General features: G+C 38.5%; 44 protein-coding genes and 1 long non-coding RNA gene across 101 annotated transcripts in view; 31 read left to right on the top strand and 14 right to left on the bottom strand.

The window, feature by feature from the left end:
- The first annotated feature begins 38,350 nt into the window (after positions 1 to 38,350).
- Positions 38,351 to 44,416, top strand: pcdh8.1 (protocadherin 8, tandem duplication 1). Its single transcript, XM_008400231.3, has 4 exons — positions 38,351 to 41,368; positions 41,499 to 41,569; positions 41,807 to 41,940; positions 43,482 to 44,416. Exons 1-4 carry the CDS (start codon positions 38,999 to 39,001, stop codon positions 43,811 to 43,813), a joined length of 2,907 nt encoding a protein of 968 aa, XP_008398453.1. The 5' UTR covers positions 38,351 to 38,998; the 3' UTR covers positions 43,814 to 44,416.
- Positions 44,417 to 81,182: 36,766 nt separating this feature from the next.
- LOC103459959 (protocadherin-17-like) lies at positions 81,183 to 101,124 on the top strand. Its single transcript, XM_081602925.1, has 4 exons — positions 81,183 to 84,998; positions 86,569 to 86,627; positions 87,187 to 87,356; positions 99,721 to 101,124. The coding sequence occupies exons 1-4, from the start codon at positions 82,530 to 82,532 to the stop codon at positions 100,296 to 100,298; spliced, it is 3,276 nt and encodes a 1,091-aa protein (XP_081459051.1). The 5' UTR covers positions 81,183 to 82,529; the 3' UTR covers positions 100,299 to 101,124.
- Positions 101,125 to 142,180: 41,056 nt separating this feature from the next.
- slitrk5b (SLIT and NTRK-like family, member 5b) lies at positions 142,181 to 151,172 on the top strand. 3 transcript variants are annotated; one of them, XM_017303030.2, is made up of 3 exons: positions 142,181 to 142,523; positions 142,919 to 143,031; positions 143,424 to 151,172. In XM_017303030.2, the coding sequence occupies exon 3, from the start codon at positions 143,479 to 143,481 to the stop codon at positions 146,077 to 146,079; it is 2,601 nt and encodes an 866-aa protein (XP_017158519.1). In that variant the 5' UTR covers positions 142,181 to 142,523; positions 142,919 to 143,031; positions 143,424 to 143,478; the 3' UTR covers positions 146,080 to 151,172. The 3 variants fall into 3 exon arrangements, with proteins under 3 accessions (XP_017158519.1, XP_017158515.1, XP_008398436.1); XM_017303026.2 differs by having other exon boundaries at positions 142,181 to 142,519; XM_008400214.3 differs by lacking the exon at positions 142,181 to 142,523 and having other exon boundaries at positions 142,556 to 143,022.
- A 23,838-nt stretch (positions 151,173 to 175,010) lies between these two features.
- On the bottom strand, positions 175,011 to 180,679 carry fastkd5 (FAST kinase domains 5). The gene is made up of 2 exons (XM_008400192.3): positions 180,552 to 180,679; positions 175,011 to 178,889 (listed from the first exon to the last, which is right to left on the bottom strand). The coding sequence occupies exon 2, from the start codon at positions 178,875 to 178,877 to the stop codon at positions 176,472 to 176,474; it is 2,406 nt and encodes an 801-aa protein (XP_008398414.1). The 5' UTR covers positions 178,878 to 178,889; positions 180,552 to 180,679; the 3' UTR covers positions 175,011 to 176,471.
- A 38,830-nt stretch (positions 180,680 to 219,509) lies between these two features.
- Positions 219,510 to 329,960, top strand: LOC103458997 (glypican-6-like). Of its 3 annotated transcripts, none has more exons than XM_008400172.3 (10): positions 219,510 to 220,301; positions 248,190 to 248,348; positions 269,978 to 270,369; positions 275,783 to 275,948; positions 295,898 to 296,028; positions 296,679 to 296,822; positions 298,412 to 298,441; positions 322,650 to 322,786; positions 324,606 to 324,781; positions 325,902 to 329,960. In XM_008400172.3, the coding sequence occupies exons 1-10, from the start codon at positions 220,151 to 220,153 to the stop codon at positions 326,105 to 326,107; spliced, it is 1,692 nt and encodes a 563-aa protein (XP_008398394.2). In that variant the 5' UTR covers positions 219,510 to 220,150; the 3' UTR covers positions 326,108 to 329,960. The 3 variants fall into 3 exon arrangements, with proteins under 3 accessions (XP_008398394.2, XP_008398401.2, XP_081459069.1); XM_081602943.1 differs by lacking the exon at positions 219,510 to 220,301 and adding an exon at positions 227,615 to 228,109; XM_008400179.3 differs by lacking the exon at positions 298,412 to 298,441 and having other exon boundaries at positions 219,511 to 220,301.
- A 787-nt stretch (positions 329,961 to 330,747) lies between these two features.
- On the bottom strand, positions 330,748 to 335,684 carry dct (dopachrome tautomerase). 2 transcript variants are annotated; one of them, XM_081602954.1, is made up of 8 exons: positions 335,141 to 335,679; positions 334,758 to 335,057; positions 333,540 to 333,640; positions 333,266 to 333,432; positions 332,181 to 332,360; positions 331,936 to 332,071; positions 331,644 to 331,845; positions 330,748 to 331,180 (listed from the first exon to the last, which is right to left on the bottom strand). In XM_081602954.1, the coding sequence occupies exons 1-8, from the start codon at positions 335,427 to 335,429 to the stop codon at positions 331,008 to 331,010; spliced, it is 1,548 nt and encodes a 515-aa protein (XP_081459080.1). In that variant the 5' UTR covers positions 335,430 to 335,679; the 3' UTR covers positions 330,748 to 331,007. The 2 variants fall into 2 exon arrangements, with proteins under 2 accessions (XP_081459080.1, XP_081459073.1); XM_081602947.1 differs by having other exon boundaries at positions 331,644 to 332,071; positions 335,141 to 335,684.
- A 21,424-nt stretch (positions 335,685 to 357,108) lies between these two features.
- sox21b (SRY-box transcription factor 21b) lies at positions 357,109 to 362,318 on the bottom strand. 3 transcript variants are annotated; one of them, XM_081602974.1, is made up of 4 exons: positions 361,920 to 362,318; positions 361,523 to 361,597; positions 358,888 to 359,004; positions 357,109 to 358,743 (listed from the first exon to the last, which is right to left on the bottom strand). In XM_081602974.1, exon 4 carries the CDS (start codon positions 358,724 to 358,726, stop codon positions 357,989 to 357,991), a length of 738 nt encoding a protein of 245 aa, XP_081459100.1. In that variant the 5' UTR covers positions 358,727 to 358,743; positions 358,888 to 359,004; positions 361,523 to 361,597; positions 361,920 to 362,318; the 3' UTR covers positions 357,109 to 357,988. The 3 variants fall into 3 exon arrangements, with proteins under 3 accessions (XP_081459100.1, XP_081459094.1, XP_008398374.1); XM_081602968.1 differs by lacking the exon at positions 361,920 to 362,318 and having other exon boundaries at positions 361,523 to 361,667; XM_008400152.2 differs by lacking the exons at positions 361,523 to 361,597; positions 361,920 to 362,318 and having other exon boundaries at positions 358,888 to 359,191.
- A 28,467-nt stretch (positions 362,319 to 390,785) lies between these two features.
- LOC103458943 (ATP-binding cassette sub-family C member 4) lies at positions 390,786 to 440,658 on the bottom strand. Of its 6 annotated transcripts, none has more exons than XM_081602981.1 (31): positions 440,334 to 440,638; positions 438,781 to 438,891; positions 436,114 to 436,234; positions 434,410 to 434,634; positions 434,230 to 434,319; positions 433,190 to 433,353; positions 432,963 to 433,088; positions 432,548 to 432,797; positions 432,236 to 432,343; positions 431,982 to 432,071; positions 431,569 to 431,760; positions 431,300 to 431,394; positions 431,131 to 431,217; positions 430,646 to 430,742; positions 429,302 to 429,523; positions 429,023 to 429,154; positions 428,847 to 428,884; positions 428,429 to 428,523; positions 426,555 to 426,701; positions 417,829 to 417,908; positions 406,961 to 407,111; positions 406,224 to 406,301; positions 405,047 to 405,157; positions 404,824 to 404,924; positions 404,176 to 404,367; positions 401,879 to 402,034; positions 397,228 to 397,317; positions 396,597 to 396,769; positions 395,603 to 395,708; positions 393,998 to 394,132; positions 390,786 to 391,913 (listed from the first exon to the last, which is right to left on the bottom strand). In XM_081602981.1, the coding sequence occupies exons 1-31, from the start codon at positions 440,492 to 440,494 to the stop codon at positions 391,836 to 391,838; spliced, it is 4,002 nt and encodes a 1,333-aa protein (XP_081459107.1). In that variant the 5' UTR covers positions 440,495 to 440,638; the 3' UTR covers positions 390,786 to 391,835. The 6 variants fall into 6 exon arrangements, with proteins under 6 accessions (XP_081459107.1, XP_008398322.2, XP_081459119.1 ...); XM_008400100.3 differs by having other exon boundaries at positions 406,224 to 406,343; positions 440,334 to 440,637; XM_081602986.1 differs by lacking the exons at positions 390,786 to 391,913; positions 393,998 to 394,132 and adding an exon at positions 394,164 to 394,356 and having other exon boundaries at positions 406,224 to 406,343; positions 440,334 to 440,642.
- A 2,062-nt stretch (positions 440,659 to 442,720) lies between these two features.
- Positions 442,721 to 448,335, top strand: LOC103458931 (claudin-10). 2 transcript variants are annotated; one of them, XM_008400082.3, is made up of 5 exons: positions 442,721 to 443,328; positions 446,480 to 446,641; positions 446,721 to 446,802; positions 446,890 to 446,994; positions 447,130 to 448,335. In XM_008400082.3, the coding sequence occupies exons 1-5, from the start codon at positions 443,115 to 443,117 to the stop codon at positions 447,284 to 447,286; spliced, it is 720 nt and encodes a 239-aa protein (XP_008398304.1). In that variant the 5' UTR covers positions 442,721 to 443,114; the 3' UTR covers positions 447,287 to 448,335. The 2 variants fall into 2 exon arrangements, with proteins under 2 accessions (XP_008398304.1, XP_008398295.1); XM_008400073.3 differs by lacking the exon at positions 442,721 to 443,328 and adding an exon at positions 443,930 to 445,878 and having other exon boundaries at positions 447,130 to 448,330.
- A 597-nt stretch (positions 448,336 to 448,932) lies between these two features.
- On the top strand, positions 448,933 to 452,377 carry LOC103458916 (claudin-7-like). The gene is made up of 5 exons (XM_008400061.2): positions 448,933 to 449,751; positions 450,684 to 450,845; positions 450,952 to 451,039; positions 451,142 to 451,249; positions 451,321 to 452,377. The coding sequence occupies exons 1-5, from the start codon at positions 449,520 to 449,522 to the stop codon at positions 451,505 to 451,507; spliced, it is 777 nt and encodes a 258-aa protein (XP_008398283.1). The 5' UTR covers positions 448,933 to 449,519; the 3' UTR covers positions 451,508 to 452,377.
- Positions 452,378 to 453,090: 713 nt separating this feature from the next.
- LOC103458908 (claudin-10-like) lies at positions 453,091 to 457,333 on the top strand. Its single transcript, XM_008400041.3, has 5 exons — positions 453,091 to 453,405; positions 454,829 to 454,990; positions 455,066 to 455,147; positions 455,237 to 455,344; positions 455,446 to 457,333. Exons 1-5 carry the CDS (start codon positions 453,174 to 453,176, stop codon positions 455,633 to 455,635), a joined length of 774 nt encoding a protein of 257 aa, XP_008398263.1. The 5' UTR covers positions 453,091 to 453,173; the 3' UTR covers positions 455,636 to 457,333.
- Positions 457,334 to 457,529: 196 nt separating this feature from the next.
- Positions 457,530 to 469,685, top strand: dnajc3a (DnaJ (Hsp40) homolog, subfamily C, member 3a). Its single transcript, XM_008400030.3, has 12 exons — positions 457,530 to 457,765; positions 458,817 to 458,927; positions 459,020 to 459,144; positions 459,277 to 459,351; positions 460,576 to 460,728; positions 460,826 to 461,007; positions 461,527 to 461,646; positions 461,993 to 462,098; positions 462,212 to 462,332; positions 468,454 to 468,586; positions 468,918 to 469,066; positions 469,379 to 469,685. Exons 1-12 carry the CDS (start codon positions 457,684 to 457,686, stop codon positions 469,528 to 469,530), a joined length of 1,509 nt encoding a protein of 502 aa, XP_008398252.1. The 5' UTR covers positions 457,530 to 457,683; the 3' UTR covers positions 469,531 to 469,685.
- Positions 469,686 to 470,042: 357 nt separating this feature from the next.
- uggt2 (UDP-glucose glycoprotein glucosyltransferase 2) lies at positions 470,043 to 512,306 on the bottom strand. Of its 7 annotated transcripts, none has more exons than XM_081603012.1 (42): positions 512,083 to 512,290; positions 511,920 to 511,991; positions 511,539 to 511,683; positions 510,494 to 510,576; positions 510,261 to 510,391; positions 507,941 to 508,053; positions 507,626 to 507,803; positions 505,596 to 505,692; positions 505,444 to 505,516; positions 504,515 to 504,615; positions 504,195 to 504,294; positions 503,680 to 503,740; positions 502,029 to 502,120; positions 501,772 to 501,922; positions 500,358 to 500,477; positions 500,096 to 500,181; positions 499,828 to 499,963; positions 499,441 to 499,572; positions 499,175 to 499,339; positions 497,729 to 497,852; positions 497,542 to 497,640; positions 496,226 to 496,320; positions 495,639 to 495,845; positions 491,929 to 492,060; positions 490,685 to 490,815; positions 490,382 to 490,474; positions 490,190 to 490,292; positions 489,405 to 489,484; positions 487,484 to 487,673; positions 487,210 to 487,368; positions 487,017 to 487,102; positions 484,262 to 484,346; positions 484,034 to 484,116; positions 483,699 to 483,722; positions 478,871 to 478,975; positions 478,696 to 478,780; positions 477,328 to 477,510; positions 476,932 to 477,092; positions 473,464 to 473,578; positions 473,243 to 473,359; positions 471,982 to 472,123; positions 470,043 to 471,809 (listed from the first exon to the last, which is right to left on the bottom strand). In XM_081603012.1, exons 3-42 carry the CDS (start codon positions 511,661 to 511,663, stop codon positions 471,784 to 471,786), a joined length of 4,569 nt encoding a protein of 1,522 aa, XP_081459138.1. In that variant the 5' UTR covers positions 511,664 to 511,683; positions 511,920 to 511,991; positions 512,083 to 512,290; the 3' UTR covers positions 470,043 to 471,783. The 7 variants fall into 7 exon arrangements, 6 of the variants coding, with proteins under 6 accessions (XP_081459138.1, XP_081459137.1, XP_081459135.1 ...); XM_081603011.1 differs by having other exon boundaries at positions 511,539 to 511,687; XM_081603009.1 differs by lacking the exon at positions 511,920 to 511,991.
- Positions 512,307 to 516,503: 4,197 nt separating this feature from the next.
- On the top strand, positions 516,504 to 597,045 carry hs6st3b (heparan sulfate 6-O-sulfotransferase 3b). 2 transcript variants are annotated; one of them, XM_008399997.3, is made up of 3 exons: positions 516,504 to 517,524; positions 589,705 to 590,460; positions 593,671 to 597,045. In XM_008399997.3, coding segments are annotated over exons 1-3 (1,302 nt in total). In that variant the 5' UTR covers positions 516,504 to 516,979; the 3' UTR covers positions 593,672 to 597,045. The 2 variants fall into 2 exon arrangements, with proteins under 2 accessions (XP_008398219.1, XP_008398211.1); XM_008399989.3 differs by having other exon boundaries at positions 589,705 to 597,045.
- On the top strand, positions 524,403 to 524,886 carry LOC145549975 (uncharacterized). The gene is made up of 2 exons (XR_014085771.1): positions 524,403 to 524,609; positions 524,693 to 524,886. It is a non-coding gene; the product is annotated as an uncharacterized LOC145549975 (long non-coding RNA).
- Positions 597,046 to 602,679: 5,634 nt separating the features above from the next.
- Positions 602,680 to 626,899, top strand: LOC103458831 (muscleblind-like protein 2a). 7 transcript variants are annotated; one of them, XM_081603046.1, is made up of 10 exons: positions 602,681 to 602,954; positions 607,719 to 608,272; positions 611,487 to 611,651; positions 611,753 to 611,959; positions 612,070 to 612,324; positions 614,913 to 614,966; positions 615,305 to 615,461; positions 620,305 to 620,340; positions 620,910 to 621,004; positions 622,104 to 626,899. In XM_081603046.1, exons 2-10 carry the CDS (start codon positions 608,099 to 608,101, stop codon positions 622,116 to 622,118), a joined length of 1,158 nt encoding a protein of 385 aa, XP_081459172.1. In that variant the 5' UTR covers positions 602,681 to 602,954; positions 607,719 to 608,098; the 3' UTR covers positions 622,119 to 626,899. The 7 variants fall into 7 exon arrangements, with proteins under 7 accessions (XP_081459174.1, XP_081459172.1, XP_081459168.1 ...); XM_081603048.1 differs by lacking the exon at positions 620,305 to 620,340 and having other exon boundaries at positions 602,680 to 602,954; XM_081603042.1 differs by lacking the exon at positions 620,910 to 621,004.
- Positions 626,900 to 628,683: 1,784 nt separating this feature from the next.
- On the top strand, positions 628,684 to 648,997 carry LOC103458821 (ras-related protein Rap-2a). The gene is made up of 2 exons (XM_008399902.3): positions 628,684 to 629,838; positions 647,439 to 648,997. The coding sequence occupies exons 1-2, from the start codon at positions 629,525 to 629,527 to the stop codon at positions 647,674 to 647,676; spliced, it is 552 nt and encodes a 183-aa protein (XP_008398124.1). The 5' UTR covers positions 628,684 to 629,524; the 3' UTR covers positions 647,677 to 648,997.
- A 13,770-nt stretch (positions 648,998 to 662,767) lies between these two features.
- Positions 662,768 to 719,260, bottom strand: lrp2a (low density lipoprotein receptor-related protein 2a). Of its 5 annotated transcripts, XM_008399864.3 has the most exons (81): positions 718,608 to 719,250; positions 711,739 to 711,846; positions 711,495 to 711,614; positions 711,076 to 711,192; positions 710,550 to 710,660; positions 710,336 to 710,449; positions 710,139 to 710,255; positions 708,812 to 708,955; positions 708,591 to 708,710; positions 708,107 to 708,235; positions 707,438 to 707,607; positions 705,638 to 705,861; positions 705,015 to 705,221; positions 704,673 to 704,875; positions 703,034 to 703,174; positions 702,704 to 702,907; positions 702,126 to 702,318; positions 701,395 to 701,520; positions 700,370 to 700,500; positions 700,094 to 700,231; positions 699,705 to 699,986; positions 699,373 to 699,612; positions 698,528 to 698,647; positions 698,103 to 698,219; positions 696,742 to 697,122; positions 695,717 to 695,731; positions 695,200 to 695,448; positions 694,361 to 694,572; positions 693,624 to 693,808; positions 691,403 to 691,631; positions 691,104 to 691,281; positions 689,783 to 689,911; positions 688,359 to 688,525; positions 688,059 to 688,202; positions 687,876 to 687,985; positions 685,817 to 685,994; positions 685,484 to 685,697; positions 685,135 to 685,374; positions 684,833 to 685,021; positions 683,670 to 684,602; positions 683,426 to 683,591; positions 683,197 to 683,355; positions 682,810 to 683,099; positions 682,520 to 682,720; positions 682,339 to 682,365; positions 682,205 to 682,240; positions 681,872 to 682,114; positions 681,279 to 681,404; positions 680,657 to 680,776; positions 679,927 to 680,058; positions 678,450 to 678,651; positions 678,069 to 678,364; positions 676,947 to 677,613; positions 676,443 to 676,613; positions 676,135 to 676,358; positions 675,860 to 676,037; positions 674,923 to 675,119; positions 674,599 to 674,844; positions 674,134 to 674,262; positions 671,915 to 672,034; positions 670,666 to 670,782; positions 670,200 to 670,316; positions 669,666 to 669,803; positions 669,409 to 669,531; positions 669,153 to 669,281; positions 668,665 to 668,796; positions 668,440 to 668,571; positions 668,213 to 668,356; positions 667,931 to 668,096; positions 667,710 to 667,838; positions 667,400 to 667,623; positions 667,135 to 667,314; positions 666,839 to 666,958; positions 666,555 to 666,645; positions 666,319 to 666,386; positions 665,725 to 665,842; positions 665,489 to 665,609; positions 665,163 to 665,270; positions 664,005 to 664,118; positions 663,843 to 663,914; positions 662,768 to 663,762 (listed from the first exon to the last, which is right to left on the bottom strand). In XM_008399864.3, the coding sequence occupies exons 1-81, from the start codon at positions 718,675 to 718,677 to the stop codon at positions 663,592 to 663,594; spliced, it is 14,043 nt and encodes a 4,680-aa protein (XP_008398086.2). In that variant the 5' UTR covers positions 718,678 to 719,250; the 3' UTR covers positions 662,768 to 663,591. The 5 variants fall into 5 exon arrangements, 4 of the variants coding, with proteins under 4 accessions (XP_008398086.2, XP_081459197.1, XP_008398093.2 ...); XM_081603071.1 differs by lacking the exon at positions 695,717 to 695,731; XM_008399871.3 differs by lacking the exons at positions 682,205 to 682,240; positions 682,339 to 682,365 and having other exon boundaries at positions 718,608 to 719,249.
- Positions 719,261 to 720,242: 982 nt separating this feature from the next.
- zgc:172182 (coiled-coil domain-containing protein 89) lies at positions 720,243 to 723,200 on the top strand. The gene is made up of 7 exons (XM_008399852.2): positions 720,243 to 720,421; positions 721,150 to 721,616; positions 721,852 to 721,982; positions 722,060 to 722,196; positions 722,303 to 722,379; positions 722,873 to 722,972; positions 723,038 to 723,200. The coding sequence occupies exons 1-7, from the start codon at positions 720,362 to 720,364 to the stop codon at positions 723,122 to 723,124; spliced, it is 1,059 nt and encodes a 352-aa protein (XP_008398074.1). The 5' UTR covers positions 720,243 to 720,361; the 3' UTR covers positions 723,125 to 723,200.
- Positions 723,201 to 724,128: 928 nt separating this feature from the next.
- On the top strand, positions 724,129 to 741,425 carry col28a2a (collagen, type XXVIII, alpha 2a). Its single transcript, XM_008399845.3, has 36 exons — positions 724,129 to 724,904; positions 725,034 to 725,177; positions 726,389 to 726,963; positions 727,412 to 727,432; positions 727,527 to 727,586; positions 728,659 to 728,712; positions 729,388 to 729,432; positions 729,520 to 729,546; positions 729,628 to 729,672; positions 729,786 to 729,830; positions 730,068 to 730,121; positions 731,218 to 731,286; positions 731,381 to 731,449; positions 731,549 to 731,617; positions 733,045 to 733,113; positions 734,394 to 734,462; positions 734,578 to 734,646; positions 735,013 to 735,081; positions 735,193 to 735,264; positions 735,342 to 735,410; positions 735,487 to 735,558; positions 735,814 to 735,882; positions 736,013 to 736,081; positions 736,180 to 736,248; positions 736,329 to 736,397; positions 736,488 to 736,556; positions 737,151 to 737,219; positions 737,349 to 737,417; positions 737,503 to 737,583; positions 737,735 to 737,770; positions 737,851 to 737,887; positions 738,436 to 738,993; positions 739,071 to 739,354; positions 739,430 to 739,682; positions 740,473 to 740,664; positions 740,753 to 741,425. The coding sequence occupies exons 2-36, from the start codon at positions 725,039 to 725,041 to the stop codon at positions 740,758 to 740,760; spliced, it is 3,693 nt and encodes a 1,230-aa protein (XP_008398067.1). The 5' UTR covers positions 724,129 to 724,904; positions 725,034 to 725,038; the 3' UTR covers positions 740,761 to 741,425.
- Positions 741,426 to 742,760: 1,335 nt separating this feature from the next.
- On the top strand, positions 742,761 to 746,387 carry bbs5 (Bardet-Biedl syndrome 5). The gene is made up of 12 exons (XM_008399833.3): positions 742,761 to 742,948; positions 743,189 to 743,271; positions 743,354 to 743,419; positions 743,555 to 743,604; positions 743,697 to 743,824; positions 743,906 to 744,041; positions 744,168 to 744,263; positions 744,911 to 744,973; positions 745,049 to 745,183; positions 745,616 to 745,699; positions 745,934 to 745,957; positions 746,042 to 746,387. Exons 1-12 carry the CDS (start codon positions 742,887 to 742,889, stop codon positions 746,141 to 746,143), a joined length of 1,029 nt encoding a protein of 342 aa, XP_008398055.1. The 5' UTR covers positions 742,761 to 742,886; the 3' UTR covers positions 746,144 to 746,387.
- A 661-nt stretch (positions 746,388 to 747,048) lies between these two features.
- Positions 747,049 to 750,752, top strand: klhl41a (kelch-like family member 41a). Its single transcript, XM_008399819.3, has 6 exons — positions 747,049 to 748,314; positions 748,388 to 748,545; positions 748,622 to 748,729; positions 748,828 to 749,013; positions 750,118 to 750,264; positions 750,347 to 750,752. The coding sequence occupies exons 1-6, from the start codon at positions 747,229 to 747,231 to the stop codon at positions 750,456 to 750,458; spliced, it is 1,797 nt and encodes a 598-aa protein (XP_008398041.1). The 5' UTR covers positions 747,049 to 747,228; the 3' UTR covers positions 750,459 to 750,752.
- Positions 750,753 to 751,341: 589 nt separating this feature from the next.
- fastkd1 (FAST kinase domains 1) lies at positions 751,342 to 757,905 on the bottom strand. 3 transcript variants are annotated; one of them, XM_008399724.3, is made up of 15 exons: positions 757,646 to 757,905; positions 756,740 to 757,198; positions 756,593 to 756,661; positions 756,216 to 756,341; positions 755,489 to 755,887; positions 755,300 to 755,410; positions 754,623 to 754,754; positions 754,064 to 754,550; positions 753,436 to 753,550; positions 753,223 to 753,351; positions 752,998 to 753,129; positions 752,811 to 752,924; positions 752,404 to 752,548; positions 751,692 to 751,806; positions 751,342 to 751,609 (listed from the first exon to the last, which is right to left on the bottom strand). In XM_008399724.3, the coding sequence occupies exons 2-15, from the start codon at positions 757,072 to 757,074 to the stop codon at positions 751,526 to 751,528; spliced, it is 2,493 nt and encodes an 830-aa protein (XP_008397946.1). In that variant the 5' UTR covers positions 757,075 to 757,198; positions 757,646 to 757,905; the 3' UTR covers positions 751,342 to 751,525. The 3 variants fall into 3 exon arrangements, with proteins under 3 accessions (XP_008397946.1, XP_008397941.1, XP_008397989.1); XM_008399719.3 differs by having other exon boundaries at positions 756,740 to 757,202; XM_008399767.3 differs by lacking the exon at positions 755,489 to 755,887 and having other exon boundaries at positions 756,740 to 757,202.
- A 70-nt stretch (positions 757,906 to 757,975) lies between these two features.
- Positions 757,976 to 765,630, top strand: ppig (peptidylprolyl isomerase G (cyclophilin G)). 2 transcript variants are annotated; one of them, XM_081603142.1, is made up of 13 exons: positions 757,976 to 758,096; positions 758,891 to 758,964; positions 759,800 to 759,874; positions 759,977 to 760,084; positions 761,946 to 761,990; positions 762,080 to 762,167; positions 762,291 to 762,320; positions 762,403 to 762,542; positions 762,650 to 762,821; positions 762,905 to 763,090; positions 763,179 to 763,269; positions 763,468 to 763,607; positions 764,001 to 765,630. In XM_081603142.1, the coding sequence occupies exons 2-13, from the start codon at positions 758,907 to 758,909 to the stop codon at positions 764,905 to 764,907; spliced, it is 2,040 nt and encodes a 679-aa protein (XP_081459268.1). In that variant the 5' UTR covers positions 757,976 to 758,096; positions 758,891 to 758,906; the 3' UTR covers positions 764,908 to 765,630. The 2 variants fall into 2 exon arrangements, with proteins under 2 accessions (XP_081459268.1, XP_081459260.1); XM_081603134.1 differs by lacking the exon at positions 757,976 to 758,096 and adding an exon at positions 758,152 to 758,337.
- On the bottom strand, positions 765,188 to 770,505 carry cfap210 (cilia and flagella associated protein 210). 2 transcript variants are annotated; one of them, XM_008399798.3, is made up of 9 exons: positions 770,185 to 770,463; positions 768,422 to 768,618; positions 768,151 to 768,324; positions 767,862 to 768,067; positions 767,597 to 767,753; positions 767,376 to 767,515; positions 766,813 to 767,005; positions 766,576 to 766,740; positions 765,188 to 766,485 (listed from the first exon to the last, which is right to left on the bottom strand). In XM_008399798.3, the coding sequence occupies exons 1-9, from the start codon at positions 770,234 to 770,236 to the stop codon at positions 766,132 to 766,134; spliced, it is 1,638 nt and encodes a 545-aa protein (XP_008398020.2). In that variant the 5' UTR covers positions 770,237 to 770,463; the 3' UTR covers positions 765,188 to 766,131. The 2 variants fall into 2 exon arrangements, with proteins under 2 accessions (XP_008398020.2, XP_017166204.2); XM_017310715.2 differs by having other exon boundaries at positions 767,376 to 767,753; positions 770,185 to 770,505.
- A 1,783-nt stretch (positions 770,506 to 772,288) lies between these two features.
- Positions 772,289 to 778,794, top strand: phgdh (phosphoglycerate dehydrogenase). Its single transcript, XM_008399707.3, has 12 exons — positions 772,289 to 772,577; positions 773,712 to 773,863; positions 773,944 to 774,009; positions 774,093 to 774,147; positions 774,921 to 775,019; positions 775,113 to 775,245; positions 775,327 to 775,475; positions 775,941 to 776,093; positions 776,557 to 776,695; positions 776,942 to 777,075; positions 777,156 to 777,372; positions 778,427 to 778,794. The coding sequence occupies exons 1-12, from the start codon at positions 772,440 to 772,442 to the stop codon at positions 778,579 to 778,581; spliced, it is 1,590 nt and encodes a 529-aa protein (XP_008397929.1). The 5' UTR covers positions 772,289 to 772,439; the 3' UTR covers positions 778,582 to 778,794.
- Positions 778,795 to 779,191: 397 nt separating this feature from the next.
- klhl23 (kelch-like family member 23) lies at positions 779,192 to 783,332 on the top strand. The gene is made up of 4 exons (XM_008399696.3): positions 779,192 to 779,726; positions 779,832 to 781,058; positions 782,227 to 782,379; positions 782,465 to 783,332. Exons 2-4 carry the CDS (start codon positions 779,837 to 779,839, stop codon positions 782,776 to 782,778), a joined length of 1,689 nt encoding a protein of 562 aa, XP_008397918.2. The 5' UTR covers positions 779,192 to 779,726; positions 779,832 to 779,836; the 3' UTR covers positions 782,779 to 783,332.
- Positions 783,333 to 784,381: 1,049 nt separating this feature from the next.
- ssb (small RNA binding exonuclease protection factor La) lies at positions 784,382 to 792,802 on the top strand. Its single transcript, XM_008399648.3, has 12 exons — positions 784,382 to 784,538; positions 786,385 to 786,450; positions 788,197 to 788,300; positions 789,071 to 789,245; positions 789,729 to 789,836; positions 789,921 to 790,024; positions 790,364 to 790,435; positions 790,518 to 790,560; positions 790,645 to 790,785; positions 791,248 to 791,434; positions 791,523 to 791,660; positions 792,276 to 792,802. The coding sequence occupies exons 2-12, from the start codon at positions 786,391 to 786,393 to the stop codon at positions 792,344 to 792,346; spliced, it is 1,203 nt and encodes a 400-aa protein (XP_008397870.1). The 5' UTR covers positions 784,382 to 784,538; positions 786,385 to 786,390; the 3' UTR covers positions 792,347 to 792,802.
- Positions 792,027 to 795,260, bottom strand: mettl5 (methyltransferase 5, N6-adenosine). Its single transcript, XM_008399660.3, has 7 exons — positions 794,955 to 795,260; positions 794,730 to 794,844; positions 794,475 to 794,659; positions 793,546 to 793,628; positions 792,955 to 793,006; positions 792,836 to 792,885; positions 792,027 to 792,488 (listed from the first exon to the last, which is right to left on the bottom strand). The coding sequence occupies exons 1-7, from the start codon at positions 795,052 to 795,054 to the stop codon at positions 792,447 to 792,449; spliced, it is 627 nt and encodes a 208-aa protein (XP_008397882.2). The 5' UTR covers positions 795,055 to 795,260; the 3' UTR covers positions 792,027 to 792,446.
- Positions 795,261 to 796,328: 1,068 nt separating this feature from the next.
- On the top strand, positions 796,329 to 836,605 carry ubr3 (ubiquitin protein ligase E3 component n-recognin 3). 2 transcript variants are annotated; one of them, XM_008399679.3, is made up of 40 exons: positions 796,329 to 796,777; positions 800,535 to 800,674; positions 801,096 to 801,248; positions 801,518 to 801,673; positions 802,340 to 802,380; positions 802,616 to 802,682; positions 802,759 to 802,889; positions 803,084 to 803,312; positions 804,871 to 805,050; positions 805,646 to 805,779; positions 807,299 to 807,385; positions 807,501 to 807,566; positions 807,653 to 807,742; positions 807,846 to 807,974; positions 808,062 to 808,114; positions 808,216 to 808,349; positions 808,665 to 808,750; positions 808,837 to 808,978; positions 809,792 to 809,888; positions 811,048 to 811,189; positions 811,407 to 811,511; positions 811,639 to 811,809; positions 812,326 to 812,358; positions 813,215 to 813,660; positions 815,690 to 815,778; positions 818,730 to 818,879; positions 819,034 to 819,167; positions 819,596 to 819,706; positions 820,026 to 820,226; positions 820,882 to 821,018; positions 823,999 to 824,084; positions 826,918 to 827,023; positions 829,332 to 829,432; positions 829,969 to 830,093; positions 832,263 to 832,370; positions 832,585 to 832,710; positions 832,813 to 832,992; positions 833,280 to 833,489; positions 833,629 to 833,768; positions 834,640 to 836,605. In XM_008399679.3, the coding sequence occupies exons 1-40, from the start codon at positions 796,344 to 796,346 to the stop codon at positions 834,755 to 834,757; spliced, it is 5,568 nt and encodes a 1,855-aa protein (XP_008397901.2). In that variant the 5' UTR covers positions 796,329 to 796,343; the 3' UTR covers positions 834,758 to 836,605. The 2 variants fall into 2 exon arrangements, with proteins under 2 accessions (XP_008397901.2, XP_008397909.2); XM_008399687.3 differs by lacking the exon at positions 812,326 to 812,358.
- A 533-nt stretch (positions 836,606 to 837,138) lies between these two features.
- myo3b (myosin IIIB) lies at positions 837,139 to 916,833 on the top strand. Of its 12 annotated transcripts, XM_081603081.1 has the most exons (38): positions 837,581 to 837,974; positions 838,149 to 838,316; positions 843,198 to 843,381; positions 844,346 to 844,366; positions 844,896 to 845,030; positions 846,211 to 846,315; positions 847,347 to 847,446; positions 847,996 to 848,072; positions 848,677 to 848,822; positions 855,646 to 855,711; positions 858,872 to 859,027; positions 862,302 to 862,386; positions 862,472 to 862,588; positions 863,518 to 863,622; positions 864,196 to 864,279; positions 864,381 to 864,583; positions 864,658 to 864,756; positions 865,586 to 865,700; positions 865,789 to 865,915; positions 867,390 to 867,600; positions 868,381 to 868,528; positions 870,915 to 871,068; positions 871,370 to 871,458; positions 872,754 to 872,883; positions 880,527 to 880,606; positions 881,808 to 881,828; positions 882,998 to 883,075; positions 885,111 to 885,316; positions 887,687 to 887,798; positions 887,902 to 888,064; positions 888,449 to 888,529; positions 890,551 to 890,647; positions 893,901 to 893,952; positions 894,866 to 894,989; positions 905,585 to 905,685; positions 906,065 to 906,111; positions 906,505 to 906,659; positions 916,705 to 916,833. In XM_081603081.1, the coding sequence occupies exons 1-37, from the start codon at positions 837,721 to 837,723 to the stop codon at positions 906,635 to 906,637; spliced, it is 4,374 nt and encodes a 1,457-aa protein (XP_081459207.1). In that variant the 5' UTR covers positions 837,581 to 837,720; the 3' UTR covers positions 906,638 to 906,659; positions 916,705 to 916,833. The 12 variants fall into 12 exon arrangements, 11 of the variants coding, with proteins under 11 accessions (XP_081459242.1, XP_081459207.1, XP_081459220.1 ...); XM_081603094.1 differs by lacking the exon at positions 881,808 to 881,828; XM_081603087.1 differs by lacking the exon at positions 844,346 to 844,366 and having other exon boundaries at positions 837,583 to 837,974.
- Positions 916,834 to 921,736: 4,903 nt separating this feature from the next.
- Positions 921,737 to 924,993, top strand: sp5a (Sp5 transcription factor a). Its single transcript, XM_017307869.2, has 2 exons — positions 921,737 to 922,551; positions 923,003 to 924,993. Exons 1-2 carry the CDS (start codon positions 922,501 to 922,503, stop codon positions 924,077 to 924,079), a joined length of 1,128 nt encoding a protein of 375 aa, XP_017163358.1. The 5' UTR covers positions 921,737 to 922,500; the 3' UTR covers positions 924,080 to 924,993.
- Positions 924,994 to 935,437: 10,444 nt separating this feature from the next.
- gad1a (glutamate decarboxylase 1a) lies at positions 935,438 to 951,330 on the top strand. Its single transcript, XM_008399564.3, has 17 exons — positions 935,438 to 935,986; positions 936,737 to 936,838; positions 938,484 to 938,546; positions 940,491 to 940,646; positions 941,730 to 941,972; positions 942,045 to 942,135; positions 945,608 to 945,720; positions 945,895 to 946,010; positions 946,115 to 946,194; positions 946,268 to 946,322; positions 946,664 to 946,780; positions 946,901 to 946,965; positions 947,414 to 947,492; positions 947,594 to 947,743; positions 947,833 to 947,940; positions 948,111 to 948,200; positions 948,648 to 951,330. The coding sequence occupies exons 2-17, from the start codon at positions 936,751 to 936,753 to the stop codon at positions 948,819 to 948,821; spliced, it is 1,788 nt and encodes a 595-aa protein (XP_008397786.2). The 5' UTR covers positions 935,438 to 935,986; positions 936,737 to 936,750; the 3' UTR covers positions 948,822 to 951,330.
- A 5,759-nt stretch (positions 951,331 to 957,089) lies between these two features.
- On the top strand, positions 957,090 to 967,961 carry LOC103458600 (Golgi reassembly-stacking protein 2). Of its 3 annotated transcripts, XM_008399534.3 has the most exons (10): positions 957,090 to 957,539; positions 963,020 to 963,100; positions 963,197 to 963,400; positions 963,481 to 963,567; positions 964,237 to 964,367; positions 965,364 to 965,487; positions 965,593 to 965,725; positions 965,858 to 965,941; positions 966,216 to 966,329; positions 967,356 to 967,961. In XM_008399534.3, the coding sequence occupies exons 1-10, from the start codon at positions 957,477 to 957,479 to the stop codon at positions 967,559 to 967,561; spliced, it is 1,227 nt and encodes a 408-aa protein (XP_008397756.1). In that variant the 5' UTR covers positions 957,090 to 957,476; the 3' UTR covers positions 967,562 to 967,961. The 3 variants fall into 3 exon arrangements, with proteins under 3 accessions (XP_008397756.1, XP_008397764.1, XP_008397773.1); XM_008399542.3 differs by lacking the exon at positions 966,216 to 966,329 and having other exon boundaries at positions 957,092 to 957,539; XM_008399551.3 differs by lacking the exon at positions 957,090 to 957,539 and having other exon boundaries at positions 959,136 to 963,100; positions 963,183 to 963,400.
- A 642-nt stretch (positions 967,962 to 968,603) lies between these two features.
- tlk1a (tousled-like kinase 1a) lies at positions 968,604 to 982,469 on the bottom strand. Its single transcript, XM_008399522.3, is given in 23 exon segments — positions 968,604 to 969,656; positions 970,635 to 970,742; positions 970,815 to 970,926; positions 971,083 to 971,218; positions 971,302 to 971,471; positions 971,550 to 971,639; positions 971,742 to 971,833; positions 971,922 to 972,003; positions 972,182 to 972,279; positions 972,599 to 972,665; positions 973,493 to 973,681; positions 973,798 to 973,934; positions 974,015 to 974,125; positions 974,245 to 974,337; positions 974,442 to 974,528; positions 974,621 to 974,716; positions 974,849 to 974,892; positions 974,993 to 975,068; positions 976,493 to 976,564; positions 976,672 to 976,793; positions 982,114 to 982,150; positions 982,152 to 982,190; positions 982,192 to 982,469. Coding segments are annotated over 23 exon segments (2,271 nt in total). The 5' UTR covers positions 982,234 to 982,469; the 3' UTR covers positions 968,604 to 969,485.
- A 1,614-nt stretch (positions 982,470 to 984,083) lies between these two features.
- Positions 984,084 to 990,107, bottom strand: mettl8 (methyltransferase 8, methylcytidine). 3 transcript variants are annotated; one of them, XM_008399495.3, is made up of 11 exons: positions 990,008 to 990,106; positions 988,618 to 988,774; positions 988,386 to 988,477; positions 988,128 to 988,285; positions 987,936 to 988,016; positions 987,773 to 987,822; positions 987,079 to 987,139; positions 986,301 to 986,440; positions 985,433 to 985,539; positions 984,790 to 984,855; positions 984,084 to 984,384 (listed from the first exon to the last, which is right to left on the bottom strand). In XM_008399495.3, the coding sequence occupies exons 2-11, from the start codon at positions 988,767 to 988,769 to the stop codon at positions 984,230 to 984,232; spliced, it is 1,062 nt and encodes a 353-aa protein (XP_008397717.1). In that variant the 5' UTR covers positions 988,770 to 988,774; positions 990,008 to 990,106; the 3' UTR covers positions 984,084 to 984,229. The 3 variants fall into 3 exon arrangements, with proteins under 3 accessions (XP_008397717.1, XP_008397703.1, XP_008397710.1); XM_008399481.3 differs by having other exon boundaries at positions 987,936 to 988,285; positions 990,008 to 990,107; XM_008399488.3 differs by having other exon boundaries at positions 987,936 to 988,285; positions 989,931 to 990,051.
- On the top strand, positions 990,067 to 995,365 carry dcaf17 (ddb1 and cul4 associated factor 17). The gene is made up of 14 exons (XM_008399507.3): positions 990,067 to 990,212; positions 990,297 to 990,400; positions 990,896 to 990,986; positions 991,150 to 991,286; positions 991,381 to 991,459; positions 991,712 to 991,804; positions 991,880 to 991,987; positions 992,095 to 992,197; positions 992,334 to 992,473; positions 993,370 to 993,479; positions 993,593 to 993,677; positions 993,767 to 993,850; positions 994,597 to 994,752; positions 995,063 to 995,365. Exons 1-14 carry the CDS (start codon positions 990,084 to 990,086, stop codon positions 995,177 to 995,179), a joined length of 1,536 nt encoding a protein of 511 aa, XP_008397729.1. The 5' UTR covers positions 990,067 to 990,083; the 3' UTR covers positions 995,180 to 995,365.
- A 506-nt stretch (positions 995,366 to 995,871) lies between these two features.
- Positions 995,872 to 1,000,038, top strand: cybrd1 (cytochrome b reductase 1). The gene is made up of 4 exons (XM_008399468.2): positions 995,872 to 996,482; positions 997,617 to 997,825; positions 998,025 to 998,179; positions 998,263 to 1,000,038. The coding sequence occupies exons 1-4, from the start codon at positions 996,290 to 996,292 to the stop codon at positions 998,522 to 998,524; spliced, it is 819 nt and encodes a 272-aa protein (XP_008397690.1). The 5' UTR covers positions 995,872 to 996,289; the 3' UTR covers positions 998,525 to 1,000,038.
- Positions 1,000,039 to 1,001,374: 1,336 nt separating this feature from the next.
- Positions 1,001,375 to 1,026,191, top strand: dync1i2a (dynein, cytoplasmic 1, intermediate chain 2a). 3 transcript variants are annotated; one of them, XM_008399426.3, is made up of 17 exons: positions 1,001,375 to 1,001,506; positions 1,003,301 to 1,003,412; positions 1,003,796 to 1,003,913; positions 1,005,598 to 1,005,685; positions 1,006,616 to 1,006,705; positions 1,006,992 to 1,007,107; positions 1,015,200 to 1,015,289; positions 1,016,212 to 1,016,374; positions 1,016,458 to 1,016,557; positions 1,018,114 to 1,018,239; positions 1,021,517 to 1,021,663; positions 1,021,753 to 1,021,866; positions 1,022,245 to 1,022,378; positions 1,023,332 to 1,023,476; positions 1,024,771 to 1,024,911; positions 1,025,037 to 1,025,162; positions 1,025,697 to 1,026,191. In XM_008399426.3, exons 2-17 carry the CDS (start codon positions 1,003,311 to 1,003,313, stop codon positions 1,025,808 to 1,025,810), a joined length of 1,914 nt encoding a protein of 637 aa, XP_008397648.1. In that variant the 5' UTR covers positions 1,001,375 to 1,001,506; positions 1,003,301 to 1,003,310; the 3' UTR covers positions 1,025,811 to 1,026,191. The 3 variants fall into 3 exon arrangements, with proteins under 3 accessions (XP_008397648.1, XP_008397663.1, XP_008397679.1); XM_008399441.3 differs by having other exon boundaries at positions 1,006,616 to 1,006,675; XM_008399457.3 differs by lacking the exon at positions 1,006,616 to 1,006,705 and having other exon boundaries at positions 1,001,376 to 1,001,506.
- A 1,155-nt stretch (positions 1,026,192 to 1,027,346) lies between these two features.
- On the bottom strand, positions 1,027,347 to 1,051,719 carry LOC103458520 (electrogenic aspartate/glutamate antiporter SLC25A12, mitochondrial). 2 transcript variants are annotated; one of them, XM_008399392.3, is made up of 18 exons: positions 1,051,575 to 1,051,719; positions 1,051,016 to 1,051,069; positions 1,048,354 to 1,048,496; positions 1,046,907 to 1,047,022; positions 1,045,934 to 1,046,073; positions 1,044,159 to 1,044,305; positions 1,043,942 to 1,044,080; positions 1,042,941 to 1,043,034; positions 1,041,123 to 1,041,207; positions 1,037,699 to 1,037,780; positions 1,035,643 to 1,035,801; positions 1,034,700 to 1,034,752; positions 1,034,422 to 1,034,502; positions 1,031,956 to 1,032,096; positions 1,029,973 to 1,030,111; positions 1,029,566 to 1,029,724; positions 1,029,393 to 1,029,483; positions 1,027,347 to 1,027,876 (listed from the first exon to the last, which is right to left on the bottom strand). In XM_008399392.3, exons 1-18 carry the CDS (start codon positions 1,051,584 to 1,051,586, stop codon positions 1,027,690 to 1,027,692), a joined length of 2,022 nt encoding a protein of 673 aa, XP_008397614.1. In that variant the 5' UTR covers positions 1,051,587 to 1,051,719; the 3' UTR covers positions 1,027,347 to 1,027,689. The 2 variants fall into 2 exon arrangements, with proteins under 2 accessions (XP_008397614.1, XP_008397623.1); XM_008399401.3 differs by lacking the exon at positions 1,051,575 to 1,051,719 and adding an exon at positions 1,051,362 to 1,051,510.
- Positions 1,051,720 to 1,055,136: 3,417 nt separating this feature from the next.
- Positions 1,055,137 to 1,071,666, top strand: hat1 (histone acetyltransferase 1). Its single transcript, XM_008399370.2, has 11 exons — positions 1,055,137 to 1,055,263; positions 1,057,167 to 1,057,238; positions 1,057,341 to 1,057,416; positions 1,059,609 to 1,059,729; positions 1,065,330 to 1,065,506; positions 1,065,591 to 1,065,712; positions 1,066,307 to 1,066,411; positions 1,066,768 to 1,066,874; positions 1,068,485 to 1,068,636; positions 1,068,866 to 1,068,982; positions 1,071,095 to 1,071,666. Exons 1-11 carry the CDS (start codon positions 1,055,194 to 1,055,196, stop codon positions 1,071,263 to 1,071,265), a joined length of 1,290 nt encoding a protein of 429 aa, XP_008397592.1. The 5' UTR covers positions 1,055,137 to 1,055,193; the 3' UTR covers positions 1,071,266 to 1,071,666.
- A 28,995-nt stretch (positions 1,071,667 to 1,100,661) lies between these two features.
- On the top strand, positions 1,100,662 to 1,106,529 carry dlx1a (distal-less homeobox 1a). 2 transcript variants are annotated; one of them, XM_008399358.3, is made up of 4 exons: positions 1,100,662 to 1,102,303; positions 1,103,775 to 1,104,381; positions 1,104,689 to 1,104,891; positions 1,105,109 to 1,106,529. In XM_008399358.3, exons 2-4 carry the CDS (start codon positions 1,104,072 to 1,104,074, stop codon positions 1,105,358 to 1,105,360), a joined length of 765 nt encoding a protein of 254 aa, XP_008397580.1. In that variant the 5' UTR covers positions 1,100,662 to 1,102,303; positions 1,103,775 to 1,104,071; the 3' UTR covers positions 1,105,361 to 1,106,529. The 2 variants fall into 2 exon arrangements, with proteins under 2 accessions (XP_008397580.1, XP_081459363.1); XM_081603237.1 differs by having other exon boundaries at positions 1,100,662 to 1,104,381.
- A 6,378-nt stretch (positions 1,106,530 to 1,112,907) lies between these two features.
- Positions 1,112,908 to 1,115,424, bottom strand: dlx2a (distal-less homeobox 2a). Its single transcript, XM_008399335.3, has 3 exons — positions 1,114,625 to 1,115,424; positions 1,114,110 to 1,114,294; positions 1,112,908 to 1,113,994 (listed from the first exon to the last, which is right to left on the bottom strand). The coding sequence occupies exons 1-3, from the start codon at positions 1,114,944 to 1,114,946 to the stop codon at positions 1,113,665 to 1,113,667; spliced, it is 837 nt and encodes a 278-aa protein (XP_008397557.1). The 5' UTR covers positions 1,114,947 to 1,115,424; the 3' UTR covers positions 1,112,908 to 1,113,664.
- Positions 1,115,425 to 1,126,685: 11,261 nt separating this feature from the next.
- On the top strand, positions 1,126,686 to 1,149,401 carry itga6a (integrin, alpha 6a). 3 transcript variants are annotated; one of them, XM_008399319.3, is made up of 26 exons: positions 1,126,704 to 1,127,078; positions 1,137,327 to 1,137,451; positions 1,137,551 to 1,137,630; positions 1,137,716 to 1,137,968; positions 1,138,070 to 1,138,192; positions 1,139,460 to 1,139,667; positions 1,140,303 to 1,140,496; positions 1,141,380 to 1,141,474; positions 1,142,158 to 1,142,285; positions 1,142,364 to 1,142,450; positions 1,142,533 to 1,142,588; positions 1,142,673 to 1,142,842; positions 1,143,021 to 1,143,164; positions 1,143,618 to 1,143,736; positions 1,143,997 to 1,144,147; positions 1,145,112 to 1,145,198; positions 1,145,289 to 1,145,374; positions 1,145,790 to 1,145,864; positions 1,145,982 to 1,146,084; positions 1,146,168 to 1,146,344; positions 1,146,446 to 1,146,541; positions 1,146,617 to 1,146,724; positions 1,146,833 to 1,146,931; positions 1,147,033 to 1,147,155; positions 1,148,028 to 1,148,164; positions 1,148,611 to 1,148,747. In XM_008399319.3, exons 1-25 carry the CDS (start codon positions 1,126,885 to 1,126,887, stop codon positions 1,148,133 to 1,148,135), a joined length of 3,189 nt encoding a protein of 1,062 aa, XP_008397541.2. In that variant the 5' UTR covers positions 1,126,704 to 1,126,884; the 3' UTR covers positions 1,148,136 to 1,148,164; positions 1,148,611 to 1,148,747. The 3 variants fall into 3 exon arrangements, with proteins under 3 accessions (XP_008397522.2, XP_008397532.2, XP_008397541.2); XM_008399300.3 differs by lacking the exon at positions 1,148,028 to 1,148,164 and having other exon boundaries at positions 1,126,686 to 1,127,078; positions 1,148,611 to 1,149,401; XM_008399310.3 differs by having other exon boundaries at positions 1,126,703 to 1,127,078; positions 1,148,028 to 1,148,733.
- Positions 1,149,402 to 1,150,758: 1,357 nt separating this feature from the next.
- Positions 1,150,759 to 1,153,433, bottom strand: part of nup62l (nucleoporin 62 like) — a 2,705-nt gene continuing 30 nt past the window's right edge. The window contains exons 1-2 of the mRNA XM_008399287.3: positions 1,151,547 to 1,153,433; positions 1,150,759 to 1,151,155 (exon numbers count right to left, since the gene is read on the bottom strand). The exon at positions 1,151,547 to 1,153,433 is cut by the window's right edge and continues 30 nt beyond it. Coding sequence (XP_008397509.1) covers positions 1,150,997 to 1,151,155; positions 1,151,547 to 1,153,049 — 1,662 coding nt within the window. The 5' untranslated portion in view covers positions 1,153,050 to 1,153,433 and the 3' untranslated portion in view covers positions 1,150,759 to 1,150,996. The remainder of the gene's footprint in view (positions 1,151,156 to 1,151,546) is intronic.

Raw genomic sequence — 1,153,433 nt, forward strand, 5'->3', positions numbered from 1 at the left:
GTTATCTCAGCATTGTTCCACTGAAGAAGGTCATCATAATAAAAGCTAATTCCCAAGCAGAGTTGAGCAGAAGCTCACTAATCTTTGATCCCGAGCGGTTAGAGGTTGTGGATCTCTCCCTTTGCAAAGGGAGGCATACAAACCTCATTGGTCTTGTGTCTGGTACTTTACAGGTCTTGAGCTAATTTTAAAAACCCCAACAACTATCTCTTGACATGGCACATCACTCTGGACACACCATAGCAACTGTGAAACACAGTGATGGCAGACTCATCCTGTGGGAATGCTTTTCTTTTGCAGAGACATAGATGATGGTCAGAGTTTATTGGAGGCTAAATACAAGGGCCAATTCTTGGGGGTGGGGTGGAAAAGACCCTAAACAGCCAGAGCTATTCTGAAATAGTTTAGGTCAAAGCATATTATTGTATTAGAATGACCCAGTCAAAAGTCCAGACTTAAATCACACTAGGAATCTGTGACAAGATGCAAAAATTGGTTTGCAAAGACGCTTCCCAACCCGATTTGACAACAGTAAATGCGCAAAACCGCTAGAGATACCTGGGGAAAAAACATGATGCTGTAATTGGTGCAAAATGTGATTTTGCAGTGTGAAAGAAACTGAATACAAGTGGACTTCACACAGTTGGATTTTAATTTGTAAATTATTTTTGAAAACCTTCTGTTATTTCCATTTTTCACAATAATGCACCTCTTTGTGTTGCTCCATCACATAAAATATATGAATGTTTGTGACAAAATGTGTGGAGAACCACACAAATAGGTTTTTATGTATTTTTTCCCCCGGATTGTCTCAGCGTTTTAGTTTCAGAAGCAGTATCTTTGTGTCCCTGATAGAGTGAGCCGTTTGCATCCTGTTTGAACAACAAAGTGCTTAAAAACCCATTAATATATTTAAGGGAGATTTTCCATTTTCAGGATGGCAAACTGCAATGCATTAAAAAGTTTTTTTTTTTTTTCATTTTTTTTTTCATTTTTCACATTAAGAAACTCTAACCTGCCGAAATCTCTCACACCATCCCTTCCATCAGCTTTGGGATGAATATGGAGTGTCAGATGAGTGACAGACCTTATCACTCAACTTCAGTTTCCGACATCACCGATAATTGTGCAGCTGAAAAGGATCAAATCTCCCCCCCCCTCTCACTCTCTCTCTCTCTCTCTCTCTCTCTCTCTCTCTCTCCTTCCACAGTCTTGTGCCTACCAGGAAGGACACAGGGAGATAAAAGTGGTGAATTAATGCACACGGTCTTCAGTCAAGAACCCGTTATTTCAACAGTGTTCATATCCAGCAGTTGGATTGACATTTCACTGTACTCTGCTCACATTTTAACCGCTCAGGTTGAACACTACAGCACTCCACCCGCAATCTGCAGCCTCAGACGTCCTCCAAAGACTCCGGCCTTCAGTCAAAGCCTTTTCCAGCAGAGTATCATGAGGTTCACCAGTGTTGAATTTGTGGAAGGATAACCCTGTGCTATTGACTCAGTAAAGTGTTGGCAAACACGCCTGTCAACGCTCGTTCAAAATGTGGTATCAGGAACTGGCTGTGCAAACTGAATTTTGGCAGTAATCAAGAGAACAAATCTTTCGATTTTCTCCCGGGATCTGATTTAGTTTCCATCGAGTATGTGTGCATGGAAGTTTGTTCTTTTAAGATGTTCTGTCAGGTCCCCTGTGCACCTTATTGGATTAGGTTTTTGCAGAATAATTATGTTTTTACACCTCTTTGTTCTGCTCCCGCAGCAAGAAGAGGATCTCTGAGAAGCATGGGGAGAAACTCCTCTTTCACTCGGCATCTGGAAGAAGACTGAGAGCAATTCATCTCTTGACTATTTACAGCTAACTATATGTTCCTTCTTTCTCATTCTGATTCATTAGGTGGTTACACAGACCACAGCTTGTTGAGACTGAAGCACTGCATGGAAACTCTTGTCTGTTAAAGGTTATGGCAATAATGATGAGCCTGGATGTTGGGATAATTGCATAAAAATGTGAATAAACAATGGGGGCTGTGGTAAGCAATAAATATGGGTTTAGATATTCTTTGAAAGACGTAAGAGGCAATGTATATCTTGAAAATTGCTTCATAGCAGTTTCCAGTTTTGGAATTCCCTCTTTCAGCAATGAAAGAGATCTGCAATAAATTCTTGCCACTGATAACCTCTTTAAAAATGACTAAATAGAATGATGAGAACCATGAGAAGCATATTTTTTAAGATAAAAACTTTACTAAAATTGGTCCTTCATAACTGCTTAAATGGTATTTAAACTTTATCACTTATCAAATATTTTGTGTAACTGTTTCTGAGGTTTGGCCAATTTCTCTAGACTAGAGTGGCATAACTCTATCAGATTTGTAGGCCAGTTTTGGCCACACCTTCTCAAATCTGCCAACAAATTATCTATAGGACTGAGATCAGGAATTTGTCATAAACAATCCAAAATGACTTTGTCATCCTTAAGCCTGCCTTCTTGTACTTATTATGTGGTGTTGATTATATCATCTATTTTAAGAAGCACACTGGGCATTTCTGCAGAAAAACACCCAAACAACAACATACCACCCTTTCACATTACAGTCCTAAGACTGTTTTCAGCTTTGCAAGCTTCTCGTTTTCCCCTCCAGATAAAGCAATGGCCATTATATTTAATTTCAGTTTGATCAGATCACAAGACATGTTTACACAAATTAAAGTCTCTATTCTTTGCACATTTTAAGCTCTATTCTGACATTTGGTGTTTCTTTTATATGGATTTTTGCCCACTGAGTGAAATTTTAGCCCATCTTGGTGTGGATTTATGTCATTGTGTATAAAAAAAAAATTATCTTCCAAACTTTACAAGGTATTTTACTTTTGTTCTGGGTTTGTTATGCACTCACCAAAACGTGTCTCTTTTTCCACCGTCCAAAGGTGGGACTTGCTACTACTGAGCACAAGCCTGTTTTGAACCATCCATTCTGAGCTGTTTCAATAAGTATGCTCAAATACATCCTAAGTTCCAACATCATTTTCAAATTACACTTACCTTTATTCCTAAAGCATGCCTGCAGCTCTTTGATGTATGTAAGATTAAGCCATTTCATGGAGCAACGAAAGCAGCCGAAAATTATGAAGAATTGTTTATTGAAATTGCTGCTGCACAGTTATTGCCTCTTTTAACATGGCGTAGAGTTGCATGCTCTGCAGGCTGAAGTTCTCTTTAATGAGTACGAAGGTGATTGTAGATTCAGTGTGGGCGGGTTATCTTTGGATCGCATTAAAGCAGGTCAAATGGCTGTTGTGGAAGATGGATTATGATACTACAATGCAGCATTTGTTTCAACTGGGACACGGAGGAGTTAATGTGAATTTATGATAAGTAAATGTTTATGGTCGAAAGGGGTTATTTAGCAGATGGTTGCTTTCACTGTGGTGTGCAGAATTCCTAATTTGCCATGGCTTCATTTACATATAGTGCATAATTACTTTGCTCAGAGAAAACATAATATATATATATATATTTTTTTTTTTTTTGTGTGTATGAAATGATAAATTTCCAGCTCATTATAACACATTTCAGCTAGATATCTCAGATTTTTACCCATCCAGCAGAATGTAATTTTATTCCAATATCCGAACTCAAGGTCACCTCCTCTAGAGGAAGAAGACAGCAGTGAAAGGCTATGAAGTCAGGCTACGTTTTACATTAATGGCTCCGCATTTACATCTTTTTGCAGGTAGCAATTTATAACTGTATTTATTCAGAGTAAAAGCAATCAACTGTCGGAATCATGAGTCACAACAAATGTCCACATTTTGTGATTAATGTTGTATAATTACGCCGGGCAGAGCTACTTCCATTAAAGTTACTGGCAAATTATTCACAGCCTCAAACACATTCGCAGAGAGAGTGAAGGATGCGAGCTGCAAACAAGAAACATAAGAAGGGGGGGAAAAATGTGGCAGGGAAAGATATTTCAAATTTAGTGTTGGCCCACAGACACAATTCCATATTTAATGGGATTCTAAATGCATTTAGTTTCAAGGGATGCCTTTGCATTTTAAGTTCTCTAATCACTCTGGTCTATAATGTGCCTGAAGAAATGCCACAATTGGGTGAATTTGTGCAAGGCATTTAGCTTTGCATTCTTTTTTACAAAGATTAGGAATCAGAGGCAAATTACTGTGTGGTGGGGCTCAGTTCAGCTGAATGTTGCCCTGGTGGGAGATCTTTTGCTTTAAAGAACTCTGTGTCTTTGAGAAGCCTTGCTTTTCTCTTCTTCTATAAGAGAAAAGCATTTTAGGAAGAGTTGCTCCCGTCGACTCCTATAAGATTCTCATTACCCTCCGGGAAGTTAGGCAAGTTAAATCTGCAGGTAAACATAGCAAAAACCTGTCCAAAATAAATCCATCCGTAGCCTAATTAATAACACCCGTTGTGCCGCTTGCTTATTCCACGCAAGTGTAAAAATTGCACATTGTTTGAAAATAGTTTGCCACATGACCCTCTGTGAAATTTTAATTAGTTGTTGTGGTGCTTTAAAAAAAATGAGAAGAAATGTGTTAATTGGTGAACTTTGCTGACACAATTTTTGTATTTGAACAGAGCTAATTCCTGCAAATTCATTTCCTGAAAGTAACTTCACATGCAGAGTTTGGATGTTTTTTTTTGTTTTTTTTTCCCTTAATAAACGAAACCAGTTAAATTCTGTGTTTTGCATTTATTCTGGCTACAGTTTTCTGAAAATAAAATGGTTTGAAACATTTAAGAGAGAACAGAGGCATCCATCCATTCATCCATTTTCTCCCGCTTATCTAAGGTCGGGTCGCTTGGTCACTTGGGGAAGTGTGACATTTTAGCATACAGAAGATCTGTTTTAAAAGAGGTCACTTTTCTCTTAAAAGTCTCTTAGTCAAATAGACAATGAGCCTTTCCTGCTCTTACACTCCGATGTGCAGTGCTCCGATGTCCAAAAATGTCACACAGAAAGTGCACGTTTGCCCAAAACTGGCAACATTTTTGCTTCTTTCTTGTTCTTTGCATTTATAGGGAAATGGGATGATCTCCCAATGGTGTTTGTAGGAATGGCTGAGAACCCTCCCTTTGCTGAGCCATTATGAACAAGCAGAGCAGCAAATAAAATTAACAATTCTCATGGCTTTCTCCATTGTGTATATAAGGTCATCTCTGGGCTTTCCACACGTAGCCGCCTAATGGACGTAAAGCAAAAACTGCAGATGTGGAGCCATAATTTAAAAGTTCAGGAACCAGTGTATGCACTCATAGCTGGAGCCCCATCAGTAACCAGACGACCAAGTCGATTTAATGTTCATTAAAAATTTATTATGTATTTTTAAAATCCCTTCACTGCCATGTGTACTTTAAGCTGAGTCCAAGAAGTTTCTCCTCAATACTAACAGCGTCAGAAAACCTCACATGGACGCAAAGCTGGGCTGTGTCGGTGCATTCAAATTGTTCTCTGTCTTCACAGTGACACTTTTGTTTCAAAGTAAACACTCTGGGTTACAATTTGTTGCTGTTGGCCAAATAATCACATACGTTTCTGTACATTAGCTCTGTAATTCTTGATTCTCTCAATCGTTTTCATTTTCTTACTCTGGAAAAGACAATTTGAATGTAGTTTATCTGGCTAATAGTAACTTTCCTCTTTTTTTTTTTTTACTGTCATTGCTCAGGTCAAGCAGGTAATGTTTGTTATTGATACAACCCCAACAGCGATCGTCTATTGGCCAAATGCACACTCCTCTGAAAAAGTGTATCAATTAGGAGTGTACCAAATGTACATACTTTGACAAACTACTTCCAGGACAAAGTAAACTTATTTGTGTCTTTTCTGAGCATGTTGTGGAAGCTTGTTTTAGTTGATTACAACATAACAAATGGATGAACAGAACATGAAATGATGTATGAGTGACAATAAGTAAAGTGAGTTTGACTGGTTTAAGGGAAATATTTAGGTGGCAGAATAAAAATTTGACGTGTGGTTAGAAGAATTTTATAATCATTTACTTGTCTGCAGCCCCTTGTTTTTACGCTGTATGGAAAAGTTAGCAAAATTTGTTGTTGGGTGACAAATGTTTGCTGGCACCAACAATTTTGCTAAAAACATTTACACATTTACATGTGTTTGTTCTATGCTCCCACAGAATCAGTTTGCCAAACATAAAAAAAAATTATATTTTACATAAAGAAAATATACAGTGAGATTTTGTTTCTGAAACAAAAGATTATTTTATTTCTAGACATAATGCACATTTTCTACAGGAGAGTCAGTAAGTGTGGAAAGCGCTATGCTGTATCTGTGAGAAGAAAAACAGACTCTCTTGAGATAACATACTAATAAGGTTGCAGCCCCTTTCTATTTATCTGCATCCTTTGTCTTCTAATGGTGCCATCAAATGTTGACCTTGTTCGCTATAACTTCCTTGTTCTAAGTACTGAAGGGAGACGCTTCACAATGCATTAACCTCAGTGGGAAAGTTGCGTAAAAACACGTTTTACTGCGACTTTATTTGAGTCAAATTTATTTTTAACAACTCTTTGAAGTTCTTCGGTTTTACTCACTCAGAAAATAGAGAATATTTGTATTATGTTGCCGGGGGTTGAGGGGGATCCATGTTTTGCAAACCACAAACGGGAGGCACTCCAGCTTGTCGTAGCCTATTACGAGCTGTTGAGACGCATTCTTCAAAACGCGCCTTTAAATACAGGCTGTGAAATCTCAGATGGCCTTGGATCCCAAAGGCAACATCATGTCTTTTTGTTCTGAAGATGGTCTCTGCTGATTAATTCAACCATCAAACTAAAGCTCTGGTGTGATTTTTTTTTTTTCTTTTTTGCACAAGAAGAAAGGCTCCGTAACGTCACGAGGGGCTTTCAAAGCCCACTGGAAGTCTTAAACTCGGAGAGAGAAGCTTATGTTATGTTTTATTGATTCTTCTCGAGGAGTTTGGAAACAATAAGGCGGGTGGATATTTCATTACTCTCTTTATGTTTGGACTGAGAGCTGCATCCCACTGTTCAAGGTGTCTCTCCAGACGTGTCACACGGCAGACATAAACAAAGTTATTAGATGAGCAGGACGTGGTTCGGGAGGAAATTTGGTTCCTGGCTTTGGGGGAGCGTCAAGTTTTATTGTTCTGTGGGGGAAGCGTTGACATTGCTCACTTGGTGTTGTGTCTCATTTGCAAACATTGTACATGTAAATGAGGATTTATGTTTTGGAATGAGGTTTTGCATCTTTTGAAAAATAGATCAACATAAATATGTACAGAAAGTGCAAAGCATCGACAAAATGTAGGTCATCTTTCCCAGGCAGTGAGATTTTCTGTCTTTGTGTGTGTCTTTAACGGTAAAGAGTGAGCTTATAGCCATGTGTGCGTGCGTGCACGCGCGCGCGGGCGCGCGCGTGTGTGTGGTCCCGTCTGTGAAGCAACGAGGCCATCACATCTCATACAATGCAGATGGAGAAACGGAGCTGCAGCGTTTAGTGTTTTCTTGCCACAAGCATTAATATGGCTGTATTTTCCCCCCTCGTGCGGTTTTCCCGGGAGCAACATGGTGTTTGAGGCACGCGCTTCAGAGGGTTGGATGAGGTATAATTATGTAAATTGCATTCAAAGGAATCAGCAATAGCTCATGTGGAATGGATGTGTCAACAAGGTGTCCACATTCACTGTAAGAATTTGCTAATTAAACCCGACACCCATTCTCCCTCAACACATGGGCACAGCGAGACGCTGCAAGATTAAAAACGCACTGCAATGTACGTTGCATCGCTGGCTGACAAATAATCTTCTTGGAAGAAGGAAAAAAAATGCTTTTAGTTTGCTACGTGAAGTGTAACAAAATGTGCCCCCAAGTTTACTGCGTGACCATTAAACTTTACGCATGTTGTTGACGTGTGTAATGAAAGTGCCTAAACTTCAAACAACCTGTCCGTGCTGCAGCTTCTCTGATGCTCCACCAGAGAAAAATGGATGATTTATTACACTGGTTATTTGTCTGCCCCCACTAACTGCTTGAACTCGGTTTGACAGCAAGCATAGCATAGTGCACTACTTGAATGTCTATAAAGCACTGTACCTGTAAGGGAAAGATTAATTCAGTCCATCACAAGCCCAGCAAAGTTTTTTGTGTGTGTGTGCTTGTGTGCTTGTGTGTGTGCCATTAATCCCAGGTTTTGCTTGTATACTGTGAAGTTTTAAGGGTATTTTTTTTTTTGTGTGTAAGATTTTTTTTTCTCCGATTGAAAAAAAAGAAAAGAAAAAAAAAGGTGTCTCTACACAGGCTCTGGTGGACAAATAAAAAAAAACCCTCTGATACTAATATACCACTGGTAATAATGCATTTTGAGGATTGGTAAAGCACTGAACAGATTTTTAAAAGCCTGACTGAACTATTCTGTGGTTTCAAGCTCAGAAAGCGATAGAGGGAATGGATGAAGGAGGTCGACAGATAAAGTGTCGGTTCTTGCATGAATATTGCTGTTGGAGCCATTTTCTTGATCTAAAGGATGATGACCCACTTGCCACAAGACACTTTTTTATTTTTCATTTAAAACTTTTAACATTTCTGTGATGTTTTATGTTTGACATGTCTTAATGCAGGGGTGTCAAACTCCAGTCCTCAAGGGCCGCTGTCCTGCAACTTTTAGAAGTGCCTCTGCTGCACCACACCTGAATAGAATAATTAGGTCATTAGCAAGGCTCTGGAGAACTGAGGAGATAATTAAGCCATTTGATTCAGGTGTTTTGTACCTGTGGCACATCTAAAAACTGCAGGACAGCGGCCCTTCAGGACTGGAGTTTGACACCCCTGTCTTAATGTGATGCTGCTCTGGGTGATAAGCTGCGTGTCAAAACTACTGTTGGTTTTGTCATTGTTTCTAATTGAAAAAATATCTAGATTTTTTTAAAATAGACATTCATTTCAGAAAGTTGTTTTGTTTGCATGTGGACAAGAGGAATAGATGCAGCATACTAATTTGTTTTCTGTTTATTGAAACTGGCACTCATTTACTAAGCATCATATTTGCCATAAGTAAGTCACTTTATATTTTTAGTGCATCTATGAGATGGTTTAGAAATAGTTACACATTGACTCACTCCACAAGAATGTCTTAAGCATTCTACTTGGTACATGAGTGTCACTGTATTTCATAATTAGCACTGTGCATTCATCTCAAATAAAAACCAGCAGGATACGGCAGATTGCACAGCAAAGACTGAGGTGATGGACAGCATTACTATGCATATTATAGAGAAAAAATACTTTTTATTTACCTTTGTCTCTTTTATTAAATTAACACCCAATTTCATGAGGTACGTAAATCTGTTACCAGTAATGCTTTTATTCACTCACATAACCACCGACTACAGCTGTACCATTTGCTGCATGAATTCTATTTGAAAGTCTGAATTTCTGAGTTATTTAGTCAGCATGTTCAATCAGTTCTGTTAACAGACAGAAATCATCTGTTAATTAAGTCCAGATACTTTGTGATTTGCACTGTTGCACTACAGTAAGAAGTTCTTGGGAATGTATTACTTTTTCCTTCGTCAGTCAAAGAAACATGTGTTTTAGGTTGATTTCTGCTTTAAATTGTGTTTAAGGGGGATAATAGTGTGTCTTTGTGCTGGTACTGTAATGGAAAAGAGGCCTGAGCTCACAGTTTACTGAGCTTCTCGCCCAATGACCACTCAGAATAAGCAGCTATAGAGAACATTTTGTACCTGCTCTGACAACCATTGTCTCAAGCTGAGTCAGTCTTTCAGTCACTGACTGAAAAGAAACATGGTTATATGACTTCAGTAAATAAAACTATGCCACAGTTATTTTGGTTTGATCGAGGTTCATAACCTGTCATATTTTGAAAGAGCCTGTTGGTTCAAACAGGGATCCAGGCTAAACTAAATACAAAAAATTGGGTAAAATACTAAACTTTCAGTTAATGTACAGCGATTAACTGCTGTTTTAGATGAGATTGTAATGTCTTCATAACTTATCTCAATAATGAAAATATTGAACTATGAAGAATAACAAACTGATACTTAATGGTTTAGCAGTAAAAATAGTTTGTTGATGGTTAGAAAATATAAGTAGGGAGTGATGAAATAGCAATGTGGATTTGCAAAATGGATGTTTCGCATAATCTTGTTAAGATGGCAATATGTCTGCCCTGCTTCTTTTAATGAGTTTCCTGACAGTTTGCTGCTCTATTGTTTTTGCTGCTAAATTCAGTAAGAATTTTGCAAATTCTGTGTGTCTTTATCACATTTTTAATTTATCTTGGAGGGACGGGCCAAGGCGAGATCTCTCTTCCTTCTGCACTTGTAGTCAAGGCACGTGACTTGTGTGAGGCACTGAGACAATTAATGAAGGGGAGACAAAGTGTTTAGGGAGGCTGTGAATGACATTTGAGTGCTGGGAAGGAGCGAAAAAAATGAGTTTTGAAGTCCCCCCCCCCTCTACCCTAACTCCCTCCTCCTTATGCTTTTGCCCAAGATGAATTGGCTTTTCAGATTTAAGAAAGTGCATGGCTGAAATACAAAGAGAGGCTCATCTATCAGCCTCTGAATAGTGAGAGAAAATCCTGTGGCTGTGGGGAAGGAGTGGGGGTGCTGAGTGGGGGTGCGTTGTTGCTCTCTGATTAGACCCTGGGCCAGTTCTACTCAGGGGCTTGCAGCAAAAACATCAATCCTCTCTTCTTCCACTTCAAATCCTTTGAACCATTTGAGACAATTTCTCCACTGTAAGCCCAATTTTAAAGATTTTCTTTATCAAACGTGCCAGAATATGTGTCAGCGAACACTTATTGCTGCCTGGTTGTTTATCATGAAAACTCCAACTTGACAGAGGCAAACTCTGGGGGATCAGTAATGGAGTAAAAAAAAAAAAGAAAAAGAAAAAAAGATAGAAAATGTTGCACTTTCATCATTCAGATGCAAACTGTCCAGGGTCCACTGAGTGAGTAGATGAGGCTGTAGCAAGAAAAAAAAAAGTGTCAGTCTGTCATTCTAAACTGAGAATGCAGAAAAAAAAAATACTGATAAATTTTAACAAGCCCGCTATCGTCCTCGCGCACACACTTGGAGAAAGAGCATCACCAATTACACACAGAGTGGCATTACAGAAAGCTTTTATAATGTTTCCAGGGCGTCAAGATCTTAATTTTTGATGCTGCTTCATGTGCATCCAGAGTATAAATTGGTCTCCCCAGTTTGCTGAAGTGATAAGAGGTAAACACCAAAAACCAATAACTGTCAGCTGAACGTTAAATCAAACTGACGTGTCTCTTAAAAGGTACGGCCATAAAAAATTAACCGGGGAAGTTTTCAAAGGCCTTAAAAACGCAAGATTTTATTTTATTTTTTCATCCGTCTCTCCTAGTGTGATCCACTTTTTTTTTCACACTGCAACTGGCTTTTCTCTGAGTCTGGATTACAACCATTTTGCATTGCAAATGCTTTATTCAGTGTATCAGCAGCAATAAAGCAGCATCGCAAAAAGAAAGAAAAAAAACTTAATTCCACTCTAGAATATTAAGGTTGCATTTTTAACAGTGTTTCAAAAGAGTATTTGTGCCCCTTAAAGCTTTTGTCATGTTTTCTCACCATTAAAACTACATATTTCCATTTATTTCAATTAGGTTTTGTGTGTCAGGCTAAGAGAAAGTAGTACCTAATTGTTGAGAGAAAATTGATGCATTTAACATTTAGTTCCTTCCATCTTGCAATAAACTTTGAGCAGTTTCCCTGTTCCTGCAGAAGAGAAGGATCGTCACAGCAAGATACCGGGACAGTCCTGTGTCATTGTGAGGCAGGTAGGTGTGTTCAGGGCGATAGGGTTCTGTCAGTGTTACGCTGGTATTTTAAAATAAAACTGCTCTCACAAGCTGGTCAGCAACATCAGTGGAAATAAAAATATGTTTATTTTTTTAGCCAGTAGTCCAGTGCTAAACCACCAGCAGATCAATATTGTGTTGGATGGAGATCTCTGCCCTACATGGCTTGTAGTAAACTGCAATTGAAGCTTCTTGTGGCTTTCTTTCGACAGTGACTTTGTTCTTGCAACTGCACGACTAATTGTCTTCTCGACAGATTGTCCTACCTGAGGTTTTGGCTCTGGACTGCATTTTAGATTAAGTTTGAATTGTGCCACAATCCTTCCTGTGTGTGTTTTTTAAAATTATTTTTACAAAGTTTACAAAACACCTGAGTTCTGTAAAGGCGTCAGATTAAGTTATACAGAACTTACTCATTCAGTGACACCTGAAAGGAGTCATTGAATTATACTTTTTTCAAGGCTATCAGAAGAGTTTAAATATATGCACATCACACTCTTCAATGTTCATCTCACGAAAAAATTTGAATTGTGATTTTATGGGGACAACAAATTTTAAAAACATCAAAGAAGTATTAATACTTTCTCAGGGCATTTTGTAAATACAAGGTTTTTCCTCACATGTTTTTGTTATATATCACCCAAGCAAGTGAGAGGAGGTTGGTTCGCCACGGATTTTCCAACTTAGGTGGAAATGGTCACCCTGACTTTCTGTTATACAAGATCTGAACATCCTGCCTCTGCTGATTCTGTGAACCGTGAGAAAAGACTTTTGAGATTTTATAGGCTCAGTCAATCTCAGCCGTGTCCTGAGCTGAGAAAAAAAACTGGAGTGAATCAAGTAAACCCCCTCCCAGAAGAGCAGGAGTGACATTAAATCCTTAATAGTTATTGGTGAGATATTAAGGGATTACCACACCATCGGATCCGGTGGCTGAATGCGGTGAAGCTCTCCGTCAAACATCCCTTCTTGAGATTACCATGTTACAAGCCGATGTGTCCAACAGCATTTATGTGTGTACACTATAAATCTCATTAAAATGTGCATGTAAGGCAGTTCAGAAAATGTGGACTAAAACAAGGAGGTGGGGAGCACTTTATTGCCCTGACACATGTAGGTCTTCAGTCGCTCAGCTTTGCGTGGTTTCCACAGCAGAAATCGCACAAGGACTGAGCAAAGGTATGGCAAATTTAAACATGTCAGCCAATTTCAAATGTGTGAAGCAACAGAGTACTTCAGCAGTGCTGGCGGCTCATGGCCCTGGGCCCTGGGCTGTCTAAATCTGAAATTCACAGTTCACAGCACACCCGGAGATGGAGCCGTAGAATCCTTGATGCCCCGCACAATGAGGCCATTGCATAGAAGATCACGATAGACTCTTGCTGGTGTTGATGGGAGAGGAAAAGCATTTTGACAGGCCAATGAAGAATTCATTTGAAGTGTCTGGTGGTGTTGGGAAGATTTGCATGCACTTCGAAAGCTACAAGCGAACACTTCAGAGAGCGCGCAGATACGAGTTCATACAAACTTTTCGTCCAATCCCATTTGAGTATTTTCTAGATATTTTAAACCAGCGAAACCTGAGGATGATCGGCCCCTTTATCCACATGATCTTTAACGTCGTTTTTTTTTTTTTTTTTCCAAGCCCACATCTGAGCTGTCAGTTTGATTCGGCACATCACTACTGACAGCATGTCCACACAGCCGAAGCAAACTACAGAGATTTCATGGCATCTAGCTGCGCGCAGCAGTTTGTGTGGAAACAAGCTTCCAAGAGAGAAAGACAGTGAACATGAGGAAGAATCAGAGAAAAAGATTAGGCCTGACAAGAGACTTCTCTGGTTGATTTTGAGGTAACAGGCTGTGACAGTGCTCAGAAAATACAGGTAGGAGGACACAATAGTGGAGACACTTGCTTAGAGAACATGTGCTTTTTGCTAAATCTAAAATGCAGGAACAGTTCAAGAAGGTTGCTTTTTCCCCCCTCTGTTCCTTTAAAACTGATAACCTCTTTGTGCTTTTGTTATCAGTCTGTATAAAGAAAAATCAACAGCTGCATTGATCGAGAGGCCGTCCCTACAATCAGTTTAATAACAGAGAAATGTGAAATTGTGACATGTTATGGTTTATTTCTTTTCTCCTTGTTGCTTTTGACTGTCATGTCTTCTGACTATCAAATCTCTTCATGCAGAAGGAAAGCCCCTCAAATCCAGCATCAACATTTAGCGTAGCGGTTGTTTTTCTCAAAGAGGAATTTTGTTTTGTTCCATTAATTTAATCTGAATTTACTGTTTTCAGTCACAGCTTAGTGTCCTATTCTAAAACTGTGTGATTTTATACACCAAATGATTTGTCACACACGACTGTCTTTCCCATAACATCATTACCAAGTAAAAAGATGAAGGAGTAGCTATGTTAGCAATGTTTTTTTGACAGATTTCCCAGTGTTTTCCAGGAATGCACATTACACGAGTCACATTTTAGCTATGACTCAGAACAAAAGAATAATGATGAATTTATGAAACATCCATTCATTGTCCATGCCAACTTATCCTCACTGAGCTTTGGGGCCTGGTGCCTATCAGGTCACCATTACATTACAGAGCAACACACAGACAAAGAGAATAGAAAACCTAGCACAGAGAAACTCTTGCTTGAGGGCTATTTAGAGGAACTAGCAGTCATATTATTGGATTGTGGGGGTTGGATTCTGTGCATAGATGGGATCACCAGGCAGAAAAACGCCAGAACGGTATCTGAAACCAGGACCAGTTTGCTGCAAGGCAACTGTGGTACCAAGCATGAAAACCACATGTGGCCAGTCTCTTTCCATCTCTGACTGTGTCCAAAATTACAATTTGTGAATGGACTTAAATGTCCTTCAAATGAGGCGGAAAAGACAGAGTACAGCCTGATCAGGTCACCATTCAATCACAATTTGTGAAATGTGTATCCATGTTTATGCATGCGCAACTGGTGACAGATGGTCCATGCTAGAAGGTGACTCCATAACTGAGCATCAAATTATGGTCAGGATTGTTTTTTTTTGTTTGTTTGTTTTTCAAAGCAGGCCTGCTAGTGAAGAAAAATGTAGCCTTAGTGTTAATTTCACATATATATTTTTTTGTTTTTTATAAAATAGCAGTGGTCAGGACCCTGGATTTCACTGAATATCAATAATACCAAGGTTTGACTTTGACATTGAACTAGAGTTTGTCTCTCACAACGTTGCAGTTCACATTCATATCACTCATGGTGCTTCCAGCGTGTCTCTGGGTAATCGACAAGCCTCTTCAAAGACCAGCCTACTCGATCTCTAAGGTCAAGTGGATCAGTTGTACAACATGTAAAAGCTGAGGTGAAGAGGAACTTGTTTCTGAGATACAACCAGTTAGTGTAGAACAATTAACGCATGAAGAGAAAAAATAATCTTTGCATCAGTTTATGGAGTTATAAAAAGCAGCGACTGAATATTGAATTTAAATTTTTGTTCCTAGTAGAAGGCTTTTATTTGACACAGTGCTCCATGCTGAGAGTAAGGCAAAAAAAAAAAAAAAAAAAGAATCTGGGGTAGCTTGTTATAGTCTTCTCAGTGCTTGTTGTAACAATTAGTTTTAAAGGCTGTGAGGGTTTAAAGCAATAAAATAGATTCAGTAACAAAAAGCTGAGCAGGTCAGGAGCTAATGCATAGAAGCACGAGGCCGACATCAAGCACTGGCTACTTTATTGTTTTGTTTTCTTGTGTAGTGATTTGTGCAGAGCAGAGCTGTGTCTTGGGGACACGGAGACCAGCGACTGCCTGGACCAAGTGAAAATCTGCGAAACAGACAGTATGTACATGCCTGAGGGCATGTGAAATAATTTACTTTTGTGCTGTACTCCTGTCTAACTGTCAGTGTCTTTTTTCCAGTCAAGTGCAGATCATTATCGGATAGTTTTTTTTTTTTTTTTTCAGCACTGCTGTATTTTAATATTTTAAAAGTGGTTCTTCTTTTGCGTTTCCTGTTAGCAGACAGCGTGTGCACCAGAGACAGTTTATATGTTTGCAGTCGCACAGTGCCTTGCAAAGACTAGTTAGAGCTCGACTCAAGAACGTTGTTCAAGTGTTGTAGCGCTACAACTGCAAATATTAAAGAATGTTGTTGGGATTTTATTTGAATGGTCAAAATTTGTAGGATGTGGAATGAAACTATGGTTGTAAACATTTTCTTGGAATTAAAATCTGTGTGTCAGTACTTTACAGAACTAACTTTCATCCCAATTACAGCTGCAAGCTCCCTGCCATCTTTGCACAACTATAGATTGAAATGGCTGCCAATTTATCTGGCTATATAGCTCAACCACTGTCAGATTATGCAGAGAGTGAGTCGAAATATCAATTTCCAGCTTTTTTTTTTTTTCTAAATTCTTAATTGATTTTAAGTCTGGACTTTGAAGGCGCAATTTGAAAGAATGCATATGTTTTAATCTCTGAATGGATTAGCATTTTGATTAGCATTCAAAATACATTAATTATCTTTTCTTGTTGTATTGTTTCTTCAGACCACTCAGGTCTTCTGGTTCAAGTCTACTTTGCAAACAAAGAAACCAAAGTCCAACATGCAGTAGCAGCATTCGGTTTTCATGATTCTCTAATTTGGAGGATGATGGTGCAACATGTCTTTTTTTTTATGATGTATTGTATGAACAAACTTATTCAGCTGTGATTTTGATTACATTAATTTTACTTAATGGAAACAATGCAATTGCAAAATTGTGTATTTTCAACATTAGCAGAAGAATGACAGTTTTGCACACATTTGTAATGGAAATGCATCTACTGTCAGGATGTGATCACAGTGTAGCATTCTAGCCTGCAGTCACTTCGTCTTGGAAATCAGATTTTTTCCCCCCCATAGGTACCAGTGACATGTGGTGAGGTTCATGACTGGTGAGGCACTGACTCCTCTGGAGTCACACATACAAATTCAAACTGTAAAACAGAGGCTTATTTTTCAATTTTGTACAGATTTGAAACATTAGTAGTTTAAAAGGTTTTAATTATACTTTTATTAATGCTATATTGTTCAACATTGGGATATCAAATACAATAAAGTATTAAACATATAGCCATGTTTGATTTTTAAAATTTACATTTTCTTTGGCTTATCTCTCTTTTTTTTATTCAAATTAAATATCATGTATTGTCTCACCAATATTTGCATATGATGTCAGGGTACAGCTTGTCAACAACCTTCGCAGAAGAACTTGAAGATTTCAATTTTCATCGAATCAATTTAAGTATTGGTGCTTGCATTCTCTGATCAAGGGCAATATTATATTACAAAATTATAAGCTTTAAGCTATCCTCTGCTTGAGAAAAATACTCACCTTCAAACCATTACAGTCCCATTTCAGGAGTGTAATGGGTTTTTTTTTCTGGTGTTTTCTTTTTTAACAGCAGAACTGGATGATAGTAGATTTCCCTGCTTTACCATCTCACACATACACTTACACCGATGCAGACCTGCTCACTCAGAGGTTAATTAGGCTCGGGTTTTCTTCACCGACCTGCCAGATTACTGGTGGCTCTTTCTGCAGCTCTGTCGGTGCCCTGCTAGCCATGAAACTTTAACCCCGAGACACCAACTCACAGCAAAGACTGAGGTGGCAGCTGAAATTACTCTCTGCAAACATCAGATTTTCCCAAGAAATATAGCTGTGCAGCACCAGAAACTTTAATAGAGCTCCAAAAATGTAACTCGTGCTTTTTACTCTTTCATGCATGTTGCAGTTAACCCATCCCTCAGTCAAATTTACACAGTAACTGCAGGGAAGTCAGAATAAATGAATATTGTAGACTCCACCATTTGTGCATTCCATTTCATGTGCACAGGGATGATAATTGAAAGAGAGTTTGGATGGATCTGAAGCCGGTGTAGCTTCTCTGTCAAGCTGATTGTCATGTCATGCCACCATTGTGTTGTTAACATAAAGAAAACAATGAGAATTTGAGCAATATACTGAAATCTCCAGCGTAAAAAAAGGCAGTTTAAATATTAAAGTATAATTCTTCCTCCTCTCAGAACATTAAACAGATCCCCCTCTGTTCACTGTCTCTGTGTGATGTTGAATATATTCATGCGGGTTGGCTGGCTGCTCTGATGGCAGGTGCATGAAAATTGAAAGTTTCTGAATGACAGATTTGAAAGAAAGGGAGCAGTTCAGATTTCTATTTAATAAGGCGAACACAAACGATCACAATACTCTTGCTTGGGCTAACATCTTGGGGGCTCGGCACGCGGTGCAAAACATTCAACTGCGACCGATTCTTTGGCTTGAATTAAATATTTAGGATGTTTTGTGAGGAGGGTCATTTCAATTTTTGCCCCTGTGGTCTTCTCTCATGTCGCCCCACTGCAGATCTCACCGTAGAGGAGCTAACAATGGTTCATTTCCTACTACTGAAGTGCCAGAAATGTACTCCGCTGTTACCTGGTTTCCCCCGTGAAAGTGGTACGCTGACTGACCCCTGCTTTTTGTCAACAGCCTCCATTTCACTCCACAGCACAGAAGTGCTAAAAGTGCTAAAAAACCCTTTGAAAAAAAGCAGAGATATCGCAGTGCTTATTATTTGGGGGAAAGCAACTTGACGTTTGCATCTAAAAACTATGAACATGTTAAAATCTTTAAGTCTTGCTAGAGATAAAGGTCTGGGCTTCGTCTGGGTCATTTCAATACCAGAATACGCCTTATTCTTGACCGGAGTTTCTTGACCTGGTCTTCTGGGCCCTCTGTCCTGAATGCTTTATGTGTGTCACTTTTGCTGCACACCTGACTTAAATGAATGTGCCATTAAAGGGATTCTGCAGCACTTGATGGCATGAAAAGGAGCTAATGTAATTATCTGAATTAGGTGTGCTGGAGCAGAGACACTTCTAAAACATTAAGGACAGCGGACCCTAAGGATCAGGATGAGAAACCCTTGTTTAGATCAAAGCACATTTGAATGTTGGAATGGCCCAGTAAAGGTCCAGACCTTATTCAATTCAATTCAATTCAATTCAATTCAATTCAATTCAATTCAATTCAATTCAATTCAATTCAATTCAATTCAATTCAATTCAATTCAATTCAATTCAATTCAATTCAATTCAATTCAATTCAATTCAATTCAATTCAATTCAATTCAATTTCATGTCATCTCAAATGATTGACTGACAGCAGTCCCACATGGAGCATGCGTGTTGCAACAGTGGAGAGGAAAATCTCCAGCAGAACCTGGCTCAGTACAAACAGGAATCTGCCATGACCAACTGGGGTTTTGAAAAGAGAGCATACATGAAGGAAACTATGCCCATAACAAAACGTAAAAAAAAAAAAAAATAAATAAATATATATATAATGCAGGAAAAGAAGTGTGCAATTAAGAATCAGTGATCAGACTTAAAAAAATGCTGCTCATAGATGGTGAACATGAAACCCTTTGATTGCAGCTCTGGGTGTAAGTAAGTTGTTGCACTGCTTGGTTATCGAAACTTCGCCTAAGTCTTTTGCAACCTCCGACAGGTTTTCTTTCAGGAAGCTCTTTGTACTTAGCTCCATCTATGTTAGCATTAACTCTGAACAGCTGATGTGACCACCGCCACGTGCCACTGGGTATTCACATTGATTTGCAGTGTTAGTTTTTCACTGGACAAAGGCCAAGAAAATCATCTTTTGATCTGATCGGCGCACTTTGCCTCCATGTTTGCTTTGTTTCCCACTGAACTTGAGGTAAACAGCAAAACTTGACTAATGAGCCAAGCATAAACAATATTGATTCCCTTACTTGAATATTGTAAAAATTATTCAATGAGCACCAATTCTTTGGCTTGAAAAAGGATCTAAACTGCGTTCTAAAGGGGGCATTTTCAATTTTGTCCCTGCATTCTCCTTTTTATGTCTCCTCACTGTGGAGCTCATATTTGAGGAACTAGCAATGGTTCGTTTCTGCTCCTAAAGGACCAGAAATATACTCTGCTAGCACCTGGTTTTCCCTCATGAAACCAGGATTGACCCCCTGCTCTTCAGCAACACCCTTCACTTCACTCCACTGCTTGCTGCAAGTCCTATAACCTGAGAAAAAAAATTACAGGAACCAATTATTGCCTGTTTCGTGGAAGAAAAGGACATGAGGCAGGTACGGTTTGCATTCCTAAGATGTAAACAAACTCAATGTTTAAATCAGATTTCAGAAAACAAATCATGAGTACACCTACATTTCCTGATTTGTTCAACAGTTTTTTTGTTGTTGTTGTTTTTAGCTCAGGATTCAGCATCCTAATTAGCCCCTAGGAGATTCATCCAACAGTTTGTGATTTTTCCTGATTTTTAATCAGTCTAATTTTTCTCTCCAACACACAGGCACGTTCAGCAGCATACACACAAAGTCTCTGTTTGCATAATGTGTTCACTGTCTGATCCTCTGAGACTGAGCAATGTTTGTGCATGCCTGCTTCGAAGTGTCTCCTCTTCTGTTATGTGTGTGTGTGTGTTTGCGCACGCACGGGCGCAAGATTGGTCAAGTTCATTTGTATGTGTTTTGGAAGGGAGAGGGCTCACATCCCTACACCGCCCCTGCCCCAGCCACCCTACCACCCCCACTCCTTTTAGTCTGATGCCCTGGCTGTGGCTTGGCCATGATTGCTCTGACAATTCAAAGGAACGAGCAGGAGAAAAGAAAAAAAACGTCTGCCAGACTGTTTTTCTTGTTCTGTTATGGAAATTAGATTTTCTATCTCACTTCATCTTCTATGCTTTACTATCTCTTTGCCGAGAATAGGTCTGTCTCGGCTGTTAACACATTTCCTCGCTTATAAGTGCTCTGTTGTTCTCCAAAGCTTAGTTGAATTTCAGCTCCTTAACTTCACAAAGAAATTACATTTTTTTTTCTCATGAAATATGAGCTGCCCTATAGTGTCAGTTCTCTCAATCACTCTTGATGTATATTGTCTAGATGGTAGACTATTAAATATCATCTTTAAAGCTATTTTTTTCTCAGAATTACCTCCTTCTTTGTTCATTGTCCTAACAAGTTACATCACGAGGTGCTCATGGTGTAGATATAAAGTCTTAAAAGAAATTCATCTTTTATTGCTGTACCAAAATCTCACTCAGTCCAGGAAAATGTATTTTTGTACATGTGCTGAATTCATGTCAGTAAATTGTACAGGTTGATAACATTACTGATGCCTCGATCACTGGCACCACAGCTGTTAAAAGTTTCTGCAGCCCCTTTCTCAACAGCATGGTACTTAGTCTTCTTCTGTAACATTTCACAAGTTGATGTACGCAGAGCAAAAGATCTCTTATGCTTTCTTCTCATCAGCTCTCTACAAAGAATAGGGTTTAGGCATGTGACATGTGATGGCCATGGAAGAAGGTTGATTGCATGTCCAAAGAACCATTTCACTGTTGGAACACATATTTTATTGTCAAACGTATTGAATTCATATGTATAACATCCACCAGTAACTTTGCATTTGCTTCTACAAATATTTGCGAAAGAATAGGTCACTCACAAGAGCTCAGCATGGTATCGTGATAAGATGCCACTTGTGAAAGCTCTTTGCTTCGTCAGCTCTTTGCGCTAAGTTGATGCTACGAGCACAGACTTAGCCAACACTGTACAAAGCTAATAGATTCAGATGTAGAACGTTCATGTGGCCTTCAGATCAGTTCAATATCAAAAACTTCATAGGATGGGTTTCCATGATTAACACTGTTGCATCCAACATGCAACAGTACAAACTATGTTGCCACTGGACCCTGTAGAGCGATGGAGTTGTGTTCTCTTGAGTGATGAATCATCCGAATTCATCTGGCAATCCAATGGATGAGTTTGACTTTGACAGCAGGCAGGAGAACAGCACTCATATTAGTTCACTTTGCCAAGCATAATGCTTGATGAAGGAGACATTTTAATGTCAGTGTTTTTAAGAAATTGAGTTTGGCCTCTTAGTCCACTGACTAAGAGGCCAACCCTCAGCATCCCACCAGACATTTTGATTGGTGAGTGAGATTTAAGATTAAATTAGCATCTTATCAATTGTTTCTTTTTATCCAATGCTTTCAGTGGTTTTCATCATTTCAGTCTATTTTGATTGTATTGCAATTGCATTGGATTGTCTTGTGTACAAATCGTGCTATATAAATAAACTTGTCTTGCCAATTTGATGCCCCTAACTCTGTGGGAACAGCTTGGGGACGGCCTCTTGCTGTTCCAACATGACTGCTCACCAGTGCACAGAGCAAGGTCCATAAATACATGGATGAGTGGGTTCAGTGTGGAAGAGCTTGACTGATCTGCACAGAGTCCTGACTTTGGCTTAACAGAACTCATTTGGACTGAATTAGAGCAGCAACTATCAGCCAGGTGACAAGGATACATTACATTTCAAAAGAAAAAATGAAAAGAGACAGTGGTGTCACTCAATAGGCATGTGTCTTATTATAAGCTAATAGCATTGTATTACTTGCCATTTTGTGCATTCAAACACTAAAGGCGCATTATCAAAAATGCAACTTTTGTCCCATTTTTACTTCCACTGTATATGTGTGTTATGGGGTGTTCTTTAATGTTATTTTTGCTGGATTGTGTAGGCCATAACCACGCACCTGTCCGTCCGTCTGTTCATTACCTTCCATGGGTGGCGGAGGCAGCAACCCAAGCAAAGAGGCTTTCCTCTCCACAACCACTTGGGTCAGCCACAAGTGGCCAGCTCCTCCAGGGAATCCCAAGCCGTTCACAGGCCAGCCGAGATGAGATGCCGGATGGTGGAGGTTCTCTTTGAATTCCTCCCACCACTGAGATTTTGCCTCACAGACCACCCGGCATTTCCCTGGATCTTCCAGTGTCCATCAGACCAAAAAGACCCAATGAGAAACTTGGGTCTTTTTCAACCCGACAACATCCCTCACCACCGGTGTCCACCATCACATTTGATGGTTTCCACTGCAACAGGGACCAACAGCCAGCGGCTCCAGTCTGCCGACCTGTCAATGGAAGCACGGAACGTGGCCCACTCGGACTCAGTGGCCCCCCATCTTCCCTGGAACTTGTTCAAAGCTCTTCCAGAGGTGGGAGTTAAAGCTCAGTCTGATGAGAGACATTCCCAGCAGACCCTTACAATACGGTTGGAGCTGCCAAGTCTGACTGGCATCTTCCCATGACGACCACAGAAGTCCAATAACAGCAGATTTGCTGTTATTAGTCGCAAAAGCACCAACAACAATCATAATTTGCCACTCCACATGTAGGTGGAGGGAGGATATCCTCTCTTTCTCAAGGGTGAAACCCAACAAACAAATGGAGGGAAACAAGTATCCTTAAATTCCTTCATGTATTAAAACCTTTTATTATCTTAGGTCAAATTCTAAATTTCAGGAACAAAAATAGGGAATTTCATTACCTGTGAGACACTATTATAAAAATTTACAGAAAAAAAACACTATATGATATATCACTCTGTGTAATAAATCTAAATAAGTTTCACTTTTTTAATGGAATTACTGAAACAAATGAACTTTTCAAAGACATTTAATATATTGAAACGCATCTAGGCATTTTAAGGTCATTTTTAAGGCGAAAAGAAAGTCTGGTGTAGCATTTCTGCATCTTCATCCCGATAGTCATCAGCAGTTTATATTCTGAAATGTTTAGCATATAGGACAGCAGCCATGTTATAACCAATCTGCAAGCATCACTCTCCAGCTGCCTCCTAATCAGGGAGATTTTCAGCTGAGTGTGTAAGTGGAGGTAGATGTTGCTGGTGTTATCAAGTCAGTGCCTAGCTTATCTGATACTTTCTCGAGTTCAGCACACAACAAGCCGAGGAAGGAAGCAAAATTGTGCCTTTCAGCAAGCTGGAACTTGCTGTGTGTGCTTATTGTGGAGAAATAAAAGGGTTAAATGTAGAGATAATGAAGCCTGTCAGTTTTCTTGAGAACAGCTTCGCACATAAAATTAATAGAATAACTTAATAAAATAGATGTATTCATCAACAATGAGGCAAATAAAATTAGAATAATACCCTTATTAGTGGAAACAAAAAAGCCCTAAAAGAGTATGTTTTGAAACGTGTCCTCTTTTTATAATGAGGAGAGGCTGATAAGATACAAGCAGAATTTGTGCAAGCAGACGTCATTGACTCACAATGTGAAATTAATTTAATACTTGAAAAATCAATTAAGTTAATCTGCCCTTAACAGCAAACAAAGACACAGCTGCAGAGCTGCAAGAGAATTTCTTAATCTCAGATAATTAATAAGCAGGCCTCCATAAAATGCTCATTTGATTTTGCTCCAGAGGATGCAAAATCACTTCAAATGTACACCAACACTATTCTTTATCAGGCCCAAAAAAAACCCCCCCAAAAAAAACAACAAAAACAAACATAAAATACAAAAAAAAAGCTTCCAGCCCAGATTCCTTTCTACAAGAGCTTACAGTTTTTTCTATTCATGGAACTCCTTTTGGAAATACCAAGCAGTCATAATGGAGCCAGGATCTGATTAACCTTCTCGCTTCCCTGCACAATGGCATCCTACCCTGAGACTCAGCCCTGTAATGGAGTCCACTATCGCCGAGCCTACTCCAAACATTCTTCGCACCGCAGGACTCGACGACCAGATTGGAATCCCTTAACTCCTCTCTGCATTCGGCACACAGTGGGGGAAACAAAGCACCCTCTAAGCCGATGCCCCTCAACATTAATCTATCTCTCTGCTCCACTTGCACACATCCACACACCACAGGCATCCTATTTAGCGCCTTTGTTACCGTTTTGCATTCATAATCGCAAACTCTCATGAGTAAAGACGGTAAAATAAGACGGTATCGTCTGCTTGCGGAATCTTTAAGCCCTGCTTCTTTAAGGTATAGCCCTGCATTAATGATAATTACTCTTGTTTTAGCCACTTGGTAAACTAACTAAACTTAATTGGACCATTAAATAGGACAAAATTACCTCAATACAGCATGATAAGGATCACTAAGATAAAAGCTTTTCTTAGTCTCCACACATAAGGGTCACATAAGCGTTATAAGAGCAGAGACGCTGTAAATCAGCATGCTGCCTCAATATTGCCATCTTCTGGCCTAACAGCAATATGCACTTCTTTCACTCAGGGTTTTCTGCTGTGGAGCAAATGGATTGCTTGTGCCAAAACTGTCAGAGGGAGTGATTACACTCCTCAGTGGCCAGTTGGCCCAACAGTCCGCCCCCGGTGGCCAGGCCCGTGGGTGCTGCTGGGACCAGGAGGACCGGAGCTTTGGTCACGAGCCAGTCCCACGTTTAACAGCCAGCTCCAGCTCAGCCCAAATATCATCTTCAACTGCCAATGGGAAACGGTTCTCACTCATCAGATAATGTCTGAGAGGGAAATTGCTTCGAGGAGCTGACATTCTGTGATGACAGCGCGGAGATGTGATGCATTCGAGGAGCAGGAGAGGGACCCCGGTCCTTGAAAAAGCGTCAAATTAGCATCAAGGCTACATGCACATGGAGGCATATATAAATGCAATCATAGGAAAACTCACATGAAAGGAAGATACACTTTATCTTCCCTGCGTTGGATAATATTACTTTCTCACTGACTATCTGGTTTATTCACAGTGTGCCTGAGCAAGAAAACTCTTTTTACCTCAGCAGCCATAGTGGTTTGTCAAAGTATTTAGACCTCTTAGACCTTTTACATCAAATTTCAGTGCATTTCATTAGGATTTTATGTGATCCTAATGAATCCTCAGACCAATGCAAAGTAAATATTAAGTAGAAGTAAAAGAACGGATGGTTTACATTTTTTTAAGTAGTGGCATGTATTTGTTTTCAGGTCTGTTGAGAACTTTGGATTCTATTGAAGAGGTTGTATTTTATTAAGTCTTTACCAACTTTGACTCAGATTTTTGCCCATTCTTTTAAATTTTTCCAAGGATTTTCAAATAAATATTAGATCTGCACTTTCTCTGGGCATTTCAAATGCAGAAACATGCTCTGAACAGTTTTGCATTCCGTTTGTTTTTCACTTTATTTGGGGGTATCAAACAAAGTCAATGCCTGCCACACTTTTCAGATACATGTTTCTCAACAAAAAGTAAACCATGTATAATTTTCCTTCTAATTCAGAATTCTGTACAACTCTGCAATTTGAAATATAATATATAATTTTTCAAATAATATGAAAATATACAAATAATATGAAGGCCCAACAATTTTATATTTATGGTTATAATGCTACAAAATGACATACAGCAAATTGGGGTGAATACTTTTGGAACTAAATTTAGTTATACATTTTAAACACGTTCAAATATTTTTGCACATAAAGACACACCGAGCAAGTAACATTTAGAGTCTTGTTCTAGCTACAGCAACCACTAAAAATGTTTGAAAAGGATGTGCATCACACTCAAATAATGTCTGGAAGCAACCATTGGGTCTTCAGTCATATGGCTGGAAAAAAAGCATAAAATGTAATGCAGTCACCATAATTGCAATACGTTTTATAAGACACGTCTTCGCTTCAGATGTAATAGAAGTAGAAGCAAGTTGTAAATTTCCAATTTTTTTATGTTGCCGTCTTTACTCAATGTTAGGAAAGCTGTCTCTTTCATGAGGTAGGTAGAACTTTTTGTGTGTATATGTCCCTTATTTGTCTGAAACGTCATGAAAAATAGTGCTGAAAGCTCTTAAAATGTTGCAAGTCATTTGTAAGAACACGTCACCTGTAGATGGCACTCTCATCCCTAGTTTTAATCCGACCCTGCAGGGTGACTCCCCATTTTGAGATGACTGGCCTCAATTTCAGATACCTCTTTTTGCTTTGTTTGTCATTATGCTCCTTTGCCAGGTTTTTTTTTTTTTTGGTTTTTTACAGTGATGAGATAGAAAATTGTCTTTTTCCTCTCTGTGCCTAAATTCTAATGATGGACATCATTCTGCAGCCGTGCAGTTGTACTCCGCTTGTTTTTTTTTCCCCTTTATTTTAGATCTTTTTTTATTTTATTTTTTACATAAGGTCAGTGCTTTTTCAGGAATGCTCATGCATAACAAAATGCAGCTAGCAACTGTTGTTCCAATCGTTGTGAGGCAACAACCATTAGTTACTACACAGGAGGGAATGGCTGGAGTTGAGAGGGGATAGAGGAACCTCAGCCAAACATGATTTGTCTCTGCATACTAATGCCTCTTTTGATCTGCCTTGGCTTTTAGGAGATTTAAACAACAAAATCTGTCTTTCAAAAAATGTCTTAATAGTCGCAGCCTTTTGTGGCCAGCATGAGGAAATCTTGGAAGGATTTTTTATTTTTATTTTTTTTTTTTGGCTCTGCATCCATATTAATGTTCTGCATTTGTTTAAAACATGTAGAGTCCGTTGAGATCTAATTACAAGAAAAGTCTTTATTATTCATGCTTTGCCCTAATAGACTAATTAATTTATCGTGAAACAGAGAGAATTTTCTTTCAGATTTTCTCATGTTGTGCATTTATTTCCATAAGCGTTCTTTGTTTTACAAATATGTCTTTTTAAGTTGGCCCTCACTTGTCCTAAATTCAGTGTCAGTCTGTGAAGGGATTTTCAAGCCCTGCTGAAAAAGAAAAAAACAAACAAAAAAAGAAAGATCACAGTTTAGAAGTTTTGACGCAAATAAAAGTATGAAAGCAGGAAGGAAGGACAATTACCTAAGACCTAACAACATCTAGCCTATACACAAATGGGATTTATATGACCCTGAGAGCTATTTAGTGGCATGTTGCGGCAGCACATTAGGTGTGATTGGGGACAGTGTGCTAAACATTTGGCCAGTTGTAATCAGTTGGAGAGATGTGAGGATAAGGGCGGTGGGGGTTATCTGTGTCTGTGATGCTGCAGGAGGTGCCAAAAGCAGCAGAGACCAAGAACCAGTCTGAGTGTTTGGCACCTTCGCAGCTGCTGCTCACATGCTTCCATCCTCTTGTCTCACCAAGGGCCAGCACCAAGCACGAGATAATCTTGTTTTATCTGCCTCTCAGACAGCCCAAATGGCTGAGATTAAACGTTCCACATGACCCTCTTGGCCAGGCCACTGACATGTATACCACCAGTTTATTAGAGCGCCTGAGGTTAAAGTGAGATGAAGAAACTGATAAGGAGGTTGGTTCTGAAATGGCTGGATAAGTCTCCAGCCAGAGCAAAATGTCTCTGCCTATCTAAATTTAAGCATGCTGTGCCATGAATATAAATCAGAGAAGAGCTCAGTGAGGTATTTAGCAGAAGAGGGGGAAAAAAAAAGTTGCAGCAACCAGTTAGACTGTTTAATCATGGCTAAAAATACCAATCAACAGTCTGGAATTGTGATTAAATTTCTGACAGCATTCCACAAAGCCTGGTTTTAAATTATGAGCACTACGTCATTTTTCCTATAGTCATTTCATGATTCGATCTCGGTGCTTAAGAGCTTGCAAACCTTTTATGTATTTCAGCAAAAAAAGAGACATACATAATCATCTTCAATGTCTTGCATAAATGCACTTAACCTTTCTTTTCTACAACCACAAATGAGCTATTTTACTAGGATTGTGTACGACAGATTATCACAGTTGTGATGTTGGGATAAAATAATATCTGCATGCATAAAAGTGTGCATTTGTTTCCAATCCTTCAAAATGTAGCACAACATTTAATGTCTCAACAAGTTTTGCTAACATAGAGTGAAATCTAAACCTGTTCCTATTTGAAAGTTGGCTCCAGTTCAGATGAGATGGTGAGGATTACCAGGTTTCAATTGGCTTTAGATGTGGACTCTCCTGCTCCTGCTGAAGTAAAGCATCTACATGACGATGAAGTCATGTGGTGCTACTCTTGTGGTTTTGAGACCTTCTCCATGTGTTTATGTGTTCTTTGAAGTTAATTGGTTTCTCCAAATCTTCTAATCTCTCACTGTGGCTAGCTAGAATCCCAAAGCATTAGAAAAAAAAGTCTGTAGACCTTTTTACGTTCCTAGATGCATGTTGAGATCTCTGAATGTGCTTCTTGTCTTCAACCATGTTCTACATCCATTAAATCTCCATTCTACAGGTCAGGCATTAATTAAAATAATGAGTGAGTAGTAAAATCCATCAGTTAAAATATTTTGTTTTATCACAATGATTTTTTTTTTTTTTTGATTTGGTAAAAGTGAATTTAATATAGTGAATACTTTTGCAACCCACGCTATTTCAATTATTTGGAAAAAAAAAGTTTGCAGTATCTGCCTTCTCACCTGGATAATGTGCCTCTCTGTGCTGATCTTTCACACAAGAACATGATAAAAACATTCAAGTTACAATTCCTAACAAAAAAATATTGAATGCTTTTTCAGTGTGAACCTGTATTTGACAAACACTTCAATTCTGTACTATCCAGTTGCTGCCTGTTGCTGCAACAAATGAAGGTAAACAAGTCTAGTAACTGTTGATCTGTGCTGAACATCAGCTCAGGGCATTGTCTCCATGTATGACCCACTTTCTTTTCTCAGATTCGCTTTACAGACAGCTGCAAGGATATTATTCGGAGTTCTCTGTTTCATCAATAATAGTAAGGCATTCTGGCCCAGAAAAAATAGCCACAGGCCGTGATGTCACATCCAGAATGCTCCACTTACAAGGTACGTTTTTGAAATGGAAATATTGTTTGTGACAAAGAGGCTTACTCTTCAAAACATCTGAAATGATATTAGTAATTTGAGAAATTTCAGGATCTGAAATTTGACAACCGCTTTTATAAGGTTTCTGAAAGAACAACCTATTATCTAAAGTGGTTCTGTAATTATTTGCTGAATTAATAAGATAGCAGATCATGTTGTTAGTTTCACTTTCACTTCAAGATCATGTCATTCCAGCATGACTGAATCCTAATCAGCACACACACAGACTTTGCTTAGTATTGTGAGTTCAGCTGAGTTAAGGTTTGAGTCAGTTCATTTTTTATGGTGTGCCGTCACAGCAAATGTAATCGTAACGGGACTTTACAAGACAAACAGACTCAGTCTACCTGCACCGACCCATAGCGAATTCAATCTGATCATAAATACAGACCAAAGTAAATTATATACGTACATTCCAATCCAATGCTTGTAACAAACAATGAGGTTGAGTTTATTTCAGGATGCCAATTGGTAAAAGGTTTTCTATATAAGTAAACGCAGCTGTGTACAGAGAGTGACTTTGCCGTAATTCCTCCTTTCTGAACAAACATGTGCGACCGAGTGGGGCGTTTGAGAAGATAGAGCACATGCGAAAACCATAGAAGCGATGGTCCAGGACTATTTTCTACGTTAAAGAAAAAGATTACGGCAGCAGAAGGTCGTTTAGTGGCTTCATCTAGCAGAGAAAAAGTTGTATAAGATCTTAGCCAGGAGTAAAATCTAAGGCATGAAAAACTGAGTGCAAATTGTTAGTCACAGCAATAGCTCCTTCAATTGCTCTGTCTGGGAAAGAGAGAAAGTTAAAGACAGAAAGAGAGTGCTAAGTCTATCATCTACAGAAAGAGAACTAGAAGTTATTGCCAGCAATAGCTCAGCCAATTGCGTGCTTCAGGAAAGTGTCACAGCCAGCAGGAATGCCTGACCAAATGTAACTTCTATACAGAGAAATAAAGAAATTGAGCTCATAAAGTAAATGCAGCAATAGTTGCAGATAAATGCATAATAGGCTATGTAAAAAGAAGGGCAAGTTTAAACCTCCTCTTTAAGGAATTACTTTACACGTTTTTATTTGTAAAGCAAGTTGAAAACCGTGTGTAATTTTCTATTCATTTTGGGAATGAGCAATAACACAATAGTGTAACACAGGGAATCTAAATGAATACATGGATGTTTGTGGCTGTAACACCAAAAAACATGAAAGTGCTGTACTGCATATGCAATGTCTGTGTCAATAAGCGAAACCCTATAGCTGCTTGGCACTTTCAGCTAATTAAGGAATGTCAAAAAAGTTCACAATTTCATTTGGCGTCATGAATGTCAAATGAAATAGGCTGATTTGTGTTTTCCTGTTGTGTGGTCACATTTTATTTTCTGCACTGCTTGTACTTTCACAATTGCGTTAACTCTTTTTGTTTAGTTAGTTTCATTATGTTCCTACAAGTTTATAGTATTGATGACTTTCATTGAAGAACAAACCCAGTGCAAATGAACGTTACATTGAATTATTAATGTTCATGGCTCAGTGCTGATGACTATTAATGCGTACTGGAAAAAAATAAACACAATACAGGCTACCTTAAAATGGGAAAGCCACACTGAAAAATAGACACTTTCTGCAGTTTATTTTGCTTGAAAACGTATTCCCGTGACAGAAAACCCAACATATTATTCTGTGAGTGAACAACCTGGTGGCCCTCATCCAAAAGTTGGGCTTTTGAGACATTTGTTCCTGGTGACAAATGGCGGGATTACTTCACAAAGTGTTAGCAAATGCCATTGTTGTCTGCCTACCTGTTAGGAGAGGAGACACGGTTTCCAAATGGCTTTGGAGGCTGACGTTAAAGGCCTGGGCAAAACCTGGCTGATTTCTGAGCACCGTATTGATTACTGTGATGCTGACGGCTGAGGCAAGATTAACAATATTCTTAACATTAATTAAAATCCCCACTGTGAGAGAACAGATGGCCAAGCCCATTAATCTGCTGTAAGGCTCTTACTGCCACCACACACGTCTTAATCAGGCCGTGATCTGCATTAATCACCTGACTTAAGTGGCAAACAAGTATCACTCGTGTGTTAGCCTTGCTTTTGTTTGTGGCTCGGCCTCTGCTGACCTTGTAGTGATGTATTGATTGGGAAAACATTTTAGACAAGACTGGATGCAGTTTATTATTAAAGCATATGACTCAGTTGCACATGCAAGCCATTAATGAACACATTCACCTGGAGCCCTGCTCCTTTAACTGACTACGTCTGCTGCAGACAAACGTGTTTTACCACCAGCTGTTGCGTTAAAACCTTTTTGCAACTCAAAGTGGGAAGTGTGAGACAGTTGATAAGATTTGAGCATAATCCTCTTACTGGCAAACAACTAATTTGGCTGATAATTCTGCATCACCTTCTGACTCCACATTGCAATACAATCTTGGATTTCAACTCACAGCCAGCATGGGACTATTGAGGGAAGGCTTTGTGTGTCTGCGGATAGTAAAAATGTGTCTGATGTTTGGTCCCCCGCTGGTCCCTGTTCAGCATGAGCCTGATTATAAATAAAAAACGCATGAAAAATGGAACAGAGGACAAATAAACATTTCCAAGAAAAACAGCAAAGTTGAGTTTCACCATTATTTTTAACCCCAAAAGATACAGACACAGTGTTAAGTGGCACAAGAGGACGTCATCCAACTGAGATTAAGGACTTAGCTTGGCTTTTGCTCCATATGCTGTTTGATGTGATATTTTTTGATGTACAGAATCTTAAAAAGTTATTTATTCCTAAAAAAAACAATGTCACATTTTGTCACATTACATTACCATTAGGTGTAATAGTAATTATTATGATTTTATATGCTAGGCTAACACATGTATAATTGTGAAGTGGAAGGGAAATAATACATGTTTTCTTATTTATTTTCCAGTTTTTTTATTCTGATATCTCTGAAAAAGGCCCATCACAACCAGATGGCTTCAGAAGTTTGTAATATTATAAAATAGAGTCCGCCGGAGTGTAACATAATCTAATAGTAAACAAAGCTGCTCTGTTAAGTCTTTTCTACGCTGCAAATCACCTTGAACACATCATACTCTTTGTGAAACACAGCGATGGCGGCATCAATCTCTGGTGCTCTACTTCTTCAGCAGGAACAAGTTCAGAATTGATTAGAAGATGGATGAGCTAAATGCAGGGGAATGGTGGAAGAAAACCTGTTAGAGGCTGCAAAAGACTTGAGACTGGGCCAGAAGTTCACTTTCCAGCAGGACAACAAGCCTGAAGGTACAGCCAGAATGCAGATTGATGTGTTAGATTGGCCCAGTCAAAGTCCAGATATAAATCTTATTGAGAATCAATGAAAAGACAGTTGGGAAGGAATACTGGGAAAAATGTCAGTCTCTTTGTGTAAATTATGAAAGTCATAAACGTAAACAATTCCAGCAGAATTTGCAAGAAATGATGGTTCTACAAATTATTTTATTAAGGGGCTGGATACAAATGCACTTTTTGTTGTTTATTGTATGCACCAGAATTTTTAAAATCTATGCTTCATCTCCTTTTCATTTCACAACTATGCACTTTGTTTTGATATGTCGTAAAGCAAATCCCAGTACAATATATTGATGTTTGACAATATATGAAAAAGCTCAAGGGTGTTGCAAGGCACTGTAATATGAGAAAATCACTTTTTTTTAATTGGTGCTCATAGACTTGAGAGCAAACTAAGTATCCACTTCTGCTGTTATGCCATCCCACTGAAGCTTGTTCCAAATTCAATATGGAAATGCCTTAGCTTAAGCTCTAAATTGGCTTGCTCTGCTACATTGTTTGAGCATTTTGTTATTGTTTTTTTTTCTGTAATTCTGCCTCGTAGTCCTGCCAGTAACAACAGATGCTGGTATTTGAAATAGAAAATCAATTTTTTTGCATTTAGCTAGCACACAAGAAAATTGAGCTTCTCTAACATTTAAACATGGCAGTGCAGAGCTGCTTACAACCCCCAACGCTTAGGGGTGACTTTGGCCACTTGGGGGTCTTCACTGTGTGCATTTTTACACCTTTCTGTATGCGCCCACATGGGGGATCAGACAGACTTATCCTAAACTTTTGTGAGGTGTCAAGAGCTTCTTTGAAGAGCCATAAAGGGCTTTTAATCAGCACAAGCTAATCAGCCATATGGTTGACAAAGGTCTAGTTGACTCGTGCTCTTTTGTTATCTCCAGGAAAGCTCTTGTATGTGTTGTGTGTGTTTGTGAGAATGCAATCTAAGTGGGAATCATTTCGTTCTTTTAACTTCCAAGGCCGCTGTTACAAAACTATGCAGAAAGGAGCAAATTAAGTGCAACTGGGTTTTTATTACAACACAGATAATCTTGATTAGGCTGGCAGGTTTTCCAGCTAACTAAGAGCTACAATCATATCTTGTGTGCAATTAACATTGTGGGTGTCCGAAACACATCACTAATCAAATCACTTTTGTCTGCCTTCGTGAATTTTTCTCAGCTACGCGGCACGGAAAATTCCTCCTCCACTATTTGCTGAGATGAGACAGTGTCTGCAGCTGCTCATTAGGAAAAGAGACTGATGCTTATAATTTATGCATAATATAATTCATCCTTATGCATGGAATTTACAGGAGATGCTTAGACGAAATGAACATGATGTTGAGGAAAAAAAAATATTGATTGAAAATAAATATTTATGTTGTTTATGGTAAATTTGTAATCCTCAAAACGAAAAATAGAAGGAGCTGGGATGATGTGCAAATGAACAACTTGTTTATATGGAAATATGTACAGAAACAGTTATGATAATATTTAGCTTTGTTAAAATACAGTCTTAAAAAAAAGCCTTAAAATAAATGCAAGTTTATTGCAGCAGTAAAATAGTAATGCAGGATTTTCTGTCTTCTGGACTATGAATGACATGACATAATGACCCATTTCTTTCATGGCTTTATACTGGACAAAGATCTCTTCACAACTAATTGGAAGTTAAGGAGGGTACAAAAAAAAATCTCCAAAGCTCAATTTAAGAAAACTGTAGCAATGTGGCTTGTTGTGGTCACTATGTCTCAATGACAACCAATATATGCTGTTTGAATATGACATGGTTTTTTGGGAGCCATGTAAGATTTTTGCTGTCCAACCATCAAAAACATGAACTTTTACAGTTTAATAGACTCTACTGAGATTTTAACTGGAACTGTGTGCTTTGGCCAGTTGAGCGTTTGGTAAAAATCTCACTTGTGTCTGGCATGAAGACAAGGATGAATATGTGGAAAAGAACCTCATGTCCACTCAGCAAAAAAAAAAAAAAAAAAGTATAAATAATGGAATGAAAATATATAAAAACATGTATTTTTTGGTGCTTACAGTCTAGTTATTAGAAGTCAAAACATAGATCTCCTATAGATCTATGTTTATGAAAAGAGAGTTTATGAAAACAGAGCGTCTTGAACTCTAGACATCTCTTGTTACCGTGACACTGCATCTGTTATTTAAATATTTACAAACAATTAAATTGTGTCTTTTCATTCCACAATTATTGCAAATATGTAAATATCTAGTCTTTCTAACTATTTTCAACTGAATTTCTATCTCTAAAATAAAGAACAATACTGTCTTTTTTTTCCACGCAGAGAAATATAAAAACTGAAAAAAAAAAAAAAAAGAAGATGTAGAATTCATTCATATTGAATCAAATAAAACTGTCTTGGAGTTTGAGTTTATCCTTCTGGGCATTTGTGCATGATTCACAACTTTTTTGTGGTCCTTCTGAATTTTTGATTCCACATCTAACATAATCCAAGTTTAGATAAAGCAATATAGCTGTCTCTAAACTTAAAATAAATATATTATGTCCAAATCAGGGCTATCTATAGACCTAACATTGCCACACTTGTGAATGAGATGTGCAACCTCGATGTTGGACTCTGGTACATTGCTCTTTAGGCAACGTAAACATGATGCTTCTGGGTCTGTTTCTCTTACAAATTCCTCAGGAACCTTGAAAGTCATTGAAAAACATTTTTACATAAATATATGGTGGAGCAGAAAATCCAAAGTTAGTCATCACTGAGTCTTTCAACAGGATATAGCGTACAAAACCCATCGCTATAGAAATATAGAAAAAGTTAACCAACCACATTTTTTTCCCCATGGCCATCTTAGTCCCCAGATCAAAGTCTCATTGAAAACCTAGGGAAAATCTCTCTCTCTCTCTCTCTCTCTCTCTCTCTCTCTCTCTCTCTCTCTCTCTCTCTCTCTCTCTCTCTATCTGTCTCTATGTCTCTCCCTCTCTGTTTGCCCCAACCTCATGAGAGGCTATAGAAAAAGTATTGTTGTCTTGGCACATTGACCTGTACAGTTTATTGACAGAAAGGGTAATAACATATTTTAGGGTGAGTTTATGCTACTGCAATTACAGATTAATTTACTTAAAAGCTTTTCACACATCTTCCCCATGGGTGCCATCAAATTTGTTGCCTCCTCTGTACATAAAATATATCTACTTCTAGCAACAGGATTTGGTAAAGAGGCAGACTCACAACTGAGCTCTGTCACAGCACCTTCTGTAGTTGTATGTGGGTGCTCTTTTGTAGCATATCTAAATTTCATAACATTGTGTGCATACTACTTTACCACACATCTCCGCTCCTTTATACTGAATATGTTCTTCAAGGATCTTTCTGAAATACGTAGACCATCCATTCAAGTCAAAAACTTTGAACATTGGGAATTACTGACACATTTTGGATGAAATGGTTAACTTTTCAAGGAACATTAATTGGTGAAACTGCTCTTTTTTTTCATTTTCAGCACCACATTATAGAAATAGGTTTCGAAATACCATCAGCCTTCAGACTCTTAACTCACTTCACTCTATTCATACTTTTTAAGGGTCTTGTAAGAACTGCTCTTATGGAAACTTTCACTGCTTTTTACAGTCAGTGGAATGTCTTTGCTTTAGATGGTGTGACTGTAAGTCATTTTCTCCTATTCTAACATCTGTTTCATTCCATATTGTAATTTTACTCAAAATGTGCTCTTTCTTAATGCCTTTGAATTGAAGCTTTTTATATACAGTAAGCCTGCTTTCTGTCTCTCGAGCATGATTCTCTGAAATAATGTTTATACGCTAGTTTGTCAAACTTCACTCACTGAAAGAAGAATAAGACAGTAAAGATAATGTAGCCTAATATTAGTATTTCATGTGTTGGTTTTTGTGCTTCATGTCGATAACAAACCAGCCATTCCCTGTTCGATTTAGGGCTCAAGAGATTATTTCCACTACTGTCAAAAACATTTATTTCTCCAGCATCTACATTTTTTACCCACTTCACCTTGGAACATTTTTTTAAATGATTCAGTTCTAAAAAAAAAAAAAAAAAAAAAAAAAGGAGATGTATTTTAGGATATTATACATGATATTTTTTTGACAACCAGAAGTGTTTCTGTGCAGAAATGTGCCTGTTTTTGATGTTGTTCAGCCCGAGGGCCTGAGGATCTCTTCCGTTCTGTATTGGTTTTCAGCCTTGTTTGCTCTGTGGAGAGGATTCTCTAAATCTCTTAACAATATTATGTGCCACAGATCATAAAATCCCCTGATACTCTTGTGTTAGCTTTTTTTTCTAAGCCTGTTGTTGGTGTATAATAAAAACAAGTCTTAAGGTAAATACCTAGTGTCAAATAAAGAGGGCCAATTAAATTCAAATACAATTCCTGTCTGTATTAACTTACAATTTCTATAGCATATCTTTTTGTTAGTGAACCTCTAACAAAGGAATATTGTCATATCTATATCTACCGCTATAACAATATTCTGTGCCATATTACAAAACGTAGGTTACTAACGGAGATTACTTAGAATTTACAACATTTCAGTTTATATCTATCATTTTCTTGATTACTATTTTTAAGATTCTTTTTAAGTTTACTCATTTTGAAGTTTCAAACTTCAAAACAGTGACAACAGGATTCTCCTTCATTTTTGAGGCACTGGTATTTAACAACATTTTACTCGGGGAAACAAAAACATTTTTGTAGATGATCCAGTAACATTAGACTGTTTTTCTTTTTCTTTTTTAAAAATAATTTTCCTTCATCACTTTGAGTGTAGAATTTTGCTTCTGCAACAAACATTTTGTAGTGAATGCCACTGAAACACTACTGTACACTAACAGCTTTCTAATGACGCTGAAGCTGGTGTCTAATTTGGATCTCATGGCTTTTTGTCCAATCAAAGATTTATTTTGGTATCTGCAAAGGAGTCTGGACTGCATTTAAATAGTCCGAAATCTATCTATCTTTCTGACATTATTTTTGCTGTTGGAGTTGCTATTACTTTGCTTGTGCAAGGAGAGGCAGTAGAAACAACCTGCCTGGGGTATGATATATGTTTGAATTGCCACTGATGACATATTTAAATTTTATGTCGCATTACACTTAGATTTCATATAATTGTCTGTTTTATATTTATTGTCCCTTTCTCACTGCTGTTGTCTGACAGTTTTGCACTTAACATTAATATTTTACAAGCCAAAACATAAGTTGGCATTTTTTTCACCCACTCAAGAGCCATAAAAGTGATGAAAAATTACCCAACAGTGCTGCTTATGAATACAAACTAAAAAAAAAAAGAAAGAAAAAAAATCTCTCTCTCTCTCTCTCTCTCTCTCTCTCTCTCTCTCTATATATATATATATATATATATATATATATATATATATATATATATATATATATATATATATATGAAATGCAGTACTCAAAGAGAAAATGGTTCAGATGTATTCTTCCCAACCATAACCTTTCCTTTAGTTTAATTTTAACATTCTATCTGCATGGTGATACTTCTACATGCATAGCATGACTTTCTTTGAATATCTCTTTTTTTTCTTCTTTATTTTTTTGCCTTCAGGACTTTTAAACTTCTGCGCATGGCACCAATCATTCTCCTGATGCTTTCCACAGCCGTGTGCCCTTCTTAACTTTTGGAGCACTTCTAATAACGCTGCCATGTGTCTGCTTCCTTCTCTCGCTGGGTGAAACTCACCCAGTAAATCCTTTCAAAGCTTTTAACAGGTGGACCTGTACCCTCCTCAGGAGGAGTTTGTTCTTATTATCCTGTCCCTTCCAAGTAATTTAGTTAGTTAATTAATTGCCACGTGCAGATTAATTTAAGGAAGCTGGTGTTTGCCCGATTAAAAGCTCCACAATCAGTTTATCTAATGAGCCATTTGCACCCAAAACAATAAGCTACAAATTGGTGCAGGGCCAAACCTTTCCTTTTGGTGCCCCACTGGAAGGCCATTGGTCGACTGGGCGGGCAATTTGCATACAGTGGGGCTTAAAGTCGGTCTGCTAACTCGGAGTTGGACTCAGACAGGAGAAGTAGTTCCCGACGTGCATCATCTGAATACTTTTTTTTTGTGGGGGGGACACTCAGCATGACGTTTTGCAAAGCTGCATCTGTGGCGCTTGTCTTGACGCTTTTTTATGTGTTTCTGCGCACTGTGCACTGCACAACTACAAGGTACTTTACTTATGAAGAAGACGCACCCGGGACGGAAATAGGGAATTTATCCCAAGATTTAAAGATTGATCCGTCTGATGACCCGGACACATCTTTCCGCTTCATGCAGGAGAGCAACACCTCAGTCATTCACATGCGGGAAAGTGACGGACTCCTGACCGTCGCGGATGTGATCGATCGGGAGCAGCTCTGCCCCAGGTCCCCTCGCTGCTTCATCGCCTTCAACATCGTGGCCCACTCCAGGGAGAAGTTTCAGCTCATCCACGTGGAGATCGAGGTGAAGGACATCAACGACCACTCTCCGTTCTTCCCACTCAACGAAACGAAACTGGAGATAGTTGAAAACGTCCCCCTGAACTCCAGGTTCCCGCTCCAGATCGCTCTCGACGAGGATGTGGGTGATAACTACATCCAGAGCTACATCATCTCCTCCTGCAGCCACTTTGCCGTGGAAGTGCGCGAATTGGAGGACGGAGTGAAGTTTGCCGAGCTGGTTCTGGTGAGTGAGCTGGACAGGGAGGTGGAGGACTCTTACACTATACAGGTGACTGCGTCTGACGGAGGAGCACCTCCAAAGTCGGGATCTATGACTGTGAACATCAAAGTGTTGGACTTTAATGACAACAGCCCGGCTTTTGCGCACAGCTCCCTGAAAGTTGAGTTGGAGGAAGACTCCCCGGTAGGTCACCGAGTACTGAAAGTGCACGCCTTCGATCCGGACCAGGGCATCAACGGGGAAGTAGTGTATGCGTTCCCGGATGAGCTGTCATCCGAAGCGGCCCAAACTTTCCACATCGACCCTTACTCCGGGGATGTGACCCTGAAGTCTCTGGTTGATTTCGAGAAAAGGAAGTCATACGAGCTGAGCATCAGAGCCTCGGATCAGGGCGAGAACTCCGTCCCCTCCACCTGCACGGTCGTGATCGAGGTAGTGGACGTGAACGACAACGCTCCGGAGATCGTCATCAAGCCGATGACCTCCAGCAGCGACTCGGTGGCCTACATCACCGAGGCTGCGGCAGCGGAGAGCTTCGTGGCGCTGATCAGCACCTCGGACAGAGACTCGGGCTCCAACGGGTACGTGCGCGTCAGCCTGCTCGGGCACGAGCATTTCGCCCTGCAGCAGGCTTACGGGGAGACGTTCATGATCGTTACCACCGCTACTCTGGACAGAGAGAAGATCCAAGAATACAACTTGACTGTAGTGGCAGAGGACCTGGGGAGTCCCCCGTTTAAGACGGCCAAGCAGTACACAATCAGTGTAACAGATGAGAATGACAACCCCCCTCTTTTCAGTAAGTCTGTGTATGAAGTTTCAGTTCTGGAGAACAACATTCCTGGCTCATACATTACCACCGTTGTTGCTCGAGATCCTGACATGGGAAAGAATGCAAAAGTTTCCTACAAGATCCTAGATTCAGAAATACCTGGGGGATCTCCAGTGTCCACCTATGTTTCTGTAGACTCAATCTCTGGGTCCTTATACACTTTGAGGTCTTTTGATTATGAAACGCTCCAACAGATTGAGGTGGTCATCCAAGCTGAGGACAGAGGCTCCCCTTCTCTGTCCAGCACCTCTATGATCCGGGTCAGAGTCGTGGATCAGAATGACAACTATCCATATTTCACCTTCCCTGTCCTGCTGAATAACTCTGCTGATATCCCTCTTCCCTACACTGCCCCTGCAGGCTACCTTGCCCTCCAGGTAGTAGCAGAAGATGTGGATGAGGGGGTGAATGGCGAGCTGTCCCACCAAATTCTGGAAGGTGACCAAAAGCTGTTTACCATGAACAAACACACCGGAGAGATCGCTTTGAAGCAGTGGCTCACAGCCGAAATAGGGGACGTGTTGGAAATTAAAATCACAGTCAGTGACAACGGAAGGACCCCTCTGTCTAGCAGTGCCACTATTAGGTTTGTGGTTTCAGATACAGAACCCCCTGAAGACCAGGTTGTCATTGTCCTACAGTCAAGTGAGGAAGAAGGCTCCTCGTTCGATGGCTCACTAATCATCATCATCGTGCTCAGTGGGGGTTGTGCCTTCCTGCTAATTGCAATTGTGGCCGTCGCCCTCACGTGCAAACTGAGCCGTGGGGGAAGAAGAAGTCGTGGCAGAAAGAGAGAGGTGTGCCAGGGCCTGTTTGACGGCAGGGCCCATTCCATGCTCACCTCTGCAGAACCAAACATTTACACGGGCCAGCAGGGGTTCTTCCACGAGAGGACGTCTTTGTCTCTGGATGATTCCTGCCTCTATGAGGAGAGGAGCAGAGACTCAGAATCGAAGGTGAGTCATCCAGTGTTTTTTTTTTTTTTTCAGCATTTTTCATCTTTTTAGCTTCGTGATGTTGCTGCCTTGATCTATGTGCCAGAAATGGAAACTAAGCGCTCTACTGTCACTCTGTTTGCTCTCTTAGATCTTCCTGCCCTCCAAGCATTTTCAGCCAACGTCTGTGTGGCAAGGTGACAGATACTGCTTGCAAGTGAGGTAAGTTAACTGAAAAAATGAGAAATTTCCTTTTGCGTGTATTGCATAGCAGTGAAACTTGAATGAAAAGAAAGCATGCTTTACTTTTCCCCCATGCGTGCAGTTTATTGATTGTGGCAATGTGTGCAGATTGAGGTTAGATGGGCAGCAAAGATCTAGTTTTTGCATATGAAAACACATCAATAATCAAGCTAATGTGGTGTGGTTGTGGCTCATACTGTATTTTGTTGACTGCAGCGGCCTCAGCAACAACGACCAGCTGAGCGTGAAGGACAGCGGTAAAGGGGACAGTGACTTCAATGACAGCGACTCAGATGTCAGTGGAGATGGCGGCAAGAAGAACTTCAGCACCTTCCAACCCAGGCTGAAAAGTAAGTTTTAAATATTCCAGGGTGCCTAGTTATTCATTGTCATTTCACATTCCAAAATTTTTATACATCTAATTTAAAAATGTTTCAAAAGTTTCTTTGAAGTGTAAATTTTTAGTTCATGTAATAACAACTAAAATGATGATACATAATAATTACTTTCTGTATTACATGCATGGCTTACATAATGGCATCACATATCAGACTTCTCTACTGTTATTCTGTCTTTTGCATGTTAAGTTTAAGAACCAAAGGTTCTGCTTATTGCCTTGATTTCAAATGGCTTTAACAGCCAATTGCAGGCTTTGGGAAAATGTTCATACCCGTCGCATTTCTATTAGAATTTGCAACAATATTCAAGATTTTTATTGGGATTTTGTGTGAAACCAAGTCAGAGTTGTGTGTATTAGTGCGAGACAAATGACACATACTAAGATTTTGATTTGCAAATCTTCAAAGAATAGTGTGAATATTTGTTTAGTCTTTAATCTAATATCATCCATCCATCTAATGGCAATATTCTTGCAGTGGGTGGCCGGTGCCTCACTCTAGCGATGGGAGAAAGGCAGGGTACGCTTAGTACAGGTTACCTGTCCATCGCAGGGCAACATAGAGAAATGCAAGACAATCAACCATGTACATATTTACAACGAAGGAACATTTTGTGAGGCCATTTAACCTGATAGTCATGTTTTTTCACTGTGAGAGGAAACAATAGTACCCAGCAAAAACCCACTTATGCACAGGGAGAACATGCAAACTCCATGCAGAAAGAACCCAGGACCTTCTTGCTGCAAGGCAACAGTACTAACAACTGTGCCCCCATGCAGCAACTACATGAAGTACAGCTTTTTTTTTTTTTTTTAGCTGATATGCAAAATAAGGTATATGGAGGAAAACTACCACTGCACTCCAACCTGAACCTATGACCGCACCATGAAGTTATTTGCTCCGGGGTACTGAATTCCTAAGCTTACTCTTCAGATATTTATTTGCTAATCTTTTTTACAAACTTGAAAAATGAAGACAGTGTATCATTATCTTCCACTTCCCAGTTACACAATAGATTGGATTAATTTATCACATAAAACCACAGTAAGATACATTAAGGTTTGTGATCGTAACCTTGATGTGTTTGAGGTTTCAAGCAAAAACTCTGAGGTGTTTGAACCTGCATAATTGAAGCGCCTTATACTTAAAAGCAAAATATTGAAGTCTACATTTTTGATGTGGAAAAATCAGGGTAAGGCGTATCATTTAAATATAAATCAATGAAATAACCTTATTTTTTGAACCAAAGGTTTATAACTTTTTGAAAATATAAATAATTAATATTGGCAATAATTGTTAACATTCTGGCCACACTCAGTTTTCCTTGTACTTATTCAGACCTGGATAGTAACAAAAGTAGCTTTAAATATTTCCCAGACTTTGCAAGACTGCATTTAAATAAAACCTTTGACAGGTCAACATTAAAGGTGGTTACATAACATTTACACTTACTGTATCTAATCTGCAGTTTTGTTTGTCTTACTTTGTTTCAGGTACTAGTAGCAGCTTATCTAGAGATTGCCAAAGTGCCTACTGTGTGATACCACAGAGGAGCTACAGGAACTCCAGAGAAAATGCCTACACAATAGGCTTCTCCCCCATGCCTGTTTTCAACAATCCTCACAGCATTAGGAAGGACTGTGGATACAACACAAACCAGCCAAAGCCAAGAAGCAACATGCAGACTTTTTCCAGATCCGGTACTCTTCCTTCCTACTTCCCCCAGCAGCCGCATGAAACTGATGCAGGACAGGCCGCGGTCCACCAGGAGACTCCCAACATTGTAACGGTGGCTACAGAATCTGAAGTTGCAACTATCTTTTAATAAAATGTGCAGGTAATCTTATTTAGCTGTACTTTGTGGATGTACATGTGTAGAAGTTTGTATCATATTCTTAATTAACAAGTGTACATATTTGTTTATGAGGAAAAAGTGGGAGAATGTTTATTGGATATGGACTAATCGAGCTTTTCCTGGCTGGTACTTATTACTGTGTGTTCTGTGAATAGCCCATTTTTGATGTGCTGAACGTTTTTTGATAGAGGTAGTAATTATAAATCAAACAGGAAATTAAAGCTTTACCAGCTTACCACAATTTATGTATCAATGCATAAACTTTGTCTAATTTCTCCAAGCAAATGCTGATTTGAGGGTCATCGACCACAAATGGTCAGACCTCATTGTATTTATTTATTTAATGAAGAGAGGAAAAGCAAATATTTTTTCAGCATTTAACTTGCTAATCAGTGGTCATAACCAATCAACGGAAAATTGTCCAATTCCACTCTCTGGAAGACTGGTTGGTGCACCTCTTTTGTGGATTTGTCTTTCATTATTTGAGTTTCAGTATATTGTTTCCTGTGGTGTCTACTGCTGTGTTTCTGTTCTTTTTTTTCTCAAATAAAATTTCTGAATTAATACAAAATGGCAGTTTTTTTGTGTTCTTTTTTTTTATACAACGCTGTGATTAAAATTAATGAAGTGTGACAAAGAATCATTTTAATTAAGGAACATTAAAACAAAAGATGAGAATCCCTCCCCTGCTTTAATTTTCTGTAAACATGCAAAACTCCTCCTCCAGTTTTAGATCTACATGATGAAAACTCCAGTCAGAGCTGATCAGATGTGCAATCCTACGCTCCCCTCCATTACCTGGGAGACCTGCTTTGAAGACTCCAAGGTTGCTCCGTTTGGTTTCTGGCATGTAAATGAGCAAAAAAAAAAAAAAAAAAAAAAAAAGGATCTGGTGCTCCTGAAGAAAAATAAGGCATAAAGCATTATACCGACAAAAAAATAAAAAAAATCTTACTGGGGTGCTGTCAAATCAACGCCTGTTCTTTAAAATAATTTCCATCACTATACACAACACAGCACCATGTATTAGGCTGTCTGACAAATTCCTGGCTGTCAGTTGTTGCTATGAGGCGTGAGCCTTTTAATGAATTCCTCTGCCTTTGCTGTGAAAATGAAAAAAAAAAAAAAACTACCCATGTACAAAGTGAAATGTAATTTTTTATGCAACTCTTTGAATCCTCTGACACTTACAAGACACCTGCTTGCTGTGCTTTTACTATACGCTTTCCCAGAGCTGGTTACTGTTTGCTGGTTTAATTCAAACTGCGAACATGCAGGGCAAGTGAAAACTGTTCCTGGTCCTAAATTATTTATCGACGAGACGCAGATGAGTTTGAAAATCTATATCCAACCCTGCCGGCAAGCAACACCCTGGATTCTGGACACTGGTTGTTTGTAGAGGTACAGATTTAAAGAACAATGCTGTTATTTTTTTGTTGTTGTTGAAAAGCTGGTGTTGTTTTTGTTTTCCCTTTCAAACACAGAATAAAGGGTTCTGGGACATTTCTCATGTCAAAACACTATACTTAGTCATATACAAATGTCCAGAGTTTCAAATACTTTTAAAATACATATATGAGTATAAATACAGAACCTGCAAAAAAAACCCCAGAGGCTGGCTGGCTAGAAGGGTGGATATAACCAGATCAGAGAAACACCTAAATCTAATATACTATATAGCATATGAACAGTGCCAGTATAGGTGCAAATTTAGGACACTCAGTCTGAAAAAAAACTGAAGGTTTGCAAATAAATTAAGCAAGAAAAAGATCAATTAAACATATCTCTCAATCAAAGGACCATGCCCATGGGGAAGCTTGTGTTTCTTCACCAACAGCTTCAAACAGACAAGCTCGCTTTAATATTGCTTTTTATCAACATTTCCAAAACTTGCGATATGCATTTCAAACACTATCAAATACCTGAAGACAATCATCTGTTCGCAAACAACCTTGTCATTGCATTGTTCCGTCCTCATTATTTTCAAAGTCAGTTTAAAAGAGTGCTTGATTCATGAGAACACAAAGGACAAGAGAAGAAAGCTGTTACAAATGACTAAACAGTCAGGTAAAGAAGAGTCTTCATGGGGAAATTAATAGATTCTAAATCTTTGGGAAAAGAAAGGGGGGATATTAGTGGATTCAGATAGAAAGCAGAACCGTTTTTTATTTTTTTCAAGGTTTTTTTGTTCCCCTGAACAAAACGTGGGCTGAGAGCTGCCCTCATTTGCATGATCATAAATACTTGCTTTTTTTTAAGCTTTTTGATAGCTGTGATAAAAGCTGGAATGGAGTGGATTAGACACCTTTTACATAACCGTGCAGCACCAAACAGAGTTCTCACATATTACAATGTTCCTCATGAATAAAACTAATTCCATATCTAAGCTGTCCTGACCACTCTTTCAGTATTCAGAGCTTCCATTCGTCAGAGTCGCCACAGTTTTGAAAATTGCTAAGATATTAACTTGAGGATTCAAGGCCACGAAGTACAAAAAGGCAAGCAATAAGGAAGAAGGTCATATTTGTGCTCCTGGTGATGTTCACGGCCCTGACAGATAGCCAATTGTACACAGAGGGAAAATGCATTTATCAATCAATACAATATGGCTCCCTCTGTCATTGCTTTATATTCATCTTGTAGGTCAAACAAGTTGTGCACTGACCTGACAATTTATGCCACGAGGTATATTCATTTGCACAGTTTGGGGTGAAATGTGTGTCTGCTTTATTTTGAAATTGACTTTCTATCCGTGTCCAGAAGCAGATATCACGAAACATTTCGAACCTCCACAGCTTACAGTGCATAGTAAAAGTATTAAAGCCCTATGAACTTTTTCAGAGTTTATCATGTTACAACCACAAACTTCAATGCATTTTAACAGGCAGTATTAAGCGAAGTTGACTTTTTCTTTTTAGCTTTATGTCATGTTACAGTGTTATTGCCTCATGAAAAACATACGTGGAGAGTTGCTCTGATCTTTTCATGCATTTTATGAGGAATCCCTGAATCTCCCCTGGCAGCTATTTAGGGATGCCTAAACACTTGCTCTCACAAAGTGCCTCATTTTTCCCCAAAGATCCTCCTTAGAGTTACAGTCTCCTCCTCACAGAGCAGCCCTCCCCGACGCCTTCTGCACTCAGCTCCACCAGACTAGCGGAAGCAGCATTTAATAAATACCTGAGCATCTGCTGAGCTTATAATACAAACCATTTCTCAGTCCAACTCTTCTACGGGTTGCAAATGACATAATGGAGGAACATTGTTGTGGTGACATGCTAAATGAAAAAAATAGGAGCTTCTTACAGAGACTGAGGCACATTCCAAGGCATCAAATCATAAAATCAAGTGTGATGTTTCATGCATATAAAATCTTTATGACAACTGAAAGTAACATAGATGCTGAGTGTGCTATAAAACGACACTATGTGCCTGGAAAGTATAAGGATTTTAAAATTGTGAGCTGAAAAGAAATGGGTGCATGAATTCTTGATACAAATTTTAAAAAGTGAAGCATTTTGTGGGTATTTGTCTCCTTCACTCTGATACCTGTAGGTATGCAAAGCTGGTAGCATCATGGTTAGGGGATGTTTTTCTTCGGAAGAGACTGGAAGCTGGTTAGAGTGAAAGGGAACGTGGTTCGAGCCACAAACAGGACGTCTAGACTTGATTAAAACAATCTCCACGTGTGGATTTTCCAGAGTTACACTGATTTAGATCAAAGCATATTTAGATGTTTCAATGGCTCAGTCAAGTGTAGACATAAACAAACTGAGAAGCTGTGATAAAACTTACAAACTGATGTCAGTGGAAGCGCTCCATACAGTTTGAATGATCTATTCTATTTTGAAAAGAAGACTAGTCAAAACATTAAGTCTCTATGTTATGTTCACTGTTTTGTTATCTAATTTGTGCTAAACAATGCCATCTAGTGGTCATTCTTAGTAGTGGTCAAAAGCAGTAGAGAAAATAGAAAAGGGAAGTACAGCATAGTTTCAGCCGCATGGCAGTTCCTCAGTCCTACTTACGTTGTTTTCTTGCTCGCTAAAGCATCATCTGTAAGTATTATAAGTTGAATTAATTACATATGAGAATAGTTGTCGGAGACATCTTCATTTGTAAGGAATTTATGTATTTTTCTGTTAGAAGTAAATTCGACCTGATGCTAAGCTAACTCGGACCACTAATCTATGTATAGAAATGGTGTATGTAGTGATTTTGACGTTGTTACTACAGCAACAATACTTATATGTATTGCTTTGTTATCTTGTTACAGTTTCACAGAAAATTGATGTCAGTAAATACTTCAAGACGTCATTCCTGAGTCTGTGGAGTTTCTGCATTCGTTCTGTTTAGCTGTTTGGATAGCTAGTGTCGTTCGGCTGGCGAGACCTTTACAGTGAAAAGATGGCATCACAGTTGAGGAAGAAATAACTGAGGCCTTCGCACGGAGCGTCGCCATTGCAACACCTAAGTTAAAGTGCTACAGGCACCTCAACAAGATCGACCTTCCATCATAAGGAACCGCATCTCTTCAAATGGCTGAAAGCAAATCTCAAATGACTGAGACTCGATCAGCTATTTCAAGGAAGTCACAGTCCACAGTCAGCTCCAGAGCTAGTATGGAACTGTTAAGAGCTAAAGCAAAAGCTGAAGGAGCTCAAGCCAGAGCCACATACGCTCTCAAAGAAATAAAAATTAAAGTGGAGCAGGCCCGCCTTCAAGCCACTCTTGATGCACTTCAAGCTGAGAAAGAAAAGGAAGCTGCGATTGCAGAGGCTAATTCACTAGAAGCTGGACTGATTCAACTGGGTTTAGAGACACGCAGCGAAGCCAGCGTCTCATTAAGAGAAAGCCAAGAACAACGCACTGCTCAATACGTCCTAGAACAAACACCCATCACCACAATGGAGATGCCTACACAGCCAAAGGTTGAAGATATCACCCCAACACACCCTCATGAATGTGTCATCAGACAGCAAGATAACATAATAAAAGACACCTCCTCGGATGACACAGAAAACTTTCTTCAACCTCCTAGGAACATGACGGCACCCCAATTTGCTCCCTTGATTCCAACACATTACACCGCCACTCCGGTAGGTGGCAACTGTGTGCCAACTCAACCTACTTATGACCTTGCCAAATACCTAGCTCGCAGTCAACTAATAACTTCTGGCCTTACAAATTTTGATGACCAACCTATGAACTACTGGGCATGGAAATCATCATTCAAAGGTGCCATTGTGGGTCTCGAGCTGTCTGCGGGAGAAGAGCTTGATTTACTCATACGCTACCTGGGTAAGAACTCCAGCAAACAAACCAAACAGATAAAGGCCGCTAATATCAGGAGCCCTGTAGCGGGTTTGATGATGGCTTGGGAAAGGCTTGAGGAAATCTATGGCTCTCCAGAAGCCATATAGCAGGCACTTTTTGATAAGGTGGAAAGTTTTCCCAAAATCACAGCCAGAGAAACCCTCAAACTGCGTGACCTAGCTGATCTGTTGTTGGAGCTAGAAGCTGCCAAGACGGATGGCTTTTTACCTGGCCTGTCCTATTTGGACACATCAAGAGGAATTCAACCAATAGTTGAAAAACTACCTCACAACATTCAAGAGAAGTGGATGTCTTATGGTTCAAAGTACAAACGTGAGTACAATGTGTGTTTCCCCCCTTTCAAAGTTTTCACAGACTTTATACGCACCGAAGCTAAAACCCGTACAGACCCAAGCTTTAACCTGTACAGTTCTAATCATTCAAGCATAACGGATAGAAAACAAGGACAAGAAAGGTTTTCTAAAGTGCCTATATCTGTCCACAAAACACAGATATCAACTGTTAACAAGGTGAATGCAGAGGAGAGAAAAGTCTCAAGTCCAAATAAACTGTGCCCAATTCATACTAAACCCATCCTCTACAAAGGTGCAGAGGATTCAGGGAGAAACCCTTAGAGGATCGCAAACAGTTTCTCAAGAAATTCAACATCTGCTTTCGATGTTGTGCCTCTACTAATCATCTTGCAAAAAATTGCACTGTTGAAACCATCTGTACTGAGTGCGATAGCTTTTGTCACATTTCCGCCCTTCACCCAGGTCCAGCACCATGGGAGTCTAAGTCGTTGTCTCCCCCGTCACAGCAGGGCGGGGAGAATGACAAAACAGACACCCAAGAAGTCACCTCCAGGTGTACAGAGGTGTGTGGAGGAGTGAGTGCCAGAGAATGTTCAAAAATAATACTTGTGAATGTTCATCCAGCTGGACAAAGAGGTCAGTCTAAAAAATTTACGCAATTTTAGACGAACAGAGCAATCGCTCACTCGCACGTTCCCAGTTCTTTGACCTTTTCCAGATTAAAGGGCCAAATCATCCCTACACATTAAAAACATGTGCTGGGCTCGCAGACGTGACCGGTAGAAGAGCTTCAGGTTTCATTGTGGAGTCAGTAGATGAGAAGATAAGTCTTCCCTTACCTACACTCCTTGAATGCAATGAAATTCCTAATAACCGCTCTGAGATACCTACTCCAGAAGCAGCTCGTCACCACACTCATTTGGAACGTATTGCCAGTATGATTCCACCTCTTGATCCAAACGCTGACATAACACTTCTGTTAGGCAGAGATGTGCTGAGAGTACATAAAGTCAGAGAACAAATAAATGGCCCAAACGACTCCCCATTCGCACAAAGATTAGATCTAGGTTGGGTGATCGTTGGCGACGTCTGTCTTGGAGGAGCACATAAACCTGAAGGTGTGAACAACTACAAAACATACATCTTGGATAACCATCGCTCAAGTTATCTCCAGCCTTGTGATAGCCAAATCAAAATCAAAGAGACATTTACATACAGGTCTGAACCCTGCAACAAACTGGACAGTTTAGGACAACAGGTCTTCACACGCACTGCAGATGATCACAAACTGGCGCCGTCAGTTGAGGATCAGCAGTTCATGCACATCATGGACTCGCAATTCTACCAAGACAGAGACAATAGCTGGGTAGGGCCTCTGCCGTTTAGATCGCCACGCCGCCGCTTACCGAACAACAAGCAGCTAGCTCATGATCGCCTCATGTCCCTTAGACGCACGCTGGACAAACGCCCTCAGATGAAAGCCCATTTCCTTGAGTTCATGGAGAACATGCTGAGTAGAGGCCATGCAGAAGTTGCTCCACCCCTTAGTAAGGACCAAGAATGTTGGTACTAACCCTTGTTTGGGGTTTATCACCCTAAGAAACCCAACAAAATCCGAGTCGTTTTTGACTCGAGTGCACCATATGAGGGTGTCTCACTCAATGACATATTACTCACTGGTCCTGACCTCAACAATAGTCTGGTAGGAACATTGATGAGGTTTAGGAAGGAACAAGTGGCTGTGACTGCAGACATTGAGCATATGTTTCATTGCTTTGTCGTCACAGAAAACCACCGAGACTTTTTACGCTTTCTGTGGTACAAAGACAACAGTCTCTCCTGTGAAGTTATTGAGTACCGTATGCGAGTGCATATCTTTGGGAACAGTCCCTCTCCCTCCGTCGCTATATACGGTCTGCGGAGAGCTGCCGCTGGCGAAGAAACGCACTTGGGAGAAGACGTGCGTAAATTCATTGAGCGGAATTTCTACGTTGATGACGCGCTGAAGTCATTTGCCACTGAAGAAGAAGCAGTTCATATTCTAAAACAAGTGCAGTACACTCTTGCATCCTCTAACCTCCGGTTACACAAAGTGACCTCTAATAGGCCAGCTGTTCTAGAAGCTTTCCCACCTGAGGATCGAGCTAAAGACATTGAGAACTTGGATATTTTTGCTGAGAACTTGCCTGTACAGCGCAGCCTGGGATTGTTTTGGAACATAAATACGGACAATTTCACGTTCCAGTTTACAGACGATCAAAAGCCCTTTACAAGAAGAGGTGTCCTCTCTACAGTGAATAGTCTCTATGATCCGCTCGGATTTCTCGCTCCCATTACAATTCAAGGCAGGTTGTTACTGCGGGAGCTTAACAGTCTAACTGAGGACTGGGATGCACCCTTTCCAGAGAACATGAAGGCTGAGTGGACTAAATGGAGAGACTCACTTCAACACTTGCAACATCTCCAAATTCCACGGCCTTACACTTCCCTCTCAACAGCAAATGCCCAAAGAAGAGAACTTTGTGTTTTCGCTGATGCATCAGTGAAAGCCATTGCTGCTGTTGCCTACATAAAGGTCTCAACAACAGACAACACAGAAGTTGGTTTTGTGTTCGCAAAGACAAAGTTGGCTCCTCAAGCAGGTCTGACAGTTCCGAGATTGGAGCTATGTGCTGCAGTCCTCGCAGTTGAAGTCGCAGAGCTGATCTTAGCAGAAATGGACTGTGTATTTGATGACGTTGTGTACTACACCGACAGCAAAGTCGTATTGGGGTACATATACAACCAGACACGCAGATTTTATGTCTACGTACACAACAGAGTTCAGCGCATCCTCCAGTCTACTCACCCAACTCAGTGGAAACACACAGTATCCGAACTCAATCCCGCTGACCACGGGTCCCGATCTGTACCAGCAGGACTGCTGAGTGGTACCACATGGTTTGAAGGACCACCCTTTCTCATGAACTCTCCTGTGCAGCTTTCATCTCAAGAAACATACGACCTTGTGGACCCTGCTCAAGACATAGAGGTACGTCCCGAGGTGGTTACGAACTTGACACAAGTTGAAAGAAGCACTTTAAGTCCTGAACGTTTTGAAAGATTTTCCAAATACAGTACTCTCAAGAGGACAATAGCGCATTTGAGCCATATTGCCTATTCCTTTACCCACTCTGGCCAGGCTACTGGCTGCTATGGCTGGCATATGTGTCGACCGACAGAAGAAGAGATGGAAAAGGCACAGGCCTGCATCATAAAAAGTGTTCAGAGAGAGCTTTACAAGGAAGAAATCAAATGTCTCCTTGAAGGATGCAGGATCCCTTCCTCAAGCAGTCTTTGGAAATTACACCCAATTCTTGACAGTCACGGTCTTTTAAGAATTGGGGGTCGAATAGCACAGTCAGAACTGGGCATTGCCACTACTAATCCCCTCATCATTCCTGGTCGACATCACCTAGCGATTCTGCTTATACGCCACTTCCATGAAGCCGTCAGACACCAAGGGAGACATTTCACAGAAGGAGCTATTAGAGCGGCAGGATTTTGGCTTGTCGGAGCTAAGCGATCTATCAGCACAGTCATTTTCAGATGTGTCACCTGCAGGAAGTTAAGGGGGAAGACAGAATGTCAGCAAATGGGAAGTTTGCCTTCTGAAAGATTGCAAGTTGCACCACCGTTCACGTACGTTGGTGTCGATGTGTTCGGCCCTTGGGACGTAGTTTTGCGACGCACAAGAGGTGGACAAGCCAACTCAAAACGGTGGGCCGTTATGTTCTCATGTATGTCTACGAGAGCAGTTCACATCGAGTTAATTGAGTCAATGAGCACTGACAGTTTCATTAATGCCCTGAGACGTCTTTTCGCCATCAGAGGTCCGGCAAAGCAGATCAGATCCGACTGTGGTACAAATTTTGTTGGTGCTGCCCGAGCACTGAAAATGAATAAAACTGACCCTGGCTTCCAGAACATCGAAAACTACTTGAGCCAGCAAAACTGCTCTTGGATTTTCAATCTACCCCACGCATCGCACATGGGAGGTGCTTGGGAACGGATGATCGGGATCGCTAGGCGCATCCTCGACTCCATGTTTCAGGTCTGCAAAAAAGCGCAGTTAACCCATGAACTTCTGTCAACCTTTATGGCCGAAGTATCTGCCATTATGAACGCGCGTCCTCTTGTTCCAGTATCATCTGACCCTGAGTCACCCTTTATTCTCACACCAGCATTGTTGCTCACTCTAAAACCTGGATCTTCACCCCCTCCACCAGGAGACTTTAAGAACGGCATAATGCTAAAAGAACAGTGGAAAAGAGTACAGAGTCTTGCAGACACATTCTGGGCTAAATGGAAGTGCGAATACCTCCATACTCTGCAGTTTCGCCATAAGTGGCAGAACAAGAGACCAAGCCTTAAGGATGGAGACATAGTGCTGCTCAAAAATACTCAAGTGAAGAGGAACGAGTGGCCTATGGGAGTTGTCTCAAAGATCTTTCCAGGCCAAGACGGATTAGTCAGAAAGGTTGCGGTAACGACCTCAAATGGGGACTGTAAAAAGACATTTTGCCGCCCAGTCACTGAGGTGGTTTTGCTTATGTCTTCAAATGACCTTAGTGTTTGAATGTTTATGTGGGACTCTAATGATCTCAGGCGGGGAGTGTTATGTTCACTGTTTTGTTATCTAATTTGTGCTAAACAATGCCATCTAGTGGTCATTCTTAGTAGTGGTCAAAAGCAGTAGAGAAAATAGAAAAGGGAAGTACAGCATAGTTTCAGCCGCATGGCAGTTCCTCAGTCCTACTTACGTTGTTTTCTTGCTCGCTAAAGCATCATCTGTAAGTATTATAAGTTGAATTAATTACATATGAGAATAGTTGTCGGAGACATCTTCATTTGTAAGGAATTTATGTATTTTTCTGTTAGAAGTAAATTCGACCTGATGCTAAGCTAACTCGGACCACTAATCTATGTATAGAAATGGTGTATGTAGTGATTTTGACGTTGTTACTACAGCAACAATACTTATATGTATTGCTTTGTTATCTTGTTACAGTTTCACAGAAAATTGATGTCAGTAAATACTTCAAGACGTCATTCCTGAGTCTGTGGAGTTTCTGCATTCGTTCTGTTTAGCTGTTTGGATAGCTAGTGTCGTTCGGCTGGCGAGACCTTTACACTCTAGATGTGAAGTGCTGGCGAGGACATGCCACAAAAATCGTCTCGTTGTAATTGGATCTAAGGGTTACATTACAAATATGACTCATAATTTTATTTTGAAAGAAAAAAGTTTTTAAAAAGTTATTGTTCCTTAAAATAAATGCTAACAAATAACTGTGTCAATCTATCACAAAACATTTCCACAAAATATGTATCTAAATATACACATATTAACATTTGTGGAAGTGCAGGCAGAACATATGAAAACATTCAAGGCGTATAATTACTTTTGCAAGTCTCCGCAGAACTGCTTCTCATCTCCACAGCTACTCCATTAACGAATGAGTCAGATCTGCCTGCTGCGTCTCTTCTGCACCTGTGGTGTTAAGTTGATTTTTGAAAAATAGCAAAATATACGACCGCGATTACGTTGTTGTGGCCTTTTAGCATATCAGCTTTGGAACAAACTCTCCCGCACGTAAAAGACGGGGCCTCTCTGAATCGATGGCATGTGGCGCTTCAGGCCCGCTCCAGACTGCACCGTGTTTTGTACTTCTCGCACCTCGTCTTCATCTTTGTCTGAGCTGCCAAGTGTGAATATTGACTTTTGGATGCGTTGGATTGTGGGGCTTACGCTGAAGAATAGCAGCATTTGTTTTTTACTTGACAGTTTGTCTTGAAGCCGAGGCTTTGTTTATGCTCATTTACCATTAAGATGTCAGCTGTGTCATTATTCCTAGGTTTGAAGAGAACGAGTTTGCCCGTGCCGGTGGTGTCTGCTGGTTTAAACTTGAGAGACACAGTGTGGGTTTGGACACAGGCAAAAGCAACAATTTTCACTTAATCATAGGATGTTATCAGAAGGTTTCTGTCATCCCACTGTAATTTTCTTCTGTGAATACAGTATGCCACGGAGGGAACGTGTCCCACATCTGGTGTTTTATTTCAGTCTGCTGTTGTTTTATCATAATCTTAAGGATGTGGGAATTCAAAGGAGTTTATAGACATCACTTTGGATTTGAAGCCTAATCCTTTACAAGCACCAACCTAAAGGAAGTCCACCACAGACATTAAAGAGTAAAAAGAGTAAAAAGAGTGTGTCATCTTTAGAAACATGCGTGTTTGTTATTTTGCAGAAAGTTGTCAGAAGTGAATTATTCTGTCTGTATTTGCGTAGTCTGAACATGGACCAAGCCAATCTTTAGAGTTTTTTTTCTGAGGCTGTTCCTCACTTTCAAGCAAATTTACTTTATCTAAGAAAACTGCCTGCTGGCTAGAGCGCCACATTAAACGGACAAACACGAGAGTGGTATCAACCACTCCTCATCTGCCTTTCAACAGCAGAGCAAAGGCAAGCATATTTCCTCAACCTTGGATGATGTGCAGTTTTCAAAACGTCACAAATCAACAGAACGCGCCATCGTTTCGAGATCTCTTGAATCATTCAAGAAAAAATAATTCAATGTTTATATTCTAATCTGAGAATCTGATTTTCACTCTATGCATCGAACCTGTTTTAAAAGAGCATTGTTTTTGAGTGGTGAATCAGAACCACAGTCCAAATGGGACATGATGAGAGAGATAACCCTCTCCTTTAACTGAAGGCCTCACTTCTTTAAAAAAAAACATTTTTTGCTCTAAAAGTGTAAAAAACTATAGAAAAAAATTCAACTTAAGATGGTTGCAAAGATAAAGAAAGTTTTGATGGCCAGCAAATGCTGGCTGTTCCTATTCCAAATGTAAAACAGTGTAAGGAGACACTTTATTCCAGTCTTAATTGTCGACATACTCACGTTTTTGCAAAACCTCCATAATCTCAACACAAAACACTGTGCACAATACCAATACATATGTGCCACATTGCTATGACAAAAGGCAGTTTGATTGCAATATATGACAGACTAATCTATGTTAAAGATTACTGATCCATGTTTTACACCATCAAATATGTTCAGTTGGATAGACCTTCACTGCCCTTGATCCATCCACCTGAAGGAGATGCTTCACTGATGCTAAGGCTGGTGAAGAGGGATGCAATGCCACCTTGATGAGGACAAAAGAGAAAAGTGCAGAAAAACAGTCCTGAAACAGGACTTCGATGCAATTGAACATTTTCTTAATTTAGGATCCATTCAGTGTAGCAGAAATATTGCCTGGGCATTTATTGATATTCCGAATAGTAAGCATGACTTTAGGTCTTTTAGGGCTGTAACAATTCAATTAATGATTTGAGTACCTCAATTATTCAAATTTCTTGTGGCAATTTATCTGCCTTGAAGCTTCGTTAAATGATGTTTTACTGCTTAGCACCTTGTGTGTGTAATTATTTGTGTTGTTCAACACTTTCCATTCCGCCAGTGAGTCGGTGACTACCGCTATATATTACTGGCATAACGTCCTGCATAAGGCCAGAGCCCTCTTCCTGGAAAAGTACAATTCCAACACGCCTGGCTGATCTTGTCTCCTGTGTTTTGACTTGATGTCCCCTATCACTGGCTGCATATCCCAAGCAATGAGATTTTCTGAAGCAACTATATGCTCCCTGTCCTCTGGATTAGACATGACAGGTACTCAGATTGTGATCGCAAGAGGCTGCTTTTATTTTACTGCAGCCTCCGTAGGTTTTGGGCAAGCTGTTGTACAGTTAAAATATGGAACAGAGACTTAAAGAATAGATCAAAATATTATTTTTCATCTGTTTGCTTGTAAACGTAAGCTTGAAATTAACCTCTTTGGCTAAATCCTCTTGTAGTTGTGGCTCAGCAGTTGAAGAATACATCACACCGCATTTTTGGATGCTTATGATCAAGTCGATCTACGACTGAAGCTCCATAATTTTTGCAGGAATCGTGATGCAGTTCAGCTTCAATTCCCCAACCCACCGTTTTTGTCACCATTTCCCTCTGTCTAAAAAACAAGCGCATGGGCCAGAGTTGGTGTGAGGGATCAAGCTTGTTTATTATAGATCACAACCTTTGTGTGGGAAGGGAAGTATGCCAGTTTCAGAACTTGTTTTGTACCAGCTTCATAAATAAGAACCCTGGGCTTTGTGACCAGTGCACATGTTGCACTTCATTGTTTTTTTAAGGAATCTGCACAGCATTTTGCTATCTATCTATCTATCTATCTATCTATCTATCTATCTGTCTGTCTGTCTGTCTGTCTGTCTGTCTGTCTGTCTGTCTGTCTGTCTGTCTGTCTGTCTGTCTGTCTGTCTGTCTGTCTGTCTATCTATCTATCTATCTATCTATCTATCTATCTATCTATCTATCTATCTATCTATCTATCATCTATCTTGTAGTTCTTATGGTTTCTGATGATATACCAAGTAAGTTTTGGGTTTGTTTGCTGTTGCTGCTGTTTTCTTGTCAAATATGGTTTGTCATGGGAGTAGGTCTGTGTTTGGTTGTGTGTGGGGTAATAGAAGGAAGCTAGGACTTGCCTATAGGGCTGTTTGTGCAAGAACTGGTGCTAAAACATCTGTAACATTTGAAGAGCTGCATTTGGCCTCTCGGCTTGTGGGGAAGCCCACGTGTTTGTCAAAACTAAAAAAAATGGAAGAAAGTGATTTCATTTAGACCTGATGTCGTTTAAACTGATTGATTTTATTTAGTTTTCGTTTTGCTTTGACTCTCGTTGTCATGGGCTAGAAATAAAATAAATAATAGCTATTGTCAGATATTATGGAAGGATTTTTTTTAAATGTTCATACTTTTATATCACTACTTTATTTTTGTGACTTTTTCAGAATTTATACATATTTGAAACAAGGAGCATACAAATCTCTTCTAGAATCAATTCTTTAATGATTATTTATAGTTTTCAAAATGTTCTAATTTGCATTGTGAAAAAGCAAAGTACAGGCATATTTATAACAAACAAGAGATATCATGTGAGTAAAGCTGTAAAAAACTGTCCAGTTTTCACTAAGAGTGGAGGTTCAAATGAAAGATAATTGTTCAATTTGAGCAACATTTTCAGGAACTTTTCATAAAATTTGATGGGCAGATTTTCACAACTATTTCAGCATTTTTGTTTGCAACGCTTCAAGTAATTACTAAAGATTTTAATTTTACATAAAGCTGTGTTCTGCTCTGTCTAAAAACACTTTATACTTGCCAAATGATATTACGTAAGATGTGTCTTTGAGCTATTTCAGAAAACTGGTTGATCACTTGTTCAATGCTTCACATTCCCCTTTGCTGGAGAAACTCAGGATTCACTTGGGAGCAACATAACAATTTATAACAGATTTAGAAAAAAAAGTGGAAATGTAATGAAAGGGTAAATAAATATGTTTGACATGTGACAACTTGTTCCAGCATCTTGCATGTTAAGACTTATACGGCATGAGGTCGAGATTATTCAACAGAGACCCATGTAGCATGCTCTGATAAACACGACGTAAGCAATTGAAAATGTAGGAATAATCAGAGTATTGTACATAGTCACTTGCATGGATGTACAAAAGCATTAGGAATGTGTTAACAGAAATGGGAAACTGCTTTTTTGATGTGCACAATTGACACAGGGATCTGAAGACTGAACAAGTAATTTTCAGAATTTCAGTTCTGATCTGAGAAATGCACCAAAGTGACAGAAAAAAAACCCTAATCTGCAGTCACTGCAGTATTCTCAGCCTGTAATGTTCATGTTGTAGGTTTTGCACCACTAGGGGGAAACAACAAGCTGTGGAATTATTAAATATTACAGACCAGTTCAAACATCATTTGCACTTGTACGCCATCGTTTTTAAATACAGCAATCTGACTGAGATGAAAGCTATCATATAATAAATAAATAGATTTTTTTTATTTACTGCGTGCTGTTGTGACTGATTCACAAGAACCCAGAGATCTTTCTCTGCAAAAATAGGAGGGAAGCTTTATTCATGAGCTCTTGCTGTGCTTTTACAAAACCTCAGTTTTTAATGGACTTTCAGTGAAGTCTCACAGGAAGCTCGTGTTCAACAGTAACATCACGCAGAGTGGAAATAATATGTCAGTAGTCTCAATTTTTTGCTGCCATTTGAGATGTGGGCTGCCTTTGTTCGGCTCAGGCTTTTAGTGACAAGTTCGCCCAAAACCACTGATGTCCTCCTGGTTATGTGACTTTTTTTTTTTTTTGTAATTTTATCGTTGTTTTTTAGGGGATTTTCAAATGTCTTAAATCGCTCCGATGTGGCATCATCTGCAGAGCAAAGGATGTGCGACATTCAAGGCTGATGAACAAACAAAAGACGAGTATGTGCTGAAGAGGTTTCAGCAATCAGATCGTTCGAGTGTTCATTTTCAGCTGAAGCACATCTGCGAGTAATCCACAACGTCATGAACTCCACATACAGCTGTTTCATCTTTACCTCAAACAGACCCAAGAATAAGACCCACACACACACACACACACACACACACACGCACACGTTGCATGGAAATAAGCTGAGATTCTCGCCTTAACTTCAATGGAAATGAAGGGGGACCTAATTAGCACTCCTAGAAGAGTATTTTCATGATAAAATAGAACATGAGCTCAAATCTCCACTGGGCTTGTTTTCAAAATGAGCTATTATTATTCAACTTTTAACAAGCAAATATCATGGCATGACCACGTAGGAAACACACCATGTTACTTCTGTGATAAAAGCCATAACAATAAATAAATAAAGCTCTTAGGGGTTCGACACACACAATAGAATATTTAATCTGTTGCAGGCTTCGAGACTTTGTAAATTAGTTTATGGCAATGTACCAATGTAATTACTGTTATGTAACCATACAAGAGTTTCTATGCAGTCTGAAAAATTACAGAATTTGATTTCACTATTTACCAGGTCTTGATAAGTATGGAGAGAAAAAATATTGTGGGAAATATTTTTATTTCCATACTTCATTCTATGTCTCTGTCTTGCCTTCCTATGTCCTTCAATCTATTCTTCATTTCTTTCTTACTTGATTCTTGCCTTTTTTTTCCTTCTCAGTGCTGTCCACACTCTCATGTCTTTCCTTTCTTCTATTCCTCATTTCCAGAGTCCTACCTCTCTTTCTTGTGTCATTTCTGCTTTCTCTTCTTCTGTTGTACATTTTCTTGTCTCCTTCATTGTTTCTTTTTTTGCTTCCTGCCTCTTCTGAATCCACCGTCTTTGCGTTCTTCACTCCTTTCCTTCTGTCTCATGTCCTTTCAGACGTCTCTTCTCCATCTTTCTCACATTTCCTTCTTTCCCTCTTTTCTTCCTTGTCTACTTCCTTCTCCGCTGTTCTTTTGTCCTTGGGTTTGTCCTTGTGCCCTACCTCCATTGCTTTATTTCTTGATTACATTCTTTGCTGCCTGCCCTTTTAGTCTCGGGTTTTTAAAGAAGCCCACATATAAAGCCAAGCTTAACTTGAACACTTTATATCTTGGAGAAACACGAACCGGCTAGTTGAGTCAGGAAAAGTATTTCCTTCAAAATCTACTTACTGCTGATATTCAACAAATAATGTACACTGGAATTGAAGTCCCGTATCAAAGTCTGTTTAGGATCTAATACAAACTTGGCGCGGCTCTGCTGACGGCTGCTACTCCACGTCAGCGCCAGAGAGGTTGACCTCTGTCTCGCGCAGTAATGGCACTCGGTGCCTGCAGTTCTGTCTCTATCTGCAGAGTGTGCCAGCTCACACGTTAGGAGAGCTGGAGTTCTGCAGCTGATGATGATAAATCTTTGCCAGTCGCTCACCAGTTGATTGTGGTTTACAGCTGAGCGAGGGGAGCGTCTTATTGTGTCGGCGCAGGGCCGCCATGGAGACGGGGCTGCCAAAAGGAGGCACAGCTCTGGTATATGAAAGAGCAAATTAGGAGGAGAGAGATATAGAAAGAGAATGAGGGGAAAGGGAGGGCAGGCTAATATGTTGCATCAATCAGTCTAAATGACTTGCTTATGTTATTAGCTAACAGTGTTTTGTTTCTTCAGCTCCCTGAAGTTATTAGTGTTTCATAGTTAACCTTGAAGTAATTGGAATGGCTGCGTTGATGTTCTCCTATCTCTGCAAGACTGACAGTTTATTTTTCTTCCGCGGAAGGCTTCCCTCCTCTTTCATGTCGCTACAGTATTTATGAATTAGTTTCCTGTCACTTTACAGTACAGCCTAATACTAATTGGTGGCGAGATATATGGGTTATTCACATCCCGCTAGGTGGCATACAGTCTTCCTTCCTGCCTTCCTTCCTTCCTTTATGGCATTAACACGACTGAAAATTGTTGAAACTAATAACATGGTGTTGCTCCGGTAATGCCGCTGCACAAATTGCACCTTCCTTGAAAATGGTATAATCTCAGACATAAATTTAAACACTAAGACTCCACTGCTACGGCTCCTCCAACCAGCCTCCTGACATTTTAATTTGATGCTTCATCTGCAAATTAGGCATGCACTGCACAGATATTAGCTTATTTTTTTTGTTTTGTGACGACCCAACATTGGCATGGGACTCCTACGGATTAAAATAAATAAATTAGAAAAAAAAAAAAAAACATAACCCCTGGTAATTTCTGCACTGGTCCTCTACATGGTTTCAGTAGATTTTTCACGCAAAAAGACCAAGGCATTTCCAAATTAGACTGTTTACAAGCACAATAGGAAAGTATGAAGGAAGAAAAGGATATGTAAGATGGTGAGGAAAGAGGGACATACAGGAAGACAGAAAGCATCAAGGGCATGAAAAAAACAGTAGAAAGGACAGACAGGAAATAAAATTAGGAAACAGGCCAAAGGAGTGATTCAAAAAGAAAGGACACAGAAGGGCAAACATGAAGAAGACGGAATGGAAGGCAGAAAGGAAGAAGGCAAGGAATGGATGAGGGCAGACACAAAAACAAATATTTGAATATTTGAAAGCAAAGATACACAGAAGACACATGGAAGGAAAGACAATTAAGAAACAGAAAGGTTAAGGACCTAAAGTCAGACACAAGCAATAACTCAAGGAAAATTGAAGAAGAAAAATGTTAAAGAAGAGCAGAAGGAAGGACTTAAAGAGTCAGTGTCATGTAAAATCCAACTTTTTGAGCTTCATATCATGTTGTGATGTTATTCCCATGTCAAAAAACGTACCTGCAGTTTTGTCTTGATTCTTTCATACAGGTTTGAGAAATCCTTTCATCTCCCTCGGCAATTAGTGAGCTGTTCAAAACGCCTGGTTGGACCCAGCTCCGCCTTCGAGGCACAGCTCCTCCTCAGAGCTGCAGTTTCCAAGCTTCCGACTCACAGAGCAGCTTTCCCCCCGCAGCTTCAGAAGCTGTTAAAAAGTTAATAGAGGAGCAATGTTGTGATGATTTCCTGAAGGCAGACATTGACAAAGAACAGGAGTTTTTAAAGAGACAGAGGCCCAATTTCAAGGTGTTAAATCAGGAAGTAAACTTTCATATTTGATCTATGGAGCATTTTTACAACACTGAATGTAACATAGTTACTTGATAATGCTATAAAATTGCATAATGTGCCTGGAAAAGAACATACTACTGCCCCTTTAAAGGAGGAAGGTAAAGATTTAAGTCGGAAAGTGGATGAAAAGAAAGACAGAAAAGGAAGGAAGGAAAGAAAGGAAAGAAGCATGAAAGGAAAGAAGCATGAAAGGAATGACGTAAAGAAGGAAGAATGGAAGGAAACAAAAAAGTAGGAGAGAAAGAAATAAAAATGGTAGGAGAGAAGGCAACAGGAAATAAGGAAAGTTAATTTAAAGAAGGGGAGGAAAAACAAAAAACAAAGAGAGGACAGAGAGGAGAAAAGAAAGAAAGTGACAGAAGGGAAAATAAGCAAAGTGGAGAAATGTAGAAAGAGATGTTTACACAGAAAGAAGGGCACAAAACAAAGAATAGAAAAATCTTTAAAATTTCTCTTTTCCTTAATCTTAAATCTAATTCTGTGCTTTTCAAGTTTATTGTATGCTGCATATGAACCCTGCTTTTGACCTGGTTCTTATTAAGTAGTGATAATTCAGACAGTGCTTCACTAAAAAATGAATTCATCTGTCATGTTTTTGATGACTGCCATATGAGTGGCATGCTATGCTGCATAAAAAAAAACTGTGACTTGTGCTGTGTTGTCAGAGACAGAGGATGCAAAGAGGGTGGGCACACCATATTGTTTGAATTTATTAAAAGAAAAAAAAAATCTAAGTTAAAAAAAAGACAGTCTGTCAGAAGCATCTTTGCATGTTCATGAGGCTTCGCTTTGCTCAATTTTGTTTCATTTTAGTTTCATAGAAAAAATTGTCCTTTTTAATTTTCTGATAGTGTCTTGCCTCTGTGGAGTACTTTGCTGGATAGATATCTGTCCAAGAAGTTAATTTAAATGACTTTTTGAGGAAGATGATTGATCCACTGCATACTAAACAACTCGGCCGTGACATCAAATGCTACCCCAGAAATAATCTGGAAATATTTTTGGGATTACGCTGAACTGCATTTTTACAGGAATGCTATTCTTTAAATTGCCTTCCCCTTCTCATTAAACCAGCAGGATCATAGTTACTTTCAACATCATAAATCTGGAAATAAGTCTATTATTGGTTTGGGAGCTCAAGGGATTTTAAGGGCTTCTGGCTCACATTGCAAGTATACCCCTTGAGCTTTACTACAGAACAACCATTGTGTACTTTTTTAAAATTTTGAAAAACTTTTATATATAAATTGTTTTATTATACAAATTAAAATCTGAACAGTGCACCATCCATTTCCCCCCATTTTCTCTGACACTGAACTGAATACTAAACACAATCCAACTGTGTGTAATTTGATCTCACTATTAAAACATGCGGTTCGAGAAGGCCTTGGAGGTTTGGGGGAAAACATTAGTGAACAAACTTTGCATTGTCAAGTCCAAGGAGCACAACAAAGTGGTCTGATTAAGGTGAAGAGAAGCTAAAAGCAGGGTTATGTTGTAAAACAATTTCCCAAGCGTCGGGCTTCTTGTGAAGCACTGTTCGATTTCATTTGACACATAAACTGGTCAATTTATGTCAAAAATTGTAAAACTAGCACAGCTGCAAATGTACCAAGACTCTGCAATCCACCCACAGCTCTGGAAAAAATTAAGAGACCACGACACTGAATCCCATTGAAATCCTCCTCGTTATTCCAAAAAGTATTGATTCCTGAACTCTTCATGAGTTGAAACATTTACATTGTTGTTTCTAAATGAATATGAACTTGTTTTGTTGCCTTATTTGAGGTCTGACATCACTGCATTTTTTTTCGTTATATTAACCGTTTCGCTTTTTCTTCTAGGATTTCGGAGACATGTTGTCAGAAGTTTATAGAACAATGTTCATTTTCCTCAAATATACATCTATAAAAAGTAAAATCAGAGAAACTGATCATTTTAAGAGATCTTTTAATTTTTTTGAGAGTTGTACACTAACAGTCCCGGCAAATGAAGGAAGCCAAGAGGCTCATGATAGCACTACAGGAGCTGAGGAAAGCCACAGCTCAGATGGGCAAAGTTAGCATCAGGCTAAGGGGATGTGATTCTGTAGCAGGGACAGAGGTGTTAGGTGGCAACTAGGAATAAAAGTCTGAAAAATAATGGGGCAGAGAGTCCCTTTCTTTCGGGAAGTCAACTATAAAGAGCCATGTATGCTCAATTCACACACACACATCAACAGGCATGTTCACCTTAATTATTGTCAAGCATCACTGCTTTTAACATGTTTATTAAGTTGGCATGGCTATTAGGCAATATATTCACCAGAGCGCAGTTCTGAGTAAACCTCTGAATTCAATCGTTTCTGAACACACCAAACATGGCAACAGTAGAGAAAATCCTGATGCTTTACATTCTCAGAAATAGATAAAAAAAAAATACACCACGATAGATTGACGTGGTCTGTGGTGCCATTCAATATATCACAACATTTAGTTTGGAAAGTTTTCTCCCTGATCACACCGATGCACAAAACCAATGATGAATGACACTTTCAATATTTCTGAGTGCCTGCTAGAGCAAATTTGATCAGATTTTTCCTCTTTGTTCCTTTTGTTGAGTGTATGTGAGGCACACTGCCCCCACAATTACCAGTGATATTGCTTCGTTTGTCCATTTTGATGTACACTACAAGCTCCATGATGACAAACTAAAATATATGAAAGACATACAGAAGGCTTTGTCTGCATCTGCATAAGCAGACATAAATTGCTACTAAATACAAACAGCCATAGATAGAATGGAATAGAATAGAATGCATTTTATTATCATTATACAAGTGTACAACGAAATTAAAAGTCCTTTTTCCAGTGCAGACATGTACATTAAAAAGAAGAAGTGCACATAAAATGTATATATACAAAAATTTACCTAATTTAAAAATACAGAATATGAATAAATATAAAATATATGTAAATAGATTAAATGAAAACCAAATGGAGATTTGTGGCAAGACTTGATAACAGATGTTCACGTAATTCTCCGTCCAATGTGAATTGAGATACAGCTATTTGTCAAAGAAGTATGGGCAAACATTTTGGTCTAAAGATGTGTAAACTTGGTTCCTAGACAAAATCTGAAATCTGGCTTTTTTTTTTGTTTGTTTTTGTTTTCATTGGATTTCTGAAAGATCATGCAGGTTGGAGCAGGTTTACTTTAGAGTACAGGAGCACCACCGTCTGGGTCATATTAGAGATGTTTACTCCTCCTGTCAAAGCATGAGTTGTAAATTTCTGGCGTGCAGGAAATGAAAGATGCTGTGGCATGTTGAGTGCAGACACCAAAGCAGTGTCACCTTCAGTGAGCGTTTCTCTTGTCTGGACTGGCAGGTGATATCAGAGGATAAACTCCGTTTTGACCTTGCACTCACTTGTCACAACAAAAACACAAGAAAAAGAACAGCAGAAGGAGTAGAAGAAAAAAAACAACCACCACCCATCACATTTCAAATAATATTCCTCGATTCAGCCGGTATCACACTGTGCTGCTGCTGCTGAAAACTCTCACTTGAGCCTGCGAGGAGCTGGGGATGGCAAAGCTCCATGATAACACTGTTTACTAAAAATGCTAAGAAGGAAAAAAAGAAAAAAGAAAAAGAACAACAGCTAACGCGTCTTCATTAATATTCACCGCCACAAAGGTGTGATTGATTCCATCATCAGCCGAGTTATTTTTGTGACCAGTACAGGAACATCAAAACACCATGACCTCCATTTATTTCCCCTTTGAAATTGCGTTCACTTTATTCGCCTCTCTGGCTCTCCAATAGCTTGAATCATTTCTCCCGGGAGGTGTTTTTTTCTAACCTGCTGCTTCTCTGCCGGTCCTAAGAGCACTGTAACCAGCAATTCTCTTACACCGTATGTGGGACACTTGAGCAAAGAGGAAGACGAGGCAGCTGGCACGGCCTTGGTGAGACTGTGGGCTATATTCAACTCGATGATAATTTAGCCGGGAGAGCTAAAAAACAAAGTGGCACACGTGGTCTGTCTTAATAATGAGTGGATCCTTTGAAAAGGGAATCAAAGTGACTTATTTGCTGAGCTCAGAGTTCAAGAAGGGAGTAATAAATTAGCATTTGTGTCACTTAAGTGTTATTGAGAGTATCACTCACCTCAAAGTAGAGCTAGCCATCAATTAAAATGTTTGCTACAAAGTGGACTTATTGGTTGTTTTTTTTCCAAGAATTAAGTGAAAAGACCAACCGGACTCAGGAAATTCATGAACTTTGGATTTTTAAAGGGAACGTTTAAGGTTTTTATTATTATATTATTGCAAGCTCAATAACACACATACTGTGGATGTTCTGAAATAATTCACAATACCTTGTCTGTCCTTTTAGCCCTACTAACATTTTTTCTCTTTTTTTTTTTTTTTTATTCTTTTTTTCTCCACAAAGGTTATTAAATTTATTCCCATTAGTTTTCGCAAGACATTTTATGTTGGGAAAATAAAGAGACATTCATCTTCAGTTATTTATTACGACATTTTCACATTGTACTGTCTAATTCTGATCCTTTATATGCTGAAAAATAAATTGTGCTTACAGAGCAGATATCAACGTAATTTTTCTCAAAAACAAAACAAAACGAAAAAGTCTTCAACAGAAAGGACACTGTACTGTCTGGTCCTCCAACTTCTGTTTGAAATAAGTTCTGCGTCTACTAATCTCTGACAATGTTCTGAGGAAAGTTTGTCTCTAGCACAAAGCAATAACAGTCATGTGTATTGTAATGTTTCTATGATGGAGGCGGTCCTGCTGCAGTAAAGCATCCAAAACTTTCAGACATCGTCTTTTACAATCAGCATGACAGTTTATATTTCTACATTTAGTTAATGTGAGATATTTCATTTCTGTATGTTGTGTCTGAATTACTTCCTTGTTAGAAAAATGTGTAAAAAGAACCTTTTCATAACATCAGCTTTGAATGTGGTACGCAGCAGACTTTTCACTGAGCTAACATTTTGTTATTGGCGTTTTGTAATGGTCTGCTGTGATATTCTGATTCTAAATGTTGTGTTTTTGTTACCTGTCAGCAGAAAAGCATTGCAATTAACAGAAATAAAGGCATGAAAACATCAGACTCTGAGTAATACGTAAACTATTACTTATTTTTATTTGAACTCAATTTAGATCTGTCCTAAAACAATTGTTACATTCAAATCTGTTTTTTTGTGTAATGAGCTGAAAATCTGCACATTAGGCATCTGAAGGCTACAACTAAATGTATTATTTTTTTTTATAACTGCTTGTATAAGTCAAAGCTAAAATAAATAAACAAATATTATTTATATGAATATGTTAGAATATTGTATCAGCAGCAGGAAAAAAAATGCTGCTTCTATGTTTTCACTGAAAAAAATCTGTTGTGTATTTTTGTTTTAAGACTATTTTTATTATATTCATTATATTTTAAGAATCTCGTATTGACATCTTCCTAAAAGAGATTAAAGCTTCCAGCAAGTCACTGGTGAGTAAGTGAAATGGGACACAATCAAAACAGTAATATAGAACATGTAATATTAATGATGCAGAGTCCTATTTTACTGCAATTTAAAGAAATCTATAACCACATTGCACTGATTTTAATTCGTTTGGGAATTGATATTGGCCTTTTATATTTTAAATTTTCATAACATGTCCCAAAAATACTCAATGGAGCATCCTTTATCTTTTCAATTTAAAGATTTGAATGATTGAAATGTCTAATATGTTTTTTTCTCTGGACACGAAAAACATCTCTGTCTTTTAGTTATGGAGCCGCATAAGCTCTCCATAATCGTCTCCAGCAACGCTTAGAAACCTCTCCTTTCAAATGGGGTAAAAAAAAAAAAAAGATAAAAATAGGCAGAAAATAAATTCCTTGGGGATATACGTACATTTGGTAGTTCAGCTGAGCATCAAACAAAAATATACAATTCAAGATAATCTTCAAAAAATTATAATGTTTGTTCTGTGTCTCTTTTATGTTTTGGACTAGGCTGTGAATTTGAAACAGAAAGTTATTTTCTGCTGAATAAAGCCTACTTATATATATAACTACTCCACATGTTTTACATGAACATTTCTTGTCTCTCTATGACACTGTTCTAGATTACCATTTCAAGAAGCTTTTGAATTTGTAAAATTTCAACTGCATTCAAATCTCTTTTTATGTTCAGAGCCATTTATAAATAGAAATGACAGGAGTTTGTCTATTCATGGTGTTAAACTCATCGTTGGCGCACCACATAAAGATTAAAATTTTTTTGCTTCAAGGTTGTTGCTTTTTTCTCCAACAAGAATGTAATGTGCCTTCTGCAGATTATGGCTAATTGCGAGTTTAAATCTAAATTACCTTCAGGTGAGTGACCCTGAAGTAAACAAAGTCAAAACACTCAACTGGACCATTTGGCTTAATGCTTAAACAAATACTAAGGGATAATTTATTTCTAAAGTTGATTTCATTCTGTGTAGTAATAAAAGGTAATTTAGAGTCACGGTGTTTAATAACGGCAGATAAAATCGTCTCTGTGGTGGATAACTCTCACGATCCTCATTTAGTGCAACTTCAGAGTAAGTTTCCAGAACCTGGAAACTAAACTTAATTAGTCAGCCCGATATCGAGGGTCCAACCAAAGTGGACTTTGTCGTTTTAAAACAACTCCAATTCCAAAATCCTGAAATATCCCTTTAAGACACCTGCTTACAGAAAGATCCTTGCACACTCAGACCATCCGGGCCAAATTACAGACTAATGTGTGTAAATTAGAATGCACAGAGGCTGCTGTGACTGGCTCTCTGCTTGGGCCTTTGATCAGTCGAATGCATATGAACAAAAAGTAAGGAAATTTTTAATTGGCCATTTCAAGGCCTATCTATCTCCCCATCAATGGTATATAGATACAACATACATTATAGTTTCTAGCCATGAAATAAATACTCGTGAGCTCTGGAAGGCAAGTATACTGTTGGAGGACTTTGGCTCAAGCTAGAGAAACTTTACAATGCTGAAAATGCTGAAAGAGACTATCACTGCAGGTAGTAACAGTGATGTCAGCCATGATGTTTTTGATTTGTCTTTAGTGAAATAATAATTGTCTCATATATTTACGTTTTAAGATGCTTGTAATAAAGTTTTACACCCAGGAAATTCCAACGCAAAGAACAATAAACTACTTTTAAACTATCATTGAAACCAAATAATGTCCATTGTGCCCATCCTCCACAGGCCATTTCTGCTTTGCTATCTTTTCAGATTTTTCTCAGTCGTGTTGTTATTGATAAGACTGAAAATATGCACACAATATGCAGCTGTACAGCTGACAGTGCCTGCATTACTTAATCATTTTTGCTTTATGCAACTCTGTCATCAAAAACAACACTAAATGTTTAGCAAAAGTATTCTGGTTCAAATCATTTTTTGGAATCAGCAGATATTTCAGGGACTAGGATCGGATCAGAACTCAAAACAACTGCACTAGACCATCTCTACTAACCATTCTGACACTGTAAAGCCCAGATTGGATTGTGTTGTTCCACATGCAGTAAAAACGACATAATGGGTGATTTTTAAATACCGTTCTTTATTCTGAAGTGTTTCCCTTTAAAGTAAGTAAACTTTTGAAGTTGTGTAAAGAAGTCAACAAGCAGTGTTGTTAAAGTGGTTATTTTTTTAAAGAAAGAGAATGCATGTACTTACAATAAATGATCATATAAACAAATGAGAAAAAAATAAAATATTTCCATGAAGTAGGTAAAATATGTTTATGCAAGGCGCCGGAGCCAATAAACACTGGAAATTGCTAGTGCCTTTAAAAATAATCTGGTACTATAAATAGTGGTTCAGATTCTATGATGTGATTAAATCATGTCAGACAAGGCATCACATGCAGATGTGCTCATTTATCTTTTTCTAGCTACCCATTGGCTCCTTGGTGATGACCTTTATCTCAGTTAGATTTTATGTAGTGCTGGCAGAGTGTGTTGTTCAGTCAGTGTTTTGATCAAAGTCTTTAATTTCACCAATGTTCCCCAGAGCTGCAATGTATGTTAGAGCCCATTTTAAAATATACTGTGTGAAAAATAAGCAGTGAGCGCATCCGTGTTTTTCTATAAAAACACGTTTCTCATAATACCTTGTACCTGCACTTGGCTGGTTTATTGAAATGTTCTGCAGAAAACTGAAGGAGCTAATACACGCTTTTTCAATTCGGTTTGATTTATTTTGGTCGCAAGATTAAAATGCACATTCAGTATCATACTGCCGGTGTTTACTTAAACTGTAAATGTGTAGTTTGAGGTTTTGACTCATTCTACCCATATTTCATTCAGGTCTAAAACAAGTGAAAATTCGTAAAATTAAAACATAAGTATATAAAGTGATGAACAAATATCAACTATTTGTTAATTAAAGTGTTTCTGGCACTATTTAATCAATAGAATATTTATTTATTTATTTTTTTAAATACACAGTAGACAACATTTGCTCACAGCGCTACCACAAATTCTCTTCCTTGACAGATTTACGTCTCTGCTTGTGCTTTTTTTTTTTCAGCATGAGCAGAAAAAAACATTTCTTTCTAATTTCAGGTCTTTCTTGGCTCTTGGACAACTCTCCTGTTGATTTTCAGGACTCCTCCGTCAGAAATCCTGCAAGCAGCAGTTGTTGGTGGCTGGTTAATGGTAAATTATGTTCTTTGCCCTTCTGATTTATGGCCTCAACCGCGCTCTGTTCAACATTGATAAGCTTAAAATTGTGTCTGTAACCAGTGCCATCAATGTGTTTTGAAAAAATAAATAAATAAAAATGATTGTGCAGCTCCTGGGAGAGCACTTCATGAAACCTGCATCTTGTGTAATAACTTGGTTATTAGAAATCTATTTTTGGCCATTAATTAGAAAATAAATTTGCACAAACAGAGGGGAGGGCTCCTTTCTAAATACAGTCAGATTTCAGTTCTTTCATTTTTGCTTTCTATGCCATTTTTGCACCTCTTTGTCATAGTCTCTGTACCAACACAGAGCATTATTTATGGGCAATGTTTAGAGTTTTTGGACTATGTTTTGATTTTATTTCTATATTGCTCCATTTGAATTCAATGCCAAGAGCTCTATTAGAAATATAGGTACAGAGAAAAAAAAAAAAACATTGATCTGTTCACTCCTAGGTTATCCCCTTTTTTCAATTTTGCACACAGCAGTCTTAAATGTAGACCTTGTATTTAGCCCAAAACGTTGAGCATGTTTTGGCATTACAACAACTTGTCAGTAAGAAACCAGCCTCTCAGCGGAGCTGCCAAGTTTCGCTGGAAGCCTGACTCAAAACTCCACATACACAATAAAACGGAAAAAATCAATAATTTTCCGTTTGATCATCTAAGACTACAAGCATGTGTTGTGAGCTTGTTCTGAGAATTTAAGCAGTGAATTGTTCCTGGAGTCTCTTAAGTTACATGGTAGACGTTAGAATGCTGAGTTCTAACAACTTAAGACGTGAGGTCGTTACTGGGATGAATAATCAATGCATCTTTAGTAGTGGAGTAATTCTTCCTTATGCCTGCAATACTGTAGACTTTGTAGCTTGGGCTTTTTACAATTAAGGGTCTAATTTGTTATACAGTACCAGATTCCTTAACAAAATGTTTTTGATTAAATGGTAAACAGTATAGATTTGCGGATAATGTATGAGTGTTTAGTTAGTCCTAAAGTATACGCTCTATTACTGTCTGGGCTTTAATTTTTTTATTATTTTTTATTTTTCTTTAGAAATTGAAGGAAATGATTGAGTTTATTATAATAGACTGTTAAAGTAATGTGCAGCTTGATAAGATCTAAGCAGCATGAAGGAAAAAAAAATAAAAAAGCCTACCCAGGTTCAGACTAATAATACCCATTCAATATGTCTGACGGACTGACATTTTGGCTCTTTCTGCAGTCGGCAGGAACGTTTCTGAAATGTCTATAAGACACAGACCTGTTAACAAAATTAAATGTTCAGACTTCAGCTTAGTTATTGCAGCTGCAGAAACTCGTGAGCTGTCAGTCAACCCACTTAAGGTCATGTAGTTGTTTTCTTCGTTCTCATAATGATATTCATGACTCAGCCTTAAATGTTTGATGTGAACTGTTCAGAAATGTTCATTAGTTTCACATTGCTTCTGTGCTGAAATCCATGCACCGCTTGTTTTCCAGACTGATTGATGAGCAGGTAATTCGTGAGGTGCACATTTGCATAAATCCTTTAGAAAGGACCTTTCTGCACACACAAACACTTTTTTAACTCCTTACTCCCATCATGTAGATTAGTCTGTGATTTTTTTAAACACACATAACCGACCACCAAGTAAACCTGAGCTGACTTCAATGAGAAATCAAATAAACTTCCAAACAAAAGTGCAAATTTTGATAATTTTGCAGAGGTTTGTCTGAACTTTTAAACCTCCTAAGCATTTACTAAAAAAAAATGCGATGCAAAAACATCTGCCCTTTAACCCCTACTCTCTGGAGAGTGATGCTCGAATCCGGAGTTCTGACTCAGAACTGAAATATTGGAGAGCTGGAACATTGACCCTTGAGGATTTGCATTTATATGCAAATCCACATCTGGTCTGTAACAAAAACAATTTATTCGACATGTATCATGATAACAAGGTTTGTGAGCTGTGTTAGGCTGCTTTTGTTGCACACACAGGCAGCGAAGCAGCTCTTCTATTTAGGTTCATTTGACAGAGCGACATAGCAATTGTCAGCCCACAGAAATGGACGGCTAATGGACAGTAGTGTGAAAGGTTAAGATCTGCCTGTTTCAGTCTAATTTGGATTATTTACGTAATTTTAGAAATGATCAAAAATATAAATATTTATGTTGATTTTGCAAGTGACAGACTCCGTAACATTCAAACAGGACAACAGTACTCAGGAAGTGTTTGGGTTTTAAAATGAATTAAAAACATATTTTTAAAATTAGTTTTCATGTTCTGCATTTAGACAAACTGTGCATTTAGTTATAGGTGATGAAATGCAGATTATTCACTTTAGCTTATTTTTTTGTTTTTACCAGTTGTTTACATCAGGTCATGCTAATTCAAGCAAAAAAATGACGTTAAATGTTGGGACCATATTATAATATTCTCTCATGTAAAATACATTGTAATGCAAATAAAATAGTCATTTAAGAACTTTCCCATAAACCTGTGTAACATTTTTGAGACAGGAGTTGTTTACCGTTGCAGATGTCTACTATGCTCTTCGTCATGCGCTAATTGTTGTTTAAAAACCAAAACAAAGTTTCGATTAAGATATTTATTGCTCATAAACTCCTAACACAACCACAACAAATAAATAATAAGTTATTCCTTTAACCTTGTGAAGTCAAACATATGCAGTTTGAAGCAAGCATTTCTGAGACCTCTACTTCCCTCAACAATGTTTATACTTTGCACAGAAGCCTTCTGTGTCAAGTAAATGTATCATATGTGTAACAAAAGATAAACTGCATTTGAAAACTAGTTGATGTTAACTACTTTTAAATGTTTTGTTAAATGTATAGAAAACACAGTAACTCCTAAAAAAAAACCCTGCAACCATTGCACAGTTCTTAAATAACCAAATGCCACCATGTTTATTAGCTTCATGTGTTAAACAGCTGCTATTCTTTCATTAGTGTGATCAGCAAGCCGTTACAAACGACCTATTTGATGCCTAGGTTGGAGGACTTGTTGGTAAATAGGGCATTTCTTGGGCTCTATTTTCAGCTACAGATTAATGCACATTTGGTATGCTCGCGAATTATAACAGCAGGGTGTTGTGTGTGGGATCGACTAAAAATAAACAACAGCTCCCATGTTCATCTTAATGAAGCAACATGCCACCCAGCACAACAGTGTCAGAACCCTGTCTCCTTTGAAACTGCATTATAGAAGATTAATATGGAAGAGCATAGATAGTCTGACAGAAATCTGGAGCTTCCTGAATTACATGTTCTGTTACAATAAGAGGAAAATCCATTAAGAGGGTATTGGTACATAAATGTTAAACATGAGCGTATATATAAATATTTGCTGAGTTTGACTAAACTCCTTCACATTTTCATGTAAAGTTTCATTCTTTTAAATAGTGCCAATAATAGAGTTACCAGTCTTTTTTGCCAAGTAAAAAACAAAACAATCAAAATTTTAATTGTAATATATGGCACATGTTGTGCCCAGAGTTTACATAAAGAACCTGCAAAAACAACAGATTGACATGTGGTGATGTTTATATTCTATAAAGATATAAAATAAGAACAAAAGACATGAGAAGGACACAAAGAGAAAAAGTTAGATCACATGAAGGAAAGAATGCATGAAAGATAGTGAGGAAGGAAAGAAGGACGTGTGATAGGAAGGGTGGCGACTGGGAAGGATGGATTGGAGAAAGGAAACGCTAAAAACTTTTTCCAAACCAGTTGCATTCATTTGGCATAAACAAATGCCAGAACTACACTAAACGAGACCAACAAAGTCTCTGAACTTTTAAGAAAGAGTGTTTTTCTGCTTCACTCCTACCACAGATTGGACTCAGGATTCAAACCTCACTGGAGTCAGCCATTTGAATTAAATGACCGCCATCCACCACAGCAATATGTGCTGCTCCGAGGTGGTGAACAAATGAAACAATTCACTTACTGAGATAAACAATAGGCTGCTACATTTCAGGCAAAGGCACTTGTTAGTAGGATCTGTACATTCTTCATTTTGTCCTTTTCTGTGGATTTGTTGCCAGGGAAGAGAACAAAGTGTTCACCACAAACATCAAACAGAAATATGATCTTTTCAACAGCCTCTTTCAAATATTTCCTAGCCTCAACCTGGGGTAGTTCAGATCACAGTGGCCACTCTGACACAAAGGAAGCATTGAAAGCATTATGTTACAAACCATAACAAACTATATTCTAAGTCACTTTGAAAGTATTCCTAAATTCATGTTTCTGTAACCGTGTTGCATTGTCACAGCTGATGAGGGGCAGACATTTCACAGGTTCACTTCTCCAAAACCTTGACACATTAAATTAAAATTTTCTGCATGGCTTCTTGCAAGTATAGAAAAAATGGGTTTTGGGGGGATGAATTAAATCAGCTGTCCCTTTAAGACTCATACCTTTCTGAGGAGTCATGACAGAGGGATTATAGAGAAATACGGATTACTATTGCATCACGAAAATCTTCATTATCAATATAGAACTTACATTTTAGTGATTTAGACAGAATGTAACATTAAGGTGTTGCAGTGCTTTGCAATAATATACAGCAATTTTATTTGCTGCAGCATTACAATCACAAACCTCTCTGTGTTTTATGGGAATCTTGCAAGAGAAATCATTAAACTATCACCGCTATGCAAGATAAAATAAGTGGAGAACGCAATAAGTGTGAGAAATATGGCAAATGGTTTTTGCAAAGAAAAAAAAAATCATAATCTGAAAAAATACATATTCATTTCTGTTAACTTTAACACTATGCAATAAAATCCAGTGAACCTAAATAGCATTTAAATTTACATTTAGTCAATAAATAGTCTGCAATAAGTGTTGGATGTATTTTTATCCACTCCATTCTCCCTCTCCACTCTCACCCGCACCCATATTGCAGTTGATGCCACCGATTCAAGTCTGGGGTCTGTTTCTAATAGTTATCACATCCAGAGACTGAAGCTTCTGACCGTTTTTCTTTGAAAACTAGTTAACTTCAGAGTTCAGACAATCCTCTGCTCACTCTGTTGGAAGGTAAACCTCTGCCCACTGCAGTGTCACGTTTTGTGAAGCCTTTCACACGTCTTTTCCCAGAGTTTCTCTGCAGTTAGCTCAATCCATTTTCTCATCAACTCTGACCAATTCTGTGTCTTTGCTGAATGTAGCAAGATACCCATAGTATAATGCTGCCACCACCATGTTTTGCAATGTGAATGGTGCGTTGTGTTAATTTTCTGAAATGCAAAGTATTTCTCACATAGACCAAAAAACTAATTTTGGTCTCATCTGACCAGATCACCTTATTTTACATATTCCAGCATTGCATATTACACTAAATGGCTTGTGACAAACAGAACTTTTTTGGCTTTCTTTCAACAATTGCCTTCTTCTTCCCATTTTTTCATAGATCATATTTCAGAGATGAATAAATAACAACGGTCCTGTCAACAAGAAAAACAAGGTTGATTTATGTGTTGAAGTATAAGTTAGATCAATTAATCATTTGCTTACCCTTACTCCTTTCTAAACTGGAAATGGACCACTTCTAATTCTACTTTGCTTTTTTACATTGTGTTATCTCAGTTCTGGAACGTAACAGATGGTTGTTTTTCAATAATTTAACAACAGCATGATGCTTGTTTCTTCTGGTTGTACAAATTTGTTGTCTATAAATTCAAAATAAATATTTAATTCATGTGTTTAGATTGTCACACCTCAGCTCTTTGTAGCTCCTCCAGAGTTACAAACCATCTACAAATTCACAAAACAGTTGCATTTATATAACACAGGTGCACTCTATGACTCCTAAAGGTAATTGGTTGCACTGACTTTCTTAAGGGATGTCTAAATAAGATTACTCAATGAAAACGTGCTTCTCGATTTATATGTTTTGAAAAATAATTTGGAAACCCTCATTTTAAGAAAATGTTACTAATTATGATGGCTCTAGTATTTAAAATGTTATAAAATAAATAAATGACAGTTTGTTTGTTGTCTTAAATGAACAAAATGCGTACACACAAACAGCTTTAAATGTTTTTGTAAGACACTCTGCATATGCAACTTTAATATTTTCCACATAAATAATAAAGTTGCTTTTTCCTCCATAATCACTCCTTTATTTTAGGGAGTAACTGATTGTTTTGCCAAATGCTCCATTAAAACTTGTTTCTCATGCTCATTTACTCTGCAGCAAGATTCAGTGGCTTGTCCTAATCATTATTCCTGCTCCCCCACCATCAGTATTCCTGTGTGCTGCTCAAAGTGTGGCGCAACTAGAGACGGGAGCAGAAAAAAAAAAAAAGGTAATGATAAACAATTTAATCTCACCTTTAATCATGCTTGCGCCAAGTGGTAAGTGAATCACATGAGAGAGATGGCAAAATATTACAAGTGTGCTTAAACAGAGCATGGCCACTGTTTGTTATTTCCACCCGGAATTACAACAGGTATGGTTTTTTTTATGCCTTTGGAATAATGTGCTTTCACGTAAAAATCAATTTGCCACAGAACACCTGATGCACACTGTTGTTCTTGCAGTTAAAACAGGAGGAGGAAAAAGCAACATAAATTGCATTTCATACCAGGTCGAGTACTGTGGTCTCATTAGAGAAAGTTACTCAAGACAAAGTCAGCGGGATTTTAGATGAACAAGGCATCCAAAGCCTCACATCAGGATGTGGCCTATTTATTATGGATATAAACCACCCTCTCATTTAGAGTTCAGATCATATTAAATAGTATGACTGTGACAATGCAGACACAATTGTCAATAGCGGCTCTTTCCTGAGGTTTTAACATAGACTGAATGATAATTAGTTTCCCTTTGTTGTCCTTATCTCATACCTGCAGAAACGGCCAATTTATGCAAGCTGCACCGGGGCCAGCCAAAGTTGATGCTCCCCACAGGAGGAAAGCAGCCATATTTCCTACATCGAAAATGAACTGAGGAGCAACTCAAGGTTGATTTAGATCCCAAGCAACATGAAATTAAATGAGGAAGCGGGCTACGGTAATCTTGCCCCTATGTTGACACAGCGTCCTCCCAGAATTGCTCTCATATGGTACCTGAATGCGACACCATGGAGCCCCCGCCCGCCCCCACGCACACGTCGGCATCACCCAGATTTGGTCAAGTGAGAATAAAAATGCAAATGTCATATTGTTGAAATGCTGAGTGAACTAAATGTCAGTCCATCTTTTTTTTTTTTGTCGGTGTGAGATATGAGATTGATGTGGATAAGCAATGTGATAGCCGCATAAGGCAGGTTATACCAACAGCTGTGATATTTGAGCTGTGAAATAAGCCTTGTTTCTTTCAGAGGAATACGCAGTTGTCTTATGTCCTTTACAGAGATTATCCTGAAAACATCCACAGTCTGTCTCCTTCTCTTTCTCTTTTTATCTTCTGATTAAATTTTCTCAAAAGCAATGATGAAAATGAGGAACAAACAGAAGAGACAGGTGTAAGCCTGTTGTTTTTAATAATTAATAAGGATCTTAAGTTATGAATACCTGAGGAGCTTCAATGACACTGAGAAAACAGCACTCTCTGTTACTCTCCAAACATTTTGAAAGCTTTAATTTTACATTTCTAACACCATGTTGGCCATATGTCACTCCCCAAACCCCCCAAAAAAGATAAATAAATAAATAAATTACACCCAGAGTCAACCCAAAGTATGAATAAATTAAGCTGTAGCATTGTTTCACAAGCTCTGGATTTGAGTGCATTTGAAGCCATGTTTACCATAGTGTGATCCAAATATGAAATTTATCCTTTTACATATTGGACATTTTAAAGAAAAGACAAATAAGATAGAGATACAGTGTGAAATCCTAACAGTTTCATATCAATGTCAACAGTCATGATTTAAGGCTCTTAATTTAATAAACTCATATTGTTCCTTTGATATAATTAGTGCATATTGCATCTATTTGCAAATTCCTCTAGGCACATATATTGTACTTTACTGCTATTTATTGTGAGCCCAACAAAATATACTTGGGTTCTGCTTCTCAATTCAACAGTTTGTATTGAAGTACTGTATGGTAAATACACAACAAAGTCAGAGAAGTCAGAGAAAGAAATGATTTAACCATTTTTTTTTTTTTTTTGCTGTCAACTCCTAACACTCTTTATTGCAAGTGCTGTGGAAATGAGAAAGGTATGGAAAACCTGCAAACCTAACAAGAACCAGTTGTTTTCCTAAATTGACAGGAAAGCATTGATCAGGAGAGCACTCAAAAGGCCAACGGTAACTCAGAAACCTGCTGTTAAGGTGAGGCAATCTGCTGACAGTATAAGTATTAGTTGTGTGCTGCACAAATGGCGTTTATGCTAAAATAGCAAAAATACATCCATGAAAAAAACTATTTGTGAGGGACTAACTATCAGTGCACATCAGTCTGAACAAAACCATCATCATCCTGTGGGGAGCAGGGATAGGAAAGCTGCTCAGAGATAATAGGCAGATGAATTGTGCTAAAAGCAGGACGGTACAGAGAAAAAAAAAACTGTTAGAAGCACCAAAATACTTGAGACTGGAACAGAGCTTCATATTCTCTCAGGAAAAAACTCTAAGCTTACACCGAGAACTACAGTGGAATAATGTGGCTAAAAGCATATTCATGAGTCAAACGAATAAAGTCAAACTAACAATCTTAAAACCTGATGTCATGCTCTTTATCCAGTTTGACTAAGTCTAAGTTATATTGCCAAGCTTCGTCAAAGTGCTTCTTCTAGATGTGACTAAAATAATAATAATAATAATAATAATAATAATAATAATAATAATAATAATAATAATAATAATAATAATAATAATAATAATGGAGGAAGTCGGGTTGTGGTCTGAGAGAAAAATTCAAATGATTGATTGATTTTTTGGGGGGCATGTAAACACATGCCCCAGTGTATCAGCTTGTAAATGTAATTGTTTCCACAAAGTACTGACTTGGGGTTCTGAATACGTGCACACCACACTTTTCAGAGATTCAGTTGTAAAAAAAAAAATTGAAAGCCATGTATCATTTTCATTCCATTTATGTACTACTTTATTTTTGCTTATGAAACGTATATTTTAGTTTATGGTTCTTAATGTGACAAAGAACCATGTTTTCTGTAAACATCTTTGTTTACAGAAAAGTTTAAAAGTATATACTGTGGGGTATGCTGCTGTATATATTCAATAAATAATGTGAATTGACTTCTGCATACTTTGGAAAGAAGGGACCACATAAAAGAAGATGATAGTGACGCTGTGGTGACCTGTGACAACAAGTGACTCCCCCACTCCCCCCCCCTCACCGAACAAAATTTCTGCCCTGGGGCCACATATACCAACGGACCGTCTCTGTCCCCACTTGTCAAGTTCTTTCTGCTCCTGCTACGGCACATTTCAAGAAACCTATCTCCAATCCCCTCTGGTTCACATCGACACGTATTAGGAGCAACATCCTCCAGCACGTTTCCTCCCTGTGATGCTGCTGTTCGCTGCGCGCACATCAGTAAATGAATCACGTAGCACTAGAACAGCCCTTCTTCATGCGATCTTGCCAGACCCTATCGGAGAAACCCCCCTCAAGGCAAAGATCTGTCACTGCTCACTCATTCGCTGGAAGACGATCAGAAAGTATGTTAAATGCGCCCAGAAACACACGGGAGTGCGTTGCGAGGGCTTCGAGTGGCTTCCGGTCAGATCGGCTCAACACAGTGAGGGGAGCGGGTTTCAACAGTTGACGCGGAGAGGAGAGAAACCTGTGAGCGCAGGAGAAGCGATTAATTTTGATTATCTGAAATCTTCCAGCACCTCTGTGTGGCTCATTTTTTCCTCCCGCTCGTTTTACGGGTCAGTGCTGAAGGGAATTGTCTGGAATGAAGGATGGAAGAGCACCGGGTCCAATTGGACTGGATTATGGGATTACTGGACTGATTATAGGACAATCATCGGGCAAAAGTCGCAGGCGCTCTTGAGCACAAAAGGTTGGAACTGGAGTATTTCTCAGCTCTGCATCCTGCTTGTTTTATTTTTTATTCCACTTTGTGAGCAGACTGTGTATGGGCGACGCGGAGCGAACGCGTATGTGCAACAGTGTGCCGCACAGGAGAAAGGGGGAAAGTAACATGCGACGTGAATGGCAAATGCTGCATTTTGAATGGCCATGTCAGTGTTTCGCAGTAGCCTAGGTGTAGATGTCGCATGAGGGCAATGCGCTTTTGCGAGCCGCGCTCTAACCTTCAACCACGAGATTTAAACGCTTTAACCTTGGATGCGGTTGGGAATATGAATACTTTATAGTCATCGATTATTCATCAAGTCCCCCTACACACACATACACACACACACGCACGCACGCACGCACGCACACACACATTACGTTTGGGGGAGAAAAAAAAAAACAAAGAGAAACAAAGCATCTCTCTTGTAGTGGTGCCGAATTTGATATTTAATTCATACATCAGGTGTCGTCGAGCGGTCATCTTTGTTTACAGAAAGAGTTCGTCCCAGCTACACCGCATCCAAAAAAAAGGTCAAGATCCAAATTAAAAAGGGAGAGCACGGTTCAGGGATCGGTTTAATACCTAATTAGTGTGAGATCAGCGTGAAAGCCGTGCCCGGTGCGGGTTAGAGCACTAGGTTTTTTCTGTCTTTCTTTTTTTTCTCCTAATCAACAGGTTGAAAGTCAACCAGTTTTTTTTTTCAGTCTACCACTGCTGCATATCCACTTAGAAGGGATGCGTCTCTCTGCACCCGTTTTCCTTTTGCTGTGGGTGAAAGCCCTCACGTTAAAAAACCTCAATTATTCCGTCCCGGAGGAGCAGGGACCTGGAACTGTTATAGGCAACATAGCAAAAGACGGCGGATATGGGACTGTAGAGAGAGGGAAGAAATCCAACTTCAGGGTTCTGGAGAATTCAGCCCCGCATCTGGTGGATGTTGACCCCGAGAGTGGACTAATCTTCACCAAACAAAGGATTGACAGAGAGACGCTATGTAGGCGCAACCCCAAGTGCCAGCTCTCTATGGAGGTGTTCGCCAATGACAAGGAAATTTGCATGATCAAGATTGATATACAGGACATCAATGACAACTCCCCCAGTTTCCCCTCAGATCATGTGAATATTGATATTTCTGAGAATGCAGCTGCTGGGACACGCTTCCCCCTCACTATTGCACATGACTCAGATTCTGGGGAAAATGGGATAAAGACCTATCAGGTTACAAGAGATGACTACAATACCTTTTCTTTGGATTTAAAAGTGAGGGGTGATGGGACTATATACCCAGAACTGGTGGTTCAGAGACCCCTCGATAGGGAGGATCAGAGTCATCACACTCTTCTTCTTACTGCAATCGATGGTGGGGAGTATCCGAGATCGGGCTCCATGCAAATCAATGTCAGAGTGACTGATTCAAATGACAATAGCCCTGTTTTTGAAAAATCTTCCTATGTGCTAGAGATTCCTGAGAATTCTCCCCCTGGAAAAATACTTATAGATCTGAACGCCACTGACCAGGATGAGGGAAGCAACGGGCAGGTGGTCTATTCCTTCACTGGATATGCATCTGAGCGAATACAAGATTTGTTCTCAATAGACCCAAACACTGGCGTCATTAAGGTCCAGGGAGAGATTGACTTTGAGGAGAATCCAATCATAGAGTTTGATGTGCAGGCAAAGGATCTGGGGCCCAATCCGATACCAGGACATTGTAAAATTACTGTGAAAGTGCTTGACAAAAATGATAACCTGCCAATAATAAGTTTTGTCTCTGTTCGGCAGGGAGCAATCAGTGAAGCAGCTCCTCCAGAGTCTGTAATAGCACTGGTCAGAGTGACTGATAAAGACTCAGGGCGTAATGGCCAACTCCAGTGCCGGGTTCTTGGAAATGTCCCCTTCAGACTTCAGGAAAACAACGATAATTTCTACACTCTGCTTACAGACAGACCTCTGGACAGAGAAACGAAAGATGAATATAATGTCACAATTGTTGCAAGAGACAACGGGAACCCATCTTTGAACAACACCAGGTCATTCACTGTGAAAATCTTAGATGAGAACGACAATGCACCGCGCTTCACAAAGACACTCTACGTGCTGCAGGTGCCTGAGAACAACATCCCGGGAGAGTACTTGGGCTCCGTCGTGGCACATGATCCAGATGTAGGTCGTAATGGAACTGTTTCATACTCCATACTGCCATCCCACATTGGAGATGTATCGGTCTACACATACGTGTCTGTTAATCCCACAAACGGAGCAATCTACGCCTCTCGCTCCTTCAACTACGAGCAGACAAAATCCTTTGAGTTCAAGGTTCAAGCAAAAGACAGCGGCTCTCCTCACATGGAGAGCACTTCTACAGTCAGGGTCAATGTCCTTGATGTGAATGACAATCTTCCAGTTATTATTTTACCGCTGCTGCAGAATGATACGGCTGAGATCCCAGTACCTAGAAACGTGGGAATTGGGTACATTATTGCTACAGTAAAAGCAGTGGACCATGACCATGGAGAAAGTGGGCACTTAACCTATGAGATCACAGAGGGAAACGACGACCACCTGTTTGAGATAGACCCAGTGGGAGGAGAGGTCAGAACTGCCCATGCTCTCTGGGAGGAGATTGCCCCTGTGGTTGAGCTGGTGGTGAGAGTAACTGACCATGGCAAACCCCCCTTATCTGCTGTGGCTAAGCTGATCATTAAGGCGAATACGGAAACGACGACAGGAGGGGGTTCCAGCGCGAGTGGGGAACAGCAGCACTGGGACGTGTCCCTGCCCCTCATAGTTACCCTCTGCATTATCTCTGTCATGCTCCTGGCCGTCATGACTGCCATCGCTGTCAAGTCCAAGCATCAAGATAAGGATGCTGGGAATTATAACTGCCGCATGGCTGAGTACTCCAATCCTCCGGTGGGGAAGGGAAAAAAGAAACGGATCAACAAGAGTGACATCATGTTGGTGCAGAGTGAGATGGAGGAGAGGGATTCTGCGAGCCGGATGAACGTTGTCAGTAGCCCATCTCTGATCACCTCACCCATATGCTTCGACTACCAGAGCCCGCTGCCGCTCACACTGCCCAGGTCAGAGGTCATGTACCTGAAAACCACCCCAAACAGCCTCACTGTGCCCAGGTCGGGGTGCCACTCCAGTTTTGCTGGGCTGAACACAGACACTCAAGCGAATAGGATGTCAGTGATACAGGTAAGCAGGATTCTTCATTTTATTCATTTACTATTATTCTCTTATCTGCACCTACTGCTTTGCCTTACAAACTGGACAAAAGTGTATGAAAAGGAGGAAACTGGCACACAGAGCAGACATCATTACATGGATTTTCCTTCTTTTCCCTGTTTTGAGACTTAACTTATACTCTCCGCATGCAAAGCATGATATGGCAACCTCCTGTCGAACCGTATTCATGCATTTTAAAAGGCTTTGTACAAAAGAGAGTTTTTTTTCATTTTCCCTTTCTCTCTCTGTATTTGAGAATCATTTTCAAATTGCTCCATTTTAAGTCTTTTCCTGCAGAATGGCACAGTTGGTCTCCGTAATTTGAGAGTCCTCGCGGTTAGACATGCAAACAGTGTGAGTCTTGAGCAAGGCCGCTGCAACCCTGCCAGAATCGCTGCTATAGAGAGCGAAAACAAAAACCCGCCTGAAATGTGGGATTGGACAGGTGTTTGAGCAGCTTGTCCGATCACATTACCAAACCGATGTGCAGCAGACACAGAGAGATGCACACAGCATAACCTTACAATCACATTTTTTGCCCCCCCTTGGAAATGTGGGCCAGATCCACCCATCCACATCCAGGATTGGCACAGTGGTGCCATTAATAAGTTCCAGCCTTGCCTTGTAGAGATGGCAGGGTTTGAACACCCGAGCCAGCTAACATGCTAATTTGACAGCATGGGCTTGTAGGGCTTTTTAGCACTGCAGAATTATCTGATGTAAACGATGTAAATATTCAGGACAGTCTCATTCGGAGATTATAACACAGATGACAAGGCTTGGCACTGTCACCAGTCACTAGGGTATGTGGGTGTGATCAACACAAACACACTACTTTGAGAAGAGAGGGGGAAGGCTCCTGATGACAGTGGCAAATGCTGAACTCTTTGCCTTGCCAAGGAAAATATATATCTTCACAATGGAAATTTGCTGTTCCTCAGCAACTCTCCCCGGCTTGTTTCTGAGTTTGTTTAGTGATATCATAAATGGATTTCTTGAAAAATTCTTGAACAATGTTAAATTGTATTTTTAGTGACAGCAAAAAGGGGGACCTAGAGGACAAACTTGTAAATATGCTGCCACCCCCAGTGAAGTAATCTTATTTTCCATGAATGTTTTGGAGTATTTCAACAGAGCATACATCTTGCAGTTCACTGACAAAATTCAGTAATTTGGAGTATTTATTTAATTTACTAAACTTTGTCACATGTTTTTTGTGTCTGTTATATCATTCCTGTCATCCTTTCCCTCCATGGCATGTATAGCAAAATTATTGTAAAACCCTTGATTTTTTTGTGCTCCAGCCAAGGATTGTCAAAAAATGAATAGGCAAATAAGTACAAAGAAATAATAAAAATAATATATTTTTTCAATTGCCACCACATGGACACTCTTTTCAAAGTTATGGATGTGCCCCTGCTTGATTTATGCCATGGTATTGTATGTGTGTGTGTGTGTGTGTGAGAGAGAGAGCTTATTGTTAAAAAAAAAAATCTTAAATGTTGAATGCACATTAACATTTTGCCTTTTCACCTTCCAGACTGAAAATTTCTCATCAGAGCCCAATTATTCTGGCAGCAGGCAGCCATTTGTTCAAAGGTAAGAGCAATATTCACAGGGGTTCCACAAGTGTGGAATTTCAGTATGTTTCAGATCTGGCTAAGTTCAGAAAATGTTTGAAAAAAATATTGGTGTTTCCGTATGTACCGCATTTCCAACTTTATGCTCTTTCATGTTTTCTAAACGTTGTGTCCATCCATCCATCCATCCATCCATCCATCCATCCATCCATCCATCCATCCATCCATCCATCCATCCATCCATCCATCCATCCATCCATCCATCCATCCATCCATCCATCCATCCATCCATCCATCCATCCATCCATCCATCCATCCATATTCCTTACAGGTTTCATATATAAAGCCAGAAATGTTGACTCTGAATTTTACATTTATGCTTTAAAAATAGGTGAGTGAAATAACATAGAACTCTGTCAATTTTAGTCGAGAAAAGCATGAAATTTCCACATAAAATATGTGAAAACCGTGTACAGCTATGCTCCCAGACTCTACCTATCAGAGTGTGTTGATACTCACTTACAAGTTATGACAACTTATGCTTAATTTTGCTCCTCTCTGTCTGTTCCATTCTGCAGCTCAACATTTAAGGATGCAGAACGAGCAAGTCTCAGAGACAGTGGCCATGGTGATAGTGACCAGGCTGATAGTGACCAGGATACTAATAAAGGCTCACACTGCGACACATCTGCCAGGGAGGCCCTCAAGATGAAAGCGGCAGCAGTTAATGGCCAGCCTTTTGAGAAGGGTGAGTGGACATCTTCAAGATGCCTAACTGACTCTTGTAGCAGACATTGTTTGTGCTTAATGCAGCAAGAACCTTCAGTTTTGCTGGTGTTTAACTAGAGCTCTACAACTTCTTCTGGGTGTAGAAGCCAGTGCAAAAAGACGTCCTCCCTCAACATTATTGGAAGCTGTAGGTGCAGCAGGATATTTTGTTCCACTTTACATTGCAGACAGCCTGAGATATGTCTCAAAAATGACACGAAGGCACTGGAGTGAAAGGTAGATAGAGAGTTTAAAAGGATGAAAGAGTCTTGAACGTAGAATTTTTCATACGTCTTCAGTCTGATTTAACCATCAAACGGACTCGTGCACGGAAAACTGTACCTCTGTCTGTGTCTCTTTTCTTTTATATCATGTCATTTTTGTGAAGGTAGATTTGTTGCATGCATGTCTCAGAAAGCATGACAGACACTTGCAAAGCAAAATGACAGATACATTGAGTGCAACTTGACAGATTGTTTCCACCTTTTGCTTGGATAGATTTCCTCAGTTATTAGTTTTGCTGTGGTTTTGAGAGAGGGCGCTCACTTTATGACTGAAAATAGAATTGTTAAATTTTATTTTGCAAATCCAAAGCGATCCAGACTGCCAGGAGGATAATCTCAGATGACTGTCAGGCTCATGGCAACCTGGCTGACCTGGAAGAGACTGATATATTTAGCTTTTGCGGATATAAACTCGAAAACATGAAAGCAAACGCTCGCTGGTGAGATAAAAGATAATGGGTGGGGGACTTGAAGTGAAGTGGCGATGTTTTTCATTTCCTCGTCCGCGCCTCGGAGGAGGAACGGCTGTGGTCATCATGTCCCTATGCAGCACTTTCCACACCATTTACATTGCTATGAACTGTTTGTTTGCAGTATGCTCAGGAGGGCAGAGATGGAGGCGCTCTAGTGGCTGGCAGAGGAGATGTGTGAATCTCTCCCTGTCTGTCTCACTTTTATGTATGTGTGATCTGGTGGTTGCGTGTGTTCTGAGAGGAATTATGGCAGACCAAACTTAACTCTGTGGGAGGTGTAAATTCAATCACTTCACTTTTTTTTTCCCCTCCCCCCACAATTTGATTCAGCCGAAGTTCTGATGCCAGTCATATGGAGATATATCAAAAAAGACGTTCTGTACATGTGAAACTAGTGCAGTGCTGATGCCGCTTGACTGCAGTGGCAGTTCATTTATAGACCTGGGTTTGTAAGATAAGAGAAATCCAATCAAGTAGGGAAATGCTTTTAATATCAGTATGTTTGCTAATGTCTTTCCCGTTCCTAAGTGAGAGATGTAGTTAGAAAGAAAAACCAATGATTAGATTAAATTAGGTTTTTCTTTGATAGGGCTGGTCAGCTGAGCTTTAAAGAGATAGTTGGACATTTTTGAAGTGAAGCATTATGCAGTTGAAATACACCGAAAAAAGGGACTGATGACCAGAATTGGCTGATTTTCTTCTTATGAGGAGATCATTGCCTCATTCCTTCAACTTTCCAACCCATCAGTTTTGAGATAGAAATATTGCTGCAGCAATTATTATCGTTACTGTGATTATTATTGTGATAACATTACTTATAATATCATAATTACAAATTATTTGGCAGTATATGCAATCTCAGATGTCATGGACTGCACTGTATTTTGGTAATGTATTTGATCAGCTGTATGGAATTTGACTGATCCCAATTCAAACAACCGATATATAATTTTAGCAGCTGTTATGCTAACGGTCGCTGAGGTGATGCAAACATGTAATAGAAAAGTCATATAAATGTTGGTTAATTGTCCTGAAAATACCATCATTACAGTTTTCAGCTATAGCATATTGTTAAATTTTAGAATGCACCATAAATGCTACCCAGTTATATTGATTACACCCTTCAGTGTAGAAGTTGTAACTGTGGAAAGATAAAAATATATATATATATATATATATATATATATATATATATATATATATATATATATATATATATATATATCGAGGCATGTTGGTGGCTCAATCTGCCACAACAGAGAGATGGACTTCCTGCATTGCTCTGTTTTATCCTTTCTTTCTCAAAAATGGATTGGAAAATGCTGTCAGCCCTTTTGAAATCTTAGTTGCAGCACAGGTCTACTAGCGTTGCAGGGGATACACATGAGAACTGCTCTGAGCAAGGTCAAATGCTGAAAACAGCTTAAAATGATCACCAGTCAGAGATGTTCCAATCAAGGATATATTTGAGTTCCGATCCGATCCCCACGTTGTAATATTGTCTACACCAATATAGAGAGAAACTTTATTTCAGACTCAAAGTCCAACCAAAGACAAAAAGAACAAAATGAGAAACAGACAGACATATGCACGACTATCCAAAAACAAGATTACATAAAATGCATCATAAAGTCACCAAAAATGTAATAACAAAAAACTGTTCCATTGTCTCCACAGCTGTGAATGGCATTGTGTAGAACTCAACCGTGGGTTTTCTGAAGCTAATGTTTTTGAGTCCAGTGCATTTTAGTCAAAGCCTTTATTTTTTTCTTCAAGGGTTGTAAAAAAACACAAGCAAAAAAAAAACAACTAAACAAAACAAAGAAAAAAACATAAGTACTGCACTACTACAGTTTTTGGCCATACATTCAACTGTATTAATTTACAAGATGAATTACTAGATAAATAAATAGAGAAGTGAATATTTGTATTGGTCTTGATGTTTTAAAAAAGTTCTAGATCAGGTATCGGTGACTATGTGTACGGTACATATTGTAAATTATGGTTGCCAGGAATGACTCTCTTCCGCTGGCGAAGTGAACGACGCGGCAGAGCAGAGACACATATAGGGTAAATCTGGAGTAAGATGCTCAATCTGCAGAAACATCTCTGTTCACTAACAGTTGTCTTCTGTACGACACATGTATCAATATTTATATATTTGAAACATTTGTTTATGTATTATTTAAAACAGGAGAATTTATACAGTGTTTTATTTAAATGTGCTACCATTTTTTAGCAGACAGTGTTCCTTTTCAGTGTAAAATCAATCAGAAAGCTTCAGCCCGATAAGCCAATAATGACATCAGCATCAACTCCAATAATGATACTAAACTGGATCACTGCTACCCGTAACTTTAATCATGTTGTCTTTGTTGTAAAATAGGGTTAAATCAGGTCTAACTTTAGTTGCTTTAGTTGTGTAACAGCAATACCTTTCTCTCTCAGTCAAACCTATTGTAATGTATTTTCTCTTTCTAGTGTGAAAAGTTAATGATTAATCACCATAGAAATGTTACATAAGACTTATGCATATGTGAACTTCATAAATGAGTTATTGAACAATCTAACACGTCAGAGTGAATTACAGATCACAGAATAAAAAGAGGCTTTAGTGTAATCTGTCTTTCAAAGGAGCCAAGTAGATGTGGCACATCTTTTTATTTGTCTTTTATTTTATTTGTAGAAATACTTCTTTCTTATAACTTTACCTTCCCATAATCTTGTTATGTTTTTCAGCGATTTAGAGAGAAAGAAACCGCTCAGTAACATGTTTTCCTTTATATTAATTTTTTTTTAAGTATTTAGTTTATCTGGAAAGTTTTTGTTTATGATGGGGAAATTAGTATTGGCTAAATTCATTATCAGCAAGTCAGAAAGAAAATTGAGTGATGGAAATTGGCCTCACAATCTCTGATCGGTGCATCTCTAGAAGTAGTTTCCTTACTTGTTGTCAAGCCATGTGATATCACACACATCTCAGAAAAGTAAATAAATATTCAAAATCAGTGGACGGCTAATATGTTAGTATAACTGATAACAACCTCATAAAACGTCACTTTGAAATTTCAAACTATCCCTTTAAATGGTGTCAGTGTCTGCAAGACAGCAAGATGGAAGATTCACATTATGCATTTTTCCCGCAGAATTGATCATACAAAACACCACCCGCCTACCTACACACTGCCTCACTATCTTACCAACAAACACAGGCACATTTACTGAACAACAAAGCTACTATTTTTGCAGATTTAGACAAGATAACGCTATTATCCAAAATGGAGATTTTTTATTTTTTTTTGTTCCAAATGCACCAACACAAAAGCTGGTAGGTTAAGTAGCGTTGCTTTTATGTCTTTACCTTTTACCATCCCTCTAGTCTCCTGGCTGCTTTGATACAGGTAATATATGCACCTGTGCAGCTTCCACTATCATGCACTCTGAATATTTATTCACTCTCACAGACACCAGATGCACAGTGGGTATGTTGCTAGGCTTTCTCTGATTCTATTTATAATAGGCAAGCAGTTTCTTTTGTTTTTGTGAACCTGTTTTTTGTTTTGTTTTACAGTTATGTGTAATATCACAGCTATTTGTCATTTATTTTTGCAGTGATTTGGCTAGATGCGATCACAGGCCCATTGTAATGCTATGGCTTTCTTAGAGCCATTGTGACATAACATCAAAGAGAAATGTGAAGCTAAGGACCGGCCAAACAAATTAAAGTGTTCCATTTTAACTTTTGAATAATTCGGCATCGTTATCATAGCTTACTTTTGACGGTGCTTTACAAAGTGCAAGAATGTTATCTGTTTTAAATAATAGTCCTAAATAAAGAATGTTATGTGAACTACTACTAATATTGAGTACCTTTTAGGTAAAAATGCCGCCCTGTGAATACTTGTGCTTACGCAGTGAGGTATATGACTGCAAAAATTGAATGCTTTTCACTCTGTTGTTGCTTTACCTTCAGAGCTTATGCATCCCTTTGCATCAGCATCATCTGCAGGCTCCTCTGCAGATAGGTGGCATAGAAATTAATTCAGCATCTGCCTACTTCTCTCTGCTCCTTTCTTATTAGGTTTGCTTCTTATAGCAGTGCTTAAGGAATAGCAGTATTCACTTTGCAAATAAGAAAAGGATTGAAAACACAAATGAACACAGAGTAATGCATTGGATCTGTTCTGTGTTTCTTGTCAAATAGTTTCAGTTAGCTGTCCTAGTAAAAGTAAATGTATAATGGAATTAAGGTTTTAATTAATAGCATTATTGTCGGCATAGCTTATTTTAAATCAGAATAAAATATGAGCTACAAATAATTTGCAGCATCAAAGAAAAAGTTTTGTTTACACAGAGAAAAATTAGATTTGTCTAACAGATCTAAGAGTAAAGATGACTTGAAAGATTTACGTTTAGCTTAATTACAGATAATTCCCCTCGGTAAACAGCTAACAGTGCTAATAGGAGAGTACAAGCTTTGTGGTTTTGGGGTTTATCTCTTATGAAAGACAGCATCAATTTTTTTAGCATTTGATCTATGGTTCTTAAGCCTCAAGATTTAAATGTTGACTTTACTTTTTTAGATTTAACTGCTAACTGGCTGCAACTTTCCAATTACTAAGTTTTCCCATCTGTTATACATACTCCAACTAAATATCTGTTTCCTTTAACTGAAAAGATTCTTATCAAAAGTAAATCATTAAAAATGACATTAAAAATTACTTGAAATTAGCATCGGAAACCTCAAGAAAATGTTTGTCGGGTTTATATATCTTGTTGATCAATGGATGTAATTTTATAGTATTTTAAAAATGATATCCCTGCATTTAGAACCAGTGAAGCAGTTTTTCTAATCATGTTTCGTTTTTATGTATCTATGTTTAGTTTTAAATTATTTTTTCACCCTGGTTTTGATCCAAGTCTTTTAAAATTAGGGCGTTTTAGAAATCAATAAAGTTACTACATTAATGAAGTCAGTGCATAAATTGAAGTACGAATTTAAATTTTGTTCCAACTAAAAGAAACTGCTGGTCAGCAAACATAAAACTTCTGGCTTTGAAAAAGTCGTGTCTTCTTCCTGTTGGCAATAATTTTATGAGGAGCACTTTGCTGACATCCAAACTTAAGATAAAATGTTTTGCTCTATTTTGATGCAGATCTTTGGCAGTTTGTCTCATTATCTTTTTTTTTTTTAAAGAGCTTTTAGTGTATAATGTGAAGGCTAAACTTACTTAAAAAGTTGGTCCCCTGCTCTATAAGTTAGTGAATATTGTTTATCCGCTATTCATACAGCTACACTCTATACAAACAACTTTTGACCACAACATGCAGAACACATTACATGACACAGACAAGCAGGTTGCTGCAGAACCCAGTGCTGTGCACCATTGTAAATGGTAAAAAGAAACTTCCATTTTTTGGAATGAAAAACAAATTAAAGATTTTTTTTAGCAACAAAAAGACATGCCAGAATATAGGCAGAGGACTTTAAAAAATGAAAACACGGCTACATCCCTTTTTAACAGTATGGCCCTGGCTTACATAACATCACAGACAATGCACTAATAACAGAGATCAGGAGTGCAGTTTAGAAAAGAACCATTTAAAAATGCCCATATTAGTACCCTGATCTGATCCCGACATCTCTAATGTGAAAACTTTCACTATCAGTCACATGATGTAGGCTTATGTATACCATAAGGGTGCTGTCCTGTTACACAGCATTTTTTTTAAGTATTTTGTTAACTAGCCGACTGGTGACATAGGACTTGTTTTATGTCCCAAGTTCTAGTTAGGAATGAATGAAGAAAAAAAAAATGGGACAAACATTTAAGCAAAAAGAAGAAAATAAGTGTTATACTCTAAGATTTAGTGTAAGAATTTTTTTTATCTTTTCTTGGAAAATAAATTGTATATCTCAAGGGATTCAACCAAGATGAAGAAAATAAGGATTTGAGATTTGTAACAACCAAATATTTTACCTAAAACGTTTAAAAACATAATTTTGGTTAAAAAAAAGAAAAAAAATCAACAGTTAGAGGTAATTATGGCCACTGTTAAAATGACACAGCTCTTTTTGTATACTTTTGTATACTTACTTTTGATAAGTAACGTTCATAATGACTTTCAGCTTTTCAAAACCACACATTTATCAGAAAATATTTAGGACTGAAATAGAAACACCAAATGTATTTAGGTCAGAAACACAGAGGTTGTACATATTACAAACATTTGCAGTTGATAGTTCATAGGTACAGTTGAAGGGCAAGAATAGCTCTTCAACTGGACTACTTAGAAAACTTATTTCTAAGCATTCAGAACTATGTTTTTTTTGTTTGTTTTTTTGGGGGGAGGTTGGAGGGGGGGTTAGGAAAAGGACAGTCTGAGGAAAAGTTGTCTAAATTTTTTCCAAACAAAAAACCTTGATATAGTTGTCTGTAACTCAAAGTCTATTACTGTGGCCAAACCATCCAAACAAAAACATGTAAAATTTAATTAACTTTTCCACCAACATTTAAAATCATTAAGAGCTCAGATGCTAAATTAACAACACAATTTAGCTTTGTCCGGTGTAGCATAATTAACAGTTTCATCGTACCCTGTGGCTATGTGTGGGTGTGCTTGTGTAGGTGTTAATACACTTGAGAAGCAGAATGTGATAGTTGTGGCATGTACTTTTCAAAAGAGCTTGTTTGATACAATGGTGCTCATTTCCACAACTCTCAGGAGTTCTGGCATCCATGTTCTCTTGGTTTTGTGTGTCCTTCAGCAAAACTTGTGGAGGGTGTTGTATGATAAATGGTATACTATCTCCTTCAAAAGGAGGATCATCCCACCCCCCAAGCCCCCCATCATGTGAAGCTTTCTCTTGTTCAAGGCTCATCCTCATCAGAGCCAGGTTTCAAAATGAAATCAAGTGCCTCATTTAGGCAGCCACTTGCTTGAGGGACTTTGATAATACAAAATGGCATGTGAGCAAGACAAAAAAAGGAGCTGATCAAAGTGGCATTAAACCATGAATGAAATATTGTAGGTATTTATATTAAATGTATTTGAAGGAAGGAGATTAATGGATGGCAAAGTGTAACAAATGTTACAATTTATTCCACAGTTTGTCAATAATTGATGCTTGTATGGCGATATATCTGCATTAAAAGGAAGCTAAGCGGTCCTTTTGTGTTTTCTTTCATTCGGGAAATATAACTGGCAAAATCCCATGCTTGACCAAATTCTAACAAATTTGTTGATCTCTGCTTAGAATTATATGTTTGTGGTGAAAAAAAAGTTCCTGCAGTGTTGTAGTAGAAACCACAGCCAAGAAAACACATGTATTAGATTAAACTTAGACCAGTCGACAGAAGAAGAGGAGGATGAAATTGCTGTTTCATTTTCATGTGTAACAAATGAAGGAAAACTATTATTTTCCACCGACTTACAAGACATTTTTGACATTTTGCTTTATGCCCTTACATGCAAAACACCTCAGTGCATTATTGTCAAATTAATTTTGATAGCTGAACAAAATGGTCACAGAAAAGGGGAAAAAATGACAACACCCTCTACACCATAACACCATGGAAATTGGCTTTTTGTATGCGTTGCTCTCTGTCTGCTTATTTAATGCCTCTAGGATTAGGTGTGGTGTGAAATGTACAAAAGGCTGTCATGGCACAATATAATCTCAACATTTTCTCTATTTTTTTTACGGTGAATAATACAGTAAATCTATAAGTGTTTGGGGTTGGCAGCATTTGGTAATCAAGTAAGCACTTCTACGGTCATAGGTTAACTATGCATCATTGGAATCACAAATATGTTGAGGCTGTAAAAAGTGTATTTATTTATTGGTTTATCTGAATAAATAAAATCCTGTTTTTAATAATGCTTTTGCATATAGCACCTTTCTACATTTATTGACGCAGATAGCAATGATCTGTAAATTAAAATAAATTCATCTTTTATACTAGCTGTGTAATTTCACAATTAAAAAAATCAGACCTTGGTGAGTTTATTAAATGAAAGAGACAAAAAACACATTAGTAAAAAAACAATATCAAAATTAGCAGCACCACAATTACTGCTTCCCTTTTGACTGTTGTAACAAAATGTAACTTTAACATTTTTAAATTGTACGTTATTATTTTAAGTGGGGTAAAAAGCAGTCAATAATGTTTTGGGTTATGTATACGGAAACCTATAAGTGTTAGTTACTTTTCAAAATGGAAAAGACAACAGAAATGGTCTGAATCTTTCACATCTGATCTTATAATCAAGGTTATAATTCACTTTGATTGTAATTGGCAAATGACAGAAAGTAGTGACCATCTGTCAGGTACAGTCAGAACCAATGGAGAACAGTACAAAACATCTCAAACACTTTTCCAGTGTATCAGTCATTATGATCCGTTGCGTCTAATGCAGCAGGGAAATCCTCTAACACTAACAGGTGGTTGAGCATTTTGCATTTTTAAAAACTCTTTTTTACAAAAAAGTATATGTGATATGTATATTACATATACATATAAAACAGTTTAGTTTTTAAACTTATTTCAAGTTTAGCAATTATTTTCAGAAACTGAAGTCAACAGAAATTCATTAATTAAACTTCATAAAACCCTACTGTAAAAGGTAAAATACAAGAATTCTGCACAATTCTTTCATTTCAAAACAATTTGGAAATGGCGAAGGCACAAACTAATGACTGTGTGTGGCATAAAATTATTTTCAAAATCATATTTTGATGCAATACCTTTTCAAAGTGGCAACGTGCCCAGGGCGTGGGCTACTCTTTCTCTTGCCAAATGTCAGCTGGGATTGGTTCCAATGCCACCCCACAGCCACCGCAACCCCAGAAAGAGGGTACAACAGATGCATGGAAAAAATTATTTTCCTTCCTCTAAATTTAATGTTTTATTTTACTTAAGATAGCTCTCAAAGTACTTGACAGCAGGATGTACAAAACATAACCAGCATTTAGAAAAATAAAAGCTGCTGGACAAAAGAATAATCTGACTGGTAAACAAAAGACGAGGAATTAAGTTCCTACAAATATTCTGGATCTACCAAAGCTGCAAACAGAGAAGGCTGATATTTAAAGACCATAAAAATACAATTGAGACCATCTGGTGTATAAGAGAACGAGTGACAGGATTGATTCTGTGTGCCTGATTGGGTTTTCTCTGCCTTTGTACTGACATGCATGTACTGACCTGTGAGTGTCTGTGTGGTCATTCATAACCGCTCATAGTTGAGTGGAAAAAGCTGTTCACTCTTCATCCTCAATGAACATCCTCTTGACTGCACAACAGAAGACTCATGAGCAACCCTCTTCTTTCCAGTCAATAGGACATGATGCTGCTGGATAACAGATCTTTATATAAAATTTCTGTTTCATGTTTGGTTTTTTTTCTGTGTGTTTTAGTTGAAATGACAAAAAAAAGAAAAGGATCACTTTTGAATGTGTTCCAGAAATCATTTTGCTAGTAGTAGTAGTACAGTATGCACATAATCTAAATGTTGCAATCTGTTTTTTTTTTTTGTCCCTGATGTGATCAAAGTTAGTTAAGAACAGGCATTTGCCGAGTCCCAGTTCAAAACTTCATTAAACACTCTTAAAACTCAGCAGCTCTAGTGAGCAGTAGTGTATTTCATCGTTATCACGTTCGTATTGTGATTCCATTTAACTTAATCCACTCACTGCAGTCTCTTTTATTCGTTTTCCTGAACAGTGACAAGTATTTTGTCTCAACTGTGTTTCTAAATTTGTATTGTACTTCACACATGCAACACCGATTCTAAATTTACTCCCATCTTACTCATGCCAATGAGGTTTTCATGCAGCGTAGATTAGCGGCATCATGCTTATTCTGTTTTGATATGACTCATTGATATTTCAGTTTGCCACAGATTTCACGGTAGCTACAAATAATCTAGTGCACACAAAAATGGCGAAGAAGTTGTTCTTCCGCTATGCTAGTCCAGAACTGAAGAAGTAAACAGACATTTATGTAAAATTAATCCATCACGTCGGCCTTCGTTATTTTGGCTCTGAATCCTGTCATCTGGTCTGTTGGTGTCAGTGCTCATAAGCAGCATGTTCTGCATTGATGTGAAATTGTTCAAAGTGCTGCAGTGCACGCAACCGAGCTCTCATTCAAGCTGCTTTTTGGAAGATTTACAAAATAAGCTAGGAATGTGGTCTCTTCCATTATTGTTCAAAAATGTTACTTTTACTCATCATATACATTTTAGTATATGATGACTTGCAAATTAACTTTGGGTGCATTGCTGGGTTCTACTAGGCTGGAGTGTGTGCATTAATTTCACCAGTCAAAATGGTAAATTGATTCATATAGCAATTATTTATATTGATTAAACACCAAAAGAAAATAATCTTCAAAAGCAACATAAGTAGTTCTAATGGAGTTTGCAAATGCACACAAAATGAAGTACCTTCATTTTTGGAGACAAATCCTTTGGTCTGATGAAACTGAAACAGAGATATTTGGTCATAATGACCAGTAATACACTCAAAGGAAAAAGGGGGCAAAGCCTGATCATATGAAGGAGCTGAATTAGTTTTAAAATGGCTTAAGGACAACAAAGTCAGTGATTTTGTTGTCACAAAATTCTGACAAAGTTGTGAAGAAAGTGCCAAGGGTTGCAGCCTACAAACCTCTGTTTTACCAGTTCTGTCAGTAATGAGTCAAACCTTCAGCAAATGATTGTGAGAAACTTGTGGAAGATTTTTGTCAAGCAGTGAAGAAATGTATGAAAACTTCTGATTAAAAAAAAAAATGTGTGAAATAGAACGTCATATATAAACAAGCAAGTTACTGCTTTATGCTGCAAGTGATGAAAAACTCAAAAACTGTTCAAAAAAAATTACCACGAGAGACTGGTGGGTGAAACTTGGACGACTGTATGAACATCATGACAAACATTTAGCATCCTAACTACTGAGACTGCCACTTACTTCCAGTCAGGACCTGCATGTTAAATTCAAATTACTCTTTCTTTTTAAATCAGTTCTGATGAAAATGTAAATTAAAAACATCTTCTGCACCAGATGATATTTTCCAGGAAAACACCTACACAGATTGTTGATAATACCAGGGGGGGAAATGTGTCGTAAGTCGTACAAATCAGTGTTTTCTCAAATTTATCAAAAGACAAAAACATAAAAATGGATAGTTAACCTGGAAATATATATATATATATATATATATATATATATATATATATATATATATATATATATATATATATATATATATATGCTTGTATTATCTAATTTGCTTGTATTATCAAATTAGGGTGATTTAATTAAACACATATCTTAGAACAGTCTAACTATTGCTTTAGACTGCATAATGGGATTTTATTCTGGAAATCACTGTGACATATGCAATATTACATGTCGGCAGTGATGCTGTTAGTTGGAGTTAAGAATAATGCTAGAAATTGTGTTTGTTTGCTGTGTTTGAGTATTGCTGCTCATCCTTCAAAATGTCATCTACATTTTCCTGTGGGTTGTTTATTCCTACCACAGCAGGCTCCAATAACAAATGTTTAACTGTTTTTGCAGAGCAAGACAAATCAGTCCACTGCACCGATGAATGTCGTGCACTGGGACACTCTGACAGATGCTGGATGCCAAAGTTACGGGTAGGAAGCCAAGCAGACAGCGCAGATAATCGCACCAACCTTTTCATCCCTGTGGGAATGGATGCCATGGTAGAGACAGAGATTTATGGCACCATCAGCTGCAGCAGCAGAAAAACCCTCACCACGTTTGGAAAAGAACAGCGGGACAGTACAATCCTCGTGGCCAATGTTAAACCTTACTTAAAATCGCAGCGTGCGCTAAGCCCACCGCTCCAAGAGAGTCCATCTGCGTCCAGCAGCCCCACCAAGAGCGGCGCGCCCCCGGACTTGGCCAGCCGAGAGCCCAAAGAAGAGAGGGACGGGGGATCAGACAGCAGTGCCTATGGCCCTCCAGATGGCCAATGCTCCCCACTGCACACCGAGTTGGAGGAGCCCTCCTACCTGACCTGTGAGCTCAGGCCTAAGTCCCTGTCAAGCTGTCTCATTCACAGCTCTGTCATCAGTCAAGAGTGTGGGGGGTCGGATTGTGCTCCCGACCAGAGGGACTCCGGCAACTGACAGGTGTGGTGACGGCACTCTCCAGCTCCCTCTCACCTGCCATGGATGTGATGATGATGATGATGATGATAATAATGATGATGATGATGATGATGATGATGATGATGATGATGATGATGATGATGATGATGATGATGACAATGATACCCCGAATCGATGACAAGGAGTTGATTTATTTTGACCCACAGAGATGTTCAAACGCATTGTATAACCAAAAACCATCTGCTTTCTATGTTTTATGTTCTGTTTGTTTATTTCTTCTTTTTTTTTTTTTTTTTACTTTTTTAGTTTGTGACTTGTTGTGTTTAGGTGAAATATGTGTCCTTGACTGGTGTGAAAGTTTTGGGTGGGATATCGGGGTGGTGGGGATCAGTGCTTACCTAACTTCAAACGTTTTCATGGTGTACTGTACATGTCGATTTAGATGTCTGTAATTTACACATTTCCAGCTCCGATTTTGTGAGGCTATTGAACAAACTGCTACTGTTACGCTACGAGTCCTGTCTGCTTTTGTACAGTGAAGCTTTCTGTCTCCATTTAGTGTATAAGGACCATTACTTTGAATATCACAAAGGAGCCAAAATACATATCAAGTGACGTTACATTCAAAAAAAGTGAAGTGTCTTATGAACTGTTAATGGTGGTGCAACAGGGAATGTCCCTTTTCATAAAAACCATTTAAAGTTCCTATAAAAAAACAAACATTTTTTTAAGAATGTATTTGTAATTTTATTGTCGTCCTCTCTGCAGTTTATGTGGAAATAAGCTGTGCTTAATGTGGGCTACTGTACTCGTTGTGTACTTTATTAAATTTGTATACACTGTGCGAATGAGGGGCAGTTTTTTTTTTTGTTTGACTGGCACAACTTCTGAAGCTGTTGTGGTTTATGTGAAAGAACTGGATTTTTGTCTTTTAAATGTTCTTTTGTGTGTTCAAGACACATAGCACTAGTGACTCTGCAATAGGCATGGGCCAGTTACCCAGAAAAATAATAAAAACGCCACCTACCATTCTTACGGTGTAAAAGTCCCTTAACTAAGAGACCATGAAAAGAAAGTGCAAAGAAAGAGCGAAATGACAACTTTGTGTTCCTCCACTACCTGCTGTTGCACTGACGGTCAGCTGGCTAAGTGAGGATTGCTGTGCTGTTTGTTCCCCTTCAAACAACATAAAAGAATTTGTATGTTTAGAACAATTAGTTTTTACTTTTTAGCCCTACTGCTACATTTAGCAGGTGTTTCTTCCATAGTTTTGCTATCACTTTGCTGAAGCCTATGTATCAAAGTAGAAAAAAAAGCTAATAAATGGACTTGATATCATTATTATATCTGTAAAAATCAATCTTCAACCTTACCGATATGGTGTGTACTTGTGTAATTCAGAGCTACTTCTGGAGAAAACAACATCATTTTACACGGCTATTTATATATTTAAGAACGTTGAATAAAACCAGGCACTGTGGGTTAGTGCACCCCCACAGAAGATTAGTTGACATCCTCTGCTAAGAGCTTTTCCTTAAAAGTATGCATCACATCAATGGACGTGTTTGTTCTATTTTCAAAATCACTGTCGTCACGGCTACAGTCAGTAAATGTCCACGAAGTTTGCTGAAATATAAATGTTATCTGACAAACGGTGACACGCGGCTCCGGCTTCAGCTCCGACGACAAGTTACAAGCACGGACCGTTTCAGTGAATTCTTTGATTAAAGCAAATTAAACTTTAATGATTCCCATGGGGGAAAGTAGGTCATCTTGGCAGCAAAAGGGACTGTACAAACAGCGGATTAAAGGTTATGACAAGCATGTGCAAAGAAAAAGAAAGAAAAAGAATCATACAGTAAATAAAAAGGAAGCTTCCTCAGAAGGCTTTGAAATGCTGCATCTTTACTGAGTTGATGAAATGTCTATCATTTGCCGTCTACCTCATTAGATTTGCGAGAGTGCAAATTTGCTGTTTGTATGCATTGTGCACTATTTACCATTCAATCAAATGCAGATAAGGCTAGGTCTGACAGACAGGCTAGGAAGGCAGGCATATTAGAGCAGCCCAAACTGCTCATTTTTATCCAAACACAACCTGCTTTTCAAACATGGCTTCCCACTTATTCATGCAGGGACATAAACACGGCTGCGGCCATGGTAATATTATTTACAAAAAACCCAAGAAGATATGCGCCGCATCTGCTTGTATTTGTGCCGTGTTTAAGGATACACATGGATGTCTGTTTGGACAGCTGGATCACTAAACTAAATAATCCCGGGAATGTTGGAATGTTTTCCCATTTTGCATCTGTAAAACAATCTCACAGAAGCCTCCTGCTTCTCCTCACTTAGTTTAGTTTAGTTCCTCCATCTGGAGACACCGACTTTTGTCACCCTGGCAGAGCGAGAACTGTTGGGGATTTTTTTTTTTTTGGGATAACAGAATCCTGTCATCTACTGAGAGTTGACTATAAGTACGACTCCGTTTCTCCTCGGGGAAAACACATTAATTTGGATTTTGATTTGCATTTGTTTTGGTGCTAGTATTGACACAATTCCAGACCTAGATGTCTCATCTCAGCAGGCAGCTCTGATGAGCTCATCTGCATAAGTTGAAATACTCTTTGAGAGGGAGATTGCGTGGGTCACAGCATCTCATCCCATTGAAATACAGACAGAAACATCACATCATTTTATCTGTATCAGTCCCAGGGTTTCAGAACATGGGGGAAGGAGACAGGTGAGCAGAATGTCAAGTAGAAAGGAGGCTGAACCATTTGCTGCAACACTTACTCCTCCAAGTACATGTTTACCGGTGGATCACTTAGGGATGTAAAACAGGTTAAACTTCTTCCCTAATTATGCATAATGTTCTTTGAAGCGAACCCTTCTTTTTTTTTTTTTTTTTCAAATTAATGCAGCTCTGTACACCACAGCTGCTTGACAAAAAAGTGCAATGTTGTTGAGGGAATGTGAATGCAGATTAAGGACTAGCATGAGCTGCAGGATGAATATGACTTGTCTCACAGAATGATTACAGTCACAGTAAAAGGGAATTACAGACAATGAAACTGATCTGTGTAATACCTCCATTCTTCTACATTTTACATACACAAATGATCTATTCAGATGAAAATGGAATGAGCACTGTACCATTCAGTTGTGAAAAATTGACATGCTCACCCGGAGTACTTAAGCTTTTAATTCAATAATTCAATAACACAGGCGATTAAGAGCTTGTCTTCCACCTTCGCTAAATTCTAAGGGAGATGGTTCCACTTGGTTGGAAACTGTTGGTGGGGAAACAGCGAGCGAGCAAGAAACATAAACAATATTGAGAGTGTAGTTTTCATTTTAACTGGGAGATGTCATTGAACACAGCGTGCATTCCCCTTAGGGCGACTTCTAAAAAGCTGATTTTAGCTCTATTAGCACAGGGAGAACGTAATTGAAATAGCAAAACCTGGAGGCCATTAGGCGACGTAAACTTAATTCTTCTGTAGTTGTTACTGGAGCATGAATTTCACAACTACTTTATATAAGACACACAGTACCTCGCTGGAGTATTTTCAGGTGCTTTTATGTTATAGCCATAAACTGCAGTGTATCACGTTGGGATTTTAAATGATGCATCAGGCGTCTGCAACCTGCATGTGGTGTGTTAACCTGCAGAGAGCAGTTCTGAAGAAATTTAACAAATAAAGAAATGAGTAATGGCTTCATGCATAAAAATAAAGGAAACCTAGATTTGAGTGTTTTTCAGTTCTTAAATATCATAAGCCTGAAAATTATGTATTTTTAAGTGAACGAGTACAGAAAGGGCTCAACAACTGCAGAGTCATTTTATTCAGAATTAAATGAGTAAGTAAATTATGTTGCTAATAAATAATGAATAAATACTTTATAAAAAAATAGATGTCTCCATATTAAAAAGAATATATAGATACAAAATTGGGAAGGGCTAAGTTTGTCAATCACAGTTTTACTTATACATGTCAAGATTTATTTATTTCAGGATTCATTTATTTTATTATTTAACTTCACAATGGTGTTTTATTTTGTAAAGCTACTTTTCATATTTTAGCCACTATTATTATTTAACTCACTTTTTATTTCAGGGTCTTTTTTAGTTAAGGTTTTCATATTCAAATGAGGGTCCGGGGTTTCCTCTGGGCCTGGTCTAGTGATGGGACTTGTGTCCTTTTGAAAAGAACTGAATCCTCCGTATTTGTTCACTTTAAAGATCCATTCAAATCTATTTTTGAAAATATACATTTTTCTAAGAACAAGCCATTTTATCCTATAATTTTGTATTAATTGTTTTTGTGGTTGATGTTCACAAAAAACGTTGAATCTTTAAGTAAAAAAACAACCCAGTATGTTGTTGCAAAAAATAAATAAAAAACGGATGTATAACCCTATAAAATATAAAATTTCAAAATATGTAAAATACCCATGTGGCGTTTTTACAAGTGTTGTGTGTATTGATGCATTTTGTGCTATTTGTAATATGAAACAAAATAAAAAGAAAAATGTAATGAATAGTTGAAGAAAAAAAGTGAACTTGATTTGCTTTGACAGAAACAAAATTCCTCTTCTCCACAATTAAATGTAACAATTAAGGCAACACATTACTGAGCATTAATCAGGGAGCAACAAGTACGAAGAAATCAAGAACTGAAATGCACCGTGGCTGTTCTCTCCTCCTCTCCCGCTGCATGAAGCCTGCAACATTATAGCAACAAGGTAGCGCAGAGCTACATACATCTGACACCATGACAGGTGACGAAAACAGAGATCAATGAACATGCGCTTTGTGTGCTATTACGTTCTTGCAAAGTTTTTAAAATAAACTATATGTATATATAATATATATTGAAATATTTATTGATGACAGTATTTTTATTTATTCATAAACCAGACACAATTATGTATACTGTAATTGCAGTTCTGCTTCTCCAGTAATTTTTCCCCCATTCTGAAACCTGAAATCGAAATAAAATGCATTTATTCATTAATTTTGCAAAAGGAACACGTCTCGTGGCAAGAAGTGCTATTAGTTTGAATGCTCCAGTTAAGGTCCAGAATTAAATCTGATTGGCAAAATGTGGTAAGATTTTACCACATATCTTACCACATAAGATATTTCTTATTGCTCTACATCCAAGTGCTTGAATTATTAGCAAAGAAAAATAATTCCTTTGCAAATAATAGAAGTTACAGAGAAAATTTCTTTTCATTTCTCGCTGTGCAAAACAGGTAGGGAGGTTCCTCATACGACTGCAACTATTATGACAGCAAAAGATAGCTGTACAAATAATTGACTCAATGAATCTCAAACTGACACACTCTTCAATTTGTTGTAAAACATCCTGAAAACCATCATGTTCTTTCTTATTCACAGCTTATTTTTATCTACATCAAACTCCAAACTAAATACATTAAAGTCGGTGGTTGTAACATAATTGAATAATTTATGGATACAGTTATTCTTGCAAGGCAGTGTAGTGACTTCAACTTTGATTTTACTTATGTAAATATGTATTTCAAAAGTGATATTTTTGAACTAGATAAACTTGATGGTATAAACCTTTTCCCTTTTTTGCTCGCAAAAAAGAAACCAATTTTATGATTTGATCCAAAGACGACATCAAAACAACTTCTGAAAGCAATCTGCGGTTGTTTTTAGTGTAAACATGTATCTGGAGCATAGCTTTAGGAAATGATTTTCCTATCAGAAGTACCTTGTGTTGATAAATATAACACTGCTATAACACTGCTTATATATAAATATATCTAAATATATATATATATATATATATATATATATATATATATATATTGAGATAAGGGATATATATATTGTTCATGTTTAAAAAAATCATTGTTTTTTTTTCTTTTTTTGTTTGTTTTTACAAGGTAACCTTTGGCAAAATAAATAAAACCTCTCATAAGTTTTTAACATAGAGTGAAAACCTAATAAATGTCACAGTATTCATTCATATAAAGGCCTATGTTACTTTGCTTTTCTTAAAAATGGCAAAAGACTTGAGAAAATGCTTTTCAATTTTCTGAAGATGTCTTTATCTTCATAAAATCATGAAATGGCCAGGAGTGAAAAAATATATATATTTATGTCAGGGATTTGTACTCATCTTTGACAAGAGTGCCAGCATTTGTGAAGTACTCTGTGTTAAAATATAATTTTGCCATCTAATAAAAGAAAACATTTGAGAAAAAAACATTTTCTTTAATACTGGTGAAAGTGAACCATCCTTGCTATGAGAAAAACACATAATTTAAACATTAGAGTCCTCCAGCCATGCGAATTTTTGTTCATCTCTGTGCACCTTGAAAATGAGTGAAGTTATTCCGGAAACTCAGATGGTATGTCAAGATGCTTTTGGGATTGAATTCTGAACTGAATCCCTCTTCACTGATTGAGATAAGGGATTTTTTAAGGAATGCTGTAAGCCAGGAGTGGGCCAGTTTGAGTTCCCATAGCATGATAACCTTGAGTATAAAACGCTCAGTACTTACACAGAAACCTGAAGAAAAATGATCCGATTTCCTACATTGAGAACATAAGAACAGTAGTCATCCCTACTGCCCTCAAAAATAAGAAAAGATGGTGAATATTAATATAATATAAATTTTCTGAAACACATAAAGTAAACAGTCCCTAAATTAAGTGGTAGTCCTAATAAAAAATCTTATCATTATAAATGTTTTCTGTCCCAGCCTTTAGAAAGTCATACCGTTTAACAAGACAGCAAATTACTTGGTTTTAGGCAGAGTTTGCTGTCGGTTGCCTGAGAGACGCACTTGTAGTTTGCCCATTGTATAAAACCAGCCTTTTCTTAAAGTAAATGGCCAAAGTTTTAATTCCCTTTTCATGCACTTATATTTTTTCAATAAAGTCAGTCAAAGTAATACTCATTTCAAATGCAGGATTTTAAAAACGAAAGAGTAAAAAAGAAAGAAAAAACAAAAGAATGACAAAAATGTGAATTGGTCCTTCAGCCAGGTAGCCTGCAGTGCAGAACAACAGGTTTAGAAGTTGCAGCATTGCACTGCTGTGTCCACTTAAATAGCCAGAGGAAACCAGTCACTCTGGCACTTTCTGTGGCCCCCCATTTGAAGGACTTAAAAGCACAGAAACTGTGTGACAGAAACTGGCCAAAGATTCAAGGTTCAAATGAAATACAAAGAGCACCAAAATAGTCTTGAAATTTTGTTTTGTAAAATTAAAAATAATAACCTTTTTTGTCTTAGCAAAATTTTCAGTTTTGTCATAACCTTAATCCCGTTGACAGTCCACTGCCCCAAATTGGGATTTCAAGTACTAAGACATTAGTCTAAAAAACACTGGGAAACGCTGAACATCTTGTCTATAAGCTACATTAAAACATAACTGAGCAGCATCTCCTTGTTAATGCCTCATATCCTTGGCATTTACAGACTTTAAAAGGGATTGTGTATTTTTTTTGTTAGTTTTTTTTTCTAAAAGAAATCAAATACAGCTATTTTTTTTACTGGCTGAACTAAGACTGGGCAAAGAAGATGATTATTCCAGCCCAATGAAAACAGACTTTGAAAAAAAGCCAAACAGTGAGCCAAATTGATTAATGTGTTGTTAGATTTCTACCAAGCAAATTGACATGGAAATAAATGTGCACGCCAAATTTCACCACTGAGTAATGCTTTCCCTAATTCGGAGTCGAAGTACGGCTGGGGTGATACGCGTGTGTTCGCGGAAGTGTACTTCCACAATCTGTTTTTTTCTTGTAAACAGGCGGCAGAATTGACAGGAAAGTCAGAGACTTTACAAAAAAAAAAAAAGCCATATGCCTCCCCACATCCGTTCTCGTTCCCAACCCTTTCCTAAAAGGTGTCTAATGTTATTTACTGCGTTTAGTTTTCATAGAGGCCGTCAGTAATAAACAAGCCTCTCCCTGACCCCCTTTTGGCTGAAAATTCCAGACTCCACACACACACACCTCATTTTAAGTGCTTGTTAAAAAGGCGTTAGCGACAGCAGTCTCCTCTGGGAGGGGTTCAAAAACACACCGATCTGTCAATCGTGATTAATGTTTAACACAAAAAAATGCATATAGACTGAGGAAGTCATCTGGCAGGACTTCACACAGGATTCACTACATGTTACTGGGTCACGACACACTTTCCTCACTTTGAATTGGGCAAAAATAGTCCTCTGCGAGCCTTTTTAGTGACAAAGTGGGCCAATATCTGCATAAAGTGGGGAAGCTAATGTGCTCTGTCATACGCTCAAGAGTCCTGAGTCTAAAAAGCTTCACCCTTTAAGTGCTTTGTCTGCCGTCATAAATAGGATAAAAAAGGGAGAAAATAGGTACTAGACAGAGCGAGACAGAGTATAGAAACAAGCCGAGCCTTTTAGAATCGATAGACAGTTTATTGAATCAATACGCAGTTTAGTGCGGCGCAAAACCCTCCTTTCTGACCAAAGAGGTACATGTTGAATAAGATGGCTGATTAGGAGTCGTGGAGGCATAAGTGCAGCATATTTCGGATCATCTCAGACACGGGCGTCCCTCTCTGCCACTCTTTAGGTCTTTGACATTGTTGGAGAAACTGCAAAGGTGGGGATGTCACAAAGCTTTGATGGAGCACATCAAATGTTAAGCTTCACGGTTTTGCTTTTATAGCTGTTAAAGAGCAGAGCTCTCATTAGCATTCTGTGCAAGTTAGCTCTGCAGTTAATGATGCAGCCACCTTGGCTGGAGGTGGTTTCAGTTTGAGTTAGTTGGGTTTTTCAAGGTTTGCATGAGTTTGCATTCCATTAGCACATATGTTCACTCTTACTTCCCACAGAACAAAAAATAAAATTAAATAAAATATCTTCTATGACAATATTACTTTCATATGGTTTATGAGAACGAAGGCACAATGAAACACTTGCCTATTGCATTAATCATAAAGCACATATTTTAGATTAAAAGCAAATTGCATCACATGTGCAGACTCAAAAGGAGACAATTACTTTACATAACAACCAGTACATGAAAATGTTGCTTTTAAAATTCACCTGCTGATTAAATGGTATCCACTTCTGGTTTTATGTTTAGTGTCTCCTTGCACATTTGAGTGCGCATTCATTCTTTCTATAGAGACATTTTCACTAAGTAAATGACAGATCTCTCTCTTTCTTTTTCTCTTTCTCTTTCTCTCCCTCTCTCTTTCTCTTATTATCTTTCTCTCTCTCTTTCTATTTCTATCTGTCTCTCGCCACAAAAGGCAAAAATTGCATGTGCCAAAAAATATCCAGATTTGTAAAATTGTGCCCCTGAACACCGGCAAGAAAGTTTCCTTTATAGATCACAGCTGCAGACCAAAGTGTCTGCACAAGGTGCAGCGGATCTGCCCTCTGCACACCCACATTCACCCATAAATGGTCAATGCAAAGCACCTCATGAATATATACGTGTTTATTTAAATGAGCCAGCTGATCATGTTACTTACCGATTAACAATGGCAGACAATGGTAAATTTCAAGGAGGCAGGTACGTTCCTGGAGGTATCAGCTGAGATAATACTGCCAGCAACTTACTTACACGCTACATCACCCACCCCCCGTTAACATTTGACCTTCCTTTAGCTTAGAAAGTATTCCCACATCAGATTTTTTGTTTTGCGTATCTGCTCTGTCTTCTCAAACCCCCAGTCGGCTACGACAGATGGACGCTCGCACTGAGCCCAGTTTAGCTGGAGGTTTCTTCCTGTTAAAGTGGAGTTTATCCTCCCCACTGTCGGTAAATGCAAGCTCAGCATGAAGGATTGTCGTACAGTAAACGACACAATACAAGCGGTTGTTCACTGTCGCTATCCAGAAGGAGTGAATAATACAAGTCAGTGACTCTTTGCAATCTGCTGCATTTCCTTAGACAGTTAAAATTCTTAAACTAATTTGAATAATAAACTGAACTTAATACACAACTTAAAAACTGTTAAATAGTTGTACGTATGAATGATCTGAAATTACTTTTTTTGAGCTTTTGCCTCGAGATGACAAGTTCTGAATTCCCGCTATTTAAAGAAACTGAATTGAATAGTCAGTGTAGACACAGTTTTATGTGTGTGGGATGCTGTAATAGGCCACAAAGTCCTCAAGCCCTCCCAATCATAACCGTCGTTAATTTGCTTCACGCTTCTATTAAAACGAAACATTTTAGAAAAAAAGGTCGTATCGTGTTCGCCGCCTCCTTTTGGAGTCGCTTCCTTTCTGTGTTCAGCCTACACACATGTGGAAAACATGAGGCTTATGAGGAGAATAGTGCAAAGCTCCAATGAAAAGTTCTCTGTTTTCCATCAGCTGTATTAGTATGAAGCCCCTAAATGCCCATGTTAAACCCACACAGGTGTTTTCACTTGTTGTAGCTGATTAAACCTCGCCTGAGCACTGTGTGGGTGAAAATAATGTTGACGAGTGCTCAGCTGACTTCTCTCTCGCTCTCCGGTTAGGTTTATTGTATCTGTAGAGTCAGTCAATTTACACCTCTATAATTATTAGTACACAGAGTTTGGGGACCTTGTGTAATTACAGACAAAGCTCTGCCCATTAGAGCTCTGATACAGCATAATAACTAAAAAACGTCTGTTAGACGACTTCAACAAGCCTCGTTTGCGGAAACGGGCTTCACAGAAATTAATTACTTGCAATGAGAAATACTTTTAAAAGAACATTTACTAATCAATCATTACTTTTTCTTTACATAAGAAGGGGTAAAAAAGGATTAATAGTTTATAAACAGATTGAAAATTGTTTGCAGAGAACTAAACATAAATTATTCCTGAGTCATCTGTTTAACATTCTGCTTTTAGGCTGCGATGCAGGTTTAACATTAATTTGCTAATTTTGTTTATTTTAAGCCTGCTTAAATATGCAGAATGCATTTCTCTCTTTTCTAATTAATGTGATCCAGACTAAGAAGCTCACTGTTTCCCAAAGAGGACTGTTTATTACTGAAAGCAACAGTTCATGGCTAAATATCTGTTTATTATATATTGCAACAATATCACTGATAAATATTGAAAGTATGATAAATAAATACCTTTTTCTATTGTTTTTCTAATCAAATCAGTAATTAGAAAAAAGGCCCTGCAGTCACGTCTTCTAAAAAATGCAAATGAGTGTCATTTACGGGTAATGATTCAGCTAGATAGGAAACAGACTGTTTCAGGGACATGAAAAAAATAAAAATAATAGAAAGTACAAGTTGTAACACAACAAAGGTTGTAGCAAGTTCTTTGCTACAAAGATTGTCTATGTAGGATGATAGGTTGAACTTTGTGTAACCAATGAGGTGAAGAGGAAAGATTTCTCCCAACAACCAAACAGTTTAGCTGCATTATTTCAACTAAACTCCTCCATTGGTAAAAACAAGGATTGATTATGTGGAAAAAAGTGAGACTTACACAACCAATGGCCGGCATGTCAATACACAGTTGGTTAATCTACTTTGTATTAAGATGCCAGATGTTGAAGGAACTTGCTGTTGCGAGCCAGAACAAATCAAAGATGCTGTTTAGAACGAGACCAGAAATTCCAGTGTATATCTGAAATCAATCAAAAATGACAACAGGAAATAAAATGTCACTACAGACAAAAGTAAAACTTAAAAATGTGTGTCAGTTTGCTCTGGCACACCTAAAATGTCCCCACTGGAGGGAGGACCATATAGTTAATTCTATTCTATTCTATTCTATTCTATTCTATTCTATTCTATTCTATTCTATTCTATTTCAGGATTTTTGACTCATGGATCACAAGTTAATACAAGTTAAAGGAAAACGTGTAAACATACTGTGTATTATTTTTGAAAACCTTGCATTTTAAAACATGAAACATATCTCAATATGACAAAAAGGGATTTTAGTTTTCTTTTTCTTTTTTCTTTTTTTCCTGGAGCTACTTGTCAACATAGATAGTAGGTAAGTACCAAATCAGGTTGTTGGTGGATTTTTATTTATTTTTTCTAACCAGGGGCATTGATACACATCAAGAGCACTCAAATAACAGACTACCCACATTCCTTACTGTGATGTTTAACCAAGCGATCAGTCTTTTGGCACAAAACTGTATAAACTGCAGTTGCCAGTAAGACCGCTTCCCCTCTGAATGAGCTAAAATAGGTTACCCATAAGACTCCTCAAGTTGAGTAAACATCACAGCAAGCCAAAGCTTTTAACATCTTAATGAGAGCATTTGTCTGTGTGAACTTCTTTAGCCCACTGATTTTGGGTCTATACTTTGAGTGAAAATGTGTAAAAGCACGATATCTCCGTGGAAATACATGGAGCCCCGGACACAGCCTCGCATGGCACTTTGTCATCAGGGATAAACATACAGTAAGACTCAGGATTATTGCAGAGGCACAAATCACTGTGTAGTCCATGATTATGTTAACACACTAGACTCTTGAATTTACCTACTAGTATTGATGAATAATTTTTCAACATTCTCTTCATTTTCACAGCCAGCTGTTTCATGGTAGAGTTTCACAAAAATCTTTCAGCAAGTACAACAGGAAAACTGTGAGACCCACAGACGAGTGTCCAACCGAGCGATTGTTCTACATGCCCAATGTATTTATTGCTGTGTAGCGACTTCATCAACATCTAAGGGAAATTGTGGTCCTAATATGATCTTATACCAGGATAAAAACATGATTTGTTTAAAGAGGTATTTGTATATATTAAAAGGGTCACTTTGTCTTGCCAATATGAAACTCCCCTCTCTTCTGCAGAAATACACTGCTCAGTCAGAAACAACCAATAAGAGCCAGGGGGAGGGTCTAAGAGCTGTCAGTCATGCTTGTGCTCACACCTTCCCCCTTGTTGTCTGCTATGAGAAAGCAAGTTTACGACAACAGAGCCTGTCATGAATGTTCAGGAGAGTTAGCATAGCGATCAGTGACAGTGGATAAACTGTTTCCCTGTAACAGTAAGTTGTTTTTCTGCTATAGTCACATTGATCAACACGTACACTAGCTTGATTTATGGTGCCAAGACCTTCCTCTTGGCTCTGATTGGTTGATTCTGCAAAGGAGCCAGAGTAAAGAGTTTTCTCTAACTAAATCAAGCAAAGACTCCCTCCTCCCTGTCAGCTCCTGTTAATGTTCCTTGCTTACAGTTGCCCAGGTTGGTCAAACTGGTTGTGTGAAAAAAAAATCCAGATTGTAAAAAACACATCACAAAACACAGTTACTATCTAGAACTAAAGACAGCCACTCACTTTTATTAATTTGATGTTTAAAAACTGCAAGTAGAAATCTATGGCTGGGATGTTTATTAAGCAACTAATTGCAGGCCTTTCTTAAAGCCCAGCTAAGTAAGTGGTGAATATCAGCTTGTTATCTTTGTGTTTTTCTGAGTAAACAACAAAATTCAGCAAGTATTTATTACATATTGTTATAACAAATCTATGCATCACAGCCTTAAATGATAAATAAAATGTAAAATATGTAATTTAGGAAAGTTTATCTAAAAAAAGAGATCAGTACATCTGATGAATCGTTGAATCTACAGCTGAATTATTTGTAGACCAGAACTGGGAACATATTTTAAAAACACCAAAGACAGAAATCCAGATAAAGAACTTCAGGTAACACTTTATTTGAAGGGGGGGGGGTGAATAAGACTTACATGACACTGTCATAAACATGACATAACACCTGTCATGACCATAAAGAAGCCTTCATGAATATTTATGACTGTTGTCATAAAGCGTCATTCGGTAAATTATGACACTTTTAATACAAAGTTGACATTTTTCAAAATGTTTTTGTTATGACAACTTGACATTAACCAAGAAATCATCACTGATATAAATTTGTTATTAAAGTATTACTGATTGCACTTTAAAAATTAGGTAACTTTATGTTATTAAAGGTAAAGTTTAAACAGTAATGATTTCTTGGTTAATGTCAAGTTGTCATAACAAAGACATTTTGAATAATGTCAACTTGGTATCAAAAGTGTCATAATTGACCGAATGACGCTTTAAGACAACAGTCATAAATTTTCATGAAGGCTTATTCATGTTCATGACATGTGTTATGTCACGTTTATGAAAGTGTCATGTCAGTCTTATTCACCCACCTTCAAATAAAGTGTTACCAAACTTCACAGAGTGAAGCATAGAGCTGGAAGTATCATGGTGCGGGGATGCTTTGCAGGAGCAGAATCTTTCCAGTTCACATCATTGAATTCAATCCATTAGAGTTTTAGAGGGTGATTGAAAATGTAAGACAATCTTTAAAAAGAATATAAAGCTGTGCGTAATAAAAATGTCCCAAAACATTGGACAAATATTTTATTTAAAAACCAAAACATAGTTAATTTCGGTTGCGTAAGTGGCATAATTATATATCAATGTTTTTTTTCCAGAGAAGATAAAAAAGACACTGATAGATGAAGTACACTTGCTAATAAAGAACTAAATATTTAATGAGGTGCCCTATATTTTTCAGACCTCCTTTTTCTCTAATACATAATTTGACCTATTTTGAATTTATTTTTTTATTTTTTTACCAGTTTTAGAACAGGAACTACTAATGACAATTATACTAACATTTGAATACTACACATTTTTTACATGGAAAATATACCAATACATTTGATCAAATCAACTCTAAATATAACATTAAGAATATTGTGACACAATGTGTTTAGCGTCTTACAACCCCAAATGTGTGACACTGAACACCTTGTTCAAATACTGCACTTGCCAGTGTGGAGAAATGTAAAGAAACAACAAAATTGTACAGATATTTTATTTTTGAATGAGAAATTGAAATGACCAAAGTTTGCAGAGAAAGTATACTATAACAATATACCGAGTTTTGGCTGTGCTGATGCCAAAGCTGACTTCTGTCTTCTACAGAAATACTCAGATGATTCTGCAGTTGTTGGGTGTATCAGAGATGGACAACAGTCTGAGTACAGAGAGCTTGTGGACCGCTTTGCAGGGGTTGATTGTAGATTTCAGGAGAAACAGGGTTAGACCAAACCATACTTCCATAGTGGGAGAAGAAGTGGAGATGGTGAAGGGATGTAAATACCTCAGAGTTCACCTGGTCAGCAGACTGGAATTGATACCCAACAGTGAAGCCATCTAGAAGAAGGGACAGATCAGACTGTACTTCTTGAGGAAGCTAGGATCCTTCAAGGTTTGGTGCAAGATGCTGCAGATCTTCTATAAGTCTGTTGTTGAGAGCGTGATCTCTTCTGCTGTCAATCAGAGACAGAGACCTAAAAAAAGCTCAGCAACCTGACAAAGAAGGCTGGTTCTGTTCTGGGGACGACTGTGGAGATGCAGGGACGGATTATTCATAAAATCAAGAAACTAGTGGACAACCCTGATCGTCCTCTTCATGAACGGTCAGGATATTTATAATGAAACTGTTTTAGAAAGCAGAATGTCTTCAAAGGAATCTTTAAATTCACTGTAACACAAACCGTTGCAAAAGATCTTTCCTGCAAACAGCCATCACTATCTAAAGAACTATTTGAATAATTTTAATTAATATGAGTTACAACAACATTTAAGTTTCCTTTGGGCTCAGTAAAGCATTTTTGAATTTGACTCTTCCAGCTGTACAGATTACTACTTACTGAAATACTAGCAAATTCAAGACAAAACTATAACCCCTCTATATGGAACACAAACAATTTAAATAGTAATTCATAATTAAGACAGTAATATATGAATATAGATTTGAACCACATATTTTCTTAATTATCCATACAAAGTGATGGTGTCTAACGTCTCTAAATACTAAACTAAATCCTATACACTAACAACAACAAATTTATTCCAAACCTGTGTGAGCATCATATATATTCTCCACTGGTTAACAACTAGAACATAACACCGTCTGCAATCGCAAAAAATGCTGGTATTTATTTTTAGCATGTGCAACGTTAAGATGTTAATAATATATTTAAATGTGCTTCATAAAACTTGGCAAGGCCAGACCTCATCATTAGGTAGCATATAAGAATGGGTATGAGAGTACTACAACTCTATTTCTGAAGCTCCTCTCTTGTCAAATATTATCTGTTTTTTGGGGGGTTTTTTTATTTTCTTGTTTGGATTTTATTTCATTTCATTGGCAGTGACTGACTCCCCCACCAGCAATTATACCAGGATATTTATAATAAAATGTAGGTCCAGGTTTGCCAAACCACTTTGCACTGACTGACTAATGATTCAAACATAAAATGGCACCTAACTGAAAAGAAACAAATAAATGTTGATCTGCATAAAGATCTACACTTATAAAGGTGATAACTTCCCATGAAGCAAATTATACATTTTATTTGACCAAAAAATCTCTGCAATTCCCAAGGTAACACTGTTTGGCATTTACAAAACACTCTTTTTCACTACCAACGTGAATTCAAAAGTGTATTTAGCTTGAAACAAATAGCCATTTTGGGATTCACCTTCGTGTTTTTTCTTTTTTTTTTATGAAAAAACTAGAGTGCAGGAACAAAACACAAATACCTCAAGAATGAGTTTTAATAAAGTTGATAGAATGTTATGTTTTCAGCTAATAACAATTTTTAAATACATATTTATAATTACAATCAACCTTTGAAGAACCTGAGAGCTTGCATGGTATAGTGTCAAACCTCATTAAGGTTAAGGTCAGTCAAAATATTGATCTGAATGCTAAATATGTGTCAGTACCACATAATGAAAGCAATAAAACACAATCAAAGAACTGGCTGACAGACAGGCATGGCATGCCAAAATGCCTGAGTATAAATCATTCAGAACATCTATTAACAGCAGGGGAAAGGCCCACTTTGTCATTTCAGGCAATAACTGGAAGTAAATTTGAATAAGTAAATGTTTTGCTCTGTGGGAGCACTAGGATCAGAAGTGTTTGTATTTGAATCAAAACACTGTTTGCAATATTGACCCCAGAGCCACGACTGCAGTGAGATCCTCTCCCAACAGTTCGGCTTCTTCTCCTCCATCTGCTCCATCTTCTTCTAGAGTCAGTAAATAAGTCATTTCTCAATTAAGTTGTGCAGTTCTTTGCAAAAATAATGACACTTTCAAACATCCTGAGAGAAATCACGGGAGTGCTGTTTATTGCTCGCTTCAAGTCCTTAACAAAGCCGCAAAAAAAAAAACCAGTGAGTTGGATCCACGTTTTGAACCAGTATGCTTTGACTGGCACAGACTCCAGAGCAGACTATGATGCAATTCCTTCTATCCAATCCACTCTCATTTTAATTCTCATTGTGATCCGTCTGCAACAAGGACACTGCATCTAACCCAGAAAAAAAAGAAAAAAAACGGGAGAGGAGGAAAAAAAATGAATGATAACACTAATCGCTCCAGATATTTTAACCTTCGTAATTAAACCACCGTCTCTTCAAGGTCACTTATCCTGCTGACAAGAAAATGCTTTAATGAAAAGCGTTTATGAAGGCCCCAGTGAGATATGTTTGTGGCTTCTCAAACTCCCAAGTCCTTATCGCCAAATCCTGGGCAGGATTTCATGCAATTCGTGAAGGCAAATGTGTTCTTTTCACTGCTCCCTTTCCTGAAAACTCTACATGTATGGCTGCTAAAATGGAGTTTCATCCTGGCTTAGATGAGGTGAGGGAGCATTTACATTTCCTCAGTTCCTCCATCCCTCCCCCCACCTTCCCTTTAGTGAGGGATATGCAACACAACCACTTGGCATGACTTTTAAAATCCCACAATCCAGCAGTTCTGCGAACCCACCTGCTGTTCTAAACAAACAAATCATGTTACTGATTACAACCAGATCAAATGAAATTAATACACAATTTATTTAATGCGAAATTTATCTAAATTAGATGAAACTGGGAGGCCTATCAGAGGAATGGAAATTACAACTTTGGCAGAGGCAGCAGACCTGTCTCCAGGTTACATGATTGGTCGACATGCTGCCAGGCTGCTTCGGTGGCTACGCACCAAAGGTACAATAAACGGGAATCTGAGCACAGTTAGAGGTGCTGTGGAAAAAAAAAATGAATGTTTATATGAGGAGTTTCCTTTTGGGGATTTAGCTCTTGCACCAGAGGGAGGAGTGATTGCGTGGGCTCTCGTCATATTTTTTTTTTTCCAATCCATTTTAAAGACTCTTCTGTCATATATGATCCTTTCCTTCCATCATCTTGAGAAAGGAGATTAGAGCAGGATCTGAATACTATAAAGCACAGTGGTTCTTTTCTTCTTTTCCTTTTCTTTTCATAACCACTTCTCTTTGACCTTGACAGAGAACATCAGGAGGTCAAGAAAATGCGAGGCAGAGAAAACAGTGAGTTGGTTGCAGATAACTTGCGTTGTAATGATTCAGGAAGTTAATATTAACATAATAAATCAGTCACAGTCACATTTTGGGAAAGAAAGAAGAGGAAAATGCATTTCCTTCTTAGTTATAATTTGTTGGAAGTTTGCAGTACACTACAAAAATATTCATAGCTCTTAAACATTTTCAAGATACAATCCAAAACTTGAAGTTTTATTGTGATTTCATGAGATCAATAGAACCTATGAATAAATTGGAATGTGGGTGGAAAATTATTACTTTCACATATTTATTTTTTTTACAAATACAAATGTGAAGGTTTGACATGAATGTTGATTTACTCTCCTTCGTTCATACTTTTTAAAACCACATTTTACTGTTTTGGAAATGTTTGCCTGCTTTAGAAGCCGTGAAAACATTGAAAGTTTTTTTTTGTCTTAACAGAATTGCTAAGGCTCAGATTGAAATAAAAACATCTGTTTCAAGTCTTCCTACAGTTTCTCAAAAGGATTTGATCTTCCCATCAATTGTGACCAGCCTCTCTGTCCCTACTAAGGAAAAGTATCCACACGGCAGGATGCTGAGACTACTATGTTTGGGGAAGACGTCTCAAATCCTTATCGCAAGCTGCTCATCCAAGTTTGTTGCAATTCACAGCGCCCACGTCTTCTGCTGGGGTCCGAGCGCCAAAACCTTAATTCCTTCACGTCAATTAAACATTACAATCGCAGTTTTTCTCCGTGTGAGTCTCTCCGGGTTGAACAGGTTACACTTGAGTTTATTTGGCTGTATTAGAATAAAGAGGCCTGAATAACAGCACTTCTGATTTTCACTCTCCAAAGTATTTTTGAATCAAAGTCTGCAATGTGACAAAACCTAAAAATGTTTGAGAGGTTTATATAACTTTGCAAGGCTACATAAGTAATCTTATTCATTTCATCATTGGTCATTATTGTTAAAATTATTGTTAAAAAAGCACCTCCTGTATGTAAATTAACAGCTTATGTTGATTAACAATTTAACTGCAATTCATCAGCATTAAACAGTATTGCATACCCCTGCCCACTCGATTTGTGAAGCACAGCGTGGGTGTGTGGCCGCTGTCTGTAGATATTTGCCCTGTGTGAGCGTCTTCAGCATTTCAGTAAGAAAAATGTATGCTAGACTGAAATGTAACTTCTGCCTACGGTGGTCAGTGTTTATTCCATTTAGTCACTTTTTCACACTGTCATTTTACCTGCATGTTAAATTAATAAGAAACTCTGTGCTGCTGCTGAATTGATTGAATCTCTGTGTTTACAAATGGACAATTCCAGGGAGGCCTCGCCGGTTTGAGAGGAGGAAATGAACCTGTTTCAGAGAAGAATTCCTTCTATTTCTTTGTTCTTTTGCAATGATGAAAATAAATAATATTTGCTACCTCCAAGGCTCTTTGAAAATTTGAAATGGTAATCTGTTAGGTGAACCACTGCTGCAAACAGCTTAAGCTCGCTCAGCCACTCTGGTCCACAGCAAAGAAAAAAAGAACAGTAAAAGGTCCATGTCAAATAAAAACATTTACTCTCCAAGATTAAGACATAAGAGTGCACGATGCTAAACAGAAGGAAAGTTCAAAGGATAGTACAGGATTGTTGAGCTCAGGTTCAGCTGTAGATTATAACATTTATCATACCTACAGAAGATATTTCTAATACTTTCCAAAGCATAAATCCAAATTAGCTGTTACTACACGTAGTCTGAGAGGGGTCTATATCAAATGACCTCAGAAGTCTCCTGGCTGCTTGTGATAAAACAGTTTTATGAACCTTTAAACTGCCGTCAAGGGGAAAGACAGACAGTGAAGGTGTGAATGTTGGGAAGTGAAGACTCAGACAAGCATATTGTCTATATTGAGGTACCTGCTCCCCCATGCTTGCTCTTTTTTACTGTGAATTCAGTTTAGAATGTACTATATTACTGAATAATGAGGAGCCAATACAAGTGCAAGATTTTTCACATTGATATTAATAATGGACTGAGCCGATAGGCTCTAATGTGGCGCTGAATCTAACCCCAAAACAGCTTAAATTTGCTACCAAACTAATTATAAAGCCTAGTGCTCTTCCAAAAATGTATCTGGTAGACAGAATGAATACATGAGGAGAATACATTCGCCCCCATTCCCTTCCTTGAGCACATCACTTGCACTGAAGACACCAGAGTATGATAATGCCAGCAAGCCCAGTGGGCTAGAAGCAGCCATGTCCATCAAACAGTGCTTTTTTTTCTTTATTAATGTGTTTGTTTTTCTCTCAGGCCCACTCTCTGTTGCATTTCCTCGATTCAAGCTGTGAATCTCCTAAAACCAGTCTGTTGCTATGCATCGCTAAGTCAGCAGAGTACATCTTATTTCATTTTTTTAAATAATGTAATCATCCAAATAGTTGCAAGTAAAGAAAATATACATTGTATAATCTGTTATAATTTATATGAACACATATCTATTGTGTGCACACTCTTTTTGCTTTTCTGTTTTCTGTATTTATCGTCACTCTTCAAGTTAAAGTCGTTCCACTGACTTGATTGCAATGTGTGATGCAAATAAATCTTCCTCTTTAAAAAAACACAAAATTGTCTATTTTCCACATGATTTGTTACAAAGTTTCTTTAAAATATTTTCTTGAATGTAGTTATTTATACTTTTGTTTACATTCCAATCGCTGAGTTAACTTTAACATTGATTCTGCCATTAAAATTGTATGATGTTTAGGCCTATCTAACAAATTATGCTTGATGATAAATTTCTCCAGTAATTATTGCCATATTGTTGTTTTGGGAGCATTTTGAAGTTATATATTGATAATGGTGGAATAAGTTTTTGTCAAGGATCAAAATGCTTTCATTTTGTAAAGAACATTTACCACTGGAACTAAAAGACATTTTAAATGTCCAAGATAAAACACAAATACCAAAAACAATGAATAAAATGGAAATAAAAACCACACAAAACTGAAATCATAAATAAAATGGATTATGATGTTTCTGTAAACAAAGGTAACCTTCAAAAAATAACAATCATTAGAATGGAAATTATTAAGCATATATTTTAATTAATCATGCAATTAATTTTGTTTTACTGTGTTGTATTTTTTCTGCCTCTTGGCCATAATTCCCTTGACAATAAGTTTTTTTTTTCTCAATGGGATTTTTTTTTATCATCGTAAAATAAAAGGTTAAATAAAGCTAAATAAAATTGCATATTGTGACAGGCTTAATCATTAAAACAAATAAATTACTAAAATCAGCATATTACCACTTATTCTATTTTTCAACAGCTCATTAATTGATTTACACATCCATTTATTTTCTGCCACTTATCTGGGGCCAGATTGTGGTGGCTGTGGTCTTGACAAAGATCACCAGACGTCTCTCATCAATTTCCTATTTGAAATAGTTTCTCTTTTCAAATAGGAACAGATTAGAGTTTTTCTTTTGAGAGAGACAGGCAAACCCAAGTCAGTGTCTGTCCTGAAATTCCCTGTCTTAACACCTTCTTGCACAAAACACTGGAAGACAAGTATAAATCCTTACCAAATGGCCATTCTAACTCAAGTTGCTCTTCTTTTATTCCTAGGAAGAACAACATCACTGTGAGCTTCTCCAAGAAAGCTAAGCTCCTCTACCTATGAACACTTGTCCATAAAGCCTTTTACTGTCACTGTCCTGAGGCAAAAACTTAAAGGCAATTGGTTTCTCCCACCAATGGCTGATTTTGATGGGTTGAAACCTGATATAGCAGTATTGTATCTTTTGATAAACTATGTAGTCCTGAATTTTAGATCATTTAACACTAAAACTAATACATAATATGGCTTAAAGCTACCATTAAAACTGTAAGCCTTGTGACCGTGTATTCATTTGTTTTTTTATTGCTGCAATAGAAAATGTTGGCACCACTGAAAGCTGTAACATACAAAATTGCTTATAAAAAAATTTGTTCTCCACTCAATCTGCCCACTCATCCATCCATACCATTGAGCATACAGTGCTTTGCAAAAGCAGTCATACCTCTTGAACTTTTTCATATTCTGTGATAATATAATCAAAATAGTGCATATTTGTGAAGGGGAAAATAAAACTCAATTAAGTTAACGAGAAATGGTTTTAAAAAGTGTGCCTTACATTTATGTTTAGTATCCCTTACTCTGACTACCATAAATAAATTTCTACCGTTGGGAAAAAGGAAGCTGGTCAGCGTTGTTAGGAGGATAGAGATACTTACATGGGAATCCTGGAACAAAACTTGCAAGACTTGAATGTTGGTTCAGGGTTTATCTTCCAGCAAGACAATAATGCCCCAAAATACACCCAGATCTAAGAAATGCAACATTTCTAGATTTCCTCTTCCTCATTGACTGCTCAAGATTACCATTGGCTTTGAACTTTCACAACATGTAACAGCACCAACCCATAACAAGAAACATGCAATGGACTTTGCTTCATACAGAATGTCTGGAATCTCAGCTACTAAGAAAAGAAAAATGTTTGCTGGAGGGGTGAACTCTGATGAAACGTTTATCACTAACAGTTGGCTGTGATGCAATGCACCAAATCGACGCTATGAAGCTTACCGGAAATCGCCTGCACTGTAAACAACCTCCACAGGAGATGTGCTGACCCAAACAAGTAGGCTGTTAATTCAGTATTTGGAAACGTGGTCAACACTGACTGAATAGCTTTGTTAAAGCAAACTACAATTTTAAAACAGTGCAGAAAACTGACGTTATCGCTCACAACTTTCCCTTCTGTTAGCTGATTGGCCAGGTTGAAATTCAACCTGACAAACCGAGCTCAATGGGAGAATTCCCAGAGGGAGCATCAAAGAGCAACAAGAATCGAGTGGAATTGCATAGAAATGCTGTATCCAGGCTAAATTCTGAATAACAAATCAAATTATGTATCTTTGACAGAAACAGTTCAAAATCTAAAACCACAATTGCCGCCTTGCTATAGTGCCCACAAGGTTTTTTGGAAAACATTTTTTTTATTTTGCTGTTTAACTTCCAAAATATTGCATATTATGAATACTACTTTCTCTTTATCAGATCAGTTTCCAGAGACCCTGTAAAGCCCTTAACTCGACTCAATAGGGCTAAATACCGCTGTGCATTCAAGAAACATTGGTGTTGTTGTGAAACTAAATTTTTAATAACCTATAACCATAAGGTCTGTAACTAAATGAGCTTACTATATCAGTTTTCTATCACTTTAAAAACATTGCCAAATGTTTCCTGTCAAAACAGGGCACAGAAAAGTGTGTGCATGCTTTTGTTTTCAGGAGGTTATTGTAATCGTGTCTTTACTGGGCTCTGTAAAAGTCATTCAGGCAGCTGCAGCTCATCCTAAATGTTTCTGCCAGAGTCGTTATCAACACCAGAAAAATAGATCATATTAAAACAGTTCTTAAATCCCTCTGTTGCTTTCTTGTTTGTAAAAAGATATACTTTAAAGTTCTGCTGCTGGTCCATAAATTGTGAAATGGACTTCTGCCCAAATACATTTCTGAGTAGCTTGTCAAGTGCAAACTATATAGACCCCTCTGGTCATCAGATACCTGCTTCCTCTGTGTTCCTACAACCAGAGATAAACAAGGTGAGGCAGCATTTAATGTCTATGATATAAAGCTCAGAAACAATAAAAGCCTGAAACTTGCAAATGTTCAAGGTTCCTATAAATTTGGAGTGAAGGTATTTGTTTACAGTATCTTTCTATCAAAAAAGTTGACTAAAACATAATATGCAAAGTCAAATTTCCTTGAAGTTGAGTTTGATATAATCAACACTTTTATACCAACTGAATTGTTACTGAGTTGTGCTATAAAATGGCACTGTGTGCCTGGAGAATGCATAATATATCTCCTTTAAAGATGGATGTGAACTTGCATTTTAAATTTGTATATATATTTTTATCTTTAATTAAATGCTCATAGTATTTGGCACATTAATGTTTCTTTTTAAACAAAAACGTCAGTGTTTTTTTTTTGTTAGTCTTTCCTTTGATATCCAATTGGGCACTTTAGATCACCTTGTGTATAAATAATAAAGTATGAAAAAACTTGCTTTCAGTCCGTCGTGCTTCATATTGTTATTCCTCTAATAATTCAAAGGACATCACCTAAACATACTGGTTTTACATGTATGACACACAGTTTCACACAGTAATTTATGCATTGGACTGAGAAAATCATAAATCATGAAAAAGGTCTGATCTGCACGGGAGATGCTCCATATTGTATTTTAATTCAAGTCTTTCTGTTACGCCAATAATGTTATTCTGTTTGAGACAGTATCATTCAGGTGTTATTTCTTTGCAACTTTTTTTTGCTTTCTGAAGACTTATATCTTCAGAAAGCTAAAAAAAATATGTGTTTATATGTGCAACTGCTGCGAGCCAGACGCCAGAAAAAGGCCTCAGCTCATACAGCTCTTTCACTGGAAAAGTCAAAATGTTAACAAGCGACATCGTAAATGTTTCCATCAAGTGACCTTGGTCTGTCCCGACAACCTTTGTTGACAAACTCGATCTGACATTTTGAGTGTCTTAGGTTATTCTGTGAATGGGAGTTCAATCATCACATCATTAATGGGTTTGGAGTGGGGCCAGTCATTCATGACACTGTGCTTTATAGCTTCGCCAGGAATCTCTGTGCTGAAATGAGAACGTTGGAGATATTTTCTATGGAGCTATTTTCTGACCAGAGGGTACCTTTGATTAATGGCTTTTTCCCGGCAAAGCCATTTAGGTAATCCAAAAGAATAATCTCCTCTGTCTTTGAAACCTTAAACCGAGCACACCGACCAGGGCTGGATGTCTCCTCCCCGTCAATTACAGACCTAATTAGTATTTATGGTTTTTGTCATCCAAGATGTTTTAAGTCAATTGTTTTGTCTTTTTGCTCTTGCTTTGCATTAGCATTTGTTGTTGTTTTCAATGTAAATCAAGAGCCTTTTTGTGCCCTTGTAAAACAATAGATGCATGTATGAATAGGTACTAGGTATCCAATAGCCTCTGGAGAGGCTATTTTGCATGATTATATTTATTCAGCTCTGCTGAAGTCTTATCCAACAAAAGCAATTTACATCTTTATTGATCATGGACTCTGTTTTATTAGTCAACAGAATCAAATTTGATCAACTCGTACTTTTATTTTGCTTCAGAAAAGCTCCGGTGTTGCCCAATTTGAATTTGTGTGGGGAAAGTTAATGTTTTCAAAATTTTATTTCATCTTAGCTTCATACCTCTTATCTCTCTCCACATGGTTGTAAAGCTCGGTAGTGGAAAAAAAAAAAAGACAAACCCCCAGTAAGTAAATATAACTGCTTCCCTTCAAAGCTTGTTGACTGCTTCTCTTGACTCACATCTTCTGGGCATTGCCTTGGAGACCCAGCCCATGCTCAACAACACAAGTGTTAACGCCAATTAAACCCCCGGCACAGCCCTGTCATTCTCCTCATCGTGTGACATATGAGTGATAACACTAACTCTTACCTACAGCTCTCATCTGACACGCATTAAATGGCACTAGACCCTTGCGTTTCCTGACATTTTGCAGGAATCGATTGCAATTTAATCAGCACAAGCATGCTGCTATCAGCCACATTTGGACCTGCTGTTTTTCTGTTACCTGGACTATGAGCTCTCAGTACAGAGGAAAAAATAAATAAAAAAAGATTTATGGCAATTTAAAATTCTAACTACATTAAATTCTCATTAAATCAATCATAAATGAGCTCAAGAAGAGATCACAGCATTAAAGTTGATAATAAAACTCACAAATGTGATGTTCCTGTGAGAGCATATTTCCATTCAATTTGCACGCTATTAGATTTATTGTCTATTTTGAACACTCATTATTTCCTTTCGCCCTCTCCTTTCCCCTTCTCTTTCTGTTTCTCTGTCTCTCCACTTTTCTTCCCCCTGGTGGTAAGTGCAATAATTATGCCATTATCCTTTGAAGTCTTTGTAAAATCCTAGGCCCCTAAACTATCCAGCAACATGTGCATACATAGTCTTTTTAAGTATTTAGGGTCCTACAAGGTAGCTTAGGGCTGGAATACTTTCTATTTCAAAATATCCCCTCCCAAACACACACACAAGCACGCACACACACGCACACATGCACACACACAGCATTGTTTTACAGAAGGAAAAGAGTAGGGGCATGTAATTTCAAGGAGCTCAACAGACACAAAGGCACTCCTACGCCAAGTGAATGAGCACATTGCAAAGTATACCAATTCAGCCCTCATAAAACTGTTTCCCACTGAAGAGCATAGGTGTTCCTAGAACCATTTTACATATTCTGGGAAGGCATCCAGAGTATGTCCTTTGTTTACCAATAAAGTTCTAGATTAATTATAAACGAGCATTAAAAACAATTAAATGGTCCAACGTCTTGGGGAAAGAAAATATAAGAATTACATAGGAATTACGCAAACTAAACTACTGCTATTCTAAACGATATGACATTGTAAAGCCAGGTTTGTTTTAAAATGCACTTTAGCTATGAACATTTAGGAAATGCTATGTTATTGAAACTCATTCATAAGGTTGAGAATGTCTGTGTCAATTCTGAAGAAAATTAGCCATATGGGAGTAAAGTGTGTGCTTGTTTATTTCACCCCAAACACACTATACTCATAGTGAAACATATTGGCAGTAGCATGCTCTGGGAAGCCTTTTTTTTTTACTTATCAAGGACATAAATGTTGTTCAAAGTTGATGATGGGGATGTATACACAGCAATGCAAAACTGTTAAAGAATGCAGCTTCTTTCAACTCTCAACAAATCGTGCCAATCGGGTTTTCCCATGCCAGTCACAACAGCTGCAGTAAAGCCATTAAAAAAAAAGTGTGCAACGTGGGAAAAGCGCAAAGCCTCTATGAGCAGCATCTCCCAACAAAGCTGTTGTCTCAGACAGCATAACAATGTCATGCCACTTCTCCTAAATTTGAAGTGCAGGCAGAGATGATCAATTTCTTTTAATTGCAAGCCTAGAGACAGTGATGCGAGTGTTGCCAACACTTTTAGACAATGAGTATTGGATGCCAGTGCTGTTGAAATTTGTGGCCATTGTGCTGGCATATGGGGCCAGTGCAAAATGTGTTAGGATGGAGAGCACCACATGATGTCGTGTCACAATGGAAGTGATAAAATGAAAAGAGCAGAAGAAAAGCCATTGCAATGCCCCCCACGTTTTATTGCCTCCCTCATACTAAGTATGTGGGTATTTCACAGAAATTGCTCTTTATTATTTACTGTTTCATGAATATTCCACCGTATAAATGGTCATAGTTGGCAAAGTTGGAGATGCTTTTATGTAGAACAACGTTGATATATTCAGTTTTCGCCTCTCTGTTGCACCTAAATGTTTCAAATTTTTTAACAACATTAAAAGATATCCCATGTAAATACAAATGAATAAAAGGAAAAGGTTGGCCTGCGTGAAAACATAAAAACTTAAAAACATAAAAACATAAAAACATAAAAACTTCCCTCTTTGCTAAGTCAGGAAGTTTCTGTGATTTTTCATATTGTTTAGTTAATATTCACAAGTCACACTCAGGCCTGATTACGTCCATATTCATATGATCAAGAAAAAGAAAACCACCTTTCTGACACCATAGAATGATCTAAAAGATCATTGTAATGCTAAACATTACGCTCCAGTCAAAAAAAATTCAAAACAGAAGACAAACAAGGTTGCTGACATCTGTCAGTCTGAAAAGAGATAGAAAAACATTCCTAAGACTCTAGTGAAACTCAATGACATCCATTATCCAGTAGCAGAGAAAACATGGAGCAATAGAAGCTTACCAACATTATTTCAAGAGCATATCAATGAGTCATCCAGGAGATTGCAAAAAAATTTAAAAAAATAGACATCGACTAAACTGCTGAAGGCATTGAGGTATCTGTTCTGGATTGAATAATAACAGAGATTGGACAAAAATGTAATCCGTAAAAGAACCACTGCCGATCAGACAGAAAACAAAGGCAAAAACAATTGATCCCCAAGACTTTTTGATAACTATAATGCTAGAACTTCTTGGAAAGTATGTGTCTTGCTTTTTCTAAAGTAAAGCTAACATTGACTAAAATTAGAAGACTATCATATCTGTATGATGGCTTCCTGGTTTGCTGTGATTGAGGTAGGCATGAACTCGGCCCTGTATTGGACAATCTTGATGCAGAGTGTCCAAGTTGGGTTATGCACCAGGACAAAGCTCCAAAGCACACCAGCCAGTCCAAATCTTATTGGCTCAAAAAATGATGATTTTGGAGGGGCCTAGTTATAAGTTCAGACTTAAATCCAATTAGAATGATAGAAGTCAGACCATTCACCTCTTTAAATCTCCAAATGTGAATGTATAAAAATGTGTTTAAAGGATATTTTTTAAAAAACTCATTCGCAGTTATCACTAACGCTTGATTGCAGGACAACCAGGTTTAAAGTCAGATTGTGAGAACTATCTCACGTAGGGTTGAGTTTTCACCATTAATAAATAAAATCCTCAAATAATAATGGCTTTTGAATTCCCTAAAATTATCCTTTGGTACTTACCTTTTGACAGCTGTATGTTATGCTTAAATTAATTGACTGTCAGAGGAAGTCTGTGGGCGAGGTGTCAAATCATTTTCATTTCTTTAATTTTTAGTGGAGAAATCTTTTTCCAAATACATATTTTTAAGGTAAGTTACAAGGTTGCCTAAATATGTTTTATTCAAAGGTTCAATTGGCTTTTATTTATATTTTGATCTTTTGCCCTGGTATGACTTTTCATCTAGCAAACAGCGCTGCTAACGGGACCTCACAAACGTACAGGGATGCCTCAAGGTAACAACGAATAAAGTCTATGGGAGCCCAGCTCAAAGACTAACAGAATGAGCTTTTTAAAACATTCTTCGCGGCAGCCTCTAAATGGCTTAATAGGGTGATAATGAGTTGAAAATGAAAATTTGCCTCTATTTTCAGAAAACCTAAGAGTTGCCGGCTGCACATCCTCGCACACATGTGAAGGTGCGAGTGCACGCAGACGCAGAAGTTATTATCCCCTCGTCCTTTTGAATTTGCAATTAGGCATGCGCGGGCCGTCATCTTATAGAGATAATTCAGGGGAGATGAATGCGCTGGCACATGTTCCTGTTTCTATTCATGTTAGATGAAATATTGATTATAAATGGCAGCAAGAAATCCGCGCCTATTAATTGGAATAACATATCGCAAGCATCGCACTCTCACCTTAATTGAGTAAAGACATTAATACATTGGTGATGTACATTCGCCCGGGCCCTGCCTGCCACAAGGTATTACTCTGGGTTGTTGCCTGGGGCTATACAAATATGAGCTGAAAATGAAAGCAACTCCATAACCATTTGGATGGTGGATGGTCTGATAAACGTGATGGAAATACTCATGCTGTTTATGTCGTCTCAGCCAGTGCTCTTCCCGGCTTTATAGCTAAATCCACACGGGAGCACGAGAGGTGATGGTCAGCTGAATTATCCTCACTGGTGCGGAACATGGGCGTAATACTAAGCAACAGCAACACATGTTGACACACGCAAGGCACTCGGGCTTGCACATACAACCGCGCTCTTACACGACATGCAATTCGAGCACACACAGTGAGGTAATTATTTTGTGTAAATAAATGAGAGGCGCACACAATGGTTTTGGATTACTCAAATGCACAGAAAATGAGCGAGAGGCGCACACGCAGCACCGGAACTTATTAGCACGCAGTGTCGGCACAGTGGAAGTTGGGTTGCCATCAGGGCAGCAAATGATCACGCAAAAGATGCGCGGGCAGAGGCTGTCATTAAAGGCACAATGTGCGTTACCGTGGCAACATCATAGAGGGGCCTCCGTCTTTTTAATGTTGTGGTTAGGAGCAAACGACATTGCATCCAATCCCCGCGTGAATTAAAGGCACATAGCTAAATAAAGCTCAAGTACCCCCGCTGCCACACTTTTACAATCCGCCGTTTGTCTCTTCTCCGTGGGGAATTCTCCAGCAACCTGTTTCTGAGGGGTAGGGGGGTAGAAAGGTGGAGTACGGGTTGGGGAGGGGTGAGGGTAAAGCCACCAAAGTGTCTCTACAATCAGAGTAGCTCTTTGATAGAATTTAATTTTGGAACAATTATTCACCCTCATCCCTCTCCAACCCCCATCTTTAAAAAAAACAACAACAAAAAACAGTCAAATGTTGATTGTCACACTTCGAGGTGGCCGTAATTGCACAATGGAAATGCTTCTGTGTATTGGCTCGGTTCTTTTCCTGACAGATTTAACACAATCCCATCATCCAGTGTCTTTAGCCCCAGCTCGGTTAAATGTGAGTTCAAATCCCCAGACTATTCCATTTTGTAGCAAAATGACCTCAATGACAAAGGTAATTACCTTCGACTCTGAGTCATCCCAGCCAAAGATAAAACCCTCTGAGATTTCTGACTGAGATTGCAAGTGTGGGTCTTGCTGTCCTTCTGTGAGGGCTGTTTATTCCAGATATTCAAGTCGATCTGTTTGTTTATTTGTTTAATCATCAGCATTTGATCTGTCATCTGAGGATAAGTTGGCTTTGGTTTACACATCGAGTCGTGTCAGCATGAGGAGCCAAGATAAGGTGGATTGCTGTATTTAATTAAGAAGGAAGGAAGCCCTTCTTGTATCCGGGTACATACAGGCACCACACAGCAATTGACCTTTGTGAGCATGTCAAGACTTTATCTTGCTCCCATCAGCCCCAAGCAGGAGTTGTCAAGACAGTAACTAGGAGTGTTCTCACGCGGCCCTTTTGATCTGCACAAACCCAGCATCTTCAAGTTGTTGCCTTCATGTTATTTATCGACCAAGTGAGACAATGTGATTTTATGCTTTTTGTTGTCTCATTCCTAAAATATCTAAATGCTAATTAAGGAGAGGAATTCTCCCTCGTGAACAACCAAATTAATTTCTCGCTGAGGTGTAAAATGAAAGACAAACCCCCCCCCCAAAAAAACAATGTTTGAGTTAAATCAAATTAGAAGAAGCGTTTTCCTGAGCTGCTGCGCTAAAATGTGACAGACATGAAAAGGAAAATCTATATGCACAGTCTGCATTGTTGCCTTTTAAAAAAGACATTTACCGGAAATCTGGACATCAATATTTTCAGTGAGCATTTAATCACATAACAGCTTCTGGACTTTGTCCATGACTCAGTTATAATTCTGTTATTGTTCTCATTATTCAGTCATAATTGGGTTTACCATTTAATGTTTCCATATCTAATGTCTGTGACAGTGATACACAAAGCAATGCAATAGTGAGGGACAGTTAACTACATTCTTTCCTTAGCCAAGAGTGACCCCTAGAGGTATAAGGCAAAGTTGCGTGTTGTTTTTTCTGGAGGGGGTTAACATTGGCAGCCAAATGATCTCCTCTAGTAGTATAGTATCAGCAATTAATATTGTGGTAATTTTAGATTATATTGATAACTATCATGTTCAATAAGCAAAAAAAAAAAAAGACTTTAAAAGATTATGTCTTTAAGACCTCATTACATAAAAGAAATGTACTATTTCCCTATTGCCCTCATGATAAAAGATGTGTAGTCAGACATTAGATTTGAGTAGCTACAGTTGTGTTGGTTTTTCATGCCATTATGTCAGCCATCTTTTCACAGCACCTAATGAGTTTTTTTTTCTACTACTCAATTCAACTCAGTTTATTAATCTAGCATCAATTCACAATGAAGATCTCCTTCTTTAAGGTACTATATTATCTTTTTTTATATATAAAGTCAAATTTAAATCGAGTCAAATTCATTCCTTGTTAAAACAAATTATTATTTGTTAAGCTAACTACAAAAAGTAATCAATTTAAGGAAACATGGCCAACTACATTGAGTGACATTGCAGCAGTACATCCTGAGCAAGCATGTGAACTCTGCTCAGTATGAAAAGCCTTCTTCCATGACCACCAAGGGGGTCAAGAGGACTGAACAGAAAGACAAAAATCTCAGAAACACTGTTCTTTTTCAGTCAGAGTATTATTTGAGATTCTGATGGTCTGTTTATTCCCATAAGTCAGATTTACCAAGTTTTCAATTGGAAATACAACAATTTCCCAACTTGTGCCTCTTTTGAGTCGCTTCAAATGATGATGCTGACAAATATTGGAAGGGTCAGAACAGATGTGAGTATTTCTCCATGTGCAGTTATTCATTTATCAAAGTAGCCTACAACAAAAACTCTATTAATATATATATATTTTTTTGCATGACGCTACAACTGTTGACGACGACCCACCAAAGCAGCGCAGCAGAGGAGCTGGAAAGTAGTGATATTTCGTGTTAATGTTTTATTCAGTAGCTTTAGCTCTCCTTAATAGTACATGTTTGAAAAGGATAGCTGCCTCGGAGCGCTGGACATCGATCAGATACCGTTGGTGTGCATTGTTTCATGGTAGATAAATAATAGGGTTTATTTTTTTAATGTGCATCTAATACTGCCGATATGCGTTTACCTGTAGAGATCTCCAAGCTGGTTTCCAATCATGTATACGGTAGTCAAAGCGTTATTTATTTATTATCACCTTGATAAGTTTGCATCTCATTACATCAGTAGAACACAATAGTGCCGAACAACATCCATCTATTTGCACACATGTTCTCTTAGTGTCTGGGCACCTAAAATGAGGAGAAATACTTTATCCACTTGTATTGCTACTACTGCAGTAAACACCTCAATTTCCACTTGTATCAAACTAAAACCAGTGATACTCATAGGGATGTACAACCTCTTATCTGTCTGAATGCTCATGGAGAAAATATTCCTTATGGATTTAGCTGTATTGTTAGTAGTATGTTGCTCAGTGAGAACAACAAGTACCAAATCTTGCAGCTAACATGTCACATCTTCTCTGCCAATATCAAACAGCTTTTGGAGGAGCAGTGTGATGATGTGGGGAAACATCTCCCTCGCTGGAAAAGTAAAATCTGTCATCACTTCAAGTAATCTGAATGCTGAGAGATATCAAGATGAGATTCTGCAATCAGTTTAAATCATTTTTAAACTTTTGTAGGATCAGCGTTTATGCACGGTTCGCTCCAAAGTGTCCAACACGACCACATTTGTTTACTTACGACAGATGTTAGTTAAAGAATAAGAAGCTGTCCAACGGCAGCGTGTGACCAGGGGAGCTGCCAGCCTGTTATGATTGTGTTTGATTCTCCCAACACCACAGAGGACCCTGTTTGTTAAATGAATTGTTAAGTTGGTATGTCTTGCTTCTTCAAGTGTCAATTATTAAATTTAGTAAAGTAAACAAGAATCAGTAGTGGTGTAAAGAGTTTGGCAGAGAGGTTTTGGCAACTTTTGAAAGGCTTCATGTCATGTAATCAACTTTAATGATATTATTATTATTATTATTATTATTATTATTATTATTATTATTATTATTATTATTATTATTTGTATTAATGGACTTATTACCAAGAGACATATGACAACTGTTTTTGTTGTTTATTTATAGGTGGAATGTCATTTAGACATCAAACATATTTTTATAAAATAAGTTATCATAGAGAAATAATTTTAATAAATGTGTTACCACATACAGATTCTAAAGTTCAAGCAGATATTTTCTTTTTGTCTATGAACTTTTCTCTTGCTCTGTTCCGCTCGTCGCAGATTCTGCACATGGACCACCAGGTGTCATCAGAGTATCTTCATTTCTTCCCAAGCAGCGACCAGGGAAGTTGCAGCTTCTTGCATTCTTCTTAAATGAGATTATGAATCTTCAACAAAATATCAAATCATGCAATCAATATTGCGTACGTAGGAGTCTATAACATTACTGTGTAACAAACATTACTCCCAACAAGCCAAATAAATATTCACATCTATGTCGCTCCTTACATGGGCTTTCATATTCTTGTACAGTTGCCTGTTCATGCACAAGCAACTGTACAACTGCGCATTTTAGGATGTATGTCTTCTATTTTTTCAAAACTGTATAATTTTTAATTTTAGGTTTTGGATTAATTTGCATGTTGCACAACTGTTTTTTTTTAACTCTATTTCTATTGCTGTTTTATAATGTATGTATGTGTGTGCTTTCTTTAGCCTACCTATTTGCTGCAGCGCGAAGGAAGAATTGAAGGTCTGTTCTATTGCGTTCTATTCTACTCCATAAGAGTAACTGCACTGAAGTATTATGACAGCTGCCAGAAAAAATACATGAAGAGTTAAACAAATAAGGATATGTACAACATGTTGTTGTACATGCTGAAGCAACAAAGCAGCGCTGACACATGAAAGAAGTCAACTGGAATTTTTGAAGCTCTGCTTTTGGTCAGATAGAGTAAGCCTACATGCTTGGGATGATAACAGCTTTCCACTGTAGCTCAGGGTGCTGCAGGGGCTTCAGAGGAGTTCCCAGAGGCCAATCCCAGATAAGATGAAAAGTTGAGGTGGAATTACGACCTGTCAACCTGAAAAGGTGATAAAGTTTTATGTAGTTGAAAAAAATAGGAAGAAAGAGAGCTTGCTTGACTTTACAGAAATTAAAAAATTTAACTAAATAAACCTGAATACTTTTTTTTTCTTTTTTTTTTCTTTACAAAAGTTTAAGGGGTAGAAATTGAGTGTAATATATATCCTAAATCTGTACAGACGTAGGCAGCGCTGCCGTTACTGTGTTCAAGTGGGAAACAACATGCTGTGTGTGGCTTTTATAATAGCTTATAAACGCTGACTGCCAAACCAAGATCTGCCTTCAGGACCGAGGGGTCTATATGGAGGTTATGAGATGTCATTCATGATAGCTGACAACATTGCCAACATATTTTCTCCCTTGCCTCCCCGAGGGAGGCCTGAGCTTTCCTCAGAAGCTTCAGTTCAGACCGCTTGCTGCTAGTCCTTGCATCCACAAAATAATTTCCATGCCCTGTCTGTTATTGGCCCTGTCACTTAGTCTGGCCTCGGTTTATTATCTAATGATCATGCAGAGTGTCAGTCCGTCCGCAGCACTCTTCCTTTGAGCCCCGCAGTTTCTTGTCACTAGTTTCGTGGTGGCCTTTTCAAGTCTCATGTGAGAAGCTTCTTGCCAAAAAATAAAAAAACGTCCTCCAGTGAGCTCAACAAGGAGCTAATTTGTCCCTGCAATGACAGACTAAATTGTCTCCGAGGTGGGCTGGTGTTTAATCTGTCAAGTCTCCTTTAAGTGCATAGATCTCAGTGGAGCGTTGACATGTCCCTCACTATTCAAAAGAAAAACATTGTTGAAAAGTTTTATTAATAATAGACGAGGTTTGATAGATTTTCTAAAAACCTTTTATGGGCTTTTTTCTGCACTCTTGGATTGTTGCTGTGTGTTAAACACTTTTAACAGCCTCTACAGAGCATTGTTAGGATGGTGTGCAGGTTCCTAGTAAAGCACTGAATAATGTGGATTAATTATTCGCCACTGAATATTCCAGTCAAATTATGTAGGGAAAAGAGGCATTGTTATAATACATGTTCATCTCATTAGATTAGAATCTCTTCAACATGTCCATATATCTTATTAATTCAGCTCAACAGGCAATTCTAACTGCATTCATGCACTAAATGAATGACCACATAGTTTGTTGTGCTTAGGTTGCTTATTCCTTTCTTCTAATCTTCCCTCTGTGCATTTGGTTTGTTTGATATATTTCAATTACTTATTGATGAGGAAATTTAAAAATCAATTCCTCATAAATTGTGTGATTTGTAAAGGAAGAGGGCTGCTTTGTGAGGCAGAAGCCTGGAAACTGCAGCTCCGAGGAGGAGCTGGGTCTCGAAGGAGGCGCGAGGTCCACAGGCATTTTGCACAGCTGAATGGTTGCCTTGGGAGATTAAAGGCTTTATCAAACATGCATGACAGAATCAAGGCAACACTCCAGGTATATTTTTTTATGAGGTTATACCATTATAACATGATGTAAAGCTCAAAAAAACGTTGATTTTACGCGATACTGCCCCGTTAATACCTTACCTGTAATTATATATTTTATTTAATTATTTAAAGCCTTCAAATCACCATGCAACCCTCAAGCTTTTTTCTGCATTTTAGCAGTCGCAATATTAAGTGGAAGAAAAAAGCATCTACAACGCGAAGGATGGTGTGCTCTGAAATTTATTGATGTTAACCATTTGTTTTAGTTAATTTTCATGGTTAAGACTCAAAGAAAATGGAACCCGAAGACAGGAAAATGTTGTTTCCCTGAAAATCTGAATATTAAACTACACGAATTCAAAATCTTTCAGTGGAAAAATGCTATTATGTGTTCTGTACAATCATGGAGAAAACTGCTGACTTTATACTTGTCCAGCATACAACCATCGACACCCTACAAAAGGTTGAAAAATAAATTGCCTTTTCACAAAGTGTTGAGTCCAAGCATAGTAATGGAAAGACTAGAGGAAGGAAAGAGTGTGGTAGAAAGTGGTGCAAAAACAGCAGGGATAACTGCACACTTGTGAGGATTGTAAGGCAAAGCCAAATCAACAGTTTGTGAAGGTTTCACAAGGTTTCAGTCGTCAATGGAGTCAAAGAGTAACTACACAGAGACTTATCCAGGAGGGAGGGTTAAACTGTCACATTCCTTGTGTTAACAATACTGAACCAGAGAAAATATCAAACGCCTCTAACCAAGGCTGAGCAGAGAAGACTGGACTGTTGCTGAGTGGCCCAAACACTTTTCAGATGAAAACAATGTATAAATTTTGTTAAAAAAACAAACAAAAAAAAACAAGGGCCAAATGTCTGGAGGAAGAAGTACATGATAATCCAAGATGCTTGGAATCCAATGTGAAATAAAATCACAAGAACATTTTGGCTCACTTTATGATTCCCTCCAATGACAAGCTTTATATTAACAGATACTGAAGAAATTTGTATATTATGGAAAAGTTAATTCAGTTTATAAAATAAAACACATTTTATGGATTCATTACACACAGACAGATGTTTTTTCAAACATTTATTTTTGTTCGTTATGAAGATTTCTACCTACAACTAATGAAAAGATGACACTTAGAATTAGAAAGTTACATCAGACTGGCGATCTGTTCAAGGTGCACCCCATTTTACCCCCAATGACCGCTGGAATAAGGCTGCAGCCCCCCAGACACCTTACAGCTGGTAGAGACAATGGATGGATGGATATTACATCAGACCAAAGATAAAATATATTACAGAAATGTATGTATTTAACGGAAAGTATGTTTAATACCTGCTTATTTTTAAAGATACCTTTTATGAGAAATGTTCCTCTTTGAAATCCATGCTCTAAGTTAATGAATATTTTCCAACTGGACTTGGTTTCTGCCAGTACTGCTGAAAGAAACATCACCTGGTTCAATGACGACCACATCACTGTTCAAACTCAGCAGGCCTTATCCAATTAGAGATTTTATTTTTCATTTTTAAGAAGAAGGCTGGAGGCAGTGGGTCCAATAACAATGACAAGATAAAACCTGCTATCAAAGCAGCGCCACAGGCTGATCCTATGCATGCCATGCAGCAAATACACACTAATTCATCAAAAACAGCCCCAACCAAAATTTACTGCATGGGCATGCTTTTCACTGGAATCATATTTCTATAATTGCAATCCCTTTTTGTTTTCTCTTTATTTTAATATCCCACGATTCTGAGAAACAACGTTTTGGAATTCCCACTAACTGTCAACCATAATCAGCAAGGTTTTCAGATTGAAAAATATCACTGTGCTGAGAGAATTAATAAAGGCTTCCATTTTTCAGCTAATTTACTAAAATGAGTTAACTTATCGATTTCTATTCTAATTTATACAGATGTCCTTGTATCCAAATTTCCCATGTTGCATAAGAACTAATGCAACAAAGGCCAGTCAGAGCCCTCCTGGTAGACGGTGGCAGAGCGTTTTATTGGGATGCTGCAGCTGGACGCACATGACAAACTGCAATGTGCCATCTACATAGAGAATAAATCAGAAGAGCTACCCATCATCCACTGTGGCATGGCTCCAACTCCATTTGTGTATGTCTGACCTTGGAACACATAATTGTTAGTCATCATCATTTTCCCTCATTCACTTGCTACATGTGTGCATTAGTGCATGTGTGCATGCTGCCTGTGTGTTTGTGCAGCACACTACTTTCTGCTCCCAGTTGGTGAAAGATTATGTTCAGTGTCATGGAAGACTTAGAGAGATACTAAATGAAGCTCGTATCATGCATCGCCTCATATTCCTGCTGCACGTTTTGACCAGGGATGAAGATTTATTGTAATACTGCAAGAGAAGCAAACATAAGCGGGATCAAAAATGGAATGAAAATAAGCAAATTAAAATTGGGCAATAAAAAAAACTAAGCAGAGTGGCTGATATTTGACTGCAATGAGATAAAATCATATCTTATCATACTTATACTTTTCTAAAACATAAATGCTAATTTATGCAGAAATAGAGTTATAGGGATAGGCTTAGTGAGCGATAAAGGCCCACACTGAGGAAGAAAACCTCTGAAGGCAGTGGAAACAGAAGCAAAAATGAATTGCATGCACACTGAATGCCGCCGTCATACTCTTTAGCATGAGCCACAGGCAGTGTCCCTGATGCGCCTGCTCTCATCCCATGTGAGCAAGAGCCAAGTGGAGAGTATGATGGATACAGCTCCATGAGGACACAGCAGTATGCAATGATACTTGACATGTTTCTGCCTCAGTGCTAACCCATCCAGATAAAAAGTGCCAGACAGGTAGTGCTTTTTTGTTAGTTTTTTTTTGTATGTGTGTGTGCGTGTGTGTGTATTTCTTTATCATTTGCTGTATTACTGAACTAACAAAATATTTAGTATGCATCATGTGTCTACAGTTCAGATCAGAAGCATTTAAATAATTAACACTGATTATGCCTGAAAGCCTATTCCATAACTGTTTGGTTTTCATTAGGGCTGACTGAAAAACAAGCTCACAGGGTGGACAATGACTCACACACTATGACTCAGTTTACCTTTTAGAGTAAACACACACACTGTTAAGATTTTTTTATTTTTTTTTTTAAGCAAAGCTTTTAATTATTGTAATCTCCCATTTAGCACATTCGGATTAATCCAAATAGCTAATTATCACATTGGTTATGCATTTGTTGAACTTTATAGCTGCAGTCTACTCCATATACATAAGCCCTTCTTGAAAGTAATCAGTGATGATAATAATAATAACATAGGGATTTGATGCTGCTGAATTCTACTTATGTCACAGGAAGCACCAAAGGGCTATCTTTTGTTCTTCTGACTCAATGCATTTCAATTCGGTTTATTTACAAAGTGCCAATTCACAACACATGTCGTCTCAAGGCAATTTACAAAAAGAGTCACGTCAGTCACACATTAAATCACACATACATTCCAAATAAACTTAGCTATAATCATATCCAATTGCATCATCCAAAGTACTGGATTGAGCATCAGACTGCAGTATGTTTGTATGGTATATACATTTTTGGAGAACACTATTTTACTGTATAAAAATTTACATTTTATTGCAGTCTTACTTATGTTGTCTCTTTTCTGTATGTCATGTTGCTGTTGCAACAGCTTAAAATAAAATAAAATACGTTTTATCTAATTATTTTAGCAGATAATAAGTCTTTAGCCGCTCACATAAAGATTGCTGGAGACAGGCTTCAGTGCTCCGGCAACCTTGGAGAGATCAGTGGGTGGATGAATCGACAGTTTTAATCTACATGCTAGATTATTTAAACACTTGAAATGACCCTCAGGTGAGAGTGCTTGCATGCGTGATTGTCTGACCTATAGGTTGCCGAGTGAACTGACTCTTTGTAGAAAGCAAAGAGTGCTGAATCTTCTGCTGACTTCTTTTTTTTATTTTTTTTTAAAGACAACTAAGTGTAGTCCCTTTCTTTTAGCTATTTCCATATTTCAAGTAAGTTTCCCTTTAATAAAATCAACATTTGTAATGCATTATGACTACATTTTACATTGTATCATAAATAATGTTATATTGTTTTATTTCTATTTGTTTGACTTACAACCAAAGTGCATTTCAGTTTGGACTGTCACTGTGTTGCAAATTTAATGTATTATTTTTACCCTAGGAGGTAAGTAAGTAATGTTTATTTATAAACCGCCTTTCAAGCGCAACATTAATCCTAGTGAAGTTCAAATGTGGCTCCAGAGGAATTTAGCTTGAAGGGCAATGCTTTCTTTTGGGGAGGTTCAGTATACAAAGATTTACGTCACCTTTCTAATAAAACACCCTTGTTGTCTATTAATGCAAAATAAACAATAGTGATGAAAACAGTGACACATAGAAAATACTGAGTCGTTACCCTTCAAATTAGATCATATGTTGCAGAAATCTAAGAAACTAATGTTTCCAATTTTTGAAGTCTAATTGTTTAAATACAAAATCAAGTAATGGTGTCTGAGAAATAATTAAATAATAATTAAATTTATTAATTAATTAAATTAAATAATAATAAATAATAATAGATTATCCTCGTGTGATGCGAACAAAGTATTTCCATTGCAGTTTTGCAGACTACACCTACTTTGATACGGCTGACAAACCACCTCATCCCAGCGAAGGAACTTATTATCAAAAAAGTAGGGGGGGAGGGGTTTTTTGTTGTTTCCATTAGACAAACTTCTTTTCATACTTTTAATTTGCACAATTTTATGGTTAATGGAAACGCAACTAGTCACTGGTCTCATATAAACACTGGATACGTTTACTCTAGCAGTAAATTAATATTGTGCAATTAATTATCCATTCGGTGCTGCACAGTGGCGCAGTTGGTAGAGCTGTTGCCTTGCAGCAAGAAGGTTCTGGGTTCGATTCCCAGCCCAGTGTATTTCTGCATGGAGTTTGCATGTTCTCCCTGTGCATGCGTGGGTTTTCTCCGGGTACTCCGGTTTCCTCCCACAGTCCAAAAACATGACTGTGAGGTTAATTGGTCTGTCTAAATTGCCCCTAGGTGTGAGTGTGTGTGTGCATGGTTGTGTGTCCTGTGTGTCTCTGCGACAGACTGGCAACCTGTCCAGGGTGAACCCTGCCTCTCACCCGGAACATTAGCTGGAGATGGGCACCAGCAACCCTCCCGTCCTGACAAGGGTGCAAGAAAATGAATGGATGGATAGTTCTCCATTCTTTGGTGTGATTATTTGTTGTTTGCACACTTTTTCCTTGGTTTTCAATTAAATAACAATTTCACTTAAAGATTTAAAATATATACTACGGTCAATGGAGCTGTTAAGTTAGGTGCCTACAGGCAACAACGTTGCAATGTATTAAAAGCAGAATCTAATTAATTGATCTAGTCGATTCAGACTAGCTATTGTTATTGTGATTAAACGTAATGATAATAGTAATAATAACTATTGTTTTTATTATTATTCCTATTATATGAATATTAAAAACAGAATATATAATATTCATAATATTCTTTCTACGTGTAAAGTAGAAAGAAAGAAGTTACAACAGCACCTTATATCAGTTTACTTTGGATTAGTCCAGATCCACAAGCTATGGGAAGGAAGAACCAGAGTGATGGTGGAAAAGATGTAATCGATTCATGTCTCCAAAGAGACAGACAGTGACACTGTTATCCTTTTTTTTTCTTTCAGGCTGCATCGCTATCTCCCCCCTGCAGGCATTTCTTATTCCAGGTCTGGCAGATTATATGAAGAGCTGATGCAACTTGGCGTTGGCAGGGCGTTTTTTTTCTTCTTCTTCTTTTGTTTTGGGTTTGGTTTCTGCATGAATAACCAAGATGCGTTGTTTCCGACGCAGGAAGCACGCCTCAGACTTTAAATCATTGATATATTTGGCAGACTTCTTGCTGGTAGGTAGGTCAACATCTTTTGGGGGGTGGTTGAGGAATGGGTGACGGTGGAGGGTGAATTTAGATGGGGGTGCATCTCTGCATGATGCTCCACTGAGCTGATTTTTTTGTGCATGAAATGACTTGACATCCTCTCGACCACCGAGTGAGAGGCAGCGTGTTTGTGCGCGTCCAGAGAGAGGAAGAGAGAAAAAGAGAGACAGGGAAAGAGAGAGAGAGAGAGAAAGAGAGAGAGAGAGAGAGAGAGAGAGAGAGAGAGAGAGAGAGAGAGAGAGAGAGAGAGCAGCAACTTAGTTACCGAGCATCGCTGCCGTGTCTCCTCCGGCACAGCGAGCTGAAAGAGAAGCATTTGGCAGTTATGGTTGATCAGCGTTTCTTTCATCCTCTCCTGTGCATTAGTGACGACGGCTGCGTCTACATCCCTATTTCTGTTTCGCTTCGAAGGATTAAAAATAAAAAAGATGCGCTGAAGCACCCAGGAAAGACCCTACATCTTCTTCAATGTGCGTGAGGTATGTATTTCCAGCTGGAGTTGGAGGGAAAATGATGCTGGGTGTCTGTATTGGATGTAAGACGCTAAATTTCTGTTAATCTGCCGTAATTGAGGTATATGGTTCAATTGAAAGCTTGTGTTTTGTGTTTTAATTGCTTTTTCACATTTCAGCAAGCAAATGCAATATGGCTTCTCTACACAGACATTTGTTTTGTTCTTAGTAGTTGCTCTGACCTCGCTTTGCTTTTTTTTTTTTCTTTCCTTTGCACTGCTTGAAGAAGTTCCTTTCAATTCAGAGTAAAGTTTCTTGATTGTAGGAGAAAATCTTGACTCGTGAGCTTTCTGATGTGAGAGTTGCTGTGAGATTCGCATTACGATGTGTTTTTGTTTTGTTTTGTTTTTTTATTCTAGATGACACTGAGGATACCTTAGCAGGACTGCAAGTTTGGCCATTATTTGCAGGAAAATGCAGCTTTGGATTCCATATGTTTTGCTCGGTGCAACGTCAGTGTGCACCGTTGAAATGTCTGGCCATTATGGGGAAATCTGTCAAGAGCTGTGCGCCTGTGAGGAAAGAGAAGGGATGCTTACTGTGAGCTGTGAAAGCCGAGGAATTGCAAGACTCTCTGACATAAGCCCAGTGCTCTTCTCCCAGTATCAACTACTCCTTACTGGGAATCTTTTGACAAAGCTTTCTACCAATGATTTTGCTGAGTACAAAGGACTTACAATATTAAATCTTGGAAATAATGAAATATCAGAAGTTAAAGCTGGAGCTTTTAATGGACTGCAGGGATTAAAACGATTACATCTCAATAATAACAAAATCGATGCCTTGAAGGAAGAGTTTTTCCATGGCCTTGAAAGTCTGAAGTATTTACAGATTGATTATAATTACATCAGTCATGTGGAGCAAAATGCCTTCAGCAGACTTCGACATCTGGAGGTCTTGATTCTGAATGACAATTTAATATCTAGCCTGCCTGTAAACCTTTTTCAGTTTGTACCATTGACTCATTTAGACCTACGAGGGAATCAGCTCAAAGTGCTTCCCTACGTTGGTCTGCTGGAGCACATGAACAGTGTCGTGGAGTTACAGCTGGAGGAGAATCCGTGGAACTGCTCCTGTGAGTTGATTGCTCTGAAGACCTGGCTGGAAAGCATTTCGTACACAGCCTTGGTTGGGGACGTGGTTTGTGAGTTCCCATTTCGGCTTCATGGAAGAGACCTTGACGAAGTTTCGAAGCAAGAGCTGTGCCCAAGGAGAGCCATTGCTGAGTATGAGATGCCACCTCCCCCTCATTTGGGCATTGACGCATACTACAGGACCACTCCAGCTGTTGGCGCCTCCTTCACCGCATCTGGCATCGCGAGATCTTCATCGAGACCGACCAAGGGACCTCGTCAGTTAGCCAAATTGAAATCAAAACCCACCGCCCGTGTCCCGTCCAACAAGCCACAGAATTATGGTCAAATTGTGTCATATCAGACCAAATCTCCAGTGCCTTTAGATTGCCCAGCTGCCTGCACCTGCAATCTCCAGATTTCAGACCTTGGGTTGAATGTGAACTGCCAGGAGAGAAAGATTGAACAGATCTCTGATCTGAACCCTAAACCATATAACCCCAAAAAGATGTATCTGACAGGGAACTACATCCCTGTGGTGCATCGCTCAGACTTTATTGAGGCAACTGGATTAGATTTGCTTCATCTTGGTAACAATAGGATAGCTCGGGTAAATGATAGAGCTTTTGGCGATTTGACAAATCTGCGAAGACTGTACCTTAATGGGAATTTGATTGACCATCTTAGATCCAATATGTTTTATGGACTAGAGAGCCTGCAGTTCTTATATTTAGAGTACAACGTCATTAAAGAAGTAACTGCGGACACTTTTCAACATGTCCCAAAACTTCAGCTTCTTTTTTTAAACAATAATCTCTTGAAAACTTTGCCCGAAGGCACTTTTAATGGCTTGACATTAGCTAGACTAAATCTTCGTAACAACCACTTGCGGTATCTTCCTGTCAGGGGTGTACTTGATCAATTAACAGCCCTTGTTCAAGTCGATTTATACGAGAATCCCTGGGATTGCTCGTGCAATATACTAGACCTGAAGATGTGGCTGGAGCTGCTCAGCATGGGCACAGTTGTAAACAACGTCATCTGTGGCTCCCCCAAGAAGCTGGCTGGGGAAGATATGAGATACATTAAGACGACTAATTTCTGCCCTAATAACTCTGATATACTTGCTTCTATGATTCCGCCCTCCGAGGAATCCTTTCCGGGGAGCACTATCACTATAGAAACATCTTTAGATTCCGACACTCAGCTCAACACTATTCCTTTATCTGTAATGATTCTTGCCCTTCTCCTCTTATTTATTGTGTCTGTGTTTGTGGCTGCGGGACTGTTTGTGGCTACAAAAAAGAGACGCCAGAAGAGTCAAAGTGAGCAGAATGAATCGATGAATGCTTGCATTAGCTCTCTCAACATGGAGTATGGCCTTTACAAAAAGGCATCCATTCCCAAAGTAAGAACATCAGCTGGGCATGTATATGAGTATATCCCACCTCCTACTGAAGCCACATGCAGAACTGCTGCACAAACCCCCATGGACAGCAAATCAGTGGATGGATTTAGAGACTTTGACGAGTTAAGCAGCGCCTTTCTGGGTAACCTCGATGAAGAGGCAGCCAATAATGTGATAAGCTCGGAGTACAGCGCCACCACTCCAGAGCCTCTTAACAAGCCATCCACCCCTTACCGAGACAATCCGTGCTACTATAGAGACGTACTCGAACCCGACAAGAACAGACGCCACAGCAACACGTTACCTTGCAGACATGGTGCGCACTCATCAAATCAGTATACCTCAGACTTTGATGCAAGGCATCAATATGTGCAACCAGACAGAATACAACAGACAATACTGTATTGTACAACGCCGAGTTCTGTTTATGTGGAACCCAACAGGAGCGAGTACTGGGAACTGAAAGCAAAGCTTCACCTTGATCCAGATTACCTCGAGGTTCTGGAAAAACGAACTACATTCACACAGTTTTAAAACACCTGTCCTCGCAATGATCAGTGCGGACGCACATGTGTGGTATCCTACTTGAAATTTTAAAAAAGGGACAATTTTCTCAACTCCGCAAACTTCAGTGCAAGATATTAAATGCTTTTTTCTGGGAATTATGCTTTACAGAGCGAGTGATTCAAGAGGCCAATTATTCATTTTGAAGCGCCACTTAACACTTCAGTCCAGTGTGGTTTGCAGTTGAGTTTGAGTGTGCAAATATGAACATAAAACTCAGATTCAGGGCTCTTATGACTCACCCGTTCACTGAATTCACCCTGAAGAGAATCACTGACAATAATTTGAGCCTGAGCTTTAACTCTGAAATTGGCTGCATTTTATGAGTATTAATGAGCCATGAAGACGATACGTTCTTCACCTCTAAATAAGCTTATGCTATTTGACAGCGATACACATAAGGCAGCTTGTTCTGCCAATTTTCTTACTTTTTTGTATGAAAATCAAGCATTGAAGTTCACGTTAAATTTTGATTTATACACAAGTCTTCATCAAAATGTATCATTCAAGATTAACTGTAGAACGATTATATGAAATACATTAATATTCTTCATTTTTACCACAAACATAAATTATGGATGCAGTGAATGTCTCCACTCCAGCAGATAGGTGGGAGAAATGTAATGATTATCTGTACCATGACAGTATTACACTAGCCTCGTTTGTATACTTAGACCCTCCTGGTGATAACATTTTATTTCCCAACCAGCAGATGTTTTAGATTAAGTCAATACTTGTTGCACTTGTGATTAGTAACCAAAAATTTGTATCAGTTCGGATGTCTTTATTTCTGTTCTGCAAATGTGTACAAATGCAGTTTCTGCAACTTTATTACACATAAATGTACATCCATTTTAAAATGTCCTTAAATCAACACCAAAGCAATCTAAAAACAAAAAAGCATAAAAAGATAAATATGCAACGAAAACCCTGTTTAAATGTTTGATTTATACTACCTGTAGTTCTTGTGCAGCTGTGCAGCTGTAATTCCATAACACCACATTTAATGCTTAGTACAAAATAAAAGTCTGCTCAGTGTGACTAAGCATGAACTATAGCTGCTGACCCACAACAAGACCCCTTGTCAGTGTCAGGTTTGGCATAATTTAGATGATGAAATTATATATGTTAGCTCAACCTCATCAAAGAAAGGACACCAGTGTTTACTGTAATTACTGTTATAGAAAGTAAATGAATTTGAGTAAATTATCTGGACCAACAGTTGAGTCTTGTTTCAGGCTTAGAAAGGGCTGCAAAGAGATTTATTTACACACCAGGTTGTAATGTGTATAGGAAAAATAAAACGAGAATCTTAAAATAATAATTCTGCAAGAGACTGAAATAGAAATATTCACCTGAGCCTGACTCCCCATCAAACTAGAACTCAAGCATAGTATTTTCTTTGTTTGCTTTAGTTGGTAGCATTTAACCGCCAAAGCTGGGAAATAAATTCAGCAGTAGGTCATTGTGACGTGAGACTTTCACGTCATAGCGAGATGGAAAACTTGTTAAAATGCAAAAATGTTCTCATTTTAACGATACACTGCTTCTGAATTTATTTCCAAGTTCAGGCAGTTAAAGGCTTCTGTACGTTTGTCCTCAGTGTTTATTGTTCAGGACCTGCACTGTACATGCAAGCAGAGGGACATCTTTTAATAAAGACTTCACTTGTTAACTTACAAAAAGATGAAGCAAAACTCGAAAAAATTCAAAGAGGTTGTCTAATGTACTGAAATGAAGTTACAAATCGATGTATTTCAAATCAAAGTCATTAATTTTTCATGTTAATGCTGAGAATTATGAAATTTCACCTGCTTCTGAGGCATGAAAAAAAAAGATCAAGTAAGTAATCAAGTCGGTATTTTTCATTTCTATAAAAGTCATCTCAATTGTTGATTTTACTGTTGCTCGCAAATACGTTCGAGTTTGAAATGTCAGGGAACAGCAGAAAGACACGTTGTGTGCATAATGCCAGTTTTCAACCCATGGCACTGGGTTGAAAACTGGTTGAAACAAATTTGCATTTGCACGTTCATGTATAGAGCTGCACAGTGACCCAGTTGTCCACAGTGTTGCCTTGCAGCAAGAAATTCCTGGGTTCAAATCTCGGTCGGGACCTTACTGTGTGCTGTTTGCATCTTCTCCCTGTGCAGGTGAAGATATTCTCTTCCAAACACCAAAAGTATTTGAATGGAATAAATCGGACAGTTTAAATTGCCCATCAACGTGCGCGTATGTTCATGGTTGTTTGGCCTGGTTGCACCCTGCCTCCTGAAAACCTGTCACTGGTTTAACTGGTATGCTGTTCGGAGTTGGGTCTATTTCATTCTCTGTCTCAATATTCCTCTTATGTAGAGAAATTTTATTGGCCTCAGGCATATGTGAGCATCTGCTAAACAACTATTTTTATATTAGAAAAAAAAACTAACTCCTTTTTATATATATTTTATTTCCTTTTCTTTATTAATAGAAGATGAGAAAATGCACTATTGACTCTACTGATCAATGATGATGTCACTTTTGTAAATTCACAACACAGAAACATGCATATAGCCACTGATTTGGTCTGGTAAATGCAGATAGAAGGGTTACTTTACATTACAAATTATTTACTATGCATAGATATAGATGACACTCAGACAATCTGTTCATTTCTCAGTTGCCACCGAACCTTTATGACGACGATGCCATCTCTTCAAATGTGGCACCTTTACTTCAATCATTTGCGTCTTTATAGTGAGGGACGTTATAGCCCACGTAACAACTAAGCTGTTTGATAGAAAATCTGAATAAATGACTGGTTAATCGGATAAAGTTATTTCTATGCATAAGACTTGCTTCAAAGGAAACTAAGCACATCATCCAGTCTTAATGTAGTCTAATCAGGTCCTGGGGTAATAGAGTAAGCCAAGAAATATGACTTTCCCTGAGAGTTAAATACGTAGTTATTTCTCAAATGCACTGAACTTGTCACCAGGGCTCAGCCAACCAGAAGACATGCTGTTTCTACACTGTGTCTGCATGACAGCGAGTTTTATATTGCAGCATGATGCTAAGCAAGGAGGATGTCTTGATTTGTTGCCTTTCTTGTATCAACTTTGTCATGGATTTACTTGTTTTCTGATTAGAGCAAGTGTGCTCAAATATTCACAGCTGATGCATGATATGTACCTGCACAGCTATATTTTTATGTTTTTCTTTTTTTGTCAGTATTCTGCTATAAAATGAAAGTGGTGAAAACAGTACAAAATGCAATGTTTATTTGTATCAGGTCAGAAGTTTGTTCAATTTGTGGTGTGCTATAACTTTTTTAGTTCAAAGCAGCAAAAAAAGAAAAGAAAAAAAAATTGGGGTTCAGGTAGTGTTGAGGGAAAGTATATTAGGGATGTCCTGAGCTGATCCCAGGTCTACTTGTTGCAAATGCGGTTTGGAGGTTTATATCTTGAAAAATAGCACAGCACTTTATTGACCTGAAAAATCTTGGTTTTCGAGTAGCCATCTAAAGCAGTCATCATATTCTTTCCTTGCCAGGTATTGGGGTGTATTGCAAAACCTGTGTAATTCAGGCAAAAATATGACAAAATTAAGCTGATTTTTTTTAACATCCAATCCTTACACAACCTGAAAACGTGTGTGTTGCTTTTGATCCAGTCTAATGTGCGTATTAGGATTAAAGCTGATGTTATTCACAATGTCCAGCTTTATCAGGACAAGGTACATTAGATTTAATTCGATATATGTTGTGTATAGATGGCATGTGAGAGGCATTTTTGTCCCCACTGTTTTTATTATTAAAATTACATTTATTTCTCTATCTCTCTGTACAGCATGTAACGTCACCAATACAAGATGACATGAGAGAAAAATGTTAACTTGCCGATAGCATAAAATTCCTGAAAATCTTAATTTTTCTGAGATATGTGGCGAATGCTAGTTTGCAACTTAATGTTGCATAATGTCAACATTTGACAATTTAAACTTTGCATAGCCTGGTTGATTTTCTCCAAAAGTGCAGATGGAAACATGCCTATTTCGCATTCTATTTCTTTCATTCATTCTTTTTTTTTTTTACTTTTTGTGTCATCTCAAAGGTTTGCTCAAAATTCGCATGACAGTTTGTTGTAAACATGGCTTGTGTCATGTGACCTAGTCTTTGCAGTACTCAAATGTAATTGTCTGACTAGTGAACATCAGCTGAAACAGTTGTCATTAAATTTGAGACATTCAAAGCAAAGTTATTAGTTTATAAAGCAGGATAATTACTGCTTCATATCCCAACAGTGGAATTCCACCCAACAGTAATTCTACTGTTGGGTGGAATTACTATGAAACATATATTTTTAGCCAAATCACATATTAAGGCAGAGTACACATGTTAATATTAGCCTGGCACTTTTGTAAACTTCTCTGCATTAAAGTTTATTTAGCAAGTACAATATATGATTTTTTTAAGACTATGGTTGAATGTGGAGAGCCAAATATATCATTAGAAGCAAAAAATTTAAATCAAATGATGCTTTATAAATGACAGAAAGTTCGGACATCCCTAATTTGGGTTAATGTTATTTTTTACAATGCAACAGTGTAATAAAATGTGTTTACTGTACATACCAGAAATTTGTAAAGATTTTTTTATTCACTATGTGGTTATTACTGACAATATGCAATTGTTTTTTGGTCCCTATTAAGACTATACATACTACTAATCTAAACATGCTAGAATTAAATGTGACTGTTGTGTGAATATTTGCAAATGTTTAAATTACGAAGAGGAAACTGGGTCAGTCTCTGGTTCTTATTCCAACTTCTCTTGTTTGCCTGTTTGCTTTGTTTGATTTTCATACAAAACAGTGATTTTTCTGTGTCAGCCTCTGTAAATAGAACACATCATCAGCATTTTCATTGCAAACTTGCTTTGTCTTTGAAGGCAAAAAAAAAAAAAAAACCTCATGTCTCTATCTGGAAAAACAAAGTGCAACTAGGAATTTGTGGGATTAAAATATCTACAGTGTGCCATTTTATTTAGTAGTTAGCTAATGAATAAAAGATATGCATTCATTTGAGTTGCTGTTGTCTTCCTTAGCTCTGCAAACCACGTTGTGTGTCACACTGCATGGGAAGGACAGAATTTAATCGTTCAACAAGCCCTCCGGCGATTTTGTGAACATTTCAGAGCTGAAATCCTATTAAAATATTCAAGACATTCTGTTTTCCATAGTTAAACAAAAAAGAAATAATGAAACACGCTATGATGCATATTATTACTGAGATTGACTGAGAGCTTGAATAATCAATGAAGCTGTTTCACAAAGTTCAGAAACTCATTTTAGGAAAGGCTATTTTCAAAACTGGGTTTTATTTAATAAAGCCTCTGTGGGAAAACAAGACAGAACATTCTTACTGTAATGTACTCTGTGCTGTAATATTAAAACAGTTGACCTCGTTGTAGTTGTGCAGTACGAAGACATTTGTGTGCTTACAGACACTTAAGGAAAACAACATTTGTTTTGGGATGTTTTTTTGTTTGTTTTTTTCTGCAGAAAAAGCTTTCTGGAAGCTGAGTATCCATGGTAACATCCAATTACCTGACACATAAACAGAAAACATTGTGTGCATGAGGTACAATTGCCACACAGAGTTTGTAAATATCTGATGCACAGATTTCTATGTGTATATTTTTACTGTATTTCAGCATCTACTGTGTGTGGTTTATTTCTCCTCATCTTCCCTTCAATTCTGACTAACACTGCTGAAGAACAGCATGAAAACAGTATGATGCTGCCACCAATATGTTTTTAATGTGGCAGGGTGCAGTGCAGTGTTAGTTCTTCATCAGATGTAATCTTCTGCAGCTTTGCTCTCATCTGACAAGAGCAACCGTCATGCAGCTCTCGTAGAGATCCACTTGGTCTACTGGATGCTTCTCTGTTTAACGCTCTTCGTGGTAGAGTCGGATCGCTGTTGTGCCACATGATAGGTTGGACAGCACCGTGTGAGACGTTCAAAGATTAGCATATTGTTTTCTTACCTAACCCTGGTTCAAATTTCTCGGCTTTATCATGGACTTGTTAGGCAATTGATTCCACCGCATTTTATTTTAGTGCATCAGAAGGTAGGCAGTGAAGACAAACTCAAACCACATTCTCAGACTTTTATTTTGAAAAGTATCTAGAATTTTACCCTTCTCAATCTAGTCCTACTTTGTGATTGGAGTGAGTATTAGTGCAAGGCCCCCGTATACTCATTCAGGTTTTTTTTTTTTTTCTCCCAGGTTGATAGTGTAATATCGCTTTGATGCTTGAAGACCCCAGCTTTGCCAGGGAGAGGGAAAATTAGGGCAGATCAACATTATGTAAGCTTGAAGAGATGTGTCAGGCAGTGTGAAGACGGCATATGACTGCAAGCGCTAACCAAAGGACAAACACTAGCTTCTATTGGTCGGGCAACACGTTAGAAGCACAGATGATTCAAGCCTCCTTGACATTTCTGTCGTTGCGAAGAGTAGAGAAAAATCTTATCTGTAACAATCGGCGTGTGGTTTGCAGTTGTTAGTCTCAGACTCCGTGTCTGTCCCTGAAGATTTCTGAGTCTTCTGTTTCCCTGAGCTCTGTGCGCTGTGTTTCTCTCCCTCTCACTTTTATCTGTGTGTGTTTAAAAGTGTGTCTGAGTGCATAAATTATTGACTCAGTGTGTATTCATGCTTGCCTCAAGGACTTTGCCGAACAACATGGCAATACCTTTATCCTATCTATTCGTCTTTCAACATTTTCTGATTTGAAAGCCCTCCCCAAACTTGAATGCCTTCAGTAATAATTGATGCGTTGCATTTCAGACATAAACTACCATTTATCTATGTCCAGTTTTCTTGTTGAATCATGTATGATGCTGTGACGTCCACTGGATTAGGATGATTCTGGTAACAAATCACATGTTTCTGGGCTGAGTGTTCAGGGATTCAGATTTGCAAAATTTTGTCAAGAGCATTGGCAACCACTGAAAACAGTATGTTCGAGGCACACTAATATTTATGAAGGCTGATCCAAGCTTATGTCTGCCAACCTGAGAAAAGTGACAAAATCCCCCCATCGTCCTCCCATTTATAGTACTCGCTGAGTGATATTTCACATCAAGAAGAAAGGAGAAAAGCTTAAGCAACAGGCACACTAAGATGCCATATTGTGAAGACAGTGAATTGACGTTTATAAGAAGCTTTCCTAGCTCTAAGTAAGAATATCTGCTGGCTGTGAGCATAATAACGTCTGAGACTTGTTGCTGTTACCAGGATAAATGAATCCCTATTATCCCAAACATTTGCCAGACATGAAAACATCCAAATCATGAGTTATGATTTGGAATAATCAGGAATATATATGTTTATGCATTTGTCAATCCAGAGAAGTACAGAGGAAAAATGTGTTTCTACCAGTTGTATAATAGGATTTTGGTTCTTAAATGAAGACGCTGAAAGTTGCTTCTGTAGCAGAGGCAAACGTGTGGTATATAATGTATATGAGGACTGTACATTTTTTAACATGTTCTCATGGAAGCTTGATTAAATTGTATATGCTAACGTTTCAAATGCATAGTGAAGCAATGCACTTGATGTAATTCTTCTTGCTGTAAGGCACTGATGCCTTCCAGCAAGAAGGTCCCGGCCCAGGGAATCGAACCCTGGGCCGGGTTCGATTCCCGGCCCAGGGTCTTTCTGCATGGAGTTGGTATGCAGACTTGGTGTGTATTCATGCTTCACTCAAAGACTTTGTCAAACAAAGCCTCAAGGACTTTGTACCTGGAGAGAAGCCGGGTACTCCGGCTTCCTCCCACAGTAAAAAACATGACTGTCAGGTTAATTGGTTTATCTAAATTCTCCTTAGGTGTGCGTGTGTGTGTGTGTGTGTGTGTGTGCATGATTGTTTGTCTGTCTCTGTGTTGTCCTACGATGGACTTCCGACCTGTCCAGGGCGTACCACGCTTCTCGCCCAAAATGTCTCTCTGCAGATAGGCACCAGCACCCCTCCCGACTCCCACCAGGGACAAGGGTGTAAGACGATGGAGGTTAGTCAATATATTTTGTAATCTTTTTGACTATAAGCATTGTAAAGCACAGGGATAATCAAAATGAGTGGTTGTTTTTAAATGTGGTGGAAAACACAACAACAAATTAATCCTATTCTGTCAATCCAGAAAATATAATGTAATGTAAACTGGGAGTCAGTTTTTGTGTGTGTTAAATTTATAAGTTGCCATATTTTTTGTTCTTTACGATAGTTTACTAGGATTCTCATCCATTCCTCAGGATCTGAATTCAGATCCTGCTTGCTCATAATAAACTTTGTAAAGTTTATTTTATGCTGCAGTGAACTTTGAAGTACATCCACAGGCTCGATCTTAATTGGAATTTTACAAAACCATTGTGTTATTATTATTATTATTATTATTATTATTATTATTATTATTATTATTATTATTATTATTATTATTATTATTATTATTATTAATCTAGCATGTAGCAATTAAAATTATTTTGCTTATTCAAACTGACCTAAAACAAAAAAAAGGTTTGGTCTGATTAGATGTCAGAACAAAAGGTTATGTATTTTTTTTCCAAACAGTGTGAATATGTGATTTCAGCTGTAAATAAAACAGTGTTTACAGGCACTATTGTGAAAGGGTTAACAGCGCTTCCCTGGTTCAGAGTAATCCGCTGTGTTTTCCTCTCCTCAATCGTTAGCATACTGGGCCATTCTTATGCTGCCCTGCAGAGTTGCTTATCTCATCTTAACCTCAGCCTTTCTTTCTTTTTTTATCAGCTCCTTCTTGTAGCTCTTCATCACATCAAGGGCACTGATGTGTCTTGGCCTGAAGTGTCGCAAGAGCGGCTACCACTAAAAGCCAGGCTTATCGGGTATGAATTTGTTATAAAAAAAAAGAAAAAGAAAAGAAGACTAGGATAGGCTGGATGGTGTGTTGCATTTGTTTAATAAAACTATTCTGGTTGTTTATGTTGTTTGCCTAGAGGTAGGTTTATTTAGAAATGCAGCACACCAGCATGAACAGTGTCTCCTGCTGATTTGAAAAAGATGTGACCTGAAAGGGCTCTGTGTTTGTTTCCTCATTCAGTTAAGAGAGAGAAGAGAGAGACAGAGGAGAAAGACACAAAACCCAGAATGAAAAAGCAGCTGAGCCTGAACAGTAATGCCAGACTAAAGATTTAAACTTTTAACTAAACAAATGTTATCACACAGTTTAAATAGAACTGTGTGGGTTAGTTTGGGAATTTAAGCCTGAGAATACATATTATTTATAGCTAAAACAAAACAGCGCGGCTTACTTTAAAATTTCATAATGTAAGGCCCCTCGATAAATCTGACTTGGCTGTGAATGAAGTGCTCTGATGTGTGAGTGGACTGCTGCAGATTGCCCATGTGCCGTGGCAGTCTGAATTTAAATGCAGCAACTGCTCGACTGTTTCCTTCTTCTCCTTCCAGACCGTCTTACAAACTCAAACCGACACCTGGAACGAAGGTAGCTAATCGCTGGAGTATAAATATTCAAATGCATGCTTTGTTCTCGCGCATGTTAGTAAATCAGATTTGATGCTTGTAATAATTATTCTCCTCAAATGTTTCCTTTTTTTCTGGCACGAACAGATAGAACTTTTTTGCAAAGCAAATAGGTTTAATTACTTGAAGCTTATGTACTTCAGGCCTGCATTTTATGCAACGGGCGAGTGTTGAATCCGTAATGAGACACTTAATGTGCACCACACAGTGGAATGTTTCACATCAGATTAATGGTCCGTGGAAATAAAAAGTACTACATATACATAATTGCTGAAGTAATCATAAAGGTAGGGGACTGAAACATTTTAAGAAAATGTCATTAATAATTAATTTGCTTAGTAGGTTGTATACAGAAACATAAACGGTGGATTATAGTGTAATGAAGGGCTGGGAGTTAATAAATGTATTCTTCTTGCCGCTCCTTTTTAAAGTGAACATCTTGTTTTATTGATTTTCTCTTTTGTTTGTTTTCTTTTTTTTTATTTTGGTTTTACAAATCATTTCTATATTAAATGTAATATGTGATTGAATTTTAATGAAGACAAGACTTTTGTCTGGTATTATTCTCTGAAACAATAAAACTAAATATTGGTAACACCAAAACTTTGTTTGATGATTTAAAAAAGTCTTTGTACAAAAAAAACAGAACCTTTTATTTGCTAAAATGCAGTTGAAAGCCCTGTTACTCTTTGTTTCATTGTAAATATTCAGGGTAAAACTGCCACTTTCTCTACCTATTTTGTATATGTTATTGACATTTATTTGCTAAAACTGTTGACTACTCGTGTTTCGTGTTTTGTTGTCGCACGCTGTCTTATTTTCATTCAACAGCAGTGGTAGATTAATCTTAAACCCTCAAAAATATAAAATCAGTGGACACAAAACCAAGTCGAAGGCTTGGTTTTGTATCCACAAAACCAGTTGATTTTAAGTTCAACTTAAAAATGATTAAGTTGAACTTGAAGAAAGTTTTCAAACAGATTTTAGTTCGAGGCATCGAAAGATCCCGAAGTTATCCTCAGCACTCGTGACAGGCGAAGGGTGTGCTGTGGTTCCTAAAAGCACTTTTCTGTGTTTCTGTCTTTCTTCCCCCTAAGTATCCTTGTGGGATTTCCAACAAGCTACAATGGATTCAGACAGATGGTAAGGTGGGGGTGTTGGGTAACGTCTTCCGGACCCGAGGGAGTCCTGCCATATTCAAGCTGTCAAACAAATGTCTTCACCCAGATTTTTATGTGTTTTAACATAATGAGATCCTGACTTTGATGGTAATGTTCCACAACTGGTCGAACATCCAAAATAGACTTCAGATGCAGTTTTGCTCTCAATTTATTGGTTCTTGTTTGGAAGTTTATGAATATATTCCTGTATTAATTACATTGTTGTTCTGCTGTAGCAGCATCTCCACAGTCTCCATGGGCACCAAGGCCATTAGTAATTTCCATAATGTAAAGCAGCAAATAGGTCAGGGAAAACATTAGCATTCAAAAAGCACCACTTCAAAGAATGCTTATCCAATGCCTCAGCATTAAATGCATTTGACCATACATATCTTTCTTCATTGACCACTGAGAAGCATTATTGACTGAGGGCTGTGTACTGTGGGCCAGTGGCAAGCGCATCAAAAAGCTCCTTTTAAGTTTCTCCTTGTGCTCTGGCTCGTTCTGCCATGACTCCTAACAAGCTAATGCCAGACAGCCTTCCACCAGAATGTGTCAGCTCCGGCATCATTAATGAAGCTCTTATTAATTTATGTAAAACAGCACTTCAGTTGTTCACTGCTGACTGGATAATTGACAAGCTATTATTGGCTGGCTGCCAAGATCTCTCCGATTTCCCATGACATGTGTCAAACTTGTCCTGCAAGTCGCTGAAAAACTTCAGCAATCTTGACAAGGATTGTTTGGTATTATGAAAACATAAAGCACGTCTTTGGAAAAGCTTGAGAGGTGTCATAATATAAACAACTTAACAAATAACATCTTTTAAATGTGCCCGATTCTGTCATAAATTTTAACCTTTCCATGTTCTGACATGAGCTATGTTTGGATTATTGTTACATATGAACATTCCTTATTTATAAAGACAAGCCTGTCAGTTAGCATAACACTCCTGATGAATGTCCCTTTTGTGTCCTTAATGAGTATATTATGGATTAATTACTTATTCCTGCATAATTAATATTGTGTCAGTTATGAAATACATTAAAGTCAACAAAACATTTTGCAGAGACTGCAAATCTATTTGCTCCAACCATGAACGGTTTACAAAGATAGCTTTAGCTTAAAAATGTGGCAAAGTAAAAAAAGTCAACAGACCGGTGTTTGCCAAATGTTGCAGTGAAAAAGTACTTGTCTCTTTGCAAAGTTCTCGTTGCACTTAAACACTAGAATGTTGTAAAGAAAAAAATTACTATCAGACAACGATTATGTGGATTAATTCACATCAGCAGTTTTTAATGAGCTTTTAATATTCATTTATTAATAAGACACATGAGGAGATTCATGAGCCACAAAACTGGAAAGCTTGAGCTGCCTGAGCAGCCAAATAAACAGCCGACGTCTGGCAAGCTAGACTGGTATGTAATTTTGGTTCTTGTGTGAAATTAGATGAGACTTTATTATTATTATAATTGATCAGTTTTCCCTAAGTATGTTAATAAGAACAAGCATTATATAATTGTGTCACACAGATAAGCAATGGCATTTAAAACGTGTTTTTAAACTCTCTCCTTTAATAACTTTATGACCTTAAAATCTAAATATAAAAATATGGGGTGAGAATGTTTACTGTCCTTTGTCATTTCTTAAATATGACTTATTAAAGCATTGGTGAACAGATCTACTCAATAAGAAACCCATTAGCTGGCCAGTTTAAAGCACAGTATCATTTTCTTATCCTGGTAATGTGGCTCTGTGTCATTCGCCCTGTTGTCCCTTCCCACTTAATGTTTGTTTGGAGGGTACAATGACAAATTATTTTCCCCTGCAAGTATGTTTGAGGCATTTTTCATTTGCTTCATGTGGATTTGTGGTGCGTCTCTGAGCTAAAACCAGGCTCTTTTTATGAAGCGGAAGGAAGCTGCTTCAGGAGATATAAGGATGGAGGTCACCAAAGATTTCTATTTGAAACACTTTCTGGAAATTGTACATATAAAATGTTTCCAGGCAAGATAACTGTCTAATGTAAAAGAACAGAGGAGCAAAGATATCATTTCAAATTAAGCAAGTGCTGTTTTATTGATTTCCAACATATGTGATCAATGAACCTGTTTTAATGTCACAGAGTAAAGAAGGCTCAAACTACATCTCACAAGCTGAAGAATAAAATATGTGGGATCTGAAAGATGTGAAAAAAATTTAGAGTGACGCAGATGTGTGGGATTAATAATGAACACAGGGCACCACTTCAAGTGATTCATGGAAGTGTGCAAGTTTCTGTTTGCTTCACACTCTCACCCCACAGTGAGGATGAAGGATTTCGTGCATTTAACCAATGCCTTGACGCGGTCCTTTAAGTGAACGGGTCATTATAAGACGTCTGTAGGAGTTGATGAGAAGCCGTGGAGGTATTTCAGTCATTTATATCAAGTGTGTTGGTGTAGCATAACTTCTTAAACATGCAGAAAATGGGGCATAAGGGGACCACTTTACTGTTTTCAACATTTTTTAATTGTGTGACTCAAAGTCGTTAAGTGGAAGTGTCTTTTAGACAATGACTCAGTAGCTGTCTGTTGGAAATTGATGTAATTGTGAGGATGATTGCAGGGAAAGGTTCAGGGTTAAGTCATAGCTTTTCTCTAGCAGTCCAAGCTGTCCTTAATGAGAGCTTGTGAACCTGCCTGGTGAAAAATGACCATTGCAGAAGAGTTAGGTTGTGCCATTGATCATTACTGTTACTCCTCGCAAAACTTCTCAAAGCAGTCCTCTGTTTCGAGAAGTAACAACTCATATTTACTGTTTAGCACTTCCACATCATCAGTGTTGGCTCATTACGAATTTAACCCAAACTGAGTAACCCAGTGCACAAGCAGTTTCCTAAAAACTAAATTGTGAGTATGATTATTGCACATTATTATGGATTAATCTACCTCAAATTTTCAGTAATGCATTTTAATTTTTCTTTTTTCTTTTTTTTTTGAAGATGAATGCAGTTTTTTTGTTAATTAATTTAAAACACCTTTCCAAAATCTGGAATTTGTTTCACTTAAAAAATGCATACCTGCAGTCAGAGTGGAGTAGCTGGATATGCAGCTTAATGGCACAGAAGGTGTTTTTAAGATGGAGAGTATACCCAAAGTATCCAGTTTCAGTGAGATGTTTTAAAGAAATAAGTCAGAGGAAGCACAGCGATTTCAGAGGCTGTTCAAAAGGGAAAAAAATTCTGCATCAAGTATGGAATTCATTAATGATGCAAGAGAGCAAGACTTTCAGCAGACAACAGGAAGGCTGAATGTAGGAAACATTATCTGTTTCATTCTCGCTTTTAATGTATGTCTTTGCTTCAACATGCCGAATCTGCGAAGCCTGAGAGCCTTTAGAAATCTCTCTGTTACTGTAATTTCAAAGGTTTACATTCTGTGGGAGATACCAAGACAAAAAGAGAGTGCTGTTAGTGCTAACCACACTAATATACAATGTTAAAATGACTGCTCTGTTGTTCCTACTCTAAGTAATAAATCATTAATGACTGCTCACACCAAAAAGGTTTTGAACTGCTGGTTTAAAGAAAGAACCAAAATTGGACATTTCAGAGTTTCACACAGTAATGGTCAGAAGTAAATAGGGTTTGTTTGTTTTTTTGTCTTAACTACAGCAATCATTTTTAAAAAAAAGTCTATGAGACAATCTGCAAGATAAATGTATGAAAAAATACCAATGACAAAGGCCATTAAGACACTTTCATATATATTTTAAACCACAGGAAAACTAGAAAAAAATTACAGCATAAGCTATTAGCGTACACAAGCAGCTGAGGAAACACAATCATGCCTCCAAACAAAGAGGAGAACATTTCCAATCCCTAATGAACGCTGGGCACATCTGCATCTTAATCTGCACGATCAGCCAAAACTGCAGTAACTCCAACTGGCAAGCCTGGGTATGCTGAGAAATATCTCTCACGTCAGCAAGTTCATACTATAGTTATGATGAAATCACATGGAATGGAACATTAAGTAATGAAAAATAAAGTATTATAGTGAAAAGAGAGACGTTTACTCTCATAGAACATTTGTTACAGGTTTATATAATTACTGTCTGAAACGAAGGCTTTCAAACTGTCCTGTGCATTAGCAATACAGCATTACCCTTTTGCACCAAACGTAAATGATCACTGAAAAGTTTCATTGAAATGTGAAGTGGAAGTGTTTCGGTAAATCATATTCATGCAACATCAGTATTTTGAGATGTGATTACAATTCTGCTTTTAGTGTAAGGTAATTTGTTACCCTTTTGAAAAGCTTGGAAACACATTTTGAATACACTTCGAACCAGCAGAGTGTTAATAGAAAGCTCTGAGTCTGACCTTCTAATGTAAAAACACATTTTTATCCTGGTTCTAAAAATCCAATTTTAAGTTAAAATGCATTTAGAAAAAAAAACTAAACACTGACATAAATTACTGACTAACATAAAACTATGAAGACTTCTGGATGAATTATTCAAAGACACTATTTTAGATTTCACAATGTCTATTAATAATTCATCTGCTATCCTGAATATTTGAAAATACCTGAGCTTTTGTGGAGATATAAGTGCATCCGTGATGTATTTTGATCCATAAATTCAACATTTCTGAGGGAAAAAGGTAGCTCCACTCAGGGGTATTCAGACTTACAGACATTCATCTGTACAGATGTTACTTCAAGGTTAGGCTTACAGTTCTTTTTTCAAGCTAACATGCTTTACGCAACGTTACATTATAATTGTTTCTAAAAGTGAGAACCATTTGTATAAAAACCTGAACTGATTTAGCAATTTTTCCAATAATCAAATAATGTTTCAATAAATATTCCTTAGTAAGATGCAAGAAGCAAAGGAAACATGATCATTAACATTACCATTGACCATATTCTTGTTTAATTTGGTAGCTTTCTTGACACAAACCCTGCTCTGAAACATAGTTCTTATTTTATAATAAAATAATGATAAAAAACAAAACAACAAAAAAAAAAAAACATAGTTCCTAAATTCTTCTCTGGGAGAGCTTGTAGCACTCCCAGGGGTTTGATGTTGCCTGATTTATCTTTTCAGAAACAACTTGTAATGTCTGTGGGATCATTGTCCTTGCTGGAAAACTCAATAGTGACCAAATTTCAGTCAGTTGCCTCAGTTGTGAACTTTGGATGATGAATATTTTAGAAAAAACCCAGACTCAAGCTTAGCATAAACCTGAATTTGCAGTTTGAGTCTGTCTTAGTGGGAAGGCAGCATGAGAACCCTACTATGCCCTCCTATCCCGGTCCTCCACTGCTGCCTAGCATGTGAATATTTGCCTTGCAAATATTAGTTGGGGTGCATATTGATCATAATATTCAGCACTTTATTATTTTTTCACAGCAAAATTTTCTGTTTTAATGTCTCCCTACCTCAGAAACCAGGTGCAGGTAAGGAATATCCACACGAATAAAACAGCTAACTGAAAAAAAGAGACACGTTGATGCATTATGATTAGGACAGTGGCATATAAATCGCCTTAATCAAAGTAATTCTTTGCTCATACAGCACCTGTTGTTGGAGTCACAGATGGCAGCAGCAGGTTTTGTACAAGCTCCAGTCTGCTGGCTTATTATGAAAAAGACACCACTCAAATAGTGATGAAAGCCAGACTCTTGTCAGTCAGAAAGGAAAAAAACATCATATTTTGGAAAACAGTAACATAAGAAAAAACTATAAGATATAAACTTATATTTTTGGGGGCAAATGGTAATGAGAAAACCTGGTTCATAATATAAAAATCAGCTTCAAATAAAGTGGAGTTATTTTTCTTTTTTAACTTATGCAACAAAAGGATGCTTCTCAAAAGAATACAACATTAAAGTGAGTCACTTGTATTTTGCAGGTTTGCAATAAGCAGGTATATTTTCTATCTACACTGTGGGGAATAAATTAGATGAAAGCTGCAGTGCTTAAATGATGACAACAATAGGAGATGTGTGTATACAGGGTAAATGTGTGTCTTCAGAAAATCGCGTTTGCATGTTAAACCTTTCATCTTTAAAACTTCAGCAGACAACTTTAATTAATTGTTTTTTTTTTTTTTTTTTTGCATATTTCTTAAAACTCTCAGTATGCCGCGGCAGCATAACATGAAACAATCCATGAAAAAAAAAACTGAGCTCATCTGGCTGCTTCCTTGGCAGGTAGTCTGTTTGCTCTGAACTGTCACCTCTGTAGTCAAAATGTTGTATTCTCTAATGGTACAGCTTGGTTGATGTCTACATCACTGCCTCACTTTTGGTCATAAAACGATTTTAGGAGTCAGGAGTTGGAATTTCAAGAGTAACAAGCTTTGATAGATAACACTTCTCAACTTAGAACATCTGTGATTCATTTGCAGTGTGAAGACATAGTGGAACGGGTCTCTGTTCTGCTCTGACTGCAGGTGGTTTCCTGCAGGACTGACTGCAGTGTGGTAGGAGCTCACAGCACCATTCGCTTCTCCCTCAGTCAGGACAGGTAGTGTAGAGTGATTGGTGCTTTAATTATTGTGGCCAAAGTCTTCAGTAACACAGAAAAAAGGAACTAGACTTGTCACTAGTTGCTGTTTTGATAGAACATCACTGTATGAAAAGTGCCTAAGATGGCAACGGCCTTATCCTGAACACATCACTGCCTAACCCTATAATCCTCCACACTCGGTCACGCCCCTCAGCGTCTCTGGGCCCCACCCACTTTGATGGAACTTTTAAACTTTTTCTGGGGTTGAGATTGTGCTGTCACAGGGGATTTAGTTACACTTTAATGTTTCCAAACGCCAGCATCAAGTGGCTGGAGGTTTTCTCTTTTTTGTTTTTAAAATGATGGTACAGAACACTGCATTGAGCTCTTTGTTCCACATGAAGGCATTTTTCCATGTGTTCAGGTATGCAGCAACACTGTGTTTGTTCTGCACACGTTCATAGTGACTGACAGATCTGAATCAAATATATTTGATGGAGTTCAACGTGGACTAATTACATGGAAAAAAGTGAAACTTGCATAACCACTGCATGCCTTGCAAATACAAATTACACTGGTGACATCTGTTTGGATACATGAGAGAGTTGATGCATGAAGGCGTCAGAGTAACAGTGCTGATCACAACCGGAGCAAAGATTGCAACATCTAACCAGAATGCTTTCAGAATGTTTGTGTTTTGAATTGCAGCTTTTGTCACAAGCAATCATTCCCCACTGTGCTTAACAGCAGGCAGAGTGGGCTCAACACAGAGGGCTTTTAAGAGCCTTTGTAGTGTGCCGGTTTGAAGCTCAAGACTTTTCTATAACTATTCCTATTTTTATTATCGGGAGACATTATGGTATGGTATTTTTGGGATTTCAAAAGTCACATTATCACTTTTATTTTCATTTTGCTTGCTGCCTTTTCTTTCACTTTTTTCAACATGTTTCTCAATTTCAGACATGGAATTCTATATAATTTATACAGTTGAAAAGACTAAGTTGAGGAAACGGTGATGCATATTCCCTCTAATTGCTGGTGTTGACACATGGGTGTTGATGTAATCATCGTGTGGTGGAATATTGTTTGAGTTTTTTTTTTCCGAAATAGAAAAGAAGAAGAGGGAGAACAACTTCTGTCGTGACAGATCCTTCGTAGACATTATTACATTCCAAAAGGAACATTCGTGTATCAAAGCGGCAGCTGATTTGAGTCATGTTCACCTGTTAGAGAACAGATCCTGAATACCAAATGTGTTAAAAGAAAAGCTTTAAAGGAAGCTAAAAGGAAGATCACACCTGCTGGGGTTATTTTTGAGATGCTAGAAACAGTAAATTTGCTGTTTCACAAGATTGGCCTAAATGCGACGACTGAGCAGACATCACTCGAGTCTGCTTGCCAATTATATGGTGAAACAGGAGAAGAGGGAGCTGCTTTTGGGATCTTTTTCATCTTTTTTGGGTGCAAAATAATTGTCCCAGTTACAAACTTTGAAGTTTTTAGCTCTTATGGAAAACAGCAAGCTTTGAAAAAACTAATCTGTGAACACTGAGACAAATTTGTTTGTACATCAGCATACAGTGATACACAATTTTACAAAGCACCACTGCTTGTTGTCAAGTTTTTATTGCGTTTGTTTGCTCGTCCTTGTCTCTTTTAGTCTTTCCTGTACTTTCGTGTAACACTCTGTGTTTTTCACACACTGTTTTTTTTTTCTTCTAGGACTGAAACTAATTTCTTTGAAATACTAACGAGGGACAATGTCTACAAATTCGTCCTGGATGCACTGCAGCTCCTTTCAAACTGCAACAAAGCTTTTAAGTATTCCTGGTAAACAAACGACAAGTACAAATCCTGGCATTCTTACATACATGTCTTTCTATTTAAAATGAAACAAATGTTTCACAAAAAATGTATGACAACAGTTATAATATATATATATATATATATATATATATATATATATATATATATATATATATATATATATATATATATATATGCGTGTGTGTGTGTAGATGTTAGAGGGAATTGGGAAAAAAGAGTGCCTCTGGAAGACAACATCTAGCGTATAATTAAGTAGTTCGGATTAAAGCAGGAACGCCGCCTAATCAGCGGCGGGATACGCTGATAAGCACTAAGCCACAAAGGCCGAAATTATTCAGAACCTCATCTGATCAGAAGGTCCCATAATGCATCAATCCTTCAGAACGAGGTCAACCGCTTTGGATTTTCATGCACACAGATCCATTAAATATGTGGCTTTACCAGCAACTGTCCCAGGTTTTTCTTGACGCACCCACACACAGCAGAAAGAACCATCTTTTATCCTTTAGTCTCCCAGAGCACATATGTGTGCAACATTGGACAGAGTGAAAATTGTGGTTTGAGATGGTGTTTTTTCTAGGAGCATGACATTTCTTGGCAACTTAAAAAGACTTCTATTTTTGCATCTCTCTAGAGTCTAACAGCATTTGCACTTTTGCACCTGACAGTTGTCTTTCCATCTTCAAAATTTCTCCACATTGCAACCTCTGATTTTACAGATCCTTTTCATGGTTTATGGACATGGTTTTTGTGTAAATCAGATTTAAATCTTGCCAAAATATGGCGTTCATTCAAGAAGGATGCATTTTCTGCAAATATATTTTACAAAAATGTTGTCACTGTTCTTGTCATTGCTAAAAAAAAAAACATGCTGCAGAGCACAATGTTTAGCAATGTCAAGGCAATGTGAATGCACAGTAACATCCATTACTTATTCATAAAAAGACAGTGGAACATTGGAAGGATTTTAAATTCCTCTCTCATCATCTGTCTCACCCTGCATGCTTCTAAGTGATAGGATATAGTTGGGAAGCAACTCATGCAGCAGCAGCGCTGGATATAGTGTTTTCAGACATGTTTACGTGTGTGCTTGTGTGTGTGTGTGCGTGTGTGTGGGTGTGTGTAGGTGCGTGTGTGTGTGTGTGTGTGCGTGTGCGTGTGTGTGCGTGTGTGCGTGTGTGTGTGTGTGTGTGTGTGGGTGTGTGCATGTGTGTGTGTGTGTCTGTGTATGTGCGCGTGTGTGTGTGTGTTTCTGCTGCTCTCTATAATTACCCCTCTTTCACATCTGAATACCTGATCCCTCACTGTTCAATGTGATATAATTAAACACAACACATTTGTTAACACATCTCTTCAAATTTGTCTGTTAGGGTTAGAGGGTATAATTACACATTGAAATATAAATTCCCATTAAGAGGAGGATGATTTGTGCAGGCTTAATCTTATGTGGACAGGTTTAATTTAGACTCTGTGCAGTAATCTGTGGCAGACAATTAAAGGATAACACTCCTCTTCATTTAATGAGGAAAAATTTAGGTTGTGCTGTTGAGGCTCTTAGGCTGTATTTTACTGTATGTACAAGCTGAAGACTGAAGAACTGATGGGGTATAACATTGAATCCAGTTCAGTTCATTGGTAAAGCACCAATTCCCAAAAACATCAGATCCTACTTATATTCAGAAATACGTAGAAAGATGAACATCATACTGACAAAATCATATTCAATTACATACAACCCTTTTTCTTAAATTTTGTTTTTGCCAGGAAACTCACATTGAGATTAAACATCTCTTTTGCAAGAGAATCCTGGACACAATTTGAGTGCAATGCATTCAAATTCAGTCTGTATTGCCAACTGGGGAGAAGATTTCTATCTCAGGAAGTCCAGTCAACAATATCAAGTCACTGACGTCGAAGCAATCCCTCCTCCTGAGCAGGCATGTGGCGACAGTGGAAAGGAACAACTCAATTTTAACAAGACGGAGCCTCCTGCAGAAACCAGCTCAGCATGACAATTTGTCAAGGCGGATTAGAACCTTAAGATCCAAACACAAATTTCTGTTTTACATAAGAAAATACAGATTACATGTTGCTGAACTCATGAATTTATTAAAAAAGAATTATCTTTAATGAGCATGACTTTTGTTACATTTTGTTTACAATTGCTGTAACTTGCTAGGAAAAATTGGAACTGTGAATCAACATTTTCGTCTTATTTTAACTCTGCGTTTCATTCATTACATTCATTCTCACAATTTATTCAATGTCACATGCTGTTTTTTATTTTAATTATGTAAAGCACTTTGAAATGCCTTGCTGCTGAAATGTGCTATACAAATAAAATTTGATTGATTGATTGATTCATTAAGTATCTTTTTTTTTTACACAGAGAACCTTTATTAAGCTATAGAAACAGGTATGGAACTAGATTTTTTTGATTACAGCCTTTTTACTGAAAATTGCCAAAGAGTGATTTACGGTGGTCAGCTCACCTGCAGTAGGAAATGCTGTGTAACTGTAGGTAGTACTTTTGAATAGCAGCTTAGAAGATCCAAATTAATTTAGTTAAATTCAAAAATATGTCACGAATCCAAAAGGAAAAAGGATCTAATATCTTCTTGTAGGTGGTAATAGCTGTGTGCAGGAAGGATCTCCTGTTGTGATTAGTGTTACCGTGAATCACAAGAGGCCTTAGTCTATAAAATGGATGGATGGATATATATAGTCGAGGTGAAGCCGATTATATATATATATATATATATATATATATATATATATATATATATATATATATATATGGCTGTCATTAAATGACAGCCACCCATTTGTCTTGAATCAGCTTCACACATTACAGCTTAAAATCTGCACTTTTCATTTGAGTCATGTGTGTGTGGGATGGAAATTTGAATTTCATAGCAAAGCAAATTCCATCTGTTCCCTTGCTATTGCTTTACCAGAGACAATATTCCGAGATTTACGAGATTTAGCTGAGCATAAAAGACTTTACATTGTGCAAAGCTCTCTGTGCAACACACCCGAACTGACCTTGAAATCCCTTTCGATCTGCCCCGACAGAATGTTCATGATTAGGCATTGTTGCAAAGGCATGACCCTTGTCTGGAAGCCACAGCAGAGTGCAGTGCGGTGCAGTGATAGTGCTGTTCAGTGTCATTTTGTTTCTCCATGTTCCATCAGTCCTATTCTGAGCTGTAATGATCTGTGGGACCAAGTGATGAGTGTACAGGGACAGCATTGTCGTTATGCAACACTCCCGCCTGCACAAGTGTCAATTTGAAAATATCTCACACAGAGAGGAGGACACATAATGCTAATTAGATTGAAAACACAGAGCTGTGGCTCTCAGTATGTTTGTCTATTAGCAGCTTGCTAAAAATAGTCCCCGTTGTGCGATTGAGGGGACATTCTAATTATGACAACATATGCTTTTGGTTATTGTGGCTCCCTCCTTGCAAAGGCAACTTCTGCTGAACTTTTAAACTAGATTGCAAAGCCACTGTGGTTTCTTTGATGCTCCTTCAAGTTGTGATGGATTTCTTCGTGGGTCAAAACTGCAGCTGTCACACAAGAGGATGCAGTTTCTGTAAAAGTATTCACGGCCCTTGAACTCTTTCATATTTTGTTGCATCACAACCACAGAAGTTGATGTATTTTAAAAGCATTTTATATTAAAGGCCTGTATGTAATTGTCAAATTGATGTAAAATTATATCGCATAATTACTACTCAAAGTGCCTGACAATGACTTTGAGTGGCTTTTTAGAACTAACTTTTACTGCATTAAATGGGCCACGTCTTGTGTGGCGTGTCTCTACAAGTTTGCAAATCCAGAAACTAAGACTCTTGCAAACTCCTTGCAAAAACACTCAAGCTCAGTTCAATGGCGCACAACCAACCCATGTATGTCAGTTGCCAGCTCTTTCCACAAATCATCTACTAGATTTAGGTCTAAACTTTGACTGGACCATTTTAATAAATGTATCTTCTTTGATGTAAATCATTAATAAGTAGAAAAACAGGCCAGACATGTGAGATGCAAGAGTAAAAGTGGATCTCTGCAACTCCTCCAGAGAGGCCACAAGTCTCTCTTCCGTGCTTCTTTGATTAATCCTCTCATTGCTTGGCATGAGATCACGCTCGCGCGGGGTGTGTTTGTAAATTTGTAGTTTTCATTTACGCAAAGGTGGAATCGATTTACTTATTAGTTGAATTCCGAATGCTGTCGGTTGCCCCGGGATTGAATTTAAGGGTATCAGAGTAAAGAGGACTGCATACTAATGAACACCTCAGATTTTTAAATAAAATTGAATTTGTCGTTTTCCTTCAACTTCCCAATTATGCAGTAGTTTTTGTTGGTGTGTCACAAAAAAAAAAAAAAAAATCCTGCAAAAATGAATTGAAATTTATGGCTTCCACATGATGATAAACCTCACGGTGTGAACGTATTTCTAATTGGCTTAAATGTATCGGTTATTTTCCTTTTGTGTGAGTGTGAACAGCAGTCAATAAATATAACATTCTCTTTAGTTTTTATTAGGACAAATGATACAGCAATAATCCGGTTCAGGACAAATCCACTGAGCTCCTGCGGCAAAGTGGTTTATCCCCTGACAAATGATAAACCAACTATAGAGCCTGAAGTTAAGTTTCCTTCAAGTCTATCAATACCAGCTAAAACAAGAGCTGAATGGGAAGGCTCCCTATCAGTCATTTCCCCCAGAGCAGTTGCTTAAGCTCTGTCTGTGTGGTTGGAATCTTAAAGGCGAGGATCCACACTCACACTGAAAGCCGCTGGGTATTTCGGAAAGAAAGGGGCACTGAGAAAAAAACAAACAAACAAAAAAAAAAAAAAACCACAAGCTCAACATGTGGAAAATGTGAAATACCTCATAAATCCACATCCAATCCCCTAATTTTGGGAGCATTAGCCAGTTTACTTATTTCTTATTACAATTTTTTATTTTTTTGCAGTGAAGCTGACAAGGACATGCACATTGGGATTTGTCTGTTTATCCAACACAGTAAATGAATAACACCGGACAGAAAGTAGAAGTCCTCTTGTTGAGACGACTAAAGAACTGTTGATGTCGGCTTACTGGGGACATTCAGGCTGCGATGGATTAGCTTCAGGCCAGAGAAAAGCAGAAGAATTGAAATGCAAATAAGATGGGGATTACTGAGAGAGCATTCACTTCACAAGTGACTCCTGTATTAACCGGTGAATTACTGGTCATGATTGGGTGGAAAAAAGGCTCATTAATAATTCTCATGCTATTTACAGAAAGTTAATATCTTTGAAACAGAAGCAAATGTGAGAGTGTTTACCTTCTTGTTTATTATATTACTGAGAATACAGTTTGTATTCTTGTCTTTTTTTTTTATCTTTCCAGCATTAAGAGTCTTTGTTTATGCTAATGGATTTAATGTCCAGGAGAATCATTTTAGATTGTTTAGGTATGCATATGACATGGCTTTGAAAGCTGTGGGACTTGGGATTGAATATGAAGGAAAATTATAAATGATTTAAAAATATATGTTACAAATTTTACTCTTTACTCCAAAATAAAATCCATCCCAACAAATGTGACAAACCCAGCAGCAATAGAGTTGTGGAGATATTTAGAGCATCGTTAGGTCATAAAACAGTATCACAGGCTTCTGAACATAAGTCATGTTAACATTGGAGGAGCTGCAGAGACCTAAAGCTCAAGTAGAGCGTGTTTACAGCAGAAATGTTGCTGTCATAAAGAAGACAACTATTTGTTTTGCACTGCACATATCGGATCTTTGTGAAAGATTGGTGAGATTACTAAAAGAAAACCATAAAAAAGTTCCATTTGTGCTTTGGTACAAGCGACATATTGACTTTAAATGTGTTGTAACTTGGAAACCTCATGATTTCCTGAGGTGATAATTGTAATAAAAAGTTTGAGAATTACTCTCTTACGAATTTTGCAAATTGTTGTTCTGCCAGAGAAAGACCGTTTTCACTGAGCTTTGTCTGCAACATCAACCCGAAAACACAAACATCTTTTTTTGACAGATAACACATTCGACAATGCAATGAGTTGCAGTTGAATCCAAAGAATGATGACGCCAAATGAGAAATTAAATCTTCTCAACTTCAAAAGCATGCTTTCTGCAAAGCCAGAACTGTGAAATTTGTAGCTGCAGGGGAGGCACTGACTTGAAAGTGTTCAAATTTGACTTCTCTTTTGTAGTTCCTCAGATCTGTGAAGAATATCAGAGTTATTTACCGACTTCCTTCAACCTTATCAAAATGCACCTCGTGCCCTTGAGTATGTTCCTGTTTTAACTTCGATTAGTGTTGCAATTAATCAAAGTTGTAAACATATTTTTCACACAAAAAATGTACCCATTTTCTTTCAGTGTGTTATCCTGCAGCTAAAACTGCATCACAGCAGATAAGCTTCGTAGCAGCTGTGAACATGCTACAAAACAAACTAATGTGAACCACACAAGCAATCATTAAGCTACGATATGAGACACAAAGTGACGTTCTCTAGGTAAACATCTCCCTCTGCTGGCAGCATTCGGTCATAGCACATCAAACCAACTAAAATTTATGCTCTTTCATCCTGATTAGGTAGGAGGAATCGAGAAGCCTCTTTTGCTGCACCCCCTGGGGGTTATCAAGCTTTCCCACAAAATGAGGACAGATGGGGAGTTGATTTTTTTTTTCTTCACTTCTAGTTTCTACTGCTCTTTTATGCACACAGGCTACAATATTCAGGAAAGATATAGAATATGATTAAACATGCACATAATAAGTAAGTAACTTATTTTAGCCACTTGACCGTAGATGAAGCACGGAAAGAGGAAACGTCTCTTTAAGGTTAATGTGTGTGTTTTTAGAACTGATTTTAAGGAGCATTTAATGACCTGTTAAAGGTGTTAGTCCCACTTATTTATTATATCTCTTAAACCAACTACAAGAAATATATTTTGATAAGACTAAAATCATAAATCACATGGTTCACACGTCAGCTCACACACCACAATGTTTCACTCAGACCAAAACCAGAATTTTTGGGGTTCTTTCTAAGCTATTTAGAGTTACACTTGTTGGTGTACTTTGAATCACTGTCCTAATCCAAATAGGGTTATGAACTAAGAGCCTGATGTATTTATGAAAGATTTTCTGCTAGAGAGCAGAATTTGATTTCATCATTTTCAGCAAGATGTTTGCAACAAATCTGTTTTTCCTGTCCACTAAATATTTACCTAAAAGTCTTTGGATCATCAGAATGTTTTTGTGTGGGGAAATGGGATGACCTTATTGGTGAATCATGAGGACTGACCTTATCTAAAGCAAGCTAACCTGACAGTGCTTTAAGCGTTGTTCTATGTTCCTCCTGGATAAGTTATTGCGATGGTCTTGGGGTAAATTTGGTAGCATGCAGTGCATTTGAAAAGGTTTAATACTATTCAATCTCCGTTTGTGGATAACGGATCTCTTTGTTGTTCACAGGATAAATGCCTTTGTAAACTTGTCAATGCTGACAGATGTTAATGACTTTCAACGTGTGTTCTTGGGTTTCTTTCGATAGGCACATGTTGCCTCTCCATAGGGCCATTTCATTTGAAACGTTCAGATTTGTGTTTTCTTTCATTATTTTGTTGAATTTTTACTATTTGTGACAGTATTTTAACACATACATCAGTATTTTATAACACATGCCTCCTAGGATCTTTGTCTTTCAGTGTCTCATACTCAACACAATTGTTTTGATGATGAGTTAGCTAAACAAGGCTAGCTCCTCAGCTTAGCCTCGTTTATTTGGTATGCTTATTTGTTTGTATTTCTTCAAAGCACTTTTATGTGTCCTTGTGAAAAGTACTTTATAAGACTGACTGACTGATTAGTTTAAAGAAAGAGACAATTTGACAACCAGTTCCAGTGTCAGCAGCTCTAAGAAGGGGTTTTCGTTTCAGCTCAGGTGATTCCCTTTACCATTTCTAAAGGAACTAATTGTGCCTGACAGTAAATAATTTCAAAATGAATTCTTCCTGCTCATTGTTTTTATTTTTATTTTGGACATTTGTCTCTGACAGGAAACCTTGAAGCTGCTTTTGTTTTCCCACATTATAAAAACAGCCAACAATATGATCAAAGGCACCGCTGTCAGTGGCACAAAGGGAAATGGAGGAGGTATAAAATTTAGGGAGACGACCACAGCTATGTGCTCTTTATCTGAGATTCATCACAGCTTCCAAATGAGGACAAAAACAAAACAGCACCTGCGAATCATTTCAGTTGTCACATATGCTCTGAAAATATACTATAAAATCTGAATCAGGTGGTTTCAAAGCAGTTTCAGACTTAGATATTTTTTCTGTTAAAAAACAAAACATCTTCTGAGTCACCTACAATTATTCAGCAATTGTAGCACTTAACTGCTACACAAATACAAAAAGTAAAATCTTCATAAAGTTCAAGAAGAAATCTATTCCTGTATTTTCTTTCCACCTCAAAAATGGTGCATGAGAAAGGAGGGGCAAAGGACTAAATTTCCATGTGGCAGAGTGGGAAAAAGACAGACAGGCAGATGACCTCCAGATTAAAGTCATCTGCCAAAAGCTGAGGGAGGTCAACGCAGCGAGAGGATCAGTTCTTTTCTACTGTGAAAGAATGCATTTTCCAGGATCAGTGGAGCCGGGACCAGTCTGTCGCTTGGCACGCCGAGACACAGTCAATGAGATTTTAAGCAATGCCCAGTTTGCATTGTATTGGTAAATCACGTTTTGCTCCAGCAATTGAAGTTAAGGGAACGTCAGAAATACTGACTTTGAGTCAAATAGAAAGCTAAAGCTCATTCCACTATTTTTGGTGTCCCTGGTAAAGTTGTGTACAAAAACTTTAATGTGCATACAAAATCTGTGTTAAATGTTTACTTCCCTCAGAAATCCCTTTTTTTAAAGTGATTTCTTTTTTTGTTCACTTTTTTCTAGTTAAGTCTGGTGACCCTGAAGCATTTTGCATTGTTGTCGTCTTACTTCTTAAAATGACTTGCAGTATCAATCTTAAATAGAAAAGTCTGATTAAATGCATCAGCTACAGTAACTAACACTACAGAAGTACTGAAGTTCATTCATATTTAAGTGCCTTTTTCATCGCACAGAGCAAACAATACCTATAAAACATACTTAAAACTGTTTAAGTTCATAACATCAATCCTTAAGCGATCAAAGTTTCTACCACGTACGCAGAATTTTCAAAAAAAAAAAGACTTTCAGAAATGTGCAATAAAGTTTCCTTCAAGAACTTTAGAGTCATTATACACTCTTGAGATTTTGCAGTGTACATATGACAACTCCTGTCCTGCTTTTCATTATCAATGGCCACTCCTGAGAACATCTACGGACAAGTCTTACTTTAATGTGACAGGCGAAGATTGTAGTAAAATTAATTTTTTCTTAGCACACAATCTAAATACTGTTGCAAATGGAAATACCCATTTATGGTATCTATGTGGTTATTTCATTTTTATTTTTTTTATCTCACTTTTAATAAACCTCAATTTATTTAACCCTTCTTTAAAACTATTCAGACTTTCTCCTCAGCTAATGTACTAATTTACAAATTAGTACATTTTATGAACCTGTTTTTTTTTATATATTTACCTCCAGTTTGAATTTCAATTCAACAGGAGCCTTCACATGAAAATAACATCAAATAATGTTTGAAAATCTTCATATTCATAAAACATTTGCGTTAGAGGTATCTTACCTGAAATTCCTCTTAAAAATGCTAAAAATGATGTTTTGCAAGACCCCCGTTAAATGTTGGCAACCACAGTACCGACACAGAGTGAGCAGTTCAGTCATATTTAATTTGCATATTTTCACAAGGGCAGAATGCAGATTTGAAATAGCAAAGAAATAAATCATTATAAAACATTTTTCAAGAGGACCTCATAAGTAAGGACAACTCATCAAACTGTCAGGGGCTTGTGGTATAAAAAAAATGTCTCCGTTAGATTAAAACATTTTACACCTTTAATATGATTTTTATTCTGTATAATTCAAATAACAAAAACAACTGGTGTGCAGATCCCAGAACAAATATGAGCCTTTTGAATCAGTTTTAACAATCAGTTTTCTTGCGTTCACACCTACAGCTCAAGTGTCCTGACAGATTTTTCAGAATGTGTCTTTAAGCTAAAGCCACCGCTTGGAGAAAAATTGCAGAGTGAAAATCATCTAACTGATTCAGCTCGCAGAAAGATACTAAATAAATACCATAGCAGTATGGCACAGAGAGAACAGTCTACAGGACATGAATGTGAATACAGTTTGAGAAATCAAAAGCCAGACACGTCGCCAAAAGTGGTGAAGCAACAGTGTGGACGCCGTTCTGCGAGACTGCAAAGAGCTTAGGAGCAACATTAAAGAGGTTGCGGGAATTTTCAAAAACAATACTGACTATGCTTTTAATACAATAACAACCCCCATTTTGTTTGTATGTCTAGACTAAGAAGCAGGGTTTCAAAACAGATGCCTTTTCTTCCAAAGAAAACATCCAGCCCTAAATAAAATATTCTAAAGGGTTATGATTTGATGAAACCAAACATATATTTCTGGTATGCTAAGTAATAAAAATAATCTGCACCAACAGATCATGGTATGGGGTTACTTTTTTTTCCAGATGAAATTGGTTTTGTTAAAATTAAGGAAATTACTGTATGTAAAGTGGCAAATACTAGTTTGTTTTAATTCAAATCCCTCAGTTATTTGTCCAGAGGATCAAGTTGCACAAGTTTTCTCCCTATTTTCCAGCATAACAAGGAGTCTAAGCAAAATTGCCCACCTAAAGAGGACTGTCCACAAAAAGATGGCTTCATAATCTAACTTTTGCAAAAGATTGCAATGAAAAACAGAATACTTGATGTTTTTGAATTGCAATAGGCATTAAATGTATTACCTTAAGGGTATGTGCAATTAGGGAATCAGACAGCTCTTTTACTTTTAACATTTCTTTCCCCATTTTTTTGCTAAACGTTTGTACAGGATTTATGTCACAGTAGAGGTATAAAAAAAAGTTAATTGTTTTTAATGGTCCTATTGTATAATCATCAAATAACCTGCCATTCTAGATGTGAATACAGTTTGAAAATCCATTGCACATACAAAACAAACACAGAAGAAGTAAATTATCTACTTGGTAGATGTTTCTGTACTTTGCACAATACTCAAGATTTCAGGATGCAACTGAACGCAGGACATTTTTGGCAACACTGTTCAACATGAATTTTCCAGAGGTTTCTGAATCCTTAAAGACTGTCATAGATTTTGCAGTGTAGATATGCCAGTTTCTGTGCCCTGCTTTTCCTCAGCATTAAAAACCACTCCCAATGGCTCAGCTCTACCACCCTGTATCCCGCAATTTTTAAGTGTCGTCTCTTCATGGCATGAAGCCCCAGCAGCTGCTGTGACTGTATGCAGTAGTGGTTCCTGTTTGAGATCTGGACAGCAATTTTGACTGAGTCTTTAATGCCTTGGCGAACCGAGTCCCGGTTGCTGCGGCTGGGTTTGGTGAGGGTTTCTACCATGTCATTGGTAAAATTTAAAACCGAGTCAAACACTCTCCCATCTTCGTCAGGTGGTAGCTGTTGGCATGGTGTCTCTCCAACTGAGGAAGCTGCTATAGTTGCTGGAGGAAGCTCAGTGGAGTTTTTGCCTTTTATTAATTGGGCTAAAAGGTTGTCTGTGATCGTTACTCCTGAGTTTATTTTCTCCCAGCTTTGGGGAGAAGGAACCATTGCGGGATTCTGCTTAGGGCACAGTAGGTTCACAGGTATTGGTTGTCCTTTGGGGTCCAGATGTATTTCCAGATCGATGGAGCGAGTATGCGGCATGATCATTCTTTTGCATACAAATTTGTCTCCACCGAGAAGATCCTGAAGAGCCGATTCTGCCTCCAAAACCTCTGGTTTCAGGCAGACGTCCGACTGTGCGAACGTCCACAGCATTTCCGCCACCTCTTCTCTGAGTTCGCCACTCAACCGTGGGCCTTTCCACTGAGGGAGCTCCAGAGCCACAGCTGCATCCAAGGTGAACAAATCCTTTTTCAGCTCTAGCTTGGAGTTTCTCAGTGCTAAGTGGACAAACTCAGGACTTAGAGCTAATGTAACAAGATCCTCAGGAAACTGAGAAACAAAAGCCAAACCTAGAAGACCAGTCAGCAGGTGTTCGGGGTATTGCTGGAACTCTGCTTTCCTCTGCCTCAGGGCGTCTGTCAGGCTCGCATAAAAACTCTGATTCTGAGCTGGAAGGAACCCTAAGGTGGCAAAGGCCCACAGGAGTTTGCTTGAGTCTTTACTCCTGCAATGTGGCACAAGAGAGGGAACTCTCTCTGCAATAGAAGTCAGGATGCTATCACTACGATAATGAAGAGCTGAACAAGTTAAAGTCACATGCATCAGGCCCTGGACTCCCATCCGATGAGCCCGTTGAGGAACTTCCTTTTCCATGGCTTCCAACCATGTCCTGTGAAAAAGATAGCTGAAACGCAGGTATTTCAACACATTGACCATTGCAAAGTCACCCATCTCAGTCACAACAGAGACTGCCTTATCAACAATACGAGAAACTGCTCCCTCTGGAAGTGAGGTTTGGGCTTTAAAGAGTCCCAAACATACAATGCCTACCTCCTCAGGATGCATTTGTGCTAAATGACGCATGAGAAGTGGCTTTATAAGATAGATCAAGTCTTTTGGACAGTGCCTACCTTCGCCTATTATGTAAAGGAGATGTACCAGCTCAGGGACTCCTACTTGTCCTAAATAAAGATGAACTGACTCAAAGAGACGCTGCAAGAACTGTGGCACCTGTCTCCTAATACAGCGCCACAAGTCAGCAGCTAATAATAACTGATGTAGTGTCAGCTGGTTGGCCCGGCAGCTCAGTTCGGCTTCGTACACCTCGAGCACGGTGTGGGACGAGGGTATCTCCAACCACACAAACGACTGTAACACCTCCAGCAGCTGTAGGTCAGAGAAGAGACGGAGGTGCTCGACAGAATATCGGAGAAGCATGACAAACCGCTGGTCACTTTGCAGCAGAGGCATCTTGTCTGGGTCCAACTTGCTGAGCTCCAAGAGAAACTGCAACACGTCAGCTGGCTTCATCCTGCCCCTTAAAACAAACACTTTTTGAAGGAGTGGCAACAATTCTACCCATTCTACTGGTTGAGGTCGCTGGGTGAGGTCAAGGGACATGGAAGCATACTCTGGTCTGCATTTAAGGAAGGCTCGTGTGTCAACTTTAACATCTGGTGTGACTGGCTTCTTGTTGTAGGACGACACAGATGGCACTTCGGTTTCAGATGCTTTGTTTAGAGCTAAATCAAGAAGTGTGTTTTTGGAGCTTGAGAGGTGCCGTGAGCAACTCACGCTGTAGTGGTTGCTCTGCTGCCAAAAGGAAGCACTGAAAAACTGCTCCTCTTCAGAGCTATCCATCTGACTGGTAGAATTAGCAGAAGTTCTTGCAACATGATATGACGAAGGATTGTAGTACAGTTTGTATCCACTTTGGGAGGAAACATCTGACCCATTCTTGTTTTCCTCCTGATCGCTTATCTCTTCCCTTGTTTTGGTGTGAATGTGTTGACCTTGGGTGAGACTTCTTCTCCAGCCAGGAAGGGAGCAGACCCGCCGACACAGCACACGGGTGGCCATCAGTGTGTCGCGCTGAAACAATTTGAACACATAAAAATCCAGTCAACTTGAGATTATACTGCTAAAAAGGCATAGAAAGCATTCAAACTGGAGCTGTTTGCAGTACCTTACATAAGTATTTGCACCCCTTGAACGTTGTTGAATTTAATAATAACCGCCACAATTTGCAATACATTTTATTAGGATTTCCCATGATACACAAATACAAGGCAGTGCATTATTGTGAACTGGAAGACAATTTCTGGGAATTGTTTTTTTTGTTTTGTTTTTTTTAGCAAAGCAAAATATGAAAAAGGTTGTATTTTAATTCAAACACTTCTTCTCTGATACCCCTAAAGAAAATTATATGCAACCATTTACTTTCAGAATGAGTGGAGGCCAAACTGCAACACCAAAGGAAAGTCTAGTGAATCAATATGAACTACTTTCATATCGATTTGTTAATCTAACCATCTAACTGTTTATTAGATTTTAAAAAATCTAATAAACCATAAATCAACAATTAATTGTAAGTCGGTTAATTGTTTGCATCCTTATACATGATGTTATACATAATGGAAAACTAACACTGCACATCATCCTGAAAACACAATTTCACCAGTAAAACCAGTGGCAGACTCAAGCTGTGAGGACGCATTCATGCTTTCCACAGTGAATGGGACACTGCTCAGAATTGATGGTAAAATGGATGGAACAAACAAATTGGAAGAACACCTGTACTTGCAGAGAATGATGAACTTCCAGCAAGACAATACACCAAAATCTACAGCCAAAAGTACAATAGACTGGTAGATTAAACTGTATTACTACTCAGTTTTAAATTGAACTTAAAATCTGAATACTTAAAAGTGTATATTCACAGATGATTTATATATTATCTGTCTGAGCTTGAGCTATTTTGCAATGAAGAATTTAGTCTTTAGCTGTGCAAATCCAGTAAAGAAATATTCCAAGAGAACTGAAGTTGCAGCTGATGTTGATGTATTCAGTCCTGACTGAAAACAAATTCATGTCACATTTCTCTGATTTGTGTTCACAAAGTAGCTTTTAAACAATCTCACAAATATGTAATACCTTGGTTTGATCTATCACAGAAGATCACAACAATACATAAAAACGTAAAGATGTAAAATGACAAAAGGTGAAAAGTAAAAGGGTAAAAATACTTCTACTGGACGGTGCATATTGATGCCCAAATAGAAAACAAGCTAAAAGCCATCAGTCTGAGAAAAAAGCACCACTAATTTACTGAAGTTGATGTTACAGCATAATACAAAGACTTTTGAGGAAAACACCACATTACACAGCTAGGCAGTGCCATGAATCATTTTATTTTGACTAATTGAAAGCTGTATCGACTACTCTGCAAAAAAAATTAATGCCCGTGACATAATTTATATTGCTTTACTTGCCACTATTGACAAAAACCGTTTTAGTGTCAAATGAGTTACGCTAAAAAGGTATGTTAACACAAATAAATGCTCACACATTTACTTTGTTTTTTTTTAAGCGTGTAAGGCTCTCCATTTCCCTATACTAATCGATTTTTACATGTGTTTCGGGGACTAAAGTTTGTTTTGACTCTGTTTTAACATTGCTGTTTTGAGTCCAACATAACAAAGTTCTTAGCCTTTAAATGATATAATTTTGTAATAAGGGATTTTCTTAACTCACCTTCTACTCTTCAATCCAGCTGTGAAATACACCGTAAAGTGAAAGACATCGTAAAACCTCATTGAACTGTGCACAGAAGACACATTTTACCATTTGAGACGAGTTAGAGTCAAACCGGAAATAGCGGGATTTAATTTCCAAAATAAAAGAAGATAACCTGTTGTAAATCACACGATGGGTATCAATAATGTTTTTAGATCAAAGTAGATAAATTTAGTTATCTCATAGTTATCATATATATGTATTTCTAAAAATTAAATAGTTGTAGTGAACTCCGTTTTGTGTTAATGTTCTTTTATTATGAAAGAAAAACACTTCGTGGGACGGGGAGAGCTTCTGCTTTTCAACCGAACAGCGTTTGACCTATGGCAGCCGGTTAGGCTCAAACAACAGAAACCAGAAATCCAATTTCAGGAACGTGAACTAAAAATATTGATCTTGAGTTTTTAAGCTTTTTTGCAACTTAAAAACTGTAAAACAAAAATAAATAAATAAATAAATAAATCTATTGAACTTAAAGTAATAAATTTTTATGGGGAATGCTTTTATTTTCTGTTTGTTACTCCTTTTAGAATACAAGTCTTCTAAACCACTTTGGTCAATATAAAGTAAAAGTAGTCACCCTATGTTACATATTTTTTATTTTTTTATTAATTATTAAAAGCAGCATATGCAGTATTCTTTAGTAGTTCTTTACAACAATATTTTGCCTTGGCAATAATTGTCCACTCTTGCATGAATAAGTAATCTAAATATGTCAGACTAAACAGGCCTGTTTAGAAAACACCACAAACATTCTGTCAGATTTTGCTTTTCTACTGGTTCTAAAGACTACTAAAAGAATCTTCAGGTTTCTTGCACATTTTGATCAAAACTGGTTAATATTTAGAGTTGTTCAAAATTTTACTTCAAACTGACAAAACCACGGAGTTCTTTTACAAAAGAACTCCATATGCATGTTTCAATATGCATATGGTAATCTTTTGATGTGGCACATTGATGATGTGCTAAACACTTGGGTTGATTGGTTTCATCATATCTCCCATAGGGTTTTAAAATACATTACAATTGTAACATGTCTAACACAGTCCTTAATTACAGAAAACCCTGCTATTTTTAATTTTTGCTGTTGGCTTTGTGGCAGCCTCCGTGACTGGTTTTTAGCATTTTTTTAGGGAAACATCAAATTTCAGTATTGTTTCTGGTGCCCCATACATTTCCCCCAAATATTGATGCCTTTTATAACTGTAAATTGTGTGAATACTTTGCGTTGTACCCTTTTCCTTTCTGGAATATTTGTACAATTAAATTATTTTATCCACCTTACTATGCCTTTAGTGAAAAGATGCCAATGATGAGACAACTCTGCCATCAGCTGTGATTAATTTCAAGTTAAGTAGACTAACTTTAATTGTTGATACCTATAAACACAATACGACTAAATGTAAATGACTTGTTTTAAATCACAGGAAAGCTTTGTAGCAGGAGTGTGAACACTTTTGAGATCAGTAGTACATTTTATATTGTTTTCTGTTGACTTTATAATTTGAAATTATGTCATTTCTTTTCTGCCTGATCCTCTTAAACTTCAATCATATTTAAGAGGTGACAGATGCAAAAATATTCAAGACAATAATCATCTATAGATTGATTTTCAATCTATATATAGCTCTCAGAGTCAAAGTACAAAATATCACTCCTACCAAGTTGTACTTTTACATAAAAGTGCAACTAAGTAAGATGCATCTGAGAAAATAAATCTTTAACTTTTTTATGCTAGTTTCACAATGCAACATAAAGATGAAACATAGTTTTTTGTATGCAAATGTACTATAAGAAAAGCTGGACAAACTGTAATTAAGTATTGTTGTTTTGTAACGAAAATTTATTTAAAATCTAAGTGTGGCATAAGGTTTTGCTTGCAAACTGAGCTTGAAGTACAAGCTAAAACTCATAATGCAAAATTCGATGGTGAATTTCAATAATAAAAAGTATTTTATTCCAAAATAAAAAAATTAAAAAAAATAAAATATAAAATATGTCTCATTAAGTTATGTTTTATCGCTTTATTTATTTTTTGAAAAAAAAAAATCCGTTTTAAAAATAAATTAAATCAAATTAAAATTAAAATGTGTACATAAAGTTAGTAAAAACTTTAGATGCAAACTTTAATTAAATTTAATTGATTTTCGTTTTTTTTTTTCATAATGAAAAGGAATACAATTCACCTGAAGACGTAAGGCCTGAAGCGGACAAACTTGGCAGAGGAAGTAACCGATTTATGTTAATGAAGTGAGTTGGGGTCCGGGCTGGGAGCCGCCCTTCATTCACCACATGGTTAAACCCAGACTCTACTCGCGCCACTTTCGCAATCTTACTACGACTCTCAAACTCTCGGCAAATCAAAATAGTAGCACATGGTTGTGCACTTTTACTTTTCCCTCCCTAAGTCCTCGTTGAACGCGAGATTTCTTCTCAGGTTTGCAAGAAACAGAGTAAATGGTAAGTCAGAATAAGTCAGTGAAAGATGGTGGATTTTTTTTTAGAAGCTGATGTCTAATACCACGCGTGTTATTGGCAGGAAACCTGTTGTTAGCCTATTTTTGGGGAGATGCTTGAAGAAAGTGAAATACTAAATGCGACGCGGAGCCCACATGAAATAAAGTAATAACGTGTTTTAATCTGGATTTATCGCATTTGAAAATAATGTTGTAGAAGCGCATGCCAACCTCTCCACCATGATAGTAGAATGAGGGAGATTTGAAAAGCATGTGTCGCTGCGGCTGCACCTCAGCACGATACCTCGGGAAAGTGATTCTCCCTAGTTAATAAACAAAACTCTGCACTTTATAGCTGCAGTTTCGTCATTTAAACTCTTGTACTCGGGCTACAGATCGATATGTGGCTAAGACATGATGTTTTCGAGCAGTTTCTGGGCAGTGCTGTGCATTTAAAAGTGCCTCCAGAACAAAGCAGTAGCACATGGGACTACAAGCAGGCCGCAGCTATCCTGTTAGCTGCTAATGCAAACTCGGGCTCACGCATACAAACTGTGGCTGTTTACATGAGCCGTTATCGGCTGCAATGGTGGAGTGCGTAACCGGAGGCACGCTTAGTCATATTTACAGTTGGTAAATTTACCAATTAGGTTTTATTTAAACTATAAACGAGAAGCTGAGCTTGCTAACCTTGATAAGTACTAACAGAAGACGAAGTGTAGCTTTGCCCACTGCAAGAATACTTTTCGTGTACAAAGTTATTACCGCAGGTGTTTAGTTGCATGGAGGGGGAAAAAACGTATCGGGCATGATTATTTTCTAAAACTAGTCAAAGTAGCGCATTTACACAATATTTTTTGTGAAGAACCCTGTGTGTCGACCCCTAGCTTGTTGTGCGTTGGGACTACTGCTTAAGTTTGCTGCGTGGGACAACTCCCACGCATCGGGTTAGCTTTTGCGCTTAAACGTTTTAGCGTCGCAGTTTTATTTCTCTTATGATTCCAGAGAAGAAGACGGATAGATATAATATCAAACGCGTGAAAGTATGGACTTCCAGGCGCCATGTTAGCGCGTGGGGGAGGGGCACAGAAATGTTGCTGGAGCGCCAATGTTGGTGTCCTCAAGCAGTCCAGGTTCAAATTGGGGTCCCGCATTCAACTTTGCTGTAGAAACCATTACAATAGTAGCTTTAGGTCAGTCCTGTTAGCTACCTAAGTACTTAAAATGAATATACAAAATGCAATAATTATCTCTGCAATCATTCATTCTGCTGGTTAAATAAGAATATTTAATTGTAGACCTCAGCTACACTACTCCTTGTGTTTTTACTTTAAATTAAATCAGCTTTGATTAAAGGGGCTTCAATTAGAAACTGCAATATGTATCCAGTTAATGGCAAAGTCGTAATTAACTACTTTAACAGTCAAACAAAAAGACAAACGATGACCTGTAAGTGATTGTAGTAGGTAATGTTGTGCTTAACATACTTTGCTCTTTCCCAACAGGCGAACTTCCTCAACTAGCATTTAGAGTTAGAAGCAAGGAGAGCCAATAGGTGAAGAAAATATGAAAATGATTTTACTGTTTTTCTTTTATTTAGTAAAAGAAAGTATAATCGATCATGTGAAAAGTTAGCCCCTATATCTTGATTAATAAAAATGTCCAGATTTCCTCTCCATACCTCATTTTGTAGCTCATTAAAAGGTTTTGTGTTTTTTTTTTTTTTTTTTTCTGTAGAATAGAAGAGGTCTGACAGTGAAATATCAAGCACAGCCTGAATGGTTAGAAATGCATCAGTCAGTTAGTCTCAGATAGCAATTAGGCAGTTTTTCCTTTATCCACCTTGACTGGTGATTTGTAGGTTGGATGCTGAATTTTTTTGTTTTATTTATTCTTTATTCAGAAGTGTCCAAGTCCAGCACTCGGGACCTACTATCATGTAACTTTTAAATGCACCATTTTTCCAAAATGCCTGAGCACATGGCAGAATTCATTCAACATTTCATTAAGCTCTACAGAAGCCTGGTAATGAACCAATCATTTCATTTAGGTGCATTAGTAGCAGAAATGCATCTAAAAGTTGCATATTTTTTAATGCATAACTTATTCATAATTGGGGATATTTTGGTAATTATTTTATAATTTATTGTTTTGAAGTACTATCTCATTAAAGAACTTGAGAAACTTGAGGAAAACTACCTAAATTTAATTAGTTTTAAAGTGCTTGCTTATAAGAAATAATTATAGAGTAACATATGTATGACAAGCTGATATTTATTAGTTGAGTAGTCAAGTTGGACCATGTGTGAAATACATTTTTATTTCCCAAATTATTTAGTTTTTCCCTGATCGGGATATTTGCCCAGGTTGCCAGCTTGCAGTGGATTGTCTGAGACAAAAAAATAAAGAGTGATTTATTCTAATCAGTTTAGTTTGTCTTTCTTTTTTGTAAATGAATTAATCTCACATTAAAATTATTGGTGAATATACCCAGGATAAGACGGTGGGATTGCAGTAAAGGCAATTTTGTAACTTGATTATAAATCCTTAATGTATTAAAAAATCCAACTTGTCCTCAAGAATCTGTGCTGTCACATAGGTCATAAATGTGCAGTTGGTGGATGAAACTGTTGCAACACGTTCGGGTGTGCCACATTCACAATTCCTCTTTAAAATTGTTGTATAAAATGTGTGATTTGACATCTTCTACTCAGATATTTGTACATTTATTTTGTAAATGAACCCTAGCTTTGGCACTACTTTTTTTTTTTTTTTAAGCTACTTTTGACCACATTTGTCAGTCTTTACATACTAAGTTGTAAAACTGGTTACATCTTTTGTAGTTTCTGGCACAAAAAAAGTTTGGTAGACATGGAGATGAATTCCATCAGTTTGAATAATCTCCAGATATCCATTCTGCATGAAAGCTTTAAAAAAATGTTTTTAAAACCTTGGAAATTTGTTTAGACATTTGTTTTGCAAAATATTTGCTAATCTGGACCTGACCATTTTTGAATGTCGGATTGCTAGCCAAGGCAACAAATGTTTTCAGAACAAAACTAATACCGACTATACCATTGAAATTCCCATTTCTTTTAAAAACGAATAGAACCAGCTGAAAACGTTGGATTTAATTCAAATCCAACCTTGATTTCCCTTAATCAAAAATGTTGTAATGGTATTAATCTGCTTGGTTTTCCAGTTGAATCTGTATCATAATTTTGAAAAGGTCAAATGCATCTAATCCTTAAAAAGCGGGCTGTGTTGCTCTTGTTTATTAAAAAGAAATCGGATGTTGAATGAGTTGCTTAGAAGCAGTTTATTTAAAAGTGACTGATCTGCACAAATATTGATTTGCCACTTGTGTATCTCTATCCGGTTAAATACAGTGCTTCTAGGTAGCTTTTACACAATGGTGTCTACCAACACAAAAATGTGGTTGATTTATATACTTCTTCCTCAGCTGTGTTGGAAGACTGATTATAATGGAACCATTAATTGTCTGGAACCCACTGATTTCAGCTCTTTTATTACCCAGATGTTTTTTTTGCTCCCGTTTTTCACAAATTTAAATTGAATTTCTTTGATTACCGTCACCACCTGGCCTCGGCATGTTGACAGAACTTTCTGCACATCTTTTGCTTTTTGTAGCTTGCATAATGCATTGTGAATGTACGGTAATGCTGGGAGGGACAATGTGCTCACTTCTGAATTTAAGTTGCTGACCTGCTCTTAATACTTATTTACCGTTGCAGGAACCCCGCATGCATCTTCACCTGCTGGCCAGCGCCCATCTTATTTTAAAGAAGTCGCCGTCTGGAATCAAAGGAAATGCCACGTGAACATTTTAAAGTCACTGTAGTGTCAAAGTGCTTACAGTGCAGGTAGTTTTCTAAAAATCTACTGCAGTGAAGGCACTTTCAGCACTGTGCTGATAATGTGAACTAAAGGAGCGGGTCTATTCACCAAGCCCAGCTGGGTTGTGACTGCGCTGAATGGCCTGAATGCGACTGCTCTTGTTGACGCACATCTGCAGGATCTCGCTGTAAAAGGTTACCGTGGGCTTTATGGAGCCAAGAATCAATATTTGAAGAAAACATGCAGGATTTGTAAGATATTTTATCTAGCGCTAGCCATGAAGCAATCTTTCTTCTAGTTGTATTTTATATCCATTTCTATCATAACATTTGCGTTTGTTTTTGTCTTCTAGTGCTTATGCTAAGGTGCATCTAGTGCAGATAGTGAAATAGACTAGCACCTACTGCCCTAAGTGCTCCTTCTGGCATAAGGAGCTGGGATTCTCATCTGCCTCGTTCCGAATGTGTTCACCTGTAAACAAACGGTATTGTCAGTTCTCTGTTAGTTTTGCATAGTTGCGCTGCAAGAAGAAATGAGTTGTGCAAATCTATGCAAAACTGACGGGGCCCTGTGTTTTCATCCGAATCCTACCGAAAATTTCAATTCTTCCCACACGGCGGTCAATCGGGTTTTCTCCTCCGCTCCGTTTAAAAAGGCAAATGCAGGTTTCAGTAGTATTAAAGTGCTTATAGTGCAGGTAGTTATGTGGATTTCTACTGCAGTGTGAGCACTTGAAGTACTTCTAGACTTGATCCTCATGAGGAGAAGCTGCGGGGGGTATCTTGCACACGTGGGTCTCTGGTTAGTTTTGCTGGTTTGCTTTCAGCTTTCCAAGGTAGTGCTGTGCAAATCCATGCAAAACTGATCATAGAACTGAAATGATTCTTGTCAGAAAGGATCCCTTTCTGTGCAGGTTGGGAGAGGTGACAGTGCTCTATGCTTAGGTGGTATTGCACTTGTCCCGGCCTGTTGAGGACAGGGGAACAGTTCTGCATCCGTCAAGGATTTATCGTCCTGGTTGTATCAATTTCCTGTACGTGTTCTAGACGTTCATACTGTACGGTCAATTGTTTGGGTTTGCTAATGTTTGTAAAGTTTTTAATGCTCTCTTGAGGAACTGTAAAATGAAATTTGAAATATAACATGTTTACAATCATTATTTTTTTTAAATAAAATAAGATGAGTGGGTTTGTGCAACATTGAAGCTTTTTAACCTGTCGTTCTTTGTAAGTAATGGCAAAGATGAACTGTATGCAATAGGACGGGTTGAGTGTTCAAAAATGTGTGCTGTTTTTATTAAAAATGAATAATTAATGCTGTGGTTATATGTTAAATGGATGTTCCATAAGAAAATGCTGCAATTAAAAATTCATATTAAAACGCTACAGTGGATTCAAAATTGGTGATCACATGTTTCAATGCAAGATTTTGCAGTTGAAGGTGGTTCTCCAATTATCAGTCTCCAAATCTAAATATGTAATTAGTTTAACAATATTTCTCTAAATTTTAATCACTGCTAATTTTATGGTTCCCTGTCAAATCTTGTAGGAAATTTCAATTCTGAATTTGTCCTTTGCAAACCTAATTGTTCCTTAGAAAATCAATCATTAAGAATCTGTTGAAACAATTTTCAGTTAGCAACATTTGCTATTAAGCACTTGTTAAAAGATGTTGAATGAATTTCATGTTTTAAAAGAAAAAAAAATACATTCTATAAAAGCTGTGGATTTGCTCCACTGAAATTTTTTACAAAAATAATTTTACACTTGTGAATTTTGTCATTACAACTACAAACCTGACAAACTACAACTGACAAACCAAAAAAAGAGCAGGTATATAAAGTGAAAGGAAAATTGTACAAAGAAGCATCTCCTTATCATAACGTTGCCTCTGCCCTGTGCTATTATGAGATTTGGGAATTCATTAAACATTTGTGGTTGTAAAATGAGATCGAAGAGTTTGCAAGGTACTGTTTCGTGAAGGTTTTCGCATTGAAAATCTAATAATGTAGATGCAATCCGATCTTCCTCCAGCAGAGGGCGATAGCTGCCAATAAATATTTTAAGCAATAGAAGCAGCGTATGAAACCAGTAGAATATCAGATAAGGCCTTAGCTTAATTAAAAATACATTGACCTGAAAGTTATTTAAGAATTTGTTGTACTTTGAGTTGTATTTATATATTTAAGGGAGAAAAGGTCAGATTCTTTACTAACGTATCATTTTAATTCTCTTAAGTTTTCTACTAGATCAAGAAATGTCTTATGTCTGTGGGATCACAGTATAGCCTATTTTTTTCTATTTTATTTATTTATTATAGTTTTTAATTTTATGATCGTTATAATGTGCTACATCAACAAGTTTTGTGCTCCATCTACCCCACGTACAAGTTGCCATGCACAGATCCGATAAATGCCCTGCAGACCTGTGGTCAATGAGCAGACTTTCCATTATTTGCCATTGTATGGTAGGCTGGCAGAGGGAGCCACTCACTGGAGTGTTCACCTTTCATTACACATCCTCTTTACTTGACAGACAAGATAAATGGGAAACATTCAGAGGGGACCTGAACTCCGAGATGCATTTCTGCTTTTCAGGCCATGCCTTCGTGCTCTAACAACCTCTATTTACGCTGATGTCGAGGTATCCCATTTCTTTATGAGACATAGATTGCAGCATGATTGTGGGTTGTCAGGGCGATGGCACCTGGTGACTTCAAGTTATAGCGTTTAATGTGACCTCACTGACAGAAATCCACTTGCACTGCATATTTCTGACTCTCAAAACACAGAATATTAAAATATAATACTTTTGATAAACATATACTTTATAATCCAGTTTTCTTCTTGAAACTCCTTGATGGATTATCACAGAGTTTCAGACATTAATGGTTCCCAGAGGATGTATCTTAATTATTGTGTTGATCTACTGACTTCCGGTGCTGTCATGATGTTATTAACATTCATGAGATTGAGTGAAAAGTCAGAACTGAAATTTTCACACTTTTTATCTTGTTAGTGACCCTGGAATTTGTGACTTCAAACACCATCGAGCCACTTACCAGTTAAACTGTGTCGGTGCCCTGACTCTGTTCACTGTTATGTTCACTTATAATTAGAAAACTTAGATGGGATGAAAGAAGTAAATGTCACGACTGCCTAATCAATTTTATCAAATCTTATTTATATATATATATATATATATATATATATATATATATATATATATATATATATATATATATATATAACACACTTTGGTGTTATACAGACACACAACATTCTCCTCCATCCGTATCCCTACCCTGTCTTACAAAAGAAATAAAAATTATCCAGTAGAAATAAGCATAAAAATTGTCAAGGATGGCTAGTGCAAGTGCTGGAAAATTTATGTAAGTGTATTTTATTTTTATTTCTGGTATTTTTTTATGTGTGTATTCATCTGCTTCTCTCTCCATTCATGAGCACTCCTGATGAGCAAAATGCCTTAAAACAAATCCAGGTTTATTGTAAATCTCCAGATCTTATTAATTAGAAATAATTCATTTGCAGAGTATAAACATCCTATGTTAATAAATAATTACATTCTTTAAAATCACTAGTGTCAAAATTCGAAGCACCCTTATGAATTTCTGTAGGATAAATGTTAGTAAGCACTTTGTGATATTTCAATTTCAAGGGTCTGAGAACTTTGCCCAAGGGCTTTCCATCAACTCTTTGAGTTCACCGAAACATTTAAATAAAAATATGGTGTCATCTACCAAAATAATGGACATTTATCTTTGGGTTTCTCAGATGGATAACAATTTCAGCCAAGTCAACAAAGATCAAGTTCACAAAAGATAGAAATCATCTTCCCTTGCCAAATTAGTCTTTAAAGTTAAATAAGCTTAAAAATGTAAATTTATTTATTAGATGAATTTTTCTTAACCAAAGGAGAAGGAACAAAAATACTTTTCTTATTTCTGAAAATACAAAAATCCTGTGTAAAAGCATAGTCTGACCTGATTTGTTTCATTCATATAGCTATAAATTGCTGATCATTTGATAGTAGATTAGGGTAATTAAGGGTTAGAAGGCTTTTTTCATCCATCTTGCATTATTCAATAAGGAACCTGGTGTGCCAACATTAGGTGACTTTTTAAAAAAAAATGTTTTCATCATTGGCACAAGGACATTTTGCTTTCAGATTTTACAATTTTACAAAAAGGAAAGTTGCTGAGGCAAAAGAAAAGTTGGCCAGTCAGGTTAAAACTGTTCCACTCCTTGTACACTGCGATAAAGCATTTTTAGATTTAGTTTTGCCTCTAGGCAACAGTTTAAAAAATGTATGAGATCTATAGATATTTTGCAATGTTTTTATTTTATTTTACTTTGAAGAAGACTGTAATAACTTTATTTTTTACCTCCACCTTTTCAGGAAGTTTGTGTGAGGCGGTGTAGCTAAAAAGGACTACTTTAAAATAACCTCAAAGCATGACTAAACCACTCCTTTGTAAAATACTTACACAAAGGTACTTTTATCATATCTTAAAATTTTGTGTCTTGGGGTAAAAAAGCAAAAGTTTAATTAACTCATGTGATGAGATTGTGTTGTTCATTCTGACCACTGTAAACCTTTCATCCCAATGTGCCTGTATGTATTCTACCTGTTCATAAATGATCACTTTTGTTTTTGGCCTTGTGAGACAGAGTCCGGTAAAGTTCTCCTGGTTCATCATGTTGGGTGTTCAGCCTTTCTGCATGGTTATATTTTGTCTTGTTCTTTCCTAATCTTGATTCGGAGCTCAGCGCCACACTATCGCCTTCCCTCCCTCCACTTGTGGAGAGAAATAATAGAGATATTTACATACCTCTTAACCCCCAAATGGAACCTGTTGTTTAGCCCAGGCTTTATGCAAGACTGACCTTTGATTGTGAGACAGTCGGTGCCTTCACTGTCTCCTGGATTAACTGAATTTATTGACAGAACTGCCAAGGCTTCCCCTCCTTCTGCATCTGGATGCAACATGCTCCCCTTTCCTTTGAGTAACAACTAAAATCATACTTTGACACCTGCGCACACACACACACAAAAATCAATATAGGATGATACCTTGAGGATCAAACTGATGGGAGACTGTTTGTACACACTTCAATTATTTAGGTTCCCTTGTAAATTATTGTTGTGAATTTGACATAGAATGTTGAGAAAAAAAAAAGACCAATATCAGCAAATTTTCTTGAAGGGCTGTTGATTTAATCAGCTTCTGAAGGTCTGGCTCTCGATATAGATTCTCAAACTTCTAATCAACATGGGCTCTGATAGCAATCACTCAACAAGACTTGTATCTGGTGATACTCACCACACTGTTTAGCACATAAGTTGAGATATAATTTGTGTCACGAAAGGCTAAATCTAGAGAAACCTGGTTAGCTTGTTTTAGTCCTTGTAGGGTTGATTAAATATTCAGAGAAGACCTTGTGTGTTGATGTTACGTCTCTGGGGATTGCTTAATTCTGCTAACAGACACAAAAAATCCCAGTGTCAGGCGCGCTGCTGAGGCTGCAGTTCACTGCTGGCATTCACTCCGATAAGGTTGGTTCCTTCAGCTGACCTCTGTGAGTTAAATATTCCTCTGTCTTTAGATTTTATGCCCGCCCAGAGAATGAACGCGTGCTGTAAGTATGCATCCAGCAAGCTGCACCTGTCAATTTATGCTAATGACACTTTTGAATTAGCCATGAAAAGCAATTAATTCTGTACACAGGTTGGTGAGTACTTCTACAGGGAGCAAAAAACACATGCTGTCTATGTGGCAAGGCAGGAGATACTTGAGTCACAATTAAACAAATACAATAGAACATAAACAATTCTTTTATAATGTGTTCTTATGCTATTGTGACAATCGTGTTACTTGAAAATAGCCTCAACACAAGAATGTTATAATTTACCACAATAACTTCTGGGACAATTTCTCGGCCAGGCCTAACCATGATAGGACTCCACCAAGGCGATAGTGATACTATCATTAAGCAGAAGTGAAATGAGATGACACCAATTAAGCCATATGGTGTTTGGCCACACAAATGCAAAACAAAGGGTCAGCAGATTCCAATTCATAAAACTCACTAATTTTCTTCAGAGTCAGAAGCTACAGACCTCCTGTGGCCTTTATCTGAGATCATAAACAGTGTTTAGAGAATTTCATAGAAGGTATTTCCATGGCTGAGCAACTGGATCCCAGTCTTGCATCATCAGGTGCAACACAAAGCATCTGAGGCAGTGTATGTAAAGCAACCCCCCACTGGACACAGTGGAAATGTGTTCTTTGGAGTGACAAATCATGCCTCTCTGCCTTGGAGTCCAGTTGGCAAGTGAAGGTTTTGCAGTTAACAGTAGAACAGCATGTGTCTGGTTGCTTTGTGTTAGCTATAAGGTTTGGTGCAGATGGGATTAGCATGTGGGGTTGTTATTGAGAAGTTGGACTCAGTCCCTTAGATCAGAGAAATTAACTTTTAATGGTGCAGCAAACCAACACATTTTGAAAAGATTCATGCCTCCAACCTGGTGAGCACAGTTTGGGGACGGTTCCTTCTTGTTCCTGTGTCTGTTTATGGGGCCCAAAGTATGGGCCGCACAAAAAGAAGTGCTGTTTTTGGGTTAGAATGGTTAGGGTTAGGGAAAATATCTGAGTTAGTCATAAATCATAAATGTATGAATGAAAGGAAGTCAGTACAAAGTCCTCAGTTTGTATAGCAGTAGAAGCACGTGTGTATGTTTGTGGCCTGGCATTTTGATACAGTGTATCTAATATATACCATAACTGCTCCTTAAGGGACCCATAAGAAGTGGTGCTGTTTTTGGTTTAGGGGTTAGGTTCAGGACTAAGGTGTGAATTGAGCTTATTTTAGGTTTAGGGTTAGCGTCAGGGTCAGGCTAAAGGGATGCAACAACCATGTATCCCTTTGTGGTACTGTACACCCATTACATGCAAAAGCTGTTGCAGTAAAATGTTTTGTTGGGTTTTTCTAGAAATGAATGAAAAATGAATAGAAGTAAATTCAAAGTCCCTGTGATGATATAGAGAAATATTTTGCATATGTGTGTGTCTGTCTATACATGTGATCGAACACATTACATTTAGATAAAATATTTTAAGCAAAAACAAAGACATTATGAAACCACTGAGTAACATTTGCTAAAAGCACATAGTATTTGTTTTTCAGCTTAGGCTCTCAAGGCACCAATTTCATTCATATTTTTAAATTAAAATAAGTTTGCGTTTTACTATATACATCAAAGTTTTGCATGAAGTGAAGAACCCCAAAGGCTCTGCTACGGTTACATGCAGACTAACTCAGTCACACAGTATGTCTTTAACCACAGTACCTCACCTCTCTCCAATCCATGTCCTATTTTTGCTCACTCTTTCACTTGTCTTTTTTTTCCCTTCCCTTATGGAATGAAACTTCCCTTTGGCTCCAAACTTTGTGCGACCCTCTTCTCGCCTGCCCGGCTAATTTTCAGTGGGTCAGGCAGTCACATGAGCTTGCAAAGTTTCCATCTCTGCCAAAATTGGAAAAATCAGCTGCTTTAGTTATCTGCCCTTGTAATTAGAATTTTCTTTTTGTGATTGAGAGCCTAACCACAAGTTTGCAATCACAGATATATCATCTGACGTATCAGATGATACATCAGATGATATGATCTTGTGAATAGAGGATTGCCACCGATTAGGCACATAAACAGTAGAGTAGCAGCTGTCTGCGAGGGTTGTCTGCTCAAATTGCAGGATGAGGGAGCATAATGTATTTTTATGGATTGAGCAAAGCCAGAGGACAATTACGTTCAATGCATTTTCATGGACTAGGGCAAAATAGGCCTTCATGGCAAACTACAGTGAAGCATCTGTGTGTATTCCATTACTTTTATAGGATGTGAACAGTCTGAAATGTACCATCTGCACCACTTTTCTGATGTTCCCCAAACTCCATTCACACATACACTCAACTTCCATAGCATTATTATGTCATACTTAGAGTAGTTTATTGGAGTCTCTTGCCCAGTCATGCACTGCAGGGGACAGTTCTGCAAGGTGCAGTGGGTTTATTGCATAGTTAGCAGCTGCTGGAAACAAGTTAAGAAGAGCACTGAAGCTGTACTATTAGGGTAAAGAGGTGCTCCACTAGTGAAAAGGAGTGTTTTTTAATCATCCTAATGGATAATGATTTTTTTCTATCTTTAACTGTCATTTTGAAGTACTTTAAGATAACAGTCGTCACATCCTAAATGTCTCAAAATGTATTTTTATTTGTACGATACCCCCAGTGTACTTTTTAAAATAAATTCTGAGCATCAGTATTCCTTAGAGATTCACAAAAAAATAAATAAATAAAGAGAGCAACAACCATGCATCCCTTTGTGGTACACCCATTATATGCAAAAGCCACTGCGGTAAAATGCTTTGTTGGTTGTTTTATTTTTTTTTTTTGCATAGTATTTCCCCAAAGACTAAGGCGAAAATATTAATAAAAACCAAAAATGGAAACATCTTTAATGAAAACTGATTTTACACTTGTTGCCCCTTCCAAATCTATTCCGTCTATCATAAATATGTGTAAAAAGCCTGATAAATAAATGTTTCATTTACCCAAGTAGTAAAATTTCTCCCTGAAATAAATGATGAAAGTTCAAACTGCATTTAGGTATATTCAGATGGGGAATACTCACACTAAGAAATATAAACATGTACATTATATTTGTCTTAAAAATATATAATAAATGAAAAGAAATAGATGAATCACTTGTATTTATTTGTCATAAGTGATAAAAAATGTGTCACCAATGACTTAGTGGATTTTTGAACACTCATTGTTTCTCCTCTACGAAGAAGAATATCAGGGTGAGATTATACTGCTGCTATATAGTTTTGAGGGCTTTTACACATTTTTACCAGAGTTGCCAAAACGTAAACAAGGAGCAGTAATAGCCCAATAATATAAAAATGCCTACCTTACATCCATTGCTCAAAAACAGAGAGTGTTTCTTTTTCAAACCAAAAAGATTCATAGTTTTCTTTACTGAAAGCGTATAAAAATATATTGATCTTGGACATTTTGACAACGGTCTATGAAATATTTTAAGATACAATTACACATTTTTCTACTAATTCATCATTCACTTATATTAAGTCTACCAGTATCATATTCTACGAAAACAGCCATAAACCATGATGTTCTCACCTCCGAACTTGACGACTCATTCGGTGAGTTGTCATTATTTCTACTAACATGGTGTGTGCAATGAAATTCAGAGGGTGCAACTTCCGTTAAACTGACCAGACTGTGTTCTCCAGTCATATTCAATATATTTTAATCTGACAAACGTAGAACGCTTTTGAGAATAACCTTTAAGCAGGTATTAATTAAAATTCACCGTAAGCATTTCTGGATTAAAATGTTTTTTGTTTTTTGTTTTTCTGGTGATTTGCTGTAATTTTCTATTACTATTCATTTTAGCTCCACACTTCAATGCATTCTCCTTCAGACAGGTATGAGCATTTACAATAATTGTCTCACTTCACTTGCAGAGGAAACATGTGCTTACAGTTCCACTGTGGCCAATGAATCATATAATTTGTCTTCAGAGAGCAATTCCCCTCTGAGCTGCGATTAGATTACAATGTCTCCTAATTACTCATTTCAAATTTGCATAATTTTTCAGCTCCACCCTTGAAAGTTTACGGTGTGAAGCTTCAAGCAATTATCTGTCACCATCTTCAGTCGGGAGAATTGACTATTTGACCCTGCTTGTCTAAAAATCACTCTTGACACTTGTACTCCTGCTGGCAATGTCAAACCAGACAGCTGGGGCCAGCTCTGGATGACACACATCAGCGAGTTCTGCTAAAGATGTTCCATTTGTCAGAAATAAACTAATATTTCCTTTGAGCAATTGCTCTCTGTTCCACTACATTTCATATTTGCTGCGAGGCTGCTCTGAGCGTGTGCAAGGTAAAACGTCTCCTGCGGTATACACACACGCCAAATATGGCGCGAGCGAGTCCGTTGTCCTAGATGCACAATCCCCTCTATCTACACCACGGTTCATAGAGAGTGGTCGAGATGTTCTGGCTCTAGACAGTTTTGACAAGAAATTGGCAGCGTTGCCAGAGTGAGTTCTAAAAGGCTTCAAGTAGCTTGGCCACCAGAGAGATAGCCATCACAGCGTATTGGGCCAGAGTTTGTAAAGACTTTGAGATCATTCATAGCCCTCTCTTTCTTGCTGGCAGAGTACCGAGCTCTATTCACAGCACAGTTGAAGATGCAGTATATTACACGCTTTATACAATGGATTTGCCTCTGTAGAGATTTGATTTCCTTTGTGGGTGCATTATATCATAAAAGAACAGAGGAAATCAAAGAAGAAATGTGTGGGATTACATAAAGGAGGCTTGCTGAGTTTATTGATGAACCTGTGGGCGGATTGTGGGCTCGTTTGAACATGCAAGTATGCATGTAAAATAGCTTTTCATGACAAAAGGCTCATTCTAGATTACAAGGTATTATTTAATATTAAAATTTACCAACTAAGCACCACAAGTGCAAGTACTTCAGTGAAATATTTTGTTGAAAAAGATTTCCCCTCTGTGGTTCTCCAAATGATGAGCTCCTATCCGCCACCATGATGGTGAACTGACTTTAAATTCAAGTCTTTGAGTTAATGAGCTGCAACCTGTGTTGTACTTTATTTCACTACAACGGAAATTAAAACTGAACTACAAAGAACAAAACTACAGGAAATAATCAGCTAACCTGATTTAGCGAAAACATAAAATTTTAAGGAGTGAAAACGTTCTAAGACAGGTTGTTCAAGGGCTTTTAGACAGTACTGGAAGTATCAAAACATTGTGCCTTTCCATGAAGAAAGGAAAAATATTGTATGTTCAACATAATGTGTTTGATTAAGAAAGATCACCAGGCCTGCTGGACTCTATTGAGTCACCTTAAATAGAAATGTGATTGTGATTTATTTTAAAACTCCATAACGTCTGAACTTATACTGCTTCAGATAACCTGGACAACACCTCGCTTTTTACATGTATCTACTTTAACAGAAATAGCAGGTGCTGTAGTGGTGATGTGGCAGTTTTGCGGGAAATATTTATGGGACTTAAAGTCTTCCTAGTCAATCAAAGGCGATACAAAAACAACTAAGATTTTTAACATCTTATTCCAATTCAGTTGTACATGTTACAAGTACTGCTTTGGATGGCTTCAAATCAAAGTCACTTTTGCATTTGGAGGTTAGACTGAGAAGCGAGTTGGTCTTTTGCCTCCATGAGTGAATGTTTCCGGTGAACCACATACCACCAGTCTGATAAAAAAAAAAAAAAAAAAGTAACTACAAAGATGTTTAGTCACAATTGTTAAGTTTGACATTTTTAAAAATCCAGCTGAAGGAACATAATGCACAGATTTTTGCCCTAAAGGGGAATCTCATGTTTGGTGACTTACCTGTGCATTCCTTGTTTTTCTTTGCAGCTTGAAGCTTTATATAACCCTCTTTAGCTAAAGGCATCAGCAGATTTTCAGCTTTAAAAATACAGCAGCACATGTTGACAGCAAGGCTTTTGAGCTCAACCTCAGCTTGGTGCCTAAAAATTCAAATGAAGAAAGAGAATACTATACAGTGTAAGTCACAGCTTTTCTTTTTAAGATTGAACAAGTGAAAGCAAACCTCAGTTTTCTTTCAATTTTGGCTTGAGCTCAGGACACTGAAGCCGATGATGTTTCAACCTTGTCAAGAATCAGTGATTTCTTAAGGTTCGCCCCCACAACCCCCACACACCCCACACACACACAGCCATCTTTCATTCATTCAAAGACATTTTCATTTTTGTTGCGGGCATCTTGATGTTTGAAATTGAATGTATTCTTGATGAGGGAAGCTGGGAACTGGCTGGCTGTCAGATCAGTACTATCTGCCTTTTAGGTTTGAAGCAAATTAGACTCTGAGTCCCCAAGGTGCTTGGACCCTTTGCATGTTGGCAGTGTAGCTTTCTCAGAGGGTGTCACTCTTTTGATGGAAATTCATTTTAATCAGAAGAAGATTCCCATCCCCTCTGGACTTGTCTATTCCTTTTAGGTTTGTTTTCTGAGTGTGCCAGGGAGTGTGTTTTTGTCCCGTAACCTAAGATAGGATCAATTAAACTCCAACAAGCCTCCTTTCAAATTTGTCGGACACTTTTGTGAGGTAGAAACACTTTGAAGTTCTTGCACGAACCAGTAAGAGAAAAAAAAAAATACTCTGAGATCAAATACAGATAAGTGTTTAACATAGACTGTGTTTGACAATCCAACATAGGTGGAATTAAGAGTATAAACATGTAGCACTTAAAATATATTTTTGCTTAAAGGTGTTTTTCTCGAACTACTTCCCACAAAAGTGTTTAGGGTGATGATTTGAGTAGAGTTAAATTCCATTCTAAAACAATCTGTGAGAAAAACAATCAAGTCTTCTGCACTGTTCTTTGTTGATGCACAGAGAAGCAGGGTTTTTTTTTTTAGTTGTTCCGTTTCTGACACATCTCATATCGGATAGGGATGTGCTGTCATCTCAGAAAATGCAGAGAGCAAGTTCTTGTTGAGTCTGGTTTGACAATATCAAGATGTTTCTGGAACTGAAATATTTCTGATGCAAGAGTATAACAGAGACAAAGCAAAACCTTGGGGGCAGAGGTGTTCAGTTCAACACCTGGATGAGAAGCATGCGTTCAGTTAAACCAGGATAGCTTTAGATTCACGCTGAACAGCTGAATTCCATCCTGTCAATGCTTTACTCCTGATAATAAACAACAGACTGATTAATACGATTTGTTCTTACATGGCTACCAACAGTTTTTACTGTTTTCACTGTAAAGGCAACTTGACCTGTGACCCATATATTTTATTGCTGTAATTAAATAGTTATATTGCTTAATAGAAATGTTGGTAACTCAATTGTTGACATATCCAAAAAAAGACATGTTTACCACTGAATTGTTTTTAATTTATCATTTTAATTTATCATTTTAATTAATTATATAAATATATATATATTTATTTATTTTTATTTTATATATATATATATATATATGCATATTACTTATTTAAGTTTGCTGCACTTTCTTAGAACTTTTAATTAAAATATAATTGACTTTCTGCTTCCCTTGGGGTATAAACGATGCAAAGCCCATTTTATAGCCACTGGCCACTAGGCTGAACGATGAGCCATATTTACACTGCCGCCAGACATCGTGAGCAGGATGGTGACTGAGGTTAAAAATCTCCAAACCTTAGTGTTAGAGGAGAGCACCAGAGAGTGATATATTGGGGTCAGGAACCCTTAGACATTGCATCCAACCAGCTGTTTAACAATGATTTTGGAAAAGCGCTTTTCTGTCCTACCATGATTAATTTAAAGATGAGAAGTTTGCTCATTCTTCTGGGACTTTAGCTGAGAGGAAGATCGACCATCTCAGCAACAAGCACTGCTGTTGAACCTGGAAGAGAACAAAGGATGCAATGTGTGGAAAAGCCATGGAAGCCTTGTTTGATTGCATGTTGTCAAGAACTTTTATTAATGGGCTAATAAAAGCTATTTGAATCTACTGTAGCAGTAGATTGAAATAGTTTCATGACTTGGTCGTTTTTGTGGGGTAAGATGAAGAGAAAAAACCTTCAAGAGAGGACCCAGGACTTTGGAGGAGATAGATGGTACAAAGGAGGATGGTCAAAGACTCCTCTCTCTGTATGTTCCATCTCTTTAAAACGTTATAGGATAATATTTAGTGTCCTGCTGGCAAAAAGGTTAAAAGTTTAACAGAGAAGTTTGAGGAGGACTGGAACTGGTCCCTCCAATTACCAGATTATGGGCAAGAATACATTTATTTCTAAATAGGCATATCTGCAAAAAAAAAAAAAAAGGGCCTAATGTTAAAGTTAAAATAAACATTCTTTTGTCATTTTTTAAAGTTTTTTTTATTGTTCTCATGCTCAGGAACCCACTGACATCACTTCTGTCTTTGAGTTCATTAAGCTGCTGGAGTGAAGTATAAAATACTTGGTGCACTAGATACAGAGAAAGGAAAACACGTAGCCTCAATCTGTCCCTCCACTCTGGGTCAGGCAGCCGCTCCATCACTTTGATATAATGCAACGATACCCCAGCTGTCAGCTGAGGAACACACCTCAAATCGCAGGTACTGCCAGCCCTCCGTTTTCTCTCCATTCTCTGCTGTTACCTATAGACTACAGGTGAACCTTTCTCTGTGTTCTCTGGTCTAACAATGCTAATAAACTCAGCAGTTACATCTGTATCTTTGCTTGTGGAAGTCATTAAAATAGGTAAAGTAGTTAAAATATGGAGGTTAGCAAACATTAACGGTTACAGTGTTTGGAAACTTGCTCTGGATTTACCTTTGTAAACATCCCCAGTCCTCACACGCACTCCGTTTATGACCGGAGGTGAGTGGCTGTGAATGAAATGAATAAAATGTTGAACCTCAGCTGATCAGGAAAGATTCACCCCTTGACATTTTGAGCTCAAATCTAAACAGGTCACACAACCACAAGTCTAAAATATGAATGATCTGGACTGTAGCAAGTATAGAAAACTTAAATTGCCACAATTCAATTAATTAAAAAGCAGTAATTTAAACATGACATATTATGCTTCCTAGAACATGTTAGAATACGTCTATGGACTATACAAATCCTGTTCATTATATTTTAGTGCAAAATCATTATGATATTTTAGTCTGCCAAGTTCTGCCCATTTTGAGCTTCTTTCTTGTTTTGAGGCCTCTTGTCACTTTAAATACACATTTTTTTGTATTGCTGGTTAAAGGTTAAAGTTGTCATACCTACTGTGTGCAAAAGTCCAAATTTTCTTCTGGCACATTTACCTACCTTCATTGGCTAAAAAGTCGGAGATAATACTGGAGTCTTTGTTTTCCGAAGACAATGAGGTCAGACCTTTTTTTAAAAAAGCTACAAGCTTTTAAAATAACCTTTTCTTCCAAAGGAAAGGCAATTAACAGTTTTGTGAGTCTGACAAATTACAGCTTGTACATTACGGCAAAAAACAATTGCTTGATCCATGCAAAATATCTCACACCTCTTGTTATAACTATAAGCATTACCAGCCAGTTTCTCTGCTCATTCCCTGAAGTAAAATGTTGATCACACACACAGTGCCTGACAAAAGTTTTAATATTTTCATGGTATTGCAATACATTGCAATGCTGGTGGATGTATACACCTCTTTTCTACACATACTGACCGCTCAAAGTGCTATACACTAGCACCACTTTTACTCAGTCACACTTTCAAATGTGCACACGCATTCATATGATATGCAGATCAGAGTGGGCAATTTGGCATTACAAAGCTGGAATCTAACCCATAGCTTTCTAATTGCCCAATAATTATATAGGTAGAAGATTAATGAAGTTAAATACAGGCCACTTCTGGCCTGCTGCAGGAAACCTTTCTAGAGGCAACAAAATATTTGAGGTTGTGGTTGAGATTTGAATTCCAGCAGGACTACAACACTAACCAACAGACAGAGCTAGAGTGGGAATGTTTAGACCTTATCACATCCGTGTGTTAATATGGCCTAGTCAATGTCCAGCTGCAAAGCCGTAGACATATCTCAAAAGACTTCCAGCTTTCATTGCAGCAAAATGTGGTTGATTTGGGAAAGCTTAATACTTGTGCACATCATTGTTTTTTTATTTGTAAAAAGTAAAAGAAATAAATTAAAAAAAACATTTTTCTTTCATTTTTCTAAACCTGAGAGAGCAATGGTGATCGCCAGGCAATCCATGAACCCATACTAAACTTTTCACGTTTTAGATCTGTTTTCCACAGTTAATTTTCAGTGAGACCTGAAAAAAAAACTCCAACATGTTCTGCTCTGTGTTCCTGTCACATTTTTAACGCTTCAGTCAAGATGAGTAGATGATGAGTCGTCTTATTTCTGTCATTCAGCCTCCATATCTCCCAGCTTCCTGAAAGAAATGGTTGGTAAAATCCCAGCTGAGATATTTTCTCACACAAACAAATAAAATGACCATGAACACTTTATTGCAGTGTGGCATTTGAAACCATCATCCCACAGCTACATTCTTCAGTTTATTACTTCTCAGCTGGTATTTGGCTGAGCTTACCCCCCCTGAAACTGCATGATTAGATCATTCATTTTGCCAGCGTGATTATGGAAATGTTTTTCAGTTGCACAAATGTGTTACTTTTGTGCAAAATATGTGGCTTTTAAGTGCAGTTCAGTGATTCATTGAGCTGTTCTCTTGAAACTTGCTGGCAACAATCAACCCCAGTTTCACAAATAAGCACTTTCACATAATAATGTGCACCCTTGCTGTTTTTCCACTTTCCTGTTTTTGCTACAAAGCAAACACTTTTCTGGGTGCCAACTTGGACGTTTTAGTAAGAGTGCAGTTTGGAGCTCGGTCATTATTCTTTGTTTTCTTCAGTGTTGTCTTATCTGCCTTCATAAGCCGTCAGGTGTGTTGTGGTGTGCTAATTCCCACAACCAGTTTGATGCTCAAAATATTTTCAGAGCATCTTCCAGGTGCCCAGCACAGTCCAAATCATTCTGGTTTCTGGCAGATAGAGTTAGTAAGGGATTAAACCAGAGAGGAGCCAAATGAGTGCCATGGGTTGGGCTTGTTTTTCCCCCGGTGTGCATTTACAAACCCCTGTGTTTCAGTCTTCCAACAGGCAGCACAAAAACACAGCAGAGAGCCGTTGGACTCCCAAGAGTTTTGTCGAACTTATCTCCACTCAAACCGAGCTCTGGTGTGTCTGCCTGGGGAGTGTAATTGAACGACTATCCTTAGATTGAAATTGATTGCATGAAGTCTTTAACAATGAAAGACCATTGGTATTCCTGCAGTGACGACTGAGGAGCGCCTAAAGATGGGATGGAGCTGTCACAAGAACAACAGGGCTCTCTGTTGGTGCATTGTGCTGTAGTCAGATTCAGAAGATCAGAGTAAGCCTTTGATTTGAGCGATGCTGAGGTTCTAATTTGGCTGTATTGATCCGTTCAGCTTCTGTTCATGATGGCACAGTCTTCATCAATGTCAGCCTGCCGCGCTAAGTAAAAAAAAAAAAAATCAAGTATCCAGCACTGCCTGGAGCTCAGCTTGATTGCTTGGGTAATGTATAGTGTCAGGGGCTTTTTTGAAGGAGAAGAAAAACGTCAATATGCCGCTACTTCAAAGATTTGGGTAACACTTGTTGCAAGATTCATTGTTTAGCAACCGCATCTCAATGCGTATTGTTGCACTTTTGTTTTTTGTTTTTTTGTGTGCAAAGTTTAGGATTCTTTTAAAGAGGCTGGCAGCGGCTGAAGTGGAAAAGCAGGGTTACTAAAGGCCCAGAGGATCCCAGTATGAATCTTGCTCCCTCTCTTCCCGGGGATCTTAGGGAAGCTTACATCAGGAAGGGTGTAAAACTTTTGTCAAATCCGTGTGCTCACGGCTGTGGAATATGGGGAGGCTGCTGTGACATGGCAACCCCAAGAAGGTGTCAAAAAGACAATGACAATAACACAATTCTTCTAAAATTAATCAATTTTTATGTATTCTTAATAAAAAAAATATTATTACTTCTCAATTTATTATAAAAATAAAAAAATTAAAAAACTAGTAACGTGCATTAATACACGCCAGAACCGAAAGATTTTACTTGTCTACTTGCAACTTTGGCATAACTGAACTTGAAAAACTACCAAATCACTGTGAGGAAGAAGAAAAATGGCAGATTTACAAAACGGATTAGCTGGAAGCCATGACATTGTTTAGCAGTTCCACAGCAAATGCTGAGATGTAACAGACAAGGACATGTAACAGAAAAGAGAGAAAAATGAACATAACCCAAAAAGAATGTAGAGATATCTATAGAGCATCACTCATTTAAAGTTCACCAAAAATGTATTTAGAGGCTAAAAAAGTGGATTGTTCATACATACAGTTTTGCTCGCTAACATCTCCTTGTGAAATACATTAGCATAACGGTTTTTGTTACTAAACAATGTGAAAGTAAAAGTGTGACAAATCAATCAAATATAGACAATAAGGTAATGTGGAAACAGTAATGTAGAAGACACGGACTGAACAGATGATGAAGTTCTGGATATAAACAAGTTTTGAAAGGTTTCCCTCAACAACGTCTTCATTATAATTACAGAAATGGTCTCCCTATCTTTTGTTCTTGGCCTCGGCTCCCTTGAAGTCTTGCACTTCTCACCTTAGTATCATTTGGTCTTGTCTCTGTCTCAGCTTAAATGGCCTTAAATGCAGCACTGAAGACATGCCATGACATCAGTTTGAGTGAATGAGGATGAATGAAAACATAAGGATAAATGAACGTCCTAACCAGTACAACCAGTTGCTTGTTGATTACATGGTCAGTTTATTATTCCTGCCTTCATTAGGAACTAAAGATGCACATTTATTCCAGCTCCTTTGGGTTACTCTAAACAAAAGGCCAGCCTAATGGAAGTCTTCAAATTTCTTCTGACATTTAGAGCAAAAACCCCTGCATTACACACATGCATGACAGGTTTTGGATTATTTATGAAGTTTTTTTTTTTTTCCCAGATCCATACCATCGACGTTGACACAGGGCCTCATCTGAAAGCGTCTGCAACTGATTCATTATGCTGCATTAAATGCCCCTAGAGAAGGAAAGGGGCAAAGCTTGATGTATTGCTCAGCATATTAAGTCTGTCTTGCAGCACACCAGTAGAATGAAGAAATCCAATGATGTTGCAAATGCAAACCTGAAAAAATAAAATAAAATAAAATAAAAAATCCTTGCTTCAAAATACATGATGGTAATTCAAATGCAAACTATGGATAGTGGGGAGAGAAAATATATTCCAGGCTTGAATTTAAAATCTAAGAAAGGAAGTGCATTCTTTTTGTAACACAAATAAGAAATGAGTAATAAAGAAACGAGCTGCTATTTATTCAGGAATAAAATTTCTAACTAATATTCTCCTGCTGGATGGTCTACAATGAAGTGACGAAAAAGTCTCTTGCCAAGCTCCAATTTTGTAAGACTGCTTAAGTTTGAATGAATGTGCTTCAGTACACTATGTGTGAATTTTTAACTGATGATCATTGCTCAATACTACGTCCAAGCCAATGTCCCTAGAAATATCCATTGCTGATGCAGTGAACAGTTGCTGAGGCGATGAGGAATGAGTAATGAAACAATGTTCAGAGTGTTTCCGCGCCCCAGGCTTGTCAACATCATGTGGGAGCGTATGGCCATACATAATGAAAGCCTCAGCGGTGAACCACAACAGGAAAAGATTCATAATGCCTATCTTGTATCTATGCAGTGTTGGAGATGAAATTTAATAAGTGTCAACAGAAGTCGGAAGGATTGACTCCAAAGGAATAAATCAATATCCTCACATTGAAACATGACGAATGAATTGTGAACTTAGCCATATAAAGCGAACAGCTCAACACGCTTTAAAAGTAGAATAAAATATTGAGAGAAAAAAAATATTCCAGCCATGATAGAATTTAAAGACCAACAGAGTTTGATGAAACTTTACAGACTAGATTGTAATCCATGAAAAAATGAGTCTCTGACATCTCTTTATTCTGAGCAATGAATGCGGGTAGTGTTATCAGTGGCACTGCTCCCTCATCACTGGATCACATGACTGGCTTTTATTTTCAAAGGCAGATTGTGCAAGGAACTAATACTAACACACTAGATTTAACTGTATTAACTGAATGTGTTGTCAGGATGTCTTCAACCTTGAAACTGAAAAAGTGTTTTTGATACAAAAGAAAACATTCTTTTTTGGAATATGGACCTTTTCTAATACCACATGGTCAAAAGTGGTTAAACATGAGATCATTTGATTAAAAATAGCTTCAGACTAAACTTGTTCAAATGGTTCACCGAATCAAACATATTAAAAACACTAGTTCACAATTCTGCACAACTTGGTCTGAACAGCTTTTGTTTAGTTTTCATTTGATGTTTTTCTGGTTTCCTGGAAACCAGGCTGCTAACACTAAGCATCATTTCATCAATTAATATTCACTGAAGTATCTTTGTTTCTCTTTATTTACACACACTCATGACAGGTGTGTGTAAATGAGAGATGCCATGCTGTATGTTTAATGTTGATGGTGTGCGTGTGTCATAGACAGTTACTCAGTAAATTCAAACTTGTGCTTGCAGGTCTTATTTAAAAAAAAAAGTCTCAATATTTGTATATTTTTATCCATCAACCATGAAAAAAAGAATGACTCAAACGTACATTTAAAAGCACAGGATTAATATGAGAGCGATGCCCTTGATGTGAAATTTTAAGTCAAACCCTGTCCTGTTGTTTTTTTTTCTCTGCAATGGCAGCAACTCTTGTTTTGTTTTTTCTCATAATAATGTACTTCTAAAAATTGCTGTTTGTGTGGCTGCATTCTATGTTTGGATTTTTCTAGCCTCACCAAAGTCTACAGAAAGACTGAAACTAAACTGAAATTGAAGATGGAGGTTTTTTTTTTCTTGTCTATCTTTCTTTACATTTTTGATTGAGTTTAAGTTACTAAAATTATCTTGGCTGACTGGTTAAAATGTTAAGATCAATCAGTAAAAAATAGAAAAACATTTTATGACATAAATTACAAATGTCTACATTCATAATATGGTACAAATGGCAAATAACATAATAGATACCCATATTCTATCAATTCTACCGCCATCAGCGTTCAGATGGATACATGTATTGTGATAATATGTTATTGAAGTCAGGCAGAAGGTGCAGGGTTCCTTTATGAAGCAACATCATATTGTTAATTCCTCTTTCAACCAAACAACCAGTTGACAGAATGAACATAACGATAACCTGCCATCCCCACTGACGATGGACAACAACAAGTGTTGTTAATGACATTTCTATATAGTTAGTTCACATTTTCTTCACTGGTATACGTTACATTGTTTTTACCAGGTTTAGTGTTTGGTGTCTGGAAAAGTAGTTTTAACCCCCTTCCTTTAGACTTAATGACCTGCTAATTCCTCTTCAGAAACTCGGTTCTGGGCCGGCTGTTTCCTCTGGGATTTTAAAGAAACTACAAGTATAAACTAAAGGTGACAGTAGCAACGACTGCCAGACCAGTGGTGAGACAACAGGAAACCCTGCAGTGTAATGAGGATGACAGAGCCAAGGTTATTTTGTTTCTGTTGTCATAAGTTGCAGCTACTCTTTATTATATCTCTCAGAAAACACACAAGTATACACAGATTCCGGAACAGCCAGGCTTTTTTTCCAATATATCTAACAAATGAAAAGGGAGATGAGAGGAACGCCATCTGAGTCCTAAATGTGTGTACTCTTAGCTCTAAACACAATTGTGAAATATACCTAATGGGATGTGAAGATAAGATAAACAAGGATATTTAATGCAAATGAACAACAAATATTAGTGGCTATCAATTTTCACTATTGGTGTTTTGGTAACAACCCTAATATATTTGCTTGCTATAGTTCAAAATACTTCAAACACACATATAATTTCAAAAGACTTGTTCTAACAGACCCTAAAGCTCCTGGTTTCCTGTCTGAATAAAAGTTAGGTTGTATTTGTTTTGTAAGGTTGCTCCTTGTAATTTTGAGGGATTTTTTTCAAGCTTACAAAGCTTTCTGTAATAGAAAAAGAGTCTAAAATGAGCAGGAGTGTTGCTTGATTTTCCTCATTAAATGGATGTGTTCAGTTATGCTCCCTGCTTGATTAATGCCAATAAATAATTATTTTTTAATTAACCTGGGCAATCTTGCTATCCCCGTTTCAGGATTGTACTCAAGAAAGACACCCTCAGCCAATTAGTTGTTTGAAATAATTTAATTATAATGACTTGAATTTATTTCAAGGGAAGAAAAATGGACTTGAATCCTAATTAATATATCCACATGCACATAGCTTCACATTTTTTGCTGAATATTGCCATGCCTACAGAAAAATCCAAGCTCATGATGCCGCTAATTAATAAATCATTCTCATTTTGTTTTTGTATTAAATCCCTACAGAGGCTTGAAGACACTGATCTATGTTAGTAATAGTTTAAAGATAAATGACGTTTAACACATTCTTTGTGCAGTTGTGCCATTTCGAAGTATGGCCTATTATTTATTTATTTTTAATTTTCATAAACTATGTTTTATTTAGCACTTTTACTGATTTACTTGTTTGAAATTGTCCTGCTAAATACATTATAAGTCAGTGCAGAAGGATAATTTGTCTTTCGGCTACAGTTATAGTTTGAGTTAAATGGTTAAAACTTAGTGAAACATGATTCTTCCAACAGCCTAATGATACATCAAAACCAGTCTGGGTATGGAGTGGATAAAGGAGGCTAAAATGAAGCTGTTGGAATGGCACAAACTTCAACCCAATTGGACATTTTTGCCGTTTGCTTTGTTGGATCGATGCCAGGAAACCACCCACCTTATTTAAATCACCCCATCCAACATAGCCAAGAAGAGTGGACAGATATCCTACCAGAATTATGCTAGTCAAGGGTCAAACACATTTAAATGATAATTAGTGGTAGTGTACGAATGCATATGAAGCTTCATGTATAATGTTGACACTCAGTGTTACAAAAACTCCACCGGACATTTAAACAAAGGCACCAGATTCCAGTTTTACAAATCAATGAAGATGAATTTCAAGTCTGGGCAAAGAGCAATTCAGTGCACTTCAAAGGCCCAAGTTAATATTGCATTTATACCCTCGTTGAGAGTGCCACCATTTCTCATCACCTTTGTGGATACTGGCTGTGCAGACAAAAGTTTTTGTGTAAGTAGTTTGATTCGCTTGGAATTTGCTTTGTGCCTCAAAGACCTTTCAGTAACCATTACCCTCATTCTGCAGTGTGGATCTTCACAGTGGAATAGTCTCGGTTGGAGCTCAATGCAGTAAATTTGGGAGCTCCACAAGTGAATTGATGAACCTGAGTCACCTTATCTGGATGGTTGCCCACTTCCAATGCAGAATCCACAGTGGTGCACTGAGTGACGACAGCAGAACAGTGTAATTATCTTGATTGTTAATTTAGCAATGAAGAAGGCAGGATTTGTTTATCCTTGTCTCAGTGGGTTTCTTGCCTCTCTGCTCTGATGAAACACAGCAGCTTGTTTCTCTGGGAGCGGATTAGAAGTTACTGTCCTCTGAGCAGCTGTTCTGTACAGCAGGAGATGTTTTTACTCCTCCATCTACTGATAACTCATGCAAAAAGCATGTTTTCAAGTCAGAGAGAAATCTGAATGAGGACACAGCACCTGAAAAAAAAAAAAAAAACCGAGTGAGAATGTTCATCCAGAACAAAAAACATATACAGATTTTCTGATACTATTTATTTATTTATAGTATCAGAAGATATGACTAAAGAAATAGACCAAGCAAGCTTCTGAGTTTCTCCTCAACCTGTTTAAGAATGTTCTGGATTCCCATGAGAATAGTGGAGTGGTTTGGCAGGTTGAGAAGTTCACTGCATAAAATATTTGAAAGCTGGTGTTTAGCTTTAACTTTAGCTGTCCCCAAAGACCTTCACTTTAAAGAAAGATACTTTCTGTTTTTGCTAGCTACTTTAAAGTGAGAAAAAAAATCGATTATCATTTTAAAGGGAAAAAAATGTTTCAAATTTCCTATTTGTCTTTTCCCAGAGGGAGGGTTCGGAGGTTTTCTGCAGTGCATTGTAAGTTGCTGAATTATTTAAGTGTGTGTTTATTACAAGCTTGAGTTCATCACAAATTACTTATCTTAAAATAAGAAGGAAAACTTGAAATGAAATAACTTCCTCGTAAGTTTTCTCTTCTTAAAGACAAAGCCTGTTCTGTGGAAAAATCCACCAGAAAAACCTTCTTTGAAGGTATTCATGTGAAGTCAAACCCGACATCCTCAGGCCACAAGGCTGAGAGGCACAAGGAAGGAGTCTGGAAAAAAAAAGGATTTTTGATCATGATAGATCAACACAAAGTAGTGAATAATTATAAATGAAACAAAATAATATATTGTGTGGGGTTTTTTTCAGTGAAACACTTTGAATTACTCTGTGTACGATACTCTGTGTTTGATTACGGCTGTTAGGGCCTCGTCTTTGTTTTCACATTTGTACTCATCCGCCCTGAGTTGATGCTTTGTAAAACTAACTTTCATTGCAGTTACAGTTGCAAGTCTTTGGGGGATATCTCTATCAGAATCACATTTTTTGCTCACTCTTCTGTGCAAAATAGTCCAAGCTTTGGTAGATGCAAATCAGAGCACCCGAATGATCAAGTTAAATTACCAAGTTAGTGCTTTGATTTAAACCACCCCGTTGTAGCGCCGGTGATATGTTTGCAGTCGCTGTCCTGCTGGAAGTGAACCACCCCCCTGGTCCTAACAGATTTCCTTCCAGGATTGTTACATTCATCTTCCCACCAACTCTTATCAGCTTCCCTGCCTCTGCTGAAGCAAATCATCTCCACAGCATGATGTGGCCATAACAGTGTTTCATGGTAGGAATTGTGTATTCAGTATGAGTTCTCTGCCACATGTCAGAAACTTCACATTTGGTTTCACGGTCGTCATATTTGGCTATGAATTTGCTACATATGATTTTCTTCTAGTCACTTTTCAATCTGGAAAGACTCAGACGAGAAAAGGGAACAATTAAAAGATTTAATGACAGGAATGAATAACAGTTCTTTGGCGCTTGGACCCCGGCAGCTGATTTGAGCTGAGATTTGATGTGAACTCGATGAACATCCCAATAACTGATTAGGGATGCTCTCCCCCGGGGCCCGACACTGGTGGTGGTGGTCAGGAAAGGGTGCCATCCTAGAGAGCTTCAGCTCTCTCCTCCCACATCCTGAAGGATGTGGGAGGAGAAGGGGTGGTGGTGGGTTGAACTCAGCTGGGAGGCGACTGACGGCTTGGGTGGGGATCCTTTTATGCAGAGCCTGATTGCTGATTGGACGCGTCGGGTGAGGTCCAGCGCTGAGATTGGAAAATGAGCTTGACGCCGATGGGCAAACGGAGGGGGCAGAGCCTTCCAGCCTGAACTTCCGCTATCAGCTACATTTCCATATAAGTCAGATTTGTGTTGTGCCCAAGTAACCTTTGGCCTGTCAATAGATTAGCTAACCTGAGTCTTGGATCTATGGGTCTCTATGGGCCCTTTGGCTTCTTGTCTGATTAATGCTCTCCTAACCAAACCTCTCAGTTTGGATGGATGACACATTATTTGCAGGTTACTGTTTTTATGTGATGAACTGAACATTGCTTTGTGAGATTCTCAAAGTATTGCATATTGTTTTAACCTGCCTTAAACCTCTCCACAACTTTACTTCGGACCTCTCTGGTGTGTATCTTGGTCTTTGTGTGCCTGTTTGTGTGCTAATGTTCTCTAAAAACCATCTGAGGCCTTCAAAGAACAGCTGGATTTAGCCTGAGGTCAAAGTATATAGGTGGGCTCTATTTACTCAACACAAATCAGTCCTCTAGTTTTTTTTTATTTAGGGGTATCAGATTGAAGAGGACTGAATGCAAAAAACATCACACTTAACAGAATTCTGCTAAAATACAAAATCTAAAAAAAACAAAAAAAAACATTGTTTCCTTTCACTTCATGAAAAATATATTTTGTAGATAATTTGGCCTTATGGAGTTCAGGCACTAATTCGGGTTGTTCTATCACATAAACTCACAACAATATACATTGAATTTATTAATATACAGTGTATCCTATATCAATTTAAAGAAAGAAAAACATTGACCATTAATTGATCAAAATGCTCCATTTGATACTATACAATGATTATTTGAACTCAGGTGATCTCTGAACATTCATTTATTCTAGATATATTACAAATATGTGTCATCTGATTCATAAACACACGTGATAAAAGTGTTCAAACCACGAATGTAACTTAACTTATAAAAGTCCAAGAATAAAGATCTTGGGCCTTTCTTCTGTCAAAAACTCTGCAATGTCTGGGGAACTGAGCTGTAATCTGATCATAGTTTTAGGATTATGTTGTGACTGTACGGTTACAAATGAGTTCAGCTTTGTTTTCACAGTTTATCTAAACACTGTGCATCTGTTTGACTTTTAAGAGAGTAAAATCCCTTGTTTACTTCTTTGCCTTTATTGAATGTCCAGTGTATGTTTTTGCTTCACCCTTAACTTAGCTGACCTGACCACCAATCCTAATTAATTACTTGTGATTTATTTAGTTCTTTCTTGGCCAGGACAAGCACCACAACCCACAACCCACAAATATTTTTGTCTGCTTGGTAAAATCACACTAATAGCCAATTAAGTACTGTTGTTTTCACGCCGGTTCTCACCCTTTTTAAAATTTCTTGGACACACTCTTTGTTGAAGTCTATTTTCACAATGCTATGCACATAAACTTTAACATCGGCCATTTTTGTGCAAAGTCCAAGTGCAGGGATTTCAGACTGAATAAGCACAACCTAAAATCCTCTTTGGATTTGGTATATTGTTCTGCTGATATAAAATGGGGAGCAGTGCATTGTCCTTGATCCCCCAGGAAAGCAGATAGCAGTGGGCCACAGAACATTAACTAAGAAACAGGACTCCAAGCTGGACAAAATAAATTTGTCTGACCATGCAATATTTTCATCATTTTGGACGTGAAAAGACCGCATCAGAAGGTAAAATAAATGATCACAAAACATTTAATGTTCCAATTCACTACTTAGTTGAAAAAAGTCCCTTATTCCTGATTCCGAGAGGCAATAAAAATGATAATTTAATAAATCAGAGAATGATTGAACAATCTGATCTTTACAACATGTACAGTTTCAACCTCAAAACAATGGTAGCATGACATGTTAGAGTGTCATAACCTATTTAGGACAAATTACAGGGTGAGTAAAAAAAACAAAACAAAACATTTTTATTAAGCAGCTTTTGGAACCAGCCCTCGTTTTAACTAATCGGTCCTTGTATTCAGTTCAGCTGAGTTCATTTAATCAATTGTGCCAATGCACAAAATAACTTTACCCCTTAAAGTCCCAAACAAGCAAAGTGTCTAAAAAGTTGGTCACTTATTTACAATCAACTAATTAAGTCTGACAATTTAAAGGGCACCTTGCAGCTGCCGACCCTCCTAATCTCAGTGGAAGCAGCCCAAGGTGTACTAAATCTTTCACATTCAGCTTTGGATTTTGGCTCAGGTTTGTGAAATGAATGCTGATGCATTGTAATATGCCATATGTTGCTATCCACATTAACATTGGTGTGGGATGTCACAGGTTATCATGTCTGCACTCCCACGATGCCAGGTGATGTATTTAACCTGTGACTTCCCACACCTATAAATCTATAGGTGTAAAAAATTTATAAAAAATAAAAAATTAAGAGACCACTGCACTGAACCCCATTGAAACCTCATGGTTATACCACCAAATATTGATTTCTGAAAGAGCGAAGGGAAGAGATAGCAAAGAAAAGTGATTAATAAACATATCAATTTAATGAAGTGTGGGGACGCATGAACAGATGCACTGAGGAAGAAAGATTAGAAATTACACCATAACTATGTGAACACTGCAAAGGAACGTGGGATAATATATCTGAACAAGACAAGCACAGGAAAAATCAGGGGTAGCCACTAAACAGGACATGAGTAACAAATAATCTACTTAAATGTCAAAAACCTCAAATAGTACAGAACTAAAAACTGTAGTGACAAAACAGAATCAAAGTTCTACACATAATGTGTATCAGATATTGCTTTCTTAAACATAGATGTAACAATTTGACAAGAGCAACTTTGATATAGGCCTTGATTGTTTATGTTGTTATTGAAATGTAGAAATTGTACAATATTGTCATCTTCACGTTTTTACCGAAAACATTGTAAAACAAATACCATATTTTTCAGACTATATGCCGCTATTTCTTTCCCCACACTTTGAACCATGCGGCTTATAGCCCGGTGCGGTTTTTCTGTGGATTTTTCTTCAACCACCAGGGGGCTCTTTAGCAGGAAGTGAATCATTGGAAGTCAAAATTGGAAAGCAAAGAAGAAAACGCTAATTTTCATTTAGAACAAGCACATGGTAGCAGCAGGCACAACGGAGAAATGTTTTTAAACTCATACCTCATCATGAAAACAACAGGAAGAAGTTCATATGATGCAGCTTTTAAATTGAATGCTATCGATCAGATCGATAGCCGCTGCTCTTAAGCTCGGCGCGAATGAATCCGTGGTTCAGCATTGGAGACGCAGGGCTGCGTCCTTGTGGAAAACCGAGAGCGGCGGAGATACCAGCAGCTTATAGCCCTGTGCGGCTTATATATGTATGTTTTCATTTTTTTTTTTTTTTTTTTTTTTTTTTTACTTTGTGAGTGCGGTTTATAGTGAGGTGCGCTCTATAGTCCAAAAACCAAGGTATGTGAATACCAATGTGTTTGTGTTTAACTCAACCAGTACCTCTTATTGACAACTGTCTCATCTGGGATTCTCCAGCAAAATATACATACAGTTCTGGAAAAATATAAGAGACCACTGCACTGGACCCCACTAAAAACCCCCATTAAAAAAATATGAACTTCTTTTGTTGGCTACTTGAGATCTGAAAGCACTTCATATTTGTTAAATTGACCATTTGTCATTTTCTGCAAATAAATAAAAACATTTTGCTTGGAATTTCAGAGACATCTTGTCAATAGTTTGGTGAATAAAAGAACAAGGTTAACTTTACTCAAACATATACATATAAAAAGAAAAATCTGAGAAATTGGTCATTTTAATTGATCTCTGATGTTTTTTCCAGCTTTGCATATATATAAACAGAGGAGGCATATAAACATATTGTAATTCTAACCTTCATAGTTGCCACAAGCTTCCCAGAAAAATGTGGTAGTCTCAAAGGCGCTTTTCAGGTAGCAGCAAATTGCAAATAACTTAACTTGAATCCATCCATCCATTTTCTTGCACCCTTTTTCCCTCAGTGGGGTCGGGAGGGGTGCTGGTGCCCATCTCCAGCCAACGTTTCGGGCGAGAGGCGGGGTACACCCTGGACAGGTCGCCAGTCTGTCGCAGGGCAACACAGAGACACACAGGACACACAACCATGCACACACACACTCATACCTAGGGGCAATTTGGAGAGGCCAATTAACCTGACAGTCATGTTTTTAGACTGTGGGAGGAAACCGGAGTACCCAGAGAAAACCCACGCATACACAGGGAGAACATGCAAACTCCATGCAGAAAGACCCCAGGCCGGGAATCGAACCCAGAACCTTCTTGCTGCAAGGCAACAGCTCTACCAACTGCGCCACTGTGCAGCCCTTAACTTGAATCAAAAACGTTATTATTAATAAGCTTTTGTGTAATTGTTTTTTTTTTCTGCTTTAAAAGCTCACAGCCTGATTGTAGAGAGCACAATCTGTTTTAGATTTGATTTTTCTTCCTGTACTGCCAGTCTGGCAGTCTAAGCTAATTTAGATACTTGGCTACAGCACGCACTGCCTGAAAAGCTCTCTGTGATTTTGTCAAGATCATAAATGTCCACTTTTATTTCATCTTTAGAAGGTTATTTAACTCTATGTAATCACTGAAATCAATCAGAAAGAAAAGGAAAGTAAAACCACACCACTAGTTCTGGAAATTTGACATAAACTGGATTCAGTTTTTAAAAAATAGGCATGCTTCGGTCTTTGTTTCACTGTATAATAACCAAATTGTTTGCAGAGAATGATCCATAAAATTAAATTTCCCTTGTACAGTAAATATTAATTTATGTGAAACCATAGCCTACTGGTATTTATAAAAAATAAAAATAATAATAAATTAAGGCATGTTCAGCTTCAGGGCTGAAGGTCACATTTTTAAAGCAAAGCTGAGTTGAAAGGAACTGAGATACTCACAGCTGTTCCTGTAATCCTCAATGTAAATATTCAAACAGAAGGCAACATTTTCAGCACTTTACTGTTGACACTAGTGTCAACCTGCATTGTTTACAGGCACATGATGGATGAAAGTAAAATCTTTATTCTAGAATATTCTGACAAATATAGTGAAAGGCGTATTTTTCAGAATTTCAAGTCACACATTGTAAAACTATTAACACATAACATTTAGTCTTTTTACAACTACAAACCTAAAGTAACTTATCCTGGGCAGTCTGTGTAGCTGTGCTGCTATGGGCTTAAGCTGGTGGAAAACATAACCACTTTTCCTCATTCTCCTACTACTTGCATAAATTGTAAAGTTGAACTATAAAGTTATTTCAGCTTTTATTTCATAGGAGCCACAACTGACCTGTTTAGCTTTCATATCCTACTGGTGCCAGTAATATTCTCCTACTTTCAGTGTGCAACCCAGTCTCTCTCTTAGACATAGCCATTGGCTGAACTTTTGCTGTGACTAACTGTGTGCTCCCTCTTTCATCCTAAAGATTTAAAAAACTGGCTCTGAACTTATCTGCTTAGCTGTGTTTTTCTCCCACATGAAACCACTAAAGGAGCCCTTACTGCCATTAACTTTTACTTTACTTTAATATAGACAATACTCCAAGATCACTTCTTCTGTTACTTTACATGAAACTTTATATCATTTTCTTTTTGCTTTATAATTCTGCACTACTTCTTTTGTCTATCATAAATAACCCAAATAAAATACAATAAAATTTGAAGTTGTAAGGTGAGATGTGAAAAAGTTAAAAAGGTGTGAATACTTTAGGAAGGGATGGATCCTAAAGTCTAAATAATCTGTCAATGGATGGGATCGACAGATCAATTTTTTGACAGATCAAAAATGATTCTGTCCTTTTAAGATACATAATACGATCACTTAAGAATACAAATATTACCATTAGAAAAAAGAAAAAAAACAAAGGAAAGGTTCTATCCAGATCCTGTGCTTTGGATTTTTGTTTGCTTTCCCACTTTCCTATTTATGCATGATTAGCTTTAGTTTCTATCTTTATTTTTGACCAGTATTTCTTAGTTGTTATTTTTCTTTTATTTATCTTGACCTGTTGTACATTGTGCTTAGTTATTTTTTATTATGGTTAGATATATATTTTTTACTTCCTGCTCTCCTCTTAGTTTTTACTTTTCATTGCTCCCTTACGCCATATGTTTCTTTCCCTCAGCCTGCCTTCGCCTCTACCCTCACAGCTGAACCCATTTACTTCAATCCCATTGTTACAGCAATTTCACTTCCAGTATTTAACCATTTCTTCTTCATTAACTTTTCACTAGATTCTCAGTTAGTTTCATGTACCTCGTCCCTGCTTTCACTCCTTGTGTTCCTGTTGTTGTGTAAGTTCTTCTTCAATATTTTTTTTTTATTAAATTAGTCGCCATCTACTCACTGCCCCTGCCTGCTCTGCATTTGGGTCCAATCTTCACTACTACACACCCTGTGTTAACCTAGAATGTGATCCAAAATCTTTCGGTGCAGGGTTTCCCTCTGAGACAAGCCGGTGACACTTGAAAGCACCTTCACAAGGTGGCACACCACTCTAATGGAAATCCTTCACATCCTAGTGGCAGTCACATTAATCCACTGTTGATCTACAGAGGGATCAAGCTCTTCAAAAATCAATAGTGCCCTGATAAGCTTGCCTTCTGATCCTCACTGTATCCTTTACCTCCATGTGTTTTATAGTTATAAAGGCTACTGTAGTCGTTCTGTACGTGGTAAAGAAGGACGAGACAATAAGTAAGCATTTGCCTGATTTAAGTTACGGCATGGTTATCTTTTGGTGGAGGAAAATGCAAGTAGAGATGATAGAAAGAAAGGGAGTTTTAAAATCTTAGCTTTTCATAATTCATGGAAGTACTTGCATGAAAAGGAGGTAAGGCCTTCAAAACAGATTTTAAGCCTCATAGCAAATCCTCCCACACAGGGTTTGAGATTTATTTATTTATTTTTTATCTTAACACACTTGGATTTTAAATGAGCCAAAGTTTTTCCATCATGCTGGCCTTATTTTAAGTTCTCCCCGCTCACCTTTTATAATGAAACTGAATGGACAAAAGTGTTGGAACGTGTAAAAACTTCTGAAACTAATTAATCTTTTACTGCCATAACATTGTTGGACTCTGAAAATCTTAGGTACATTTAATCTCTAATTTTAGTTATTTATTCTTTGGGGGAAACAAACAGCAAGCAAATGATTGTTTTTAACTAAATCACTTGGTGCACAGTAAGTGGTACCCTTGCTGTTAATACCAGCTTTGGAAAAAAAAAAACAAAAAAAACAACAATACCAAGTTGTTTGCTTTAATATTGATTGAAATTATTATGCCTTAAAACAATTTGGGAAAGCCATATTGCTATTTGCATATTCACACAGGGGAACAATTTTAAATTATGATTGTAAGCATTTAGTTCCCAATAAATAATAACATCTAGTGTGTTTTTTATTTCTGTATATTCTAAATAAACGCAAAACTTGTTTCTTATAAGCTTTGGAAGCATTGGACCATTAAGCAGGGTCCAATCTTCACAGATGAAACTAAACATTTCCAGTTTTGACATTTGTAGTCATTTAGATCATTGGGGCAGCCTCAATTATTTATCAATTACGATTGCATCACACTCAGTGATTGCACTGAGTTTAAATGTTGGGCTGTATTTAACGATTTCAGAGTGAATACATGATCCTCCAATGAAATCTACATTTATACTAAGAGTCCATCCATCCATATTTACCAGTGGTGGCAGCATGTTTGTTCCTATATGTCAGTCCAGCCCGTTTCCCCGCTGAGCTGAAATGGATGAGGCTTGATTCCACTCCATATTTTGTGTCCCGCTCTGTCCTTGCCGGTCCGTCTGATCCGAGCACGCAGCGCTCTCCAGCAGCCCTCACCATTTCCACTTCAGCGCAGCCTCCAGAGGGGCTCCTTTCGCTGGACCAAGTTGAGCCACCCTCTTGAATTCATGTGGCACCTACACAGTCCTTTTCTCTGCGCCACTTATTCTCGGCCGCGCTTCGACTTGCCGCTCTGCTCCGGGAAATGTGTCGGTATAGACATTCATACTAGTTGAGCTCCAAACAACATACATGAGCAGTCATTAAGTACCTGCGGACCTGCTGCAGGAGGAGGGAGTTTTATTTTTTATTTTTTATTTCTTTACGGCTGGGAACCTTAAAATCCCTGAAGGACCTTTACACAAGTGAACAATGCTGAGACTAGAGACTATCATCTGCACTTTTTCTGTGCTGTCAGTCGCAGCAAGAGCAGATTTTAAAGCACGGAACTGCAGCGAGGTGAGGGACTCTTGCCTTGAGAGGGGCTTCGCCTTCGCACATGTTCCTCACCAGGAGATCCCAGGTAAGTCCGCGCAACCTTTCCGACAGTTCAGGATTGCTATAAAGTAATTTATTAACAACATATATAAGGATATATTTGGGTCACTTTTAAAAACGGGGGAGGGGGGGAGTGCATTTTGAACCCTTTGCTTGCATATTATACAGATCGCTGATGTAACATATCAACCACCTGTCACTTAAAGTCCTCGTGTGAGGGATTTGCTGCTTAAAGGGCTTTAACTATCTGGATATTGATCAAGATCGGGTGAAGCCTCCCTGCGTCCCTCAGCTTGCACCAGTGAGGCAGCTATAGATCTGGCTGGTTTATTCATTAAAGTGAGACGATTTGCTCCTTGTCTATTTATGTTCACTTCTTTCCAAAAGTTCCAACGCTGCTAGGGTCCTCTCATGAATTCATTGATGGTTTCAGGTCTGACTGTGTCCAGCAGAGATTTCTGACTGGCGGGCGTAAAAAGTGGCTAAAATTAAATGAAATAACAACGTACAGCTGTGTTACCATGGTTTCAACTATGTTTTCAGCGAACTTGTTCTAAATTGAAAGCTCTAATAACTAGGATAAACAAATACATACATACAAATTAGTATTAGTTATTTTTATTTTTTTAAAAATCGTATTGTGATTATTGTCTTGAAACTCATCAAGTTTATCAGTATAACAAAGGCATTAGAGTTGGGGCATACAGTTGTCACATTACTATGGGGTGCTAAAATGTGTTACGTATTTGACCTGACAGTCACTCTGGGGTCACTTTGTGGAAGAGCAACACTTTGTGATTAGGGGTCCTTTTGTAATTTTCACGGGTCAGTGTCATATGTTATGTTTTCATGTAATAAGTTTAGAAATTAGCTGCTTAATAAAAAGTAATAGGTTGTGGTAGCTGCCTTAAAATATTTGTCAAGAACTCAGCTGGGGTTTGTTGTCTCATGCATGTTTAAATGAATCATGGAATGTGGAATCGGTTGTGGCTTTATTACTTTTTAAATTATTAAAGCAATGGCAATTTGCACATTTTCATCAAACTCACCGCTCAAACACACTGATTTACAAATTCACAAATGATCATTGGTTGAAATAAATGCTTTCCATGCAAAGTGTCTTGCAACTCATATTTATGCTTTTATCTGAAAAAAAAAGTATTTTGTCCTTAAAAAAACATAGACCTTGAAATATAATGCTGTTTGTTCAAGAAAACTTCCAAGTTGTTAACAAGCTAAGAGAGAAAAATGAGAACATTTTGAGGAGAGTATGAGAGTTAACTTTGATTGGATTACCTTCGAGGCACTAAGTGGCTTCTGGAGGCAAAGGACTACTCATACTGTTTCCTTTTGTATGTAGTAAGGAAAAAACATCCTCAAAATGCTTTCCTCACAAAGCCCAACATGTTTAAGATTCTTTTGGAATTCAAATATCTTTTACAACCTTTTGCCTTGTTGTGAGATAAATTGTCTGTATTTCTTAGAAAAGATTTTCTGCTTTTAAAATCATGGTAACACTGTGCTGTTTTAATGGTAATTTCATTGTAAAACAGCTATAATAAACTGCTGAAAAGTTATCAGGTTTATCACTAAAACCACTGATTGCTTCATTTCTAACAGTTACAATAATAATTATTATTTATTTTTTTTATTATAATGTCTCAGCCAACTAGGAATAGATTGGAATCAGTTTTATTCTGATCACAGTTGTGTTTCCGCTATTCAACAAATGGGTCAAACCAAAGTCTCCCAACATTTTCTGTCTATAAATACGTCGACCGAAATCATGTACTTTGATGCCCTATTCTTAGTTTAATAAAAAAAATAAAAAATCAGATAAAGCTTAGTGACGCATCCTTTGATGCATAAAATTGGATGGTCTCATAGTTCTTTCATTTTCAGTTGGATTCAAAATGACTATATCAAAAAAGCCTGAAGCACTTTTTTTTGTAATCACTCATAATATTAATCAGGTGTTCAGATCTAAAGGAAAATAAAATGTTATCAGCAAGGAAATATTACAAGTGCATCTGCTCTTTTTTTTTTTTTAAAGGTTTTGTTGGTATTTATTAACAGTTGTCAGACAGGAAATTGGATTATGAAAGAGAGTGGGAAGACTTGCGGCAAAGGTCATCAGGCCAGGACTTGTAACTGTGACAGCCTCGTCAAGGACTAAGGCCTCCATACAAGGGTCACGCTTTACCCCGGCAACACCACTACATCTGTTTTTATTGTTGTTGCCGTCATTGTAATTGTGCAACCTTCTATAACGTTTGTTACTTAGAAAGACACAAAGAAGATATAATGGAGTGCATACAGCAATTGGCACACCTATAGACGTGCTTGTCGTTGCGCACTGAAATGTTCAAACCTTATGCTTCTTTCATTTAGTTAATACATCATTCACTGCTGTTGCCTTAACTATAAGCATAAGATGTGCACGTTTTAGCTGAACTTGAATAATAACATGACTCCTAGTTTGAACTTTAAACCAGTATTTGCTGCAACCCAAATCAAATCAGTTTTAAATGAGTTCAAAAGGCTTTGTTTTCAAGCTGTCCCGGCCGGATTGTCGCACGTCATTAGCGTAATGCTCCATCATCAGCGACTCTTTCCATAAAGCAGGGAATCTGGCACACGTTAAAAGCTGCATATTTGATAACAGGCACACCTGTTCAGGGATTGGTTGAATAACAAACTGATTAAATCTTATAGATCTGTGTTGGCGACATCATAGCTAATCTCGTGATAGATTTCTCTCTTTTTCTTTAATATCAGAATGACGGCATCTGACTACTTTTGTTGTGATCTTTGAAGGAGTTGCAATATTAAAAGAATTCCTGCAGAGCCAACATGTAACTCAGCAAAAATCGTCCGCTGCAGGCTTGCACCTTAGTGCATCGTCTGTATTCTAACAGTGTAGATCCCACAGTAAATTATGTAGATTCCATTATAATCATGACATAACTAATAAGTGAATTGCCTTCTTGATTGAAACGTTAAATTGTCACAAGTGTAATTTAAAACAACTCTATGCAACAAGTGTAAGACGACAAACAAAAACATTTCCACTGTCTTTCTATTAACTCATGCAATTTAGAATGATCTCCTTTCTAGTTGATCATCCAAATTGTAGCAAAAGTGTTAGTTTAATAATCAATTATAAATACAAATTTGAGGCGTTAAGCTTATGTCCTTCTGAAGAGTGGAGAAAGTACTTCTTATTTAAAAATAAAGTGGAGCAAGCTTTATTTGCGTCGCATTTTTTTGACTTAACCTGACATTCTTGACTTAACCTGTGCCTCATTCTCTGCTTTGAAAATAATAGTCTCCTCGTTGGAAGGTAAGGTTTGCTGGTCACACAAGTAGTCAGGAATGGAGAGGAAGCTTAAAAAAACCCTGAACCTAAATAAACTTTTTACGTTTTATAACAGGGTTGGATCCCTCCTACTGACTGCAAATCAGTCAAAATACAGTATAAACTTTGGAAAATAACCCACAATTCCAGTGGAGGCTGCAGGCTGCACAGACTCCCTCTATCTGCATTGGTGACAGTCCTATATGCTTTTGTTTCTTAAGGCTAATGATTTGATCGGTCTAGGTGTCTGCTGCAATAAATCTTTCTCACCCACAGTAGAATCAAGATTGCAGTGACCATTTTGGAGGTTTAACCTTGCCATGGCCTCTTTAAATAGACGTAGGAGTTTGGCAGGAAAGAAAGGCCTCTTGGAAACTGAGCTCTGGATTTCCCACATAGGTAAAGGGTGTACTAGTTCTGTCCCATTGAGCAACCTGGGGTCCATGTAATATTGAGCTGGGTAACTGTCAATAGAATTAACTATTGAGCTGGAGGAACTCTAGTTGGCATTTAATCCTTTTTGATGGGGCATAGATGCATGTTTGGGGGGGTCGGGATGGAAAGATGGCATGTCTGGGGCTTACCATTTCAACTTGGCTAGCAGACTTTTGAACTCATTTACTCATACATTGACCTTGTTTACAACTGGCAGTAATATTTGCCCACGCTAATTAGATCATGTCCAGACAGTGTTAAATGCAGGTGTATACACACTGAAGGTTATCTATTTTTAAAATCTGGATTGGTTTGGCAGTCTGACCACAATTGCTCTTAAGTAGTAATGAAGGACCTCCCTCTGACCTGAAGGGACTCTCTTTCAAGCTGCAGTTATTACTCAGATAACTCTCATTTTAAAGAAGGAGAACATTCCATCACTGCTGTCAGCTAATTAAAGCCTAATAAACAGCCCTTTAAAGGAATAGGTTGAAGACAGTAAATTTTATTAAATGCTTGTTGAACAGCTTTGTAGTAGAACATATATTCCCTCACAACTTTGTCAACCTTCACTGGCTGGTTCCGCTTACTTGGAAATTGTATATTTTTTTTGGTTGCACGGTGTCTTGAGTCAACCACCTAACCAGAATATCAGCTCAACGGCAGCATGCTTAATGTTTTATCGCAGCACTCTGATTGCATTATAGATGTTTTGCACAGCTAACAGTTGAGGGAGGGTGGGGCTGTTTGTTTTTATCATTAGTGTCTTTTTGCTGACGCTGAACTCGTGAAGCCACACATTATTTATTCACCTTCTCCCCTCTCATTTAGTGTCTCTTAAAGATGGATAATTGAACCCCTCAAGAGTTTTGTTACAAAAAGACCTTCCACATTATGCAACATAGGTAATTTTCAAGCATGATGAATGTCTGAATAATAACCCCGCGCAAGTGTTTAAATGTAATTGTGATGTTACAGAAACACATCGGACCTCATCTCTATCACTGAGCTGATAATTCAGTGAATAACATGGACAAATGTTTACTTCCATGTAAACCAGGTAGCTAGGGGACAGATTTTAATACCTGGTGTAAATGGTTTTTGCCTAGGCTGTCTGTTTATATCTGAATAAGACAGGATTAAAACGTCATGCCATTTGCCCTTAAACAATTTTGGAACTCACTTATATATTGGCTCATTGCAATTTTGTAAGACTCAGAAAAGTCCAGGGAGAACATGAAAACTCCATGTAGAACCAGTAACTTCTTGTTGCACCTGACGCTTAAATTTTTGTGCCATCATGTCATAGAAAATCTCTCCAAAGATTCCTTTTCAAAATGTAATGTTGCAGAAAAGGTTATATGTCTTTCTATGCAGTGTATGCAAAGATCTGTTTTTAACTTCACATACGGAATTTTATTTATTTATTTAAGTTGCTTATTTTTTATTTTTTTATTTTGTTTTGCTTGCTTTATTGCATATGGACAATAAAATGAATTCTGATTCTGAACCTTTGAAATATTACCTGCTTGTAAGATAAACAGATGGCAGTGGTAGACCTTTGCATCATTATAAAACCATGGAAAAACAAGGGGGAACATGGAAAGATGTCATTTTTAAATCCAGAAGTCCACTTTAAAGCCCATGTATAAAAATTATGTACAGCTGCATAATGTGAGCAGTCACACAAAATGATAACTGCTAGCCCCTAAAACAGCAATAAATGTAATTATGTAACAATTGTGACACGGCAATGCAGGGGGCTTTCAATGTGTTAAGGAGCTGTTTAAGGGATGGCACGGGAGCAAGCATGTGTGGCAGACGGCGAACAGCTTAAGTGACGATATTACCTTGGAGTTCGTATTGCAGCACTTGTATGTTAGTTGGTCCTTGGGGATCTCGGTGAAGAGTGACTCTACAAGCCTCATGCTTAGTGTTTCTGTTGGCCACGCAGCTGCCTCCACACTCTTATAGCTCGCCGATGATACGGGAAACATTTCAGCTCTGATATGACTGGTCCTTGTCTACGAATGAGTCATTTTATCTGCATGCTGTGTGCGCTTGTAGAGTGATTAGCTTCCATGGATTGATTCCTTGAAATCTCTTGTAATGGCTTTGAGCATCAGCTTTTAATATGAGCAGCGTTTCAATCCTGTTACTTTGTGAGACATGAGATTAGACTGAGACATTACACATCAAGTTATATAAGGCAGATTTTCTGTACTGTCTTTTTAAATGCTATTCATTAGATCTTTCCCTGTTTTTTTTACCATTAAAATTTTTGGCTAGCGATAAATCATCATAAATTTAAGCGCTTGGCCCAGCTCTGCTGCTCAAAAGGCATGAGTTGAAGGTTGTTGTTTTTTTTCTACGAAGCTATTCCTGAACCAATGGGAAAATCGAAGCAGTTTTCCTAGGCTAATGGCAAAAACTGGACTATTCCTGCTATTGTCCTCATTTTCTAGGAAGAGGAGAGCAGAGTGACATTTCCACAGCCATGTTAAGCTTTTTTTGTTTTGGTCCACTATGTTTTATCAATTCAAAAGTCAACTCGGCCATCTACCAGGATATTTCAGAGCAGCTGCTGCTTCCTCTGCTGAGAAGCTTTTTGGAGACACTGATTCCATTTTCCAGCCGGACCTTAGACCTGCCCTCCCTCTCAAAGTACCGGTTCAGTGAACACTGGATCACTGTGCTTGACTGGTCAGCAAACTCACCTGACCTCAACCTTATAGAGAATCTGTGAGGTATAGCCAAAGAAAGGTGGGAGACACCAGATCTAAGAATGCAAACAGAATAAAAACTGCTTTCAAATCAATCTGGGCTCCCTTAACGCCTCAAAATTCACATTTTCTTAGGAACTGAATTTGGAGGGTCTATTTTAGCTGAAACCCATAATTATCTAATTTAGCAGAAACAAACAGTTGACATTCAGTCATCCTCAATACATTACAGTATTATTAAAGTGTTAATTTAATTTTGAAACTCAAATCACTAAGTGAAGCGCCTTATATTAGTTACCATGTTAATTACACACAGACTCGTGTTTTCAAGTCTTTATTTCTGTTAATTCTTACAGCTAATGAAAGGTCAACATTTAGAAGTAAAATATTTCATCTGACCAATAAAGAAAAACATTTGTTATGACAGAAACGTCATAAAACAAGGTTTTCTATTTTCAAAATCTACATTCACTCTGACAAATTACCCTTATTAGCAAATTTATTCTAACTTATTGAATTCATGATTGTATATCAGTAATGAATCTATATATATATATGTTTTTGAATAAAATCTCTGCAAAAATACTTATCAATTGTATTATAATGTATTATATTTATATTTCTTAAGACTCAAAATGACAATAAAAAGTAAATTCTCATACATTATTTTTGCAGTGTCGTAAGACTGTTTGCCTTTCTGTTTTAGAATAACTAGGTCATGTTTCATTGTATCATAACAATCTCATACCAGTCCATGCCAACTCCACATAGATTAAACTGGTGTTCAAAACATGTTTTTAGAGTTAAAAATGAAAGTCTTCGTATCCATGAGCCGTTGTGTTTGATTAGAGGAACCAGGTCAGATGACATGACGGCATGTAGACTGCGTTATGATCCAAAGTTTAAAAGCTGAGAAGGTAATTTGACAACCCCGAGGCCGTTCCTTTGCCTGCTGACCACGGCTGAAAGCTGTCAGCAGCTACATCCCGATAAACTTGTGGATTGCAATAAAAGACCTTGGTGTTCGCTCATCCAGAAACCCAAACCACACTCTTGTCAGTAAGTCGCGTCTAACTTTAAACTTTTTAATTCGGGTGTGACAAATTAACTACCGTGCTCTTCATCAGTCTGCTTTTACACAGCACTCGTTAAGGATCTGATCTGTGCTTGGTCTTGTCCCTGCTGTCTCAGTTTCCTCCGAGAGGATTACCCAATGTCTGAGACTAGATATGGAAAGTGAGTCACACAGCAGTCTGCTGGATTCAGAGGAGCTTCTATTCAGCACTAACATTTGACGTCCATCTCTGTTTACTGCCAGTAAGTACAGAGAAGTGGGACAGAAATAACTGTGCTGATATTTTATGTGATCTTCTGCATACAGAAGGCAAACGACCTTCGCTGAGGACTCTGATTTGTGCAGGTTTGCCCCGGTCAATGAAAAGGGCCATAATAGTAAATACTCACGGTGACCATGTCAAGTTTGCCTCTCCGGCATGCCTCACTGCAGCGGCGATATGTTGTGAAATTATTGTGACCTTTCTGTCAGTCACACGTGTGTGGAAATAGATCCGGAGGCTCCTTAAAGGGATCCCGAATTTCAATGGATCTGTGGCGTGTTTATGTTTCTCCATTTCCCTCAACAAGCATCAAAATATTTGCGATGAAAGTGCAGACGATATGGCTCGTGGTTGTTTTTTTTGTGTGTGTGTGTTTGTATATGGCTGCAACAATGTTTGTGCCTCCGTTCAGCGGTAAAATGTAATGTGAATCTGTCTCAGCATGGGGGGTACCGTCAGGGGGACAAAAAAAGTCCAAACAGTCATCAATTTTCCCGTGGCAGAGGGGATTTCTCAAGCGCTGTCTCCATCCTTGTCATCAATCATGCTTATGAATGCCAAAGTGGCTTCATGATGGGCTCTTTCAGCGGCTGTTCTGTCTGAAAGCTGCAAGAAACACTGTGCCCTACAATTTATACACACATCACCCTGCAAATTTATTGGAACTCCTGGTAAAGGTGGGTAAAAGAAAATCTTTAAAAAAAAAAAAGTAGCTTTCATTTCAGTAGCATAATTTCAAACATAATCATTTAACAACAGCAACATTGGGAGCCAATCAGTTCCTACTATTAAAGGAATGTACAGGATATTGAAAAAGTATCCATACCTTGGTACTTTTTCACGTTATGTTACAAGTACAAACTTTGATATATTTTATTTGGATTTCATATGACAGGCCAACAGTAAAATAAAGCAGAAGTGGTTTGCTTATGTTGTGTGAAATTAGCATTTTCAACCAGGACATTTAAAAGTGTTTAAAAAAGAAAAGTGTGCAATTCTTCTGTATTCTGAATCTGTGAACATGAATTTTCCAGTCTTACTGCAGATTTTAAATGTCAATGTCTGAACTTTGACTGGGCCATTCTATTACATGCATACGCTTTCAACTCATTGTTCAGTTGTAGCTCTGGTTGTATATTTAGGGTTGCCCTACTGGAAGGTGAACATCCATCCCATTTTCAAGTTTTTTGAAAATGGAACTGAAGTTCTTGAAGGTTTTCTTTTGAGATTTTCTTCAAGATTTTCCTTGTATTTAGCTTAATCTGTCTCTCCTTCAACTGTGGTTTAATTATGTACTCCATAAATTTCTAAAATAAATATACAAATTATGTATGATTTTCTCTCCACCTCACTATTTTGGTCTATTCTGTTGGTCTATCACACAAAAAAAGATCCTTTATTCGTAGTTATATCAGAACATAGAAAAGCTTTTTGCTTCCTTTTGGTAAATGCAGTAATTTACTGAGAACTCTTCTCTTAGCTTCTCCTCAATTTGGCAAAGACAGATGACCATTGCATCTAAATGAGACATGGCTGGTTTGATTTTAACTTAAGAAGTGACTTTAGGAAAATGGCTACTTGTCAACATTTATCTAGGTTTGTAGTCAGTAATTATTAAAACCTTTGAAAAAAAAAAAAACGAACTGGAAAACCCCAAATTTATCTTCCCATCTCTGACTGTGGGGAGGATTAGAAGGGAAGTTCCTTCCCCAAGTCCCCAGAGCCGACTGTAAGAAAAGGCCAGTTAGACGATTGCTTCAGTGACGTCAACAATGTCAGTCTACAGTAATTATATTTTTTCTGACCTGAATTTAATTTCATTATGTCTTCTTCTCTGCACATCCCATTGCAAAGATCAATTTTAAGGTTTCTTTAACAAAGGGAGGCTTTATGTTCTCAGGGCTGCTATTTTTAATAACAAAGTACTGTCTGTAAAATATTCCTTGACTCCAATCCTATTTGTGACTCAAACATTTATCTTATTTTGCTTTTTGCCTCCAGCAGAGCTTAAGTCTAACTCTATTTTCCTGCTAACCTCCTTCTTAAAATTTTATGTCACCAACAGAGTGTGTATAGAAGGGTGTTTAAGTGTCAGCATTGCACCTATAAGGTTGAGTGTGGCAACGTACCGAGTTACGTACTTTATTAATCTTACAAAGATAGGCAGAAAAAACTTTCATTTTAGTATCTAGTGTATTTCTACAACATACAAATGAAAGTAAAAAGCACACAGTGTTGCTGAAGCTTCTACAGAGGTTGTGTGGTTTGTTCACATCGCTGTCGCACAGTTGTTGTCCTTTTTTTATAAATTGGTTTGGAAATATTACTGCATGCACAGCCATAAAAAATTAATGTTTGTCAGACTCATTTAAGCTAAATCCTCGCTGGTATTTTGAGCTACTGGGTCCTGTCAGCAACTGCCCAATTAAATTTGAACCTGCAGTTACTAAGAAAGGGATTTTTTTTTTTATTTCTTCCAAAAAGAGCAGGTATTAACACATTTGCAGCAGTTAGTAATCCTGCTTTTAAACACTGTTGCCCACTCAACACGGGGCTGCACGCTTCATGCTTACAAAAATAGAAGCTCGCTTACAGTCTGTTATCTCTTTCAACCTTATTCAATTTATGCAAGGGTGCCATGCTAAGAAAGTCAGACAGTGAAGTTACAAACAAAATACAGTTGAAAATAACGATGCATAAGTCTATTTGGGTGAGAAATACACATACGCTCATTTTTGTCATACATGTTATATTTATTCTGTATTTTTTGTTTCGTTTTATTTGTTTTTAATTTAATAATTGTTTTGCATAGGGGAATGATTGTACAACACACAAGGGCTGCAATTTCTAAAAAGTAAGAATTTCATACACAATTTTATCCTGTAGATTTTCTCTAATCCAAACAGAGTCAAAAGTATACATACAGGCTTAGTTGCAGGGAAGCTACACAAGTTTAGAAGCTATCAACAAGCTTCTGACTGGATATTTGGTGGAGTTGGTATAACTCCATTGAAACTGGAGCATTTTATGACACGGACAAGGCTATGGAGAACAGTTAGCACATTTTCAAAAGGGCAACGATTGAGTCCGTTCCACAAGGTCTATATTAGTCTGCCTTAGCCTGCCTGTGTTCCAAACCAGTTCTGATGTTTGTTTGAAGCAATGCCCTGTTGCCATACAGGGTTGAGTCCAAGTTTCAAAGATCTAACTATTTATTTGAGGTCAGGTAGGGTGAACAATTTGAAGGTAGTCCTACATTTTTATCATTCCACCCACGCCTCACTGTGGCTCCTCCAAACATACCTCTTATTTTTGTGCAAATGATTTATTCTTTGTCTTAGACCTTTTTCCAGATGCCAGTTGGAACAAGGACTATTTTCTGGACAGCACCCTCTCAGTCCAGGCTGATTGTAAACTTGCTTCACTATGAACAGTCACTCTGGAGTTCGAGCAGTTTTCTGTTTTTGGCAGACTTGAGGTGCTGAGCATCCAGACCAATTTCTTTTTATCTGAGGGTGACAGTTTGGGTCAGATGGTTGAACCACAATCAATCTGGGTATTCCAGCAGAACGACTATCCAAGGCACACTTCAAATCTTGCCTTGGAAGGCTGGCATTAAGATTCCTGATTGACCTCCACAAAGATCTGACCTTAGCCATGCTGTAAATGCTAGGAAACTAACCGTCTCAAATAAACTGTTAATCTTAGTAGGAAGAATGATCAAAAATACAGTCCCAATTCCACAAGGCCTTTGTTTATGGCTACAAAAAGCATATAGCTTCTCTGCAACCTTGCTTTAGGACATCTATTCATATTAATTAGGTATATTTATTGTTATGTTATCTTGACAGGGTGTAGATTACAAAAGATGCACAATAATCTCAAAAAACCGCTGAACAGATAAGTTGCGTAATGATTGCACATGGGAAAAATAATTGTTCAGATCTTTCACTAAAATCATATACGCTATCAGAGCCGAGGCCATATATATTCTTTGTTGTCGAAGGTGCCAAGGTACTGCATGTAAGCTTCTCCAACATGAGTAATTGTTCAGACATTTTTTGGCATCTGCCTCTCCCATGATGTGTGAACACTTTGATTCTCACTGTTTATTTATTCCTAAAAAACTCTTTGCAGAGTTCCCAGTGGTTTTCCTCTTTTCAACCCGTTCACTGATCAGCACTTTCCAAAAACAATCCCCCTGATCACGGTCTGGTTCTGTATTGACTTTAGAGTCAATATTTGGCATTTTGGGTGCCAACGTCTCATCTAGCCGGGTCCAAACCTAGTCATCATAAAACAAAACCCCCTCCAATGCCTCATTGTATCTATCTTTAGCTACTTGCTGCCAGTTCTGTCTTGTTGAGAACGTCTGAGGAGACGTGAGGTGAAACCTGAGTGGATTGAATGTTTTCCTTCATATTGATTTTGAAGACGTTTTTGGATATTTTTCTCTTTTAGCATTTTTTTTTTGCATCTTAGTGCTGCAGCCCAGGAACATTTGGAATGCCTTAAGATTTAATAGCTTATTCCTGTAAACATATCCATTAATCATGAGTTGAAGGTAATTATGAATGTAGGTCTTTTAAACTATCAGCAGCTGCTACATGTAATACAGCAATTTGCAATGTTCCACTTAGCACACCGACATGCAGAGTGGCTCCCCTTCTCACCTCTCATCCCTGTGGGGCGGGGGCGCTGGGGGTTCTTCTCGGCGTGCTCCCCACATAGATCAAATATCCACATTGGACTTCACAAGCATCCACTTGGCTTTTCATTGCATACAACTCATCAAAGGCCAGACATAGAGCTTGATATGCTAATTTTGTTGTGCTCGTCACTCCAAAATGCGGCAGCACATGGCGGTGGGGAATTCTGTACATTAATCATAATAGTAATTATATCGGGACACCTTTGACAAGGGCAAATAGAGCATGCAAATATTTTATCGCTATTACCCTCAATGTCAAATGTGTGCTGCTTGTATATTTATGTTCCTGTCGATAGTAAATTGAGGGTTTAGCATATTTCTTTTACCTGCTACAGTTCCTGATTTAGGCCTTTTGGGTTCCTATTTTAATAAGCATTTTTAAAATGCCATAGTTTGATCAAATTCATGTTTCCGTTTTCCCAAAGCATCTGCTCAAAGTCAAATTTTAACTTTTTAGTACCGTGTGGATGCCAAACATGTGATGTAAATTCTCATTAACTTACAAGAATACAGGTTTACTTTTAATTGAAAAACTAGTTGGGTAATATCTAAGGAGATAATTAAAAACTAAAAATACTTAAATTGATTGTTCTCTATGCAGACTTTGTATTTCTTAAATGAACTTTAGAGACACCTCTAGAAGGTTAATGTTTAAAAACAAACATATGAAACAAAGTTTTCTTTTTTTTTCATTGTCACTTAAATGTGTTTTGAGATTTCGTGATGATAACCAACAACACTGTGGTATATAATTATGAAATACATTACATTTTTCTAATTAAAATCTGAAAAGTATGGTATGCATCTGTTTAGCACCCCCTATCACACCACTTATATAATCTTGTTTGACCAGCTGCTTTCTGAGGTGACCTAATCAGTCTATCTGTTTTAATTTTAACTTCAGTACAAGGCTGTTCTGAAAAGGCTCCAGAAGTGAAAAAAACACCCCAGCATCACAGAGACCAGGGAGCACATCAGACAGAGCAGCAATAAAATGGTGCAGAAGTTTAAGTCAATTTAATGTTTTTAAAACAATATCAAAAGCTTTGGAGAGAGTGTGGCTCAGCTGCAAGCCTACCAAACACTGGTCTCCACCTAAACTGACAGGCCAGGAAAGAGGAGAATCAACAACAGAAGCAGCCGAGAGATTTAATGAACTATTGAAGAGCTTCACAGATCCACATCTCAGGCACCTGTTAGAGGCTACAAAAATGGTACGAGTTATGCAAAGATTCACCTTCCATTTCCAAAATCACCATAAGCACATAGATAGAGCTGCAAGGCAACTGATTAGATTAAGTCCTATTTCTGTGTTAGATCAGCCTTTTCATTTTTCATTTTCTCTATTTTGAAATAGAGAATGGACTAAAAATGATTCTCTAGATGTGAAAAGTTGGTGCAGACATTCTAAAGGCTGTAATTGCAGTGAAAGGCGGCTGAACACAAATTCACGAGCACTTGTTTTTCTTCTCTAGAAAATACAAAACCCATGTATCATTTTTTCTTCCGCTTCACAATTGTGTGCTATTTTGTGTCAATACTCTACCACGTAAAACTCGGATAAAACACATTGAACTTTATGATCGAAACTTGGAAATAAAAAAAGATGTCCAAAGGTTATGAATACTTTTACATGCACCAGTGTACTTGCTAGAAAAATAGTGTCTTCAAATCTTTAATGTGTTGTCTGTGCTCTCAATATTTTCATGCATTTTTTCTATGCTGGAACTGACACTTATAAAATACCCCTGCATAAAAACACCCTATTGTTCAGTCAGCACTGTGTTTGTGCTGTTTTTACTGCATTTTTATCCTTGTAGCAATGGCATGTTGAGGTGGATTATTGTGATATAAGTTCATAGATGAAAATAATGGTACATTTGCTAGGAGCATATAGCTATTCCAGAAATCTTTATTCTTGTCTCTTTTTTTCTCTTTATGCAGAATCTCTGGAGGATAAAAAAAAAATACTGTCACACCATTGTACTTTGCTTCTTTTATTGTAGACGTTTTCATATCAGTGAGACTCTTTCCTCTTGAATATGTCCTCATTCACCCAAGGACATCTACTCATTGAAATGTTCTCCTCCCACTTCTATAAAACATGACCAGGATTTTCATTATGAATTCTGACATGCCTCAAAATGTGATAAGAATACATGCATTTAATTTTGATTGAGGCAAGTGCTAATTTGAAGGAGGAACTTGGCTATTCGGGAAGGAAAACCCTCTGGAGACATTAGTCAATGTGGAGAATAGATACTGTTAATACACCATAAGACTAGAGGCATAGACTTCAGCGCTGCAGCCTACATCTATTGTTTGTTTTAGCACCATGATAAAGCAAAAATGCATATATATGTATGTCTTTACCAAATATTTTTTTGCACAGTTTATCTTTGGCCTTGTAAATGTGAAAATACTGTATTACATTGATGTTAAATACTTGAATGAACAAAAAATCTTTCATGCATTGTATCAATAGGTAAATGCACAATTGTGTCATGCATCAGTGTTCATACCAGTCCATCTTTACCTGTTGTTGTAACAAATGCAATTTCTGAGAACTAAAGTAAGTAGCTAGAAGAACAACACAGAGAATACTTAGTCTAGCTTTCCTGCTGTAAAGAAATCATTAATTATTAATGCTAAGAGGAGAGGCGATGCCCCAGTACTGTGTGCGAGAGCCGTTGCTGCAAAAAAACAGTTTTGCTATCTTAAACAGAAACATTGTCGTTTTTAATCATGTATTAAGGAATAACATAGATAGCATTACAAAATCAACATATTGTCTTGTGATTTTCAAAAGGCTGCCAACAACAAGCAACATATTGCTGCATGTTTTATGACAGATGGTGTCGGTCAAAAGGATAACATAGAACAACTTTGTTCCCTGCTGAAAGACTTTTTCTTTCACTCTGCCCCATTCTAAATCAAAGGTAGTAGAGTGGATGTAGTTTACTATTAAATAACTTCTTACGTCTTTGTACTTCCTCTGACTTCATTTTTAAACTTCTCCCTGATACTGGAAGAAGCTACCTTTGATTCTTCATTCCCTAGTAACAGCATCCATGCTAAGGAGCGTTATGGTCAACGCACCCTGGTCGCTTTTGGTGTGGTGCTGTCACCAGTCAGGTCTCAATAAGCAGTTATGGTGCATTTCTACCCTTAAGTCCCTGGAATTCAAACACTATTAACCCTTTTAAAGGGTGTATTATGTGAAGTACATTTTTTGAACTTTATATCATGTCATAATATATTTCCCTAATCAGCAACATACCTGGAGTGTTGCTTTAATTATTTCATCCATGTTTGAGAAATGCTTGCATCTCCATGGCAGCCATTCAAGGGCACCTAAATGCTTGCTCTACCAAGACGAGCATTTAGATGCTTATTTCCACAAAGCTCCTCCTTGGAGCTGCAGTTTCCATCAGAGCTTCAGCCTCACAGAGCTCTGCTACCCCGCGACTTGATTTTGACTTGAATTCATGTTGGTGTTTTTTCACCTCAGAGGAAGTAACATAGCTCAGATGAAAAGCAGATGGTTTTATTTTTATTTTTTTTCTTTTAGCAAAAAATTACCTTGGAAGAAGCATCAATGTCTCAATCACTAGAGATTAGATAGGGACACACTTCATATATTTGTACAATTTGTGTTTGACTTTTTCCCTGTAAAACCCTAGTTTTGATTCTTGCTTTCTGCTGAATGAATGCTTCATTACATTTGCGTCAATGCAACAATTCGTAGCTTATAGCAATTGATTAAATTTCCATGAGAAAAGAAAATGCTTTGAATGCTATTTAATGCCCGGGCCTGCCCGCCATTGAAAGTCATTCTTTTGTGTTATTACATTTTAAACGTGGTGTTCTTGCCGTCTTGATTATCCATCTGTTAATGGGATTGTACCAGCAAACCCTAGAGAAAAGGCGATGACACTGACACAGTGCATACACTCTGCATTCAAATTACTGCTGTGAATGACTTGGATGTTTAACTGAATGTGGAATTAGTTTACATCAGCATTCAGCTAATAGCCTCAGAATTACAATACGTTCTGTGTGCCTACTTTGAAATGTGCTTGTTTCTGCTTTCGTTGTAAATAACTGGGACCTTTAGCTCTAAATTTCATTTGGTTTTAATACCACGGGGAAACAAGCGAGTTTTATTCTGTCTAGGCTCAGATCTAATGAGCCCTATATTATTTCCACATGACATGATCATAATGCCAAAAAGGATGTTGCATCTTCATTTATTTGTGCAGAATTTGCCAACATGCTTTTAAGCTAAATTCATTAAATATTCTCTCCATGCCTTTGAACACGCCCTCACAGATAGTCTATTGATCCTAACCCCTTGAGCCATAGCAGGCGGGTATTAATTTGCTTGTAACAGCATATTTTCCTGTGTTTGTTTGTGTATTCAGTGTGTTTAATTCTGAGCTTTCAGTAACTATAGTCAGTCGAATGACTGTTGAATTAATTTTTCATTTTTTTAATTGCATATTTATGAGAAAAAAAGATTATCAGGCAATTGTGTGGCCTAAAAGAAAAATATTGCAGCAATAATAAAAGATGTATTTTAGGTTTACTTATTCTGTGATTTGTTTTTTTATTTTTTTACTTATTGTCAGTTTGCAGTTGGGATTTTCCTTGACCTGTCCATTCAATTTGCATCTTATTTCAGCCCAGTTCCCTCATATTTCCTGCTCTTAAGTTTACTCTTGCAAAATTGCAAATGTGTTTCTTGTTTTTTTTTTTTTTTGTTGGCACTTTATTGAACAGTAAATTGACAGGAAATGGGGTGGAGAGAAATGCGTAAGACATGAGGCGAAAATCATGAAATGGGGAATTGAAACAAGGACAATCACGTCGAGGACAATAGCCTCTGCACATGGTGCATATTGAGCCGCTCAGCGCGCCTACATGTGGTTCTTTTAGAATGAAGGAACGCCCATGTTTTCTCCACCACTGAATGATGTAGTTTAAAGAAGTTTAAAGACTCAAACCTGTCATCCAGTCTGATTAAGTGTGTTTGGCTTATACCTGCATGTGAAAACAGTTTTGGCTCCAAGCAATGTTTTACTTCCCTTTGACTTGACTTTGACTTCCCAGTTAAAAGTAAGAAAAAAAAAATCTAAATTCAGTGTCTCAGAAAATTAGTACGCCACATTAACCCAAACAAAAACGGATGTTTTAAGCACAAATGTCAGGCTTCTGAAAAGTATGTATATTTCCATGCACCCAATACTGGGTTGGGCCTCCTCTTCCATGAATTACTGCATCAATGTGCCGTGGCATAGAGGCAGCATCCGGTGGCATTTTATAGGTGTAATGGAAGCGCAGATTGGTTAAGACATTTGGTTAAGTAACAGGGATAACAGTCTTTTAAAATATATGACTTGGGTCAAACTTTTTGAGTTTCCTTCCAGAAACTTCTATAGGTCAAGTGTCACATTTGAGTTAATTAGAGTCACACCTGTGGATGTCATACCTGAAACCCGAAACACATTTCTCTCTTGTTTGACACAATGGGAAGAGCAAAGGAAACAAGCCAAGATATCAGGAAGAGAGTTGTGGCACTGCACAAGTCTGGCTCATCATCAGCAGAAAGGTTGCTTGCAGCTCTTCACTTAGCAACCAGAGGCTTCCTGTAAAAATGTAATGGGTGAGAGATATCACCTACTGACTGAAAATATTTGAAAGAAATACTGAGCCATATATTGAATTCAGAACATAGAAGTAAAACAAAAACGACTAAATCCAAAGCTTTATATCCTTGCTAATTGATCTTGGAAAGAAGAGGAAAGCTGGACTCATACCCCCAACATTGATCTTATAAGGGCTGAGAGTGGCTTCAACTGTGACTCCATAAAAGGCTTGTCAGGGAGGACCAAGGGACACAGCAGATGGCAGAGACCATATGCTGCGAGTCTCTTCGGCCACGCACTCTGAGGAATACTTCAGAGAGGTGGCCTACCTTTGCTAGTTTATGCACAGGACACTTTGAATCAACTTGAGTCACAAGATTATTTACACAGTACACCCCTGTCACAATGTCATGAGGTACACATAAATATCACTTTAATTTTACACAGCAAAGAACTTCAAAAACAAACCCAGGTGTGGAGAACGTGTGACTGATGACACTTATGAGGTAGCTTGGGTTAGTACCTTGAGAAATGTTATGAAAAATTAACATTTTGATTCTGTAATCAACAAAATCAAATATTGGTATTGCTTCCTTTAAATGTTAAAAAATGCAGTTGAAACATTGTGATTAAATCATATTCAGTAGGATTTCTGAATGTCCTACCTTTTCACTGTAGATACATCAGGAAGATCAAAATAGGAAAGCACATGTCATAAAAGTTTTCTGTGACGAGGGATTTTGTCTTACCGCGTACAGGTAAGACATTTACATAGTACTAAGAGGAACTACGTTAAAATGACCGTCCACCTAATCCTTATTATGGAGAATTCCCAGTGCAGTTCAAAGTCCTTTTTAAAGAACCACTCTGCATACTATTTAATTTATTTTCTCCAATGAATTCACAAAGCAGATTGCACTAAATACATGCAAAAGTTGAGCAAACAGGAGGAGCTTGCTCCTGTTTTTCATCAGGTCACAGCAGTTCTTGCTCCAGCTACAAACACAGAAGTGATCTAAGACACACAAAAAAAGTACATTTTTCAACAATATTTAGATAACTCCAGGTTCTGATATGATGAGGAAATCCTCAAAAAGTTAAAAATGAACCAGATTTTTACATTACTCATGTAGTCTAATTACACCACTTTAATTTGACTTTATAAATAGAACATATTCTTCTTTAGATCCTCCCACGGCCACCTCCAAGCAGTAAGGCAAGCTCTAAGAGAATTCTCTAAGACTCCAGTAACTTTTTTTTTTTAATTTATGATTTTTATTTTCCTTTGTTACATAATGCAGAACAAACATGCATAGTAAAAGGAAAACAGACTGAGTGCAGGTGACATCTTGTTACAATCTTAATGTGTTAGTTCCTTAATGTGTTTAGTTCCTGTAAAGGTTTCTAACCAATGTCTATTTTTCCCACAGTTCTTCAGCTACTGTTTGTTGCTGTCTATGTAAATGTCTCCATTTTGTGAATTTCCTCCACTATGTCCATCCAATGGTTTAAGGTGGTGGTCCACCTATTAAACTCGAGAAAAAAAAAAGAAAGTTTTACTTTAAGAGACTCTGCTGCTAAACTTTTGGGATTGTGGAGCCTCTTGGTAAGAACCTACAGAAAGATCAATTTTCCTAATATTCCAGACTGACAAGGTGTTACATTCTTGCTGGTGATTATTATTCTTATCGATATTTATTTTTCTCCCGTCTTCTTTTTTTTTTGTCGAATTTGACAAACTTGATATAAGTATCTCCTGGCACCTGATAGTGTGTGTGTTTACGCATATCTGGTGAATAGCAGGTAATTCTACCCAGCTAAATTCATTTATGTAGTGTCATTTTAACCTTTACCACTTAACATGACAACCAGATCCAATTTAGAGCACTGAAAGAAAGCCAACTCTTTTAAATCTCTTTTAGGGTTCCCTTTGCATTGATAATAAGCTGGCTGACGTCAGTTGAACTGTTTAAGATGTAAAAGTGACAGGATGTGATCACAGAGTTTTATGACATTTTGCATTGGTTTTAATGAATGCCTGAGAGCATGAATACCCATGTTTCATTAAAATTAAAATAATAAATACATTTTTATAGCTTTGCTCCATTGGAGGAAAAGGGGTAAAACATTAGTATGCATTAAATCTGCTGCTGCTTTGGTATTAATATGTTAATAGAAGTAGGATCTGCTCCTCAGTATGAATGTTAAACACATTGATCAGAGCAAAGGGAAGCATTGCTCTGCTCTGTTAGTCATGGACAAATAGACAATGAATGTTGGGCCTATTGTTTCAGCCTTACTGTCCTTTTGATATTGAATGACTTGCCAAAGGCCAGCTTTGAGATGAGACCATTAGTTGGAACTCCCTTCAGCTACTATTCTTGGTTTTGCTAAAAAAAATGTAGACAATTTATCTGGGAAAACATTTTGTTTTGATAATGGTGTTTGAAAACCCCTTCCAGCCTCCTTGGATTGTCATGTTTTTCCCCCCTCTTTGAATGAAAAGACATAAATTAAAGAAACACAAAGGTTTAAAGCTATGCCATAACTTCATCACTGGGTAACTAATAAAATCTACTTTCACAACAAAAATATTAAGATGGTTTCTCTAGTAGTGTGCAGGATTGTGTTCCTCCTTATAAAGGACTAAAATAAATTCAAATATGCGTTCTGATGAGGTTAACCAATCTGTATGTGTTTAACCTAGTGAAATGTGTTACTGAAATAAACTTGTATTAAAGGTTATTAATTCTATTTTTAGATCTCAATGAGGAATTATGAAAATTACAGAATTATTGACTGGAGATCGACTACAACATCTCTCACTGCTGCATTTCTGCTAGTTTCTCTAGTTGCAGACACTATTGAGGAACCCATCTGTCAAATTAAAGAGGAAAGCTCTAATATTGATCTCACTGAATAAGGGTAGGAGGACAAAATCAGCAGGAAAGAGAGGGATGGCAGGCTTTTGGGTAAGACAATTCATGCTTTTTTTGGGGGGATCCACATATCCAGTGATTTCCCCCATGTCCACTTTAGACTTGGTAAGATTATTATTGCCATGGATTCTAACATGTAATGCAATTTGACAACTTGCTGTCAACGCCCCTGAAAGGTTGTCACAGTTCGCGTGACGAGAAGAGTCGCACGATTACTTTTAAGATATTAAAACCAACTCATAGTGAAAGCTGTAAACAAACCACAATATATTTATTCGCGGTGTGATGAAAAACTGCAAACAGATGAAACAGCGTTCCATTAAATCACAGCTAAAACCCACCTCTTCAGAGTTGCCTTTGATCAGCAGTAATTGGAACATTGATCAACATATTTGATGGTGGCATTTGACAAAATGTAATGTTTATTGTTTGTTTCACAGCTGGCGACTGCGTGATGTTTAAGATGTAAAGCACGTTGAGCTGTCTTGTTTCTGAAACGCTCTACACAAATAGACTTGACTCAACAGATCAAATCTTTTACGTATCAATGGGGACACACACAGTTACTCCTAAGTTTAAGTTTATTTCAAATTTGATACAAACTGTACAGGTCTCATTCTCAATTTGCTGCTGCTATTAACTCAACTCAGAGCAAATCAATTCTCTCATTGTAAACCAAGCTGATATGAACAAGTTTTGAGCTGAGTGCACTTTGTAAAAGCTGATTTGGGCTTTTTTTTTGTGTTGTAGCATATTAACTGAATGACTTAAGCTGGTTGAGAGGGCTAAAAGTAATAACTTGGAAAAAAAAATTGCATATTGATTCTACTTTTGCAAAGGAAATTGCCTTTAAAACTGTACATGACATCAATGCGAGTATTTGTATTCAGTTAGCTCTGTGAACCGCACAGCCCGTTACCAATGTGTGTTCTGTGCTTCAGTAGATGGATTATCTTCGAGGCCACAGTGCTGTTTTAACCTTGTCTGGAAGGTCAGGGCACTTTGCTGAGTGCTGAAGTCCCTTGAAAGCTTCTTCCCATATGTTGATGTACAACAGGCTTATTTTTAAGTAATGTTTTGCTCTGTTGAGACTGCTGGAGCACACCGAGTTATTATCAATGTAGACTTGTTTTTTTTTCTTTTTTTAACTCTTCCTGACATTCCCTTGAAGAGACAATATTCAACAGAAAGGGTGCACTGGTGAGATCTGTCCTTGCTCCTTTTGGCAACAAATCTGTTAGTAATATTTTAACTTTGCTCGATGTGTTTAGGCAATTTCGCCTGCTTTTTCAGCCCGTCAGCCAAGCAGGATGTGTAACATGGAGCGTTATGAGATTGCCCCAGTAGATATTGACGTGATTTAAATGCCTTCCAACAGAAAAGCAACAAATATTTGCTTTTGATATAACTGAATATTATACCTACAATGTTATCTGTAACAATTGTTCATTATTTTGCCTAAAAGTAGAGGCTTCAGCAAAATGATTGGAAATCCTTTATTTCATTTTAGTAAGAATTAGTCCTTATTAATACAATTATTTTTATTGGGATAAACTTGTCAAGTGCTTGTTGTGTAGAATAAATCTCATCAGTGGTTGTGTATAGCAACAGTTGGAGGAGGAGCATTGAGATGATACTCTGTAAGGTTAGAAGAAAGCATGAGAGAACCTGGTTCTGGATGATGCAGAGAAATTGTGTTGAAACAAATATTCCAATATCGCTCTCTCTGTTTGCTCCAACTTTATGAAACATCTTCTGCAAAAACTAAATGGGTTACACTTATGAGGAAATTTAATTTGCTTTGTTAAACAGTACCAATAAGTCAACATTTACATCATACATTGCCTGTGCAACAGCCATTTAATGCAAACTACATTTTCCAGGATTAATTTTCAGAAAGAACAAGCACAATGCTCTGAGTCAATTTAAATCTTATTGAATCTAAAAATATGAACATTTGAAAACGGGAACATAAGCAGAGCTACATAACGTAAAAAGAAACTGCCTAAAGGTTATTGAAAGCTACACTCTTCTTTATCTGCAGCAGCAGGTATTTGAGATGATTTTCTGTCCCCTTTTTTTTAGCTGAAATCATTCAGCTATTCTAACTGGGTCATCCTTACGAACAGCTGTCTGTACTAATTTCCTTCTTCAAACTCACATGAGCCATCAATGAACCTCCACCAAACCCTACATCTGTCTCATCCAGTGACAGTCACTGTCTGATCTTGATGCTTTTACCTTATGAGTCATATTAAGTGTTGTTAGTGTTATATGTTACTTTGCATTGACCTTATCTCTGAGTATCTGACACCTTGTATCTTTGGGCCCTGCAGCTATATTAGGGTAAAATCTAGAGGTATGTCCCTTCTCGTCAAATATTTAATTCATTTTTTATCTTTAGGATGTTTTACCAGAAATAATAATAAAAAGAAACCTTCAGAAATTTTAGTATGAGTCTAAAGATGGTCTTTAAAAGTAATTACATCCTGTGGACCTATTCACTAGGTTATACGGTGTTCTTTTTTTTTTTTTGTTTCACATAACTGATGATAATCGATTGATACAGATTCAGGGAGATGTGTATAAAACAATTCCATCTACAAAGAAATAAAATCAGCATATGGATGCAGTTTATTAACAAAGGGAAACATGAAGTGCTCTAGAAAGTCCTGGTAGATGGATGCAATGGCTATGAATTTCACTAAACCAGAGACTCCAGCCTTTGCTCACTCCTGGTGAAGTTCTACCAAATTCTTGAATGGATTTTGCGGGAACAATTCTCTCAAATCTGTTGTTGTTCTGCCTGTTGCTGGCACATCTTTTCCTACCGCACTTCTTTTATCCACTCGCTTTTTCTGTTTATATCCTTGGACACAGAGCGCTGTGAACAACCAACTTCTTAGCAATGACCTTTTGTGGCTCGCCGCTTGTGAAGGTTGTCAATGGTTGTCTTCTGGACGTCTGTCAAGTCAGCCGTCTTTCCCATGATTGTGCAGCCTACTGACCCAGAGAGAGAGACTGTTTAAAGGGTCAGGAAACCTTTGCAGGTTTTTGGCGTTAATTAGCTAATTAGGATGTGACACCACAAGTTTCCATTAATGACCTTTTTCACAGTATTCAAATTTTCTGAGACACTGAATGGGGGTTTTCATTATCTGTAAGCCAAAATCAAAATTACAAGAAACAATGACTTGGAATATATCACCTCAAGGTTGATGAATCTATATTATATATGAGATTCACTTTCTATGATGGCTACCAATAAATATTGCACTATACATATAAGATCTACTAGTAGAACGTTGTCAGTTCATGACACCGGTGCAAGGCAACCTTGCTTCTGTCTGACTGCCCCAGCTGTGGCTACTATCCAGTAGCTTGCCACTGTCAGTGTGTGATTGACTGACTGTAGTGTGAAACGCTTTGGAATCAAAGATAAAGTCCTAAAGTGCAAGTACAGGACATTACCAGCATTTGTACTGCGCAGAAATGAATCAGTGATACATGCAGTGGCTTGATTACTTTACACCCGGAGTATCCAGCTCTGGTCCTCAAGATCTGCTGTAGGTTTTAGATGCATCCCTGCTCCAACGCAACTGCATCAAATGACTGAATTACCTCTTAAAGGTCTAGTATCGTTTCATTCTTTTGTTTCAACTGTGTTTGGAGCAGGGATGCATCTAAATCCTTCAGGGCAGTAAATCTTGACGACTGGGTTTGAAGACTCCTGCACTACACAGTAGTTTTGAATAGAAGCAAGTAGGGCTGAAACGATTCCTCGAGTGATTCGAGTACCTCGATTATTAAAATTCCTCGAGGAAAATTGACCTGCCTTGAAGCTTCGTTAATTTATGTTTTATCATTTAGCGCACCGTGTTTCAGCCGGAACATTATTTGCGTTGAGCGGAGCTCTGACTTCCGCCTCTGAGTTGTTGACGGAAGCTACATGTTAGCGGCATAACGTCCAATCTTCAAGTTCGGCCTGTGGGGATTTTACTGATTGGTGATAATTCCGGGTTTTCATTGTTTTTGTGGGACCAATAAACATCCTTAAAATGACCGGCGCGATGCCGAGAGTTAGGCAGACTTTCTGCTCCGGAGCTGCTGGTTGAACGGCGGGAAGAAGCTGAGGAGGATTTATACAGGTGAGCGGAGAGACTGAACACGGCGGGCGGCTGAGGGTTGATGCTTACAGGGTAAGAGCAGCTTTACGGACGAACCGCACAATAAACTTATATCATCCCGGTCTGAACAAACGGGAGGCGGAACATGGCTGGTAGGTGAGTTTCTGAACGGAGGAGCCGTAAATATCCCAATTGCTCCCCCGGTCTACAAAAAAGTAGCTGGTAGGGAAGCTCAAATGTGGAAAAAATAGACTGATGTTCATAACACTGGTGTTATGGAAGATTTACCAATATTTTATTTCATAATTGTTTTTATCCGATTACTCGATTAATCATAAGAAAAATCTATAGATTACTCGATTACTAAAATAATCGTTTACAACAGCCCTAGAAGCAAAGTCAACGCACTAATATTCAACCAGACTTCAGCTGGTTCTTTTGGGTCAAACATTGAGAAAAACTGTAAATAATTAATGTGGCTAAACCTTCTTAGCAATTGTTTTGAGAGAAAAGGGTATTGGTTTTATGCAAGCTGTGAACACAAGCAGACATTTTGTTTAGGCAAAGAAGTTATAAAAGGTAAAATCTTCTATATTAGAAGGCATTTTCCTTCCTGTTAAACATAATGCTCATGTACCACAGCCTTATTCCCAACTTTGGCCTGACTTTTTTTTGCTGGGATATTTGTATCAGTCAAAGCATGTGCTAAGATATGTCTCCATCTGTTACACTTTGAAACACTTAACACTGTTTCATAATCTTGGGGCCAAAATTGATCTGAACAGAGACACGTTTCTTCGTGGGAATCCATCTTCCTTACCTGTGTTCCACAAAAATGTCGCATTTTTCCTGCATAAAATAGAATTTGTGTACCAAAACTGGTCACTCTTTACTCTTTCTGTTGACAATAAGCGACAACTCATAAAAAATAAATATATATATTTATTTTAAAGGTAACAACCCAGTGATACAGAGTCGCATGGCTCAAGGATTGGCACAGATGGAACGTCATCATCCCTTTATGGCAGTGCTGTCTTTCTTTGTGAACCTGACTCAAAAGCCTCTTTTAATTTCAGAAAAAGTATATTGTAAAACTTCTACAAAAAGGCAAAGTGTGATTTATTTATGTTTCATATTTTCAATATTTCAGGCTTTCTGTCTTAAAGACGTTTTATGCTCTTGGGCTTATTATTTAGTGTTTGCTGTATTGAAAATATATTTTCTGCTCATTGTTCAGCAAAAGCCATTCTCAAAGAAGGCAGCATATTTTATATACTTATCATAAAGGCTATACGGCAGCGATACACAACCATAATAACTGAGCAGCACTTTACTTTAAGTTTTCTGTGAAGATTCAGTTTTATTTTATCGAGCGTACAGTAGTCAGCTGAACTGCCAGGCTTTAATTTTATGCAAATCCCTTTTGCCATCGAGTCTCACGCCTTTCCTCATTGCACTGTTCACACATTTATTAACACAAACATCCCCCTCACATTGCCATATTACGGTTTGTAAATGAGGTTTCAAAAAAAAAAAGTACTGTTATTTTGTTTTGGCTTCATGAATATTGAATCTAAATTCTGCTTTGTGTAATATTGATTGCTAAAAATAGCGTGCCCTCAAGCACGTAGGTCTGCCTTAATTTTAGGCCCAACTTGTGTTGTAACATTGAGTTAGATTTCAACTGCGAAAGGATCGCTCCACGGTGTGCCATCACATGATTTGTGATATTATGAAATTGGAAGTATTTCTGTCATGATGATCATGAGATGGAGCCGAAAAGGGTGCATGCATCAGCTGATCTTGTTTAGCTGCACGCTGAGGTCACCGAGTACGAGGCGGCACACGCCATTTCTAAAATCATCAAAAGTGAAGCCGGCTACAGTTTTAGGATGAATTTTGTCGGGCAGAGTTTGGATTATCTGTGTCTTCTCTTTTATTGGCCACTGATGAAAATGAAATTATAAGGGTCATAAAGTTTTCATTAGTTTGAGTACTTCCACGGTTACATCAATTATGTACTATGGGAGGATATTTTAAAACAATATTTCATCTGTTTCACCAGAGGCAAAATTTAATAATAAACACCATAAACATCATTTACTTTCATGTCACCACATTATTTTAATTCTCTTATTTGACTGCACAAATCAGTTTATTTTTCAAAAATAAGTCGACTTCATTCACTGTCTCTGATTAAAAATATGTTTAATTTCTAAAGATTGTGTAATTTACATAGGCAACAGTCGGACCATAATTACTGAGCGTGTCTTATTAATTATGTACATTGAATTAAAGCAGATTTAATCAAATTCACTCATGCTGTAAAGGCATCTGAAGGGCCATAAATAAAGGTCTTGTGGACCAGAGCCACTATAGAGCTCATTATAAAAGGTCTGAATTATTTGCTTCATATTAAATTTACTGTAAAAACAAATTAGATCAAATACTGAACACCCCAGTTATCAGCATAGGACATCCTCCTTTTTAATCCCAACTACTTGGGAGTAATCTGGGAACGTTAGACAGTATGTGTTTTTACTTCAACTTGGTCAAGCGTTATCTGTGTGTTGTTTTTTATCAAATCAGCAGCAGTAATATAAAAAAAACACTTCTGTTTGTTTTCCTTTTGCAGGACAAGATCTGCGTGTTTGCACCTATGAACACACCTGTTGTACCCAAGAAATGGAAGACCGATTTGGTCAGCAAAGCAAGCTGGACTTTGAAAATCTGCTTGATGAAACCAGTCACACGTTGAGAAGCACATTTGTCTCCAGACATAAAAGATTTGACGGTAGGTCTTTCATTCCCTAATGTTTTTCCTCATATTTATTTATTTTTTAAATTTCTTTTCTTTTGAAAATGATTTAAATACTCTGTCCCCATATTGCTGTTGGCTGCAGGAAGCAAAAATCAAAGGATTTATACTGCTAGACCTAATTGTAAAGAGTTGTCTGAAGTTTTTTTTTTTTTTCTTCTTCCGTTCGGAGGAGAGGAGTTGTGGAAATCTCATTAATATGCTTCTCCTTGGATTAAATAAACAGTTTCTTGTGCAACGAATTGACAACGTGCACAGTAACACAGAGACAAACTACATTATTCAGGCTGCTTGGAGTTTTGTGCAATGCGTGATTTTTGTCTCAAACATTATTTCACTCTTCAAATCACCATCTGTTTAATTCGTTTCTTTTAAATTGGAACATACTGAGTTTTAAATTAAAGCTCTTCATCTCTCAACATTTTAGCACTGTGTTTTTTATTTCTCGCAATAATTATTTTTAGAAATATAATTTTGTTCTGCAACCATTAGACTGTGTTGATATCTGCAGCTCATCATGAAGGACAAAGCTAAAGCATGGCCGGGGTGAAACTTGTCAGAGGAAGTCACCTGTCAGCAGAGAGATTTCTTATTATTTTTCAAAACGACTGACACACACATCCTTTTAATTTTAATAAATCCTTTGAAGTATTAAAGCTAAAGATCCCTTTAAGTCTCATCTTTTATCATTTTAGAACATTATCAGTATTATCACATGAAGGTAATAAAATGTATGATCATTAAATCTTGGTAATTATTACTGTGCAAGATTCCTATCAAACACCCTCAGCAGATGGTACACTTTGTAAATCTACGTAAAAAGGGTTTTGCAATATATTTATTCTTCACTTCAAGTGTTAATCCAGCCTTTGGTTTGAGACCATTTATTTTGTGGGAGGAAGAAATTGCATAGTAATATATGTTTTTAACAAAGTATGGAGGTTATAACTTACATTTTTAAAGTTTAATCCAAATAATACAAGATCCTGTTTTGCATTTGGCATAAATATAGCTCATTCTACTTAGCCACTCTTTAAAAAGGAAGATACAAGAGAACATATTTAAGTGGGACAAATCTGCTTGTTAATCTTTGTTCATCATGAAATGATTGCAATTCAGTTTCATCATCCTTAAACGTGCGCATTCCTACAGTCAGAGCAATATTTTTAAAAATGAATACACCTAGAATTGCGACAAACAAGGCTGGACGATGACCCATATTTATCTTGGCATCATGTAGCATCATTGAGGATAATCAATAAATATATTATTTTTAATCACAAGCTCAAAGTTAAGAACTGCAGAAAAAAAATCCGTCTTGGTGCCAACCAATTCTCAGGATAAGGACCAAGACATATGACCAAATTAGTACGGAAGAGGTTTAGACTCCAGATCAACCTTCTGTCCAGGCTATCTCATTTTCCAAAGATAAACCCCATAGATTTAGAAGAGAAAAGGGCAAAATAGAGAGCCCCGATTTCTGAATGTTGTAGAGATCATGTACAGAGATCCCTGCGTCCTTGAACTTTGAAATGTTATAGAAGAAAAAGAAGAAGCAGTGTTGTGTTTTGGGTGCAAAGCGTGAACTGCAGGAGTGAAAATGGTTGTAGCACCGACAGATTAGTTAAATTACAGTCATTTTAATATTGAGTAATTTCCCCAATTAATACATATACTCAAATTAAAAACACAACATGTTTGATAGTTTTATTAAGGAATAACTAACAAAGACTTATATTGTCACACTGCAGTCAACCTCTGAAATAAAGGGTAATTATCTGGGGCTGTTTATAGTTCATTTGAAACATCAGATTACAACCTAATATGTTAATAGTTTTGGGAAAATTTGTTTTACAGATCTTACATTGTATAATACTATATTAGAATATATTTTAGAATAAAACTGTTTCACAAGTACAGAAAAAAATCAAAAACATAAAATAATTGTATAGTCTAGACTCCTGAAATGTCATACAAATTATTGATCTACACATTACATGTTTTACCTGTATGCTACACTTCGTAAACTCATACCATCACCTTCCTAAAATAATGGCCTAAGTCAATTTTTGCCAAAATTGACTGGCAAAAAATGACCCAAGCCCATTATTTTAGGAAGGTGACAATATGTGATTCCTGAAAGCATAAATAAATGATACTTAAATTATTCACTGAAATAAGAGTGGCGAAAACCAACCACTTCCCTGCAGTAGAAACGATGGGTGAAAGGGGTGGGGTTTGGGTGGGGGTGTTTCCAGCAGCAGCACTTATATGCATGACTCCAGGCTATCTTTCGTTCCCTTGGGATTTGCTGCCACTCTCCATATTTTAGTCACAATAGTCAAAGATGTCCTATGCAGAGTTTATGCCAGACACTGTCTGTCTTCGCTGACAAGCTGCTTAGGATGTGTGAGATGTTGTTTCCTTGATAAATATTTAATCTCACTGTTGATACCGTTCAAATCAGTTTGAAATGTGTCTTTACAGTAATAGATTTTTCAGTACGATGTTGGTTTCTCTTTTGCTCTACCGTAATATTTTCTTGTGCTTTTCTTAATACTGCTGCAGAGTTCTAAACATGACCTCGGTATTGGGTTATTTAGATGCCCTTTCTAATCCATTTAGCACCGGACTCTGGTGTTCCACCTACGTGTAGTTAATGTACGGTCCTTGTGTATGTTCATTTCCTTGTGCAGACTTTGATGAGTCTACAGTTGTTGGCAGTTGTTAAGCAGCCCACACATGTTTCTTGTTCAACAGCCATTTATTATAAAGAGAGCATGCATTTGGTCTTTTAAGGTCGTCCACACTTAGAAACATATTGGAAGCTCAGCGTACCTGTGTGATTGTTTGAACTACCGATGTCCACTCTCTGACCCCATACAATCCATAATTACATAAGGAGAAAATCTAAGAGTTTTAAAAACCCCTTCTTTTTCAAATATGTTCAGCTTGTAGTTCATAATAACCGTATACATTTTCCAACCTGAAATCAAGAAATGTGGAGAGAAAAAAAAAAAAAACTTGCTCAAGGCAGCTGAGAACGGGACGTTGCTGCTGAGTGATGACATTATGTATGGAACACCACACCAAAGCATCAGTTCATAACAAAATGGAAATCCATGACAAAAATGGTGATGGCAAAATCTCTAGTTTTAGTTTGAGTTCATAAACTGGTGACTTATATAGCAATTTATTCAAAGAGGTCAGAAGAAATGTGGCTGCTGGAACCTGGAGACCTAAAAGCAGACACTCTACCCTTTAACGTTGCATTAACGTTTGCCCTGCACCAATTGTGGGAATGATCACTTTTGCCATAAACTACAAGACGAAATGCTGAATTTCTGTCAATATTCAGGTTAGATGGATCTGATCCACATTAGCACACAAGCCTTAGCACTGCAGTCTCTCCAACCAAGCGTTACATCAGAATACATTTTTTTTAGCGTTACCCCTTACACTGCTCTACTGCAATTCCTTTAGGTGCTCCGAGCACAACATATATGAATATGGAAATAAATAAATTCATATATGTTGTGTTTTGAGCAAATGTAGCTTTTTGTTGAGTTTTAAATAACTGATACGTTGCTAGCAACTTTGTTTCATCCAGAGTTTTCACTCAATGCCGTTGTTTGGTTTTATACCGTTATTATGCATGGTGGAAACATCTGAAATGATGTAAGTTACTCAATATATCGTTGCTAGTTAACCAAAGAGTGAGTTAGTTGATGCTGCCCACCTTGCTTTGCTCACAGTGAGAGGTAGGGCAGTAAAAGCCTTTCCTCTGCCTGCAACTCACTGAAAGTTATGCAGTTTTGGATCAGAGTTCAGTGGATATTCTATATATTGAATATTATATCAGATGTATTATCTATTGACATTGATCGTGTGTCTGTTGTGACATACATTGATATTGATTTATTGTCCATCCCTTGTATGGGCATAGGCGTAGGAAGCAGGGGGGACGGGGGGGACATGTCCCCCCCAATATTGAAGAGAGTCACATTCGTCCCCCCCAATAATTTCACCTCAGTTGCGAAGAATTCTAAAATATTCCGCTCGCATGCTTTTATTTTGAAGGCCCACAACAGCGCATTAGCAGAGCGCTTCCTCCCCCCCCCTCTGAACTGCTCAGAATAAAGGCAGCAGCAGACGGGGTCAGAGAAACTCAGTTTGAATAAGGTAAACGATCTGTCAGGAATTTTGCCATGAATATCGCTCGTTTATAACATCTTGTTGTCAGTTTATTTTCATATATAGAACTAAATCTTTCTGGTTAAGCCGTTTTAATTCTGGAATAGTCACATGTCCAAAATTTTACTGCTAACTTTGTTTAAAAGTTAGCTAGTCTAGTCACAATGATTTAGAATGAAACTGAAAAAGCAGCGAAATGAGCCTTTTTATAAGTGAGCCACACCTGATCATACTTGACCACTTAATGTGTATTTATATATTATATTATATTATATTATATTATATTATATTATATTATTTAGATATTTAGGAGAACAGCAGTGCTAGAATGATGTTGAAGAAAGGTGAAGAAGCTCTGGTGAGGTCTTCATTTAGTGTAGTGAAATATGTATGAACTGTTTTTAATTTTTAAATAAGCTAAATTATTTTATTATGAGAGGAGCAGATCAGGCATAGGAGAGCCAGGTGGAGTTTCAGAGTGTGAAGATATAAAAATTATATTAATTAATTATATTAATTATATTAATTACATGAGACAATAAGAAAAGTGTTTGAGGAGAGGTTTAAAAATAAATTAGTGAAAATTTTTGCTACAAACTAAATAGAGTTGAGATGTATAATAATGTATACATCTGAAAATGAAGTCGTTTAAATTCTCATTCTATATAATAAAAACATACTTTTTATATTTTGTTCACATTCTGATCCTGTAAATTACTGTAGTGTCTGTTGTAAATCCATAAATCCATGCAGGAACATCAGGTTGCAGAGAGTCAGAGGGAGGCAGAGACAGAAACACATATCTGTAGATATTTTGTTTGCGGCTAAAAATTACAGGAGAATAAAAACATTTAGGCTTTTTGCTTCAGTGTTTTTTATGACTCATGTTTGGTAAGTTACTGAATGCAGGGCTGGAAAGTGATACTGAGTTAACAGTGAGGAGCTAAGGTGTCAGACGTGAAAAGTATCATTTTTATTTATTTTGTAGATCAAACTGTTGCACTGATGTAGAGAGTTGTTCAAGAAGAACAAAACTTGTTTTTTAGATTTTATTTTTGTTGGTCAAACTGCTGTATTGAGTTTAAAACTGCCGAGTCCTATTTTATTATTTGTTTTTTACTTTGGTTTTAGAAGGAAGTAGAACCAGTTCAACTGCAAGTCAATTTATATCAGTGCATTTTGACCAATAATCAAATGTCTTTTGACCAATAAGATATATCAGAATCTGGTAGCCTGTCTGTGCTACCAGAGTATGTAGCTTGCTAGTTGTGAGGTAAATGCTAAAGTGAGTGTTCTTTCTGAAATCCTGATCATTGGATTGTAAATAGTAACGTGTTAGAATGCTTGTTACTGAAACAAGGGTCAGATTAGAGTAACGCATTACTGATGTGATGATGGCATAATTGTTTGACATTTCTGCTCAAAATATTTACTGATCTGTCAGGTTTCCGATATGCATCGCCCCCAATGACAGACTCGTTCCTACGCCCTTGCCTAGAACACTCTAAAAGGCAATACCTATTCTTACTTAAATTAGGTTTGTATGCTTTACTCAAGTCTCACTAAATTGTTTATTCAACTCAAGTAATGTGAGCAATGTACATGTTTGACCTGAGAAAAGTACAAGACTACATTATTTTGAGTAAACTGGATTTGACTATTTTTGTCACTGGAGTGAATGCTTCAGCTCAGCGGTGCGCAGTAAAGTGCGGGAAGCTTCCATTGGAAGAAACAGAGCTTCTTTAAAGGTGAGTTATTCGTCTTCAGCATATTTTCATGTGCCATGTATGCCTTTACTACTCGCATATATGGTTACAGGTTAATTTTTCTTGGAAAAGATGACGCATAAAAGTCTTTGCAGGCTAATATGCTAATGTTAGCATTGGCTCATGGGTCCAACATTAGCTAAAACTGCCACGCCTTTTACTTGAGAGCCTTTAATGTTTTTGTCCATTGTTGTGGAAAAAAACTTATCAAGCACTGTTCAGGTAAAATCACTCAATCAGGTTTATTTATGAATTATGCACAATACAGAGAGCGTGTAGGACAATCAATCATGAAGCAATTCTGGATGGAAAGTTCTGTCAGGCAGAGACAACACATGAGTCTTTTACACACATTAAAGTTAATTTTAAATGGACTTCTCTTATGTCTAGAAGAATGAATTTCTAAACTTTTAAACATCCTTAGGAGTCAAACAACTAAGAATGATCATAATTAAGCTACCCAATTTCATGTGTTTTCTAGAAAACCCAACAAAACAAAACTTCAGAAACATCTAAACTAGCTGTTGCTCTGGACATTGTCCTCTTTGGTGTCAAAAGTTGAAGTACTTGATACTTGGTAAAGTGAAGTTTTGCTGCTCACTCTGTTGCTCTGTTGTTTCAGATTTAAAGTTGTAATCTAGATGGACATTACAGAGAGGTCGTCCTTCACAGTGGTTGATGTGGATTCATGTTGTTCCTTCCTTCTCACCCCTCTCCCCCACTCGGTCTCGGCGTTGCTCCAGCCAAATCCTCCCCCATCTCTCTCCTCTGGCTTCCTGTCAGTCCAACTGGTTCTGGTATTGGATCTTTGGGTTGTCCAGATCGTCCCTCAGGAAATGTCCATGTTGTCCACAGATGAAACAAGCGTCAACAGTTCAGAGTCGTCTTCTCTCGCAGCTCTGAAGCATGTTTAGCTTTTGTTCCTCTACGCTGATACTGGACAGCAGACCAGCGGAGCTTGTTAAAGCTCAGTCTCACACAGTTTTCAGGAGCCCAACAGGATGCCCAACAGGAGACTGACAGTTGTCCCCTGGAGGTGATGGAGGTCTTTTCTGTCTTCTTGATCCTTCAGATCTTCTCGATCATTTTCATCGGCTGGTTTTGTAGGAGGGACATCATCTGGTCCATGGGAGGACAGATGGAAAGAGTTGAGGTCAGAGGTACCACGAGAGGCTCAGACAGAGAGAAAGAGAAAAAGCAAATAGAAATCAATTAGGGTTTGTTTTGTCATTTTCCTTGTTGTTTTCTATACATATATATTTATGAATCTTATTTTAACCTTTTACATGATCATATAGTTTTAGTCATTTATTATCCATCCAGTATTATGGCTCCTGTTTGTGGAACAGTTTGTTATTTCCAATAAAGGTCTTTAGGATTCTAAAAAGGTTTGGTTCCCTCAATTTAGAAAACTCAAGGAATCACCTGCCTTATTTACCTTCCCTATGACTCGTGTTTAGTCAGAATGCTAGATTTGGGGTGGAGCCCTCCATGCATGGTCAGTAGTTTCCGAGTGTCTTAACATCGGTGGTCTTCATCTCCTCCTTTGGCCAGCTGATTATTCCTGCAGGGTCTCTGATTACTGTGGTGAGTAGCTGTTTATTACACGGATCTTGCTCTTGCCATTAAGCTGGCTTCTCAGGACTTGCCTTATTCGTTGGAGGTACGAGGGGGTACCCAAAAGTTTCCAGAATGACGCTGCTGCACGCGCAGTTTTTGTAGTACACAATTCTGCCTCTAGGTATTTGTTCAACCACGTCTTCTCAATCAGTGTGCCAAGCAGCATTGATGTGGAAGGTTTCATCTACCCGCAGTGAATTTTCTTGTAAGAGCCGTTTTGTCCAGCCGTCGTTTTTCTTCATGGTGAAGTTCTATGAGCAGCGCGCGGGTGAAGCTTTGCTTCCTGCTTGGGAAAAAAGCATCGGAAACCGTTCAAATGTTGAAGACCGCTTACAAGGATGACGCTATGTGTCAAGCTCAAGTTTACTCGTGGTTCGCCCGCTTTAAAAATGGTGAAATCTCAATTGATGATCAATTGCTTTTTTCTGGCTTCACAGCGCGGCTGTGAAGTTTTGCTTCCTGCTCCGGAAAAAAGCGGTTGATCATTGCCCACGTGAGTGTTGAAGTCCCCCAGTAGAACAAGGGAGTCCCCAGGAGGGGCACTCTCCAGTACCCCCTCTAAGGACTCCAAGAAGGGTGGGTAATCTGAACTGCCGTTTGGCCCGTAAGCACAAACAACATTGAGAACCCGTCCCCCCACTCGTAAGCGGAGGGAGGCTACCCTCTCGTTCACCGGGGTGAACCCCAATGTACAGGCGCCCAAATGGGGGGCAACAAGTATGCCCACTCCAGCCCGGCGCCTCTCACCGTGGGCAACTCCAGAGTGAAAGTACGTCCAGCCCCTCTCAAGGAGACTGGTTCCAGAACCAGAGCCATGTGTCGAGGTGAGGCCGACTATTTCTAGCCGGAACCTCTCAGCCTTGCACACTAGCTCCGGTTCCTTCCCCACCAGAGAGGTGACGTTCCACGTCCCAAAAGCCAGCTTCTGCAGCCGAGGATCAGGGTCCTCTCCCTCGGCTGCCGCCCATAGCACAATGCACCCGACCCTTTTGGCCCCTCGGACAGGTGGTGAGCCCATCGGAAGGGGGACCCACGTCTCCTCTTCGGGCTCTTACCCACGGAGCCCGGCCACCAGGCGCTCGCCATAAAATTTGCTTGTCACTTGGGCATAATAATTTGTTTTACCTCTTATTTCTGTAGTCTGTTTCATTCTATTTTATTTTATTTTTTTCTTTCTTGATTGTCTTTTCTGTCTGTTAGAAATAAAAATAAATACATAAATAATTAGCTGGCCAAAGGAGGAGATGAACACCACGGATGTTAAGACTCAGAAGCTACTAACCATGCATTGAGGGTCCCACCCCAAATCCAGCACCCCAAGACTAGCCGCAAGGAAAGAGGCAGAGGACTAGTGAGTATGAGAGCCACTGTCCAGGATGAAACATCCAAGATCCATAAATACACCAAGGACAAAGTCTCAACAGACAATGTGCTCAATAAATGTCTCAGACAATGGGGAACAGAGGATGAGGTGCTGGAGGTATCATCATGGGAGGACAAGCCCCTACATGGGATGAACCACTGACAAATAACTGAAGTGGCTGATATCAGGAAATCCTACCAATGGCTGGAAAAAGCTGGACTCTAGGACAGCACAAAGGCACTCATTCTGGCTGCTCAGGAACAGGCCCTAAACACCAGAGCAATAGAGGCTCAGATCTACCACACCAGACAAGACCCAAGGTGTAGGTTGTTCAAGGAGGCCCCTGAGACAGTCCAGCACATAACAGCAGGGTACAAGATGCTAGCAGGGAAAGCGTACATGGAACGACATATCCAAGTAGCGGGCATAGTGTACAGGAACATATGCAGAATATGGACTGGAAGATCAAAGTGGGGAACATCCCCAAAGGTGGTGGAGAATAACCGAGCTAAGATCCTGTGGGACTTCCAGATCCAGACAGACAAAATGGTAATGACGAACCAACCGGACATTGTGGTGGTGGATAAACAACAGAGGAAAGCCGTTGTGGTGGATGTAGCAATACCAAGTGACTACAACATCAGGAAAAAGGAGCATGAGAAATTGGAGAAATACCAGGGCCTCAGGGAGGAACTGGAAAAGACCTGAAAGGTGAAGACCACAGTACCATACCATCCCATACCAACTTTATTTATGAAGCACTTTATACACCAATAAATTGATTAAAACCAAAAGAAAACTGACCAGCAGTAGAAGGGTTAAGAACACTATAGAACCGAGCTGCAGCGTGTGCTTTAGCTTTAGCACAGGACAGCGTTATCTCAAATAAAACAGGCATATGGTCTGAAAATAATGAGTCACCAATCACTAAATTACAAACTGGTAGACCATAAGATAAAACCAGATCAAGACTGTGACCATGCTCATGGATAGCACCAGTCAGACTGCACAAAATTAAAAGAATCGATAACATTAAGAAATGACCATAGGTGAAGTAGGACAACAGACATGAATATTAAAATCATCAACAATGAGAACTCGGTCATACCTTGGCATGATATCAGCCAGGAAATCAGAAAAGTCATTTATAAAGTTTTTGTTGTACTTCAGTGGCCGATAGACCGCCGCACACAGCAGAGTGTGAGAGCTGCCGAGTTCAAATAGGCTGATCTCAAAGCTACTAAACGAGGCCAGAGGCAACTGTTTACAAGTAAAATTGCTTTTAAAAACAGTCACTATACCTCCACTGGACCCTGACATCCTTGGTGCATTAAAATAGCCTCAGTTCCGCGGTACAAGTTAATTAAAAATGCTGGAGTCACCAAACCACTTGTCCATGTTTCTGTTAATAAAACACCCAATCAATAAGAGGAAAAGAAATCCCTAATGACGAAAGTTTTATTTGGCAGCGACCTGGCATTTACCAAACTGATCCTGGCAGAAATCGGCGGGTCTACACCATCAGGTGGCATTCGGTGTTCCCGGCAAAGAGGCCGCAGGTTGCTAGGATTCACCCTGCATCTACAGGGCCGAGGAGCGCAGGGACCTGTGGTTGTGCCTGTGGTCATTGGGGACCTCGGGGCAGTCACCCCCAAACTGGAGCAGTGGCTAAAACAGATCCAAGGAACAGGATCAGACATCTCAGTTCAGAAATGTCAGGTTCTAGGCACAGCCAAGATACTGCGCAGAACCCTCAAGCTCCCAGGCCTCTGGTAGAGGACCCGAGCTCAGTGGATGAAAGAGTCCACCTGCGGAAGCGTGAGTAGGGAATTTATATAAATATGAATAAATATATATGCACATTGTCTGAGTATCTCCAAGTAGGTTTGATTTTAACTAGCGTTTCACCTAGCAGTAAACTACATTATTTTTTTCTTATGTGCACAACTATCAAACGTTTCCCAAATACAATGTGACCCCAACACTGAAACTGTGAGTTTCTGTAACAGTATATGGTGAGTAACTGAGGGAAATAACAAACATACAATATTTAGGGCTCTCTAACAAGCACCATGATGTGCAGAAGTGCTTACATCCCATAACTATTTCTAACATTTGCAATGTTGCAGCCACAAATTCCAAGTTATTTTACAACAAAGATGATTACTTCAGATCAACACAAAGTGCTGCATAACTGTAAAGTGTAAGAAAAGTAATTTGCAAACTTTCTACCTTTCTGATAACATTTTAAAACTTAGAAATATGACTCATTATCAAATTTCTGGGCCTTGTCAGAGAACCTAGGAACAGGAAATTTAACAAGGCAAGTGATATCAGATCTGAACCTGTCCAAACAATATCAGATGATACATAGGGCGCTCACAGAAAGGAACATGTTAAGTCTGCTTTTGAAGCAGGTGATTCTGTTTTTTAATAGAATTCCTTTAACTCAAGAATTAAAGCCAGTTCTAGGAGTTTAAGATAAATTGTGTTTTTTTTCTCATTTCTGCCTTTGCAATGATTCTGCTTAAACATCTCTTTCTGTAAATATTTCTGTCTTTGTTCTGTAGCCTATACTTGGTATCACAAAACATTAGGCAATATCACGATCGAATAATGGTAATATTAGCCTAAATGCAGCCAGTGGCATGTGGGCTATAACTAGCATGTTGTCTTACATCGACTTCCTCCATTCAGTGTGCTAAACATGGTTAATAAATAAACAAAATAGCTAAAAAACTTATTTTAGGAAAAAGCCTACTTTTAATGTGGGCAATAGTTACATTAGAAATGTTTGTGCTCTGCTTTTTGATTTTTACTTTTACAAAAGTAAAAATCTGAAGTTCACTTTGTGGCACTTGGTTACCAGTAAACACACTCATCTCTTAACAGATTAATAACAAATATTGTTTTTGTTCAAAAAACATATTTCTTCTGCTCTTTTGAAATACCACTTATTTTATACTTAACAATTGTGTAGTTGGTGATTTTTTCAGAAAACTTTGTTCTTTTTGTCATTAGTGGTAGATATATTATAAAACACAAATTCAACACAAAAGCAAAATCTCGATTTAGACTTCGTGGCAGTTTGTTACCAGAAAAAAAACCTACTTATCTCTTAACAGAAAATTAATTATAAGAGTTAATAAAACATACGCTCTTTCAAAATACTGCTTATCAGCTTAGATACAAGAAATTTATCGTTGGTACATTTTGCAAAAGTGAAAATTAGATGTTTACTTTGTGGAACTTTGTGGAACTTGGTTACCAGAAAACGCGATCATCTCTTAGCAACAGATTAACAGCGTAGCAACAAAAATTCTTATTGATAAAAAATATAATGTTTCTCCCGCTCTTTTGAAATACCACTTATTTTACACTAGCAAGAATTGTGCAGTTGGTGAATTTTGCAGAATAGTTTTTTTTTGTTTTTGTAATTGGTCATAAATGTATCAAACACATTCAACACAAAAGTAAAAATCTTGATTTAGACTTCGTGGCAGTTTGTTACCAGAAAAATACCCCGCTTATCTCTTAAAACCAAATTAACAAGTTATATAGTTTATAAAACATAAACTCTTTCGAAATAATGCTTACCTGATTAGATATAAGACATTTAGCAAATTTTGCAAAAGAAAAAAATCTGAAGTTCACTTCGTGGCACTTGGTTACCAGTAAACATACTCATCTCTTAGCAACAAAAATGGTTATTGTTCAAAAAACATAAAATTTGTTCTGCTCTTTTGAATTGGAGTGGAGCGGCAAAGTGAGAACGATGGAAAAAAGAGAGCAAGGAAAAGCCAAAAACTGGACACATTTTGTTCGTCGTCTTGGAGATGAAGCTGAGTTTTTTTGTTGGCAGCGATTCAGACCCGCCAAAACTGCCAGCCCAGCCAGGGAGCCAGGGTAGTTGCAGGTAGCAACTCTAATGTTAATCACAATGTGTGAGTTAACTGATCATAAACTGTACCAGCCCCAAGGTTTATAGTTGAGGTTTACATTGGAGCCGCCTGGGAGAGCGGTGCGCGTGATCCGCACCGAGTTGCTAAGATCCAGAGATGCACGAGGCGCTGCGACACGCTGCGCATGCGGCGGCGTCAGCTGGTGCCGCTGCATGTCTGCTTCAACGCGCACAATGAACTGAGCTCCGTGCTCATGATAAATTAAAACAAATTCAATCATTTCCATTGGCATGATTTATCACTTCTCTTTTTATTTCTCGTTCTTTCTACAAAAAACTGTATGATAAGAGCTTTCAGGTTGGTGCTTTGGTCTCAGCTAAACCTTTTTTTGAAGGAAAATTTTATTTACAAAGACTTCAAAATTCATTTTATTTGTCGTTTTGTTTATTTATTTTGGATATTTGAAATGCCTTCCATTTGCAGTGTTAAATGCTCATTATAATTTTAAGTTTACTGATCTTTCAGATTGTGTTCTTGCATTATCATTTTTCCCATTAACATTTATTACTTAAAAATGGTCTAAAAACAACAATAATATTGTTTATCAAAAATCAGGTCTACACACATATGATTTATAGTGTAGTTAGTTTATTGCCATGGATGGCATAGTTACTTTGAAAGAGTAATTTGATCACTCAATGAAAAATTCATCCATCAGGTATAAAATGTGCATCTCCTTTCCCTCCATCGTTTACGTTTGTGTCGCTGGTGTTACATCTACCCAAGGAAAAAGAAGAAAGCAACAATATGTGTTTTCTAAAAATAATCACAAATACTTAACTTGGATACGTAATTTTAATCTGATTATTGGATTGTAAATAGTAACACATTAGATTACGCGTTACAAGGGGTCAGATGGGTATATTTTTTCTTTGGAGTCTGGAGTGAAGCGGAGACACAAGCAGTGTAAATTGAGGGTGATAAAATTATTGTGCAAGTCTCCCTTTTCACCATTTTACTTGGAGGTACAATTGCTCTAATGCAACTGTTATGAAGTGATTCTGAGGATACTGTTTTATTTAACAAATAGCTAAACATTTTAACATTTTGAAAGAGTTTTTTTTCAGACAAGAAACGGGGAATAGAGAAGGCAGAAAAACCTGCAGTATAGTGCCAAAGGTCGGACTTATATAAATACACGTGATATATCTGTAATTTAAGAAGTAATTGTGATTTTTCCACATATCATTTCAGGATTTTTAACATTTCTAAAGTAAAGCCATTTTACAGACATTTCCTTCCACATTATTGCAATTTAAAGCCTGTGCTTTTAAGTGCCACTGTGTAACTGGGCGGTAGGTTTGCCTTAGATATGAACAGAAGGAAATGGAGAAATAAAAGGACTCTCTCTTCCGTTCAGTGCAGCTCTTTTTGGACTGGCCAATCAATGTCCCAGTTTATGATTGACATGAGGAATTTAAAGTGCGGCACAATAACTTGTTTCATCTACGGGAATGAAACCTCAAAAGGGCTGAAAACCAAGTTGTGTGTGTTATTCTTTGCGCTTTTAGCTGTCACCTACAGAGTGATGGACTTGGTCTCCGACTGGTTGGAGTCCTGCTGAGAACACGGAGCGTTCTGCTGGTAATAACAGCTGTTTACTCTGCAGCGTATAATTTCTTGTTGCTTATTCAGGCCTGGTTTTATAGACGGAGGTTTTGTCGATGCTGCCGTTGGAAACATCCAATTGGTTTCAGTTTGCCTTGCAAAAGAATAATACCCTTTGAACTTTTTCACATCATGTCAGCCATGGACGTCAATACAGTTTTTTGGGATTTTATGTGATCGATAAACACAAAGTAGTGCACAACTGTGAAGGTAAAAGAAAATTAATACTTTCTAGAACGTCCTGTTTGTGAGACTGAAGACAAAACCACACTATGCTTTTTTAGTTACTTATTGTGCAACCCATTTCATTTATCTGTGCTACTGTGTGCCTTTCTGTCACAGAAAAGCCAAGTAAAATGCAGAGCAGCTTGTTGTTAAATGACAAAATGTAAAAAGGTTAAAGGGCTAATAACACCTTTGCAAGGTCCTGTATGTTACTTGGTTTATTTATTTGATGTGGTAGGCCTTGAAATTAGCTGCTGTAACTTAATTGAATTTATAAGACTGGATAAAGAAAGATGAGAGCCATTTTGAAATGAAAAAATGGAAAATGAACCTGATCACTCTTCTTGGTTTTTTTTTTCCCCCCTCTTCTATCTGGCTAACTTTTATAATTACGGTTTCCAAAAATACTTTTTCTCCACAAATTCATAAAAATCTCTCTACTTTCATTATTTAGCTCAAAAGTTCAAAAAAAGGAGTACCGTTTCAAGACTGTTGAAATAGACTACTGATATCTTTGCCATCACAGAGATCATCCATCAATAGAAGCATAGAAACCGAGAGCAAGAAAGCTCTGCAAAACTTCTGCACAGCCTTGTGTACACAGCAAGAAGTCAGTGCCAAACTGAGATTTGTCAGTGAAATATTATGAGCTTCCGGCATGCCAAGACATGCTGTTGCCCAATATTTCACTGTTGTCTTTTTGCATCTTAATTTGGTCTAACATCTTTATTATTGATGTGTTAAAATTTATGAAACCCTTACACATTTTTTTTCTCCTTTTGCTACACTTCCAAGCAGAATGCTAATTAAGTCAGTGACGATGTATTGTTTTCTCATGCTTTCGGATTCAGTCAGACTGTTCATAATGAGCCATAATTATTCATTCTAATCACTCCAAAACAGGGACAGCTTACATAAATGTCTTATGCACGTTGAGAATAAACTGTTCATATTTTAGTGATTTTTTTTTTCCTTCTAAATTTAATAACGACTGCACCGAATTTATTTTAAATTTAATTATTTATTTTTGAGTGAACTTTTCTCAGAAGCTGCCATTATTCATTTAGCATATCCCCCAGCTCTGCTGACTGATCCCGTTAAGTAAAACTCATCAATAAGGCACAAATAATGTTTGAAACTCTGCATATTTAATATTACCTGAGTTCATTCTGGTGCTGTTCTTTTTTATATCGGATGTAAAACAAAAGGAGCTTGCGATGAAAGATACAAAAGTGTAGCAAAAGGTAAGCTAATTTTATCAGCTCCCCAGAGGAACTACTGCAGTCATTTTAAAACGTACTAAACCTGATACGACATGGAAATGGACAATAATTATTTGGGACAACGTATCAACTTCATTTCAGACTAATTGTGTGTGATGAATCAGTTTCCTGCTAAAAAGATGTAGGAGCTGCTGGAATTTAAGTTTCTATATAATTCCTATAAATACATTCTCATTCATGTTAGCATTTTATATTAGGTGTCATACATCCAGGAATGGAAGACTCTTTTTTCACATGTTTTCTTCCTGTTCTCTTGATAAAACTAGTCCAATGTGATTTGTGATATAATTTGAGAGTTATGTCTTTTTTCTTCACCTGCATTGCTCGGAGATAATGACCACTTTAAATCCATTACACTTTTGACTGGGTTATTATGATAATTGGCTGCAATGTGCATTTCTCATGTGGGGTTGAAATGTGACCTACCTTCTCACTTCAAGAAAAAAAGTGGTAGTCGTAGAAAATTTATTGGTCTACTCAAGAGGCTGACTCGAATAAAATACTGGCAGTTACATAGTTCAGATGCTCAAAGGATCTTTCCATGATATGGCCACAAAAACGAGGCTCTCTTAGTGGTGCCCGCAGGGCCCCATCGTGATTTGTGATATCACACTGGGCCAGGGGCCAGGTGTGATATCACTTACAACAGCCAGATACTACAACATTGTGTGAGATGAGGACAGAGCTATGTTAACATGTAACATGTTAACATGTCTATGTTAAATATGTGTGTTGGACTTTTCCCCCTACCAGGGGATGAATAGATTATCACAGTCTTTCTATTGGCTGATCAAATCAATGGCCTTTTTCTTCATGGGCGATGTGGCTCTCTACCCAAATTTCCATTCCATCAAGGGGCGGCACAAACAGTTGAATATAACAAAATGTTTTTTGTGAGTTGTGTTCCAGATGAGTTGTCTTTTACTTATTTGGAAGTCAATCAGGTGAGGCCTGCAAGAAAATGTAGCATTTCTCTTCCACTACCTAATGATGCTGATAGGTCTTTTTCCACTTTTTTTTTATTTTAGTTTTTTCATCTGCATTCACCTTTAGTTTATAATCTGAAAGAGTTTAGGCAGGTCAAACCCAAACTGTATTGTAGTTCATCAGTGTACCCAAGAAATTACAATATAAAATAGAGATTGTTGTCAATTCAGACGAGTTTGGGTTTGTTGTCTAGAATAAGTTCAGGTTTGTTGTCTGGGCTCAGAGCTCATTGTTCCATGTCCATGCTGCTTTCCTGAAGTGATGAGTATCTCCTCCCACTGAACATGTCTCACTCCATGCCAGGGAATTAGAAACTCTCTAATTATAGAGCCCATGGGTGGATGCTGGGCTGGTGAAGGGACTGGAAAGAATCTAACAGGTAGTGAGCAGCAAACGGGAGTCTGATGCTTCAAGCTTTTAGCTTGAATAGATTGCCAATTGGTGAGGAAAGTTTGATCAGTTTATTTTGGAGTGCATTGAAGAGCGAGAGTAAAGTAACATCATAACTGATGGCATGAGCTGTCTGGCAGACTTTGTCTCATTCAGGAGACATTTTGAGCCATGGTGGCCATGTCGAACGGGACATAAATAGTCCTGTTTTGTCGCCTACACAGGAATCAAACTGTTCACTAAAATTCAGCTTCTTATTAGTCCACGACAAGCAGCAGCAAGTAGAAAAAACTTGCTGGCGATACTATTTAATACAAGACAGTTGGTGATGAACAGAGGGCATCTGACAACACTAATATGTGTGACGGGCGGTTACTTTATATTGGAGGAGTTCAAATCCTTATTGAGATTTTTAACTTAAACATTTGGTGATCAAATTCAAAATGATGAAGGTAATAAAACCACTGATTTTCACCACCCACCTAAACACTGCTGCAGTCTAAACTCAACCCCCACATGGTCACATCACTCTGCAGCCCTGTCCTACTTCACCTCCCAAGCCAGGTCTGACATGCCTTCAGTGCACTCACTCAATGCACTTTACTGGAAACATTTCAGGATGACCTAATGCAGCTATGAAGTGATTCTGTTTTTCCAGAACTATAAATGTCAGACCTCAGTGATTAATTAAACTAATGTGTGTTTGACTAAATGTCACATTAAACTTGCAGTGTGCAACATTTATAAAAAATGTTTTTTTTTTGTTTTTTTTTTACATATTTGCTCAAATCTGAAGAAATGAATAAATGCGCAATTCCCAACCAAAAACAACCAATCAGAGCGAGGAAGAGAGTGTTAGCGCTGTCACTCAACCTCATGTACTCGCTGCTCAATATGCTAAAGATGGACAAACAGCTTACCGTTACAGGAAAATAATTTTTTCGCTGTCATGTTAACTAGCCTGAACATTCACAACAGGCTCTGCTAGTTGCAGCATAGCAGAGAGCAAGCTTAAAATAGTATTATTTTCCCAGGACTTCAACATAAAAGTGAGTGATTTAATCTTCACACTCCTCATCTGTGTCTAAGAATCATATTTTGAATTAAGAAAGGAAGTATGTCTTGGATGTCCTACGTCTTGACATCAGTTTCTATTTAAATTCTCTGTTGGATCAGTGTTGCCAATAAAGTGTTTTAACTTTTTCATGTAGCCAGTAATCCGATACCGCCAGCAACTTTCTCAATTAAAGGAACTAGCAGGAAATCTAGACATTTTCTTGGTGTTTTGGGGCACTTGGAGACCGAAGTGAAAGCACATATTGTTCTTAATCTTCTTAAGGAGCAGCAGTGGACCCTGTCCCAAAGCGCCTGCATGTGGCACGCAGCGCTCCTTCCCATCTGCAGTCAGAGCAGATGTTCACCGCTCTGCATCCAGATTGCAAAAGAGTTGCATGTGTATGAACCCACCGCTGGCTGATGGATGTAACTGCAACATTTTCTTTGCCTGAAATATCTACCAGGCAATACTTAAAATAAAACCCAACTAACTTTAGTGTGGTGTCTCTTTTGCCGAGGCCAAAGAAAGGAAGAGTCTGTTGTTGCAAAGTTACATTTTTTTAAAATTAAAACTGCAACAGAAAAAGGTTAACATGCAGTTATCAACATGTTTGTTTTTTTGTTTTTTTGCAACTGTTTCTCTCTTCCACACCATCCATTACTGTTGCATGCACACAATCAATTATGCAAAATGTATACTGTTGTCAAGACTTTTCTGGATGGATGACAACACTTACATAAGCATGAAGGAAGTCTCCAATGTTTCTGAACTATTTCTGTGGCAGAACTTTGAAAACAAAAAAAAAATGATGATGATTTATTGAGCAGTGTGAGATTACTGTAAGTGGCTGTTGGCCGTTAATTGTGCTGAAGGTACAGGATGTATGTTATTCTATCATCTGATTTTGAGTAAATGTCAATGGGTGTTTGCATCCTGGCAAAAAAAATAAAAATTTTCTTGTACCTTGCAGTTTGTCATTTTTCTGTAAAAAATCTTGGCAAAAAATGAAAGAGTCCAGTTGCATCAATCACCTGATCCAGCATTTCTTAATTTATGGTCAGACGGCCACACAAAATCCTTCCGATGGCTGCCAATTGCATGTTGGCCACACCATGGACAGCCATGTTTTAAACCACTTAGACTGATCATCAGGGTCTATAAATGTCATCTGGCCTGTGAAGGCATTCGAGTTCCCCAGTGTGATCTGGATGTGGTGGTGGAGATTCATGTCTGATTTTTTCTTTCATGGATAACCGTAAGACAATAAACAAAACTGGAAATCAATTTGAGAGTCAAGAAACCTTTTATTTATAAAATGTAAAATGACCAATGCATATTTAAGCATGTGTTGGACCTTAAAACTAGGCAAGCATATTTCCACCAGCTAAAACTTTACTTTGTTTCTACTCCATTTGCAGCTTTTTCAAGACATTTTGAAAACTGAAAATTTTTTGTTACAAAAACATGTTGCTTCATACATATACACTTAGTAATGAGATGGGCATATTCTTACACACGTGCTGTAAGTATTGAAATAATACATAAAACAGTTATCACAAATTTGGATTAATTTGGCAATAGTTAGAGAAGAAAGAATTTGTTTTTTCTTTTTTCACTGTGCCTAAAGTCTTTTTTATGAAACGAAGGATGTTCTTATAAAATGTTTTATGACGCTGTCAGGTGGACAAAGAACAAGGAAAAAAGCCAGACACAGAGGGACATGGACAGCCAGGCAGAGTGTGTCAGTGTTATAAAACATCATGCTGCTCCCCATAAGATGCTATAAAACAGAGATTTTGTCATGGTGGTGCATTGTATTGTTTTGCTGTATGAATATGGAGAACAGCTGTATCTATTTGTGGAAGCTCTTTTCATATTTGGAGGGAGAGGGAAGGATCATAGGCAGGAGGAAAATATGAATCTTCAAATAAAAGCAGCAGGAAGGGGAACTCGGCAAATGAAGCTGAAACTTTAGGGGCACATATAGGAACATTTGAAAAATATTTGCATAGACAAAATAATTTGATCCCTTGTGGATTTTGTACGTTTAATCAGTCGAAATGAATGGAAAGCTTCTTTTTTTAATAGTTTTAAGAAGAATGCCAATCAAATCTACAAAATAACATTATACATAGCGGCTAATATTTAATTTGCAGCATTTTGCTAAATGAAAGGGAAAAACATTTAGGTCCCAGAAAAATCATGACTTAGAAGTTATTATTCAGAAAGACAGATTTGTCCTGGATCCTCTCTCATACTGTTTTCTTCAGCTCACCTCATAGCTTTTTAGATGTTTTAGCTGAGAGTGGAGATGGCCATGGGAGAAGATTGATGTGTCAAATGAACCATCACCTGAGTTGATTTGGCCACAGATTTTCTATTGTTATCCTGCTTAATTACAATGACAGCCCATTATTCATTACAAATAAGATCCACCACATTTTAATTCAAAATTTCTTGGTGTTTTAGCTAGTTACTGATGTAAAGCACGATAGCTAAAGTTCCAAAGCCCATTTGCCAGAGAAATAAAAAATCTCCACCGTACTTAAATTAACTTCAGTTTTTTTTTTTTTTGTTTTTTTCGGTTCTACTGGTTTTATAAACAAATGAAAATCTCACTTTTTTCTTGCAGTAGGTTGATGTTATTTGGTGTCAGAGAAACAAACGGTTTCATAAACCTCCCGACGTCACGATCGCGAAGGCATTGCCCCGTTACCTAGCAACATCGGCAAAGCACAACCTTTCACATAGCAACCCAGATGAAGGGTCTGTACAATGGCTGCTGTAAAAGTCAAGTGTTTCGTTGTTGACTTACCATTCAGAAGCCGGTGCTGCATTCTTGCTGGTTATGCAGGAGGATCCACTTCTGCTTTTAGGTTGATTCAGAGTAAAAAAAAAAGGTTGTAAAGCTGCACATGTGTTTGCTGCCTTGATCACATTTGAGTGCTACAGTTGAGTCTTAGTTTGAAATTATACACAATGAGAAATATCTGTGCACATAAATGAATGGTAGTAATTGTGATGGGTGCTGTGCATTTTTTATTAATCAGCATATCTGGATTTATTTTTGTCCATTTTATTGTCATTTTCATGAATTTGTATTTACGTATTTTTCCATGTGTAAATATGACCGTCTTTTTTTGTTCCCAGAATTCTTCCTGGAGCTTCTGGAGAACACGGAGCGGTCCCTGAATGAGATGTTTGTGAGGACCTATGGCAAGCCTTACATGCAGAACGCGGAGGTCTTTGAGAACCTGTTTGCCGAGCTCAAGCGCTACTACACGGGAGGGAATGTCAATCTGGAGGAAATGCTTAATGACTTTTGGTCCCGGCTGCTGGAGCGCATGTTCACACTGCTGAACTCCCAGTATGTCATCACTGAGGACTATCTGGAGTGTATCAGTAAGTACACAGATGAGCTCAAGCCATTTGGAGATGTTCCCAGGAAGCTCAAGGCTCAGGTTACCCGTGCATTCATCGCTGCACGCACATTCGTCCAGGGACTCTCTGTAGGTCGGGAAGTGGCCCAGAGAGTGTCAAAGGTAAAGTTCTTTGCCTGTTTAATTGAGATAAATTTTTACTTGATTGTAAATCAATGCAAATATGCTTTGTCCTGTCACCTTAAAGAGACTGAATTTGAAAATATCTGACCCCAAATTAAATTAAAATCCTATCCTAAACGAATGCATCCTTAAAAACGTTCTTCTCGATGAATTCCTGCACTTTTTCTGACTAATGTATGCTCTTAATGTAATCATCTCCAAGAAATGGTAGGCTCACAGCAGCCTGTTCTGTCACTGTCTGGAAAACAGGTTTGAAGGGTGTGTGGATTTCTCGGGAGAGTTGTCCCGACAATGAAAGTGAAGAGAAAAGCATTTCTGCTATCAAGGTTTATTGCTCTCTCGCCTAATATTTGTTCACACGGCATACACAAGCCATTAATCATAGTGTTGGAGTCATTTCCAGTTTGATGCAATATAGTTTGGTGGCGCAGCCTTGGGATTGGAGCAGCTCTGATTACCTACAAAAGTTAGATAAAAGAAAAAGCAAGAGGCTAAGCCTTAGATGAAGCCACATTCAGCAACAACAAAGCTGTTTCTGAAAGGCATTTTAAGGTTTGAAAGAAACGAAGATTCAATACGCCGCAAGCCGTTCTGTTTACCCCACTTAACCCCCCGCCCCCAACGATCATTTTAATTCAATTATCAGCCATATGATAAATATTAATCGAGCCTTTGTACAGTTGAAGCAGAGGCCAGTGGAAATGTTGTAACCCTCAATTATCGGAGACGTACGGACGAAGAGGAAGCAGATACCCTGCTCTTCTCCACATAATCCACAATTCATTTCAGGCTGTCCTCACCACAGTGAACTCTGTGAACCTAAAAGATATTTCCTTCACTTCAGCTTCACCTCCCCTCTACAGAAACAGTGGCGAGGCTCATTTAGGAGCAGTCACAGAGGATGTGTTGTTGGCACGTGTTTACTGGGTTACACCCCGCGCTTCTTCCGAGCCAGCATGTCCTGACTTCACCTCTTGACATTTCAGCAGGACCCTGGGATGCAGGTCAGGTGTCTGGGACTGCAGCCCCTTTGATTCGTGACGTATAAATTCATCATGACAGATTGAGGGAAAGCATAATGAAAAGAGACACCCTGCTGGAGGCGACCGTTTCACGGTGCCACCAAGACCGGACAGCCATGCTTATTGCTGCAGAGATTTACAGTTCACCGAATTAGAGAGGGTGATGTTGAACTTATATTTCTTTTTTGCTACAGAAGTGAGAAAAATATAACTGCAGCTACAGCTCCAACAAAGTGCTTTGCAAAAATATGCATTCCCATTTACACTTTTCCCATTTGGTCTCATCACAGCCACAAGTTATACCGTATGTTTGTAGATTTTGTGTTTTAGACCACCTGAAAGTATGGTTCTGACTTATGTTTTACTTTCAAAAATCTGATAAGTGAGACTTGTGTTTGCTTTTATATCCCAATATGCCAATATTTGGTAGGGCCATCAAGTTCATGTCTTGTGAAGTATATCTTTGACTATTTGAGTTTGTGAACCTAAACTTTCAAGGCTTGCCACAGATTCTCAGTTTACTTAGGTCTGGATTCTAACTAGGACATTTGCAAACATGAAAACGCTTAGATCTAAACCATTCTCTCGTTGCTTTGTCTCTATGTTTTGGGTCGTTGCTCTGCTGGAAGGTGAACCTCTGTCTCACTTTCAAGTCTTTTTCAGCCTCTAAAAGGTTTTCTTTCAGCATTCCCTTGTATTTATCCTACCATCAATCCTGACCTTTGTCCTGTGCCCACTGACGAAAAGCATGCCCACTTCATGATGATGCCTCCACCATATTTTATCACCATATTGTCTTATTTGATAGGCCGTGCAAGAAAGGTACCTATCAGCTATGGTGATAGTTTTGATAGGGATGCATTTATGCTATATTCTTTCTATTTTTGAAAGGGAAACAGTTTCCGTTTGTGAATGTTTGTTCTCTGAAGTTCCCTAGCAAACCTCTGAGACCTCAAAAGAATTTATAGTCAGATTAAACTAATCACAGATGGACTCTATGTGGTAAGTAAGTCGCCCAGCAGAATTGGAGTACAGAAGGCAGAATACAAATGCACTCCACACTGATTTTTGCTTTGTTTCTATCCACTTTACGGCTGAATGATACTTTTAGTTTGAGTGGTTTATCATGTGAAATCCTATATATGATAATAAATAAAACCCTCTTTTAATTGGAACAATTTTTTTTCTTGTTGTTTATAGACCACTGGAGATATTGATTTTACAGGTGCTACTTTATATTTTGAACATAATTTAATCCTACACCTTTAAAATCCGATTGAATTTCTGAAAAATTTATGAATAAAAAAAACAAGAATATTGAATTCTAAAGGCAATTATGAAAACCAACAGCATATATAAAAGAAAAATTTAAAAAAAGTTTATCTGATTATTATTTAGGTCGGTCTGCATTAACTGTTTCAGTTCAAGATTAGAGAAAACTAATCTAAGTTGAGGGTAAAATGTTTGAGCTCCAAACTGTTTCAAGTTCTGGTCTGCAAAAACTGGTTTTTGCCAATTTTTATTAATATTTAAAACATCTTTCCACTTGCTGGATGGGACATTTTAAACTAAACATAGATATAGTAATTGCATTTTTATACTAAATAAAACAATAGTTGTTTGTTTTAAACAATGGTCTGCAGTTTCAAAATGCAAAGAGCTGGATTGCATTTTGAAAATGTCTCTGTCTCTCTGCATGGAGACACATCGGGCTGCCTCTCTATGCATCGCGGAGAAAAGAATCTATACCGATTAAACTAGAGTCTATCTTTATTTCTAAGGGCCATAATACCTCTTCTTATTATTAATTCTTGCATAGCTCAAAGCATAAACCTCACCATATTATAAGACCTTTAGTTTCTTTACTACAAGGTCCATTAAAAAAATAACAGCTGTGTCTAACTTTGAAAAAATATTTCATTTTATATTTATTTAGTTGTTTAATCTTCTCATTTATTATAACTGGGTTTAAAAGGGGGTAGATCAACATTTAATTTCAGCTTCTACGGATGATTTGTTAGCTCCTCACAAGCTTTATTGGAGCAGGGCCATTTAACCTATTAATGATTATACATTCTTTTGTAGCAAATGTTTTCATGTTTCATCTTCCCACGCTTATCGGGAAGGCAGAGTCATACAGCCTTAACATAAAAAGCATAAGCCTAGGAAAAAGCCTCTTTATCATTATCAAAGTATTTATGTGGCACAGGAATTTGACCAAAACAAACTGAAACTAGAACATTTCTGTAGAAGACAACAAAAGCCAAATTAACGTCATTACTTGTTTATGCGTCTCTTCCTCGAAAAACATAAAAGGCTCGTAGCTCCACTCTTTAAATTTTTAAAGGAGTAACGGAAAAGTAGGAGCACAGCGGCTTGTAATCTTGAGAAGCAAGTTTTCACACTGAGAAATGCAGAATAAAAAGCTGGTTGTCGCTTCATAGAATAAAGAAAATAGCTGCAAGCCCACTGTACGCCATCTCGACAGCACTGCAAGCATCTGGCCCTCTGCATCTTAACATTAAAACACAAGGCTTTCTAATTAAAACTTCTGTATAACTTCAGCTGATATAATATTTGCCCTTTCAGAGATTTTTATATTGATATACAGTTTGCAAAAACAGTAATTTTACATGCAGCTTAGTGGTGTAAAAAAGCTTAGCTTGAATTCCCTGAACATTTCTCTTTTAATGCAACTAGATCTCCACAATTAGACATAGCCATTTAACAATGTTCTCTCTAAAGCTGCCCAAAATCAGCAGATAAATCAAATTGGCTTATTTCTATATTTTACACTAAAACAGTCAAAAATGTTACCAATCTAGAAAATTCTTAATCATTTTTGTTTTGAAGCTAAGAGAGGTTTTCTTTTTCCAGAAAACAACCTGATTAAGTAGCTTGATTAGAATCAGCTAATTGGAAGCACCACTCATTCACTGTGTTATAAGTGCTTGCTTTCTTCTAGGCCTTTCAAAAGACATGAACATATTAATAAATTCATATATTGTTGCTATGGTTATCAGTCAGCCAGAGAAAGGATTTGATAAACTTCAAGCAAAAGTACCTTATATTCTGAGAAACAAAAAAAAAAATCTGTTGCTACAGAGAGGCGAGGAAAAAAACATATACAAGTTGCATAGGAGTAGAAGGTGCAATTATTTAGAAAGTGTGAAATGTGGGAACTTTGTCCATGTTAATGATTTTGTCTGAAGACATGGATTTCAATAGGTTTGTTCAAAAGCAAACTCACAGAAACTGTCATCTTTGGAGTTGTATTAATTCTAAAGTCCATGCAGCGCTCTCGCTGCAAATTTAATAGCATTTAATGAGGAAACTTTATTATGGATTTGCTGCTTTTATTTTACAGAAGGACCTAGCACCTTCCCACTCTGCCTGCATTTTATCACCAGCTATTGCTAAAACGAGATATGATAGAATGGGAGGTAGTTTCAGGTGTTGTTTCAATCAAAGAAAATCCACTGAATAAGAAACGAGGTGACAGGATTGCAAAAGAAGAACAGTGGGATTTGAAACATGATTAAAAAGCTATGTTTAGATAAAGTAATAATAAATGGCTTTTTTTCCCCAAAACATATCGGCCTTCATTATGGTTGATATTTGCCCCCTTTGATTTATGATACAACAAATATCAGAACTGGGTGCACAGGTTTTACTTTAAATGGTCTGTAATCTAATGATACAAAAATAACATCTGTATGAATTGTGATACACTGGTATATTTAAAAACCACACATTGTGATTGAAAGGACTTCAGAACTAGTTTTTTCCAACTACATTCAGAGGAATAGCTCCAAGACTTTTTTTTTTTTTTTAAGTAGTGTAAAAGAAAGAACAAGAGCAAACCGAAAATATATGCAACACTGAACTCAGGCATCATTGAATAAGTTAATGTGACAAAATATAGGTAGTGAGGACGTCACCAACTGAGATGTGTCGCCCAACTCACTCAATTCCTTTAAATTTGGCTTCAATTAAATTTGTCACGACGACAGCCCTCTCCCCCGAAACTATCACTTTGAATTAATCCGACACACAAGGCTGTGGTGTCAACGAGCGGCCACACTCGCATTTTTACATATTCTCATTAAAAAAAGTTGTTTCCTATTTACAACAAATCTTGCTCTTCTTGCATTCTCCTACGCCATTATCCGCAAAGCTTAAAAAAATGGCACTTCAAAATTACACATCCACTATTGGGAACAACTGAAGGACAAATTGGGATTTATTTTTTGTCAGATGGTTTTTGGCACTAGAATCTGAGAAAATTTGCTCTTTACGATTATAATCAGTCTCCCAGAGCATATGCAGACTTTAATGACAGCTTCTGTCTGTACTCTGTGTCCTTGCAGGTAAACAGCACTCCAGCTTGTATACGAGGCCTGACAAAAATGCTGTACTGTCCCTTTTGTCGTGGTTTGCCGGGAGTAAAACCCTGCAAGAATTACTGCCTTAACGTGATGAAGGGCTGCCTGGCAAATCAAGCTGATCTGGATCCAGAGTGGAACCAGTACATCGGTAGGTCAAGCGTTGTCTCGGTCATTAACATTTGTACCTGCGGTTCTGTTCTTTCCATTTGAGCCACTTACATGTGTTAATATGCGGCCCTGTGGGAGCGCCGCTCTGTACTGTGGTTGTATTTAATAAATGGATGCAGTTGACGCAGAGATGAACCACAGAGCATGTGATGTATAACAGGAGCTTTCAAGGATGAGACACTTCCTGGATTCAATTTTCACTTTGACAGCTACTACTGTTGCTTCTGTGCTCAATGCTGGCTTTGGTTAATTGCAAATGGGTTTTCTTTTTTGATGCACTTTGACGACTAATGTTTAATCGAAATGACATAAATTCAATGAGAAAGAAAGCAACCACTATTTATTTCAGTAGCGCTGAAGCGAAGAAACATAATATTGTTTTAATATGTTTACTGCAACAACGCCAAAGTGTCTTGAAACAGATTATTGTATCTCAGTGGAATTATCTGACAATAAAAAAAAAAAATTAAAGAAAAAAGCTTAGAATTTGAACACTTTCAGTCAGAAGGGGGAAAAATTCCAAACTTTCTCAGAAACCTTTTGTGAAATATCGTTGGTTATTTCTGACGCTTGGATCTCCCACAATGAGTTGAATAGTATTGCTGAGGGTGAGGCCTAGTTAGGATTCCTAACTGGACCCCAGTGAAAGATTTCCAATTAGAAGAAGACGATGGATGGAAAAATAATTATACTGTCCCAAGGCATTAGACGGTAATTAGCAAATCACTGTTGCTGCAATCTCTTGGACCATTTAAAATGAATAAACATTTTACTGAAGTATTTGGTTCATCAATATCTTTCTTTTGTAAAAGATTTTTTATGCTTCCCACTGGTATAACTTGCCAAAAAGCGGTCGTCTATCTTGGCTACTCTTAAAAAATTGTAAAGAGAACATGGCATTCAATGTTTGTTGATTTTCATAAAGTAGAAAACAGCTAAATCTTAATTTCTCCTCAAAAAATGTAACCATATTTCCATCGAAAGCTCTAATTGTGAAATTTATTGAACAGGATCTGTAACATCTGTAACAGTGTGGATCTATTTAGACAGCCTGTCTGGAGTTCATGAAGTAACGGACCCTTTAATTTAAAATATTGTTTTTCAGCTCTCAAAAGTAGTTTAAAGATGGCTAAAGGTTTGTCTCTTTTAAGTCTTACCTATAAGGAACTATCACTGTACTCATAACCCTTAGGATACAGTGTTGGTGCTAGCTGACGTCAGTGCGCCTGGAATTGAGGATCTTGAGAAGATTGAAGGAATCATGAAAAATTGTATGAAGATATTGAAAGAAACCTAAAGCAGTTAGCAGCAACAAAGTAATGAACATTACTGACTGACTGGCTCAGAGGTCTGACTTGAGTCCCATTAAAAATCTGGAGTATACTGAAGGTCAACTTTTGTGCTTGAAAGACATCAAATCTGAAGAAGCCTGAGAAATTTGCACAAGAAGTATGGACGGGGGTTGGACATGGGTCAGAGAGTTTTTGCAAACTACAACCAGTTATCTCAAGCTGTTATTAGTCAAAAAATGACACATTGCTGACAGTATATATCAGTAACCAAATTTGTCGCTCGTTACCAGTTTCCTCAACTAGATATTGCTATAGTTGACACTTGTAATTCTAATACAACATATTTGTTTTGTGTTGTTTATCTTCCAAGTATTGCAGCTGGTATTGGGTTGTGCTGGTTTTTTACTTTAACATCACAGCCATAAATTCACGCCTGGCCTTCGAGCGAGATGTCAAAAAGGTGCAGTTTTTTTTCTGTCATTCTTCTCTCAACTCTTTTCTGCATGAAAAGATTTTATTCATGCGATTCTGCTCTCCTGCTGTGCTAAATGGTGACTGATTATAGGAAAGAACTGCTCTGCAGGGGAATGTCAAGTAAACTGGAGAGAAGTTCAGAAGAAACTTGTCAGTTCGGGTGCAGAGAATACAAATATACATGTAATATTTATATATTTCAAGACGATTTGATAGAACATCAAATGATTCTGTCAAACGTCCTTGGCCTGTTGAGCTCTACAAAGCAAAATGTGATTGGGAAGTGGCAAGCTTGAGAATCCGTGGCCGATTGAATTTCCTCCTGAAAAATACAATTCTTTTAGCATTAATGACAGTAATTTTATACAACTTTCCAATGATTTATCGGGGGGGGGGGAGTCACAAAGCACTTTTTTTTCTTGTTCCTATATTTGAATGCTAAGACTGCTTGGACATTTTCATCTTTAGATTTAATAATAGTTCTATTTTGTGAGTAGAAAAAAAAGAGTGATTTAAGAATCTGGAATTTCTTGCTAACTTTACCAGATATTTGTGCTCCAAAAATGGTTTAAGAGATCTGATTACTGTAAATTATATCAATTTATCTCTGTTGATCCAACAAATACTTATTTAAAGCACCATTTACAGGTGAAAAGGGGATTTTGATCAAAATCCTTCTAAACTGCCAACATTTTAACACACAAGAAACAATAAATGTTTGAATGATACATCTTTACTGTACATATGCCAGATGCTAAATTATTGAATATTTCTATGAATAACTGGTGTGATTATTATTATTATTTTTTTAGGAATTAGTTGCTTCCCTTTGCTATGCTTGTGCTTAATTCCTGTTCTTCCGTGCTGCTCTGAGAACTTTTTCAGTTTTCCATGGATTTAGTGAGTCTCGCTGGCTTCCCTCAGCTCATGTAATCCCTCACTGACTCATTGATGCCGAGATCAGAGCTCTGTCGGGACCTACCATCTGTTGCAGAATTCATTGTTCTCTTTGTGACTGGAAATAGTTCATTCCTGGCTGCTTGTTTGGGGTCATTTTCATGTTACAGAATAAATTAAGCACCAATCATTTCATGCTTCTGCTTGATGGAATAATATTGGAGCATAAATATTGGAACAGTTCTGTGCATTGCATGCTAAGGGGTAGGAATCCTCAGGTTGCATCTCGCTGCTGAAGTGATATTTGGTTACTGTGGGAGAAAAGCTCAGCAACGGAGCCCCGTATGTCAGTGTCATGTTTAGCTCATTAAGTGTGCATTAGCAAATTAACACATCAGCCAGATTCATTGCAACATTAGCAACAGAGAGCGATGGTACAGTCAGCTACCTGATAGATGGGCTCACACACCTCTGAGCAGTTGTTTGTTGTTGTCCCCAGAGTGTGATTCAGTTTTTTTCTGCCTGTCTTGATACAAGTTTCAGGTCAGCACTGGTCCATACTGTCTAATACCTTGGGACGGTATGGACCAGTGAGTCAGAACTAACTCTGAAAGGTGGGAGAACAGCAAAGAATCTGAGCTGATTCTCCTTGAGTTCTGCCATTTCAGGTTAGGCTGTATTTTTCTCTTTGTGTTTAGTAAAAACTGAGGTTTTAATAGAATTTTAATCAGGTTTTATCTGTGCAGAAATTGCCAAATTATGAAAGAATTTAGACTTCTCCTCCAAGGTTGAATTACAAAAAGACCAGGGAGTTTTTTTTTTCTTCTTTTTTTAATAATTGGTTTGCACAACAATTGAGAGCAACCAGTTTTACTTTTCCTTTCTATATTTTGCATTGTGAGCAGCTGCACAGTTGCACCAAATAGTTGAAGCCAGTTTTACCCTCAAAGCAGAAATGATATATTATTAGATTTCAATGTATTAGCATCAAGCGCAACTCACAGCTTTATTAGCTCATAGCAGAGCTAATAGCTCAACCAAAATGTTTTGACACTGGACTTTATTTATTCTTTATGAAAGTCCAATGAAAACACAGAAAAATCAAAAAAGGTCAGCAAATAAAATGATGACTTTTACTTTGCATCTTTTTTAGAAAGATTTTGTATCTGTGACAATCTTGCAATAATAAAAATATCGACCTGCATCAACTACGTGTTCAACTGACAAATTACTTCCTATTAATCGGTGTGTGGGCTGTATACAGACAGCAGGCCACAATAGTGAAGGTGTGGTTAATTCACAATGTCTGTGCAGTAACACACACAGACACAGGGGTATTTAGTCAAACATGAGTCTAAATGTTAAAAAGGAAAACCTTGTCTGACCTTAGAATGGATTAAGGAGCTTTAAAAAATAAATGGTAGCTTTATTTTTAAAGCTACCATCAGTAGTTCCTTGATGAGCATCTTCAACATCTCACATGAGACTACTTCACCCTTCATAAAATAAACACTTAAACCTGAACCTGACTTAATAGGGCATAATCAGATGTTTTATCTGCCATGTCATTTTTGAAATTGTAGGCAGAGCTACTACTACAAACTACAGTGAGGGGACTCTGCACCTACATTGCAGTTTGAAGGGACAGTGTTAGAAAAATGGTAAGGAAATTAAGGTGATGGAATCATGAAATCACCTAAATATATTCATATTGACAGTTCAGCATAGTCAACTTCATTTTCATATAATAATTCAGCAGCCTTAGAAGTTTTGAACATTTTTTCAACATCTTACACTCCTCTTTGATGGCTCTGGAAGTTTTGTTGCTGTCATGTTGTTTGCAGAGGAAAATCAGGTAATATCACAACATGGGAGACGGTACACATCTGGCAGCAACTCATTGATCCTACTTTAAAAACAAATCCAGGGGTCCCGAGAGGCAGGCTGATTCATGTTCTTGCCACAGCCAGGAACATGAATCGGTGGAGGAAAAAAAATGTTCTCATATGGGACGTTCAAGCACAAAAGAGATTTGGATAAATTCTAATTCTGATTGGTACATAGGAGGTTTCATTATGCCTTAAAAAAAAAAACAACTCTTACGTTCTCCACAACATAAATAAATAAAAAAAGCATAAATAAATAAATAAAGCATCTGAAAAATGTGAGTGCCTTGGCTACAGTTTTTGCCCTCTCTGACTTTTCACTGAAAGGTGACTGGAAAGTTGTTCTTTCCCCCCTTTCCTGAGCCAATTACCTCTGAGTATCTGCAGACGAGCCAGCAGGAGGTGCTGGTATTAGCTCCAACATGTGTTGCACAGTACTTGGCCTACAGTGTTATCCACTCAACTTGCTCAATGCTAGTGTTAAGTAATAATTAGAAAAAGCTCAAGCGTTTCCACTAACTTCCTTCACTAACATACCACAGGGAAATTGTTACCATGGCAACCAGTTTCAGTGCATTTCTCCACACAAACTCGCTAAAACTGGGTAAAAATAGACAGGAAAAATGTTGACCTGGTCATATGGGTGTTAATAGCATCAAGATGTTATGGTCTAATTTTGACATAAAATCATGAAATCATGTATCCTGACTTGTATAAACACTTCATCTTGGTGCTCAAACCAGAAACTTGTGGTGTGTACTTCTCTGGGACACTTTGGTCCTTTTAGTACCAGCTGAGCATGCCAACCTAAGTATTGTCGATGACCATGCCCGTCTTGTGTTAACCACATTGCATAAATCTTTGGATTGGTACTTTGAGCAGGCTGCTGCACTATGTCACAAGGCTTAAATGATCTCAAACTGGTATCCTGAGCATGACAGTGAATTTACTTACAGCGACCTCCACAGCCACCAGATCTCAACCTATCAGAACACTTTTTGTAGCTTGGTGGAATGGGATGTTTAACTCATCTGGTTAAAACATAAACAAAATAAACAGTACAATTACAATAGGCCTTTGCAGTGCTTCGCTGCTCGGGCCTAATAAAATTGTGAACAGGTGCCAAAAGTCTAAAGTGACTACGTGATGCTATCATGTTGATATAGACCATAGTCTCTAGAGGAATGTTTCTGGCACCTTGTTAAATCTATTCAGTGAATAACTGAGATAGTTCTAAACTATAAAAAAGGTCCAACAAGGTACAGCAAGGTTTATTCAATAAAGTGTCTGGAAAGGGACTGTGTTATTAATACCAGCTTGCATTTTCTGCTTTGCCTCTAATGTATTGAAGCTCATTCACATAAACATTATGCTCCCTGAAATTGATTCACACTTCCTATGAATCAAAGGATTCATATAGGAATTAGTTTTAAGTATTCAAACTCAAACATTGGGTTGTGTTGCAACCTTCAATAGCTGCAAGTGTTTTGTTCAAAAGCAGATGTTTTCAGAAATGTTTACATTTATTCCAGCGAGAAGCAATAAAGAATTAATTTAGAAACTTTTGCATGACTGCCATTAATCCCGAGCACTGTTCTTTTTGTCTTTATCAGCGCTCTTGTCAATTGAATTATTGTTCCCTGGTGCAGAGGAAATGTCAGTTCTATATGTCTCGGCTCTGGCATTTCATGCTCATTACAGGCTGAATGATTTTCAATTAACTTGAGATCTAAGCACAAAAAAAGGCTTTGACTTGGCTCTAAGTGTTAAATTGTTAGGACAATTCTTACCTGTTTTTTCAAGGACAGACAAATTAAAGCTATATAGAAATGCCTTTTGGCTGAGCTGCATGCTGATACACATCCTGTGGCATAAAGTCCATTTTATGAGGCTTGAAATACTCAAAGGAATAGTCATACAAGGTACAGTGCACTATATTAGTTTTTATTTTCTTTGCATATGTTAAGGTTAACACCGTGTATCAGCTCCACTGACCAGAGAAGCAGAGATGTTTGGAAAATTAAAATTCATCTATTCTCTGAGAGGAGCATTCCCCTCTAATGTTGCAGGAGATAACACCCACTTGTTAGAAAAATTCAAAAGTATGAGAGAACCTGAACAAAAAAAACATGCCAATCCACATTAAAGCAAAGCTTTAATTCACCTCATCTGTAATAAGAGTGTTGCGCTGAAAGAGGCTGGCATAGCCAGAGGCAAACTAAGATATATGCGGTATAAAAGCATGAGTTTTCCTCATAAATGTGAAAAAAATAAAATAAAATCAGAAATGCCTGAAAATATATTCTACTTTTGGATTATGGGGAAACAAAAGTGCACTGTTCCACCTTTTCATTTCTATGTGTTTCAGTTTTATGTTTGGCTCTGTTTCTTGTTAAGACCCTTTTACATAAAGGGCAAAAACATCCTTAGACCAAATTTTCATTTCTGGTTTTATTGAGTTGCTCATATTTTTACTGTACTTTTTTTTTTTTTTTTGCTAGAAATAACATTTTTCGTAATGGACATTTTAAAGAGCAGTTTAACCCCCAAAATTGTATTGTAAATTCTCTAAAAAAATACTATTCAAAAACTACACTTACGACAAACATATGTACTAATTTTACCTTAATTCAGCTTATGCACAACAAGGAGGTTATTTGAGTTACAGTCCAGTTGTGATACCTGAATAAATACCACCTGAATCCAGTATTTTTAAATCCAAAATGCTTTTTATGTTATTTTTGCTCATCTTCTTGAATAAACACAAATAAACAAGGTCGTTTTTCTAAGTTTGTAATCACATAATAACCATCATCATGATCCTTTCTTTTATTCAGTCCCTTTTTTCAGCTGCAGAGCTACTGACTGTTCCGCTCAGTAGTGAGAACACTAATAATACTCTAATAATCAACAATCTACAGTCTACTCACTGCAGATTGTTGACAAGGGGGGTTCATGGGTTCAATAGAGTTCAGATCTATCAACTCTTTGACCTTTTTTTAGATAGGAAATGTTGATGAGATGGTTTGATAATCTGCTACAGTCAATAACAAAATTACTCAAGAATTTAAATTAAACACACTTGACAGATATTAATTACTTCACAATTAAATGGAGTAAATTTACAAACTCAAGTCAGTTCTTGAAATGTTTCATGTTTCATGGTATTTTTGATAATTAATTTTCCTGGTAGAGCTCTTGCTCTTTGTGTTTGGAAGACCTCCTTCCAAACACAGCTTGGAAGGAGCTTGGAAGGAGGAGCTTAAGATAACCATCGTAAATCTTAAGCTCCTTCCAAAGATTGTCCGTCAGATTCTGGCAGACACTCCAATTTGTTAAAATCACTTCCTTCCAGAAGAAACATGCTGGTGAAATTAAATGCAAAACTGTCAGGTGTGTGAATAACTTTGGGCTTAACTGTTTGTACAAGTTATGATCAAAATGCGCAATAACCTTTTGGGTTATTAAGTACCATCAACTAAAATATGACATGCGACATCCCAGGACTATGAAGACTGGACCAGTGGCTTCGCTTCAATATCGGATGCAACAAAGCTTCCCAACTCTAAATCCTAAAGTTAATCCCAGAATTATTCATGCCCCAGGTAAACGTTGAAAATAATGTTTTACCATCGTGTTTCTTCTGACTAGAAGTCACTTTAAGATTTTGGACTGACCCTTGCAGGAATCCAAACTTTAATCTGATAGAGAATATATATTCTCTATATTCTCTATCAGAGAATATAGAGAAATGAACCCTAACGATTAATTTCATTAAGGTGATGGAAATGAGGCCTTCCAGACTCAAAATGAAGTTAATTGGTGAAAACAATCATCAAAAGATTAGTACAAACATGCACAAATCTGGTCAACAACTGTAAGAAGCGATTGTTTGCTGTAGCGCCACTCAGGGTTTTTCCACCAATTTTTGGGAAGGGTAAAAATCATTTTTGGCATATTATGCTTACAAAAACAGATGGTTTTATTTAATTAGTAGTCATTTTACATTGTTTTATTGATATTTTGAGATGCATATATCTCATTATCTATCAGAAACAAAATTTTTTCAGGTATAAAACATGTATGCTATGTCATGTCCGTCACGCATCGTGATAACAGGAAAAACCTAAACACATTTTTAAAGCCATACTGTGATTTTCACTTTGTTAACTTTATATTGTTTTGAACAAATCCAGCCTGAACTACTAATTAAAAGCACTCTGCTGAGTAGCCAGTTACTAATCCATTTTTTCCCACAGGAGGACATAATCCTTGCTGACTTACCCTAAAACTTGCTTAGTGCATAAAATATTGAAACAAAGTTTCAAGCTGTGGTGCTAGTGTACTTGCAATTTATATACAGTACCCCTTTACAGTACCCTGTTACATAGAATGAACATGCATTGGAAAAAGTAGGCCATATTGAATTTGATGCAATTAAAATGGGATTAGATTCTTATTAGATTAACTAATTATTATTATGAACAGCTGTCCATCTGTGTGCCATATCTGAATGTGATCAGATTTCCCATGTTTATGTACAGCTAAGTCCTCTGGGTATCCAGTCCATGGATATCTTTTATACTCGTCGCTTAGATCATGTATTCCTGTTTCTCTTTTATCAGTTCAACATCTGTGTTGTTTTTCTTGAAAATTTCAGGCTGTTTTAACCACTGTTTCTGTTATTTGCCACCCTCCTTTCTCCTTTACGGCCTCCTACCTTCCAGGTGGTTTGCATATCAATCACAAGGACTGTTGAAAAATATTGTCTTCTGCAGTTCTGACTTTTATTTGTCTTTTCTTTTTTTTCTGCTGACAAGTTTCTGATTCCTGTGATGATTTTTTATTATTAATTTTTTTTTTCCTCTGGCACGCTTGCAGTCCTTTGAAAGTCTGAAGTGAACTGGTCGACTCTGCCAGCCTTTAATATGCTTGTATATATATATTTTTTTCCTGTCTTGTTGCGCTGGTGTTTACAGGCTTTTATTATTCCCCCCGGAGAAGCATGTCACCACTGGAAGCAATCTGCATCGATTCTATCTGCTCATTTCTTCTTAATTAGCTGATTTGTTTCACTTGGTAACTGGATCCTGCTGCAACCTGTTTATTTAATTTCAAGGCAGCAAAACCTTCCCTTTGTGGAAACTAATCCTCATGAATAAAGCATCGGCTACAAAGGATCACTTAACTGGTCAGTCAATGGCCGAAACTCAGACGGCACAAACAGCTTCTGCTTACAAGGATGCTGGAGTGTTTACATGAAAAATGTAATTTCTCTAAATCCCATCCTCTTCACCATAAGGATGTAAACCTTATGGATTGATGCTGGTTAAGTGCATCTTAACATTTGTCTCAATGGGTTCTAGCTGTCTTGGGACTCAAATAAATATTTCTGTTTTGAAAGTGATTTCTGACAAGAATGTAAAACTGTACAATTTAGCCAATTTACATGCCGTATTTTTAATAACTTAATTTTACAGATGACCCTATTTCTACATATTTCTTTGTGAGGAATATATATTATTAACTCCTGTGTGGATGCTTTTTTCTACAGAGAAGCCTCACTGTTGAACATTATTTCTCAACTGAAGAAACTTGTTTGTAATATTTTCAAGGATTACTTTAAGCCTGAACCTAACAGAGGTATGAATAATTTTGAGCCGAAGTATAACTCTAGAGTTTGCACGGTTTATTTGTATTTTTTTTTTTTTACTTAACATCTCTGTAGAACATCAGAACAAATACTAAAATCTGCATGTTTTTATGTAATTCCCTTCATCAGCTATTTACCACTGATCATACTTAGAAAAATCATGCCACAGTTTACATATGATCAATGTGCATTGATAAAAAATCTTTTTTGCCAATAGATTGTAGAGGCCCACAAATACAAACACTACTGTTAAAGCTGCAGTGTGTAACTTTTATAAAAACATATTTTCAATTATGTTGACATTTGTTGATACTTCCATGGAACCAACAGCTCAATACATAAGTAAAATAACAATCCTAAATGTGCTGCTAGTTTTAAGTTTTCTTATTATTATAATAAATAAAAAAAATGTTCACTCTATTTATTTATTTATTTTGGCTAATAATAAATGATACAACTGTTGCCTATATCTACATAAAGGAATAGAACAAGGTGAATTTAGCACTTTTTACCCCAATACATACTAAACAAAACAAGGCAACTCAAAATCTACACATCTAAGAAGTGGCAGGATTAATTATTTCACAAGATATGTTTTTTATTTATGTACTATTTAGTCTAAATAAAGTGACTCTAAATTAATTTAAGGAATGTGCTCCTTTTACTTCTTCACTGACTTTTCAACTAGTGAAATAACCACATATTAAGAGATGTTTCTGAATTCACCTACCTGTGAAATATATGGTTCTCTTCTCGTAGCTTTGATTACATAAGTCGACCAGCCATTACATATAAGATCATTTCCGCATGCTTTATTTTTGTGGAGAACATCTAATACTACTTGCTAATACAGAGTGCAAGGTTAGTCCAGAGGCTTGCATCTAAAGACGGCTTAAAATTCAGCAAACACAAGCAAGATGGCATCTGCTTTATGTGCTGAATATCAAACTGGTTTTAGTAAATGAACAACATACCTGTAATAAACAAAGAAGCATATTTAAGACAGAATAGATCAATATTTTGAGGATAAGTGTAAAATTTAATTTATTTTATGTTTTTATTTGTTGATTACATTCATATTCTAACATATGGAGTCATTTATTTACTATATGTGATGCAAAGAAAAATGGTAAACAAACATTTTTGGTAGTGATTAATTATACATTTGTGGGCTTTGCTGCAGTAATTCAACATTTTCAGGGGGAAAAAAATATGTAAAGCCATTCCCTGTCAGCAGTCAGTGTCTGAACCTCTATGAAATCTTGCACGCAATTACTGACATGATCTGATCCTGAACAGCTCATTAGTGCACCACCCTATTTCTGATGCTGCTTTAGTTTTTGACTTTACATTACGAGTCACACTTGCTGTCTAGTCTGCTGGGTTTCTCCCGTTCAAAGATTTAAGGGAACAAAGCAACAACGATTGGTCATCAATTTTTTTTCAGCTTATTGTTGTAACCATGCTGTAATCAAAATTTACAAAGCTACAGAAATGAAATAGTGATTTTAAGAAAAAAATATTTGACTTATTCTGCTTCAGTACCGGATCTTGATCTGGCATCATGCTGATATTGATTTGTTTATTATCTGGAATAAAAAAATTAAAAAAAAGACTTTACCCCCGTGCTCTCTGGTCTAGTTCTCATATTTTGTGCAGAATCTTTGCTTGATATGTTATTTATTTATTTTACTTTTCAAAGATGTGACTTCTTTCCTATCCCTGTTCACCCCATGACAGTATGTACCTTTCTTTGCAGCTTGTATTTAACCAGAAATAGCTCATTGAGATTAAAGATCTCTCTTTCAGGCGAGACCTGACCAATAGCAGTTTTCAAAGTTCTCTGCCTCACCATGCAAACTGAATCATTCACACCTTCCTCCTTCCATTCCTGAGCTAGCTCTGCTCCAGTGACAGCCCTGTATGTTATCTGAATCTTCTTTAAAGCTTTCTTGGGAATGCTTATGCTTTCTCTACTGAAATTGAACCTTTTTCCTTGAATTCAGCCACAATTATAAGTAAATATTTAAATTGGATATGATCTTATAGCAGCCTAAGAAGCTATTTAATGCTTTGTTGTTAATTTCATCCACCCTGTTCTTCAAATTCAGTTCAGATATCAGCCTAACGCTTTGCCCTAAGCCAGCCATGATGAATCATTTAATAGCACGGCTAAAATACAGTGCAAATTAGGTGTTTGGGCTTAAATTAACTTTTATTACTCGCGTAAATAGTTTCTTCTGAATACTCTTCATGGCGATTTATGGTGGTCAATTCACAGTAAATACTGACACTCAAAACTTTGTGAAAATAAGTTATTAATCAACTCTCTCTCAGGTTGTGGCCATAACTGTTGATATTTCTTGGATGACTGCACCATGACACATTACATCACTTTTTTTCTCTGAATGATTGTTACCTTTTTAGCACCACAGTAATATTTCTTTCTGGACAAAAGCTCTTTGTCGGCTTCATTTTCACTTGATTGTTCAGTTTCTTGACACAAGCAGCTTTCCTCACACAGGGATGGTCCAACAAAATGCCTGTCAACCATAAACCCAGGTAAAAGTTTAAGTATTGGCAATATTTTAGGTTGAATCATAATTTCAAACCACATCTATTCAGAGCCACATAAAGACAATTACAAAGTCGGCCTTCCACCATCTGAAGAACATTTCCAAGATTAGAGGATTAATTTCTCACCAAGATCCAGAGAAACTTAATCCATGCGTTTATCTTTAGTTGCATTGATTACTGCAACAGTGTCTTCACAGGTCTGCCTAAAAAATTAATCCTCCAGCTGCAGCTGATCCTGAATGCAGCTTCTCACGTTCTGAAGCAGAACCAAACTTGGAGAAGTGGCTTTCGTCTTCTATGCACCACAAATCTGAAACAAACTTCTGTAAAATTATAAAACAGCAGAAACACTGAGTTCTTTTAAATCTAGACTAACAACCCGCCTGCTTCGAGTTGCTTTTGTAGCATAATTAATGAAACGCTAACCAACATTTTCATGTGTACTGACAGGCCTTGGGAAAATTATGTGTTTCAGTTGTTGATTTTTGTGTTTTTATGGTGCAAAGCACTTTGAACTGCCTTGTTGCTGAAATGTGCTATACAAATAAAATTTGATTTGATTGATCTATTTTGACAACTTTTATATTGCTGCTCTTTTTTGTGTGGCTGGTCGTAGCACAGAGTTTATGAGAGCCTGGCACTGCTTAATTAGTTTCTCCAATATCAGCTAACAGTGTCTGTTACACATCTGAAACGTGTCTTCAACTTCTTACAAGGCTTTGATATCCTGACTATAATTAACCCAGTTTTAGCCTAAATGTCTTTGCAGAGGTAATTTATTCATATTATTAACGCAAAACCCTTCTGTGGATTTCCATTATTCACTCTCAAAATGTGGGTGTTTATAGGAATTCTCAGTAAAAGAGCATTTAAATGGTAAATGGACTTTCCAGTCATACTTACCACCCAAAGCGCTTTACAGTACAATACAATTTACTCTTCCAAATGCGCACACATTAATCCGCTGTTATGCAGATCGGCAGGCAACTTTTCTACGTAGTTCAGTTTTTAGAAAGGAAGTAAAACAACTAGAGCAGGGATCTGACAAATCAGGATCTGGAATCGTTTATGTTTTAGTTTCAACTAAAGGAAGTTTAGACTACAGATTAGTAGGCAGATGACAGATAGTTTAAAGCTAACCAGATGGGTTAGTGGTGGTAGGAGTTTTTTGGGGGGAGTGGTAGTAGGACTTGTTGTCATAGTGGTAGTAGTAGTCACACTCGCTGTAATTGTAGTTGTTGTAGTAGTAATACAGGTGATACTTCTAACCCTAGTTACAGTTTAAGTTTCAGTATTTGTGTTGCTAGATGTTGTAGTAGTACATGTCACAGTAATAGCAGTATTGATAGTACCAATATTGGTAGTAGCATTGCTGTTCACAGCAGTAGAATTAGTCAAAGTAGTTATTGTAAATTAGCAATTGCAGGAGCGGTAAGTAATTTCAATAGTAATACTAATTGTAGTGACGTCATTCACAGTAGCAGTACTATTTGGATTAGTTATCACAGTAACAGTAGCAATGGTAGTGATGTTATTCGTCGTATTAGTTGCAGGTGTTACAGTAGTAGTAGCACTAACACTAACTGTTTTATTAGTATTAGCATTTGGTGGTAATATTTGTTTCTTTTTGCCTCCTGTGACCACGTCAATGTTATTTGTTTATCGTGACCTTGTGAACACTATAATTTTTCCTTCCCTCCCTTGTTAGTCTGTCTCATAGCACTATTAGTCGGGTGAAGTAGAGATGAGCAATGCTTTGCAGAATCAGAATTACATTGGAGGCCATTTTTCATTCTGCTAAACTCTTTGCAGCCAAAGAGCCATAAATGGGCCTCTTTACTTTCCTTATTTGTCCTTGTCTACTGGAGGTTACCGCTGGCTGACATAGACTGAATTTAAGTGGACATCAATCTCGATAAAGAGGCAGAGCCCAGAGTTATATTACCTTTTCAATTTTTTTTTCTTCCGTAGTCCTTTTACAGCAAGACAGAACAAATAAGGTTGTTTCATATCATGAACTTAAACATTAAGGTTTAACACTAACCATTTTTTCCTGCTGTAATTTTACATCTTGTCACTTTTAGTCTCCATATTTCTATCCAGTAAGTCCGATTTGTTTAAAAAAAAAAAAACCTTCAGTCCAAAATGGGACAAAATGTGTCTAGTTGCAATGGCTGTGTCATGTTGATAATAAGATTTCCTCTGTCTGGCCAGTGGCCTATCTAAGCCCTGCAAAAGCGACGCAGTAAAAATTTGTCTCAGTGTGTCACCGGTGCCACAGCGGACTGGACTTCATGTACTCCACATAAATGAGAGTCATTAATTCTTCAAGTACGTAGTTTTCAAATGCAATGCAGGAGTACCTCTCCCATGGGAACAAGCCAAACCAATCATCTCTTATTCTGATCCCCCTGCTTTTCTCTTCGCCTCGTCTTTTCTTTCTGACAGATCTATCTGTTTTCCTTCAGCCGAGTAGTTTCATCTGTCTTTTGAGTTACTGATAAGTCACCAGTGTTTGGAAAGATTTCCAGAACCTCTTTTTTTTCACTATCTTTGAATGTAAAATACACATTTATTTTCTTGCTTGTTTCAGTGTAGTATGATCAGCTAAAATTACAAACTAGGCATCAATAATGAAGTCAAGTTAATTTAATTATAAAGTGGCGCTCTGAAACAACGGTACATTTAAGAGTTAAAAATATCATCTTAGCAAATGAAACATCTCAGCTATTTGGTCATGAGGGTCATACAAGATTCTGACAGCCTTCATTTAAAACACCATCGCATCACAAGAAGATTTCCAGCTGTCCTCTCTTTTACAAACTGACTAGGTTATCATGTGATGCAGCATGGAGAAAAATATTTTCCCCTTTGAAATTCTTTTGATTGCCAGGCATGGTGGAGGAATCATGTCAGAAGGACGTCTCAAAAATCAATAAGTTGGATTTAATATGCCACTGCAGATCGTTGAGAGTGGAAAGACGCATCTTTAATCGATTAATTCCAAGATAAAAAGCATTGATCGAAGTTAAAAACGCATCAGATTGTTTTACACTCTACAAACTGACAATTGTATTAGAAACCAAAACACTTGTGCAGAATTTCATTCCGAAAATTTAACTTGATAAAGGAAAAAAGGGGTCTAGATTTATATCCTGGGATGCTGGCTGTACAGTCACTTCCTGCCTCTTCCTCCCACTCTACCTCGCCTCCCCTTGGTCCTTCATTTCACCCTCGCCACAGCAAGCGAGGCAGAGATTCCACAGCGCGTCTCATCCATCTTGCACAGTATGTAAAGACAGCAGCGCAGGAGGTTGCTTTTTCTCTTTTCCTTCTCAAGCTGGAAAATTACCTGCAGATTAAAACATACGGTGTTTTTATTTATTTTTTTGTGGAAACTGTGAAACAAAAACAGCTCTCAACTTTTACCAATTTATACTTTGCATAAATATAGGTGGACCTTCCATTAATTGCATAGTACCTCGTTTAAATGGAGTCTAATGGCACTTGAGTTTTTGCTTGGTTGGCACACATTTGGCATCCAGAAACAGCTTTGTACATTTGCCCATGGGGGTGTAACCTGATATTTGCTCAGCAGAGCTGTCAGCTCCTCCCTGCTTTCTAACTGTAGTTTCATAACATAATTACCTTTACTAGAGAATGTGTGATACGTTTATCTTTTCTTTAGTTTGGAATCAGTTATTTTTTCAAAAATACTGGTGCATCCTCGTACAGGTAACCATACCTTCTGCAAATTGGTGCTTGATATATTCTGAAATGCAATTTATTTAATAGTCTAATTCAGGTGTCTACCTACTGTTCTTGAAAATTGCTTCTTTACAATTGTGGTGCGGTGCAAGCCACACAATTAGTACTGACGTAATTGGCATATTAAGATCCTTGCAAGTATCACAGGCTGTTTGCAAATCACAGTGTAAACAAACAGAAGAGCTTTTTCAAAGGCTCTGAATTCAGCATAATTAGAAAAGAAATGGAGCCAGAGCCAAATGTTTTTTGTTCTTTTTTTCAACCCTTTTCATCTGACATTTACTGTTCCTGGGAAAAAATGAAAATTTGAACAGCTCCTTCTGTTTCTTTCTGTTTGTTTGCTCGGTTGTTTTGTTTCTTGTACGATCTTGCTACCTTATCTTGTTTTCTTTTTCTAATTAAAGTGCATTAAGATCCTATCTTTATGTGTACAAGGGTGGGGTAACTAAAGTTGCAAACTTTTTAAGTGAACGAGCCTCCTTTTTTGGTTTGTGTGCAGAATAAACAAACAGCCAAGGAAGTCAGAGGCATCATGTTAGAAGTCATTGTTTCCGTAGTGTCCAAATGACAGGATGACCTTGTTTAGTTACAAGGTAATTTTTAGTCATTATGACAGCCTGCTGGTGAGGTCCTGTCCTGGGAGGTCTGTGGACAGAGAAACATGTCTCTGCTTCCAGATCTGGAAATTGCTCAGTGGGGAGTTGGTGGTTTGGTGATGTCTTGTTCCCTAGTCATGACTTTCAAACTCAGATCTGCCACTGTAGAGAACATTTCACGTTAATACCTGAAATGTATTAACGTGCAAACAGCACTTTCTGCTGTTTATATATACATATATATACATATATATAAGTATATATATAAGTTTATATATATATATATAATTAAAAGCACTTTAATTCTGTTTATTTGCAACTCACTCAGCTAGCCTTGTGCAAAATCAAGCTAATTTGAAATCCATTCTGTTCACATTTTTTCAGGATTATGAATGCAACATGCTTTTTAAAGCCGTCATTTATGATGCATGAAAGAAATGCGAGGTAATGAGAAGAGCCGTGTGTTTTACAAGCCCTTCCGGCTTTTGTCCAGACAATTTAATAAACCCCCATCCTTCCTGCAGCAGATGTGCTGGGCTTTCAGTTTTTTGTTTTTTTCTTTATTAAATCAACAACTCATCAGCACTTTCTGCTGTTTGTTTACTCGATCAAGTGAATCTGCATAAAATTTCAATTTGCATCAAAAACCAGTCATGATTGTAATGAGTGAGGGGGGAACAGGAGAAGTAACAGTTTTGGCTGTTTGTCATACTGGTTTATTTGAAATAGCCCCCAGCTGTAAGAGGGTACTAACTTCAAACCTGTTCAAACAAACAAATCCTCACATTTTAGATCCTTCAACCAGATGACTGTTATATTGGGAGGATGGTGAATGGAAAACCATTGCTGGTAGAAAGCCAAAAGAAGTTCCGTTTTCCACAAAATGAGATCAAAACAACTTTTTTTGGCTTGCATGTAAAATATTATGTTTGGTTGAAAACTCGCACTGCACATCACCCTGAACATAATCTTTGCTGTGAAACTTGTTGGCACCGCTGTGTTGCCGGGAAGCTTTTACTTTAGCAGGAACAGCGAAACTGGTCACAGTTGATGGGGGGGAGAAAAAGTAGACGGATCTAAATAGAGCAACATTTTGACAGCAAACCTGTTGGAAATGTTTCCAGCTTTATTCAAAGAAGAGTGGAAACATGAAACCCATTCATTTGGCTGACAAATGGTCATGTTTTAGTAACTTGAACCGAATATGTGGTGTTTATCTTGATCAATAGCTTGTTTTACCCATGCATGAATAGTTCTGTATACCACTAACTGGGCTGGCAAAGTACTGAAGTATTTAAAGAATTCCTACAAAAGAGCAGAAGCAGACTTTTTTCAATGTTTGTTTTTTTTTCTGTGTAAGCTAGTGGAGCTCAACATATCTGTAGCTTGAAAACCCACCAGAGGCTTGGGAAGACAATAAAAAGAAAGCCTATTAACCAATTCCGTAACCTTTGGTCTGCTTGAAAAGCACTTTTCAGATCGGGGCAGGACAAATTCACATAAAATAAATCCAACTAATTATTCAAGGGTTGTAGAAATAAAGAGAAAGGCAATTTACATAACTGAGATGAGACGCACCCTGATAGCATTGTCTTTGGGGACCCACATGAAACCATTTTCCTCATCGTTTTCTAGAATAGTTATTTCTTTTCCCCCTCAGTGGACTGCTTAATACTCTTGTGCTAAATCGTAAAAGTATTCATTTGCATTTATCTTATTTTCCATATTACATACGATAAAACCAAAAATCTTCAAAGTTACAGGACATCGTGTGATAGACAAACTCAGAGAAATTCACAACTATGATATAGAATAAAATAAATAAATATCTGACATGTGCTGTGCATTTGCGTTCTGCCCTTTTGCCCTGAGATTCAGTGCAACCAGTTGCCTGTGGAAGTCCTTTAATTTGCCAATAGGAAACTATCCATCCAGGACAAATCCAGTTTTTCTGTGAAAGCCTCTGAGAGTTATTGGAGAAAACTGGATGCCAAGCAGCATCATGAAGACAAAGGGATTGTAGCAGAAACATCAGGGATGAGGTTCTGGAAAGTGTGAAGCAGAATTGGATGAAATAAAAACAATTTCTCCAGCTTGAAACATTTAATAGAGCATCTACTGAGACACTGTGGTCCGCCTACACTAAAAGGCTCGGCAAGGAGAGCATAAATAAGGAATTCTGAACGATCTAGAGAGATCCAAAGCTCAGTTGTGATGCTCTGCAGGTCAAATATTACCAAAGCTACTAACAAATCTGGCTAGGAGAGCTATTATATGAATACTTTTGTTGACACAAAGCTGTAAGGAATTTGGTTTAAAGTTTTACCACAAGTTGGGGACACAGCATGCATTCGGAAGAAGGTGCCCTGTTCAGGCAAGACCAAAATTAAACTGTTTGGTTTACATGAAGAGCGCAACGAGTGCTGGTATGCTACTGCTGCTGCGCACCACCCTGAATGCACCATCCTCACTCTGAAACAACCCTAAACTTTCAGAGTTGCAGTGAGATGGTTTAGACTGAACACTGTTCATATGCTAAAATGCTAAAAGGTGGATTTTTATTTCAAAATAATTTGAAAGCCTTGTTCCATTTTACTTGAACCCAATACTTTTCATAAAATTCCAATAGAAATACCTTAAAATTTGTGGGATCCTGCAAGACACTGTCTCTGTGCTATTACACCTATTCTTTTATCACATCCATTTCTAATCATATGTGTGTCAGTCCACACCCTTTGTCTCATCCCTCTAACCTGTTTTTTTTTTTTTTACTCCCACTGTGACAGATGCCATGCTGCTGGTGGCGCAGAGGCTCGAAGGGCCTTTCAACATTGAATCTGTCATGGATCCGATTGATGTCAAGATTTCAGAGGCCATCATGAATATGCAAGATAACAGTGCCCAGGTTTCTTTCAGGGTAAGTCAGATATACTCCGCAGAAGAATGGAAGCTGCACCGTACACATTCTGATGAGGTCCGCTCATATTTTCTCAACAAAAAAAAGCAGTTTGCTCGTCATGCTGGGCTGTGTCTAAGGTGTGTACAACACATTCTAATTATGCCAATTTAGGTTCTGAATTATATGTTTCACATTGGTCAGATAATCATAGTTCAGCTAACAGTATTTAATGTGTTTCCTGTGTTTTACTGCATTTCTCCTTGCCCACAAAACTGCAGTTAGGAAGGGAAAAAATGTAGGTGGTTGTGAGGAATATTTTTTCTGCCTACACCGATTTAGATGCCAGTTCCCATTCAGAGCTCAATGCTCTGTTGGCTACCTCATTCAACAGATGCAGTTTTGTTGACGGTTTAACTAGATCTGTGGTGTTTTCCCCAAAGCCTGTAAAAACTAAGCCCTTCCAGCTTAAATAGCATTGACCACAGCTCTTAACTCTCTGACTTATCAGTGCGGTTACCTCAGCTTTGACACATAGCACCGTCACTCTGGTGGTGCAGACTGAATGATTCAGGAGACTTAAAAAAAAAGCTGCATGTTTTCTCCTATTTTCAGCATCCACAGCCATCCAGACTGCTGCCAGCTGTGTGCCCGTGTGTTTGTAATTGCAGGTTTTCCAAGGCTGTGGCCAGCCGAAACTTGCAGAAATCTCGAGGTCTGCTCGTGGTACTTCGGATGTGTTCAACGCCCGCTTCAGGCCCTACAACCCGGAGGAGCCGCCCACCACTGCAGCTGGCACAAGCCTGGACAGACTGGTAAGGACATGGGGTGAAACACTGCCGTTTTCAACCAGAACATCGTAAACATCATTCGTCTTTCTGCCTCGACGCTGTTGATTAAAGCAGGTGATTTGCCATCGTAAACCCCTGGAGCCGGAAATTAATTCTTTTCACTTGTCCTCTGTTCAGCCCCGTCTATCGATTTTTGTTTGTTAACGAACCAACAGCTTTACCCCGAGAGGGCAGCGAAAGGTGGGATGTGATCGGTGCCCTTCTTGCGATTGTGTACTTTGCAAACAGAAGAGAAAAGGATAAACAGTGACGGATAGGTTTTGCGAGGCTGACCAAAATATTTCTTGCTCTTGAGCAAACCTCTATTTCCAGTCAGATTGTCTCCCGTGTTTGTTCATCTTGATGTTATTACAGGAGAATCCATCTCAAGTAACCTTGAAATCTAAAATGTTGAGTCATGTTAAAGGTTAACAAGAGGGTTGGAGTCCAATTTAGCTCTGACAAAGCTCCCGTCTTGTGGCTTATTTCGAGCCATACTTTTGTCAACTCCTTTCAAAAATCAATATGGAGGGATTGTTGGTGTCTGTAGATATTCACAGAGCCTTAAAGTTTTCAAACCCCCTTTCCACTTTTGTAATGTTCTAACATATTAATAATCTTTTAAGCCCTTTCAAACAAATCACTGAACATTAACAAAGTGATAAAAACAACTCCAGTTAAAAACGGATATAAAAACAAGATAAGAAAACAAATACAACAAGGAAATAGGGTGTAAACATATAGGACTGAGTGAACAAGTGGATTTATCACTTCACTTTAAAACCCTCCACAGAACAGGCAACTGGTAAAAACCAGACCCTTGTCCTCATGCAGAGGGTCTGGGCTGTTGACTGTGGAGAAACGATTGCTTCCTGGAGGCATAGACTATATTGAAGTTTTAAATTTATCGCTAAAGTTGGAGGGAGGTTTGAAAAATACGGTTGGAATTGAGGTTTAGACCAATTAAGTAATGGGTTTTATGTATCGATTTTATTTAGTGATATCTGATTAAAAGGGGCTAAATACAAATCCATGACATCTTTATAAGAAATGTTGAAAATTGCGTATCTTTTTTTTTCCCTACTTCACAATTATGCTCTGTTTTGTGGTGATCTTTCATAAAAAGAAATCCCAATATAATCCATTAAACTGTGTGGTTTTAACTACACAATAAAACACGTAAGGCACTGTATTTGAAAAAAATAAATGACCTGCTTTTAATCCTTGGGCCTGCTTTTAATGCCAAAATTGTTGGTATGTTTTTTATATTACATCCTCAAAACAAAATGTGTCATGTTCTTGATAAGCTTTTTATTGGTTGCATATCTGGGAAAGTCGTCGTTTTAACAATAATTATGGATTTTTGAAGTAACACTGGCACACATTAAATACTTTGATGCAGTGTTAATTATATGTTGTTCATTTTGATTGACTATGAAAGCATTTTTGATCTCCCTTGTGCAGAAGAAGCCTTTTTGCTTAAAGCTGTTTGTGCTCATCAATTGATTCTTCCATCCACACCTAATTAAATTAATAAGGATTTTCTGTGTTTCTGCCTTTTTGCTGCAAACCAGAGGATGGTTTGGAGGACGATGCAATTCAGTGTAAGATTCAATATTTGTTGTACTTACTCTTTTTTTTTTTTTTTTTGCTTGGTCTGTTGTTTTGTGGCGTTGTTTTGTGATTTAAGGCTGGAAGGGAAAATAGCCTTTTTTATTTAGCAAATTCTGAGAGTTTCAAACTCTATTTTCAGTATATCCAGCCAATAATTAATATGATCTGTTGTCACAGTCATATTTTCATCTCACTGGACTCACATATGCCTGCATATGAGATGTTTTATATGAGCTATAATGAAAAAAGACACTTAATCTAAGCTTTAAAAACAAACAAACCTTGTTTGACACATCTGGCCTGCCGTTATTTTCTGCTCCTGTCTTCCCTCAAGCCAAGTCAACTCCTGGAGAAACAAATCAGGATATTACCCACTGCAACTTAAGTGCTAAAAACTAATTTACATAGATTACATTAAATCAAGTTTTAAATTCATCTATTGCAATTTCATTAAATAAGTTTACAAGAGCAACAAATTCCATTAACAAACCAACTTCTGACCACATGATGCTACAGAGAGTATTTCCCAATGGTGTATTTACCATGTGCAAATGGAAAAGGAAAATGACTTTCCATTTAGCTGAGTTTGACTTCATGCCTTTACTTTAGGTTTGTTTCAAAACCGCAACTTTATTTGTCGTAAGATTAAAACCTTCACATGTCGCTGTGATATATCGACTAGTTGTTTATATGCGGTGCAGCAGCAGATAAGTCCTGCTGCCTGCATTGTAAGTTTTATTTTACTATTATTTTGAAGTTATTTTAAATGACAGAATATAATTGATATTCTCCATAGAGAACGCAGATCCTTACCGTAACTCTGAGACTTTCGAAAGGCTACAGTCGTTTCTGAATCCATCATGTTCTAAAGGTTGAACGCTCAACAGAGCAACTTCGCTCTGCTCCAGCCTTTTTGTTTTCTGTTCAAAGTCTTGCTCTCTCTCTCTCTCTCTCTCTCTCTCTCTCTCTCTCTCTCTCTCTCTCTCTCTTTCTGTCTCTCTTGCAGGCTGAATGAGCAGAAAACATGTTATGACATATTGTGATAAATAAAATGCCCACTATAAATTTCTTCTTGCATCTCTGTACAGTGAAAAATAATCTACCCTGTCAAAACGAAGGAAGACTATAAATTTCAACCAAGTTATCCCCAGCAAACACAAAAACAATTTGCAATCATCATAACTCCCTCATGTTTCGACCCAAGCAGCAGGTGCTTATTGTTTCATGTGACATTTTTTTTATCATCGATTGTGACCATTTTTTTAAGCATTCGTTTTTATTTTCTGTAATGATACGGACATTTTGTGAGCCTTATTAGATAGCAGTTCTCTGATAACAATATCTGTTCCAGTAAAACAAAACTGTCCTTTCTTCTTGCCAGCATGAAAATGCATACATTTTATTAATTTAGTTTGTCCCATTATATTTTCAAAAACAGCTGATGGCTTTTTTGTCACAGGTATCGTGCCACCGACACAGAACTTTCCTTTACATTTTTTTTGTGAGTTGCCTATTGATGCTATTCTGCCTTTTCTGTGGTTCCTCGCTGCTCTTCCTACAATAAGAAGAAACATTGTACTGTATCTAGGCCAAATCTGGACATATAATTTTAAAAGCTCATATAATCCATGTAATTTCTGCTTTTGCTTCAAGGTTTTTAAAGTGATCTATTTATGTTCTTAATAAATTTAGGATTATTTACACAAAATAAACCATTAAAAAGTGGATGTTTACATCAAGGAAATATTTTACATCGTATTAAAGATTGCAATAATATTAGACAGCATTTAGTGAAATCAGCTGCATTTTGGCTAAATTTAGCTGGCAGATACTAGAAATGCTGACATAGTGTTATATTAAATAACAATAACCTATGCTGGTTTTATTAGTTAAACATTAATAAAACATTTTGAGAACAAATAAAAACATGGCAAGCTAATGTATTAAATTACATTGAAAAGCATACTGGCCCTGTAACGGAGTGGTGACCACTCCACAGGGTAAACCCACAAGTTTGACCAATGTTTGACTTCACAACATTTTTTTCATTCTGCAGTGATGGCAAAAAATAAACACAGTGTCTATCAATTCTTTGGTTTTAAGGATAACGAGGTAATGATAGCTAGACTCTAAAACAATTTTGGTCCAGCCTCAATTGCACAAAAGTACACACGATAGATGGCACCGTACTATTGTTTATTATACAAAGACAAAAAGAACAAAAAACCCTAGGGTTTAAAGGGATATGCTTTGTTTTTATTATGACCTTGAGATTTCAACAAAAGACCATTTTTTTCCCAGTTTTTGAAGACATGCAAGTGACTTATAATAGAGCTTTGGGGTAATTACGGCTAGTAGCTACAGTCAGTAGCTGCAAATCCCAGTAATGTTGAAACATCTGTGTGAAAACATCATGGCATGGGTATGTTTATCCTTGCCTAATTATAATGTAGGCGCTCATTTCTCACTGTGCTACAGGACACACGTTTTTCCCACAGGAAGCCTTGGTTTGAGCTCATTTCTTTATTTCCACCCAATAATGAGGGAAAAGTTCAAACACAGACTGTAGCCGACTCCGTTTGCAGGCCTGTTACACCTGAGAAATGCCAGAACACAGAAACTTTGGTTTTGCCGGCAGCTTTTCCCCTCAATCCACATCCTAACTGACACCACTGCCTGGTGTTTATTTATCTTGCCTTCACAGCGTACAGCAGAAAAAGGTGTAAAAGGGAAAAAAAAGTTGTCAGTCTTTCTCTAACAGCTCTGTCGTGCCTTCATTAGCGTGACAGCATTTATGTGTTTATGCTGCAGCACTCCCTGCAGATCTGAGGTCTTCCCACAAGAGCTCCTCTTTGTTGTCCCACTTTCTGTCCTCGTTTACATTCTGGTACAGGATAATTACCCGCGACGGTGGCACCGCTCAACCTTGTGGAACTTGACGATGGCTTAAAGTGTCCTTTGATAAGAACTTCTTGTCTGTATTTACTGCGAAGTTGGTGAGTCAAAGAACGCGCGAGGAAAGGCAGGAAGTGGCTGTACTCATTTCTGCCGTTGCTTATAGAGGAGCCTGGAGGAGCAGACCCACCTCCAGTTCAATGAGCCATGACTGTTTAATTGCCTGACATTCTGTCAGAGCACACACCCTCGAAGCTCGGGGAGAAATGGAGATTTTAAAGTCCAAAGAGGGGATAAAGGCTCGGCACGCTGTCAGGCTTAGAGGCACATTAAAGATAAGGAGTGGAGCCTTTAATTTGACTTTTGTAACAAGTTTTATGCTGTTGAATTACTGTAGTTTTGTAAAAGGTGTTCCTTTTGTCTCCCTTGTGTGAAACTGTTTTTACATGCATGTGTGATGCAACAGGACAGAAATGAAAGAAACACACTAAACGCTGACAAAAGAGAGACTCTGTTGAGAACAATATTTGTTAATTTAAACCATTCATCCATGACTCTTGGCTCATCAGCTGAACCGGGCTCTGTTTTTGCAGCACTTTCAAAACAGTTTCCTTGAATAAAAATGCATAATATATAAACTTCACTCTATTTGGTGAAAAAATGTGTGCTACCTTAGATTTTTTGCTCGTTTCAGATTTCTTTCACACTTTTGTGTAGATATCAAACAAAGGTGGCCAGCATAGCTACAAAATGCAGTTTTCAAACAATGATTTATTTAACAATGGGAAGAGTTGTCAAATGCAACCTGAACCTTTATCATCATCCATGTCAAATTTATTTTTGTTGCAGAAATAAAATCAAAGTTCACCAGTGTGTTTAGGTTTCACCAAACAAACGTATAATATAGCAGGAAAAAATATATAATAGATTAAAAAAAAGTAATGAAAGGAGATTAAATTTAATTTGTGTTTCATGTTCTAATCTCTATAACTAAGGAACATAGATGATTTTTTAAAAAAGCCATTTCAATGGTTTGAGCAGTGTGCATGTTGAGGTGAGTTATTCTAGTATTAAACAAATAATCACCTTCTTGTTAAGGTCTGACAACATAAAGTAGCATAAAAGATCTAAAAATAAGAACAACACATGCTCATTGTGTGACGATTTGTGTTTAGTGTATTTATCTCTTGGTTTTTTTCTGTGTCCTTGTTCCCCTGTGAGCCTCTGTGATGTCCTGTCCTCCCTGTTGATTGACCCCAGCTGTGTCTACTTTTCCTGTTTACCCTCCCTGTGTATTTAAACCCACTTGTTGTCTTTGTCTCTTGTCGGGTGCTTGTCGCACGTCTAGCGTCGTAAGTTGTCAAGTCTTGTCTAATAGTTTGTCTGCCGGCACAGTTGAACTGTTAAGTCCTGTGTCTGCGTCGGCTCTCCTGTGCAGTCTTCTCCTGATCAGTCGCTACCAGTGTTGGCTTCATCTCCGCTCACTGTGCTGCCTGTTTTCTTGGACTGGTTGAGTTGCTTCCGTCATTAAATTCATCTTCATCTTTCAACCTGGGTCCTCTGCGTTCATTCTCACCACCGCAAACCACCAAATCATGACACATTGTGTTAAGAAGTTCAAGAAAAGAGAAAAACAAAAACGTCATGTGCATCGATTGTTTGAAATTCCCAAACAATACTCCTTAAGCGTGACACCCCATGACCATCACTGGCCACATTTAGACCTATTTAAAAACATTGTTCCTGCTCAGCAGAGGGATTTAATATAAACATTAATTCAAGCATTAATACCGCTAAGTATTTTTGAATATGACTCACAAACACAGAGGGTCTTACTCACATTAATAAATATCGTAGTTAATTTGAACTTTCTCAGAGGATTTTGTTTCTTTCTGGTTTTTCCCCTCTTTTTGTTTTATTTGTTCTGTCGCAGAAAAAATCTCCATAAGTGAAGTCCATCCTACTCTGATCGCACACCGGTCTCACGTTTCCGAAATCCTCTTTTGGCTTTTGGGGAAATAATATGTTGAGTGATGAGACGACAGTGAAACTTTTTGAAAAGTGTGCATCATGTTGCATTTGGCATAAAGCTTACAAAACATGTCAGTGAAAGACCATCTCACTGGCAGTCAAATGTAACAGTATTAGTGTGATTTTTCTGGGCTGACTTGCTACAGAACCAGGACAATTTGCCCTCATTGATTGAACCATAAATTCTGCCCCCTACCAGACGGTCAAGAATAGTCATTTCATAACCATAAGGCCTTATTAGTTTTAGCACAATTGCTTTTTCACATAGATGAAATTGTGAAACATAAAATTATCATTTGAATACTGCCGGTTGTATTTTTACTCACTTTATCTTTGCTGGAAATTAACATCTACAATATGTTCTGATCCAAAAAATGTTGATGTGCGGAAAAGAAAAAAAATCCTGATTAAGTCTGTAAGGGGCAAATGCTTTTTCACAGTGGTTTATCCTCACATATCACTTCAGAGTGGTTCAGAAAGTTGTGCTCAACATAAAAAAACCCAGAACTGAAACACTGCGGTTACTCGGTATGCATACAGGTTTTTGTTTTCCTCTGTCTTCACACATCAAATGGAAAATCTATAACTGTAAACAAATTTGATCTCACTTCTTCCTGGACACATCTAAATGTTGACTCCCATCTACTTTCCACTGTTTGTCTCACCCTTTTCCAAACTGCAAACAGTTTCGAAAGCAAACAATCAACACTCGGGCTGCCTGGCACCCAGTCACGCAATCCACTCCTTGGTACATTTTTAAACTTGCTGCAACAATTACCGTGAGCAGTTTGAAAAGTGGAACAGAAACGGATTTAATATAAATTATTGAACATTAGTAGCTCGTAGCATCTGCTGCGGCATGAAACTGTTAAACATTCCCAAGAGTAAAAAGACAGTTGGGAATGTCATACGATTGTCTTTAAGGTGGACATGTATTACCTCCGATTGTTGTTAATCAAATAAAGTGCAAAAAATGTGATCAGTTATTAGATAAATCTAAATCTCCACTTTAGCTTTTATCATACAATTTTACCCAAAGTTTGAAATTATAATAAACGCAACTTATGCGCAAGTCTTTCTTAGATATAAAATAAAAGAGGAATACATGGGACAAACTGCATTGAAGTTGGGCGCTGAGGAGGCTGTGGAGCGCGTGACCCTCGACGCAGCCATCACGGGTTCGAATCCTGGTCCAGTTGACCTTTCCTGCAGGTGTTGCCCCTGTCTCACAGCCCACTTTCTTGTCTGTCTACTGTGTACTAAAGACATCTGAAGTAAAAAAAAAAAAAAAATCCTTAAAAAAAAAAATTGTATTACAATGAACTTTGTGATTATAATGTGAGACATGATATTTGTACTTTGGGAAGGCACAGTATTTGCAATGAGTGTTAAATATTCAGTGTAAATAAAAATAAAACACATGTCGTTCAGTAAGACTTTACAGAAAATAACCTAATTCTGTCCTCCTCTCTGCAACATTAAATCACTTTTCGTCTTCCCTTGCTGTGTCTTTTACTTGGTGGAAGTCCAGTCAGCCAGAAAATAGTAATAAATCTGCTGGACAGCGTTAGATAAATACTGAGAATCGATGCCCACTAGCCAGGAATTTTACACTTTGTTGTCAGGTTGCTCCATGATGGCATTTTATTTTTCCGTCTGACTTGGCAGCACAGTTTCTTACCTTGAAAACTCACGGGTCAATAAATAGCTGCTAAGTGTGACAGTGGGATTGTTTGCGGACTTTGTGACAGACTAGTGATCTGTTCAAGTTCCTTCTGTGCTTTTTAGCCGAAGAATGTGTTGAAGTCTTCTATGACTATGATTAGGACAGCCTAGAGAGTGTGATTAAAGGAGAGAAAGGTGCAAAAAGCAAAGTTTTTAGCTAGGTTAAAATATTTTTTGCTTTGTGCTGCTAAATATAATCTCCAATTCTCTGTTTATTTTTACGATAGGATAAATGAATTGTTTAAGCAATTGAGCAACAGACCTCTAGCAATAACATTATGACATTGAGAGGAATTGAGTGTTTCTGTTGGCATTTTTTTTTCTTTTCTAGGTTCAAGTGAAGAGCAATCAGAGAGTGGTTTGTAGTCAGTCGTCCTGGACGAAAACAGAAAGACAAAACCACATCCACTCCTCTCAAAAGTCCTGACCCTGGAATTAAACTTCTGCCATTCAGGAACATGTCAAGCCACTGAAACATTCTTGTTTGGGATACATGTAATAGAAGTAAAGTGGGCCTATCCACAGCTCCATTTTCTCAGTTGTTGTATCTGCAGACTTTTGCCCAGCAAGGCATGTAATTACGTAGATTCCACAGATTGTAGCCATAACTGATACTTTTTCTAAGACCGCATAAAAATAAATAGTCTGGTTGTGCACATGTGGCACAGTTCTCCAGAGCACCGTTCGACCGTGAACTGAACAGTTGCCCGGGTTGATGCTGGCACTCGAGCGTCAACCTTTGACTGAGCCTACAAATTCACATATGTATTTTTACATGATTTGCTGATGAAATTAACACAAAAACAATGGATTTACAGGGCAAAAGTTCTGCAAGCATGAGCTTAGGAGACTGAATTATTAATGACATTTTTAGGGTGGTAATGTTTTCTTTTCAAATTATATACCTGCTGTAGACACACCACTTATGTTTTAGTGTTGCTATATATTTACTTTGGGCAGATAAAGACATGAAAACGGTTCTTTTGCAGACGTTATTCTAAGGCAACACTTTCTCAGTAAAACAGACGAGTTTACTGGTGGTGGGATAAATCAAACTTCTATTTAAGGACAAGAGGTCTCTAAAACAAAAATCTGCGGCGTTGCACCACATAAAAATATTTTCCGTTTCCCAGCGAACATAAACCCAAACACAACGGTCCAGTTAATGTGCGCTGCTGAGTGACGTGTTCTCATTTAGAAGTATTGACAATATTTCTTCAAAACATGCCACATGCAAAAGCATTATTTACTTGTATGGTCTAACCGCGGCTCTGACTGCACATTTTCAGCTTAGTGTTAAGTCTGCTTGTTGTCAAACAGTAAACCAGGAATCCTGGGTGGAGTTGCTGTGGGTTAAGGTTAAGCGCTTTGGGGAAAGGTTCCTCAGATTTCCCATGACTTCTCAATGATTTAGGTTTTTTTTATTATTATTATTATTTTCTTCTCGCTCTCTTTCAGGAGTAGCACCTGCTGAACTCTAGATCAGTCTTTATGTGGCACCTCAAAGCTAGAAAATTATTGAGAAAAGAAAATGCGGCATGTTCAGATGACGTAATTGTTGGACATTTATTTACGGTACAAAAGAAATGGAAAGCTTCTAGAAGATGTTATGTGGTTTTTTCCAGCTTGTGATCCTGAGAATTAACCACCCTGGACTGCCACCCAACTCATAGCTCAAAAAACTTTAACATCTATCTCTGGAGGCATTGGATCCATGTTGTAGGATTTTGTTGGACCCGTTCAGCATCTTGTATTGCTTCACAGGTGCAGCAAAGAAGGAGCTGCGCTAGAATGTGTTCTTGGAGATTCCTCCGGGTTCCCTGTTCCAGGCTACATATCCTGTTTACTTTCGCCTTTTTGCATTAATGCTTGAAGGAATCATTCCTCGCCTGAGTCGCCCCATGAGACAGGTTTAGGATCAGATTGTGTATGCTAACGTGTTGAATGTGTAGGAAGGCAATCCTGGAGCTGCACTTAAATAAGCCTGCATCTCTTTCAAAACCACTGAAATGAAACACGGGGGCGTTAGCCTTGCTTGTTATATCTCTCCATGTTGATGTTAATAGCAACATTATTGCTCAAAATCAGCATTTTTGTTCAATGTTTTTTGTTGTTTGGACATTTTTTTTCTACAAATAAAATTTATTTTCAATAAAATATATTTCAATCAGTTTAATTATTTCTTCAGTTTTTGCTTTAAATAATATGTTGAGTGATGAGACGAATGCAAGCTAACACCCTATTTCATCATTGTGGATGTGTAGCACAACTCTTTAGAGGTGCTCTCCACAAAGTGTATATATATATATATATATATATATATATATATATATATATATATATATATATATATATATATATGTGTGTACAGTCATTGAGCACTTTTTGTGACTTGCGATCAAATATCACCTCATCCGCCGACACATGTAAGTTTCAGAGACGAGCACTCGCACAAACAAAACGCAGGGACAATTGTGGCTGTGAGTGTTCTTTACTGATTGCATGAGTGAGAAGTTAAACCATCTGAGTAGGAGAAAGGAGCTGTTTATGTAAATGACTTGGAAGTCGAGCCCTTTTTCACTGCGCACCCGTCACTTCTTACAATTAAATAACGCGTGACAAACATACAGAGAGACAAATCCCACAGCGACACAGCTCAATCAGGATGATGGGGTTTTCAATCATACTGTACTCAGAAGCTTTATGAGCTTGGTTGTGTAATGGCAGAAATGCATCACACATGCTGGATTTGTCAGAAAGCAGCGACAGCTGAATAGGCAGGGCCTTAGTGTTTAACAGAGGGGAAAATAAAGTGAAATAAAAGAAAAATGACATGACGTATTTATTTTCCGTGGCAGTTTCTCCACATTTTGAATATATCATATACCCCAAGCATACCTCAGTTTACATATTTCACAATTTAACTGTTGGAAGAAAAAAAAAATCTGGCCTGAATTTAAGAGAATAAAGCTTTAAAATTTATATGTAAAAGTCTATCAAGGGGAAGACGAGCAAGCAAAGCTGAATTTACAGCAAAAACCTATCAACATATTTAAGATTAAATCCACAAAGTTAAATATAATCCAAAGCAGAATATAAAGATACACCAAATCTGGATGAAATAATTTAAGAAAAAAGACGCTCAGTCAACATCTCCTGCCGACAGAAGGAACCTGTGATGAATTGTGTTTCAAAAGGAGTAAGGTGGCAAAAATATGTATTAGATAAACCCATCTTTCTCTGGGTGGCACATAAGATGGTAATAACTTGTTGGTCATCCTGACCAAGCTAGCAGAGCAGTATAACTTTTTACAGTATTAAAGGATTATATGTGGCAAAAATCTGATGTTTCTTTTTCAAAGTTTTTCACATGTTGGATGTAAAGGGCCTGTGATTCCAAAAGGATTATTGTAAATATTCAATCGTCTAAGGGTACAAAGGCATAAATCGGAATAAGTGACATGTGCATCATGTGCCAGCTCAAAAATACCAGTCATTTTATACATTGCTGCATAAGGCATATGAATTGTTTTCATATTTATAGGACGTTTTTCTTCTTAAGTACATACACCAATAAAAGTTTATCTAAATTAGACGCTAAATTGGTGGCTAGAGTGATGCCAAAATAAAGATGAATCATAGCAGAAAAGCAGCACAGCCAACTTATTTACCCCACAAGTAGTTTCCTATACCATCACTTTGATACCTCCAGAACAAACATTTTTTCCTCATCTGTATTCAAAATGCATCTGCTATTCTGTTCTGTTTGGATAACGGAAAGAAAAAAGATATATACATTTTATACGGGGCACTGTATCTTTCTGTAGAGCTGCTGCAATTCAGTTTCTTATCTTGCATACATGTTGCTGTCTTATAAAATGTGTTAAGTGCATCTAAGTTTGAGAAAATTAAGCCCATTTTAGCATTAAGTCTTGCTTGTGTCACTTTTGATGCATCCAGATTCTCTGTTGTGAAATGTTTAGTTTTTTGTATTTAATGATCAGTTGATCAATCAGAGAAAGTTAAAAGCACTATTAGTGCCCACAAAATAGTCAAGATAGCTATAGACTCAATTATTTAGAAAGCACATAATGATGCTGTCAGTTCAGAATCTTTTAGTGCCGACAGTTTAACACAGCACTGATGTTATTATTATCACTTTCCAATGTAGTGCATGGGAAGGTGATTCAGCTGCATTATTTTTTAAAGCTGCCAATCTTTGGAGAGTGTTTTTACGTGGCTCTATGAGATGCAAGAATTTGTATTTTTTGGTTCTTGAATGCAGATAAGTTATCAGTAAAGTCACCATGCCTTTTCAAAAATTGGTATTTCAACCCAAGTAGATTTAGTTACTGTTCCCTCCAGACTTATGATGGTTGCCTTTTGTTTTAAGTTAATAGACTGACGCAACTTTTGTCTGGTTTGATATCTTGTTCATTTCCACGAAGCAAAGTTTTTTGCAGCTAAATAATATCTTATGGTAAAATCCTGAAGCAGTTATAGTAATTTTTATTTCATTTGAAGACTCAAAAGGTTTGCCTTAAAAAATGCACCATGTCATACAGCAGGTGTGAAATGTAATGTCAAGTTTTAAGCTGTTATATAATTAATTTAATTTAATTGTCTTGGAGTAATTATGGATGTTGTGTATTTGTACTCTTTACAGTCCAATGTTAAATCTGTATCTTTGCTTTTGTTCAGCAGATTTTTTTTAACAGCATTATAAGTTATATTTGAATATGTGCTTTTTTTTAGCCAGGTCAACACTTTTTTAGTAAAACACACCGTAAGTGGTGCTGAAAATCCAGGAGCAATGCAGATGCACAGAGTGTTGCCCCAGCTCACAGCAACACCGCATCACATTCTGCTGCAGCTAAACTAGAGACACATCATCACTCTGACTAAATAATACAACATAACTGTTTTATTATGCATTATAAGCAGTGTATACACCATATACTGTGTATGCGTATACACGTTTGTGCTTCTAATGGTTTGCTGAGAGCAACAGCTCTCAGAGCAATGCAACAGTGACAACCTTAAAAGAATGGACACATTTTTTTGTACTGTAGATTTAAAACAACTTTTAGTCGTAGGTCATTCGAAGCGAGTTTACGTTTAGGCACTTAAATCATATTAATTGTTTGCATGTAATTTTCTCAGTGTTGTGAAAAGATCTTATAAATAATAGATCATTGCCTTTCCAGCTTAGCAGAGTATGTAATACTCACATTGACGTGTATAGTATGGATGTCTGTTCTTTTGTAACAACAAAAATAATTTGTTTATTTTGGTTTGTACTATTCTTTTGTATTTATTTTTGTTTTAACCTAACCTGACTACATGAAGAAAATACTATAAAGAGTCACATTAAGTTAGCAGATATGCAAATAACAAACAGTGTGATGGATTAGGGCTATATTAGCTAATTTAATGGTTTTACTAGTGAGTTATGCATATTATTAATAAAAGCTCCTGCTTAGAGAATGGCAACTAGCTAACAAATGCATACACAGCTGAAGACAGAATAAACAATAGTCAACTAAGACTTCTTTAGAAGAATAAAATGTTTTTCTCCTTTTTACTGTCATAAATGTCATTTTAATTGGAGCATACTCTCACAACGATGCGTTTAGGTACTGACACATGGTACCGTTTGATTTTACGTGAATAGGTACTCGGTAGTACCGACAGAATTCGGTACCCATCCCTACTGCATACTGATGAAAATCTCATCTTTCCTGCAGCGGTTCCATTTTGCAAAACCAAACCAGTCCAGTGTTCAATGATTGTTATATTTGCCTTTCTCCACAGCGCTGACAGGGGACAGTCCCCTCTCCCTCTGAGTCTCAAGGGCAACACACATAGGAAGGATCAGACATGTATCAAAGGAGTATGGCCTTATTCATTTCTATGCATGAACCCACACTGGCTGCTGACACTCCAAAGCACAGCGCCCAAGGATCCCTTTTTTAATCAGTTAAACCTATCAAGGGCCTTTGTCCAGTAACTTGTCCTTTCTCGGCACACTTCAACGCAACCTCTGTAACGAGTGTTAAAGGCACCAATTGATGTGCATTAATTGTGAAGACGCACTGCAACGCTCCGCGGGTGGGCATTCTCCTTCATTCTACTTGCTCACTAAACATGATAGAGCTTCATAATTTAGTAGAAGAAGCTTAGTCTTCTGCTCCATCTCCACCCTCATCCTCTCTTGTTTAACTTTAATGTTAAACTCACTTTGCTGTGGTGTAGTAAAAAATATTCTCTTGAGCAGTACGTTCGAAATTAATTATAGCTACAACCGGATGTTAATCTAACCCAAATACACAGCTTGATGACATGGAAAAAAATATACAACCAATGCTTCATTAAGTTCATGTTCTACCAGTACATCTGTGATTATGTTGAAGTAAATGCATACGCTGTGGGTCGTTTAATAAATATAGGATTGCACTGATTGCTTTTTCCTCATTTATTTATGTATTTTTAATTCTATTACAGTTTGTCACTTGAAACCATCTCGTCTCGTTTCAGCTGAAAATCAAATACCAAGGCAGCTGTTATCTGGAGAAGCGCGGGGTGTGACGCCCAATCTTTCCCACGGACTAATGCTGGTGTCGTCCATGCTCCGCTACATTTCACATGTGTCAATATATTAATGAGGTACACTGGCCCCATTATGCTCAAGGCTTCCCGCCTCTCTAGGGAAAAATGGGCAACATGGGGGGAAGGCGGGTTTGCCAATGATGGCTCAGTCTGTTCTCCACAGAGTGCAGCTTTCCTTTAATCATCTATCTTTTTCAAACTTCTCCTGTTGTAGCCTTGGGCGAGCCTCACGCACGAACTCGCCACTGTCTCATCAATATTCTGTCACTTTCTTCTCACCGAGGGATCGTTGCCTGATACTTTTTGCGCTCTATGATAAAGCATATTGCCGAAACTGCAGCTATCATGGGACTGAGCAAATGGTTTGAGGTTGTAATATTTAAATGGGCCACTGAGTATAACCTGCAGCTCTGTTCGCCGAGAGTAGACACTTGTTACCCAAGTAACAATATAAAGCCATTTGTCCATAAATAAAGCAGATGTCGGATCGTGCACGTGAAATATTTAGAGAGGTAATACTAAAGATGGATAAATACGACCATATTAAATCTTTTCAAACAATAAAGAATTCTTTCTGTGTCCTCAAATTCCAAAATAGATGTTTTCTTGTTGAAGTCATAATGTTAGATTAAATGAATCCAAGGAGGCACAATATATTTTTATATTCATGCATCCTACAATGGCAGCTATTTTCAGAATCAGTAATTTTTATGTTTCTTTTCTGTGCACAAAGAGATTTGCCGTCACATTGAATTACAGGCACGATGAATTGTTGTTTTTTTTTCCTAAAACAAGCAATGAAAACGTTTAAAGCAAAGTTACGCCTCAGGGGTTTTGGGCAAATTTGAGTGCTTAAATTCAGTTCGGTTGTTTCTGACTATGATATGGATTGAAATTAAATTTGACAGCCCCATCATGGAGAGCACTCCACCAAATGTAGCTAAACGTAGCGACGCATTCGTGCAAATGCGCCATGCAGCATTTATTTACAGGAGGAGTTTTTGCAATCTGTTCATGCAATGCTGATAAGCGATGCCTCAACAGTGTTAGTTCCACCGTGTTTGTTGGATATATCATTAGGATGGATTGCGATGCATTTATTCTTTTGTGTGAAACCCACGCTGGAAATGGGAAAAGATGGGAGATAAAAAAAGGCCAGTTTCATGACAACTGAACTATCTTTATGCTATGTGTCTATTCACAGAGAGCCATATCATTTAAGTCTGACAGTGTTGTCACCGGGAGACGCATCAGAAAGAGACACAGCCTGGATTGATGATTTGTTGAGATGTTTGTGTATCAAAACAAGTTGTCACGTTGTGCTCTGGCTGGTTTTCAAAAAAGGTTGCACAGTGTTGGCCACGTTTACTGGCACCTATGTGGAAGATGTGTATGACCTCATAATATCTGTTTTACCACAGCTGCATAGTTCACCCACTGAGACATTTAAAAGAATGTATTTATTTATTTGGGAAAAGTTAAAAACTCAGGAAAAACAACTCCATTAAAATTGATGTATTTTAATTAATTTATTGCTTTGCTTTAGTCTCTGGCCACTAGGCTTGACCAGGACTTTATCTCATATAAGGAATGCTTTATTAGTCTGATGATATTTAATATGCTTGTATTTATAGTAATATATTTCTATTATTCATGTGACTTGTGCACAAGCCGACATCTGCTTTATTTATGGACAGATGGCTTTATATTGTTACCTTGGTAGTCTCTACACCACCCACAACGTATAGGACATACATAGAACATCTCTAAAACTCTCTGTTAGAGAACAGTGATGTCACCACTGTGACAGTGATGACGTGACAGTGTCATCACCACTGTGATGGTGACAGTGATGGTGACATCAAATCTGTGGAGATTTGGTGTCACCAAATCTCCACAACCATAGTTCTATAGTTACCGTATTTTCCGCACTATATGGCGTACCGTTGGATGTGGATATGTAATAACAAAGAAGTGGTCCCCGGATATCTTATATAGTAGTCTGCCCCAGTCATTGTTTCACTCACGGTGTTGGTGTTGCGATATTGTGCCCAACTGCTTTCTGGGTAACACAGACCAACCGACATGCTGCCGCCGCAGTCTCTGTCTCTCTGTGCTAGTCGAAGCACTCCGGATGAATGTCTAAAGCCACTTTGTCGACATAAAGAATGTCAACAAAACGGTCCGACTCCGGTCGGCGAGGACAGCCTTCCGCGACTGGGCCGGGGCGTGGCCGGACGATGTTCACCCTTCTACGTTCTCGCACAACATGTTCGTGGAGAACGTGGTGCTAAATAACCTGCAGACGACCTGATTATCAGGTCGGTAGGTAGATAGGTCAGTAAAACTTTATTAACAAACCAGCGTTCTGACAACTATCCCAGCATGCACCGCGCGCTTCTTCTACGGGCAAAAATGAAGTCGGCGGCTGCTTACCGTAGTTGCTAGACCGGTTGTGCCTCAGTATTGGTCCATATATAAGGCGCACCGGATTATAAGGCGCACTGTCGGCTTTTGAGGAAATTGAAGGTTTTTAGGTGCGCCTTACAGTGCGGAAAATGCGGTATATGGGAGGTATGCCATCTTCTTGCCTACCATCACAAATGTAAATGCGTGGAATTTGCTGAACTGTGCTGGAACTTTAACTGGAACTGTGTAATTGTGTGAGGTCGGCCTCAACTGCATAGTTCTGTGATCTATCCCTTACGATTAATTGAAGGTTCCAACATAAAATGTCCACCTCTCGAGTTGGATTGAAGTCAATCCAACTCGTGACCACTTTGAACTTTAAAAGGCAATATGGGACTGGGGAACGCTTGTGACATTGTCCATATCAAGGAAAAAAAACTGCATCTGAAGCAGCATGAGTGCGCTGTTGCACAGAGGAAACGTTGCGTCAATCTACAGTGTCCGTCTGATCAGAAGAATATATTCATCAGAGGAAAGTGAAGCATTTGAAGAATTTACAGCACCTTCTGCATGAGGACACAGAGCTGTGTTCTGTGTTTGGGGTTTTTAGGGGGAAAATCCCATACCTCTTCTGCCTCTTTGTTTAAGCAATTCTGCCTGCATGACTTGGAAAGCACACAAGGTCAGTGATCTCAACGCATTAAGTTATTTGATGGCAAAGAAATGTGTAACAGAGTTGAATGCTTAGATGATAGATAGTGTAACTATAAACTAAAAGTAATATAAAAATTAGGTTTCTGACTAAAAACAGGGGTGAAGAAATGAATATCTGGAAAATAAGCTTATCCTCATTTAGTGTGGTGGAAGACATGTGATGCTGTGGATTCGTTTCTTTTCCTAAGCACCTAGGAGTCTTAATACTGTGTATGAAATCACACAAATACCACAAGATTTCAATTTAAAGTATGATGGATTTAGCTTTAAATCTAAAAATGGGTTGTCATTGGGTCTTTCAGCAGGTTGATGATCCATGACAATGATTGGATTTCACAAGATGTTGACTGTAAGAGTGGCAATAAATTGTGCCTCATGTTTAGGCTAAAAACTTTTGTTTTTTCCTACATATGGATGTACACAAATAACATTTTCAGTGTGAGATATTAATGCTCCTGCAATAATATTTTATGACTTTATTTCAAGGTTTCTTACATGTCTGCAACAGAGTCCAGCACACTATGATCAATCGCAATCAGGAGAAATAAGAAGGGAGTTGGAAGAAGCATGTCAGCAGAGAGAATGCTTCTAAATATGGACATATCATCAACACATTGCAAGCATCCCCAACAGCATGTGAAGCGATAGCTTAGTTTTCTCTGTGGTTTCCTCTGGTGTATTGTTGTCATCATGCACACTAAACAGCAAGGAGACGTCTTTCTAGTTTCACCTGTTGCAAAGTCACGAAGGGGAAACATAGGTGCCTTAGCATTCTGTTGATGGATATTGATCGAACAAGAACACCCCACATCTTTATGCACTCTGATAGTTACCTCCTCTAAGCAGCACTGCCAGTCACATTTGAGGTGAATGTTTCCAGACAAGGACAAAGGGGACGTGCCAAAGTGGTGGCAACAGCTTTTCAAAACATTACCGCACACATCATTTGCGCCATGGTGTGCTATAGGCCTGTAAATGTTATTTCTACTGAGGCCCTTTCTTTAATATGCTAAAAGAGCTTTGGAGCCAGATGGCAGGTCTTGGTTGAGAGGCTTCGCTGTTAATGGTTTGACCTGAATCATTGTGGAAGACTTTATGACGCATCAGACAAAGTTTTCCCCTGGTAGTGGACAGTGCAGGTTGTCAGCATCAGACTTTTTATGTTTTTTCGTTTTCTTTTGTTATGTTTTGGTTTTTTTCCACACACAACAATCAAAAAATGTGATGAAGAGGCAGAGTTATTCTTACTGTGGCCATCCTCCTGGTGAGACAGTCTTTGATTTGTCCTCAGCGTGGTCACTGGTCTTGGACAGGCATGTGGTATGGCCAAGGTCTCAGTATGTGCCGAACCAACTCGCTGACCTCAGTAATTTACATGCAGGAAAAATGCTGCTTTCATATCAAAAGAAAAAAACTATTTTAACACAGACAGGAGGAGCACTTGCCAGGGTAAATAGGTTGATCGAGGACTTGTCTGGCAATTGTGGTTTGAGTGGTAAGACCTGCTGTCGAGTCTGTGATTAGATTGAACTTGCACTAAATTAGCTCAGACTAGAAGCCAGGGGGATATGCTGACAACCCGCAGACATGTGCACAGGCAAGGACTGACAGCTTAACAAGAGAGAGTTGTTCTTACAACATTTGAAACGTTTTAGAGGGGGCGTGTGGGACATTTGCCAGCTGACAGAACAAGCTTCTATCACTAATCATGGGTATGCTGGGTGAGTTCAATGTTCAAAAATAAAAGTCCAATACTCATGTTTAAACCCCTTTTAAGTTGTCGACCAATCCAAAATACCACAAACAGTAATTGCATAGTGGAAGGAGAAGAATGTATTGTTTTCAGTTTTTTGGGGGTTTTTTTTGCATTTGTGTTCAGCTCACTTTAAGCTGATATCATTAAATAAAATCCAGTTTAACCTTAATTAGTTAAAAGTCCCCCTGTATGACAATTAACGAACAAGTGTCATCATTAAGATCAAGGAAAGGAACACACGGGATACACAGAGTTGGCAGTATTAGAATAATCAGTTCAACAGGGAATCTGGTCAGAGTTAAAGGAAAGATGAGCAGAGTTAAACAGAGGCCAGTCCTGGAATAAAAGTGTTAGTGGCTGCAAAAAAAATATGAGACCTGCAAGTTCTTTGCCAGTTTTGCAAATCTGGACTGTAACATTTCTGCCCATTTTTTCTGTGCAAACAATCTCAATATCAGTTGGATTGGATGGAAAATGAATGTTAACAGCAATTTTGAAGCATTGATGCAAATTCTCAATTGGTTTAAGGTGTTGCCTTGAATTCAAACACATGAATATGCTTTGATTATATGCTTAGGCTTCTTCCGCTGGAAGGTGAACCTCAAGTCTCTCACACCCTCCATCAGGTGTTTTTAATCCAGGACTGCCCTGTATCTCTGCATCCATCTTTCCCATCAGCTCTATGCAGCTTTTTCATCCCTTTTGTAAAAAAATAAATAAAACATCCACAAAGCCTAATGCTGTCATCACAGTGTTGACTGGTGGTTTTCATGAAGCTGTTTGGTCACTGATTTTCTCCAACAAACCTATAAGGCCTGAGTTGTTTGCATTGGGTTGTATAAAAGATGGACACAGTCTCTGGACACCAAAATACATCATCTGTCAATCAGCTATATCTACTAAATACACAAAATTCAATTAAGAGCATTTCTCAAAATACTTAAAGTTCCTGTAAACAGAAAGCCTTTAAACCTCCTAACTCAATTATTTCTGACTCATGCTGTTGTTTTTAGATATAATTGCTCTGTAAACATGTTTTGCGTGTGTATTCATTTAGGGTAGTTAATTACTTTTACTGCAAGTAAACACTCCCGCGCATTTATACATAAACAGGTTTTTAAAGTGGATTCTGTTGGCCTTAAAAGTGTGGTGGTGTTTGGAGAACTAATATTTTAGCCTTATCATTGCAGGTGCTGCCTTGTGCTGTTTTTATATGCAAGATGAAAAAGGACAGTATTTGAGTCAGTCATTTAAAAACTTAATTTTATTTATTCTTAAGGGTTTTTGTGCATATTTACTTGGAGTGTCAACAAATACGTGGGATACTGTGACTCAGTCAAGGTGTAGTGAATAGGAGGAGGTCACAGAAATATGATGGGTGAGAAAAAAAAAACTCACCAAGAAGTGCAGAGCAGACTGAGCCCACACTGCAGATCAGAAGAGAGGAAAATCCAAGGTTTTATTCTCAAATCACCCCTGAATTGGAGTTCTGCTCCGGGATCACGGGTCAGCTAGCCATGAAACCTTCACTTTTGCTTTGGACTAAAGTAAGAAAGAGGGAGAGGAAGGGAAAGCGAGCGAGGAACAGGAAGGAAGCCGTGCAGAGCCGAAGCTAGAAGGTAGACAGAAAGAGGAAAACACAATGAAATTATTTATGGTTCACGACAGGAGGCAAGAAAATAGGGCTTGTGAGAAAAAACAGACCCTGCGGAAGAAAGGAAATAACGGACGACGCTGCGTTTAGAGCAGCTGTTTTAATCCTCGTGCTATCACAGAGGATACAAACTGATGAGTTTCATTTTTAAGCAATTAGAATAATCTCCTTTAAGGATACTTCTGCTTGTGTTCTGGAGTTTTGTCTTAATAGTCACATCCCTGTTGCATCCCATGTGTGATTTATTTGGCAAATTTCCTGGAAAACTTTATTTTATGCGATAAAGTTAATTTCTATTCCAACCATCACTTCTGCGTAGCTATTATTTGTACTGTATCGTCAAAGGGGTATAAAGATTGACCTAAATGGGTGAGTGTCCCTGCAGATCATCTTATCTGTTGCATGATTAATAGATTTTTTATTTTATTTAGTAAGAAAGAGTCTAAAGTTAGTCAGAGAAAAGCACCAGAAACATAAGCAGGTAGTAAAAATAAAGGTGTTTTTTTATGTCTGCAGTATTTTTATTTATTTTTTTTGCATAGCACCATAAATTTAAAGTCCATCTGCTAATTACTGTAGATTTATAATTCAATTGCAATGTGAAAATGGATAATAATAATAATATAAATGTTATAAAATCAAGAAAGGTTCTAAGTAAGGAGTAGATTATCCAGTCCAGAGGTTCATAATGAGCAAAAGGTGCTACAGAAAGCAGAGGGAACTAAATCAGACAAAACACACTTGGCAAAAGCAACTGTCAGATCAGAAAATAGAAAACAGGAATATAACATTGTACTGTCAAAAAACAGTACATTAAAACGATGTTTGTCACATTTCTTCTATTTTTGCTTTAATTGCCACAGGCACACGTTTCAAATCATCAGACAAATTCAAATATTAGACAAAGTTTTGAAATTGTGATTCTCTTATGAAGAAAAGGAACTTTCCAAACCAACCTGGCCCAATGTAAAAAAAAAAAACAAAAAAAACGTAACAGGCCCCTAATCATAATAACTGTCTGTGCCGAGCTTGGTGGCAGTAACTCTGTTCAGGCTCCTGGTTTACTGGAGTCTTTTATACTCAAAGGACATTTGGTCAATTATTCTATTAAGAATTTTTTTATCTCACTCGATGGTTTTCCACCTTGAATGGCCCCATTTAAGATTGTGCCACAGTATCTCAATCGAATTCAAATCAAGACTTTGTCTAGGCCACCCCAGAAACTCTGATTGTTTTAATCTTTTGTATTTGTTTGAAGTAAACGTGGTGTTGTGTTTTCGATGTTTGCTCTCCTACAGCAGTAAGTTTGCTTGAGGCCGAGGTGCAGAACCTCAGATGTTCATGGTCTGTCAGACCAAAACGTTGGCATTTACGCCGTCAACAGAGAGTCTCCAAAACTACAACCTGCAACAGTAAATCAAAAGGTGTTTCGACTTTGAAGCCAGTTACTTTTCACAAATCTAGAAACTGAAGCAAGAACAGGCATACTGCCCAAAAGCAAATAATAGTAAATGTTGTCACTAGTGATGAAAATGGGAGAACTATGTTTATTTCTTGTAAGTCTTAGTAGTCAGACCAAAAAGTCTGAAAGTCATCAGAAATATTCCAAAAACTATCAGTGAAGTTAAATTCACGTTTCTAATGAAATGTTTCCATCACTCTAAAATAAAGAATATATAAACTTAGAACCAAAGTGCTTTACAATTTAATTTATTAAAACTGGAGATTGAAAGCTCACCGTTGAATACTAATGCTTCATATATGGCATTTTCTGCATAGGTAAAAAAATATGGGGGGCAGGGGGAATCTACGCTCTTAATGTTTTTTGATGTATTTATTTTTTGTAATCTGCTTATAATTTGATATCCACACCGAGAGAACCCTCCTTTCAGCCGTCTTGTAAATCCTTAATATAGAGCAGAGCCATTTTAGCGCCTGAGCCGCTATCACCCATCATGGAAATCATTTGTAAGCATATCAGTGAAAACAAATACAGAATAATATCCTGGTCTGAGGGGAGGAGGTGGAAGTGTTGTCTTCTGTGTTCCTTGTTGTGATTTTAATGAGGATGTCAGAGCTGTCAGTGCTGTAATAGCTGGTTGTAATAAGCTTCTCCCTCATATGCTAAGACAAATTGTCCTGTTGTTATTCTAATGATGTGTTGAATGTGTTTATGCCGTTGTTTTTTCCCTCCACATGCAACAGTTTCACGCACTCGATCCGGGGTTAACCAGAGTCAGATGTCGTTAGCAAATAGATTGTCGCTTTGACATATTTTTATTAGTTTTATTTCCAGGCTTCATTCTTGTTGCCTGTCAGCTCCTCGTTTACTAGCAGCACACCGCCATCTAGTGTTTATTTGGGTGTATTGCATCAGTATACATGCTCATTGCATTGACGCTATGGATTCATTCAGCAATGACAGAAAAGGCAGACCTTTCCCAGTGTCATATTTATTTCACTCCTCTTATTTTTTTCAATCATCTACCATTTTCAATACTCTAACTTAATCCTAAATGTTCATATTAATCCTATTGGATTCCCTTGAAATGCCGCCTCTAAAACAGTTAGATTATTCCAGCTGGTTGAAAGAATGCAGTTTATTCATTTTGCATAATAAATCCACAATTAAACACATCTTTTTTTTTCTTTTTTTTTACGTCAGTACTTCACACAAAACTCATCTCCCCCTCTGTGCGTAAATAATTGTAAGAAGTAAACTGTTTATTTTCTGCAACTGCGCCTAACAGATGTGCTAATCAAATATTTGCATTGCTAAAATGGGAGTCACTCCCAATTAAATTCACACTTTTCACCCACCTCGACAGATGCCAGAGTGAAGCTGTGAATCTCTCTTATTTGTGAAACTAAACTTAATGTGCGAGGTTTAGTCTAACATTGCCAGTCAAAACTCTTGCATTGAGTGCAGCCCTGACCCCTCTGGGCAGTATCAGAGCCGCTGAAGTGCTTTGGCATCAGTGTGACAGGATTAACACATCAAAAGCGGAGTTGGGGCCTACAGCGGCGTCACACAGTCAGTGCAGCACCTTTCATGTTCTGCTCAGGTTCACCACAATTTCACGTAAGCCAACAGCAAGTCAGACGGAAAAAGATAATGGGGCCAACCTGCTGCTATCACGCTTTCCTTCAGCTGCAGTGAAATATGTCAAATTCTGTGTGTTTGATGAAAGATTTGAGTTCAACAAGCTTAAGTCAGGGAACGATATCTGACTGTGTCACATGGCTGGGATGCAAAGGGACCATTTAGGTCTGACATTCGAGCTGAAATTATTGCTGCAAGCCTGCATGGTCTTACTTTTTATTATGCAAATATTTAACAGTTAACAGAAGCAAAAAAGTTCAACTCAAGCAGCCTAAGAGGCTTCATGTCTTGGAGTTGAATCCCAGACATTTACGCTTGGAAAGAGTTGGAATATTGAAGGCGAATGGATGAATAAAATCGTTATTTCAAATGAGCACGTAACAAATTTAAATGAAAACAAAACAAGTATAAAATTACATTTTCTGACAAAGAAATTATGTCGAACACCATAAAGTGAGGTCGTAGATTATAGAAGTAAGAAGAATATCTCTAAAACCCAGCTTTTTCCTGTTTGAAAATGATTTGGAGGAAGTGAATTTTTACCCCATCTAATTCGCTATATGCACTTTTAAACTGTACGTATCTACAACTACTGTATAACAAAACTCATCACTCATATCACTGATAAGCAGCTTCAATGAAAATGCACATATATTTAGGTATGAACTTATGCACGGATAGTTAGCGACACAGCTAGGCATGTCTGAGTTATACAGTAAATATGATTACGTTCCGTTAAGACCAAAATTATTCAAATTCAAAATTATGTATTATTAATATTTTTTTATTATTATTTTACCAATATATTTTTTATAACTAAGTAATAGTAACCCCAGTCCTGCTACAATCTGTTTGAAAAGACAGTGATGTTTTTCTTTACTTGCCTTGTAATTCAAAGGTCCAGCTCCACCTTCCTCGTGTCAAATGTCAAGACACTTAATCTCAAGTTACCCACAAATCTTTGCAATGAGTGTATGAGCGTGTGTGTGTGTGGTAGTGAGTGCTTCGAGTGCTGCGTAGAACTAGAAAAGTACATTCAGCCCATTTACCGTTTCTATTTCAACTTTAAGAACAAATATTCATTTTGGGGGTTTTTTTTTGGTATCTTGATCTCATGTCAGACACTACTTTGAATATATCTGATGTCTGTGTATTAACATTAATAAACAATGTTTAAGAATAAATAAAAAAAAGAGAGATTTGAAATACATAAAACCAAAGCTTTTTCACGTGTTTTAAAAGCTTCACTGAAACGCAGTTGTCCTTTTATGTCTTGCCTAATAGCCCCTTGTCTTTGTTTAGGTTGTCGACATAAAAGAGAAACTGAAATTGTCCAAGAAGTTCTGGTCGAGTCTGCCGGAGGCGATGTGTGTGGAGGACAGAGTGACTGCCGGAAACGCCAGTGATGAGGATTGCTGGAATGGACACACCAAGGGCAGGTAAGGGGACTGCAGCCCCGCAGCTTAATGCAGGCTAACACAAAAGGTTACTTAGAAGTCCAAAGTCTTTTCAGCGTGCCTGACGTTAAGCAGTCTGATCCTAGAATTAAGAGGCAAGCTTTTTTTTTTTTTTTTTTTCTTTTCAGTGCACTGTGGAGGAGCTGGGCATATTTTCATTTAGAGCTGCTTAATTAAAAAAAAAAAAAAGGATGTGTCGCTTTTATTGTTACGGTTTTCCTTCAGTATGTAATGAGTTGTATGAAATATACTGTTGTTTTTATTAAGAGAAGCAATTTCTCTTTGTTCTTTGTTTGGCTGTGCCAGCTCGGTGTTAGCTCTTAATCTGATTTCTTTACGTGGAAAAAAAAAGAAAAACTTCGACTGCCCACAGACTTTCATTTTTTGAGTTGCAAAAGTCTTTACTGAGTGTTGTTTAGTTTACATGTTTAGGCACTATAAACTACAAACTTCAATATGTTTTATCATGTTAGTCAATCTCGTTGATTGTCAGACCAGCAATAGCTATGAAGTTCAAAGAAAATGATAAATGTTTGGAGAATCTTTTACATATGTGACCCTTGTTTGTGTTGAGCGCTGCTAAGGTGCACATTTTCCTCCAATTGCACCTGCAACTCATTTAGAGAACCAGCTGTGCACATCTTGCTTTTTCTTGTTTGTAAAATAGTTCAAGCACAGATTGTAATTTTTACTCAGCTTCTTCCTATCAACTCTGACCACCTTTCTTGTCCTTGATGATAAAAAAAAATCCCCAGCACTTTATTTCACTGTGTGGATAGCACATTCAGAGCAATGTGCAATGTTAGCTTTTTTTGGATTAAAGAGCAAAAGTTTGGTTTTGGCCTGATTTGAGCAGAGTGCCCTCTACCAAATGTTAGCAACATCCCCAGCATATTCGCTGTAAATAATGCTTCTTATGGCTTTTTTTTTTTCCTCCCCAACAACAACATTTGTCTTAATACTCTTTCATAAAGGTCAGATTTTTGGAGTGCCTGACCTACCGATTTCTTGGTACATCTGCAGTTTTCAGCTGATTGAAAATTCATTTGCTTGCACTAGATTTTTGTTACTGGTGTCATATTAAATAAAACTCAACATGAACACATTCCACACAAATTTTCAATGTGATTTTCTCTGTTTCGTTTCACCTAATAATTATACACTGTTTTTTGTGTTGGTGTATCACGTAAAAGGAAATACAAATGCATAACACTGTATTTAAAATGACAAAATGTGAAAAGATTCAAGCAACATGTACACATTTACATGGCTCCTAATGTAGGATGTCATTCTTTATTAATTTTTTTGTCATCCTTGAGTCAACAAACAAACAAAAATGTTACCTTTTCAAATTCAGTGACATTTCAGGGGTATATGTTAGCTTGAGTGATTAGCGCTTATGGGAAAACAAACGTTGTTGTGTCACATGATTTGTGGAATTCTGTCACATGGCAACCCGCAGCCTATTTATCCACCAGGAGAGCAGGCAGCTGACATACTTTTCCCCGGAGAAATACCTCACAAGTGTGTCAGTGTATTAACTGACATTATGGGGTCAAATTCCCATTTCTCAAACGTTGCTGTGAACCTAAAGAACCTATTTCCAATCGCTTTATAAAAATTAGACGTATTTCAGTTATGGGTGGAATTAGTCTACCCTCCAACCACTTGTTTGGTGCTGCTTATTTTCCTAAAGCCTGTGACGATAATTATTTCTGTATTATATCTTTGCATAGAGAGTGCCTTTCTAAAAAGTCCACCTGGCTAATTGAATTTGTTTTGTTTTGTGTTTTTAATAAAGATACTTTCCTGAAGTCCAAAAGGACGGCCTAACCAACCAGATGAATAACCCTGAGGTGGGTGTTGACATCACACGACCCGACACCTTCATCCGTCAGCAGATCATGGCTCTGAGGGTGATGACCAACAAGCTGAGAAACGCATACAATGGCAATGACATCAGCTTTCAGGACTCAAGTAAGCTGTTAGCCATTTTTGTAATGCAGGCGAATGAATCAGAATGCTTTTTCTGCTTTGCTTTAGGCAGCTGTCATAGTTTTGTTTTTTTTATCTTTATTGTTTGTTGGAACATTGAAAAACACTTCTTACATGAGTAAGACAAAGACATTGCAAGTATATTTTGGTAACACTTTATTTGAAGGGGGTGAATAAGACTGTCATAAACATGACATAACATATCATGAACATGAATAAGCCTTCATGAATATTTATGACTGTCATAAAGCATCATTCAGTAAATTATGACACTTTTAATACAAAGTTGACATTGATATAAATTTGTTATAAAATTATTACTGATTGCACTTTGAAAAATTAGGTAACTTTATGTTATTAAAGGTAAAGTTTAAAAAGTAATGATTTATTGGTTAATGTCAAGTTGTTATAACAAAGACATTTTGAATAATGTCAACTTTGTGTTAAAAGTGTCATAATTTACTGAACGATGCTTTATGACAACAGTCATAAATATTCATGAAGGCTTATTCATGTTCATGGCATGTGTTATGTCATGTTTATGAAAGTGTCGTGACAGTCTTATTCACCCCCCCTTCAAATAAAGTGTTACCTATATATATTTTTTTAATCATAAAGTCCTTCTCCACATTTGAAGTATGTGTATTGTTACTGATGCATATCTGTCATGTATTGCAATTCTCTGGGAAGAAATGTGCAAAATGTAAAAAGTGCTTTTGCATAAGAGTTTAAAAAGTTATTTTGCTGTTTGGTTGCTATGTATTTTTTCTTAATGGACTTATTGGCCATTTGATCATCTTGGGATGACCATAAAGAAATTAAATGTGAAAACACAAAGCTTGAGTGCCCCTATGTAGCTGGCTAGGATACTATGATTATTTACTAAAAACAAGAAATCTACTGCTTACTGCTCTGGAAATGTTAAAACAAAGGTTCTGTACAAAATCAGTTTTAACAAACTTGTAAGAGAATATAATATTCCATGTACAAGGAATATGACCTATTCTCAGAAATTCAAAGGTGAACCTTGAATTACCAATGATGAACTCTTACGTTTTTTTTTTTTTTTGTTGTTGTTTTTTGTTCTGCTCTTGTAAATCAGGTGATGAAGGCAGCGGCTCAGGCAGCGGAAGCGGCTGCACAGAGGGCTGCACCACAGACATGTACAGCACTGCCACCGAAACCCCAGTGGTGAGAGCCGACCGGAGCGGGCCTATGGAGGACTCTGCCCCGCACCATGCACCATCCATAGCACTGCCAACCATGCTGGCTCTGCTAGCTCTAACTCTGCACCGACAATGGAGATAATGATGGAGCAACAAGCGAGATATGGACTGCAGGGTTTTTGTCCCCCTTTTTTCTCCTCTCTGGCAGTTTTTGTATTCAAGCACATTGGAGCCACAGTCGAGCAAAGAGCATTCGGCCTACCAGCGTTGATGCTGCAGGATTATGCTCTGAGAAAGAGAGTAGTCATCCACATCACGATTTTCCACTTTTCCAAAGATCATGCAGTGCCATCCCTAGACTTTATATTTCATGAAATCATTTCAGTTTCTAAGACTGATGCGGATACAACAAACTCTGCTTCAGAGATTTTTTTTTGGAAAAAAAAAATCTGTACATTTATTTCACATATGGCAAATGTAAACATAGGTTTCCAATTGGGGAAAAAATATAGTATGCACTTTGAGCTTTTTTTGTTTTTTTGTTTTTTTTTTATAGAATTTTTTTGTCTGAAGAAAATGTAAGAAGATATGTGGTTAAATTATGCACCTTAAAAAGGTACAATAAGCTTAATAAATGTTTGATAATATATTTTAAAGAGGTGATGATCATCTAAGTGCAAGAGGATTCAGGAACAGCTTTGGTTAGAATTTAATTAAATATAACATTATGCCATTTACTGATTTGTGAAGGAAAAACGATTATTTTAAATTTCCTTTTTGTGAATGCAAATTCAGAGTTGTGCTTCTTTATCTTTCTTACGGTTTCAATCGTTTTGGGCTGTAGATGCTCTATTGTTTTAAACAGAATCTGCACAAACTTATAAATACTCACAAAATCAGTTCAGCAGTGGCCTTGTGCTACAGCTGACTTGAAAGGTCAGGATTAACATTTTATTTACTTTGCCTTGCACCAACTCCATAATCTGCAAAATATGCTCATATCTTGCCAGTTTCTTAACTTAGCTTCAGCAGTGGAAAACCTAAAATCATTTCTAAGAGGGTTTTTTTTCTTCTTTTATCTGCAGAGAAGATGCCACTAATTTACTGTTATGTAGCTCTATGGTTAAACAGCTCTGTTAACATTTTGTTTAAGATGTGATCACTCAGTATAGTTTAAAATATTTACTTCAAGTTTAAAGGGATAAATACTGTCATAATTTAATGCCATCAATAATTGAACAGGTAGGAAGTGGCTACAGCGGCTAATTATTAATCTTCTACTACAACCATAAGGGGCTTTTGTGGATTGTTTTTAAGCTAGGTTCTGTTGAGAGGAAATGGCCCATCAGTAATTTACCTTTCATAGATAACTCTCTTAGCATCTTAACATTGATGAAAGATGAGAAATTCAAAAGCTTTTAAATGACCTAAGATACGCAGGAGATGATTATTCTCTTTGGTCTGTAGCTAATTATTATGAAGACTTCTGCTGTCTGTAGTCCATAGCAATGATATTTCTGTACTTAACAAACTTTGAAACAGAATTGGTTTTTGGTGTTTTTCCATTCAAACCATTGTTGTGCAAGTTCACTTTTCACCAGAATTAGCTGCACTTTCAGTTCACACAGGTTAAAACAGAATTAGTTCATATTCAGAATCCACCATTTTAATGCTTTTTTGTACAGTCACACCACATCAAGTTTCAATTTACAATTTCCAGCATTAATTAGCACGTTGATTATTTTGTAGCCTAGCATTCGCCAGGTGATTCTCTCTGCTCGCATAAAATGTATTTTAGTTTGACCGAGCTATCAGTAAAGCTCCTCTTATGCACAAAATTCCCTGTTTGAATTGTAAGAGATCAACGTGAGTGGATAGTTTTGATTCTGCTTCAGTACTGCTTCAGTACTTGAACTAGAAAAACCTTCACTTATGTGAATTATTCTCACTGTTATACTGGCTATCCTTATAGCTGGTAGATGTGACAGAATGCATTTAAGTGCTGCTTCAGTACATAGAAAACCTTGACATGAATTTTCTGACACAATACTGATAGAACTGGAGTAAAGAAACAACTCAACACAATCTACTCCTTTTAAATAGTTTAGACCGTCAGCTTATAATATTAGGTATGTATGTTTGTACATTATCAATAAAGTCTGAGCGCAAAGACAGATAAATGTGTTGGCGATAAAAGCCTAAAGCAAACCGGTGCACAGATGCACATACGGCAATCGCCAAGGTTTTTTTTTTCCTTCAGAGAGAAATATAACTCTTTCTGAATAAGAAAAATGTGACCTAAAATGGTTTCCTGATAGATGCCTGTGTTATGTATCAGGTTAACACAAGGGAACAGTTCATGCTTCTGATCTGAGAAACAGCTTTGTTCAAGTCAGTTGTTTGAAAAAGTTAATGCCACTTATGTAAACACCATTTTGAACAAAGTCAAGTGCAGATAACACTGAAACAAAAATATTATCCGGTTTTTGTTTATCAGTGGATAGCTACTCTATCAAGAGACACTTAATAAAAAGTTTTACATAGGAAGGTCATTTCAATGGACTATGGACCGATACAGTCTTTACTGTAAAAAAAACATTATCTATTTAACACAGCTATTAAGTACAAAATTAAACCCATTAAACATTACCTGATATTCAACTTTTTCATAAATGATTTGATAAAGGTAATAGACGATGGCACGTTCAGTATGTTCTTGTTAGGAGGTCAAATGTAATGTTTTTAACAAAAGCACTAAGAGAGTTATCAACTTCAGGTAACTAATCTCTAACCAGAAACAGAAAAAACCTTTCACACCTGTGGCTCTAAAGACAATCAAATTAGGAGATTCCTATTGGGCATCTCAAATTAAGTTTCCCACTAACATATTGCGTTTGAATTACAATGAAATTATATGCAAATAAAAATTACTGGGTTGGTCTGCAAGAGCAAACCTATATTCTTGTGCTGCTGTAAAACTTTACATGAATTTAAATTAACTGACTGTATCATGTTTTAGTGCTGCATCCTCAGAATATATTACACGTATTTACCAACTATCATCAGATGTTTCATACCTACTGGAACTACATTTAGAAAAAAAAAAACGCAAAAACATGCTACTTCTTTGCGTATTGAGTAACTGCCCTAATAATCCCAGGCAGTATTTAAAAATGTCAACTTCAAATGACAGAATTGAAAAGAATACACAAGTACATATTACCATACTTGTTGGATGTCTGGGAGTTATTAAGAGGGGCAAGGAGCAAACATCACACAGTGGTGACAGGGAATGCTAAGAATGACTCCCTGAATTTATCTGGAAAGCTTGAATGGTTATGTCTGCAGCACAGACAGGCTTGAAGCCGACCACAGTCACCTGTGAAATGAGAATCTGTGGGGACCGGACAAGGCTGAATGCTTCAGTGAAGCTCCTCAGTAGAGCGTACTTACAGAGAATGTGAGAGACCTTGGCACCGCTGAGGGGCGCGGACAAAACCGGTCTGGATGTGCGCTCCCTGTTCCCTGAGAGGCCGTCGGGTTCATAACCAGCAGGCCAACTGAGCGTACACATCCGCAGAATTAGCCTGTGTCATGCCCTTCATAATGTATCAAGAAAAAAATGTGTTGAGCTTTTCAATATTGTTTGAAGTACTCATTTACATCCACAGTGCAAGAACAACAATACAGGAAAAAATACGCAATGTGTTTCTTTAAAGTGATTCTTTATTCTGACTATTCATCTCACAAGATGCCCTTTTTTTTTTTTTTTAATCATTGAACTTTTAATATTTTTGCAATAAAAGGTTAAAAACAACAGCTAACCCAGTGCTGAATCACATCAATTCTTTACAAGTCACATTTATTTTTTACTTTTACCTTGGAGGTAAAGAGTTTGTTGAGCGAAGATGCCTTAATGTATTTCAACCATACCGTTAAGATGATTGCATTTCTGTTTTATTACTATTGAGAATAAATTCTAAACATTTTTTAAACAGATTTCTCCTTGTTATAACTTTGTGAAAGGTATAAAAAAAACTAGGATTGCGAATAGGATTAAGATTTTGCCACTACACAATGACCTGCAAAACTGCAGAAACCTTTTTACTTGTTTCATTGAAATCACAAACTTTGTTGAATTTGTTGAGATTTTATAAGACAGACCCACAACAAAAATAAAGCAGAAATGTGGAATGGGATGAAGACGACAGATCTATTGTTTTTTTTTTACAAATGAAAATCTAAAAAGTGGCATGCATTTGCATTGAAACTGTTTTAGTCTGGTGCCCCTAAATAAAATCCAGTGTAGTCGGTTCCCAACTCGGCACATGTGTCTCTAGTGGACTGAGGGTTTCTAAACAAACTGCATCAGGAAGACAATAGAAAGGTCAGAGCTATGTGATATTTAAAGTAGATTAATTAATAATATCCCAAGTTTTTAGCATATTTGATCAACTTTTAAATTAATCATCTAAAAATTAATGGATTGGCACTACAACCAAGGCATGGCCATCTGACTAATCTGGGTAAGGACATTTCCTGAAAAGTTGCTAATAGGCCTGTGGGAACTCCTCAACAAAACAATTAGGAGTATATTTTGATTTAATAACCATTAGTTGTCCACTTCACAAATTTTGCCTTTATGGAAAAATAGCAAGAAGAAAGCCACTGTTGAAAGACGGACATATGATACTGGCTTAGCTTAGTCAGCTTTTTCAAAACAAAGCATGTAGGACAGTGAAACACTGTGATGAGTTTAACCAACAAGTTTTAATTTGGGGGGGGGGGGGGGGGGGTTTAATTCAATCAAAAAGCGAACAGCTTTTCAAAAATTTGGTGACATAATTTTAAGATGAATACCTTTACAAAGCACTGTGCATGATTCAGAGAACTCTTCTACGGTTAGTCTTAATATCTAAAAGGAGGTTTTTCTTTTTTCTTCAGTCTTAGAATCAGTAATTTTCTAACATCACAGACTGACAGCTCCATTGCTCTGAGGTAAGTTTGAGCACTGAGGTGCATTTTGGAACAACAGGTGATGGCTAGGCCTCCTCTGTGTACTTCCTGTTTGTGAAATCAGCTCTTATCAGTGGTTCAAAGCCTCTGTTTCTCCGCTGACGCAGGTAGAGCACAAAGATAAGGAGAAGCACCAGCAGGCCGACAAAGACGCCTCCCAAAGTGGAACCCAGCACAAACACGGCTCCCTCATCTGCATCTGCGGAAAGAAAGGAGAGATACTCTGAAAATCCAAAGGTTTGTATCGTCAGTAGGGTTAGGATGTGACGACTCATGCTGTAATAAAGACATCTAACTGTAAACTATTATAATTTGCATAACACTGCCAGCCCCACTTATTAACTTCAGTGAAAAACAAAAATAATAATGAAATAATTATACACTCTGTTTAACATTCATAATGAATCATTCCATTTATTTTAATCATTGAAGCATTTATAAACTTAACATAATTTAGATAATTAATTGAAGTACTCAAATATTTCAATAATTTGTTAGTTTCTTTACGTGTATATTTTCAGTTTTATTTAAACATTCACATGTGCACAATTTTAAGCAGTCATATTGCATGAACTGTGGCACTTTTGAGTTCTGTATGCATTAAAAAAGTTATGTAGTCATAATTTTTTGTTTATTTTTTTATTAGCTCAGTATTCACTCACCATCGAGGGAAATGGCATAGGAGTATCCCAGCCGATCCGATGTGACGTAGATGTCTTCATTAGTGATGGGAGGGAAAAAAGGAACCATATTGTAGTCCCTGTTGTGACCAATAGGAGCCATCTCATCCGGATAGGTGGCGTTGGATGGAACAAACCTGCGCATCCATTCATCGAAAATGGCATCGGTGAAAGAATGGAGCACCTTTAAATTTGAAATGACGAGAAAAGCGTGGTTATTTGGTTTGAATCTAACTGTATACTCAAATTTTATTGTGTGCGACTGAATTCCTACCAGGAAGATGGGATCATTGGCTGCAGAGTGGGACAAAGAGCTGGTTCCATTGAGCATAGCGTGAACGAGGTTGTGAAGGTTGTCGACCGTATCATCCAGTTCGCCATCTGGCTTTTCGTACCCTTCAAGTGCATTTCTGTTCATTTTAAACAAACTAATCAATGACTTATGACTACCAAACCCTTCAATTTTTTATAGACCTAACAGCCAACAACACATTCATAACACGAACTGTTGAGTTTTACCTGAAGCTGGAGGAGGAGTTGGTGAAATATGGAGGACTGTCAAACTCTCTGATTCCTAAACAGCTTCTGACATCACTCATGGTGGGTAGAGACATGTTGGTTCTCCTCTCCATTCCTCTCTGAATAAAACCCTCATTCGTGCCATTGCAAAGAGTCACTAGACGGTTATAATCATCCAAACTAGAAGGAGAAAAATATGTCCGTTTTCAAGAAAGAGCTGGATGCACAATCAACGTAACTGCAAGAGCTACAGAGCCTTGGAAAAATATTTATGCACACTGATTTTTGATTTTGCATTTTGTCACGTGAAAGCATCAAACTTTGATGTATTTTATTTGAAATTGTTGTGAACAACCAGCATAAATGTTGGATGAGAGTAAAACTGATCTTTTTAACCTTCATGCAAAACGCTTGGTTTCAGGTTAACATCAACCTGAAAGCGGAACCATAACAGTGGCACTTTGTGATGCCAGTGTTTGTCTTGTAGCTGCTTATTTTCAAATCAAAGAAACTGTCCAAAGATGGCAAGAAGGTGGTAGAGCTAAATACCTGTAAGAAATCATGTTAGAAGTTGCAAATACTTAAGATAAGGGCTCAAGTTCAGTTTACAGTCAAACAATGACTCCAAATCTAAGTCTGAGTGTCTTAAAACAGAACAAATTTATGTGTTAAAATAGACCAATCAAATTGAAATCCAATTGTGAAAATGTGACAACTGGTGCTTACTGATCCTTTCCATCCAACCAGACTGAGTTTGAGCACTTTTGCAAATAAAAATGGCCAAACATACAGTATTTGCCTATGTGTGTGTTTTCACACAAAACACTAACACACGTTTCCAGAAAGGTGGAAATCTCTGTCTAGTTGATGTCTGAAATCTGGAAACCACGATGCATCTGTTGGCTGCGGCTATCACGTTAACGCCACAACTCAACACAAAAAGTCACAGAATCTTCCAGTATTTGTCTCCACCCATTGGATTGTGACATTTCAAATAAAAGGCATTGAAGTTGATAACTGCAACATGACAAAATGTCAAAAGCTTTTCCGTGGCAGAGTATTATTCTGTCGTTCGTTGTGCTGACCTGTTGCACACCACCCCCCATCTGGAGAATCTGGACTGGTTGCTGATGAGGAAGGGGTTGTCTGGGTTCCTGCCTCCAAGCAGAGAGTCTGTACACACATCACACTCACTCTGTCCTGTGGCAAAGTTCCAGTAAGGAATTGCAAAGTCCTCATTGCCTGTCAGTCTCTGCAGAAAAAAAAACAAAACAAAAACAATAATAAAATATGTATTTGATTCTGTTTACACAAAATCTAAGTTGCACTTTTGCTTGACTGACAAATGGATAACATTACCTGAAGCTCTCTTTCCAAGCTCAGAAGGTGGTACCTGTGCCAGGTAATGAATGCTGGACCTTTGTGTGAGAAGTCTATGGCTCTGAAAGGGCGACCAGGACCTGCAGGAAAGGCATTATTTAACAACTAACGTGATCTCAAGCTTACACAGGACAATCAGGCCAAAAAAGGTTCAACAGAATCCAATCCGGCCAAAGCTTTTTCAAATCAAACTAGCTCAAATCCAATTATGATATGATACAGACAGATATTGTTGATTAATCAGCAAAATACTTGGAACAGTCATAAAAGATCATTTTGGATATTAAATTTAAACACAGGGCTTTCATAAAGTTACTAAAGTTACATCTTGGTGTTTTATAAGTGCATACCCCTGGAATTAAGTATACCTTACGAGTTAATCTTCATAACTCTGTTAAAGGCTTGTGTATTTTCAAACACTAAAAATTGTTTCCTGATGGAGACAATGGTGAAAATAACTAATAATGGTGATTGTTATTGTATCAACAGCAGTTTTTTAAAACTTATTGACATCTCTTTTATGTAATGTCGGTATGGTACAATCTGTCCTAGCTTTTCGTTTTGTACTTAAATATAAAACGAAATAATTTGGTAACACTTTATTTGAAGGGGTGTGCATAAGACTGACATGACACTGTCATAAACATGACATAACATTTGTCATGAACATGAAGAAGTCTTTATGAATGTTTGTGACTCTTGTCATGAAGTGTCATTCAGTAAATAATGACACTTTTAATGCAAAGTTGCTCTAAAAGATGCATTAAAAGTCCATTAAAAGTGGCAGCTTAGCATGATTTTGTAAAAATATGACAATTTAATGCACAGTTGGCGTTTTTAATAGACTTTTAATGCAACTTTTAGAGCAACTTTGCATTAAAAGTGTCATTATTTACCAAATGACACTTCATGACAACTGTCATAAATATTAATAGACTCCTTCATGTTCATGACAGGTGTTATATCATGTTTATGACAGTGTCATGTCAGTCTTATGCACACCCCTTCAAATAAAGTGTTACCAATAATTTTAGCAGAAGTAGTTTTGTGCTCCTGAATACCTCATTAGTAATACGCAGTACGTGGTGCATAATATGTAAATTTACAAATATCTCATTCTCATTACAATAAAGTGTAATTTGATTACTTTTTGCAATGAAATATACACTGATAAAGACAACACAAATATTGATTTACCTAAGAGAGTGTCTCTGACTGAGTAGTAATGCTGCCAGACGAAGAAGTCATAAATGGAAATGTTGGCAAACTGTGGCTCTGTCCCGTTTGGTCCCAGCAAACCCAGCCAGTGCTGTGTGGCAATCATGTAGTCTGGATGGATGGTGTTCTTAGCCAGATCCAGAACATCCAGGAACTCCTGAATTTCCCCGCTGGTAAGGGAGTGGATGTTCTTCCTCAGCACAGGAGTTTTTCTCTGGTCACAGTTTGGACCAGTCCAACCGAACTTACACTGACCACAATTATAGCCGGCAAAGTTACCTGCAACACAGATAGCCAACCGTGAAACACTTGATACTTAAGGTAGGGCTTATGATGGCTTACACAAATTTTCTTTCACTCACCGCTGCATCTGCAAGTCTGATTGAAGAACTTGGTGGGCCACCTCTCTCTGTCATCGACGTTTCTGAGTCTGTACGGTCCCCCCCAGGGTTTGGAGTCCACTTGCACGGCCCTGCAGCTCCCTCTCCCTGACAGAGAGCCGCAGACGTTGGCAGGATTGGAGCCCAGAGCAGGGCAGCACAGCTTGGACCGGATCCCCTCCACTGTGCAGCAAGCTCGAGGAAACTGAGCTTCAGCGGGTTTAACGCAGAGCAGCAAAGACACAGTGCCGAGAACCAGCACAATCCTCATTTTACACCTATTTGTTTCTTCCAGCGAGTGGTGAAAAAAATCAGTTTGCAGATCAAGCGGTCGCTGTAAGGCAGTCGATTTGATGCCCCCCCCCCAAGGAGTGTGGAATCTCCCTCAGCCACGGTCTGCTGCTGTGAATCTTCAAATTAGATGGAGTGATAAAGTTAACATCTGTGGAAATGGCACTTTAAACCAAGTCATGTTGTGCTGCAGCTGGTTGCATGCAGATTAAGAAAGACTCTAATGTGCATTCTTGCTTTTGTAGAGCTGGGGAGGATTAAGACATTGGTCTTGTGATGATCACCTGACAGCCCGGCTGTGAGTTCCAGCAAGATCTGGAAGGATACCAAGTAACTGGCTATTATGTCGTAAAAACTTTTATGTAACAGCAGAAGACACTAAGATGTTTGGTTGTTCTCTGTGGTCGAGGCATTCACAGCTTGCCAAGAATAACTTCAAAACAAAATCAGCTTTCAGATCAATGCCACCTCTCAGGATTTTGGGAGTTCTGAAAAGAAACATTTCATCCAGAAATGTGTTATATTTTTTGGAGCTCATTATGATTCCAAGTTATTAGTTAATTACGTTTCACCTTTTCAAAACTTAACCTAATAGTTTCCTCGTTGTTTTCCAGACTTTATTTGTTGATTTTTTTTCTTTTGTCTATACAGCACAAAAAAAATCAACAAAAGTGGGCTTTATAAAGCTTGAACTGAATCATTAAACCAAACTCAAGTCAGTACAAAAAAAAACAAAAACAGAAGGGTGGAGTGTGGACTGGAGCTGGTAGTCAGTACAATGGGTGGAGGCACATGACCACCTATATGATAGCATGCCAGATGCCCAGTTTCCCACCAATACCATTAAGGTCAGAAAGATAAGCTTCAACAAGAGGCTATTCAGGAAATTCCATATAAAGACAAATATTTTCACTTTTCTGCAGATTATAGCAAAATAGCTAAAACCCTTTGAAAATATCTGTAATGGTGACATGTGCCTGTTTTTGTTTTGACTCCATCCATGTCGTGTCCCTGATTCCCTGCAGCTGTGCCGCTCCCTGATTGCTCCCCTTCTTAAGCCTCCCTCCGCGACCTGCACACTGCCAGATTATCGAACGCTTTCAGCAAGTAGTTTCTAGCTCTTCATCCACGCCCTGTGTATTACTGCCTCGCTCTTGCCCTTTGGATTTTCCCCTTTTGCCTTCCCTTGTTGGACTACTGTTTTTGCCTACCCGGATCTCGACCCTAGCCTGTTCTCTGACGCCGCTCACGCCCACTCCCTCGGACTCTGCTATCTTCCACCTCGTGTATGACCTCGGCCCGGCTGACCAAGAACTGGATCTGGACTCTATTCCTCTGATCCCCGGTTGTGAGTACGCAGCCCTGCATCTGCGCTTCTCCCCCCGCCCCCACGCACTATCTTCCAGCTAGTGCTTCAGCTAGTTATCCTGTGTGCCGCCCTTGGCTGTCTCCAATAAAGATCTGTGGTTTTCTGCTCACTCCTGTCTCGTGGCTGATTTCGGGTCCTCCTAGTGTGCATTACAATATCTGGGAGATTTTGTCACATATATGTATTTTGAGGGGATTCTGTGGTATAAACATTTGTTAAAGATTTGGGAAAAGGATGTGAAATCATCAATGGTGTTCAATGTTATTTAAAGATAAAACTCTTTGTGACAAGCAATTTGTATTCAACCATCGTCTAGCAGTGATTTTTGAGAATAGGGACAAAGTGGGTTTTAATTTTCCCATATTTTTTTTATTACTATTTCTCAACCCTATGTATGCAAATATGACAAATAATGTTTTGGATATGTAAAGATGCTAAGGTGCAGGCTCCCAGTTGCAACAATTTTTAAAAAATAAAAATTTTTATCGACCTGACCCAGAACTTTGTCATCACCATCTGACAAAAATAAATATCATTTATTTTTAAAATACCCTATTAGTGATATTTTCACTCATTTTACAGACAAATTCTACTCAAGAAGCAATATAAATATTATTTAAAACAAAAAACAACAAAAAGTCCATCTGACAGAGTTGACAGTATATGACTGAGTTGACACAGAACTGAAGGTGGTGACAAACTAGTGAGTAAAATGAAAAACTTGATACATGTGAAGTAATGCAATTTATGTAAAATACCTTAAAATGAATAAATTGCACATTTAAGTGAGATTTGACAATTTCACTGAAAGAGTCAGAAAAACTTTGATGGAGTTGACATCTGACGGAGTTGACAAAATACCAAACTACCTCAATTTATATGATGTTATTCTGAAGGAGGCCATATTGTAGCTCATCAGGTCCATAAAATCTTTACAGTAAACTAAAATTAAGCTTTTATTTCACAAAATTTCATCAAAGTTTTGTAAATTGTCAGTTATGGTGCTGACACATCATGGTTGTGACGAGTAACTTCAGAATAAAACAGAAAAAAAAACCTAAAGAGTAACATAGAGCTAACTAGCCCGCCTAGCAAAGGAAGAGAAAGAAAGAGGTCATGGGGTCCTCAGACGTTCTGGTGCCCCCCAATAATGCCTGATTTTTTTACATTCTTTTAATTTCTGACGGTGTTGACAAAAACTAGGGACAAATTTCAATGGAGTTGGAAAATATATAAAAATTATTTTTAATTCAATTTATTGACACTTTTATAATTATTTATATGACTACTTATACTTAATAGTCATAATATATAATTTTAGTATTTCTTTAATTGTTTTATACTATTATAATGTATTGACTTCTGCTCCGGGACAAGGGATTTTAAAGACACCAGCCACCTACTACAATGTTTAAAATAAAAAAATATTCAGCAAACACCAGGAAAATATACATTGTTGTGCTCACATGACCCAGGTTAGTTTAGTCAGATATTTGAAAATAATGTATTTTGTGTATATTTTATTCAAATGTTGTGCTTTATCCATAGGGCCTGTTTTGTCCCTATTCTCAAGAATCACTGTGAGTCAATACGTTGTAGAACCACTCTTGAATATTTGACACTTTTACTGGTTCATCTTCAGCTTATTCAGATGGGATGACAACGTCTGTGAACATCAGTTTTTAAAATTTTGCCACAGTTTTTGCATTTAATTTAGATTTGGACTTTGACTGGGCCATCCCACTGCATCTAAGTCATTCTATTTGGAAGGTCTCTTGGTTTAGGTGCATGATACAGCTGAATAAAGAAAGAGCTATCATTGTACAAACCACATTAAACAAGCAGAAAGGTTTTTAGTTATGTTCTTGGAAATGAACAGATACAACAGAGTCATGTAGAGTCTCTGTTATTTACTGATAATATCTGAGTCCTACTTCACTTAAGGCACAAATGTGGGTGATTCAAATATTTCTCGAAAGCTTTTAATTCTCCAATTCCTGGACGGTATTCCCAGAAGAAGTCAGTCATGGGATTGGTGTGAGCATTCTTTTGAGTATTAGCAAAACAATATATCTTGTTTTTATTAATTTATTTTTTTTATTATTATTTATTTATATTTTATTTTGGATTGGGAATAATTTAATAAACTTTTTTATTACATTTATTTTTTCATTCAGTTACTTGTACTTTTATGTTTTATTTTTTATTTTTTTTACTTCCTGATTGCAAACTTTTCCATATTCGTGTGTCATTTATGGATCATAGCATTTATTTCACGTTTGTTGAAACATTTTATTGATAAAACTGGTGTAGATTTTGATTTAGACATGGCACCAACAGGAACTGCTTGTATGACTGATTGGTCAGCCAGACAAAATGTTGCACATGTTCTCTGTGTTTAAGAGGCATTCTAGGAAAGGTGAATAACTTCTGATTTAAGAACCACAGAGCAAAAAAAAAGAAGAACAAAACAACAGGTTGAGATATGAAGATATTTAAATATGTATTTAAATAATTTGATTTTCGACTATATCATAGTTTCACTGACAGTTTCTGGTGTTTTACGATTCTCCAAGTTGGAGGTTTCAAACCTAAGTCGTGTTTCTGCTGGTAAAAGATGAAGAGCATGCAGTTTGTTAGCCATTTTGTCAAATCCTGCTGCTCTCACTATTTGTAACTTAAGATACAACAAACAGTCTGTGTGGAAAAAAACTGACACAACAGTGTTCAAGATAAAGGCAGTGCCCATTCAAACATCTTCACCTCAAGAGCAGAACACAAGATGCTAACATGACTCTCCAAAAAGCCATCATGGGACTTACAGCAGTTTAACTTCCCTGGGAAGTATCCAAGAAAAACACAGAAGTTTCTATAGAGAAAGTAGACAAAGACCAGAAATTCTGCATTTATCTTGTTTCGACAACTGAGCTTAAACTTGAACTACATGGACACCAATGAAGGACAGAGGCTCAGGCTCAAGTAGTCACTTTCTTATCTAGAAGTAAAATATAAGATTTGACATCAGTATGTGAAAATTTCTTTTTAAACAATTTGATATTTTGTTGGTTATTATGGGTGTTTTGCATTTTTAAAAAATCACAAAAAGGAAAACTGAAACTACGTTCCAATAATGCCAAATCAGTCTGAACTGTGACACTTCAGAATCAACACAAACATTCCAGCTGTGTTGCATTTCCTCAGCGAGATTATCAGTGCCGCACAGAAGTTTCAGTCATTTCAGCCGTTTACTGAAAACAGCTCCTTCAGCACTGGCAGCTTTCTAGTGGAATCTGTTATTCCCACTGAAACACAGGATGGTGCCAGAGAGCCATCAGGAAATAATAAATGTGCATAATGGCACACAGGATGTGGCTGTGAGAGCTAAATGCATTGCTGCTAAGAGCTTTACAAACACATTTAATAAAAAAGATATTTAACATTCAGCAGAGTAAAGCAGCATTTCCTCCTTTGAAAGCTGTAAAGCAGAGAAAGAACCCGGAGAATGTCTTTGCATATTAAATAATAGAGTAAACCCTGTTTGGTCTATTGTAGCTCGTCTTTTCACACAGAGTTTTAGTTATTCAGCTTCCTCTGGTTCAACATTGAGTGACTGATAATATTCCACCAAGCTCTAAATGAGTACTTATTGAGCATTGAATCTATTCTTTCTTGAGTCTATTGAGTCTTTCAAAGAAAACTGCAGATGGGGGGGGCAGAATCATGCACACAGAGAAATATGTTTCCACTTTCTTTGACAACAGGTGAGTGTTGCACTTAACACTTCAACCACTCTGAACACGTTTCATAGCAGCAACATGTCTTGGCTTGATATTACAGGCCTTTCACATTTTTAATTGAGGGCACTTCAGTTACATTTCCAGAGAGCAGCACTCTGTGTCCAAATTGAAGGTGCTAATTTCAATGTTTTGGCTGGTTGTTTCATTAACGATATGGAACTTGAGGAGCTATTCAACCAGTGCTACTGGGCTTTTGGAGATTTCTAATGCATATTCATATTAGTCTTTCAAATCAGCCCAGAGCAAATGCAATAGAAAACAGAATGCAAATCTTGTTTTGGTTTAGTCATGTCTTCTACTGAGGTCTTTTATTATGTATTTTGGAACAGACCAGATAAGCAAGAAAAAAAAAAAGATCTGCTTATTATTAAAATTGAAAATAAATCTTAAGTTTTCACAATTCACAAGATTATCTAAAAACAAAATGTCTTATAAAACAGCCATCAGAACTGTTTCCTTTAATATTCAACTTTTACTTTTAGTAGGTATTTTATGATGAGCTGGTTTTTATTGCAGTGCTCAAACTGTACTGTATTTATTCATCTGAATTTAACCAGACAATTTGAGATTGAATTTGTTAGGATTTGTCTCAAAATAAAGAAGTGATTTGAATTCAAGTGAATTCATTGACCGTCCAGCTTCATTAAGTTTCCGTAAGACTTGTACAGACTGAAATTCCGCTAATCTTTTGTTTAATAGCATAAGCTCAACGCTCCCGGATGGAAAGGATCTGCTAACATCAATTTTCAACTCTTGTCACAGATGTTTGGTTTACTGGATTTACTGACTTTTGACTGTGCTGGTGTAATACATCCATATTATTTAATCTAAATTATTCCACTGTAGATCTGGCTAAATGTTTAGAGTTGTTGTCCTGCTGGAAGGTAAATCTCTGCCTCAGTCTTGAGTCTTTTACAATCTACAAGGTCTTCTTCCTTGTCTTTAGCTCTACTCATTGTCCCATCAACTCTGACCACCTTCTCTTTTCAGGGTAAAGAAAAGCATCCCCATGTTATGCTGCTGCCATCGCCATGTTTGACTGTGGGGATTAGGTGTTTAGGTTGATTTCCTGTTTGTTGTAGTTTTCGGCCACACATAACATTTTGCATGGAGGCTGTAAGTTTTTGTTTTTGGTCTCATCTAACCAGGACGCCTTTGTTCGCATGTTTTAAGTACATATATTTTAAGAGCCCTATGACAATTGTGTGGCTATTACAGCTTCGTGGCATTTAACATAATAAATACATAAACCGTTAGCACGTGCATGATTTATCTGCTTGTGGCTTCGTTATGAAACAATTTAGGATTGCATTAAGGTGTAGTGAAAGATGCATTACTCATATGTCTGCATTTCTTATTCATAATGAGCAAAAAATATGCATGTATATGACTAAAAGATGGGCGCCTGCAGTGCCTCTTCACAATAGGAGGGGGGCAGTGTTGCTGTGTTTGTCTGCCTTTGCTGCTCTGGAATGACTGGCTTTAACAGTTTGCATTTCCTCCACCAAATATGCCATGAAATAGTCTAGGATTGAACATCTTTGTACTTTAACTGTCACCATTTCAAATCTCGACCATGCCAGGGAGTGACTGACAGCATATATACAGTAGGCTAGGTGCCATGCAGCCATGTGAAATGAGCCGCCTGTATAGAGTTTTAATCCTCTTTAAGACTTCTATCCATCTCAAAATTAATATCTGGGGGCCACGTATCCCTCTGCACTAGTTTTGTGCACGTATAAACCCACTTCAGAATTATTCACTGTAAAATAAGATTAATAGTTGTGCTGCAAAATACGCTTTAGGTCAATTATTTGGGAGATCCCTGTGATATTTTGATTACAGTGTAAAGCCAATTGGGGGACAAGCAGCATGAAGGAGAGTGTTGTAAAATAATTGCCATTAAAGGTCAACATGCGTTCAAATTGACAGAGATGCTATCCGTTTTCATCAGAGCATACGGGAAACCTATAATGCTCATTACATGCGTTAAACTGGTTCTGTCCTAATTACTAATCAGTCTCTTGTACTATTAGAGATGGAAATTAAAAAATACAAAACAGACCCCTGGGCATCATTCACTTAGAATATATTAGAGATTTTCTTTTAATAACAGTGTTGGCATTTAAACAAAATTAATGTTCCCAACTTACAAAACTTTGCCAGATACGATGTGCTACAGGCGAAAGTGTCACATTTTACTTATTTAGAGAAAAATCTTTGCTTCTCTTTAATTATGTGTGACTTCAACAGAGCATTGTGATACATTTTTTGTTTGGGAAGGCTTCAGAAACACACAAAAAAAATTATTCTGTTTATTTTTCTGTGCCCCAATCAGAACTCTGGCTAGACCCCTTCAGTGATTCTTTCTTCAGTGATTCCCGCCCACCGCTCTGGCAGCTTACCGATTTACATTTGAGCATAATGCAAGCATTAGAGGAGGCACAAGGCAGCCCTGATAAGTTACAAAGTGCTGCAGGGGTAAACCTCGTAAGAGAGGGTTTGGAGTTATTTACAGCATTCAAATCCTTAAAAAAAAATAAAAAATTCCCTGTCTGGAGAATAAGATTGGGGCTTTTTTGGGGGGGGTTGCAACTGATGCTTTGCACACAAAGCAAACAACAATGACACATGAAGGGTGTTTTAGCCGTAAATGACCAGATGACATTAATTCTAATTGACTGATCTCATCCCCATGCTTGGGACCAGTTTGTGTGATCCTGCTCAGGACACAAGGGTCCCTGTCAAGGCAACAAAACAGAGACACTAAGGCTTGCTTGAGCATGAAGGAACACAGGGAAAAAAATATTTCTTTAAATGCAATTTAATTTTCAATGAGGCACTACTTACAGTGCTTGTTGTCTGGCATTTTCTATTCAGAGATATGTTTTGATTGTGCAGCTCTCATAATGAGAGTGCTTGGAAATTGCAAAGCCAATACAAAGAAGGTTAAAGGCAATGGAATTCTTTCTTATCAGAAATGCTTTCTGTACAGTTGTTCCATTTGAAATGCATTTAATTGCAAATAGAAAAGAGGAGAGAGAAGGCCAACAAAGCGAGAGGCTAAAGCATTTTTCTTGTCTTCTTTGAGTGCGCATATTCAAATCCGAGCAGGCAGACAATGAGGGAAAGGAATCGTGCTCTGAATAGCCTCTCTCTCTCTCTCTGCCTCTCTCTCTCTCTGTTTCTCTCTCTCTCTGCTTCCTTTTCATTCCCAGGCCAATCCACAGCCTTCGTCTTCTCTCTGTTGTCAGGGGCGGGCTTTTTCATTCACAGCTCCAACTTTCTTTGCCACAGCTGAACAACACAGCAGCTGCACACAGGTAGCGGCACTTTATCAGATTCGCACATTTACCCCGTATGACAGTTTCCATGCTGTACAAGGAGTGCTAGTTGTTCTTCTGCTACTCATCGCTTCACCCAGGCACTTTCCTCTGAAGGTTAGGCCAAGTCTTGACCCCAAGATCCTTTTTCCCCACTTGTCCAACTAAAGTGCTTGGAGTCTGTGCCTTTTTTATGAGGCAGGCAAGCAAAGAATACCCTCCAAAAAGATATGCTGACAGTCTTGTGGGCGCAGGAGAAGTTGAAGCAAGAAAGTGCACCCTTCAAACTTTCCAGTGCAGCGCAAGGAATTCTATTTTTTCCCTCAACAAAGATTTATACATATTTATACAAGCCCAAGTACCGATAGGAGTTTGGTAGAAGAAAATCTTGGAATTGCAGAGGTAAACTATATGTAAATGCCATAAAGTAATAGACTTGTAGTGCAAATCACACCATTTTATCTTTAATTTTGCTTTCGTGCCCTCCCCACTCCCTTTCCCACCCTCCCCCCCATCCTCTTTCCTCTGGCTTAAAGGTGCATCAGAGATATGCATTTAAGCATATTCAGAACACGGGGCGTGAAATTAAATGTGTGGCAGAGTGAGAAAAATATACAGACGCTTGGAGATGCCTTAAAAATAGTCATTTATGCAGATGGAGAGGAGTGAAATCATTTGCAATGGGATGACCCTCTCTCCGAGCATTTCTCCCCCGTCACTGTTCTTCCCCCCTAATCTCGCGCTGTATCTTCATTTTTCATTGAACTCGCCAGTTTGCTGCTAAGCAGCCTTGTAGATAAGGCAAAGTGCTAAAAGGAGACGACAGAAGGAGCTCAGTGGGCCCGTTTCTATTGCACTTTCACCCAAGGCAATGGGCAGAATTTAACGGATTCCTTCCAACATATGTTTTTGCCAGATAAGTAAACAGTGTGTGTCGGAAATGAAAAAAAAAAAAAGCATTTGCAATTTAATGACATTACAGCTCCCAGCTTAGCCCGCCGTGCTGCGAGGCGAGGAGCAGAGAAAGGGGAGAGCGGAAGAATGGAACCGGGTGTCATCAATGTTTTTTTTTTTCTTCCTTCTTCTTTTTCCTCGCAAGAAGCAGCACTGAATTCTTCTTATTCTTTTCAAACCCCTTCCCCACTCCATCCCCATTCCTGCTATTTTGTTCTCTTGCCCATAGTTTCTACGCCATTGTTGCAATGAAATTATCTATTATTTTATTCAGAAAAGTTGCTGTTTCACCACTCTGCAACATCTGATTGTCTGAGGTGAAAACCACATCCGTCCTGGCCACGAGTGCTTTCTCGCCAACTGCCTCCCATCCCCTCCTCACAGTCTCCTTATCCCGCTTTTTGTCTGGCTTCATCAAAGTGCAATAGATGTTTGGCACAATAAAAAAAGAACAACCCTCCATGTTGTCACCAAATTCACACCTACAGCGAGAGCCGGTGCTGACTTGAAAAAGGGAAAAACCTCAGAGGCTATATTTCAGTGGCAGTAAGTGATCCATCCATCCTGGGTGAAACTCCCCGCTGCCTGACAGACAGCTGCCTTATTATAGGAGGCTAATTGTGCAGCAAAGCAGATTATGAGAGTGGTAGGATGTAGTCCTTGACCATGTGCTAATGTGATGACAACTTTGGGGATGCTCTAAGCAAAAGGCGTCGCACGCCAGGGCACTTTTGGCACCGGCTATAATCTGCCTTTGGTATTAACTCAGCAAACCGGCTTGTTTGAGTATGGATCAATCGCTCCACTCATTATATTTTTTTTATTTTTTTTTTCGCGAGAAAGCTTTATATTTGAAGCGCTTTCCTGGTGTTGATCTCTCATTAACCATGCTATGTAAATGCACTGGCAATCCCAGTGTAAGGGATACGTCACCCCCGGGGCCCGAGCTCGCAGAAGCATGTTAAGGAGAAGAAGGGGCAGGAAATGTGGGTCAGTCGCCTTCGCCAAAAACTTGAATTTCAGGTTTAGCTCAAAGCGCCCTGCTCAGCTTTTCTCCTCTAATGTGTTTTTTGTTTAGTGATGTTATGTTTTAAATGTCAGCCCTGGAGCCGTCCAGCAATTTAGCACACACAATAAACCCTGTTTTACTAATGCTTCCAAGTCTTCGTGTTACCTCTGTAATCGCTGCCGGCTGCAACATTACACACACTCCATTCACTCGGGGTCTTTTATCATCCAGGTCTGCATTGATTGTACAGGAAAAGAAAAAAAAGGTTAGATAGGGTCAGAATAAGGTGCTCTGAAAAGGTTTTTACACTCTTTGAACCTTGTCACACAACTTTCTGTAATCCTCTGAAGCTTTTATTTGATAGATTTACATATGGTAGTGCGTAGCTGTGGTTTTCATCGAAAATCTGAAAAACGGGCATATTTTACCGTAATTACAGCGGCAGATCTTTTGGGGGGTATTCCTGACATTTTTGAACATTCCTTTTTGTAGATGAGCTCAAATTAAGTCAGAATTTGATGCAAGAAAACTCAGTATTCAAATTACACCTCAAATTCTCAGTTGGATCTAAATCTGGACTTTTGCTGGGCCATTTTCATACAGAAATATGATTTTATTTATACCCTTTATTATTGTATTGGCTGCATTTTTAAGTTCATTCTTCAGCCAGAGACCTCCACCAAAGTCTCAAGTTTATTTCAGGACTACCCTGTATTTTTCTTCATCCATTCTCCCATCAGCTCTGACCATCCTTCCTGTCTCTACTGAAGAAAATCACCCAAACAGCCTGAGGCTGCCACCACCATGTTTAACCGTGGGAATGGTTTTTATTGTCACACAGCATTAGTTTTCCACCACACAAACCATTTTCCATGGGTGATGTTATAGTTTGGTCCCATCTGACCACATCGCCTTCGCTGGCTGTGTCTCTCTGCTTCTGCCTTTTTCTCTAGTTCTGTAGAGGTTAGTAGCTTTTGTGGGCTGGGCTGATCTCTGGCACACCAGTGGTTAATCAAATTCATCAAGCACTCCTCTTGTAAGCTTTTGAAATATCCTCTTTTTATATCTGATGATACATTAAGAGCTCTACCAATTCACATCTCATCTCCCTAAGGGTTTCAGTGATACCTGTCTGGGTCTCACCTAATGCTTCTTCCGGATTAATCATTTGATGACGAGCTGCTTCTCCTACAAAATAAAAATCCAATAATAAGTACCTGAATTAAAAACATTCCTCCACAACCACCAGCACCACTCACCCAACCCAACCCTCCTGCATCTTTCCCAGGACTCCTTCCAAATCTGTCAAATAAGAACCACTCAAAAATGCCTCATCAATCTGGAACTGAGCCAACTCCTGCTAACCTCTGCAGCCCAGACACAGAGCTTTGATTCTTCAGTGACATTTTCTTTGTACATTAATGGTGAAGTCATTAATGTACACCAAACTGTAAGTAGGACATTTTATGGGTTTCTTCTTCTCACTAAACCCTAAAGGCCAGATTTGTAGAGTGTGCAACAAATAGTTGTCTTCCATGCAGATTTTCCTATGCAGCTCCTCCAGAGTTACTGTGGGGCTCCTCACTTCCTCACTACTTCTCTGTAAAATCTTTTCATTTTAGGTGGACACCTATGGTCTGGCAGGTCTGTAGTTGCATCCCTTCCACCTTCAGATCATGAGTAGATCTGAGCTCTGTGAGATGATTCAAAGCTTGTGACATTGTTTTTAAGCATCCCCCTAACTTGTCTGCTGTGTTCCTTGGTCTTTAAGACTTCGTTTGCTCACTAATGTTCTCTAGCAAACCTTGTATACCCTTACAAATCCATTAAATATTGGGATTAAATTACCGAAAAGTGGACTCTACTGATTACATGACTTCTCAAGATTAGCGAGGTGTACATTTATATAAATGCACACCATACTTTTAATGTATTTATTTATTAAACATTTTAAAAATGATCCATCTTTTTCTTTCTGCTTCACAATTATGCTTAGCGTTGATCGATCTCATAAAATGTGATCAAAATACATTGTTGGTTGTTTCAATGTGACAAAATGTGAAAATGTTAATGAGGTATATGAACACACAGTAACAGCGTAAACATGCGATTCATTGTCCCGAGTCAGAATATGGGGTTGTCAACTACATGCAGCCAAAACTAACTTATCTATCTGAACAGAAAGGACCTGACACATGACACTGGATATTTAGCTGAACTGGCTGTCAGGATGCATTGTGCATCAAATTAAGGAGGGGCAATATTTCAACTTGTTTACTCATTTTTCTTGTTCACAGACATCCAACAATCCACAGTGCTCAGACATCTGTTTGCCTGACAAGAAGATCACGCGGCACGTGGTACCAGAAGTGGAGCCTCTCTGCAACGTTTGGCTCCGCTGCATGGCTGGCACGGTGAATGACGCAACAGGAAAACCAACCTGACAGCAGCAGGCATCAGCTCGGCATTTCCTTTGCGCCCTACATACATAAATCTCTTATTATTATCGCCGCGCGTTAGCTCTGTATATTTTTACACCTGTCTCTGCCAATATCAAAGAGCAGAGGTTGGCTTTAAAGACACGCAAGTTCATTTGTGTCTGCTGTATGAGTTTATATATGTGGAGGAGAGGGGAGAGGCGGGGGGGAAACATGGTGCAACAGCAAGGTTTGATTTCAATCTGAAAAGGACTGTCAAAGAGCACTGTTCTACTTGACCCATTTTATTTTATTTTTTGCATACAACCTCAGTGCACTTGAATAGCACACTGAAAGTTCTCACTCTTCAGCGGACGTGTCATATGCGTCAGGCAGTTATTTATTTATTACTTTAAATTGAGGCTGATGAATAAAACTCCAGTTGTTTTTTTTGTTGATGATGGAGAGAGTGGGGGGGGGGGGGTTGCGGCTGAGAAGAAAAGGAGGACAGGAACAGGGATGTTTCTCTGTCTGTAGGTACTTCAGCTGCTCCCAGCCTTGTGTCGTCTTTCTTATAGCAGCACAGCGAGAGTGAAGGCCAGACATTTGATTGCTTTTTCTCATTCACATCCTTTCATGGATGTCTTTTCTTCCGGCACACAAGCAAACAAAGCAACTATAAACGTCACGTTCAAAAGCTATTACCCTCAGAGCAATCCCCCCTCCCGCCCCCCCATTTTTATTTTTTTTTTCTGTGGTAACAAAGAAGATGAAAAATGTCCACAACACAGTTCGCCCCCGACACAGAGTGATGGTGAGGCTAAAGCGTGCAGGACGTATGAGGTAACCCTGTGTGTGATGTGTAGCAGAACCATTTATAATAGATTTGTTCTGAGGACCTCCTTCGCATCACTTCCCCAATTAGAGGATGAAGTCATGCTCCTTCATCAGTATAACTAATGGCACGTTTCACAAGCCGGGCATGTTTTGAGATTAAAGGCATGTTTTCTGCTCAATGTGATAAGGTGCCCACACAAAATTACCACTATGCTGTCATCAAGGTGCATACACTTGCATTCTTTATGTTTTCATTAGGCAGGCATCTGCATGGTTGTTCCAGCATGTCTGCAAAGCTGCAAGGGGACAGGGGGGAACCTGACAAGGATAGATCAATATTCATACAGATTCCTCCACACTTACTGGAACATCAAGAAAAGATATGTGAAAAGACTTAAAATAAATGTTTCTGTTATTGTGGCAGGACAATGTCACGCTGGAAAGTGTAGAAAAATCGGACGTTTATTTGTGCACTTTTGTGATGTACACTCGATGTCTAGAAACAGTTTAGCAAGCCGTGATTTCTAGTCACTGTTCCGAGGTCAGAAATTAGTTGTGAGAAAACAGCCTAGAAGCAACAGCTGCTTATTTGCTGACCTCTATGGGAACTTTAGCTGAAACACTGGGCTTTCGTCAAATCAGAAAAGGCAAATCTGGATGGAGTGGTTGAGCCTTACAAGGAATACCCACATCAGGTTATTTCTGAAACTCCCCTAAAACAATAGAATTTGAACTTTCAAGCCGACTTTTCAACCACATTTAAACACCAACAGGTGTCTTCATGTGGACGCAGTGACAGTCCTGGTTTCTGATCTGAGACTGAGCTGCAGACCTGGACTGCTTTCAATCATCTGTGATTCAAAACCTAAAGGAAGTTGTTTTACAAATGAAGCTTCAGATTTATCTATAAAAAACAAACAAATATTATTTGCATGTTTTTCTTTTACAAACCAGGACCAGCTTAGATTGAGACCAAAGTACAAGGATCCCTCATTATGCACTAACCTCATGAAATGTTTTAAGACTAACAGCAAAAGGAAGATGTGCAAAATATAAGCAGCAGAAGTGCTAGTAAAACCTGATTTCTTTGAAAAATGTATGTCTCCATTTGGAATATAGTTAATATGCCCAAATAAATTAATGGTTAGATTCTTCTTGATTATCCAGCATGAGATCATAAAACTGCAAAACGATGCATATATATATATATATATATATATATATATATATATATATATATATATATATATATATATATATATATATATATATATATATATATATATATATATATATATATATATATATATATATATATATATATATATCTTTACCATTTGTGCCAGTTATTATAAAGAGTGCAATAAACACCTCAGGTACTAACTCTTACTAAATTAAACTACTGCAAAAATGATCATATTTTGACACTTGGGCAATGGGACAAAACAATTTAGAAGGAAAATGAAGACAAGTTAAAAGCAGAATGACGAGGAAAGCCAGTTTATATCTAGTAAATGTGTTATTCAGCATCCAACAATTTCTGTATGCAAAGATTAGTTCTGGTGCCACATATCATTCGGAAATGATCTATTTTGTCGCTGTTAATTACAACAAGTCTGTGGAATTTGACTGCTGCGCCACAATGTCACAATAAAGTGTGGGGATCCTAAATCAAGCTTTGCACACCATAATCCTGTTAAAATGTAATAAATAATCCCTGTGCATTAATGTTGGCAATATTTCATTTTAATAAGTTCGGGTAGAATTGAGAGAGAGCGAGAGTGAAGGGGGTGGGTGGCTCGTGGTGGGGAGAGGAGAGGAGAAGGGGGGGCGATGGCTTTACAGCTCACTCACCCAAGTGTGGCTGTGAGTGTGCAGGAGGAAATCATTCCTTCTCATTAAAGGTGCAATCTTCGAGCCCCGCAGATCTTTGTTGTAATAACTGGGGAAAATAATCTTCTTCATTGATAGGCACATGTAGCTGAGAGTATGCCAAGTGACAGGTACTTATCTTTTTTTTGCCTGTGTCCTGTGTTAAAGAAAGATATAATTCTTTGCCACTCTTCCTTGGGGGCATCGGCTCTTCAACGTCATTATTTCTACGTACCACAGATGTATTTTTTTTTTTGTCTCTTGAAAACCTGAGAATTAATACGAGAGCCAGCAATCTCAGCCAGCGGTCATTTGGAAATGTAACAAAAAATGTCATGTCAGTTTAAGGAACACTTGTTAAGGCTGCTCACTGACATTATTCCTACTTATTGATGGATACAGGGAATAATCTCACGCCTCGTCTTTTGGGTTATTAACTTCATGATTTGAGTGACTATTTAGCATCTATAAGATGTGTTTGAAAGAGTCTTATCTTGTCAAAAAAAAAAAAGGTGACTCGTGTCCCACTAAAACAGGTACATTATTTTCAATTTAATTATTTTTTTATTATTTTTGTTTTATTTTTAAGATTATTTTTGAATAACTTTCACTCCTTTAAAACCAAATACTGCCCCAAAAGTGCAGTGATGTATTTTAGACAGCAGTGGGAGCTTTTGAGTCAGAAAACAAGTTTGTCTTTCACCACTGATACAACACACCTTCACATCATTTCTGCTGTATTACACCGTGAAATGGTTTCCTCTTATGTGCAGCAACGTTAATTTATTATTAAGTTCTATTAATATATAGTATATATATTTTTCTTGTTCTTTTTTGTTTTTGTTGGTTTAATTTGTAATTGAATATTTTCTTATTCATGTATTCAATGTCAAATCTCCTTTCTCTTTTGCCCCTATATATTTTTTATATTTTTTGTATTTATTTTCTACATTTCTTTCTACTCATTATATATATATATATATATATATATATATATATATATATATATATATATATATATATATATATATATATATATATATATATATATATATATATATTACTTTGACTTCCACTATAAATAAACAAGTAGAGAGATCAGATTATTGTTGATTGATTATTGTTGGCAATAAAAAGTGTCCAGTTTGTCTGCAAATCTTTTTGGATTGGACATTAAACTAAATCTTGTGGGTTAACGTACTGTACATATTTAAGCTTGCACATATAATTTTGACCACGTGTAGAGTACACGCTGAAAAATGTGCAATAAATTCCAACTTCCTATCCAAATTCCTATCTTTCAAATTGTTGAAAGTTGTTTTGTGAAATGAAAAACACACACATGTGCCATTAAAGTTGGATAAAAACTTTCCAAACACTTCAGTGAAGTACTGCAATAAGATTTTCTCAGATTTAGTCAGGGTTCAAAAAGCTCTTACTGATATAAAGGTACTGCTCAGATGCTAATAAAAGTTATAGTGAAATATTGTTGCTATTGCAATTTACTTCAAAAGTGTAAAGCCCAGTGTTCTGTTCGACACTGTGTCAGTACACCCGTCTCACCTGCAGGATTCTCCTCAGTAGCCCCTCCTCTCCATCCACCTTCTTGCCCCCCAACCTAATTCAAGCGTTCCCTCTGAACTCCGGTGAGGGTGCATCGACTTATTGCATTATGTACTATTAAACAAACTTGGACTCTCTTTAAAGCGAAGTCAGACTTCAGAGGGCTGTGTGGCATGTTTATGGGGGTGGACTGTACAGTACACAGAGATTTCTCATTTCTCCCGGTGACCTTGGGCACAGCGACATGTACGGTTTTGAGGCTTTGATTTGCTATGTTGAGGTGTTGCGGAAAAGGTGCAATGCAAGATAATTTTGGCATTTTTCCCCCTCCTGGGAGCATAGAGAAAGTAAGAAATACAGCGGTTCATACTCTGGAGATTACAGGTAATATGACACACAGCCTTCATAAACATTCTTGACCCAACCTGATGATGGAGATATTGCTTCAGGAGAGACTTTTCACACTTTGATTTGCCTAAAATGAGATGGAGGAGTCAGTGATCAGACTCTTTGAGGTTCCTTGCAGAGAGACCGAGGCTGGCTGTATATGTCTCCCAGCGTTTAACACACACTTACACACACATGCAATGACAGCCAGGTGAGCAAGGAGCAGACTTCTGCAAACAAACTGAGAAAACATCCTCAAACAAGATGATATTGATGTATTATTCATGTCTGAAAAAAAAATACTGAAATGATCCATCTCAGGCCATTGAAACCAGGTGATAATCCACCAGCTTCCAGGGTTGGCCCTCAGGCGAATTAGGGATGAGCAAACTATTGTGCAGCCCTCTGAGGTCAACATGGTTGAACTGGTGATACATATGTATGTTAATTTGCCTAATCTCACTTCTACAAATGTCTTACAGGCACATAAAGGGTTTAACACTGAGATATAATCATATCAGGGCATCAGGCAGGCAGCTTATGAAAACATGAGGCAGCCGTCGCTTTAAATTGGATGCAAAAACCTCCAAAGTGACTGTTGGTGTATAAAGTAAAGCATAAAGTATACAGTAAATATTTTTTAAATGTTTGAACCGGAAAATGTTTCACTTTTTTCTTGTGGAATCTGAAATATGATGCATGTTAAACACTTTGATGATCCAGTCGGAAGGGATGCAAAACTTCTTCTGAATGCTCATACTGACATAAAGGTTAGAAAAACCTGCAATATAATAAAAGTATGACGACCATTCTCCATTGTTTTTATCACATGATTGCAAACATTTCCAACCTTTTTAATGGCATCTACAAGAGAAATGCAAGAATTTACAATTAAATGTTTTTTTCTTTAATTCTCTCCTTCTCTTTTAAAATGTGAAATATGTGTGTGTGTGTGTGTGTGTGTGTTTTGAGTACCATAAATAAATAAAGACTGAACCATTTTCTTATGTATGATTTTAATTATAGTAAGTAAATATTTTTTTTATCATTTAACACAATCCTAATGTCTGGAAAGCAAATGTATCCAATGCCACCAAAACATCTTGTGTTAAATCTTTACTTAACCTGAATAATTATGAGTGCTTGGATTTATTCAGATGTCTTTGACAACACAGATACTTCTGTCATCTTCTGTTCAGCCACACTAAAACATGCTTCCCTTTAGTATTGATGAAGAACAATCTGAATTAGAATATTGGAAAACCAAATTCAAAGTGTTAAATCTGAAAATATCCCTTAGTCTAAGAATGTAAGGGTGATTATTAGCATGCATTTCAGTTGATCTCTTAAAAATATTCCTCCAAATCTTTTTTTGGTATTATTTTTAAAGTTTTCTCAAACTTTTCCATAGCTGTATCTCCACCTTTCCCATTCGGTTCCCATCTAACCTCTCTCAGCCCCCTCCCCAAAAAAAGAAAGAGAAAAGAAAAAAACATAGCCTATCTATTCAAAAGGCATTTAGTCCATTTCTTTCTTGGCCGGTAAACCCATTCATCAATTGTTCTGGCTTGTAGATTGCATTCTAATGCTAATCTAGCGTGTTAAATATCTTTTTGTCCCCCTTTCACCGTTTTGTCATTCAGTTTATCCAGTTTTGGCCACCCATTTTATTTATTTATGCGCCTGCCTCCATTCATGCGCTCATGTATTTTTTATTATGTTGTTTCACTGTCATGCAGTGTCAACTCACTCCATTCAACGTGGGCTACTTGAAGGGCTCGGAGGGACAAAGCGTGTACACATTGCACCGCTATTCACTCCGGCCAGCTGGATCGGGTGAAAAAGAAAAAAAAAACCTTGTGAAAAGAAATCCTCCACAATGGACACAGAAGAAGTGGACAATGCTAACAGTTTTCCAAATACCACTGATTGCTTTCATCACAATGAGGGAAAGCAGCCGCTTTTGCTGAGCTCCACTTCAACAAACAACACTCTCACAAAAACCTCCCAACCCATGTTTTGTTCCCAGACAAAACCTCCTCGACCATCTAAACGCTCCCAGAGCCGGAGGAAAAAAGGACCTTCTTTCAGCTTTTCTCCCCCTTTTCCTTAAGAAAAATAAAATAAAAAGAGAAGAAGGTGAAAGAAATGAGCGGAAGTTGTAATTCAGCTTCATTTAAACTACAAAACGGAATTTTGGAGGATATTAAACTTTAGCCAATAAAATGTTTGACTTTATGTAAGGACTAATTTGCAGTTCTTCATTTCGACAGTGGCTTCCACGCCTTCAAGCAACATTATTTTATTTTGGTAACAAATCCTACATTTTAATTATAACTTAACTGGAAAAGTTTATTTGGTCCGTTTTTTTCTCATTTGTTGTGTCTGGTTAAGACTAATATATCTATTTGCGATGTGTTAAATGCCAATTTATCAATTTAGACTAAATAAAGAACAATCAGTTTTGATAGAGAGAAAAAAATTAATTACAAGAGCAAAAACGTAGGGTCAAACTTTATGAGTTTTGTGAAGGTGCTAATGCTAATGTCAATCTTGCTAACAAACTGAACCTTGAATCAGTTCTTGCAAACCAACAGCACATCTGAGTTGTGATTTTAAGGCAGATTTGCACTAAACTCGTTGGCTCAGGTTCAAAAGGCTCGTATTCAGCCATCTAGCCTAGCGACAGTGCTAACCCAAAAAAGGAACTTGCTATCAAGCCGAACTTCTTAACTAACAGAGTCATTGTCAGTAAATAACAAATCTTAGCTGCGTTTGTGACGGTAATGTCCATTTTTCAGAAAAGTTTGGATCCAGTTTTAATTATTTTATTTATACAGCTAATGCTAAAGTTAAACTTGCTAACAAAATCAGTTTCTTAACCCAGCTGTATTTGATGCTAATGAAGTTTAGCTGTGGTTGTTAGGGAATAAAATCTTACATGCCATATTTTAAGACAGCTTTTTTTTGTGTATATCACTATCATTTTATACCTTAATCAGAATAAAATTTTCATTTTGATTATTTACTATTAAATAGGAGGAATTACCCAGATATTGTAAAATGGTCTGGAATTTGAGAAATTTATCTGAGTAGATAAATTTTTAAAAATTGGTTTGAATGTAAAAAAATTATTTTTGGCATCACTTGTCAGTTAAAGCTTTCCAAACAAAAATAATGCAAATATCACAGCAACTTTACTGGTTATTTCAACAGATTATTTTGTAGAGGGATTTGATCAGAACTTTTTTTAAAAGATGCCTAGATTGTTAATCCATGTCTAGTACTTTTTTTTTTTTTTTTTAGAAAAACAATTTCGGCTTAAGGCTGAAAGTATCCAAGATATAAAAATGACAATAAATAAATAAAAATACACAAACAGACACTTTTCTTGTTTTTCCGGCCTTGAAATGAATTGAAAGCCTGCGCAGCGCGTCATTCTGGGGGCCAAGGAGGAGGAAGTTCCGTGGAGAGAAGGGATCGAGGTGTCACAATGGAGAGCAAAGTGCTGAAAAGGTTTAATTAACCGTGTCGGAGATAATTATCCCTGGACTGTCCAAATTAGTTTTGCATAATCGCTCTGATCCTTATGAATTAATCTCCCGGTGTAATCTAGAAGAGGCGGCTCACTTCATTTTGGTGCTTTACATGTTGCTGAGAGATTCGAACAGTCCGCACCTGCTTCACACACACTTTCTCACTCACACTCTCTTGGGTGCATCCATTTATTTAAATTAAACCTATTTTGTTTTTCTTCTCACACTCAGGTTATTTCAGATCCTCAATGAGGAGCTTGTTTCCCACCACTTTCCACTGCTATTTTTTTTTTTTTTTTTTTGTCCCTGCATGGGAAAAGAAAGCTTAGAGCAGGGCACCGTTTTATCTTCCGATTAAAATTGTGATAAATAAGGTTTTGGCTCTTGATAACAATGGGTTGATTTAGATTTCCCCCTCACACACCCCCCACCCTGTAATGCCATTCAAAGCGTGGACAAAAGCGGCCTTTGGAGGATACCTTACACTTCACCTGGACTGGACTGAGGAGGCAGGAGCAAGAGGAGGTAGAAAAAAAAAAAAGAAAAGATACCAATCTTGTTCATCTCATCAAGAACTATACAGTCAGCGATTCCCTTCCGTTTAATCCGAATAGGTTTTATTGTAGTCCTTTTGCTCAACAATAGTTTGATGTACATAACGGGATGTTAAAGGAAAACACAAAACATACAAATTCCATATGAGTTAGTTAAAAGGGGTCTTTTTTTTCCCTTGCTGCACATGACACAAGAAGTGGGAATGGTGAAAATTAGAATAAACTTCCAACTGCTTCCAAACTTTTTTTTCTGTTTGTTTTTTTACTATTTAAAGAAAAAGAAAGCTTCAAAATAAATTACATCTTGCAAGATTCATGTGCAAATGTCATGTCCTTTTTTTTTTTAATTGTCTGGCTCACCATAAATTCCACTAAAACAATAAATATTACAGACATCTATAAAACGGTTTGTTTTTTTTAAAAAAAACTCAAAATATATACACCGTGTTTCTAGTGAAATATCTCAAACACTAAAGCCTATAACGGCAAATAAACTAAAGGTCATTTTGGATCTGTACACATTTACATTTACAGTGTTGTGGCAGTCCTCCTCATTGATCCTTGAATAATAAGCCCCCCCATCTGAAAGTAAACAGTTGTGGTCCTGATGAGAGAAGCAGGAAAAAGGAAGAGGGGTGTGGGGGGGTCATTGGCCATGATTCCAACAGGTCAGTCCTGCAGGTGAAAAAGATGCTCAACAGCTCAAATCTGTGCTCCTTGTTCAGTCGTCTTCCTGGCTGAGCAATAATAGATTAGAGAGTTCTCTAAATAAGCATTACCTTAGATAAAGGCATTAATCAATGTACATACACATGTGATATTTGAGAGGACGAGCACTTCATCACATGTACAAGTTTTTGCATGCATAATAAAAAATCTTGCATGAACAGATCAGTCCCAGTCATCTCTGTAGCGGGCCTATCATAACGCCGCAGCATATGCAGGGTAAGGTTCAAGCTGAGGTTTCCCCATCCCGGGCAGCAAGATGTAGGCTAAGGGCGGCTGGAGTCCCGCCGAGGGCCAGGCCGTACAGTTACACGGGATCATGTACCCCGGGTTACCCGGTGACGGGTGCGAGTGAGTATGGGTGTGTGTCCCGCCGCCAGTCCCGGTAAACGCCGCCGCCCCTCCCGGCGGGTAACCCAAAGGAGAGGCGTAAGGAAAGGAAGGCGGGGAAAGCTCGGTCATCTTGGATCCCAGGTCAAAAAACGAGTACGGGTTCGCTGACATGGACGGGTTGAAGAAGACCCTCGCAGCCGCGGCCGCCGCTGCCGCCGCAGCCTTGTCCGGGTTCCCGATGACGGAGTCGGAGAGCGCTCCTGCGGAAAGTCCGCTAACTTTGAGCGCGTCGTGCTCCCCAAGATTATAGGGCACCGGGAAGGAAAACTTATCTTTTTTCATCAAAGTCTTGGGCTTCCGCCTCGGTCTGTACTTATAGTCTGGATGCTCCTTCATGTGCATCGCCCTGAGCCGCTTGGCTTCGTCGATGAACGGCCTCTTCTCGGACTCCGTGAGAAGTTTCCACTCCGCTCCCAGCCGCTTGCTGATCTCGGAGTTGTGCATCTTCGGGTTCTCCTGAGCCATTTTCCTGCGCTGGGCTCTGGACCAGACCATGAAAGCGTTCATCGGGCGTTTGACGTGATCCATTGGTTTAGACATGCTCCCTCAAACTCTCTCTAAAAGAAAATATAAAGCAAAGTTTAATAACTCATCAAGCAGGCAGAAAAAGAAAACACACAGACATACACACACACACATACACAAACAAGACAATCAGCTTCATAACAATGTTATTCTTTCAAACTGGTAAGATTACTCACACTAGACTTTAGTTCTTCATCCCACCCGTGGATTATCCGGTGAAATCGTCAAGTTTCTGCGTCCTTATGAATGCTCAAATCTTCCCAGCGTCATAGTGCCATCCAGAGTTGATGCACCTTAAGTGAAAAATGACGATAATAAAAAAACTAAATAAATAAGGAAAGATTGTCTTGTTCTCCCTTGTCGCCTGAGACTGTCAGCCTAAACGCGCAGCAGCAGCGTTATACACAAGTGGATGACAGCTCCCGCTTGCCCCATGTGAAATACCGGATTGTGTGTGGCAGGTAGTGAAAGTGGCGCTCACGCATGCGCACTAGAACTAGACCCTTGATTTTTTTTTCCTTCTCTCTCTTAATTTCCACTGTGACTTTTTGAACATATCTCATCTTTGAAATATTTATCCTTTTTACACCTGTATGTGGAAGTTATTTTCTTAGACGGCGATTATTCATAGGCAGCTATGGCTTTATTATAAGATTTTTTTTCTTCTAACAGCTGCACATTTAAGTGCATTCATTTACATAAGATCTTTTTCTTTATTAAAAAAAAAACATGAGCATCACCGCATTGACTAAAATCTATTTCCAAGAAAAATCTGTCCACTTTGCGCACTTTTCAAAGGTGTCTTCTCTTCCTCGTGGGTGGCGCTCGCCTCTAAGAAGAAAGGTAAAGAATGGCTCTTTCCTTTTTTTATATATATTGTCACTTTTATTTTATTTTTCGCTTAATAAATAAGCAAAAATATCGAGCAGGTCTGGAGTGTTTCTAATCGTGCTCGGTTAAAATTAATTACTTTCTTGAAATCCCCCCTCCCTCCCACTTCCACGTTCACTTCAAAGGACCTTCCCAAGGGCAGCGAGTCGACAACTGGAAATTAGGTTGTCCAATATTCAACTAAGCAATTACAGCTATCAGCGGGACCTGTTGCGTAAACTGTAGGTTTTAAGTGGCTTGTTCTGGCACTTTCTCCTGTTGTACATAATTATATGTTAAAAAAAAAAAAAAAAAAAAAAGATTAAAGAAGCGGCATTGAGCAATATTATAAATGACAAATTAAGCTGCAGGTTGAGCGTTTAAATTAGGATATAAAACTCAATTCACTCCAGTTGTCCTTTTTAACGCTCTGCTCTAATCAGCTTGCACATTATTATTATTATTATTATTATTATTATTATTATTATTATTATTATTATTATTATTATTAAATTTTTTTTATTAAGTTGACAGTAAAAAAAAAAATCTCTTAACAAGGATTAAAGAGGGATTTATTGCGGCGCACCTTTGTCTCAAGAGGAAACCTGACAAGGTGAGGATGATCCGCGCCAAATTAACAAAAAGGGGCCAGATGAAAGATAGACCTGTTTCCCTCAAAACCGACCCGAGCATCTCTCAACGCCGCGCCTCTCCGCCCCCCACCTGTTTTGTCGGCCTTGTCATTCAGCCCCCCGATAACATTCCTGCAGAGAAGCGGCCCACTCCCTCGGCAGGAGCATGTAGCCTCTCATCACACAAGCGTGCAAACACAATTGCATGCGCAGCCTCCTTGCAGTAGTGAAAGTTGTTATCGGAGCAGAAGTGTGTGCACACATGTACGCCTTCAGGAGGACCTTCTTTCTTTTTTCATTTTTCCTTTTATTTTTGATAACCCCCCTAACCCCCTTTTTCGCGTTTCCACTTTACGTCAGTTTTATTTCATATTTAAGACTACTGGAATGCCTTTGTTTATTATTATTTTAGTCATAAATAAGTCTCTTATTTCAACCGTGTAGAAGCTTTGGCCCATTCAGCATGTCCTAATGTGACAGTCAGTGTATTTTCTTATCATCAAAATATTCATAGTTATTTATTTACTGTGGCCTGTCGTGGCAAATTAGGCAAGCAACATGATGGTGGGTATGGTTGCCTTCCAGTGTTAGTGGTAGATTTGATCTACTAAAAGGCTTTACCTGGAATATTGACTCAGTTGACATTATTTAATCAATTTGCTTTATCTACAATTTTGCATCTCCACATATAGCATTATCTTCTCAGTTTCGACACCGGCACTCTTATTCTGCTTAATAAGGTACTGATGAGGTTATCGCTTAAACCCAACAGCATGTGCGGAAGAAATGTGGCTATATGCTCAACAACTGTGATTAAAAATTAGGGCTATTCCTAACAAAAATGATTTCTGAATGCTTTCTAAGTGAGAAAAAATTCTTGTGTGATATTTAAAATAAGATGTTTTATTAGCAGTTTTATTTGATCTGATTTGTTTTTTTTTTTTTTTGTTGTTATTTTGACCATTTTCCACTCCCTGCAAATAAATGCCAAAAATCACATTTTTAAACCATTTTTTTTTTAGGAATTTTGGTTACAAAATATTACAACATTTTTATTTAACTCATACACATACCTTTTACATATCAAAATAAGAGAAACTAATATGTTTTTTTTTGTTTGTTTTTTTTTTTTTTCCCCCAGAGATGCATTTACAAGAACATTCTTTTTATGACATTTTCTGGATTAATTGAAATCTGATTAAAATGGAAAATAAACACTCAAGTCTGGCCCCGGTTCTTTTTGCACACACTGCTCCTGGAAATAGCACTTAAATAATTCAACATGAGTTAGTAAGAGTGGCAGAATTACCTGCTGATAAAGCTTGGGTCCAACCTCTGAGACGGCAGCCAGCACTGCCTTCCTCACAGCGAAGCAGTGATAAGGCTGAAAAAGGGGAAGAATATCATGCAAATAGAAAGCAGACAGCAGCCACAACAAGCCCATGGGGACTCCCCCCCTCCCCCCCCCTTTTCCTCGGACAGATCGCACACAGTTCACACTAAAGCGCTAAAGCCATCACTTTGTTAAAGGAGTCCCCCTGGAGGTGCGAGAGTCTCCATGATAGCACCCAGTACTTTATTCAACTCAACACTCCAAAGTGCTGGAGAAGGCACAGTAAATTATAAAGAAAGTTGATGAGGAGTCCCTGGGTAATCCAAGTCTGAGCAGCAAATGCACTACAGAATATTGTGGGATGTTTACTTACCTCCTCATCCTTCACAAGCTCTTATTCTCCCACAGCGGGAGGAGGGAGAGGAATCGGGTCTGGGAATAAATTGATTTCAAGGGAACACGAGTTGACCTCTTGCTATCAGATGGCTCTTCTTTGACTATGAAAGAAAGAAGAGAGGGTAAACAACAATATCTGGTGTTTGGCACTTCAAACCCTCACAAAGTAGGGGGAGTACTTGCTGCCACATGAAAGTTTGCTCATTATCAGGGAGGTTTAGTAAGAAGAGGAAGAGGGAGGGGTCCTGATTGTGTACCTGATGTGGGCTTTTCTTTCTGCTTGCCTGATCACAGCTCTGCCTCCATCTTCCCCTTATCCTCCACAGCTGCGGCTGCTCCGGTGCAGGCCGAGCCGAGAGGGAAACTGCGGATAAAAAAAAAAAAAGTGGTCAGCCTCCCTCTTTTGAGCTGTTTGATGATCCACATGCTTGTGAAGACCAGTCCTGCTCTAATGGCCGATTATCAGATTTAAGATAAGAACAAATCTGGAAATTCATTTAGAAGGATAAGTGGGAATTTTATTGTGGAAAGTGTAAATATGTTTTATAATAATAAACAAAAAACAGATCTAAGCAGTTTAAATACATTCTCCAGTGAAGCGATAAAATCGCTATTAAGGCTTTTCTGTAAAATCAAGCAAACTCCATTTCCGCAGAGTTGATCTGCTGAAAAAATGTTCCATTTATTTTACTTTTTGTAAAATTATTGATAAATAATAATAAATTCTACCAGTTTAAAAGCAACCCTCTATTCATACATCCATCTGCTGACATCCCATAATCAAATATTTTTCCTACATCCTGGTGTGATCATCTTTGTCTTTTTAAATTGTACGTTTTTAATCAAATTCCCTTTCCTTCACAGGTGTTTCCTTGTATTGTGAAAGGCTGCAGCAAAATGTGCCAAAAGGTGTTTTGTGAGAAGAGCTAAGGTCCCGTTAGATTTCATTATCAAAGATCTTCCAAGATCATTTCTGGCCAAAATGTTCTAAAAATAAATGTGATCTGATCATTGCGTCCAATTTTGTCTTGCACAACAGCAGAAACACTTGCGCAGAAAATTGTCTGTTAAAATTGAGTAATTGTAACAATTAAAATAGTTTAAAAAAATACTCAGCCTCTTGTTGAAATAATTCTAAAAGAGTTAAATTAACACAAATCAATTCAGAGAAGGACCAAATAGACTCGACAGTGTGGATTTAACACTGCCAAATTGGCTGTATGCAGTCTTGACCATTGTTATCATTGCAACCAATCAACCAGATGGAATAAGTGAGAAATACTGTAACTCAGCAGTCCTATGGAGAAAAGGTTTTCAGGTTATCTAAAGTAGTTTGGTTTTATGACATTTAAACATAAACCATACTGTATTTACCCAATACATAATAATAACACAATTGTTTGATTTAAAATAGAAAAGCAACAGCTATTCGCACATCTCCTAAAAAAATTATAATATTACAATAGGGGTTCATATATAATTTATTTAAACGTGTTTTGACTGCAAAGCATGCATATGGAAAAGTGTAGATTAAGCATCTACTAAATTCAGACAGATCTTCTTGCTTTGTGGTCTTTATAGAATAAAATACATTTACCAATCTTGTATTAGTCTTGGCTTGCCAATTGTAGTTTTAAATGTCTTTTTTTTTTTAAAAAAAAAGAGAAAAAAATACCTACAAATATTTCCAAACTTTCACTTTTTCTGCTGACAGTCGCCGCACATCAACAGGTGGACCTAATGCTTAATGCCACCTGACCCGCTTTGTTCTCGTGCCTCCTGTGATGTCACTGACACAAATGCCAACAAAGCAGAATTAACAGCTTTTTTACTACCGTTCAAGTTTGTAAAATCCTACTCTGTAAATCCATTCTTCATTGCCCAAGTGTGTTTTTATTTATAGAGTACATTTGTTACGAAAAGAAAAAAAAAAACTGGATAGTATCTTTAACTGCACGATGTGGAACATGCCGAGAAGCTCTTCTGTCACCATCATGCACCATTACCCTCAGTCTTATCTCTCCTTTGATAAAGTGCTAATGACAAACAGTTTAAGGTTGTAAAACGGTCCAATTGATTACAGTTTAAAGATGAATGCGTTAGAATTAGATGGCATTTTGTCTAATGAGGTGCCTTTACGGCTGCTACAATACACAGAAAATGTGCTTAAGAGCAAAGGCAACATTATGATGGGATTGCTTGCAGAGACAATGGCGACTTCAGCATCACTTCAAATGAGTCACACTGAATGTCTCAAATTAAAAAAAAAAGTATAATTAATGTGAATAAAGTTTTTTTTTTGTGGTCTAAATATGTGACCTATTTTGAAGGTTTGTGTTCTGAAAATACATTCAGCAAGTGCCAAATGAGTTGTGCAGCTCTTTAATCATTCTAATTATACAGTCTTTATTGCTCCTTAGGGCAGAATTGTGTGTCTTTGTCTCAGTGGGAATTATTTTGGTGAAGAACCAAAATATTTACTCAACCACAACCTAAATATTACGCATATCAAGAGGAATTGAGATATAATCCCCTCATAGAGCGCAGTATTAACTTAATCACATTAGGGGGAAATACTATTGATAGTGGTCATGATCCCTTGGTGAGGAGAGCTGCAATTCACAATGAAACACACAACCATGCACAAATACAACACAGAGTGGTGTGTATCCAACATTGTGGACTCATACAGGCAACTGGGCCTGAGGGCTGAGTAGGTGTGTGTGTGCGCGTATGTGTGTGTGTTTGTGAATGATGGTGAGAGAAGAGGAGTGATTGTCAGCTGAGTCTTCGAGGACCCGAACTGACAGATACAACAAACTTTGAAAGCACATTACCTAGGGAGAATGGCAACACAGAGGCACGACGAGTCCGCCGGGGCTGATAAGACCTTCATCTTTAAACCGTCGCTTGTCAAAGTATTATACGTAATCTCACAGTGCAGAATATCTCCGCACCCCGAGGGGCACACAAAATAGCGGCGGCAATCAAATGGCTTCGTGTATCATTAAAGAAAAAAAAAATAACAGTAGCGGCCTTTCCTAGCCTTTGAGAAGTCAGATTTTTGAACTGTGATCACTGCCACCACCCCCCAGAGGGCATACAGCAGGGAGAATAAGTATTGAACATGTTAGTTATCGCAGTAAATATATTTCTAATGGGGATATTCACACAGGATTCATACCAGATGTCAGTAACAATCCTTCAAGACATCTCTAGTATGTAGAGACGAGTCGCAAGCATTTGTCAGGTGTGCTACTGACCCATTCTTCCTCATAAACTGTCGTCAAATGTTGAAGGTTTTTCCAGCGCGCTGATCGTCAGTTTCTTTCCACAGATTTGGAACTGAATTCAAGCTGAGTAAAGCGGCCATTTTTGCAGCTTTATTTTTTTTCCTAAAACAAACTGACAGTTTCCTTGGCTGTGTTTGGGATCGTTTGTCTTTACTTGTCTTCAGATGTTTATTGAAAACGTTAGAGTACATTTCTCCATTAACCTTCAGTCATAAGAACTCCCAGAACCAACCTGCTGAAAAACATCATTTAGTTTCCACTTCCAAACGTCATGGTGTTTAGAAGCCAAGTGGCTCTTTGAACTTGGTCAACTCCTCTGTCCTACATGGTGAACGTGATCATGTCTGGTTTATGATTAAATACAAGCTGGCCATATTCCACTCCTGGATTAAGGCTTTTTTTTTTGTTTTTTTCTGGAAGATTCATGGAGTTAGAAATATGTTTTCCAACAGAAAGACCACAAAGGTCTCCAATGGGGGCTCTTTCCTCTTACCAGTCATAATAATCATCCTGGGTGACACCCTGGCAATAAGAAACCTTTTATTTTCAGATAGCTTCATGGCTTTCTGTGCCTTTTCACAGCTTCCTTTCATCATTTCTTAAGTACTTATTCTCTTATTCATTCTACTTTATTAAACTGAATTTCATTTATAGACTTACTTTTTTTTTGATGGGATTGACTTGGGATGTTACCAACATCTCTGTGCATTAGATCCATACGTTGAGAGAAATAACATTGACGTGTTCAACACTTATTTCCCCAGCTGTATGTTTCCGTTTACCTGCAGGCTATGAGATGACTCGTCCCATGATGGACTATTTTGAACAATTTAGGAGATACATTATCGCCGGGCTTTCTCTTCCTCATTATTTCCTCCCTTATCCCCGCCGCATCACTGCAAAGCCCCAAAATGGAGAGTTGTAATTACCCAGACTGCCACCTGATAGCAGGCCCCTTTCTATCAGCTTTATCACTGCAGGTCCTGCTAACTCATCACAGAGACAGAGGGAAAAGAAAAGGGGCCTGCTCGTGGCACAGATAGCTCATCTCTAAGATACATTTATAGTTTCAGTTGGGATCAGAGAAAACTGATGCAGCAAGGCAATTTTTTTTCATCCTTTCCTTCAACCTCACAAAGACTGCTCTCTCTCAGTCTTCTCCCAGTCTCTCGCTCTTTATGTGAAAGCTGAATTGAGGCTGCTCCCGCAAACAAAAAGTGATCCAATCTCCTTGAACCTGTGCCAATGCAGCAACACATGCTTTTTTTATTTTTTTTTATTTGGGTCTTTCATAACGGCGGTGGCGTCCTTCAGAGGAATGAGAAAAGAAAAACTCCAAAAGGTGACTTGTTCATCTTTAACATTGCTCAACACTTACATTAAATGGTTTCCAGGTTATTAACCACCTTTGACCCTTATTTAAATTTCCCTTCTGTTTTGAATGAGAAATGAAGAATTCATCAAAAACATGTTTCATCTCGACTGAAGAAGCCAATAGAAACAACGCTGAAAAGTTGGGAACAAGGGTCAACATTTATTCAGTTTATTATTTTTTTCAGGTACATGAGTCTGTGAAAGTGAAAAGATGAATACAAGCGCTCCCAAGCCCAGCATAGAAGGAAAAAAAACTAAAACCTTTTGAGATACCCAATTCTACCAGGTTGCATAAAACACTGTCTGTTGTGCTTTAGACCTCGATTCTGTGACTTATAAAAACAAAATTATATAATTACACCAGAGAAAATAACGATTACATCAAGTTTGAACCAAAAAACTGCGTCCTTGACAATGGGCTTTTATTAATAAACATTTATTTAAGTTTGGTGTAAATGTCTCTGAACTTAGCACGTATTTAGAATTAAACTTACATTTTGTGAAATGTCTTTTGCGCATTATTTTGACCCTCATGAATTGGGCTCGCTAATCACCCGACGGCATTTAACGGGGAAAGTAATCCAATCGTTGATATTGACACTCCTAATAAAAGTTTATAATTACCTGGCGATTCAAAGTGGAAGCATGGGTTAGTGTGGTGCAGGCTCATAGATGCACTTTCTTCTATCACTTTGTGACAATGAAAGCGGCCCTTTGAGCGTCCACTCATCAGTAAGTCAAAAGAAACAGCTCGAGCCACTGTGACCTCCATCAAATGGGAAGATTGTGAGGACGCATTGGATCCTCTATGGTTCCCATGGCCTGAGCGCATTCTGACAGGGGGCACTCTAACGTGGCTTGAAAGGAGAAATCAATCTTATTTGAGGAGATTAAGTGACCAGGATAATAACCATGACATTGAGAGTGAGAAGAGAGAGTGAGAAGAGAGAGAGAGAGAAAAAAAAAACCTCCCACTTCTCACAGGAGTGAAATGACGAAGCTTCTGCACAGGGTTCATTGTTGTGGCTGAATGTCACGTTTCTCTAGGTGAGCGAGTGTTGTCTTACACTGGGCGCCTTCACATTTTTTTTTCAGATTAGACATTTTGTACATCTTTTAACAACATAAAACATAAATGTAACATGACTTTGTGGCACAAATGTCTGTAGCAGCCAGACAAGAAAAGACAGGCTAACTAAAACTTTTAGAGTTTCACGTTTTTCCATATTTATTAAAAAACCGTAATCAACTTCCATCATTTTCTGGTCGCCGTTTAAAACATCGGGGACAGAACATGTGTTCGTTTCAAGAACAGATGTTCATGCAGACATATTCGGGGAGGGGGAAAAAAAGTGTCTGACATTCACATGTTTACCATGTTTTTTTGCATCTCGACGTGTATGATTGTGTGTGCGCATGTTTCTCCGAAGCACCAGCTTGAATGGCGGTATGATCAATGGGAGGGCAAGTGTCCTGTCAGCACCTTGTGTTTGGGTGAAGAGGGGGGTGGGGGGGGGGGGGGGTCTACCATGGGCTGTCTCAGGTGATCTCATTATTTGATGGACACAGCAGAGGAGAGCCTGCATTCATACTCCAGCCTCTCGTCTTGGCCGCCCAATCAGGCCGTTATTCATGCAGAGGAGCACTTATAGGAATTATTGATCACATTTTGACACAGTATTCTCTCCTCTCCATGATCAGTGACATACTCTTTCCACGGTACACACAGTAAACACGACAACATCATTAGATTTCTCTGTAGAGTTTTAACACTTATCAGCATAACAACCCCCCCCCCAAACAAACAAAAAAAAAGACAGCCTGGGTTAATGTGTTAAGATGTTTGGCTAATGATTTTTAAATAATCTGTTTATTTCTAGTGTTTATCTAAACAGCCTGTGAGAGGAGGGGGGTAGCGGCAAAGCAAGGAACATGGCTTTTCAAAAATCAAAGACTTCAAAGGAGCTAATCATCTGCGTGAAGATTAATGAATTACTCTTACGATTGCTCTTCTTACTTTTTCACTCACGCATTTTTTTTTTTTTTCATGTTGTGTTAAAGGAAATATCCGTGCAGAGCAACATTCTGAACAGACAGCTAAACCAAAGGGCAGGACCCTGCAAGAGTCAGATTGTCATCCCATGGGGATGCTTGCTGGAAGATGATGTGACACGCCTAAAGAGCAAATCTCCACCAAGCAGCCCCCGAGGGCTGTTTGCATTCAGCAGCACAAGCCAAAAGTATCCCCTCTGTTTAGATTAAGCCTCGCCGAGAGGGTCAAGTAAAATCAATATGGTAATCCATAAACTGTCCTGTGTGATAATTACTAAGAGGGGAAACAGTAATTACAGAGGACATTAATTTACTTCTTAGATTTTGTGCCACAGGAGAGTTTCACTTAGCCTCGATTCATCTGGAGGCAAACAATTCACAGAGGAAGCGTCGCTTTTTTCCCAGCTCTTATAAGGAACAGTAGGTGAGTGCACGCTTTCAGACGGAGCTCCTTTGGAGATGCCAAAAGATTGTTTGAAGGTTTTCAGACCCCTGTGTAGGACACTCCAGGGTTCTTACATTGGTCACTGAAGGGCAAAGTTTCACAAAACACACAGTTTTGTTCCCCTCTGACAATGTGTCTCGCAACATTAACATAATAACAATATGAAAAAAATCTATATGGACTGTTGGGGGATAAAATCTTTGTGTCCTCGGCTAAAGATGCATGGAGCGCCACACAAACGGCACAATGCTCTAATGGGGCAACAACCTGTATACATTTTGATCTTTTTCTTCCCGTCCACTTTGAGCTATGGCGCAAACATTGCACAGGCATTCTTTTCTAAAAACCCCAGGTTGCAGCTGGTCCGCCACTCACCGCGCACTGCCAAGTGCGAGAAATGGGTTTCTTTTTATCGGGACGGAGCAAATCTGGACTAATGTGTCTGGTAGAGAGTGTCCCAGGGAGCCCCCGCTCTCCCATTCTTTAGCCATTCTTTCCACTTTTCTCTCCTCCTGCAAGTGGGATAATTGCAGTTTAATTGGGTGACAAGAAATGAAAACTGTGTCCACATTATCTGGGATTATCTCTCTTTCTTTTTTTTCCCTCCAGCCTGCCATCAATTCAACGAAGCCCATTTGTCAGAACTGGCAAGCTGATGCTTGGTCAGCTTTGAGCACCAGTTAGCAAAATGAAGAGCAGGGACCAAAGATAGATAGAGAGAGGGGGGTGTGACAGCTGAGAGCTGAGCATTTAACCTCAAGATGCATATACTAATAGGTTTGTGAATTAAGAGTATGGTTAGTTGGTTAGATGGCTATCTGGATGGATGATTATAAAGAGAAGCTAATGCTCGGTTAGCCTTGATCACAAGTTAACAATCAAAAAGGAGAGAGTCAGACAGTCGAGAATAAAATGCTCTTTATATCTTATCCTAACCATACATTCATCTTCAAGATACATGTCATTTCAGCTAAGTAAATCAATATACTTATTGCAAAGAATGATTTCTTTTTTTTCAGAAAAAGAAAAAAAAAACTACCAGTTTCAGTTTCCTGACTGAAATTCATCAGCAGCTTTGAATGTAAGAGTTTAATCATCCAGAAACATTTCACAAAGCCTAACACCTCGTGTCACTTTAGCAACCTGGACAAAAAGCACTAATGAATACCAATAAGTCCCCGCATTGTGAAGTGGATGTGCTTCATAGTCAGCTCCATTCAATTCATCAGCATTCTTAAATTCTGCACAGCAAGGTTATAAACATTGAGTCATAGTCGGGCCAGCCGTAGCTCACCTTCCTCTTTGTTTGAGCTGTACTCAACCTTAAAAGCCTCTTTCAGGATGCATGAATGCACTTCATTTTCTCTCTGAGAACTTTGCTCTGATAGCTGAAAAAAAGGGAAGGTTGTTTGGAGAAGGAAGGAGAGACAATAAAAGAAAAATGAAAGCTTTCAGATTCCATTATGAGCATTGCCATCTATTCTTTTCAGCTGTTTATACAGTACATTTTCCTTACAATAATCCTCCCTTTTGCCTCAGTATGCCTGCCAGCCACTCAAGCAAAATTCTAAATGGGTCTTGCATCAGGGTTATGGTAATGTTGTAAATACCAGAAAGATGATGGAGAGGTATTCTAAGGGCAAAAAAGAGCAAATCAGAGAACTACATCATTAATACTTTTGCTTTTCTCCACAAAGCAGAGAATGGGGGAAAAAAAAAAGAAAACAAGACTTTGCCACTGCACTACAGTACATACTGTAGGCACCCATTCAGGTTCAGGTGCATTGTGTAAACATTTAAGACGGTCTGATCATTTGGTGGAAAGAGCGGACTTTGTGCAGCATTAAAGCACAAAAATCTTCTGCACAATAACCAAGGTGGAGTGGCTCCCACTCTGAAAGCAACGGGGGACCTTCTCTCGATAGAATATGTTTGAAGGTTACAAGATATGTTGTGTGCTCTTAGGAGCATGTGCAAGCCCACGTACGTGTGCGCATGAGTACACATGAAGACACTGAAGATGGAGGAAAACCTATAAAAAGGTTAAGAAGGATCCAAAAATAATCCAGGTCTGGTTTGTTATTTGGGGTTATATGTTGGTATTGTATCCACATGCATATGTATCCACCCGCTTTGAATTTTTTCACTTTTCATCATGTTACAAACAAACCTTAGTGCTTTTTATAGGGGCATAAAGTGTTTAAAGTGTTTCTTTTTAACTGTGAGTTAAAAAGAAAAAATATATGTGGCATGTAAAGTCTTACACAATTGTTGATATTTGTATATTTGTGTTAACCCCATCTCACTCTGACAACCCTACATAAAATCTAGAAAAGACAATTGCCTTAAGAAATCACCCAATCTATAACTAATAAAGGCAAATTGTTAAAATACCTGTGGAACAATGTGAAAAAGCTGTTCCGCAATAATAAGAAGGGTTTATTTACTGTAATGCAAATAAGGATTTTACAACTGATTATGGGGAAGAGCATAATTATTTTTTGATGTATCATTTTTAACTAAATGCAAACAAAAAGAGAAAAATCATATCCATTTCTGTCAGGTTTGCTACTCCTTTCACATTGTTGTATTCTCTTTTGGGACGTCTGCCCCCTGTTCTATCAGAAACAAATTTCTGAGCCTATAATGTGCTGTGTGAATGGCCACCTCATTCATTCAGGCTGTTAATCATTTCTACATGAGGCAGCAATAGAAAACCGCTTAAGGAAAATTGCTTCAGCCTGGTCAGTGCAGGCAGCAGTTTGTCTAATCAGAGTGCAAATAAGGTTTGATCACTGTCCAGTGTAATCTGGTCCACAAGCAGCATTTCCAGTACTAAATCAAGCGTCAGGGAGGGGAGGGGGGGCTGCAGGTGCTGCCTCACAGACAGGCCTCCCCCTGGGGCCCTGTGCTGGGGAATAAACAGCAAATAAATGGCAGTGCTGGGAGAGTGATGAGCTGATTAACTCACTGCGGGGCAGTTTCTCATTATCCCCTTAACCCAGACGGAGACCTAACCAATCTTACACCCTGTCTCACCTACAGCAGGGCTCAGTTCAGTACCGATCAGGCTGCTGACATTGTCTGGGTTAGACTTTCAGTGAGATAGTCTCTATGTGGATGATATATTTAAAAAAAAAAAAAGGAATTGAGCATGCGTGTCTCTGTGTGTGTGTGTGTGTGTGTGTAGGTGTGTGTGCGTGCGTGTGTGTGTGTGTGTGTGTGGTTCATCTCTGGGGAGACTCCTAATGTGTCAACTCCATGGCTCATTTCTTTCAATTACACTGCCTGGACTTAGAGAGCCCACCAGCAGTCCACTGACAGCTCCATACGGGTCCCATCACTGCTTATCACAGGCCAGTTGTGGATAATTCATTTACCCTCCATTGAATGTCGTGTGTTGCCATCGACAAAAGCGGTTACATATCACACCATTCACAGATGGTTAATTGAGAGCATGTCATCACGAAGGCCATTGTAGATGCAAAATTATTCTGCAAGACCTATTTAAAAAAATCAAGTTCAAGACCACAAAATCGCAACATAAAATTCTATATTATTAAAACTATATATTTTTAGTAGCGAATGCACGCTTGAGAAACACATGATTTTCCTTTCCTTGAAAATGCTGATTTTTGCTTGTCACATGAACACAAAACATCATCAGACATCCTTTAAAATGAGCTGCATCGTTCCTCCTATTGCGCCTCCCCTTGCAGGTTTCAAAGAAAATTAATTAACATGATACAGAAATGGGTAGCATGCAAATGCCGAAGTCCTCACTTTATGCCTGGGTATCCCTTTGTTCCCTCTATTGTACCAAATTATTTAATTGGGTCTCTCCGATTGTGCACAGACACAGGAAGGAACACAGGCCATTGTTTGCCTCCCGTACGAGCCACAATACGGCATCAAATTCAATTCCCATCAAATCGGCGGGGCTGCCGTGGAGCTTGCAGCGGCCCTGGAGATTAATGAAGATCTGCATCAAGGCAAAGCGCTGGTCTGAGATGGGAGATTTCTCCCAAATAAAAGACCCCCTTCACAAGAACAAAAGAGGCTCTGAAAAGCAATGGGATGTTCTGAGTAGATGAAATAATTCAAAACAAAGACAGGAGTTTGGGCCAGGGAGGGGAAAGGCTTCAGAGAAAAAGGAAAAGCGTTTATTTTACTTCATCTGAGCAACATATTTGCATTGTTTAGAATGAACAAAGCACAAAACTCAATTTCTCCATTTTTTGTGCATTTAACAATTAGTTAAAGTTTAGCATCTTATGTAAATTACATAAAACGGCGTACAAAAGTTCACATAAACCATACTTCAGCTTTAAATACCACTTAGTCCTCATGAATAGGATTGGAAGATAAACATGGCTGATGTACTGAGAAAACATCAAGTGTTGCCTTGACTGTCTTATTCTTCAAAATAAAAGAAAGAAAACGGCAAATTGAAAGTGATGACTGTCGGGGTCTGAGGCAAATTAATGCTCTGCTCGTCTCTCTGTTTGTTCTGACGGTTGCCTGAGAAGAAGCACACTTCAACTGTACAGCATTCAGAGAGCGTCAATAGATGTTTTTATTTTTCTCTCTCTCTACGTTCACTTTGTATGAACCGCAATAGCAACTGGATGACTTCGCTGCAACAGGTGGATTATTTCAGATCAGCTCATTTGTTTGGTTTCCAAATGATGGTGGACACTCAAGAGCTGCTTTATAGCCACAGGTGAGAAACATTGTTCTTTATATATAAATATTTACACACATACATGTTTCAAAAAGTAAAAAAAAAACAACAAAAAAAACTCAAAAATGTCCCTGATTTTATTCAATTAATGGGTTGTTTGTTTCAAAAACACATCCACACAGAAATATCAGAAAATGCTAACTTTACTCCCCCACACCTACAAGTAGTGCTGAACATGGAGTATGGCACGTGGACATAAAGCAGCCACATGCGGTCAGCGGCAAACACAAGAAGGAAACGTGAATGGAGACCGACTGTGTGTGTTTGGAGTCTTCTCTGTAGTGCGACAACAAAGTCGAGCTTCTTCTCAATGTCATGTTACATTATGAAACTAACAAACTACAATACAAACATGTAACCCACCATCGTTGCTATATATGACGCGTATGAAGCACTTTGAGTTATAGGTCAAGTTAGCGGTATTGTTCACGATTCACACGGATGAGTGAAAGTTTCCCTCTGGAACACATTTTTAAAACAAAAACAACATTTTGTGTCCCCTAAAACGCAGGTTTCATGTGGCTGCAGGACACAAATAGTTAAAAACTTATAAGTTTTAGAAAGAAAAAAAACCACTTTCCTGTGTGGAAGGGGTTTATGATTAAAAGAAGCAAGGTACCCTATACTATGTGGTTAATTGCGGGTGACTAAGGCTTTGAAGAGACTTTACATAAGTTATTAAGTACAACTGCTGTGACAAAATCATCGGTTTATTATCACTACAATGGGACCTTTATATCAATGGTCTGGGATTGCCTGTGGTAAGATAGGAAGCTAAAAAGTAAATTAAGCTTCGAGGTTGCCTAAACATCATGCCGGAGAAAAATGGTGAAAGGGATGAATCAGGGAGAAAATTTTTATTGTTAAAAAAAAGTATATGGTTTTTGGCAATTGCCACCTGCACGCCACACTCCACTCTTTCACATTCACCGCATGTGCGTGTACCAGCCTGCCATATTTACTTCATTTCCCCCGTTTCATAGATCCTGCTCGCTGGACCAGAACGTTCCAGCTGCCACCTCAACATCTCATTATTTTTTCTGAAAATATCAAGCTTGTATCTTCTTGATAAATAATTCGCAGTAGTATAATGTATCGGACTAAAACATATTTTCAGGGAGGGCACTGGGGTTAAAGTGCCAATCTCACCTTTTTAATTTTTTTCCACCCTGAAGACAGAGATTTCCATATATAGAGTGACCATGGTTTGTGTTCAACATGAGCAATCGGGATGGAGCAACACAGCGACACATATTGCTGTCAGAGATTGGAAATGAGGCCCGCTAACCTGTAGGCAGCCTCCCCACACCAATCAGCTTTTACACATTCCCCCCCAATGCATTTTGTCGCCTCTGAAAAAAAAAAAAAAAAAAGAGAATTGTGACTGTGAAGTTTTTATCGGAGTAGTTGACAAACATTACTCTTTAATGCAGTTTTGTAGAAATGCATTCTTATCCCTCTTGGAAGGCATTTATCTGCTTGAAACCTGCAAAATGGTTGCCACAGGGAAGGATTCCCTTTAATAGACTACAATAGGCTCAGTATGGGACACATTCTGATTTCAGTGATAGATAGCGGGGGCCCCAGCCATATATTCATGGGAAATTGTTTATCTTCAAGCGAAAGGCAGGCGACTGAAAGGCCATTTTTACAATAGCATTTCAACTTTCATCTGGAATGATTCCTTTCAAATCGGATAAATTGTTCTGAAGAATTTCAGACAGGTGCTTTTCATAAAAAAAAAAAAAAAAAAAAAAAAAAGCGTCCCTCTGAAAAAGAAGATGTCACAAAACATGAATGCAAAACAAGCTGGGAGAAGAAAACGCCTGTAGGTGGGTGTGGGTGTGTGTTTAAAAGTTTTTTTAAATAGAATCTAAAAACTAGTTAGTGTAATTAAACATACTATAAAACAACATGTATTGAAATTAAACTGCTGTGTGTTGTTACATGTTTTCACTTTTTTGGTGAGTTTAATATTCAATTTAAGGCTTTAACCTGGGCTACATCTCAATAACAGAACACAGCAGTAAAACTGTAAGGGTACAGAAGCGGGAGGGAGGGTGGACTCTAAACGGCAGCCTCAGGAAGCAGGGACAATTAATCAATAGAGTGTTCCTCTCCAGTAGGGGCCAAATGTAAACAAATTGAAAAGGACGGAGAACAAAAAGCGATTGGAGATTGAAACCGACACTCTCAACAGGGGGGCGCCATATTGTAAATGGGCTGCCTTCTTTGAAGCAGTTTCACCCCTGCTGCCCAGATTCAAGTGGATGTCTGCATTATGATCATGAAAAAAGAAAACAGGTGCAAAGAATCTTTCAGATGTTCTATATATATATATATATATATATATATATATATATATATATATATATATATATATATATAATTCCCCTACCCCCCAGTATATTTAAAAAAAAAAAAAAAAATCTGAAATGCAATTGAGTGTAATTTATCGGCGCGTTCCTTCCGAAAAAGACCCATCCCAACGAAGCAGCGGTGGCGCAGAATCCGCAACATAACAGCGCCCGAGGGCACCGGCACAAAAAAACTGTGTACATGTCAGAGCTGCATGCCACAAGTTAAATTAATGATTCTTTAAAGGGTTTAGATTTTTTTTTTTAATGAGAGAATCTGTTGTGGCTTTTTTATCAAGCCTCTTCATATTTCACTGAGGTGGAATGGTGCACCACATTTGCGAGGCAGAACTAATGCTATATAAATCTTGAGTATTAAGCGAGCCCCGGGGACATAGTCTAAATGAAGATTTTACACCAATTTAAACCTGCCTGCAATTTGATTCCCGCCTTAAGTGCATTTGTTTAACAGGTGCTGGAGATGAGAGCGCCTTTCCATCCAAAGTGTCGCTATGTCTCCTTTATTAATTTATGGTTTGCAAGTGGTGGGCGTGGGGGCGGAGGGGTGGGAGAATAAGGGAGAAAGGGGAGTTGACAAACACTAATCAATGGGTTCAGAGTGGGCTGATTCCGCCACAGATTCAGTGTACTTTTGCTTCATTTGCAAACTAATGATTTTAAACCCCCACAATCTGTTTGAGGTCAGCTTCTGTGTATTTTGGATACGCTTGGCTATTAGCATCACTGAAAGCTTCAGATGTGTCAAGCCTGCACACCCTCTAGTGATAGTCACCTAGTTTAATTTCCCTGCAGGCCTCAGAGGGGGATGAATTCAACCAAAATCACAAGCTGTTTTGTTGGCGCTCCTTTGTGGCCTATAATGAATCTAATGAATATAAAGAGAGGAAAAGTGAAGGAAAGCGGGGAGGGGGGGTTTTGGGGGTGGAGGCAAATGCATTTCAACCATGCTGTGTTGCTTTTACTCGACGATTTGTGACCCTCAACAAAGGGACAATAGCGAGTGTTTTTGTACCCTTAATTTGCCTTTGTGTTTCAGCTTCATCTCTTTCAGCACCGAGCATTGAAAGTCACCAGTTTAAGAATAACTGCTGACTCCATGGTCTGTCAGACAAAAGGGGGAGGCTTTAAGATGGATCCCTAACTATCAGTCTGCCAGAGGGGCAGAAAGGGAATGGGGTTCAACAGGCAGCTATAGGCAAGTGGAAGGCAGAATTACCCAGGCTCCCTGAACTGGCCTGAAATATGTTTTCGCACCTATAAAACTGAACAACTTCAATACCTTAAAACCAGACCAAAAAGTGCTGCATATGGAAAAAAATTAGTCCCAAAAATGTGCATCAGTCAACTCATAGCTGAAGTTATCCTTCTTCCATTTGGCAGTCGAATGCCTTTCAAACTTTTAAAACGCCCTGCACTTTTAGCTCAAAATCATATACATGTTTTGACACTGATTTTAAGTCATTTTATTGACTGCTGACATAATTTCTTATTAATATGAACATTTTCATTACATTGGAACATCATCAAGTACGCAATGTGTAGATATCTGGATTAAGAAAATTTGAATTGATGTTTATCACTGGCATTGAACATGCTCATCTATTTTTGTTTACTATGATTGGTGCATACCTTCGGGTGCTGTGCAAATGTGTAATGCACATACACATACCAAGCAGAAGGAGCACGTTGAAAACTTCTTCAAGAACGCCTGCATCTTACAACGAAAACATGTTAATACTTTACAGATTATAATTTTAACCTTCAGCCTCACAGAAATAACAGTTTTCATATTTAAAAATTTTTCTGTCGATTCAAATTGGGGAATAATTTGCAAGAAACAATTGGATGAAGGGTCCAGGTCAGTTTGCCCTTATTGCACTTTCTAAGATTATTTCTTACACACTTTGTGTTTTTCTTCTTCTATTTCACATCAAATGGATTAAACCAAAACATATCAGTTAAGTTTTCTTTGTAGCAATTCTGCAACACACAGCTATACGTTCATCAGACTCACAGTTCCACCAAGTGTTTGCTAACTGCTGCTACTGCTAATCTGAAGAAGAGGAGGGGGATTAGGGACGGCTGCTCTGTGAGGCGGATGTTTGGATGGAGACTGCAGCTCAAAGGAGGAATTTTGTCGAACTAGGCGGCGCTTTGCGAGAGCAAGCGTTTAGGCACCCAGGAGTGGTTGCCATGGGAGATTTGAGGTTTTCTCAAACATGCACGAAAGAATCAAAGCAACACTTGAGGTGTGTTTTTGATGAGCTAATAAGATTATAACATGATCTTTAGCTCAAAAGAGTCAATTTTACACAATGCCCATCTTTAAGGCTGGTTATTTTCAAAAGCTACTTTTAATCTGATAAGAGTCTCATCAAAATGCATAATCCAATTTACTGAATTTGAATGTATGTGCAAGGCCTTGAGCTCAACTACTGGAATTAAAATTATAATTTATAAAAGAAATGCATACCGTGATATAAGTTGTTTTACTAGAAACAGACAAGCAAGACATCCTGTTGTTACTAATGTTACTAAGATAATGTACCGTGGTCTAACTTTATAATCATGTCTAACATTCATTTTTTGTATTATGTTTTTTTTTTTTACTATTCTGCTACACAGACTTCACCAGAAAAGTAAAATTACTGCTCAATTTAGCAGAAGTTTTTAAGTGCCTGTTGAGCTGAATATTGTCATTTTTTGCAGTTACGTTCTTTATAGTTCCACATAGGCTAAATAAAAAAACAATTATTATGTGGTTAATCATGTGACTATCTGCTAAAGTAGCTAACCTACACTCAGTTACTGTTTATCGCTATCCAACTCCAGAATGTTACCGTAATTCTGTTTGTAGTTTCCCCACCACGAGTGGAGATAGTACGGACACCTCAGAGTTGGTGAGATTATTTTACGTTTCTGGAGATTATTGTTTATTCTGATCAAGATTTAAAGAAAGGCCATTTAGTGAATGTTTAAAAATAATTAAACTATCAGTACATGACACACAGGCAAGCCCATGTTGTACTGTACTAAACACATGTGCACATAAACTTCTAAGCACTGCAACGTGCAGATGTTAAAAAATAGAAAAGTTCTGTGTCACTGGTCCATGCCGGTATGCTCCCCAGTCTCTGTAATGATTTCTATTCATAAACATGCAGTGTGCTATCCTCCACCTGGCAGCTGCCTCTGTGCATATGAGATTACTATTATGCATCTTCCAATCCCAAGGATAAACATCTCCCCACTTTTGAAGTTTGCAACCATGAGGCATATTTTAGTGCCATATGACTTAAGCATCCCTTCAGGTATCACTTGCAATCTCTCCTCATTCTATATACATTGTTCAACTTTAATGGGTATCTAATTTGTGTTATCAGCTTACAGGGCAGTAAGTAATAATTTGCATGGCTGCCCTAAGCGAATATGCTTCCATAAGCATTCAGTAGTATAGACACAAGAATGGATTAACCTCCATATTGGCTATGCCCTGATGGTCAGTGTTGTTTTTTCTCTAGTTTAGCATTTAATTGTTATTTTTTTGGATTTACTGCAACAGAGAAGCTGTGTCAGATGAATATGTCTATATGACTGTGGTGAAGGTGCTGGAATCAACACATAATTTGGGTTTGAATGTGATGTGCTTCTGGTTTTTGGCAGCAGCATGGATACCTTGTCTTTGTTCATAAAGTTTAGTCAGTATTTTTTCCCCTGAGAAAAACTTACCAGTGCAGTGACAATAAGTCTGCGCAGTGTGAAGGACAGTATTATTTTTGCAGCCAAAGGCAGAAAAGCAGATATTTTCAGCGAATTATCCAGCAGTCATCAAGATGCTGAAAAAGAAAAATCCAAGTGAATATCAAGAGCTCTCCCACACTTTGTGAGGAAGACGTCAAGAGAGTTTATGAAGCGCATATATAATAAACCAACTCAAAATAGAGCATAACTGTGAAGCGGAAGGAAAATTGATAAGCAATTTTTTAAACAATTTTGAAAAATGAAAATCTGAAATGTTTGGTGCGCAAACATATATGCAGCCCCATTTACTCAAATACACTTATACAAAAATGCATGGCAAACAATGAAACAATGACCTCTATAGGCTGACTGTTCGGTGAAGGAGTCAGAGGAATGCTCCATAAAACACCCACAAGACAAAATTGTGGAGAAAATTAAAAATGCTTTGAACCAAAGCTATTTCCAAAGCTTTGAACAAGACTGGGAACACTGTTCAATCCATTCAGTAAGGGAAAGAGTATATCAATTTGTCAATTACTTTGACAAGCTGGACAAGGGGAGCATTAATAAACAGTCAAAATCCCCATAGTAACATTAGAGGCGCTGCACATGTATGGCAAGATAAAAGAGTTTGTTGAACAAAGCTATACTCTGAACATGAAAATGCTGTCAGCGTTTTGAAACATGGTGGTGGCAGTGTTATGCTGTAGGGATGTTTTTACCCCCCCAGCAGGATAAGGGAAGCAGAGCTGAAGGGAAGATGGATGATACTAAATACAGAGCACTTCTGGAAGAAGATGTGTTAGAGGCTGAAAAAAAAATGTGGGTTCAAACTGAAGGTTCACCTTAAAGCAGTACAGTGACCCTAAATAATAGAATGGCTTAGATCAGGGGTGTCAAACTCCAGTCCTGAAGGGCAGCTGTCCTGCAGTTTTTAGATGTGCCACAGGTACAAAACACCTGAATCAAATGGCTTATTTACCTCCTCAGTTCTCCAGAGCCTTGCTAATGACTTAATTGTTCTATTCAGGTGTGGTGCAGCAGAGGCACTTCTAAAAGTTGCAGGACACCGGCCCTCGAGGACTAGAGTTTGACACCCCTGGCTTAGATAAAAGAATATCCACGTATTAATATGGCTCAGTCAAAGTCAAGCTCTAAACCCAATTGAGAATATGAAAAGACTTACGAATGTAGATGCAAAACTGCAATAGGTAGTCCTACAGACTATAAATGTACTCCACACTTTTCAGAATTTTCTAAGTAGAAGAAACAAAAATGATTCCATGTATTCTTTAACTTTCTCTTCGATAATGAAGCACTGCTTTGAGTTGGTTTACCACATAATATCCTGATACTGCCACAACAAGTGTAAAAAAATAATAAAAAAAGGTATAAGGGGTCTGAACACTTTTGCACAGCACCAAAGCTCCTGATTTGATTTTCACACAGCAGCTGCCCTCCAACACACGGTGAACCCACGTACCAATGCTGTTGAGACTACAGCAGCTCCATCCATAGCTGCAGGTCAATCATGTGGAGCGTGCGTTCACGGTGGCAGTTCAGGATAAACACGGATACATCAAGCAAAAGTGTCTTGATATTCTACTGGCTTGCATCAGGCATGTGTGCTACGCTTATTAGCTTAGTAGACAGTTAATTGCCATGGTGGGTGGTTGGAGTGCTAGAAGCCTGATCTTGGGAGTATGTCATATTTGTTTAATCGGACATGCAGATGCAAATAACGTGTGACAGACTGTGACCAACACAGCCGGAACATAAATACTGTTAAGTTCAGAAATGTTCTTGGCTCAGAAACCATTCCTGCATAAAGGCTATAAAGACAACCCACTGTTTATCTATTTATTTATTATATTCAGCAATTTCACTTCACGGGCCAAATTTGACAAAAGGAACGAGGGAACAAAAAAAAGAAATCCTTCTGAAATAGTAGCGTGCCAGATTCCTCTTTGTTGTGCGTTCTGTGTGCTACAACCCTACACTAGTTAGCAATTGTTGGCCCAATTTCATTATCTGCCGCTAAGAATTCATGTAAAACAACAACAAATAAGAAATAAAATTAAAAAAAAGTGTGAAATACGAGCTCAACATGAATGAGGGGAACACTCGGGTTTCACAACCTAATTCGCATTCCTAGAAGGATTTGTAATTTGCAAAACACATCGGAAATCTGACAAACAGGTGGGGGCACAGCCTCTTTAAAACTGTGCAATTCAAACTAGCATATAGTGCAAAAAGCTTACTCGCAGATTGATGACCGGTGTAAAGATTTCACATCACAAGGAGTTCTGATTAAAGCCATACACCACAAAGCGGCTGCTACTTTTTTCTTTTTTTTTTTTTTTTTTTTTTGTATCGGCTCTGCAATCTGCCTCACCTGGGTGAAATTGTTGTTAATGCAGAAATAATATCAATGCAAACGATATTAATAACCATGATGGGAGAAGCTGGAGTAATGTCAGTTAATCAATGGGAACAAATCATGTGCGCCTTGCTATGATCATCAGGGGGAGTGTGAATATTAATGTTCCCGTCTGAATCAATGCTAGGGTTGCATACATTGCCACCAGTGTTTACTCATGGTTAAGACATTTCTTTCTTTTATGTTTGGCTGCATCCTTGAGAGCAATCGATGAGACACTAAATAGAGATAAGATACGAGCCGTTGCCAGCGATTCAAAAACGGCAACAAAACATTAGCGATTGTGTTATTGTAAAGTGTGAAGATGGGCTGTTCAAATTTCAATTAACTTGGGTTTGTATATGCTGATATTAATTAAGAGGGCTTGCAGAAGGACAACAAAAGAGATGGGTTTATTGTCTCGGAATATTCTCATGAAAGCTGCATCTGTATGTAGCACAACCTGGCTGCCTAATTAACTAGCGAGGGAGGCATACATTGCACGAGGAACCTTTTGATTTGTGGACGGTAATAGCGCCGGGCTTAAAAAAAAAAAAACTGATTCTTTATTTCATTATTTGATAAGGAGGCCTTTAATGAAAATATCAGCCCCGGAGCAAAGCAAGTCAACATCACTACTTAAGTGCAGAAAGTGCTTGGAGCAGTTAGTGAGAATGAATTACCTCATGACTACAGTTCATTAAATAAAATGTGAAACACACCTGGTGGGCTAATGGAGGACAAATGCAGAAGAAGTGGCAGCAGGAGCACGAGGGGACGCGGCAATCAGAAACAAAGCTGCACCTAGTCCCTCTTTGACAGGTTAATAAAATGCCTGCTGCCGGAGCGTTCCCGCCACACTTCTCCCTCCGTCTCGACTCGGCCGTGCGACGGCGGCGTATCGGTGTCACCTAGAGCAATCATAACATTCCTCTCCTCCAGGTCCGAAGCTGGCTTTAAATTCTCTCTTGGAAGCAGAATTGCTCGAGGGGGTCAAACAGACAAAATTTCGGAGCGATAATGGGCTAAATATCAGTTTCGTCTGTCACTTGTAATCACTGGCTCGGCATTAAAAGCATCTTTTCTTTCTGTTCTGCATACTTCAGCCGTGAATGCTTTTGAAATGGGTATAATGTAATCTGTGCCGCAGATATCTTCTGCTTTTGTGCGTCTGTTTGGGAGGTGAATGGCCGGGCCTATCGGTTACTCTCTCGAGGTGATGTATACACTCTCTCTGGGACAAAGGTACAAACAGATGAAGGATATACTGTGCTGGATATTTCTACTCTCTCAATTTTCATGCCTATTTTGGCTATTGGAAAAATTATTTTAGATGCCACCAGTTTTTTTTTTCTTTTTTACTTTTAAGAAAAAGGACAAGCTGGTGCTTGCAGTTCCCTGAAGACACTTTTTTTTTTTTACATTTTGTCACAATGACCAATTTTAGCCTATTTTCCTGGACCTTTATGGGACAAAATAACAGAAAATACTGCATAATTGTGTTTAGCTGAAGAAGGATCAATACATGCCTTTTGAACTATAAAACAAAACATCTAAACTGATACCTCTAAATAAAATCTTGTGCTACCAAACCCTTGATTTATCCTAACTAGAAAGTGAAGAGAAACAATGGAATCCCACTGGTGTGCAATATCGGTGTGAACACAACTTTGCTCGGCAGAAATTGCAGGGATAAAGTTATAGAGAAGCTTAAATGAGTGTTTGTGAGATTTTCAGAGCAATGTCTTATAACCAGAGACCTCTTCAAGTGTTCTCTGTGAGAGCAATGTTTTTTATTTTTCTTTGTGTGACAAAAAACTTAAACAGCACATCATCCTAATAGACTATCTCAACTGCGAAACATGGTGGTGGCAGCAACATGCTGTGAGAAAGTACTTCCTCAAAGCTGTTGAGATTTAATTGAAAGCTGGATCAATTTCAAGAGAGAGGGGAGAAAAACCCGAAAACAAAGGCAAATCTTTCAAAACATGATCTGAACTAACATTGTCAGCAAAAAAACGAATAATTTGAAAATCAGACAAGATGCCCATTGTAGCTGGAAGTCCCTGCAGATATTCAAAATTTGGGTTGGAGAATCATAAATGCACACCACCCTGGAGGCACAATCTCCACAGTAAAATATGATGGTGGCAACAAAATGGGTGAAGCTAAAAATGGCGCAGTCCAGGAAGAAAGGCTTAAACAAACTAGAAACAGTGGCAGAAGTTAGTCTTCTTGCAGGATAACTGTGAACATACAGCCAAAGAGACAATGAGAGGTTTACCTTAAATACACTGCAGGTTTACCATATTTGTCATGTCAAGTTTATTTGTATTGCACATTTAAGCAACAAGGCAGTTCCAATTGCTTTCTAAAAGGAGGTTCTACAAATATTATATCAGGCAGGTTGAATTCAAGAACACGCCAAACTTTTTGTTTGTAAAAAATAAAGACAAAACAAAATTATCAACCATTTTCCTTTCTCTTCATAGTTCTTCACTACTTTATGCTGGTCTGTCACATAAAATCTCAATAAAATACAATCAGTGAAACATTCTGCGCAAAACAAACATTCTCGTCTTTCTGTAATTCATCTGAATCAGAAAAAGTTATGCCTCCAGCATGTACCGTGTAGTAGTTAGATTCTGTGTTATTAAAAGTGACGTGACACAAAATTTCCATCACGTTCAGCATGAATTTGACGTTATCTTCAAGATGTAAAAGTTTTTATTCTTGCACCGCGATATGTGTCAGATTATCCACCTGGCTGTCTGTCTGCATTACTATTTCATTTTTCCACACTGATGGTTTAGAGAATAAAGACAGAGGGTTTAAATACAATCCCCCAACCGAACAGACGATCCTTACCAGATGTGCAACAGATAATGTCAGCCTAATCTTTGAAAGCAAACAGCGGGATTGCTATGTGTTCATTGAAGAAGAGGAATCAAATCAGCTTTAAGGTTCAAAGTGACTTCAAAACTTTCCTAATTACAGTTTCAGCCATTTTTTGAGGGGGGGAAAAAAGCAATGTTTATTTTTTCAAAAGATCCCTGAAAATGTGTGCTAGAAATGCATAAAGAGACAACTGGTGATATGTACAAAGCAGAGGAAAAGGTCATTTGAGCAATTACACAGGGACATACACTGGCTTGTTATAATGCTCTGCCCCACTTTATCAGGCATCTCCAGCATTGTCCATAGGGAGTTAACTTCTAGACTGTTTACTGGTTAAAAAGGCCAGGCATGCATCTAAGGCCACATAAGCAAGATAATGTATCCCAGGCTGCAAAAGCAGGCAAATCACTGTGCATTAAGACTGGCCACACAATAGACAACAATGCCTTGCATAAACACTATTTAGAACTATTCACACGGCATTGAAGAGATGGGCGTCGACTCGCCATTGCTGCAAAGCCGGCGCATTGTGGAGAGGTGAAAAGAAGTCTAATGAACAGGAAGCCTTATTTGAGAGAGCTGACAGTAACCATACAACAGCCGCATTGTGCGCTTGCCACCAACCCTGTGGGTCTCTGCATTAGGAGAAATGATGAGAAAGTAACCCGAAAAGACACAGTGGGCCCTTGGACCCACGTAAATGCAACCAGACAATAATGGAGAGGGGGGGGGGACACAAGCTGTCCCCACCTTTACCCAGAGCTGCACGTTTACATGCACAGAACATCAACCGCTCTCATGGCAGAGGATAAAAGCCCCCCTGGCCAGATGGAACTTTGAAGTACATTTTGGGTTAGTTTGCCAGCAAAGAGTGCAATTTTAGTGAAGAAGTTGCTAAAATATATGTCATACATTTTAAATTAAATGAAACTCTGCAGGGGCAAAGTTGGAAACTCTAAAGTTTGCTGCACAGGAATCCTCTTCACACACACACACACACACACACACGCACACACACACATTCACATTATACTCCCTGCCACAAGCTTCATCAATCTCCAACAAAGAAATGACATCACCAATGAGTATAGTCTTTTATAGCGTTTAGCAATAAGCCTTATTTACTGATGAGATAAGCTCGCTGCCATTGTCTCCCCGGTCACTTTGCTTCTTTCTTTCGCAGCTGAAGAATTAAATGGCACTTTTGGAAGTTGGCAGAGCATGTCCAGGACTTAAAGGCTAAAGCATGCAAAGATATTTTCTATTTGGTGGCCTCTCAAAGCACCACATTAGCCAGTCTAGTTCAAAGCACTGGGCACAGGTAAAATTGCACAAGTGGGGAGAAAAAAAGGATGTTTTTATTACTAATTGATCACAGTTTTCTTGTGTGTCAGTATGGTGAGTCTGGCTGCCTCACACAGTCAAGTCAGGTTAGACGTTTTTAATACTTATATTTAGCATACTGACAATATTTGCCGTGCTTATTAGCATACAATATTTTTTTTTACTGCAAGATTACCATTTGTTTATGTCTAAATGTTAAAATCATTAGCATAATGTATTGACGCTAGCATAATTGCTAGCGTCAACAATAATTTTAGTTCACATCATTTTTCAGCAATGTAGCTGGCCACTGTTGTCACTGTTGTGGTGATATTTGTGTTTGGCTTCAGTTACTGACTGGGCTCATCAGAGTAACAGTTTCAAAACAAACATGGCAGAAGAAGCATCTGCTTAGGTTTTGTCATTTTTCCCCTTTACCTTCTATCTTTGCAGTTTCAGTTGTTTCATACTGGATTATCTCGAGTGGAATGGTCTGCACTGGGACCGTACGTCAAATCACAGCTGACAGATGTTTATGTCTTTATGCCAGATGTTTATTAGACTATAGAATAAGTAACTTTCTATATTCTAATCATCGTCTTACTATAAGTACATGTGGTTACACGACTCCAATAAATAATATTTATCTACAGGAGGTCTCTTACAGTTACAATAGTCTATTGAAGGATCAACAACCTCTCAGAGTTCATGAGATTCAGTGGACAAGTTGAGAATCTGAAAAATAATAAAATCACATAAAATAATTTTTTTTAAATGATATGCAATACTTTAAATACAAAGACACAAATCATTTGGCACTTTAGGTTTGTTTTTAAGTTTGTGAAGTTAGATTGTGTGTTTGTGATGCTTTGCCCTGTACAAGATTTTATGGAAACTCTTAAACATGTATGTTCATTGTTCCTGTTCATGTTGCTGTGCAGACAGTCACTTTTAACTGTGAAAAGTGAATGTCTTTTCACAGTTAAAGACATTTTTTAATTGTGAAATCTAATGAAATCTAAATCAGATTTTTAGATCTGAGTCACATTTAAAACAGACAAATTATTAAACAAGAGACACAATTAATAAATACCACTCAATTGTCTGTTACAGTCTCAATTATTCTATTCGAAATAAAAGCTGTAATAGACAGCTTCTTTTTACTTTGGAGTGTCACTTTTTACTGAACAGAAGCCTATTTTTATTGATTTACAGTTCATTCTTGTCATATTTGATATCCTTAACAGTTTTTATATATGTATATAAAATATATAAATAACAGGTTTAATGTTCTTCTGTCTTGTTATATTGGTTCTCATATTTTAAAAACCACATATATGCAATCATTTCATCATGTGCTTTTGTTGTGATGAAAATTAGATAAATTAATTAGCTGCCAGATTTTGTTGGTGGTAGGAGCCCTTAATAATTGAGTGGTATGTAAAATGCTACACACAGTCTGCAGGTTCAAACTGACCACAGCCTGGACGATTTATAAAATATAATCACCTCTACACGTGTGACCTGTAATTATTGTTTGTAGCACTGTTACTCAGAGTCCATAAAGCCTAGCCGGGTTGGCCGCTAAACTGCTGAGGCACCGTGATGCAGTGTGCCTAGTTAGACCTCACGTGTGCATTTGTTTATGCTTCTGTGGAGACATCGCTGGCTTGAAGTCAAATACAAAGTTGGGAATCAGCACAAAGTTGTTCTTGTCTTCCCTACTTTGCCAAAGTCTGTCAGGAAAAAACTTGGTCTAACTAGGTTGTAGCGACGATATAGAAAATATAGCACCAGCACATTCTGAATTGAGAGCCTATTTTTAAAAAGATAAAAGCCATTTTCTAACACACTACAACCTGCGTCAGGGCATATATCTTAAAATGTGCCATTTGTTGTTTGTTTTCCTTAGTTCCACACAGAGTCACGTTGGGCGTTGGGAACTTGTCAGATATTCAGTTTGTAGTCAGTCTCAGGGGAGCCGCTCCAGTCTCCCCCCACCCCCTCCCCACACACACACACACACGCGCACGCATGCACACACACACCATGTCACCAGCCAGGAACAAAGCCGCCACAGTCAATTCTCCTAATTTCACTGCAACCTGTCGAAATCCAGTTTTCCTTTTCTCCTTCTCTTCAACGAGCACTTTATGCCAGGATCAGTCAGGTCTGAGTCGCCAACAAAAACCTGAGGCTCTCGCTTCGTCGTCTTTCAGCGCCGGGTTTGACACTCCCCGGCTCCCTGCCATTCACACGTCTTCGCCGCGCAATTTGTTTCCATTTGTCAAACAGCAAGTATCCGTCACAAAAGAAAGGAAAAACGCTGGCACAACAGAAAGTTTCTGACAAACATTGTCTCCGGAACTCGATGCGGCCCTCAAGACTACCTACCTATTGGCAATTTACACCATCTTCAGTTTATTATAGGTATTTGTTACATTATTCCTTATTTAAGGGACAATGCATGCTTCTTTAACAGAATGCATCAGATATCACTCCCAAATCAGCGCCAACAGATCACTTCTCTCTTAAAAGTGAGGATGCTACAGTTTGAATCCATCATTTTCATTCACTGCCTTCACGTAGTGCTGACTCTTTATTTTCTGCTTTATTTCTTTGGGATTAAACCTCATTGTGTGCACAGCCAGGTTTCTCACGCGTTTTATTTATTAAGGCTTTATCAGCACTATGTTGACAGCCTTGCTATTTGCAACATGTATTCAAATGCATGTTAAACGGGGCTATTATTGGTGGACGTAGGAAGTTATCTGCTAAATAATACTTATTGTGTAAAACTTTGTCGTTGCCGTTCTTTCGCTGAAGGAAAGCAGACAGGATATATGCCTACTCTGATGTTAGATTGTGCCAGGGGTATTTCTAGAGCTTTTTTTTTTTTTTTTTTTTCTTTTGCTGAAGTCCCCAATGGGTTTTGAGATGCTGTCAGTGCTGCGTCAGGTGCATTAGTACCTCGGAGAGCCGCGGTGCTCCAGCTGCTGCGCGCCCTCGCGTTCTCCCCCCGGCCCTGGCCGCCAGCCTGACACCCGACACAAAGTAATCACAGATCACAGCATTTAATCACTGAAACAAGCACTCCAGAGGACCCCACTGTCAATATCCCACTCTCTCATTATCTGTTTGGATTGCACATCCACACTGTCAGATACACAGAGTGGAAAATTAAGATTAAAAATATGGTAATTTCATTTCAGGCAGCAGGCTCCTCTCACTGCCCCATTGTGCTATTGATTACCTCTGAATTCAATTTTTCTTTTCAATGTAAACTTTAATCTATTCGCGAGCCAACAATCCTTCTCCCAAGGGGCCATTTGAGAGTAAGTAACCATTTAATATGACTTTGGCTGAAGATTCATTGGCTTTAATGAATTGTGTAAATCACTCAGCTTCTAAAAGGGGCTGATGTCCTGCAGTTCACGACCCAAATTTGGGGCTGGTTAAGTACATCCTTCTAAACCGGCTTAAGTGTTTACTGACAAGAATCTCTTAATGTGTAATCACCATCTGTGTGAAGCCAAATTAAACAGCTCCATTTCTAATGGATCTGGTAATGAAAATGGTACAATAATAGAGTGGATAGCTACAACACTTTCCTAATAAAAAAAAAAAATAATAATAATCACTTGACTCACTCGGTAATCACCAGGTAGTTTTCTTTCACCACTTACCAATTTGTAGCATCATGTTCGAGACCCGCTGAAACCACTGATCTGCCCGAGGCAAACATACCATTCAGACCAGTAAGCATCTGAGGAGGGAGGAACCGTTTGTGAGTCAGGACTATCGCAACTTGAATGAACAAACATCTGAAGGGATATTATTGAGTTGTCGTTACAATCTCTCGTGTAAAAACGCAAAGCGACACCGCCTCGTTTCACAAATAATCACCCATCACAGCAGAAGATCTTTTTAAAAGTAAACTGCTGCCACTGTGCTGCTTGGCTGTAGTAACTTTACTAATATTATATACCACAGAGAGAGATTTTTTTAGAACTAGCATTATGTTTGGAAGTCCTTGTATCCATTTTCTTCCTCTCATCATTCAAATGTAGCAACTCTGCGATGGATGTACGGGCATGATCATTCTGATGCTCATTACGCAGTTATCAGTATTTTAAATATAAATGCAACTAAAAATATGAGCTCAATATACAGCAATATATCTTAGTGGTTTATTCATGTTAGTCTATACAATAACATGACCAAAAACAACATCGATTGTTTGCAAAAGTAGTGTTCTGGAGTGAAAGACATCAGTATTGAGGGATATTTGAAATCAGATTGAAGTATCAATATCAGTACTGAATCAAAATCCCCCAAAACCTGCATCAGAACATCTAATAAAAGCTCTACAACAGTTAATTTAAGAAAGCAAAACAAAAACAGGGAAACATTGTAGCTAAGTCTTTAGAGCCATTGAAACTGGGCTCAGTTAATCCCAGTTTGTTCACCAATTGTGTGCTCACTCATTGCCATTTCACATCATCCTGCTTTTGTGCTTTTCTTACTTAATCAATGTGCAACTGATTATTTCTTTTGGTTTGTTCTGTTTGTCAATTATAAAGAAAGATAATAAAATAAAACAATACAAAATACAGAAGGGGCAAAATGACCAACACCCAGTTTGGTCAATTATTTCAGCCAAATGTTGCTACATGCCAGAGTTTAGGTAGACATAAAACCACTAGAGTCAAAGTGCAGGAAAACCGTTCAATTAAAACAATGCAATTACTAACAATCAATAGTCTGATGAAGGCACAAATTACCCCAAACACCACTGGCTCCTGGCTAGGGATTTTCTGTCTTTCCAAATAATAAAAGTCTAACAAAAATTATTTCTTCTTCCACAGAATATTAGAATTTATTAAACTGCAATAAACATATTCAATATCTTCCCTTCTATTAATCACATGTGCAAAGTAGAAGTTACCCAGGAGGACAGAACATACATTCATAAACACAGCAGCAGGTAATCAATAAACAGTCACCCGGCTATATGCGGTCAATAAAAGGCACGGCCTGCTTCACAAAACTTCTCTGTTCCAGGCCAAAAGTCTTTGCCGATCAATGCAGTGCACACTAAACCTATAATGCCTTTCGGGAGTCTGAAGGCATTTTGTGTGCACATCAAGGAATCCAAGCATATCTGGGGAAAGATTTGGTCTCTGTTGTTCAGCACGAAAAGGACCACAGAAACTCTCCAAGCCGTCAAAGCGACGTCTCAAAGATGACACTGATGTCCTTGGTGCGCCGCGTGTCGCTCTCTCCTTTTCTGTTCGCGTGAACCTGAAAGCGGATCAGGGAGGCAGTGTCACATCACAGAATGCCAAGCACACTTTCCAAATCTGAGCTGAGATCAGTTAAGGTGCGATTTAAGACGGGATCCAGTCAGAGCGCGGTGAAGGGATTTATCATCCACTGAGGCAAGCCAAAGTGGCTTATTTAGCCTAACAAACAGGTGTGAAATTCATAGGAGGAAAATTTTGGAAGATAATCACGGGAATTATTTGTGGGGGTAATTTTGTCAACTTCTTGGCTTAAAAACTATTGGAATTGAAAAAAGTGACTGTGAAAAGCTTCACCCTACATTAGGTAGTGAAACTATTCATGAGTAGATTTAAGTATTTTTATTTAAAATGTCTGGAAGTTAAGAGCAAAGTGGAACTGAAGTCAAATCCCTAGTTTGTGAGCACAAAGGTTTGCTCAACTCAAGTTGGAGACCAAGACAGGGAAGATGGTTTTCAATTTGTTTTACCAAGATAGACTTTAAAATCTGTGGTATTCAGTCCACTTTACTCTGACACCCTAAACAAAACCAAGTGCAACTAACTGCCTTCAGACAAACTTGTGTGTAATTCAATACTCGGATAAATACTTCTGCTCTTTCAGGGCTTCAGACGTTTCTAGGAGATGCTGGTAAACAAACAGGGTCAAAAAGACCAAGAACAACACCAGACAGGTAACGGATAAAGTTGAGAAGAAGCTCAAGGTGGGGAAGCAGTTATGAAACAATATTCTAAGCTTTAAATATTTCTCTGTGATCTGTTTAATATGCCTTCTAACAATGGAAAGAGTAGACAAAGTTGCAGACAATACCAAGACATGGCAATCCTAAATTGTCAGGCAAGGAGCGGAGAATTAATCAGAGAAGCAGCTAAAGTAAATCAAGGAGAAAGTTGGTCTGGTCAGATGAGGCCTCAAGTTTAGCAGAAATCTAGATGTAGCAAAAACCACTGAAATACATACTTTGTGGTTGGACCAAGACAAAATGTGAAAAATGTTTGATGGGTGTGAATACTTTTGCAGTTAACGGTTAAGTTTTTTTTTTGTTTTGTTTTTTTTTTTTTTTTTTTCAGCTCAAAGCTTGAGATGTACCGTCTGCTCCTGGATTTTCTTTCAGCATGAACAAAGGAGGCAGAGGTTGATATCAGATTATTGAATGCATTTAAACCTTGACTGACAACTATAGAAACCTGACACACAACATGTAGACCATCTCAGTATTTAATAAGTGGTGCTAGACAGTTTTGGATGCTGACGTAATCTGATCTGTGGAGAGCAGCCTACAATGGAGAAAAGAAGAAACGCAAGGGCTCAAACAATGTCCTCGCCAATCCGCCAGTGTGCAGGGTAAGACGATACCAAATAATGCCACAGTGTGCTGCGTCTTTGAAATCAGTATTTTACTCATTTCACTCCTCTGGCTGAGAAGATACAGCACCGCTGATAAATTTGTGCGCGGGACAGAGGGAAAATGAAATGATGCCCACTTTTTTTTTCTTATTTCACAAAGACCTGTTTGAAGTTGCTATATGGTATCTGTCGTCCCAGACAGATGCACATAAAATGGAATTGAACAATGAATAGCCAGCCCTTATCTGCTCAGTGTCTGAAGGGGAAATACATCACAAATGAATTTCACAGGGAAAGAAAAATATATATATATAAGGAGTTTCTTTATTATAGTAATCCCCATAGAAAGTTTATCCCGGATCACGATGAAGTTAAACCCAATATTCCCAAACGGAGACAGTGCGAAGAAAGCTGCTTTTCTGGACTCATCACTTAAAATGATCTCAAAATTATATTATGAGAAAAGAGATATTGTGGGAAGTTTCTTCGATAACATCAGCGGATTTGAATCTACAAAGAGCCAATTTCTCTCTTAAAATTAATGTTACGGTGTTGCGAGGCTACAAGTAGACACTTTAAATTAAAATGGTAATCAAGTTTCTTTGCTTTGCTTTGTCAGGGTCATGGACATCTTTTGTCACAGCTCGTAATATTTTTGGAGTCTGAGGAGATTAGTGTGCGACGGCTGGCCTCTTACTTAGCGAGAGACCAGCTCTGGGACAGAGGCGGATGGATACCTGCTTGGCCACTTGCAGCAGTGACGCGGCTTCGGCTTTGCCCGTTTTTTGGACCATCTGGTAGAAGAGCCCGTCCCGGTTCTGGAGCAGGACGTACGGCTCGTCGTACTCCTGGATCCTGCCGGCATCCAGAACCTGCAATCACACGTGCAGCAGAATAATAGGTGTGCGGCCCAACACCTGTATACTTTACTTCGGGGAAAACTGACATTTCAGCTGTTTCGCCGGCTGAGTGGAGCATGCAGACGGTGCAAACTTGAATGGGGGAAACAGTGGTTCGGAGTGCAAAAGGAACCATCCATTTGGTGTGACTCAGGCGGCTTGCAAACAGCGGCGCCTGTTTCTGCTCGATACGGCCTCTGACAATGAGAGGAACCTGTTAGCAGAGCGAAAGCCTGCTGCGCTGACTCTGACAGACAGGAGATCAGAGATTTATCCATGTATTTACCCAGGCATTTGCAGAGGCCTAGAGGTGGTCCTCAGTCAAATCCAACAATCACACCCTCAAGGCACTCGAGAAAATTACCATCATTTCTGTGTCATGGCATGCTATGTAAACCACACAAAGAATAGTGCCAGTTCCAGCAGTTTGGAAAAGACTACAATTATAACACAGACTAATTTAAACAAGCCCGATTCCCTTACAGCACTAATGAGCAGTTTGTCAACTGTGTCAGTGAGAAAGGGAGACTTCTGCAGCTGCTGTCATAATCAATTGTTTATGGGCAGAACGCTGGAACACCGAGTTTGTATCTTGAAAATTGTTTTTAATTTGGGGAAAGTCAACTCACACACAGGTCATGGTTTAGTTCCCCCCTCAGCACACGGGGGCATTTAACACAAGCATAGGTGTGAAACAGTTCGTGACACTTGGCTTTCCCGAGAAACGCTCTCAGTGGTCAGACAGCCGTCGGGTCGCGCTCCGTCCTCCGTAGAGGATTAACAAACACCGCCACGGATGCCACTAATTGGCACCTCTGCAGGCAGCAGCAAGAGAGAGCCAAAGATCAAGTGGCACAAGTGCGGATTCAATAAAAGCGAAAGCTGTGAGGGAGGAATCAACCCAGCTGTTGTGAAATAAGTGAATTAAATGGGTACGTTGGGAGACGAGGCGTTAATGATACAGAAAAGAAGTGTCTGCGTTGTATGGGCCTCAGGTGTGCTGACCAGTGAAACAAAAAGTGAGTGGTAGTCTGCCATTGTTTAGGACTTCTTTCCAATCTTACCTCTCACCTGTCTGCTGTGTTTCTCGGTTTTTGTGATGCTGTTTGTTCACTGATGTTTTCTCAAAAAGACTTCTAAGGCTAGATTTACCTCAGATTAAATTACACACCAATTAACTCTATTTAGTCAATATTTTTGTGAAACATTTTAGAATCTATATTATTTCCTTCCACATCACAGTCAAACACTTGTTCCAGATGTGGAAAAGTTCAATACTTTTGCAAGACCCTTCTTGTAACGAAATGATCTTAAAATGAAGAATTTAATTGTATTCTTTTCAGATATTTTCTGCTATTAGCCTTTAGAAAAATACATAAATAAAGGAGCTCAAAACACCAACTGAAGTGTTGCACAATGGAAATTTACTGCATCCTTACTTACCAGTATTCTGTCACAGTCAATGATAGTGTTGAGCCTGTGAGCAATGGTGAGGACAGTGCACTCTTGAAACTTGTTCCGGATAGTCTGCTGGATCAGGCTGTCAGTTCTAAAGAAGCAGGGAACACAACACCTGAGAACACACACACACACACACAAAAAAACTTCTCTTCCTACAAAGCCTTGGGCAGGGATTTTACGCAGGCCAGAACAATGGCTCATCAGCTGCAAAGTATGTGTAAGAGTAGACAGAGAAAAAATGAGGACCATCAGGCGGTTTAAACTGGGCAGAAATGACAGATTTTGACATTGTGATAAACATGTTTTGTTTTACTCTTTTCAGTATATTAGCTTACTTACAGTCATCAGATCTAAGGGAAACAATCGGTCTGACATTTAGATTGATGTAAAAACCTACTATTATTTAAAACTTAAATGTTTCTTTTTTTTTGGCGATGACAGACCCAATCAATAGCAGTTAGGCTGTTGGATAGTTTTCATAGTTTTATGGGAACCACTAGTGCTGAAAAGTAAATACAGCTAATTAGCTCCGACGTCCTTCAGGTCAAAACTATTAACATTTACGTTATATGCATTAAAAACAAAACGCGAGCCATTTGAAAGTTACAGTTCATGCACAGTGTAGTCTGTGTAAAGCTGCAAATAAATAAACTACCATTGCCGTCTGAGGAAATCCACAGCTGCTGACCACAATCAACCAATCAGAGCCAGGAGGAGGATCTCCTGGCTCTGATTGCCAGGAGATCCTCCTCCTGGCTCCTGAAGTGATCAGTGTTCAATGGTAAACCAAGATGGCTGTACTGGCCAATATAAGGAGACACATACATTCACTATTACAGTTTGTGTTTGTTTACTGTGTCATTTTTAATTGTTTGAAGTTAAATATTTTGTGTACACTCAGTCGAGAGAGAGAAAATGCCATTATAAATCTTTTATTAAAAACAAATAAAAAAGTAACAGCAAGGTGTTGCCTGACCTTGGGTCTACATTTGCTGTGGCTTCATCAATAATGAGGATGCGGTTTTCCCTGAGGATGGCCCTGGCCAGACACACCAACTGTCTCTGGCCCATGCTGAAATTGGAGCCCGACTCGGTCAGCACCGTTTCCAGCTTGTTGGGCAGCTCCTCCACCACTGCCTTCATCTGCACCTGCAGAGAGAGAGAGCACGCCCCCAACCCTTCATTACTCCTGCATAAAGGCATCCTGTGGAGATCTCTTTAAAGAGCCATCCAAACACACCCATTAACTGGTTGGCACAATGCAAAGCCAGGTCCACTGATGACCTTGGCCAGTGCTCTCTTGTGGCCAGCCTCTAACTTTAATCCAGGCCACCAAACCCATTCAGAAGCAGGACCAGGAGCTGAAGCCCTTCACGGTGGGGGGAACCTTCATCACGGTTGCCCTGACTGCCCAAACACATCTCCTCTTGCACTTTCAATGGTTCCCCGTTACAAGCCGCACATTGAGCTGGGCCCCATGGCCCTAATGGGATTTCCCCCCATGACTTGTGGCGAGCAGGGAGGCTGAATGGCAGCATTGTACGGGGGAACAGAGGGATCCCCCCTGGGCTGGTGAGGGGGAATCATTCAGAGCCACGCTGGAGTACCTCTTGGAGTGCATTCCACAGGTCCTCATCTGTGTGCTGGTTGAAAGGGTCCAGATTCTTCCTCATGGTGCCCGTGAAGAGTACCGGGTCCTGTGGATAGATGGATATAGAAAGAGAAGGCCATAGCCAGTTAAAATAATGACGATGGGGCAGATGTATAAAAGGGTTAAAGGCAGGATTTATAGAAGACTGAGAACCAATGTGTGAGGAGAGATGTTCACAAAGAACCTGCTCCACCGAGGAGCTCCATTCAATGCTAACTGTGCTCCAATACATTGATCTTTTTAGTAAGAAAACAGCAGCTTTGGACTGCTGCGGTTGGGAAATAATTGTTTAGGTCAGTTTACAGTTATGATATGATTCAAAAGTGCAACAGGCTCATTATGACATATTTGCAACTCAAAAACATGACGCTTTTGTCAGCAGGAACATATTGCTGCAGCCAATTCACCATGTGAAAGACCAGAGAAATCAAGAAACCAGTAGGGGCAAAACATACACAGTTCAAGTCAGTTGTTTACATACACTCATAGGCATGAAAGTCATATTAATTTTGGACAATTACTGACTTTTAGTGAAGGGCAAGTAGATACAGTGAAAAAATGAACAAAGAGCTATTTAGTGTTTTTGCTTTACTGTGACTGACAGATAAAAAGCTTAATGCAAGGCAATAAAATTAAAAATTGTACAATGAAACATCACACATTGCTTAAGTTTGTATTTTGGGAGAAAGAGTGATCCCAATAATTGACTTTAAAAAACAGCTTTATCGAAGAATGAAGCATGGATAAAATGCAAGAAAGTAAATATTTACCTTTGTTCTTTGGCATCTATTTTTATTTAAAATGCACACGGTGGAATTTGCTTGTATGTTGTCAATTAAGCTGTAATTGTTTGAGTATCTATGGCCAAAGTAACTTATGGTTGGATGACAAGGGCACATCAAATTGTTTCACATTTATTTTTGAAAAAGTAAAGAAGGAACATTCTGTTTCAGTACACTGAAACTATAGTACACTATTATATCTTTATTCAAAACAAAAAAATACTGTCCAAGGACAGTCACAATAAAACTAGTTCACAGTTTTTGACTAAGTCAAAATGAAGGTAAATAAATTAAATCCAAAAGAATATTGTAAAAGTTAGGTCTAGTTTTTTTTATTTTATTTAAGATAAAATTAAACCGAGCCAATGTTTTTTCTAGTCTTTATGAAGTGGGGATCATGTTCTCCTTCATATGGCTGCCTGGTCAAAACAGTTTGTAAGCTGTCCACATGCTAGAAGTCGGACACCGTATTTGTCTTTAGTCAAGTTCATAAGGCTCCCATTCCAGTGTAAAAACCTCAAATAATGTTCAACATGTCTTTGTAGTTTAAATAAATCTGATAAAAATCATTTTACAGATCAGATACGTCTTACTGAATACTGATCTCTTACAGCAGCCGAAGGAAACGTTTTCAGATCTGTTTTTTTTTTCTGCATTGTTTTATCATGCAACAATCACTGGCAGGATTACTCTGGATTTAGCACTCCTAAGAGGTTCTAATTATCACGCCCACAAAAAAAAAGATAATAATGATATGTAAGAGAGAGGTGATGCAGATAGAGGTGATACATGGTAGCAGACATCTTTATCAAGATGTCATGTTTTCATCCTGTCTTAATCACAGTCTGTTAACTTTCATAACAGATCTCAATCTGACCTCAGTTGTAGACAATACATTTATTTTAAAAATGCAAGATTAGACCAGCAAAAAAAATCAGTCTACAAGGTTCAATGTATGCATTAAGGTTACAGAATACCATGTAAGCGTTATTTTATCCGCTAAACATGTTTTTCAAACAGCAGCTAATGTTTTTAATACGTTATATTGGGATTTTATTTAGCAGATATATCAAAATAAAGTAGCTTATACGTAAACTTATACAATGCTTTCAAAAATTTTTACTAATACAAGCCAGTAACGTAATTAAACCATAATGTAGTTTTGAGAACCACGTTATGCTGAAATAACAGCTGCATGTTCTTTGCTGCGAGTCTCCACAGAACATGTACACAATTAAACTTAAATTATCCTTTCTAAAAAGTTCAAGCTCAGTTAAGCATCTGTGAACATCATTCTAGCACATTAACATGTTTTGATTTAAACCATTCCACTGTAGATCTGCGTAGGGCTGTCATACTGCTGGAAGATGGACTTTTATCCCAGTTTAATGTCTCTGTAGTCCCCCAAGAGGTTTTCTTCCAGGATTGGCCTTTATTTAGTGGCATTCATCCTCATCAACTCTAATCAGGTTTCTTTTCGCTGTTGAAGGAAATCATACCCACAGCATGCTGCTACCACCACCATCTTTCACGGTAGAAACAATGTATTCAGGGTTCTGCCACATAAGGTTTTTCTAAGCAGAGCATCTTTTATTACATGTTTGCTGAGTCCTTGATACAAGTTGTGGCAAACTGAGGACAGGAATTATGTTGCCTTTCTTTTAACAATTTAATAACCTTGGCACTCTTTCATTAAGATACCAAAGTATTTATAGTTACTGCTCTCTGAGTGCATAAGTGTGATTCACCACACTTACGAACTGAAAAAAGGACAAAACAAACAATACATTTCCTCTGAGTCTAAAGTCTTTTAGAGCAAGTGAATAAGTTATTTTGCTGTGCTGTACCAGTGTGGCAGCATGATAATACCACAAGATGTAATAGTTGCTCCATTAATTTCAAATTCCCTCAGAGACTCTTGGTCAATCAGTTGCAAAGTTTCACAAATCAATCCATGTTCAAAATCATAAATACAGACTGCAAGTCAAAGATACACAATCTTTCAGTTTGTTAAGGTCTAACTAAAAAAAATGCTTTTGTGCATCAATCAATTTTGAGACTAGAAATCGAACAGCAACCAGCCCGTCTGCTCATCTTATAGCATTCACTTCTGCTTTAGTTTATGTGCGTTTCTTTTAAGCCAACGATAAGTTTGTTTCCCACTTCAAAGTTATGTTCACCTTTGTGTTGGTGAATCACAAAAAAATCCCAATGAAATACGTTAAAGATTGTGGTTGTAGAGTGACAAAATGTGCAAGGATTTACATGGTAGTTATAATTTCACAAGGCACAATAAACAATCCAGAACTTAACAAAGCAGCAAAGAATGTTTAGTGTCAAACATGAAAATCGCATCTCAACAAATCACATCCTATGGGGTCAGAAGGGTCAAGACAAAACAGCTCAGTTTCCATACAGAATAATAAAGCTTTCAAAACCTAATCCTTGCTACCTGCGCTCTCCCAAAATGTTCCACCTCTTCACCTCCAATGAGCTTTTCCCTCTGTCACCAAAATACCACCTTGTCATAAAGCCAGCCGAAGTCCTAAAGCAGACTAGTTCTGTGACACACTTTAATTGAGGATTCAGTGTTAGGTTGGAAAACTGCTTTCAAGCGCAGCTTTCCATGCGCCAATTATGTGCTCCAGCAGTTCCAAGCCCTCTGTTTGCCACAGAATTCATGTTACACTAAGACATTCCTGAGGGTTCAATAGAGACTGAAATGGATCCTTTTTAATGCCATATGCTGTCACAAATCTATCAGAACCAAATCTCATCAATAGGACTATACAGTAAACATTTAACTTTACATTTTCTTGGGAAAAAGTAAGGCTACCAGCAATAAAGACAGTTGACAGTGAAAGGCTGCCTGGATACTGTATTATCTGTGATATTCATTAAAAATAATTTAAATATTACGTTTTTTAGGTTAATTTACATGAATGCAAAAGATTAAAAAAAAGTTTCAAAAAGTTTTCTAAGTGCTGCCTACATAATGAAAATGTCACACTGTATGACAGATGAATGTGCAATGGAAGCTTTGGCTCGTAACCTGGCACTTTTTAAGTCTTCCCTTTAGGAGAGGCAAAGTAAGTAAACAAAATCCCATCAAACATACATCATATCCATCTCTAACTAGTTTAGACGAGGAAGTAAAACTTCATCTGAAGAGGCAGCGATGCCAGAAACCCATCAAATCCACAGAGGAGCATTAATGAAATTGTTTTTGGGCATCTTGGCTGCAGCCGAGAAATGTTTGAGACTTGGGCTAAGTGACGGTGTTCGCTGCGACTCTGACTGTGAGGATGGGGAGCTTCTTTTAAGCAGCTTTCCCATGTTTGGGGGGTAGAGGGCTAATCCTCTGTCAGGGATGGGGAACTGCTCTCTTCACAGTACAGGCCGTGGGAGTCTTCTCCCCTCCCTCCACTCTGCTGACACCCACCCGCAGGCTGGCATTTTCTTAATGCCGTATCAGTTTCAACAAGCGGAAATAAAGTTAAACTGTCTCAAGGCATCCGTTTGTCTCACTTTCAGAAATCCCCAGAGAGACGACTATAATTCTCTTCACTTGCTTTGGCTTTTTAAAAGCCAGGAGTACAAAAAGAGGAGGAACCAAAGCAAGAGGCTGTTACCATCGTTTCTCAATCATAAGGAATCAGTCAGAGACTTTCACTTGAGCTGTCAAAGCCAAAAGTTAGGTGGCGGCAGAGTAGCTTGTTCACTTGATCGGTTTTCTCTCTTTAACTATTGGTCATAACAGGCAGTTTTAGCTTCCAACTACAAAAGACACAGCTCAGAGGAATAAGACAGTTCTTAATGGTGTACCTGAGGGATAATTGACATTTTCTGGCGCAGCGTGTGCAAACCGATCTCTGAAGTCAGAATGCCGTCAATTGTTATTCTTCCCTCAGGTTCTGCCAGTCTGAACATAGCAGAGATGAGGGAGCTTTTACCAGCACCGGTGCGTCCAACAATCCCAACCTGTAGAGGAGAGAAAGAAATTTCAGAGCACATCCATAAAACTCTACAAATTCCCAAAAATCTTCTAACTCACACTATAATGCTATAATTGAAAGTTATAATCCTGAAAAAGAATGTCATGTGACATTTAAAATTGTTTTCCTTCTATGAGATCAGGAACTTTTTTTTTTAAACTTTTTTTGAATTGTGTTTTGTATATACAAAAAAAACAAAAAACACTTACATTGACCAACCATTGCATTACGAGAACACAAAGGTAAAAATCCCTGTTGGTGAGATGGGTAAATTAGTCAGTAAGATATTTTTTTTGTCTTAGTTTGATGAGTTGAAACATGAAAAATAGTCAAGCCTAAGTTGGACAAGAACTAATCTCAGATGCCTAGATGGCTGAGTCAGAGCATCTCCAAAACTACCCCTCCTGTGGCCTTTTCAACAACAGTGGTTAACCAGTAATAGGGTGATGTGCAGCCAAAGCTCATTGATGCACGTTGGGAGGGAACAACAAGAGCTACTGAAGCTCAAATTACTGCCAGAGTTAATGGTGGTTCTGATTGAGGGATGTCAGGACACACGCTGCATCACAGTTTGCTGTGTATGAGGCTCCACGGCCGCAGACCAGTGAAGATGTCCCTGCTGACCCACATCCTGCTCTGAAAGTGCCTACAAAGAGAACATGAGCCTCAGAACTAGACTACAAAGCACTGGAGAAGGTGGCCTAGTCTAAATGAATCACTACTTCTTCTTTTACGTCATGTCGATGGCCAGGAGCACGTCCGTCAAATACCAGAGAAAGACATGGGATCTGAATATACCGTAGTAAGAAGGTAAGGCAACTGGAAAGGCTCGGTTGCTGGCCTCCATATAATTTGACAAATCAAATCTCAATTCATGCAGGTTTGGGACTGAAGAAATCTGCTGCAACCATCTTGTTACTAAATACCACAGCACACCTCTGGGGATCAAGTGGAGTCCGTACCTCGATGAGTAAGGACTATTTTGGAAAGACTGCTTTTGAAACATTGAATGTTTTATTTATTATTTGCAGTATGTGTGTTGCTTTTGATGTTTCACCATTCTAAATAGTAAGTGTATATAGGCATTCTCGTTGTAGAATTGACAATGTTCTGCTGAGTCATGCCTGGGTGTGTTATTTTTCCGTGACGTTTTTGTCGCCCAATAAAGCATCAAGTGACCACTTGGAAATTAAAATTCAATGCTCTGAATGCGTCCAAGCAGTGAGAAAATTATTAGCTGAACTGATCAGAAAGTAGGTCAGTTATTCTCATATCTACCAGCACCGTAGAAACAAAAGGAAGGTATGCAAACTGATATTATAGTTTGCACAAATAGTTAGTCTATGTCTACCATATCACCATGGTGATCTGAACAGCTGGTTACCAGTAATGAGTGAATTTAAAAATGTATATTATGAATTACTTTTAGCTATGTGACAGAATAAAAAAAAAATCCTCGACTAGAAGTGTGAACAAATCGGATCTTGGGGAAAAGCAAAGTGTCCTTACAAAGCCATTCCTCTTGACTAAAGATTTCTTTACAACTGTTTTCCAGTTTAAGGCAACAGTAAAAATATCTATTATTAAAGATACAAGGTGCATTAAAAAAAAGAAAAAGGTGTCAGGGGAAATAAGATGCACACCACCTCTTATAACCCCATGGCATGCTGCAGAGGTCCCTCCCATGGGCTGTCGGAGCCAGGGCCTTTTCACTTATCAGCCCATCCATTGTGAAATCAGCTGCCCTGGCCAACCATAACCATGCAAAATACACCCCCTGCATTAAACACAATTTCAATCATCCTTAACCATCTCCCCTCTGCCTTCCTCTGCCCCTCTCCCTCGGCCTCTCCTCTCTCTTATACTGAATAAACAGTTGTCACCGTCAGGTAGCTCAAAATGCAAATTGGAAACAAATGGATCCACTTGAACAGTCTTAATTACATGATATGTATTCCATGAATCACAAATGGTATAGTCCTGAAGATTCAGCAGCACAATATGATGTCCCCTTTAATAATTGATTCAGAAATAATGCCACATAAAAAAAAAAAAGAAAAGCACGGCACGCCTCTCAAACTAGCTGCATATCAAGTCACGCACAGGTGGACGTAAAAAGACAAAAACCTTTTCTCTGGATGTGAAGACAAAACTCAGGTTCTTTAGGACCAAAGCGGAGCTGTCGCTGTAAGAAAAGCTAACGCTGTCAAAGGTGATGGAGCCCTTCTGGGGCCAGTCTCCAGGAGGCCGTTTGTCCGTCTCCCAAGGTGCTTCGCTCTCCAGCTCTGCATACTCAACCACTCTCTCCACAGATGTCATCTAGAATGAATAACATGTAGGCTTAAATAAATCTTGTCAAAGAACTTGTGCTTTCAACTACTCTGGTTATATGAAAGAGCTCTCCAGTTTCTGAAACCATTAGGTCATTCATTTATTATCATCACATTATAAATGGTTGCCTAATTCTAGAGGATAATTTGATTTAGTCGAATTATTTAGCACTTCATGACTTCACTTAAAAGAGATTTGGGAGTCAAAGACAGATTTCAGTGCTAATAAAATTGAAATACACACAAGGGTACATTTTAGAGTCTTGTCCTCAAGTCACAATTTTTTATGCAAAAAAAAAATATCAAAAAAATCTGAGATAGCCTGGGTTAGCTGACAAAATTTTGACAAACACTTTTGGCGTAAACCTTATTCATAAAACATTGAAATGCGAGCCAGGTACACAGCTGCATTCTCTTATGACGCAAATAGTGTAAATTTTCTCACCAGGTTCTCAATCTCTGCACTCTGTCTGACTCCCCACTGAAACATGCCTGTGAGAGTAACGGCATATGACAGAGCCAGACCCACAGCACCTGGCTCCAGTCCTTCAGCACAAGGGAAAAAAAGGGAAACATGCACCTGCGTGAATTCACAGCTGTATTCTTAATAACTGTCAGATATTAATAATCCTCTTCATGTGGGTGTGTGTCTGTGACCAGTACAGTACCATCCCTGAAGTAGAGGCAGCCAAAAGCTGTAATCGTGACAAAAATACAACAAATTCCATCAAGACGCACAGCAAACCAGCGTGAAGTGGTCAGGAAGAGGAACCAGGCTTCTGTTAGTAAAAATAACAAGGACACAGTTAATTTTTTTTTCTAAATCCCTTAAATTCCTAATACCAAAGAAATAAAATAATAACTCTTAGTTCAAGATGCAGTAGTGACTGACATGTGGAACCACTCTGTCTGGACACTGTTCATAATTGCAAAAGGTCATCCCAATTTCCAGCACAGCCAATGTACTTAAAATGATATATATATATATATTATCATGATGTGGCATCTATCCTGTTTAGTTGAACAGAAAAATACACAAATCTGTGTATTCAACAAGTACAAGAAATGTAGAAAAGGTTCAATAACCTGGTTTCATATATATATTTACACCCTTAGACTAACATGTTCAAGTCCATTTTTTATTTCAGCATTTGACAATAAAAAAAACAACAACATTCCTACAGTGTAGCTTGGTGGTAGCAGCATCATGCTGTAGGGATACGTTTATTTAAACTGGACCAGCCTGTTATGAGGCAGAGCGCTCATTTTTTGACATCACAATGGCTCCATGCATACATCCAGATCAACATCATCTGTCTTCACCAGACAAATAATAAAGTTTTGAAAGCAGTGGTAAATTTAACACAATATGAGTGGGGTGATCCGAATATGTATTGTAAAGTACAGTTAATATTAAAAAGAAAAATGTTAGGTGCAGAAAGTATCAGCGTAAAGATATTTATACTTATCCAATCAAGTCAATAAGCCTTTTGTGTATTTTTTTTTCTTTTTCTATTTAATAGTTCGACTTAATTTAGGTTAGTTTATTTATATACCAAACCACAGCACAAGAGATCTTGAGGCACTTTACCCAAAAAAAAAGTAATTTCAATTCGATTACAGCCAAACATAATGCTGGCTGTTGTAGTTTCATTTGTTCTGCTATTGAATTGTACAGGATTTTAAAATAGTTTTTAAATTATTTATCAGGGTCTCTTTTTTAAAACAGTTTTCACACTCTTTAGCTCCTCTGTAATATTTCCATACACAGATTAGTCAAGGACAGAGGATACATCAATACCATCTGTAATTTTCCATTTCAAACATTTATTTAATAAATCTAACCTGAATGAAGATCTTGATATTTGTCAAACATTTGCTGAAACTGATGTTGAACTCTCAAGGCACGAATGGTGCTCAGGCCTTGGAGAGAGGAAGAAAGGTGGGAGAAAACAGGACTCCGAGCTTTAAGAAATCAAAGATCAAATAAATGTTAGCACATGAACAAACAGAAAAAATGTGACGGTCAACTGGTAAAGTACATCATCATTCTTTATCTTTAAGAATAGTCATTTGGATGCAGCTATATATTGTCTATAGTAATAATCTTTAGGGTATATATTTTCATGTGTGTGTATTAATATACGGTATAAAATGGCTGCCTCCTAAATATCTGTATGCATTCCATCAGACAAACAGTTAGCAGCCATCTTCTGCTTTAGTTTGTTTTAGCTAAAAGTTTTATTTTATTCGTCTTTTGTCTCTTTTATTCTAGACTTACAAAGTCACTGAGAAAATCCAAATATTTCCTTTCAGCCCTAAGGTTTTAAGCTTAGGATAAAGGACAAACTATGGCCTAGTCATGCCCACTTGGCATTTTTACTTTTGTATGTGATGTCATGAACCTTAATCTCTTGAGGAAACTGCTTGTGGCCGAGCCATAGGTTACTGCCACCTTTAGCCTTTATGCTAATAGCCATGGCTTTCTGTCATACTCCATTAGCATTCCTGTGGTCGACTTTTGTCTATCACCACAAATGGAAGAGCCCATCCCCACACAGCAAAACCGTCTTAAAAATTACTTGTAGACTCCAGGCGCTTGATGTCCCTGGAGGTCTGCAGAAAATAGTGTCGCAGAAAAAGGAAGACGGCGAGTAGAGGGACGACGGGAATAAGAATCCCGGGGATAATGACGCCGGCCACCGCAATAACTCCGATGACTTGCAGAAACACCTGAAAAAGAGGAGAGGAGGTAGTAGCCCCGTATTCAGAGAACACGGGGCTGCTCTGCTGAGTGGTGTGACTTTGGAGCACTGAGGGTTGCTTCTCAAAACAGAAAAGGAGAATGTATCTTTCTGCTTCATGCGAGACCATTGGTTAAGTAACAGCAGGCTGAGGGATTGGGTTTATGTGACTCACAGTGTGAAAGGAAAACGATCGCTGCGCTAATTCTCACTTAGTAGCAGGTGAGAATTTACCACTTGGCCACAGCAGCCGCATATCCCCGGCTCTCTTGGGCTTTCCCTTCGACACTTCTGGCCCGTAAGCCTCGCTGGCAGAACAGCCAGCCAATGAGGACGGCCACAGTGACTGGCAGAGAGCTCTGGGAACCGCACTGTGGGTGTCTGATACATGACAGTGTAACTGCACAACCCTCAACAACACAGTGACTCATCACCTTTGTTAATGGCTCTGTGACACATCTAAACCAGGAGAGCAGTAATGCCTGAACAGGATTGGAGGCAATGAGTCTGATAGCGACCAAAGAGACCGCATCATCAGAGTAGAAAAGAAAACAAGCATCTAATAAAGAACTGGCATCGACAGCCAAAGAGTTTGCATAAACTCATCTGGCAGTGATCACCTCGTAAGCAGGTATTTATACAGAACAGTTTTCAAACTAATAAGCAGGGGGTTTACACATAAAAACATCAGAAATCACACAATTTAATTATATATGGCCATGCTGCTGCATTTGTTTCTTATGACTTGGTTAAGCAACTAAATTGTAAGGGGATTTTTTACTGTGGATGTGAATTAGCATCCACCTCCAGCATCCACCTATGCCCTAATTTCATAATGTTAAAGAGAAAAACTGAGCAACAACAACCAAAGATATTTTTTCATTATTTTATGTATTTCACTTAAAAAAATGGTTAATGCTTTTCTATCTAGTTGAACGAGGACATTTTCCTTTGTTCCCTCTGGATATGAAATACACATATTTTAGCTAAATGACAAATTTCTGAGAAGTTTCCCCCATCTCTCTTTTATGGAAACTATGCTGAATGCTGGCTCTAAAGGCAATTCAGGTCTTTGACATCCAATATGCATCCAAAAATATCTCCCTCTTGTTTTCTGCCGGCCCATGAAGTAGGAATGCAGGAAGGCAGTGGGCTACATCTTTTGTAACCGAGTTTGGAACGCAAACTCGATTCTGCCCATTTGATTGAAGCAGCTCAAGAACTACTTCCTTTTTTAATTCAAAATGAAAGTTCTACACATAGAGTAGGAAGTCAAGTTTAAGGAACTAAACTACATTTTGGAGGCTCACATTAGTTTAATTTAGACCTGATGAGCTCATCAGATGAAAAACTTCTCAGTCCAATGCTCTTAAGAACGGTTGTTAATTATTAACATCATGAGAATAATTGTTGTGAAGGTGGAGTGAAAGAGCAGGAGCTTCTTAAAGAGACAGAGGCCCAATTTTAAGGCATTGAATTGTGAAAGCAAATTTATTTCAGTAAACAGCCAAGTCATGTTTGATATTCAGCATTTTTATAACAACTGAAGCTAACAGTTACTTGATTGTGCTAAAAAATGCACTATGGAATATACATACCATCCCTTTAGTATATTTTTGCACATATTTCAATTTTTACACTATAAATGGACTTACTTGTATGATGGAGTGTGTAAACTTTTTACATACTTTGATTAAATGAATGCTTGGTCAAAGACTTATAGCACACAACAGGAAAATCTTCCACCTTAAAATTAGAAACTTTGTGGAGATGAATCCCAAAAATGTGAAGATTAGGATCATATTCTTACCTTCAGTGGTCTCCGACTACCCCTGAGAGACGGAAATTTAATTTAGCACCTTAATTGTGGATTTTATCTGCCACTTATGCGCACATTTAAGCATGATCACTTTCAGTGTAGGTTTATGATGAAAAGCCACTCAATTCCATTTGCAGTTCAGATAAGAGGGAATTACTAGTCCAACCATTGCTGTGGTGGAGCCCACACAATCAAACAGTGAGTCAAAGCTACTGAGCACAACTGATCCCAAGAATTTCACAGTACATAAGTTTCAATCTAAGCTTTGATGGAAGGCTACCAGACTGCAAAGTGAGATGATGGTGCACGGTCCATCACTGCATGTTATCCAGCCTTTCCTTGAGGGCATAAAATATTAACAGAACAAATGTCTTATCACGTATGCTGGTTCTCCTTTGCTCCCCAGCTAATGGCTGGTTGACACCATGCCACTGTTCTTTCACAGTTGCTGTGGGTTATTCTGAATTCTAATTAGGCCCAATAAAGATGCAGAATTTTCCAACCAAAAGACCCAAAATGGTGACCCAATTTTAGTTTAGATAGTATTTTTTTAAAATCCTAATATTCCAACAGGTTCACGGTGCTATGCACTTTCACAAAGTTCTTGGGTCCTTTAAAAGGAAAGAAATAGGCCCACAGAATTACAGGTCCTCCACCATACTTTACCATGGATGGGAGATGGTTTTTCACACCATCAAGCACAAGAAAGGTCAAACTTGGTCATATGTGACTAATTGCAAACGGTTCCAGTTTAAAGTCCTTGTAGCCCTTCATAAACTCCACCCATTTACTTTATTCTTGTAATGGTAGGACAGAAAAAAGGTTTCTCCTTGCATGCCTCTCAAATAACCAGCAATATTATTTCATCTCTTGAAGAGACAAAAGCCTATCTACCCTCCCTTTAAACACGTAAATACACATTTTCTAACTGGTCTGATGATGACGCTGTTAATGCAGTCTTTAAGTTGACATTGTAGTTTTTCATTGTAGCCAATAGAGGTGAGTTCTGACTAAGATTCAGTGGAATGGTGACTTTTTTTGGGTTCTAAAATGATCCAAAGTCATTTAGTACCACATTCATTTGGAGAGACGTTGAAGGGGTCATTATTGTGGATCTACAGCTAACATCAACATACCGTTATGAAATACTAGCAGCCCAGAATCCATCAACGTTTAATAGTCGAGCACTACCTTTCACAGTAAAACATGCACAGCAGCTGCAGTTTGTAGCCCATATACCTGGTTCTTTCCACTCTTCATCACATGAGATAAAAATTTCAACCAAGACTCAAGTTTAAGGAGTCCAAGTGAAATTACAAATGTTTGGGGAACAAGTGGAGTCTGAAGTGTTTTGTCTTTACAAATTAAGACAGAGACTCACACTTAAATCACCATGTCTGATATCCGAAACAGAAAAACTCAATCTTTAGTCTCATCTGACTAAAGCACACCTTTACAGTTAAAATCATATAGTAGTGCTTACCAAACTGCACATTTATTTATGTGTTGGTAGGACAAAAAACAAAAAATACTTTTCTTGGCATGCCTTGCAAACAATCAACAATGGCAAGGCCAATTTTACTTGTATTGCACATTTTTAGCAAATCAATTCAAAGTGTTTAATGTGATTATAGAAGGAAAATAAAACAACAATCAAAAAATATTACGCTGCAGTGGCATGGTAAGAGAAAACAATGGCGGGCTGAAAAACAAACTACAGTGATGTCCCAGTTGTTATTAATTAAAGGACACTCTAACTAAATAACGTTTTAGCCTTGACTTGAAGAAACTTTGTTTCAGCAGTGTTGCAGTTTTCTGGCTGTTTGTTCCAGATTAAAGGACCGTAAAATCTGAATGCTGCTACTTCAGGTTTGGTTCTGGTTCTGGGGATGCAAAGTAGACTGGAACCAGAATACATGAGAGGTCTGGAGGGTTGACACAACAGATTTTTAGCGTATTTCGTTGCTAAGTCTTTCAGCGATTTCGGTGATTTATAAACTAACAAAGGCATTTCAAGGTCTATTCTCCGAGCTGCAGGGAGCGAGTGAAGAGACCTTAGATGGCGAGCCATCACTGCATGTTATCCGGCCTTCCCTTGAGAGGATCAAATAAACCAATGTCTTTGTCATGTACACTTGTTCTCCTTTGCTCCCCAGCTGATGACTGGTTGACATCACAAACGTGTGCTTTCACATTTGCCTTTTGCTGATCTGAATTCAAATTGGGCCCATTTCAGATGCAGTTAACCGAAGGTCCGAGCCTAACCGGCTCATCTGTCAGTGGGGTCATCTGAAGGGGCAGCTGAGAAACAGGAACCATTAGAATGAAAAGCTCGCCTCCTCCTGTTCCCCAGGGTCTGATGTCACCAGGATCCTGTTTGATGTGACCCACTTGCGTGGTTTGGCGTTTTTATCGCGTGAGCATCGGGAACACCGGGAGCCCCCCACCCACACTACATACAGATAAGTCGGATAAGTGATCCTTTGCGAGCATCCACCTCACCCCCTCGGACCACATCCACATCTCCTATGAAACCACACAGGAACAGAAAACTCCCGAAGCCACATCCCGCTGCACATAAAAGTCGATAAAGGGATGAAAGGTTTTGTATACAAACAGTTTAAATAAAGAATTACCACTAATAGCTCTTTAGCGAGAAAAGAAAGCTACCGCACGCATGTGATTCAGTCATCCAGGCAAACTGGGCGCGTTGCCGTGTCCAAAGACCATTCAGATCTCCGCTGACCCTAATTGCTTTATTTTTCCAACGATTCTATCAGCTCTTTGATGTCTAAGTAAATGCAGAAAATTGAAGTTAATTGCTATATTTGTGCTCCGCAATGATAGCGACTGTTGTTCCACAACTGAAAATAAACACTTCCCTGTAATTAAACATCCCTCCGGACACAAGAAATCATTATGCTTTTTACAACTCCTTTTTCATCCTCCCTTTATTTACTAACAGTGTGCAACATTTGCCACTGGGAAAAGAAAAAGTGCACAGAAAACAGGAAACAACAGGAGAGCATGTCAGAGCAGAAATCGCAAAAGAACTCCTCTATCTACCCAAAACTTTTTTTTTTTCTTTTCTTCTTTTTACTCCACGCTTTTTGTGATAGAGCGGGGGGACAAATAAGTCGCAAGGGTCAGTGGTACTGAAACAAAACAAGGCTGTTCCACTTGGGCTCTGGAACAATAGAGGTGACCTGATCCATTCTACTCTGTGCTTGAGCTTTATTTTAAAATTAAATGCCCAGATGCTGAGGCTTTTCTTCGGGAGAAATGACTGTGGACACCTCCTTCACATTTTCCCCTTTTCTGGGCCATTTTCACTTCATAAAGCTGCAGTCAATGTGTTTTGTGTGGGGGGGGGGGGAGGAGGGCCTGACACATACTGTGGTGGTCTCAGTCGCTGTCTACATTGGTGGCTCAAGTAGTCCAAGGATTAGACCTTTGTGTGCTCTGAAAAGGTAAAAAGAAGTCACTTATTTGGGTTCAGTCAAGCTGCTGATTTCCAACCCCGTTTTGGAAATAAGAGAAAGGCTTTGAAATGCCGTCTCCCCCAGACTCCACTATAAATCACCAGTGCCTGGCAAATTCATTCATTCATTCACTCAGCGTCATTCTGTTGGGAACAACACAAAACCATTTTCAAATGCACAATAAACAACAATTCCGAGATACAAAAGTCACAAAAAGCACCGAATTCATTATCTCCTTCGTCCTGACGCAGGGCGAGATTCTAGATTAGATCCCGACTTTGTTATGTAAGTTCCCAGACTCAAAGGACCCAGGGCCTTGCCCTGCATGTCTGAGTCAGAGCGAAGCCGAGGTGCTGGACCGCAGCATCAAGGGAGGACCACACATACACACACGGGAAAGCTTTTACTCGGCCGGTGCTCGCCATCAAATGACCATGTGTGGTATTGCTGACCGGCCACTTAAGTCCACGCAAAAGCATCCTTGCAAACCATGATGATGTTTTGCTTCTATTCTGGCATACATTTGTGTCAACACGTCAGTTCAGTGAATTGAAAATGTCATCAAATAATTTAAAGAGCATACAGCAACCTACTCTTTGTTCATCTTTTATGGAATAATCTAAAAAAAAAAAAGTTTATTTTTAAAATGTAACTCTTAAATTTAGTATATTTAGTGGCGTTGTAGTATAGTGTAGAAATCACATGTAAAGAAATATTTTATTTTATCAAATTCCCCCATAGGAAAATTATAGATACCGCCTAATGTTTTATAGATTTCTGGACATTTGAGTACAATGTCATTTCAGCTGTAGAGCAGCACTTAAAGAATACTTAGGGAAACTCTGTTAGTATTTTTGGCTTAAAATGCCCTTTTCTGGGTCTTAGGTTTGGAAAAAGTCGATTCTTTAAAATTGGTTTAGAGTGGATTTTGTCATTTTTGATTATTGTTATTGTCCTGCTCAAACATCTATTTCAATGTACTCTAAAAAGTTTCCAAGAGACTTTGGAAGAGAAACAGACCTATGAAATTACAGATCCTCCACAGTACTCATCAATGAGGTTATTTTCCAAATGTCCATCCTTTGTTTCATGCAAGACCCTATAACCACCTATAACTCCTGGTCTTACATCCCTTGCAGTTCATTTTCCGGAGGAAGGTGATAGATAAGTATAGGTCCTTAAGACCGGGGCAACTGTGGCTGTGTGGGTAGAGTAGTCATCTTGCGATCGGAAGGTTGTAGGTTCGATTCCAGCTTCCTCCTGCCACATATTGATGTACCCTTGGGCAAATTGCCTACCTAGCTGCATATCAGTGTATAAACTCTAGTGTAAAGTGCCTTGAGTGGTCAAAAATGATTGGATAAAGTGCTATATAAGTTCAGTCCATTTATGTAGCCTATAGGCTACAGGTTAAAAGAAATTAACCTGTGTGTCATTTCATACTCCTACCTTAGGGTTAATTAGAAGATAAAAATACAATGAGAGCAAAAAGTAATCATGAATAAAATTACTCAAATGTTGATTTAAAAAAAATCAATAATCAATATGTAATCAAATAATGAATTTATTTCAAGTCAACAAATGTGTTTGCATCTGAAATTCTACAATGAACCATTATCTGTCTTTCTCAGGCAGATAACTTTATGACCTATAACCCTGAAGGCAGTGCATTCTTTACTTCTTCTGTCACTGGTTTGGTGGCACGGCAGAGAAGCAAGTTGGTGAAATCCCATCCTGCAGGGTTCATAGTGACATCAGCAGTTCTCATTTCCCACAAAAGACACTAAAGATAGTTGAGATACAAAGGGAGCGACAATATATAAGCATCCAAAAGGTCTCTAAGCATCTTTAGTCCTTTGTTAAAAATTTTATAATATTATAAACTGTATTGAACTTGCGGGGTTTCTTTAATCTACATGTTCCACAAATTATGAAGCCACTTGTGCTGAAGTTGACTTTTGATTTAACAGCCTCAAAAGGGCCATTTTATTTCATTTTTAATAACAACAATAAAAAATGCCAGACCACCAAGGCGACTGCAGCTGTTATAAAGTTTATTAATGAATAAAATCCTGTCTAGCATCTCTATTTGTTCAAAAAGAAACTTCACAACATGATGTCAGAGAATTGTGGTAAATGAATAACTGCTTGCTCTAAATAATTATCAAGTCTAGCCAATGCAGAGTCAGTCTTCCAAAGACTACCTTTGGAATTAAATTTTGGCAGTTGCACAACTGTTGAGTAAAGCATGCACTGGTTATGTGGAGAAAAGTGAGACCTGCAGAACCACTGCATGGCTTTTTTATATACAGTTGTAGAGAATCGCATGTTGATGTATTCCTGTGCTCTTCATTAGTAGCAATGCTGATAAAAAAAAGTGGAGCAGGAATCACAAAGCACATTTGAACATAGGTAGAATTTCAATGGCTCCAATTGTGGTTAATTTCAGACAGACTGACTGCAACTGTGTATTTTTAAATTTCCACATAAGGTGCCAGTTATTTAGGTCTGCATGCTTCTTCCCTCCACCCTCCAGATAAACAGCCACACAAATAATCCCTTTATTAAGTCAAATTCAATTCAAATAAATTACTATCCCTACTTTTTTCATGGTTAGACACGGTGTTATGAACTGTGCATGACATTATTCCGTCTTCTACCTTTTAACTATGTTCTTAGCTGACTTGTGCTTTCTTTTTTCATTAATTGCTTTTTTGTATAATTTCTTAATTTACGTTATTGACATAAATCAAGCTACAATGATTCTGAACCCTGAATACAGTCAAAGTAAAGGAAACGTTCAAGAAATTACACTTGCACTTTGCTCGGTCCTGTTTTTTCAAACTTATCCTGATTTCAGGGAACCCTCTTACCAAGTGTAAGGCTTACATTATGCTTCCCTCATCAGCACTAGCAAAAGACAAGCCAAGACACACTTGAATGACAATAACAGTGTGCTGATTTTCCATTAAAATCCTTTTTTTGGTGTTGTTGGAGAGAACAGGGGGGGTAAATGCAATACCAAATCCAACAGTTGGTGGTGGAAGCTTGTCAAGACCCTTCACTCAGATTCCACCCGAAGACCCCCGTATTCACTCCTCATTGTCTTGGCCTCCTGCTCTGCCCTCTTTATGAAAATAAAGGCAACCCAGGATTTAAAGGTCAAGTCCAAACAAAAGCTGACAGTCCCCAAAGGCTGAGGTGTTTTTAATTGACATTTCTGTCTTTGTCCCCTGACCATAAAGAGGAGGAGAGAAAGTAGCCTTTTCTCCAATATACTAAATTACTACTAAATGAGACCTGTGGAAAAAAAAATAGTGCTGTGGGGTGTAACCAGGTTCCACCAGCTTGAGGGAATCCCCTTGTTAGGAAGCTATGGGGGTAGTGTTGAAGGGCTGTGAAGTGCTTACTCCGCCATAAAGGAGGGAAGGCTCAGGCACAAATCCTCACACAGAAGCGGCCTCTCTCCATAGAGAGAGATAAACCAGTTAGGGCTTTGTTTATGAAGTTTCACTTTATTCCCCCCTGACAACCATTTAGACAATGACTATGGGGAAATGCCCCTCTGAGAAAGAGCAACAATAGTCAAGATCAGCAGCTTTTCTAAGCAGCTAATTCTGTGATAAAAAAGAGTGCAGATCTTCCTTCCTGGAAGCATTAGAAACTGCCTAATGAAAGACACCTGAACAAGAGCAGAGAGAAGCCTAAACAAAGGTGCTTTGTCCAAATGATGCCACCTTTGTGCACCAACACAATCACTTACCACTTTCTGGTCCTTTCTGAAACACTTTGCATACTATCTATACTCAGTCCATGTCATGTCTTGCTCCGTTTCATTTAAGTGATAGTTTTTCTTAGAAAGCTTTGTTCTAAATATATGAAAATTGCATAGAATAAATTTAAGTGAGAATAAATCTGAAAAAAGAAAAAACATCTGGATGGCATGTCTGTCTTTGGAAATATTTTCCTGATATTTAAAGGATAAGAATTGCCTACTGTTCTTCAAAAGCTTTTTTAACATTCGGTGTTCCCCAAAGTGTGACGCTTTGTCTGTTTTTATTTTATGTACATCCCTTATCAAGTTTTTTTTCCCCCAGTCTTTGTATTACATCTTTTATCATTTTTATACAGGCAATATTCAGGTGTAACACAGTCTGTCTTTTGTTGTTGATTGTGTCATTCAATAGGTTATCCACTTTGTTACTATTCCAATAAAGAAGTGGCAAAAAGTTGCCTTTATCTAAATTACATGACTTTCTATGACAACAATAATTGATTATATCAGTATTCTACATAAAACAACTTGAGAGGCAACCACTACTTTTCTCAACTAAAAATGACATTTAAAATCTTTCAGACTGAATTATATTCCACTTTCACTATTGAGTTCCTGATTTTCTCTAAGATACTGAAAATTTGTATCTTCAGTATCTTATGTTGTACATTGGTTTGTGACCATCTCTGCAAAAAAAAACTCTCAAGTAAACAATTTATCATTTAAAATAGTCTTCAGTCATGATATGCTTAACTCTTAAGACCTTTTAGGACCCAAGCATCCTTTACAAAGTTGTTGTTTTCCTTCATCTTATTATCAAAACGAGGGGAACGATTGCAGACAAAACTCTTTTGTGCATATGATCTTTTGTGCTTTCAGCATTTAAGATGGCTTTTGTATACAGCGAGATGGGTATCTGCCACAAACATCACTCAGGCATTGTGGAGGGGGGATTCATTTTCAGCTCGCCTTTGTTCTATTCTTTGGCCTGAACCAAGGAGCCACGCCTGCTCCTCTACCTTGAATTGTGTGGCAAACATTCCCTTCTTTGTGGCACTAGGTGCATGAGCTAGCTCATCTCCGCAGGCTTTCGTGGGAGATGGCTGTCACGGTGGCGGGGTCGCATTTGGTAACCCAACCGGGTTGTGCTCTAGGGTGGCCGTTTGCTACTGGGCCAACGAGACTGTAAACGGGTAAGAAAACTGTGCTCAGAGGGGAAAGTCCTTTTTTTTTTGGATCTCTTCCACAAACGCCTCCTCTACATGCTGCTATAGCTACCTTCACTCAATACACCATCCTTGTTATGCCCTCCTCGGCTCCCTAATGTTTCCCTCTATCATCATGACGCTTTATTTCTTTTCTGATCCCCTTTCACCCAATAACTTTTAGTCTCCATGCACATTTTTTTTTTTTTAAGACTTGTGTTGTGTCACACAGAAGGAGCCACGCCCTGAGCCTGTGTGCACACTTTTTATTAAATCTGTGCAGGCGCTGGGCTGCGCTGCCGAGTAATCCTACAGTAATTGTTTCCAGATTAGGGGACCCGGACCACAAAGCAGGTTTAGCCAGGCATGAAATGGCCTCCCAGCGCCGCAGCACCGGCAACCAGACCTGCCGAGGTGCGACTCACCTGGGTAAAGTCCACAAACGTCCACGGAAGAAGAGAGTCTAAGTAGCCAATGTCTTTTGAAAACCTGTTGAGAATTCTCCCTGGAAAACAAAACAAAAACACAAAGAATCAGACAAAGCCAGAACTGCTGGATATTTTCAAAAAAGCTGCTCAAATAAACATCCATGCCTGAGAAAAAAAAAACGTGCATTTTCACCTACGCTCTAATTTTGCAGTTTGAACTACAAATGTAGGTCAAAAGCAGATATGCTCAATCCATTTTTTTTTTATTTCAACAGAGGATCCGTTTCAATATTCACCTCAGATTCAACAGCGCAGAGCCGAGAGACTGAGATGAAAAGCATTCACCCCATCTAGTTTAAACAATGAATCATTATTTGGGCAGCAATTCATAAAGACTGGTCTACTCTTGGATGAACATGTGAGGGAGCCTTTTGTTTGCAAACAAAAGGGCAACAGAAGCCGCGTACCTGCCTTTATGCTCCAACTGGCAGTGTCAGTGACATTAATTGAGTTGCCTCCAATCTGCTCAGGTGTTCATTATTTTGGATGGCGCTCTGCAGGTGCAGTGGCAGACCTTTCATTGTTATCCCTTTAGCAACTTTGCTACCTTATTCTGATCCCACGGTACACACGATTACACTTCCAGATGCTTTCACACAGAGTTTACCGCAGGGTCAATCCCTGCATTCCGTACAACCTATTCACTCGGTCTCTAAAGGATGCAGATAAACTGAGAGGTAGACTACCTCTCAGTCTCTGTCTGAATGTGGCAACAACTGAACAGGACTGAGGCAGCTTTCCCCAAAAATAGTAACTCCACAGTTATGTCATATTGCTTCAATTTACATCTGAAAAGTTATCTTTTCTGGCTAAACATACACAACTGACATCAGATATTTACACACTTTATAAACATTTTTTCTCAACTTCTGACATTAAATCAGACTAAACTTTTCCTACAGAGTTGATTTAGGATTACTAAGTAACAGAATTCAACTCAAGTCAATTCAATTTAAAAGTATTTTATTCATCCCAAAAGTAAATGATGTCTTCATAACCAATATCATTCAAATATCTTCAAAGATTTGTTGAGGACGGCGACGCCGTGGGCAGGAAAGATCACTGGCTGCTGTCAGTTTTGCAACAAATCTGAAGAGCTCTCTGACTGAACATGAATGACAGTCTAATGACTGACCTGACATGCTGATAGCTCAATTTACAGACAGTAGAAAAAAAACATCCCACAGTGACAGTTTATGGAAGGCACAATCAGTTATTGGCAAGCCCTGCTTATCCACTTCATGTGTTTTTGCAGCTCCTCTAAAGCTCTGTCTGGATGGTTAGAAAGCCACACTGAGAGAAGTCTGCTCGGTGATATGATCCTCGCTCATTATGATCAATAAAAAAGATTATTTGAACCTCGCCCTCCTCTCTCTGCTGGTCCTGCTCTACAGCTATGATGTTTCCTTATCAAACTACGTTTTAAAGTCAGACTTTCGCATACATTGAGATTACTAAGCCTTGGGAAATTTGGAAAAGCCTGTATGAAAATGTTGTGGATTTCCAAGCTTCTGAACTTTTGAGTTAATTGTGGATGCATATTATGCGACATATACATTACATGTGTGACATCATGAAAGAATTAATGCAAATCAGCCAAGGTATCAGGAAGGGAATAGTAGATCTCCAAGTCTGAGTCAGACTTTTGGTACAATTTTCAGATGTACCAAACATCAATGAAAGTCTCAAAATGAAACTAGTTTGTGTTTTGAGTATCTATCCCAGAATAAAAGCAAAAGACCTTGTGCAAATGCTCGCAAAAGATGGTAAGATAGTTTCATTACCCACATCAAAATGAATCGTGGACTGAAAGACTATTTAGTAAGGAAGAAACCGTTACTCCAAAAGCAACTCACAGCACCATGCTACAGTGTGCAAATCCTGGTTTACATCCTGGTAAAACCCAAACGTTTCAATGCACTTGAGTAAAAATGTATATTCAAGTATTAACACCTCAAGTTGTCTGAGAATATTGCAAATTCATAAAATCTATATTTTGCAATGAATTTGCCAAAACTGACTTGAAAATCTAAATTTACAAAGAAGCAGACTACATGGCATTCAATAGTGTAGGACAGATGTGAGGAGAAGCAGGGTGGCACACTGGCAGGATGCTGTGGCATGATACTACATAGGCATGGTAAAACCATGGCATCGCTGACCTAAAAGTTGCCTCCCAGCTTCCAGTCAGTCCTATGGAGGAGGGCCCTGTAATCACCTCTCTCCACGGCCATAAGCAGCTTACAGCTTTATCCAAAACGCCGCTCCCGCCTAAAAAACATGCATGCAGACGAGGCCGGGCTCCCCATAACAGCCATTGCATAAACCCAGCCAGAGCATTATTCCCCCGCAAAACCCAGCAATGCTCCAAATCAACACTGATTCAAAGTCAAGTGGCGTAAGCATGTTGTACACTTAGAGGCAGACTAATCTTATTCACAGTGTGAGTGCCCCTTTAGCATACAGACATCCCGAGGGGAGGGTTCAAGCAAGCAAGGGGGTAGAGCTGCTACCACACCAATGTAAGATACTGCTGCTTTTCATCTGGGAACAGGGGGAGGACTTGTCAAACTGTGTTTGTTAAATATATTCAATAATATTTTATGTAATTTCACTGTCTGAGCTATAAATGACCTAAATCCATGCATATCTGACAAACAATGCCAATGAAAAAAAAAAAGAAACAGGATTGGTTTCTCTGGGTTACATCATACCATGGTTGGAGGGTGTTGGAGCATCCAGCGTCAGACGGGTATCAGCTGTTTGACAAGCGGCTCAGTTAACAGAGTTTTACTGGGGATGAGGCAAAGACCCTTCTCTGTCTGTCCAGACTATGGAGGGGATACATTACAGTGATGTAGTTACACAAAGACATTCACTGCATGGAAATGCCTATGAGGTAAGATCAGCATGGGACAGTGGCTTCAATCACTCTGGGTGGTTGTCAACAATATCACCTATTGTGTAGAGTGGGGTATAGACATTTCAGGATATCAGCAGCATTAGTATCAAACAATTTCTCATGCTTTGAGACTCCAAGGGTGATTTGCACCACTTTTCAGGCTCAGAAAATATCAAGCGCTCCCAATGAAGGTGGCCTCTTAAGGTGGAGATATTAGGTGAGCAGGGCCCCCAATCACTTTTAAAGAAGTGGAACAGTGGGGTCCGGCTCGAGTGGGGCTGTGTAGCAAATCGCTGTTCCCTGTAAACATCAAGATAAGGCGACGACTCAGAGCCGCTCCATGTGTGGGCCCCAGTGCAGTTGGAGGGGCTTTTCAGTGAGCAGAGTGTGATAATAAAGTAATACCAGGGAGGGGGCTGCCAAGGCTGGAGGTGGCACGGCTCACCTGCACTTCCATGAAGGGCCCACAGGCCTGGGGCAGCCTCCCACCGCCGGCGCCTTGCTGCCAATACTAATACATTCTAAATCCATTCTCTTCGCTCACACCGCCAGGCTCCTGCAATCTCCTCTCCTTTCCTTTCATGCAATTAAATAGTGGAAGTGCCGAGCGAGGGGGAGCCCTATCAGCCATGCTGCACACACACGCGCGGCTCCATCTCCACATTCAATTTACACACTTCGATATCATCATCCTCTCTGCAGTACTTCCTTCACTTTCACTCTTAACACTCTTGCATTCCAGACCTGAAATACAGACATTAAAAACACTGCCTCTGTAGACACAATTAGAATCTCACAGCTCTGCCCACAGAAGATCTAATGTCCCCTGCGTCAACAGTAACTGAGTGACACCCAGCTCTGAGATGGCCCACCATGCTGATGCGAAATGGGAACAGGAGATGCCGATGTATTTGTGTGTGTGCGTGTGTGTGCGTGTGAAACTCCACTCCTTGACTGTGTTGATGAGCTGAAGCCTCGGCCTGCAGTCTCTGAGGGGATTAGCCCACTCAATGACACCAAATTACAGGGATCAACATTAGCTTGACACATTCACTGCTGTCTGTGCAGCTCTAACTGCATTTGGATGAACAGCCGTAATAAGATAGTATGACTACATTTGGGCAACAGCAATATTTAAATCTAGAGAAATTTGCATACGCACCAAAAAAAACCCTGCTGGTTTACTTTGTTAACCCAAATGCCAGGTTTATGCTGTTGGACAGATTAGGTAAGATGAAAAATGGAATGGTAAACATATAGTGTATGATGACGGTGTGAGTGGGTTGTCTTTACGATTTTAGTTCACTCTAAAGAAAGTGTTTGTTCAGGTAGTGTTGGCCTTTTATCCGCTAACTATGTAGTGTTAGCCACGTATGATTAACATTCACGCACTGACAAGACAAATTGCCCATAAAGTCAATGAAGGCGCACTTAAAACCGTTGGATTATTTCTTTAATCCAAATGCTGGGGTTATATACTGTTAGATTAGAAGGTAGTCTAAATCAAACATTGCGTCAAAAATTGTGATCCAGTTTGTCGTTAGGAGGGAGAAACATTATGATCATTATTCCCAAAAAGCCATTTTGATGGATAACACAACTTCATTGAGCCTACTTTACAGGATGAAATATAAACCGTTAAGATGCTAAAATTATTCTATTAAGTTGTGTTAATGACATTAATTCACTCTAAAGGTTAGGCAGTGGTTAAATTAGCCTGGTGATTAAATTAGGTAGTGCATACTTATGCTAGCAATGTTCATTATTTACACTTTGACCAAATAATTGGTCATAAAGTAAGCACAAATAATAAAACTAGCTGTGTTTAATCCAAATGTTGGGTTAATGTTGTTGAAGCAGAGTTTGCACAGATTAAACCAAACATTTAGTCAAAAACTGACATGACTTGTTAAGCTTGAGAAGAGAAAAAGAGCTACACTATATCATTATTTTAGTATCACCATTTTGAAAAATGGAAAGAAATGAGCAAAGTAATTGAAGATTTTTCACAGGATGAAATATGAAATGGTAAGATGGCGAAATTATGCTATATAACATTGTTAGTGTAAATGACAAACAATATTATACATTTATTGTTATTTATATTTATTGATATAAAGATATGCAATATCCCCACTTTAACCTAAAATGGTGAAAGTAAATAATAATCACTTAACTGACTTACAGTAGTCCTGTTATTCAGGTGGCGCATGTTACTGCAAAAAATTATACTCTCACAATTAAAATAGCACTTAACAACATTGTGGAAAGTCAAAAATAGGCATTCTTCTTTAATCTTTTTTTAAGTAAATCATATTCAGTAAGTGCATTTTAAAATCCAGGTAAAATTACTTGAATCGTTTTTATTAGTTACCATAATAGCTTGTGTCAAATACATATGAAAAGTTATGCGTTTTGCAGAATCAAAATACTCACCAGTAAAAACACCAGTGTGTTTTTGCTGTTAAGTAAAAACCCACCAGTTTTTACTCAACTTAGAAAAGTATGTGCTGAAGTATCAACTGAGATGATTTTCAGTATGATTAGGTACTTTTAAAAATAAATATCCAAAATAAATTTAATTAAACGTGTCTTTTTTAGAAAAAAAGTTGAAACCATGCGTCTGTTACATAGTTACCAGAAATACTATATATAAGAAATTTCATTCTGAAGTTTTCTTTTTTCAGCAGAGATCTTGAGAATTTGCACTTTCACAAACAAGTGATCCCAAGATATTTCTCCAGCTACAAGCTAGCTAGTGAAAAGGTTCGTATTAAAATCTTAACAAAAGCACTGGTTATAAAGTAAATATTTTATCCAATATTACATTAAAATTTGTCCTCCAGATTCAATTGTTACATCAATAAGTCTAACTTAGTGGAGCACACACCAAAGACCGGCAGTGCAGACCTTTTAACACACTGTCCTCAAATGTTCCAAGATTGACAGATCTCTGAACTTGGAAGGTTTTGATGCAAACATAGAACGAGTTTCAAAAGTGATTGTCGAATGCCCTGGAAATGACTTGTCAAATAAAAAAGTATAACTTCTCAGTAGTCAGATCAAATGCAGACATTATGTGGTTGTTGTACTTCATTATTTGCACATTTTTAATGTACAGGTAAACTAAAAATATAAACCAGACATGTGCAAATGATCCTTGTTCTTGCCAATACTGATTTCCCTTTTACTTTTAGGTTTGACTTAAGTTTTTTAAGGACAAAAACACACAAAAAAGGTGTTGCAGGTTCTTTGGTAGCAGTAAAAGTCATGAAAGAATAATATGATTATTCCTAGTTACACAACCAAGCTTCATCTGACTTCAACTAAACAATAACAAAAATGTGTCAGTCTCCAACAATAATGGCTAGTTCTGATTTTAGTCTGTTTAATAAATAGGAAAAAAATATGGTTTCTTTTAGCTTTTGACCTAAACCCTTTTTAGAGCAGATCAAATCAACACTGGCCAGCTAACTTGTAAACCTCTATCAAAAAAAAATTATTTTAATAGTAAAATATTATACGGGATGAAAATCTAACATGGTCTCCTAACCTAGTATACTAAGTCCAGCCCATAATCTAACTATGTTGTGTTAAATCAACTCATGTCTGGATTGGTCCAGGACCCAAGGCTGGTTTAGCAGCATAACTCCATCTGGGTTTTAATCCAACCAATAGAAAAACCACAGATGGAGTCAAAAGGTGCAGATTATTTTAGCGGGTGCAGCTAAAAGCGGTTCTTCGTCAATCCTACCTCGCAATAGACGTTTTCTGTTGTTGTAACATACTTTCACAGAATAACAAAAAAACACCTTTATGCAGCGGCACTCACAATGGTAACCTTTAACTCAGAGGGCCGCTATCAAACACAAGGCCTTTTTCCAGCGGCAGCAACACACCTATCACTTACACGTGTAAACAGCTGTCAAATCCTCCACAGACGCACAGTTACAAATTGCAGAGACTTATTGCGAGAGTGGTGAATGCGGAAAAGGTGATGGAAGTGACAGTTATTGTGTGAGTGAAAAGAATGTTCAGACAGTGGCAAAACATTGGGAGGAAAGTGACAGCAACTGTCTACAGAGGGAAAAATAAAGAAAAACTGCAGAAGAAACATCCAATAACTTCTGATTTTTTTTTCTAATGTGACAATAATTTATAATACAGTGTATAATTATTATCAGTTATTTAATTTCAATTTTATTTCTGATAAATGCTAAGACAGTTGCCAGTCAATCCAGTCAAAACATAAGTGCTGTTCGCCAGTTTGAAGGCTAAGTTGTGACAACTGGACTGGTCACACAATGGATAACAGTACAACAGCAATCAGATAGCGTCTGTTAAGCCTCTCCTTTGCTGCTCTATTAAACAGATCATTACATTATTCGAAGTGTTTGCTCTCCTCAGTGTTATAAAGATTACCGAGCAAGGCACACCCAGATAAGCGAGTCAGGCAGTCCGATGCGTAATGCAAACAGCAGTAGCTGAAAAACAAAACTGAAAGATTAAGACGTGCCGGGTTCTCTCCATACGCAGCGCTGCGAAAGGAAAAGCTTTCGCGCTTATACACCCACCTCTTAATGCCAGTGGAAACCGCGAGCTGCAGAACACCCTCAAATCATATTTAGATTTGTGTTACCGGCTTATTATGACTCATTATACAGATACAAGTTGCCCTTCTTGTGGAGAATTCCCACCCGACCCGATTGTGCTGTACACTCATGTCACTATGAGGAGATTAGGCTGCGTAATTATCTCCTGACAGGTGAACAATGCAACAGAAAAAAACTGAAGTTATCAAAGTGGGCCACTTGATAGTTGACTTTGGATTTGAGTGACAGGCTGTGGTAATATTCCTTAACCTAATTAAAAGAGGTCTTAAATTATTCTTGAAAAAAAAAATGTAGGGCAAATTATAAACAACAGGCAAAAACATGTTTTTATATATATATATACTTATATATATATATATATAAAGAAAAACAGGTGCTTTTCTGACTTATTTAGACTGTTTACTCACTTTTTATATCACCCCTGTCTGCCCACTCCAGTGAGCCAGCAGCAGTCCACACAAAAGCTAACAAAATGATAAAAATGTCTTGACACGGTGCACAAGACAAATATGTCTGTATTTGCACAGCTCCAATCCAAACCCTACATTGTCTAAGATCTGCTGTTCTACAAACATCGTTTACTCAATCTAGCTGTTTGCTCTTTTGTAAAGCCTCACAGTAAAGATGATAACGCTCTCACTTGTCGATTTAAATACCTTACGTGCTGAAAAATCTTAAATCTCATCACAAGAATGCGGATTTAGTGTTATATTTATGAAGTTAGACCAGCCTCACAAAAAGGATTAAATCTAATAAAATGACAACAAATTGCAATTATATTTCTTCTACAGAAAAGTTTTAGATTCTTTAATGAACATTAATTTATTTGTTAAGATAAACATTAAAAAAAGAAACAACATAAATTCTATGGGGAGCGAAAGCCCCCTATTTTTCAGGCTAACATTTTAAATTGAAAAGATTACATCATATAAAAACTTAACAGTCATGACAAACAAGAAAGATGAAGGGAGAGCTGGTAGGTGTTTTAAAGTGGAACAGAAGCCATGTCGCAGAAAGGTAGCAGTCTGCCCTCTAGTGGTGATGTGTAACAGCAGGGCTCAATGTTCTCGACCCCTGATCCTTTTATCGTTCGAATACATCATGCCGGAACAGAAATCAGAGCTTCACTTGCTTGCATGTGCGCTTACCGGTTGGGTTGGTATCAAAAAAGTGGATGGAAGTCCGTAGAATGGCCCTGAACATGTTGTTGTGAAGGGTTTGTGCAGACTTCACCAGGACATTGAAGAAAACCAAACTGCGAATGAAGCCCAACACAACTGAGGTGGCTGTTAAAGCTGGGCGAAAAAAAAAAAAAAAACACAAAGAAGAAATATGTGAAATGTATTACAGAATGATTAAAGTAAAATAGGATTTTTCTCATATGGTGTATTAATGGAGTCTTGAATATTTTATGGCAGATAAATTTGTTGGTGAAATCTGAGTATATGTGAGGATTCCTAGTATTTGAATGGTTTTCATAGTAATAAAAGTATTACTTTGATTTAATATAATTTGGTTGTGTGGTAAGTAATGCTGGTATTTCTGGATGTGATCAATAAACAACCTGTTATAAGATAAATTTGTTAAAATTGCTTGTTAGCACAAGTAGCAAACCAGTCAATCATATGCATTTAGGTATCCAGGGGCAGAGGAGACAACTTGCTGAAGTTCAGACCAACATAAGAATCTGGAGGACAGGAGATGTAGGTGCCTTTAGTCATGCCATTTGGTTGCAAGCTGGACTGGTCTGAGTATTTCAACAACAGCTGATCTACAGGGATTTTTCAGGGTTACAGAGAACTGTTTGAAAAATAGAAAATATCCAATCAGGGCAGTTGTGAAGGATCAAAATTACTTGTTGATGCCAGACAAGAATGGACAGACTAACGCTAAGTGAGAAGCAGTAGGTGCTACGTCTCTTGGTTAAGAACAGGAAACTGACCTTGTAGATTGCAATAAAAAAAAAACTGGACAAAAACCGATTAGAAAAGCATTGTGTGGTCCAATGATTCTCAATTGTTGCTCTCTGTATCCACCCCTTCTTGATGGCTAGACCCAGCGAGATATGAAGTCGATAAATGAGCCAGGTCTACCCTATAAAGCTGCCGGGGAATGTTTATAACCCAGCATATTTTTGATCTGCTGGCATGTTGGACACACTGTCTGGTCCTTTACGTTTTTACCCACCAATATAAGGTGTTTCTCCAAGGTTTATATTAGGACCTCTACTTTTTGCTTTTAATATAAATAGCTGTGAAACAGCTATATAAATATACAGAGCCTGCTTCCCTGAATAAAAGCCTTGAAAATGACAGAACTGGTTTTAGTCCACTTTAATGAGTTTAACACTTTTAGTTTTTTTCTGTACATTTACTTATAACGAATATTAACTAGTTATTTTGTGTTGTATTAGACATTGTTTCATTGAGTTTTTTGCACATTTTACTCATTTTGTGCCAAACATCTTTTTAAATTACACCCAATTAGACTTACACTGAATAGTGTACTTTGTTATTATTAATATTAGTAATAAAGGTGTCAATAATAGTGATGGTAACAAAAAATTGCATTTCTAATATATGTATTAGATTATATTATTAGTATCTATAATTTTGTTTTTGTTATGTATGAGTACTATTTTCTAAAAAAGCCATGAAATAAATGATTTATATATCAATGCAGAACAATCCTATCTATGCACCTTTTCCAAAGCAATATCTATTTATTTATGAATCATACAGGTATCTTTTTTATCTGTTACGCATTTTCTACGTTTTACTGCTGAGAGCACAAAACCTAAAAAAAAAATGAAGAGGCTGAGAGAAACAAGAAGATAACTGGGGGAATAGAGGAGCAGAAAGGAAAGAAAAGCCCCCCTATCTCACTGTACAGCTGAGACCCATGTAAACATACATTGGGCCTTGAAGGCCCTGGGCCACAGCCAAAGAACTGTGGATCTGCTCAGTGAATGACTGCAGCATTCAAAATACACAAAGAGCAATGAGAGCTCAGCGAGCTTCACCTGCGTAAATGCCTAGGTACAGGTCAAGGTCCAGATGCTGAGGGAAGCTGCCATTGAGGTGCTCAGTCACACTGATGTACTTCTGTTCAGAGGCCCTGCGAGTCAGCCGCCAAAAGCCAAGAAATTCACAACAACAAAAAATGAACACAACAAAGATAGTGGGAGAAAAAAAACAACAACACAGCATCAGGGCACCAAACACAACACATTTATATTGTGAAGCTCAAGGTTGGTTTCAGTAAGCGACAGGCAAAGTCAAGTAAAACAGTTTTGTTCAGGCGTTTTCTACGAGATCCTCAACCACTTCCAGTCAGAGAAAATTTGACTGACTTACGAAACCATCCATTCAAATTCTTGCAAGCATTCATGTTTTTTTTTGTTTTGTTTTTCAAAATGTGAAAAGAAATAAAAATCTCACCAGTGTGCAAGCCACCAGTCCTGAAGAACAAATGTAATCTAAACATAACACACAATAAAAAAATGATTGAACATAAAAACCATATACATGTAGAAAAAATTTGACGCAATAATTAATTTTTTGCAAAATACAAATTTGATCAAAGAAAACAATTAACTGATTGAAGAGAAACTCACGTGAGCAAATCCATTGAGTAAAATGAGAAGCAAGAGGACCAGGAGGTTGGCGCCTGCCAGGAAATATTTCACATACATGCTCAGGCCGACATTTCCTTCCACGCGACTTTCCTCCTCTATCGGCTGCACTGCCTACACATGGAAACCATAGTTTAAGCAGCATTCATCTAAAACAACCCATCTAAAAACAGGCCCACGCAGAGAGGAAGGAAAATGTGAGGATCTGCTGCTCTCTTGTGGCTAAAACAATGCACAGCAGAGCAGAGAGTTATGCTTCACCAAAGTCAGGGGATCTCCTCCTCCGTCGACCAGAGAGTAACGAGAGGAGGAAAGGGACGACATGGAGGAGTTGTCAGAGAGGGTGTAGTGGAAGGAAGAGCCAGTTCCAGGCAGTGGGGTCATGTCCTGCCTCTCCTCATCCTGGTCTTCCTTGAGAAGGGAGGTGAAGTCTATGCCAGAGCATTGCAGCTCACTGTAGGTCCCTTTTGCAACCATCTGGCCCTGAAAAACAAAAAAAAGAACAAAAGATAGAGTATTTGTGGATTAAGTTAATGTTGGACTACTAATGAGCCAAAAGACTAAAAATCTCAGTAATCTGACAGGGCATGAAGTGATTTAGGTTTGAGCCTCTATGGCAGTGGTCCCCAAACTACGGCCCGCGGGCCGGATCCGTCCCGCCTCCACATTTGGTCTGGCCCCCTGAACAACACCAGAGAGCATTTAGATTTTTTTCATATACCGTATTTTCCAGACTATAAGCCGCTACTTTTTTCCTAAGCTATGAACCCTGTGGTTTATATGTGGATTTTTCTTCAACCACCAGGGGGCTCTTTAGCAGGAAGTGAATCATTGGAAATCAAAATTGGAAATAAAAGAAGAAAGCGCCCATTAAAACGGAATTAGGTTTTAATAGGGAACTGAAATTTGAGAATGTTGTTGATCAGTTAAATAGCATGGAGGGGAAAAAGAAGATTTTTCAGTTTTTTTTAAATAATACTGGGATCATTATGAGAATTTGAGGTATAGATATTAGGATCCAGTAGATGGCAGTAGTGGAACAATAATGGATGCGAGCTGCCGTTGAAATCTAAAGAAGAAAGCGTCTATTTTCATTTAGCACATGCAACACGAAGGATCATCACTTTTACTGTTACAGTTACTGTTCGGAAACTATCGTAATCAGGTCAGTTAAATCTAAACTTGGCATATAGTCCGGTGCGGCTGATAGTCCGGAAAATACGGTATTTATTTGATAAATAGTGTTATTTCCTGGATTTTTTCTGTGAAGAACCCAGAGAGGGTTATTTGATAGTGCTTTCTGGAAAACAATACATTTTTACATTTAGGCACTCCTGCAAACGTCACACTTTTTCTGTTACAAACTGACTCCGGCCCCCACCAGAGAGGGAAAAAGTTATATGGCCCTCACAGGAAAAAGTTTGGGGACGCCTGCTCTATGTGATTCTCATGGTATGTTAGCTTTAAGTTAGAATACAATTGTTTGATGGTATTGCAGTACTTAGCATAACTGTACAAGTTTGTGACCATAGATATTTCCAAAGCTTAAAGTTCCCCCCAAATACCTTACATTGTTCAGTGATGGCAGAGACACAAAGCACAGACCTCCTTTAAGACCACAATCTGATCTGCAGCCTTTAGATACTGCAGCTGATGAGTTACAAGAATACGCGGTTTCTTCCTCAGGAGTCCACAAATGCACCTGAACGGAGATTATGTGTAGGAGAAAAAAAAATAATAACCCTTAAAAATTCTAACAGAGTGATCAAAAATCTCTCTAAAGAAATCAAGAGACTAATAAAGTCACACAAAAATCAACAACTGAGAGTTATTGTTGCTAAAGGTCCTATTAAGATGGAGTGTGCTAATAATGTAGCGTGCTTAATTATTTATACATGGATTTTCCATTTTGGCTTGTTTTTTGTTAAAGAATGACAGAGAAAAATTTGTTTGGTTACTACTGGACTAAAATTAAGAACCGTCGTGAAGAGCAGCTTGTTTTCTTAAGTACTGAAACATAAATCTCTATAATTAAAAGGGCGCATTCTTTTTTTAAATCATAAGTGTAAGATGTTGATAATCAGACTCACTCCTCGAAAAGGTGCCGGCCCACTTCAGCATCCACTGCACTAAGAGGGTCATCAAGCAAGTAGACATCTGCATCATGATACACCGCTCTGAAAGCCCACAAAAATGAAGGTTGTTTACCTTCTTCATTGGTACAGGTGAGAGTGACTACTTTAAAAATATTCAGCACACCTGGCTAGGCTGACTCTTGCCTTCTGTCCTCCACTGAGGTTGACCCCTCTGTCCCCAACCATGACTAAGTCACCACCAGGCAAAAGATCCATGTCCTGAGACAGGAGGGAAGAAGCAACTTTAGGTAGGGATGACTTAAAATCTAGCTCATACTTACTGAGACTCACTATGCGAGATTCAGAATAAGACAACAAATGAAACCAAGTCGTTTATGGGAGCATAACACATTCAAACGTGTAACAATAAGGAACTTCAAGGTTCATCCTCACTCGCTTGAGGGCGCAGGCTCTCAGAACTCGATCGTACTTCTTGGGGTTGAACTCATTGCCAAACAAAATGTTGCTGCGGACCGTGCCAGGTAAAATCCACGGCTGCTGGGATGTGTAGGTCACCTCTCCTTTGACTTTGACCACACCAGTTTCCTGACTCAGTTCTCCCAGTATGGCATTCAAGAGTGAGGACTGACATGAATAAAAATAGAGATTGAAATGACAAGGCTGACACCCGCCAAGAGAGACCCCTGAAATTATTTGCTTTTTTTTTTTTTTTACCAAGGGAAAGATGTGAGTTTGGAGGCAATTAAGACACCAAACATTTTTCAGTGTAAACATTTTTAATTAATGTTAAATTATTTCAAGGGTTAAAAACAAGACTGAAACTGTAAAAACTGAACAGACCTGACCTTTCCAGCTCCGACGGGCCCAATAATCGCCAGCAGCTGCTCAGGTTTCACTGTGAAACTCACATTCTGTAAAGTTGGTGCTTCGAGATTCTGCAATAAAGGAGCAAATAAAATGAAAACTCCATAACCTAAGCAATAAATGAGCTGAAAGCAGGTAGGATTAAAACCAAAATAAATAAAAAATTTAAAAAAGACATTTGAGTCACATGCCCAAGAAAAGAAAGGAGAGTGCAGTTCCTCCTTGTGTTTCTCACCTTATCCCAGTAGCATTTCAGATCTTGTATTTTTACCATGCAGTCCCTCCGGTCTGCCAAAGGCATTCCCAGATGCTGAGGTGCAACTTCATTTAGCAGAAGAAATTTCTTAAGGAAAAAGATAAATTGCAGTTTTTCAATTAAATCTACAGCGATGTAACAGATGAAATGCACAATTGAACCTAGTTTCTGTGAGATCTCGTGGAAATTGCTGCTAGCATTTTTCAGTCTCTTTTATTCAAGACATTTGCTTGACTCTGTAAAAAGAGAAAAATAAAGTTTCTGTGAGGAGCAATGACTTTTTGCCCTTACTTGTATCCTCTGGATGCTGATGAGAGACTCCGAGACCTTTTCTATGGCGAAGGGGAAAAAGAGCGTGATGGTAAGTCTGACTGCCCCATAGAGGGAAACGGCCATGAACAGTTTGCTGGCCGACAGCCTGTTTCCTGTGAGCACATAAGCGCAGACGGTGAAAAAGATGACGATCTTGCTCGAAACAAAAAAGGACGCCATGTTCAGGCCACGAAGGTAAGAGCTTTGCATGATCTTGGAGATTTCCATTCTGTAACAAATGAAAAATAATGGCATGACATACTGCTTTGAAAAAAATTAGAACAGATCTCACTAAAGGGCATGATTAAATGTGATGCTGCTCTGCTGCAGACTAGAAACTTGCATCATAAGAAACCATGAAGAAAATTGAGTGGAAAAACAAACTCTACTGCACCGTCTGACTTCATCCACGAGTGCGCCAAAAGGCTTCTCCCACCCGTACATCTTTATAACTCTGATCCCAGAAATAACTTCACTCATTGTGCAGATTCGCTCGTCTGTTAGCGCTGCTGTTTCAGCCCTGAAAAGAAAGACACAAATTGCAGAAATGGAGGGAGTGCAACACAAGGCGAGGTCTTTTATAGACCTAGCAAACCAAGGTGCAACTGATCCAAAATAAACCTCAGCCTGGAGAACAAACGTCCAAACAGGGTCTGTATAGGCATCAGAATGAAGAGGATCACCATTCCAGCAAGACACGATGGTCCGATAACATACAGCAACAGTAAAATCACGGACACTGCTTGAAGAGGACCGAGCCATAAGAAGTGCAAGTATAAGGTAACCTGAAGAGAGATTGAAAGGAGGCTGATATACTACATAAACAAAAATATTTTCTAATGTATACTTGCGTACTTTGTAGCACTTAGAAACATTTCTGAAGAATGTTTTTAAGAGCAGCTACATCAGCTCTAAGTGTACAGAAGAAAAAGCCCAAGTTTTCAAAGAAAAGAACAATATATCCACTGTAAAACATGGAAGGTGTTTGGTTTCCTTTCACAGGAGCCTTATTGCATCTGGTGCTGTGAATCATCAATCTTTGCAGCGATCAATGAAGTCATGAGTCGACCGAGTCACCCTTCGGAGAAAAATGCTGCCCAGTGTCAGAGAACTCAACTTCAGTTGCAGATCTTGGATAATGATCCAAAATATGCAGCTGAATGCACAGCAGAAATTACAGAGAAATAAACATTAGACAATTTTGAATGGCCCTCCACCAACACAGACCTTCATCTTACTGATAACCATTGGACAGATGTAAAAACTGCAGTGAAGTAACAACTGTCTATGAACTTGAGATAGCTCTAGCAATTTGTCCTGAAAGAAGGGGACGAACTACTGGTTTGCATATGCAAATAACAGAGCATGTTGGTTATGGAAGCTACCAAACATGCTGTCACAAAATAATAAGAAATATTTTTTTTATAGAAGCCATTTTCAGTACACAAAATATTTAACTTTTATCTTTAATTTTTGTCCATTTCAAGTTAGCTCAAAGAAAAATTATCTTTTTTTTTTTTTGAGAAGGTGGCAACAAATGTATGTGCATCTGTATATAGAACAATTTCTCTAAATGTCTCATGATTTTTGAAGAAATCAAATTAAAACATATAATCTTGTGATTTAATCTAACTATATTTAGGTATAGAATGTCGAGTTACCTCATCAAATTTGTTGACATCGTTGGATAAGAGATTCACAATCTGCCCTGAGGTTGTTTCAGCCATTGCTGAGCTGCTGAGACAAAGAGCCTTTGCAGAGCAAAAGTATCAAATCAAGTCTACAGAATAAACTCAGCACAGAAGGAAACATTTCTCCTGTGGAGCAACACGACGACTGACCTTCCGATAGATCATGTGGCACATGGCCACACGAATCTTCATGCCAGCCCGCTGGACTTGGTAGAAGTACACATGATGAAGCAGAGCTAGGCCTATGGTGGCCAATGAAATGCCTGCAGCACAGCTGTAAGCTTCAGAGACCGAAGCTGGCTCAGCAGTGTCGTAGCTCTCAAAGAACTCGATTAGCTTCCCGAGTAGCACTGGCTGAATGACTTTGATAAATTCCTAATAGACAAAACAATAGTAAAACAAAAGAAATGCTTGTTTAAACAGCGTGTCTTGAAAAGGTATCTGTTCCTTAAACTTTTTTCACATTTTCAGCACAGAAATATATGTACTTTCAAATGATTTTATGTTGTAGACCACCAGAAAGTAGTTCATTACTGTAAAGTGGAAGGCAAATGAATCAACATATAATCCTCATGGTGAAACATTGTGATGGCAGTGCCATCACCATGAACGCTGAGGGGATGGTTTCCTTCAGCAATGACTGGAAAGCTGAGGATTTGGATGGAGCCATTAGGCTCTTTGCACGTACGGCGCTGACGTCACATCCGCATGAGCGAAATGCGGCTTTCTGGTGTCTCCTTTGAGTTAGCATGACAGCTACAAAAGACAAAGTCGTATTTCAAACACAAATAAAGCATTGTTGACTTCCAAACATAATGGGTTTTTAAATTTTCATGGATTTCCAAGCGATACTGAATTAAGAAGACGGTGGCTTGTAAATATTCGCCGCTACCAGTTAAAGCTAACACAGCAAAGTTTGCAGCCTTTACTTCACTCCGGATCAGCTTCTTCAGCCTAAAACTACCGGGGGAGACGGATGGTAAATAAAGGAGCCGTTCCTGTGTTATTTCCATGGAATCACTTCTGTATTCAGCCCGAAAGAAAGAGTATATGGGAACGAGTAAGCAGACCAGAGCCAGACAGCCGAGCAACTGATCCGCCTTTACATTGCTGTAAACACCGTCCTATTTGACCTCTTCACAAGAAGCATGCAAAAGTAACAAAACGAAATAACACGGAGACCTTAAAGAACACGGTCATATTTTTCTAAAAGCAACAACTTTGAACTTGAACAGCCAGCTGAACTCGAACTCTGACACCAGAGCTGCCATACTGTTAGGCTATGGGGCTTGTTGAACTTCCTCATGCCTCGGAAGCAAAAAGTCCGAACTGTAACCTCCCTCTGTTTCACACTAACGACAATAAACACATAAAATACTTGAAATTAAGTCCAAAATAAGATAAAAACATTGTTCGTTAGAATGGATTAAAATGTTTAGATACTTAAATAGCACATTTTTACAAGAAAAATGTCTGAGAATAAAAGGTGAGAAAAACTCACCTTCGTATCCGTGAATGTTTAACGAGGCGTACATCTTAAAACCTTTCTCCAGCTTACTTGTTGGGGCTTCGGATCGATGTTCATCATTAATTGTTACCTTTGCCAAGCCTTGCAAGCACCTAGTGTTAAATACCATTCTCAATAGACCGGAAACGACCGAGCCGCTTTTCCCCGAACACAGAAGCTGACGTGCAAAGAGCTCTATGGCTATTGCAAAGCAAAAACTTTGATAAGGGCGAAGTTCACCTTCCACCAAGGCAGTTACTCTAAACGTGCAGTCAGAACTACAATGAAGTGGTTTAGATCAAAGATATATAATGTGGAAGTATTCAGGGCATATGAGGTCTTTCTACCTCTATAAAGATGTACATCCCAATTAATGAGTATGGTTTCCAGTAACAGTGGATGAGAGCTCTGGCAAGTCTGGGTGGTCGCAGATCTTTTACGGCCTGCTCAACTTCTTGATTCCAAAACCTTAAAAAAGAAAAACAAAAAAATCATTATCGAGATTTGTTTGTGTTTATGATGTCTAAAAAAATCTTAATTTAGTTTCATTTTCTAAACTGTGCACTTACAGGGGTACTAAATTCAATTCTGATCTCTTAGCTCTGTGTAAACAATCTAAAACACTCCAGAAGTAGCAATCTACACTATGTGCAAAATTACAAATCTATTACCATCAATAGCAAAACGACCTTATGTGCCTATATTTAACAAGAATCACCTAATCTGTCTCTGACTAAAAAGTCTTATACTTGGCTGCCTATAATGTACTGAGTTTGGTCTCTAAACAGCAAAGTAAAACTTAGATTGAATTGGAGCTTAATTTATTTATATGATTCGACTGAACTGAATATATAGTGGTGAATATAAACTTGATGTATTTGTTTTGTCATGTGCCTCAGCACTGAATGAGTAAACTGAATTAACATTGACGTACCCATGAATCCACAGAAAGAAACAACAATGGGATTTTGAGAACATACCACCTACACATTTTTCATATTTTACCACATTACAACAACAAAGTTCAAGGTATTTTGTTCAAAATGTATGTAAATCCTGTATTTATTTCAAGTCACAGTCCCATCAGCTCTGGCAAACTTCCTTGTTTCTCCTGAAGAAATGCATTTTTTTTTTCTCTGCCATTTTGTGGTGAGTTCAGGGTGATTTTAAATTAACATTTTGGCAAGAGGTTAATTTTGGTCTTTAGTGCTCAGAGAGTTTGCTGTGCAAACCACATTGTTTGTGACAAACTGATTTAAATTTTCTATTCCTTTTAGGTATAGTAAAGCTAGACGTGTTGTTTTCCCAACCTTACGCTACTTTAAACTTCTCCACAACCGTCTCCCTGACCTGGTGTGTAGCTCGGTCTTTATGATGTTTATTGCTCATTGATGTTCACTAACAAAACTTTGGATGATTTTGTAAATAATGACAATTTAATGCAAAGTTGGCATTTTTAATGAACTTTTAATGCAACTTTTAGAGCAACTTTGCATTAAAAGTGTCGTTAATAACCGCATGACACTTCATGACAACTGTCATAAACATTCATAAAGACTCATTTATGTTCATGACAGGTGTTATGTCATGTTTATGGCAGTGTCATGTCAGTCTTATGGACACCCCTTCAAATAAAGTGTTACCAAACTTTTCTAATTCCAATAAAATCCACTGAGGTTTGTAGTTGTGATACCACAGAATGCACCAAGTTTACAGCATCCTATTTCAGTTTTGTTCCAATGCAAAAAATCTGACTAACGCAACCTCTAAATTCAAACATATCCTTGGCTAACACAAGAGTTATTATGATAGCAGTAGGAAAGATGCTTTCCCCCATGTACGAGTTTGAAAAGTACAGTCTAAATATAGGTGGGCTCTTCTCCAAGCACAATGTTCCCTCTGAGGCCACACTTCCTCACAGAAAGCTGCCTCTGCCGTATGTGGAAGAGGTGCAGGCTTAAGATGTCAGGCAGTTGGAGGAGAAAATGGTCTCTGTTTTGCTATGACACTTGAGCTTTCGCAATGGAAAATAAAGTTCATTTAACCTGAGAATATACCCTCTTCTATTAACAGCCAACAGTAAAATTTGAACTCAAACTCCTATACTGTCCTAAAACCTAATGTTGCATTGGTTTCCAGAGGGCCTCAGGGATCTAAATCTGATATGGTTATTAGTTACATTTTGTGTGGGTCAGTCAACCAGAGCACAGACACAGCGAGGATATTATAGAAATAGAGAACTGTGGAGGATTTCTACACTTGAGAAAGTCTTGAAAAAGTCTGATAAAGAGAAGGGAATAAAGATAGGAATGTCCTAAATGTTTGTCAGCAACCAACACAGCACATTGGCTGCAGTGGTTATAAAATGTTTGAATCTCTCTTTTGTCTTACCATAGCACATCAAACTGATTTTGAATAATTTCTTAAAACTCACCTTTTGTGTTGACTTTTGACAAAAGATGCTATTCTGGCTTCATTTTATTTATTTATTTTAGTTTTGATTGCATGGCCAGTTATATGTGTGCTTAAAGTATTTGTCATTTTATGTTTTGCATCTATGTAATTGGTCCTGTGTGGCAATGTAAAGTGCCAGATTTGGATTGGATACGTCTCTGTTCTTAATTTTGATTTTTTTTTTTTCAGCATCAAAATACCAAATAAAATGCCTTGCCTGCCTGCCGTATCTTGGAGGGTTCCAAGAAGAACAGGGTAATAACACTATGATGGTGAATAATAGTGGTGGATCTACCCAAGCAGAGTTTGTGTCAAAAAAAACACACTAAATTTCTTTCAAATTCAAATTACTATAGAATCCTTATTCAACGCAATCTGAAACTGCTCAAAACATAATTTAAATAAAGTACTTTTTATATACATTTTACCTTTAGAGATGTCTTTAATATGTTGTATTGACTCTTTTAGTTCAATAACCTTAAAAGATTATCGACTACCATATCTGTATGTGACTACAGATACTTTTACACTAACTTAACAAAAATAAGTGAGTGTGTTACCGTTGTAGTTCCTCTCCAAGTCGCTGAGATGCGTCCTCTGGGAGAACTCTGTACATGTCATCCTCTTCCAGTCTCCTCTTGTACCCAACTCTGAATAAGGGGTTCAGCCAGCTAAGAATAAAATATATGGCCGCATGTTAATTATTTTTACAACAATAAGTAAAAGAAACTAACAACCAGACAAAAAAAAGTTCCTCAAACATAGACAAGGTTAAATTTGTTTATGCTAAGGAGTTAGTATAACCAAACAGACATAAAAAAAATGTATATTCACTACACAAACAGACATTTCATCTCGCTGTCAGACAGAATAATGAGGGAGAGAAGTGGAAAAAAGAGGAAGGGAGAAACGCAGACAAAAAAGAAGATTTACATGTGCTAAGATTATGCCCCTAGGAATCCAGGGGAAGTCCAGATAATCATGTAAAAGCCTTGAAAGCTTCTGAGTGGCTAATTCACACCACTCAACTTAAATGAAAACGCATATCTGGATGTATTTTAAAGCAGTCACTGAAACACTCTTCTTCATCCTAATGTGGCATTGAAAATTCTAAAGAAATCAGAAAACATGTCAGGAATAAAATCATAGGCCTCCACTTGGATACAATTGGACTATAATGAAAATCATTACATTTGCAGAAAAAAAGGCAAAAACTTGCAAGCCTGAGAACATTTTCCCAGCTGTGAGGTACGGCGGTGGCAGTATTATGTGTGTTAGAGTGTTTTGCTGTAGGAGCAACTGCTGTACTTCACAAAATAGATGGCATCATGAGGCAGGAACATAATATGAAAATATTAAAGCAATGCCTGCCAGGATGTTACAACCTGAGCACCAACGGATCTTTAAAATGGACAATGATTTTAGGCACACTACCAAATTAGTTGTAAAGTGGTTCAAGTCCTCTCTATCCTGGAGAAAGTTTGTTGGCAGAGATACAAGGGTATGTGTGAGAAAGGGAATGGGCCAAAATTCCTAAGCAGAAAAGGTTTAGTCTGTGTTGATGTCAGTCACTGAGAAACACAATATTTACTGTGCATGTAAATATTTGATTTCAGCGGTACGGAAAACTCATTTAAAGAAGATACTATTTGGAAATGCATTTTTTTTTTCTTTAAAATTTCCTACTTGAAGACAATTGGCAATACCAATACGTCAACAGTAACAGCTGGTGTTGTACAAAAATGTTAAAGCAGATCATTTAATGCAATTTAGGATTATTGTTATTGCAAATGGAAATATAAAAATCCTTAATAAAAGGAAATCTATACATAAAACAATGTTGACAACACAACTAAAATTAGGCCAATAAAAGGGCTTATGTTAACTTTGTACATAAATCCTTTCTCGAGCTTGTGTTTCTCCTAGAATTAAAGTGGAGTATTGTTTTAATGCTAAAAAGCATAACTTTCTCCCTAATATGATGCTCTGCAGCTACCTGTTATCACATCCAGGAAAGGGTCTCTTCACTGTCCACTGCCCATGCACCCTGCAAAGCCCTCTGTTCAGCTCAGGTCACGCCACACTGTCAGTGGGAAAGGGCAGTTTTTCTTACCAGAAGAAAATCTTGGAGAGAAGATTAGCTGTGGCTGACGGATTATCCTCCTTCTCCTTATTCAGAGGTTCCATTGCCCCAACAGTGAAAGCAAACCCAGCAGGCTGCTTCTGCAGGCTATGTCCCAGAGAGATATAGAGGTGGAAACACAGCGAGAGCATCTGTTATGAACTCTTCTGTGCGTCAGATTCGGCCCTTGTGACATTCAGGGTAGGATTACAGCAGAAGATTGGCAGCCGGTGTCCCGGTGTTCTAACTATCTGCGCTACCCATTCATTCGTCCTACCCTGTGGAAATGCGCATGCGCACATCGATGCTACGTCACATAGCACCGAGAGATAGACATAGCTTTCTATCCGTGCTACAGTAGGAAAATCTGACGAGAAGCAGCTTTGCGCATGCGTGATTAATTTCCAATGTGGACACCGAATGGGGTTCAGTTCTGTTCAGTTCAAATTTATTTAATCAAGGACAGAACATTAAACAATGCTACATCTGGGGGAGAAAAACAGAGAAACTGCTGCTTGCACAAAATTCATTTCTTGGTTGTACCTTTTTTTAAAGACAGTAATATCAAAAGTTAAAACTTCCTGTCATTCCTTGAATTTGTGCGACTATAAACAGAAAAACATTAAAATATGTATCAGAATGTATATCAGAGAAAGCAAATTCTCCATAACAATGTAGGTCAGTATAAATCAGTCTTCACGTATTTGTTTTTGTTTTAGCCTATGTTTCGTCTGGGAACCGAAAACTCTAAAATCAGTTCACATTTTTATTCCTGAAGGTGAGTTTCTCTGTGTGCAGGTGAGGTTTTCTGAATCCAGTTATAACCTGTGACCACCTGTCTGAGCTCGGGGGAGTGGGAGGGGCTCACGGCAGCTTGGGAATTCTGGCTCTTTTTAGAGAACCAGCTCTTTTGGCTCGGAACACTCGGCTCCGAATCAATCAATCAATCAATCAAATTTTATTTGTATAGCACATTTCAGCAGCAAGGCATTTCAAAGTGCTTTACATAATTAAAATAAAAACAGAAATAATCAGTGAGAAAGAGAGAGATTTAAAAAAAATAAAAAAACAAAAAACATTACATCATTAAAACGTCGAAAAGAAAGAAGAAGAAATTAAAAACATTAAAGACATAAAAAGATGGAAGACATCAAAACCGGCACTCTAACCCTAATTTAGCCATAAGCAACTCTAAACAGATGAGTTTTAAGTTGAGATTTAAAGGCACCCAGTGTTTCAGCTGTTTTACAGTTTTCTGGAAGTTTGTTCCAAATCTGTGGTGCATAGAAACTGAATGCTGCTTCTCCTCGTCTGGTTCTGGTTCTGGGGATGCAGAGCAGACCAGAACCAGAAGCGGCTCTTCAGATTTGTGTTCCTTAATTTATTATCCAACAGACAAATGTTGCAAAATGAATGAGAGATCATTCATATAGTCAGAAATGACTATATTCAACAGCTCTTCTTCTGGGTCAGTGTAAAGTGAAATGTGCATTTTGAGTTTTAAAATACCATACGAGTTTGTTATTTGGCTTTTGATGGTTATATTTACAGATTTACCTGTGTAAATTTGATGGAATGGTTTAAAATATCTTGAATGTAATTATGGCTAGTCAAAGTTACCTTATTAGATATCTGAATTAAGAATTGCGTGGAAGCACAAAGGGGGGTCCACGCATTTTATGTTTCCTGCACAAAATTGTCAGTAAATGCCACAATGTAGAAAGAGCTCGGAAATGTTGGAAATGCGGAGAATGCAAAACTTCATAAACTATAAGACTGCTTCTGAAATCTGCAAAGAAAAACAACCTCACCTCAAACCATAAAGAAAAGTAACACAAGGTCCTGTTTGCTGTTTGTTAAAAGCCATGTAAAACACAGCGTTCATGTGGAACAAGGTGCTCTGATCAAATAAGACCAACATTGAAAAATTTGACCCACATGTAAAATGTTATATACGCAACACTGCTGCACATGACTCTGAACCATTCTTCCCCTGATGAAACATCATAGTGGCGTTACATCTCCTTCCAGTCTAACTGATCTATGTTGCAAAGAATGTGCCAAATTTTCTGGACCAGAATGTAGGTGTTCGTGGAGACTTATGGAAAAATAAACTGACCTCTGGCTGTGCATTCAGTAGAGGAGCCTATTGAATGCATTGAAACTTTGAAACTCTGCAAGTGGGTACAGATAATTTGGTGGGATGTTGACTGGTGAACTGTCAGGTTTTCAAATTAAAACAGAAGCGTTTTTATAAATTTTGAGCCATTTGAATCCACATTTTCTACTTCAGACCCTATTCTTCAGTGAGTAAAGGTAACATGAACAATGACATACATGTTCATAAAACAGCTGGTAATCATTACTCTCACAGTTGCTAAATACTGTGTGCTAAAATAGATGAACCAGTAACTGGACTTTGTCATCTGTTTGTCTCCTACTTTTTTAGGATCAATGATTACTTCTTTATTATTTTTATGTTAATATGATACTTGACATCATCTTAGGCGAGAACGAGAACACACAAATGAAGGATTCTCTCTTTTTCCCTTCGAAAATGTAATGCCTAACTGCCAGCTTGTCCTTCCTTTACTCGTTCACTTTGGGACACGCTTGTCCGTCCCTCACAAGGTGAGCGATCAAGATGTCCTGTCTGTTAATCATCTTTGTGAAACACATGTCCACAGTGTAATTCTACCTGCCTGAGGACTTTTTTATTTCTCCTTATATATTGATATTGACAAAGACAACACACATTATTAAAGCTATCAAATGACAGGCTGGCAGATTCTGGCTTTCTTCAGTGGCCTAGCCGGGCTCTGCGCCACCATCGCCGCGACGGTGTCCAATGAGTGGAGGGCCACGAGCCGAGCATCCTCGGTCATTACAGCCACATGGGTGCTCCAGGGTCTGTGGAACAACTGTGCTGGGAATGCCATTGGAGCTCTACACTGCAGACCTCATCTTACCATCTTCAACCTTGAAGGTAAGAGATCACTGTATTCTGATTTTAGACTTCCAAAAAGTTTACTTTTTTTGTTATTTTTTATTTAAAACAGCAAATAATATAGTGATTACATTTTTCCAGATGAAAGTTTGTGTTTTAAATGTGGTAAATGTGTAAAAAAAAAATGGAGATGTTAAACCATGAAAGTTTTTAGAGTCGTGGTGGAAAGTAAGTAACACCAGTAAAAAATGAAATTGAGCAAATTATGATACTGCCTTAAATTTGAAACAGTTTAGTTTAAAAAAAGTTTACATTGGGATTAAAAATGTGCATAAAATACAGTGGAAGGAAGTACATCAGTGTAAAGAACCAGTATTATTACTTAGACATCAGTGCAACATAAGCAAACACATGAAAAGATGCTCAGAACTCTGGTGAAGTTATTGGACATAAGGAGCGCATGACTGATGCTCAAAATATGTGTTTTTAGTTACATTAATCCAACACTGTGTTGTTTCATAAAGAAAATCACAAAATACACTGCTCAAAAAAATAAAGGGAACACTTAAACAACACAATATAACTCCAAATAAATCAAACTTCTGTGAAATCAAACTGTCCACTTAGGAAGCAACACTGATTGACAACGGGGACCCTCGTCGGGTCAATCAGTGTTGCTTCCTAAGTGGACAGTTTGATTTCACAGAAGTTTGATTTACTTGGAGTTATATTGTGTTGTTTAAGTGTTCCCTTTATTTTTTTGAGCAGTATATATTTAGCCACACTTATTTCACAATACATATTAAATTTGTCCTTACAGTAAAAACATTTTTCTTTGCTGTATGTCACATAAAAACCTCAAACTTTAATGTTTTTTTTTTTTTTTGGAAATACCAGAAACTGACAAGAGAAATTAATTATGTTCTACATTTTTCTTTTTACAAATCGAAATCTGACATGTGTGATGTATGGATTCTGAACTTTTTACTGTTATCAACCAGAAAAAACCCCCTGCAGTTTTGGTCTAATCTTCTCCTACATGTTCCTTTGTCCCCTACATTGTTTGAGGCAAAATTCAAATGAGACCTCCCCCCACAGCATCATGCTGCCTCTACCACCTCTCAACATTCTGATGTCTCCACAGAAAGCAGCTGTATTGATACCAAAACTAAAGTGAGAAAGTGAGATTCCTGACTTGAATTTTTTACTGGCTCGTGTTCTTTTTTTTTTTTTCCACTTCCCAATTGCTTAATGTTAAATTATATCAAAATACAATGACATTTACAGTCATGACGTGAAATAATTTGAAAAGGTTCGGCTGTGGAAGGCAGTGTGATTCGTTTAGTTTTCTCTGATAAGTTTGAGTTTTTATTTGTTTAGCCTTGAAAGCGCGTAAGATCCCTGTTCAATAGTTTTAGGATAATGAAATTATGTGAAACTTCTGCAAGTACCAGATTCAGGCCCCTTTAAAAAATTATACCAGGCCCCTTTAAAAAAAATAAATAAATAAAAAAAAGAGTACAACTTTAATACCTGTAAAGTATTTTTACTTTAAAAGTAACTAATTTTGCAGCATTCCCTGAGCAAGCTGAATCAACTGCAGTGTGATAGGCAAGGCATTACTTAGAGTATTCAGCCACAAGATGGAGCTCTGATTCACATCAACAAAGCAGGATAAATCTTTAGTTTAACAGTAAACGTCTTCTGTTCTTTTATGTTTGGAACATTGCTGGTAATCTCAACATCTCCTTTCTTTGAACTGAGAGTATAATTCACCCTTTTGAGATTAAAGTGAGAGACAATGTTAATAATTCAACTAAAACTTGCTATTTCAGGACTAAGAGGAAGCTGAGACACTTAAGTTGAGCATTAATCTCAACCTTCTACAAGGTGAGAGAGAGAGAAGGATATGTTCTCTCAAGGAAAAATAGAAGATGACGGAATGTTGACAAAGTTTAATATAGAGCAAGGAGAGGTTTTCTCCTTGTGCTTCTACTTTAAAATTTTTCCATAAACACCCCGAACACGTTCTGGACATGTGCCAAGCTTGAATATCTAACTTCTTTAGTAACAACTTCACAAACCATCTACGTTCTGTGATTTCAGTTCCTACCAGTGCAACTCTGAGTCACAGTGACTTTGTGAAAGGGCTGACCATTGGCCACCTGTTGATGTTTAGGGCCAAACTCCTCCCTTCAGAATATAACTGTCCACAACACATTAACTATCAATTGTTCACTATCCATTCAACAAACTCCGGCAGAGCAAAGATACCTTTTCCCAAAAAGTTTTTCCCAGCCATTAATTAATTTCCGCCCGTGCCACCTGAATTAACGTTCCGGGCGGCGTGAAGGAGTCGTCCTTGCAGCATGAGCGGCATGTATCAGGAGATCTTGGCTTTTGTCTTAACTACATCGGGCTGGATACTGGAGTCTTCCACCGTGTCGATGGACTTCTGGAAGGTCTCCTCAAACGATGGATCTGTCATTACCACATCTACTTTCTGGGCCAATCTGTGGAAGCACTGTGTGACCGATTCGACGGGGATCTCCAACTGCAGAGACTTTCCGTCAATGTTGGCTCTGGATGGTCAGCTCCATTTTTAAAATGATCCGTTATTCATTGCAGTGGCTGCTTTACCTCAAGCTTAACTGTTTTACTCCATTTATACAAAGCTGTAATGTGTGTTTAACCTTTTTCTTCCCATGACGCTTAAAAAAAACATTTTAAACACCAGCTTGTTTTCTCCCTCAGTTTTGTTAGAAAATTCAAGTTCAATTTTATAGACAAAAAGATGTCATGATGCCCAAGGCAAGTTTCCAATGAAACACTCATTTACCCCCAAATATGTCAATGTTTAGCCTTTCTTCTTGGAACTTGAAAACCATAAAGAAGATTTACAAGGTTCCTCAGGCAGTGTAGGCCATGGTTGACTACTTTTAGGGGTTGACTTTAGAGGTAATCTTTGTCTCTGAAGCTGATTGGAGTGACAAATGTCATACCAACAAAGTTACCAAAAATTGCCTGGCAGCAGTAATGGTCAATTGCTCTTCTTGCTTTCTGTGTAAAGAGTTCAGAAGGTCAGTAGCTTATTGACCTTGCTGTGTTTTAAGCTGAGATTGAAAACCGCCAAATGAAGACAAAAGACTCTTTGGATTCCAGACAGGTTTGGTTTACTTCTGTTTCACAGGTTACATCCAGGCTTGCAGGGGACTGATGATTGCAGCCATCTGCATGGGTTTGTTCGGTTCCGTGCTTGCCCTCGTAGGAATGAAATGCACCAAAATTGGAGGAAGCGACAAGAACAAAGCCAGGATCGCCTGCTTTGCTGGTGTAGACTTTATTCTCTGTGGTAAGTGCACATGATCTGTCTGAGCAGCAAAGATTTTCTCAAAACCATTTAATTGCTTGTTTCTTCTTCTTCTCCTTAGGCATCTGCTCACTTTCTGCCTGTTCCCTCTATGCACACCGGATAACAACTGAGTTTTTTGACCCGATGTTTATGTCTCAGAAGTGCGTTTTGTACTGAAGGTCTCTTTCGTGTTTTTCAACTGAGACGCTTGTGGGACATAACCTAAAAGTATTTTTGTGTGTCTCCAGGTATGAGCTGGGAGCTGCTCTCTTCATCGGCTGGGCCGGTGGTATCCTCTGCATTCTGGGGGGCAGTGTCTTCTGCTTCTCAGTTGCAGATTCTTTTTCAAGAAGGTTAGTATCAGCAACGTGTTTGCATTATGCATTAGAATTTTATTTTTTTTAAAGCAACCTCTATCTTATTCATGTTTGTGAGCCCTAAAGGAGTTTGACTTGTAAAGATGAAGCTGTGCTGTTTCTCCTTTGCAGCCACAGTCAGGCAAACTATATCTACAGAGGCGCTGCCTCACATTCGCACATCACCGCCTACACAAGAGGGCAGACGAAGCCTGTAAAGGAAGGGCATGCTGCAGATAACAGCAGCTCCTCCAGGGTGCAGCACTTTGATAAAAATGCATATGTGTAAGGGAGGTGAATCCAAATCTTTTAAACCTAAAGTCGTTGGTGGACTTTTAGGAGTTTTACCTTCAGCATGTGAGATGTGACAACAGCAGCAGTGGGGCTCAGTCTAATAGCAGCTGAGGTCACTGAAACAGATTTGTGTTTCACCTGCTTTTCAGTTATAAATTTTTGATTATTTTTTTTTGTCTTCAAGGCAAAGTACTTTAAAGGCTTTCTGACAGTTTACTCAATGTTCTCTTGTTTTTATGCCCTTTTGTATGTTCCGAATATAAAAACATGAAAAGCGTGGACCAGAAATGAGCTTGTTTGATTAAATATGGTCATAATTCTCTGTGTATTTCTATGAAACTTTTGAATTTGTGTTACTTTTATTTGCATTTTGGTTTAGTTGCGTGTACCTGTTACTGTATCAAAGCCATAATGACAAATTTAGAAATTATTCGATACATTTGAACATTTGTCAATGTGCATTTTTAGTTGTGTTTGTATCAAAATAGATAAAAAAATATTGAGATCTGATTTTGTTCTAGTAGTTTTTCCTAAAGGCATTTCAACCCCTCTTCATTCATTTTTCACAATCTCTTCAAGTAGAAACATTAATACTACAGTCATTAAATCTTGGACTTGCATGATGGAGCAGCTGTCAGCACTGGTGCCTTAAAGTAAAAAGGTCAACAGTTCAAATCCTGTGTAATGGGCTTTTCAACATGGAGTTTATATGTATCCTTTGGTTAAACAATATAGCACCTTGATGATGTAGTAATGGTGGCTGTTTATTTCCCCTTCTAAAATGTTCTAACCCATCTAATAAATATTACTTTACAATTTATAAAATCTCTTTACAATTTTAATGTCTTAAATGCCTTAAGTGGAGAGAAACACATTGATGCCGGCATGTACTGCAAATAGCAGTTAGTGACACAGAGTAATTGATTGGTAGACTTTTCATAAAACAGCTTAAGAAACCATATTTTTAATAAGCACAGACTGACAAAAATTGTTGTCAGCTGTTGTCAGGCATTGTCAAAGAGGATAGAAATAAAAAAAAAAAAAAAAACTGTTCTACATGTTTATGTACTGCATCACCTCTACAACACAGCTAGCCGCTGTAAATTGTTAGAAAAAATTATCAACTTCCAACTCTTGTACTTCATTCCAGCTGAAGTACTAATAAATTAGTTTTATGTAGGTAGCAAAAACACTAATCAACTTTGCTATGGTCAGCAAATTTAAAATTCCACAAGGAGCTCGCAACCTCTTTGAGGTTCTGCACCAATGGAAAAGTGGGAATTACACCAGTCTTGCTCCTCTGGATTAGCCACATCTACATTACATTTCTGGTCTTACAATAGTTGCTAAGACACGTGAAAAGAAAAGGTTATTTTCAGATTGTGTGTTAAGAGCAAGTTGCAACTAAATGTGTTGTAAACAATATTCTTAGCCAGCAGTTCTGCGAGAAAGACTTTGCCGTTCTTCCTCAGTATGTGATTGCCTAATGGGAAGGTTTATGCCTTTTTATTGATGTTTGACTTGTTTGTAAAAGTCATTAATATGTACCACAACATGCATTAGTGCAGGAAGTGGTGCACTGCTGGGATTGCAACGTTCGTGTTCGTGGTGGCAGAATATCGCAACACAAATGGGCAGAAATTAATTTTAAAAAGCTGAAATTAAATAAATTTTTGTTCAGAAGTATTTTGGCCTGCAATAGCACAGCAGCACAACGAGAGAAAGTTGGAAAAATTAAAACATTAAACTCCTGTGACCAATTACTTCAAAAGCAAGGGGAATGTTTATACCTTAATAGATTTTTTTCTAAGTCGGAACCAATAGGCATACAATTCAGGATCTGCAACCTAATGTCAATAACAGTTGTTTAGATAAAAGTTTCTAAAATGAATATGTCTATGAAAAGTATCTTTAATACTGAGATAGATGTAGTAAAGTGTCTCTCTGTATGCACAGCATCAGAGGCTCCTCCCTCGACTAGAGTGGGTTGAGCTGATGTGAAACAATCAAAACTAAAGACAGGCTGCAGAAGGTTTACTATAAACATCTTGCACAATGTCATACAGCCCTCACCCACAAAAATAACACAAACACAGTGTCATCATCTCCATCCTCTGCTATGACATATGGGATCTTTCTGACTCAAATTTAGACGTGGGAGCTCCAATCTTTTTTTTTTCTTTTTTTTTTACCTCCACGCTGCATTGGCAGATTACGTCAATTCAGCAATGAAGAAGCGTTTGATACAAATATTTGGCTTTTTGATCACTTCTTTGGGATGGGTGTTCATTTTGAGCACTATGGCAATGGACAACTGGAGAATCAGCCAGATGGGAGGACAAGGTGGTTCCTTCATAATCAAGGTTGCCTGGTACTGGTCCAACCTGTGGAAGGACTGTTACACCGAGTCCAGCTCCGTCACCAACTGTAAAGAATACGGGGTCCTCTGGGGTATCTTGTGTAAGTTGTCTTCCTTCAAACAATAAAGTTTATTAATTGTAAAATTCACTGTGTTTTAACGATAAATGTTGAGACACCCTCAAAGTGATATGAAGTGTCAGAATGTTTTCAACAACATACTGAATTTATTTAATGATTTATCAGCTGATAGTCTAATCGGTTAGGTGTGCTGCATGTGCCATTTCATAAAAATTGGCTTCAGCAAACAGTGGATTTCGTGTCTCAGCCCAAAAGGCAGACCTTCTGTCTACTTTATTGAATTTTTAGACATATCTGAATGAGCTTTTAGGCATTAACTCTTCAAAAACTCAATGGAGCGTTATCATGTGTGGCAGATGATTGTTTCATATTCTAAAGATATGCTTAATGTAATTTCTTCACCACTAAATGCAATTCCAAATTCCAATTGTACTGTTGTACATCCTCTAACTAAGGTAAGGTAACCGACAAGGCAATTCAAAGTGCTTTACGTGAATTAAAAGGAAATACAAACAAAATAACAAACCAAAGGAAAGAAAAAGAAGAAAAAGAGCAAAAGAAGAAAAATAATCTAATGTTGATCTAAAGTATGTAAACTAGGTGCTCCTTTTCAGGGTTGCTAAGTATCCTCTGGTCTAATTCTATTTCTGGGTTGGGAGAACAGGAATCTAAAAAGATAGTCTAACAATGTTGATCCACAAGTGTCTTCTGGGCTTCTGGTCTCTGCATCTAAATAGTGACTAACTAGCTAACCAACTAACTCAAGGCAAACCAACAGTCATGTTTCAGGGCTCTAAGCAGAGGAAACCAGAGTAAACAATAAGAACTCAAACATGCAAACTGAGTGCAGACAGACACCAAGCCAGGATCTAATAAACCCAGAACCTTCTCACAGCAAGAAAAGACAAAAGTACAACCAATAACATTTTTTTAATATTTTTTGTTGCTGACAGATTACGTCCAGGCAGTTCGGGGGTTGCTAATGTGCGGCTTGACGATTGGATTTGTTGCAGTCGTGTGTTGCTTTGTTGGGATGGAGTGCACTTACATCGGAGGAGCGGAACCAACCAAAGACAAGCTGGTCTTTTCTGGAGCAGTTTTTCATTTTGTTGGTGGTGAGTACAAGAGTTCATATGTGTTTTTCTCAAAAAAAAAAAAAAAAATGGAAGAAATGTTTTGCCTTCATTTATTTCTTAGTTTCGTCGAAACCTTTCCACACAGGTGTGCCAAATCTTGTTGCCTACTGCTTATACATCAACAGAATTGCCAGATCAGCTTATGCTACCAATTTACCAGCGGGAGAATTACGGTATAGCTTTTTTTTTTTTTTCGCTACAGGAATATACTAATCAAAACAGTTTTTTATTATTAAAGATGTGAATTGTGTTTTTCTTTTCTGTTTTTATTTTAGGTATGAATTAGGACCACCCACATTTCTGGGTTTGGTGGGATGTTTTTTAATATTTTTTGGAGCTGTTCTGTATGCTGTGACGGTCATCAAAGTAATATACCCTAACAGGTATGTCAACCACTCGTCTCTTCTTTCGTATGTAAAAAGTTGACCATTAACTTTACGTTTTGCTTTTTTAGAACAGTGATAGAGGTATATGGAAGACCAACATACATGCCCCCATCCTACAGAGGAAGAAGTTTGTACACAGGATACTACCAACCCTCCCGACTCAATGGGTCTTACGCCTCAGGACGATCAAGCAGCAAGATCTCAAAGCAGTCTCAAGCTACATCAAAACTGTCAGAAAGAGATGCATTTGTGTAGTACCGCAGCTCTTTCAAGACTTGCAAAGTTCTGCAGCAGGGTTGTGAGGAAGTGTATAATGTCTGACTAAACTCAATGCAGTGATTTTGTAGCATTTTCTATCAATGCTATGTTTTTCGTCGCTGCTTATCATCAATTAGCCAATTGGTGTTTAGGTGCTAATAAAGGCAAAGCCTGAGTTTTTGGATTTCACCATTTTTAAACAATTCATATGACACCAAGTAAGAATTGTTGTGAAATTGATATAAAAATGTTCAAATATTTTTAAACTTGTAAGTCTGAGGTCGTGGTTTTTTAATTGGAGAAATGAGGTGTGCTCACTCTAGTCTCTCCCTCAAGCAGAGGTTCAAGTGTCTCTGTGTTTTGCTCATGAAATGCCAATGGGTTAGAGAAGACAATTCATGGACAGATTGGGTCCTATTCTGCAGCAAAGTGGGTAATTTCCCAAGCTATCAGGGTGGAGTCAAAAAGTAAAACTTTCTATTTTTACCAAATTTCTGATCTTCAACTTTGACCGTGATTTGTGAGAGATAAGTGGATGGATGGGAAAACTTCAAACTCCTAAGGAATTTGAAGAAACTCATCCATGGGCTCAGGGACACTTCTGAGAAACTATGAACAAACACAGCATGCAACAGCCGCTAAAATAACAGTACCTAATTTATGCAAATACACACAAAACTAAAATAAACAGGACACAAATCCCCTAGAGGGGTCTTCAGGCTTGCTTAAAAACAAACTAATACAAAAGATGTGAATCAGTGCAAAAAGGAGAAGTGTAAGTATAGAACTAAGCAATTAACATGTTACTTTTTTCATCACAGTAAACTTTTTTTTGAATAAAAAAGAAATCAAATCAGATATTGACCAATAAAATGTGTTGACCATTTAAAAAAAAATAATAATTTAAATCCCTTCTAGTGTAAAAAATCTGAAACCCATGTTTGAACAAAGAAGGAAGGCATTTTGCTCTTTCTTGTCAGTTTTGAGACAAACAAGTGAGCATTAAGAATATTTTGTGCCCTTTTTATTTGAGTATCTTTTCAATTATGACATTTTCATATAAAGGTTGTACAGTTTTTCTAGGTAGAAATCAATTGTCCTTCGCATGATAAGCATCAATAATAAGTTATTAGCTCATGCTCTGTGTTTGCCAAGTTGTGCTGTTTTTGATCGTGTTTACGCTTATATTGTGATTTAAAGCAGCCATTATGAGTATCACTTTTTCTGGAGAAGCTGATTTTGTTAATATGATCTGTATAATAAAGACATTCTGTTGACTTTCAGTGAGCGGCAATTTGATTTGTTATTTCTCCAACATATTTAGTAGAACTGCATGGACATTACCATAGAACGTAACTTGTTTAAGCATAACGAATCTTCTCTCAAAGTGCCACATTTGACTTTAATAAATTCTGAGGGAAAGAGCTGACCAAAACCAAATCATGCTGGAAGGTTCCTGGGTATAAACATGAAACATAATAGCTCAACCGATCTTTACAAAACACAAAGTACACTTCAAGGCAAAACATGTGATGATGTACACAAACATGGTTGAGTGTACTTTTCCATCTTAGAGCAGAGGTGAGCAGGTCCGAAACTGAGGCGTTCCAGAATTTCAGAAGCTTGGATTGTTATTTTTACATCTGAACCTGGGGGGGCCAACATGGGTTACAGGACTGTGGTGATGTACATAGAGATCGGCTGCTTTGTGGTCTGCGTAGCCGGGTGGATTTTGGTCTGTTCCACTCAGCTCATTGACATCTGGACTTGGTCTGAGGTCAGCTCTGTTGTTCTGACAGCAGCAAACTACTACTCCAACCTGTGGAAAGATTGCGTTTCTGACTCCACGGGAGCCTCTGACTGCAAGGGAATCCCATCAATGCTGGCACTGAATTGTAAGTACAACATACAGTACCCTCTCAAAAGTATTCACACCTTTTGAGCTTATTCAGATTTCTTTCCTTATGACAAATTTCAGTGCATTATATTGTGTATTTCTGTAAAAAGGATTCTAACAAAATGGTGAATAATTGTGAATGAAACACAAGGGACACCATGAATTCACCTCTATAATAACACCACATTTCTCTGCAAATACAGCTGCAAGTTGTTCTAGTCTTTGTCTCTACTGGTTTTAAAGATGGAGACATAAAAAAAACTTTTGCTAATTCTTCCTCAAAAAATATCTCCAGCTTAGTCCTTGGGACAATTTTCCAGTCTTGCCACACATTCCCAATTAGATTTAGTAATGATCTCAACCGGTGTTTTTCAATCCTGGTCCCAAGGAGCCACTGTCCTCCATTTTTCTGATTCTATGGATCTAACTTAAAAGAATTGCTGATTGAAAGAGTTTCTGCAGGACTTGATGGCATAAGGAGGAGGAAAAACAATTATTTGAATCAGGTGTGGTCAAGCAGAGAAGCATCTAAAACATGAAGGACTGAGGGCGCTGATCAACAGTTTGAGGACCATTGATCTAGATTATTCCACATCAGTGCTGGATATATGTTCAGGGTCATTATCCTTCTCAGAAGCAAAACTTCACTTCAGTGTCAATTTGTTTTTATTTGAGGCTGAAATCAAATGTGCCTAACATGTTTTTTTTTTGTTGCTGTTTTTTTTTTTGAAGGAATATTCTGGATTTGGCTCCACCCATCTTTCCATCATTGACCAATTTCCGTTGTCCGCATAAGAAAAGCATTCTCATAACATGATTTGAGCGAACGACCTATTAGATACATCTCTGATTGATGCTCTCTTTCTCTTAGCTCTCAGGTTAGACAGCTGGCCAATTACTTGGTAGGTTTGCAGTTGTGACAATGACAGATTTAATAGTGTTTTTGTGAAATCTTCAATTCTTCTTAGAATCTCTTCACAACTTTCTCCCTGACCCCTCTGATATGTTCCTTGGTGTTTCTGCTTCTGTTTCTTCTCTAATGTCCACTTACAAACCTCTGAAGTCTTCAAAAACAAACAGATGTAGTTATACTAATATCACCTGTGTGTGATCTGGTAAATCGCACACAAGTGGATAATTTGCAAAATAAGTACATTCTCAAGATAGATTATTGAATTTGTTTTTTTAGGGGCATCAAAGCAAGTGGATAAACAGGAATGCAAGGATCACTTTTCCAGAAAACCATGTATCTTTTTATTCTTACACTTTTTCTATTATGAACAACTGCGTATTGATGTAATACAAAAAAAAAGCATAATAAAATACATTGAGATTTGTGGTTCAGGGGGTATGAGTACTTTTTCCAATACCCTGTTTGATGAAATGCATAACATATTCAAACTATTTTTGCTTTTCAACAGGGGACATTCATATGTGCCGGGCTCTCATCATCACCTCCATCATTTTGGCTTTCTTTGGATCCATCTTGGTCTTAGTGGGAATGAAGTGCACTAAGATTGGGGGCTCAGAGATTACCAACGCAAAAGTAACCTTTGCTGGAGGGATGAACTACCTAATAGGAGGTAAAACCCAGAAAGATCTCACTGATGTAAACCCAGTGTTTCAGCATTTAAAGTAATGTCCCTATGTCATTTCAGGAATGTGTGCAATGGTGGCGTTCTCATATTATGCAAACAAAATCATTTCAGAGTTTCAGAACCCAAACTATGTGGAACAGAAGTATGTGCAACCCATTAAATAGCCAACCTTTGTCTGCAAAAAACAAATAGACAGCTCGGTAGCGTTTTTCTCTTTTCATCTGTTACCAGGTTTGAGATAGGTGTTGGAGTCTTCATTGGCTGGGGTGGCTCCACTTTACTTATCGCTGGAGGCCTTATTTACAGTATCTTAGCAGGGAGAGAAGCCTTCAAATCAAGGTCAGATACTGATATTAAAAAGTACAAAAAACAAACAACATTTGCCCTTTCCATTGTTCTCTAAAATACAACTGTATATCTTTTGAATTTGATCCTCACAGGCCAGAGAAGTACCCCATCACAGAGTACCCTGCTTACACGTTTGTCCCATCGAGAAAAAGCTACGCATCATCGGCTCGCACAGAGATCACAGGAACCAGAAAGTCCAGGAGCTCCAGCGGAAGCAGAAACAGCAGCATCTCCGTCATCTCAAGCTCAACAAGGAAGACGGGCAGCAAGGCTTATGTCTGATTTTTGCCTACAGTTTTATGGAAAAGTATTTTCTCTCCTTACAGATTTGATCTGTTTTTGCTTTTTTCGGTCAGATGTACATGTTTCAGATCATTCAACACGTACGTTTTCTCATCACTGTATCTACTTGAAGGGCTTTCGGAGTAAAATTCGTTCATGCCTTGTGTTGGACAGCAACATTTTCTTTGCTGTAGAATATTTTTTGACTTGGTGGTTTTCACAAACCATCAAAATGATAACCCCAAAAGACTGAATGCTATATTTTAAACTGTTGAATTGACTGCTTAGACAGATTTTAAAGATTGCTCATATTTCCAAAGGGATAATAATTCATAAAATGACTACAACTCAAACAAGTTAGATTCAATCAGTCAATTAAGCAAATTTTGAAGCAAATTTGTTTGTTTTGCTTAGGATATTTGTTAACTGGTTAAATTTGCTGAGGTAATAAAATAGTTTTTGTCTTTTTTCATGTCAAAACTTTTAAACTTAGCAAAATTTACTTTGGTCTAATTTACGACCTACATTTATGCATCTTTATCAAGGGTAACAAAAATGCTATTTCAGATTTTCTAATGGCAGTATCCGTATTTATTTAAGTTTTAAATATCTTAAAGCAGGGTATAAATGCATTAGATTAATCAAAAAAATTTGATCACCACTACAATGTTATCCGAGAGCTTTATTGAAATCAGAAGAAAATGTAAAAATGAAGAATTAATGGACAAGAATTGTTTGTGTACTGAAATGCAATTCAAAGCACTGCTCTGTGTTCCTTACCACAAAGCCTTAGAAATACAAGAAAGTAGAGCTCCTCAACTCAAAACAACAAAATATTAATTCGACCTGCGATCCATATAGTATCCCACAGAAGTGTGCCGCTGTATTTCCATGGTACCCTGTCTCTGCTACACCCTGACACCCCTTGGTACTCTAATTCAATACAATCATGCAGATCAAACGAGATAATGCAAACAATCCAGTCAGGTTCAATTTCTATCTAGTATACCCAGCAGATTGCATCAAGTTACTGGGAGGAAAGCTCCAACAGAACCTGTGGTGAGTGGGCCATTTGTTATGACTGACTGAAAAGATACACAAGAATTTGAAATATCTGGAGTACAGCTAGAGTATGACACAACTATCAACTAAAGTTGTGTCTATCTACCTAAATTCTGAGGAAAGGAGGGAGCACTAATTATATTTTTGAGGAGCTACAGAGATCCACTACTTAGGTGAAAGTTTGTCGACAGGAGAAATACGAGTGCCCTCCATGAATCAGTTATTTTTTTAGATGGAACAATGGGAAGAACACAGCAAAGCAAGTTGTGTTTACAGTTTGCTACAAGTCTGTCATGTAAGGATGAAGCAAAGAAGGTCCTCTTGTCAAATGAAACTTTTTACCCTACATGCATATCTAACACTGTGGACAAGTCATTCTCATGGTAAAAGCATGGTGGTTTACAGATTCATGCTGTGGGGACGCTTTACTTCATAAGCATGCCAGAGCTGATGTGAATGAGAAGATGGGTGATGCTAAATACAGGGTAATCCTGGTAGAAAACCTGAGAGAGATCCTAAAGAGTTGAGGCTGGCATGGGATGGGACTTGGTTTTCCCATCACCCTCCACATGCAAAATAAGCAGGATAAACAGCTAAAAGAGTAAGTTATAATTTTCAACATGGGAGGTGTTGAGAACGTCATGTTGCATCACTATATTTCTGTCATTTATCTCTAATAATGAGGTGGACGTACTCTCTGAATCGCAGAGGAACACTCCCAAGCACGCACAGTCCGTTTTGTGCTGCCGTGGCTGCTCTCGGTTGAGCCAAGAGTTATGGGCGGGGCTTAACACGCAACCCAGCCAATCAGGGGCCCCCACGACCGGACAGCGGAGTGTGCTGATGTGCTGTGACTGCTGGGGAGAACAGGGGAGCTATGCACAACCGTGGAAAGCAACACATGGGACCACAGAGAGCTAAGCCAAGCATCTGGTAAATCATCACCTGACAGCTTGGGATATACCGAGAGAAGACCAAATTCAACCATGGTGTCCATCGAGCATGTAGCCCACAAGATACTGAGTTACATCCCATATGTTCTTGTTTTGATTGACATGCGATATGAGGGTAAGAGTTGCTAGTTAGCTTTATTCAGATATCCATAGTTACTGTCTTTGTAACGGTGACATTTACTATAACCGTTATCCATAAGTCAAACTGACCTGTGATTGGAGTTCTGACGCTGTTAGCTTGCTAGGTGGCTAGCTGTTTTGGCTCACTTTGAGCTAGGTAATTATAGTGGTTTAGCTTGTTTTTGTTTGGAAGTTTCTCTCTGTGTTTGACTCTGAAAATAATAAAAGCTAACAATATTGACTACTAAACAAATAAGCTGACTTTTACCGTGGGGGAAAAAAAGACAAAAAGCTTCAGCTGGTCGGTTATAAAGTTTGAGAGCGATAGGAATCTTGTTTTTTAAATAAAAACTTTATTGTTCCAATTTTTTTTTTGCATTTTTTTGTAAAGAGTGATCAGGAGACATTCTATAAATTTAAAATGCACTAAAACAAATAACTTTTGTCATTAACGTAAATGTAAATCGTACAATTAACAACTTGGTTCTAATCGATTTTGCAAAATAAGTTTAAGAAATTGATCAAAATAAAGTTACTAACTATACTTCACATTAGCTAACCGTTTACTCTGCTATGACATCTGTTATTTTTGCTACGTTTCCTGCATGGCAGTTAAAGAGCAAAGTGACAGATTGCATAAGGCTGCTTCATTATTTTATACCTGCGAACTCACACCTGGTCTAACTCTGCCCGCAGCAGGCTCTGCGGTAACACATGTAAGCAGCTGTTATATTTAAAGGGATGGAAGAGCCAAATACAATCAATTATAAGACCGATATGTGTGTCTACAATTAATAGGTGAAATGCATTTTTTTTTAGTATTAATTTCATAATTGAATAACTACAATTCTCACAGTAAATCCAAAACTTTTAACAAACCAGACTAGGATATTTCAGAAAGTAAAAAATAAAAGTAAAGCAAATAATCCTTGCACTCAAGCAGCAAACTTTGTGAAAAGCAATGCTTTTTGCTTTTCTTAAAACTTGTGGGCCTGACTGGGTGTGTGTGTGTGTGCATACATTGTTATCTCTTCGTGTGTTTCCAGGAGTGAAATGTGGGAAGGATGGAAGTGTCGACAATCACATGGAAATGGGAAAGAAGCTGCTTGCTGCTGGACAGCTGGCTGATGCCCTCTCACATTTTCATGCTGCTGTGGGTGAGTACTGTAAATAAAAAAGCATGTTATTTTTACTCAATAAAATGCATTTTAGGACAGGTGTGTGGTTGTATTTTCTGCCATGTACCCAGATGGAGACCCCAAGAATTATATTGCGTACTACAGGAGGGCTACAGTGTTTCTTGCGATGGGAAAATCAAAGTCTGCACTGCCAGACCTAAGCAGAGTCATTGAACTCAAACCAGACTTCACATCTGTGAGTTTTTATCTTTGAAACCAGAAATAACTTTTTACTCCTATGTTTTGTCATATTGCGCTGCCAGGTTTAGTAATTCTTTTTCTTTTTTGCAGTAGATCAAAATCTAACACCTCCATTTCTCTTTAAAAGGCACGTCTTCAGAGAGGAAACCTTCTGCTGAAGCAGGGAAAGCTGGACGAAGCAGAAAGTGACTTCAAGAAGGTGGTAGGTGTAGTTTCATGTTTAAGCAAGACTTGTCCAGGAGGGGTCAGTGTTGATCTGTTAACCTGATCTCCCTCATTCCAGCAAGTTTAAAAAAAAAAAAAAAAAAAAAAGGCTACATTTCCTTTACAAAAGAGAACATTTGTTGAACAATATACTGAGCAGAGTTACCTTGTAATGTTTGCTTGATTGGATCAACATTATTGGTTCTACAATAAGATTCGGCAGAATGATGAGTTTAGTTATGGGTTTTTTTTTATGAGTGTCTCAGTAGAAGGTTACCCGGAAAAGCATATTGGAAAAAAACAAAAGAAAACAACATTTTGAATAGCCTTCAGACGGTTTATTATGCATTGTCCTTCTTTCATTTTTTTTTCTTATCACCTTGGATGTGATGCTGTCCTTTTGTACCATGTTTTGAGATACAAACTACTCGAATCCCATTTGAGTGTTGAAAGGCTTTCAGGTTCATCCAAACATCATTTGTCGTAAGAGTATAAACAAAATCACGAGGAAGAACCATATTCATTAAAACAAAATGTTTGCCTGACACAATGCTTCCAGTGTTGATGTTGTTTCTTCAGCAATCCGTACAGATAGACTCATTATGCAGATCAGAAATATTCACTTTTAAATAAAAGGGAAGACTTATTTCTTTTTCAAGATTAGTGATTTTACTTAAAGAATCACAAAAAAATAAACAATGGTTCAATGTCAAAACAGAAAGTCCTTGTTTGAATTTCCTCCTTACTGCCAGATGAGCTGCAGTCCCTCTGGAAAGTCCATTTAAGGTGGTGAAACCTTTTACTGTAATAACGCCAAGTAACCTGGCCAGAGGTGGACGCTGTCCTGCTGTTTCAGCAGTCTGCAGCTGTAGTCTAACCTAATGCATCACATTTATGTTTCCACTCTCAGCTGAGTTTGCAGGAATCCCTTGAAAGGGTGGTTGGGTCTTCCTATGCAGCATCTCAGTCATTAGCAGATATTGCTCTGGTAAATATGATGAGAATCTTTACGGCTAATGGGTTCAAGGAGCAATGTTTGGAGAGGAGGCAGCCAATGGCAGGGAAATCGTAGGTGACTTTGGAAGTCAGCTTTCGTTGTGATTTTCGGAGGGTTTCTTTGGTCCTTGTTGAGCCTGCAACATTTCAAATTCAGATCTTCCTCATTCTGGTTGTAATTTAAGCATAACTAAGAGACGCAATGCCTCGCCTTAAAACGTTCCAGCTCAAATCCAACCCTTCGGACAAAGAAGAGAAGGAAGCTACAAGCCAGCTGGCGAAGTCCGACGAACTCCAGCGGCTTGTGGCCGAGGCGCGCCGCAGCTATGACAGCAGAGACTACATGACAGCCGCTGCCCAGCTCGAGGCGATAATTGAGGTAAGATGCATCGCCTCTGTTGTTTATTACTGCAGAGCGTTCACCGTGTTTGTGAAGCAGTCGCCTGCAAATGTTTGCCTCTGCCCGTTTCCCCCAGACCTGCGTTTGGGATGTGACCTCTCGTGAGATGAGAGCAGAGTGCTTCATTCAGATGGGAGAGATGGGGAAGGCCATCAGCGACCTCAAAGCTTTGTCCAAGCTGAAGAACGACAACACCCAGGCTTTCTACAAGCTCAGCACCATCTACTATAACCTCGGAGACCACGAGATGTCACTCAAGTAAGGAGGGCCTTTGTGAGTTTTGTTTTGCCACATATGCACTCTTTCTGAAATGATTTTTTTAGAAATATTTGCTGATATTCTTTAGTCAACCTGCAGTTCTTTGCAGAAATCTTCACATCGATTGAACTGTGTTGACATTACAACCATGAATTTCAGTTGCAAACTGATTGACTTTACCTACAAAGTAAAGTCGGAAGGTAATTTAAGGGTATCTGAGTAAAGACGGCAGGTTTTTATTAATAAGAGTTTAAAAAGCATTTACATTCCTAAAAGATGATTTGAAGTTTGTGGCTATAATGTGACAGAATATGAAGAACTTTATGGCGCATAAATACTTCTGCAAGACACCATAACTCTGCTTGAATATGCCACTCTCTCTTGGTTATTAGAGCCAGAAAGTCAGTCATTTCAAGCACTTGGCGCAGTGTAAATGTAGCAAGAAACCAGTGAAATATTTCTGTAATAAAAAAAAAAAAAGAAAGCATAAAAAGTCTGCTCATCTCCTGTGACCCGCAGTGAGGTGCGCGAGTGCCTGAAGCTGGATCCGGATCACAAGCAGTGTTTCAGCCATTACAAACAGGTCAAGAAGCTCAACAAACAGATCCAGTCTGCAGAGGAGCTCATCCGAGAGCAGAGGTTTGTGTTTCGGACCGTCGCTTTAAGAAAATGTGTGCTGGCTTGAAATGGTTAAGGTGAAATGCTTCAAAGGGCCTGAATATGTTTCATTATCTTTTATGGTATGGTAAGAATGAAATATCCCCTCTAAATACCAGAGGTCACATCAGCTATAGTCTCTTTTTGAAATCCTGAAGCACTCCCACTTTCTGGTTTCATACACATGCCTGCAAATCCTATCTTAACGTGAACGGCTGTCTCATCAAATTTGACTTAATGCACAGTGTTCATAAGACTGCACTTGGAGAATGATGCTGCACGCCGTGCAGCGTTTTCTGCTGGCTGACATGTCCTCCTGATCTTGAAGGTTTGAGGAGGCAGTGAGTAAATATGAAGCCGTTATGAAGACCGAGCCCAATGTTCCCCAGTTCTCCGCTCTGGCCAAGGAGAGAATCTGCCACGCACTTTCACAGGTCGGAGCCCTCACTGCTGCCTCAAAAACTCACTCTGTAGTTTTTTTTTATTATTTTTTTTGTTTACAGGAATATTAACTGAACCGTTGTGTTTGGGTTTGTGTTCTGAGCAGGCTCAGCAGGGGGGCAGGGCGGTCTCGGCGTGTAGCGAAGTCCTGCAGTCGGATCCTGAGAACGTGAATGTGCTGAAGGACAGAGCCGAGGCCTACGTTCAAGACGAACAGTATGAAGAAGGTAAGCCTGCTGGCTCCACCGCGCTGTAATTTCTTACATTTCAACTCTGTCTGAAACTTCTTTATTTTTCTCCTGCGTGTGTACTCGGATATCTTGACAGATATCTGATTATAACAAAGAAAACGGCTAAAACACTTCTACCTTTTAATAAAGAAAATATACAGTGTGTAGCAAAAGTTTTAATAGTCATGTTTTGTCTTGTTACAACCAAAAACTTAAGTGTATTTCATTAAGTGATGGCAACACAGAATGATGCATAATTCCCAAGCAGAAGGAAAGTCAGAAAACGTAGTGCAAACTGAACTCCTTCTGGAGTTGCCTGTTTAGTAAATAAACTGTGTGTAATTTATTTCTGTATGGCTACAGAAATAAACCCTAGAAGGGTTGTTGGAGAACGTTAGTCCTATTTGCAATTAAAGATTAGAGATACGGTGGTGGCAGCATTATGCTTTTGAAGAAAATTCTACAAAAGAATTGAGACTGGGCCAGAGGTTCAAACATAAAGCCAGAGCTACAGTGAAGAGAATATTCTTTTATTAGAATCAGGAGTATGAATAATGTACTATAAGCTAATTATTAAGCTTGTCTTTTTAAATCTTTTTGCATCAGAATAATAGGATTCCTTAACTCTAAGTAAACTTGTTGATTTGATAAAAGAAAACATTTTTGTCATGAAAGCATATATTTTAAGTAGTGGATGCAATCTTTATACGGTTTACCATTTGACACTGAATTCATATGTATGCCTTTAATATGATGTTAAAACTAATCTAAAGCTTTTGAAAAATGTTTTTATTTATTTATTGGATGTCTTCACTTTTCTACAAAAGGCTCCCGCTGATGGTAACTGTAATGACACAGTCTTACCACAAGGGGTCCCTGCTGGATCACAGCATAAGAGCAGTTAACAGTCCTGACGTTAGTATTTCAGAATCAGGTTCTCTGCACAGAATCGTGGCTTTTCCTAGGACTGCGTGTCTCTGTGCCACTCCTCCTCCAGACTCTGATTCCTCCATTTTCAAGTGAAATGTAAAATGTACTTTTATCTAAAAAGACGACTCTGGACAACTGAGTGCTTTTTTTTTTAACCCAGATCAGACACTCTTGGTGATATCTCTATTTTGGGAGTGGCTTAACACGATGAATGTCAGACGTAGCCAATGTATTGGGTATATCTCATTGAGATTACTCTTGAAGCTCTGACTCCTGCTGAAGTTCATACTTTAAGTCTCCCCCAACTTCCTAAATGGACTTTGCTTGTGTACTTTTTTCTTCCACTCAACTTTCTATTTGTGCACACAAATGCAGCACTCTGTAAAGGATCTGCTTCCTCAGCATGGATTCACTCTCCTTGTGTGTGCTGGTGACCATCTGACCATCAAAGTCAGTCCTCAAGGGCCGGGATCCTGCCTGTTTAAGTTCTCTTCCTTGTTCAACTCACCTGGATCAAATGATAGCTCGTTAGCAGAACAGCAGCTGTGTTTTCATTGGCCACATCATTATGCAATATGGAAACATGGCAATTTTGGGGAAAAAAAAAAAAAACTCTAGATTTTTGTGAAAAGTTTTGGTGCTACAATGATTTTTCAGTTGTGTCAACATTGGCTTGTTTTGCAAAACTGTAATGGAAATACTGTTTTTAGCATCACACGAGTGACAGGATGTTGCCTTTGGTGCAGACCACGAAGAAGACAACAGGAAGTAGTCGGAGGATCTTATTTAATGGAAATGGCACAATTGCGTAATTTTTTAATATATATTAGTGGAATATCGATCAAGTTTTGCACCCTAAATGTAAAATTATTGTTATTAGCTACAATAATGAGTCAACAAAAATGTATATTTTACTTTTTTAATTTAATTACTAAAACTTTCAAATGATTTTTTTTATGCATTGAAGGGCAGCTGTGAATTAACATGCTTTAAAAACACTTTTTCCAATTCAGAGCTGTGCTTTATTCTTTACTAACAATTTTCAAAACAGAAAGAAAGCACGTTAGACATTCATGTTTCAAACCCCCTTGAGGATGTTAAGTCATGTTAGGTTTCACTTTTAAATTTTACTGAGCCAACATCTCATAGGTGCTAGTTGTAAAGGTCAGTATGCACATAAATGGAGTAATGGCTGCAACAAAACAAAACATTAATTTCAGCCTCCTGCTCCTTTATTTTAGTTCCTTCCAGGTCTTAACAAACCCCCAAACCTTTTGTAATAATAATTCAAAAAAACATCTTGTAAAACTCTCCAATAAACCCTATCATTCTGTAAAGTCGGCTAAGAAGAAATAAGATTCATCTTCGAGATCCCCCACCATCACATCCCCGAGAAAAAAAACCCTCGCTGAGATTAATCTGTGCTGTCATTAACGTGACTCGAGCACATCAGCCGTTAAGAGACGGCGGACCGCATGTGGGCCTTTAATGTGTCAGAACACATGGGCGTTTAATTCACCTGGGTTCGCCTCGCAGGATCAACACAGCACAAAGCAGCCAAACTTGCGCTCGCAAGCAGCCTGAAGCCGCCTCTGCTTCCTGCTGAATGAGTTTATATCGAGAGGGAAGAAGCTGCAGATGGAACCTATTAAATTAATGTGACGTCGATAAAGCAAGAGCATGTAGGCCAACATTTATGAAGCGATGGGAGCTACTAAAGGCAAATAATGGCAGATATTTGGGTAGGTTTTTTTTTAAAGGTTTTATCGGCTCTAGTGGCCTTTATTTGATAGTTAATTGACAGGAAAGTTGGTAATGAGAGATGGGGAAAGACATGCAGCACAAGTCGCCAGGCCGGGAATCAAACCTGCGACGGCTGCGTCGAGGACTAAGGCCTCCATACATGGGTTGTGCTTAACCCCTGCGCCACCACAACACACCTTAGATATTTGGGTAGTTTTCAGCACTTTCTGAATGTGGAAACTTGAGTAATTTATTTAAAGCAGCTTGACATTTTAAGGTGTAGTAATCCATCTGCTGATCCCTTAGAGGAGATTTACTGTTTTCCTCACAAGTTTATATAAACCATTTCTTCCTCCACTCTCATTTCTTATCAAGTTGAATAACTTGTCAGCTTTCCTGACATTTGCTTAGCATATCTGGGTTATTTTGGTCCTCAGTGCAGTTTATTCAAATTAGGCAGAAAGAAAAAAAAAAATTATATATATATATATTTTTTTTTTTACTTTCTGTTTTTCCAAAAAAAAGCACCCCTCTGAATTCATCAGTTCTGTTTTTCTTTCTTTCAGGCACAAGCACTTTCGGCTGCTTTTAAACCTCTGCATGCAATCTACAGTAAAAAGCCATTTTAATTAATCACTTCTCAGTCAGTAGATGCATTTAAATCAGCACAGACCACTGGCTCTTTGTGTCAGCCAGGCAATAATGTAATATCCTGGAGGAGCCTTTTTCCATGCGTACCAGCTGCTGTTAACATGCATCGCTGTGATTGCCTCCTCTGTTATTTTTTTACTTTTTTTTTTTTCTTGGAGTGATGTGGCTGGCTCAAATTGAATTCACGTGTTCTGCATGCTGCGCTGCTGTTTCCTAAAACAACTCTTTTAGCCTCCTGTTGTTCAGTCACACGGAGAAACGCAGGCTTGAAGCATTTGATTTTCCTTAAGTTTGCCACAAATTCTTAATTTCAGTAAAGTGACTAAATAAAAAAAAATTCTGTCTCTGAAAGGACTGTATGTTTAGACGTGGGGTACGTTTATTTTTTGCAAAGCTTCTTCATGATTATGATGTATTAGGAAAGTCATGTGGCTCAAGCTCAGTGGATGGAGAACGTCTTTAACGTCTTGCCAAGGAATGAAATTTATTTAAGTCTGCACTTTGACTAGGCTGTTCTAAGGCATCAATATGCTTTAATGCGGTAGAAGCTCTAGTTATGTTTCCACCCCAGTCCCAATTGTTTTTTAAGCCTCTAAAATAGCGATACCGCCCCCCAGGGGGCATTCAGAGGACGGCAGGGGGCGCTGGTGGAAATTTTTACATAAGGGGGCGCTGGGATTTCTTTGGGGGCATTTAGTCGAAGGTAAACTTTACACCTTAAATGCACAACAATACCAGTTTAGACTTTGAGCAACTTGGTAAAACTGTATTGTGTAACATTAAAACATGCTTGGCTGCAACTGTATCGATGGCAGCTCTTCTTCTACTCAGTGTTTGTAGCTTCTGTTAGATTTTTGGCGCAGCTCTGTTCTCCTGCTACTGGTAGCTAAAATCACGACACCCTCACTGTGTATCCCTCTGAAAAATGAACCCATTTAAATAAAGAAATCCCTCCATGTGTGATACCACGATGAAGAGCGTTCATTTTATAGCGTTAACACCGGAGCTGTGAGTGGTCCGGTATGAAACGGGGGTGATAGAACAACACAGCACTTTTAAATTTCAATAATCAGAATGCAGAAATTGTTTCCGTTGTTTTAAAAGGTTTATGTCAGTCTGCCTTTTCCCCATCGATACTCTTCCCGACCGCCCTGCACCTTAGGGGCTTAAAAAAAAAAGACGGCCACATAATGCAAAACTATGAAACAGGAGAAGTGGGACATAAAATGGAACGACGAACTAGATGTGAATTATGGCATAAAAACAGAGAATCTGACGCTGAACAGTGAAAAATCAACACATGATGTGAAACACATCATGTGTTGATTAGGCGGCGCAGCAGGTGGTGAGATTACTGATGGTCAATAAACGATAAAATAAATCTAGCAACAGGAAAGAAACTAAAGTGGACATAGCAATAAACCAAGAGAGGATAATAATAATCAAAGGAAACTAAATGGAAATGAATGAAGAACAAAATGCAAGAATAAATACAGAGGAATAAACTGGTATGGCAAGACCTTTCTAGCAATAATTAATACAGAGGACACTATTTCCACATAAAAGGTAAAATAATATTGTTGAAATGTCGTGGGTTTGTTGAGACCACATCTAGGACTAAGAATAAATATATCTTACAGACCATAACGGTAAAGAACTTATCACTTATTTATGTTTTTAATTAGATTTGATATATTTATTTCTTCAATATTATTTTTCATGTCGGTGCTAATGTCATGAGGCTGATGACTCCATGACACTTTCAGTTTGACTCATTAGGATTTGATTAAGAACCAGATTTGTTCTTTGTCATTTCTGTCCAGTAAAACTATTAATCTATAATCAATAGACAGGTCTATATAAAGATATAATCCATGTTTCTGTCTCATATTTGTATGGCATTAAAATGACCTGGAACTTTTGTTTTTCCACTGAAAGCTCTGGTCTGAACAATAAATGAAGTGAAATTTTATGGATGATAGTCTGATGTCCCATTCTCCTGAAGGCAGCACAGAGCTGCACCAGAAAATGACAAACACTGAAGAGAAGAAGAGGTATGATTAATGTAGTTACAGTTCTATCCATGTTTTAATGTTGCAGAGCTCAGTCGTTTTGCAAATAGTTCAAAGTTTAAAATGGCATGTTGATCATCTTTTATCTGGTCATTTTGTGTAATATTTAACAACTAGAAAATGGCACAACATAAGAATATTTTTTCCACTCTGATTGGCTGCTGTTAGGCCTACCGATTTTAACTTGAATGTTCATTGCATTTTTTGTAGATGCCTGTGAAAATAATTTCTATTCACATGGCTTTTTTGTTCTCTGGGAAATTATTTTTGATGATAAATACAGAAACAAGCATAAAAATCAAACATCTACAATAGTGAGTAATATTAATGATAAAATAATGGTCAGTGCGAAGTAGCCTGCAAATCTTTTGGTGGGGGCGGTGAGGGACCTGGATAAAGGCTAGGGGGGCGCTGGCCCAAAAAAGGTTGAGAAACACTGATCTTAAATGTTTTTTTTTGTCCATTCATCTTCCCACCTCCACCATTTACTGTATTTATATTGCGATTGAATTACACACAGGTGGACTCTACTTACTCTACTGACTGGATTTTATTTAAGGGTGCTGAAGTAGAGGAGACTGAACGTTTGAACATCATTTAATCCTTTTTTCAGTTTTGTGTTGGTCTGACAAAGTCCCACTAAAACACATAGAAGTTTTCAGTACTAACGTTACAAAAAGGAAAAGAGGTATTAAACATTATTTTTCTCTTTTTCTTTCCAGCCATTAAAGACTATGAGACTGCAGCAAAACACAGCGAGAACGACCATGAGATCAAAGAAGGTCTGGAAAAAGCTCAGCGACTTCTCAAACAGTCACAAAGGAGAGATTACTACAAGATTCTTGGAGTGAAGAGGTCCGTGCTGTGATCGCTGGATTTTGGAAATTTAGTTTGGATTTTTTTTTTTTTAGGGGAGCATTAATTAAAATTGAAATGTTTTAATTCTAATTAAGCATGTGTCAGGAAGGAATGTTTTTCATTCAAGTTTACAAAAAGAAAATCCCTACAATCAAAGACTACTTGAGCCACTATTGAGTCATTATACTTTTGAAAATACTCAGTTTTCTATACAGGAACCGGAACACCAACTTAGAAACCAAAAGTATTTTTAGCTGCAGCTTATGTTGACATTGAGATGTTCGTATTTTTATAAAATGTGCTGATAAAGCTCTCTTCACGCTCACAGAACTGCCCAGAAAAAAGAGATTATCCGTGCCTACAGAAAACTGGCTCAACAGTGGCACCCTGACAACTTCCAGGACCCGGAGGAGAAGAAGAAAGCAGAGAAGAAGTTCATAGACATCGCTCAGGCTAAAGAGGTTCTCACCAATCCCGGTAAGGACGACGTCTGCACAGTCTGAGATGCTGTTAGTGCCCATCTTGCAGAAAATGGCTCCTTACTGGTATTTATTTTGTCCTGTTGGATTATTGTCATCACACAGTCAAGCCTGGCTGATTCAAACAAGAAAAAGATTTCACGTCCTAAACTGTGTACATTTCTCAGTCAGAATGAATCCCATTTCAGAGACAGTAGCGTTTTACTTGTATTCGCAACTCAGCATTTTAGCCAAGTTAGCCATCGTCTTTTTAACAAAAAGATGATGTTTTCATTTTCACCAGAACCTCTGATAAATGTGTGCTTTTCAGAAATGAGAACCAAGTTTGACCACGGCGAAGACCCCATGGATCCAGAGAGCCAGCAGGGCCACCATCACCCGTTCCACGGAGGTTTCCACGGCTTCCAAGGTTTCAACCCGTTCGGCTCTGGACCCTTCAACTTCAAATTTAGCTACAACTGAGAAGTCCGCTATAACTGGAGTGGATTTTCCTCTCCTCCCTCTTTGAAAGGGAGATCACTGGCATGAAAAAAACATGTCAGTTCCTAACTGTCAGAAAAATGTGGAGCGAATGGTGACTTTAATTAAAGACTCATCTCTGTTGTTGAATAATGCAACCTCGGGTGTCGCCTGGCGGGGGGTGGGGAGGGTATATCTGTTTCTGCCTTGTGTGAAGCGGCTTATTTGTCATTTGTCAACATATGAAGTTCATTCTGACATTCGGATCGTTTCCATGTGTTGCACACGCTGCAATTCACATCCACTCACCTGATAAAATTTATTCATAAACACTATTTTTTATATAAATGGATTTTTGTTGAACTGTAAATAAAAAAAAAACTATTTATGTACATGAATCTGGATTTGGTGAATTGCTATAAAAAAAAAGACAGGAAAATGCACCTTGTATGTAGTTAGAAATATGCATACTTTACTGAATCCATCCATCCACTGATGACCTGTGAGATAAGAACTTAGATTTTATAGCAAAAGTTTATTTTTTTTTTATCCACCCTCTCATTACATAATATTAATAAACATTGATTTTTTTTTTTACATTTTACAATAAAACAAAGGTGTCCTGAGAGCAGCCTGCATAAACTTGTTTAAAAACATTAATTTTTTTAAGTGAAAACACAACATGTTGGCTTGATTTGAGCAGTAACACGTTCTCTTAATCCTGAGGCAAAAATCACTGGATGTTTGAAAAAGTCACATAATTAACACAGAAATAAGTTAAACTTTGACATGCTACCTATAAAAACATGACTTGAGGATTCTTTGGGAAAACTGAAGCCGAGTACCAAAGACAGACCACCATTTGTCCAACTCCACTCTGTAAACACTTGGGTTTCCCCCGTTGGCTGCCTTCTCTCTGAGCACGTACTCTGCGTACACCAGCAGTTAAAGAAACGGTACACATAAGTAGCTGGTAAATAAACTCCTCCCTACTGATAATGGTTTTTGGATGAAAGTTATCTGAATGTGTGCATATAGTTGGATTCCAGATGTTGAAAATGAGAGATTCTGGTAAAACAAAAAATTGTTGATACTAAATTGCAGGGGCATCTACAAGTTCAGCTGTTGAGGAATTTACAACATTAAAAATACCTTAAACATTCCTTCTAACGTTTAAATGCGTGAATGAGTTAGTTTAAGCCATTCTTCAAGCTTTTCATTACAAAAATGTTGTAAGACTATTCAATAGGAATATTGTGGATCTGGATCAAAGTATTTTCTAAGTCTTGAAAAGGAAACAAACTTAAAAAAAAATTCATATTTTAAGACTGCATTACCTTCCCTGCTGCCTACATGATGCAATCAGAATTTACCAAGTAAGTCACCCCAATTGGAGCACTTTATACTGGTTCTTACATAATTATGTCCATCCATGCATCTCGAGTTTCCAAGTTTAAATTCTCTCCCCTGTAAAGATAACCTACTACAACCGATGTAGTTGCATTTATAAAATGCGACAAAAAAATTTGCCGTGAAATCTTAAAAAACAACCAGTTAAAAGCAGGTAACTGCGGTGGGATTTCTATGGTTGTGTTATTAGGAAATAGTGAATGATATGTGAACTGCTATTGAGAAAACAGACATGCAGATAAAAAAGGTAAGAACTACTGAAACATGCAGCTTGTAGAAGTTGCCAAGTGAGGAGTGATCAGTTATAGATGGGTGGAGTTCAACAAAAGGCGGACTGTCTATAATGCAGTTTGTGAAATCTAATAAGTCGACTTTGGTTTGGCACTACAGACGAAGGCAACATCGTCTCCACTTGGTTCAGATAGAGAACAATACCCAGACAGGCGTGTGTGTTATGTTTTAAATACTGAAATATACTTAGAAATGTGCCTTCTCTTCTAGTACAGTGCAACATATGCCAAATGCTTCCCTTAAAACAAACATGATGTGGTGCTTTGAACATTGTGTTTCCAAGACTCTCCAATAATTGCTGTCTGGCTGTAGAACCTCAAGCCGTGGGTTTCTGGCTGCCCTTTCACAATTAAATCCTGTGCTGAGTTTGTGAGATTTTTACCGACTTCAGAAGCAGAAATGACATCTCTGAAAATATCACATCCTCTTCATCCGGCTGGGGATGTAACACTCCACAGCTATGTTTAGCTGGAACTGTCTGTCTTCAAGCTTCACAGGTGGCCTGCGTGCAAAAAGGTGCTGCCTGCTTCCTCTTCACCATGCTTCTGGCAGACGCTAAAGTTCATCCCGCCGGTTCTCTGCTGCAGGAAAGAAATGCCGAAAATGAGCACTTAATACGCGAGAGAAAAAAAAAATAAAAAATCTAGATGCGGAAAAGGTTAAGTCGTGCCGAGGAATAACAGACAAAGGCTGCAGTTTGATTAATACAACAGGAAAGCGTTGTGGAAGGACGTCTTTTCCCTCCTCCTTTACCTTTCTTATGTAGTGAGGGGGTTGGAGTCTGTTCCTGGAATCGTCTCAGCATTTCTTTTATCTCCTTGTCATAATCTACCCACTCAGGCACGATCCTCGCTGCAGCCATCAGCTTGGGCTCTTTGGTTTTAGGATTATTGCACTGCACCAGAAAAACAGACCAACACATCGCTCACACATCACCAGTGGCACTTTGTCCGTACAAGTCGGCTCCCCAGTTCCCAGGGCAGTCTGCGACAGGCATTTGCACCTAATTTGATTTCCAATTTGGTTAAAAGGACATTACGCCCGGTCTTGTATCTGAGTTACCAAGTGGTGACCTACACCGCAGTGAGACAATGCTTCCTATTTCAGTCCGCTGGAGCACATCCAGTAATTCTCCAAATTAGTTTAGGACACTGCAGGATTGCCTGGTTGCCTGCTAAATGCCAAGTGCCTTGTGGACATTAGTGGATGGGAATACACTCAAACATTATAGTGCCTCAGCAGATGCAATGCACTGCAACATGAAAGGTAAAAAGGACTTTGTAGAAAAAAAAAAAAAAAAAACCAGACTAAATCTGATTAAAGAAATAGAAAATCCAGAGTCAACTTTAAGAATTTACCTGTTTATTACATGAATGAACATCTATATAAATATGTGTATTTGTTAAATTAGTACACTGATAATTTACAATAGATGTAAAAAGTCAAATTGTATCACAATGCATTGGTTAAGGTTATACATGAATTGCATCATTTTATGCAGGTATGAACCACTAAAGTCTGCATGTTTACTGGATGTTGTGTGAACTCGGACATTTGGGAACCAAAAGCATTTCACATGTCTTTGTTGCTTTTGTATTCAAGTTCAATTTTATTGCTTCAGTAGTGAATAACTGCATGTAAAATAATTCCTTACTATCCTTTTTTTTGTGTGTCTATAACAGTAAAATAAGTGGCGTTTCTTCATGTCTCATCCTCTCAGCGCTCTCAGATTAAATCAGATTTAGGGCAATGAATATCTTATTTTATTAGGGTTTTTTTTAAATAACACCCTACATTTGAATGGATTATCAGTAACTTCTAAGGAAGAACAACTTAGTGAATAATCTTTTTAGCTAATTATTTCAATATTGACCAAAATTATCAAGGTTTTTATGTTTTATATGGTCGCGCTGCCTTAGGTAAAGGTCAGAAATAAATATCAAAACGATATATTTAGCAACAAAAAGTTAAAGACCAGAGAGATTAATACACTTTAAATGTTACCAGGACTCACCAGGTCGATAGTCTTAGCTGTCACTTTAGAGGCATCATCACACCACGTCTCGCACCACAGCCACTCCTGTGGAAGTGACTTAATGGCCACCTGATGAATCATGTTATTAGGAAGGTCCTAAAAAAATGACAAAGCAAATGATTAAAGCTTTTATAAATACAAATTCTTATGAATAACCAGTTACTTAGTATCTATTGAATCTGATGGATGGGTTTATGCACCTGGTCCAGGTTTGACAGACTGTTTGGGTCCTGGCTTAAAGCTTGGTACTGACCCCTCAGTCTGTCTCCGGCTGCAATCTTACGGAACTTCTTTAAATCCACCACATAGAGCGCGCTGGGAGAAACGGCAAAGGAAAAAGTTAAGACAGGGTCACGTCTCTGCATTTTACAGTTATATCCAATAAATTAAAATATATGCTCGATTGAGGCTGGTACCTCTCCACAAAAAAATGTGTCTTCTTTTGGTTTGATGTAATAATATAATCTTAAACGTCACATTTTCATCAGCTATAAGCAGGAAATCATCATAATTAGACAAAAAGGCTTGAAAACATCAACCTTTGTGTAACAACCTACGCGTTTCACATGGTGACATGACTATGCCTCAACTTTGTTTAGGACATTGTTTCATACAAAACTAACACTGCACATCACTTTGAGCACATAATCCCCACAGTGTAACATCTTGGTGGCAGCATCATGCTGAGGCAATGCTTTACTTCAGCAGGGTTCAGGGAAACTAACCAGAGTTGATGGGAAAAGATAAACTTTATAGCACTTTTGCAAACCACCCCGTGTTAGAACACAAATACAAAACAAAAACTAACTCAAAAGCACTAAACACACAAAGCAAATTACTGATTGTATTTTTATAGAACTGGTAAAAAAACAACAACCACAATTTAATGAAAAAACAAAAAACAAAAGACGACAACTAGATGTATAGTCTGTATATTCAGATATCTTTTTTTTTTTTTACTTTGAACTCAGACTTTCGTTTTAAATGTTTTCTTTTGCAATCAAGAAATGTGTGCATTTTCAGGTCAGCCAATATGAATTTACTTTAATTGATCAAACTGATGAATTATTAATGCAGATATGGCATAAAGATATGCTGACTTAAATTTTCTGTGTGCCCTGAACACATCCAAAAACTATAAGCCAAATCTGGGATGGGACGATAGAACCATGTAGGCAGCGTGCTACATGCTAACCTGCTGAAGTCCTGCAGCTTGGTTCTTCTTTGTCACTGATTTGGCCTCGAAAAATGTTTGCCAATTCAGCCAAGTTTTTCAGCCCCACTCATCTCTCGCTCCTTTTTTTTTTTTTTGGCATGCTGGCTAATTTAACCTGCTTCTCTTTATTCCTTTCAAATAACAAGGGGCCACTCGTACTTCCCCTTAGTATGCAAGATATCAGACTGACCCAGTCTAACATTTCATGGAGCACCTGCGAGGGCAGCAGCACTGCTATGCCTTAAGGGGCAAAAACATATTCTGACCACCGGCCAGTTCAGCCCGATACAGACAATCAGAAAGTTTACTAAAACCTCCCGAACCTCCTAATGGCCAATTCGCTCCTGAATATACCCCAAGTATGTTGTAACATAACATTTTAATAACACATTTCAAGACATGTTGCAGATACCAGTCCCAGCATCTACCACTATTCTAAATGAGCTTGGTAGATTCTCAGCTTGAGAAATATGCAATAATCCAACTTATTGCTCTGTCTATCATTACAGCAATAAATGAAGTTGTACAGTTATGATGCCATAAACAAAATGAAGCCCTGCCTCTAGAACCAGTTTGCATTAAATCGACGATGCAGAAAATGTACAAACATTTTTTTCCTTTATTTCCCTTTAACATTGGTAACTCTAGTTTCTTTAAACAAGTATCTGGAGATAGACCATGCCTTACAAGAATAATCAAAGATAACTGCCTAAGAAAAATATTTGCAATTAAACTGCCTCAATAGCGTAAATACATATTTTAAAGGATTAAATTAATATTTTAAAAGCACAAACGTGCAGCCACTAAATGTCGTCTTCTGTCTTAATAACGTCCTGCTTTCTCTGAAAATGCAATTTGTACTTTGCACAGATCTTCATTTCGGCAGCATCTAGCTGAGAGAGGTAGCTGCACATGTGTGAAGTTTGTCTCAAAGGAGACATCAGACTCCTCTTTTTTATGGGTACGGAGGCTGTGGAAAGCAAACAGCATAAACACTGCAGGCTGATAACCGCTATCATGGTACCGATTATCTCTGATTGGAGTTCTTGGTTTTGTCACACCAGCCAACAGATAAAAAAATAAATAAAAAAAAACCTGAGTGTTTTGTACTCTCTCTCTCTCGTCTGCAATTGTGTGCACGACACATGCAGCTCAGGATTAAGAGATTTTGTCTGAAAGATGCAGAGAAATGATTGGGTTTTTTTTCCTGCTGCCATCAGCCTGTGGTTAAGCAGAGTTAATTTGTCTCAGTTCATCCACTGTCTGCCAGCTGATTTCCCTTCAATGTGACACAGGAAGACGGCAAAAGAAGCACACTGTGTTAAGGGTATCCAATACAGATTATGATTGATGAGTTCAAATATTAATCATACATTTCTTTCCTCAATATTTAATTTATTGTGGATTTTCTCCCATTCACACATCAGCAAAGTCATACATAAAGAATTAAGCATACACATATACCCTCAATTATTTGCACCTTGACCACAAGCTCTTGAGATAATCCTAGTAAAATCTACAAATATTTAGCATTGCTGAAGTCAAAACCTTCCAGAAACAACTATTTTTAGCCTCTTTTATCTATTACAAAGCCAGTTTTGATGTGTGTTTGGGATCCCTGTTCTATGTGTTCCTATAGGACAGGGATGATCAGTCCAGGAATCAGCTAAACATGAAGTGGAAACTGTTGCGGCAGCAGCATGACTGCTCACATTAAAACACGCTATGCTAATCTATAAGACAAACAGAGGGGTGGCTGATTGATAAAGAAGACCCTGCTCTGTGAACACGACAGTGAAGCAACTAAAATTTGCATTTGCTCAGATGCTCAGATTGACAAGGCTAAGTCAGTCCGTCCATCAACGTGTCTCCTTGCAGGGGGCTGGTGCCAATCTCCAGCACTCTTTGTCAAAGAGGCAGAGTACACACAGCACAAGTCGCTAGTTCCAAGTCAAAGTCTTTCTCAAGAAAAGGACTGAAATGGAACTATACCAAGAAGCATTAAGGATTAAAGTATTTGTTCATAGAAGTAAAGATAACGCATTCTAATCTCTGAATCCTGCAAAAACTGTCATGCATCATGGTGGCAGAATTGTGCTCTTGGGGTAATTTGCTGTCAGGAGTATTGGAGAACTGAACAAAATGTAGGAAAAAAGAAGAACTTCTAAGTTCACCTCAAATTATCAGTCACTTGGGTTGAAATGGTGTTCCCACTGGACAATGTTCTTTAACACACATCCACAGCAAAACGGGGGAAAAAAGGTGGTAAGGAACTTTTACAAACCTTGTATGAAAAAAGTGTGTAAATATCTGGTGTAAATATCTGACCCTGTGTGCACTGCTTTACAGTGGGAATTAGAGAACATGACTATATATTCAAACTACAATCAAGCATCTAAAACATCAGATGTCCAGGAGAGCTGCTGCAGTCCATTTAACAGGTGTCATTTACCTGATGTGATATTTCCTCTGTCCAAGATGTGAGGCCCAGTACCCGCTCTTCCAAAAGCGATACCCCTCCATTTCTCTGCGACTGTCACAAAACGGTGTGTAGCCATAGGGAGCTCCCTGTAAATCCAAGTCCCTCAACTCTTTTAAATCAGCCCGAACAATCTGTGTGTGTGGGTGTGTGTGTGTTGAAGACAGAGAGAGAGAGAGAGAGGAAGAGAGAGAGAGAGAGAGAGAGAGAGAGAGACAAAGCAAAAACTATGGTAAGTACAGAAAAGAGTGATGACACTTGAGGGAGTTTCAAAATCTCATCAAATCTTCACACCGGCAGTGAGACTCATACGAAACGAGTCGGGCTTTAAATCACACAGTGCCGTGAAACTCTTTCAAAAGTCCATACCTGGTCGGCGTCTACAAAAATGATCTTGTCCACAGCTAAAGGGAACAGAACATCCAGGAAGAGGATCTTGTATCCCCAGATAATCCGCTGTTTCTCCGTCTGCTGGTGGAGCCAGCGGGGCCACTTGTACTGCACTAACTCATACTGAAAGCCATACGACTTGGCCATGTGAGAAATGGTCTCCTACCAAAGACCAAAAGAATATAGGAGAGGTTAAAAGATTTCTCTACATGGCGTATTTTCTACTTAGAGCATATCAGACTTTCTACACATTTTCTTGTTTAGAATTCCATTGTTTTTCAGCTTGGTAACTTTTGTTACAGGGTCTGAATGAAAAAAACATTTCCTAGTTGGGTTTTATCATTTATGTGCTTCAGAAACCATTAAAAAGCACAATCCTGAATTTGGCATTATTTTGGTAAAGGGACATTTATTTGTTTTAACTTGTAACTATTTCCCCATGTTTCATGTGATGTGTACAACAGGATAAATAAGAGAAGTGTGTCATATATGTTATATGTCTGTAAGCTCTGGGAAATGTTATTTATGTTGCTGCATGTATTTGTGATGCTACACTTTCTGTGAGACATAAGATATATGTCTGAATATGCAATAAAGACAATAAAGAGCTAATTTTAAAAAAATATTGCTCAAACATTCAAAGTCTGTGCTGCTGGCTTATACATTTAAAGATTAAAATAGCAGGAGTTCTTAATTCATGTGGATTTTAAGAAAAAGGGGGGAAAAATGCCAATTTTCCAAGTACAGAGTTGATTGAGGAATAAACTGACCTTCATATGTTTCTAAATATTGTAGCTTTGCTTTGGTATATCAGTGATAAAAACTGCAATTTAAAAAGAACATAAACATAGAGTTTTTTTATTCCTCAATATATTTTCTTAGGAATTTTGAATTTGTTTTCCATTTAGTCAATAAAATAATTGGAAACCCAAGCTTTTTTCTACATACCATTTTCCACGGTGTAATTTCTCAATGTTTTCATCAGTACAAAACCTTTATGTTGCCGGGTTTTATTATTAATATGTTTTCAAAATAAGCTAAATATCTGAATGCGAATCACCAATCAGAGCCAGTCAAATAACAATTGGCTAATTGCGAACTTTGACTTCTTTGTAAACACGTGTTGTAGTAAATCAAAGATGAATCAAAGATTTAAAAAGAAATAAATCTAAAATGGTTGTTCTTTATGATGTTCTTCAGATAATGAAATAAGTAATAAAGTCTGAAAATTCTAGCACTTCTCCACACTCTTTTTTTTTGAAAACCCACACTTTAAAATGTTGAAAAACACTTATTTTCTGGACATTTCTCCATATAAAACAATGACTTCGCAAAAAAAACTAATACCTTGAAAGAAGGTGAGAGGTAGTTTTTAAGGAACCAGAACTTGACGGGTGTGTTTGTATGCCGAAGAACAGACAACATCATAATTCTGAAAGAGAGGTGGGATATGACAAGATTAACTTTCAGGATCAGACGAAATGTAATTCACAGTGCAGAGCTTGAAAGAGAAGAAACTGACCTCAGAAATCGCTCGTACAGATGACCGGAGGCCACAGAAAACACGTTAAGAATATCTTCCTTTTTCTTCTCTCCTTCATCCCTCTTTGAGCCACCACCTGTGATGCTGCAGATGAAACCAGAATACGTGAGTCGGCGGCGATATGATTCATGACGACTTTTCATATGGAGGCAACAAATCAAAACTTCTGCTGTAGCAACCATGCTTTCATGAAGCTAGGGGAAATTATTGTTATAAAAGGCAGAAGAAACAATTTCAAAACAATTTTAAAACAAATCATGCAGCACTGAGCAGTTGATGTGTTTTCTTAAAATAAAATAAAAATAATGAGGATGGAAGTGGTGTGGAAGTCAACAAATCTGACATGATTTGAGACATTTCAACTCCCGCTGATACTCATCTAGCACGCTGAAATTAGTTGTCGAAGCAGCTTCTGAAAACACACATATATTCCTATGTTCATATCTTCTTAGGAAATGGAAAAAGAAGAACATGCATGCAATGAGTCAACAAAAAAATATTGGTATGGGGGTTTACACAGAGCCAAATTTGTTAAACACCTCTTTGTGCTATAGGAGCTTCTGCTTGTCTCTGCCACACCAGGAAAAATGCATTATCTTCCATTCTAGTTAATTAGATTAGGACCATCAGTGCCTCTCGAGCCTTATACATGCAGTTCTCTCTTTACCATAGTGTACCAACAACAGAGTTGTGAGTAAATTTAGAGTAATCTACTTTTAATCTATTTTCATTTGCTTAAAGCACAGATGTCACTCAACTACCAGCTTAAAAATATTCCTTTAGAGTCACCTGTCAAATTAGGACAGAAAAAAGTGTTACTTGACTTTATATTCAGTAAGTTGTATTATTGTTATTGGTATACAAGAAAATAATAATAATTTAGCTGAAGGTCTTCCGAAATCCTGCTTCCAGAGTCCTGACCAATAATAAGAAAATTAAATATATCAGACCAGGTTTTAAATTTTTGCACTGGCTCCTGAGCTCTGAACTAAACTATGTGAAAACTTGAGATATTCAGAAACTGCTTAGTCCTTTAAATTCAGTAAATAAAACGATAATGTTTCCCATACAGGCCGGAGATTAATTCATCAGTTAATTTTGATCATATTTCAGCTATCTGTTTGTTAGACATTAGAAATGTATATCTTATTTCTAAATGATGCAAATTTTTTTCTACAATTTAATTAATGTCTTTCATATAATTTCCCTAATGTTTGCTTTGTTATTTTCCTGCAAAACTTTTTGTATCACTCCATGGATGAATGTTGCTATAATTAATTTGATCTGCCTAGTAAATTTCTGGAAGACTTTATTATAGAGGAATTTTGGTCCACTCTTCTTTACAACATTCCTTCAGTTAATTGAGGTTTGCATACATTTCTTCATGCACAATTCCCTTAAGGCCCCACCACAGCATTTCAATGAAGGTAAGGTCAATACCGTAACTGGACTATTGCAGGATGTCAGTTATTCTGTTGTAGATTGGCTGCTGTGGTGTTGATGTCTGCATTTTGACCAAGTATTTACAAATGGACCCTTGTTTGACTCTAGGATGCTTTGGTGTGTGAAACAGTGCACGGTCTACTTAATGGCTGCAAGGTGGTCAAGGACTTAACAACCTTATTTTTTATACGGTTGTTGTGACATGGTGATTTACATTATGGTTAGATATCTGTAGTCATTTCTCATCTCCCTAAAGGACATTGTTGTAAAAGTCTTGCGGTATTGCAAACCTAAGTTGTGCTAGTATGTACTTTTAAGAGTGAACAGTTTCTTTTGAAAATCATTAAAATATGTCATACCAATATAGTTATTTTTTATTTGTATTTTAAAATATGCTATGTGATCAGATGCTTACTAGAGGTTCAGATGGACCTCAGGTTTTTCTTGTTGAAAAGATAGTTATTTAAAACATTTGTAATGTCTTCCTTTGGCATTGTGTTAGCATACATTAATCCATCAAGTGGGTGAAGACCCAGCTTTTTTGAGGTAGTTGCACTGGCAGGTGATTAGTTGAGTACTTTAATTAGCAGTGCATGGCTGCTACATGCCCTCTTGATTCTTAAAGAAGCAGCAAGGATGTACTTTGTTTCAAAGAACTGTCAATACAATCAACGAGACCTTATTTTTGTGTCTGTATATTTCACCTAAGCTGATTATAAATTCAAGTGTAAAGTGACATTTTCTTTTCAATACACTTGGAACTGATTATATCAGGGCTGCTGTAGAAACAAAGTTTTACCGGGAGATCTGACAAGTCATTAACTTTTTAAACACATTTAAAAAGTCTCGACTGCTCAAGGAAATTATTTCAATTAAATGTGATATAGCCTTTGGGACAATTTTATTGAATCATTTTGGCTGAATTAGACTGATAATCTGATGCAGAACAGATAATGAAGTGATTAAAAAAGGAAAAGGCTCTAAATTGCACAGATTTCTTTAAAGAACTGACGGAAGTGTGCGCGAGTCCAGCACAGTTAATTGCATAGCTGATGTTTCAGCAAATTTTATAATGGATTGTTAAAGTCGTTTATCAGGCAAAAGTTTGCTGCTTGCAGTTTTTCAAATGTGAAGATAGACCGGAACAGAACAATTTTACAGAGTAATATTGATGTGAACTCAATAGTTAAATGCATAAAAAAAATATTAAAAGGGATGCCTGGGAGCATTATCTTAAACTGACTTGCACAGAACAACCAAGCATTTCAACAGGAAACGGGAAGAAAAAAACGTTGCCCATCTTGTAGCCGATGATAGCCACCCGGTGAGTCTATAGATCACTTTTAGGTTGGAAAATAGACTAAAACGTGTTGTGTGAGATAACAGCAGTCTAAAGTAAAATCTAGAGGACACTTTCAAACTAGTGAACACATTAATGTGTCCTTAAAGAGCAACGGCTCATGATTCAAGGCACATTTAGCGGACAGAAATCAGGACTTGTGCTGGAGGCTAGATGTGTCTGCAGTCAGGCCGAGTGTCCTTGTCTGTAACAGACTGCTGATGAGGGAAGGGGTGTCTCTCCCACACTCAATCACAACCACGGCTTCAGCCCTGAGGCTCCAAGAAGACACCAGGGAAAGTGTAGGGAGGGGTGGGAGAACAGTGTCCTCTAAAACCGGCTTCCTGACACCAACGTTATGCAAGTTATTTCAACCTAAACTCTGCAGTGGTTTAGAATAATGAACAACTTGTATATAATTGTATATAACTAATATAATGAGAATTATTTTTACTTCCATTATTCTTCAGTTTGCTTCTCTACAGAGTCACACTTGGTCTCTCTCAGCTGAACAGTTGGCTAAGCCACCACACATCAGTGGGGTCTCACGATGTCAATGGCCTAAGACGAATAAGCCAGCCATTATGAAGGGACTTCAGCCCAACAATGGGGTCCCACAGATAAGCAGATTTAGAGGATCAGGTGAGAGCCTGTTTGGCTGAATCACCCGAGATAATCTGGACCACAGAGCTCTGACTAAATCCACAACTGTGGTCAACACCAGCTGGGCACAACATCCCTTTCTCCAACACTACAAACAAGCAGCAAAATCTATCCGCAATATTTACTCTGAAATGACAAAGTACCGATAAACCCTACAGTTTTCTTAAATTATAAGAAATGTGCTACAAAAACAATTCAAAGTGTTTGCTTATACTCAGCATAGATTAAATTAATGGTTACATAATACTTCAAGTGCCTTCCAAAACTTTCATACCCCAGAAATTGTTTATTTTTAAACAGTAGTTAACCGTAGTTATAGTTAAAAACTTCAATGCATTTTATCTGACTTTAAACAGACCATAGAGCTGCACAATATGTTGAATCACAGTCATTATCACAATGCCAATCAGAGCAATACTGGAAATACAAAGGACTGTTTGGTGCAATATTTGGTCAGATATTATATTTCAAGGGTTAAGTTTATGGCTGATCAGCTGGACAGATTCATTTTACACTTTTAAGTTTATGAATGGCTGAGATGGTGAAACACAAGACATTGAGTTATGGTACAGAAAGACGAGAGTCAGAAAATTGGGGGTTAATAGTGAAGACATAACCTTAGCCATTTTAAGATAATAATACAAAAGGTAGCAGCTACATAAAACTGAAGCTGAATGAATAGGATACATGGTTTAAAATTTTTTACCTAGAAAAAATCTGACAAGCGTGATGTGCATTTGTATTCAGCCCGTTTTACTCAGTAAAACCCAGTGTGACCAATTTCCTTTAGAATTTACCTTCATGTAAATTGATCTCAGTATAAATAAAGATTTAATTTATTTTTTATGAAGGTTTGTTACAGTATATTAGTCTACAAACAGCTTCACGCAGATCAAAGAACACAGCAGATATGTTCGAGATTAAAATATGGAGTTTAAAGCAAAGTGAAGATATAAAATAACCTCCCAAGCTCACTGACCATCGTTCAATCCATCATTTGAAAATGGAGTACAGCAGATGTCCAATCCTAATAAGACTTAGCTATGCATGTAAACTGACAGGCCAGGCAAGAAAAAGCCTGATACAGAGAAGCACTCAAGAGTGTCATTGTAACTCTAAAAAAGAGATCCATCGTTCAGGTAGAGGACTCTGGCCTTTATGGAAGAGTAATAAGGCAAAAGTGATTGTTGAAATAAAGCTATAATGAGTCCTTTAACTGAGGCCACAAGAAGCTGAATTAATGCAACTCATCACAATGTTTAGTAGAATGGCACATAAAAATGAAAGCAACACATAAATTTGACATGTTAATGAATTTAACAAAGGTTTATGTGTTAAAGGGGTTCCAGCAAGACTGCCTACCTTTTCTCAAAAGTGCTCCAAACACTTCACACAGCAAGCATTAAATAAAGAGACGGGATCACACGGTTAGGAAATGCTGGGAAATCACGCAAATGCACACACATACCTACAGAAGCACATATTTTTTGCAAGACTAGATCTTACAGCATAATATTGCAGTCTTGATCCAGGGGAAGGGTAAGATCTCCTGAAACCGTGTTGTATAATTGACAAATGAAAGCTACATGAGCAAAACTATCAAAGAACTCAGTTTTTTTTTTTTAACTGCCTGAAAGCCGGACAGAAAGTTTAAAACTAACTAGAGTTTCTCAAATTAAAGATGACTTTGAACATACCTTACTATGGAGTCCCATATGCCTTTGCTTTCACTAGTTTCACTCAAAAGGTCTTCATTAATCATCTCTGCTTTTTTTTGCACCTGCAAGAAAATACATAACTATTAGGCTTTATCAAGCACTGGCTAAAAGTTTTCCAACACTCATGATTTGTGAGCGACAGGAACATTACAGAAAGAAGAGGAGCAGAGAAGCTAAATATAGCACATGTCTAAGAACCTTTCTCACCCTGACTTTGATGATCTTACTGTGGAAGCTGTTTAGCACAACTACTACATCCTCAGCATCAGGTGGGGAATCAGTTCCATCATGCCTGGAAAGAAAATAAATAATCACAATAATTTACCACTTGTGTTGGTCCTCCAAATCACATAAAAACTCGTAAGTTTGTCGCTGCAAAATAACATCTGGAAAATTTCAAGGGATGTAGACAATGTAAACTGCAAGGCACTGAATATTGTGATCAGAAAATCACTTGCTGTTTTACTTTCAGTTACTATTTCAGTCAAATGAAAGAGGCATTTTTCAAACAGAGACCTTTACATTATGTCAATTTCCATGCTTTAGCCATGGCAACACAGGCAGAAACAAAGCAACACTATAGGCTCTTACAACAAGGGAAAGTACAGTCGTTAATGGACAGAGTCCTAACAGACACGCGCACTTAAATCGGATACTGGGACAGCTGCCAGGGTCAAAAACCAGACCATATTCATTACCCTCCATTCTCATTAAGAATCACCTCGCCATTATTTTGCCCATCACTACTTCCCAGCCGTGCTGTATATACTGGTAGATTTAATGAGAAAGTCTGTACAGTATTGATTGTGTTACGCAGCCTTTCACTGTAATTGTTTTAGGACTGATTTGCCTAGTAGACAATGTATTTTGGCAGACCGAATCAGCAAGGTTTAATGGTGAACCTCTGTAGAACAAACCAGAGGTTGAGATGAGCAATTTACTATGATGCACCGCCAGCCATTACAACTCCAAATGCTTACTAAAGGCAAAAAATCTAACCTTATCACTATGATAAATGCCCCCTCCACAGTGGACCTAAGGAAAATCCCTCTCCCACATGCTCAAGCGCTGCTTGTGTTTTCCCTCTTCTGTTGTCACCAGTGCAAATCAGCCTTCAGGGCTACTGTTAGAAAGCACCAGAGATCAATCTGTATCCCTGCAATGAGAGGGGGAGAGTTGGTCATCTCATTCATCGCTGTCAAAGCGAGGCGGGGCAGCAACACGGGCTGGAGGAGGAAAATGCACACTCTGGGACTCAGGAACACAGACGCTCCCAATAGGCTCTGATCGGCCACCTAACCAGAGCAGAGTGCCGCTAACCACAAGAATAATGACCCTGCCAAGGTGAAAAATGACATCACCTCTTAGCTTCACCTGGAGGATTGGGGGATAAATCTTGGTTGTCTGATATGATTCCAGAGGAACCGAGGGCTGTATATGCCCTAAATCTTAGGTGAAGTTAGCCAAAGAGGATGATATCGGTGATTGTGAAGACAAACAGCGAGTGCCCCCTCACACATAGCACAGGTCAGACGTTTACATACTTTCACGAGGGGCATCAACATCATTAACTTTCTGCTTTTATTGACGCATTAAAATATTCTATTTTCAGGGAGGATTAAATACATGACGACTTTAATTAGGGCTGCAAAATTTGGAGAAAATGTTAAATTTAAAATGATATCAGTTACAAATATGTCACACACCTCCATGGGTTTTATAATCTCAGGCACTAAGGGAAGACACCAATTACAGGAAGTTAAGAGTTCATGGATATGTTATAGATATGTACAAAATTTCAAAAATATGCATTTCCTCTGATCCAAATAGTTAGAATTACACATATGTTGGGGACCATTATTCTGTTGATCGTTGTTTTGTATCCAAGTTTTAACAATCTAAATGTTGATTTTAGGTCAAGCTGAGCTTTGAAAGCTTAAACCTGACACCCTCAAACCTAATTCTGATCACTGAGGCCAAATAATTAGTCATTTGTCTCATCTGACCATTAAAATTTTCTCCAGAAGCTGGTTCAGTTCTCCCCATGAGTACCTAAAAATTTCACTCATGCTAATTGGGTCTCTAGCATCTTCATGATCGTTTACAGTTTTGAAGGTCTGTAACATAAAAAAATCTCAACATTTTTATCATCATTTGTTTTTTAGTAAGAGGTGAATGTTTGGGGATAACCTTCCCTACTGATATAGTTTAGAGTTTGTAACATGAAAAGTAAAAAAATAATTACTTTCCATGTTAAAAAATTAAGTTATTAACATAAAAAACTTTCACATTAAAAAACATATGTCAAAAAAAACACACATAAAGGCTGCTTGTGGGATATTTAAAGCAGCAGTGTATATTTTAACCTGTGTTGATTAGAAAAAAATCTGCCTTAAATTCAGACATTGTGCTTTCAAAAATTATTTGAATATTGTATCATCAAAGTCTTGAAAAAACAAATTTAATGCATTGTCAGAAGAACAACAATGACATTTACACAAGTAAGTGAACATTTTCAGAAAAGCCACCAATTGACTTATTCTTTCATTTTATTTAAAACAAATGGTTCAGATTCATTAAATAAACCCAAGAACAGAACAGATTCTATCATTCTGTCTTGGAAACTTGCTCGGTTGCATCCTCACAAAAACAGATTCCACAGTCTGAGGAGGAAGGCACGAAGGTGACCATCTGCATCATCTCTCCAGTCTGTCTTCTCTTTAATAGCAGCCCTTTCCACCTACCCGTCTCTCCCTGCCTCTATGCTGAGCAGTACTCCCCACACTCATCAAAACCTTGCGTTGCTACAATGTCAGCAGCTCACCATGTTTCCATAGAGATGGGTTTCAGTAGGAAAGAAGAGACAGCTGAAAACCAGCCTTGAATCTCAGCTATGAAAACACCTGCTGTACAGCCATTACTGCCTAATTTTGTGTTTGTAAACAATGACTAGCATACTCACGTGATAATCTGATAGATGTCCTCTGATCTCCCTTTACGTAATCTTAGGATCCAGGCTCCTGGGTTGGCCTTCAGTTGGAAATACCCCTGCAAAGTTTTCTTCACTTTAGTCAAAGTTTTATTCCAAATTGTACAGCCAGAATCATATTTGATCTTCTCCAACACAGTACAAGAAATCTGGCAAGGATGCTGACCAGATTAGCCATGACAATAGTGTCATACATGAGCAGGTCCTGACTCATGCCCAGAGTGAACTGTAGTCCGCGAGGCGGCTGGCCAGTTGACAGGTCAAAGCAGTGGCCTTCCAGCAAGAGGTGCTCCAGTTCAAATTCTGCTGCTACAACCCCATTAACCTGTGAAGGACTATAAATTACAAAGCAAGAAACCCCTGGGAGGAGAATAAAAGCACTCTGGCTCTACCCACACATGCAGAAATTAGTGGGTAGCAATGACTAAGCACCTCTATACCTCCTGCAAGTGGATGTTGTCCAGGTCGTGAAGGCTGTGCTCTGCCTGCACCATCCAGCTCTCCGGTGTGATCATGTTTAGGGTAAGAAGGGGGGATTCTGGGAGCTCTGTGAAGCGGGCAACCGGCCCTGGAGATGCCGTGTCGTTGGCCAAGAAAGCCACGTCAGGCTCCAAAACAAATCTGTAAAAACTGTGAGGAAAACCAAACATAGCAAGCAAATCATGAGATAATGATATAAAGCTTTAAACTTTTGAATCATTGTCTTTCCACAATGAAGAGACACCAAAACTACACTCTAACGCAAGATATAAGATTATAACATGTTACAGTCATCAAGACAGTAGGGATTGGACCAGCTGCAGCAGCTCTGTCTACATCATTTAAAGGTGAGAGATCTAATGCTTTAACCACTTGTGTTGTTCACCCAACGACAAACGTGAAGAAGAAAAGTTTATGTAAAAGCAACTGCAGGTTTATGTGTAGGGATGGAAAAGAGTTGACCTAAACAACTCTTAGCTTTAACTGCAACAAACAGTGTTTCTATAATTATTGAATCAGAGGGATTCAACGGAAGCTATACATTATTGCAAAAAGTTTCATTTGACTTCCCAATAATGTATTACTTCTTTTGACCTATCATATAAAACCTGAATAAAATATATTGAAGCAGTTGGTTCAGTGAGTATATGTTTTCAAGGCAGCGTAGATGAAAAAAATAATTAGTAATCCTAACTGGTTTATACCTTAAAACATCTATTGCCTAACAGGTGCATAACCATGTTCCATATTCAAATGGTTGCTTTTCACCTTACTAGTAGATTTGTTTACTTCTTCAGAGTGAGATGAATGTGACAACTGCAGCACCAAACAGTGGTGAGGGAACACTTTTGGTTAGAAAAGCTTTTATCCAGCTCACCACAGGAAACTTATAGTCTTCATTTCATTGGTTGTGATTTGTGACTAGATATCAACAAAACTTTACTTCTTCTGTTTAGAGCAGTCAAGATAATTAAGCAACTGAAACAGAAACAGAATTCACGCACTCCTATTGGCAGCAGAATCACCACAGGTGGACTTTAACGGCACCATGCTCGTGGCTATAAAAACAAAATGAAGCAGTAAAGTAGTAACAAGCCCCTGTTAAAAAAACCTCCTAGCTAAATGAAAATAAATGGAAAAAAGGTCACAATGGAAAAAAAAAAGAAAAGGATCTTCGATCCTCCTGTAAGCTAACCATTATTGTAATTTGTAATCTGGCAGTGAGGCCAAAACTAGCAGCGAATTTCAAAGAATTTCAGAACACTGTGATTTTGTATAAATGCAGCATTTACACAACAGCTCAACTGGAGACATCCAGCTGATTTATCCCACACGAATGTATCAAGTTGCAATCTATGTCAATTACAGCCATTTCTCGCTCAAGGGGACAGGAAGTTTATGGAGGAGGGATGGGGGAGACGTGAATGATTTGTGGTCGAAGACTTGTTTCCATCAATAAGACTTCAGCAAGGAAATTCAGTTATATCCCCAGAGATGTCTGTGGACTAACTCTGCAAATGACTCAACCTATTACACAATAAAAATAAATAAATAAACCATATAATGGCCACATTCACCCAAGGGTCCAAATATTGATGGGGAGAAAAATAAAATCTATGTATCATTTTCTGTTTTCATTTGACTATCATTTTAACTCTCTCCCCTACATGGTTTGAACTGCAACAGTGAATGTTTGAAATTTGTTCAGAGATGCACGTGGGGGCCCAAAGCAATAAGGCGGCGTTATTAAGCAGATTCCATCTGTGTAGCACTCTCTTACAAAGGGATCAAGCGCAGCTGAAATGCTAAGACTGCAGCAACAAGAGGATACACAAACAAGCCAAACAGGAAATTTTAATTACTGCTGGAGCTGGAGCTTACCTCTTGAGGGGCAACTCGGACAACTTGGCCCTGCAATTCATAAACACCTGCAGTTTCACATTGACCACTTGACTAAGCACCTGCAGCATTCAAACAGAAACAGAAGCCCAGTCAGAAATAAGGAGAAAGGAAATCATGTGTGCAGCAGGGAGATTAAAAATAGAACGGTGAGCTAGACCAATGGAAATAGTCTTTATATATGGTTCCACAAAGCTTAACATTAAAAAAAATATGTACAAATGTTAGTTTACTGAGCGAGTTTGATTCCTCAGAAATGAACAAGATATTTAATATAAGTTAAATTGTTTGAATAAATGAACAAGTTTATCTAAAATTGCTTGTAATATCAGATGTTTAACCAGTCAAATCAAATATCCAATATCAGCGTAGAAGGTTAGCAAATATTCTTCAGCTTGAACGGTATACGTAATCATTTTCACAGCTTTTCTGTTAAAACTGTCCCAGGATTGTAGCTCATGGCAGCTATAATCATTTTCCTGGTCAAAATATGGAAAACAGCTTTAAAATAAAAAGCAGAGACAAAATTAGACATTGCAGAAAAGTTGCTCGAAAAGTAGGCATCCGCCAAAGAAAAGCTCTGGCTCATATAACCAAAAAGCAAATTATAAAATGTCCAATAGTGAGAGATTAGACTTGTTCAGCTGTTGAAGAAAAACTACAATTCTACTAGGTGTTGTGCTGAACTCTACATGCTGCTTTACTCGGCCCGCCTGTTGCTTTCTAGCTGACTGAAAGAAAAGGAGCAAAACTGGAGAGTGTCTTACGATCAGGAGCGAGGAGATCTTTTGTGCTTCTCTAGTGAGGGGATCAATGATGGCCACAACATCGTAGAACACCTCATTTTCACGTGTCGAGAGCTGGAGTACACTGAGGAGGGAATTTCAACGTTCTGATTTTCACTGTGGGATGTTCTCAAAAAAAGTAAGAATGGTAAATAGTAAACAAATAAAGCATACCTCTGGGTGTCTTTAAAACCGACATCTCTTCTGACCTCTCCTTTAGGGACTGCAGAAAGCAGCGCATCGACTTTCATGACCAGGTCACTCGCTCTAAGGGAGAAGAGGTCCATTATTTATAAAGTGCATGAATTGAGAGAGGTAGATCTTGGAGTATAAAAAAACAAAAAAAAGACCATAAAAATAAAAGAGGTAGGTGTGAAAAAGCCAAAATGGTGAACAAATTTCTATTAAAGACATTGGCGAGGAAGACAAAGTTACATTCTGATTTAGATGGCAAGACCGACATTACTACAAACATACTGCTTTGGTTTCATCCCCATCTGTTTTACTTTGGCTTTGACTTTCTCTGCTGAACCACTCAGTGTAATCCTCTCAAGCAAGTGGAAATCCTCCATAGTGAATTCCTCCTGCTCTTCAAACGGACCGAGGATCTGACATGGAGAAAATAATGCAGTCAGAACACGGCTTTTCCAATTCTTATCTCAGTGTGTATCACTTAAACCTTGCCCAGGGGATGTCAGATGTAGTGTAACTGTGACTGTTATATCCACTTAAAGCTATGTTATACATTAATGCTCTCTGCACTTTTTCGGAGCAAATTTGTTACATTTGTATTGATTAGTCAACATCTATTAATTAAAAAACTTCACACGTATTAAAATAAGTGGTTATTATGATTATTTCTAATGATTTTTCACAAGCCAGATTTATGGCTCTCACCTGACCACTTGGTGCACTACATGGGGTGTGGGCGGAGTCACTGTGCTGACTGCAGCAATCAATTGTTCTACAACGTGATTGTAGGGGTGCACCGATTGCAGTTTTATGGGCAATCACCAATCTTTAAAATGCCTGACATGCCAGATTTATTTTGTGCCAAGTATAGAGAAAAATTCCTAAATTGGCAACAATGGGGAGACTGTTGTTAGACAAGACATGGTGGACAGGTCTGTCAGTCAGTCCTATCTCACTGCAGGGCAAACGGGGACAGTAGCTGATTTTCCTTGCGAAGGAAGATAAGATCGGTGGATAAGATTTGGCCGACCGCTGAGAGCGCAAAGTTAAAGAAATCGGGGCCAAACGATCTGTGCACCCCTAAAGGACAGCCATCAAAAAATTATTTAAGTGATTGTCACATAAAAATCTGAATGTTTCACAGATTGACTCATAGAAGGGCTGCCCATTCGATCAGATGAAGCATATATATTTTTAAAATGTAGAGATTTGATTCATTTATCTGTAACTTTGTCACTGTAGAAAAGAGATAAATGAAAGATTCAATTTATCTTAAATGTTTTAATACAGATTTCTTTCTTCTTTACTCTTTCTGGAATATGCTTGATGTTGGTCTGATCGCTTCCATTGATTATTGCTTTTCTTAACATTCGAGCAAAGGAATCATTTAAAATGTGTAGTAGTAATTAAATGAAAATCAGTTGAGCCATTTTTAAACAAGTTATGAATAAATCCTGATGCCTAAAATTCAAACCAGGTCACTGATGTTCACATTTCTAGCCATACCTGATAACAGAGAGTCTACTCACTCTGCCGTTGCTGATCACAGCCTGCTGTCCAGGACGCAGCTTCAGGACATCTCGACAGAACATTTGCTGACTGCGGATAAAATCAACCTCTAGTGTGTTGAACTTTTTCTCAAAGGCATCTAGGTCCATTCCCTGCAGCAGAAGAACAGAACTCTGTTTAGGATGTCAGGAACAGCAGCGCGTAGTTTCTGAATGTCGGAAGACTTTGCGCGGTAAAGCAAGATTTGTGATGCAACTGTAATATCCGACACAGTAGCTTTAGGACATTTCTCCTCCATTCCAGCTTGTCAACAAAATACCATTCTGAGTGATGCATTGGTATAAAGGAATGATGTATGTGAGGCAAAAAGTAATAATTATCATTTCATCCATCATTGATGATTTGCATCTGCACAACTACTGGATTTTCAAACAAGTGCAGCAGAAAAAGGAAACATTTTAAGCAGAGCTGTCAGAAATTAAAGAAAGAAAAGAGATAAATCAATTTGTGATTAATACCAGAAACTCTTAATTAAACCTCAGTCATATTTGTTCATAATAAATTGGGTGTGGGAGCGTGGAGAGGGGATGTAGAGTCAGGTTATTAGTTTCTCCAACATTTCTGTCCTCCGGAGATCAGGTGAAATACCAATAATGTCAGCGCAATTCAGTCAGCAAGTCTGTCTGGCAGCCCATAATAAACTTGTGTCCCTTGGCTTTGGGTCTCAAGTCACAGAGCTGCTTCCTACCCATCTTTCCATTGCTATTTCCACCCCATAGTCTCCTTATAGTTTAAGGCTTGTATAATTGAAAGAAAGTTTGCTACAGTAGTCCCAGCTGACACATGTGCTGTATGACTTAAATCTGACGGGACAGAAGGGAGCTCCTGTGTCAACGGATTTGTTGATCGGAGCAGCCTCTATGTACTGCTGTGTGGGTGGATCCTGCTGCACACTGAAGTGTTTGGTTGTAGCTCTGCTTATAGCCGCAGAGTGATGGTCAGGCCTGGCTGAACATATGTAGCTCACACAAGGGTGAGCAGGAGCTTGGTTATTCATCAGCCCCAGGACAACAGGTATACACCAGCACTTTTTAGTTAAAGATGCAGCGTGTAGAGCCTTCCCTTTGATGGCCCTGTGACACTTCAAGTGGAACTGACAGCGCGCCGGCCACTTGTCTAGGTGTCTGCAGGGCGTGGAGTCTCATGCCTGCCCTGAAGGTATTCAGTTAGCTGATGTTAGGTGAGAAGATTGGCTCATCAATCACAGTTTTCTCAAACAGTGAAGTAGAATCAAGGAAGGAAAAAAAAAAGTATAAGAAAAATCTCAGCATGTGGGCTTACCCAACCATTATGTTTTCTCATTTTTACCTTTAAACACCTGCATGATAGATGATTAAAAAAAACACGTCCAAGTGGAATCAAATGCAACTTCTACCCTAATAATTCAAAGCCACAACAAGGGGGCAAACTGTAATCAAATTCTTTTAACAAATAATTTAATTTCTGTAGTTCTGAATGTCTTTAAAATGTTGAATTATATTAGATTTCCCCCATTTAAAACACAGATATTCATTAGTTAGTAAAGTTTAAGATCCAACTTTGTTATTATACAAATCTATAATAATTGTCACTTAAATATTTAATACTGTCTGGATGTTGGCAGACACTATTCTAAATCAATGAGCTCGATGTTGGAGGCAACGATCTAATATCCGGCATAATGACTCGATGGAATTAAGTTTATTTTCAGATACGTCAAACAATCCTGCTATCATTGTTATACTTTAAATGTTAAAACAGGCCAGACAACATACAAAAATATTGTCCAAAATAGATTTCTATTACAAATATCATCATAAAAATGAAACATACAATAGACAGTCCTGAAGTGAACTAGAATCACAAAACTTAAATGGGTTTGAGAAAGTGATCTATTCTTCACAAAGTCTGGAGCCAGTTTTAGAAAAGGAGACAGTAAAAGTGTTCCTTTTCATGACTAATGGGTTATATAGACCAAAAATATATCATAACACTTTGTGTTATTCATTCTGGCAACAAAAGTGACAATAAAAGGATTTAAAAAGTCTTTTTCTCTACAAATTCATTACAGTACTTAAGCAGATATTTAGGAAAAACACTACGATTAAAGTCAAATCGAGGGTACTTTACTGCATCAGTTACAGCAAGTTCAATTTAATTCAATTCATTTCATTTAGAAAGTGACAATTCACAACAGGCTTTATCAGCAGAACTACGTGGCTAAAGAATAATGGATTAAGCCATATTTTAAAATATAAATGCAGCATTTATGATGCTCTGATGAAATAAGCTGTTAAAAAACCGTAAACATAAAAATATCAATCACCAATATAGTCTTTACAAACACAATCAATTAGTTTATCGCAATAACAAGATTACTGAGTCTCATCACAGTACTTTTTCCCCAAGATAACAATAATTTCAGATCAAAACTGAAACAAAAACAGCTTATTGAGACTACAAACTCACAAACTCAAACTCATTTTTCTAAACTGCAATAGCTACACTGACGAATGCAAAGATATTTGTTGCATCTGCTTTTATCAAGGGGAATCAACTTTGATCTGGTTGATATAGAACTCAGATAAGAGCATAGAGCCTAAGATGCAGGTAAAGGTCCACACAGATATCAGTTCTTCTTAAGATGTGCAATACCATCAGTAGCTGTATTCAAGAATATAGCTGTTATGTAGTGCTGATGATAATCGTACACTGAACTGCTTCACAGCCTCCCTTTCACATCTTACAGATGTAAACACATTAGGAGCTGGCATCCAGTCACCCTCCAAACTTGATTTAACAGATCAGATGGACTTACTCACAGAATTTCTTCAAATACAAATGTTCCTTTATTCCTAATTTGTTGACCTGACTGCTCGGTTTGCTAGTGCTGAAACACTTCAGCATCTCCAGAACTGAATACATTTATGATGCTCTGATGAATGAAATCAGTGTGTTGGAACAGAGATGCATCCATGGGTTTTAGGACAGTAGCTCTCAGAGACTGGATTTGGGCACGCCTGTCGTAAACGTGTAAGTGCTTTTGGTGACAGCTAGTCGAGAAAAAAGGTAGCTTCTTTAATTGAGCCAACCGTGTGTTGGAGCAGTGATTTAAGGATGTCGAGTACAAACTACTAAGTACTAAGGACAAAATTCAAATATATACGTGGCTCTAATTTAATTAACTTTAATCAGATTAAGAAATGGTGCACAGCACATTTTAAAGGACTTGGATCAGTATAAAGGACTTAATAAGGTCATCCCTAATGCAATAAAATATTATTTGAAATATAATCAGTAGCAAATTAATGTTTCACATCATAAAGATATTCATGTGTAACATTTTGTCTGTAACATATTTCTTACAGTACAAAAATAGATCTTTGCTTCAGGGTTAAATGCCTTTTTTAAACTTTCTTTGTAATTGAATGTACTACAAAGGCTGAATATCCCAAGATTTTTCACTAAGCGTTTGCTTTTTGATATTTAGTACAACTATGACAGGTTATTAATACAAATACAGCAGTAATACAATAAATTATAGATATGATAAAAAAAATAACCCACTATGCATGCAAGCAGAAAATACATGCTGTTTCACTGTAACTACATCCAGATTGATGCAGGAAGGTCAAATGTTTGGACCAAAGGACCTAATTTGAAATGCAAAATAAGAGGTAACAAAACTTACCTCCATCCCCAAGTCCTTCATCTTAGTCCCTTGCTGGAGGAGCAGGCTGCTTTCCTCTTTTAGGAGTTTCTGTGCAAACTGTGCTGCAGCCTTATTCTTCTGGGTGAGGAGAGAGGCCCAGACAGCTCTGTACAGCACAGTGTTATCTTCGCTGGGCTTTCCACTGGGGTTATCTATCACCCCTACACGCAAGCCTGGACTGGACTTCTGCACGCACACATACAGCAGTGATATAACTCACACTAATTTCACAGATTCTCATCTATTCAGAGACAAGAAATGTCATTGACAAAGCACCAGCGAGAGAGAGAGATTTTTTTCCCCCAAATAATTCTCTGATCTTTTTTACTTTGTGGATTATTAGCTACAAATATGTAATTTAAAATGTAATTGTTTTTATCTTTTTTCTCCAGGAACACAAAGAAAAATCTTTTTTTGCTCTTAATGGATTTAATTTAATCAAATTCCAAACTGATACCATTACATCCATACTAAATTTGCTTCAAAGGTTAGAATAAATGAAAATATTTATAGAGAAGACTGTCAAAATTTTATATTGAAATAAATAAACTATGAACAATACTTACCACATGCTTCAAAGCATTAAGTAACAGCTTTCGCCCTGAAACCTTCTCAAAGTCTGCAACTACCCACATGGTAACAGCAGTCATCCCATCCTCATCTAAATTTAAAAAGAAAAACATTATTCCAAAGACATTTAACTTTCTACAAAGCTCTAGCATCACACTGTAATAACTTTTTATCAATCAAAAGATGATTTGGTGGATTCTGCCAGTTTCATGATATATAAACAAATATTCTATGATGTAGGGCTGACACAATTAATTGGATTAATTGCGATGAAATGATTACTGACATAATCGTCAACTAACTTAGTAACTGATTAGTTGTTAAGTGGCATATACAGACTCAGAAACATACAATTTTCTGGAAGAACATACTCATAGAGGAAATTAAGCCAAAACTATACAAATATATATTTTGCTTTTAAGATGGAAAAAAAAAAGTCTGTAAATATGTTCTGCCCAGAACTCCTCAAGTGGCGTAGTTCTATCTTCACCTGGTTAAAATTATTTAAAAATAAATAAATAAGTAAAAAGATAAATACAAAATCCAGATAAAATCCTTTAGAGATTGAAGTTCAGGCTAAAACAAGAAGATCGCAACCCTCGAGTCCAGAATGAAACCAACTTGTGTTGCATATCAAACTGAGTAATCAGTCTGATTTCCAGGAGCAACAATACTCAATGTATTGGGGAAGTGTTGAGCAATTTATAAGACTATTGAGCCACCTTCAGAGTTCTATTGATCACACCCACAGTCAGAAAGTGAGTTTTAGGCTTGTCTGCCAGTCCACAGAAGAAGAAAAGCAATCAGCTTCCATGCCCTCGCTGAAGCGACACTCTGAGCCAGAGCAGCAGAAAGCTCTGAGGGGTATTTAGACAGCTGACCGAATGCCATTCAAAGAAGCAAATAGTTATCAACCTGTCTGTTTCAACAAAGATCAGTTATTGTTTTCATACAACCTTAAAGCAGTGTACACTCATTTTGTTAAAATGTTACTTATGGTTGAGTTTACAGATATTCAACACATCTGTAGTGACCTGCTCCAGCTTTATCTTGTGTATAGTAGCCTAAGGAGAAACAATCTCTCAAACGTGTCCCAGGTCTATATACACATACATTTGCAACAATGTGAAAAGGTCTGGTTTCATACCAAACAGACTGGTTCAGTGGTTTAACCACTGCAGCAAATGCTGCATCAGAATGCCTGGCTTGTACTGCATAGTGCAACCTTTATGTCCAGCTGCAGGGAAATGCATTTGGCTAAAAAAAAAATTAAATAGTGTGCTGAAAGAAGAAAACTAATCCCATTGCTTACCACCATTTGTGAAATACTTCATTCTTTTGGAGATCACAGCAGTTTTGTCTTTAGACTCCAAGTATGAAAACATAGTTGTGTCCTCCCAATCATCTACAACTGCAAGCAATAGAAATGAATTGTGACACGACAGGAATACAAGCAGTGAGCTGATACTAGATCATGTAAATTGAGCAGTACAATTTACCTGGCATCCCGGTCAAGTCGAGGTATTTTCGGTCAGTGCTTAAAATGAGCGGATTCATCCGGGGAACCACATTAGCCTGTTCCGTTAGATGATCCACCACATCTGAGCTTTCTGTTAACTGACCCTATAAAGATTAAGAAAGAAAAATGCTGATAAAAAAAAATCTGTGTAGCTTATGAAGTGTCTGTTACATGTTTCATACCTGTAACGCAAACATAAACTGATGTTTACGTAACAATGTGGGAAGATCAAGAGTAATATTTGTTGCCTGCAAATTGCCAGGATTTGTAATGTAACAAACAGACTGGTCTTAAAAAACAAGGGAAGCTTCTAGGTGCAAATATATTAACACATTTGTTTTGACAAATAAATGTTTCTCTTTTTATGTAAAACTCACATTCAAGTCAAAGCTTAAAACAACCAAGCAAATCAGTGTTTATTTGATATTCAGCTTTATCGTTTTAAGACTAGTTCTGTGCTTCTACACAGCTTTTTGCGGAAACATACACAGACCGGCCGTCATGGTGCATTTAAGTATTATTTGTAAACGACGAAATATGCAATGAAATATTAACTGCTTGTTGTTTTAAAAAACATAATTGGCTCACTCATTTCTTTTCTTTTTCATCCTTACAGGCTGCAGCATTTGGCCACTGAACAATACACACCAAGGCTGTAGAAGATTTTCCATCAGTCCATAAATATTACCGACATGCAGAAATTGAATGCATAGCACTTAATACAAACAGACCAGATAAGGAATCCAAGCTGCCCTTTGCTATAATGCACACATTAATAAGGCAATAATGCTTAAAATTCAATATGTCATCCTGGTGGGACTATTTTTGATTTCCAAATTATTTTACTGAATGAAAGGAAGAAATCTTATTTGAACACCATGAATTTTGTTCTCTTTGTTTTAATGAAATCTCACTGCAGTGTTGTTCATTTCCCCTTAAATTTAATGAAAAAAAGTACATTAGGCAGAAAAATCAGTGGGCTCAAAATCCAAACTTATGTTTTTATTGGGGATAAAAAAAAATAATATCATGAAATCAAAAATGACCAGCTGCATCATAAAAAGCTGAACTTAATATGTAAGGTCTGCCCAATATAGGATCACCTACAAACATAGCTACAAAGGGAAAAATCAATCTTCATCAATGCATTTGTTATTTCAGGGATGTAATATGTTTTCTCCGTTATGTTACCAAGCGACTCTTATAAATACCTTCAGTAAATTTAAAGTGCAAAAATCTGTCTAAGTTTTTTGATAACAGTGAGTGATGAATCTTTTATAATCAATTTGGAATGAATCATGTTGTTTACGAGTGCTACTTAAATGCACCGTTTTCTTATGACTCTTTGTGTTTACTCATTACTCTAAAAGTACTACCTCGTGATATGAAAAGGTTTTATATACTGAATATCAAGAGTGAGTCATACCATAAAGACTGCTCTCTGAAAGGCAGCAGTGGTGTCCATTATGCGCTGCAGGATTATGGTCTCCAGCTCTTCTGGGTCCATCTCGTCTGGGTTCAGAGGAACTCCATTAAATAACGCCACAGGCAAGGCACCCAGCCCACTCTTCCTGTAGAAGAGAGCACCGTCCTGGGGGCAAAGAAAATGTTTACTGAATTCCTGACTGTTGCCATTCATTAATTATGGATTGAAACTACCAACTGTTTTATCATTTCAAATTTGTCTCCTACCTTTCTTTTGTAATCATATTCAGAATCTGCTCCCAGAATCCTTTCTTGATTGGCTTTTGGGTATTTCTTCTTCAGGTATGCAGATAATATGTCGGCAGATAATGTTTCCCCCACATCTACTTTGTTGTACATCTGCGAGTGGTGTTAAAGCAGTTCAGACCTCACTGTCAGTGTCCTTGGATGTCTCCCACTGTCAATAATTCCTAGCCCTTTCTAAAATAGCTAATAGCCGAGGTAAAACCACGTCTACTGATCTTGTCAAAAATGCTTCAGAACTATAGGATAAGACAAAGCACAATAAGGCAATAAACCTCAGTGGAACAGGTAGATATGAGCTGGCAGGAAACACTTGCTAAAACACGAGATTTATATGTTTGATATACTTACTGAGACTATAGACATCACAGCCTGGGATAAATCATACTCGTCTGCGATGTAATTCAGCAGCCGGTAAAATCCCACTCCTGCGTCTGAGAAGCCATCAATCTCATCTTTGGTGTTGACAACAAACACAAATCCAATTCTATAGGAGCAGGGGACAAAACAAGTATTCAATTTGCAGGTGAGATGAGAATCACTACCTGGTAAAGATTATAAAATGCTGAGAGCAGACCACATAAAAATGTTGAGAAATGTGAGAAACGACAGCACTAACCTCAGGGGGATTTTATGCTTGTAGAAAAGCTCTGCTAGTTTCACCAGGTTAACAGTTTTTTCTTGCAGTGGATCTAAAAACAGAACCTAACAACACGGGCATCAACTTTAACAAAGAGAAACAATAAACTGAAAAAATAAACTCTGAGGCAATTTAATATCAACTTTAAGTTTTAATTTATTTCCTTGCATTGCGTCCGTATGTGCTAACTGAAATTTTGTACAAAGAAACATCCGAAAAACACGATTCAGTTAGTTCTCACCAGGTTAAAGAAATTACGTCTGATCTGTCGGATGACGCCAGGAAAGGTGGCTCTGAGAAGTTCCTGCACACTTGCTGGCCAGTTGCGGTACATCTGGTCATTTTCAATGTCATTCATCCACTGCAAAACACATAAATATAAAGCTTATTTACAACAAAACCTTCAGTGTTTCAAAGGGCTTCAGATCAATTCCATTTTTAATCAAATACCCAATTCATACGCAGGCGGCGGCACTTCATCCAACCTACGTCTTACTTAGTACCCACAAAAAACAATTTCACACTGATATACTCAATTATTGTGCTTATTTTTCTATCTGAAATTAGGCAAATACAATTTATTTGAACTGTATACCTTAATTTCATTTATTGAGTTATAAATACAATTTTGGGCCAATCGATTTGAAATATGACGGATTAAACCCTGATCAAAATAACTCAGAGGAAAGTTATGGGAGAATGTATCATTAATTGTAGTCACAACACCACTTTTTTTAACATTAGGTAATGATTATAAGAATTTCAGTAAAATCATCATAAAGGTACAATGAAATCATGAATGCTTGGTTCGAAGTGTCCCGTCACAAACCCCTGCACTGTGCACCTATAAATACTTCAGAGTGGCTCAATCAAAACAACTTAAGAATGAACAGTAAATTCTTCCACAACAACAAAAATGGTTTATTAGCAGTTATTGTAAATGCATAACGACTGTTTTTACCAGAGTTGGAATAACCAGTTATCAAGTGTAGTGAGCACTCGCTTTTTGATGCAAGGCAATAAATCAGTCTAAATTCTCACACATGTGGACAAATGTGTATTGATTGACTGGTTTTGCAAAACTTTAACATCAGAAATAAGCGATTCAGGCATTTTATTCCCTAGAAATAGATTGATTATTTAAAATCTTTAAATACTAAAGATAAGGATTAAGTCTTCAGTCAGAAGCTTCTTCAGAATTGCTAATGCAGACTGCTACAGAAGATCCTTTCTGCCCACAGCAGCAACAACAACTCTTTGAAACTTGGGTAATTTGAGTTACAACAACATTTAATTTCCCTTTGGGATCAATAAAGTATTTCTGAATTAGATTGAATAACACTATCAAGTTTTCAGTGACAGAACTCTACAAACTCAAGTGCCAACAAAAACATTGATTAAACGTAGAAAAGGTTTATCTTTCTTTCACAGAACATAAAGCAGACTGAGGAAGCAATTTTTGAAAGAATATATTTTTGAGAGGCTTTTCTTGGTTTCCTTCCAAGTTAAAAAAAAGTTTCAGGCAGCCTGAAGTATTCTCATGACAAATCTAATTCACACCCCGATCTAAGACCATGAGGAAAAGAGCACCTTCAGAGTTGATTTGACAGGACAGGTGATGGGCCAGAAGAATTATTAGGCTGGACAGGACTCACCATTATAGCTGGATGTCGGATATCTAAGGCGTAGCTGTCATCCACTGTGTTCACAGGTAACCTAAGCAGCTTGGCCTGATGTTCTCCCTTAATGCCCAAGTTATGAAGCCCCTCCAAGACCTTGGCCTCTCCTCTGAGGATGTCTAAAATACTGGAAGCATAAAAAATGGCGGTTAGTTGTGTTTTGTTTTACTTTGCTAGTGGATTTGTATAGAGTTTGAAGCTTGTTGCAGAGTTGGACTGTGTCCATGTTTTACCTGAACGGGTTGTGAACGTCTAGATCAATGTGTAGTCCATTTATAAAGAGCTCCCCGTCTCCTGGCTGGATGCCCATTGTCTCACCAAGATGCTGAAAATACAAAGTTGAAGTGTTATTTTACTGTGAGTTTAATAAAAAGTAATATTTGGGCAGAATTTTTCTTCTTCCTCCTCCCTTTTTACTGGTGTACAGAAAGCAATGTAAAATAATGTGTTTGTGATCATATTTGTTAAATCGAGCGAATAAACTGGTAAATTAAAAAACGTTTCTTGGTATTATTGGTTTTAAAAGTTAACTTCTAAAAGCCTCACCAGGGACTGGGTTTGAGTTTAGCCTTCGCTAAATGGCCTTTATACAGAATAACGGTTCCTTTTAAATATAACATTGCTTTATATCTTGTCTCGCTCAATAAAAATCTGCAATCAAAGGAAAATTATATTCATCAGTCAAAAGCCAAAACTTTTAATAATGTTCCCTTCACAGTGGAGTCAAAATATTCCAGTCTCCAGGACTTTTAAGACTGCTCAAACACAGCTGTGTTTATGCAAATCTGGGAAGCCAGATTCCAGTGCGAAGGAAATCAAGGCTCTAATGGACTAATTAGCTTTCTCTAACGTACATTTTCATGTTTTTCTTGTTCATAGTGGCAGAAATTCAGCAAAGGATTCTGTGTGTGTGACAGGAATTTTTAATTTTACTGTCTTTTAATAAAGGTCCAACCAAGGACTGGATTTGCAAATTAGCCTCTGGCTAGGAAACCTACGCACAAAACAACAAGTTGTTTTGTTTTTCACATGCAACACTGTTTAATGTGCTGTCCTTGATTAAATAAATTTGAATTGAAATCAATTGAAATCATGCTAGTCAAAAAGGTTTTTCAATGCTTCTTTTCCAGCTAACTCTTTCCCAGGTGTCCTTATATAATGTGCATGTGCACAGAATGTGAAATCTGTGGAATTTCCCTAAAAACATGGGAGGTTTCTTCACCTCCCTCATCAGTTTCAGCCTTCCTGTAGAGAAGGTATGGGATGGTTATCAGTATTGATATGTAAAAAAGTTTTGAAAAAACTAAAATCTTTCATCACATCATCTCTATGACTTAATGATTTTTGCCAGTTTGTTTATTTAAGTTGTACATAACTGAAGCACTACCAATAGCATTACATTAAATTTCTTGGTGCGCTGTCGGCCCAATGTGATCGTAAAGAGAATGTAGCTTTGGTGCAATGAAAGTGCGTCCACTTCTACTTCAAATTTGCCAATAACTAATCAATGAAGCTCTGTGCAGGTCACCTGTCATGCTACCTGAGCAGATATGTCACAATGATTTCACCAAGGGAAAATTATCCAGAGGACCTTTTTAAGACTCTTCAAAGACGGATTTTTCCTTTTGTGGTTCAGTTTTAGTCCGGTGTACAGGGGGCACGAGATCAGGGTTCTAACTGATCTTTTAAGAAGAAAATATATGGAAAGATATGAATAAATAAAGGAAAGAAGAAACATGAAAACAAGGCCTTTAAAGAGAATAATAATAAGAAGTTAAATTACAGAATAAATGCTTATTCAATACAATTCTGTGCATGATAGACAGATGTTATCAAGGAAACCACCTGCATTCTCATGCAGAAACACTGCTTATGATTTCACACCTTTTGGTTCTTCTCAATTTCTTTTCTCATTTCCTGTTTTACGGCCACTCTTGTCAGTGATCTGTGGGAACAGTAAAACATGTACAGTCACCATCAGCTTTTAACACATCCCCAGCCAGCTGTAAAATGCCAGTTTTAATCTCCAAAAACCTGTGGGCCCTCAAGTTGGTGCCTTTGCAGCACACTGCCAGTAAACACCCAACTCTTACTCAGCAACTTCTGTTGTTTTTACAAGCTGCCTGAGCCAAAACACGCATACATCAAGAAAAGCTGATTAGATCTCTGTATAAGAGAACAATGTATATTTATATGTCCCAAGAAGGAGACAGAAGGTAATGATGAAGAAATAAAAAAGGTTTATATCTGAAATATTTCACATGCACTTTAACAAGCATCGATAGTGCTTAGATTTGCAATATGTAACAGAGAGCGAGGATGGGATATGGATTTTGGAACAATACCAATGGCCCTGCTAGTCAACCAGACAAAGGAAGAAACAAAACAAATTTTCTTACCTTGCTCTGCTTGGAAAGTTTTGACTGAGGTCTCGCATGACCTTTAAAGCATCGAACTTAGGCACAGACATGATTCTAGCAGCAGCCTGAAAACTTAAATCTGGAGAAGATGGCAAAATAAGACTAAAACAATGTATCCAAACAAATAACAACGAATAATCAATATTTCATTAATAAACTGTTTTAGAAACAGTAGGAATAATTATGGCGTCCTAATAATTTCCATTGTGTCATCGTGTTTGTCACCATTTTATTGAGTGTTTCCAGTGTATGATAACTGAAACCAATAACAGATCCATAAAAACACTTCCGTCAATCACCTTGCATCTCCCACACTTTGAGAGGGGCCATGTCGTTAGTACTTTCCAGCAGATGTTTTTGAAGTTCGCCAAGTTGCTCCTGGAGCTCAGGGTGAGATGTTCTAAAGGCAGGCAGAGGAAGATTGAGCAAAGCACCCTTCATATCAAATGACATAGTAGTGATATTGATGAAAGATAAGGGTTGACCTTAAAAATTGGTTTAATATTTTAGACGATTCCACTCACGCTTATTTGTTAAGTAGCCGTTTCATTGCTTTGCCGAGCATCTTTCAGCTTTTATAACTTTTAAACATTTTTATGTGCTGAAAAGCTTCTTCCACCTCTCAATACGAGTCTTGGCTTTCTTCACATTAAAAAGCCTCCAAGTCAGTGATGTTTATGGCTTCTATACTGTAACTGCATTCCTTTAATCTCACTTAACATTTTCAATCAATTTAAATCTGGTAACGCAGAAGACCACTCTAGGACATTTCAGAATTTCTCACTTAAGTGAAGGTGTGCTTGGGATCACTGCCTCGCTGGAAGGTCATATCAGAAACAAATACGGGAAGATATGGATGTGCCAAGATTTAACTATGTTTTACCGTCACTTTAGGCCATGGATATTGTGAGATAGACTTAAAAACAACTCAAAATCACCCAACTCCAATACTAAATTGAAGTTTGAGTAATTGGGGAAAAAAATCTTTAAAAAATTACTGTTATAGAAAAATCATCCATTGTACAGAGCACCATATCAAAAACTTGCTTTATGAAAAAAAACAAAAAAAACAACGTATTTTAATGCATCACTAAAATAAACGGAGGCGTTTAAAATTTCTGACAGTAACTGTAATTATTATAACCAAACCACATCCTCAAAAAACAACAGAAAATGAAGCTGATTAAACAACATGTAGTGCTGCTAATGATACAGTTTTGCAACTTACCTTAATGTCCCAAATAAGAAACCTTGTACTTCATCATTCTCATCTTCCTCAGCATTTATAACCACCTTTGAATCTACAAAATGACAGGTACGTCCTAAATTAGCATAGACAGCAGGATCCAGTACACACCGGATGATAAGAAGCTAACTCACCTTTAACTTTTGTGTCATCCACAGCTTTGTATTCTGTGCTTTTGATGGCCAACTCAACACCATATCCTGATAAAAGCACCTTTTGAGGTTTTGGTTTCTGAAGCAATTGGAGCAAAGGAAACATATTGGTTTGTTTGTACACTTTCCTTTCAAATTATTGTGATAATAATTATCAACACTGAAAAGGCTGCCACAAGGGCTGCTTTGTAGACCTGCCAAAATACAAAATTACATCAAAATTATAGCTTCCCACAGTGGTGCCCATTTTTTTGCCAAGTGGGGCAAAACTGTAAAGATTAAACTACTTGCAGGCCAGAACTAAAAAAAAAGATCTATTGACTGTTTTCAGCCTACCTATAAACAAAACATGCAATAAATATAATCAAACAAAGATTCTGTAAAATATTATAGATCTAAAACATGTTTGCCTTATTTAAAAAAGTAAAAAATAAAATAAAATAAAAAAAAGAATTTAACTAAACTACTTTTTATCTTGTTGGTTAAGAATATTTGTTCTAAGTCCATTTTAGTCTAGAGATCAAATTTAATGAATGAATGTGCCCCAGTCTGTATTTGAGCAAAAGTCACTTGATGCTTGTGATCCATCTTTCTACACAATTAAAATGAAAGCAAAAAATACACGGCAAATAGAAAAACAACCATGAATCATACCCAACATTTCCAACTTTAAGAGCATTAAATAAATGTACAAAGAATGATGCCATTCAAACTAAATTATTCCAAGGACTAATAAACCCCCCAGGCTGCACTTTGGCAAGATTTCATTTAGGAGGTTCATTGTCAATATGCAGAGTGATGTTACGTTTATATCTGCTCCTGTAAAAGTAACTTGAACATGAAAATGTAAAGACACACCATCTTGCCAGTTATAACTTGATATATGATATACTTTTTGTTGTCGTTATCATTGCTTATAACCTCAATTTCTGTGCTTTACTTTTTTTATTTTTAATGGTTTCCGATGTTCTAAAATCTAAAAACTAAATTTTGTTTTAATCTCACAACCAAACAGCACTTAGAAGAAACATATATTACATATGTATTTTTTTTCCTCCAAAGGTGCAAAAGGTTTTATGTACTTTTATGCATCTATGCACTTCAGTCTTCAAATTGACCATCTTGTATCTCTGAATGATTTCTTATCAAAGTAGCATTTTAGAAATGGTACTGAAAGGTCACTGGGAACAATGTCAGTCACAAGTGGCCTAAAGATAAACAACTTTAGTGCATTTTTTGATGTATGAATAAAATAACTTTTGTGTGATTTATTAAAATCATTGCAATATCCATGTGTGCAATAGTAGTACTACATATGGTTTTTTGAAATAAAGAACTTGGTGCATATCCTATTTCAAGTGTCAAAATTATTGCACTGCATGGCAATACATAATATATCCAGGTGGGCTTTAGTCACGATTTTAATTAGTCACGAGTTTATCACATCTAATATCACCATCACAATATTCACCCAATAATACAGAGGAAAATGTGTAATTAGCCTGTTAATTACTGAATTAGTATTTCTTACAGAAAACAAGCAGCTAAAAAACATCATTGTTAGTGTTATGTGAGAATCATGAACGATAAACCTGGTCTGTTTAAACAGTCACTTAAGCGCTTTAGGGGAAAAAAAACACAAACATGAACATTTAGCTTTATTTACATACAAGCTTATTAAATATACATGCAAAATGATGACAGCTGCTCTAAGCTACTCTCAAACGAATGAAAACTGAAGATTAGTTCATTTAATGTTACAAATTGCTACAAAAAGCAAAAAATAAACTGTATTGTGCAAAGAAAAACTACAGCTGAATGAATTATTTCACAGTTCAAGCAGTAAGTGAAGCATAAAAACCACTTTATCCTTCTAAATAATTCCATTAGGAAAATAGTCTTTGTTAATTTGTCTTGTATGTTGGTCCAATGATCATGGACAATAACTAATGTTTCTGCCTATACCCAATCTTGAGTAAAGAAAAGTAGAAAAAAATGAACCAACTACTCACCGCTACAAAATGCCGCAAAACATACACAAGCTTGCCCTCTTGTGCCTTCTCCGACAGCACCTTATGAAATGAGTTGAACTTCTTGGTTCCGATTTCAGCATAGAGGATCACAACAGGCATATCAGTTTTGTTGACTGCTGGATATGTGTGATCATTCTTATACAAGTATGGTTTTGGCCTGCAAACATTTCACAAAGTTGAAAAAAAAAAAAGATTTATGAGTCAGAGCATCCCTCAGGAAAATAAAAAAAAAGTTGCTTTCCTATTCTCTACTTTATTCATTTTATCATCAAAAACAGCTGCAGTCCACGGTACCTGCCTGCTGCCTCCTTAAGGAGCTTCTTGATGTCCTTGGTGCTGCAGCTATGTTGACCATGAATCGAGACAAAGGCAGGACAAGCCTCAGGGGGAGGCTCATCGCTGGCTATCTGTTCAAAACACAACAAAGATTAGCCTTGGCAATTAAAACGTTATACATCCAAAAGAAAAGTATAAGAAATTGTTATATAAGAGCTTCTCTTTCCATAATTCCTCAACAAAAATCTTTACAGCATGTATGAAACAAACTTTATTTTACTCCACACTGTGTTTCCTACAAAACTAATCTCTGAATAACCACACCGTCAATGAACACCTAAAGAATTTGATAATATTGTTCTCAATAGCAACAATGAAACTGAAGAATATCCAAAAGCTAGAGCAACTGCTTCAAGGAGCTCTCTTTATTTTTCACAGATTTTCACAGTTACCCATTACATTATATTTCTCCTACTTCAGTGAAATGCTAAACTTTTTTTAATCATTGTGCAGTGAAGGATAAACATCTCAACCCACATAATTGAGATGATAAATAAAATACATGCCAGATAGAATAAATGGAAATATAACTCTGTTCAAATGCTCTTTTCTTACTGCTTAAAATTCTCACAATCCAGCTGACATTTCCTACATAATTTTAAGAACTGGACAGCATGTTTCTTTTCGCTTCTCTGTACTAAAAGTTTTGCTCCTCTTCTAACTGTGAAATAAGTTAGAAGAAAGTGAAATGTTTTCAGAGTTTCTTGAATGTACAGTCTGCTTCAGGTCGCCCCACAGCATCTCACTAAGACCAAGATCTGGGCTTTGACATGGACCAGGATCTAGTATTCTGGTTTATTTTAGGTTATTGTGACATCGCAAGGCCCAATTCTGCTCCGGCTTTCTTTTTTCAAATGTGGCCTTGTGTTTCCCTCAATCATCTTCTGATACATCTTAAATCAATCCTATGATGGGGAAGCTGTCAAGTCCTCATGCAGCACCACCAAGCCATGGCACTTCCAGCTCTGAGCATCACAGTTGGCACAATCTTCTTCTGGGATGCTGCATATGGTTTATGTCAAACATATCCTCAGCTTTGGTATCTCAATAATAAAGTTTTAGATTCCTCTGTTCAAGGAACATCCTTACTGAATCCAGGTCTGTGTCTTTGTTCTGTCTAGCATCCTTAAATCTGGCCTCCATGCTGTTCTCAAAAAGGGAATGTTTCTTCCTTGTTTTTATACCATAAATGTCAAAATTGTCCAGCCTCTATATGATTATGCAGCCATGCACTTTCAATAATAAGTGGTCAAGGACTACTGTAACTTCTCAGATTACATTGTGGGTTTTTTTTAAACTCCTTACAACATACTGCAGTCTGCTTTTATGGTGCTTTGTATTGCCACACATGGTAATTTTGGCAGTTTGGTAGCGACTATTTTCTGTACTGTGAAATCCCAGATTTCAAATTCTTTAGAGACCACTTTGAGTCCCTCCCCACACTCATGAGCAGCTACTGTCTTTCCTCTGGAGGAGTCAGAAAGCTCTTTCATTCTCACTTCAACAGTCTGGAGCAGAACAGATGAGAAGTCTGGGATTTAAACAAGTGAAACCTCTTTAAAAATGCTGAGTAACAATATTTTTATCATGTGCACCTAAACTGATATGCCTGTGTGTAATTTTGGAAATAAATGTGTGGGTGCCCTAATTCCTTTGTCACCAGAAACTGCATTTTTCATTAGATGTTCGAGAACGTTTTAAAGTGTATTTTTGTTCATCTTTAGTTTATACTACACTTCTCAGAGCGTCCTCATTTGTTTTCTGTTCACTGTATATGTAGTTTTTGGAAAGTATTATTGGCTTTAAACAGAGGACAAAAACAATATTCCAATGCCTGCAGCTGAAGTGTTTTGGTACCACCGTTCACCAGAAATGAATATTGTTGTCAAGCCTAGCTTTGATCAATTAAATAAAACTTGATTGAAAAAAGGCTTAGTTGTCACTTTAGTTGCAGCTCAATGAAAGCACTAATGAGTCGTGATAAAATCACAATAAAAAGCACACAGTGTAAAATGGACATCAGCAATAACAGTGATATTCTAAAGCAGTGTTTCTCAACCCTGGTCCTCAGCGCCCCCCTGCTCTGCATGTTTTAGATGTGCCTCTATTCCAGAACAGCTGATTCAAATGATTGCATGACCTTCAAGTACTGCAGAAGCCTGCTAATCACCCAGAGATACAATTCAGGTGTGTGGCAGAAGGGAAACACCTAAAACATGCAGGACAGGGGGGCGCTGAGGACCAGGGTTGAGAAACACTGTTCTAAAGCAATCCATACCTGTTGAGATGCATGAACAGCTGGCGAGTAGGACCGCATGGCCAGAGAAAATCTGAGGAGGTTCACTTGAAGATGTGTAAGAAACTGAGCTGCCTTTTTGATAATCAAGTTGTAATATGAGCGCACGGATTCTAAAAATATAAGATCAAATTAAAAAGTCAAGGAAAATGGCTGAATCCTAAATCTGTTGCAATGATGTCGACTTATAAGAAAAAAAGTTTTAGAACACAAACCTCCTTGCTTGTAAACAGTGAGTTCCTTTACAGTGTCAACAAAGTTCCAGAATTTTTCACTTCCATCTTCTGCGATAAACTCACTGCGTCATTGAAAGAGATAATTCATCAAAATACATATAGCTCAGTCAGTAATTGCAAACTTTTTAGATAACATTAAACCATATATTTTTCAGGAATAGCAGTCCTCCACTTCTGATTTTTTTACACCACAAACATGACTTTCAGCAGAGATCTTTGTTCCTGTATCGGGTAATTTTTTCCAGACAGACACAGTAAGAACACTGCACTTTTACAGCCTCATAATATTTAACAAAAATTTAGGGCAAAAATAATTAATTTTGCTTTTATTTAAACACCTTATTACTCATTTGATATGACATATACAAAAAAGCTAAATCCACATATAAATTATGTTTTTGCCATTGTGGTCTTTAGAGAGTAACACTGAGAGAAGGTTAATAGTGACATTAACTTAATTAAATTAGGTTGATTTTCTTAATGCATAAGGTGATTGAGCTGAATTGATACAACCAACTATTCACACATATAGCCATACTTAATAGCAATTTTAAAATTTCAAATAAAATAGCATGCATGCTTTTGAATTGTGGGAGGAAATTTTACCCGGAGAAAATAGATACAAAGAGGTCTTGAATTTGAACCAAGGAATGTCTTGATGCAACGCAAACCCAATGTAATCATATTTAATGAAAAAAAAAATACATATAGATATTTCCTATTTGTATCAGCATTTTGTTTTTCTAAAGTAGGGTTTAAGTTAGCAGCCAAAATGTTTTGTTTAACTTTTTGAGTGTTCAGTTCATATCTGTGGACTTTAAAATTAATCTAATGAATTTATATTATTTTTATCATCTGTCTGCATTGCCAGAAACAAATATTAGAAACAAAATCACATAAAAGATTATATTACTAACCGAAAAGTACAAGGCTTAAGTTTAAGATTTCAAAGTGGAATAGGTCCTATTTATTATTACACATTTATCGAGATTTCCGTATGTGTTCCCAGTGAATACAAATGTACCTTGTCTCCAGGAGGAAAGGGGTCATGCTCCACTTGGCTTTGAGGCTGGCCGAGACGCCTTTGGGAGCAGCTATACCCTGATGTATGTTCAGCAGCAGCAGTGACAGTAGTAAAACCTTCTTCATTGTCACGGAGGAACATGGACCTAACTGGGGCAAACACACCTCAGTTAGCGCAGCTCGTCAGTCTTTGAAAAAATGCCTGTCAGTGCCACGTAGTTACTGGAAGTAGTATTAGCTAACAAAAAAAAGAAAACACTACTAACACGGTGAGGTGTACAAACTTAAACTTAGTAAGACTGTGATAGGTTTTTATCAACACTAGAGAGGCTTAGTGACATGTATGGAGTAATACTTGTAATGATAAAATAACGGCTCCTACATTCAGGGAACAGAGTGAAGTTTACCCAGCTGCAGACTGAAAACGAGCAGCTTTAACTCTGAAAGTAATAAACTGACGAACAAAGACAACAATTTTCGTTTATTACAGTGGACTTTACGACTGTTACTGCTATTATCGATCATAAACATAAACTAAGTCTCACCTCGCTGGAGATGCTGACCGCTTCCATACAAGTAAGGGGGATTCACGTTGGTATTTTGGGAAGCTAGCTGGAAAAGGCTAGCGAGGAACTGGGCTTGTGTGGTACGTTACTCACGTAAACCGTTATTCGTATTTAGACCAATGTAAAAAATAAAAAGAAATAAATATCACACTGTTATTTTCAAGCACGTAAAATAAATTAGTTCAAAGCGTTACAAAAGTTGATAGTAGATGTATGATTAAATAAAAACCTATGAAAATGTGAGAAATTTTCCGGCACAGCGGCAGACAGCTAAATAGACTGAAGCTTGCTTCCATACATTTTTCCACAAAACACCAGGGGATGTTGTGACCGATGTCATGAACACTGAACAACTAAGTGTAGCACATATAAATGGAGACACTAAGACACTCGATGTCACATTTTTGTGAATCTAAACATTGTAAACATCAATTATAAAGTAATCAAATTAAACTAGGCACATTTTAAAATAAATAATTTAAACTGTAATTTTCAGACAACAAGCAATATTTTGCGGTGTTGACAAAACACCGATTTTGTAATGTTGTCATTACACAGAATGAATATTGCATACACACCAGATTGTATGCAATATTTATAAACACTTCAATTTTGTATATTACGTTTTTAAAATATTGCATCCTTCCAAAGTTTTCTTACTTGCAAATGCAACTAAGGAAATATCCAGTGAAGATAATGGTGCCATCCGCACATTTAATCCACTTCAAGCTTTTTAGGGCTAAAGTGCCTAACCTTGAGCCACCTCTTCAGTTCTGCATCTAAGGATTTGATTGTTAGCCTCTGATGTTGCTCTGAATTATTGGTTCCATTCATGTTTTTCTCAAAAATACATTTGTGGCTTTGTGTTTTTGGTTTTGTAAGCATACCTTTTCTTTTCTGCAAACTGGAAAAGCCACCCTTCTTAAGACTATCTCATCTTTTCATGCTCAGTGAGGGACATTGACTGAATTGAATTGAATTGAATTGAATTGAAATTGAATTGAATTGAACTGAACTGCACTGCTTGTCAACCCTGATCCAAGATGGAAATTTTGAGTTATTTGACAAACATCAGTGACTTGCTTGTCACATGTTGGCTTTGTTACAAACTGGCAACTTGTCTAGCGTAGGATGTTTCTCATCTCCTTCATTTTGACAACAGGTATAGGCACTCGTTAACCCTGTCCCCGAATAATAACAAGTAGGTAGAAAAGATGGATGGAATGAAAATTTTCTGCACTTCCAGGGTCAGTACGAGAATTAAATACATACACTACTTCATTATTGAAATGTTTTTCATGCTATTGATTCATCTGCAGATAGAAAAAAAAAATCAGAGTAACATAATGACAACTCATGATTTACTTCAGACTGTCTGAGTGGAAGCGCATTACCTCTGTCTTTGAACATCCTTTTTTGAAATAAGTACAACAGAACAAAATTATTTATTTTATTGGGAAAAAAAGCTGAATACATAAGGATAAGAACCAGACAACCTCATGTAAACACAGTTTTAGCTGTAGTTCCTTTGCTCACAATAATTGCATCTCTTTCATGCTCGTGCTTTCTGTTTCATAATTTCTAAACTAAAAATGACCTTAATGCTTTGATTCAAGTGTGTTCTTCTGAGAGAATCATTCAGATGTTTTTGCTGATGTCTCTCAAACAAGCAATTTATTTAATTTTATTAAGTTAATTTAAAATTTAGACAAGGAGGAACAGACGGACGGACGGATTGATGTTATGGTGAGAGTTCCGAATTCTTTTTTGGAATTCAATAAAAACTAATAAAATAAAATGAATAATTTTTTTATTTATTTATGTAATTGTTTGCACAAGTTATAAAGTTATACAAATAGGTTTAAGTATTTTATTTTTAATTTGAGGAAAAGCTACAGAATTGGAGGTTCCAGCCACTTTGTGCAGTGCACCAGTTGGTAACAATGTTAAAGCAAAGACCTTGTCTCTTCAAAAACTTTATTCTTGTCATTGTGGGCAAAACACTCAAGCTTTGACATTTCTGACTATATTATTTTTCCTGTAGTTAATATTCAGCTCTTCTATGTTGGTGTTTTCAAATTTTAACTGAGCTAAGAAGGTGTCGGTTTTGGATCACAGGCTTTCAACCTAAGTAACACGTCATCAGACGCCGACTATATCACTGGCTTGACTGGTGGTCCAGAAATTTCCAAGACTTGAGTCTTGGTGGTTGCTGGGATGTTTTTGAACATCCTATCTTGTTTCTTTTCATATGTGCATATAAAAGTTTGGAACCAGTTGGTTAAAGCAACAAGTTACAACTGGTTGTTCTAACGGTGTGGTTTGTGTAGTCTAACAGTCAATGGTAGCATTAAGCTGGTAGTTTGTTTCACTGCCAGTGATTCAAAAAGATTGGAAAAATGAAGGATTCAGGTTTATCCAACTAACAACTAGGTGGTTGAAATGTGGACAGAATTAGAAGTCACACAAGGAAAACTATCCCAAATACACAGTATGAATGTTTGGACATTCCCCCTGAGAGCAGCGTTTGACCAAGCCACGGATTGAACTTTAAAACCCAGCTCTGAAGCTAAACTTAAGAGAATCAGGTGTTTTGTTCAAACAAATTACTGTCTCCTGAAAATCAGTCAAAACAAAATGTTCTTAATCAGTTAAGAGCAAAAGAAGAGTTTGCATCTGTCCAGTTATTCAGTCCTTTCAGAATTCATTTTTAAATCCTGACTTTAACTTTCATTGCCATGCATGTATAAACTCCTTCCTCACTGAATTGATAAAGCCACATTCTCCAACTTGAGCTCTCAAGTCTTAAACTAAAATGTACTAGCAAACCGGATAGAACTTGAGGGAATTACTCTTTCCAAGCCAGTGCACCTCGACTGTGGAAGGAGCTGCCTCTGTTTCTGCAGTCGAGACTCATTTAAAAAGCAGATAGAGGTATTCATTTTCAACCATGATTTCCCTTAAAATCAAATGTTCAAATTTGATTCCGTTTGAGTTTTTCTCAGTCGCTTCGGTGCATTTCTCAGAACACAATTGAAATTCTCACTACTTGTTCAGTCATCAAATCATTGTGTCATTTATGCACATCAAAAAGCAGTTTCTCATTTCTGTAAACAAGTTACAAAAGCTTTTGTACAATCAGTTCAAGTGAATATGTACACTTCTATGCTTTTTCTTACACTTTTGATTGCTTTTTGTTATGTAATATGGCTCAAAACGTATTATATGGGTCTCTGTTGAATAGCCTCACCCTCTACAACATTTAAGCATAGGTTTATTGTAAAAGCCTTAGAGGCTTGAACAAGTTGTCGTAATATGGAAAGCATATAATCCTACACATTTACATAACATTAAATGTGTCCTAATTTTCTCCCAGGTGAACACTGGGTTTCTCCAACAAAGGTAAATGTGTGAAGCATTAGATCAACCAATGATCAACCAGTTTTCTGAAAAAGCTTGAAGGTTTGATGTTGCATGTCTGACAATGGAATGACCAAGATTTCGGGTGAACAGCCAGAGAAGAAGAAGAGAGACGTTGGGGCAAAGGAACTTGGAGGCAAAACAGAAGAAGAGGCAGAAAGCTGAGGACATATGCCAGTTTCCATCACTTGTCATGACCCACAAGAATATACTGATTGAGTTCCTCTTATTCTAATAATCATTCCTTAACTTCAGACAGACTGACACACAGCTAGATAGAGCAGCATTAATAATACAGCCGCTAACGGCTGCAAAAGGATTCAGACTGGAACAAAGAATCATCCTTGATCTGTTTATTGACCCAGAACATGCAGCCAGAGCTATTATGGTTTTGATCACAACTTCTTTATGTGTTGTTGGATCTAAAATCAACCTGTAGCCAAGTAAATATGTGAAAATTGCTGTTTGCAGATACTTTCTGCCCAATCCACACTGGTGCTTTTCAGCAAAGAGGAATGGAAAGTTTTCAGTTTCCAGATGTGCAAACCTGGATGAGACATTCTTCAGAAAGACAGGTGCTACAATAGCAGTCAATTTGAGAGGCTGAATACAATACAAAGCCACTGTCTTATAAGTAATAAACTTTGCCTTTTTTATTTTATTTTACTTCTAATGATAAAAGATTTTCTGATAGATATGTTTCCGTTTTAATATTTAAAGGTGGAATGAATGTGTCTGAGAAGTTGGACTGTATATAGGGTTTAGGTATTTAAATATGGGTTTAAATCTCTATTTTGCCTGCGTCTATCCTGCTTCTGGCTTCGCTCTCTGTAAAACAAGATTATGTGGTGGATAGGATAGGGATATGAGCCGTGAAGCTCTCTCCCAGTCCATCCACGAAGAGGGCAAAACGCGTATTTGTCGGCTCAGATGCAGCAGCAGCAGCGGCAGCAGCAGCATCCTCACAAAAAGCAGTGCTTTCAGCTGAGCCAGTCAGTGAGTCTCAGCCGGTCCGTGCAGACAGGATGCAGCTGTCCGAGCAGAACTGAGCCTGTAAAGGTGAAAGAGAGTGAAGCTAAAAAAAAAAAAATTTAAAAAAAAAACTCTCTCTGATCTCTTTGTTTCTTTATTTTTCTTACCCCCCACCCCCATTTCATCGGAGTGGTCGGAGCAGATGCAGCTTCACGGCGGCTTCAGAAGTTGGACAGCCACAGATTTGCATGCCATGACTCTTGAATCTGGACATTCCCAAGGCAGCGCAGCGCAGACGGCGTGGATCATTTTAAAAGACATTTCGTCTGTCCACATCACGCGTGTCAGGAGGGAGATCAACATGTGGCGCTTTAAATAATAACAACAATTTAAAAAAAAAAAAAAAATGAAATGAAGGAATACTGATCTCCGGGTGATACCTGTTATTTACAGTAATGGAATGAAGACACTATCCTGAGATATAATGGATGAGAGATCCAGCAAGCTCATCTTGGTTCCCATCTTGGCAGTCCTTTTTGTTATGATAGGTTATCAGTACATTTGTCCAGCGGGCAGCAATTCGTGCCACTTTAAGTCCGAGGAGAGATTCAGAGGGGTGAGCCTGCTTTCTTCCCCGTATCAGGACGCCGATGACTTCTACCGAGATTCCGACCTGGACGATGACGGTCCGCCGAAGCTGCCGTCCAAATTCAACTTCACCGAGAGAGACCTGGACAGACACGTGGAGTTCAACATCAAAGGGGACGACGTGATCGTGTTCCTGCACATCCAGAAAACCGGCGGGACCACTTTCGGCAGGCATCTGGTGAGGAATATTCGTTTGGAGCAGCCGTGCGACTGCAAGCCCGGCCAGAAGAAGTGCACCTGCCACCGGCCGGGCAAAGAGGAGTCCTGGCTCTTCTCCCGGTTCTCCACGGGCTGGAGCTGCGGGCTGCACGCGGACTGGACCGAGCTGACGAACTGCGTTCCGGTCGTAATGGATAAGAAGGAGGCCCAGAGGAATAAAAGGTGATAAATTAACAGGCTCCCTATACGCCGTGACATTTAAAAACTGCTGCAGGCTATATAAACAAATGATTGAGAAGGAATTTGTGATAAATGCTAAAAAATAGTGTCATGCAAAATTCTGGTGTAGCAACGTATATTACTCGCTTATCTTTGTAACAATTAGGTGAGTTATGTTACATTTCATGTCATTCTCAGTAAATACGCCCTTGTGCAACTCTTTATCCACTTCTAACTTTTCTATTCAGCAAGTGTTCTTTGGTTCATTTAACCACAAACTCTGTATCCATCTTTTTAAGGCTGTTTCAGTAAGAACAATCAATGCTTTTAGCTCCCAGGGAAAAAAAAAACAACAAAACAATTGAAAGTGGTGTTTTTTTTAGAGTCAGACTTGTTCATTTTATTTCCCCTGATCCACAACATTTACACATCTGCAGGCACCATTTCAATCACAATTTCACCTTTTATACAGGAAAACATGAAAGTGGTTATCGGATTTGAAGGGCCACCTTCCAAACAACATCAAATTCCCTTTGATAACCAGATCAAACCTTCGGTAAAAATAAAATCTATTAAAAATGAAGGGGAAAACAGCTCCACTAGCTTCCACAGAGGGTCAATAAGTGTTGATAATCGTTAACTTTTTTTTTCCTCAAAAATCTTCATGTTATTGCATTGTATTTTATTGGGATTTAGTGTGATCGAAAAATGAAAATACTATGACAACTAGAAATCTACCAATACCAGGTTTTTCACCTAAACTGACTGGATGAGAAGAGAGGACTTTGATCATAGATGCAGCCAACAGGCCCATATTAACCATGGAGGAGCTGCAGAGATCCACAGCTCAGGTGGGATCCACAGCACCTTTAAGTGCTGTCCACAGAGTTGCGGATAGAAAGCCATTGTTGAAAGAAAGTCTCCTTTTAAGTGTGCCACACGCCATGCAGAAGAGTGAAAAAGCAAATGTGGAAAAAGTTTCATCTGGTCAAATTTGATGAAATTGATCTTTTTAACCTATATTCAAAATGCTGTTCACCCTTAGCAAATGGGCGGAACATGGTGGTGGTGGCATTATGTTGTGCAGAAGCTTTTTGTCCACACTGATAAGGAAACTGGTCAGAATTGATGGACAGTGTAAACTAAAGAAAATATGCCAGAGAATGCAACAAATGCGGGTAACGCTTTAAGTGTCACGAGGACACTGGTGTCCTCTTATCCGGTCTCACTGAACTTGAGCTACACAGCAAAGAAAAATGTATTAAAAATTATATATCTACATATGCAAACCTAGTAGAGGCATACTTCAAAAACTTTGCAGCTGTAATTGCTGCAAAATATACTTGTAAATGCTTGAACACCATGTTTCTATTTTAATCCATTTCAGAATAATGCACTATATTGTGTTGGCCTGCAAAGTCCAAACAAAACAGTTCGATGTTTCTTGTTGTAAGGTGACAACATGTCTAAAAGCTCCCACACCTTGCTGACCTTTACTGCTGTCCATATTGACTAAAGGAGTCTTTTTGGTGTAGAAAATTAATTTAATTGTTGTTTTTTTTCCCGAGCAAAATCTTGATTTGTTTGCCATCTCAGCTAGTGACTTGCTTCAAATTACAATTACTGCACAAGCTTGATGTTATCTGAGAGAAAAAGCAATGAAGATAATTTAAAATTCACTGGGTCTATTTTAGACTGTTGTATCCGCTGCAGAGACACTTGCAATTACTGGCACATAAGAAATGCAAAAAGGCACATAGCAATGAGTGCACAAGCGACATACTATATATGCTATATGTCCACCCGTCTGTTTTTCAGCGCAGTAAGCACGTCTGAGCTCACGGATTTTCAAAGCAGCATTAGGTTTCCAGACTATTCATTAAACAAGGACATTAAAAAGTCAGTGTGCCAGAAATGCACGCGGCACACGGAAAGAGCGCTGACCAAAACGTCTCGTCACGTAAGCTGGCTTTCTGAACTGCAGAGAACGTCCTTCCTCTTTCATAAAAAAATACAATCATCCAGCAAAGCACGCAAGCACATGATTTATTTCTGCTGTGCCAAGTGTTTTCTGTACTCTGGGAAGTGCTCGCTGGATGCGACAGCTCTTCATTTCACAGCTGCAGCATCTGTTCTGCACTTACAATCCTCCCGCTGCTTGTTCTTCAGTGGCCTCCCGCAGCATCTATTCTGAGGCTTCTCCTTCTCAACAAGACACATTGCAATTAGAGTCCCTTTGTGGTCAGCCATTATTTTCGGTGGATTTTTTTTAAATACTTTTTTTTAGGGGGATTTGCTTAATGAAAGGAGTATTAGCATTATGTATTATGATTTTGAAATGAGCATTAGCCCAATAATACGTTCATTAAACTAAACAATTGGTCAAGAGTGAAAATAGCACCATTGTACTTTCTGAAATCTGCCAACAAAAACCTTTGAGGTTGCACTGAGAGAATACAAACAGAATGTCAATATCAATTCAGATAACCTGCCCTTGTACTGTGGGTGAACACTCCTAAGATTGACTTTCCTCACACATGCAAGTTGCCGGCTCCTGCGGTGGCAGCAAGAAGAGGTGAAGGAAGGCTGCGATGGCATCCCTTGCGTGGCCTCGCGTGGCCTTTTCAGCCAAGCAGGGTGCGGCGCACGGTGAGTCAGCTGCGCGGCCCAGGAAAGGTCAGGCGTGTCAGGCTGGATCAGCGCGCGTGTCCTGCGGCGTGGCGTCTCTGGAGTGCGCTGTCAGTCAGGGGAGAAGTGGAGCAGGCAGGTCGACCCTCTTCGGGGGCATTGTGGAGAAACAAACCTTTAAGTGCTGTCCTCTTAAGTTGCTTTGGTATTACTTATCTGTTTGCATTGGAGCAGGGCTCACCGAGCAGGTAGTTTTTCCTCTTCGGGAAAAAATTTCTTAAGGCCTGCAGAGTCTGAGGAGTGCTGGAAGAATTATTTCTGATTGCTACGTGTTCATTATCCAACTTTCCAGTCTGGAATTACTCATGTAGATATATTCAGTGTGACACTGGGACGTAGCGCAAGGAGCGGCCTTGCAAAATTTATTTCATACAAATGCAAAGAAAGATCTTGAGTAAATCATGTCCTCGGGAGTCTATGTAGTAAAAGGCTGCACTTAAAAATCACAGAAATATTTGATAGGGCTTGCCATCAGAATCAAAACAGGTTCATTTTGTTTCTCACTGTTGCATTTTACAGTGCATTTTCATTCTTTCATCCTCAAACATCTGTCAATGACACAAAGTGAAGCAGCAGTAACACGGTCGAGGAGGCAAAACTGTAACTATAAATCACACAGTTTGAAATCTTTACATTTGGAAATACAGAATACACCTCAAATAAATCAGTGTCACTTCCAGTTGGACCTTGGTTCTCCAAATCCTTTTATAGATGTGTGGAGCAATTTTCTATTTTTATTCTCACACAGAGCTTTATGATAAAAATATAAACCGACAGAAAAACATGTGTGTATGTTGTAGGCATTGCTGCATAGATGCTTGGTGACACATATCCTTTCAGTTAATTGTCTAAACAAGCACAAACAGCAGTTTATACTGTATGGGTTTATTTAGTGATGGCTCCCTCCTATTTGCTAAGACAGAAATTGAAATGTATATTGCTTTTCAAAGTTGTTACTGTTAAGAAATTGATTATGAACATCTTTTTAATACAATAGATTAAATGAGGCGGAATCATCCTTTTCAGTGGACTGATGTAAGTTTACCATAATGCACATATTTTTTTAATGCTTCAAACTTGTATGAGATAAAGTCATGCTGACACAGGTGAGGTCCATTTTTTTTATACTCATTAAAATATATAGTTGTTGCCATACATTTGCCATCTTTTATCCAATACAAAGATCAATGTGTCTTATTATTATCTAGCACAGCTACAATGCTCTTTAGATCTGTTTTTATTTTCCATCCAGACATGAAAAGCACATCAGACATTTACATACCTATACAGTACTGGGTTTAAAGCAATCCTATTGTAATTATTTGTCTAGGTTTAAAAGAATAACCCCTAAAATAGATTACTGGATATTAAATATTTTTGGTTAAAATGAAGGATTTTGACTTTTTGTTTAAATCTGCATTAAAAAGATCAGGTTGGCATACATAGTCAACAACAGCATAGTGTTTTTTCAAGAAAAGATAACAAAACACAACAAGCCCAAACATAAACATTCTCAATCCTAGTAATACTTCATAAAATGTTGCACTAGTTTGCTCTGCTACTTAGCAGGTAAAAGGTTAGCATTACTGTAAAATTTAAATGAACCAACTCATCCTCTGATGTATTAAGACCAACAAAACATTACAACCCAATGAGAATACCATCATTATTCAACATAATTCTACCATCTTACCATTTGTCATTTCATCCTGTATAAGATTTTTCACAGCATCTAGTCAAGAGAGTGTATACCTAAAGATGGCAACGTAATGATGGGACTCCTTCTTATCTTTTTTCTATGTCAGCAAACTTGGTGACAATATTTGAATTACATGTGTCTGATGCAGCTGCTGCACTTGTCCCTTATAGACGATAAGCCTCTAGTCTAAAACTATCAACTTCTCCACTTCTGGCCAGCATTGTTACTCTGATTTGCACTAATAGATATCAGAGCACTCCTTGCTGTGTCACAAGAGTAGATTCATTTATATTAGCAAGCCATGCAATAGTGATACAAGTCTCACTTTTCTCCACATAGTCAGTATTTTATTGGGGAAGGTTTAACTATAGTGTTTAGATGTCAAAATGTTATTTTGAGAAGACAGTTTTTGATGATACTCAAAGAGTGAAAGCTGAAGCTAAACACTAGAAAGCTTCAATTCATTGTGATCTGTTGACTTTAACAAATGATTTTAGAAAGCATTGTTTTACCTGACAAATACTGAGATTATAGACAATGGTTGTACTTGCTTCAGTGATCTGGCTGTATACTCCCAATCTCAGGTATTTGCTCTACCTTGCTAACTTCTAAGAAAGGCATCCACATGTCCTGCATAGAAGATCTTTGTCAAAAAAAATTGCTCACTCCATGTTTTACCTGGGATACAAGTGGTCACACATCTATTTGTTATATTCCCTTGAAAAATGCCTTCTTTATTCAAGACAACACTCCATGTCCCATTTACAACAATAGCCCATCTGACACGGCAGGTTCAGATAATACAAAATCACCCATGCATGGTTCTCAGTTCTCACTTCCCATTTTTAAGAGAGGTGTGGCTAAAAGGCTTTCTTGTTGTCAAATGTACTTTTAAAATGAATAATCTGCTTTGGAAAAACAATAGAAATGCTGATTATGATTAATTTATCTTTCATACTTTTAATATTTATAGATTTTAAAGTAGGAAATAAATCATTTTAAAACTCTAAAGTATGAAAATTGCTTTTTAACCCAGGTGAAAAAAAGTATACTTTAGTATACTTAAAGCATACTTAAAATTTGTGAAAGTACTCTTTAAGTATACTAATTATTAAGTGTAATACTTATAAGTATATCTGAAGTATACTAAAAATACACTTGTACCAATTTCGAAATTAGTACTTTAAACACACTTAAACATAATTGTACCAAAATACTATTTTAATGTATTAAATAAAAGTATACTTTAAGTGAACAAAATATGAATGAATATGTATGCATTTTTAAGTGCTTTAATAATCTTTTACTATTTATTAAAATTGGATACAATAAAAAAAAGGATAATCGTGATGTAATTTTTAAGAAAGTACCCAATCAATTTTCAGATGTGTGATGTAAAACCTTAAAATCAACGGCATTAGCTCCAGTTCATACTCCAGACCAGATGGTGGCGGTATTGCACACTTTCATTTATTTAAAAAACGCCACAAAGAGAAGAAAAAACTTGAAAGCAGGGAAGGTAACAGACGCTGTTCAAATTCGCCATTTTTACTCGCATAATATTGCCTTAAAAGTAGAGACGGCCTTGACAATAGTTACTAATTTTGGTAAATTCAAGCTGGTGACGTCCTAGTCCGAGTTAGACGACAACACAACGGGACAACAACAGATGGAAATGAAATGTGTGTCACAAAAGAAGCCCGGAGGGACGAAGGCTGCTAAGTGTTGTAGCTGGTGGTAAGTTTGCTTTTTAATTATCTTCATTTAATTATAAACAGTGCAGTAAAGATATATAACTTACCTTAGTTTCTTAAATAATTATTTTATACATTTTATTGTGGCTTGTATGATTATTGCTATCATTCAGCTTCATGTTATAACTGCATGGAGGTTGTTTGTTGCGACTTAATACTTTAATTCATAAACTAACCTGGTTTTAATTAAGCTCCATAAGAAAGAGAGACTTTGATATTGTGAGGTGGTTGTTCTAACTCGTTCATCAATGTTTTTATCTTCAACATATGTTTGCAGTCTAAGCAAATGAAGATGAAAGAGGAAGCCAGAGAAATCAGGTGTTAGGAAAGCTAAAGACTTTTCTGTCTCAGAAGTAGCTCTGACTCCACCAGATCACCAACCAGCTCTAAGGATGAACCTCCACATCGTCTTCATGATGTAAGTCTGTTTTTTCAATGAGGAGCTAGCTACATTTTCAACAACAAAAACTGCTGTGTTACCAACACTAAGTGCTTAATAAACATAATTTGATTTAAAGTAACTGGAAAGAATTTTACTCTTCTTGTTAATCTAACATTTATCTTTAATTTTTTTTATTTGTTGTTGACTTTCAGGGCCCTGTGATGGACTGGTGACCTATCCAGGGTGAACCCTGCCTCTCATCTGATGGCTGCTGGAGATGGGCACCACCAGCCCCCCTCACCACCCTGCAAGGATCAGTGTGTTCAGATCATGGAAGGAAAGATTTTAAGGTAGTTTGTCTCCTTAAGTCCACACTTAAAACAGCTTCATAGTTAATGCCAACATCAACTGATTCTATGACATTGCTGACTATTTTTTTTTCTACTTCTAACATAAACAGGCAAAGAAGACACCCAGAAATGTTTTTCCACCCCAGGCATCCTGTCCCAATCATCATCAGTTCTTATGAGGTCAATACATGGCGAGTCCACAACGTCTTAAAATTGTAAGTATTTTTTTGTCATTTTTCTGTTCTCTTTAAATACAAATACTTTCTCTGTTTAATTGCTCTATTGTTCTGTTTTGTAGGTTTCCGTAAGGTGCAGTGAGCGGGAATGTTCTGTTGTTGATCCTCACTTTCATGTTTTATTGTCACACTTAAATTTTCATGTTCATGTGTTCACTTTTGATGTGTAAACTGACCATTTATGTAAAGTTCATAAAGTTGTGAGTAAAATTTGACCATTTTAAAATGTCAGTAATAAAACAAAATATTTGAATTACCTTGGGCATCTTGTGTAATTAATCTTTCCATGTAATTTTAGCCTAAAACAATGTAAGTACTGTAGTGTAGTTATGCATGTCATTTACAAAATAGGTACGTAGGAATTAAGACTTTCACGAGTAATTAAAATTGTAGTTTATTATCAATAGCAGGAAATCAAAGTGTAATTTAAATACATTACTAAAATATTAATAGTATATTTAAAATATATTAAATATATATTTTTATTATAATTCTGAGACAGAATTATTACACTCAAAATATAATTATCAAAATATAATAATAAAGCTCTGAAATATGATATTTAAAAAGTACACTTGAAGTTGTTCCAAAAAAGTATGTATACTAAAATATACTATTAGTTGTAATTCAATACTATTTAAATACTACTAAAGTATACTAAGCACAAAATTAGTTGTTCCAAAATAGTACAGTTTAAGTACATCGATAAAAGTATGCTGAAGTATGTTAAAATTTAGTATACTAAAGTATACTTTTTTTTTCACCTGGGATGTCAAATAACGTATTTTCTTTACTGATGAAGTGCCTATTACAGAAGCCAGTTCTCGCGACTCCACCTAAAATAAGATTGTTCAAATGTATGGAATAACTCATTTGTTAAGAAATGCTAATAGAACTCTTATTAACATAAAAAGAGAGCAATAAGATACACGCATGCAAGTATCCACTCTATTTGGCCTAATCCCTTTTGAAACAATCCTATTTTCTTCCCTGTTTTACCTACTAGCATGCCTTGCAGAAATGTCTAAAAATCCTTAAATAAAGTCAACCTTTACTTCAGTAGCATAGTTTCACTCTGTCCTCTTTAGAAAAATAATTTTTTATTTTGAGTGCATTTATTCACATATAGAAACCAATTCAAAATGTTCGAAAGAATTACTGGAAACCCATAAACATAATGGATACACTTTTAAAAATGTAGCTTACATTTTGTAAGAGGATCAGCTGCAATTAGTAATGTCTAATTAACTCTCCCTGAAGTAAATAATGTGGTGTCACACAGAGGCCTATTTCTTTTAGGCACTAAAATCTAGGCAGGATAAGGATCTGAGATTAGCTGGCCAACAAGCACAGTGAAGAGGATTTTAAAGGTGGTAGAAAAGAAAGAAAACCCTGGGAACTAACTGCTAGAGGAAGAAAAATGTTTGCTAAACTTTACTGCCACTTTATCTGAAATTATGTGCTTAGGTCAGTTAGATTTAGCCTTTTGGCAATATGCTCCCCAGGTAGTTTGTTAATAAAAAAAAACTGCAGCCAAATATTAAGCATGGTGGAGGATCTCTGATGCTGTGGGCCTGTTTCTATCCCAAAGTGTCGGGAAGCTTGCATGGGATTATTAACTTTTAAAAATACTAGGAGATTTTAAATAGAAATCCGATGAAGTCTACCACTGAGAATTGATTACCATCGGGTGTTTTAGCAGGATAATGAACTGAAACACAAATGGCCAAATCAACAAAGAAATAGTACAGCTGAGATGAAAATACCTCTGTGGTTGTTTAATCAAACCTTATGAAATATTAACAAGTCCTGTGTTATTGGTAAAAGGACGACACCAGAGTATTGACAGTTCTGGTGCGGTGCCATTATTTTTGTTGAAATAACATTTTTAAACTGAATCAATTCCCATCAATTGTACTTTAATTGGAAACAGCTGCAATTAAAAGCAATGTTAGTATTACATGCCCAGGTTAGTGAGAGGAGGCTTGCTTTGTTGCCACTCTTGAACCTTCTCTGAGCAGCTCAAATATAAAAGTTTAATTTAACATGGTCAGACGAGCGCATGGATGAACACCGCTGTAGCACATCAGGGATTCACACGTTTCCAGCCGTTTCTGGCTGTGTTCTCCCGCCCTGGAAGGAGGTGAGAGTGCAGGACTTTAATGAGACAACGAAACAGCAGCACAGCTGACGCCCTGCGGTCACAGATCAGCTCGAATGAGGGAAGCTGGGTGGATTTACAGTTCTGGGCGCATCGTTCTGATGTAGGAGGCAGAGCGCTCGTCAGTATGACGGGGTGTTGATAGTGTGTGAAGCTCAGAGTGCCCTTGTAGGCCGTCCAGGGCACGAAGATTGCTTTTCATGTGTCATTAATTCAAGTCGTCATCGCTGGCAGGCCTGAGCAGTAATTCAGTTGGTCTGATAATTAAGTGTTACCTCCTCAGAGGGCCAGCGGCATATGCGAAACACTTGTTTAACGTCATAATAAATGTGCTTCAAATTTGACTCAAGATTTGCTTCGGAGGAAACGTATCCCATGAAACCTTAGCTGCCAATTAGTGCTCAGTAATTTTAGTTGCTTGTTTATGTTTATTTTGGATTGATAGCCAAAGCAAATCCCTGTGATCCTGGAAAACGTGTGAAATCTTTTTTCTTAATTCAATTAAGAGTCTGCGCATTCATTGAATATCTAAAGAAACAAAAGTAGCCATCATATCTGCATTTATAAAATATACTTCAATGGATATTTGTCAATATTCATTTAGTTTGGGAAGTGGGTCTGTGTCGTTTTTTGTTTTATTTTTCTAAAAGCCAATTAAGATAATGAAAACTCTAAAGCTTGGCAGAAAATATCTGCTGGTCAGGCAAATATGATTTTCCAAGAATCTGATTCAGGTCTTTTATTCTAAGAAGTGTAATTTGGTGCACTGGAGGGATACATTTGTATTCCTTCAAAAGATGATGCACTTAATTAGATTTTTCTTTCACGTTACTGCTATTTTATCAACTGTGTGTGTTAACACAGTGACAGATTTCAGGTTTGCTATGCAATATGAGCTTTTTATTAGAAGCAGGTCTCTAGACTGAAATAAAACAAAGAAAATCAAAAACCCTTTAGCTTATCTTCATAGATGTAGTCATCAGATTGATAAGAACAAGACAGCAGCTGTAGTGATGTGGTAATTTCTGTTTAATGTCCCCATAATGTTAATTTTGTGGTAAGCAGCTCAGATGCTCATGAAATTAGGGACAATGATATTTTTGCTCTGTTTTCCCCCCAAATTGTGAAACCATTTGAGTTTTTGGAGGTTAGTGCCTCACAATTGCCGTTTTAAAATTATTATGCATGGCTTGGAAACCAGAGGCTGTTTCTTCTTAAGCGAATTAACTTTGATTAGCTAAAATGTAGCTCATTCATAAAAAAAGAGACTCTCAAAGTGTAAAATGCCTGAAATGTAATCCCACATTAATTTAACATTTTGAAAGTAACCTTTATTTTCAGTACATTTATTTGTGTCAAAAAAAAAATCACATTAAGAAATAACCTATACACATTTTATTACTGTTGAAATTCTAACATTTCCTAAAGAATAAATGTAAATAAAATATTTTTAATGCATTCTTTACTTTTTTTTTAACATAGACCTTTCCTGGTTCCCCAATGTGAAACAGTCACCCATTTCTTATATCTCATCTTCAAAACGGGAAACACAGGAGAAGCTAATTAGATAAGGCAAATAAGGCTTGATCTTCACGACTCTACAAAAGACTGTAAAAGAAATAGATTTTCCCACCAACTTGCCCATGCCTACAGCCAGAGTAATGATTAAAAAGTTGTAAAAAGAATTAAAACTGTGACTGGATGAGAACTCGTAATTTATCTTGCTGACACACACACACATCTTAGAGGAAGGTGAGGAAGATAAAGAACGTCTCAGAGTTGGAGAACTGGAGCAGCCTTTTTATGAGTGACATTACGCTAGCGTAGTAAAAGATTAATTTATTTTAAGGCTTTCAACACATCTTTACCAGTGATGCCAATGAAAGTGGTGGGCACCTTTGTTCAGGCTTGGTGTGACTTGACAGATTGACATATCAAAGAGGAATAGCATGACAGCATAGGTGACCTGCTGCGTTGTTTCTCCTCTGGTTCCTACAAGGGCCGACGAAAGGAGCACACCAAGAATAGCCGCATCTTGAGTTGATTTATTGTAGGAAACCTGGAGAAAGGTCATCTGTCCTTATTTGGGGCGAGCCGGTGACATGCAAGTCATACTAGTGGGGAGGCTAGGTTAAGCAGAATGCCTCACGCAGCTCCTCCATTTGGATTCAGAGACTCAATGAGTACCTGGCACACTTAAAGTGTAAGTGCAGGTAGAGTCACCTTCACAGACTAATCCTCTGCTGCATGGTCGTGCCACCCAGCAGGATTAAGTTCTCTGTGATTTTGATGTTGTAACAATTTGTGCTGGCTGGCGGTTTGGTGCAGCGACTAAAACTTTTAAGTGCCGCACCTCTGAATGGCCCCACAAGGAGAGCTGCAGCGACATTTGTGTATGAGAAATATTGCACCGAAATTGCCCACAGCATGTGAAATCTGTTCAGCAAATCGAATATTTACTGCTGGGCTCCTCTCCATCTTTTCTATCACGTGGATGCAGTCAGACTTGGGAGAGGGATCTGAATAATCACACTTAACAGATTGAAGTCCAGATTGCCTCTTAAAATCCTGCATTTATAAATAGGTTTGTTCCTCTTTAATTTAAGAAGTTGTTTAGACGTTTGAGCAGAATCACACTGTGTTTAAACTCTTTTTCATTCATTTTTCGTTTAGTGTGTGTTACGGTGCCTTTAAAAAAAAAAAAACTGATTTATTTTTTTTTACGCTTTGTCACATTTGTGGTTGTAACATGAAAAATGATATATGGTTTTCCAAATGTTTTCCAAATAAAATCTGAGCATTTGTATTTAGCCTCTCTGAGTCAAGACTTGCTGTAATTGCAGCTTTAAGTCTCCTGAGGTATCCATCTATCAGCTGTGCACATCCACAGACTGATTGTTTCCTCCTAACATACCTGGACCCTACTGAAAGAAGAACATCAATTTTCAAGCTCTGCCAAGATTCTCAATTGGGTTTAGGTCTGGATTTTGACTAGGCCATTGTTATATATGCATACACTTTGATCCAAATCAGCCCTGGCTACATGTTGTCCTGCTTAAGGTTGAACTTTCACCCCAGCGTCAAGTGTTAGTCCGATTTTATTATGGGACTCTCCCATATTTAGTTCCATACATCCTACCATCAACTTTACGCCTCATCCCGCAGAGGTTTCCCACATCATGACCCTGCCACTACCATCCCTAACGAACCTTAAAAAAGGTTGTTGCAGAATACTTGTGTTTAGGCTGAGATTAAATTGCACACATCTGGATTTGAACTACAAATTACTGGATCTTATTTACAAATATCAGTGAATATGGTTGAGAACAAATGTATTTTTATTCATAAAAAAAATAAATAATAAAAAGCATAAACTCCCTCATTTCAGGTTGTCACATAAAAACTCACTAAAATGCATTGGATTTAGTGATTGAAATGTGTTGTATTTATTCTTAATATTTACAGTGAAACAAATTCATAGCTGAATGTCGCATTAACACTATTATAAAACTATTTTAATAACTTCCATTTTGTGTGTTATGGGAATCAAATAGTAGTATCAGTTGAAAAGAATTTCATCCTGGGAAAAAATTTCTGTTCACACCCGTCTACAATGTTGCAGCATAAATCAAGTCCCGGGCCGCAGTGTAATAAGTATGCATTAAAAAACTGTCTTTGCAACCGTACGGTGCTCAAGATTGGGGTAACATCTTGTGACATCACAGTGTGCCGGAGTGGAACAAATAGCATTATGTCTCAGCACGTTTTGCGACACAGCACATCAAGCTCATGGTAGGAATCTGATGTCCCTCAGTGTGAGTCATTCCCTCTCGACATGCCAGATGAATGGCTAAAAGACAGAGCTTTTAAATCCCACCCACAAATCCCGGGATCACTTAACTTCTCATCAGTCCCCATCCAGCGAGGACGAGTCGACCACGACGCACTTCATTCATCATTCCGTGTGAGGCACCGTCTCTCACTTTCGGAAACCGAGTTGTGCCTTTTGTTTATCCTCAAGTCGGACGCGATGAGAGGAAAATGTCCCGACACCGGTGGCATTTCCTGCACTTGCTGGTGCCAGGCATGTCTGCGAATCAAAAGAAGTCACGGAGAGAGGAAACGGCATTAAGTGTCTCTGAGTGCCTCTTCTGAATGATCAAAATGTGTCTCGGTGTCATCAAGAGGTAGATTATTCCATTACTGGGTACTTCAGGTTTGCCTCTATATTTGAGTATAGTGCTGTAAATACAAGCGAACTTATCATGTGCTTCTTGTGTGTGTGTACACTGAAACAATTGAAAAAGCCACTTTGATAGTTTTCAGTAGCAGTGTTGCTATGCACTTGCAATGTAAAGTAGGGTGCTATCATGACTAATGGACCAAACCTGGATCTTTTATCGACTTTTACAAAAAGACTCAGGGATTGATTTGACTGCTTATACCGCCTCTATAATCTCCCCTCCATTGATACGGTTTCACAGCTATTTGTAAAACTGCAGCTACAGCCCTTTTTTAACATCAGGTGTCATGTTGAATTTAATCATATTCAGCTCAGTGTGGAGCCAAGCTCTGTTTTTCTTTGAAGTTTGACTCACCTTGTCAGGTCTACGTAGCATATAATGAACAAATATGTGTGTGGGAGCAACATTTAGGTTTTGAAAGTTCAAGATGAGAAACACAAGTGTTCATAAAGTCTCTGCATTTTTTATTTTTTTCCCCGAGGCCACTTTGCTCCCCCACACAAATAACATTCTGCAACAAAACTGATTTGAACCAAAGTAAGGAACAGCTGTCTGGTCAAACAGAGACGAAAGCAACATCAGAAAGGAAGACAAAAAAAAAAAAAGAACGGTCGGCAGAAGGACGCCTAATTTTTGCAATCAAAACTTCAAGCCGGAGTAGTTTTTCCCCAAATATAATGTAATATAACAGCTTTGTCACATTAATGTTTCTTGATGATGACTTTCTTGGTAACTAAGAAGTATCCAAAACGTAATTGTCGCTATATATTAACCTTGAGTAAAAAAACTAAGCCTTCAATGGATGCTAGTATTTTTACAAGAATTTTATAATAGAAAAACAGCAACCGTGTTGCTGAAGTAATATAACATTTATTTTTAAAGCTTACAGTTCAAAATGTTTTTTTTGTTTGTTTTGTTTTTAAGGTAACATGTTGTCTTTTTGCCATTTTTTAAAAGAGAGCAAGTATGCTAAGCCTGTGCAGGCTGGTTATTTAGCCATCTCAAAGTTAAATAACATCATTCAGTGTATATTTACAAAACATATATTGATCCGAATCAGTCAAATTTAGAGAAACACCTTTGTTTGGATGTGACAAAGGGACTGTATCTCATTAGTAAGATGCAGATGTTGTTAAAAAGTGGCAGAAAACCAACCATGTTTTTAAGAAAATAAATTGCCTTCCAAATGAAATAAAATATAATCATCTCCTGTTTCGCCAGTCTTATATGTTTTTAATTTTGCCTTTATCTGCAAAGTAGATCATGATGAATGTGGTAGATGTAATTTACCGCATTCATCAAGATTTTTCTCTGAGAAATGTGTTTAATGTGACACATTGTACAAAAAATATATTTAAGATGCTAGAATAATGTGTTTGGATAACTCTAATGGGATGCATTTGAAGTTTCTGTCTCCAATTGCATCTGTCGACCATAGTTAAGAAAATTGGCAGCAGTACAGGAAAGAAAGAAAATGTTTTTGAGGCAAATCAAGTAAAGGAATTATGTTTTCTAAACTGTCAACCTCCTACTGTGATGCCTCAAAATATTAATGGAAAAAAAAATGAATGCATTTAAAAGATTTTTCACGTTGTTAAAAATAAATTATGCATTTTGAATTCAACCAAAAAAAAAAAAAACCTGAAACAGTTTCACTACAAATTCAATTAAGAGTGCTTTATCGGATTTGCTGTCTGAAACCGAGTCCCGAAGCTACGTCTTATCTCTTTAAGTGAGAAAAGGACGGAGAGTAGCTTTGAGCAACCAGTTTAGCTCAAGACTGTATCCTTGCAGATGATTGATTCAGGTACAGTGAGGAGGCAGAGGAGAAATCGGGCTTCGGGCTGTGTCCGTTAATCACATGGCGTTACCACACAGAAAGCATTTGTCACCAAATACCAAAAGGATTCAGTTATGGGGGGAAACTGAAACCAGTCTAACCGCTTATATGCAATCTATCCAACGCCTCAGAAAAAAAAAAAACTTAACTGAAAAACAGCTCTGGAGACTGGCTCCACATCTATTTCCCCTGTAATAGTAGGATCCTCCCAAAGTAATGCCTTGCTCATACAATTTAGGACAAAAAAATCATATTGGGTTTGTTGAGTTATCAGATGGCAAATTATGTCTTACAAAAGTGATTCTATCCTCCTGGCGTTTTTGTCACTGTAATTAATCTATGTCAAAATGACCACTGTTGGGTTCAGAAATACATTTCGGGTAGATTTCAGCCGGGTGAACCAGTTTGAATTTCAACACATCAGTCCTACTGGTGCACTTTTCTGGACTGCTGCCCTGGGCAAGGTTCTCCTTCTGTACATAGAATATTTATTACATTTTTAAAATTTTATTTACTCAAGAGTGACGGTGTGAATTGAAGAACAATCTGAGTAACATGAGTATAAATGCACTTAGGTGCATCCTAAGCCTGATTTTGTATGTAGGTCACACAAATAGATTTTTTAGTATATTCTGAGAAAACTCCATATTTTCTTTAGCAGATAAAAACCTGGGATTTAAATACATACATCTGATTTTAATGCAGTATAATTTAGTGCAGGTTATACGCGTCATAAGGTGAGTTGATTCTAAGAAAGCGTTAAAATATCTATTCAGGATTCTAGTGTGTGGTTGTGCTTTCGTGTCGTCCCTGAATACAATTCTGACTGACATCATGCAACTCTTTTTTACAAAGAGATACATATCAGAAGAAACATCATGGTAAAATTAAAAAAGATTATTTTAAAAACATAATTCTAGCAGGGTTGTGAATAATCTTTGTCCAAAGTGTATATAAACACAGATGAATTGATTGATTATCCCCTCCTGACAGATTGCCACCTTTGGCGGTGAGCCAGAATTGTCTGAACTTATCGTAATTGTATCTCATAAATCCATGGGTTTCAAAACTCAGCTCATATTTAATTTAGATTAATCTTCATGTTTTCCATGCAGGATTGGCCCTTTTCTTTGTTTTATATGCAAAAAATTACTTAGACATATCACAATCTATTGCACATTTATTGTCTGGAAGGAAAAGTAGATTAAATTCCTCTCAACTCCATTTTTCCCCAGTCTGTAAGTTATAAAATGCCTGTGTGCTAAAACAATAATGATTAAAAGGAATAACATAGACATGCTGCCGAGGTTCTAACACACTTTCATGTTGGGGTGAAGCGATAGAGATGTTCCTTATTGCAGGTAAAGTGGTTTTCAATGCTGTGGGGAATTTTAACTTAATGTAAGTACCTAACTTAACTGTTATTTGAATAAATAGTTTAAATGATGGCCTACCGAGTGAATGTTAGCGATCCAACTCTGCTTCTCGGATCTAGTAAGAGAACACATGGCATGTGATGACCAGAATTTGAGATGGAAAACGTGTCGGATCCGTTTCAACATCTGGAAACTGACCATTATGTTTATGCCAATGCATTGCTGTTTTGCTCTTGTTTTTTAGGTCTGACAGATGTGAGCTGAATCACTCTGGCCAGCAGGCCACCTTTGCCCTGCGTGGCTAAATCACCTTCAGAAGCCTTGCTATTCATCCAACAATCCTTTAGTTCACGTTATAATGCTTAAGAGTTCAGATTTGGCTGGAGTTTTTCATAGATCTTCTTGTCAACCAGAAGTAAATGTCCCACTATATACAGTATTTGGGTTCAAGCATATACCTTGGTCAAATATTTGAAAAGACAAATGAAACTGCCAAGAACAACAACCACATATATATATATATATATATATATATATATATATATATATATATATACATATATATATATATTCTTATATTTGGCCTTGAGTATTATGGTGCACAAGCTGTACTCCCTCCTACGCGCGTCTACCATTAGCTGTGATAATGGATTTCTCAGTGGGGCGAGGCGGTATGTTTAAAGACTGTGAAATAATGAGTTTCTGTACAGCAGGACGTTCCTTATGGTCAGGGTGGCGGCTAAAGCTAAAGCTTGTTAAAGATTAAATGCAGTTATTGAGCTTGCGGGCCAGTTAAAAGTCAGTCATTTAAGATAAAGAAACCTACAAAAGTATTAATACCCCTTCAGCATGTCGGGTGACGTTACAGCCAAAAACTTCAATGTTGTTTGGGGTCTTAGACCAACTTAAAGTAAATGAGACATCGCTTTCAATTTGTTTGTATAAATAAATACATTTGAAAAAAACGGTGGATACTTTTGCATTCACCACCCACCTGTATCAGTAATTTCAGGAACTTGCTTTGCATCTCTAGAGCTGGAAAATAGCTTAAGGTTTCTCTTCTTTTCATCTCCCTCCATATTTTCATCAATTCTGACCTGCCTCCTTGTCTCTGCTGAATTAAAGCCTTCCCACACCATGATACAGCCACCCCCATGTTTCACAATGGTAATGGTTAGTTGAGGGGAACTTGCAGTGTTGGTTTTCTGCTGGTCATAGCATTTGCCGTAAATTTTAAACAAGGAACCATATTCCACATTTGCTGTGTCCTGGACATAGCTTTTGAGACCCCACAAGTTTGATCTGTTATGACTTTCTTATAACAAGGTTTCTTTTTTTTATTATACAAGCCCTAACTTGTTCCTCACTAATGCTTTCTAACTAAAATCTGAAGCCTTCAAGAAATATATTTATTTAATGAAACGATTAAACTATGGTACATAATGAGATATCTGAAAGTAGTTGGTTGCACTGGATTTTATATGGGGGTAGCAGAGTAAAACGGGCTGTATACAGACCAACGGCACACATTTCAGATTGTTCAGAATTTAATTCTTCCACGTCATGATTACAGACTTCTTTGTGTCGGTCTGCACAAAGCATTACATCCCAATAAATCCCAATAAAATCCACTGAGGTTTGTGGTTGTAACAAAATGCTAAGAAAAAAGAAGTGTAAGTACTTCTTTATGGCAAAATACATGTTTTAGTGTCTTGATTTCATCTTCACAGTTCATTCTGGCTGTTTTAAGGCATTGGCTCAAGTCCAACTGAGTATTTGTTTTGGGATTTTTGTAAAAGAGAATATAGGTGGATCTAAAATTAAGTGGTTCATTTTCTCTGTAGACTATCACTCGCTCCTTTCAACTAGTCGCTCCCGCTTTATATGGTGCCATCTTAATATCCATCCATCCATTATCTTATCCCTAATGGGGTAGCGAGGGGTGTTGGTGCCCATCTCCAGCGGTCAATGGGCGAAAGGCGGGGTACACCCTGGGCGGGTCGCCAGTCCATCACAGGGCAACACATAGACAAACAGGACAAACAACCATGCACACACACACACACACACACACACACACACACACACACACACACACACACACACACACACACACACACACACACACACACACACACACACACACACACACACACACACACACACACACCCTCACCTAAGGAGGATTTAGAGAGATCAATCAACCTGATAGTCATGTTTCTGGACGGTGGGAGAAAGCCGGAGTGCCTGGAGAGAACCCACACATGCAAACTCTTGGTCCGGGATTCAAACCCAGAATTTTCTTACTGCGAGGCAACAGTGCTGTGCCACTGTGTAGCCCTGCTATGTTAATACTAATAAGAAAATCTAAAGACTTAAATCAAGATGCATCCACAGGGAGCCTTTCCACATTCTGCTGTTTACCTTGAAATGAAAAGCGTCGCAATATAAGGCTACACATCTAAGTCAAATTTTAATACTTTAAATAGCAAAGACATGGACCAAAGCTCTCTGAGGACCTTTACAGCAGCGCTTTATAATTCAGAGCAAACAGACGCCTGTTTGTGTAAACCGTTCATAAGCAGCTGTGTTTTCCATGTTAAGAAGACAAATAATGTCTGAGCAAGGGCAGACACGCTGTTTTTAATTACCTCTCCACACTTGCAATCACAGCAATTCTCTTGTCCGCTGAGTTGTCTGCCTAAAGTGGATCAAAGTCAAAAGTGTCCCAGCAGTGCGCATTCCAGATGAGCCTTTGGTTGTTTTAATAACTATAATGTGAAAGCTACAGGGAAATATGCAGCACTGCTTGTATTCTTTTTTTTTTTTTTTAATGTCAGTGAACATTTGGAGGCTCTGACTCGCCGAAACCGTTGCAGATTGAAATTCCTGTCATATTTACAGATTGACAGGTCATCCAGAAATTTTTCATTCACGGCAGCGGATGGAAATGAAACAACCTAAAGGGGCGCCCTGCCGCGCCAACATCGCTTACTGATGTGCAGCGGAGGAGGGAGAGTGACATTTAACAGCGTGAGGATGAGGAGGCTCTGACCAATTCACACCAGATGCCTTGTAAACATACAGAAACAGGCCTGCTGATCTTTTAAAAAAAAGGAGTGAGGAGAGCCTGGAGGTGTGGGGTAGGGGGGAGCGAGCCACATGGCTGAGGGAGTTATTTCATCAAGCTTCCACCTTGCTGCAGTCAAGGGAGACAAACAGTAAAATCAATACTCCCACTCAGGACAGTTCACTACAAGGGCCTCCCTCAGCACAGCTGTCTGTCAGAATCAGTCCCTCAAGCGGGATGGGAACTGCTGACAAGCTGGGTGTCAGGCTGCGCTGATCATACTGTCGGAGTGCAACTAAAGTCCTCTTCAGTACCGCAGGCACGGTCGCGAACACAGGCACAAACTGTGGCTTATCCGCCTTTTTTCACCTCACGCCTCAGAGACGTTTTCGGATTACATCTGTGCAGGAACAAAATTGTGTGTGTAATCAACATCCATTTCACAGCATCAGCACAGCAGAGCTGTGAGGATGTTGTGGGGTCAGATTTTCCACTTCCCCAAAGTTAAAGTTCTATGTTTTTGTCCATTTTTAAGGATAGAGTTCAGAGATTCGTGAATTTTCAAATGGATGGACAGGTGGGTGGAAAATGATAAAGTGATTAGAGACCTTGATGTCCTGAATTTGTAAATTTAGACAAAAAAAAAAAAAAACTTCTCTTCCTCATCTTCTCATCTCGTCAGGATAAACATAAAAGACCAAATGCCAAAAAAAAAAAAAAAATGAAGTAATTATGTTGGAAACTCAAGCTCTCCATCACACTCATGATTGCAGATGGCTCATCAAGAATCTAAGCAAACAATTTGCGCTAGATTTTTTTTTTGATACCTTTATCTATTCCATTAATAGCTCTGTAAATGGGGAGTGGGTGGATAACAGACCAACAGCCACGTTTATCCTCTGTGTTTCCTGTGTGTGTGTGTGGGAATGAGGGGGCCCATCAGAGAGCCCTGCCAATGGTAATGAAGCCACCACTATAAATGGGCTAGTCAGTCATGATTAACTGCCGTGTCATGCCTGAAGTAATTGCCTTAATTAGCTATTGAGCAGGTTTCAGGGTTAATGGGACACCAGGTTTGCAGTGAACCTGATTTACTGGTGGAAGGTAATGATTTTACTCTCTTCTTCCCCCTCATTCCGTGAAATGATTTGATTAACAGTAAGGGAAAACCAGACCCCCTTGTTTGTTAATACAAAATCAATTTCATGGCTGGCTGAGCTATCTCTGACGGTGTTTTCGTTGGGCGAGCAAGGTCTTCAGTCAGCCACTGGAGACAGAACAAACACAGACAGGCCTGTTGAGGAGTACAGGCGGTAAATCTGCCCATCTCGGTGCAAGGAGCAGGCGCGCTGCTTGGGAGCTGGCAGCTCTTTCTAATTGCCCACAAATTTACCACAGCTAGGATTTTCTGCCATTACCAGCAGACGGTTTTTCCTGAGACTCTGTCAGAGAGATAAGTCTGTGTGAGTAGTTAGGAAGGAGGCAGGTACCATAAAGTCTCCCCTGCGAGAGTAGATCAATGTGTTTAGAATAGTGTTTTGTGTGAAGTGCCTGTGGGGAAAACATAAAAATATTTCTCTTCAATCTCCATATGGCGAAGCCATTTAATTAGCAAAGCTGGTCTTTTATTGAACAGAGGTTTTTACTGTTAACATCCGATATTTCTCACTGAAGACAGATAAACTCTCTGGCTCAGATTGTTTGTGGCATATTGTTCTTTCAGCAGAGCTTGGGCTGTGCAGTTTGGGGCTGATAAGCAGACGGGATTGGGCAGTTTAATGATATCGTCTATGGCTTGAGGAAATCATGGTAGACAATATTTCAGATGTTTATAAATTCTCTCTGACAAGAAAAAAAAGCAGATTAAGCCTTTACTATATTAGATCAGTTTGTTATTCCCGTAATATTACCTGATAAATGGCAAACTGAATTCTGGGGAATTCTTTTTTTTATTTCTTTAAAGTCATGCAATTGGATAGACTTCCTTGATTTTTGGTTCAATTGCCTTTTACTGTGGGTATGGAACGTATTCAGACCCCTTTACATTTTTCATTCTTCTTTTCATTGCAGCCATTTACTAAAAAAAAGTTAATATTATTTCTCATGAATGTACATTCAGCATCTCACCGTGACAGAAAAAAACAGAAATATAGACATTTTTTTGCAAAACTGAAATATCACAAGGTCATAAGTATTCAGACCCTTTGCTGTGACTCTCATATTTAACTCACATGCTGTCCATTTCTTTTGATCCTCCTTGAGATACTGCTGCTCCTTCACTGGAGTCCAGCGGTGTATAATTACACTGATTGGACCTAATTAGGAACGACGCACACCTGTCTCTATAAGACCTCACAGTGCTTGTCAGAGCAAATGGGAATCATGACGTATAAATACAGTAAAATTCTGGCAATTTTACCGTATTGCCAGAATTACGGTAAAATTCTGGCAATATAGCCATGGTAAAACTCATGGTGTTTTACCATGAGTTAGAGATATATTTTTTACAGTGCAGAATGCAGAAGGGAGCTTGGGATGACTGGGATTGTATGCAACTAAGTACAAATGAATGAACACAAAGACCTTTAAAGCAATACTAATGATCCAAGTACATCAAAATCACAAAGACAATTTTCACCAAAGAAACGGTGAAATTAAAAGTTATAAAATCATAATTAGAAACGTTTCGGTTTAACCTTCATCGACGTTTGTGTGTATCATAAATTAGCTACGTTGTATTGGATAATATTTAAACGTGAATTTAGCCATAGTTTACAATCAAATTCTCAGATACGGTCTTGGAAACTCTTAACAGCTTACAGAACAAATAAAATAGAACTGCTGAAACCAAGCATTCGCTTCACACTTCAATTGTAGTAACACTTTTGTGCCTCACAAAGGTGCTACTAACATTCAGGGAATGAAGTAAGATTGTTTCAGCTTGGTAAGCCTATGAGTTAAAGGCTAAATTCACCTTGGACATAAAATTACATCCGTACAACTCCATAATGCAGACATTTTGTGCTTTATATTGACAAGAGGAAGTGTTACCACTGAGAATGCTAGCAAAGGGATATAGCTAGTGTGACAGCATTCCCACTGTAGTTCCTCATAAGATAAAAAGTCTTCTGTTGCCTGCAGTGAGGATACGGTAAAGTTTCATTACTGACTCTGCAACAGTAAGAGGATCAGAAACAAGTCAGCAACAGAGAAACTATACAAACATATCAGCCTGCTTTTTTTCCCCCTCTGTCTTTTTTCTTCTCCCTGCAGCCCCATGATCGGCTTGTCAGCACTGCAGATGCCTTTGTTTATTGAGCAAGTCGTTCCGCTCAGATTGTCAATGAAACTTAGTGTGAGCCAGCTAAAACACTCAAAGTCCCACTCATCTGTCAGGCACAGCAGTTACACTCTGCCCTCTGATAATGTTGAGGCGTTCGGCGGGGGGATTCTCTGCAGCAGCTGTCGACACAACTAATTCAGCCTGAAGTATTTGATATGTGTGGAACCGGGAACGAGAAAAACACTTATGACCTGAGGTTTTGTCAGACCAATTATGATAAAAACCTGTGTTTACACATACAATTCTTCTATATTTTGTAGTGTTTGGATTCTAATTGATTTCGCCATACTCTTACAAAATAACCATGTAATGAAATATTCTATTTTTAGTGCCAGAGTGGACTGCAGCAATAACAACTTGCATTGCTGGAGGTAACAGTCCTGTACTTTTCACTAAATGGCTATTTGCATATCAAGCATATTTATATGATAGAGTGCAGTTGCTAACTGGCATGCAGAAATTATCCAATGCTTGTCATCATCCCACCACGTTGATCCTGTAATTTACAGTAAAATTTTTCAACATTCATCTGTCAATAGCTTTGGCTTCTCAGCCAGCCTTTGAATAATAATGATGTAAATTCTCATTTTGTTTGAAATTGAACGCTTGTCAGCAGAAGGAAGCATACAATGCTCTGGTATGTCTGTAGACTTCAAAAACAGAGTGGACCAAGACCAGCAGTGTGGGACATTCACTTCCAAATGAAATGCAAACTTCTTTTTCATCTGAAAAGAGGACTTTGGGCCACTGTGCAACATTCTTTTTTCCTGTTTTTCCTTTGCCCAGGTAACAGTCTTGTGAAATTTTTGTTTGAAGAGTGGCTTTACACGAGGAATGCCATGGTTATTGGATTCATGTAGGATTTGTTTTGTTGTGACTTTCTTGCTTTAAAGCTCACCAAATTTTTGAATGGATTTTGCTTGGCAATACTATCAAGGCTGCAGTTTTCCCAGATGCTGGTACAGCTTTTCCTGCAAGCTTTTTTTCCTGCCACTAAACTTTCTATCAATACAGCGATCTGTGAACAATCGGCTTCCGTTCAGAGTTAGATTTGTGCCAAACGCTACCTTTTGGAACTGTGCCTCGAAAGTTTAACTTTAATTTCATCTGACCATGACACATTTCCCTGCAAGATTTTAGGACATTGGAGCCATGCAGGGCTATATATTTAAACTGAAGACATTTTTAGTGTTTTTTAGATATTAGTGATTTGTGTTTGAAATAATTTTTTTTAACAGTTTAAGTTATTGACTTAGAGGAGACTGCTGCAGCACTTTAGTTCATATGACCAGACGCTACAAACTCCAACTTTATGGTGGAACAAAACCAATTACATTTATATACTTAAGTACTATTCCTGATATTTATTGCAGCTCCTGAGTCACACTGCACTGTCTGGAGAGACTCAGTCAGAAAAAGGATAAGTGCTGAACTATGTCTGTCTTACCTTCCTGCTTTTCCCCAGCTGTAAAACAAAGGTTACATATCTGGATTGGTGTTTGATCCGATCTGACTGCAGGAAAAGCCAGGAGGTCCAGGCTCTGTCTACTGACTCCTAATAGAGTACATTATTGCAGCACGACATGGCAGGGATGAATCGTGGATTTTATCAGGTTAAGATCTGTAGCAGGACCGATTCTCCTTTACTCTCCTGGTGATCAGGGAGGTCGAACCGCTCTGCTCCTGAGAGACGCCCCAAGCTGATAGCTGTAAATGCCGCAGAGCTCCAGGGCGAAACAGCTATCAAACCCTGCAATGCAAGAGTGAGCCCTGGTTACAATGGTCTGATAATGATGGTCAGGACCTGCTATATCTCTTCAGTAATTCTCGGCAGATATTTTCTCCCCTCGACAAAGCAGGTAGGGGAATCTGACATCAGCACAGCTTCAAAACGGCGTGAGGGGAGATTTGGCTGATCCTGTCGGAGCCCTTTGACATAATCGTCATCTCCGACGTGCTAACAAGCATCTGAAGCATGACCCTCCAAATAATCAAACGACCCTGTTTTGCAGTGTGGGACTGCTGCTGAGCCTCTGTTTTCTTTAAGTTGTATCGCTTGCCAAATATTTGATCATGAAAAATATGTGATTTGCTAGCAAATCAGAATCTAATTTAGGAATTTGGATGAATGGATACGATATACTCAGGTTCTGGCTGCTGACTGAGGTGATGGGCTAATAGAGCATCACTGTGTCCATCTGTGGGTCCAACTGGTGGGACGAGAAGGAAGATAAGTAATTAGGTGCAGGCTTTTAATTAAGAATAAAGAACCAGTGATGAAGATTATGTAATGTGTATTTAGAGTGTATTAATTTTTTTTAGAAAATAAAAGGATAAGTTAAGATTGGATCTCCGAGATGTTCATGTTCTGTCTTGTGGATTAGAGACTTTATTTGTTCAGTTAGAGATTAAATTACGTCTCTTTCACCAGAAAAGTCTGAAATCCAATTTTAGGGTTTTTCAGGTGAATGAATATAGAAAAATATCAAGAATATTAAAATATCTATATTTCCGTCCATTTGTCTTTCCATCCATCGTTTTTCAGTTATCCATGCATCTATCCATCAATAATATATCAATTTATTTATCAAACACCCTGCATCATATTTCTGGTTCCATGTTTAAAGCTTGACCACTGCAAAAACAATTATCAAGAATTAATTGGGAACTTTAGTTTTTAAACTTTAAACTTTCTAAAAAGTACCAATAACTCTTGAAAGTCAAGTCTGTAAAAGGCAAAAGCGCAAAGGTTAACAAGTGATTTTTAATTTTGGATGTAAACATACAAATACTGTTAGAACAAAATTCAGTGTTGAGAGGAAACCATTCTTATAATGTTGCCTGACAAGAGTGCTAATCCTTGGATTAAATTAAAAGGTGTTTTAATTTTTTTAACTGTTTTTTTTTTAACTGTTTCATGGAACAGTGAATAATATATTATGACACTGCATTTTGTTTTTATTTCAGACTTATTGAAATACATCTTATAAACTAACACATCTGATGACAGTTTGGAGCTCTGGGAGGAGCTTCTGTAGTTTCTCCTTACAGCAATAAAAAGCGCCAATTAAAGGGTGGCTGGTGAATCCTGGGAAAAGGTCATTTTGACAGTCTCATCTTTACACATAATGGCCTTCACACAGTGCAGAGCACGAGCTTGATACCAGGCAAGGAGTGGACATAATTAACTTCTATCACAGAGCATTTTGCCGTGTCATGGCAGCCAGTATCAGCCAATACGATAACAGCATGAATGATGATTGGCAGCTAATTGTATTTGATAGATGTAGTCAAAGTTTGAGTTCGACCTCTGAAAATATTGTGCAGCGTATCCCCAGCTTAATTTGCACCATGAAGACAAGCATGTGCAGATTATTGTATTACTTTAGGGATATTATATATATTTTCCAGGCACATAGTGCCATTTTATACCACAATCAAGTTACTATGCTACTTGTTAAAATTCTTTATGCATCAACTAAAAAGAAATTTCACTTTGCATCAGTTGTATCTGATGCCTTGGAATCGGCCTCTCTTTAGAACAGTGTTGTTGTAACTGTGCAATAGCTAAAGTTGACTTTGACCTCTTCTTGCGGCATTAAGTGTATTCAGATTATTTCTGCGGTTGACGAAAACTAAGACAGCCAACTTGTAGAAAATAATTATGCCTGCTAAGCAGATCAAGGACAAAAAGTAAAGGTTCACTTTGGGGTTAACTAAATATGTTGCATCCCTTTATGTTACAGTCAATTAAGAAAACCGTTTATCCCTTGAATGATCACCTGAGCATAAATTATGAACTTTGCCACCTTCCCTTGGATAATCACGCTAGTATATTATGCTAATGGAGAGTTGAGTCACAGAGTTCATATATTTCTTTATGTATTTCGCAGTAGGACTTGTTTGTGCTATGCATACAAAGCAGATAATTATGAAATGTTCCTGCTTCTTCACAGCCGCACTCCAATAAACCACACCACATAACTGTGGTGAAATGGTTCAAATGTGGATTAATTTCATCGTTTTATCCCCTATCTTACAATACTTAACAAGATATCACAACCGAGCGCTTTTTATGAAAAGTGAATGCACATGCTTGTGATCATTACTGTATTTGGTTGACAGAGAGTTTCAAGTTGTAAACAAACCAAATTACATTACATTAAACAGGCAGTTAGAAAGAATGTGTAGCAGAGGAGGTTTTACATAGATATATGCTGCAGGGTTGTAATTTTATAAGGAGTTTAACTGTAAGGAATATGAGCCTGTAGTATCTGGGTGCGCAGCAAAAACCCCCTCCACCAAGGTTTGAATATTAAAATTCAGGGCATCACCACTGTCTGAAAAGCTCTATTCATCCTGGATAAAAAAATAAAAAAAAAACACAAAAATTGATCTGGCCTTTGTTTTCAGTAGAAAAGTGAACAATTGGCGTTCAGTCCCCATGTTAGATGACTCTGCAGAGGTTGTAAGTATTTATCAGCATCCGTCAGAGATGTGGCTGGCAGCTGGGATCGTCAGCGTCGCCAAGTGAGACTTACTCCCCCAAAAATAATAAACGATTTTTGTCAGAAAAGCAAGCTTGCCAGAAACTGAGGTCCATTTCAGCAGAAAACTGTACGATTCTTTATTAGCGTCTTGTGCGGTCCACAGAGGGTTTGAAGTAATTAAAATGCTGCAAGTAGCACTTCATCCAGGAAATCCCCACTGCCTTCATTAGCATGAACAGTGTTGAGCTTAATTTCATAGGTTATACCTGCGTTTAGTAAGCTGGGATATGTGTGCAAATGTGTTGCTGAAACTATTTGATTCTAGTTCTCTAAGTAACGTGCTAAATAATTCATTGATGATTTCTCACATCTTCCAAGTTAAATCTACTCAAGATTTCCTGTTCTTTGCTCAATATTTTTAAAACGGCTTCTTTAAAAGGCAGAGATGGGACTGAAGTGATAAAGTGGTAAATCTAGCTTTAATCGGATTACTACGTGACACTTACATCTGAATAATCTGGATAAAAAATATTTAATTTCTATTTGGTAAAAAGAAATAAATAAGCTTTTTTTTTTAGTAAAATAGTGTCAAAACAGTATCAACGAAGCATCACACTGATTACATATTAATTGAACCTAAATAATGAAGATAAAGACCTTTGGGTAATGTTGATCGCTATGGTTTGAGGTTATGAGTCCTTTTACTAGATTACCTGTATTTAGCTTCATATTCTTTTTCCTGTTAACTTCAGTCACCCTACCTGTCATGGCTGCTTCCCACCGCGTGATGCTGCGACTATCACATTTTCCAGTGGGGCTGATGTGTTCAGAGTGATGTGCGCTGCTGGTTTTCCTTTTAATTGACCCAAACAACCTTATTTTACATTGCACATCCACATTTCTTGTGGCAGCATGCACATGGGATGTCGTTGACAAGTCCAAATTGTTGGACTGTACAACTAATCCTTGTCCTGCGGACAGATTGTCCCACCTGAGTTGTGGATCTCTGCAGCTCCTCCAGTTATGGGGAACTGTGAGTTAAGGGGGAAGCAACAAAATGCAGGGAGGCAGGACACAAGGAAATGTCTAGAATTAAATCAATCATTTACTTACTGACATTAATTTCCCCCTGTGTGTGTCCAGTAAGGTATAAGTAACGTGTGAATGCAAGTATATGTGAAGGAAAACAGCAGCTTTCCAGAAACCCCTATGTTTCAACACTAAATGTCTTGACCCTTTGTTATAAAGACTTGAGCAAGTTTCACTTAAGTGAACTTGAAGTAATTTTATTCAGAGCTGACAAATTATAGAGTGGTGAATGTAACTATCACACTTACAGTTTATTTTTTCATATATAAATCTAATTCTTTTCTTTCCACTTTATAAATGCAATTCTTTGAGGTTTGTTGTTGTTCCTAAACCAGATGTGGACAGGTTCTAGGGTTGTGAACGGTTTTGCAATTCTCTCTGTGCCTGCATCTGTTTCCCTGTAAGGAAAAAAAATAACCACATAAACATTAATGAAGTCAAGAATCAAGGACGTTGGATTAAACGCACATCCTCTTGCTGCTGAACTAAAATTGAGTTTGCACAAAGTTATAGGCCCCAATAAGCTGAAAACAATGTAATCAGTGTTATCCCCGTCCCGTATGATTATGTTAAAATAGACTAAGTTTAATTACAACCTTGTCCTGTAAACCTGCGTTGTAAAAACCTAGTCTGGCGGTCTTATTGCCCACCATGCTGTTGGAATGTGAAACTCAGTGTCTGTTTTATAGGCTATGACAGGAAGTCTATTTGCTCATGTAGAACGAACAAAGCACAGGCTCAGAGAAGTTATTTTCCTATTCATCTGTTTTTCATTTCACTTGCTCCACAATTCATCTTTTTGCCCTTTGTAGTTTTTATTAAGCTTCTGTTCACTGAACCTGTGGTGAAAAAATATCTTATTTACATAGATATGAATAAAGGGAGAGAGAAAGCAGTATATACGCAAAAAAAAAAAGAGCATTCAGTTCGCCAGTCATTTCAACTCAAATCAAAATCCGCTTGGAAGAAAAAGGCTCAGGAGGTTCCTCCTTTTACTCTGTGTCAAACTGTGTGTATAATTTATGCACAGAGCTGAGTATTAGAATGATGCATGTCAAATGAAATACGGGTTTTTCACAGTGGTTGTCCAATGCTGCTTTTCTTCTAAGGTTTTATTCCAAATGTTTGTTTGTTTGCACCATTCAAAACAACTATATATTTTACATAAATTATAAAAGTCTTAGAAAATGTATAATGTTAAAAGAAAAACAAGGCTCTCCTCATCAGCTATGTAAGGAAGTCTTTTTTCCTTGTCATTTTGTCAATTTAGTTCTTTTACCTGTAAACAAAACTGAAATTGCATAAAAGGACACAATTTCTTTTTGCTAATGTGAGTCGATAATTACAACTTAACTTTCTCTATTCTAGCTCATTTAGGTTAAAAAACATTATTTATGTTCACTAAATGCAAGAATAATAAGAAAAATCTAATCAGAAAATTGTTTCTATGCAGTTTCACAACATTTGAATAGAATACCACACCTTGTGGATGTATTTAAAGGCAATACCTGAAACATTCCGGGTCCTTTTGTGACATCATGACAAAGTCAATAGAAATCGGCGAAAAGAATTGTGGAGCTGCACGTCTTCTGTCTTTATGATTTAAATATCAAATGCATGAATGTGCCATGTTTATCTTTTCAAACAATTATGCCCAATACCCTTGGAGCCACTGTTCAGGAAGCAGACAGGTACAGGTTTCAGCTATGTCCCAGAGAAAAACTAAACCTGCTTTCTGTGATAAATGTGTGTGTCAGCCATAAAAAAACCCCAGAAAAGACCTTGTGAAAATGATGGGTGAAGGCAGTAGGATAGTTCTGTTATCTACAGCCCTAGTCATAGATAACATCATGAGAAAAGAACATTATGCAACATCTTAAGACATCCGACAGAAATCTAAACCAAATTATAGGAGCTAACCAAACCAAATTAGCTAGAAATTAAAAATGTGTGTGTGATCAAGGTGACCTACAAACCTGATTTAGCTACACTGGTCTAGTCAGGATTAAGGTGATTGTGAGAAGCTTTTAGAAGGATACCCAAGATGTTTGAGGGATGCCGGAAAAGTTAACAACAGTTCTACCACATACTGAGAAAATGTATGCAAACTTCAAAATCTGAAGTAAAAAAAAATAAAACTCTTTAAATAGAAATATTAAAAAAACTAAAAAAAAATTTATTTTAATCTGTACCAAAATAATAAAGATTTAATATAAGATAAGATAGAGAAAGAGAAAAGTTATGTGTTGTGGTGTCACTGGAAACATAAAATTAGTTTGTGTTGGGTGTCTCCTTGCAGCTCAGGGCATTTGTTATTACATAAGAGCAGGGATGAGAAGCTGAAGCCTGACAGCTGTTTGCAGCCACGCTTTCCATTTCTGAGAAAAGCAATAGGAATAAAATAAATGCTATCAGATAGGAGCACAAACATGGAGATAAATCTCTCGGGTGCAGTCATCCCAGCCATTAATCTGCCTTTTGTTCCACATCGCATTGTTGTTTTCGCCTCGCACAGTGGCTCCCATGCAGTGGACCAAACACAAACGAACCAGATCCAGTCTGTCGAACACATGGGGAGATTTTTGTTGTTGCCGTCTTCCTGCCGAGGTTCAGCTCCTTCCCGGCAAGCTGTGGTGGGGTCCCCGCAGGTCAAAAGAAACCAAAACTAAATTTTTTGCCCTTTCACAAACCGAGAGCAACAACAACAGGCTATTTCAGGTCAGCTCAGTCAATAAGCAATATTAAAACCCCGAGCTCACAAACGGTGAACCCGCAGAGTCTGAGTGTATTCAGCCATAATACATGGCAATCTCTTTGTTTTGCATTTAGTGAATGCATTTTATTTTGCTCTAATTTCCGACTCCGAGGCACGGCGTTGTAAAGCTGGTGAAATCCTTTACACATTTCCCTCCCCAGACCCTATCAGCACAGATCTGTCTGCAGCGGAGGGGCTCATTGGTGTGGCATATTAACGATGGGCATTTGATACTGCCTCTGCAGAGCACAGTCACATAATCCAGTTTGTGGGCCAGAAAAAGAAAAAAAAAAGAATAAAAAATGTTAATTCAACTGCGGCCAAATAATCCCCTGAAATAACAAGCTTAAAAGCTAAAACCTTCCATAATTTTATCTGGAATCTTCCATGCACTGACAATACTATGACATCAAAGCAGGGCAGGAAATGCATGGCTAACAAATCAATGGACAGAAGAGTCGCATTAAGGCTTAATTCATGGCAAAGTGGAGCTTTAGGAAAGCTGTGCGCTTCAAACGATACAGACAGAGAGAGAGAGAGCGAGAGAGAGAGACTGAATCAGATATTCAGCCTGCTATGCCACTCATCCCCATGTGTTCTGGGACTTTAAGCTGGACATCAGTGCAGAAATAGTTTGACGATTTTATTTCCTTTTATGCATCAGCTGTTAGGATACAGAAACTGCAAAGTTAATGAATTAAGCTGAAATACATTTTGAAGTAGCTATTATTTTAAAAAGCTCAAAAGACAACCCAGATTTCTAGTAACCTTGTTCTGCAACAAAATAATACTGCAGTGATTAAAAAAAAAAGCTGACTATAGAAACTAGAGGACCACAGAAACTTTTGATGTGTGAAGTTCCACAAACTTGTGACCCCAGCACACACTGCCAATAAGTAATTGGAAACACAGTCTCAACAACCTTTAAATCATTTTAGCTGGGGTTTTTCAGTCCAGCTGTTTGTCCAATCTCATCACCTAAACTACAGCAGGAATTTGCTGCTGGCAGGAATACTTTGGCAGGAAAGAAAATTAGCCAGATAAGAGTTCAGACCAGGTATTTTCAGATCCAATCAGATCTTCCAGGTCTGACAGAACACTAAAAATATATATATTTTTGTAAACTTCTTTAAATTCAGAGGCCTGCATACATTTCCTTAATATTTGTCAACATTTAAACTATTGATTATTGAGCATGGTTCTTCTTCCACAACAATTTGCAGGAATATTGGTCCATTCCCCCTGACAGAACTGCTGTAACCACATCAGGCTGGTATGTCAAACTTAATGCCTATGTTGTGCTTAAGTCACAAGTAATTTAGTAATATGTTAATTGTTCAGCTAAAGATACTGTTTGAGCTCAAGTTTTTATAAAAACACCCTTGCTAAAGTCATAAGTATTGCCACATAAAGTTCTTTCTTCATGATGCCGTCTATTTTATGAACTGCGCCAGTCAAAACAAATCCACATCATGATGCTGTCTTTAAATTTAGTCTGACTTAATGTATTTGAGAGTACAAAACAACACGTGTATTTTAGTACACTGAATGTAAACATTTATTTTCAGCTAAATATGGAAAAATATTGCAAAAAAAAACTTCTAGGAAATGTCACTTTGTTTCTTTACTTACATTTTGATAGGGTGAAGATGTAAGTACAATGAAAGAAAATAAATAATGCATCAAATAAAATATATGTAAAATAAAAGCCACGCTTCATTAACATGCACTTTCAACAATAAGTAAACTTGGATTTTTAAAATGCACTTAAACAAAACTGTTGTGAAGAATACATTATAACTATAATTTCATTCCTTCAGAAAATGTACATATTTATCCTAATTATATTTATCTGGATGTTTTCAACTAATTATGCTGCGCTTTTTATAAACTTGTTGACAGCAAGATTTGAGTAGAAGTACAGAAACATTAATCCAGTTACTGTTTATTCTCTCTTGGTCACATACATTGAGACTGGTACCCATCGCAAAGGAAATTCTTTTACTCTCAGTTTTTAAAAAAGTGCCTGTTGTCATAGAAATAAATTATTCTTCCAGTAGTAAAACTATCTTTGTGTTGTTTGCCGGGGTTCATCGCAGCACCTTGCAGATGTCAAACAGAGCAGTGTGGTTTAATGTGGTAATTAGACACCGAGGGCCCGCCTGACTCAAGGACACTTCACGAACACTCCAACATCCTCTTCACCTTTACAAATGCCTTCATCACTCTCCCCACATATTGCCTTTGGGACTTTTTTGTGAAACAGAGCATCAACCTTTGATTTTTTTTCTTTTTTCTCTCTCTCTCTCCATACATGTACATCAGTCCAGATTAGAGCTGCTCATGTTCTGCACCACAGAAGACGTGAGTGATACTTTATAGCTGGCCGCTCTACCCCGACAGTCCTCTTTGGGTCCCGATTCTGCTTTGTACACATATTCAGTCCCTATGCAGAGGTTGCTTATGAGGCTGGAAGCAGACAAAAGCAGAGGGAGATGGAACGAGATTAATGTGAGGAAATTCATTCATTGTCATGGCTTTCGTAACAAAGGCTTCCTCCAAGAAACGATGTGACAAGATATTGTAGGGAGCGCATACATCAAAAGGGATCCATCTGCATTTGTTTCATGTTGCATCAGATCTGAACTGCTCCGGCAGCACTGAGCATTAGTCTCTTTGACCTCCTTGTAGTCTGAGGAGACGGTGGGGCATGAGGAGATGGATTAGCCGGATGTTCAGCTACCCAAGAAAGCCTTGTCATCTTGCTACTGAGCCACAGCGGGCACGGACCTCCCATCCTCCCAGGGTCTGCAGTATGAGTAGTAATTGGCTGAGGAGACAAGATGCTAGATGGCAGGACCGGCTGAGGTGAAAAGAGAGACGTACATGGTGATAAGTCAAAGCTATTATTCCTGCATCATTTATCCCCTTCCTGCAGTTTCTGCAAAAAGTCAAACGGAAAGTGTCAGCAACCTGGAATATGTATTTAAAATTGCTTTGCTTGTCTTCATTGAAGTGTTTCTTAAATAAAGGTTTTTTTTACGGGAAAAAAATTAGCTTGGATGAAACTGAGCTAAATTATTCAAATATTTTTTGGGGGGTTCTTTGAGCTAAGTTTGGACAAATATAGAGAAGTTTTCCATTGATGTTAACGCTTAATCCAGCCTGTGAACGACTTTCCACTTTACAGTGATCCAGCAAGTAGGGAAACCTGTGTCAGGATCTTGGGTTGTTTAAGTAGTTAATTATTTTGTATTTAAATTATTCTTCATTACTGCAATACTGATGCAGTATTTCAAGTAAAAGGAGTCCTGACTAAGCATTAAGTGCAAACACTCTACTGTACTTTTCAAAGTTTCTGTGTTAAAATTCTGCTTGTATGTGATGAATCTATATGAGCTTTAATTTTCCAGGAGAACTAATAAATTAAATCAACTTTTTAATTATTCAAATTCAATCAGATGAAGGCTTAAACATGTGTGTTTCCTGGAAAGTTTTACGGCTTGAAGAGCGCCCCTTGTGTTGAGCTAAGTGGTCAAGCTGACCATCAACAATCTGACTCGCTGTTTTTATGGCAAACTAAAACATTCATTTACAGAAGAACAATTATGATAGAAAAGGGAAAACAGAAGCAAAAAATAAAATATCTCTAGAGCATATTTCCTGCAAGAATGTTCTCATAAAAAGCTATTTATTACAGCATGAGGAGCTCAGCTTTGAATAAGCCGTCTACCAGACATTCGCTAAATATTTTTAATGAATTATTTTCCTGGCTAGGATGCAGTGACAAGTGCATCTGCAAGCTGTGTGATACTCAGGGAAAATGTTTTCATGTATTTGGTGAGAGGCAATAAAAGCTTTTAAGGTCTGTGACTGATGGATTTGTACATTAATTAATATGTGAAAGCTGAAGTGTCTTTTTATACCACCCTGACTTCTGTTACATTGCAAATTAGTAAAGAAAAGACTGAATAAGATTTGAAATAAAAGACTTATTGAGAAGAAAATAATTTTCAAATCTGCCCTGAATGGAAAATCTGATCCCCTAGGGAACAGGAACACACAATAGTGAGCATAACTCCCTGTGGTGACATAAAAAGTTTTTACTTTGACCATAACTTCTTGTTTTACAGGCATCTATTTTTATAGTCTAGACCAGTGTTTCTCAACCTTTTTCGGCCCAGCGCCCCCCTAGCCCTAATCCAGGTCCCTCACCGCCCCCCACCAAAGAATTTGTAGGTTACTTTGCACTGACAATTATTTTATTATTAATGTTACTATCATTATTGTAGATGTTTTGAATCGGCGCACCGATTATGTTTTCCCCTACACTTCGCGCCCCTTACGCTCCTTCACCTCGCGCACATAACGGGGTAAATGTAGCGAGTTTTGCCCTAAACGTATCGGCGTCTGGAGGAGGGGGGTTGGGGGGGGAGCGTATGTTTCTACGCTCCTTTGTGGGGTTGTGCCGATTTATGTTTTCGCATCTACCTGAATAATGTGTAGTTGCGCCCCTGCCCATGGCACTTCAACAATATTATTTTACCTTTAATCTGGAAATAGTGTCTGTTTATTCTTAGCATACAGTCATCTGTATTAATTATTGCTCGAAAGGTCTTGCCATACCAGTTTATTCCTCCGTATTTACTTTAGTTTCTTAGTTCATTCTTGCATTTGTTCTTCATTCATGTCCATTTAGTTTCCTTTGATTAGTATTATCCTCTCTTGGTTTATTGCCATGTCCACTTTAGTTTCTTTCCTGTTGCTAAATTTATTTGATCGTTTATTGACCATCAGTAATTTTCACTCATCACCTGCTGCGCCTCCTAATCATGTGTTTCACATCATGTGTTCATCATTTTTCACTGTTCAGCGTCGGATTCTCTGTTTTTATGCCATAATTTACATCTAGTTCGTCGCTCCGTTTTATGTCTCGCTTCTCCTGTTTCAGAGTTTAGCGCAATGTGCGCGGCGGTTTTATTTTTTGTTTGTTTTTTTTTTTGTTTTTTTACTCCCTAAGGTGCAGGGCGGTCGGGAAACATATCGATGGGGAAAAGGCAGACTGACATAAACCTTTTAAAACAACGGAAACAATTTCTGCATTCTGATTATTGAAATTTAAAAGTGCTGTGTTGTTCTATCACACCCGTTTCATACCGGACCACTTACAGCTCCGGTGTTAACGCTATAAAATGAACGCTCTCCATCGTGGTATCACACATGGAGGGATTTCTTTATTTCTTCATTGAAATGAAGAAATAAAGAGGGATACAAAGTCAGGGCATCGTGATTTTAGTAATTACATGTTTATAAGATCGATTTTCTTTCAAACAGAAATAAAACACTTTTTAATATAAATTGCTGCTTTGACATGATCACAGAACTGCCAAAACATATGTAGCCTAAATAAATACCAGACAAAGTGAATCACAGCAGCGTCATCAGCTGGTGTAACGCTGAACTGATGCGGAGCGGAGCTGCAAACACTGAATAGAAGAAGAAGAGCTGCCATCGATACAGTTGAAGCCAAGATTTACTGTTACACAGTACAGTTTTACCAAGTTGCTCAAAATCTAAACTGGTATTGTTGTGGATTTAAGGTGTAAAGTTTACCTTCGACCAAACGCCCCCCAAAGGCATCCGAGCACCCCCCTTTTGTAAAAATGTCCGCCAGCGCCCCCTGCCGTCCTCTGAACGCCCCCTGGGGGGCGGTACCGCCTACGTTGAGAACCGCTAGTCTAGAGTAACGGTTCTCAACATGGGCGGTACCGCCCCCCGGGGGGCGTTCAGAGTGTCGGCAGGGGACGCTGGCGGAAATTTTTACAAAAGGGGGGCGATGGGATTCCTTTGGGGGGCGTTTAGTCGAAGAAGGTAAACTTTACACCTTATATGCAAACAATACCAGTTTAGACTTTGAGCAACTTGGTAAAACTGCATTGTGTAACATTAAATCATGCTTGGCTGCAACAGTACCAATGGCAGCTCTTCTTCTATTCATTGTTTGTAGCCTCTTTTAAATTTCAATAATTAGAATACTGAAATTGTTTCCGTTGTTTTAAAAGGTTTATGTCAAACAGACACTATTTCCGGATAAAAGGTAAAATAATATTGTTGAAATGTCGTGGGTTTGTTGAGACTACATCTAGTACTGAGAATAAATCTATCTTACAGACCATAACAGTAAATAACTTATCACTTATTTATGTTTTTAATTACATTTGATATATTTATTTCTTCAATATTATTTTTCATGTCAGTGTTAATGTCATGAGGCTGTTCAGTGACTCAATGACACTTTTAATTTGACTCATTAGGATTATAAGAACCAGATTGGTTCTTTGTAATTTCTGTCCAGTAAAACTATTAATCTATAAATCAATAGACAGGTCTATAAAGATTTAATCCATGTTTTTGTCTCATATTTGTATGGCATTAAAATGACCTGGAACTTTTGTTTTTCCTCTGAAAGCTCTGGTCTGAACAATAAATGCCATGTGGGTGAAATTTTATGCATGATACTCTGATGTCCCTTTCTCCTGAAGGCAGCACAGAACTGCACCACCAGAAACTGACAGAAACACTGAAGAGAAGAAGAGCTCTGATTAATGTAGTTACAGTTCTATCCATGTTTTAATGTTGCAGAGCTCAGTCGTTTTGCAGATAGATCAAAGTATAAACTGGCATGTTGTTAATCTTTTATCTGGTAATTTTGTGGAATATTTAACAACTAGAAAACGGCAAAGAATAAGAATATATTTTCCACCCTGATTGGCTGCTGTTAGGCCTACCAAGTTTAAGTTGAATGTTCATTGGATTTTTCGTAGACACCTGTGAAAATAATTTTTATTTCCATGGCTTTTTTGTTCTCTGGGAAATTAGTTTTGATGATACATACAGAACAAGCATAAAAATCAAAACATCGACAATAGTGATAGTAATATTAATAATAAAATAATAGTGCAAAGTAGCCTATACATTCTTTGGTGGGGGCCGGTGAGGGAAAGGCTAGGGGGTCGCTGGCCCAAAAAAGGTTGAGAAACACTGCTCTAGAGCCTGGTGGCAAACACTTTCATCATTTTACTTGTGCTTCAAGAAAGTCTGGTAGTGCAGCTGAGAAGTCTGAATTTCAGATTTTTATTTTACTATCTGACAAAACAGGAAAAAACCTTTTTAAAAAACAAATAGCAACTAACTTTACCTGGATAAATATAGCTATACAAAATACTAAGGTCTCAATTAGCATATTAATTTAGTTGTCATTAAAAAAATACCATGCCAATAGCATGATGACTGACTGAATTTTTATTTTACTCTTAGCTATGGAGAACTTCCTTAAGAAAAGTTTATCGCAGAAATTATAAGTGATGAACTACAAACACGAATATTTAAAGTTTTAATCAGCGTCAACTGAGGTCTAAACAAACTCACATGAGGCGTGACCTTGCTTGGGATTGTACAGTGGTACTTTAAACACCTTGGCAATTTTGTTAATGATCAAACCTCATCACTTTGGCTCCAAATTGTTCCAGCTGAAAATTTAAAACACATTACCTGGTAAATGATTAACAAATGTGCTTTATGAGATTTGCAGTTACCTTGAGCACAACTTCAAAGTGAGAAGCTATGAAGAACAAAAGCATTAAACATGCATTGCATATCAGTCATCACAGATCATCATGCTCAGCGCAATGTGAGAAAGGCGGAACAATCTTCATTTCGCCATGATGAGCCTGAATAATTTAAACACAAGTTATTTGTAACCATCCAGTTTTTGCCGGATTCCAGCTGAGGAAATGTGCTGTGACAGATAGCTCACATCTCTTGTTAAATGGTGGTGTGGCTGAGCTACGTCTGAGCATCAATAACGCAGGTCCTCACAGGCTGATCTGACTCATTAACTCTGATATTGGTATGTAATGGAAAAGACTCGTCCCACTTTGCTCTATCATGGTTTTTGTAAAGACCTGGTGGTCATATACGTACGTACAGTCATCTGAACACACCAGGAGATTCAATTACAGAATCTGTGTCTTACTAATATATTTGAACATTTAATATTAATTCTAATAAATCTAAAATAAATAATAATAATAATTGAAATAAGCTATAAATTTGAAGAAAAGACCTTTTTAAAATGTGCTTAACAACACTGAAAAATTGTAGTTTGTGGTGAGGAATAAATTAAATCACCCCAACTTGAAATTGCAACAATTACACACAGCATGTCACATCCGGCGCACATGATTAGAACGTTGTTATTCAGGATTTTGAAGTAGGTCTACACTCTTTTTCAGACATTTAGTTCAGTATTTTTATGAAGCCTTTTGCGTCTGCAGTCTTTAGAAGAAAAACTGTAGCTGCTCCGGTGTCTGGTAAGGGATTTAGAGAGGCCTAAGGAGAATTTTAAATCAGTCATTTCACCTCATGAAAAATACTCAACAGGTGACGGACATTCAAATCATCTGACAACATACCCATATCTGGCTGTCTAATCAAGTTCTCCAAAAAATAAAAACTCCAAAAATGCAAAAAAAAAAAAAAAAAAAACTCTGCTGCTATTGACATTAAAATAAATACCCATATAATCAGAAAGAGACTGCAGAGATTTAACTTTCATGGGAAGTGTGCAAGGTTGAAACCTCTGCTCTTCTGAAGGCCAGACTGAACATCGCCATCAAGTGAGTGAACATCAGCCCAAACTATTCAGACCCCTGGCAGAGTTAAAATAAATAATCTTCTAATTTTACCAACAAGTTTCTTTTGACATAAAGTAATATGTTTAGAAATGTCCCAACCAAAGTCCTGGCTTGGCTATACCTAGACACCTAGACATAAAATGTCTAGGTAGACAGAGTGAAGTGGAAATCTGCCAGGTGAATGAATCATTTTTGTCCTAATGTGGATGTCAGAGCCTGGCAGATAGATACATGAAGCATCTCATTTCAGTTATTTCAGCTAAGTGGGCTAAGGCTATCTATTTGGTGATAGGGTGTCTGAATTTTTCCTTCCTAATTTAAAATAAACATTTTTGATTTTTTTGTGTTTGCATTCAATTAAACCACTTTTTTGATCCCAAAAAGAAAATCCTTCCTATTTGAACATGTAATAAATATTTCATGAATTCACTCACATGTCTGTATCTGTAAGGCGTACCGAAACACCTACAGCCTTGCGATTATCTTTTCTTTATTTGTAATAACGAAATATTGAGCAGTCAACATGTAATCACATAACAACCAGACACACTTTTTTTTTTTATCAGCATCTTGCTGCCAGCACCTCGTAGCTTCTGTCAATAGATTGATGGAATTGCTGCTCCGGTCTCATTTGACCCCACTGTGGGCTTGGACTGCCAGCAGACTGACTCATGCTGACAGTCCAGGAACAAAACAAACTCAGTGACCAACAGGTCACAACGCTACCTCTCCTATGTTGCCGTGACACAGCAGCAGTCAGCCTAGTGATGAGTTCAATTTGCTGTGGCCAAAAAAAAAAAAAAAAATGAATATGATGAAACAAGATGAAAAAGCAGAGGCGGGGAAGAAACCGAAGGCCAAGCAATAACTGATGGCTTATCAATTAGTAGCTCAGAGCGACTATGATTATAAGTCACTACTGCAGAGCAGCTGAGATTAGGAGAGATGACACTTTTGGCCTCCAATGTTTTAAGCGCCGTTGGAAGGGATTTCAGAGTATTGTTCTAACTGCCCTGTCTTTTAAAGACTTAAAAGGTACGTTTTGGTGCTGTTTGCAAAAACGCTGTAGTTTTTTTCTCAGTTTTCCCACAGAGTTAGAAATAAACTGTTGGAACAGTTAGCTTAAATTTACTGTAGTCAGGATTTTGCAGCACTTTAAAGAAGTGATCCAAAAAAATAACTCGTGTTACTAACGTTACCCTTGGCTCAAACGCTATATATTAGGAGTACACAAATACACTCACCAGGTGCTTTAATAGGTACGTCTGTTTGTTTCTTAATCAGTCACCTGGTTGCGTTATCCCCACTGTGCCATACAGCAGCTATGTTTTTGCTGATAATACATTTACACATCTTAAATGTCATGTTGTTTTCTCCGAGAAGTGTAGCTGGATTAAGATTTTTTTGGGTTCTTTTTTTTAACAAGCTTGGGAAAATTAACAGTTTTATTCTTTTATTTTATCACTCAAAGCATGTGGAGCCTCAGTTACTTAACCCAATCCTCCTCCACAATAGAAGAAGAGTAAAAACACTTCCATATAAAGCATTCCTTTAAGTGCATGACAACATTTCTCCCAAAAAGCATCAGATAAGACAGAAAGTGATGTAACCTAGTGCCAGCTGTTACTTTTAACCTTGAAAGCATCCTTTGCAGTTGATTTCGATTTTTTTTTTGTTTGACTGGCTGAAATGTGTTGAACTATTTCTTTGGTTTCCTTTTCTAACAGTAAACTGAAAAAAAAAACCCTGAAAAACCTCTGATGACATGTCAGATCTAACTGAGGTGTTTGGTAAAAATTGTTAAAGGTTCTGAGAACACATTTTTTACACAGAAAAAGCTATTACTGAGGTTTATCTTGATACTAAAGCCTATCTGATGTTTATTATCCCGTTTTTGTACACTGTATAATATATATGCAAATAACAGTAGAGCAAACTGCACATTGATCTGTATTTTTGCTTTGATTTCTTTTTCTTTTTAATGTATTATTTTTATTTTATTTTTTCTGTTCATTTTTTATCTGTCCTGAGTTAGCTCTTAAGAGTTTATGAGAAAACGCTTACATTATACTATTTTATTATTATTTTAAGTTTATTTACATTTATTTCATTCAACATGTTATTGTCTGACTGGTAAGGGAAACATTATGGTTATTTATAGTCATTTATTCCTTTTGTTTATTTTAATGTGTTCTGGCAGCTCAGGCAAAGAGTATGGAGAGATTTTATTATTACTTTTTTAACAGAACTTAAACTTTTCATCTGAAAAATGAGCAAAAACAATGTCATACACATAAAACACAATTTAGACTAACATTATTAAACCAATTGAATAAATATACCTTCGTACATTTTCTCATAATCACCCCCATCGTGTTCAATAGTGGCCATGCTAACTTCTCACACTATTTACGACCTGCCAGTCTTATCCTGTTTTAAACTCAACTTTTCAAGCTGACTAGTTAGCGCACATCCAGACTTCAGTAGCTTGGCAACAACAAACTCCAGCCATGTTCCTCTTTTTTAGTGTCACCAGGAAACATTTTCAGTCTGCTGCTACTTGGCAGCGGTTCTATAATTGGCTGTGTTCTGATCTGTTATTTATCCCTTTTATTCTTTTTCCTGCATTTTCCCCATTTTGCTCCAATTTTTCTAAAGGTTTTAAATGCCAAAGAGGTCGATATGTCCCCTTTCCTGCTTGCGCTTTGTGCTTTTGTTTTTTTGAAGCTGATGTATGTTCAAAGAGGAGGCTGCTGCTTCACTGAAAGAAAAGCATTTACTGGATATCAAAAGACACATTAGTTTTTGTCGTAGAGGTATTATAGCTGGTATGCTAAAGTGCAATGAATCACTAAATACTAATGAAATTCTAAAATACATTCAGCGCGTGGTCATGTAATCTGATTAGATCATACAATTTTTTTTCTCATTTCCTCTCATTTGACCACAGACACTCGGTTTCAAATCATCCAACGTGTGAGTTATAATGTTTAACTGAACAGAGTTAAAGTGTCCTAATCCAGTATTTGTTGATGAAAGCATTTTCTTGCAATGGAACAACACAAAGTATCTTAATGGTAATGGGTATCAATTGATGTTGGCACGTATTGATTTCATGGGCTTCATTTCACAATTGCAGAGTCTTAGGGAAAAAAAAAAAAGGCTTTAGAAGTGAGAAGCAGCAAGAAAGAGAGAGAAACCATTTAAGCCTCGCCACACTTTTCTTGCAATCGATAAAATTCCATTTACAAAACAAGAGGTTGGTGACTCAGTTAATTGCTTCATGAAAGTAATCAGCCAACACAACATCTATGTGGTTAAAGCACCTGCAAGAAAAAAAAAAGGTACATTGGGGCATCACTAACAGGGCTGCATGGCTCAGGCCTTTCTAGAGATTCCTGTAAAAGCACTACTAATACTCTCCCAGATGCTGCAGTGTTGCTGAGCAGTTACTAACTCTAATAATTACAGCCATGCTTTTCTTAAATTTAATATTTACAGTGTACCAAAAACCAGCAAACAGAAAGTTGGAGAAACGCATGTCACTCCGAAGTACGAAGTCACATATAACCGCTCACAGAAAACCAAAGTAGTTACTTATTTAAATAGTAGTTATAAGTGTACTGTTCCTTTTACTTCTCATGATATACTTACTGTTCTATAATTGAAACAAGCAATACCACAGGGAACCAGAATCACTAAATATAGAGAAATTTTCCTTTATTTGAGTTTTAAGAAGAAAAAAAAGCTAGACCACCGTTGCTTGAAAGCAAAATATCTAGCAAAACGTTTCATTTTGCAAGTGTGCTCATTTTTTTACTTTTCCGGAAAAAGAGTTAATGTGCTGAAGGGGAGCACATTTACCTCCGACTGATCAGGTGTTTCCGCTGTTAGAATCATTAGAATTGCAATTTATTTTTTTCTACATTTCTGGACAGCGTGTGACATTTGCCAATACTAGTTGACAAGATAGAACAATTGCAACTTGCTCGATTGCAGCACGTACCTGAAAACCTCTGTCCAATTATCTGAGATGTGTGTTCATGCTAGTTTGCAACCTCTTCTTGCTATTTATTGCAACAATGCATAATACGTCAGCATCTGAGGAAATTACACTTTTCGCTGTCTGGTTAATTCACTCCAAACCATGGAAATGTGACTAATTTATGTTGTCTTTTTTTCCCCTTTTTGCAACATTTTAAAGGTTTGCTCAGAAACACTGCTATTGTTTATGCCCAGATTTACTGTATTTGGCTTCTTCTTTATCTCACATCAATGATGTGAGGTAAAATGGGACACAAGGGTTACTTCTGCAGGCGCTTTGAAAACTGTTGGATACACCCGATTTAGTACTTGCTATGGAAATGGGACAAATAAATTCTTTAGGGGGTGAGAAAAGGTCTGGATTGGGCCGTTCATACCGCCATGAAAAGGTCGGATATAGGTTACATTCGCCTGCTGTGTGAGCGCAGACTTATGCACACCAAGCCTGCAAAATATTGTGGTGGCAGCATCATGCTGAGGGGAGTTTCTTTAACAGTCGGGGCAGGAAAGCCGTTTAAATTTAAATAAAGATAAAAAGATAAAAATCCTACAAAGAAATGCTTGGTCTGCACAGGAAACGAAACTGAATCAGACGTTCATCTTCCTGGATAGGGATGTGCAAAATGTGGCCCTTAGACTGATTCTTTTGTGACCCCCAACTGTGAGTTAAGAATGATGCAGGTGGTCGACGCAGATGGAGACTTTCTATTTTTAATTTGTGTAAAATTATTACCAACATCATTTTCTGACCATGGAAAATGTTAAGTACAACAAAAGATATTCACCTTTTTATAATCCAACTTTAATAATGAGACCCACATTTATCGAGAGACTTTTACTAAAAAGCCGACTGCTGCATCCAAATCAGCTTTCATTGAATTTATTACAGCATTTTTGAAAGATCCTGTTCTTTTAACTGAGGATAAATTTGTTCAGTCGAGCCCAAAAGAGTTTGAAAACTAATTTTCATTCTTTTAATGCAGCAAAATTCTTTTTCTGCTTGGCTCTATGATGAGTAACATCCCTTTCCAACAAAACAAAAAAAAAAAAAAAAAAAAAATTAGATGAATTTATTTCAGTGATTCTACCTTAATTTTCATTTTCTCTGCCCGCTTCGGACTCAACAATTTTAGTCCATGCGACAAAAAGTGTGGACACCCCTGCTGTAGGACAACGACCCCAAACAAGCTGCAGTTGTGTGACGCTGGGAGAGGGAAGACATGCAGGTGATCTGTAATTGCAGCATAATGTGGTTTTACAAAATACTGTGCGTATTTAATTTTTATTTGAAAACGTTTCATAGCTGTGTTCATCCTAATTTTTGATCTCCTTCGGAGTTATACAGTACTACGGAAAATATGTGGTAACATAGTAAACATTTTTAAAAAGTTCAAGAAGTTTGAATAACCCTGCAAATCACGGCAAAACCCAGCTAAACGTTAACCGCCGGATTTCACAACAAATACGCTGAAACATTTCAGAGTGGGCAGTCCTGTCAAATCATGAGGAGAAGAAGTGAAGGCTTATTTTTTTTTATGCTGTGTTTTCTAGTTGCTCTATCCAAAAGAGTTGAGGCTGAGTTTCATTAAACTTTGCTTAGAAAAAATATCGTGGAGAGAAGGAGATCTCTGTAAACATCGGTGGCTCCACTCGTTTTTCAAAGAATTTTGAATGCCTGCCAATAATGCATTCTCAAAAAAAAAAAAACCTGAGAGGGATTAATGTAATTTGCTTCGTAAAAGTAAAAGCTACATTCATATTAACGGTCTCCCAGGCGATGGGCACATATACGCTGAATAAGTGGAGCGCTGTTCTGTTAGCGGCGGGGATTGACAACAAGGTGGGCTGCAAACTTCAGCAGAGCTATGGTCCACTGAACCTGAGTGGTTTTTGTTTGATGGAGTCAGTGGAGCAAAGAGGCGCTTTAGGTCTGCTGGCCGTCAGTCTGACAGCGCACATCACAGCCTGTATGAATAATTGCCTAATGTGAGAGAGAACAGTTTTGCTGACAAAACCTGCTGTCTTTGAGAGAAGATCAAATGTTTTCTAACTGCGCTGGTTTCGCTGGATAATTATCACATCACTGTAAATCACTTCTTTAAGTCGCAATGGAGTTCATTTTCACAGTTATCGGTGATTACCAAGTGATTACATCTACTTTACACATCGTTATATAGGAACAGTAATAAAAAAAAATCATTTGACATTAAGCTTATTGAATATTTCATAAGATAACACATCGGTGTTAGGACCCTTGTGAGGGAATGAAGTGATTATCATACTCAACATCATGTTTTGTAAAACCTGATCTGTTCCACTATAATTAACGGACACAGTGCTGTTGGCATTATTGGTTCAGATATTGATCCGATTACTTACAGTATGATTGCTCATCATTAAGCATTCTTTATGTGCATTGTCGGCGCTCAACCATCTTAGTTGCACATTAGATGGATTTTATCATGTGTTTTCAATCATGCTTAGAGACAGTGTAACTCCAGATATTTTTGAGGCTGCATCTCGATGCATGATAATTAAACCGAGGGCAGGTAGAAGATGCATGGCTTATTTTCTGGGCTGTTGCATTTGTTCATATGGCATCCAGGTAGAAGCATTATTCTGCACAAATGTGCTTTTTAAGAACTTTTATAATAAGTAAAATGTAGAAAAGTCTATTATTGTCCTTTTGTATTATACCATTTACAACCATTCCTTTGAGCCTTGGTCTGAGAAGCAGTTTGTGCTATAAGCCCATTAGGAGCGCAGTTCCACCAGGTGTTTACTAATTGCTGCTGCCGCTAGTCTGGAGGAGCTGAGAGGAGCAGAGGTTTGAGGCTAAGTAACTGCTGCTCCAAGGAGGAGTTCTAGGTGAATATATGTAATAGAAAATATCCATAGATATGTATAAAAATGCGGTGGTGCAACACAAAGACTCAGTAAATTGGGTAAAGCATGAAAAAGAGCTTCATAAAAAATAAAATATTGGTGTCTACAAATATTAAAATCAAACAGATCCTTGAAAACCCATGTCAGAGCAGAATTTTAAGAACGACCTTGCTATTTTTCAATGAGCAATAAATGACCACGGTTGTCCATAAAACAGCTAAAAAAGAAAATTACGTACATGCGTTACACATTAAGAAGATTGAAACTTTTTCACCTTCATAAAAATCCCTTCATTAGAAAAAACCCCCGGCTTACTTAACTTTTTTAATTGTTTAGACACAAAGTAGATTGATAGCAAACACACACGCACACACACAAACACCCTCAAGCACTCCATTCCTTTACTGGCAGCCCACTCTAGACAATCTGTTACTGTTGTGAATAATTTATTGTTTTCTGTCGCAGATCCAACTAACTGCTGTCTGTTGTTTGATTAACCTGCTGATCTGATGGACCAAGGACGAGTTTTCTGTCTGGTTTTAATAAACAAAGCCCGTGGATCGCTGCTTGCCACAGCGTGGTACTCTCAGCTAGCACATCCTGCTTACATACAGAGCCAGAAATTAATCACAGAGCAGCTTTGTGTTCTCTCTAAGTTTGTTTCTAATTCAGATTAATGTATTATTAAAATCCTGCTAGTTTAATTAACCTCTGGCATTACATTATGCTAATGGTTTAAAGAGACTGTTCTCTTTTTATGAAGTAGGAACCTGCTGCATTTAGAGGGATCCTTTTAAAACGGGCTTATTGTGTAAAATCATCTTTTTTATATCATGCCATAATGTTATCCCCTCATATCAAAACCATACCTGGAGCGTTCTTTGATTCTTTCATGCATGCTTGAGGAATCCTTCAATCTCCTGTGGCAGCCAGTCGGTGGTGCTTAAACACTTGCTCTCCCAAAGTACCGCCTATTTCCCCCCTCCGAGCTTCCGCCTCACAGAGCACCGCTGCCCCACTCAGTTCCTCCAGACTAGCGTCAGCAGCAACAAGCAGGCACCTGCTGGAACTGCACATCTAATGTGCTTATAATACCAACTGCTTCTCAGTTCGAGGTTCCAAAGAATGACATACAGAGTTCAGTTCACTTTACTTTATCTTGGAAAATTATCAACATTAACACTAGGAAATAAAAAAAACAAAACAACAATACAGTGTTTTTATAAGAACTGAAGGTAACAAGGTTGCATAACTACTCCAAGAGTGGATATACAAGAAAGAGTTTAGATGCTAGAGCCTTCTGTGCTAAGAGCACATTATTGCATATTAAGGCTAAATGCTGCCATAGTATGACAGGTTTAAAAGTTTAATAATTAAGTTTAATAATACATTTTAAAAACTGCTTAAACAGTTTATTTTAATGACTTAACTTAAAATATCTGCTTAGGTGTATGGTATAAAATCTATTTGGTTAAATTTAAGCAGTGTCTTTTTTGGTGCGCCAAATGTTTCACCTCTCTGTAATCTCATACAGATTAAAAAAATAAAAAATAAATCTCTGCACGCACTTATTTTTACAGACTCATAGTTTGTTGTTTTCAGACTATTGTCAATCAACTGCAAGATGTGCATGAGAAAGCTCTGTGTTTTGAGGAATGTTTAGCAGGAAAACCTGCTCTCAGCAGTCATGTGGAAGCAATTTTGATATGTCATCTCCCAAAACACAGTTGCAGACCATCTATTCTCCTTTGAATGGCATTGATATTCCTTGACAGGTGCACCATGACAAATAAAAAATAAAAATAAGGGGCCATCGTTCAAGCCTGGAAAAAAATATTTCTGCAAAGTTTTGAGGAAAGATACACAGATCAAAGGTGCTGACCTCTAAATGCTTTTGAGTAATTGGACAAGGATGTGTGGTCAGATCGATGTAGACTCAACCTCACACTTTACAGAAGGACTGCAGGGTTGACTGAGCCATATATGTTTTCAGTGGCTCTGCGCTGATGTGAAAGGAACTATCCGCACTCTCCTGTGTGCGCTGCCTGGAGTTGTACCTCATTACTGTTCTAAGATTTCATGTCACAAAAAAAGGCTTTGAACTGTAGCCTCACCTGCTACATTGGGAAAAAAAATGTTTACATGATTGGACTTTGATCATTCTATTAAGGAGAGCTTTTACAGGGTGACTCCAGAAGCCCCCACTATTTGATCAAAGTTACGGTTCCTTGAACATGGAAGCAGCAGCTACTTGTGAATAATTCACTCTGCAGTTATCATATCAGTGTATGAAAAAACCACAAGCCAAGATATGAATCACAAAATAAAACCTTTAATGTCTGCAGCCATGTAGTGAGTATGCAGCTGAGAAATATTTAATAGCCTCACTTTATCATCTCACACAGTGATCATTAGACTAACTGGATGATATGTGTTGGAAATTGCAAGCAGGCTATGCGTTATGAAGCTTAAAAAGTGGCTGTAGTGTCACCTGGTCACATTTCAGTCCAAAAAAACACAGTTTTTGCTTTTGTTCCACAATAAGCTCTAAAATAGAAGTTTTGTCTTATTAATGATAGTTAATAAACAAACTTTATTACAATAATCACAATAAATACTACCGACTCCTTGAGTGTACCTCTCTATCTCCAGTAGGCAAAAGCAGGGTATGTCCATGCAGACTCTAATACCTAAAGGCAATTTGGAGAAACATGCATGCCGGTAAATCAACATGTTTTTGAGCTGTGGGAGGAAGCTAGAGTATTTGGAAAAACCCATGTAGGCATTGGGAAAACATCCAAACAGGATCTTCAAACCAGGTTTCAAACCCTGGAACTTCTTGTTAAAATCTTGTTTACTTCATAAACAAATACTAAACCTTTATTTTGTGTATCTAAAATTTCTTTTTCTATAAAAGTTTCTCTCGAATTACTCTGCTTATTTTTTATATCAGACAATGAGATAAAAGATTTTGTTTATTTATAGTTTCTGTACTATTTATTTTCACTGCACATCTCACATCATCTTCACATCTCAAATTAGTGCTATTGAAAGAAAGCAAACTTAGAAAATGTTTGCGTAGTTTTTTTATTTAAAGTGTGCCACTTTTTGCTTATCGCCTACACTTTTCAATGTCCATTTAATCTATCCACATCAAGCAATTATAACAACCCAGCATCCGTTTCTGTGCTGTTTAGCAGCAGCATAAACATTTACCTGCTGCAGGTAGAAACAATGGCCATGTTAGATGAAAAGGCACAATAATGTGTGTGTGTGTGTGTGTGTGTGTGTGTGTGTGTGTGTGTGTGTGTGTGCGTGTGTGTGTGTGTGTGTGTGTGTGTGTCTACTATAAATGGAGATGCACAAAGCAATTATTTTCAAGTTAACAAAGAGCACCAAAAATAGTTGAAAATGTCTCCTCTATTCCAAATGAGAATTAGTTTCAAATATATATATATATATATATATATATATATATATATATATATATATATATATATATATATATATATATATATATATAAACAATTGTCTTACATAGCACAGTGTAATTATTGATAAAATAATCTTTACTGTTTACTCACTGCCTTGATTATTTTCTTCAACAGCTCTCTCTTTGTGGCCAGGCTCCTTTCTTAGTATTGTAATATTGCACACACTCATCTCCCCCCCTTATTCTGCTGACTCTCAGCAGGACAAGGATTAAAGCCTTGGTTTAAACCTTTCCAATGCTGCTGGCTTCATCTGCTGTGCCAAGCAGAGACTAAAATGAGCTTCTGGAAGTTAGATTATCAGCCCCATCTACACCACTCTCCATGCAAAGCTAATACTTAAGAGTAATTCAATACACTGTAAATGTCATCTTTAAGGCAACAAGTCAGACACAGTGCAGCACAATTTTTCTCCAGAATGACAGTAGCATCTTCTTGAATCCTTAAAATCTATTTTCTGCAAATCAGTCTGAATGAAGTATAGTGTAGCTGGAAAATATTTGTGCATCAAAGTTTCCTCACTCTGCTCTACATTACAGACTAGCTTAAGTGTGTGAAATTTCTTTGAGAGAAGAAATACTTTGTTCAAATGTTTACTTTTCACTCTTAAGCCACTATTTTTTGGGAGAGCAGCTAAGTGCAGTTTTGTTTTGTTTTTTACTGGAAAAAAGAGTATTATTCATTTCTCCAATAGCCTCAGATAACTCCAGAAAAGTCACAAGATATGACTTCACTTTTGTGAAAATAAGTTTCTGTAGGGGTCTGAATACTTGCTAAATTTAACAACAAAAACCGAGGTGCAACAGTGTTTTTCACTATGAACATCATTGTAAAAGGTGAAAATGTAGCTTAACCCTCCCACAGCACTAAGAGACGAGGTTCATTGGACCCTGCAATCTAATTACCCTGTGCAGTCGCAATACACAAGGTGTTGCTTCAGGAACTGACAGGCTGATGGGACACTCCCATTGTTCTCCTGTTGTCTGACTGTGACATCTGCTGTGCTCCTCCTGAGCGTCGCGCTAAGACTGCAGGACGGAAAATGAAAATTACCCCATAAATCCCACACAATAATATTGTGCAATTTTGAGGTCAAATTAATTTAGTCATGAACTCTAACATCTGCCATTGAAAAATTATAGATTAATAGTCCCTTACTTTTAATCAAGTACATCCCTAATATTCATCTATCCTACTCATTAGGATGTACTAAATCTGTGTCAAAAGTGGATGAAACTAAGCAGTGTTGTTGCTTCTTTAGTGTATCAAGTGACCATGTTTGTAAAAAAATAAAATAAAATAAAAGGTGGAGCTATCGTAATACTTGAAAACGTGAAACAATGAAATTTCAAATGAACCATGGTTGTCAGTGGTGCTGTGCTCAGCAGATAATATTGTCAATCTGCAGTATAAGGTATATTATAAGAGAGCAGGATAACAGCCAGCATATAGTGATTTCTTCACACTGTGAATCATACAAGTTAATATTCTGGGGAGTAGAAAAAAAAATGTGGCACTTGCAATGGATATTATAATGCACATATCCTTTAATATCCAATATTAGCTAATGTCTGCAGGCTGTCAAAAGAGATATATAGTATATGTATGTATATATGCAAATTCACAGAAGAGATGCTCATGATCCAAGCATTTCTTGGCTGACACACTGACTTCCTGGATTCTTGCCGTCAGCATGATGTTTCCAGGCAACCAGTGGAGACTGTGAGGATCCAAGAAAGGATGTGTTAATTAGTGAGTGTAGAGGTGTTGATAGGAGATTTCATTACCCTATTTTTTGACAGAGCCCGGCTGTTTCTTCTTGTCAACAATCCTTATGGTAAGGCAAGGGAATTTTATTTGCCTAGCACATTTCAGCGACAGGGCAATTTAAAGTGCTTTACATGATTCAAAAGGAAAACAACCAACAGAACCGACAACATTATGCTGCAGTGGTAAAATAGAGGAAAGCAATGAGAGTTTGAAGAACAGACTATACTTTATAACGTTTCTCTCGTTATTAATCAAAGGCAGCTCAAAGTAAATCGGTTTTTAGACTCGATTTAAAGGAACTCAGCATCTCGGCTGTTTTGCTTTTCTGGAAGCCAAAAAAAAAAAAACTGACTGCTTCTTCATTTCTGGTTCTGTTTCTGGGGATGCAGAGAAGGCTAGAACCAGAAGACCTGAGTGGTCTGGAGCGCTGGTACAATGACAAACCCAATCATCGTATCTATTTATATATCAAGCAGAGCGAATAGCGTGATATTCTCAAATACCTGCGATGTTTGCAGCATTCAAGTTAAGTGTGTAAAATACTACCGACTGAAGGTTGGTGGTAATTGTGTTGCACTGCTGACTTTACAAACAAAAGGAGAAGAATGTCACAGAAATTATGACATTATGAAATTATAATCAGGAAATTACAGATTTGTCTATTTACCCCTAAAGGTTATCCAAACACAAATGTGTCACTTAACTACTATTTCAGTCTTTTGAAGATTACAACTTTTAGCATGTGTTTGGTAGCATTACCTAGTTTAAAATATATACTTTCTGTTCTATTTGGTCATGAGCTGAATTACCTGGACTAAAACAGAAAGCCAACAGAACCTACGCTGATATTTTTCCTGAATTTCACAGCGATCCATTTAGTAGCTGCCGAGCGAAGAAAAAATGTACAGTGATACGGGAACAACTGAAAAGGAGAAGTTCACTTACAACTTGCTGAAAGTTGCTGATGCCATTAATTATTACCCTTCCTTCCTTTTTTTAATTCAGTACCCAGTAGGAGATAGCTATCCAAGCGTTTACTGCACGACGAGCAGTCAAAGTCACAATTACGCTTGTGAAGATAATGAAATTCCACACTAAAGATAAAAGCTTTTTCAGTCATCACTCTGTTTTGTTTTTTTTTTGCACAATTATTACATGCAGTGGGGAACTAAGCAGATAACATTGTGAAGTTGTGTGTATGGGATTGTGGAGTCTCATAAGGCTCATTGCAGCATGCAAAGCTCTCAGTGTCTTCATCTTGGTGTTATGTGATGTGACATGTATAGTGGTTTCCACTGCCTGCCTGTGTACTTGTGCCTCTTCTCTGAAAGTATTATTAATTCAGATACCATGTGAGTACCCGCCTTTTCTCCTCCCTTCGCTGTCTCGCTGAAAGATCTTTGAAAGGGAAAGATGAAAAAAGGGGAGCGTAATTAGGTAGGCAGATTTCCAGGATCATGGTAATTGAAGCTCTGCTGTCGTATTACAGTATCTAATTGGTCTTGGATTACAGAAGAACAGAGGGACAGTAGGGAGCTACTTCCCAGAGTATGGCGACGTTCAGATTTCTTGCTTTCATCTCGGCACGCTTTGACTACATCATAAATTGTCATGTGAGAAATTTCTTTACATCCCTAACATAATTTCTCCTGTGCTGTAACTTTTAATGAAGCCATGACCAGTCAATGAGAAATGATCAACTTAGCACTAAAGAAATGAAATCATGTATCTCTCAAAATATAAAACCATGGTTCATAAAGTACAGAACAAGCACCACTGATGGTACTTTGGACATTGTTAGCAGTACTCAGAATAAAGTTTTACAGTGTATTGTGAGGTCGAAGCAGAACCAAAAGTGCCTGGAAGCAGCACTCAAGTAGACGGATTAATGATGAAGATAATGGAAAACTTGCAGGTAGGGCACAAGGAGAACAGGATATGGAGCATGGAGTAACAAAAGAAACCAGCGATGAACAATGAGCTCAAATACCGAGGCAGGCGTGAAATGAGACAGGGTCCTGGTGAGCTAATCAGGAGGGATGTGGAGCAGCTGTGGCAGAATGAGAGCAGGTAAACTGAGGGAGGGAGACTAATTAACACGGCCAGGGCTGAATGTGACGACAAACCACAAACAGATCTGTTGTCTGTGTTTGTCCAAGGAAAGCATTGAGATGCTTAAATAAGAACGGCTTCGACTAATTTATTGATTCAAAAATTGAAGTCAAAATAAATTACATTTTAGCGGAAAGAAAATGTTGTTTAGATTGCTTGTTTAATCAAAAGAAGATGGCTATATCATTGCCATTTGAGATACATTTATTTGGTCATTTTGTTGAAACTGCAGCACACATAAACAAATAATTATGAACTGTAACTATTCCAATGTCTGTGAACATCTCTGGTGAATAAATCAATAATAAATCGGAGCCCGTGTTCATCACTGTCCATCTGCAGTCTGTGACCAATGGAGACACTGTGCGTAAAGGATTGTTCACAAAACTTGCATCCAGAGCTTCAAGTGAAAAGTCTTTGGAGATCCAGTCTGAGTCAATTCTTGAGTCTTTAGACCTCAAATTTAGAGCTGCAATCCAAGTCAAGTCTCAACTCTCTACAGATTTAGTGTGACTCACAATTTGAATCTTTAGAACTTTGGTCCAAGTCCAGCCTTGAGTCTTTAGATCTTGACTGAGATTCAAATCTTGAGTCTTTAGGGCTTAAATCTGAGGTTAGTTTTTACTTTTACAGCTCACAAGTCAAACATTGAGTCTTTGTTTGTGCAATTAAAGTACAACCTGTGACCAAATCTTGAATATGAATCCTCCTCCCAGCACCTGACGCCACCACGTAATACAAAAATCACCTCGTTTACCAAAACTTCGATTCACCTCGATATGGCTCGCAACACACGATAAAGGATACATAAACATCAAATTCAACAGGAATAAAAAGATGGGGTCTGTTTCAAACTAAAACACGTTTTGATAAATGAAAAATCAGTGCAGAATCAAATATTTCATGTATCTGTTTGCACTATAAACTGAATGGTGATACGACAATCTGTATCACCTGACCATCTGTAGCTGTCGATACATGGCTTCACATACATAAAACATTTTGTTGTTGGTATTTTTGAAAACATGTCTTTTGACTGAAAGTACCTCACAAAACTCTTTTTTTTTAGAGAGGACTGGGTTTCTAATATTTAACTTTTCAAAGTTCAGAATTTCAGAAGTGATATTCCCAGTAACCTAAAGATCCTCGCCTGGAGCGGAATTCTGTGACGGGCTTCAGAGGTCTGGTAAATGCACCTCTCTCACTTGCTCAGCCCTGAAAATGCTTTTTTTATTATTTCTAAGCTTGTAGCTGTGCCTCAAAAGTATTTAAGAGATTTTTCCACATATGCAAAAGTATTCCCAGAGAACTGTAAACAGACTTTGATATGGAAAGTCGCCCCACACCCCCTAAACAGCATTTAAGGCGCTTTCATAATCATAGCTTTCATAACCTTATAAAATTCATATTGTCCATTTATTCTTTGTTTGTTTTCTTACCATAAAAGTCAGGAATTAAACCCTTTTCCTTGTGAAGGGCATTTTTTCACCTTTTGTTTTTGTCTGCCACTCCTTGAACAAGCACATACATGCACACCATGTCAAGTGCTAGCAATGCCAGCTTCTTGACAAGTAAATGAAAGGTCCCATCGTTCATCTTGTTTCTTCCCAGGTGACACCCACTGTCCCCATTCTGTCACCATCAAAACGCTGAGCAAGACGCAGAGAACCTCAAAAATGGTCCATTATGGGCTGCCAGGGGGAGCACAGACACCATTAAGGGAGGGTATCGGTTACGAATAATGCATGTCTCCGGTCTCATTCTCATCTTGTCTGAGGAAACCGGGACAGCACTGGAATACGTCGGCGCAGAAGAGAGACCCTGCTTTCTGAATAATGCCCTTAAACTCATAGACCAAGACAACCATTCACGAGAGACAGTAAAGTTAAGAGCTTGTCGTATAATTCCACCTATAAGCCATTTAACAACTCGAATATGAATACGGTTCTGTTAGACAGCACAGCACCTCTTTTTGCTGACCAATTTAACCACAGGAGAACCACCTTTACTGTTTGGGAACATTTTTATATTACAGTTCCTAAAGAAAATTTTTAAAATGAAATAGAAAAGTCCTCATCAGTCAACTTACAAACTCAGAAGTGACTCATGTGCTGTCAGAGGGTCCCAAAAAGATTTCTGATTTCCCACACAGAACGTAGATCTTAAAACTACAGATAGTAACATCCTTAAAAAATTGACTTAAGTGCACAATCCTGAGTTGGAAGGAAAATGATCATAGTCTTTAGAGTAAAACAAAACTTCAAAAACATGTAGTGTGTATTTTTTGTTCAACCTGTATCCATTCTGTGATCTGTGATCACAGCTGCAAGTCTTTTTGGAGTATATCTCTATCAGCTTTGTGCATCTAGAGACTCAAACTGTTGTGAATTCTTCTTTGCAAAACACACCATGTTTAAGTCACATCGCATCAGTTTTCACATCTAGTTGCCACAGATTCTGAATAAGGTTAGTCTAGACTTTGAGCCATTCTAGCACATAAATACACACACTCTCATCTAAACTTGGTTCTATGATTGGGGTTGTCCTGCTAGATCAACATTCACCTTAATGTTAAAATTTTAATAACCTGCATTAGGTTCTCTTCCAGGATTCCTCTGTATTTAAAAGAAAAGCAAACCCACAGAAGGATGCACATTTCTTCACACATTGCCAAAAGTTTCATTTTGGTCTTGTTTGTCCAGAGGACATACTTCCATGTATTTGCTCCGTCCCCTACATGGCCTGTGTCAGACTTCTTATGACTTTATTTAAAACAGTTTCCTTCGCCTTGCTTCTTTTCTACAAAGGCCTATTTGTTGAGGGCACAATTAATAATTTTCCTGTCGATACATTCTCCCCCTCCCCTCTGAGTTTTTTCATATTCTTCAGCTCCTCCAGCATTATGGGCCACGTGGTTTCCACTCTAATTAATGCACTCCTTGTCCGTCTTGTCATTTTGACAGCTATGTCTTGGTAGATCTGCAGTATGCCACACTTTATCCATTTTCTGATGATAGTTTGATCAATGCTTCCTGAGATGCCCAAAGCTTGTTGATTTACAACTTAACCATTACCTGTCTGGTATGGTCCTTAGTCTTTATTTGGTCTTCATTTGTTGAAGAACATTGATGAACATTTACAAATTGGGAGAATAATACAAATGCACATCACACTTTTTCAAAATTTTATTTGTATTATTTTCTCCACTTTATTACTTAAAATTGATCAAAACAAATCCCAGCGGGAGTTTATGGTTTTAATATGGAAATGTTTACACAACTCAAAAAAATAAGAGCCCACTGCACTGAACCCCAGTGAAAACCTCCTGGTTTTTCCACCAAATATTGATTTCTGAACTCTTCCTGAGTTAAAACATTAATATTGTTGTCTCTAAATTAATATTATCTTGTTTTTTTTTGTTTTTTTTTGCATTACTTGAGGTCTGAAAGCACTGCATCTTTTTTTAATTATTTTACCAATTTCTCATTTTTTGCAAATAAATAAAAAAAATTGCTTGTAATTTCAAAGACATTGACAGTAGTTCATAGAATAAAAGAACAATGTTCTTTTTACTCAAACGTATACCTATAAAAAGTAAAATCAGATAAACGGAGAAACATTTTAAGTGCTCTCTTAATTTTTTTCCAGAGCTGTATAGACATAAGAGCAATGTTTGAGCTTGCATTTAATGAATAATGTAAACTTAGAAATATGAGGGCCAAGCAAAACAAATTCTGTCAAAATGCTTTACTGGTCGGCTTACTGATGAACTTAATACCTGGGGAAATAATATTAGTTGTACTTTAGTAGCTGGTTCACGATGAACTGGAAGTGACTCTCTAATCAAATTGTGCTTTGAGCATCATTCTGCTGCCAGTGACATCAAAGATTTAATGAGCACTCAAATTAAGAACAGTAAGTGAGGAGGAAGTTAATACTAGGGAAGTATTTCTCCTTCAACACTAACATAAAATTTTTTCTCAGAGGGTTCAGTCCGTAACATCGTAAAGTTTCTGGCCTACTGTTCATTTAACGTTTGCACTGTGTAAAAAAAACAAATAAAATTAAAAATTAAAAAATCAGCTTGCCCAGAAAAGTGTCTCCGTAAAGCTTGAGCTGCACCACATTATCTCGCTATAATAGATTTCATACAGAATGTTGATAAAGAAGCCTATTTCTGTTTAATTAAGATCACAGTCCCAGATCGGTAAACCTCTTTGTTTTTATTGCCTGTCTCGTCTTATAGAAACAGTGAAGCACATTAAAGCACAATCACAGCATCCATCTCTCATGTTCGATCCTGTAATACGGATAATTATCAGCCGGCATTTGCCGAGCACCTGACATAATGTCAGGAAGAAGCAGGACCTCGCTGATAAACAGCTGGATGAACATTCTGATTGAATCTGTGATGAAAGTGAGCAGAATCAGGCCCTTCCACTTTCCTGTGCCTGGCAGTCTTGAGATGTTATCTCAAAACTCTAAAGCCTTGCTCTTTTAATGTGAGACGCCATTAAGTTCTGAGGCGTTTATGTCTTTTTAATGAGAGAGCTAAATTGCCTTCATACGCAGTGATTTTTGCGCGAACGAAAGCCTTGCAGACGATGAATGTCAAACAGACGGGCTAAATGTTTCTCGCTACACCGCCGGCCACGGGCATTAGGGTGTCACATTCACAACTGTGCGATAAGGTCGGGTGCACCTTTCTGCTGGAAGATATTTCACTTCTGATGAGCAAAATGCAAATACGTGCCGGAGTAAAAGCACACCACGAAAATATACACAGCTCTCTCCTTTTGATCAAGAATGTCTAGACGCCCGCATCCAGCAGAAGATGAGTCCCCCATGGTGCGCACAACATCTCAGAGATCACAGCCAGGTTTGTGACAGTTTCGGCACAGGACTGAATGTCACTTATTTAATACTCACCATGTATTTTCTAAGAGCAAACATTCCCCAAACACCTTGCTGCTCTTCCCACGTCTCTTTCCTCTGTGACAGCTACAACATCACCAAGATTAGAAACAGCCATTACTGTGACGGCTCTGGATGCTCTCTTTTGGTAAATGGTTAAATGTGATAAGCTGTGCAGCCATTTTTCTTTCATCTAAAAAAACTAACCTCATGCTACGCACCTTACAGTGTGGTATATTTTTAATTATGTTTTTTTTTTTACCTGATTATTTGAAAATGTAAAAAACAAATTATGTTCTTTGCAGTGAAGATTGTTAGAAAAAGCAAACAAAGCCACTATCTCGCTTTTTCATAGTTTGCATTGCATATTTGCATATTAAGAAACATGTTTTATACAAGTCTAGACGTGAAGTTGTCAAACTGACTTTGTTAAACCTGAAGTACCTCCAATTCCACCACATCCTGGCCTGGTGCAAATCAGCTGCACACTACAAGAACACAGACAAAGACCATGCCATATGCTTACTACCACGGCTATCACTTCTGCAATACAAACATAAAATCAGCTCTAGCCTTTATGTGAAGAAACAGACACCAATATCCTTTTCAGCAGCTTTTCAGTTGCATGAAAGGATGCATGTGAAGGGGATTCTGTAGAGAGCATTGCACCCTGCAGATTGTGCCACTCTATTTCCAAGTTTGATTCAAGTTGTGCAGTTCGCTGTGAACATGTCTTAGTTGTCATAAAAAATAAAAATCAATTACAGATAACTGCTAACACTGGCTTCTTTACCTAAAAGTTTATTTTATTGTTATTTTTTTGGAGCCATTATGCAGCTATTGCAAAGTTATATCATGATGAGCCGTTTTTAGTTTTTCCTCCTCAGGTGCTGCTCATTGCTAACCATGATTTGACGTTTTGACAGGTCTGCTACACTTGTAGAGCAGCCTAAAAAGCAAACAGCTTTGCTTGGTCGCCCAACAACCAACACAGTCAATCCTAAGACAATTTGGAGGTGTGTGTGTGTATCTCACACACACACACACACGCACACACACACACACACACACACACACCTGTGCACACCAGCAGGGAGTGCGTCTGTGGCAGGCATGGCATTTTATTTTTTTGTGAAATGCCTGAATTGTTTGTTCTTGGTTTGAATGCTTTGACTAAACCACCCAAAGATGTGGTGATAACTCACTTGGATTGCTGCTACTGCAGCCACCAAACTCCTCCTTGGTTATTGTGTTATGTGTTTATATTGTAAACTGTCTTGTTGCTGAAATGTGTTATACAAATTCTCTTGACTTAACTTTAATCGGTCCGGAAAAATAGCTTGGGAAGATAAGTATTAAATTTACTCATTTATTCATTTTAAGCACCAGGATGGTTTTGGTCAGGTATTTAGACCAAAGCCTGATTTTCTAGGTAAATATGAAAATGGATCAGATTTGATCGTTTTAATCTTTTACTAGATTAGACAGTTTTCAGAAAATTCCTTAGATTTCAAGAGGGCTGCTAAACAAATCGTTTCCCGCCTCCTCGCAATGCTAAGGATGCTAAAATAACCACGTTATTCAAATATGCTGAACCGAACCTTCTAAAAGTCTTGTTATCTTTGCACTGTCAGCACCAGCAGAAAATGATACTCACTTCAAATTTGTTCAGGCAAGTATGAAACACATCTCAGCCTCCTGATTTAATGAGCTGCTATAATCAGAGTTGTCTTAATTAACATTTTCTGCAGAATCATTGGTTTTATGACTTTGCAGTTAATGTCAGTTCTTCCGTGGGCTCATGAGCGGGGCCGTCCCTGAAATGGTGTGTGACTCACTCTCAACTAAGGCTCAGAAAATTAACAGCAGAGGAATGATCTCTGTAGCTTGTCAAACAAAGTCAATTTTACTCCAACTAGAAATCCTGTTTTTTGATCATGACTGAAGCCGATGAAAACTCGGATGTTTAGCGAACAAGTCGAGGTTTGGGGAGGCCAGAGCAGGACGACGTGGTTCACACGGAGTTTAGAAGAATTACAGATTAGGCTTAAGGAAAATGTATTTAGACTAATTACATTATACGCGTAGATCTCACTAAATTAGAATATTGTCAGAAAGTTTGTTTCAGTAATTCAGCTCAAAAAGTGAAACCTGTACATTTTACAGATTCATTACACATTTTGAGTTTCAGTTCTTTATGATGGTTATGGATTTTTATACAAACATCTGCCTACTGAAGAGTACATTAATGTATGTTAGTGTATGAACTCAGTAATTGTTTACTCTTTTGCATATCAGTGTGGTGTGTCGCAGACACTATTACTTTGAACTAACTTCACTTTTTAAATGTACTTTTATTTATTTAATGGGGGTTTTCTTAGCTGTTAGCCATAATCAGCCAGATTAACAGAGATGTATCAATACATGTGTGATAAATACATATATATAAAGGAGTTTCACTTTTTAAATTGAATTATTGAAATAAATCAACTTTTCAATGATATTCTTGATTTTTTTTTAGAGGAAACCACAGCAGTATTGATCATGTGTGGAGCAAAAGAAGGAAAGTAAAAGCCAGAGCTGTGCATCAGAAATTCAATTTTTCACTTTTCTTCAGTCTTCAGAGATATGCATCAAAGTTTGAAATGGGAGGTAAAAAGATAAAATGCAGGAAAAGATCACAGCTGCAGAGAGTTTCACCTTGAAGGCTTGTTCTTTGGGTTTTAAAGCCTGTAAATGCCACCTTCCCATTTGGATGTTGAAAATAAAAAGTTTGTTGTTCGTGTCATAATCAAACCTAAAAAAATTAAGCTGTTTTATGTAGATACAAGAGAGGCAATGATCAGTCTGAGCAACTTATTTACCTCACTCAACTTGAGCCATTCATTTCTTGTGCCCCCTGTACATGAGTACAGGGGGCACACACAAGCTCTTGTGTACGAACACAAGCTCTACCATACGTAAAGACTGTATAAACCCACCAAAACTCCACTACGAACACTTTAAAACCCCACCAGTAGAGTTTCACAAAGAAGAAACATTTCTGATGATATGATACTCCACACCCTTGGATTACTCCTAGTGCCCCCTGTACTCATGTACAGGGGGCACTCATGTGCCCCCTGTACATGAGTACAGGGGGCACAAGAGTACAGGGGGCACAAGAGTACATGAGTACAGGGGGCACAAGGGACAAACAATTTAGTCTTGCCCTATAGAAACACATAGTTTTAAAAGTGTTTTAATTCTATCATTTTCTTATCGTAAAGCTCTGCAGATGAACACTGGTGCTTATTTCTTCCTTATGAAGCAGATTGTTTAGAAACTTGCCACACTAAAACCTTTACAACAGCATTTTGGAAAACCCCTTTTTTGTGATTACATCTATAATATAAGACACACAGAGTGTAGAGAGCCACCAGTCCACATCTGTGAGCAGTGGGAACAGCTATCTGAGGTCTGATCCAGTTTAGCTGAGGGCAGTGCCACTGGCGTACATGCATTCCCATTAAGCCTGCTGCAGAATGCGAGGGGCTGACGTTCGCTTTGATCGAGCGTCCTGTTCAGATCCCGTTAAAGCAAGCAGCAGGACAACTGGCCGTCTCTGTGGACTCGTTAACAGCCTTTACAACATTCAAACTTGGGTCCTGAGAAGAAGAACCCTTGATTTAAAATTGTTTTTGTTGTGCTGTTAAACTTAATCACTGTCTAGATGTTACTGACTTGTCTTGAAAGAACCGCTGAATGAGATTTAGCTCTAGAAAACCAGCAATGAACAGAACTCAGTTTTGGACTGTACAGAACAATTTTAATATTTGTTTTAAGATATAATCTTTTTGTAATTACCACAATTGGCTTTCTGAGGTCATTGTAGGGCTTCTACTTCAAAGCAGACAGCAAACCCGAGTCGACTTGCCAAGCAAAACGCTTTTGGGTTCATCATCTGAATTTGTTGAGCCTGTTAAGTCTGATTGCCATGTCGGAAGGTGAACTTTCACCCCAATCTCAAATCTTTGCCAACAGGTTTTCTTCCAGTTTTGCCCTGTTTTGGGTCGTCTTCCCAAATCTCAGACCGGCTTCACCAGCCATTTCTGAAAAAAAAAAAAAAAAAAAAAAAAAAGAATCTCAAAAGCATGATGCTGCCAACACTACACTTTTGTGTAACATGCAAAGTGCAGTTCAACCAGACAGTTTATATTTAAGCTAGAAAGTTGCATTTGTACTGACCTGGTCTCATCCAACCAGACATCTTGAAGCCTACTGTCTCCATTATTATGTTGTGGAAACTTTAAGTAGGACTTTTCACTGCTTTGTTTTAGCAATGGCTTTCTTTTTGTTAGGGTTAAAAATCAACAGCAGATTCACTCCACAGTAAATGTTTGACCAGTAAACACTAACAGATGATCCCACCTGAACTTTGGATATCTAAAACTCCTCCAGGGTTACCATGGGCATCTTGGCAGCTTCACTGATTAAATACTCTTGTTGTCTCGCTTGTTAGTTAAGGCCGACAGCTATACCTTGACAAGTGTTCAGGTGTACCATGCTCTTTACATTTGTGGACTAATACTATCAAGTAAGTGACTTTCAAAGGCAAAGATAAGATTACATTTTATTCAGATGCGTTAGTAAAATTGGAAACCAAAACAAAAATGATATTAAATGCGCTAATTTGTGTTTGAGTCTATGACACAAAGCCAAAGCCAAAACATTAAAATGTGTGGGGAAATTCAAGGTGCATCAACACTTTTGCATTCATGTATAGAATAAATAAAATGTTTTTTTTCTCTGCATAATTTCTTAATAAGCTCCCAAAACAGTATGAGTGATAATATTCAGGTATTCCCAAGCATTCACACATTGTCAGTGTAATATCTACACTGTCTTTGAAGTAAATATATTCACTGAGACTACACAAAGATGAGAAGTCAAATCAAATTGCTTTAGCAAAAAAAATAAAATAAAAATCTCACTATCAATATGTTGTCTTCAAGATCCATGAACTGCTATCATCACAGCGATTTACTAGCATCCTTGTGAAAGAAAGCAATAACCGACAAGATGAGAAAATTGATGAATTCAGTCCTTCAACTGGGAGGCAGTGGAGAGCGACAACACCCTGCATAACAAGAGACAGACACAACAGATACAAGGGGGGCCATTGAGTAAATCAGCAGCCTGATTAATGTGACAACCTTTAAGAAAAGGTTATGGATCCTGAGGGAACTCTGGTTTCTGCTAAACATTTAAAGGAAGCAGAATAGGAAAAAGGGCAGGAGTCAAGCAAGGTGTTAAATTAGTAGGATGCTTCATTTATTTTGGGTGATGTGTCTCAAGAGAGTACTTCCTTCTCAATGTAGGATAACTTTTCTCTATTGAGTCAGGATGTTCCATTCTGTAGGCGACTGTCGTTTTTATGGGATTGCCAAAGTTGAGACAGAGATATGATTATTTTTACTACTTTCTTCAAATTGGGAATTTCAAATCAGCCCCAGAGCAAAAGCAAAGACTTTGTCTAGATCTTGGCTGAAGCTGGCAGAAGACGGTCATTATCACAGTGCATGTCCTGTGCTAATATGGGCTACACAGCAAGAAGGAAGCCATTACTCTTAAACGACACCATTTGCCAGGTTACGGCTTGCAAATGTGCTGAGGGACAAATACCTTAAAGGAGAAGTATTATGAGCAATCAAATAGATTATTTGTGTCTTTAAAATTGATCATAAATTTAAGTAAAATAAGGATTATATAGTTTGAAAAATGAAAAACAGTGGATCGTAAACAAGGTTTGTAGAAAACATATGTATTTAATGGCTATACACATTTCTAGGTGTTATTTGAATCATAAAATCTGGCAAAAACCCTTATATTAGACATGTAAAAGCAAAAAGAGCAAAGAATATTGCAGCGTTAGTAAAAACAACTTAGGTGTGTTCCATGGTTTCACCATATTTAAATTAGCGAGGGTGGACATTTGGGGAAACATTCAAAATCACTTTACAACTTTCTGCACATTGCAAAAAGGAGCAACAAGGATAATTCATGAAGTGGGCCATCTGGACACAACAAATGTCTTCTTTTTAAAGTCAGACATGATAAAAATTACTGATCCTGTCAAAATCAAAACTGGTCAAAAACATATTTACAGAACAAATAATAATTTACGCCACACATACACTCATGAAGAGTTCCCATTTAACTCATGCATGTATTTGGCGTGTGGGAGGAAACCAGGATACCTGGAAATAGATGAAATCTTAACATAGAAAGATATCTGCTAGCATTTGAGTCCGGGATCCTCAGAAAAAAAAAATAAAATCTATCTTTTAATTTTCTGGAAAACCTCAGTTTCCAAGACTTCAATTTCTGCAGATGTCAAACTTGACTAAAACAAAAGGAAACTTGATCCACTCTTTTTTCTGCTTCCCACTCCTGTTTCTGTGCTGTCTGATTTCAATGCCAGCTCCTCATTTGGAGAGGAACTGGGCTTCAGTTGTCCTGAGCACTCATGATCAGCGCAGCGTGCCAGCTGCCATCAGTCTCTGATTCACTCATGCAACAACTTCAGCATGAAACTCCCTCATCAGTCGGACACCGGCATCCAGCATCCAGCACGCAGTGATGATTTCTTCAAAGAAGGAAATACTGAGCAAGCACTGAGTGTAACTCAGAAAAATCAGAGAGACAGAAGGCTAGCACTTTAAATCTTGCTTCCTTTTTGCATGCCTCAAAGTTTACAAGGTTTGGCATAATGTCCAGTGTTTTTATTGACATGTTGATTAGTGTTTAAATGTTTAGACCACCCAATCTGTTGTTTTTTTTAAAAAAAAAACACCAATCTAATTTAGGTAATTACACTAACCCAGTCTGGACTAATCCAGCCCTGGATTGATTAGATGTTACAGAGTTTGACCCCAAGATAGGTAAGGTTTAGGTCAGGTTTTTGACCAAAAACATGAAGTGAAAATATTTTTTATGAACTTAGCAACTTTGTTGTTGTTTTTAGTGATTTTCAGATCCCTTTACTTGCTCTTCTTGAAAAAAGCAACAAATCTATCAGTTTGATTATGTCAGGAGAGCTGAATGTGGCTTGCAGCTTGTCTGGGGTTTAATTGGCATTTTTGCAAGAACCGCCACTGTCAACCTGTAGTTTACTGTAAGGTAGTGTGGCTAAAAGTCTGTGACTTGCAAGAACCATATGTGCCAACAGGAGGTCATCTTGTGATTTTGGCCTGATCAGGAGTTATATTCTTTTATATTTCGCCAGAGTCAACTAAAGCTCTATGGCCAAGTTAATTATGACATCATAATATAACATCATTCAGTTAAAAATGACATGTAGGATTACTTATTTCTGTAATTATGTGTTTATGAGTATGAAATGTAAAGTGACAAAATGGCAATGTACAGGCAAAAAAAAAAAATTATGAATTGAGCCAGCACATTTTAAGTAAAGCAAAAAACTATATTTCATCCTTTGAATAGGTTAGCACATCTAAACAGCAACTAAGAGCTGCTAAACTACGGACCAAAACATTTATTGATGGTCTTCTTGTTAGCTTGCTTTTTAGTGTTAAGGTTAATCAAACTAATGTTAATTTAAGGAATATATCTTCCCACATTAATGGCATCTTAGGGAATTTACTTTCTTCATTTGAACAATTCAAATTGTACCACATATACGGAGGTGCTCACATGCAAAATGCAAAAAAGCCAATTGGAGTTTGCAATTAATAAGCGCCACCTAGTGTGCAATAAATCTGGTTACAGATGCTCGGTAGAGATTAACCTGTACTGCAGCTATCTTTACATGTTAATCAAAAATATTTGGAAAAATTAAATAAAATGGTTTAATTATCTTTATTTTATTGATATTAACCCTCATAGATTTAATTCAGTTTCTATTGTTTGTCATGGAAAAGTAATAATAAAAGCATCTTTGCTATATTGATTGGGGTATTTCTACAAAAGGCCATGTTTGATAATGTTTTTAATTTCTTAATAAAAACAAGACCTTTTGAGCTTTGTGCATCACTGCTGACAGCAACAGTCACTGCTCATACTTAGACCTTCATCTCTTATGTGCATTCATATTTGTCCCAGACCGGCACTTAGTCCTTTGTGTGAGGTTATGCTACTGTTTCTTATTCATCAATAAGATATGTTCTGAATAGATTTAATTAAATATGAGAAAGAGAATATTAATGACCAGTGACAAAGCTCCTCTTGTCAGAATTGGCTTCCTTTTAACCTGACATTTCTTTGGTTATTTTTCAGACTCTTGAAGCGCAAAAATATAAAAGTCATTTAACAATGTAATGTCATACATCAGGTTGGAATATATTGTTGAAACTGAGAGCAAAATTTGTTTATTTTCCTCTTATTCACTGTCCTGTGCCACAGTATAATAAATTGAGATTATGAATGGCACATTGTAACAATAAATCAGTTTACACACACATTACAAAAACAGCTAGGTCTGTGTGCAAGTCTCCACTGGCCAACTTTTTTTCAGTGTCATTGTTGTACTGGGACCTGGTTTGTCTTTACTTATTTGCTTCTCACTGTCCTAGCCTTCCTTCATAACTTTTTTTGCCCAGTTTACAAAAATTTGTTGTTTTGTTGATTTTTTTTTTTTCCTTAGTGCACCCCCAGGTATCCACAACATAATAACACACACCACAACTGTCTTGAATTCAGTTGAGCTATTTCAAAGAGACCAGTAGCTCATGGCTGAGAGTACACTTTGCTTTCAGCAGCCTGTAATCACAGAGAAACAGTGGGCTGAAAATTGTGTCACTGGAGCTAATTGCAGGTAATTAGAAGCCAGTTGTTGGCTTCTCCCAGTTTTGCTGAAAATAAAAAAACAGTCGGTCATCATGTTTTTTTAAGATGTGTTGCATTCATTTCTGTGGATGTGTTTAACCGAAGAAGCTGCCATGGTTTCGTGTGGACGTGAGCAATGGTATCTTTCTGTAAAAGCACAAATCAGCACATTTTAATAGGCAGATTTAGATGTACATCTCTCTGCTGTGGCCCGGTTCGAGATTTTATTCACAGTTTACATTTCTGATATGCTGTGAAAAGATAAGGTGAAGTGAAAAATATAAAGATGCAGTCAGGAGCTGATACGTTGAGTTGTGCAAAACAAACAGGGTTCTAGTGTTATGGTATTGATACTGTGAAACGTACAAAGACATCCAGCAAGTCAAAGCACAAGCTCACTCCCTCAATCCACTATCCAGACGATTTAGAGTAATCCCCATGTATAAAACCCAGCATGACTGGATATGAATAATTTTTTAATCTTCCTAATTAATTCCGATGTTTTCCATCTTTGTGTGATTTCTTTGCAAGCAGAAAACGTCAGCAGAACATCAACACTTAGGGATCCACTCCATTTCAAATGACTATGAAACCTTTCCCTTTCGAGACAAACATTCAGCTTTAGTACATGTTGCTCTCTTTTCTCTCAGCCCCTTCTCCAGCCTTGCTTTAGTTTCCATTTTTATCCGTACTTTTCACTTCATCTTCCGTCTCTGCTTAATGGCCTCTGTTTAGTTGTGCTCCAGTGAAGTAATGCCGTTGGTGTTGCTGCTTAGAGGTGAGTGTTCTGGGGCAGAATAAGCTGCAAAATGCCTCCTATCCATTATTGATCCATGATTAAGTAGAGTTCAGCGCGGGTTCTAGGCCCCAGCGCTGATAAAGTAGACTTGGCAAAACTTGGAGAAGGTATATAGCTTTAGCACAACCCCAACAAACAGGACAAGCTGTGCTCCTCACCCTGTTGGAAAGCAGCTGACCAGGGTAAATGTTTGTAGTATTTTTGGTGGAGAGTGTGAAATGACTATAGGGTTGGTGTTGATGACAGAGGCCAAAAGTAAAAGGATCCTCTCCCGCTTTACCCTCCTTCAAAAGCTATCTCTGTCATTCGAGGGAATGCTCCACGAGGCGGCATTGCAGACCCGCTGATCCTGATGCATTTCGACACTGATGGTGCTCAACGTCTGACCTTTGGGCTGCGGAGTGCTCTCAGATACGCATAGCTTACGTCCCCAGCTTAACAAGGATTCATGCACAGCAAACCAACTGCAGGAGAAAAGTACCAGGGTGCTGCTGCTCCTACAAGGGGTGAGACCTTGGCTTCTTGTTTGATTCATACGGGAGAACGTTTTCAGTAGTGCCACTCCTTTGGAAGCATCAAGACAAGCCTACAATGTTTTTTTAATCTTCTGCTCAAGACAACACTGAACTGTTTCATACCGCGTCGACCAAGCTCTTATTTGTGATGTTTGGTTCCTTGAAATAACTTGCTTTGAAAATTTTGAATATCTGGGACTATCTGAACCAGCTGATAAACACATCAGAAACAAAAACATGCTTGAATGTGGCGCTGGTACGAATCTCAACCTCAAGAAGAAACGAAGCAGACCTAGATTTCCTAAATTTTTACCCTTGGGTGTGACTACGTTGAAGTTTCCCGCATCAAGAGCTTTGATGGTGCTCTAACTTTAGAGTCAGAGTGAAATCTCAGCATAGGCCTGCACTTCAGCAACTTGCACTGCTCTCCAGGGCTTCGTCATTAAACATTAACCGGACACACACACACACACACACACACACACACACAAGACGTCATCTTGAGAGGACTTCATGTGGCCTTCACCTGTCCAGCCTTTGTTTTCTGACAGAATATACCTCCAGTGGACTTCACGGTTTCTGTGTGAGAGACGCTGATGGTGTAAGATGTCATCCTGGAGCACCAAAAATTATTTTTACATATTTTGAATAAAATTTTTGTTCTTTTGCACTTCTGGTGTGGAAAACAAATTGAACCGTGCTCTTCCTCAGATAAAAGAGTTTATATAGATCAACAAAAAAAAAACTCCATAATTTGTCACCTTCAAGCCTACAATATCCAATAAAACAACATTCCAGAGAAAAGGAAAACATTGCAGGCACAAATGTAGAATAAACCACAAAGAAAATAAAGCAAACATTTGTTCGGTCACGTTGAGGTAGTCAAACAGAAAACACACTTGGCAAATAATAAATAGTAGCAAGAAACATTTTCTTTTTCATAAGCCAACATTCTTATAAAATCACTGCTAGTTCTTTTTACAGAAATTAAAGGTGCTATGCTTAGCATTTTTTGGCTAATGTCAATTACCCATAGTGACTATTCAGTTTTTTATTTTGACAACTGTAGTTTATTAGTATTCCTGCCATTAACTATTTATAGTAGCAACAGAGCTGGCAGTGCAGTATATTTGTATGCAAGTACTCACTCTACAGTGTTACATATTAAAACAAGACCGACTTAAACTGGCTGCAGCATCTTAATGCATGCTACTTGACTAGAATTAAAATAATACCTAAATGAATTTTTTAACTTTTTCATTCAGTAAAGCGTGGTGAAGCTCTAATAGAAAAAAAACAACAGAAACTGAAACTCTTATTTGTTTCATATTTGTGTACATGCAAATGTTAGAATCACAGTACAGCTGGCAGTTGGAGGACAGAAAGGGAAAATATACAGGTTTTAGTTTCATCACTTAAATTACTTTTCTCCCCCATTTGGCAAGTACAACAGTAAGTAGACTATTGTAAATTGTATTATTTTGAGTTGCTGACAAAGTTTCATTTAAACTGGTTGTCAGAAGAAGGTATATCTAGAAGTTATTTTGAAAGTGTGTCTTATCTCTGAGTACCATGTAGAAGTACCATGTGATTCCACATGGTACTTTATACTTTTGTTGCATGTAGAAACTCCTGGAAACATCTTCTTTCTGGATACTTCCAAATGTGTGCACATACTTAATGTGCAATATGAATCCGAGAAATAATATAAAAAACATCACAAAACTTCATTTTTTAAATTTCCTATTGACAATATTTTTTTAGACAATTTTGATTTGGAATTATTGTCTTCAGGGAAACTGAAGTGGCTGAGCAGATGACAGTTTTTCCACCCAGATTTTGTGACATCTGACCTCGTCTTTGAAAAGCTTACAGTGTTCTTCCTGATGGGGAGTTGAGCGCTTTAAGCTCTTGTGGAGTCTCTGACACCTTGAGAGGCTTTGAGGTCGAGTACATGTAAGCTGACGGGGCCATCGGTCTTTAGATTTGTTGTGACCTGTGAGTTGTTTACCTACTCGCAAGCCATCATGTGAGTCATTGTGGTCACCTGAAAGCCCCGGACAGTAAACAGTCTGAACTGAAGGAACGTTTTAGATGAGGATTGAAATATTAAATCTTTAGCTATTAAAAACTTATTTCCAGGTTCTATTATCTTAATGACTTTAAACTTGACTGTTGGCCACATTTCATAGTTTACCTTTGTAAATAGACAAGTCACTTTTACTGTGACTTTGCTACTGTCTCTCAGCTAAGCGTGTTATGGATTTGTGGCACAAAAGCTCAGACCTCATTAAATTTTAACGATGTTTTGGAAATAGTTGGGGCACTTTTTCTCACTTTCCTCTATGGTTGTGAATTACAACTATGCCTTGATATGCAATTATTTCCTGTGTTGGCAGGTTGGAGCAATGTGTGGAATGAAAACAGTTCTTGCTCACTTTTTGTGAATTCAATGCTCGGGTCAATTTCCAAGGGCAACATGTAGACTCCAGCTATAATCATCTAATTAGTGAGAGTTTGAGTTTTCCAATTAGCATTCAACCTTGAAGTTTCATACAGAGACAAAACTCACCATCTGTCAGCACAATGCAGGGCAGCTCTCTGTGATGGTGATGCACTCACAGCCCTCTAACTGTGTTTGTTTTGGCTGCAGGAACTTCTACTACATCACCATGCTGCGAGACCCAGTCTCCCGCTACCTGAGCGAGTGGAAACATGTCCAGAGAGGAGCCACGTGGAAGACGGCTCTCCATATGTGCGATGGACGCTCACCCACCCAAGACGAGCTGCCCACCTGCTATAGCGGTGACGACTGGTCCGGAGTCACCCTGAAAGAGTTCATGAACTGTCAGTCAAACCTGGCCAACAACCGCCAAGTCCGCATGCTGGCTGACCTGAGCCTGGTGGGCTGCTACAACATGTCCTCGATGAACGAGAGCCAGCGCAACCACATCCTTTTGAGCAGCGCCATGAGCAACCTGAAGAACATGGCTTTCTACGGTCTGACTGAGTTCCAGCGCAAGACGCAGTACCTGTTTGAGCGGACGTTCAGCCTGCGCTTCATCTCCGCCTTCACGCAGATCAACAGCACGCGGGCGGCCAACGTGGACCTGAGCGAGGCCGTGCGCAGGCGCATCGAGGAGCTCAACTTCCTGGATGTTCAGCTGTACGAGTACGCAAAGGACCTGTTCCTCCAGCGGTTCCAGTACACCCGGCAGAGGGAGCACCAAGAGGTGCGATTGAAGAGGCGCGAGGAGAGACGCTGGTTGAGGGAGCAAAGGGACCAGGGCAGACCATGGCCGTCCAAACACAAAGGAAGCGGGAAGGGAGACGGAGGCGTATTTGAGAAGGAAACTGAAAACGACCTGCCCACCACCACTGAGGACTATACAAGCCAAGTGGCACGTTGGTGAGGCGTCATCTAACACAGTGGTCCCCAACCCCCGGTCCGTGGACCGGTACCGGTCCGTGGACCAATTGGTACCAGGCCGTGCAAGAAATAATTAAATATTTCTGTTTTATGTATTGAGTCTGGAGGATCTTTTATTTTGAAAATCCTTTAATCGGATTTTCTCGGTTACTTGCGCGCCAACACTGAGCCCACAAGCAGCAAAATGAGTAAGAAACAGATCAGGTGTAAGCTCATGGCTCCCGTTAGTCATTATCGTGAGTTAAAATTTTCACGAAAGTAAAATGTTCGTTTTTGTGGCGCATCTGTATCTTATTTTGAAGGGATATGTAAACGTTACCAGAGTTAGTCAGAGAGCGTTTGGTCGAGAGGAGAGGAGTAGAGCTTGTGAGTCTTAAGTCTGGTTTAGACGGCAAGATTTAAGAATTGTCAGCCGATTCTCCAAACCTCTGTGACCACAGAGCTGATAAAAGTACAACAGGTTCGATCGGTTCGTGTGTCCAAGGCAGGAGCAACACGAACCGATTCCAGTCACGAACATTCCGATTCCAGAGGATAATCCAGTAAAACCCCCAACATAGCATACGGGAATTTAGAATAACCAAACACGGATGATGATGTAGAAGGAATATCAGGATGCAGAGTCATTCTAAGAGATAAAAGACGTAACAAAAAGAAAAGGCGGTGGATAAAAGGCGACGGAGCAGCCGCTCTATTTGCTGCACTATGATTTGGAGGTGAATGTGTTTTTTCATAGTTAACATTTTTAACTGAATAAACATAATAATGACCTTTACATATAATAATAAACATTTCCACATATCATGTCCGATATCTACCGGACTCTCAGTTGCGTAATATGTCAGCTGTTTGGGATTCCCCTCTGTTCTTACGTCACCGTGCTTTCTGATTGGCTACTTCACATTCAGCAGGTTGTATTCTCGTTCCCAGTCAGGGAAAAACCAACAAGCTGCGAAAAAAAGGTCAAGACTACTCAAATTGGTTATAATTCAGGATTTAGCGGGAACACCAACATGCAGAAGCCCTCCACCTCCCCACCCTCGGGCCGCAGCAAAATTTTAAAAGTCTTGACCGGTCCGCGGTAATTAAAAAAGGTTGGGGACCACTGATCTAACAGAGAGCTGCAACAGACTCTCTTGTACATCTTAAGAGTCTCTTTGTTCTTCACCATTGTTCTGTCTTATGCATTTATCTGTTTTGTTTGATATAAGAGCTTTGTTTCTTTTTTTTAAAAAATGCAGTCTTTTCGTCTCTGAGAGCCTTTAGTGTCTTAAATTTATAAAAGCTGTTCATAAATTGTCTCATTTAACTACTGCCTTAGTTTTACTTTGCAAAACGATAGAGTAAACAAACAGAAAATCCTGACTGCATTGATTTTAATATCCACAAAAAGGTTTTGAATGTGTTTGAAGTCGTTATTGGTGTTCAGACTGTTTTCACTCCTGTGGCTTTTTGTATTTTTGACTAAGAGTTCCAGACATCATAAATAGATGGAGAGGGCAGCCTTGAGCATTTTAATGTGTTACAAACACAAAGTGGAATATGTGAATTTATCAACAAAGCAGAGCATTTCTTGAATCTGATCTTTGCTGCCCAGATTTGTCCAAACAACTGGTGAGTCGACCAACAGTTGAAATAAGCTGGTAGAAAGAGGTGAGGAAAATTGCAGCTCATGTTGGGTCTGTGTGTGGCTTTCTCTTTGAACCGCTTCACAAGTAATAATAAAAAAAAAATTAATAGTGCTCGTTATAATGTAGAACACTCAAGGAAATGGGAATAGTTTCAACAATACAAATGACACAAATCAGAGATGTCACAATCAGGGCATTTTCAATTGACATTTATCAAAGCATGTGACTGAACTCTGCTGGTAAATACTGCCTATGATTTTGTCAGCTTTAAGCGAGCCCTCCAGCAGCAATTTACATAACTTTTTTAAATTTTTTTTTATTTATGCTTTCCTTTTTATGTGCACGGCTTGCGAAGCTTTAATATATGCCATCCACATTGTTTTGTTGATGTAAACGAATTCGAGTTTTCCCTACTAATATAGGTTGGTTTTGCCCCCCACAATGACTTTCAGAGTGAATGACAGAATATACGTGCCACTGCAGCTTCCTGTTTCTCTGGTCCTGACCTACATGTGTGCTCAGCTGTCGGTGCAGAAAAAAAAAAAGCCTTGGAGAACTATTCTTTTAATTTCATGACCCTCAAAGGAAAGTGACAGTTAGTGAAAAATATATAACTTTTTCAGTCCTTTTGTCCTTTTTTTTGCCTCATGATTAATAGAATCTGCATTGAAATTTTATGAGTCATATCAAAGCAGAGTAAACATGCTAGCATAAGCCTAAACCTTCAGCAAACTGCTGCGCACGCACATTTTAAGGAGGAAGATTATGATTGGTGAGCTAGTTCAGTGGGATACCATCACATTGCTAATGTAATACAGATAATATGTAGTGCTGCTTGTTGGTCATTCAATCCTTTGCTATTTTGCACCTGTGTAGCTTTGGTTATGTTTTTTCTGGATACAAAATATATTGAACCATAAAGTAAAAGCTACTGAGTTTTTGAGAAAATCCATGACTTTTATTTTAACTAGGCATCAGTCTAGACGAGGTGCTCATCGATCAAGAATGAGCAAATGGCTATTCTTATATGACTAATCATTTTGGCTGCAAATAAAAATCCCGATTAGAAGATTGATAACAGAAATCCTATTTTATCTGAAAGTCTTGAAGGCAGCGCATGGTCAGGCCGCGTCATTTTGTCCTCAGTCTCATGTCGTCCATGATTTGTCACAGGCGCCCTGACGAACCTTTCACCCCATAACTATTGTGTGATTGGTCAGAATTTTATGGTTGTGTTTGTTTATGCAAAAAAATGTTCCAAATACTCACCATCATAAAGTAGGTTTTTCAGTCAGAGAGCAGGATGGATAGTTGAGAGGAGCAATTGTCAGAGACCGTGAGGAAGAAGTATGTACTGAAACATACTCCAGGCAGAGTTTAGTGACCAAAACACTAAACTCCGCCTGCTCAGTTCTTCTGGTCCACTACAGCCGGCGAACATCCCAGCGATGCCTTCTGTTCTTCTTTAGCTTTTTACAATATGGACAATAAAATAAAATGTTTTAACTCATCAATGATTATTTCCTCGGCTTGTGTTTACTTTCCTGTTTTTAACCAGACTTATGACAAAACACCAGGACGCATAGCTCATGCAGCGGGAGGGGTTTCACAGGAGCTCATTTCAGTGGATCTTGTGGATCTTGAAGGGTCTCTGCGAAAACGGATGTCCCACCTTCACAGATGTCAACCACGTGACCGCACTTCGACTGTTTGACCACACTGGGCCCTTTTATTAAAGAACAGATGGTTACATATCACAGAAACACAGCATATTTAGAACTGCAGAGAGTTTCAGAATATGAATTTTTACACTTAAATAAGCTCAGGCTGATTTAATAAAAATCTCGGCTAAGTCACTGAAATCAACATGTCTTTCTTGAATAACTTTCTGACCACCAGTATTTTGGTGCTGGATTTTTTTGAATTTGGAAATCCTAACTCCAAAATGGACATCCTTCTGATATTTATTTCTTATTCTGTTTTTGATGTGACTTTAGTGAGAGGCATGAAAAGGCTCTTTCAGGGATCTGATTCTAGTTCTGTCACTCAAAATATTGCCCATTTTCATCTACTTGCAGAAAAGGCAACCTAAACAACTCGGACAAAAGATGTACTGTTTTGAGTCTGATGTTTTTTTAAAGACAACATTGTTTGCATGCACCCAACTAAACCAAATTATTCAAAAAATGTGTATGCCAGTTTTTTTGTTTGTTTTTTTTGCTCTTGTTTTCAAACAGTTTTCTAATGCGCAGTGTGTAGTATCTCACTAACAGAATATCTTCTGTCTGGTCCATGCATGTTTTTGTAATTTGATGTTCACTACGAATGCAGGAATGATTCTTATTGAATCATTCAGGCACATAAACAAAACAAAACAAAACAAACAAAAATACACCCCTAGTAAAAATGGTAGGGGTGTTTTCAACCTTGAGCTCTCAATTGAGTAAAACTGAATTTTTTTTTAAGTACTTATCCTCATCCCAATTTATCAACATTTTAGATAAGGTTTTTTTCTTCCGATCCATCTGTTTATTTTGTGGTTAATAAGAAATTGGGACTACTTTTGAGGGATACAGAAGAAACCTCCACACAGTGTACATTCATTGATGGCCAGAAAAATGGAGCAAAAAAATCTGCCGATTATTTATGTATTTATTTTATTTCACTAAATAATACAAATGTGCTTCATTTTGTTGTATTTTGGATTTCAAAATGCAAATAATATAAACACTTTTGGCGAGAACATCCACTTGCCGAGAAATGCACGGACCTATTCTCTACCTGTAACTTTTGTCAAGCGTTGTATTTGTTGTGGGAAAAAAAAACACGAAACAAAAACAATTAAATGGTACAAGAGTGGTAAGCTGGTTCTTTTTGGCAGAGTTGATAGGTATTTGATAAACAATGAATGTGATGAGTTGGGTAAATGTTGGTGGTATGCGGCCTGACTGGGAATGAGATAATCAGTATTCAGTTGCCATGCCCCTCCCCTGTCACACTGGCTGCTTCTTACATATTTGTAGAGCTGACGGCGTCTGTGCTGTGGGCACCGGCACCGGCTCTGATGGCAGCGGAGAGCCAGAACTCAAAGACAAAGCCTGAGAGAAGATGGTTGAAGAAAATAAAACCTTTCTGTCGCTTCTCTGTGCCTGATAGTTTCCGGCCCCTCAAAGCTCGTTTTTATCTGCTTTAAAAGGCTTTAGTGGCCTTTGTGCTTTTATGTGTCTTATCTCATGCTCACTCACAGCGCATGCATATCAAATTAAATGTATGCTAAATGTCAGCTCAGATATCTGCTGCTGTTATGTTAATGCAATTTGTCATGTTTTTTTTTCTTTTCTTCCTGATTGCACTTTCTCATGAAATACCTCATGTTGCACCGTTTTGCTTAATCTCGCTCCATCTTGTCTGAATGATTCATCGAGTCGTTGCAGAGCATGTGTTGAATGAATATTTTGTCAGCTAATGGGAAAGGCGTACATGTATATGCGCCTGCTGGTATGGAAGCACTTACATCAGCAGTGGGTAAAAAGAGGAGGAAGTGTGTTGCACATTCTGGATACTCACTCAAGTGTTTCAAGTGTAGCTCACAACATTATAGGACAGTTCTGTGCATGAAGAATTCATGCCATTTTTAATGTGGCAGCAGAAGAATACTTCAGGAACATCCCTTCAAGAGGTAACTATTGTATATTTTAGAATGCTTTCCCACGATCTCCCAAAACAACAACACTTTAAAAGGCTTTCCTCTGAAACTCGGAGGCATTATTCTTTTGAGATAGACTTTAAATATTTCTATCAGTGTAACTCAGTTAGCAGGATACAGACTTCCCCCCACCCCGGTCTTTGATAAAATAGGAAAACAATTTATCTCTACAAAAAAAAAAACACAGTCAAAGCAGTTTATTCTCTAAACTATTAATTTAGTATTTATAAAAAGTTTTCACAGAAAATGCTAAGAACTTCGCCTCACTTTTTTATAGAACATTTTCTTTTTTGGCAAAATTATTACTTCAAAGCTTCACTGTGCAGGATCTGCAGGGGAACATCCCATTGCCTGAGTGAGGATGAAGTCGTCTACATGTCCAAGTGCAATAATGTTGGAAAATAAAGTGGACAAAAGTTAACATTTCTGGAGCATGTCTGATTTGGTCACATGGTTCTATAGAAAAGTATGACGATGCAGGACTAACAGGAGATGGGATGAGTCAAAATCACATGTTCTGCCAGTTAAAACATTTGTGAAGACTGATGATCTACCACTTTTGAATTTCCCCTCGAAATGTGTTGTATTGTTCTGGAGTTTACAGACAGTCTTAATCTGATAAAATAAGCTTGTTGGGGTCAATATATGTGGGACTCACCTTACTGAGGAAAAGTTACAGTAAGGTGTAACTTACGTTTCTCTGATGTCGACATCAGAGAAAGGTTTGACACACTCCTTTCTTTCAGCTGTTTCAAGTTTGGGTCTTTGTCTATATTCTCCGCCTCGTCTTCGTGTTTTATTGTTTCCTCACTTTACATCCAACAAAAGTAAATTGATACAGTCTCATTTTGATTTTACACGTATCCACTTTCATAGAAACATGAAGCGAGAGTCTTCTGTAGGTCCACATATGATATTTTTGAAAACGTGTATTTTGGCATCTTGCAGTCTGGACTTGCTCTGATAACCAAACGTCTGCATGTTGGCAGTCGTTTTCATTGTCTTCACTTGTAGAAAGTTTCATAGGGAAGTCACAGGACAACAGAACAAAACATAATAAAAACCAAAACCTGCATTTATCTCCAAAAGGTTTAAACAAAAACTGGAGTAGATATGAAAAAAAAAAAAAAAAAAAAAAAGCTGCCATCGTCTAATGGAAACTTTAAACGATTATCAAGAAGTCCGGACAGCTATTGCTCCAGACTGCTTTGGTAAATGTAAAGAAAATCTGCTTCCTTTAAGTAAATTAAGTGTGTAAAGAAACTGCTCAAAATCCTTACACAGAACTGTAGTTCTGTTTTTGTTTGTGTCAGGCAGTTTGTGGGGCTCTTGGCTTACTTTCTGCCAAAATGGCATGCAGGCTCTCTGGCATAAAGCCTCAAGGACATCCTCCTCAAGCAGCCAGTCAGGATGACATTTTATTAGTCTGTGATTATTTTTTGCTTGCAGGAAACTGATGGCTGATAAGCGAGGAATCCATTTTTGCCAATGGATCCCTGATGCTCCAACACACCGTGCATATGTGTATATAAGTGTGTTCATGGGAAACAAAACCTAAAAATGAAAACACTTAATCAGTTAATGAACATTTGGTGTTATTTATACAAGATCTTTTTTTTTCTCTTGCCATCATAAAACCACAGCATGATGTTGAATTTGGTGTATGTCACTTCTGTGGCTTTTACAAATTATACCTTGAATGATTTCTTTCAATAAGAGAGATGTAAGTCACAAAATGATGTAAATAAAGCCATAAAAGACAAGCAGATGTGAGACCCGTGAGACTCTGTAGGGAGGGTTTAAGGAAGTCGTACTGCCACTCCGTGAAAGCGAATCTCCCTGATGGTCTGATTTATCTGTTTAATTTAAAGGATTTTAACTGCTGCTGAGGAATGGCTTTGTCTGACTGTAATTGGTTACATCTCAAGAGAGATTTCTCTCTGTTTTATCTGTACATAATAAAGCCTTGCGATGAAAAGAAATATGAAAGCATTTTTGTGAATTTATTCTGCCTTTTGTGTCCTGTCAGAAAAACGTCGTTTTGGGTCTCTACGGAAGAGCAGCCGGCGCTAAACAGCCGTGTTATTATGAAGTGTTTGACATTGAAAGTTCTTAAACTTGGCCATATTTTGTCACACCACAACCACAAACTTTGTGGTGTTTGACTTGTATTTTATGTGATAGATGAAGTATCAGAAAGTAATGCATAATTGCGAAGTAGAAGAAAAACAACAGACGGCTTGCAAAAGGGTTTTGCATGTAAAAATATGGAAAGCAAATGTATCAAGCAGCCTTTACTTTGATTCCCATAAATAACAGATGAGACCAAATTTAAACTTTTGGTATCCATACAAACTGCTATGTGTGTCAGAAAACTAATATCAATATTATCAAGACTTGAAAGCTGGCGATAGAGACACATGATGACAGCGGTAACTGTGGCAGAAGTTGAATCCAGAAGAGTCAGGACAAACACACACCACACTTTTCAGATTTTTCCAAATCATCTTCCTTACACCATGAAGGTCTGTCATATAAAATCCTGATAAAATACAGTGACAGTTGCAATTGTAAAGTGTCAAAATGACATGATTAGTTTTATTAGTCAGTGTCAAGACGGTACAAGGTGATCTCTCTGTCTCATTTGAATTTCTCCAACATAATATTTGACAGGAAATATTGCCTTCTAGAGATTCTTTCTCAGTAATCTAAATCAAAACACAGAGTAAAATCCTCTTGACAGAGATCTACAGTGTGTTCTTGTATGAATAAATTCTGCTTTTCCAATGCTGAAGACACAGAAGCTCCTTCACATGCCTCAACATACATAGTTAGCCCCTCTCCCTTTGCTGAGTTGGCTTAATATGTTCTGAAACACAGTATGTATTCCAGGTTAGTCTCCAACATGCCCAGCTTTCTGCTTTCCTTCAGGTTATATGGTTAGAACTGCCAGCTCAGCCTTTCTGCTGGTGACTGCGGCAACGTTTTTTTTTTTTTTCGTCCAGATGGCATCACTGTGTCAGTGACAGTTACAGTCAAGGATTAACCGTAGGAAGTACATAAGCACTTAAAAACTATGTTGCTAAGATGTTCATATTGATATTGTTTTTCTTGCATTTTATGACATTCACAAAGATAAAGATTTGATTTTAGATAGAGAAATTATATTAGCTTATGTGACAAACTTCCACATTTTGCTGTGCTGTTAGTGAGTTATGAAAATATATCTTTAAAAAAATCCAAAAAAGAAAATGAATTAGTTTATTCCAAATTTACCTGAACTCCACATTGTTTCTCTCAGAATCGGTGGATTTATTTTAATCATTGGTTAATACTATGTAAATCCCATAATAACCCCAGTCCATCCAAGTTTTATCGTGCAAGAAGAGTTAAAATTACACTGACTACAGATCTAATTGCACTACTAATCCACAGTAATTTTATCCAAGGCTTTTGTTTTGCAAAGTTCCAATCCTGAATCCTCATATTAAGTTTTTTTTTTTTCTTCTTTTTTTCTGGCGACTTGATGCATTTCTACAAGTACAATTATCATAACTTAGTTCAACTTAAGTTATTTGTGCACATCAAAGTAACAGTTTCCATATATTTCTCTGCTGCTTTTGGAGACTCTCATTTGCTTTTGTCATTTCCATCAAAATCACCAGTGCTTATGAACGCTGACTCAACCATTAAAATCATTAAAATATTTGAGTCAGTACGTACAAAAATGTTGAACAGTTGTGCAATAGCTGTACAAATTGTGTCTAGAGCTGAGCATTTTCAGGTACCTTCCCCAAGATCTGATTATGTTGCACTGGAAAATACAGAGTGTAATGTCAAAAACATGTTCAACCAATTTGCTCATTTTGTTCATAAACATGATGTCAGGATTTCTACTTTGCTGTTAATGTTGTCATCGACATGAATTGTTAGTGAGGAATGGACTGAGCAAATTATATTCTTTTGCCAATTAGCGATCAGGTTTTGGACTGTAATTGTTTTGAGAAATGCACTAGCTGTTGTGCAAAAGTTAAGACTGATGTAAAAAATGCACCAAAGAGCCCGGAAAAAAACCTACAAGGTAGCGTGTAAACGATGAAATCATAGTTAAGACATGACTGCCATCTTGTGGCCAAATATGGTAAGTACTGCTAATCTTTTCTTCAAATCTTTTCTTTTCTAATCTCTTCTATAATAGTCAAATATTAACTAAACACACATATTAGACCTTATTTATTTAAGTAGTTCAGTAGTACTACAACTATAAATGATAATAACATTTAGAGAATTTAAAAATTTATTTTAAAACACATTTCAGCAGCAAGGCAGTTCATTCAGTCTTTATGTCATAAAAACACAAAAATACAAAATCATAAAAGACACCACACAGTCAACAACTGAGAAAACCAGAAAACATTTTACATTTTGCCAAGAACCATCGTCAAATATGTTGGTCAATGTTTCACTTATTATGGTTCAAAAGCAACCCACTTTGTGGGGGAGAAATCTGTTCTCTGGTGAAAACAAATCGTTTTATGCCAACTAATAGAGATGAGGAAACGAATGAGCTCATTTAATTTTTAATTGAAAGGAGTTGTTGTGTTTGTTTTCACATAAGTTTTATAGCAGATGTCGGAGGTTAAATACATAGATACAGATGTACCAATGTGTAAATATTGTTCCAAACAGGAACCCAAACCATTTGGGTAACAAAACATAAAAGTGGATCCATGAAAATGCCTTATTAAAAGCTTTATTTTAGAATATTTTAATTCGAGCTACACGGTAGTGCAGCTATGCTCAAAACCAACAAAAGACCAAATGGGGAAACGTGAACAACAATCAGTGATAAGGTCAAATGAATGAAAGCATAGGCTGCTGCTTTCTCTTTGTTTTTATATCTGATTCACTTTGACAGTGACATTTTCCTCAAAGGGAGCAATATGGTGACCTTTCTTTGTGGCACTCAGTGCCACATTTCCAGTTTGAGATCTGTCACTGTGACAGATCAGATAAAGCTCCTCTGTGGCCTCGAGAGGGCTGAAAAAAGCAAAGGAAGGAGAAAATAGTGGTGACTGTTTCAGTTTGTGACAAGTGATGTAAACTCTGTGAAGCCAACTTTTATGTGAGAAAAACAACACAGTTCCGCAACTCTAGTTTTTTTTTTTTTTTTTTTTTAAACCAGGCTCAGTTAATAATTCAAGATGCCACATGTATATAAATTAAAAAAAAGATAATCAATTTTTAAAATAGGTAAAGTTGCTAAAAATATACTCGGATAAGAGTAGTACTATTAAACTTAAATCACATAATTACAAAATAAATTCAGGCAGAAGAAACAAATCTCAGTTTTTCACAAAATAAAACATTTGAAATCAGTAATTACAATAGTGAATAGTGTTAGAATAAACAAACTGTTGGCAGTGTGCTTATTTGACCTCCAACAGGCTCAGCAGACATCAGAACAATGAAGCTTGTTTACAAACCAAAAGTTTTATCAGAGGTGCTGATGTGTCTGATGCATTGTGGTTCATACCGTTCTTGTTTGTCATTCTGTTAAGTAACTCGAGCAAGAACATTTACTCAATTAAGAGCAAAAGTAAATAGCATGCAGCTCTAAAATTCCCGCTAGAAGAATATTTTTTTCAAGAAATTCCTCAAATCAATTTAACCAAGTATAGACACCTAGTCACTATTGACAAGTAAGCATTTACCTAAAAACATTAAATATTTTATTTTGTTGCAAAGAGAGACATAGAGACAGCAAACATCTTGGGTTAGAGCCTTCAAAAGCATTTTAATGGCATAGTAGAGTGCAATTGTTACCAGTATTTTACCTAATAAAATCCAGAAAAGATTGGAGTATATATAAGATTTTACCTAAATTTTTTCATGATAACACTTGAAATCCAATATGGCCAACTGTCTTTAGCAAAAAGAGTACTTTGTGTAATATAATCTTAATATTAATTCAGTTGTTCTTTAAATGACAAAATGTCGAGACCTCAAAAAGACTAGCTGACAAGCAGTGTTGCTAATTAATCAGCAGTACCACACAGACTGACAAACAGACCCCAGTACTTGCGGTCTTTTCTGACCAGAAGACCCTCCATAACTTTGCTGTGCTGTGATCTGAACAAATCTCTGAGGCTGTTTAAATTCGATCTGCTGTCTAGAAATCTGGGAGATTCAAACCTCTGCACAATAGAGTGATATTTTTGCATTTTATGAGAAAATATTGCTCCTCCTCTGTGTTTGTCTGTCTCCTGCCTGCATGATCCTATCTGGGTTAGCTTCCATGTTATTTGACCTTGAGCTTGTAGCTGCAGTGGTGCATTCTGCTGCTGATTTATTAGCTTCTGACTACAGCTGCACAAATGAAAAGTTTTTAACAAAAATAATTATCAAGAAGTCAACCATATATTTGTTAATATTAAAATATGAACACGTTTACTTCTCTTGGCCACAAAATAATTGTGAATCATTTGGTGCAATTGTAATTTATGTTTTCTAAATCAAATATTACATTTCTTAATGAGTTGTTTATATGTGTGCATGTAATAGTGTTTACATAAACTAATCTAAAAAAAACCACATGGTTTTACTGCTGTTTCCTTGGTAACAAGCAAAACCTTGCCCTTTTAGCCTGCTGGCATTCGTGTGGACTGTACCACTCTGTGGCGGCTAACGGGGGTGCTAACACACCCACCTTACACAATTGCTATGCTTAACTCGTATCATGACGTCAGAAATATCTAAGATAAATATATAATGTTTAAGTGTAACCTCTAGTTAATTCTTTCAAGCTTAAAACGACTAATATAAGGGTGTATTTTATTTATTTGCTGTTCGGCTCACCCCGGAAAACTACGTCATTACATTAAAATGACGGTCGTACAGTAAGCTGTCAAAAGCTTGTTGCTTAAATCTTTGCAGCGCTGCAAAGTGGGGAAGAAATTAGGTCGGACAAGCTTTAATTCTTGGTGCAGGGCAGGAATTAGACGGACCGTTGAACAGATATATCGGGGACACTTGACATCTTGTTTTTCGCTAGTTCAGTCGCCGTTTTGTCCGTGTGTCCTCCTGGCTGCTGCTGCTGCTGCTGCTGCTGCGTGATATCCTTTCCTAACGATGAGGTAAGCAAATCCTCTCATTAGCGCTGACACAAGCTAATAAATATTGCAGTTAAGGTACTCCATCGTGTTTTATAGTGACAGTGCTGCATATAGGTTGACAGCTAAGTACAAAAAGCATCATTTTTAGGTGAGGAAAAGGATGTAAATCACTGCTTTCCTTCAACCATCAATCTGTGCTGATGACAAGATGTTACAGAAGATAGCGTCAGATAGATTATCGGTTCCCAAAGTTGGGTTCGGGGCCCCACTGGTGGTCGCAAATCGCTATAGGGTGTGAAGATCAAATTCAGAAATCAAAATGTATAACCAAACTGTTTTATGAAAGCTTATTTATGGTAAATGTGATACAAGAGATTAAAATAGTTATACATGCATCAAATACAATGTGTTGGCTGTTCAGGCAGTTTTACTAAGTATGTAAGTAAAAAACTTTGAAGTATACGTTTAAATATTTATGGATGTTAGCTTTACATTTACTTCTCATTCCTTACTGTACAGTTTTATCCTAGTCTGCTGTGGATTTATTATTACTACTACTATTATTTGTAGTAGATGTAGTAGTAGAAGTAGAAGTAGTAATAGCTGTAGTATTGCTTTTGTGGTGATTTTTTAAGTGTATATCCCTCTTGCTTCCATTTGATTTTCAATTTTGCTGCTGTAAATTGGGAATTTCCATCCTAAGGGAGAAATAAGGGCATATTCTGTTCTAAATACTACATTTGTTTATACAGATTAAAAATCAAGAAGTGAAAAGTTGTCTCTCTTTTTCATTGTGCAGCCACTACTCTAACTGCAAATCCAGTGACTTAAACAAAAACCACAGTTACTGACTCACCACTAATAACAACTACCCACCTATTTCATTGGATTACAAGTAGCAAATGTTTACTTAATCATTAATTAGATCACAAGTCACTGCCACTGCTAATGTGGGCCTCTGGAGTTTAAAAAGTTTGGAAAGACAGCAATAGATGATTTAATGAGGTTACAAACTATGTTGTATTTATTTAATTTTAGCTCATTTTAAAAAAAAATTACAAATGTATTAGCCATATTTCTATCCTAGGTAGAACCATATTATATGTTTGAACTGCTTTGTGGCCTAAGAATAAAACAAAAATCATCCAAAACATGGTCAAAGTTCACTGTATGCTTTGAAACAAATTGAAGTTTCAAGACTAGGATGCAAAAGAATCTGAGGCATTAATGTGGTTTCCTTTTCAAAAGTTTATACGTACGTAATACATGTATAAGAGAGCAACACAGTTTCATATGATTTTGACAGTAGTCTAAAAATAAATCTGAAATGAAAGCTTGCCTTTTATAGAGTTGTAATTTAGATAGGCTTTAATTAAAATACAGTTTGTGACACATGCCTCGTTGTGAAGTAACTAACTTTAAGAACATGTTAGAATATTAAAAATATTCGAGCCAGTGCTTTTTTGTACTTTCAATGAGTAAAAATGTGACTCCAGTAGTCACACTAAAGGTATAAGTGGGTTAGCAGGAAGTTTTCCAGCTGCAGATCTGCTGCCACGTTCTTATTGGATGGTTTCAAACTGGGAGGGTCTTTCCAGAGCCCAGCACACAGACAGGAAGGGGGTGGCTGGAAATGTTTTAGTCAGAGCCTGGCAGACAGTTTGTTTTGACTGTTTGGGGGAAAAAAAATCCAGTTTTTAGTCTGTGAATCGGTGGGACAGGAAGGAGAGGGTAAGAGTGTTTAACTGTCACGATTGTAACAACCAGGCAGCTGAAAATGTTCTCCTAGCTTTCATTATCAGCTTCAGAAAGCAGTTTAGAGCTGCATGGAGTGAGGGAGGCAGCCTTTCTTTGACCCGTTTCCTGACTTGCGCCTAAAGGAATTTGCTGCTGTATGCTTTGGTTTTTCACAGACGGTTGCTAAAAAGAAAGAGGAAGAACATCAGAGGTCTGTCTTAAAGTCTGATCACGATCTTTTCTTCTGAGGGAGAAACCAAAGATTTAAGTTCATGAATGAGTTAACTACCATGATTTTCCACGTCTTTCGTCGTGGATCTACTGTACAGATTTAACTCTGGTTTCTCTTCCTGTTCCAGTGTCGGGTGTTTATGTTCTTTGTTACTATCTCTTATCTGCATAAGGCGTGGTGTACTTGGAGTCAGGATTTCTGGCCAGATGTTCATGTAACATTATTAACAGACCTGGAAGAGTGCTGCATTTGACCTTTAAACTTTAGTGTACAAGGAAAAGTATGTATTGCTGAAGTAGAATGGCACAATAACCAAAAGTTTGGCACACGTGTACGCCAACTATAGATTGGTGCTCGGAAATATTCACATACTGGTATTGATTAATTGATCCTTATGTCCCTACTGAGCTACACGGTCGAGCAGATAAACAGCTGAGGCTTTGTACGCGTCATGCAACAAGCTAATGTTTGATGAGGAAATGTGGCCTAAAAACATCATGTAGTCATGTAGGTGAATTAAATCATTTTAGTATGTAAGAATAATAGTTAATAAACATTTTATTTTATGAAACATTGAATCCATACAGAACTGAACCCATGTTTAAGTGTATTTGACATGTTCCATCCTAAACGAAAACACCTACAAAATACACTCAAATTATGCTAAACTCTACTACAATTTATGCATCCACAAAGCGTCTCTCTAATTAAAGAAATGTTTAGCACAGTGATTATAAAAATCCAACAAAACATCAGTAAGATTTTTTTCTCTTTGATCTTGCTCACAGCATTATTTAATTATCTTTTGAGAGAGATTTCTGATGTATGCCTGAAAAAAGACAGGCATCTTTGTAAAGATGTAAAATAAGAATGGGTTTGTAAATAAATCTGTTATTAACATTTTACTGAAAATGCCATGTAGGAAATAAATAATACCTTCTGAATAATCAGTGGAAACGTCTTCAGTCTAATCCTTCCTGTACTTCCTGAATAGATTTTTACAAATTCCCACTGGTATTTTGATGATTTATCTTTGATGATGGGCTGGGCGACTCTTGGCGACTCGATGCATACAAGATTAGGGAAACGTGTATGCATTGTATGTTGCTGTACATTTGGAGTGGCTCAATTTCAGGTCCCTCCAAACCCATTTCTGGTGTCTCATTGAAAGGACTTTTGGACTCGTGTTGAATAATTAGATTTGTTTTGTTTAAATGTTACTCTTCTAAACCTTGGAATACCTTGGTGTTAAAAACAGGATTTTCTGATTCTTGTCTCATGAATTGTCTTTTGTTGTTTGTGCAGACAGACCTTTAATGACTTAATTTATTAATCATCATTTTACAATGATTGTTAAATTGTTCATCAACAAATAATGACTTGACTGTGATTAGTCATAATTTGGGAACGTTGAGTTCAATGTCACTAGGTACAACTTGTATTATTGTTGTTATTATTATTATTATTATTATTATTATTATTATTGTTATTATTATTATTATTATTATTATTATTATTATTATTATTATTATTATTATTATTATTATTAATCCTTTGCTATTGTGAGACTCATTGTCTCATTTGCATGGGAGACCAGTTACATCAACAACAAAACATAAAAACAGTAATAATACAATCCACTAAACTCTTCTGAAGATCAGTTCCATATAATATCAGCAGGGCAGTTTTTCTGAGTGCTTATAGACATGTTTTAAAATATTTTTGTTAAAAATTGGAACTTCCCGTGTTTGACCAGAACCATGTTCCAGGTGGAGGGACCAGAGAAGGAGAATGCTTTATTCTCAAGCTCAGTATCGGCATCAAGAAATGACCTAATTAAAGCCTGTCTGTTAACATAAAGTAGGCTGACGATCTGAAAAAGCAATGCATCATACACCAATGCAAAGAAAATAATGAATGGATGACAACTGCCAGTCTCTTAAAGTGTCTCAAAGTCGTTCCTATGGCCGAATGCGGCTTTAGTTCTTCACAAACTGGACGATATCTGATCGAACCTGGAAATCTGCTCTCTAGCAGGAAATCCCTAAGGAAAAGTTTCACACGTTTAGTTTATCAGTATTTGTTTATTGATCTGAAACATTTCAGTGTGAAAGGAGAAATCTATATTTTGTTTCATGTCAGATGGGACTAGACCTGTCACAATAGTAAATTTGATGATAAATTGTCTCAGAAGTCATTGCGATCATTTTCAAGTTTCATCATGGTAATGGGATAATAATGCAAGAACACATTCTCAAAGATCAATAAACTTTAAATTCTAATGAACATTTACTATTGGAACTGGAATATATTATGTATGTCCAAAATAAATAAACAGAACAACTGAAACTACAAACAACAACAAAAAGAGTCTCTGTAAATAAAATTGTTGTTCAAAAAATCAAGTTGAAAGCAATTCACCAGACTGAAGACTTTTGACATCCAGTTTGTGAGGAAATTGATAAATCATGCAAAATTATTGAGCTTGTTTTAAATTTATTATGCAATTATTACTAATTCATTTATTGCTTACTAAGACAGACCTAGATAAGACTAATTCTTAGTATCAATTATTCATTGAGTAACTAGTGAGCTATTTCCTTTATTTATTAAAAGAAGGAACATGAGAAATATTTTTTTTAATTTGACTGTTTTGTAGTGAAACCACAGTGCAAATGAAACAGCAAAAACAAAACAACCACATTAAAATATTTGAAAAAGTTTTCAAAATGACCTAAAATAACTAGTTTTAAATAAGCATATTGTACCTTTTACTGGAAGGCATTTTAACTTTAATTGTGTTTTTTCCCTTTCAGATCAGCAAAAGAAGTGCCTTTGAGAAGACAACCCCAGTCTGAAGCTGGTTCCCAGTCATAGCTGGCCTATGCTACGTTTTTAAAGACCAATCTAAGAACTAACATATGAAATCTCGACAGCAAACCTTTTGGTGCAAGTCTGCGCACGTTCCGCGCCAAGAAGATTACTGAACTTTAGCCACAAGAAGAAGAAACGGAGAGAAGAAAATGACCTAAGAATGTTTTGCTGAAATAACATCTGGACGTGGATTCTTTTAAAAAAAGAAAAGAACAAAGCTGCATTTACACTTACACGTATTAATCTCCATCTTTTATTGTGGGATTTCTTTGAACCGTGAGGTTGACATTTAACATTTACTGTGTGGTGAAACCTCTTGGACATGGCGCTAAATATGTCTTCAGTAAGAGACACCAAATGGCTGACATTGGAAGTCTGTCGCCAGTTTCAGCGGGGAAACTGTTCACGCAGTGATGAGGAATGCAAATTTGCACATCCACCCAAGAGCTGCCAGGTGGAAAATGGAAGAGTCATTGCCTGCTTTGACTCTTTGAAGGTAAGATATATGTCATTGATTCTTTATTCTAAAGTGAAACTCACCCATAATGGAACAGTTTGATTGAAAAATTATCAGAATTAACAGTTTGTTGTATTAAAATTACTGGACATAGTATATAGTTAGATAGCGGCGCAGGTTTCTACAATCAATAGTAGCCACACTGGCACACCCACTAGAAGAAAACAAACACACCCAGTATAACACTTTAATTTTATTGGCTGAGAGGTTGCCAGGCGACGGTACTTTTTCGTTCCAAGGGCCAGCTGAAAATGACTCGCAAGCACGCTGAATATTTGAAAGAGAGCATAAGTTTTGAGTACAAGCAAAGCAAGTTTTGAGTAGAAAGACATGAAGTCCTGCTTTCAAACTGAAAATGTGTGCTCTTGAATTATGGCAGAAACATTCCCCCATATATTTGTCTCATGTTTACCTATATGCCACTGTCACTATTGGCTAACCAATACATTATTTGACTGAATATAATGTGATTCATAACAACTGCTTTGCTACCAAAACACACCATTTGAAGTAAAACTATCAAATTTGTTTGCTTTTATACGGAAACATTTTGATATTTCTATTAGCAGTAGCAGCTGGAGATAGGCACCAGCACCCCTGCCGACCCCATTAAGGGAAAGGGTGTAAAGAAAATGGATGGATGGATATTAGCAGTAGCTTCAATAGTTGCTGAGTTAAATGCACCATTTACAAACTTTGAACTTAAACGAGATGTAAAGATATTTCATACATATTGAAGAAAGGAAGATTTATAAGTTAAAAAAAGGCAAAGGGAGGTGAGGTAAAATTAAAATATTCCAAGTTTGCTGTCATAGAACTGCAGGAAAATGAGATTGTACTGATCCAATAAAAGATTCAAGCTTCTTTATCAGAGGTGCTAATAAATATGTAGGGTCTTAGTTGACTTTAGTTTACTGCACTGATCAAACAAATGACACTTAATAAGATAAGTAATTCTAATCTTCCCCTTAAAGTTTTAATAACACAGAAATAATCCTGTCCATTTTGAGTGTTTATTTTCCCTAATGAAGATTTCTCAAAGTCCCTCATCGGATTAAGATGCCGACACTTCCAGACACTTAAAATCAAAACCACACTAAATTAGAAGACCGTCCTCTCAAATATCATGTAAAATCCCAAACAATCAAGCAATTTTCCATTAAAAAAGACAAAATACCTGCCTTATGTTGTTATATTTGGTTATATTTAAAAGAATTAATCTCGCATCCAATTGGATTAGAGCCAGTTTATCCTTGCTCCCTTTGCCTGTATGGAGCCGGTTCTGCCTTAATCCACTCTAACCCGTTCAGTTGCACGTCCCGTACAGCTTGCTCCTGGGATTATTCTCATGTTGAGTCTTTGCTTGAGCTTTTCCTTTTACTTTTATGAACTGCTCCAATGTGCCCTAATGGTCGAGAGGCTAAAAGCATTAACAGAAAGTATAGAACCCTTATTTTGTTATCTGAAAATGGGAATTGGAATAATACTTAGATTATTTTAAACATATCTGTAAATGTAACCACAGAGTTTTTTTTCTTTTTTAACGTAATTTTGTCACCTTCTCTTTGTGTTTTAAAAGAGTTTTTGCACTTTATTTTAATTCTTCTTAATATCAGCTTTAGATATTAGATTTTTTTTTTTTTTTGTGGAGTGGAGTCCATTAAATTACTGAGGTGAGCCATTGAAGTGAATATTTTTGTAGAGCTGCTCTTTCTGCTTTATTGTTACCTTGTAAACTTGGAACTAGCTCTTTAAATGAATACAAAATGAATTATATATTCTCCAGTCTTGCATGCTTAGCAGCCATACTTTAAGCTTTTTGATTTTAAGTCCGTAGAGCGAATTACTATAAATAACTATCTCTCTGGGTACTTTACTTTTGGCTTCTTTAGGCAGCAAGGTGTTCTTGGTGCTGTAAAAATGCTCGAGGTATGATTTTCTTCACTACGTTAAACTTTTGAACTTGAGTTATGAACCACTGACTCCTATAGATTTACTGAGGGGAACTGTAGCGCTTGAATTTGCACTGACCAAGTGAAGGAATGTATTATTAAGTGAAGATTCCTTTTAAGCCACTGAGTCTAAGCTTTGAAATTTGGCTGTGAGGGAAGATAAATAATATTAAACTACATTTTTTTCCTAATAATCATCTTTGCCTACCCAGGAAGATGTTTTTACCTATACGTTTTTCTAATGTTTAACTGTCTTCATCACGCTATGTCCATATAATTTGTTAAATTCCAGGCAATTACTATTGGTGCTGCACAAATGTGTCCTAACATACCCAACTTGCTGTAAGAGGAATGTGCTCAGGCTTTGATATTTGACTCACTGGTATCTCATGACTTGTCAGAGTTGTTAATGCGCAAAACCTGTCCTGTTGCTTTGATGACTTTACACTTCAGCTTTAGGAGATGCATCGAGGCATTTAAGAGGCAGATGCTTAAAACAATTATGTAAACTCAAACTGAGGAAAAAATTTAATTAAACATTTCATATCTATATTAAAAATAACAACTCAGATAAATTTGGCTGCTCTACATTGCTGGAAAAGAAGACTGAATGCATCCATCCAACCAACCAAGCAAACAAACAGACACATTTTAGGAAGCCTTTCTGTGGCTATTTATGTCATTAATGTTGATGTTAACATGCTCTGCCCAATTATCTCCTAATATGGTGAAATGTTAGATTTGCAGGGCATAAATTTCATGTCTTAGGATGAGGCAGGTTGATCAAGAATGTATGCTAAGTGGCACATGATTGGATATTTTTGTAAAAATTTTTTTTGATGCAACATGTCACACAAACCAATGAAAAGTTGTGATATGAGAGTTTCAGGGACCTACAACATTTTTCTTTGTGTCAGAAATACTTCTGAAACTTACTACTGAGATAGTAGATGTGAAATATTTAAAACATTTGGCTTTAAATAAAGTTGCTCTACAGTTGTATTAGTCATATTGCTATAATGCCTGACGTGTCTTAGTGTTTAGTTATTAAACAATTAAAATTGAAGTATTTTTATACCATTTAGTAAAATGGGTGATGCTTTTATATGAGTGTATTTGAAATGCATAGTTTCTTTTGTCAAAGATCAATAGTTGTATTCATTAACAAGATGAATACAAATGGAAATTTGACAGCTTCTGTGTTTATTTTTAATTTCTTTCTGGCTTTTCTCCCAATGCAGGGCAGATGCTCAAGAGAAAACTGCAAGTATCTCCATCCTCCTTCTCACCTGAAAACCCAGTTGGAGATAAATGGGCGCAACAACCTCATCCAGCAGAAGACAGCCGCTGCTGTTCTTGCTCAGCAGATGCAGCTGATGATCCCTGGACCGAGTCTGCAGCCTGTGGTGAGATCCTTAGAATGACTCGGCAACAACGTACTTTTATTTCGTGACTAAAATGTAACACAGGTCCTCTGCCGTCGTTGTCAACATCTTCTGCTCCACAGGGACTCGGCGCTAATACCAGTCTTGGTTATGGGTCATATATCACCCCTTTGAACCATGGAATGAGTCTCATTCCCTCAGACATCCTCTCCAGCACCCCAGTTCTTGTCCCTGGCAGCTCAGCTGTCACGGTCCAGTGTTCCTCCTCCTCCTCTTCCTCATCTTCCTCTTCTCCATCACAGAAGCTGCCGCGTGCAGACAAATTAGAGGTATTAAAAGCTCCGGGAAGTTTAATTTAATATAAAAACACATTAATTCTTCTGGGGCTCGTAATGGACCGCAGCTAAACTCCTTTCTCCATCTTAATAACTTCTTTCAGGTGTGCCGGGAGTTTCAGCGGGGCAACTGCTCGAGAGGGGAGACAGATTGCCGCTTTGCTCATCCCACTGACAGCCCAATGATTGACACCATCGATAATACAGTCACTGTTTGCATGGACTACATCAAGAGCCGCTGCTCCAGGGAGAAGTGCAAGTATTTTCACCCGCCTGCACACTTGCAGGCCAAAATCAAATCCAGTCAACAGCAAGTCAGTCAGACCGGGGTGGCAGGCCAGGCCACAGCTGCAGCCATGGTAAGACAGAGCCTTATCCTCCTTATGACTCTTAAGTACTCAAGTTCATCAGTCGCCTCCATACTGTGTGACAGCGTATAGGCTGTGTCTTAGCCAGCGAGATCCGGTAGTTCAAGCAGAGAAAATCTGAATTGAAAATCTCTTTGCAATTGATACATGAGTCTCCTGCTACATGGCGCCATAAAACATGACCGTTATGCACTGCATTATTGCTAACATCTTCCAATATGCCATCAGACAGCCTCACTTGCACAATTTACACAGTATGCTCTGCTGTATTTTGCTAACTAGGAAATATGATCGCATATAAAACGGGACAAAAAGGAATTTGTTACATATGGTTAAATAAAAGAACAGCCAGTATTTACATATAAAACAAATCAAATGTAAGCAAAAGTAGCTTTGCAAAAGCTAAAATGTAATTATATATGTATATGTCAGTATCCACTAAAGAGATAATGATAAGCACATGCACATCACAGAAGTCAAAAGTACTCTTTGTTATGTTCATATGGGACCAGTTAGGTCAAATTGTTTAAACGGTTTAAATTTTGTTTTCAGTAGATGTTTGTTGAATGCGTGCCATAGCTGATGTGTAGCATCTGCAAAAGTTTTCACTGCTAAAAAAAATAAATCAAAATATGGCATGTTGCGTGTTACTAAAATTAGTCTGTTTTTAAAAAAACCTCAAAAATACTCAACATACTTGAACAGAAAAACTGAATTTTGACTGAAATCATTGTTTTGTGTTTCTGCAGGCGTATCTTATTGGTAGAATTGATGAAAATCTCACCAGCTGAATAATTCAGTGCCTTTCAAAAGCAGTAACACTAATTAAACTTTTTCACATTTTAGCCTGTTATCTTCTAACTTCAAAGTATTTTATCATTTTTATGCGATAGGCCAACCAAACATGTCATGAAATTATAAACTGGAAATAAAAGGATAGATTTTCAAAAAATCCATCTGCATTTTTATCTATAGTCAGGATTTGCCGTCTTTAAAATGTGGACTTTGTTGCCATTTCATTATGTCAACCTTTCCTGATCTCTTTTTTGAATTTCTTCTATTCCCCACAAATAAGCCAAAGAAAGTTGTAATATTTTTTTCATGAGCTAAAAAAACATCAAGTTGTAAAGAAACCTTATAGTGATGAAATTATTGTTTCTGTCATATAAAATAGTGTTTTCTCTTTACATTGGTGAATAAAAGAAAATCACATAGCAGCATTTCCAAGGCTTAAAGAAGTATCACTTTTGTTGCAGAAGATACTGTGGAACCATGATTGGATATAATAGCAGCTTTCCAGTATAATAACAGCTACTTTGTTTTCCATCGCAATGCTAAATTTAGAGCATGTGTATTTCTTCATAGCCATCTGCAAAGGCTTAGTCAGTACAGTCATGTAGTGTACGGTGGATCCTAACAGTAAACACGCTTCTCCTAAATCCCTGTTTCTTATGTAAGCAACCTGTCTAAACATTTTACTTGATTTTTCTTAAAGGTAAATAAATCATAGAAAACTAATTAAAAAAAGAACTGTGGAAAAATACTATTCGCACAAACTTCAACAAAAATGCACATTTTGGTTGATTTTTTTTTTATTATTCACTCTTCCTGAGTTCACATCTGCATCATAACAGTGAGTCAGACTATCCAGGAATGTGGTATTTTTGTAACATTTCTAATTTGCATTTTTTAATCTAAAGCTAAAGTTACAGAGAATCAAAAGGGTTTATTTGCATGAGCGTATTAGTCAGGAGAATAGTGCAGATAATTCCAAGATAATATACGACATATACAAGAGTTTATGTCGTTTTTCAAAGCAATGAGACACTAAAGAGCTGTCTTGTTTTTTTTCAGTGTCATCATTATGCATATATTTGCTATATTTGTTTAATAGACTTAATTTTTTTTACTCTCAAAAGCAGTTATATTCTTTTATGTACTTTTATGTAAAGGAGGCATCCATCATTCCACCCAAAGCTTTGCAGTAAATGCAGTATATGGAGCTCCACTCTGTGTTTTATAACGCTGGACGCATGTTTCATCTGTTGATTTGTGGCACTTCTTTGGGCTGGCTCTCATAAAACCAAGTCATCTTTCATTTAACAGTAACATTTTCAGTGCCTGCTGTGTTTTTTCATTTATATCCCTCTCTCAGAGCCATAAGATTGGCATAATAGGTCTAAAACTCTGCTATTCATGCAAAGCTCCACTAATTTTACTACATTTTGATCATATTAACCTCCTCTGAGCTCATCTAGTGAAATATATCAAGTGCATTTTGAGGGTATATGTATTTTACACATAATCATAGCAAATCTTTGCTAAATCTACTCATTAAAACAAATTGACTTAGTGTTTTTTTAATAATTTAATCTCCCTAGAATATGTTTTTGTTACTGTGCATGAATATTTACGTGGTATACTGCATTCAGATTATTTTGTTTTTGTTTCCCCCTTCCTCTCACCTTCCCACAATGCTGTCCTCCATGATGCACCTCTTCTTGCTGTTACCTGTATGTTAATGCGCTTGAACCCCATTGGCCCACTGCCATCATGTGCTCGCTGCCTGCTATTAAAAGACTCAGTCGACCGCCAAAGCAATGAAGCGACCCCTCGAGGCAGCTGTAGACCTGGTACTTTTCACCTTTTGCTTTGCATGTAGCTGTTGTGTCATTAAAAAAAAAAACTTCTTTTATTTTTGTCATTTGTGATTTACAGCTTCTTCATGTAGCATCTTATCTGTGCACAACCACCATCAGTAAATGCTTAAACAACCAAATTTGTTCTTTGTGTTTGTTAATATTTTATCCTCATCATAACTTGAGGCTTCAACTGTGGTTGTTTTCCCCCATCTTTTATTATTGTTTTGAATATAAATATGAACTCTTTAGCAATTTAAGAGCAGATATTATAGTTGAACACAATGAGAGAGGATTTATAAGGCTTCACGTGTATTTCTGTTGCTTTTCAGGCCTTCCCACCCAGCATCCTGCAGCCCCTACCAAAGAGACCAGCCCTGGAGAAGAGCAGCTGGGCCAGCTCTCTCCTTTCACCCAGTTTATTGCACTACCAGCAGGCTTTGGCTAATTCACAGTTGCAGCAGGCTACGGCAGCATTTTATCCTGCAGGTGAGCTTCTTATCAGAGACGTTAACACAATTTTTATTAACATCCTTTAGATGCAGTGCCTTGCAAATTTCATATGCTAAATCTTTTCACAGTTTGGAACATTCCAACCACAATATTTAAAGTGTATTATTTTGATTTTATGTGATAAATCAACACATTAGTGTGTCACAAGCATGGTATGAGTTTTACTCCAGCTCAGTCAGATTGGATGGGAGCATTTTTCCACAGATATTCAGATAGTTCAGAAAGTCTGAGCTTTGGCTCGGCTAGGATACTTATAAGTCTGACTGAACGACTGACCAGCTTTCCATCCTAATTAAATAAGAGGATCCCCAAAGCTTGGTTGTGTTTCACTGGGGTTGGTGTGTTCACAGTGATGCGTAGTGCTTGTTTTCTGCCATTTGGTTCATATTCCAATTGAGTCAAAAAAAAATTGTCAATATTTGTCTGATAAAGCTAACTCAGATTTTTCCACGTTTGCTGTGTTCCCTGCATACCACTGTAGATTTTTACACCTGAGCTGTAAATCTCTGCAGCTCCTTAAGAATTACCATGAACCTCTTGATTGCTTCTATGAAAAATCCTCTCTCTTCTTGCCTGTCATGTCTCGCTAGGTTTCCATTAGGACTGCACAATATTATGAAAGCAAGAAATTTCCATTTTTATTTAAATATTTAACTGATATTATGGTTTCTTACTAAAATCTAAGCCATTAATATCAGCACAAGATTTAGACATCAAGGGCTTTGAAAGTCTTTCCATCGGATCAAATATAATCTTAACGTAATAATGTAATAGCACAGCAAATTTGCATTCAACATATCCTTTGCAATGGCAATACTGCTGAAATTAAACCTGTAATGACACCTGCAATTCAATATATTTGCAGTCATGCATTAGTAATTTTTCATGCTGGACTGAACAGAGAACTGTGAGATGCTGAAAGCTTGGGATATTGTTTTGAAACGTAACTTTGCTTTAACTTTTCCGTAACTTAATCTGTTTAGCTAATCTTTGATCTTCAAGATGCTGTTTGACTATTAGACACCAAGCAAAACTGTAAAGCTTTCATTCTGAATTTTTTTTTATTGAGATTCAATTATATAGAAAGTCTGTTTATTAATTTAACTCCTGAAATTTATCAAAGTCACATCAGACTGATTTGATTTAATAGTAATTCTTTAAAGCAGTTGACTGCTCTGGATTGCTTGCCCCACCTTGATTTTATTTCTTTAATGAATAATTTGCAACACTTCATATCATTTTTTCTTCTACACTTCAATTATGTGCTGCTAGTGTTGCTCACATAAAATCCCAGGTCAATACAGTGACGATTGAAGGCACTCTGTATCTCATTTCTGGGTTTCAGTGATTCTATAAATGTCAAAAACACTTTATTACATGGTCTTTCAAACCTAAGAATGCATTTGCAGGTCATATTGGGAGTAAAGGGGTCTAATATATCAAGTTTTTCCAAAAGGGTTCAAATATTAATTTGTTTTTTTTTTTGTTTTGTTTTTTGACAAATTAAAAAACGGCTCTTGAGTTTTATTAGCATTTGCTATGATTTCAACAAGCCTTTTTCTGAGCAAAAGATTTGACTTTAGATACTTAGATACTTATTACTTTAAAGTTCATTTTGGTAACCCCATGTTACAGAAACAAAGATTTTTATTAACAAAAATCAATACTTTGATAAAGCAGCAAAACCAGTAGTAGTTGGCTGTATGGAAGAGAAAATGGCAAGAGGCCGGGCAAAGTGAACTCTGCATGAAAAGTGGGATTTTCGACAGCTATTGACACCTAGTTCTGCCGTGAGCATGGAGATTGAGGGCTATCCGCAAGAGGTTTTTGTCAGAGTGGAAAATTGTAGGGCCAAGAATGGTCAAAAACGCTGTGTGTCCGTGTTCCCCTATCAGCCCCCTCCCCTTGTGCCTAGCAGAGGTTTTTGTATTTAAATGAAGTTGTGGGAGCCATGCAAATGCAAATCAACTGTTGAGCACTGGCCTTTTGACTCTCATTCCTGTTGTAGCTAACCCATTTTACCTTCTGTTCACCTGTTTACTAGACCCAGGACCTGGCCAAAACCCCTCAGTGTTATTGAGAAATAATGAGATTTAAGTATAAAACAGGCATTAGTGCTGAAAATGTTCTAATGTTACAAAGTCACACAAATGGAACAAATTTAGTGTGACATTCACCATCCAGCACAGAACACACTTAGCTCAACTTAGGGATTTAACCTTAACACTTAAGTGTGCATATCAAAGTACAATTTTCAGGGTAAATCTGATGATATATTGTCAACATTGCATGTCTGTCAAGCTCATCCACGATTGTGTGATGGAATGCAGACTGCTGTACATATTTCCAGGAGAAGTGTTTCTACCAATGTGAAAACACTGAGCTTTACACAAAGCATCAGTTGTGTCATCATAACAAAGTTCCAATCATTTGCACAAAGTTCCAATCATTTGCATCATAACAAAGTTCCAATCATTTGCATCATAACAAAGTTCCAATCATTTGGTCATTGATACTATAATGACTATAATGACCAAAATGTTGGCATACTGCCTGTTCATGTAGTATGCCATGAACAGGCAGATGTTCATGGCATACTAAGTTGTTGTTGACTCTTCTGAAATTGTCTCCTAATCTGGACTTTGTGATTAAACATTGTTAGTATTTAATCACAAATACTGAAATACTGGCTTAAAAAAGCCTGTATTCCAACATGTACTCCTTCAAATGGAGATGTAAATACATGTTGGTGTTGTAGTGCAATGGGCCAAACAGTTTAACACATTTTTAGACGTCTGTAGTTATTGTTCAGTTATAGACGTATGCCATGAAGAATTATGTTTGGAGAAAGAATATTAAAAACAATTTACACTGTCATTTTTCTATTAAATCCAAAAAATATTGACTAAAATTGTTGTTGCAGCAGCCGGTCAGCTATGTTATAAGTTACATCTGCAGGATGTCAGAAGGGATTGTTGTTTTATGTTTCACCTTCTCAATCTCTGCAACTCTTTTTCAAAAGGAGGAAAAAAGACAGTTGTTTTCCAAAATGTTTGATTTTTTATTTTTTTTTTCAATCGAACATTAAAAATTAATTACTTTGAGATATTTACTTTAACGTGAAATCCCGTGATAAAAATATGGGGAACATTGTCTTTCAGCTGTAAGTATTTAAACACCAGGACATAAAAAATATTCCATTTCATGTGATGTTAACTGAGTAAACATCCAAAATCAGTTTGTAAAAAAAACTAAATGTACTCAAACAGACATCAGGATGGCATTAGCAGTGCAGTCGATCAAATAACGTAATCCAGTGCTGTTTAAAAGTAGATATTTTAGTAGTTTGTTCCTGTGGATTATGTACAGTACGTGTTAGTGCAATGCCAAGGAGAAATGCCATTAACAGTGATCTCAGAGAATCAAATGTTGCCGCCCCTCCATCTGGAAAGGTAATAAGCATTCATCACAGCTGGCTATCATCCCAGCAGTTCATGTTTCATTAGGTTTGCCCCACTATCAAACTGTGCAGTCCCCATTGAAAATGTATTAAAACCAAGAAATGTGCATCTTAGTCATGCCTTTTGATTAGTTCAGAACAAAGTATACAACATAGCAGTGTGGCCTGGCAATATTACTTCAAAAACAGACCAAAAGACCTTGGAGCAGCTAAAAAAAGGACGGGCTTATGAAGAGCTGGTAAATAAATACACAGCTCAGCTGACAAAGGTGACAAAAGCCCACAATGAGGCTTTTTTGGTGTTTTTTTTCTATTTCTTAAAGTCTTTTTGCAAACATCCACATAATCTGGGATGCTTAATGGAAATCTAGAGTAAATTATAGTAGGTCTGCAATACAGTGCCATTTTTTCTGTTATTAAGGAACAGTACCATCATCAGTCATCAAAGTTTGTTTCATTGCTGTGAGGACATGATGACTCTTGTTTGCTTTTGGAGCCAACAGCAGAATATTTGGCATTTTTAGCTGGCAGCCAAGAGGTTTTAGTTAAAAGTAATAAGTAGGGATCAACAAATTGCTATAAAAAGAAAATATGAAGCACCTAAATATGTTTGTATTTCTGTGTTACTTTGATATCTTTTATATGAATGGTTCGAAGTACAACAATGGAAATCGTATTAGTGCTTAATGTAGATATAGTAACAATTACTGCTGCAACATCCTGTTTGGTTTTACTTACTTTGAACATGATGATCAGAAATATGTATGCTCAATTGAACACAATGATAAGAACATGAATAATCAGACTTTTCTCATTGTGGTGCTAATTATTCCTAACAACTCGATAGGATATCCTCTATGGATTCAAACAGTAAAAGAGCATTTTCAGAGACGGACATTAGGCAATATGACTGGTTTAATGTGATACTAATAAAAGTAAAGCTGTTCATTTATGCAACTTTAACTTGATGCTCTCATCCTCACATTGGATATTGAAATCTTTGGCTGTCATTCAAGAAATTCCAACTTTGGTAGCTATCCTATTTTATTTCCAACTCAGATCTAAGAACTTGTTCAAAACACATTTTGTTTGATGACATGGAGAACTGAGCTGGAGAGGGCTGTTACCTAAATAAATGCATACAGAACATTTTAAGCAAAAGAAGCTTGAAATATATTGGAAATGAGATAATCCAAAATGTTTCTGGGTGTTTTATTTACAGCATGACAAATAAAACACATAAATACATAAACTGTATTTCCTATGCTTTCTTGTTTGTTTACTAAACTATGCCAGTGTAAACTGATGTTAATGTGTTGGTCTAACTAAGTTTGTTCTTCCCATTTTGTAATCATACAGGTTCTGTCTTGTGCATGACTCCTGCTAACAACATTGGTATGTTATTTCATCTTCTTCAAACTGTGTTCTCCAGTCAACAGATAACACAAAGATTAAATCATTTTTTACAGCACCAGAAAACCAAAACGTCATTGTTTATTGAAATACGAGTTCTTATGGCACATTCTCTGTGCTTTGATGATCATAAAAACTTTGGGTATAAAATTTCATCTTTTGTTCCAAATGGTTATTTTTGAAACTCCATCACTGTTTGTAGGTTTTCTATGCTCTACTGGTAAGAATTAGGAAATTTGTTCAGCATTCCTGACATTTAAAAGTTTACAATTTTTAAGTATTTTTTATATATATATATCTGTGCACTTGTGGTATTTGTCAATTTCTGAGCAAATTTCCTAATTAGATTTCTTATTAGCGCTCCTTTTATGTTTTCCCTTGCTGTCTTGCTTTGCCGTGTGATCACATGCCATCTGCTGGTCTAACCCAATGATGGCTTGCCGCTACTGTCATTGTATATTTGCTTGGCCAGAGAACGAGAAACATTGCTATGGTTACCATAACGCTCCACCTCCCTTTTCATTGCTTCCATGGTTCCCCTCCTGAAAAAGTCCCCATGATGTACAGTGCTACGCCTGCTACTGTCTCTGCAGCAGCCACTCCTGCCACAAGTGTCCCCTACGCAGCAACAGCACCAGCCAATCAGGTTTGCTCCTTTTTAAAGCTTTCTGTGGTAAATCCTTGAGCTCTGTATCAGTGCTTCATCTTTAAATCAGGGGAGTTGCTTCATCAGCATTGGGATGCCATGCTTGCTTTACAGCCATAAAGCTTTGCGTACCTGTAGACCTTCAGCAGAACTGCTAGGCTGCATTTCATTCCTTTCCCTTACTATAGACAACACCTCTTAAGGAAGCTTAACAGTGTTGTATTTATTTTTTTAATTGCATGTTTTGTGCTTTGTTCAATGTCGTCTTTTTAAGACTTAAAAGGTAGCAAGAGGTTATATTAAGAAGTAAATGTTCTGTTTGTGAGCATGAAGTGTTACATTTTCACTGAGATTTTTTTATGACTCCTGCAGTAACTTTGTGGAGAGTGAAGCCAAAAAGAAGAATAATAACAATATTTTAGTCCTTATTTTTTACTCAAAATCTTATTTAAAGTGCAGTTAAAGACAAAAATGTACACATTTTACACATTTCGCTTTTAATGACACATTTTAACAGTAATTTGTTTTGGGTGGACAGATATGACATAAAACATGTTATTATTCAAAAATAAGATATTAAAACACAAGTAGGATTTTATTTCTCTGACCAAAAAAAGTTGTATTGTACTTCCTACAAACAGGGTCTAATACATACATACACCCGCACTCACTGATCCATAGTCCATGCATTTTCAAAATGTCCAATCAAAACTAGTTTGGATATGTGTTTGGATCATCATTGTGTTTCACCTGTCAACAGTATAAAATCTTTTAAAATTGTATCATTTTTCACTTCTATTTATTTCTCCCATTTTTTTTGTATCTCAATACATTTGTGGAATACATACAGTGAAAATAATTGCCTTTAATTTTGAGTCGCAGATTAAAGCAACCAGCTCTTTGAAACAGGCTTTTCTTTATTTTTGGTTCAGGGTACAGAGTCCTGTAAAATGCACAACTCTGTTCTTTTTGTTTGTTTGTTTGTTAATTATAACAAACTGTATCACATGATGGAACATTTAAAAAGTGTTGTACTGCTAAGAAAAAAAACGTATTTAAAAACCTGTTGTGTGAAACTATTCTTCTGCTTTTGGAACAGATCATCCTCAAGTAACCATCAGAAACAGACGTCAGTGCCGCGTCGCAGCAGTTAAAGGTCCTTTTCAACCTCCATACAAACAATCTACTAGCATCACACACACCATACAACAACCTGCATGTTAATAAAGTTGCTACTGAAATGAGGGTTAGTTTGCATTTGCTGTAAGTGCACGCTTTTACGCCTGTGTTCAATGCATTTTCAATAATTTTCCGTGCTGCGTTGTCCCCCCTTTGCCGGTTCTGTTGAAGTCAAGGATGAAAGCATTTTGTCTCGTTATACACATTGTACAGTAACCTGGTCTGTTAAAAAGGTATTACAACTAGAAAAGTCACAAACAGCAGACAAAACAATGTAAATACAATATAAAAATCTTTTTTTGAACTAATCTCAACACAAAGAATAGAGCTCTTACCTATAAACCATTTAAGTATGTAGATATTTATGGTTGAAAACATTAAGTTTGGTCACAGAAATGTCAAGTTGGTCCTATATTGCATTTGCTTTTATCTTCTTGAATGTGCTATTTAATTAAAGTTTTTTTTTATGACAATTTCATAGTGCCAGATTTGAATATATTTAACAAACCAGTGGAAAGCACTTATTCTAACTTTGAACCTCATGTTGTATAAAATGATAGCTGGCTTATGGACATCCCTTTAAAATGCTCAGAGAGATCCCCAGAGAACTGGATCAGTGCTCCACCTTCTGGTGTGCCTTTGCATTGCATAGACAGGCTCTATGCTGAGAGGAAATGCTGTATAATTCATCTGATGTCAAATAGTAGACCCACTCATAAAACGTTATGTGCTTTTAACAATATAAACTTCATATTACAAGTCAGATGCTTAGAAGATACGGTTTAAACTATAGGAAGAGTGGCTTCAGACATGAGAGATTGCTTGGAATACAACTGCTAATATTTAAACTAAAATTGTTGTGTGAACATTGTCAGAACTGTTTTGTTTGAATGTTACAAGTGCCTAAACAATCGTAGGTAGAATTGCAAAACACAGTCCATGTTTTCACAAAAGTATAGAAGTTACTTTCTCTGAACTTAGAGCTTACTTTGAGTTCCTGGAACTTTCCTGAATCGTATTAGTTACTTTCTCAAAACTTACTGAGTTCCTATAGAAAAGGAGCAGCATTTTGAAGTGACTTTTCTTGAACTTACTATGTTTTAAATCAGTCCTAAGTACCTTGTAGGTACCCAGATGCAACCCACCTCATAAATACAACCTGCCTCATGAAAATATTCGGTATGTTCCAGGAAAGTACCTAGCAAGCTTTGTGTCGGTTCCTGAAAAGAAAACTTAGTAAGTTCTAGGAAAGTTCCACAAAGTACCCTGTAAAATCCAGAAAGGTTCCAGGAAAATACCTGGTAGGTTCTGGAAAAGTTCCAGGAAAGTGTAAAGTTTTTAGGAAAGGACGGCCTCTACGTTCCTGAAAAGTAACCTCTAAATCCAGTGAAGGGCAGGCTGTATTTTATAGTGCTACTGAATTGTACATGCAATGACATCTGAGAATACTTCAAACGTTTTGTGTGCAAATCACTTCAGTAATGTACTAATTAAGTCACTGATGTTTGAGATAGATTTCCATGCGTAGTTTGCAGTGCAATGTCAGTGCATTAGTATTTTCTCGAAATTCAGATAAGGTTTTGTCCTTGACTAAATTTCTCACCGGCGTTCAAACAGGTGTGTACTGTGCATAGGACCTAATATCTAGGTTTAAAAATTATATTGTTAAAAACTATGTTAAAATACTTTTTGGTTTGATAGAATTTCAGAAGTAAAAATTGTTTTGGTGAAATGTACTTGTGTGGTTAAACCATCACAGCAGCCAGACTGACATTTGTTTCTTTTAAGAGAATAATTTCTCTCTTGTATATTTGTATTTTCTATTCCATCTTTTAGTTCTGTGTCTTACAAACTTTTGGCGATTCTGTGTTTGTTTACCAACCTTGAATCATTTTACACTTCATTAGTTGATACTAAAATAAGTACATATGGATATTTTCCTAGTTTAGGACACTTAAAAATGTATCCTATTATATTTTATGATGAATGTAATTTATTAAACTGACTTTGGATCTGTTGAGTTCCTTTAAAAACCTTGATTTGTAGTTTTAGCCTATTAAAATAAAAGAATCAGGACAAAGAAGAAACTGAGAACATCCAGTCCTCGTCACTGCCTTGTTACCTGTAAGAGACAATGAATGTCTGTATAAACAAGGCCGTTAAGTTGCTTGTTTTGTGCAGAAGTGCATTGTACCACTTGTACAAAGGTCTGAAACTAAAACAGCTTGTGATTTAATACTATTCAGATTGTTTGTATAGCACTTTCTTTTAAAATGTTACAAAGTGCTTCACGTGAGTATGTCAGATGAGTTGGTTCAGAAAGATCTTCACAAGATTAGAATAATACAATGTGTAATAAAGAAATTAAGATATTGAATTGGATGTCAGGAATTAAAGTGATTGAAAACTTTGCAAAATTATGCACACCCCTTGAAATTCCTTAATTTTCTTTTACTAAAATGCCACAAACTTCAGTATTTTACAGGTATTTATTTAATAGACAAAGACAAAGTGGACATAAAAGGATAGATGATTTTGATTTATTTTAACATAAGATCAAAAGCATATGGAAAGCAGTTGTTTTTAAGCTCTGGTACGCCTAAAGAAACCGTAACTGTAACAATTAGGCCTCCTAAGTTTCATATCTTTGGATCTGCAAAGACCTCAGTGGGAGAATCTTGACAACGCAACTACTAATGTTTCACTTTGCAAATCCGCCCTTCAGGGAAGAGTGACGAAGAGTGGAAAGACATAAAAAGTACAGCTTGAAGTTTGTTACAAAGCAAGTATGGCACATAGCTAAAATGTGGAGGAAATGTAACCATTTGGCTTATGTCCAAAGTTGTATGTGTGGCAGAAAACCAGAGTCCCCCATGAAACAACTCAAGCTGTACTGTGACACCTTTTGTTTGTCTGTAGGGTAAAAAGACCAGAACGGCACATGGGGGTCTGCAGGCCACCCAATACTGTTACGCCTCTGGGATACAGCAGAAAGTTGTCACTGCTCCCTGTCAGCTGACATGTGTAGGAGTGAGCCAGCTTTCTGACTCAAAGGGTGATGTAGCGATTTACAGCAATCGTGCATCACTTCACTCACATCACTTCTTGGTATTAAAACACCCCGGAGGGTTCGTGCTGGAGAGCACAGAGATGGGATAGATCACTGGCTGTCAGCCAAGGGTAGACTCTTCGGTAGCATTTATGCATGAAAAAGGACAAAATTGGTAAAGCGTCGCTTCCCCAATGTGTTTAAATGCTTAGAACGGATGTTGGACAATCATTTTCCTCTTGTTTTTCAAAAGCTTCGTTCTTAACTTGATTGATTTGTGATTGAAGAACAGTGGTTTATTGTGGTTGACAAAATAAATTTTTTTGTGAAAAAGGATTCTAACTTACCATATTGCCCTGAACATACGGTCTACTTTTGAAACATTGTCATGGCAGCATTAACCTGGGACGATGCTGGTCTGAGTTCAAATGAAGATGCGATGAACTAAATAGAGAGTAATCCTGGAAGAAACGCTGCCGTATGCTGGAAAGGGTTTGAGATTAAAGTTGAGTTCACGTTCTAGCAGGACATAGTAACTTTCAACACACAGCCAGAGCTACTGTCAAGTGATTATCGCAAGATTCATGTGTCCCAGTCAAAGTCCAGACTTAAATCTGCATGAAAATCTGCATCCCTTCACAATCATGCCCTGCTTTGTCTTTGTCTCTAACATAAAATCTGTGAAATTACTATGAAGCTTGTACTGGTAAAGCAACAAAAATGAATACTTTTGGAAGGAACTGCACATGTAAATTTATTTACAGAACCAAACAATCTACAGTGGACGAAAACACTCAAACTTTCTGCATACATAGCTAAATTAGCTAACCCAAGACCTTACTAGTGTCTTTAAAGGTAAAAATAAAATTAGTAAAAATCTACCCATCCCTTTTTATTGAAAATCTCAAATCTTATATAAAGTCCCCGCTGTCTCTAATGCTAGTTGGGGGTGCATTTCTTACACACTGCTCTATTTAATGTTGAAGCATTAATAGTTCAGCAGCTGTATTCAATTTTAAAGTATGATTGCTTTTAACTTCAGTTTGTCACTAGCTGTGGATATGAGATTTTCTTTTCTTTTTATTTAGCTTTCAAATGTAAAGCACATTTCTGAATATTTGCATTACTTTTACAGACTAAGAGCTTAGCAGGAATACGCATGAGGCTGTTTCAGGGTTGGATATTTAAGACACGAGGATTCGGACATTAAGAATGTTCAGTCTTACTGAAAGAAACGCCTCTCTTCAGCACTTTGGCAACTGTCAAATGACTAAGAGGATTTATTTGTGATATTTGCCTTATCTTTGATCTATCCTGAGTTTGTATTTGTTCTGAAACTATTGCGTTGTTCAGTGATATAAATTTGACAGATGTTTTTGTTAATATTTGATAAGTTTAGAGTTGTGGTTGCAGATTGTATGACGAACCCAAATGACATGCTCACATGCCTGACGTTTATTTGATTGATCAGCCTGGCAATGTGTATGATTCATTTAAAAAGTTAGCCATCTCTTATTAAAGCAGCCATTCTGGTGAAATCAGGTTGCATCCTGGTGGGAGTTGTTTGTGCATAATAATACATTTCATGTGGACAGTTTTGTTCATGTAAATTCAAAATTGTGTAAAATTTGAGATATTGCAAATAAAGTAATGTCATATACATGCAATGCTGTGAAATCTGTTTTTTATACTTGTATTTTAATGTTTGTGACCCTATATCAGACCAAAACAATCCATATTATCATCAGAATTTTGTTTGGACTCTAAAGGTTATCTGCTAAGTAAGTAATTGGCATACATTAGTACATGTTAATTATATATTTTGAAAGTTTCCATACAGAATTTTCCAAGAAATCTATATAGTTTGTGATCTTTAGAGCTCCATGCTGTGCTCAGGTTTTCTATTTGTTTTTGCTATTTTGCTCTAAATTGTTCAGACAAAATGTACTTATCCCAAAGAGCGAGCTTCCAGGTGCAAATGCCTCCAGAAATGTCACATCAGGCTACCGATCAGCACTTTTGAGAACGTCATTTTTCTTTCTTCTTTTTTCCTCTTTAATGATGTGTTATCCTACTTCTAAGATGTTACTCTGCACAGCTGCAACAAAGCAATCAAGCCATATGTGAGGAATCTGCATGGACCTCAGGAAAATCCGGCAACTACAAAACTCCTTGAATGGTTTTTTTGGGAAGAACCAGAGCAGACTGTGAAATCCAGATCCTTTAACAATCACTTTAATAAGTGTGTTCCGTTGAGATACTTTCCAGCATCACAATGTTTATCTGATTAGCTTAATTCTTGTGCCTTTAGGGAAACATTGACCCAAAATACACACACACACTTCTTTTTTCTTCTGTGTGTGTTTTTTTTTTACATGTTGCTATGTTGGGAACAAAAATCAAAATCCAGACTTATTTACCATATTTATGTTTATTATAGATTTACTCGGTGAGACTATTTACACTCAGATATTGCCAGCAGGGAGGATTCAGAAAGTTTTGTAATCAGTGGCCAAATGGGGAAAACTAATAATCCTCTGGTAGCTCTATAGAACCAGAAACCATTAAAGAGCTTATGAAATATTTGTTACAGTTAAACCCAAAATTATTCTCCTGCCTCTGGCAGATTTACACTAAAGTAAACTTTGAATTGTCTGATAAAGAATCGAGGGAGTTTAAAATGAAAGTGATGGGGAGGAATCTTTCTAACCTTGGTATTGTCCAATTGAAAACATGCACAAAGCCGGTTAGCAATTATAAGGATTTGATAAAAAATTTTCAACAAATTATTCAGAAGGTTACAAATAATTTTCGGCATGCTATTTTTTTTTTAAATAGAATGTAAAAAAAAATAGATTTATAAAAATTATTATGTTTGGTTATTGTTTAAAAGATATCTGTCTCATTTATCAAAAACAATATTCTTGGTTGAGTGGAAATTATTTTCAAACTAAATCTGCCAAAGGTATGAATAATTTTGAGATTAAAAAACTATAATAATCCATGTCTTCAAATATGTAGGTAATTTCAAAAATGATCTTACTTGAAATATTAGCACGTAACATTTTTGCGAAATTTGAAACATTGAAGGTCTTAATTCAAGCTCCTTCAAACTGTTTCAATATTTTCCAGCATTAAAAATGTAGACTAATTGCAACAGATTGTGTTGCCCATAACAACCTTTTTCCTCTTAATTTCATATTTAGAAAAAAAAAATATTGAGCATGTCAGGAAATTCTTTGGGTGCCCATTGCCCAGCATACCTCCACCACCGGAGCCCCTCTCCTGCCACTATGTGTCAGAGACAACAAAATGCAGCGTTACCATAGCAACAGCATCCGGTGCTTTTCTCCTCCTCCTGGATACACATCCTTGGAGCCACCCCTGTGATTGGCTGAGCCCTCTTTCGATGTCACCGTAGAAAACGAATGACGGGAATTTTAACACATGAACGGAAGCGACTCCGCGGAATCTCACTGGCTCCCGCAGCGTGGCTCCCATTCAGACCCGAGTGAGGCCTGCGAGCCGCGGAGGTCGCCATTGGGCTGCTTTCTGGTCCGTCAGATGAGGGAGGGCCGTCTTGTTTTTTAATTTTGTATGTATATATATTTATTTATTCTCCTGTTGCCTCGGTACGGAAGCCGAGCGGGGACCGGCTGGTTACGCAGCGGCCGCGGGTCTCCACCCGAGAGAATGGCGGCTGGAATCTGCTCCGGGTCGCGGTGAAGGGGGCGAGAGAGAGAGAGAGAGAGAAGCGGAGACATGCCGGAGATGGTGAAGAAAAAACAAAGAGACGCAAGTTCTGTGATTTGGTGTCGCTGCAGTTTTAGCTGGTGTCGCTTTTCCCCACAGCCTAAGAAATTGTGCCTGTAGTTTTTACCAAACCCCCCTTTTCCACTTTCGGCGTTCTCGGTGGAGTAAGTTTTTTTTTTTTTTTTTTTGTGATGCACACACAGGGCTGAGGGAAGCAGATGAAAACCCCGCACGGGTCCACATCATCGGGCGATATTTTCATCTTCCCTGTGTGCGTTAATTTGGGGGGGGGCAGCTGCAGTCCACGGATGCCAGCGTTTGGCCTGTCTGCGATGGGGAAGAATTTCCACAATGAAACCCTCCGAGTCTTTGTGCTCTGCATTAGTTGAGCAATGACAGCGCTACTGACGAGCCCGTTCAAAATGGGACGCGGATGGTGAGCGCAGTGGGGAGTTGGCGGGGGGGGGAGGAAACATTTTGACTTTATTTCAATGACGCGTGGAGATTGATATCCCTTACCAGCTGATTAAAAACCCACGATGCGCGAGTATAAAGTGGTGGTCCTGGGCAGCGGTGGGGTCGGGAAATCAGCCCTCACCGTGCAGTTTGTCACCGGGACGTTCATCGAGAAGTACGATCCCACCATAGAGGATTTCTACCGCAAGGAGATCGAGGTGGACTCCTCGCCGTCGGTGCTGGAGATCCTGGACACCGCCGGTACGGAGCAGTTCGCCTCCATGCGGGACCTGTACATCAAGAACGGACAGGGCTTCATACTGGTCTACAGCCTGGTCAACCAGCAGAGCTTTCAGGACATAAAGCCCATGAGGGATCAGATCATCAGAGTGAAAAGGTTGGTGCAATGTTAACGCCACTTCCTAAACTCACTTTAGAGAGAGTTTGCCATGTGTCAAAACTGCCGCGGTAAGTTTTGGCTTTGTATTTCTTTTGCCGTTTTGTTGCAAATAAAGGTACGTGATCGAAAATAAAAGCCCACCTCTCAAATTCAAGCTTCACATCACCGTATAGTGACATCACGTACGGTCATGGCTCTCAAACCAAGTGAAATACTAGTGGCGGGGACTGCCTGTAGAGGAAATCAGATCAAATATTGGTGCAATGTAAATGCAGACAAATTAGAAAAGGTTGTGAGCTCCAACAGTTGTAAAGATGAGGTGTTCATGCACATAAAAAAGTTGTTTTTGTTATAAAAAAAAAAAAGGTGCAGTGGTAAAGATGTTGAGAAGTCACTGTATGAACTGAAGCACACAAACTAAGAACAAGCTTTGGTGGCTCATGCTGCTTTTAATGTTCCTCTGGATTTGGAAGTGCATCTGGGAATTCAACACGTAGGTGTTTTGTGAATAGGTAAAGAAGAGACTTAACTGTAAAAGATATTTAACACTAATTTCTGGCCAAGATCTTGGTTAAATTGTATACTAATAGTTCAGTTTTTGGATTTATAGAGAAGCTCAAAGGTGGAACAGCTAGGGCTGAACAAATAAATGTTATTGAATTTTCTCACAAAGTACAAGCAAAGGAAACTTATACACAGCAAATATGTTTCTGGCTCATAGATCACACCATGGTGATCTGGCTGTCCTGCTCCTTCGTTGCTGCTTTCTTATGAAAACACCACCAGACAATGCTGAGCTCACTCTCTCGTTCCCACAGGAATGCACATGGTTGCCTTTTAGCTCTTAGCTGACAAACTAATGTTGAACCGCACAGGCCGATAATTGTTAGAACGAGCATCGTCTGCGCTCCCTGTTGTTTTTTTTGTTGTTTTTTTTACAAAATAGAATTGCTGTAGGAGTCAAAAATGTAAGGTGCTGGAAAATAAAGGTTTTAATAGTACCGATTAAAGCCTTTTTGAATGTCAAAAACATACACGTTATCACATTGCACCAATACTTTTGGTGCAATGTGAAGAATTGGTGACCGTTTCCATTGCCATCATTCCGATCAAAACCAGGAGGAATGATTAAAGAAAAACTCCCACTGCTCGGCAGTCAGAAAGTGAGTTGTGATGTTGTATGTCTGGTACTGTATGTCTTGCCATTTTATGTAACAATCACATAACTATTTAAAGTCACACAAGCAGAACAGGGCATTTACTCATTTGATCAGAGATGAAAAATGCCCAGAGAATAATCACTAGGAATGATTAACACTTGGACCAATAATGAACACTATTGTCTCCATCATTGGCATACATGGTCGTAGTATAAAGGCAGCTCAAATATTTTGGAAGCTACCTTAATACCTGTCAAAAGTTGCTTATTTGAGAGCATTCAACTAATGGCAGCAGATCATCTCGATTCCTGTGATTCTTCTGATCTTATCTGGTTCTGGTTTCAAGACATACCAAAGTTGTTGTTTTTTTTAACTGCAGCTTAAGACAGATACATATTTCCATCATTACTGTTTATACAGTTTAAAGATCTTTTATTGAGATCCCAGAAAAAAATGTTGGAATGACTGAAGTTTTCCTCATCTGCATGGTGCAAAGGTTAAAATGCTTGACCGTCCTCCGCATGTTGCCATGCACTGCCAGTCAGCTGTCTGAAAGAATGTCCTGAGCATTCAGGACAATGTATTTTTGTGTATAACAAAAATACATTTATCTGTACGGAAATATAACTAACATTATAGCTGTAAAAAAAAGTCATTATTTTAAAGGAAACTAGGATTACTTTGCTTCTCTGATTCAAATAAATGAGTTAATGTGACACGTTTTTGCTTAAAATTGTTACCTCAAGGTTGTCATACTATGAGAATCTCAAACCAGCCTATGACTAATGTCTGCTGTGCTGGATACTGCTACAGATACCCAGCCGTGAATGCTGTGTAGTCAGTGTTACAGAGGCTCTGCAGAGAGATCCAAAGAAGTGCAGCTTTCACTACTGTAAGGATGAGTACAGCACTCGCTCTCATGCCAGCTTCTGCAGAGGAAAGTCCATGCACAATGTCAGTAGGAGGAGCAGATGATCCCAATATGAGGTCATCAGTGAGAACTGCTGATTTCCTCTGTAGAGATGACGGTGTTACTGTTGCTGCTCAGCTTTAGTCCCATTTACTGTGCAGACGTACTTTATGCTTACATTTCACAATGTCGCAATGTCCCGCTGTGAACTTAAGTGTGCAGATTCATAGAAGCAGCAGCCTTGCTGTTTTTATTCGATCACTTTGTGAGTTTCAGTGTGCAGGCACCGTTCACTGATCCATAAAAGGGGCGCTTCATCAGACACTGGGGACGAGAGCCAAAGGACTCAGAATTAAACTCAGCTTAAGGCTAAATTACACTATTATCCTATAGACATAAGCCGGCATTAAATCATCAAGGTGGTATTACTTATTATTTGACCTTGATTAGCGATACCACAGTGTAAGACTCTGTGTTTACTCAATAATTTAAAAAGACGTTATAAAGTCATCTAACAGATTCAATGTGAGACATCTGAGGAACATTTTTTCAAATTTTACTAAACTAATACAAGACCGTAATGATCGCTTGTCAATTAACTACTTATTACGAAATGTATTTGTTTTGATTTTAAATAAAGCCGTAAGCTAAAATGAGAATAAACCACCTCTAATGTTAGGTGTAATTTTCCAAATGCTTATTACTTCATATTTTATGACTTTTTTCCTGTCTGTTTTCATACTAACACTGCAAGCATTAGCTGGCAGTGTTAGCTAATTAGTCAAACTATCTGCTCCGATAGCGAGCACACAGGCATGCTGCCAATTGAAGTTTTAAAACAGTGTTCAGTGAGTAAGAGTGGAAAGTCCCTTGGTTTCACCAGTGTGACTTTGTTGTTTTTTTTCTGTCCTGAAATATTTCCTTCTTTAAGTTTTCTTTCAGTTTGTTTAACTATTTATCTTTACGGCTCATTAGACACTGGGGATGACAGTCAAAGGACTCGTCCGGTGTGTTTGTGTTTTGGGAGTGCTGTGTCCTCTCAAAACACCAGTTCTGTTCAAATCTTTTATACCTATAAAATATTTTACTTTTAATAGGTATATTTTTGAGTAAAATGAACATTGTTATTTTTTTCTATGAACTTCTGATACGTTTCCAAAATTTCAAGCAGAAATCTTGTGATTATTTGTAAAAAAAAAAAAAAAAAAAAAAAAAGAGAGAGAAATGGTCAAAAATAATGAAACAGATGCAGTACTGTCAGACCTCAACTGATGCAAAGAAAACAACAATACTAATGTTTTAATTCAGGACAGTTCAGAAATAAATTTTTGGTAGAATATTCATGAGGTTTTCAATGAGGGTTCAGTGCAGTGGTCTCTCAATTTTTTTCCGTTCTTCGTATGAGTAACCCCTGCTAAGTCCAAAACAATGTGCAGTCAGTTGGGCTTTCTTACATCTACAACATTTTACTATCTGTATAAATAAATAAACTGAGAGAAAGTATTTAAAAACAACCTAACTTGTCTTTTTTTTCTATAAGCAATAAAAACATTTAGGAGATTTCTTTCACCTTGCTGGATGGCAGTTTACAGCAAAGAGGTCTGGTCGCATCTTTAATTTTCATTGCCACCTCATTAAAATGCCTTGAAGCTGTACCTCGCCATGTCTCAATGCTACCGTAGAAAATGTCTCACACCAAAATGGAGCGAATTACTTTGTTCGAGCCTCATCATGTGGAGTTTGCAGAAGAGTCTGACTTGAGGGTTGTAGTTTTCTGTCTCCTATGACAGTTGTGTCAATATCTGATCCATGATGCTTCATAAAAATGCAACAACCAACATAAATTTGCTTGTCTCCCGTCACTCGGCTGGGTGTAGATTACGTGCGGTATACTCCCTGAACATCCCTGTTGCTTGAAAGAATGAGGTCAACATGGTTCCCCCATATGATTCGAAAGTGGGAAAAGTATGTTGAGCGGTGTGGCGGTGTGTTTATATGTAAATATGTGTACTTGCGTGTTCACACTTCACACGCAGTCGGGCTCTTAGTGTGATTTAACACCCATCACTGAGTCTTGTGCTGTTTTCTGATATCACAGAAGAATCTATTTTCCGGAGCGAAAACATCACGCCTCACACACTCCTCCTACACATCAGTTCGTTTAGTACTCCTCTGCTTCCAAACGGTTCAGATATAAGCCTGGTACACCAGTGCGTTCCCTTAACTTCATTAAAAATATTTAACCCAGATTCTACATCGAATTTGTTTTAAATAGAGATCGATCCCAGGAGCAGTATGCACATTTTATGTTAAATTGTGCAGAAGGAATTTTAGGATTTCTGTTTACAGACCTCCGCGTCCATCATAGATAGGCAGACAGACAGACAGATAGTTGTGGTTACATGTTTATTACATAACTATGATCTAAAAGGGAGTCAGTCACAAGGTTTCAAATGTATCACAATATTTGACTCCAAGTAAGTTACATTCTACCGTTGCCTTTCTATGCATCAGATTCCAGCCAAGCCAAGCTGCCAGTGGATTTTTGGGTCAAGTCGAACTTCGTTCTGCATGTTGCAATTTCAAGATGTTATTTGTGCTGCACAGAGATGCTGCTGCAAAAGAAACCGCACAAACGTTTGCAGTTACATTTATGTATGTTGCAGAATTGAGCTGATAATAATAACTTGGTCCAGTCCTGTGATACACGAAACAGAGGCTCTATCTACACCACTCACTTCAAAATGCCAAATGCTCAGAGTAGCTGACATCACAGACCTGACTTTAATTTCTGATTAATTCAGCTAGTAGTTATTGGACCATTTGGAGGTCCAATAATTTCACAGGTCAAGGCTTTAAACTGTGTATAAAGCCTTGACATTTTGGACGATACTTAAGTTTGTAAGGAGAAAAACCTATTAAATCAAATCAAATTTTATTTGTATAGCACATTTCAGCAGCAAGGCATTTCAAAAGCATTTCAAATTAGACAATGTTGTCATGGCAGACAGTACTCATTCAGTCTTTATGCCACGGCAGTATTGTAAGCACAATGCAAATGAAACATGTAACTATATAAATACTTTATGCATGTAAGATAACTTAAATGTTTTCTAAAATGTTTATGTGTCATAGGTTTTTTTGTTTTGTTTTGTTTTTTTTACCTCATGCTTGCACCCATGTAGAAACTTTTCAGAGATTAAAACAGCATGACAGCAACTCGACCTTCCAATCAATGCTTGGTCAGATATTGTTTCGTTCTGAAGTTTAGCACAATCCTGTTTCGATTGGCATCGTTTAAGAGCAAACAGATCCGCTTCAAAAAATTTGCGCTCTTCTCTAATGTTTCCTGTGCTCTAAAACAGCAAACAAGAATGACTTGGTGAAAATGTTGGGTTGCAGGGGGTTGAACAGGGGAGCAGAGTGTGTTGCTGACCATCACATCGATCTGGAAGCTCCCCAGCCGCGTAGACTGAGGCCTTTCTGACAGACAGGCGGCAACCCAAGAGACAGGAGATGCACTGACCTATTCTGAGCAGCTTATCACTGAGCAGAGGAGGCTGAATGGTGTTGAAGCTACTGGAAAAATCAAGAAGTGTAATCCTCACAATGCCATCACCCCTATCCAGGTCAAAGTGAGAACACAGCAGGGGACAGGTCTACCCCTATATGAAAGTAAGAGGAACGTAGTCTGGCTAGGGGAGAATTTCAATCAGATTTCTCTTGCAAGAAAGGAAATGCTCCAGATTTATCTCAAATATGTTTCAATGATCTGCTTATATTGTAAAGATTATTTTAATACTTGAATTTAAAATTCTTGTTGAGCACTACTAGAATTTGATTCTTGACCAGGAAAATTTAAATGATTGTTGGAAAGTTAGAATGAACTGCTCTTGATTGTTTCAGCTTGTTTGCTGTTGACAAATTTGACAAGTTTGACTTACAGGATATTGTAGCATGAGGAGACCACAGTTCGATTAATCCAAGTCGCTACTACATACTGTGACTAATCACTGGAACGAAATTCAGTAAACGTGGACTTCAAAATTTTAGTAAGTCACATAACTAAGCAGGATGTTTGAAAAAATATCACACAGATTACAGATTAGTAGCTAATAAAGATGCAACAATCTTTTTTTTGTTGTTGTTGAGTTCTGATATTCGATTTCCCAGTTTTTGTAATAATTTGACCTGCCAATATCAATTTTAGTTGACTCTAGTTTCCATTAATCATTTATAATAGGATCAGAGGGGATGTCACACTGTGTGTGTGAGAGAAAAGCCACTGTAATCGGCAGGGCTGTACTATTTTAGAACGAGCCAACATTTTTGGGAATTGACATTTTAAAAGGGTGTCTAACACTTTACTGATTAGTGAATTAAAAGAGTTAGCCTAACTCGCATTGCTCTCTCATTGTTTTCTATAGCAAGAGAGAAACCCCTCTCGCTATAGAATACAACTATAGGGAGAGGGATTCAAGCACAGAGCACTTAAGTAGAACCTGTGACAAGAGGAAGAGGGCTAAAATATCTAAGGAAGTTCAAAAACAGATGAGACAGAAAACAGTCATTGACATCTATCAGCCTGGTTGGGGTTGTAAGCCATTTCTTAGGCTTTGGCCCTGCAGCGAAGTGAGAACCACAACCCAAACATGGAGAAAATAAGGAACGGTGATGAACCTTCCCAGGTGTATCCAGCTCAAACAAAGTTATTTCAAAGGTGAGCTGATGACTGATAATGCGCTTTACTCCGGTCAGCCTTCCTGTTGTCTGCCTTTTGCTCTCTTCGCCTCTTTCTCAACCTGAAAGAATGACAGACATTTCTGGACATGTAGGCAATACTGTCCCTTCTTAAGCAGTTCCTTGTTCTTTGACTTCATGTTCGAGATCTTAATGATATGAATGTAGTTAATTTTGTTTCACCTGATTCTGATTCACCAGCTGGCTGGCTCAGGTTTTAAAGCAAAGACAAAAAGGTTGATATCTCCACCAAACGTCCTGCAGAGGTGCTGTAGTGAAACTTCTCATTAAAGGTTCCTCCAAACACCCAACTATCGTTATTGATTGTCTCCTTGCATCATCTGCCAGTGTTTGCCCCCTAAACCCATCCTGAATTTGAAAAATATATGAACTCAGAAAATCCAAAACACTACAGTGTTGCAACATTACACACTTGGAGTGGGTCATAATACGTACCTGAAAGTAATTCCATTTGTCAAAATCTCTATATTTCATTCCTGTTTTCAATGGAGTCTTTTTAAAAATATTCTCGCCTGCTTGAGTTCTCAGACAGGAATGTGGCTGTGACCAAACGTTCTTCGTCTTTGGCAGTTTTGTGGCTTTGCTCTATATCTGCCTCTAAGATGTTTATGCTATCCATCTCTGAAGTCAGTTTGCTGTCCGTCAACACAGAGCGGAGACAGCCATGACACCCAGCTTGCATCAGTTTTAAACAACAAAAAGACACAGGGCATTGCATCACAGGCCGAAAGAAATGAAACATGGTCATGACTGCATTAGAAATCAGGAGATATTTACCTTCTGAGCCACATATTTCTGCAGCTTTTGGCCCGATCTGTTTCACGTCTCTGTAAGAAGTGTTTTTGAGCAAACCTCACTTGTTCGATTAGTCTTGTGTTTTGTCTGCTGCTGCCAAAACACTGATGACCTGTCACAACCGTATTGGCATTCGCTCAGGTCAGAGGCGCTGTAGTGTGTCGCTTTCATTCTGAACTCTGTCGGCGTCTATCAGTGTGTGCACATAGCACAGGCAGGGCTTCTTGAACTGAGGCCACAAGAGCTTGTGATTACTCCCGGGATTGCTTGTTTGCCGGGGACATCATCACTCCTCTCTTCAGCCACGGTTAAGGTTACACAAGGGATAGATTGTGATTGGCAACTTAACAGACCGTGGTCGGAGGACTGTGTGGAAGACAGAGGTGAAACATGGTACTATCATTTAACATGTCGTCCTGCAGCCATGATGCTTGGGCACCTGCAAAACCTCTTTTATGTACAGCTCACAGGCTTTTATTTTACTCTGTTTTAGCTCTTTCCGATTTCTGAATTGGTTTTTGAAGCTTTTTTTTTTTTTTTTACAGGTTTGTTGGTACCACACTTGCTGACATTTGTAACAGTATGTATTCAAATTGTCCAGTGTGAATATTGTATTGAATGTATTTTGCCCAGCCGTGAGCGCTTCTTCTGCTGTCTCGTTTTCCCCAGGATTAACACCTGTAACTTGCTGTCCTGTCTGATGTGATTGTGTTAACATCAACAAGTTATGTATGATTTATTTTTTTAAATGTACAGAAAAAAATAATATGGCCACTGATAAGCATGGTGTAGAACCTGTGATGCTGTGGGCTGTTTCCTCTTCCAAACGGCCTGGGACTCTTGCTAGAGATTACATCATGAATCCTTCAAATTACCGTGACATAAAAGAGATTACCTTTGACATAAAGGTAATTGTACATGATTGAGTCCAAAATATTTAGCAAAGTCAACATAAGGAAAGTTCCCAAGATCAACCTTTCTCCATGGCCATCATGACCTGAATCCTAAGACTTAGCTGAAGAGATGAGATCATTAGAGAAGACTTGATAATTTACAAATATTGCCAAAGAGAAATGCTGACAGATCCATCTTATCCTCCACAGGACAAGAATGTTGTTTGAACAACACTTTGAAAACCCTCTTTCTGCCTTGCTATTGAGGGAGTTTTGAGGAGAATGGCTCCAGGAAATACCAGAAACTGGAGTGTAAACACATGCTGACCCACTCTGAAAGCAAGACACACTTTAGCCAAGCTGGTTACATCTGCTAGATGGAATCTGCTTCGAATCAGAGGAGCTTTTTGGAGAAGAAGCGCTACTCGTCAGACATTCATACTCCAGTGAATGAGAGCTTCATTGTCTTGACAATACAAAGGCTTTTTATCCAGCCCCAGTCATAGATCTGAGCGATAATATACATTTGTGATATTTCAAGACTCAATGTGACATGGAGCTAATTTGCAATTCAAAAGCTTTCTTGCTAAATTAAAATGGTGAACATGTCAGAATAATACCTTCTAAACTTCTTTTTTTATGCTCCCCTCTGACAATTCACATTGTAAGTGGCTTTTGGGGCGAGATGACTCATTACATCAGCCTTTTTGCGACTCTGGGCTTGTTAAGCAGTAGCCGAAAACAGAACCGTTCCGAACACACGTTAGCAGGAAGACAATAAGACATTACTCATCCAAAACTGGGATCTCTCTCAGATAAAGTCATACCAAGTCCAGCAAATTGAGCAGCACAAACAGAAGTGAAGCTGGAAAATTGGTCTGTCACCCAGTTGCACACAGCTGAACCGTTCTCTGTAAACATAAAAGACCTTTTTGATATGGAATGTAAACATTTCCCTCGCTCTCAGCTGCCTGAGGCCCCAACTCAGCAGGAGATGAAAAGCCAGGCCAGCAGCAGGCTCAAGATGCTTTATCTCACTGCCTCTGTGCGCTGCGATATACGATGAGCTACATTACAGCTCAAGTCCTTTCCTCCATCATGGATGTATGGTTCCACCGTCTTCAAAGGAGAACGCAAACCTCCAGAGAGATATGATGTTTCTCTACTCAGAGATTCTTTCTGTGTAAAACCACGGATATTAAACGCTACGGTAGCGAAAGTGGGAACAAACTGGAAGGTTTGCTGCATAGGCCTGTGCGATATTAGGAAAAACATACAATTTCATCAGTGTGATTAATATTGTGGTGATGATTTCAGCTGCAAATGACCTACTTCCTTTGCTCTTTACATTTGTTCTCACCATTACAATTCCTCCACCTCTTTCTGTAAACTTTAGCTTCATAGTCACTAAAATCTATCTCAGGCTTCTACATGAACAGCAGTTAAAGTTCATCCAACTGGACTAAAGTGTTATTTGCATGCAATTGTAAATGCAAGTCGTTTTATAAACTATAGCCTATATTATATCCTTGCAGTCTTTTGTTACTGCGATATTGCAGGCATTGAAATCAGGATGAGAATTACAATTCGGTGGAGGAGAGTAAAATGCAGTGGTTTAAGACAAAGAAATCATTGAGTTTTTTTCCTCTATTTTCTTCTCTGGCATGATGATATTTCTCACCCACATCCATATCAGTCGCGCACTTGAAAGATCATGCAAATTAGACGAGGTTGTCGTTCACCAGAACTCTGTTGACTTTTAGTGCAGCCGATAGCTGCTTCCCTTTCTTAGGAGTTGGCAGTAGTGGCATTCAAACAGTAGTTGCTCTATTTTATCTTTTCGAGTTTTTCAACTGTCATGAAACCTGTTGGATTTAAAAATGTTGGCCATCTTTTGGAAATTTCCGTGTAACAGTGAGGCTCTGCTTTCTGCAGAGCATTAAAGCTTCAACAGAGCATTTAAATAAAATTGTTTTCCCATTTGGGGACCATTGCTGTAGAAAACACACATAGAGACTTCTGTTTTAGTCATGCCAGCCATGCTATTGACACTAATCTGCTATAAATACGATTCTAGAGACAGTTTCATTTTGTCAGTGTTCTTCTATTGTAAGATCCTATTTAACGACGATTGTTTTATCTCACAGATGCAAGGCGACGTCTCCTCCCCTCCTACTATAAATACTTAATGAATTGTCATATCAAGGAAATTAGAAATTAAAAATGTATTCCTGACAACTTGCTGCATCTCCAGTTCAAGAAGATTGAAACATTTAGAATTTCTGAAACATTACAAAGGATGGATGGATATCGGCAGTGGGACTTAAGGTCCATCCGGTGGTGAAAATGTGAAAAAGAAGAACCAAGCTAGAGAACATCTAAAATAGGAATAGTGTCTAAACTTTATCCCGCGTTAGTTTCTGAGTTGGTAGAGACCTCACAATCCCAAACGTGTATTTGATCTGAAACGGTGATCATGTTTTTCGGCAGTACGTGCCCCGCAGGGCTTGACAAAATCAAAGGCTTCACAACGTGACTTTAACTTTAAAACCTGTAACTTTAAACCCTTTGAACTTTACTCAGATATCCCAGATGATAGCCTATTAGATTAAAAAAGCACTTATTTAAAAGGTGAGACTCGTTTAGATTTTTGATCAAGTTTTATTAGTGTCAATTTGACAATTATTTGGCTTTAATTGTTTAAAGCAGGCCAAGCTGAAGGAAATGAATACTGAATTTAATCAAAGAGCAAATGATGACTTGTATTGAAGCTAAAACTGAAAGTTAAAGTCATGTTATTGAATGACAGCTGACAGAAACTGAACATTGTCTGTGCTAATGACGATAACGGAAAGATTCACAGTATTAATTTTGCTGGATATGAACTTGTAAATGCTTTTTGTTATTTTATTAAACCGTTAAAATCATCATGCGATATTCATGGAGATGCGCTCCCCTCTGTGCGTGTGTGTGCGTGTGTGTGTGCGTGTGTGTGTGTGTGCGTGTGTGCGTGGGTGTGCGTGCGCGTGTGTGTGTATGAGTGCGTGAGTGCGTGCGTGCGTGCGTGTGTGCGTGCATGTGCGTGTGAGTTCTCTCCTGATACCCCGGCTTCTTCCCACCGTCTGAAAACACGAGTGTTAGGTTAATTGGTCTCTCTAAATCGCTCTTAGGTGTGAGTTGTTCTTTGTGTTGCCGTGGCGATCCACGCAGGATGTAACCCAATCACTGCTTGAATCTCCTCTGACATAACTGAAGCATTTTGAGCTGCCATTTAGCAGATGTTTTATCTTTTCGAACACAAGAGCACGTGGTGATTTGCTGTCTGTTTTAAACAATTGGACAGGTGTACCTAATAAAGTGGCTAGTGAGTCTACGAGTCTGAATATCGTTTTCAGACATCTGAGGACATAAAGTTTGAGGCTCTAATGTGTGACGATAACACTCATGAATGAGGGTCTGAATTATTCACGACCTCTTTTCCTTTACCACCTGCTCTGCGGGAACAAATTTCCAGTAAAATTCTACTTTGCATTTCAGATTTTCTTTAGTGATGTACTTTGTGAGAGCACGAGCCCAAGGCAGACGGCGAGATTACCCCCATGGAGCTAAGAGCATTGCCAGCTCGCTTTTACTATTCTATATCACATTCAGAGAAACACTGTACATACAGTTTTTTAAGATCAGCGTCCATTTATCCTGTCCGGTTTGGCATTTCTTGGCCGGTGTTTGTTATCTGAGTTTAAAGTGATTAAGGGAGATGCAGGGAATTTGTTTTAATAAGCTTTAGGAGATCCCTCAGAGGCTCTCAGCAGCTTCTAATCAATGCCTGTTTGATAAAAGCAGAAGCCTTTTTTTTATGCTTGTCAGTAAGTGTTCCCAGTAAAACCTTATTGGGCCAGATAAGGAATATTTTTCTCTTCATTGATCCCGATGACGTTCACTCGGATTTAAGCCAGAGGCGCTAATGTCTCTGAGCTCCACTGCTCATCTGGGTTGTGTGAGATGGTCTGTATCATGCATTATAGATAAGATGTGTCTGGGTGTTTGCAGGCTAAGTGTTTCTCTGCCTTTTGGCATCAGGCTCACAAGCTGGAGGCTAAAGTGCGACACATGTTGTTATTGTCTCAGACAAACACGAATAGCCTCAGCTACTCATCTGTTCTTTACTCTTTTGTGTGCGTTGCACGGAGGAGTTTGTTCACTGTGACATATCAAGCACTGCTGAGTCCAGGGAAAGAGTGTTTGACACCCTGTGTGTTCACGCCTTCGGGGAGCCTCAGTATCCGTGGCAGCCACCATGTCAGACCCCTGAGACCGCTGGCTGGTTTTCTCCTCTATTATTATGGCTATATATACACACGTGCTCTTTATGTAACACATGTATTTATAATGTTTTCCCATCTTGGTGCAGCCCAAATGAGTTGCACATCATGACAACAAGACTGTACAGCTTTTAAATGCAAAGCACTTTGAATCGACTTGTTGCTGAAAATGTTCTTTAAAAATAAAACTGATCTGCCTAAAATCAGAGGCCACAAATCACCATGGAGTGATCAGAAGCAACTTTTTTTATGTTTAGTTATCTTTATTTTTATTTATTTTTTCAGCAGCTTGATTGACTAATTATTGTCTGTGATCTATGGGTGCTGTAAATCCAAAGCAGAAACACTTTAGGTCTTTTAAAGGATTTGTTTACTGATTAAAAGTCATAATCCCTTTGGCATCATTTTGTTCTTTCCTTTCTTTGTTTCCTGCTTGTATCCTTCCTGCTTCCTTCCTCGTTGCATTTCTTCTCTACTTCCTCAGGCCCTTCCTTCTTTCATACCACCCTCTTACCCTTCCTTTCTTCCTTGGGTTGTTCTGACATTTTCTTTCCTTTTTTCCTTTTGTCTTTTCATTTTCCCATGCTACCTGTATTCTTAATGCTTCATTGTGCCCTTCCTTCTTTCCTTCTCGTCTTTCTCTTCATGTGTCATTTCTTCTTTGTGACTTTACTTCTTTGCTTCTTTGACTCATTTGTTTCTTCAGTCCGTGACTCTATCCTTTATTTCTTCCATCCTATTTTTCTTTCTTTTCTTTCTTTCTTTCCTGTATCCTGTCATTCCTTTTTTCCTTTCTTGTGTCATTTTTTCTTTCCTCCCTTCTGTCTTTGCTTCATTTCTTTTCCTGTTATTGACGCAGAGATCTGGGTCTTTCCTTTTTGTAAATGTATTTCTTTTTCAGTTTGTCTATCTTGTGTCATTCCTTTGTTCCCTTCTTTTGTTCTTCTGTTTTATTCTTTCTTCAGATTCCCATTTTGTTCCTTTCCATCCTCCTTTGTGTCATTCCTTCTTTTCTTTCTTTCCTCCCTGATGTCATTCCCTTCCTTTCTTTTTCAGTGTCTGGGTTTTGCAGGTTCTGTCTGAAGTCTCTCTACAGAAGAATTTTCTATAAATTCATTTGGTATTTTAAAATGAGCATTAAGGACTGAATTTGGAAAATTTGGGTTTGGGAAAATAATCCCACTTTGAGCTAAAGTTGATACATTGAAAAATAGTTCAGATTTGTTTCGGATTTTAAACCACATCTCCTTGTTCCCTGAAGACGTTTGTGGTTTTCCTTCCTGGAATAAACCGAGTGTTTGGATTTCTACAGTGATTTTTAGCGAATCACAAGAGATCTGTACACCAGAAACATGTTCACATGTTTCCAGGAGAGAAAAAATGCCCAATAGCTCCTTAATTAGAGTCAATTTTGGGACTCCAGTGTGTGACAACGAGTTAACATGAATACTGATGTTTCTCAAAGCTGCTTCACACTGTGAGATAAACATATTTTCATTGAAGGCAAACTATCTACTTAAAAACCTAATTTACAAGCAAAGTAATGCTAATTCAGGTGAAACTGAGCAGAATCTGTGTGAAAATTAGACATTTGACACACAGGCAGTTCTGACAGGTGCAGCAGAGAGATTTCCATGGAGAGGACAAACTGTCTGGAAATGCTGCCTTTTCTCTCCTTTTTTTCCTCCTGTTTTTGTTGTTTTGTATGTATGCTGGCACAACAAATTGAAATTTGCCACTGAAAGACGAGGGACAGCTTTATTATTTGGTTCTAGTTTTGTGACTTAATGTTATCTTTTAATATATAAATTGCTTCTTAAATATAGTAATTAGTTCCAGATCCTAACAATTGTGTCGTGTTAAATTCATTTTGCAGATACTGATATATTTAACTATGTGTCTTTGGATTTGTTTTTTGCTTTGACTTCGACAATTGAAAGCATCTTGTTAATTCCCATTTAAGTTCTTTTAAATGTTTCTGCAATAAGCATTTTATAACTATATAGTGACTTTATACATAAGCCAATCAGCTATGTTATGAGAATGACATCAGGGGCGACGCACTTCAGCTTTTTTCCTCCTAAAGATTTTAACCAAATGTTGGTTTTTTTTACCCTGGTAGAGATGCATGTACATATTGTTGCATTACAAGCACAAACTAAATAGATTTCATATGGATTTTATGTGATAGACAAAGAAGTAGTTCATAATTGCAAAGTGGAAAATCACCAAAGTATCATATCTACATCATACATCTACATCATATCTACTTTGCCTCTGTTAGTGTAGATTTTCTAGAACTGTCTCTCTCTACAAATTCAGTTCCATTTTTTTAGCCGTGTCTCTAAAATCTCTGCAGATCTAGAAACTGGAACTTATGCAAAACTTGCAAAAAAAAAAAAGTTTTTCTTCCTGTTCGTAGCATGATGCTGTCACCACCGTGTTTCACTGTGGGGATGTTCTCAAAAAACATGGTTTAGCTTTTAAACCAAAAAGTTTCCTTTTGTGCTCTGACCAGTATATTTTTAGTTAAGTTATACTGTTCAGATTATGGATTGAATGATGCTCTGTTTGATGGCCGAAGCCTTGGATGTTGTTTTATTACTTAACTTTGTTTTAAATATCTCCACAACTTTATCCCTCACCTGTGTGATGTGTTCCTTCGCATTTTTTTTTAGGTTTTTTTTTTAGGTTTTTTAGGTTTTTGTTTGCTATTCCTTCCACTTCACAATTATGTGCTGTTTTGTGTTGTGCTATCACATAAAATCCCATAAAGGTTTGTAGTTATAATTGTGAAACATTAAGGGAATTTAATACATTTGCTAGATACTATTATTTCCTAATTGGAAAGCGCTTTAAAAGTAAACATTTCGCTGACGCCTCCCACCAACGAAAGAGCTCTGAAGTAATTACAGGACTCAGGTTCTGCATACCGAATGCAGAACTTTCTCATTCAAGCAGCTTCTAAGATGAAATTGGATCTCTGTCATGCATTTGGTCAAGCCCCTAATTCCTGGTGGTTGGTCTCCATCTGCTGAGCTGGTCCAGGGAACAGAGATGGCTGGTTGAGAATAAAGTTCACAGGATTCTGTATTCATGAGGAGATCAAAGCCTGGAAGTTCAAGCTCGTTTAACGCTGAAACTTGAGGTTCTAGCCCCTTAAAGACGCTCAGGGACCTGAAGTAGCATAAAAGCTGAGATGTTCTCCTACTCTTTATTCAGAATTAGACATTTTCTTTCTCATTCCGGCAAACAAGCATGACCGTTTTTTTTTAATTTTTTTAAGTAAACAGCATGCATGCTTCATAATGTGGTAGCAGAGTGTGTAAAATGTTGAGACATTAATGGTGCTTGGGGTAGATTGAGTATATTTATCTAAAACGGCAGGTCCAGCATCTGCTTTGTTCACAGAGATGGATGAAAGGAGAAACGTGTTGTTTAAAGGTTGTGAATACTCTTGATCTGTGCTCTCTCTCTGATCGTTGGAGCTTTGTTATTCCCTCTGATGTGTACAAAGTGTCTTGCAGAGCTGCCATGTTCCTCATTTCTCACACCTGATGCAGGGAAGACATTATTAAAACCGCATCTTGGTTCCCTGTTTTGTGATTACCAAGCAGCAGCCCATTTATTTAAACGTCTCCTCTGGCTGTCCATAAAGTAGCACAACTCCACAGTGACGGGCAAAGGGTCGTGGACACTTCCTGTCCTCAGAGGTCATAGATCTGCTGCCCATTTCCCGTATTCTTCTAGGTCAGACATGAGGCTGATTGGGTGGAGAGTCTTTTTAAAATTTCCATTAAGTAACTCTTTATCATTTGGAGTTTTTTAGTTGAACAGAGTGTCAAGGAATATTCAATTACTTATTCTTGACTTCTTGTTTTCCTGAAGAGGAAAGACGGTGTGAGACGGAAGCCTATTTCTTTATAGCCATCCTTAAGATTGGAAAGATTGGAAAACATTCAAAAGAGGCAAATATGTGCTAAATTTATAAGCAAAGAAATGGTTGCAGTAAAATGTTGTCATTGATTAGCTTGCCTATATATAGGGTTAGAGCAGTGTTAGAGTTAAGAGTATAAAATTTTAATATGTCAGGAATATTTTGAGAATAAAGTCAAAATATCTCAAAAATAAAGTCAAAATATTAACAGAATAAAGTCAGAATATTACGAGAATATAGCTGTATGATACAAAAGTAGTATACAAAAGAATAAGGTCGTAATAATATGATAATAAATTTATAATATGACTTTATTCTCGTACGACTTTATTCTCATAACATTCTTGAAATGTTATTACCGTATTTTCCGCACTATAAGGCGCACCTTCAATGAATGGCCTATTTTAAAACTTTTTTCATATATAAGGCGCACCGCATTATAAGGCGCACTGTCTGTTTTTGAGGAAATTGAAGGTTTTTAGGTGCGCCTTATAGTGCGGAAAATACGGTAATTTTTTTTCTTAACTTGACCCTAGTACTCCATTTGACAAACAAGGCAGGACAAACAAAAATGTTGGTCTTGCGCACATTGAGGAAGATATTATGAAAAGTAAACAAACTCTCCAAAGCCTTTTGCTAGGGGACTGCAGCATTTTTTTAGCATTGTTTTTTCTCTGTAGGTTTATACTGCTGCAGTTAAACAATAATTTATTCTGGGTCTGTGTGCACATCTGCTCCACCTCAATAAACGTGAAAACAAACTGATTACTCTTGAACGCCTCATGACCTGTAGTTCATTCAGTGTGTCTGCGTCCTCAGGTACGAGAAGGTCCCCGTGATCCTGGTGGGAAACAAGGTGGACCTGGAAAGCGAGAGGGAGGTGTCGTCGGGCGAAGGCCAGGCCTTGGCAGAGGAGTGGGGCTGCCCCTTCATGGAGACCTCGGCCAAAAGCAAAACCATGGTAGACGAACTGTTTGCAGAAATAGTTCGGCAGATGGACTACGCCGCCCAGCCAGACAAGGATGACCCCTGCTGTTCCTCGTGCAATATACAATAACCCCCCTGGGGGGTCTTTTGACTTTCAGGAGACAGACTCGCTCTTAGACATATACACACATGCACACGTCAGCTACATTTAGGACAAATTCACGTTTGAATGCAATTGATATCAGCTCAGCGGAGCATAAAAACTCTCTGACACGATAATTAATAAGGACAAGTGAGTAGTGCATACATCTTGGATGAGAAAAAACGAAGGATATGCCACAAGAGAATTTGACAAACGATAAAGTGGAACATGCCCTCGCCTTATGTTAGTTTCTTTGTTGTTTGTTTTGATCTTTTCAGGTATTGAGGAGACAGATCCTTGGCAAACAACCACAGACTGCAGTCTTCACATAGAGATCCATTTCTCTTTTTCCATGACTTGACTCCATATCAATCCAATAAAGCTTTCCTGGAAACCAGCCATTTCAGATATTTCAGAGTACTAGAGATGCTATATGTTAATTGTTTTCCCCCTCCAGTTTAGTTTGTGCAGTTTTTCTACTCATCACAGGGCTGAAATACAGAGGTGACCTGAAGGCGCCTCCATTTTCTAATACTTTTTTTTTTTCAGTTGATCAAAACAGCATTGGAAAGAAAAATGGTTAAGTCTGTTTTTCTTTTTAAAAACACATGCAGCCATCTCTTCCATTTTCTCACATGGCAGTCTTTCACATATTGTATGATGTTTTCTTTTCTCCTCTCTGGGAGACTCTGACAGCAGATTGCTGTGTAGTAGTGTAACTAAATGCTTCATTCTGATGGGACAAAGAGTATTTTCATTCTTTGAATTTCCACCAAAGACTATCACCACACACTTGATTCAAGAATCATTGGCGCTCAAGGTGAAGATGCCAACTTTTCCTTTCCCCCCCTCGGCAATCAGTATGAAAAGAAGCACTTGAGAACTGCAGCATCCTTTCTGTGCCGAAAGGATTCAGACTCATGTTGATGAGTAGTAAAACGAGGAGCTTGACCACAATAACGGTAGTGTATATATTTTGTATTGACAGTCCCAGCTCAAACAAAGACTCTGACTCAACACTTGGATCGTATGCATGGCTAGAAAACAACGACAAAAAAAAAAGAAAGGACTCTTTATTGTTTGAGGTGGATCTAAAGCTGTGGAAATGTGCAAATCAAACATGTCTGGATCTGGACACTGTTCAAGCTGTACGTTTGTGTTGGGCACAGGGAGCAAACATTTCCCCCGTGCGACCATTTTCATTGTTGATTTTCTATTTTTTTATGTAACCATCTACTCTCTATCCCTCTACAAATGGTGACACTGTTATGTTTGTCAACTGAACAATAAAAGTGCATTCAACACTCGAGCGGAGCTCTGACAGCCTCTATGTGAAGTAAAACGAAGCAAATAACTGGACGGCTTCACTTCGAAGAATGCTAATTATATACAGTGCCTTGCAAAAGTATTTATACCCCTTGAACTCTTTCATATTTACTCACACTAGAGCTACAGAGAATACTGCATAATTGTTAAGTGGAAGGAAATTATGGCTGCTTTCAAACTGTTATTAAAATGAAAACCTAAAAGTGTATCATGCATTCATAATCAGCCCAGCCTCTCTTTGAGGTTGTTCTGGGATAGAGTAATAAATCTCCTTGTTGACAGTGTTAACGGGGAAATATTTTGAGCATTTTATAAATCATAGAATTTCCCAAATAAAATCAGGAAAACAATTTTTATGCTTTAATTTCAAGTACAGAGATCTTTAGATACTAAGATGGGAATACCTGATTCAAACTCTAAAAATAATTATGTCCTTTAATGTACAACGTATTAATTAATTATCAATGAATGGATGGACAGAGGGACAATTTAAGTTAATTCTTTTATTTTAAAATGACCAAATGCCCAAAGCTACCACTGCTTAAAAAATGTTAGAAAATCTTTACATCGCTTTCCTGCCATTATACTTGTGACCACAAGGTGGCCGCTTTTTTTTTTTTCATGAGGTATTTATTATGCCGGAGATGAATGTCACGTAGGTACAGATGTCTGAGGTAAGAAAAAAAAGGGGAAAAAGTACAAAGTAACCCGGAAAGGTGTTGAATCCATTTATTCTTCCAAATTTATATAAGCATAGAAAAAGAAAACAATACATGGGAAAAAAGTTCTTGGATTTTCAACCTTTGTCCAATGCTTGTTATCTAAATCTTGTATCCATCCATACATCCAGGTTCCATATTTAAAGCCAGACTACTAAGGTCATATCTGCCGTATTATATAAGAAACATCTTTATTTATACTTCTAAGACGGGTAAAAATAATAATAAAAATAAATGAATCTGAAAAAGTGCAGACTTTTGAGCCCCTTTCTGTAGGTTAACCTTCACATCATCTTTCAATGGCTGGCTATTATTGGACTACATCTGGCAGAAAAGATATTAATTTTCATAACAACCCATGATTACAGACCGTGCGTTTTTATTTATAATGTATTTTATATTTAAGAAAAAAATTACAATGTACTTACGGTTAAATTCCAGGATGAATCTTAAAATTACTCAAACGTTTACAGGTGAACTTAATGTGACCTTCTCTAGACTTGTTTGTACATTATGAAATCTTCAATGTTTCAGTCATTTTTGCACAACTTGCTGGATGGAGCTTAACGGCAAAATTCACAACGAATCAGGCAATAAAATCCCTGGTTTGATCAGAACTAGCATTTAGAAAGTTCTCCTCTTCATGCTTTTCACATTTGGACATCATGAGACCAAGACAGCACCAAACAACTGATCAGCAGCGCCTTGTGGCTTCAAACAGGATGTCCTCAAACAGAAACAACCACTGAGTCATCAGCAGGTTGCAAATGGAGGCAGAATGAAAGTCAGAAAGGCACAGAAGTTGACATCCTTTGACCACGTACCATTGTGAACCTGAGCATCATGAACAGGTCTCTGTGGAACCAGATGATGATCATACAAAGGTGAGTACAATGGTACAAAGGCGAGAGGCACCTAAGTGTCACATTAGACCATTTGAAACCATTTACATCGGTGTCGTCTGGGTACTAGGCGACCAGCAACGACACCCAACCACCAGGAACACATAATCACCTTGCATTAGTCCATGAGTCTTTACGCTGGACAGGGTCCCACTGGGTCTCTGATGAAAGTTGATTCACACTGAGAAGAAATGATGGCGTCAATGACAGCCCTATTAGTTGGCCACTGCAGTCACCAGACGAGTCCTTGGTGGTGGTGTAACAGCCTAGGCAGGTGTGTCTAGTCGATACAGAAACAACCCCAAAATTACCTGAGTAACATCATACATCCAGCCATTGCCCCCCTACATGAACAGGTCTAATTTCATCTTCCTGGGCGCACCACTACCTCAAATGGAGTGGTCTGCAGTATCGCCACGTAGAGGCTCGTAACTCTGTACCCCAGAACCTCAATGACCCTCAGCAAACAATAAACTGTTGTTAAGATGACCCTTTTTCAGAAAATGTAACCAGAAAGCAAAACATCCCTACCTTTTCGCAAGTAGGAGTGTAAAATGCAATTTGGAGGTAACTGACAATTCTTATTAAAAATATATTTTTCTATTTCAGCTCTTTTTACTCATTTGATTTTCTCGCAATAACATTTTAAAAAAGCCTATTTCTGACATTTTCTTTCACTGTGGCACTTTATACACCCCTATAAGACAGATTTCTTTCACTACCAGGTGAGAGAGGTCTCAGCGGGGATCATTAGGAGCCGCAATCCTTGTGGCATCACTCAGTCTGCTGCAGGATCGTTTGCACTGGTGGTAGCACATAGTCACATAAAGCACAAACACCCCCAGTGGCTAGTGAGGGGGCTTAATGAGAATAAACTACCAAATGTATACAGAGTTCAGCCTAATTGTGCAGTTTCATCTTGTTACGTTGCTCCATTCTCCCCTCAAGTCCATGCAAAGTTAAAGGCGAGAAAAACTTTCGAGGATCTTGATGCAGTGTTGTGAGATAATTAATTTGCAGAGGGAGGGAGAAAAGCTAAAATCAGCTTAAAAGCAAATCCCTGAGCATCACAGCGTAGGTTTATGAATTAAATTGGTGCTGACTCACTGTTACCTGTTCTCAGCTCTGTAAGCCGGCAGCTTGGAGGCTTAGAGATGAAGCAGTGACAAAACAATATTTTTGTTATCCTCTACATCACTGTGTCAACTGCCAGGATGAAAAAGGGTGAGGAGTGCTGCATGAGTCATCATCCCCATCTGCCCCCTGGTTGGGGCAGTGTAGTCTCTTCCCCCCTCCAAAGATATCTGCGTGGGAGACATGCAGCAAAAACGCAAAACCAAAGGTCACATCTGAAATGTCTGCTTTCTGGCTCCAGGGGCGCACAAGTTCAAGAGACTGCCTTCCCCATGGAGCAGAGGAACACCCTGCAAGCACAGCACTTTTGAGGATAAAAGGAGATTCCAGTGCACAAAGCAAACAAAAAGAGGGATTTAAACAGCTTTAATCGCCTCATTGATCTGTGAAGCAATAAACTCTGTGAGAAAATTTGGCTTTTGTGTCTGTTCAGGTCAGAGGAATGGTGAAAATCAATACAATGCAGAGTAGAGTGCTATGAAAAAGTATATTACTTGTTGTTTTGCTTTGTTTTACAGTCAAATGTTTCAGATTCAGACATTTTAAATTCTGATAAATACAAAATCCAGTCATTAAATGACTTGATTAGGTGCAAACCTGCCCATTAAAGCAATGGAGGAATTGTATCCCACTCTTCTTTGCAGAAATGGTTTGATTCTGCCACATAGCCCATGGGGTTTTATGCATGCCCACAGCATCTCAAAAAGATTTCTTCAAACTTTGACTAGGCCATTTATGGTGTGGTCACTGTAGTATAGCATAACCAAAGGATGCTTGATGGCTGGATATTATCCGTCAGGATTATTTGCAAAGGAGCAGAATTGACTGTTCCATTACAGTAAATCCTAAGGCAGGAAGGCTGCCACAGAGCATCATACTACCACCACCGTGTTTGAATGTAGGTATTATGTTATTTTTCTGGAATGCTGTGTTACCTTTAAGCTGGATGTAGCAGAATATTTTCCCAAAATATTTCAAGTCTTAGGACGATTTCAAGCCTTTTCCATGTTTTTATTTGTGGATGTCTCTCACTGCGGTTCACTATCTTTTACAAAGCTCTAGAATAAAAAGTCTTTATAATCCTTTCCAGGCTGACAGACGCCCTTGACTTTATTTTTCATCTGTTCTTCAACTTTTTGGTCACAATGGGTACCACACAATATTGTAAGAAATGTTTAACTTTGTTTTGCTCATCTCTAATTTCCATTCTGTCTGCAGGTTCTGCTTCCTTGTTAACTGCGCTTTTCTGTTTGTGGTTTGTTTTGCGGATCTCTGGAGATTTTGGAACTTTTGTTCTCATGTTTGAGGGTATTTTGCTTGCCCTTGTTTATCCCTTTGCTTCACTTGTGGTAATCATGGTGGATCTATTTATTATGATTATGAGTTTTTTAAAATATTTTCATCAACATTTAAGTAAGTGGGTCAAATCCAGTTGCCCTGGTTGCCCCAATCTATACCCTCTGATCGTGATAGCAAGGGTTTTACTGATGTCACTCTGCCTAAGATTGCATTATGTAATCACTGCAAAGTATTTACTGCTGCACTCCTTTTTCATAAGGGGTAGGAGGGTTTTTGGCTCAGATTTTCCTCCACATCACTCCCTTCTGGGTGCTCCACAGACAGGAATAAAAAGGCAAGCGGTGGTAAACTTTTTTTCACGTCCATCACTCACCCACCTTTTCACTGGCAGAGGAAAGCATCTCCTACGCATTTGCTGGTGTGGGACTGACAGGGGAGAAATCACACTTGGTGTCTTGGCAGCTTCAGAGGCCCTCTGGAGGCTTTATGTTGGAACTGAGGCAACAATGAGCATGAAACTGAGAAAGCTGCAGAGAGAGAAAGGGGAAAACAGATCAGAGAAATGCTGGTTCGGATTAGTTATGTAAGCAATCAAGATCTAGTGCCGAGTCTGAGGATGAGATTAATTTAACTTCACATGGTTCTCAAACGGATTGAAAAAGTCAGAATTTACTGCAAGAATGTTTAGATTCTGCAACCGCAGCGCTTATCTTTTCCATTCTGTCAATTAAAGCCACAAACCTAAGCATCCTTTATTTGGACTTTATGACATAGACCAAGACAACACATAATTCTGAGGTGATACATAATTGTTTTTATCTGGAAACTGGAAAAGAGTGGTGGGATTCATTGAAGAAAGCATATATTTCTACCAACTTTCAACATTTGGAAGCTGAAAACCATACTTATTCTTCTTTGCAAAATCGTTCCAGCTTGAAGGAAAGTTGGTTTTTTTTAAGTCTTGCAACAGATTATCTTGAAAGCCACTCTAAAGCAAGAATATACTATGATCTAAACAATTCAGCTAAATCCAGCCTGTATGTTCAGAGTCATTGTTCTGGAAGGATCAAGTGTTTTACCACCTTAACCAGGTTTACTGCCCCTTTAATGAACTCTAATCATCCTTTACCATCCTTGACTAGGTGACGAAAAACATCTGAACAGTATGATTCTACCACCACTGTGTTTCAGCACTGAGGATCTGTTCAAGGTGACATGCAGTGTTTGTTTCCTGATACCGGTGTCATTTTACATGTCAGCTAAAGTTTTGCTCTCATCTGACTGACCAGAGGAGTTTCCTAAACTTTTTTGATTTTTCTTTCTTTGCTGCGATCACTGTGACTTGTGAGAACATTCACTTCAACAACGTTTTACTTTTTGCCACTCTTTCATAAAGGCTGGATTTTTGTCGACTGATTATCCCAGCTGGGTTTTGGATGTCTGCAGCTCCTCCAGAATCACCGTGAATCTCGACTGCTTCTTAGACCAACGCTCTCCTCGCCCTTTGTGCCACACTCATATTTTCAAATGAATGACCGAAAGCTTCTCCTTGAGATGTTTGAAGTTTGAGCTATATGCTTATAACATAAGCTGGCGTTGCACTTCAATCATTCAGACCCTCTTACAGTCTCTAGAGTAGCATTTTCTGTCTACACCAATTGTGATTAAAAGGTTATTACAGACAGAGATACAAACAGAAAAGCTCACATGCGCACACATGCAGCTATTTATCTAAGTGCAGATTACTGATTAAAAACACAAAATTGTGTTCGAACTAGAGGTGTGCCGATTGATCGGCCACCGATCATAATCGGCCGATTTCCATGAAAAAGTGTATGATGGGTGATCGCCGATCACGGTCTCTTGTTGCCGATCACACAAACAGATCACCTGCTTCTCATTTCACAGCCTGCCTGTGCAGCTGGTCTCCTCTTTCCTTCACAATGCGCAAACGCGCAGCAACAAATCCTAAGCGATGTGGAACTATAATGCACTGAGTGAATGGGGACGTCACGACAAATCTAATATGGCATCAAAACATTGCCATACTTGACGGAGTTTGGCTACATCGAGTAAAAAAGACATATGGAGGATCAGATAGCAGGTAAAGCAGCGCACAGCTACAAACACTCACCCGGATTATTAGCATGATGGTCAGAAAGCTAAACAAATAACCTGCAAAATTATTTTTAAGTCTTCGAGCTGCGATGTAAGACGCTGGTTCTGCTCTCGCTGTTGAACCGCTGCTACGCTCTACAGGTAGTAATATTTCACAGACGGAGCGCCGCTTCTGCTCCACCTGGTAGTGACTCTCACACCGAACTTCTGCTTAAGGCTGCAGCATCTAACTTAAAAAAATTTATTTTACATACGTATTAAAACTTTCACTGTCCTCACGAGACAGATAATCTCTGAAAAAATAATCGATCTCCTCCCTGCTCTGCATAATTACTCCGCTCAGTCAGAAACAGCCACTCAGAAGTAGCAGTAATCAGCTAGCCGCCATGCTATCAGGAAGTTTTCATTCATTCATTCAGTAACTCAGGATTGTTTATTGTAATGGATCCTGTATTTGCCTTTCAATGTTAAGTTTTATACTTGAATTTTTTGGCAATGTTGAGAGGTTTTATTTTGACTCTTTGCATTATTTAGCCTCTTCAGAGCCTTCATGTGTTATCAGTCTGTTAAAGATAGTATTACTGATAGCAGTGCAATTTGCTCAATGCATGTTTTGTTTTTTTCTTGGAAAAAGTTATTAAAAACAAGTTTTTGTCTAAATTAAGGTGAATTCATGGTTTATTTTTCCACATAATGTAACCGGTAGTGCTTATGATTAAAAAAAAAAATTATTATGTGATCGGTATCGGTGATCGGCCCTCCTGGGTGATCGGAACCAGAATCGGCAGGAATAAACCTGATCGGCACATCTCTAGTTCGAACATATGCAAACGTACTAGTTGCTAACATTCAATCACAGCTTTGGCTTGATAGAAATGTGGAGGACATGCTGTAGTAGAAAACATTATTTTTTGTAGTTTAATTAGTCTCAGAATGAAAAACCTCCTTGCTAATCTGAAACTCAGACAAAATGGAATCAGCATCATTGTTAGAAGGTACAACAAAAAAGCTATCCTGTAAAGAAAAAAAGGCTCATAAATAGTCTGTTTGGCAACAGAGTTAACCCCACGTAGAATTACTTAGCTGTAGGGAGTTTTTACAGCTTTCCCTGAACATCATCTTGAGATCTTGTCATGGGAACAGCAAGGAGAAAGCTCACTGCATTTTCTATATGAAAAGGGAAAAACAGCAAGACAGAGAGACACAAACTGGTCTCGATTTGGCCAAAGGGTGTGTATAAACAGGATCATAAGAGATTTTATTACCTCTGTAAGTCTGCTATAGGCTATTGCAGTTGGACAAGAAAGGTTTCCTCTTATGGAAAAATTTAAAATTTACAAGGGAGGAAGGAAGGAAGGAACAAACGAAGGAGGAAAAGAGCCTATCTCACATTTCTCTGCAATGAAGAAAAACGAGCAAATGTTACTTCATCTCTAAACACAATATGAGCTGTACAATGAAATAAAAAGAAACTTTAAATGAAACCAAGTTGCTTTATGTCAGCATTTTGAGATCCCCTCGAGTTTCTTCTATACTGCAAACTTATCAAAAGCTGAGAGAAAATCTAATTTAGACGGCTTTGCTTTTTGTCGATGGAAAACATTCTGACTCAAAGAGAAACTCTGACAGAGTGCAGAGGCTGCCATACACTTAATGAAAAAAAATAAATAAATAATAAAAAAATAAAATACTTTACAATTGTTCCTTGTTTTGGACAGAATCACATTGAATCACAGATCAAACACCCACATATTGTAGTGATTTTGCCTTCTGTGATACTTTTATTTTGATGTTCATTTGTATCCCTTGAACACAAAACAAGACTCTTGAGTACTGCCCCATAGAAAACAAAGAATTAACACTGAGAGAAATCTGTCAGTAACAGAGAAGGTATTAGGTATTCCCCTAAACACGCGTTAACAAACATGCGTTTTTGTCAAGAAAAATACATATTTTGCTTTGTCTTTTTTTTGCTTCTCCCTTTTCTGCTCACTGTATTTCTGCTTGCTGCATTTCTGCTCGCTCTTTTTCCATTTGATGTTTTTCTGCTGCATCGTTATGTTAATGAGGAGAGCTTCCTTCTATGTGTACTACTGGCCAATAGGGCCTTGGAATCAACTTCACTGCATCAGATGTTGTGGGCGTTTAGGTGGAGCTGCTCGGTGCCATCTATGCAGGCCACAGACCAAAACAATCTTGATCCAGGTGGTTTTATTGTGTTACCGACTGTAGTGAAGTGAACCTCCGAGCGCTTGAGGGGGGAGCTAGAGAACGGCTGGCCGAAATTAGCGTTCATAAATCAGATCAACCTTGAGCTAAACGCCGCTTGCTCGGCGGATATTGGAAAATCCCATATCCAACTCAAAACTAACTTCATATTTTAATTGATTTGCAAACCTTTTTGCCGACACTCTGTTGCAGAGCAGAGATCTATTTTCATTGTGGAAGACAGCATTGCCCCTCCACAACCTGAAGCTATGAATTGCATGTGACTTTTCCCTCAGTTAGACAAAATGTGCCGTTTACAAATATTTCCATATCGAAATCAATTCCAATTGTAGACTTGCAAGTTCAAACATATATGGCAGGTAAACTAACAGAAAAAGGAAATATCTCAAATTAACATTATTTTTAATTTTTTTCATAAGCCCTAAAATAGATAAACTTCAAGACACTCTGTGAATATTTTTTAAAATATCATATTTTATGTAGTATTTCTATAAAAAATTTAAAAAAAAACTTAATTTAAGACTTCTAAAAGTATGTGTGTGAAATGTAGACAGATAAGGTGTGAACATTTTGTCCTGACGGTCTGAATCTACCAAAAGTGGTACAAGGAAGAGCCAACATGGAACCAGCGACAGACCAAAATAATAATGACGTACTCAAAGAGCGACCAAAGGAATAATGACGCATTTGATGAGCAAAGCCTGGCCCGTGTGGTCCAATCCAACGGACAAGCTGATTGCTAAAAGTAACAAGTTTTAAACACAAAAAACACCAAGCTGAGTTAAAACATGGCAGAAATTCAACCCGAAACAAACCAAACGAGAACTAAGATACTAACCAACACAAGACCTAATTCAAGAAAAGCAAAACCAGTTAGACATAACCAAAACGACAAACCCAACAAAAATATCAGGACTGCTTGTTATGGGGGAAGCATGATCAGCCCCTGGTGTGAGGAGCAGCCAGGTTTAAATACACTGGGAACACTGGCCCAGGTTCTCCAGGTCAGGGGTTAAATCCAGGCCACACCCACTTCACCTGCGGAACAAAGAGGTGGTTAATCAGACAGGAGTCATCACACAGATACTTTCACACTAACAAAACACGGTCCCATGTTCCTTGTAATTTTTAGATCCCAGTCCATGACTGGAGCACTTAAGACTTTTGTTTGACTAGACTTATTGTCTTCATCAGTAGAGAGACTGATGAAGACCAACCAGAATCGTGATGTTTGCCCGTTTGTTCTCCTGACAACTTCTCCGCTGTCCATTCATCTCTCCTTCGAACAAAGAGGAGGTCTTCTCAACCAGCTGACAGCTGACCTCAGCGTGTGTGGGTGTGTGTGTACATCTTCAGTCTCTATGGCAACCGGTTTCCACAACCCCTATTCTGCTGTTTGTTTTCTTGGTAAGATGTAAAAAAAAAAAAAAAGCATAAACAGGAAGTGTAACAGAATGGCAGGAATGGGACGTCCTGCGAGGGGTGAATTGCATTTAATCAGATTAACTACCATTTGTATTCGTCTGGCAAATATTCTCAAGTGAAACTGCTGGAAAATGTGCACCACATCTCAGACGAATAATCGATCGACATAAAACTGTTAGTTTTGTTCTACATAAGCCTCCAAGCCAAGATTAAAGTTTACTTCAAGACATGCAGGGGATGCAGCAAAGGATGGTGGCAGCAACAGGCTGTGGGAATGTTTTTTTGTTGTTTTTTTTTTTTGTTTTTTTCAGCATGATCAGGGAAAGTGAGTGGATCTAAATACAGGGTCTAATGCTGTCTGAAGTTCATTTGTTAAGGTAAAAAGTGTAACTGTCCAAAAAGTGTTGCATACTGTCAAAACAGAGTAAACAAAAACTGTGACATTTCACTTCATACTGTCACTGATAATTACAATTTTATATAAATTATGACATATAAACATCTCTTTAGCAAAGACAAGGCTCTTTTTTTCCTCTCCTCACACTTCTGTTTAGCGGCAAATTGGTGTGAAATTGACGTCACGTGTCACCATGTTTTTCTGCAATGACACCCAGTTATCAGGCCCTGTGGACAGCCGCCCCGACTCTGCTTGTTTGCGCCATCCGTCCCCGTCCACGGCACATCGATGCTGCATCAGAGTGTGGGCTGATAGCAGCATCGATGTTATCGATGCTATCAGCATCGTCCGCTTTCAGGGACTACCAGCTGAGGTGCATGGAGGGAAATATACAGTCTTTGAAGAGAACATCAAAACGTCCAGAGAGCATGAAAACAGGAGAAGACAGATAGGCTGAATAACATACTGAACATGTCGACTGCAATTAGTTTTACTGAAACATCTGTATTTCTCCATCTTGAAAAGATGGTCTCTTTTGCCTTTTACCCATTTTAAATGTTTCAGTCAAAAAAATTGTTTCTTATCAAACAAATCAAACTCGGGTAAATTTAAAAATAGTTGTTGAAAGAGTGATTTTATTAATTAAGGTGGAAAAGCAGTCCAAATCAGCCCAGAAGTTGATCAAAATATAATTTCTGTTTTTTTTAACTCTGGTCTATTTTCTTGAAAGCTGAGTTCCTGATTACTGCCAGAAGAGATAAGAGAAACAGGTTTCAAAAGGCAACACGTCGCCTAGTGGGAACACTGCCAATGAAAAAGAAAGAAAATGCTTTCTTGATTTTGGTCTTAAAATTGCATAGCTGCTCTGGTTCAATTTTGTTTAGCTATGGCGCCATCTGTTGGCCATGCTCAGAAACACACAACAAAGCTGACTGTCTTGATGCACAACCATCATTAGCCTGTCTCTTAAATGAAAACAAGAGTTTAAACAATCTGGATTTGGTCAAGTTTTCTTTAGATTGCTTTCATTTGCGTGGAATTATGAAATTATTTAATTTTAGGGTAAAAAAGAGCCTAAGCCACTTCCAATACACGTCATTACACTACAAAAGCCTTTCACCCCCATTAAATCACAGCCATCTATTATTACCCAGTTTACTCAGAAAGTCACCCTGAACTCCTGCCAAACGTCTTCAGAGTTCCTTCATTTCTTTCCATCTCAATCTCTTGTTCTTGGATGTTTTGTGCTCTACCAAAAGAAAAAAGATTTCCTGTCTGAAAAACACAGCAAATCCCAAGAAGAAGCACATTTTTTTATTATTATTTTATCATGCTTCGCTGCATATTTCTATTAAATTAAACCTATATAAAGAGTGACGAGCTGTTTGGACCTGCAGGTCCTTTCATTTTGTTTCATACGCAGACTGTGCTTTAAAGCTTTCAATTCCACATTCCTTCATAACACAGAATATGAACAAATGCCATCATTTCTAATCTGTACAAATGAAATCAAAGTTTTCAAAGAACAAATATTAAGGAGTAGAGAAATTACTTTATTTAACGCAGCATTGGTGATGAGAACAGCTTCCCCTTGTGATTTATTGAAATATTTTTCAATAAATCACACGTTATCTCATTCAACAAGACATTTGTGAGCAATGTGAGCAGAGCTTTAACAGCTAAAGGTTGGTCTGTTTCCTACCGTACATCCCTCTGCACCTGAAAAACTTCCCTCTGTTGTTATGAAACACATCTGTCACTGAATTTGCACCTTGTCTTTGAAACATTTCTGTTTTCTGTATACTAAACGTAAAATTTGAAAAAATAATTACATAAATAAATAATAATATTGAAAAGGCCTGTGACAATGACAAAATGTAAAACCAGAGTCTGAAAAGTGGTTCAGATCATTAGAAAAACTATGTAAAATGGCATGGCTACCACAATACAGAGAATTTTAACTGGACTTAAGCCTGGAGTTTGACTAGGCCACACCAATGTCGTCGCTTTATTTATTGCCATTCAGAATGGCCTCCTTCTCTGCTTTCTGTCATCGTTCTGCTGTATAACACAAGACAAAGATCACTAAGTGATTGGCAGACATTCTCCTTTAGGATTTTTGTGACCTCCTGTGTGAGTGATGAACATGCTCCTTGAGTAATTTTGGTTGGTTTGACACATCTGGGATAGAAAAAGGCTTGAGGGTCCTGGCTGTGGGTCTCAATGAGAAAGGTTTGACTGATTGGATAGCAGCAGCCACCCGAGTGGTGAGGGAGGTGGGGGAGCAAAGTGAGCAGGGGGTGGACCACTGATAGGGTGCCAGTCAGAGTTGAGCACTGGGGGAGATAAAGGCAACCTGGAGCATCCCATCACCATCCTCATCATCCTCCTACTGAAGCATGTAGCACATTCTCTGCATTCAAAAGGGAGGATGAAAATATCCCAGTCTGCACTTCAGCAGCTAGAAACAGAGAGAAGCTTTTTCACACACAAACAATCATTGCAGCAGGATGAAAACAACAAAACTATTTTTGATGGAAAAACTCCTAAAAACGGTGATCTGACTTTCTCTAAACAGCAAAAATAGTCTTTGACATTTTTTTAAACTTGATTTTCAAAAGATAAAACTTACCTTCTGTCAAGGATATTGTAAGATTCTTTTTGAAGATTGAGATTTTCATCACCAAATATGTGAATTTCATGAGTCAACATCAGCTAGTTCCTAGGAATGGTTTGTTTCTGGGAAGTGAATGAAGTTGAATGTCTTATCCACTATAAATGCAACATCGGAAAAGAACGGTGAGGAAATGTTAGTTGGACGTTCAGCACAGCAACACAACGTACCCGCAAACAGCATTAGAGTCAGCAGCTTTTCTCAGTTTGACCTTTCTAGCATACTTTTGCGATAACTCAATCGCATTCAGAGGATCAAAGGATGCCTTGCACAGTTCCATGTTTTCTAAAACATGCTGCTCACACAAACTTGACTCCCTTGTCTGTTGTGATAAAGCTTTACACTGTTATTTTTCTGTAATTTCAGCCCGATACTTTTATTCGAGGAGTTTTAGGAAAAAGTCTGAAAATGTCATCAAATTATACTGCATAACTTCACTTAAATAGTTTTTAATAAATGAAAGATGCAGAAAATGAATAATTCTGCATCTTTGTGAAATGGAGATTTTTTTTTTTACTTTCTCCTGCATTTTTCTGACTGTGCTGGTGGCTAGAAAAGTAGTCCCTGTCCAACCTCATGGGCCAGCTCCAGTTTTGAATCTGGCAACTTGTACTTTCTTGTTTTTTCTAAATTAAAAGTCAGTAACTTTCATATTTAAATTAGGGGTTCACTCGTCTTTCCAGTTTTTTTTAGTGGCGTAGTTATACAATAAATTAAACTACAAAGTTCCTCAACATTTTAACCAGCTTGAAAAGTGAAAAGTATGGGATTTTTTTTTTGTAAAATGCAGGAAACTTATGATTCCTCCATCAAAGCAGTTCTTCTGTAACAAAACAAAAAAAGTGCAGTGAGACAATTTTACAAAATAGGAAATTTATTCATTCACTTGTCAGCAGCAAAAATTTTATTCACGTGGGCACGTTCTGCACAATCATAGATAAAGTTTGTCTTCATTGCAATACAAAATAAATCAACCCGCAAACAATTTGCCTCAGTTTAAGAAAAAGTCTTTATCAGGAGTCGTTCTTCGAGAATATTGACTGCGTCGAAGTGCAACAACTGCACACATTCGGCTACTGTTCCCAAACTAATTTAGCCGTTCCAAGCGAGAACAATTGTTGATTTACAGACAAGGTGATCAAGTGAAATCGATTCTCTTCCAGTTTATACTGGAGTGTGTATCATTGACAATAAATGGTGTGAGTTGAAATCCAATTTCTTTAATTTGTCATCCCTGAAACGAGGTATTTGCAGCGTATAGTGAATATATCTTCAGCTTTATCCAGCATTCTTCTCTGGCAACCTCTGATCATATAAGTACTGTACATTCACAACGCAGCTCACATTTTATATTGGTTATCGTGAGTTTACAACGTAGGATCTATTTCTGACAAAAATCTTAATGTTGAAATTTACAAATTTACAACATATTTATTAACATTTCTATCAACAGCTTCAGTGCAAAGATATGCATATTGTACACCATAATAAGAAAGACAAATATTAACGCAAAAAATTGGCATAAGAAGTGTCAGAAGGCAGAAGTGTCAGAAGATCTTCTCTTCACTTTATCGTGTTTCTCTGTCCCAACACAATCTGAGTTTGTACACAGGCTGCATATAAAAATAAATTCTGTGCAAAGTGTGTTTCTTCTTCACATCCCTCCATCAGAGAGAGGGGTTATACGTCGCTGTCCTCTTTGACCAGGTTGGCCGTGTCTTTGAAACTGTCCTCGGTTGGAGAGAAGGCGCTGGGACGATCCTTCCTCTGAGGTTTTTCTGGAGGAGCGAATGGAGACGGCTCCGGGGCAGAAGAGTCCTCGCTGCTTCCGCCAGGTTTCTCATCCTTCATCTGTAAAACGACGTGCAGTTTATGGCGTTAAAGGTTTCTAAATGCGCTTTTTAATAAAAGATTCCTGGATTCAAACACACCTCTGAATATGAAGGGTTTTCAAATGTGGTGCTTGGTTTTAATTTCCGTTTAAACAAGCTCCACTTTGACATCTGGAAAAAAAAAAACACTCAAGTCAAAATCCCACTTTCTAGTTTATATAAAATAAATTCATTAGGATTTACATGGCTTCGGCCTTTTACCTGAACGGGAAGGCTGCAGACAGAAGACGTGTTGACAACACCTGAGCTCTGATCCCCTCTGTACGTCGGGTTCACGAAGTTGTTCAGCTGCTCACCGCTCACATTGACTGTCACCTGTTCAACGGGAAACAGAAATAAGGTGTGAGGCAGTATATGAAAAAAATATGCACTCCATGCTGGAAATATCAGATAATTTATATAACCTCACTGGGAAAGAGTCAAAACTTGAGATGTCTATCGTTTTAAAATCCAAACTTACTATGGCTCAAAAATGTAAAAAAAAAAAAAAAAAAAGTAGGATATTGTTACAAAAGCTATATTTTCTACACTATCATGGCATTTGACTCGACTCTATGCAGCTTGAGAAAATTATCTTCAAAACCTTTCTGACAAAACTGTAGCATCTTCCAAGACCCATGGAGCGACTGCTGGAGGTATGTTGGAACAGGGATGCATCTAAAAGCTGCAGGACTTAACTTGCACACAACAACATGAACACCCTCACTCCTCAGGGCTCTTGTCAGAGCGAGGGAAGGTAACCTGCATGTTCTCGTAACTCCATGCAGACATCAGTATCCAGGACCTGCCTGTTGCTAGGCAACGGTGTTAACAGTTTTACTCTTTACTTGTGGAAAACAAACTCAACGTTAAGCCCATAATTATTTATACTACAAGGGAAGTTATTTTCTGAAAGAAATGTGACAGCATCTCTCCAGTAAATTGGCCACATTTTTAAATATTTTGGTGTTTTGATTCTTTATCTTTGCTGCTGAGCTCAAACTGTTTGAGGTTTGAAGATCTGCTTCCCATCTCACTAACATTTAGCCCCCTTCACAGATTCTCTGTCAGAATCAAGCCAAAAGGTAGAGATTGTTTCCATTCAGAAAAAAAAAATAATAATAATAACCTGGTGAAATTCAGAGATTATTTTGAACTAAAATCTGTCACGGGCGTGAATATTTTCAAGCTGAACTGTCGACATGACATTCAGGTGAAAGTGCATTCTGGGTAGAGAGGATGTGGAGTACAACAAACGCATGCTTGATAAATGAAAACATAACTATTCATTTAATTTATTAAAAATAAATGTTATCACACGTGGTGTCGATAGTTGTTGAACAACTGAATAAAATAAACAGTAACCATGTATTTGAATACCTGTGTGGCATGAATGACGGCTGGATCACCAGAGACAGGTGTAGTGGCGTACAGTGGATTCTCAAACGTGATTGGCTGTCGCCCGGCATTGGCGGCAAAGTTATTGTCCTAAAGGAATATCATATATCAGGTTCACTAATTCACTACAACTTAAAAGCATCATCAATTGAAACTCTTGTCATCCAAATTCTGCTATTGCAAGCAGGTCTAAGGTGACGTTAAAGACTAAACTGTGTGAATGAACACCACAAAGAGAAGTTAAAAAAGTTAAACGTTGGTAAAAATGTGCCTAACAGAAACGATATTAACTAAACCTCTTAGCTCACCATCTGCATGGCTGTGTCGATAACAGAAACCCCGATGTGTGACGGTCCGAGGTCCACATTATCACCCGACCAAAACGTTACCCCATTCCCGGTGTCAGCTGACTTCACGAGACTGCTGAGGCTGGACATAAACAAAGCAGTCGAAACTGAACTCTGATCCAGTTGCTTTGCTGCAAACGTCTGGGGTTAAACTAGAGCTTCAAATGCAAGATAAAGTGATTAAAAATGATGTGTACCTTGGCAGTTTAGGCATAGAGGGGATAAAAGATCCTGTTCGTTTGTAGTTGAGGAAAACCCCAGCAGCCAGAGCTCCGGTAATTAAGATAACAATGACGGTCAGCAGAACAGCCACGGCTTAAAGACAAAAACAAGATTATAGAGTAATGAATACTTCAGATTCAGGATTTATGCTTTCACTGGCATAACAACCTGAAGGTGAAACGAAGGTAGATAATTTAGCAAGACATTGATCCCAAACAAAATCCAAGAAACCTTGTGGATTCAGAGTGTAGAATAATGAGTAAAGCGCAAACTTTATTAATGCATATCTGCAAAAACACAAAATCTTACCAAGTAATTTTGGTCTAGTTTCTAGTGTAAACAGTTTAGAATACTTGAAACAGGACAAAACTAACTTCCAAGTAACTTTTCGGCAAGAAATAGAAGTTCGTTTTAAGTAAATAATTTCTTAATATTAATTAAAAAGTACATATTTGTTGCTTCCCCACCATATGTCATTGAATGCAGGACTTATTAATCGAAAGCTGCATAAAAATATTAAAAGTTAAATGAAAATTGAGTTGTTGTTGTTGTTGTTGTTGTTGTTGTACCTGTCCCAGCTGGTGCACCTCTAGACTTCCCCATCTGACAGTAGCTGCCAGAATAGCCATACGGACATCTACAAATTAAAGATAACAAACAACATAACTAATAATTAATAGGCAAAGACAAAGCTCTGTCCATATTTGAAAACAATTTAATTCCAGACATTTCTAATGAAAACAGATTGAAACAAACAAACAAACAAACAAACAAACAAACAAACGGCTCCTGCAGCTAAACTCACTTGCACTTTGGCAGACCCCCTTCATCGGTGTAGCAGGTTCCACCATTCATGCATCTGCATGCAAGAGGCATTGCAACAGGAGCCTCAATGGCTGCAGAAGCAAAAGCCGAGCACACACAGTGGATGAACAATGATAAAAATCACGAGACTCAACACGAAACAACACACACGAGCAGCCAAGCGGCACGTGTCAAGAACGGGCGCGCCGATGCAAAAACAAGACGCCGCATCATTGCGAACACGAGGTTGCGGATGGTGAGAGCAATCCGAGCGCTGACGCTTACCTGCGTCGCATTCTGTTGAGTCGGCGTTTAGTGGAGGGGAGCCTTGTGGGCAGGCGCAGGTGTAGCCGCCAGGCCGGAGGAGGCAGAGGTGACTGCACACGTCCTTACACGGGTTGGACACTGACAACGACAGCAGAACTCTTTGTGCTACTTTGTGTTGATTTATTACAGAGAAACTCAGTAAACCACAAATTGTGATAAGATTTTAAAGCTTTAAGGAGTACGTTTAGGTTTGCAGAAAGAAATATAACGCATTTCAGTTGAGTAAGAAGCTGTGTTTGTTTTGATGTTCAGACCTGACTGGTTGTGCCGGTACTGCTGGTAAACACGGACTTGTGTCAGCCAGGGGTTGATTGTAAGGACCTTGACTTTATTTCCTTGCCCAAACTTGTTCGTCTTCCACACTTCTCCTTTGTCTTTAGTTGTCCAGTACACGTTTCCCTCAAAGACATCCAGACTGTAGGGATTTCCGATATCTGGAACAAAACAACATTTATTCATCTAGTAAGCTTGAGTTTGCCAAGATACTTAATCAATAATGTCAAGCTTCACTATTCTGACCTCCTGATATTACAATCTTCCTGTCTGTCCCATCAGGCTTCATGGACTCAATAATGTTTTCTTTGGAGTCACACCAGTAGATTCTGTTTTCATTCACGTAGTCCAGAGCCAGCCCAGTGGGCCATCCCAGGTCTTCCTCCTTCACCAGGACCTCTCTGTGCTGTCCGTCCATCCATGCTGCCTCAATTTTGGGATTCTGTCCCCAGTCAGTCCAGTACATCATCCTGCTCAGAGACGGTCACAAAACAACATGTCTGTGACCACAAGGTGGACACCAACACCGAATCTTTGCCATGCAAACACTTCCTACCCTGACGATGGGTTGACAATGATAGCTGCCGGCTGATCAAGGTCAGTGTGGACCAGCCACTTCCTGTATCGTCCATCCAGTTTCGCCACTTCAATTCTGTTGGTCCCTGAATCCGTCCAGTAAATATGTCTGTGGAGACATTAGGAACACTCAGAATATTTAAACCAGATAAACTGTAGCATGTCTAACTAAAGTATTAAATCATAACTATGTTTGTTTACCTGCCAACCCAGTCTACAGCGATGCCCTCCGGTTTGGCAATGTACCGCAGGTTCAGATCCACTTCTTTCACTGGGTTGCTCCCATAATCATTGAACGTGGTCATGTAGGCACGCTTGATGGAGCCAAACTGGGAGCCCCTACCAAGAACTGTCCAGTAAACAACACCTACAAACCACAAAAAAAATGTTTTTCACCTCGTGAGGTTTTGTGATCTTTGTATTTACCGTATTTACGGACTAGGACTGAAGCCGTAGACCAGTGTTGTATAAAAACAGACTTACTGAGGCCTTCGCCCTCTGGATCCCACAGGTAATCCAAGGCGTGAATGTGCTCGGCGTTGTCCACATAGTCCGAATACTGCTCAGAGGACAGATTGAAACGCCGAATACGAATGTTGTCCGGCAAGAGCAGGACTGGAGGGTTTCCTAAGTAGAAATTGATTTTGGGTAAATATTCTCTTATCGTGAGAGAAACCACAAGAATCTTTTGTTTTTTGGCAATTGCTTACCTTGAGCAGCGCATTCGGTCCCGTGCAGCTCGCCGAAAGACACAAAGCCTTCAGCACAGAAACATTCGTAGCTGCCTTTCGAGTTCCTGCAGTCCTGAGGACATGTTCCAAATACCTCACACTCATTCACGTCTGGCCCCAAGAGAGGAGGAGATGGCAAGAGTCAAAACTACAACTTCATGTTTCAAACTTCTGCTGCACAAAGATGATGAACGTGTTCTTCACCTTCACAGGTGTGTTTCTCCGTGGCTCTGGGCTTGTAACCGGGCCTGCAGGAGCAAACGAAGCCTCCCTGAGTCAGGTCGGTGCAGTTGTGTTCACACATGTTTGCACTGCATGTGTGTCCATGGCCCACATCTGAAAAAAGATTACCCAAAGGCGTGGTGAATGTAGAGGCAAGCAAGTAACGTGAAAAAGTTCTAGCAAATGCGTAACTGAAACACATTTGATGGCAAATGATACACGGACACATTTTGAAAGAGAAAAGAAAAATAAATCTTTCTCTTTTGCTTAACCTTTAAAAGGTAAGTCATCGTTAAATATAATTTGCTTTATGTCATTAAATGAACATTACTAAAACCAAATCCAGCTGCAAAAAAAAGAAATGGCTAATGCTTGTGTAGTGCAGCATTATTACAAATCTGTTACATAGATACGTGCCAAATTAATAAAATGCATTTTTACACATTATGTTACTTCATATTGTAACTTACGGCAGCCAAGTTCATCTGACTCGTCTCCACAGTCGTCATATTCATCGCAGGCGTACTGTAGAGGGATGCACTTCCCGCTACTGCATTTGAACTCCTCATCGTCACAGGGACCGTGTGTGGGCTTTTGACCTACGTGAAGGCAATGCGGAAACAAAAACAAGAATGCATAAACTCCTATTTTCATTTTAATATAAAATATTGTAGCTTAAAAGAATAAAGTTATCAACTACGCCAGCCATCATGCAACTGCACTCACAGTTTTCCTGTTTTTCATCCGAACCGTCCCCACAGTCATCAATAGAGTTGCACAGCTCAGGGCTGTAGATGCATCGGTTGTTATCGCATCGGAAACGGAACGGAGCCTCACACTCAATGTCCACTACGAACAAACAGAACCAACATACCTCGCATTACATAAAAAAAAAAATGTTTAAACTTTCATGGGATGTTTTATTTCACTCAAAAGCAGCAAAGAGCTGCACTTTTGTCTTTTTTCAATGTTTTTTTTCTCACAGCAGAGATGCAGCTCCTCGTCAGAGTTGTCTCCGCAGTCGTTGTCTCCGTCACATTTCCAGTGAGGCTGGACACAAATGTGGTTCCTGCATTCAAACAGGAACGGCGGGCAGTACGTGCCGTTGGGAAAGCGGGTTGCTGGAAGAAAGGGTATTTCTGTTACACCACATTGCCTGCTGTCATATCAGAATGATTTATTTTTAGGCTTGGTTTATTTGGTTTGTTGAATATTTTATCTATTATTTTGCTTTAGTTTTGTACTTGTTCTGTTGTAATTTTCTTATTTCAGTCTCATCTCCAGTTAAAAATTGCTTAATTTTCAAGTTTGATATGAAAACCTATAAACTCTTTTTTTTTTTTTATTGTATGGAGCTTAACATGTATGATTTCATGGAGCGGTTCTGCTGCTGCATACAATGAAGGCTGGAGTTGAGTCATGAACAAATATGAAAGTGGTGAAACTGATTTTGCTATACTTTCAACTATGCATTCAATTCTGCAATAAATAAATAAATAATGTCATGTGACACTCACGGCATGACGTCTCATCCGTGTAGTCCAGACAGTCGGCGTTGCCATCACATTTGAAACGTTCAGCTATACAGTGTCCACTCGCGCACTGGAAGTAGCCAGGGGGACACGTCCGCAGCTCTGCTCAACAAAACCAAAAACATAAAAGTGACAAAAAGTGTCCATAAGGAGACAATGCCCAGATAGATTTTGTAGCTGTGCGGTTATGTTTTATTTTACTCCATAAAAGTTCCTGGGATGTGAGACGACGTGCTCGTGTTCTACACCGGTTTTCTGTCCCGTTCGCAGCCTACAGTACGTTTGTTTGCTTTGCAGCAGACTGCATAATCTCCTCCTCAATAACCGACCGTTGGTGGCCCAGCTCGTCTGGCCTTCAGACTCCCAAGTTTTATTGCTTCTTTGTTTAGCGCGGCCCTTCGTTACTCACAAACAGCCAGATCCCGGGCCAAAACAAAGAGCCTCCACTTACCGCAGTCCCTTTCATCCGAGTTGTCCTCGCAGTCGTTGTCATGGTCACAGACCCAACGGTTGGGAACACAGCGCAGGTTGTCACAGCGATACTCGCTCTCGGTGCACGAGCGTGGCGCTGGGAGAAAACAAGGGAACAGAACCATGCCACCACAAAATGTATTAACCTAAAAATATATATATTTTGCAAGACTGCAAAAATCTGTTTTAAGTTTTTTCATCATCTTCAGATTAAGTCTTATCAAATGAGCTGAATTATTATATTTTAAGTTAATTGCAGGTCTGAAGAAACCTTAAACCTCGCAGCTTGTTAAGGATTATCGTCCTTATTTAAAAAGTTGTTAGACTTATTAGCTGGGATGTTTAACATTGCCAAGGACGAAAGGTACAAGACTCCTTCATTCCCTCCTTTTTACACGCAGAGGACATCCTGTTTCTCTAGGTGCTGCTAAGACACCTTTCTCACTGCTACACCCTGAAGCCTTTCAAACGCCTCCCCAGATACTGGATTAAATATGTGCTAAACTGTACTCTGCCATCAGCATCCTTTCTCACTCAATCAATCCACCCAACAGGAGCTACAGAACAGCACATTTTCCAAAGAAATTTCTTTACATAAGTTTTTATGAGATTATGGAAATTTATGCAAAAGTTTCAAATACTTATGATTTGTTTTCCGTTTCTTCCGACATATTATAAAACAGCGCGGTGTTTTAAAATATATACGTGGGGATTTTTGTTTGGTTCATTCATGGATCTGCATTAAGATCAGTTAAAATCTATAACACTTAGAAAATATGGATTGGATTATCACAGTTTGTAAGCACTAAGAGTATCATTAGACAGGGCTACAAACGATATGAAATGTAGAAATCAATCTGCAGGTAAAAAACAAACAAAAAAACAATGAAATATACTTTTTTGTACTTTGAATCCCTGTGTTTGTTCTTAAAATCAAAAAAGGTAAATGAGGTGGTTGAAATGAGGATGTAGGAAACAAACAAAATAAAATGTAAAAATTATCCTTATTCTTAAAAATTTCAACAAGAAACAAAGTCTAAAGTGCTAACCTTTTCTCAGCCATTTTCATGTCTCAAACTTATATACTTGTCAAGTTTTGGAAAGTAACAAAATCAAATTCAGTACTTTTCTAGACTTTTATAGACCATGTAGCGACCTTCATACCTAGAAGATCCATCACATGTATCTAGATGCTGTCGCAGGTGTGTGTTTGTCGCAGAGTCACTCACTGCAGCTGCGTTCGTCTGAATTATCTCCACAGTCGTCAGCTCCATCACACCTCCATCTCAGCGGGATGCAGCGATGATTGTCGCAGCGGAAATCCCCGGTGGGATCGCAGGTCACTTCCTCTGAAAGGACAGAAAAGGTTGCTGTTTTTCCTGCCCATTACAACTCACTGAATATACATTTTTGTGAAATGCCAGGTATGAAAAATGTAAAAGTATCTTTTTGACAAAGGGAGCAAGACAGCATATGGAAATAATGGGAGGCACAAATATTTATGGCATGATCCAAGCAAAATATAAATGAATACCTATTGTTGCATATTTGTGCAGTTGCCTCACGGGGGAGCTGCACACTGAGATTTAATGTTCAGGACTGCCTTACGTTTTCTCAAATCCATTGACAAACAAAAATAAAACTTAATCCAATAACCGAAAATAAAATACTGAAGAACCAAGGGGAAAAAAAAGAACAGATGCATTTTCATCATATTATTGTTTAATAAATGGTACTGTATTTTGATTAATTCCTTACATGTTTACACTGTTTAAATAAAAAGTTAGAGGATATATATATATATATATATATATATATATATATATATATATATATATATATATATATATATATACATTTTTTTTTTTTTTAAGATTTTAAGATTTGATTTTTCAGTCCAAGAACTTCACATTTTCTGAGGAATGTTGTTGTTGTAAGCGTCTTAGCTGACCTTTGACTCCCTCAGGCATAACAAAAGGTTCCTAAACTTACCGTACAAGATGAAACTCAGCTGTCAACATGAAACACAATTTACCAGAGAAACAACTCTGGATCTCAAACCATTTTGCTCCCAGCAAGTCCACACTCTACATTCCCATCTCTTGACCGTAAAGTTGGACCAGCGGCTGATATCAAGGTGAGTCTGGGTTTTAAAAACGTACCGTATTCAAAACCGCTAAAATTGCCCTGTCCTCTCAGTCTGTCTTATGTAGATGCAAAGTGCTAGAGAGAATTTGTTCTGTGACTGTACGTTGTCACTCAGCTGGCTGAAAGAAGGCTGCTACAACGTTTTACCAGTTTTTTTTTAATGTTTTGAATTCCTTCAAACGAGGCTGTTTTCTGCCACATATCATGAACTTTGTAGCTTTGTCAAAGCATAGCAGCACCTGTACTTCTGAGGCAGAACCACACCAAAAAAAATGCATAAATGGTACATGTGCTTTTGAACAAAAAATACTAAAACCAAACTCCTCCAAAAAAAGCCAGTGGAAATGAAAAACAATCACACACATTTGAAAATGTAACTAAATTTACTGTAGGAAAACTAGTGGTTTACTACACTAAGAAAGCACTGACAAGTAGACACTTCTAAACTTAAAATGCCATTCATATTCATAAATAATTCAGAGCCAACAGGAGATTTCAGCGATGAACTGGAAGTTGCACGTTAGAATAACGTCCAGGCTTGTACTCTCAGCAGAAGTGTCAGCTGTAAATGAAAGACATCTTATTTTTTAATTAAAACGCAAAGGTCTAAAAGGGAGGAGGGCAGAATGCCACAGACAGATGTGTGAGCTCTATTCATGCCAGTACAGCGTACGTCTGAGGAGGATAAGACTGCCGGAGATGAGAACCACAGAAGGCAGAGGAGTGAAACAGAGCTGGTCTGAGCTGTCTCTACCACACAGTGCCGGAGGGTGGAGGCGGGAGGCGGGGGTGGAGGGGTGGGGGGTCAAAGATAGCGCGGCGTTCACGAGTCCTGCCCTCCTAGACCTCCACCTGGCCCATCCTCTGCATTCTTACTGGAAGATTAGCGCAGATCTCCCCTCCTGTGCAGGCATGGCACTAATGGAGTGAGGGTCTCTGATAAGAGATGGGAGGGCCGTATTTGGATCGCAGCAAGTACAAAGAGACATATATGAACCCTGCCCCCACGCAAGGACAGAGCACACATTCACATATATGTTGTCTCACACCAATGGACAGCTCATAAATCTGCGGCGCTTCCAGGGAGAGGTAAATTAAGGGGGAGGAAGAGTGATGAGACGATTTCCATCAGCACCTCCCTGCACCAGTTACACAGGAGGCTGACGGCTTGGCTAATTGCCTTTATTCACTCCTAAAGAATTCTCTAGAGTAATCTTGAGATTCATAAAACAACAACAAATACAAAACTCAAGAAGAGCTCTCGTTGTGGAAGGGGTGTGGGGTTGTTAAAGAGACTCACCGCAGCTCTGCTCGTCGCTGTTGTCTCTGCAGTCGTTGTGGCCGTTGCAGATGGACCAGAGTGGGACACAGCGATAGTTGGTTTTGCAGGCAAACTCTGTGTGGTTGTCACATCGATATGCTGGACCCACTTAAAAAAAGAAAAAAAAAACCCAACAAGAGACAGTTAAGATAAAGGCCTAAGAGTTTTGAGTTAAATACATAACAAAGGTACATTGATTGTGACAGCGAAAGAGAATATGTGGTTTTCAAGCTGCTTTACAAATAGAAATATGAAAAGTTAGGCGTACGCTTGTGTCGCCACAAGACAGATACAGGACAGAAAAAAAAATTGCGCTTGCTAATATTTTGAAAACCACTTCCTTCCCCATCACAATGCACCACTTTCCTAATAAAATCCTAATAAAACTCTAACGTGAAACAGAGAAGGACAAAGCAATGGGGTAAATTCTTGTAAGCTACTTACTGCACTCCTCCAGAGGCTCATCTGAATTGTCGCCGCAGTCATCATCAACGTCGCATTTCCAGCTCTGCGGGATGCAGCGTCCGTTGCGGCACTTGAACTGTCCGGGGCGACACGTCCTGGTGGCGCAGTGGACAGGGTCCTCGTCGGACTGATCGCCACAGTCGTCCTCGCCGTCGCACTGCCAGGACTCGCTTATGCAACGCTTGTTCGTACACTGCCACTGATGGCTTTCGCACTGGTGTGTAGCTGGGAGGATCAAAGTCAAGCAACAACCAGTCAGAGTCAGGAATATAAACAGGTTCATCCAGCAGCTAAACCACCTACCACACAGCACGGCGTCTTCATCCGAGCCATCAGGACAGTCCCGGTGGCTGTTGCACAGAAAGTGTGAACTGGTGCAGTTTCCGTCGTTGCACTGAAACTGGCCGAGGCTGCAGTGGCGAACAGGGCAGGTAGAGGGCTCATCTGAGCCGTCCCTGCAGTCCCGCTGACCGTCGCATTTCCACCAGATAGGGATGCAGCTGTTGACACAGAGGCAGGACAAACCAGTGTGAACCAGAACGTATTGAATAACACAAGCTCTGCTTTTATTATCTGAAACGTACACAATTACACGGCAATATGAACAGATCTGAAAGGTTAGTCCAAGCTCTGTGAAGCTATTATCGGTAATAGTTCCCTTTCCTGTAGGGAAAATATGTCGTATTGTGTTATCTTGTTGTAAAATTAAGTACGTCCTCGTTGGTGGTGGAAGAGTTATCCTGTGTCAATTCAGCTTAACAGTATATGGTAGAATAAGTCTGACTGGCTTTTAGTCATCCTTTACTATAAGAACTTTTATTTTCAAACAATTTCTCTTACACAGTGCTACATCACCTCTGCTCCAAATGAAAGTGTTTTACTAATCACAGCGTGATGAGTAGAAAAAAATACTTTTTTATATTTTACCAGGTCACTGTTCTCAAAGAGATATCAGAACCAGATCAAATCTGTATTGAGGTCAATGTCTACAAAATAAAAAAAATAATAAGTTCTCACTGGTAGATCTTTAATAATTAAACTGTTTCTTGTTTGCAGGGGAATTTTATTTACAATAATATTAGGTTAGTAGGGAGGAAAGAGGAGGTTTTGGTGTCAGAAACATCTAAAACAAAAGCTTCCGTTTGCTAGTTTCCCATTCAGTTTGGTAGAGGACCTCTGGTATTTAAAGTGCCACAACGCTCATAAAGAACTGCTGCGCGTTAAAGAAATGGTGACAAACCGTTCATTGTTTGCACATCTGTACTGGGTGCTGGTGCACATGGGCAGGCATCGGGTCACACCTCCTATTTGAACAGCCAGGAAATGGTCGGGGCAGTCACAGGTGTGTTCTCGCCCCCCGTGACGGATTAGGCACAGGTGAGAGCAGTCCCCATTGTTCGCAGCACAGGGATTGTTTACTGTCAAAGCAGGAGCCACGGACAAACAAGGTCAGTTGACCACAGCTTAGTAAATAAAGCCCAGGAAGTGATGAGCGCGATGCTTGTGCAGACTCACCAATCGGCTGGCGGTAAGGATGGCATACGTGAATGTCGAACGGCCTGTGTGTGGTGTTAACCAGGGCTTCCCGGCCAGAACCATCGTACTTGTTGCCTTTCTCCACTGTGCGTGTGTTCCAGTCGGTCCAGTACACAGTGTCCTCAAACACGGTCAGGGCAAAAGGGTGCGGCAAGTTTCCGTCATACACCGTGTGTCTGTGCTGACCGTCCAAGTCGGAGTATCTGGAAAATAAGTAGAAATTTAAACATCTACTAGAGTCCGTCTGCTGCGGGGGAAAAAATTCACCAACTTCCTGACGAACTTACTCAATGTAGTTGAGATGCGCATCTGACCAGTAGAGTTTGTCGTTGGTGTAGTCGATTGTGATGCCGTTGGGCCACTCTATCTTGGTGGTGATGATTGCTGCTTTGTTGGTTCCATCCATCCCAACACGACCGATGAAGGCTTTGTCTCCCCAGTCTGTCCAGTAGACATATCTGACAGGAATCAGAAGAAAGTAGAACTTAGACCACATAGATGAAAACCCAGTCTCCATCAATATGTGTATGACTAAAATATCATGGCATCAAACATGAGTTAACTATTTTTGAACACTTCTAGCAATGTAAAAAAAAAACTATGTGTATTTGTGCTTTGTATGAGGTTTTATCTTCTATTTTGTCCAAATACTACGATTCCAAATACTGCCTGCAATAAATATTACAGCTTAATATAATAAAAATCAAATGTTACTGTTTAAAGAACACAACTGAATGAATGAATGAATGAATGAATGAATGAATGAATGAATGAATGAATGAATTGCTCACCCGTATTTGGGATGCAGAACAATACCCCTGGGGTTTTCAAAGCAGTAGGTGTTATTCCCATCCACGCAATGTTCAGCCAGTTTCTTGACAAAGCGACCGTCCAGTTCGGACACCTTGAGGCAATCCAGGAAGCTGTCCACCCAATACAGTTTCCTTCCTATCCAGTCAACCGCTAGGCCCTCTCCATGCAGAACTCCATTGACCACCACCTCCCGGTTGTTGCCGTTAAAAGACATCCTCTCTATCACTCTGCGACTCACGTCGATCCAATAGAGGCGTTTGTCAACACGGTCAAAGTCTAGCGCGACCACGCTGGTCAGGCCCTGCAGAATAAGAGAATAGGCCTGCCCGTCTGTCGACAGGTTCCTCAGGTAATAGCGGTTGCTGAAGATGAGGTAGGGAGAGATGTTGCTGTTCTGACGGCAGCTGCGTCCGTCCGGCTCTCTGAGGAATCCCGGAGAGCACTTGCACACGTAGGAGCCGACGGTGTTTTCGCAGATCTGACTGCAAACGCTGGGCGTCTCTACACACTCGTTGACGTCATCGCATGTTTTGCCGTCGGACATGAGGCGGTAGCCTGGACGGCAGGTGCAGATGAAGCTGGTGGGTGTATCGGTGCAATTGTGATCGCAGTGGTGAATGGATGGGTCTGTACACTCATTGATACCTGCGGTTAGAGAAGAGGCAAATAATGTCAGTTTTGCTGCACTGCCTCCAGTTTCTTGAAGTGTCTTAAAGTTTACCCACACTCGGCATCAGCATTGTTACAGGGCGTAGGGACCACACAACATGCATCCTCAATGTTAAGCGATAAAAGCTACAGTATGGCGCAAAGTTTCAAATTGTAGATTTTTTTTTTAATTCCATACTGGTCAAAATTACACGCAAGCTGTTTCTTCAATTTCTCCATTTCAGCTTTCCAGAATCTTTTCTTTTTTTCCCCCAAATACTTCATAATGCATTAATCAATGTTTTTTAAGTAACAATATTCTTACTGCGTAAAGTAGTCTTGTGGCTACTCTAATTTGTGATTTTCTACATTCAGCTTGATTATAACACAATGGCAGGCAATTAACTTAGGCTCTGATTTCTGAAGTATTGCCAGCATCCGTTTACACTCACCACATCCCTTCTCGTCGCTGTTGTCGGAGCAGTCGTCATTCCTATCACACACTTTCCTAAAGGGAATACAATGTCCATTTTCACATCTGAATTCTCCGGGGGGACAGGTGGGCTCAGGTGTATGGCACATATGCTGCAGCTCATCAGACTCGTCCCCGCAGTCATTGTCTCCATCGCAGACAAAGTCGTTAGACACACAGCGGCCATTCTGGCATGTGTACTGGTGTGACTGGCAGGGCTGGTAAGTGCAGCCTTGCTCATCACTGCTGTCTCCACAGTCGTTACGACGGTCACATCTGATTTTGAAAGACGACATCAATTAGCCTCAACTTTCACGCTGTCAGAGTACAAAGTCAACAGTTTTGAGATTTTAAATCCAACCTGTAGGAGCTGCGTATGCAGAGACCATTGCTGCAGGTGAACTCGTTGATGCCACAGGATCTGCGGGTGCAGTTTTGATGTTCATCTAGGGCATCTGCACAGTCTGCATCTCCATCACACACCCAGTCACGTGGAATACACTTCCGCTGAGGTGGCTGGTTATTGGCACAAGTAAACTCAGTGCTTGAACACGTGCGATTGGCTGGGGAAAACAATAAAATCAGACGTGAGGATTTGCAAGAGCCCGAACAACAATGGTGACATATTTTGGAAATCCAAACATTCCAATCTGTATTTCGAACTGCACGGCCGTGATGGCATTGTTTGAAATGAGCCTCCTGCTGAGGCTCAAGCTCTGCTAAAGTCCCTAGCTTCAGGCATCTTATTTTTGGAGCAGCATACAAGAATCTTGATCCATCCTGAGCCAGAAAGCCAGAGAGAGGAGGCAAGCACAAAGTAACGAGTGAGGCAGGAGAAATCAGGAATGCTAGCTCCTTGGACTGGAGATCTGCTGGAGACTAAGATGCTTGGGACTGGCTGCCAGTGTCTCCCCCAACAACACTATGATTGAAGAGTGCCAAAATCATGAAAAGGAATGGCATGTGGGCAGCAGGAGGCAGCAAAGTCAAATAGTATTGTAAAACAGGGGAACATGAAAGAAAAAATTAATGAAGATGTAAAAAAATAAAAACTCAAATAGTTGAATAATGGCAACAAGTACTGCAACCAGAACCCTGGGCACATTTCTACCCACATTCACCAACTGACAGTCAGTTGGTGACCAGTTAGCACCAACTGACGACAGTTTGGTAAAACTACATATTCATGCAAACTGGAAAAGATTAACATTTTTGTAATATTCATCGCGATGTGGAAAAATATGTGACCATACCATTGCTCAGAAAATAAAGCTAGACACACTGACGACAGTTGGTGCTGACGACTATCATCATAATCGCAATATCAGGGAGTGCAATCCCTAAATCATAACAGTCAGTTGGTGACAGTCAGCACCAACCGAAGGTCGGTTAGCATAGTTAAATTCTTTAAGTTCGCCAGCCTTTCTCGACCCAGAACTGTGTGGTGACTGTTTGAAAGCGAATGATTGGAAGAGCGCTGCTGATGGACAGAAAGAGAGTGAGTGAAAAAAGAGAGAGAGAGAAAGAAAGGTCAGAGTCCTCGATTAATCATAACAATAATTGATAGAGTACTTGATTATTAGAATATTCTTCTTCAACAGCCCTAGTCAAATCCCTCAGTCGTAACAGTCAACACCAACTGACTGTCAGTTTGGTAATACTATATTACATATTCATCGCAAAGTGGAAAAGATTAATCAGGGAGAAAAAATAAATTGCAATGATTTCGCTTTATCAACTGAATGGATGGGGGCAGCATTATTGCCTCCCCTCTGCAGGTTTTGATTCCTATAAGTGATAAAAGATAGAGGAAATTAATACAAATAAGAAATGCATACCACAGTTGTGTCTCTGATCTTCATCGCTCATGTCACCACAGTCATTGTCTCCATCACAGATCCATGATAAAGCAATGCACCTGCCATCATCACAGCGAAACTGATCTGTATTGCAGGTTCTGACCAGTGTGGCTGCAGAGACAGACAATACATATTAGATATCAGCAAGAAACACAGAGGTTTGAGTAAAACATACCAAATCCCACCCAAATTGCATCTACTCCTGGTGCCATCCCCTTTATGATGAGTCTATTCTGTCTGTTTGTAACTTTTTTCCCATTAGTTCTCTTGTAGCTTTTTAACTTTTGAAAGAGGACACAATACAACACTGGCAAAGCTTTCAAAATAGTCATGGCAACTCCACATTCCCATGCATGGTGAGCAATCTAAACAAAAGCCAAAGTGAGGCTCTGTAACCCTGGGTGGATAAAGAGAGGGGGAGGTGCTGTTTGTCTGAGGACATTGAGGGGCGTCACCACAGAGGAATGCAGCCCACAATAGGAGGCCTGGCTGACCACATCATCAACAAAGGAATACACCACTGACTCACACTCTCCGCTACATCACTCACAGGAGTCTCTCACACTGCACAGATTGGCTAACAGACACCTTCACACAATAAGTGAGCAGCTGATAAAAGGTTGGGGTGTGGGGTAATGGGGGGTGTGGGGGGCTTCAGCACAAAGCTGGTAGGCTCGTTCTGGGTGTGAGAGAGTTGAGGAGCACTCACTGCAGGAGAGGGGTTCATCAGAGCCGTCAGAGCAGTCGGCTCCTCCGTCACAGTACCAGTGGGCGGGGATGCAGCGACCGCTGGAACAACGAAACTCACTCTGGGAGCAAGTGGCTGCAGCTATGTAGAAGATGCAGGCAGGAAACGAGTCAGATGGAGATCATTTCACGTTACGATAGCTTTTTGATCACAATAAATTCTTGCAAAATACCAAAAACTGTTTTAAAAGCCAATAGACTCAACTTAGTAAAACATAACAGTCTGTTATCTAAATACTATAATTGATGCCATTTCATGAAAAAATACAATGGAATTGGAAAAGATGATACTTGAAAATATATAACAATATGCAGTAGCTAATTTCAAAACAAAATTCTCCCATTAGTGCTAATGACTGGAACATGGGGCAGTTTTGATTTACTGCTCATTTATAGCAGTAAACCAAAAAATACTTCAACTTTTTGTTTAGAGGTATGAATGATTATTTAATAAATTTGTTATTGAGTCCTTCCTTAGTGACTGTGTCCATTTAGAGTTCAATAGCATGGGAGAAGAAGTTTGATGATTTTTATGCTTTCATGAGCATCTCAAAGAGAAAACATGCATTAAAGCTGTTGCTCACCACAGTGTGTTGGGCTTTCGTCGCTCATATCCCCACAGTCGTTGTCTCCATCGCATAGGTATGACCGTGGGATGCAAATGTTGGTGGACTGACACTTTGTTTGCTCTGGCTGGCAGGTTCTCTCAGCTGGAATCACCACACATTCAAACACAGTTAGCACAATAAAATAAACACAGAATATTTATCAGTAAAACCTAGAAATTTAAGTACACGCCGGTGTCAAAGAATAGCCATTTCTTTTTCATCTTGTCTGACATATCAAACCAGACCTTTCCTGTTTTAGGTCAGCTTAGATAATAAGCGATTTCTATTTGATAAATCTTGGTGATATACATGACTACTAAATTAATTGATTTCTTTAAATTGCCCATTGGGTATGACTGTGTGTCTGGGTGGTTGTGTCCCTGTGACAGACTGACAACCTGTCCAGCTCTCGCCCACTGACAATTTTGGTCATTCTACATTACATGTTTAGGAAATGTTTAGTCAAACTGGGAGAGGAAAAAAACAGTTTGTGAGTCTTTTTCAATAATGTAAGTAAATATATGGTTTCAACTGTACCTATCACATTATCTTGTTAACAAGAAACTCACGGCAGTTTTGCTCGTCGGAAGTCCCATTGTCGTAGCAGTTGTTGATGCCGTTGCAAACATAGTCCTTTGCAATGCAGCGGCCGTTGTTGCAGGCAAACTCTGTACTGGGTTCACAGGGTCTGAACAGACAGCCAACTTCATCGCTGTTGTCCCCACAGTCATCGTAATGGTCACAGCGGTAGTGGTAGGGAACGCACTGCCCATTGCCGCAAGTAAACACGGTGGGCTCGCAGGTGTGAAAGGCTGCCGATCAGAATCAACAACGGGTCAGATCTTAACTCAAAAGAGAAAAGAATCCAAAAGAGATTCACTTTCACCAGTAGCTCATTTTACCTGACAGTGCAATAAAGGAAGAGAGCAGCTGTGGGACTGCATGTAAAAGGTAAGTACATTAAATTATGTTAGTATTGGTTACTGCTTATTAATGGGGGATTAGTAAATTATTCACACAGTGCAAGAATACACACCAGCATAGCTGAAGATCGGTTTATCTCCTAAGAAAGCAATTTGTTAAAGGAAAGAAAATAACTAATTTGTTAGTATTAGTGATGATAAATAGTAAAAATTACAGAAAAGACTAATAAGATGGTTATGACCAAAAAAAAAACAAAAAAACTTTTAATTCAAGATCTTTTCAAAAGGACCTACCACATACTCTTTCCAGCTCGTCGCTACCATCTCCACAGTCATTGTCATTGTCGCATATCCACTGGGGTCGGATACACCGGCCGTTCATGCAGGTGAACTGGCCTGGCTGGCAGCGAGTCCCGTTGTCAGGAATACAATACTTACTGTCAGCCAGGTACCATCGACCTTCTGCTGGGCACTGACACTCAGCTCCGTTAGGTCCTGATAAAAGCAAGATCACCAAACATTTACACGGAGGTTCCAGGTGAAGTAAAGGTTTATCTCCCACAATTTAAATTGCTTCTTTGTACCTGGAGTGCAGATGTGGCTGCAGCCTCCGTTGAACTGCTGACAGGGACTGTTGCACTGCTGTTGCTTCCTGCGGGCCAGAACCTGAATATCCATTGGTCGGGATGGGAGGTTCTGAATCATAACCCTCTGGTCAGAGCCGTCGTGTTTGTTTGCCCGATAGATGCTGCGGGTGTTCCAGTCGGTCCAATAGATGAACTGACCAAACATAGTCATTGCAAACGGGTAGATGGCTGTGCTGACAATGACCTCACGGTTGGCTCCAGATAGAGAGGACCGCTCAATCTTCTGTCTGATGGCAGAGTAAAAACATGGCAATGGCAGAAGCTTTGAAAGTAACAAGACATGCAAATTAAAAATGTCAAAAGTGGATTTTAATGAGGTCTTACAAGCTTGCATCTGCCCAGTAGAGTCTCTCCTCTTCATAGTCCAAAGTCAGACCATTTGGCCACACCAGACTGCTGTTCACAATATCAGTTCTGAAATTTCCTCCCAAGGTGGCTCGCTCAATCTTTGCATGAGTTCCCCAGTCTGTCCAGTACATGTATCTGTACAACAAGAAAGAAGCAACTTAAACAAAGGTAGAGACTGATATATGTAATGCTGTGTAATGCTTACCCCCTGCAGGGGTCCAACATGATGGCCCTTGGCCTCGACACATGGGCGATTATTGTTTTTTGGGCACCATCCACAGACATCGAGCTAATGCTCTGGTTGACGTAGTCGCTGTAGTAAATTCTTTTGTTTATCCAGTCATAGGCTATCCCGTCAGGAGCCCCAAGATCTGTCACAACCACAGCACAATTACTACAATTCCTACCTCATCATAATAATCCTCAAACAGTAGGAGTACTGAACTTACCTGCAGCTACTACAACGGGAGCTGTAGTGGGAGAGGACAGGCTGATATAGCTGATCTTGCTGGCTCCTGTACCTGAGCTCTGAGTGAAGTAAATCCTGTTGTCTGTAAGGTCGAAATCAAGAGCAATGGACGTGCGAGGCACATTGACAACAGGAAATGGCAGAGCATGGTCCTCAGGATCGAGTCTCAGACTGCGAACTGTGCTCTCAGTGGTGTAGATGAGGTAATCCTCCTTTGACATCTCACAGCTCTCTTTATCTGTGGCAAGATCACCAAAAGCACAACTGCACTTTTTGTTTTGGGCGCCCTGACTAGAGCCTGGAAGGGCAAAGCAGAAGTGGCCACAGCCGCCATTGTTTTCCATGCAGGGGTTGTAGTTCAGTTCCTGCGTGCTGGTGGGCTGTGTACGCTGGTCAAAGATAGTAACATCCCTCAGCATGTTTATGTTATCTCTAATTACAGCTGGTTGCTCTGTCCTGCCTGGCTCTTTGCTTGCTTGAAAAACCTTTTTGAGGTTTCTGTCCACCCAAATGATGCTGTTCTCAAACACTGTGATTCCATAAGGAGTTGGGTAGCGGCTGCCGTACCTAACGATCTCTGTCTCTCCTCCATGAGGGCCGATGCGGGCGATCATATCCAGAGAGTCATCCACCCAGTAGACATATCCAGTATGCCAGTCCAGAGCAAGGCCTCGTGGGGTGATTATCCCAGAAGACACTAAAATTGTGCGGTTGGTTCCATCCAAGAGCGCACGCTCAATTTTGGGGTGCTGACCATAATCGGCCCAGTACAGGTATCTGTTTCTGGGATCCACAACAAGGTGCCGCGGCATATCCACCTGCGTCTTTAGCAGTACTTTCCGGAAAGTCGTGTTCAAACGAAGAACCTCGACATACGTCTCGGTCAAAAAGGCGTTGGTGAAATACAGGTTACCTTGGGAAAGAAGTGGGAAAGTTTCAAATTTATTATGATAATATTGGTTTAAAGTCATAATTCATGAAACGGTGCTGTATGAAAACTGGACAAATAAGGTAAATAAATGTGACCTAGTTTGATGGAGCTCTGTCTTTAAGGTTAACAGAATTTGTAGTTGATTTTCAGAAACAAAAAAAATCTGAGTAAGGGTGCCAGGTGTAGGTGAAAATCATAACACAGCAGCTTACCTGCAGCCCAGTCCACAGCAATGCCTCGTATCCCGTTGCGTCCTATTCCAGATGTGACCACACTGTGTAATCCTGAGCCATCCGGCTTTATACGTCTGACCCCGTTTTGTATCATCACGGTGCTGCTGAAGTCGCACCAGTAAATGAAACCAGAAGCCATGTGCACGTCGATGTGGAGAGCGTTGCGGCCTGTAAGGGGAGATTTCAAAACTCAGCAATTCAGTTGGTGTTTTATTGAAGAAGAACCAAAGCACATTGCACGGGTCACACATTATGTTTATAACATGGTAAAAGTGGCTTACCTCTTCCAGCCACGGGGACCATTGCCTCAGAGTGATCCGAGCCTTCAAGACTGAAGCCTTTTATAGCAGACAGAGTGGAGATGACGACGTAGGACTTGTAAGGGGCACAAGTCTGGTTGTCTGCGTTTAGCTTAAAACCTGTCGCACATGCACAGGTAAAAAAACCTCGTGGTCGAGGAAGACAGAGCTGCTCACACGCTCCCATATTGTCGGAGCAGCCATTAGATGTACCTGCAGATGCTGAGTTTAGGAAAAAAAAGTGTTTTAGCAAGTCAAAGCTTTCCAAAACAGAAATCAGCCACAAGACTGAGAAACTGAGAAATAAACGGTGAGGAGTTTTGTCACTCACTATCTCTAAAATGAACTTTTAGGACTCTAAGTCCCGACAGGTTGTCTCGCATCACAACCCTGTTGGCACCAGTGGACTTGTCTACTCGTTCAATGACCTCAAAGTCACGATCGCTGAAGAACAGGTAGTTCTGGTAGACGGCCACACCCCAAGGGTGGGAGAGACCCGTCACTATGGTGATGCGGTTGCTTCCATCTGGATCCCCACGCTCAATCTGAGGCAGTTTGATCAAAAACACAAGCAAAATGTTTTCAATGGGTGTTTACATCAAATTGAAACTACACAACACGTCTTATAAAAAGTTTAGAGAGAAGAAACAGAATAAAAACTGACTTTTCCAGTGCCTGTGACAGCCCAGTACAGCTTGTTCTCTTGGATGTCCACAGTGAGGAACTCAATGTGATCAAGGTTGTTGGTGTAGAGCGTGACCGGGTTCATGCCATCCATGTCTGCAGCTGCCACCTTGGCAGGGATGCCACTTTCTGTTCCCTGGTCTGTCCAGTAAAGTTTGCTAGATAAAATTAAAAATAAATTGAGTTTATTTTTTTATTTTCATGTTTAAAAACGCAAAATTTGCAATCATATCATTTATGCACTATCAAATACTTTTAATGAGCAACAACAGATAGCGTCAAAATGATTGGAAATTCTCTTCCTTTATCCATACCATAATGAATGCCAGTTGTGGAGAACTACTCGTGTTTTCCCTTTCTCTTGGTTATAAAACAAAAGATCAATTTGGCTGCTTGGAAGCACTTCTAGTTGTAAAACGCAGTCACAGTGTGGAAATTCTCACCATCACACTTAAGGTAAATACTCCTCTAAAACCACAGTTGGAATGCTACAAACATCATGTGAATGAAGCAGCTGACTGCCTGCTGCTGTACACACATGCAGAAAACTTAATAAAGCAGCTAATAGCTAGTAAGACTCCCAGTGTTGATCTATAAAGTTCAGGAAGGCAAAATATATATAATTAAATCAGTTTAGTGAAACTGGTGTTTATTCTGTATTTATGTTTTTAAGTGTCAAAATAAATTTTAAAGTAAATAAATGTCATATATGACATTATTATAGATTATACATGCTGTATCATTAGTGTGTAGAGCAGGGGTCCCCAAACCTTTTCCTGTGAGGGCCACATAACTTTTCCCTTCTCTGGTGGGAGGCAGGAGTCAGTTTGTAACAGATAAAGTGTGACGATTGCAGGAGTGCCTAAATGTAAACATTTATTTTTTTTCCAGAAAGCACAATCAAATAACATTCTCTGGATTCTTCACAGAAAAAATCCAGGAAGGATTATAATCCGTATTTTCCGAACTATGAGCCGCACCGGACTATAAACCACAACCCCAAAGTTGTTTTTTAAAACAGTAAACATACACGTATAAGCCTCAGATATCTCTGCCGCTCCAGGTTTTTCACAAAGATGCAACAGCAGCAGAGGGGGGCGGACACCCAACATTTGAGTCATAACAGTTCAATTGAATATCACATTTATTACGGTTGAAAAAGAAAAAGTTGCCAAGTTTAGATTTAACTGAACTGATTGCGGTAGTTTCCGAACGGTAACTGTAACAGTAAAAGTGCTGATCCTTCGTGTTGCTACTAGCACATGCTAAATGAAAATGGGCGCTTTCTTCTTCTTCTGCTGCTTCTTCTTCTTCTTCTTCTTCTTTAGATTTCAACAGCAGCTTGCATCCATTATTGTTGCACTACTGCCATCTATTGGATCCTAATATCTATACCTCAAGTTCTCATAATGATCCCAATATTATAAAAAAAAAACGAAAAATCTTCTTTTTCCCCTCAATGCTATTTAACTGATCAACAACATTCTCAAATTTCAATTCCCTATTAAAACCTAATTCCGTTTTAATGGGCGTTTTCTTCTTTTATTTCCAATTTTGACTTCCAATGATTCACTTCCTGCTAAAGAGCCCCCTGGTGGTTGAAGAAAAATCCACATATAAGCGGCTTATAGTCCGGAAAATACGGTCTATGAAAAAAAATCTGAATGCTCTCTGGTATTGTTCAGGGGGCCGGACCAAATGTGGAGGCGGGCTAGATCCGGCTCGCGGGCCGTAGTTTGGGGACCACTGGTGTAGTGTGTTAATGCTGCGGTACTGTGACACTGAGTTGTTTTTACTTTATCATATCTGCATAACTGGATTTGTGACATGTTTAGTTTTAAAGAAAAATTATTTCCCTCCGGTTATTGAACCCACAATGAGAAAGAAAAGCTCTTGTTTCTTGACCATAAGCTTGTGGGGTTTTAGATGGCAGCAAGTCTTGTTAAGATCTCTCCTGAAGCCAACCAGATGGATGTTGTCAGGGCTCAGCAGCAGTGGATTTGAGCGGCGGTGCCAGGACGGTGTTAAATGGGGCTTACCCACGTGCCGGATCCACAGCGATGCCAACAGGACTGCCAGCGCCGGTCGGAGAGCCGTTGTTTGTGATTATAGTTTTCCTGTACTGTATGTCTCCTCTCAACTTTAAAACCTGGCCAAGCCAAAACAAAGAAGTAAGCAGACAGATAAACAAATGAATGAACGACCAAATGCGTTAATCTCACCTCGATAGATTGTGTAGCTGGGTTGGTGTAGTACAGATTCTCCGTGATCCAGTCCAGGGCCAGGCCAACAGGAGAGCCGAGAATGGCTGCGGGGGCAAACTCCGTCCTGTTTGTACCATCTGACTTCACCCTGTGGATCTCTCCCTTTTGGACAAAATTAGACATATTAACCTCACCAACCGCTTAACATTAATGGCTTGTTTGGATCAGGCTAGAACTAGCTCCACATGTTTTGAGCAAATGAACAAAAAAAGCTGTGGTTTGTTTGTCAGTCTGTTGTGTTGATTGAGATGGACTCACAGGGTGTTCCACCCAGTAGATAGTCTGTTCCTTGTTATCGAAGTCAACATCGTAGCCGTTGTGAAGACCAGCAACTGGAACCATTGCATCATTGCTCTTGTCCTCTGGGTTTAGTGGAATACCGTAGATGATGCTGTCTCTCACAACCACCAGAAAGGGATCCTCAACTAGCGGAAAATAAAAACTAGTGTTAATTCTGTCAACAAAAATTTGTCACCACAATCTTTTTTTCCTGAAGAAAACAAGATAAAAACTACATTAAAGCTCTCCCCAAGAGACCAGATTTACAATAAAATGACTGATATTCTTACAAACTGATAGAAAAAATACAAAAATGTTAGAGGGAGATGCATTCCTTTCAAATCTGATATAAATCATGTGGAAAGGCAAGAAAACGTCAACAAAATTTATTGTTTTGGGCAGAATGAATTAAATAAACTGAAATATCAAGCACCAACGTAGTCACAGAAAAACTGCAAGTATTTATATTCATTGTTCAGGTAAAACAGGTCTAATGTGATGTGGCATCTACACTTTCTCAAAGTCTGCTGAATTTAAAATTTAGATTAAAACTAAAATGACTATAGATGTCAACTAAAACTAAAACAAAGGGATTTTGTTGAAAAACTATAACAAAAAAATGACTCAAACATTTCAGCCAGAAATAAAATTTATAAAGATGCAACTTTATTCACAAACAAGAACACAATTTAAGTGCAAAAAGAAATAAACAAAAAAAATAAAAAATTTGTAAACAGATCCTTTAGTAAAATTAGGCATAGGTGTTCAGTTGCTTCCTACGTAAATATTTGGTGCAAATTAGGGAACTAAAGCTGGAGGACCTTTATCTATAAAGAGGATTGACTGGTGAAAGCCGGTTCCACAATCTGATTTGCTTTGTCATCAGAGATTAGAGTCAAAGAATAGTTGTAGGGCATTTTCATTCTTGGATAATCATTGGCTTCAGGGAGAGATTGCCGTCTGCTTGGTTTGTAGGGGCTGAAACCTGAGATGAGTCAAGCTGCTGACCTAAGGTGGACTCCTTAGACCTTGCATTAAAGGTCCCTTGTCCTCTTGTTTCCATGAAAGACATGGTCATATGAGTCTCAATATTTATAACCCGAGCAGCAGGTTACAAGAAAGTCTAAATAGGAGGCTGTTGACAGGTACCTGATTCAATCTATGCTACAGATATGCTGTTTAAAAAAGATTTCTGCTCTTACAAACACTAAGACATCTCTATGTACAGAAAGCATGCAAGAATCAAATTGGGAGTAAGAGTTTTTTTTCTTTCTCATGAAAGTAATCACTGCTGAGATGAATACTTGATGACTATTTCAACTTATCAGCAACATTTGACCACGCTTCCTTTTTTTTATCAATTTAAGTGATGAGTGTTTCCCTCCTGTTGGCAGCCTGCATACCTCTGGCACAGGTGAACTGGTCAGCCGCCAGAGTCCAGCCGGAGGGGCAGGCGCATGAATAGTATCTTGGTCCCACAGCAGAGAGTAGGCAGATATGAGTGCAGGCGCTCCCCAAGCAGTGATTTATCCCTACAAATTGAAGAGAGTCATCTTAGCTGGATCTCGCGAGTTATAGGACATATTAGTTACAGCTGAAATGTAGCCACAGCAAACATTAATGCAAAGCAGATGCAGTCAAAAGCAGACATTTACATACTCTACTTAAAAAAAGCCACACAAAATCCTTTTCTTGCCCACTGTCTGATATTAAATTTAAGATTAATCTAAATCCTGTTTTACATGAGAACTGCCTACAAATAGTACTTCAAGTATTTATACTTGCCAATAATTAGAGGAAGTAAATAATTAAGACATATTTTTAATTCAAAAGATTGCATTCAGGATCACTTTGCCACTTAAGCAATTTGGGAAAGCCCAAATCTTACAGCTTTGTAAGATTCGGATTTGATAGATTTCATCAAATAATTTATCTACACTTCAAAAAACAGCATCAGTTCAAACAACTTTACTGAAAAGCTAAAGATGGGAGCACAAGATTTATAGCTATGCCTGTCCTACACATCAAACTAAATTGCACTTTCATAAAACACTACAATACATAAAAAAATCAAAACGTATAACTTTAAGTATAAATCACAACAGAAACATAAAAGGACAAAAAAAACTATCCAAAACCAAAGCTCATACAACAAAATTAAAATTTGAAGTTATTTATCCTTTTAACCATCAAATATTTTATTTTCCATCAATTTTTGACAAGACTCTGATAGGTTAATAAACACCATATGAGTTATACAGAGGCACACCAACAAGAGATCAGGATCTTAATTGTTGGCATCCACATGTCTAGTTAGGTAGATACAATTACCTGAAGCTGGATATGTGTATCCTAGCAACATTCAGCCATCTCTAGGACCAGTTCTGTGTCCCAGAGATGAAAATGTTTTCACCTGAGATGAGTTGTACTGACATGGACTGAAAAACCATTGAGCAAATAAGAAGCTATTACTCTAAACTAAATTGCACTTTGCAAATGAACACGTGAACTTTACATTTTGGAGAGATGTTCTTTTGTGTGATAAAACAAAAATCCGCTCTGTTACATTTGGAAGAGAAAGAGGGACGTTAGTGAGGCTAATTCACGTCTGTGAAGTGCAATTGTGGCAGCATCATGCTGAGTTGGTGCAATACTCAAAACAGATGACATCATAAGGAAAGAGCACATCTGGGTTAAGCAGCATGTTGGATACTGTTGCCATACCTGCCGGTTGCCTGGTTGGATGCACTGCCACTAGGCCCATTGGCTGAGGGAGGTTGAACAGCATCACTGTCTGGTTCTCCCCATGCCACTTATGAGCTCGCATCACTCGGTTGATGTATCTGTCGGTCCAATAGACAAAATCCTCAAAAATGGTAATTGCGTGGGGATGTTGCAGTACCTTTTCATAGAGAGCAGCAGAAGAAAAAAAAAAGGTGTCTTACACATGCTATTCAAAGGTATGCTCAGTGTATTCTGCACATGCTCCTCTTGAGAGAAAGACTACGACCTCATACACTTACCAAGTCGCTGGCAAGGACTTGTTTTCTGTTGTTGCCATTGTAGTCGCAGTAATCAATGAAGTCCAAATAGGCATCAGCAAAGTACAGCAAATTATTTGGATAGTCGATGGTTAAACCATTGGGCCAGTACAGTTTGCTGTTTATGATGACTGTCCTGAGTTTCCCATCCATGCTTGCCCTCTCAATGCGGGGGTTCCTTCCCCAGTCAGTCCAAAACATCAGGTGAGCGCTGCAAAACAGAGACAATCTTTTTACTGCCGACTCTTTCTATGCTGTAAAGCAGGGGTCCCCAAACTACGGCCCGCGGGCCGGATCCGGCCCGCCTCCACATTTGGTCCGGCCCTCTGAACTATTGATAGTTCAGGGGGTCGGGGGGCTGAGAATATTCAGATTTTTTTTTTCATTTGTATTTTCTGGACTATAAGCCGTTTATATGTGGATTTTTCTTCAACCACCAGGGGGCTCTTTAGCAGGAAGTGAATCATTGAAAGTCTGGTTACCTCCGCCAACATTGACGGAAAGATTTAAGAATTGTCAGCCGATTCTCCAAACCTCTGTGACCAGAGCTGATAAAAGTCCAACAGGGTCGATCGGTTCGTGTGTCCAAGGCAGGAGCAACACGAACCGATTCCAGTAACGAACATCCCGATTCAAGAGGATAATCCAGTAAAACCCCCAACATAGCGGGAATTTAGAAAAACCAAACACGGATGACGATGTAGAAGCAATAGTGATAGTTTGTGGAGTCATTTTAAGAGATAAAAGATGTAACAAAAAGAAAAGGCGGTGGATAAAAGACGACGGGAGCAGCCGCTCTATTTGCTGCACAATGATTTGGAGGTGAATATGTTTTTTCATAGTTAACATTTTTAACTGAATAAACATAATAATGACCTTTTAGATCTAATAATAAACATTTCCACATATCATCTCCGATATCCACGGGACTCAGTTGTGCGATATGTCAGCTGCTTGGGATTCCCCTCTGTTCTTACGTCACCGCGCTTTTTGATTGGCTACCTGTCACATTCAGCAGGTTGTATTCTCGTTCCCAGTCAGGGAAAAACCAACAGGCTGCGATTAAAGGGCCAAGACAACCCAAATAGGGCATATTCAGTATTTAGTGGGAACACCAACATGCAGAAGCCTTATCTGACTGTTCATTCCCCCTCCCTCTCTTCCCCCCGGGCCGCAACAAAATGTCCACGTCTTGACGGTCCGCGGTAATAAAAATGTTGACCACTGATTTAGCACGTGCTAGTAGCAACACGAAGGATCAGCACTTTTACTGTTACAGTTACCGTTCGGAAACTACCGTAATCAGTTCAGTTAAATCTAATCTTGGCAGCTTAGCACATTTTTTCATGTCACAACCATAAAATTCAACAATATTTGGATGGGGTCTTATGTGATGGATCAACACTAACATAACTGTGAAGTAAAAGGAAAATGATGCACAGCTTCAAATTTGTTTCACAAATAAAATAAAACTCTTTTACAAATGAAAAGTAAATGAATACCTATTTACCTTGTTTACTCTGACACACCTGTTATACAGCTCTGGAAAATTAAGAGACCACTGCAAAATAATCAGTTTCTCTGATTTTACTCTTTATAGGTATATGTTTGAGTAAAAGGAACATTGTTATTTTATTCTTTGAACTACTAACAGCATGTCTCTGAAATCCCAAGCAAAAAAATTTTAATTTATTTGCAGAAAATGAGAAATGTGGTCAAATTAACAAAAAAAGATGCAATGCTTTCAGATCTCAAATAATGCAAAGAAAACAAGTTCATATTCATTTAGAAACAATAATCCTAATGTTTTCACTCAGGAAGAGTTTGGAAATCAATATTTTGGTGGAATAACCTGAATCAGGAAGAATAGTTCTTATTGAAGCGTGTTTACAACTTAAAAAAGGTCCAGTCAAAGCCCAGACCAAAAACAAATTGAAAATCTGTATCAAGAATTAGGAACTGGTGTTCTCCATCCTATTTCTCTGAACTTAAACTACTTTGTAAAGAAGATTGGGCAAAAATGTAAAAGATGTGAAGACTCCACCTGTGGACAAATTCAAATCCCATTTTTGTTAGCCTAACTTTTTCTAAGCCTAATTTTTGATTTCCTTCCACTTCACAAATATGTTGTGTGTGATGTCTGTGTTGGTGGTGTGACAAAATGTGAAAATGCTTAAAAAAGGGCAAAATACGTGTTTCTGACCTGTCTCTGGGATCCACCACCAGACCTCGAGGGTTGGTGACATTTTCACTAACTAAGACGGTCCGGTGTGTGCCGTCCAGTTTAGACACCTCAATTGTCTCCAGGACGTAGTCGGTCCAGTATAAATTCCTGCCCACCCAGTCCACAGCAAGGCTCTCTGTCACAGTCACTCCACTGTCAAATATCTGTACACAAGATATAATCTTAAATTAAATTAACTTATTTCTAAGAAAAGATAGCCTAAGATTCTAAGATAACCGACTGAAAGGGTTTTACTTTTACTTTTTATTTAACTCTTTAATACTTTTGTAAAGCTGTTAATGTCAATACAATAAATATTTCTACTGTGGAGACTTTAAAGATGGAAGCAAAAAACAGAAAAAAGGAATTGAGGAAGAAGGGAAAGGAAATGAAGAGAAGAGGAAGGAAGGATGGACATAAGGGAGAAAGAAAGGAGAAATGGAAAGAATGGAAAGAAGAATAGAAGAAAGTCCACAAGGAGAGAGAGGTGGAGGTAGAAAAGGTACAAGGGAGGAAGACAGGAAAGATACAACAGTAATGAGGTAAATAAGGATACAAAAAATGAAGAAGAGAAGGAATAATACAGTTAAAGAAGAGAACAGGGAATCTTTTATGCTTGTTTTTCCACATTTATCCAGACGTGGAACATCATTTCGAAATCAAAATCCATCGTTTTCCAGACTTTAATGTATGTTTAATTTTTCCCTGTGACTTACCACAGTTCTCTCACTGCCATTTATGTGAGAACTCCAGATCCGGTCCTGGCTGGTATCGGACCAGTACACACAGTCCAACACAGAGTCAAAATCTATAGCCACGATGTTGCGTCCGTCTCGAATCAGTGACCGGATCACATTCGGTTGAGCGCTTATTTCATCTTGGATAATCTGATTTCGACTGGCCACAAGTAGAAAGGCTTGACGAGAATCTAGAAAAAAAAAAAACACAACTGAACCCAGTTACTTGGTATGTTTATTTCTAATAAAAACACTTATCAGTTTGTGTGCGTCTTGTCTTGAGTCCCCGGTAGTGCTTAAAAACAAGGCTGTGTGTGTGAGTGTTGACAGCAGACACACAAGAAAACTCTTAACTAGACCCTACTCAAATGTCTGTCCTTTGGGAATGCACTTTTGTCCAAATAATGTCCTATTGTATTGCAAAAGCTTTCAGTCAGTTATCTGTGAAGGAAGAGGAGTTCATGTCAGGCACGCTCCCCTTATAAACAGCCCTTTGTTTGTGATTATGTCCTAATTACTGCGGCGATGGCCAGTGACTGACATATATGTTATTTGCCTTATCTTTTGAAATCAGAGCAGCAAAGAAACACAAGAAAGAAGAAAGACAGTGTGTCTGTCTGGAGGCCTACGGGCCAAGTTCCACTTATCCCCCCCCCTCAGCTGGACGAGTGGAGAAATCAGATACATGTCTGATTGGCGAAAACATGTATCACAGCAGAGCCGATATATTTCCTTTCATAATGAAATTATTCAAGTTATTTAAATCTTAAGGGATGAAGAAACTACACTCCAAAGGCTGGAGACATTTCTCCCCTCACCTGAAGCCTTGCAGGTCCGTTGGTCTGCTTCAAGCGTGTAACCGTCCTGGCAGTGGCAGCGAAACGAGCCTCTCTCGTTAAAGCAGTGCTGGCTGCACAGTCCTGGGGGATTACACTCGTCTATATCCTCACACGTTTTGGAGTCGTTGCTGAGCTGATAACCAACAGGGCACGTGCACTGGGCCCCAAAAGGCCCCTGTATGCAACCATGAGTGCAGCCAGCGTTGTTGTCAGAACAGCTCTCTTGGTCTAAAAGCAAGAAAGGGACTATTAAGAAGAGACCGTCTTAAAAATTATGACTTTTCAGTACATGCTGTGTTAATGATGGAGGAAAAACATTAACAAAGCAAAATGCTACGGCACATCCTTAGAATTGCTGTCCTGGGCCAAAGCTAGGTTACAAATGGTGATTGTTGGAAATTTGCGACATAATCGATGACCAATGACATTGCATCTGTTAAAAACGAATCATAGCTACTGGCAGCATTTCTACCAATGATTGAGAGTTTCTTCCTACCTGGTAAAGGTTCATCTGAAAGTTGGAAGAGAGGCAAGAGGAGGTGGGGGGGGGGGAAATCACAGATAATTTTCAGGTCAGTGCAGGACAAATCAGACATGCTTGATTCAAACACAAGAACACAAACATTAGCAAGTGACTTTGAACACGATTTTTCTGTGATATGAAGCAGCTGCTTTTAAAATATTACAACAATTAGAAAAGTGTCAAATTAAACAAAATCAGCTTGAAGTAGGTTGTTATTGTGTTTGTCATTAAATGGATGAGTGTTACTGGAAAAACAAAACAATTATTTCTTAATGTACAAGAAACATCTTCAGTCAATGAACTGTGTCAAATGAGCATAAAAACATAGAAAGAATATGAATTGTATTTTATGTCATTCTTCAATAATGAAGCAATTATTCTTGTGATTAAATACTGTATGACATGAGCTCAGGCGATCACATGTTTTAAAATTGCTTCAAGTTATTGCTGAAAGAGAGGATCCGATTAGGTTTAACTGGGCTGGACAGACAAATGGTCGCTTTAGCATATATAGAATTAATTAGATTCGCTCTGCAGAAATAAAATAATTCAATGTTTTCTTTAAACAAGACTTTGGTGCTGTTCTCAAACTGAAACAAGAGTAACAAAATGAGATCAACAACAAAAGGTTTACCTTGAACCAAAAAAAAAGTCTAATTGTAAAAGAAATCAATATTGAAAATGCACCCAGAAATAATGGTTTATTGGTCAAAACTAAAATACTGTCCAGTTAGTGAGTGTGCCATAACTAAGCACAAACAAGTTGACACACAGCCAGATTTCTACAAAATTAGTAAAACTCTAACAAAATCAGAGGTGAATCTTTTGGAAGTTCTTTGTATGATTTTTATATTTTCATTTAACACGTTAGTTCTAAAATGTTACATTTTCACACGACTACTAATGCTATGTACAGCTTATGAGATGTCATGATACATGGGAAGGGGGTGGAAATCATTGTTGTGTGTAAGGTGAAAAAAGCTGAGGATACAACTTACTGCAAAGCGGAGACTCATCAGCGCCGTTGGGACAGTTGGGTGTGTTGTCACACACTGTGGTGAGATTGATACAAACACTGTGACCAGGACACTGCCACTGCCAGCTTGGACACCGGAAAGGCGGCGTGGGACAATCTCTTTCATCGCTCATGTCTCTGCAGTCGTTGTCTCCGTCACAAATCCAACTGCGTAAGACGCAGTTTCCATTGTCACAGCGGAAGAGAGAAGATGGGCAGGTCCGGGGAGGACAGGCGTGGTGTTCATCGCTGCCGTCCTGACAGTCTGGATGTCCATCACATTCCCATGATGACGGGATACAGCTCCCATCTGACTGACACTGAAACTCATTGTCATGATGGCACATCCCCGGGGGCCTGGTAGCTAAAACAAATTGGGACACGCCGCAAAGACATGGGTCAAAATTGTTTGACAGTGAGATGTCCAACATGGATGTCAACTTTTGGCTGGATGTCCAGGTCATGGCTTTTAAAATGATCTGTACTGGAGTTCCTGGACAAAACGTCAACTCTTTTACCTGAGGTTGGCTCACTGGCTGTGTTTGTGTCAACTGCATCACCAGCAAGCAGAATTTTTAAAACCATTTACAACATCTTTTTGAGTCAGAGTCAGAGTTTTCCCATTACAAACTAAGGATTTTTCACCTTTTATAATAACGTTCATATTAAAAGAGATAATGACGTTCATCCCCATTAGTGTCAACCTAAAGAGTCATGCAAGAACCAAACAAACGGTGGTGGTATATGGTAGTACTATGTGCTACGTAGATGTTGTGGTGTACTATTATTGTTTTTTTTTTATGTATTCATCTGCAGTTGTTTTTGCTGTCTGCAAAGCAAATTGTCTCTTGAGTTTATTTGATCTAATCAACTCTTAACTGCTCAGATGTCCTCCAGCAGAAAACACAATGTAAACATTTTTCATTCAATTTGAAGTCTTTTAACCAAAAATACCAACTTAATGAAGGAAGAGAGCATCTTTTTGAGTAAGTTTTGAGTGCACATGATTAACTGGAACTGCACAGAAAAATGAGTTATTGAGTTATATCAAAATAAAGATTAAACATGTTAACGTTTGGCTCCATATTAAAACTTCACAATCACAACACGAAGGAGCATCACTTAATGCTCATGAGGTTAGAGGAATATCCCATTACATCCTTATTAGCTTTGACTTGATTAAGCATTGCCCTGTGGGTTCTTCATCAGTCTACCTTTGAATGACAGGGATCAATATCTGTGATCAAAAAAACTGATCAGGACATTCTTATAAATGTTCTTATAATACTGAGCAATAACTCAGCAAGATAATTTATGACCGCTAGGAGAATCAAAAACACTTACGACAGTTTTGCTCATCAGAGCGATCGCTACAATCGAAGACGCCATCGCAGCGGTAGAAGGAGTTGATGCACTGGTGGCCGCTGCCACACTTGAACTCACTCACAGTGCAGTTGTAGACTGAAAAATCCATAACAGTGCTGATAATTAATATACCTCTTGTTATGCAATACAATTTAAAGAGCCTAAAAAGTAGATGCTGAACTGTACAAAGGGACTGATCTTTAACAATTTATTCTGCAAATGTGTTTCTGATTTTATAAATGAATTCAAAGCTTTCATTCATTAGAATAAGCGTTAGGGAGAATGTCCTTTAATGGGTTTATAGATTTGAGTCAATTAAAATTAAACCTGCTTAAATATATAGTTGAAAATGGGAAATATTATATGCTTTGCATAATTGCAACACAAGATCAGCAACTACTCACTGCATCCCTGCTCATCTGCTCCGTCCACACAGTCTCTGTCTCCGTCACAGACGTAGTTGGGGTCTATGCATCGGTGGTCAGGACACTGGAACTGTCCTGGGTGGCACGTACTGCCCAGATCTGGATAACATAATTGTAAAATACAAATATTAGCCCTTTCTTTAAATTTGTTTGTGACATAACACAAGGAAAGAGAGTATTTGAGGTTTTCAAATCCACAGGCATGCCTCCAATTAAACTCAAAGATTAATTAATTTATCAGAGTCCTACAAAAACATAATCCCATAATCTGATTTTACCCAAAACCATTAAATCTATAGTAATATCAGTGTATGGGAACTTTTTCAGAAATTGAAAAATCTCTTTAAAAATCTTTCATTATTTTAGTATGTTGTAAAAAAAATAGATACATTCAGTCATCCTAAATGACACAGAACAAGAAAAGCTTAATCTATTTTAATGTTGGATTGTAATGGGAAAAAATTATACAATACATGTACACATTTGGTTTTATCTGTTTTCCCCAGAAGCTGGAGATAGGCACCAGCACTCCTCCCGACCCCACAAAGGGACAAGGGTGTAAAGAAAATGGATGGATGGATGTTTAACAGGGAAGTGTGAATTACTTATTAAAACTTAATTTAGCTAACAATTAAAGATGTTTCAGTTACATTTTGTTGTAGAAACTTTTATGATGCCAATGATTATCATATATTTTTCTAAACTGTATTTCAAGAACCGTTGGAATTTTCTTCTATTTTCTTCTATTAATTTACAGCGAGTGTTTCTACACGTTTAACAGGGGGTGGCAATAACTGTGATGGGGGGCTTTTATAGATACGTACAGCAGTCTGCTTCATCGGACCCGTCTCCGCAGTCGTTATCTGTGTCGCAGCGCCACGTGTGCGGGACGCATCGGTGGTTGGCGCATGTGAACTGATTGGCGGGGCAAGTTCCTGGCACCCGTGTGGGGCAGTTGATCTCGTCGCTGTTATCAAAGCAATCATTGTGCCCGTCGCAGCGCCACCCTGCTGGCACGCAGCGCTGACTCGCACAGGTGAAGGCCAAGGGGGAACAAGTAGTGTCTAGAAGTCAAAAAATAAGCTGTTTTTTTAATGAACTTTACCAACACAAACCCAAAAAATTACATGGAAAAGATTTAAATAAGTCAGATTACTGTTTATTCCACAATGGAGCTCGTCGGTGTTGTCATGGCAATCGTCAACACCGTCGCATCTGTAGGTGCTTGGGACACATTTGCCGTTGCCACAGGAGAAGGAGTTGGCTCCGCACTGCATTGTTGGGGGCTCGTTGGAGGGGTCCTCGACACACGTCTGCTGATTTGGTGACAGCTTCATGCCGTACGGGCAGCCGCACACTCTCTGAGAGTCCGGCGCTGGGAAGCAGAAGTGGCTGCAGTCTCCGTTAGGATTTGCCTGCCTGTTGCAGAGGTTAGCACCTGCGAAGGGAGAGTCGGGGGTAATTACCAGGAATATGACTGATGAGAGCGAGGTGAAGTCACGCATGAACGAGAAAGTGAGAGGAACAGAAAATGAATCTACTGACCGATCTGAGAGTTGGAGTTGAAAGACTTGACATGCATGATGTGGCTGATTCCTCTCCTAATAACTACCATCTGCCCGCCATCGGTCTTGCGCACACGGACAATGCCACCCAGGCGCCAGTCAGTGAAATACGCAAAGCCTGAAAGGAGCAGCAGAGCGTGAAATATGCTACAGTATCTTTCATCGCCTCCTGCAAAATGCAATTACTTCTTTGATGTGATTATGATAAAAGTTAAAAGAAAAAAATATTCAAGCTCATGAGATGTAAACAACTTGCCTTCGAAAATGGTAAGGCCAAAAGGATGTGAGATCTGGGTTATGCGGTCCAAGGAAAGCCTGTTTTGTCCATTAAAGTTGCTGTGCTCAATCTTGTCGAAGAAGGCATCCACCCAATACAGACGCATTGAGCTGAGCAGTGATCAAAACAGAGAGGCATAAAGTATTATAAATTATTTTTAAGAAATAAGTACCATAGGAGGAGGGATGCTAATTTGAAATTATTTCTAATTAAAACAATTAGAGATACACAGAAAAAAAGGCAGCTGATAACAAGAATCGACTAATGTCACATTTGACCGTGTCTGTATCTTTGGATGACCTTCCAGATTCGAACATCCAACCTTTTCTAATCAGTGAAAAACCTATAAAACCCTCTTCAGAGCGGCAGCTCTAACTGCAGAAAGAAAATTTAAACTTAGCAGCTGTCAACTGGAAAAACTAGAGAAGAATCTGTATTTTTTTTACTGAAGCATCAGATGTTCATTCAGGCATGGAGTTAAGACAAATCCAGTTTTGCCAGACTTTCAGTTCAGGTAAGGTTCAACAGGAACTATGCATTTAGTTAGGCTAAATGTGTCAGTAATATAAGATATGAGATGCTAAGAAGAGCTTATATTGTTAACTGTATAATTACCTTGTTTTATTCAGAAATATTAGAAATACTCTTTCAAACTACAGAGTTTTGCAACAACAACGTTCTGTCTCGCGTACAGTGTGTGCCCTGTGCACACTTTTATAAATAACTTGGCCATAATAAATTGCTGTATAACGTTATATTTAGAAAATGGAGACTTATGAGTATTGTTTGTTGGTACTGTAGGGGAAAATAAGTTGTGATTATGTGATAATAATGATAAACTCAGATGATGTTTGGAAGCACCAGAAACTAGCAGCACGACTGGGACTGTTACCTTTTCTGTGCATATCTAAAAACAGTATTTTCTTTTATCCAAATGAAAAAATGTTATAACTGTTTTGTGATGCAGTTGTCCTGGATACTTGGACATAAAACATTTGGCTCACCTCCAGTCAATTGCTAATCCATTTGGCCAGCCCAGGGTAGTGTTTACAATAGACACAGCATGTGACCCGTCACCCCAAGCCCTCATAATCTTTGCAGGACGGTACCAATCAGTCCAAAAAATATACCTGGTAAAAGAGAAAAAAGAGAATTAGTAAAAAGTCTCATTTCAACATTTAATTTAAAAAAAAATCTGAATACTAATATTAATTTAAAGTTTGTCTTCAACACGTCTGCAATGTGGAGCTTTCACATTTAAGCCAACTTCTCATTTTTAACTTCAATACTGGCCTTCATACAGAGCTAATCTCTAAGGTCTAATGGCTTTAAGACTATAGGAAATAATTGCTTGTTCTAGGTAATATTTTATTTTATTAGCAGATAAGTAGTATATTATGTTAATGAAAGGGTGAACAGCTATTACAGTGTGTAACGTAGCATAAAATGCTGATTTTGTACACACCCATAGGCATTGTGTAACAAATGCAGATCAATCAGCCGATGTAAGCTGACTAGATAATATTCAAGCTCATAACTACCCAAGCAGAAAATGACAGGATCAAGACCTAAATTGAATCTAAACAATTTATTAAAATGCAGGGGTTTTTTTGCGTAGTTCTTCAGGTGAACTCAGCATTACAACATCATTACACAGTTATGTAACACACATGTATGCTTCTGGGACCTCATTACCAACATTTCAGAAAACGTTCTGGAGATTGTTTTGCTTTACCCAATCAGAGGATGCACCACGATGGCCCTGGGGTTGTTCAGGTTCTGAATAATGGCCCTCCTGGACTTATCTGCGAGCCTCATGACGGATATGCTCCTGTATCGAGGGTCCGTCCAGTAGAGGTTTTTGGAAATCCAGTCGTAAGCCAGATCCTCCACTCCCTCCACTCTGTTGGCTGCCAGTATCTCCCTGCCTGCGCAGATCAAAGCAGTCAGAGGACTGTTTTACTCAGAGATGAAAGAGGAACACATTTAAATAAATAGGCTGTCAGCTTGCATTTTCCTCTCAGGGGTCAGACAGAAGAAACTAGAGCAACTCTTAGAACAACAGATGATCAGAGCAGGGGTGTTTCTGTTCTTGAATCCATGCACATCAACCATAGTTGGCTGTTTCTGCACTTTGGGAGAATGAAAGATGATTCCTTTTCTATCTGTCCTCATCGTGATACTCCCTTAACTTCCAAAATATCTGAGGAAACGGCATGGTACAACAATGGCAGCAAAATTACAGTATATGCTGAAAGTTTATACTCCATTGTATTGTAATGTTAGTTTAAGAGAGGCAAAAATGATTTTCACCTGTTCCATCCACCTTCTGTTTGTAAATAATATCTTTTGCCGTGTCAGAGAAAAAGATAGCATCATCTTCAGCGCTAAAATCCACTCCGACAAAGTAGGAGGGCGATCCGGTGACGGGCAGGATGATGTCCTCCTGGGAGGAGAGGTTAAAGGGGATTCCTCTCACAGCCAGCTGGCTGGAGAAAAGCAGAAACTGCCTCACAGCTGTGAGAAAGACGATAGAAGAATCCATGAGCCAAAACAGATATTTATGCCAAAGAGAGTGAGCTTTGTTTAAAAAGAAAAAAAAAGGTAGTTTAAGAAAAAGAATTGAAAGAAATCTTCACTTACCCAAACAGCGTTTGCCATCAGCATGAAGGTCATAACCAATGCGACATTTGCAGCGATAACCAAGGCCTCCATTGTCGCTCCTGTGACTGAGAACGCAAATCTGCTCACATCCACCTCTGCCCAAACTACAAGGGTTTGGCGCTAGAGAAACGGTAGATAATCCAAAATAAGAGACACATGTTTATTTTAAAATATATTCCTTAAATTTGCTGTAAAATTCCCAGTAAAATTTAAATGGCACTTTTAAAAGGTGTTAAATAAAACTACAGATGTGCTGAGAAAACCTGCTATGGAGAGGCCCCCTAGGTCACAAACTACATAAACACCAGTCCTCTTTCAGTCAGTGAATGCACCATGAACTCACTATTTTCACTTCTTGCCATTTCATATTTTTGCAGTTTTAATCATTTGAGTGCAACTTTTCAGGCACATAAAAGGAGCTGTCTTCCGAAAGGTTGGAAAGGTTTTGTTGAATGTATGAACGAGCAAAACAACCCAGCAGATACTTACTGACAACGAACCCAGAGGAGGTTCATTAAGGCTGAAAGAAAGGGTGATAAAGGCCTTCAGCAGATAACAAAAAGGTTTAATGTTTTACCAAAAGTTGCTTTGTTTGAGCATTCAACCTCTGTCTGTCATAAAACATGTTGGATTTGAAAATGTTGCCAATCTTTTTGGAAATCTCAGGGTACCATTTTCCACATTCAGTAATGAATAGACATACAGACTGTTATTCACAATGAGTAAAGCAAGTATGACTGCCCATGCTAGTACAAGATGCCGAAGATAGATAAAAATGTCAAATCTAAATAATTTTGTCCTCTTTTTCAAAATAGTAAAGCTCTGTTTCACAGTGACTTCTTTCAAACAATTGCTGACCTCTCACAGAAAGCTAGTAAGACATTTTAATATGTCTTACTAAAACAACACTCAATAACACTGAGGCTTAGCATCACTAAAATCTGTATCAGCAGTGGGCATCCCTGGCAGGTTGAGTCTATATAACTGGCATCCATCCATTCATCCATCCAGAAGAATCTTGATGAACCACATCAGCTGACTCCTATCGATATGAAGGAGTAGTTTCAATCAAACTCCCCACCCTTTCTCTAAGTCTATATCCATCACCCTAAATAACAAGGAAGCTTGTTATTTGGTATCCCAGATCTTGTTCTTTCACTCATTATCTAAATCTACTAACCATAGGTGAGAGTCAGAACATATACAAAGCAGACCAGAGCAACAAGCAAATTACTGCAGACGAACCCCTGACTCTTCCGTTCATCTCCTATTCAATGCCACCACCACAATCCATACATAAAGACTTAAACTCCCGCATCCAACAGAGCCAAATAACTACTGCAAAAAGAAAGGATGAGGTTCCCTCAACCGGATAACCTCCTCTACAAGACTTCAACTTGAAATCCTGTCCATGAAAACCACAGACAGGATCGCTGACTTTGTGAATTTTGGACACAACTCTTGCTTTGGGAATTCGAGGAACAGAAAGACGTTGAAAGTCACAGCATCTCTCATAAAATACCTCCAGGCGTGTCGAAAACCACACATCTTTTCAGGAAATCTCTTTCAAGAACTGCAAGGTGATCATGTTTAAGATTTCTGCCAGTAACAGGCTTACCTTGTGGTTGCTTTAACTGATGAATCACTGCTACTCCATGTGGGGTGTGAGACGTGGTGTAAATCACATGTGGGTTGCTGTCCGTAAACTTGTTTGCTTTTATCACGGCCATCCTGGTCCAGTCCGTGAAATAAACATTGTGCTCAAACAAACTGATTCCAAAAGGATGCGGTACCACGGTCCCCCCGTGGATTACAGTTTTTCTGTTAGAAGGAAAATGAAAAAAAAGGTAGTAACTAGAAATAAAAACCACACCTGGATCTCAAATAACTTTTAAAATGTCGTGTTTATCTTAAAGCTTTAAGAATCCAGCGTTAAAGAAGAATAAAAAACATAAACTACCTATGCAGACCGTCATAAGTTGCAGTTTCGATATAATCATAGCGGCTGTCAACCCAATAGATGCGCTTGGCCTCTATGTCGAGTGTGATACCAGCAGGCCAACCTAGTTTGCTCCCAATAATCCCGTAACGATTGGTACCATCCATGAAGGCCCGCTCAAGACCTGGCTGTCCGTTTGCTGCCTCCCAGTCTGAGAAAAACATGTACCTGCAAAATGAAAGAGGTTTATTACGGTCTCAGTTCACTCCCATGCAGAGTCTACTCCTCAAACATCTGCTTGATTTAAGGAGGCACTATCAGAGGCACTTCACTTTTTTAATTAGGCATCCACAGAAGGACAATATGTCTCTAAGTGGGTGGCATTGCCCCCACCAAAGAGCCGTGCAATAATTTGAGATAAGCAGTTCCTCTGGAGCCACCTGGCTGTCCCTCTCTCTTGAACTACACACTATAGGATTACAATGAGGGTCATCACTTACATTGCTCCTCGCTAATCTCCCTATGGCAATCTGTTAATCTCAAACAACCCACCCCCGTCATTCCATGCCAATGGAGCACAGCAGAATGTGGGGACTGGGGATGGTGGGATTAATTAAATGATGAAGAAAGGGACATGTGCTCACCCGACAGTGGGGTCCACCGCCAGTCCTCTAGGGTTTCCGAGGTTTTCAGTGATGAGTGTAACCCGGTTACTTCCATCCAGGTCCACCATGTCGATCCTGTTGACGCTGGCCTCCACCACATACAGTTTATTGTTCACCCAGTCCACCGCCAGGTTCTCAGGGTAGTCAACTGATACATTTAACACCACCTGCATGTTGGACCCATCCATTTGCACAGAAAACACCTGGACATAAGGGATGCCATTGTAGTTAACCTTATTAGTCTGGTGGTGGCCATTCCTAGTCAGAACATCACTTAAGTTTAAGCCTAGAACAAATAAACTTACACTTTTGGGTTTGCATTGGTTTCTAACAAAAGCATAACACATTAATTATCTAGAATATTCAATAACTGTTTGTGACTGCTATCTCCACATGCAAAGCAAACATAAGTCAGTTACAATTAATCAAGATACAGACATTTTAAAAAGAAGTGGCTATGGGAGTTTGTGTACTTCCTGTCAGCCGCTGAACGGCTAAAACTATAATATTCTGTAAAATCAGAACTTAAAAATTCATATGAAATTTAGCAAGTATTTATTGTATACTTTTTATTTGTACTATATCAAAAGAAAATAATAATAATACATGACTTAATGCTACAGTTTTTATTATTGAGGTCTGCACAGTGGCACATGGTTTTGTCGGCACTATGAATTACTGTTTCATTTTCATTTTTATAATATCAAATAGATTTTTTTCAACAATTTTAGTTTTAGTTTTGCTGTGCTTTTTTACTCGGATACTTTAAAACGTTTTCACTCGAGCTCTTCATGCTGTGAGCCCATGCTTAATGCCCATGCTTAATGATTATTGCAATTTTTGAATAGAATGAGTGAAACTACATATTAAATATGGACAAGGGAAACTGGGAGACATATAGCATGTAGATTGCAATATATACTTTTAAGAGAAACCATTTTCAAATCTGATTGCAGATTTGAAAATGACAAAAACCTCACTAGGATTAGCATAAACACTGAGGTGTTCAGCTCCTGAACCGTCTGCTGTACCCACTGCGATGGAATCGCTTGCTCAGTCTGCAAGCCTTGGCACTATGCAGCTGGCTGAGAGGGAGTGCTTTTAGCAGCCCTGCTTTTTTTTTTGAAACCAGATCCAGACATCTAAAAAGCAGGATTTTCAACTGACCTGCTTAAAGAGAAACCAAAGATGTGGAAATAGCCTGATAGTTTAACCTTTCTGGTTGCATTCGCATGCCCTGTTTGTGCTCTCACTACTTTTAATCTGACATGCTGCCATTGGCGTGGCAATTATGCAGAAATGCCCAGTGAGAGGCATGTCCCAGCCTTTCAGCCAAGCCATAGTGGCTTGAACCAAAAAGAAGCCCAGACTTGACCAGAACAAAGCCCTTTTAGCTTGTAAAAGAATGCTTATAAATGGACGGCACCAATGAAAATGAATACAGCATGATTAGTTCGGACAAGATCGAGTTACAAAAATTAGGTCTTGGTATGCGAACATCATACGAGCCTATCAGACAGGTTTCGAGATTAAGGCACTTGGATTCTGTTACGTCTCTGTTTCCCTTCATTGTGGGCCAGCCGCCATGGGGCCACTAGCTATTCCATTATTATAGTATCAACATTGCTGATATTTTAAAAGATAACCAAAAGAATTTGGCTACTGGCAATCTAACGCAAGAATTTACAAAGACAAAAAAAAAAAAACTGGCCAATTTAATACAATATGTGAAGCCTGTGAGGAAACAAAATGACTGAGAAGGCAGAAAAGAAAAAGCACCTTATTTTGGATGGTGTCTGTCCAGAATACCCTATCGAGATGATAGTGGAAGTCCACTCCCACAGCAATTCCTCTGTTCTGTGAATTAACCAAAGTGCGCAGGTTGTTGCCGTGGATGTCGCCTATTACCAGATCTCTGCCATTAGAGAAAACCAAGGAAGGAACTCCAGCTGCAGTGGGAAAACGATTCACAGAAAGACAAAAGTTGGCATGAATAAATTAGGATTTTCATCTTTTAATCCAACTCTGGATTGTTTTTGTTTTTTTTTTTGGTTGCTCCCCAACGACAAAAAAATCTGTATTCTGTTTAATATTATGCATTTCTCACTGAAACTTCGGAATTGTCTCTCGTAAATGATATTCCTCCCTCAGACTAAAGGAGACATAAAGGTTTTTGCTCACCACCACTCCAGCCCTCTTTTACCAGAGCTAAATTCAGACAGGTCACTGTTTGTGTAAAAACGCTCTATGTGTAACAAAGTCAAGAGACTTACTAAAGCAACATTTAACATGCAACAATGCACCAGAAAGAAAAACAGGCCCTCCACACAGAGGAAGCCAAAAAGCTAGAGTACAGACCATGCCAAAGCACTTCATTTGGATGGATCGCTAACACACTCCCAAACTGAATGTAGGGTATACAAAACAAGCCGTGAAAGTGCCACTCACTGGATATGTCTGCTCTACAGTATCGATGTTGCTCCAAAGTGTAGCCCTCTCTACAGCTGCAGCGATGGGAGCCAATCCGGTCCTCACACAGCTGATCACAGGCGCCCCACATGGAGCAGTCATCAAAGTCTTCAGCGTGATGAAATAAAAAAATAAATAAAACAAGATCAGAAACAGGGACGGTCACACTGAGAAATTAACAAAAGGGATTTTACTCAAAAGAAAGGGAAGAAAAGGGGCAGAACACAAATTTCACACTTTGAAATTGTAGAAAAGCATATAACAAGCTTGTGGTTGCAACATAACTAAATATAGAAAATGTTCAAAAGGTAAGAATACTTTTGCAACCCACTATAACTGTATCTCTTTTGTAAGAAATTTTATTTCTCCCTTCAGAAAAAAACATGCGAGGCTATGAGGCAACCTGGAATATGTAGCTGCTGCTTTGGATTATTAGCTGTAAAAGTAAAGAAGGGGTAAATACCTATGCAGGAGCGACTGTCATTGCTGTTGACAATATAGCCAGGAGGACAGGCACACACTCCTCCACCAGGGGACGCGTGGCAGTGATCCTCACAGCTCAAAGAAGCACACTTCCAGATGCCTGAATAATGGAGAAATCAGAATGTGGATGGGGATTCAGCACTTCCTCTGAGACCATACCAGCAATTTGAAGAAAAGGACAATAACTGTGAAGGTACTAACTGCAGTTGTGTCCAGCAGTGGTGTTAGTTTCATCCTCTCCATCAGGACAGTCAGCATTCCCGTCGCACACCTTATCCATAGGGATGCACAGCCCAGACGAAGGACAGGGCCACTCCCCTGGGTAACACTCCCGTGGTACATTATCTAAAATGAAATCATCTTTTACTTTTTAACACATCAATCAATCAACACCAAAAGTGTTTTTGGGTCACTTAGCATAAAGACAAGTGTAGTGCAAAAGGTTTTACAGAAGATTAAAACAGGCAAAAAATAATAATAGATACATTAGTAATAATAAAACTAAGTACGCACTGCCATGCCAAACAAAACATATGAATAAATTAAAAAAAATTTAAGTATGAGGATCTGAGGAAAAACAACCATGTGGTTTGGTGGAGGCCAAAATAAATCAATAAATGCACATAAAAACTCTAAAAACATAAGTAAGAAGAATAAAAAATAAACCTTCTAATTGTTAATTGTTAATCCCTAAAACTATAGCTATAAAAATATAAAAACATAATTAGATCTATAGCAACTGCTAAAATAGCTGCAAACTAAAATAGAAACAAATTAACTTTTACTTGCTAAGATTACTGATAACTATAAAATAACTATGAAACTGTAATTAAAATAGTTAGGAATCATTTAAAAACTATAATCTTTCTTTGCACAAAAATAGGATGAAATGCATCAGTATAATACATGAATGCAACACTTAGTGAGTTCTTACACTTTTCAAAACTATGAAATTGTTATCTAGAATTATATATATATCATAAAATAGTTAATAACTAATTCCTAAGACAAGTAAAGGAATGCAAAAAACTTAGAATAGAAAGAAAGTTTCAGATTTGCTGTATAACTACAGAAAATTATAATTAGCTTGTTTTTGTAGCATGTATTGAGAGCATGCTAAATTGTCTCCACAGGAATCCTGACCTAAAGAAAATTGTGACTAAGACATTGTTACTTTAAACTGATGCAGGGGTACTGGAGCAGTGGGGGCAAACGGGGGGCTCCTGCAGACCTTCCTTTAAAAACACACAGTCCTCCCAGCCATGTGGAGGGATTCAAAAGCCCCTTTGGGGGGCTGCACAATCTTGTGCCACAAAGAGGCATTTGAATAACACACTTAAAGGAGCGCAGGCATAGCGTCTTGACAAACCAAACCAACCATGGAGACCAAAGATGAATCAGGTTTCCGCGGCTTCAGTTCCTGCCTATTTTAGAGCTATTTAACCTGCTAAATATCCAGGCCTTCTGGCTCCAAAATCACAAAGTAACTTAATATACCAGGACTGAATTCCTGCCACTGTATACATACCACAGCCCTTTTCATCAGCATTGTCCTCACAGTCGTCCTCTCCGTCACAAAGCCAGACTTGGTGGATGCAGCGGCCGCTGGGACAAGTGAAGTAATTTCCTCTGCAAGCAGGATACGCTGCAGGAAAAAAAAAAACTCACTGATGTGCATTTACCCAGGCTAAAAACGTAGAAAAAGAGAGGAAGGGCTGCACATACTGCAGTTTATCTCATCACTCCGGTCTCCGCAGTCGTCGTCGTGATCACAGACATAGCGCTGAGGAACACACAGCCCGTTATGGCATTGGTGGAACCCTGTGTTGCAGTGCTGTGCTAAGAAAAACAGAACACAAGAAATGGTAGAAGTACTTTCCCTGCTGATGCTTTAGTCAAATTCTACTGCATGCATTCATTAGTGAAGTGGATCTCTTACTGCAGTTTGCCTCATCAGAGCCATCACGGCAGTCCAGTAAATGGTCACATCTTTGGGTCCGGTTGTAGCAGGCCCCGTTGGCACACCTCATCTCTGTACACTGAGGGTAATCTGTAAGATTAAACCATCATCAGGCCAGCATTGTGCACTGAAATGAACCTTACAAATGTGCTCTTTATAGCTCTTAACACGTGAAACGCCTTGTGAATGGGAAGGAGAACAGACTAAAAAATCAGAAGCGCCACCATAACAGCACCAGTTGCCACAGCATTCTTTATGCAATTGTGAGATTACCACAGTCACAGTTTTGCTGTGAGACTAGCATGCCGGCACAATAATGGCATAGCAGCAGAACTCCAGCTTGACTAATCCACCAAGGAATCTGCAATCAACCTCTGACAACAAGAAGCATATTGTGGCCCGTTGTGTCAGTCAGCGAGCCTCTTAATCTTAACAAATTGATTAAAATGCCACAGGAGCCCAAGATAAAACGAAGAAGAAGAAAAAAAATATCTCAAAGTCTTACTGCAGTTTCTCTCATCAGATCCATCTAAGCAGTCAGCCAGGTGGTCGCAATGGTATTCTCCCGGGATGCACGCCCCGTTGCTGCAGCTGAACTGGCCGCTGGTGCATGTCCTGCCAGCTGAGACCCAATCAAAGACTTATTTAGCAACGCAACAGGTTAATCACATTCAGTTCACTGAAGTCTTCTTCACTAATGTTCTCTAATGAACCTCTGAGACCTTTAACTCTGTTTTTTTCACAGTCGGCAGGCTTTTAAAGCCAACTTGTTTCATCTTGATTTTGTTTATTAAACAACATATCATTTTCGTTTCACTGCAAAAGTTTTGTACTACTTCGTGTTGATCTATCACATAAAATCTTAATAAAATAAATTAATGTATATGCGATTTGAACTTATAGCTAATGTTTAACGGTACTCACGGCAGTGTCTCTCATCTGAGCTATCCTCACAGTCTTCCTCATTGTCACACACCCATACGTCTGGGATGCACTCGCCGTCACTCAGACACTGGAAATGACTGTCATCGCATGTTACCTGAGCTGTCAGAATACACACAGACGTATCGTTACCACACCTGAGTGAGGTACATGTACAGTTGAAGCATTCTTAAGCAATGAAATAGCTACATATTTATATATATTATGGTGCTACACTTCAGCTTACGGCAGTCGTGTTCATCAGTGTCATCGATGCAATCTGATGTCCCGTCACAGTGCCACTCCTCAGGTATACATCGACCTGTCCCACACCGAAACTGCCCTAATTCACATCCTGCACACAATTACAGATTTTTCACATTTCAATTCTTTCCGGGGGGTTTTTTCCCGACAGTAATTAAATTTACTTACTTCAAGCAACAAACTCCTTAAAATGAGATTATTTAAAGAACTTAAGGGCAAACAGGGGAGGACGAGAAGCTTTCCTCTGATGATACATGCTGTTAACAGCATTGACAAGCCTCAGAGACAAGCGTGCCAGCCACCCCCCCAGACATTTCTACAACCCACACTTCACTCTTCTTTAGCCTTCTTTTGATGTTTCCAGAGAGTGGCATCTGTTGAGATAAGGTACCACCGCTCTACCTTCCCTGATGTTTTCCAGCAGAGATTGATTCAGGCAGCACAGTTCAGAGGGAGAGCACTCCATCAGGCCCAATCAAAGAGGAATGTGCAATTCTGACGGTCTCTTTGACAGCCTGATTTATGGTGCGTGCTGCCCCTGTCCGCTCTGGGATGTAATTGGAATAAATAGTGGTACTGGGTGGTACAAGAGCCATTTCAGCACGCATTCTCCGCTGGAAGAATACAGTCATGTTGGCTTGGGGTCCATTGTCTGTCAATTGCCTGCCTCTACTAATTAATTTTTTTTTCTCTAAATCTCTTTTTGTTGAGATTCATTATTAAATTTGCAAAATACTGGGATTACTCCTTTTTACTGAATGTTTTCCTGCGCATAAAGGTGCATTTACCTGAATAATGCCAGAAATAAAAGTACAAAATCCCAAAACGTTTTTCATGACATAAGTTGTGCAAGGGAACTAAGATGCATAGAGTGCATCCAGAAAATATCAACAGCGCTTCACCTTTTTCACACTTTGATATCTTACTACCTAATTCTAAGTTGCATTAAATTAATCTCTTCCCTGAAAACTCTAAACACAAATTCTCCATAATGAAAGCGTGGGAAAAGTTTTTTTTTTTTTTGCAAATTTACTAAATATGCAAGACCAAATATTCACAGCCTTTGTTATGAAGCTCAAAATCGAGGCATTTCCTCCGATCATTCTTGAGATGTTGCTACAACTTAAATGGAGTTCACCTGTGGTAAAACATGTTGATTGGACTTGACTTGGAAAATCACACATCTGTCTCTATAAAGTCCCACTGCAAGTCAGAGCTCAAACACCAAGAATGAAATTAAAGGAATTGTCGGTAGGCCTCAGAGACTGGATTGCCTTGAAAAAAATCCAGAACAAAATCTGCGGTCGTCTCCATCATTATTAAAAAGAAGAATTTTGGAACCAGCGGGACTCTTCCTAGAGCTGGCCGGCCATCTAAAGTGGTCAGTGGTCAGAGCAGAAAAACCTTAGTCAGGAAGGAGACCAAGAACGAGAAGGTCACTCTGTGATATATCAAGTGTTTTTCTGTAGAGAAAGAGAAGAACCTTCCAGAAGGACAATCATCTCTGCAGCATCTCACCAGTCAGGCCTGGATGGTAAAGAAGCCAGAGGGAAGCTGCTTCTTAACTAATAAAAGACTCATGTCAGCCTGTCTGCAGTTTAACAAAAGGCACCTGGAGTACTCTCAGACCATGAAAAACTAAATTCTCAATCATTGATGAGACAAAGATTGAACTCTTTGGTGTGGATGGCATGGCGTCATGTTTGCAGGAAACCAGCTCATCCTTATATAGTAAAGCCTGGTGGCAGCAGCATCATGGTATAGGGATGTTTTCCAGCAGCAGGAACTGGCAAACTAGTCAGTTCTGAATACAATCCTGCTCCAGAGTGCTGCTGATGTTAGTCTGGGGTGACGGCTCACTTTTCAGCAGAGCAATGTCAAAGAAGTGGCTTCAAAATCACTCTGTGAATATCATGGAGTGGCAAACTCCAGACTTGAATGTGATTGAACATCTCTAAAAAGGTCTGAAAATGACTATACAGACATCCCCCAGTTTGCTCAATATTATAGTAAAACATACATTTGAATGAAAATGAGAATAAAAGATTTTGATCTAAAAACAAAAAACAGGAAAAGAGAAAACAATAAAAAAAAACAAGTCAATAAAATCAATGTTTGCAGCAGTCAAGAAGTGTGTGGACGCTGTACATGCAGACCCAGGTTGACAACTTCCACCATTTCTGCCAAAGGGAAAACAATCTGCTAGAAGGGATTAAATGCAGACAGTGTTCCCTGACACCGTTACCTCTGGGAAAGGTGGCAGATCCTGCACACTGAAGCTGAAACTTTAAAAGGCACTATCTAATGTGAGGGCTTTTCATACACCGACCAGGATTTATTTCTGGTCCACACTGATTCTGTGACATCTGATCCACAGATTCTGATTTTGAATATTTCCAGTTTTCTTTTTCGAAGTATTTTCACATGTAAAAAAATAAAAAATAAAATAATACAAGCAAATATTATAACTAAAGAATTACAAGATTATTCCAATGCACGTATTAAAGGATTTGTTTGCTACCTTTATCTCATATTCCAATTTCTAGACGAGATTGTATTTTTTTTTATTATCAGATGTCTGCCTTTAACCTGAAACAGTCTCAGATTAACCATGTCAATAAATATCAGTGGAACCAACAACGAGGGTGATTTTTAGTCTCAAAATGGCTGTTAACGATTTTAACATAAGTACTTGAATAAATTAATGTTTTTTTCTGTTCCTTAATTAACAACTTAAAGTCACAGCAGGAGATTTCTCTGGTCCATCTGTAAGTGAAGAAAAGCAGTTCATACTATTGACCAACAAAAAAATGCATTAGAATGAGGCACCCAAACTCTCTTAAACCCTGGCCTGCTGAGGATATTACAACTGCGCACAAAATGGGCCAGATGAGATTCAAAATGATAATTAGAAATGCCATCGAGCAAAAAAAACAACAACAAAAATTTTTTGTAGCAGATATTTAAGTTCAAACAATTGTTGCTTAGGTTAGTTAAAACTAAAGCGAAGAAAGCCTTTCGAGGCATGCATGCAGGAACTAAAAGATGTTTTTAAGCTTTCGTCAATGTCGTCTTGTTTAGGCACAGCTGTCGAATTGGGCTGAATGTGTGTGGTGAAAAGTTACGAGGACGGCTGCTGGCAGCGTGAGACGCAGGACCCGTCCACGCTGGCAGAGCAAAGTGCTGCTGCCTGTTTCATATGGAAATCAATGCAGCAGAATGCCATCAATTGCCAAACAAGTGACTTTGGCTCTCACTAGTACACTCAAAAGCAGCTAAAAAACCTAGGAGCTTGGAAGCAAAAGGGAGGAATAAATAGAAGAACAGAGCCGAGGCTTGGTTCGGAGGGAGGAATGCTCAACGGCTTGGTGCACGCTTTAACAGAAGAATGAGTGGAGGGGGGAAAAAAAACATGAATGTAATGTCAGAACGCAATACTACGGATACTGTACAACTTAATTTTCCCTCAGGACAGTGATTCACAGCTTACCAGAAGCGAGTTAGAAGCTGAACTAACATGGATGGGGGGGGTGGGTGTGTGGGGATGTTGGTGAGGTTACAAAAGGATTTACTCACAAATTGAGCGAATTGAGCCAAACGTATTTCAGTTTCGAGTGAAACGTTACTGTTGCACAAGGATTTAGGCCTCCGCACCGGAAAGAAGCTGCCATGTGCAGGGTTTTATTTATGAATGTGCCGGCCTAGAAAAAGCTCAGAGGCAAACAAAAACATTTAGTAGTAGAAGACAAGCGGTTGACCAGCTGCTTTCTAACACACAAGTGCAAAACACTGAACAAGACGTTGCTTAGCTTTTTGTTTTTCCACATGAGTGCATAAAAATGCGCTTACTGTGTAGTTTGGTGGGGTTATTAAGATCCTCCTAGCAAATGATTACCAGGGAAAAGAAGTTCATTTAATAACTAAATATGTCAAGATCAGCAAAAACCATCAGAGGATGATTACTGGTACTGGTTAGCCTTAATGGCTAATGTGACACTTGGCAGTGTCACATTAGCCATTAAGGCCAATGTAAGCAATGAGTAGCAGCATCAATCTGACAGCAGGGAGCAGAAAGTACAAAGAAGGAATAAGTATCAAATTAAAGGATTTCCGTGGAGGATAGTAGAGAATATTAGAGAAAGTACCTTGCCTCTACAGTTAAATAGCATAAAGCAGCAACCGTTTATTAAACCTGACTTATACCCAAAGCTGAAACCAGATATTTATGTACATTCACTTAAAAGAAAAGACAAATACCCATTAGACTAAACCTTTTCTCCTTAAGGTGAATTAGAATTGCCACAACTATTTCTATTATGATAAATGCCACGTTAACAAAGGAATCCATCCATCCATTTTCTTGAACCCTTTTTCCCTCAGTGGGGTCGGGAGGGGTGCTGGTGCCCATCTCCAGCCAACGTTTCGGGCGAGAGGCGGGGTACACCCTGGACAGGTCGCCAGTCTGTCGCAGTTAACAAAGGATTGTTTTTCATAAATTTTTTATTACATTATATCTATATCTATATATCTATATGTATATATAGATATAGATAAATAGATATATTGAGTCACATTCATCGTTTCAGTTTCAGTGTTTGCAAAATCACAACTGCAGTGGATTGCTTGGATGCAATTTTTATTGGGATAATATAGAAGTACTATCAATATTTGGCCAGTTTGACAGAATCTACTTATACTTGTTGATGATACCAGATATATATTTTTAGGGGCTGAGACGCTAAAGCTCACTGAAAATGGTGGGGGTATTCAAAAAAAAATAAGAAAACAATACAAAATGTTATTCTTTGCAGCATCAAGAGCATAATTTTAGTTCTTTTGTCTTAGTTAAGTCACAACATTTGAGTGTATTGGAACCCCACCTGTAGGAATGGCAACAGCTAACACCCCTTGCTTTCTTTAGTGACCAAATGGGGGAAAAAATAAATCATTCAAGATGTGGGGACTTTTACATAAATGCAAGACTTCTAGATGTCTGAGGGTGTCATGATCACCTGCTAAAACAATTATAGCAAAATGGGAACAACATGGGATTGTTGAGTCACAATATAATTTGGCAAAAAGTACAAATAAACTAAAATAATATATATATAGTCAATTGAATCCAATTACATCGACCAATTTAAAGTCAGCTACCTACATTTCAATTTGATCTAAGTCATAAAAAAAAATCCAGCCAAGTTATGTTTATAATGCAAGTTCATAAAAAGTTTACATCAAAGGAGACCCTCTGAAAGTCCATGTAGCAACAAAGAACAGCTGACTGCATCGAGTTCTAAGTTTGCAGCAATTCCGTGCTGAGCAAGCATATGGTGACAGTGAAAAAGGAAAACCGCTTTCCATGGAAGTCGAAGTCATGTAGTTTCAAGGAATTGCTTACAAATGTTAGAGATGTAATTCCACTTTCGAAATTGAATAGTGTTAACACAATAAAAAGAAATGTGTTTTATCAAATAGAAATAATTGATTATTTTTTGAAAAACATAGGCTAAATTAATGTCAGGCGGCAAGAGAAAAAAGGGTTGAGTCTCTTTTAGAAAGTATGTGAATATGTAGTTACAACTTTGTTTACTGCAACTGTAATTAAACATTATGTTCAGAATTCAGGTCCAAGATGAATACGAGGTAAAGCACCATAGGCACCTTAAATAGGCTACAACTTAGGGCACGCTTCAGTTCATCATTTGGGATAAATATCTAGTTAATGATCATTGTAAGTCTGCTGACTAAGCCAGATGATATTCAGTTATTTTTACTTCAGTCATCACTTTGTAAGCTTCAGCTGCCATCAGCAAAATTTCATTTATAGTTCTGTTACTGCCCACTTTCAAAGGAAATGCCAAGGGAAGTACGAGCCAACACAGATTTCCCTTTACATTTGACATATTTTCTTTGAGGAAATAGATTAGCTTTTTTTTATTATTATTATTAAAACAAGCAATAGAAGTGACCCTTCTCAACTCTGAGCAGTTCCCTGGTTAGAAATGATTCCAGTTTGCAGCAGCAGCAGTGTAATTAGTTGCTTGATTCACACTAAGGAGCTTACATGCTAAGAGTTGAGCAAAAAGAAAGCAGATTACAATCTGAGAAGCAGGATCTAGCTGTGCTGCAAACAACATGCACAAGTGTGAGGCCGTCACATTCACAGAGTAGCTTCTAAGCATTTTCTCGCTTTCATATGCGAGAAAAAGCAGAGATTATTTGATGCAGTTTAGGGTGGGCAGTGAAAATCTGCCCCACTGAATGAGATTTGTACCAGCAGTCTCTCAGTCCTCACAGATTGTCTGTAAGTCACATGCTCTTTTCTGCTACCTAGCAACAGTAAAGCTCAGGCAAAAGTTCTCCAATCTGCCTGAGAGAGGCTTTGTACTCAACCTTTAAACTACAACTAGGAGGTAAAAACTTGCAGCTCTAAATGTCTCTGAAGTGGTTCCATTAAAAACACAAAAAATAAATAAACCTACAATGGAATATATATGTATATAATCCTGCTATAGATATTTTTTTTATCTATAGCAGGATTATCTAATATATATATATATACATATACATATATGTGGCAGCTAAATTGTTGAACTCAATGTGTGTGTGTGTGTGTGTGTGTGTGTGTGTGTGTGTGTGTGTGTGTGTGTGTGTGTGTGTGTGTGTGTGTGTGTGTGTGTGTGTGTGTGTGTGTGTGTGTGTGTGTATTTAGTTGATTAGCTTGAATTCCTCTGCTTTGTACTGATGAGCAACAAGTGCACAGGCTGAGTCACATGTAACTCTCCAGGTCCTCATTCAACTTTCTCACACAGAAACTGGAAGTAGCAGGAATAACAGAGTTAGAAAACTTACCGTCAGCATGGCACCATCCAACAGAGCATAAAAAGAAGAAAAAGAGTTGAAGCGGCGGTGCTCTCCACATTCTGGCTGGCCCGTCCAGCTCCGCGCTGCAGATGGAGGAGCTGTAAGGACTGAGGCTGGGATGCTGTAGCTTTCCTCTGTCCCTCTCGGCCCGCTAGTTGATGAAAGGGGGCGTGCACAAAGGCCAGGACCGCCGTCCCCCTCCTCCTCCTCCTCTTCCTCCCAGCTCCCAGCCCAGCCCTCGGCACGTTGGATAAATCCTCTGTGGGCCCTGGAAGCTGCATAATGCCATGCAGGTCCGAGCTTTCCTGAGAGCCAGTGATTTTACACTCTCAGCGGGTTGTCGTTGTTATAATTTTGCCCCACGCTTGGGAACTAACAGAGGGTCTGTATATTCATGCTTGGGAAAACAGACTAGGAGAGCTGGAATTAACACATAAATGAAACTGGGGACAAACAAAACAAACCACAATTAACTTTCTGAACGTTTATTATGATTATTGTTATTTAATTAAATCGCTTTCTACTCCCACAATTAAAAACGAAAATAAATAAATCCTTATAGTATAACTTCAAATCAATACGTCTAAACCCAAGAGGAAGAATTCGGCCCTTTGCTTTTTCTAAGATTAATCGTAAGAAGCTCAACGTCGCCATCGTGCGGCCAAATGGCAAAGCCAACAAATCATCCGTGCTACTGACGGATGCTTTATGTTTTAAAATTCAAATCTGCCACTGGCAGATTTCAATCAAAAAATAATGTATATCGGCCAATACATACTTTTTTTTCTGGTGGAAAACGAGAAAAGCATCTCCTAAAAGATAATAAAAAGAGTAAACATGCATTTTCATTTTTGAAGAAAAAAAATCAACTCTAAAATTTTGACATTTTCTTCAAGAAACAGACAATTTTACAGTAATCGGTAAAATGATGGTTAGCTGGAGATGGGCACCAGCAACCCTCTCGGAATGTAGCTTTTTGAGAAGACACGTGGAAAGTTTATACTGAACAAAGAAACAACATTAACAAAAAATATTTAATCGGATAGGTACGATAACGGAAGTCCAGATAAACAAGTTATGCACAAGATGAGAGGTACGAAAGGGATAGAACCTGGGAAATACTGTTACAACTAAATGACGACAGGACGGAAGAAATTAAGAAAGAAAGAATAAACTATTTGGACCATTTTATTTTCACGGGATAATACCGCCATCTGCTGACATCTTTGGTTCTATAGTCTTCGATTTATGACTTCTCATGTGCAGTTCCTCCTTCTATTTTTTATTGTACACTTTAAGATATTACACAAACATAAACACCTTAATAAATAATTAAGAGTGACTGAACACATTTTCACCAACGATATTTTAAGGTAAATTATGTACAACTTTAAATTGAAAATTGTCATCGCAAATTTATTACGAGGGAACACAATAAGAAAAAAAATAAATCCAGTGTATCCTAAGGGGGTCCGGCTTAAAAATACCATGAGCACTGATTTAGTTCCGGCTAAAAAAAAATGTACATTTTGTAGGATTTATATATTTGTGACGTGACGTGTTAGATTCGGCCCTACATACTCGTGTACGATAGGTGGCGGTATTTACCTTAAACTAGTTCGTAATCTACCGTTAAAACAAAATAGAGCGGTTGCTATTAGCAACCGAACACTTAGTAATCTAACTGTAGTCCTTGTTGAGGGAAAATCTACCGTAAAATTAGACTTTTTCCGGGGCATATCATGACGAGTCCACATAGAGATTCGAAGGACGTCCCTGAGAAGGACAAAATCAATATGGAGGTACGTTAAAAAAAAAAAAAAAGGTCAATTCAAACCAATATTAGCGGACAGTAGTTTGATCAGCAGTGAGCGAAAACTAGCAACAGTTGTCAAAGCAGTTCCTCAGTTAAAGATGCCTCGGAATCTTTCTTTTGTTGCTTATTTATGAAATCTGTAATTATTAAATGTTGGATTAAGATATTATCTTTCAAACTGAACGTGTTTTAAACGTCATCTGTGGGGATGTTGAAGTGTAAAACCTGCAACAAACAAAAAAGAGCTGTTGGGGAATCACCACACAAGGAAAATTGATGTTTCACTTTGAACATCTAATGCAAGTATTTTCTGCATTAGAACAATATGTGACTTAAAAACACAAAAAATAACACCAAAAGAAAACAAACGAACATCAATAAAATCAATATTTTTCCTCAGTTCCCCTTGTTTTTAATATCAGCAGCACCTAATAAAATAAGTTCCTGTTCTGGCCTAATTCATCTTGTTGCCACAGTTCTATTGTTCTAAGTTTAAATATTTAAACTTAGAACAATAGCCAAAAGAGAACATTGTAATGTGCAATTTTACTAAAGACTGCAAGTTTCAGTGCTTTTGGGGAAAAATAATAATAATAAAAAATAAATAAATAAAAACAGAAAAACCTCTGTCTTTAGATGAATCACCATGAATGTGGATACTGTTGACATGTTTTTAACCCAGGATTGTTTTTCTTTCTTTTTTTTTTCCCCCAGCATGTAGATGGTATTCAGCCATCAAAGTCAAATCCACAAAATTCTAATTTCAAAGACAGCAGGGATATACTGTGGTCCAGGATAGATGAGCAGTCGACCTTGATCTACACACTGAAAAAAAGAGCTGATGAAACCCATCTGCGAAATCAAGCCCTTCAGCAAATCAACTCTGACCTTGAGGACCAACTAGCCCTCTGCCAGACAGAACTAAAGGATGAAAGAAAGAGAGCAGACTTGTTAAAAAGTAGATTCACAGATCTGGCGGCCAACAATCAGGGAATCATTCATTTCATGGAGGAGCACAAAACCCAGAACGTGGAGCTAAAGGAGGAAGTCAAGCGGCTGCAGTTGGAAAATGATTCACTCTTCTCACAGAAACTACATGATAAAGAAATGTTGGTTAAAAAACTGCTGCAAGAAAATAACCTGCTCAGAGATAAATGTACCACTAATGAACAGAAATTCAGGTAATTTTTTAAAACTTGTTTCTCAGTAAATTAATCAGATTCAAAAGATATATAAACAATTTGCATTCCCAGCCCCCTAAAACATTAGGGATGTCATTGCAAAGGTAAAATATGTAGATTTTTGAATACAGGGAACCTTTGACTTTGACTCTTATCATCAATTTTATGCTTTATGTTTTTATTTGACCTGCTGTTCTTTATTGATGTCCCTAATCATATCATCTTATGTCTAAAGTGAGAAAATCGCTGAAAGTGAGTCAAAACTCAGAGAACAAGCAGTCCAGCATCGAGTCAAAGAGTTGTCACTACTGGATCAGTTGCTTGATGCTCAAAATCAGCAGAAAAATGCTGAGGAAAGTTGTGAAGGTAGATAACTCTGTTCGTTTTTAAGTTACAAGTAATGCAGCCGTACATGTCTCAAGTTTTTTCTTCCAAACTTTCAGATTTGCAGCTAAAACTTTCAGAAGCTCAAGAAGAACACGCGTTGAAGGAGACAAGCTTAAAAGAAACCGTAGCGCATCTGACCTGTGAAAAAAAGAAATTATTGGAGATTTCTATGGAAAGAGGCAAATCAATCCAGGTAAATTAAAATGATTTTTGTTATTAATAAAATACTAATACTTGCCAAAAAATAAATAAAAAATCATAAAGTGTTGACTTTTCATACAAACTCATCTTCCATACAGGAAAAACAGGAAAAAATCCAGGAGCTGCAAACAAAATGGAAAAACGAGGAAAAAGCCAAAATTGAAGCACAGAAAAGGTAAAATACAGTTACCATGAGTTAATGCCATGTTTATACTATACAGTGCCCTGCAAAAGTATCTGTGTTAAGATTTCTCACAATAAAATCACAAATTTCAATTAATTTTATTGAAATTTTATGTATTTACACCCCTATAATTCCTAAATAAAACACAGCATGTTGTAGAGGGAACATAATGAGTAAACAGAGTCAAACTGTATTTAATTTATTGAAAATTGAAGAAGCACAAACAGTACCCCACTGAGATGTGGTCTGCCTAAACTGATTAATGCTCTCCTTATGGAAGAGGGGCCCACAGTTTAGGGGGCGGAGGGGAATCCCACTTTTGCATTTTTATAGAATTTTCCAATACGTCCTCTCAACATGAATAGTCTCATGGCATCCTGTTTAAACCAGAAATGCTATGTAATCAGCTGAGACCTCATATTATTATGGTTCCATTTCTATTGTCTGAGGTGTGTTTATTAATGCAATCTTAACTTTTCCTCAGATTTGCATCGGACACAAAAGCAGTGGATATAGACACACGAGTGAAGTACCTCCAGATTGCTCTGGACAAATCCATGTCAGAGCTGCAGAAGCTGAACGAGGTTTGTTTTACCACAAATCTTTAATTTAAGACTATCAAAGCACTGAACGTGTGGTATTTCTACAGGATTTTGATGCCTTCAAGGAGCACAGCAACAACCTGCTGACACAGGAGAAGAATTTGAATCGAAAACTTCGCCATATTTTAGGTTGAAACTTTGCACTATGTATGTAGCAGAGCGGTTTTTCCTACTAATTCCTAATAAAAATAAAATATCTTTCAGAAAGAATGTTTAGATGTAATAAATGCTTTCTCGTAATTTTTTTGTACTATGACATGTTTTTATATGTTTTTATTTAATTTCTACTTTTCAATAAGAATGGAAAAAGAACACCCACTTAGAATGATTCATTGTTTCTGGAGAAGAAACTTTACAAATGTTCACAGCCTCAAAGGAAAAACACTTTTACGAATGTTCCTCTGCCAGAGGAGCATTAAATGTGTGGTATCATGTAGAATCAACGTGTTTGAGCTTAATATCATGTTATGTTGTGATTGGGTGAACATTTTTAGGATATTGTGTCCGGAAATGCAGGAGCTTCTTAAAGAGACAAAAGCGCAATTTTGTCAAATTGCGAAGCATTTAAATAATCTATTCATTGATGCCTATAAAGGAACATTACTCAGAAAAATACTTATAAATCCCTTACATGTGCATTTTTTATCGTTGTCAGTGGAACAAAGATGGAGAGGGATTGTTTTTTTTTTCCTGAACTGTCATTAAGTGCAACATTCCTTGGTGTCAGAAAGTCTCCTCTAATTACTTGTCGCCTGGGGCTCTCCAACACAAAGCCTCTTCATCGTGGAGCACCATAGGTAGAAGAAGCCTCTGTGAACTTTCTGCCAGTCTGCACAGGACCCAGCTCATCTTTAGGCACACCAGGAAGAGATCACTTAAAGGTCAACTGGACCACTGAATGGTCAGATGGTAATTCTTCAGGGTCGGGAGGGTGGAGAGTTGCCTGCAGGTTGCAGTAATTTATCTGCTGGAAATATTTTGCATGCCACTCACCTGCTGGTGCAAAACGTCTTTTGATTTAAATGCTGATTAAACTAATTAAACCCTCACATACTTTCACTGATTATTTTTCCAAGATCTCATTAAATTACTATGTGTGTTGTAATCCAAAAACAACGGATCTTTGATGTTTAGACCTTGAGTATGGAACATTTTTTTATTTAAGTAGGGAGTCCTAGGGAGGCCACTAGAGTCCTTTACGCACTCTGGTGGTCGTTGCTTGGTATTTAAAACAATATGAAGTTATTTGACCTTGGATCAACCCCATTTCGTCAGCCAGAGCCGTTATGGTTGTTCCAAAGTCTTGGGTGAAAACCAAAGGTGGCCGGCTCTTTTCCATTATGTCCTCTGACCTTCAAACCGTTCCAAACTGTGGGCTTAATACTGTTTTGTATCTCAGCTCTAAAACTCTGTTGTCAGGTTCAGTTTTCTACAAAGAAACCCACCGGTCTCAGAGGTGGTGTTGGTTTGTGTGCCAGTAGTGATAAGAGTTCAAACACACTGTAACTTAAAGGTGTCAAAAACCTGTGGTATTCCAATCAAACAATGCGATGACTATGACTTTAAAATGTGTTTTCCACTTGCAAATGTGTACATCTGCAGCCACCTTCACTGGCAGGTTTTCAAACACCACTCTCAGCAAACATACATTGTTATTTTAGTCTTAACAACTCATCCCGACAGCATTCTCCTGCCCTGAGGCAACAGCAGGAGTCTTGGCACGACTCCACAAGATCTGTCTCCTTATAAAGGAGGAGGGAGCATCTCTGGTTCTTTCACTCTCTCCTCCCAGAGTGTCTACTGCTGTTGTGGGGCACAGTCGGCCTATGGTCTGTGCTGACCCTCTGCTTCATCTCTCAAGCTCGCAATTTCACAGGAAGTAGAAGAACTGGAAAACTGAACATCTTTGAAAGAGTGAGTCGTTGTGAAGATTATTGTCATACTGTTTCCAGGGTGCATTTTTCTCCTTCTTGCCACTGTGTTTTGATGTACCTGGATTTGTAAAGCTGTTTGATTTCAGATCAGGTGTCACTTTCTCCTCAGGGGCCATGATGCTGCCCTGTTTTACATCAGTGCTGCTGGTCACATCAATCTCCAGTGTTTGGGCTCAGGACTTTACCGAGGAAAGGAAAACGTACAAGAAATCCAGAGTCAGGCCGGTAGCTGCAAGTATCCACGATGGACAGGGTGAGAAATTTGATGAAAATTAGAAAAATGCTTCAGACAGCACAACATCAGTATTATTTATTTATCTATGTTGTAGTCTTCAAAAACACCTCAGATTTGACTTTTTACCTGCTATTATAAGGGTATTTTAAAATGTCCCAGCTGGACATTTATTCAAGAATAATAGTAAAAAAATTTCAGATGTTTGAATGTATAAAAAAATCTGATAAAATTTCTATTATATGAAATAAACTGTGCCAATTTAGACATCATTCAAAGGGCTTTAATAAACTATAATTAGCTGTCAACTATTTGTTGAATAACAATTAATGTGCTACACCTTAAATGTTATGAACCTGTCTGTTTACTTATAGAAATGATTATATGTTTTAAGAAGAATAGTGGAAAACAAGTTAGTGACTTTAAAAAATGTAAATAGTCCATTATTTTATATACTCTCTAAGATCACGTATCTCCAGTTTCCACCTATCATTGATTAATCAGGATCTAATAACGAAGCCTCCCATGGAGCTGCATTCAGTAAAACTAAAGTTAGACTGGACCACCACTTTTCAGTAGCGTCAAATGGTTTTGTTTGCATCATAAACTATTTTTATTTATTTTTCACATGAATCCCCTCTGTTGACTGTGGATGTGAGGATATAGCGTCACTTGGTAACTTTCTTTAAAAGGATTTTTCTTTGTATCCAACAGGACTCTGAATCCACAGCTCAATCTAGAAATCCAAAAAGGACTAAGCTAAAAACCAAGAGGAATATTCAAGCCAAAACAGAAACTGCCATTTCTCAAGCTAAAGGAATTCATGTGTAACCACTCCTGCAGTCCAATCACTCAGTGAGGCAATCCATTGTTGTTCTGGTGTTGAAAGCTATTTCTAAGAGCTTGAGTTCAACTTTTCATTTTCTTTTCTTTCTTCTGTCAGAGTAAAATTAGTCCCTAAATTATGAGTAAAACCACTTCCCTCAGACGTCTTGTAGACCAGCAAGCTCTTAATATATGTTAAAATTTGTAAACTTTAGTTACTATTTTGAATTAAGTTAGGGTGTATGTTGTGATATTTCACAACACCATAGTATCTACTTGGCTGTATAACTCAATGCTTATCTAGACCACTGTTACATGAAGTTGTGGATTTGCCAGTCACTGTTAAGTTAATCTGCAAAAACCTTGTTACTACTGCAAATTTGCTTTAGTTTTTTTTTTCCTCACAGCCATCCTGGATGAAGACTGCAGCCTGGAGCTTTCCTTCTTGTTGGACAGTTCTGAGAGCGCGAAAGACAATCATGAGCAGGAAAAGCGTTTTGCGATGGACATGGTGGACAGACTCCAAGGAGCGCGCCTGCCAAGCGGCCGCAGCTTGAGTTCCAGGGTGGCCTTGCTGCAGTACAGCAGTCATGTTATCAAGGAGCAAACCCTCAAAGACTGGAGGGGACCCGAAAACTTCAAGAACCGGATCACACCTATAGTCTACATTGGACATGGCACATACACCACCTATGCAATCACCAATATGACAAAGATGTACCAGGAGGAATCCAGAATTGGAAGCATCAAAGTGGTGGTGTTGCTCACAGACGGCGTTTCGCACCCAAGAAACCCAGACATTTTTTCGGCCATTGCTGATGCCAAGAACCAGGGCATCAAGTTCTTCGCTCTGGGCATCACTGGGACGGCCAACGAGCCGACCAACATGGCCGAACTCCGCCTGCTGGCCAGCTCCCCGGCCTCCCGCTTCCTCCACAATCTGCAAGACGAAGACATACTGCAAACAATCTTCACTGAAGTAGTGAGTACGAGCTCTTGCCAGTCACCTGACAGCACACACAAAGGAAAAAGGGTTGTATTGAGTTTAAACCAGCGTCTCTCCAGAATGTACACATGGACAGGCATGTTCAGGTATTTGACAATGCTCAGAAGAAACAAATGAAAGAATGCGCCAGCCAGATCAGGATTTATGCTGATCTCTACAGCTGCACAACAACTGTTTGACTTATCTGACCAAACACTGGAGATCAAGATTCCAAATGCTCTGCAACTGCTTTGTACGAACAAGTAGAATTTACATCACTTTTTCCCTTTATGATTGCATGGCTTGTATAAACTTGTGCCTTCTATTTTAAAATCATCTCTTACAAAATTATCCGTTTGTGACCAACATCCTCTACATGAGTGCAGCAAATATAACTTGTTAACTAAAAGCGCTGCATTTCACTTGATTCCCCTTTTCTTTTCAGACTGGCCTAGCTGATGAAGGAGTAAGTATATTCCCAAGTTAGATTGAGAAAAAGTTAACATTTGATGCAGTGTAATTAGATTTGACTAAAATGTGTTTTATTTTGTTTTTCCAAGTGTCCCTTGGCTCAGAGATGTGCATGTGAGAAAGGAGAACGGGGACCCAGCGGACCTGCGGTGAGCATTTATCCTCACAAAAGCCACATTTTTCCAAATTTTGTTTTCTTCATGACCCTAAACCTTAGTGTTTTTTTATTACGATTGTATGTACTAAAAATGAAGTTTGTGCTTATCAAAATGTGTACTCATAACTCTGAAAAGTGTGTTGTGCATTTCTCTTCAACTCCTTACAGACAATGCTTTATAGAAATGACTTTTGGTGCAATTCTAGTCACAATGCTGTTTATGGAATATCTGCAAAACAGTCAAGTTCAGTCTGATTAGATGTCACAAATGTCAAACATATTGTTTACATACTAACTAGCTACATTTACTCTGTTACATTTACATCAGCCAGTTTAGTTTTGCTACACTATACTAATTATTTTCACTTGAATTATATTATTATGAAATATTGCTACTCTTACTTAAAATGTCTGGATACTAAACCCACTGTTTGTAACGTCAATGAATGAAGAACAAGCATGTTTTAACTAAAAATGCATGAGACAGACATTATTTTCTACCTGCTAAGCCTGTTGAGCCATCTGGGGATCATAAAGACACAGTAATCTAATTATAGGGAATGCTTATGTTCACTGTTAACTAGATTCAAATTCAGTCCCATCCCCTCCTCAAATAAACAGCTCAGTTATGGTCAAGCTCTGAGGTAAACTGACAGCTGGGTGTCCAGGTGCCCTCACCTCCGAGAAATTCCTCAAATTCTTACACCCAGACAATAGAGGCTCTCATAATTGCTCTCATTAGTTTAATGACCACCAGGCAGCAATGTGTGGTTTATAGCAACAGATGCATTTGTGGGCCAGGTGCAGCTCAGACCAGAAACTGCTCAGTGTTTGGACAAGATAGCTCGTTTCTTGTAACAGTCACAGAGTGCTGTCAACGATACCTGTCTAGAGCGAGTCGAACTTCCACTTTGCAAATCTTCCTCATGACAAGCTTTAATGTATGGGTCGTAGGATCAAGGCATCAATTGTTAAAGCCATTTGAGCTCTTCTCAACAAGAGAACAGAATGTCAAACACAGAAAATTGCTGAATTTTGACCCCCGATTTTGTTCCTTTCCTCAGGGTAAGAAAGGTCGCCCCGGTGATGATGGAGCTCCGGGGCAGAAAGGGCAAAAGGTGTGTTGCTTTGAGTTGGGAAATTCCCCAACTGGCAGTGAAAACGAACTCATATGGAATCAGTCAAATGGTTGTTGTTAACGACATGTGATAATTAGAATTATACACCTGAAAAATGTAACATGGAAGAAAAATGTCAATCAAATATTTGTTTTACATGCCAGTCAAAGCAAGTGTTGGGGTTGATGGATGGATGAACTAAATGTAATGTGAAATTTGAAACCTCGGGGCTTCTGAAACTGTTTCAAGAAACATCATAGTGAGGACTTTTTAAAATCATTGACAACATTCATCTGAAACAAACACACCACATCTCTATCTGGTTTCCTCTTTTGGGCCACATGTTTACAGAACCAAGATGATGATTGACAATGTTTCTCAGTGGCAAAATATTTCCCAAGACAATCCAGGAGATCAAGTCCAATATCGATTTGTGACCAATTTGAAGTTTGAAACGCTTGGTGTCGCCCTCTGTTGGTCATTATAAAGAATGCAGGTTTAAGGTACTTAAAAATTGCCTTGGCCAATCTGTTGATGCAATTTAAAGTTAAGTTTAAATTTTATTTCATTTTCTTGAGCTTTTCTGTTTGAAGAACATAGACTTTCCAGCTCTCTTTTAGCTAAAACATTTTTTTAAAGCAGTTATTACCAAATGTAATATCTCTTTTGCATCAGGGAGAATCAGGATTAAGTGGAATACCTGGGCGAGAAGGAACTGAGGTAAATGCTGTAACTCATGAACAAAACAGATTATTTTGCTGATACTCACCATTCTGTATTAAAATCAATAATTACTTTTATCTGCAGGGCAAGCCTGGTTACAAAGGAGATAAGGTATTCAGATGAATCCAAAAAGTTAGAAAAGTTGTTTCCATATATGCATATACATGTTTAATATTTGTAATTTCTGCACAGGGTGAGAGGGGTGAGTGCGGTACTCCAGGATTCAAAGGAGACAGGGTATGAGAGTGTTGTTGATACTTGCTGAATCTACAGTTTGCTGATTGTTTTTTTCTTCTCTCCTTACACTTTGATTAATTAGTAACTCTTTTTTTCTGTATGATGTGCTTCAGGGCCCAGAAGGTTCAATTGGAACAAGAGGGCCAATAGGTCTGCAGGTTTGTAATACTTCATCCGACACTGATATTTTTTCCATGTTCTTTACTTCTTTTATTTGTTGTTGAAAAAGTATGATAATAAAATGTATCACTCTGAACTATTAAAATGAAGTACTATGGACCAAAATGAATTACTCACAGGAATCCCATTTGATATTAGGAATGGGGGAAAAAAATCACCTGTGAAATGAAAACATTTTGATCATTCTATAAATTTCTGTTTGATTTTCTGCCCAGGGGTTACCAGGACCACATGGAGACACTGGACCAGAGGGACCTCAGGGAAAGCAGGTTAGTCTCTTATTTGACTAATTTTACCCTGCTCATGCCACATATATGTTGCAACCTCCGCTCTGCATTTCCTTTTATGATATGTTAGAACAAGAGTTTTGGAGGTGTAATACTTTGGTATTAACCCCAAAGCAAAACACTTACCCCTGTCATGACTCACTACTACAATCATCATAATGAATGCAGGATCTCTTATGGCCTGTTTCCTGCAACTAAATACAGAGCAAAGAAAAGTCCCTGCAGCAATGTCAGTCTCTCAAATATGGCTTACATTTATGGCCATGGATGGAAAGTCTGTGTGGCCTGTCTGGCCTTGGAAATATCTGTATTAGGATTAGGATTAACTGGAGTCTTAGTGGTCTCTTAGTATGATTTTTGTTCCTCCTCATTGAATGAGCTATTGTGTGATTGAATATCTCATAAATACTTATCATTATACTATAAAAACCTAATTATAAAATGCATAATGATAATATGCTTTAATACCATAAAAGGTTGAAATCATTATATTACTCACAGTCACATTTACATTTTTAATAGCTACCTAAATTAAATGGGAAAATACAGAAAAGAAATCTCTGCTGTCTTGAATATCCCCTAGTCTCATTTAGCTAAGAGTATTTTGTAAACTTGTCAAACATAATCATATTTACATTGAGCAGTGATGTACAGAAAAACAGCTAATTATACAGGAGGTTGGAGGTGGTGCGTAATCAATAATCCTCCTGTGTGAAACATATATTGAGGACAGAGTAAAAGTTAACATGCATTCCTATTGTTTCTATGTAAATAATCCTCCACTTCTATGTATTTACCACTTGTAAAACGTGTGTCAACATTTTAGTCATTCGTAAATTAGTGTTTTCATTTTGTGTTTCTAAATTATAGAACTTCTAAGATGGTGCGAATCTCTGATTAGCAGTTAGCTACTGACTGATATGTTTTTTCTAAACGAAAACACCGTTACTGTTATCGACTCCAGTCAACAAGTTAACTGCTTATTTTTTATTACCTATTAATTAATCTAAAAGCAAGCATTAAGACTCACAAAAATATTTTTAAAACTTGTTAAACTGTTCTGTTTTTTTAATTGCAGGGAGAACGAGGCCTTTCGGGTCCTCCCGGAATTCAAGGAGAAACTGGTGTTGGACTTCCTGGTCCAAAAGTAAGTCCATAGTCTATATAAATATATTTTTTTGTAAATATTTGTAATCAATTAGTCATTGAGAGTCACTTAATAAGTTTTTATTGATCCGTAGGGTGACATGGGGTTCCAGGGCCGACCAGGTCCTCCTGGTCCTCATGGGGTGGGAGAGCCTGGTCCTCCTGTAAGTTACAACACACAATTTGTGACTCTCCTTTAGACTAATATTGTTCATTTTCTTGTTACTGTGTGGGTGACATGTACATTTTTACTTTCTTTATAGGGACCCCAAGGACAGCAAGGCGTTCAAGGGGGGAAAGGACCCCAAGGAGAAGGACTTCCTGGACCAAAGGTTATTTTTAAGTGCTGCATATTAGATAGGAAGCTAATGAAAATAGTTGTTATTTTAAGGGATGACAGAAGGATGCAGTGACTTTCACATACTGTATTGATAAAAATATGTTTTCAGTCGAGGTCAGCTAACTAAGGCACAAAGAGAAACTGCTGTTATCAACCATTAAAAGACTGAAAATTATATATGAAATAAAGATATTATAAAGTCAAGTGTAAAAGATGGAATTTAAAACCGTAACTGAGAGGAAATTTGGTTGTATCTTAGCAGAGCCAATCTCTGTCACTGACTCGCAGCTCAAATGTTGACTCTCTTGGTTTCTAAGAGCTTTGATCCAAGCAAGCCACAGCATGCTGCCTCCCGAAACACAAAGAAGACGATCCATTCAACATTTAGGACAGAAATGCACAGCTAGTAGCAAAGCACTTACTTCAACTTAAAAAAAAAAAAAAAAAAGTGTTAGTATAGTTTGTAGTACTTTCAGAAACTTGGCTGAATTACAAGGTAACCTCTGGAAAGTTCCAGAGAACTTTGATGGAACATTCATGAAAATTTAGCAGGTACTTTCAGAAACTTTCATAAAACTTTTGACGAACATCTGCAGAACACAGATACACATGAAAGTCTATTTTCTTAATTTAACCAGTTCCTGGAGGAACCCAGTAATTTCCACCAAAGTTTCATTATAGCACCTGGTATGTTCCAGAAACCTCCATGTAAGCTAGGCGAATGTACCTGCTAGGTTTTGTGAAAGTTTCATTAAGATTCTGTCAGATTTTCATAATGTGCATTTTAAGTTCTGGAAAACTTAAAATGCTTTTTATGAAATTATTTTTATGAAACTGCTAAGTTTCATGAAAATCATTTGTAAGTTCCAAAACAGAGTCTGATAATTCCCTGAAAGTTCATTGAAAGTTGCATTTAAGGGTCCACAAAATACCTGGTAAGGTCATAGAAAGGAACTGAGATGACTTAGAAAGTTTCTGCAAATTATGGGAAGTATTGCGTATTGTTACAAAATAATGCTATCATCTTACTGTTGCAGTTTGTGGATTAATTAACAGTAGTATCTGTATGTGATTGTTAAACATTTTCCATTAAGAAATTTAAAAGTTTTATTTAATTGTAAGCAACAAAATGTTCCCGCAATGTATGTGTGTGGATTTCAAACAGATTGCCTAGGTTGGATCAGATATTAGTAAATCTAGGCTCATAATGGGCTTCTGTTATGAGACCCACTGGAAATTAGCTAGGTCCCACTTTTTACCCAGACTGGTCCTGAATCAAAAAGCACTGTAGGCAATTAAACATGGAGTCATTACATTTCCCCACTGGGACAGACTGTTAACCCATTTGCTTCCACATGGCCGTATTTGTAAATGCTGTGATGTAAATTGATGGGATTCACCTGGTTTATTTTTCTGCAGGGGGATCGAGGGCTCTCAGGACCGAGGGGGCCGAGGGGCCAGCAGGGTGTTAGCATCAAAGGAGAAAAGGTGGGTTGTAAATGCATTTAACGAGTGGAGTTAACTGTAACAGTACACTTTCTGAAAATTAAGGGGAATCCCAAAAGATGCCCCGGGCTACAGGATATTCTACTATAACATTAAAGCAAGGCTGGATGGTTGTTTACCACCTTTAACATCTGGTTGCCGTGGGAAAGTTGCAGCAAGTACAACTTGTTGCAAACTGCACTGTAAGACTTAGTAATTTTAAACAACTACAGTAATTCACATGAAAGAACATTTGTCATTAAAGTTAGCCACATTTTAAATGTACAATACATTTGAAAAAAATTTATAATTTGATTTTTCTATGTGTGGCAACAAGCAAATGTTTCTGTTCTGATCCAGATCAAGCGTGCATTGTTGTTACATAGATAACCTTTTGAGTAAACCATGTTGAGAGTGATAGTCTTTGCATCAGACGCTCACTTTTAGACAGAACGTCAGAATGATAAAGCTGATTAAACACACCTGGATGCAGTTTGTCAGTTGAGATCAAAACATCTTTTCCCTTTTGCTTTGCAAGAGTGAAAAGATGAAAGGGTCAGTTTATTTGCATGTTTTAGTTTCAAAGTCTTACATGCACACAATTGCCATGCACTGACATTTGAGACGTGGTTATGAAACCAAGCATAGAATTGGGCTTCCTAACTTTTCAGTTCATTAGTACGTTCCAGCTGATTGGCTGTTTTATAATAAATCAGAAAGGAGATTCCATTTGAACATGGAGTAACGGGTATCGACAATGAGACACATGAAAAGGTAAAAAGTGCAACTGAACATAGGGAAGAGGTTGAAATGCTAATAAAATTAATTTATGCCACAACTTATCAAAAAATAATAATGCTCAACTTTTGTTTTAGCTTTTTTTTTTACATTTGGTGGTATAGTTATTGTTTTATTGATTCTTTAATTTATTTAATCAAGGCAAGTTTGCGCCTCCACCGATGTCACAATTCGAGTAAAAAATAGGGAACACCTAACTTGCTAAGCATTTCATTCTTAAATATTCAGAATGTTGAAGATGTAAAAAAAAAAAAGCTCTAGCAAAATCGATTTTTGAGAGCGGAAAAGTGTCTTATTTTAAAATGAAAACTGTGTAAGAGTCCAACCTTTTAATTTTGGTAATGATGGGCCTTTTGTCAGTCTTTTTCTTTGTACTGTGGTAATAAGTTCCAGCTGAGAACTGTAGACTGGTCATAAAAAGCAGTAAATCATCCACCGTTGATAAGGATTCTGAAACGGTCTTAACCATGGTGCTTTACCTCCAGGGTGAACTGGGACCAACAGGTTTTCCCGGACCAGCTGGAGAGACAGGGGTGGGCATTCAGGGAGAAAAGGTAAGCTAAATTCAACTTGATTAAATGTTGCTAAGGCTATCTTATAACTAAAAGAAACCCATCCATTGTAGCAAATTATGTTTTAAGTAAGAGTTCAATCAATATTATTATACAGGGAGTCGAGGGACCAAGGGGTCCACCAGGAGTCAGAGGAGTTCCAGGGGAAGGATTATCTGGACTTAAGGTTTGTTCAAAGAGGAACGGGCTCTGTGCATCAAAAAAGGAAAGAGTTGGAAAAAAAAGAGCTTGAAAAAAAATCCATATTGTGCTGTCAGTGTTTTGTTTGTTTCTGTTATATAAAGCTAAACAGCAAAAACCTATCACACATATACAATATTTATAATGTAAATAAAGAAAACATGGAACATTAAACTAATCTATTAAATGGGGGCGCAAACCTCCAAATGACCCCATATACATAAAAACAATAAGAACCCCTAAATGGCTTTTTTTTTTAATACGATGCTTGTGTGTCCCCATTTCTAATACCGCCCTGGGTCACTAGCCATATGGCCTGTAACACTGTATATTAATATCATTTTCCTTTCAGGGTGACCAAGGCTTACCAGGAGAGCAGGGAGCTCCTGGGGAAAGAGGCATCGGTGAACCTGGTTCAAAGGTATATAAATCACTTCTCATGACTAAAGTTTTCATCACCATGAAAAGTCTAATAATATTTTCCAACATATTCGGAAAATAAAATCTGAAACGTATCCGACTGAAATCGTAGGGAGAACCTGGAGCCCCAGGACCAGGAGGTCTTCCTGGTCTTCCAGGAGAAGATGGAGCTCCAGGACAGAAGGTAAAGCATGTTGCGCAGTGGGTGACCATCCATTTTTTTGGCCACTATTAAAACAGCTCCTTGCTCACTCACTTAAGGGGGAGCCTGGCTTATCTGGCTCAAGAGGTCTCGAGGGAGCTCAAGGCATTGGCATTCAAGGAGAGAAGGTATGTTTCATTATTAATTCTTGTGTAGGATTAAAAGTGATTTCACTTCGATCGTGCCTGGTGTTCTCTGTTTTAGGGCGACCAGGGTCTGAGAGGGATCCGGGGACTACATGGTCCTCCTGGGATTCCAGGACCTTCCGGATCAAAAGTGAGAGACCTAATGCAAGACTACAAATATATTAATGTTGTTGTTGGATAGAAACATTCAACAACCTTGGAGCTCCAGCCCTTCCCTTTGCTTGTCATCCCTTCTAAATATCCTGAATTTGCAGCTGGTGAAGATTTATGCCACACTAACCAAGCAGAGCCAAAAAATGTCGTTTTTAATGATGTTGGCAGGACAAATGTTTCTTTACACATGCATAATTAAGTCAGAGTTGTCTTGCCAATTCTCTTCTTTCAGGGTGAACGTGGAATTCCAGGTCCGCAGGGCATGACAGGGCAGCCGGGACGGTCCGTATCAGGTCCAAAGGTAGAACAGGGATCTGAACATAGATTTTGGCAGCAAAGAACTAAACTGTCAAATAAAATCTGATGGCAAAGATGGAATGAAAAAGCCGGTTTAAGTAATCAGTTTGGCATTTGTGTTTCACCGTGTTCAGGGTGAAGTTGGTCCCGCTGGTCCTCCTGGTCCTATTGGGGAAACGGGTCTGGGTCTACCTGGTCCCAAGGTAAATGCCATCACTGAAGAGTTGACGTGCTTTTTCACAGAGCTGTCTACAAAATGATGTCAGTTTTCATGAGTGATTTTTTTTTTTTCTGTTTTCAGGGCGATCGAGGTCTTACAGGTCTAACGGGTCCAGTTGGGCCAAAGGGTGAAGGCATCCCAGGCCCTGTGGTATTGTCATTTACCAAAACATAAAACTGTGCAATGCCTGCAAACAAAACTCTTACAAAATGCCTCTGTTCTGTGTCCAGGGCCCTCCAGGCATGCCAGGGTTACCAGGTGAGCCTGGACTGGAGGGAGTGGGAATTCCTGGTCCAAAGGTTTGTCACCATGATGTTTTGTGATCTGAACAGTTCCCCCCTCAGTCTGTGTTTCTGCTGTCCTTATGGGAATCCTCATCTCTGTTTCAGGGTGACGTTGGCTTTAGAGGCCTACCAGGTTTGCCCGGCCCACCAGGCGAGGGATTACTGGGACCACCAGTAAGGAAGATCTCATTCCTTACAGCTGCATCAACAACTCTAACTCAGAAAAAGCTTCACAAAGTAGAAAATTAACAAAAACAAGCAGGGAGCTTGTTGCCTTTACTTTTATTTCAGTGCAGACTTTGTAAAATTTTACTTTGAATAAGGGGGATATAATTAATCCTCTGTGATATTATAAAACAAATATTTTCTGCTTGTTCAGTTCACTTTAAAAAAACAATTGCAGGAACAAAAGGAAAATTATATTTCTCGAATATTTAGAAAAATCATCTGAAATCTTCACCAACCAGTCTCCTCAATACCAGAACATCTTAAAAAAAAATTTATCAACGTATTTCACATTTTTATTAGTTTTTTTTTCAAACATGAAATGGAGAAATTGATTAATTTTATCACAGTTAAGTTATTTTAATAAAACATTCATACAGTCAATCAGACACAGAACATTTGTTTATTTGTCCATTTTCAAACGAGGTGTAGTTTTTTATAATTGCCTTTGTTAATATTTTTATTATAAAATGAATACAATTATTGTATGCTGTATCTAAATGTTTTTCAGGATTCATAAACTTGATCTTTTCTTAATATTAGGGTAATATTGGGAGACCAGGACCAATTGGTCCAGCTGGACCTCCAGGAGAAGGTATTCAAGGCCCAAAGGTAAATTAGTTATTTAATTTAATGTAACTCAATATGAATGGTATTCCATAATATCACCAATTTTATTATAGGTTGTTCTAAGTTTGAAGGACTGTAATTAAATTAAGTTAATTTAAAATCTAATCTCAGGGAGAGCCAGGATCTCAAGGTATGACTGGACCCAGAGGGCCTCAAGGAGAAGGATATCCTGGACCTAAAGTAATGGATTACCATTTATATTCAAACAGTTCATCAATGTCTGATTTATTTGCCTATACTGAAAATGTGTTTTTCTTTGGGCCAGGGGGACCGCGGGTCACAGGGAGAGAGGGGAATGAAAGGCACAAAAGGAGACATGGGTGATGCTGGAGTCCCTGGAGAAATGGTAAAATATGTGAAAAAATTAATTGTGTGAAATGTGGGTATACAGGTTAGCATTCATCCAACTCTAGTCATAGGTGAAAATAAAACTGTTTATCTTAGCACTATGAGATCAACACAGTGATTGTTTTTAACCTTATGTTTTCAAATAACAGGGCAGAGCAGGTAGCAAGGGTGAACCAGGCCTTACGGTAAGTTCACAAGATCAGCCAAATGCTTTTATTTTCAATTAACAACCTGTTCAGTTCTTAAAGCTTGCTTCCTTTTACAGAGAGAAGACATTATAAGGATGATCAAAGAAATATGTGGTAAGAAGGTCACCCAAATGTCATTTTCATCTGTCCTGTCTCATTTCTAGGGTTTTAAATGCAAATGACCTGGCCAAAAACAGGCGTTATATATACAAAATCGCAAACCTCAGATTCTACTCGGCATTGATTCCCAATATTGGGACATAAAACCCAAAGTTTTACATCCTTACTTACTGAGGATCAGTAAACACAACAGGATACAGGTGTGAAGCAAACACACACATCAAGTAAAACCATTGGAAAGACATAAAAGAAAATATGTCGTAGAAAATTAAGACAAGCACACACAAATACAAATGACAAAATACAGACTAGACAAAATGAAACAAACTGTTTCTCTGTTGCTACCGCTTGAGAAAGAATCTGGCTGTTGTTTTACTGTCATGTGAAAACCTTTGGCTCTAGCAGGCTTGTGCTTAGAGAGTTATTTGTTGCACATCAGCAGTGATGGGCTTATTTAAATCAAATGTCCACTCAGCACAAACAATACAAGCATTCCAGTTCAATTGTGTTTTTAATGGAATTGTCTTCTTTCCACATTTCAGGATGTGGCATCAAGTGCAAAGAAAGACCGATGGAGCTTGTGTTTGTCATAGACAGCTCAGAGAGCGTTGGTCCTGAGAACTTTGAGATCATCAAAGACTTTGTCACTCGGTTGGTGGACAGAACCACTGTTGGACGCAATTCCACCAGGATCGGACTGGTTCTCTACAGTCTGGATGTCCTGCTAGAGTTCAGCCTGGCTCGTTATTTGACCAAGGAGGACGTAAAGGAAGCAATCCGAAAAATGCCTTACCTGGGTGAGGGCACCTACACAGGGACCGCTATCAAGAAGGCGACCCAGGAGGCTTTCTTCAACGCTCGATTTGGAGTCCAAAAAGTAGCCATCGTCATCACCGACGGTCAGACAGACAAGCGAGATCCTGTCAAACTTGATTTGGCAGTGCGAGAGGCTCATGCAGCAAACATTGAGATGTATGCTTTGGGAATAGTTAATTCTTCTGATCCCACACAGACTGAGTTCCTGCGAGAACTTAACCTCATTGCATCTGACCCAGACTCTGAACACATGTACCTGATCGATGACTACAATACTCTACCAGGTGATGATTTGAGTGAAGTATTAATATTTTTTGACCTGCAGTGTGTCCAAATTGACACATCTCTTGTCTCTTCTCAGCACTGGAATCTAAACTGATCAGCAAGTTCTGTGAAGACGAAAACGGCGCTCCCATTTACAATTACATCCCAAATGGGGCATGGAACAACAACAACGGACTAGGTCTTCATAGAGTCAATGGAGGGTATGTCAACGGATATAATGGGTTTGACCATAACGGTTATGGAAACAGTGGACATGGGAACAGGTATGAAAAGGGAGTTAAAAATCAAAGAGAAACCAACAACAGAGGGCGTGGTGACACTTTTACACTGCCCATCAGTGCTGATCCCCGTGTTCTACAGGTACCAGTCCTCTGAACTTTTTACTCACAAAATATTTCTACAAGAAACGTATTTTATTGTATAATTTGATTTTAGGTAGTGGAAGACGATGATGGGGAAGATTTAGACCTGAGGGCTCGTGTGCAGACCGGAAGCAGCACATCTGTAGTCAATGTCGTCAAAGCCACAATGTCATCAGCTGCAAGAGAAAGTTCTGCATCCAAAGAGGAAGTTTTATCATCATCATCAGCAGCACCTGTATCCTCATCACCTTTGTCAACGCCAGCGTCTAACACGTTTTCAGACTCTAAGCAGAAGGAGGTTGTAGTGAGTCCAGACTTACCTAAAGGTGAGTTCTGCACTTCTACTCGAAAAGCTCATTCCAAGAAAATTACTTCTGTGGCATGACCTTACCGTCGTAGATATAAATTCTGTGAAAACAGCTATGCTAATATTATAATTCAATTGAATTCAGTTAATTATATGTAGCATAATATAGCTCTAATTCACACCATGTCATCACCAAAGCTACTGTACAAAATAAGTCATTTCAGTCCAATTATACATACATTCTAATTGAACCTAGTTATCAAGTAATGTAGTGAAGTTCAGTTTTGTCATTTAAATTGGTTTAAAAAAAAGTTTTCCATCTAAGGAAACTCAGGAGATTACATTGAGTGATTGACTTGCAGCAAACCCTCTGACTGAGCAAGGCTGTAGGGACAGTGGAAAAACTCCTCTTTCACAAGAAGAAAACTCCAGCATAACCTGGATCAGTACGAGCAGCTTTCTGCCAAGAGTGACTGGGGAATTGAGAGGACAAAGCAGAATGCACAAATAACAAACAGAAGATCTGAGGAAGGACTACTCTCTATGTTAATGAGAAGTACAAAGTTAGTAGCAGAAGAAGGAGAAAAGCATTGACTTATTGAGATCATTAAATTTAAGAATTGAGCCCTGGAAAGACAATCATTTGTTAATGTTTTAGGAGTTTGAGATTTTAAATGTTGTGCGTTGCTTTGTTATATTTAATAACCATAATTCATGCTTTTAAGAATCTTTTTTTATTTAAATTTCATGTAGTTGGTTTAGTTTTGGTGGGCACATTTTTTTTTTTAACTCGCCCATTTCCTTTTCAGAGGTCCCTGCTCTTGATCCTCGCTGCAATCTCATTTTGGACCAAGGAACCTGCAGAAACTACTTAATCCGCTGGTATTATGACAAACAGGCCAACGCCTGTGCACAGTTCTGGTACGGAGGCTGCGGTGGGAATGAAAACCGCTACGAAACTGAAGATGAATGCAAGAACACTTGTGTTCTTTTAAGAACAGGTGAGCTCAGTCAGTGATTTCAAATCAAACAGGCATGTTCTGCTTTTTACTTCTTTTGTCCAAAACCAAATATTTGTTTCTGTTTCAGCCGGATAGGAAGACAATTTGGAAAGACGTGATTATTCTGGAGTCTCAACATTTCTAGTTTACTCACTTGTATTCAGCAGTTTTCTTGCACTTTTTGAACACTTCGGTCCTCAGATACACAAGCATATGTTGTTCAGTATTAAATATATTTAAGAAATTACTTTGAAAATATATCCACCAACCTGCTTGAAAAACTAACCAACTTCTTTACCTCGGGACTGAATGTGTAGTCATAATATTTTTAGAAAACAGGGTTTTTTTTAGGGTTTAGATGTCATGAATTTAAAGGGACAACCACAGAAAATGCAGAGCCAGATATTTTTTTCCATGCCATCTGTTTAGTTACATATCTCGAACCAGACAGTCATGTTGAGATATTTGCTTTAATATATTTTTTACAACATATCTGTTTGGGTTTCTTAATTTTTTCTTAATATGTTTTTGGGGTTATTAATGGCAGCTGTGATTATCAAATGCTGCTCTAAATGGTCCGCTGCAAATTTCAGAAAAATGAAGATAGAAGCAGTTTTGTGTGTATAGATATATATATATATATATATATATATATACACTGCTCAAAAAAATAAAGGGAACACTTAAACAACACAATATAACTCCAAGTAAATCAAACTTCTGTGAAATCAAACTGTCCACTTAGGAAGCAACACTGATTGACATCGGGGACCCTCGTCGGGTCAATCAGTGTTGCTTCCTAAGTGGACAGTTTGATTTCACAGAAGTTTGATTTACTTGGAGTATATATGCACACATACAGTGTGGTATTTCTGAACAAATGTATTTTAGGATGCTTTTAAAACTAATAAAATGGAAATTATGGTTTCTGTCTTTTTTTGTACATGTTTTTATAAATATAAAAAGGAAACTAAAGTCATCGTGGTGTGATTTTGTTTTCTCTTTCTTAAATCAGAAGACATATCTCTGTAATGTATTAACTGCTTTTGTAAATCTGACATTTTTTCCAAGTTTTTGTTATGTACTTTGCACCTTTGCCTCAAACTTAAGATGTCTGTAATTTTGAGATCTATGAAAACACCACTTTAAAATAAGATTTCAATACAAAACTGCTTTTCCTTCGTTTATTTTTTATTTTTTCTAAATTAAGCAGTCATTTATGTACACAATATTAAGGACAACATGGAGACCAAAAGTAACTGACCTAGTAGCAAATCAATGGTTGACACCATATGGAGGCTTTTTTTTTACATCACACAGTCTTTTTATATGCAGACTTAATGCACTTTAGTTTTCTCCACATCCCATTTAGGAAAGTCAAAATCTGATAAAATCACATAGCTTCCTATTGACACATTAAGAGTTTCAGATTACTTTTGTTTTTTATTGTTTTATACAGTCTAGTTAATATTCTCCCCATTATTTTTGTGCCAAAGAGAGAAACAAATTAGTTAGAATAAAAAAGGATTATTTTAATGTCTTCACTCCTGTCATTTGTGCATGCAGCAATAATATGGTATGAAAATCCTTTTAACTCAAGGACTCCTGTTCAGCTGGATTTTTCGTTCCTGTCTCATGGAAAGAGTCAAGTCAACAACAGTACCTCTACAATTAAGCAACAGTTCAGAGACGGTAATAAAAATAAAAACATAAAATAACATATTGATACTAGAAAAAACAGAATGTTTTAGGTTACACAAACATAAAATAACATATTGATACTAGAAAAAACAGAATGTTTTAGGTTACACCTTCTTAAAGTGCCTCTTTTAGTTGGCTCCTCTGCACATCCCTTTTTGAATCAACTTCTTCCATTTGTGTCTTCCTCCATCAACTGCATATTCTGCTGATAAAACACTCGTACTTTATGTTGCTCTAGAAATAAAGTTTGATTGATTGATGATTTTATTTAAAAACGAACATTTACACATCACATTATTTTTAGTGCTACATTTATCATATTTAGTCATATTATTTATCACCCGTTGTGCAGTTTCTAGAAATGCGCGTTAAAGGAAGTTTATCCCTTACGCTTTCCGTCTGTTGTCATGGAGACTGTGACGCTATGCAGGATTATTCAGATTGGCTTTAGCTAGCTCTTGCTGTTGTGGCGGTTTGGGCGTTAATGTCTACAAAACATTAAGACTGGTGGCGTAAAGATAATGGCGGCGGCGTTAGATGCTCTCTGGGAAGACAGAGATGTTAGATTTGACATTACTGCCCAGTGAGTTAATCAACATTTGGGAATATTAACCGTAACATAGCTAGCAAGCTCACTTCGCTCCAGAACGCAGCTAGATATCTAATCCAAAATAGCTCCCATAATTAACTGTTTTTGGTTGGTTGTTGATTTATTTTCTTTAATGCTAGCTTTATATCAGTTACCTTTTTTCTGGGTTTCAGAGTTTCTGCATTGATCTCTTACACCTAAATAAATAACCTATGATCATCTTCCTGTGCTCAGACAGATGAAAACCCGTCCAGGAGAAGTGTTGATCGATTGTCTGGACTCAATTGAAGATACGAAAGGAAATAATGGAGAACGAGGTGACTTTGCCATTCCCGTGTACCATTAATGCGCAGTTGGTGTGATTTGAGTTATAGGATAAGGTCTGTCTCCCTATTTCAGGACGGCTCTTGGTGACAAACCTGAGGATCATTTGGCACTCTTCGGCTCTGCCAAGAGTCAACTTATGTGAGTAAAACTAAATGTCCGAACAGTAAATAATATTCCTGAATGTAGTGTGGGTTATTAGGAACTGATTTGACTCGAGAAGCTTTTCAAAAACATTTTTATCTACAATATCTCTATTTCTATTATTTTTATTAGCTGTTGGTTATAACACTATTATTAACATCACAACAAGGACTGCAAACTCTGTGAGTAACCTTATTTTTCACTTTGTAAAATTTTCATTTGATCCTGTGGATTGTCAGTAATTTTTACATCTAAATTTAATTTGGTTTCCTAGAAACTGAGGGGTCATACTGAAGCACTCTACATCTTAACAAAGTCCAACAACACAAGATTTGAGTTCATTTTTACCAACCTGGTTCTCGGAAGTCCTAGGCTCTTTACCTCAGTCATTGCTGTACACAGGTAAACAAAACTGAAGGAGGGTTATATTTTAAATTTAGTAGGTGCCTTATTAAGAGTTTGACATTTTATGTTTCGCTACAGGGCTTATGAGACCTCCAAGATGTACCGAGACCTGAAACTGCGAGCTGCTCTTATTCAAAACAAGCAGCTTCGACTCTTGCCTCAGGAGCAAGTATATGATAAAATCAACGGGGTTTGGAATCTCTCCAGTGATCAGGTACTGCTGTTGTTCAGAAAGAGAGCATAACTACAGTAAAAGTCAAATTTATATGTATCCAAGATTCTATGTATGTCACCATTTGAAATGAAAAATTTTGTGTAACATGAATATATTGTTTTGTAGGGTAACCTGGGAACCTTCTTTATCACCAATGTTCGGATTGTGTGGCATGCCAATATGAACGAGAGTTTCAACGTCAGCATTCCTTACTTACAGATTGTAAGTTTGGATTCTGATGTCTTGATTTTGCTTAGACCAAGGAGTTTGTTTCATGCACAAGAAAAACAGCTAATTTATAAATGTACTCTACAGTGGACGTCAGGACTTTTTTTCTTATTCTTTTTTAACTTTTTACAGGAATAATTGAGTGAGTCTCTGACATAAATATATGACCGGGTGAAAATCCAGGAGTATAGGATAGCACTGATAGATAGCTTAGAAGAAGAGTTGGGTGAAGCGTGCCATAGTCATCTGTGGGCTCGGATTACTTTGTATAATTTCAAGTTTTTGTTCCCATGGTTCAGCACACCTGAATCTAAATTATCTTATTCATGAACATGTCACAAAATGTAAACAAAATAGTTTTTTTTTCTTTCTTTGCAATCAGTTTTTTTTACAAACCTAACACTTATTCTATAGCAGAAAAATCAAATTTAAAAAGCAAATCCTTTTTCTGAAACTGTCCCCAACTATGTTAATTTGCTTAAACTTGACAGTGAAACATGGATTAGCATAAGCACTTTAAAAACACTGTCATGAAGCATAACATATCAGGTGAAGTGTATGGTTATTGAGTGGACATGGCAAAAAGATTCTGTGCTGCACAAATGACCCTATTTAACTAATAATTTTCTGTTCTTTCCAAGTGGTCGATCAGAATAAGAGACTCAAAGTTTGGCCTGGCTCTGGTGATTGAAAGTTCCCGACAGGTGACGTTCTCATAATAAAGGTTTTCCTCTTCTTGCTTTTATGATATAATAATAACAGCGACCTTGCCGTTTCAGAGTGGAGGATATGTGCTTGGGTTTAAAATCGATCCGGTGGAGAAGCTGCAAGATGCTCTCAAAGAAATCAACTCTTTGCATAAAGTTTACTCTACAAACCCAATCTTTGGAGTGGATTATGAAATGGAGGAAAAGGTGGGCGAACATAGACATCATTTTTAACAACAACAGCCTTAAACATATTGCTATGGCAGCAATGACATGGTTTACCTCCAAGCATATTTGTATGTCAGAATGATTCTAGTCTAGAGTCTTTAAGTCTATCATTAAGTCTAGAAATAAATCCCAAAGGGATAATGTGGTAAGACTTGAAAACGTAATGATAACAGTGCTGGCAGAGTCACTCAGAGAGTTGCAGCTGTAGATGCAGTGAAAAGCGGCCACACTTTTCAGGTTTTATTTGTGAAGCTTTTGAAAAGGTGCTTAGTTACCAATAAACTTCACAATTACTCACTACTTTAATTCTTTAAAATTCTAATAAGATACTTTAAAAGTTTGAGAGGCATTCAGAGTTTTGCAAGGTATGCTGGAGATATCCTCTAACATTTCTCATTGTGCCGTTTTCAGCCCCAGCCGCTGGAAGAACTGACTGTGGAACAGCTTCCTGATGATGTGGAAATTGAGCCTGATGAACAGACCGATGCGTTCACTGTGAGTGAGCCTGCTGCTGGCCTTCGCCACACTCGTCACTCCTCTGGGAGTCTAAAGCCTGTCAGACTCTCAGAATAACTACGAGCTAATGCATGACAAACCAACAAGAGTTCACGTTGCTTAGTGCTTCTGTCTGTGTTGCTCACCAGCAACAATGACCTTACCTTAACAACTAGAATACACTGCTGATTGCACTATCTTTAATAACCTCTGTATGTGTTTTTTTTTTTTCAGGCCTACTTTGCTGATGGGCATAAGGTAAATATATTCATGAAATAAACTCAAGTTTTCAGCTCATTTTAAAAATTGCGAGAACCTGATATCTTTGTTGTTGTACTACAGCAACAAGACCGTGAAGCAGTTTTCTCTGATGAGCTTGGCCTCGCCATTGAGAAGCTTAAGGACGGCTTTACACTCCAGGGGCTGTGGGAAGTCATAGGCTAAAACAACATGAAACATCTGTGATTTCCATGTACAGACAAGAGTGCATTTATTTATTATTTATAGGCCAAGATTAAAGTTGCATAGATCATTTAAGGTACCACATTTCATATCTGTTAAAAAAAAAAATAATAAATTGAATTGTTTGCTTTTTTGTTTGTTTTGCTTTTTTTGTAGTTTTGAAATGCTGTGAACACAGGGTTTCCATGCAGCTTGAATAAATGTGGAATTTCTTTCTTGTTCCCTCCTTATGTCTTCTCTTTCTTCCTCAATTTCTTGTTTTCCTTCCTTCCTTGTTTCCCACCTCCCTATCGACCCTTCCTTCCTTTCTTATGGAAGAAAGGAAATAAGCTTCTATGTTTTGGCCATAACTAAAGTCTGCTCACTTCTGAAATGTCTGCCATAAAGTTGTATTAACATAAAAATGTTTAGCAACCCTATAAAAGCCTCTTAAGAATAAAATCTATTTAAGTAAACTGTGGGGTTGGAGGAGCATTTCTTAATGTCTAATTAAACATCCACAGACTGAATAGGTCTGTATGTGGCCTGATTACAAAGTTGTACAAACATTTAAAGAATGGAGGACAAGCTGTCACCTCCTGGTGTGGCTGCAGTTCTCTGACCTGGCTGCTGATTAGAGGACGTCCCTTTAAATGTCTCGCCAAATCTCACAAACTGAAGCTGGGCTGTTACTGCTATCAATGAACTCTGAGCCAACATGGGGATGCTTTCATTGTACCAAAAATACTTGACAGAAAATGTCAGCCACGTGATTTGAGATAATATACAACATTGAAATTAAACGTGATACGTTTTCCTCTTAAAACCGTCTTCCTCTCTAAAAGAAAGCCACAGTTAAATTTAAAAAGATTGTGATATTTCTGTGTGGCTGCTCAACAATGTAGAGGTGACGAGGCTCCACAGTTGTTAGGGGTTTTGTGACAGCTGTGTGAGAGCTCCACTTTGGCCAACCTGAATTCTTCATGGTTGGGCTGGTGGGCTATATTTAGGAGGGCACGGTTATATTGAAGCGCCTACAGACCTGTGCGCCTGTAGTTTGCTGTCTTCAACCTTCCTGTCTGAAGAGAATGGACGCCCAAGGGCTGAGAGAGGACCTCCGTCTGTTTCAGAGCACTCTGTTGCAGGATGGACTCAAAGAGCTGCTGAATGAGAATAAGCTGATTGACTGTGTCCTAAAGGTTGGGGACAGAAGCATCCCCAGCCACCGGCTCATCCTGGCAGCATGCAGCCCGTATTTCCGGGAGCTTTTCTTCTCTGTGGATGGCAAGGAAGAGGATAGGAAGGAGGTTGTTTTGGAGAACCTGGATCCTAACGTTATGGAGGTGATCGTGAATTACCTGTACTCGGCTGAGATCGACATCAACGACGACAACGTCCAGGACATCTTTACTGTTGCAAATCGCTTCCAGATCCCCTCAGTGTTCACAGTTTGCGTGAACTACCTACAGAAGAGTCTCACCAAGAAGAGCTGCCTTGCCATCTACAGGCTGGGACTGATGCTTAACTGTGCCAGGCTGGCCATGGCAGCAAGAGATTACATCGCCGATCGCTTCGAGACCATAGCCAAAGATGAGGATTTCTTAGATCTCGCCCCACCTGAGATCTTTGCCATCATTGGCGCTGATGCGTTGAATGTTGAAAAAGAAGAAGCCGTGTTTGAGGCTCTCATGAGGTGGATCAGAAAGGACAAAGAAAAGCGAGCAAAATCCTTGGATGAGGCTTTCGAGTACATTCGCTTCCGTCTACTTCCAGAGAAGTACTTCAAGGAAAAAGTGGAGAAGGATGAGCTGATCAAGGCCGACCCAGAGCTTCTCAAAAAGATCAAAGTCATAAAAGAAGCATTTGCAGGGAAGCTGCCCGAGAAGAAAAAGGGTTCAGGTGATGCTGAGGGAGACGAGGGGACGCTGCCAAGTTGCCTGAACAACAGTCGCAGGTATGGCATGCACGCTAAAGAAGTGATCGTTATGATTAACGACACTGCAGCTGTGGCCTACGACGGCCAAGAGAACGAGTGTTTTCTTGCTGCAATGTCTGAGCGAATTCCCCGAAACCATGTCAGCCTCGCAACAAAGAACAACAACTTGTACGTGCTAGGAGGACTGTTTGTAGACGAGGAGGATAAAGAGAACCCACTGCAGTGTTACTTCTACCAGGTAGAAAAGTGTTGTTTGATTAAAACAGCAGCGATAAAGTACTCCGTTTTTAAAACACGTCTATACTTTTCAGCTGGACAGCCTTGCTGCTGAATGGTTAGCCCTGCCACCAATGCCGTCCCCCAGGTGTCTCTTCGCAATGGGGGAATTCGAAAACCTAATATTTGCTGTGGCGGGAAAAGACTTGCAGTCCAACGAGTGCCACGACACCGTGTTGTGCTATGATACTGAGTAGGTTTGGCATGTTTAACATTTGAGTATAGTTTTAGCGAGAGCCATAAAGCAGTTCTGTGTCTTCTGTTTTCAGAAAAATGAAGTGGACAGAAACAAAGAAGCTGCCTGTGAAAATCCACGGCCACTGCGTGGTCTCCGAGAATGGCTTGGTGTTCTGCCTGGGAGGAAAAACCTATGAAAAGTAAGGTCACAGTGTTGACATTTTTTTTTCTTCCATTAAATTAAAACTTGACTTTCACTAACCTCAACCTGGACAATGTTTTGTCTCTTTGCCAAAAGTAAAGCAACCAATAAGATGTTTGCATACAACCACAAGAGGTCAGAGTGGAAGGAGGTTGCTTCCATGAAGACCCCTAGATCCATGTTTGGGGCAGTTATCCACAAGGGGAAGCTCATCGTTGCTGGGGGAGTCAATGAAGACGGACTGACGGCAGCGTGCGAAGCCTATGACTTTGGGACCAACAAGTAAGTGCTGGGTTTTAATTAAAAATATATTATTTATTATTTAAAACATTAAAGTTATTGCACTGTTGTCTATAAGTCTTCCTTCATGTTTCTTGAGATCAAAAAGGGTTTCTTTGGACTATAACTGTTTTTATCTAATATTCAGGTCAGTAATTCTTAGCTCCGTGTCAGACCACTTATTTAGTTTTAACCATTTAACTCTGACATATGAGTCATTCAGACAAATAAAAGCTTTCTAAAATCAGGAGATGAACTGAGGTCGACTACAGTGAACCAGTTGGGAACGCTCGCAAATGAAACCGGCTTCTAAGGCACTTTTTTAATAGCAGACTGACGCACTTTATGCAGATCAATATATGAAATTAGTAGACATACACAGTCTGTTGACTTAAGACTTGTCATACATCAGAAAACCACTTGAAAGATGATTCATCTCTGAGGTTCTGTCAGATTCTTGCTGGATTTTGTATCCCAAAAAGAAAACTCTCTTGTTTATTATTATATGAAGTGTAGTAAATACATTATTATAAAAGAATAATAATGTATTTACTAAAATATGTTATTTTAGTAAATAATATACCATAATTAAGAACATGTTAAAAAAAATAAACAAAGCAGGCAATGTCTGAATGAAAAACTTGACATGTCTTTGAAAGACCTGGATAACTATTCCTCAAAAACAGCTTTAAAGTTTATTAAACCTCAAAATAAAGCAAATATGACTGCATGTATGACTAAAAAACATGTTAAAATAAAATTAATAATGTTCAGATCAATGGGTAATCTTTTTTTCCCTTGTTTTTGATCATCTCTATAGAATATGTACAAAAATATTGCCATGTCTTTTTTGAGCTAGACATACCAAAACTGATTAAAATACACTCTCACTTCGAAAGACTTAACCAAATTTTACATAAAATATTTACAAAAAAAACGGAGGGGGCGGGGGGGGGATTTTTCATTTTCTTCAGTAGCTCAGAGATTGCCGTCAGCTGAACAAGCAATAGCACTTCCTACTGATTTGAGAAGGATATTCAATCAGAATTTTATGAAATAATAATCAATAAAATACCAGCGCTCAGAACTGTGTGTGTTTTGTTGGAGGTGGTCGCCTTTCACGGAGTTTCCCCAGGAGAGGAGTTCGATCAACCTGGTGAGCTGTAGAGGGCTGCTGTACGCCGTGGGAGGCTTTGCCATGGTGGAGAACGAGAACAAGGAGTGTGCACCGACTGAAGTCATTGACATTTGGCAGTAAGTTTGGGTTTCTCTTCTGCACATCAGTTCATTCTTTCCTTTTAAATACATCAGTAACTTCTTTTACTACCTGCATCAGGTACGAAGAGGACTCCAAACAGTGGAGCGGCATGATCAGAGAGATGCGTTACGCAGCTGGAGCCTCGTGTGTCTCCATGCGCCTGAATGCAGTCAGAATGCCCAAACTCTAACACGGGACCGTTGTGCTATTATTGTGTGTCGTGATCATTTTATTTACAAACTCCTAGCAGAAGATGGGTTTCGTAGTTTTAATAATCAGATAATTTTACTATCCATGCTGAATTTTTGTTTGATTAAAATGTTGAAATATTTTCTCATGTTATGCAGTTAGGGAACTTGTTCTTATTGTTGTGAAAGCTTTTATCAATTTTTTATATATGTATTAAAAAACAACATAGAACATAGCTTAAATAAACAGATTTAAGTTTAACACTTATTGAAATAAAGTTTATATATTTGAGACAAATCTCTGAGTTTCCTGACTGATTTTAAAATCAAACCTTTCAAGCTGCTTTTCTACGTAAAAATTAATGGGTTTTTTATGAGTTGGGTTTCAACATATTTGTTAAAATTATCATTATGTTGAGCATGGTGGTGACACAGGGGGCATGACCCGTGTATGGAGACCTCCGGTCCTCGACATGGTCGCCACAGGTTCGAGTCCCAGCCTGTTGACTTTTGCCGCGCGTCTGTTACCTCTCTTACATCCCTCTTTCCAATAAATCTACTATAAAATAAAAGCCACTAGAGTCATGACTACGCTGTGATAGTATAATATGAGAAAGCTAATCGGTGAAATAAAAATTGAGCTCTTCCACTGTACGCTCATCCAGGTGGGGTGACTTCTGCAAGTCACCCCAGCTATCTGCTGGGATAGAAAACGTTTTAAGCTATTGCCATATAAATAAACTGAATAGATTTTAATTTAAATTAATTATTGTAAAATTTTACAAAAATAAAACCCCACTATGTATAACAAATTATTACTATTTTAAAGCCAAAAACACCATGAAGATAAATTCATGTTATAAACCTTCACCCATCCAATAAACACTAGGTATCACTTCCCATTTTATTTTTTTAGAGTTAATAATACAAAAGCACATAATTCACTGTCACTCAACATGAATGAGGTAGATTCATGCCAGCTAGACACATTTACTTAAAATCTGCTCCGACCTTTACAAAAGCTGTTGTTAAGTGTCACTGTCACATAAATAAGGCTTCAGGAAGAAATTTATCCCAAGATTTTCTTTCTGAGATACCTCTTCCATGCATGGGGTGTAGAAAGCTCCATGGAGTTCCATTCAAAGTGAGGAATCTGGGAGGGAAAAAGCACACAAGCACACACTTTCATGTTTGTAGGACGATCATTTCTAAACCGCACTGGCTAATGTTCTTACCTGAACAACACGATATCCCAGAATCTCAAGGTGTCTCTTTCTCATTAAGGCTTCACCTTTCATATGATGAGTGTTTTTGCAGAAAAACTTGGAATCCATGAAGTCAATAGCGACGCTATGAAAAAAAAACAAAAAAACTAAATGAATCGGTGGCTTTATCTCATTTTTAATAGTTTTTTTCAGGCTGTATTCTGTGGGTAATCTTTAGAAAATGAAGTAAACGTCCAGTCATTACAACACCAAAATACAGAGCTTTTGAAAAAGTTACAGCCATATACTTTAATGTATTTTATTTGGAATTTATGTGACATGTCAACACAATTGTGAAATGGAAGAAAAATGATTCATTGTTTTCATTTTTTTCAACAAATACGTGAGATATGCCTTTGTCTTTAGCCCCCTTTTATTCTGACATCACCAAATAAAATTTAGAGTAAGCATTTGCCTTCAGAGTTCATCTGTGTGTAATTTAATCACAGACCAAATCCAGCTGTTCTGTGAAGACCTTTACGATAAAATTAGAAAATATAATGACAGGTTAGGGGGAACGCAGCGGAGACGTTTAAAGCAGTCCTTCTGTTCATGGAAGCTTCTGCTTCAGTCGTTTAGTGTCAATATTGTTGCAAATGAAGGCTTTGGTGTATATTTTGTTTTTATTTGTTATGACAAAGTACAAAAACACACCAAATGCACACAAAGTGTGTATCCTCACCGATGAGCTCCTGCTGGAAGCTCATCTCGGGCGTTTTCCAGTGAATTTGAGTCCCACAGAACCTTTCCTCTCTCCGAGATCTGCAACGTGCTCGTCCCAGAGTAAGGCAACGGCTTCAAGTGTTTGTCTAGTTTACATTCGAAATCTGAAATGACAAAGAATAAAATTCACACACCCCAGAATAAAAGCAAACCTCTCACCCCTTCAAGAACCGTTGTCACACAAACAGACTTCAATTTACACATCAATCTCGCTTCCAACGCTCACAAAGCGCTAATACTGGATAATATCCCACTACAATACTTCAGTTTGTAGTACGAAAAAGTTTGAGGGGTAGGAATATTGTATGTGCTGCTTTTCTGTTTATCGGTGAGGGGGAATAAGGACGATATTGCTGCTATACTCACCTATGGTGTAGAAATACGGTGTGACGACGGCTGCTCGGACAAAGTTAATTCCACCAAGAACCTCGCCCAACATTGTGTGGATCTGCTGCTGCACTGGACTGACAGAGCCATTCACTAAAACACATTTACACAGGAAATGCTTAATATATTTCAAAAGGAAACAGGAAAACAGGCATAGATCGCTCACCTTTCTTTTGCAGATGCTGGCAGTAGCGCTCGTGAAACCACGGCACCTGAAACTCCGGACATTCCAGACACACAGCCCGATTGAGCTCCATGAGGCGCTGTTTCGTCCTCATCTTGAGGGAATCATGCAGGCCTGTAGGAACATAAACACTTCATTTCACCCCGCTGGACAAAGACTTTACTTACTTTTCATGCTGGACATGCGGAAGGGGGCCTCTGATCGTACTTTCCAGCTGGCAGTCCAGTTTTCCAAGAAAATCAATGCTGAAGATTTCTCTGATTAGTTCTTCAGGAAAATGGTCAGCCAGAGCCAAGCAATATGCCAGGAGGACAAGCAGATGAGGGTCAAAGCAGCCTAAAACAACATAAGTAAAATATTATGAGTGTATATAGAGTTAGAATCAAAGAGTAGAAATCGGTGCTGGGACATTTTACTTACTAATGTGAGGAGTGAAGCGCTTAATACAAGCATCATAAAGCTCATCTGCGTGAGCAGGCTCATAATTCAGGACAGAAAACGGTAGAAGAGTGGGGTATGTGGCTGAGAAGTGAATCTTATTGAGAAAAGAAAAAGATATATTAGGGCTGGAACAATCAGATGAATCAATTATTGGAATAACTGTCAACTAATTACGTAATCAACTAATAGTTAACTGGAATATATAGACTCAAAAAAAAGGCCATTTGCTGAAAGAACAACATAGTCAGAGCAGTATGTAAGCCATACTGTACAAAAAATACATGCATTTTGAATTTAGGATAAAAAAAAGAAATTGTTCTTTAAGTATGTTTTACAAATGACCTAGTGTGTTTATTTTCTTATTTAAAAAAATTTATTTAATTATTTCTTTATTTGCATATTTTAATGCATTTCTTATATTGCATAAAAAAATAGGCTTAAGTGGTTAAATAAAAAACCTGCAAAATGTCCCAATTTTTTTTTTTTCCATGCGATGAACTGACTAATTGATACAATAATCTATCAGTAAAATAACTGTTAGTTCCAGGCCTAATTAATGCAGACACTAGTAATTCAGGATTAAATGTTAGGCTGTGTCCTCCGGTACCTCGTCAATGTGTTCTATGGCCACACTGGCGATTCTCTCCATCAGAGGAGGATTAAGTCGATTGGTTCTGGTCAGGAAGAAGGCCAAGTCAGCAATGTTGCTCGGGTTGATCTGATCGATCATCCGGTTCAGCGTGACGAACGTCTCTTCCAGCAGCATCTCCTCGAACCACTCTCCTGGGGCGAACTTGATCTCGTCCAGCACCAGGTCCAGCTGGTCGGCCGTCTGCAGCCTCTCGCGGCCGCATTGGCTCAGCCGCTGCAGCAGGCGGACGTACTTGCTGTGGGTGTTGTGTCGGTACGACGGATCAGTCCGTATCCACTTGGCAACGGCAAAGGAGATGGTGTTGAGCTCGCTGAGGTTGCACTGCGCTATCACGTTGTTCACGTGCTGGGCCACGCCCTCGTCGAGCCGTGGGCTGGGCAGCATGGCGAGCACCCTGGTCAGCATGGTCACCTCAAAGGGGTAGAAGCTACGCTGCAAAAAGCTGCGACAGAAAAACGCCTGTCAGCGCACTTCTGAAACTGGAATGCTTAAAAGTAAGTCAATAAACACTAACCTGACCAAAATGGTTCTGAGGGCAGCAAAGAGTTCTGGGTTCTGATAATGCAACAGGAACAGGGCCTGGGTGATCCGGGCCACCTCCACTGATCTGTAGACATGGAGCTTCTTCTGGATCACTGATGTAATTCTGGGAAATAATACAGAAACGATAAAAAAAATAAAAAAAATACCATTAATCAAAAAAGGACATTAATTCATTCATATGTTTAATTAGGAAACGGGTTATTTAGGAAGAATTGATGGGGAGAGCAGCTTCCATGGAGGATTTCTGGAGGATACAGAGATCTCAATAAAGAATCTCAGGTTGTAATAAAAGAAAAGAATTTCTATGAGTTTTTCAGAGTAAACGATTAAGTAATGACTGTCTCCCTTCTCATTCTGAATATCTTAATTAAAAAATATATACTCTTAAGTAATGCAAAATCAAAATACATATTTAAAATGTGAAACCATCACAAATATTGCTGCTGCTGATGGAGCAAAGGGAAAAGAAAAAAACAAACATTCAGATATTCTGCTTCCAGGCGTGGAATCAGCTCTAAAACACGCTGCATCTAGAAAAACTTGTTTCATCAAAGGAGTTTAAACAAATGTTAAACATGCTGAGAAGTCACACAAACAAGGCAAGGCCACTGATTTTGCTGTTTTTTTTTTTTGAGGAAATAAACTCACTTGTTCAGTAAACTAAGGTTTCTGCTCTGACTCTCCTCCAGGGCTTCAACGACGGCCAAAGCTTGCTGAGCGCTGAACTCATCTGCCAGCAGGAAGGTGGTGTTCTCCAACCTGAGAGGAAGTACACAACATAGTGTAGCAAAAACATCAAACAGGATGAATGGATAACTTCCACTCAGCATTACCAACCTTTCTCTGATCTCTGCGCTGCTAATTGGTGCCAGAGTGGCAAAAAGTTTAGAGAAGGTGTAAGGGTCTGTGCTTGTGTCGATCAGCTCAATCAGCCTTTCTTTAGCTGCCAGCCTGAAGTAACAGTTGTTGAACTGAAGGGACTGATATAGACCTAAGATGATGCTGAGGTTCTCAGCGTCCAGTCTAGCAATGTTGCGCAAGAAAATCTCATTGCACTTCTCCAACAGGGGTCGGTGAGTGTACTTGACGCTGCGTAGAAACTGCACCATCCTTCTTGGAGTGTTGTAATTCAGGGGATTGTTTGTGTCCAGCAGACATTCAGCCCTGCTGATTAGAGCGTCCCGCAGCCGCGCGGACACGAGGCTCGACACGCTGACCATCAGAGCCGCCAGGACCCTGGAGAGACGAATGTCACCAAGTGTGCGCAACATGAGATTGCTCGAGCAATTGTGTCTCGAAAAAGCATCCATACATCCTTACATTTTCCATGTCCTGTCGTGTTGCAAACACAAATGTTAACTTATTATATTGGGATTTTAAGCAAGAGGCAAACACAAAGTTAGTGGATAGTTGTGAAGTGAGAAAAAAAATACATCTAGGTTTAATTTTCTCCTTTACAAATAAAAACCTGAAAAGTGTTGCATGATTTTGTCTTAAATCTCCCTTACTTGTTTTTTTCCCCTCGTTAAATATGAAGTAAATGAACACCAACACCATGACTGACCTGGCATTGTCTATGGATGATAACCTCTGGTCCAAAATGTTGGTGATGTGACCCATCAGAGGACTGCTATGGAGGCCCTGATCATGTAAAATCACTGCAAACTTCGACAGAGATGACATAGGAAGTCTACAGAAAAAAACACAATGTGTTACAAACAAACGGCAAAGTAACCGAATGTTTAAGGTTTCAGTGACTTTCATTTGATTTAAATGCTTGTGCTGAATTTAATAACTCTGAATTTGCTCTTTTTGGGGGGTGGTGGCTATGACAACCAGTTTCACATTCCACTTGGGAGCCATCTGTGTATTTTATTGACAGCTTTATCTAATCAGCTTTGTAACTCAAAAGAAACCAATATAAATGTATTTAAAATATACCCGTCTACTCTTCGCCAAGCTTCTGAAACCATCTGTTGCACAAGGCTGTCATGTGGTTCCACACTCAACCTGCAAAAGAGAGAGCAGTAGGTAATATTGTAATACTGGAATTTCAATGAATAGTCATTAAGCAAAGAGTCTATATACCTGAGGAACACATAAAGCATGTCGACCAGTGTTAAGTCATCCATCAGAGAAATTTTATTCTCCGCCAAAACCCGGAGGGTCAGGAACTGCGGGTGGCACTTGATGAGGTGGACAGTCCTGAGCAGTTCAGGTCTCTCCTTCTGGAAATCCCACAGCATCCTCACAGCACAGCTCACATGTTCCACAGTCAGCTTGGTTCTGTTCTTCCCCACCACATCAAGCACCTGGTCGTCAGCGGAGCAAATCTGCAGCCCCTCCAGGACATGGTCTCTACTCCCCACACCGTGATGGAGGAGTCTTCTGAGGCAGGGCCTCACACACTGCAGTCTGAACATGGTTACACACCTGGGTGTGTGCTAGGTCTGCGCTGAGGTCTTCATTGCAGTGCAGCGGAGAGGAGGCAAGTTCAGCCGATCACAAAACGGCGCATGAGTGGTGAGATGATGTTCCTTCAGAGACCTGTCTTGTATAATAAAGCAAAGGAAAAAGGCAGGAAATACATTGAAAGTTGCAAGGTTTATTGTTCATTTTGATTATTTTGGCTAACAACTACGTGGAACTCAAAATTCAGTTTCTCAGAGCATTAAAATATTACCCAACACCATACTAGGGATTTTAAGAAGCTGGCTGTTTTCATAGTTTTGTATCAATGCATATTAATGGATTTGTGTCCAAAATATGCTTAACTTTATTGAACAAGTACATAACAAATGTAGCTTAACTGAGTACGTGTTTAAGATGGGGTTCAGGTCTTAGTTTATCAATTAAATTAGACACACAGAATAATTTATTACATGTTTCAATTGCAATACATAAACAGTGCTAGATCAGTCATTTTCATACTTGCTAAAAATGAACTTAGTTTTGCTTAAGGTCAATGACTAATTGTTACATGCAAATACTTACACAGTTCAGTCGGACATGCTCATCGTATCTGTCAGAAGAGTTGAATAAACAGTTCCTTTAAGTCAGAAAACACGAGTTTAAATTCAGATTACAGACCGGATCCTCACGTGGGTACACGTACATCGCCTTAAATAACCTCCATATTTGCATAAGTGTAATTTATCTTTTGCTTTTCTAGATTTATAGAAAAAAAACGGCATTATCTTTGTGACATAAATGAAACAGTCATTAAAATGCCTCAAAGTCAAAATTACATAGCATGTGTTGAGAAGTTTTACTTCCGTGGCAGGTCATGCACTAAGTGGTTTATTTTCCCCCTGATATTTAGCTTTCAGGCACAAGTGCTTGTACTTGGTGGTAACCATTGTTCAAATGCTTAATTAAGTTGCTTTCGTAGCTCTTGCCTCGTGGTTCTAATAACGTAAATCAGACAATGTGATGCTTGTAAAAGGTTTGTACGCTTTATTTTGAGAGAACGGTTTTGCTTCGTTGGGAATATTTTTCCTGTTAGGCAAATTTCAGGGCATACTATTCCCCCAAGCGTTCTCTGGCTCGCCACTCTAGGCAGACACCAGTTGACGTTCCTGCCGCGCCATCTTTAGAAAACAGTGAGCTCAACTCTGAATGAAAATACGCTTTTCGTCGCTTGTAAGAACTTCTCGCTGTATGGACTGAAATTTTAGTTTTTCCAGGTTAAGTATTGTTACATTATCTACCTATACTTGTCTGTTTTTCTGAAGTAGTGAAACCGAAAAGCTCCCATGAAGTTGTCAAACCTCTTCTGTGTGCGTGTATGGCTGCTGCAGACATTAGGCGAGTTTTTTTTTTGGCTAATGCTAACAACGGGGCCTACATGGGAGATCGTGTGTCAGTGTGATTCTGCTATGCACTCCGCAGACCTAACCAGTAGATAAACGGAAATTAATGGAATATTCAATCTCTCTATTCAAGTATCCACGAAACTGCTCCAACATTTCTAAAGATCCAAAGCGCTATGTTGCTAAAGCTAACCAGCTAGTCATAAAGAGATGTAGAAACGATTTAATTTCAAATGTTTCAAAAAATTATATCTTAATCCATATGTTACAGCGTAGGCTTTCAGCACTCAATAGTTTTTTTTTTGTTTGTTTGTTTTTTTTGCGAAATTTTAAGGAATTGGCGTGCGTTCTCTCTGCGTTTAATATAAAGAGCTCAGACATAAATTTAAGCTCATCTTGTAATTTCATTTGTTTGGTTCAACTGCAGGTGTTTGGGAGAAACTATGGGGATCAAGGTTCGACCTCGCTGCTTCTTTGACGTCGGGATCAGTAATGTTCTAGGTGAGAGGAATGTAGAAGGTATTTTTTTATTTTTAAATAAACATTAGGTGTTGGAATTACACGATTGTCCTTTTACATGGAAAGATACATCTTCAACCTTTTCCCTTCTCCATTTATTCATATCCTCTGCATCCTCCACCCACACTACATCTAACCTCATGTTTTCTTAATCTCCTGTTTGGTCTTCCTCTCACCCACCTGCCTTGTGGTTCCAAACTCGGTATCCTTTTGTCCATCTTTATCTCCAAAACATCTGAAGGTTGCTGTCTCTCTGATATACTGTCCGATTCTGTCCATCCTTGTCATACAACCTCAAGATCTTTAACTTTGCAACCTCCAGTTCAGCCTCCTGTCTTCTTCCCCATTGGCTCTGATTCTAAACCATACATCATCACTGGTCTCGCTGCTGTCTTGTACAACTCTCCTTTCATTCTTGCCGATACCCTTTCATCACTCCAACCACTTTTCGTCACCCACTCCAACCTGCTTGCACACACTTTTTCACCTATTTTACACACTCTCTGCTGCTCTGGACTGTTGAATTATCATCAGTCCTTGAATGATCAGAAGTCCTTTACTTTTACTTCTGCTCCCTGTAACTTTACTTTTCCACCTACTGTTCATTAGGCTTTATGTTTAATGAGTCCAAAACATGGTTGTTGTTGGTGGATTGACTGGGAGAAAAATCAGATTTTTTTTTTCAATATTTAAAACTTCAAATTATTAAAACTTTACAATTAGTCTTAACTATTTTTATTAAATATGTCTCCCAAAAACAGTGAAAGCTAGGTATTCAATCCTGACTCACTTCTAACTTATTGATTCTTCTCCACAGTTGGCAGAATAGTGGTGGAGTTATTTTCAGACATCTGCCCCAAAACCTGTGAAAACTTCAGATGCCTCTGCACAGGTGAAGACTTCTCCACATTCTTTTTTTTTTCTTCTTCTTTCTACGAATTGATCATCTTCATGTTACAGATCAGTTATGACAATGGACTGTTATTTCATTTAGGCGAGAAAGGCATGGGCAAAGGAACTCAGAAGCCCCTGCACTACAAAGGATGCCTTTTCCATCGCATTGTGAAAGACTTCATGATTCAAGGAGGAGACTTCAGCGAAGGTGAGATATAAAAGGCTGTGAGTTTAATACTTGGTGCAGAATGGTTTGAGCTTCATGTATAATGTCAACATAGACCCATACTGACAGTTTTCTTCCTGTCACTGCACTTTATGTAAAACTGTTAATTTTTACATTAACATGTAAAATAGAATAAATAAAACCAATTCATTATTACTAGAGATGTGCCGATCAGGTTTTTTCCTGCCGATACCAATTCCGATCACCCATGAGGGCCGATCACCGATACCGATCACATAATTATTATTTTTTTTAATCAAAAGCACTACCGGTTAATTATGTGGAAAAAGGAACCATGAATTCACCTTAATTTAGACAACAATTTGTTTTTAATAACTTTTTCCAAGAAAAAAAGGCCATTGTGCAAATTATACTGCTCGATAGCTATACTATCTTTAACAGACTGAAAACATATAAAGGGTCTGAAGAGATTAAATAATGCAAAGAGTCAAAATAAAACCTCTCAACATTGCCAAAAAATTCAAGTATAAAACTTAATATTCAAAGGCAAATACAGGATCCATTACAATAAACAATCCAGAGTTACTGAATGAAAACTTCCTGATAGCATGGCGGCTAGTTGATTACTGCTAGTTCTGATTGGCTGTTTCTGACTGAGCGGAGTAATTATGCAGAACAGGGAGGAGATCGATTATTTTTTCAGAGATTATCTGTCTCGTGAGGACAGCGAAAGTTTTAATACGTATGTAAAATGTATTTTTTTAGGTTAGATGCTGCAGCTTTAAACAGAGGTTCAGTTTGAGAGTCACTACCAGGTGGAGCAGAAGCGGCGCTCCGTCTGTGAAATATTGCTACCTGTAGCGCGTAGCAGCGGTTCAACAGCGAGAGCAGAACCAGCGTCTTACATTGCAGCTCGAAGACTTAAATAATTTTGCGGGTTATTTGTTTAGCTTTCTGACCATCATGCTAATAATCCGGGTGAGTGTTTGTAGCTGTGCGCTGCTTTACCTGCTATCTGATTCTCCATATCTTTTTTACTGCAGTGAGCCTCGATGTAGCCAAACTCCGTCAAGTATGGCAATGATTTGATGCCATATTAGATTCGTTGTGTTGATGCATTTTGACGTGCTTCAATTTTCCGCCGCAACATGCAAACGTCCCCATTCACTCAGTGCGTTATAGTTCCACATCACTTAGGGTTTGTTTCTGCGCGTTTGCGCAGTGTGAAGGAAAGAGGAGACCAGCTTCACAGGCAGGCTGCGAAATGAGATGCAGGTGATCGGTTTGTGTGATCGGCAACAAGAGACCGTGATCACCGATCATACACTTTTTCACGGCAATCGGCCGATTATGATCGGTGGCCGATCGATCGGCACACCTCTAATTATTACCCTGAGTTAATTTGTGGAAACAACTTTGTAAATACACGTGCTTACAAAGACTGGAATAGTATCTAAATTTATTTACGCATACTCCTGGTCTGGAAAAGTATGGAAAAATGTAATTTGGTTCTGGAAATATTTCTTTTTCTCTGTTCTCTACAGAACAATAATAACATCTAGGAATGGGACTTTTAACACGTTGGTGTCGATTGATTAATTAATTACATAGATTTTAGCACATTAACGCAATTAACCCTATTCTTTCTTATTGAGCTCATATGTCTACTTTGTCAATAATTTAGCACCAAGAAGGGATTTTGAATTAAAATTGTTGCTTATTTCAGTGAACATTGGTATACATAAATGGTCTCAGAGAAGAAATAACCAGGGTAAAAATAAGTGGTAAAATATACCTTTATTTCAGAACATAAGAAAAACATATTTTCTAATGAATTGTGAGCAACTAGCATCTGATTGTACTTTATTTTTCTTCACCACAGGAAATGGAAGAGGAGGTGAATCCATCTATGGAGGCTTTTTTGAAGGTAAAGAAGCCACCATCAGAGCTGTGAGATGTTATCAAACGCACTGTTGGCTTCAAGATGGCCGAACAATCCTCTCCTTTCCCCTCTAGACGAAAGCTTTGCTGTTAAACACAACAAAGATTATCTGCTGTCTATGGCCAATCGGGGCAAAGATACAAATGGGTCACAGTTTTTCATGTAAGTGGCTTTTTATTTTTTTATATATATAAATAATGTCAGTTTTATTTTTTGGTAGTACTTATCGAACAAGTTTACACATTCATTGGCGTTTCTCTTCACTGACCGGCTCTGACTCTTCAGAACAACAAAACCCGCACCTCATTTGGATGGGTAAGAAGCACTTGATTTTATTTCTAAACACAAACTGATTGTGCTATCGACATAAAATTTGACTTGGCTCGTCTGTTTTTAGTGTCCATGTGGTTTTTGGCCATGTCATTTCTGGCCAAGAAGTCGTTCAAACAATGGAGAACCAGAAAACGGATCCTAACAGCCGCCCGTACGCTGAAGTGAAAATTCTGAACTGCGGAGAGCTCATCCCGAAATCAAAGGGTTTGTTTGGATCGCTGGGTTTTCATAAAAAACTGGTATAAACGTCCTAAAACTGATTTTGATGGGGTTTTTTGGGGTATTTTTTCTTTTTTTTTTTTCTTTTAAAGGAAAGAAAGCCGATAAAAAGAGAGAGAAAGCCTCGTCCAGCTCCAGCGGTGGCTCATCTGATTCTGAAAGCTCCTCGGATTCTTCCTCGGGTTCAGAAGAATCTGAAAAAGAATCCAAGAAGCGAAAGAAGGAGAAAAAGCTAAAAAAGAAGCAAAAGAAGGAAAAGAAAAAGTACATCATATTTTTGCATGACTTCTGACTTTAATGTTGATTTTAAAAAAGCATTTTCTGAAACAGGATTTTTCTTTTTCTAGGTCTGTTGAGGAAACTGCTGAAGAGAAAGAACAAGAAGACGAGGTGACCTCCACTGTACGGCCTGAAGAAATCCCTCCCATCCCAGAGAACCGGTTCCTCATGAGGAGAAGTCCTCCACCAGCCGAGAATCCAAACAAGGAGGACGAAAAGGACCCGAGGAAAAAAGAGGACAGATCCAGACAGAAGTTAGTGTTCCATAAGCTGAGCAAGAAAGGAAAACCTGAAGTAATGGTACTGTGTTTGCTAGACCATCTTGTTTTTCTTCATTTGCAGCGCTGGCTTATATAATTCTCAGTCACCATATCAGAGGCGATTTCAGGTTACCACTCGATCAGGAAGGAAGATAAAAGGGAGGGGACCGAGGGTAAGATGCGAAGAGCGCAGCTAAAACATTTCTGCTTTCTGTAAAATCATTTCTTTGATTTTAATTATAATGCATCATTATTCAGATTTCCTTGTACTTTTTGTATTATTTTTTTTAACATTTAAATTGTATATACTTGGCTCATAAGCAGTTCCAGTTTAATGACAATAAAAATCTTCATTTTATTTCTCCCAACAGAGGTACCGAACTCCATCACGTTCTCGTTCAAGATCTAGAGATCGATACCGGCGTAGCGAAACTCCTCCACACTGGCGCCAGGAAATGCAGCGTCAGAGGATGAGGGCAGTCACCAGAGAGCGATGGATTAAAGGGGACAAGTAAGAACGGTTCACTTTATGAACAAGTGGAGTTTCACAAAGGTGGTGCAAGGTTGCAGGGACAGCTATAGCTTTTAACGTACTGAATTCCAATTTTAATAAAAGATTTCATCATTAAAAGGTATGTATTTTATGAATTGAAACAAACTAGATACATTTTGTTTATTTGACATGTACAATCAACACATTTTGGCCCTTCATAGGTAAAATTAACAATATTGATGAGCTAAGATCATCTTGGCTATTCAATATTTTCAGACCAATCAGGAATGGACAATATTATTCAGAAATCTTTCTAAAAACTTAAGATATAATTTTGGGTTACATATCAAATTGTTACCTAAGAGTAGTTGTCCATTACCTCACTTATTGTTTTCTATTTGTTTATTACAGAAGTGACTTGATTGATGCTAAAGATGAAGAAGCTAACGCTCCAAAACGAGAGAGAAGGACATCCAACACAAAAGATGAACACACGGCCGAGGGCAAAAAGGAAAAGAAAACTCGGTCTCACAGGTCTAAAAGCAAAGAAGGTAGTACTGCAGAGAAGGATGAGCATCACAGCAAGCACAAAGCGAAGAAAAAAGAAAAGTCTCGCAGTCGCAGTGGAAGCAGAGAAAAGAGTAGAAGGTCAAAAAGCAGAGAGAAGGCCAATAAGCATAAAAGTAGTGACAGAAGAGGGCGCTCAAGGAGCAAAGAAGGACATAAAAAAGAAAAAGACTCAGAGGCAGATCAGAGTAAAGATAGAAGTAAAGGCAAGGAATCTGATACGAAGCATAAAGAAGAGGGTAAAGAAAAGGATCAGGAGAAAACGAAGGCAAAATCAGCAAGCAAGGAAAGATCCAGCAGCAGAAACAGAGACAAAGATAAAGACGAAAAAACGGATAAGGAAAGGGCCAGAAAAAGAAGCAGGAGTAAGGAGAGGGAGAAACGGAGAAGAGGAACATCCAGGGAGAAGGACAGGCGCTCCAGAAGTTCAGACAGGAGTAAGGCCAGAGACAGAGGCAGGCGCTCCAGGAGCCGAAGCCGTAGGAGAGACCGCAGCAGAGATCGATCTTCTCAAAGAAATGACAGAAGCAGGGACTCTACCAATCGGAGGAGGCGACGTAGCAGCAGCAGTAGCAGCAGCAGCAGCTCTGACAGTGATAGAGCAGAAAAAAGGAAGAGCCGAAAAAGTCCCGACTCTTCAAAGAGAAAGAAATCCAGAGACAAGAGAAGCCCGGATAGTACAAAAGGCAAAGATAGAAGAGATCGCAAGAAAAGTCGGTCAAGCTCTAGTTCCAGCTCCGACAGCGACTGATCACTTTGCTTTTAATTAACAAGCTAGTTCCATCTGCAGATAAACATAATTAGTCCTCTGTTCAGATCTCCAGTTTTATATAAACTAGAGCAGACATCAAATAAAGAGGAAGAAACTAACTTAACACCTTCTCAAATGTGTAACTACAAACTGCTGCTTCGTGCGAACTCTAGCTGGACCTGAAAGAGAGTCGTTTTAATCATGGAGCTGGTTAGAGGAATCTGTAAGGCTGGCAGAAACACAATGATCTGGAACTGACGTTTAATGTGAACACAAGAAGCAAGTACCCAATAATATTTTAATCTCACATGACCACAACAGCTCACACAGATTTGATTCATTTTATATTAGTTTTGCAGAAACCTTGCTGTCAGTCTGTTTAGTTAAAAATAAAAACAATATTTTACTGCAACTTCTCTCCATTTTTACTAAGCAAAAGACCTGGAAAAGATTATTATCTTGCATCCTGTTTGATTTATTTAGATGAAATACGTGTTTCTTTTTTTTTTTTCTTTTTTTTTTAACTCTGCCAAACCTTTACTGTAATTCTGTCATCTTTATTTAGAATTTTAAAAAATGTACAATATTCTTTCTTGGAAGAAAATGTGGGAGTTCTGATTAAATTATAAAGCTTGGTTTCTTTGTTTTTTATATACTGTAAGAGTCCAAAACATCACTTCAAATCAAAATGACAATAATAAAAACCTAAACTTGAAGATGTCACCTGGCTGAGACTGTGTCTTGCTGATGACTTTGATGATGAAACTGCTTATCTGCACAATGTTGACCTGCTGAACACTGGTCAGGGAAACTTTAAATATCGAACAAGGAAATGGACAAGTTAACAGTTTGTTGGAGAAATGGACAACATTCAAATACCGATACAAAGGATAAAATCTACTAATGCAAATATTTTCCATATTAGGAAATGGAAAACTAATAAATTCAAGACTAAACATCCCAGATTTAGACTTTTTGCCTAAAATCTTTCCCGATTTTTGTTTGAAAACGGCTCAGTTTGAGACCAAGCAGTATTCAATTATACAATGAAGCAAATGTGCACCCTAAAAGAAGTGAGCCCTGCTGTACCGACGTTTGACCTGTGACGGATAATTGCAAATCAACACACTTTATCTGATTATAGAATAACAACATAATTGATCACTAAAATAATAGTTGCAGCTCTAGTTTTAAGGTGACAAACTCTTAAAAAAAAAAAAAGTGTCACCAGGTGAAGCCCAGTCTCTTCTTCGCCTCGTGAATGTCTCCAGCCTCGTTAAGCTTTCTGATGCTTTCTGTGGTGATGGACACGTATCTGGGCATCTGAGCCCCAGTGCTGTCCTGGACGAGGTAGCTCGGCCTGACGCCGCTGAAAACGGGGCCGTGCCCACCTCCCGCTCCTTCTCTCGTGGCTTTGTAAAGTGGAATCACATTTCTCTTGGCCTCTGCTGCTGACTTGATGATGTGCTGTGAATACTGCTGAAACCTGAGTTCCTCCTCAGCGCTGAGCTTTGCGTTCGTCGCTTCGAACTCTCGTTCCTCCACTCTCATCTGCTGAAGTCTGGCGCTTCTTTCTGCCTGCGTTTAGGAGAGAGCCAGGTTTCACGTTCAGACGTCAACAATCAAAAACGCTGAAGCGGGTAGTGGTGAGAGTTTTTCAGCTGTTACCGTCTGTGCGACATTGAAGTCGTGCAATTTTCTTTGTTCTTCTCTCATTTTCTCGGCCTTCAGTTGTTGCTTCTTGGCGTATATTTCGTCGGCTTCTCTCTTTGCCTGCAGAGCATCTCGGGTTTCCTGCTCTGCAATTTTATCCAAGTGCTCCTTTTCCTTTTTCTGATAAAACAATTTGTATTTAGAAAGTTGCTATAACCGTTGTGTCAAGTATTATGAATGATGCTGCATTACCAAAAGCTCCCTGTGTGCAGCTATCGACTTCAACGTCTCGGACTTCTTCCGCTCCTCCTCCAGCTGCAGCTGCGCCTGTCTTGCATCCCACTCAGCCAGAGCTTTAGCGATCCTCTGCTCCTCGTTTGTAGCCTGCTCCTGCTGCGTGGCTGTCAGCTTGTTCAAAATCCTCTCTCTGCGCTGCTGAACTTCACTGAAGGAAAAAAAAAAAGAAAGACTCAAATGAAAAATCAAAGCAGATGATCTACGAGTGCATCTTTCCACCACACTTTTTCCTTCCACTCAACTTTCCATTAGAAATTATTTTGGTATCAGTAATTTTCTACTGCACAACTACTCAAGCAGTCTTCCACATGATTATGTAGCCCATCTGATGGCTGTTACGTATTACTGGTCATATGTTGTCATTGGATGCAAAATCACTTAAATTGATCAAAATAAAGACTTGAAACGGATCACACTCTGCAATGAATACGTGGGTTCAACTATTTAAATCGAATAGCAAAAATATGTAAACGTTTCAGTAATAAATAAATCCAACTGTATCTAATGTTTTGCAGGACCTAAATAGCTCTTTCTCTCTTTGTTTCCGTAGCTTTGTCATTTGTTCCTTGGTTGAAATGAAGAGCTTCATCTGCTCCTGTTCAGCCTTCTGCTTTTGCGCCTCTTGCTCTTTTCTTAGTGCCCTGTTATTGAGATGATCCTGAGGGACACAAAACGTACACATAAACAGACTGTAAAATCTGGACGCAAAGAATGAATAGTCTTGTCTTTTATGATCGACCATGTGAGCGTTCATGAGGTTCCTCTTCTGGTCTGCTTGCCGCTCCGACTCCATTCTTTGCTCCCTCTGATGACGCTCTTGAAGTTGCTGGATTTCCTCAGCGTCCTTCTTGATTTCCAGCTTCTGTTGCTCCCGTGCAAACTCATTGGCCTTTATCCTAAAAATGATACATATTTCTGATTTTTATTTTTTATTTTTCAATACTAAGATGTCCAACTAAACATGAGGGGAAGTGGTGCGGCTGCAGGGATGGATTTGGTCTTACTGGTTCTTCAGGTCTTCTGCTACTGTCTGTCTCTCAAGCTTCTTTTGCACAGCCTTTTCCTGCTCTTTCCTCAGGGCTTCTCCGTTTCTGGTTGTCATTATTTCCAGGAACTTTTTATCCATGTCTTTAGCGGCACTTTTCATCCTTTGCTTGAGCTCTGTCTGAGCCTCCCTCTCCTTCAGCACCTCTGTGTGCAGGAGTGCGCGCTGTGGAGGTAGCAACATTGAGTTTGTCACAGATCTAATTAGATGTAATATCTACGGTGCTGAACTGTGATGCTCGCACTGACGTTTAATCCTTTCACCCGGTCGTTTTGATAATACAGCTGAGTTCTGGCTTTGGTCAAGGCCTCTTTTTGCTCTTCTTCCCTGTATCTGGCTTCCTCTGCAGCCATTTCTTTCCTCTTTTCCTCCTCCATCTCCTCTCGGATCTTCTTAGCCTCCAGCCTTTTCTGCCTTTTACCCTGAAAACAAATGCAGATGTACAGTTTAATTCACATTTCATGTTTAGATCTTTAAGAAACAGCAACACCCATGTCAGATTTGTACACTGAGTCTTACAGCAATGGTATCAGGCCACAGCTTAACAACTTCCTTTGACTGCAGGTGCAGGGCTTCCCTGTGTTTGGCTGCCTCTCTAAGACGCTCCTTTTCTTTATCGACCCCATTCATTTCATCTTGAATCCTGTGCCAGCCAGTTTTCCTTAGGATGGTGATTTGTCTGAGATCTGGAGGCTGGAATACTTTGTCTTTCTTTCCTGGTTGAAAAAGTGCAAATAATGACAGAAAAAAAAAGAAAAACAGAGCCAGTTTCTAACATTTTATTAGTAATTTTCATCTTTTGTCTTTTACTGCAAAACAGTTTTAAGTCAGATCATGGATAGTGGAACAACTCAGGTTTCTACTCTGAGTGTTTGCACTTTGCCATGGTAACCCCCTTTGTTTGCTTTTCTAAACCCTCTACTCCAAGGGGCAAATTGACCCAGAATGTAATGTACTAGACAAAGGGCTGCAAATATAAAAACACAACGCATCATGCCGAATACAGGGCTTTGTAAAAACCCCTTGAAACTTTTCACATTTTGTAACATTACAACCAAAAACCTTGATGTTTTCTATTGGCATTTTATGTGATTGTCTGTAAAGTTTGAAGAAAACAAATGCCTTTCAAAGCCCCCAGAATGCTGGACAATTATTGAACACATTATTGGACGTATTTTCTGTTGACGTTGATCATGTGCGGTCATGATTACAGGGTCGTCGTCCTGCTGGAAGGTGGACCTCGGCACCAGTCTCAAGGTCTTTTCCCGTCTCTAACAAGGCTTCTTACAGGACTCACCTGTAATTTACTTTTCCATGCACTTTGACCAGTGGACCACTGATAGAAGGCATCGCTGCTTCTCTGATTAATGCTCTCCTTGCCTAGTTCTGTCTGTCATACTCTATGCATTTTCAGATGAATGGTGACAAAGTGAGAGGTTTTAAGTATGGAATATTACTTTATAACCTAACCCTGAGGTGTATAACTAGTAGTAGCTGTTCTGCCCTTCTGAACTGTGTATTTCTGCAATTCCTGCAGTGTAATCATGGTCCTTTCTTTGCTTAATGCTTACCTTGTCCATCAGCAAATGATGGAAATGATGCAAATGATGGGTCGATTGACATGATGAATTGTTGTTTTTCAACCTAACTCATCAGTTTTAAACCTCTCTAAAACTTTATCCAGTCTGGTATGTCCCTTGGTCTTCATGATGAACTTAATATACAAAATTACTCCAAAAAGCCTCTGAAACCATCACAAAACAACTGTATTTACTTTGAGATCACAGTACAATATAGAAGGGTGTCTGATTAAAAGGTGGTGAATAGAAATACCGAATTTGACTTGTAAAAAAATCTTCAAAACCATAATTCTCAGGTTTTGTTGTCTGCTATAAAAAAAAACAAAAACAAAATCCAAATCAAATGTATTGGAACATGTGATGTAATGTGCAGAAAAACTGAAAAGTTAGTATTGTTCAAAGGCACTGTAGAAAATAAATGCAGTTGTACTACTTTAGCAAACAAATTGGTAAATAAATAAACTGTTCTAGTGTACCCTTAGAAGTCTAATAACTGCAAACATTTACAGAATAACAAATCAGGATTTCATTAAAAATAGAAGATTTTAGGTTTCCCTTTGCTGAGACACATAACTGCAACGTAAATAAGACTTAGCTCACTAGATTTGGGTAACATAATGTCTATTGAGACATAACATTTCACCATATAACAGCTCAACACCAATTAAACTTGAAACCATGGATATTTTATTTAATTCTCACCGCTTTTACTGAATGGTCTCCGACTCCCATCGCACGGAGCCATTGACGCCATATCTAGTTGCTGTAGTCGGTTTAAACTTCGTTAAATCATAAATCCCAAACTGAAATGTTAAGGATTACTTTCGCGTTACAAATAACCGACACTAAAGACCATCGCCGAATGGGTATAAATTCAGCTATGTCCTTACTAACAACCAATCGCAAAGATCGTCCCAACCTAAACAACCAATCAAAAGCTGTTCACGGTGAAACTTAATATTCGGGTGACCCTTCGACACGGCTTGTGTTGAACTGTATCTAGGCAACCGAAGAACCAATCACAGTCCGCAGAAGTGTGACGGCTAAAAACGCCATACGTTTTATAATTAAACACTAAAGCCATTAAAACATCCACATAATTAACGTGCTATTATTTTTGCAATAAATATTTAAGTAAACATTTTTGATCATTTCTTGCATAACATGCTTTGAACTACATGGTTAACATTTTCAGTTTGTTTACAGGGAGCACTGTAGCCCAACAGGTCATCTCAATTCAGTTTACTGGACATTTCCATTGATATCAAATCCAAATCAGTTAAGCTAAGTTTCAAATGACCAGTTTTGGTTTGAAAGCTTGACCCAAACTTTATTAATATTGATAGATAATACTAATACTAATCCCAGTAGTAAACTTGGATCATTAAATAGTGGATGTCTTGGCTGTACTCACTTCAGATAATCACATAAACCCTGACTATCTTAGCAACAAATGCTGTAATATATGTTATTCAACAATCTTTGATTAAAAGTATTTGCCTTCTCACTGTTCCAACTTGATTATTTACAGTTTTTACAGCGGACTCTTTTTTGTTAGTTTTTTTTTTTGTTTGTTTCTTTTTACAGATCTTTAAGCATTAGCCATTTTCAAACCTTTTCTGAGTGTAAGCCCCTGCACTGTGGATGGTGGCTGTCTTTACGTTAACAGTCATGCAATAATAATCTTTCAAGGGGTATTGTCCATTATTTCTGAGTATGACATATTAAAATACGTTGAGTCAATGTGAGTCAATGTTACAAAAAATTAAAGTTAAGCGTTTCTGTATTTTTGTTCCTGCTTTTTGAACTAACTGTTGAAAATTTTACCACCATCGCAAAAGCCTTCGTTGACATTACCTATCAAAGTACTTGTCAGCTTTTCTCTGTTTATTGACAAAAAAAAAAGAAGGCAGTTCACACCAGATGACTAACATTATCAGTTGCAGTTCAAACAGAGACAGATGGGCATAGAACACTAAAAGGATAAGGGAGCTGTCATGTGCTGCCTAATGAGTCAGGCGACAGACATCATCTATTGAATTAAGACTCCTGTGACCTAACTCACAGTTCATTTAAGATAAACAAATAAAAAAAAATGGAATAGTCAGTCTCTCAATAGTCTCTCTTGTTATTAAAGTAACAGTGTTGGAGATTTTAATGAGCTGTTCTGGGTATGCAAATGACCTGGAAAAATAAGGCAAGATTTTATGATTTTATGTATTTTATGAATTTTTTTCAAGTAAAACTGTACTACGATCCACACCAGTAAATTTAAAACAATACTACGATCCACACCAGTAAATTTAAAACAAAGTTTTTCTGTAAACCAATAGAGATTTTTGAGTGACCTAGTAAAAGTCAATGACTTCAAACAAGGTATCCAGTTCTTCAACCCTCAAAGTGAGTCAAATTATTTGAGACTTTTAAACATTTAAGACAAAAAAATGTATAGGGGAACATGAATTAAAGTGAAGGCAAAATGTTGGTCAAAATTCAGATCTGAAAAAAAAAATTTTTTAGCTACATATATGCGCAATTGTATTTTTGGAATATTTTTCAAACTGTTTTCTGTCCGAATATTTACTGTTTGTGTGATCCTTATGGCTCGAGTTTTATAAAACTTGATTAATATGATGGGAATGCAGTTCAATTAAATCTATACGCAATGTTCTTGCAATGAAAGCACAATCTTCATTGAGTGGGATTTTTCTGAACTGGTTTCCAGTGTGCACGTGGGGTTACGTCAGAACAGGAGATGCACGAGAGGCGGGACCAAGTTAAAAAGGGGGGCGGGGGGTGGGGGGTGGTTCGTGGGAAATCAGTGAGAGCCATTCAGAACTCCAAATAAGAAGCAGGGAGCAGAACTCCCCCCAGTGCCCATCATTTCACTACCACATCCAGCAGTGGCCCCTCGGCGACCAGCAGGCAGAGAGAAAAAAAAAAAAAACCCTCCAAAGATGGCTCCGATCTGCATCAAAACTGTGCTAATCAGTGAAAGCGTTGACCCTCGCTGCAGGGCGATCTTGGAGGAAAACGGCATCCGTGTCACTGAAAAGCAGAATATGAAAAAGGAGGAATTAATCGCAGAGATCAAGGTTGGTGTTGCCATCGTGTAGTTTCCTTGCTCGGTGTTTCAAGAAGCGTAATCCTGCTGCCTGTTTGCGGAGGAAAAGTTGCATCAGCTGAAAACGTGCTGCACTTTTCTTGGGAAAAACACACACACACACACACACACACACACACACACACACACACACACACACACACACACACCCAAATAAACAAAACAAAGCGGAGATAATCTGTTTTAATAATTAACTGGGATGTATCGCTGGCAAACGCTTTTTTAATACCATATCGAAATGTGCAAAGTGGCTTCAGCTTTGTTCCGGCCATTGTGAATCTGATGCAACTCATCCCTGAGTTCCCATCACTCCCACATGCTACAGTGGCACTTGTTATCAGATCCACGTCGAGACGAACGGAACGTGCACGGGCATTTACTCCAAGTGTTAAAAGAACATTTAAAGTGGATTAATGCCCCAGTAGTGAACTTTCCTCTTTAAACCTGAATGCACTGCAGTGTTCAGGCCCGGGACACTTATAATCTATTAGATCCTTGGGTCAAGTGTTGGCTATGAACACCATTAAGCCACCCTCTCTATTAGTATCGATATTTATCAAGTTGATTGGTAAAATTTTTACTGTTATTTATGGATAAAAAAAACCATTTATTGTAAAGCTTTCTATTGGGATTATTTAATTTATAATTTGAATTGAGTTGATTAGTGTTTACACTACTGTTAAAAAAGTAGCTTTTTGTTTACAGTTGCAGGTCACAGTGTCAACATTTTGTATTGATACGGTAAATATGAACTTGCACAGATTATTTTTAAGTAATATCCACCCTCAATACTTTAGTTGAATGTAAAAAAATTACTTTATAATTTTTGGTTTGATAAAACGTCTGTAATAGCAATTGATTTACCTGAAAAAAGGGGGAAATAAATGTCTTAACTAATCTTTTGAAGTACCTATATAACAAAGCACCACCTTTTGGCCTAAATTTTTCCTTGCATATAAATTTTAAATTTATTATAGTCAACAGTGCTGATATATTATGCATTCTTTGTGGAATTAGCTTGAAACTCCATGTGCATGATTTAGTCTATTTATATGACTGCCAACATAAATTCAGCAATAACTCTGTGCTTTGCTTTACACTTCAGGACTACGATGGCCTTGTCGTTAGATCTGCGACCAAGGTGACAGCGGACGTTATAAATGCTGCAGATAATCTCAAAATTATTGGGAGAGCTGGGACCGGTGTGGACAATGTGGATGTTGATGCTGCCACCAAAAAGGGCATTATTGTCATGAAGTAAGTGTGCAGCTTAAGGCAAATGTTCTGTGTGCTGTGCCATGCAGTTTAACCCACCGTCCATTTTATTTCATTTTCAGCACACCAAGTGGCAACACCATCAGTGCCGCCGAGCTGACCTGTGCCCTGCTGATGAGCCTCTCAAGGCAAGAGGTTTTTATAAAAAATAAATGTACATTAGTAGCCTAATATCTATTCATCTGTCTAATATCATTTCTATGGTCTCTAGAAATGTGCCTCAAGCTACGATGTCGATGAAACAAGGCAACTGGGATCGCAAAAAGGTACGTGGAAATTTCCATCTGCGACAAGTTTAGATTTGGCACGTTCGGCAGCGGGAGGTCGACAGGCGGATTGGGGCAGCGTCTGCCGTGAAGCGGGCGTTGTACCGGTCCGTCGTGGTGAAAAGAGAGCTGAGTCTAAAAGCGAAGCTCTCGATTTACCGGTCGATCTACGTTCCCACCCTCTATGGTCATGAGCTTTGGGTAATGACCGAAAGGACGAGATCACAGATACAAGCGGCCGAAATGGGCACAAATGAGAAGATCAGGGTGGCTGGGCTCTCCCTTAGAGATAGGGTGAGAACCTCGGTCATCCGGGAGGGACTCAGAGTAGAGCCGCTGCTCCTCCACGTCGAGAGGAGCCAGTTGAGGTGGCTCGGGCATCTGGTAAGGATGCCTCCTGGATGCCTCCCTGGTGAGGTGTTCCGGGCACGTCCCACTGGGAGGAGGCCTCGGGGAAGACCCAGGACACGCTGGAGGGACTATGTCTCTCGGCTAACCTGGGACCGCCTTGGGGTTTCCCCTGAGGAGCTGGAAGAAGTGGCTGGGGAGAGGGAAGTCTGGGCCTCCCTTCTGAAGCTGCTGCCCCCGCGACCCGACCCCGGATAAGCGGAAGAAAATGGATGGATGGATGGATGGATGGATGGATGGATGAATGGACGTTCGGCAGTTTAAGTTGCGTGGCTGGCTCCATTGTTCATTCAGTTGTCGGTAATCAAATGCGACAGCTGGTTCTGCTCTGTTCATATTTAGGGTCTCTGTCTTCACTTCTACAGTTCATGGGAGCAGAGCTGTACGGCAAAGTGCTCGGGATTGTCGGGCTGGGACGAATAGGAAAGGAGGTTGCCACAAGAATGCAAGCATTTGGCATGAGGGTGAGTCAAGACAGTCAAACATGATGAGACTTGTGGAACTAGAACACTTATACAAATATTACAAAGCTTGTTTTTTTTTTTGCTTCACACTAGACGATCGGCTATGATCCGATCACTCCGCCTGAGGTGTCGGCGAGCTGGGGGGTGGAGCAGATGTCTCTGGAGAAGCTCTGGCCACAGTGTGACTACATCACTGTCCACACTCCTCTGATGCCCTCCACAGTTGGTGAGCTTCACTGTCCTCATATAGGATGACGTATACAACAACAATATGCAGACTAATGCCATGTTGTGTTCTATTTTTAAGGTCTGCTCAACGATGAAACATTTGCAAAGTGCAAGACAGGAGTGAAGGTTGTGAACTGTGCAAGAGGAGGTATCATCGATGAAGAGGCTCTTCTCAGAGCTTTGGAGTCTGGACAGTGTGGAGGAGCTGGACTCGATGTTTTTATTGAGGTGAAATCTAAGCCACTTATGTCTCTCTGGAATCGACAAAGTTTCTCTGTAGTTTCTGAAGCAATTTTTTTTATACTAGAGATGCTTAGAGCAGTGGTTCTTAACCTTTTTTGAGGTACCGAACCCCACAGTTTCATATGCGCATTCACCAAACCCTTCTTATCCCCCCCCCCCATCCCATCCCGGCCGACACACAAAATACTTTGCGGTATTCTGATGTGGTAATGTAATTATATTAGCTGTGTAACCACCCCCATGCCACTAGAGGCAGTAGCAACCCCGAAAAGATGTGACTAAGGAGCAGATTTAGACTATAGAATTTGAAATGATAGACTAAAATTATCTGTATGCTGTTAATGAAGTAAAAAATTAGTATCAGAAAGTCAACATTTTAAGAAAGTGTAGTTTTAAAATTGGCTGAAAACTCTGATTTGGTTCTTATTGTTCTGTGGTGGTTGGCTGCAGGAGCCGCCTAAGAACCGTTCTCTGGTGAACCATCCCAATGTCATCAGCTGCCCTCACCTTGGAGCCAGCACCAAGGAGGCTCAGGCCCGCTGTGGCGAGGATATCGCCCTGCAGATTGTGGACATGGTGAACTGCAAGAACCTGGTCGGAGCAGTAAGCGCCACTTGAATGTCCTATGTTTTAAAAAAAATTTCAATTAACTTTTTTTTTTAAAGCATAACTAAAATGTGTTTGCCTACAAAAGCAAGGTGGACTGCAGTGCATCGCTTTGGCTAAATGATTCATATACTGTTAAGCTAAATAATATTCATGCATTTGTTAAATTTAGGACAGTCGTTTTACCTTTCCAAACAAGCTTCCTCTTTGTTCTGTCGGGTGTGTGGAAGTTCCTATCCTAATACACTGACGTACCCCAGAAGTGAAACATTTAGCATCTGAGTATCGACTGACACATTTCCCCTTTCTAGGCTTGAACCCAGATGCAACTGGTAAACAACCTTCAGGAAACGCTCCTGAATTTGATCAATCTTACAATAATGATCCCATGCAAGTATAAAACAAAAAAATAATAATTCGTTTTCTTTTAAAACGGTACATTTTTGTCCTTTTTGTGCAGGTAAATGCTCAGGTTTTAGCCGGCACGTTCTCCCAGGAGTCTCAGCAGCTGATCAGACTCGGAGAAGCTGTCGGAGCGGTGCTTCACTCCTGCAATGCCTCTAGGAAACCGTTCAGTCATGCTCACATCATCACTCAAGGTCAAATTACTAACTGGTCTAGCCTGTTTTCACAGTGATCTTAAAAGACGAACTAATTCCTGAAAGTGTAAACTTGCAAAAGGCTTTTTTTTTTACCTCCCTCTAGTGGTCTAACCATGAAACAAGACAGTGTTTGATACATAAAGGACATAATTGTCTCATACTTACACTTGGGTAGAGATCTGGTGAAAGGCATTCCTTGCTTTCAAGTTCTCCTAACATCATAAACTGTTATCTGAAAATCAGGGTCAGGGGACTCCATGAAATCCTGTGGGGGGTATTTTACCTCAGCTGTACTTGTGGGACTTCTGAATCATGAACCTGGATGTAGTGCTAATCTCATCAACGTCCAGAGCCTCGCCAAGGAGAGTGGAATAGCGGTAGGAAATTAACTTATGATAATAAATCCCACATGGCAAATACTGAAATACTTTTCAATTCATACAGCTTGTACTTTCAGGTGAATCAGAGCCACTGTGCTTCTGAGGAGGCAGGAGTATGTAAGGTGGAGGCCGTGGCGGACGGGCGCAGCTACAAAGCGAGCGGATCGGTTCAAGGAGGCGTTCCCATCCTGCTGGAGCTGAGCGGCAGCGTCTTCAGGCAGCCCGTCTCTCTGACTGGAAATCTGCTGTTTCTCCAGGCCTCTGCCGACCCGCAGCTGCTGCCCTCTGTGGCTGGTAAGAAGACAGGCTGAGTCAAAATTCACTTTAAAAGTGGCATGGTTACTTATGCAGAGTTGTGTGCTGGAAGAGGTGTTGCTTTGTAGGTTACTCTTACTATTAAATGTGCGGTAAAGACATAAATCTGCCCGGTTACGCAGTGAAAACCGTCTAAAATCGGTTTAAATGTTACCAAACAAGTTTCAGTTCAATCAAAATTTATCAGTCATCATTGTCCTACTTTTTTTTGCATTGTCTGTTGACCGATCTAAAAAATTAAACCACCAATTTTTTAGGCTTTAGGGTTTTTGATGGTTTTTCAAACATTTCGTTGGACTCTGCTCTTTCACAGATTTTGACAGTGTCAGGAATGCGAGTGCGTACTAAATTAAAAATTAGGAAAAGTGGATCAGTGGGGGGCAAACTAGGAAATGGCCAGGTTAGGAACAAGCAGCAGCTGAATACCACCTGAGCATCAATTTAGGGGAGTTTTGAAAGATTCAATTTTATGTTTATTTTATCTTGTAGCAAAAACATCTACTCATTCTTAGAAATTTGAACCTTTTTCTGCCTGTTCATTAGAAACAAAAGTAGCATTGAAATCAAGGATTGTTGAGCTCAAAATTATTCATACCCCTAAAGGATTTAGACTTAAAGTAATCTTTTAACATTGGCCAACCTGTTTCTTCTGACTGGAAAAGGATATAATTGTGTCAAGATAAATACTACAGTGTGCAATGGCAGTACCTATAAAAATTATTTCTACAAATTAACAATTAAACAAAAAATATTTAACATAAACCAAGTGACTGGATAAATATTCATGTGGATGCACCGATGGCTGCAATCACAGCATTAGTCGTCTGTGTGGATTGCACTTCTTCACTCCAAAATGAGAGAAGTTTTGGGAGCAAGTGTTGTTAAGATCAGTACGAAACTCCAAGCTGTTTTCTCTCCCTCTGTTTTCATCACATTTAATTAGGATTGAAGATCGCAATTATGATTTCTAAATTGCAGTGTTCTTTGGTCCTTAAATTCACACCCACGTTTGCTTTCCAATTGTTCTGTTTAGGAGCGTTGGCCTCGGAGGGAGTGCGGATCGAGTCTTTCAGCGCTCCTGTGGACCACACTGGGGACGTGTGGTATTGCGTTGGGCTGTCTTCCCTCCTGCAAGATCTCAACGTCTTGAAGCCTTTGGTTAAGAATGTAGCACAGCTCAGTATTTAAACAAAAACTGTGCCAGAATAACATTTAGTCTGTGAAGAACCCCAGCCTTCTCAAGAGGGCTGAATATAAATAACCTTTCTTTGTTTGTGTTTACAGCTAGCGGCTTGTTTAGTGGTTGCACGCGTTAACCTTTAAAATTATTTTTATAACATTCCAGTGTTTTTGTTTATTGAATTTGTTGAAGTAAAACCCAAATAAAACGTCTGGCATGAAGTGTTGACTCTGATGATTTACTGGGGTTTATCGCAGACCAGGACGAAAAGTTTAATTTAAACAAACCAAATCATTATATTTTAAAAAAGAAAACTTTGTAGAAAAGAAATGGCGTTTATAATCCATTACAGCTAATTATAACCGATTTTGTAGTCCAGCTAATAGTGTTAAATATTATATAAAATTCCGTTTTAATACAATTACAGAATGTATAGTTAGTCAGTCTAAGAGATAAAACGGGTAAATAAATAAATAAATAAAAAATTTCACATTTTCAGCGCTTGCGTCAGAGCCCATAATGCTTGTTATAAAGCACATTGGGTCATAATTTACTGAAGTCCAAAGGGTACATAAATATTTTTGTCTAATCCTGTGTGAAAATTTGTCCTGCAGGGAATACAGAGCATTATTGTCCCCCTAATCCACGTCTGGATTAGGTTAAAGCCTCCGTCGCACTGGAATACCACATTCAGATTACCATGGCAACGGGAAGACTTGGAGGGGTAAATCATGAATGGGCCACGCAGATCACTCGGCTCTGCTGTCGTTTTAAAAGGCGCTGCTCGTTTGTGTTTGTATTCTGTGCGTGTATCTCCGTCTGCGTGGTTGCTGCTAATGCGCCGTCCGTGAGCGCGTCATGAGTCCGTGGGCCGGGGTTATATTTAGGCTCTCAGAGGAAAATAACAGCGCAGGGTGATTCCTCTGAGTGCCGACCGGACTGGCTTCTGGCTTTGTCAAGGACCTGGACACTAGTGCGCAGAAAGGAGGAGGGGGGGCGGAGGGGCTCTCGCTACTGCCGCTGCTGCACACAAACACCAAAATAGGATCGAGCTGCCTGCGACAGTCCTGAGCTAAATTGAGGCTCATGTGTTTTGGAGAGGAGCGCTTAGAGGAGCGTCGGTGGGGAACAAACATCCATGGAAATATATAAGGTACGCACACGTTCACTGTATTTTAAGTATGAAAAAATGTTGCATTAAATTGCTTGTCATGTCTTATTACATTTCTTCTTTTTCTCTCTCTCTCTCTCTTTCTAGATATAATGTCTCATAAAAACGAGATCTACACATATGACTTCAGTGACGGGGAGCATCCTGCGGAGCTCCTGGAGGCTCTCAGGCATTTCTACATCCGCGGCCTGTTCACCGACGTGACCCTGCAGTGTGGCGAGTCCGGTCAGGTGTTCCACTGCCACAGAGCGCTGCTGGCGGCCCGCAGCTCCTATTTCAAAGTCATGTTCACGGCCGACATGAGGGAGAGGTCCGACAGCGTCATCAAGCTGAGCGGCGTGGACGGCGCTGTGCTGGGCGCCCTGCTGGACTACGTCTACACGGCCCGGGTGCGCGTCACCGAGAGCAACGTGCAGAGCCTGCTGGAGGCTGCGGACCTCCTGCAGTTCAGCAGGGTCAAGCAGGCCTGCGAGGAGTTCCTCATCCGCCTCCTGGACGTGGACAACTGCCTGGGCATGCACACCTTTGCTGAGCTCCATCAGTGCCCCAGGCTGGAGAGGGAGGCCAGCAGAGTGATGCTGAGCAGGTTCCCGGAGCTCATGGAGCAGGAGGAGTTCCTGGAGCTGGACCGTGAGAAGATCAGGTCTGTTCTGGCGGATCAGAGCCTCACGGTGCAGGGAGATGAGGCACTGATAGATGGTGTGGTCAGGTGGGTGTCCCATGACTTGGATAGTCGGGTTCACTGCGTGTCAGACCTGCTCCACTCTATCCACCTGAGTCTGGATGACATTTACTTCAACACTTCCTTGGAGGTGCACAGGCAATATCTAACAAAAAACGATGGGAAGTTAAAATCCGTGATTGTTCAGGCGATGAGGTCAAATGGCAAGGAGATCCCTCCAAGCAGAAAAATTTCCCCCAGTATGTACATCATTGGAGGATACTACTGGCACCCTCTGTGTGAAGTGCACATCTGGGATCCCGTCAGCAACACGTGGGTGCAGGGGAAAGACATGCCTGATCCCGGAAGAGAGAGCTACAGCGTCAGCCTGCTTGGTGCAAACATCTATGTGACTGGTGGATACAGGACTAACACCGTTGAAGCCCTGGACACTGTTTCAGTTTATAACTGTGACTATGACGAATGGACAGAGGGTTGTCCCATGATCACTGCCAGGTACTATCACTGCTCCGTGGCTCTACATGGCTGTGTTTACACCATCGGAGGCTACAGAGGAGGAGCTCCCGAGCAAGAGACTGAATTTTATGATCCTTTGAAAAAGAGATGGTTTCCAGTAGCCAAAATGATCCAAGGTACAGCAACTTAATGGGAAGAAAAACTCAAATGCATTGCATTTAATTTGGATTACTATCTATTAAAGATTTAAAAAATAATAATAAAATACTGCTGATCTTGCATGCAAATGTTGGACATTTGTATGCAAGATCAAATATAACATGATGTGAAGTATGCACTTTAAAACACAAGTTGATACCTGGTAATATTTGCTGTTTAACCTTGAAGGTATGACTATGGTAAAAAAAAAAACAACCAACCCCAAGTATTACAAGGAATTCTCAACTACATTTATGTCTGGACAAATGTATCGTTTGTTCTGCATTGTCTTCCTGCTGGAAGGTAAACTTGTCATATCTTCTATGAACAGCTTCCAACTATACCCATGTGTCACACTAGTTATAGTTGATGTGCAGTGTTAGTTTTCTGCCACACATTGTGCTTTGAATGATGGCCAGAGCATATCATCTTCATGCCTGAAGGTGTTCATCTGCATGTCGCAAAACTGTAAACTGGACGTTCAGTCCTTGCCCAGCCTTTCAGTTTAGGTAAAATATACATTTCTTTGCAGCTGTGACGTTCACTTGACGTTTTCAGACTGTAGAAAGCGCGCGATATTGTTCAGACCTTCTTTAAACTTACTAAATTTATCCCTGACCTTACTTGTATGTTCCTTCATCTTCACGATGCTCTCTGTTGATTACTGTTCTCCAGCAAACTTTCCCAGAGCAACTGCTGTTTTGCTAAAATGAAATTACACACATGTGAAATCTATTATCCCATTTGGTTGACATCCTAAAGCAGTACTTTGCACTGGAATTTATTTTGGAGTATCAGAGTAATGGGGGTTGCCTACAGACCACACCAAACCTTTCTGATTTTTATCGCTAAAACCTTTGAAAATATTGTTTCACTTTCCTTCCTCTTTGCAATTAAGTAATGTTTTGAGTTGATCTATTTCATAAAATCCCCATAACAAACACTGAAGTTTGTGATTGCAATGTGATCACATGACTTAGAGCTGGACATCTAACTCTCACAAAGCCTCATGTTTATCTCAGAATCTTTTAGAGAAAACCCAACATTGATCCATCCAGAAAAATCAATGAACACAGACTTCAGTCTACAACTTTTTAAGCAGGCATGAGGTCAGGTGATCCTTATCATCCCTGTTTTCTTTTCAAGGTGTAGGAAATGCCACTGCATGCGTAATGGGAGAAAAAATTTACGTTACTGGAGGCCATTATGGGTACAGAGGAAGCTGCACCTATGAGAAAGTCCAAGTCTACAGACCAGACGTCAACGAATGGAGCATCGTAACACTAAGTCCACATCCAGGTAAGGGTAGTCGAAGGGGACAGAAAAGGAGCATTGATTTGATGTGTTAGAGTTGATTACTTGTGTTTGTACCTTCTGTTTCCAGAGTATGGCCTTTGCTCTGTGTCTCTCCACAACAAGCTGTATTTGGTCGGCGGACAGACGACAGTTGCCGATTGCTACGACACAGAGAGCAACGAATGGCGGCCCATATCAGTGATGAAGGAGAGGAGAATGGAGTGTGGGGCTGTGGTGATAAGTGGGTGTATTTATGTAACAGGGGGGTACTCCTACTCGAAGGGAACGTACTTACAGAGCATTGAGAAATATGACCCAGAGCTGGACTCGTGGGAGATAGTAGGGACCCTGCCCAGCCCCGCCAGGTCACATGGTTGCGTATGTGTTCATAGCGTCCATTGACGTTTTTCACATATATCTATATATATTACAAAATAGATGGAATTGTCTATTCACAGCATTCCCTAGAGTTTGAAAAAGTCTGTCCATGACAAAATGATCTGTTAACTTGTTCACGGTACATTTGCCAAAGTGCTATGTGAAAATCTCAGGGGTCTCTCAATGAGTATTGTAGTTGTCTTTTAACAATTCTTGAAAGGTTTTAATTCATTTTTAAGTGTTTTAAAAGTTTAGACAGAGATCCATTTTTAATAGCAGGACTGGACCTCCACTGCAATTTAACTAAATAAATTACTTCACTCTCTTGAACTGCTAAACTCTGTTTGAACGGGTGATTTCCTATAAACATTCAGCACATTTCTCCTTAACACAACACCCTCCATGCACAAGAGGACACCTTCTTTTGTTATTTTTTTTTGTTTTTCATTTTCAGTTGTTACGTTATAGGCTTACTGATTTTTGGAGATCTCTTTTAATCAGGCTTAAGGTAAAATAAGCATCAACAAATGGATAAGTAAGAACTTTGGTGACAGAAAATAAAGAAATTTCACACCCACTTCCTCCTTTCCATTCACCATTTCTAATGTAACGAGATCAAAATACCTATTTGCAAATATGTTCTCATCCAAAACAATTGATGTTCTTTTCATATTAATAATTGCATTTCTGGTAATCTGAGAGAGAAGGAGACAAAGGAGGGGACCAGAACCATTGCGGTGTTGGCATAGAATGATCATCAATAGGTATTTTTACTCCAGGGCTCAGTTTTACATTCAGAGATGATTGCATATATTGGAAGCTACTTTGAACACAATTGCAAAAGATGTATTTTAGCAGTATTTTTCTAATTAAATCTTTTTATTTTGATTTATGAATTTATTTCAAACAGTTTAAAAAAACAACAAACAAGTATCCAGAAAAAAAACAACAACGTGCATTCACAACTGAGAACATAACAATAAGCTTACCACTCTTTGTTTGAAACGGATTAGGAAAAAGTGAAAATTGATTTAATCCTGTCATTTATTTCAATTTAAAGAAATACATATCATTTACTAACTCGGTAATGATCAGAAATGTGTTATTGAAAGAATATTAAGTAGAACTGATTTGTTTTCCAAGTCATCACTTTCATGCTTGAAACAGGAAATGCTGCGATGTCAACAAATCAATGCAAGTGATTGGACTTCCTCGAATACATTTCTACCACTGGTCTTACAAAAACAACTTACTTTGACTGTTTGGTGTAATAAATGTATGGAATTAGTGTGTATAAGGTTTGAATCTGACTACATGAATATATTGTTCTGGACTAGACTGGATTGCTTTTAAATATATTTAGATTAAATTGGATTCAATATAAATAGATGTGAATTAGACCTGTTTACCTTGTGAATTATCTTGACGTAACATTTGTTGTGACTGTGAGTTGATGAATTTAATTGAACTAAATTATTTTCTTACCTCACCTGTTATATTTTGTATTATTATCAATATCAATAAAACCACCATTAATTTGTTCATTGAAACTAAAACGCTGGTGAACCTCACTATGCTATGCCGTGCAGTTAGACAATATTACACCACCGCCTGCTGGTTTAATACTGAATTGCAGCATTTTGACCTGGAAAGAAAATGCGATGGCAACGCTTTTTGACCCTTGACACTCTCCGTAACACGCAGTTGAACAACGTGCGCGTAGTGTAGTGAAGACTTTCGGTGCTTTAGAGCTTAAAGTGCGATTTACTTACTCTCAACATAACGTAAGTACCTAATTCAATCGTACTGAAAATGCTCTAATGTGCGGCTCGTATTGTCGTTTACTAGCTTATGGATTTTAGAGGGATAGAGGAGGATTTTATAATTCTGTGACTTGTATGCTGTTTATGGAAGCTTGCAGATAGTGAAGCTGTACTAACTTTCCGGATTAAAGAGTCTTTTAACTAAAATGAGCATCACTATAATGTAAAAATATTCTACTAACTTAGCTGGCTGTGCATTAATGTCTGAAATGTTTGAATATCCAAAGCTGGTGAATAAAAGCTAAGCTAACAGGATGGTTAGCCTCTTCAAGCTATCTGCCTCTGTATTAGCTGTTTTCATATATGAGACTAACTAGGGTGAGTTGTCCAAGAAATGTTAATCTCCTTCAGTTTTATGATCCTTTGAGTCAAATAATGTAAACAGAAATGTATTTGCCCAATTCCTAATAAATTTGGCCTTGTACTATGACGTGAGCAATTATGTTAATTTGTACACACTAGCATAGCAAATTTAATGCATTCAGTTTTCGGTTTTGGTGAAAGTCATGCGGATCCAAGCTCTAGATACACACACACAATTCTAAAAAAAAAAAAAAAAAGTTTCAGATCTGAATGGTTAAAAGAATACATTTAAGTGCTGTTTCTGGAACTGTATCATATGGAATTTGAATAAAATTTTTAAATTAAAAAGAAAAATCAAAATGTATAATTCTGTTCAGTTTATTTATATAGCTCCACTTTACAAGACGTTATTGCAGTTCAGTTACATACGTTCCAATTTATCCTACTTATCAAACAGTACAGTAACCTGTTAATTATAAAAATTTGTTTAAAAATTTTCCATTCAAGGAAACTCCGCAGATTCAGATCAGAATTTGAGAAGACAAAGCAGATACACAAAAAATGAACTATTCATACAGTTTCAGCTTTCTAATAGTTTGATTATACATTTTTTACTCAGACCTGTGCAGTTCTCCCAAGTTTTATCATTCAAACTTTGCAGAAACAATATATAAAACTGAGACCTGCGCAGTTTGTCATATCCCAATCGTCATTGCAATGTCAGTATTGAATTACTCACAAGGGAAGTGTTGATGGCAACTCAAATCACCAGTACAGTGCTTAACAGTAATGTTGCAGTAGTTTGTGCTGTAGCCCAAATCAGGATCTCTTTCATATATTTGAGGGTCACTAAAGAATGTGAATTTTATACAGTGTGCCATATTATTCAGTCATAAAATACAATGATACTTAATGTACTAAAGCAGTGGTCTGAACCGATCTGTCCCTTGTCCTACACACTTTGATTACATGGTGAAACTGCCTCACTAGCATGCAGTCAAGCGCTGCAGAGCTTTGCTAATGAGCTGATATTGAAGCCAGGTGTGCTGAAGCAGTAAAAGCTTCAGGAAGCTGGCCCTGGAGGACTGGAGTTTGAGCCCATGGGACTAAAGGCTTCCTAAAAAAAACCCCTCTTTCCCAAAAAACTAGATTTTTCTATTAAATTGGTTCTCCTTTTCTCAGATTTAAGGATGATAAATTTTAAACAAAGATAAATTAATATTTCATTAATCCCAGTCAAGAGGGGAATTTTGCCTTAATAGCACAGAACAACACCCATGGCATAAGATCACTATAGATTATGGAACATAACATGTTTTTTTAAAGGCTGGGGGAAAAGCTTTATTGTATTGAAATATTGCCTAACAATGAAGGCAAGTAACAAGGGGGACATCACTTGAACATTTGCATGTTCTCAAAGAATTGATAAGCTATGTGAGACAACAGATTTAACAACATACTGCACCACAAAACAGCTGATTTTCTGTATTACTGATTTCTGCAGAGAAGGATGGCTGAAAACCAAGGAGAGATGTCTCCCATTGAGATGAAAGTGGCTCGTCAAGTAGAGGTAATTCTGACTTAAATATGTAATCCTATATATATATATATATATATATATACACACACACACACACACGGGGGTGAAAGTAGTTTTAAATTCTTGGGGGTACTATGACAAAAAAATAAAAAATAATATATATATATATATATAAAAGCTGGGTAGCTCTTGAATTGCTACAAAATAAAGCTGTATTCCCCTCAGCCCACTGGCTGTAATGTTGACACCTTGAGATGCCATGAGACCTAAATCCTGAACATCATGGCATGGAGTGCATCCCAGTTCCAGTTTTCCATGTCTGGCATATAACCATTCATTTTAGCTTTTAAACTGGTTCTATTGATCCTGTGTCCAGACAGAGGGGTAATCAGTAGCCGAGCATCATGACCTGTTTGTTCTGAAGATCCTGCAGCTTCCACTTCTCTTTCTAACATGGCGCCTCCTCACCCTGACTCTCATACCAATAGGAGGAACTACAGAGCTGTGTTAAGTTAAAAGCTCATCTTCTGAAGTTGGGATATTTTTCCTCCAACAGGATCCAGAGGAATCACCTCAAACCAGATGTTGGACTGGATTTTATTTCAATGTCATTTGTGAATGTTAGAGCCTCATTTTCAACAGTGGTTGAAAAAGGTTATTATTTTGGAGAAAGTATCATCAATATTTCCACTAAATAAGAGGCAAAAAACTAATTTGTTTGATAAAGGAAAAACCTCTTAGACTCTGAGCCCGACAGCACCAAACTATTTTTTATATTAGACAATTTATTTTCACACAATTATCGTGGTAGAAGACATTTGTTTATTAAATACTTAATGAAACATATTTACCGTGTTTGATGTTTGTTGTGATCGATGTATACTCACAAAGAACGAGGTAATTAGTCTAAGTTTGTAGTTTATTGAATGTTCAGAAACTACAGCGGCTGTAATGCGCCAAGACAAAGGAAAACAAAGGTAAAATAACTGAACAGGTGATTAACTCTAAACCACTCGCACATTTTTACTCTCCGTCTGTCATTTAAGCACACCCGTTGCCATGGCAACCTGCACTCCACAAGCCGACCAGAGATTAAAAACATAACTTCAGTCCGTTATGATGTCAGGTTTTCAGGCTTGATATTTATTTTGCCATTATTAATAAGCTCCCTGAAAACCGCGGTGGTTGATTAGTTAATTTTAAACTAACTGCTCTGCTCGTTATTTTGATAATGGAACCGAAACCCACAGAATTGCGCAACACCTTGTTGAAACAATAATTACTGAGATTATTATTGTTGTTTAATCATTAATTTGAACACGTTTTGTTGATTTTTTTTGTTGTTGTTCTCTAATAGAGTTATTAACGTTTTGATAAGGAGCCAGAGGAGGACGTTCTGGTCTCAGTGTCCTGGCTGTTTGTCACCTAAATCCGAGATCGACTCTAAACCTTCTTCGATCGACGTGTTGCAGCCCTGCTCTAGCAAAGCACGAACAGTTCAGAAACAATATGAAATGAGAAAAAAGTTATTAACTGATTAAGTCTGTTTTAGATTGTTCTTGAAAAACGAATGAGTCACAGCTAATTAGTGGGGGCAGTCGTGGCTGCACAGTGAACCCACTGATTTTTTACAGCAGACAGCCGCTCCCCTCTTTTGCAGGTACTGCATACCCCCTCTAAATCTTTTAGGGGTACGCAGTACCCTGCCATACCCCCTTACTTTCACCCCTGTATATATATATATATATATATATAACATGTCTTATTTTCACCTAGTATTACTTTGGGGATCACAACCTTCCAAGAGACAAGTTTCTGAAGGAGCAGCTGCAGCTTGATGATGGCTGGGTGATGCTGGAGACCATGCTTAAATTCAACAGGTTTGTTTGATTTCTCTTTACCTTTCGAAACTCTAACTTCATATAGGTATCAGCTAACACATTTTTAATCAAATAACATTGTGTGAGTCCATGATTGTTTTAAAAAACGTAAGTTACATCCAGTGGTTTAGAAATTCAACCCCAGCAAATCAATAAATATCACAGTGAGGGAATGATATGAGGTCATGGTGCTTTGGGGTTGTATTGGGTTTCATATTACTGTGTTCTTCATATTCCTTTCGAATATTGAATAAATACAACATCACCAAGCCTCAGATGCATGGTGCTGAATTGAAAGACTGACGTTTGAAGACATTAAAAAAAAAAAAAAACCATCACAAGGAGTGCCCACCAAAATACACAATCATCTATTTTGTTTCTTTCACATTTGGCTCTTTGTAGAAAGTAGTTGCAAAATCTCTGTTCAGACCTGGTATTTCCATTCATCTGAAGTGTCCTCAGCATGACTGGGTGGTCATAATACAGAATAGAATAGAAATATCCTTTAATGATGCACAGTGTTGAAAGCCAGGTGTAGTCATTGGTAAATCGGAGAATGCAAATTTGTAGTGAGGTAAAAATATTTGAGAGGTCTGTGGTCAGGACTGAAACAGTCTCACAATTTGGCAAAATCCTACTGGCTAAAATTGGTAATTGGACTACCTTGCTGACAAACAATATTTAGATTACTTTAATTGCATTGTTGCGTTGTACAACTTTTACCTGTCTGAACAATTTAAACACCATTTCTTCACCTCGTCCTCTTTCAGACTGAAAGCTTTAACTACAGAGAGCAGCGTCGTCATTTCAGCACTCCAGAAATCAAAGTCTGGCCTGTTGGAGATCAATGAGGACAAGACGAAAATAAGGAGGTCTCCAGATAAACCCTTACCAGAGCAGAATGATGAATACAAAGACGCAGTGAAACACAGATCTGTGTACATTGTAAGTTTCATACACATTTGTTTATTATATTCATGATACTGGTGCCATCTGCTTCAAATAAAAAATTTTTTCACTCATATCTACAAAACACAATTTACTTTAGCAGCCTGTTGTTAGTGTTGTAAATCCAGAGTGTTCCTACCCCTTTATTGTTTCTGTATTTCTGCAGATTTGAAGTCTGCCTAACATATCCTAAATTTGCAATAAACACAAAGAACTGAGAGCTTATGGAAAATTGTGTTTGAAAAAGTCTGGAAAGTTTAGAAAATATCCAGTATTGCTATCAGGCAACAACTTTTGAATTTGATTCAAGTTAGGTCATCCATGGCTCATTGTGTGAATGTTGTTTTCCTCATTGTGTGAATGTTGTTTTCTTGAGCATTTCATTTTATTTTAAAAATGTGACGACCTGAATATTCTAATACGGTAATTTCTTTCCTTTATTTCTGGCATTATTGTTAATGTTTTTTTTTTCTTTTACAGAAAGGTTTTCCTCTTGAAACAACTCTGGATGAGGTTCAAGAGTGGCTGAACGAGAAAGGCAGCATAGAGAGCATTCAGATGAGAAAAAACGTCCATCGGCACTTCAAGGTAGAAGAAAAGCATCACTTACTAGTTTTAGTCGTTAAAAGGTTGGAAGATTTAAAATATTTCTTTCTTTCATGTCTTTTACAGGGATCCGTGTTCATCTGCTTTGAAACGGAGGAATCAGCGAAGCAGTTCCTGGAACGGACGGATGTAAAAACATTTAAAGACAATGAGATGCTCGTCTTGTCCAGGTGAGCTCGGCTGCTTCTTGTGAACAGACTGGTGCCACAATAGCATTGTTGTGAACATAAAACTGGGACGGGTTCATAACCTATTATAACAAATGAAAATGTTCTTGCTTTGGATAGAAGTAACAGAGAAAGGACTCTATTTTCACCAGTATATATACATATTTCTTTTTGCAATTTTGATTATCTTATAAAAACTGTAAATCTTTTCCATGCTTCAGTTATTTCCTTGTTTCGACATGACAAATGTGGAAAGCAAATTTCATACTTTGCAAAATATAGGAAGCTGGATAAAACACCACATAATGTCCTATTTATAATATCCTTTGATTGTTCTCTCAGGGAAGCCTACCATGCAAAGAAGGCAGAAGAGAGGAAAAACTACAAAGCAGAGACAAAAGCTAAAGCAAAGCAGTGAGTTGACAGGATGTGGCCTTTTCTACCAGAAACATTGTTGAAAATATCTGATCCACCTTCTTATCTAAACATTTTACAGAGAGAAACAGCAGCAGCAGAAAAACGCTGAGGAAAAAGAAATGGTAAGGTTCCTTAACCATGTGCTCATGAAGCTTCATTTCTGCTTTTGGATCATTTTTATTGAGATATGTAATTATGATTTGCAGGGTTTACTTCTGGATGAACAGACTGGATGTTTGTTGAAGTTTTCTGGAGAGCTCAAAGATGTTTCAAGAGAGGACTTCCATACCACGTTCTCTGGGCACGGAAAGATAAAGTGGGTTGACTTCACAAGAGGAGCCAAGGAGGTATGTTGTCTGCAAGGATTCCTATACAGTCTGCAAAAGTACAGTTTTATTTTCCCATTATTCAGGTCTGGAACATTAAGGAAAAAGCAAAGAAGAACATGGAAAATATGTACTTTCAGACATTATTCTCTTGCTTTGTCCTTTTATTTCGTCTGTCTGTCCCTTCTTTCCTTCTTTATGTCGGTCATTTTTTCACTTTGCCCTCGTCTGTAATCCTTATTTCCTGACCTTGGTCCATCATTCCTTTATCTACGTTTCCTGTTCCTTTTTTCCTTATGTCAACGTGTCCTTATCTGTCCTCCTTTTCTTTCGTGTTTCCTAAATTTCCGTACTTCTAACTGCTGTTGAAGTTTTTACCATAGAAGACTCTGAAGTCTGAAAAGTTAATTTTTACAGAAAAGAAAATGTGAACAGGAGAGCAGTGGAAGACTTGTTTTTAATTTTGTTATTGCTCACATAAAGGGTACGCTTCTGTTTGATGGGAACGCAAAAGAAGCCTTTGAGAAAGCCAAAGAGGCAAACGAAGGGGAGCTGAAAATGAAGGGCAGCAGCGTTACATGGCAGGTACTGGAGGGAGACGAAGAGAAAGAGATGCTGAAGAAGATCATCGAAGCCCAACAGGAATCGTTCAATCGATCAAAAGGCAGAGGTACGTTTTTGTCTCCGGGCTTCACATTCTTGCACAATAGTAGCAAAGATGCTCTTAAGTGCTGATAGGTTGGGTCTGGTTGAAACAGGTGGGAGAGGAAGATCCGGCGGCAGAGGAAGAGGAGGCCGAAGAGGAAGAGGTGGCAGAGATCAAGGCAGGACTCAATTCCAGGGAAAGAAAACGAAATTCGATAGTGATAACGAGGATGACGGCGAGGGTGAGGAAGGTAAGTGTAAATATTGATATAACATACAGGAGACTAAAATTTCACTATATTCTCTGTGACACTTTAAAACAAAGTGGAAAGAGAATGCATACTTTAAAAACAAATATTTACAGTATGCATTTACACACTGGGATTATCTTCCTTGTGGAAGAATCAAGAAAAAAAATCCCCAGTTGAGAGGTTAAATTTATGGTCCATAATAGAACAAACACCAACTGCTCTATTTAGACTCGAGACGACCTACACCAAATATCCAACCAGGAATAAAGGTTCCTAGCCCTGAGCGCTCCCACTGCTCTATCTCTTCATCTGTATTCATGCTGCTGTTGAAAATCCCTGGGATTTCCAGAGAGCAACTGGACTCAGTTTAATAAAAGCAATGAATTTTATTTTTGAGTTAAGTTTCTGTATAGTATCAATGTATGTACATTTTTCTTTCCAATTAACAATTGTGCTACATTGTGTTGTTCTGTCACATAAAATCCCAATAAAACACACAAAAATACAAAATGTAATAGATTATAAATGCGTTACATGGCATTACATATTCTCAGCAGCAGCATCCTCATTCTCAAACATGTACAGATGATTCAATGTGTCCTGTTTTTCTTGCAGCCCCAAAGAGAGAGCTTGAAGACGCCGACGGTCCTCCAGCGAAAGTTTCCAAAACTGAAAATGGCTCGTAATATGGAGACGACATCCAGAGATTTTTTCTTTAGCAAACACATTTATTACAAACGGTGAAAAATGCAGAGGCAACTTAGAACCCATTCCAGTAAAAAATATTCAGGTCTTTGAGAATCGTAGAAAGTCCACCTGGATGTCAACCTGAAGAAACATTTGGAAAACTTGGAGTCAGTTTTCAGCCTTTTAAGCCCTTTATTTTTTGCCTCTCATTTTTATGTTTTCTTTTCTCATCGGAAAGAGTTTTAATTTTAGCACAATCAATGTAAACTTGACGGTCTAATTTCATGAGCTATATCTAGAATTTGTGTGCCATTGGTTTTGTTTCTTTATTTTGTAGATTTACTCAATTGACTGATACGAATGTCATGATTTTTTTTTAAGTTTGCATCTTCCAGTAGCAAATTAAATGTTTATAAAATAAAATAAACAAAATAAAGTTTTGTTTGGAATCTGAAGTGCTTGATATTGCGTATTGTTAATGAACTTACAGACTTCTTTTTGTGGAAGCGGTAGGAAGCCGGCAAATCGTACCTCAGTTCTATGAGCAAAGAACACAATTAGGGTTTAATATTCCTTTGATTAAAAAGGATTGAATTGTCTCACTAACCTGCTAAGACTTCCATCTTCACTCCCCAGTCATTAGCCTTCTTTTGTATGTGCTGTAATCGCATACAGTCGAGCATGTTGGCATCACATTAGATGAGTTCAAATATTCAATCATAAAATGTGGGGTCTTAAAATCTCATCCTCAAAGTTTCCTTTCTAGGTCTTAAATTACTGTTGGTTACATCTCAAATTTGTACATGTTGCTTCTGTTGACTTTATTCCTTCTTGAAGCCAAGGGGATTAAAATCAAATCTGCTTTTGTCACATTATCCATCATATCCTTGTTCAATACTGTAGAGTGTATATTTAGTGTGATTTGACTTAAAATAGTGTGACTTCAGATGAGACTGGTCTTAAAAGAGCTTTAAATGTATTACATTTAAGCTATGGAATAGCAGGAGCCCTAGTAATATAAAATCTTCACAAACAAAATTTGTGCAATTTTAATTTCTACACAATTATAAATGCTTACTGACTAAAGAAAGAAAACTTTGAGGCAATGGTAATGTAGATGGGTAATAAATGAAGGTTAGAATAAAATAGTGAAGCATCAGTATAAATTTGCAGAGGGGTGAACTGAGCTGGAGCTTACCTCTCGTGTTGATGTTTTATGAAGCGAGTAAACCGCCGTCTTTGACATGGTTAAAGCAGCGCGGAGAAACTTCATATCCATCCCTTGAATAAACGGTAAAAACTAAATACTTTTAACATGAACTCGCCTATAGCAGATTTGTACAGAGCATGCAGCCAAAATAGTTTTTAAAAAATCCTTATTGAACTTGTGCGATACAAGCAAACTGTGGATGCCTTTGTCAATGTTGCTGGTAAAGTTTGCCTTCCTGAATGCTAAAAAATGCTTTAAGTGGTTAAGTAATCCTTTCCAGACTGATAATTTGTAGTTAATTACAGTTCATGATGTAAGGATGAAGGTGATTAGTTTTTGCATATGTAACCAGGGATGTTTAGTTTTTCTTTCCACATTGGATTTGATCATTAGTAGAAAACATCTTTTTGTATTTACTTTGGTTATTTTTGTGTGATATTAACGTCTTTGATCTGTAGTGTGCAAAAAAAAAAAAAAAAGCAAATGAAAAAAGGAAATCAAGTAGTTTTCCCAGCATGACCCCGTTACAATCATCCATCCATTTTCTTTACACCCTTGTCCCTAGTGGGATGGGGAGGGTTGCTGGTGCCTATCTCCAGCTAACGTTACGGGCGAGAGGCGGGGTCTCCCTGGGCAGGTCGCCAGTCTGTCGCAGGGCAACACAGACACACTCACACCTAGGGGCAATTTGGAGAGGCCAATTAACCTGACGTGTTCTTGGACTGTGGGAGGAACCCGGAGAAAACCCACGCATGCACAGGGAGAACATGCAAACTCCATGCAGAAAATCGAACCCACAACCTTATTGCTGCAAGGCAACAGCTCTACCAACTGCGCCACTGTGCAGCCTCCGTTACAATCGATTTCCAATTAATAAAACCAAATTACCAGTAACTTCTTTGTCGAGTTAAACTCACCTTGGTTGTGTTTTGTACCAAACGGTGGATTCATTATAACAGTGTCAAACTTTTGGCCATAAGCCTCAGCTTCCAGGTGGCATAAATCACACTGGAGCAGATCCACGTTAGAAAGTTCAAATTCTTCTGCATTCCTTCGGAATATCTCTAGTGCGTCCTCATCGATTTCCAAACCCACGCACAATCTGTTTAGAACAAGAAACATCAGCAAGCTGCTCAACAGGAAGGACTGTCACACCGGGATCTTTCTCTCACCCCGCGTCCAGCATGGCAGCCCCGATGCTGAGGACTCCGCAGCCACAGCCGAGATCTGCCACCAGTTTACCCTCAATGTCGTCAAACGTGTTGTGAATCGTGTAAAGCATGCATGCTGTGGGGACAAAGGGAAACAATATAGTAGTTTATATATATATATATATATATATATATATATATATATATTCAGTCTGCGAACACCTGCTCAGATGCTCACCAACTCACCTGCAATGTGAGGGCTGGTTGGATACTGCTCCAAGAGGATTTTTGGCTCCTCAAATGTGTCTACCTGCTGCAGGCAGCTTTCCAACTCCTTCAGCTTCATTTCGCGATACTGCGATTTTTCCACAGCAATGTAGCAACACCGAGAGAAAACATTAATTCAAATAGTTCTAAATTACAGACAGCAAAAGTAAGCTTTTAAGGTAACCCGCATGTTCCTCCTGGCGCACATCAAACAAAACAAACCCGAGAGTGCTTCTTCGTCTTGTAATTAATCCAGTTTTGATACAACATTGCGCTCTGCAGCCCTCTACGGGTGAAAAATACAACTGCAGGCTAATTTCTCTGCTTTTTCTCTGGTTTTCTTCTGATATTTTCTGGTGCATTGCAGGTCAACTACAAGACGCCTTACCGCCACCTTCTGCAGTGGAGTGTGGATGGGAAATGGTCAGAAAATTACAAACTAGGTGTTGATGACAAACTAAGTGACATAACTTTACCTTTTATTGTAAGAATTTGTTATATAAAATTTCCCGTTGTGTTAATTCAACTTTATCTGGTTTGATGCTTATTAAAGTCTGGAAATCTCTTTCATATACATATCGATTCCATAAAAGCCTGCTAACAAATTCTTGCACATACAGTTATCACTCAAACCTGCTGAAAGTTTATTCATTGTTCTGATGGATATACCTCTTTAGTTTATCTATCAGTAGATGGATAAACATGCAACACATGTTAAAAAGTTTAACATGTGTTGCATGTTTTAGCATGTGAATACTGACAAAGTATTCAATTAATCAATTAATATAATTGGCAGAGTCTTCTATACAATGCAAAGAAAATAGAGTATAGAAGATGGATGGTTTAAAAGAAATAATCTTTTCGACTACACCTGGAATTCTGGTATGGCACATTATGTAAGGGGACTTTAAATATGAAATATTATTTACCGTATAATCCAGAAAATCCCCTCACATCTAATGCTGAACCCAACACTTATTGTTGGTCACCTTTTGTTGATAATTATACAATAAAAATGCATTCTCACTATACTTATAGTAAATCCAATAACTGTCAAGACTTTGAGCAGGGTGGGACGGTCCCAAACTATCAGTTGCCTAGAAACGCTCAAACAAAACAGGACTTAAGATGACTGTGCATGAACTGAAGTAGTTACACAAATAATACGTGCCAGGCTTATCTATTCAAAAATACGCGAACAGGGATGTCAATAGTGTTGTTGCAGTAGCAGAAAACAGAACATAATGTACTACAAGAAAATCGCTTGCTTGTAACGAGTAGTCAGTTGAGCTTCCGGTATCGCGAGAAAGCCCGAGAATATGGAAACAAGACAACAAAAATAAATTTGTGGACAACAAGCCAGAGTGCATGATGGCGGCGTCGCTGCTACGCCGGGACAAGAGAGCTACTGCCGCCCACTTGAAGGCAGACTTAAACCGGACTGACAACAGCTCGGGACTCCGACAACTTCAGGACCTGCTTGACGCCGTGCTGAATCCCGAAAAACCAGCTGCGGACACAGAAGCCCTGGACTGGTGTAAATGTCTGATCGCGGGAGGCGAAGGTTTCGAGGAGTTCTGTAAAACCGTCCGCTCCTATGACAACGCGACTCTGTGCGGACTGGTTTGGACGGCTAATTTCGTGGCATACCGATGTCGGACCTGCGGCATCTCTCCGTGCATGTCACTGTGTGCTGAGTGTTTTAATAATGGAGACCATACGGGCCATGATTTCAACATGTTCAGGAGTCAGGCTGGTGGGGCCTGTGACTGTGGAGACAGTAATGTCATGCGAGACAGTGGGTAAGTCTTAGCTGCTCATGCTAATGGGCTAGCAGGAATCGTTCTGACAGGTGTTGCTGTGAAGTGAGCCAACCTAGCTGATAAAATTTTCCTATCAGGGTTTTCCGTGTCACTGTTTTGTGCTGTTATGTCGGAGATTTTATGAATTATTTCCAGTCTGTTGTGTCGAAGCTCCCTAAACTAGGCAGGTAACTTTTACTGCTTAAACATGGTTCTACTACTATTTAGCAACAGCTAGTCTATCTCTTTATTACCAAATGGTTACTGCCTAGATATAACATAAACGGGCGACTAAACTAGGTTATTTCTTCTGTCAAACTAGGAAACTGCTTTTAAGTAAATGTCTTAAATCAGTGATAGTGGTCAATGTAATCGCTCAATGATAAAACGGTGACTGTCATTGTTAATAGGACCTTACTTCAGACAAAATTTATATTAGAAAGATTGTAGCAAAGAAAATGGTTTGCCAAAAAAAGAAGAGAAAAAAAATCCCAATATTAAAATGACAGGTGTAGCTATAATTTTAATAAAACATTTCAAATGCACACATATTATTTAGAAAAAATCCAATTGTTTGTATAATGTATCTCAAAACCTTATAACAATTTTTTTTATGTGGTTAATTGAAATATATTAACATATTTTTACGTGGAAAAATTTCTTTAAACAAAAAGTTCTATTCTTTACAATAAGTTTTTTCATTTATTGCAATTCTCAAAATGAAATGAAGACACTTTAAATAATTACATATACATTTAAATATGCCCTTGCTGTGTATTTACAGATAATAAACCATGTGTATTAAAAATACAAAATGCATGAGATTGAACCAAAACGAAACAAAAACTGGCTTAATCATTGTTGGCACAATAAAAGCAACTTGTTTCAATTACACTCTTTACTTAAAAAGTATAGAAACTGAAACATTTCCTTCTAACTTACAAATGACTTGTATTTATTACTGTTATGTATAAATATAGGTATATCTGTCTTAAATTTTCATTCATTTAGACATTAACAACTGCATGATACATGTTATTAAAATAGGACATAGTAAAAATTACTTGGTTGGCAACACAAAGTCAGCACATGACATATGCATGACAGAATTACCTTGTTAGATGAAAAGTGTTGTAGGTTTTTTTCAGACAGTTCACTGTCAGTGCATAGCAACAGGTGGAGGAGGGGGCTTGCTGTGCTGCTGTGTGTTTCGACCATCTTAAACTCAGGTCACTCTGGAGCTTTCTTGGAATTTTCAATAAAATGACAGAAATCTAGGAATATGATTTAAAAATATTGTGCCTTTGAAAGTGTACTTTTAAAGAAATATCGAGATGCCTTGATACCAGTAACTGTCTTGAGATTATATCTGCTGTCCATCTTTAGTGATAAATTTGTAGTGATGCCTTCATAAAGCAGATATAGTTCTGCTTGTAAAATATAGCATTCTTCTTTATTTGGGTGTATATAATTAAGCGGTTACAGGGTTTCCCCCAGAAAACTTGCTAATAATAATAATAAAATAACTCCGAGGAGAGCCCGAAAGCTCCTCACTGGGCTGAACCTGCATGAGGTTAGCGCTGCTCGTTATCACAAACACTCCAGCAAAACTGGACCACAGACATAAACTTTACAGGGAGGGCACAGAGCCACACGCTGGGCAGCGTGTTGAGATGTAAACGCCGCATATAATTGTTCGTTCATAAAGATAAATCATTCTCACCCCTCCACAACGCGCACCTCTGAATTCGCTACAACTTATTCCTGCGGTTCACTTTGAGCTGCGCAACCAGAGCTAACGCGGCGGGTTTTAAACTCTTACCTAGAGTTCTCCAAAGGATCATAATTCCTCACAGTAAGCTGATGTAAATATCCATACAGGTCAGCCTGTGTCCAGTTTGAGTGAAAGGAGGCGCGCACGATCCCGCTGAGGTAAAGTAGCGGCAGCGCGCGAGGCAGCTGTGTGATAAAGTCCGCGCGCTGTCGGCTTTAAATGCAAAAACTATAAACCTATCTATTATAAACCTATCCTTTAGGAATAAATCTGCTCTGCTAATGAAATGCTAAGAGCAACAGAGACGCTTGCAGCCCGACTTAAAAAAAGGAAGCGATTATTATTATTATTATTATTATTATTATTATTATTATTATTATTATTATTTTCCTAGAAACGTAAACAAGCAACGCGTAGCCTGGCGGCGGGCTAAAGCATGGCAGGCCGCCAGGCTTATAATACACTGGGGGAAACTCTGGGTTATCTCTCTTGAAAGAAATCATCTCCTGGTGAGTGACTTGCTTATGTCATTACAGTCTTAAGCAACTTAAGGAAGGTATGTCCTAATCTTTGTTTACTATGGGTCAAATTGTACAGGACAAGAAATACAAAAAACTAATAATTTTTTAGTAGAGTACCAACTTTAAGCAAACCGATTTTACATTTAGCAAGATTTTTTTTATCAGTCTAATTTTTGGAGTCTTGGGGAATCAAAATTTTTTGGTGATTAATCAGAATCATCCAGATTTCCTATGATTGCTTTGGATCGGACGGTTCAAATACTTGAAAATATGATTTTTGTTTTTGCTTATTTATTAATTTACTTACTAGAGCAAAATGATACCTAATGCAAGACACCACCATATTGAGCTAACAAGAATGAGACAGGATGAGATTTTAATATTGAATAAAAAAAATATTCTAATAATCAAATGGAATGGATTCTTTCACGAAGCTTTAGAAACAGCGCTAGGTGAAGTAATATTTTATTGTAAATCTGGAGGGGCAGTGTTGTCCAAATGAATATTTTTCAAATGTGAGGGGATTATGTCCCCTTCACATATAATCATGGTGACGTCTCATTCATCTTTTTTTGTCTTTCTTTTCCAGTAAAAATCTTATAGAAGTAATTAACAAGGCCTTAGAAACTCTAATATGTTATAATCCCAATTTTAGGTTGGGAAGTCATACAAACATCCATATTGACTCTTAAATTTGTGGATTTTTCTTTATTTATGTGTTTTTCTTGAATTATTCATCTATTAGAAGCCAGGATTAACTTTTGTCCTTGACTTGACAGCATAGCATATACATACATTTAAGTTTAACGTCCCCAGTGTAGGGAATTAAGACCAAAGCATTTCTGTAGCAGTATTCAGTACCAGCTGCTTTGTCAGAAAAGTCTATATTTTATTTTACAAGGTTTTGTTTGAAAAATATGTATCTCATATTTAACTTATTTAAGGTATGCATACTTTAAGTGAAGTAATTATATTTTCATTAATATGTAAATGTGCATTCATGTTCTTTAAAAGGTCTTAAATATAAGTTATTAATACTTATTAAAACTCTTGGCTGTTATGGCATTGGACTTCATAGTTAAAATAAAATACATGCTAATATGAATGAGTGCAAGTCTGATTAGGTAAATATAATTTCATCCATGAACCGCAGCTAAGTTAGCAACATAAATGTCAGAAAATATTTAATTGGTAATTAGTTGTTTATTCAGCAGTTTTTGGACAAAAGGAACAATTTTAATAATCATACAAAGTTATGTGGTTGGGTAATAACTGCAAATTAATTCACACTGTTGGCATATTTGTTCAGAATGATTTTAATTACAGTGGCTTTCAATAATCAAGAGATAAAAAACAAATGTGCAAACATGAAAGAATGACTGTGAAAAATGCTTCTTTTGTGCCAATGTTTTTTTTAGTTTATGTATCATTTATTTATCTTTGTATTTTTCTTCACTGACAGGTTTTGCAGACGGCATAGGTTAAGAACCGGGGAAAATGTTCCCTCCATACCCAGAGATCTTCTCCTGATGTCCGAGATGGTTCTGCCTCGCTTCATCCTGTGCATCATTCAGTATCTGAGAGATGGATACATTGAACCAGGTGAAAACAGTTTAACCTCGAGCAAACTATTGGCATATGGGAAACCTTTCTTAGCTTTCGGATTTAACACGCCTGAAGTAATTAATTTATTCAGAATAACTTAAATCTAATATTTTAATTGGCTCTTAATATCGCCTGATTGTTGAAATTGTCTTCCTTCTATCTGGCTCTGCTGCTGTCTAGCTGTGGACGCTTTTGTAAATTACATTTATGAGTTTTTATCCTGGTTAAAGAAATAAAATAAAAAAAGAAAAAACTCTTCCACTCTATAAAAGCTGTGTTTCTCTGGTTGAAAAATAATTACAAAACAGCGTTCATTATGCATACATAATCTGGACATTACACAATTGTGGTTTGCATCTGCAAGTGGTCCGGAAAGCGCTGGATCTTGTGACTTATGCTGCTTATCTCTGTTTGCCAGACACGTCAGTGGAGAGAGATCTCCAGAAGGTTCTTCAACAGCTGGAGCCTCAGATCACGTTTTTGGAGGAGCTCACAAAGATGGGAGGAGCAATGAGGACAGTACTGACAAAGATCTTGACCAATCAGCAAACGTACAAGGAGCTCAGCATGGGTAACCGATTTGGCTTTAAGCATACTGGATCTTTAGATGCCATGCTCCCTTCATTTAATTTTTTTTGTCAGTTTCTCAAGCAAATAATTCCTTTGAACTTGTGATTCACTGATGTTAAACAGCAAAGCTCCTGAAACTTTCAGCTGAGTGATTTTGTGCTCTAAAACTTGTCTACCCCCACGAAAATATACACGATTAAAATGCCTGCCATGATTTTTTTTAATTTGTCCATTACATTATCAGTTACTGTTTTTAATTTGCTGTTTCAGGCAAAGAAGACAACTTGTATGCTAAAAAGAACTACGACAAATATTTGTCAGCACTGAAGAATTCAGGTCTGGTGTCTGTGGAGGAGAAAAACCAAAGTGCTGCTGCTGACATTGCCGTTGGTGCTGAAGGAGGTGCTGGGGCAATGGTCCTGCTGGGTACGGTTTTATTTATGTATCTGTTAACCGTCTAGAAATAATTTGGACGTTTATAATGTAATGGTGTGATTTTTGATTTATGTGAGGAGGGGTGAGAGGAATGTTGGGGGGGAAAACGGCTGTGGAATCATAGTGTCTTTGGTTTATTTGTTGAAGGGATGCTAAACTCCTGCTGCCTTTGTTTTTTTATTTTTATATGATTTCACATGAAAATTACTTAGAAAATTTTATTTGTAACTCAAAAGTTGCTAACATGAACCGCGGAGAAAATATTTTTGCTGGGCATCACTGAGCAGCAAGCACATAACCTCTGCAGAACCTGAGGAGAAACTTTGCTAGCAGAGTATAGACTTCCTAACACACTATTCTGTGTGAGTTCAAATGAATAAGAATTGTTGAGACATTGCTGTTACTTTTACAGGGTTTCTCTGGGGTCCTATGTGAAAAAGCTCCTTGGCCAATGGTGGATGGCAACTAACAGCCCTGTTGAGAACAGAATGAGATGTTTCCACTATTAAAACTAAGTTTAGAGTTGGCACTATTTATTACCTCAGCTCTAATTCCCAAAGGTTGTTTCCCCCCCACCGTCTTCTCCTCAGTTTTCTGGTAAAGTTTCATTTTCTTGTTGCTTTTTTGTGGCTAAGAATTTTTCCTTTGTTTTCTTAGGAACCACTGCACCAGGAAGCCCAGATGAGTCTGCTAAAGAGGTTCGTATCAGCATGCCTCAGTAGCTATTCCCCACTTACTGTCATCAGGAAAATGAATCATGTTTGTTTACTCCACTAAGGACTTAGTTTGTTTTGGTCTGTTATTCTTTGTGGCTATTCAGTGTGATCGTGTTAGTATTCTGAACCAAACTAATCTAATTAAACTCCTAATCGGCTTTAAATATCTTATATTGCTTAACTGTTGCTTCATATTGTTTTTGTTTTCGTTTTTCAGGAGGATCAAGATGGAGGCCAATCTGTTGGCCAGAGGAAGAGGGTTAAACTTAGCAGCAGTACCAAAGGTAAATATCTGGGTGTAAAATAAAATTTCACAATATGGGAACTAAATTGAATTATTCTTTGTGTTTTTGCCCTCAGATCCATACATTATTGATTCGCTAAAGCACAAATGCTTTCTGGAAGAGTTGCTATTTTGGACAATAAAATTTGAATTTCCACAGAAAATGGTCACGTTCTTGTTGAACATGTTGCCAGATCAAGATTACAAGGTATTTGGTTTCCTGCTTTCACTTTTTTTCAAGGCTTTATCTTCTTCTCTCTGAACTTTACTTCATGATTGTGTCTTTCCATGCAACGAAATAAACCTTTTTACTTGCACTGCTGTCATTTATAACATAGCTGCAGAAAAACAGGCACTGTCAGAACAAACGGACTGTAAGTGTGATTTACTTTTTCTTGCCAGATCACATTCACAAAGACGTTCGTTCAGCATTACGCCTTCATCATGAAAACGCTGATGAAGAGCCACGAGTCGGACACGATGTCCAACCGCATCGTGCACATTAGCGTGCAGCTGTTCAGCAACGAGGAGCTGGCCCGACACATGACGGAGGAGTGCCAGCTGCTGGACATCATGGTCACGGTGCTCCTCTACATGATGGAAAGTTGCCTTATCAAAAGTGAACTTCAGGGTAGGTTAACCAAATCTACTACTTAGCGTTATGTTGATTTCACACGTTTTGACAGTACGACGATTGGCACAGGTACTCAGCTTTGATAACAATTCTTTGTGACATGACTGACAATTTTTAATTGCACAATACTTTATTAATCCCAAATGGAATCATATTGTTGGAGTATTGTTGTGTTATTAGATAAATAAAAACTGTTTGAACTTTTAAAATGTAGCAAAAACAAAGAAGAGGCTGAAGTGTCTTAGTAGAAATGCTCGGGTCACAAGATTTACACTAAAATTGAAGACTAACGTAGATCACATGATGTAAATGATTTTATTTAAAGCAAAATCCAACAATTATTTGTGGTGTTCGAACTGTTAATAAATAACTGTTTTTAAAGGGGTCCCAAGTATTTGCAGATTTTAGTTGTGGTCTCTACAAATACTGGGGGTCCAATGTTTACTCTACTATATTACCCAACATTTATTTCACTCCAAATAGTCCTTTGTGATTTGAATATTGGAAACACTGATACTATAAAAACGATTATATCTACAACATACATTGTGAAGCTCTAGTTGTTTTGGCCTTTCATCTTTTCTAGCCTGTCCCTGTCTTGTACTCTCTGGATCTAGTGTTCTATAGCAGGCATTACTTGAATTTTATAGAATTCCTGATGTAGGCAGCTGTATTTCTCATTTTCTGCATGCATCACAATAGATTTGACATCCAAATTAGTGCACAGAATGCCTTAGAAATTTGTGACCTTAATGGAGAAAAAATTGAGACCGGCACAACTGACTAAGAACTGGAGCTATTACAGCAGCTAACAAAGCTCCTTCATTGACATTTAAGACAAAACAACACAGTTTTGAAGAACAATATGCAGCAGATGTTTATTTGACTGAGTTTATTTGATCTTTGTTGTGTTGACGTATCCTGAAGATGACTTCAGCTTAAGACATCTAGGTGTACTTGTGGGATTTGCATTGTTTGACTTTTTCTGTTTGTTCTGAACAATTAAATGCATTCTACTGAAAGAAACCATATAATTCAAATGGGTAACACCTTATTTGAAAGGGGGTGAATAAGACTGACATGACACTGTCATAAACGCGTCATGAACATGAATAAGGCTTCATGAATATTTATGACTGTTGTCATAAAGTGTCATTCGGTAAATTATGACACTTTTAATACAAAGTTGGCATTATTCAAAATGTTTTTGTTATGGCAACTTAACATTAACCAAGAAATCATTACTGATATAAATTTGTTATAAAAGTATTACTGATTGCACTTTAAAAATTAGGTAACTTTATGTTATTAAAGGTAAAGTTTAAACAGTGATGATTTATTGGTTAATGTCAAATTGTCATAACAAAGACATTTTGAATAATGTCAACTTTGTATTAAAAGTGTCATAATTTACTGAATGACACTTTATGACAACAGTCATAAATATTCATGTTCATGACAGGTGTTATGTCATGTTTATGAAAGTGTCATGACAGTCTTATTCACCCCCCTTCAAATAAAGTGTTACCTTAAAATGTTTTGTTTTTTCCTTTAGATGAAGAGAACAATCGGCATGTTGTGGTAAACTGCAGTGAAGCACTATTAAAGAACAACACTTACTGGCCCCTAGTTAGTGACTTTATCAACATCCTCTCACACCAAAGTGTAGCGAAAAAGTTCCTGGAAGACCATTCCTTGTTGATGCTCTGGATGAGCTTTGTTTCATTTTTTCAAGGTATGTTTTTTTTAAAATTTATTTATGGAGTTAAATGCCATCTCTCATCTCTATGACCTGAATGTAATCGATCAGCTGTTTATGTCGCTATCTTAAACTTGTTTCACTTCACGCTGCACGTCTTTTACTTTTACTTAAGAACTAGACCTAACCCGACACTTGAATTTCACGAACGCTGTGGGATTTGCTGGTCATAGTCTGATTTTCATTTACTTTGGTCATTCTGGTTTCCACTAAAATGAATGAGTTTTAGAAAAATAATGTGTTAGAGGAATTTCAGTCTGTGCTCCCCACTTTGCTAAATGTAGTCGGGTAGGACCCTAAAAATAACATTCACCTTTGCACAGTGGACCTAAGTATCCTCTTGCTGACAGCTTGAACACAGTGTCACTATTGGGTTTTACCCATGCTCTGCTCTCGCTAGAAAAATGTTTAATAAAGATTTGCAGCCTAGATATTTCTGCTGAACAAATACCTGCAAATATGTTTTAATGACCAAGAGCAGTGAAAGATAAAAATGCAGAACAATACTATGCTACTTTTTTTTTTTTTTGGTTAGAGCATTGATTTAAAATTTGACATGTTTCTTTCTAAGGCATGAACCTGAATAAGCGGGAACTGAACGAGCACGTGGAGTTTGAGTCTCAGACATACTATGCAGCATTTGCAGCAGAACTCGAGGCCTGTGCACAGCCAATGTGGGGTCTCTTGACACACTGCAAAGTCAAAGTAAGTCCATGAAGCTTACATTGCAGCTTTTTTTCTTGGCTTCATGCTTTCACGTTTGAAGGCCCGTTGGAGCTTTGGACATACTGCGCCTACAATTCTTACAGCGTCTTGCAAAATTATTAATTTTATTAGAGCATTTTTCGGTACTTAAAAGAATGATGGTGAGCATCCAGAATGCCAGAGTTAAAGCAAATGTACGGGTGGTTGATTTAGTAGAATAACCAGAGAAACAGAGAACCAGTGCTCACTGTATCTATTTTCCCCGTTTAATTTGGGCAATCTGGATGCTCCTTGGGTAAAATTTGTTGTCAGCATACTTTCAGAGGAAGAACTATCAAGCATACAGATATGCAAGCCAGGAAGAAAAACCAGCCTGATCAGTCAGGAGGTGAACAGGCAATCAGCCAAAAAGGAAACATCTGTGTGTAGATGAACAAGTTGGAATACAACCAGGAAAAGCAAAAATCACCTAACATTCATCATTTAAAGAAAACACGCACACAAAAAATGCATTCATCGTAGAATCCATCAAGAAAGAGAAAAGCCTGCATGTGATAAATCAACAAAAAGCAGCACGTAATTGTGATGTAGAAGTAAAAGGTACATAATCTTGACCAGTTTCTTTCAGTCCCCTGAGTTCATACATTAATACTGTAGAGCACCTCTTTCGCTTGAGCTTTGTCAGTGTTTGGTGCCTCCATCAGCCTTTCTTCCAGGATTGTGGTATTTAGATTGATCTGTCTTCTCGTCACCTCTGACCAGCTTCCCTGTCATAGGGAAGCATCTCCACAGCATGACGCTACCAGCACCGTGTGTCATGGTGGGAGTTTTCTTTGCTTGGACTTCGGCATTGTTTTCTTTTTCTGCCAAAATTCGTATCTGGCATATTTTGGGCCAAAGGAAATTTAGTTTCAGTCTCATGTACTAAAATGGACAAAACAAACTGTGATCAGGACCAACAGTTACCACCTGAGCTGTTGATCTGTGCAGCTTTTCCAGAGATACCATGGGCCTCTTGACTAACTTCTAAAATTAACTCTCTATTTCCTAGTGCCCATGCCTTGGTAGGTTTTACAGTTATGCCATCCTCTCTTCATTTCCAGATGATTAATCAAGCAGAGCTGTGTGAGACTTCAAAGCTTGAGAGATTGTTTGGTGTAAACTTCTCCCCAACTTTTTCCCTGACCTGTCTGCTGTATTCCTTGGTCTTCATGATGCTGTCTGTTCAATATATTCTCTAACAAAACTTTTGACTCTTGACTGATTCTGTGACTTCTGAAGGCAGGTGCTTGGATTAGATTTTATTACACGGCTTTTAGAGTAAAGTGGACTGAATATGAATGCATTCTGCACTTTTTTTTTGTGGAAGATATTTTTAAAAATATATTACTTCCTTCAGTTTTATGATTAGATACTTTGTTGATAATCTATTGAAAATTGTGGTGGAAGAATGGCTAAGGTGTTCAATCCATAATGCATGATTCAGAATGGATTTTAATTTGTTATATTTGGTTAACAGGAGACCCAGGAATATACAAAAACTGTTGTTCGCTATTGTTTGGAAACACTCCAGATCTGGTTTGATGCCATTGGCTTCATTGATGAGGTGAGTTTCACTGTTGCATTTTTGCTTTTGCAGACAAGTTTCCTTCTAAGTTTTTTTTTTTTATTTTTATTTTTTTATATTTCTTTCCTCATTTTTCGCTGCACGTCTTTCCCAGCCTGCTCCGAATCAAGTGACGTTTCACCTGCCGCTCCATCGCTACTACGCCATGTTCCTCAGCAGGGTATGTCGGAGCTTTTTCCCTTCTAACAGCGAGTTTGTGATTTAGTTCTGTGCTGTGGTGCTAACTATTCGGTTGCAAATCCGCAGGCTGTGAAATGTCAAGGGTTGGATTTGGACAGCCTCCTGCCTGACCAGGAAATGCTGATGAAGATTATGGTGCATCCACTCCAAATTCAGGTATGATAATGGAAAACCACAGATGCACTTCTTTTTTTACCCCTCTACATCCAAAGTTTAAAAGCACTAATGTGTTGCTCAAAACATTTTTTGTTTACTCAAGGCGTGCCTGTCTGAGATCCACAGCAACATGTGGGTCAGGAATGGTCTGCAGATTAAAGGACAAGCTATGACTTATGTGCAATCACACTTCTGCAACTCCATGATAGACCCAGACATCTATCTCCTTCAGGTTGGAAGCGAAGCCTCACAGTAACTATATATATTTTTCCTTCTGTTTTTTTGTATTAAATTATTTTTTGTGTGTTTATTATTATAGGTTTGTGCATCAAGACTGGATCCTGACTACTTCATTTCAAGTGTTTTTGAGAGGTGAATTGCCCCCCACACCCCTATTTCTATTGTGCAAACAGTATTTTCATTAGTTTTTAAACTTTCCGGAACGTGGAATCACCTCATCTTCTCTGGTACAGATTTAAAGTAGTCGACCTCCTGACGATGGCTTCTCAGCACCAGAATGCCGTGTTGGATTCTGAGCAGGAGAGGCCGATGCTGGAAGGCGCGTTGACGTTTCTGGTCATACTGACGAGCCTTCGCATTCATCTGGGTAAGCAGTGGAAAACAGAATTCCTCCTTTCTACTGGCAGCATGAGAGTAACAATGAGTTACAGTGTGCTTAAATTAGATTTTGAATCTAAATATATGCTTTAATTACCTATTTTTAAGGAATTAAGGGGCAGCATCTCACACTTTTTTTTTTACACTTTCTTTATATTTATTTTACTGTGCACGCTAAAAAAGGGAGTATTACCTTATTTTTAATGACTGTTATAAATGATATGATCTTGTAAAATAAAAAAAAATTTCTGACATGCTTTGTGAAACTTTAATCATCTTCTCTCCTGCTGATGTTTTCTAACAGGAATGACGGATGATGAGATTCTTCGGTCCGAGATGGTCTCCCAGTTGTGCATGAACGACCGAACCCACAGTGCACTGTTAGATCTTGTATCCTTCAGTACTTCACAAATACGCTAAAGACCATTATATTATCCGTAAGTATTTTTTGTTTTTCCTTAAGACTTTTCTTCTAGATTCCAGAAAATCCCAACCCAAAGAGCGGCATTGTTCCGGGTAGCTGCAGTTTTGAGGACGTGCTCTCTGCTGTGGCTGATTTCAAAGCGCCTGTGTTTGAGCCCGGAGGCTCCATGCAGCAGGGCATGTACACCCCTAAAGGTAAGAGGGTTGAGTTGATGAAAATGTGCAAAAGAGAAACAGACAATGGTATGAGGTGATGTGTGTCTATATATGGCACAAATATTTTTGGAATAAAATCCAAAATGCATAAACGGAGCCATGGCAACAAAAGAAAATAGGCAAGTTATTAAAAAATATAGCATGTGTACAATTTTCTGCATTTCCAAGTTTTCTTTGCAAAAACTCTTTCCAGAAGTTTTGTAGATGCTCAGAGCTTTCTAAAATAACTCCTCAGACATCTATAATGGCACCCAGACCATGGATTTTATAGGCTAAAAATCTCTATTGCAGATTAACATTTTGGATGCTTTACAGTGATGGATTGTTGTTTTGTTTTTGGAATCAATACGCAGGTACTCTTCTGTTGTCTAAACAGGTTATCAATAGAAGAGGCTGTTAAACAAAGCGACTTCCACCCGACAGAAAAAAATACTGCAAATAGTTGGATTAATGAGTAAATTATTACATTTGATGAACAAATCACAATATAAAATTGAAATGTGTATTAGAGATAAAAAATTACTTTTGCCCCATGCATTATGTTTGGCATGTCTATTAGACTAAATAATTGATTCATTTACTTGTAGTTCTTCAGTAATAATAAATATGATTGGAGATGATTAGAGAACAGTCTTAAGTCTGAAACTTTAGGGTTTTGTGTGACAAGAGTCACCACTTGGGGGCAGATTTTCACCATTTTTAAAGGACAGATGAAAACTGGGAGCAAAGGATTCAATGTCACTTTGTAGCAAAGCTTTTCCCCCTCTGTCTTCTTTTGTTCCCTCTAAATAGCTGAGGTGTGGGAGAAGGAGTTTGACACCATCATGGTCGTCCTCAGAACAGTCTATCGCCGTGATGTTCAGTCAGCAATGGACAGATACTCAGCATTGTAAGTCACCATTTCCACTATTTATTCCTAACAATTCATTTATTGTCCATATTAGACTGGGATTAGATTCACCTCTGTCACCTGTATCACGAAAGAGCATGATGAGAAAAGTTCAGGATCGGTGACCGCTACATCTGCCGGAATGGGTTCCAATTAAATGACCAACCTCAGCGATCCTTTTTTCTCTCTGAAATACAATTGAATTGTGAAAATCCATCTTGTTGACTGCGGCTCAGATGCCTTTCAGGTCAACATTGTTTGTAAGTGGAAGAATTAACTAAGGGATAATTTTCTCCAAAAGTTTCCAGAATGTGTGAAAAGGTTGCAAGGTGGCTAATAGGATTTTAAAAAGAGAGGAATAAACTTTTGAAGGTTTTTGTGCCAATTTCCTCCCTTTATGCCAATTTTATGCAAATAAATTAGGTGTTGATAACAGTGACTCTTTTCTTTGTACAGCAAGAAAGAGCTCTGGTCACTTTTGCACCTTCTCTAGCATTTTATCATAACGACCTTCAGATTGCAGTTTTAGTAAAGTCTTGTGCTCTTAAACCTTAACGTATCTTGATGCAACACATGTAGGTCACAGAATGAAATAATGGTCTAATAGCAGCATATGATTGGCTGGATGGCATTCTAATTAGAAGCACAGCCCTACACAGCTGTTGGTTTTTAATCGTTTTTAATGCGTTTATAATATAATTGAGTTACAACTTTTAAGAAAATTGATGGGCATAAAAATATAAACTAATCCGATTTTTTTTAAAAAGATTAACCTGCTGTCTGATCTTTTCTTTTGTATTTTAAATGATGATTGTACTCATTTCAAATAAAAATTTGTCTTTTCTGTTGTTTATTCTGTGCTTCAGTACACAATAGTGTGATGTATTTCTCCTCGCAACATCTGAAACTGTTATTCCCACCTTCAGTGTGACAGCAGCCTCCCGTTACTCATTTACTCCGACTGTGATGGATTACTCGTCACACTGACCCAGTTCTTGTTAAAATGATGAAGTCATCACTAAAAGAGTGCTCTTGCATAGACTGAAACCATTTTGTTAATCAATTAGTGGCTATGAAGGTTTTATTTAAAGTATTTTTTTCATTTTTTTTCTCTAATTTTCTCTTTCTCCTTCTCCTCATTTGTGACGGCATTATCTAGTTTGAAACAGTATGGCATCCATACTGGAAACCCATGGCCACCTTACAAAGAGAGGACTCCTCTACATCCTTGTTACAAAGGTTTAATCCGACTATTACATTGCAAAACCCTGCACATTGTGATATTCACTCTACTTTACAAGGTGAGCCTGTTTTTCATCTCGGTTTACACTTTTATTTTTTATTAGATTGGTATGGATTTGTTATAAGAAAAGACTGAAGTACAGGACCTATAAAACTGCTCCACAAATCGATAGTCAGGCTGTGTAACAAATGCTTTCCATAGTTTTCCAGTAGAATTTTTTACCTGAATATTGTTTTATTGTTGTATCTGTGTAACTATATCATTTTATGTTATAGATATGGATGGATCACCAGAACATGTCTGAACATGTGCTGTGCATGGTCCTCTACCTGATTGAGCTTGGCTTGGACAACCAGGTTCAAGACCACAAAGAGGATGAGGTGAGTACAAGTACAATCTGTACAGCATCAAAACATTATTCTTCATTTGTCTTAGTTCTCATTCTTGTGATCACTGTTTTTGTCCACAAATTCTTCATGCTTCGTCTTCCTTTACCTTCCTTTACAGGAGCCCTGCATTGAGGAGCACTGTCACGACAGCTGGTTCCCGGGCACCAATCTGCTTTCCAATCTGCACCACGTCATCAACTTTGTAAGGGTCCGGGTTCCTGAGACAGCACCCGAAGTGAAGAGGGATACCCCTCCCAGCACGAGCGCTGAAGCTTCCTCTTATGGCCAGGCAAGTGATGCTGGACGCCTAGACCACATTTACTGCCATACATTGACAATGTTATAAACATGTAGCTGTATGATTTTACAACACTTTACAATACAGTTAATGGTAATTTGAAAACCATTAAACTCTACATCTCTATTCTGTATAAATTTAGAAAACAACATATCTGAAATGCCAGTAAAACCAGCACCAATTCCCTCTGATCGAATTTGCAGCGTATCCATCTTTACAACGAAGCTGTGACCTTTAACATGTAGACTATGTAACCCAGACATGTTTTAAAACTCGTCTAGTGTTTCGTTCAGTTAAGGGGCCGGCATTAAGCTGGGCACTAGACATGAGGAGAACCACGGCAACTAAACATTTCTTTGTGATTTAACCAGGGAAAAGAAAATACTGTTCATGAACAAGGAAGCCTTCCTTAAGCTGTAGTCTAGTTCTACTCGTATCTGTATTTCCAGTCTGCCGTAGCTCGCCAGGTAGCTTTCTCTTTAAACATATTTTGCTGTGCTCTTGCAGAACTCCAGGCGTCTCTCAGGAAATTGGAGAGAGGTAGCTGTCTGCACCCATTACCATAAAAACAGTCTAATTACTTTAATGGCACTAGCACCAGCTGCTGCATTTGTCTATCTTATCTCTGGTATGGAAGCGTCTCTTTGCATGTGTTTGGTGGTTTGTGTTTTCCAAAGGAGCCCTGCCTCGGTGTGTTGAGGCGTGAATATAATGCTGTGCTGCAGCAGTTTCCCTCCCTGTTGACTGCTGAAACTAATTGCGTGTGCAATGCAGGTTTTGGTGTAAACGATTTTTAACCGCATGTCAGTATGATTGATGGTGGCTTGACGGGCTTTTATGATGTATGTTTATTTAAGAGAGCAGCTCGGGTCCTTTTCTGTCAGCCTAGGTCATGCCAATCCTTCACAGGGCTTGTGTGTTTTACGTCAGGGATATTCGAATTTTTTTTCCCTCTAATATTGTTGTCATGACGAGGTGTAATGTCAGCTGAAATTTTATAACGGTCATTTGTTTTGGGTTGCATTGGTTCTGTCAGGATATGGTAATAAGACTCCAGGCTAATCCATCAAAATCCAAGTGAGCAGTAATAAGGCTATGTTAGGAAAGCTTGTCTGCACCAAAATAGTTCTACAGTGCACGTAAAATTTTATGCTTTCTCTTGTTTTTCTGTGAAGATCTTTGATATATTTCAAGCTCTTAAGTATATCAAGTACAGCATAATAATCTTTTAATGGAAAAGCTAGAATTTGCTCTTCCCGTGAGGTTTTTGTTTACACCGCCAATGCCTGATGACCAACCAGAGACCAAAGTATTTCATAAGAGAATGTTTTGAAATGTGCAACTTCATAAAAAAAAGAAAAAAAAAGGCAACCACGGTTTTCATTGGTTTCTTCAGAACCTACGAGAAGCTCAGGTGTTCAGCCTGGTGGCGGAGCGCAGGAGAAAGTTCCAGGAAATAATCAACAGAAGCAACACAGAAGCGGCTCAGGTCGTCAGGCCCAAGAGCTCCTCAACCCGCTGGGTCTCACCAGGCACGCCCCCCCAGCTGGTCACCGAGATCCTGGAGATCCGAGAGAGCATGCTTTCCCTCCTCGTCAAGCTGCACCAGAAGATGTCGTCCAAGCAGAACTCCCTGTCGGCCTCCTGGCTGGACGACCCGGACACAAGCCATCACGCTCACGGAGATGGCATTACAGCCATCGAGCGGATCCTCACCAAGGCGGCCGCACGCAGCTGCCAAATCAAGCGTAGCATCCAGGACATTTGTGGAAAGGTGTGTCCTCCAGTGCCGCCAAAGAAGAACAGTCCGTCTGACAAGAAAGCTATGGACAAAGAGGAAAGGTGAAGTCACTGCGTTTTATTGTGCTAAATAAGAATATCAAATCTATGGGTTAATATTTCATATAAACTTACTCTGATTTTAAATATTGCTCATCATCTCCTTGAGGCAGGGTATTGATGAAAGATGCTCTGTTCAGATATTTTGCCAATAGATTCCAATCAATGATTATGTAAAGCTTTTGCCTTCCTACTTCTCTTATTGTTTTTTTAAAAAAAACAATTTTTTCTTTCTGGCTAAATGTTGATATTAAAAAAATAATCTCAAGGACATAGAACTTACTTTCTCTTCATCACTGAAGTCTTCAAATAAAATACTGCAGGTTATGTGAAATACAGATATTTTTTTCATTCCATCTTTTTTCTACGTCCTTAACTACAAGACAAAAAGGCATTTAAAGGTTGTCTATAAAGTATATTCAAAACAAGCAGCTTTTTTCAGTTTCAGATTGCAACTACACAAAAACTTTATGAAATCTAACAGTCTCGGTGGATCATAATATCGGTGCATAAAATATCAGAAAGGACTATTTGGTTAGCTTCAAGTCTCCCGCATTCATGTTCTGCATACCAATAATATTTTCGGCCAGTTGAATGGACTCTGTCCTACATCAGTTCCTGCAGGCTGTAGGATGTAGATTATTTTTAGTGTCTGGGTTTCTAAAATTCTGACATGGTCCTGAGCACTTTGTACGAATGACAAAAGAAAAAAAATCTGAAAAAATGTCATTTTGGTTTTCAGGAATAAGACTGTTCTATATTTTCTTGATATTGTACATACCTAGTACCAGACATAAACTCAGAGCATCTGCGAGAGAGGAGAGTCTACAGTAAATATTTTAAGCTCTGTTTAGAAGTTAGCGTGTTGATGTGCTAAATGTCATAAGCGTTACAAAATCTATTGTCTTGATACGATGCGTTCACTGATTGGAGATGCAATGAGATTTTAAACTAAATTTTAAAACATGCAATAAAATTGTGACATTGTTGCATCCTGCAGTCTGTCACCATGTACTTGTTTAAAAATAATCATTTTAGAATCAGACAAAATATTAAGAGATGATAAATGGCTTGCATACAAGCACAATGATCAGCTCGAAGTCTGACGTGGAGACGTGTAAAGGAGCAGATAAGCGGAGGTTGTCTGTACACAATCCTGCTTTGATGATCTCTAATGTGCAGATTTCATGCGCTCAACACAGTCTATCCCGCATTATCATTTATGTTGCAATTAATTGTTTTAACGTTGGCCGTGAAAATATGTTCGTATCTCTCTTCTGAAAACCAAAATGTTGAATGTTGTACTTTATTCCCCTTGAAATTTGCCTCTAGTCTGTGTGTCCTGTGGTTAATGATGATAGAAACGGCTTTAACAATCCTGTAACAACCTCCCTTTGGCGCTCGTTTCATCCCTCAGAGAAAATGAGAGGTAGATTTTCTCTCTTTTAAACACATTAGATCTGTTTCCAAGCCAACCGTCGGAGAGCAACGTGGCCACTGGCGCTGAAAATCCATACGCCATTATTTAATCTGATTGCTTGCACCCTTTTAGTTATCAGTAGGGAATAATTGAGCTACTACACTTCTGTCAACATTTGATTCCGTCTTCTTATTGGTCTTCATTTACAAAACTCTCCTCACCTCCTTCAGCTTTAGAGGATTAGCTAGGCCACCTTATTTATTACTATAGTGCCATCTTTAACGTTGAAAACTTGAAAATAATTGGTAATCCTTTTGTGTGCTACAGTATTTCCAACTAGATGAAAATAATTGTAATATTTCCTTCACATTTGTGATGTAACGAACCCTCAGGAGTTAAGTGATTGATGGTTGGTACGAAACTTTAACAATGCGTTTGTTTTTGATGTCACATATTTTACATGCCTTTTTTTCTACAATGTATCATTCAAAACTATGCATATACTCAGTGATTGAATTATTGTAAATTTACCTTTGAAATGCATACTAATTAATAACACAAATACAGTGGTAAAATTGGTTTTAAATTCATCCTGTATTTTCTCTGTTTCAGGCGTCAGCGGGCCCGAGAGAGGCAGCAGAAACTTTTAGCTGAGTTTGCTTCAAGGCAGAAGAGTTTCATGGAAACGGCCATGGATGTTGGTGAGTCTGTTTATCTCTGCTTTTAGAGTTGGCGCTTCAAAATGACGGTCCTACGAGGATATTTAAGAGCGTTAAATATACGTCCTCATTATTAAGACGTTATTGGAATAACCTTGCACAAATTGAATGAACACATTCTTGTGTTAAAGATACAGAGAGTGAAGTTTCTTCTGCTGAGTCAATATTCTCTGTCTTGGATTCCTGTATCTCTTCCTGGAGTCAAAGTGATTATTGTCCAAAGACCTAAAAATAAATAAATGTGCTGCCGTAGCTTTGTCTTAGGTAGCAATATTGCAGCAAAACTGCACTAAGTGCTGAAATATTTGCTAACAAAGAATACAAAATCACAAAAATACAAATATAAATGGGAAACAGGAAAAACTAGGATGAACACCTAACATTTTGATGAATTTAGTCAAAGGTCTTTGTCAAAATATATATATTTTTAACTGCACTTAAAGCTAGGTGGCCAAAAATATTTTCCATTTTGGCCACCTAGTGTATGGAGAGGTTATCTTCCTGTTGTTTTGGCTCATCTGGACGGATGCACCCACTCATATGTCCGGACAACAAGTTTAACGTTCTCTTTACTCATTTTTTGCTCTTTTCCGGCTCTCCACCAGGTTGTCTATTCAAATAGTTACTAAAACTGAATAAATGTGACAGGTTTTCTCCAGAGGTTTTAGCCTCCATTATGTTGCAAGTCATCATCAAGACTGGCAGCCTTTTTTATATTTTTATATATATATATATATATATATATATATATATATATAGATGGATACCTAATGGGAACAAACATTTCATTACCCATTTCTACTGGAATTTGTATGAAACAAATTTGTAAATAAAAATGAATCAGTCAACTAACATGCATTATCAACAATATTCTTTGATACTGTATCTATTGAAGTTTTTATCACAGTTTTATTGGGTGGGTGGGACACCAGCACTTCTTGTTCAGAGAACATGTTTCTACCACAGACCTTGAAGTAAAGTGCCTTTGGTGAAAATAAACCTATCATTGTTCAGATTTCATTTTCCCCCTGATGCAAGGTGAGAGGGAGTTGAGTCTGTGCATACGGTCTCTGGGGTCTATTTAGCAGAAATAGACGTGGGAAAAAGAGTATTTGTGCCTGTTGGCAGTAAGGGCATAAGATCAAAGCCCTAATAGCGAACCGGACTCTAAGGGACCACCCTGACACAGCATGGTTAGCAGCTGAATAATGGCTGCTGTGGTCAGTAGGTCCATTCTTGCAGAACTGTGCTGTGTGACATTTATCTGCACCTTTACTGCAGTGCTGTAACTTTAGCACTTTAGTACTTGTCATATTTTCCAGATCAATGTAAGATTTGGTTCACTTGTACAGAAACAATGGTTGAACTGAGAAGAGGAGTAATATGGTGACTTTACTTTCCATTAAAGTTGGCATTGATGTTTATAGAAGAAAAAAAAAGCAACCACGGTTTTCATTGGTTTCTTCAGAACCTACGAGGAAACCAATCTTTTTCATGATATGGAAAAGATTGGAGTCTTTGTCTCCAGATGACAATCCAGAATAAAGTCGAACAGAATGTAATCAGCTGTTGTTTAATTTTTAAGAGGACTTTGTTGCAGACCAAATGTATTTCTTGAAATCGTGGTGTTATCCAAAAACACCTCCTATTAACAATATTGAAGTATTCAAAGCCAAAGAAAAGTGTGTGAGGAGGCAAATACTTTTCTACAGCACTGTAGTTACAGCTGTCACTGACTTCATAATTGGTTTGTAAAACCAGTGTTACTTAAGATCAGTCTAACATTTAGAGATTAGCTTTCATAGGCTTCCTCAGTTTATGCTACTCTAGGTATTCTTGCTGCTGTGCCCATTTTGCAGTTGCTTGTGTGTGTTTGTGGATGTGTATACAGTCATAGGTGGCTCGGTGTGTTTGGATAGCCTGAGGCTAAGGCTGTAGCCTTGACATCCAGGTGAAACTGTTTTCATTTCCCCAGGAACACAGTGACCTCCTCTGAGAACATGTTCCTCCTAAAAGCAATAAATCAATTTCCAACACAATGTGACATTTCTGCTCAGTGTTTGCTGCTCATTTTGAACAAACTCCTTACCATTTTAAACTGATTTCATGTCTGTAATTAATTTCAGTTGCAAGCAAGTCGAGAGAGGTTTTCCTGTCCATCATCTGTTAACAGCGAGGTTCAAAAACTGTTTAAATATTATGAGCAACACAGTTGGAATTAAAATGAACCTCTTGATGATGTGCATGATTCAGCATTGTACCTTTGCTCACTTTGGTTAAATCACAGTAGACATTAACTGCATCTACTCATCATACTAATGTAAAATGCGGTGGCCAATTTTTAAATCTTCATTTTTATTCTACCATTATGCAGCCACAAGAACAAGATGTAGCATCTGAGGGTTAAATGAAGGTCAAGAACGTAGGTCGTTTGCCACTTAAATGGATGGTTCATAAGTTTTGAAATCAGTTTCTGTTTAGAGATTATAAGACAGCAACTTCTTGCCTCCAGTAAATAATTCAGGGTTAAACAGTGAATGGACATGCCTAAAATTTGAGAAAATATCAAATTTATTCCAATGCAACACTGATGCACCCTGATATATCAGCAATATAGCACAATCTCCTAACAAATGTCTTCTCTGTGTAATCAGACTAATCATATAGAATCCAAATTTGGTTTAGTTCTATCCAGTTCATTGCTGTAAAACACGTTCATATACTGTGATTCAAGTCCATTAATTTTCAATCACACAAGTTTAAACATTGCTTTGAACAAAAGTTTTCTTTCAGAGTAATCAGCTTAATCTAACAGTTACCAATTTTTTTTATTTGCCTCAGCTGGTGTTATTTGAATATTTTGTGTGGAAAGCTTTGTACAAGTAAGTTATTCTCATTCTCATCTCTCTTTTCTCAATCTTGTTTTTGGGCAGAATCTCCTGAAACTGAGGCAGCGATGGATTTGGGGTCATCGGAAGTGATGGAGTCTGAGGTTCTGTACGACTGTGTGATCTGCGGACAGAGCGGACCGTCCACCGAGGACCGGCCAACTGGATTAGTGGTTCTACTCCAAGCATCCTCAGGTGTTAAATTCGGCCAGATTGTCCCTTTGTAGACTCCACCTATGGTGCCTTTTATTCTAAAAATGTTGAAGCAACAGTTAAATCAACATTTAAGGGAAGAATATTTATATTTCTCACCAGCATCGCTGCATTTTACCTAACTTTTCTCCTCCAGTTCTTGGGCACCGACGCAAAAGCAAACAACCCAAGCAGCTACCAACGAGCGACGAGGAGCACATATATCTTGCAGACACATGCGGCGTGGCTCATGATGTCAGGCTCACGCTGATGCAACAGTTCTTCAAAGATGTATGTGGCTCACAGAAACATATATTTTGTTAAAGTTAGGTAAAAATCCGACTTCCAAAAGAGCTTTTATATGTTGCACACCGTCTGGTAAAATTCACGTCAAAAGCATTTTTCTAAATGACATTAGGCAGACTGATTTCTCAGTTCAGGATATTGCAAAATGCATTATCTCATTTCTGATTCTTTTCCACAAATTGATGTCAGAAACTATCCATGCACTTCTCAATTAAAATATATAACATTTTAAATGTTTGAACAAAGCAAATCATCTGGTATGTACAATAGATAAAAAAAACAAAAAACATTTCTGAGGTTGTTCTTTTAATACTGAGGAGTTCAGATCGCCTCTGAGCTGCAGAAGCCTCTGCAGGATGGATATCTATGAATTAGCTCTGACTGATGTGTTTTCTCTTTTGTGAATTCTGCAGAGTTCTTGTTTGCAGTCTGTGTCAATAGGCTGGGATGGAGGAGTCTATGTCCAGACCTGCGGACACACTCTGCATATAGATTGCCATAAGTCCTACATGGAGTCTCTGAGGGTAAGAAAGACTTGACCTTATGAAATTAATGTTCCGCTAACAGAAGCTGGATGCCTGTTTAGGATGGAGATTAACAGCTCATTAACCAAACACCTACGAAACATTTCTTTTTTTGTTTTATATCATAATCTGTATATTATGATACAGTTTATATAATATACAGATTATATAAAAGAATAAACTAAAAGTTTATTCTTTTAGTTTGAAAGAATAAACTTTTCTGTACATTTTTTTTACCTTATGTTTATGTTTAGAACTATATTTGCGGAATCTTTTTTTTTTTTTTTTTTTTTTTTACTCTTGTGATGTTTTTCTTCAGAATGACCAGGTCCTCCAGGGTTTCTCTGTTGACAAGGGTGAATTTACCTGCCCACTGTGCCGGCAGTTTGCCAATAGTGTCCTCCCGTGCCGCCCTGGGCGTGGCACGGGTTCGAGTGGATGGCACACACCCACGAACAAAGCGACATGCGTTCTGGTGAAGGAGGTGGAGGACCTGCAGGAAAAACTCGGCCTTTTTCCAGTGAGTTTTAAATTAAATTTATGGCGCAATATATATCGGTTTTACAATCAGTATATATAAGCAGATGTTGATGCCATTCGTTAACATATTGGCATTGGTCAGAGTAAAGCTAGACTAATATTAAAAGCTAATGTTTATTTCCATCTTGGCCATATGTTTATGTTTTATAGGGGGTTGGCCATGCGTTTATGTTTGAGTATGTGAATAGAATAGAAATATAATTTATTGTCCCACATATTCAGGTGTAAAAGGTGTAATAACAGAAAAGTGAAAGTGCATGTAGATTCACACAAAGATAAAAAGTATCAAAGTATATAAAAACAAATAAAATTGAAAATATAACTTTATAGTTCTACATTATTTATAATAAGACGGTTATAGCAATTTCTATTGAAGTCACTAGTATTTAGTGCTGCAGCATTTAGCTTTACAAACTTTTTTTGTAAGACATTTTTGACTGTAACGGTTTGCTACGTTGTAATATAGCAATCCATAGTTTTGAATTAAAGTAAAACCTTGACCTTTTTTGTCTCCTGCACACATTCTTTTTTCATTAATAAAATTACCCAGATAAAAATATTTGTGTTGTCTTTTAATCTTACATTTTGTAGTCTATTGATGATTTAAACTAATTTAAACTATTTTTTCCTCTTAGACGGAGTCCAACTTGAGTAAAGAAATGGAATTAGTAATCAAAGACATAAAGAACACCACCCAGAAGAAATACATGGACTATGGCAAAAATCCTGGCTCCCCAGATAATGATTTCCTCTTCATGTACTCGGTGGCAAGGTAAGATCACAGCCCTCTAATTGTTTAAAATAGTCGCCATTATTCACAAACGATTCTGTTTTTCATGCGTGAACTGGACTTACAGACACTTGATTCAATTGTACGAAGAGCATGTTTTGGTTTTTGAACTTGGAAAAGTGCACACTTGTGTAGTTTAATGTGACATACTCAGGATCTCTTTCACACCTTTAAGATATAGTTACTAACCTCGTTTCAGTAAGAGCTTTGTTATAAACGGTGTAAAACAATCCCTCCCTTATAGCTCCTTTCGTCAAGCGCACATGTGATTTATTTGATTAGTTTTTGTGATCTAGGAAGATCACGGAGTTGACTGGATAAAAATAAATTGCTTATGTATCATTCCTGATCATTTGTTCCTGATTTGGTTTGATGGGGCATATTGTAGCTCTTGAAAGTTGATCCATAAAGTAACCTTTTAAAAATCCTAGTCATTTCTTTTTTATATCACTACTTGTCTAGATTCCTACTTAAAATAATATTACTGATGTACATCATTTGAGTGTGTGTACTGTGACTTGATCTTATTGGCTGGTCGTTGCATTAAAGGTCATCCTTTAGCAACACTTTACACATTTCATGCGCATTCACGCACCAGTAGCAGATGAATCCAGCAGAATAAAGGCCATCTTTTGTTTTTGTTCTGTTGTAAAAGTTTGGTTTTAGCAAACAATAACCATCCATGCAGACAAAGTTGGCACGGCATTAAAAGGGATCTTTGATTTAAAATATATATTTTGTGCTTATAGCTGATGCATGACTTATGAACATTTGATCTATTTAATTTAAACTTAGTCTGCCATTCAAACGTTACCCAAAGATTTTGGAGAATACTCATTTGGATCAAACAAAAACAAACAAAGACTAAACAGACCCAAAGGGAAATATTCTTGGGGGGTTTTTCTGAGCACTTTTATCTTCTACAAAGACTGGTCACAGGTAAGAGAGATGACTGACTCCCTTTGTAACCTTGGGATCCCCTCAACCAACACCACCTCCCGTTTCCAAAAAACTCAAAAGAAGCCATTTGTGTGGTGTAGCTACTTAGACCTCTTGTCCACCCAACACTGGTACCCTCAGCCCTCTGCCCTAAACAGAATGATCCCCTAAGTGTGTCTGGAAGCATGTTGGTGCTATGAAGTTCAATGAACGGAGCAAATTGCCCGAGGAGTGGAAAATTCTTCTGTCACACGGGTGCTCTTATCAGTAAGAGCCAGATGGAGCTTCACTGTGGTTGCATTATCTATGTGAAATTGGGTTTTTTTTTCTCCCAGGAAACCCAAGTATTTGCCTCTCCTCCATGGTCTGTAGGAAGAAACGGCCAGAGGTTTGGCAAGACGGACCCAGATCAGTCCCATTTTTAGCAACACCTAAGAACATATCTGCTTTCACCATCTATGTTCTTAGATGTCTTGTTTTTTATTTTTTATCATTTCCAAAACAAAATCCCAATGTGAGGATGACTGTTTGCACATTTAATATTCATGGTTATAAAACTGATAATAGAACAATTTACATAAACTGATTTTGGAAGGGCTTTTATGCTAATAGTGCGTCTCGTGGAAAATCTATTATGCAATGTGAAGGAGTTGTGCTGACAAAGTGCATTAAGTGGCAGAGGGTTTGACTAGGCGGTGTCTTTCCAAGCTTTTTTATAGTAATAGACTGAAAATCAGAGTCTACAGTAACGCACAACTAGTTACGCAAATATATGCACACTCCCTTGTTTGCATTCACTCTGTAGATGTCGTGTACAGGTCACTGGATCAAATCTGAGAATAGTTTTCTATAGGATGAACAAGACTGTTAGCTTTTTAGTTACTGGTCATATTTGTATTTCTGTTTTGTATTTTGATTTTCACTAATCTAAAAACGATACTACAATTGTAGCGTCTGACCAACTGATCACAAACTGGGGTTCTGTCGACCATGAAGTTCCGTAATCCCCAATCTGTGTGTGTCTCTAATTATCACAGAGGCACATTTAAGGCGTGATGCAGTTTTTAGACGACTCTCCATAATCCCTGCAAAACTTCAGTTTTCCTTACGTATGTTTCACCTACAGAGTAAGCTAGGGAGTTTCAGAAATCTACTGTATTTTCTGCATTATAAGGTGCACCGGATTATAAATTGCACCTTCAATGAATGACTTATTTTAAAACTTTTTTCATATATAAGGCGCATAGAATAGACGCTACAGTAGAGGCTGGAGTTACGTTATGCATCCATTAGATGGAGCTGCACTAAAGTGAATGTCAACAAAACAGTCTGACTCCGGTTAGCGTGGAGAGCCCTCTGCGACTGGGCCGGACGATGATCACCCTTCTCCGTTCGCGGACAGCATGTTCGTGGAGAACGTGGTGCTAAATGACCTGCAGACGACCTGATTATCAGGTCGGTAGGTAGATACTCAAACTTTATTAACAAACCAGCGTTCTGACAACTATCCCAGCATGCACCGCGCGCTTCTTCTTCTACGGGCGAAAATGAAGTCGGTGGCTGCTTATCGTAGTTGCTAGACCTGCTGTGGCTCAATATTGGTTCATATATAAGGCGTACCGGATTATAAGGCGCACTGTCGGCTTTTGAGGAAATTGAAGGTTTTTAGGAGCGACTTATAGTGCGGAAAATACGGTAAGTACAGCAATACTGGGTGGAGAATGTTGCTAATTGAGTGGCTTCATAGATAAACTGTTGTTAATTCCCCACAAAGTCCAGTGGAAAACCATTGATGTGAATGTGCTGCTAATTGAATTTGTATTGATTTTCACTTGTGCAAAGCTCATTTATTATTAAACGTTTCATTGGTAACAGTTTAAAAGGAATAACTTCAGTTATTTTACAAGACTTATGACTTTACTAAAAGCTGTGATGACGCAGTCATGAGCATATTCTGGTGATCACTTTTGCACCAGCTGACCTGCTTACCAATCAGTTGGTTGCTTATGTTTCTGACCCTCAGGACAAACCTGGAGCTGGAGCTTGTGCATCGGGGAGGAAACCTGTGCTCTGGAGGAGCCAGCGCTGCTGCCAAGCGCTCATGTCTAAGTGAGTAGTTGCTGGTTCGATTTCTTATATTTTATTGGTGAACAATCGCTGCATGCCAAGAGAAGATACTGGCCTGATTTATAATGACAAAGTAACTTAACTAGGCATTCGAGTCGGAAAGGACCACCTCTCTTTCTGCAGTCAGGTTTCATTAAATTGTGTTTTAAAGAGCATATGAGTTTTTAACAATCTTTAGTTTGTTTTTTATTTTGTAAAAGCTTATGTCTTTTAAACTGTGTTATTTGCAGTTCAGCACATTGTTCAGTACTACAGCTCGACCGTTGGGGGGGGGGGGGGGGAAACAAGTTAATTAATGGTAAAAAAAAAAATTATGGATTCTGCTCTGAGTGAACTATTTGGAAAACTGTGTTATTTGCAGTTCAGTACATTGTTCAGTACTAAGCTCAACTGTTGAGGGGGAAAAAAAACGTATAACTTATAGTGTTTTTTTTTTTTTTACAGTTTGCAAGGTCATTAACTAAGATATGATGAGATCTGAATTAGAAAGGAAAACCTGAATATTTGTATTTCTTCTCAACTACAAAACGTAGATTAAAAATTGCCATTCAGAGAAGTTAAATTTCATCGATGAATAGAGTGAGAAATCCTGGAGAGATGGATGTGTGATTTTGTTGGGTTTCACTTCCCGTTTTCTAGTTATTTAATTGTTCTGTCAGAGTTGCAGCTGCTCCAGTGAAACGCCCCGTCATCCCCGAGTGCCTGGAGAGATTTCTCCCCTTAAGGGTTGCCATTTTTGAGCTACATTAACCGTGTAGCCACACTGACAGCCAAATTTACTCATTTGCAGTACATTAGTGTTCATTCTTCTTGGGGAAATGGATTTAAAGGAAAAAGGCAGACGTTCACTAACTGTGAGAGCCCATGGGGCTCTTAAGCCTGCTTCCCTATAGGTCCCTCATGTGTTCAGCTGATGAGGTTACAATTGACTGTAGGAACAAGCTCTCTTTTCAATTCCCTGGGCACCTGCTAAATCAAATGTAGAGAGTCTAGCTTTTAAGCAGCTTTGCTCTTTTAGCTGAAAAAATTGAACTCTGCTACTTTAAAGGCATTTTAAAGGATAATGATGCTGACCTTCCCTGTTCCAACTCAATGCCACTTCCAGTCCAATATGCAGGACTGGAAGCGGCATTAGTGTTATTAGTGGTTTGTGGGTTTTTTAGTCTGTAAACCAATATTTAATTACATGACCTGAGACAACTAGGGCATCATCTTAGAAAAAAGTAATTGTGCACCAAACCCCAATTGGTCCTGGGATGTGGATCTATTGATACTAGTAACTATCTGCATTCATTTCAGAGTCGTTGTTGATCTGTGTGTAAGTGATTGTAATTTCAAAGGACCAATCAGACCCCGGTGTTTCGCGCCGTGGACATGTAGTAGTGTCCTTCTTGTCTCACTCAAGTTGCTGTTTTTGTGGTTCACAACACTCACCGTAACTTTTTCTCCAGAATGCATTGACCCATAATGCACTGGTCACACTAACCACCATGTTGAAACACGCTGCGTGACAGAAAACAAAATGATTCACAGATTTTTTTTACCAGAAAAAACTGATTTTTTCTGGTAAAAAAAAAAAAGGTGGAAGAAAAACATGATTTTCTTCCACCTTACTATAATTGGGTTGTTCTGTCATGTAAAAATCAAAATCAAAGACATTTAACTGGTTGTAAGGGGACAAAATATGGAACATTTCAGGAGATATGAACACTTGAACAAGGCACTGTTGTAACAGTGGTCGTGCCAAGTTATCTAATCACTGGTGATGTTTTGCTCAACTTGTTGCAATCGAAAAGCTTTTGTTTTGTTTTGTTTAGGAACCTATAAAGCACGGTGATGATAAGGTTTATTTAAATTTGTTCTTGTTTTCCACCAACTATGTGTCTCAAAGGAAAGTACTTTTAGTTATTTCTATTTGGTGGTCGAAATTGTTTTCACTTGACTCTGCTTCCTCTTGACAAAGAGATGGAAAAAATTGGAGCCATAAAACTTGGAACAAGCATATACTTAATGCATATATTTTGAGGAGCCTAGTTAATTATAGCCAGGATTTTATTCTCTCTCCTGTTTTTAAGATCTTCCCTCCTCCCTGTAGCTGCCTCTCTCTGGTTTGTTGCTGGCTGGAGGAGAACGATGGCAGAGAGGGGAAACAATCTGCAGGAAAGACAAATGGGATGCCGTCAGAATCTGACACCTTGATTTCTCTTTGCCGTGTCTCTTTTTACCTGCGGAGGGCAGTGTTGCTCCAAGAATTGAAAACTGGCTCGCAGGAAAATTACAGTGTCGATTATTTGAAGCCATTTTGCTGCATTACTGCCTCAGAAATCATTGTAAAGCCAAATAAACGAGAGCGAATGCTTTTTGTTACCGCTCTCGTCCTGAGAGCAGCCGCATTTATAAATCGTCCATCTCTGTTGTTAGGCAGATTTGAATGAATTTAGATTTTTCACCTTGCATAATAAACATGTTACACATATTATTACATTAAAGTAACGCCTGGACATGGTAATTAATTGAGGTAGTGACTAAACATGGTTTTGTGTGTGCACCGATGGTCTGTCTTCATGTTCCATTAGTTTCACAAAGAACAGGTGTAAAAGAGACTCTCTAGACTGTCGGACCTGGCCATGAGTCCATCTGGGCTGGCCCCGTTTCATCTGAGCCAAACATTAGCCTGCCGTCTCTCATAGGGCTCTCATAAGTCCTTCAGCATTGCTTGCTGCTGTGATAAAACAAGCTGCGATCAACACGATTGCATTCTCATGCGAGCGATTTGTGAGACAACAACAAGATGTTTTGTCGTTTCTTCTTTCAGATCAGCTGTTCCACGTGTTGGCCATGCACATGAGACTCTACAGCATCGATTCAGCGTACAACCCGTGGACGAAGCTGACGCAGATTGTACAACACAAGGACGCAGAGTGAGTAACGTTCGTCCTCATATACTCTTCCTAAAAGGAAATCTGTTATTCTGTTGATGCATTGCAACTTTTCCATCCTCTGGTGTCTTTCTCACCATTTTCTCTAGCATAAAAACACACTGGATCTAAAAGCAGAAAAAAGAGGTGTGGGGAGGGAGGGGGGGGACTGTGGCTGGTTACCATAGATACCAGTAATTGCTGCATCTGGCAAATTACCGGGCACTCCACGCAGAGCCAAACGACCCTGTCAAATTGAGTGTACAGGGAGCAGCGGTGAAACACCAGCACCCAGCTGTCTCCTGCCCTTTAAAGGGATTAGTATTTATTTAGCAAAATACAAAAAGGTACAAATACATAGGTTGGATTTTTTTTTATGTTTGGTAAAACAACCAGACAAAAAAAATAAGGAAATGTTAGGAAATTTAAAAAGAATATCAATTTGGATTCCATAATTGATGATTTGAAAGAATTGGAGCTGCATTATGTTGGAGAAACATTCAACTGCAATTTGTCATTGAATATTGCAGTGAAAATGTCACGTGGTTCAGCTAACTCCCTTTTAGCTTAAGAATCTCAGTTGCCAAAGTTTGTCCTCACAACCAAACATAATGTTAAAAATATAGCATTTAAATATAGCAGCCCACCAAATATTGCATCCAAGCAGTGCCTTACATTGCACAAATTGATACTGTGACTCAGCATATTGTTTAGCTCTGGAAAACATGGTTTACTGCACCTGAAAAAGAAGCTCAAATAGCCTCTCTTCCTCTGTTAATGTTCTGTTAGACATGCTTTCACACCTGCAAACACGTCAAAGTGCTTGCAGCCTCGGTATTCTCTTTGGACCTATTTGCTGTTTAAAAATACTCTTGTTAGAGCTTCATAAGGGAGCAGTGTCATTCACACCCTGAGGCTGTCGACCTAATGTAGTCTAGTTATATGGGACGGAGAGACGTTTCCACGTCGATGCCAAACATCCCTCTTGCCATTTTCTTTACGAGAGAATCTTAAAAAGGAAATGTTTGAGTGTGCGGCTGCAGATAATGGCTGAAAGCTCGGTCCTCTAAGGTTTTTCTTCCAGTGCACTGAAGAATTAAGTGTTGAGTGGTTTGGAAATGGAAGGTTTTATTCTTTAAGTGCAGTTCCTCTTGTTCTAAACCCCCGAAGCAGCCTTTCAAGGGTAGAGTGGAGACCGGGCCATGCACCGAACAAAAGACATGTAAATTGGAATGGCACAAAATAAGAATATGTTACCCAGAATGCATTAAGGATTTCAATCAGGGGATGCAAGAGAAGGGTTCTTTTGAAGCTACGTCTTTGTTGAACAAATTAAAAATGGAAAACCACAGCAGAAGCTTTTCCTCTCAGATGGTCTAAAGCCACTTTTAGATGTGCTTTATGCAGCATTGCGGTGTTTACCTTCATGTTGAACTTGCTTATCGCCAATAGATACGCAGCAGTTGACATTTGCAACGGTGAAGAAAAACATAAAATTAAATAAAATTCAGCACAATCGACTTGATTTGTCAGCTCAACAAGACAGATGTTTGCTCCTGCAGATGGGTCTTGTTGGCATCAGGTCACACTTTTTCAGTCACAAACGTCGCAGATGCAGTCAGATGAACAAAGAGATGGGGGAAAAAAAGTGTTTTAGTTTTTTTATATTAATTAGGAGAGAACCTAGTTTCCTCCGTCTCATTCTCTGTGACACAACTGAGATAGAGATTCCTTCTTACATTACAGTCAGATTTTCTTTAGGGTGAATTTATTTGAGTTCTGTTTGTTGAACTCTCCATGCAAAACATTTGTTAGAACATTCAAAAATCTCAAGATTTCAACAAGATGATTTGTATCTTTTTAGACTATTGAGCTAAAAAGAAACAAAATTGTAAATGGTATGATCGTACAATTAATTTACCTTTTTTCTGATATTGTGACGTATGCCACCGCCTTACCTTGCTTGTCTTGTCTTGTTTTTTTTTTATTGATCGTTGTTAGTGATTTTACCAAATGTGTGAAACAAATAAGCAGAGAATAAACTCAACCTCATACATGAACTAGTATTATTAGTTAGGTTTTTTTTTTTTAGCAAAAAAAAAAAAGAAAAAAAGGCTGTTACACAAGGCTGTGTATCTGAATGGTCTCGGATACACAGCCTTCAGATACACAACATTTTCTTCATGTGCTTAATAGTTTTTGACTTGCTTTTTTTTTCAGGGTTTCACATTACCACAACTGTTTGACATTTCACTGAGTTACACGCAGGACCGTTTGAGTAATGAAAAAGCTCCTTGGTGTGTTTTTGCAGTGGCTTTGATGAGGAGAGACCTGAGGTCCCCATGCTGTTTCGAGATGTCCCATCCCTCCTCATCATCTTTGTGCTAACTATGCCGCAGCCTCTGCGTAAAGGTAAGGCTTCTCCCCCAGCATCAGGAAATCACAGGGGTACAGACCTTCTTGTAGCTGTAACACAAGGACGCCCTGCATTATTATTTGAGGCTGAACGCTTGAAAGAAGCATTTTCAACATGAGTATTTTTGTCTGTACTCATGTTGCTGTTTTGGCTGTGAGGATCATGAAGAACTCGCCCTCCCTCATATCTCCCTCGTTCTTTACTTTATTCATTCCCTGTGAAAATGAAGTAAATTCTTTAAAGAACTGATTGGAAGATAAATTTGTTGGTGAACTGTAGAACGTGCTCTACATTTAGTTGTAAATACAAGTCTAGGTTCTTTATCTGTAAAACTTTTAAACAAAGTATTTTTTTTTCCATTTTTCCATTCCGTTGCTTTAGTCTGGCTGAGTTTTCTGCTAATTATTGAGTGTGTTGTCCACTGCAGCTTTCCGTGTCAGACGTGATATCCCTACAACCCTCCAACTCGCACTTTTAAATCCAGAAACCTTACTAGCTCATCCTGCTGGTGTCTCTTTCTGACCTCGTTTAGAGCACTTTACCTGCGTGATCAAGATGCTGTACAACCTGCAGTTCACTCAGGCTTTAGCTGCACTGTCAACCAAGCTGAGCTCAGAAGAAAGGCAAGCCTGGGTCAAATCAGGAGCACTTAAGAAGGTAAATGTTAAACCACACGGCCTTGATCTGAGAGGCCACGTGCTTATTATAGGTTGTTTTATTTTCCAGTAGCTATGTGATGTTTCATTTTCATATCTTGGTAAAAACAGTTAACTTAGAAAAAAAATGTAAGTAATTTGTTTATCTTGCTGAGATGTATTAGTTTTGTCACTCCCCTTTTATTCCTCTTAAACTGCACAGAAATGCTGAGAATGCATCAGTCACAGACAGTGATGTTTCTCACTCAGAACAGTACATAACAAAAAAATAAAAATATCACTGAATAAATTGAACTCCTATTTAAAGCAGCCCACACCTAACTAATGCAACAATACCTGGAAATAATGCAGCAGGCTGAACATGAACATGCTCATTTTTAGTCAGCAGTATGCAAATGCAGGTTTCTAGTTTTACAGCAGTAGTGGGAAATAAATGGTGTGGCTTTAGCTTGCCCTAGGTCATAAAATACAGCACTTATGGCAAGCTGTATTGTATTCATTTTAAATTCTCAATATCAGACAATATTCATTGCTGTAACAATATCCACTTAAAGAACAGAGTTGAAGGTCTTTAACATCTTTGCATCTGTTTCTGTTTGGGGTTTTTTGTGAAGTGTCTTTTGTTTGTCGTAAATTGGCACAATATAATTAATATCTATACAAAACAGTGTGCAACAATATCACTGGAGTTGTTCAGTGATTAAGCTAATTGGCTGGAGAACTTTTCATTTGAGGGATTTCTATCTTTAAGCATAGTAATTTTCCATTGTACTTTAATTGTGATCGCTACTCACTGTTGACACGGCTTTGAAACGGCATAAAATATCCATATTGAGTTGAGTGCGACTGCCATGAAAGTGAACGGGAAAGCACAGTGAAGACAGATCAGAGGCTCGAAACAAACGAAGGAAAGCTTTAGACTCGAAAATCCCCACCTATAAATCTGCGACGAATGACAGCAGACGAGATAAGACTTCTGTTTTATATTCTACCACCTTCAGCTTGATGAATGCGTTCAGCTTTTCCTCTGTATAAAACAGCAGCCAGATCAGCAGAACACACATTCAGTAATGTCTCTTCCTGCTAATCAGACATTACGCTGCACTAGTCAGTATGTTCTGTAGGGCCAGCACGTCTTATATTGGAGAGACCTTTGAATGCTAAAGTAAATCGTTGTGTTTGGATAATATAAAAAATGCGTAAATAAGTTTTTTTGGTTTTTTTTAATATTCATAAAGTCTGTCCATCCAGCAAGTTAAATTGTGTGTCAGAAGTGAAATCTTTCGCTTCTGTAAGTTTGCTCATACATTCGTTCCAGGATTTTAATATTAATATTTAGGAGTTGAATGATTAAACTCATAATTATGCTTAATTTCTTTTAACCTGGGTTTGTTTTCATGCTAGTTTGTTAAAAGGAGTCTGCTACGTTCTGGCCTAGCTTCGTTTGCAAGATGGGTGGGGCATTCATCGTCTTATGTGTAAAATTTTGAATCGTGTAGCATGCTTTTGTTTTCAGCCCCCTTTTAATGTGATACCCCTAAATAAAAACCCATTGAAAGAAGTCACCTCCACAGGTCACTTAGTCGTACATAATTTCCCAAATAATTATACGCAGTATATACCTACATAAATACATTTACACAATAGTTTTTTTTTTCTTTTCACTGCTTGCTTTTACTGTAATAGATTTATTTAGTTTTTACTCTTATTCCCATTTGTGATCTAAAGGTTTCTGGTTGAATTCTATACCTGGGAAAATGGTTCACACATAATTTACACATGTGAAATTTAAAAACTTATATATTTAGAGGATCAGAATCAAGTTTCTTTGATGCTACTCTAGGCTCGAGGCTTGTTATGTTAAATTATTCATTCTCTAGTTCTCAGATTTTTCTGTATTTCATCATCATGTTCAGCTCAACAAACACGTTTCATTATTTCTTAAATGCGCACCAGACTTTACCTTTCTCTGTTTCTAATCACAGGGAGCAGATGCTATATGGCTACCTGACATGTAGTTTATAGGAATCATTTCAAGTTGTTTTTTTTTTAGGCGATAGCTTTTGTCTGTAGTATTATTTTAGGGTAGAGTTGACTTAAATATTTAATCTTGTCCGTGTTTGTTTGCTGTCAACATCATGATGGTAAAATCCTCCATTTTCTGCCACAGAATGCTCCGAACCCAGAGAAGTCATTCGAAGCTCTGCTCAACCACGTCATCACCGAACTTTCAAAGGACAAGAGTGTTTACAAAGTGAACAGTGAAGAAACGTCTATGGTGAGCCTTCGTTTAAGCTTTACTACCATGAAGATCACACACCGTCTCCTTTTCATTTCTTCTTTTACTATTAATCGACCATCACCCTCATAAACAGTGATCTAATATCTCTGCTAATCTCCAGGAGTTGTTTTATATCACATTGTTATCAGCGAGCTGTTGCCTGGGTATTGATCAGTTGTTTCTGTTTTTTGTTTTTTGTTTTCCTCTCCAGCTGAGCTCCAGTGTGTGGTCGCCACAGTCCATCGAGTTCAGCCTCCAGCAGTTCTGTCTGCCCTTCCTTCGCCTCTCCTGCCTTCTGCAGCACCACCTTTATGGAGACAACCTGACTGGCTGCACGGTACGTTTTTCTGCTCGCTGAGATTAAAACTTTTTTTATTTTTTTGCCTAATTTTTTACAGCCTTTTTTTTTGCTCACTTGTTGTTTTCCTGTCTCCCTCAGGAGGAAGAGGAGTTCTCGTCTTTGGCTGTGTGTTTAGGGCTGCTGTCGTCAGCTCCTCAGCCTCCCAGCGCCGTACACAGTGCCTCATGTCTGGAGTGGCCCTTTAGCGCCTTTGACCTGGTGACGCAGTGGTGCGATGAGGTCACAGGGCGATCTCTGATGCATCCTGAGCAGTCACTAGTATGTCCATTTTAGTCAACGTACCAACTTTGGTAAAAAAAAGAAAAAAATAATAATCTGAAGCATTCGGGGGTTTTCTGAGATTCGCGTTTGAGATTTTGAATGAGCTAAAGCAAACCCTTGTGAGTTGTCAGTGATTACATTTCTGCAGGTGTCTCGTTTTTAATAACATAAATTCAGTTGTCCTTTTTTTGTTTTTTGGCTCTAGTGAACTTTATTCATTAGTATTGCAAGACAGAAGGGCAGAAAGACTGTAAGACCTTTGCTGTCGTCCTTCTCCCGTGCAGAGCTTGCTGGTCCAAGAACCTCAGTGGGCAGCGCCTCGCCTTCTTCAGCTACCAGACAACTACAACATCATCTTCCAGTACTATCACAGAAAGGCCTGCACTGTCTGCAAAAAAGTGCCAAAAGACCCTGCGCTCTGCCTCGTTTGCGGCTCTTTCGTCTGTCTCAAAGGCGTCTGCTGTAAACAGCAGGGTACCTGTGAATGTGTTTTGGTAAGTTTATGACAATAGTTTTGATTTTTCTTTTCTTTTTTTTACTTAAAAATAATGTTTTAGTATCCCAAAGAAATAGAATTTTGTTTTGAAATGTAGGAAAAACAATCCTTTTAAAGTGCTGACTGTATCATTGCAGCACTCCCAGCATTGTGGCGCAGCTACAGGCATCTTTCTACTGATAAACGCCTCAGTCATCATCATCATCCGCGGACATCGTTTCTGTCTGTGGGGCTCCGTTTACCTTGACGCTCATGGGGAAGAAGATCGAGATTTACGGTATGATGCATGTTTAAACGCTTTAAAACTCTTTTAAAAAAGCTTTTCAGGCTGTTAGTGGCTCATTTGGGTTAGTTTATGTACGTTGTTGGGAACAAATAAAAGGATCATTCATTTTAGAAAATTAAAAGTGAACTTATGTTAAGTTTTGTGGTTAAACTAAATAAACAAGGTTATTAAAGCATGAAAAAATATTATGATGTTAATTAAAAAGATTATTACTCGTTTTTTTTGTAAGTCTGAAAATGATGAAGAAAATATATATTAAAGAATGAACAATATCAACACTGCTTCTAGAATACAGAGCTAAATAACTTTTGATCACACTATTCTGTTTTATTTTTTATCTTTTTAAGCATAAAAGAAACAATACATATGCCCTTCTACATTTAACTGGAATGGAATTTTTCTCCAGCAACTAAATATTGGCTTAAAACCAGTCTGACATTATCAAGAGTACAAAGATCTGTGAAGTTGTGAAGTGAAGGGTTTTGGTGATGATTTGGAGTTTTTTCACCTTAAATGTGAGAAAACAGGAAACTTGGACAGGGGATAATCATTTCCTCACATGGCCACTTTGGGTCCTTTCGGCTCTTGAACCAACTGCCTGAAAAGCTGAAACGTGCAGAAATGTTAAAGTAATGACTGAAAACCTTACCGTTTGCTGCAGCTTACCAATAAAGATCATATATAAAACATAGTTACTCAAATTAACCAGCCCGTCCGATTGCTTTTAATACGCATTTCTTATTTTTCATGTTTGTTTTTTTTCTGTTCCTTTGTTTTGCTTTAAAGTACTTTAAAATACTCTTTGAATGAGTGGTTCAGCATATGCAAACATTTCTTGACCTACTGCCTTTGTTTCCTTTAGCCGTGGCAAACCTCTGTTCCTGTGTGAAGAGAGGTATCGAGTGCTGGAGCAACAGTGGGTTTCCCACACCTTCGATCACATCAATAAACGCTGGGGGCCACACTATAATGGACTCTAAGATCTTCCAAAGTCCTCTTACAAACACATACAAACCCAAGATAGAGATGTTTTTTATTATTATTATTATTATCATTGTTATTATGATTTCCTGGCTTGTGTCTGCCTTGATTAAAATATTTGGAAAATCCTTAATATGATAAAAAACAAACATCCAGTAAGGTTATCGCTGCCACAGCTTTCAGTTTATGTGAAGTTTGGTGTACAGTCATGCCTAAAAGACTAACACGTGTGTGTGTGTGCGTGCGTGCGCGTGTGGGGGTGTGTGTGTGTGTGCTCAAGTGATCTATTGTGTGGTTTTCAACAGGAAAAAAAAAATCTGAATCTGAGCTCAAAGTAGTGGGAATAAGTTTACCCAGGTTATCTGGAGCAGGCTTTAAAAGTCTGTCCTGTTTGGGTTTGAAACGTCACAGATCAGGCAGATGTGGATTTAGAAAACATAATATCAGGGTTGCTGAACGTCCCTAACAGAGTTGATATGTTTTTTGCACCATTTACGATGAAGAAAAAAACATATCCCTTATATTTATCGCGGCGCCCGCTGCTGTTCAGCCATGGATTTTCTGAGCTCCCTAATGAGTGAAAACGTTTTCTGCAGGCTGCACTTGTCGTCTGCTCACGTGCGATGGTAGGCAAGACCAAGTCCACTCATCAATACACCAAGAGTTTTCTTTTGCGAACAAGAAAGGAATCTTTCTGGGTCTAGTTGCAATCCATCCTCAGGAATTATTATGTTTCCTTTTTTGTTGTCTTTGCTGTTTAAAATACGTTTTAGATATTTAAATAAATGCTGCTGCTCATTGTTCAACTAATGTTAACTTTTGTGAAGATTTTTTTTTTTTTCTTTTCGTAAGGTTGTGCTTTGAGTTTACAGTTAGTGGCTGGGAATGTGGATTCAAACTCACTTTAGAGTTTAAGGAGGTATGCGGTCGCCACATTGCACCCACTCCATGTGACATTAACCTGCCTTTTTTTTTTTTAGAGTTTTTCTTTTCTTTTTTTTTTTTTGTTTGGATGTAAAAGGAAAAAAAAAAACTCAAACGAGTCCAGCTTCATAAATATCACCGCACAGGCACCGAGTCCTGCTGCGTCACGTCTGAATAAAAATATCAAACTTTGAAGGAGTTTCCTCTCAACCTCTTGAATCTCGGCTAAGCGGAAGTTTGCTTGCCGAGAAGCCAGAACTCCTAATTGATCTTCCTGTGCTGTTGGAAAGGCTTTTCTCCCTTTATGCATTTTAATCAAGTTCATATCTTCAGTACAGAGCAATTTATTATGACTATCTCTTACTCGTGCATCATCTAGCTGTGATTTGTAGTTGCTTTTTGACGTTGGAGGATCGTCGGAGTTGGTGTCCATTATAACACTGTGCATGGCATCCTTTAAGCAACCATTGTTTGTCTGAGCTACCCAGTTTTCTGACTATCACCTTGCTTTCTAGAAGGGTGGAAATTTGGCTCAGTCACGCCTGCGAAGCTTCGGTTTACGGCCGTCTGGGATGCTGGGCCACGTTGTGCTGCGATGTGGGGGGAAAAAAAGAGCACACATGGGAACTTCCTTCTGAATTTCTGCATGCTGATTTTTCTCCCCCTCCCTTCCCCCCAGGTTTAATTTCTTTCCTTTATTTTCGCTGTACCCACTTTGTAAATGACCGCAACCAAATAGCCAATGAGTAACGGGTGTAAAGTTGTAACTGAAAGCTTCTGTGTGTTTTCCTGTGTGAATGAAGAGGAATACAGTACATTACTGTAGGTGCTGACTCAAACTTTCTGAGTTTGACCAGGAAGTATGACTTGGGACATTTATTGCAAAATGTAACATATGTGAATAAAATATAAGCACACATTGACTTGGTTTCCTTTGTTGTTTTTTTGATTATTGTCATATACTGCAGCACAATTAAGAAACACAAATATTTCACCTAGTTATTTTTATACCAATTTAATCAAAGTAATATTATAAAGTCAACATCAGTACTGAGAAGAAACTCCATTAAACTTAAATTTGCCTAAAAATGGATGTTATTGATTTTGGACTTTTAATGCTTTGAATGCATTTACTGTAGAAAATATATCTAATTACTTTTTAAATCAGGTCTCAATTTATTATAGACTCTCTCTATTGGCTCAAAATCAACACATTGGCCTGAAAAACTATTATCTACTGAGTATTAAAGCATTTTCAGACTTTTTCCATGTAGAAATCTAAAAATTGTGTTTGTATTCAGCCCCATTATCTTGATATCCTTAAAAAATGAATTTGAAAAGAGCCATTGTTGGAAAGCAGGCCATAAAAGTGCTTGTTTACAGTTTACCAGAGGACACCGCAAACATGCCAGAAGGTTCTCTGGTCAGATGAAACCAAAATCAAACTTTTGTAAAGCATGCAGAAAGCTGTGCGTGTGTGTGTGTGTGTGTGTGTGTGTGTGTGTGTGTGTGTGTGTGTGTGTGTGTGTGTGTGTGTGTGTGTGTGTGTGTGTGCTTTTCTCCAGCAGGAAAAGGGAAGCTGGCCAGAGTTGGAGAGATGAATGAAGCTAAATGCAGGACAATCATGGAAGAAAGTCTTTTGGAAGCGGCCCAACAGGACTTGGGCAGATTAAATTGGCGTTCAAGTTGAGTGTAAACAAACTGATAAACTAGATATATAAGGTACAAAAAGCTTTTTTTTTGCGCTTGACTAACACTTGACTGGCTGTTTTAATTGTGTTGCTGTCATGAACTTAATGTAAAACATGTGACCTCTAGGCAGTTCAGTTCACAGGAGCTGAAATCTGGACATCAACGTTACATCAGAAGAAAGTTCAGTCTGGGCTGAAAAATGTAACTTCTATGCAGTGAAAAGCTGGCATGTTAAATAACCAGATGGTTGACAAAATTTCGTTTTAACGCCTAAAAACAAAAATCTGTGTAATTGCTCTTGATTTGGTGCTGCTGAAAGTAAAGGAGTTCGAGTTGTCAGTAATCCATGCGAGGGAGTATTTGCAGCATAATTGGTTTGGAGTCCGAAAACAAGGGAGGCTCTGTGGATAATGACTATCCGCAGTACAAAGCCACTTTTCTCTTCCAATTAGGCAACGAGAAGGAAAAAAAAAATCTGTGTTTAGCCACAGTTGAAACCCTCAGAGTTTCTGCAACCGTGTTCAGACGTAGAGATGTTGGTGTCACAAGCGGTCCTCCGACAAGCTTCCTTGGACATTCCTCCCGTCGCTTCCTGTGCAGGTAGGCTCAGACTTACCGCAGCATGAATAGACGGTTGAAGGCTGTATAAAGTGACAGTGGTGATGCAGTTAACCACTTCCGGTCTGCGGGACAACATGCTCGGGTATCTGGAAAGTTAATAATTGAAAGCCATTACCAAGTAGGCAGAAAATCTCTTTCTATTTATTCCTACAGAGGTGAGCTGTGTGGGAAGCCTTTAAACATAAGAGTTAAACATCCATGGGGGTTTATATTAAACTTGACCCAGATATCGGGAGGTGAATGCAGAGGTCCTGCTGTGACTGACAGCCTCTCCCGTGTTGCAGATGTTACAGATGGAAAAACAACGGAAGTAATGTCAAGGTGAGGAAGGACATGTCTTTCTTTCTTTCTTTTTTTCTTTTTCTTTTTTATTTTTATAAAGTTTTCCCAGGTGTGGAAGGAAAGGCTGTGAATGTGCAACATGCTCATAATCAGGCTGTCTGCATGTTTAAATTTCAATTAAAACATCCCCAAATGTCTAAATGATCTTGCTTCTTCTGGCTGTTTTCCGCCTTCAAGAAATATTTTAGGTGTTTTGGAAAACTGATCCAAAAAGCAGCCGTGCAAGTCAACAAGACGGCATCATCGCCATTAGATATTTTAAATATTTTGTATGGTTCAGAGGAGTAAAAACACAAACGTGTTTTAAATTCAATCACAAAAAACAATTATGGTGGTACCATCTCTTTTTCCCATTAGAACAACTCTTCATACCCTCCACTATTAAAAAAAAAATAAAACTTTTATTTTTATGTTCTCAAGACCATCTAAAAATGTACTTTGTTGAAACTTCTCAACATTAATAAAATTGACATCAACATTCATGTTGATTTTGCACTTTAGTAAATACAAACACACCTTTCTACTGTCAAAATATTTTATTGATGAAATTACTTGGAACCTTAAATGATTACTGTAAGTATTAATATTGACTGTCATCAAGTTGCATGCAGTTAGCTGTAAAAATATCCATACCTTTGACAGAAAGTAGTCTTTTTATGTTTTTTCTAACTTGAGGTAATATTAATGTTTTGGAGTGGCTCAGACTGACTTGAATCCAGAAGAATTTGTAGGGAGCTAGACATTAGGGTGATGGCAGGGAGGCCTTCCATCCTCAAAGATAAATCATATAAATAAATTAGAGTGGAAACATTGCCATCAGCTCTAAAAAGTTTGATTTCTGTTTTGTCTATAAAGGATTTTTCATTACTTATTGAATAGTTTCTTCTAATATGCTAATTTTGTTCAAATGTAATTTCTTTTACAATGCCTCTTGTGCTTTAACACCTTTTGAAAAATACCTGTTGCCTTTCCTATCAGTAAAAAAAAAATCCTTGATTAAAAGAACATTCATTTTAAATCTTTCACTGGGGTATAAATAATTTGTGATTTAACCGTAAACATAACAGATCTGCTCTTTACATGTCTGCCTTGAAATTTCTAGACACACAAAACGTCTAGCTTGTCTTTTGAACAGTCAGTGGCTGCGTAATGTGCGGTTATTATGCTGAGTCACAGCACAAGGAGGCAGCTGAGGTGTTTGTGATGACAGAGATTGATCCTGTTGAGGGTGGCTTTGTTTTGATAATTGTGTTTTCTGTATCTCGTGTTGTTCTGCTCCTGCAGGCTAATTAATCCTGCAGGTTAACTGCTTAAATTTTAAAAAACAATAACAATGGAAAAAAAAAAAACAGAAAAGCAGCCAAAGTCTGTCACCTTCTGATGGGGCTATTGGTCATCCAGGGTGAAAACAAGGGCACCGGGCTTTAGGTCTCGCTTGGTGGAGGTTTACTGCAAAGCCTCCTCATATCCCCTTAAAAGGATTATAGTTTTTTTCTCTCTCTCACTCTCTGCAGACCTACCAAAGGGTTTATTTACCAAGTGCAGTTCCCAAGAGGCTTTATCACAAGTAGAATTGTGTGTTTGATAGGAGCAGAAAATGGGATTACTTACTTTCAGTTTGCATCGTTTTTTTTTTTTGTGATAAAGTTGTTGTGCAGCTTGTCACACTATCAGTCATCACAGTAATAATGCTTTTGTTGAAAAAAAAAAAACCCTCAAAGGAGGAGAATAAAGGGTATTCTTTACAAAAATGACACACCTGTTGTTTTTGTGTTTTGTTTTTGTGAAGCTTTCTGTGACTTGACTTTGATTAGCTCATTTATTTATTTCAAATAGTCACGTGTCACGAGACAAAAGGTAACCTGAGCTTCTCGCCCAGTGAGGACCAGTAGGTATCTTGTTCCTAAGCTGCTCTTCAGTCCCTCTGTCCCTTTAAATGGCAGTGAATAAAAATGTACTGCTGTTAAAATTCAAATTGAGCAAATGGATTTTTGTAATGACTTTCATACATTTAATGCGCATAGTTTTTAACCCCTTAACCTGCAGCAAAATGCCCATGTGCTGATTTTCCATTATATTTTCTGGGGGTGAGGGTTAAGGGGTTAACCAGTAGTTCTGAGTAGAAATTACATTGGTTTGCATGTTGCAAAACACCAAAACCAATTTTCAAAGTGTACATACTTACCAAAGTTACTTAAATGTGTTAAATAATCAACTTTATTTCATATAAAAGTTAATCAAACTAGTGAAATTAGAACTACTCTGTTTTATATTGACTTAAACCTCAGAAGCAACAAGAAGAATTGATAAATTTATATAAAACTATTCAAATGAAAGTGCAAGGTGTGTCCTCAGCAGATAATCCAGAAATAACAGGAGAGCAGCGCGTAGTTAAACTTTTGGTAAATGGTCTTTATAAACATATTTAAAACCTACAAGTTGAGGTGATGAATACCAAACACACTGGTCAGGAGGACTGACTGCTGCTTCTCAGATTCTTTCATAAAGTCATTCAATTTGTACTTATCCCACGTTAATAAGAGTTAAATAATAAGAATTGCCTAAATAGAAATAAAATGTTGTCCTATTGATTAAGTTGGCATATGAGCTAAAATATGCTGCTTATTTTATCTTTATAAGGGTTTAAATATGTATCACATTCTTTACAGCATCTGCAAAGTTGCAAACTTGTGGCTAAGCTTAGATGGTTACTATCTTCATGTTTAAAGGGTCAGTCTCAAATATGTTGACAAACTAACGTTTAAAATTGTCTTAAAGTAAAGAACAGTGTGTGCTTAGAGGAGACTGGCTGCGGTCACATGATTTAGCAACTGTCACAGACTTCCTGGTTACCTGCCTGCAACATGAGATGCTTCATATCAGCCAGCTATTATGACTGGCTACATCTGCCGCCTGAATATTTAAAGCCATCTGGGTATCAGGTTGCAGATGACTGGTAAATTATTAATCCCTGGAGATTGGCTAAATTAGTCTGGAGCATTTCGATGTGAGGTAGCGGCAAACACTTTCAAAGAAGCAGGTATGTTTGGTTCTTGACTTTTTGATCTGAGCCTTTTATTTATCTTGAATCATCAACAATCAATGATTAACGAAAACATCTATGAAGGGAACTTATTGCAGATGGTATCCGTGCGACTGATAAATTGCTAAGTAATTTATTTGCAGCCAGATTAGCAGAGCTTCTCTGTTTTGTGCCAACCTAAAATAAAGTTTAGTTAAACTTTCTTGCAGAGTTAGGTGCCGAATAATTACAACAACACAGAATAATATTCTAGTAAAAATTTAAACAAACACGTTAGCATTATTAACAGCCACAGCATAACAGTAGGCTACATAAAGTTTAAGGTGTATGTGAATCTACTGTATTCTGCTGCAGATTGTTAGGGACTAAAAGCTGTGATAAAGACGGAGGCTTAAGAACAGGCGACTGGTTTTGTGTCCTACGTGGGGTTTAGGTTACAAAACACAAGAGCAGTGATAAATGTTTGATCCTGTTGTGTGTTATGCTTTACTCTGAAACCAGCGTACGATGTCTGACTCTCTTCAGGACCTGAAACATGTTGAAACAGGTTGCCCGTGTGCCTTTTTAAAGCTTTTGAACAACGCTCCACCATTCTCGTGCAACTTCAGGGGACAAACGTGCTGAGAGGTTGCTAGTTTTTGTTATTAAAACTTACTGGTTATTTGGTACTTTTCTTTAATGAAATCTGATGTGAAACATGTGGTAACTTCCCTCACATGTCTTTTCCACAAAGGACACACTGAAGGGCATCAGATGTGCTGCATATTTGAGAGTGTCCGCTCGACACCCGTCTGAAATTCATCGTGTTCTGATTTATAAACCTGTCCCCGCGTGACAGGGTTAAGCATAATTTTTCACATCAATTTTCCAGATCGCCTAAAATAAAAGACTTCCCCTTCAGTCCCTCAGGGACACACAACCTCTGTGATGCATTAACATGTTTATGATGAGGAGAGCAGACACTGAATTGAAAATAAACATCCCTCTCCATCAGGTTTATCTGGGGAAACGTGTCATTTTATTAAAAAGTGGGTGCGTGCTTCCCAGCATGGAAGAAATGGGGTTGTTATCTTTTGTATTATTTTATTTTTCATGCTTTCATGTCACTTTACTGTTCTTGCATGGTGTTTTTAGTCACAAGAAAATAATCATATTTTAAATATAAAAAAGAAAACCCTCTAAAGCACCTTGATCGTTTCATGAAGCTGCTTGTTTAAAGGTGTGGTGAGAGTTTGCCGCTTCAGGCCCGGTAATCTCTGACCAATCCAATTGATCTCCAGCAGATTGCACTTCTTAGTGTGCACAGCAAGGTCTCAGTGGAGACGGCTAATTCAGTGACTGTGGGAAACGCCGCTTGTTGCCCAAGGAAGCATTAGCTGTTGCTATCGGTGTTGCTGTATTATGATCACTAGAGACTCTTCGCTTGTAACTTTTCTCAGTGCCGATGAGTCAGAAGAACATAACACTCGCCATGTAAGTATAGACTGTGTTCTTACATTTAAATATGTTTGTTTTAAGATTATAATGTGGCACATTAGTGGCTATTTATCTCTCAGGAAGCTGCTGGAATGATGCTGTCTGTGCTTCATTGTTTATAGATTTGATCTGCTTTTCCTTTTAACTAGATGTGTTTTGTTCTCATGCTGCAGTAGTGTGACCTCTGTCAATCACAACCAGCTTTCTGTTCCCTGTGCAAAGCATTAAGCATTAGAAACAGGATTAACCTTTTCCCTTGGTTTATTTGAACCGCACAATCACAACATTTTGACAGGATTTATGAAAACACTGTTGATCCCCGGATCCGGTTTGATCCACAGGAGATCTCTTTATGGGCTGTACTCCTACAAGTCCAGCATGATTGGGCTGGAGAACCTGGGCGATCCCTCGGCCGACTGGGACATAGTGGAAACCATCGGGAAAGGGACATATGGCAAAGTCTACAAAGTGACCAACAAGAAGGACGGGAGCCAGGCGGCAGTGAAAGTGCTGGACCCCATCAACGTGAGTCCAGTCAAAGCTTGTTAATTACTCAGGCTGCTCTGGTTACCTTGGTGAAGTCGACCCCACCGCCTTTGTGCAAATTCCCATTTGTGCTACTATCACTTTAAAGATATTAATAAATGTTTCCAGAGGCCATCAAAGGTCAACCGGGCCGGCCCGTCACACACAAATGTTTCACACAAATTTCACCTAAATTGAAGAAGGTATCTGGGCCACCTGCACTCAGGTGTTTCCTCATGTGGCTGATTAAGGTGGTTTGTTACTCTAAGTGTCCCCCAGTGTTGGTCTTTTGAGGCTCCACGTGTTTCTGATGATTCTCTGGTTTAATAAACTTGTTTCAAATGACATATTACCTCGTCTGGTAATGAAGAGCAGTGAGCCCAGACGTCCACGGCTTGGCAACGCTTCTAGAAACCAGCAGCTACATAAACACAGTTCTTACCTGTTCTTTTTTAATGAGCATGTGCAAAGTTGTTATCTCTGTTTGGCAGCCTAGTGATGACCACTGGAAAACATTTGGTGGAATTAGAACCCAAACTATGGATGGTGTTTGATCATACAAATCCATCCTTTATTTGTCATATGTTATATAAAATAACATAACTGACTTCTGGTCCCGTTTCATAGTTTTTTTTGCTCACAATCTGCACACATGTTTTATGATTCAAGCTGTTCTTATGTTATCATAGTAATGCTGTGTCATTCGACAGCATTTGTAGGTTTAGCACCACAAGGTAACGGACAGACATCTTAGATCTAATCATTTCAGCCTATGATTAGTTTAGCTGCTTTAATGAGGCCTGTTTCATGTCTGTCAGCTGTTTTATACATTTTTGTCTCTTTGAGCTCTCTGTTATGTTAATGACGGTTGTGTGTTGTCACGATGATTCATGTCTGACTGAAAGCTTTATTTATTCTCGAGACTAAAACATTTGTTGTTCTTCGTAACTTTGACTTCCTGCAGCATTCAAGCTCCTCAAACAGAGTAGGTTGCAAGTCTTGTCCTCTTCATCTCCGTCTCCACTGTTTTCCCACCACGTTAAGACTAGCGCAGTCTTACCAGTTGGCCTCCGGTCATTTTTCTGTTTGACCGAGGACACTGTAGATAGACCCTGTATCGGCCACCCTTGTTCTGAGACCTGCCTGTGTTTGTGTCCGCCATCCTGGCAGCCTGATCCACCACGCTGCTCCCCTCAAGAAGACGGAGCTTCCTCCTGTCCCATCGCTCTCCCTGATTAGACCGCTGACACTATCACTCAGACATCCAGGAGGAGAAATTCTGCCTCTGTGGTTGTGGATCTTCCCCTCCCCCCTCTGAGATTCACTTTGATAGAAAAGTGGAGCCAGCAGTAGTTCATCCTGTCCGTGTGTTACTATTACACAGCCCGATTCTAATCATAGCTACCTGGTGTTGCTCTGTAGCTAAAAATAAATAGTCGCACACCTATAAAGCATTTCTCTGTTAATCTATATTGCAAGGCTGTATCAATAGTTTGTTTGTTTGCTTCTTTAAGGATGTAGATGAGGAGATTGAAGCAGAATACAACATCTTGAGGTCTCTGTCCAACCATCCTAATGTGGTGAAGTTTTATGGCATGTTTTACAAATCAGACAACTTATCTGGGGGACAACTCTGGCTGGTACTGGAGGTGAGCGCTTCCTCATGCATCTTTATTGAAATTATTTCAGATTTCCAAGTATAATATAAAACCCCAACTGGTGCAACTATTTTATTTTATTTGTGGTGAATGTGAACAATGTCTTTACGCCGTAATTTTACCCTCAGTCAGTTACAAGGAAATAAATCTTTTGACGCAGAGAGGAAACGCGTTCAGTAGTCAGAAAACAATGGAGCTGCCTCGATTTGCGTAATCAGGATTACGAGAAATTGAAAAATAAACGAGACTCGGCATGGACATGCTTGAGCATTTTGCTTCCTGTGCACATTTACCTTAGTAAAATTCAGTTTTCTGTTAACAGAGTTTGATTCTTTCTAACGAGACATTTGAGAACTCCTACACTGAAGATGACTGTTGGCAATAAATGTGAAGGACTTTGCATAGTAAAAGAAAACAAAACTCTAACAAAACACAGCACCTCAAAATTAAACAATCAAATTATCCAAATCCAAAGTTTCCTTCTTATTCATCTAATAACATAAACAATATGATCTTCAGCAAATCCAGAAGGTCACAATTTCTTTTTACATTTCAAACATAAACTCTTCAGCATTCGTGTGTGACTTAAAAGTGGCAAGATCATAATGACATTGCTTAATCTCACACCACTCTATGCAGGCTCTTTGTCTGCGATAATAAATATTCACTCACCCCTGCATCCCGAATGCTTGGACTGGCTCCAGCCTGATCTAATTTATGATTGATGCGTTGAATTTTCTTCCCTATTTAGTCAGATAATATTTAAAGAAAGAAAAACAATAGAACAAGACAGAGATGGAACAACAAAAGTAACTTTCCTGTCCTTAAACTCTACACTCTTCATCCCAATACACAGGATCTATACAAAATGGAGCATACTTCTGTGATCTGACACAGCTTGAGTTAGTCGGATTTAAATCCACATAATATAAGATGTTTGATATACCAACATACACAGCGAGACAGAAAGCAGTGCATTGGCAGCCAAAGTATTTGGAAATACTCTGCAGGCTTTGACAGCACTTCTTAAAAAGCCCGATGCTGTTGTGCTGACATGTGAGGCCGGGCTTCTTTCTCCAGCTCAGATGTGTGGCCGAACCCTCCCCATGAATCATAATTTAGGGCGGTGAGTGATGGACGAGTCACTGGTGTTTCTCTGTCTCCCTTGCAGCTGTGCAACGGCGGCTCCATCACAGAACTCATCAAAAGCCTGATCATGCGCGCCCAGCGTCTGCAGGAGCCCGTCATCTCATACATCTTGTACAGTGCCCTCTCGGTAAGCTGGCAGCTGATTTTAAATGGCAACTAAAGTGCAAGGATATTAAATTTCAGGGCCTGAACAAAAAACATCTGTACCCTTTGACGTTTTCTGCTTTGGTCACCACCAAAGCATTTTATTGGGATTTCATTGATAGACCCGACAAATAAATTATGCAGAATTATAAAGTGGAAGGAAAAACATACACGGTTTTCAATGTTTTCTTGGTAATTAAAATCTGAGACTTTTGGATGAATCTCTGGTCCAGTGCTCCTAAATCAAATGGATAAATTACATCCTCAGCAAGGCGGACTCTGCAGAGTCCAGCTAATGACCCGTTTACTTCACACTGGTGGGTTAAAGCAGCAGCGCTACTAAATGTCGCAGGACCATGCTCCTGAAGAACTGGAGTTTCCTGATCTAAGGACTGTTGTTGCAGTGATTGTGTGTTTAGAGGTGTTGTCCTGCTTGAAGATGAACTTTCACCTCTCCGTAAAGTGTTTTTGCAACCTCAACAGGAACTGTTTCTATCCGTCTTGACATCAACCCTCAGCAGCTTCTCTGGCCGTACTGAAGAAAATCCCCATAGCATGATTCTGCCGCCACCATGTTTTTCTGAGGGGACATTGTATTGAGAGTGATATTTATTTGCTGTGTCCACTAGATGGCTCATTGTGAATTGCAAATAGGGTTTCTTACTGCTTTTCAATGAAAGCAAGACTTTTTGCTAGATAAAAAATATGCAGCTGGACCTTATATACATATAATGAACATCTGAGCAAAAAGTAGCTAAACCAATGCTACCATTAACAATTTTTATTTTTATTTTTAAATAAAATATATAATTTTTCTGCTCGTCACAATAACATGCTGTTTATCAAAAATCACAATAACATTAACTGAAGTTTGTGGATGAAACGCGAAAAACAGTGAAAAAAATTTTCTTGAATTCTATACTTGTCTTTGCTTAATTTCAATATTAATTTTTTAATTGTGTTAACAATTTTTTTTGTTAACACAATTTGTGTGTTTGGTTCCCAACTTTAAAGGGGCTGCAGCATTTGCACAACAACCGGATAATCCATCGTGACGTCAAAGGAAACAACATTCTCCTCACAACTGAAGGGGGAGTCAAACTGGTTGACTTTGGTAATTATCTCTCCAAAAGGAATTGCTCTGAGATATTAATATCTATTTTTAAAAGTTTTTTTTTTTTTTTAAGTGTGACTGATCTTTTGGCAGTACAACTTTGATTGTGAAGAATGAACTCAAGCGCGGGGTAAATCATACTCGGTGCTCCAAACTCTTTAGTCCCCCGCTCACCATAACATCTTTTTATTTCACGGAGCGTAGCCTGAACCCGGGGCTATTATTGCTCGTTTAAATTGCATTATTTGATGCTTTGCATATTAAGAGAAAGCTGCTATGGCAAATGACTTTGAGTCGCCCCCCCAGGCGTGTTTATGTCCCCCGTGTCATGGAGATGAAGTGGACTCACGCTGATAAAAATCTGTCCTACATAATTTGAAATGATTATGGCCTATTATTATTACTGTTTGGCAGTTTGCCACAGCAGATTGTACACAGGGATTTATTGATCAATTCTAACACTTTGCACCTGTTATAAATCTGACTGTGAGTTTTTAGGGTCTTTTTTACGCAGCAGAAGGTGAATCTCATCGTCTTCTTCTTCTGCAGGTGTTTCCGCTCAACTGACCAGTGCACGGCTGCGGAGGAACACATCGGTCGGGACGCCGTTTTGGATGGCTCCTGAGGTCAGGCATGTGCATCTATAAAAACAAAACAACAAACAAACCACATGCTTTAGCGCCTGATCAGTGAAGTCCTTATGTGTTACCCATAGCGCCTCGGTTATTTTAGCGAGCCTCCCTCCTCTGTGTCATTGTGTATTCCCCTCCTGTTCTCCGCCACGGGTGCAGCTCTTGAGGTTGCCTCAAGGTTAATAGCCGGGAGTCTGAGGGCCCCTCGGCTCACTCCGTGGCAGGAATGAGGTGCGGTGATTGGGCCGGTCGGGCTGGGACCTCAGGGGCAATTAGAATAAACTCGGCTGGAAAATGTAATGTCACTTATAATTATTGACTGTGGGAAAGCGGAGCTCACACCGGCAGCTATTCTAAGCTGACCCAGCTTGAATTTGCTTTAAATAAAAAGGATTTTTAGCTTTGAGTCAGTGGGACAGGTTCAGTTTGATTTGACACGGTTCTTAAGTAAAATCTGACCTACTTTTATTTTGCCATAAATTGAATTTGTCTTGCATCATTTTTTAAATGTTCCTGCATGTTTTGGGGGGGATATGTAGATTTTATTTTTTATTTATTTATTTATTTTTTGGACTCAGATGTTGTGTTACGTTGCCAGGTCATAGCGTGTGAGCAGCAGTACGACTCCTCGTACGACGCCCGCTGTGATGTGTGGTCTCTTGGCATCACAGCCATCGAGCTGGCAGACGGAGACCCCCCTCTGGCTGAGATGCATCCAGTGAAAGCGCTCTTCAAAATCCCGCGGTGAGTCCAGTAGAGGGCGCTCTTATCACACAGGCGGAGTGAAGCTAACACAAATGTTGCCCCCCCCCTAAGTTAGTAGAACAATGTTAAACATTAGAGTTGGTAAACAGGAAAGTCATAATATTTCCTCTTACAGCTGAACATGTTTTTGACATATGGATGTCCTCATTCTTATCTACAAAGTAGGTCTTGTTGTATAATGATGAAATCCATGCCATTAAAAGTCCTTAAAGTAATTCCTATGATATATATTCTCTGGAAATATTCACTTCTAGGAATGGTGCATGTCTGACAAGGGGGAGGGGGGCAGCCTCATGTTTGACCTTCTCTTGACAGCACAATCGTGCAATTATCTCTTCGTTTGTGGAAGATGTGCCCCTCTGATTGCAATTTGCATTAGTGATTAGCTCCATTCACACCGAGACGAGGCTGTCAGCCCCCCCCCTTAACCCTCGCCAACCCTGCTCACAATATTATCTCCTTACTCACCAACATGCAGGAGCACAGCCGGCTTGTGCGGCAGAAATGATGTGTGCTCTTCATCAGCGCCACATTTTACCCAGAACGTAGAAGATAGAGCTGACTGATGGCTGGATGGGTTGGTTAAGTTCTCAGAAATATACATTGTGTTACACTGCAATGTTTTTTTTCCTTTGAAACTTGAAGATTTTCTTAATTTTCCTAATTTGATCCTTGTCATTTTGTTGCATGCTGACCAGCACCAATGAAACATGTCTAATTTAAGGATATTTACAATGCCTCTGCTTCCCACGGGCAAGATGGGAAAGAAGATAGGCATATAGATTTTATACTCTTTATTTGGAGAAATATGCTTTGGTTCATGTTTGAGAGTTTCAGCAACACACACTGAAGTAGGGTTTGGTGTGAATCAAAAAATTATAAAATTATAGTTTGGTATGAGGAAGGATCTGTGACGTTGTGGGTAGAAGTCTGTTGCAAAAGACCCAATAACTTTATTTAGGTACAAAGCATCCATCCATCCATCCATCCATCCATCCATCCACCCCCCCCCTCTATACCCGCTTATCCTTGCAGGGCCACCAGGGGGCTGGTGAGGTGAGGTTCACAGGTGATGCACAGGGCAGGATTTGAACCTAGAACCTTTTTGCTGCTACCAACTGCTTCACCATGCAGCCCTCATTAAGGACTGTTTAGTAAAAACCTCTTGGACTCAACCAAATGAAAAACTGGGTCTTTCAGTGGAGAATGATCCCTAGTGGCCAAACCTGCATTGGGATGTTTAACAAAACACAAAGTCATCCTTCCTGCCTGGTAACCACAGTTCTCTGACCTGAATAGTTAAGAAAACATGTAAGGTAAGGTGAGCTGATGAGACGAGATCAGATTGGAGGGCCCAGAGCAATAAACTTTTATCCCCGACCAAACAAATATGTTCAAATTAAAAGGTCTGCATTTTCACACGCGCTACTGTAATTAATCTGCATTTATATATCGAATTCCATTTTACTCATTCAAAGTTTTACTGAAATGTTTGAAATATATATTTCTTATACCGACACTCCTCCCCTCTCTGTTCAAGTTAAAGTATACACAGTCTGGCCTTTTCCTTTGAATTGTGACCTGAAAGGTTTAGTGGTTGTTAAATAAATCACAGTGTGTGTGTGGAGGCATGAAATGATTCTTTCACCATGACATTTATCTCAAATGTATTTTCCCCCCCGACGCTGCAGCGCCGCAGATGAATTCAGGAGGAAATGCTCGTATCACTCCTGAAGGAATTACTTTCTAAATAAGGAAATGTGTTTCACCTTTGGGTCTCCGGTGGCGGCGCCAGTGATTCATGATAAGATCTTACAGATTCATCTTTTTACATGGCTTTGACGATTGTAGAGTTTCTGATTTATTTACGTATTTTTCCCGTTAATGCATCACAGAGGCTTTCCAGAAGAGCCTTTTCTTCTGTTGGATAGTCCTTGACTCGTACATGTTTGCATTAAAACATGCAATAATTCAGATTTTTCACATATTAACGTGTTCCTCTGCTATGTGGTTAATCTTGCCTCTATCACTTGCTTCACTGATTCTCTTAGCACTCTCTAGGAAAAAGAGCTGAAAACAACCCCGGCTGTGCATCGGCTCATATTTTGTCTCTGCTGCTGTGTGAACTGAAAGTAGGCAAATAGACGTCCAGCCAATCATCATGTGGCCATTATGACGTAGTAAAAGGGGCACAGCAGTATCTTGCAGGGTCAACCTTATTTTTCTCTGATTGTAGCTGGCGTTCTTATCTGACAAATTAAGCTGAACTCTCTAATAAATCACAGACGTTTATACTTTTAAGGCGAGGTTAGATGTTTGTGATCTTTTTTTTTTTTTTACTCTATTATCACCTTGTCATTAGATTAATGAAAATGTTTAGGTGTGCTGCAGTGTGCATGATAGACCTACGATGTTCTCTGTGGCTATGAGTGAACCTAATGAAGCATGACAGAAGGCAAAGCTGTAAAATCATCAGCTGCAAAATTAATTAGTGACATCAAAGGTGTTCTTTGATATTTAGTATGCGGGAAAGGTTAATTGCTAACGCTGGTTGCTCTCGGTGCTATAAAGCCTCAGAGTGTCCATGTAAAGTCAAACCAGAGGGTGTAAAATTTGTTGTAAAGGTTAGAGAGGCAGCAATGACGGACAAGGTTGTGATTGTTCATCCGGATCTCTGTCGACATTACACACGCATTGAACACGGCGCGCATCCGTCGGGCGAAGACCAGAACGAGCGAGATGGAAGACTGAGCAAATGATGGCTTGTCAGGGGCAACAAGGCCCAATAAAATCACAAAGCTCAGGGAGAGCGATTCAGACTGGCCAGATGCAGAGAAACTGCTCTCATAAAAATTATAGCACAAAGTTATGGCGTAAGCAGCAGGAAATGGAGACGGCGATCAACAGTGTCTGAAAAGTTATTTTTAAAAAGTTAGTTCCACTCAACAGTTTAATATTAAAATCCTTGTGGACGTTCAGTCAATGGTTTTACTTCACAACAAGGCAACACTCAAAAAAAAAGACACATTTGACACAAAAAAAGAGACTGAAAGCAGAGATAGGGTGAGTGACTTTGTGACACTGAAGAATATTGAAGAATCCTAAACATCCTTTTCACAAGACTGTAGAAGAACAGAGTGTCTTTGGTCAGAGGCATCTGCAGAGCAGCTGCAACACAGACCAGCGCAGGACATTCTTTCAGTAACATCCTTTTCTATCTATAATGACTATTTGAGCAGAGGTAGTGAGAGTTACTACAACGTCTAATCTCCCATTAGGATTAATGGAGTTTTTTTTAACAATTATATTGACAGCTGAACATTCAGGCTTTCAACAAATAATGAAACTATGATAATTATTTGCACTACTTTAAACAAAGTGTAAAAAATAAACATGCAAAATCAGTCATGTTGAGAAAAAAATGTAAAAACATAAAAATAAAACTTTCCCCCACCTCATTTGACTTTTCTGACTGCATGAATTCTCTGAAACATTGACTCGGAGAATTCATGTCATTTGTCTTTAAAACGACTAAAACCTGCTAATCTAGTAATTAGCAGGTCAGGTTTGTATGAAACAGCCTCCTCATGCACTATTAAGAAAAAAAACCCACCATTAATTTTCAATTGGACTGCTTGCTGTCATGTCCTGGAGTTGATCTTTTTTCCCAAAGAAAAGTTTAAATTCTCTCTGTTTGGTGGACAAATGTTCATCCTGTCAAAATGACTTTATCATCACCAAACCTGCTGGACTGCTTGATCTTCACAGTTATTAGTTATTATGCCCATCAAATTCAGATACTTCTATTTCTAGAATAATTCATGTTAAGACAACGAGACAAAATCAGGAATAACCACACGATGATGATAAAATTACCTTAATGTGGGGAAGGCCAAAGGATCGCCACACACATTATCGTCTGTTGGTATCTGCATTAAATCTACTAAATTAGTATTGCAGGTTAATAACAGACTAAAGTTTGACATCTCTGAGCATACAGAAACACTCCACAAACTCAAAATCCCTTACCTCAAACAAAAGGCAAAAAAATAATAATTTCTGGATGATCACACCTGTATTTTTCTCAGGTTTTGGTCAAAAATATTGCTGACATGAACACGCTGCCCCATCGATTTTTCTTTAATGTACTCATTCACTGTTCCTGTAACAGGAAGTCACACTTAAAAAAAAATGTTTTGATGGGCTTAAGTAACCTCACACCTTTTGTTTGAGCGATTTCCTTCCTGACAGGAGCTCACCAGTAGGTCATGATTAAGGGCTTTAATATCTCCACCTCTGATGCAGCCGTCTTACTGAAGCTCTCGGCGGCGTCCCGGTGTGCAGCTTGGGCGACGCAGCTGTCTGCGACCTGATAAATGCAGCGGCAGCCCTCGGTTGCTCATTCATGTATGCTCAAAGAAGTCCTGTGCAGAGGTGGTAGTGATGGATGAGCCAAAACTTTGGGTGGGTGGCCCGATCACTGAGCAAGTCTTTATTTTTGCACACGTGTGCTCACTCTCTGTCATAAAAATAGTTTTAAACACAGCTGTGTTTCTTATTTTATAAGAAATTAATGCTGTTTGCAGCAGTATTCTTTTTATATTACATTCCTGTTTCTTTTTTTTTTTTTACACAACATAATTTTTCTCCCTATCTGATCCTCTACAAGGCATGTGGGCAAACTTCTAAGAGCAGAAGAAAGGGGACGTTTGAGTTTAGAAGAGCGGTAGCATCATCCAATAGCATTCTACTGATTTATGAAGCTTTAACAAGACATGCAGTTTTTCAGCTCTTTGTTTTCACTGCTGCATAACTTCCTGTACATAAAAGGTCTGCATGCTTCAAAGTGGACAGTGGAGGTAGCACTGGTTTGTCAGTGGGATCAGAGACAGTGTCTCTTTTGGGGAATTTACGCCTCAGATTTCTTCTGCAGATTTTTTAAAATAAGCCGGGGTCAAGGCTTATTCTTTGGCCAGACTACAGTCACCGATTACCCTGGACGATAGACTGAAGATTTATTTTGGATCCAGGGTTACTGCATGATGCATTACCTTACAAAGATTCATTACCTTTCTCCACCAGCGAAGAAATATGTCATCACTAATGCAGCTGCAGGCACGGAAAGAGGACGTCTTCCTTCAGGGCAGAGTTTTTGTTAAAGCATGATGCCACATAGACACACGTAGTGAAACTATTCCTTTTTCTCCTAGAAACCGACATGGCTTCATGGTTTTCCACGATAGTCAATATTTGTTTGTAAACAGTTGTATGTGAACAGATCAGAGTTCTTTGAAAGAAAATTGCAGATCAGCGCTAAATGAAAACTGGATGTCATCCTATAGAAAAATGATTCCTGCTTCCTTAACCAAGATTGTAAGGAGGAGTCCAGAACTGAAATTGTAGCCCCATATTTTACTGAATAGTATTCACCGGAATCTTAAAAAGATATGAATGTACAACTTCATATTTATGGTAACATCCTGTAAAATGTCTGTTTTTTTGACGTCTCTTTAGTCAGCTAGACAACACAGAAGTCCTACTTCATGCAACAAACTTAATTGGAAATTTAAACTGACTAAAATATATGAAAAATATGCATATCAAAAATGATATTCAGAAACCGCAATAGCCTAATTTTTTTGTCTTTTTTTTTTTCCTGGTTTAGTTCCAGCTGTCAGAAGCTGTTGACGCCTCCCTGATTTTGCCTCAATCCACTCTGAGGAGCGTCTGACAGACGGCGCTCGCGCTGCCTGGACCCACATTTGAATAAGCCATTTGTGTTTACAATGTGAGCCAGCGCTCACACACAAACACTCAAAGAAAAAAAATATCAGGGTGAATTTGTGGAAGCACAATGAGCGCTCTTGACAGCGTTATCAGCAGTGCGCTGGTATGTTGACTTTATAATGTATAAGCAGTATAGCAGAAGATCAAGGCGAGAACGTTTCTTCGGGCTCATATTAGAGGTTGCATTGAGACAGTCAGTTTCCGGCTTTGATCTGCACTTTGGAAAGGATTGCCTGCCTGAATTCTTAAGAAAGACTTGACTAAGTGAACGCTGTGCAAAATGACAGATTTTGTACCCTTACATCCTTTCTTTGTATCCTCAAAAAAAATAAAATAAAAAATTCAGACCGTTGCTGTTCAAACTGCACCGCCCCAACTACAGACTTTTGAACCTGTGTTTTCCTCCAAACACTGCAGCGTTTCATGTGAGTGTTGGGAACTAATTAGCGCAGTAGCAGGTGATTGATCAGATGTTTCACTGTTTACCTGACAGTGACAAACGGCTCAGCCTCCAGCTGTCGGGTTTGACAGCTCGCTGTGAAGACGACTGTACCCAGGCTCCGTCCAGCCTTGGCTCCTGGTGCAGCCCTACCGCCTGTCATCCTGTGTACTTAAAATGTGTTAGCATCATTACAGATGGCCTCTGTAAATGCTGCTGACAGAGGTATAACTATCTCCCATAACTTTCAGCTCTCGGTGGCAGATGCTCGCTGCCAGACCCTAAGATGAACAGTTATCATTTGTCACTTTTTCTGTGGCTGCCACAGACCTGGATGCAGACCAGCCTGTGCTGCTCAGAGCAGAAACCCTCTGATGGGCACACACATCGTCTGCCAACCATAACCTGCCAAATCTGAAAACTTGAAAAAAAAAAAGTCTCTTTGGGTCACAAAAAGACCCAAAGAATGTCTTTGGGTCTCTTTCTAAAGGCATGATCTAGATTGATTTAGATCATGCAATCTAAAGGCTTTTGATAAAGTCTGTTCTTCATATTTTTGTTGTAATTATGTTGCAGAAATCCCTCGCCCACACTCCGAAATCCTGACCAGTGGTGCAGAAGTTTCAGACATTTCATCAGCCAGTAAGTCTCATTAAAGTTGAAATGAACTTAAATGTTTTCTGTACGTCTGCATGTTTTAAAGGAGGAAAAAGTTTCAGTTCCCTTTTCCATCACCAATACGATCTCCCTGCCAAGCATGTTTTCACACCAATAAATGAATAAAGAAACGTATTTAGTGTACAAATAGATAGCTCACAATAGTTGTTTTTTTTTTCATTTCCATGACTGAAATCAAGAAATTAATTCAGAAGCTTGAAAGAAATACAAAGCAAGCAAGAGGAAACTGAGACTACAGCCAAGTGGTGCGGAAAAGTGTTGTTGCTACGCTTAGAATGCTGAAATTGGACATCAGTGCTTAAAATAATGTTCACCCAAGACAAAAGTAGCAACTTAAACTTAAATTCTGACAGAATGTAGTAATTTCTGATCCTGTTTTGAGCGTCATTGTTATGTTGATAATGATATTGTTAATGAGCCATAGTTGCTCTGGGTTAAATTTTTTTTATATTAATTCTGACTGAAATGTAAGAGGAACAGAAAGGTTAAAATACATTATGTTGATCAAATATTGCATTTTAGTATGTACGTTTATATGTTCAGCATGAGAGATGCTGAAGATAGTGATAAATGAGCTAATTACCAGAATTGGGTGATAAGTGCCATACATGTAGCACTCTACAGTGAGGAAGCTGTTACTGAAGGAAGGAAAAACGCTTTCAGTATTAATATACATCATACAAAATTAATATTATTTTACTCTCATTATCACCACTAGAGTTAAGCTACAATGAATCATGATGCTAAATTAAATATTCAAGTGTAAATAATTTAGTAAGGGCATACATTATAAACTATGACCACATCATATCCTTGTTTTTCTGCACTAAAAAGTTAAACATGAAACTATTTCACTAAAAATATTAATGAGTACTATTATTAGGTAAGATCTGGCAGGAACACATACGCAAACGGAGAAGGACCTGGATCTGGTATTTTATCACCAGATTATACCAACCCTCTCTTCTTTTCTCTTCTTCTCTTTTGTTGACGTTCATCGGTGTAAATCTGCCACAGAGGAACAAAGAGATTTACCTGAGTTATCTGTTCAATCTGAGGCCCAGATAACTTATCATTTGCTCCGCTGTGCAAAGCTAATAATGTCAGGCCTGGCTCGCAGCGATTGCCTGGAATATACAACCTTAATATGTGACTCGGGGAGCTCTGTTCGCCCGAGCCGTAATGAGAAAATAAAATTCAATTTGCTGACTTTGTATAGGTGAGATTTTTGCCTGACAGTGTGTTTGTATGTAACAAAGAGCTAACCATCAGTTTTGAGGACTTGCTTGCTTTTTTTATTTTTTATTTTGATCAATCAGTTAATGGTTGATCTTTGTCACATTTCCCCTTCATGCATAAACTAGTAACCACTTGGTTTTAACATTTTTGCAGTGCAGTTGCAGTGGGTTTAATTGATACTTTTTATTTGCAGGTTTGTAATTTGTTTCAACATTAATCTCCTTAGACAAAGCCCACTAAAGATGAATGCAGAGAGGCTGGACAATGTTATCAGTCTTTGCAGGCTGCTTGTGAAGCCTTTGCAACCTTTGTCGGCCTGCATGCATATGTGTGTGAATGAGTGAGTGAGAGAGTGAGAGAGCGTGTGTTCAGGGGGCAGCTTGGGAAATGAGAGGAGGGATTGTGGATAATAAATCCATCACCGGTGTCTCCACTTGGGCAGCCAAAGAGCTGACTTGGTTGACAAAGTGGCCTTCCGCTCAGCATCCTGGCAGCGCAGCCTGGCTAATAGCAACAACCTCTGCTTAATGCCCTGACACTAATGAATTCATGGAATTAGCTTTCAGAGCTGAACGAACTGATAAAAGAAACAGAATTTCTGCTGCGATTATCTGAAAGCAACTTGACTAGTGAGTTTTTTTCACCCCCATCTTTAGCTTTAGCTTAACAATTGAGCACAATCCAGTGATGTTTTCTTAAAGGAGGAGGGGGTGTTATGTGAAATGTAATTTTTGAGCTTTACATCATGATATATAATCATGACGCACATATCTGAGGAATCCTTGAATCTCCCATGGCAACCACTCAGGGTGCCTAAACGCTTGCTCTCACAAAGCTCCTCCTATTGCCACAAAGCTCCTCCTTGGAGTCTCCTGCCGAGTTTCTGCCTCCTCCATGCCTTCTCCACTCAGCTCCACTAGCATTAGCAGTAATTAGAAAAACACCTGGTGGAAGTGTGCATGTGATGACCTAATCACACAAACTGTTTCACAGTTCAACGATCCTATTAATGGTTATAAATGACCCGCTGGAAAGGCACTGTTGTGATGACATGCTGAAGGTGGAGCGTCAGAAAGAGCAGGAGCTTCTTAAAGAGACGGGCCGTTTTTAAGGCGTCAAACGGCAAAGTCAAATTTCTTTTATGTCATGTTTGATCCTTATAGCATTTTTATAACAGTTGAGTTTACCAGTTACTACATTGTGCTATAAAATGCCACAATGTATCTGTAAAATACACAATACCATCCCTTTAAATCTTTTCTTGTCTTAAAGATTAACTCATCTAATCAGCATGTCTTAATTCTTAATAATTGTAATAATTTACATAGTAAAGAGTTTTTTTTTCTGAAGAATGGACTTTGTCTGAGCAGTGACTGTGATTTATTGTGTGTAAGGCTGCAGAAGGATTTGCTCACCACAAACCACAGCTAATTATCATGAACATTCAGGGAGACCATTCAGAGAGAGCTGTCGTTGAGTTGATCTTAAAACAATGCCTGCATAGCAGCAGATGTTTTGTAGTGTCACAGGACACATTAGAGGTAAAAAAAACCCCAACCAAAATGTATTTGTTTTCTCTTTAACAGAAAACAGATACATTTCTTTATGTGATCTATTTCTTCCATGCTTTTAAGATTTTCTGGTTTTGTGATTTTGAAATATAATCAAATTTACGCTTTTTTTGGATGCAACTGAACCAAGTCTGATTTTCCTTTGTGTCACACAGTCTAAAAAAATAAAATAAAATAAAAATCACGTGGGAAACTCAGACTTGTTTCAGGCTTCTTTTAGTTTCAACAACGTTCACTTGATTCTCCTAAAGATTTATGAACACCTAAATAATTCCTTAGTTTCCTAATAACTGTGTGTTTTTTCTGATTCTAAGGTGTTTGATAAAGGACTTTGAGGCCCGTCCATGTGTGACCCACCTGCTGGAGCATCCCTTCATCAAGCAGGTCCATGGCAAAGACGTAGCTCTCAGCCAGCAGTTAGCGAATCTTATCAGAGAGCAGCAAGAATTTGGGTGCAGAACCAGAACCAGGTAAGTCTTAAAAAAAACCCCACACAATTTCCTAAAGTGTCTGTGCAGAAGAAATGATGAAAAATCTACACTGCCTCTGTTGGGTGTTGAGTTCTCTGCTTCAGCTGCAGGGGGATCAACTGGGTGCTGTTATTAAGTCTGACCAGTAGGGGGCAACCTCTCATCTTGTTATGTTCAGACGCATGGAGATGAGACACGGCAACGGATATTACAGTTTGTGATTAAAGATAAGCTCAGAGTGTGACTAATTCGGAAAGAGTGATTGTGATGACTTACTTGAAATTAATAAAACCAATTCAGTTAAATCTGTGTTCAACTATTTGTCTGGTCCACTCAATTAAGCCCCTGATTGGAGGAATAAATATTAGCTTTAAACCATATAGGGTTTTGCGACAATAGCTAGTGAGCTAGTTATTGGTTCGCAGGCCTGCAGGATCCACATATGAATAGAAGAGATTTCACGAGGTTAAAGCTTCGCTCAGAGACTCACAGGGCAGCAAATGACAGCGCAAACTGTGACCATTTTACTGGAGGAATACTGACTCTGGCTGTGCTTAATCTTCAATATAAAAGAGTTTGCTGAAGCTGCCCTTGACTGAGAGTCCTGATGCCTTGCCAGCTCTGTTTACTCCCGAGAGCATGCAGAGTTGGTGCCTGAGCCTGATCCCGAATTCCTGTCCACAGTGAAAGTGGATAATGGGATTAGGAGCTTGTAGGGCGAGAACTGGGCTCGCCCGGTTTAGTCTCCCATGCCACTGATCGTCGAACAATGAAGCAGATAAGAATAAGAAAGACGTAGGGAACTTAAAAGTAGCTGCCGTAGGTGGAATGGCGTTGGTTTACTTCAAAGCGGGAGAGAGTCAGACGCTGGAGGTCTCGAGTCCTCCTCCAACGGGACACGAGGACAAGGAGTCACTTCTTAGGGAGCACATGCCAAGAGTATCTCCCCACTGCTGCACCGAGACTGAAAAATGAAGACGAAGGCAGAGGAGGAAACATTCACTAACCTGGAGCTAGAATATCTTCTCTCTTATGATTGATTATTTATTGTAATAGAATAAAGATACAGCTGGTGAATTGAATATCATAGGATATGTTGTGATTTTCATGCGTTCTTTCAGAATTTAATTTTATAACTCACAATCTGCTGCTGTGCTGTGAAAAAGTTTCAGGGTTTTTTTTTTATGTTTTGGCTGCTTCGTTTTTAATTTTACCCACTTGTTTAAGATTATTAAAATGATGTAATATCAGACAAAGAAACCTGAGTAAATACGGAAAAGTAGTTATAAAATTATAACTTGGCAAGAAACAAAAGCCATTCAAACCAATCTGATCCTGTATGTGAAAAAAATAGTCCTTACAACTCGTTGACAGCAACAGATTTCATTTGCAAGAGTTTGCAAAAACACTCGTCTTTGCAGAAGTGTTTTAATTCAGACCAAAGTTCAAATTTATGGTTCTACCAAGTACAGCTTTTTACATTCAGGAGTTTGTTCAAATGAACATTCAAGCATCTTACAATGACATCTGAACTAGTTAAACTAAAAGGAAAAAAGATGGTTAGCCCTCGTGATGTCTTGTTTTGTCTAGAATGAGTCGAATGCAGCTGCTAATGACTTCCAAAAAAGAAAAAAAGGAAATCTGTCTGCAAAGTCACCAGCACTTGTTCTGGTATGAAAACTGAATTTATTTTTGCAGAGTCATTGAATCTAACAGCGGCACTGGGTGGTGGAGAGTTTTTGGAGATAATAAATCAGAATCTGAAGGTTGGTTTGCATGCTCTGTATTTAACTTCAGAACATCAATCCTGGCGCTCCCAGCGTTAAGACGGTTTCCATTATTTTCACAAGTGGTGGTTAACAAAGATGTCGCAAGCAAATCGAACACAGCACGCAGCAGTCAGACTGTTGTGTTTTGATGAGCAGAGATGTTTTAATTAGCTGTTATATTCCTTTATCTGAAAATCTGCCCAAAATCTAGACGCTTTTAAAAAGACGCTTGTTCTTCAGGAACAAAGTCCTGCAGCCTGTTATCATTTTGGCCGTCCTGCTGAGGATCAGTGGACCGCTGATCAATCAGATGATTCTGAAGACTGTAAATATTCATCTGCATTAGTGCTGTGCCAAATGGCTCTGCATGTAGTGAGGACAAAAAGCATATACTGCCTTTTGTTTGTTTCTGTTTGATGAATAAAACAGAAACTGATTACAGACCGAATGGGATTTGATTTGCTTTTTCTAACTATTTGAATTTCAATTATTTAGTGAATTTCATCTTTCGATGTCCATGTTTGAAATAACCTGTGCCATACTTGTCCCGTTTTTCATGTTACTTTGATTATAACATCTTTTAACAAAGGCCAAAGGCCTTTGTTACAGTTTCTTTTTCACATGTTTATTCTTTTTTTTTCTATCTTGTTATTATATCTCACTGAAGGTGGCATTTGGTTTCTTATTTAAATTAATCAAATTTAATTCTTTTGGTATGCATTTCTTTTGCCTTCATTATATAATTTATATCGAGAGCGATTTTTTAAAAACAATGTCATGATTTTTTATTTTTTTTCCCCCGAAACCATAAAAGACAGCAGAGTCACATTGACACTTGCAAATAGAGCTTTAAAAATTAATGAAAGAAGTCCATATTTAGGTTATGGCTTGTTTTTAAGAACAGTGTAACTTTGTCGGCAGCTCTGTGCGTCTGAAATGGAAAGTTACGAACATGAAATCATCAGACGGCTTCCTCCCCGCAACACTGCGGCTTATTGGCTTGTTATCCAGCAACAAATGATCTACTGTGTGAAAATAAATCATGTGAGGCTGCAGCTGCACAGATTCATCAGCGTGATGGATTCATTGTTGGTTTCCTTGTTTCTCTCTGGGAATCTGTTGACATCATAAAACACCTCTATCGTATTCATTTAATGGAAAAGGTTGATTGCTATTAGATCGTGTATTCCTGCACTCCGAGAGGAATCTGAGTCACACCTCTGCTTCACTCTTTCTCACATTCACCGGGTGTCCCTGGAGGTTTTCATGGAGCCAGCTGGCTGCGTGTTGACCTCCGGCCTCATGGGACTTGTTGGAGAGTAATAGGTCAAAACACAGATGAAGAGCAATCACAGCTGGTTTTACTGGGAGATGAGTCCCCTGGGGGAGCTTTATAGAGCGTTACTCAGCCCTTCGATGTGACCGGGGCTCAGATTCAGCCATCAAACTACTTTTGGTGTCCTGTTGCAGCTTGTAACATATATTGTGTCCTTTATTTCAAACAGGCACAAGCGGATTAATACTCGTAAAACCCTGATAATTGAAAGCTGCCCTGATGACGATCTGGTAAACCTGGAGTTTCTAGACGAGGTAAAGTTGCATTAAACTGGGATTAATCATTTCTGATCATTTTCATTTCTAATACTGCTTGACTATTCTTTTTTTCTTTCTAAAGGAGATGATAATCAGTCATCTCCAGAAGCGGTACGATGAGCTTCAGGTCTACACTTACGTTGGCGACATCCTCATCGCTCTCAATCCTTTTCAGAACCTCAGCATCTATTCTCCTCAGGTTGGTGGAGAAACTTTTTCACATTTTCCCAGAGATAAATGTTCAAATCGAAGAGATAAAAAAAAGAAAAAAAAAAAAAAAACAATACTATGAGCTGATTATTTCACATTTTCACCATTTTGTGAAGTTAGAGTTTTGGATGTTTTGTTCCTGACTTCTCAAGACTAGAAAAGGAGGCGTCTCTCTCTGGTCAGACGTTTATAGTGATATTCCAGTTCATTCTTAACAAACACTGGTTCTTAATTTAGTTCAGAAAGGTTTAAATTATTGATTCATGTTCATAGTTCCCCACTTACCCATTTGAAGTTTCACAGCTTCAACACAGACAAGTTATTATTAATGTATTATGTTTTGTCTAAATGTATAAAGATGTGATTCACCAATTAGCATACTGATTATAATCTGACCTAACATTTACAACTTAAAATCTGTTTTATACTCTCCTATTGTCTTTGCACTGATAAAGTTTATTTTATATAATGTCTGAGCTGCCCATGTTCATATATTTGAATGCTTTTGTCATTAGAATACAGAAAAAGTTCAATATTTTGACTAAAAAGCATCACATATATGCAGTTTTTAAATACCATTCATTAAGAGCAGACATTGTTTTTGTTTTGTTTCGAGCCTTAAACTCTTATTGCACATAACAAAGTTGAAGTGAGCTGCTCTCGCAAAAAATAGATACAGATAAATAAATCAGGATCAGCACTTTAATGATCTTAAAAATATTGTGCTATTGAGACGATGGAAACACAATTTGACAAGTAATTTTAAACCATTTTCTGCAATCTGCCCTGCTATCAGGGAAGTTGATCTGTCATATCTGGCCCAAACTGGGATGAAAACCACAAAATTGCAGACTTTTTTGAAAATTGTATCTATACAATCTGCACCTTCATATAAACTCTTTCTTTTTTCTTCCTTAGTTTTCTAAGCTGTATCATGGCGTAAAGAGAGGTGACAACCCTCCACACATCTTTGCCACAGCAGATGCAGCGTACCAAGGAATGGTGACTTTCTGCAAAGACCAGGTCCTCTGGAGGAATACAGTATTACATATTGATATAAAAGTTTAAGTTCATCCTGTTGGACTGAAATGATCAATTCAGACTATTCAGACTTTTTTCAGTGTGCTATCTTAAAACAAACATACACTGAGCTATGAGGCCATTTCAGTCTGTAGGGACAGAATATCAATCAAAGATGCAGGAAAGTTACCCCACTGCTGTCCTTCGTACAGAAACAGCTCAAAGCTTCAGCTCCCTCCCTAGGTTTTAGACAAGCCTGCAGCATGAAATGCAAATAAATAGTTACATTTTATGCAGTTCATTTGGATTTTGAGCTAAATATGTCTCTCTGCATAATAACAAAAAGCTGCTTTCTCTTTTCCAACCAAACTTTTATCCTCCCTGTTGTGTACTTTATTTTTCCCTCCCTTTTTTCCTCTTGTAAAGTTTAAACTTTGCAGATTTTCTACAACATATCTTGAAAGCAGCTGGCCCACGTTGACGGTGTGGAATGTGGTCTTGATAGTTACTTGTTAAACCATGAAAAAATGTCCAAGTTGTGTATTGGTTGACAATTTGTTTTTGCTGTTCTTTTAGTGCATCATCATTAGTGGTGAAAGTGGATCAGGGAAGACAGAAAGTGCTCATTTGATTGTTCAACATCTTACCTTCTTAGGAAAGGTATTTTCTCACATTATCAATATTTCTCACTGGACAGTGTTTGCCAAGCAATCTGTTATTCCCTCATGCAAAACTGAGAATGCACTCGATGTTTCTCTCAGGCAAACAACCGGACTCTGCGGGAGAAGATCCTGCAGGTCAACCCTCTGGTCGAAGCCTTCGGAAACGCCTGCACAGCCATCAACGATAACTCCAGCCGGTTTGGTAAATACCTGGAGATGAAGTTCACACCGACCGGAGCCGTCATCGGGGCAAAGATCTCTGAATATCTGCTGGAGAAATCGCGGGTTATCAAGCAAGCAGCGTGAGTGAAACCTTTAACTTGCTGCATATTTAAATTTGTGTTGCGCTTCTAACAAATGTTTGTTCTTTATTCAGCGGGGAGAAGAACTTTCATATATTTTACTACATGTACGCCGGGCTTTACCACCAGTCCAAGCTGAAGACTTACAGGCTGCCAGACAAGACACCTCCCAGGTCTGTGCTGCGATTTTATGTGCTGAATTTATGCCTGGCTCTGACATGTTTCTTAGAAATAAAATCACAAGTGTGTGAACCTTTTCCCAAACCTGGCTTTAAAATAAAATGCTGTAAAACATTAGGTGCTCACCCCCTTTGAGATTTTTCTGTTTTTTTCTCTTTTGTCACACCAAAATGTTTTAGATCATAAAGCACATTTTAATATCTGACAAAAAGTATGATGATAAACTTATATTTATAACTTAAGAATCGGCCTGTTACTCAACTTGGGCCAAGTTGAGTTGTTAACTATTTTCCTCATTAAATGTACCATTTAAATACTGATGGAGGCTGCATAATATTAGGAAAATGCATCAGTCACAATACACATTTTTTACTCTTTTCTTTCTTTTAGTTTTGTTTTTATCACTTCCACTATAAAAAATGTACATGAAGTGTTAGCATTGCGGGTGGTGAAAGTCCAGCTAATAAAATACAAACATATAAAATGTACATGTTTGGCACTGAAGATGAAATATTTGGTGTAATACTGATTTGCAATATTCCATACATGGACATTGCAACAAAAGTTGTGACTATACATTTCTTGTATTTACTCATGTTATCTGTGTCTGATGTAATTATTATTATTTTTTTACATTACTTAACAAAATTTTGAGAGAAAAAAAAAACAAAAAGAGAAGAAACCTGTAACCTGTTCTTAGATTTGTTTTTATTTTTGCATTGTGTTGTTTCTCTTTTTGACAACATCATCAAACGCTGACATGCGTAAGTTTCCTGGTTTTGAAACTTGACATCTCCTCTCGTAATCTCTCTCTCTCTGCAGGTACATTGACAGTCAACAGAGCAAAGTGATGCAGGACATTGTCTCGAGGAAACAGTACAAGGAGCAGTTTGACGCCATTCAGGAGTGTTTCAGAAACATCGGCTTCACAGAAGAAGTACTTTGCACAACTTAAATACTTAAACTTGTATTTTCTTTAAGTGCCACGATAACTGGGCTCTCTCTTATGCTTTTTCTTTTCACAGGAGGTGAACTCTGTTTACAGGATTCTGTCAGGCATTCTGAACACAGGCAATATTGAGTTTACTGCCATCACGTCTCATCACCACACAGATAAGAGTGACGTGCCAAACTCAGAGGCCTTAGAGAACGGTGAGACGCAGCAGCTCGGCTCTCTGTCTGTAACGGCGAGCGCCTGTTTCCAACGAAACCATTTGTTTAGATAAATGATTGCTTAGTCAGGCACTTTATTTCTAAAATGTGTTACGGCACATTGGAGCAACGCGCACCACAAAAAGCAAAAAAATTAAAAAAATCAACCATATTGTAGAAAACAGAGCAAAAGTTGAAACATTTCACAAACATATACCTCAAAATTATGGATGCTACTATTGTGATTATTTATGTCTTTGCTCCTTCTACATAAAATTTGCAAAACTGATAAGTCTTAACTGATTACTGTAAAAAATGGATAAAGTTTTATTACCAAAGAAAATGTGTTTAAATGATTTTATGACACCTCTCTTTTGGGCTTTAATACAAAGTAATTTAAGAATAACGGAAAAAAAGTGTTTCTTGATCTAAACGTTCCGCTTGTAGGACATAAAACAAGCAGCTTTCCGACCTAATGAAGAGATGACAACAAAAAATATCTCTCGCTATATTGATTTTCCATATTCTGTAGAAGACAGAAGAGCTGTTTAGTCTGGTGTATCTCTTCTCTTTCTATATAAACAAAATAACTCACAAAACATATTTTTCCTTCAGGACAAATTTAGAGCAGAAGTACAAAAAAACATCCCTCTGAAACAGAAAAATTAAACCAAAAAACAACAATTTAGCAAAAACCTTACAAAATTACTAGAGTATTTATTAGTGCTTTTACTTCATCATATATAATATCAGATTAGATTATGATAATATGATTTGTTACATAATTTATATTATTACATGTGTACTATACAGTATACTGTGCAGAGCTTAAAGAGGCAGGCATGACCACAAAGCTTTAGACCCGTTTAGATGGGCTTCTAACAAAAGAAGACTAAACAATGTAAACCGAGGGTTGAAGTGTATAATTGACTTTCCGTCACCTATAAGAACGACTTACTGTATCTGAGAGACGCCACATACTGTAGCTCAGTGGTAGGGCTGGTGCAGCATAGAGGCTGCAGTTGTCTGCAGTTCGATTCCCGGCACTTGGCCATTTTAAAACATGCGTGTGTGTAACAATGTTAGTATAAGGCAGTGCACAAATGGCTTCCCACATTTGGATTCATTACTCTAGAACCAACTACTGTACAGCACACACTTCCCACAGACGGAGCCTCTCAGCCTGTATTGAAAATTATTTACACGCTTGGGTGAATATACAAATTTCATTACATGCATGAATTGATTGTAGCCTCTTTTATATTTACCAGTGCCTTTTCCCCACTATTGATCACGTCTGAAACATTTTTTACCGAAGCAGAATGTAAATGTAGGTGAAATATAAAAGACTTTCTGTTTATGATGATCCTCCTGAAGCAAAACCTCGCCTTTCTGAATGGCATTATGTGCTTTATTTAAAAGACAAATTTTAGATTTAGATGAAAATGATTGTTCAAATTACTTTCGTTTTCAGCTGCGTCTCTGCTCAGCATCGGCTCCGAAGAGCTCCAGGAAGCGCTGACCTCTCAGTGCGTGGTCACGAGAGGCGAGACCATCATCCGCACCAACACCGTGGACAAAGCCGCCGACGTCCGAGACGCCATGTCCAAGGCCTTGTACGGACGCCTGTTCAGCTGGATCGTCAACCGCATCAACTCGCTGCTGCAGCCTGACATGAAGATCTGGTGAGAGTGCATGTAGATCTGTGAAGATGTCAACGCCACCTTTGTTGATCGTCTCGGACGCCTGCGCAGAACCTCTGCAAAGCCCCGATGACCTCTGCGGACGTCTGCAGGGGAGGATGCAAAGATGCAGAGGAGAATATCAATGGGCACGCACAAGACAAGCAAAAGAAGAGCAAAAAAAAAATAGAAGTTTTAATAAATTTTTGATACAGAGTTGCGTGCGGAGAAAATAATGTTCAGATGATTAAAAAGACTTCAGAGAGACTCCAAAGAGGCTCTTCATTGATCCAAAAGAATTCCTTTATAAATATGAGCATTGAGTGTCAAAGAGTCGTCTCGCAGAAATGAGGAGAAGCCAGAGTTCCTGTCTAAATTCAGCTCATCTTTTCTGATTCCTTATTGCCTTTAATAGCTGGGCAGAGCAGGCTTTTAAGGTGACCTTTACTTCATGTGGGGAATGACTGATTAAGAAGCAGGAGCATGAATATAATGTAAAATATTGTTCAAAAACATGTTAACTCCGTTAACATGTTTGACTGTGCTGTAAAATAGGTTTGTTTGTGCAGACTCTGAAAACGCTCTGAGGTGTGAGACTGAAACAAAACCAGTCACAGAGCTTTTATAATACCCGATGTTTGTGATTTCCTCCAGATCCGACTGTATATGGGTTGAACTTGGATTATCATTAAAGTTTTATCAATTATTACGGCTGCTGGGGGATTTGCAGCTTCCTCCAACACAGAAGAATAACTTTGTTTGTCCCCCTTTTCTCCTTTGAAGTGCCGCAGAGAGCTGCATGAATGTGGGAATCCTGGACATCTTTGGATTCGAAAACTTCAAGAAGAACTCGTTTGAACAATTGTGCATCAACATCGCAAATGAGCAGATCCAGTTTTATTTCAACCAGCACATATTCGCCCTTGAGCAGGTGAGTTTTTCCTGCAGAAAACCGTCATGTCAATACACTTTGCAAACGCATTTTAGCTCCAGATTCTCTCCTAATGTGTTGTGAGTGAAGAGCCATTTAAACAAAATGCTGTTTTGAAAATAACTTGTACTTATTTGTTTGTTCTCAACATGACATGTCGCTTATTTGTTAGCATACACTTGTGCTCTACAAAATTACTCTTAATTGACTTAATGAAGCTGTTTACTTTGAAGTGTGTCAAGCTTTTGTTTTGCTTGATGGAAATGAATAGACGTTAATCAAGAAGCCTTTTAATACAACGCCTTTAAGTTAACATTAACAGCTGTTTCTCCAAGGTAAAGTGAAAGTTGTTGTTTTGCTTATTAACAAACACTGAACTAAAGCACAAGCCACAGGATATAACTCACTGCTTCCAGTCTCTTGTCCTCTGCTCTGCTTATTCTTTAGTATTTATCGATTGCAGTATGATTAAAGTGCTACTGTGTTTGTAAAAATATCCATACCCCCCTGACTTTTGGATATTTTGATACAACCTGTGTTTATGAGAAATGCCAACGCTAAGCAGTGCTTAATTTTCAAATTAGGCAAAAATAGCGACCTGAACCTTGACTGTTGGGGTATGTTTCTACCAGCTTTGCACATCAGATGACAAAATTTCTTGCACCTTCTTGTCCAAATAAACAAACTTGCTCAAATTGGAAGGTGTGTAACTGCGAGGATCAATTTTAAAATCCTGACACGTGTCTCAACCATTATAGTATCTTCGGACTACTTTTTCCCCACGCTTTGAACCACGCGGCTTTCAGGCCGGTGCGGCTTTTCTGTGGATTTTTCTTCAACCACCAGGGGGCTCTTTAGCAGGAAGTGAGTAATTGGAAGTCAAAATTGGAAATCAAAGAAGAAAGTGCTGATTTTCATTTTAGAACAAGCACATGCCAGCAGCAGGCACTACGGAGAAATGTTTTCAAAATCATACCCCCTCATCATGGAAACCACACGAAGAAGTTCAAATGATGCAGCTTTTAAGTTGAGGGCTGTCGATCTGGCAGTACAGGAGGGAAATAGAGCCGCTGCACGTAAGCTCGGCGTGAAAACTCTTGTGGAAAACCGAGAGCGGGTTGTAGCCCGTTGCGGCTTATGTAAGTTTCAAATAAAATAAAAAATCTTTGTTGATGCGGCTAATAGTAAGGTAGCTAATAGTGCGGAAAATACAGTATATTGTATCTTTACTTGGATGTTTATGGTTTGTTGCCCTGGAAGATGAAACTCGTCTTACAGGTTTTCTTTCCAGGACTTCCCATCCACTCTGACCAACTTCTCTGTTTCATCTGACAGAAGAAATCCCCACAGTATGATGCTGCTGCCACCGTTTTTCATGTTTGGGAGATGCTGGCGTCACTTGTTCATTTTTTTCCACTATAGTCTAGATTAGTGGAATGCATTAGTTATTCTGTTGACAGAATAACTAGTATTCCGCCTGAACCGTGGCTTTCTGCAGCTCCTCCACACCTGCAGTTTGGCCTCTTTGCTGCTTCTCAGATTAATTCTCTCTTTGCTCCGCTTTGTAATTTTAGGTAGACGGCCATGTCTTAGTAGGCTTTTCAGTTGAGCTGTACTCTTCCTTTAAATGTCTTTACAACTTCATCTCAGACCTGTCTGCTGTGCTTCTTTGTTTTCATGATGCTGTTATTTTGTTCCATTTCACAATTATGCACAGATTTGGGTGTGTCTGCCACATAAAATCCCACAAATTTGCACTGAAGTTTGTGGTTTTGACGTAAGAAAATGTGAAAAAGTGGACAGGGTGTGAATACGTTTACATCAAAAGCTGCATATTCTGCTTTAAATGATGCTGTGATCATTGAAAATTAGGTCTTAAGCTTGTGAAAAAGTTTCTACTGAGTTGTGGGGCTAATGTTCTGTACAAGAGGGATCTTTATTTGGTGTGCATGTCTTCAGTGCTGCTGTGCTCAAACTGATTATTCCAAGATGATGACTTAAACATGAGGAGGGTTTAGATCCATTGGTTCTACTTTATTAGTAAAATATATATTTAAAGGAACTTTTTGATCTGAAGTTAAATAGATGCCATAATAAGATATCACTGTGGGTTATTTGCACATTGAAATAAATTATGAATAAGTAAGTGGCTCTATTTGTTAGTTTGGAGCGCTTCTGTATTATGCATTCATTCTATTATGCTGTAAACTTCATCACACAGCCAGCTGCAGCTCTTTGGTTTAGTTGATTATGAGCTCTTTTCTGGCCCCCCCACCCCCCTTTGCACATACGCACAGCCACAAATCATATTTACCCCAGATTGTCTAATTGGGTCATTTAGAAAAACCATTAACTTGTTTATTCTATATTTTCTGGTCCTAATTAGATGGAATACCAGAGCGAGGGAGTGGATGCCAGCCTGGTGGAGTACGAGGACAACAGGCCCATTCTGGACATGTTCCTGCAGAAGCCAATGGGGCTTTTATCCTTACTGGATGAGGAGAGTCGCTTCCCCCAGGCCACCGATCAGACCCTTGTGGGTAAGACGGTGATTAACCTGTGGCCCCATCCACAGAGGTGCAGCATTAGTTTTTCACACAGGGTCAGGTTGGTTTGGATAGCTTTTAGTTCGTTATGAAAGCTTTTTGAATTTATTTGGCTTATCTTCATCTGACAATAAAATTTGTTTGATGATCTGAAACACTGAAGTGTGACAAAAAAGCAGACAGATGAAACCTGTAGGGAGGAAAATACTTTTTCACAGCACTGTAGCTGCAGCTCATTATGCATGCAAAGCCTTTTAACACCCCGTTTTATTCTCTTTTTATGTCTTGCTCACAGATAAATTTGAAGACAACCTGCGTTGCAAATATTTTTGGATTCCTAAATGCATGGACCTTTGCTTCGGAATACAGCATTATGCTGGAAAGGTATCACATGTTTGTTTGCTAGATTTTGAAACATAAATTTAATAATACATACACACACACCGAGACTCTCACTTAGTCTCAACCTGCATTTTTTTTACAGCAAAGATTTGAAGTGATGCACTCGGATAATTCTGGGCTCATGAGAATTAGATGAGGTGTTAGTATGTTTTTAATGTGCAGCACTTTGGCTACCCTAGTGGTTTTTTAAATATGCTACAGAAGTAAAGTTGATTGATTGATTGCAATCTGGATTTAAGCACATTTGTAATTATTGTGTAAACAATCAAACAAAAAAACTCCATAGTTACTGTGAAATAGGCCTGAGCTTTATACTTGTAGGCTGTAACCAGACTCTGTCAGCCAGCCTGGCGAGAGGCTTTATTGTCTGATTACGTCACAGGCCTTATATTAGCTCAATAAATGCTTTTTATGAATGCTTTCATGAACACAGATCATCATATGTTTAGCTTGGACTAAACCAGCCTCTACATGGCACAAATCTCACTTTGATGTGAAATATGGTCTTATTGTTTTTCTCACTCGACTGCATCTTGTTGATTGCTTGTTCATTAAGTAAATACTGCTATGAGGCTCAGTGGAGATATTGGCCAAACAACTGACTTAAAAGTGACTACAGCTGCAGTAAAAGTTGACAAGAAGCTTTTTTTATCTAAAAAATATAAAACCCCTTCTTGTAACATCAAAATTACATAAAACACAAAGTTTAAGAATAAAACATATATGTACGATTTTTAACTAGTACCACGTAATACAGCCAATAGTTTCCTGGAATTGTTACGTTAACTTCCAGGAACTTATTGGGTTCTTTCCTGAAACTTTCATAGTTATGGACTAAATCACACATCAAGTTCTGAAAAGCACTCGTTAAGTTCAGGAAAGTAATCGCCAACATGTAAGTTCAGGAAAGTGCCCAGTCTGTTCTGGGAAGGTTTTGGGAAAGATAACCATTAAGTTCCTTAAAGAGATCTTGAAAGCACCCAGTAACTTCCAGGAAAGTAAACCATTAGTTTCAACGAGGTACAGGCTGTAAAAACTAAATTTTAAACTTAAAATTGTTTTATATGATTTTGCTGTACCTTTATATGAACATTCCCTACGTTTTGTTTAAGAAATGTTACATGTTTATGCTATTAAACTATAGTAGTATTTCGTATATATTGGATAACTTCTTGTTGCTAATTTTGACACAAAACAGAGTGCATTGCTATAAGAAAATTGCTTCGTTCCCTAATATTTAAGATTTTTGTTTGTATTTCTTGCGTTCTGCTCGACAGGTGATGTACAACGTAAATGGATTTCTGGAAAAGAACCGGGACACTCTTCCTGCAGACATCGTTTTGGTGTTGAGAACATCGGAGAACAAACTCCTTCAGCAGCTGTTTTCCAGCCCTCTGACTAAAACAGGTACGACAAAGGAAAATTATGCCAATTTAGCAAATTTCAGGTGACATTGTTCTCATCATCACAATGGAAACGGAAACTTTTGGGACAGGCAGTTTGTGTGACGGTGATGCTGTATAAGTGCTGCTTCTATAAACGTTCAGGTAAGTGGGTTTCTTAAAGACGCGGCTTCCAGCCATCCACTGGTCCTCCTCCACTTCAAGCCTCTGCGCGCCGTTCTCGGATAAATCTGCACTCTCCATTATCTCTGGAGAGGCTCAGCTCTCTGCGCGGCGCTCTGTTTTTATTTTCACTAAGCTTTCCCTCTTGGTTTCCCACTGCTGAATGCTATCTGCAAATTGTGGGTGCGGAGGGATATTTTATGATAAGGTTTCTAAATACCCGGGGGATGAGGAAACAGTATTTAGGGAACACAAAAGCAACTCGTCCCACCTCTTTTCTGTTTTTTAAATGAAGGTAGAGTAACGTGCTCGTCATTAGCCGGCGCCGAGGCCTCCTGGTCACTTGACTTAGCTGAAATGCTAATAGATGCCTTAAATTATCAGATCCCCTCTCCTTTATTTCAGCTAAGCCACATTATGTGATCCACATCCTATTTTAGGGAGGGTGGGGGCTGTAAAGGCCTGCTTTCGCTCCCAGTTGCATTAAGAAGGGGCTTCGATTCACAAAAGGCTCCCAAGCTGTGGAAATTTGTGACGTCTATAAACTTCTATTGCAGCTTGTGCACAAGGGAGCCTTCAGCTATTTCTTCCTGCAGTTAACAGCTTCAGAGAAGTGCACACCATAAAAACAAATGCATTGAACACATCTTTTCAGTAAACAGCAGCACTGAATAGAAGCTGAGATGTGCTGTAATGTTTACTGTAGGAGTCTCTTACATCTAAAAGCTTCTTCTTTATTCTCTTATTGCTCTGTGGTTTTGTCTGCTCTGCCATTCAGAGGAAAGAATCACGTTAATGTGCTGATTTATTGGAGAAATAAATTGTTTATGTGCATTTTTAAACTTGCTAAAAGGCTTAAACAAAGCCCTGTGTGAGCAGTTAGACTGTTTGTTAAGAGCAGGAGGTCTGGTCGCCCTGCTGCAGTTTTTGAAAGTACAGATCATCTCTGAAGATAAAAGCTGGTCTGTCTTATCAGTCTGGAAAAGACAGAGCTCTGTTCAAAGTGAGATACAGCACAGCATAAGAAAATTAGAAATCTGTTCTTCAGGGTAGAATTTTTGGAGGGATTTAATTTGCATCTCTCCTCCACATTATAGATTCACTGTTATCTGTGAAATTACCATTATCTGAGAGGATCTGATGGAAATCTGATTTTTACACCAGGGTGGTTTGAGTCTCTGGGGCTCCTCACAGTATCACCACTAGGGGACACCCTCGTAGACGTGCAGCCTCTCCAACTGAGGTTGAAATATCTGTCCAAGGAAGTCCAAGAACACAAACATGTACCTGAAGGACGAATTTGTCCCAGCTCATATTCCCTTACTTTGTATTTTCTCAATCCTTACACATGCATGTTTTTCTCGGTCTCTTTTACATGCCCACTTTGAAAATTTGATAGTCATAATGTTTGTGCTCGGTGAGCAGCAGGGAGGCAGGAAAGCCCCAGAAAGTAAAAATCTCCCAGGCTGTGAATAGCGAGGCCACTTGAGCCCCCCGAGAAAGCGGGTCCTTGAGGCCTGGACATGTGGTGGTGTTTTGTCAGAGGAAATGGGATGTATTTGCATGGACACATTCCTGAGAGCCAGGGTCTTTCCCAGACTGAGGGAGGGGGATCAGAGTGTTTGAATTGGCGCAGCTAAGTCAGGCCTACCAGGGCCTGGGCAGCCTTCAGTGGTTCTGTGCGTGTGTGTGTGTGTGTGTGTGTGTGTGTGTGTCAGAGAGTGTGTGTGTTGCCTCAGGGCTGCCTGGGCCTGCTGATTGTACACACTGCACCTCAACACTGCCAGTCCTTTGTTCCAGCACATAAAGTGTTGTGATATGAAGTGTGACTGCATTTATTATTACTACTGATGCGCTCTTTTTGTCCTCGTAAAAGAGGACTGCGCCTCCCCACAATTTATGAATGGTGAATATTTTGTGGAGTAGTGCAGGTAGAGACTTTACAGAAATTACAGCGCGTTTGTAATCCTAAACAGCAGCATCCCCTGTGTTTACTTCAGATAATTTAGGAGTTGGTGCAGTTCAGTGCAACATTGTTCTCTATTTCCGTTGTAAAAGTGGCCCATACAACTGACCTGTAATACACACTTCCTGGACATCCTACAGTGGTAGGTTCATAGGATAATGGTATGGTTAGGGTGATGCACCGCATCAACCAACACAGTCCATTAACTGGGGGACAGAAAAATGTCACAAAAATGCAACAAACTGGAGACATACTAGTAGTGCACCACGTTTTTTTCACACTACTATGACGCCCAGTTAGGCGTTTGGGTTTAATCGTGTTGGAAACACTTTCTGAAAACTGCAGACGATGAAATAGCGAACCTAATAGCTAGCTTAGTGTGCGTACGGCATTGTTGCTTGTGATTTTGAAAAGTGACACTAAGCAATTCAACAAAGCAAAACAGAAGGTTATCTGTGAAGCAAAGTCATGTACATAGGTGACTTTAAATGACTGCAAAACCAGTTTGGAACAACTATTGTAAGCGATTAGCACCGCTAGCACAGTTAGCATACCTAAATGTAACAGCAGTGTCTGGTTATTTTTCTACATTTTTTATATTCCTACCTTATGTTAGAAATTCCCAACATTTTAAATCAAGTATATTGTCCAGCAGATAGTTTTTGAAATCCCAGAAGGATACAATTTGAGTAACTTCTCGCTAGTTATCTAGTTAGCCATGCTGTTATTCTCAAAGTGTTATCAGTGTAACAAACCAATGTAACTTTTACTGCTCAGTAATATGTCTTGTATTTTTCCTATTTCAACACTATAACGTCTTAAGAGAAGACAGAGTTGGCCAACAGTCTGTTTACTGACAGAGGACTTGTTTAAATAATCTGGCAAATCTAAATATATCTGACATGAGAAGCATCTGTTTGAACAGTTTAGCATTTTACAGCCCAATAACTGATTAGATGTGTCCTGTCTCTGAAATTAATTCGTTTGAGCTCCTCCAATGTTATTTGTTGCCTTTCTGAGTCATAATTTAGGAATTTAGGAAACCTTCCTGTGTGTGATTAAATTCCTTAAACTGAGGTGAAATTTACATGCACAGTCAGATTTAACTTCTCCCTTCGCCTGTCAAGGGAAGAAATTTGCATCTGAGAGATGCAGAGTGTCTTACATCCAGGCTCCACCTTTAGAAAAATCTTTGGAGGCTCCATCTGAGAGAGTGTGTGTGTGTTTGTGTATTTTTGCCAGCATTTACAAAAATCTACTTAAGTCTTAAACTCAGACAACCACAACTTTTAAGGGTACTTTTTAATGATGGAAATTTAGCAGAAATGTACGTTTCATGTGATTTAGCTTATGGTTTAGATTTCAATACTTGACTAAATAAATTTTACTGAGCTTTCCAATGTATTTTTTTAACGTTGGGATTCAAAGAAATGTTGCTTTTAAGATGTGACACTTGATAACCGCATAATAATTTTAATTTCTTGGATAATTTCTCACACTTGGATGCTTTTTCTTAACAACAATGTTCTCATCTAACTTTTCAAGGTTTAAAGTTTAAGGTTCACATCTGTGTCAAACATTTAAACTTAGTTTTTTTGTTTTTTTTCACCTCTTCCTGTCAGTGCACATCTTCCATCCTCTGTGTGCCTTCATGTAAAAGGAGATCGTCCTGACAGGCTTCTCCCGGCTCCATATGTGACACGTTTGGCTCTTTGTTCTCTCCCCAGCAGAGGCCTATTTTCATCCCAACAGACAGATCTTCCTCCAGACCTCTACCAAGAAAGACTCTCACTGAGTAATACTTTTATTATTCCTCTTTCCAAATAGTGGTATTTGGGAAATGTTTTGAGTCAGCAGCGGGATTTACGGCGACCCTCTGCACATCAGTAGCAAGGAGCCTACTCTCTGAAGTCACATGGCGCAACATGCTTTGATAAACGCAACACTGTGTTGTGTCACTAAAAGCCAATTACACCATGCTTTTTCATGATTGATCTGCTTTGACAGTACTGGATGGCATTTAAATCGGCAGCCCCCCCCCAAAGCCATCCCCAGGCATGAACGGTGGCGGTTACGGAGGGATGGGAAGGGTTATGGGTCTTTTAATCTAATTTGCTTGGTTGCTGAGTTGAGTTTTGAGATCATCTGTTTTGAAAACGAGAGCGGGAAAAGCGCTGGAGATATCCGGCAAGCCTCTGCTCACTCAGCTCGGTGAGGCTGCTCGCTCTTACAACTTTGATTGTCCCCCCGTGTCGACAGCTCGATCCACAGCTTCAGAAGTACAAGGCGCTCACTGACACTCATAAAAGCGTGTAGGGAGGTGTCATATTGAACGCAGGATTGCTTTTTAATCCCAGGCACATTGACTATTCTTGTCAATAGAGCCCCAATACAACTGCCAGCTTGAGCTTTTTTTTTTTTTCTCCTGCAGGATTCTTGCTGGGCTTAATTTTCAAAGTGAACGCACAGATGCCAGGGAAGGGTTTTCTTTTTTTTCTCTCTCTCTGCCCCCTCCCCACACTCCCCTCTGCCACTCTCTTCATTTGTCCTGGAAGTCGGCGCCAAGAGCAACATGCGTGAAGCCGAAACGAACAGCAGGGATGCTTGTCCACCTGTTTCTCGCCACTAAGTGACCCGATGGAGAGTATTCCCCTCACCTGCTCTCCTTTTTAAATTTTTAATCCCTCATATCAAAACTTCTTTTCGCTTTCATTTATTTTCATCATTTGAGAGAACGGATAAAAGTGAGAACCGTCTCTGGCAGAAACTTAAAAACACATGAAGCTGATTTTTTTTTTCTTTTTTCTCAATGTCAAAGAACAAATCTTCCCCTTTCTTGTCCGTCTCTCTGTTTGAATAATTATGATCCACATCATTAGACAAGTTCCCTCACTGTATCTAAATGAGAGCGTCTCCTTTCAGGGCTGGACATCACAGGTGTTCCCGTGGTTTCATGTCTCGAGAGACGCAAATCTTTGAGGATACTGACTATTAACCCATGCTCTAATCATGTAGTCTGAAGGGGGGGGGATACAAAATCCTCCAGAAGAATGAATTAATGCGACCCGCCGAGGAATAAGTGAAGAAAGCGGCGAGTGTCCGTTTGCGAGGCTTAGGTACAACTGTCACAGTTTTCCTCTTCGCAGCGCAGCCCCCTTCATCTCCTCTTGATGGTGTCATGGAAGTGAGAGGCGTGAAAGCGCAGTGACACTCCACGAGCCCGTTCCACTCGCAGCCGCTAATTTATCATGACAAATGTGCTCAGATGATCTGGCCCAGCAGCACTAATGGGGAGAGGAGAGAGCGCACTTCATTTGCACAAGACCCACTCCAATTAATCCATCCAGCTTTACTCTGGGCTAATTGGAGCGGGGCCCTCCCTGCCTGTGTGTTGGTAATGTACCCGACACAGTTTTAACAGCCCCTGTTCTTAAAGATCATACTTTTTTCTTCTTTTTTTTCTTTTTAGGGGACGGGGGGGTGATTGTGCCGAAGGGCCGCTTGAGGTTGTAGAAACCTGATGTCCTTAAAGACGAGGCCCTCTCACAAACATTTGTTCATAATGAGCAACGAGCAGCTCGAATTTCCATCCCGTCACATATTTTTAGGCTCTATTTATAATCCTGTAGTTACTTTTCAGAACAAATATCCTACAAATTTAAAATGGCATATTTAAACATGTCGGAGTCTTTGCCAAATGCTGGAAAAAAAAACATTAATAGGAAAATAAATGTGCAGAAAAATACATAGAAATCATCCGACGACTGTCAGAAGCTAAAAGCAGCATCACTACCGGCTTAAAAGGCTCTTTTGAAGTGTTCTCTCATCATGTTTTGGGTTGTTTTGACTACAGCAGTGTATGCACTACTATTTCTGTGTGTATTTTTATCCCGCGAGGCACTACGCTGCTTTGGCTCGCTGAGGAACCTTTACTGCCAATAGGGCGTCCTTTATCTAAAGTTAGAAAAGGGACGGCTGTTAATTAATCCATAAGAAATTGATTTTGATCTCTCGCAGCATTTGAAACTTCTAATACTCATCTGATCGGCCTCTTAGGAAAGCCAGCCGCTGATCCAGTCTTTAGTTTGTTTTTTTTCTCTGCCTGGCTGTCAGACGACGTCCTCGGCGCTTGACGTGAGACTTCATATTGGAGGAGCCGGCTGCATATTTAGCATTTTAAAAAGTTGGTCTGCGTGTGGTAGGAAATCTAGAACAATTGTTGGCCTGTCAGTTCGGCTTTATCTTAGAAAACTTACAAAGGTTTACCTCCTTGCCATACACGGCTGCCTGGGTAATGCTGCCTCCTGTGTCTGCAGACATATTTTTCTAAAGGTGTGTGTGGCACATCTGTGCAGCTATTGTTTATTCATGGAGTAAACCCTTTGAAATGTGTTAAGATACTTCCCACTCATTATAAAAATCCTGCCACCCATGGATTAGGACTTTGATGTCACCAATCCTGCTTCAAAGGCTTCTTTCACTGCTATTAATCACAGTTTAGCCTCTGAAGATATAGCCAGAGAAAACATTTGGACATCTTGTGCAGAAACTTTGAAATGTTCAGACTGTCTTGCATATGCTATGCTCATATCCTTTCTACTGTGTGTGTGTGTGCTTGTGTGTGTGTGTGTAGGGATGTTTGACTGCTGTGCATGCAGCTGCACTCCTGAGTCCATGGGATTCACAGAGATTTAGGCTCTTTCTGAACAGTCTTTTATGAGCCGGTTGCTGTATGAACACAAACACTGTAGTGTAGTTTCCTCAGTTTGATGTTTTCAGTATTTCTCAATAAGCATTCCCATCATCCTAAGGCTATCAGGACTGTTCAAACTTTAACCTGTTTTTCATAACCATAATGAGTTGGCATCTTTTTTTCCTTTCTGCATTTTGGGGATTTGACTTGTTGTTGGATCTTATTTGTGACTCTTGTCTAAAGCGCTTTAATGACTAAACTGCCCAACATGGAGACCATTTATATCCAGTGATCAAGTCTAGACTGACAGTTACTACACTTACTGGAAAACTCATGAATGTCCTGGTTTTTTCCCCTCATCTGATTACTTTTAGGGACACAAGCTTCACATGTGACTTCACATGGTCATCACATGTAGTTTGATTTTCACATGGGCATCATATGCAATTTGTGGGTTTCACATCAGCTTCACATGTTTGTTTTTCACATGGATATATTTTGCTTAAAAAAGTTTCGCATGTGCATTAAATGTAATTTATGGGATGCATCAGCTTCACATGGACGTCACATGCTTATGTTTTTGTCATGTAAATTGTGTGTTTCACATGGTCATTACGTTTAATTTATGGGTTTTGCATCAGCTTCACATGGCATCATCTGTTTGTTTTTCACATGTGCATTACGTTTAAAAGTTTTATATGGGCATTGCGGGGTTTTTTTTAAACACATAACGAGCTTGTGAAAGCCATACCCTATTTTAATACACTTTGTGTTTTTTATCTGTTAACAAAGTGGCTTACTATTGTAACGATTTTATTTTCAACAGGAAATCTGGCGACGTCCAGGGCTCGGGTCACCGCTGCCTCCAGATCTCTCCCCCCTCGGCTCACCTCGGGACGCAGCAAGGTGCGATTCCACTGGCGTGAATCAACACATGATGCTTTTTATTTGTTGCTCACAGGCATCGCTCCATAAGAATCACAGTAAAAGGCTGCGCCGCGAAGCATAGCCATGTTAATTGACTACCCTGTTGGCTGTCTCGCTTGCGGAGAGGCAGCATCGCCATCTGTTATTTGGTTTCTGCAGCTTGAAAGTCATATATTAGATTTACAGACTTTTCTTGTTAACAGACAGTGAGGTGTTTGGCAAATTGGGGAAATTCATTAACCAACTTCGATAGATTGTTGTATCAGTTCATATTCAAATATTTTGTTTCTTTTACTTGCTGATAAATTATGCTTTAATAAGGTTTTTGTAACCGTCAATTGCCAAAATTGTTCCTTTAAATCAGCAGATTTTCCCCACGTAGCATTCACTTTATAGTGTGATTTCTCTCTTTTTGTTTTTATATAACATAATTTAGACAACTGATGCTATGTTAGCATCTTATTTCTTATGGAATTTTAATGACATTTTTTAAAAATAATTTTTCCTTTACATATACATACTCAACTTATCACCATCCCAGCTGTGAAAAGGTATATTTCATTACAGTAGCAATACTTGATCTTTCACTTCAAATCTATGAAGTTTCACCAGGGGAAAGCAGACAGAAACATGTTTTTTAGCTCAACCTACTGGTTTTCTGTACGATTAAGGTCTTTAGGACTGAGATGTAAGAAGGTTGATTTTCCCCTGGTGACACATTTCTGTACACTTTATTTAAATGTTTGGCTCGTTGTCCTGTTGAAAGAACCAGTGTTCACCAACTTTTCCAGTAGAATAATCCACCAGATTGTAATTTAAAATTTCAATGAAAATTGCAACGTAACAATATTTAACAGTATGCATGATATGCATTTTTACATACGGTAGTTGCCAAACAGCTCAAATTTATTCTCAAATGAGAATGACTAAACATGTTTAGTATTCATTTATTGTTCTGACAATAAATGAATACATATTTATTGTGGAGGCAGACTTATGAACACTAGTGGGTCACGTTCCTAGCAAGAAAATGTTGTGACTGCTTCCCTGCCTACATTTAGAGACATGAAGTCACCTGATGGTTAGAGTGAAAACCCTCCTTCCTGTTGAGTGTCTTTACTTTCTATTTCTCTTTTCCCTCTATTTCTATGTGATTTGCCAACATGTGTTGCACTGCAAGTCTCCAAAATACCTAATGAAGGTAAGACTTTAGTTGCAACAGTAAAACCTTCTAAACCTGCAACACGTACTTCCCCAAAACTGCAGAGCAGATCCAAATTGCGAGCAGTTCTTGGACAAACATATTTCTGCAAAATCAACTGAACGTTCCTGTCAACTTTGAATTGTGTGAAGCTTCGCTTTTCAAACTTCAATCACAGGCTGGCAGAGAAAAATGTAAATCATCTCTTTTGAACTATTTTCCCCGCACAGCCACAATTCTGTGTTATCAATGTAAACAAATACTCTGCTGTGATGTCTCTCTTAGATTATACAAAAAATAGAACTCTCTTAAAATTAGACACAAACACACCACGTTTTAGGAAAAATAACCGTGGAAAATCAGCTCCTCTTTGATGAACTTCCACCAACTTCCACCTACTCACTTATTCTTGAAGGGGAAAAAAAGACTTCCTAATAACAGCTCAGTGGGAGTGATGTAATATGCATGCTGCCTTGTTCTCAATGGGAGCTGGAGAAAAGTTGACAGAAATGGACACTTGTAAAAAAAAAAAAAAAGAAAGTTGCCAGATTAAAGTGATGGGCTGCTTGTTAGAATAGTGGAAATGGGCCCCAGATAATCATTTGCTCCTCTGAAAGCAGATCATACTCGAGTACAAAGTGTGCGAAGATCTCATTCTGTTCCTACACACGGGGAGCATACCTTCCTTCCTTTGAGCAAGAATAAAAGAAAGTTTTCAGATATGCACGTTGCTACATTGACTTGCCATAAAATATCTATTGCATCATTAATTTTGATGAAGCTATGAAATGCAAGGGCCGTTGGAAAGCTTAAACTGTGTCCTCGTTAATCCGTCGTCATTTGGATGACTGTCTGCTTGGTGATGGCAACTCTTATTACCCGGAATGCTCTGCAATTTTCCCATGCCCCTCAGCGGTGCCGAATTATTCTCTAGATTGTTAGCTTTAAGTGTTTATCAGCTTTTTGTAGCATCGACGACGGCACCGTTAGTGCAGCTGTGTATTCCCAAGTTGCCTGTTTGGTGAAAGGAAAGCCGCTACAATAATGTCACTTTTATCTCTGCCGAGGACGACCAGGGTGCAAACAGACAGCATTACATTCGGATCTCCTGTGTTGAGCTGGACCTGCTTTGTCAAAGCAGGGTTTTAACAGAGAATGTCTGTGTTCAGGTGGACACTATGGAGATGATGCGTCACCCAGAAGAAACCACCAACATGAGGAGGCAGACTGTGGCATCTTACTTTCGTGTAGGTGTTCTCAAAAAAATGTACACATTTATTTATGTACAATAAATTAACTTCTTTAAACATGTACATTTTTAAATGTGTCTTTTGTTTTTAAGATTCTAGAAGGTATCTAATAATCTTGGGGAAAAAAAAAAAATCCATCCCGCAATCTGTCTTATTGTACTTCATGCACAATTGATGAACTTCGACGGTATCAATAGCAGCCAATAGCAAGATCAAAGAAAGACTAGAGACAGTTTGAAAGAATCTATAACCTCTCTGGCACTCAGGCAATCCAGATAAAATGAATCAAACTTATAATCATAGATGATAAATTAGCATCGTCTGTGATTCTACATCAAAAATGTACTTTATAAAATTTGCATTATGTTGTACCACTCAGGACTGGGATAAGTTCTAGTTTGAGAGAGGAAGTTTAAAGACATGAAGCCGTTTCAGCTTCTTATAGGATCATGACAGATGGAGGTCTTTATTTCTGCCTCTCCTCCTAACGACCGGCTCAAATGTAGATGTGCATTCTGGGTTTCAAATCAGTAAAATCATATTTGACAGCAACTGTGTAGTAAACATTTGAACTGGCCAGCTGTGCATGCCTGATGAAATCTGAACCCTCTTCAAACCGTTAGCAAACAAGACCTCTGATATTTGTGACGTGTTTGTCCTTCGAAGTGGGAATTATTCCCTTGAACACTAAATATCTACTTGAAAGGTTTAGGTTCTCAAGGCATCACCGAGTTTATCACATAATGGTTGTTGGTATAAAGTTTATACCTTAATACATATACATTAATGAGTACCTATAACCACTAATGCAGATTAATGGTTTAAGCAATAAACCATTAATTTACACTCATTAATTTGCAGGCAGTTAAACCAGTTGGACACATCTGGAAACACAGTTTCTGTTTTTTGTTTGTTTGCTTTTGGACATTTTCCTCCAGTCCTTCAACACACAAAATTGAGAAAAATACATGACAACAGTGTGTATTGGTAATAGTAGTTAGGAAGTCCAACTGGCTTTTCAACCTGCAACTTAGAAGTTTTGCGTTCAGATATGACGTATTTAACAGATCAGAGTTCTGACATTGAACCAAATCAAAAGCATTACTGAACTAGAGCCTACGCCCCTTTAGTAGTAGCAAATAATAACCCAGTGGTGAATGATCAAGTGATTTGAACTGCAGGCATATTATGTGTGCCTCCTTCTCATACCTCTTTTCTGTGGTGATTAAATATTAACAGCTTTAAATAAACAATATATAACTTTGTTATGGATTTACACTGTACCAGATATGTTATGTAAAGCTAAACCAAGATGCTACACATTTTTGGGATTTGTTAAAAAATTCTGTGGTATAAAAGGGTCAAGTTAGAGACTCCACATCCACCGTAGATAATTCCAATGCAAATGCATCTATTCAAATGTTGCATTACTCTGTAATATTTGTTAATTAATCTCATACTACACTGGAGACACTCTGTCTACGCTGATGAAGATTCAATCATCTCGACTTGTAGAATTCTGAAAGTAGCTTCAAGTAAAAGGAGTTAGTAATAATTAGTAATTCATTTAACTTTAAGACGCACAAAACAAAGCATTTCAGGTATATTCTATTTACATTTCTTTCAAAAAGTGTAGCCTCTTCATGTACAAATTGACTGACTTTAAATGTGACTTTAAATATCACATTTAAAGCAAACGTAAAATCTTTAATTTGTGTTTTTAGCAAAGAAATAATTAGATCCTACAAGTTCTAAACTTTTATACGCTCTGCATTCTTACTCCAAGTATTTTGTAATATTGCGAAGACCAGCATTAAAGTAGATAAAAAACATATATTTTTATAATGCAAAGAAATTAGTCAGATAATAAAAAGTATTTTTGTCCATTCTCTGAGAATTTAGAAAAAGTTAATAAATCACATATTGCTACAACTTTATATCAGGCTATGTGGAAAAAATTTTACCTTTTTTTTGTAAATAAAATTGTTTTTACAGTACTCATAATCTCCTCCTCCCACTGTTTTCTCCACAGTACTCCCTGATGGACTTGCTCTCCAAGATGGTGATGGGTCAGCCGCACTTTGTGCGCTGCATCAAACCCAACGATGACAGGCAGGCGCTGCGCTTTTGCAAGGAGAGGGTGATGGTGCAACTGCGCTACACTGGGATCCTGGAGACGGTCAACATCCGCCGACAAGGCTTCTCCCACCGCATCCAGTTCGAGGAGTTTGTCAACAGGTTGTATCGGTGGCGATGAGATGGGGTTGCTGTTCTGCACCCTCTCCAGAGGGGACGCAGAGCTAGTTAGCGCCGCTCTGTATCACACAAAAACACGAGTTCTTTAATTAGATGGAAGTCCAAGTTGAGCCGAGCAAGAGGCTGAGTAATTGGCAGTCATTAGTGATGGAGCAGCACCTAATCTTTGGACTACTTTAACTGGGTGGATACTGTAGTCTGGGAAAATATGAAAAAATTCAAACAGGGTGGAACTGTAATTATAAGGGGAGATGCATTTTAATGGGTTTTCTTTTACTCTTCATAACGAGAGTTTGTTCTTGCACCAAATGACCTGGAAACGCTCGAACCTAGCCTCCCCGTCCCACTGGTATTATATCAGAACACAATTAAAACAAGCTTCATCATTAGGGGAACTTTATGTAAGGGTGCCTTTTTTTTTCCCCTTAAAAATGTGGAACATGATCCCACTTAAATACACAATGCTTTCAACATGGCTTGAACTTGAACATCCTGAGTCATTTCAAGAAAAATAAAAAAACATATTTAGACGAGTCTGAGAGAAAACTCCTCATGTTTGATCAATGTTGCTTTGAAAAATTCATCCACTTCTAATGTGGAGGCTTTAAAATGATCTGAAATTTAATTAACTTGGGCTTTCGGCCAGTAGGAGAAAACTCTGAGATGACGGGTTAGTCTCACTGCTGAAAGGAAGCTTTAAAGTATTTGCTTAATTTCGGTGAGCTGAAACTTTGAGCGAGCTTGTGATGCTTTGCTTGCATGTCCTACTTTTGCTCCTCGTTTCAGAGTGATTACTGGAGGATCATGCATGACTTGACATGAAAACAGTTTTTTTTTTGTTGTTGTCTTTTTCACGTGTGATTCTGCCAACCAGAGAGAGTGTGCCGCCTCGGTTTTAACCTCGGCTTCTGAGTCGGCATCATCCCACCTGAGCCCGGCCGGGGTTGTGCAGACGGACCCGAATTGCTAAACTGCACCCCTAGTAAAAAACTGATTTAAATTTGCGCTCCCATATCAAAGGCTCGTCTGATGTTGCAGCGCTTTGTATTTACCATCAAAGAAATAACAGGTATCAACAGGAATTAGTATGAAAGGCTTTAGACCGAGGCAGGGAGGGGAGTTCAAAGAACTTTTTTCTTCTTGTTGTTCTTCTGTTTTTGACCAACTCCGTGGCGCTGGAGATGAACCAGGGGCTCTGGAGCCTTGATGTCCCTGTTCAAACACTCACAAGCACCCTGTTCTGTGCTGCTATTCTTTAAACTACAACAAGAGAACCTGAACTCAGACAATGTGAGCAATAAGCAGCAGCGGGACGAATGCTCGGTGATGGGTCTCAGATGGTTGCATTTTCAACAATCTTGCAACAATGTGCCTCTTTTTTGTCTGAACAGCTGATTTTCAAACTAATCACAGTTTTAAAGGCAAAGGCACATGGCTGACAAAATTAAAAGTGCTGTGGTTTTCAATTAAATAAAACAACTTTTCAGGAACAACTTTTCCTCTTTCCACAAAAATGTCTTTGGACAATTTTTTTATTTTTTTTTTAGATAATTTTGTTATTTTTGTTGTTTTGCTTTCATAAACCGCTTTCAAATGTTTTTATAGATCCTTTTTTATCATTAACATGTACTAATATACAGATTTCTCTGTACTTTTTGGCATCCCAGTGAAAAATGTGTGAAAATCTTTAGAATCAATTAACTTTTACTACAATAGATTACCATCACAGAGAAAAGTCTTAATGTTAAAGAAATCACATGTTGCCTATAATGTTACTCTGGGAAATTGTCTTTTTTTTGTTTTGTTCTTACAACCCCTACTAATTCCTATGAAACAAATTATTTGTTTTTTAAATCGATCAGCGTATTAAGGTACATTTAATTAGTAGTCTTTGATTTCCTGCTTCCTTGCAGGTAAATACGATGTGACATGAGGCACAAGATTACAAGACACTCTTCAAAATTGGAAAGACAATAAAACATGTCTTTGCAGTTAAGCGGATGTGTGCAGATCTTTGTCAATCAGGATGTGACTATAGGAAAATATCTGCTTGTCTGAATCTGTCTATATCTACAACTGAAGTATTAATTGAAAAAGTTTTAAACCCCTGGAACAATCTGCAGGCAGACCAAAGTTGTAGCCCCAGTCAAGGTGAACAGGAAGGAAAAGGAGTTAAAAATAACTTTCAAAGCTCATTGTTAGAGAACTGCAGGAAATATTTATTTAAAGCTTTTTAGGAAAATCTTTATTATGTGATTTAAAAAAAAATCTTGTGTCGGCATTTTCAGGTCATTTGCAGAAGTCAAAGGTTTCAGTTTTTGTAATTTTATCTTGTTTGTGTTTGTCTCACAGATATTACTACCTTGCATTTCGCGCCCACCAGATGCCCGAAACAAGCAGAGAAAACGCAGTCGCCATACTGGAACGGGCCAAACTGCAAGGCACGGTGTTAGGGAAGACAAAGGTAGCATGATTTCATTCTTTTAAAGTTTGGGTTTGTTTGTGTTTTATTATAAAAACAAAACTAAAAAAGAAAGAGAGCGTAGGTCAACTGAATGTCCTTTCAGGTGTTTCTGAAGTACTATCATGTGGAGCAGCTGAACCTGCTGCTGCGGGAGGTGATAGCCCGTGTGGTGGTGATGCAAGCTTACGCCAAAGGCTGGCTGGGAGCCCGCCGATACCGGAAAGTAAAGGAGAAAAGAAGCCGCGGCGCCGTCATCATCCAGTCAGGTGGAGTTCTGTTAACTTAAACAGGAAATAATCAAACATAAACCAAAAACACACAAATGAGTTCCCGTGTTTTGTCTTATTCTGCAACTCTGAAACAGTTGCAGTTTAGATGTTTAGACGTTTCCTCGTCTCTTTGTGGTTTGTTGTCTGTGAATTTTAGTGAGAGACATAGTTTGATAACCACAGGTTGACCCACGAGGGTTAAGAGCAATGCTTCACAGCAAACAATAAGGCCTCTGAGAGTTCAAAGGGAGCCGTTCTGTGGCCACCTGGTTTAGCCGTGTTTTGAAGTGGGATCTTGTGTAGTATCTGCAGTCTGTTTTGTTTCACAGAGGTAGGTCAGGGATCTCGCTCACACACATTGTTTTCTCCCTCTTCTTCTAGCCTGGAGGGGCTACGTTGCACGGCAGAATCTGAAGCAGATAAGAAAGGAGCGGGAACAAGCTGCAGTCCGCATACAGTCAGGTACGAAATGTTTATTTTGCTAAGAACTGCGTCGCGTAGCAATGCGCAACATCTGGACCGTCTTGTGTAATTCTGTATGGGAGAAATGTTTCAAAAAGAGCATAGACAAAGGTCTACAAACCTTGCATCCTTGTGGGACACCTTTTTGATCTCCCCGAGTAGCCCGCAAAATAGTAATTATTAATTAATAATGCATAGAGAGACGCTTTTGAAAGTTTGGGCAGCATTTGGTCCCCATGTTTCTGAAGAACTGTGCATACTGAGATCCGTCTTTCCTTTCATCTCATTCCCAGTAAAGGCAAGAGAGGGGCTTATCCCTTCTGTTTCCTCACGACTTCCTCTCTCAAATTCCTGGCCTATTACACAGCTCTCACATACCAGAAACAAGATGCCTTTTTATACTGTCAACCTTTTCATCTGAAATGTAAATTAATTCTTACTCAGTGTGCCTTGACGAAGATCAAAGTGGGCACATTAACCTTCCCAGCCCCAGCCCCCCGATCCTCTGAGCCTCTCAGTGGAGGACAAGAGAGGGTGCCAAAAGGGGCTGGAGAGAGGAGGGCAGGGGGAGGAGATCTGGCATTGTTTCCTCTGGCTCTCTTAAGGGCTGCCCTCATCTGCCACATGGAGCTTCTCAGTCGCCTGCACACCTTGTGTAAATGTGCTCCATTAAGCCCTTGTAAATAAAGCTGCTGAATGGGTAAACATGGTTTTGGTGTGAGGAAAGCCTCTCTGTCGCAACTGCCTTTCTTTTCAGACAAGGGTGTTTGTGTGTGGCCGCCGGGGGTTCACGGGATGGTGGGGTGTGGGGGGTGTGGATGGGGGTTGGGGGGGACCTGAACCTGACACAAGTGGGGCCTCAGCCCCCACTGCCCCCCCCACCACTCCTCCCGGCACAGCACTCCAGCACATTCACATTGTGTGTTCTCCGCAGCTTATAGCCTTTGAGGTGGGCTGCATTTGCATCTTGAAAATAAACAGATGCCTTTCAAATGTATGAGCCTGGTGGCTTCTCAGATCTCAGCAGGACCCGAGGGACGTGCTCACCATCGATCAGATTAGGCCATGCAAAGGAGAACCATTGCTCAATAATGTACTTGAGCATTCTTTCCCTGTGCATATAATTTTGGCAGAAAAGCACAAAGCGGGCCGAGGGACTAACCCGGCATGCTTCTTTCACCCTCCGTCAGAGTCTTAATACGTCTCAATAATCACACAAGCTCAGCTTCAATGAGTGCTGAATTTATTTCTTTATACATATATTTAAATATTTAGATATATGAACCCCACTGAAAACCTCATGGTTGTTCCACCAAACATTGATTTCTGAACTCTTCCTGAGTTAAAACATTGGTATTGTTGTTTCTAAATGAATATGAACTTATTTTCTTTGCATTATTTGAGGTCTGAGAGCTCAGTATCATTATCGTTATTAAGGCAGTTTTTCATTTTCTGCAAATACTAAATTTATGCTTGGATGTTTGGAGACATGTCAGTAGTTCATAGAATAAAAGAACAATGTTCATTTTACTCAAACATATAAAATCAGAGAAGCTGATCATTTTAAGTGCTCTCTTAATTTTTTCCAAATCTGTATATATATTAGACTCATTCAATAACTAAATCATTTGGAAAATCCTTTTGTTTCATAATTATATTAAAGACTAAAGTTTTCAAATCTGTATTTCTGTTCATTATGATGATTTTTGAACTTGCAGCCAATAAAAACACAACATCAATTAACATATTATCTTCAGCTAATTAAATGCCAGCCTTTAATACCTATTTAAAGGTATTAAATAGGTAGTGACCAGTCAGGTCAAAGTTCTTCAGCTTAATAAATAACAAGAAAACTAACTTTTATAAATGGACAAGTAGAATTAAAAGAAAAATCTAAATTTCCCAAAGGTATATTAATCAAGACTAGTATAAAAGATTTGGATCATGACTCTACATTGTATTGTGCACCGTGGATAGAAGACAAAACCACAGAGTTCATCTCATGGTGTCATCCTGTGCAGTTTACAGGGGCCATCGAGTCCGTCATGTCCACGAATCTCCAGGGCAACGATGTCACAAAGAGGCCGGAGGAAAGACCACCAAAGAAGAGCACACAAGGTGAGATTAGGTTTTATAGTCACTGAGTGTTTCGGTCATTTCCTTTTTTGATTTAATGTGCAAAAGAAGTTCTCTGAAGTAGCCATTTTACTGGGCTGATTTGCTTAGGGTTTCTGTGTTTAACCTCCCCACAACATGATTGCTGTCATTACTTCAATAATCTGTATTTGTGCTATACTTAAATAAATCTAATTTCATCAACTCATTGTGTTAAACCATGTTTGTTTCTGTGACGAAGCCACTGAATAAGTAATTGTGGAAATCCAGTAACAGAGCTATTCATGCTAACTTATTAACTCAACCATAGTAACTCTATAATTATACTCCATATCAATATAAGGAATTTCTTGGTCAGAAAAAATTATTAGCCACATAAGTACCATCCATTTATGGTCGCTATACCAGTAATATATTTGGTGATACTTGTTTATGGCGTCAAATTAATGCCGAAACTCGATAGGAGAAATATGCCATCCTGATTTAAAAAATGTTTTATGAGAGCATGTAATAAGATGTTCTGGCAAAGCCTTCCAAAGCGGTGCTATTGTTATTGGTATTAATATTATTGATCGATATTACATTGCCAAAAAGTAAGCTGTCAACAATCCCATGTTGTTGGGATGGAAACGATGAATTTCACGTTTCCATTCATCTGGATAGACTAATTGCTACTCACCCAAAGTAAAAAGACATTGTTCAAGTAAAGTATTCATTCATATAGTTCAAGTCATTGCGATTTTTACCAACATTATGGCATCTCTCATCTTTTATTGATATTGCACAATTTGTGCGTGCTCTTTCTGCTTCCTGTTAAAATGGAGCGATTTCTCTCAACTGTCACCCAATGCTTGCTTAGCTAGACGCAATTGGCTCAACTTACTTGGATGAACAACTTTTTACTTATATGGATTAAAAGATAAAGCAAATTTGACTTTTCTGGTACGTATATGTTTGGGCTGTAATTGAGTCTGAATGTGACCATGTGGCTTGACTGGATTGAATGAACTGGATTCATCTGATTTAGATTCAAACCAATTGGAGTTTATGGTGCTGCATATGAATTAGACCTTGTTTGTCTTGTAAAGTGCCTTGAGATTACGTTACATAAATAAAGCTGAGCTCGATTTGAACTGAGTTTAAAGTCCTGCATCCTAAACCTGTCATTCATTTTCAACACTCCTGGAAGGGCTACTTTTACCGTGTAGCGTGTTGCCGTTTCACCCCAGAGAAGAAAGCTCCTCCTCGTGCGCTGCCTTTCACCGTTTTATAAATGTAATAAATAACTTTCCACCAAGATAGCACACTTGTCTGACCACAAATAGGGCTGGGCGCTGCACTGGTCTCCAGATGTACGAGCTGGGGGCTTTGTGTTTATTCAGCACATGGGCAGGCCAGTCATTAAGAAAGTATGCGTGAGGCATGAGAGCAGCCACTGACTGAACAGCGTCAAATAGACGATAGACTTTGAGCTCTGGGTTTTATCAATTATCACAAATCCCCCGGAAATGTTTCCTACAGTAGCTTTCCATTAAATATGCTATAATACATCAAATGCTAAACTAATTCACAACAGCAAAAAAGCCTCGTTCAAATGTTTGAATTTTGTGGTCAACATTCATCTCCAGATTTCAGCTCCAAAATACTAGATTTACACATCTGAAAATGTTGTGCTTGTTATATACTCGAACTGAGCCGTGCCTCATTGGGGATTTTCCTCTCCATGTTTACAATCATATTCCTCGGTGAGAAAAACTTCAAACCTCCACTTAACAATTCTGTTTAATCAGTGTTGGAATCTCTCCATATATATTTATTTTGACATGATCTGGCCCATTTTTTCTTCCTGTAAGATCTATATTCTCACCTACATGCTGTTCTTCTCCCTTTTGATTCCCCTCTCCTCCGCCAGGCTTCAGCTCGGTGTTTTGCATCCAAACAGCATCACCAGGCTCCAAACTGGAGGAGATCTCATTCCTCCAGACTCGGAGCATGGCTGCTGCTGACATGTTTTGTTGTGTGCGCACACGTGGGCTCTTCTGTGTTTGTTTTTGTGAATAATGCAGCACAAGTGATCGTGCTCAGACAGACGTTCCCAGATATTCCCATTCATATTCTGCAAATTGCATAACATGTATAAAAACATAAAATCAAGATCTTTTCACGATTTCCTGATGGTGTTACAGAAAGAAACGTACTGCAGAGAATTTAAGAGTTGGGGTACTCTGTGTCTTTCTAAAATAATTTACCTGAAAGGTAATAAATAAATAAAAACCACACTCGGGTAAAGTAATTTGAGCTTAAGTGTTGATAGAAAATGAACAAATCTGGACTTTTTAATAGCGTTCCAAACCCTGGATGTCCACAGACATCTTGTCCATTTAGCTACGTAAGGTTGACCAGTTTGGGGGAATTTTTCTGCCCTGAAATCCAACTGAACATGTGTGCTCTTGGATTATGGCAGAAAAATCCCCCCATAGAGGATTTGGTGATGTAATGCACTGTACTTTATATTATCCTGTTAATATCATCTTGCTAGATTAACAGTGTTACTATAAAAATAGAACAACTAAAATGAATATCAAAGTTTCCTTAGAAACTTGCACTAAATTCAGTTTTTGTTTATTCTACACTTTATAGTTTTCCACTTCTATGCAAGTAAAGTAAAAAACTAATCTTTAGAAATAACCTGCTGCTGACACTGTCTTTAAGTGTATCTTGTTACTTGTGATCCGTTTCTCAATCTTTAACTTGGATTGAGAAACGGATCAATAAATCATCACCTGTCTGCTCTAGATCTGTGGTGTAAACTTCAACATCGAAATAGTAAGGTAATATAATATAGACAGCATTATTAGGACAATATTAATCAGTGTTTTGCATTATTTTATATGCAGCAAAAATAATTTTGCTGTTTTGAATAAAATCAGTTTGACCATGTTATGATATTTCTATAAAACTGTGTGCTAATATTGGGAAACTGTGTTTTTTTTTTTTACTTAAAATTGTCATTTTGTAACAATTCTAACTAAAATTGAATGTTTTACCAATATTACATTACAAACATTAAACTTTAACTTAGACATCTGAGCCAAAGCATAGAATAACAATGTTTAGAATGGACCGTATGATTTGGCAAAATGCCTAAATGCTCTAATCATCCATCATCTAACAAACTTTTAGCTCCCACACCCGGTGCAGCTACATAATATCTATTGTTATTTAGTTTTTAACTGATAAATGTTGACTTCTACAGGTGCAGCCCAAAGACCAAAGAGGCTCATCCAGATGACTTACATGAAGGAAATGTAAGTCACAGAACATCAATAAGCATTTTGTTTCCCTTTAAAAAAAAACAAAAAAGGCTTCTTGTCTACAAAGCAGCTTTAACCCAGATTATTCTTTGGGAAATTTTTCGAGTCCTTGAGACAAAAGAGTTCTCTTGCTCCAACCTCCGTCTCAGCGGAGAAGACAGGGTGGTACAGGAACGGGGAGAATCAAAAGGCTGGAAATTCACGGCTGAGAATAAATGCTCGCTCTTCCCCCGAGGTGATTTGTCTTTGCGCTCCTCTTTCTACAGATGTTAGACCCCTTTTTTAGTAAAGACCTGAGGTTCTTTGGTAGCACTTTGATATCCTGCTCGGATTCAATATGTGAAATAGAAGAGCCACTCCGTGACTTGGAGCACATCGCAGGCTTTGAAGTCTGATCCAATTTTTGCTGCTCACCATTTGATGTTGAAAGGATGAAATGAGGAAAATGTACAGTTTTTGCCAGTAACTCTGCTGAGCATATGTAAGATTAAAAAAAGCAAAATCCTTTGGAGGATGTACTTAGAAATGTTAAGCAGATTAATACTTTCCTATAGCTCTTTTATTCAAAGATAAAATTAAATATGAGAGGAAGTCTGTATGTGCTGTTTTTCCCCCCCTCACAATTAAGTCAGTGTGCTGCTTGTTTGCTAGGAGGTAGGACCAGTAAAAAGGGGGATATGCAATTGCATTAGCATTTGATTAACATTGCAAAGCACATTAATGGGCCTCAGTTATATGAGTGCCAAATTGTAAATTGTAAATAAATGAATGCAGCATCTACATGACTAATTTGAAGAAGAAAAAAAAAAACCCAACACATTAGAAGGCTTGTTTTAACTTGTATGTATTCGTGTGGTGCTTTCATTGACATTGCTCTTCTGGGTGTTTTTACGCCTCCTCTTTCAAGCTTGGCCCTGACAGCCAAGACAGACAAGTGAAAGACATCAAGAGAGACAAAAGCAGAGGAGAAGACGGTGTAACGAAGCCTTGCAGGGAGACAGTCAGGCTGCAAGACGTGCAGTGTAAACAAGGTAAGCCCGCGCGCAGAGCTGGTGGGTGCAGGTAATTACACAAAGAGACAGTAGAAATCCCGCTTTAATGGATAAAGTGCCATTTTTAATATGGGAGCCCTTTCAACCTTTTCATCCTATCCAACTCCCCCTCCGCCCCGCCCCCCCACTGCCATTTTTGTTGACAGCAGAAAAAAAGAGAGACCTGCTTTTATGAGTGATAATTTCTGCGGTATTTTAATAACCAGGGTCAGCTCATCACCAGTTTCTTGTGGGAAGTGGAAGGGGTTTGGGGGGGGGCTTTGAAAGTGGCACGAGAACTTCAAAAGCTTTGATTTTCCCACGTGGCGGGCTCTTCGCTTTGGATCTCATCAGCGACTCTAATAGACCTGCACAGTGACGGTGACAAGAAAATACACAAACCCTGATTTGTTGAACATATGTTTGGTTTGCTTTTTGCCCCAGGCGATGAATTACATTAATTCCTGCTGCCTGGAAGGCTGAGTGGGTGGCTGCGCGGGGGGCCTCCGATTACGGCCGTCGCCCAGCCCACCACTGTATGGGCAGCCTCGGTAATGGGGCCCGGCTCTTCATTAAGGCTGTTAGAGGGGTACGGAGTGAGAGGGCCGAGGTGGAACAGCGTTTAGCGGTGCAGCTGAGAGATTACGGGGATTAGACATGATAATGTAACACAGACAGGGCTCTCCAGCGGGCCCAGGATTAGTGTCAGCGCGCCGCAGCAGGTCTGGGTTAGATATCGGCTAATTCGGTAATGCTGCGTACAGGTGACCCCCGCTCACAGGCTTCATGGCTGCTCAAGAAGGCGGCGTTTGATGAATGTATGGAGTCAGAGTGATTATGGAGAGAAAACACGGCTTTTCGCTGAAATGTGTCTTTGGCCCTGGAGCCTTCTGTCAGAAGACGCACGTTTCTGAAGAAACAGCTTAATTGCACCTCTTGTTTTTCTTCTTTCCCTTTTTAAATTTGAAACTCAGGAGGATGGTGCGGGATGTTTATTTTCACACTTAAAAGCCACATATCTATTCTATGACTTGTTCAACGCTCTAGTGACTGAATAATTTTAGTAGACATCCACTAATGAAATATTTTAGGCTTATTTTCGATGCCCAGCTTTTGTAAAGTTTTAACCTGGACATACAGATTTTAGGCATTAATAAAAACTTTCATTTACATCACTTAAACAACCTCCTGGGCTTCCTGCCCTTTGCAGTCATCATTTATTTGCACGAGTAGCAGAGGCGACGTCACACTGTGTGAGAGGGCAGTTGGTGTAAAACGTTCTTTTAATTCTTTAACACACTAGCAGTTAGCACCATACATTTAATTACGTTCTGTGACAAAGTGACATCCTAAAGCAGAAAGCTGCTTTTTAAATAAACTGCAAAATGAGGGAGGAAATGACCAACAATTCATTTTATTTAGTTACATTTTGTTATGTGCTTCACACAACCAACATGTTTTTATTGCTAGTCTGTGATTGTTTTGCATCATTAACTTAACCATTCCTCCTTCTGAGCAAATCGCATGGTGACAAGGGACAGAAAACTGCACTAAATTTACTCATCTGATATATAAAAGGAAAATATATGATAGCAGCCAGAATAAGTAGCCAACATCTCAGTAAATGACATGACTGTCTACACATTTATTATGTGGTTGTATCTGCAGAAAAATCTGTAGGGTTGACAAAAATGAGTAAAATCTACCTTATTAATGCAAATTAGTGTTTTCTGTCAATTTTTTTGTGAATTCACAGATCCAATTCTCCCTGCATCTCCTGCAGCCGATTAAGATTAAGAATTACTCATGCTTTCCCATCAGCCTTTAAAAGTCTCCAATAACACCAGAAAAATTGTCATTGGTTATTTTTTAAAACAAGGCATGTCTGATTGCAACTGGGCCAAACTGTGAACAGCCATTATTCCTCCGTAGAAAGCACAGTTTAAGTTTAAATAGTTTCTTGCATCTATTGGGCTTTCTCTAACTTTATGTTAGAAAAAAATCTGGGTTTGAGTCATCGTCCTGCAGTAGCAACTTCTGCAGTGAAGAGAGTTACTGGGACCTTTTCAAGGTATAGTGCATTTACTTATCTGAAAATAATCCGATTTTTTTTTTTTTACCAGTTGGTCACCAGTTTGGTGTATCTACTAAAGGGGTCAGAGGTCAACAAATGTGGGTGTTTGGGTAGTGTTTGAAAAAATAAACTAAAAAACCAAAATGGTTCTGGTAAAGCATATTTATGCTACAAATGCTCCTCAACCAAGAGCTTTAATGTGAGTCTCTTCTGCTGTTCATTTGTTGGTCATTAAGTAATTTACACCTGGGTCACATTTAAAACAAGTAAAGGACTTATGAGGGTGTATATATTTGCTATGTTTTTCCCCCCTAAAATAAAGCTAAAATAATGCAAAATAAAATGAAAATTCTTCTCAAACTAAATAAGAATGTTACGTTCCAATCACGCCAACCAAAATCAAAATGTTTAAGTAACTTCTCTGGATAAAACGTTTATTCAAAGAGACAGATTAAAGAAGATTGATTGCTTCATTTAATAAAAGACTTTGAAAGCTAAACTCCTTTAGGCTTCAAGTTACAAAGGCCGTGTGGTAAAGGCTGATATTTTGTGATCTTGTAACCCCTCCTGATTTATCTTGGGGGGGTTTGAGGTTTCAGTTCAGACCTAATGGGATACTTCTCTCCCATTGTCATCCTCCAAACGTTTTCCACTACGTCGACCACTATTACCGTTCTTTTTGTTATAAAGCAATAAGAATTTAAGGCATGGAAAACATTTTTGCCTGTTCCGATTTATTTAAATCTCCGGACTTCTTCAACTAACTCTATTTTTTGCGTGAAGGGTGCGCAGATTTCGAGGCATTCACTGTCGCCCCTTTTACCGCCTCGTTTACATTCTGAGGTCTGCTTGTGGCGTCTTCAGGAAACCCCATTTGAATATGTTGAGGGAGGCCACGGTGGCTCAGGCACCCGGGGCACGCTTTGATCCCCGCAGATCTGAGAGGCCTCTGAGCGAGTCGTGGAAGCCTTGCCCCTGCCAGATGTTTGGAGAGCAGGGCTCCTTCCTGCGTCTCATCCTGCTGTCGCCTCTGGTGATCGCGTCGGGCTGCAGCTCGACCCGCACTGTTTCGGGACACCAGTGGAGAGAAACAGAAAATTAGCCGTGGAAATCGAATTACTCCACCCCTCCAGACACGTGCACTCGCACACACTCTGCAAGCCGCCTCCATGATGGTAAAACTCAGAGGGGGTTGAGGGAGGGGGCGTGACCTGACGGACGTCGGGTCGTTTCCGTGTGATCCAACTAAGCTGGGTTAGATTTGTTTCTTTTAAACCTGACACCAAGCTAATCAGGCGCTCCCACTTTTTTTTTTAGATAAATGCTCACACTTCTGTATTTTATGGTAGAAAAACAGCATTAAAGCACTTTGTACTCCAGGCAACACTAACCTTTGATTTCCCGTGTTTTGTCGGTAAAAACGCCACACATACAGCATGTTGTCATGTAAGCCGCACATATGAGACGACGCCTTCCTTCGTCACCTGTCAGCCGCCTGAATATTAACACAGCACGTTGGGAAAATGAGTCACAGAGGCGTGCGGAGAAAGAAAGCTTTCTGCTAGCAAGTGGCAGATATGATCAGAGTGCTGCTTATGCTGCTCAGCGTGGTAAACAGGATGGTGCCGAGGATCAGTCAGAGCTGACTTTATGATTTATGAAAGCCAAGCTACTTATGTTAACAGGCTTTCTGCAGATTATAGTTGTGGTAAACATTCGTGTCAAGAGAGAGGCAGATAAAGTGGAGCCACAACACAGAGCCCAATTACTTCTGTGCCTTGGAAAGTGGTTAACCTGGTTGTTCAACAAAGAAGGAGAGGAATACGTCGGAAGTTCGACTTTTGGAGTTATTCTTATGTCCCCCCCTCTGTGTATTACACGGTTCAAGTCAATAAGAATTGATTTTGTGTGTCGCCCTGAGCTCTTTCTGCGCTTCAGAGCTGCAGCTTTTACCCACACCGAGGTCACACTCAAAACCACATCTTGTTTTCCTTCCCTCCCTCAGCTTCCCACATGTCGTCCCACAAGGGTAACAGCCACCAGGTGCTGCTCCACAAACTTCCACCACTTCCAAATCAGCAGCAGCAGCAGCATCACTGTATCAACACGCATCTGTCAGACAAATGATCCACCCTCTCCGTGTTCTCTAGACAAATACTCTCCCACCCTCTTGCTGTCTCTCAGCCTTTTGATTCATCTAACTGTCTCTGCGTATCACCGCGTCTCTGCCGGATGCCTTGAGTTTTAGGCAAATTACAGGCTCGACGTAGCGGCAGCGGAGATTTGGAGGGGATAGGAAAGACTCAACTTAACGGAAGGAGTTGCCTCTGTCTGACGCTACCTACGTAATCCTCTTAATGTCAGTGGGAGTAGTTAACAGGATGTACTTCCAAACTACTCATCATCACAATTCCAGCAGAATAATCTCCCCAGACGTAAAAGCAAGGTGCAAAAATTATGCTCTTGACGCTGTTTAATTTTTCCTCATGATTTAGTGTACGGTGCTTAGCTAACATATTCAAAAACCTTGAACTTTTCCATATTTTGTTACAATCGCAAACTTCAAGAGAGTACTGTTCAAGTCCATCATGCAGAAATGGAACGAGAATGGCAGAACCGCAAACCTGCCGAGACATGTTAGTTCGACAGCCAAGTATCCCGTGGAATCTGGGAGAGTTGCAGAGATCCGAAGCTGAGGTGGACAAATATGTTCACACACAGCTATTAGTCAGACTAAAATGTGATTTTTTTCTTTTTGTTTGTTTCTTTCTTCGCCTATGTCTAAAACTCTATCACAATTCCAGCAGAATAATCTCCCCAGACGTAAAAGCAAGGTGCAAAAATTATGCTCTTGACGCTGTTTAATTTTTCCTCATAATTTAGTGTATGGCGCTTAGCTAACATATTAAAAAACCTTGAACTTTTCCATATTTTGTTACAATCGCAAACTTCAAGAGAGCACTGTTCAAGTCCATCATCACACATCATCAGGGTGAAACATGGTGGTGGTGGCATCAGGCTGTGGGAATGTCTTGTTTTGGTTTTTTTGTCAGCTTGGACTGGGAAGCTGGTGAGAAGATGAATGAAGCTAAATGCAATTCTGAATGAGAACATGTGACCACCAGAAGTATTGAACCAAGGGGTGATTGATTGTGGGTTAACATAACACCAGCACACTTTTTTAGATTTTTATTTAATAAATAAGAATATGCAAACATTCAATTACTTCTTCTGTATAGTGAAATAGCTATTTTGTGTTGGTCTAGCATGTAAGATCCTAATAAAATACTCCAGAGCTCGAGGTTGCAACGTGACAAAATGTGAAAAACTTAAACACCTATGCATCTGTTTGCAATGCATTATACTAAGTTCTTATCCAAACCAAAAACCTGTTAGTTTTTCTTATATATTTGTAGCTGCAACGTTAATAACTGGATATTCATCCAGTTCGGAGACAAAAACAAATGACCTTAGTCTCCATAAATTAACAGTTTTATTTCTCGTTTTACTTGTTCATGTCTCCTCATTCTGTGGCACAGAATCTTATTTCACAGATTCTGTGCCACAGTTATAAATTGCTTCTGTTAAAAAATCGGACAAATGATCCACTTCAGCAAAGTTCAAAACATTTTTCCTGAAGTCCAAGTTCCAAAAAAAAAAAAAAATCCCCTGTCAAGCTAGATGATTGATTTCGGTGTGAAAAATTGCTTGTAAGTAACAACATCCTCTGCTTGCGTTAGTGAAAACAGATGCAGGAAGTGCCCTCTTTCGGCAATATCTGCTACATTTGATCAGCTTGTCCTCTAATTTAAAGCACATGAGTCGGTGCTTAAGGAGCAACGTGCAAAATGACAAAATCCTTCCTCGAGAAGTTCTGGAAATCCTCTTCAGGTTCTGATATCTGTGCAGACTGCCGTCTGCATTTGTGTCTGGCTGAGGTAAAGAGAGGGGTCTGGGTTGCACATGCTTCATTTAGACATCAAAGGCCTTTGCTGATGATTTTTCCTTATAAACCATGCCTTTTGGTGCCTCTGCTCTCTCCATCTGAATAAACAAAGCCCAAATGGGTTGTCTGGGAATAGTCAGGTGATTGCAGCACGTGATATTTGAAGTAAATCGATATATCTCTAATTTATTCCACTAAAAAATCCCTTTCAGCGTCTCTTTTATGTTGTTTCTGAGAAACATTCTGGTTTTTCAAGAGATTTCAAAGTGGTATTTGGAGATGTAACAGAGCTCATCTGCTGCTCTTTGAAAATGAAAGCGGCACCTATCACAAAAATAATCTCAGCCCCGTTTTTTATCTCAAGGAGCAAACATGTAGAATATGTAAGTCTCTCACTGCGAGGAGCAAACTCTGCTTGGCTTTCTTTTGATATGGAGAAATCAATACTGCATGAAATGCTCTGCCTCTGTATTCCCAGCTGACTATTATTCCTTCCCACCCAAAACAGCAGATATTACCCACCATCATTTAGCAAACCCCCGACGCAAGCCACCGCCTGACCCCTTCCTTTCTCCGCCTGCCAATGTCCAAGCGGGACTCCGATGCCAGAGGCCTGTTGGCAGCCTCCCGGCCTGAAATATATCTGCAGGAGCAGCATTCCTCTGGGGCTGGCCTGGATCAAATGGCAGCGATTTCCCAAACAGAGGCAGAGAGATGGGAGGCTTGACCCGTCCTCTGATCTGCAGCGCGCTCTAATCGCTGCAGGTCAGAGCGGATAAATTGTGATAAATTGTGAAGAGCGGAACTTCGGACCTGATTGGCAGAAGGAGATCCAGTAGAGGAACATATTTTTATTAAATCATCTAATGGTGTTTTTTTTTTTTTTAAGTATTTTTCCGCTGTGGTATGAATTACGGTACTTTTCTACATAAATGGCTGCAAATCTATCCAGAGAACCTGGAGAAAATGCACATTTTAAATATGCTCATTTAAAAAGCACAGAAGCAATTGGAATCAGTTGTCGTCAGGCTAATTTGTCTTTCAGAAACTGATGTAAAATGTTACTTAGAATGGGGAATGTACTGTATATTAAAGGCCCTGGAAAGATTCCAGATTTCACCATTAGGCTCCTATCATCTGTGCTTCCAGTCAAACTGATGGTTTAACAAGAACAAGAAAGAAAATAAAAGATATACCAACAAACAGACTGAAGCTTAACCCAACAAAACCATAAATCTGTATTTACAGCCTTCCCCCATCAGCAGTTTGTCCAGACGTTGCGCGTTCACCTTCACTTTCACCTAATTTTCAGTGGTGCCCTTATGCCAATATGTTTTTCAGTCCTCTGTTTGACACTGGTGTTGGATTTCAGTGTCAGATATTAGATCTAGCACTGTATTATTTTTATTTTCAAACCTATAAGCGCCATGAAATCCAGTCGGCCATGGTAGCTGGAGAAAAAAATGAATCTCCAAGCTTAGATGTAGGTCTGATGCATTTCCAACGGAGAAGCCTCTGTTTCATTGTGGGAGGTTTGCTGCACCACAACCATGACTCAGATTAAGTATCAGTGACATTGGCGGATAATGACTTTGTATTTGTTAGCCAGTATAAAACCAACTCCATCAGCATGGTCACCTTTGAGGCATCGAAGGGACTCGAGGCGCCCAGACCTCCATTAAATCCAGGTCAGCCATGTTCAGGAAGCTTTAGACCTGCTAATATGGAACTGAACATTAGACCATAAAAACTGCAAAAATGATGAGGTAAACAGCAGGTTTGACTGTTGCTAGCAATAACATTCACATTATTGACTGGGAAATATTTAGTTGCACAAACATTTTATCTTAACAACATGCTGAGAGCCACTGAGCTCCTGAGACGGACGCGTGTCCAGGTGTTGGATTTCATAATGAAAATGTCAGAGCCTGAATTTAATTATTATAATATTATAATATTTATAATATTTATTTTAACCAGTTCTTATTGTACCATAAAAAGATCAAAAACTGATTTATTTTTAAATTAGATTTAAATAATCAGAGTCTTGCAAAAGTATTCACACCCCTCTGACTTTCACATTTGTGGCTTATTACAATAACAAACATTAAAGTGTTTTATTGGCATTTTATAAGACAGACCACCACAATGTGTCATGTAATTGCTAAACAGAAGGGGAACAATGCATGGTTTTGTATGCAGCCCCTTTTACACAGATACCACCAAATAAAATCCACTGCAACCATCTACCTACTCATGTTGCCTGTATAGCTTGTGCTTGTGAATAATTGTAGCTAATTTGTGAGTTTGCTAGAGAAGATTAAATAAGTTTTTGGTTGTAGCATGACTAAATGTGAAAAAGTTGAGGTGTGTGAATACTTTGGCAAGTCACAGAAGGTGCTATTGATGCAACCCAATGCATTTTTAAGAGGAATAAACCCCTTTCCACCCCCAAAGCATTTTTTTCATTGCATTTATGAAAATTCTTTAAGTATCCTCAAATACTCGTGGGTAACAAGGATTCACACAGTGGGCAGTTAGCGCCTCCAAGGCACGGATAGATAAGATTCACGGTAGAAGTTAGCCAATATCTCAGAACTGACAGGAACTTTTGCTAAGTGTGACTTTAGTAAACTCGTGCAGGTTTGAATAACATCAAGAAAGCCGAGGGAGGATTGGAGGGGTGGAGGGGGACGCTGCTCTTTGATGTGCAGGATTGAGATGTGATGAGGTCTGTTCAAAGTGAGCACAAAGTAGTGTTAAGATGGAAAGAGCAAATGCTGCTTTAGTCAAGGTAGACATGGTGAGTTGGAAGGAGATGATGAAGAAACGTCGTGTCTCCACCAAAACCAAAAGGAGATGAAACGTTATCGGGCATTAAATATAGATGCTGTCTCGTGTCTCGGATTTTTTAATGTGTGGATTTTTTTTAAAATCAAAGTTGGGCGAGGGTGGAAAGCCATCATCCATCCATCAGTGCATCCAACCATCTATCTATATTAAATTCCTGTTTTAGCATGAGGGCAGCGCATAGGATGCTGGTTGCTTGTCTCCGATGGCCAACATGTGACACTCTAGGTGAATTTTGGACATGTGTTTAAATGTGTATACCAGGGCTCCCTATGGCAAATAGTTAATTACAGAAACTCATTTTGAGTACGACTTTCAGCTCTTTATTTGTACATTTAATCTTCGGCTTCTGGACTAAAAGATTAAAGCCTGACAACTCTCAGCAAGCCTCATTAAATCCATTGACTTGCACTGCAATTACAGGACATCATTGTTAACCTCGTTACTGAGAGAAATGGTGAGCGTGTTAAAAATAGATTACTTTTTATCAGTATGCTCAATTAAATAAAAAAAAAAATGCTTTTATTGAAAGCATTATTGGCTTAATAATGTAATGGAGATGAGGATGGTGTGTTCAGGGTGACATGCAGACTCAGTTTCTGGTTAAATAGTTCTTGGTTAAATGAAAATAGGTTTTAAATCTAAATCTACCGTATAAACTATCTGTAGCTTAACTGAAGCCCCGAACATTAAAATGCAGCATCAACTGGTGAGAACATCTTCATGGCTTTCTTTCAACAAATCCTGTCACGACTTCAGAAAAGACCAGATTTGTAGATCAGACCTATAGACGTCTTATTGACCGAGCTTCCCACCTGAGCTGCAGCTCCTCCAGAGTTAGTCAGTTTATGTGGGCTGCCACGCTCTTTCCATTTTGATGTAATGATTGATTACATGGAGCTCTCCCTTCCTTGGTCTTTGTGATGCTTTTCGTTCGCCAATGTTCTCTAGCAAACATTTATGACCTTCATAACACAGAGGGACTTATGCTGAGTTTAAATTGTATGCATCTGAACTCTGTATTTCAGTTTTGTTGCTTCTCAATGTAACTAACTGCAATTAGGATTTCATTCAGGGTATCAGAGTAAAGACATGCAAGTCGGTTTAGATTTTTATTTGAATATATATGCATGTCATATTTCCTAAAACACATCAAAGTTTGTGACTATAATGAGACAAAATGTAAAAAAAAAGAAAAAGAAAAAAAAGAAATTTATATGTATATGAATAAAGTTAGGAATACTTTTCTAAGGGACTAAACCTCTGCATTAATGTTTGTCAGAGTTGTTACAACTTTTCTAACATTATTTGTGTTTGCTTTATAATTGGCACCTAGAGAATTAGTTTTTACGACAAGTCTGCTGTGATTGGTCTGTGCCGCAGAGTTTCACCTCTGAATGTTTCCTATGCAGCAGCACGAGAAACACCAACACATCCTGCTGTGCACCTGTTAGGAGAGATATAATTCTGAGTGATTTATATGTGTGGATCTTTGTAAAATTAAGCTGTTATTGAGTCATCTCATCAATGAAATTAAGTGATTGCATTTTAGTGAATTTTAAAGCATTTCACTTGCTTTTTCAGTCACGCAGATTAAAAGAGTCGAGGGCAGATTGTGCTTACTGCTGCTGTCGTCATCGTTGGTATCGTGCCGGTGCTTCTTGTTGTTGTTGTTGTTGTTTAGCCTGCTTGGATGGCTGCCCTCATTTTCTTCCTCTGTGTCAGGTTCAGTGACGAAGCCGCAGCAGAGGACTTCTCGTCGTCGTGGCCAGCAGCCCAAGCTGCTCAACAGCCCTGAAGACAGCCTGTACTACAACCAGCTAAATGTGAGTTCAAAGTGCCGATAAAGGCCTTTGTCTGAGTTTGGTTCCAGATGATAATACAATTAAACCTACCTGTGCCAGACCCTGGAGCCCCACCCCCACGCTCCTCTGCCTCTTGTCTTGAACATGTGCTTATGCTCTTTATCTGTTGCTTTCATGTCAGGATGTCTGCCTTCACGGTGAATAATTGATGTGGTTTATCAAAGCCGAGCAAGATGCATGCTTCATCAGACTCACTTGAGCCCTTTGATCAGAAAAAAAATTATGCTGTGACTTCTGATATTATCAGCATCTGCTCGCATTCAACACAAAATCACTTTGAATTAAAAATTAATGACTCTCTGCTCATCTTTTGACTGTGTGCTCTTGGCCCTTTCCTCAGAGAACTCTGGATCACCAGGGGAGCAAGAGGAAGCCGAGAAAACTTGGGTAAATAACTGCTTTCCTACTTACAGCGACTCTAAACAGAGCAGGCCCGTTGTGGGATCGGAAAATCCAGAAATGGAGTTGTTTTCTTACAATGTAAATGGAGAGCTGAAAATAACACTTTTTTTTTTTGTTTGTTTTTTTTTATGGGAGGAGGCTCTGCGTCACTATAAGACGGGGTTGGGGGGGGAGGGTGCACATTAGGCTTTTGTCAGGATGTTCATTTTAATTGTTAAAGACCTGACTTTGCACTATAAATGACACAGTTTGAGTTAAACACCTGACTACACGCATGCTGCGTCTGCAAATGTTGCCTCTTTTTCTTCGGATCATGGCAAACTTCATCGCTGCCCGCTCTGTCCAAGTTTTTCACTCCTGTCTTCTCACACATCACAGTCAAATCAAAGTGCTGGACGGAGAGGACGAGTACTACAAATTACTGTCAACCGTGGAGTCGATCCCTGAGGAAGAGCACGCGACTGAACCCCCTCCCACCCTTTCCAACGGGCCCCTCGTCAGTCAGCGCTGAAGCTCTGCGTCAGTGTCAGCCGGTAAGAAAGACACATCAGACACAGAGACAGACAGACACTCCAAAGAAAAACCGCTCTGTGTTGGCCGTGCTTTGGTGGGAAGAACAAGTAGAACTGGTGCAGGAGAAGCAACTTGTGCAGACATTGTGCTCTGGTCTGTTAATCCAAAGGGCTCTGAGTTTGTATGAGTAGCTCACTTACCGTTCTGGCATTATTGCACAGATGCATTGCTCTTGTATATCGTCTTTTGTTTTATTGGTAGATGGCTCCCCCATTTCCTATAAGAAAAAAAATTCTGGTCAAATGAAAATATTTTACATATGTGCCAGGGGTATGAATAATTTTGTGTCTTACTGTTATTTTCTTTTTTTTTCTTTTTAATTCCTAGTCTTAACTTTTATTTAGTTTTTACCCAGATGGTCTACTTAGGAGTCTACAACAATAACAACTTGCAGGATTTCTCTTTTGTCTTTAGCAAAACACTACAAGCCATTTCTCCAAGTAGTGCTAGACTGTTTTGGTTGCATTTACCCAGAATGCCCTCTGCTATAGTTGCATTCACATATGCATACGAACCACCCCAGAGTTCACTTTTACCAAGACGAGACCCAGGTTTTTAGACGAACCAGAGTTGACTTTTCTGATCTGCACCAGAGTTCAACTACATTTTCACACCTCTCAAAACAAACCAGACTTTCTAGGCAAGTGAACTAGAGTTCTGGGCTGGTGTGAAGGCATCCTAAGTTGGCAAAACTGGCTCAGAAAGATTGACAGAGCAACTTCACTGTATTTAGTTTACAATTTCTACTTCAAGTCTCCTCCTCTTGCTTCCTGAATGAAGTTGTTTCCACATGTTATGAAAGACATTTTCTGTAAAACATTCTTCTTACGTCTTCTGTTCTCAACCTAGCTTCATTTTAAAAACTGATACTGACACTAATTTAAATCTTCTTCCCCCAGTAAATGCTTCTACTCAGAAAAGTGTTGCTAGCATGACCGGTTAGTGCTCAGTTTTTTTTCATGTTCATGGGTCAGAAAATAAATCTGAGCACTGGTCAAGCTAACCATCAACCACCAGCTGATTTCTCTGTACAGCTCTACATTACTGTGGGTTTTTTTTCTTTGTTTGTTTTACCACAAAGGTTGTGTCAACGAATAGCTTGACAATGGTTGAGATTTACTCTTGCAAAGTTGTTCTTTGCCTCTATTTGCTTCCTGAACAAGATAAAATTGATTTATTTTTTATTAATAGATAAAATTCTGCTACATGTTCAAAGCTTTGCTCAGGTGACAGATTGCAGTAAAACTTCACAGACGTTCCTTTATGATCATGTTAATCATAATAGACAGAAGGAAAACATCGTGTGGTGTTGGAAGAGTGTACGGCGTTAAAAATCAGTTGTAATAATAAAACACTCGCACTAGAGCCACATATGGCTGAAATTAACTGTTAATGTCTTTGTCATTTGTTTACATTCTTATTACTTTTTTTTTGATAGATTCATGAATATGTAACATTTGAGAAATAAATCCAAACATCTGAGGTACAAAAAATATAAAATGAAAAAAAACAAAAACATCCGCCTCTGTGTGAGTAAAACCATTCCCTGAAACAGTAACACCATGTGGTTTACATCTTTAACAAACATTTTCCAGCTCTTTTCCACATTTCCGATGAGAAGCCCCTCATCCCGCAGCAAGCCTCCAGCCTAAGCAGTGTTAACATGAAATTGAAACATCTACCTATTTCCAAACCTCGTGTCTCCTGTCTCACACTGATCCAAAGACAAATCCCTGCAAAACCCAGAACTCTTTCGACGAGTTCTCCCTCTGCGAGTTGGCTTTAGTTAGAGGGGCTTTGTGCTGTCTGAGAGCAGAGAATCACCAAACGGAGCTTCACAGAGGCTGAGCTAGACCTCACTTTGAATTTTACCCTAAATACAGAAAAAAAAAACCTTTTAAGATGTGAAGTGTCGGAAATGCAGGGCTGGCGAGTTGATTTGTGGAGCTTTTTTTTTTTTTTTCTTTTCAATTTGCATATCATTTACTGCATCTCCCTTTGTTGACACCCGAGGGCCTGAGAAGAGATTTTGATCTTAATAGGAAGAGTAGGGTGGTATGAGTGAGGATCTCATCCTCCTTATGCTCAGCGGGAAAAACATTAGAGCTCTGCATTGATAGCGAGACTGGCTTCACTTAGGTTGGATTTACAGGAATCCTGGTGAGTTTAAAGAGGCCCAAAGAGTTCAGTGTTGGGAGGGCTGGATGCAGGTTGGTGCATGAGGACATTACAGGCTATCTATATGTGTATTTAACTATATTTACCATGGGAACTAAAAGGTCTAATGGCGTGGAAGTAGTTAAAACGTACTGCAAGTTAAAATTAGGACGTTAGTCGGTTGTGACTCCACCAGTTTTGTGGTTGTGACCCTGTAATTTGCCAACCATAACTGTGCTGTTTGTTGTTTTGTGCGGCCGCAAATATTTGTAAAGGGAACTTGCATAGCTCTCTTTTAAGAAGAAATAATTCCCCATATTAGTGTAGGAAGTGGGCATGAACCAGTATGAGACTCACAGCATGATAACATTGAATGGAAATAACATGGCTTCACTGTGTTTGGACAAAAGAAATTTAGAACTACAATGTGTAACATAATCCAATTAATTTTAATTCAAATGAAACTCGTACTGTTTCCAAAACAATACATACATAAATACACAATACTATATGGAGCATTTTTTGCAACGATCCTTTTGTTTTTACAAATAAAGGTTAAAAAATCTGTAATCAGTGAAACGTTGATCGGTGTCAGAATCTGTAAAAGTCTGTGGTGTGGATCATCCAGCCGGGTTTTGCTTTGTTCTATTCAAGTTGTCCAGGAATCGAGAGCTAATATAACATCTCATCTGATTTTAGAACGTTCTGTTTTCAAGTTGGAAAAGAGGTGTTCATTGGGGCCTGCCCATAGTTAGTTTTAGTTCCAACTAATATCAGCACTTCACGACAATGGCATTATATTTGTTTCCGGTTTTCAAATTTAAATGCAACAAGAACATGTTCTCAATTGCACATTTTATAGCACTGTTTATCCCATTGTTCAAAACAGATGCAAACTATCAAAAATGCTAATAAATGGTGAATAGCAACAACTTTTACCATAGTTTAACGTGTCCAATTTCCCCTGGCAGAAAGCAGATTTCAGGGTATTGTCTCATTGTTTTTCCCTGAAAACTTATTAACTTTTTAAAATAACACCTTAAACTGAATCCCTGTTAAGTGCATAACTGTTCCGTTTAGGTTTGATTCATATAAGAATTTTAGATGTTGAAGTAAAAATAATCAATTACAATTTAGACTCCTTTAAAAAAAAGTTAAACTAACTTTAGCATGGTTAGCGGTTAGCCAGTCGAGGTATTATATCGCTGATCCTACGAATCGTTTGCATCTTGTCCGTTTTTATATTGAGTTCTTAAAATGTGTCCACACAACGTATTTAAAGAAACAAAGACATCTTCAGTGTTTCCTTTGCTAGCAACACGATGTCTTTATTTGCTAGTTTTGTCAACGCAGCAACTACTTCCTGTCTAACTTCAGAATAAGAGCCTCAAACATATCGCAGTGTGTCTATTAAAGCACCAATCTGCATAGACCATCTTAGACTTCACTAGATGAAGTCACAACTAACAGCTTATGAATAAACACACACGTAAAGGATAAGAAATACTGTAGCATTTTAAAATTATGACTCCATGAGAAATTTCTCTTGTGTGGGAATCAAAAGTGCAAGTCAGCTGACTGTAGGAGTGTAGCAATATGTGATGAAGCCCAGCGCTGCATGAGTCTTTGCTCCAAACTGGCAGATAAGTGTCCAGCCTTTTTTCATTGCCTTATTAAAATAACTTTAAATTACAGCAGCAATATGGTAAAAATCTTGGCAAAGGATTTCGGTTGAAGAAACATGTACATCACATAATTTAGAGTAATAATACAACTTTTTTATTTCATTAATTTACTGACCACAAATCTTAAACGATCCACTGTATTTCTCCAAATGAAAAAGTTAAATATCAGAAATATCAGCTTTTGTTGAATAAATATCAAGAAGTTTGTTGAAACTAGACAGAGACTAATTGAGACATTTTATTGGAATAATCATGAAAACCCCTCCATAATTGTAAGTACAACATAATAGACTACTAAAGAGATGTCTCACACATACCAAGACATTATTTAATGAATTTTACAAACATTAATGATCTGTAAATTGCATTTTTTTTTTATGTGAACCTGCATAATTAAACTCATGTCTTTGTGGCTTATCATCAAATTTAAGGCTGCAGGAATTCAAAGCGTAATACAGCAGAATACTGTCAGAGTTATAATGTGGTGTCACAGTTAGTTCAGACGCATTTCACCTCCGGTCCTAACCAAGGATCGCAGAATAATTAAAATCCTCATTGTGCATTACTCTCTTGCTGGGATAGTTGGTTCCTCCGAAGAGCAGTCTGAAATAGGTCACCCCAGCACCCTGTAGAGCATCATAAAAGTACACTGAATCAATTAAGTGTGATCATGCTCCCTTGATTATTTCGGCCCTGTTTTACCACAGAGAGGAATTTCAAATAGGCTCACTAGTTTGAATAACAAGGTTGGACTGTGGTGACAAATGGTGCCAGAGAGGGTGTTTCTTTCCCATGTTTTTCTCTGCCAAATTAACTCCCCTGGCTGATTGCCTGCTTTAGCATATGAGAGGAGGTGAGCAGAGGTGTGTGCATAATTGCCTCCGATGGCTGATTATGTGCTGCAAAAGGCAAATGTTATGAAATGCTGACCCGATGAGCAGAAGCTCCGGGTTGCCGTAGAGGTGTTGGAGGCTGCAGGACGCTGAGGGACGGCCAGCGTTTTAGGTCCCGGCACCTGTGTTTCCTTGGGTACTTTCCTGCAAATCCAGCTCAGTCTTGTTTTTAGCCTCATTAAAATCTGACAACATCTGGTGCGTGGGATAGGGCTCCTTTAATGTGGGTAACATTACTGCTGGTGTTATTTTTTGCTATTTTAGCTATTTACCTCATGGGCTGTGTGCACGTTCATTAAAGATGCATCCAAACTGCTTCACCAAGTTTTTTTTTTTTTTTTTTTTAAGCCACATTTTATGGAAATCGCTCAAGCTGCAGCCTCCACAAGTGATGAAAAGCTTTTATTTTCTAAAAAAGCATGCTTACCTTTTCACCTAATAGTGATGTCTCACTTCAAAGAGAGCGCACGATTAGGCCAACATTGTCCTGTTTCTATATACTCAGAGTTCAAAGGGAGAGTTTCACGTGCAGCCTCCTCCAATCCTCCAGTTTACGTGCTTTTCATGCTCACATGTGTCTTGATTTTTCACACGCTGGAATTATTTTTCACACTCTCGTGATTGCATGCAGCGCCCTGCCGAAGTATTCATACCTCATAAACTTTTCCCGCATTTTGCTGTTTTACACCATAAACCTCGGCGTATTTTCTTTCTATTTTATGTGACCGACCGACACAGAGTCTCTTATAAAAATGGCAGCAAAACAATTAATTGTTTTCAACATTTTTTACTGATGAAATCTGATAAGTGTGGCGTGTTAGTATCTAGCCCTCCTGAGAGCCACACTCTCCTATACATTTTTGGAGACGTGTTTCTGCCCGCTTTGAACATCTTAAATTTTTGCCCGTTCTTCTTTGTGAAATCAGTCAAACTGGATAGAAATCATCATTACCACTGTCTCAACAATCTCAAGTCCCTGCAGCTTCTCCTCTTTTCTTTCATAATTGCCACGTTTCACCAACTATTGAGAAACATTCCCAGAGCATTATGCTACCAACACCATGTATCACAATGGGAATAGTTTGTTCAGGATGAAGTGCAGTGTTAAGTTTCCCACCACATGTATTATGTCCACAAAAAGTTTCATTTTATTCTTAAGGCTTCCTTGCAGGAATTGCTTTTGCTTTATACTGACAGGTGAGTCCTTGTAGGTTTGCTTTTATCCCATCCTCTTTAAAATATGCGGTGGAAAGAAGATGGGATAGGAAATATTTTCTATTTCCTATCTCAAACCTACTTTAAGCTTTTTATTTTTATCCCTGACCAGTCTGTCAATTTCTTGTAGTGGATTTTAATTGGAGGTGTCATAGTAAAGGGGGCTAAATATACAAACGTATGCAACATTTCTCAGATTTACCAAAAAAACTGAGAACCTTGCATCCTTTTCCTTCCACTTCACAATTATGTGCTACTTTGTGTACATACTAAAATCCCAATAAAATACATGCTAGTTTGAGGTCTTAACGCTGCAAAGTGTGGAAAAGTTCATGAGGTGTAAATATGTTTACAAGGCACTTTGTATTTATTGCAAAGAATTAGGACAAGTTCCTGTTTTACACTTTTTTTCCCCCCCTCGCAAACATCAATTAGTTGGGACAAGAAAATAGCTAAAAACAGTACAAAGTCAACATTTGCCGCACTTTGAGACACTTTGCTGCCTAATGATGGATACATGAACATCAATCAGATGTCAGATGCATGTCGGTGGCTCTGAGCAAGAGAGACATTCCCTAAAGACGGCATTAATAAAGAAACTGGTTGAGCCTGGTTGAGACACAAAGACTAAGAGGAGGGGAGGAAGAACGAGATAAAAGACTCTGTTGAGTACATACATCAAAGCCCGCTTAATGACCAGGGATGCCATTAGGGTTACGGTGGCTTTTGTTTCAGCTTTCTCTCACCTGCAGTTTGTTGAGGATGCTCTATGCGCTGTTTTGTTGTGAAAATTTGCATGAATATAAAACGCATGCGTGCAGGAATAAGAGTTGCTTCCCGGCTGCTCGTCTTGGAGGTGGCAGAATGTTTTAGTCAGAATTACAGCCTCCCTTTCATTTGTAAAACCGACCTGGAACCAGTTTCCTCCCACTTTTTTAAAAAAATAATAATAATAATAAAAAAAAAAAGGATACAGTGAAACAAAAGGTTCGCACAGAAAACCAGAAACAGCATGTGGAGTCTGTGATGCGGTCAAATGTATTGTCTTAAAGTTTTCTCTGTGCCTCCGGTGCTGGAATTGGTTTTGACAAATCAGAGCGTGAAATTAAAATGAGCCCCTCTCAGTTTGCACACGAGGCAGGGGCACAAGCAGACTTGGCATGGCCGAAGGTGTGACCCTGTTTTGTTTTGCCCCAGCTTTACTGTCCCAGATGGTGGGACCAGCTGCCGCTGAATAAACGCTGGACCGGGTGCAGTGTGAGAATTACCACGGCCTTGTTTCGGTTTGGGACGCATCACAGAGAGCTTGTCACTTTTTGGCCACCGCCAGCAGGAGCAGGAAATTTCACCTGGTGTTCGACCAAACTTCCTTCCTTTGCAGTGCAGATTTTACATTTATTGTCCATTGTTTTTATTACAGCCACCTTTCATCGCATGAACCAGTGCAACTTCATAAATTTGTCTTAATGTGTTTTACTTCAGCGATTCAATTCAGATAGAGAAACGCGTATGGAAAATCATGACACAAAGTGATTTGAAGTTTTTATTTCTGTTTCCGTTGGTGATTATGGCTTACAAACTAATGGAAATTCACTTTGAACGAGAAAGGTGAGGCCTACAAAACGTTCTGCAGCACATGAACAGAAATTTAGATAGTGCTTTTGATAGGGATTCTGTGTCTTTCCTCTCTCTTTTATCTGCTTGCATACACAAACACACTGACATGCACATGCAATGTTAAGGAAATTACTTCACAGTGGAACGCCCTCTCTAAGGTGTAACTTGGTTAAAGGCCTATAATCACATTTTTCAGGACCACTTTGTGTTTGTCCCTTAAGGACTCTTATTTGCCTTTAATAAATTGGACTGGTGATTTTTACTCTGTTTTCTTGGTTATTCAAAATGTTCCCTCCCAAAAAATAAACCCCGGAGGAACAATAAAAATCAGCAAAGGTCAGAAGAAAAAGATTTTTTTTTGTACATTTGGAGCTTTTTTTAAGTTTTCCTGTGCATGGTGCAGAAAAAGATGAAAGATGTTTTCCCGTAGTTCGCAAAAGTTATGGACCTCAGCCGCCTGCGAGTGGCTGACATCAGCAAATACTTGAAATACCCTTCAAAAGCTTAGAACTGACAATTTTAGTAATTTACATACCAAATTTACCTAAACATGCATTAATACGCACAGTGAAATTAGTCACTACGCCATAAGTTAACATCTACAGTCTTTCTCCTCACGGTTCTTGGGGGTTCAGCCAATCAGTGGCAAGGAAAATAAATGGCACTACTGGATTGGCTGGTTTGCAAAGGCCAGCCAATAGAGTGTCAAGTAGTATTCCACCGAGGTATTTCAGGTTCCCAAGCTGCAATTTATTTAGAATATTTTATAATAAAATCCACAAATAGACAAGTTTTCTGCAAATAATGTGGAGTGACGTTTCACAGAAAAATCCATGGATAGGTGAATCCACAAATACTTCATTCTTACAGGCAGGTCCCACTGTAAAGGATGTACCAGCAGCACTAAATCTGCTTGAATATTTCCACATTTACAAAAGACAAACTTAATTTTAGTGGGATTTCATGATATAGACCAACACAAGGTTGCACTTCTTTTTGAATCGGAAGGAAATTTGTGTTTTTCAATTTATTTAACTAATAAAACTATCAGAAAAGTGCGACATGCATCCCTTTACCCTGACTTGGGAACTATTGACAGGAAAAATATGTCATACTCAATCCAAACCTGACCTTTAATTGAAGACATAATCCTGGACACTTAATATCCACAGTGCAACATGGTGGTGGCAGCATTATGCTGTGTGAATATCTTTCTTCAATATAGCTGGGAAATTTGTCAGACTTCATAGGAAAAAAAAAAAGATTTTAGTATGTACTTTGTTGAATATGAAAGCATTCCACACTTTTCAGATTTGTGCTTACAATAAACGTTTCGAAGCATTTATCACTTTCCTTTCCGCTTCGCAATCACGTCACTTGGCGTTGGCGTAGCTCATGAAATCTCAATGAAGCACATAGAATCGTGCGGCTGCAACGGGACAAAATGCGGAAACGCTACATTTGCGAGGTGCTGTGTAATAATAACACAGCGTGAGTGAAAATGTGTGCTTGTTGCTCCTAGCCACTGAGAGAAGTAAAACGTCAGAGGCTTGTTACGTCAGTGACATCTCAGTTTGAAGGTGATGTCTTTTTATTGTAATGTTTCCTGAGAGAGCACTGCAGGCGGGAACTTTGTACATCATCACAGAGGGGGCAGAGATTTCCTCTTTAATGCTGGATTAGCGCAGCCAGGGTGGGCTGAGAGGAGGTAAAATGACCTGTCCCGCCTTTACGTGACCCGGGGCCGGCGCTGCACATTGCCAAGGCTTTGCTGTTTGCTCTTATGCAGCGAGATCCTGGGCTTCGTAGGTTCAGCAGAGAGGGGCCGGGGCGGCAGAAGAGTAGTATCGTGTTGCAGGGAAAATTAGTGAGACCAAAGTTGGAGTTTCTGTGTGTTGGGGGCTGCGAACAATGGCAGCTTTCTGTCAGACAGCGACTTCAAAGGTCTGCTGAGTGACTGCTCTGAGTTATACTTTGTTGTAGATCACTGAGGAAATTCACAGATGTTTTCTCATACGAGACACCATTATAGCGGCTCAAGTACCCAGTAGCCTCGAGCGTCTCTCTCCCTCTTCTCCCCCGTCTCTGTCTCTCCCACACACTCACTCTCACAGACTCTGAAATCTCTTCCATGAGACAGATGTGGAACCTGTTTTTTTTTTTTTTTTTTCCCCTCCAACTGTCCAGAGAATATGGAAAGTTAGAAAAGGGTTCGTGTTGTGGCGTTGCCCAACAACTCTGTCAAATCTGAAGTCCTGGCTGTCAGTCTGCTCTGACTGTCAAGATCTTCGCACTTCCTCACTGATCCTTTGTGGATCAGAAGTAGAAGTGTGAGCCATGCAGCTGCAGAATGGGAACAATAGTCACAAATGGTATGATTTTCACGTGTTGTTTAACAGTAATATTGATGCTGCGCTCTTATCTTCTGTTTCTTTTAGGTTGCCTTGTTCTGGAGCAGAACCAAAACCCAACACATCTGAAGAATACGCGACTTTTACTGTACATTTTTATTTATTTATAGATGTACTGCTGTTTTTTTATGAGCCAAATAAATGTTTTAAAAATCCTGTTGTTTTTAATGATTGTATTTATCATAATGCACTTTATTCCTCTCACACACATTTCAGGATACTTTACACTATTAATACCCATCAAACTTTGCTGCATTTTGTCACTTTAACACATCAACTGCAATGGATTTTAGGGGATTTTTAAAATATGATAGACAAACACAAAGTACGTCAGTTTGAAGTGAAAAAATTATCCATCGATCCATCATCTACTCCCACTTATCCATGCATTGTCCAGCAGTCACTGGGCGAGAAGCGGGATAGGTCACCGGTTTATTTCAAGGCAACATGGAGACACACAGGATAGACAACAATACACACACCTGTCACTCCTAGAGCCAATTTAGAGAGAATCATTAACCTATGAGTGTTTATGGACTGGATGAAGTCGGCATACTCCAAAAGATGAGGAAAAGCCCAGGCTGGGATTTGAATCTAGGACCTTCTTGCTGCAAGGCATTCGGTTCTGAGAACAGTGGCACAACACCAAAAACCACATGATGGTCAACATCTTTAAGAAATAAATATGGAAGGTTTGTGGCGCTACTCTGGTGGAATTTATTTACCAATTGACTTTTTGAAACCAGTTTGACTGCAGAATACTATATTTAAGGCTGAAAACAAATACATGCCACACTTTTCAGATTTTTTATTTGTAAAAAAAAAAAAAAATGTTGAAAACCACACATTAATTCCTTCCACTACACAATTATTAGAATCATTATGTTGAAGTCTTTTGACTACTCCAATCTGCTTTTAGCTGCTATGCCTTGAGCCTAAGATTTCCTTCCTGCTGTGTGAAATACGAGGTGGCTCTGACTGATCCACATCTTTCAGTACACCAGCAGACAATCAATAGCTGTGGGACTTCCTTCATGATCATTTCATTAATAAATGTTATATTAAAAAAAATCCTAAAATAAATGTTATGTCTGAGGAATGGAAAATGCTCAAGCCTGCAAAGTAACAGTCTGGAGTGAGTAAGTTCAGTGAATCAAGCATATGGTCATTTCTGACAAAGTCCTGCTCAGTCAAATTCATCCCTTACCTGTAGTCCTTTTGAGGTGCATGAAAACCTTGGAGATTATATGTAGAGGTTATCAAACGTTTCCAAGGAAGATTTCAATATTTATTAATGATTACAGCTCACAGAAATCACCTATGAGTGAAATTTGTCTTGCATGTCTGGACAGCCTGCATGTACAGCTGGGTTTTTTTTGGAGAAGTGCACCAGAAATCAAGAGTGCATACATATGTGCATTTTAATGAATAACAAACAAAAAATGATTTTGTTTTCCAGTGGGCTCCCTCCTTCTGCTTTAACAGTTTGCTGCTTTGACATGAAAGAGCAGATTACTGCACAAGACATTTATCTGACATTTAAACCTCGAAGCAGAAAAACTGACAGCTTGTTGCGGCTCATATACAAATTTCAGAGAAGATGGGAAAATATGTGTTTCTGTTTTCTGAGGCTCTCTCTTATCTTACCAGTTTAGCATTGTTGACTGAAAAACAGTAAATGAAGTTAGAATCAATGCAAACCAGTGGGAAAAATATAGTAATCTCCCATCAGAGGTTCTTTAGTTGTGTCACATGGCCACACTTTCACAGCTGCTGTCAATTTAGACAAATAAGACACTGATGTCCATCCACCACCAGAAGACTCTTTACAGTAATTTGCACAGGCCAAAGGAGACCCCCGGGTAAGAAATCTAACACTGACATTGACATTAAAACTCAAAAAGCTTCTGCAAACTCAGATTTTTGGAAAGTATGTGTATTTAGTAAGCAATATGATCATATTAGTATTGTATAATACTTAAGCACAAACATCACATGACATCCTGAAAACACACCATGGCAAGCCTGAAGCTTTGGGTTCTAATTGGGTAAATATGGTGCTTGGAGGTTTCCTCAGCTTAAATACACCAGAAATACTTCAATGATTCCCACCAAGTTCTGCAGGACTCTGCTGATGCTCCATTCATCTAAATCTAACAGGTTCAAGCTGGGAAGTTTCTAATATGTACAGAAAAGCATCTCTGATGACCACGGACTGTTTTTAGATGAAACTTTTGTTTTTTTTACAGTACCTTTTAGAGACTACCAGGTTGTATATCTTTTAAATTAACAAATGTGTCATTACCTTAAAAAAACTGTGAATATTAATATAGATTTTCTCTGTAGGACTTCACAAAATAAGTTGTTAAAATGTCAACTGAAGAGGAATATCCTGCCTTGTTTGTATTTAGGTCGATGACATCGTGAAAGGTACAAGAAATGATGGCTTTGTTTGAGTTGTAGGTTCAGGTTTACTTTAAACACGATCCAACTTATTTAAAATATTAGGAAGTCATATTTTCATAGATTACATTTCTTTCCATGTTTAAAATAGAGTAGGTAGAAGAACTTACTCCTACCCCACTTTTGATGGATTTCACCTAAATTTGGAGCAGCAGGGGGTTCAGCTTTTAGTGTCTCAGCCAGAGTTTGACTCCAAAGACGGACACAGCGATGCACGGACAACCTCAAGCTAACAGGGATGATGACTGTGATCATCTTTAAAACTTTGACTTGTGGAAACCTGTTTTTCTTGCATATTTTAGTAACAAATAATGACAGGGCACCTTTTTTATTGTACAGTAATCTCCTTTTATCTAGCTAGATTTTTGAAATGCATTTAAAATTGATGATAAAGCTTAAAGCATTGTGCATCCCAACTTGGATAAACTTTAAAAAATAATGGTCGACTGTAAAAATCTGATTTATGGTTGATGAGAACTTCTGGTTTATTCTTATTATTAATTTTCACTTCTAAGTCGATTCTTAAAAGGTTTACAGTTCTTGATTTTAAGAAATTACCTACTAACTCATATCTGTATTGGGGCTTCCCTCAGCTTGCTCTTTTTAGGTAATTTTGAAAGCAAAACGATAGATTAAATATGTGTGGCGCCAAAGCAAAGACTTTCTTGTTTGCTGATTTTTATTTATTTTTATTTTTCAACACAAACGAGAAACTACATCTGCCATAGCTTGATGTAAACAAGGTTGATCTTCTTGTTTTTCACGTCTTCTGCAACTAGCATTGTAGTTTAACAAGGCTCCAGTGCAGCCCAGCAGGACCCCCCTCTCCCTCCCCTTCTCCCTCATGACTGTGTGTAAAGCCGTGGGAGAGGACTGGGAACATTAATCCCTTCAAAGGAACAGATCTAATTCAAAATCTGCCGCTCCAAACTAGTTGAGAGGACAGTGATTGTTTCTGCAGGGAAGCTAGATAAAGATCAGAGAGCTAACTGCAAACTTCCAATTCTCCACTTCTGCCACAAAAGTTTTGGGGTGTTATCTTATGAAAGCTGCATAGTTATACAGTCATTATATTATCTGAAACAAAACAACAGATATGATAAAATAAGCAACGAAAATACACAAAATCAAGGGATGAAATGCAGCGCATTTACATTTATGTCTATCTAGTGGTTGTTGTGCTCCCCCTTTGAAATGCCACCCTGGGCAACTGCTTGTTCCATTTCAAAACCACCATTGCTTGCACCAAACCTATACAAGTAATTTACTTGGACCCATTATTTAATCTATTTCCTACTCTTTTGAGTCCCATATGTATACTAGTAAGTATTTGGATATGTGCCCAATATACATTTTGCTCAGGCTTCAACATCTACTCACATCTACTTTCTGTATGGGACCCATTTAGATTGATTTAACACTGTAAACAAAGTATCATGAATACCAATTTAGTACCTCGTGTGAAACTTAACTGGCTCTCAAATGGGTTCAGATTTTAGAAAACATCTAAGACCAATTTGTCCCTTTTGTTTAAACCACAAATGTCCTGCATTAGACCTTTACGAGCAGTTAACGTCGGACCATTATATAACCCTCGGAAGATTAAATCTTGGGTCCATCATGTAACTCATTTCTACTCTTAAGAGCCCCATAAATGGATCGGAGCTTCAAGTAGAATTACCAGATGTTAGTTTTTTGTGTAGGTTTTTATTGATATTGTAAATTGTATTGCTTAATAAACTTTGAGTGTGATTCTGATAAAGCAATTAATTCACATAAAACAAGTCCCCAGCCCACAATGATGGAACACCCCTGAGTCTTGATGTTACAAACTCCTGCTCTCTCATGGATTTAATTTGCTCCATAGCTTGTGTTTCTATTGATCTATTGAAAACTATGCCATTTTTGTTCAAGGAAATTCAGCTCTTATTCTCAAGGGTGACGAAGAAATATAATTAAGAGATCTGTGTGAAGCCGTTTTGTTAAACCTGTTAAAGTTAGTTTTCATTAACTTAGTTTTTCCCCGTCATGTTGTAGGTCCCACATGAATTCTCCACAAACCGGACGGATAAGCATGTCTCACAACGTGCTTCTTGAATGGGCCTCATATGGAAATACTGACTGGGAGGAAATCTGTTCTGGAATAGATACCAGGTTAGATTGTGTATGGGGTCTGTAAAGGCTGAATTCAGGACAGTTCTACGTAAAAAGCGGGACTCATGTGGGCCTTAGTTGCATTGATCTCATTCACTTAATGCCTACCAGCTAAGATATAAGATTGCCAAATGATTTTGATGATATAAGTTGTAGTTTGTAAACAGATCATTCTCGTAAAGGCCAAATTATAACCTACCTAGCATAGCAAAAAACGAATGGGGCCCACATATGCTTTATATCTAGGCCCCTATTATGGGCCCCCTTTATCAGTGTTGGCTGGGTAGGGATGTTAACTTGAATTATTGTTGTAGGCTCCTATTGTTAGTGCAAATTTCATTGTTTAATTAGGATAGAAAAAACCCCTCTAAATTAGAATTAGCATGTGATAAAATAGATGACTGAAAAAATATATAATTCAGAGAGGATATAATTAAGTGTTTAATGCCAAGCTACAGTTCAAAGGCACAACAAAAGGAAATCTGGATTCAAATTAAAAATGTAAAGAGAGCCAGATTCTTCAGAGATGAGAACTTCATGTTGAGTCACTTGATTTTGGTCTTTTTCCCTCCATCAAACAACGCAGCCAAAACGCTCTTGGAGATCTCCAGAGATAACAAAGTCACATTGTCACATAAGGTTCTGCTACAAATCCTTAATTACAAAAAGAGGATCAGATGACTACAGCATCCAATACCGGGGTCTCCAGGCGGCATGGAGGTCTTTGATCAAGAAAATCCAATTATTTGTGTATATACATTTCCCACATAGTGATTACTTCATTAATTGTCCCGCCTTTATCTCCTCCCTTCCCAGCCCCCCTAATAATCAGCTCCTTTATCCAGACCAACAAACACACCATAGGAGCTTTGTGGATTCAAAGGATTTGCTTTCCCCTCTCAAAGAGCCGCCATTCTTTGATGATTGGGCAGCGGCAAACTTCAAAGTAATAAATCTTATTTCTGACTGGCTGGCGGCCCACCAAAGTCCTTATCAAATTCTAAGAAGTGATCCCTCACTCTTCAGATAGACCGAGGATATATCGGCGAGAGGAGGCACTGGAGAGTGAAGACCTGCCCCGACCAGAATCTGCTTTTTTTTTTCTCCCCCCTTCCTTTTCTTCTTTTGCTCTGAATGCCACATATTCATCAAAATTAGCGCGTTTGTTTATTATTAGTTTGCATCGGGAGGAGGAGGACGCGCACCATGGCAGCGGTGGCTGTTCTGCGGAATGAAACACTGCAAGCTTTTCTCCAGGTTTGTGCGCAACTTTCTTGTTCGCTTTAAGCTTTTAGGAAACGTTTAAAGCGGACCCATTTTACACAGCGTCGATTTCAGTTTTTCTATCAAAATATGTGAACAGTTTTCTTCTAGATATTAAGCGGAATGAAGGACACGGTTTCTGACTTCTTAAAGTTGGAAGCGATGCATTTGTCTGTGGATGTTTTTTTTTGTTTTGTTTTTGCTTAATCGCATGTGTTGAAAATGTATAAAAGAATAAAATTTCTCGTTTTAATTCAACCAGTATCCTCTTGCAAAGCAAAAAAAAAAAAAAAAAAAAAAGTTTATTATCCTAAATATATAAATATATATATTTTTTTTCCTCCTGTTATTCCCAGATACATATTTGACAAAAGTTAGGCTTCGGTTTATTTTTGTGTTTGTGACCAGTTTTATCCACGAGTTGATTGTCTGTCTTCTCCTCCAGGATCGTACTCCAAACTCCTCTCCAGAGAACTGTAAGCACTCTCCGCTGGCGCTCCTGGCCGCTACTTGTAACCGGATCGGACACCACCACGGATCCAACCACCCAGACTTCCTCCAAGTCCCCTACGATCCCACTCTGGGCTCCCCCTCGCGACTATTTCACCCGTGGACTAACGAGGGGAGCCCCCAAAGCAGCCTGGCCGGCAACTCTACTTTCGGACTATCCTCCAAGCCTCAGCTGTCTGCGCACATCCAGAGCTCCTTCAGCACCCACCACGAACTGCCCCTCACCCCTCCGGCGGACCCCTCGTACCCCTATGACTTCTCCCCGGTTAAGATGTTACCTTGCTCCATGCAGTCCCTCCAGTCCACCTGTCCTCCCACCTACGTCCCTGCCGTCAGCTACGCAGCTCCGGCACCCATCCCGCCCCAGATGCCGGGCTTCGTGACGGGACCGTCCGGCCTGGTCCACCAGCAGCAGAGACAGTTGTCCCCGAACCCCGGGGAGGACATCCCGTGGTGGAGCCTGCAGCAGGGCAACCACGTCGGCCACTCTTCCTCTCTGGGTCCCCACCGCTTCCAGCTGCAGAGAGGCTTGGTGCTGGGGCACACGGACTTTGCGCAATACCAGACGCAAATCGCCGCTCTGCTGCACACTAAGTCGCCCCTCGCGACAGCGCGGAGGTGCAGGCGGTGCAGGTGCCCCAACTGCCAGTCGTCCACCTCCAGCGACGAGCCGGGCAAGAAGAAGCAGCACATCTGCCACATACCGGGCTGCGGGAAGGTGTACGGGAAGACGTCGCACCTCAAGGCGCACCTGAGGTGGCACTCCGGGGAGCGGCCGTTCGTGTGCAACTGGCTGTTCTGCGGCAAGAGTTTCACCAGGTCGGATGAGCTGCAGAGACACTTGAGGACTCACACAGGGGAGAAGCGCTTTGTGTGCCCGGACTGCTGCAAGAGGTTCATGAGGAGCGACCATCTTGCCAAACACGTGAAAACGCACCAGAATAAGAGAAGCAAGTGCCACGAGAAGACGCTTGATCATGTCAAGAGAGAGGACACCAGGAATATGTTGTAACACGGTTCACTTCGCCCCGTTTCGTAGGCGTTGCCATTTCGTACCTGCACACTGTAGCGCTGCTTATCCGCCTTTCCCCCCCCTGACACTACATTTTGTTACTCCCCGAAAATACAAAGATAATGAATTAAGAGACTTATAATTTAAGTCAGTCTCATTTTCTTTTCTGAATAAACTCCAATTCAGTTGACTGTTGTGCTGATTGTACAGAACAATCAACTCTTAAGAAAACGAACTTTTTGCGACCCCTGACCTAAGTTCCTCCTAAAAAGATGACATATACAAGTAATAAAATTTACTTCCAGGCCAGAAGCAAACAAAGGGAAATTACTTGAAATATCAGCTGTCAGTTGCAGGGATGAAACGACCAAAAGTACGAAATGGCAAGGCAGCGACCTGACCAGCACTCTTTAAGGCTCAACACACCTGCTAGTTATTTCAAGCAGCAGACAAACAGTAACATAGTGCAATACAGTCAGCCATTAGTTAAAGTACAAATTAGGTTGCATTTTTATTTTTTTTTACAGGATATTTGGACTTTTCGAGTTGATTTCTAACATCCTGACCGTAGTTTCTAAACTTTGCTGGTCTGTGGGACACATTTTCTCTCTGTGTGTATAAAGTTTAATGAGTTCATTTGAGAAGTTCAATCAAGTTTGGGATATTCACTGTTTATGTAACATCAAAGAAAAGACAAGTTTTATGACTTGTGTTTTGATTCATTGTCTTCGGTGGAAGATTTCACTCCCCTGTAAATTCTATTTAATAGCTTTTGTTGAATGAAAGTGTCTGTTTTTTGCTCCATATGGGGGTGTTTTCTTTTTTTATTATTAAAAAAAGCATGCTCTTGAAAAGATCTGCTATTGTTGCGATGACCCAAAGTACTGCGTGAGAATAAAAGTTATAAAAATTTACCCCTCATCTAAGGAGAATTCATTCAGTTTGCCTCTGGTATCTCACTGAGGAGGCGACAAGACCTTTTTAAAAATATATTTTACCTGTAGAAGATCTACAAAGTTGCAAAAGCTGTTGCCATTGTTGAAAATGTCCCAGTAGAAAAAGATTAATTTGATATATTTCCAATAATCAATTGTATGGGATTAAACTATAAACTCTTAATATTTTCTTCTTGATTTTTGGAGTTTAGAGACTGAGGAAAATACAATTTTGATCTGTTTTTTTAAGTCTGTAAATGGCTTTGCTTTGGCAAAAATTGCTGACATTCTTGGTTATTTTTAAAGAAAAATTGAGAATATTTTGCCTAGAAAATGTTTAGAATAAGTAAAATATTTTTCTAAATTTAAAAGCATCAAATTCCAAGCTGATTAAGTCTGTATTTGAATATATACTGTATATATATTAAAACTATAGATTTTTATGTTGATGTTCAGATTTCAGAGGTGAAAATGTGAGCAAAAGCTTTTTAATCATAACTCCACGAGCGTTTCGGATATGCATGAAGTATACTTTATTTTTTTTCTAATTAATTTATTTTTTTCCTGAAGTTCAAGATCCTCCGAATAAATGTTCCTTTTTGCAGATTTTACATTTTTTTCTTTCTGTATCCTTTAATGTTATATTAAATGATTAATTTGTTTAGTCCAGAAGTGATATGATTTGCTGAGTGGAGACCAAGAATCACTGGATTTTGAAGAGTTGGACCAATAAGTTACTTAGACAATCCCTAAAATACGAGGGTACAATCTTTTTTAGTGTTTTTTTTTTATTTGTATTTATTTTTAAGCATACAGCTGTCTGTTACAGGTTCATACGTTTCTCAAAAGAAATTCAAGTGTTTCATCTTGACCTTCTTCACCCTCTTTCTCAGTTTTCTATTGCTAAAGTTCTTCAGTCCATGATATTGATCAGCACGAATAAGAAGCGATAAAGTCCTTCATATCTAACAGATCCAAAGCATCAGTCAGCGATTCATCCCTCTGCTCCAGCTATTCAGTAAGTAAAGTCCTTCTGCTGTCATGTCTGTTTCATCTCAGATCAATACAATTGTCAGGCTGAAAGCTGCCACTCAGGGAAGTTTCAGCTGATAGTTTTTTGGGAGGGTTTTTTTTTTTTTTTTTGCCACAACAGCGCCCCCTTTTGTAAGTTATGGTGGCTCAATGGAGCAAGAAAATATTAGTTTTGAAAAAAATACCAGAAGTCTTAACTTTTATCTAGTGCACATTATCGTAGAGAACTATGTTTTAAATTTTATAGCTATCTCCTGTGTTTTCATGCAAGTCAAGGAAACAGCTAATGCACCTTTGTCGATCAGAAAAATCTGTGAAAAAGTTGTTCACAGTAAATTAGTCAAATACAAAGATTGGTCTTATAATCAAACCACTACATGCATACTGGATTTATTTCTCTACTAGACGTTATTTTCACAATTACTGGAGTAGGTTATGACCTTTTCTTGATCAGTAGTGCCTGTTAATTACTGCCTAAAAAATGCAAATTATGTCAATAATCATTACTTAATTAGCTCTTTAAATTAATTTAATTCATAATTGTTTCATTGTTTGCTTAATTTGCTGCTGATTTACTGTTTATACATATTATTCTACTGCAGCCTTTACTGAAACGCATACCAGAAAAGTTGTAAGTAATATCAAACGTTTTTTTAAATAATCTCCGTAACAATGGCATTTTTTTTTCCTCCACAGAAGTACGAGAAAAATGAAAGGAACCAAAACGACACAGGAGGATGAGATTTTTCTGTACGAGCTATGAAGTCTTTATCCAGATTCTGATCCTATTATAAAACAACGCCTGCGCCATACAATGGATGGGGAAGTTGAGTGCAGTTAGATTGTTTCCTCACAAAGGTTTTGGTTTGAGTTCAGTGTTAAAGATAAAAATTTTGGAGGCCGTAGTTCTTAGCTGTTCACGATGTGGCCACAATATGTTGTGGTTTAATATTATTTTCTAGAATTAAATGAAATAATTGGACGTTTCACATTTTTCTGTCATTGACCTGTTGTCTGAATGTGGCTTAAATCTTCATATTCAGCACATTATCTGTATGAACCAGATCAATTTGAAAAGCCTTTTCGATTTTACTGCCAGTTCATTTATCCAAACTTGTGAATTGGCATTGAAAAAGGACAGTTTATACATCAAATTTAGGAGGAAAAAAATAACTATTTTGCGCCTCATCTCAAGTCAAATAACTATTATATGCTAATCATACAAAAATAAAAGATCAAAGCACAGTGCTATGTTTATTTTAATATGGCAGCTTTTCTCATAAGTGAATTGAGATGTATGCTATGTGTTAGCACAGAGAATGGAAAATTTGCCAAGGCACAAACACACTTACATGCCTTTACTCTGAGGTAAATTAGGTAAATACTCTGAGGTTTTTGAAATCTAAAGACACACAAACGACATTGATTGACACCCAATCAATCTGCCTCATCAAATGTCAAATGAGCAGTTTTACAGCTGCAGTCAAAAAAGACTAGATCAAAAAATGTAAAAACTTCAGTCTGACTAACTTATTGTATGCCTGTGCCTCTGAATGTTGCCTCTGAACTCCTACATTTCAGAACATATTGTGAACCTGTCCCTAAACCTTAGACTTTCCCGTTGAGCCTTGCAAGATGTTAGTGTTTTGTTTTACTTTCTTTGAAATGGTACTACAGTTACAGTACTTGGAACAACTGAACAAATGTTTATCTTCAGAATTTGCAACAGTTCATGGGATCAAATATAAATTTAGAATTTTCTGAGTAGGAAAACTTTCAGCAGCATTGAAATCTATCAAACTAGAAAGGGTTACAAGGGTGTTTCTAAGGTTTTGGGACTCCAGTGAACCACAGGAAGAGCCACTGTTCACAAATGGAGAAAACATGGAACCTGGTGAACCTTCTTAAGAGGAGCAGGTGTCCTCCATCCAGGAGGTGACAAAAGAATCCTAAATAATATATGTAGGCAGACCTGTGAAGACACTGCTGAAGTAATCAATGAGTCTTAAGATAAAAACGTGGATAAGTTTCTTGGTGGTACATTAGCCCTTTAATGCTATAAATGTTCTTTAGGTGATAGAAGGCTGACTTTGTAATTGTCTTTATGTGTCTCTGAAGTTTCAGGTCCATCACTGCATCCAGCTTTTGGGCCTGATCACTTCTTTCTGGCTGTAGTGGATGAAGCCAGCGACTTGGGATCTCTTCAGATGTTTCAAATAATCAAACAGAATTTGTTTGATTACTTGAAACATCTCAGTGAAACATCTCATTGTTATGTTTTTGTTAAGCAAAAACATAACAATTCTGTAATAGAGATTGACTGATTTTTATTTAAGCAGATTGTTTGGGACATGACAAAAGAGTTGTAGTATTTGAATACAGAATAAATGGTGATACCAGCAGCTTAAGTTGGTGCTGTTTCCATCTCTTAGGAAGTCATTAATTTCTAAAATGACAATAAAAAACATCTTTAAAATTTAAGCTGTAGGCAATGTATTTTGTAAGAGTGCTGTCAGATAAATAACCTAACTCTAAACTCTAAATTCTCCTTCAGACCACCCATCCATCTTCTCTGTTCAGAAGATAGACATCTTGGTCTCCAACACTGTGCTGTTTCTGTTTCAGGTGGTTGTAAACTCCCAGGTGATGACATGATGAGTTTTCTCTCACCAACACGGAAAATTACCTAAACCTACCTGAGCTATCTGCCTAAATATCTGAAAAACTGATCTTAAACGCACTGGAGATATTAAAAGGACACAACTTACAGAAGTTTTAATGCTTCTTTTCTAACTTCTTGCAGCAGATTGCTGTGCTGCAGTGCTACTTTAACAGAAACCGCTAATCTAGATTCCCTTTCAAATGTGTTATATTAGGATTATTTATCTCGTCTTCAAAAGTCCACAGCTCCCAACATCGTGTGCGAAGTTCCTGCTAAATTGGTATTTCCATCAGACACCACAACAAATCTCTAAATAATCTAAATATACTGAGAAAAAAAGTTCTTAGAATTACGCACACTTCCTCCTTTTTCTCTTTGGTCGAACTGATTTGATCATTCAGTGTAACCAGATTGCCTTCTGATCAGATATCTTGTTGTATTCTGTTCAGTGTTTCCTTTTTATATGTCTAAACCTGATCAGGACAAATTTTCATCTAATTATTCATCTGTATGTCAGATTTCCTGATAGTTTGATTCGTCAGAGTTGGGTTAGCTGACTACTGCCATACGAATTGTGACTGATTGTCTTGGAAGATGAGCTTCTTTGGAGTTTCAGAGGACAGACTTCCAGGAAGGACACTAAGACATCCTAAATATGATTTAAATCAATTTTATTTTCAAAAGGTGAGAAACTGAAATTAGATTTTATTTCGAGTCCAAATTGAGGCATTTTATTGAAACTGTGAGTTTCACTTGAAGCAGGCAGAAAGGCAAAAATAATTCTCAATGTCAGTGCTTTATGACTTCTCTGAGATGTCTGGGTTTATAACTCCTTTGATTGTTCCCAGTCATTTTTATCTATTTACATTTTTATGGGAAAATTAAAGGATTGCTCCTTTGTCCGTATTAATTGGCTCTCAAGGAAAAGTGGTAATGGGTGTTTAAAGCATGAAAAATGGTTAAATTGGATTCTGATTCGACGTCGTGTATCTGGACATATAAAAGTGTTGTGATAAAGAAGAAATTTCATGCCACTTCTGATTAAAATGGTGAGCCTTGAATGGAAATTTGTGCGTAAGGGGTCAGAGAGAGAGAGAGCCGGGTCTCACGCTGGGCTTCATGTTTTATACATCAGTGCAGTGATTAAAATGTAATTAAAACATGTCAGTGTCTTTATACCAAGCCTTCCCTGTCTCTCACTCTCGGTCTTCATTGAATATATAAACATGTTTTGATGCAGATAAGCATTTACATTCTTGCTTGCCGTACCAACAACAAGCAAACGGAGCAACTACAGGGACCAGTGAGGATGTTTTAGTTCCAGAAGCAGTCAGGGTTCAAACGGATTTTTATGCTCTGTCCTTTGTCTTTATTTTCTTGAACAAAGATCATCTTTGTCTTTACAAGCTGGTATCAGTTTTACATGACAGCTGGAACAGTGTAATTTCACCAACACTGATGGGAAATGATCAGTCTCCCGTTAGAAGCTTAAAAAAAAGATAATCAGCCCTAGTTTTTTTTTTATTATTTGTTTTTCATCTGTACATTCACAGATGTCTTCCAAAAAGTTGGACAAGAGTTTTGACTTTCAAACATTTGGTTCAAATTAAAGAGCACATTGATCACATATGTCATTAACGCACACAATTGAAAACAAAACAAGTTCAAGCTAACTTATTACATCTTAACGCCTCAGGTTCTCCTAATATGAGCTCCCACCTAAGTTATTTAAAGAGATAAATTGTATTGTAGGCCCTTCTTGCTGTTATTACCAGTAATCTGTCCTAGGGTGTTGTTTCAAATGTATGGAAACACGCAATAGAGCAGCATTTGATTAAAAGGCTTAGCATCTGTACAGGCAAGTTTTAGTACAATCCTTAAGCTGTTTTTTTGTTTGAAAATTTTGCAGAAAACCATCTACATGCAGCTGATTGACTTCTTATTAGCACATAACACTTTGGAGCTCTTTTGGCTGGCTTTAAGTCACATCACAACACAGAATCTTCACTGCTCACTGTTGTATAAACTGCGTGATCTTGATTTTATTGGATGAAACAATTTCATCATTGATACTGTAGATCACAACGTTTCATTGCCTTGTAAAGAGCATTTTATTCTCTTTCCCTTGACTAGTCCAGGCCTGACTTGACAGAAAAGACCTTCTGTGTCAGCCTGGGCAATTTTAAATCAAACTGATTCCTTTTCCTGTGAGGTCCCACAGGGTTCAGTTCTTGAGACTCTATTTTTTCTGTTTCCCTTCCCTTATAAGAAGCACAAATGTGCCTTTCATTTTTATGAAAATAAAACTAACAGGTTTATTTTCTTCTTAAGTAAGACGTCTCCCACTCCAAGGACTCATTGTTGGAGTGTCTTGAAGAAGTACGAGTATGGATGATTCTTTCTTAATTTTAATGACGGAAAGACAGAGGTTATGTTTTTTAGTCTTTGTGCTGTTTTCAAATCTTGCTGGGCAGATCACTTGATACATTTTGAACTTTTAAATAAAGGTGATTTTGACACAATCTGCATAAGTTTTAAGTATCTTTATTTGTTTTGGACCTAAAATCTTGCATGAATTACTAAAATAAAGATGGTATGTGAACAAGTATCTGTAGTTTTCATTAAAACTTTCTAGGAATTAATGTAAAGCTGGATAACACTGCAGCTTTTTCTTTTGCAGGTCAATTGATTTTAGCTTCTTTTTAAGTGAATGTAGCACCATCATTCCAAAGTATGAAATGCTGCAACACTTTTACAGAAAGTTTCTGGGTGACTCCATTAAATAAGGCCGTCTGATAAATAATAAAGTAGATGCTATATGTTTGTTTCAGCCAATAAAAACTCAGATAATCTGTTGGTTTACCACTCTCAGTCCAACTCCTGAGTTAAACTGAATAATAAGGGAGAAAAATAAGACAGAGAAAAGTGAAAGTGTTAAACTTGACTACAATAAGTCCTGTTAATTTGACACCACACTAATAAACTAAGTTTTAAGACCCTTTTTAAAAGTCATAAAATCAATAGTCAGTAGTCTCTGAGAGTATTTTAGAGTTTGAGGCCATAATAACTAAAAGCAGCCTCTTACGACCACATTAGAGTTTAAGCATCATTTATAGGGTTACCATTGGATAACTTTAATGCTCTAGCTGGGACATACCTGTTAATCACATCATAAGGAGATGTTGTGAGCGAGGTCCTGAAAACATTTTAAAAAGAGTAAAAATAATCTTTCAAAATCTGAAAGATGAAAGTGACTGGAGGAATTTGAGTATGAGAGAGAAGATTTTTCTTTTTCCAGAAAATGAGAAATTGTCAAAATAACGAAAAAGATGCAGTGCTTTCAGACCTCAAATAAGGCAAAGAAAGCAAGTTAGTTTTCATTCAGAAACAACAATACTAATGTTTTAACTCGGGAAGAGTTTGGAAACCAACATTTGATGAAATAACCGTGACATTTTCAATGGAGTGGTCTCATAGTTTTTTCCAGAGCTGTGTGTGTGTGTGTGTGTGTGTGTGTGTGCATGTGTGTGTGTGCGTGTGTGTGTGTGTGTGTCAGAAGCATTGTCAGAAGCTACCGTAATTCAACATTTATTCTAGCTTTCATTCAAGCATTGATAACCTGTTTGCTACTGATTTATTTATTTTTTCTCAAAAGCAAAGAACACTGACTTCACAAACGTTCTTTCTGTTTTGTGAGAGTTGAGGTGTGTTTTCACTTTTAACTTCAGTTCTTTTAAAATTCTGGCTACGGCCCTCAGCATCCTATGATTGCTGCAGATGTTGTCATAGTTTCACCTGATTAAGTAAGATCAAACAGGGCTCCTCACATGGTGCAGCAGTTCATCCCAAATCCTCCGCTCTGAGCTGCAGGTTTCTCACCAGCGCGTCACAGCTCAGCTTCTCCCAGCAGGTGTTTCACTTTTACTTTTTCAGGGAATTAATCTGTGTCTCCTAAATTTTGCTTAAGATCTCATTCATCCGTAGGAGCAATTGTTACATTTTGGTATTTATTTCCACCCTGTCTGATGACGTGTTAAAGTTAGGCCAAATAACACTAAAACTTTCAGTTGCATCACAGCAGCACACATGAGCATGTTAGATGTATTCATTTATTAAACTTTAAGTGATATCTCTTTTAGTGGTCTTAATTTGAACTCAAAGTAATTTCCATCATAAGCAAATTTGTCACAGCAGACTGGCAACCCTCACTTCTTTCATTCTCACCTTCTCCATTTGTGTAGTGCGCCCTCTTGTGGATGTTTTAATAAATCGTCAAGGAAAGAGTGAGTTGATATAGTTTTGGTCTGTATCGGTGGACACCAAGTCTTTACAGTAGGTTGAATAGTTCAACAATAAATGTGGAGAAAGTAAACATTAAGAATGCCGAACATATAAGGCAAAACCAGTTTCAGAGGTTAATCCATCTGAACAAGGTGTTCTCATTTTTGTCCCTGGCACAGAGTGATTTCTCACAGTATGTTCACTCTTATAGTTACTGTGCCCTGCAGACCTATTCATACCACATTAACTTGATTCTTTGTCACATAAAAAACCACTAATGTAATTAAATTGTATCGGGATTCTGTGCCTTAAATCAACACAAAATAGAACATAACTGCAAATTAGAAAAATGATCCAAAGTCTTCAAATTTCTTTTAAAAAGGTTTAAATGTCCTGTGCATTCCTGTTTAGCCGCTGTTTGTCAATACTTTTTACAACCACATTTCACTCCAATCACAATATTTGCACATTTACAGACTGAAATATCTGAACAGAAAACCTAAACCCACATCAGGTTGCTCTTGCCGCAACAGACTGGCAAAGGCTCATAGTTCTGCTGAAAGGTGAACCTCAATTTTAAAGTTTATTAGAAGCCTTGAACAGGTTTTCTTCCAGAACTGGCCTCTATTTAGCTTCATCCATCAGCCCATCAACTCTGACTAGCTTTCCTGTCCCTGATAAAAACAAAACTGTCACCCGAGCTTTAGATGTCTGCAGTTTACATCGGCCTCCTGCTGCTTCTCTACTTGAAGCGCTCTTTACTGATGACTGTGTGTTTCTAGGTTTCAGGTTGTGCCAAACTCTTTCCATTTTGAGATTATGGATTGAGCACAGGGCTGCACAGTGGCGCAGTTGGTAGAGCTGTTGCCTTGCAGCAAGAAGGTTCTGGGTTCGATTCCCAGCCTGGGGTCTTTCTGCATGGAGTTTGCATGTTCTCCCTGTGCATGCGTGGGTTTTCTCCGGGTACTCCGGTTTCCTCCCACAGTCCAAAAACATGACTGTTAGGTTAATTGGCCTCTCCAAATTGCCCCTAGGTATGAGTGTGTGTGTGCATGGTTGTGTGTCCTGTGTGTCTCTGTGTTGCCCTACGACAGACTGGCGACCTGTCCAGGGTGTACCCCGCCTCTCGCCCGAAACGTTAGCTGGAGATAGGCACCAGCAACCCTCCCGACCCCATTAAGGGACAAGGGTGCAAGAAAATGGATGGATTGAGCAATACTCTGTGGGACGTCTAAAACTTGAGATAATGGTTCATAACCTAACATTGATTAAATAATGCACAGTGGGACTCTGTTTATTAAAAGGTCTTTTGGTTCTGCTGGATTTTATTTACGGTTGGACTAGATGCTAGACTAGTCCAACCCAAAACGGGCACATCCAAATTAGTCGCTTTGAAGTCTGTGGGACTGATGCGAAATTATACTTTCGCCTCCTATTGCATATCATGAATCATAGTGATGAAAATCTCAACTGCATTATAATGCTACATAAGAAATGTTAAACCATTCAGTCCTACACACATTCATTGTTTAACAATGTGTTGACTCGTCTTTTCTAACAGAACAGTATTTCCTTATAAGGAATATAAAAACTAAAAGTTTGGGCAGTAACATCAGAGGCAGCTTGAGATCAGTCCTGGACAGGATGAGCAGTTCTCAGTAACAGTTCCAGTAAAAGAAAAATGTTGTTTTAGAGAAAAGACAATGCTGACATTTTATGTAATACATGTTAATTCATTGTCAGCTGAATTAGCTCTGACACAACAGAGGAACAGGGATCCAGAGCTCCAGGACCAGGCAGTGTTTTCGTGGAGCTGTCCAGTGCTGAAAACTAAACCACCCACTCCGGTTTTTCACCGCAGCCTGCTGCTCAACATGTGAATCGACCTTTTTAAATCGCCTTCCGCTCCATCCATCATCAACAGAGGCAACAAATCTTCGCTAAACTGCGGCTGTGTGATCTTTGCGTGCGGTCGGTTGTGTGTCCACTCGTGCCTCTGCCGTCACGCATGCCTGGCGCGGCGTCCCAGATTAATTAATGCCTCTGTGTATAATTAGATCCGTGAAATGTTGTTTTTTTTTTTTGTTTTTTTATGGAGTGGCCCACTTGTGCTCCGGTAGGAATCATCTCTGGGTTCTCGCTGCCACCTTGTGGACAGATTGTGTCCTGCACTCTGGATGTGTCGCAGGTTACATCAACACCTGCCGGTCTGCACATAAAGAAGGACAATAAAATGTGACGGGGGGATAATAACATGTGTGACTGTGTATAAAAGAATTGTTGCTAAACCATTTTAGCAACGCTAAAAAAAAATCCCTCATCTTATCAGAGCGCTTCTTTTAAATTAAATGTCCCTAATTAAAGCCGTATTTGGGCGCTTTCTCTCATGTCGCCCCCCGCCCCTCTCCCCCTTTAGAACAAAACCAAATCTCCTCCTTTCTCCTCCCTCCTTCTTTTCTCCTATCCAGATCCCTCCTCACGTAGTGTGTTGTTCATAACACCAAGCATCATGTCCGTGACCAGGATCACAACCAGACCTGGATAGAAAACAATAACTACTTCGGGGAAAGTCGCACTTTTGGGGGCCGAAAGCGGCGCCATTTGGAGCCAAACGCGCAGACAGTCTGCAGACAGCTGCTGCTGCTGCACCGGGGGAGCTGGAGGTGCTGCTGGAGCTCCACGCTGTGACTCACCGGTGCGCAGAGGTTCACACACACACAAGCAGATGCTTTTTCCGTCTTTAAAATAAGAGCAAATCAAAGCTGCATCTTCACCGGTAAGCGGGGTCACCTTGACTGGGATCTATGGGAAGACTGGAGCACAGGTTTTCTCCTCTTCCTCGTGTCGGTGGAGAGGAAGCGCAGCAGGCTCCCATTCGGGATTTATTCTTGTAATAAATTCACACTTTCCCAAAAAAAAAAAAAAAACATTTTTTATTTTTTTATTTTTTGGGGTGGAGGTGGACTGAACCTGTTCACCTGGACGCTCTTCAGCTCGGTAAGTGGATGTGCGTATTTGTCCGTCTTGTAAACTGAAGAAGCTCATTTATACCTGAGCTGCTCTAACAGGTGTTTTTTTTTTTAATAACTGATCACCGCTTCTTTTTCAGACAGCTTGTGTTTAATTTGGACGTCTTTTTTTTTATTTTTCTAAACAAGTTACCTCTCTCTGAAAGAATAAAAACCCCTCCGGATTGTTTTCTGTTACCTGACATCACCTTGACCCTGACATTTGTCATTCAGGAGCTAAAACGGATCGTTGATGAAGATGCTGATCGCACTATTAATTTATGAAGAGAATAAAATTAAAATAAAGTTTTTATAAGCTTTTTTTTATTTCTTTCTTCCATTCTTTTTTCTATTTTTTTTTTTTGGCTTTATATATTTATGCTATTTTAGAATTTTAAACATTTGCTGGTTATGATAATCGTGAATCTCTAACTGAGCATTGAGCCAAAAATGATTAGAATTAGTTATTATTAAATTGTAAAATGAATGCTTCTGATGTGCAGATATTTTATTACATCTTGTAGATTTCAACCTAAACTTGTAAGGCGGACAGAGTCCTTGTCCAGATTGATGATCTCTTTTTATTTGTTGTTCGGGGGGGTTAAAGATTCCTTTCATCTACACTTCACCTTCTCCTCTCTGATCGCCTAAAGTGATTTTTTTTAGGGGGAGGAGGAGAAGAAACGAAAGAAAGAAAGAAAGAAAGAAAAGTAACCAGGCTTTCTTGACTCTGGCTCAGGGTCTCTGGGAGTGATGGCGGCGTCTGCACCCTCCTCCTCCTCCTCTTCCTCCGGCGCCGGAGCGGATCCCAACTCGACAAATTTACGGCCGCCGGGCTCAAGTAGGTCCATCACCGATAAAATGCTATTTTCACTTGTGCTATTTACTTTGCGGCCATCGCCATTAATCATCTTCGTCGATGGGGGGGCTGTGGGGGGAGGTGGGGGGTTGAGGGAGGGAGGACGGGCGGGGGGGTGACAACATGCGGACCCCCTCTGTTCCTGCTGACAGACAGCTAAACATACCCTACAGTCATTACATGTTTTTTTTAGAATGAGTTAAAAATAAAAATTTTTATAAAGAATGTCCTTATATATATATATATATATATATATATATATATATATATATATATATATATATATATATATATATATATATATATATATCTTCCTGACTACCAGTAGTTCATTTTTGTCCTCTGTAGAGGACATTTAGGGCTTTTCAATGATACCACATGTGAAGGGGTGGGACTTTTGTACGTACCTTTTTCTAATTCATAAAAATGGTGTTTATCAGTATATATATATATATATATATATATATATATATATATATATATATATATATATATATATATATATATATATATATATATATATATAATTGTCGCGCTCTTGCATTGAGTGCCCCGCATGGAAGAAAACAATTGAGAATTGGCCCTGAAGTGCTCGCTAATTCAGTCACATTAAATGGACTCTAATGGCTTTCATGATCATTGTAGTCGTCATTCTAGCAGGAACACAGAGCGACCACTCAGCCGCGCCGGCCCGGCTTTTCACTGTCTGTCGCTTGGAGCCTTTCCAAAATAATAATTACATATTGAATAAAGGGAGCAATAAACTTACGTATTGAATTATTTAATAGATATATGAAAAAAGAGAATGTAATCTATTGTATGAATTTAAAAAAAAGATTGATTTTTGTCTTTTTTTTTTTTTTTTTTTGCTGTCAACTGATATGTCTGATTAAAAGCGATAATTATACCTTATTAGGCCCGTGATTTCTCTGTTTTCTTTCCGTCCTTCTGCAGCCTAAATGTTTTTTATGCTCTGAATCCTGTGGCCATTTGCACATCTGCTCATTTAGGTGTTCTCCTTCCTGATGTGCCTCCAGCTTGAGAAAAATCTCTTCAAGTGCGCTGAGCAGTGGGGGCAATGATCTATCTAATGGTCCAAGGCAAGGGTTAAATTGGGATGCTGGAATTGGAATGATCCCCCCCCCCCCCCCCCCCCCAATACCTCCTCTCCCTCCCATCCCCTTTCCTCTTCTCCCTGAAATCGCATGCTACTGAGAATTTCGCTTTTGCCTCCCCTCCAAGGTGCCCCATCCCCTCTGAGGCTGGAAGCCCTTGATAACGCAGTAATTCTCTATCTGTCACCAAGCAGCCGGCTGATGTCTGCAGAAGTACCGTTCGCCTTTTTTTTAACCAGCATCTTTTCACTCTATTAGACCAGTAGGCTACAGCGGACTTAAACGTCTAATTAATGTGGAAGGCCCGTGGATGATGAATGGGTGACGCACGGTTAACCATGCAGACTAATCCAGACAAATACTGTTTATATATATATATATATATATATATATATATATATATATATATATGCTGCATCACTGTCTCTCATGCACGTCTCCAGAAACAAAGCAAAACCAAAAACATTCAATATATTGTTTTGTTTTGTTTTATTTATTTATTTTTTGTTTAGGTTATGATGCGTGGTGTGGAGTAGCTCATGGATGTACAAGAAAATTAGGCATGAAGATCTGTGGTAAGTTTATATGTGTATGTATATTTCTGAATGTTATCCTGTAAATTGTTTGCCGTTAAAATAACAGCAATAAAGTGTGAATTTCACTGCAGCTCTTGTATTTTAAGTTTTGCAGGGAGCCACCAGTGCTGCTGTCACACAACAGCACAAATCCAATAACAATAACTCTTACTGCTATCTAAAATACAACATAATTTTTTACAGTGCTCCAGAAGTTTATGGTCAGTCATGTTATGGCTGTACCTATGCATTAATTACAGGAGCATCATTGGCTCTGGTAAAAGAAATTATGGAATGATAATCAAAATTTTCCGCTCTAGCCTGTTTTTTATCAGTGTGTAATGCTCCCCATTTTCTATTTTGGTCATTATTTTTAAATTACAGTAACCATTGTAAATCTACATCATCGAGATAAAAATTGATTGTGCACTATATAGCTGCTGGATATACTATAATTTTACTCTTATAAACCACTTTCTCTGCAGGAACAGAACACACATATGTTTGTTATTTTAACCCTAATTATAAATGCAACAATTTACTGTTAAAATGACAAAAAAAAGGTTTACAGTGCAAGGAGAGATTGCAATGCAGATGCAAATAATCCCCCTGTAACCGCTGAATTTTTACCTTACTGTTGAGTTAATGTTAAACCATATTAGCTCATGTAAAAAAAAAAACTCCAATCAAATAAAAATAAAAACAATGATTGAAAAAACTAAAGTAATTCCAGAAACATGTTTCGTCCTCCAATATTACTGACATTTAACTTACAGTAAACAATACATTTCAAATCTACATCAATATGATGTTTGCAAACTATACAACCCAAACCTGCTGAGAACAGTTTTACTGTGAAAATCTCCAGCTTCACATATTGCTTCCATAGTAAGGAGTTGTTGTGAATGTACTAATTTACAGTTAAATCAACAAAACATGTTTTAGAGTGTAAGTAAACGACAAGGCTTCAGTTTTCTGTGTTTGACAGCATGTTTTGCATCCTCCATGACATCAGTGCACTGTTGTCTGCAGGACTAAGATTTCTATTTTGAAAAAATGTGTAATTAAAAATTAGTTTTTAATTTTTTTTCTCTCTTAAATTGTCACCACATTTTAAATCCAACCGGCAGTGGAAAAGCCTCATCAGAGGTCATCATGTCCCCCTCCTCCTGTGCGGGAACAAACGAAAGAGGGAAATGATCTGGGATGGATTTTCCAATTTCCACTTGGAGAGTCTATTTTCATTCTCACTCCGGCCAACCAAGGACGAGCTGACATCCACCATAATGTTGAATATCACGCATCAGTGGGCAGCGCAGCTTTCTGCTTTGTTCCGCTTTCTGCTGCGAGTATTTAATTATAGTAGTTTAACCGCAACACGACGAAAGAAGCAAAAAAAAAAAAGTAAACAATAAAAAGTAAACAATAATATCTTAGGTAAAAATGATGCCGGCCTTTGAAATTTCTCTTGTTATCCCGATAAGGCTCCTTTATCAGCGCGGCCTGCTGAAAGGCGCTCCTGCATGTGGTTTATTCTCACATCGGCTCTTGAGCTCCTTTTCTGCCCACCGCTGTGAAAAATCTCACGCTTTAATGGGGATTTACAGCCTGTACATGACAGCGATTTGTTTTTGCTTGGCTGGAGTTTGGTGCTGATGTCATCGCCGGCTTCACCTTCCAGATCCCCCCTTCTTCTCCCCCCACCTCCAGCCTATAAATAGGGAACGGATGGCTCCCTTTACTCATAAAAAACAGACCGAGACGATACGGTGCATCCCCCCCGGGGGGAACAGAGGGGATTAGATAATTAAAAAAGAAAACACTTATCCCTGAGCTTTTATTTTTATTTTTTTTTCCTTCTTTTTTTTTTTTTTTTTTTTTTTACAAACATGTTTGGGCAGTGTGGTCATCCTCTGGACCCATCTCCTTCTTGTAAACGTTTAGGATTTCTGCAGAAGAACAACAGTCTGGAGGAGAGGAGCAGGATTGTGAGCTCCCTGAAGGAGCGCACGGCCCAGAACCTCATGGCCTGCGATAACGCCGGAGGAGACGCGCGTTTCAGGCGGACAGAGACAGACTTCTCCAACCTGTACGCCAGAGGTAGGCTTCGGGAAACGCTAGGATTTTTGAAACAAATTCAACTTTAAGACTTGTTGCCGTTGGTGGAGAAGTGGATTTGTGATGAAATACCGAAATAATAATAATAATATATATATTTTTTAAAAAGCACGCTTAATGAAATTTGTGTTAAATGCAATTCTTCATTGAATTTTGCAACGGAAGTTGATTCATAGCGAAGTGCAAATTAAACACAGAGTAAATTTGAGCGTCCAGAGTGATGTTGCTGCTGACGATCGAGATTTGATTGATATCAGTTATCGTTAATAATGTTCTCGATTCATAGCTGCAGACTTTTGCTGACGTATTGAAAATTCTTGGATTGTAACATTGCAATAACAAAAAACTAAAAACTGTGGCATACATTTGAATTTGATTTTTTGATTTTTTTTATTCTGATACTAATAAATAAATCCAGTTCAGACGTCACATAATTAGTCAAAAATGTTCTGGAACTATCAGAAAAATATTTAATCATGGACAAGACAAATTTAGCCTTTCTACAAAAGTGGCAAGAAGCAGCATTTGTTGAGAGAAAGCTATAAATCCTGTTTGCTTCGAAACATGAATAGGACACAACAAACGTGGAAGAAGGCGCTCCGATTGTACAAAAGTTGAACTTTTTGTTGCATAACTGACACTATAGTCATGGCACAAACTAACAATGAATGTCACTTTGAGAGCACTATCAACATGGTGGTGGTGGCAGCATCATGCTGTGGGGACTTTTTTTCTTCGTGAGTGGGAACAGGGAAGGTGAGTTGGATGGGAAGATGGATGTGGCCTAATAAAGGTAGTCCTGGAAGAAATCAGGTCGAACAGCAAAAGACTGGGGTGAATGTTCTTAAAGGAGCCATGCATGATTTACTAGCTTTTCAACTGAAAGACACAAATTCAGCAGAAATTTGGGGATGCAAATTTGTAAAAGGCCGGAGATCCTTTTACCGGATGGTGAAATGTATATGGCGGAATCTGAATTTGCCTGCATATTGAACTGATTAGGTATTTCCATAAAGATGATGATATTTATTGTGGACTGAATTGAACCCTTTCCCATTTTTGCAGATCTGTTACCATCAAAGAATGGAGAGGAGACGACCTTGCAGTTCCTGCTGGAGGTCGTGGAAATCCTCACCAGCTACGTCAGGAAAACCTTTGACAGATCCACCAAGGTCCTGGACTTCCACCATCCTCACCAGCTGCTGGAGGGTATGGAGGGCTTCAACCTGGAGCTCTCCGACCAGCCCGAGTCTCTGGAGCAGATCCTGGTGGACTGCAGGGACACTCTGAAATATGGAGTGAGAACAGGTAGGAGGCCCGAGAACTGCAGCCGGGTCGATAGCTTGCATTAATTCACAGGCGCCTCTTTATCACCCGCAGGCCACCCCAGGTTCTTTAACCAGCTGTCCACTGGATTAGACATCGTGGGCTTGGCGGGAGAGTGGCTCACCTCCACAGCCAACACTAATATGTGAGTACAGTTGGGATAAATCACACACTGTATTTGTTCCCATTTGCTTTCCAATGGTCCATGAAGAGGGGACATTATCAGCTGGAGGAATAGTTGAAGTGACGGACAGTAATTACTGTCTCCCGCTGAAGAAAACCCCAGAACTCCCTAATGGACTGTCAGTCAAGCAAGGAGATAAAAGAACACAAACGAGGACATTAGTGCAGCTACGCCCCTGCACTGTTGTCGATACCGGCCTGTGCTTATAAGAGGTGGGCGCATAATTCAACCCTGCAGGCAAACTAAATTGCATATTGATTAGCGTTCACAGTTTACATGGTGTCTTTGTTTCATGTTATGCCAGTTCCTGTGACATAACAAAATGGAAAGAAACAACCTCGGCTCACTTTGAGCCACGCGTACACAGTGTGAGCAGCAGCATCCCCGGGTCTCTGTGGGAAGGTTCTGTCCTGCAATAAATCATTTTCATACTAACTACCTTCGTTTTGTGCGACTGTCAGTCACAGATTCCTTGATTTAGCTACGCCGGCGGTCATAATGGTGGATGCATTTTGCAGCAGTGTACCTCATAAACAGTCACAGGCCAGAGTATGACTGTGGAGATAACGCCAGCTCAGGGTTCTCAGAGTTCCTACAGCCTGAGATCAATACCATAAACCAGAGATTTATGCCTCTATTGTTCACCCTTTACAACTTTAGCACCCTGATCGCTAAATCAAACTATCAACTACTGTACGGTGTAAAACTGAAACAAAGGACTTGCGGAGGAAGTAAGAATGAAAAGTTTTATATTTTGCCCATAAAATGATAATAATAATAATAAAAAAGAAACAAAATACTAAAGTAGTTCTGCAGAAATGATTCTCACCCATTGGATATTTTATTCATTTGGTGACTTTAGACAAAAAGCAGACTGTAACACATGGTTGACACAAAAAGAGATACTTAAGATATAACAACCTATTTTTGTCTTAAACAATAAAAGATCTTTAGTTAATCAGCTCCTTACTCTTGATTAACGATTAGTTATAAACCATAAATAATGATAGATTAAGTGTCTTGAGATAGAAAAAATGGATTTTCTTTTATAGTAATTAACATTCTATGAAACAAGACACCAAATCTTTATCAGTTTATCACGGTAAAGCCATAAATTAAAATTTTTTTCCCCACTTAAAAAAAAGGTGAATTGTAGGAGAGTTGTGCGACTAAGAGTACTAAGAATGATTTGCAGAGCTTCCCACAACACAGTATTTTACATTGTGAGTGGTGTGTTCGCAGTAATGTGCTGCATTTTTCATCAACACATCATGTTGTGCATGTGAGCCAGAAAGTGCAGTTTAATTTTCCCCAGAACTTCTTGTCATATTTGCTTTATCCACTACATGGTTTGTGAAAAGTCTTACGTCTTTTAACAAAGTCTATCCTTCTTGAAATCTTCCATGAAAGACCAGAGTTGTGGTTTTGTCAACAGAACTCAACAAAACCGCTGTGTTTTTACCAGAATTAAGTCAAACATAGATGAACTAATTACTTGATTTCTAAACGTAGTTGATTGCGCTGGATTTTATTTAGGAGTACCAGAGTAAAGTGGGCTAAATACAAATCACACGTTACAGATTTATATCAGCAAGAAATCTTGAAAACCTCAAAACAAACTCTTTCCTTTATACAACCATTAACGTCTCTATTAGATGAAATTTCTATGAGAGATATTGATAGATTGGTTATGATGTGACAAGTTGCAGAAAATATATTTAATTTTTTAAGGCAGTGCACTTCAGTAACCATTGTGTAATGCAATTTATCTGCTTAAAGTAAACACCTGCATCCAGTTTTACAGATGCTAAAACGTAAGGGGAAAAAAAGTCATATGACTGGCATGAAATCAGACTACGGAGTTTGTAGTCTTAATGTGACAAAATGTGAATATTTTCAAACATAATGATCATTTTGCAGCACACTCTCTGCTTTTATTCTTGATAAGCTGAGAATAATATTATAAATCTCTTTCAAACCTTAAAAACTGTCCCATCTTTTCTCAGTTGTAACATCCCTGCTAACCTGCCTGAGGTTTTCTATGCTCCAATTTACGATTATTAATTACTCCATCACTTCTAATTATCCCAGATAAATATCGACTGACACTAATAGACTGACAATCACATTCTGCTCTTTCATAAGCAGAGTAACTGTGGCCTGTCTGCAGGAATGAGTGCGGCGAAATTAATGCGACTTGTTTGCTTTTGGTCTGCACATTCGCCTCTGCTGAAGATGATGAGCCACACTGCAGATGTAATGCAATCTTCCTCAGATTCATTTTTACTTGCTTTGCATGAACGGACGGTACACTTATGTAATTAGAGTGTCACTGGTCTGGAAAAGATGGATTAGTCTGCCAGTACTGTAATTCCAAATTGACTGTGTCGCAGAGAGGCTTCACAATGCGTGGCTCGTTTGAACAAGCCCCATATGCTCTGAGGAGATAAAAGAAATTCATGGAAGTCTTTGGAGAACAAAGCACCACCTTATTGTTATCAGTTCTGCACAATTTTAACCAAATGGTGCATTTTAAAGAGAGAAAAGCAGCAATAAAACGGCTTCTATTCATCAGATTTTAAGTGTCTTTGAAAACTCCGAATTTGTGACGTTTAGTTGAGTTTATTTAACCTGGATAAAAACAGCTTTTGTTAGTTACATTAAGTTAATTAAGTCAATATATTTGCATTATAACAGCATACAACAACAGAAGTATATATGTTTTTGGTTTATTCAACTGTGTTTGGGGGAGAAATAAGAGCTAAAAATGCTGTAAAAAAAAAAAGTGGAATTAGTTTAATAGCTGTTCTACAGTCTGTCTGGAGACAGAGACCTGGGGTTAATGTTAAAGTAAAAGTCTCACGGTTTTGTTTGTCATGGTGCGGTACCGTTTCTCTGATGGCAGTTGTTTTTATCTTAATTACAAAACACATATATATATATATATATATATATATATATATATATATATATATATATATATATATATATATATAGTACAGTTTTTGTCAAATTATTTCTCTGAATATGTTATTTTTTTCAGCAAATTACCTTTTTTTAGTCTATCAATCAATCGATTACTAAAATATTTGACAATTCTTTCAATAATCAGTTCAGAGTGGCAGATCTGAAACGGGTCCTGATAAATGATAGCGACAACTTAAACTTCCCAGGTCGCATCGCTATCTCCTGCAGGGCCTTCTCATTTGCTGTTTTACAGCTGGAGCGCCATTTCAGTACCAGTTTCCTCAGAAAATGGTCTCAGCCATGAGCATTTCAGGAAAGCTTCATTCAGGAACTCAGCACTGATCCGGTGACCTCTGGCAGTCAGTGTCCATTTGAAACCTAAAACAGAGCTGTGTGTTATGCAGGGAAATTCTGGGTTGGGTTTTTTTTTAATCACAAGTAAATGTGACCATTTTGTCTGCTTTAGGTTCACTTATGAGATCGCCCCGGTTTTTGTGCTGATGGAGCAGCTGACGCTCAAGAAGATGAGAGAGATAGTTGGCTGGCCAAACGGAGAGGGAGACGGAATATTTTCTCCAGGTAAAAGGACAACCAAAGAGCTTAAAAAGAACTCAAATCTTGACAAAACAAAGCAAAATTCAGTCCATTGTGCTGCTTGTTATTACAGCATTTGTCAATGTACCCATGTATACGGCCGTTTTGTCTCGGTTCATATTAAATAGCTGAAAATTTGCGCTCTTTTGGTCTCGATAGGTGGCGCTATCTCCAACATGTACAGCGTGATGATTGCCAGATACAAGTCCTTCCCTGAAGTCAAGACCAAAGGCATGGCAGCTGCACCCCGACTGGTGCTCTTCACTTCTGAGCATGTTAGTTCAACACTCCTCCCTGGTCATCTCAGCAATTTAAACATGCTAACCTAAGCTTACAATAAGCTGGATCCGTTCATCTGATGGTGTTTTTGTTCCTGCAGAGCCACTATTCCATCAAGAAAGCAAGTGCAGCTCTGGGCTTTGGAACAGAGAACCTTATCCTATTAAAGACAGATGAGAGGTTTGCTTTGTGTTTCGTATAGTTTAGCAAATTTTTATAATATATGGAATACTGATGCTGGTTTTACTTACAGAGGGAGAGTCATTCCTGCTGATCTGGAGGCAAAAGTAATGGAGGTCATGCAAAAGGTAAAAATAGACCTCTGACAACATCTCACCAATCAGCTTTTTTCCCTCCTTCCAGTACTTCCCGTAATCAGAAACACTCATATGAGCTTCAGCTTCGTGTGCCGGAGCAAGACAGGCTACTTTAATGCGACCACTGCTGCTGTCACTTCACATTATGACGCTGCAGCCTTAAAATTTCTCTCCAGGAAGTAATTTCTGTATAAGAAATGAAAGTAGAGTACCAAAAGAGGGAAGCATTAACAGAGAATTTTCTTCTCTGCCCATCTCTTTGATATATAAGTAATAACATGGAGCAAAAAAATCTTGTTACACCGAGTCCTCCGCTTTCTTCTGCTTTTCAGGGGTACGTTCCAATGTTTGTGAACGCCACTGCCGGCACCACTGTCTACGGAGCCTTTGACCCCATCAATGAGATCGCAGACATCTGTGAGAAGTACAACATATGGCTCCATGTAGATGTAAGGGAATACATCATTTCTACCTTTCGACTAACTAAAGACTACAAGTCTGTCATCCGTTGTACAACTTGTATCCAGTGTTTCCAGTGTTATTACAGTGCAGCATGTTGTGCTGTGCAGGGTGCATGGGGAGGAGGCTTGCTGATGTCCAGGAGACACAGACACAAACTGAATGGAGTAGAAAGGTAAAAAAATATCCTGCTTAGGGAACAGCATGTTCAGTACAAAAAAAGGATTGTGTTTGAGGTCTTAAAAAAAAAAAACTGAACTGACTGAAAAATCTGCCTAGTATACCCATGACATGTCACTAGTTCATTGCACCAAGAAATATTTTTAAAAAGTACATAAAGTAATGGTTTTTTTTGTGGTTGTTTTTAAGTATGATGAATATGCTACTAAACTGAGGGAACCCCAAATATCTTATCATGCAAAGATCAAAATCAGGATTCAATCTCGAAACGCCCCTTGTGATTCCCAACACTGCAGGTTCTTCCTCTTCATTTGACAAGTATACCATTAGTCACTCTGGCTGAAATTACATATTTATATGTTTTCAGTTTGCTGCTTGTCTTTGCAGACTAGGCACACTCGAGCCCTCACAGAGATGTGTTTACCGTTTCCATATGTGTGCAGGGCGAACTCAGTCACCTGGAACCCTCACAAGATGATGGGAGTGCCACTGCAGTGCTCTGCCATTCTGGTCAGAGAGAGGGTACGTCTGTGTCATCGGTGAAGATACAGTGATCAGTGAAGTTGAACACAGCACTCTTTCCTCCTGTTTATCCCTCATCCTCATTGTTGTTCCCACTGCAGGGACTTTTACAAGGCTGCAACTCTATGTGCGCGGGCTACCTGTTCCAGCCAGACAAGCAGTACGACGTCACCTACGACACGGGGGATAAGGCCATTCAGTGCGGACGCCATGTTGATATCTTTAAGTTCTGGCTCATGTGGAAGGCAAAGGTGAGCAATTATCTGATTCAGCTCACTGTCAGACTCTGACATGTTAAAGAACTGACTGTAATTTCATTTTTTTTTATCCACAAAAAAAGGGAACAGTAGGATTTGAGCAGCATATAGACAAGTGCTTGGATCTGTCGGCGTACCTCTACGACAAAATAAAAAACAGAGAGGGATTTGAGATGGTGTTCAAGTCAGAGGTAAGATCCAAGCGTTTTTCATGCGTCTCTTTCCACAAGAGCGTTGTCAACCTGCGAAATAATGAGGCAATATTCATAACTTACCCCGGTTTCAGCACTGATTAGATCATTTTACTTTGCTGACACAGTAACAAGCTGCACCCGTTCCAAATGTTGTTTTCTCTTATCAGCCGCAGCACACTAATGTCTGCTTCTGGTACATTCCTCCGAGCCTTCGTGGCATGCCTGATGGGAAAGAGAAGCGCGAGAGACTGCACAAGGTAATGGCTCATTAATCTGCAAATTAAGTCTCTTTTCAAACTTCTCTCCTCACATGTGGCTCATTCGTAAAGACACACAGGTAGCAAAGGGGGGGAAAAACAGGCATAATGGTTTACAGTGCCATGCAAAAGAATGCACAGTCTTGTACCTGTCACATTTAATCACATTACTATCACAGATTTTAGTACTGTGAAGCAGAAAGAAAAGAATATATTATTTTTAACTGTTTCAGCACAACATGACCAGAAAATCTTGAAATGCATTCGTATTTACTCCCCCTGTGTCAATACTTCGGATCTTTTTGCGGCACATTTCTACTCCATGATGCTTCAAAACAAAATACCTTGTTTCTGCAATATGCACGATAGGGAACTTGTTTTGGTTTTTAAATTCCTCCAGAAGGCACTGTGCAGAGCAGATTTCTAACTGCACAATATCTGCATCAGGTGGCTCCCAAGATCAAGGCCCTGATGATGGAGTCGGGTACCACCATGGTGAGTTACCAACCACAGGGAGACAAAGTCAACTTCTTTCGCATGGTCATCTCCAACCCTGCAGCCACCAGGTCAGACATCGACTTCCTGGTTGAGGAGATCGAGCGACTGGGCCATGAACTGTGAGAGTCTACTGCAGATTGTGTTCTCCAACATTAACGAGTGCTGCTTTATGTTCCCTTTGTCTTTTCAACAGAGTAACATTTTTTTTGCCTACCAGTATTTTCTGGCAATGCACAATTAACAATAGTGTACCCAGTGTGTTTCTGTCAGTTTTGTCTTTAGCTACGTTGATGTATCTATTGAAAACATTTGCACATCTGACAAAAAAAAAACAAAAAAACAAAACAAAGCACAGTGGCATTCTCGTCTATTATGCAAAGTGGGAATAAACCACAATAAGGTGAATAAATTGAAATGGGGTCATTTTCTGTTTACAAAGAAAATGAAACATTGTTAGAAAAAGAACATTCAGTAACACACATAGCACATTAAATGATTTTAAGATATGAGGTTAAGATAAGACTAAAAAGGAATAAAAATCTGGAGATCTAATCCTTTGCTGTAATTTTTGGTAAGAAAATCATTGACAAGAAATCTAAGACAAGATTTAAAATCTAAACAGAAAGAAAGGAATCCATTAAAATGAGAGCAAGTACACAAAAGATGATGTTTTAAAGATTTGGAAGCAATAATCTCACTCTTTTTATAGAGCAGCATCAATGGTAAAAGTCTGGTTGTAATCGTTTGAACAGCTAAAAACTGCACATCTAGCATTTTCTCTGGATTTCTGGGGAATTTCAGGTCAGGAACAACATTTTAATGGATTAATCAACTTAATTTTACATAAGCAAGGAACATCGTAAGTTTTCATAACTGAGGATTCTAATAAAAGTATTATTTGCAGTAGTGTTGCTATAGAGGGGGACAGGCGTTAAGAGCAGAATTTCTCTCTGTTCTTGTTGATGTAAAAGTTAGTATTGGCACAGCACAGCTTGCTACTGCAGGCAGATAGAAAAGCAACATTTAACCATTTTGTGCTGATAAAATGAGTGAGTGCCCCTCAACGCTGGTGTTGTTGAGGATACTGGTTCAATGCTGGAGGTTCATAGCCACCTGCGTTTGTGCGTTTTCATCAGAAACCAGTACTGAGCGCTAAAAATATTACCCTGTTTTTAGCAATCTGAGACAGGCACAAGCTTCTATTGTAACTGTAGGGGGCGCTGTTTCATACAGAACTATCACATACAGTCCTGTGAAATTGTTTCCCCCATAAGTGATTATTTTCCTTTTTCTTATTGTTCCATTTTTTTCTATATATATTTTAAAGCATATACTTTGCAGGCCCCAAATGAGGTGTGGAGCGTTTTAGAATGTGAATCTTGAAAAAATAAATAATTATTTTTTTTGTGTTCAAAACAAAAATTTTAATTTTTTTTTCAAATAATGTACGATGAAGTAATAAAATTACCAAAAACATGCACAGATGCCATGATGAAAGGACCTCTTTCAACATCTCATATACTGTATACTACCAATTTTTTTAGAATGGAAATGCTGAGAAAAGTTCAATTCATTAGCATTCAGATGTGGATATGTTTAGCAAGTGAATTATACTGAGAAATACTGTAAACGACTATTTATTCAAAAAGTGCTTACATTAAAAATAAGTTGCCTCCCTCCCCTTGTGACTGTAAAGCAGCCACAAAGAATGTCCCTCAATGTTTTATCTGTGTTAAAAATACAATATTCCAATATATTTTCAGACATAGTAGGTAAAATGATAACAGATCTTCACAACATAGACAAAAGCATAAATAACAGAAATGTAAAACATGTAATAGTTATGATCTGTGTTGTATTTATCGAGCCAGTTGGGACGTCATAGCAGCTGCTGCAACCGACTGCAGTGACTTTTGTGTAGATTGTGTTTCATTGCCTCTGTGCCAAATATGTCCTAGAATCACAACGAACCATTTCTATATGTAAATCAAACATTCAGTATACTGTGTGACAGATTATTTGATTTATATAGAGAGACTTTTATTGTGAATAGTATCCTTTGTTTGAAAAAACTCTGCTGTGAAACATGTGCTGGTGTGTTTGTGAACCAAAGAAGGTCTGGGTTGCAGTCATGAATATTGTCACGGAAACGGATTTAACTTTGACTTTAGTGCAAACGTGGAACCATGGCAGAGTCGCTGTGATTCACTGACTGAATGTCATCGAGGTTCTCCGGCAGTCCGGCCGCTGCTGACAAAAAGCACATTACCAAATCATGTTAACGGGGCAGCTTTAAATTTAGAGACACATGATTGTCTGTACTATATAATGTGAAGTGGAGTATAACTATAATATGCAAAATTATGATGAGTACGTGCTTTCTGTAGGCATAATTTTATGTTTTAAAAAAAAAAAACTCTGCGGTTGTTTATCATTAAGCATTTTTGCTTGAAACCAAGTAATGTATTTGCTACTGTACTACGACTGAGTAAACACCTGTACATTCCTGATTTTTGTGGGGATGAAATTTCCCTTGTAGTACTTAATGTGGGCACTTTAACATGACTAAATAACTACTGTATTCACAAAACTAATAAAGACATGAGCTGTAGATCATCTGCAGGCACAGGTATCTGTGGTTTCTTTGAAAGACTCAAGGATCCGATGGGGAAAAAATAAAAAAATGTAACCACAAATGCACTGTGACAGTAAGAGCACAGCTGGGCAATGAAGTATGGGAGAATAGGATGAGGATGAAGAATTTCACAAAATGTAAAGTTTTCAAAAAGTGCCATGGAGAACTGTTGATTCTGCTTTGTGTATATTATGGTAGCTGACATCACAGCAGGCAAAATAACGGTGCAATTAGTCCATATTATAGAAGACAAGAATTTTTTTATATTAGATATTTTTGGATCCTTCTCAAACCGTGCTGTTTGTATTCTTCCATCCGGTTTGTTTCTGTGCATATTTTCCTCTTGTAAAATGAGTAAACACATTATTCAACACAATATATGATGAGTCGGGAGTGAGAATGTGTTGCATTATTCTGCTTGCATCGCCTTAAATAGTGCCACGGTTAGCCAGTGCAGCAGACCGCATGCAGTCTGAACTCACCGTTTGAGCTTACCAAGCCGTTTGAGCTTCATGCGTCTTCGATCAGGTGCTATCTGGAATGATGGTGAATGCATGGACTTGGCTAATTATACAGTGAGTTTTTCTTTGAGGAAGATGCAGCTCAGATGGCTCACCAGCCTATCACAGGATGCTCACTTCCAAGGACCAGTTCATCAGCTAAGGATTTGACCTGTGGATAGAAGCTGGAGCACCCTAGTAGAGCTCATGCATGTGAGTGGAGAAAATGCAGAAAGATCCCAAACCGTGATTTGAATCCAGGACCTTTCAGCTGCGAGATGGAACAGCAAGCAGCTGCAGCTTGCACTGTTCATTTCACGTCTGCTGTCGTCGTTTGCTGAAATGGCAGGTTTTGCAACGTATTATTCAAATATTATCATTGCAAAATAAAGGCTGTGCATGTTAACCTTAACATGTTGAAAATATTATTTCATCTACAGCATCAAATCTTTGGGTTGCATAAAAGTTTGAGTTCTTCATTTAAACATTTTTGGGTCCGTTTTTTTTTTCTTTTTTTTTTCTTTCCAGAACCTCCTCTCAGTCCTGTTAGCACCATTAGTCAGATTAATCACCCCTAAGAGACTTTTTTAAGTGATTGATAATCTTCCATCTGAAATTTCATGAGCCCCCACAGCCATTCTCCTCGTTTCTCCCTTTCCTCACATTTTTTTTGTCATAAAATGCATTCGACTGTGATCTCTTAACATTTACCCCCCCAAAACTCCCGCAGAGCCTATTTCAAGGATCTGCCTCGCTGTGTTTTATCTCGACACACTCACAAAAAGATCGACTGACTGTTTGAGCGGCTCTCCTCCCTTCCTCCACCGGGCCGACGCTATTTCTTTGTTTCATGCTTCAGTGCAGCAATCATTACAGGACCCGGTGTCAATGGAGGCTTTTGTGAAGCTGCAGAAAGCGGAGGGGTGGAGGGAGCGACCACTGAAAATCACCTCTGACTTCCTTCTACAGGGGGAGTCATTTCTGCTTTTTGTTTGGTGCTTTTTGAATGATTGTATCCGTGGAGGTTAAACGTTCCTAAAGCATAATAATGCAGCTAATTTGGAGGCAGCTGCAGGAGAATGTTATGATTGAATGCAAATGGAAAAAGGTTTTATAGCTCCTGCAGTCAGTCACAGTCTGGTGGGTTTTGGAGTCCTAAATCAGTGTTCCATATCAGAGTCAATTAATTCATAATATGTGCCATTAAATCTGTATAATGCTTAATCAAATGTTTAAAAAATAAAAAGCCGCAATATGGAGTTAAAATTAAAATCAGAAAAAGCTTTGAAAAAGGTTTAAACTGTTACTGATGAAAATGCAAATGTGACAATTTAAGAGACAAAAACATGACATTCTTCTGTCACTTTAAACCAAAGTGTTTTGTTTTTTTTACTTAAATCATCTACAAATACATAACAAAAATGGTGACGGATGCTTTCAAAACAGATTCTTTAAACTTTGCCCCATCAACCTGCTGCGGTGTGCAGATAATTTTCCACATGTCCTGTCTCTGGGTGTCAGACTTACCATGTGAAGAAATTGGTTGCCAACATCTTTTCTTTTTTTTTTTATTTGATGACTCCCACCCACCCTCTTCTAATGGCGCCCTGTGCAGCTGCCCATATTAAGCCCTCCAGTGATAGCAGGGCATCTAGTTGTTGCAGCTATTTCTGGATGGCGGCCTGGCTGACTCAGACTGGAAACTTTCTAAAGTGTCTCTGCTCTGGTCTGGTCTCCACACAGATGATTCAGCCCTAATCAAAATAAGTCCAAGACAACGTTCTTTAGATGAGAATAAATGCTTTTTTTTTCCTTTAAAAGACATCAGTTTGGTGGAAACTTTGAGCAAGGTTTCCATATTGAGTCACTGACCATCTTCTCCTCTGCATTCTTATCTTCCCTTCTCTGTCTCTCACTCTCTCTCTCTCTTTCTCTCTCTCTCTCTCTCTCTCTCTCTCTGTCTCAGTATCTCATGAATCCATGGATTTTGTCAGTCCTTCCCTGATGTGCTAAATATATCTCCCGCCTTTGGGAATCACTGCCACATTAGTTTCCTGATAGATACTGACGCTCCCATTGTGTGAGGGAAGTCTAATGAAAAGATGATATTGACTGCAGGCTGCCTGCCAGCCCTTCCCCCTCCTTCATCCTCACGCTGCTCTCACACACAGCTCAGCAGACTAAATGCTTCTCTTTGAATTAGCTTTAACCCTACATTATCATTATTGTTAGCTTTGATAACAGCTTTGCTTGTGAGAGTGCCATGTGCACGAAGAAGAAGAATCATTAGTTAATTCGTCTTTAGGTACTAACATAATTTGAGCATTTTTATGGTTAAACCAAACACTAACTGCACTTGACTCAACACTGATAACCGGATCAATTATAACACCTTAAGGCCTCCATCTGCTAAGCTAATTTTAATTGGTTGCACTTGTCTAAATGGCCTTCTCTTAATGATTACGTGTCCATAGACTGATTAATATTGGTGGAGACTGAATGTTGAGTCGTTGATTAATAACTTGTCCATTTCCTTGCAAATCTAATGTGGCATTTCTTTAAAAAAAAAAAAAAAAGGGCTTCTAGTAAAACATGGGTGGTTTTTTGTGAGGGGAGAAAAGAATATCAGCCTCTGGGCAGATATTCTGCAGCTTACTGACTCCGAAAAACCAAGATTATGTTGGCAGGGGATTGTTATACAGGCTTGATAAAGAAAACAAGCTGTTTTCTGCAGGATCAGTAAGTCATTTCTACTTCCTGTAAAAAAAAAAAAAAAAAACTGAGCAGACTAGGAGGGAAAACATTTGATGTTGTTCAAATTACAATGCCAAAGTTTCCATACTCCATGAACTTTTCCACATTTTGTCCATTTGGAGCCAGACTTCAAGGTATTTTCTTCAGAAAATACCTTGAAGTCTGGTTTTATGTGATGGACCAACACAAAATAAAGTGTAATTACAAAGTGGAAGGAAAATGATACGTGGTTTCAAGGTGAACAAATAAAAATGTGAAAAGTGTTCAACCCCCTATTTTATGATATCTCAAAAAAAAAAAAAAAAAAAATCGAGCATAACCAGCTGCCTTCAGAAGTCAAGTAATTAGTAAATATAGTCCATCTGTGTCTTAACCGGACATTTGGAGCAAAGATGGATCATCTTCTGTTGGTCTTTCATATAAAAACCTAACAAAAAACGGTTAAACTTTATAGCAGCAATGTGAGAAAATGTGGAAAAGTTTAAGTTTATACATAATGTTTATGCATAGTTATAGATGTAGGATTTTATTTAAATCGGATTTGCACTTCTTTTCTCTGCCTCCTTGTGGAGCAGAGAGCAAATACATCAGCATTTATATATTAGACAAAAATATCCTGGACCTCTAAAAGATGTACAGCATTAGTCCACTCAGAGGATATTTTTTTCGCAGGCTGGATTTCTGTGGTTAAAGTGACAAAATAAAATGGTATTACACTTTTTTTTTCTTTTGCAGCTGTAGTTGTAAAATCTTGAGGGAGTGCAGAATAGTAATTTTAGTGCAGCGACCCAGAGCAGTGGTCTTATTGTTTCAAGGCATCACCAAGCAGCTGCTCAACTCTGGAGTTTATTTATCTACAGCTTGAAAGGGTAAGTGTCTCCATGCAAAACACCACAGCACCGCTCTGGAATAACAATGAACGTCTACAGAACTCCTCTTTGAAACTATCGTTAAAAAAGGAAACTTAAAAATGATAGGAAATAGTTTAAAATCCAAGCATTTCTATTTCAGTTGTAAGAAAACAATAAAAAAGGAGTTGCAGTCACTGAATCACTTCACTTGGGAGATGTTTAATTTATTTGAAAACACACATTGCTGGCAAGTCGGTGATCTTTGTTCCTGAAGATGAGCCTCAGTTGCTCAGCAGTTTTTGTTCTCATCCGTTCAAATGTAATTCAATTCAAAACGCTTTGTCGACTCCAAAGGGGAAATCGGCGTTGTTGTGACTCATACAAGTTTATTCAAACAGTTGTAGATCCTGTGACTGCAATCTCCTGAAGAGGTTGCATGTTCAACTCTTTCTGACCTTTACAGATGTCTTCTATGGAAAAACTATTATTCTAGTTTGCTAATTATACCCGAAGCAAGGGGAGCAAATAATTGTTGTTGTTTTTTTTAACCTTTTTCTTTGTATGCCCATTTGTTTTTGTGAAATCTAATTTGTAAATAAGATCTTTCTTTGACAGGGATACATACCCAGCAATTGTTTTTATTTTTTGTTTGTTTGGTTTTCTAGTTTATTTTAGTAAGGTATTGAAACACACACAATGACGCCACTAACTTCTACAGAAACACATGAATTCGTGTTAGTTTATTGTGCAATAAGGAACAGGACATTATTCAAAGTTGCTGTTCCAAGCACCCTGCAGTTCATCTGATTTGTGGTAGGGGGCAGCATTGTGCTGATATTACTGCTTCAAGAATCGTTCCGCTAAAATTAAAGACGAGCTTCAAAGGACGATTCGAAAAATAAAGAAGTAGGAATATTTAAAAGTAGGAACATCTTTACATTGGGGAGAATATGTACATATAACCTCAAACTGCTTTATTTATTTGATCATAGGCTGCTTATTTATTTGAAGAAGTCCAGCACCAAAGTTTGGTTAAAGCAATTAGTAATATCCGGAGATTTGGGTGTCAAAATGAGAGAAAGTACAAACAAGGTAGTGAGTTTAGAGGAAACAAATTAAAAAAAGGAAAGAAAGAAAAGAAAACACATATGGAAATCTTGACATTGAGCAAATTGGGGAAAAAAATTGGACTGAAATAGTGACTTTTAAAAAGGAAAAATATAAATCATATGAATGGTCCAACTTAAAGGAAACAGTGAAAAAGAATACAATAAATGTAACAAATCACTAATATGCAGCAAGTTGTTTGAGATTCTAAGTATTTCAGAACCTTCAACTTTTAAGCAACTGGGAATTTTCAAACTCTTGAACTTACTGTCAAAATGAAATGCAAAATTTTTTTGTTTTACCTGGTAAGAGGCTTCTGCTGATAAAATCTGGCTGACAAGCAGCTGGAGAAGAAATGACACTTCAAGCAGTAATATCCCCCAAACTGTTGACTCTGTTTAAATTCACAATCTTCTTGAGATTGCTGTTATCTCGCACTTTTTCCTTCCGCGCTACTTTCCATTAATATGCACGAATACAACGCTTTGTGAACAACCAGCCTCTTTAGCAATTACCAATCCAGGCTACACCTGCTGTTAATGGCCATCGTGTCATCATGGCATTACCTGTTTTTCTATCCGCTTTCATTTTTTGACTGGGCTTATGTCAGCTGAATGTTGAGGGGGGTTATTAGCTGTCAGTATATGATCATGAAATTTTATTCTGTTCGAACTTGCCTATTGTAATTCACTGAGATACACCTGCGTGTCGTATTTTTTGGAGTCGGTGACATCACAGCTCGGGAGATGCTGTCATCACACAGCTGGTAGGGAGGAGGGAGGACTGCAGCACAGGAAGTGCAGCAGCAGCAGCAGCAGCAGCAGGACACCACGAACGACAGGAATCACGACATGACTCTTTCCGACAGAGCAGCCGCCTGTTAAACCAGCGCAAATATCCCACCGCGGCGGTCGGATTCAGGGGGGGGGACATGGGGGGCTCTCAGAGCGTCCAGATCCCCGGTGGAGGATCCGAAGGTTACCACGTCCTTCGGGTAAGAGCAGCTGTAATGGTCGCCTGCCCGGCTAACATTAACGCTCCTCTAGGAAATTAAGACACACTGCGGTGCATTGGTTTGTATCTAATAGGGAACACGAGGAGGATTCACATATGGAGATATACATCCGCCATAGAAAGCATTTCCTTGTTACTTTAGATGTGAAAACAGCTGCTCGTCTTTAATGTGGAGCAGATTAACGAGGTTGTCGCGGAGGGTCCGCTCCGGTTTGGTTGGAGTGCGCCAGGAAATGAATACATCTATGAATTTAAATGAAATGAAATGTTGGACGTGTTTTTAACGCCTGTTTGTGCAGTTCTCATCTCCGGTTCGCAGCTCTCAGGAGGTTATTCTCCTTGATGCCAGAATAACCGGTGTGGCCACTACATGACTAATGGAGAAAGGTGTGTCCTGTCCCCACCTTTAGTCTGAATAGAAGGGATTCCTGGGATAGTTTTATCTGCACATCCAACTCTGGACTGAGGACCAAATATCATTTGGAGATCTTATTCGGACCCACTCAGTGGAGAATTAGGTCAAGCTTTACTAAAACAACCGAGCTCAAAAACAAGAAAACTATAAGGTCAGATAAAAATAATGTAAATGTAAACAGGTAAAGGTTTCTGTTTCTCAATTATTTACCCCTATCAGGACCAGATGGGATCCTTTTGAAGATCTTTTAGCTTACCTCATGTTGTCAGTCTCTCTTTGTTCATTTTTTAAATTTTTTTTTTAAAGAAAATTACAAACACAAAAGTAGGGCTTTGCATCAAAGCAGATTGTCCCTAATCTGTTATTTTTTTACTTTAGGAGCAATAAATGTGTATTATTTCCAAACCTAATGAGCGATAAAGGTCAACAGCTGTGATTTCAATATCCAATATTTCAACACCAAAATAATATATTCTTGTTCTAAGGCTTTATACAAAGAAAGTTGAAACCAATTACAACCAAATACTGATGTGAATTATTTAAAATTAATCTCAACCCTTTCGTGCATGAAATATTTTTTTCCAAAGTGTTTTTTTTTTTATTGGCTCTAGTGGCCTTTATTTGATAGTGAATTGACAGGAAAGTGGGTAATGAGAGTTGGGGAAGACATGCGGCAAAAGTCACCAGGCCGGGAATTGAACCTGCGACGGCCGAGTCAAGGACTAAGGCCTCCTTATGTGGGCTGTGCTCAACCGCTGCACCACCACACCAACAATCCAAAGTGTTTTTGATTTTGAGTTTAACATATTTAAGCAAATCTAAGGTTAAGCCATTAGTTAATATAACAAAAAAGAAATGTGTATTTATCGGACCAAAATTATTATTTTACACATTTTGGTATTGTTGTTGCAAAATATAACCTTTAAAAATTCAGGCATACTGCTGTGTGGAAAACAGGTCACCAAATGAATGTCTGTGCATTTCGTTTATATATTTCATTAAAAGTTTACATCTTTAAAATTCATCTTAAAAGTTGTTTTGCAAAATGTAATTTGAAAAAAAAAAAAAATATCTCAATTTCTGAGAAATAAATTTGGATACCCAGATACATATTCCTATTTATAATGGCTAACGTCACACTAGATTCGTCGGATCTAGTGTGGTTGCAATATGGGCAACCGCACGCAATAGAAAAACTTTGTTGCTAAATATTTGGAAGGACATTTGCCTCGTTTCCAAAAATCTCGAAGCTCGTGAGGGATTTAAAGAGGCATAAGAAGAATTAGGAGACCTTTGCTTTCTAAGAAAAACCTGCTGGTCAGACTGAAGGTTGCCAGGGAGAACAAAGACAAAGACTGGAGCGTTTATAGACGGCATTTAATAACTGGGCGGGTTTTTTTTCTTTTTTTTTTTTTTTTTTTTAAACTTGTAAGGCAGGTGTCTCCATCTAAAATCAACAGTCACCTGCGTAACGTATGACAAAGATGCCCTTTACATTCATTCGTTTTAATTTTTTTTTTTTAACAAGTTTGACCTGCTGGCTGGTGTTGCAGTGAACTTTCACCTTCATTTGCTGTTTTAACTGATGAGGAAAATTTGAAAAGTGACCCCAAAAAGCCTTAAAACTCTTAGGGTGCGGTTTGTTGACATAGTGCAGATTATCCACAATGTAATCCTTTGATTGTAGTCAACCAGCGACGATAATTTATTCTCAAAACATCTCAGTTCCGTAAGATAGAGTGGAAAATATTCTTGTTGGGGTGATTTAAATGTGCCTCTGTACTTGCTCAGAGGCAGGTGTCACCGTCATTCATCACCACCTATTTGTTCTTCAGACGAGTTAAACCTGAACCTGTTTCACCATAAAACACGTTTAACCCAGAAGTTTGTATGTTTTCCTTCTGAGGTCATTAAGTTTGAGCTCAGACTCGAAGAGGACAACACTGTATGGCAAGCCGTTTTAACATAAATTCTGTTTCGTCGGACTATCCGTTATTACATTCCAGATATCTAAAAATGCATTTTGACTAGACAAAACTATATTTTGACTATCCGGAACGGTAATTTAAGATGTCTGTATTTACATTCTGACTAGTAAGAATAATAATTCAAGATATCTTCAATTACATTTTGACTAGTCAAAATTATTTTCAGGATATCTCAAATGACGTCACTGGATCACATATCCGTAATTACGATTTAAGATATCTTCAAGACTTCAACACAATTATGACTAGTCAAAATTACAATTAAAGATATCTTTAATTTAGTTTTGTCTATCAATCAAATTTTATGTGTATAGCACATTTCAACAGCAAGGTATTTCAAAGTGCTTTACATAATTAAAATAAAAACAGCATGCGACAGTGAATAAACAGTTAGAAAAACAGAATTTTTTTAAAGAAAAAGAAAAAAAAGATTAAAAAAGATGAACATTAAAACCTTGTAGGACTTCAGTTAAGCGTCTCACACCTCAGAGTTTTAGTTAAGATGTCATTTAACAAGGATTCTCACACCCTTAAATATAGATTCGTTTAACTGGGACGTTTTCCGGGGGGACTTTACATAGACAGTGTGAAAGAGAAATAAAAAGTAGTTAACTAGATGAAAAGTAAAGATAAAAACATCAAAGACATCAAACCCCGCACTCTAAACCTAATTTAGCCATAAGCAACTCTAAACAGGTGGGTTTTAAGTTGAGATTTAAAGGCACCCAGTGTTTCAGCTGTTTTACAGTTTTCTGGAAGTTTGTTCCAAATTTGTGGTGCATAGAAACTGAATGCTGCTTCTCCTCGTTTGGTTCTGGGGATGCAGACCAGAACCAGAAGATCTGAGGGGTCTAGACGGTTGGTACAGCAATAACAGATCTTTAATGTATTGTGGTGCTAAACTGTTCATTGATTTATAAACTATCAACAATATTTTAAAATCTATTCTCTGAGCTACAGGGAGCCAGTGTAGGGACTTTAAAACTGTTATGTGCTCTATCTTCCTGGTTTTAGTGAGAACACGAGCAGCAGCATTGTGGATCAGCTGCAACTGTTTGTTAGTCAGACCTGTGAAGACGCTGTTGCAGTAATCAATGAGGCTAAAGATAAACGCATGGATGAGTTTCTCTAGATCTCGCTTGGGCATAAGTCCTCTAATCCTAGAGATGTTCTTCAGGTGATAGAAGGCCGACTTTGTGACTGTCTTAATGTGGCTCTGAAGGTTCAGGTCAGAGTCCATCATTACTCCCAGGTTTTGGGCCTGATCGCTGGTTTTTAGTTGTAAAAACTGAAGCTGTGCATTGATTGTGGTTCGCTCCTCTTTAGGTCCAAAGATGATAACTTCAGTTTTGTTTCTGTTCAGCTGGAGAAAGTTTTGGTACATCCACACATTTATCTGTTCTAAGCATCTGTTCAGTGATTGGATGGGTTCAGAGTCACCTGGTGACATCGTGATGTAGAGCTGTGTATCACCCGCGTAGTTATGGTAACTAATTTTATTTCCTCTTATAACCTGAGCCAGTGGGTCTAGTCATTATTTGCTTTTAAGATATCTATAATTTAGTTTTCACTAGTCAAAACTACATTTCTCCTATCCAAAAGTACATTTAAGATATCTTGAATTATGGAGTCATTAGAGATATCTTTAATTACAATTATGACTAGTCAAAACCAAAATCGAGATATCTTGAATTTACTTTATGACTAGCCATAATTTAATTGTAAATATCTGAAATATGTATTTCAGATGGTCAGTAATTCATTTTTGATATCTTTAACTGAAGTCTCCATACAAGTCAATGGTAAATCTGACATCATTTCGACTAGTCAGAATGTAATTGGAGATATCTCAAATAGTTATTTTGTCTAGTAGAAATATAATTAGAGATATCTTGCATCGCTAAAACGTCTAGATGCAAAACAATTTGAGATATCTGGAATGTAAGGGCAGTAAAACCCAATTTATGCTAAAACTGCTTGCCATAAAAACTGTATTTGCTTCTTTAAAAAACGTCTTAGAAAGTCCACATACCCAGGATGCTCAACTGACTTTTTTTTTTTCTTAAATACCAAGAAAGTCTAACGCCACTGTTTTCATCTCCTTTTTGCCTTTTTTTACCTGAACTTACTAATAGGAACCATTTGTGCTGTGCTGAAGTCTTTACTGTATGTAACAAGAAATCAGCTGTCCAACAGTAAAGGCTGGAATAATGAAGTTAGGCCAAATTATAAGACAAAGATAAATGTACTGTGGAGGCAAAAATCGAAAGCTATTCAGTGACAAGTCTGCAAAAAATGGAAAAACAGAATAATAGTCTTTATTATGCTGTAGCAGGTAAAATAAGAAACCATTTTCTATGGACATTTGTAGGATACATTGCACATCATATTCAACTAATCACAACACTTCAAATGGAAGACAAGTTAGAAAATTTCCAAAAGGGCCAGATACTTAATTTCAGAAAACGTATTCATGTCCAAGCTGGACTGTGGGACATAATTCACCAAATTCATTTTCAGCTTTCAAATTTATGAAACAAAAATGTATGAAACGGAACTAAATTGTTATTATTATTTTTTAAATTACCCATTTCAAAGTCTGACCTGGGCCTCCTTAAAATTACGTCACAGAAACTTTACAACAAATCCCAGCAGGCGTCGGTGAACTGAGCCAACGAGGCAAAGCGGAGTGAGCTGAGATGCCAGAGGCTGATGTGAAGAATTCCATTCATGCCAAAGATGGTTCTAAATATGGACTCTGTGTGTGTGTTTTTCCCTTTTCTATAATTAGTTGCCTATATTTATTTATGTGCATAACAGCCTAGTTTTTCAGTGACTAATGCACATACCCAGGCAATGTCAAATATTCTGTTTTCATCTTTCTCCGGTTTCCGTTTTAAATTTTTTATCTTCTCTTTGCTGCTTTGGCACAAAACGTGCATATCAAACAGGATTTCATGTACAGTCTGTTTGAAGGACCGGACGTACGTCTTCATTCCTAATTGTTCTGCTTTGGTGCGCTTGTCCTGAACTGAAAACCCCTGTGAACCTTTTCAGGTGCAGGATCATTCCCCGGGTTACCGCGCACGACTGGAGCCATTCTTCGATTTTATCATCTCAGTTTGTGACACTAGGCTGGTAGGTGTTTATGTGAATCATCCCGATCCAGGGCTCGGACCGCCGTCTTAATGTTTGAGCGCTGATTTTTAAAGTATTAAAGTATGTCCGCAACAGAACAGGGACAACGACACCCTGAAAGAGCTGCTGAAAGTGAACGTGGAGAGGCCCGTCAAGATGCTGCTGTACAACAGCAGGACGCAAACTGTCCGGGAGACGACCATCACACCCAGCAACACGTGGGGCGGCCAGGGCCTTCTGGGGCTCAGCATTCGCTTCTGCAGCTTTGAAAGGGCCAATCAAAACGTTTGGCACGTCTTGGTGAGTGTGCAGGTCTCGTTTGAGGCTCTGTTTGCCATCAGATCCACCGAGTTAATGCTTGAGTGCGTTTCTTTATTAAGGAGGTGGAGCCAAACTCTCCTGCAGGCCTGGCTGATTTGAGGCCCTACGTTGACTACATAATCGGAGCGGACACGGCTATGCGTGAGGTATGCCCTCTGTGCTGATTAGAAGTCTTTTGTGTGGCGGCTTGCAAAACTATTCACTCTTCAACTGCAAACATCAGAATTTTTTATTTATTTTTTTTCATGTCAGACAGATGGAGTGATGAAGAATTTTGAATTTAAATTAAAATTATACTTTGGTCTCTACGTTTTTTTTGTTTTTTTTTTCAATAGAAGTACAAATCTGAAAAGTGTGGCGTGCATTTGTATTCAGTGGTACTGAGTCAGTATTTTGTGGATTCACTGCAAACGCAGCTGCGTCTCATTTTTTGCTCTGTCTCTACCAGCGCTTCATTGTTTGCCCAATTCTTCTCTATAAAGAGGAATGTCAGATCGGATGAAGAGTATCTGAGAACAACAGTTTTCAAGTTACAGGTTGTCTTGACTTTGACTAGGCCATTTCAACACACGAATATGCTTTGATCTAAAGCATTTCATTGTAGTTCTTGGCTTAATGTTTAGGGTTGACAGCCTTCTGAAAGTGAAGCTCTGACAGTTTTTCTGTCAGGATTTGCTCCTGTATCTGCTGAACCAAAGCATCCACACAACACGACGCTGCCACCGCTTTGTTTTTACTGTGTGGACTGACACTTTTACGAGACACTTAACATCAAATTTGCTGCATATCTATGCCTGGCCTGTGTTTTTGTTCAGAGCGAAGACCTGTTCTCTCTCGTCGAAGCGCACGAAGGGAAGGAGCTGAAGCTCTACGTTTACAACACGGACGCAGACAACTGCCGCGAGGTGATCATCACCCCGAACTCTGACTGGGGCGGAGATGGCAGGTATGATGAAAACGATCCACGTTGCCTTTTGACAATGGAAAATTCAGGTCATACTTTTTGAAAACACATTGGAGAGATTACCTTTGCTGATCATTTTACTGAGACATAAAAAACAGAGGCACAAAACCTAATTGCCTCCGGTGCAAATCTGCCGATCCTCTCTACTTGAATCTTTATGGGCCAGATGCATGAATGAAACTTCACCTAATTCCAAAAAGCAGGTGCAGGATACATATGGTGCCTCCTCTGAAAGTGATTGTGAAATCTGATTTTCTCTCCCATCTTTAGCCAAGAATAGAAAAAGACACTCTTCTGGTTAGTCATTTATCTTCAAGCAGGATTGTCAGCTTGGCACGACTAAAGGAAATACCAAAGTACGCCATTGCATACCATTTGTCAACTGACATACCTTAAATGCTCCTCTTTCTCCTCCAGCAGTAGGAACGGTAGTGATTCTACTGCATTGGAGGAAGAGCTGGTCTTCAACTAAACAGAGTTTTATATATTGGGCTCTTGCACGTGGCCATCCCTTTGAAACTCGTCATGCAGGCCAGACGTTTGAAAACTCCTCGAACTTTTCTGCGTCATCGTTTTGACCAAGTTCACCCGCCAGCTGACTGTCAGGGAATGCTTTCCATGTGTGTGAGAAAAGCAGACTTTTCAGAGTAAAGATTGCATTAAAACAAACAAAAATAAATAAATTACTTGATTATAAACATAAGACTAGGGTGCTGACAAGTCAGGTGAATGTGTGATCCCCGACTTATCTGCTGTTCATAGACCCAGACAGGTCCTGGGTTAAAATTTCCTCTAGAGTTTCTTTGTGACTGAACTGAACTTGAAGCTATTAATGTGTTAAATCATTAAATGTTTTAGTTTTGCTTTCAGAGTTTCACTATGGGTTTGGTTTGTTTCAGCATCTCATTTCTGGGAAAAAAAAAAAAACAACCTTTCTTGAGCCGTTCTGCTATTTTGTCCGCATTTCTGTTTCCGCAGTCTCGGATGTAAGATTGGGTTTGGTTACCTGCACAGGATACCTACGCTTAAGGAGGAAAAGAACTCCCGTTCCCCTTCGCAGAATCATAAGGCGTCTCATATACCCAAAGACGGCTACACAGAGGTAAGGTGACGTGTCCGTGGCAACTCAATCCGGAAAAATTTCATATTGCTTCATCTCTTTTGAGATTTTGTTGACATTTAGAGATAAAGAAATTCTGGTTACCAGGTCCAACTCTCTGCTGTCATTCCAACCGTTCCAGTTGTCGTCTCGTCTTCTGCTCCAATTGGATTAGAGCAGCCTCTCAGCAGCTTGTCAGTCAGCTCTGAGCCAACGGCTGTCCTCGTTAACACGCCGACAGGTAAAACACTGATCAGATTCTTTCAAATTTTTACTGGCAAATCCTGGATTTACCAGTCGCATTAAATTGACCTTTCCTCCCCGCCTCCCCCCCCATCGTTGACATGTTTCTACTACCATCCTGCTGTTTCAGGAATTCCCATCATCCCACCGCCCAACCATGTAATTCCCAAGCAAACGCTCCCTTTGACTGTAAATGGTGCTGCAACACAACCAGGTTTGTGAGCTTGTTTTTACATCACGAGTAACCAAATGTTGCACAAAAGAATAAACGGCTAAAGAAAATGAATCAAGGGTTTCATTAGGTACGTCATATAATTATCTCGAATACTGGAGTTATTGATGGCGTCACACTACATGTTTAAAGTTCTGCAACAAGTTTAGAAACGAGATCATTGAAACTGCTGTTAGTTTGGATACTTTGCCAATTAACTTAAATTGTGTGTTAGTTGGGGGAAGAAAAAAAAGGGATTTGATTTCTTGTCGCTCAGGCTTGATTCCCCTTCCTGGAGCTATTCCAGCCTTTCCTAATTTCCCGAACCTAAACGCTGCTTTGCCAGAAGTGGGTCATGTTCTGCCGCCTGGACTTGGGATACAGCATGACGGTATGCTGCGCTTCACTTCTCTGTGCTTAGATTGTGAACGCTGTTTGAAGTTTTGTATTTCACAAAAATACAGTGAAAATGCGTAGCTGCTTGTATCGCGCACATCCTCTTGTTTAAACATTTTCATTTGCTGTAAATGGTTGATGGCATGCAATATTTCAAAATTCTTTTGTATGTTTTCAATTTTTTGACTGTGAAAGGCCATCCACAGCAACGTGCGCATGTGGAAAATTCCCCCTTAAACCCGGTGATAAACTGATCAGTCAGGATAGATGGCAGAATTTGCCACTTAAGTCATTCAGGTCCTCAAGTATCAAACATGTTTGAGTCAGTATGAGGTTGTTTTATTTTTTTCTGAATCGGATGCAACGTGCACACACTTGTTTTCTCAACGGTCCACAGAATATTTTCTGAAGTCTTGGGGAACATGAGGTGGTTTATTTGTGGAAATGTGGGACAGGTCTTTGTTTTCTTTTTGGTCAGTAGAGGTTTCTCTCCCACGGATGCTGCGTTTGCTCTGTTTGTGTGAGATTGATTCATGAGCACTGAGATGAGCGAGGCCTCCAGAGCTCTAGATGCTGTGTTGCTAGGTGACTTCCTGAATGAATTGCAGATGCACTCTTCCAGTAATTTTGCCTCCTGGGAGGGTTCATTACCATAAACATTTTTCTCCATTTATGGAAAAATGGCTGTCACTGTGGCTTCCTGGAATCCCAAAGCTTTAGAATTGGCTTTGTAACCTTTTCCATTCTGATCTCCATGTCTTTGAACATCATTTGTTTGTTTCCTTTTGCAGTTGTTTGGCCTACTTCATGTTGTCAGACGGGTTCCATTTGAGTCTTTTATTGATATTGCAGGTCTTGCGATTAATCATAGTAAACCCCTGACTTGGCAAGCAGGATGATTACCTTTTTAACTAAGGGATTGTCTAATAAATACAGTCATAATTTGAAAGATGCATTTTATGTTAACTCAGATAAAATAAATCTTCTAATGCAGCTTTCTTATTTCTGTTGCTCTCTGCAGGTCTTCCTCCTCTCAACCTTCCAGCCGCAGTTTCCAGTGTTACTCCTTCCGACTTCATTTATCCACCCGTTGCTGTTAATTCACACCCCACCATCTATCCCTCTTCCACCATCCACATGAACAGTTCACTGACCAAAGCCCCCAACCATTCATCAGTGCCCAACTCGGGAGCAATTAATTTCACTGTAACTGTGGACTCATCTTAGCACGAGGGAACTCATAAAGACGACACCTCGCCCTCAAGTCCTTCCACAGCATAAGCAGTCAGTCGCTGACAAATGGGTCGTTTAAACCATGTTTGCATCCGAGCTCCTGGAGGACGCTGAAGATACATGCGAGGAGTTTCAGCTGAATTTAGACATAACTCAAGGCTGGTACTATGCATTTTCACTTGTCCCCAGAAGCCGATCATAAAATGTGGGAAAACTAATGCGGTTGTCGGCATCATTTCATTTTAGTGGTTAGATTACTGAAAAGTATCGAGGAAGATTTAAAAAAAAAAAGACGTTGCTGCTGAGGATTCTTTTTTTTTTTCAGGTTTGTTTGCACTGTTGTAAAACCATCTTTGAAAAAGAAAATGCATAGTAAAGTTTGTTATAATCTTGACTCGTTATTCTGTTCTGGTTCTTCCTGATTTTTTTTAAGGAAAAACATGCAGTTCCACATATCACCAGAAGATGGTGGTATAGCCTTGACTACACGTGGTGGCTAAGTATTTGAGAAACCGTTTTAAAAACGTTTTTAGAGTGCTCTGTTAATGTCAAGAAGTTATGATGAAAACCCAACATTACATTTCTCAGACAAATTGTGGTCAGGAAACCTACCATCAAACTACCAACAACGCTGATCTGACTGTTCAGTCACTGAATATCTACAAGGATGAAAGCAAACAAGTTATGTGGAAGGAAAATGCAAAGCATCCAGCATCAACTGACATTGTGGACAAATTTTGCACTTTGTTAGCCTATATTTTAGCACATTTGTATTGGTTTAATGGTCCTGCACCATATAGGATGCCAAAGTGAGTTTGAGTCATGTCATAATTACCAAAATTAACAAAAAAAACTTGTAAAGCATCTGATTTTCACAGAATTTAGTTTTTCTATCCAATCATCCACCTAATCCACTGTCAGAGGGCTGAGCCCCTTCTGTGCAATTTAGTTTTGACTATTCTACACTGAAAGGCACCAGTAAATATTGATAGGAATTGGGTATCAGGTCATCAATAACATTCACTGAGGAAAAAAAAACATTTCCTGGAATTTATTATTCACTCTAAGCAGAACTGTACAACTTGTACCCAAAGTGGAACATACAGCCCTTGAAAAAGTAAGAGCAGCAAAGCAGCAAAATGAAAACACTCCAGGAAACTCATTTTATGTCAGGAAAACTTTTAACTCCTTTAACACATCACTGCTGCAGCTCAAAATTTGAAAATTCACCTATACAGCATATACAGTTTCCAATTTGTTAATATTCCTGCATAGGGTTTTATACATCATTTTTCTACATTTGGTTACTTTGTGCATTTAATGTATGTAAGTATGCTGCTCCAGCCTACATGACACTAGATGCCACTTATATGCTACACATTACATTCCCATGGCTAAGTTACTCAAATTAAAGCCTAACATTTGTGGGGGAGATAAAAACAAAAACGGAACAATTAACCAAATCAATAGTGAAATTTCTTTAATTCTACGTAACAATGACTGACTTCTCCTCACAGTAAATTAACTTCTAGCAGCTGAATCATTTGCATCCTGGCAGGACAGTCTTATTAAATCAAATGGCACACAGCCGAATCTCCATTCAGCCACTGAATGCTCCATCCGTCTGCAACTTCTCTACAGGGTGTCCAGTCACATTTTCTTCAAAATACATAGTTTCAGTGCTTTTGTCGGACGCCCATCCCAACACGTTCTGTAAAACACGACTTCTCCATCCTTCCGCTGATAAAAGTCCCGATAAAGGAGAAGAATCCAGGCGCAGGTCGGAGGAGGCCAACAAACATCCCCCCGCTCCGGTCCTGCTCTTTCTGCTGCCCCGGTCACAAGTCCAGGCCTCCCGATGAGCCTCACAGTTGCAACTTCAGTTCTTGCTTGGCCTCTCTTATAAAGTTCAAAACTGTCAGTATGAGATGAGACTGGATGAGGCTGAGCCAGCACTAGCAGCGCTCATCTGTAGATTTCCAGAGGAGCTCGATCTTCGCATTTGAGGGAGCAGGTAGGGGTCGCTTCCCAGCTGGAGAACGTCGACTCGATCCTCCTTCCTGTAGGCCAGGCAGCGTCTTATGAAGGCCTGAAGGGAGGAAAAAGGAAAATCGGTTCATTATTGTCCCGTCTGGGTTCTTACAGTTTAGATTGCAAAGTTGATTTGAGCCATTTCTAATAAACAGCTACGGGTTCTGATACATTATTACGTTGATCAAGTCTTAATGAGAATTTACTCTGTTTTCTCACCAGCAGCAGTGAACAATTTAAAATCTATTTCATTTAAGGTTGAGAGAAAAAGCAAGCTTTAGACAACTTACACTGATATGGGTGAATTAATGTGTTGATAAAAACTTTCATGAGTTTAAAGAACTTTGCTGTCTTCCTCTACAAAACTCTATCCTAATATGCCTAGTAAAATTTAAAAAACATGCATCGCCTCTGAACCAAGGCGATGCATCTTTTCTGGAGTAAATTTTTACCCATGTAATTTATTTCTAATAAACGCAGTAATAAGCCTCAGAAAACAAGCCAAGCTCCTGGAAATGTGGTAATAGATTATATGCATTAAATGTTCCCAGACTCTCAAACGTAAACGGCATGAATAAAAATGGTTTTGATAAGAAGTCTAATAAATTAGAGAAATTTTCATAAAACAAAATAAAATTTGTGCGGTTCCCTGATGTATAAATGTACTTTAATTAGGTTTTTTTGTTTTTGTTTTGTGTGTACTACTGTATTAAAAGATATCAAATTAAAGGCTTATTATACCTCAACATGATGAATAATATAGAATTGCCGTTTTTCAACATGTGACGGCCTAGAATATGACATCTAAAAACCAGTGTTAGTGCAAATAATTGAAACAAGAAAAGGTCAAATGTTAAAACCAAACATAAGATATAATCAAGTTATTTTTTATATAATCAGATCTTTCTAGTTTAGAACCGCTACACTTTACCCAGGCTGCTTAGAGCTGGAAAAATATTCAATTTTTGAAACTTTCCAATACAGGTAATGTATAACAAATATGTCAAACAATACAAAAAACAAGCAAGTCTCCTACCTTAGCTTCATTACTGACGACTGGCTTTACAGGAAACTGGACCTCAGTAGCTTTGAGAATAGTGTTCTCCTGCAGAATGTCCTGCTGCGACTGGTTGTGGCCAAACGGCTGGAAAACAGGGAAAACTTGGTTCAGGCTCAAGTTACCAAAAGACAAATATTATCAAACTATCGGTCTCACCTTTCTTCCATACAAACACTGGAAAAAGATGACACCGACTGACCACACATCCACCTTATTGGAGATCTTTGGCGGTTCTTTACCAACCACAAAACATTCAGGAGGAAGGTACCTTTGAACCAGATCAATACGGTTTAAGGTCTTTGGAGGAATATTTAGACACATTAAATACAACTTGATTTAACCAGGAGCATTTAATAAGTTGATTTTTGTAAATCCTTTAAACATCTCTCTATAAATATGATGCCTTCATGCATGATTCCCTCACCAGTATGTTCCCGCCCCCTGCGACGTCAGGTCCATCCCATCAACGCCGTAGTTGTCGTCATCCATTATTTTGGAAAGACCAAAGTCGGTGATTTTTATTTCCCCGCAGGCTGTGCCGTCCACCAGCAAGATGTTACCTGCATGTCAAAGTACAGTAAGGTCAACACTGAACCTGTGGTCAAACCTTAAGAGGCGGTAAACTCTCAGACGGTGCGTTTACCTGGTTTAAGGTCATAATGGATGATGGGAGGTTTGATCTCGTTTAGATATTTTAGTGCGTTCACGATCTGCATGACAATAGACCGCGCCTCTTTCTCAGACATTAGCTTATGCTGCTTCAAGTAGAAATCTAAGTCGTTGCCCTCACAGTACTCCATGACGGTACAAAACCTGTTCAATGAATCAATGGTTATAGCCGACATCGAACAAGAGACCACAGAAAGAACAAGAATCCAGGCAGATACTGACGTGTCTGTATCCAGTGAGAAGTAGTCGTAAAGTTTTACGATCCTGGGATGGTCCAGCTCCTTGTGTATTCTGTACTCTCGACATGCATGCCTGGCAAAAACGAGGTGGTTTTTACATCGTTAAATAAAATTTAAAAAACGAGTCCAGACACAGTAGATTATGAACTATTGGTTTCCTATTAGACCCACATACTTGTGATAGTTCTCCTTTTTCTCTTCTCTCCAGTTCTTATTAAGTTGGTGAATCTTCACAGCAGCATATCGTTGTTCAATCAAGTCAAAAGCCTGAAGGGCACATGTAGTAAATTTAAGCAACCCAGCACCAGGTGACCTTTAAGTCTTTAATCTGAGACAGCAACACTTTCAAGCCTACCTTGTAAACTTCACTAAAGCCTCCCCGACCCAAGAGGTGTAGGAGCAGATACCGTTCATTTAGCGTGGGGTGATCTTTAAATCTTAAGGTGGAGAACGGGAGAAAAGTATCATTTATTATTTCAGCTCATTCTCCACATAGCTTTTTGTCAAGCAATAACAGACTTTAAAGCAAGTTTAGTGGCTGTTGATAGTATCCGTGTGCGCGTATTATGTTCTATGTCAATGCAGCATCTGTCAAAGGATTATATATAGACTCACTGGGAGCTGTCTTCATTATTTATTCTCTTCAGCTCCCTAATGTGAAGGTTGCGGACTCTCTCCAGGCGCTCCAGCTCAGCCTGGATCTCAGCTTCTTCCTATAAATGATTCAAGCACGTAAACACACAAATGCAAAGAGGCAACTTTAGAGAACCGACAGCGAGAAGAGGAGGAGATCATCACAACCTGCCAAAGTAAAACTGCTGGATTGGCCTTAAACAAGGTGGGAAATCAAAGTATTTAAATAATTTCTAATAGTTGAGTTTTAGATTTCACACCAAGTAATGACACTAGATTGTTGCACATGTTTAAAATAATGACTGAAGAAAATTGCTGCAAAAACCAACCAAACAAACAAAAAAAGAGTATTGTATTCAACATGCAGTGATTATGGAAACTATGTGATCACAAACAAACCTTCTTCAGATGTCCAAGTCGCAGTTTGAAGATCTCTTCCTGTTCATGGTACTCTGCTAGAGTCAGCCTAATCAGGATGAGAGGCAAAGAGGGGGAGATTACTCACAGTACAGCTGTGAAGGAATGAAGGAAAAAGGAAACAGAAAGATGAGAGGAAGGAGAAACGGAAAGTAGGAAGGCATAACAAGAAAATCGTAATAAAATAACAAGGATGAGAAATTCATTGGAAAAGAATAAATGCTTAAAGTATGAAACCAGAATTAAGTGAATTAACTGCAGATCTATTGATCAGAAGGAAAGAAGAAACGAAGAATAAAAAGGAAGTAGATGAAGCAGGGAAAGGAAACAAAACAAAAAAGGAATTGAGGATAAAGAAGTGGGAAAATTGGAAAGGATGGACAAATATAGGGGGAAAACTAAAATTAAAAATTAAAAAGTGAATGTAAGAAAGAAGCAGGAAAAATGAGAAAGAAAGCACAAAAGCAAACAAGGAGGTGAATAAGAAAGGAATGAAAGCAGCAAGGATAAAATGAAGGAAAAAGGAAAAACAAAAAGATGAGAGGAAACAGAAAAGGAAAGTAGGAAGCATAACAGGAAAATTGTAATAAAATAGCAAGGATGAGAAAAAAGTGAAAAGGAAAAAAAAAGAAAAAAGTGCAGGAAGTAACTGGTAGAAAGGAAGACAGAAAATTAAATAATACACTCTGGCAATGTACTTTGTTTTTAACAAACTTATCCAGAAAACACCAATATTAAACCCCAGCCTCTTCCAGGCTCTATAGGAAACTCTGACCTTTACATAGTACAGAGCAAAACCCACATTTCTACAATAACATAGATATAAAATCTTCACCCAGGCTACAACTTTTAAAGATAACACATGCAAAGTCTTACAGTTGAGGTAGGCTGGGTTTTAGAAAGGGATCACTCTCTGCTCCATTCACTGCCTTGGTTTTGCGTTGCTTTGGCTCCGAGTTCGTGGTTGGTGCTTGGGAGTTGCTGGAGGACGGAGGCTTCCTCTTGGCAAGAAGTTTCCTCTGCCTCTCGATGTCTTCTCTCTGTTGATTTATCCACTCCTGCTGCCTGTTGATGCAAATATGCATTTTTAAAGCCCCACAAGTCAAAATGTTCTCCAGCATTAAAAGATTTGTTTTAGTCGAGTGATTAAGGTGAAACTAGAAGGGAACGAAGGCTTTTACTTGACGAGGTTCTGGAAGGCGTAGCCGTCTGTCCACTGCTCTGTGAAGGAGGCGCCGTGTCTCACGGTGGTGAAATGGCCCAGACGTAACCTATCCTGCATGCTCTTCTCCCGACAGGCCTGCTTCTCCTGTGTGCTCTGAACAATCATATCAAACAATGATTTGCATCGTATTTCACAAATAATCTCAACCGTAAAAAGAAAGAAACCTAATGTACCTTTTCTATAAGCAACTTTTTGCTCATAGTGATGCATTTATTCAAGCGTTCCTTATACTTTTCAAGTAATTTTTGCTGCTCGTCTATCTGCCTCCTGAGATCACAGTTTACCTAAGAAGCAGGATCAGGAAATACATCAGCTACATAATATAAAAAAAAAAAACTAGGAAGGCTTTATTTAATTTGTTAGGCACTAATGTGATCAGAAACCCGTCCTGTTTGTCTCTTACCCTTAGCAAGTCATCTATTCTACCCTCCTTCTTCTCAAGGTCTAGGTTCTTTGTACTTTCAAGGGCAGCCAACTTCAAAACTGTAAGGTCAGTCTAAAGTAGAAAAAACAAAACAGAAATGTTAGTGGAGGATTCTCAAACTAATGCAAGCTACTAAAAATAACATCTTGATGCAAAAATTCAGCCATCCTCCTCACCTGAACAAATTTGACTGATAGTTGCTTTGGATTTGGCATCTGGTCCCCAAAAGACATATTAATAGGAGATGAACTATTTTGTCTAACCTGAAACAGAAAAAGATTATTTTTTTAAGACCAACTTGCATCAAATGGAGCAACCAAAGACGATCTGGATCTGAGGATGTGGGATGACTTACAGCAACGCCCTGAGCCGACTGGGAATGTGAGTTCTGGGGTGAGCGGAGCACTGGGGGGAGGCCTCTCACAGGACTGGACCCATTTCCTCCCTGAAACTAATAGGCAATAAAGAGGATTGTTAAAGTTTCACATCTAGAAACTACAGAGGTCTCTTCTCGCTAACAGGAGATTAAAACAAGCCATGAAAGGTAAAGAAATGTATAAGGAATATTAAACTGCAACCTTACATCAAAGTAATCACTTATTTTGGGTCCTCGCACAGCTGATTTTCCTTCAAAGAGAAAAGGAGGAAGATTTTAGGTTAGAAAAAAATGTTTTCTCAGATATTCTGGACTTATTTAATAAAAGTCCAAAAATAAAAAGAATTAAACCTTGGCTGCTCTCTGACTGGATCTCAGGCTTCCTTTTTCTGCCTCTGGTTGTTTCAGACTGTTTCTTCTCTGGAGTCTGAAATATGACATTTGAAAAAAAAAAAAAAAAGATTATTACAACACAACTTCCAACCTGCTATCCATCTGGAAAGAGGCTTTAGTGAGCATGCAGCTGATCCCAAACTCTTTAATCTGGGTTTGATTTTTCTGTATGTAATCTTATTAGTTCAATATTTCCATAAACCAGGATCACTTCTGTTGAACAAGTCAGTAACTGCCAAAGTGAAATCTTCAAACTATAACAGCTGTTATAAAATATATTTTATACTGGGTATGTTTAATATGCCCACCAAATATGAAGTAGAATTGCCTCTTTTTACACCAGACCCCAATTAAATGAGGAAAAACAGGACAGTTTTAGCAGAAACCAAAGATTTACTGGAAGATTTTTTATTTCTAAAAGGCCACAAGCATAATCCCCAAATATACTCAATAAAAACACCCTGGAGGTGTTTATTTAACTTTAAAGAGGAAACTAAAAAACTGAAAATTGCATTTGCAGAGCAGAAAAATTGATCCATTTATTGCAAAACATGACACATATTGCAGTATTTTAACATGTGGTCTCAATCACTTCATCATAACCCTGTTATACAAACTGTGACTGACTGCTTCTAAATGCTGGATGAACAAAAAACAAAGTTTACAGCTATCCATCTACACAATCTAAAATAGAAGTGATTTAATCACAAAAGCAGAAGCTAATGGGCACCTTGAATATTTGTTTTAAAAAAACAAATAGATTAGGTTGTTGTTCATGTATCCAAAATACAACCAGTTGACATTTGGGAGAAACACAAACCCTTCAACAAAACACCAACTAAAACCACTGCATGGCGATACACATACAAGCTCAACATTAACACAGACCAGTGTTCAGTTGCCAATGATTAGAAGAGCAACTTTTTAAAGACATGCAGCATTAAGAACATTTTGTCCATTCATGATTTCACTATGAAAATTAAGAAATTCTGCATTGTTTATTTTAGCGACACAGCTGGGGAATTTTCTAAGGTGCCTTGATGTCTCGGAGTCCGTCATCCTCCGCAGCTTCCTGAGTTTTCTAACTTTTCCTCCTCCAATTGCAAGCTTGCCAACCAAACTACAGCATCCCAAAACAGCTTTGTTGAGTCGACATCTTTCCTCCGGGATGGCTCAACAAAAGAAGTTCAGTTTGTGTCACAATTGTTTTTTCCTTTTGCAAAGAGGTTGTTCACTACTGAAACTTATTGAACAGAAAGACTATTCAGCTGGTCATATTTCTGAGATATACATGGCCCATACGATTAGACATTTATTGTGACAACTACTGCAGTTCAATTTAGTGTGTGGCTCTAAATGTAGAATCTCATCATTAAGTTGAGGATTGTAGTTTAGTCAATCTGACTGTAATGAGTGTAAAAAGGTTCTAAAGCCATACTTGAAATGTTTCTGCCTTACCTCTGACTCCTTGTCACTTAAGGATCCCAAACTTCCAAAACTATGATTTGAACATTCATTGTTGGTCAGTCCCTGCAGGAAACAGAAAACATTTAGCTTGGAATCAGTTTGAGACCCCCCAAAAAGTATTAAAAACAAACCCTTCACCATTTTAACCAACTTAACACACTATGACTCACTTTGGTTCCTCCACTTGTGCTGCACGTGCTTCCCCCTGTGCTGCCACTGACCCCACCCATAAAACGAGCCTCCAGCAGTTCCTGTCTGCGGGGGTCCAGGCTGTGCAGCTCCTCCATGGTGCCTGGGTGGATAAACACCTGTTATTTAGGAGTCTACTTAATTGAAGTTTTTCATTGGTCCATAAAGAGCAGATGGCACAGCATCAGTAGTAAGAACATTAACACAAAGAACTCATTTATATCCATTCTCAAGGGGCACTGAAAAAAAATCCACTCCAGCGAAAACAAAATTTTTTTTTCAAATACAGTTTACTCTTCCCCACACTTAAATAATCCTATATTGTTAAGAATACTGCAGGTGTCAAATCTATTTTATAACAGAGCGGAGGTTACAGTCTTTTCTGTGCTACAAAGCGCTGCCATCCTGAGAGTTCAACAGGAATCTTTCGATTGCTAGGCGATGCTGAATGCTGCGTTCCGGTGGGAATGATACAGGAGCTCCTTGGGATTCTGTGTTGCTGCAGACACAGAGGTGCCGGCACACTAAACCTGTGCTTTAATGAGACAACCATTTTGAAAAGCTACCGGGGCCTTAGCAAAGCACCCAGCATTTCAAGAGGTTGAAATGTTCAAGACCCGTTTAAAAAAGGGGGAAAAATAAAGATGCGTGAAAATAATAAAAGGAATTTAGCAACCAGTCAGGAATAGCTGATCAGAAACTCAAATCTTAATTCTGACCAGTGAACATATCAAGTGGAAACTGTTTTAGCTGGATGAAGACATAAAGCTGTGAGGTGCATAAAATTAACTGTGAGAAAACACAAAGGCTGAACAAAGCTCCTAGAGAGGAAACTGTATTTTCTACTGAGGCGTGTTGGGCTTGTTCTAATGCTGCTATGATTGGAGTCAGTAAATAACAGAAAGAGTTTTCCCTGTTATAGTCAGTTAAAAGATGCCGGATCAGGAAACATCGACATAAGAATCTACTTATTCCACACTAGTCAGGCTAACCCTTTTAAGGTTAGCCTTAAAAGGGTCATGGTTGGACTAACACAGCATGCTAAAAACAGATTGAATTATCAACTCAATAATTTTTGCCTTTTTTGAAAGAAAACAAATATCCTGTTTAACTGCTGTACCATCCAACATGGCTGTTCTCTCTGCAATAAGGTGAGATTGTCTCTCCTCTTAATATGAATAATTAATCGATCATGACCAAAATGCTGCTTAAATTCACTTTTTAGTAACAATAAATTAATTAGGAGTGCACTTATATAGGGACATTTGGGCTGATAATGATACCCAATAATATTTTTGATATTATATACATTATAATACCATTTCAACACCGTGATACACCTACCACACCACTAACATTACTTCTCTGCTTCTGTTAAACATCTCCCAATCCTGCACTACATCACTGTCATGTCACATGACCAAGCAAATACCACATGGCCAACCTCGTCCCTCTACTGAAACATAAAAAGCAACAACATGGAAATAAGCATCGGTTGTCTATATTGGGTCAGTTTAGCTACGGGATGATACTGATATGCTAAAAATTGACAGTCAATACCAATATTTCTGCCGGTGTATCATGCATCCCTAAAATTTGACAATGTAGCAAATTTTGTTTGTGGAAAGAAGTTGTGAACTATTACTTGTCCTGTAAAGTACTAACTGCTGCATTTATTGTGGTTCTGTTTTATTTGTACAGATATACCTGTTCCACAACATGAAGCGTTTTGCTAACTTTGTGACTGAAAGTTGCTTTTGAGAAACAATTGTTTCGTTTGTTTGAACTATGAACACTTTATTACCAAGTTAAATTTTCAGTAGAAAACAACTTATTTCTATCTCTTTAAAATCTGAATCAGCTAAAACTGGCAGAGGCAGGTTTGAGATTTACCAGCAAATTTGCTGTAAAATGTCCAGATGGTAAATTATAACAGTATACCTACAGAACGCAGATACTGCAGTGGACCCACTGATGGAGACAACAGTTATCAAAATATGTTTGATGTAAAATGAAAATTAATCTAGTTCCTATAAGATACGTTTTCCAAGCTGATATTGTAATATGTCCACACAAAACACCACTTCTGCAACAGATTTATAGAATCTGGGACACGATTCATAAAATTTCCGACAATACCTGAAATAAAAACTGGATTCTCTGCATGTAACGCACAAAGGAAGCTTATTTCCGCAAATAACATACAACCATGAAAACTGCTTGTAATGATAATAGTACAAGATGTAACACATAAAAATGACATGCCACCAATTTTAAATGGAGCACAAAAATATATGACATACACTTCCAACTGTTAAATATATTATTTTCCTTTAAGTTCATCCACAGAACCGCCTATTAAATATAGATTCAATTTCTAACAAATTATTTTGTTCATTAATTTAGAAATAAACTCAAACCAGTTTGTTAAGTACAGAAAACTTAACATGTTTTAAGAAGTCGGGATTTAAATTGCTACATTGTTATGTCATGAATTCTCTGTTAAAGCTACATAAGAATTATTACTCTGTAAATACTGAAGTACTACACTTATCAGGTGATTGAATTAAAGTATTACGAAGCCAAAGAAAGACCAGTAGTATTCAGAACTTACACAACTAAAATATTACCAAAATCTACAAAATAAAAACAGAAAGAAAGACAATTGGGCTTTCTTGTAATAGTAATAGTAATTTAAATGTACTATTACTGAAAGCGAAATTGCAGAAGTCTTGAGACCATTACATATGTGGCACCACTTTTTCTTTTTCAAATGTATTTATAATTCAACATTCCAGGGAGTTTCCTCTGTAAACCTCAAATCTCTTCGCTGGAAATGTTCCTGATGAATGCAATAGAAATTCCACCTCCTGTGCAATAAGAAAAATGTTGGAAGCAATTTGGCAGCCGTTCAATTTCCTCCAAGAACCCAACAAACTATTCTTGTTGCGTTTCTCCACAATAGGTCTTTGACTTCCAATCAAATCTGCAGCAGCACATTTTATTGTCGAAATCATCCGTCTAACCACAGGAAGACCGTCTGCATTTGCTTCATATTCAAGGAGCCACAAGTCAAAAGCAAAACAAAAAGCTGCCGTCAATTACTTAAGATTATTTTGTAACGAGAGCATACACCTGAATAAAATAAGTGTGTCAGTAAATCAGATACCACATTTCCAGCTCATTGCTTTCACCTTTAACTTCCACCAGCTTGAATGGGCAAATATAAATCATGCTGGTAATAAATGACTGGTATGTTCACTGTTGCTAATGATGATCTCCAAAATAAGAACTGCAAAATCCACAGGAAGCAGCTGTTGTAGGCATTCAAGCAACCCTCAAGGGAAGTGCTACTATTGAAACTCTTCCCTTTGCCACTTTTCACTGCAATCTTTATGTCTGATTTGGACCCATATCAACGGCAGGTTCCAGTGATTACAGAAGTCCAGATTGTACGGACTACATCACAAATGTCTCACTTAAAAAAGGTTGAATATTTTGGAGTTTCAGATTGTTTGATGTGGATTTTCCAATGCACAGTGTGTGTTCTCCATTTGTCAGAAAGAACAAGAAAAGCATGACGATTGTTTCGGCAGTATTTGGACACGTGAGATCTGTGTCATGCGAGATCTGCTAAACAGAGATCAGCCGAGACCAAGACGTCAGCATTTGATGCAAAGTGCTATATTTAAAACACATCTTGAGTGCTTTATTTTGCAAAATGACTGTTTCTTCTGACTAATAAAAGACTTTAATAACTCATTACAAAAGCAACTGAGAAATGTCTTACTCTGCTCTTTCAATTCCCCTAATTAGGTATGTGTCTGTGATCTGCATCACAACATAAATTGAGTTATTACATTTTTTTTCCCTTTTAAACTTTTAAAATTGGTCAAGCTTTCTGCACCACTCCTTAATGCTAAAAGTATTTTTTAATTAGGTAAAAGAAAATGTGCCACAATGACCTAAGTTATTGTTATTTTTCTAGGGTATTGGGTGAAGAAGTACTGCCCCTCCTAGACATGCTGCTACTGACTGCTTGTCCACTGGCTGAAGGAAGGAGAACAAGCTGTACTCATCTATTTAGAAGCAAACTACAGGATGGCTCACATCTACTTATTATGATTTGACACTTTAGATTTTTTTTCCAAGAAACCACAAATATGGTTTCTTGGAGAAAAAAAAAATTAACAACATCCGACTTGTGCAGCACTCACAACAGGCTTAAGGAGCCCTACAATACCCCCCAATGTTAGACAGAACATGCATACCAATTTCACACAAACATTTGTGCTTTTTTATCAAGGATTTCCTTCTGTCTCAAACACAAGGCCCCTCAGTGTATGACTTATCTATTTTCAAGCCCCTGCAGGAGCCTGCGGTTGAACCCTTACAGCCCTTGTTGTGGATGTCATTTTAACTCCATGCTGTTCAGCAGACTGACCACCTGTTTATGGACGACTCATTCAGAGTCAGAAATAAAGCCCAGCCATGATATGAGTGTAGAGTTTACACCTGAGCTAAATCACTGACAACTACAACTTCAGAGCAGGAGAAACACATTTTTAACAATGACAAGTGGCATTGTGATGTAGGCAGCCATCATTGTTGTCAATCACTGTATGGTACAGTGATAATACAAGGAGCAGAGGAGAAGCCAGCACAGCTCACTCCTCCATCACCGCAATATCTGGTGAAAAATGCTGACCCTAAAGTAGGCGCAAGAGCCACATAATAGTGAGTTACAACAGCTTTCATCCCCCTTGGCTGTTTTGCAAACTCAAATGAAGAGATGAGGTCAAACAGGGATACCATGCGTTCAGTATGTTAGCATCCATAGCAAGGGGACATCTTCAAACAGCCTAATTTATCTGAATTACTAGCCGATTCAATGCACTCATGTCCCGTTAAGTACATCCAATCATTAGATATAACATAATCCAAATTTCTGTATGTAAAGACTACAATCAGGACACAAAGGATTGGACACCTTTACCTTGCTTGTTAGGACTCCATCGATATAACATTAACACTTCTAGAAACTGCTTGTTGTTCTACTTGCATCAACTGACTCGTTTTCAAGAGTTAGCCTTCCCAGCGACGTGATGTTTTTGTCAAACATGAGTCGATTATAACGTCTAAATGCGTCCTCCACAAAGATTTTTCTGCACCAGTGCAGGTTATTTGTCTAAAAGGTTACAACACTGGCCTGGGCACTGAGCTACGGTCCTGTCTTCGGTGCTACAAGCTAGCCCAAACAGCCTCAATGGACTTTGAAGCTGACGCTTCACTGTAAACGTTAGCTAGTGCCGAGCAGCTTTCGCGAACAGAATTTGTTCGGTAGTTTTAGAAGAACTGATTTAATCCCCTGTCAAAGGACCAAATAGGGAATATGTAGAGACTTTAAAGACGTTTAACAATACCTTCCGAGGCCTTCACCCCTGCCGTGGTATGCTGCTGAAAACACAGTCCGTGTTGGGGACGTGGAGAGCTGGGACCAAAGATGGCGTCCCCTCCAAACTTCCACTACTTTGGATTCTCATCAAGCTACTTTTTTTTATCTGTAGGTGCCGCAGCGCAGGTCGCTCACACAGACTGGGAAGCTAGCCGTGCGGTGGACCGCATGTTGCTTTTCACACAGGTACACCAGACCAACAGGGACAGAAAACGGGAAAATTGGTGTTCTTTTAGGGCACAAACCTCTTTACACCTAAGCAGAGCGTCCGGGCTCCAGGGCCACCTCTCTCCGTCTTCGAGTGGTTGCCTGTGAAACGTCACGCAGCGTGTGCAAAATTCTTCTCGTAGAGGTGATGCGGTCTGTCTGAGCGTGCGTGGCGATGTCCACAATCATGGCTGATAATTACATGTAGAAAATAAATAAACTTTAGACATTGATAAAGAAACCTCACAAGACAAGGTTATTATTATTGTTATATTACAAGCCAATTTATACAATTTAAAAATAACGGTCAATATTAAAATGCTGTTGAAGTAGAATTATTCTAAATATGTAAGTACAACATATTGAACAGAATGAAGAAAACGACTCCGGATTTATTTTTGTTATATAGTCTAAAGCAAAACTTGTTGTCGAGGGTGTATTTTGAAAGACAGCTGAAAAAATATAAAAATAATACAGTAATTTAGTGAAATACATTTAAAATGGCAAACAAATAAGAAGCACATTTCAACAAAGTAACAGAAAACTCAGCAGTCCAGAGCTTTCAAGTTGCGACTCATAAATTGTGCCTACTGTTCATTTGTAACAAAAAGAATAAAGCGAGGCCATCAGTTTTATTCTATTAAATGGCATGTGGAGTCCCTCGCAAAAGTATTCACACCCTTTTAACGTTTTCACATTTTGCCATACTGCCATAATCTTCAATGCATTTTATTATGTATTTGTGCATATTTCTAAAATGAATCATGAGTTTACTTTTTCTAATAAATGAAAATCTAAAACATGTTTCATAAATTTGTGCTTAGCCATGTTTACTCTTACACACTAAAACTAATACTGCAACTAAATACCAACAGGTCAAGGATAAAGTTATGGAGAAGTTTTAAATATTGCTACATTTTAAAGCAATATCACAAGCTTTAGACATAATATGGCGCAGTTTTATCGCCAAAACATGAAAAAAGCAGTACACAACTAACCTGACAGGGAAGACATAAAAGGCATTAATCAGAGAAGCAGCCAAGAGGATAGTTAACTCTGGAGGAGATCCACAACTTAGCTAGGAGAATCTGTCGACAGATCTGTCAATGTGAACTCTATCTGCAGTAAGAGCTAAGACAGCACGGTCAGAACAAAGCATATTCATTAGAATGGCACAAAGTCCAGAACAAGTCCATAGCCAGATTTGGAAAGTACTATTCACAAATGCTTTCCAATAAATCTGACAGAACTTGAGCTATTTTGCAAAGAATGGGCAACAGCTTCAGTTACTAGATGTGGAAGCGATACAGATAAATCCTAAAAGAATTGCAGCTGCATGTGCAGCAAAAGGTGCTTCTACATCCAAAAATTTTAATTTGGAAAATACTTTTCAAACCATGCATTTTCTTCATTCCACTTCACAATTATGCTCAGTTTTCTGTTATACTATCACAAAAATGCATAATAAAACACATTGGAGATTGTGATTGTAGTGTGGGCATGAATGCATAACACTATTATTATTATTATTATTAAAGAGCAAAATTTAACAAGGTTAAATAGTAGGCCGACAGTAAAATCAGTCAGTTGTTCCAATCTGATTAGGTTACTTAAACCTAAATTTTCTAACCACTCTTGTAATGTATATTAGGTGGACATAAATCCAATCACTCTAACTAAGCTGTCTTACAAGAGCCGTGCTATTAATACAGTAAGATGAAAAGACAACAGTATGTTTAATTTGTTTATTTTACTTATTTTGCTGCAGCTGAAAATTTACATTAAAAAATTAAAACATTTTATAACCGAATAGAGATTTAAATAGTACAAAACCCATATAAAAAACACACAAATGCACAGCTGTGCTATTGGGGCTTCTAGGACGGCAATGGTACAGGTGGTTTCCTGTACTTGCTCTGCATCCACACCCGACGCATTGAGACTTTCTTTCCACGGTTCACTTGTAGTCGTTTGTCTTCAAGATTCTGAATTTCTTCAAGTCCAGCTTTGGAAAATAAATCATGGACCTCTTCTGTAAATGTTGCATAAAGCATAATCAGTGACCAGAGCTTTCTTTTCTTTTTTACAAAAATCATTTCCAAATTCTAATTTAATAGTCATCCAGAAATAATGTGCAATTATAATTCAGATTTTCTTAAATACAGTTTTCAAATTCTCTCTAAACTGGAGAAAAATTTTGATTTTTTTTGTGTGTGTGTGTAAAATAAGATTTTTTTGTCTGATAAATTAAAAAAAATATATAAAGTCAGAAAATATTGGAATGGATTTACATTATTCACCAGGGCAAAAAGTACACAACTGCTTGGTTCAGTAAACATCAAGCTGAGCTCGGTGTCATAAATCCTGGACACCGTCACCATCACTGTACTGTATTATGCATGAAGTGAAGCGTACATCTTTAGGTCATTACCAATACCTTTAGTAAAAAAGTAAACGCAGGTTCCATCTCCACGTGTGTAGAAATTGTCTGATAAGCATCGACCTAAATATTAGAAAAAAATAAAAAAATAATTACAGGAATGCATATGTATTTGGAAAAATATACTTCTAGGGTTCCTACACAGTCTAGAAAATCTGCAAAAGTATAAAAATTTATTTCAGTATTTTCAAGGTATGGATAAAAATAATAAATACATTTAAAAACCTGTCCTAGCCTATTACTCTAGTGTTGTGTCTATTCTTCTTTCTTACTTCCTCGTATACTTCTTTCCTCTCTCCTATTCTTTGCCACCTTGTCCTTTCATACTTCTTTTGTTTCTCCTTTTCCCCTTGCCTTGCGTTTTTCCTCCTTTCCTTCCTTGCTGGTGTCTCTCATCATTAATTAATTAATTAATTAACTCACTAATTCATTCACTCACCTTCCTTAAAACTAACTATAGGAAAATTGGCAATTTCATGGTGAACTTGTATATTTTTCTTTTTTTAAGAAGAACATTAAATGAGAAATCAGGAAATTAAGTCAGGAAAATCCTGGATTTTAAAAAAATACATAATGTGTAATAATCCTGGCATTCAAATCTGAATAAATATTTTGTTTTATTGTCAATGAGGAGCCTCACCCTTCTTAAACCTTAGCTGTGAAAGGTCATATCTCCCATAATCACGGAAGAGGAAAACTCCTCCATGCTTCAAATATGTTGAAAGTTGGTTCACAACTCTCTGCACTCTGTAAAGAAACAGAAAACAAATAATCAAATACTGTTGATTTGTAAGTGAACAGCAAATAAAAGTCAATGCAAGTGTGAACCATCAAGCAGCAACCAAGCAATGAAAACATTTAAATATACTTCTGTTCAGAAACAGCTGCTGCACAGCTCTTAAATTGTACTCCTCCTCACATTTTGTCAAATCACAACCATAAAATAGTATTTTATTATGGTAGATTTTATATGGCAGAATCACACCAAGTACAGCAGAATCCAGAAGTTGAAGGAAAACAATATGCAGGGGTTTGATTCAACAAATAAATCTGATTTGTGTCACTTGTATTTGTATCCAAGACAGTACTTATACTGTATTTTCTTACAACTTTAGGTGATGGTCTAACACAAAGTTGGCATAATTTTGAAGTGGAATAAAAAATACATAGCATGAAAAATATTTTCCAATTAAGTCTCAAAAGTATTGTCTGTATTTGTAGACCATAGTATGTAGACCACCTTTTGCTGCAGTTATAACTGCAAGTGTTTTCGGGTATTTTTCTACCAGACTGAAATATTCTATTCTTCTTTGTAAAACAGGTCAAGATAAGTCAAATCGGAGAGAATGAAGCATCTGAGAACATACATTTTAAAGTCTTCCTACAGATTCTCATTTGCATTTAGGTCTGGACTTTAACTGGACATGAAGGTGGGTTGGAGGGTTGTGAAAGGATAATGAGCAGGTCACTGATAAATAACTCTTCTTTATACTTTAATCTTCACCTACCGCTGAGGATGGATGGAGGAGAGCACAAAGACTGCTAGGATGACATCCAGGCTCTGAGGAGGGAAAGGAAAAGAGCCCACCTCCTCACAAATGTCGTGGACAAAGGCACGACACACAGAATCATCGTAGTCCGGATGGTCCTATTAGAGGGAAATAAACTGGGTCACATTCATTAAATTGTCTCTGTTCCCAAATTAATGTGGGAGATTTTCATTGGCATACAGTGTGTAAAATAAGTTTTCAACAAATCAATGTTTTTCTAAGATTAAATATGCCTGCAACAACCCAAATAATCTTCAAATACAAATAAATCAATGCAAAGTAATCAACAAATTGAGTTATGAGTAAAAAGAAAAAAAAAGAAAGTTATTCTTGTGTATGGCTCAGGTGTGATTTGGTTGCATTATTCCATGCAAACCATCTTCAAACCTTGAAGGCTCTGGGGGTGGTGTTTTTCATGCCTTCTTGTCTTCAGTTCTCATAGAGACTTCTTAATATGATACAAAACAAATCATTGACTAGGTATAGAAATGCATTGAAATTTGTAGCTCCAATGTGTCAAATATGTTCACATAATATGAATACTTTTGAAGTCCTGTTGTTCAACAAATTCAGTATTACAAGACTCTTTGAAACATACCGGTAAGTTAATCTTGGTTGATATAAACATCTCCCTCAAGTTTTAATGATGAAGTAGAAATGCATAATTGTCTGTTCATTTAGGATTCAACATCAGGTTAATATTATTACTTGGTTGTTTTACACTAATAATTTTTACCTTAACCAGCTGAATGGCACGAGGGGAGAAGTCACAGCAGTATAAAAAGGAGTCTGTGTTCCTGAGAAACAAAAGAACCAGCTCTGAAAATATCAAATAACCATAAGTGGATATGTACTGCAGCTTTGGATAACTTTGTTCCTTTGAATCAAGACTCCTTCATCACTTCAACAAAAACATAGACCTTGAAAGTTTCAGGAGTTACCTTGTTAATGTCAAAATAAAACTGGTGAACCATCCAAACATCAAAATTGGCCAAGTAACCACTGATCAGCACAGATTTTTTCCCCTTTTTTTTATAAAATATTCAAACTGAAGACTTCCACTTTTTCTGCCAGGAAACTCATCAGCAAACAGCTCATTCTTTTGATGCATTTTGTTTCGAGTTTAATTAAAATCAGATAAACTTGACGAACATATGATTTGATTCATGAATGTAAATTATATCATTATAACTTCTTTTAACATTGGACCTAATGGTTCTACCTCAGTCATGGAACATGCGGTGAATCTGTTCTCTTTCATGGTGAAAGTTTGATAAGTTTACACAAACAACATTTTGCATGTTAAAAGAAGAAAGAAAACATGAACCCAATCAGTACATCTGCAGATAAAACATTACAGTGATCAAATATCAAACATATAAATCTTTATACAAGTAATTATGTGTAAAACAGTTAAATATATGACCTACTTTATGGTATTAACAATGGGAAATACACTGTTACCAACTCCACATCCAACCTGAGAAGAGATGAAGTGACAGGCCAAGTTAAAGCAGTTAAACAACACTCTAAACATCTAAAACGAAGGAAAGGGATAAGCATAAACATGAAGAAAGTGAACATTTTTAAAACCTCCAAAATCCTGAAAGACGCATGCTGTCCAGGAAAAGGAGAGATTTGTCTGATGGTTTTATTTGGTTCTGCTGCTGCTTCCTGCAAATAAAAAGGTATCTGTTTTTGGCGGCGCTGAATGGGATCATTGTGCTGACAGTGTCCCGTTTCCCCATTAGTGCGGGAGCTACTGCTAGCTGGCTCTGCTGCTACCTGATGACTGCGGCATGCGTTTGTCCTCTTTTCTTCTGCAGATGAAGGAAGTAATTCTGGGAACTCTAAAAACAGCCACCTGCGATCTTTGAAGAATTTATCCTGGTGCGCCTCGTAAAACTGGTCCCAGTACTGGCAAGCGTCTGTGCTAAATTTACCTGAAGGAAGGAAATTGGACTAATGTTTAACTTTTTTTTCCCACATTACGTAAATAGTAATGTGATGAGGTAAATTATCATGTGGCAACTTGTACGTTACCTTGCTCTGTTAATGGAAGTCGTATACTTGAATTTTCTTCTGCCTTCTGCCGAGCAGCTTCTTGGTCCTCCTTTGTCCACTGCACATGGTCCCTAATAGTGAAAACATTAAAAAACTAAAAGAACTGTTGTCTTGATTTAAGTGCAGGATATACTAGATTTTCCTATTTTAGTGTTTGATTCATAAAGATAGACAAGAGGCTTTAGGAAGGTAAAAACAGATGGATACTGACCACATGTTGTGTTTAAAGATGTCATCGGGGTTTGTCAGAATTCGTGAACCCAAAGGAGCCGTAGGTCTTGCCTTAGTGCTCTTTAATCTCATGTAAAACCGGATGAAAGCAGAAGCTTGTTTGACCACAGAGCAGCTCCATTGTTTATGCATTTACTCTGCAAAAGGTCAGGGAGTTCAATTATGACATTTATTCTATAGTTAGAGACTGAAACAACAAAGTAATTATTAATAACAACACACATTTTTAAAATAAGGCCAGCATACATAGGCCTCACACTGAAAAATTCAACCTTTAATCTGAGCAGTTAGTATTATACAGTTAAGAAAAATAATAGAATTCCACCTTAAATAATTTTTTTTTCACAAAAGCTCAGCTGCCACACATGTAGGCACATTTCCTTTAAAATAAACATCACAGAAGCAATTTTTTTATTCATACTTTACTTTTTAAACAGACTAAGATTGAGATTTTCAGCTACAAACACTCCAGGTAGGTTTGTGGGGGGAAAAAATGGATAAGTATGTGTAAAAGCACCTCAAGGCCAGTGTTAAATATTGTGGATCTGTAACGATATGTATATTAATATTTTGCTATTTGTGAAAATGCAATTTTTTACTTGTAAAACTATAATCCATGATATTTCAGGAATTGTAAATTAATCTCATGACTTCTTATCCGTAATTAATATTAAAAAAAATTTCAGTTTGCATTGAAAAGAATGACAGATTATAAACTGTATCATGATTATTCTCAAAAGTAAAAAAGAAACCCTAATTAATGCATATAATAAATGGACGAAGTGATGTAAGCGCCCTAAAGGAAACAAAATACTGAGCAAAACATGAAAACAAGGTAATCAAAACAAAAATCAATATATTACAAAATGAGCAGAATGTAAATGGAAAATAACTTTTGTGGTGATTTGAAAGTTCACAAGAGTGTCTGACTTGTTTGTATTTTGGCTATACTTTAACACGTTTACTACAGGAAATAAGTGGATCTAATACTACTACATCGACAAACTAAAGCTAACGAATGTCGGCGCTGTGGTTTCACTCGGAAATGTTTTCTTATTTTGTCCGTAGAAGAAGACGCTTGGCAAACATGCAGCTGAACAGGCTAACGGCCAGCTAACTTCAGCACCAACCGAAAAGCGACATTAATTTCCTCAGATTAACCCGATTACCAGGTCCCTCAGACTCTGCAGATATACTATAGATATACAAATCGCTTTTTGCAAAATATCTATAATCGAGGTTTTTAGCTAAAATAAAAGCTATTTCTGATGGCTTCCTTGCTAACTTACTTACGCTGAGAACTACTGCGATCTGGGAAAGATAAGATGTGGTAAATAGCTCTTCCAGTTGGAGAACATCCCCATCCTTACCTGGTGGCTCTGGATGTCGTGTGCCGTTTGAAAGAACCTTTGGAGGCTTTAGTTTGTTGAGAAGCTCCGCCTGCAGATGGCGCCACCCCGCAGAAAGATGACTTTTAACACCGCTGATCTGCTGAACCAAAGGAGCAGAGGGATCTGGGATACTGGGACTTTACACAGATTCTGCTTGAACATCCTCAGAAGCATCACTCTTCATGTAACATAAAGCAGCACTTTAAAATTGTATCAATTCCTGCTTTCAATACATGTTTTACTATACGTAATTGTTGCCTCACTGTAGGAAAACAGGAGCTTCATTAAGGTTTGGAGCAAGACTTCAAAAACTGCAATAATGTATGAGAGTGGTAGAGTCTACTGTGATAATTACCAGAACTGCTACAGTTGGTGAGTACGGATTATTCACTTGTATTATTTACAGAATAATCTAATTTATTAAATTCAATGTTCAGACTTCAGCAATTTGATAACTGTGTCTCAAAAACATGTCAGAGAATCTGAATTTAAATATGGACAGTCTTTTACAGTCAAAGATATACCATACTTGAGTGCAGTTTTAGCTAGCAAAATTAATTACTGTTGTAAAGTAAAGCATATACCAGCAGTTACTATAGGATAAATAGGATAAATGTGTCAATTGGTCACATGTGGAGATGGCAAATAGACAATTTCTTTCCATTGTTTGGGGCTATCAACAACACTTTGCTAGAAATAATTTAAGCTTCAGAGTTCAGACACTCCATTTAAATTTTATTTGTAAGGCTTTTTGCCAGAGACTGTATTTTTACGCTTAGATTTCTCCTCAGAAAGATTAAAGCTCACTTGTCTGCTTGACTATTACTTACGTTATATTAGTATGTAACTTAAATCTTCTGATTTTAGTGTCCACGATCAGCCCCAGAATTTATACAAATTCCCAAAGAAGTCCAAACAGCAGAAGATTGAAGATGCTCTGCTTTGTCAGAGCCCTCTTGTGAGTAAAATTTAGACATATTTGTGTCCTTCATTTGTGACATGTAGCTGATTTTGCAAAGATAAACTACCTTCTATTACAACAATTTACAAGTCAACTTTAGAATTATATTTAATCAATAAAGTATATCCTGATTTTGTTGATTTTTTTTTGTTTGTTTCAGGACAAAACTTTATCCTCTCCCTCTGAACATAAACCCTGCCTCTTAGCTCTGACAGCAGATAACTGGCTCTGCCGCATTTCAGCTGAAACGGGAAAAGAACTGCAGAGAATTTATCTCTCTCCTAAATACAAGTACAGGTATATTTAACACTCAGCTCTGTGTCCTTTGATGGGTTATAATTAATTTTATTTTATAAAGGTGTATTTGAAACCTTGCATTTCTGTTTTGTAGATATCTTGCCTGGAATGTTTCACAAGAAACATTTTACATTAAATCTGTTCAGAACAAAGAAACACCCTTGTCGAGACAGGTAAAATTCTATTATTTTAAGCTAACTTGAAATATGTTGCACTTTTACAGAGACATTGAAAGCCTATATGCCTAATATAATGAGCATTTAAGCATCCTTGAGTTGTTATTCTGAAATAAATTAATCAAGAAATCAAGAAACAATAGTTTTTATGTGGTAAAGGAGTCTGCTTTAACAATTAAACATTTTTGTTTCCTTTTAATAACATATTTGACAAAGATCTATGTAGTTTTTTTGTTTTTTCTCCCGCAGGCAGGTATATCGCAGAATGGGATATACCTGCACATGGCCATTTTTCGTGTTTTCCCCTTGCAAATTGTGGGGATTTTGGAGATAAATAAAAAGGTATAGTTCATTTAATCATATAGATGTACCTGATTTTAGGATTTATGTTATAAAATGGAAATAATTTTATTTCAGGGATTTGGAAGGGGTGTTACAGATGTGATTCTGTCCCAGGGTGTCCTTGCTGTGTCTTACAGTAACAAGTCAGTGAAGCTGTACAGCCTTGAACACATTGTCAAAAGTGTATGTATGTGTTGAGCTGGAACGATCTCCATATCTCCATTAACATGCTATCTGTGAAATGTATTTATAGAATATCTTAGATGAAAAATAACTGTCTTTGTTGTTAGTGTCTAACAGAAGAGTTGACATTGGGACAGCAGAGTCCCCTGCTGGGACACAGAACCGTCGGGGACGTTCCATTTGGTATCCCGGTTAACATCCAGATCACTGGTGAGGCACTTTGACCCTGTGGCATTCCTTCATTTAGTTCTCCCTCTATTCAGCCTTTATAAACTTCAGTCCTCATTGCCATAGCAAATATTCAGAACATTTTCTTAACTTAAACACCAGTGTTTTTATTTCACAGAACCGCCACCACTTCTTTTTGAGGCATTCTCTCACAATGGTATCCAGATCGGCGCCTTCCCTTGGCACTGCATTTACACTCCACCACACAAGAAACACAGAGGGACTCACTACATCTGTTCACTCAAGGACAGCACTTTGGTAAATTTAGAGAGTTTTCTTCATCTTTGCAGGACAACGTCTGTGTTTTGGCTGATGAGCTAATGATTTGTTCATGAGTATTTGGGACAAATTATAATCATGGAACTGATTAGTGCTCTTTGAAGTACAAATTAGTTAGCTTTGAATGGTGTATCATTAGACTTTGACTAGACATAATATTTGAAAATCTTGCAATATAAAAATACTGGCTAAGTATTGCAATGGCAACATCAAATGCAACCCATTCATTCTTATGAATGCTTCCAATACTCATCTGTTGATGAATTGAACAGAGCTCTGTGAGACGTTTAACACTTCAGAGTATTTAGTAACTTAATTCTGCCTTGAACTTTGCAACCTCCTCTCAGACTTGTCTGTTGCTTTCCTTGTTTTTCATGATGATGTTTAATTTCTGATGTTCTCAAAGAACATCTGGATTTATATTGAGAGAAACACGGGTGGATAGTATTTACTAATTAGGTGACGTCTGAAGGCAAATGATTGGCCTGAATTTTATTCAGGAATATCAGATTACAGTGGACTGAATGCAAATGCACAACACACTTTTCAGTTTTTAGACAATTTATGAAACTGTAATTTTTCTTTCATGAAGCATTTTTTCACTACTCCGTGTTGGTTTTTCACATAAAATGCAAACAAATTATATTAATGTTTGCCGCTGTAGCACGACAAAATATGACTAAGTTCAAGAGGTGTGAATTAGTTTTGCAAGCGACTGATGGTAGCAAAATATTGTTGATAGAGAAAAAAGTCACAGCATGACACGCATTGTCCAATTTAAACGTGCAAGATGTTGATGCTGTGTTGGTTGAGTTTTGCCCAGCTCTGAGCTGGGTTTGCACCATGCCTTTAACTATACATCTTTGTGATATCAGGCAAAAAATGGAATCCAGAACATGAACTGCTGTTCTCTTGAGAGTGACGTCATCTTCTTTCATCCGGCCGGTTCAGGGAGAGTCATCCACATTGGACCTAACACTATAAAGTGAGTGATCTGGTCAAGGTTAACAATATAAATGGTATTATAAAACAGCATTGTTATCTCCTGTGTCTCTTACACATACTGTGTGATCAAGTATGTCTTTCCTTTTTTTGAAGTGTGCTGAAAATTATTGGTGAACTAAACAGTCCTTTGCCATCAGAGGTGCTAGAGGATTACTCTCTGACAACACATCGAAGCAACGTAGGTGTAACATTTAACATCTTTACTGTATATGAGATGTTTTATTAATACTCATGGTCTTGAGCGTTCCTGGTGTTAATGTTCTGCAGCCGCCCCCCCGTGTCACCGTCACGTCTTCAGGCCGGGCGGTGAGATCGAGATTTCAACAACTGGACGATGATCCAACGCAGGAGGTACCACTAGACTGTTCTGAGCCTTAATATAAACAAAATCGCACAGACATAGTACTTGTACTCTTGATATAACTGCCCTTGAGACCCTTCGTTTAATTTATGTGAAAACAAAAAAACATACATGTTTTTGCAATTGTTCTCGTTTAAATCTGCTTATGCAGCTTAATGCTGTTGCCATGAATCTAGAAATATATAACAGACAGCAGATTTAGCAGGCAGATATTTTACTCTGAATCAATCCCATCTGCACAAAATCTGTTTAGAGAAGAGTGAACATCCTCTGAAAACACTTACAAGTTGATGAAGGATCATCTCTAAATTAAACGTACGGTTGTCTAACACCATTAGCTGTCTGAACCAAAAAGGTTACCAGTCATACGAGCTTTATTTGTTCCAAAGCATCACATGATAAATCTGTACTTGGATGTGGATTAGACCTGGTCTGTGGTCACAGCTTTACGTCTCGTAAAATGTATTGCAGAATTTTATTTTGAAATATTAAGAATTTAGAGGTTCCTCATAACAAAAATGTAAATTAAAACATGATGTTATGGAAAATGTGTTAGGAGGCTCCGTCTATAAAAATGTGTACTGTATGGCTCCTACAACAGATCAGATACTTATAGATTTTTTGTATACGTCATTGGTAACTTTCTGTTCTTGGCTCAAACATATTGACAATATGCATAGTTTATTTGGAGCAGGTGTAAATTTGTTCAACTCAGAGCAGTCTTTTGATATTTCAGACCTTTCGGTTGCTGGAATACGAGGATGAACTCGACCTTCTGGCCATAGCGGTAACTAATGGGGAGGGCGAGGAGGGCAGAGCTCATGTCCAACTGCATGACAACCAATCAGGGCGGTTACAGCGAAAGATTGAGCTGGATGAGCCTTGGGATGAGGTTTGTAATATAAAGCAGCTTATTAATTTGACATATTTTGTGTTAATTAATCAGCCTTTTTGTTGTCAGTAGGTTCATATAAAACCTTTAAAAATAATATATACTCAATATAAATTGTTCTACGTTTGAGTAGTTTTATTACTATTATGTCCATACTTCAACAAAAGAAACTAACTATTTGGTACCGCATGACAGTAGATTGGGGAAAAATGGCTGTTAGTGGTGCAAAATGAGAACGTAGTTGGTTCCAAAGTAAAGAAATAAACATCAGGCGGTGTGTGAGTTAATGCGTTTCTGTCTTCTGTTTCAGACTTATCCACATGAGCTGTTCTTTGACAGAGACACCATTGTTCACATTGAGCAAAAGGGCAGCCAGTTCTGCTGCCATGTTTATAAACTCAGGACCATCACTAAATGTCAAAATTGACCAAATGATATTGTGATATTTTTTCCAATGTTGTAAAGTTGTTGGAAGTAGTAGTAAACTTGTGGATACTTGTATAGTTTATTTTGTCTGAATATCTTTTTTCTTTATTGTAAATTTCTGTAATCACTAACAACTACAAAAATTGTATTGTTTTTTTTACAATATTAAAATTATATACTTTTCAAAGCTGTTTCTCTCTCTTGCTTTTTCTCGTGGACTTACACATTTCATTTAGATTTTTAAAAGTAAATTTAGAAATGCTTAATTTTAATTCAAACATAAGTGCAAACAATTTCAAACAGTATTTTGCTGACTTTTTAAAAAGTTGATCAAAGTTACAGTTTAATAAATAACTGAGAGGTTTCTCTTCACTTGACGGTGATAAAACAAAGTCCTCAGTCACAGGATTCTTTAGATCCACTTCCATTATCATCTATTACATCTATTTGAAGAAACGTGTGAAGTTTAAGTTTCTGCAACTTTTAATCTCCCTTTCAGATAAATAAATATGGAGAGCTATTTAAGCCAAAATTAGATCAATAAATAAGCATACTATTATTTGACTTAATTTAGCAATAATTACATTATTTATATTAATTTAATTAATTAATTTTGGCTGTATTTTTAATTGAACTGAATAAATATATGACTTGCCAGCTGTTGGCGCCATTACCCATTGATTTACAATGAACAACTGAAACATTTTTTTAAATGATACTGATGCAACAGTTTTCATAAAATCAAATGACGCTCTGGGCAGAGAGCCATCTCTCCCCTCATAATACTAGCTTATATCGGCTTTTTTTGAAAGTTGTGTCATTCAGACTTGACTCAGTGTCTGAGGTCGGCCTTACAGAGACAAAAACATTTAACGGCTAAGTGTTCAGCTGAGGTCAGAGGATGACACAGCACAAATAGCTGCTTTTTACGGGTCCTGACTCCTCTGTAAGTACGCAAGTTACAAAACGTCGCTCCTCCAAACAGTTGCGTGCCTCCCTGTCACGTGACCGCGTTTCTTGTAGAGCAGCCCGCTTGAAATAGTTTTTGGATGCTTGAAAACAGCTGCTTGCAGTTCAGACGCGTCCTCCTCGCTGATTTTCTCGCTCACTGATGGCGATGGAGAATTTGAAGCAGTTCCTGTTCGCTCTCTCCGCTGCCGGAGCTGTCGGGTTTGTCGCCATAATATTCGTGCTGAGGTGGGTTCTCCACTTTAAGGAAGGCTTAGACTGGAACGGAGGACTGGCTGAATTCAACTGGCATCCGGTGCTGGTCGTCACAGGCTTCATTTTCCTGCAGGGCACAGGTGAGGTGGATGACTACCCTCATTCCAAGAAGTCTGAAAACAGAATGTGGCTGTTTAGGCGCCCAGAGAGGAAGTTAGTGGGGAGAAACCATGTTGAACGGGAACTGTTTATCCTCCAGAATCTTGGGGTGGGAGGGGAGAGCGGTGTTGGCAATGAATTGAAAGGAAAAAAATCTCCATGTCAATTTAACCTTTTCATACTTTGTCGTGCTTCCGCTCTAAACTTTATTTTTGGGGTTTTAAGTGGTGGATTTTAACACAAAATACACTAATTGTGAAGTGGGAGGAAACTGATGCACAGTTTTTTCACCAATAGAAATATTACTGAAAACAAAGGGACTCTGCAGTTAGGTCTGGGACAAAGTAGTTGAGAAGTTCAAAGCTGACCTAGTTTAAAAAAAAAGAGACATCTTAAGGTGTGAACATCTCACGTAGCACTTTTCAATTCATAGTTGTGTACTTAGCAAATTCAGCCTTTATGGAAAAGTGGCAAGTTTACTACAATACACAGCAAACATGTGGAAGAAAGTTCAGTGGACAGCTGATCAGTTTGAACTTATATATTTAAATGCAGGGGACTAACACTACACATTGTGCTGAACACACTGCCCTCATTGTGAAGTCAGTCTGGTAGTGGCAGCATCATGCTGTGTGGGCAGGAACAGAATGCTGGCTTGAGTTTGTGTGAAAATGGATAGAGTTAAATTTACTAAAATCCTTGAAGAAAATTTCTTCAAAGCTGCAAAGGATTTGACAAAAACCTGAAACATACAACTAAGGCTACAATGCAATTGTTTAGGTGAAAGCATATTCATGTGCTGGAATGTGGCCCAGTTAAAGACCTGTAATTGATTAAGAGTATACCTGCAGGAATGTGCCTCTTTGTGTTTGTCTATCACATAAAATCCCAATAAAATATATTGAAGTTTGTGGTTTTAATGATCCAAAATAAAAATGAAAAAAAAAAGAAAATCCTAAATGGGCATTAATAATTTTGTAAGGTAGTGTAGATCAGCAGTAGGAAGGAAGAACAATTTCACATTGTGTAGTAAGTTGCATTTTTTCTAAGTCTTAATGACTCAGCAGTCTCTATGTGGTTCAAGCACTGATGGAGCCACTGATCCTCTCTTGCAGCCATAATTGTCTACAGGCTTCCCTGGACCTGGCAGTGCAGCAAACTCATGATGAAGTTCATCCATGCAGGCTTGAACTTGACAGCCTTCATTTTCGCTGTTATTGCCATGGTGGCTGTTTTTGACTTTCACAACTCTGCCAAGATCCCCAACATGTACAGTTTGCACAGCTGGCTGGGCCTGATGGCCGTTATACTGTACGGTCTGCAGGTAAATGGACCTATTTTCATTCACAGCCTACCCAACAAAATTGATTACGACACTTAGTTTTTTTTTTGTTTTTTTTTCAGTGTTTAAGTTGCTTTATCATGCTTATGTCTTCCCCATGAAGACACGAGGATTAAAAGTTGCATGACTGAAGCATCTGATAAGCTTTTTTTTTTTTCTTCCCTTGTTCTTGAATGGGCAGCTTGTTCTCGGAGTCGGCCTATACCTGATACCAGTTACACCTGTGGCCTGGAGAGCAGCTTGTATGCCCATCCATGTCTACAGTGGTCTTTTTCTTTTCACCAGTATCATAGCAGTTGCTCTCATGGGAATAACAGAAAAACTTATCTTTGGCCTGTAAGTATTTAAGCAATTCAGATGTTTATACGTAAATATTTGCTACAAATGAGTGTAACATTATTTATTTCTCTAACATACAGGGCCAACCCAAAGTATAAAGACTCTCCCCCAGAGGCAATCTTTGTTAATGTCTTGGGACTCCTCCTGGTGGTTTTCGGGGCCCTTATTCTCTGGATTGCCACTCGAGCGTCTTGGAAACGCCCCAGTGACCAGATTGCACATTCTCTGCATACCAACAGGGGAGGTGAGGACAACAGCAAAGCTGGTCCGGCAATGTCTGAACTGGAAGATGGAGCCAGTTGTGAGACCGATGGAGATGTCAGGAAGAGGAATAGTAAATAAATCAGAGAGCTAGGCTGACAGTTTGTATCAGGAATAAAAAATTCTGTGCAAAAATCTTCAAATAACCTCTAAAGTTTCCCAGGAAATATCTGTTGAAACATACCAACATTAAAAAGTAAAAAGTACTCATAATGTTTGCAATAATTTTCAGTGTCCATCTTTCTGTTTTACATTGTCTTCATCAAGCTGTCTTATTATTTCATTAGTCAGTCTTTAGGAACCTTTCTCCAGTGTTCATGAAGGACAATCCAAATGTCTCCTTTTGGATGACAGGCTGCCCTTTATTTAGTTTATCTGTCAAGATAATTTAATGTTGATTTAATCATTTTGAGGTTGAATCACTACAGAGACCAAGCCGTGAATGACTACATTATGTTTGTTTGTTTTTTCTTTCTGTGTTTTAAGTTTTTACTGCTTTGGAAATTGGTCTAAAGTAGTTATAAGTATTATTTTTGACAGACCATAATCTGAAAAATTCCTTCCCGCATTCACATATTTATAAATTTTGACACAGCATCTGACATTAGCTTAGGCACCAAATCATTCCAGAGACACCAGCATGCTTTATTGATATCAAGCTCAGTATTGTACCTCGGCTCTAAGGTTCTGATCCCCTCCTTCCCCTCAGATTTTGTGCAAATTAAGATTTATTTTGTTGCGTGCAATTTGGTATTTTTACATTTTAGTCTTTCAACTATCAAACTGCAAAATAATTGTCAAATATCCTTTGAAAATTTGTGCATGGTAACAATAAACAAATCAAAGCTGCTATTTGCATTTAGTGAAATGACACTAAAAATCTAAAGTGGGACTCCTCCTGGTGTTTCAAGTGCCCCTAGGTGTGAGTGTGTGTGTGTGCATGGTTGTTTGTGTGTCTCTGTGTTGCCTTGCAACAGACTGGCGACCTGTCCAGGTTGACCCTGCCTCTCGCCCAGAACGTTAGCTGGAGATCGGCACCAGCAACCCTCCCGACCCCATTAAGGGACAAGGGTGTAAAGAAAGTGGATGGATGGACACTAAAAATCTGATGTGTTGAAAGCCAAGACCAATAAGATAAGGGATGTTTCAAGATTTTTGCACTGTATTATTTGACCCTGATACGTCTCTGCACAACCAACATGCAAGTCCCTGTAAATGTTTGCAACATCACAAAAAGGGACCAACTGGTAGCCCCAAGCAATGACACAAACTGAAATTATGAAGATGGTTGTATTCTTAAACCAGCATACACTGCTTAGACAATACAAACAAAAAACTTAAAATACTACTAAACTTTAAATTGTAACTTTTTTGCACACCAAAATATTATTTTAGCTTATATTTCACCAACATTTATTGTTACATGTGCATGTAAATATTGATGAGCTGTGTGGGAACAGAATGTAGATGCTCACATTGGAATAGATATGCACTGTAGGTCATAAACCCACAGTTAATTTTTTATGCTACTGTAGATGTTTTATTACTTGCCAACAACTGAGTTTTTAATAAATTTTGTACTGTTTTTTGCTTAACATGTTTTGCTTTGTATTTATTTTGTCTCTACTGTGGAATACAGTGGCTAACAAAGTGCTCACCTCATTGGATGTTTTACTCTTTACAGATCAATCATGGCTTTAAAAAATTATTTTTGACAATTGTCACAAAGACACATTTAATTTCAAAGTAAAAGCTGATTTCCACAATATTATGACAAATAAAAATGCGTAACACAAAATAAGTGCTAAAATGTTCACCCCCTTTTAAAGCGACCGACCCAATTCACCAGAGGTCCAGCCAATTGGTGCTGCTCGTCTCAGAAGGTATGAAATGGAGACCACCTGATAGTAGTATCACCTTCCAGACCAAATGCTGCACATCACCAAAAGCACACCACCCTGCTGTAGAGCATGGTGGTGGTAGCAGCAGCATCATGCTGTGGTGACGCTTCTCACCAGCAGCTCCTGGAAAGTTTGTAGAGGAAGAAGGTAAAATAAATGCTGCAAAATATGAAGAAATCCTGGAGGACAATTTGTTTCCACCTGCTACAGAACTTCGGAAAACATTTATTTTCCATCAAGACGGTGACGCCATCAGTGAGCTAAAGAGGCGAATGCTTTTTATAGACACTGATGTATAATAATAATATGGAAATAGATAGAAAATAAGTTAACCTTAGTATCAGCTTCAGTTTTTAGATTTGTGATTATTCCACTGTTTAAGGTTGCCCAAGTCAATCATTTCAATGCACATGTCTAATCAGCACTGTTATGAACCAGATGTGACGTTATATGTTCTGCAGATATTTTTTCTCTCTAAAACATATGAAAGAGGCTAAGATAAACTTAAGTAAATATAGTCTCTAAACTATTTTTTGCAAGAGGAGTGCATTAAGATGTTCATAACCAGTGAACCTCTTAATGCAGGTTCATGGGTTAAGGACCTGCATTACGGTGACGCCATCGTAATGTAATCCATATCCTAGCCATATCGGCTAGGATATGGAATTCCTAGCCATAAAATCACTGTAGCAACACGAATGGATGAATGAATGAACCTTTAAAGCATGTGCACACATATTTTTCACAGCAATTAGGAACACAGCCCACTTCAGAACTGCCCTGGATTATCCTTGAGCTGAGAAATTCAATATAACAGCTTCCAGATGCAACAGAATCTGGTCATTGAGTTTGACTAAATCTAAAATCTATCAATGTTGCTGTTATTATGACAGTATTGTTAGAAAAGAAGACATAAAAATAAAAACAATGGTCATTTTTTTCAAAGTTGTCAATAAGTTGGTTTATAATGTTGAACAAATTACTATTCTATTTTTTAATTATTTAGAATACCATACAAAACAATAATTATTAATGCTTTCTTTGCACCTGTTGTGAATCGCTTGACCGTTTATTTTCCCTTTTGAACCTTCTCGGCACCTGTAGTTGAGTTGGCAGCTCTATCTTGTTTGTTTTGGTGGTCAAGTTGGAAGTCTACTTCGAGGTTTGTAATCCACGATTTATTATTAAGATGGCTATAAGATAAATCACTTACTAGTTCACTTTTTTGTAGTGGTGTTGGCATCTAAATTAGCCTTTTAGTCAGCACCGTTTCTACCGGTTGCATAGCAGCTAAGCTAACTCAGTTGCTTCAGGTTTGCGTTTGTTAAACTGACACATTTTCTGTTGCATGAACTCTGTTAACACATACCATAAAAAGTTGCATGTAATCTGAAATACGAAAACTTGCTGATTTAAAAAAAGGACGGCATTATGTAGGTACAAGGCAAATTCTGGAAAAACAAGGAAGGCTAATGCTAGCAGCAGAGAAGCCAGCGGTTGAATGTTGCCGTTTATTCATTCGATTTCGACGCTTAATGAATTGGCTTTAAGTTTAAAAGTTGTACAAGTTTTAGATTACATCCTTTAACGTTTATACAGATAAGTAAAATCAGTCAAACAATGTTTTGAACTAAGAAGTTATGGAAACCTGGTATTAGCTTTAGGGTGGGGCTCATTCAACCTAATCTAATGACAGTGAGTGGACAGTGTTGAAAGATGTTTAATGCTTTGCCTTTATTTATACTTTTTCATACAGATCTTTGAAAACTTAGTATTTACAACATTTCTTTTACCCCACTCACATATTATATAGATAATAGATTAAGTGTAACAACTAAAGTTATCAGTACTGACAGCTGAGATCCACGCACATTGACTTCTGCTATTTAAACAAATGAAAATCGGTGACATATTTTATGTCTAAAAGGTATTGCAGTGTGTTAACTATTTGTGAGCATATCGTGGTACATTTAGCTGGTTTTTTTCTCTCCCTACACAAAATGTAATAAGTTATACAATTGTAATTATTTTGTATAATTTTTTAAATATAAGGAGTTAATTTTCTTTCTTTTTTTAAAAATTAAAACAAACCAACAGACAAGAAACAATGATTCATATAGAAGTACGAGGCAGTGGATGATCAACTGAGTCATAATTTATGTGTCAGGCTTTTTTTGTTTGTTTTTTTGCCCTGTTCTTTTAAGTGATTTGTTACAAAAATATATTTTCCCTTTTTATAGATTAGTAGCTGATTAAGATACCTTAATGTAAAGTTGTGGATTGTCATAATCAGGAACTTGGTTCACATCTTACCAGATTCTCTCACTTTGCTGTAACTTGTGCTAGAAAAGATTAGAGAGCAAGGCTATGAAAGCGCTGCCTCTAAATCGATCAGCGTCCTCTAAAAAAGTTTTGCTGTGCACGAATGGCATCTACTCTTTTCTCCTTCTTGAGTTGCAATAGTAAGATGAGCTTGATTTGCATTATTTTTTGGTCACACTCAAACATATGTGCTTTTTTTGTTTATTATATTTGTAAATAATTGAGTGCAAAGGTGATGGAAAACATTATTAAGCTACGGGCTGTACTAAAATTGTTGGATAGTTGTGTATATTTCTAGACATAGATGAAGTTTGATTAAAAAAAATATGCACGACAATGAATGCAAACTAACATTTCCATTTTGTTTTGAGAACGCTATCAGAAATATTTAACTGGTTTGGCTGCAGAAGAAACAGAAACCCATTAAGTGTAGGTGAATTTCCTTTAGGATCTTTCTAAGGAAATCCTTAAGTGGAAGGCTTATCATGAGGGAGAAGCGTGGCTTTGAAAGACGATACTAACTGTTTAGGACACCCAGGATGCTTATCTTGTTGACTTATCCCTCTTGGAAATTTAATGAAACAGTTTAGCATATATATATATATATATATATATATATATGTTCTTTTCACAGCTGTGACATCATGTCTGACAAAAGTGAGCTGAAAGCAGAACTAGAAAGGAAGAAGCTGCGTTTGGCACAAATCCGGGAGGAGAAAAGAAGGAAGGAGGAGGAGCGAAAGAAGGTATGAATTTTCTGACTTAAGGATTTGCATAGTCCGGCATTGGATCTACATAAGTGAAATGGAAAATATATTTGGCCAAGTTCGATGTACACGACAAATGAAAAACAATTATGGAAATGTTCAAATCTTCTAAAACGATTGCTCCTCCAGGCTTTCTGGTGTAACTGAGCTTCATCTCAGTCTTTTTGCATTTGCCATTTTCTGCAACGGCTGTGAGTTTCTTGCCTTGTTAGCTTAAATTAGGCAGGTAATCATGGTCTTCCTTCAGAGCAGGGTCTGAACAAGACATGGAGCTCTTTGTTCATCGTTTTTGTCTAAGAGTATCTGAATGTAATGTTGATTCCTGAAATAGTCCTGAATGCTTGATGTTTCTCTGTTCGCAGGCGGACCAACAGCAGAAAGAAGCTTCACAACAGCAGGATGACTCCGACCTGGAGAAAAAAAGACGAGAAGCTGACGCTCTTCTGGAAAGCATGGGGATAACACCAGATGCTGCACTTGGTATGTTGATATTTATCTGATGCTACATTACTTCTGTATACTGTCCTGGTCATTAGGAAACTGCATAGATCAAAACTAATTCAGTCACAACTGTTCAGCTGAATAAGTTCTAAATTTCTTTAGAGTTAGCGCTGTCAATGAACCTCATGTACTTGCTGCTACATGTGCTAATAGAGGAGAAACAAGTTACTTTTACAGAAAAACTGTTTATTCGCCATCATTGGTGGCCATGCTTGGTAGACTGAATATTCACAACAGTCTCTGCTAGCTGCAGCGTAGCAGAGAGCAAACGGGGAAAGAAAATAGGGATGAGCAGTTCCACATAAGATTGTGATTGACAGCAGAAATACCCTCCTCCTGGCTCTGATTGGTTATATCTCGTTAGCATTAGGTGAAGGCAGATGTTTTTATTCACAGACTGTGTGTCCTACATTATATGAGACGGATACTGTCAAGACATAGTGACAGTTTCAACAAATATGTCAAAATGCACATTTGATCAAGTTTCTTCTGTAGTTTGAGTCGAGAAACTTAAATTTGGGCAACATTGAGACAGATGCACATATTGTTCATTTGCAGCATATGTACTTTTATCTCTGTGTTGCCTAAAATTTGCAGAATAAAATTTTACATTAAGGCAAGTTGCAGAGAATTTATAAAGTTTTAAAAAGATAAAGATGGCTGGTGAGAGCAATGAATATCTACTATGTTACCAATACTATTTAACTGAATATTTCTTTAACTTGGGTTATTGTTTGTACAACCTTAGACCCACTGATTCTTAAAACAAACTGCCTTTTAATATGGTGGTGTTTTGTTTTTGAGTAAGTTTATGTCAGCCTTGTTCTTCTAATAGTTTGAAGTCTAAGTTATGCAAATGTAGTCAATTTTATGGTTAGGAAATGCACAATTCCTATAGACAGCAACCATCAGAACTGAAAAAAACCTATACTTAGTATAAAAATGAAATAAAATTAGTTGTCTCATATTTATGAAAAATAAAGCAAAGGTAAGGGACTTAAACAAATAAAGCACATAGATTTGAGCAGAATTTCATGGAAGGACTCGACAATCAATCAAATTTTTTACTGGATTCGTAGTGGAAACTATATGTGACGTTTCAGAAACCACATAAAAATATGTGGTTTCTTAGACTTCAAAGAAGAGGGTAAAAATACCCTCTTTCTTTGCTTTTACTTTTAAAAGCCACAGGTTTCAGACATTTGATCTAGGAGAAAATCCTTATACAAAAAGCATTTCTAAAAGAAGGTGTGTGTGTAAAAGTTTCCCACACCTGTGTGCAAAACGTCTGAGCAATGTCTCTATTGAAACAGCAGGTGGCAGAAGAGATCCATTAAAAACTCAATGGAGAAGCCGTTTGGAACATGAATGAGGCAGTGGTACCATGGTTGTGTTTTTAAAGCAGTTTAAGTTTGCTTAGATGTGCGTAGGTTTTTATTGGTTGAATTTTTCTAAAAGTATTAAAATGTTTTCTTTAATCCAGATACAATTTTCGCAAATTGATGCATTATGCTTTGCTTAATTTGCTGTTTCCCACACATGAAATGCATTCTTCCAAGATTTAAGTGGTAAAACATATCCAACAACACGCTGATGTGTTTCCGCTGTTGAGTTCTGAACCGTTCAGCTTACCAACCGTATTCTGCCTCTGTCTCTAACGTAGCCCCTCCTCTCACGACTCCTGCTCCCAAATCAGCGGAAACTCCTAGTGAAACCGGCAGCCAGGACTCTGATGGAGCCGTGGGACCCAGGTAGACAAACACACCCAAGAATCCCTCAGCAAGAGTCCAAACTGCAGCGCAGGAATTTACAAGTGTGGAGAGCGTCCAGGCTTCCCTGTTTTGGAAGATATTTCCTACCTAAAGCAAATTCTAGATATTTATTGCTTCATTGCGTCTCTTATAAAAGATAATTCTCTTTTCTTTTTTTCTTTCTTTTTCTCTTGCTTTGACATGTGATCAGCCTTTTTGCAGATTGCAGATGTGTTTTGCTGTAGATATTGCTGTAAATGTGCTAAGGTGCATTGTCAGCTTGTGTGTTTTGCTTTTATGAGCCTGTTGCTGCATTTTACTGTGACATAAAGGTTACAGACGCCAGTAAATCCTGCATCTTAGCTTAAACTCAGATTAGCTCTGCCATTGCTGCAGTGAGTGATGACAAATTTATGCCAACCGAAGACATGTTTATTTCATTTATGTGCCACCAAATTAGAACGCTCCCAAATTAACAATGAAACAGCGGGCTGCTGTGACGCCTGGGGGACTTCTTAACCCCTAATTAGAGTCCCCTTCCCTGGGCTGAAATTCAAGCTCCCCCAGTGTCCCATCAGGCCCGGTGAGCTGTTCCCACTACGTGTTGACTCATTTCCCTCACCAGCTTGGCCATTTCCTACACACATGGAGGTCATGTTTTCTCCCAGAGGGCTCCCCTCTCCACCGCCACCATTCTGGCTACACAACGCTCAAAGCCTTTGGTGTGACAAAGTTTGGACAGATCCATTGTTCAATTTCATTTTTTATTTTTTTTTGCTGGGAAATTAAAGCTGCATTGGTATAAATTGAACAGACTTTCGATCGTTCCAATCAGCATGTTCTGATGCTAACATAACGGGTCTCTTCATATGTGCTTGCTTGTCTGTCTGTCTGTCACTAATGCTGCCTTGTTGCTGTGACACTAATCAGGACTCTGCACTGGGACTCTGACCCGTCCACTCTTCAACTTCACTCTGATTCTGAGCTGGGGTACTGGACACTCTCTTCTCTCCTTTCCTGGTCATTTTCCTTTCTCTCAATCTATGGCATGATTACTTTAGCTTTCAGGGTCATTGTTAAGTTGATACAGTCCAGGAGAAACGGTGACGTCATGCATGTTGAAAAGATCGGATTATATAGCGCTAATAAATTGTGAACTAATCAATTTTTTTCACGGTACAGAGAAAGACGAATTATTTTAGATAAGCTAAAGCGTTTCTCTGAGTGAGGTGAGGATTGTTGCAAAATATATTAAGGATGGTTAATGTTATGTGGTGCAGAGTTTGAGTTGTTCTGTGTTTTATAGGCGTGTGACTCCAAAACTGGGAATGGCCAAAGTCACGCAGGTGGACTTCCCACCACGTGAGACAGTGTCCTACACCAAGGAGACTCAGACACCAGCCCCCATCCAGGCTAAAGAAGGTGATTTATGTTTTGTTTTTGTTTTATTTATTTATGTATTTATTTTTTAGATGTTTTCTTTCAAAAAATCAGACATTCGTGTAGTTTTTTTTTATGCAGATTTGCCCTGTCTCCGATTTTGTCTCTAAAATTAATTCATATATATATATATATATATATATATATATATATATTTTTTTTTTTTAAGTTGTCCTCACGTGATCATTAAATATCTTGTTAGCAGCGAGAGCTGCACAATATATCAAATCAAAGTCGACATCGCAATTTCCGAGTGTGCAATTTAAAAGGACTTCTTGGATGCAGCATCGGTTGGACTGCATGGTCTAGGCGAGATATTTAATTGCAACACTATGTTTGAAAATTGCGATGACTATATTAATTACAATTAACCCACATTTGCTGACACGTTTCTTTCTTTACCATTACATAATTTCCCTGCCACTCAGTGAGCTCTAATGTCTCAGCAGTTAAAGATACACATCAGCTGTGGGCATTAAGGGTAGTTAGAGTCCATTCAACAGGCCAATGTTATTGCATATTGCGTAATATATAAGCTATTGCCTATAATGCGTATCAGTACAGTCAGTATACACTGATACAGAGCGTGTAAAAGCCTTACTCAAAACATATATTATCTTACTAAATGTTGCACCCAAACAATCATTTGTGTTTGTGATTTTGCAAAAAGTAATATTAAACTGATTATTTAATACTCTCTTCAAATATATACTAACTATGAGGGTGTAAATGAAATAGTATAGCCTTCTAAATGTAGCTGCAAAGTTGGATGAAGTGCAAACTGTCTTTTATACCCACACCTGTTATATAGTTCATGGCGATTTGATTAAGATGCTAAATCTCAGGGGGAGTTCACGGTGGAAAGGAAAGAAGAGTGAGAGGAATGTGAGTTAAATCTAATGTTCAATAATATTAAAGCTATTTTACTTTCTTTTAACTCATGTGACCCTATTAGACGGAGAGGTGATGTAAGAAAGCTCAGATGCTGAAAAGCCAGATTTTGCCATTATTTTTGAAATTAAGAAAATTATTAGAGTTGATGTGAAAAAAATGCTACTTTTAGCATCTTAAATGCTAAAAACTGTAATGTTCTTTGCTTTTTAAGCTTTCTGATACCTGCTGAAAATCTTGCTTTCTCTCTTGCAGCTTGAATTAAACACAGACATTTTGTCTTAAATAGCTTCCTGGATCCCACTGCTTCTCTGATTTCACTTATTCAACACCACTGAAAATAATTACCTTTGTGTCTTCTTACTGCTATAACAACTTCCACACTGAAGAGTGTTGTTGTTACCATGACCAAGTATCTCTTCGATACAGGTCGAGCTAAAAATCATCTAGTTCTGGTCACAAGCTGATTTCTCTGTTCATCTCCACTCATTCATTACGTTCGGACTAACAAGGTTTCAGAATTTTGCTTCTCTAAGATATGTATTATTTCTTGAGGGTGGAGGGGCTGCTAACAGGAACATTTGGGGATAAGAGGGAAATGAATGACGTGTGGAAAAGCTTTACAAAGCCCTGAGATGAAAGTGATGGGAAAATGAGATGTAGGAAACACAAGGAGTCAGAGCAGAGACCCAGTTCAGACGGGCTCGGCTCCTCTGAACCCCACCAGCAGCTCGGCTTTGGTGTAATTAGCGAGCAGGATGAGAAACCAGTGACAGGAAGGAGAAATGCGATTGGAGCGGAAGATATGAAGCGCTGCGCGTTCAGCTGCTTATTGCCTCTGAAGCGTGTTGATATGTATGTAATTGCTGCTCCGAAGCTTTCATGTGGGTGGACAAACAGAATATTTGTGCCAAAATCCACATGTTGAACACATGTTGTATTAAATATTCAATATTCCCAGTTGAGCTGCTTGTTCTTGGATGATTTTTTTTGTTTTGTTTTCAGATGGTGAATAACGGGCTTGTCTGACATCCTGATCAGGATTTTGGTTTTGAACCTTCACGTTAAGCTACTGGATGAATTTGTCTTTTAACTCATCTCAGTTTGCACCAGTTAACACTCGTCTTCAGCGTCCATGAAAGCTTGGTTTGGATTTTAAACAGTGTACTGATGTGTAGAAAATTCAGAGATGACACGCAGAGTGCGTAAGGTCAGATTTCTTTCTTGTTTTGGAAAGGGGCTCATGGGGGTACACTACAAACCAAACTAGTGAAGGATGAAGAGCATCTTTTTTTTTGCTCCTCATTTCTCCGGCCTCCACTGGGTATAGTAAAACCGTGTTAAACAACGACACTCTCTGCCAGCTGTTCAACACAGAGCCCCCCTTCCCCTCTCTGCCACTATGTAATCATTTCATCAACTCCTTCGCTTCCCCTGTCTTCTCCCTTCACCGAACAGGCACATAACAAAACGCACTCAGTGACATTGTGCATTTTCACACCATCACTTCTGGCGCCCGATGAGACGGCGATGCCTCCCCATCTTGCTCCCGTTTGCCACATTTGTGATGCGTGGGGTGGCGTCTGGCCTGCTTTCTGATTGAGTGATTTATCGTGTTGTGGAAAAGAGGCAGCGGCGCCGCACTCTCAAGGTCAGCAGGCGGTGGCATTAGAGGGAGCGGCTATCGCGCCCTGGCTGCTGCAGGTTGAGGGTTCCCGCTGTGTGTTCCTGACATCCCAGAAAAACGAGTTGAAGATTCGAGATCACCAGCTTTATGTTCACACATATAAGAGAAAACAACAATGAGCAATCAGGGAGAATGCTATCTAATTTTTTTTGTGTTTTTTTTCCTGAGAAGCTTCTGTTGATGCTGCGAAATGGAGCATCAGCAGAAGCAATCCTTGATGTCCCAGTGAACTTGAAATCTTGTTGTCTTTATCTTATTTTTATGTGTAGAAGAAAGTATTTGTAGCCATAATACAAAAAAGTAATACTTTTTGGGACCTAAATTATTCTTATGCTCCATTATTTGATATTACAAACCAGAAGGCATCTGATTGTTTTTATAGTCGCCACAGTCGTAAGGGATCATTAACAAAATATTTGAATAATCTAAAAAAAAATTACTAAAAACTTTTTTACTTAAATTTCAATATGAAATTTCAATATTCAGCAAAAAATATGATTGTAACTATATCAAGCAAAGACATTTTCACAATTTAATTTTTTTTAACAATTTGGTGATGAAGCACCAAGTCTTTGAGATTGGAAGGCCTCCCTTCCATCACCGTCATCTTTAAATTCCTCCACAGACTGAAGTCTGGACTCTGTTCAGGCCACTCCAAAATGTCATTACCTCTGCTCAGAAGAAGCATGCTGGTAAAATTGAACGACCAGCGTTAAACCTGATTCTACCAGTGTTTATAAATAATTGTTGTCCTAATTATATTAAGAAAATAATAAAACCAATACATTATCTTTTTATCGTATATCTTTTTGTTTTCCTAGTCCCGATGTTAAATAATCTGCAGCCGTTTTCAATATCATTTTGGGGAAAAAAAGTTTTTACATTTACAATATCATATTTTGGATAAAATTGTTATCTTAATATAGTCATATCAAGTAACAACATGATGAAAAACATTAAAGTCATGGCTTAAAGGTGACTTGGCAGCTAAGTGAGCAGCAGACAGACCTTTGAAAAAACTGTTTCTTTTAAATAACCTCTTAAACCTTTTGTGCATCTTGTAACATTTATATAAAACACCATATAGACAAAATGGAGAGCTGACCTGGAATGTTATTAGCTGCTAAGATGTGCTGATGGTAGCATGAAATATTCACCTAGCTGTTAATAAAAATAAAATAAAATAAATAAAAATCACGGTTTATGTGGTTCATCTCGTCACTGGTCAAGAAAGTCGCTCAGACTGAAAATTGGAGGATCAACCGAGGATAACTGGTGCATCTGTACTTTGTCAGGCTTCAGTTCTTTGGATTTTTTCCACAGGGCTATTTGCGAGACATCTGATTAGTTTTACTAGTACGCAGAGGAGGTACAAGACCATATGACTAACTCCTATCATAAAAGTTTATTGAGTTTAAAAAAAAACAAACGTGTGGAAGAATATGTTGCTTTCAGAGCGCTATAGCTGACATTCAAATTCACAAAACGACACTAAAAAGAGAAAACCATTAGTATTAAACAATGAATTTAAAAGAATCGGTTTATTAAATGTCAGCTATACAAATCCTGACTGCAAAGTTAACTGAATAAACACTTTTTATTGCAGCAATGTAAACGGCACACTTTCAGTTAGCGTTGCACAGCATATCAACTCATGATTGTCTTTTGTCGTCGTCGCAAAGGGTTGCTTTGGTGCAGTATTTTGTCGGCTGATATATATTCAAATATCGTGCATTCATGCTCTGCATATTGGCTAAACTTCGATTGCCCTTGATGCTTACTTCTGATATATTTAGAGTCTGAAACACTGAAACTTGTGAAGAGTTGTGATGACAAAAAAGGAAAGAGTCAGGTGTGATTTTCAACAATGACATTGGCTCCGTTTGTTTTCCTGATTTCTATTTTCAATCCGTTGACGTCTCTCTATATGAGTGGAGTTTGAAGTAAAGGAAGTGTCGCGTTAATCTACTAAACTGGTGAACGTGTCAGTGCTGCGGTATTCCCAGACTGCATCAATACGCTCTCTTCAATAAAAGGCTGTAATTATGGAGTAAGATATTGTTGGACGCTGTGGGGAGGGTGGGAGGTGGATTGGTTGGTTCAGCACTGCATTTCAAAAGACTCGTCAGGAACACAAGTACGCCGAGCGGTTCAGTAGATCTCATGTTTAATTGAATGTGATTGTTTTAATCACTTTGAATTTAGAGGTAGGTCAAAACTTTTAATCATAAAGTCCTTAAAGGCCTGCTTGCTTCAAGTGCCACTTGGAATTGTGGTCAGCTTTTATGCACTTGATGATTAGTAGCGCTTGAATATCTGTCGTAGAGTAGCTGATCATTTCAAGGAGAAAATTTGATGTTTTCCTTTTTTAAATTTCCTCATTGTGTGATTTTTATTAATGTGCGCCCTTTTTGATTTTGATGTGCGAGTTTCCCAGAGGTTTACTTTGTTCCTTCAACCAATACTGGCGTTCGCTATTTACAAGGTTTAGATAATACTCTTATGTTAGAACCACTTTATTTTTAAAATGAACAACGGTAGTACTATTATATGTCTGTAGTATTAGACTACTGGTTTTCTGTGGGTTTGTAAGTGGTGTTTAACAGAGAAATATTAACTAGTGCCTGGAAACTGGATTTTCAGCTTGATCGTTTCAGACCAGTGATCTGCTGGTTGGTTGAAAACTCAAAAATCTGATCTTGTTTTTTAATCCTTGATCACACGATGCTAAGCTCTACCAGGTTGAGGTAGCAACCCAATTCTTCTCTTAGCTTTAGATGAAAGTAAAGGGATCGCAGCTATTTAAAAATAAACTGTATTTGAAGGACATATGGAGACTTATTGTGCTGAATTCAGGCTGCAAGAGAGAGCTGGACTTTCATCAGATAACAGACTGAATGGAGTATTCGCGGAGAAATCTATTCACAGATTTTCTAGACCGTGACTCTAAATTATTTGTAGAAAATTCACCTATTTGTGGATTTTTCAGTAAATCATATCCAAAATATGTGGTTGGGGAAAAAAAAATGCAGTGTTGACTGCTAAAATACCTAGATGCAATGCTACTTGATATGCTACTGGCAAGCATTTGCAAAACAGCCAATCCAGGAGTGCCATTTATTTTCCTTAGCGCTGACTTGCTGCACCCCCAACAGCAGAAATAAAGAAGACTGTAGAGATTATCTTCTGTGGTAGTGCCAACTATGCGAATTTAGGTGTATTTGGATTTCATTTAGTAATACATGCAGTTTAAGGCATTTTTGTGTGGATCTAAAAAATTTGCAGATTTTGGCTATGTGTTGCCGACTGTGGTTTATAAACCCTTTCTCTTTTTTTTTTCTTATCGTTCAACAAATGTTATGAAGCCTGGTGGATTTAAAACGGCTCTTTGGACATCCTAAAGCAAAGGTTGAGGTTTGGTTTCTCGAGGAATGCACGCAGTCTACCGTTTTAGAATGCTAGCTACAATAGCTTCACTGAATGTTAACATCAGTTATTGATGTCACATTAGAAATGGTCGTACCTTTCCTACTTTTGCCCTGACTTGGGCTCTGCTTCTAATATGAATAAAATCATGACTAAATAAAGACTTCATGACTGGACTAGAGAAAATCCTTTCAGTGCCATTCCTATAGTTGCTGATATTATTCTAAAATCTGTATCAGTAAATCAAAGCTTTAAAAAAGCCAAAGACAGAAATTCAACCTGAAAATTTTGATCTGTGCATGTCTGATCTTTGAGTTCTTGCGGTGCAATGCTGAAGACGAAGCCTTGGTGACTTCTGCAGCTGTGTACAACAGTTGTTTAATACTTGTTCATCCTTTGCTATGTTTGCATTAATGTATTGTCTGTCGACTTGGACTTGCCGTTGCTCTTTCCACCCCTCCACTCCCTGTCCTATCCTGTCCCCCACCCCCAAAAAAGCTTTTATTTCTTAAGTGGTACAAAAGCCATAATTGGACTTGCTTTGAAAGAGGTGTCAGTGTATGGGACATTGGTGATCCGGGTGAATTCTGTTAAATGCAACCCACCCACCCTTGCTGCTTCTACCCCCCACCCGCACACGCGCACAGCCCCCCAGCGGGGTCACCAGGATCACTAGCTTTTCTCCAAATGGCCATTTTGGCTGGCAGGTGCATTATACCCTTTATTTTCAGATTGTCTGTCCGCTCCTAATGCCTGGCAGGTTGATTGCTCCGGCTGCCTCGCCAGGGAAAGGGCTGACGAGCGCGGCCGGGACTAGCTGAAAGACAGTGATTACTGTTTTCCTTTAAGCCTGATTGAGGCCCTTGAAAGGAAAGATTTTAACCTTCTCCTGTTGGGAGTAGGGTATGGCTGCACATCGAAATGGCTCGTGTCATCAACCCGATTCTGTAAACTCATCAGCGCTCCCAATAACCTTCGTCCCTCAACCCTCCGTCTGAGGAAAGGGATAAATCACTTTATGGACAAAGTGACGGATGACATTATCATTTAGATTATCTCTCTGGGAGAGAAACTCTTGCTTGCAGTGTGGTGATCTTGGATTAACTGCAAACGCTTTTTGGAAACAAAGCAAGAACGTCCCCCTGCCCAGTTCGAATCGCGTCTTTTCTCCTTTCGTTTTACGTTTAATACCATCTCGAGAAGATGTCCTGGGAAGAATCACGTTAGTCTTCTTTGAGGTGAAACCTGTGTGCAGTTTGCCAGCTGGTGTGGCCTGTATTTTGTTGTACACTCTCAGAGCCTGAATAGGAGCTGCAGGACCTCCTGCTAGGACGGTAATTGCGCAGGCTTGCCGTTCAGGGGGAGGCTTGTCTGGAGGCGGCCAGGCGGAAAACCTCTGTGCCATCCCCATGCCACCTCTGAAGTGCGCAAGACAATCCCTGCATCACCATCTGCTTTTGCACCATGCCGTCATCTGGTCAAGTCCAAAAGGATGGGCCGAGGCAGCTGCTCCTCACCCTCTGCCCCGTGGCCTAGAAGGGGGCAACCTGCAACTGGGACACAGAGGAAATGGCTACACTGACAGCCAGACTCCCTTTGAATGGATTGTGTCTCATTAACAGTTGGGGAAAGACAGGGGTCCCTATGACAACAAGACACCCGCTGCGCCATGTCCCTTTAATACAAACTTCCCTGCTATAAAGGAGCAGGTTCCTCTTTGAAAAGCAACATAGTGCTGACAAACCAAACAAATGCAAGGCAGAGATACAAAATCACTCTTTTGCTGCGCCCGTAATCGCTGGGTGGAGCTTTTATTGAAAGCGAAAAATAATGAAGGTGTGAAATAAAGCGGCCAAGCTGCATGAAGCATCCGTTTGGAGGCGTAATCGTTCCTCTTGATAAAGTTTTCCACTTTATTTTGATTTTTTTAAAATCGTATTGTAATATGGAAATCGGACAAAAACGGGTAATCACTAGGATATGACCTTTTAGGGTTTGTCTTCAGGAGATAAAGTTTGTAGAGCCTCGTTTAATCTGTGACCTGAGTTTTTATGACTTTTTGATCGACAGAAGAAGAAGAGGAGGAAGAAATTGCTCCAGCTCAACCAGTAGTCGAGGATCAAACTGAGAAACTGGTCCAGAAAGAAGAAGAAGAAGAAGGTAATTCATTACTGCTACAAAAACTTCTACTAAAATTTCAATTGGATTTGTTGGGATTTTTACAGAGCATCACACTGATGCCTCCTAAAGACGGTCGTACACCTTTAGATAGACCATTACAAAGTGCTTTTGGATCCAGCGCCCTTTACCTTAAATAAAATTGACTGCCTTTAGAACTGTAATTCTGACCTCAGAGGTTTGGTAGAGAAAATTAGAAAACAACCAGCATCTTAAGGCCAGAGAGGCAGAACATTAATTAGAGAAGCAGCAAAGAGGACCTACTGTTAATCTGGATCTGCAGAGATCTACAACTCGGATGGGAATATCTGGCAACAGAGTAACTATTGTCCAAGTGTGAAATTGTCATCCTTACAATAACGCCATAAAAAGTCCGTTTTGCCTTAAGCCATGTGTTTCATCTGGTCAGATGAGACAAAAATGTTGATTTTTGACCCATTTGGAGAAGAAAACCCAAAAGTGTATGTAGTAATCCATACAGTGACACATGGTGGTGGCAGCATCACGGTGTGATTCACACAATGTGATTGAAATCAGAGAACCTGTGAAAAAAAACAACAACAAAAAACCAATTCCTTTTCAAAGATTTTCTTCTAATCTGACTGACTGACTTAAGCTATTTTGTCACGAAGGACAGACAACAACATGGCTAGTAAGCCTTGCAACTGCAACTCATCTGAAACTTTTCAGGAATTTCATTTGTAGAAGAAAAATAAAAGTTGTTATTGTCCTTCCTCTTTGTACTGGTCTGTCACATAAGAATCCCAATAAAATCCATTAACCTTTGTGGTTTTGGCTTAACAGAACAATGGAAAAGTTTTAGATTTCTTTTTTTTTACATTTGCAAATCTTTATCTTCCACATCTCCACAACAGTAAGTTTCTGTTTCTTTGTCTTTGTCAAGCCCCGCCGTACGAGCTGACCGAGGAGGAAAAACTCCAGGTCCTCCACTCCGAGGAGTTTGCTAAATTTTTCGACCAGAGCACTCGCATCATCGAGCGAGCGCTCTACGAGCACGTGGACATCTTCTTTGACTACAGCGGTCGTGACCTGGAGGACAAGGAAGGGTAAATGGCACTTAATTCAAAAGCCGTAATTGTTTATTTTGAAGTATTACTTTTTCATTGATTGATGTCATTTCCCTCTCCAGGGAAATTCAGGCGGGAGCGAAGCTTTCACTGAACAGGCAGTTCATGGACGAGCGCTGGTCCAAGCATCGGGTCGTCACCTGTCTGGACTGGTCTCTGCAGGTGATTTTCTCTGACAGTTGCACCATTTTAACACATCCTTCAAAGCGCCATTAAGCAATTGTTTAATCACTCCTTTTTCTAAAAAAAAAAAAAAAATCAAATTGAAGGAAAAAGTGAATGTAATTGTTTCAAATTGGCTTTTTAAAGGGCTTTGATCATGTTTTATGGTTACTTTGCTTCAGTTTGACAACATTTCCCTTTCAGCCAAAACTCCCTCAGGAAAACCAAGTTTGGTCCCATGCACATTGTAGCTGAGTCCGCCGGCTGTAATGATTTATTTCCTCTGGTGTCTAAGGTCATTTCACTCCTGATTCTGCAATGGTTTTTGACAGTGACTGAGCACCTAACCTCTTTGTTCACTGTATTTCTGGCCCAGAACAACATTAACACCTGAAAAACCTCAGCAGCATCCTGCAAACATCCACAACCTGTTTGTATTTCTAGATGCTGTTTCCTTTTTGATTTTGGATGCAGTTTTATCAACAAAGTTTTTTTTTTTTTATATATATTGATTTTTTTTTTTTTTTTTTTTTTAACTGCTCCTGAAGTAGTCGGGTTTTTATGAAATAATAAAAGGAATAAAGGACATTATTGAGGATCTGAAATGGTGCAGCTGCGTGAAACGAGCCACAAATATGTACGGAAAGAGTCACTTTTTCAGCATAGACGTTTTGGCTTTTGAAAATTTAATTTGTTGGAAAAAAGAAATGGTATCTATCATTCCACTTGTTTTATTTCCATAGTTCAGAGGGATGTCAACTCGCCATCTTGTCTGACAAGCAGGTTTTACAGACTTTATTATTTGGATCTTGAATTCAGGTCAATGCTACGACAGAATATTAGGGCCAGGCTGCAAAGTTTTTTCAATAAAATCATGCCTTAAATATGAATAAAGTCATTATTTTAGGAGACTTCAGTTGTAGTTTTATGAAAACTCCTTCACAAATAGCAAAAAACTAAAATTAGAAATTTTAACATCTTGTGAAGCTATATTTTGCTATCAGTTTGACAAATAAGGAAATACTTAATCTTTTAACAAGTCAGCTTCAAATCATTATCAGGAGTAGGACTTTGAATTGATTGAGCAAACGACTGGGTCTATTTTGGAGAAAAAAGCCACACAACTAAACTCGTCATGTCATAGCTCGATAACTAGAAGCTTTTTTTCTATTTTCATTAAAACAACTTTTTTTCTTAATTTTGAGGTGTTCTGGTAAAATAGAATATACGGTCTGCTAATATTATGACTTTATCCTCGTAATTAAACAAAAAGTCTTGTAGCCTGGCTCTAATACTCCTTCGTACAAATTCACCGAAGAGGAGTTTGAAATAAAAACCACGTTTTGAAAGTACTTAATCTTTGTGGTGATGTTTTTTTTAGAAAAAAAAGTGAGGAACATTTTTACTAAAATTGTATCTGACATGACAAAAATCTGAGATTTTATTTTTTAGCCATATTGCCCAGACCAATACTGGCAGCTGTTGCTCTTCCACATACAACTAGATGTGAGGAGTGTGTCTATTTTATCCATTTGTTTTCTTTTTTCTCTCACTAGTATCCTGAGCTCCTGGTCGCCTCCTACAACAACAACGAGGAGACTCCACATGAACCAGACGGCGTGGCTTTAGTCTGGAACATGAAGTACAAGAAAGCCACGCCAGAATACGTCTTCCACTGTCAGGTACCAAAATTAACATCACTCACTTTTCCTTCTTGAACTCCCTTCTGTGTGTGTGTTTTTTTTTTTTTTTTTTTTTCTGCCCCACCCCCACAAATATACCTCGCTCCACAAGTGTGGAACAGCGCCAACCCTTTCGCTCCCCCCTTCCTGCCTCCATTCACATGGTGAGTTCACCATGCTGGCATTCACCTCCACCACATCTTTCCACAAACACATGTTCTGGAGAAGACCTGTGGCGCAAGACCTGAACGGACTCCAAGAGCTGCAGCAGGATTAAGTGTGGGTGGGTTTTGGTGGGGGGTGTGGAGCAGGAGTGGGGGGGAGGAGCAGGGGGGGCGCAGGGCTGGTTATCATGTGCATCTAAACAAGGGGTCTGTGTTCAGACAGAGCGAGCTGGGAGAGCAGTTGAGCGCCATGGCTCTGCTCAGCTTTATATTAATGCTGCCCCGAGGCTCCTTCACCAGGACGAGTTGAGTAGAACCACATGTTGCCTTCAGAGCGGATGTCATCGAAGACTCGCTGCTGAGATGAATAAAATTGAACAGAAGTGTGAATGCAGTTTGCTTTGTGCTTCCAAGTTGGCTCAAAAGCTGATTTTTTTTTTTTGTTTTTCCTTTTTCTCTACTTTTTTGTCGCATTATTTCCCTCTCGATGATTATTTGATTAAAAGGTGATAGTAGCTGAAGCGGTCAGAGTGTTTATAACACCTTCGCTGCAGTAAAAACAAACGTTGATTCTATTAGAAAGTTAGTTTGTCAACACTGGTGGATATACAAATCTGGTTCCGTTTTTGCTTTCCCAGACCAAAATGGAACCTTTTCATTTTTAATATGAAGCATAATCGGAAAAGAACACACTATTAATATTCTGGAAGAATATGAGGCAGGTGATGAGTTACCCGTCTCTAATCACGAGGTCAGTAAGATAAACTTGAAGTAAAATGTCGCAGCAATTTAAATTTGACACACGAATTCAAAAACGGAAATTTAAAACATGATTATTAGCTTTTAATTAGGAAAGAAAAGCAATAATTATTCCCTCTGCTGTTAAAGTAATGTTTCTACATTCAAAATTATGGCGCCTTTCACGTTCATTTTGCTTTTCACACATAGCAGCAAATAACAGATTCTTTAAATTCAGGGTGGTTTTTAATAATACAGAATATTTTCTTTCTTCTCTGTGTTTAATAACTCTAATTAATTTTAGCAGCTTAATTAGTTGGGCTATCTGCTCCCAAAACTAGCCTACAGACATCAAATCTGTTCAAAATTTATTTGAATTGCACAGTCATAAACAGCTTTTACTTCACTTAGGTAATTTTCAAAGAAAAGATAAATAAAAGTAATAACGTTCTGATAAATTGTAACTAATAAAATAAAGTACCAAATTAAAAAAAATCAAGAAGTCCTAGAATTAAAAGCAGGTTTTACACAGGGACTCTGTCTCTTCAGATTGCAGTCTGGATCTGGGAAGGTTCAGCAGTAGTTTGTGAGCCTTGCAACCCCAGCTGGAGTGTGATGACGTAAAACATGCTGCTTGACGCTCGACTGCTGTACTTTTAACAGTTTTATCTTGATAGGAGCTTTGGGCGTTGCTCCTTGAGTTTCCACTCAAGTTGAAAAAAATTAAATGGAAAAAGTCATTTAAATAGATATTCTGACAACGTGAAGTAGGATAGAACATGTCAAAAAGCAACACTTCATGAAAGAAATTCAAGAACAGATGAGAAATAAAATGATTTCAAAGGATTTTGGAGGTTAGCAAACCATTCGTGACTCTGTAAAGAGACTGATTATGGACTTGCTGTAACATTAGTTGCCCATTTGGGATCTGAATAAATCTGAACTGAACTGAAAGGCGACGTCCATCAAGGTCAAAACCACCGTGGATCAAAATGAACTCAAACATATCTTTATAATCCCCAAAACTTTTGGGAAAATATTCTGTGTACTGACACAAATAAAAAACATTTGTGGAAGGTTACACATGGCATTAAACTAAAACAGCATTTCAGAAAAAGAACACGGTGTGATTATCTGCAGCTGCTTTGCTGTTTCAAGACCTGGGCGACTGGCTGCAAACAAAGGAAACATGAACTCTGCTTTCTAGCATTGAATGTCTGACCTCTAAGTGACTCGAGAAGCAAAGTTGAGTTCAGACTTGAAATGCATCTACATGCTGTGAAGCGGGGGTCTTCAACCTCCGTCCTCAAGAAGTGCTGTCCTGCGACTTCCAACTGCATCTCTGCTTCGACACACTTCAATGAAATAATCGGGTTGTTTTCAGGATTTTGGAGAACTTAACTGCACACTCAGGAGGTAATTTAGTCGTTTAATTCAGGTGTGTTGGACCAGGGGCACAACTAAAAGTTGCAGGACACTGGCCCTTTAAGAACCGGAGGTGTTGACCCCTGCTGTGGAGTGACCTTAAACAGGTTGTTTATGCTCATGTCCACGCCACTGTGGCTGATTTAAAAACAACAGAGGATTCTGTGAGCCAGAGTTCCTCCATAGCTCCTGCTTGACCAGTTATTGGGATTAGGGAGCAATTACTTTTTAAATATGGCCAAGTTGGTTTTTAATGGATTTCTCCCTCCCCTTTAATAAATGCATTTTTGACTTCACTCAGTTTGGTGATCTGAAACATTTTAAAATATTAAGGGTAATTGGACCTGTCACGATAACAATTTTTACTGGAACTGTCAGAGAAGTAACTGCAATAAATGATAATATTGTTGTTTTGAGATTGTTTTGAAGTCATGTATTGGAAATGGCATAATAATGGTGGTTTATGCAGTCTGGTAGTCGTCTGCAGCACTCGGCCCGTCTTAAAGTGATGTTTGAAGAAATAGAAAAAAATAGGTGGCTCGTTTTTATTGGCTTAATAAAATACAGCGTGACCAAAATGAGTGAAAAAGAAGCCAGAATATGAAGAACAGACTAAAGAAATAACACTCATGAATACTTTTAGAAGTTTCACAGAACGTTTGGCTCCTGGAAACCAAACGTTCACAAACCAGTTCTGTCACGGATCAGTTCGGTTCTCAGAGGTGGTTTCTGGCGACCTTTTCTCAGCTCGAAGCATCAGCTTCGGGAATGTTGCAATGCAACACTAAAAAAGAAATGAATCACCTCATTTTCTAGTCTGTTTCTCCCACAGTTAACGAAATACAAGCCATGAGTCAAGTTTTTCCTCAAAAGTTCACTTGAAACGTTTCATTTGTTTGACGAGCATCAGAGATCTAACCGTTCGACCTTTTTGTCTTTGGTCTTTGCAGTCGGCCGTGATGTCTGCGGCGTTTGCAAAGTTTCACCCGAACGTCGTGGTTGGAGGGACGTACTCTGGGCAGATCGTTCTGTGGGACAACAGGAGCAATAAGAGGACCCCCGTGCAGAGGACCCCGCTCTCGGCGGCAGCGCACACGGTACTGCGGACGCCCCACGCAGGCGGATTAACTTGATTTACTTTCAACATGGTAGCAGAAAAATAAATTCACTTTCACTGCGTTCGCAGCACCCGGTGTATTGTGTGAACGTAGTCGGCACGCAGAACGCCCACAACCTGATTAGCATCTCAACCGACGGCAAGATCTGCTCCTGGAGTCTGGATATGCTCTCCCAGCCGCAGGTGAGAGAAAACTCAGAGAAGCGCTGATCCGAGCGAGGCGGCTGGTAAACGGCTTCCTTCACTTCCTCCGCTGCCATTCCTAAAACTACAGGCTACAATTCTAATACAGCACAGAAAATCGACGTCACCTTCCACAACTTCTCTTTCTGTTCGCCGGAGACTAAAACGTGTTACTCCGAGTCTCGTTCACGCTGAATGTCACTTCCGATTTATTTCAACATACAAGTTCAGCCGTTCTTCACTTTGAAGGAGGTAGTTTTGGACCACTTGTACTGCCAGGATCCCAAAGTACTGGGTTTGATTTGAGTTTAATAGGTTGCTCTTGGCAACAAACGCGACATGCGTAACGGACGTTGTTCCATGTTTTTCCCTCAACAGGACAGCATGGAGCTCGTCTTCAAGCAGTCCAAAGCTGTCGCCGTCACCTCCATGTCCTTCCCTCTCGGAGACGTCAACAACTTTGTAGTGGGCAGCGAGGACGGCTCCGTCTACATGTCGTGTCGTCATGGAAGGTGCGACCGCAGCCCTTTTTTTTTTTTTTTTTTTCTTCCTCAAAACTCCTGCAGGAAGCTGAGGCAACCTGTTAAGCCCACCTAGGACCGGGTGTCAAATAAATAAAGCCCACTCGCTTCCCAGCACAGCCCAAATCCAGCACTTGATCTCCTGCTGTTTGAGGTTTCACTCCTGCCCAGTCATCCTGTTTTTCTTTTCCGCTTGTCAGTTTATGTTTGCAAAGGTCATTCAATATAAACAGGGCACACATGCAGGGGAAACAAATCATTTTTTCCCCTCTCGGCGTGTTTCTGCGCTCCAGACAGTTTGTTTACAGGCCGTTGTCCCAGAGAGAATTAAAACTGCAGTTCATCCCACAATGTTCCCATCTGTGCGGCCGGGGCCTGCCCTCCCCGAGTGCCGAAATGTGGCTTGAATCAGCGCAGCCGCTCGGCGGCATGTCAGCCACCTCCGCAGCGCATCGCTGCGAGGGCATCGCTGCGAGGTTCTGCGCAGCAGAATCACCTCTGTAATTGGGGGGAATAATTTTCCACCTCATTTACAATGGTGTGATACTCTCATCGCAGTTAATAATGCATAAGCATCACTCATGCTGAGTATTTACCCCTCTACATTAATTATCAGAGCCTCAGTTGGATAACAGCTCTGCAACATGTGGTTGAAGGGACGCGGGCACTTTCTGCCTCCCTGCTGCTAATTACATGATCTAAGTAAATGATTACTGTGAGCGTGTCCAGGAGAGGTCCGTCTGCGCCCGTCGAGTCCCTTCATGCTCAATGAAACGCTTAAATAGTCGCCAGCAGCAGCAGCAGCAGAGCCGATTGTTAACCTTTTTAGGGTTTTGTTGCTCTGAAAGCTTCGGCGTGGCGTGAACACGCGTATCTAATCTGAGGGTCAGTTCTTCACATCTGTGGCTCGTTATCGCGCTCATTCGGATCTGTGCGTTCCACAGCAAAGCGGGGATCAGCGAGATGTTCGAGGGCCACCACGGCCCCGTCACCGGGATCCACTGCCACACAGCTGCAGGGCCGCTGGACTTCTCCCACCTGTTTGTCACCTCATCCTTCGACTGGACCGTCAAACTGTGGAGCACCAAGGTAAGACTGCTAAAAAGGCGAACGGAGGAGATATGAGGGGGGTTTGTTAAACTGCAGTGGTTGAGAGTTTTGGTGCAACTTCTTTCTCTTATTTTGTCATGTGGGAAAGAGACTTCAGTGTGTTTTATTGGGATTTTATTCTGCATCTTTGTACAAAACAAGCCAGTTTCACTTAATCTCCCTTTCACCATGTTAGCAGTGCAACCAGTTCCCTAAACAGGAAATAAATTCCACCTGGTTGAATTTTTTATTCTCAATACAATGTCGTCTTTTGTGTCAAACTCATTTTCATTTTGAGCCACATCAAGATCATGAATGTCCTTAAAGGGCCGGTTGCACCAGAATGTACTGATGAAATCCGTTAAACTTTTTAAAATAATGTGACTAATAGCTGCCTTTGCATTTAATGAGTACTAACTAAAGTTAAGTAATGTTGAGCATTTCTTCACATTGATGTAATCAGGCAGAGTACAGAAAAAAATTGATGTCATTTGATTAATAAAGTAATACTTATACACACAATTTATGTTGGAGTTGAGGGTGCCAAAGGAAAACGTGAAGGCGCGCAGAATTTGGACCTGTGGGCGTTGAGGTTTTACACATGCGCCGTAGAAGTTCATTCCCACAGTGAAATATGGCGGTGGCAGCATCATGCTACAAAGACTCTTTTCTTTTCAGCAGAAACAATGAAGCTGGGGAAATAAATGTATGAAGATACATAGAGGTGCATTTAGAGCTTAAAAACAAAACCTCTGCTTTTTCAAGCCAAATCCAATTTCCAAATTATTATTTTTTCCCCTTTAAAAAAAAAATTACAAATGAAATAAAATATTTTCAAAAACTTTTCTTTTATTTGAATCACCGTTAATGGTGGTCAACCTACATCCAAAGTCTAAATAAATATAATCTGTAAAACAATATGTTAAACAACACAGTGTTGTTTTTGTCATTTCTAGAAGCTCAGGTTTACTTATCGGTTTAAACAAATGTAATAAAGAAAAAATATAGACACAAACCGTTTCTTTTTTGTAACCTTTTAAAGCTTGCTTGCATTATTTTGAAGTTTTCAAGAAATTATCCAGGCAAGAGAGAGAGAGCAGTGTGTGACGTTTAAGCGAATATTGTGTAATTTCTAACTTCCTGTCCAAGTGTCGTAGTTGCGAGTAAAGTTGTAGTAACAGTCGGGTCAGAATAAGATTTATTTTCAAGTTTCTGAGCAGCCAGTGTGTGAAAAAACTCACATTCTGTTTTACTTCCATCAGAATGAGTGCTCCCATGTGTTTCTCCTGTGCAGAATAACAAGCCGCTCTACTCGTTTGAAGACAACTCCGACTACGTGTATGACGTCATGTGGTCTCCCACTCACCCGGCTCTGTTTGCATGCGTGGACGGCGTCGGCCACCTGGACCTGTGGAACCTGAACAACGACACCGAGGTCCGGTTCCTCCTCCCGACACCTTCCTCTGCTGGCTCCCACATACAGCAGCATCAGCAGAGTTGTCTGCAGAGAGCCATTCCTCCTCTGATTGATATTCTGCACTGCTTTTGTTGTTGTTTCAGGTCCCCACTGCTAGCGTTGTGGTGGAGGGGAGCCCGGCCCTCAACAGGGTCAGATGGGCTCATACCGGGAGAGAGATCGCAGTGGGAGACGCCGATGGATGCATTCTTGTTTATGAGGTTGGAGAGGTGAGCAAACATGACTGTTAATCCGGTGTGAGCTACGCCCTTGTTTTCCTATGCTGCATGAAATTAGCTTTTAATATTTTCCAGGTCATGATTGGTATGAAAACTTAAAAAAAAAAAAAAAAGGGGGGGGGGGGGATAAAAATGATTCCATATCCCATTTGATTTTTGTCCTCATTTTCATCCATTCATCTTCTTGTTTTGTTTTTTTTGCAGTTTTTACATTTAATCTAAGCCATTCTGAATATATCCTGAGTTCAGAGTAAAGTTTACCTTTCAAAAGAAACCAGAAATAATGACAACACTGGACATTTCACTCTGGAGAAGTAAGAGATTTGACATGCAAACTGTGTAGCAGCCCTGAGCACAAATGAGCGATTAATTATTTAAAATATTCACTTCAGCCTAATGAGTCGTATTTAAAGGATCGTTTAATGAACCGCTCTGAGCAGTTCGGGTCTGTGTTATTTAGCCATTATCTGCATAAATGGCCGTCACCCGCAGCCTGGAGTAACTCTTCTGTGTCCCTCCTTCCAGCAAATTGCGGTTCCGCGAAACGACGAGTGGACGCGCTTCGTCTGCACGCTGGCAGAGATCAACGAGAACAGAGACGACGCGGAGGAGCTGGCCGCTCAGAATCTGGCTGCGTGAGCTCGTCGCTGCGGCGTTTAAGGGACCAGCTGGGCGCTCGTTACTGTCGGCCCTGTTTTCTGACCACATGACTGTAGGATGAAAGTGTAAACATTTTCTGATTTCCATTACCGGTCTTCCTCAAATAGAGATCCAAGCAGCAGGGTTATCAAACAGCGACACTAACACAAAGCCATTTATTTAAAAAAAATAAATAATAAATGGTCGTCTTCTCTTCAACCAGATGCCTTAATGTTTATCTGTAAAATCTTTACCTGTCAGTATGTTGGTGCATGTCAAGAGCCTTAACTTTTGTGTTTTGTTTTTTTTTTTCAAGCCAAATAGATGCACCGCTGCACAAACTCAGAAATGTCAGTCATGCTATTAAAGTTATGAACCCAGTGCTGTGATCATCTCAGAGGTTTTCTTTCACTCACCTGGAACTCGAAGGTCATATTAACTACAGGCTTTTAATGATAAGTTGAACCACTCAGTTTCAGCATAGAATGATTACTAAACTTGCATGCATACGGGTACATAAACACGCAGAAAACCACTTTTTTTTTTTATGGACTCCTGCAAGCTTCCTTTTTATAGATGGATATTTTATTTCGGACTAATTTCAATTGGTTGATTTCTCAGCATGAACATTTTGAATTTGGGTTAGGTTTCCAGAAGTTTGATGTTTATCTGTTCCAAAGCCAGTTCTGATGCGTTTTTGTCCAAGTTTGAATTTTCTGTTGATTTCAGGTTATCAGGTTAATCTGGACACATGCCTCTTCCCTGTTTATTTTCACCAAGCAGGTTCATGAGTACCACTGTAGTTTCATGAGGCCCATATCATGATGTTGCCACCGCCATTCAAGGGTTACTACACTGTTCAGTTTAAAAGCCTCGCCTTGACTCCTCCAAACAGACTTCTTGTCATTGGTGCTTAACAGATTCCTCATTTTCTGCTCTCAACATGGATGCACCTTTTTGGTCCTCTGTGCAGTTCATTGTGTTGATTTTTTTATTTTTTTTTGATCAACAAATCACCTTCCAGCTTGTGGTATGTTTAAAATTCCTGGCTTTTTTTTAAATATGCTGACCAATTTTCCGTTTTCTTTAAGTTTTGACGACTCCAACTACAGTGGTTTCACTTCTATCCACGTGTTTTACTGCATGCAGAATTTTGACTCATGTAGATGAAAAATGTGCATTATATTCAAATTATTTTCAAAATAGGTTGTATGTTGAAACAATATTTGTGATTGACTATAGATCGGTTCAAACAGTTAAAATGATTCAATATTAAAATGGAAGACATTTCACGAAGGTGTGTGTGTGTTAGTTTCTGCCTGTGGCTGCAGCTCAGGTTGTCATCTCTGCTCATTTAGACATGACAAATTTCTGCTTTGATGCTGTTTTGTACTTATCCTCCTGGCTGGAGTCATGAATGCTGTATCTGCTCAGCCGAGTTCGTAGCTGACATGTAAAGTGACGGGATCCAACTAGATTCTTCGTTTTGAGACAAAACTTTGGGGGGGAAACAGAGAATGTACATTTCACAGTAGAAACACTTTGAATGATTTATTTCAATAAAATACAATAAATACACTTAAATTATTTCCCGCGTCCCTGGTCATAATTTCAAAATAAATATTTTGAAAATATCTGTACATCTTTGTTAAATATAACCTATGCACACCAAAACTCTCACAAACCAAGAAATAAAAAGAGCAGGGATTCTTCGCTGAGCCATAATGTCCCTCTGTCGAGAAGTACAATATGTACAGTAAAGTTGTGCAAGCGATGCAAAGAAAACAAAAGCCACACCCATGCAGCGTTTGAAGAAAGACGGCCTCTCGGATTAACTTGAAATCGGAGGAGCGTGCAGGCCTCCCCGCCGCGGCTTTGTTTAGGACGGCTGAGGTTCAGATTTGGACTCTCCAGAGGACTTGAACTTTGGCAGGTGCAAACCAAACTTCCTCTCCACGCCGGCAAAGGTCGCAGCAGCCAGACGGTAACCGCCCACGTGGTCGGCGGTCACAGAGGGGAAATCCTTCACCGCGGGTTTGGGAATGGGCTCGGAGCCAGCGGGACGACTGGAGAAGGAGAGACGGGTAGTGAGTGAACAGCTCCATCATTGATGCTTGATTCAGATCCAGCGAAACTGATCTCTCCCAAGGGAGATTATTCTCTCTCATGCACACGGAAAAGTTGATATCATAATGATAATCTTCATTAAAACACTGCATGTCCAAACCAGACTTTGTCAAACGTGTTTTAAACCGTTGTAATCGAAGAAGAAGTTCAGTTCATGAACAGACTGCTGGTTCCAGCTGTATATTCTCTCATTCCCATCAGACTTCTCCTCATTTCATGATACAACCACATTAACCTTAATGAGAGTTTTCATGAGTGAACAGCAGACAGTGTTGTATAAGTGTGATTGAAACTTTCTCTCAGGATGCACAGTGGCGCAGTTGGTAGAGCTGGTGCCTTGCAGCAAGAAGGTTCTGGGTTTGATTCCCTGCCCTGGTCTTTCTGCATGGAGTTTGCATGTTCTCCCTGTGCATGCGTGGGTTTTCTCCAGGTACTTCAGTTTCCTCCCACAGTCCAAAAACATGACTGTCAGGTTAATTGGCCTCTCCAAATTGCCCCTAGGTGTGAGTGTGTGTGTGCATGGTTGTTTGTCCTGTGTGTCTGTGTTGCCCTGAGATAGACTGGCGACCTGTCCAGGGTGAACCCTGCCTCTCACCCGGAACGTTAGCTGGAGAGGCACCAGCAACCCTCCTGACCCCACAAAGGACAAGGGTGTAAAGAAAATGGAGTGTAAAGAAAATGGATGGATGGATGAAACTTTCTCTGGGATTGCAATTGCATGCCACCGTTTCCGTTTTCTGACGAAATGTATGTTTCAGAAATCCTTTAATTTCCCATGGCAACCGTTTGGGGGTGCCTGAATGCCTACTCTCACCAAGCACCGCCTTTTCCATACAGTTCCTCTTCAGAGCTGCAGTTTTTAAGCATAGCTTCCACAACACAGAGCGCCTCTCCCCAAGACTCCCCCGCTCAGCTCCTTCAGACTAGCCAGCAACAATTAGCAAACATCTGGTGGAATTACACCTCTGCTAATCGTTCCTTCTACCTCTCAGTGAAAAGTTGGTAAAAAAAAACATTGTTAAACACTTGATAGAGGAATGTTGCTGTGATGACTTCCTTAAGGTGCAGAGTCTGAAACAGCAAGAGCTTCTTAAAGAGACAGAGGACCAATTTCAAGGCAAATATATACGGCATTTTTATAACAACTGAAGGTATCAGATAGATACTTAATTGTGCCACAAAATGACACATGTGCCTGGAAAATAAATAATACGCCCCTTTAAACTTCACATGTTCCTCCCTGGCTGGTCTGGCTTGTTTACTAATGCTCTCTAACAAACATCTGAGGCCTCCAGAAAAAAATCTGGATTAAACACTGACCTCCACCACAATTAGGTAAATTCTGAAGCTGATGGAAAATGTCATGAATATTCCCCCCTCCTCCCAAGACATTGTTGAGATGTGCATGAAACAGAGTAGACGTTTGTTCTCATTTTCTACAACCAAAGTACTTACTGTCCCCCAAAGTCAACGTAGAAGAATCTCTGCAGCAGCTCGTAGGTCACCAGGGTCACACCAAACTGTGGCGACGATCTGAAGACACGAGCTAATGGAAGGCAGAAGTGCACCTGAGGTCAGTTTCTCTCGTCTGCAGTCGATAAAGAACGATGGATGCAGGAGTGCCTTACCTCCCGCGCCCTTCCAAAATGCATTGAACCCCTCCTCTCGGAGAATCTTCCTGAAGCAGTCGATGACTCCGTCGTACGTCGTCTGGCCCGCTCGAGCTGCCACCTGCAGCCTGGTTTTGATGACATCGGCAGGGGTCACCAGCGACGCCGCCGGTACGCCTTGTTTGCCACACAAAGACATAATGAAGCAGTTTGGGTATGCACAGGTGGAGTCACACAGAGACCAAAATGGCTACACCTTCACGGTGTGATGGGAAGAAAACTATCACAACATAGTCAGTCTATTGATGGGGGAAACAACAGGAAGGAAACCAATGTGCTTTCTTTTTGTTTTTTTATTCCGAGCAGATAATGTGACGCGTTCATTTATGACACAACACGGCGCCGTCCTCCCAGATGTTTGTTACCTGCTATAGCTCCGGCAGTAAGCAGCTGCAGCGGGCCCAGCCTTCCGTCTTCGTCCGCCAACGCTTTCTTGGTGTGCGCATAAACCGGGAAGTAGATGGCGGAGAAGGGGATGTCACGCAGGAAGCAAGCTTTGGCTCCCTATCAAGAGTAAAATAAAAAATAAAAAGAGAACATTTTATAAACAAATACATCAGCTCAGAGACTGATGAATGAGCAGAGAGGTAAAGCTGGTTCGTCTGCAGGGATTAAAAGGCTGGGGGAGCTGATTTATTCAGCCTGCAGAGGGGCTTTAGTATTGATGATGGAGCTGAAGGGCTCCAGGGAGAGCTGAAGCACCGGGCCTCCGGAGACAGATCCATCACGGACCACAGTGTGCTCTCTTACCAAGAGGAAGCCAACTCAAAAAAAGAAAAGAAATTGTAAGCAGTAAGTAAAGCCACACGGATCTGGAGGGGAGCAGGAGTGAAGCGCAATACCTAACCAATTTGTTGGCTGCAGCAACCGTCTGCGTTGCTGCAGCCCAACACTATTTTGGAAAATTGAAAACACTCAACAACACAACGTCTCATGTTCAAGTTTCTGTTTCTCATCAACATTTTGTCGACGTAGACGTACGGCTGCTTCTTCAAATGCAGAAGAGTTTCATCGGCAGAAACTTAAAGATGAAAGTAATTTGACTGTTTAAGATGTTTTTGTTTCTTTCGTTTGATGAACATCGAGAAGTAATGCATTTTCAATCATCATATTCTTCATCTATCTTCAAATGAGGTTTGAACTTATTTTAATAAATCAAGCATTAAACTGTTCTAGCTGTAGTCAAATACATGAGCTTTTTCCATAGAGGATGAGCAGAACCGACTGATCACATCATCATAATGTCATAATAAATTTTGTTTTATTGTGTTACAGACCTACACAAAGTGGGGGCACAATTGTGAAATGGAAAGAAAATAATAGATGGTTTTTAATGTCTTTATATATTGAAAAAATATTTAGACGTTTCAGGAAGAGACATGGCCGCCCACCTTCACCGACACGCTGGGTAATAAGAACATCAAGAGTGACTCTGGAGGAGCTGCTGAGAGCCACGACCGAGAAGAAAATCAGTCAACATCAAAATGTTGACTCGCTCTTAGCATAACCCCATGGTGAAACATGGTAGTGGCAGCATTGTGCTCAGGGTCATTCTCATCAGCACGCGTGGAAAAATGGAGGGAGCTGAAAACAAGGTCACCCTGGACAACGACTTTAAAGATACAGCTAGAGCTAGCATGTTTATGTGTTAGAACAGCCTAGTTAAAGTTCAAACCTAAATGATGGATAGAATTGAAACTCAATGTTCACAGAAGCTCTGCGTTCAAGCTGAACAATGACAAGCTATGGAACAGTCGTCAGGAAAGTCAGCGTTTGTGTATCGACTCAGGTGGACTGAATGAACGTCTACAAATGTGCATAAACCCTTTTCAGATTTAATCAAGTTATTTCTATTTCATAGATAAGCCTTACTTGGTGTTGATATGATTTATAAAATCTATTAAAGTTTAGATGGCAGACTGCTTCTGCTATGCATAAAGTCATGACAAGTTTAGTATTTTTAGTATTTTAGCATGTTAATGTTTTCAGAATGTTACGCATTTTATATTTTCCAATAATAATAATAATAATAATACTAATATGAGTGACACATTAAAAAAAATGGACACACTCATGTCTCCCCTTGATTCCTGGTTATTATTGTTGATTATTCTTTTACAGTTCAAGTGGAGAGATAATAATGTTCAACAACTTCAAGAACATTATTGAGAATTTGTTTGAATAGGATACCAGATATGGCCCCAAAAACTGGGTGAAACATTTAGAAATTTAAGCAAGAACATGAGCAGAAACCCTGTTTTAGGCAGTAAAGTAAATGGAAAGCGCATATTGTTGGTCAGGCGTTCCTCTGCCCCGGCTGTGCTGTGGATCCTGCGGAGCCGACCCACCTTGTAGAGGCCAAGGAAGCCGAGGTCCCTGACGACGTTTAGAGCGCTGACCCTGGGGCCCGTGGTGATCTCTCCAGCCACCTGCAGGCGAATCTTCACAATCTCCAGTGGGTTGGTGAAAATCACCTGTGAGGCTCCAGCCTACAGAGTGCAGCACACATACAAATACGAAAAGCTGGTTTACATGCAGATATTTGGGGTTAGGTTTTGTCCCTCCAACCCCTGTGGGGTGAACTCTGGGTGAGAACGGAGATGGTGTGTAAGCATTTTCCCCCCCTTATGGGAATTTTTAAATCATCTCGGTAAACTTAAGAACAAAAGTTGCTTTATTTTCGCCCTGTTTTCCGAACGGCCTTGACAGGAGGAGGAAAAAGCCGGCATTGATGGAGGAACAACCGGGGTCAAAGCGGAGCAGGAGAAGCCACTGGCTCATGGTTGGGAGGCTGTGACCCTGGCAGCAGCCCTCTGCCCCCGCCGCCTCCCCTCCAGGCGCCTCCTGTGGCAGGGTGAGCGGCCCGGCCCGGCCTCGCCCCGCACACTTCCCCAATTCAACCCCTATTCCCAGGAGAGAGCGCTGAATCACCAGGACAGTCCAGGAAAGCGGTGCCCTGGAGGCATGGCACCCTCTGACTCTGGCACATTTATCACCCTCCCCAAATCTAATCAGGCCCCAGGATGGCTGCCGCTGACATTCAGGGCAGGGGTCTTATCTGTAAACATCCGAGCTAAAAAAAGCTCATTTTCAAAGTGGAGGGGGGGGGAATATCCGCTTCTCTGAAGATTGATGCACTCATCTCCTGTCTTTCATCTTCTGCAGTGATAATTCAACGAGTTATCAGATTAAACTGAATTTAAACTTTCATGAGTGTGTGTGTTTGTGTGTGCGCGTGGGGGTGTGCGTACGTGTGTGTGTGTCTGGTGTGCGTGTGTTTGCGTGTGTATGTGGGACAATTAACAGGAACCCCTCAGATCCGATTAGAGAAACTCAAACTTGTGGCTCTGAACAGCTGGGAGATGGGACACCCTGGTTGTCCTCTGTGAAGACCTGCGCCGGGACCTGCGCCGCAGGTTTGGACCCTATTGTCAAACTCAATCACGCTGAGCTAGACCCTGCTTCATCCAGAACCCTCCAGGGCCTCTTCCTCCAATTACACTCTGACAGGGGTCGCAACCTCAAAGACCCCGCTCCTCCGAGTCCAACCTGCAGGCCTTCATTCTTTCAGCCGCTCTCATATCTGCTCTGAGTGAAGGAATTACATCTTTAATCCAACGCTGCTCTCAGAACACGGTACGGAGCTGCTTGTGTAGGATTTGTGGTCTAAGATTCAAAAGAGTCATTAGAGGGCGAAATAGGCTGATAATTGCAGATGGATGAAAACAAAACCTCTAAATAAATAGCATTTTATTCAGTCAAAGTCTATTTTCTCACAGTTGCACATCCAAAATGAACAAAGCTCCCAATGATGAGGAAATATTTGCTTCTTCACTTTAGATTTTACACAAACATCAACCCACACACTGCCAGACATTTTTGGGTTGTTTTTTCAGTATGTATGATTGCCATTTATATGATCTTTTGCACATTTTAAGGAGTCAAAATGAGGCTTTCAAACTTAACACTACACAAATTGTTAAGCATGCTGGTGGCAGTATCATGATGTGGGACAGTTTGGTATGAATAAGTAGGCCCACCTAAGTGATTTTAAATGCTTAAACAAGTACGGTTGTTGCTGCAGGATAATTTTTTCCCCAAAACATCACAAATGTTTTTCTGAATGAATAAATTGGGCAGATACTGTCCTACAATGGTCCAGAGGGCCTTGAAGAGTCTGAGGTAAAATCTGCCTCATCAGCAGAGAAACCAGCCAGTTTAAATGCACTTGATCAATATTGCCAGTAATATCCAATTGAATATTCAACCAGAGTTTTGACGATGTCTACAGAAAGTGTGTGAAAGCGACTAAACTTGATGGTAATTAACAAAATACAAGTTAGGGTGTTTAGAAATTTTGAACCTGATATTTTTCAGATCATTGCCTTCAAATTCATAAGTTTCTGAATGGCGTGTAAAGTATGTATTCTTGTCCAGTTTCTAGTTCAAATATCTTATCGCACTTGAAATAAGACAAAACTGAATTAAAAGTAACTTTTCAGCAAGTCATAGGAGCTTGGTTTAAGTCAATAACTCTTAAATATTGATTTAACAAGTTTTAGTTCCACAGAGATTCTTTCACTTACAACATGAGAAAATTGTCGTTTCTATTCTTTTTTTTAACACTCTTCATTTAAAGGTGAAGGTTTTAAGTGGTTCATCAAGGTTTCATTGCTTACATTACAAAAGCCCGTCATTTTAACAAGGATGTGCAGACCTGTGGGAGCAACTGTAAAAGGAACTGATGCTGCATAAATGAAATAAACTCCGCTCTTAAGTTTTTGGTTCATTTAAGGACATAATTTAACACTTACAGATCCACCAGCAAAAATCTCTGCCAGAAGAGGGATGGTATTATCTTGTGTGGTGAACTTGTCTCTGACGAAATCGTTCACCTGGAAAAAACAAAAACAAAAAGGGAAAATATTTAGGAAAAAAAAAAAATGAGCCAAATGAGAGTCGATCTTTAAAGCAAGACAGTAAATTTTACATGAGCTGCAGCCACATCTTAGATTGCTCAGATTCTTTCATTCAGAGACTCGTTCGTATCAACTTTTGTTTTTTTCTCCAGCTACGTGGTGGAATGACTTACCGTGAGTTTGATAGCTTTCTCCGGGGCGACGCCGATGAGCTGCGGGAGGAGACCTGCAAAATATTATTCATAGATAGCATCTGAGGCTCAAAGTTTGCCTTGAGATGAGTCCTCATTTTCATCTTGGCTGTATGAATACATCCGCTGACAACCAGAACAATGCGAGCAGCAGGGTTCTTGGGAGCCTAAAACAAACCTGTAAATATTTACAGATAGTCGCTGATACATGTGAGACATGCGAGACACAAAAGGTCCCATTGAAACCGGACAAAAGTCCAGAAATGACTGCTCCTGAATATAGGATCCGTTGATCCAGCTATTGGTGGGGAACAGAGAGAGCTGTGTGGCCATGCACAAGATTAAGAGGGGGGGAGCGTGGGGGGTCTGGGTGCTACAGTGGCGATAGCCGCCATACTGTTTCAGCGCTCGTCCTTCATCAAACCAGATAAACTTCTGAAGGAGCTGCTGAGTGACCGCTGTTTTCTGGTATGCGGCCAGAAAACAGCCGAGCGTGTCTGTCTCCCGAGTCGATCGGCCTCTTATCGTGAACAAGAGGGAGAAATAAGACGCTGCAGCGATGGAGGCAGCTGTAGATGGCAGTCTTGACTTCCCTCGCGAGCAGCAGAGCCCCGGGGGTGAAGGGCTTGTATATCAGAAGCCTTCAGCACTATTATCAGCACTCCGACAGAGGCAGATCAGACGGTACATGAATACCGCTGGTCATTTTCGCTCAGGGAACTCTCCCAGGTACAGAGATAATGAAAACCCTGGACTGCTGCTGAACACAGAGGGCAAAGGATTCTGGGATCAATTAGAAAACCATGCTCCTGACATTAGCTTCCTGATACTTGCCCATCATGCGGGCCACGTTGCACAATCCACATGCACGTGTTAAAAAAAAAAATATATATATATATATACACATATATGGAAATGTAATGACCTCTGTAAAATCCAAAGAAGCCCTCATAGCGCAGCACTTTCTTCGCACAGTCGAAGCTGTTCTTGTACATCAGCTCTCCTACGAAGGAACCCGTGGAGCGCTGGTTCTGCATCCGAGTCTTCACCAGGTCGATGGGGTACACGGCGGTGGCGCCAGTGGCTGCGGAGCAAACAAGCAGTCAGTGCTGATGCCAAAAACAGTAGAGAATTGCATTGGTTAAAAGAGAACTGCAGTATTTAAGGAGATTTATATTTTATCTTTGAACTGCCGGATGATCAATCCATTTTTTTTGTGGCTAATTTAATGAAGTAGAAAATTTGCACTTTTGAAGGAGTGAAACTTGTCAAGACGAGTTAAAAATCAGATAAAACTTCTCCTTTTCTGGTCATTTAGGTTGACCACTTTTTTTCCTATTGCTAAATGTCGGAAGAAATGAAAGAAAGAACGTCAAAGATTTGCTTATCAATTTAATAAAAATCAGAGGTTTGTATACATTCCTTCATATTTAGTAGCATTGCCTTTGATTTGAGTCAAACATTTTGGGTTTCTTCCCCCCTCCTTCAATAGTTTACTGGAGTTCCGACCCATTCCTCCTGACAGAACTGGTGCAACTGGGTCAGGTTTGTAGGCTGCCTCACTCACACACTCCTTTTCAGATGAGTCCATAATTTGTCTACAGGACTGAGATCAGGGTTTTGTGATGGCCACCCCAAACACTCACTTTGCAAATCTTACTTTTTCATGTTTCTTTTAGAGAACTGACTTCCTCCCCACAAAATTATTCATACCACGACTAGACTTGGGTTTAAATGTGTCTTTTAATTTGAACAATAAGTTTATTTCTGACTGGAAAGAATATTAATATCTTGAAGTGGCCCAAGCAGAGTCCTGACATGAATCTTTTTCTAGGGTGTAAACATTGTATTTTTTGAATTCTCAAAGAAAAACAGGATTCAAGTCAAGAGGTGACAGAGCTTCTGAATGCCGTGGATGTTTCCACTGGAGGGGGGCAACGTAGACTTGAAATGTTATCACAATATATGTTGCATTTATCGTGACAATAAAAGTGACAATAAAAAGTCCGTAAGAACTCATTTATGCGTTTCAATTGGCTGTTATAAAAACCCCACAAAGGCAAATACTAGCCATAAAAATAAACAGTGGAGAAAATTAGTAAAAGCAACAATCCCAGCCATGCTGTCGGTTTCTACCATCAATAATTCAGATTTATCACATACAATAATTGCCCATTATGTATTTATTTGTTTGTTTCAATGTTGCTCTTCAGCACTTTGGTCAACCTCGGTCGTCTTTTTAAGGTATTTTATTAATAAAATGTGACGTTAAAGTGTCACCCACACAGAGTTGCAAAGATGCAACCTGCTAAAATACGTCCAACAATGAATTTTGTTATCTTTTATGTTGTTGTCTTCTCATCCTCACAGCTTGAACAACATGAGCAGCTCAAATGCATCTTTAAGAGCCCAAAATGACTGGTTTCTGCAACCTAGAGTGATCCTGAGGTAAGCTGCACTAAATCCCTGCTCTCAGCTGCATCTTGTCTGACATCGGTTGTTGGTGTACTGATTGTTCTTAATCATTCAAAGAGCCTAAAAGGCGAGAAAAAACTCATTGCAACAAAGAAATTGCAGTTTCACCGCTACATCTCGCGACAGACGTCTCGCTCGGGCCCCGTCTTGAATCGGCCACTGCAGAGTGACGACGACGTGGACCCACACACTCACAGGGTCGGAGCGAGCTCCTGTCTGTGGGCTGGTTATGTCAGTGGTTCCTTGTTTCTGCTCCCTCCAGTGTAATTAGAGAGGGAGATTCCAGGGAGTGCAGTTCCGGAAGATTTGTGTCATTCCAAAGCTCCGTCTCCAAAGACAGCCTGGAGCCACCGGTGGCACGGCAGCACAATGCCGGAGCCTCACATCACAGCCCCTCTCCCCTGAAAACACAATGGCCGGCCCCGGGGCCTCAGTTGCGCCAGTCGGGGCGGCTAAGGTTACCCCTCGGGCGGGCCGGGGGCCTCTGCTGTAGACATGTCACTCACCTCCGGCGATTGAGCCCAGGGTAAACCTGTAGGCGGACTCTGCAGCCTGGAGCCAGACGGACCGAGACGTTTCGTGAGCGTGCTGTATGGGAGGAAAGAGACACCGGCGGTCAAATGGATCTGGAGAAAGATGGAGGCTGGATCACAGCGCTAATCATGAACCGGCGGGCTATCAAGCCACAGTGAAACGGATACATTGTGGAAAGAAAAATGTTATGGAGATGGAATGTGGACATTTCATGTACAGCCTGATTCACCGGCAGTCGGTATTAAATGTCAGAGTCAGATTAGCTCCGGGTGACTGTGTGGACCTGTGGCGGAGTTTTCCACATATGTTTTCATCTTGGAGGTTGTGATCCAAACATTTGGTTTTTATTTTAAAAGTATGATTTCTCTCCTATCGCCATCATCTCTGCGCTGGTGTTTGATGTTCTCTGTTTCCGCTGGAGTGCAGGGGAACAGATTAGCCCAACAACCCGTTTCCATGTTCAGATAATAATCTACACAAAACGCAGTTCCTTTTGAGAACTTTCGTATTCCTTCAGCCTTTCCACATTTTGTCACTTTCACAAACTGTAATGCGTTTTGTTTTGAGCTTGGTGTGACAGAGAGACATAATGTGGGACAGAATAGTGAAGATGAAACAGTTCTGGTTCTGCTGCAATGGGTGAACCCCAAACACACCCACCGGGTCATCATTCTAGGAAAAAAACACCACCTATTTACTCTGTCTCTTACCACACATTAAGAACTGAAGCAAAAAAATAGACAGATTGCCTGATTATATTTTGTGTTTTTCATATGCGTCTCAATCTGAGATGGCACTGATGGTGAAAAAACATTGAAAATCCCCTTTATGTGTGTTAAAAATAGAAAAAAAAGCTTTCATGAATCTCAAATCGAGTTCTAAGAAAGGTTTTAACAGTGTACATATTTTACTAGAAATGATAAATGAAATAGCCCTTTAATTCAGCAAAGGTTTGTAAGGTACATATCAGCCACCAACTTAACCAGCTTTATAACAATGTTACATTGCTTGGACATTGGAAAACACTAGGGGGCGACGATACTTAGTGACTGGGCATGCTACTATGAAGAAGTCATGGAAAATTAGTTTGGGGTTTAGCTGAAAGACACGTCAAACCTTTTTTTAGTAAGAATGGCGCCCACCTGATCATGCCGCCCTGGACATAAACTACGCTTCATGACTTTCAAATATAAATAAGAAGGTATGCTGTGCATTTGTATTCAGCCACCTTTACTCTAATACCCCTAAATAAAACCCAAAGAAACAAGTAGTTTTCAGGAGTAACCAAATTACTACATAAAGATCCCTGGTGTGTAATTTAATCTGAGTATAAATTCAGCTGTTCTGTGAATACTTCACAGGTTTGGCAGGGATCTTTTGAAGAAGATGAAGCCGGATGAAGACTTAAATTGATATAATGGTCTACAGAGATCTGCATCATCCAAAAATGAAAAGCGTGTGGTATTGCTGCATGTCCACTAAGATGTTGAATTTGCATTTTGCTGTATATATCTAAGCTAGTTGATTGATCAAAGTCTTTCTTTTAAATGACATATAATTAATATAAAACATCTCAGCTTGAAATCTGGGTTATTTTCTATAAAAATAAATCACGACTTTCATTTAAACAAGAACATTTACATAAAGACATTTATATGAAAGCTCCTGTTAGCTTTTTACAGATGTTGGATGTTTATTTATCACAGAGTTTAAGCTTCTGAGGAGGTGAAACTCTTTTCCACCATTGCACTTTATACTCTTTGGTTAACTGGTCCTCACGCTCCACATGCAGACAACCAGATTGGTATATTTTAATTTGGAAAGAGCAACCACGGCCCCCACACAGGCTTTTATTACATTCAGCATTCCTTCTTTACGTACAGAACTTGGAAAAACTACATTTTCTTACAAGGCTCCTTCTACTTGGAACAAACTGCAACAAGCTATGCAGCTTCACTGAGCTGAAGGGTTTTAAATGTATTTTAGTGCATGAATGGTTGTCCCTGATTTATTTCTACAGTATTTTATTTTCCTTTGTTATTATTTTTCAGCTAACCGATTGTAAGAGCTGAAATAACTCTAGTGTGTTTTAGTTTGTATGCATGTACAAACAGGTCGCTCTAGAAAATAAAACCTTGTCTCTCATTTACCAGTATATAAATAAAGGTGAAATAAAAAAAATAATCAGAGACGTAGCCAAGACAGGAACATAGTAACTCTGGAGGAGTCCCTCAGGAGGGACTGGACATCTATTCATCGTTTGCTCCACAAATTTGGTGTTTGGCAAAGAGTAGAAGGAAGAAAGTCATAAAAAGTCAGTCTGTAGGATTTTCTTGTTATGTAGGGGAGTGAGTAAAAATGTGAATGAAACTGAACGTTTTTGGCCTACATGAAATACACCCTGTATTGAATATCACCCTGAATATCATATATCCTGCATATCAACCTGAAGATACCGTCTCCACTGTGTAATACGGTGGTAGTAGCATTGTGCTGTGTGTATGTTTCTCTTCACAACGGATAGGGAGGCTGGCCAAAGTTGATACACAAGTCACATTTATTCTCAGCAAAATACACTAGAGTTTGTGATTGTAACTTAAAATCATGTGGAAAAACTTCAAGAGGTGTTCATGCTCTTTAAACTACCAGCGCGCGCAGTTTGGGGGTGTGTGAGTAACTTCCCCCTACGAGACGTTAAGGGAGAAAAGCAGATTGCTCTTTTCCTCTTCCCAGATGCTTCCACTGAAGGCCGCATGCTAACAAGATCGAGGTCTTGATCAAAGGCTTTAAACAATTAGTCTACTTCCACTGAAGAGCAGGCTTGAGAATCACAGCTACCCCCCATCCCCCCCGCCCGCCTCCCCAGTAGGAGTCAAATTCCAGACCTCTGAGCGCGAGTCTCGGGAGCACGAGTGGTCTGAAAGCTCTGACACAGAGCCGTGTTATCCGGTGGAGGCAGGAACTATTTTGTTCTCCCACATCCACCTTGCCTCCCACTCCCCTCCTGCCATTAGCAGACTTCGCTAAAGGCTTCTAAAACTTCTCAAGCCCCACGGTGATAAAAGCCTCTTATTAGCGCCTCAGATGTGTGATTGCAGCTGATGCGTATGTGCAGCCGCACTGAATAAAATAGGAAGAGCCTTTCATGGAGAGCCGCAACGCAACAATCCATTCCTCTTCTGTGACTATAATTGGTGTACTTTTATCTGGGAGTTTAAGAAATGCACTTCACAAGGGAAGAAAAACACGGGCTCTCTGCTAATTCAGAGCCTGAACATGCTGCCTTTCTTCGCTCCCTTTTCTGAGAGGGAAGCGGAGATAGAGAAGAGGAAAAGGCTTTGATGAAAGCCAGTTGGAGGAGGATGCGAGGAGTATTAGAGAAGTCACTCAGGATACCTGTCTCTGAGTCTCAGCTAGGTGGTACGGCATGGCTCCTTCCTCCAGCGGCGCGACTCGCTCGATGTCTGCGTTGTTCAGCCGCCTTAAAGAAGCGAAAGTGGGAGTTAGGCCAGAAAAAAAAACAAAAAAAAACTGCTTCTCCACCGAGCTACAGCAGCCAGTGATGTAAGATTTTCCAGTCGTTTTTTTACTGCCAAATAACTTGAAGTTATTGCATCTTTAATTCAAACTCGCATAGACAACACACAAACAAAGCTGGATAAACGCCCGAGGCGCGGCAGGTAAATGAAAGTGTTTCGCTGCAGAATATCTGAGACAGAAATGTTCCCCGCTGGCCTGACGCATCATAAAGTCTGCATCCATGTTTTATGTTTGTCTTGTAAAAATAAGCCAGTGGAGCCACTGTTACTAAGCTAAATGGGCATCAACTTCATCTTTACAGCCAATAAACAGGACCTGTAACATATTTATTCTATTTAAGCAAGAATTTTAAAAAAAGAAGCAAAAAGTACATTTGAAGAAGTTGCTCCAGAAAAAAACAAACTGAAGTTTTAAGTGTCACCATGTTTATACAAAAAAAAAACTAAACCCAAATACATGTAACAGTTTAATCGTTTTTATTTGAAACACAAAAGCATCAATTAATCCTGCTCTTCCTTTTAACAAACTAACACAAAAAATGTAATAAAACACCTGCTTAATGTAATGTTAGTTTAAGGGATTGTCGTGTAGAAAATAATTTTATGCTGTTCTGCTCTTTATAGACAAGGTCAAGTACAAACACTGGATGGCTAACTAGGCTGCAGAGGGATTCTTTACAGTAGTTTGGCATTTCAACTTTAGTTTCAGAATAAAAGATGGTATTTCCAAGCAGTTTAATTACTTTCCCTGTAATTATGGAAAAAAAGATTTACTAGTCCCCTTTTCTGTCAGCTGTCCAGCAGTGCACAGCAATGGTTGGTTCCTGGCATCTCATTTGTAGGACTTGACAGGAAGTCCACCACCATGACGCTCCAAACTGAACTGTCTGTGTGGTGTGCTGGGCCATTTCTCCTTCATATATGGTATAAAAATGTGCAAAAACATACAAAGAGCTTAACCTTTTGTCTTCATTCGACTATATCCTCTATGGCTAACCTAAAAGTTGAGTAAGAAACTTCAAATGTGTTCCAGCTTGCGTTTTCTTCAGCAGTGGAATCTTGTATAGTGAGCATACATAGAGGCCAATTGGATTTAGAGCAATAAGCATCTTTTTACAGAAAAATGTATCAGTAATTTTTTTAAAATAACTCTAGATTCTTTATTTAACAAGAACCTGATAGTCTGAGTCAGATTATGTTCTGTCTACCTCCAGATTATGTCCCAAACTGCGCTCACTGGAACATTTAGACGTTTAGAAAATAGGTCTGTAACCAATAGCATCATTGGGTTTTGCAACTGGGAGGTCTTAAGCAAACTTGTTTCATTTTAATCCACTGTGACTAGCTTGCTTTTTGTGTGATACAAAACCATTTTACAGACCATCGGTTACAAATAAAACATAAGATATTAATTCTAGCATAAAGTGAGCAGAATTACTTTCTAAATACGCACAGGTATTTTCCTTGGTTGCTTGGCTTTCAAATATTCAAACTGGTAAATGATACACGAATGGCAGTCAGCCACTGCACTGTAGCTGCACCTACACTGGACAGTCTGATAGAAGCAAACTCTACTCCTTGGGTTGTTCTACTTTTGTAGACACAAATGATTTAATAGAAAATATTGGTTTGCTTCGAATCCACACTGTTGCATGCTAGTGATGCAGCATCTTACCCAGAGTGAGAGTGGAGGCCGACGAGCTGGAACAGGATGTCTATCTCCATAGGAGTGATTTGACCAAACTTATTCGCAGCGTGAACAAACTCTTCTACGGTTCAAGGAAAAGGAAGAAAAAAAGGAAGTCAAACAAGTGTGCCTCAAAAAGCCAAGTTAGAGGCCAAGAGGTGGAAATAATAATAATAATAAAAAAAGGTATTTTCTACAGTAGGCTTTAATTACAATAGTATTTGCAAATACTGATCTTTAGTGAGTTTAGGTCATTATCTTGGTTTATGTGTTTGCTGCTGAAAAGGCATGTAATGGAAAATATAAACCTTTAAACTATGTTTTATGTGCCCAAGTTCCATCTCTGGAAGTACTCGCCACATGAACATCCACTCTCTAAGCATCGCTCTATTATTTGAGCTTCAAATTTAGTTCTTTGCTGCTGCCTGCTAGGTAACAAAGTGGCCATCGGGTGGTCTTTCTAAAAGGAAACCTAATGGTAGTTGTTGAGGAAAGGAAAAGAGTTAGTTATTCGCTTCTCCCGAAAAAGACCTTTCCATCAGATCTACAGATGCAACCTGCAAGTTGGCTTGAAATGGAGGACTGCGTGGACATGCCTTGCATGATAGAAAAAATTAAAAGTGTTTGTCTAAGCCTGGACGATTTGTTGCTACTATTTGCAAATACTATTAGCCCAAAGTCTTCTCTAAATGGAGGAAAAACCATGGAGAGAGAGAGAGAAGTCTGATGTTTGGGTCTCAATGGACAACACAGTTGGGAGCAGATGTGACTGACAGGATCAGCTACTCATGTAGAGGAGGGGTCATCGGATGACCACATTAAAAACGTTCATTTACCTGTGTAATTTAGTGCTACAGTTAATGTTCCCTGTGTGTTCACTCACACCACTCTGTCGAGAAAGTTAAACATAGGATCGAACAACCAGATGTCATAGCACACGTCAAATTCAGGAGATTGCCGAATTTCAGGAGGTGATTGGAAGGAAGTACCTTTCGTGACGAGGGTTTCTTTGTGCGAGCCGGCGAGCGTGCTGTAAATCTTGCGGATCAGCTCCATGCTGTTGAGGAGGGCGTTGAAGGCAGTGAAGTAGGAGAAGCTCACCATGTGGGAGGTGCTGCCTCCTGCAGCCTGAGCAAACAGTCAGCTCAAGTCAGAGTAGCAGGATTTTTATTTTAAATAGCGTCACCCGTGCGTAGTACGACTCACTGAAACCAAGTTTTCTTCTACGAAAGGAGTAAGCATGTGGTGCCTGATGGTGGACATGATGTCGCTGAAGTCCAAGGCAGTAATGGTGCCACTTTTCTTCTTGTCCTTCTGTGCGAACGCCTGGCGAGCGTGCTCCAGCTGCAGCTCCTGCAAAAACAGGTGGATGCAAACGGCAAAAGATGAACGGAATCACTGCTAATATCTAGTGCAATAAACTCCAAAGCGAGTGGTTTTCTCGGGTCAAATTTTCAGAACTGTGAAATCTTTTTGGATAAATTGTAAAGCACGAAACGGTTGCTACTAATTGATGGCAGATTCTTGCTTAGTGATCATGGATGGATGGATACTTTACTTTCTTTCTTTCATCTCCACAGATATAGAAGCCATCAGATGCTTAAGTGTCACACGGGCTATTGTCTCCCTCCAGAGACTCATGAAGCCCAGGACCCTGGTCTGAGAGCCGAGCGGCTGCCCAGTGGCTGGCAGGTATGTGTTTGAAGAGACATGATTTAATATGACAACCATGCAATCAGGAGAGGATGCGGGGGAACCTGAACCCTGCTGTCGGAGCTCATCGCCTAGAACCAGAGGAGAGCGGAGCACCGTCACTGAAACACTTGCCTAATTGTTGGATTAGCTCTAAATTGAGTTCTTCTTCCACTGCTTTTCTTCTGTCTCTTGTTGGAAGCACATAATGAATTTTTGTCAGCTGACAAAGCTAATACTCACCAGTGCTGCAGCTTCAGTCAAATGCACATTGTGGCAGCGCTGCAACTCTGAACAACAGCTAAATAGACACACTTGTAATTATTTAGATTTATTGTATCGCTAACTGACTATTCCTGGCCATGACAGCAGACAACAATAATGACATCAGTGTATGAAATCCTGTACACAAGAGGATCATTTGTGCAGTTGTGGGAAACTAGAGTCAGTTATAATAAACCATAGGGAGCTGTGAGGGATCCCGCAGTGAAGCAGAGAAGAAGCCCACCCAGCTTCTTCCTGAGACCACAGCCCTCAAGCCCGGACCAGGTTCCTCTGCACATACACCGATGCCGTTTGCCCACCGCAAAACCATCACTCAGATTCAGGTCAAGTCCCACAAAAGAACAAGCTTTGGATTCTTTACAGGCACATTACTCAACCCTGGTAAACCTAAGGAGGTGAGGTCATGTGCAAGGCTGTAGTCATCTATGTTGCTTTTATTCTAAAGCATTATTTTCTGTCTCCATCTTCATCACGTTACTACATTTTCACAGTGTAGAGCAGTGACCTCCATGTCTCGTGCAAATGGGAGTTAAATCAACATTTGACATGTTCTAGGTCTCATTGTGGCATTTAGCAAACAAAAGTCATTTTGGTCATTCTAATTAAACTAAAACAAGAGAAGACAGTGAGAAAAAAAAGTGCATTGGTCTTTTTACTCAACATCTGAGTAAAAAGACCAACTGCATATTTTCAATATGCAGAGAGAAGACTTGAGATATAAAATCTAAAAAAATATCACATCGAAGCAATCCTTTGACATTGCTAACTTGCAATTCATGATAATGTGACACTGAATGCCATTTAACAAATTGTGTAGCTCTAACTCAAAGGTATGTTGTAGCAAAACTTCTCAAAATATCAGATGTTAAAAATTATGAAGGCTTATATTTTGTGGCCATCTTGTGGGTGAGAAACCCAGACATTAGTCTCTGCAGTGACACTGCAGATAAATCCTGGGAGTCCTGATGTATACATGGTTGGTAAAACTGACATGAAATGTTTACCTGCAGAAACTGAGTGAACTCTGCGTAGCTGAGATTCTTGTTCCTCTCGTGGCCGAAGTGCAGCCGGATGAACTCACAGTCCCAGTTGAAGGGGATGTGGTGATGGACTGTCGTCTGGCTGAAGATGTCTCTGACATTCTCTGGAAAAGTGTTAAGAAGTGGTTATAAAACAACACAGGGACAAACATCCAGCATGCAGTTGTATTATCACACCATTCAATTGTCTTTATCTCATAAATGCTTTAAATAAATGCGTGAGACGTCCCTAGAAGGCCTTTGGTTGCTGAAGTCGATGTAGTGCTCTAACACCTCTGATCTGGCAGTGGACATAGTAACCGAGTCGAGTTAGTGAGTAGGTGTAGAGAGCAGAGGCTTAAAGCAACCTTCTCACATCTTGGTTGATTCAAAAGACAGAGACACTTTTAGGCTGCCTGGTCCTTTCACAAGCCAGTCGAGTCAGCCATGTCAACTTCAGCTGAAGCATGCAAACTATGTCCTTACAAAAGGTCAAACAGAAGAGGCAAGAAGGAGTCTTGTGACCTTTGATGACACACTTCTTGTACCGTATCGTGTAACCCTCACTGCTGGATAAGAATGACAGGGAAGAAAAGGTAAGATGAAAAGAAATGAGGCAAAAGGGAAAACCACAAGGTAGGATAGAAGAAAAGAAGCAAGGATAATAAGAAGGATGCAACGATGGAAGGAAGCACATCAAAGAAAATAAGGAACAAAAGAAAAGACAAGGTAGGGCAGGCGAAAACATTTAGAGATGTGAATTGAATTTCTTATGTTTTTTTTTTTTTATTCTTTTGAAAAACAGATATTTCGTTGTTGTGTAGAGACACCGCTTGATACTCTCACCTGTCCTGCTCTGAAGCTCTACAAAGTGCTGATTTAACTCTTGGAGAACATAGAAAATTAAGAGCTAAAACATGTCTTGCTGTTCTCAGCATGTTTCATACCATGTACGTACCAAAAGAGATGTTTCCTGTGCCAGTCTTGTCAAACAACTGAAAGGCCACTATGAAGAGGGCATCAGGGGCGCACAGAACCGATTCAAAGGCCAGAAACTCCTGGAAAGAGATCAGTCTGTTTGGATGAGAAATAAAAGATGTAATCTCAATTAAAAAAGCTGATTTTTTTCAGTAAAATTACAAATTTGCAGCCATGCCAGCTTGAATAACCAACTAAATAAACCTAATAAGATCAAATAAGCTATAATATTGGCATTAATGGCAAGAAACCATTAGATAAGCTTAGCATTAAGGTAGTTTTAACACCAGTTAAAACAAAAAACTTCAGGATGATTAGTTCCAATGAGTGTATTTTAGATTTTGTTGGCATCATTTCTTCCAATTTGATGCATTAAAGTTATATTTATATTAACTTGGATAGTAGGACATATTCAGTCTCACTCACAACACATATCTTGCCTATGTAAAAAAAATAAACTTGAGGGAATACAACAGAATAATAAAAGTCAAATATTTAGAGAACTGATCAGCCACTGTCTTTTTTTTTACAAGGGGAATATCTTCTGCTGTAAATATGTGAAAACGTCATTATTAAAATCTAAAACAAAGGAAGACAGAGATCAAGTGAAAAGCAAATGATTTACTTTGAAACTCAAGGTCACTATCATTTAAATCTGAAATATAAAACCAACTTAATTTAAATATTTAGACCTGTCAAAGGGCGAGAGATAATACAACAGCTGTTTAAATTCATCTTTGAGAGAACACTGAAGACAAAATATACAGAGAATATGAATTTATAATAATCATTTTCTTATACAGCCTTGAAGCAGGAGGCAGCTTCTACTCAAACTATTGTGTAGATGAAAGCCTCTGAATGCAGAATTAAAAAACAAAAATGAGCTTTGCCTAAGCTAAAGAAAAATTTAATTGGAAAAAAAAATATGTGGAACAGATCAAGACAGCCGAGATAAAAAAAAAACCCTTCTAAATAAAGCATAGTCAGATATGACACAATGGATGCTACAAAGAAATAGGAGATGGGAACTTGGGCCGTGGGATGGATGAAATGACAACTGAAAGCCGAGCAATAGAAAGACAATGGAACAATCAAGTAATGGAGAACAGGCAATGCAGGAAACAGGCAGTCAGAACAAACACTGACAAATGGGTAAAATTTTCTTTTTGAATCAAAACAGGGATTTAACTAGAGACTGAAACCAGGAAACACTGATCTGTGCTTCGCAACTTTAGTTTGAATTTTCACAGATCTCTGCCGATAGCAAGTTTGATAAAGAAAACAATAGTTTTGGAGCACAAAATGAAAACTGAAACACTTCTCAAACCAGTGTGTGGATGAAAAGTGTAGAAGAAAAAAAACATTTAATGTTAATAATAAGGAGCGTGTTTTGAAACATTTCAGTCTAAGACAAGATCTCTACTCACCCGTCCTTGGTGGTGTCGGCCACTCCGGCTATCAGCTCCACAGTTTTGGGGTTGTGTTGCGGCTGTATGTGCAGACCCAAGTAATTCTGCACAAAGTCTCCGGGGGTCATGTAATGCTCCCCATCCTCCACCACGCTGGCATACTGCAGAGGACACATGTACAGAGCCGTAAACAGCGGTAAGCGTGGACTGACATGTCGTTTTAGACAGAGAAATTGTAAGGTAGAAACTCCATTGTGCGCACAGAAAGATGAGGAGCTCTTCCCTCTCTATAGGGATCTCTTTTCTGTGTCACAATATGGTTTTGTGTTTTACAAGAACAAAGGAATCTCAGTTCACTCCAGCTACAGTGCATTTAAAATCTATACAATGCTGTTCTTTGGGCTATAATGACACATAGAACTGAACTGTTCATATTCTTTCACATCAGCTTTCTCTCTTAAAGCTACTTGCCAGGCTGCTCTGTAAAAAACCCCAGCAAAAAACATCTTTCACTTATAAAACCAAAGTTTTATAAGTGTTGTTGGATTCAATTTGTTTGTTCACAATTAAAAGCAACACTCCCAAAAACAAGCTTTAAATCCCACATGGCTCTGGTGACCTCACAAAAAGGTAAAAAGCAACTAATTTAGATTTAAATTGTCTTTGTCTTGTTTTTCATATTTATTTGCATGTTTTCAGTCACATTCACATTTTAAAGGAGCAATCTGTATTCTACACAGTGGTACCATAATCTTTAAGATCAATTCTACTCTTATACCTCTTATGATGTCACCAACCCAAATGCACATGAAGCATTGAAGCTGGCTTTTTTAGTACATTATGTAAAACTTTATAGTCTGTTAAATCCTGCTCTTCATTACCAAAGGCTATCCAACATATGTGTTTATTTTGTGTTATTGAAAACAAATTATTAGTCTTTAAATCATTAATATTGCAACAATTTTCAAGCAAAAAGATACAATTTAAAAAAATAAAATTTTATCTAAACATATCATTATAGCAAAAATAATTAAATATTAAAAACATAATTTAGGTCTTTCTAAAGCATTTTAACTAATATATAATCTCTGCTTTTCCATAATGTGCTGTAGATGGATGCAACATAAATAAAAGCATCAACCTTTAAGCTTTGAAAGTATGCTACTCCACATGACTGAAGTAAAACCTGATCTTAGTGTCCAGGCTTCAAGATGTGCAGTCATTTATAGAGACTGGGTAGGGTTTCATGTTTGGCACCAAGATAGCTCTGGAAGCAGAAGGGGAGCATGAACCGGCAGCAGAAAGGCCATGCTCATGGGCCCGAGCCAAACTCAGAGAGAAAGCAAGGGCGTGGGAGGAGACCCCTCCAACCATAAGTGTTTTCACAGCTACAATTCAATGCACTCTGCTGAATTAACGTTTCAGACGGAAAATATTAATTTCAAGCAACCCATTGCCGTGCTTCTCCGTCACAATTGTGTATCTATTCACCCTCACAGTAGGCCTCAAGTAGTTCTTAATCAAATTATACAGGCAGTCAAGAGTGAATAATTAACCCTTCCACCTGAATATGCATTGAAATTAAACAGAGCTGTTACAGCTGAGTGAAGGGATGTTGAGGGCTATATGAGGAGACCGGCATTTCAAACTGAGTCACTTCTTTCAGGGACAAGTTTACACTCCTAACAAGACGCTCTCAGAGGGTAAGGAAAGCTAAAGACGTGACGAAGAACAGTGGAAGTTCTTGGCTAAATTCAACCCTGGGATATAATCTTTGTACCATTTAGAATAACTGAGTTAAAGGTTTGACCAGTCAGAGCATTGTAGTTGTACTAGAGGTGAAAAAGGGGCCCCTATCCCTCAAAAATCTATAAAATAGCCCTTTAGAAAATTACTCGATGAGAAACTGTACACCTGATAGCAACTCTAGCCTCCTGTTTTTCAGGAACATGTTTTTACTCCAAACAATATGTATAGTAAACACATTTACAGGTGTGTGACAACAGCAGTAACACTACTTGCTTGACAGGCTCCTCCTTCTGTGCTACAACAAATCTAAGGTGGTACTAATGCCATAAAAGTGTTTTTTTTTAAATAGAATAAATGCTTTACTTTAGAGAATATCTGTGCTGTTCAAGTTTGACCAGCCCAGATTATTAAGTGCAGCCCTAATTCTTTATATATACAAAAGAAGTTAAATAGCCCTTTTCTGAATGACACACTCAAAACTATAAATTAGATAGCAACTTTAGCCAGCAACCATTTAAAGGTTTTACACTGTGAACAACTCTGAGGGGCACTTATCTTCCTAACATAGGGAAATGCAAATGAGTGGTAGAAAACTTAGTTATGGTGACCCCAAAGCTATTTTACCCTGGGAAAAGAGCCACATCGTCCATTTCAAAAACTTCCACTAGACAGGAATGTGAGTTTTATTCAAGGCTTTGAAAAGAGGATGAAACAAAATTCAGTAAAAAGCTTACATTTCAAAATGTACACAGTAATTATAGATTATAGCTGATCTGACTCTAATCAAAACCTTTTATATGACCTTTGATGGACTTACATCAGGCACTGCAAAAGCAGAACTGACAGATAAAGTAACAAATCATGCATACAAAGTGTTTTTCTATTCATCTGTGCTTTTGATAGAGGTTGAGAAACAAAAATTGTAACCTACCTTCAGAAAAATAGTCTTCAACTCATTAGGGTCAGCTCTTCTTGTGGCTTGCACCTGTAACACACAAGTTTGAAATCTCCATGAAAAAATAAAGTTCTCAGAAGAACACAATGTCGTCTGAAAATCTGGAAATTAAGATTCACACAGAGATATCTGTCATCAACAAAACTGGACTTCAGTTTGTCACTTTTCAGCTTTGATTTTTTTTTTTTTTTTTTTTCTTAACGCAGGCGGCTGAGCAGGATCGATCACAGGACTCGAGCAAAAATAACTAGTTCCAGCGTCTTTTTAACAGCTTCGAAACAAGTCTCTCAGATGCACAAAAGCAACAGAGCAAAGAAATTACAGTTGTCTCTTTGAGGCCAGGGAGATGCGCCTATATGTCAGGATGCAGAGCAATAATACAACAAAAGGCAGGAGGGGACTCCGCTGCGTTGAAGCTCTAACCCCAACGCGTCCGCGCAGATAAGACGTCCTCCGCACCCCAAAGCGCAAAGCCCGCGGCCGCTTTTACCGCATTTTAAACACATTTCTGATAAAGAAATATTGACGGAGTCACCTTGACGGCCATGCTGGATGTGACGTCACCTGCAGTGGACTGTACTAGCGCACGCGCTGGGGTTCGGGATTACAGCACGCGGACATGTCAGCAGCAATGTGGATGTCTGGGACCCTGAGCTAAATTTATCCAAGTATTGTCCCTTCTCTCTGCCGCTAGACTGGTGTTGTGATGGGAGAAACTACTGCAGCTGAGGTGCTGCGGCATGTTCCTGTCTGCTCTGGTGGGAAGATGACACTCCTGCTGCCTGTAGCCCATTAACACAAAATACAAGAAACAAAGCTGGATTTAGTAAAGGTGACTGAAGTCCTGTGGAATAAAACCGGTCAAGGGCAAGCATATTCTTCCCTGTTACACTGTAAAAAATAAATAAATAAATAAAAAATACTTTTGAAGGTGTTAAGTGAAAGTAAAGATAATAGATGTTGCTACAGTAATATAATTCAAAGTAAAACACTAACATATTCATTCACAGTAAGCCATATTTCTATTCATTTTCATTTCAATTCAGTAACACTCTTCACTAGAGAGTCAGCCACAAAATATTGTTAACCGACCAGGCTGTTCTGAAACTGCTATATCCATGCACACTTGTGGAAAGTTTAGTAGGAGGAAAAAATTGTAGAAAAATTTGCTCCCACTCTAAGGGGACTGTGCAGCAAAATAGATTGAAGAATTTGGTTGTGTCATGATCCTTAGGCCTTCGCTTTGTATTTTTATGATTTTGTTCTTCACCGTCTTTGATGTATTGCTTAAATTTTGTAGTCTCAGTTCGTTCCTGTTTTATTTTTGCTCCTGTCTTACCTTTTGCACTGTGGTGTAGTTGGTTCCTGTTTTCCTGTCAGCCCTGTGTATGACTTTCATTGTTAATTTTTAGTTTTATTTTTGTTCTTGTTGTATTATCGAGTTATTTGGTCATTCTTGCACTAAAGTTTACATTGTGAACTTCTTACAATGTGGACTAGGGGGAGGAAACCAAGGAGCCCAAAGAATGAACCTCGTTTCCTATTTATCCTGTCTGCCTGACATTGTCTTCTATTTGTTCTACAGTAATTTATGATTTGAGGACATTTGCTTGTCTTGATCTACTGTGTTTAATAAAGCCCAAAGTCAACACCACCATCAGCCAGGAAGTACAGCATGCTGCTAAGAAGCTTTTTGTTTTTAGCAGGAGTTGGTACCTCATCACACTGCCAAAAGTATCATGGCCATGCTTACACTGTGTTGGATTGCCCCAGAGAACTAAGTTGATCTAAACCCCATTGAGAGTGCATGAAATACTATGAGGAGGATGAGAGACACCAGACAAAGCAATGTACAAAAGCTAAAGAGAGCTATAAAAGAAGACTGTGTTTCCTTAACATCTCAGTGGAGTCAGACTGTGTGATGACAGATTATTTTCAGCATGCAGATACATAGAGGGAGCTAACTGGTGCTAATAAGAGTCTTGGGCAAAAACACAAGCTGAATAAAGTACTAAAATGTGATGCCCACAATAAGAAATACTGTATGTTGAATCAGATTGACTGCAGTAAAAACACTTAATGTATTACCTACTAACTGAAATCAAAATTCTTACATAAATTATACAGTTAGTAAAATAAAACAGAAAATGGTTTAAAGAGATGTCATTGGGACATTTTTAGCCATTAATTGGGAGAATTCTTATAAAAATACTAATTCAACGAGAACAGTTGTGTTGTTAATCACCACTAACGCCCAAAACCTCTACCATTAACTTTCATCCATCCGATGGATGGATGGATGGATGGATGGATGGATGGATGGATGGATGGATGGATGGATGGATGGATGGATGGATGGATGGATGGATGGATGGATGGATGGATGGATGGATGGATGGATGGATGGATGGATGGATGGATGGATGGATGGATTTCTTTATCTTATTTGGTCAAGAATTACCAAATAAGGAGGGATACTGGTTACCATTAATTATTATTATTATCCATAATTCAATTACTTAAACGTGCATTTAAAGGGTTAAAATGTTAAAAATTATTAATGATATTTTTCTTCCGCACAACTGAATAAAAGAAAGTAATGAATGTTTTTTATTTTTGTTATTAAAAATGATATTCAACGCTGCGTGAATATCTCCACAATATTACTTTAGTTGTTCACCGGTATTAGCTTTTTGTTTAGTCTTGACTATTTATATTGCTTTAAAGTCTATTTGCCTAAATATTTGAGGCTAAACAGGCTAAATTAGAACTACAGCCTTCAAAACTGTAATTGCTGTATAATATATTGTCAATAGCTAACTATGGGTCAACTATCATTGTACTGAGTTATATAATTCTTCCCATTGTCCCAGCCTGGAGCTCTTTCTTTTGAGTCATGCTCCTCATCAGTTATCCAGGTGCATCTTGCTTTGAGTGATTCCATAATTGTTTCCTCTTCTTGATCAGAGAAGATGCCATTAATTGGAAGAAAACAATTTCATTTAAATTTTGAGGGTTTGTTTTGCGAAGCAGGATTCTTCAGCTGTGTAAGGGAATTGTTCAGATGTTTTTTTTCCCCTCACAAAATAATACAACTAAGCTTGAATGTTTCAACATGATGACTATTTTATATTTACTATGTGTGTAAAGCTTAAAATAATAATAATAATTTCATTTGGCATTCAAGGAAAAAAGCTAATGAGAAACAAAGATAATGAGAGGGATTATCCATCTGTCTGTCCATATCACTCACAGTCTCCTGATGAGGTGTTTCCAAGTCACAAATGTGTCATGGTGAAATGTTTGTATACCTTTGTTGTGGGGGAAAAGGTCTAATTTATTTTTAGGTTTTAATGATTTCTTTATTTGAAACATCGTTTCACATAAGAGAAATAACGATGACATAACAGAAAACAAAAACAAAACAAAAAACGTCTTTGCATGATTAGAGCAAGTATGAATTAATAGTATAAACTATGTATGTATGTATGTATGTATGTATGTATGTATGTATGTATGTATGTATGTATGTATGTATGTATGTGTGTGTGTGTGTGTGTGTGTGTGTGTGTGTGTGTGTGTGTGTGTGTGTGTGTGTGTGTGTGTGTGTGTGTGTCTGTCTGTCTGTCTGTCTGTCTGTCTGTCTGTCTGTCTGTATGTATGTATGTATGTATGTATGTATGTATGTATGTATGTATGTATGTATGTATGTATGTATGTATGTATGTATGTATGACATAAATAAGAACATGCCACATAGCAATGCACTGCATTTAATAAAATAAAAACTTTTAATGAATAACAGCATGTATATTTAATTTATATGTAACAGCCAATAATACTAAAATGCAGATCAAAATGTTGAAATAAAAAAATAGGCATATTATTTAAAAATATATATTTTTAAAACAGTCTGTGAAAATAAAATAAAACCATCTAGAGTCTGGGGGACAGACAGCCCGTTTTTTTTGTGTAATATATGTATATCAATTTTTTTTTTTTATCAAAGTCGAGTTAATTCCAAAGCTAATTTAACTCTTATAAGGCTGTAAACCAATATAATATTTCTGTATAATATCCCAGTTTTTGACTAATAATTGGTTTGAAATAAAAAGTAAAATAGCTGACTACGTACATCCTGTTTCCACGAAAACATGTTCACCCGGAAGTACTCCATTTTCCGCGGGTCTTTTGGGACAATAACACAGTGTGCAGAAATGGCGGGTAAGGGGCTAAATGTTTACGTTTTATAGTCATTCAGCATTCATTTACGTATATTTCGGTCCTCTATAGATGTCAGGACTCCTCTTCGCCTGCTCGAAGCGCATACCTGACATGTAATGTCTTCAAAACACCGCAAAAAACGAGCTAACGTCACCTAGCAAATGAAGCACAGGGGTGCCTGTAAGCTAACGTTGCTTTCAGACTCATGGCATCACATTTTCGGTTTTAGAAACACTAATATTCAAATCTAAGCTGGGTGTAGCTGTATTAATAAATGCGAAGTTCTCGCTGTGTTGGAATGATGCTATTTAGTCGGCTGACAGCTCTCCTGCTGTATCTTCTCGAGTGAAAAAAAGTACTTTGTAATTGATTTACAAACTATATTATGGATCCATGGGGTTTCAGCCCAGCTTTTCTGTGGTTACATGTCTTTGTAGACCTTCTATAAGCACAGAAACTTAGCATTTTATTAACAATCAGATGTAAAGACACTTAGAGGACGATATAAATATGATTTAAGGTACAAATGATTTCAGAAAGGTACATATTAATAATGTTAACAGAGTAACAGTTTTCATTCCCAATGTCTTTTTTTGTATAAAGAGCTACTGTCAATGCATAGCTATGAAAAAGTATTTGCTCAGTTAGAGGACTCTTATTTATTTTTTTCACACTTTAAGGTTTCAAGTAACTAGCAAAATTCTAACATCAGAAAATAATCAAATTGAATGCAATAAGGGATTTTAAATGAGTATTCACATTGCAATTCTAGAAAAAAATATGTCTAAACCAACCTATTCCTCAGTGAAAATTTATATCAAATTTATAAACTTGATTACAGAGGCCTGATTATGTACCTGTAGAATCATTGCATCCTTTAAATACAACCTTAGACAAAATGAAGTAGGTAAAAGTATCTGTCAAAGAATCATGCTTCTATTAAAAAGACTCAATACAAATGTAGAAAGTTTTGGAACACCATACTCAGAGTCAGACGTGACTGACTCATGTGGTGTGTTTGATTGATGGTCGTCAGAACCTTGACAACTTGGGCTAACTGATGAAACCATAATTTATGTTTTTTACTAAAAGATCTCAGGGAGAAAGTCAGTCTTAAGGTGTGTTTGAGGACAGTATCCTAAAGAGCCTTAAGCACAGAAATAAGGGCACTTCTCAATGTTTAAAAAAATTAAATAAAGACTTTAGATTGGTCTAGTTATAGTTAAATCTGAGTTTACTTAATGGAACTTAAATCTGATTGAGATGGTGTGTGGTAATCTTAGATAGGCCATTTTTGCTTGAATCCTTCCAGTGGTTAAATTACAACTATTCCTCCATGGCATTGAATTCACGCACTGACCTTCTCAAACAGGTCAGTGCGTGACCTGTTGCATACGACATGAATGTCGTATGCAAAGTTACTGCATACGACATTCATGTCTGAGTCCAGTGTTAAGAGTGGCACAACTTGTTTTTAGGTTCATGGTGTGATTATTTATTCACTTAGGGCCAGATTGAGTTGGATATTTTTTCCCGTTTGTTAATTGCATCATTTGAAAACTCCATATTTTTATTTTCTCAGGTTTCTAAAATCTGTTTGATCTGAAACATTAAAATTTAGACAAAAATTTTGCTTTTCATTTGTTTGTTAATTGGGCTTCATGTGCACATTCAGAAGATAATGATAGTTGTATTTATTCATGTGACCTCCAGACATCAATGTTATTTGATCTACAAATGTTGACATATGGAGCTCAGGAACCAGTTAGTGTGGGCTGTAATTCAGTAAAAAATATATAAAACACAATCATATATGCATAAGAAGAAAATTACTGCATTTCTGTCAAAATAAAAAGCGGAGAGCATTTCCTTGGCAACAGTTGTGTTTTATGGACACCCACAGATGTAAATGCGATGGAGAAGAAACTGGCTGAATACAAGTGTGACACAAATGAAGCGACCTGCCTGAAGTTAGGTAGGTGTTTTAATTTTTGATTACATATGCTCATTTATTTATTAAACATTTTTATTTTACTCTCTGAAGCTCTCATACTAATCAGTGATCTGTTGCTGTTAGTGCGATTTCCTGAAGACGTTGAGGATGATGGCACCACATTCCACCCAGAGTACAGCCACCAACTATTTGGAGATGAGTGAGTTTTTTCCCCCCCCCAGTATTATGTACTTAAAGTTGAATTAGTAAGCAAAACCTGACACAAGGAAGTATTTACCTCTGCTGCTCTGTCTGCAGTCTCTGTACATTTTCTTAAAGCTGACAGTATGAGTCAAAATGATGCTTGTGCAGCCGTGATAAACCCATTCTGTATCTTTATCAAAAAACAAATATTTTATTATTTGCTTAAAGATTTTACAGGGAGATCAAACTTATCACTTTCCTGTGTGCCGTTTTATAATTTTTCTATTTTTCATTGAGTACTAAAAGGAGCTATCTGGCTTTGAGACGCTTGATCCTGCATCAGCTGGGAACAATCGATACCAGTAGTTATACCAGCCCTCCCCCCGCACCTTCCCTCTCAGCTCCTCCAGACTAGCGGCAGCTGCAATTAGCCAACAGCTGATTTTAGCTGCGCATCTGCTGAGCTTATCATATAAACTAAATCTCAGTGCAATGCTCCAAAGAAAGTTGTTAGAGGCTTAATGGAGAAGCGTTGTACGATGAGTGTCCGAAAGAGCAGGAGCTTCTTAAAGAGACAGAGACACGATTTCAAGGCATTAAATTGCAAAGTCTAATGTCTTTTAATTCATGTTTAATATATAAGGCATTTTTATAACAACTCAAGGTAACAGTTACTTGATAGTACTATAAATGTCTGGAAAATACACAATGCTGCCCCTTTAACAAGACGAGGGGGAAAAAAAGTGTTGCAACTGTTCCTACATAGCTTCGTTTTCTTTTGTGTTCTTACTTATGCTCTTTCAGATGTGCATCATATTTATAAGCGCTTGTAGTCCTCATAAACTGTCTTGACTTGGCTCGTGCAAGTGCCTAACAACCCGAGCTCTTGGAGAAAGCTGGAAAGCCGCACACATCCCAGGCCTGGGGACAGCATGTAAAATCCTCACAGGGAGGATCCAGTCAGCCGGCATGTTGGATTTGTGAAACATCTTGCTGGGAGGCAATAGTAACACAGAAATTCCCTCATTAGGACGGTTCTTGCTGCTTTATGACCATACATAACATCCTGTCTTGTATATGATTTTGTTTATATGCTGCATTACCGCAGATACTCAGAATATGGCTTGAACAAACTTTCTCACAAGCTTCTTTTAATATTTTGTTTGACATCTGCTAGTGATAAAAATGGTACATTGTGATCCTTTTTTAATGTGTTTTTCCACCTACATTTGCACTTTTATTTCAGGCAATTAGAAGCTGGTTTAATAATTAGAGATGATGACATGCACATTTATGTTTTTTATTAGGATTAAGTAAATTATTTGTAATTGAAACAAAGAGCTTTAGGACAGTTTAAGCCTTTCATTTAGATTAAATTGTGTATTTAAAGAGATTTTAAAGCAGTTTCACGTCTCATTGCACGATATCAGAACAAGTTTTCCATTAAGTGACGATGAACCTAACCAAATGTACATAGCTTTTCAGTAAGCTCATCATTGTTTTCAGATTTTTTTTATTGTTTTTTTTTTCTTTTTTTGCATCTGGGGCTGTAAAGATCACACATTCTGTCAGAACACGTGATTTTCCTTTTTTTCATGTTAGATAAACAAAGAGGAGCCAGATGTAGACACATCAGCACAGATTTACTTCCAGTGTCTGTGGGATCTTACAAAACATTGCAGAGTTCCAGGATTCCAATAATTTGCTCCACTAAAGAGACGTTGAACTCGAGCGGCTCTGCGTTGTTGGCGGTGACACCTGTCTCTGGGCACGGACATACAGTAGCGTGCCGCTCTGCTCTAAATTGCGCTTCCAAATTAGTCAAAACTAGGATCGGTTATTTTTGCGCTCGCTGCAATCAACTCAAAAGGAACTCTGTAATTGGGGCATTAATTATTTCAGCAAGCGTTAATTGCTGGTAAACCTTAATCACACAGTTGCATAATGATGAATCTGTTTTGCCAAAATGTATTTGTTTCTTTCATTATCATATCACAATGCAGCACAGTGAAATTGGTGACCCTAGCAAGCATTCACTATATCCAGCCAGGTGTATATTTAATGATGGCGGATGCAAAAATGATAATCAGATGCTTTAATGAGACTATGCATGAAGCAGCAAATTTTATAATACTGTGTTTGTGAGTCTCTTGTATAGATGCAAACTCACTTGGACTTGTAATCTAACTGGAGTTGCTCTCTCCACAGTGAGGTCGCTTTTGGGTACAAAGGTCTTCAGATTCAGCTCTTCTACACCGCCGGAAACCTGAGCACACTCTTCAAAGTGAAATACTCATCGAAAGTTACAGACACATTTGATTGTGTCGAGGTAAGAAAATTGTTTTATTGAAATTTGACTCCTTTACATGTGGAGTTCTTCAGAGTTTTATTCTAGGCCCTGTCTTATTTTTGGCTCTATATATCTATACTTTGGACATCAATTTCTGATATTTATTTTGTAAACATATCCAAAAGTCGGGAGTACCGAGTGTAAATCCAGGAAGTAGATTCTGTGTTCTGAGACTGCATAAAACACAGATAATATATTCATATATGTGTTGTGTGTGTGTTTCTAGCTACTATTTCAAGCAAAATCATCTGAGAAGTATACTGAATGATTGATAGTTACATTAGGTTGTATGAAAAAACGTACTAATATCTTTATATTAATGAGTTTGTATAATTTGCTGGCATCCCACAATGCAACGGAAACCTGGCTATGGGAAGGTGGTTAACTCACGCTTGCAGCATACCCGAACCAGTGAAGCAAGATGGTGGAAGCACCATGCTGTCAGGATAGAGGGAAAGATGAATGCAGTAAAGTACAGACACATCCTGGATGAAAACCTGCTGCAGAACGCTCTTGACCTCAGACTGAGGCAATAGTCATTGTTTCAGGGGGACAGGGACCCCAAACACACAGCCAAGATATCTAAGGAGTGGCTTCAGGACTACTCTGTTGTTGGCCTTGAGTAGCTTAACCAGAGGCCAGACTTGAACGTCCATGGACAGATGTGAAAATGGATGTGAACCAACATTTCCCATCCAACCTGATGGAGCTGAAGAGATTCTGCAATTAAAAACGGGTGAATCTGCCCAAAAACAGCAGCTGTACCAGGCTAGTGGCAGCATGTTTAAAGAGACTGGAGGATGTGATGACTGCCACAGGTCTGTTAAGAATACTTGTGTACATCTAATCTAAAAATATATAATAATAAAAATGTATAAAAAACATTTTGTGTAATGGGAATTTGCGTGTGAAGTTTTGAGAAATCGATTCAATCCATTTTGAAATAAAACGGCAGAAGAAGTGAAAGTCTGAATAGAAATATATATAAATAATCTCCAGGGTTGAGCTTTTGGTCAAGAACTTATCCCTGAAGATGCTTGAATATAATTGATTTATGTTTCTCTGATAGCTGAATTGGTTTTTGCTGAACTTAATTAAAAGAATCAGAGTCAGCTTAAATACAGAATTTAACTCTAAAGTGAAATTTTGCACCCTGTTCTTTTATTACTTGATAACATTAACCAGGTAAGGAGGAAATACCAGCATTAATCAGTCAACTAAAACCTGTGGCATCCCACTTCTCCTTACATCTTGTGCTATTTTGAAAGAAATGGCAAAGTTGTAAATGCAACAGAAGACGATCTTTACTCTTTGCCTTTATGGTCTCATCTAGGGCTGCATTATTAAAGGAACATGGGGCATTTTGTGATTAATCCAGCCTTTCCTTACTTCTATCTCTCTTTTCCATCATCATGGTCTCCTTTCCAGAGCGTTAGCATCTCTATCACCAAGCTGTAGCTCAGGTGTGGACAGTCAATGCCCTCCCAAGGGGATACGTATATCACTGACGAGCACATTTTGAATGCATGGCGCCCAAATTGTTTGAGCCTGCCAAAAAATAGCACAATTTTATGTAAAGTGCAGCTCTAGCATTAACCAATTAAAGATTCATGTCATTATTAGACGTGTTGGTGAGCAGAGTTTGGAGCCGTCATGCAAACTGGAAAGCGCTCCGACTTCAGCGCTGACCCCGGCGCGTTGGTTCACCTTGTCAAGGGTTTGAGTGCAGCTGCAGGGAGCGAGGGGAGCTGCAAGGTTCAGGCTGCGTCTGAAGAGTGTTTGTCTCTGAGTGTGTGTGGAGACGGTCGGGGTGCGGTGCAGCTGGCGAAAGATGAGGGGGTTGATGCAGCTGCTTGTTACATTGATTCAAAACTCTGACCAGAACTCACCTTCTAACATAAGAAAAAAGACATCCTCACTGCTGGAAATCTTCCAGAAAACTAATTTAAAGCCACGTCATTATGTCGGTCCAAACATCTTTTAAATGTTTGTTTTTAATCCACATTAATGTCTTAAACTGTGACTTCTGATCAGATGAATATAATTATTCAACGCTGCACCGGCCCTCTGAATGGAATTACCAGATAAAATTACAACAATACGACAAATTAGATACTTTGTACTTGCCTTTGTGCTTATTGTTAGAAATAAAAGACATCAACAAACTGCTGCAAAGGAACATTGTTGAGTTAAATTCAGGACAAAACGAGGCGCCTATTCTTGGAGGCTGCGCAATTTAGTGTCTAGTAGGTAGGAGAGTGGGCCGGACAAAGCGACTTGTTTGTCCATGGTCTTTTAAGTGTGGTCCTCGTCCCCCCAGAAATGTGGCTGAACAATCACAATAGTTAAGAGGCATTCAGCTGCAGGTGCATTACTTCCAGTTAGATATTAGCTGATGTCTGAAAGGGGGGAGAATTAGCAGAATGTTGCATTAGCCTTTTGTGGCGCATTTTGCTCAGACCTTCTTCATTTCCCGGTTTTCAAAGCTGAGCAGCAAGGGTCTCTGTGCTCCAATAATGCCCATCACACATGTAAATGGTGTGAAAGGGCTTCTTAGCAAAGTGTTCTCATGTCAATCCTTGTGGAAATGGATACAATGCAAACATCACAGCTGAACTAACCACACGTTGTACTGAGTAAAAAGTCCGTGGGTAGGGGCCCTTTGTCTCTGGGGCTCTTTGAAAACGCGGGGGCAAATACGTTTGATTGGGTTCACTTGGCAGGATTAGAGGAGAGGGCTCCATTATGGATGCCCAAAGGTTTGTTAAGCTGAGATCAATTCATGGGGTTTTCTTCCTCAGTGAGAAGCAGAAATGTGTTTATTGTGGCAACTTCATCACATATTCATGGTTTAACATAAGTAGTAAATGTACGGATTTAAGTGGCCTTGTTACCGTTGGGGAGGTGGGGGCTCTGCTCAGCTGACAGTTTTAATTACCTAATGGGTTTCTATTCAGCCACTCTAAAAATGTACACTTGCAGATTTATTTTTGCAGCTTTAACTTAATAAAGAGAGAAAACACTTTCTAGTTTCTTCTGCATTTCATTCAGCTTTTTCACGTTTTTCTCATTTTACATGCTTAATCAATAATTATAGATATTTAACGTGATAGCACAACAAAAAGTTTTCTAAATAAAAACCATGAGAAATTCGTTGTGCGTCTGAGTCAATGCTTTGCAGACCCGCTGCAGGGTGTAATTACTGCTTTAGCATCATGTGCCTACCAGCTTTGCACGTTTAGCTATGTTTACGCACATTCTTTGCAGAATCACTGAACCAGATTGGATGCAGAGTTTGTGTAACAGAAAAACAATTTTCGCTGAGTCTAAATCGGATTCAGGCCTGGGCTTTGACTGGACCGCTCCAACACATGAAAACGCTTTGACCTAAACCAGTTGAGCAAAGAACTGCTTGTACTGCAATAAATCGTAACTACATAAATGTCATTGATTTAGACTCACCATACCAGTAATGCATTTAGTGATAATTGTGGTTTAATGCAGCAGAAAGTCTTTTAGGAAGAACCTCTTTACCAGAATTAAGTTGTTCTTACCAACAGCAGATGGAGCTGGATGCAACTTTTTAAGATTAGACTATGGTCCTAAGATGGAAAAAAGACGGGGGGGTTTCCCAGTAGCTGGATGTAGTGACCTCTGTGTGGAGATCTATGTTTGCAATTAATTCAAAGAAGAAAGACATTACCACCAGTAGATAGTATTTTATTTAAATGTTAGTATATTAGATATTACTGCATTCACCAACATCACTGCATATTGTGTGCTTTACTGATAGCTATAGAGCCAAAAATAATTGGAAATAAATTGTAATATTAAGCTTGTAGGTAAAAATGTGCAGTAAAACATGTGAGATTTGAGTTTTTTTTAATCTCTTAATTCTTAAAAATACTTGATTACAATGTAAACTAATATATTTAGGTGCTGCTTAAAGATACGAAAGAGAAGTAGGAAAGGATGAAAAGCCTGTCACAGGTTGGGGTCTCGTATGAGACATGAGGTCCTTCCTCCACATGTTTGCTGTGCTCCTTATAAGGCTTACGGCAGCTTTCTTCTTGTCACTTTTCTACAACCAATAGTTGCAGACAAATTCTCCCACCTGAGCTCTTGATCTTTGCAGCTCCTCCAGAGTCATCCTGGGCCTCTCTGCTTCTCTTATTAATGCTCTCCTGACCAGACCTATCAGTCTGTTTACTACTCAGGTGATGCCTGAAGGTAATTGCTTGTCCTGGATTTTATTTTGGGGTGTCAGAATGAATGGTTCTGAATATAAATGTGCTTGCCACTGTTTCTTGGTGTTGGTTTGTCACAAATAGGCCGGTAACAATAACAAATGTTGCTGCATGATAAAGTTGATAAAGTTATTACAATAAACGATAATATTGTTGTTTTCAGACCATTTTCAAATAACATAATAGTGATAACATAGCAGTGTAAGTACAGCCTCTCAAAGATCACCAAACATTTTACTTTGGAACTGGGAGACATTTTAAATATCAAAAATAAATAAAACAACCGAAACAACAAATAAAATGGAGACAGAAGTCTCTGTAAACAAAATTGTCCTTCAACCAAGGGTTAGTTGAGACCAGAGGAGGAGAGAGACTAGTTACATTAACTTGTACTTTGTACTGTTTATTTTGACTCAGATAATTTTATTTTGAATTATTGCTACTGTTATTTGAGTAAATTTTCTTGATACTTTCTTGAACTTGAATTAAGAACAAGCTTGTTTTGGACCAAAATTCACCAGACACAGACTCACACCTTTAGGTTTTAAAAAAGTTTCTTAAGTTTTGTGTTAAAAGAAATTGATTCAGAACTTGTTTTTTTTTTTTCTCCTTTTCCTGATTTTATTTTGTAATGATGTCATAAATTGTTCTCATTTTGGTCCTTAAAATACCAACATTTCCACGTAACTCTATATTTTAAACCATCTGATGGTGGGACGTTCTAAGATTGTCGTAAGGGGAAAATCGGGACAAAATAAAAAAAAGACGGGCTTAAGGGAGGAGTGAACTATTGCATTACATTATTGCATTGCTGTGCTCGTCTTCTCTGTCTAAATCTAATGATTATCGAAGGGCAATATAGTACACTGCTCAAAAAAATAAAGGGAACACTTTAACATTTAAGTGAACACTGAAGTGTTCCCTTTATTTTTTTTGAGCAGTATACAGTATATAGACTTCATAATCTGTACTCTTTTTGGTTGAATGTAGTTTTGGTTTCATGTTGTGTTTAGTTTTGATTCAAGTGCATTTTTTGTTGATGGAAACTGAGAGTCCATTTTATTTTTGTTTTTGGTTGTTTTGTTTATTTTGTTTACCAGGTCCAGTGTTTAGTGTTCTTTTGAAAATAAAGCGTATCTATTTTTGGCGATATCGCACCTATTATTATGTCATTACCATTACATCAGTTTAAAATGGTTTTCAAACAATATTATTGTTAGTCGCAATAATTTTTGAGACAATTAATCTCCCGTGACAGGCGTAGGTGCTAGTTGTTTTGCTAGGCCCAGTATGTGTTTCTTCACTAAGTTGGGTTTTGGTTGCGGTATCCAGGCCGACGATGTCGAAGGGAAGATCCGGGAGATAATTCCCGCTGGTTTCACCTCCAACACCGATGACTTCATCTCTCTGCTGGAGAAGGAGGCCAACTTCAAGCCGTTCGGCACCATGCTCCACTCATACACAGTCCACAACGAGGAGGCAGAGCAACTCACCTACCAGATTCACAAGGTACAGACGCCTCGTGCTCCCCTCCTCGCCTGTTGAGCCAGTTTTGAAACTTTTTTTCTTTTCTTTTCTGATGTTTTGCTCCAGGCTGACATCAGCTGCTCCGGATTCCAGGAGTACCACGAGCGCCTGCAGACCTTCCTCATGTGGTTCATCGAGACTGCCAGTTTCCTCGACATAGACGACGATCGTTGGGACTTCTTTCTTGTGTGAGTGCCCTCCTTAATTGACACCAATACCTCCCTCCCTTCCCCTGCCTGCCCACCCCCAATGCTTTACCCTAAAGCTTATATTGTGTCATTGAAAAACAAAGCCCCCTTTTGAGGCGCTTGTGACCAATTACCAGGCCAGTTTGATTATATTTCCCCCTGTTGGAGAATTGTTGATCAGCCAAGAGCTTCCTTTGTACCCAAAGCCCTTTTCAGATTTTTGGGGGGCAAAGAGCTGAATTGAATACTGTTGTCTTTTGAAACACTGAACAATGTCGTAACAGTAAAAAGAGCCTCTGCCAGTGTTTTCTTTACCCTGGCACCTATTAGAAGCGACAATGGGCAAAAAGGACTGAAGTGATCTGGAGGAGCTCAAACCCTCCTCCAGTCCCTTCTCTTCCTCTAAGTTGCAGTACTCCAATTAAGTGCATAATGTATTCAGGTTGCAGCAGGTGTACCAATCGGGGCTCGAACGCGCCGGCGTAAGGTGGGGGGGGGGGGTCAGTGTGGATGTGGGAACAGAGAGGCTAAAACGGACACTGCTCCGGGAGTGTGCCTGTAATTGACCTGTTTGCCTTTGTGTTTTATCTGCAGATTTGAAAAGTACAATAAAGACGGGGAGACTCTCTACGCCACTGTTGGCTACATGACAGTTTATAATTACTACGTATACCCAGACAAAACCCGACCACGTGTAAGGTAATTGCTGGGGCAGCGCGTGCCTTCCCATTCTATTGTATTAAAAAAAGGAGTGGAAAATTATACATTTCTTTATCCTCTTCCCAAAGAGCCCAAATTACTGGCTTCTATAGCCAGCCATTCATCCAGATTTTGTTTCAGAACCAAACCAGGGGGATTTGTATCTGAAAACAACTGTATAGATGAGCTTTTTATGTGATTTGATTTGTTGCATTGACGAATCAGTATAAAAGTCTATTATTTGCTGCTTTCAATCAAGGAATTTCTCTTTCTCAGAAAAACAACAACTTACATCACTCACACATTTTTTTCTATTTTTATTTTTTTTTTCTCCTCATTTCCCTTTAACTGAGCAGCCAAATGCTGATCCTGCCTCCTTTCCAAGGAGAGGGCCATGGCGCTCAGCTCCTGGAGGCCGTGCACAGGTTTTACTGCAGCCTGTCAAAAGTACAGGACATCACAGGTGAGCATCACTTGTCTTTGAAGACTGGACGGACTCATTTGTATTTAAACATTTGTGCTTAAACTATCTTTTTTTTTCTGCTGTATCACTGGCTGGTTAAAAAGGCAAGCTTTGAACTGAAAGCTTTTCCTAGGAGTAACTTAACGCTGAAAGTTTGATTACAATTGATTTTCACGTTGTTTTTTTACAAAGACAGGAGGAAAAATCTCTACATAGTTTACATGCAAAAGACATGAAAAATAACTTGGGAAATGCAAAAAAATAAGATATTAAAGTGTTTCCAAGCCATATCCACTAAGTGAAAGCATTTTCAGATAAAAGTGACCGGGTTGTGTTGTAGAGAGCCTCTTCATTTGCACACAGAAGCTTTTGTTGCTGTGAACGATGCCCCCTAAAAACCCATGTGAACTTCCTGCTGATGTTTCAGACCTTGTGTGTCCAAGTCCAGAACTCGACATCTACTATCCTGCAACTTGTAGATGAATCCCTTCCTGAATCAAATGAATGACTTGTTGCTGGGCTAAAAGATGCCGATAAGCCAATTGATTCAGGCTTGTTGGTGAAGGAAGGGATGTAAAACTTGCAGGATGGTAGATGTCGAGAACTAGACTTGAGCAGCTCTGTTCTGGGCAGTTATCAGTGTGTTAAAAGACTTGGTGGAAAAACTTAAACTGTGGTGTTTTGAGTGTTGGGGGCTCAAAGGTGCAGTTTTGTCCATTCTTTCTTATTACATTTTCATTTTTTTCATATTTATTCTGCAGGTTCTGGTAAGTTTTGGTGATTTTCTCAGTATTTCCATGTGCAACACCGTAATCTCAAAGGCCTGCATAGACATTATTTTTAATAGGATACTATTATTAAGGGATCATGCTTATGCATTCTAGCTGCGGTGCGCAAATGCTTCTAATTAAAATCTTAAGTAAATTTAAAAAATTATTAAATGTTATAACTCATATCATCCAAGTACCTAAAGAGTCGCTGATGGTGATTCTCTGGGAAGGAAAGATCTCCGGTAGCAGATCTTTCTTAAAATATGGGGGGAAAAGTTACAATTTTTTTCTGTTTTGTGTTTCTGGATAATGTGTCAGATTTAGAGTTCAGCTTCAAAATACTAAAAAAAAAAAAAAAAATTGGAAAAGGTGAATTATTGAAAACTCGATCAATTCAAACCCAAAATAAGGTTTACAGTAACTAGGAAATAACTTGCTTAGGTAAGTGGGAACGTAGCTCCAGGTGTTAAAGATGGATTCATGCTCTGGAAATCACATGAGTTTTTCTAAACGGCTGCAGTTTGCACAGCCCAGAGCTCTGTTGTCCCATTAAATTCAGATTTAATGGAACTGCATTTACTTTAACTACTATTATATATTTAAGTTTATTTTATCTTTTTATCTTAAGTAGAAAATATGTAGAGGAGGATGAGGATAACGCCTAATAACCTTCTTGTCAATCTTAGAGTTGTTGGCTTTCTACGAGTTTTTCCAATTCTTCCAGTTATCCCAGCTCTTTGCTGCACTGTCAAAGTTTCTGCCCATATAGGAGGAAAATGAATCGAAAACCTGACCAGTCACATCGACTCATGTTAATGGTCTGATTCTGTGTCTTTACAGCTGAAGATCCCTCAGAGAATTACGTGAAGCTGAGAGACTACGTTCTGACCAAGCTCTGCCAGAAACTGCCGTCCTTCGATGCGGACAAGCTGCACCTCGGCTTCTCCGCCGACATGATCAGAGAGGCCCAAGAAAAGTTGAAAATCAACAAGGTGCTGCAAAAAAAAACAAAATATATTAATAAAAAATTAATTGATCATTTTTATTTTAAAAAATTGCATCAAAACCATGAAATCTGTCTAATTTTACTCAATGTTATCACACCACAGCAGTCTAATACAGACACATGCCAGTTGAGTCATAATGGGTTGAATTAAAATTTTAATAAAACAAAAGACATCATGCCAACCGTTCTTTTTTTGTTGTTGTTGTTCCCTGCAGAAACATGCGAGGCGAGTTTATGAAATCCTGCGTCTAAGAGCAACAGACATGAGCGACGAGGAGAAAGCCAGAGCGTACCGGTTAGAGGTGAAGAAGAGGCTCTTTGGGCCCTATAGGGTGAGGTTATAATTACGTCGGCATGGAGTCGGCTTTCAGAGCGCCACTCTGAGCGATTTCCATATGTATTCAAATATATGTGAATGTCAGATTGTCTCTGCTGTCAAACATGGATCCAGTGTGTAGTCCTCCACCTCTTTTTAGCATAACATTACATCTGATTGATTGGGAGAAGACGAATGGTGCATTCGCAGTGCTCGCTTGATCGGCTCACAGTCTTGTATTGTCACTATTTATTATGTTACCTTTTTAAAACAGCAGAAAAATTGATCTACAGGCCTGTGAAAATTGATAGATTACCAGTGGCGCATTGTTAGAGCCACAATGGGGCGCACCAGGCGTCTGTGGTTTTGCTGCGGCTCAGGCTTTTTTCTATTCAGGCATGTCATTAGCCGGGATTTGCATTTCTTTGGGAGAAATCATTTCATGATCGTGCATTTGAAGCACTTTGTCGTGGGGGGGAGGGAAAAAAAACCTGCAACTATTCAGAATTTGGCTCTTTTGAAAGCCAACGCACTTTTATCTCATGTTTTTGTTGTTGTTTTTTGTGCTCTGGGTGAGTTCCACAGAAAATACAGAAACTCCTCTGAGTCCGTGTTTCAGACTCGACATGGGAAACACTGAGTTGATGTGTGCACCAGAATAACTCCCTACATCCTGTTTGCCTGTGACATGTTCTGTTTGAGCTGCTCAGTGAAACTTTGCATACCATCCATTAGAGAATTTGCTGTCAGCGGGGAAACCGCACGTCTCGGGCAAAAGGCAGAGACTGACACTGAAAAGACCTATGTGGCAAAGCGGGACGGAGGAATTCCTTGGGAGAGTGGCAGCGAGGGATCTGGTGGCCAGATGCAGAGGGATTTTTTTTTTTTTTTTTTTGCTTCCCTCAGGAGATTTTAGCTTGTAGTCAGTTGAATGACAGAGGCCACAGCCCTGCGAATGTAAGAGGGGTTGTTAATTTCTGCTCTGAGCTCCAGTTCCCTGGTGAACGTGTTGGCCAGCATGGGTGAGCAGCTTTCTCCACACGCAGCACATCGTTCAGGTCTCACTGCGTCTGCGTTTTCTCTTGCAACCTGCTGAAACCCTGGGAAATTAACAACACTGTCGCAAATTTTGTTTCATTGTCCCTTAAGTATTCATTTGTCTTGGCTAATGACTTTGCTGCCTGTTAGTTCAGTGGTAGTTCAGACACAGCGTTTGTAGTTGAGTACCAGGGTTTTCCAGGTTGAGGTCATTTCAAAAATGACAGTAGTTTGGAAAAATATTTATATTTCTAGACTTTATTTCCTGCAGCCTCAATTTATCTGTTCACCTGAGCATCAGTCATCAATGGATTTATTCATTTATTATTCTGTCCCTCATCCAATCATTTACTCACCCACCATCCTTTTGCCTATCCGTCCGTCCATACATTAAGCCTGTCGCAATAAGCAATTTATCAAATAATCACAGTATAAATTAAAATGAACTCAATAATTTCCATTGTGATTATTCATATTTTTTGAATGACAATTTTTTTTAGAGACATCATAATTCATTTTATTTATGGTTTCGATTATGTGTGTTGTTTATTTCAGTTGTATTTATTGCTTTTGGTTGTCATGTTTATTTTTCAATATTTGAGTTCTTTGCTAAATGAAAGTTTATCGGTCTGTAGGAACGCAAACTTGGTTGTTATGAGACTTGAAAATGATCTCAAAACAACAATATTAACATTTATCGCAGTAATTACTGGGAAACTATCATCAAATGTATTATCGTGACAGCTGTATTACCCATCAATTCTAATGTAAAAGTATCTATTAATTCTGAATCATTTTCTCATTTGTTTGTATTAACAGTCGTCCAAAAACATACTAAAAATATTTAAAATTAGAGTCTTGAGGGGAAAGAAAAGTATATTTTAATACTAAGAGAATGCTGGATTCTGCTCCGACTCTTCTGATCAGTTACTGGTCCCGATCAGGTTCTTGTAGTTATTGGGTCGCCTTTGTGATATTTGTTTTACGAAGGTGCCACGAGTGTGAAAGCTCCAGATTCCTCACCGCTGGTTCATAGTTTGGCGGTAGAAATGACGAGGCTAATCTGGGACGTTTGTCTCTGCCGGTGCAGAAAAACCAGAGGGAGCTGGCGAAGATGAGGAAGTGCTTACGGCCAGAGGAGCTGGTGTCCCACATGGGCCAGCTGGACACGCAGACGCAGCACGAGGAGCTGGAGAAAAGCTACCAGCTCGCCCTGGAAGACTACAGGAGAATCATCGAAAGGCTAGCGTCGCAGGCCTGATCCCGCTGGGCCAGAGTCCGGTCTGTACAGAAGCCCTCGTCGCCGCAGCACTCGCGCTGCAGCCGACATGACGCTGGTCGAGTCCTGCCTGATTCCCAGCTGATGTTTCTACACCAGAGGAAGTAATTCATTCAGGTTGAGTGGGGAGGGGGGGGCTTCCTGTTTCTTCCATGTGTTTGATCACATTGTGCGATATGATATGATGTGTTATATTTTCACATGGAACCACAAGTTCACTATCCTTCAAATAAACTCAATTTATTCTCCATTATTTTCTTAACCTCTGCCGTCTGCAGTTTCAGGTGTTTTTGAAGGACTTCATTGTAAAAATTAAAAAGTGTTTTGTATGTTGTTCAAATGGCGGTCATTCTTAAGAAAACAAATAAAACGGAGTAACCAAATCTGACTTTTTTTTTTTTTTACTTTTGTTTTCATTTACAAGGTTACGGGTTTATGTTTTTACAGATATGATGTTCTGATGTGGAGACATTGTTCTGTTGAACATAATTTATTGGGATGTATGCGATAGGTGAATTAGAGGGAAAAAAATACATGGTTGACACTTTGAAAGAAAGTCCGAGGAGTTTGACTTTTTTATTCATCCTTTATCCGGTGATACCCCAAAATGAAACCCAGATATGTCGTGAAGAACTGTTTTCAGAGAGCATCGTAAACACCAAGGAACAAAGCAGGTAAATAGAGATAGAGTTGAGATGTTTAAAGAATGGTTGGAATATGAATTAATAGTTTGAAGGTCACCGAGAGCTCTTTAACCCATCATCTGAAAAAAAGATCAAAACATATTCATGTACAAATGGCCTAGTCAAAGGCCTTAATCCAACTGAGAATCTTTGGCAAGACTTGAATACTGATGTTTTCCCTCAAATCTGACTGAGATTACGTTGCATATACAGTGGGGCAAAAAAGTATTTAGTCAGCCACCAATTGTGCAAGTTCTCCCACTTAAAAAGATGAGAGAGGCCTGTAATTTTCATTATAGATGTACCTCAACTATGAGAGACAAAAGGAGAAAAAAAATCCAGAAAATCACATTATATGGCAATATATGGTGGAAAATAAGCATTTGGTCAGCTACAAACAAGCAAGATTTCAGGCTCTCACAGCCGTGTAACTTCTGTAAGAGGTTCCTCTGTCCTCCACTCGTTACCTGTATTAATGGCACCTATTTGAACTCGTTATCAGTATAAAACACACCTGGCCACAACCTCAAACAGTCACACTCTAAACTCCACCATGGCCAAAACTAGAGAGCTGTTAAAGGACACCCGAAACAAAATTATAAACCTGCACCTAGCTGGGAATACTGAATCTGCAATAGGTAAACAGCTTGGTGTAAAGAAATCAACTGTGGGATCAATTATTAGAAAATGGAACACTTACAAGACCACTGATAATCTCCCTCGATCTGGGGCTCCACACAAGATCACACCCCGTGGGGTCAAAATGATCACAAGAACGGTGAGCAAAAATCCAGAACCACATGGGGGAACCTAGTGAATGACCTGCAGAGAGCTGGGACCAAAGTAACAAAGGCTACCATCAGTAACACACTACGCCGCCAGGGACTCAAACCTGCAGTGCCAGACGTGTCCCCCTGCTTAAGACAGTACATGTCAAGGCCCGTCTCAAGTTTGCTAGAGAGCATTTGGATGATCCAGAAGATGACTGGGAGAATATCATATGGTCAGATGAAACCAAAGTAGAACTTTTTGGTCAAAACTCTACTCGTCGTGTTTGGAGGAGAATGAATGCTGAGTTGCATCCAAAGAACACCAGGCCTACTGTGAAGCATGGGGGTGGAAACATCATGCTTTAGGGCTGTTTTTCTGCAAAGGGACCAGGACGACTGATCCGTGTAAAGGAAAGAATGAATGGGGCCATGTATCGTCACATTTTGAGTGAAAACCTCCTTCCATCAACAAGGGCATTGAAGGTGAAACATGGCTGGGTCTTTCAGCAGGACGATGATCCCAAACACACCACCCGGGTAACGAAGGAGTGGCTTCGTAAGAAGCATTTCAAGGTCCTGGAGTGGCCTAGCCAGTCTCCAGATGTCAACCCCATAGAAAATCTGTGGAGGGAGTAGAAAGTCCGTGTTGTCCAGCGACAGCCCGAGAACATCACAGCTCTAGAGAAGATCTGCATGGAGGAATGGGCCAAAATACCAGCAACAGTGTGTGAGAACCTTGTGAAGACTTACAGAAAACGTTTGATCTCAGTCATTGCCAACAAAGGGTATATAACAAAGTATTGAGATGAACTTTTGTTATTGACCAAATACTTATTTTCCACCATATTTTGCAAATAAATTCTTTAAAAATCAGAAAATGTGATTTTCTGGATTTTATTTCTCCTTTTGTCTCTCATAGTTGAGGTACATCTATGATGAAAATTACAGGCCTCTCTCATCTTTTTAAGTGGGAGAACTTGCACAATTGGTGGCTGACTAAATACTTTTTTGCCCCACTGTATATATGTATAAATTATTTTTTTTTTATGTGAAAAGTTTGTAGAAACAAACCCCAAAAGTAAAAAGTATTAACTCAAGGGAGATGAATGTAAATGTAGAACATCTTGAAAGTTATAGCTATGGATCGTAATACGGTTGAAAAGTTTGGGTTCTTTAACGTGAGTAGAGTGGTGACTTCAAAATTTTGCACAATAATCAAGCGGGTAAAAAAATTTACATTTTCAGAGGCATTTTTTTGTAAATGATTTTGCTCTCATATCTTGTTTTTCTTTCTCAAGCAGGAGAAAATTAGCTATTCCTTCTTTTTCCTCATTGTTTTTTTTTTCTCTATTCACAGCTATTTTTAGCTTGTCTAAAATAGCTGAATGTAATTTCTGCAGGATCTGTGGGTTTTCCCTCATCCCCAGTCATCATGCTCTTTTGAGACAAATAATGATGTGAAATTGCAAGGATGGAAATCTTCATCCTGTCGAGGCTGCAGCCGTCGCCGTGAATGATGATGCCAGAATAAAAACGAAGTGTGGGACATGCGGATAAATCCCTGTAAAATCGGACATGTAGAAAAGCCTTGTTGTAGAACACAATAGGCTGATTAATTCACTTTCCAGTGTGTTGAGGGATTTTTTTATTTTTTTTTTAGTGGTGTAATTTGTCCGGGAGACCCTCTCAGAGCTAATGTAACTTCTGATTGGTGCTGGCGTTGAGTGTTGAGACTAATGAGCGTTATAGTTTTCAATTGGAAACCCTTTGTGCTGCTGTGTTGCCCCTGCTTGTGCAGATCACTGTGATGAATACCCATCATACTTTATATTACTTTAGCACATTGTCACTAAATGAAGGCTGCGGGTCAATTTTCAATTTTTCTCCCCCTCTCCACTTGAAACAAGACCAAACCTTGGAACTCTTCACATCTCTAATTCAGACTGATTGAATCCACTCATGGTCACCAAGGGCCTCCTCTCACTTTAGTTTTATCTGCTTTTTCTACACTGAGTGAACATTTTGTATCGCGCTGTACAAGCTTAGCACACCGACCTGCTAATGGGAAGTGGGATTATCGTTTAGTGGGTGAACAAGTTTGGATGCTGTGTCATTATTCTCAGGTTTGCTTGTGGGATCTGTGAGGCTCTGCTTAGTTCGTAGGGGATGTGAAACTTACTCTGCCTTACAAAAATATTCATAACTCCTTGAGCTTTTCCATATTTGTCAAGTTTCAACCACAGACTCAGACGTGAACTTTTTTTTATGTGGTCAAACTATATTCATAAAAGTGGCCTAGTCAAAGACCAGACATGAATCTGATCAAAAATAATACACTTGAGCTCTAATGTCTCAGCCACTAAAAATATACATCAAGTTTTCATTAAAGGCAGTTAGACTCCATCAGACAGGCCACTTTATTCGATAAGCAGAACGTGAATTCATGACGCAATATATACCGTATTTTCTGCACTATAAGGCGCACCTAAAAACCTTCAATTTCCTCAAAGCCGACAGTGCGCCTTATAATCTGGTGCACCTTATATATGGACCAATATTGAGTCACAACAGGTCTAGCAACTACGGTAAGCAGCCGCCGACTTCATTTTCCCCCGTAGAAGAAGTGCGCTGTGCATGCTGGGATAGTTGTCAGAACGCTGGTTTGTTAATAAAGTTTCATAATACATTTAAAGCCAGGGGTGTGGGGAGGTGCGGGGGAAGAGAGACGGAGACTGCGGCGGCAGCGTGTCGGTTGGTCTGTGTTACCCAGAAAGCAGTTGGGCACAATATCGCAGCACCGACACCGTGAGTGAAACAATGACTGGGGCAGCCTACTATATAAAGTACTCGGGGAACACTTCTTTACAAATGTAGATGTGTAATAATAGAGTATGGCACAAATTGGCAACCCAAGCTGAAGTGTCTATTCTATGCGCCTTGTAATGCGGTGCGCCTTATATATGAAAAAAGTTTTAAAATAGGCCATTCATTGAAGGTGCGTCTTATAGGGCGGAAAATACAGTAGTTTTTATCACCAGGCATTGCCTCATTGCATACCTCTGCAGGTGGGAAATTCCACCTGCATCTCAGCAAAGGACAGGAAGTCACATCATCTCATCATATTATGATGAAAATGATTTGATTATTTACAGCTAATGTTCACTGACCCTCTCCAACCAATATTACAGAGTAAAAATGTTAGTCTGTAGATACATTCTACTCTTTTCTGACTTTATTTGATTAAAAAAATGTTTTACTTTATGATTGGAAGATGGGAATTCAAAGGGTATGAATACTTTTGCATGGCACTTTTGATAGAGTGACAACTCTACACTGGGAACTTCTAATAAACCAGGCACAGTTTGATCCTGACGTCTATATTGTCCAACACGATGGATCAGAATAACATGAGTCAGTGTCAAACCCGATACAATTAAACTGGAAAGAAAAACTTCCCTGTGTTCAGGGTGGAGGTGTGGCAGGATTCATCTTCAGTTTCAGTCTCCCTGCATTTCATGTGCCAGAAAAGGACAGGAAGTCACATCATTCATTGCTGCCTCTTCCAGATCGTGTTTGTGGATGTTTAATCACTCCAGTAATTGCCCGTCACTCGGACTGAACCAGACAGGAAGGCCGAACGCCACTTCTCCCGTGGAATCACAACAACAGTATCGGGCTCGACTTGAAGATTTGGTTTCGCCTGTTGGCATTTCTGCTTCTGTTCTGTTACTTCGTGGCGCCTCGGCATCTCTGCGGTGAGGCAGATAGTCGGGGGTTTGGACCGGAGCCCGGCTGCACCGAAGGACTTGCTGAACTTGATACCTGTGTGGAGGAGTTCCTCCGTCCTGGCCTCCAGGTTCCCAGGAGAGAGTCCTCCCTCCCCTTTACCAACCTCCTCCCACCACCCTCACCATGTATCCATTTCTTTTGTCCTCCCCAGATACCCCCGGGCTACTGAACCTGCCCATCACAGTCAGCGAACCTGGACGGTTCCTTTTCTTCCCTAAATGAGTCCCCTTTAAGATAATGTTTGATGCGCTGACAGCCGGGACCAAAACAGAGTAAGAGAAACCAGGTTTGACATCTTTTAATTGTGCGTCAGAAAGCCCAGATTGTGCTTTCTTAGGGCTGCATTCAGATCCTGATGCTGATATGGTAATTTGCTCCTGTGAAGGACGCGGCGAAAGTGCTGCTGTCGAGCGTCTGAAGGCAGGAGTCGCAGGAGTCTTATCGGACAGTTTCTCTCACAACAAACATGACATGACTTGTGAAACTGCAGATTTAGACTCCGGGTGTCTCAGTTGGTCAGGTCTGCAAAGATCTTTAATCTCCTGTAACAAGACGTCTCCAACCCCGGTCCACAAGAGCAATTATCCTCCAACTTCTACATGCATCACTTCTCTAATTCACCTGAAGCAAATAAATAGCTCATTTCCAGACTTGTGTAACGTGACTGATGTGCTGAAGAGGAAATTCAAGTGTGTTGGAGCAGGGATGCATCTAAAAGTTGCAAGATAGTAGCATCACGCATTTCTGCATATTTTCTAATCTTACAATGTGTTCTGCTTCATTTTTTATTTATTTTTTGCTTTTGCTACTTTCCTCTCATTTTTACTCCAGCACTCGACTAACACTCTGACAAGTGTCATGCAATTGCTGCTTATGATTGTAAGATTTGATCTCAGTTTGCATCCAGATGTTCTGTGAAGATTACTGAAAATAAAATAAAAAAAAGAAAACTGCACAAAGTGAACACACCTTACCATCAAGGACACACGGTGGTGGCAGTGTCATGCCACCACCGTGTTGATGGGATGAGTTGATGGGAAGATGGATGGAACTGACTAAGGGTCAATCCTGGAAGAAAATATGTTAGAGGCTGAAAATACTTGATACTGGAGGGTCGAAGGATATTTCTATTGAACATTCAGAACCTGAGTGAAGCTGCCACCTTCCCCGCCCCGCAATTTCTTCAAATCAAACGAAATTGCTGCCAAACATTTGTCCTGGTTTGTGCAGCAAAAATTTCTATTTTGTTCCATTAATATCTAATATATTAATAAATGTTTCCAGAGGTCATCAAAGGTCAACCATCATGCCCACATTTACAAAATCAAACAAAATGTGGTGTAAATCAAATCCACTGTGCTACTTTTGTGGCGGTTTGTTCGACAAAATTTTTTTTGTTTGAGTCATTATCATTTTTAAGATAAAAAAAAAAGGTTGAAATATTTCAGAGGGCAAACCAAACAGATATAAACTGATTGTGCTGGTTTAGTTCAGCTAAAATGGTTGGAACACAGTTGATTCACAAGACATTTGTTTGATTTTTGTAAACATGCTCTGGCTGGTTGACCTTTGATGACCTCTGGAAACATTTTTATACTATCTTTAAAATCATAGATGCGCAAACCAGCACAAACTTTTGACACAATTTCACTGATCTGAAGAAAGCGGGAGAGCCAACTTAACTCGGGTGTGTCGAGACTTTCCAGTCTGAACGACTTTTGCATGTTTTGCAAAGAAGGGAGAAAATCTTCAGTCAGTTGACGTGAAAAGTCAGTGGAAACATGTTGAGTTTGCATTTTGCAAGGAGGCAAATTCTGTTTGAAAAAAAATGCTCTCATCACCTCTTACCCTATGACCGCTGGAGATCGGTGCACCAGCCACCTGCCACGCAGACGAGGAGGAACGTTTCTGCTCCAGCACAAACACTGGTCTGAAAATGAGAGAAAAAGCAGCAGAAGTCAAATGAAAGACCTTCAGATATTCAGGAGAACTATTGATGAAAACCACTTTAAAAGAACAGAGGGACGTCTGGATCCTTGAAAGCGACGCATAAAGAAACCTCTGCAGAGTTTTCTGTACGTGAAAAGTGTGTTTGTTGTGATTGATTTCTGTGCGGTTTTGTTTCCCCAATTGGGGTCATGCTTTTCTTTCAAATCAAGACCGCGTTAAGCCGGATTTCTATTCAGATGACATGAAAATAGATCAGTTGTGCACATAATGCGCCGCATTTTGTTAGTCTGATTGACAGCGAGCATGAGCAGACTTGTTATTTTTGCCACAAGTGATGCATGCTTGCAGAATAATCTTTTCCTTCCTCACAGCTCGTTAAATACGACGAAGCTTATTGAAAAGACCTAATTTCCTAAACCGTTTTTTTTTTTTTTTTTGTGCTCCTCTCCTTCTGTTGTGCCGTTTTAATTGACTTGAACAAATGCAAACGACCCCTAGCTTTTCAAGTCACCGTGCTTCGTGTAATCACTCTGACTGGAACCTGCTGTGGCATTTGGTTTTCATTTGCTCCATGTGCAGCATGAAATATGACATTAACAGCATCCACCAGGAAGTTGGTTAAAAAAAAAATCCACAGAGGACTCGTTTTCTTTGTGTCTTTAACTAAAAATTACTTGTGAGTAATTATGAGGTGGAGGAAACATTCACGTGTCAGCCTTTTTGCCCAGCGTGGAGGATTTTAATTGTATCTGTGGAAAAAGAGCAATAACAGTGGGCTTTATGTTGTGATCTGCACATGAATGGCCTCCCGAATGAGTCAAAATGTGAGGTTTCTCGTGCTGCTGGGCCTCGTTGGATAAAAATCTCTTAAATGAGCCGTGCCGCTGGAGCTGGACGAACACGTTGGGGTTTTCTAATTCAGACTGTCCCATTAGGCTGTAATTGTTGTTATCTGAAGGTCGGGACCAAGCGGTGAGGGAAGGTGGGGGGGTGGGGGGGGGGGCAGAAGTCAGACTCAGATGGTATCAGGTCCAGGAGACAGGAAGCCTCTCTGAGTAATCATGTCAGCTCGGAGATCTGGGCCGAGATCGAGCCAACTGGACTGAACTCTGCTCGTCTTCTGCTGTGCAAATGCTAGCTTTTGTTTTAGCAGAGTGTTCTGAGAGAGCGCAGATTTAGAGACTTAATTAATATACAAAAGGCATCATAAAAATTTCCATTGAAATGTTCACATTTTGACACGTTGCAGCCACAAATTTTGCTGCTTTTTATTGAGCTTTTATGTACGAGAGCAGCGCAAAGTTTGCGAATAGCAATTAAGAATAAGAAAACTATGGTTTTAAAATGTCTGTTTACAAGTAAAAATCACACTAGCTTGGCTTGCGTCAGTATCTGTCCTCCTGCCGTTGAAGATTTGGGCGAACACAGTCGCAAGTCTTCCATCTTTGCACGTCTTTGACAAATTTTCTTTACTCAAGCTCAGTCAAAACATATGAACAGTGATTTTCAAGTTATACCACATATTCTCAGTTTGACTGAGGTCAGGACTTTGACTAGGCCCTACAAACACATAATTATACATTGCAGCTCAGTCTTTATGTTTAGGGTTGTTGTTTTTTCCAGCACAGAGCCTAGAAAGATCCATGTAGGTTTCATCTAACCAGCTCAGAGCGGCTTCTTCCTCATGACTCTTCATGGCCTGGAGGTAATTGCAAACTGGATATTTCTAGCTTTCTTTCTTTCATTCATTTGTTCTGTAAAGGCCTGTTATGTAAATGTATAAACTAATGGTTGCTCTGTCGACAGATTCTCCAACCTGAGTTTTTTTCTTTTATCTCTGCAGCTCCTCTATGGTTACCATGGATCTCTGGGCTGCTCCTCTGATTAATGTCAGTTTAGGTGAGCAGGCATGTTTTAGCAGGTTTGCAGTTCAGTCGGGCTTCTTCTGTTCTCTGACGTCAGATTGCTCCCTGAGAAAGTGTGCAAATATTTCAGCACGCTTAAAATAAGGCAGAAGTTACTTAAAGTAACTTTTCATCAAGATATAAAACCTTGTTTTAAGCCAATAACTCCTAAATATTGATGAAAAAGAACTAGTTCCACTGGTTGATCTTTTTCACTTACAAAGCATTTTTCCCATGTTAGAAATTAAATAATTTTAAGATTATGTATTTTTGCAGTGTGGAGGAAAACACTCCCAACAGGAAGCGCTTACAACGGGAGCAGCTTGGTTTTGTTGTGAGTCACCAGCCGGACTCCACCTGCCTGCACTAAAAAAACAACACAGGCATTTAAAGAGGTCTTATCCTCAATTCCAGTTTGAACTCAATCAAAATCATTCACAAAAATCCTCTGTGAAAATTTTACAAATCCACATCAGGAGTATTTTTGCTTCACTAACAGAGTAATGGACATGTTTGTGTGGGCGTGAAGGACCCTCCAGTGGCACCGGGAAACGCTCGGTAAGCTCCAAAGAGTGGCTGGATAATGACACGGCTGCTGTAACACTACACATACTGTATGTCACTCTCCCAGGACGCCTGTTTGAAACACTGCAAACCTCTCTGCCGCATTTGTTCCAGCTCAAAGCAAGGCTTACTGAGCAAATAAGAAGTTCTGCACGCTGAGACGTGCTGACATTTGCCAGATGCTGGGCGATAATTAGGGCCAAGTATTCCCCAACGGATGGAGCGTGTGAGAAACCGAGAGTGCACCACTGGCTGACTTGTTGGACCCGAATGGGTTGGAGCCGTTTGGGCACACGAACATAAACTGTTTGGATCTTTGGAAAGGTGTGAATACAAGCTTTATACTGGTTTCAGTTTCTTTCTATTTTTTTTTTTGTTGTTGTTGTTGTTGTTGTGGAGAATAATAATGAATTCAATGTGTCGTCTAGATTCAGCTTGTATTTGTGTAGCCACTCTGCAGCAAAACCCGCTCACCCTATTGTTGGTTTTTCACCATTTTCCAACTCCATGGGACACATTTTAGTATTTGCATCCATAATTTAACATTTCCCACATCTATAAGTCTGTACCCCCCCTCCCTCCCTGGGCTCTCAGACTGGTGGTAGTGGTGGTGCATTAAGCAGGAAGTGAAAGGAGACCTAAAATTGCCCAGCCACCCACCCTGTGGATCTCCTCGCCCTCCTCTCCCAGGCAGCGTTGTGACTCTGTGTTCTGGCTCCTGTCCAGGTTTCTGGGAAAAGGGGTCACGATTTTTCGCCTGACCCCAGGTCTGCATGTTAGATGTTGTTATTATCAGAGCCCCTTGCCCCCCAACTCACCCATCCCCCCACGCGCCCCCTGAGGCAAAAGGAACTGGCTTGCTCTGTAGACCTGGAGAACAGCTGTGCAGGGTTAGAGGCTGCTCTGATCCCCAGAGAGGCTGAGCTGGTGGAGGGCTTTGCACCGACTCTCTGCACAATCTCACGGTGCATGACCGACTGAGCGGTGTAGCGGGCAGAGGGTGTAACGCAGAACGAGACGGTACTGTAACTGGAAGCGCTGACCTCACAAAGAAATCAGATTTTACAGAGCACTGTGAGACATTAGAAATTTGTGAACCATCAAATATATCCCGTTTTTCCTTTGCTCTGCAGTTCTGGGGGAGGAGGGAGCTCTGGAGCATCTCATCTGTGGTTTTATTTTATTTTTTTCCATGATTTGGCAAATGATAAAAGAGAGTTTTATTTCCTTTTCTTTTTTTTCTTTTTTTCATTTGGAAACCTGGTGACGTCATATGTTTCTGTAGACTTCAAAAGGAAAAGCTTAATTACAAAAAGACGCATGATTAATATGCTATTATTGTTTTTTGTCCCTCGAGCTCTTGAATGTTAGAAGTTATGAAAGTACAGTTTTAAAGCATGCTACTCCGGCAGCACAAATGCACAAGAGATGTGAAGGAAGGAATGAAGGCAAACGAAGGGAGTTGAAATATCTAAAATAAGTCTGAAGAGCACAGAAAAGAGTCACAAAATAATCACAGAGGATATCCATATTCCTTTACTTCTTACATATTTTGCCTAGATACAACCACAGACTTTAATGCACTTCATTTGGATTTTATTGAAAGATCAACATAAAGTAGAACATCATTTTGAAGTGGAAAGAAGAGACTAAATCTAAGGCGTAGGAGACAGAAAAATGAGGAAGACGACGCTCTGGTCAGATAAGATCTAAATCAAAATTTTTTTGTTTAACCACACGTCGCAGAAAGCTAATGCGAAATTTAGTCCAAAACACACACTTCCCACTGTTAAAAGTGGCAGCGGTATGCTGTGCGTGTGCTTTTCTTCAGTAGGGACAGGGGAGCTGAAAAAGACGTAAGTCGTGTCAACAACAGTCAGAACTACAATAGAATGTTTTTGATCAAAGAGTTTGTAAGAATGGTCCAGTCAAAGTCTGGAACAAAAGCACTATTTTTTTTGTTGGTGTGTCATGTAAAATCTTAAAAATATTTTTAAAGTCAAATTCAGAATGATTATTTCTACAGAACTGAATATAATTTTTTTTTTAAATTAGACCCAAAAAAAAGGGCCAAAATCAAAAAGAAGGTTATATCAAGCAACACAATATCATTAACAACTGAAAATTTAGTGAAATCAGGACATAATTACCACAAAGGAATAAAAACTACCAAATATAATCAGGGTGTGAGGTAAGATATTAACAGGAAAAACTGTTAAAAATCCAAATCTCTGATCTTTGTTGAATGATGAGGAAAATCTGAGGACAGTTTCTGAAGAAGATGCCAGTTGTGTCCAGCTTGGATAAACTGGTCACGAAGAACGCAGCCCGCTAAGGTATATTTTCCCCTATACTGTTAGTGAACAGGTGATTTTTATGAATGCATTTGTAGATTTATCCAGTGTATTATACATGCTGCATGGCTGCTGCACTTCAAACATGCAGCCTTCAGCTGCTTTGTGAATGGATTAAAGCCACAAGAGGCCAAAAGGTATTTAAGGAGTGCCCTCCCTCTCTCTGCCATCTTAATTCTGCCTATTCTTGGCAGGTCTGGAAGGAAGAAGGAGTGAGGGGTGGGTGAAGTTGGGGGGGGGCTTCTAACTGTGTAAATAGCTCTGGAAATTGCGTGTGGCCTTTGACTGTCTCTGTAATTGCGAGCCTCTTGCCGTATTTTGCTTGGCAGTCTGAGAGGTTAACCCCCGAGGGCCGGAGGCCCGGAGCTCTCTGTCTGACTGGCAGAGGGCTCCTCAAAAGCCTCACTTGTTCACCTCCCAGCCCCGGCAGCTCTGAGCCGCCGCTGATCCTCTTCAGGGTGAGAGGCAGAGTGGGAGGCTGCAGCATTCAGCCCGGTGGCTGAGACTCCGCAGGTTGAAGTCTGAAGGTCCGCTGGCCCACGCAGTCGGAGCCATTTCAGGCCGTCTGTCTGCACCTGGACGATGAGCGGCGCGTCCAGCTTCAACACCTCTGTTGCAGAGCATCGCTGAGTCGAGGTTTCCGTAGCATTATCCAGAGTGGGCCCAAGACTTTCTCTACCCAGAGAGCGTTTGGATTTGGGTTCCAGTCACCCACCAGTCACCACTAACGTTGTTTTGTTGGGGAATTAATATTCCTACTTTAATAGTTTGGCAATAAGTCAACAGTTTATTTCATTATATTGCAAAGCTTTGTCTTTATGCAGGACTGTTGGACTTGTAGGGCTATAAATTCAACCAAAGCAGAATACCATCAACAAAGGTGGAAGTCCTGGATTCCACACTTTCTGCTGGCTTGTTTCTATTCAGTTTTTATCTGGATGCCTGACAGCACATGATAAGAACCCATACTGATAATTCAGTGTTAGGATATTTACTGAAGGCTTCGAGCCTTAAAGCCTTCAGGCTGTACTGATGAATGCAAACGTGAACTCCAGTTAATTACGTGCGGATGGATGCACTTAGTGTGAGGATTCTGAGTGAGAGCGCTTTAAACGTTTGCCGTTTTGAAATGCAATTGATCAATTTTATAAACTGCACTGTTAATTTATAGAAGCTGCCTCTTTCACAAGCCACATGGCGAGTTTGCAAGCAGTGAAAACAGAGAGCGGAGAGTCAGGTTGGGGAAAATAAACATCAAGTGAACTGACTAAAGCCAAAAATAACGTCACGTTGAATAGATATCATCCTGACTCTCCTCATTAATCCCGGTATTTTGAAGCAGTTTTGCATCCACAGTCCAGAGTTCCTGTTGAAGGTGCACTCCGAGTAACCTGTCTGCTGTGATGGATGGCTGTTGCCGTATGAAATGATCTGTGAAGACGCAGCCGAAACTCTACAGAGAAAAGATAACACATGCCGCTTGATTCCCACATTGTTCTCTGCAGAACTGTTCTCCCCCCGTCTCCGGGCATGCAGAGCGACTCGCTGCACTCCAGACAAAAGTACGCCAGCAGAAAAGAAATATCAAGACACAAAGGCTCTTTATGTAATGCTGTCATGTTGCATTGATTTTTTTTCTCCTGTATATTTGACAGACAACATAAAATCGTTGCTTCATGTCGCGTCGAGCAGGGCCTCAGAGACCGCGGCTGGATCCAGCCGTAGCACACAGATCTTTCCTGGACTCCCCGGCTTTATGGAGATGTTTTTCGTGGTGTTTATTTGTGGCAGTTTAAACAGCGACACCAACTCCATCACGGTCAAAATCAGACTCAATTCTGATATTAGACTCCGGTGCACTAGACCAAACTACAACAGCTCCATCTGGTTTGTCACTGGATGAATGGATTTAGAGGTCAGGAAGTAGGAACGAGGCGCTGCTTTGCCTCCGAGTCTTAAAGCAGGACCGGCAGCTGTGCAATCAGGACCCAGCTCTGACCCCACCTGTCCGGACGTTCCTCCATGCCCTCCATCACCGCGGAGTGTCACGCACACGCTGATGAACCGCTCTGGACGCGTGCTGCCTGATTTAGTGAGGATAAGCCCCGGCAGCCAGCTCTGCAGAGACTAACAGGGAATCAGAGTGAACGGTTATTTCCCTTTAACATTCATCAGGGCTTTATTTAAACTCGCTCTGATTTATTCTGTACCCACTCAAGCCGAGCAGGAAAGAACATCATTAGTAGTTCTCCTCGGCACAATTTGAGGCACTTCAAGTTTACGTTTTAATGACCAATAGGGAGTAAGTAAACCAACGTGTTCCAGCTTCATCTGTGTCGTTACGGAGTTGCGCACTCAGACTTGGACTTGAGTCAGTTTCTAGTAATTTATTCATTTAATACCTCACTTCTCAAGTTGATGAAAAAATAAAAGAACTGACCGCCCAGGGTGACATTTTGTTGGTTCAGAATGAGTTTTGCTTCCGTTATTTGCATCTATTTTTTATGTAGTCACTTAATATTATTTGAATGCCTAATTTGTAAGTTGTGGTCACCAGGATTTGTTGGGCACATTGTGAGCACTGAATAAGAAGGCCTTTTTCGTCATAATGATGCTAAAGTTGGTATCTGACCCTATTTATCTTTTTAGGCGCTTCAGTAAGGGCAAATTTCATTGTTTTTTTTTACTAAATCTGGACTGTATTTTCTCATTTCTAGTTCAAAACCTTAAATAGTTAGACTTGTGAATCATGACAAAGTTTTCTATTTGTGAAAACAAACAGGGCCTTTTGATGCCTTTGCATTAGCGCTGCTATCTGTGGCAATGCACACTATCTACTAGTAAAAACTGTACTTATTTAATTTCTTTAAAATAATATGTGAATTTTACTATTATTTGTTAAAATGAGAGTAAAGAAGGAACTCACTCTGAATAGCATTCATACAAAAAGCTCCACAGTGCGGTTTCTGATATGGTTGAGGCCAACACAGTCTAAAGACAATCTACAAGCACTTGGACAGAAATTATTCTCCTTGTTGTACCATCAACTGTTTTCTATTTCTCATTTACATGTGCAGTAAATGAGGAGAGGGTGTTCTCCTAAGTTGTGGTTATAGTTGAAGAACCACTGTGTTGCCAAAAGTATTTTGCTCATCGGCTTTCATTCATACACGCATAAACGAGAAGTCTAGTCTAAATCCATAAGGTTTAATTTGTTGTTGACCCATCCCGTACAGCTACAATAGATTCAGCTTTTCTGAGTACGACAGCTTGGGATTGCATCTGTGCTAATTTCTTAGTTTTCTTCCAGAATTGCATTTGTGAGGTCAGACACTGATGGTGGGCGAGAAGGCCTGGCTCACAGTTTCATCTCTAACTCATAACAAAGAGTTTTTTTTAATCAGGTTCAGGTCAGTCAAGTTTCTTAGCTTGTGCATGTTTTTATGGACCGTACGTCCTGTATTGGTGTGCAGTCATGTTGGAACAGGACGGGAGTCGTCCCCAAAACACTGCTGCTTTCGAGTCCAGTGGCTGTGTCCTCCACACCGCTGCTGTGCATTGCAGCATTGGTGATGTAAGGCATGGCTGCAGCTGCTCAGCAATGGAAATCTATTCTACAGAGCTCTCTACACACTGTTCCTGATCTAATCTGGAGGCCACATAAAGTTAGTATCTATTACCTTGGCGACCTCTGGGCATTACGCGCCCGACCCTGCTTTGTGATTTTACGTGGCCTGCTACTTTATGGCCTTGTTTCTGTCATTCTCAATCTCGTCCACCTTGTTATAAGACCACTAACAGCTGAATGTGGAATATTTATAAGTGAGGAAATTTCACGACTGGATTTACTGCACATGTGGCACCACAGATCCAACCACAGTTTCACGATAGTGTTCACTGAGGGTGACCCAGTCTTTGCAGAAGCAGTCTGCAAGCCCTGCTGTTGGATTTTATACACTTTTATACCTGTGAAAAGGATTAAAAGTCCTGAATCATTTGGGTTGGTGAGTGAATACTTCTGTAATACAGTCCAGGTTAGGTTCAACAAAACATTAATAGAAATTCTTATGTTGTTCTACTGGGTTAATATCTGCTGTGAAATGTAGCATGAGTGTTTGAAGTTTCTGATATTCATTTTCTCTTCCCGATTGCTTTGTATGAATGAAGTCACATTTATTAATTTATTTTTTACCTCACTTCTGAGTTTTGATGCAGACCTTATCTCAGGACTCGACTCAAAACTGAGAGTTTTGACCTTGATCTATTTATTGGCTAAATTAGATGCGGGCGGATAAGATTTTGGAATTTATCATGAGCTAGAAAATTTGAGTTTTGTCTGACAGAAGTCTGATGTCAAAAACGCTTGATTTCTTGATAAACTAGGCAAGATTCAATGCCAACATTTTGCCAACCTGAATCTGTGGCGGAAGGAGATTGGTTGTGATATTTCTGGTGCAAACCTTTAGTTGTTCCACCTACCTGAAGTCTGAAGGTAGTCAGTGCTCCGATGTGGGACGTAGGAAGTGTCTTAGGAAGTTATTCAGTTTCCTCTTTCCAGCTGGAGTAAAATTTTGGAAATCAGAGTCTGGAGGAAGATTGGAGCTGCCTAAAGTCTTCCATGGCGTTTTGAGCTATTTCTTCTGTCCGCACAGTCATCTACCAGCAAATTTTAAAGCACTTCATGCTTCGTTCTGCTGACAAGCTTTATGGAGATGCTGATTTAACTTTGCCACAGAACTTTGGAGGTGTCCACACAGCTGAAGGTACCAAAATATAGTTTAACGATTGTGGTGTTACTCTGCTTGATTGGCCAGCAAATTGGTCCAAACCCAACAGAAGAAGGTCAGAGACGCCGGACCCAACAATGTAGGCGAGGTGAAGGTCGCTCTTAAAGCTACCTGAACTTCCATGCAGTAATTCCTGAAAAAGGAGCCGTGAATCTCCATCAGCTGTAGGCTGTGATCATCAAACTGATCAGAAAATAATGTCCGAATTATATCACTCAGTTTGTAATGAATATATATATATATATACAGTGTATAATCTGAATTACTAAAACAAAATAACTTTTTAATTATACAGTCAGCTGATGATCTGCGCCTGCAATTACTTGAAATCAGTGAGATTTAGCTTTAAATGTGGCTGATTTAAGCTTGTTCGTGTTGTCAAGAACAAACTTGCTGTTAAGTTTTCTCTTGACAACATGTACTTTTACTTTGATAAAAATCATGAATAAATGAGTTGAAAATAGTTTATAACTTGGGTAAAAGGTCCAGCCTCTCTGAATAACGAGGCAGTTTTTGTGCAGATGTTGTTTATCTGAATGCGACACAATAGAGGAAGCCGTCGGTGTCGGACACCCGGGCTCTCGGCGGTCCCCGTCGAGAACACTAAGCTCTGTATTTGCTCTGCTCTTGCTGAGTACAACAGCCTCTCAAGCCCAGGTTAGGAGTGGGGCTCCCTGCAGCTGCTGTCTCTGAGGCTGATTAGTGCAGTGATGAGCGAATGAGAGCCCAGGGAGCCGCTTACACACACACACACACACACCCCAGCACACGCACACACACACACACACACACATTTACACACTGTGAAAGGGTTAAGCAGCCGGTTAGGGAGGAGACCTGCTCTGTGTCCAGGATGTAGAGCGCTGCAGTGCGATGGTGTGCTGTTACACTGCGTGAGGCCTCAGCTCCACTTTGGGCTCTGATTGGGCCTGTAAGATCACAGTCACCCCCCCCACACCCAGTTCCACCCTCCCCTTCCTCCTCCTCCTCCCTCAGGGTTTCTCTCCCCACATCCTCCCTGTTGATTATCACTGCTGCCAGAGCTGACTCTTGCACTCCAGCTGCTGTCCACACTCTGGCTCTGGGGCTAATTTATCCAGGCTGCATGGAGGGAGCAAACTTTCTCACACCGTGCTAAGAAGCCAAGCTGCTGCTCAGCAAACAGCCAAAAAAGGTTGATGCAGAATCTGCCACCACTGCCGCTTTTCTCTCTGCTCCCGAGGAGTTTGAAGCGGCATCTAGAGCTGCAAACGCTCCCAACAGGGTCACGGCCGTCTGCAGTTGCAGCCGTTCGTGGGCGCAGGCCGACATGTGCTGCTCTCTGCAGGTGTTTCCGGAGCAGATTGCTACGTCTGGCTGTCCTGAGGGCAACTCTCAATGCGAAACCCAACTCTTAACATCTTAACATAAAACACACATTGAATATCTCAATAGCTACTGTATATGAACACACTTCTTTTTTTTTTTACTCTTTGAACGAAGAAAAGAGGCAAAAAAAAGATGTTTTTCTTTTCTCTTTATTGAAATAAAGTGCTGGAATTTCTTGAAATCACTCGTATTTCTGTATTAGCCAGTTTCAAGTTCTCGTTATTTGATAAAAGCAGACTCTGAATAATTCCCTCAAGCACTGACATAAGACAGAGCTGTGAAAACATCAATTTGACTTTGTGCGGCTGTGAGGGGGGAAAAACATAGCAATTGACCAGTCAAACAAGTGACTTTGGAGCGTTACAAAGGAGGTGGATCTCAAAGAAGACGGGAGGAAAAATAAAATGCAGCTCACGGCGCGGGTTCATCTCATCGAGAGCGACTTTTCACATCCACAATAAATCCCAAGTGACATATTTTGACTTTCAAAATATAGTTTATGCTCATCATGTAAAAATATTTTAAGTTACATTTGGATTTAATTCCATGTGACAACCTACAATTCAAACAATATGCACTCTATAAACATTAGGTCTGCCCTCTGCCTTGCTGCATATCCATGAGCCACTGGGATGTGGAGGTGAGGGCGTCTCAGGGAAAAGCCCTGTTTTTTGTTTTTCGTTTCTCTCTTTTTTGGAGTCTTTAGCAAAGCAGCAGTATATCAGTGTTGATGGGAGGAGTCCTCTGTCAGCCTCATGTGTCTTTCTGCCGGGCTGTGCTGGGTCGCACGTTTGGACAGAGAAGACAAGACAAAAGCCTCGCCTCCTCCACCGGGTCATCATGCTGTAAGACAGCGCCGTCTTATCTTCATCGTACGGACTGTGTGGTAACAGGAACTGTACGAGCTGCAGGTGTCTTTCTGCTGTGTTGCTGCACCTCCTATGTGTAAAATTAGCATGAATGTGCATTAACATCTCCCTACATGTGTTAAGTGTTCTTGTGCGATGCCTCGCCTGGTGTCTTAAACAGTGCAGCAGGAGGCAACAATTGATTAAATCAAATTTCTGCTCAGAGGAAGAGCTCAATTATGGCATTAAGCCATAATCCCATGCAGTCATGAACTGAGGACGTCATAATATTATACAAAAAGAAAACCAAGCCACAGTTCAGTCCTTTATCTTCTTGGTGCAGGTGGGATGCTCCTGACGTCTCGGTTTCAGGCTGAAATGCAGCAGCTGCAGCTCAGGTGTGTGTGGTGACTCTTGAAGCCCCGACTCCAGCTGCTGTCTTTGCTTTATGATTCTCCCCCAAACTCTTGAGTTGGTCTTCAGAATCCTTTCAATGAGACTTTTTCCTTCCACTTAACTTCTCATTAATGTCCTTACATACAGGACTTAATGAGCAGTATTTTCTTTTCTTTTTTTCCTTTTTTTTGCTATTATGTTTAACTGCTGGGCAACTGTGAATCAGCAGTATTCCCATTGACTATTATGAATTATTACATGATTACGGAGCAAAAAAAAAAAAAAATTCCATGTTAAAAATCTGTTTTTATTGCCTTTATGTCTAAGAGATGCAAAATATATGGTTTTATTAGCTGAAAGACAAACTGAACAGAAATTAATGCTTTAAATGTATCATTTTGAAAATAATAAATCTATGAAGTGCATAGATTTCTTAATTTAATTTGATTATTGAAACTAATAAACTTTGCAGTCATATTCCATAGTCAAGTTTCCTTCATGAACAGCAGCCATAGAGAACTGAATACTGCAGTTGAAAAAAAAAGTCATATGAGGCATAGATGTGAGTGAGACCTAAAACCAGACAGGAAGTTCACAATAAGTAACACCCAGCTTAATAATAATAATAATAATAATAATAATAATAATAATAATAATAATAATGAATAAAGAAACACATACATAAAGTGCTAGAAGCTAACTCAGATACACTGGCAACGAAAACTTTTTGGTTTTTGTTTGCAAATGAAAGATACTTGTAAAATGTTTCATATGTTGTTGCTTTTGTTCAGCTTTCAAGTATAATTTAAATATTAGCAGTGTTGGCACTGCAATAATTCAGATAAGTCCTGTTTTCCTGACTTTACTCTACGTACATAAACATGAAGAGGCCTGGACTGTCAGTTTTCAAGCCTTACAGTAACTGTGAAGAAACTAATTATTGATGCTATGTAAGAGTAGAAGCAGCAGCAGTTAAATGCAATACATTCTACATTATGCTTTGTTTTTATTTGTTTGTCCAGACTACTTTTATTTCCTGTATCATTTCTAACACAAACATGTGTTATAAATGCAAAAAAATTCTTCCTTAAAATGTTTACAGAACCATTTTAGTGGAATAAATGTTTTTCTCTGACCACAAACATGCACACGAGCATTTTTGGAGAAATATGGACAGATAAGAAAAGCATCTGAGTTCAACATGTTTCATTTTTAATCATGTTGAATAATTGATCTCATTCTGACATACGTGCCTTTCATCTGGTTATATTTGAGGATACAACTCTCTAACAAACATCTACTGCATGAATCACACTTTTCACTGGAGCCATCTGAGGCTATTCTGCACACAGAGAGATACCATCTTGGTCTCAGAAGGCAATTAAAAAGAAATTAAGTCAAATTACGTCTAATTTTGTGTCGTCTGCTGCATTCGGTGTTTATTTTGAGCAAGGTTCCTCGGAAACTCCCAGGTTTTAATTGCGCCGAATGCTTATTTTAGCCCGCCTTTCCAAGCGCTTTAGAAGAGTGCATGCACGCTGGCAACAACGATACCAGTGTGGCTATTTCTGCCTGCACGTCCACTGATCTGTTGCACGAATAAATAATTCCGCTCAGGTCAAGCCTCGATGCTCTGATACGGCCTCTCAGAATGACAGGCCGCAGCAGGAAAACCAGTAGATTGAAAATGAGGAATGCATCCAGGGGTGTGCTGTTTACTTGCAGCATGGGCAGCTGGTTAGCCGGCCCCTCTGCCGGTTCCAGCCCCCTCCCTCTGCTTTTCAATTCCAGCCAGGCCCCAGGCTCGGCCGCTAACCGAGGGCTGGAATATTGTGCACTGGGGATCAATGCGGCCCTGAGTGAAATGTCAACTACGGCCCTGCAAAGTGTCAGGCTGTGAGGGAGTTGTAATGGCTATTGATCCACTGTGCGCTTAATGCAGAGCTGCCCCGCCACGGCGTGAGCCAGCTGCAGCGGGGAGATATGTATGAGATGAGCTAAAACTGAGAAAATGGAAAAGAAAGAGCCCACAGTTTCATCCCCTCCTCCCTCCCTCGCTCCATCCCTCCCTCTCTGGCTGCAGATTGATCTTCCTCTTCCTGCTGATTCTAACTGGGGTCTGTCATTATTTTACTCTGTCATTAGGGGCTCCATTGACAGCCTTGGCCTGTCTGTGCCACTCTATTGAGACAGCAACACTTTTCCCATGCGGCGTTCCCTACATTTATTAAAGTCCCTGACAGCCTTGTCTTTCTCTATAGATGGCTGGGCTTCAGGTCGCGCTGCAGCGATGTAATTGGAAGACGAGTCTCTCTCTCTCTCTCTCTCTCTCTCTCTCTCTCTCTCTCTCTCTCTCTCTCTCTCTCTCTCTCTCTCTCTCTCTCTCTCTGTCCCTAGCTTGTAATATCTGGGAGGTACAGCTGTAGGTCAGACTGGTTTACATCAGACTGCCGGTTAAGAAGAGAAAAATCAGACCACCTCTGTCTGAGGGTCAGTGTCTGTGCTGCATGAGGCAAAGATGTGGACCCTGCAGTTACGCCTCCATCTAGGAATCCCGCTCATAACTTTTAAACTTTTACTTTTTCTTTAACTAGAATACGCTTTGTGGTTATTTTAGAATAAAACATAGTGTTTTATGCGCATGTATCGGCTCAGGTGTCTTTGTATTAAGACTTTTTTCCCGCCCTCTCTGCTGTTGCAGCTAAAAGCAACATCTGAGAGATAACCCAGTTAAATTCATTGCGTTGCTGCACAATAACATGAGGCAGGCACCAAAAATGGTAAAATACCTGGATGTAAAACTTATTTCAGCACACATTATATCATTTAATGCTGACACATGATGATGTGTTATTAAAGAAAACATAGTAAATTTTGCACATTTATTTGGAAACAGAGGGATCTGAGAGGACAAGCTAGTTCTATAAAATAATTGGTTTAACTATTAAATTGTCTTTTTTTCTCCTCATATGTTTATACTAAAGTTAGTACACTGTTTATATGTTGATTTTAATAATTCTGCTTAAAGGATACTGTAAGGAGGGACTATTTATCATTATTATTATTATTATTATTATTATTATTATTATTATTATTATTATTATTATTATTATTATTATTATTATTATTATTGTTGGTTTTCAGGCTCAGGAGGAGCTTCTATATGAGAAAGTTTTTGATTATTACAATGTGTTTGAATGACGAAGGCTGTATTATAAATTTTGCCTGTTTGACAGCCCATCTACATGAACATGAACTTTCTATTTTATTCAGTCAAAGTTGGATTTTTGCCAGATTTATCTGTAGGCAGACAAATAAACACAACACTTGTAGACATAAGTTCTTTAAAATCTAATCCTTTCTTCTTATTTCAAGTCTTAAGCAATCTTTGAATAAAACTAAAGGGGTTTCAGAGGTACAAGGTGGTCAGCTGGGTTTTTCATTCCTTTTGTTACCAAAGTCCTTTTCTGCATGTGTATTGGTCGATTTGCTAGTTTAATTAAACTTCCCTCCACTATTTTAAGCAAAGAATTATGCAGATTTGTTTGTTTGCAGGGACAGAATCTGATTTGTTTTCCTAATCAGTTGCAGGGATTTATTCAGTGACTCGTACCTCAACATAAAAAAAACATGGAGCTGGAAGAGCAGCTGCAGGTCACACTTTTAAAAAGCATATAACATGCTTTTAAAATGTTAAAATAAAATTTTAAAATATCAATAAATGGCTGTTTGTATCAGTATTCAATAAGTACTTCTTAAAATTAAATGATATTGAACGTCTTTTCACAATAGTTAGTCCATCCAGGATTTTATGAATGTTTGTGGGGTTTTCTTTTGTTTTTTTTTAAATCAAAATCACAGATTTTGTTGTGTTAATTTATAAATGTCTGTAAGGAATTTCTATGATACTTTTGCTAATGTATGATACAAAATGTGACTTTTATTACTCACCATATTGGTCACAGACTACAGTTTGACATCAAGTAAGGCTGAGGCAGCAATAACTTAAACCCAATGTTTTTGGACAATTTTAAGAAACATTTTCAGTAAAAGTTAGGAGAAGAATGTGGGGATTGGTTGATTTTGTATGGATTTTCCATGAATTTTGCAGATTTGTGAAAAACTGGAGGGACTAATTGGTATAATTTGGAGTCTAAAGGGCCACATAAAGAGCTATGGTGGGCCATATTTGGCCCCCGGGCCTTGGGTTTGACACATGTGCTCTGGATCACATAATACAGAAAAACAGGGTTTTAATCTGTGTATTGAATATTTGCACACAACATTTGAATGAGAAGGACCATGTGAGGTGCAGAATTGTGCTCTACTGTAATCCTATTTTTATTTCAAAGGCTTAAATTGTATTGCTGGCAGACAAGTGTACAAAATTGTGCTTTTAATGATGGTAAATTGGAAAACTTCATTCTTGTTTTGGCTGACTGAGGGGCCGAGGAGATTTTTTTTCAATCCCATCTTAAAGGTTAATTCATGTTTCATGGTGAATTAAATTTGATTTTATTGCATGTTACGCTGTTGCAAAATACAATAACTCAGCAAATACAATCCCAGTTACAGCTTGAACTGTTCTCTGCTTAATTGTGTTACTTTTACGGTCTGGAAAAATGAATCCTGTATTGCCTGGATAAATCCCGATTTGGCAGAAGTGTAAAAAAAGACATATTAAATTCATTGTTAGGATTAAATGAACCGTGAACTGAGATGGTTTGAAGCTTGTTGTCACATCTTCACCTGGTTTGAACCCAGTCCTCATGAGCCTATAGAGGTTCACAGCAATGTTCTGCTTAACGGCTGAAGTGTAAAAAGGGACCACAACTGAAGGCACCTCATGGTCAGCTGATGGAAAAACCTCCACCTTTGATTTAACGCTGACCTTTAAAAGCAGAGGTTATGTTTGACCTTTATGCTGAAAACAGAATACATTTCTGCCAGTGTTGGGAAAACAGAAAGTTAAGCTCTCTATTGTCATCGCCTCAGGAAAAAAAAAAAAAAAAGAAGAAAATAACTTTCTTCATCTTCTTTTCATTCTCCTAATAACTTTCCAGCTCGCTGCTGTCAGTATAAATAAACCTGTTTGTAAAAACTTGTTTGTGCTCAAAAGTCTCAGCGCCTGCTGCTGCTGCAGTTGACAAACAGCTCAGAGCCTGTTTGCTTCTGTGACAAGGTGGCCAAACAGTTTAGATATCACTCCCTGGTTTTCTGTGTGAAAACTAAGAGAGAGCAGCAGCTGAAAGGGGCTGATAGATGCAGCCCAAACAGCCTTTACATGGCCTCCATTTCTGATCACATGATTATTGTTTTGCTGCGTTCTCTGCACCCCGGAGTACGACTGTGGGGATCTGACAAGCTGAAAACATTTCAGGAGGCTGTCAGGAAGTTCACAGTGGGGTGCACTGATTTCAGATTGGAGGTTTTAGAGGGGTTTTGTGTGCGTGCACGTCTGTTTGTGTGCGACGCGGAGCTCAGGCTGTTGGTGGGACCGAGCTGCTCCTCCGTGTCACAAGAGCCACAATCAAGCAGGACCGGGGGGTCTCGCGCTGTCTTGGCGCCGTAACACAGAAGGCGGCTCAATGGGACGGAAGTTATTGGGGTGGGAGGGCGAAACCGATGACACGGTTTGTGACGTCGACTCGTCATTTCGGTGTGATACGAGTGTTTTGAGCTGAAAGGCTGCAATGTAGCTCAGCTTGACTGGGACGATTTACTCCGGGCGGACGTGTGTGAGGGGCCAGCGGCGTCACACGTGGGAGGAAGGAAAACTGGTGGGTTAGAGAGGCGGGGTGGGTAAACGTGAGAGAAACAAAAAGAAGATGCAGCAGGTTCTTCTTGTGTTTATGTTTTGTCTCCCAAATCTGGAAATCTTCAAAACAGAAGAATGTAATCGCTGCTGAATTCTGATGGCCACTGGATCTCTTGAAGTTTTCCCACGTATCATCACATTAAAACCAGTGAGTTTATGTTTGTGTTTATGGTTGTGATGGACCCACACAATGCAGCACATCACTCTGAAGTGAAGAGAAATGGCCATTCTCATGTGACTAAGTCCCTCCTAATATGGGTTTTCTTCATAGATTATCCAGCATTTAGCTCCATTTCGCATTTCTGCACGAGAAAAGCGTCCCCACGCCACGATGCTTCCATCACCATGTTCCTTGGTGTTTCCTCACATATTCGTTTCATTTTGGTTTCATCCGGGCAGAGCGTCTCCTTAAACGAGCCTAGATGTCTTTCTTTCCATCAAACTTTTCTTCTCACCAGTCAGCAATAACAAAACTGATTTGTGGAGTGCACAGTTTATATGTATCCGAGCAAAAGAGTCTCCTGTGTTTTCTGTAGGTCCTCCATGTTTACTGTGGGCCTTTAAGCTGCTTCTAATTCTGCTTTAAACTTATCAAATGTTCTGCTTCTAAGGTGGACTTCTTATGGAAATTGGGCGTAGTGGGTTTCATTCGGTGCTCTGTGAGTAACAAGGAGAAGAAGACAAACGCTTGTCGCAAGTACGAAGTATTTCCTTTAAAAAAAATTAAAAACCGTGTGTCATTTTTCTTTCACTTCACAGTTATACTTTGTGTGGTTCAGTCACTTAAAATCCCAGCAAAATCCATTTAAGTGCGCTATGCACCTCTCTTCTACTTTTTTATTAACAAAAAAACAACAACAATGTTTAACTTGCATTTAAAAGAATCACATACATCTCTCTATCCCTTATCCCTTACACTGGGACAGAATTGACATTTTAAAGCATTTTCAAGTTTGTTTTTCTTTTTTCTCCAAAAAATGTAGACGTTGACAGATGGAGCGATGCCTTATTTACAGAAAGAATCCAAATGGTTTAATGCACTCCACAATCCTGTCATCTCCATGTTCTTTGGAATAAAACATGCTCTTGAAGATGAAGGAAAAGCACAAGAACAAAATTATTCCTCAAGCTTTCCATCAAGCCTCTGCATTCATGGCAAAGTCTAAAGGGCATGTCAGTCTCGCTGCCTCTGAGAGAGATAATTATCCTTTTCCTGTCAGAGAACAACAAATGATAGCCAACTATGGGGGTGCATTTTCAGGAGCTGAAATTCGTCAATAGGAAGAAGAAGAAGGAGGTTTAATTTTTTTTGGCAGCTGCACATCTACCTTCTTATTTTTTTGTGGTCATTTGTTGCTTCCCCCCCCCCCCTCACTCCTCTCCTCCATCCCTTCTCTCTCTTCTTGTGGACTAGCTCAGTGGCGTGCTGTTTGTTTATGTCTGCGAGCTTCTGAGGGTGTATTTATGTGGCCCTGCATTAACATACCTATTTATAGTCCTTCACTTTCTTACAGTCATCTTTTTTTTTTCTGTTGTGACCATTTCACAGATTATATATTGTCCAAGTAATTTCCCTTTCAGCATCTGTGTTTTTTACCTTTCAGGGAAGGCAGTGAATGGAGGGAAAATTATCACAATTACTCATATAATTGAGCCGTCTTTGTAGCAAGTGCGGCTCCAGTAGCCCCCTTTTTTCCATCAGCCCAAAATGGTTTCATTATATGGGTTTTTCATATTCCCTGACACGGGGCTCCGCTGAGGGCCTGGCGCGTGGATGAGATGCAGGATGAACAGAGCGAATCATTAAGGTCACAGTAGGAATAATTATCCCAGCTATGGAAAGAGCATCTACAGCCCCCTTTTTTCTCCCGCGGCACAAATGCAATGTCCACGGCTTTTAGTCACAAAGAACTTTGTTACAAATGGAGCTTCCACCTTCTACTTATACAAAGAAGAGAGGGGGAGAGCAAGACTTGTATCAACATGACAATTTTCCATCATTAAGACTAATGACAGGCACAGACTGTGGGGATCAAGGGGAGCACAAAAAAGAGAGCCGCATTCAGGTGTTGGCTGAGTGCTGACCTCCTTCCTGTCTTTGTTGGAGACTTAACTCTTAACAGAAAAAAAAAAAAAAAAAAAAACTAAAAAGGGTTTCAGACTAAAGGCACAGTGGCAGCTGAACGTCAAGCAGCCGCGCTCTCCATGGGCAAATGACTTAATTGCCGAATTTGCATGTTTTCCATTTGCTGGGGAATTAATTCAATAAGACCTACATGTAAAGATGTTTAATCAATCATTGTTTTGGTGTAATAATTCCCCCGGCTCACATTATTCCAGCCGTTACGTCACTCCGCAAAACGCTATCCCCGCTTCTCACTTATCTATAAATGCATTTCCTGCCTGAGGCGCAGATCTTTCCCCCTAACAGGTGGGATGCTGCAACATGTAGCAAGTATGAGGCATCGCCGTGACACTAGTTTCTTTTACAGTTTAGCTGAATTAAGTAAAAGCCATATTTTTCCAAGTCCTTTCTCCTCAGCCTTCACTCAGGTAATTGGTCATTTTGCAGCCAATTTTGGGCAGCTTGGATGCTTGCTGCCATGGCCTGACCCCTGCTGCTGCTGTAATGGGGACAGCATTTCCACCAGTTCACCGGGGGCTTTTTCCACACCGCGACCCCCTTGCCTTCTGGAGAGGAGAGCGCCTCTGAACGCTGAAATGGAGAGAGAGAGAGAGAGAGAGAGAGAGAGAGAGAGAGAGAAAACGATAGCTGAAAAGTGGCTTTGAAGTTTCACCATGGTGTCTGTCACTGTGTACTGGGTTAATCAGGAAGGTTAATCGAGATTATTTGTGTTTGCAAAAGAGGATTTTGCTGTTAGGGATATTAAATGCGAATAGGACTTTAAATGTTATTTGCATAAAAGCAATCTGAAAATATAAGTTAACGTGCGGGCAAAAAAAAAAAAAAAAAGATGCTTCTTGATCTTTCATCAAATAGATACAACTCTGAAGTAACTGGTTGTGAGAACAACAAGCACAAAGTGATGTGAAGCGGGATCCTGGTGTCACCAGTGCCTAAAAACAAACAAAAATCGCATTAATATTCAGCAAATATAAATCTTATGCTTCAATAAAGTTTAAAAGTTTTACTTTTTTAACAACAGGAGAAGAAATTGCTGAGCAATATTCCCGCTAGGCTTCCTTAGACAACTTTATACCAAGTGGCGTTTTTTTTAAGATCAGCTGATGTTGCTATTAGAATCAAATTACACCATTTCTAATTGGATCTGAATGTGACTATGTGCCTGGATTGTTCTGAATTAATCTGAGCAGAAGCTTTCATACGTCTGCATATGAAATGGACATGTTTATAAAGTGTCTTGAGATGACAGCTGCTGTAAAATAATTTGTGTAGAAATGAATTGAAGAACATTTAAATTGATTTTGGCTGCTAGAATGAAGGTGATATTTCCCCATGTCTATGTTTTTATGTGAAATGAGGTTTTCCTTTATTTCGATTTGGATATAAATTCCACTACAGCAAGAAGAAAAATGATAGAGAATACATTTGAAATAAATGCAATATATAACTTTACATTTGTGCAAATAGAAATAACTGACTGCACCATTACATTGCAATATATTATAATTAAAGAGGATTTATAATTACAAATAGAAAATGAGTAAACCTTCAAAAATACAAATAACTGTACATAATATTACATAATGTTATTATTATTATTATTATTATTATTATTATTATTATTATTATTATGTAAAATATGATTTCTGTATTTTTACAAAGGCATTTTAACCAGTGTAACAATCTTATTCCTCAGATTCTATATTCATTTTTCTTCCTGTTTACGTATAACCCATCAAACAAAATCAATCCACATTTTGACGCCGCATTGAACGTGAAAATAGACCCAGAATCGAGTTAATTGTGCTGCATCTAGTTTGCGCTAACTGACGGCCGCAAATTACAGGATGGCAGGGAGAAGCAGCGGCGGAGACGGCGCAGAACAAAAGACAATTTTTCACTTGTTTGATCGGCTGCTTTAAAAAAAAAAAAAAAATGTAAAAAAAAAAAAAAAAAAAGTAATAATAATAAACCTGAAACGCGAACTTCACGGTTTTGACATTTTCTGCTGGTACATGCTCACCAAATGACGCTTGGATATGTGGCTGAGCTGATGTCCGTAATTCCATAAATAATTTTATTTGGTGGGATTTTTTTATATTTATTTTATGTTTGCTATTTAAGGACGATATGCTGCTTGACATTTTTGAGGCGAATTAAACGTAAGATGGTGTGAATGGCAATTAAATAATAAAATACGTAAATTTGATCATAAGTTCGAATTAAAACATTTTCTTATTCACAAAAAATAAAATAAAAATAAACATGTAATTTTGTTGCTCTCCACCTGCAGTGACAGCAATTAATTGTCGCTCAGACGCAGACGCTGCGGGGTGCGTAAAGGCGCAGGTTGCGCCTTTACGCACCGGTTTGGCACGGTCCTCCATCCGGGATAACATTTGGTGGATAAGTGGGGAGCTGAGGTGAGCCTGCTATCACCGGACTGAAATAAAGTCGGTGACATGTTGGCCGTTTAGCCCCGCCACCCCCCGTCCTGCACCACCTCTCCCCGTCTGTCTCTCCACCTCTGCACTAACCCCTCAGGTGAAGAGCAGCAGGTGTTAAAACACCCTCAGCCACAGAGCTACTCACTCCTAATGAGTCCTGCCTCCGCGCTCCATCCATCCGTGCATGAAGGACTTTATTTTTAGTGCGGTTAGTTAAGAGTCCCGCTGCAGGAAGCGCTGCTGTGGCCTGCGCTGCCCTCCTGCCGGCGAGTCAAATTATTAATGACAGTGCGGTAATATTATCACATGTCTGCCTCATCCTAATGGCGCTTTAGGAGGCTTGAGAAAATCCATCTAGTATTAGATTATTACTTTGGGTTACTGGAAACCTTTTTGCGAAAAAAAAAAAAAAAGAAATTGAAATAAGTGTTTTCTAGCTCCAAATTGCATCACATAAACATCTTTCATTTAGGAGTACACTTGTGCTATTATTTTACATGTTTCCTCCAAATTCTGCCTCAATTCTGCTAATGGTTTTGCTCACAGTCGTCTGTAGATACTATAATCGTGGGAAAATAATGACAGTTATCAGTCGCACCCACCAAGTACCCATAAAAAATCTGTCCTCTGTTCTGGAAGATGATAATTATCGGTTGTACCACCATTATCATTGTCGTTGTTGATGGAGGAAATCTTGAGGCATTTTTCGAAAGTAATTCCAGGAGAAATCACTTCAAATTGGCCTATTTTAAGAGAGAGGGGGGCTTGGGGGACAACGGGACCAAGCCTTTGGTTATAGCCTAATATTTCACAGAAATCTTTAAATCCCAAGCATCCGCAGGCATTCTGGCACATTGTGGCGCACACACACACACGCGCGCGTGTTCTGTTGTCAGCCGCCTGCATTTTTTTTTTTGACAACACATTCTGCAACTTACTCGTTCTGTTTGCCGTTCAATTATGCAATTACGCTGATAATCGCAGTGAGGGAATTTAACTGCCTTTAATTTGTTATTCAGGTGGAGATGATGGAGGGACCGCGGATGGAGGAGCGGAGCTGCGCCTCTGCTCTGCGCAGACTGCGGCGGAGGAGCTGCGATCTGCAGATGAATCCCGGGGAAATGAAGATCTGCTGGAGACTTTGCACTGCTTTCATCCTGAGGAGGATCTCTGACCTCGGGTGGCGCGCACATCTGGTTGTTTTTTGTTTTGTTTTTTCTGCGTCACGTGATTTTTTTTTCTTTCTTTCTTTCTTTTTTTTTTTTTTACAAAGTAAGTGGACATTCTTTGACTTTAGCAGCTGATTAATACCAGGGGCGTTGATAGAAATCAAATCGAGGGACAGACCCAGTTGTATTTATTCAGTCTTGCTGAGTCTGAGAAACAATCCCATTTCGCAGTGGCTCAGCCAGAGGTTTGACCTGAATCTGACAGGGAATCTGTGGATGGAGTCAAAGATTAGGGCGATGGCAGGGAGGCCTTCCAACCTCTGGTCAGCAATTATAATAAGGGTTTGATTGCTACAGTCTGAAAATGAAGATTTGTCTTTTTCATTGATTATTTAGAAGGGAGTAAATAATTTCCAACGTTTTTTTTTTTTTTAATGAAATGTAAATATGCTTTCTTATTTCATTTTAGAAAAATGTTTTTATTATATTTAGCCATTTTCTAGCTTAAAAAAATATTGGTTGAATGAAAAGTAAATTTAAATGCATATCTGACGTGGGCATGAATACCTTTGAGCTTCGCTGCATATAAATTTGATGTGGATCTGAAATGTATTTACATCAGATCTTGTAACTTAGGAAACTTTACGTCCAGTATCCTTTTCCTTCCAAACAGCTAGACGTAATGTTTTGAAGTAAATCTTTAAACATTTCTTTCTTTTTTATGTTCTTTCTTTGTTGTTGAAATTTAATGGAAGAAATAAGATGGAAGATTTAACATCAAACCTGTGACCCTCACTAAGATCGCACGACTTCCAGTGTATAAACATTAAATTATGTAAATCTGCTGCTTCGTTTATTATTTTTTTTACATGTAATGGTTAAAACGAGACAAACAGAAAGTGATAGATGCTAACTTGAAAATGAACCTCTTAGAAAACATTTGCATGCATCAAAAAATAAACCTAGATTACATAAAGTATGCAGAGAGAGAGAGATAAAAAAGGGGGCTGCTTTAAAATATTGGATTAGTTTAATTGCATGTAGCAGATTATTTCAAACTGTTGTGATATTTTTGCAAACGTTTTAGGTGTCATGCACCATCACTAGGCCCATACCTGAGCCTGCAAATCCTCGTCCTTCTGCTGCAGGTGTAACTGACACCTCAGGTTGCTCTCCGTGTTAAATACATGACTAATTACAGACCTACTTATGAAAATTGAACGCCAGTGTTATGCTAATACACGCCGTCCTCCTGATGGCACATTAGGAGCTTTAATCAAAAAGTGCTTTAATCAGACTGGCCAGCAGACAAAGCAGCTGTGACTGGGAGGAAAATGTTGTTTAACTCCACTGTAGACGCCACCTTTAATACTTGTATTACTATCATAAAATAGGCGCGCTTTTTGTAAAAGAAAGAAAGAAATCACATCTTTACATATATCTATTTAAAAAAAAAAAAAAGATCTAAGGTTTTGTGGTTCTTCCTTGACTTTGTCAGGTTCCTCGGACCCCCAGCCCCAGCCTCACCAATCGGCTTCTCGCTCGTACAGAGTGGACCAATCAGCAACAGCCTTTGATGAATATTCATGAGTCCGAGATTCAAACCTTTGAGCGAGTTTGTCTCGGTCCACAGCATCACTCCCAGGACTTTTTCACAGGCGCAAACTGCATTTTCTTATGAATGGAAGGAGAAAAAATCAGGCCGGCTTAAATTGGGACCCGTCCTTTCGCTGAGATCACAGAAGGAGGAAAACAACAAAAGCGCAGAGGAGACAGGAGGGAACCGCCAGAAGAGATGACAATGACCACGATTCCAGAAGGTCTTAATAGCCCTGCATCAGGAAAAGCCGTTTTCATGGAGTTTGGACCCCCGAGTCAACAAATGTCTCCTTCCTCCATGTCTCACGGACACTATCCCATGCACTGTTTACATTCTGCAGGTCACACGCAGCACGACAGCTACAGCCCAGCCTCGTCGTTCCCCAGATCTCTGGGTTATCCGTACGTAAACTCCGTCGGCAGCCATCCCACAAGTCCATACCTGAGTACAGTACAGACTTACCAGAACAGCTCGGGGCTCACACAGACGCGACTGGAGGACCCAGGTAAGCGTGCAGCGGCATCTTTCCCCCCTCCCGCCTCCCCCCAAACCTCATTTAATGGCGCCTTTCTCTGCTTGTTGGATTTTTCTGCACTGACAGCGCGGAACAGATACCCCAGATGTGGAATTAGACTCTCCAATTATTTATTGCGTAACGCTATAAACAATGTATGCAATTAAGGGCAATTATACCTAAAGTACAGCGTGTAAAAACTTGTGCTTCAAGTGTTCGCTGTTGCATAGCGGTGCTGGTCGCAGCTGCCTCCTCATCTTGTTTCTCCCCGACACGTCTCCCCTTTGTTTTTCACCAGCGGCACCAGAAGCTGAGAAGAACACAGTAGTGGAAGGCGGGGAGGTGCGATTTAACGGCAAGGGGAAAAAGATTAGAAAACCAAGGACTATATACTCCAGTTTACAGCTCCAAGCGCTCAACAGGAGATTTCAACAAACGCAATACTTGGCGTTGCCGGAGAGGGCTGAGCTGGCGGCGTCGCTGGGTCTCACTCAGACACAGGCAAGTAAAAATAAAAATAAAAAAAAGATCAAATACCTACACACTGTTATTATTATTATTATTATTATTATTATTATTATTATTATTATTATTATTATTATTATTATTATTAATAATGTTTTAACTGCATGTGTAAATTGTGCGTAAAAGTCCTATTTTTTATTTTTATTTTTTTGCTTTCCAATCTTGACACGTCCTTTGTTTCCCCCCCCCCCAGGTGAAAATTTGGTTTCAGAATAAACGCTCCAAATTCAAGAAGCTAATGAAGCAAGGCGGCAGCACAATCGACACCAACGTTTTAGCCACCGGTCGTGGACTTTCCACCGGCTCGCCCACCGTGGCACCGGTCTGGACGTCGCCGACCACCGTGAAGACGTCGGTGGGCACGACCGGCTCTTACATCCCCAGCTACACCTCGTGGTACCCGACCACACACCAAGAGTCTATGCAACAGTCGCAGCTCATGTGAGCCGATGCTCCAGCGTCAAGGACGGTGACGGACCCCGCAGCCGCCCGAGCTCGGCCTCGGCATTGATGATAAAAAAAATAAAAAAAAAATTTTAAAAACCCCAACAAAATAAAACAAACAAACAAAAAAAAAAGCTGCCGCATCCAGCGAGCTGACACGGCTGCCTCCTCGTGCCAGCTAGCAGAGAAGAGGGGAGGGAGAAGCAAAAAGTGGGGGGTGGGACGCTGAGAGAGCGAAAAGGCGCACAATGCACCCACGCAGGGCAGCAAGTCCGTGGCAGCGGGAATCAAAACGACAAAAAAAAAAAAAAAAGATAAACATTTTTCTTTTTTTCTTTTTTTTTCCTCTTTGGCTGCTGTTGTTTACGTTTCTTTTATTATTTTTTTTCTTAAACTCGAATTGGTGTGAAGAATTCTGTTGTTGAGCTGTATGTTTATGAGAAAAGCTTTTTTGTTTTGTTTTGTTTTGTTTACGCCAGATGATGACCTAAAACCACGTATTAACACCTGAGGGCCAATCAGGCCTCAGCAGTGAAGGCTTTAAACCAAATAACCGATCCCAGACTCCACCGGTCAGGCCGCCCAGCGTACAGCATGACACAACCACAGTAAATCCTCACGTCGCTGTGTTGTTTTCTATGTGTTTGTTATTTAAGTTAAATTATTCAGACTTGTCTGTGTTCATTCTGTGTGCGTGTTTGAGATGACAACACTGTGTTGTTGAAATGCTGCACTAACGCAAGCAGAGCTTTTTTTTTTTTTTTTTTCGTTTTTTTTTTCTATGCCGTGCCCCGATGTTATGTGAAGAAAATGTAAAAGGACAGCCGATTTGCTGCTTTTGAGAGAAAGAGAGAGAGAAAAAATATCCAGAGGATGAGCAGCTATAACTTGTCACTGTATTTTGTGTATAATTTTCAGATACGTTTTTTTTTATTATTATTATTATTATTATTATTTGTGCTGTTACTGGATACGCTGTGAAACAGGGTTTTAGGCTTTTGTGTGTGTGTGTGTGTGTGTGTGTGTATATTACTCGTCGACATGTGTTTTAGTCACCATAGAGGATATTTAGTTTTGTATTGATCACTTAATTTATTTATCTGTTCCTGGAGTTTTTTATGTACATAAAAGTGAAAAAGTTTCAAAAGCAGTAAAATATGATTTAAATTATGTTTAAGCACGGTGTCTGATTCAACCCCTCTCTTCCTGTGCACCACCTCCTCTTCCTCCCCCTCCTCTTTTCTTAAGCGCCGTGCAGCTTTAATGCGAGCTGACACAAAGCAGGATCATGTTGGCTGTTGTAGCAGACACCATGTGAGCCGCAAAAAAAAAAAAAAAAGAAAAAAAAAAAGGCGCCCCGTTTAGATTATGGCCATGTTTAACAATCGGCCCTACATGCCTACATTGTCCAGCTTCTGCTCAGTGAATGCAGATGTGATAAAACATTTGGAAAGAACTACAAGTTAGAAATGCAGATTCACTTATAAAATGATTGCGTCCGTTCGTGACCGCTGAAGCATTTTTACTACACATTAATCTGGAATCTGTGGATTTAAAACCAGAGCTATTAATATTTCAATATTTTTTTTTAGTTTTTGCCACTTAAGAGATTATTTATGTTCCAGATATGTGAAGGGTTTCAAACAGTGTGAAAATGCTATTTGGTAAAAGCACAACAACTTAAAGAGTAAGTAATTAAGATCGACACAACGGGCTTCTTGACTGGACATATGGCATATAAATATTTGAACTATACGGTTCAAGTTTCCATGCATTTTTTTGTGTGTGTGTGTTGTTGTTGTGATGCCACAAAAATCCCTGCACTCTATCTTAAAATTAAAAAGACAAACAAACAAGCAAACAACATTCTAGTGAAATTAAATGTTATGGTTTTATAAACAGGAAAAAGCTTTAAAAAACACACACACATAAGCATCGCATGAAATGCACTGATGTAAAAGAGCAATGCATATTGAAATAATACAAAACAATGTACTCGGAGGGCGGAATGGAAAGGAAAAAAGAAAATGTAATACTCGTTTTCGTGTTTTCATATTTGCAAGAGAAACATTGATCAACTTAAGCTTTTAAATGGTCTCCTTCTTATATTTATACAATTAGAAATCATTTGTTGGAGAGATGCTTTACTAAATAGACGCAAGTTACCATTATTATTATTATTATTATTATTATTATTATTATTATTATTATTATTATTATTATTATTATTATTATTATGAGCAACAGCAGCAGCTTCAGAGAAATAAAAAAAATTTAAGACGCTCTGGCCTTGTTTATTACTCCTTATATTCTGCTTTCTTTGTTATTTTAAGAACTCGAGGCACATATAGTCCTTTGTGAACAGCCCACATCACGTCTATAGGCCTATTGAAGATATACCCACTAAGGAAGCAGGAGCACTGTGGCATAAAATCTGCCTACCTTCTCCCAGAAAAGGCGCAGCTGCACACCCAAGAGGGTCAGTGTTATTTCGCTGTATTCTCCCCTTGATTATACGAGTTGAGCCCATCAAACCCGGTATAATTACAGTAATTTCGCCCTTATTTATTCTAATGCAGTTTCCTATCTCTGAGGTAATTATGAGCAATTTTTTTTCGCACCGAGGATCTTTCTGCCTTAACAAAAGAGAATGTGCTCTGAAGGAAATTTTCTGCTGCTAAAGAAAAAAGGAGAGAGAGAGAGAAAAAAAAAGCGAAATAGGTGAGCTGCCATTTTGTCACTGTTCCCTTAGACTAAGCCCAATGTGCAGCTATAAGACTGACAAATTGCTTGCAGGTGTACATCACCGAGTTGTCAATGCGGAGAGAGGCTTCAGAAATTAGCTAGGCACAATGTCAGAGTAACGAGTTTACTTCGCTTTGCTTGCCTCGGTTTTTAAAGCGTTGCGAAAAAGAAAAAAAAAACATATGAAGATTTTATTTTTACTACGGGTTTACCAAACTGAAGAAGTGAATTAATAATCTTTTTTTTTTTTTTTTTTTTTTTTTTTTAAATAAGTTGAATACGCACTTCAGAAAATTAGACAAAAATAAATACATAAATCCAGTTGGTTTCCTTTCACTTTTTTTATTTTTTATTTTTATTAGTAAAATGCAATCTGACTTTAAGGTTAAAGCTTAACGATTAAACATCAAGTACCCACCTTTCAGTTTGAATCTTGAACTCCCTTCCCTGGAGCTTCAGGAATCAGCATGGATGAGCGAAAGGCTTCCCCGCAGCACAGGCTCCACATCTGCGCTCTAAATCCCCACAAAGTGCCTCCATGTGTCGGTCCAATGCTATAGCTGCAGAGTTCAGAATATGACTGAAAATCTCTGCTTTATTTCCCCTTTTTATAGGCGACGAGGGGGGAAAAAATTGTAGATTATTAGCATAAATGTTTACTCCTCATTACGCTGATGACATTGTGCACTCGAGATCTTGGTAATCTTTGGGGGAAATTATGAGTAATTTTTTTTTAAAATTTAAAGCAGCAGTTACCATGCAATTCAGGCTAATTCCGCGTAGGCTCCACACGGATATAATTATCGTTGAGTCAAGATGTTAGGCTAAAAACTATGCATTGATATTCCCATTTATTATGTACATACAACTTTGACAATGTTGATGCTTGAAATAGCGGGAAATTGTCTTGTGTAAAAAATTACACCCCATATTAGGACATCTAAAATTGCGAAGAATTATATAGTAATTGCAGGCTTTCAGATTTGAAAGCCGGAATGCTCCAACCAGAGCAAATGTGGATGAAATTACAGATCAGGGTTTAAATGGGGATAGGGGGGTTTGTGGCATTTACAAGTTTCCCAGAGAAACGCAAAACTATGAACCACAACAGCTTTAAATGGCACTGAGACACAGAAAAAAAAAAAGTAGTTTCACACTGCAAATATACTGATCATGAAAATCTGTCATACGTCTGGGCTACATACATCAGCTGACAGTTTACAGAATAAATTAAAGATATAGAATGTATTTAGCATGTTCATACATGCAGGACACAACACAGGCTGGCTGCACGCCTGGAGGCCTGTCAGATACTGTCAGCTCCCCAGGAGGTGGAGGGCAGGGATGGAGTGTGGGGGTCTCCATCAGATATAACAACTGACATGCTGCAGTCCTCATTATGTACAAGGAAAAGATCCCACTTTATGGCCTCCAGTCGGTTAAAGGTAATAATTTGATCATTTTAATCCCACCTGACTAACATGTACTCCACTGAGAAGTGAAGAATCAATAACATTGACTACAATTTGCATATATTTTACTTAAATAGATTTAAATGTCTTTGTAGAACTGAGCTAACTAGAAAAAGATAAATTAATTAAATATTTATATTTACTAAACCAAATTAGTTGAACTGCAATAATTTTTGCTCGTCTGGAATAAGAGCTGGTTTGGGATTGTGGCTGAAATAGCAAAAACTCAAAAACAGAACCAAAAGAAAATGTTTAATTTCTTTTTAAACAGGTAGGATGCTAAACTTCTTCCTCAACACAAGTACAGGTGTTCATTAGCAATTTTTAGCTTAACGAGGAATCTAAGCTTGCTAGAAAGTTTAGCCATAGCAATAGCACTTCAAAATTAGCTTACGTTGGATACATAGTTTTAAAATCAAAGTCTAATGAAGTGACATGGAAACATTTGTGTGTTTCACTGACAGCTTTACCTCAAGGTTAACAAGCTCAGCTTGCTTGGAGGACTGACTGTAGCATTAGCGCTGTTGTCAAACAAATAAATGGTTAGTTAAAAAAAAAAAAGCATTTCTGAAATCTATTCTAACAAAACGTCATGTAGCCTTTTTCTCTGATAATTATGACTAAGATATGATGTTAGCTGACGTCATGTGTGTCAGGATTAATAAGTGAAGTTTGCTAGCAAGTGTGACTTTAGCATTAGCACAGTTGCAAAGCCAAAGCTGAAATTACACTGAAATTACACTTCTCAAGGACAGGTTTTATCACAGTTCTCAACTTTTAGTAACCAGATATAGTAATCCTGTTAAAAATCCATCAAATGCTAGCTGTTAGCATTACAGTTTTCTGCTGGAAACCACATTGACTGACTGAATGCTTTCAGTTCATTTTTGTTGCCGCCCCAAAATTTAGCAGTCTAAATATTAGGATTTAACTGTCATTTACTTCATTTTCAAACTTGATAAGTTTCAAATTATTTTAATGAATATTACTCAATGCTAATTCTCTTTACAGTGCACTGCACCAGCTGGAGTTGTAACAGCTCATTTAATAGCCTCAAAAATCGAAATAATATGTTCAATATATAAAATATCTTTGGTCCGTGTTGCTTCAGTTCCAAGGCGTGTGTCTATGTTCTCTTCAATCTACGTGAATAATGTGGGTCAACTTGCTCGTCCTCAGAGATCAGAGGCTTGTTGTGAGACGTGAGAAGTGTTTGCCTGATGGTCTAGTTAAGCTCCAGGCTGCCTTGGATCTTGTTCCTGTCTCCTTTTCTCTTGCAAGGCTGAGTTCATAAAACGTCTGGGGGGAGAGAAAAAAAAAAGTCTCCCTGACTCCACAGAGTCTGAGGAACTTGTCTTCTTTTTTTGCCCTCCCTCATCTTTCCCCTCTGGCATGCCAGAAGCTTGCTGTAGCTACCCATGCTTCTGCTTTCTGCTCGTCTAAACAACTGGTAATGGAAAATACCAAGCACATACATTTCAAGAATTCCCATAAATTCTGCCAACAAGGGTGGTTTTTGATAAGGGACATATTGCCATCTGCCCTGGGCAGCATTACCTGGGGGGAAACCAGTCAGGAAAAAGTTTCTATCTGTTAATCCGCAAAGTAACTTTGTATTGCTTGTTGCAAACAATCAAGTGGGGGATTTTTATGCTGTGTAAGCAATGTAAGTACACTGTGGCTAGCTGACGACACTGAAGTTGGTGACGGATTTGCAGGTTACAAGCCAGCATTTATTTATTTACTTATTTTAAAACTCTCCGACTGCTCAAATCTTTCCTTAAGAGGAATTTGAGATTAATGGAAACTTTATTCTGTTTGAGAAATACAAAACAGAATATTTTGAAAGGTTTTGGCCACAAGGACCACCTTGGATAGATATAAAAACACAAAATGTGGTCAGCCAAGTCAAGGTCAATGCTAGTTAACAGATAAAAAGAAAAGTACAATTTCTGACAAGTTACAGAATAAATAAATATAAGAACATAAACCTTTTTTGAAGGTTTTTTGGTCTTTGTAGTTGTGGGTATGTTGGCAGGAGAATGGGGGTAGTCTGCAGAGGATTGGGACTTACTAAGAGCAACAACATTCAAGGGAGACTCACCTCTGCCTACCAGTGCCATAAAGGTCAAATATGTACAAATAATTACAAAAACAATCCAACAGAATTGTTTAATTAACACATGATGAATAACTGCTATGTTAGCTACTTCAAAGGTTTGCTAACTTAACCCCAACCACCCAAGCTCATCAATCGTCATAGTTGGTTAGCAATCCAAGTTAATTAATCCTGCAGAGTTTATATAAGGTGGCTATTTGCATGACAGCTAATGGTAACATGATGGCTTAACTACTAAGTTTCTAACATTGTTGACTAACCAAGAAGTTTCTGCATTTCTTGTAATAATGTGAAATAAATTGACCTTTTAAATTTAATATTGTTTAAAAAGCATAGCACATGTTAAAGAAAAAACAGGTTTAATTTTGCTTTCTAATTTATAGAATATAAGCTATATAAACCATTAAATGTCACCAGTACATAAAGATTTTTTTTCTCACATACTTGCAGCCTTGTATTTTATAAGTTCTGTTTTATAAGCTAAAAATATCGGCATAATATTAATTAGCCTAAACGTTTTTTCGCTTATGTCAAATTACCCAAGATAACCAATGGTTACTGTTGCTTAGCAACCTAAGCTCTACAACGGAGAGGAAGAGCAAACGCTTAGCACCAAGATATACATTTTGCAAGTACCTAGATGTGTTTGTATCTGTCTGGTTAAGGAATTTCTACATTTTGTAGGTATTCTAGTTAAATATTGTTATATAAGTAACAATTTTACGCTTGAAACTGTCAGCTATGAGGTAGAAATATTCCTAAGCTATTAATTATGTCAGCATCTGCAGATGTGTTTGCAGCTGTCTTGACAAGGATTTTTAGCATTTATGCTAATTATAAAATTATTACTGCTAAAATAATTAAGGCGTTTCCTTTTAATTTGACTTTTAATGAGGATGTAAGTTGACATTTGAGAGTACTTTGATGATGTATCAAACTATTAGTATGTTTTTTTATGATATATCCAACTAAATCTCTCCATAAATAGTATAAATGTTTTTCTACGAACACAAAAATGCCACTATATTAAGGATCTAAATTTTCATATTAAAAAAAAAAAAGTTTGAATTCCCTTTTTTACAATGAAAATAACGAAATAGAGTTTTTTTCTTTTTCTTTTTTTTTAAACAGATACCTAGAAAAATATTAATTATTGAATGAATCAGCATAGTCTGAACAGCATGTGGCTAAGTAAAAAGCTGAATGCATGAGCACAGGAAACATTTTATTTAAATAACATCTGACCATATATGAAACACTGCTAAAATAAATAAGACCAAACCACAATAAAAATGGAATACAAGTAAATCAGGGGTGGAACAATCAGTAGCTTGTACGGTGATTAATGAATTTGCATCAACATCCTAAGGAGAAGAGTCAGAGCAACAAAGACTGTAAAAAATAAAAAAAAGATGTGATAAAATAAGCTATTTACAAAGACCTTTACCATTCTTGTATATTTATATCAACTAAGCTATCTGAGGAGTGAATATGCTATTTTTCCCGCAGAACAAATTGAGGTCATATTGCAAAAGGCACAATACAGTTAGGATATAATTTTCGCTACATCTGTGACAGCCAGGTTGTCCTGATGTCAAAGTTTTCAGGTTTCTTTTCCAGAAAATGTAAAAAAAAAAAAAAAATGAAAGTGACGTCCGCGTAAAAGTAGGCTCGTAGCCTTGCTGTAAATGCTTTGGGTAATAGTGGTTCATTCATCCCTCACACAAAGAAAATAAATAAATACAAAAATAAGTGTAGAAATCTGTATCCATCACATCACAAGCATCAAAATTAGTCCATGAACCTGTCTTGCTGCGTTAATTTCTGCTAGCTTCTGCGCGTAACGACGCACACGAGGTCTGTGAAATCAAGGTATTGGCATTTATTTATTGTCCGATTTAGAACCGATGCTTTGTTGTTGTTGTTGTTGTTGTTGTTGTTGTTGTTGTTGTTGTTGTTGTTGTTTATTTCAGAATATCGTCCCAGCGCTTATAGCTGAGTTGTGGTGATGCTGGACCAAAGGAGGCTGCAGATGCGTCGTAGAGTTCGTAGTTGAATACCAAGAGTAGTTTGCCAAAAACGACGAAGGCGCAGTCGTGTTGGGAGGGCTGCCGCTGCTCTGAGGTAAAACCGAGCTGACACCGTTCATTCTTTGAGTCTGTGGAAAGTCCCAGGCAGTAGTCGACGGAGACGTGCACGGAGGAGATTCGCTGGAAGCGACGTGTTGCTCTGGGGGGATCTCGCCACTTTTCCACAGCTTCTTGAACTTGGAGCGGCGGTTCTGGAACCAGATTTTGACCTGAGCCGGACACAGATAGCAACACCGATTAACCACGTTTAAGTCTCCATTCGTCAGTTTAATTGGGAAAGTTGACATGTCGATAAGCACAAAGCCTTGCCTCAAATGTACCCACCTGTGTTTGCGTAAGGCCCAGCGAAGCTGCCAGCTCGGCCCGTTCTGGCAGAGCCAAATACTGGGTCTTTTGAAACCTCCGCTGAAGAGCAGCCAGTTGGAAGCTGGAGTAAATGGTTCGAGGTTTCCTGACCTTCTTTGGTTTTCCATTAACCATCCGAATTTCTGGCTCGCTTTCTTCTTTCTCTAATGGGAAAATCAAAAGCAATTTAAGTAAAGAATTTAGCTACTTCTTTTTGGTCAAAACTTTTTCTTTTTGCACATTTGCAGCGGTTTATAATAATCAACTACATTTAGATGCATCAAATTAAAATTTTGGGCACAAATAAGTAATGTTTGAAAAACTGAGAAAGGGACTTGTTTTGAAATAAGCTTGGTTTCTAATCACACTGCACAAAGGATTGTGGAATGAATTGTTAATTTGTGTCCCAGCAAATTGTCAGCCACCAGTCAGCATCGCAAACAAAATGCGTAAAAGTCGATAAAATGCGTGCACGTTCCAGGAAGAAAGATTACCTGTCTCGGCTGGAGTAGGAGACGAGTTGGAGCCGTAAGAGCCATATGCACCATACGAAGAATTAAAACCCAGGTCGTATGACTTTGCATTAGGATATGGCACAGAGCCCGTGGCGCTGCCGTGGTACTGGTAGGAGCCGAGCTGGCCAAAGGGAGACCCGGCGCAGTGCCCCGGCTGCTGGTTGTTGTAAAAACTGCTGTCCGTCGCCGTGGAGACCGGCAGAGTAGGGGACTCCTGCGATTTGTGCAAGCTGTGGTAATTGTTCGAGGTAATCTGGTTCGAATGCATATCTGTGTTCAGGTTCTCAAAAACCCCCGTCATCGTGGGTTGGGAACGCCGCAGCCTCGGAGACGATGCGTGCGCAAGAAATGGCAAAATTGCTTGGCAAAAAGCACGAGTCGGATGTTGAACCTTTTTGTGGGTCAAAACGCATCCCCGTGCAAACTGTGACAAAAATCAGCGGAAGGTGTGTCCTCCTCTTCTCTGTGGCCCGTGACTCTCTGCCACGGTTGGCGGTGGGAGCGCATTTATGTGAGAGTGAGAGGGAGAGCTCCTGTGTCTGAGGCAACCAATGAGTATAGGGCTCCACGGCTGACTACTCCCCACGCCAGTTTCTATTATTTGCTTAGGTCTGTGTTTCCTGGTTGTCTGAAGACATTAGAAATAATTAGAAAGAAAAGAAACACTAAAGTCACAAAATATCAGGATCGTTGTTTATCTCTTCTCCCTATTTCGACAGATAAACAAGAAGCAGTGAAAATAGATGTTATGCACACAAATGCAGTAAATTGTTTTAATTAGATTTTCTTTTAGTTTTTTTGTTGTTTTTTTTTTTTAAATCTTCATATTGTGCTTACAGTGCGTTCTGTAGGAGTCTGGTTGTGTTTATTGAACGTCCAGTATGTGTCTAAAAGAACATCTGACTTACCTTATATAAGAAGTAAAGGGCAATGGCCAACCGGGATGCAGAATGAACTTAAACTGTGCGATTCACACTGGATGCTAGAATATGATTTCCACAGAGTGTTGCTACAGCGCACCCAAGTGTCGAAACAAGCAAAATTTCTTTCTTTCTTTTCTCGTTCATTTTCCACACTTATTGCAAGTGGACAGCAGACACCCCCTTTTGATTTCGCTGGTATATTACCGGTCTATATTTAGATGAATCCTATCTAGTTTTGCTGTCGGACAAATGTAAATAAATTAATGACTAAATAAATAAATAGTCGTGTGTAATTCGATTTATTATACAGGTGCGTTCGCCTATCGCCACAAGATGGCAGTATAGTTCCGCCTGCTTAAAGACCTTTTTTTTCTTTGTTTTTTATGAAATGCCAGTGGTTGATAAAGTTAACGTTCATCCATCAGCAGATAAAGAGGGTTGTAGCTCTTAAGAAGATTAATTGAGCTGAACAACTCTGTGGAAGTTTATGCCTGAGTTTTAGTGATACCTTATTTTTGTTGATTAAATTTATGATTTACAAAAAAATACACAAATTTTGCTTGTTGCGCACGTGTTGCGTACAGGATTAAACCACACAACAAATTTCCTTCTCTAGTTAAGTTTGGATTACCAACAAATACTTCTGTTTGCTACATGTCTGAATATTTGTAATTTTTTTGAAAAGTTTTTTTTTTTTTATGTATTAGTTTATATAGATTTTAATATTTTTTGGTTAATTTACCCTTTAAAACATCTGAATTTTCACAAGTTTTTCACAATGGCTTAAAGAACTGGTGTAACTGATTCAGATTTGCTCACACACCTTTTCAGTTCTGACCACATTTTTATGGACTTTCTTATGACTTCTCTAAAACACAGACTTTGTTGTCCTTTAAAGATTGTCACTAATTCATAGGGACGCTTTAGTCCATTTTGCCTACACTTTAGCATCCTTGCTGATGTGTTGGGATGTCTCAGTATTTACACATAATGCTTTTTATTTTATGAAGTGAGCCACTTTCTCCTCACAAACACCCCTACAGCACAATGCTGCCACCTCCATGCTTCACAGGTAGGCTGGTGTTTTCAGGCTTGAAAAGCTTTTTCTCTTCTGTTCTCCAAATGTAATCATGGTTACTGAGGTCAAAATCTGTGACATTTCTGAGTCTTTTTTTTTTATTATTCTTTCAAATATTCAAAGGCAGATCAACATGAATTGATCAGATCCCAGTGAAGAGTGACATCCACTGAGTATATTTTACTTCCACGAAGTTATTGCACTGGATAAAGGCAGCTTTTGACTAGTAATATCCTGAACTTAATGGAGAGGTTCAGTAAACGTGGGATCACATTTTATCTGTCATCATTCAATGTTATTCTGACACAGCAGTTCTGCAGCTCCAAAGGTTTGTTACTCATTGTGCTGCACGTGCATCTTGTTATGAATGTTTTCATTCCAACCCCAGGCTGAGAAATGCTGACAGCATCATGCGCGCTCATTTTCTTAGCCTAATTAAAACCTTTCTGCAGCCACTCAGCACAGGAACTTGTTGCAGCAGATTATTTTTCTATTGTGTTCTGTAAAACGTTCTACAAAATAAGTAAAATATTATTTTATTTTTATTTGTTTTAATTTTAAGAACTTGGTGTTATAGTAAAATGACTGTTAATATGAAATTTTAACCTCGAACTGCTGTAGGACAGACACATATTTATTATTCCTTGGTAGAAGGGCCTATTATGTTTTATATTTTTTGCTGTATTCAACTGAAAACATATTTAAAACCATCTTCATCTACATAAAACGATATAATATTATGAAATATCAACATTTCAGACCGTCTTTTAAAATTAGCACCAGAAGGTGCTGTAAGCTAAAAAAAACACACAGACTCTAAAATATTGTGACAGGGTAACCATTTTAGAAAAAATATCAATAGACATCTTCAACCCCTCTTCTTCTTGGTAAGCTGAATAATTAATTGCAATGTCAGCCACAGCTGGTAAATTGATCCTAAATGTTATTTTTCCTGATCTGTCGCAGAACAGCTGGTCTAATGAACCTTCCAGGGTTGAGTGGCTTCAGGGAAATGAAGGCAAGTGACCATACAAGAACATGATTTATTAAAAATATATTTTGATTTTCTCCAGGACGTTCAGATAAAACAGTTTTTCTTAAACTAAAACTATAAGCATATTTAGCACTACATCTAAAAAAGAAGCAAAAATTTTACTTATAGCCACTTTTTCCCTGCAATCAATAATTTAGCCTCAAGCCTCACCCTTGTGTCACCATTCATTATTAAAATACAATAAAAGCATCAAACATGGCATAATCACACTTAATATGTTAAGTTAAATATTTTTCAAACACCAACTCAACTCATCCTCCTACTTTTGAACTGTTTGGGTGATTTGATTATTTTCACTGCCTTTCTAATTCCAGTATTTTTTTCTTTTTTATTATCATTTTGATTTGTGGACAGTTGCAACATTAACTTTCCTCAGTTGAGCTACATTGCCCTTTTACCCATCCATCTTTTATATCTTTTATTGATTCAGTTGTTGCTGTTATTTTATTGCTTGACTGTTTTTTTTGCAGCGGCGTTTGGGGTGGGAGGTTCATGTTTACATTTCCTTGTGTTAAATGGAGGCAGATTCCTGTTTCTGCATTGATTTGGTTGTCGGCTCTTTTTCCAGATTTCCTGCTGAGTTAGCTATAGGGCACTGAGTTCATCGCCTTGGCAACTCCCCCCTTTAACTCAAATCACATTATTAGGAGTTTTTCAGCCTTGGCATAAAAATGCTTTTACACTAACCAAGGAAGCAGCAGGGGCTCGGTGTGTTTCTCCATTGTTTCCAATGAGTTTTAAGCCGACAATCCAGAGTCAGCATGGAAAACGTCTTTGGGACTCACCTCATGTGTTTCTTACAAACATGGAAATGATCTACCGAGTGTTTCTTGACCTCTCTGCTTCAAAGGTTGAGCTTGCTTAACTCCGGACACGAGCAGAGTTTAAGTTGGAAGTCTGTGGCGGGGTTTTCTCAACTGGGCATGCGTTTCCTCACAATCAGACACAGTGGCTGTTCCCCCCCCTGTGAGAAACTATTTTTATCAACAAAAGCCTTAATGACGAGTGCAGGCCGGCGCTAACAATGGTAAGGAAGTGTCCAGTGCTGAGCTCATAACAGATGCAGAAGTTGATGTTCGATGAGTCAAGATGTTAGTTAAAAAAAAAAAAAAAAGAAAGGGGCCTGCTATGTTTTTTATTCTGCAAACTGGACATAAAGGTAAAATGCCAGATTTAGTCACTGTTATTACTGAAAGAAAAGACCATTACTTTTAACTTTTTATAGTTTTGAATGATTATATGAAAGATATTCTTTCACAGATATTAAAACTTTAAATGCAAAGCCTTGCAAAAGCATTCAGTTCTTTGGTTCCCCCTCTCCCAAGTAATAACCTCTAACTTTCACCTCAAATTGATTATTTTAAGATATACTTATTACTATACAATTTTGAAGTAGAAGGAAAAAACAGTTTTTTTTCTAAACAGGTAAGTATATTTTAAGTGTGAAATGCTGCTGTTCCTTGGATTTTAAGGAGGAGTCTATATATAAACTATATTGACTCTTTTTTGTTTGTTTTTGATATTAATTAGGTGACTTCTGAAGGCAATTGGTTGCACTAGATTTTAGGGGTATCAGACTGAATGGGGATGAATATATTATCCTCAGCAAACCTTTCGGATTTTTCAGAATATGTGCTGCTTCTTGTAGGGCTCTTAAAAAAAGCCCAACAAAATAAAAACAGTTTGTACTTTGTAATGTGACAAAATTTGAAAAAGTTTAAAGGTTGTCAATACTTTTGCAATAAAATTCTGCTACTGAAACTAGCCTGTTACACCTGTAGGTTCCTCTTTGAGGACTGAAGCCTCACCTCATAATTATTAAAAGTTCAGAGTCTAACATGACAAAAGCAAAAAATAGTTTCCTATTTTGCTGGGCCAACAAAGCAGTCCCCCAGAGTTCCCAGTGTCGTCTGCATTGGCCCGGTCAGAGGAGGAATAATGAGAGGTCTGAGAGGTTCTGCGCCCCTCTTTGTTGATTCTGTGGCACGCCCACTCCCTCACCACCCCCACCCTTTGTGCGAGTGGAGTGGAGCAGATTTACTGCGGATGGCCTCCTCACAAAGGATCAGCGACCTGTCACAACACGACCAGGATGAGCCGCTCCAACTTCCACACAGTGTGTGTTTAATGAACAGCCACTGATGCAGACACAACTTCTGTTTTCATATCTCCTTCCACATAACAGGGAGTAAATATTCCACCCTATCTGATGAGGGAATCAAAGCTGAGATTATCTAATTTCTGCTGACCTTGGTTTACAATATACTGGCTGAATTGCAAAAAATTCGCCGTTTATGTCAAGGACAAGCTCAAGACAAGTCAAATACTTGCAATGACTGTTTTATTAATCTTGCGCCTGTTAGCCCATTGTACTCCAGTTCTTTCTTAACAATGAATAAATCTATTCACATCTGTTTTGTCATGCATTCCTTGATGTCTCTCGCTGTGCATCACCCGGTCTTTGGAGCGTCCCGTACAAATACGTAATTTACAAAATATAAAAATCGGAGCTGTACTGTGATTTCTCAACTCAATCCCAGAAAATTTTACTCTCTTATTTTGACCTATTTGCAATTCTAGACTTTTTGTTCAACATCAGATAATATAAAAAGAAATTTGAAACGTTCCAGTTTCTTTGTGCTTCATAAATTGATGCTTTCAACACAATTAGGTATCAGTTACAGCATGGATAAGTTATTCTTATGCCAAACAGTACAGTCCTTTTCCCCTCTTTGACTGTGGCCCTTAGCATGATTTAGCTTCTTGCATCACCAGCTGGTAACTGGGAGTTTTCTTGGCTCTCTGTGACACATGGCTTCAGTTTCTTCTCTCTGCCCCGTGCGACATGGACCCAGTTTTGAAATCCAAGTATTCAGTCATACTGTCTCACAAATAGTGCTGCTGTTTGAGCTCCAAGAACCCACAACGGTCATCGTGTTAGACGCCAGATGAATATAAACAGAATTCACTTGGCGTCTCAGACACAAATCTGAGATTCGCTGCTTGTAAATAAATAGGTTAATCAAATAGCTGAACATTTTCTACATTTAATTAATTTTCTGTAAAAAAAAAAACATGTTCTTAATGTAGATACAACATGAGTTTTGTGTTTAAAGCTGAATCATATGCTTCATGGTATCAGTGGTGCTCTATGTGTTGGTACACAGCAAGCTGCTTGTAAACAGCTGGTCATTTTGGAAATGCTTCCTCACCCACACCTCAGTAACTTGTGGGCTTGAATTCCTCCATCTCTCTGACATATTGTTCCTCAGGACATTGAAACTTCAGCAGCATGCCCTTCTGGCCCATCAGGGTTTGGATTTCAGAGCCTTGAAGACCAAAAGTGTTCAACATGAAAGGAGGTAATCAGAGTAATCCAACGGAGAAATATACTTTTAGGTAATTGTTTTTGTTCGCTAAACCGTATTGAGAGGAATTATTTTTAAAACTGATGGTTGTCCTTTCTTTGTGTTGGGACCACTTTACAACAGTGTGATATTTTATTTGGGAGAGGTAAATGGAAGTTAGTATGTTTTCCATTAAAGCTTGAATAAAGACTGAGTCATGCTTTTTTTTTAAAATAAAGTAGAGCAGAAAATTATCTGACATATAAATATTACTTTAGGCATCAAAACAAATCCTATTCACAAAAACTAATAAAATAAATGTTGTTACAAGTTGTGGTGAAAAAAAGCCCTTCTGGCACTTTTGTGTTTTTATCATGAAACTGGTGAATCTAGATCAATTTCAATTAGGAATATCATTAAATATTCTCTGAACTTTAAGGATCTAAACACTAATAGCATGAAAAAGGAGTCATCAGTGAATCCTAAAATGCAGTTCTGTGATTTGACATTTTTGGGGGGCTGGGTGAGGAGGGGTTGCAGACCTTCCTCGTGTTGAGTTTTCATTTTGTTTGTACAAAACCACAACTAATCTTGAAAGAAAGGTGCTGTCACCTGCAGGGCTTCACCTGTTGGACTTGCTTCTGCTCTCTGGTTTCTCTCTGATCCCCCCGGCCTCAGACTATACGAGGCCAGGCAGCTTCACCTCCTCTCACAGATCCTGTTACATCTCCACTCAGGGCCATAATGGAAGTACTGTAACCTCAAAGAAAAGGCAGTTAACACACCTTCACTCTGCCAAACAGAATGCACCCATTACATTAAGTCTGGTACTAAACCTGCTGAAAGTAACAAACCTAGGTACATCACTTGGATTAAGTCTGACTTTGTGAAGGACTTTTTTTATATGTATAAAACTTCAATAAAGCACAATGAAGCAGACTCAGTACTTGATTGAAAAAAAAGAAAGTTTTATTTATCCTACTTACCCTTAAAGAAGTTCACCTCACCCCAGGGTCAAAGGGCCCTGAAATGGGTTGTTGTTTTCAAAAACATTGCATTCACACCCCACCGGTTTCAGAAATGTTTTAATCCACGTTGAAAAACAGAGGCTATTTTTATTCTCCCAGACCTGAAAGTAGAGCAAAGCATGAAGTATGGCACATTTGCATAAAGCCTACACATGATGCTAGTGGTAAACGCAACAAAAACATTTTTTATAATAATAAGCGCTGCAAACTACAAAGCATGACTGGAATCTTTGGTAGGACCTTTTGCAGCTGTTGCAGAAGTTTTAGCCTTAATGAGGTTTAGCAGCAGCTGCAGCACCTGCATGAATCCACCATTGTTGTTTGCAACTCCAATCCTCATGTGCAACTGGTCCAGAGTTGCAAACCCCTGATTTAATATAACAGAATGTGAAAAGGTTAAAGGGCATAAATACTTCTGTTTGGGAGCATACATGAAAGCTGTTACTCAGTTTTAGTTTCCAGGTTTACTTTTAACACACCTTAATTTTATTCATACATGGAAAATGGGACTATCTTACATTCATTTATCCGTGCCCGATGGATGCTTATCTCCAGCATTCATGGGGTCAGGGGTGATATATCTTGGACAGGTCGCCAATCTATCGCGGTGCAAACAACCATGGACACAAACACAACCTCCTAAGGGCAATTTAGGGAGGATAATTAGCCCAGCATGCATGTTTTTTGACTGTAGGAGGACCTTGGACAGAACCCACGCATGCATGTTGGAAAACATGCAAGCGCCATGTATTAACAGGCCTGAATTCAAACTCAGTACATTTTGCTATCACAGTGCAGTTTTTTCCATAAATCTTTTCACAAAAACACTATCATCAGGACACTGGTGTCCTCAAAACTTCTAACCTAAACGTAAAATGAGATCTGAGAGTCGCATTAACACTGAAGATGTATCCGTCACCAGATGATGTTGAGTTAACCCTTCACTGAAACTGGTGGATGCCTGTGATGTGTTCAGTACGCAGCAACAGGAATGCCTTTCACCTCTTTTACTCTAGTATTATTTGCAATTAGGAATGTGACGAAGACCCTGCTGCACCCCTCCACACAGGCACACACACACATGCCAGCACACACTCACTCACACTGCTACAAACAGAGGCCTTTCGATCTTCAACAATATACGCATTGTGTGTTCTGCTGTGTGATCTTGGCCCATTCCAGTTCAGGCTTCACACCCCCATCCAACACCAGCAGAACCGCCGGGATGACTGGGCGTGAAATATGAAGGAGCAGCTTTGAAATCCTGGCAGGTTTTGAAAGATGACACATAATGCCCCGTATCACTCCAGATCGCGATGGGAAAACTTCAAACATCTCAAATGCCGTTTTCCTAAGAACCAGGCTCTATATGGTTCTTTGTGAAAGTGTGATTTAAACATTTAGGATTTCAATCTCTGTGATTTTTTTTTAAATACTTCCAAATTATCAAACACTAATCAATAAAAAAGTCAACGTTTGATTTAAATCCAGTGACAAGCTCAGAAGAGGATCCGATCCTCTACTTGAAGCCAAGAAGTTCTGAGCTGACTGGCATGTTAGGCCCAAACGATCTCAGGCAGTAATAATTTATTAATGAGCATCAGCAGGTGTTCTTAATAATGGAAACATAAATATTGTATTTAGAGTCTCGTTGAGATAAACCTAAGATTACCAGCAGATATGCCCTTTGATCAGAAAGCATTTGTTTTGAAAGCTCAGGGGTTTTATTTGCAGTAAATCTTGTTGCTATGAGTGTGTAAACGCTAGAGGAACAGTTTACTGGCCCTGCAGCCGATCGTCTCCTGGTTTGTCTAAAATTAGGTGGTTTATTTGCCCAGCTGAGGTAAACACCTACTGTTCACAACATCAGAATAATCTTTCAATGCCGCCACCACAGGTTACAGTAAAATGCCTCACCAAGCATACAGTGTTGTGATATTTTTTTTCTTCTGTTTTGTCAAACTTAAATATTTCAGATCATCAAAGTAAATAGAAAAAACTAAATAAAAATTATTATTTGACTTATTAAATACCACTCAAAATCAGATCAGAGATAAAGCCATTGACAATAAAGGGTTACAGAGCCATTTTTGAAGCATCGAGACTCCAGCGGATCACAAGAGCTGTAAACCACAAATGGGGAAAGCACGAAACAGTGGTGAACCTTCTCAAAAAAAAATACTCGATAAAAACATTGAGGACCCATTCAGGAAGTCACAAAAGATCCAGTTTAAAGCATTTATACCTCACTTGAACGATATGCAGAGACAGTTAATGGTTCACCATTAAGAAAGCAACTGGGCAATAATTGGGGAGTTCCCAAGCCGAGCATGTTGGTAGAGCTATGGTCCAGGACCTGGACCTCAGACCTCAGATTCTGATTCCTACAAGAAAATCCTGAAGGATTTAGACGTCCAGCAATCAGTTTATTACCTGAAGTTGAGGAGCTCTTGAGTTATGCAGCAGGACAATAATCCAAAATATGCCAGAAAGTCTTCCTCTGAATGGCACAACAAAACATAATAAATGTTTTTGAGTGGTCTAGTCAAAGTTCAGATTCAGTTCTGACTGAGATACTGACTTTAAACAGGCTTTTCTTGCAGCTGACTTAGAACATTTTTGCAATGAAGAGGAGTGGCCTAGATTCTTTCAGCGCGATGTGAAAAACTCATTTCCATTTGACTGCAGTTACTTGGCAGCCAAGGAGCTGCTGTTAGTTTTGGGGGTCGTTACTTTTTCTTACAAGTTGGCTTAGAAAGTTTCTAATCATTTGAAAAATGTTGTTGTTGACTTTTGTCTTTGTCTGAAGTTGGAACTGAAACATTTTAGAACTACTAAAACATTTTCAGGCAATGTCTCGATACATTTATCTGGAATCTCCTGTAATCATCAAAAATGTTTGATTGCCTATGTCTGACTACATGATGACGTCATGTTGGAATGAACAGGATCAATATGAACAGATTTTGGACCCAAATGAACTTGATGAACTGGACATGACTTGAACCTGTTTAAGGTCCTTATAAAATGACTCTTGTTGTGAATTAGCGTTGAGGATTATGATGTGCAGTTTCCTGTTCAAATCTAATTAAAACTGAGTAACTTATTGGAAACAAGTTTCATCTGGTTAAGAAATTATTACAAATAGAACTGTGAATGAGACATGTAGTAAAGTTTTAGGCCTCACTTACACCTATATAATTGCACACGTCACATATCCTTAGCGTATCAATTGTTTATTGAATAATAATAACAATAATTCTGTGGTTTTGAAACATGAAGTTGAACTGAGACTGCAAAACAACAACAGTGATACAGATGCAGGACGGATAGAGTCATGCTGTGACCTTTAAAACCTTCAGAGGCTGCAAGTCATGAGATTCATCTTTGCTCAGAGCACAGATTAAAAATAATGGCAGGTTCTGTTTCAAAGTAACCCCTGTTACTGGTTAATCGTGTTAAAAGGAACAGAACTGAGTTAACACAAGTAGAGAGAAGTAGATTTCCGATCATTAAAGATGACGGTAGCAATGTATCCCCAACCACGTCTTCATTTCATAGCAATTTTGATTTGATTGTTTTAGTTTCAGCTGCATTTAATGATGATAACAAAAAATAATCAATCAAAGCTCATTGTTTAATTCATAGAGTACAAAATGGTTTAACTAAGTTTTAATGGCAACTCTTTGTAAAAAAAAAATATCAAGAGACCAGATAAGAAAAGCATTGGAGGTGAAGGAGAAATTAGTTGCTTCATTAGTTAATGTTAGAGTCAGAAAATATTTCTTTGCCATCAAGTGACTGAGCCACTGTAATCAGTCATTTCTCTGGTGGTAACTGGTGCATCTTTTACACTGTTTCGTAGTTTATAGAAAGCGAACATCCATCTTATACATCCCTCGGTGTATTTTTAGCTCCTGTTTTTAAGAACTGCTATACAGAATGAGTCAGCAGCTGAGGATTGGGTGGGACTGGATGAACACATTACTTGAATCCCATTCAGGAAAATGCAGTCATAGCTGAAGTCATGAGCTTCTTTTTCTTGACAACAGTTTCAAAGTATTTCTTAAAAAAAACACACGGATGAGATGAAGTGCCTAAATGACTTTATCTCATTTAGGCAGAATGGAGAGTTTGGGTTCCTGAGCCACATGTATGAAAAGGATTATTTAGCTGTACTATTTAACATCGGTTACCTGGTGGTTGTCGTCATATTTAGGGTGTGGTTTTCAACTCTAATGCAAGAGCCAGAGAGCCAGACTCTGAACAGAAAGTTTAGCTGATTGAATTGAACAATAGCGATGTTTTTCTAAAAATGGTTAAATGCTAATGAATGAATTTTAGGAATTTTTTTTATTTTTTTGCTTTTCTTTTCTTTTTGATCAGAATTTAGCAATCCAAATAACCAAAAATATGCATATGATCCTTATTTTATTAAAAATATTTTTAAAAATTATTTTATATTGCTGTTTTTCAATAGCACTCAAAACATTTAACCTGGAAACTAATAATAAAATAATTTAGCTCATTACAGGCCCACGTCACTTTGTCATTAATCTGAGTAACTTTTAGAATAAGGTTACTTTTATACGCTTAGTTGTCTTATCATTGAAAAGCACCTGTGGTTTCTATGTTACGAGGTTATTACTGGCCCGGGGTGCGTTTTGACGGCCAAAGGGGGCGCTGTGGAGCATCCACTTAAACAGTCGGCTGCTGTCCTCATTAACAAAGTGAGTGAGGGTGGAAGAGCAGCGGGACCCGCGGGCTCTTGACCTTCTGGACCGCTGGACTAGTGTGGACCTCGCTGCCATGGCGCTGCTGCAGCAGAGAGGACGCTTTGCCGTCCGCGCTGCGCTTTTCCTTCTCTGTCATCTGCTGGAGCCGAGCGGGCTGCGCGCCTTCAACCTGGACACCCGTCATGTCATCAGGAAAGGCGGGGAGCCGGGTTCTCTCTTCGGCTTGTCCCTCGCCTTGCACCAGCAAGTCAATCCGAATAAAGTCTTGTAAGTGTTCACTCTGCTTTTATTTAATTACTCATTGAAACGCGCAGCTCTGGTGTGTGAGGGAGAGAGAGAGAGAGAGACCACCAGTGGGGATAAACGAATTTTAACAATATATAAACATCACTTTAATTTACACGGATAAATATTTGGTTTATATTTACAAATGTCAAAACGTGAGAGATTCTCTGCAGCAGGAGATAATAAAAACCTTTTAAGTTTTATTTTGGTCTAATCCTCTTTCCTTCCTGAAGTTAAACCCACATCAAAGATTTAGTCGATTATGGGCTGTTTCGTTTGGAGGATCTCTGACTTACATCCATCCAACATTTATCATTTTAGACTGAGCTGCAACACATTCATTAAAGCTACAGGAAAAGGTCCCCAATCTCTCAGAGCTCCTTGGTACTTTTGTTTCTACGTTTAGCAGTGATGCGTGAAATGTGAAATGGAAAGCAGGGAAAAGAACAAGCAAGTGGTTTTACAGTGGCTCTAACTGTCATGCAAATGTGTCTGTGAAAGGTTCAAATCAGGGAGCACAGCCAGAGGTGGAACATCTGCTTCTCTTCAGTTTTACACCTATTTTACAGCTTTTTAAAAAAAATTTTATTGTGTGTATTCACCTCAGAGTTTGGATCAAACAGAACAGTTTACTACCAAATTGCTCCCTGGCAAGTAAATCTGACAGCTACACTAGTAAACTTATTTTCAATATCTTGCAGCACTTTAACATCCTGGTTTTCTATTAACTGAATGTAAGGATATCAAAAAGGTTAACTTCAAAATGATCCAATTTTGGCAATTCTCAGGCGTTAGAGGAGAGGAAACATCACTTGTTGACGGCGTAATCTTGTTGGCTGATCTTACTGCCTGTGGGTGATAAGACTCACTGCCCTGTGGAATGTTATCTGACTACTGATTTCACTAATGTAGGAAAGAACAGGCTGAAGATTGTTCTAAGGTGTTTTCTTACAAGGCTTTTGGACAAAGGAAAAATATTTTCAACATTTTTAAGTGAACATAAAAAGAAGCAGTGTGATGTCTCCCAGGTTTGACAGCATGAAGTGATTTAGGCCTGTGGAAGTGATGTTATATTTGTCAGGCAAACAGAGGCCAGAAACATAACACTGGCTTGATAGTTTGCTTTCTGCAGGTAGGAGCAGAGAGCAGAACTGTCTCTTCACAGACTCCTTCAGGAGGAAGCTGCCACAGCGATCTGCTAAAATGCATCTATGTACTGGTTCCATGCAGTACATAGATGTACTGCATGGAACAGTACATCTATGTACTGTTCCATGCAGTACATAGATGCAGACAATTTTGGACACACTAAAATTGTCCAAGTGTGTCCAATTTTACAAAAATAGTAAATAATAAAGAGCTTTAATGTTCCACTTTGTGTCTCGTCGGTCCACAGAATATTTCCTTTAAAGTGTTGAGAGTCATTAAGATGTTATTTTTTAGCAATGTAAGACTCATTTTTTCTTTGGAACTTTTCCATGAATGCCATTTTTGTCCAGTCTCTTTATTACTCATGAACTCTGACCTTAACTGAGTCAAGTGGGATCTGTAATGCTTTAGATGATTTTATATGTTCATTTTGAATGATATGAGTAGTGAGTTAGCTACTGCCTGGAAGGTTTTCTCTCTGTGGTTCAATGGAGCCTTAAAGTATTAGGAATGTCTTGGTAAGTTTGTGAGCTTTCTTTAGATGCTGACCCCAGGATTTGGATACTCGGAGATGTTATGTCCTTGAAATTATATCCTTGCAAGAAATACTTTGTTTTGTTAGCATCATCTGCAGCAAAAAAGTGTATACTTAAAAATTGGAAAGCTATGGAACCTCCAAACCAGAAACACTGGATCAACGAACTGTTGTCATTCTGTACTCCGTAAAAAAAATTTCACTCGGTACGGGGGACATTGGTTAAGTTCAACCTGATTTGGACTCCCTTTTTGGACCTTCTAACCAGATTAGATCCGAGAGACTGATTTGTATTGATCTTTACTGTCTTATTTCAATTCTCACCTTTTAAAAAAAAATTATAATAATTTTTTTCAATATTTTTGTTGAATTTCTTTTCTCTTGACTCTGGCCTTTCAAGAATATGTGATGTGTTAAATATGTTACTGTATCTGTTGTTACATGGAGAGAGGGGGTGGGTTTTATTTTTGAAGTGTTTTCTCAAAAAAAAAAAAAGAAGGTGGTATTGTACATTTGATGTAGATTTTGTATGGCTGAACCTTCTGAATAAATATATCTATACAAAAAAAAAAAGAAAAAAGGAATGTCTTGGTAACCCTTGAAGACCGACAGTGTTAGGTTTATCCTTCAAATAACTCTGAAATTAACACAAGGAAACAAAAACGTGTCATTTGCAAAAGGGGAGACCCGTGTCAGACTTAGCTGCGTCAGACGAGTTAACGCCAACAGCCCAACTCCAACGGGGGCTTGCAGCCCTTCAATATTTATTTACTTCCAGGCGTGTCGTCATAATTCAACAGCACAGGCAAGTACAGGAAAAGGCATTCAATATATGGTGACTCTTAAAGACATTTAAGAGGCGGCGTTTACCCAGGATGTTACCTCTCTTTGTAGAGAGCAGTGAAAGCATCTGCACATTGTCTGGAAACTTCTTTAACAGGAAATTACATCTTGCAGAAGTATAAAAACAGCAGATACATCAGTAAATAAATGGTAAAAAGTATCAATTCCCTATCAGACAGCTTGTCATTTTCTTCAGTTTCTTTTGAGAACTTTCAGCCTACTTCATGTTGTCAGACAGGTTCTATTTAAACCATCTTTTAAAAGATCTACAGGTCTAGCAGTAATCATGTCTGAGTGTGGCGCTTGAAACTGACCTTTAGCTTTTCAAAATAAAGTGATAATTAGGGCTTCATTATCAGCATAATGTGAAAAAACATCCTGCCAAGCAACAGACGTCAATATGAATAATGGGAAGTGTAATACATCTTTGTAACACACGGGATATATGTTAAATAATTTAAATACTTTCTTTGATGAAAAGCAATGCAAGCACAGCATAGTAAATATGAAAACAAGAAGCTGTTATTGTTTTGACATAAATGTTCTTTGACTATATTGACTACTGACAACTCACTTAAAAACACACACACGCACACGCATGCACACACACGCACTCTAGAGCATGTTTATCTGTTAGCATTATGGAGCTGAGAGCTAAGGAAATGTCATGGTGCTCTTGGATTGACTGCTTTGCAAACACCAGCCAATAGCATGTCAAGTAACGCTGCCTAAAAGCCAAAGTCAGGGTTCAAAGGTTTATGCCTGTTGCAAGGTGGTTCTGTGGAAGTCCTTTACCTGACTGAATGCAGCCTGACATCGGAAGATTAGAAAATAAAAGGAGAAGTTGCTTTTCTTCCTTTACACATACCAAATATTAATTATTTACAGTTTTGGACCATGCTATTCATTTTAACACCTGGAGATTTTACATTATCCAACTAGATATAAGCTGTTTAAGTGTAGAAAACAGCTGCCTGCTCAAATAAGACTGAGACAGATAACCGTAGAGACAGATAACCATAGAGACAGATAACCATAGAGACAGATAACCAGAGCTTAGTCAGAATATGGAGAAGTCAGTGGTTATTTTCTGCCCAAATTATTGCTAAATATATAATCACTGTAACATTTATGTATGTTACTTTTACATAGCAAATGGGGCATTTTCAGAAATTTATTTTTAGAAGTGTATTTGAATTCCTCAACATCTAAAACAACAATGTTCGTTGTCCCTTTTCTTGCTTCTTATCTCAAATTAAAAATGTCAGAGTTTTATGTTTGGAAATGCCCTTCTCAAGCTGTTTAGCCATTTATTCTTACAGCCTTTCTCAAAGAGGAGAGCTTTATTACCTCCACTGGAGTCTCTTTTCAGTATGAGTCACATTTTAACCTGTTGTCCATTAACAGGTAAGAAGTATGACAAACTTGACTTTCCTAAGAAATCAGTGTTGCTGCTTAGTCAGCGATGTCTGTCCACTGGCCTTTGTTGAGACTTCGTGGCAACCAGCTGCATCCTCACCTTGGCCATCTGATAATAGATAAGTTGTATCAGCAGATACATATCTGCTGATACAACTTGTATCTGCAAGTTGTATCAGCAGATATGTATCTGTAAGTTGTATCAGCAGATACATATCTGCTGATACAACTTGTATCTGCAAGTTGTATCAGCAGATATGTATCTGTAAGTTGTATCAGCAGATACATATCTGCTGATACAACTTGTATCTGCAAGTTGTATCAGCAGATATATATCTGCTGATCAAGTTGTCTATACAAATTGCAGATACAAGTATGTACAAGCTGATACAAGTTGTCTATTACTGTCCACATCATTGTGGTAAACATCATCCACTGTTGTGTTATTTCTGTTACTCTTATTTTGTACTGCCCACTTCCTGTTGCGACAGCTTAACTTTTCCACTCGCGGGATTAAAAAAGGAGTATCTTATCTCATCTTGTCTTTCTAAATTTTCACCTGATCCATGGACTAATAAGCCAAAAACATGCAGAAGCTCAGCGGAACGAACTGACATGGGTAATGACTAACTCTGCGGTAAAACTTTAAGAAACACTAACTTCATGAAAACCACGTTGCAGCAAAGTACCACGCTCGCCCCATCTGTCTTCTCTGTGCTCGTGTGAACCAAATGTTTGATAATGATTGCTGGCAGCTGCAAATTTCTGCCAGTTTTCACTTCTAGCATTGATGGGATTATTCTAAATCCTTTATGTGAGGAAGGAGACTTTACACAATCCTGCATGCATGCTTTTTTTTTCCTGTAGGAAGGAGATGTGAACATGTGGGTAGCATTCGTCTTATCTCATAGGGAGCCTGTTTAGCTGTTGTACAAAACTCTTAGACATTAAATCTGATAAGGTTTTTATGAGTTTAAATAAAAATCTCACGTTTTTTTAGGTTGTGTTAGGCTGAGTGAAAGAGGATTTCTGATTTACCACAGGAGAAGCAGTCAGATACCTCCTGGATGAACAAGACGTTGAGTAAAATGATCTGGATTCTCTCTGCGAAACCAGAGAAAAAGGCCATTAGAATGGACACGCATGACCATCTGTGACCATGTAACCCGATAGATTCAAGGCATCAGTGAATCATCAACTGAGACATTCCAGTCAAACTTCCCTAGCGATAAGGAAGTTTGACTCAAGGCAGAGAATATAGAAACTTGTGGACTTTATTGCTCAATTGATGTGATGCTGAATATTGGCACCTTCTTCTGTGATGCGTGTCCAGCTGTTTGCAGGTCAGCAGCAGCCAGAGTATTTTGTGTAAAGTGAAATCTGTGAGAACAGCTGTGGAGGCTCCTCTGGCTAAGAGGGTCCAGCTGCGGGAGTCTTGGTGCCCCACGACGTCCTGTGAGGTAACTTAGTGAACCCGTTCCCATTTACCCGCATATTATAAAATATGATCAAAAACAACGTTATCGTGAGTGCATCATTTAAACATCATATCTTAATTTCATCCGGTTGAAAAGGTCTGACTCAAAATGACAGCCTGTGAACAATCATGAAGCTTCTTCTGGTTTCTTCTCCAACCCAACAAAACTTTGCCACAATATTTGACCCAATATTTGGTAAAAACGACCCAAGTCATGTCCCAACAGCAGAAAGTAAAAACTTAGAGGAAATGCCAAGGAGGTTTTTGTGTGCAGAATTGCAATACTGTTATGACAATTATGATGATGCTGTTGGTTAGGATGAACATGTACAATATATAACTCAACGTTCTCTGAATTAGAGAGAAAATTAATTAACATTTAGCTAAAGTCCAAAGAGTGACTTCTAAAAAACCTCCAGGAAGCAATAGAAAATGGTTAATCAAGATTTAAAAGAAATATAATCTTTACTTCCACTGTGCAAAAGCAGATGAGTTTCTGTGTTCGCAGCTTTTTTGTGTGACCTAACACCTGTCACATCAAGTGAACATTTTTTATAATTATTATCACTATACCATATGCAGGTTTTTCTTTGGTCAGCACAGATACCACCAGCAAAGACAGGATTAAACCAATCTAACTGCCTGCTATTAATTATCAACAGCGTATTTTGTCATCACTGCTGCATCTCCAGGTTTTAATGTTTTCTCACAAGGTGGTGGTGCAGTCAGAGGGTTAATAATGATGCTTCGTTTGATTAACTACACTCTCCAAAGTTGCACGAATTTGTAGCGAAAAAGTTATTTGAAAGTACTGAAGTTCCACCTCTTTGTCACGTGGAAAAGTACTTGAATGTTTTCTCTTGCTCGCTGCCTTGTTAGTTCTCAGGTCCACTTTAAATGTTTGTGTTGTGTCGCACATATTTAACTACATTTAAAATGCCTCTCTGGAGTTTTCATGCATGTAGAAAACTCCATGAGTTTTAAATTCATGGAGACTTGCATCTTTAAGCTTTGAGGAGACTGTTTGGCCACATCATTTTTCTCAATATCACACAATGTGATATATTGTTTGTATCTACTATTATTTATTTATTTTTTATTTATTTTTTGAAGAATGTGACTTTTTTTATATTGTGGAGCAGTCACATTGTGATACCAGATTATGATATTGTCTCTTTAATCAGACTTTGATGCAGAAAGGTGCAAATGTGAAATTGGAGCTGGCTGTAAAGTGTCCTGTGGCGTGTTTGCAAACTTCTGGTCCTTGCTGAGCTGACGAGGAGCCACAGCACTGCATCGCAGATCAATAGATGGGTTTGAGAGGAAACAGCAGGGGAACAGGGTGGGCAGGGTTTCCTCTCCCACTTTTGAAGAAATAAACTATTGTGAGTTTCAGAATGGTGAGTTTGGTAACGCTCACATGACTCTGTAGCTTCTCATTTTTAGGTTATTTAATATTTTTTGTGAACTAATTAGATAAGAACAACAACCTGACCTCACTGCTGTTTAATCTTTCAGTTTGACAACCTCCATCTTAAAGCTCTTAAAGCTCACATCGTTGTTTTATGACGTTTACATAGATGTAGGTTTGAACAGTGGATATGAGACTTATAAATATGAATAAATATGAATGGATATTCACAACAAAAGTAATCTGTGGTCCAATACAATCCACCTTACAGTTAGGTTTAACTCCAATTACAAACAGTCCAACAGTCTGTTGTTTAATTTATTACATTGTCATATTTACAAGGTTAAAATATCCGATGAAATATCCAATGATTGAGAGAAACAGCTCCCTTTAATCAATCATCTGCTGCAGTCTGATGCAGGCTGAGCGATCTAAAGGGAGATACAAACAGAACCAGTGAGTCAGAGGTACTTTCTATTGAAATTAAAATAAATGGTACTAATAATTAGAGGTAGATGTTTTGTCTGCCTCCTGGATTGAAACTGAGAGCTGGTTCAGAAGGTGAGGAGCCTTTTAGATGGTCTAGAAATGACGGGTAAACTTTTAGTCTGATACTGAAATTCTCTGAGAGAAAAAAAATACTGAACTTTAAGTTCCTCAATACCAGAAGTAGCCCTGTACATGTTGTAGCTGATTGTTTCATGAACTTTGACAGGAAACACGAGCTAGACTGTGGTTTTACTTTCCACATTTTCACAACTTTGACGTGTCAGTCAGAGGTTTGCTTGACACCTGCCGTCTCAACTTGATTGTGTGAAAGTGCGTCCATATAGGTAGAACTTTACAAGTATGTTTCATTTAGCCATAAATGTCTACCGAGAGACTCCTAAAACCTTCCAAAGTTCTGATCCAAAGTCCAGATGATGTATAACTCCTTGATGTCAAACACCTTTTGAAGAGAAACGAATCCTAAAGAACCATCTATTAAGCCCTTGTGTGTTGATTATCATCTACCCCTCGACCAGTGGCATGAGTCAGCCATGAGACACAGTGTCCTCCTTGTTGGCGCTCTGTGGCAGCTTGAGTTCAGCCTGAGGTTGGACATAATAACTGCATTGTTGAGAAAGCACCAAAATGCATTGTCTACTTCTGACCCACTTTGGGCCGAGCTTCAGCTGACAGATGGCCTCACATTTGGCTCTAAAATACTTTGACACACAGAGGAGTTCATGGTCTACTTAACAACCGAGGCTGCCAAACCATCACCCCTCCACCATCGTGCTTAACAGATGAAATCCTGAGTTCAGTGGGTCTTTTTCTCATCGTACCGTCCAGAATTTTAGTATGATTAAAATGATAACTGAGGTCAGTAAAGGCCAGCAGATGCAACTTTTTGGTTTTTAAGCTTGTCTTTGGGTTAAAAGAAGTTGTCTCTGATGTCATTCCATCCTGGCATTGTGTTAACACAAACACCTGTAAGCTCCAGACTTGTCACAGGATGAAAATCCAGATTTTGGGGGCATGTGAGCTCCTGCAAACTTAATTAATTCTCTGCAATTACCAGCTGTTTTCAGGTTGCTGTGTTAGAGTTTCTTTGTACTAGAAGACGCTGTTTATCATGCACTGCAAAAGCTCAAAATCTTAACAATTTTGGTCTAGTTTTTAGTGAAAAAAAAGTTTTTAGTTTTTGTCTTATTTTAGTAAACTTAAAATAAGACAAAGCTAGCTCATAAATAGCTTTTCAGCAAGATATAGGAGCTTGAATGGAGTCAATAATCCTTTAACAGTGATGAAAAAAAATACTTGATGCAGATTATTTCACTTATAACATGGGACAAATATCTTGTTATAAGTGAAATAATCTGCCAGTGGAATTAGTACTAGAAACTAGACCAAAATTACTTGCTAAGATTTTCGTGTTTTTGCAGTGTGGGGGAACAACTCATATGCTGACACTATTTGAATTGAACCTTGCCATTATTCAGGCGATAACACTAGATGATGATTTACATAATCAAAGTCATTCAGTCGGCAGCCTTTGATTTGGCTGCTACTGTCTAAGATGCAGCTGAAGCAACAAAGGTGTACTTAGTTTTTTTCTGTAAGTGTACTATTTATGCAAATAAAAAGGTTTTGATGTGTCGAAATTTATGGACAAAAATAGAATAAAAGCTCTTGCATGTAATCATTTTTTTTGTGTTCCTCTCAAATGGGCTTGAATAATTTATAGTTTTTGCTGATCAGAATATCAGGAAAATGTTTTAGTCTTAATTGTCCTTTTGTTAATTTGACTGATATTTTTGGGAAGTTTGGGCTTTTGCTGCATATGTTTTGTTCCTTTTTATTGCAATATTTGTGTTGAAGATAATAGCTTTGACTATTATCTTCTTTATGAACAGTTCTGTATTAGTTATGTCTTTGTCGATCTGTTTTTTCTTCTGATGTGCTTTGAACAAATGAACTTGATTGTGAGATTGCTGAAAGGAAACTGCGTCAGTTCCTCTCAGCAGGTGTTTCATACCTCAGGGAGGTATGCAACACAGGTCGCTTCATGGAAATGAAAAGGGATGTTGTGGCTTAACAGAAAGTGTGTGTGAAACAGTAGCCTGACAGGATGCCGCTGTTGTTTCATTTTTGACAGTCGCAGTTGTGGACAAGGGTGACTTAACACCCAGACAAATGAGTGTGAGAGATTGGTTTGCTGATCATTTTCTTTTAGTTTAGTAAACGGTGTTAGGACAGACAAAAATAAATTAAAATTCTAATTATATTCTGTTTTCTCGGCATGCTTGCTGTCATTGTTACTGTTAATATGAACAAAATGTTCCATCTACAACAGTGGTTCTTAACCTGGGTTCGATCGAACCCCAGGGGTTCGGTGAGTCGGTCTCAGGGGTTAGTGGATTACGTTACATTGCTTAGCCAATCAGAGCTGCGGAGGAGCACTGATTGAAGGAGTTCCACTCTCAGCATGGATTTGAACTTGTGTCTTTAATTACTTCAGCAAAGCTCAGTTTTTTTTACCAAATTCTATAGTCTAAATCTACTCCTTAGTCGCATCTTTTCGGGGTTGCTACTGCCTCTAGTGGTGTGGGGGTGGTTACACAGCTAATATAATTACATTACTAAATCAGAATACCGCAAAGTATTTTGTGTTTCGGGGGAGGGGGAGTGGGGTTGGAATAAGAAGGGTTCGGTGAATGCGCATATGCAACTGGGGGGTTCGGTACCTCAAAAAAGGTTAAGAACCACTGATCCACAACAAGACACTTCGGTGGAGGCTTTCTGAGAAGTGTGTATTTGATTGTGATGGAATCTCAAGTGCAGCGTTGTGATGGTGGAAGCTAGCGTGCGGTCTTTGACGTAAAATGTTTTGTTGTGTTTTTGTTTTCTCAGGTTACTGATTGGCGCCCCGAGAGCCAAGGCTTTAAAAAAACAAATATCCAGGGTGACTGGGGGCCTTTTTAAGTGTGAAATCTCTGAGTCTGATAATTGTGAGCGCGTTGAGTTTGATAATGACGGTGAGAAACCAATCGACCTGCCTACGTACCTACTATCCCACCTGCCTGTTTGAATAACACAAGTCTTGTTTCTTTCCCTTGGGTTGCCTCAACTGAAAGAGGATCCAAGGCAGGAGAGTAAGGAGGACCAGTGGATGGGTGTGTCTGTGCAGAGTCAGGGACGCGGGGGAAAGGTTGTGGTACGTCACAACACATTTTCGTACCATTGCTCTCTGTGTCTTCTTATTGCTCTGCGTAGCTGAATTCTGGATGATGCCGTTTCAGACGTGTGCGCATCGATATCAAAAGCATCGCTCAGGATCCCAGTCTGTCCTCGGGCGCTGTTACGTCTTCAGTCAGGATTTGACAATCAACTTGTTGGATGATATGGACGGAGGTGACTGGAAATTTTGTGAAGGCAGAGATGGAGAAACAGACCATGCACGGTATGGAGTCTGTCAACAAGGTCTGGGGGTCACCTTCACCAAGGACTACCATTATGTGCTGTTTGGAGCCCCAGGAGCAAGAAACTGGAAAGGTCATTATCATTATATATTCCTTGGACTGTTTTTTATTTTAATCATTTTTCAGCACGCAGTGTTGTTGCATGAACATTTTGCACTCCGAAATTCTTTCCAGGGATGTTACGAGTGGAACAAAAAAATATCACGTTGATTGAAAGGGAAATATTTCACGATGGACCGTATGAGTTTGAAAACGATAAACAGCCCAACAGCTCTGTGCCTGCCAACAGCTACCTTGGTGAGTTTTGTTTTTTTTTTTTTTACCAACAAAACAGACTGTACATAATGTCTGTGTATCACTTGGGCTACTTTGCAATGACAGTTTCCGACTATTTGCTGCAAAACATGAAGTGTTAACATATATCATACCAAGGGTTTTACATAAGATGTACAATAAAATGCTTCCTCTCAAACAACTTACAAGATCACAAGTCATAGCAGCAGCCAACGTGTGTGTGTGGGCCCCATGTCTGGATGGAGACTAGCTTATGGATTGACTAATACAACCTGTATTGGGAAAATCCGCCTCCAAAATGCATAAATTTAGGACATCCCATGGCAGCCTGTGTGTTTGTGTAACATGTCTGGGCATAGACTAGAACAGAGGTTCCCAAACTGTGGGGCGCGCCCCCTAGGGGTGGGGAGGGGGGGGGGGTTCATTGCCGGGGGGGCGCGGGAAGCCGTCCGGATGAAAAAGAAAAAAAAAAAAACGAACGCTGTGTGCGCTGGGTTTTTACCTTAGAATAGCCAACTCTCTGTTATTCTTCTGTCAATTTGATACAGTAGGGGCTTCCACACTTCCCATATCTGTGTCCTATGTCACTTTTATCAGCAGTTAAATCTGTTTAGTCGTGGTAACCTGTTTTTCCGAGCCGCCTTTAAACGCAACATGAGCGCTAAGACACTCGCGCTGGGTTTACACCTGTGCGGCAATGAAGGAGACCTGCTGCTGCTGTGCGGAGCTGCGCAGGTTTGTTAGAATCATGGCAGTAAACCAGCAAAACGCAAAGAACTTTTCACAGTTTTTCACCAAACTAACCGACTGTTGGGTAAAGCTGTTGGATGCAGGTAATGCTAGCTAAAAAATGACTAGCTAATATCAATATAGCACCTTAAGCTTGTTAACAAGTAGCCTGTGGGGTTCCGATGTTGTTGTCTATGTTCAGCTACGTACATTCATTTTGCCCCTCCCTCACAGGGAGGGGGGGAGTCTCTAAGAATCCTCTCTCCCCCCACCCATCACACGCATCGTTCAACCAGACAGCCATTTGTAATTCATAGGGGGGCATAAAATGTTTGGAAATCACTGGGGGGCGCAAGAGAAAAAGTTTGGGAACCACTGGACTAGAAACAGGAAGAGGTAGAGCAGAAACAACTGAGGTCTGTGTCAAACTGTGGGTTGAAATGATGTCAGTTTCAATGAGATAATGTGTAATTACCGTCTGTTTTTTCCATTCTCCTTACAAGCTAATAGTTTTTGCTCTATATTGCCGTTTCAACTAAAGGGTTCTCTCTGGACACCGGGCACCACATCATGAAGAGCCGTAACCTGACCGTGGTGGCTGGAGCACCGAGGGCCAATCACAAGGGACTTGTAGTCCTGCTGAAGAAAGAGTCTGTCGAGCAACTCGTAGTCGAGCAACTTCTGCACGGGCAGGGACTGGCATCCTCATTTGGATACGACGTGGCTGTGGTCGACCTGAATGGTGATGGGTAGGGAACGTTTGTCTGAGGAGAAAAACTTTTTTTGTCAGTATAGCTTATACCAGTTACAAAACTTGAAATTAAGTTAAGTTGTTGGATTCATTTGTGACCTTCAGCTGACGCCTTAGTTTCCATATCGGCTACAAAGGAAGTATGATCATTGTATATGACAACAGGTAGATTCCCCAAACCAGAAATTTCTCAAAAATTTAAGAAGTTGAAATTAGTCAGGGAGGCTGTAAAGACAATAGCACTAGAGGAAATCAGGAATTTCCAATAAGTGCTGGTGGTGCGCCTGTATAGAGCCTGCAAGACAGAATTATTTTGTTCCAATTAAAACATTCAAGCCTGGATAAAATCCTCCAAAATCTTCCATTGCTGAATGTGTTATGGTCTGATGAATCCAAATTGGATAGTTTGGTTTAAAATTAAAAATTTGTCACAGAAGGAGCCTTTTTCCTAGAGTGAGCTACGGTGGAGGCACCATCATGCTCTGGGGTTCCTTTTACTCAGAAAGAACTGACAGGCCCAAGTTTTGGCCTAAAACTTTTCATCACTTAAGGATTACATCAGATGAGGAAAATTCTCCTGTAATCGTTGAGGGTGCCTATATTGTGTCTCTATATTTTCTGTACATGATTTAGATGGCAAGACGTTGTCGTGGGAGCCCCTTTCTTCTACATGAAGGACACAGACATCGGTGGAGCCGTTTATGTTTATATCAACAAAGCAGGACAGTGGGATAATGTAACTCCGATCCGCCTGAATGGGACCAAAGATTCAATGTTCGGACTGGCAGTGGAAAACATCGGAGACGTCAATCAGGACTCATTTAATGGTAATTTATCCGCTTTGAAACATAAATCTTGTTTTTAGGCATTTCGCACCTGCTGACTGATTTTTCAAAGCTATCAAGAAGAGAGTAAAACCCCAATTAATTAGGAAAATCTGTTGGCCCGACATTTATCAGTTATGCACTTAAGAAATCTGGTCTGTATAGAAGAGAGACAGTGAAAGAAGCTGCATTTAAAATTGTTGAGGCTTAAGATAGACTAATTGACAGCTAATGACAAGAGCCAGCTCCCCCACTACTATGGTAGGATGAATCTGACACTGCACACCATCCTAAATGTGCAGCCAGACCCTTGAAACATGGTGGTAGCAGCATCATGCTTTGGGTATGCTTTTCTTTTGCAACAAGATGGTCATACTTTATTGGGATTCTTAGAGCCAAATACAGGACAGTCATGAAAAACTTAGCAAAACTTGAAAACTGGTCATATCGCCTCTCTTCATTCAGTCAGAGATTGAGATGCTTTAAAAAGAAAAATGGACAAATATTTTAATCTAGATGTGCAAAGCTGGCGGAGACATACCCCAGTAGATTTGGTGAACAAAAGGTGCTTCTGTAAAATATTGATTCAGGAGTGGAATACGGTAATGCAGGACACTTGAATTTATACCATCATTGTTTTTTCCACTTTGAAATGCTGTGCTTTAATGGGTTGGCATTGGTCTGTCACATTAATCCCTGTTAAATACACAGAAGTTGTTCTTAAAATGTTACAAAATGTCAAGGCCCAGTTTAGAAGTGAAAGCTGGACAAATGGCATCCTGTTAGTACGCAATAGGGACATGAATCTGCGAAGGAGTGAACAAACCTTTTCAATCTCAGCAGCTAGAGTGTATAAATAATCAGCAATGCTTTAATACCTGTGCAGATATTGCAGTTGGAGCTCCACAGGACGATGAGGGGGCAGGAAGAGTCTACATTTATCATGGATCTGCACAAGGGATTAAAACAACTCCTGCACAGGTCGGTTCTAATGACACTTTGTTTTAGGATCTTCCTTTTTGTGTTGTGGATTACATGTGTACCTCTGTTGAAAGCTGAACAAGTTGGATGTGACCGCTCAAGGGACTTGAAAGCAACTTTTAGCTTGTTATTTTAAACTTAAAGACGAGTTTGAATTCATGTGAACAGATACTCTCTATTTTGGACTGTGGCTACCAATGAATGCATCATTTCAGTGACGTTGTTATATATGCATGGGTTGTTTGTCGCTGTGGTTTCTCAGTTCTCTGTTTTTTCTCTCTCTTTCTGCAAGCGTAAAGCAGACTAGGGTTTTGTATTCTCTTTATTCTTCTTCCTTTCCTCTACTCTTATCTATCTTCTTTCCCTTTTAACTTTTTGTCCCACGTTCTCTCTTTTTCATTATATCTATCAACTATATATCAAGTGGAGCATTCTAGCTTTTGCTGTAATACTCCACTTGTGAAAGTAAACATGTTGGGATTCTTCTCGACACTCGGACAACAATTCTGAATCCAGATATTAATTCTTTATGTCACCATAAGCAAATTTTAATTGTAACTTTAAGTGATATATTTTACTCCCAGCAGTTAAACTAATCCTGATGCGACAAGTATTACCACTGTACGGGTTCTGGTTCATTTTTCCTCTCATTATTCTCTAAAATCTCTTCTTCTTAATTTCAGATCCTTTCAGGCGAAGAGCACAGCCTTCGATATTTTGGATATTCTCTGGCAGGAAACATGGACCTGGATGGTAACTCTTATCCAGACCTAGCTGTAGGTTCTCTGTCAGATGCAGCTTTCATTTACAGGTAAACATGGAGGAAGAGGAGAGTAAATGAAGATTTCACTGTTGTCTTTTATTCTTTAATTGAACTACCTTCTTCCAGGGCAAGACCAGTTGTTAACATCAGGACAAACGTTACGGTTTCTCCTGAGGAAATTGACCTCGGTGTTGGCTGTGATTCCAGTTTTTGGTGGGTCTTCAGATGCTCTTGCACTCAAACAGACCCTGCAGACAGGATGTTCCGTTTGTTAATTTTCCCTTTTTACCATTAGCTTCACTGTGACAGCATGCTTCAACTACACAGCGAGGTCCTACAACAAGAGGCTCAGTGAGTACAAAAAAAAAAAAAAACTTTCATGCTGCACAGATGTTTACTAGTTTTAATAACATCTGATTACATTTTATCCTGCAGCAATCAGCTTCTCCATACAAGCAGATGGAGAACGCAGGAAACAAGGACTGAACTCCAGAGTGATTTTTCTGACTAAGACTCATCCTGAATCAGATGTCCAGTTTAATGGCACCTTGGAGCTCCAGAACCAAAACGCAGGACAGTGTGTCAGTATAAACGTCGGGCTTAAGGTAAATCACAACTGTCAGATTTTAATTGGCTTGAACCTGAAAGATATAATCAGTAAAAATACGTAGGTCTGAATACCAAAAGATCGTTGTCAGTTTGACTTTTTTTGTTACTGGCTGATGTGTTTAAACAGGAAAATATTCAACTTATTCAACTTATAACTGTGCTGCATTTGCACAGGACAACATTAAGGACAAGATGCGCAGCGTTGTCATTGAAGTTTCTGCAGAAATCATCAAAGCAAAACCCCAAAAAGCAGGAAATGGTCTACCTCAGCTAATGCCAGTTTTAGACGCCACCCAGCCAAGACAAACCGTCGCAGAGGTGAAAAGTCACATTTCAGTTTTAACCGTGTCTTGCAAAATTAATCACATCAGTTCAGTTATTTATATTTTATCATTTTACATCCATCAAGTTCAAGTAATTGTACTGGGATTGTATGTGATAGACGAACACAAAGTGGTAACTTTTTGAAGTACTGTAAATAGAGTCCACCGGTGTGTAATTCAGTCTCAGGTTCTCCAACGTCATACAGCACTGATGTTGAAAGAATGTGCAAACAAGAAAATTATGAGAGAGTCAGTGTAAAGTCTGACTTTTATGGAAGAGCTGCAAGAAGAAAATCATTGTGCAAAGACAGAAGAATAAAATGCAAAACATGTGTTGTGTTATGTTATGCGACAAACGTGAAAAAGCTGAGTACTTTTTCATACCAGGTTGTGGAAGATGACATTTTTATTTTGTTAGTGACATCTTGTTTTTGGTTTATTGTTGCAGGTAAACTTTGTAAAGGAGGGATGCAAAAATAAAAAGATTTGTTTCAGCAATTTAAAAATGGACAACAGTCTGCACTACAAACCAATGAGCAAGGATGAATTCACCCCGTTAGACAAAAGGTTCATATAAAAATGTTGTATTGTTAAAAAACATAATAATGTAAAATTATTTCATGGTAATTGTTTGCAAATCCAATTAGAATTTAAGACAAAGCTCTGAGCTTGAGTTTATTTACTGCAGTAAAAAAAAAATCTTATTTTCTTTTAGTTACTATAAGTGCTTTGTCTACATTGGATAAGATTTTGAGCTGCTAAATGTGAATTTATGTTAGAAATGTTGTTTTCTCAAAGCTGATTCTTAGGTTTGTGTATCTCTACAGTGCACTTAATATCCCAGAGTTTAGACTGACTTACGAGACAAAGGCCTTGGCTGTGAAGGTGACTGTGACCAATGAAAATGGCGACGATGCCTTTGAAGCAAAGCTTGTGGGGAAATTCCCAGAAATCCTGTCGTATTCTGGGGTTCGATCTGTGAGTACGAGTCCAGAGTGAGAACTTTACAACACAGCGGCACAGGCATGACAAGCAGTAGGACGTTTTTCAATGTGATCTCACTATATGTGGTCACGTTTTTACAAAATGTCTTGAATTTTGAATAGGGGTGGAAGACATATAATCTACATGCATGCTCAGTAAATCAAATTTTAAACACTCCTTCAAACTATTGTGTATCTGCTTTTTGTGTCAATGCCATAGAAAGACATGAAAATAATGAACAATCATGCTCCAGCATCACTTTGGTGTCTTGACACTATTGCATGCAGAACTTGATCACAAGATATGTTTAAAAATGTGGTAAATTTCACAGCCATCAAAGCCAGTGTATGTCGCTCATGTGTACCACTGATTGTCAACGCAACAGCAACTCAACTATTGCACCATTGACGCAAAACTTCTATCAATTAATCTCACTCCAAGTTATGCAGATTCTTTGTGTGGTGTGTGGTGAAGATTTTGCTCACCTCGGCATGTCTGTTGCTTGGAACTAAAAGTGAAACAAACGACCCTACCCACCGTTTTGATAAATTTGACTTTTCTAACCACTTGGGGGATTCTCATAGAGCAAAGACAATGTGCCCCTGTCCTGATGCAGCAGAACACTGCTTGACCTAAAACATGATAAGCAAAGTCATGAGCTAACTTCATGTTCTACAAAATTAATTTCACATGTTTAGACGTGTGTAATGTAGTATCCTCCATGCCAGCATGGATGGAAAATATGTCAAACGAGTCGATGCAGAAGCCTTATTTAAGTCTTTCAGACAAAGGGCAGATAGCATGTAATGTGAAGGGGATGTTGTGCTTTGAGATCTCCAACTTTATAGTGAAACGGAACTATTTTTATCTTGGGAATTTTAATTGAATAGAATTTGCTTGGTCAAAACCTGCTTGGATGCGAGTGTTGTTTAAATTTTTTTTTCTTCTTCTTTTTTAGCCAAACAATCAGATCCTCTGTACTGCCAACCATAATGGATCTGAAGCAGAGTGTGAGCTGGGAAACCCATTTAAGAGCAACTCAAAGGTAAACATATGAACTTTTAAGAGTTACTTGACAAGTTAGAGCTACTTTAAGGTGAGATGTGTTTTTCTTTTTGTTTGTTTTTTACACAAGGTCATGTTTCACATCATTCTGAGCGCTGCACACAATGCTGTAAAACTCAGCACCACTGAATTTGAGATTGAGCTGCATCTCCAAACGTAAGTGAACTGTTCATTTCAATAGATGGACTTTTAAGTATTGCAGTGATAAACTGTATGATGTTACCTGGAAAACAGGATGTTATAGATGACTATTCGGGCCACTTTAATATTCAGAAATGGAGTAAAAAGTGTTTCCTTTTGAATAACTTCTTACATCTGTATTACTTTTTATTTAGCTTTCAAATATCTCACAAATAGTAAAAAAAAGGGTTCACTCAGTAGCAGCTTTCTTACTGAAGATATGGTACATTCATGTTTAAGTTTCTAGTTCTAATTGAGCTGAAAACGGACTGATTTCTTTGTAAATCTCTATAATTAACTATTAATATGTTTGTTTTTTAACTGTACTTTTTAACCAAACATGTTGTTACTTATAGCTGTCTTTTGATAAAATTGTATTCTTCTTGTTTAGGACAAGTTCTCAAAATATTCCCGCTGTGAAAATAAAGAGCAAAGTGATAACTGAAGTCCCTTTGATATTGAGTGGGTAGGTACATTGATGCTGATTATATATATATATATATATATTATATATATATATATATATATATATATAGTGTGTGTGTGTGTACTCAGTTTATATATTTTTCTATTGCCCCATCAGTGAAGCCAAACCAAGACAGGTTTCCTTTGGAGGTGTTGTGAGAGCAGAAACTGCAATGAAAACAGAAGAGGACGCTGGAAGTTTGATTAATTTTACATTTAGGGTGAGTTTAAACTCATGTAAGAAGATTCATTCTTGTTCTAAGTGTTCTATTCAGGAGCTGGGCCATCTGAATTTCTCCTCCAGATAAGTAACTTGTGGACGCCTTCGATCTCTCCTCTTCCCCTCACTCTACACATTCATTGGCCCAGAGACAATAAAAACGGGAAATGGCTTCTGTACTTGGTGAAGGTCACATCTCACGGACCTGAGAAAATCGCCTGCTCTCCTCAATCTGAAATTCACTCTCTCAAAAACATTTGGGTTGGTATTTCTGAGAATTTGGTGTTAAAACAATGTTATTTTCAGCTCAAATATCCCAGCTTTGTTCTGTGCTGGTTTAACATGAATAAATGTGATTTCAGGAGAGATCTCCTTCCCTGACGAAACAGGAAATTGTGAAAAAAGAAAGAAAACTTGGTGGCAAAATTGCTTTTCATTCAAGCAGTAATAAAGTTTTGGTGAGTTGATTGAAATATGCTTTGTTTTAAACATGCAGATGTGCAGCGCTTATAGGTTTGTCTCCTTTTTTGCAGTCCTGTGAGAAGGAAAGCAAATGTGTGGTGCTAAAGTGCCCTCTGCAGGGGATTAATGGTACTACAGTTGAGCTGAGATCTCGTTTGTGGAACTCCACCTTCATCGAGGTAACAAATTGTAGTTTTTATCGCCTCTTTTTTCCCATCAAGAGTGGGTCAGTGTAATGATGGCGGCCCAGATTGATTATTAAAGCTCTTGATTCTGTTTTTACACAGGAATACGCTTCCTTTCCAACCACAACTTTAGTTGTGAAGGCTTCACTTGTACTTGAGTCTCAGGCTCCGAACATTATCCTAAAATCTCCTGACTTTACTGTAAGCACTTCATCAGCTGAATGGAAATATTAACCTCAGCAGTCTTGATCTAAATCCCCTGGAGTCATCTGGTGTTTTTTGTCTTGACGTTGTGTTTTTAGGTGACGGTGCCCGTGTCCCCGGACAGCGACGTGGCTCAGTTCGGAGTTCCCTGGTGGATCATTCTGATAGCGGTTCTGGCAGGAATCTTGATTTTGGCATTGATGGTTTTTCTGTTGTGGAAGGTGAGCGAAAAGCACAAATTAGATGCAAATAAGGCATTAACATCAACTAATTGTCTTTAATATTTGATTGATTCCACACACTATGTTGAATCACCAAAGTAGATGACTGTATGGGTTGTGTCTGGTGAGGAGCAGGATGTCATGTCTAAAAAAAAGAAAGATTTAATTTATTGAAAACTGATGAAAAATGCATACGCTGACATAAAATATTGGTTGGTTGGGTTCTTCTTAATGTTTCTACATCGGAAACTTTGATGTCAAATATCAGCATTTAGTGATAGTGATAGTGTTTTGATGTAGTGTTAAAAGTTCAGGCATGAAGCAACGCTGTATTTGTTTGTGACACAAAATCCTGATAAAAAAAACAAGCAAAAAAACACTGAAGTTTTTCTAATGTGACAAAATATGAAAAACGCTGAAGTGGTATCATTAGTTTTTCAAGGCAAAGCAACCAAACAGGGCATACCTCATAAATCTATGTGCTGTAAATAAAGAGATGTTTATTACTTATCAAGTGCTTCTGATGTTACTGCTGAGGGATTTATAGTGCAAAGTGTCAGGAAAAGCAGCATAAAACATGTTAAATTAGTTGGCACCTCATGAGCATCTTGTAGGAACAACTCTCTCAACTAACTGATCTCTAATAGTTTTGAGCTCCAACACTCATTTGCATTGTTGTAGTTTGATTAACATTCTCTCAATTAATGTGCAATACAATCCTTTTTTTTTTTTAAAGAACCTAAAATAAACTGAGCTTAATATTAAAAACTGAAATCTGGAAGAAAAGAAATGTGAGTTTAGATTGAAAAAGTCGTAAAACATTCAGTGGATGATGACGCGCCTAACCTTTGCCCACCCTTCTCCCTCTTCAGTGCGGTTTCTTCAAGAGACCGACTAGAGAACAATACAATGCTGCGTATCACAAGGCAGAGATCCACGTTCAGCCCTCTGACAAAGACAAACTCTCTGATGAAGCCTGATTCCCTCTCTCTCTCTCTCTGATCAGGGGGTAAAGTCGGCATGAAGTGTGATTATTACCGCAGCTGCTAACGAGCTTCGCTTTCCCAGCCAAACCCGCTGACCTAATGCAGAAACTCTCAATCAGACACATATTGTACTGAGCCTGAAGATGAGAGTCATTTGGAGGCTTTTGCTTAGAGGAACTTTCTGCCTAACGTCAGCAGAAAAGAGACATCTTTTTCTTCTGTGTGAGAGTAGCAGCTTGTGCTCAGTAATTAGATCGTTTTTTTTGGGTTTTTTTTTCAAATGTGTGTCTGTGTTCTGCCAAGAAATGCTTCGGTGTGTGTCCGTGTGCAGCGCTGTTCTCTGCAGGCCGCTTTTCCTGACCTTTTCTGCAAAGCAAAAGCTGCGAAGCATGTTTAACCATCTTGCACTCGCCTCCTTTATTTATCACCTTTGAAGAACGTCTCGTTTAAATCTCGTCTCTCCCACCAGTGCGGCTTCTTCAGACGCTCCAAACAAGACGACAGCATACCTCGCTACCACGCTGTGCGGATAAAAAAGGAAACTCTGGGCTACGTCGACGGAAAAATGAAACCTGGTGCTTTAGAAAAGAAGCAGTGGATGACGACGTGGATCGACGACGACGATTATTCGTGAATGTTTATTTCTTTCTACAAACTGGTTGGATTAGAGCCACTGAACTTTAATGTTTCTTGAGTGTGTGAATAGAGTGCTTTTATTTTAAATTGGAATTGAATTTACACGCTGTATAAAGACATTTTTTTTTCTTTTGCTGTATATATTGAAATATTTCTGCACATTTTGTATTTATTTTTTTTATATGAAAATAGCCATAAAACCAAAAGCTTTTTGGTTTACTGCTGTTTCTGGAGCTGTACTGTCTTTTTTTTTTTTTTTTTTTTATAAACCTCAAACTATGAAAAGAAGGTACAACCAGCTCACTTTCTGTAACATGAATTTAAACATCTCAATTTCTACTTTGAGAACTTTTTATTACAAACCTTCCCTTTTGACGCATCTTAGGTACAACATCAGGTGAAAAAATTAAATGATGAAAGCATAATTTGTAACGAGCTCAGGATAATCCTCACCTTGTTATCTTCTGGTAGCAATCACTGGACTGTAGATCACCACTGAGGCGAATCTTTTTGAGGAATTCAAAGGGAAGATGTTAAAAAAGCAACAACTGTACTTTTTTTTTAATAATGTGTGTTATAAGTTCAATTGAGTAAAAAAAATCAAATTAAAACAATTGAAGACCATTTTGTTTCGTGAAGATGCAGACACTTTACCATTCCTAAGCTACACTTTATAAATTTTAGTTTTATTTCAATTTAATATCTATCAAAACCTGATGCTGCAACATTTTTTGTATCATGTTCTTTCACAAAAGTATGAATATGTAGAAATTTGTAAATTTAGTAGACGTGCAGTGCATTCACCCTCACTAATGTTTTGCATTGATGTCTCAGGAAGTAGCAGAGAAACCAGTCGGTCGAGTTCTTTCAAACTACTTGACTGTTCTGGTCTGAACCCGACCTTTTAGTCCAAAGTGAGGCCAGAAGCCTGGTGTTGGCCAAACCCTTTTCCTGTTGGACCACGTGTCCATGTACAATAATTAGTTTTAATTTTTTTTACTTTTGCATCAGTACTACTGATGTACGTGCGCTATTGCATGTGCACACTGTCCGTAAGCTAGAAAGCCTCACCTCAACTCCAGAATGAGCCGTTTGTCATTCTGGGCAAACAGCTCCATTTATTTGATCACAAAACCCTTTTTTCCCCAGAAGGAACTTGGCTCATCCGTGTCAGTGGCAAATTTCAGCTGTTTGGAGCAAGGCCTACGTTTGTTGTTGTTTTCCCTCATTGTTAATGTTAAACGGTCTTCAATGCGGATGCTGCTGTTCCTACATGTCGCAGTTTATGAATCGCAGCAACCTCAGTAGTTCTTGGGTTGTTACCTAAGTAAGTTCTGTACTAAGACGGTAAAAAAACCCAGATCAAACTGGAGTAATAAGCTAATTTTAAAAATCAACCTTTTTTAATGAACTGTTATGATTCTACCAAGCAAAACTGTCAATTATGATGCCAGATTTATGCTAGGGACTTTTTGATGTTTGATCAAACTTTAAACTGGCATGACCCGACAACCTCAGCCCATCTTAAAACTCCCAAAATGTTCAAAATGCAAACGCACACAAAAAGTTGACTCAACATCTCCTTCTAGCTTTGAAAGTTAAAAGAGCACAGATTTATCAGCCAACTTTTGGGGAGGGGATCAGCAGGTCCAATCTTGAACATGTAATCTTTTCATTACTTCGTTAGTCCGTTTTTCATTGATATAGGAGTCAGCAAGCACCAATTGTGCATATTTCTCTTAGCTTAACAAATACATGTCAAAAAGATATGCTTTGATGCTTATCGGGGAAGAACTGCTCCACATATTCTTGTGTTAAGAATTAAAAAATATTTCTAAATCAGAACTGGTCAATCAGCTTAAAAAAGTAAAATCATTACCAGCCAAGATGAATCAAATCAGTTCATTTCAATTCATTTTATGTTATGCATACCAAATAAGAAGAATGTGCCGACAAACGACAGCTTTCTGCAAAGGACACCTACTTTGAGAAATATCCATTTTATTTATCTACTAATTCAAAAGACATAAGAAACATTTTTCCTCAAATCCAGAAGAATTCACATGTTTATAAAGCTTATGGAATCAAAAATATTTATATTTATGCAAACCAACAAAGCTGTAGGGGGAGGGGTAAACAGGAGTAATGTAGAGCCAAAGGAGAAATAAGGAATTCCCAAAAAGTAGCATTACGTCGATGCACATTCAGATCTATTTATTTCAGTCAAAGGTTAAACGAAAGGTTTTCTCCTGCTCCTTGCGCTGCGTGTCACACAGTTTGGACACTTCCTCCACCCTCCGCTGTAGCAGAACCGAGTTCTGGTCGATCCACTGCAGAGAATCCATGTGGGCGTTGAGGATTTTACAAATCTGCTGAAGCTGCGGGGAACAAACAAGACAGAGAGGTTAATCAAAGCAGTAAATCATCTTCAGAGCAGGTTTAATGACGACAGATTTGTCCACCCATACTAGCTTAGGTTTTAATTCATTTTAGCCATGCTAATGAGCCTTAGCACTCATGACAGGTTGTGCTAGCTGCAGAGAGCAAGGGGGAGAGGGGATGATTGACAGCGCCAAGAACGGCCTCCTGGCTCTGATTGGTTGTTTCTAGAGGACTGGAAGAAAGCAGGGAAACTCTATTTTAAAAAAAATTATTTCTCATATATATATATATAAAAGTTATATACTGCAGCTTTAAAAACAACAACAACAAAAAATTTATTGATCATCTAATCTATTTATGGCCCAGTTCTAGGGTCCCTCATCTCACCGGATCGCTGGTGTCTGCCGGTCCGCTGGATGTGTTCAGGTGTTCAATGATCTCCTTCAGGTCCTGTGACATCCTCTTCAGCTGCGCGTCCACGTTCTCGGCCAGCTTGTACGTCCTCTCTCGCTCCTCGTCGGCGTTCTGCATGTAGATGGTGCCGCTCTGCTCCTTCACCGACTCCTCCAGCGGGCAGAGCAGGTCCTCCAGCTCCTTCTGCTGCGACAGGATGAAGTCCAGCTCCTGGTTGAGCCGCCGCTGGTCCAACTTCACCTTCTCCAGCTCCTTGTGCAGGGACGTGATCTTCTCTCCGTTCTCCACCAGCATGCGGTCCCAGGCGTTCACCTGCGTCGCCTGCTGCAGGAAGTGTCTCTCCTGGTCCTCCAGCTCCAGGCTCCACTTGTTTATGAGGCTCTCCAGCTGGGCGTAGCTCATCACCGGAGGATTCGTAGTGGTGGCGGCAGTGGTAGTGGTGAGGGTTGCGGCTGTTGTGGTGGCCGTCATGGCGGTGCTGGACAGAGGTTTGACTCCCAGGCTGAAACCGACAGCGGCGCCAGTCGTGGCGGCTGGAGCTGTGGCGGTGGTGGTGGTGGAGGCAGCAGCCGTGGCAGCGGCTGACCCCAGAGGCTTGAGGGTGAAGTTCAGTCCCCCGCCTGTAGCTGCCGGTGTTGCGGTGCTCGCTATTGATGCCGCAGCTGTCCCCAGCAAGAACCCTGTGGTTGCTGCAGGGGCTGCTGTCGCCGTGGTGAGGGGTGAAGCAAACAGAGATGGGCCTGAAGGAGCCACAGGGGCAGCCTGGGTGTAGGCAGGCGGAGCCGGGGTTGACGATGGTTTCACCCCAAAGCTGAATCCTCCACCTGCGCTCTGGGTTGTCGCAGCTGCTGAGGTGGAGGGGGCAGTGGTGCCGAAGCTGAACCCTCCTCCACCCCCTGCTCCTGTTGGTGCTGGTGCAGCTGGAGCAGGAGATGCCGCAGCGGTGGTCACCAGGACTTTGGACCCCCCGAAGCTGAAGCCTCCAAACGGAGCGCCGCCTGCTGCTGCTGCTGCTGCTGCTGCTGTCGTAGCTGCAGGTGCAGCTGCTGATGCAGCTGGAGCCTGAGCGGTACTTCCGAAGGTGAAGCCTCCACCTGCAGGAGCTGCAGCGGTGGTCTGAGAGGACATCCCCCCGCCCAGAGTGAACCCAGTCCCCGTGGACGGAGCCAGCATGGAGCCTAGAGTGAGCCCCGGGGCCGCGGCTGTGGTTTGAGGGGCCGTGCCCAGGCCAAACGTGGTGGTGGGGGTCCCAAAGGAGAAACCCGTACCGGGTGCGGAGCTCTTCGCCGGGTTGCCGAAGCTGAAGGAGCCGGTGGGGTTGGGGTTGGTTTGACTGGTGGGAGCCCCGAAGCTGAAGCCGCCTCCGGTGGCTGCTGGAGCGGAGTTTGTTAAAGTGAAACCTGCGGCGGGAGCAGCAGGGGTGGTCTTCTGGCCTGGGAAGAAGCCCGAAGACTGATTGAAGTTGAATCCACTCATGGTTTCACTCTCTGGACAAAATGGTCACTTCCTCGGTGAATCTCCGAAGCTTTTGGCGGGTCGGGATCGGGAGTTGTTATAAGTTACCCCGCCGAAGAAACTCCGCGTCTCTTAGCAAGATTTTCCAGGACAAGGCGGTAAATAAACTCACTCTCGTGTGCATTAAAATAGTTTCCGCATAATTAACAACAACTAAAAGCTAAAAACATACCCTTCTTCAAAACGTGGCCCTGCGAACCGACATTTCTGTTGCTATCTGGCGGAAATGACGGCAGTTAGGAGATCACATCCTGTTGTTTGCCGGAAGGAGAGCCCACCCCTTTCTACTCGATTGACACATTTTATATCCAATCATAGTTTTTTAAATGTTTGAGCTGAAATTTG

This window comes from Poecilia reticulata, chromosome 2 (assembly GCF_904066995.2).
Source record: "Poecilia reticulata chromosome 2, P_reticulata-male-v2, whole genome shotgun sequence".
Classification (NCBI taxonomy): Eukaryota; Metazoa; Chordata; class Actinopteri; order Cyprinodontiformes; family Poeciliidae; genus Poecilia; species Poecilia reticulata.

Bases quoted from the DNA above. Each gene is read 5' to 3' on its own strand.
- pcdh8.1 (XM_008400231.3), top strand. From the start codon at position 38,999: ATGACGTTTTGCAAAGCTGCATCTGTGGCGCTTGTCTTGACGCTTTTT. The intron at 41,369-41,498 runs GTGAGTCATCCA...TTGCTCTCTTAG, and splicing joins GCAGAGACTCAGAATCGAAG to ATCTTCCTGCCCTCCAAGCA. The intron at 41,941-43,481 runs GTAAGTTTTAAA...ACTTTGTTTCAG, and splicing joins CTTCCAACCCAGGCTGAAAA to GTACTAGTAGCAGCTTATCT.
- LOC103459959 (XM_081602925.1), top strand. From the start codon at position 82,530: ATGCGTCTCTCTGCACCCGTTTTCCTTTTGCTGTGGGTGAAAGCCCTC. The intron at 86,628-87,186 runs GTAAGAGCAATA...TCCATTCTGCAG, and splicing joins AGGCAGCCATTTGTTCAAAG to CTCAACATTTAAGGATGCAG. The intron at 87,357-99,720 runs GTGAGTGGACAT...CTGTTTTTGCAG, and splicing joins TGGCCAGCCTTTTGAGAAGG to AGCAAGACAAATCAGTCCAC.
- slitrk5b (XM_017303030.2), top strand. From the start codon at position 143,479: ATGCAGCTTTGGATTCCATATGTTTTGCTCGGTGCAACGTCAGTGTGC.
- fastkd5 (XM_008400192.3), bottom strand. From the start codon at position 178,877: ATGGCCACCCGTGTGCTGTGTCGGCGGGTCTGCTCCCTTCCTGGCTGG.
- LOC103458997 (XM_008400172.3), top strand. From the start codon at position 220,151: ATGCTGAGACTAGAGACTATCATCTGCACTTTTTCTGTGCTGTCAGTC. The intron at 275,949-295,897 runs GTAGGTCAAGCG...CCACTGTGACAG, and splicing joins AGAGTGGAACCAGTACATCG to ATGCCATGCTGCTGGTGGCG. The intron at 322,787-324,605 runs GTAAGGGGACTG...TTTTTAATAAAG, and splicing joins AATGGACACACCAAGGGCAG to ATACTTTCCTGAAGTCCAAA.
- dct (XM_081602947.1), bottom strand. From the start codon at position 335,429: ATGAGGATTGTGCTGGTTCTCGGCACTGTGTCTTTGCTGCTCTGCGTT. The intron at 335,058-335,140 runs GTGAGTGAAAGA...TCTGTGTTGCAG, and splicing joins TCAGACTTGCAGATGCAGCG to GTAACTTTGCCGGCTATAAT. The intron at 332,361-333,265 runs GTCAGCACAACG...TTCTCCTTCTAG, and splicing joins TGGGGGGTGGTGTGCAACAG to TTTGGATGATTATAACCGTC.
- sox21b (XM_081602974.1), bottom strand. From the start codon at position 358,726: ATGTCTAAACCAATGGATCACGTCAAACGCCCGATGAACGCTTTCATG.
- LOC103458943 (XM_008400100.3), bottom strand. From the start codon at position 440,494: ATGCTCTCGCTGTGTTTCCACCTCTATATCTCTCTGGGACATAGCCTG. The intron at 434,320-434,409 runs GTCAGTCGTCGT...TGCTCTGCAAAG, and splicing joins GCCACATGATCTATCGGAAG to GCTCTTTGTCTCAGCAGCTC. The intron at 406,344-406,960 runs GTAATTTTTAAG...GATTTCTTAAAG, and splicing joins CAAGCGCCTGGAGTCTACAA to CTCGGAGTCCTGTTTTCTCC.
- LOC103458931 (XM_008400073.3), top strand. From the start codon at position 445,659: ATGAGCGGCATGTATCAGGAGATCTTGGCTTTTGTCTTAACTACATCG. The intron at 446,642-446,720 runs GTAAGTGCACAT...TCTTCTCCTTAG, and splicing joins TGTAGACTTTATTCTCTGTG to GCATCTGCTCACTTTCTGCC. The intron at 446,803-446,889 runs GTGCGTTTTGTA...GTGTGTCTCCAG, and splicing joins CCGATGTTTATGTCTCAGAA to GTATGAGCTGGGAGCTGCTC.
- LOC103458916 (XM_008400061.2), top strand. From the start codon at position 449,520: ATGAAGAAGCGTTTGATACAAATATTTGGCTTTTTGATCACTTCTTTG. The intron at 449,752-450,683 runs GTAAGTTGTCTT...TGTTGCTGACAG, and splicing joins GGTCCTCTGGGGTATCTTGT to ATTACGTCCAGGCAGTTCGG. The intron at 451,040-451,141 runs GTATAGCTTTTT...TTTTTATTTTAG, and splicing joins TTACCAGCGGGAGAATTACG to GTATGAATTAGGACCACCCA.
- LOC103458908 (XM_008400041.3), top strand. From the start codon at position 453,174: ATGGGTTACAGGACTGTGGTGATGTACATAGAGATCGGCTGCTTTGTG. The intron at 454,991-455,065 runs GTAAAACCCAGA...ATGTCATTTCAG, and splicing joins GATGAACTACCTAATAGGAG to GAATGTGTGCAATGGTGGCG. The intron at 455,345-455,445 runs GTCAGATACTGA...TGATCCTCACAG, and splicing joins AGAGAAGCCTTCAAATCAAG to GCCAGAGAAGTACCCCATCA.
- dnajc3a (XM_008400030.3), top strand. From the start codon at position 457,684: ATGGTGTCCATCGAGCATGTAGCCCACAAGATACTGAGTTACATCCCA. The intron at 457,766-458,816 runs GTAAGAGTTGCT...GTGTGTTTCCAG, and splicing joins GATTGACATGCGATATGAGG to GAGTGAAATGTGGGAAGGAT. The intron at 461,647-461,992 runs GTTTGTGTTTCG...CTGATCTTGAAG, and splicing joins GAGCTCATCCGAGAGCAGAG to GTTTGAGGAGGCAGTGAGTA.
- uggt2 (XM_008400009.3), bottom strand. From the start codon at position 512,109: ATGGAAGCGGTCAGCATCTCCAGCGAG. The intron at 497,853-499,174 runs GTATGACTCACT...TAATCTTTATAG, and splicing joins TTCAGAGAGCAGTCTTTATG to GGTCAGTTAACAGAAAGCTC. The intron at 487,103-487,209 runs GTCAGCATCCTT...AAAACTTTGCAG, and splicing joins CTATTGTCATGGCTAATCTG to GGGTATTTCCAACTGAAGGC.
- hs6st3b (XM_008399989.3), top strand. From the start codon at position 516,980: ATGGATGAGAGATCCAGCAAGCTCATCTTGGTTCCCATCTTGGCAGTC. The intron at 517,525-589,704 runs GTGATAAATTAA...TTTTGGCTGCAG, and splicing joins GAGGCCCAGAGGAATAAAAG to GAACTTCTACTACATCACCA.
- LOC103458831 (XM_081603042.1), top strand. From the start codon at position 608,099: ATGGCGCTAAATATGTCTTCAGTAAGAGACACCAAATGGCTGACATTG. The intron at 611,960-612,069 runs GTATTAAAAGCT...AACTTCTTTCAG, and splicing joins CGCGTGCAGACAAATTAGAG to GTGTGCCGGGAGTTTCAGCG. The intron at 614,967-615,304 runs GTACTTTTCACC...GTTGCTTTTCAG, and splicing joins TCGAGGCAGCTGTAGACCTG to GCCTTCCCACCCAGCATCCT.
- LOC103458821 (XM_008399902.3), top strand. From the start codon at position 629,525: ATGCGCGAGTATAAAGTGGTGGTCCTGGGCAGCGGTGGGGTCGGGAAA. The intron at 629,839-647,438 runs GTTGGTGCAATG...CTGCGTCCTCAG, and splicing joins CAGATCATCAGAGTGAAAAG to GTACGAGAAGGTCCCCGTGA.
- lrp2a (XM_008399864.3), bottom strand. From the start codon at position 718,677: ATGTGGAGAGCACCGCCGCTTCAACTCTTTTTCTTCTTTTTATGCTCT. The intron at 685,995-687,875 runs GTAAGCCCCATT...AATTTTATCTAG, and splicing joins GCTGTGGATCCGGCACGTGG to CAAACTTTACTGGACAGACC. The intron at 680,777-681,278 runs GTGAGCAACAGC...TCTTCTACATAG, and splicing joins CGAAAGCCCAACACACTGTG to CTGCAGCCACTTGCTCCCAG.
- zgc:172182 (XM_008399852.2), top strand. From the start codon at position 720,362: ATGACGAGTCCACATAGAGATTCGAAGGACGTCCCTGAGAAGGACAAA. The intron at 721,617-721,851 runs GTAATTTTTTAA...TTATGTCTAAAG, and splicing joins ACTAATGAACAGAAATTCAG to TGAGAAAATCGCTGAAAGTG. The intron at 722,973-723,037 runs GTTTGTTTTACC...GTATTTCTACAG, and splicing joins AGCTGCAGAAGCTGAACGAG to GATTTTGATGCCTTCAAGGA.
- col28a2a (XM_008399845.3), top strand. From the start codon at position 725,039: ATGATGCTGCCCTGTTTTACATCAGTGCTGCTGGTCACATCAATCTCC. The intron at 725,178-726,388 runs GTGAGAAATTTG...TTTTCCTCACAG, and splicing joins AAGTATCCACGATGGACAGG to CCATCCTGGATGAAGACTGC. The intron at 731,618-733,044 runs GTTATTTTTAAG...ATTTTTCTGCAG, and splicing joins AAGGACTTCCTGGACCAAAG to GGGGATCGAGGGCTCTCAGG.
- bbs5 (XM_008399833.3), top strand. From the start codon at position 742,887: ATGGCGGCGGCGTTAGATGCTCTCTGGGAAGACAGAGATGTTAGATTT. The intron at 744,042-744,167 runs GTACTGCTGTTG...ATTGTTTTGTAG, and splicing joins GGAATCTCTCCAGTGATCAG to GGTAACCTGGGAACCTTCTT. The intron at 744,974-745,048 runs GTGACGTTCTCA...TTGCCGTTTCAG, and splicing joins TGATTGAAAGTTCCCGACAG to AGTGGAGGATATGTGCTTGG.
- klhl41a (XM_008399819.3), top strand. From the start codon at position 747,229: ATGGACGCCCAAGGGCTGAGAGAGGACCTCCGTCTGTTTCAGAGCACT. The intron at 748,315-748,387 runs GTAGAAAAGTGT...TATACTTTTCAG, and splicing joins TGCAGTGTTACTTCTACCAG to CTGGACAGCCTTGCTGCTGA. The intron at 749,014-750,117 runs GTAAGTGCTGGG...GTTTTGTTGGAG, and splicing joins TATGACTTTGGGACCAACAA to GTGGTCGCCTTTCACGGAGT.
- fastkd1 (XM_008399724.3), bottom strand. From the start codon at position 757,074: ATGTTCAGACTGCAGTGTGTGAGGCCCTGCCTCAGAAGACTCCTCCAT. The intron at 756,662-756,739 runs GTATATAGACTC...TCTCTTTTGCAG, and splicing joins ATGCTTTATGTGTTCCTCAG to GTTGAGTGTGGAACCACATG. The intron at 755,411-755,488 runs GTTGGTAATGCT...ACTTCCTCTCAG, and splicing joins AGCGCAGAGATCAGAGAAAG to GTTGGAGAACACCACCTTCC.
- ppig (XM_081603142.1), top strand. From the start codon at position 758,907: ATGGGGATCAAGGTTCGACCTCGCTGCTTCTTTGACGTCGGGATCAGT. The intron at 763,270-763,467 runs GTAAGATGCGAA...TTCTCCCAACAG, and splicing joins TAAAAGGGAGGGGACCGAGG to AGGTACCGAACTCCATCACG. The intron at 763,608-764,000 runs GTAAGAACGGTT...TGTTTATTACAG, and splicing joins CGATGGATTAAAGGGGACAA to AAGTGACTTGATTGATGCTA.
- cfap210 (XM_017310715.2), bottom strand. From the start codon at position 770,236: ATGGCGTCAATGGCTCCGTGCGATGGGAGTCGGAGACCATTCAGTAAA. The intron at 767,006-767,375 runs GTCCTGCAAAAC...TTTTTCCTTCAG, and splicing joins AGAGAGAAAGAGCTATTTAG to TGAAGTTCAGCAGCGCAGAG. The intron at 766,741-766,812 runs GTAATGCAGCAT...TTGTTTTATCAG, and splicing joins CTGCACACAGGGAGCTTTTG to AAAAAGGAAAAGGAGCACTT.
- phgdh (XM_008399707.3), top strand. From the start codon at position 772,440: ATGGCTCCGATCTGCATCAAAACTGTGCTAATCAGTGAAAGCGTTGAC. The intron at 774,148-774,920 runs GTACGTGGAAAT...TCACTTCTACAG, and splicing joins GCAACTGGGATCGCAAAAAG to TTCATGGGAGCAGAGCTGTA. The intron at 777,076-777,155 runs GTAGGAAATTAA...TTGTACTTTCAG, and splicing joins CCAAGGAGAGTGGAATAGCG to GTGAATCAGAGCCACTGTGC.
- klhl23 (XM_008399696.3), top strand. From the start codon at position 779,837: ATGTCTCATAAAAACGAGATCTACACATATGACTTCAGTGACGGGGAG. The intron at 781,059-782,226 runs GTACAGCAACTT...TTTCTTTTCAAG, and splicing joins AGTAGCCAAAATGATCCAAG to GTGTAGGAAATGCCACTGCA. The intron at 782,380-782,464 runs GTAAGGGTAGTC...TTCTGTTTCCAG, and splicing joins AACACTAAGTCCACATCCAG to AGTATGGCCTTTGCTCTGTG.
- ssb (XM_008399648.3), top strand. From the start codon at position 786,391: ATGGCTGAAAACCAAGGAGAGATGTCTCCCATTGAGATGAAAGTGGCT. The intron at 788,301-789,070 runs GTTTGTTTGATT...GTCCTCTTTCAG, and splicing joins ACCATGCTTAAATTCAACAG to ACTGAAAGCTTTAACTACAG. The intron at 791,435-791,522 runs GTACGTTTTTGT...TGGTTGAAACAG, and splicing joins CAATCGATCAAAAGGCAGAG to GTGGGAGAGGAAGATCCGGC.
- mettl5 (XM_008399660.3), bottom strand. From the start codon at position 795,054: ATGAAGCTGAAGGAGTTGGAAAGCTGCCTGCAGCAGGTAGACACATTT. The intron at 794,845-794,954 runs GTGAGTTGGTGA...TTGTCCCCACAG, and splicing joins AACCAGCCCTCACATTGCAG to CATGCATGCTTTACACGATT. The intron at 792,489-792,835 runs GTAAGTTCATTA...ATGTTTCTTCAG, and splicing joins GCTTCCACAAAAAGAAGTCT to GTTGACATCCAGGTGGACTT.
- ubr3 (XM_008399679.3), top strand. From the start codon at position 796,344: ATGATGGCGGCGTCGCTGCTACGCCGGGACAAGAGAGCTACTGCCGCC. The intron at 818,880-819,033 runs GTGTTAAATTCG...TTTCTCCTCCAG, and splicing joins TCTACTCCAAGCATCCTCAG to TTCTTGGGCACCGACGCAAA. The intron at 832,711-832,812 runs GTACGTTTTTCT...TGTCTCCCTCAG, and splicing joins ACAACCTGACTGGCTGCACG to GAGGAAGAGGAGTTCTCGTC.
- myo3b (XM_081603081.1), top strand. From the start codon at position 837,721: ATGCGAGGGAGTATTTGCAGCATAATTGGTTTGGAGTCCGAAAACAAG. The intron at 838,317-843,197 runs GTGAGGAAGGAC...TTTGATCCACAG, and splicing joins ACAACGGAAGTAATGTCAAG to GAGATCTCTTTATGGGCTGT. The intron at 880,607-881,807 runs GTGCGATTCCAC...TTGCACTGCAAG, and splicing joins TCACCTCGGGACGCAGCAAG to TCTCCAAAATACCTAATGAA.
- sp5a (XM_017307869.2), top strand. From the start codon at position 922,501: ATGGCAGCGGTGGCTGTTCTGCGGAATGAAACACTGCAAGCTTTTCTC. The intron at 922,552-923,002 runs GTTTGTGCGCAA...CTTCTCCTCCAG, and splicing joins CACTGCAAGCTTTTCTCCAG to GATCGTACTCCAAACTCCTC.
- gad1a (XM_008399564.3), top strand. From the start codon at position 936,751: ATGGCGGCGTCTGCACCCTCCTCCTCCTCCTCTTCCTCCGGCGCCGGA. The intron at 940,647-941,729 runs GTAGGCTTCGGG...CCATTTTTGCAG, and splicing joins CTCCAACCTGTACGCCAGAG to ATCTGTTACCATCAAAGAAT. The intron at 946,966-947,413 runs GTAAAAAAATAT...ATATGTGTGCAG, and splicing joins AAACTGAATGGAGTAGAAAG to GGCGAACTCAGTCACCTGGA.
- LOC103458600 (XM_008399534.3), top strand. From the start codon at position 957,477: ATGGGGGGCTCTCAGAGCGTCCAGATCCCCGGTGGAGGATCCGAAGGT. The intron at 963,568-964,236 runs GTATGCCCTCTG...GTTTTTGTTCAG, and splicing joins CGGACACGGCTATGCGTGAG to AGCGAAGACCTGTTCTCTCT. The intron at 965,726-965,857 runs GTAAAACACTGA...CTGCTGTTTCAG, and splicing joins CCTCGTTAACACGCCGACAG to GAATTCCCATCATCCCACCG.
- mettl8 (XM_008399481.3), bottom strand. From the start codon at position 988,769: ATGCATAAACAATGGAGCTGCTCTGTGGTCAAACAAGCTTCTGCTTTC. The intron at 986,441-987,078 runs GTAAAAATTATT...TCCCTCTAATAG, and splicing joins GTGCCATTCAGCTGGTTAAG to GACCATCCGGACTACGATGA. The intron at 985,540-986,300 runs GTAGGTGAAGAT...GTTTCTTTACAG, and splicing joins TCCTCCATCCATCCTCAGCG to AGTGCAGAGAGTTGTGAACC.
- dcaf17 (XM_008399507.3), top strand. From the start codon at position 990,084: ATGGCGCCACCCCGCAGAAAGATGACTTTTAACACCGCTGATCTGCTG. The intron at 990,401-990,895 runs GTGAGTACGGAT...TTCTGATTTTAG, and splicing joins TACCAGAACTGCTACAGTTG to TGTCCACGATCAGCCCCAGA. The intron at 991,805-991,879 runs GTATAGTTCATT...ATTTTATTTCAG, and splicing joins TTTTGGAGATAAATAAAAAG to GGATTTGGAAGGGGTGTTAC.
- cybrd1 (XM_008399468.2), top strand. From the start codon at position 996,290: ATGGCGATGGAGAATTTGAAGCAGTTCCTGTTCGCTCTCTCCGCTGCC. The intron at 996,483-997,616 runs GTGAGGTGGATG...CCTCTCTTGCAG, and splicing joins CATTTTCCTGCAGGGCACAG to CCATAATTGTCTACAGGCTT. The intron at 998,180-998,262 runs GTAAGTATTTAA...TCTAACATACAG, and splicing joins GAAAAACTTATCTTTGGCCT to GGCCAACCCAAAGTATAAAG.
- dync1i2a (XM_008399426.3), top strand. From the start codon at position 1,003,311: ATGTCTGACAAAAGTGAGCTGAAAGCAGAACTAGAAAGGAAGAAGCTG. The intron at 1,015,290-1,016,211 runs GTAATTCATTAC...GTCTTTGTCAAG, and splicing joins GAAAGAAGAAGAAGAAGAAG to CCCCGCCGTACGAGCTGACC. The intron at 1,025,163-1,025,696 runs GTGAGCAAACAT...CCCTCCTTCCAG, and splicing joins TTGTTTATGAGGTTGGAGAG to CAAATTGCGGTTCCGCGAAA.
- LOC103458520 (XM_008399392.3), bottom strand. The intron at 1,029,725-1,029,972 runs GTAACAAACATC...GTGGCAAACAAG, and splicing joins TACTGCCGGAGCTATAGCAG to GCGTACCGGCGGCGTCGCTG. The intron at 1,027,877-1,029,392 runs GTAAGTACTTTG...CTCCTTCTCCAG, and splicing joins TACGTTGACTTTGGGGGACA to TCGTCCCGCTGGCTCCGAGC.
- hat1 (XM_008399370.2), top strand. From the start codon at position 1,055,194: ATGTTCACCCGGAAGTACTCCATTTTCCGCGGGTCTTTTGGGACAATA. The intron at 1,059,730-1,065,329 runs GTAAGAAAATTG...TGCGGTATCCAG, and splicing joins ACACATTTGATTGTGTCGAG to GCCGACGATGTCGAAGGGAA. The intron at 1,066,875-1,068,484 runs GTGAGCATCACT...GTGTCTTTACAG, and splicing joins AAAAGTACAGGACATCACAG to CTGAAGATCCCTCAGAGAAT.
- dlx1a (XM_081603237.1), top strand. From the start codon at position 1,104,072: ATGACAATGACCACGATTCCAGAAGGTCTTAATAGCCCTGCATCAGGA. The intron at 1,104,382-1,104,688 runs GTAAGCGTGCAG...GTTTTTCACCAG, and splicing joins GACGCGACTGGAGGACCCAG to CGGCACCAGAAGCTGAGAAG. The intron at 1,104,892-1,105,108 runs GCAAGTAAAAAT...CCCCCCCCCCAG, and splicing joins TGGGTCTCACTCAGACACAG to GTGAAAATTTGGTTTCAGAA.
- dlx2a (XM_008399335.3), bottom strand. From the start codon at position 1,114,946: ATGACGGGGGTTTTTGAGAACCTGAACACAGATATGCATTCGAACCAG. The intron at 1,114,295-1,114,624 runs GTAATCTTTCTT...TTTTCCCATTAG, and splicing joins TCCTACTCCAGCCGAGACAG to AGAAAGAAGAAAGCGAGCCA. The intron at 1,113,995-1,114,109 runs GTGGGTACATTT...TGTCCGGCTCAG, and splicing joins TGGGCCTTACGCAAACACAG to GTCAAAATCTGGTTCCAGAA.
- itga6a (XM_008399300.3), top strand. From the start codon at position 1,126,885: ATGGCGCTGCTGCAGCAGAGAGGACGCTTTGCCGTCCGCGCTGCGCTT. The intron at 1,142,286-1,142,363 runs GTAAACATGGAG...ACCTTCTTCCAG, and splicing joins GATGCAGCTTTCATTTACAG to GGCAAGACCAGTTGTTAACA. The intron at 1,146,085-1,146,167 runs GTGAGTTTAAAC...TTTCTCCTCCAG, and splicing joins TGATTAATTTTACATTTAGG to ATAAGTAACTTGTGGACGCC.